Source organism: Lonchura striata, chromosome 2, assembly GCF_046129695.1.
Source record: "Lonchura striata isolate bLonStr1 chromosome 2, bLonStr1.mat, whole genome shotgun sequence".
NCBI lineage: Eukaryota > Metazoa > Chordata > Aves > Passeriformes > Estrildidae > Lonchura > Lonchura striata.
Window position 1 is genome coordinate 105,096,814 of NC_134604.1, and position 1,149,847 is coordinate 106,246,660.

General features: G+C 36.3%; 3 protein-coding genes and 3 long non-coding RNA genes across 8 annotated transcripts; 4 read left to right on the top strand and 2 right to left on the bottom strand.

Annotated features, from left to right (window-relative positions):
- The first annotated feature begins 227,204 nt into the window (after positions 1-227,204).
- IL1RAPL1 (interleukin 1 receptor accessory protein like 1) lies at positions 227,205-896,307 on the top strand. Of its 3 annotated transcripts, XM_021552988.3 has the most exons (12): positions 227,205-227,460; positions 313,164-313,269; positions 583,176-583,455; positions 629,728-629,914; positions 630,974-631,127; positions 735,002-735,076; positions 813,674-813,754; positions 867,286-867,418; positions 869,398-869,543; positions 880,934-881,077; positions 890,786-890,956; positions 892,231-896,307. In XM_021552988.3, exons 2-12 carry the CDS (start codon positions 313,188-313,190, stop codon positions 892,947-892,949), a joined length of 2,172 nt encoding a protein of 723 aa, XP_021408663.1. In that variant the 5' UTR covers positions 227,205-227,460; positions 313,164-313,187; the 3' UTR covers positions 892,950-896,307. The 3 variants fall into 3 exon arrangements, with proteins under 3 accessions (XP_021408663.1, XP_077637781.1, XP_021408666.1); XM_077781655.1 differs by lacking the exon at positions 313,164-313,269; XM_021552991.3 differs by lacking the exon at positions 813,674-813,754 and having other exon boundaries at positions 227,206-227,460.
- LOC144245956 (uncharacterized) lies at positions 413,069-422,562 on the top strand. Its single transcript, XR_013339531.1, has 2 exons — positions 413,069-416,867; positions 419,103-422,562. It is a non-coding gene; the product is annotated as an uncharacterized LOC144245956 (long non-coding RNA).
- Positions 487,950-497,240, top strand: LOC110483263 (uncharacterized). The gene is made up of 2 exons (XR_002467541.3): positions 487,950-495,718; positions 496,052-497,240. It is a non-coding gene; the product is annotated as an uncharacterized LOC110483263 (long non-coding RNA).
- Positions 780,556-793,068, top strand: LOC110483264 (uncharacterized). The gene is made up of 2 exons (XR_002467542.2): positions 780,556-785,157; positions 787,001-793,068. It is a non-coding gene; the product is annotated as an uncharacterized LOC110483264 (long non-coding RNA).
- A 130,345-nt stretch (positions 896,308-1,026,652) lies between the features above and the next one.
- Positions 1,026,653-1,030,198, bottom strand: NR0B1 (nuclear receptor subfamily 0 group B member 1). Its single transcript, XM_031504993.2, has 2 exons — positions 1,029,460-1,030,198; positions 1,026,653-1,027,844 (listed from the first exon to the last, which is right to left on the bottom strand). The coding sequence occupies exons 1-2, from the start codon at positions 1,030,196-1,030,198 to the stop codon at positions 1,027,600-1,027,602; spliced, it is 984 nt and encodes a 327-aa protein (XP_031360853.2). The 3' UTR covers positions 1,026,653-1,027,599.
- A 92,478-nt stretch (positions 1,030,199-1,122,676) lies between these two features.
- Positions 1,122,677-1,130,655, bottom strand: TASL (TLR adaptor interacting with endolysosomal SLC15A4). Its single transcript, XM_021552977.3, has 2 exons — positions 1,130,415-1,130,655; positions 1,122,677-1,123,655 (listed from the first exon to the last, which is right to left on the bottom strand). The coding sequence occupies exon 2, from the start codon at positions 1,123,652-1,123,654 to the stop codon at positions 1,122,782-1,122,784; it is 873 nt and encodes a 290-aa protein (XP_021408652.2). The 5' UTR covers position 1,123,655; positions 1,130,415-1,130,655; the 3' UTR covers positions 1,122,677-1,122,781.
- Between the last annotated feature and the right edge of the window lie 19,192 nt (positions 1,130,656-1,149,847).

Genomic DNA, 1,149,847 nt, shown 5'->3' on the forward strand with positions numbered 1-1,149,847 from the left:
TGACCCTTCTTCTACAAGGTTGTGACTGTAAAACTTTTCACCAGTTACTTTTACAATTAAGATTCCTCTGAAACATGGGGCATGATGAGATTACATTTGGATAAAACCCACTTCAGTGCTTGTCCCAGTAAAGTCAGAATACTTTAACAATCTTTATTTAACTGTTGCAAAAATATTTCCACATATGTGCAGTCAAAACAATTGAGAAAGGCATTATGAGATTGCTGTCATCTTGTTGCACTGTTCCAAGGATGTGACCAGTGTGAAGTGTGTCCTTAGCCAACTGAAAAAGGACCTCAATAAGACAACTCCATTGCCTTGATACCAGTAACTAGCATTACATTATGTAACTTGTCAGTCAAAAGACATTGCCTATGTTTACGAAATGAACTTACTCCTTCATGAGGTGGACTGGGTTCCACTCCACCTGTTGAGCTATACAGGAAGTGTCATGTGAGATCCTCCCATGTGGCAATGAGATCTGTGAAAGCTCAGTGACCTACTTTGAAGTCTCATTACTTTCTCCTGTCCAAATATGCTTTAGATATTACTGCAGAGATTTTTAATTTACTGACATTATCTGTTTAATTCTCCTTTGTGTCAGTTCTGTATGTCAGTGAACTCTCTGATCTTCATACTGATATGATTTTCAGGTTTGGTGGAACAGCTCACTGAAAAGAGGCCTTTTTTGGTTTCCAGTCATTAACAATGTGAAAGTACTGCCACAGTTCCCTTAAACTGTAACTGATGTTATGGGGCTTTATCTTTGGAATAATTTTTTCCCCTTTATTTTCACTGTAACCATGCTAAAACACTTAACATCAGAAAAAGAAAGCATGGAATATAGGACAAGAACAACACTTGTAATCAAGAAACAGTTGCTACCAGCTTTCACAACTTAGAACACAAAATCATTAAGGTTGGAAAATACCTCTAAGATCACCGAGTTCAACCATTAACCTAACAGGACAGGCCCATCACTAAATTATGTCTCTAAGCAGTGTATTTATAGGTTTTTTAACACTTCCAAGGATGATAATTCCACCAGTTCCCCAGGCAGCCTGTCCCAATCTCCCTTTCAGAGAGAATAATTTTTTTTCTTAGATTCAATCTAAACCTCTCCTGGCACAACTTGAGCTATTTTGTCTTGCCCTATTCCTTGTAACTATCACCCTGTCAAGAAGGATATCAAATTGGTCAAGCAGGACTTACCTTTCATAAACCCATGCTGGCTGGGCACATCTCCATGTCTGGCACAAGCAGTTGGGAAGGTTCCTTGAATGTGTCAACAACTTTCTTTCAAGTGATTGATGAGCCAGGAAGAGATGCAATACTGGACCTCATGCTCACCAACAGGGAATATCTGGAGGGAATTTTCTGCTCCAAGGCAGCATTGGCTGCAGTGATTGTGAGATGGTGGAGCTGGAGTTCCTCGGGACAGCGAGGAGTGCCCACAATAAGTTCATTGCCCTGGAATTCAGGAGAGCAGACTCTGGGCTCTCCAAGGACTTGCTTGAAGAGTCCCATGGGATAGAGTCCTGACTGAAGACAGAGGGCTGGTTGAATTGCAGGGATCATCTACTCTGTGCTCAGGAGCAATGTATACCAACAAGGAGGCAATAGGCAAAAATGCCAGAAAGCCTCCATGGATGGATAAGGAGCTGCTGTGCAAACTCAGAGTGAAAAGAGAAGCTTACAGGAAGTGGGTGTAGAATCCTATCAGGGTTTTATCAGGGTTTTCAGAAAAGTCAAAGCCACACATGTATTGCCAAGTGCACTTACCTATGCTAATTGCATGAAAGAGGACTTTACAAATTCATGTTTCCTAAAGCTCCTTCCACAAACCCACTTTCAGATAAATTTTCCTACTGACTTCCTATCCCTTAAAGAGCCCTTACATGTAAGTGCATCTGGGAGTAAGGCCTGTTGGGATTTTCATCTCTTAGCTCACTGTGGCAACATACTTCTTTTTGAATTACACATCCTTCAGGCTAATAAATTTTGATTACTCTGCATTGTTAGCCATCTGCTCCCATCCCTTGGGTTCCCAGTTCAAGATGGAAGTTAAAAGACAACAAACTGAAACCCCCAGCAGACATAGGGCAACAGAGTTTGTACAGAAAATTAGCAAGCAAGGGAGCTGCTGAAAAGTGCTTGATTGAGACATGCATAGATGTGCACCAGCTTTTCACAAGGTCTGTTGATTTATTAGAAGTAATATAGTAGCTATAATTAAAGTTTTCTAGTTCTTATTGTAATACACTGTTTTCAGACTTTTATGTATTTACCAATATATTTTGTATTTGTATTATGTATTTTAAACAATGAAAAAAAAGGCAAAGAATGAACCTTAAAACTCAGGAGAGAGAAACATATGGTAAGCTGAACAGTAAAAGAAAACTCTCATATATAATGCCAGCAGTCTTGAAGATCTATATTCCACTGCTTCCAGCAAATAAATTGATCTAGGCAACAAAATAAAGACATAAATAAACATCGCCTGTGACCAGCCAACTGGATTTAACTTCATTCCCCACCACTCTCTATGCCCAGCCATGCAGTTTTTACCCAGCAAACAGTGCACCTGTTCAAGCTGTGAAGAGTCAGTTTCTCCAGGGGAATGCTGCAGGAAATGATGTCAAAGGCTTTACTGAAGTCCACGTAAACACCACCCACAGCCTTTCCTCATCCATTAAGAGGGTCACTTTGGCACAGAAGGAGGTCAGGTTGGTCAAGCAGAACCTGCCTTTTGCAAACCCATCTTGACTGTGCCTGGTCCCCTTGTTGTCCTGTGTGTACCATGTGGTAATTAAAAATTGTTTTTTCACAAAATGAGATGTAGCCCATTTGGAAAACATAGGATATTTCATGGTGTACTTGTTATGTAGTTTCTCATAAATTAGAGACCTGTAAGAATGTAGCTTGTCACACATTTTTCATGACGCTCAAAGAATCCCCAAGGGACACTATCTTTTATAAAGAATAGTTATCACAATTTTAGCATACTCTCTAGTTTAAAGGAAGTTTAAAGGGGGTTTATTGCTTAATTATCTAATGTATTCCTTAGCCATTTTTTTCTCATATTATCCTGCCTAAAATGAAAGTTATGAATAAGGGACCATGTTTTCATTTGAAATGGCATGGTGTGTGTGTGTGTGTGTGTAACTGCTGATTACAAGCCTACAACCAGATAGTATGCTGCTTGCTAAATAAATGAATAAATGCAAAAAATAAGAGCAGTAATGAACTATCACCTTTTTAGCATCATGCTCAAGAACAAGTCTCTGAAACTGTGTTTTTGTGGTGTTTTTTCTCTTATTGCCAAGAAAACCTATACCACGTAGCAGTGTAGAGGAGGTAGTAGTTAAATGATATCTGAAATTTCAGAAGACTGCTTTTATGATACTTATTTGATGACTTAGATCAGAGAGAAATGTATATGGAATAAGTAAAAATAAATCGTTAATAAAAGAGACAAATTTTATTTTGCATGTTTCACAATAATAGAAAAATCAGTAATTTAAAACTTGTTTCATTTTTGGGAGACAACAGTAGAAATTTTAAGAGAATTTGAGGGATAAGTTTTAATAAAACATGGAAGTGTATCTGAGAACTGAGTAATAACAAGCCAAAACAAAAATACCTTGATAAATTGATTAAATAGGAAGACCCAATTTGCTTTACAATTGGTCACTTTGCTGGGCTATCACATGTAACAGCAATGTTCAAGGACACCTCACAAATGCTACTTTTCTTCCATGTTTTGTCCTACCTCCCAAAACAGAACAAAACAAAGAGAGACCAAATAACCCAAAAAGTAAAACAGCCCAAAACATAAAACTCCAAACCCCCAAAAAACTAAAACCAACAAAAAAAACCCAAACCCATCCAAAAACACACCTACACATTAAAAAAAACAAACAAACAAACAAACAAAAAAAACCAGAAAAAATAATTACTGTAAGCTTTTTCTCAGGAGATATTCTTCCTTTGTCCAAAATACTTATCCACTAGACAGTAAAAAGGTAATACAAGGTCAACATTAATGTAATTTACTATATTTTCTGAGGGTTTTTTTCATGTTTGTACTCAAAATTTCTGATATCTGCCACCAAACATTTAAATTATGAATTAGTGAAAAGCAAAATCTTTAGAAAATAGATAAAAAATTTCAAATTAACAAGTAGGTTGTTACAAATTTATTTTGGTTTAGAGTGAAACACAGATTCTTGGTTTATTTTTTGTTTATTCAATCATTTCTGCTGGAAAATTGAAAATAAAAGAAAGCAAGAAAATTTGACTGAAAGGCTAATTAAGTAGTTACCAGAGACATTATTTGGCTGCTTACATTTGATCTACACTGTGTAATCCAAAATACGGGTTATGTCCCTATTCAAGACTATACACATTTAATTGCATTATAACACAGCATATTTTACTCCACTTCTATGTTACATAACCAAAAAAAGGGAAAGAAGATTCTCTTTCCCTAAGAATCACACTAAACTTTGATTTATGACCCTACCTGAAAGTGCTAATTAACACTCTTGAAGTGGCTTTTCTGTGTCTTAGATCCAGAGGACCTTTAGTACACCTTAATTCTATCACAATAGATAGACCACATTTCCCCTCTGATCAATATATGTTATAATCATGAGAAAAGGCAGGATCAAAAATGGTAAATGATAAAAAATAAAAGGCAAGAAAAAGAAAGAGGATTAAATTGAACCCATCACCTATTTTTACATGTGGATTTTCAGGTCCTATTGTACTGTTCATCCCTTCCCCTCCCTCCCAAAAAAAAAACCAAAAAAAAAACCCTGAAAAACCAAACATTTAAGTCATTTAAATATCCTTATAGAGGATCCTTACAACACTAGGCATTGCAGTAGGCTGCTATCCAAGCCACAATTATTTTGAATGAAGTGTTATGTTATGTACATAAACATGCAAATGCACTGCAAAAAAGTAATGTGAATTTTTGTACATCTGCAGAAATATCATTCTGCAGAGAGTGTAAAAAAAGGGTGTGTGAGAAAGCTTCAGGTTTAGCAGCAAAATTGAGCTATATTTCAAACTGTGGACTTCTGCTGAGTTAAAAAATAAGAAGAAAAAAACCAAAAGAATACTAAATCTTATTCAACACTAGGACAACATGGGGAATGTTGTCCCAAACCCGGATGGATCTTTATATTCTACTGCTGAAGAGGAGGGGCTGGTCCCTTCCCTAAGAACAGATGGTTACATTGACATCATCTTGTGGAGGGATCAGTGCCCTCATGTCCATTTAAAAGCAGTTCAGGCAATCAGACCTCTGCTGGAGTCAGACCTCAAATGACTATTTCCATTTGGTGTTTCAGACAAAATATGAGATGGGGTCATGAGCATATTCCCTTCTTGCCATGACCTGTGGAACTGAAACAACAGTCAATGGCCATTCAGAAAGCAGAAATTGCATCTTTTTTTTCCTCACCCTTCTCAGATGTGTCATAAAAGGAAACAGCGCCAGTGACTTCATAAAATTTCAGAGGAAAGTTTGTTGTTGCCATTTACTTTCTCATGAAAATCTTCACATATATTGTTTGTAGATGACAGCAGAAAAGCTCAGGACAGAATGACTGATACATAGCTGCTATAAAAGCTCTGTCTGCATCAGCAAGAATTCTTCATGACACTTGGAGAAGTGGAATTTTTGCACATTTTTGTGGAAACTACCATAAAATAGTCTGATTTTAAAGAATTTGGGAATTTTTCATTATATATTTTACTCCTATTATTCAAGAGACAGTAGAGAGAGTGGCTGTACTGTAATGAAAAGAACATGGTATAATTGATATTGTTTTTCTACACTGATATTTTTATCACATATACTATTGATTCTTTATCTTTCTAAAATGGCTCCTTTGTTTGAGAAACATGTAGTGCTTGTCTTTACTATTCAAGTCTTGTGTCCCATTACATGATTTTCTGACTATTCTGTTTTGCTTACATATGACTTTGAAACCCAGACTGCCCTTTGCTCCTCTGATGTCTGGTTAGCATATATTATAAATATTTGAAAGATCTATGCCATTTGCATTTTAGTTTGATATTTTATATTCACATTTACTTAACTAAAGATCCTATTAATATTTAAAATCTCAAAGATTAATACAAGTGGAACAGTTTCATAATACCCACAGAATTATCTTGAATCTTTTCAGTGAAGGACTCAGACTTTTTTTATATTATTTGCCCATACTCAGAGATATTTTGTCAAAATTTACTGATCTACTGATTTAAGCCAATCTTTTCAGACAACATGCTTTTAAATAACAGTAAATGCAGGTTCAGGATTTGTTTGTATATTGGCCTAATAGGATAATTAAATTGCATAATAGCTGTATAATTATCACCATATATTTCAAAAACAAGAAATGCAAAGCGTCCAGGTTTAGATGAAGATTATTTGCTAAAGGATTTTAGAGAATGTTTATAGGAACTTGCAGAGCAATCACTATCTGGTTCTAAATGTTTTAGTTCCGTCACAACTTGCCCAAAATCAGCAGACACAAACCCAGACAGAAAATCTGAAGAGCTTGGAAAAAACCTCTTGATGAGCATGATTTCATGGAATCATATAATGGTTTGTGTTGGGAGGGACCTTAAAAGTCTCTTTGATCAAATTCCTCCTGTCACTGTCAAGGACAGCTTTCCCTAGATCAGGTTTCTCAAGGCTTTGTCCAGCCTGACTTTGAGCACTACCAGGATTCAAGGGGCCAGCTCATATTTCAGCCTCTCATCCACCAACTCTCCCAAGTCATTCTTCCAGGACTGTTCTCCATCTGTTCATCTCCCAGTGCATCCTCATCCATAAGAAACTGGTTTTCTGTTTAATTACTCTTCAGCATATCATATAGATTTCTGTCCATGCTGAAAAAAGTAAAAATGTGTGTACAAAAAAGATACTTCATACCTGGAAATAACATAGGAGAAGTTGAGTCATTTTTGATTAAAACTGAAGTTATATTACCTACATCCATAAGTTTTGGAAGACCACTTCCTTTTGGAAAAATTATTTAGCTTGTTCCAAAAAATAAGTAAATCCGCCAGGAGTTGCTAATTCATTTAAATATAGAGTGTTTCATGTTTTCTCAAGGCACATTTGGAGACCTCCAGTGATAGGCTCAGAGTCATAACTCAGTATTTTATACTGGAGTTAAAGTTTACTCCAGTAAACTTTAAAAAAGTTAAAGTGAGAATGAACTCACTTCTATATCTCTTGCCTAAAGTTATTTTTCAGTTATAAAAGAAGAAATCCTCCGACTGCATGTGGTTTGATTTTGCTTTCTTTCTATTTATGTTTTTAAATATCTCTAGTGCCAAAACAATTATAAGCAGAATGTTGAAGTTTGACCTTCGTTGAGAAGTACCTTTGCTCCTGTGAAAATTGATTTTGCTTTGTAAAAGGGTCTCTACGAACAGCAGCTGTGAAGAGTGTCCAGGTCTTTGTGTACAACTCTAATATTTTTTGTCTGACATTTGTAGTTAAACAAATGAATGACAATTATGACAAGAATCTTTCTGAGCTAAAAGAAGGATGTTTTCATGTAGCCTTCTCTATTTCAGCCTGTGGTTTCATTGACAGTTTTCTTCTTACAGTTCTAGAATCAGATAGTTCTTTCTGCTTCTTTATGGCACAAATATAAAATGAGGATGCCAGTTGCTCTCACCTTTAATCTACAGATTTCTAGCCATGCAAGAAAGGTAGAATTTTAGATCTGAAATGTACCACACAAATTTCCATACAGGTTTTGAGTTTCAAAGAGATTTTCAAAGACTGTTGTAAGGCTATTCATATATAAGTATCACTTACACAAGAGTTCAGTACAAATGTACAAAATAAAATTATTTTAGTCTCTAAATTACATAATTTTCTAAAAATTATTTTATTTATCTCCTAATTAATTCAATTCTCTATCTACTTCATGAGTAGCAACACAAATACCTCTGTGAACGAGTTAAAAATGCCTTCTGGCCTGTTCTTTCATATGTATGTAATTGTCATAATAACTAGCAAGTTAATGAGTGGCAAAGAGAATATAGAGCTATCTGGGTCTGAACTGATAGTACTATTTTCACTTGTAAATTTGATATTGAACACTGATATAGAGAATATGTTTATAGAAACAAATGCCATATATAAATATTAATGAAGAATAGTTCAGCATGAACAGCAGAAAAACAAAATTCACCCTGCCTGCTTTTCTCCCTGACTGACACTAAAAAATGAGAGCTGTAATATTGATATAGGCTGTTGGAAAGCCTAAGGTGTTGTTTATGTTACTTAAAACAGTGAAAAAAAAAAAAAAAAGAAAAAGAGGCAAATACCTGAACGTTATATTTCAATGAGCTTCACTAAATAATTTTAGTGAATGAAGACTTTACCTGTTTGTTGAGGCTCTACTTATTCAAAGAGTTTTAGAATCATTGAGGTTGGAAAAAACTTTTAAGATAATGTAGTATGACTGTTAATCCAGCACTACCCTCTTCACTACTAAACCAAATCCACAAGTTTTGCATCCACACATTTTTTGAATACTTCCAGGAATGGTGAATCTACCACTTCTCTGGACAGCCTACTTCATGGACCATCCTTGCAGTGAAGGAGTGTTTCCTTAGATCCAATCTAAACCTTCCCTCTCACTGTTACCTGGGAGAAGGGACTGACCCCCACCTGGCCACACCCTCCTTTCAGGTAATTGTAGAGAGTGATAAGGTCTCTTCTCATCCTCCTTTTCTCTTGGTTAAACATTCCCAGCTCCATCAGCTGCTCCTCTTAGGGCTTCTGCTCTAGACACTTCTCCAGCTCCATTGTCCTCCTCTAGACTCACTCCTGCCCCTCAGTGCCTTTCTTGTAGTGAGGGACACAAAACTGAACAGGGGATTTGAGGTGTGGCCTCACCAGTGCCAACTACAAGAGATCGAGATTTGATTTTCAATTACAAAGATCAGTTTTGATTTTCTGAATATCTATTCAAATTTTCTAGAAACAAGTCAGCTCAAGATCCTAAGCCCTAAACCTGGTAGGTTTGATCATCAGTGGTTTGGATTAGATTGAAACAGATAACCATGCAAGACAAACATATAGCAAAAGCTTGCTAATTACAGTGTGTGTAAGCAGTACTTCAGGTTTTCATATTCTGATGCTCTTAACTTGCCTACATGTATTTTCCAAAAGCAGCTTCCTCAGATATGGATGTTTATTTAAACAGCTGATAATCTATTTTGCTCAACAAAAGAACAGACACAGCAGCCTCCAAAAGGAGTTGATTCATTTTTAATAACATGTCAAGAAAAAGCAAAATTCAGTAATAATGCCTGCATATGACTAATACTTGTCTAAGAGATTTTATTGCAGGATGTTATTCTAAAACACTCTGAATAGCACCACTGACACTCCTGCTCAGCATTGAGAGCTCAATCAGGTGGTGATGGAATAGCAATTCCTTTGATCTGATTAGCACTTAGAGATATATCTTCCCACTTATGTTTACAAGTAACTCCCTTCTTTTTCATTGATGGGGAAAAGCCATTAAAAAGTCAAACAGCTAGCTGAACAACATAGTGGAAAATATGCTGCTGGAATAGGCAATAGGATCACAAACTGGCTGACTTTGGATGTTCAGGCTGTAGCAGTTGTGTCTTATTGGACACATTTTTTAATAAAAAGCCTTGAATACCTGTGTCCAAATATGCACAGTTTAATATTATATAAACTACCCTGAGCTATTTACCCCATGTGTAGAGAAAGGTTCTTCATATGTTAATCAATGAACCCACCGAGAAAATATAAAAAATTATTAATTGACTTGCTATGTTAGATAACAAAGTTTTGAAGGTACATAGAACACAGATATTTCTTTTTAAAAAGTTTAGAGACTGGGATGAATTTAGGACAATCAGTTCTAAACAGAAGTGGAGATATTCCCAAAAGCAAAAATGTTCTCCCATATTCAAGGCATCATGTCCTATTATCTTCAAACTTGGAAATAATGTTCCCTGAGGAGAGAAACCATGTGCAATCATTAGAAAATAAAAATCACAATGCGAGTGAAAAAGAAAAAAATATTATTTGCTGAGTTTCTGCCACAACCTTTCATGGAATTAGGGTTTTTGGGGCTGCAAGTTTTTACAGGAACTTCTTTTAGACAAGGAAAGCCATTATTGAAAGTTAAAATTAGAGAATAAAATATCTAAAAGAGAAAAAATAAAATAATTGTAAACACTAAAACTGCTTCAATAGAATTTATTGTGGCTTATTTTTCTGATTTGTTGGAATCCAGAAAACTTTCAATTGGAATGCTCCCTTTGAGGCATCTCTCTGTGCAATACTAGAGCTGCTTGCTCAAGCAGCCCTGGCAGATTTGTCTTAGAACAAGGCAAATTCCTATTGCAAATTCCTTCTTTAATTGGTGCAAAGGGAAAGGACACTGGTGATGTCCTATGATTTCCTTGCCGTCCTTTTGGAAGGCTGGGTTGTATCACACAAGATTTACTTACCTCAAACAATAACTGCACAGTATCAGGAATACATAAGTCCATTGAATGGTGCAGACTTCATAAACAATACATAATCCTGTGGAGGGATTTCACAGCAAATGATTGTGATACGGCTAGGAAACCTAACTTTCTGTGATTTGCAATAAATTATTGCTGTTCACTAAATCTTGGAGTGTCTCCAAGAAAAATGGATTTTCACCATTCTGACATTTAAACATCACAATCCTGAAAGCTCTCTGAATTATTTTAGACATGCAGATTTACCTGACAATAGCAGATGCACCCTGAGCAGCTTTTTAACAGCAGCACAGACTTTGTGACTGTTTCAAAATGAATTTCAGAAAATCCATATGAATATCACTGTACTGATAATTTGTGTCCCATCATTGCTTTTTCAACCTTGTCATTATTTGAGATCTGTGTATCCCAGTAAAATATAGTGAAATATCTAGTCACACTATGTACTTTCCTTTTTGAGATTAATATACTTTCTACAGGATGAATGACTAAAATAATGACTAATCTGTCCTTTTACTCTATTATAATGCAATATTTTTCTCTCTTAATATGAATTTCTTTGTGATTATTCCATATTTTCATCAATGTAATGGATAGTTACAGTTTGTCCAAGACACATACTTTTTTTTTTTCACCAAATCCTTTTTAATATTTCTAGTCTTTAAAGCTATGCCAGCATTTTTTCTCCCTATTTCTCTCTTCCTCTCTCTCTCTATTTTATTAAAGCATCCGCATTTTTAATAAGTTTTCTACAGACTTAACTACCTCTTCCCCCAGGAAATAATTCCTGTTCTTATGCCCCAATGATTTATTTTAGTGTTTCCATGGAATAATCTTGTAGACATTTATTCATGGCCAGTGAAGTCAGTAATGTGTTTTTAACTGCTCCATCCACCCCCATATCAGTGCAGAATATTATTAACACCTGTATTTCTAGTTATGTACATATTTCTTCCACATCAGTTCCACTGCATTGCTCCCTTAGGATCAGACTAATAAAGGTAGTGTAGTGTTTACAAATTCTAAGAAGCTTTTCTCATATGAGCTTCCTAGTGATAAGCTAAATAATAAATGAGCATGACCTTTATGAATTTGACTTGGCTGCAATTCCTGAAGAACTCCTATGCTCTTTATTGTGTCCTGATTCTTCATGTCACTCCAATCTGAGCTCCAGCAGATAAAGCAAAGCCATAGGAACTACAAGAGCGGCACCAGATATTGCCTTTCTTACAAATGCCAGACCAGTGAAGGTGAATGAGGTTAATGCCTCCAATTACAGATTTGAATGAGGCCTTTTAAATAAGTTTGAGCCTGTGATTAACAACTTGCTGGAATTTTTTCCTTTGGAAGAAATTTTGATACAAATCAGAAGGGAGACTTGAAATTTATGTATTGAAATTTTTCACTCTAGAGAATTCATAAGAATCAGACTGCAAACCATTGGCTCAGTTGTGATCTTTGCTACAAGACCAGCTCACAGTCCCTTATTACCCACAAAGTTCACATATGTGGTGAATTAATACATGTAATCTAACCATACATAAAATTCTATGTATATCCTGGTAAAAACTATAAACTGTTTTTAACCAACATCTATGCATAAAGACAGTTTCTACTTATATAATTTCTGTCTACCATATATTTCATCTTGGCAGTCTTGTTAAATAACATTTAATAGTGCGTAGTTACATATTTACTGACAAGAATTGTTACATATACCTCCTTTTGACTATTTGTTTTCCAAACACATAAATATATACATATATAGTAGAAAACCAAAAAATATAATAATAATAATAATAATTTACCTATATGATATTTCTGACAGATAAGAACTTGGGTAGCTGTCATCCAGATACCATACATATAATACTATAATATTAGTAGAAGTCAGCATTTTGTGAAGACTGGTGCACCTCTCAGGGAAGTGACTGACAGACTGTAAGCTGGCTTTTTTTATGATTTAACATACTGTAACTTAGTAGACACATCATGTAACAAAATGTGAATACCTTTAACTTCCATCAATACTGGGTCATAGACCAAAAATGCCTTTGCCCCATCTATATTTTATTAAGCTAAAATCCATCTATCTACAACCGCCTGACAATTAAAAAAACCTCATAGAATTAGTCAATAGTCCTTAAAATAAAATGAGTCCTACATAAATTTTTCCTAGTTGTTTTTTTTTTTTTTTTTTGCAGCTCATGCAGTGCTGTGTTTTGAACTTAATACAAGAATAATATCAATACCTCATTGATACTTGCAGCTGAGCAATGCTTATTCTTAATCAAGGACTTCTCAGTTTCCCATGATCTGCCGATGCAGGTGCAAAAGAAGGCAGGGCACAGTACAGCCAGGATAGGCTATTAAAATATGTTCTTCTTATTAAAAGTGAATTCTTATTGCAAGAAGTTCTGAAATGGGCACAGGGTCGAAAAGAAATGCTGTTACCTACCAGTGACTGGTTTGAGGCTTGTAATAGCATAGACACCTTTTAGTGTACTCAAATCAGGCCTTTGTTCAGTATAAATCAAGGTAAAAACACTTATGACAGTGGTTATATATGGATTTATAGATACTGAAAATCCATGCTTTTTGTAATCAGAAAAGGCAATACATGAAAAAAGATCTTCTGAACAGTACAAGCAATAGAACATCATGAAATAATTGTGGTAATTGCCTCAATAGCTTATTTGTGCTCCCTTTTTTAAGATGTCATCTCATTCAGTCCCATTCTATTTTATTCCATCCTTTCTGTCCCATTCTGTTCTCTTCTGGGTTTTTCAGACTGAAAATACATAAAATACCACATACCTGGAATACTGTTAAGTCCTGATCTGGATCAGTATTTTTTTTCTGGGGACTACTTATTTCACAGTGTAAACTTCACTGATGGGTTTTCAGTCCCTTTCTTGCTGTGAAGGAACACAAATCATAGAAACTAAAACCATCCTTGAGACTCCAGAAGTCTCAGTTTAAAGCTAGTATTTTTACTGAAAATCAAATCTTGGAAAAAACTTATCATGAAAACAAATATACTTACTTGTTCTTCTTTTATGGCAAAAGCATCTGTAATGCAGCTAAAACAGCAAAAGAAGGCTTTTGTCAAAACTCAGCATCACTTTTTTAAAGCAGTTAATATGCATACATCATATTAAATCCTTTTATCAAAATGCACATCATACTACATTCTACTACCCCAAATGCAGCAAAAAGTCTCTCTTGCAACAAGTTTAACAAGTGCTTGAATAAAGCAGAAAACTCTTTTCATTCTAATGCATGTTGGCAGAGAGGCAATGGTCTGACAATAAAGAATTCTTTTGTATGCCAGAAATGTTCAGAAAGAAAATATGACATTTAGCTACAGAATAATAACCATGAAAATAAAAACTACATTCACTATTGCATTGCTACTAGAAACTGATTTTCAAAATTATTATAATATAAAAATAAAACTAAAACAATAGCCAGCAATTTTATGCAGTATGTCAGCATTCATCAAATATTTCAAAACAGTGAAATATTTAAAGTTTAATATTTAAAGTTCCCATAGACTTTTTTTGGAAAATAATAGCAAATTATCCAATAACAGAAAATTGTTAAATAGTGAAAGAGATTGCAAATCCTAAGAAAAGTTGAAGAATAATTATAGATCCAACAAATATTAATTGTCGGGGGTTTTCCTTTAATCAATTTACAATTCTAGGGCACTGAGTAAATATTTTTGGCCTTTAAAGTACCAACAGATTTTGACAGAATTACATAATTTTAAGATGCTTTCTATGGAAAATACGTGCCTAAATAACTGCTAACTTTGGGTGTCTCCATTTTTCCTCATTTCTTTTTCTAAATCCATCTTAAACCAGCTAAAATTAGAAATATGAGTTCTGTCATCATCATGTCCCAACTCCTTCCTTCTGCTATGTTACAGAGAAATCCACATAAGGCAGGGATAACTAAGGTTTCAGCAGCACATGTGAAAACTTGGAGTGTTTTCTCAGACAGAATGTTCACACCTAATTTCTGTTTTTCCTTCCACCCAGTTTACAAGCTAATTCCAATTACAGCACTGGAGAAGAGATTGCAACACCTGACTGGTCAATTCAAAAGGTACTGACAGGCCAACAGAGACATGTAAGTGATGTTTCTTTTTACAAAAGTGTCCTGCAGCATGTACATAATAAAATGACAGTAAGATTGTAAATGATCCATAGAATAGCAGAAACATTTTTCAGAATGGCATTTTATCTTTAGCATGTTTCTCTCCATGACAGCTCAGTAATCTCTTGTTATTTGTGTTGATGAATCTTGGGCAAATGCCCCCATTGTATTTAACAGATTGGTTCCCCAATAAGCAACCTGAGGTCACAGGTCTGTTTTCATATCCTACAAATCTGCTCTTGAATTTGTGCTTAATTATCATTTTCATGGCCAAAATCACAGGACAAATAACAGAGATTTGATTGAAGCAAATAGATTAATAAAAACAGCATTATCTCAACAGCATTTTTACAAACTGTCTGCCTATGAATAATTAACATTTTGAAATCAAGTCTAACCAAAACCAAAACAAATCAGTACAAGCTAGATTACAGTTCAAGACCATTTGGAGTGTAATCTTTGGGGATTCAGGTCTGTTCCAGAGCACTTTAAACTCTGTTACCTTCGTTCTTTCCTGCTGAGGATGAATCCGATCTCTGACACCAACAGCTGCTCAAAACATTCCAAGCTCATTATTTGCCAGTTTAATCTGTAACATCAATGCACCACTGGACCCTCTACAGCCCCACATGCCATGATCCTTTCTTTGTCCCAACCCAAGTCTCTCTAAATGATGCCTTCATCTTCTTCATGTAATTTTACCACAGGGCTCAGTGGGTACAGAGGTCCTCACACTGGCCTTCACAGCACAGACAAACGCTGCCTCAAGGATTAAGGCATTTTTCACAGCAGACTGTTAAGCATTGTCATTCTTTAACCTTCAATCTCTTTTCATGCTTACTCTTCAGTTTTTAGAGCAGTAGGTCATAAAAAAGCTTGAAGCTGAAATACTGCCTTAAGCTGTTTAATTGTGATTTTAATGGGTCATTGTGTTTTTAAATTCGCCATGTACATAAACTAAAAAAAGAAGAAAAAAATCTATTAAAAAAAAGTTTACTTTTTCATAAGGTTGGAAGATCTAGTTAGAGAATGGTATGAAGGATGTGGCTGATGAAGTGACAGACAAAAATGCATCAATTGGCATAAAGGGTGCCTTTATTCTGGAGAGCAGAAGTGGTATATGTGGGGAATGCTTTATAGGGGAAGAAGAGTGGTTGCTGTCCTAAGAAGAGAATTTTTACATAGTCCTATCAAGAAGCCAGGTTGCTTATAGACTACTAAATTGTTGTTATTAATCTTGAAAAAAATATTCTCTAAAGCAAGGAAGGGTATCCCTTGATGCTATTACAAAACTGTTTCTTTCCTTCTATTTCAAAGAAAGCCGTATGAGTCACTTGCATGAAACCACATTTTTCCAGCTTATTAAGGCTTCACATAAAGAAACTACTGCAGAACAACTAACCAATAATAGTTAGTCTGAACTGAGTTACAAGATGAAAAATATATTTATTTGCCTTTAAGTAATGAGTTCTTCTTCAAGGATTTACATATTCATCCCAACAAACTATTTTTTTCATTTGCACATTTCTCGAAAAGAATCTATCAAACCAAAATATTTAAATTTCTTCTTCAGCTTTTAATGATTTAATACATTTAAATACATTTATTTAAATGTATTTCTGTGTATATAAATAGTTTTAATATTGTCCTCCATTCCTATTAATACTTCTGCAATGACAGTACAGCAAGGAAATTATAGGAAAGGAAAAGGGAGGGGTTTGGGTTTTTTCCAGATCAACTTAACACCTAATCCAAGGAGCAGGAGTTTAGCATGCAGCCTCGATTTCTGTAGAGCCTCACTGATTTCCACATTTTTCTGTGAATACAGAAAATATTTCATTATTCTAGTTTAAACAATCTTTTTCCCAGGAAGAAGAAAGTTTCCTGTTGAAAATAAACAAAATAATTAACTTTTTAAAATTATAATAAGGTGACTGTTACCAAAAATAAATAATATTCACCATAGTTAATTTTTTCTCTTACTGTAATATAATTTGACATGGATTGCAGCAAAAAATGTTATGTTATACTATAGGGTGTTATTCCAGGTTACGGATGGGGACAACTCCAAAGGAGAGTCAAAATTATATACTAGAATAAAAATTTGCCTTTTTGGCATTCACAGCTGGATGGATCTTGAGAAGCTTTCACAGCTGACTGAATTCAAGGGCATCCTAACATATGCAGACGCACAATTTTTTTTTTTTAAAGGGAGAGGCTTAGTAACTAATCAATCTCCCTCTGCTGGACACACTATGTAACCCTGTTTGGACACTGCATAATGACCATGGTGTTCTTTTGCCTTTATTGAATGAAATAAACTGCAATTTTCAAGAGCTGTCACCTCTCTCTCTCCCTCCCTCTTTCCCTCCCTCTCTTTCCAGCTTTTCCTTTTGTTCTCATTGAAACAAGCATAATAACAATGTTGGTCCCTCCAAACACTCTCCATGTTCTGTTGAACTTCTCTTGTAAATGCTAAACCCTTTTGTCTTTCCCTGTGGGGATTACCTTGCCTCCAAATTTCTTTATGCAGTGGTCAATTTATATTGCAGAAAAATCTTACCAATGTGCTCTCCCAGTTTACATATCAAATGTAAAAAAACAATTTCCTTTCTTCTATTTAAATTGTTTGAAGAATCTATTTTGAGGTATAAATCCAAGTAAGTGAGACATTTTCTCCAAAACAAAGAAGGAAGAAAATGTCAACAATTTCTTTATGTCAATTCTTCCAGTCCTAGATTCTGTGCATATATTGGTGTCCCAAAATTTTAGAATAAACACAAATTTTTCCATGCAAAATACATCAAGTCTGTCCCAGAAGGACAACACAAAATATATTGACATGCTTTCCTTTTTATACACCATCTACTCAGGAGAGACAGGGAAAAAAAATCCACTTCTTGTGAAGAGGATTTACAAAGTAATGCATAGAGATCCCTGGAAATTTTCAAGGCCAGATTGGATGGGATTTTGAGCAAACTGACCTAGTGGAAGATGTTTCTGCCCATGGCAGAGGGGTTTGAACTAGAAGATCTTTAAGATCTCATTTAACCCAAATCATCCTATGGTTCTATGATCAGTGGTTAAGGAACTTAAAGGAACTGACTTGTACAAAACTGTATATAAGAGGTGTCCTCATAAATTTTAAATTCTGAAAGACACACAAGTGTTTCACAAATAAGAAAGAGCAATATAAATACTTCAGTGTATTTCAAAACAGCAGTTGATTCTGTAAGAACTTGTACTTCAATAATTCTAACCTAAAACAAAAGTTAAATTTTGTATCATAAGCAGTATATTAGGAAGTTACGGTACAGAAGACAACATCAAACAGTGAAATCTGAGGGATGTGTATGGAATTATCATAGTACTGTCAGTATGTCAGAATCTGTCTTCTAGTGTCTCTTCCACTTGTGTCAGGTTTAATAAAGATTAAATAGGTCTCAATTTTATGACCTCCTGACCACAATTTTTTAATGAATTCTTTTATAATGTTTTTGGGGTTTTGTTTGGTTGATTGGTTTGTTGGATTCTTTTGCCAATCCTACAAGATTGTTTCTGTCTTTCAGTTTCTTCTTCCAAACTTCCTACTTTCCACAACAAAGTCTCAGCTTGTCAGCTCTGATCAGACTTGTTTTCAATACACTTCCTTTTGTTCTCCAGCACTCAGGCTTGTCCTTCTAAATGTTCACCAGTTTGATCTTGTGTCTTTTTCTTGTCTAATTCTTGGCCTAGAATGTTCAATTCCATTTAAACTGTTACCTTTCTGGCCAGTCCAATTGTTCATTATAGGTCAAAACTATAAACTGGTGGATGGAAAATTGTACTGGTGCTTTAATACTAGCAGCCATAAGTCCATTTAGAAGACCTTGATGATTAAAAATTAGGCTAAGTGAGAAAATGCAAGTCTCTGAAGTGGATATGATGATTTTAGGATTTGACTCAGAAAACTGAACAGAAAACATAATAGAAATATTTCCTCAATTTTGTATTTAAAAAAAAATCATTATCTCTATATAATGGGAAATCCAGCCTCCAAACTGGACTAATAGTTCATTCATCAATGTTTCTGTGACACCTGCAAGAAATTAGCCAAGCAATAATGGCTTGGTGCAGAAACTGCAAGAAAATGTCTGATAGCTATATATCAACAAAACATAAAAGGTAAACTTATTTTTGAATTAATATTTTTCTTGCTAAATGCACTTTTGTTGATATGTAGAATCCAGTTCCAAGATTTCAGTGCAGTTTTATTTTAGTAAATTTTATTAATAATGTTAGCAGTGTTTTTGCCTAAATGATTGCATTCTAAAAGCCATTGGGAAAATGTTTGTTCATACTCATTCAAAATTATGACATTGTTTAATTTTCTGCAACAAAGAACAGAAAAAAAGTCTTATTTTTGCTCCAGTAATAATCAGAAAATAAATTCAATGGGGAACTTGTCTACCGATGCTGCAAGCATACTACAAACTCCTCATCCATGAGAAAGAAAGGCAATAAAAATGCCTTTCATGAGGGGTCAACACCTTTAACACAAAACAGATAAACATATTCAGTTTCTGTCTATCACAGAGCATTTTCTGATGGAACTTTAAAACACTTGCATGTAACACCCTCATGTCCTTAAAACTGGTAAATGTTTGGCAACATGCTATTAGCCCTGTGCATACCAAAAATAAACCTTTTTCTTCTCTTCCTGCTTTTATGCTCACATATTTCAGACAACCAAAGCATATGTAAAAATGTTGCAAAGGGTTAGAGTAGCACAGGATACTATTGTTAGCATTCTACCTTGTATATATTCTTTTCCTCATTTTGTATCCTAAATACAGCAAGAAATGGGTATGCATTCTGAAAGAACAAAAAATTTACAAAGTTAAAACCAAGTAATTGCTCTTTGGTGACATATTCATGTATAAGGACCCAAAACTTCACACTGAAATTGTGCATATACATCTATTTTTTTGTTTTTCCTCTCCATATTTTAGTCTGTATCAGCACTGCTCAGCAATAACTAAAACTGTGTTCCCAATGCTGTTTTTGTCACAAACCCAAACCATAGCCCTATTCAAACTACTACAAAGAAAATTAACTCTATTATAGTCCACATCAAACAACAGGTTTTCGTTAAGTTGTAATGATGTTCAGTAATGTTGCTTTGCTGTGCCTTAGACCACAGGGAGTCACTGCAGTACAAAAACTCATTGAAGCACCTCTACAGACCAGTGGATCATGGGACACTTTAATGCAGAGCACAGTGTACATGTGTGGTGTCTTTCTGTGCTTTCTGAGATCAACTCTCTAAAAATCTCCGTTCAGATAGGACAATCTGCTGCCAGGCTGTTTATATTCCCACTTTGGAAAGTAGGCCTGAGATTGATTTATATTTGTCAGACATTGACAGGAAATGCTCAAGCAACCAATTGACAATATTTTCTACCCCTTGAAACATCTTAAGATATTGTTTGATTATGCACAAATAATTATTTGTCAAAGTTACAGCTAGTAAATTTGCCTTCTTAGTATGAGTGTTAGCAGTAAAGCACTACTTCAATGTTTACATTTAATTTTAATTTTTATTTCTATTCCTCTAATTATTGTGAGCTGGTAACACAAGAGAAAAAAATATTAGTTGTAAAATCAATGCTGTAGAAAATGGATTTTAAAGGACAATCTAAATGCAGTTTTAGATGCAGTTAACATTTGAATGCTGAATTTTCATTGCTAAGTGTGATAAAAGTGTGTTAGCTCATACTATCCTATATATAATTAGACTAGCAGTGTATTGAGAAATTGTACAAACAGAGTCTTCTCATCCATCTTTTTAAGCTATTGCACTTTAAGTGTAATCTGTCACTTGGTAAGTTTTTCAGTTCTGTAGAATATCCTGATAATCTTGCTATTCTATTCCATATACCTTTGTCATAAATGGCTATGTGTACCTGTGCATATGACAGACCAGAACATCTTCATTTTTATATAATCCCAGATTCTTTATGGTGTGGAACTGCTTTACAGATCTCCTCATAGTTTGTAGTTTCCATATTCTCTGTATGTAGTCAGTTGGTTCCTTATTCATCTGCTACATATTTCACATAAAAGGCTGCTAAGAAATTGCTAGAGGGAACACAGCCTTCTCAATTTGCTTTCAGATATGTTTGCAACAAAATCATTGTGAACAATGATCAAGTCTAATATTGACTCCTATCAATATCAAGCAAGGAACCACTATTAGAGGGAATTGTGTGTGTGTTTATTAGGGAGCAAGTATTCTAAGATTTTAACAAATCTATATTAAAAAAAAAAAGTAGGAATTTTCTAATTGTAAGCTAAGATCACATGTACATTAATTACGGAAAATCATATATTTCATGTTTTGAAAAAGGACATTCCCAGGTAGCACTACCACCTCTTGACTGAGTTCCCCACTGGTTTGCTGAAGCTTGAAATTTTCTTATTAGCCAATGAGGTGATTTCTGTGCAACATCTTAAACTTTCCAGATGTGACAAGAGTGAGCTGGGAATAGGGATATATGGTAGTACTGGACTTGGACACATTTTTGTTGGGTCTTTTCTTTGTTGGTTTTGTTGTTTGTTTTGCTGTTTTGAGATTTTTTTTATTTGCTTACTAATAAAAAGAGGAAAGTACACCATTAATATCACACATAAATGTTGATAATTGATCTGAGACAGGTTAAACTAATACATTAGCAATAAAAATACCCACATTTAGGACATTTTTCTAAAGTCAGATAGATGACCAAAATAGAAATTGGATACTGTGCAGAAAATGTTAATCAATAGGAAGTTAGCCAGAGCAGAACTATGATCATACAAAGTCAAAATCAGTAATATAAAAAATAAGAATAATATACTTATAAAAATAATATCTTCTTGTGATAAAACATATCTTTTAAAATTGAATCCTACATTTTTTAAACATGGTAGGTGGGAAATTGTCAAAAACAATAGAGGAGTTTGATGGTGTGGTGGGCTGATGTTGGCTGGATATCAGGTGTCCACCAAACTATTCTATTATTCAGCAAAAAAATGTAGAGGGGATAAAATAAGAAAAAAACCCTCATAGGTGAAGGTACAGACAGTTTTAAAAGCAAAAGAAAAGGTCATGCATGAAAGGAAAGAAAAATCCTGTACCTCTCATAAGCAGGCAATGCCCAGCCAGATCCTGGGAAGCAGGACGTCAGCTGTGTAGTGGTTACTAGAGAAGGCAAATATCATTACAGCAAATTTGCACCCCTCTCCTCCTCTTTTCTCAGCATTTATGTCTGAGCAGACATCACATGGTATGGAATAACTCTTTCGTCAGATTGGACCAGTTTCCCTGGCTGTGTCCTCTCCCAGGATCTTTCCCACTCTCAGGTTACTGATGAGAGGGAATGTTGGGGAATCATTCTTGGTGCTCTGTGAGCCCTTCTCAGCAGTAGCCTAAGCTCTGGTGTGTTATCAATGCCTTTCTAGCCACCAATGCAAGGCACAGCACTCTGAGGGCTGCTGTGGGGAAAATTAAGTCCATCTCAGACAGACTCAGTACAGATGCATCTTCGTTTTAACAGTTATTTTTGTATACATAATGAAGACATTTTCTGTTAAGAGAAGTAAAGCAAAATTCTGAGATGTGATCCCCTCCCAGTTTACAGCTCTGAAACATCTTAGCATAAAAATGCCTCATAACAATGTTTCAGAATTAAGTAGAGAATTTTTAGAGGAGTAGTTGAAAGAAATTTGCTGTGAATGCTTCTTCCTTGGGAGGTGTTCCTTCTCCACCCTGTAGAGACGGAAAGAAAATAAAAAAAAATCTTTAAGTGAAATCCAAACATGATAATGATTACTTATTAGCTGCTGTTTACTCACTCTGCAGATAGATGCTTCTATATCCAAAGTCATTCAGCCCTCATGAGATAATAACAATTAACATTCTTGCAGCAGATTAAACATTTAATTTTATTTTAAAGCTGAAATGGTCAAATGGAAAACGTGAGATGAACACAAGTACTAAGGACTACTTTCTATAATTCTAACTTGAACCTACCCTTTACCAGTTTTTGTTACTGTGAGATTTGTGGAGAAAAAAGCATGACTGTTTACTTTCTGACTTAATTGTAATTTAATAATTCCCTAGATTAAATGCCTTTTTCTATCAATATTTTATTTCAAACTGAAGATCAAAATATGTATAATTTTTATGTTAGAAAAACAGTGAAAGCACTTAAATAAGGTTTTCATCTCTGTAAGTTAAGATACTTTCAAAAATACTAATCTTATTTTATCTTTATCAAATAAACAAATATGTGATATTTAATGTATATTTTACTCTTTCTTTTTATGATACACAAATGAACCAGAAATAGAGTACAGTTTATTAGGTCTGTTATTTGCTTTTTCTTCTTTTTCTCATCATTATTTCCTTTATAATGCTGAGAATAATTTGTGATAATGACATGAATTTCTTGTTTGAGTTGTTCTCCTTTTATCTAACCATTTATGCATTTCTGTTTTATAAGTGGATAATGAGAAAAAACAAGTAAAGATTTGCAAAGATGTGCAAATACATGAAATGCTGTACTGTCAGCCTGCTGAGATACAAAAGGAATGTTTTCAAAATTGTAGCTGAAAACATTCAATTTATCATTTTCTATCTGCACAAAAAAATTGCATATTTTCTTAAGAAAAGATTTTTTTTTAAAAAAATTTTGGGGATGAGCACAAAGCTGGTATAGAGTGGAATCCTTTAGGTACTCTGCATACTCAGTTGTTAAAAAAATTTGGGTGACTGAAAGAGGTTCAGGATTTGAGTGATCAGGCGTGAAGTATGTGTGTTTATTTTTTGTTCTAGTTTTCCTTCCTCCACTGTGTTAAGCAAGACTTATTTACAATTTGTCCATGAGGCATATTAAATAATTTTCAAATAATGAAAGAAATAAATAAAAATACCATATTTCTTTTCCAAAGTGTCCCATCATTGCCATCTTTGAGATTCGCAGGTGCTCCTCAGGTCATAGAATTATATATAAAGCTCTGTGGGAAAAATCAGAATAATACAAAAAATATTTTGTACTTGTCTTTAGTAATGATAAAGTTAATTTTTTTATGGTAGCTGCTCTCGTGCTGTGTTTTGTGAAATCTGGGTGAACATCATTAAGACTCTTACATTAGACTTTCAGAGAGCAGACTTTGGCCTATTTAGGAGACTTAGAGATTTCCTTGGGAAGCAGACCTGAAAAACAAAAGAGTCCAGGAAAGGTGGGCGTGCTTCAAAACAGAGATCTTGAGGGCATGGGAACAGACTGTCCCTGTGTGCCAAAAGATGAGCTGATGAGGCAAACGTCCAGCCTGGATGGACAATGAGGTTTAGAAGGAACTTGGGAATAAAAAGGGAATCTATCATCTTTGTAAGGAGGGTCAGGTCTCTCAGGAAGTATTTAAGGGGGTTGCTAGGGCATGTAGGAAAAAAATTAGAAGCCAAAACTCAGTTCAAACTTAATTTGGCAACTTTCATACAGGATAGTAAAAAATATTTTTACTAATATATTAATGGCAAAAGGAAGGGTAAGACCAACCTTTGTTCTCTACTGGATGTGGGAGAGAACCATGTATCTGCAGATGAGGAGAAGGCTGAAGTGCTTAACACCTTCTTTGCCTCAGTCTTTAGTGGGAAGACAGCTTGTCCTCAGGACAACTGTCCTGGCTTGGCAGATGGTGTCAGGCAGCAGAATGGTTCCACTGTTATCCAGGAGGAAGCAGTCAGAGAACTGCTGAGCTGCTTGGATGTTTATAAGTCTGTGGGACCAGATGGGATATCATAGCAAGGTTCCCCAATCAGGTAATAAGCTACATAGACTTCATGTATTTACAGAAGGCTGATTGTTTATTTTCAATAGGAACCCATATCCTAGTTCACTACAGGTAGACCTAATTAGTCCTCTAATTAAAACAACATCACCATTGGCTTTGCTAAACAAATCTCCATAATGCATTCCACATGTTCACAATACCAGGTAAAGTAAGCTAATTTAAGCTAATTGTTTCTCATCTTTTTCTCTGATCTTCTCACAGACTTTTCCTGGAACAATGCCTGGGAAAATTGTCTGTTTCTCTCTGTGGCCAGAGAGCTGCTGCCACAATGGGATCCATCCCAGGATGATGAGGGGGCTGGCAGATGAGCTTGGGAAGCCACTCTCCATCATTTACCAGCAGTCCTGGCTCACTGGTGAGGTTCCAGATGACTGGAAGCTGGCCAATGTGACACCAGTTCACAAAAAAGGTAGCAAGGAGGATCCTGGTAATGAGAGGACACAGTCTCAAGCTGCATCAAGGGAAATATAGGTTGGATATTGGGAAAAAGTTTTTTACAGAACAAGTGCTAAAGTACTGGAATGGTCTGCCTAGGGAGGTGGATATGGATATGTTTAAAAAAAGACTGGATGTGGCACTCTCTTCCATGGTCTAGTTGATGTGTTAGGGCTAGGTTGGACTTGATGATCTTGAAGGTCTCTTCCAACCTAGTCATTCTGTGATTCTGTGTTTATAATTTCATAACATGAATGTTTTAGGTTCTGCTCATATAGAGTCAAAGCCTTTTTCACTTTTCACACCACCAACAAGTGATATGGCAGCACCCAAGAAGTTGTGAGGGCACAGAGCCATAACAGCTGACCGCAGCTGCCCAGCAGAACATCCGAGACCATACGGCATCATGCTCAACAATAAAAACTGGGTGAAGGAGAAGAAAGAGGGAGACACATCTGGAATGATGGTGTTTGTCTTGCCAAGTCACTGGATGGAGCCCAGCTTTCCTGGAGATTGTTGAACTGCCTGCCTTTGGGAAGTGGTGAATGAATTGCTGATTTTATTTTGCTTGTGTGGACAGCTTTTGCTTTACTTATTAATCTGTCTTTAATGCCACTGATTAATTTTCTCACTTTAAATTTTCTTTCCTCATCCCACTGAAAAGCAAGCATTGAGCAATTCCTCTGTGGGGCTGAGCTGCCCACTTGGGGTTAAACTACAAAATAAGATAGGTAAAAATGGCCATTTCACAGGGTACTCCAGAAGAAAATTAAATATATTTTTAAAATTTTAGGCAAAACTTGGATATTCCTTTTGGGCATATATATATATATATATATATATATATTTAATTTAGCTCTGGTGGAAAGTTCAGTTATCATAAAATGTATTATCTTTTTTTTTAATTCTCTGTTCTTTTTCCTAAAGGAGGAGATAAATCTATCAAATTGTTCCTTTATGCCTGATCTCCTTTGACTTTTTCCAGATATTTCCTGACATTGATCCTCATGATTAATATCCTTGTCAGGAACATTGCTGCTGTTTTTCCTTGTGTTGCCATCCCTTTCAGCTTTGGCTGTTTATTCTCAAAACACTTCCACTGATGTGGGGCTCTGAGGAGGCTCTCCTATCTAATGTCCAGAAGTTGCTGAGGTGCAAGTGACCTTATCAGTGAGTCAGACTTCACTTGGGAAGTGTTAGGCACCACGCTGATTTTTAAAACAGATGTTCAATCACACAGGCACATTAACTGAGATGGAAGATGAAATTGATAATAGGTGGCTGTCTACCCCTGTGGCATTTCCACTGTGAGAAGGTGTTCTGCTTATAACAATATATTGTCTGTATCAGAACACAATGGAATCAAGAGCACTGAGACACACTCATGGTAAAGATTTACAGTTGTTTAAACCAGAGCTTGTCTTTGTAGCACACTATTGAATGTGTATGTACATAAACACGCAGATGACAGAGGCAGAAGGAAATAGAAGGAGACAAATAGATTAATGGAAGAAAATATAACAGGCTACAAAGAAAGTAAAAGCTGAGGTGTTTTGCTACATGTATCTCACTTGGTTTTGCTTTCATATGTGACGGGAGGAAGGTTAAGAGTCAAAGAACTTCAGAGCAGAGGATGGTTGGGGATGGACAGCTCTAGAGTTTTGTGTGATTACTGTCTGTAGGAGCAACAGATATCTCTCTTGTTTCACTTTTGGCACTGAGGGCAGATGGGAATATTGGTGACTCAGGACTGTACACCTTTATGTAGGTTCTTGCCCTCCTCAACTGCAGACAGACTCAGCTGGCTGTGCCTGGTCTACTGTCCATGAGATGCTGAAGGAGACAGTGACCATGGACATGGCTAACAGTTTTTTCTCCTAATTTATTAGTATATTAGAATATTAGTATATTAGTATATTAGAATCTGTAGGAAGATTCCAAGGGCAAAGGCACTATGGAGAATTAATTAATCAGTTATGTCTATGGTATATGTGCTTATCTGTAAACTATGAGGATCACATAAAATCCACAGAGATAATGGCATTCATGTATTTATCTCACACACACTTTGCTCTTACTCACTTTCAGAACTGTACTAGTCACTTCAATTTATTTCTCAGAAATTTTAATTTCTTTATGTCCAATTTACAATATCCCCTCAGAGATCATTCACAGTAACGTTTATACTTGTGTGAAATTCCATGAAGGAGATTAATTGGAGGGGACTCATTCCAATATATTCTTCTGGGAAGAGTCAGACAGATATTTTATTGTAACATCAGTGCCAATTCAGAGTATTCTGCTTTTCCCAAAATATGTTTCAGCTGAATATGTAGCTATTTATTAGTTCCTCCATGCAATGTATCAGTTATTTGTACCATTGGTACTTTCCAAGTGTAACATCTAAGTTCAACTGCAGAAAACTCACAGGTTTTCAGAAAAGCCCAGCATGGGGAACAACCACTTCCAGAAACCTGGTGGTTTTCCTGTCCTGGTTTGAGAGTGATGGAAAAGTGTGCTCTGAGTACTCATGTAGGAAGCTTAGGTTAGATGTCACCACTGGTGCTACCTCAAGGAGACTTTCAAATGATTGCTAACCAGATCTAGCTGACTTGTGACTTCACTTCTAAAATTTAGGGCAAATGAAAGACAGGATCAAGCATTTAGAGATATAGTGAAGAAGAGCTAATTGCACAAAAGAGGTAATTAAAGAAAAATGTTACAAGATCATTTGGATCTTGATGTCACACAAATTTAAGCAAAATTCTTATGCCAAACATGTTAATTTATTTATGGAAAAAAAGATGACATAAGATAATAGTGATAAATGAGAAGCAAAACCAAGTTAAGAGGCAAGCAAAGATTTTAAGTAAGATAGTGTAATGCCATCTTCAGTTAATCAGTAATATTTCAAATCTGGAACTTTTTTTTTTAAGGGAGAAAGACAAAATGGAATTATATTAAATTTGCATATTTTAATTACCTGTAAATATAACCTTGACTATACCAGTGCAAGAATAGCATCATTACACCAGCACCTAAATCACCTTTTTTTTTTTGTTCAGAATATTTTACATATTTCAGTACACCAAATTCTGATTTCAGATATAACACTGTGACTTCAGCAGCTTACCCAAAAGAAAAAAATATATTTTTAAAAAGCAAATTATATTTTTTCTTATTATTCTTTAGCTATGATATTAGTCATTGCATGTTAATAATTTATATTAATTTAGTCAGATATGCTTTATCAGTAATTTTATACTTTTTACCCAGGGCTCTATATGTTCTCAGCAGTTAAGGTCAATCTCTGTTCCCTCATTGTTTCTATTAAATATTTGTTTCAAATTTCTGAGACCACACAGCTGTGGTAGCTAGAATTTATCCAAATTAATTAATATAAAGATTCTTAGTCACCAGGATAACAGAATCATGTAGATTATAAATGGTATATGATTCAATTGTGTTGTCATGGGTGGATGCCAACCAGTAGCTGAGTTTCTACAGAGCTTGGTCCCTCACTCTTATTGGGATAGGGAAGAAAACAGAAGAGAAAAAGTGAGAAAACTCATTATTTCAGATAAGATAGATTAATATGTGAAAGGAAAGGGGGAGAGGGAAGGGTACAGACACCAAAAATATGAAACAAAAGAAATCAGACCAACATCTAGCCAGTCTCCAAGCAACAGCCTCCTTGAAAGTCAAAGCATTCTTGCTCCAACTCTTTGTTTGTGAGGATGACATCATATGATATTAAATGTTCCCTTGGCCAGTTTGGGTTTTTTCTCCCAGCTATGTTTCCTGCCAACCTCTTATCCACTCATGCTTGATAGGCAGCAAGAAGAGTAAGAAAAAAGAAAGCCTTGACACTGTGTAAGTATTGTTTGCAACCATCAAAACATTGATGTGTTGCCAACACGGTTTTAGCCACAAATCCAAAGCATCACACAGGCTGCTATGAAAGACAACTCGTCCAGTCAGACACAGACCAAGTGTTTCAGATCCAACAGATTTAATTAAAAACAAATTCATTTTCCATTAATTTATTCAGCTTTAGTGTTCATTTGGCTTTGAGTTTTATATATTGACTCATATCTTTCCACTGATATATCAAGCCTCTTTCTAAATAGGGCCTATGCAAAGTCATCAAAGTGTTTGCTTTGAAGACTGCTTTCAGTTAAAACTAGTCTCATGTTAAAAAAATATGTGTTGCAAGATTTTTGGGTTTATCACCAGTTTTTAGAAAGTTCCAAGTACAGCAAGTTGATATGAAACTTTTCTCTTGGTTATCTAATGGCTGTACTAGCAGAATGTTTAATAAGTACAATTACATCACATAATTGCATAAGAATAGCTGTGTGGGATTAGACAAAATCTTATATCAGAAACAACACTGAAATGAATAGAATGGAAATAGTATTCTTTTCTTGCCATATATCCATGAGGGACAAAGAAGAGTTATTAAAAGTGTGGCAATAATTATACGGCATTATTATCTTTCTACTTGTGTGAGCATAATCTTACCAATGTACCCTGCTAAACCAGCATAAGGCAAAAGAATAATGAAGTTTTGTAGATTCATGTGTAGCATAATCATGGCAATCAACATGAGATTCCATTTGCAAGGCATTGCTACTATCACCATAGTTTCTACTTTTCTGCTTCAGAAGGCAAGATACTAATATTTTTCCATTGTGACTGACACAACAATATGTATATCACACAATTGACGCAGAATCTTTCAAAAAATATTTTTTAAAATTACCTTTTCTGTAATCAAATGCACCTGAGCACGACACAGAATGTGATTTTTCTTTTCATGTGTCTCATAAATGCAAACCCCAAAGAAACATAGCTTCAAATTGCAACTGTGAATTTCATATCTGTGGAATAGTGCTCAGCTAGATACTCCTCACTTAAGTAAATTTTGCTTCCTCTCGTTTAGTGGGAAGCACTGCAGGTACATTTTTTGCAATAATGTGGATTTATGCTGATACTTTTCCTTCTAAATGCAAGTATTTGATTTAGGAGTTCCACTCAAAATAGCCTTTCGCCTTTCTCCAGATTTCCAAATCCAGATTTTAATCTCCTCTAATTTGATGTTTAAAGGCAAACATATCTTCTACAGTCTCCAAACAAACAGATGAACAAACAACTATTGTCATATAAAAATTGCTAATTTTCTTTTTTTTCTAGAGGAGACAACGTCTGCTTCAAAGATCCTGCAAAAATACCTGCATAGGGTGCTTCCTTTTGTTTATAAAACAAATCTCTGTCATTCATTGAATTAACAGAAAGAAACAGTAGTGCTCTTTAGTGTTATTTCGATAGTATTGAATAGTATTCTTGGCTTTTTAAATTTGGAAAGCAGCACAATGTTGCAATGAGTAAACCATTAGCAAAAGGTGCCTAAAGGTAGACAGGCAAAGATGATTTGGCAATGTTGACAACTCTGATTTATATATTGCTGTAGTAGCTAGAAGAGGCTAGATATCTCTTTTGAAATCAGAAATATCTACAAAGGTAGATGATATTTCAAGATGTTATCTAAAGAGATATCGTATTTCCTCTTAATTTCCTATAGCGATTATCTTTCCAAATCAGATTTTGCTGTACAGTCTTCCTCTTATCACATCCTTAAAGTAGTAACATAAGATGCTTCAAATGGAGGGAGAGTATAACTGAGAGAACTTACTTACATATGAAGCTTGATCTAAACTGGTCATAATTTATTGACTTTTAATTACCTTTTCCACCTAAATATTTATCAGCCATGTTCATGTCTTGTCTGAACTTCTTGTAAGCTACTGACTTGAATACCACATTGAGTTAAAAATAATGAAAAAGTTGTATTTATTTTCACAAATTTTATTTTTCTTTTTCCTTGAGTTTCATAACTGCAGAATGAAAAAAGAGACATTTTATAATCCATTTAAAAATATGTACCTGTATTTTGAACTGTGTAAATTGCTTTTAAAGTACTCTGATCCTTTCTATATTTCTAACATTTATCACCAAGCTTTTGATCTCATCCATTGCAGTATAAAGGCATTCTTATAATTGCATCCATCATTAGAAAGATGTGGTTGTTAATTTCATTTTTTTTTCTTATAGAGCCTAACATGGATTCTTTTCTAACCACTAATGGTCACTGGTTTACACAGATAATAGTATGGACTTGATCATTTCCCCTATTTAATTCAGCTAATTTAACCCAATCAATGTGTACAAATTTTTTTTATGTCATCTCTTGTTACGTATGCTGCTGTGTTTTTGCCCCTAGAGAATTTTGACTACCATCCTATTTATATCTGATTACCATTCGGTCCCCTAGGAGTCTTCATAGCTTTCTATGACTAATGTATATTTTTGTGGTATGCCATTTTGTCAACTCTTGTTCTGGATTGTTAGCTGTATATTCAACACAATTCTAGCAATCCTATGTAAGTCTTCTTCTAAGGTAAGATTTACTGATTGATGTCTGGGGCTTAGGCACTGCTCTGCTTAATAAAGCCAGAAGAATTCTCATTGTCAGTCATACCAAGTTCCAGGCTAAGTGAAAACCTCTGGAGGCCCTTCCAAAAGCCTCTAACTCACTTGTTTGCTACTTGTCTGCAGCTCTGTGTGAAGTATTACACTTTCAGGTCTGGGACTTATTCCTTGGCAGCATTCCAGTGACAATTCCATTCCCTACCTTTCCTTTCACAGGACCAGAAGCAGCAAGCGAGTCTTTCACACGCTCTATAAACACACATACACCCAGTGTATGGAGTGCATGACAACACAAATTATAGTATTGGCCATGGCACCAGAACTTAGAAACCAATATCATTGCTTCCTTTGACCAAAGCACTGAACAAGAACTTGTTCTTGAGAAAAATAATGTACTAGCAAGGGATTTTAATTTTTCTTTAATTAAAAGTCCAAACTTTTTTACTCAAAAAATATTCAGTCTTAGCAAACAATAATCAAATTATAATTGAAGACAGAAATTAAATTAAATGTGGGGGTGCAAGGTGATGCTAAAATGGGTCTGTTTCTTGCATGTGATGAACAATATAGGAAGAACTACTGTAAAAAACGCAAATCACTAAATGCAAATGACTGTACTTGACTGAATGTACTGTAATTTAACTATAGTCTGATTTCAGTGTTAGCTAAAAAGAATCATGAATATTTTGGTGCGTACATTTTCAACACCTTCATCAATATAAATATGAATGAAGAAAAGCTATGTAATGTCTGTGAATATCTTTTTTGTATTTTACATTCTCCAAAATTCATATTTTCCTCCTATTGCTTATTTGCACATTTCTTGCTTCTGATATAATCCACTGATTTCTTTATTATTTGAGTGTCTCTAGACAGTTATTTCTATTCTGATTCTTCCTCCACTATTTCAAGAGACATTCACTCTTTTTTTTGCTGTTTTGTAAGGTTTTCCTCCTTTTTTTTCCCCCTAACATCAGTATATTTGGGGACCTCTTAGTTTCATTTAGAAAGCATTTCTTCTTACTTAAAAGATATCAGATTGGATCAGAACCTTCTAATTATTTTTATTTGCTTTGGTTCCTTGGTTCCTTCCTATTTTATTTTTTTGTTTAAGGATATGCAATTCTGTTCCAACTTAATTTTTTTTATGTACATCTTCAAATAGCTGGTGTTCCAAGTCCAAGAAATTAAATTACCTTATGTTTCATTAAGAAATTTTAATTTGCATTGTTACTTGCCATCCATTATCTTCTGTTGTTTTAAATTCCCCTTTGGAATTGTTATCTCCCAAAGTTAAATTCTGCCATGTCTTGTCTCCATACAACACTGAACTCAATATTCAAACCTAGTATTTGATTAAACACTCCAAAAACCTACATGACTTATATTTAAGGACACTCTCTTTTGTGTTCTAAATTATAATAATTCCAAAGGCCTAAGAAACCTGGTCCATGAGCCCCACTATTCTGTGTAGTCTTAAAAATGCAAAGAATAGTAGGCAAAGTAAATTGGTTTTGTACATAAGTGGAATGAAAAGGATACAGCTAAAAATATGTTATAGAAATCTTGGAAAGGAATATGAATACTCAGATATTGTCTTCTGCACAACTGAGAAAAACCTTTTCTATCCTCAAGTATACTTATTGTAATTGTTCTTCTATATGAAATATATCAGTCACACACCCTTCTATGGAAAAAAAGGGTTATTTCCTGTTTTCAATTTTTTAGTAAAACAAAAATAATTATTAAGCACAAGCACTTTTTTCAAGGTTTCAATAAAAAGAATATAGCTTATACATTTTCATCCTATCTAATTTAACATAAAAACATCTCAGATTTTTTATAAACACTTTTACATTAACAATACCTTGAGAGTAACTAAGCTGATTATTAACTAATTCAATCTTTCACTTTATTCCAATCAAGCAGAATTTGATTACACTGTGTTTCTTTTTATAGTTTTCAATTTTTATCACCTGACTTCTGTATGTTTTTCTGCTTTTAAAAATACTTTCTACTTACTTTTAAGCAAGTGCACTCTAGTAATAATTTAACTGTAGCATTATCACAACATTAGTGTTGCTGGTATTCACATCAATGCATGGAAATTAAGATTAAATATTATGTTCCTAAATAATCAGAGACTTCCTGAGATTTCTGACAGAGCCTAATGTGAAATACAAAAAGCTGGGGTTGAAAAAGCTGTTACACAGTTTCACATTTCCACCATAAAAAATCCTCATTTCGAAAATATAAAAATGCACCCATTGTTTTCCTGTGCTTTAACCTGGACTAAGTGGCCACCATCTTCAAAAACTAAGTTGCAATGTATGGCCAGATAAATATTTATTATTATATTGGTTATGTGCATTACATATAATCAATATATTGATTATATTGCTTATATGCATTCTGAAATCCTATCACCACTGCTGATTCCCATCAGAACTTCTGCTTTTGCTTCAGTATATCTTGAGACAGAAATATGATCATTTCAGGTGACATGAAATGAAATTTGACCTGGTTATGAAGATATCTTCTATAAGTGTTATGCACCTACATTTCTCCTTTCAACTCCTGTGCAAAATCAACAAAACCTGAGGAAAATCACTATGAAATAAATGCATCATATACTTACTTACCTTCTCAGCTTTTCTTGGACCTTTTATAAATATCTCAGCATTACCTGAGCAAATGATTCTCTGAATTTTTGTTTCTTTGAAATTTTTGTCTTTTTTTTTTTTTAACACATCTGAGGAAAAATCCAAACTAAAAAATTGCAAATCCTAGTTGTCCTATTTCTCTCCACCAAGGTTATCAATAATAGATACCATCAGAAGGTAAAACTGAGAGCATTAACACTGATACCCACATCACTCTGGAAAATGTCAAAATCACAGAAAGAATCAAAAAACAAATTTGAATACCTGTGCAAGTGAACTCTCTCTTCAGTAAATGTAGACCCCAAAGTGTGTTTCAGTATTCAGAATATAAACACCAAAGGATTTCACATTTCATGAGTAATTTTCCTGCCTTCATTAGTATAAATGCATGCAAGGTTGAATTCTCTAACATAAATATTACATTTTTTCATGGATTTCATCAGTCATTGCTCGTGTATGTAGTCTTAGCAACATCAGTTGAAAAGTTTCCTGTGTAAACACCTATATGCACAGCTCTAAACAATTTTCAATGCTCAAAAGAAATGCTTTTCCATGAAATGATTCAATATTTGATTTTAAAAAATTCAAAAGACTTTTTGCAAAAAAGAACTGCTATTAAACAGATTAATTTTGCTGCTGTTATTTATTTAATACCAAGTTTATTAGCTGTCAAATCTGAATAAATTACCCCATAATACCTCTTTAATTGATATTCTAGAATCTGAACAGGGTTTAATAAATGGACCAGAATATATCCAGTAAAAGAAATTAACTTTATTTTATTAAATTATAGAAATATTAGCACTTATTATACCCTTTGTAAAATCTTATGCATTTTATTCAGTCAAATGGAAAAGAAAATCAATAGGGTGGTAAATACCTCTAAGTTATTTATTAATGTATTTGTTTCTATTTCACATAACATAATATTCTCCTTGTAGATATGCTAATCCATTACAAAATACTTCTAATATAAGGAAGGTTAAACACCACTTAAATCAGCAGAATGTCAAGTCTCTATGTGGAGTCTCTATCACTGCCAGTTTTTAAGAGTATCTTTGACAAACCTGTTAGGAACAGTTTGGACAGAATTTATCTTGCCTTAGAGCAGAAGGTAGGATGAGATGATCCCTTGATTTTCCTTCCAGTCCTATTTTTGGTGATTCCTAGCCAATTCAGCAACATTATTTCTTGCAACAGTAAGTATAATCCAGGAAGTGGAATGACCTATATCAACGATTTCCAAGATCCTTTCCAAAGCCTTTACTGTTTACTAAGATTTCATTTGCTTGGGACTGCAGCAAATTAATTTGAAGAACAGATTTTTTATCTATGCATATATGCTTGTGTAGTTGTTGGCAGTTGTTGACATTGAATTTATTGTTCTCTATATATTTAGTCTTCCCCTTTGTCTTTCAGGTATGGGGAGGAAGCATTAGAAAAGAAAGTCCACTTACCCTCGTGTGCCATTTCTGAGCTCTGGTGCTCAGACTGAAGGTCTGCTCACACCAGGGGTAAGTTTTGGTGAGACAGACCCAGCCTCAAAGGGAGGAGGCAACTGGCACATGGCTCAATGGCCACTGTTCTTCCCAGGATTTAAGCCTCAGCCATCAGCCTCTCCCCTTGGCCCTGATCCCCATGCAGGGCCTCTCATTGCCTGGGGCTGCAGCATCTTCTCCTCAGCACCCAAAATGCCATGTCATCATTCTTTTTTTTCATGCAATGCAGAGAAGTGGGAGGGGAGAAGCAGCTCTAACTCCATTATCTTACTGTTCACATAAAAGTCATCGCACAGTTTGCTGCTCAGTGACAGATTTCTAATCAACCAGAAACTTCAGCTGCACCAATTCTTTTCTATTTTATTCTGTACTAGTGTGTTCTTCTCCTCATCTGCCTTACAAAAATATTTTAATGACACTTTTTCAGTCCAAACATTTCAGACTCACAGAAGTCTACTTCTTTCAAGTCAAATATTGTCTCCCCCTCCCTTTTTTTTTTTTTTTTTTAATTCATTCCTCTATCAATTAAATGATACTTTGAAACTCATGAGCGGTACTTAGTCACTAAGCTCCACTGACTTTTAATTAAAGGTGGGTGTCTAATTGCCACGAGTGCAACTGAAAATTGCCCAGAAGCCTTTCTTATATATATTCATTCCTTTACCAACCTCAAATGCCTTCTTGTACAGTAAGTTAAGAACATAATTTTCTCTGAAAAATCCTTAATATCAAAACTAAACAAAAGGCACAAGAGCACAGAAGTCAATGAGACCTTCACACCTCTCCAAATTTCTGTATCAGTGTAGTATAACATTCATAGAGGTAGTGTACTCTCCTCATGTAGATATCATTGAAAATACTCATTTGATTTGAATAACATATATTCAGTCCCATAAAAGGTATAAATCCGCTCAGAAATTATAATAATAATTACTTCAATAGGTTTTTTTCCCCTACTATCTCAGATCTTCCATTAACCTTATTAGAAGTACTGTATTTTTAAATAAAAGAGAAGTATACCTAAATTCATCATGGACTTTTGAGAAATTATGTTCAGTTCTGCCTTACAGATGACCTTGGGAATATACACTTATTAGTATGGACATAAAATGAAACAAACAAGTTTGGATGAAGCGAACATGGTCTACATTCCAACAAAAAAGAGAAGGAATTAATTTTCTATGCAAAGCTGGAAGGTTTATAAGAGATCATAAAACCCTATAATCATTTAGGTTGGAAAATACCTTTTAGATCCAAAAAGATTAACAAAAGACTACCTAGTCCACTAGCACCACATCTTCAGGATTTTTAAATACCTCCAGGGTGGTGACTCTATCTCTTCCCTGGGGAGCCTCTCTGTTTACTAATCCTTTTGGTGAGCAACTTTTTTCCTAATATCTAGTCTAAACCTCCCCTGGTGCAACGTGGGGACATTTTTACTCATCCTATCTTTGCTACTTGGGAGAAGAGGCCTTCATCCACCTCACAATAACCTCGTTTCAAGTAGTTGTAGAGAACAATTGCAGCCCCCCCTGAACCTTCTTTCCTCAGCTCTCTCAGTGACCTCTCACAGGACTTCTGCTCTAGCTCCTTACCAGCTGCATTTCTCTTCTTTGGGTACGATGATAGACCACAGAAAATGAAATTGCTTTTTTCAGCAAGGATCCACTAAATATTTGGAAAAATCACTGGCAGCTTCTGCAAAGACTTCCTGCAGTCTTTGAAGAAACCTGTCATTTGCTAATTGAGGCCAGAATAAAGCTGGATCAGCAATGAAATTCTCAGTGCTCTCTGGGTTCTTTGAGTGACACCAACCAATTCTTCTGTCAGTTATCAAAGTTTGCTTCATACAACTATGATGAAGCACAGTTCCTGCAGGAAAGAATTACAAAATAAATGCCATGAAGGAAAGGAAGGAAAACTTAAAGAGAAAAATCAAAAAGTGTTCCATGAGTTCAAGATTTAAAAAGATGTCTTGAAAAGAAAGAAACACCACTACAACTACTCAAAGTGTATATATATATATATTTTCTTTTTAAAACAACAACAAACCAAACCACCAAACCAAAAAAAAAAAAAAAATTTCCCAAAAAACTCTCAAAAAAAAACCAACCTCAAAACACCACAGATGCAGTGTCTGAAGGTTATTTATTAGGCAATTATTTTTTTGCCTGAAATGTCAATAGCATAGTGAGCAGTATTAATATTTATTTAATAGCTGTTGTTAGGAAGCTTCTTTTAACTATCACTTATTGGTTTTTCCACTGCAAGATGTTGTTTTTACAATGAGAAAAAAAAAAGGTTTTAATTAAATTGAGACAGTGGTAGAAAAAATTGAATCTCAAAGAGAAGCAGTAATTGGGAAGACTAAATTATCAAACTAACCCAAATTTATTAGTGCTTAAATTTTTCTGACTATAGTTTTTCAATGGAATATTTGCTACATTTTAAATTGTCCCATATAAGCTTGATAAGTTTGTATTGCAGATGTTGTGGGGGTTTTGTAAGGGAAAATGGATTTTTGAAAATTTCAAATTCGGTATTTATTATTGTTAAAATAGTGGAAGACAATTGCAAAATCTGATTAGTATTAGAAGAACCCAAGATACCTCCTTATTTGTATATGACAGATTTTACTAAGCATTTATTAATTCTAGTCTTCCTTTAATTTCCATCTCATCTTGCATAAAAATTATGACTCCTTTATTAACTATTAACTTTTATTTTTTATTTAAAAAAAAATATAGCTTGACAGGTGAAAAAATTACAATGACCAACTTGAGAATTTCTCTAACCACATCACTACCCTTGCTGATTTCTTCAGGGCCTACAGAATTCCTGCTTTAAAACTGCTCCCTGAAGCATAAAATCCTTACTTTGTTTAACTGTACCAGTGATGGGTTTTTTTGGTTTATTGTACCAAACATAATGTCTTTGCAATTAAAAGGATGAAAAAAATCAACTGACAGAACTGCTTTCTTTTGGTGAACAATTTTGTTTGAAATACCTATTTTCCTGTAATGTAACTGTGAAAACTTACTTCAGTCTAGATAAATATATATAAAGTAATCAATCCCTACACTCTATAGAAAGTAGAATTAATGGAAAATCTTATGTAAGAATCTTAGGTTTCTTAGAACTTTTACACCAATATTAAACTTAGATTAATTAAAGTTTAAATTTTTACAATTTTACAATTCTTCATCTAATTCCTCCCAGCTGCCTGGGATTTGATCTTAGTAGGCAGCTCAACCGCACAGCACTCACTCCTTTATGTTGAGACTGGGGAGAGTATTAGAAACACAAATTTGAGAAAACTTTTGGTTTGAGCTGAAGACAGTTTAATGAGCAAAGCAAACACTGCATGCACAAGCAAAGCAAAACAGGGATTCTTCCATGCTCCCCATGGGCAGGCAGGTGTGCTGCCATCTCCAGGGAAGCCTGGATCCCTCACATATAACCTGGCAAGAAAAAACACTGTAACTGAGGCTCCCCCTTTTATATTTCCCCCAGCTTTTCTTGTGGAGCACAAAGCCATAGGGTATGAGATGTTTCTCCAGTCTGCAGGGATCAGCTGTCTCAGCTGCATCCCCTCCCAGCTCCTTGTGCACCCCCAGCCTCCTCCCTGGTGCTTGGGGTGAGGATCAGAAAAGGCTTTGACTGTACAAGTACTGGTCATCAAAAGCTGAAACATCCCTTTGTGGTTAACACATCACAAACCTAAAACATAGCACCTCATCAGCTATTATTTAAGGAAAACAGCTCCTTCCTATCCATAACGTGTACTGCAGCAAATGCAAATATGATTTTTAGCACTTTATCTATTAAGACCTTCTGAAGTTATTTATTTCTTACTGACATTAATGTGCTTCCCTATAGAGCTCATAATTTAAAAGAACCACTGTGTGCTTTTCACTATCCTGTTTTTAGTATGGTATTGAGCAATGCAAAATGATCTCCCTCTATTCTGAGTATATAATTAAACCCCAGACCAGGTTGTTATGCAGGGTGTTTATGTACCATGAACTTTTCTGCTTATCACTATATTGGGCCAAAATTATATTGTGGGGAGGTGTACATTTTATTTTGCTTTGAAATCTTGTGATTTTTAATTTCTACTAACATCCATAATGTGATCATCTAGCATGTGATGTTGGTTTATACCCTTATGAACATAAATTGTTATATATCTTTAACTTTGCCTTTATCTTAAATAATTAAATCACTAAATACAGTTTAAATTACTTTTAAGAGTTCCCCTTTACCATCCCACTGCATTGGCTCTGTTTTCTACTGCACTTGCCACTTCCTGTATCTTTTTATTGATTTGGAAGTGGAGAAAAGGCCCACGAAAGGTGGAAATCAGTAGAGCTGTGTCAACTTTCAAAACATTCTATTTCTGATTACAACACATCTAATTAAGAAACAGTGAATCTGCAAAGAAACAATTATTGCAGATGTTATCATCTATAATGCCTCACATGGTTCTGGTTTTAAATCATTGGTCTTGACATCCCTGCTTCCACTCCTAATTAGTGTTCCAGATATAACTGACACATTTCATTTCCCTATCAGTATAATATGGAGTGATTATTATAAGTAAAAATATTGTTCAATTCATTATTGTGTATAATGTACATTTTCTTTTTTATTAGGGCTTGCTGGCAGATTATTTTTTATTCTGTTCCTCAGTTCTAATGTGTGGGGTGGGATTAACAAAATTATTCTAATTTAACACACTGGAATAGATCAGAACAAAATACAAAAATACTCTACTGCATTTGGTTCTACTTTTCTCTCTGGACCCATATCCCGATTCATTGTTTCAGAACATAGGAAAAATATAATATGAGCTGTGATTTTTAACATGTGTACTTTTAAGAAAGCCAAAGTTGCTGCTGACAACTTCATCATGCTTTGTATATTGATGAAACCTGCTTGTAGTAGGAGTGTGAAATTATTTTTCAATTCATATAGCAAAGTGCCAAAGCAACACAGATGTTCTGTTCAGGAGTCTGGGCTTAATTTTTCTTTTCAGAGTAGAGTATTAATTCCATTTTATACAATGAAGAGGAAACATCTGTCATATAACACATTTGTTTTAAAGTATATGCTGCATTTTTTCTTACTGTTTTTCTGATAGAACTTAACATCCAAGGTTTAAGAGAATATACACAAATAAATGTAGTGGGTAAGGGTAATATAATAATTTTCTAAAGATGAATCCCTAAATAAAACTTCTTCCAAGAATTTAGATTGTTATGAGGAGTGCAAGTTTCCTTAGTGGTATCTTAATACATTCTTCTGCACTTTTTTTTTGTTTTAAATATCACTGCTTTAACACATTGCTACTGTTTTTCTACTACCATATTTGAAATTTCATCCCCCATTTTCAATTCTATTAATAGTTTCTGATCTAATTATTAGCATATTTCTAAGTACTGAATTTCCTGCACCTATTGCAGGTATTAGAATTACTTACGAATGCTGTTTTCAAGGGAGACACCTTATTGGTCAATATTACCTAAATGCTCTGCTATCTCTGGATCTTAATCTCTTTCTTTTGGTAATGGGCACTGTGTAAGTAAGAGGACCATTAATGTAAAGGCACCATTAGGTGGAGGTGCTGCTCATAATGTGCTGAGGAAGTCTGTTAGTTGGAGTGCATCTTAGGAAGGAAACAAATCACTTGACCTGAATATTCTGACCAATTTCTTGCCTGACAGTCTTGACATCTGGGAAAGGTTTCTGTTTCTGAATAAGACTGCTAACAAAACACTACAAAACACAATCTGTCTGCTGGAAATATTCCAATCTGCTTGAATTTTGTCTGTCTATGTTCACCCTGTAACTCTTCACTCATTTTGATTTTCCTCAAAATAAATGTCGAACATAAGTTAGAATGCAATTTGATCTACTGAGAAACTTTGATGTCAACGACTCTCAGGCACTGCTGATAGTCTTTAGTGCTTTGATATGAGTAACAGCTGTTTTACCAAGACTTTGTCTTTTCTTGGTCTATTGGAGAGGCTAGGAAATAATCAGAACAGATTCTTTTACACAAGGCAGAGCAGCTTCTTTAAAAAAAAAATTATCAGCCTTTTTGTACAATGTTTTTAGGCAGAAAAGCTCGAAGGAATAGTGTTAAACATGAGTTTATTCTGCAGTGCTACTGTTTCATCTGTTGTTTCCTCTGACTTCAATGGCTGGGGACGACATAGCTATCAAAAAATAGCTATGAAAGAAAAGCTATTACCAGGTAGCTCAATAGGAAAAGTAATGGTCATCATTTTAACTAAATGGCAATTGTTTACCATTAGTTACCAAAGTCTATAGTGAAAGGATAATATTGATTTAAAATGTAATAAATTACAGGAGTTCAAAATGTTTCTTTTCATGTCAGCACTTTGTTCTCCTTGATGTTCTTTGCTCTCTAGTATTTTTTTCTTTTCCCCTTAAGAAAATGTGAGTTGCCTTTTCACAGAAAGAATGGTAGGGATGAACATAGCAGACCCATTTATTGAGGTAGGTGCTATAGTACATGACATAGTGAGTGTATGAACACTGGAATGCTGTGAAATTAATTTGTTTTTTCTTATTTTCCAATCAGGAATCTAACTGAGAAATTTTTATGTCTCAAAGTTTATTCTTTTCCAGTCTGGTATAATTATAGATCCAATTCTTGGAGGTGTAAGGGAAAAAATCTTTCCAGAAGAGTCACCTCTGCAATTGCTTTCATATTTTTAGTGTGGTTTTTCTGATATTTGGGTTCCTGTCTCTTTGAGGAGTACTCAAGTGTAGACACGTGAATTTTCCTGTATCAAAGTATTTATCAGGTAGACAACTGTGGCACACTTTGACTTTGATTCCTTTTTCTGGGATATTACAATTTCAAAAAGCTCATAATGCAGCAGTCCACTTTTTGAAGTGTGCTGGTTCTTTTGGATCTCGTGATGCTGCCTGAAAGAGATGGACTCTCCTTTCACCGCAATTCCCATTCAGACAGGTCCCATCAAGAAGTCTGGCACCCTTTTACTTCCAGTCTGTTCTCTCTTGTGCTAACAAAAGAAGATGCTAGTAGACAAATTAGTGTCATTTTGAGGAAAACCTATTTATCAGGAGGACTTTTGTTCCTCAGCCTTTTCTTGGGTCAAAAGTTTTGTTATACACACACCGATCTCTCTACTGCCCAAAATCTGAGAAACAGCAGGACAATAAACTGAAAAAATATGGTTCATCAATTTACAAAAAAAAAAAGCAAAGGGTTTTTTTCTATCAATCAAACACATTACAAAGAATTTAATTAGTTAATCTGGCATCTTTCAGCTTTCACATATTTTTCTATATTTATTATGACTTTTAAATGCTTATTTTCTGCCAAATGATTCATAACAGGTTTAGAGAACAAGTTCTGTCATTTTTAATATAAAATGTTTAGAGAGAAAGTGCTGAAGAAGTACTAAGGGAATATAAAGGAACCTGCTTGTTTGGAGATTTATTTAACTAATGAAAGAATCATGTTATAAATTGGTACTAGAAAGAGGCACAAAGCATACTGCAGATCTTCACAGTTCCCAGAAATTTATATTTGCAAGGTAAAACCTTTACATTTGCTTACCTTCTTGCCCTACATTTGAAACCCACACAGACATATTAGCAGTGACCTCAAGAGACTCCAGTCATGCTGCAAGCCAGAAGATCCTTGCTAATGCCACATCATGAGGGTTTGGCACTGCTTGACAACTCAGCCAGGCAATATCTGCCTCCCAGTTGGGCAGCCGCTATAAAGGGTGACATCCCTACCTGGTTTACTGAAATCTGGGAGTTCACTTCTAATTAGAACTGACAAAAGCTTGACACAATCAGCAGCACTGGGAACCAAAATGCAGTTTCTTGAGCATAACAAAGCCTCCAGTTCTTTCCTTTTAATATCATTAAGATCCCTGAGGATAAAAACAGAATGTGAGGGAAGGATAATATGATCAAAAAGATGGAATCCTCTGCCATCTTTTCCTCTGGTATGAGCTAGGTTTTAACAAAAATAATTTCAGTCACTGATACAATAAGAGTAGAAATGAGTACACTTTCATAAAACTGAGATAATTAACTAAATAGAATGTTCCAAATGCAAACTTCTATTTTAAAAGGATAAATTAAAAAAAAAATTTAGAAGCATAATGGAGAAAAATCAATGCACAGTTGAAGTTTGGATGAAGCAAATACACAATTCCTTTAGAATTATTATAAAAACATGCAAATATATAGACAGTCATATATTTATAGTAAGTGTAAATTTTCAGTCAATTTTCCAAGATTTTGGCTTAGTGTTGCAAAATGAAATACTTTTTAATCAGTATTTTAGAAATGAAAACTACTGTGCCAGAATGTCAGTAGGCACTGGCTAACCCTGCTTGAGCAGAAGATTGGGGTAGATGATCTCAAAAGATACCTTCTAGCCTCAGCAATTCTGTGAATAAATTAATAAATGCAGTGAAAGGAGATCAGGGAGTTAAAGAACTAAATTCAGCATTATGCCTCTGGATTTGATCTAAAATGAAGATCCATTTGATATCCATATACTTGTACTGCTGCCTATGAAGTAAAACCAATAGACACAGCTGGATGCATAATGAGCATATGATATTTTGCTTCTCCTGACAGGAGCAGAGGCAGTCAATGGTTGAAACTTTCTGGAGTGCTCTATTTGGATTGATAAGAAAGCTCAAGGAAAGGTCAGGACATGTCATGGTCTTGCTGTCACAAGTATGCAAATGGACGTGTTTGTTACTAGTGGTGTTTTAGTACTGGTGCCCAAAGATTTCAAGATGTCAGTAGTAATCTGGAAAAGCATTTGAGTCAAATTTATTGCCATTAAGGATATGTTGGAGTATGGAAGAGATGGCTGGAAGCAAGCTAGTACTCTTTAGTACTTGTGTCAAGATACAGGTGATTGAACTTGGTTCTATGTCTAAATGCATAGATAGAAGATTCAGATAAATCTGTTTGATAAGTGCTACAGATACTCTTGCTGGACTCTAACCTATCAAAATCAATGTGCATTGGTTTTGGAAAATTACGCTATTTCAAAAGAAAATGTCATTAGTAATCCTAAAAATAAGCAGTTTTTTTTATATGTGTGTGACATGATCAAAAGTCAGATATGAGGCACACGCTTCCAATCACATCATATATGCAGTTCAATACAGGATTAGAGAAGAAAGTACAGGCCAGAAGAAACTCTTGAACATTAAAGTTAAGTCTTTGTAATAGCAAGCAGCTATAAAATCTACATCAATTCAGAATGGTCCATGGTACTATATTACTTGTGAGGTTTTTTTTTCAGACATGTCTTCTGTATTATTCACAGACCAGAACAATTAGTTCAGTGTTTGGATTGATGCAGTGAGAAGTAATGTTTTTGACATCCTCAGTGAAAGACTTTTACCTCTGGAGTCCTTTGCTGAAGCAAAACAGAAGCTATTCTCTAAGTACAACTCCAAACATTCTTTTTTTTTTTTTTTTTTAGCAGGCAAAATACAACTATTTAACAGATGGATATAGTAACCATAATAGGATTTACTCCATGGAGAAAGTAGAATACCCTAGTCTGTAAGCCAATTAGTCTATCTTCACTTATTCTGTCTCAGAGGAAGACTTGATTCAGGAATCCAGTTCCCACTTGAGTTTATTTAACTTCAGGCCATTTTCTAAGGTTTGACCATTCCATCCTTTAAGACTTACTGATATTATAGGATTATATATCATTGTGGGAAATTTATTATTTCTATCTGTGCACAACTGTTCTATTTCAATTATAGAGTAAAAAAAGAAAAAAAAACCTACAAAAACCTAAACCCAAAGCATTTTGTAATGCATGGAATGTGAATATGTTGTTTCTCTAACCAACTGGAGGGAAAAAAAACTCCTAACATTGTTATGGTTTTGATTTTGTGAAAACAGAGGAACTAGCTTAGGAGAGAGGGTGGGAAGATGAGGGAGTTTACAATAATTGAATAAAGGCACCTGACCAAAATTCTCACCCCATGACCTATAGGTCTGTGTCAGGTGGATCTGTGTCAGTGTCTTCCCAGTGGAGAGTGAGAGTGAGAATCCAGTCTGAATCAATATTTAAAAGTACACAATAGTAAAATGAAGCAAAGCCAGTGCTCACATGTACTTAAGGATAAACACACACAAAGCTGTTAAAAAGTATTCCCCAATAATTTGCTTGTTTTAATTCCCAGCCCACCCCTCCACCCCTTTCCACCCCCGAACCATGGTGCTTCACTTTCCAGCTTGGCAGCTTAGCACTGGCACTTGCTTTTCTTTTCCTTCTCCATTTTAATCCTTTGTCTGGTAGCTCTAGGCTTGCCTAGGATTTAACCTTGTTAATATCTTTGATACATGCATTTAGGGTTGACAAATCTTTGCAGAACCTTCATATTGACAAATTAGATTTTCAGGTTGTAGTCTTTTTTTCAGAAGTAAATGAAAGATTTTTTTTTTCCCTATAAAAATAAATTTTCAAGGTCAAAATACAAATGAAGAGCCATATATATATGTGCTAAAAATACCCCCAAAATAAACAAATCACAAATGAATAATACATGGTAATTCTAAGGGTAGTGGTTTTTATTAATATGAAAAGGCATGATGCCATTCAAATGAGGGCATAATATTTTTTGAATATACTTTAACTGGAAAATGTTTGGGACTTCTTCAATATATTAAATATTTTGTCATTCCATAAAATTGAATTCTTCATCATAATAAGTTCTTAATTTTTTTCCAACACACAAGCTGCTAAGAAATGTAGGCACTTAGAAGATAAAAGGAGAGATTAACTATTAATACAATGTGTCATCAATATTTGACACTTCACTTAGTATGACTATTATCTACTACAATCTACAGAAAATATTCTCCATGCTCCCACTGCATTGCTCGAGTGCCATATGGCTATGCTTGTTTTTCTTCAAATAATTTTTACATAAACAGCTGGTAAGCTGTTTTCTTTGTAACATGGTACATATTTTTCAAGACAGTTAGGAAGGACTGATGTAACACCAGTGTCTGCAGTGCTTTTTGTGTCAGGGTTGTAAGGAGTCTCTTATTTATTATTCAAAAATTCTGAGTTCATTCTATGTTTTGGTTGCTTTGGGAGAGCCTTTTTTTTTTTTTTTTAAAGTGAATGCTGAGCAATAAGACTACATTTTCTCACTTTCTGCAGATATAATCTTTGAAATAAGACTAAGTATAAATGAATGCTTATAGATAGTCAAATTATAAAGTTTTGTGGAATCTCTTTAATATCCATTTAATTAAAAGTGTTGTTCAGCTAGCCTAGAATTTGACCTCTGTCACCTTAGATAAAGGTAAATCTGAGCTGACTGGCAGCACTGGGATTACTTCATTTACATGGTACTCAATTTATTCCATCTACTGTTTTATCCTATGCAATTCTGATGGAACAGTACCATATAAACAATAACAAAACTGAGCAAAAATGTATTTTAAATGTTTTCCTTAGATATCAATGATGCTTTTTCAAGACTATGCAGCAAAGTATGTTTCACTCAGCAATATTAGTTTGCAGCAAGCTTTAAGTGAACTTTAGTTTTCCCAACATATTCTCTTGAAAAGCTTTTCAGTAATCCTTCCTTTCACTTGTAAAGACAAAGTGTAAGAGTTTTTATTTCATAAAAACATATATCTATATATCTATATCTATATCTATATCTATATCTATATATATATATATATAGATATATATAAGGAAAATCAAAACTTTTAGAGACAGGACTGAAGAATTTTTTTATATTTTCTTCTAAAGACTTTCCGTAATTTTCACAAATATAAGGAGGGATAAATATTTTATATGTTTTGCTAGTGGCCAAAGCAACCATTTGTGAATAAAACAACCCGTGGTAGTTGACAACTGTTGAAAACATTTTACGGAGATTTGTGCAGAATATAAAACTTTAGGTGAGTCAACTGCTGTCAGAAATGAAGGGTTAGTTTCCCCGCTACATGTCATAATGTCACAGAGGTTCACATGGCACCAGAAAGATTTCTGGAGGATTACAGAGGGGTAGGACTGCACTGAAATGGATACTCGACAGCAGGTAAGCAAATTAGTTTCTGACAGCAAGAACCTATAATAAGTTCTTCAGTTCATGGATCTGGTACTTAATTTGGCACTTGATGCAGGTTTTCCTGCATGTTTCAAAATACATTATCTGCAGATTAAAGCAGTAAACTGATGGATACATTTGCATACTCTCAAATTTAATAAAATAAAATACCAATAGCAAACAGTTAAAAAAAAAAAGAGAGACTTTTTGTGGAATGCTTAGAAATTCCTGTTTGGCTTATCCTTGGTGGGTTTTTTTTGTTTGTTTGTTTTTTGTTTGTTTGTTTGTTTTGTTTTGTTTTTGTGTTTGTTTTTGTTTGTTTTTGTTTTGGTTTTTTGTTTGTTTTTTGTTTTGTTTCTTTTTTTTCTTGGTTGGTGGATTTTTTGGTACTTTTTAGGGGTGGGGATAGATTTGTTGGTTCAGTTTGGTTTGGTTTTGGTTTGGGATTTTTCTTTTTCTTATGGACTAGCTGCAGGTCTTACTTGAAGCAATTTTCCATTATAAATTTATTTCAATAATGAAAAGTTAATAAGTTAATTTTACCCAAATTTAATTAGTTTTAGGTATCATCAGCAACAGATTAAGAATGTGTCAAACCTGTTTAGACACATATTCAGCAGCTAGAAGTTATTATTCGTAAGAAGTTATTCAACAGCTAGCAAAAATTAATGAAAGAATGAAAACTTATCAATTCCAGAGAAGAAAAATAAATGTCCCCACTGCTATTCTTATTCATCCTGCTCCAAATCCAACATTCCCTGGTAAGCCCTGCTGCACAGAGATCTGTATCACTTTTTGCTTATCAAAGAAACTGATTTTCTCTAGACGGGGCCTGAAGCAGTCTACTATCTCTGCCACCAGATGCTGAACAACTGGTAGACATAAAGAAGAAAATCTCCTGGATTTCTGTCAAAAAAAAAAACTACCAAATAACAGGAAAAACTTAGGCTATAAATGGCCCATCTCTCCAACTGCACATATTCCCAAGCAAGTAGGGGAATACCAAAGAGAGGCATGAACACCAGGAAAGACAGAGAACGTCACCATCAGGATGTGACACAGACCCAAATGGACCTTCTGCTCAATGGGAAGTGTTTGCAAGTTCAGAGCATAAGGGGGTCAAAGATGCCAACTGCATACTCAACACACATGTTCCAAATTTCTGTATTGGTGCAGAACATTGTCATAACCACTCAATATAATTATTTTGTCCCATAAAACTGAATAAATTTGATAATCAGTTGGCCTATTTACTTTTTAATTTTTTTCTCAAATTGTTTATTACATATTTGCTATATTTTCTTATTGAAATTGTGCAGTAATAATGCCTTAGAGTAGTAATAATGTTTATATGGGAGACCACTTTGCATTGTTGAAATTGCTTTTTATGAGACTATAACTGTTTTAATCTGGTATTCATATTCTGCTGTTTAGATTGTGTTGTAAAATATAGCAGTTTATACCATACCAGTTATAAAAGACTTTGCACTCAAGGGATCAAAAGTCTGTCAAACTCTTTATTATAGCAGTAGTAGTAGTACTAGTAGTAATAATAATAATAACAATAATAATAATAATAATAATAAACAATTTACAATATTTCTTAAGTAATGGAAAATTATGGCAAGAAATGTTTTTTGAGGGAATTAGTAAATATGGCAACACTGAAGAAGTCTCTAAATACTGATTTTTAGACAGGATGTGATTTGCTTCCCCATAAAGAAACTTATTTTGGAAAATGAAGGATATTTAAACTTTGAATATCTGCTGCATCTATACAAGGTGTTATATTTTTACAGTTAGGAAGTATTTTGTTTCCTTGAGTCTTTTAGTAAAAACCTAGTTGATCCTGTAAAAAGTAGAAAAAGTGGTTTAGCTTCAGTTTTAATCAGGGAATATATATTTTAAATGAACCTTTAAATGTACTACTCCTACAAGATTGTAAACATTCACCTTTTAAACAACATGTATTCACTTGAATAAATATTTTGACACATCTGTCAGACATTTATTAAATTAGTTCTCTAAATCATCATCTAAATACTTCATTGCAACAGGGTAAAGTGATTACATCTTCCACACAGTAAATTCTCATTTATTCCAATACTGAAGGGAAAAAAAAAAAGTCTTTGAGCTGCAGAATTTGAAGTTAAGGTAAAGATTAAAGGACTGATCACTAAACTAATCTTCCCTAACCTCTCACTGGCAGGCATTGGAATTGCTGCTATTTAATATCAATTGAAAAAAAGCTCTGACTTTGACAAGGAGCAGCCCATGGTTGTGAGAAAAAAAAAAAAATATTCTTCAGAAACAAATATAAAGGTTCCCTCAATATATCATTGAGACATTTAGTTACATTTTTGTTGCGTGTCAAAACTTCAGGACAAGTAGAAGTGCATGTGAACACAAACATAGACACAGATATATAAGTTCCTGTTTCATTATATGATCAATTTAAATCATAATATTAAATCCCATTACACAAGATATCTCACTATTTTGCCTCTAAGAACCTTTCATGAAGGTAATTCATAACTTCCTTGATATTCATAGAATTGTTTTTTGTCACAAGCCTTTACACTTGGTCAAATAAATCTCTAAATAAGTCTCTGAAGGAACATGTCCCATGTCCCTAAGACATTTGGGAACATCTAAGACACATGCTTCCATTTAGGATGGCTTTCTAGATCTGATCTTGATAAGAGAATTCTTCTGTCCAGTAGCTTTAAAAATTAATTAAGAAATATATAAAATAATTGAATTTCTATTGTAAAGAAAATTGAACTTGAAAAAAAGGTGTAATGATCTAAATAAAAAAGCTAAAATATTTTTATATTATATTTATATTATATTTATATTATATTTTTTTATATTATATCAGATTTAATAACTTAAATCCAAATTTAAATGTTGCTGATGCTCAAAAAAATGAGTTAACCAATTTTGCCTGAGAAATGTTTCAATCTGTGCATGTTTTACTTACACCATATGTTTTTGTAGCTGAGATTCAAAATTTAATCAATGTTATATCAGAAAATGAAATTCTACCAGTTTATTAATCAGTAGGAAGTTTGGTTTCTAAAATCTACTCAAAGAAAAGTTTCACATTAAAAAGGTCATATCATGCTATTTGGCTACATTAAATACAAAATCAGTTGTGTGATATAGGGAAAATCATTGGGTATTCTAAACTATGCAGAAGTGTGGATCTGACAAATAATTTGAAGTAATAGCACAGGAAGATTCTCTCTGATCTATTGTACAGGACGTGATGCTCCTTTTCTCATACCCCTTGACCAAAATACTTTTTACCCACAATTTCTCCTGCAGCAGAGGGTGTTTGGCTGTCTTTAGTGCAGACCACACCAAACGGGCCCCAGGTGACACCTTCAGCATGAGTTCCTGCAAGTGCCACTCTGAAGCTCCGTGCTCACTGCATGAACTGCCTGCTGAGCTCTGGAGCAGCTCTGAGGCCAAGGGCTCTGTGCACTCTGCAGCCCGGACCAGGAGTGAACATCCCCAGGCTTCCTGAAGAAAAAAAGAATGCCAAAACCCACATGGAAATTCTACAACGTTCTTTTCTACAAACTTTTGGCCCTTGCAAGAGGACTTAATGAGCATATAGATTTTTGACGTTGGTGGCAGAAGTAGGCAGCTCTCTTTGTTTTGAGATTAAGAGAGGATCATTGAAAAACAGATTAAATAGGCAAGGGACACCTTGTGACAGGCTTGTGAAAACCAAGACAAGTGCAGCACTTTTTCTTCTTAGTGAGTAGCATTCCTTCTCAGTCACTTTGTGAGTAGATGTGTGGAAAGAAAGGCTTGAAGGATCAGCTGAGGGTGCCATTATGTGGAGAGGAGGCAGGACTGGCCCATCTATGGTTTTCACAGATGTCTGGAAAAGCTTATTTTTAGTTTACTGTGTTAGCATATGTGTATAAAAGAGTTTAGGGAATCAGTCTTTGAATTTAGGGATTTTATGTTTGCAAGGTCATCGCATCAGAGCATTCAAGAGTCAAAACAGCTGGATAAGCTTTTCTTTATGAGTATTGATCCAACTGAATTAAATAGTCAAAGAAGATGGAAACGACTGCAGAAGAAACCAACAGAATTTATATGATTAGTGCTATTTTGGACACAAATTATTCCCTTTTCACAGACCTGTAATACTTCCAGATAGTGTTTTGGGACAATTCCATAGGGCTTACTGTAGAAAAAGCAACATCAAACTATATTTAATTTATTTACACAGTTTTAATTCTAGAGTAATATATCAGTTAAGTCTGTTTGAAAATCTAGACTAATTCTCTGGTTTTCTATTGGACAAAGAAGCTATTTAGTTTAAAAAATCACCTCAGAATTAGCATATCAAAACAAGAACAAGCTAAAAAGACCAGGAATGAATAAAAATTAAGAATTAAAATACAAGAAAATATAAATTGTATAAGAATAGAAATCGCAGAATCAACTAGGTTGGAAAAGAACTTTGAGATAATTGAGTCCAACCTATGAAGATATTTAGCTGTTCTAGAAGGAGAAATAAAGTTTTGAACTAAAATGTTAAATTTATTTTTATTGTTAAGATCAGTTTATATTTTGTGAGTGGTGGAATTTTTTATTTCTGCCTCCAAATATTTTGAGTTAATTCCTAGACAATGAAGAAAAATAACAAAAGTTAGGCACCAGACTTTTACAAAAAATCAAGATGTCATAGAGAAATATGTTTTTAGGGGAATCCTTCATCTCAGAATAAAACAGACATCAGTTTATTGCCATCTATTCTTTTTGAAGTAATCAGGAGCTTGATTTCTTTTCCTCTGGCCAAAGCCTTGCCAACAGCTGCATTTGTGCAGAAAGATGATTAGAGGGATGGAGCACCTTTTTTAGGGAGCACTGTCTGCTCCAGGACGGTTTAGGTGACTGGAGACGAGAGATCTCTGAAGTTTGCTCTTGGGGTATCAGGTTTATTAGGGATGGAGAAAGGTCCTGCTTGGAGCTGCCAGACGCAGCACGTGGCGAGGCTTGAGAGGATGGGGGAGGGGAGAGACAAAAGGATGCTCTAGGAGAGGGGAAGTTCCAAGAGGAGGGGAAGTTCCAAGAGAGGGTCTGGCCCCTCGGAGACCCCTTATCAGGGGGCTTCAAGGTGGGCTGGAACAAGGCTCGGGCCAATGGAGCTACAGCACTTGATATTTTAGGGGAGGATTACAGGTGTGGGGTGAACCATACATTTTGGGGGGTGAGATGGAACAGTCCACTTGACCCCCGGACCCATCCATAGTCAAGGGCATTGTCCGGCTTGCAGAGAGGACTGTTCTCATCCTGACTGTATTATTTATGAATAATTATATTTATCCATCCTTCCCAACACCTTTCTTATGAGGAAAGGCCAAGAGAGTTGAGGGAGGTTGTTCATCCTGGAGAAGAAAAGTCTTCAGGGAGACTTTGTAGCTTCTTCCTGACCTAAAGGATACAGGAAGAGTGAGCTGGAGAGGGACTTCTTACAAGGCCATTGGTGACAGGACAAAGGATAATGGCTTTTAACTGAAAGAGGGCAGGCTTAGATTAGATGTAAAGAAGAAATTTTTACAATGAGGGTTGCAAACACTGGAACAGGTTGTCCAGAGAGTTGGTGGACGTCCTGTACCATGAAACATGCAAGGTCAGGCTGGACGGGCTGTGAGCAATCTGACCTAGCTGAAGATGCAGCGATGCTCATCGCAGGGGTGGTGTATGAGTGACCTTTAAAGATTCCTCCCAACCCAAACTATTCCATGATTCTATGGTTGATAGAAGCATTCTCAAGGGTAGTGAGTTAAATATATAAAAACTGTTCTTGTTGTGGCTGAAAGGGAAGCTCTATCTTCTTCTTTTCTCTCTTTTTGAAACATGACAGATGGAAAGTAATTAATCTAGTTGTGAATGTCTGCAGAGAGATGCTCAGTTTTGAACCAGACACCTCAGCTCTGTTATTCATCCTTTTAAAGTCAGTGGAGAGACACGGTGCTTTTACAGAACAAAACAAGTAATTTAAATACATGTTTTATATTAAAATAGTCATACATTATGTCTTTCCACTGCTTACAAAGGGAACCTGAGGAGATTCTTGAAGGCCTTAGCCCCACTTATTCAAATTCGATAAATTTAATTATGTGCTAAGTGTGTGCACATGGAATAACATCTTCATGAAGAAACTTTATGGGTAAAAAGAAAACACCAAGTTTTTATTTCCTTTGGAAAGATTTAAAACACTCAGTGGTGTGTGTTAGTTATGACATCAAGAAAGGACTTTTATTAACCTGAATTGTCTTCATTTATTGATGAATATAAATGTTCTTAGACATTGAAGTTGAAATATCACATGTAATTGCTGGGTCAATAGGAAGAGATGGTGTAACATGAAATGGGATGTCCTATTGAGGTAGTAGGAAGAGAATGTGATCCCTGCTGATATCACAGACAAGGATGGGTGTGTACACAACAAATACAAGAGGGAAAAGTGCTAGTGCTAGTGCCAGGCTAATGCTTCTTGTTCCTCTTTTAAGAGAGTAATTTATTTTTTCCTTTTTCCCTATATCCTTTCCCTTTTTTTTTTTTTTTTCATAAGTACATAAATAAATTTACTTATGGGTTAAAATTAGAGGCCACAAAGCTGTTGGAGGGCTCTATAAACAAATCAAGGGAATTGCAGGGATATGGCAAGAGTTCCTGCTGAAATAGGGGGATCATCATTTTGGGGTACATGCTGGAACCCTCACAGAAACAAGACAAGCACAAAAATATCTTCATTCTGACTCTAGCTCGTGGGTCAGGGGTGCAAACTACATATCAACTGTTCTAGGGAAAAAAAATAGTCTAACTGAAGCAGAATGTCATACAATACATATGCAAATACTTAAATGCTTCCAAAAACCATCATCATCTGTGCCAGTTTCTGTCACTATTTTATATTACATGCATTTATATTGCCAACACTGCCCCAGGCATCAATGACAAAATCTTTGTTTTCTATGGATATATTAGAGCAAGCTTACCTATATATAGCTAACTTATAATTGCAGAGAATGCATACAGCAGTAAATGTATATTTTTATGTTCTAAGATTTAGATAATGTTTAGTTTCTATTGAAAATCGGAGTAATTTTATTCAGAATAAATAGTGTATATCTTTAACATAAACATATATGCACAGACTGGCAGATCCTCTTTAATTTAAAAATTGGCACAAGTTTTATTTTTGGCCAAAGAGAAATTTAAAGTTCTGTGTGGTTTTTGTCCCACCATCCACTCAGGGAAGCAAAAAACATGTAGACTTCTAGAAAACCTGTAAAATATTAGGACCTACATAGAACAAATATTTTGCCATAAAGCAGGGAAGTGGGACTTATTTCTAGTTTTTTTTATAAAATACAAACACTTTATTATAATTGGAAGAGTAGAAAGCAAGATAAAACCTTTTCAGCACATTTTTCATGTTGGATGGGAACTGAATGAGTATAATTTGACCACAAAGGCAGCAATGGGAAAAAAAATAAGAAAAGAAAGAAATATCAGAGTTATAATTAAAGCTGTGAATTGTTTTCTTCTCAAGACAATAAACAACTTCTCCTACAGGTATGGGAAAGGGGAATATTTTATACTGAAGTTTAGCAATGACAGACTATCCACAAAGCTCAAGGAAATCTTGACTGGGAGAAACGTGTCTGAAATAAAAGTTTTGATCCTTCAGGAAGACAAAATTGCTCTTTAGGGAAAAGAAATTTCAGGCAGGATTTCATGTGCAATTGCTTCTTTGCCAAAGGTGGCATATTGGTTTTATTGACCAAATTGCACCTTGTGACTTTTGTTGGTGTTACTTACAACATCCTTTAAAAATCCATGTTCTCCTTTCAAATGTTGAATCTGGAAAAATCTGCAAAGCCACAAGACATGTTTGATACTCCAGGATCTGGCTGAAGATACCATGGAAATGTCAGTGGTGATCTTTACAGGTCTACTGCAGCTGGCACACAGGAGCCCTTTACTATTAAGGGAATTAAGACACAAAACAATGCCTAGAAATGGTGCCAGTGAAGTTACAAAAGAATAAAAGCTTACATCCAGAAATCCTTGCAGAGAGGTGGAGAGTTTTGTACCAAAAAAAAAATCTGGTAATGCTCCAGGAGAAAAGGCTAAGCCGCCACTTAAAACTGGTATTTGTGGTTAGTTTCTATAGTCTGAAGGGAAGGGGGATGGCCAGCACTTTGCATAATTAAATGTATTTCAAATAGCCCATCTGCAGTCTTTTAAAACTGTGAGAAATATTTGTGCACACAGTGAGCTTCTGACGAATTTGAAATTGAAATATTTTTTCTTGGGAAAACCACTGTGCTCCTATCTTGGCAATTTATCTGATACAGGCTCTTTGCAATTCATCCATGTAATCACAGTATAACAGGTGAGAATTAGTGGATCAAAGTGAATGTTCAGGAGCACACAACCTATCTTTTGACAGAAATAAAAACAAATTGCCTCTCAGCTTACCACTAGCAGAGATAGCTGCTCTTAATTTACTACCCAGTGAACCACATGCAGTATTTAGCAAAGAAAATAAATTTTTAAAAAATCTTGAATTAATTGACTATTGTTTGATTTTTATTTCCTGAAATAAATGGCAATTACAACTTGAAAAATTCTTACCAGTATCTGCTGATGTCATGGTAGTGCTAGCTTAAAAAAAAAAAAAAAAAAGAAAGCTTTCCTGGAGTGAATTTGCGTCGAATTTGCTACATAGATATGCACTTCTAGAAAATTAATGTCTCATAGGTTTTCTATTGAGAGAAAGACTTAAGACTTTCTCTGTGCAAAAAAAACCCAAACCCCCAAAACCCAAAAAAGAGCAGAACAAATCTACACACAAAAACCCAAACCAAACCAAAATAAACAACCCTCATTTTAATTAAAGACAGGAAAGGAAAGCAATCCTAAGGCATATGTCTGTTGATGATATGGAAAAGGTAAATAATTCAAAATATAATTTAGAATTTCCAGTATACATTCAGTATATATTCAGTATCTTATTTCTGGTTTAAATGTTTAATGTGATATAGTAAGAGGCAAGAGAAAGATGTGACAACTTGCGCATATTTTCAGAATCTCTGCAGGTATATAAATAGCATGCACATTTATGTAAAAATATTTTAAATTTTCTATTAATTACTTTGATAGCTAAGTATGGCATATATTCCAGGAAACAGAAGTTTAAAATCTCTGTCCTTTTAGCTTCAAACCAGCTCTTTATGCTAACAAACAGTCGTGGTTTTTAAAAGTGTAAGCTATAACACTGGATAGAAAATAAGTATTTGAAATTTCTCTGGTAGAAAATACCCTGCTTGCAAACTGAAATATTTCAGAGAAAAGAAAAATAAAATAACAATTTAGAATGAGAAGCATTTTGAAAATTATAATACTTCCTGTAATAATTACATTTTTGGCCTATTAAATTATATAATAAAAATATGTAACTGCACAAATGAAGCATAGAAATAATCCTTATCCTGGTCACAGTCTTCCCCAGAAGCAGACCTCCTTTTCCTATTATTTGAAATACAAATCAGAAAAAATAGATTTTTAAGTCCATCAACAAGGTCTTCTCCAAACCATACTAACCATCACACTATAACCATCACAGATATGATTTTTAATATTACTTATATCCTTCTCTGCTTTTCTTTAATTCTTTTGTGCTGAAATTAGAAGGAATAAATCATAATGCTATCTTAAAATAAAAGCTCAAAGAACAATACATTTTTAAAAAGTTACAAAATTACCCCTGAAACCCTTTATTTTCTATGGAGTCACAAAGTGTGTCAACTCATGTTTAGAGTCCCTCTTCCTTCTGCTTATCATCATCCCCCTTCCCCACTGTGCAGCTTCACAGATGCAACTTCATCAACTGCTGTTTACACCCAAGCTTCTTTAAGAATGCTTCTTTCTATACATCGAAATCAGAAAGATGAAGAAAAATACATGCAGAGGGCTTCATGGCATAAAAGTGTAATGCTGGAGCCATGCTCAATACCCAGGAAAAGAAGGACTCAGAAATTCTCTTTCTTCATAGTTGTCACTGGAGGTGAGATTATCTCCTATAAAGATATTTTCTCTCTGATTTAAACACTTGAGAAAGGGTCTATTCAACTAGCCAGCATTCCACTCTCAGATTTAAGGTTACACTCAAGTTTTCTCTCTCATCTCATACTATACTCAATATACAGAATCCTGTTATTTTTCTGCTTGTATAGAATCATCTGCCATAAGTGCAAAATATTAGAGAGGAGAGTATCATTTTAAGAGAAGATTAATCTTTAGAGCCTTTGGGGTTTTTTTCTTCTATCAAAATATCAGAAATTGCTTTGCCCTAGAAAGAAATAGTCTCATAATGGTATCATGACTAGAAGACCATAACCTCCAAATTGTATATACATAAAATGTATTCAGGCTTCACTAACCCCATCCTGCATCTCACCAGTATTTATTTTCTAAATTTCTTTTGAAATTACCTGGTTTTGTATCTCCACAGTACTAAAGGGTGGAGGAAGGAATATTCGCTATTTCAATGGACTGAAGCAATTATCATTAATAACCCAAGGTATGCAATAAAATTTGATTTTGGTAGAGCCCATGGATGTCGTGCTATAATGGAAGGGTGCCAAATGTGTACTTTCAATCTAATGACTTCTAATCTTGGTAAAGAACTAAACACCTGTAAAGAGATATTAGAATTTTATATGAAAAGGAAAAGAAGAAGTAAAAAGGTTTGTGTAACTTTGCATTAGGATTCAATAGATTCCTAATTCAATATATTATAAAAACTCAGAAAAAGGTAAGATTATTTAGTTACTTCCAAAATTTAAGAAATCTTTAGATATTGGGAAAAAAATTGCAGTATCTACAGCTGGGACTTAAGAAACTACAATTTAAAATCAATAAACTGTTTAAATTTTCTGTACATTCATGTGGAAATCATTGCAGTGCTATTTTTGTAATGCAAGACAGTGGAAATTAAGGAAAATAATTTGAATCCAGAAAGAAAATTCAACCAATGCAATTAAAAAAACATAAATGAGTGTTCAAAAGAACATCCCACATTAACATAAAATCAAAGTATGTTTGCTAATTATTAGGAATATAAAGAAGGTGGGGTTCGTTTATATCTTGGTTTATATCTAGGTTTTATTTGTGCTTCTTACTTACTGAGCTAGCAATTAGTACCAGAAGTCATACAAGTGCTTGAAAACCTACTCATATTAATTAAAAATAGAAACTGCAACTTTGCATCTTTAGTGATATTTAGAAGTTTCTGGTAATAATGCTAGCAGCTGGGATGGAAAATGAAAATTCTTAGGGGAAAAAAGTAACTTGAGAAGAAAATAGGAAGGACACAATTAATCTTCAAAGAATGCTGTAACGATGGTGACGTGACAATGAGAGTTTGTTTGTTTTCCCTTATTGCTTTCTCCATGCAAAAAAACCAAGACTTATCCCTTCTGAACAGCTGATAAAAATCATCAGTCTCTGATGTTAATTCCAATTAATTCTGAAGTCAAAACTTTGTCATTGCCTGTTATTAAAAATCTTGGCAGATTTTTGCAGAATTAGGGTTTTTCTAGTCCTCGCTACGCCTACAAGAAGCAAAGTGCACGAAATCCGCAATTCATCCCTTGCTCATTCTGAAATAACATTACTTTATACTCAGAATAGAGAGATAGATAGATGATAGATAGATAGATAGATAGATAGATAGATAGATAGATAGATAGATAGATAGATAAAGAGATGCATATCTTAGGTATAAAAATAGCACGGGTTTCAGTTGTTTTCTGCCTTCTGAGATAGCCTAACATCAGGAATTTTGGTACCTCTATTTGATAAAATTGTTCAATGGCTATTTTAGACTTTAAACTAGATTTGATATTTCATTAATATTGGGTAAATGAGTTTCTGTCTTCCTCATTCCTAAAATCTGACCAAATCTCCATTCTTCTCTTCCAAGGTGGCGCTCATCCTCTTCTAAGGAAGCTGAACATGTCTGGAAGAAAAAGGAAATTTCAAACAGAATATAAAGAAGTCTGACTATTCCAGCTCTCAGAAAAATTACTTATGCTGAGTTCTGTATCTATGCTAATAGCTAGGTAGTTACATGTGTTTTAAATGACTGTTTTTTTAAAGAAAAAAATCTCTTTTTCTGGGTTTGAATTTAAATGTGAGCAGAATTAGGTAAGTCAGGTAAGTGGGGAGAAATATTTCCATGACAGAATGGGTTTGATGAATGTAGTTTCCAATTTATGCAAGTGTAGGGTGCAAGAGTTTCCACTCTATAGATTTTAGTGATTTTTACAAATCACTATTTGAGTCTTACTATCTTTTTTTAAATTTTATTGCCTAAAAATTAATAACTACTTTTCTAAAAAATGTTAATTATTTACAAATGTAAGGAATTAAAGATCTTATGTTTTGCTGTTTCAGGTTATGCATATTTAATGTTGAAAAAAGGTGACTTAAAATGCAATTTAAAATATTTTTTCTGTGATTTGTGTAAATTTATTTCTGAAAGGAAGCTGTATATTAATTAACATTGTGTAAAAATAATCTAATATTTGATTGCTTATTTTTTTTTAAAAAAATTAAAATACTGTATATAAACAAAATGCAAAATACATGTTTTCATAAAAACTGGAGTACTTAAAATATTAATGAACTAATTTATTTTTGAGGTAATTGGGTTATTTCCAGTTTTATCAACACATAATTCTACAAACATCATGTCTCAGCATTTCTAACCTACTTTTTATTCATGGATCAGGAAAGGAAAGCAAGCTTTCATATTTTGTTTCTTAACAAGATGGTTTGAAGCTAAAAGGAAGCAAAGATCATGTCTTTTTCTGAAGCTGTCTACAGCTTTCAAAGACTGGGTTGTGTAGTCAATGATATTCCCAATTGATGCAGTTTATTTGTTCAAAACTACAGTGGATTAAAGACATTTATTGAATAATATTTTTGTTAAATTTAAAATTTTACCAAGGATGTCAGAATAATTTTATACCAAAATACATTTGGCTTGTAATTTCCTTTTTATCTTGACAATTTTGGGTTTTTTTTAAAACAAGAAAGTGTGTGTTTAATTTAATTAAAAAAAAAAAATCAGAGAGTTTTCATTGTATTTTTCTCCACAATGTATATTTCAAACTTTTAATTAGGAATGTTCGCATCAATGAACATGCTACTTTTTATATTCTGTTATCTCCACTTTTCCATTCTAAAAACATTCTGTGAATAATTTGCTATTGAATGGAAATTATTGAATAGAAATCTAGAGAATAAAGCATGAACTTACCTCCTTGTGAAATAAACACCCTGAATTTGCAGAAATACATTTGCTGTTTTGTCACAGCAGTGAATAACCCTACTTTCTCCAGAAATATGGTGTCTGGATCAAAATAAATGAATGTAGGTTAAAAAAAAAGTATAAAATTATAGACACCATGTAAATCCATATTGCATCTGAGTGCCAGTCTGGCTATAAATGTGGAGATGGGTAACACTGGAGAACTTCAGGTTTGAGCCCTGCTGTTCACTACCAAGTCCTGCCATCTGCGCTGCAAATGCTGGAATGAAGCTCCTCCTGGATGTGCAGAGATGCAGCTGACTGTGGGAGCAGCACAGGGAGATGTGGCCCAACTCTGTGACATGATGTGTGCCAAAGCAATCCCCACACCACAGAAGAGCAAGCCATAGATTTGAGGGCTGGAACAGATTCAGAGCTGCATGCACGTTTTGTCAATTAGGTTCTGCATGTTGGAGTTTTCTAAGATTTTAAAATGCTTTTGGCCACTTACACATCTTCAGTTTTTAGACAGAGCATTGCCTTATCACCAGTAGCTCCAGAAAATAATTTATTTCTATGTGTTGTGAAAAAGAAGAATCAGAAATGTACATCTTTGCTTCCCTTTACATACCTTCATGATAGTATAGATGAATTATCAGCTAAGGCTGAGTCCTATGCCTAACTGATATTAAAATGTCAGGGATTCATGGAAATGCCAGTGTTCTTTGCTCTATTCTTCAGTGACACGGTGGTTCAAGCATCCTTCTTGCTTTCACGCAAAGGCTCATGTATCTTGATGACAAGAAGATGCAGAAAGGTGGTAAGGTCCTGAAATAGACATTCCAGAATCTATCCAGGTCAGGGTGCAGGAATGATAAAATCTTGGTGTTTTGTGCTCTGTCATATCCACATGTGGCCCCCACAACTGTACTCATGAAAATACCAGCCATGTTCAGAGAGAAAGGCAGGACAGTGCAGACCCTCATGTAATTAATCTTCAAAAGTACTTACAGAAAGTTACAAACTGACTGCAAGTTTTGCATCCTCGTGAAGGCTTTACTCTTTTTAATTTGCAGAATTGTCATTTGAATGAAGGTTGATTTGTTTCTGGCAATTTAATAGCAGCAATGTCTTTGGCCAGAAAAAAAATTAGGCAAATAATTACTGGTTTGTCTTTGTTTTTTACCTCCTGCAACTCCTGTAATGTCTTTTATGGGTAAAAATATAAAACACAGCTATGTAGTGAATAGTTCAAATAAATCTCATCAGTAAGTAACAGGGATTTAATGTCTTTATAGTGGATTTTTTTTCTGCTATTATAATAAATCAATTGGAATTGTAATGATAGTTTCATTAGCATGACTACAGTTTATATCTGTCAATTTTTCCATTTAATAAAAAAGTATATCTTCATACACATACCCCTACTTTTACCAGGGTCTACAATTAAGCCAATGAAAATAACTTCAGATAGAAATTTCAGCTGAGTTTTTTCCTATCTCTTTTATTGTTGTTCTTGAAATTTCATAATTTTGAGCTTACTTACAGACATTCTGGCCATTTCTATTATAAATAAAATGGTCTTTAAATCAGAACCTCCACATTTTCATTCTGTTCAAGTGACTGTGTCATTCCAGAATAGGTTTTTTGAGCGAATTAATAGCAAGTAATTTTTTCAAAAAAGTATTTTCTCATTCTAATAAAAACTTCAGTTTACTTCAAGCAATCAACACATTACTTCATTATGAAAACTTTGTCATGATTATTAGTGAATCCGATTAATGTTTTTGAGTAACATTGACCTTGACAGAACAGAGGTGTCATTACAGGACCACAAAGAATAGAGAAAAATCCCTTATTTGGAAAAACTTCTAAAGAGACTGTGGTTATTGCATCGTTGTTGTTCACTAGCAGTGTCAGTCATCACTGACTCTACTAGTGAATGTACAAGTTTTCTTACATGATATTACCAGGCAAAATAATTTGCTGAATTTGAGGTAAATATAATGGAGTCTGCAATCCAGAAAGGGAATTCCTTCTTAAATTTAAGGTAAAAGTAAATCTGATAATAAAAATGTCTTTTTATTTTCTTAATAATTTATAAGCTGGGAAGAGTCTTGAGAAAATGTTATATACAGAACTTCTCTGATATATATTATGAAATGTGACAACCTCAAAAACTGTATGTGGAGTGTAATTAGGGTTTATTATTCCCATTTTACAGATGGCAATCTGAGACATATAGCAATCAAAAGCTACATACTGCAGAGATTATAACAGAGAACCTTTGTTTTATTTCATGGTATAAAAGAACTTCCAGCACTTTTATTAAGCATTATTTGTATCTTACTGGAAAAAAAAAAAAAAAAAAAAAAAAGAGAAAACAACAAAAACAAACAAACAAGCAAAAAGAATTCTTAATTTTCCCAGCCTTCAGTCCTACACTAAATCCTCCAGCAGTTTATACTGTCTTCAGTTAAGTCGCCTTGTTGCAACCAAACCAGTGTTAAAGACACTTTACAGGGGTTTTATGTGTTACACCATAAATGTGGTGATCAACGGGGGTTCCCTCTGGGGTCTGGGTATCCCACAGAGCTGAATTCCTAAGGAGTGAGTAATTGCAAGCTTTTTTATATCTGGAGAATCTAGGTGTGAGAAAAGGCAGTTGAAGTGCTTCGTGATTCAGTCAGTACCGGCAGATGTGTTCTGCAACCTCAATGAGCCGATTAAGGAGGTCTGCAAAGGACGAGGGGCTATGTCTAGCTGCATTTTTAAGGAAAGAGCACACTAGGGAACACATTGTACTCAAAGCTGTCCTAGACAGCTATATAGGAGGATTTTGGTCTGAACAAGGGCCTACTTGTTTAAAAAAATCCCAACAAATTAAACACATTTTAAATTCTGGAGGATAATTATTAACACCTAAATCTGTCATTCTGAATGGAGAAGGAAAAATTCTAAAAACATTGAGATTATCTTTCTTAGAGTTTCACTGCTTAAGACTTGTATGCATCCACCTGTAGTTTTCTTGGTTGTCCAAAATCCATGTTTTTTAGGGTCTTTACAGGAATAAGGAGTAAAAAAAGGACATACAAATGCTAAATCTGGTATATGGATATTACCTACTTCTATGAAGATGCAGAAGACACTTAAGTGTTGCAGATACTGCTCATATGTTTATTTCTATATTGTTCTGACATTCAATATCTCTAGGTTTTGGAAATGTTTCCCAGTTTATACAATATTTTGTGGGCAGTTACTCTTCTTTGCTCTGTTTCATGCAGAAATATAAATTTTTGCCTGAGCTGTCATCAGAAAGTGCTGCACCCATTAAAAAACCCGCTTTAAACTCTGTAGTAAATATGTTTTTGCATAGTTATTTAGAGTTACAGTACCCATAAATGGTATTTCCTATGTAAATGAAGTATAATAACAGGATCTCTTAAAACACTGCTGAAATGCAGCCACACTTAGAAGAGAGATGTGGTTCAGCAGCGCACAGCAGAACAGTTCCTATCAGCTGGAATTCAAGGTAGGCTGTGTGTAATTACTTGCATTGAAATTTGGTAAACACTGCATACCTCCTACACCTTTTGTTTTGTAGGACTTACATTGTGAAGAGCACCTGAAGATAATATTAGCACTTTTTTCTTCTGTAGCAGGTCCTCTGTTCTGCTGAACTGCAACAAAAATTCTTGTATTAACAAATGATAACACTTATGGGAAGAAATACTTTCTTGCCATTGGATTATTCTTGAGAAAGTTTTGAGAAGATGAGCAGCATTTAATGGCAGTTGCCATTTGAGTGCAGTCACATTCAAATCAGTCGTGATCAACTAAAAAAAATTTAAAGAAGTTTTAAAATCATATCAAAAATTTTCCTTTCCTACTTTAACCTTCACTGTGTATTTAATTTAAATGACATTAATTCAGTCTTTTTACAGTTTGACTGGTAAGCCTACATGTCTGAAGAGGATTGTTCAATTCCTGACACAAAAATTTAGGAGTGCTCTTACATTTTGGGGGTGTTCAGATGGAAGGTCTAATCCTCTATTCCAGGTTTTTTCTCTTTTACTCCCAAAATTGTTTTGCCCTTTTTTTTTCCTGATTCATCCGTATATATTCCTATTGCCAAGTTGGCCCTTGTCTAACTTATCCAGCAGAACGTTTGGGGCTGACACGGCCCTTACAGTTTTCCTTCAGGCTCAACATCCCACTCAATGATGTCAACTTGAATGTCAAATCTGAACAGGTTTTGGCTATTTTAGATCCTCCATGAAAATTTTAGATGATGGCAGGCATCTGTCCACAGTCATCCGCAGTGATTGCTCCTTAAACTGGCATTTGTTGTTTGAAAGACTATTGCATTGTATGCTGAAGGAAAAAATACTTCTCTCTTTTCCCCTGTCCAACTTATGCCTGCATAAAATTTATTCTTCCATCCCCAAGAAAGGAAAAAAACAAGCTTTGGTTATTTCAGTGTTTTTCTTGATTTCTTATAGTCATTTGTATGTACATTATATCACACAGTATTAGTTGAAATTAAGTTTTAGTATTGGTAGTAAATTCCCATGAAGAAAAATGTGTAGATACACATTTCTGCTTAGGTGTCTTTATAAATAAAGTTAATTATCTTTTTCTGTGTATGAGCATTATTGTAATGTCATCAATGGCAGCATAACTCAGAAGCAGTGCTTCCAAAATCTACCCTAGTGCTACCCTACACAGATGATGAGACTTCTGTAAGAATTAAACATTTTAAGGAAAATGCAGGTAAGTAAAGAAATTTTAAGATAAGCTTCCAGCAGCTTTTGTGATTCATAATGGAAGTTTATATAATTTTAATTCTAAGTTTCAATTCAAAATTTTATCTTTTTGAGTTTTTTGATTGGTTTGATTTTTTGTTGGTTTTCTTTTATTGCTATTTTTAATGGATTATTTTGAAATATATTTCAGTATGTGGATATAGAACTTAATTAACATTCGATAAACACTCATGAACAAATTAAGCCAAGGGAAAAAATTGTTTCTAAAAAATCACTTTTAATTGGTAGTAAAAAATCTCATTTTAGTCTTTTTTAAAATCAGGTAGGCCATCCTTAAAGTTTGTTATATTATTGGTCTAGCCTTCCAAGTGGAGTTATTGTTCCTATGGTGTCATCTTTTTATATCCATTTTCTACTAGTGGTAATAAACTGATTTTCATTCTTTTATATATCTGTTCAGTTTCTATTTTAAATTTGGTCTTCACAGTTTCCAGATGGCTTAATTCAGGACCTTAAATAGACCACAAATTAAACTATGCAACTTCAAAAGCTACCATTGTTTGCTCCGTGAATATCTCTGCGACTAATCAAACACTTATTAAGATTGATTCAAACTAACTCTGTTCTGCAGTCCCTGGACAGGGAATGCTATGTCTGTCTTGTATGTTCCTTGCTTTCATAAGTGTCTTTTTTTCCATTTGAAACCCTACTGGTTTTATGTATTTAAGGTTCCTGCCACAGTTATTCTTCAAAAACAAATAGAAAGAAAATAAGTAATGTTATATTATATATGTAATTAGCATATGTTAATAATCTTAATAAATTCTTGTTCTTGTTAGCAAATTTTAACAAATGCTGAGTTTCCAATATGAATTGTGGTTACATGTATGATTTTGGGAAGTAGAACAGATAATATGCCATTTCTAGATTATGTGAATAGTGTCCAGAGGAATATGTTCTACCAAAATTTATTTCATTGGATTTCTAGCTCAGTAGAATTAAAAATATTGGCCAATGAAATAAAATAATTCCTTTAAAGCTTTTTTTTTTTTCTGATACATGTATAAACTAAGACTATTAGGATATATAAACAATGAAATATAAGAAAGGTGCCCAAATATATCAGTCTGATGCTGATAGAAGGTAGCTTTTGTTTTGTTTTCAGTGGAGTCAGCAAGATAATTTGGAAGTTCTTCCAATATTCTTATGACAAGAAACTGATAAAGTGATTGACGCACACTACAACATCAATGATCATCATGTCAACAGTTATTTTTGGTGAAGTGTCTAAGTCTATAAATTTTATGTTGGATACTTGAACTGGGACAAAAGATGGAGATAGAAACCTGCACAGTATTTTCCCTCCTTTGTAATACATTTTAGATCAAGAACACACAGCTGATTGGCATCAGAATTTGGAGAGGAGGGAATTCCTTGAGGAGTGTCTGCAGTATTCATCACAGAGTCCTTGAGACACTCCTCCAAGTATTTTGTTGCAATGCTTTGCCTTGAACAGCTTATCTACTCTTTTTTTGGTGATGCCTCTTCCACATTGAATTCTTTTTTCTCTGGAAGTAATTTATAACATTCTGTCAATTTACTGTCAGACATGAAGAAAATGTATTTATTGAGTGTGAACCAAGCTCTACAGGCACCACTCTTCAGCAGTCATGTTCATACTACTCTGAAGCCTTTGACTGGAAAACAAATTGCAGCTATGAAATCCAAATAGATATATGTGGAAAAGTGTATTATAGCAACACAGATATTTAGATTATTTTTTGTAGCATTTTAAAAATAAAAATCAGTTTGCTGATACAATATTGAGTAAAGATTTTTTAAACTTCAAGTTAATGGAGAATTATAAAGAGGTGCTTGCAATTTAATTTGAGATGAGGCAAAATTTTAAATTACATTATCATATTTCTGATATGCATGTAAAACTAATATAGGGTAATTGGGCACAGAAGTAAACAGATTTAGAATAAAACTCTGATGAGTTTGAGAGGTTGTTGTATTGTCTTAATTACCAGAGTATTTTTTTCAGATTCAAGATCAATAAATCACAATCCATGTATTAAAACAAACAAAGAAACAAAGAGACCAACAATCCAATTGAAAACATAACAATTTCTTGATTCCTTTATGCAGGATGCCTAAAAATGAATGAAGCTATATTCCGTGACTTCAGGCATCTTACTTTTCTTCCTTTGACATTCTTCAGTTTACCTGTAGCCCAGCGTTAACAAGACTGCAATAGAAAAAAAAGATGCTTTATCCTCATTAACATTCATGGATATAGAAAATTAAAATATCTGAATGGTAATGATTATGTATTGCTTAAGTATGAAAGAGCTATGGTAAAAAACTCGCTGTATTGATATACAAGAATTAAGGAGTATTTATTTACACTAATGGCAGATAAGCTCCGTGTCATCAAGGACATAAAGGAATTTTTAGCCCTTGCAAAATTAAGAAGACTGAGTATGGAAATACTTTCATGAGATTTTCAGGAATCCTGTGTAAGAATTTCCAAATAATGATTTTTTTATATTAATAGGAAAATTAATAGTGAGTATTGAGAGAAACTTTGTCCTTTCATTGGAGCAGTTAATTGGGCAATTAGAACTGTTAAAAAATCACATAAGATTAACTTCAGAGGAACAGCATCCCAAATCTCAGGTAGAAGGAAAAGAAAACATGAGATATGCTTAAGAAAAAGTTTTAGTTACCTCTTTGAATATCAGATTAGGTCTTCTGTCACCATAGTTCCTGCATTAAATGCTACTTAGTGAGCACATCAATGATTGAACCAGTCACAGTTTAAAATTCTGAAATACCATTTATATATGTTGTCAATATGATTTCATAATATTTATATTTTGCAGAGAAATGCTTAATTTTCTTTTCTTATATTTCCAAAACACCATGGATACATTAATTTTCTCTTTCTTTCTTTTTCATTTTGTTGATTTTTTTTGTACTGTAGAGAATTTTTCTTTATTAGAACTAAATGTCTTTATAATCATACTTGAAGTAGAGACTTTAGACAAGAATGATGGACTATGTAGGATGTTTTAGTACATTTGTACAATTTTTGGCTCTGAGACTGGGACTACTGGCCCTGATGTTTAAGATGACATTTAGCACCTTGTCTGGAACTGAAAATTGCTGGGATTTTTTAATCCAAGGCCAGTTAAACATCTATTTACCCTGACTCAACACACATGGTGTTTTTATATTGGGGTATTTAATTTTCTGGCCAGATGAGCGCTCTGGGTTTTTTTTTCAGTGAAATATTGGTTAAATGCATCCTGTCAGGAAGCAGTGGAGTTTGGCTGCCCACGTGGCAAAGGGGAGATGGGTGCCAGGCAAGACATGAAGCATCAGCCTCACAGGCTCAAGGTACCCCCACGAGGTGAGAGAACATGTTCATGATGACAAACTCAGGCGAGTTTGAGTCAGAACGTTCAGGCAACTCCAGCGTGATGACGCCAGGCCAAGGACCTGGTGTCATCTGAGAAGTCAGCCCATGGTCAGGGTCCTGCCACACTGTGTTTCAGGTACTCTATTTCTAGCTCTGTGTGAGCCATCACAGTTGATTTTCCTTTTGGAAGAGTTATACAGAGGGCATTTACCAAGTAAACTGGAAGGAAAATATTTACTTAGCAACGAGTTGTGGAAAGAGGATAGATACCCCCAGAAATAAATACTTTCTGTAAAAACACTCAATATGTTGATTTCGTGTTTAATTTCTACTCTTCATTATTAGAAAAAAATTATTTTCTTTCAGGAGTCTTCCATCCCATTCCAATTATTTTAGAAACTCTAAATGCAAGACTGATGACTTCCTTCTCCCTGTGGGTGGAGAAGATGCTCTCAAAGAGGATTATTTCCGATTATTGTTGTTCCTACTAGTTTTTAAAGAATTGTATCCCATATTCTGATGACTCTGACCTGTCAGGGACTCTCAAAGCATCTGAAAAAATGTGATTAGCTACCTTTATTATTATCTTAAAATCAAGTTCATACATGTGCTAACACCCAATGAAATGGAACGTTTATAAGATATCATATCTAGAGCTACCTATTATATATTCTTATCTATTTTAAGACAGATTCACTTTAAAGTAAGAACCAAGTGCTCACCTAACACCCACTTAGCAGAAGTGGGTTCTTGCAGCGAACATACTGTGTATTGTATAAAATTTTAGTACACCAGATCCTAATTTGTGGTGGTGTTGTAGAAATTCAGTCATTTTCTCAGTGTGAGTGTAGTGGATATGTAATGCATGTATCAAGAGTATAATGCTAACAAATGAAGCTAATAATCACTTTGGCTAGTCCTTAAAACGGAATGTAATCCTTATTATGTACATTTATTTTTCCTCCTAAATGTAGGCTATTACTGTAAACAGTAATGACCGTCTTTTTAGCATTCTGTTATCAATGTAAGCTACTTAATAAGTACAGATCTAAAAATTATGATACATTAAATGTGACTTTATAGCTTCTAAGAATACACAAATAATTCCATTGAAAATCAAAATATACACCTGATTTATAAACTCCTGGAAATTTTAGGTTTTTAATAAAATCCTCAATAAAGACAGCACATGGAAGGCAGAGAAAAGTGTTGGACAGGTGCCACTAAACATCCAGGGCTACTACCCTATCTAATGAAAGAACAAGCATTTACAACCAGAAATTTAAACAAGGTTTAGTCTGCATACATTTGAGAAGTTGTACCCAGATGCTGCTTGGAGTGCAGAGCACACTATTAAGAGAGTGTGTTCCAGCTACAGAACTTAGAAGCATGCTTATCAGTTTGAAACAGACACTTCTGAAGAAAAGTGAATGCACAAATGTTTCTGGTACCTAGGTTATTAGAATGATAATAAATCTACTATGTCAGTATTTAATAAGAAAGTGTTTATTTAAAATTTCCATCTTCATATGCTACAAGTACAAACCAGAGAATCTTCATGAATCTTATGATACAGCTAGTTAAGCATGACTACTATCTTTTATGCCTCAAGTAATGCTGCTGGTGAAATTTGGTGGCTTGACATGGGCCACCCCAAAAGAATCAGTACTGGAGCTGATGAGATTAAAAATGGTCCCTTGGCTTTGTTCATGCTTCAGAACAATTTTGTGCTTCCCTTGTCATTGTTTTTTAACATTTTTTTACCCATGTCTAGCTGAAAGTATGACTTTCTGTATAGCTGCTACTTGACTTGCAGTGTTCAATATCCAAATACCATCCTGGGTGAAGAGAGAATAGCAAAATCTCTGCATGAGAGCACTATCACAGAAACACTATATTTTCCTTTTGTTGTGGTCTAGGACTAAGCTCTATAAACATGGCTTTTCCCTCTGTCATGAGGAACTATAAGGCTCTGAAAGATTTTTTATACTTTAGTGGCTGAGGGGTGTTGCATGTATCATGGCCAAAGGGAAAGATCTTGCCCAACCTTTATTAAACTGGGAATGCCAAATTTTCAAAAGTACACAGAAGCACAATATAGTTTTCTTGGGTAAATATTTATTTGGTTTGGAAGAGAGATCTTTCAGCATACAATAAAAAAGCACATTCTGGAAAATACAGTCCTTTGCCTGTATTGATTTATTTCATGAAGCCTGAGAATAGACTTAAAAATTACTTGATGCTGTTGACTGGAATAAGTAAGTTGCAACTGGTATTACAAATACTGGTGCAACTCAGAAAAATGAAATAACACTGAGGAATCATAAATATGTCATTCAGCCAAAGATGGATATTTCTGGAATTGCGTTGAGTGGGGACTGCTTCATCATAAAGCAAAATGGTTCTTTTTGGAACACTGCCCAGACTTACCTAACTGCATTAACTCCAAGCAGTTATTGCTGCATAAATGTCAAGGCAAAATGAGCAATGGTAGACTAGACAAGTGTCTGAGACAACTGTTTTAAATAAGAAGTGTTTCCATACCACCACCAAATCTGACTTAAGGAAGAAAATTAGATACTAGGATATCACAAGAAAAATAATTCATAAATAAAAGTTTGATCAGAAGCATTATCTTGTGTGATTTATAAAAAGGAGCAAGCTTGTTTTCCCAAAAATGGACATTTCAATGGGTTTTCCAAAACCTACAAATGCAATTTAAAATATTAGAAATGTTTTGGAATTTGAATGTCTTATTTTAAAGTAACTTATGATATATTTGTTAAAGAGAGAAGTAAATATAGTTTTAATTTGCGTTTTTTCTGTGTTAAATCTGATAGAATGTATCATTCAATTGCAAGGTACTGAGGATAGACCTCGCTGCAAAAATCATTATTCTAATACATACTTTCTAATAATGGAAATATTTCAATTATTATTTTAATATTATTACATAATTCCTTCCACAGGGTTTTCCTCAGGTGATGTTTAATGGAGTTCTAGTTATCAGAAGGAAAGCAGTGTTCTAGCTGGACTTCCTCTATGTTCCAGTCGATATTCAGGACTGCTACAAATACACAATATAAGTTACTTGTGCTTCAGATAATTTCATTGATGCAAAACTACAATTTTTGATTCAGGTACAGGAATACAAATTTATGCTTTTCAACACATTTTGGTTTAGTAAGGATTTTAACATAAGTTCTCTTATTTCTCATTTGTTGTCATGGTTTAACCCCATCCAGCCAGAAAATACCATGCAGCCACTTGTTCATTCCCCCACCAGCAGGATCAGGGAAAGAACTGAAAGAGTGGAAGCTGGAAAACTTGTGGGTTGAGATAAAGACAGCTCAGTAGGCAAAGAAATAGCTACACACACAAGCAAAGCAATACAAGAAATTCAGTCACTTCTTCCCATGGGCAGGCAGGTGTTCAGGAAATCCAGGATCCAACTGTGTAACAGTGACTTGGGAAGACAAAACACCACCCACTCCACAAGTCCTCCCCTTTCCTCCTTTCCCCCACTTTACACACAGAGCATGATGGTCTGGAATATCCCTTTGGTCACCGGGGGTCACCTGTCCCAGATGTGTCTCCTCCCAGTTTCCCACCAGGACAAAGAGCAGGAAGGGCCTCGGCTCGGTGTAAGTCCTGCTCAGCAGCAACAAAACCATCTCGAATTATCAACCCTGTCTATTGTGTGTATTAACACAAATCCAAAACATACCCCCACACCATCCTCTGAAAGGAAAATTAACTCTACCCCAGCCAAAACCAGTACCCTCGTCATGTAGAAAATAGTAAAAGTAAATAAACAAAAATTTTGTTCAATTAATCATCTTAGCTATGCTTTTTTTTAACTTTTTTCCCTAATTTAAAATGATGGTTTGATCACACACAAAAACCAACCAACCAAAAAAAAAAAAAAAAAAAAACCAAAAAACAAACCCAAATATTTATATTTGTGTGCATGTATAGCTAATTTTTATCTTTTCTCAGTGTGATACATACTCTATTATACAAAAGACAGAAACCTACTTCAATCTTTATAAACTTTAGTAAAGTAGCAGATCTATATTCTTATATCACACTCCACATCTATTGGAAATATGGAAAATAAATCACTTTAATTGATTTATTAAATATAATATTTTGAAGTTTAGAAAGTAGTGAGATGGCTATTTTTAGGATTGATTTATTAAACATGTAATATGTTTCCATGATACATAGACAGAATCTTTAGCACCTTAATCTAAAATAAAAGGACAAATCAAAAGGAGAGAACACACTGTATAACTATTCATGTGTGTGAAGAAAAATTATTTGTGAAAGTATTTCTTCGTGAGACAGGAGACTGTTCTAAGAATAGAAACAAAATTGTTTATCAGAAAAGAAGCAAAGGTCTGAATGTGAAAGTTGAAAACTACATTAAAACTTCTGAGGATTAGAAAAAGTAACAGATGTGGGAAAACATTGCATGCAGGAGAAATAAATGCAAAAAGAATGGAGTGACAGTTTGATTTATGTCCTTAATGATCAAAAACCTTGCAAGGCAAGAAACCAATTATGAATGATGTAGGACTGACAAAGAGCAAATCCACATATAACAGTAACTAATGATAAAATCCTTCTGAAAGAGGAAAAGTTGGTATTCAAGTGGAAACTGAAGGCTACGTTGTGCTCCTTTCAACTGAATCTTGAACTGAAAACATTCTCCAGCAGCAATCCCTAACTTCTGCTTCAGCTTAGCTATAAACTACTTAGCTATAAGCATTTCTGACCAATTTGTTTGGTAATCAATAAGTACAAACCACAAATAAGTAAATCCACTGAAATGCCAGACGTTGGTAGTAACCACTACTTGCATACTGTGTTTTGCCATATGCCCACAGGTCATTGACTCAAATAGGAGCTTTCATCAAAACTTGGATATTCCAGTTACGTTGAAGAATTTCCAAGTATTTTATCATTTCTGAAAGAGTTCCCAAAACCCCAATTTAAATAGTCTTGTCTAAAACTACTTACTCATTCTCCAAGATATAGAAAGGAGTTTTGTTGATCTCTGGGAATAGAACTCTTCTGCAAGCATAGAAAACAAGGCTTTTTTTTTCTGACTAGTAGCTCTGTCTGGTTTCACCAAGAGCTTTGTATGACTAATTGTCCCCTCACTAGTCACACCAGTGGCAAGGAGTACAAACCAATGAAAAGAACTCTGTCATATTATTTTCTTTGTTAAATAGTGCATGGCATGGTACAATAATAAGATATAGTGAGAAATTTCACTGCTCAGGTAACAATTAAATCATTTCTGTGCAACTGAGGGAAAAATTAAAATAAATTAAAGTAAAATAAATAAGTAACAAAACTAAGAAAAGTAAGTGGTTTGTAACTACAGAATAGGTCTACTGACCTCAAAGCAGAGGAGGAGCTAGATGTGGGTTCCAGTGAGACATCTGGATTGAGTGACCCTAACTCATGATACTCCACCAGCAGTAAAAGGTAAGGGATAACAGTGGGTGAGTCCCTGCTGCAAGGCACAGAGGAACCTGTCTGCCAGCCTGACCTGTTGTCTGAAGAAGTTTGCTGCTTATGGGTGCCTGGATCCAAGATGTTGCAAAGAGACTGCTGAAGTGTGTCCAACCCTCTGAATGTTATCTGCAGAAATTTTCTCTTGTGGGCAACAATGGAAAAATCTGAGACTATCCATAGTGACTGAAGAGGTGGTGTTTTCAATCCTGAGGCTGAAGGGGCAAAACTGATACTGTATGCCAACAAGTGTTTGCAGAGCTCATGCCAGAAGCAGGATTTAATTTTTATGACTCCAGAAATTATCTAAGAATGAGCATCTGTGTAGGATAAAAATCATTTGTGGCACGTGAAGCACAAGAAGGTCATCACAAGTAGTCATCTTAACATCACTGGGGATAGTCATGAATGACCAACCAGAGAAACTTCAACAATGAAATGCATTGGTAAATACCAGAAGAGCAGTGGATTTGTTTATTTTGATTTCAGTAAGAAATTTGGCACTATCTCCAAGAAGATCCTCATAGACAGTCTGTTGATGTATGGACTGGCCAAGAAGACAGTGAGACAGATCAGAAATTAATGCTAGGGCATAGAGGGTGATGTTCAGTGGCACTAATTCTAGTAGAAGACAAAAATTAGCAATATAGACCAGAGTTCAATCTGGTTCAACATCTTCCTAAATTATCTGGGTGAGGGCCAGAGTGCACCTGCAGTATATTTGCTGCAGACACTAAACTGGGAGGAGTAGCTAATATGTCAGAGGGTTGTGCTGCCATCCAGAGGGACCTTGACAGACTGGAGAAAGGAACTGGGCTGTTGGAAACCTCAGCCATTACACATGGGTAAGTGCAGAGTCCCAAACCTGGGAAGAAAAGAACCTATACAGCAATATATGCTGGAGGCCAACCAGCTTGTTCGTGCAAAAGCAATTTTGCACTCCTTTTAACTCTCCTGACTGGTTTTTGGTATATCAGAAAAAGAGCATCTAGTAAATTTTAGATGTGCCAAGTCTGATTCACATATTGAGTTCTAAATATCATGTGTGTGGGTCTCTCAATGACAGTTATAGTGTCACAGAAAATCTGTGATTATTTGAAATACAAAATAATTATTATTGTTCAGTATTAGAAAAAGAAGCTTGTAGCTTAAGAAGTACCTTGCAGAATTTCTACAGAACTATACACACTACTTTCTTCTATTTTTCCCTGTCAGTACTCAGTTGTCTTGCTTGGATAACCCAAATCTAAATGAGAAGGTTCTCCAATGATCTTGAAAGTGTGTTCTGCCAGGGTCTCTTCTGCCTATTCTTTATTAGTAACAGAGATAGATGAGCATGAAGACAGTACACAGACAGGAAACACTATTATATCTCTTGTTTCTTTGACCTAAGAGATCCGATACCCTTTGGACCCTGTTCCTACGTCTGTGTAAGTAAATCTTTATCACTGTGGGCTGTGCCCTCAGTACAGCACTTGCACATGTAGTATCTGACTGCTGAATTTCTCTGCAGAAATCTCATTCAGATCCTTCCTTATGATTCATTTCTGCATACTCACAGTTATAGAACTGCTGTAATTATTCAGGGTGGGCTCTAGGATTTCTGGGGACAGGTGTCACTGTTCAACTACCCTCATCCACTCTCGTGGTTCCATTGTGAAGAACCGTGGGAAAATGTGCCAGTTATTGCAGAGCTCGGCACAGACCCACAGAGAAATCTTCACTGAAATGCTCTCACTGCCTCTGTGTGCAACCTCCCCCAAGTTTCCAGTTTTCAAAAGCTGAGTTTTTGATAACTGCTACTTCCAAGAAATTTTATCACAATCTTCCTCTTCAGTTAAGGTTTGCACTTAACAACTCTCATATAACTGCAATCTGAAAATTGTAACACATCTACTCTAATTCAGTTTATGAATATGTTTTTCAATGCTTGGTGTAACTTATGTCTTCCTAGACATAAATCTAAATCCTTTAAATCTAAACTAGGATTTTTACCCAAGAACTAAGATATTTTACTGTAAGAGAGAAAAAGCACTGTCTTTTTTCCCCCTTTCCCCTCAGTCTAGCTATGGTGTCATTTGTGTCTGCCTAGAGTGACAACAAATTCACTTCATGATACAGCATGCCTTTCTCTATGTTATGCTATTATTTTCTGTTAGAGACGTGGAATTAGATTCAGTTTCCTAACTAAAATCACCTGGTGCCATTGACCTTCATTTACTGGTCTAGAAATACGCAATTATTTTGTAGGTGTTCTGTGTCACAAACAGCAGCTACATGCACATGCCCCAGGCATTTTGTAGCTTTCAAAATCTCAATTGGTATGTGTATTTAGGAAATAAGTTACTGTCCAATGAGTAATACTCCTGACAGGGCAGGGGATCTCACTCATGGAATTTGCCTTTATGGGACCCCTTGAAATTCCTGATTTCTTTTCAGGTATGGTTACACAACACTTCATCTTCAGTAAGACAAAATTAAAAATTACTAGCCTTTACTGGTATTAGCGTGTAATTCTAAGAAATGTATACCTAACTCCATAGAGTTTTAATTTATTTTTTAAAATATTTTTCATACTGTTGCTACCTAAGTCACTGCGTTGAATATGACAGTGACAAGCTGGTACATGTCTTAATCTGTACTTGTTTGAAAAATGCTTGAACCTAAAATATGAAACTTTTCTGTTATTTTCAGATATTATTTGCTTCAGTATAGCGCTTCTAGGAAAAAAAAACAAAACACCCACAAACAAGCAATAATAGAAAACCCCAAATAAACACATATTTTGTATGTACAGTATTATGTTTAGTTCTAGTATCCTTAAATAAAGATCTATTTGGAAGGTGCAAATTAAATTGGGAAGTAGGCATGTTGCAGTTAATAAAACCAAAGTTACCCTATTCTGCTACAGGCTGACATCTTTGGCTTATTGCTCACTGATTGCATGTATACAATATCATTTCAGTACCACTCAAAATATCTTGTTCACTTATCCTTTTAATTGCTAAAATGACCTTCATTTGGTTTTATATACATTATCCACTTTAGCAGGTCTCCTCCTTTGAGTTGGTTTTGAGGGAAGGGAACATGTTCTCTCTCTCATGCATCTGGCACCCTCAGTGCTTAAGCAGGAGAAGTTTATTCTTGAAAACAGTATAAATATATACCACTTTTAAAAGACTTTTCTTCACTGCATATTTTTTCACTGTTTTGTGAGGTTGTTCAAAGTCACTCTGTCTCCCCTTAATTTTTATGCCATTTGTCATATGAAAAAAATTTCTTGATATTCAGTTGACTAATGAAATTAAATTTTTTATTAACTTTTCTTTGATTCTCTGCCTGCTCTCTTTCTGTCCACAGCCACAACACCCAGCACAAGGCAACGAGCCAAAGCTAATCCAGGCTTCAAGTTTGTGAGTGACAAACATTGAGAATGAGCTGATCTTGCACCTGTTGGTTGTCATCTTGTTTCATGTCTGAGGAGTTTTGCATTAATTGTTACCCACATATGCCTATCAGTCTAAAATATATATTAGCATATTTTTAATGAGATTAACAGAAATTCTAGACTGAGTGAGACATTTTTGCTCATGACTTTCACTTGCAGATCTTGCTTTGAGTGCTAAGAAATACCAATAATGTCAGCTTTCTTCAAACAGCAGCAGATATTGATGCAAAAGCATTCGCAGTATTTCTGAACCACCTCCTCCAGCTTCATGTCATCCAAATATTTCAAGGTTCTTTTGTGACATAGGTGGCAAAAAAAGTCAGTTCCCTTATTTCCATTATAAATCACAGTTATTTAAACAACAATTACATCTAGCTTTAAAAACTGCAAAAGTTAACTTCTGGCATTTTTAAACAATGCTTTGTCAATCAAGAACTGGCTTAGGTGAGAACTCTTCCACTATACATAATAATAAAAATAAAAAAAATGAAAGAAATATTAATAATTTCATAAATCAGCCAGCAGTTTAAGTCTTTCCTGGATATCAGTCTTTTAACCATAATTATTCTTATCAGAGCTATCTGCTATAAGTGTCTAGTGCCTCAAGAACAAAGCATCCATACATCCATACATCTTCGTTGATATGGAACCTCTCCCACAGCAATCACCAGAGGTAATACCCATCAAAGCTCTCACATATAGGCTGAATGAGGGACCTTCTGTATGTTACCTGTGATGTCTGAGTCCATCAGCATATATCTATATCTATCTATATCTATATATCTATATAATCTATATCTATATCTATATCTATATCTATATCTATATCTATATCTATAGATATATCTCTCTATATATCTATATATATCTATCTGTATCATCTATATATCTATCTATCTATCTATCTATATAATCTATATCTATATCTATCTATATCTATCTATCTGTTCTTCCTCACCTGTATGGCCTGGGATGTTGAAGCCCCACTATGTCCTGTAAACTTACACGAGGATATTCCTGTAATTTCCAGTCCAGATTGTCTCAATGGGAATTTGGTCAGTAGTTGGAAGTTCTGACTGAAAGGGATGACATACAGTGTCTGAAAATCTTTATATTTGCATTGAACAATTGCAAATAACAGTGGATCACAAAGAGCACTCACTGGTTTTGGAGCTCCATGGGATACCTGAGGGCAATGCACGTGGGGTCTTTTTTCCCCCCACTGCAGAATTACCTTATACCTTTTCTATACTCACTCATGGAGGATGACAATTATGAAGTCATATTACTGAGATGCTGGCCTGGAGCCACTGAGACTTATAACTAAAATCCAGAAAATAATAGGAGCAGGAAGTACAAAGGGGAAATGTTTTGTAGAATATAAGCAGATAATAATTTTATTGCCAGTTGAGCACTAGGCTTGGCTCTCCCACTTCTTACCTAGGCCAAAAACTGAACCTGAAGTAGGTGGAAAAGGAATAGGCATTTTGAGTGTAAAGATGAAAAGATGATTGGAGAAATTTGCAGAGACAAGTATATTTTTTTATAAAGATCTCTGTAAAAAGCTCTACCCAGGATACAAGGAAGTTTTAATCAGAACTTAATGACTTTGACACCATGGTGGGGAGGTTTCCATCAATATGATGGAGAGAAATCCCTCTATCTGCAAGAAGGCAGAGAGAAATGAGAAAATGTGTTTTGAAGGGGAAAGGGGGCTTGTGGGCAGAGGTTCGTGGAGAGCTGTGCCGTGGAATGAAATGAAAACAAAGGTGTGAAAAAAACCAAGTGAGGTGGACTTCTTAGTGTGTATGTGGATGGTGTAAGAGAGGGCTGTCACTTCATAGAAGTCACAGTAACACTCCCAGCAACTTTATTTTTGGACGCTTCAGGGGTCCTTTCTTGTACAGCTTCATGTGGTGATTCTGCTCATTATGTACATTAATGTTGATAAGAAAACATTCGGTTATGTGATAAAAGTCTAATCCCTGTACACACTGAGGCATAAAGGGTACTCCCAGTCACATGTGAGATTATGGATCCTCAGCAACCTCACCTCAGATAGGCTACCAGATCTGGCAGTTCCCAACACTGAGGACCTGCAGGTCACTCTTATATGTTCAATTATTTATTTAATTTCAGCAACTGATAATGCATGAGATCTACTTTTGGCAATAGCAAGGATGATAGGATAAAGCATGATCAGCAATACTGCAAGTAGTTAGACCCCCTCCTAATCTAAGATTTTGATAAAATTTTGTAGAATATTGACCTCAAACGTTAACACTGTATCTTCAATACCATTGCCAATCCAAAAGACATTTTAGCCAGCACTGGAAAGAACAAATAGCCACTATTGAGTGAAAAATACTGAAGCCCAGTAGAGTGCAGCCTATAAAGCCACTTAAAACAAAAAAAATTGCCAGCCTGCTCCTGTATATAATGAATTGACAGTTTTAAAGTGGATCTACTGAGGCTAAACCATTGTCTCACAAACCTGTAAATGTCTAATGAATCTGGCTTTCAGGAGGCACTGACTGTACTTTCCAAGGCTACAATAAGGTAACAGAAAGAAGTGTACTGCGCTGCTTGAGCCAGTTCTACCTCTGACACTTGGCTTTTTCTGTCTTTCAACACCCTGAAATTAGTTGCAGGCTGTTCACCTCACCTTGGTCAAAAAGTAAAACAAACTTTGATGCATGACCTGAACTGTGAAGGTGTGTCAGTCTAAGCTGAGTGTCAGAAGCATCCCGCAACTTGGCAGAGAACCTACTAAAAAGCAGAAGAATAGAGAAGTTCTGCTTTTTATTACAGCAATAGTAATTGCAATTGGTAGAAGAAGAGATGATGAGCAAGGCAAAAAATTAATTAGAAGGTACTATTTGCCAGATTTACTTTCTTTTTCAAGAGTTCCCTATTCCCATCTTCCTATTTTCTCAACCTTGTGAGATTTTTCAAGGACGCTGACTTATGGAGCCCATTTTGAAGAACTGCATGTCAAAGCTAAAGGTATAAATGAAGAAAGAATTCTGTCAAGTAAATCTTCCAGCTCAGCTAAGGCAGTAGGAAAGCCTCTTGTGGACATCACTGAATGCTCCAGCATGAGGAAGCAGTTTTGTGGAGCACACAGATAAGATCATGAGTTTTCTAATGCTATAGTCTGAGGTATTAGGCAGTTAAATTTGCTAAAAGCTGACAGTTTTAGCAAAGCTATGAATAAGAAATTCCACTTGCCCACACTGCCACAATATCTGAACAGCCTGTTCTATATATTTTTTGAGTACAAAGGACCAGATGCCATACATATATTATTTTTTGAAAAAAAATGCATTCTTTTTATAGAGGTGTTTCCCATATTCTGAGTTAATTGCAACACAGAATTCATCATTTATTTAGAACTTGATTTAATGTGCTTGCATGCTTTTTATGTATATTGGTTGCTGATTTTTTTAAGGTGTGATAAAGTCTGGGAATATTTTCTTTCTTCATCATGTTAGTGTTAGTACTTTTATTTCTGTATGTATGAAATTAACATGAGATTTAACATATTTTTTTATGCGATGGTTGTAACAGACAATGCATGTATCAGCAGAACTAAAATAAGTTTCTGTGAAAAGATGTCATAAAACAGCATGATATGGTAAAAAATATTCAAATGTATTGGAAATAGGTTGTACTTACCAACCTTTTATTTAAATGCTCCACAAAGCAGGATCCTGTATCTTAAGAGATGATGTGTTTTTTAATATCTTCCCTTGACTCATTTAACCAGTTTTTTTTCTCTTATAAGAAGGTTTAATTTTACTCTTCCTGTCTTGATGTAGATATACATTTTCCACCATGCTGCCTAAATTGAGTCAATAGAAATTTTATTAATCTGGTTTAAGTATCACACTTTTGCCTTTCAGCAGCTTTTCCTAGAAAAGTATTTATTTTCCCATATAGCACAATTTCATAATTTGATATATGTAAATTGTAGCTTCTCCAATTAATTTCTTGGCAGGAATGTGATTTAAGCAAGCAGCACCCATTTTCACTTTATATCTGTGCCATTAGTGTAGAATTACCTCAAGAGAAAGCCATAGACAATGCACAAGTATATGTATAAAACAGTTACAATTTTCTAACATTCATTCTCATAGAGCTATTTCAATGTAATTTTCCTAGAATATTCAAAAGAGTATTAATAAATTAAATAACATCATAAATTTCAGTTTTATAAGGAAAGAAGTTTAATATAAAATATTAGTATACTATTGATTCATTTGCAGTTAATGATTTGATAAGTAATGGAAAAAGAGACTTTTTTTCTTATTTATGTGATTATATATTTTTCATTTAAGAAACTAAAATGATAGTATTTATATAATACTGTAACTTATTTTTAAAGTTATGGCCTTGAAAGCTTTTAATTTGACTCTGTTTAATGTCTTTTGGTTATTTTTTCCCATGACTGACATACAGTCTGAATTCCTAATAAGGCAATATTATCCAACTAGTAGAACAGAAATACTAAATGCAAATATTACCGAGATCTGGTGACTGAACCAACCACTATTTTTAAGAGAATGGACCTAGGTTCAGTGTTGTTCAGTGATAGAATGAGAGGAAATAGACTGAAATTAAAATAAATAAACAGAATATAAGTAAAATAAATAAACTGTAATAAACTGAAACACAGGAGGATCCCCCCTGAACATCAGAAAATGTTTTGACTGTGAGAGTGATCAAGCCATGGCACAGATTGCACAAGAAGACTGTGAAAGTTGTAGATACCCAAAGATTTTGGGGTATCAAAAGGCATCTGGACATGACTGTGACTTGCTGTTAGGTAGCCTTGCTTGGGCTGCGTGGCTGCACAACACGAGCTCCAGGGATGCTGTTCAAACTCAGCTGTTCTGTGAATGTGTGAGGATCTTCATAGGCTAGTTTATTCAAGTGAGATGCAGCATTAGCTTGATTTTGGAGATCAGTGCCCTCAGACCCTGCTTTTCTTTCTCTAAAACTGCCACAAATGTTTTTCTAAAGAAGACAAACTGAATAGAAGCAATTTGTAATGGACAAGTCTAATTTAAGAAGCCATTGTGTCTGTCATCAATTTTGAGGACAGAAAAGGGAAATGTAGAAGCCAGGTGGCTTCTTCTACTGCAGAGTGCTACAACTTTGTTAAAACCTGAATATCGAAAAGACTAAACTAGTACTGACAACAAACCACTTAATACCAATATTAAGGTGCAAATTTTTGAGTGTCTAGCTTTACTATCTTTTTTTTTCTTCTTCTTCTTTTTTTTGGTATGGTAAAGCTCGAGGTTTTAGTATTTTTTTACACAGCCAAGGGAATTAAAGTTTTTTGAAGGAATAGGATGCTTCATAAATTCTTAGCCTAAAAATCTGTTCCATGTTTCTGTGAGCTACTCTGTAAGGAGAGGGCTAGGATGAATTAGTCAAAACCATTTACGTGAGTTTCTGTCCTTCAGTACTTTGCAAACTGAGATAGGTCTTAAAACCATCCATCAGCTGACATATCCCAAGTGTCTCCATGCTTCCAGGTATTTATCCACTTGCCTTTGCTTTACTATTCATCATCCCAGCTTTACTGCTTCCTCTTGCTCTCTTTCCTTGTCAGAAATTTCCTGCTAACAATGCAAACAATTTGCTGTAGTATCTTGCTTTCCTCCAGAACATTTAACAATTATTTCTATATTTGAAAGTTTTAAAGAATCATTTATAAAACCTTCTGTTTGGCTGAAATTAATTTCATTTTATCTACATTTTATGTCAAGTTCATAGCATTTACGTTTTCTGGAAAAAAAGTCATACTTTTTTTTTTTTTTTTTTTTTTTTTACATATTCGAAAACCTTTGAAAGGAATAAAGTTTTCCTCAATCAAAAGTTTTCAGGAAAAAGAATATGATGTGGGGTCCATGATGCCAGCCAGACAATGGATCTGGAGTCAGTCTGTGGAGGTTCAATTCTACACATTTGTGCATATCTTTTATTCAGCTTTTTATTATACTAAGGGCTGGGTGACACAGTAAGCTGTTAGGGTGGCCTTTTAATCCTCATATGAGATGTGAACAAAATTCTCTCTAAATAACTGCAAGAAAAGTTGAGAAACTAAATAGAAGTTTCAGTGCATGACAGAGGACAGGAAGCTTTTTTGAAACAATGTGGGGAGACAATGTTATTCACAGAATTCTTTTTAAATAAAAGGCATTGACAAAGACTGAGTCTCCATCAGTGGGAACAATGGGAAATCTCCACAAGGGGGAAACTAATCAGAATTCCCTACTAATCATAGACTCCATGGAAAAAAAAAAGTAGCACAGACAACTATTTCAGATGATGTGCTAATATGAAATAATATTAAACCCATAAGTTTAAGGAAAAAAGAGGTGTTGAATTAGCACGTAGTAGGTCCTCTAGAGCTGAGTGTAATGACAGTGAGTGAAACCTCCAAATTCAGTTTTATCCAACTTGAAACTTAGACTACCCATACAACATTCATTTACTCCCTTGGAGCCTTTATGCCTTATAAGTCAGGCACATAATTTGACATAAGAGCCATAGCAGTATTGGCTCCCTTTTTCTCTGGTTATAATGACAAGAATATGTGTTAATTTGAGTTAGAGTTTTATTTAAGCTTCATATATTTTAAAATGTCAGTAGAGCCAGCAGTGTTCAAACAAACCCATTATTTTAGAATAATTACCTTCTGTGGTCTCCTATTTGAGATAAAACAGAAGAGAGCACAGCAGGTTATTTTGGGTTTGCAGTGCTTATGTTAAACAATTAGCTGTTATTGTTGATTGCCCCCTCAGAAATAATCAGATACTGTTATCTTATGGCACATTTCTACAGTTGTTTTCATGTAGAATATACCCCCATGGTTTTACACCTTTGACAGAGAAAACCTGGTTTGTTTTGCCTGCTCCAATATCATTCCTATTTCAACTGTAATAGAACTGCAATGTGTGCCAGTACTCAGTGTTGTGATGAGCTTTGGAGCACAGTCTGTGCATGCCTTCAGGGGCTGGAAGATGGAGACTTGTAGAGTCAAGAGCCAAAAAGTCTCTCTGTGAAAACTCTTGTGTGGCTGAGGCTTCTGGTGCCATAAGGCACCATGTACATGAAATTATGGAAATGTTTTCCAAACCTCTCTTTCGTTACTACTAAAAAGCAGTAAATCTTCAATAAATCATCACAAAATCCTATGGCTCTGTGTAGAAGTTCTTAAATGGCAAAAAAAAGGAAAAGCCATATATTCACTGAAATTGTGGTTTTATATTAAAGTAACAAGACATATCAGAATGCCTTGCACATAAAATCAGGTAATTTTGTTTATTTGAGGTGGAAAAGGGAAATCTGAAGATTCCTTTGCAAACTTCTATATGCTAAAGATTTTTCCTCATTCTGTGATAAACTTGGGCCTCCTGTGAGGACACCTGTCCCCCACAAAATGATAGACTATATTGTCCTCATATATATATGGAGACACTATTAGTGTTATAGCTACAGAATTACCAAATAATTAATAGACTCTTAGCTTCATCAGTTCCTGCCTCTAATGTGGTCAACATAACTGTTTTTAATGCAGAAAGCTTTATGCTTATGTATATAAATATTTTTTCCTTATTGTTTCATATCTCTACAGGAATCTCTGTAGCACTAACTACCATAGTATCTGACTATCACATTTAATAACAGATATATCAATTGCTACTTTCAATGAAAATCTTGAAAATCAAGAAAATTTCCCATTAAAAAAATTATTTTTTAAAAATGCATTTTGAACAAAATAATTGTTTATTAAAAACAATTGGTAACTATGTTTTTCTTGAAAATAAATGCTGAAAAAGAAAACACTTTCAGACATCAGGTTCTTTACACATATCCTAAAAAACAAATTAAAAAGTGTTAAAATTAATTAATTTTTTAAAAAATCTCAACCAGGTCTAGGCTGGCTCTCCTTTCACTTTGCTGAGTCACACAAGAAGTTCTGGTAACAGTTAAATTGATTTCCAGGTAAATCTGAATGGAGACTTTATTTTGCTACTGTTTTTAATTGTGAATGCTGACCTCAGTAACAACAACAGTTATTCTTAGTAGCAGTTTCAAAGTGGTATTATCCAGAAGTGAAAGCCTTTCACTCTTAACCAATGACATATGACTTTCAACCTTACTGAAAGATGTTTTTTGTTTGTTTGCTTGCTTTCAGCATTTTAACACTCCACATCTCTGGGAGTTTATGTTGACTTTAGTCCTTCCATATATTTTCAGAGAAAGACAAACTGTTAAAAGATAGATTTCTTCCTCAAATAAGAAGAAAAAAAGGAGAAAGTAAGAGAAGAAAGATGAAATGCAGAATTTGCATTTGAATGTTTAATATTTGACAAATCAAAATCACCTTTTTCTTAACTTCTGTCATTTCCTTTCAGATAAGGTTGAAAAATTTCCTTTTATTGCCTGCCTCAGGACACTGGTCTACATTTTCTTTTAAATGATTGGTACAATCATTTAATGCTACTTAATTTATTTGCTTTGGAAAAAAGAAAAACAGAACAAAAAACCAAAAAGTAATAAAACACATTATTTTACTAAAAAAAGAAAAAAATAAAAACCATTCCAAACTTATGCCACTTTATTATGCTTTATTACTTTCCTAGCATTTTTATCTCTGTTATGCATTAAGAAATCTAGTACATCTCTACATTTTCTTCTGAGTGATTGAGTCAATTACAATCTGTCTGCTGACCTCAACTGTGAAAGCTGTAACATTCTTTCCTAGTGATCACTTTTGTGGAATAAAGAACTTCAATTAAAAATCAAGAGCAGAGGGAGAAAATAGCAAACACAAACTTTGATTACTAAAGAATTCAAGCTGAAAGGTTTAGAATTTCACGGTCATTTAGATCAGGTTTGGTTCTGTCATAAAACAATTGCTCAGTAAATTTGAAACTATTTTTCTCTTAATATGGATCACATAATAGGTTACTTGTGGTTTATTTCCTCTTTCTATTTCAAAATGACATTAAAAAAAAATTGCATATTTTGAAAACAAATGTCATGCTCCCTCTCTGTCACTTTCTCTCTTTTTCTGTCATAATAAATATTTATTATCACACAAGATATTATTGTATTTCCTGGTGTGTTACTGTCACTGCTGGAGTTATTCTCATTTGTCCTTATAAACTCTGCTTGCAAAGTCAAAACAACTGAGAAAAACTCTTATTAATACTGCATCATCTTTACTAATTTTAGCATGAAACTAGTTTTAAATTTTGATTAAGAATCAATTTAATTACTCATGGCAGGACTGTTCACTTAAAGCGGTTGTTTTTGAGCCAATGTGTGAAAGTTCCATTTTATAGCCTAGGGCTACCGTATATAACTGGCTGAAGCCAGAAAGCAGGACACTTACTTATGCCTTTAGTCATTCCAGGATTGATAATTCATCCATTTATGTAAAAAACTGGAAAGAAGAAAAATCTATTTTCATTTTGGGTTGATCCTACCAAGTCACTTCTGAGAAATCAAAATGCCACCAAGCAATATAATGGAGTTACAGCTGACTAGTATGAATAATAGCATTTTTAAAATGTTATTTCCATAACGTTAATATTTCACAAGTAATTTCCACAGGAGTTCATGTTGTCACATAGTGAATTTTAAAATCCATTATACAAGTGGAAACATACCAGTAATTTCCAGGAGTAGCAGTCAGCCACCACCCTTCATGATAATTCCTTGACCAAGTAATGACTTGTGTACACATTCTTCTTGAGCATAAAAACTAACAGTTTAAATTTCTAAACAACAACAAGACTTTTTTCTAGCTTTCTTCCATGTCTGCATGTCAAGAAAATTTCTCCTTTGTTACATATTTGAATTTAATTTGGAATACTATGGAGCATTAAAATCCTCTCTGTACTGTGAAAACATTATCCTTTTTTCTTTTTTAACAGACATAAAAAGAAAATAAAATGCTAGCATTATTGTTAATGTAGCCAATGTGCACCTCATCTGTTTCCCTAAAATTTCTCTAGTTGTCGTTACAATTCCTTGATTTTTGCACTTTTTAGTGGTATCTGAGGACATCTCTGGTTTCTAGGTTACCCAGCTGTACCTCAGAGAGGCCAGCTGTACTTTTCAAGTTTCCAGCTCTCAGGCCTAGTCCTGGGCTCACAGCTTCCAGGCTGGGAGATGACTTCTCTGTCACTGTTTTTCATTTTACTGCTCCTTCTGTCCAGTACATTTGTCCTTCTAACAGGCCAAATTTAAGGCTGTTTACATCAATCTTATTTTGCATATTTAGTGATTCCTTTCTGCAAGTACATCATTGACCATCAGTTCAACACCTTAATTAGCATTTTCATTTCCATGACCTAACGCACATCATTAGAAAGTCTTAGCAAATAGTGCAAAAACCTATTTGAAAATGTAGACCCAGATTTGTTTTCTAAGCACTATAATTTATGGGTTTTTTCATATTGAAATCTAATGTTTAAAATAAAGCATTTCAAAACATATTTTGAGAGTTTTTAATACCTTGTTGTGCAAAAGAGTAGTGTGTATTCCTTCCTGGTATTTGAAGGGTAGGGGGCTGATTACTTGTTTAATGGATCTTCAATCATTCTGCATAGAATACTTGAAGACATGCTCAGTTTGTTGCTATATTAATGTCTTTCAAACATATCTACTGCTTGCTCTGCACACACCTCCTCTCATTTCCTTTCAACAAAATTCTGGGTAAACAGGAATTGTTGAGTATATAAAGCCCATAGCATATTAAGAGTAAAATGTCTTGCACTGGATGTAAGTGAAAAGATTCTGCAGAGTACCTGAATAATAAGTTTGCTATCTTCTCTTATATGTGTGCATGACAGCTTATAACTTCAAATTTTGGTGGAACAATGACTCATGCCAATGATTGTTCTATAGTCTCTTCTAATGTGTTAATGATAAGAAATGTGATAAGTAACAACACAAAATGCTACTCTTCTATTTCTAGTTTGATGACAGGAAAACTAGGTTGGGATTATAGTCACAGCCAAAAAAAAAATTTGCATTTGGGACAGGGAGAAAAAGCTGTCTGGATTAGCAGCAGGGTTAGGATGAGGTAAAGCCTCTACTTTTAAATGTCTATACCTTTCAGCAGTTGAGGTTTTATGAAAATTGTTTGTACCAGTAAGTGCTAGCTTGTCTCCAAACAGCATGAATGGTTGAAATGTTTTTGTTATGAACAAAGCTCAGAGAAGCAGGCTGCCAGAGTATCCATGCTCAAGGGTTTTGAATTATCAAGTCAAGAAAGATGCTGGAATATCTGATGATACACCTGCACCAGGTTCACCTCAAAGACCATGAAGCTGGGACAGTGTAAAGTCAGACATGGAGAATAGAAAGAAAACACCACAATTAGTGAAGATGAATCAACCCTGTGAATGAACTAGAAAGAACAAGAACTTGGATTTAGCTCTCATAAGGGAGTGATCTTACCATTGTAAGCTATTTCTCTCTGGAATTCCTCTCCAGGTTTGACCAGAAATCATATTCCTGTAAAGAAAACATATTAGAAGTGTCAAGCAGACATGCTTGTTGTCAGTGGCTTCTCTTTTGAAAGGACAGCACAATCTTAATGAGAGACATTTCTGTTTTCAAATACCAAAAAGCTCCCTGCACCTTTCCCTCAAACAAAAAGCAGAATGCAAAATTACAGGGAATGAATGCTCAAGATGGCAGTGTGGTTTTCTTTTCTGAAGAATTTTCCCACTAGTAATCAGAGAGAATGATGTGGAACATATTTCTCACAAGGTCTACCTGATAATTATACTGCATCCATAACAGTACACACAAATGGTATTGCATTATTCATGTGAAAAGCACATTTCTTGTCTTGCAGGGTACTAGCATTTATTTTAAAATACTATTCTTTCAATTATTTATCTCTTGTTGTTATGCTTCATCCTTATTAGTCCACAGAAATAAATCCAAGGACTGTCAGTGACAGTAGCAACACAGCAGTTGAAGAACCATGAGGTTCATTTTTGATTCAAAGGTATCATGTCAAACTACTGAATCAATGGGGAAAAAAGGCCATGTTTTCATTAATGTCCCTGTTGAACAGAAGGTACCTTGGAACTGAAATTATCTGGCTAGAATTTGACATAAACCTGTGAGTAGACATTTCATTCAGGATTTAAGATCACTAACTAATCTTTTTCCTGCTGAGTCTGGCCCTAATCTTGTATTCTAGGAGTGACGAGGAAGACTGTTACTCTGCATGTCCTCTCTGGGCAAGTTTTCTTACACTCTGTAGTTGCCTAAGAAGTTAATAACATGTTGTGCTCTGCCCCAGAGCGGATGCAGAAATTTAACTCTTTGTCACTTGCATCAGAATATCTATCTATGAGTTACTATCTGCAGTAATTCAGCACATTTTAATTGCACTGAAGCAACATTTTATGAGCCATTGATCCAGCATGGTATAACTAGGTGTCAAGAAAAAGTGTTCACACAGAATTAGTCTATTTATGCTACACATTGGTGGTCTGAGCTAAACAGTTTTATTTATTTTTCTTTTCTATAGTACATTTTGCTCTCTGACCTTTTCACATGTGGACTTCACACTGAGAAACTTCAGCTAGCACACTGATGGAGAATTTTGTGTGCTTTGATTTCTGCCTGCTATGAACTAAATAAGAGACTGATTCTTATCAGCCTCTTTCTTTTCTTAAGAGATAAAAATCCCACGCATTTCCTATCTCATTCATAAGCATATATCTTGGAAATTCCCATAAAAATGATCAAAAATATTATTGCATTTGCAAGAGGAGAAAGATAAAGACAACAAAACCTAGCTATGGAAGTAGCATGAAAGACCGATGAACACTTTCTCTAATCTTTTTGCTTTTAGAGTTACCTGAGTAAAGGCTAAGCGAAACTTTAAAATTTTATTTCTGTAGTTGATCCTTATTTAATTAGAGCATGAATTCCAAAATGGCTGAAGATGACAGTGAGACCATAAGATGTGTTACTTCATTATATAGTTAGGGATAATTACAAATTTTGTTCCCCTAAAGTTGATTCTACCCTGGCATATTTGTTGTATCTGCCATGTAACTATGGCTACAACAAATTGCTTGTTTTATGAATGATGTTTCTAAAAGCTGTTTCTACCAATTTAGACAACATTTCTGAAAACTGGACGTTTTTAATAAGAGCTGGGAATGTTCTAAATGAGAAAGGTTCATCTACATTAGTATTTTGTCCTGTATCAAATGTACTATTTGAAGAAAATCACTTGGTTTTTACACTCATCTTATTTTAGTACACATCACAGAGTAGCCTGAGAATGCTCTATTTGGATTTCCTTGGGATGCAAGTAAATCAGATGTTTTCCAGTGGCACACATAGAGCAATACCACTGCTCATATCTATCAAAGGAAGACTAGAAACAGCAGTAGTTAAACTGCTGTTATCATGTAATTCTGATAACATGAATGTCATGTCATTAGCACTAACATTTTATTCTCCAGACAGTTTTATTGGTTGGCACTGATTTTCCTCATTGCCAGGTCAGAATAAAGCAGGCATGCAACTTCTTAATGAACCAGTCTAACTTCAAGGGAAGAGTAATTGTGTATTTTATATGAATACATATAAGTTTTAGCTGTGGCCATTTCCCAGTAACACAATGGGAAATGCTGATCACTCTTTTATTCTCTTTTTCAGAAATATATATATTTGAATAATGGACTTTGAAATAACTCCCAAGGTTCAGTCTAGTGGACTAGACTAGTCAGTTTTCATATAATGAAAGAACACTATTCCCCCAAAAAAAACCCAAAAAACAAAACAGAAACAAACCAACAAGAATAGGGGTGTTGTTATTGCTGGAGAAGTTATTATGTATTCATTATTCAAACATGTTTGTGTACTGGACAAATTCCTGACATGTTCTATGTTGATTATGTGTATAAGCATTACTTTTTCTTTTTTTTTTTTTTTTTTTTTTTTTTTAGAGAAGGGGAAGGGTTTTGTTGGCCTGGGTTTTTTGTTTTTTGTTTGCCTCTCTCTTTTTGGTAATTTTTATTTTCCTGATTTTTATTCTGATTGCTCCATGAATAGTCTGTCCTCTCTGTTGTTATGAAAATCTACCTAAAGTCACTAGTCACTGTCAAAACCTGGCACATCTTTATTTTTAAAAAATACTATTTTCAAGTCCTTTATACTACTGAGCACAAATGCATCCATCCTTTTGTGCAAACCTTTTATCACTCACACAGCCAGACAAAGCCTGGCTAATCCTATAATGTATCTTCTAGTGCTAAACCTAACCTTCTCGAGTTGTAAAAATAAGAGTGTTTGCTTCTTTTGTAGAATGCCAATTGAAACAATTTGTTACCCTTAAGAAATTAGGTTTTCCAAAATACCTTAAGAAATTAGGTTTTCCAATATTTTGTTATTACAAGAACTAGAGGTATGTTTTTCAGTAATCAAATGCTATTCACAGAGAATTAACTGAGTTTGAAGTATTTGACAGAAAGATAGTTGTAAGGGTTTGGCCCACTTGACACCTTGCAGTAATCTGGGCTTTATTTATTGGGGTTTTTTTGAGGCTGTACTTAATCCAGTCACAATCCTCTTTGTGATTTTCAAAATCAAGAAAGAAACATGGAGAAGTCTTACTCAGGTTTTTTCATCGCTCAGAGAATGAGCTTTCCTTCTCAGTAGAAGAGAGCAAATAGCAGATTACTAGCACAAATGGAACAATGTCTGAAGAAATGCCTTTTTATCACAATATGCTGAGGATAAGTTATTGAGCTTTGCAAACTCATGATACTCAACAAGGTTTAAGACAGAAAGTGTCTGAGGCTCAAATCAAAATCCCTGTGTCACTTCTCATGAAAGAACTGACTGAAACACCTGGGTTTTGGTGATTTGTTTTTATTTATCTAGAGGTGCACACTTCAAATATATTCCATTATATGAAATACAGCAAAGTTAGTTTATGTTGGTTTGGTTTATTTTTTGGGGGACAGGGATGAAAACAAAACAAAACCACACTTTCTTGAAGCAGTGAAAGGAAACTATTAATTCTCTGGCCAGTTCTAATATATGTTATTTATTTAATGATGTTTTTGATCCATGAATGAAATTTCCATATAAGAACTAGACCTTTGGATCAGTTTAGATTCTGTTGTTTGTTATGCCTTAAAATAAGACATCCTTAACATAAAAAAAAAAAGTTTTAGGAGAAAGCCAGAGCCTACAGCTGTCCAAAAAAATGTACAGAGAGCAAACCTGAATAACAGACTCTAAACAAAAAGGATGGTTAAATTTCCTCTTTCTTTCAGACCTTCAGAAATAAATAAATATAGTATTAGAGACAATTGCACTGTGATGATTTTATCTGTGTAGCAGACATTTAAGGTTGATATTGCAACAGTAACTCAAAAGATTTAACTCTAATATGATATTGATGATATGTTATTGCTTTTTTTAAGAAAGGAAAAAATGGTATTGCTTGCTAATAAATGTACTTAGCAATCACTGCAATATAAATGGCCACAGTAAATAAAAATCTGATTTTCTTTTAACAGATGTAACAACAGACAAACACATAAAACACAGTTCATTGGAGAAAATTACATTTTCTTCATTGCCAAATCACCTGCAAAACCACAACACATATTATAAAACAGTTTGTTGGGGTTTTTTTTCCTGGTAAAATTATTATAGCTACTTCTACACCAGCTGTTTGATACCTTCCCTTCTTGCAAATTGATTTAACTACTCATATGGCTAGAGCCTTCCATTTCCTAAATTTACATACGTAAATGATGAACTTCCCACCCCCAAGTGGCATCTCTATTTACTTATTATTGTCTTTATAGCATCCAGAAATTGACACAAAAGTGAAGACTCTTCTGGATTTTGTTTTGTAGCAATAAAAAAATAAAATACTTTTTCTGCTTTAAAGGGCACAGCAGCACATGTTGGATGAGCAGAAAGTAATAAAATAACAGCAGCTATGAACAGGGAATTGCATTGGCTGTGTAATCGTGCATTTTTGTTGGCTATTTAAACACACATACATACACATATATACATGTATATATATGTATGTATATATATATACATATATATGTATATGAACATATTTCACTCTGTTTTTTATTGGTACCTATAATTAGATGTCATTCATAAGGGTCAAACATGAGCAGAATAATGAGTGGAGATCTCTCTGCAAACAGGGTTTCATGCAAAATGTACTTTGGACTGAGCAGGTAAGATCAAGTGATTCAGGCTGACAGCATTTATCAGAACGTCAGTGGTAATAAAAATATTTAGTAGACCACATAAACTAGCATAAGAAATAGAGTTATGATAGATAATACTCGACAACAAAATAATGGAAGCCAAGTTTCTGTAAACCTGATTCTAAGGTTAGCAGAAAAACGGAAGATATAAGTTAAGATTCCTGTGTCCAGTTCTGGGCACCTCACTACAAGAAAGTCATTGAGGAGCTGGAACATGTCCAGGGAAGGCCGACAGAGCTGAGGAAAGGTCTGGAGCTCAGGTGTGATGAGGAGCAGCTGAGGGAGCTGGGGGAGTTTAGCCTGGAGAAAAGGAGACTCAGGGGAGACCTTATTTCTCTCAACTGCTTGAAAAGAGGCTGTGGAGAGATTGACCTCTCCTTCCACATAAACAGAGACAGAATAAGGGGAAATGGCCTCATGGTAAGCCAGTAGAAGTTTAGGTTGGACATATGGAAAAAAATTCTACCCTGAAAGAGTGTTTAAGTTTTGGAACAGGCTGCCCATGGTGGTGGTGGAGCCACCATTGTTTGAAGTGTTAAAAAAATGAGTAGATGCGACATTTCATGATATGGTTTAGTGAGGATGGTGGTAATTAATCAAAAGGCTGACTTGATGATCTTGGAGGTCTTTTCCAGCCTCAGTGATTCCATGTGGGCAGTTGTGAATTGCTCACATTGCAGTTATTATTTATTCCAAATAAAAGTCTTCAATCTGCAGTATTACTGTCTTCATAGCATTGTGTGAACCAATGGAACAGGAGCCTAAAAGATATATTATCAGGGAAAATTATGGTGCCAATAAAGACAAAAGGTACCTTACAAAAATGCAAACTGAGAACTTTTTTTAATAAATACCATCAGTGATTTTTTTTTCACAATGTTAAATTTAACTTCCTGAAGGAGTCTCCAGGAGTAGATATGAAAAATGAGTGGGTGGTTGGGAGGCTTGAGGTTAGGAAGTGAGAAGATTAGAAGGATTCAAAAAGCTGTAGAAACAATATTGAAAAAAATTATCAGAACAATATCATCATTCTCCTACCATCAGAGAGAAAGACTGGAGGGACTGATGACTTACATCAGACATGCAAATTAGATACATATATTAATTAATGAGGACTTTTTTTTATGAAAATATAATTATGACATACAGTTGCACTAAGGCAGAAACTACTTCTGATGCAGACTATATGAGATTCTCTGTCGTGAAACCAATGGTTAAGGCTGCCTTGTGCATGTATCCAAGAATACACACAGGCATGTATGCTACTTTAGCAATCTCATGTGTACTTTTTGTTTAAAATTTAAGATTTTGAATGCATGTATTAGAATTTATAGCTTACTGGTTGAAATTTACTGAGAAAGCTCTATTTTTATTTTTTTAATAACATGTCAGACATGGCCCAGGTGTAAAAAAAATATTTCAATTACTTTTACATCTGCACATCCTAGTCCAAAAACTGAACAAATGAAACAATTGTAATTGGTAGTTTCCCATGCTACTTGGCATAAAAATCTTCTGACAGTTGTATCAGTCTAAAATGCTTAATGGGAGATGTCATTTATTGTCAGTTAAATATTCTAGGCCTTGTAAAATATTTAGAAGAGCACCAGTAGATGCACTGCAGCATTCACCCACCAGGTCCCTTTTGTTCAGGCATGCAGAGAGAAACTTCCCAAACAGAATATATCTGAGGTAAGAGCACACAAAAATACATAGGGTTAGTGAGACAGTAAGCTAAGGATTAATATTGTGTCCCACTGCCAGTGAAATTGCCATGGAGCCTTTGACAGCCAGGAAGTCAGCTGGGACAGAATTCCCCTTGAGTGCAGAGACTTGGTGGTGCTAAACTGTCAACTTTAAATTCTACCTATTTTTTCCACAATATATTTCATGTCTGTATTTTCCCTCTCAAATCTGTAAGGACCTAAATATCCTCTCAAAAACTGTATGTATTTATGTTTCTGTGCTTTTCTATTATGCCTGGCTTCAGCCTGCACATCTCAAACTGCAACTATAATTTATTCACCAAAACTCAGCCACAGCCAAAGAGCTATTTGGTATCAAACTAAGCTTTTGACCACTGGGACCTGAATTATGGGGATAAAGATGGCATCAAGGTTTTTTAGACATCCAGAAAATGGATTTTTGCTGAAAACACTATTTTCTTAAAAAATAAATTTCCTTTTCTGATACTCTTTATAGTTGTTCACTCTAATACCAAGAAAAATTCACTAATTTCCTACTCTTCTCTCTAAGCAGTAGCTTCTCCATCTCACAAAAACCTAACACATAAATTTTGAGCACCATAGCAAGAAACAAGTAAAAAAAATTCAGTGTCTTTCTATAGCTGCAAGTTCATTCTGCCTGATATAAAACTTTTCCAATTTCCAATATTTTCCTCCATTTTAAAATTTTTTCTGCTAATGTATTTTCCTTAAATCCATCACATTCTGTGTTATGAATAGATTTATGATCTCTTCTACTTTTAATTCTGATTGGTTCAATTCCAAGCAGCACATGATGAAAAACATTTAGACAAACCTGTCCACAATCACAGTTTCTGCAACAGGTTAAATGAACTTACGGGGTACTTCCTGTTATTTCACCACTTATCTAGACACTTCTAGTCTCTTCTAGAAAAGTTGTTCTACTTCATTACAATTTACTTTGCTTTATTTCAAATGCTCTTCCCTGGAGTTTTGTGTTCTACTCTTCAACGAAAAACCTCACCTCCCCAAAATAACCCAAACAAACCAAAACCAAGAACACAAAGAAAGGCAAGAAAAACAAAATCACCTGTTCCATGTTCCCTAAATGAAAATATAAGCTATGTGCACTACTGGGTAGATAAAGAAACAAGAAAACCACTTTGATAAAGTAACTTGGGGATATATAGGTGGAATAATGCCAAAGTAGAAATTGTGCTTCACTAATAAATGAGAAAAAAAGTATAAAAGAGTAATATAAAGTATAAAAAGTAATATAAAAAGGTATATATACTATTTCTTTATCAGTAGCAAGTGGTGAGATAAAGGAAACAGGGAAATAGTTACCATGTGGGCCTGTCCATTGTGTCTTCCAGGTGATGTGACTAAATGATCTGAAGGAGCAATTTGTTCTCTCTTTCTGCTTCCCTCCGACATAGGACTGTATTCCAGCAACAAGTGGACAGTCACAAAGACAACTCAATGAAATATCCCAGGGGAATTTTAATAAGACTATGACTTCCACAATGATTGGAATGAGAAGCAGTAAAGAAGGAAATGTGACTCCTGCAAATTACAATAGAGCAACCAGATTTGATTTGTCAAAGTAAAGAAGAAAAATGAGCTGCTCTCCATCACTTTTTTAGAAACTTTCTTTCAGATACATAGAGCTTCATAGTCATAACATTTGTTCTTTGCTTTAGTAATTTATTTCAATACTAGTTGTTTGGGTTTTTTTTTTTACCAGTCATGAGACACCATCCTATATCCCAAAAGGTGATTGAAAACAAACAAAATTACATAATGCAGAAGAGCTTTAGTACCTATGCCAGCTGGAAATACACCACTTTCTCATAAGAAGCCATTCTTCCATTAATTTCTGTTTCAAAACTAATCTACAGGATGCCTTGAGCTATGCTATTAAAATACTATAAATTATGCCTTGTATGAATACATACATTTTAGGAATTTAAATGAAAATATACAAATGGGGCACATCAGAATATTCAAGATATTTCCAGACTGAGACTTTGAGGGGCAATTAGGAATGCCTTCAACTGCTTTGTGACCACAAACTGGGGTGGAGTGAATTGTGACAGTTAAATCTTACAGCGCCAAATGCCCCAGAAACTTCTGGCTGTCTTACAGACAGGCACGAGCATGCATGAAAAGTGTTTTACATGTACCTTGCATGTCTGCTGCCTTATTTAAATTTAATTCAGTTCCATTAAATTGAATTAAAGAGAAATTGCTTGCTTTATAACTGCTAATTCATAAGTGGGCTTAACAATGGGATGAGATGGAAGAAGGTCAGTAGGAGAATAAAAACAGGAGGAAAATCAGAACATGCTACAGGATTTTTGCTGTTCAAAAATTGGCTGTTGGAGACATAATTGTGTTCCTTTTTTGGATCCAACCTGCAAGAAGAAAAGAAAAAATGTTTTATTCAAAGTAATTTCCACAATTCTTTCTAAAAAAAAAATTATCACAAGTATATTTTAAAGGCTGGTGTGAGTTAGAATGTATTTCATTCAGCAAAAATAAATCTCAAGAGAATACCCTTGCCTACTTTATTCTTGTTTTAAAATTGCATTTTTTTGAGTTTTTATTTGTTGGTGGTGGGTTTGAGGGTTTTTTTTTTTATTTATTTGTTTCTTTTCATATTATTTTGGCATATTTTGTATTGTAAAGACACCTTTAAAATTAATCTTATATTCTCTCAATTCTTTTCCTTGCTCAAAATGCATCATTAACACTGTGTAAACTCAGTGTTTCCAGCTCTGTCAGTTATGTGAAGAATGCAGGTTCATGTACACAACTCTAAGCTCACTGGAGAGTTAGTGTCTCTTCAACTGTGTGTTGGTCTGAAGGCTGAATTATGAATGTGCTGTGTTTTATTGCTGTTCCAAAAATTAATTTTGTTAGGGAACTACAAAGGAATTTCAGATAAATCACATATCTTTGTTACAAGACTTACTAAGTCCATTGATTGCTTCAATTTGATTGTGTGTATGCTGCTTCAAAATTCAAATATATTATTGAGCAGAACAGCAATTCAGAGACATTACATATCATATGTGTTCAGTTTGAAAATGCTTTAGTGCTTGAAGGTTTTGTAAGAGGTAGCCAATGCACTTGAACTCTGCTTGGCAGGGGAGAAGACAAATAACCTTAATTCAATTATGTTATATTTAAACATTAACTCAAGAAGAGTATCTCCCAAAAGATTCTTTTAATGTCTGTGTCCAGGTAGCCCTAGCAGAGAAAATTGCATTGTGAGAGATGTAGTCATTTGAACACGGTCTTAAAGGTTATTCCTGCTGTTTACAGAGTCTCATGGTACCTCTGAGTCTTCAAAAATGTTCTATTCTCTTATAAATGCAATTAAACAGCAAAGGGTACATTTTAGGCACTAAGTTTGGAGAAAAGGTAAAATTCTTTGCCTATATTGAAATGTGAGTAGGAGGAGCTGTCATGGTACCAGGCATTTGCAGCTGTCCAACATCTGCTCACACCATCCAGCATGCAATCCTCGTGGCACACTCACATGCTCTCTTCTAAATACAAATCTGCAGGTGATTTAAAGAAGTAATGTTCATTATGACAGATTTCTTGTCCTGGTTTGTCACTGGATCTCACAAAACCAGGTATTTCCACATCAGAATTAATTTTCAGTACAGGTAGAGAGTTTGAGTATTGAAATTTTCAAATGCTTGTGAAAGATATTTGGGGGGATAAAAAATGTTTGATTTTCAGCAATATTTAGCTTTAGAAAAGCAAAATTTTATTGCTTATTTCAAGGCAAGTCTCCAAGACCCAACAAAAGAAGTTTCCTGTCTTTTTCCCATTTCATATAATTTATATCAACAAATATTTCATAGTATAAACTGCTTAATTGATATAGAAATATTGATATATCACTTTTGATGCAGGAAAAAAATTGAGGAAAGTTCTTATCACATGGAGCAAAATAAATCAGAATTAACCTATTGTCATGTGACCTGTTAACGATGGCAGAGAGATTTTGCTACAATTTATTACTTAGAAAGATTGAGTTGTGTATAACAAATAATTTTCTAATGTAAATATGCATATTTACATTTCTAAAAGCAGTTCTACCTGAGTATTTTCAAATATTCACTACTTTAAATGTACCTTTTCTATGAGGTGGCAAGTTTTTTTGTAAAAGATAGCATAGATCATGAACACTGTCTTTGTAAACCTAGTTGAAAAGTTGAACAACATTCATTACTTGTTTCCAATATTTCACATTTATAGAAACAAAGCAATTTGCCAAACTTACTTCTTCCACCTACCCTCCAAATTGCCCCTGTAGTCGAATCAGTCACATTTTGTCTTCTATGGGGAAGCATTATGGAAGAAAAAAAAAAAAATCATCAGGATTACAGGAATAAGAGCAGTATAAGATAAAAGACACCTTTCCAAATGCTGTGAGGCTTCCAGTATCATACTTCATTAGATTAAATTATTTTTGAGAAGACAATAATTACTTCTGAAAACCTGATTACCTATTATGAATAATGAGCTTTAACATTTTTCTGCCCCGTGTCCAGTCACTAAAACTTGGGGACATTTGCTGTGACTTGCTGCTCCTGGCAGTATAAAAGACCATAGAAAGCTACAAAGGACCACATAAATCAAAATGTGTTTTTACATCAGACCAGTAAATAATAAATTCCCTTTTTTCTTTGTGTATTCTTAAGTAGCTTGTGAAAGAAATAATCAGCTGTTAGAGAGCATTACTTTGTTGAAGCTAGCTCTGAATTATTTGCCTTATTTTTTTTTTTTTTAATTTGAGCATGGTTAAAATAACAGCATTTAAAAATTAGGATTCAGTATACACAGATTTATAGCTGTCTTCTAATAAATGCACAATTTGCATACAAGATTGTGTATTCTCTAAGCAACTGAAATTCATATTCACTCAGACAAGAACTAAAACACCAGCCTCTTTAAATATGCTGCATTAAAAGAAAATGCTGTTGACAGCAATTTCTCCTGTAACTCAGTATGTGAAATTGTGAAGAGTGACAAAGAAATGATCTCTATGGAGGAAAAAATTAAATAAAAATGAAATTACATTAAAAAAAGAAATCCAGTGGAAAAATTTAATAAAAATCTTATGAAAACACCAGATCTCTATTCCTTCAATTACATAAAATGTTTATCTATTCATTTCTGAGCAATTCTGCAATCACTGAAAACAAATGGTTTGGCTAATAAAACAATCACCCTTTCCAGATGAGATTTATTCAGTAGTTGTCACTTAATCTGCAAATAAAGCTCCTAGATAGTTATGACATGTTGTATCCAGTGATATCAAATTTCTTCAATAATGATTTTTATCTCCAGAGCCTTACAGATATTAAAGCTCTTCTCTTTAAACCTTCTCTCCTTTATTAGAGGAATGACACTGTGACTGTGATAGTGCACTTTTCAGACTGGGAGTTAGTCATTCAACTATTATTTTGTTGATATTGTTCAACATTCTGGTTTAGATAACAATAGATTAGTTTAAAGTGGTTCTTTTCCAAAGTGTACTTTGGTGATGAGAATCCAACAAACTCATGGTCACACTATGACTTAGAACAAGGTAGTGAAGGACAGTTAATTTATCTTCAGATTATCTACTCTGATTCTGGGACCAGGTGCATTTATTGACATAAATAGTCATGACGCATTTGGTGGGTTTGGGGTTTTGTTTTGTTTTGTTTTGTTTGTTTGGGGAGTTTTGTTTGTGTTTGCTTGTTTGTTAGAGTTTTTTCAGGAAGGAGGTTAATAAACCTTGATCAGTCAGGGTTGAGGGGACTACAATAATTTTCTTCTCAATCCATTTTACTAAGATCTGCACCTTGAATTTAGGTTTCTGGATGGAAATATCCTGCATATCTATCTTCTCCTTACTCCCAGTAGAGCTCTAATCATGGTTGTCAATATATTCTAGTGGAAAATATTCATCTCTATAAAGGTGGATACCTGAATAGCCACTTAACCAAATACCTTTTGTATAAACTGAACACCTCTTTCACTGACAGCATCAGGGGCATAAAGACTGTATCCCCTTGTACCCATGCCCACAGTGATGACACCTAAATCCAGCTTTCCATGTGTGAAGGTGAAAGTCAAAGATGAAAGAACTCTGTAATCAGATAAACCCTTCCTCATCAGAATACCTGAATCTCCACAAAATTTCCTCAGCACTATTCTAGTGATGGTGCCAGTTAGGATGATACTTCAGTTTTCAGTAGCATTTACACCACTAAACCCTGCAAAAGCAATTTTAAACAAAATTTTGTTTACTAAATCATGCGTCTCCTTCCCAATCAATGGATTATTAACATTAATCTTCTCTATAAACTACTTCTTAACTATTTCTATTTCTGCTTGAGTTAACTGTTTTCATAAACCTGTATGAATATTTTCTTAAATATAAATCCCAAAGATATGGGTATACAGTCAATATTTTAAATCTTAAATACCACTCGTATCTTGTTTAAACTACATGTTTTTCTCCTTTTTTAGCAAACTGTTGCAGACTACCAAGCACTTTGAAAATAACCTATTGCCCTTTGTACTGATCACAGATATGAAAGAAAAAAATAAAACCTAAACTCCCTGAGTTAGTTATGTAAATTCAGATCCCTAGACATGTCAAGTTGATTTAGATAATTATGAAAGTTGATCCCACTTGAGTTACTCAAATATGGTGTAACATTTCAAATTATAAAGCATATGTGAAATATAGTTTATTAAAACAAGAATTATACTGTATCTTTCCTTCTAATTATGTTTTCCCTGAGATAAAAATATGACTGCAAGTTTAAATCAAGTATTTGCTCTTGGTTTTACAAAGCCATAAGCTTCTGTTTCAAACTTATATCACTTGTCTGTACTTCCATCCAATTATACTTCTAAAATAAATGCATAAGGCAGTAGGTTACTTTTTCACACAGCTCTAGCTGATATAGCTCTGAGAATAGGAATAGACTCGATGCTAGGAAGAATTTCTTACTGCGAGGTTGGTGAGGCACTGGAACAGTTTTCCCAGAGAAGCTGTGAACGCCCCATTCCTGGAAGTGTTTGAGGTCAGGTTGGATGGGGCTCGGAGCAAGTTGGACTAATGGAGAATTTCTCTGTCCATGTCAGGACAGTTGAAATTAGATTAACTTGAAGGTCATTTCCATCCCAAATCATTTTGTGATTCTAACCCAGTGGAATTTTTTAATAGTCTTTGTTCACTCATTTGAACAGAAAGTGATGCAAGGCGCGAGGGAGCTGAGGCTGCCTCAGCTGGGTGCATCCAGCTCTTGCCACATCCAGCAGGTCTGAGTTGATTTGTCTCTGTTTTAAGCATCTTACACTGATAAGAAGCACTTTCATCTGTGAAACTCCCTTTCATCAGGATGTTCCTAGTCCCTTTTCTCCCAATGACCTCCCTCTGGGAATGAGTTGGTATAATCATAGAAGCGTTAAGGTTTGAGAACCCCTCTAGGAACATCAAGTCCAGCCATCAACGTAATATCACTGACATCTTCACTACTAAATCATGTTCCCAAGTGCCATATTCAAACATTTTTTGAACACTTTCAGGAATGGTGACCCAACCACTTCTCTGGGCAGCCTGGTCCCATGCTTAACTACTCTTTTAGTGAAGAAATTGTTCCTAATATCTAACCTGAATCTCCTATAGAGCTCCTTGACAACCATTTGGCTTAAGATATTTGCACATGGTATGGTTATTGAATCTAAGTCTTATTAGGTTTACTTTAATGACAAAACCATCCTCCTATCCACAATAATAACCACATTTGCTTAGCTCTAATTCCTTTTCTATCAGCTTATGCAGGAAGCAGAAGGTGGTGGCTTATCACACAATATCCAGCTGGCAAAAGTCAATTATGTCATGGTCAAAACAGATGTTAATGTTGCAATTGAGACCTAGAAGCACAGAATGGCAGTAAAATTATTGAGCCCTGTTCTAAAAGGCTACCAACAGGAAAATCCTGTTAAACCTCACTGGAGCAGATAGACTTCACTCTTCTGACTATGGCAACTACAGGTCTCAGAAATCAACTTTCCACTGGGAGCTCAGAGATGACTGGTGGCCACAGTGCCTGTCTTTGTAAGGACACTGGCAGGCTGTGCCTGGGCAGCTTGAGCCTGAGGTCTCTGGATTAAATGTTGCTTCAAGACACTCAGTGGAGAAAAATCAGGCATATTTACTAGTGAAAATATTACTGTGACAGTTACTGTTGGAGATGTGAAATAATAAAGAAGGGCAAGGTACATAATGCGAATATTGCCAAAACCAGCATTCCAGCATCTCTCTCCAGTCAAGCTTTACATATAACTCCTCAGAATATGCTTCCTTTTTTTGCTTACTCAAAATAATATTTATTGCTCTCCTTCCTAACTTTCAGTCATATACGTATATCAAGAAACTGATAGCTAGTAATTTTCAAAATGGCTTTATTTGGTAAATAATAGTCCTATATTGGAAAATAAATAAAATTATTAATTTTATGTAAAAAAGTTGATGTCAATGGAGATGAGTAGTAAACAATATGTGGCTTGTTTGGCTATTACACAAGGTTTGGCTAAACCTTATGAAAGGTTTCACATTTTATTTTATAAAACCTACTCCCATATATAAATGTATGAATTTATATGTGTATTGTATTGCTGTAACATTAGCTTAATTCATAGCTTTTTTCTGTTTCCTACATCTCCCCTCTCTCTTAGCACTAAAAAAATTCTATTAATAGATTTTTTTTAATTATTTGTTGTATATACTAAAGTAAGCAAGGTACTATTATTAGCACTTCTACTATAATTACTAAAATATATAAACTTGTAAGATACTTTTTTAACTATGGTGTTAATTTTTATCTACTAATAGATTATTCAGTTAAGTTATATCATTTATTCTTATTTTTGATATATCTTCTTTGAATTGCTGTATGATTTATAAATAGATTTTGAGTGATTAGATTATTTAGTGTTTAGTTGGCTGACTTCTTTCAGAAACCTAAACAAAAATGGGTCTAGAGGAAAGACTGTGTTTCAGTGAAGTGGGAAGTCAACTGAAAGAGGAAAGGCAGATTGGTGAACCCAAGATAACCTTGATAGCATTTGTATGTCTACATTATCAAGTACACCAGCTAAATGAAACACAATTTTTCAAAGTAATGCCAGCTGTAAGAAAGACCTCTCTAGGCAGTGTAAGCTTCCATACACACATCTCTCAAAACAGTGTTGTTGCTAAGCTCTTCATATATATTACAGATTTTTTGTTCTCGATAAATATGCTTAAGGACACAGTGAAGTGTTTTCAATCCTTGATTATATATAATACAGCAAAATTGTTAAGAGAGAAAAAAAAAGAGAGGAGAGGAGAGGAGAGGAGAGGAGAGGAGAGGAGAGGAGAGGAGAGGAGAGGAGAGGAGAGGAGAGGAGAGGAGAGGAGAGGAGAGGAGAGGAGAGGAGAGGAGAGGAGAGGAGAGGAGAGGAGAGGAGAGGAGAGGAGAGGAGAGGAGAGGAGAGGAGAGGAGAGGAGAGGAGAGGAGAGGAGAGGAGAGGAGAGGAGAGGAGAGGAGAGGAGAGGAGAGGAGAGGAGAGGAGAGGAGAGGAGAGGAGAGGAGAGGAGAGGAGAGGAGAGGAGAGGAGAGGAGAGGAGAGGAGAGGAGAGGAGAGGAGAGGAGAGGAGAGGAGAGGAGAGGAGAGGAGAGGAGAGGAGAGGAGAGGAGAGGAGAGGAGAGGAGAGGAGAGGAGAGGAGAGGAGAGGAGAGGAGAGGAGAGGAGAGGAGAGGAGAGGAGAGGAGAGGAGATACTTAAATTTAGATATTGCAAGAAGTGGACAAAGTCCAAACTGAATGTCTTGAAAATGCCTTGTGTCCTATCTCCCAGTTCAGGAGATCCTGAAAGCCACATTTTTTCACCTTAATACTCTCAAAAAAAGAAAAAAAAAAAATTTGATTTTGCTTTTCTGTTAGGATAAAAGAACTTCTGATTTGATAAATTATAGCACACAGATCCTCAAGGATGTTTCGGGGTGTGTGATTAGAAATTCATGGATTTCAATCTTTTTATACTTTCAGCTAAATTCAAGTAACCCTGACAGCCACATTCATCATCCTGCAGTGTTAGTCTGCAAATTAAATACATGGGAATGCTTTGTACTCAGGTTCCAGTGGTAGATAGGCACACATTTTTGTAGGCCAGAAATCATATGCTTACATTAGTGTGTACTGCCAAATAATCATGCTCTGCTTTTTCCTGCTGCAAAATTTTCAAACCAAATACAGTTTGAATCCAGGCAGAGCAATTTCAGATATTTGCACCACTTCTATATGGAAGCAACTAAGATAATACTCATATATAAATGTCCCTAGTAGAACACATTCCTAACATAAAAGAGCCATTACATTCCATATTAAAGAAATGCAAAACTCTGAGCAGCAAACTGTGGTATCCCTGAATATTAAACTTGAAGCTGAAAGATGTGTATGTGAAACATTTCAGCTATTTCCCAGATTTACTGTTAATCAACACCGAGATGGGCTAATATTTTAGCCATTACACTGTTCTCAAAGGCTATCTCAGATTTCTTTTTATTCCAGAAATATCTTAAATAGAGTGAAATCTCAGGTTGCTGGTAAGAAACTGTGCAGGTGCTTTTCAAAGGATGCACCCTGAGTGACACAAGCAAGAGTTGGCTGAGGAAGAATCAGACTTAGGTCTAAGTTTGCCCATCCTGTCTGCTGTCAGTTATTCTGCTGCCTTTCATTGATGCTCTTTTGGACTGATTTAGCATTTGGTAACTGAGTTTATGTTCCAGTTCTCTTATTCTGTCACCTGATTTTTATCTCTGTCCTCTGTTTCTTGATTTTTTTCCCTGTGTAATCATCTTTGCAAACTCCTGAGCAATCCTTTCCTGTACAACTCCAATATTTTGACAATATTTGTTTCCTCTGAGGATTTCTTGATGGTTTCAATATAGCAAGGGAAAAAAGCAGCCTATGTTACTACACCAATAGTCTTGCAATCTGCACCATAAAGCTCCTGCAACAATTGTACAGTTAGAAAACTCAAATGTGGAGCCCTAAGTTTTTCTTCAAAATAATCAAAGGCTATAGACACTACGTGAAAGAAGATGACCACAGAATTTATTTTTGGGTGTAGCATTCTGATCAGAATTCTTAAGTAGAAAGAAAGGAGGAAAATAAAAGATATAGGAATCCTTTATTGATTTGAACTTCCACTCTCTATAAATATTATCTGCAATAGTTGATCCTTGTGAGGTTATCTCCAAGGTCATTAAAACACTGGCATGTTATAATGACCATGTGTGAGTGTATAATTTACATGTGTGACTGCAGTGGAGTAGCTCATTGCTCCCACCATTATTAGATGTAAGCCCTTTATCTCATATTAAACCCAAGAAACAGAAAAAGATTTTCCAACTTACTAATTTTTTTTTTTTTCATGCAAAGGAATTTATATTTGTGATTTTATGGGCAAATACATCAACTGACCCCTACATGGTTCTTGTGGAAAGAGGGTATTACCATCTATATGACTACTACTGTTAATGTCTGAGACTGTTGCAGCCTTAAAAATGCACAGTTCATTCTGCAGATGGTGATAGCTCTACTAACACTTCTATTGTTAGTTTTAAAGTCAAGTGATGATATGTGTAGGCGTATGTGTGGGAGCAGTGCAAAGAATTACAAGGATTTTCTCCCACACTAACGATCCACATGGAAAAGAGGGCCTTATGAAACAATGTTCTGTTCCCCTGGTATTTTTAATCAGTCTGATATTTTGTTAGAATAGCATTTTATTACACAGCTTGTCATTTTTCTATCTATGGACTATCTTTTTTAATAAAAAAAAAACCCTTTGTGGCTTCTCTTCACACTTTCATATGTCACGATTTAAAAAAATAAGCTGTGTCAAAGGAGAAAAAATAGCTGGAAAATTAATGATTTATTCTGACACACATGTAATTTACTCTTCTAGTTTTTTTCATAATTATGCATTTGTTGTACCTGCTAGTAATTGGAATTTCCTTAAAAGACACTGACTGTCAGTTTTGCCATCTCTGCAAATTCCATGGTGGCTGCAAAAGAGGAAATACATCAGTATTTGATTGTAAACACATCCTTCATGGTGCAGTCAGATGAGGATAAGGTAGTTGACCTGGATAACCCAGATACATACTTTAGCCCCCACAGTTTGGTTCCTACAGAGCAATTCCTTTTGATTCCTACAGTTCATCCAGGATATTTTAGTATCCTGCTTGGATTTTTATTGTTTCTAGTTACCCAACTAAATACCAGTTCACTCTTGAGAAAAAATATTCTCTTCCAAGTAGGGTTCTGCTTCAGCACCATTCTCTTTTTTACTTTTTGGTTTGGGTTTGGTTTTTTGTTTCTTTTGGGTTTTGTTTGTTTGTTTGTGGGTTTTTTTGTTGGTTTTATACATATGTAGATAAACATGTATGAGTATGCAGAAATGTATTTATAAATGCAAACACAAATATTTTGTACACAGAGAAGCATCTCTAAGCACATTCATATGTATGTCTAACTTTTGTATAGTTTTTGGCTCTTCTTCAGATATTATATAAACTCAGGTAACAGAAAAAACTCTCCATCCAAATATTTCCTTGTCCTCCTCCACTACTTCATTCTTCTACTTTCATTCCTGGGTCAGACCATTTATTTTTTAATGCTCAGAAAAAACACCTTATCTATGTATTTTGAATAATGAGGGCTCAGAAAATCAGCCTTGGCTTATGTGTAGTACTCTAACTATTTTGTTCTTTTGATGGCAACTGTGATTATACTTGCTGATAAATGTGTATCAAAAATTTAGGCTCTATTAGAATTAAATAATCCAACTACATATTCCCATGTAACTATATCTATTTTATATTTGTTGAGTCTTTGGTTGAATAGTTTAGTCCAAGTCAATTCAAAATAGTCTTGTCCATGCCCCTTAGTCTGACATTAAATATGTGTTTTACTGTTTTATATGGGAATGTTTTTGGTTTTATTTTTTTCCTGAAATTAACATTCTGTTATTAAAAAAAAAAAAAAGATATTTTTCTTTTCCAGTATTTCTGCTGGAAAATTTCCCTTGGGAAATGTATTGGTCATTTAACCACAAACGCAAAAATGCAGAAAACTTGCAAATTGTCTTTTACTTGAATGGCCAGAATATAAACAGGGTAGGGATCCTCTCCTGGTGCACACATTGTTAAGTGGCACAAAGAAACACAGTATTTAAAAATGACGATACACATCTGAATAATTCACTGTCTATTACATATCCACCCATTTTGTAGACTTGACTGAATCAGGTTTCTGCTGGTACATAGGGATTCTTGGGAATTTTGAGTGTGATCTTACATAAGGAATTATTTCTCATAAGGGAATTATTTCACTTATTCTGTATACCTTTTCATTCTCCTACTTGTCTCATTCAGTAGAACTTAATGTCTTTGCATTTTCATAATTAATTAACTACACAACAAAATATATCTACACATTTCTATATCTTTTCTGGCTGAAAGAATGAAACATAATTTTCATTTGATCCTACTAACTATAACTTCTAACTTTGCATTTAAATTTACAGCTTGAGTATTAGTTTGCATCATTATTTTTTGTATTAATATTGACTTGGTACATGGATTTAGAAAGGGCTTGGGAGAAAAGAAAAGCTAATAAGAAAAAATTTTGGGTAGCAGATTGATAATATATGTATATATAAATGACGTATAGGGGATATGTGGAGACAAGTTAAAATGTGGTCCCACTTGACTATGAGATTAGAATTATATCTAGGCATAGGGTTTGTGGTTTCAAGGATTTTTTTGTGTATGGTTTCTTGGATTTTTTAAAAATTATTATCAGAAGAGGAGATATTTTTTAATGTTTGTTTAGGGTTTTTTGTGGGTTTTTTTAGTATTCAACAATATTCTTGTCAGTAATGTGAAACCAACTTAACCTGCATGCTTTGTCTTTTACTGCACAGTTATGTATTTTTACAGAGGGTGACCAGGCAATTATAACTATTGTGTTTTCTAATCACTTATGAAGTTTTGATTGACTTTTTTTGTTTCTCCCTTTTGTTGATCTAAAAGTAAAGGCCTGCAGGGAAAGAGGATCAAAGGAGAATGGTGCATGTCCTGACACAGAGACAAAATGAGAATAATTTCATGATTGTCTTCAATCTCCCAATAGTCCACAACTCAAGTGATGTAAATACAACAGTTTAATAAGCATTGAGTTATATTTCAGTGTTAAGTTTTAAGGAGAAATAAAAACAAGCAAATGAAAATCAAACAAAAATAGTTTTAGGAAATGGAAAAGAGAAGTCATCTGCCAAAGATCAATATTCAGGAATATTATTTTTTAATAGATCAGCATCCCCTGACAATTAGGATCTTGATTTCTTATTCATTATACATGTACTTTAAAGATTCTATTGAGATCCTTTCTCCTGGCACTGTGTAAATGTACAGTAATATTAAATTGATTTCTCAGCCTGAAAGTGAGAGTTTAGTCCTCCACAGGCACCTGGTTAGAGAGGTGAGAGATGGAAAACATCATCCCCTTCTGCCACTTGCCAGCTGCATCCCAGAATGAAGTGAGAGAGAAACCTCTCACAGACAGTAAAAAAAGAAAGGGAAGACCAGGAAATAACCCAGTGAAGGCTCAGAGACTCTGAAGGCCTAACCTACATCAGGTAATGCTCTCAGGCAGATAAATCACAATAGCAAAGAGGAATGTGACTAATTTTAGTAAAACTGTTGTTTATCCCTCTGCCTGGCCTGGTGCAAAAGCTAAAATACAAACACTGAAACATGATCCAGACAAAATTGGGGAAATACAATTGTCTTCTCCTATTATCCCCACAGTGAAGCAAGGCTTTCTGAGTGTGGGGAATAGATTAAAAAAAGCCTGTGACACCTCTGAAAATGTTCAACTACAAGACATTCAGTTATTTTTATTCCTGAACCTTGAAGTATTTTACATCTCCTATGGCTTCAGATGTTTGTCACCTTGTCAAAAATCAAAGAACCTTGTAGATAAGCAAAAAGTGTATAACGTTCATCAGATACTTCTTATCCTATCTTAGTTTGTCTGAATTATTTCCAGCTAATATCATATCATTTCTGCCAAAATTTTTATTGATATGCATTTTTGCAACTTAGAAATAGTAGGAAATGAGCTCACAAAGAAATTATACGGTTTAGAAAAGTGGCTTAGAAATTCTTGCCAGAAGCATCTGGGCTTTATTTTGTTTTGCCTTGGTTTGAGATTCATAAGTTCTGCAGGTAAAGCAAAACTTAGTTTCACCTCTATTCTTGTGTTTTCTGTTTCTTTGTATTGGTTACAGTTGTTATTTGTTGTTCCTTAGTGAAATAAAAGGGAGTTCAAATACAACAACTTACAGTTGGTAAAGCTGTAAAAGCTTAGAACATCGGGTATGGAATACTGCTATTGATCACAGTTCGTTGAAGTTGTCTGATTTTTGATTTTTAGGAAAAAATATAGAAAAAATTTCAGTACTTAATTCTCACTGAATTTTATGATCTGAATAAAATTGAGTTCTGTTGGTGATCCTGTTGCCTTCATTTTTGCTTTGCAAATTAGAGTCTCATCACATCCTTCTACATTATTCAGTATGATAAGAAAGACAATTTCAATGCTTACACTACCCCATGACTCTGCGTGTAACTTTTCAGCTCCTGCCCATGGTTACGATGCAGAGAAGTGAGCCAGGGCCATTGTTTGCACGATTTAATAATTCTGCTGCTGGCAAATGAGCTAGACAGAGACTTGGTTATTCTGTGAGAGTCCTTTTGTTTCTACAGTTTTAAGAGGAGTGATAATATTAAAAAACTTCTATTTTTCTGTCAGTTGTGAAAAAGTTGGATCTTTTGATAATAGAATAATGTGGTTTTCCATGATTTAGTAAGAACTGCCTTTTGAGATTTAATGCATAATGCATGCTGGAGATAAAGATGCAGATTTTCCTATGCTTTAATTTGGTGTTTGTGTCAGGTTTAGGGATTACTTCGGTGAGAAAGGACCTTAGGTAACAAAAAAATTATAAGAAAACATTAAAATGTGAACAAGTCTAGAAGTGCAGTGAACTGAGTGAGGGTGTGGATAATGAAGCTTGGATTCTTCCAGTATTTGATCTCCAGATGATTTCTGGTTTCTTTTCATAACAGATACAGTCAACTTTCATTTCTTTATAATATTTTAATAATTTTTGTACTGTATGTCCACATTATAATACTTTCAGGACTTAATAGGCAGATAATGTGGTACAGTTTGATTTTATTTAAATAACTTTGACCTGCTCAAGATAACCATCAATCAAAGCAAAGTTTCATTGAATGGTTACATTTGGGTATACTGTGAATAGATTGAAAATATTAGGGTTGCAAATCATAATAATGTATGTGTATTTGAAAACTTTGTGCCAATAGTTACATATAGAAGTAATTATAGCAAGTGGTAAAAGGTAACAACGATACCAAAGATCATTCTTTGGTCTTTCTTTTTTCTAAGTTGAAATCTAAACAAAAACTCCTCTTGTGACGATCCAAGACTATAAAAAATAAAATTCAGGACATTCTAGGAAATAGGCACAGAACCAACCTGTAATATCCCTGTGGCATATTAAATTACAAATCTATTAAACTTCAAACTGCTTCAAAAATTCATAGCAAATTAACTTTCAATTATATGTCCAGTTGCCAACATAAAGGGCATATTTTGCAAGTGAGATGAGAATTTCAAAATATGGTTTAATTTTTTTGTGATGTTGCTTATCTTATAGACAAGATTAGCGTAATTTAGCAAAAACATTGCATAGTCAGTTCAGGAGAGAAAACAGGATACTGAGATGCTAAGTAGAAACATGTCAACAAATTGTGATAGGAATTAAACAAAGAAAACTAGTACTTTTTGCTACCACATATTTTGTAATTTCTTGTGATTTTTTCCCATTCGCTTGAAGTATCCCTCAAAAATTTAACTGGATAAGAAAAAGCAAACAAACAAACCAAACCAAACAAATAATAATTTAAAAAATCCCTGACCCTGAGTTTATTTTGAAATGAGAAAATAAAGTATAGTTTTAAATTAGCTCTAATGCTTAAGAGACCACTAAAAATTTTGACAAGATCAAAGGCTTAATTTCTGTCTTTCTTAGGCAGTCAAGGGTAATTCCACAAGTGTTAACCAGTATGTACATAGTGTGAGAGAAAAGCAAATCTTTAATCTCCTAAAGGTTCCTGTGAGATTGTGACTATAATTTTCTTTAGCCATTACATTTTGTCCCACCCACTAACTGAGTTCTCTGTGGAACTCAGTATGAAGTCCATTTACTCCCCAGTGTATAATTTTAGATGATTAGTTACCCAGGAAAAATAATCAGAACATATCTCAATTGATTTTAGGCAATTGGAGAGGAAAAAATGCTATAAAGACCAGACAGAATATGAGATATTAGCAGATAATATAATCAGGTCATTTTCCCCAAGCTTTGTTTTTTGAAGCTAATTTTGATTGTAGACACTTTTTTTCCCACAACTCTGTTCTTACTGAAGTGCAGCAGGTCCTTTCCTTAATAGCTGACATAAACATGGGTTTCTGTCTGATTGGTACAGAGTCTGCCTTTTGCTGCATTCAACACATGCAAGTTCTTCCTAAGAGTACATGCTGTACACAACATTTTCATACTGCCTTGTTTCACATGTCTCATAAATACTATTAATTTTGTACATTACTACTAATTTAATGTAACAATGCATTTTAAAAATCTTGGTTGTTTATTTAAATTGTATGACTGCACTTCTGGTGTTGATTAAAACACACCTGTTCTCAAAAAAGGCAGAGAATGGTAATTACATTTTCACTGGCAACGCCTCAGTTAGAAGGGAGATTATGCTGTAATTTACCTCCTTTTAAAAAAATGTATAGAAATATTTTGGCATTAGAAAAATGGGATTTTAATCATTCAAGTAGTGGAATAGTCTTTTAATTAACATGGAAGGATCAAGGCATTAAATACATTTTAAGATGTAACTTAGCAAATTCAGGAAGAACTGTGCATATAGTTTAAAAGAGATTGTCTGAAGGTGGGATAGTTGGACTGTGTTGTTACCTTGGACTAGTCCTAAAGTGATCTCCATTGCACTCACAAGCTATTCAGCCTGTTCCTTGGAGTTCTTATTGGTTGCCTTCTGACAAAGAAGAAATCCTTCTATTCTTGATACATGGTGAGGTTTCTTTTTTTCTTGATTTTTTTTTAATTCTTCTTAGGCCTTCATTATTGACTAAATTTATATATGCTGTGAACAGTTGCTTCTAAAGTGGGTAATTCTCACTAGACTGCTTCCATCCTGCTCACAAATTTGAATTGGAAGCTAATACCAAATTTGTAGAGTTGAGGTGACTTTTTTCCTCTTCTCATAGATCAGGTTTTTTCCATCCTTTTGGCATTAAAAATTACCCTTTGCCTAGAAATATATGTGTGGAAATGGGGTTTTCACCTTTTCAATGACACTTTTGCCTTTTATAGGTGTAGGGTTTTTTGTTTTGTTTTATATTGGCTATTTTAACAAACTGCTGGTTCTAGAATTTAGTTGTGCATGCTTTAGATATTTTTACTGCTAAGAATGCTGTATCAAAAACATACTATGAGCTATACAGTAGAAATAAATAAAACACTCAATTTTGAACCTATCATCTTCTTCCTTTTTTCCTTCTAATCACATATTTAGGAACAAAAGCCTTTTCTTTTCCAAGAAAGTTAGTAATATGGATGAGAATGTAAACCTTCACAGAGTGCTGAGAACCTACCATGTTAATGTCAATAGTTATTGTATAAAAGCTTTCAATTTAATTTGAAATGGGACTGCAAAGTGGCTCATATGCTGACATATCCAAATGAATAATTTATTACTCAGTAGGAAAAGTATTTCAATGGTAGGATGCCAACATGCTGAAATTCACCCAGGAGATCTTTACCTTAAACAGTAGATATGTTTAGGTAGGTAAAAAAATTATTAATGCAGTTGTAGGAAATAGAATCCAAAAATTCTTCTTACATTATGCATTTACTTCCAATGGAAGAACTAGAAAGCTTTTTTCAGACCTAAAATAAAGACAGTGAACAAAGAGCATCAGATATTCTATTGTATTCCTCTAGCAAAATCAACATTTCCTTCATAAAATCTTCTATGCTTTCTCCCATTTGCAGTGCCTTGAATGACACAGCCAAACAGTATGGTTTCAAAACCTGTCCAAAATTGAGAAAGCTTTTTTCCATTGGTATTAGTTAGAAATTTTATAGACACACCTGGATTAAGAATGGAGTGGAATGGAATGGAATGGAATGGAATGGAATGGAATGGAATGGAATGGAATGGAATGGAATAGAAAATTTAGAATAGAATAGAATAGAATAGAATAGAATAGCTCAGCTGGAAGAAGCCTAGCAGGAACCTATTTTATTCTAATGTCCAACCACTTCAGGGCTGATCAAAAGTTAACACATGTTGATGAGGGCATTGCCCAAATGTCTCTTAATCACTGAGAACCATGGGGCATCAAACACCTTCACCAGGAAGCCTGTCACTATTTGACCACTCTCTTCTTGGTAAAGAAATGCTTCCTAATATCCAGTCTAAACATTCTCTGATGATGCAGCTTTGAACTGTTCCCACATATTCCATCTCTGAGGAAATGGGGGAAAAATATGAGCATCTCACTCTCCACTTCCCCTCCTCAAAAAGCTGTAGAGGGCAATGAGGTTACCTCTGCCTCCTTTTCCCCAACCTAGGCAACCCCAAAGTCCTTAGCCGTGTCTCCTAAGACAAGTCTTCTAAGACTTCACCAGCTTCATTCCTTCCCTCCCTGGCACGGGAGGACCTCTACACCCTTCTTAAGTGGTGGGGCCCAGAACTGCACACAACACTCAAGGTGAGGCCACACCAATGCTGAATACAGCAGAATGATCCCCTCTTTTAAGCCAGCTGTCAACAACCACCCACACATCCCTTTTGCAAACTGGAAAAAAAAATTAGCTCTTCTTATCTTAATAGGTTTGTATCTTCTTAACCTGCATGTGTTAAAACTAAGCAAATAAGCTAATTCCGGTTATCTAACATCACTTTTGGTTAATAATTCATTCTGTTTGTTGTCAGGATAGAAAGTTCAGATGGGGTTTGCATTTAAAGTTCTGTTAGCTTTTTTTTCCCTTCATGTTGCTTAATAAGCTCCAAGTTCAAAAAGAAACCTTATCTGGAATTAGTGGCCTTTGTGGTTTAAAAATAATCCCACTGCACTGAGGGTAGTATATTGATTGCCTTAAGGGAAGATGGAGTGTATGTGCACAGTATAGTCAGATCATTGTACCAAAAGACATGGTTCTTCAGGTCAGGCATACTAGACTGGGAAAGCTTAGAAATATATGGAATTAACACCAGGAAATCTTTCAGAAACTATAAAGCAGTCTGAAATCAAACAGTACCTTCATCTTGTCAGATCTTCATATCTCAACACAAAAACTGCCATACTAAACTGGTCAGAAAGTTCATTTAAAACTACAACAAGCTGAAGCAACTCTTTAGAAAAAGAAGATAGAAATGTTACTGTCTTTCTTGTGTACTACAGCATAATAAAGCCTGACTACATATTCCCTGGATTTCTTGATTCTATATGCAGCTCTATCCTGTGATAGTCCTTTATTTGGTAAACTGGAGAGCTCTTATCTTTTTTGTCTCTTCAGTCACAACCCATTTCACACTTGATTCTCTTTCCCGTACTGTGTCTAGCTGTACTATATCCTTCCTGATATAGAAGAATAATAAATGCCTGAAGAAGAACTGCACAAGAAATGTGATGAATGGATTTATACAGTTAGACATATCATGGAGGCTTTTATTTATTCCTTTCCTATTAATTTTTGAATATCTATCTGCTATTTTTCAAATCTAAGCACAATAGTTCAAATCTTTCCCAATGCCAATAGCTAGTATAGAACCTCTGATTTCATATTGCTTTGTTTTAATTACTTCAGGCATTTCATCCCTCACTCAATCACTATTACAATATCCTTCATAAACTTTCATACTGAATTATTGTTCCTGCTTCCTTGAAAAACACTATGTCAATTAATTGGATAACCATCATAATTTTTCCCAGATCGCTCAGGGATATGTTGAATAGCATCAACTTCCAAGGATCTCTCCATAATGGTAAAACAACCATCTTTTCCAACAGCTTATTTTTCTTCTTTAACCACATATTAATGACTACAGGAAGACTTTATCCATTCTACCACAGCATCCTCTTTTACAGAGGTGCTTTTTCAAAATTATTTTTGAAAACCAAGTAGATATATCAATGGTTATCTCTATCAACCTTATCATCTTCTTTATCTAAATTTGCTCCATGTTTGTGCAGCATAACTACAGAATCTGTGTTGACTTTCTACTATATCATTTTTAGTAATTTATTCTCTATTATAAGTTCAACAGTTTGCTGAGTGCAGATATAGACTTTCCATTTTATAGTTCTCCAAAGCCCTTTTAAAAAATTTGTATCACATTTGCCATTTTCTATTCCTCCAGTACAAAGGACATCTTAAGTGATAAATTACACACTATCGTTAACAACTCAGCACTTCCATATTTCATTTTCCTTAGAACTCTATGTGAATACCATCTGGTTCTAGAAGTTTGCTGGTATTCATTTTATTAATTTATTTGAAAACTCTTTTTATTAACATTTCATATGAGACTATTCCTGAGCAGTGACTTCTGCTACAATAAACTTGAATATGTGATGTTCCTAAACTTTTGCACAGTGAAGTGGTTAGTTCATTTTAGTATTGTCCTATGGCTTCTTTTTACTCAAACACCCTTTATAACAATATTTGGCCATGAGAATCTTGGAAGACTTCTTGGTTTTGGTACTGGAAATTGTTTAATACATTATTATAGGGGTAAAATATTTTCCCAGGACAGAATGTTTCTCAATTCTCATTTTGACCTTTTTAGTAAAACACAATTTAGAATTAAGTTACAGTTACAGTATTTGGATCTAGTTTCTTTTGCTTAAATAAGACTTTCTATTTTCAAATGGTCTTCCTCAGATTTGTTTATGCATGACAACTTTTTGGTGTCATTTATAAAACAATTTTTTAAAGAAGAACTACACTTTTAGAATAAAATTCTTATACAGGAGTAGTATTTTCAATACAAGAATTTTATTTCACTAGAATTTCATCCTTCTGGTTGCTTGTTCTGTTTTCTTCAGCTTTACAAGCCTATTATTTGTAATATGTTCTTGTTTTCCCCTGCTTTTTGCTTCTTTATTCATACACATATACTGAATACATTATGGTAATTTTTCAGGTTAGCTTGTTGCTAATTATTAATTTCCAAGGCATATAAAAAAGTAAAAAAAGCAAAAACTGAGTATTGATTCAATGAAAACAAAACAAATAAAAGAGAAAAAAGCTTACAGAAAGCAAAGTACAGACATGTTAGAAAAGACAAACACAAGGATGAAAAGAAAGCAAAACTAGAAAGAGATAAACTGCTCCCACACCATAGTGCTTGCCCACACAGGATGCTGTGTCTCATAAATTCCTTTTACTTAGTGCTTGCCATGCCACATCTAGAATGCTGTGTTCAGTTTTGGTCCCCATTATACAAAAGAGATGCGGACAGGCTGCAGAGGGTTCAGAGAAGGGCCACAAAGATCCTTGTAATTATATAATATATATTTTCTAATACCCATTTCTATACTGCCATTGTGATAGATTCATTTACCTGTCAATTATGGGGTTTTTTAATTAAAAAATTACATTTTTTCATGTAAATATGACAACGAATCATTTATCTGGGGAGCATTCTAGTCTTATTTGTAATTCAATAAATCCAGTACAGTAACTGCAACACAGACCAAGAACAGACAGCAATCAATAAAGATTCTCACAAAAGTAATAAGTTAAAAGCAGTAGGTTACTTCTTCTCCTAGACTTTTTCTGTGACTTTATTTGTCACATTTCCTGAGAAGATCATAGGCAATAATATGCATTATGCACAAAAAATTTGGAGACAGTGTGAAATAATATTTTAATTTCAAAAAAATTAACATAACATAAAAAATAACATAACTGTAACATCAAGGACACATTAAGCTCACATATTCAGATCTGAAAGACTGCTGAACTGAGACTGAGCTTTGTGCCCTAGTTTTTATGTATGTAGATATTAAAAAATATATAGGAAGTGTAATGAATTGCAGACCTCTGTGAATATGACATTTACAGTGTCTTATCTTACCAAGTAATTTGGCATTTTTAAAAGTAGAAATATGAAACATGAGTTTTACAGGATTTTAGCATTGTTTGTATTGGTACTTTGTTTATTTAAAAATCTTCAGCAATTTTATTAGACTGTGTTTTCAAGAATTAGAAAAAACATTAAATTGAAAGTCTTTATTTCTGTTTTCCTTATATTTTTCATTATATTATTTTAATTTTATTTATTTATTTAAATTACATTATTTTTGCTGGGGTCCATGGTGCAGGGCAAAATGTTTGACCATTTTGTTTCATGTACTTGCATACAAAAGGATTTGGATTACTGGTAAAAAAAGGGTGCTGAAGTCCAAATCACCAGCAGTTTGTTCAGCAGCTGATGTTGGCCTGTCTTTATCTCCTCAGACTTTGTGACACTTGGTTAGCTTCTTCTAACTCTTTCATACCAAGATATATTTAAATATCACAATTTAAATACTGCACTATTACACCTCCTATCTCAGGCATTCAGTCTTCTGAGATTTCTTGCCACTCATGTTTCAAAGGCTGCATCTGTGTGAAAGTTTTCATCATGTAAGAGAATAACAGGGATCTCTTTTGCAATGTCATGGAGTTCAAGTGCCTTCAGAGACTGGTAATGAAGATCTACAGTTTATAGTACCTTACAAAAAGATACTTTTCCCCTTTCTTTCTTAACACCTACAAAAAATCTATATGTTCCAAGATATACATTGCAAAATATATAATTGTAAAAGAGAACTGCTTTATACATTTGTTTCTGTGAGGTAGAGGAATACATTTTGCTTGCAAAATGTCATCGTTTTAAAGTATTTCAACTGTACTTGGAGGCAAAACAAATGTAACACTGTCCCTACAAGATTGTTGAATTTGAAAGAGGAAAAATATGCTATTTTTAGGGCAAAGAAATTACATTGCACCATGAAATGTACTATTCTGCTTGCTACCTAGTAGGGTGCCTTTGTAAATGCTGATAAAATGTATTTATTCCAAACATTGCTGTTAACAGCTCATTGCCTAACTGAAAATAGTTTCCTCAATAGGTGTCTTTCTACCCAAATTAAATTCAAGCAATTCATCTGATAAATTCAAAGATAGCACTCCAACCACCTAATGCTAAATTGTATATCAAAGCTATAAGTAGTCTGAATCCATAATGTGAAAACTGTGAATATTTAATAAAATTATTAGAAGTGAGGAAAGCAACTGCCTTTAACTCATCATGTGATAACTTGTTTGCTATTTTAGAAAATGTATTTACATAATTACAAGCTAATTAGGCTATTCTTCTTAAATCTGAATGGCCATTGACACATCACAATAATATTTTGGTGGCAGCAGTAGGAATCCAAAATTGTGTATGTTGTTGTACTGATTATATTATTGTGTGAAGGACTCTGTTCTGCAATCTAATCCTTTCCAGCTAAATTTATCTACTTATGAATGAAATAGGCAAAATCAACCTCATGATTTTTTTATCAGTACAACTGGGTTTTAATTTTTTATTGCTTTTTTCATTTTATTTTTTTAAAGAAAAAAAATATTGTTTTATAAAGCCACACTGGTTTCTTCTACTAAAAACTTAAAGTTCTATGACATGTAATGCAGTAGATAAGTACATATTCCTTACCAGGCTATGTGATTGAAATGTACTTTGTTTTCTTTTCCATGGAATTTATTTGCCAAAAAAATGCTGAATGAAATGTCACATGCTTCAAAGGATGAAGGGTGATAGATATTCCTGGAAATGTGTATGGTATATGGAAGATACATACAAGTCTTAAAAGATAAAAGTGAGTTACAGTTTTGACACTGTCATGTCTATGAGACTAAATTCTTTGTTAGACTTCTGACAAGCAGAGATGTTCTTTCAAGAAGCAGTTGCCACATCAAGTCCCATGGTGCTAGTTGTTGTGAGCAGCAAATGTCTGGGAATGTGTTCTTTGATCATTAGTATTTCCTTTTTTTTTTTTTTAATTGTCATTATTACTTATTAACCTTGTAATGATTTCAACAAGTATACGAAGTTGGTAAAAACTATGAGACCTCATGTTAGAGTCATATGTGCCTCCACAGTTCTGAGCTCTTGATGAAGTTGTGAAGAGCTCCTCAGTGAATTTATAGTCTGTAGCATATTTCAGTTCACACTAAAGGAGATGTCTGGGTCTGGTCTACAGTAAAATAATCTGTTTACTGCATCAGCAGCATCTCCATCAAACTCTATAGGACCTAGACCACATGAAGACTCTACGACTTCAAATTAGCTGCCTAGAGGAATTTAATGTTTTCTGAAAGACCTTTGGGAATGCAAGAGCTTGATGCAACCCTGACTGGTATGGCTCAGAAAGTGATGAACTGTATTCTGCTTTGGGGGTAGCTGAACTAGGGAAGGTGTGAAAAAGGGCACCAGGCACATGAAGTCCACACATACATGGAAGCACGTGCAGACATCTTGATTTGAGATCTGCTAAACCTAAGCTGTGCCCTCCAGTACCACTGTAGATGCCTTAGATTCTCCCACCTTATTTCCACATGCCACTCCAAAACCAGGTGAAACACCTAGTGATCTGCTAGGGACTCTGTTATCTCCATGAAAATGTCTTGGGCAGTGATGGATGAGAGTCTAGCTCCAAGCAGGATCAGATCATAGGTGTCCATGCATGTACAGTGTGGGCTGATTCCCTCTCTACATTGTAGCACCAAGTTCTCCTTATTTTCTCCTTTCCAATAACATGGTTGAAGAGCTTCTGAAAGAATAACTCATTGGAGAATCTCCTTCATATTAAATATGTATAAAAAAAAATTCTTTGCTTTTTAATTCTTCCTGTTATCTAGGTTTGTTTTTTTCAAAAAATGACCAATGTGACATTTAGAAATTTGTTCTCAGTTTTTCAGAAGTCAATAGCTGCAGTGTGAAAACACTCTTCAAGTATACATCATGCTAGCAGAAGTCCCTTCAAGTACATACCCCTACACTTCAAGTTTTTTCTAAACAAAATAGACTGGCTCGTTCCCAGGTTGCTGATTTCTCTGTTCTGCACTGGCTGATGCAGGTTCCTGGCTGCATAATTGCAGCTGACAGCAGCTGACCTCTCTTCAGAGTCTGAGCTCTAGAGATAGAAACCTAAACGGTTTTCTGAACCTAGTCTTGGTTTCTATGCTGAACTGAAATGTTCATCGTCCATACATTTTCAGCCAAAATTGGTGTATTAGCTAATAATAAACAATTTGAATGGCTAAGGCTCTCAGACATATTTGAGAGACCTTGATGAAAGTGAAAGAGTAAAAGATTAAATTTCATATTTTTAATAATATATTTATAGAACAATATTTAAGGTGTCCTATTAGAAATCATGTGAAAACATTCGTGTGATCCTTTCCTACAAGAATCAGAGGTGAAATGTTTTTCAGGTAATCTGTGAGTGGGACAGTCCAGTATGCAGAAAATTTTGCTATGAAGTAGAAGGTCTCTGTACTACTCACTAAATGGCAGACAGAATTCCACTGGATTTGAGTTATATTTTTCCATTTAGCTACTTAAGAGAGTAACAAATAAGCAAAAATCCAAAAGGCAACCAAAATAAAATACTGACTTCATTTCAGTTCTCTAGCTAGATAAAAAAAAAAAAAATAAAAAGGCTTATCCAAGTCCATGAAGCTGCACTGAAGATATTTGGACACATCCTGCATGATGTGCAGAAGTGGCTCTGCAACAGTGAAAATTCCTGGACTTTTTCCTAGTTATTCTGCCAACACTCCTCCAGGACTAATGAGGTAGGATGCAGCAGAGCATGGAATGCTAAGCAGTCCAAGGTATCCATTAATAAGAAAAATACTAAGAGAAATATTTGGGCTTTGCAGGCTACATAAACACTAGCTCTTCTTCTAGATAATGTGTAAATTCCATAAATAATTGAGACTGATCTGAAGAACTCTATGCAATGCAGGACAGGAGCTACACATATATATTATTGTTTAAATAATAAGTCTTCCTGCCTCATGTATTCCATAGTCTTGGTAAAGATAATAGAGATGGGCAAAGGAAGCATGAGTGTGATACATACCTGGCAGGACCTGAAGCACGGAGAATTAAAAAGACCTGGCCAAAATCCATGACATAGACCAAATGCACTACAAAGTAGCAAAATCCCATCCTAAAATATTATTTTCCCTCAATAATAAAAAATATTCTTCTTCATCCTTTTTCTCATCAGGACTTTTGATGTCTTTGTCTTTTGGAAGGTTTAAGATTTGGTGGTTTTGATAGTTTTGGTTTGTTTGTTTTGGGTTTTTTTTTGGTTTTTTTGTTTGTTTGTTTTAACTTCTCTTGAAGCCTGTCCTGTATGTGAGTATCTGGCTTGCAGTATGAGCTTTGATTTGGGTGGCCAGAGCAACAGGAAACACTGTACAGCTAAATAAATAGCTTTTAGGTTATGATACCTTCATTCATGTCTGTAAGTGCTGTGCATCCATTGTTAATGTAGATGATCATGTTAAATGCAACAAGGGGCTTTTTCAGAGTATGAACTGATCTTCTGCACAAAAAAAAAAAAAAGAATACAATTCTTTTGATGACCATTGCCACCAAAAATTTCCTTTTACATAATCATCTAGAAAGAATAAAAACTCCTGTCATGTTATTTTACAGAATAAGTTTGGCAACAGTTTTGCTATGCAGTAACTTGTAATGACCTTGGCTCTAATCAAGCTTACAAATTTATAACAGAGTTGTGAAAAACACTGAAACATTTTCTAAATGCCCCATGCATGAGTTTGAGTGAATAGAATTATTCAAGACTCCTGCTTAGAAGCTTTCAATCTCAAATTACTCCCTAAGTTGCACTATCACAGGAACACAATATTTTACTATTCATTCCACTGAATAATCATTAATTAACTGCTCTAAACCACTAATAATTCAGCTAATCCACAAAACATCTTATACTGTGTGTGTTCTTTTACCAGAGATGAACTGGGAATGTCAAGTTAAGTTTAGAAAAACCTACAAAGCTGAATAACCTGCAACAACTCTTTATTTTTCATATTTAATATCATGTAGGTAACATTCTTTTGCACTATGCTCTCTACTCAAAGATTGACTACAGCCTAAGTACAGCACTATAAGAAGCCTGCAGAGGATTTTCCATCTGTGTTAAAACTCTGACACCATAAAGTAGAATGGCTAGAATTTACATTCTAAGTATATAGTTAAGTACTATCATACTCCTTTATTTTTAGTATCATTTTATAATAATACCTTTAGCAATATGTAAAAGAAAAAGGGAATTAATTGTACCTTATGAATGGTTCTGGAAATTGAATGGCACACAAATATTCAGATCCAAGAGAACACATTTCTCTGGATGTTTTGCTGCTTTCATCTTCCTATCCCTTGAAAGTACATGTTGATCTGTTGATCTTATCAGGTGAGGATCTTACCTTCATTAACTTCCTGAGAAGGTGATGGTTTTTCATCTCAAGAATACAGGAACTGACCATCTCTTGAAGGACACATTTAAAGACTCATTATATTCTTACTAGGGCAAGTTATTTTGTCTCAGTCTGCAACTCTCTTTTGAAACATTTTATTGCTGTAAGAGCTGTTGGTTAGCATAAGTCAATGGAATGGAAAGGTTTCTTCCTGAAAACACAAATTAAGTTATTAATTAACTTCACACCGAATCATGGAATTCTTGGAAAATACTTCTGAGAACATCGAATCCAGGCTAGGACCAACCTGTCCACTAGACCAGGGCTCTGAGAGCTGCATCCAAACTTTCCTTGAACACCTCCAGGGATGGTGACTCCACCACCTCCCTGGCAGCCCAATCCACTGTCCAAATCACCCTTTCTGTGAAGGAAATTTTTCTAATGTCCAACCTAAACCTCCCCTGGTCCAGTTGGAGTTGGAGTTGGCTAGAACCTCCTCTTAGGGAGCTGTAGAGACTGATAAGGTCTCCCTTGAGCCGTCCTTTTTCCAGGCTTAACAAACCCAACCTCTACAGCCATTCCTCACAGGACTTGTGCTCAAGAATTTTTCCCACCTTCATCATCTGGACTTGTTCCAGTCCTTCAATATCCTTCCAGAATTCAGGAGCCCAGAACTGGACAAAGGACTCTAGGTGTGGCCTCACCAGTACTGAGTGCAGGTGAGTGACTCACCTTCATGATCCTGCTGGCAACACAATTAATGATACAGCCCAGGATACCAAACCTGGATAACTATAAAATAATTAGATGACTATAAGCATGATCTGACTATTTTTTAACATTACTTAATTTTCTTCTTTAGTAAAACAACAATCATTGTTACAGACAATGATGAAAATTTCCAGCCCAAATTACTCAAAAATTAAGAATTGAATTGTATTCTAAATGTGCATACAGGCTAAGAATAAAATTTAGAATTGAAAACAATTCAGTTTTGTTCTATTTATTTTGTGATTCTCAGATGACCTATCAGCTTGCTTTTTCTCCTCCAGCTGAGTTTCTCCTAACATAAATTCCCAGCTAACAAAAGATGATTGGAATGGGAACTATGCCACAGAATCCTCTGCAAGATATGTGCTGTAAATCAAGATGGGTGTCACTGGCTCCCTGCTGCACCTATTTTCAGTTGCAAAGCTGGTCCTCTAAACTAGAACTATGCTAAAACTTGATTGACGACACCTTGTCTCAAGCTGCACACCACAGACATGGTCTACAGTTATGCATCTGGACAATTGTCTCAACACTTACAGCCCCGGGGAAATGTAAATTTAAAATACAGTCCTGAAATGGTGAAAATGTTAAATGTCCTGTGGGAAATTATTACCATTTCTACAGATATTGCAATGTATTTTGCAAGGGAGGATATGCCAGGTTAAATAAATGGGAAGGCAATACAGTAGAATATAATCAGAGAAATACGATGAAAGTATAATTGTCAAGATCCATGGGATTTGTTTTGTTTTGGCTTTTTTCAATTTATCTGAACGAGATGGTTGGAAGTCATTTGCTTGCTTGTTTGTTTCCTGCCATCCTCCAACATTTGAGATGTTACTATCTGCAAAGTATAAATTCAAAATTGTGTCTTTATGTACAACTGTATATTTTGGATACCTTTCACTAAAGCTACTATTCTTAGTTTATTGTATTCAAGTGTCATTTTTTATTAGATTTCACTGATTTTAGAATTGTTTTTACAGCAAAACTTTATTCCAAGTATGCCACAGATGATACAATCTTTTAAATGTTTGGCCAAATGCTCTGCTGCCATAAGTATTTTGATGTTTTTGCTCAAGCATATTTGACACAAAAACTTCTCTTTACATAGTAGAGGAAAATAGTTTAAGGCACCTTCTGAGGTAAGAGATAAATTAAACTATTCAAATTCTCAAGAATTAAAATAGGTATGGAAATTTAGTAACCCAGGGTCAACTGATCCATTGTTTTATCAGACAGAAATAGGGTAAATCATTTGTTAGGAAGAAAAATTAAATGTACATACAGTTGACAAAAATGAGAGTGAGATAGATTGTTATTAAAGTGATCCCTTTTAGCCCAATGACATCTTCTAAGGTATTAAATAGTTTAGAACTCCTTCTGAGATCAGGCTGATATAAAATATTCAACATCCGTCCACTTCATGCCAAAAATATTTCACTATAATTAGAGTCAGACATATTTAAAATAATTGGTAATATCAGCTTTGCACAGGAAGGGAAGAGGGCTGGGAGATTTAATAATACCTTCATTGATCTTTGCATATGAGAGTAATCCTCTTTGGAAATGAGGTTGCTAATGCAGGAATGAGCCTTCCTTTTTTTTCTGGCTGTACACAGATTAACGATCAAATGCTTCTTCACAAAGTACTTCTGGTAAAAAAGAAACTTATGCACTTATGAGCGAGGTAAAAAGAAGCTATCTAGCTAAAAAATACCCCAGGTATATCTGAATACTCATGGGAAAATGCCTATTCCATATGTCTTTTTTTTAAATTTATTTAATGGCACAAGAAAGTTAGTTTTGACAATATTCAAAATCAAGAAACAGCTAAGAAATGTAATTTATGAATGAACAAAATATTCTGAAAAAAACAATTGAAATTTAATCAAAACTTTGTTTAAGATAAAATGCCACTGAAAATTTAATATGCTATTTATTCATTCATTTGATAAAGATCTGGGCACTTCCTACATGAATTCTTGAAACTGTCATAGATTGACATTGGCTTTTTTAGACAATTAAAACTCATGAGATTCTAAGTAGTGTTTGAAAGACATCAGACATTCAGTATTTCTTCAAGCAGTATTTCTAAACCCTGCCAACATGGTGTCTGACTATTTAAAATGTTATCTTTGTAAAAGTGTAATTTATGAACAAACAACACATCTTGATCTCAGAAATGACAGCACTTCATACACTCACACAAAGACTTGCAGAAAAGCAATTTCAGAATCCAAATGGTGCTGTTGAATAATGACAGACTCATAGAATGGTTTGTGCTGAATGGAGCCTTAAAAGTAATTTATTCCAACCTCCCTGCTATGGACAGGGACACCTTTCACTAGACCAGGTTGCTCAAACCCCTGTAACCTGGCTTTGAATATTTGCAGGCATGGGGCATCGACCTCTTCTCTGGGCAACATGTGCCAGTTATCACCACCCTTATAAACTAAGATTTCCTTTCTAACATCTAACATTAACCTGCCCCCTCTCAGTTCAGAGTCATCCCCCTTGTCCTATCACTACATGCTCTTGCAAACAATCTCTCTCCAGTCTTTTTGGAAGGTCCCTTGTTACTGGAAGACTGGTAAGAAGTCTCCCTGGAGCTTTCTCTTTTCCAGGCAGAACAAGCCCAGGCATCCCAGACTCACAGGAGAGGTGCTCCAGCCCCCAGATTGTCTTCATGGCCCTTCTCTGCACTTGCTGCAGTAAGTCCACATCCTTCTTATGTTGGCAATTCCAGTCATATTAGCCAAATACAGCAAGGGTTCAATAGGACAGAGTTTGCAGGAGTCCAACCAGACATGTGAATTGAGAATTCCAATGCATTTACTGCTTTTTTTTTTTTTTTTTCACCTACTGGCAAACACAATACAACATATCAACATATGTATTTTGGAATGGGGTCTAAACTATATTTTAATCTTAACTCCTTGACAGCTGTAGTTTCCTATCTGTACTTAAACCAATAGTATTTCAGTAGGCTGAATAAAGGAAGACATGGTAATTTTGCTGTGAAACTTTTGGCTAGCAAAGTGAGAGATTGAAATTAAAAGGAAACCAACCAACCAACAGAGAGAAAAACAAACAAAAAAACTCCAAAACTAACTAAATAAAAAATCTTATGTATGGAGGTGAAGAGATAAAAATGGTCCTCATTTCAGAAGACACAGCCTTCAGAAGAGATGTGAAGATGACCTGAAATCTGATAAAAGAAATAAGACTTTGGACTGGGAAAAGTATGAAAGAAGAGAAAAGGGAATTTTCCACAGAGGTGAAGTTCCTTTACTGGCTATGGTTTAGTCATACTGACTTGGATCTGAAGTTCATTACACTCATTGAATATAGCTTTTCTGAACTTTAAACAGTTTTAATAGAGTTTAAAGTAACTCTTGGCATAAATAAATAAAATTTGAAGAAAGAAGCAAGTGCTGAAATATTCCAGCATTGTTCAGCAAATGCAAAAAATCAATAAAAATAAGGTAAAAATTCCCAAAGCAGAGGAAGGGGGAAAAACAAAAATGAAAGAAAACCAATGCGTAATGGAGTTAAGGAAAATCAAAATGCATTTTCAGATGGAATAAAACCAAATGGAGATTTGGTCCTGTTAGAGAACTAGCAAATTATAGATCATAAATTGAAAGAAGTAAAGCAAAAATCTTTGCATTTGAATGAAAATGTAAGTATACATCCATTGTGGTTGATGTTATGCATTAAATAAGAAGCTTAAAGTACATATGATGGAAATCCCCTTAGGGAAATGTTAAACATCTATCCTCCATTAGGATTAAGAAATAGGCTCTGTCCCAAATGAGGCAGTATTGTTCCAAAATTTATTACAATCATTTTTTACAGACTTAATATTATAATTATTTAAAATATTTAGAATTAATATTAATTACTTCCAATATAAGCATACCTAAATTATGTTTAAATTGGAAGCATGTAAAGCATTGTATTATCTAAACCACTACAAATATGTTGCACAGTCTGGGGTTGTTTGCCTTTTGTAATTGCAGATCTATACAACTGTATGTCAATTGCTTTTAATGCACACAAAAATTTAATAAAACAATCAGAAAAGTTTGAAAATAATAGTTGAAAGGCTAAGAATATAAAGCTTGGGATGTCAGATTTAAGGAAATCTACTTATTCTGGCTATTTGGAAGAATATTTGAAGGTGACTTCTTTGTGAAAATTACATCTACTTATGAGAAAAATATTCAACCTTGCTGACAAATGCATAGAAATATCTGGACACTGAAATTAGATTAATTGGTCTTGAAAATAAGGCTTATTATCTTCTTAGCATGGGAAATTTTCTTTACAACCATGTTATTGGACTATCTGTTAATTATGACAATTTAAGTTGGTAAGATCTTTTTTAACTATACCTTTCCAGTACATATGCATATGATGCAGCCCAGCAGTGTGATAGTTATCTTCAGTTTTCTATCAGCAATATCCTGATCTTTAGCGCATGTACTCATTTTCTTAATTCTATATTTGTTATACGTAATAAATTACTACAAATAAAGCTGCTCTGTCACTCCCCTCCTCAGCTGGACATGGATAATAAAATATATTGAAAGAATCATATGTTGAGATAAGGACAGGGAGAGATCACTCCCCAGTTGCTGTCACAGGCAGAATAGCCCTGACTTAGAGATACAAAATGAGTTTATTACCAACCAAAATTGGAGCAAGATAATGAGAAGGAAAGAAAATCTTTTAAAAATTTTCCCCCCCCTCTCCCTCTTTCCCAGCTCATCCGTTATTGCAGAGGCGTTACCACCATGTCTGATTGGTCCAGCGTTGGCAGCAGCAGGTTGGTCCATCCTGGATTCATCTGGCATTGGCTTTGTCCAATATACAGGAAGCTTTTGTCAGCTGCTTACAGAAGCCAGCCGTGTAGTCCCCCTCTTGCTACCAAAAACCTGCCACACAAACCCAATGCACAATGTAAGAATAAAACTGATGTTTGGATTAGAAGAAGATAATAGTTTTGCTGCTGGCTAGTTTGGAAGGCTTTCTCTCCATGAGCAGCACAAGCATGATCTGTGCAGATCACCAACTGGAATAATCCGTACACACCTTATTTCATTTTTTTTCTTTCTCTGTTCTGATGGCTTTTAAGATTGCAACACTTTATTCTCCTCTGTATTTCAGAAGATAACATTTTTATCTTCTCAAAGGTTTTGATTTACCCTAAATTATCATGGATTGCACTCTTATGTGATGAAGAATTCATTGCCACACAAACAAAGCAGGGCAGGGGTTTGAGGGTAACCTGTCTCAGTTACAGCAAGTGATCAGCCCCATGGCCAGGGTGGACAACCATTATCTTGGGGCCAGAGGACTTGCAGACACCCTTGGGATTTAGAGTGGCTGGAGAAGGAACAAGGGAAATAGAAGGGTAAGGGGATGAAAGAGGTTAGCCATGTAAGCAGCAGGTGGTTACAGTGCTTGAATGGTCATGCCCTGTGCCTGAGCTGTGATTTCTTCCATTAAACATTAAAAAAGGTCTACTCCTGACATTTCAGTCTGTCATTTCTTCTCATTAAACTTAATTTCTGACTATTATTCTGGCTGAGCACAGGCTGTCTACCTGTGTGCATAAGGCCATGGAAATTTCTGGGTGAAAGCAGCCACAGTAGTGCCAGAGCTCACAAGGGCTATGTGTGGTGGGCCACCACTGCTGTGTATGAGGGTGCAAGATTTCATTCCAGTCTCATTCCTAGAGAGGAACATTTCCCAAAAGAAATTGAGATAATTTGTCATCAGTCATTCAGTTTGATGAAAAATGGTTTATTGTTATGTATAGGTTTTGTATTTTGCTGAATTAGGACTGCAAGAGAAATGGCTCATGTTTAAAAAAAATGCCCTTGATGGAAAGAAGAGGCAAGTATTTGTATTGCCTGCATAAGTTATCAGGCACGGTACAGATGGTGAGGGACTTTGCACTGCAGATGGGAATGATTCAGAAGATGATAAAAGTGCTAAATCCAAAGCCTTACTCCATCACGGTCTAGGGATAGACATTGTTACAGGAAAGTTTACATATAAAGTTTACTTTCAGCAAATATGCATACTTGTGGGAGTAAAAGTTAGAGGACAAGAAAATGAAAGCTTTTCCAATGGTAATGGGAATCTTTCTGGTACTAAAATAATAAGAAAGTTATACATAGTATACAGTTCTTGAGATGCTGTGAAGATGATAATATCAGCAAATGAAACTGCTTTGGGGAACTGTAACCTCAGCAGTGAGTAGTTTAAGGACATCACGATGAAACTCCACTCAGATCACTAACATGCAAAATCTTCACAACCTATGCTGAGCTGGACAAGTCTTCAAGCTAAACACAAAGTTATAATACAGGCATTTCTGTGACAACAGTTATAGCATGTAAAATAATCCTCAAAACAACTAGCAAACTAACACCATCACTTACCTGCAATTTATCAACTGTTGGATTTCTATGGCAGTTTATATGAAAGAAAATAAACATGCATAAGTTCATGCCAGGAATGTATTCTAAGAAGGCATGTTATTGAAAAAAGCAGTACAGCTATCCCATGTATCTTTTCTGTTCCAAAATCATGATAGGATCCTTATATAGAGAAGGAAAATATTGTTCATTTTTAGGTATTTTTTTAGCCAAGACATACAGCTGCTCTAAGAGAACTAGAAACTCGTAGTTACAAAAATTCTTTCCTAAATTAATTTTCTTTTCTAAACTTTTTTCCCAGATGTATTGTAATATTACTAAATTTTGGAAAGTTGTGATGACCACTTTGAATAGTGAAGGTGAAAAATAGGCCAAATATCTTGCTCTGGTAAATATAGTCTTCTCCAGGATGCTCTAAAAAATCAAGAAGTAAATATGGAAGGTTTTTAATAGCACTATACTCTGCATGGGGCTAATAAGAGTACATTTTCATAATTTTTTTTTGAATTTGGAAGCGTGATGTGTGCTAGAATTTCCATTACATGCACAATTTAAAATTTCCTTGGGTTCTAGTTGATATTTTATTTTATTATATCTAGTTGATATTTTGTCTTGTGCGTGAGTCTATAATCAGAAAAGGAAGTGCATTTAATTTTCTGGAAATAAGCTTGCATCTTTTTCTAAATGGTATTTATGTCTAGATCAGGATTTTGCCAAGTTTCTCATGAGGTTAAAGATTCATCATTGTGCCGGTTTTGGCTGGTAGAGTTAATTTACTTCCCAGTGGCTAATATGGGGCTGTGTATTGGATCTGTGTTGAGCCCAGGGTTGATCATACAGAGATGTTTTTGTTATTGCTGAGCAGGGCTTACACAGAGCCAAGGCCTTTTCTGCTTTTCCTGCTGCCACACTGGTGAGGAGCCTGGTGTGCCGGGGAGGCTGGGGGGAGACACAGCTGGGACAGGAGACCCCAGCTGAGCACAGGGATATTCCAGACCGGGTGGCATCATGGACCAGGGCATAAAGTGGGGGAAGAAGGAGCAAGGGGGAAATGTTTGGAGTGATGGTGTTTGTCATCCCAGGTAACTGTCAGATGTGATGGGACCCTGCTCTCCCAGGATGGCTGAATCCCTGCCTGCCCTTGGGAAGCTGTGAATGAATTCCTTGTTTTGCTTTGCTAGTGAGCACAGGGGTTTCTTTCCCTATTAAACTGTCTTTATCTAAACCCACAAGTTTTCCACCTTTTACCCTTTTGATTCTCTCCCTGATCCTGCTGGAGGGGAGTGAGTGAGCAGCTGCCTGGACTTGGCTGCTGGCTGGGGTTAAACTACAACAAACACTATGAAGTGCTTCCTATAAAACCTCCCTGCTAATATGGATAAAAATCTTCTGCAGTCAAAACTATCAGTTCTTATAGTAGTAGAATATCTCCTAGTTTTTTGGGGTTTTTTTGCAAGTAGTATTTTCTTATTTTCTCTGTCAAGTTGTTTAGAACTTCCAGCACAGAAATATCTACTTTCTAGGAACAAGGAGCTATCTCTAAAGTTTATTAACTCCAGCTCACATAATTAATCTCATTTTGAATTACTGAGAAGTGAGAACTAGATATGCAAGCAGACAATTGAGATAACTAGTAACATTCAACTACAGCATTCTAAGGACTAACATAATATGTTTTTTTCTTAGAAGCAAATTATTTTATATTTATGGAGATACTTAGAAATCTCTTAAGACAGGAGTTTACATAATCAAAGTGGCTACTTACACAGGCTTAAGTGTATTTACCACTTATTCATATTCAAAGTGCTTTGAAACATCAAGTGAAAAGCATAGAAAAGAGTCCCACAAAATAAAGACACCATTTAGAGTACAGAACTGTAAAAAAGTGGTGCATAAGGTCAGTTGATGGGCAGAAATTTAACAAAGTCTTTGAAACCTTTTGTTTGGGCATCTTATCCATGCAGACTCTGTACAAACTTTACATAGTCAAGCTACAGAGAGAAATTCAAGAATCACATTTTTTTAGAAAGAGTTCAATTACCTTTTAGTTTCATGCTTTTGAAACTTACAAGTTTCTTACAAGGTTATAGGTGAGAGCCAAAGATTGTGTTAGATTCTTACTCTGCTCTTGTAACCCCATGGAAACACATGACTGCATAATGCAAAACTGAGAATGGCTGTTTTGTGTTCCTACCCATAAACACCTTATGAGAAGGCAGTGCAGAATAAATGAGCTTGCACAGATTTGTGCCAGGCAGGTCTATGGGGTTGCCTCCCTGGGACATTTAAGACATTGATAATTCATTGGTGGTTTAGCAGTTCTCAGAGCCCACTCTACATCGAGCACTTTTTCACACCTCATGCCCAGCCAGTGAGAAGTTGCATGAGCAGCTGGGGAGAAGGAGCAGGGACAGGGCAGCCGACCCAAACTGGCCAAAGGAATATTCCACACCATGGAACATGATGCCAACTCAATCAGCAGGTGGAAGTTTGCTGGGAGGAGCTGATTGCTGCTGCAGAATCACCTGAGCATCAGTCAGTGGGTGGTGAGAAATTGCATTGTTCACCACGTTTTTCATGGGTCTTATATGGGTTTTATTCCTTTCTCTTTCTCTTTTCCATTGCAATTACAATTTAATGTAAAATAATAATTATAAATATTATATTTTAGTTCATTTCAACTATTAAACTGCTCTTAATTCAAGCCATGAGTATTTAATTTTATTTCCACTCAGGACTGGGAATGACTGAGTGGTATCTAGTTGCTGGCTGGGGTTAAACCAACAATGAAGCTGACCCTCTTTGGTGTGGGTTCACACTGCCAGGTCATGATCAGCTTTCATGCCTACCTGGTCTTTTTTTGGCAAAACTAATTCTTAGTCAGTCTGCCTAGGCATGTACTTGTGAATGGGGCTATTTGTCCTATTCAGCTTTGCATTCTCCTTTGCTTGTATTTTTTTACTCCTTTTTATTTTTTTATTTTATTGAGGTCACTTCAGGTAGCAATGAACCACTTCCCCCATTTTGATATGATCTGTGAGCTGGCTGAAGGTGAACACCATTCTATCACCTAGGTTGTTAACAAACAGTTTTTGTTGCAATACATGTCCATGAATGGCTGCCATTTGGACATTAAACCAGTGATAAAAATAAGCTTTCATCCTGGAGTTTAGCCAGTTTTGCACCCATTTATCAGCCTATATTTCAGTTCATTGGCCATGTGAATGCTAGTGAAGACCATGTTGAAAGCCTGGCTAAAGGCCTTTTGGTACAGAGTTGTCAGGCAAGGCCTTTGGAAAAAAAGCTTATTGAGTTAATAGTGACCTTAACAGTCCTTTACTGGAATTGATCTTTATAAAATTATGTATATGTATTGTGGGTGGACCATCTTCACTGTGGAAAATAAATAGAAAATGCATATAAGGATACTTACAATGATAAAAATAAATATTTACAGTTTCACAAACTGCACACGAACCTCCTGTTCATAGCTATGCCAAATTACTATCTAAGAAACAATATACTTGACTATACAAAGTAAAAATAGAAGCCTTATTATGCTACTTTTCTTCCAGTAGTGATTCAAAGCTAGAATATATGTTGATAATCTGCTGTTAGAAATGTCATCAGTCAAAAATATTCTCAAAGGGTTAAAGACAACAATTTGTAGCTATTCTGCAATGCTACAGTAATGAAGAGGAGAGAAAGCAGAACAGAGTATATATTTCCATAAAAAATGTTTAAGACATTAAGTGTTAAGTACGTAGCCCACATCTTTTCTCTGTAATCACACTGTATTTTATGTCTGCTACAAGAAAAACATAGTGGCAAATGTACTAAATATCTTTATGTTCCAAGTAGGTAAATGGTCTGCTTTGTAAGTGAAAATGAGTGCTCATGCTTCACTTACTACAAATACCATGCCAGTAGAAAATGAAAGAGGAAATGAAAGAGAAAAGAAATAAATAATACAGAGAAAAGTCTTACAGCTTATGTTGATGAAATATTTCTGCTAGTCCAAGTTAACACTATCTGACTGGCAACTTAATATAAGCAATCAACTTGTTAGATAGCATTTCATTGTGTATAACTCATTATCAATGAAACTTTCAATTTTCATTAAAAAAAAAATGAGTTCCCTCTTTGGATTACTGCAGACACTACATTTTCATTTAAGTAGCCTGGGTACATGGAAATAGGTCAGTTTATCTCAGTGAGAAATTTCTCTTGTATACCTTTAGATTGTATTGTTCTCCCCCCCAAAAAAAGACAAAACAGTTGAACCTGAACCCAGAATAAATAAGAGACAAAATCTGTTTGGTTTTTTCCCAAAATTGAATTTTCCATTTCCATTTTCCATGAATTTTACTTTCTATTAAATTAATAATAGAGAGTAGATATAAATAACAGTTACAGGTCATCTTTGCATTATTTCTTATTGAAAAATAAATTAATACTTTGCAATAAAACACCAAGTAAGAGTTTTGACATAGATGACCTGACTCAAGACAATAAATAGCCTGACTCAAGACAGGAAAGATTACACTGGCATGAAGAGGTTGGGTAAAGCCTGACATTTTCCCCAGAATGGGGTTTGTGACAGCCAAAGAAAGATAAACCATTTGAGTAAGCAAAAAGACCTCCACAACATAACATGAGCACAAATTAAGTCAGGACATATAAATAGAAGAACTTGTCTGATAAATCTGAAAAATAAGAAAAACAACAAGCCAACAAGCTACAATACAGGTTATAGTTAGACTAAAATTTGATTATGGCATATATCAAGTAAGACTGCCCATCATAATCTGTATAGAGAACCCAAATTAAAAGCTTGAATGAAATCAAATTTAGAAAAAAATATAGTATCTGTGACTCTGAAAATCAAAGTCTTTTCTAATATAGAGAGCAACCAATGAGCTAGGAAACTAAGTAGTTGAAAATGTAAAACGCATTTGTTTATGTTCCAGACTGTCACTGAGAAAACAGAATCTACAAAGCTTATCCTAGATCTATGTGTGTAACTCAAGTAATATCAGAAATGCTTCAGAAGACCTTTTCAGATCTTAAAAGGGGATATCCAGAATGGAGACAGATTAGAAACCTTGTAAAAGACAGCTGGCACAAAAAGCTTTTGACAAAAACTAATGGGAAACACTTTTTCTGCCTTCCAAGTGAACATTAAATAAGGCGAGTTCTGAAATGCCACTTTTGCAATGGACTGGAACCCATTTGTGTTGATTGTACAATAGACTGGGAGCATCTAAAAGATTTTAGTGTTTTAATGATTGTCAGAAGGTTTTATAGAAAAATGTTTTATCACATGTTTGATAAATGGCTAGGCCCCTCAAATTTACAATTGCAAGTAGCCATAATTGATGAATTCAAGATAGAGTTTATAAAAAAATTGAGTTCAACAGAACTAAGGAAAATCAGAGCATTTTTGTATTTGAGTCACTAGTCCAGAAGTGGAAAGAATTCCTGACCTGCTTGGTTTCCTTCTGTGACCTTACCTAATTCACTCAAACCAAATCCATGCAAGGCTATGGGTAGAACTTAAGCATCAAAAATTTCAATTCTCAAAAATTCTGCTTATTTGATGGCCAAAGACACAAGAAATTATGTAAAAACCACACTTGAATATCAAAATTATTCCCTTTTACCTCTGAATACACTCCAAAGTGTCTTGGCATGGAGAACATTTGAGCTATTTTAGTTAATTTATTTCCTGCTGGAATGAAACAATTCTAAGGATGACAATACAAACAAAAACGAGGCTTATTAATTGTTAGGAATGAGAAAGAATGCAATATGGGAGATATACAGACATGTTAAACAAGGATTAAACACCATGAAATTCAAGTTTGTGCAATGTAACCTTTTACTTATGTTACCCATTCAGCAGATAAACATGAGAAGTCAGTATGTACAGTAGCATTAAATAGTTAATATTTGTCTAGAAAAATAAATGAGGTATACATGCTATACCTCACCTATCACCTCTGAAGACAATTAGGAAATTCACATACAGCTCAGAAAAATGGTCTGGTGTTAGCAGTCTTTATGCCAACACATTACCAGAAATAACAACAAAAGTTAAAGGCATTTCCAAAGAGAAATTATAGAGAAGTAGGAAGAAAGACTAAGTTATCCAGTCTGCTTCAGTTTCAGGACCTTGAATTCTCAAACTTAATTTTACCTTCAAAAGGCATCTGCTGCTTGTATGACACATTTATAATAGCAAGAACTTAGCCTATATATTAATCAGTGTCAGTTTTTACTGAGAAAACTTATCAATGTGTACCATGAATCATCATGATCAGAAACTTTTCTAACAACCCTCAGCTATTAAGCAAAATTTAAAGTTATATATATATGTGTGTGTGTGTATATAAATATATATCTCACATATATATATATATATATATATCTTGCATATATATGCACATATATAGAGATAGGCATGGAATGTCAAGCAGATCAATGATAATTAATTTGTACAGTCTAGGAAATTATATCTATCTACCTCAGGCAATCAAAGATTTCTTTAATAATTGCACTGGAACCTGTTTTTCAAGCAATTAGAATTTAGTTGCCAGCAAACATCTTAGATTAAAAGAAATGGCATTTTAAAATTACATGAATAAAAATTAAATGGAAATTAAGACTACCGTTGTCTAATAGGCAATCAGAAACACAGGAAGATACAAATTCCCAGCACTACTAGAATAAGTTTAGTTCTGTATTTCCCAAGTTTTTCAGTAATTTGAAGTGATATCAAGGGAGTGATCTTGTATGTACTGATTACCAGGAGTTCTGGTGCCTTCAGGAGGGATTCTGCATGTCCTGCACCTAGGGAGGTGAGTCTTTGGGACAAAAAGTTTGCTGTCAATTCCTAAAAGTGAACAAACCAGAGAATGGACACAAAACCTTTTTTATTCTGATGTTATTTGCTGCTGGGGTTTTGCAATCCTAGTAGTCAATGCTGGAAATCTATAATGTGCTGCAATATGTTATCAACGGGTAATTGAGCTTGAATATTATTTATTGATATTAAACTTGACAGTCAAAAGGATAAGCCTCAGATATTATATATAATACATTATCCCATAGGATGCTTTGAATATTTTTTCAAAATTTAATGTGCTGTTAGTATCAATGCAGCAGACATCAAATTAATAAAAAATCCTAATGAGAATTGGGTGGGTTTAGATAATTCTCCAGTGGATTTATTATTTTAGAAAAGTAGTGTTCTAAGGCATTTTGATGACTCAAGGGATCATCAACAAAACAGAGTTTCTCTCATATCTTGGTTTCAAAAACCATTTCATGTTAGTGCCTGAAGTTAGCATACAATAAGGCCCATAAGGCCCATAAGAATTGAGCAGTATCCTTGATCCCATTTTAAAAAAATATATCCCCTGAAAAAATGTGAGATATTAGAAATTTAAGAGTTAGTCTGAGCTCTAAATGAACTATAGTGTTCTGAGGACAAATCTGTCTGACACAAAACAGTCAAGTGATAAGGCATTGATTTTCCCTGGCTTTATCTTCCTCTAGATGGCAAGTTCTTGTTCTGCTGCAAGATTTTATTATTAATTAAATTAATTCTGATAATGGATGGACTGATGCTCATTAAGCTTTTATATTTCTATAATCCCCAGTTAGGGATTAGAATCTGTAAAAAAGGCAAAATACTGTACAAGTTGTAGAAACACAAAAATTTATTTCCTGCTTTTAGAAGAACTGAAGCTTTGCCATTATGCATGTGGCTAACTGCAAACACAAAAGAATTAATCACACACTTAAAAGTTAAGCTGTGAGAAAATGTTTCCATTGATGTAGAGAGGAAAACAAGGTATTCACAAAGATTTACAGGAGAAAAAAAATTCAAAGTCCTTTATAGATAACATTGAGGGTTTTTTATAGATATAGATGTTATAGACTTTTTATGATAAAGATCAAGTAAGAACCCATCAGTCCCAGCTACTGGTACTGCCCTGAGAGATGGTTACAAAGGACTTAACATAGAGTAATTGTTACACATTGATTATAGCTGTGTATGATGATTCAAAGTAAAGTCTTCAGACTACTATAGATGTATTTCATTTATAAACTCAAACTGTCTAACTGCATTTTTGGGGAACAAGACAGGAAGTGAAAGAAGGAAATGCAGGAACATGCATTTGCATGGATAGGAATAGTAATAGAAGATAAATAATCATTTTGCAACTAAAGCCATATACAAAATGAAACTGTAGATCAGGTTAAGCCATTAGACCTTAAGTCAGCAATATGAGAGAAATCACAGGGTTTCTTACAATGAGATTAAATGGAGTTTGTTTTATGAACATTTCTAGGATATACTACTTCACAATAAGGTATTATAGCTCAAGAAAAGCAAGAAATTATTTCAAAAGATGATAAATTACACTAATAAATATGTCCTTATACCCATAGTTTCTCTGGTCAGTCATAAATTGTCAGAAAGCAAATTTTGTTTCTTCTACTGTATTAGCAGAATGATTAATGTTGGACAGTCACATCCTATCTCAGCTGATTCAGAATATCTTTTCCTATGAGTTTAACAAATAACACTCTGAGTCTCTTAAAATTTTAATTGTGATTTATACAAACCATCACCAAATTAATGATTTTTCTATTAAATAAATTTCTGACTATATCCTTCTTTCTGATAATATGTAAAAAATGCAGCTATAGTCTGTAGATGATCTGTGTCTTGCACCTTAGAAAAAGAATCTTTTCTTTCTAATGGTTTAGAGGATAAATATTGACTTAGAAAGAGTTAATTACACAACACCTTTCCTGTTGAGAAAAAGGAGCCTCTTTCAAAATGCCAGTAAGACTTTCCCCAAACATGTGCATCAACGTAACTCCTCTGAAAGTGACTGACAACCTGATTTCAGGAAAAGACTTTGAGGCAGTTTTTGAGAACATAAAAACAACTCGCAAGCAAACCAACCAACCAACCAAAAACAACCCAGAAACTATAACTCACATGTTTATGAATCATCTGAAGCATTCTGTTAACCTGTTTTATTTATTTATTTAATTTGTTAACTCTCACTAAACAAGTATGCCTCAATAGGTGCTAAAATGATCTAGCAGGCTGTCATTGACACTGCTTGAGCACTGATGGAAGAGATTTGTGCCATGATAAACTTAAATACCAAATAAAATTTAAAAATCTACCTTGGCATGGAAGGAAACAGACCAAGTGGCTGTTGTGATTTACATGGTTTGAGAGCAGTAGTTAACTTGGAATCTGCTCACGGATCGAAAGCAAAATCTACCTGCTTATGAATTTGGAGTGTGACTTGGAGAGATAGGAGACTGTCAGAACTAGTCTCAAGCAGCAAAGTTATAAAAGCTGGTGGAATGCATTTTTTTTCAAAGGGTTCATTTTTGAGGACTTTTGTCACATAGTTTAATATTGGGAAAATTGAAGGTTTTAATATTCTGCTTAGCTTGATGGAGAATGGGGGTACTAACAAGGAACAGGAGAGACTATTCCAAGATGAGCACTGCACAAATATCATGCTATCAAATTTCATGGTGCTTTTCATTTGTTTCACATGTGATAAGCAGAAGAATTGACAAGAAAAAATGAAGACACCCACAAAACTGCTGCTTAGAGATACATTTTGGAATTGTTAATATAACACCAAAACCAGACAGAAATCAAAGAGAAATCAAAAAGAAACATTTTCTCAGGAATATGGGCAATAACATATTAAATGTAACAAAATTTAAATAAAATATTAAATGTACTTATTATGTCACCATAATACTTTCTCTAGGACTCCATCTCTGAGTTGTTCCCTCAGAACAACTAAGTTTTGTCAAAAATTACAACACAAATAATTAGCTAAATCAAGTCTTTTAAAACCCTCTTTAATTAGGTGAAGCACAGCAGCAAATGCTGAATACGTGTATTGATAATGTTCATGCTTTGCTTCTTCACAGCTACTTTACGTGTGTGAAAGATATTCATAACCATAAAAACTAAAACATTTATTGTAAGGAGTGATGCCAAAGTGATTGCACTGCATCCAGAAAACACTCCAGGGGAGAGTTCCAGGGAAAACCCGGAGGGGGAACAGCATCGCTTTCCTTGGTGTCACTTCCCTTGACTGACTGATGCCTCAACCATTTCTGGAAGTGCAAGGAGAGAAGGCTCCAGAAGTCTGAGACCTTCACCATGAAGTGCTGATGTCTTCATAACCTCTACTGCAACTCCACTCAGTGTCAGGATGCCTCTCTTCATATTCTGCTGACTGATTTATATGCCTGGTAACTCTTGAAAGGTTTTTTGGTTTTCTTTGGTTTTCCAGTACAAATACATAAAAGCAGCTGTCTCAGTAGCAAGATATTTTCAAATTACAAGCTAAACAAGAATATCTTTTTTAGACTGTTGGTAACATTCTGTGATTTACTCCTCATCCAGCCTCCCTGTGCTCTCTTAGCTTCATTAGAGAGTGACAAGTGATTACACCATTACCTTTCTGAAAACAATATCCCACTTTGTTTCTCTCTGAACAGCATAATGCCTTACCTGATGAGAAGGGAAAATTTAAATAAAAATACTGGTCCTAATTTGAGGGTTTAGAGATTCTGGATTTGTAACTAGCAATATACCCCCACACAGAGAGGGCACACTGCCAACATCTCTTTTGACAGTCATCAGGCTTTGCTCAGTCCAGGGAATACATTTATTTCCATCTTCTTATCTTCAAATACTGTCACAACCATACATGTTCCTGGATATAGACAGGCAATCTTATTAATGAGATTGACATAATTCAGATCTGCACCTTTCTTATTAGTCATGAGACAATTGGCCCAACTGTTTCCAGGTACTATGTTCAGTTCTTAGAGGCAGTATGAAAAATTCAATATAAATTATTCAAGCTCTTTTTTTAAAAAAATATAAAATACTGATTGATTACTGACAGATCACAAATTCCTTTCACACCTGTATACTGACAATGTCTCCAAACCAAGCTGAGGTAAGCTTTGCATTTCTAAGTAGCCATTTCTTTTTATGAATTATTGACATTCTGTCTTATATTTAATCATGCTTCAGGGTATCATTTTCACCTCTTACTACTTTCTCTATTGTTTTATTTTTTTATGTCATTCTCTCTCTTGTTCTTCCATTTTCCTTCCATTTAGTTTTTTTGCTACACTGTTTTTTATTAGCCTGAAGAACTTCAACAAAATTTGCTTCTCTCCCCTTCACATATAGTCTCATTTCCTTGTATTGTATATTGTTTGCAATAGTATAGATGATGACAGACAAACAAATGTGATTAGCATTACATTCATGATTAGCAAATGTGATTAGCATTACATTTATATTATCACATTACATTGTGATAATATAAAATTTGTGTAGTCCAGTGTCTAGATTATTTCATTAGAAAGACAGCATTTAAAGAAGGTATTTATTAGAAGATTTGGCTTTACTCTTCCTATTGTCAATAGTATGATACAGGAATTCAGGGCAAATCATCTTACTGATGCCATGAACTGCCATGTATTTTTCATTAGCCAGAAATGGCCTGAATTCAAATCATAGTCCTTAAACATGAAATGATCCCACTTAGAAGTCCAGATGGACTGTGCCTGCTGCCTTCATGGAAACACTGCTGCTGGCTGATGCAAATGTTCACCAAGATTCCTGGACTGGCTATCGAAAATCTGATATTGCACATTAGATCTTACCCAAAATGTTCCTATTGCAAACATAGAAAACATAGCCCTACAGGTTATTTGTAAAAATATCTCACATCTTGTTAAAGATACTGGTATGAACCATGCAGAGCTCTTCAAAATTATCCTAATTTTCTCACTTCTGTTTGAATTTATTTTCTTGTTTCTTGTCCTTTCGTGTTTCTCCAGCACACCTTCTTTTTAATTCTTCATTGTCATATTGTTTCTTTCTCTCATTGTCGCCACATCTGAACTTAAATTTTGTTTTTTTAACAATCATCACACAGATTTTTAGAAGAATGAGATTTTACTGAGACATACAACTGTAAACACAACATTAGTTTCTCTCATATCATTATATGGCTATGTCCTTTTTTCCTAAATCAGCCAGAAAACTCAGCCTGGTGAAAAGAGGGGGTAAGAAATAAACAAGATCTTTAATCAAAAAGCACATTAATGATTAGAAAGAATTTGCCTAGCTCCTGGGATAAATACCAATGTCATTCTAAATACTTGTATTGTTCTCATGGGAAATAATTCTAAAATTACCAAATTAAACTTATTGTAATTATTTTTTGCATTACAAAAATTATCCCTCCCTCCCTTTCCCCTTTTCTTCTTCCCCCTTTCTTCTTTCCTTTTCCCCCTTTCCCCTAATGTGTCCCTATTTCTGTCTCTCTTCCCCATCTTCTGTTCTTTTCCTCATTGTTCCACATCCAGTTAATTCAATTTTTATAGTTTTACCCTTATGCAAAGTTTACAGTGTTGTTCTGTGAGCAGCAGAGATAATATATTCACTTTTTGTCTGGTATTTCCTTTAGCTCTGTGCTAACCTTCCAGTGGGCTAGTTGTGCATCTGATCTAGTAAGTGCTCCATACTATTGATGTCTTCCCTTTGTTGTCCTCATGCCCTGTTTGATATCATGGCTTCATGGGGAGAGCAGCTTTGCTTGAATCTTTGCATTTTTCTGCTGGTGATATTTTGTTAAATGTTGTTCAGTGATTTTTAGAATTGCTTTGACTTTGATGATATTCTGAGTATATCCCTCTCCTTGACATAGCTGAAAGTTCAGTTTCTTTTTCACTTGCTTTTCCACATAAACTTATCAGAAGGTTCTGTTTCACTGTTCATCTTTCTTCTTAATTTTTCCTTTTTCTACTTAGTACTGTTGTCAAATATTTTGTCTAAATTGTTGAGGTTTCTGCCAGTTGATATGTGGCCCTCATATGCTCAGTGTTATCTTGGACTCTGTGGCCTGCAGCATTTGTCAGTGGATATACTTTTGGTTATTTATTCTCTCCCTTTAATGTGTGACTGTGTGTTCATTTGGCAACTGAGGAGCTTTTTGGACAAAGTCTGAGGAGAGGTTTTAGTCCCAGAGAATGAATCTCAGAAGCAGAAGAATGAATGAGCACATTCAGAATTACTCTAAACAGATTAAGTGCAGGGAAATGATGATGATGATGATGATGATGATGGTTGTGGTTGTGGTAGGTAAAGAGATAGTAGGAAGGCAAGCAACACCCTAGTCTGAGAAACTAATTGTGATAAAGATATATGTCTAAGGAACAAGAAAAATATTTGATGAGGTTCAGAGGGTGGAGATATGGGGTGGAATAAACATGGAATTAAAGTGTAATTCCTTCTACTATTGGTATCATCTCTGCTGCAATGCCTGAATTCATATTTTGTGGTTTACTGGGCAACAACTTGGCCTCTTCAGTACTAAGACACCCCAAAGCACCAATGTTGCAATGTATTTTTTTATCAGACCAGATTCTTTGGGCAAAAGATTTTGGATAGATCCATTCTATTTTCTGTCCAGGAACAGATTCCACCATGAGTAGTGTAAATTTCTGACCTCACCAGAAACTTGTATAAAACTGACAGGACTCTGTCAATTTATTCAATCAACCATATATTCAAAATATTTTCCCTTTTTGCCCCCTTTAAAAATGGGGAAATGCCCTGCAGCCACCAGTTGCTCTGGAAATAGATTTTTCCATAGAATTTATAAACACCAAAAAATATTGTCTTGATGGTTTATCAGGAGCTGCTGGGTGACTATATGGGAGGTTTTAAGTTTCAACTACTGTTACCCTTCACAGAACCACTGCACTTTTTCTTATGGGTTATATCTATTAGCCATTACATATTATTCAGTCTTTCAGTGTTTATCTCTCCAGATATTAGAAAAATCAATTTTTCGAGGTGCCAAACCCCACAACCCATACCTTTTAAAACAGATCAATCACAGTACTAGTATTTTGTAGCTTCCTTTTACTGCCTGTGTCATTAAATAAGCTTTCAGTATCTCCTTCTGTTTCACAATTCTGGTGAAGGTCTTATTCTCCTATCTTACTTTTTCATGACCTTTAGAGGAAAAAAATTATGCTAATAACTCTATTTAGAGTTAGCCAGAGTGGAACCTAAACCATTACAAACCTCTCTGACCGTCTATATCAGAGAACAAAATAGGAATCACAATTTCATAAAGAGATGCTAAAAATGTCATCAATAGTCCATGAAAGTACATATTTTCCAAAGTTACTGTGCTTTGATTTGAAAGAGGTGTTTAAAGCATTCAGCTACATACATTATATAACTGCAGTATAGGAACAAATACATAATACTGGTTTTTTAAAACCTGTTTAGCAGAACAGAAAGAAAACTATCAAATAGAAATGAAATAGTTATTGATGCACCTCATTTTGATGGCATTGGCAATTAGTGCACTTACAAGTAATCCTAGTGCTCACCATGTTTTACAGCTAAACACAATGAAATCACATCCATTGGCTGCAAATCAGGTGAGATGACAAAGAGTTTGTTAGGGGAAGAAATACTCTAGGAGCAGTATGGAAGTGAAAAATCTTCAGCACCAAAGTGCTCAGCAGCTCTCTCAAGAGTACACCCCTTTTGTATTCATCCCTCTACAAGAAAAGGTGAACACTGCCTGTGCTCTGCAATCTTCACAGCTAATTAAGACTAGGTGCTACAAGAAGGATACAAATTGTTCTCAAGTAGGCCAAGAATTAAACTAAATGTTGGTGGTTTATCATGTATGTGAGTCTAAACCATCTGTACAGTGCAAGTAAATGAAACATATGCCACATCCCTTAGTCTGAGTCTAAACTGATATGCAGTTGATGGGTCAAAAATGCAAGAACCAGACAATATTTCTTGAAAAGCTTGAAAATGGGGAAATTTGCATCAATGATGCAAATGTAACTCCAGACATCAGAATATAATGGCACTATTAATAAGAAGATTTAGGTGGAAAGAATATCTTTAAAAATCTGATTGGAGGGTGATTTCTTTGATTTCACCTTTTTAAGTAATTCTATTTATTCATTGGTTTAGTTTTTTGTGCATTTATTTATTGGTTCTGTAGAGAATTTTTTGGGACTCTTTTTCATTGGTTTTGTATTATCTTGTGCTGCTGCTTGCAGATCTTTCAACATAAAGACTGGATGGATTTTGCTTTATAGGCTGGGAGGAAATTGATGTTGGTTAGCTAAATCATGCTATAGTAGTTGATAATGTGCAACATCACTCCACAGCCATTCAATTTTAGATTTCTAGATATAAGGTTACTGTATAAATATTTGGTAAAGAGTTGTTATCACAAAGACAGCATTATAATGAAAGTCAGATACTATCATTCCTCTCATCTGTCACTGACAGTGTAGTGTAAATACTACACTTTTTACTTTTGGAAGATGCAAGAAAACATTTAATCTTCCTCAATATGTAAAACTGACATGAGTTCAAATGTTACATCACTGCAACTGAGAAAAACTGCAGCAATGATAACAGGGTAATCTGTCTTTGCTTATATTTTTACTTTAAATTGTTTCCTTTTAGGTTTGGTTTTCATCTTTTTTAACACTGATATTAACAGGTCTTCCAAAAATGAGTTCACTGAACTTACTTTATATGCTTACTTTATTACTTACTTTAAGTATAGACACAAGTTTGCAAAATGTTTCAGCTTCTTAATATCTATTTATTTAAAGCACTACAGAGAAGGTTCTCAATTTTAAAAAGAAATCATAATTTTGCATATCACATTGGAAAGATGAAATTGATTTTATTATGATTGAACAACCTATTAGGCATGCAGTATGCTAGCTAGCTAGTAATCCAAAAAGAAACTTAATATTTGTACATGCTTCATTAAGCAATTATCACTGCAATTTATTTTAATTTTTTAAGGGAGAAAGGAATTTTAGGGAGCAATGTTTACTTAGAATGTATATAGTTATGTCATGTAAAATAGATGGTTCTAGCACTGTGTAATGTTATTATGTTTTAAATCAATAACATTTATTAACTGACTAATCATATTTGCTCAGCCTTTTAGTCTGCAGTTAATTATTTAAGGCCATGGAAAGTTTCAAGCCTCATAAGCTGTTTCTCAAGTGATAGGTGTAACAAGTATAATAATCAACCTTCTATTTTTTTTTTCTTTTAACTTTTCCTTTTTATTTTCATTTCTTGTAGTTAAATGACATTCTGTATTATAGGTGCTAATAAAGATGTAAGACAAAAGATATTTTGAAACAAGAAAAAATATTACACCTCTCATATTTAATGCTTAATCATTTCTCAATTGCAATATGATGGACAGTAGTTTGAGTCTCCAAAATTATTGCTGTCTTATTGATAGCAGAGGATCAGTTTGGAGTCTTTCTTTCACTGAATTTTAAAAATTTGATCTTTTTAATCAAAACTCTTTTTTTACAGTTGTTGAGAGAAGAGAGTTAATCAATGTCATTTCATTTTCTTTCTTTTTTTTTTTTAATTGCAAACAGTGTTTCTATATTCTTTTTAGAATTACCAGAAGAGTTTCCTGAAAAGTGGTACCACATAGTCATTCCTTTTTTTCCTGCCTGATTTTTAACCACATTTCCACTGGTTAATAATAGATCTATGTAGTAAATGCAGAGACCATTTCACTAATTCTGCAAATATTAAATTTTTATTAGGAAATGTCCCTAAATTTAATAGAAAATACCAAAAATTACTATCTTCCTTTCCTGGAGAAAAGTAATTTTTAGAGCCAAATATAAATCTGAGTTTCTTTCATAATGATTTTTGTATTTGCTTCTTGACAGCTTGTTTCTAATTTTGCTGGCAACATTATCATTGCTGGTTTTGATTGATGCTTTGGGAAGACATTTACAATTTATGTAATGTCCTGTAAGAGAGCACCTTACTGCCAGCACAAAATTGCTGTAATTTAAGACATGTCACTTTCAACAACTACATAAGGGTTAAGTACATATAATAAATACATAGATACCTCCTCAGTCACACTATTATAAATGCTTTAAACTGTGTTAATCTGACACTTATATTAAACATGAAAAAGCATGAATCCAGATTGGTACATGACTACAGATTATACCTAAAAGAAAGATTATTCTTTACACTTTAAAAAAGTAGTTGTGACTTCTGAATGTCACTAATAGCATCCGAAAATACTTGACAGAGCTCTTAAGAGGTCAGGTTAGTCCAGGTTCTGTGAAAAGGTGGGAATTCAACTCAGGCCATCCACAGAGTATAAAAAAGGAAAAAAAAAAAAAAAAACAGTGGGGTAAAATGTAGTCTTTTATGGAAGTAAAATAAGGTTTTGAACCAGCAGTATTTGATAAATCACTCGACTGTGTTCAGAAAAGATGACAATTCTTTTTTTTTTTTTTTTTGACCTTGATGTAGAGAAAAATAATATATGAAGGAAAATAAAATGCAATAGAGTATAATGACAGGTATAAGATGAAATTGTAGCAGATAAAAAATAACGAAAAAGAACCATTCTACCTGTGAAACATGAAACATACCTCTTGATTTCATAGCAGTAAAGCTGTTTGTCATTTGTGAGCAATGTGCAAAAGTAAGTGACCAGTGACACAGTCAATGAAACAGAAGGAAAAGTCAGACTGGATGGATAACCACTGTGGTTTAACACCCGCTGCCAACCACCACACCCACAGGATGAGGGAGAGAGCCAGAGCAGTGAAAGTGGGGAAACCTGTGGGCTGTGCTAAGGCAGTTCAATAGGGAAAGCAGAAGCTGAGCACACAAGCAAAGCAAAACAAGTTCATTCACCTCTTCCCAAGTGCAGGCAGGTTCAGCCACTGCCAGGAGAGCAGCCCCCCCGATAACGGTGACTTTGGAAGAAGAACACCACACTCTGAATGATTTCCCTCCCTCCTTCTTCCCTCTACATCCTGAGCATGGTGTCATGTGGCTTATCCCCTTTGTCACTTGGGGTCACTGGTCCTGTGTCCTCTCCCAGCTTTTTGTGCACCTCCAGCCTCCTCACCGGTGGTGTGGCACAAGGAATAGAAGAGGCTTTGCTTCTGTGCAAGTAGTGCCCAGCAAGAGCAAAAATATACCAGTTATCAACACTGTTTTTTTTAGAAAAAATCCAATCCACCGCTCCATACTGGACACTGTGAAAAAAACACTACTCCAATTCATAATCAGTACAGTATCTGAGTGGCCCACACAAATTACATTAATATCATCATGGCATGTAAAAGTAGCTTAGACATGCCAGATGATTCATATTGGAAAGAATACTTTACAGTAAACTGTCAGTTAACATAAACTGGAGAAATACAAGAGTCTTCAGCATTCTAGAGGTTGGTTTAAAATTAATCTGCATATCTAGAAGAAAATATGACAGTGCTGTCATAATATAAAAGACAGATGTGGAACAAAATATAAACCAACAGTAATAATAGTACAAGGTTTTCCATTATGAGAGATCTGCATCTGAAATAGATTGCTTGGTTCTCATTCTATTTATGGAAAAGTAGTAGACAAAATTAAAATGTTTTAGGATTGTGTGCTATGAATAAAGGCACAGAGGATCTCCAGAAAATGGGAAGACTGATATTTTTACCACAAAGACAGAGAGGTGCTCATGCAAGTTATGTTTGTATTACTAGTCACAAAAATCTTTTCCTCCTGTTTCAACAGGAGCAGACCAATAGGTAAAATAGACAGTTCTGTTGTTCCTTATATTTCTCTTGTACATGGTTCATGGAGTTTACATTAGATAAAGCTGGATACTTGGGCCAAATGTGTCTATATACATATGGTTTGAAGTTCTCTGATGAAAACTTATTTAGTAAACCTTTGTTTCTTTGACTATACACATTTCCACATATCTGCTTAGGAATCACAGTTTAATTTGATTTGTTTTATTTGGATAATTAGGACATTATTGCATTTGTGTGTTCCTACCACCTTTACCTTTGTAATCCATATAAGAATAAAACATCATTTATATTCATGATGTTGCTGTTGCTAAACTATATTTCAAAATTGCATTGTGTGGTGGCTGCTGCCCAAGCAACTGTCCTTTTTGTTTTCTCAATGTCCACAGAAAGTGTGAGTGTTCATCCTCTGACTGCAGCAACTAATGCAGAACACTGGATGACCACTTCTGTTACACTTCCAATGTGAAAAGTAAACCAGTATTTGTTAGTTCTTCCTTTCTAGTGATTTTGTTGAAGAACTGCCCAAGTTTATGCAGAAATTTTGGTGGCAAGGGAACAGCTCACGTGCCCTGCCATGAACTAGTCTTTGGCATCCACCCTTCCAGTTTTCAGAGCCTTTTCATCTTCAAATTGAGAGTGGAGGAGAGCTGCTCTTCAGGAGAATTTTGCAGCCCATGACTTATCATTAAGTGGCAAAGCAGTTCCAAGGGGGCAAATCTATCTTAGTACAAGATAGAAGAGCAATTCCAGGCTTATGAGTGGAAAACTAGAGGATGCTGAGTGCAGTGCTTGCCCCTTTTATGACACACAAGGACCACTACAGGTGCTCAGAGTAGTTTGAGAGCCTTGTTAGTGGCACGTGAACCCTCTGTCATGGTACCCAGTGGCTGTGTGACCATGACATAATTCACAACTTGATGCTCCCTTTCAACAGGAGAGAATATTTGGGTCTTCTGGTGAATTTCCTGTTTAGCTTCCTCACAAGGGAATGTGTGCAAAAGAGAAAAGCTGCTCTGCAAATGGGCATAAGGGCTGGATTCTCTTTAAAACCATAGTATTGCCTCATTTTAAATTGTCAATGCAGACGTGTCTATAAAGCTATTGAGACTCAGAAACTACAGGTAAATCTTAATCTATTTCTTTTAACCTTTTTCATTATACAATGAAGAAAAGAAATTTAGCGTAAATGAAAATTGATACATTAAAAACTCATTATCTTGAGATATAATTGAGGCCAAGAGTTTAGCAAGATTCAGTGAAGGATTAGACACGTGTATAAAAAGACCATTCACTGTTATTTCACATATATTATTTTTTTTAGACAGGATTTACACTTTAAAAATTCTATTAATTGATAGGGATTATGAAATTTAAAATCTAGAAAGATTATTTCATTCCTGGGCATGCAGAGTTTATTTTTTCTCATTCCTTTTATGATTGACAGGCAGAATTTGGGGTTTGACTGGTTACACATGCAGTGCAGTAAGAGTTGATATTCTAATATTCACTTTACTGTGCTGACAGTTTATCAGGTTTATCAATACTGAAAATTTTGATTGCAAACTGAAAATAAGTTTTGAGACAGACAGAATAAAATGTGAACCTTGCTCTCAATATTCTGAAACAATTTTTGTATTATTCTTCTTTCTTCCTCACCAACTCACTAACATGTAAATTACCCATGTGGACAAACCAAAAAAAGGATGAAAATGCTACAGCTTCTAAACCTGCAGAGATTGCACTAGCAGGGCAATAAATAAATAAATAAATTTCTACCAAAGTTTTGCAGCAGTTTTAAAAATACTTTTTTTTTTTTTTGATGTCTCTTGATTTTGGTGTCTCTTTGATATTAGATTTTTCAGATGTCTCTTTGATTTCTCTACCTGAGAATTCTAGATACTTTTGAGTCAGCTCCCTGAAAGCTATACTGCTGGTATATTTATATATATATTTTTATATCCACAGATTGGTTTAATCTGTGTACAAAATTTGGAAATTTAAAGTTGCAATGAAATGGTCTCCAAGAACAGCAAATTAATGTAGTTAAATGGGTTTAAGTTGGTCATAATATGGGATTTTTTTCTTTAGAATGATTGGTCAGGCATATTTTAATTAATTCAGTGGTATTCTACAAGTGTGCAGTCTCTTGTGTATACCTTTTTTAGCTTTTTATTCCTGAATGAAAGTGCATAACAGTATTAGAATGATGTTTCATCATGAATATCAAAGGAGTGAGCTATAAACAAAGGTTAGAAGGGAAGAATTGATACTCACTAAAAATTAAAGAGCACAGGGAGAGAAAATCAGTCTCTTTTTTCCTTTTTTTGTGAGTAGTATAAAACAATAATCTAAGTTTTTCTTTTCTTGTTTGTTTGTATTTTTTCCCTGGGTGGAAAAAAATGAAAACATCAAGTGGTGTATTAAAGGTGGTAATCTGAAATTATTTTTTTTCTCTCAGTTTTCATCATGAATGTTCTAGTTTTACCAATGTTTGCTTCAGGATACTATCTGTAGAGTGGGAACATATTTTATGAAAGTTAAGTTTTGGAGGTTGGAGCATGGGGACAATTCCAAGGATTTATACACTAACATAACTCTATATATTCCTCTTGGTGAATTTTGATTTTTGAGAACTGGAAAATAAAAACAAAAAGAGATGTTTGGTCAGTTTCTTGTTATACTTCTATTTGATGAGTCACTCTGTCTTCCTTATGCTACATCATCACTGTAAAGCATTTTTATTCACTGACATTGTATACTTTAATCTAGTGCAAATGAGCATACATTATTGGAAAGGACAATGCACAGATGACAGTTCTGTTTAATTTTTCCATTAACCCAGGAATGTGAAAAGTTGGTTGCACAAAATATCAGAAAAAAAAATGTGATGATAAACTGGAACACACAGTGAACCTACTCATATTAAATAGTTATCTACAAATATATCAGCAACTCATACTGGGTTTTGTGTGTGAATTTGCTTAGGAAGTACCTTAATTTAAAATAAATGTGTGATATAAAATGTAGTCTGAAAGATTAAAATTCATAATTTTGGCTTAAGAAACAGGGAGAGCAGACAAGTTTTGGGGTTAGGGGTTTAGCTGTTTGTGGTTTTAAAATTAAATATTCAGGTTTTATTACATAAACCTAAGCAGCCATTCACAGTTGCGTCAAAAGTCACATCTGTCTGTAAACCTTTAAATCAGACAAGATGTTTTTGCCTATAACATTAAAATTGTAATATTAAGGATCTCTAAATAAAATCCTTTAATTTTCATGTTAGATTAATAAATTGTGAACATTGAGTCTGGAACTCAACTGTTGATTAATCCTGAATGCAAACTCATTTAATCCAGCTTTTTAAAGGTTGTCCATCTGGTCTGTTTTTTAATCAGTGCAAAGAATTGTTCCCTCAAAGGCTGATTATTACCTTGCTAAAGCAGTTTAAATGAAATACAAACTGGGTTACCTAGGTAGTCTCTTAATCCTAAAAAACTTGCCTAGTATCACCCAATAAGCTAATGACAAAGTAAGGATTTAAACAGATTCCCTAAATTTTAGGCTGTTCCTTTACATTTAATGGGAAAATTTCTTTCTTTCTTTTTTTTTTTTTAATGCTGCTAGCTATATAATTACATTCTTAGATACACATGTATCTTTCTGAAATTGGTCTTAGAAAGGATTTGTCACCTTTTTTTCCCTCATCCAGTGTTATTGTGATTTTTTACATATTTGGGTTGAGTAATTGGAATTCGGTGATATTTATAGGTGTTTTTATAGGAATTGTAGGAGTTATTTTGTGTTTGTAAAGTGAATCTATGATTATTTTTATAGGTTTTGAAGTATTGTCCAACAATCCAGTGCATTTGTGTTCTGGTTTGAAAGTAAAACCAGTGAGAGGCTCTAAGTCAGAAATATAATTTATGAGGAAAAGTGTAAAAAAACCAAAATACATTCAATAATACAAAAGAAAAAACACTGACAGAGTCAGAATACAACCTGACACTTTTTTTGGTCAGAATGTTGGTAGCAGTCCAAATTAGAATGGCTGCCGTCCTCCTAGAGCGGCAAATGTGGTTCTGTTGGAGCAGTGATCCTGTAGAAGGATGTAGTCTTCCTCTGAAGATCCAGTGGGAATCCAGTGGAAAGGTTGACTCTGTTGTCCCAAAAACTCAGATTATATGCAGTTAAGAATGCTCCTCCCTCTGGGAGCATCCCAATGGGATGCTGTAACTTTTATCAGCCATGCAGTGACATTCAATAGCCCATTAACAGCAGATGTCTCCCCAGAGGGAGGGTTGGTTGTGGAAGAGATAAAGAAAACTGCTCAATTAACAGAAGACAACTGCCCCACCTCTAACAGATGGCAAATAGAATAGATCATGCCTTGCAATCTAAGACAATTTGTTTTGCCATACATAGAAAGTAATTTGGAGTTGTTAGGTTTTGCTTGGGGTTTATATTTAGGGCTTTTATGTTTTTTTTTTTTTTGGAGTTTTTTGCTTGTTTTAATGTTTCCTGTTTTCTTGTTTGCTATTTTCAATTTTACAAAAAGAAAATTTTCAAATTGGTCTGGTGCAGGACTAGCTACTATGTCATCTGTATCTATGTACAATATGTCCTTCAAGAATTCATCATTAAGAAAAAAGTTCCTAATTAAAATCTATGTTTCTGGTATTTGTCCAGCTTGAAGTTATGGGCCACAGCTCATCCATCTTTCATCAACAAAAAAAAAAATCAAGATTTTTGTAATAAAATTTCATTTAGTTAGCAAAATCATGTCTGACTTAGAAAATATGCATAGTCATAGATGCTTCTTTCATGATTTCTCAAAAATGAATGAAGCATATGCAATGAGATTTCCTTAAATTGTTCAATATTTTGTTACCAGGTGTTTAGACTTGTACCTTAATTGCCCTTTTGCTATAGTACTTTTAAGATGATTCTTTTCCTTGACACAGGGAAACATTGAATATTTTAGACTGCTCCTATTGTTTATTTGCATGCAAAACCATCAGTATATCTTATCTTTAGAAAATATATATAAAATCTAAATCACTTCTCCTAAAGGTGTATAATCTATGGCAGATTTTCATGCTGTCTGTACTGTAAAGCTACCATTGATTTTTATGAGGATCATTAGGTCTTTTGAGACTATCATCCAATAGCTGCAGTTTCAAGATACTGGATATTTAGTTGACTAAAAGCAAAGTTTTGTACCTCTTGTGCTTGTATCATTAATTTTATACTATTTTATTTTCAATTATCTACTCCTCTTTCTGAAGGAACTTTCATAAAGATTAAATGTCCCGAGTAAAACATGTCAGATCTTATTATAGGAGAATAATTTATGGTGAGGGAAATAAAATTATAGTGTGTAAGAAAATAACATAAATTATGCCAATGGACCTAAATAATCAGAAATCTTATTGAATATTTGAGGTTGCCTCTTAATCAAGATACTAATCTGTAACCAGTTTCCACCATCATCACTATCAAAAGGTACTAAAGTTTATTATTATTATTTTTATTTCTGTGTTATAATCACTGTAAAAAAAGGAACAGATGCAATTGCTCCTCTGATGTAATTTTGGCCTACATTTGGGTAAAAAAGCACAGAAACTGCTAAACAGCATATCAGTAAATGAATCCATTAACTAAAATAACAACCTTGCTAACTAGAGTTTTGTTTGGCCAAAAAAAACCAAAAAATGAGGTGGAAAAAAAGTTTGCTGTACCCATCTGTGTCTCTTTAATTTCTTGTTCCTATTTGATAAAAACTTCTCAGGATCTAACTGCAAAACTGGAGACAGACTGCTTAAATGTTTTGGGAAACTGCTTTCTATCATCCAGGAACTTTACAGTTCTTTTTGTAGTATAATCCATATTTAATTGCAGCACTAAATGTGATGTAGGTATGTTGGAAGGAGTGCACAGCACAAAGAAAGAGAGAAAACATTAGTGAGGCAAAATGAATTTGTGTAAAGAGGGAAAAGCTCAGAGATATCAGAATGTGGTCATCATATGGCCTCTAGCTGAGAACTTATTTAAGACAGGCCAATATAAAAATGTAATCAACATGATGATGATTATGAAAATAATAATAATAATAATAATAATAATAATAATAATAATAGTAATAATAATAATAATAAGAAGAAGAAGAAGAAGAAGAAGGATTATCCCGGAATGCATAACTGCATTTTTTATTTATATTCCATATAAAAGAAATAAAGAAAATAAATAGAATTAAAGAAAATAGAAAACATGACAACATGAAAAATACTTTTGGAAGCATATTGCTAAAAAATATCCTTTAGTTATAAATAAACTGATATTTCCTGAAGATTTGCATAATCATTAGCACCTCTTTTATGCTCAAACATGAAAACTGGATAGTAATTTTTTATTTCTGCAGTTGCATTTGGAAAAAAGAAGATACTGGTAAACTTTTCAAAATGCATTTTAAAACATGTCTTTGGTACATTCATGCAGGTCTGCATGCATTGAATATACAGAACTTCTTGTTTTGCTCTTTGGTGTGATGTTGTGACTTACAGTTGCTAGGGAATAAAAGCTCAAAATCAAAACAAGATTGGCACAGGCTGTTTTGCAAACATATTATTCAGATCTTACTTTCTGATTTATCTCTCTTTAATGATTGACAAAGACTTCTTTCAAATGTGGAATGTACTAGCTGTCATGTGTACAAACCATTCATTATAGGAAGCATAAAGTCAATAATGTATCCATGTATTGTAATTGTTTACTCAATGCTATTTGACATGTTGGTTTGTCTTCCCCTGATTCAGTGGTCAAAGAAGAGGAACATATCAAATTGTGGCAAAGAGCATCACACAAATAGTTGTCTTGTGTCATCTGGATGAGACTCCATCATAGTGATATCAAGTCAAGATACGGATTAGAGTAAAATCAAAAACCTAGCATGTTACAGAATATCCAGTAAGCAAAAAACCACAATGTTCTATAGAAAATGAATTACAGCTGAAATATACATATCTGAATTCCAATATGGCTGTGCCTTTCTACATTACTCATGTTTAGGATATCCTGCTGGAAAAGGGTCATATAAACAGAAAATAGTTGCAAAGTTGGGAATCCTAATCATTCAGTGTGTTCTAATTAGTGCAGGATCTAGCAAAAAAAAAAAAAAAATCTGTAAAGAAAGGAACTATAGTAGTTTAGTCTAGATAAGATGAATTACAACATGGATATGATAAAAAACAGGTGTAAGGACAATAGAAAGAAATCATTGCCTATGAGCCCTTCTGAATAGGACAAGCAGTAGCAACCAAATTTAAACCAAGAAAAAATTTGAATATAATATAACAAACTATTTTTAAGAGTAAGAAGTTAAGCACTTTAGTATACTGGCCAAGGCAGTCTGCAGAATTTCTTTTAAAAGCTCCAAACAGAAAATTAGTCAAGTGCTAGATCTGCCCATATGTCTCAATAATTCTTTGATACAGTTCTTAAAGACAAATTTTGATTTCTATATAATTTTATTATGTATTATAAGCTTGAGTTATTTCACCATTGATGAGTGTTGATATCAAATAAGTAGTTTCTAACCATCTGCAATGTTGGTGACTGTTGTTTGTGATCAGTTTAGGCAAAAGCAGAAATGATTTGCTGTCATAAATGTAGTACAATGACACATTTTATTCTACTCTAAATTTGTCTTAGAATTCCGTTTATCTGACATCCTTCTGTTTACTTAGGCTCAGTAGATCCTAGATTTTTGGAATAAAATTATACATTATTTCTATGACTACTAAAGCGTGTGAATAAACTGCAGTACAAGTTTCACTGAAATTCTCTTCAAATTCAGCAGATTGTTGGAACTGACCTTTTTTCTGCCTTGCAAAAGTAAATTGTTCAACTAGATTAGAATTAGACTGGCAAATTCTCAAGGTCAAAGTATATATCTGGTATGTGTCTGACAGATAAAATATCTCAGGCAAGAGAATAATGGACTCATAGAATATGCTGAGTGGGAAGAGACCCAAGGGATCATTGAGTCCAGCTCCTGGCCCTTCACAGGACATCCCAAGAGTCACACCATGTGCCCAAGAGCACTGTCCAAACACTTCTAGAACTCAGACTTGATGCTGTGACCACTGCACTGGGAGCTTGTTCCAGTGCCTGATCCTCATTTGGGTGAAAAACTTTTCCTAATATCCAACCTAAACCTGCTCTGACACAACTTTAGGCCATTGCCTCAAGTCCTGTCACTAGCCATGAGAGTGACAAGATCAGTACCTGCCCTTCTGCTTCTCCTCATGAGGATGTTGGAGACCACAATGAGGTCTCCCCTCAGTCTTCTCCAGGCTGAACAAGCCAAGTGACCTCAGACACTCCTCATAAGGAGGACACAGTTGGCTCTCCTGGCTGCCAGGGAATTGCTGACTCACATTTAACTTGCTATCAATTGTTCATCTCTCTAATTTGTCAAGGTGTTTCTACAAGGCCTCTCTGCCCTCAAGGGCAGCTCCTCCAAATTTAGTGTTTCTGGCAAACTTAATATTCTTTCAAGCCATGTATCTGGGTCATTAGCTATTGAAAAGAAATGGGCCGAGGATGGAGCTCTGCAGAGCCCCACGGACAGCTGGACACCAGACTGATGTCATTCACTGTCACTCTCTGTGCCTGATCCATGAGTCAGTTGCTCATCCATCACACAACACAGATATCCAGCTGTGTGCTGGACATTTTGCCCAGAAGGATCCTGTGAGAGACAGTACCAAAAGCTTTGCTGAAGTCCAAAAAGATCATATCTGATGGCTTTCCTAGATCAGCTAGGTGGATTACCTTGCTGGAGAAAGAAATCAGGTTCAACAAGCAGGTCTCCCCTCACATGAAGTTGTGCTAGTTGTGCTGGTTGCAACAAGTGACTGCTTTTTTTTTTTTTTTTTTTTTTTTTTTTTTTTTTTTTTTTTTGGTAACTTTTACCAGGGATAAACCAGCATGAAATGAATAAAAGATAATTAATGAAATGATTATTTGCTTATTTCTTGGAGGAGGGGAAGTACTTTTATGTTCTTTGTATTTAGTGAAAAACTCTCCCAATGTAACACTCCAATTCTAAATAACTCTGCTATTATAAATATATTTCTGTCTTCTTAGATTAATTTTTAAGCCTTTTTCTCAGACAGTGTCCAGCCTTGAAAGACAAACTAATGGTAGGTAAATTTGGGATGCCAGCACTCATGCAAATAATCTGTCAATATTCTGAGTGAATTTTACTCAGCTGCCAGAACAGCATTGTCTCCTGTGGCATCCCCTCCTGTGGTGGGGACCTGGCAGGCAGAAGACATTTCTGCCAGTGCAGGCTGGTTGCCTTCTTGGGCAGCTCCCACAGGAGTGCTCTGTAGGTGGTGTCACTGACTGAGTCTAAGGGCTGGTCTGCATGGGGAAAAACACTCAGAAAAATCATTCTGAGTTAGTATTTAAGTCATATGAATAATTTCTGTTGAACCCCTGATTGGACTGTCTCACAGAAAACTGTAATGACCTTAATTTGATTTGGCTTGATTTACTTTGGAAGCAATTTGAACTCATTGAATTAAACCCTAGTTAATTTTCATTAGAGCTTTCACACTGGGATTTTATGCAGTTTAACTAAACCACCTGTTATTTGCTCAGTACGTTAACTGGAATTAACTATCTTGAAATACCTTGTGTAGGAGATATGTAAGTGAAACCAGAAAAAAATATTATAATTACTTTATTCATTATTTCAGACACTGATTTTACACATGACCTTCCAGAACAAACCAGTTCCTGTAATCCTACTATCCAGTGTTGTCTCTAGATGGACAATAGGACAGGAGCTTCTTGGCTCAAGCAACTCCAGATATTGAAGGATCCCAAGGAGTCAGGGTGATGCATGACCAGGTTTCTAAGGTTTTGACCCTTGTCTTTCCTGAAACCTGCAGCTCTGAATCAGTGAAAACTGCAGAAAATGAGCTCTAATACAAAAGGCAATGTGCTGGCTTTCTAAAACTATCTCTCAGAGGAAGATCTAGAATCTGGTTTTAGGTCTCAGATTACATTTTTAAATGTGTGTGCATACTTATGCATTACTAAATCTATAATATATTGGCAGGGCAGAGTTATTACACTTTCCACTGAAATCTTAAACATCTATATCATGGATAAATATTTCTCAGAAATTCTGCCTTGTGCCCATGTCACTACTTGCATCATCAGATCATGCTTACAAAGAAATTGTTTTAATTCCATTTACTTATTATAATCTGGATTACTTTGTGAGCTTTGGAGACTTTTCTCCACTTAAATAAGGCTTTTGTTAAATGGCATAATTATTGGTTCTGAAATCATGCATGGCAGTGTCTCAAAAGACTTCATGAAATGGAGGTGTTCTGAGGTGTTGTTAACCACAGCAAAGCACTATTATTGTACTATTTATGACTATCACTTTTACATGAAGTTCTGAATTTAATGCAGAAGACATTCAAAGCTACTATGCAAAGAATGACTTAAACACTGCTTTGTGGAAAAATGCCAGGAAGTTTGCACAAGGTATCAATTCTCTCTGCTGGCTGTATTTTTACTCAAAGTGCATACTTGCTACTTACTATCTTTCACATCACTCATGGACTGTTTATAGCAAAGATTTAACACTGAAGAACCCAGTGGAATCATAGCCAGTTATAGTTATCCTTGCTAGTTAAAACTGCACAAGACACACACACTTGGGCAGCTAATTTCTTTTTGGATTGAAAAATATTTTTGCCAGGACCTCAGGTTTAGTCTAACAGACAAGACTTCCTGATGCTTGCAGACCTACGCCCTCACTAGTGAAGGGATGATAAAGATTTTCTGTCACTTGCACTTCCATTCATGAAGAGGGAGAGGAACTTTCACACTTGGTCATTGCAGGAAGCTTTCAACTCCCACAGTGGAAGAGGTGGAAGAGTCTATTTATGCAGCAAGAAACATAATGTTAATGGATATCTCTGCCAGATGATCTGTTCCAGGGGTTAGAAATAGACAAAGCAATTCAGTTCCTACAGAAAATATAAGCATGTATCTGTAAATAGGAAGTTTCCATGGGATCAGGAAGAAGATCCTAAGTAGAAAATAGATTATAATGGAATATTAGAGTTAGAGAATATGTTGTTGCAACAGTTTTGCTCTTCTTTTTTTTTTTTTTTTTTTTCTGTTAGGCAATTGAAATTAACTGACACAGGAAAACTTAAGCTATGTTCACCACTAAAGCGTTAATTTGTTGAAACACATCTTCCTCTTGATTCCGTGATTTTATTCAGCAGAATAAAGATGAACCAGACCTATCACACAGCAAAACAGTAGGACTTAGTTGAGGTTTATGACCGTTTTTTTGGGTCAGGAATATAGCTTTGTTTTCTTGACCATTTTTGCCATGTTGGCCCTGGCCAGATGCAGCCAGGTGCCCACCAAAGGCACTCTGTCACTCTCTGTCTCAGCTGGATGGGGAAGAGAGAACAATAGGTTTGGGGGTCAATATGACAGGGAGAGATCGCTCACCACATTCCATCATAAGTAAACCAGACCCAGCTGGGGGAAATAAATTTAATTTATGACAAATTTAATCAGAGTAGGATAATGAGAAATAAACCCAAATCTTAAAAACACGTTCCTTCCATCCCTCCCTCTCTCTTTCCCAGGCTTAACTTTATTCCCTATTTAACTTTATTCCCTATTATTTCTTTGGTCAGTTCATCACACATTGTCCCTGTCATATTCTTCCTCCTCAGAGGGAGAGCTCCTCATACTCTTCCCTTACTCCCACCCACCAAACTTCAAAACTTTGCCACATCAACCTAATAACACATAGTTGTGTAGCACATAGTTGTTTGGAAATGGAAGATACTTTGCTTCTGCATGAGTCTATGAGCACATTATTGCTAGAAAAAGGAGAGTCCTTCTAGCCTGGGGACCTCACAGCTGCTCATCACACACTCAGATATTTGGGTTATCAGGCTGGGAAATGGATTTGTAAAAAGAAGTAGCTGCTTTTTGGGAATAAATCTTACCAGTGTTTCAACTTGAACTCTTTTAATAACCCTCTTCACCTAGAAATATGTTTTTATGTTTGGTTTTTTGAATACCTCATATTGCCTATTTAAAACAAAATATGATAGTTTACTATATTATACTCTATTATATTATGTAGCAAAGAGAGCAATATAGCAGTTGAACTCATGGGAAAACTCAATATTACAATGAATTGTGATCTTGAACTGTATTATGATTTTACTTTTAAGAGCTGATGAATATCAAAGCACCTAATTTATCTGAAAGGAAGTATATGCTAATGTACCAAAACATTCATGAACATCTGTAACAGCATATCTCTGCTAGGTATATTGTTCTTGATGACTAGCAAATGAAGATTGTAAAGAGTTGAGATCAAAAACAATAGTTATTTCTATTATATAACTTCCCCTTTCATTAAACCATTCCAAGTGTAATGCTTCTAATTATATTTGCATATTATGACTAAAGAGCAAGATTCATAAATATAATGAGTCAGAGAAAGTTCCTGAAGTGAAGAAGTTATTTTGATTTACACCAGCTTAAGTTGGGTCAGAGGTGCAATTTACAAAAATCATTGATTACTTTCATCCTACCATCTTAACTGTTGCATATTTTATTGTAATAATACTTCTTATTGTAACTAGAGTATTAAATCAGAATTTCACCATTAAGATCCATGAAATTTTGTGTATATAAATCAGGAAACTAAACTGAAAGTTTAACAGAAAGATTTATATACTCACATACTAAATCAGAACTCTAAAATTTAAGATTTTAAAGTAAGTTTTATATGCAGCATACATAAATCAGCACAATATACCTGATTCTGAAAGTAAATGTGCATAAATCAAAATTCTGACAATATATATTAATAAATGTATATAATAATGAATCATGGTAAATAAGTTTTACTTAGAAAAGCAATTTACAACTTTATTTCAGAGCAGATATGCCAGATAGGCTTGCTTGAAGCAGTCCTTTCTGTTGTTCATTTTTGATGCAACAAAAATACCAACTGTGCTCATCATTCAAGAAAAGAAAATAGCAGACAAAAAATTAAAACACCAGACATGGATCTCTATTAAATGTTTAATACACCTAGATTGTCAACTAACATTAAATCAAGGATGTGTAGCAACCGGAGGTCAAGTACCTAGTCCAATTAATACAGTTTAAACTATATAAACACTTTTGGTAGTGTTTCCTTTTAGCTAGGTAATTTTCAAGGTTTGGAAATACCCAGTTAGAAAATGAGATGACTGAGTCTTAGTCAATATTTAGTTCTGTGTTTAGTGTTTTGTTTATTTTGCCACTCCCAAGCCTTTCCCACAGCATGAGTCAAGGAGGAAAACTGTGATAATTTTTCTGTCCACTGAGAATCGACATCAATCTGTGCTGGTGAAATAATGAATCTGCACCTAAGTTAGAAGACAGCTTAGTATTTATTTCAGAGGTAACATCCTTTAGGACAACATATTATTGCTTTTATTATAGATGTACATTAACATACCAGACAGAATAGAACCTGGCAACGATCAGCTATGCAGACTTGTCACTGCGTTGGCTGCTGCTTCATCATCACCAACTCCAAGGACACTTCCCTTCCATGCATTGTTTTAACTTTGCTCTGATGCATCCTTTGACCCTCAATTTGCCCATCTCAATCCAGTCAAACTTTGCAAGTTAGATAACTCTACAGTCCTTCTGCTTCCTTCTACCCTTTTAAAAATCATTATTCACATTTATGTATCAGCCAAAATTATTGAACCCAGTTTAGGCTTTGAAACAGGAATTGTATGTCATTCAAAAAACTTATGAGGGAAATATCCTGTTCATTGTGATTTTTGGGATAATTTTCTCCTCATCCATGATGTAGTGAGCATCACAAAAAAGTTTTGCATTTACTCTAGCCTGTGAGCACAAGGTCATAGAAAGTGTAACAGAGCTTCTTGTCTAGAAAATTCAGTCCCTATGGAAACTTTGCTCACCTTAACACTACTCAAGACAAATATAGAACCTGAGCCTTGTTTTGAAAATCATGGATTTACTTCAGAACTACTTACACTCTGTGACCATCAACACATGGTAGCTGTCATGAGTGTCACTTCTTATCAGATATGTTCGTTTGCCCTTTCTGCATCCCTTGCTCTGTTTTCTTCTTTGATATGAAGAAATACAAATCCTGCAATATTTATACAGCTGTTTCAGTATAAATCTAAGTAATAATCAAGTATAAACTGAAGAGATCTGGGGAAGTAATTTGTAACCCCAAAAATTGTTGATTACAGTGGGAATTACATACACACATAATCTTGTAAATCTCGTCCTTTGGCCCATGGTGGAAAGGAGATACCACACGGTACTTTTTACAGATAGATCATATAAACTGTGCATCTGTGAATAACTGTCACAGAGGTATTTCAGTTTCCTTTTGCCAGCTGACAAATAGAAATCAAGCGCAGATGTTTCAGCGGGAAGAGGGAAAGAGAGGGAGAGAAGTCAATTCTCAAGGAATGCATGGAGCCAGCCTAACCCTCTGGTGCATGAGTTAGAAAAGCAGGCATATGTGTAACTAGGGAATTTTTCCAGACTCATTTAAAAAGATGTGATGAGCTCAATATTGTCAGCAGGAAGTTGAATCCTTCTGTGTATAACATTGGAGCTTGCAGCATTGGAGGTGAATTCACAGAGTACAGTGAATTTGAATAGCTTACATAAGAGATTTTTATCATGTATAATTTCATATTTTCTCTAAACCTTCAAGGTAGTAGAATATTGCTAAAGACTAGAGGAAATGTGCAGCATTACACTATTTGTTTTCATTTTGTTACTCTTCAGTCTTTCCACTGCATGAAATCAAATTGGAAAACAGTAAAAGAAAACCATTAAAGAGGAGTTTGAGTTCATAAAAGGGAGATTCACCTATGTTAATGAATAGAGACAAACATGTCATTTTTGCATGAATATTCATATATATGTAAAATATAGGAAAAAAACACAGTAAAACATGTTAAATAAATATATCAACAGGGAGAGTCCATGACAGGGAGAATTCTGGTGTCTTTTTAAAGAAGAAACAGTGGAAGATGTCTTCATATATTTTTGCCTCCAGGCAGAAAAATAGGAAGCATATTCTAGGTCATATAATCCTTTATCTTACATATGGGGGAATAATTCTTTTTACATTGCTGTTTCATATTCAATGCAGCAATGCAATTCCTTTTGAGAGTGAGCACAAAGAAAATGAGAAAGATGGGGAGACAGGGAGGAAGGCCATAATTTCTGTACTGGGAGCACATGAGACTGCTGAACTGACTGACATTTCCTAGGACACCTTAAGTGCCTTCCTACATCACAAAAATTACTTCTCTCTTACTAAGGGGAAAAGTAGGTACACACTCATGAAGGAGCGGTGAAAATGTTAAAGCTGTATTATTTAATTTTTATGGTATCTTTGTGTGTGGATCTACTAAATTCCCTATCCTGTAGAACTGCCTTTCAGATCTCAGTGACTCAGAACAAGGTATGCCACGACTCTATTCTGACACCACCTTTTCTTTCTTACCAAATCTGTGTGACCACCATGCCAGTTTTTGGGAATCTGTGTGCACCTGTAAATTCTTTTTCCATACTTAGTCCTCTAACAGTAACTGTGGAACACTGAAGGGTGTTTGGGAAACCATCTCTACAAATCCATTCTGAGAAAAATTTGTCCTTGGTTAAGCTGAAGGCATCTACTGCTGAAATCAAAGCACATCTGGGTTAATAAGATAAATTTCTAGCAAGTTCTGGACAAAAGAACAGATCAAGACATGTTCCCTGTAAGCCAAGTCATCATGATAGAAGTTACAATCTTGCAATGGTACATGAGACACATGCAATGCACAGAAGGAAAAAAAAAAGGAAAAGAAAAGTTAGGTTTGCACCTAAGGTTAGGGTTTTGAAAACCACAAAGTCCAGAATTGCAGGAATACTGAAGGTACAAAAGGAATGCCAAGGGGAACACAGAACTGCCACAACGTGGCTCCCTCCCCACATTTCTGCTGGGCACCAGCCTCACCCCCATGCACTGTCGACTCTGCCGCCTAGGGCTAGGGTTATGCCTAGGGTTGGGGTTTTGAAAACCACAAAGCACAGAGCTCCAAGAACAATGCAGCTGAAAAAAGCATGTCAAGGGGGACACAGAACTGCCAAAACATGGCTCCTTCCTCACCTTTCTTCTTGGCACCAGCATCATCACCATGCACCTTTGACTCTAACACCTAGGGTTAGGGTTACGCCTAGGTTTAGGGTTCTGAAAATATTAAAGTCCAGAGGTCCAGGCATACTGCAGCTGCAAAAGGCATGCCAAAGGGAACATAGAACTGCCAAAACATGGCTCCCACCCCACATTTCCTCTTGGCATCAGAGTCTCCCCCAAGCACATTTGATTCTAACACCTAGGGTTAAGGTTATACCTATGGTTGGGGTTATTTAAACCACAAAGCTCAGAGCTCCAAGACCACTGCAGCTGAAAAAGGCATGCCAAGGGGAACACAATTCTCCTTTGAACCAGCCTTAGTCCAAGGCTCTTTTACTGCTCTGCCTAGGGTTAGGGTTACTCCTAGGTTTAGTGTTTTGCAAACCACAAAGTCCAGAGATCCAGGCATATTGCAGGTACAAAAGGAGTGCCAAGGGGAACACAAAACTGCCAAAACATGGCTTTCTGCATAACTTTCTCCTTTGAACCAGCCTTAACCCAAGGCCACTTTTACTGCTCTCCCTAGGCTTAAGTTTGCATCTAGGATTAGGGTTTTGAAAACCACAAAGCCCAGAGCTCCAGGCACACTGTAGCTGCAGAAGGCCCAAGGGGAGCACAGGACTGCCCAAACTTGGCTGTCCCACCACCTTTCTTCTTGGCACCAGCGTTACCCCCATGCACCTCTTAATCCCTCATCTGGGGTTAGGGCTACCCCTAGGGTTAGGGCTACACCTAGGGGTTATTTAAACCACAAAGCCCTGAGCTCCAAGCACACTGTAGTTGCAAAATGCATGCCAAGGGAAACACAGCTGCCAAATCATGGCTCCCTCCCCACCTTTCTTCTTTGAAACAGCCTTATCCCATGTCTGCAGCCTTGTGCTAATCATATCTTGTCTGGGGACACAGCCTGTGCAGGTTCCAGCCATGTTCAGGGAAAAGCTAGGAGCACCCTGATTCCTGCAGTGAATAAAGCCTGTGCTGCAGATGAAACAGCACAGATTCAACAGTATGTATGGCAATTAGCTGGTGCAGCAAACATCAGCTGGTATTTAACCAGTTCCCTGTGGCTTCAGATTTGGAAGCAAATCTTATTTGTACATTAGTGTTTTTCTCTTTGGGGCACTAAGTTTGATTTTATATTCTTGTGATGTTTTTACTGTGGAATCATTTGTCGTTTACTCTTGTGAAGAATGGTGGCTCTGATATTTTGTCAAATTTTATTAATACTTTTATAAATATCAAACTTTTATGAGATTTAGGCCTCAGGAAATTAAAGATGTTTTGAATCTGGCTACTGCAATGAAAATGAATGAAAAATATTATTCCAGAGAATAGTTATTTACTAAAAGAAAAGCAAAGTAGCTGCCTATCTTTCACTTTAATCAGCACATGTTATCTAATTAACATATTCCTTTGTTCTTTAGTCTCTGTAATTGTGAAAGCAGATTTAGATGTACAATCAAGCTCTAAAATGCACACCACTGTTTATGCCCTACTTTCATGATGTGTTTCCCCCACTTCAACCCCAGTCTCCATACTCCATTACAATGGCCATTAATATACAGAGTAAGACTCAAACAACCTACTTAATGTATCTCAGTCAGCTCCCTCCTCTTCTGGAAAATATAAGAAAGTGTCAAAACATGTGAAAGACTGTAACCTTCAAATCAAACCTTGACAAGCTTGAGGTGCGGGCCCATGAAAGCCAAACTCAAGGTCAGGGCAGTCCCTGATATCAATACAGGCTGGGAAAAAAATAAGTTTAGAGCAGCCCTGCAGAGGAGGACTTGGGGAATTCTGGTGGATGAAAAACTGGATATGAATGAGCAGTATGTGCTGACAGCCCATCTCAGACTGCATAAAAAGAAGTGTGGCCAGTAGTCAAGAGAAATTATTTACCCCCTCTGCTCTCAAAACCCACATGTAGAGTACTGAGTCCAGTCCAGGGGCTCCCAGTAAAAGAATATAATTAATCTGTAAGGGGGAGACCAAAGGAAGGCCACAATATTGATTTTGGAAACTGATTCTGTGCTGGAATCTCTCCTTTGGAGACAGGCAGAGAGCTGTGGTTGTTCAGCATGGAGGAGGCTTTGGGGAGACCTTATTGTGTCTTTTCAATATATAAAGAAGGCTCATAAGAAAGGTGGAGAGAAGCTTCTTACCAAGGCCTGTAGTAACAGCACAAGGATTAATAGGATTAGACTAAAAAAAGGGTAGCTAAAAAGAGGGTGGATATAAGGAAGACACTTTTTACTGTGTGGGAGGTGAGGCCCTGGCACAGGTTAGCCAGAGAAGTTGTGCCCCATCCCTGGAAATATTTAAGGCCAGGTTGAGCAACCTGGTCTAGTGGAATGTGTCCATGCCCATGGCAGGGTGGCTGCAACTAAATTATTTTTAAAGTCCTTTCCAATCCAAAACACTCTATGATTCAGTGACACAAGGCTCTAGCTCTTGATTTAGAGATGGATAGTTACCCATTACAATGAACAGGGGATTTCCTACAATGAAATAGAGATGACCTTCAGAAAAATGGTCTCCCTGTCTGAGCAGATATAAAACACCATGAGACATCTCAAACTGGAATAAGACAAGCAGGAATAAGGTTCACAACTGGTCCTGATTCTAGTTGAATTACAAAAGACTATGGGTAAATGTGCTAGTACTCAAGTTATACCTCCAGCACCACTAAAAATCCAAAGAGAAAAGAGAACTATATTTAGGAATAAATTAGATGGAGCAAATAGAACTAGTATTTAAAGGTAAAATACAGTGTCAAATTTAAGCTAAACATGAAGAAAATAATCTTCTTAACAATAAGAACTTTAAGACAGTGGCATGTTCTCTTGAGGAAAGTGATGAAAAGCCTCTCACTTCAGCAATGCACACGGAAAGGGGTTTTAAATGTTGTTTGATCTGTGATAGAAAGAAATTGGTGAGTCATTACAATGTACTTTGAAGTCCTACAGAAGAAGATTTAAAAAAAATCTATGCCTTCCAGTCAAGCATTGTAGCTGCCTCACTGCTCAGTTCTTGATATGGAGATAACCACAAGAATTTTAAGAACTGATTTTTATGTGATGCCAGTTACCACTAGGATCAGAAACAAAATGCTATGGACAGATGAACAGATTCATGTGGTTTTCTTACCAGCTACCTAAAGGGCCCACCAGGCAGTATAAATTACTCCATCCCACGACTGCATTTGACCTCCTTTTTGCAATGAAATTGCCCTGGATATGTCTATTCTGAGTGCAGGAAAAGAGCAGCAAGTTAGGTATATATCAACTACCCACATTGGTTATTTAAATAACCTGGCCCAGAACTGCTAGGGATGAGCACAAACCAATACAGGTTCTAATAACAGCTGAGGCATTCAGACTCCACAGGGTCTCTGCAGCCCCTTCAGGAGTCTTGGCTGCCCCTGCCCCATCCCTGTGGAACACATACTGAGCAGACTGAAAAAGGTATTGCTGGTCTTCCTGTAAGCTCTTATTCTGGCTTCATGGTAAAATTGACCTGAGAGCCAGCCATGAATTTTTTTTCCCCTGCATTTTCTTGAAATTAAAAAAAAAAAAAAAAAAAAAAAGTATTCTTGATTCTTTTGCTGAAATTTAGGGTAACTTGGTGAAAAGAAGAGAAACAGGCAGGGGTAAAAAATATTATTTTTCTTCTCAGGAAAATAAAAAAGGTGAAAAAATTCTGGTTTCAAAATAAATATTTTAACTAATTCACAATTTTATCTACTTTACTTATGGCCACCAATGTCCATGCTGGTCACCTCAGTACAGTGTGAGAAGTCACACCCTGTTCCTTTGGTGACCTATGCAGGGGTGCCTGCACAACCCACTTTTGGCAAATTATCTGTTCTGGTGAGAACGTGAGAGTGTGAGTACTGGGGATGTATGGTTTTGTGTACGTGGTGAATACAGAAACCTGCTTTTTAGAATTTTCACCCAAAACTGATCACGCTCAAGAAGAAAATGATTGTCAGCTGGATTAAATAGTAATGGGGGAATTATAAAGAGGATTTGATACAAAGAAGCAGTCACTGGGAATAGTATAAAAGAAGCATGAAAATTCATAACCAGAGGGAAAGACTGCAGTGGAAAGGACAGAGATGAAACCTGATTTAGCAGTGACAGAAGTTGCCCTGGGGCATCACAGCCCCTGTCCAGCCCAGAGGGATGTCCCTGTCCCTGTCCCTGTCCCTGTCCCTGTCCCTGTCCCTGTCCCTGTCCCTGTCCCTGCTGGATGCTGGGAGGCTCCTGGCTGGGCGAGTGGCTGCTCCTGCAGGTGGGACCCATTTCAGGTGAGTGCAAACAACCTCTCTGAGCCTTTCCCATCATAGTCAGGTTCCTGGGGCTTCCACCTCTCCACAGGAGAAGGATGCAGGCAGGGCAGCCCCCGTGCCTTGGTGGCTGGGGGTTACTGGTTATACCCCTGTCTTGGCAGGGGGTGTGAACATAATTGCATGTGTGCATATGTGGTATGAAGATTTTGGGACTAGTTACAGAAGAATGTTTAGGATTTTTTTTTTTTTGTTATTATCAATATTGGCATTATTGTCAGTATATTTTTTTGTTATTTCTTTTGAAAGTGTGTAATATTGCAGATTATCTACTGTACTAGAGATATGACTCCTGGATGTATTGTTTGTCGATTGACAATTATTTACATGCTGTTCAGAAATCAATAAATGGCTTTGATTCTTTGATTTAATTTAGACTTTGTGAAATGAACACTTTTCCCATTTGTCTATCAGAAAGCATCCAAAGAATTTCTACTGGCCAACGGAAAACCTAAAAAAAAAAGCCTTGCAAAACCTGCCAGAAGGAGGATCTGAGGAACATACATGCCAGTCAGCCTGGCCTCAGTGTCCAGCAAGGTTATGGATCAGATCATTTTGAGTGGGATCATATGGTACATACAGGACCACCAAGACATCAGGCCCAGTCAGCGTGGATTTAGGAAAGGCAAGTCCTGCCTGAACAGCCTGATCTCCTTTTATGACCAGATGACCTGCCTGGCAGATGAAAAGATGAGGGTTTTGTCTACCTGGGCCTCAGCAGAGTCTTTGGTGCTGTATCCCATGGCATTCTCCTGAAAAAGCTGGCAGCCCACAGCTTGGACAGGAGAACTCTTCACTGGGATGAAAGCTGTCTGGATGGCCAGATCCAGAGAGTGGTGGGAATTTGTGTTGCATCCAGTCAGTGGCCAGTCCCTAGGGGTGGTTCCCAGGGCTCAGTATTGTGTCCAGTGCTGCTCAGTATTTTTATTGATCATCTGGATAAGGGGATTGGATCGTGTATACCTCAGTAAATTCACAGATGACAGGCAGCTAGGTGGGAGTGTTGATTTGCTGGAGGGTAGGAAGGCTCTTCAGAGGAACCTGGACAGGTTGGATAGAGGAAACCAGACCAATGGAACAGGTTCAAGAAGACCAGGTGCTGAGTGGCCTCAACAAACTTCTACAGTGCTACAGGCCGAGGAAGAGTGGCTGGAAAACTGCAAAGAGGAAAAGGAGCTGGGGGTGCTGGTCAGCAGCAGCTGGACATGAGCCAGGTGTGCCCAGGGAGGCCAAAGGCACCTGGCCTGGGTCAGCAATGGTGTGGGTGCAGGACCAGGGCAGGGATTGTCCCCCTGTGCTCAGCACTGGTGAGGCCACACCTCAAATCCTGTGTCCAGTTTTGGGCCTCTCACTACAGGAAAGGCATTGAGGGGCTGGAGTGAGTCCAGAGAAGGGGAACGGAGCTGGGGAAGGGTCTGGAGCTCAGGTGTGATGAGGAGCAGCTGAGGGAGCTGGGGGTGTTTGGCCTGGGGAAAAAGAGGCTCAGGAGGGACCTTATTGCTCTCTACATCAGCCTCAAGCTGTGCTAGGGGTGGTTCAGGCTGGACATCAGGAGGAATTGCTTTATAGAAAGGGTTGTTAAACATTGGAATGGACTTCCCAAGGAGGTGGTGCAATCACCACCTCTGGAGGTGTTCAAGAAACTACTGGATGTGGTACTTGGTCCAATGGTCTGGTTGACAAGTCCAAATGTTGGACTCAATGATCTCAAAGGTATTTTCCAGTCTAAATGTGATTCTATGAAAAATTGAAGATTTAAAAAATACTTTCTTAATGGCACAAATATTCATTTATATCTCATTTCTTCTATCAGTCTCAAAACATGGCGTTGGATACATAAAATAATTTTACATTACTTTCTCTTTAAGGGTTTTGAGAATATTTCATAGGAGATACGGACTTTTGTGAAGATAAAAACAATCCATCAGATTTTGGCAAAGATACATGCTTACCCACAGACACACCATGAGGCATGTGGTGTTAAAAAACTTCAATATACTATTTTATGCATTAAATCCCCTAAATAAAATGCCAGAGTTGGAAAATTAATTTTAATTCTGTCCTCATAAAAAAATTAGATATTTTCTTTAAAAAAATTTTCATTATAGATTTTTTCAGAGTGAAAGTGTAAATCATAATACTTACAAGAGGATACATGAATTTACAAGAAGCCTCTGGACAGTTTCAGTAAGTCTAAATTGGCCCTTATTAATTGAAATCTAGTGTCAGTTCACATCATCCTGTGAAATTTTATGGCAAGACTGTATGATAAATTGCAACAATATGAAATCATACATCTAAATAATTCCACTGGGAAATTCACTTTTCCATTTTCTCTAGCTTTTGACTCTATGTAGTAATTTTAGAAGATTCTTGTTTACAAATGATATAGAATAGGAGATATGTTTGGAAGACATTTTCATAGGAAAAAGAAGAAGGAGCTCAAATGTCTATAGAAGTCTGTGTGAAATCTCTGCACAAACTGGAAGCACTATCACATCTTCAGGCAATTGTCTTAGGAGCTCCACACTTCTGTTGTGGAAATTAGATATTTACTTGCAAATGAATCAGTAAGGGAGGTGTCCATAAAAATCATACTGAAAAAAAAACCCCACCAAACTAATCCTACCAAAAAACCTCAACCAACTTCAAATTTCTAAAAAACTTATGAGAAATAATCATCAGGATATCATTTCAATGCCATCTGTCTAAATTTCCAATACCTGATGCATGCCAAGTATGAATGAGTTCAGTGGAATGAGCTCAGTGGAATGAGCTCAAGGTTTATCACCCAAAAATTTTCAGCATTTTCTACACCCTTTGATCAATTTGATATTTTTTTTTGTTTTCCAGCTGTGAAAAATTCCATTAATATTATCAAATATTTTTAAATATTATCATTTTCAACTGGGCAGCTGAATGCTATTGTTCAAACTAACAAGCAAACAAACAAGATTGAAAGAAAACCCACTAATCTTCATTCAAAGATTCAATATGCTTATTCTGGAAAGCTAAGGCTTGTTCTACTTCACTAAGAATATTTGGTTCACTGAGATTTATGAATTCAACTACTTTAAAAAAATTTCAAAATTTCATTTTGTGTAAATGCATATGCTGCAATACAAATTCTCAATTAAGCCTCTTATATTTTTAGGAAAATAAGAACCTGGTAAACAGCCAGAATATGCAGAGGCACCAAATTGTAAAGGTCTGATCCTGTCTCAGATTATTCATGATCAGCTCAGTGTGTACTAATCTAACTGCAAAACAATAATCCAGTCAGACGTTCAGTGGTTTTAGTAAGCATTCAGAAACTAGAACCAGACAAAACAATTTTTTTCTCCAGGAATTGTTTTCATTAAAAAAAAAAAAAAAAGGCAAAATTTTGTTCCATTTTTTATCAGAATATGAAGTTTTCTTGAAGTTTTTTAAAGATTAAAGTGAACATAAATTTCTATTTCCTTTTTGGTTGGGGACATGTGCACATAAGTATGTTTTAAATTCACTTATCTTCCATTTTTTCATTTTTAGTTTAACTTTTTATTGCATATCTTAAAACTATGGAATAAATCAGATGGGAAGAGAATTCAAAAGCTTTCTAGTCCAGACCTGTGTTCACAGCATTGCTAGCTATGAGATCAGATCCAGCTCCCTGGACATTTTCTTGAAATACCTACAAGGATGGTGACTGCCTGGACCATGTTTCACTTCTTAACTACTTGGGCCAACCTGGATTTCCAGTGTTTCCTGCCCACTGATCCTGATGAGGAATGCTAATGTCCTTGGCCTGGATAGAGGCAGGTGGTTGTTGGGACCTTGCAACAAGCACCCTGGCACCTCCTCACACAGCCACTGCTCCCATCCTGACCATCCTGAGGGTCCTCCTAGACTTGCCTGGGTTGATCTAAGTCTGGATTTTTTACTGGCATAGCCAACTGGATGCAGGACTCCAGTGGAGTCTGAGGGTGGAAGTGTTAATGCAGCCCAGGGAGCTGCCAGGTCATGCCCTGGCTCGTGTCCCACTGGTGCCAGTGGAACCCCAGAGCCTCTCCCACAGAGCAGCTCCCCAGCCTGCAGGTCTTTCACCCCTGGGGCAGGACTTGGCATTCCTTGTTGAATTGCATAAGGCTTTTGTGTACTCATCCCTGGAACTTGGAGTTTTCTCTGAACAGAAATCCTGCCCTTGAATATATCCACTCTTCCTACTGCTCCCTCCTCTTTGATGTCATTTGCGAATCTGAAGTGTGTCCTTTATGCCACCATCAAGATTGTTGATAGAATTATTAAGCCAGACAGATCCATTCACGTTCCCTGATTTGTTGTTGCACTTTTTTAAAGTTTTTCTTTAAATATTAAAGTGAAGAAAAAGAAATTAGTTTCCACTCTTATAACGCTTATGCGTTTTTAGCCTTTTTTTGTTAATTTCTTTTTCTTTCCTTTTTTTTCATTTGTAGTAAAATGTGAAAAGTAGAATACATGATAAAAGGGAAAAAAGCTCTAAAGATAAAATCTTGACTTGGAAAACCAAGACTCTTTTCCAAAATATTTACAATGTGAAATACAAATTGATAGTAGAAGAACCTCACAAAATAGAAGACATTTTGCTTTTTAAAAATAATTTTTTAATTACTATTCTTATTTCTTCCAAAATACCATTCCCCTCTGAAAGCTATATTTAAATTACTCAATTTAAATAATGCTAGGTTTATACTTATACAGAGTTGATTAAATTGAGCGAGGAACCAGCCACATCCAGAAGAACTGGATACAATTACTCTGAATCAATTATTGTGATAAAGACAGAAAATCATAATCTGACTAATGAAATACCCTTGATATATTTGTTGGATGAAAATTGCTTTACATACTGTACAGACTGGGGATATGGTCCTGTTGTCATTGCCAAAGAATTAGCACAGAATCAAACAATTACCAGGCAAGAATGTTACTAAACCTTTTGCAACCAGGGAATGTGCAAGCAATTATTTTATCTCAGTGTGACAAGGGAAAATTACATTTAAACTGTGCTGCCAATAAACACAGCAACCTTCGCTTTTCCAGGATTGGTGCCTCAAGCAAGACTCGAGTGATTCAGACTAGAAAAGTTTCTGAGCATTTAAAAAATTCATTAATCCTGATTATCTGACATCTTCCCTGATAGATGAAAGCCCTAAAAGGATTCTTTAAACCTCTTCTCTGCCAGAGCTTTACTGTGAACTCTGGAATCACAGAACAGGACAGTGGGGATAGCTGAAAAAAATACCTGGTCTGGTGTTTGGTGAAAGCAGGATCCTAGATCAGATTATCTGTGACCCTTCCAAGACAAGAACAAGTATTTCTGGTGAAGGAGACCACACCAGTTCTCTGTGTAATTTACTGAAATATTTAATTGTTCTTACCATGAAGATTTATTTAATATACCTGGACAGATTTTGCCCCTGTGTCCACTGCCTTTTATCCCATGCATCCTTGTGCAGGAAGTAGCTTCTCCTTCTCTGTTGCTACTTTTGAGGTATTGAAAGGCTGTGATTAGAACCCCCTTTTGAGTTTTCTCTTCCCTAAGCTGGAAGGTCCCAACTTTTTCAAACGTTTCTCATATGTATGCTTCACTCATCTTGGTGACCCTGTTTTTGTCTTTTGAATGGAGGGTGGACAAAAACTGAGCACTCTGTTTCATGTCTGGCGTAAATAATCACACCTTATCACCTGCTGCATATATTCTTACTGATCTATGCAGGAAACACAGAGTTTGCTGCAAGGGTTCACAGCTGACCCATGTTCAGCTTGCTCCTCAGAACCTTCTAGGTCTTTTCCAAAATACCTATATCCCAGGCATCCATCCCCCAGCTGTTACTGCTGCTTGGGATTATTTCAACCCAGGTTGGCATTTCTTTGTTAAACATCGTGCATTGTACAGTTTGCAGATCTTTCAGCTTGTTGATATATCACTGTATGATAGCTCTTCTTTCTGAAATGTCTGCTTCTAACCCCATTTTGATATCTACTTACCCAGTCACTGAACAGAAATCAAGACAAGTCATCATTTCCACCTACCCAACATGGTTCAGATTAGAAAATCTAAAGAAAAAATACTCATGATAAAAGTTCGCAATCAGGGAAAAAAAAAAGAGTAAAGAGAAGAAATAATAGGTACAATGTTTGGAGAAACAACATGAAAGTGTATGAAGATTATTTGGAAGGATCAGATAGAATTTTAGAGCTATGCAATCCAGTCTTCTATGTAAACAATTATAGTAGATTAATAATACAGAAAATAGAATAAAGACACTGTTGACACATAAAACTCATATTTATATTCAGATATAACACTGTTATAGAAATTAGCCTACCTCAGAAAAATGTATTTACAGAAAACAGGTAACAAAATAAATAGGTCACTAAATTGGAGGGAAGGACAAATGGAGATGACATGCTTCCTCCAGGTGATGAAGAAATGGCTGTTAAAATGCCTCTGGCCTTGGGTATGACTGAAATGTTAAGGAGAGTTATTGCCTTAACTATGCAAGGCTACCACCCATAACTTTGCTGATGGAAGATGAGGGAATTCACACTGAAGAAAAGCTCCGAGTTCCTGCCTCTGAGCTGGAGAAGTTCATGGTGCCTGGATCAAATGGATGCTGAAGCAGCTGATTCTCAATTGTTGATGTAACTTGTTCTGTTTGGAGTCAGGAGATTCAGCACTGCACTTGGTATGCCCCACAGCCAAAACAGATTTTTTTTGTAATTATTTGCACCTTTATCTTTCAATAAATTGTATTTTATGACCTTTATAAGCCAAGAGTATAGTCTCAATGAAATATGTCAGCTAAGAATATACTCCAGCATACCGGAATTAGAAGTCTAAAATTTAGATTATCTCTTTCTACTCCAAAAAGCCTTAATCTTTGAAAGTTTCTATCTTCTTCCTCAAATGGCTTTATGAGCTTTCTTTTTTTTTCTCTAAAAATAGATAACAAATTCAGAAATAAATTTATATAGATATAAAAGCTCCAAATTTAAACAAAAAAAATTAATTGATTCTCATGAGACATAAAAACCTTTCAATTTCTTAGACATTTGCATCTCTTCACTAAATTTCTGCAGGCGTGTCTGGATTTTTTTATTTATTTGAACATTTTCTCTACACCTCTAGTACTGTTACAACTATGTTGAGAAATGTATTTCAAATAACAAGTATAACACCAGCCAAATTGTTTATAAATTTTATTTCTGAATTGTCTTCATCATACATTTTCTTTCACTTACTTGGCATTTAATTTCCAGTCAGAGAAAACATTAATACAATTCATTAATTTAATTTCTCAGTCTGTTGCTGCCTCACTTTGCCCAGCCTCTCAGACACATAAAAATATTAACAAGAATTTGCTGATTACACAATGTAAGTATTGGTCAATTAATTTACCAGTAGTAACCATACCACACAGATTTTACTTCTCAAAATTGCAATTTTTCATTTGGACAGAGTAACTACTTCCAGGTTATCTGTATGCAGGTAACTGAATACCTAGAAATTTTCTGTGTTAATGTAAATAAATAGCTTCACTTCTAAATGTTGTCTTTTTCAGGCAAGTGTATTATCAACTGGGAACTGTTTTGGCTGGACATACAGCTGGTCAAACACAATTTCTAGTTTATTAACTGAACATCAAAATTTATTATGGCAGTGAAGGACAATCCAGGAAAAAGAGATTGCTTAGAATTACTCACCCTAATATCTTTTTTCTCTTCCCTGCCAGATATTAAGGAAAAGGGAACTGCAGAACCAAGAATACAATTTGGTAAATATCCTATACTAATTAATTTCAAGATTTCATGTTACTTCTGCTCTTCTTTTTAACCAGTAAAAGAAAAAAACATTTTAGGGATAATTATCTCTGGGGAATTTTTTTTTTTTATATGATCCAATAAAGAAAGAAAACTACACCACTACAGAAAATATTGCTTGCTTGTCATCAATAAACATTCTAAAAAACCTTTGCTGTATCTTTAGATTTTCTCATATAGCATGACTATAATTTTTATCTTCAAAGAGATACATCAGAGGGTTATGTTAGCATGAATGACAGCCATCCTGGGACTTAGGAAACAAAGATTGTGCTCAACCAAGCCAAAAATATTATTCACATGAAAAAATTCCCAAAGCAATGAAGACAAATCCTTGTCTGGAGACAGTGTGTAGTACAACATCAGCACACTTTGTGATGAGAAAAGACAAAGTGTTGATCTCTAAAAATTCCTGCTCAGCTGTTGTAGAGACAGAAACTATACTTAAACTGTCTTTGGTGAAATGAAATGATAGAGAAACTTAAAAGTTCAAAATGTTCCACAATTTAGTAAATAAGCCCTTCTGAAGGTATCCACTGGCTGTTAAGCACTGATGACAATTCATCCAGAAAGAATGGTGTGATGCCAAGAAAAGGCTGCTCCCAAGGATGTGTCCCTGCACCCCTGAGAGGAGCCACATGCCAGTGGTGTGTGAGTTGCTGGTGTCAGAGATGGGGAGGAACATTGAATCATGCTCACATTAAGTAAACAAAGAAATTATTTCAACAAATGTGAAAGAAATTGAAACACAGGTACAGGGATGGATTTCAAAGTGCAAAGTTTTAGCATTTTATCTTTTCATTTTATTAGACAAAATCAGAGTGGCCCATCCTGCCAAGATTTATGTAGAACCTTGTGGCATTTGTAGTTAGACTAAGCACTCAGCACAACCTGTGGAAAAATAATTTTAATAATTTTTGAAACTTTAATGCTTTTGATAACACACTTTTAGCAACTTACAGAGACTTACTGATGTAATAGATAATTCTGCAATTCAGAAGATCTCTGAGGATTTTCAGATTTTGTGTGTCACAGGTGTGAATAGCAATAAATGAATAATGCAACATTTTTCAGTAGAAAGACTCCGAAGTAATGAGTCAGCTTAATCTAGCAGATGCTGTTCCCTGGTTTCTCTACAGGGAAAGGAAATGACACTAGAAAACGCGAAAGGGCAAAAAAAGGAAACAAATGTGCATGACAGGTCAGAGACCCAAGGGCCTGGCAGAGTAAGACAGGAAGCTTTGGGCAGTGAAGGAGTCTGCACAAGTTTACAGTGATTAACTGCGACACTGCTTTCACTTCTGGGCTTGGATGTGTCTTTCTGCTGTTGGTTCTAGGGACATACCCTGTCTGTGTCGTCTCCCAGAGCAGGGACAAAGTCTAGCACCTTGACTCCTCTCTTCACACTCTGTTCTGCATAAGGGACCTCTGCTCTTCCTCCAGGCATGCAGCGGCCACAAGGTGCTATCAGGGCAAGCCCAGGATCCCAGGCTGAGCAGTGACTCACATGTCCAGATGCCTGAGGAGCTACCTGCCACCAGAAGGTGGTACAGCACTGAGACAGGTTACAGGCTCAGTGGTTACACTGGAAACAAAACCAAGCTGAATGCTGTGGGCTGAACATCCCTGCAGACTAATTTCTAACACATCCACAAGGCACAATTGTGGCTGAAGCAAACTAGATTTCTGCTGGACAGTTCCTGGCCATGATCCAGACAAAAGCATGCACCATCAGGGGCCAAGGAACTCCACAGGCATAGGGGAAAAATGTGCACCAGCTTTGTTTCTCTTTGCTGTATGAGGTCCTCTAACAGTACCTGATATCTTAGCACACAACTGCATCCCCTCCTTTTGTTTCAACACTCTGCTAAGCTGTGACATTATGCTCACATTATTGCAGGTATTTTGGACTGAACAAACTACTCACAGAAATTATTTATATATTATAGCCATGGAGCAGCATGTGGGGCATTGACTTACAGTTGAACACTATATACTCTGGACATAAATTACTGTGTCTTACCATTCTTGTCAGGAAAGAGCAGAGTCCCTTTATTTAAGAGTACAACTCCAACCAATGATTCAGATGTAAAGTCTGTTATAGCTCTCAATAATGCTGGGAAAATTATTATGATTGAGGATACTTTTTGGGTTGTGAGCCTGTTCCTAAACCATAAATCAGAACATCCTCATGGATGGAATCTATGTAAGCAACATTAACTACAGTGAGCTGAGGAAAGCAAAGTGGCATGCTCCACAAAAGCCTTAGGAGTCAGCCTTGGAGTCTTGTTGTCATAAAGGGACCAGAAAGCAAAGCTCACATCTAGGAATGGAGCCAGAGGAACTGCTTACTGATCTAGGCAAACACTGAGATTCAGTGTTTAAGGACCTGATTCAACAGCTTGTTAAAAACACAACAGCTTTTACCAGATTGCAAACTTTCAGTTCATTTCTTCCGGCTGAATAACTTGGCATAGGCTTTGAGGAGAGTGGGAAATACAGATAAATAATTAAATAAAACCACTGGAAATCTTATACACGCTTTCATAGAATTCCTACCTGAGTCTGGAATCTCAACATTGGCCAGTACTGTCACATAGCAAAAATGTATTTTCCAAAAGAAGGGCAGTAAGGCAGCTCCTCAGCTTAAAAGAGCTTCCTACTCAGAAAGGCAGATGTCTAAGGGTTGTACAGCTTCCCCCCAGCAGAACTAGTGGCAACAGGGAAAGGTGAAAAAACTTTTTCCTCTCATTATCTGATATTCACATATGATCTTCTTTAGTGTCTTCTATGGAATGGAGGCTGATGTATAAGGAAAATTGTGAGAGGCCACTTCCTTTAACACACACAAAATTCTCAAGTTCCTTTTCCTTACTGGCATATCTCTCCTGAAAATATAGCAGTTGTGTTAATTTCCATTATTTGACTTTATACACACACACACACACACACATATATATATCACACATATATATATATATATATATGTGTGTGTGTGTATATATATATATATATATATATATATATATATATATATATACACATACATACATACCCAGTATCCCAGTATACTGGATATACTTTCAAAATACAAAAGTCATTGCACAAACTTAACATTATACCTATGTCAGCACACTCCATCTTTCAAATCCCAATACAGAAAAAAAAATCAGTTATTCATGCACTACATTCAGCATTCAGAAGCTAAGAAGTTTTTCTTGAAGTCAGTCATTATATGGCTTTTCTTTATTCAGTTCTCAAGAGGAAAAGAAAGGCCTGTGAGGACAGCAACAATATGTGTTATACTATGTTGAAATTTGGAATTCCTTTGTCGTGCTGTATTAAGTGCAACCATGAGGAAAGATGAGGTCAAGAGGAAAAAATATCATGCAAGATTCCACAAGGCCACAGCTTCCACTGCAGTGCTGAAGCTCAGATTGTCACTGTGAAAAAGCTGCTAGACAAATACACAAAGGGCATTTTAAAATCATTTTAATAATAAAATATATGTCAGAACCATACTGAAAACTAGACTTCAGTTCAGTGAACTGTGTTTTCATGCATTATACAATGCCAATTGCCATGCAAATAGCTAAGAAATAGAGTTAAATATAATTTAGGAGCTCTGTGTTTCACCAAGTAAGTGTCAGAAAGCATTTGGTGCATTACATTAAAAAAAATTGTATGACAATTAAGGTGAACAGGTACTGAAAGGCTGGAGAGCAGAAGAGACCACTGAAAGTTCATTTTGAATTATGGGGCAGAGATTGCCTTCAACTTAAAGATTATCTTCCATTTCAAAAAATTCTCTGGGATTAAAGAAACACCTGAATCTTTAAGAACTCCTTAAGAATCTAAGGAGAGAAACACACTAAAGATTTGGAGACTTTTTCCCCATAACAACAAAATATCGAGCTCATTTTTATAGGTACAAATTATTTTCTTATCTGGTTAAATGCAATAAAGATTGCATATTTCAGGATAAAAAATATAGTATGACTTCTCCTCAAAGCAGCTGTATCATGATTGTCCAATCATGCACACTATCTGTGTGACATTGTGCTTGGCCTCTGCTTTAACTTACACCAGCAGCTTCTGGTAGAGAAAGCTGCACATGGTGGAGGGATAAATTCATGACCCCTTTGGGCAGCATGAACCTGACTGAAGCAGGCCTGGCACCAGCTTTGCTGTGCCCAAGTTTTTCTAAAGATGTTTCAGCAGAACTTTGCCCTTAGATATGTCTCCAAATCAGTATTTCTGCTCTACACCTCTGTCTCACTAAAAAGAAAAAAAGAGCAGAGGACCTATGTCCACCAAGTGTGAAGATGCTGGAAAGGACTCTCCTGTCAGACAGTTCCAGTGATATGAACCCACCTACTGCCTTCTGCTGGAAAGGAAACCAGTTTATCCAGGTGCCAAGACTTCTTTTTCAGTTGATTCAATGAAGCAGAAATTTGTTCCAAGTATTTTATAAAATAGTAAAACAATGCTACCAGTGCAGTGATCACAGAATCACAGAATATGCCAAACTGAAAGGGAATCATCAGGACCATTGCATCCAACTCTTGGCCTTGCACAGGGCACCCTAAGAATCACACCATGTGCCCAAGAGCATTCTCCAAATGCTTCCTTGAACTTAGTCAGGCTTGGTGCTGTGACCACATCTCTAGCGAGTCTGTTCCAGTGCCCAGTCACTCTCTGAGTGAAGAATCTTTTCCTCATATTCAACCTAAAACTCCCCTGACATAACTTCAGGCCATTACCTTGGATCCTGTCACTGTCACCCCAGAGCAGAGATCAGAGCCTGCCTCTCCTCTCCCTTCACAAGGAAGCTGTGACTGCAGTGAGGTCTCCCCTCAGTCTCCTCCAGGCTGAACAGACCAAGGGACCTCAGCCCCTCCTCACACAGCTTCCCCTCCAGACCCTTCACCATCCTCGTTGCCCTCCTTTGGATGTTCTCTGACAGCTGAATGTCTTTTTTATGTTGTGGTAACCAAAACTGCACACAGGACCCAAGGTGAGTCACACCAGTGCAGAGTAGAGTGGGGCATGATGTGTTAATAAAATAATAACTGGGTGCATACACATCTTGCAGTTCTTTTCCTCTTTCCTCCAAAGAGCACTAACTATCTCTAAGGACAAGTGCACAGTTTTTGCTACTTGGTTTGGGGATTATTTTTTTTTATTGTTATTATAATATCCACAGAGTTTATCTAAAAGAAGAGAGGCAGAATTAAAGGTCACAACTGAATAGGAAAAAACAAAAGCAACAATACAACTCCTCTCCTTCCTTAATCTCATGAGTCCTAGCAGTCATTAATGGAAAAACACATTCTTGTCTTTTCAGATGCCTTTAGAGGCAAATCATTAGAGTCAGCATTGTAGCAAGGTAAGGTGAATGACAGAGTGTCTCTCCTGGCACTTGACAAAGGCTGATGTGGCACATACCAGCCCTGAAGAGAATTGCAGCTCTGGGCTGCTTTTTGGGGTATAATGGGCACACAGTGTGTTAGGAAAAAGTTTGCAAGAAGTTCCTGCTTGCCTGTAATTCAGGCAAAATTCAGTCTCAACTGAATACTGAGTCAAGCCAGAAACATCTGCTAAAGCTGCCATGGGAACTCTAGTTTGAGAGTAATGTGTGCTGAGACAGGAGAGAAATGGATGTTCAACAGGTGCCTCATGGAGGCTTTTCCAACAAAGAAACTTCCTAAAGACAAGTTAAGGACAGGAGATCGTGTGATCCCAGAAACACTTACTTAAAATAGTTCTAATAGAGCAAAAGGTATTACATAAAGAAGGAATTTCATATGTTGGAGGTCTTAGGGGAAATGGATCAAAAGTACTTAAAGACCACACAGACATATTTCAGAGGCAAAGTTCAGGTAAAAACAAAGTCAATTACAAGCTTGAATGACACAAAGGATGGTGTTAGAAACACCCAATATTTTCAGAATTCAGATGATAAAGATGATATTAGAAATACTTTGACATATAGAAAGTCTAAGAACAATCAATATGATGGTAAAAGTTATATAATAAGGTCAGTCCAAATATCTTGATCAGATAACAAGTAATGGAAGAGTCATTGGAGCCCCTTGTACACAAGAAATGAAGAAATTAAATTCAACAGAACAAGATCTGCAATGATATCAGAGGACAGATGTATACTGCTGAGTATAGCTTTATTTGTAAGAATAGAATATTGCTAAAATTCAGCTTTTTAAGTTTATAAGAGCACAACTTAAATAGATAACCTAGAAATGTAATTAGATTGTTAAATGTGGAAATGGTCACAAGCAAAATGAGGAACTGGAACAAAAAATCCTCAAAGTGTTGAGTAGTGTTCATGTGTATTTGCAGAAACTAGATGTCCAATTTTAATTGAAAATTTTACAGTAAAGAAGTATCTATCTTGACCTAAATATAACCTGGAAATATACCTGGTTTTGACTTCCAACATCCTTTAAGATCTAATTTTAACTAAGGCATTAACTGGTGTGACAGTTTCTGTCAGACAAAGTTGTTTGTTAGGTCTTCATTGGTACATAGCATCAGTACTATATAACAAATATTAATGTCACAGAAGAATAATGATGAAATTATTTAAAGATAACAATCTTTAAATTCCAGATATTACTACTGTAAGCAAAGGGCAAGAGATATCTCACAGAAAAGTGGGTTGGTAAGTAATAAACCCTCTGGTTCCACCCTCTGATAACAAGATAGCTGCACAGTCTGTATTTAAGGAAAGCAAATTCCTTCTCCCCTTCTTTTTCTGTGAAGAAAATTAAGCACAAAAACAAAGGTTGTGCTACTTATTTCTCTATTCACAGTCAAGTTGAAAATAAGCAGGCTTTTAAGAACACCAGGGCAGTGCATGTTTTATTTCTGTTCAACAGATAAGCCATTCTGTGTGAAAGTTTCACTCTGGAAATTGTTATTGCATTCCGCGTATGTTTCTCTACACTTTCAGAGGAAAAGGTAAATGTATTACCTTAGCTTTTGTTTACTTTTTTTTCTACATTAGGATGCCTATATGTCTCCATCCTGCATTTTCTCTGTAAACAGTTTCATTGCATTGAATCAGAATTTTCTCTGCCCTTGAAATCACACTGCTTTTAACCTAAAGGAATTTGGGTGTTTCCACTCTGCCCTGAGCAGCTTTAGAAGTGAGAGTGGAAGGTGACAACCTAAAATGTTACAGTAATTCTCTTAGGAGCTGCCTTGCTGCAGATGGATTTGATAATAATGTGTTTGTCAGACTCCAGGACATCAGCTAAGGACAGTCCTGGGTGAATGTCCTGAGTGCTGATCACAGCAATTGCACCAGTGAACTCTTTCTCATCTGACCAAATGGCCATGAATAGGTTTCATTGCTTAATGAAGAGATTATGTTATTAAATATTCTGGCAAGTTTTGTTTGTTGTTTTTGTTTTGTTTTGTTTTGTTTTGCTTTGGTTTTTTGGTTTGTTTTTTTTTTTTTCCTTTTCTGAAACACTGTATTAATGTGAATGGCAAATATTCACTGTGTCTGAAAAAAATGAGGTAATTGCAAAAGGCCAAGGCCATATCATAATCGCAAATTGAACAATTCTGCTACTACAGATTAGATGCCTGGAAATTATTTGATGTTGAGTAAGAAGCAATATCTTTTTCCTCCTGCCCCCTAGTACAAAATATTATATAAAAACCATTTAATTAAGGCTATTCTCCAGGCTACTGAATTGTTTCCATTAAATGTCCACCTCTCCTGACTTCTGCTCATTTTGGGAAATTAATTGAAAGCAATTACATCTTAGAACTGTTTTGTCTTTTTGCTTTAATCAGTTGACTCCTATGCAGGCCTCCTACCTCTTAATGATGATATTTTATCATGTAATCAGTGTATGAGATGTTCTTTATATTGATATGTACTTCAAGCTGTGTCTATTTTTTAGCTTTTTGCAAAGTTAAGAGCATCCTCTTACAATCTGGACAGACTCTACATAAAAGTATAGAAATGTAATGTATTTTGCAGAAGAACTAGCAGAGGTATTATTTGTGTTTATTTAAACATAGCCCAATTTTAGGGTTTTTTTTTGTATATATTTTTTTTGTATATATATATATATGTGTGTGTGTGTGTGTGTGTGTGTATAGAAAACAATATGTGTGCAAGTAGAGAGGAGCTGAGTGAGAACATCATGGTTCTGTCATCCAGGAAAGGACACAACAGACTGGTAGTATGTTATGTTTTGGAAAGGGGTAATACCTATGCTTTAGATCTGTTCATTGAAAAATGACAGAGATCTTACTTCTCATTTCAGATACCAATTTTTCCCCCCAAACTGAATAACAACCACATCAGCATTGGATTTTATTATCTTTATATATTAACACATCATATCTCAAAATCAAGACTCCTTTCACAGAAAGGTCCTTGGAGAAAAGGAATATTTCCCTTGGAAAAGTATTAAGTGTCACATCTTTAAGCTCACATAGTCTTAATGGCTGCACTGGAATCTCTGAGTTGTACATTCAGATTCAAAATTCAAAAATTATCTGAAAGTAAGTAATCTTATCAGGCTAGTATTTGAAAGCCCCAGGTGCTCTACTAATCCTTAACTTTACTTATAGTATTTAGTTGTAAGAACTGCAAAAAAGCCCTTTTAAAATAAAAAATCAAAATGGATGTTAAAAAATATCAGCAAGATTCTAAAGTGCAGCAAGACAGGACAATAGATCTGGCAGTTGAGAACTGTCTCAGATGTTTTAACTGCAGTGCCTAAAAATCACTCAGGTGCAATACACTGTTTTTTATAATGAAAAGAGATCACTACGCTGTGAAAAATATTCCAGATTTAGCACCCTAAAGGATTTAAGGATAGATAACACAACAAATGCAAGTTTACTGGCAACTTGGAGGCAAGCTAAATGTCTATCCCAACTACAAATATATGCATAAACCATTATAAGATTCATATTTCCTTTGTGATTCGATGCACATTCCAGTTTAACCTTTGCTTAATTTTTTGCAGTGTATTTAAGTACATTGCTGAATCAGTGCCTTAAGTAGAATAATTACATTGATGGCATTGTATCAGCTGGAAGCCTGGAGGTTCAGTTTCCCCCAATACTACCCTTTAAACAATTGTGAAGGCTTGTTTCTGCTATATGTACCCAGACCCAGGGGATTTCAGGACATAGGTACTTCCCATCTCCATCTGATTGTTCATATAAGATTCCCAAATGATTAGCTGAGAGAAAAAGCCCTTTCTAGCAGTTTTGATGGACATGTAGCCTCTAAGAGTAAATTTGGCTGCTGGATCTGATTTCAAATGAGTGCCTTTAACCGTTACTCTGAGAGAAACTGAAGTCTTTGAAGCCTTCTGCTTCACTTTAAATCAAGTGCTCACACACACAGGATTCTGTGGTCTCTCACCTGCACTGCAGCCAGTTGCTGTCCCTGGAGCTGCACATCTCCAGCAGCTGGCCTGGGCCCCACAGTCCCTTCATCCTCATGGCTCTCTTGCAGACTGGCACTTGGCATAACCTCAGAACACTCAGCCAAGCTGGATTGCTGTTCATCTGTGGTCTTGCACACAAATCACTAACACAGAGTGCACATGCAGTTAAAACAATTAGAAATGGGATTCAGTGAGAGGATAGGATAAACTGTGCTGCCAGTAAACTGGGCATCATTAGCTCCTTTTAATCTCCTTTTTCTTTTCTTTTCTTTCTCATATTTGTGCCTCTTGTACCTAATTAGCTCCTTCCCCCAAACAATCCTTAAAAACATCCATAGAAGGTTTGACATGATCCCTAAATGCTCTTCCATCCTGCATCCTATAGGCAGGAGTCTACTTTAGTTTACATGATGGTGCAAAGGCAGTTTCTTTCTCTGATTCATATTTGTAGGTTATAAATCATGTTCAGCAGTCCTGTCCTTATTCTTTGATAGTTTTAAGGACAGCTGATTCAATGTTCTGTAATTTTCACTGATTCGATTTTCACTGATGAGGCTACCACAGGTCCTCCACCTGTCACTGTTCCCCTGATCCTTGTGGGGTCTGTCTGATATGCACAGTTTTTCCTTACAAAACCTAGGAGTCATGTTCTTTTTCTTCAGTTTCCTTTCCTCCAGTTTTGGGCTTGGTGGTGGAAGGACTCTTGTACCACAGGCAAACCTTTGCACTTCCTATTTTCACCCATGAGTTACAGTCAGGACTCTAATTTCTAAAAGGTGTTATGGGGTGAGTGGAGGTAGGTGACCTCAGAAGATACCTCCATGCTGCATAAAGGGGAAGACACTACTTAGCTGATCTTTATGTTCTGCCTTTTGTAGCTGGGGACATGCTTTGCTCTGTCTGCTGTATATATGAAGTGTTTTAGGAACTCAGGCAACAGAGTTAGTAGTGCACATGTACTTACTCCCACTTTACATCAGTAAATTATCACCATAGAAGAGTTCAGTGAAAGATACAAGAACATGAGAAAAGCAAAAAATTGTACAATAATAGCACTTTTTGGCCATTGGCCTTGCCTGATATCAGGTATTTTGCCTTCTGTCTGACATCAGTTACATTTCCTAAATACCCTCAACCTGGGCACACATATTGTGAGCACCACTTGTGAACTTCAGGAAGGATTTAGGTCAGAGATTAATGTACTTTTGGAAGAAAAGTCATGTTAATCCTTGTGGTATTGTCTATTGATAATATGTTAATCCTCGCAGCATTGTCTGTGGATAATTTAAAGCAGCCAAGAAAAATGAATAAATTTTACTTTAGGGAGAAAAGCATATAACGACAGCTACTTTTGTCAGCCACCAGCCTACTGGGCTGATGCTGCAATTGTAGAAAACAAAAATTATTCTCACTGACCTAGAATGTGAAGACAAGTTTACTAGTTAAGACAAAGAACCATAGAGGAAAAAGCCAAAAGGTCCAGTAAGATATGGTTTAATGATATGCTATTGGATGTGCATGCATGTGTTTAATGCTCTCCAGCTGAGGAGAGAAAGTAGAAATTCCAATTCACTTTTGAGATGGTAGCAGGATCACAATGCTACCAGTAAAAACAAATGCTCTAAGAGTATTTAAGGGGAATATTTGAAGAGATCTGTTGTGTGCTAGATATACAAAGGATTTTTTCACTGGATAAGATACAACAAAGCATTTTTAAAGTTTCCACTACTTCTAATTCTATAGAAAATTAAATTATATTCTTTCAGGTTTTATTTTTTTTAAGCAATAGAGAATGTGTTGCATAGATATAAGGGAAAAGCACTGGGTCTGCACAGTTTTCTTTTCCACATTTGCATGGGTAAGACCTGAGAAACTGGGACCTGTTGGGCTGCAGGAGAAACCATGTCTACAAAGGAAAACTGTGGCTTTTAAGCACTTTTAAATACAACCTGAAAGTCACAGACTTGCTATTGCTAATGATACTCCAATGCAATTCTAATGATAACTAATGCTGTGGTGGCTCTTATTGAGTACTCTTTTCCCTTGCAGTTACTAAAATAATAGAAAGATATTTGAGAAACTAAAGCAACAGAATCACTGCAAGCTGCTGTAACTCAGAGAGCAGCTGAAAGCCACCAAAAAACCATCAGCAATAACACCATCAGATTCTAGAGATGAGAAAGGGTTGACAGTGCAGCATTAAGCTATGTGATAACTATTCTGTCATGTAATAGTCCTTTGAAGCTGCCAGCATTAGAGCACCAAGTTTAGCTTTACAAACTTTAAGTGTTCATCCATACAAGGGCTAGGTTTTCACCTTCAACCTGAACAGCTTCATAGACAGACTCGGAGAACCTGACTTGGGCTTACTGAGAACTACTTTAAATTGTGACAATCTGTCCTAGAAGGATTTTTTTTGCACCAGTTTGTGGAGCTGCAGGCCCCAGCTGGGGAATAATTAGCATTGGCTCCATGATTGCAGAAGGCTTATCAATTGCTTTATTATCTCATCCTATACTGTATTATACCATACTTATTAAGAAACTCAGTAACCCTTACAGCCATTCTGACACAGCTTTGACTTAGTTGGTCAATCCATCCAAACACCATTGAGTGTGTCCAATGAAGAAATCATCCTTTGGTAAACAAATCTCCATGACACATTCCACATGTGCACAACAGCAGGGGCAACAAGTGGAGATAAGAATTGTTTCTCATTGTTTCCTCTGATCTTCTCACAGCATTCCCTGGGAAAGTACCTGGGAAATTTTGTGCCTGCTCTCTGTGGCCAGAGAGCTGCTGCCACAAGTTTGTTAGTAGAAAAAGATTTGTTTTGAACATTTACCTGAACTGATAATTTATCTTTTTTTCAGTAATGTGTGTGTGTGTGTGCACATGTACAAGTTTACCCCAAACTGAGGGGCATTTTTATTATTAAAAAATGGTATTAGCACAGTTTTTCCTTGTTTGTATACCTACATTGCATTGTTTTTAAAACTATATCTAACATTAAATTCCAATAATACTAGTTTAAAAAAATTTGAGCTTTAAAATGGAATGATTTCTTCATCTCATAAATCTCTACTTTGTAACCCAACAAGAAATAGGGCCTAGATGTTTGCTTTAAGAATGAATAGAAGATATCTACAAATCAATTTTTTATGGTTGTAATCAATTCTGATTCAATGTTAAGTAGAAATCTTCAAAGACTTCAGTTGCTTTCAGTAGAATAATTAAATGCAATTATTTTCCATTAGATGCAAGCTGCCAAGTTCACTTTTAAGAGGCTATGTATGTCCCGGATAAACGCTGCTAGAAGGACCCTTTCCTCTGTGCTGCTGCACTGTTCTGAGATTCCTAAATGAACTAATACATGACAAAAGGTTCAGTCAGAGTTAGCACATATAGCCCTGTGCACCCAAAAGGCAGTAGATTAATTCTTAGAATTCCAGTCAGAAGTCACAAACAGCTGAAGGCTATTTAGGCTTTGAAGCTCATTATGTATGATCTTTCTAGCAGCTGTCCATAGTGAGGAGGTTTCCTAGTCTCAGCCACTACCACAGCTGATGGAAACAAAAGGAAAAATATCTGACTTGAACTGCATTCTTTTACACAGAGCCTGCAGTGGAGTTGCTGCTGTGCCACCTCTTGTAAACGTCACTGAGAGCACCATCAAAAGTGATCAATAGCATGAATACAGAGTAATAAAAAGACAGAAAGAAGGAGTACAAAACCTCATCCATTTCACAAAAATCCAACATATCTGACTGCCAGGGATGGATTCTTTGTTGTCACATTAACACAGGACAACATGTATCAGCTAACTCCTTTCCAGTTGAAACCAGAAATGCTTCCTTGGAATCTATTAGTAAATCTGGCTTCAGTTAGCTAAAAAGGCAGAGTTTAAAAATTTTACTGGAATTAGGTTCTTGAAACTGTGGGGCATAAGGTATTCTCTTCCTCTTGAATTCCCAGTTTAATTACATTATACTAGGCATGCTGACAACAGAAAAAGCATATTTTCAATAAAAACTTTAAATCCATTAAAAAAAAAAAAAAAGAATATCTGTGGAGAGCTCTTTGGGGCCATAGCCTTTTATATAGTCTTTTAAGGCTACTCCTGTTCATTAGGAAAAACCACACATGAATAATTAAGGAAAAATGGAAAGAGAATCTAGCCTTCCTGTATCCTAGCTGAACATACCAATGCTTTTTGTTGGCATGTAGTAACCACTGCCTACTGCAATGGATATTTTAGAAATCTGAGTATGTACTTCTGTCATTTGTTGAGTCAGACAGCCAGAATAGATTTTTGAGTTTAGTTTTGACAAAAACTAAAGTAACTTCATCAGTTTGTCAGGCAACTATACTTATTCAGTCTTATTTAGGCTGATTTTCATCAGGAGAGCTCTCTGTGCTTTGCTAAAATGAGAAAGCAAATCATCAAGTGCAAAAATGAATATGGAAAATGGGATTTTTTTTTCCTCTTTAAGCAGGGGCATTAGACATTAAGGCTGGAGTAGGGAAAGTATAGATTACAACATCTCCTCTGTACTACTCAGTCAGAGGAACTCTTGAGTGCAGAGAACAAGGACCCTTCCTCTCTTCAAGTAGCAAATTGACTTATTCGAAGCTTCATGGAGGCAGACCAGAGCAACTCAACTTATTAAATTTATCACTCAGAGGTGGACTATATTGCCCCAAACAGTTTCTTTTTCTATATTATGCTATCAGAAATTTGTGGTGTAGAAGCTGTTGCAGAAGAGTGGAAGTTGCTAATGCAAGTTAGGCTGAGTTTACAGATCCTTTACATCTGGAGAACAGAAACGTGAATCTGTGGCACCAACAGGCATCAGCGTGACGTGCAACACTTTGGTATCACAAGGGAGGAAGTGGCTTTTGGCAGTCATCCTGATGCATTCAAGTTTCTACAAAATTTCTAGATATATCAGTTTCTGCTTCTGCACGAGCCTGGAAATATGATTCAGCCTTTACAGATGATGACATGTCCCAGTCTAGTTCATTCTCAATTCATTTTGGGTTTGCTAAATTAAGTTTTCCCTCTACAGCCCCTTCAGAGCTCAGTTCAGGAAAATTCTTCCACTTGTTCCTCTTACAAAAGCAGAAAAAGCATAAAGTATGTCTCTTTACCTGGCTGTTAAGCTTCATTTGATGACCTCTCTGTTACAGAAAAGAAAATATTGACATTCTGTATTAATGACAGAACAGCTAGTGACGTGAGAAATATAGGAATTTTGTTTTGTTATTTTCTATTTTTCTTTTTTTCATTTTGAATAAGTATTTTAGTCCTCAATCAAAACCTTTCTGTGCTGACAGATGGACCTGATTTTTCCCCAGTTCACAGCAGGGTAAATGAGGTGATAAAATTATTATACACTGAGTGAGAAGTATTCCGATTAGATTGAAAGGAGACTTAATCACATAATTTTTGAAGAGGTAGTTCCCTTGATGTAGCACTTGTGGAGGGGGTCTCCTTCATTTTTTTTTTTTTTTTTTTTTTCTCTTTTTAGGCTTCTTCAGATTTTTTCCTATCGGTTTAACATTAATGTTTTAAAATCAAGTAATTTGAGATTATTTTCCTCTTTGGCTGAGCTCATATTTAATTAATACCTGCTCAAAAACTAAGGCTTTGCATGACTTACCCTTACTGAATGCTAGCTCAGACTTTCTTAAAGCAGCAGGCATTGCTGAAAGGTGTCGATTTAATTTTGCCCTTTTTTGTCTGAAAGGAGTATAAAATACTTCCTTGACTTAGAGAGATGGATTAAAAAAATAGGTGCATCTTACTGTGATTCTGAAATAAAAGTCTGCTTTGCTGAAGGATGCTAAAATACATACGAAGAGAGCACTTTCTTGTAATAAAAGCTGGCAGCTGAGCTTTCATTACCTAGTCACAAAAAATGACATCTGGTCTGAGACAAAGTCAGATGCATAGATGAAGAGAAGTTAAAAATCAGTCAGTCAGAGATAAAAATTGAGGTAAAACTATGACCAAGAGGTGACAAATGCCAATGACAAGGAGAGTAAATTTCCCTGCCAAGGGATATAACTCTGAAAAACAAAGAATTCAGAATTCTAAGGCCTACAGATAATCTCTTTTCTGTATGAGACTAATCATAAATTTATCTGTGTCAAAATGGATAAAAATATGTTCATCCAAGTCTCAGAGCTCCTACAATTACACAATGGAGTTCTGCAGTGCCCAGGGGAAACTTTCAGGCCAATATTGCTTGAGGCTAAAATGAAATTAGCAGCATGGGCCTGATATATCTCCTCCTAAAATAAAGTGGAAGCTTTCCATTCACATTTATGAGAACTAGATTAGGTCTGGTATTTATTTCTGAGACCCAGTACACTGACCATCCTCAATATGGCCCTTTTGGTACAAATCCAATTCATACCTGAGCTTTTAATTTACAGATGATATGACTCCCAAAGTTACCATAAAAAAAGGGTTTCTGCCCTTTTCTATCCAGCCTCATGGGTCCTAGGTACAAATTGCTTAAAGTAATTCAGACATAATTATTCTGTGTCTTCTTTGTCTTTTTCTCTGTCAAATATTGTAGAAATTTATTTTGCAAAGAGGTGCATAAGAATGAATTTAAACATTCTACCTTTTAAACTGAACCACACAGTGATTAATGTGGTTTGAGATAAAATACAAAGGAGGTTGGGGATTAGAGGGAATGATTTTGGATTTATAAGTGCACATTTTAGCATGTAACTATAAGACCACCCAATAGTTGTATTTATTGCTGGATTTTTTTATCTAATAATGAAAACACATTAATATTAACAATCTATGGACAGAAGAGGTTCCTGTTCTTGCCAAATGTTGCACAAATTGTTAATGTTTGTGAGGGGTGATATTGTACAGAGGCCCTGTGTGTATCACCTTTATTCACATGAATTACCATTTTACCTACAATAGTATCCTCTTAACATCTATCCCAGTGAATGCTGGAAACAGAGCAGATTGCAACTCTTGAGTTTAATGTTTTATTTTAAGGTCTAGTAAAACATTTCTAATGTATTTTTAAAACTCATTGGTATTCTCCTCCTCACAATCAGTGAAACAGTCTGTTGCTAATGGGGAATGAAGTACTGTTTTACCTGCAAAAAAGATGTCATTGCTTTAAAAAGTCTTGGCCAAATCAGCTTCTTAAATCTTAACTGTGCAAGGCAAAAGGCTGAAAGATAGTTTATCACTGTCTGCAACAGGTTTGCTACCAGCCAATTTCATTTGTGTTGAGCTGGTATTCAAGAATTATCTGCAATAACGGAAAGAGAGTCTTACTTAATTTGTAGTCCAACTAATTGTTTCATGGTTTATGAGCTCAGCATTTCAACAAACAGGAACAAAGCCAAGTTCTGTTCAGAAACTACCTAACTGCAAATAGATATTGTAAGGGCTTCAATGTTCAGTTTTCTGTTTAATTAAAACCAGGGCCATTATTTCTAAATATCCCAATTAAACCTTTTTCTGTCTTAAAATCTTGGGTTAGAAAAAGAATTGCAAAAATAATGTTTTGAAAACATTAGCAGATAATTGCAAATCTTAGTGTGAAAATGTCTGCTTTCTACAAAGAACTAGAGACAAGATGATGCCTTTCAGGGGATCAGAAAGGAAATGTACTTAAAATAAAATCGGGACAGTTTCATTGACTTATTCACCCAAAGCCTTCAGTGATTATTTCTAATATCATGTTGCAGTGTCTTTCATCTGCCAGTGAATGCTCTGCTGCGTTCAATCACCATAATTCAGGTTGACTAAAATGCAGTTGCCAGGTTGAGAACCTGGAACATCCTGTTGAAAGGCAGGAGTTTATTTTTTTTCCATTTTTAAATGCCATCCAGAAAATGATCAGGGTAGCTGTTTCTCTTAAATTCTTGCCCAGAAATGTAAGGACAAACACAGTAATGAAGGGATCAGGAGGTACATCAGTATGATCAGTACACAATGATCTCCTTTTATTTGCTATAGAAAGAATGAACCTGAAAGAGGCTTACATATTTACAAGTAAGGAAAGGTGTGTGCAGTTATGACTGCCAATTGTGAAAGTCTTTAAGCAAAGCTGATGGTACAAGAAAAGAGAGAACCTACAAGTGTACCTGCACTTTGTGATTCAGGGTTCATCTCTTGTGGAAAGAGAACATTCCTGATTCAGACCTTCTCCAAAACACAAGTAAATAGGACTACAAAATATATAAGTAAGGATTACAACATAGGCTTGTGTCTCATACTTCCACCAAGTGAAAGTCCTTCAAAAGACAATAAATACAAGTTTATTAAGAAAAATCCTCTGGGGGAAAAAAGTTATTGTGACTGTTTGAAAGCTAAACACAAAAACCAAATTTCAATATTGCAAAGGTGATTAGGTTAATGACATTTAGTAGGAATATAGCCAACATTATTTCTTAGCTTAGGAAATTGAGACACTGATGATTTGCTTATTTGCATATAAATTACATTAAAAATTGTTTAACCAAGACTTTTGGCCCCATACTGCATGAAATTGAATTAAAGGGGGGTTTTATGGATTTGGGGGGTTTTTAAACATAGAGGAAGAAATCTCTGGGGGTTTTCTTGTTGTATTTGTTTCTAGATGACAACTTGGACTTCATTAGAAGTCTGAGATTCAATATCAGTAAGACACAAAATGATGTGGATTATTAATTCGGGTTTTCTGTCTCAAGTTATTAGCTTTGGATGTCTGTATCCTTCCACAAGTTTCCTTTGCTGCTTAAGCCACACAAAGGTGGGTGAAACTGAATTAAAGGCAGACTTCCCTATGAGATGATAAGAACCCCTGAATGTGGAGGTGGTCCTTATTAAATAAGCTCAAATTAGGCTCTAAAGGACTGAACACTCAAAATTGAATAAATGGGGCTCTCAATTTGCTTTTTATCTGGGAGTTAGCCAATGGCAATGGTAAATGCCTGCACACATCTGCCTAGGGAGGGTGCAACACCTTTGCTTATTGCTGCTGCATGCCTGTGTCAGGCAGTCTTGGACTCGATGAACATATCTTGACATTGTTTGAGAGGATATAACATTTCAATTAGACCATAGTTTAATACTTTTAATTATTTGCTTCAATCAAACTATTCACAATTTTGGTATGTGGCTTTTGGAGCACTGATACACAGTGGCAAGAATGCATTCAAACAGGCATTGATATTAGGAATAGCATCCTGTTACAGCTATTATGGCATGGATTTAAAAAAGCATTTAGCATCTTTGCCAACTACTATGAAAATTCAGCAATACAATTTCAAGCATAAGACTGCTTTTCCAAAATTGTGCTGTTAGTGCTTTGTAACCTCTCATGTGAATATTTCTCTACACAGCTTTCTTCCTCTTGGTTTCAAGTCACTTTCTAATCTATTCCCAGTGAATGTGCTTTCTTAGTCAAGTAATAGTCTGCATTATTGTATACCAGTGTGTACTAGAGATGCAGAATAAAGCCACAGAGAACAACATAAAATTTCTGCCCGATGCAGTTCTACATCCTTTACCGCAGTAGAATTCCACATTGTCATAACAAAGACCTCCTGGGCAGTAGAGCAGTGTTGTCCAAATCTGAACTCTTTTAAGAACCAAAAATAAATTTCTGGTAACTTTAATTATTACAAACCTGGGAGAAAAAGTAATTTCACTAAAGGATTAAAAAACTTGCATTTTTTATTTTAACTTCTTACTTTTTTGTATTAATCTCTGTAGTGGAACTGCAGAGAATTTGTAATGGTTCTTCAAGATGCACTTGAAACTATTTTTTATGCCGGCTCCTTGCTTGCATTTTAGGTTTTAATCTAGGAAATATTTAAGTGTTCTCATCCTGATTAACTTTACCAAGTGTCAAGGGAACTCATTAAACTAAACACTGAAATGTTAGTAATGTTTTTTATAAGTTTAGCTGAGACAATTGTAAAAGAAACCCCAAAACCATCCTCTTGGACAGAAAGCTCTTTTTTTCAGGTCTATTAAACATGTGTGCAAGGCTTTTTTAGCATTATAATTATTTGTCATTTAGTCAATTCTCACTCTCTTAAAGTTAGAGAAGCTTTTTCTATCTACAGTAATTAAGTCCCTCTCTGACTTAGCACTTCAGACTTTTTTGCTTATACCATCAAAACAGGTATTTCAGATTGTAATATTGAGCATTAACAAGAGAAATGTCTTGATTTTCTCTTCATTTGTGCTCCCAAGGCTTTTTCTGTCTTTTTATTTTTGATTGTTTTAATAGTGTTTCCCTGTCCTTGACACTTTTACAGTTTTCCAATATGCTACTTCCAAGGGGAATGCAATAGGTGTGGTCTTAATATGTTTGACTTTTTTCACTATTTTTTTTCACATATTAACACTGTACCATTTCAACTATGCTAAATAGCCTACACAATAGATCCCTCCAAAACTATATCAAGCAGTTGAGGTATTAATTCCATTAAACATACTCAAGTAGAACAAGTATTACTTTTCTCCTCATCTGTAATAAGAAATAATTGTTTTATGTAGACCTACATAGGAACATGACAAGTGGGTTTACGGAGACATTTAAGTAAAAAAACAACATCATTATTATTTCCAATTGGTTAAAGAAATTGACAACACTTCAGTCTCTTCCTCCCTTTAGAAAAATTTCAATTTTGTATTGTCCTTTTCTCTCAAGGACTTGTTTTCCCCAAAGATAAAAGATTCTATATAAAAGTAAAGTTGTTTGGACTCACTGGAAATATATTTTTCATTCCTAATGAAGTCTTGAGAGTAAGAAATGGCTAATAAAGACATAATATTAAAAAAAAATCTTTCACTTTTGAGATACCCTGAAAACTTTTTGCAAGAACAATGTCTACTAAAAATCAAGCAAAGCAAAATTATGCAAACTACCCATTCACTCACATACTGAGGATGCTATTAGAACTAAAGAGAAATAATTTTTCCCATTCTCACATTTACAGAGTTTCCTGAAAATGTGCACATGATACAGGCAAAATGTTAACCTTAAGAAGGTGTTGAGACAACAGGAGAGTGAAAAAAGCTAACTTTGCAGCAATTCTAGTACGATACTGGTGCATCTTTCTTTATACCATATAAAAGACAAAGAAGTTGGGAAGATGAAATGAAAACTGAATTTAACAAGAAGCCTCCCTTCTTCTTTTTTTATCAAAACTCATTGTATTCACTGGTCAGCAAGAAACAAGCTAAAAGGAGAGAATAAAACAGGCACATTCCAGCATCAAAGGGAAGCATCTTCCTCATTCTGAGCATTGCTGAGACTTCAGTTGTGCTGCTTAAGATGAGGCTGCAGTGCATTTCCATAGGACCTCTTTTTCTTGTCTACAATATTAATTACAGAAATCTTGATGTGATTTAATAGAGTAGATTTCAATGTTTCAAGAAACAAATTTCTTTATATTTTGCAATCATAGAGAAGGTATATGAAGAACATTTGGATGATTGATTCTGAAAAGAAATGTTAAGATTTTAATTATAAAATATTTATTTTCTTTCCATTTTATAGTCTCAAAAAATGCTTTATGTATAAAGCTCTATAAGCCTTCAAGAAGTTCCAAACTGAGGTCCAATAAGAATACTTAAGGACTACAGGTTTTCAGCTTCCTGCAGATAGTCCAAAAGATTTTTTAGTGACATGTTCAAACTTGATATTTGCAAATAAGTTTATTTCAATATGTTACAATTTGAATTACAGCCTGTTAAATTCCTGGACACATATACAAAGATATTGCACTATTTTTTTTTTTTTCATTTTTAAAATTAATTAATTTAATTAATTAATATTATATTAATTATTAGATATATATATTAATAATTATATTAATTATTAATTAATGTTATATTATTATATTATTATATTATTAATTATTCTATTCATTAGATCAAATATGGTTATTTTTGCACAGTGCTATCTATGACATAAGCACCCAATGAATCCCAGTCATGACTGATCTTGAGTAAAGTTTAATTTCTTTAAGTATGTATTGAATTGGCTGCTCTATTATTATTGTTTTTGTTGTTATTATTCCATTATGTGTCTTTATTAATTGATTACATTCTCCATGTGTTTTTAATAGGTTACATTCAAATCTTCAATTCTAGACATGGAGCAATCTCCTGTCACCCTGTGAGGGTGACTGGGCCCTGGAACAAGCTGCTCAAGAGAGGTTGTGGAGTCTCTATCATTGGAGATATTCAAAATTCTCTCTGTGCTGTCCTGGGCAACCAGCTCTAAGTGGCCTTGCTTGAGCAGGTGAAGGACAAGGTAACCTCTAAGAGCCCTTTCTATACTTAGATTTGCTCAGGATTTAACAATTAAAGTTTTTAAACCATTTGTTAAAGAATTTGAAGTTTATATATTTGGCCTGAGGCAAGAAGTTCAAGTTAGTTAATGGATTTCTGTGGCAGTGCACTTGCTCCCTTACATGCAGAAACTCTCTTGTGGTGAAAAATGGGGAAAGATGAGCAGAGTAGACACAGCACATGTTATAAAAGGGAGAAGAAAAATCATGAAGGCAAAGTTATTTACAGAAAGAGTCTTCACTATCACAAAGCAGCGGAGATACTGTATACCCACAACAATGCTTTTGTAATAAATCTGGAGTTCCTCAGACTAGGCTGACAAATTTTACAGCTATTTTGCAATGGTAGAGTCATAGAATGGTTTGAGTTGGAAGGAACTTTAAACATCATCTACCTCCAACCTCCCTGCCATGAGCAGGAAGAACTGTCACTGATTCCCCTCCAACCTGGCCTTGAACACTTTAATAGTACTACTTTATGGTATTACTCATTCTTGGGTTTCGTGTTGGTCTGGCAACAATTTCCAATGAAACAAAGAAATGAAACACAACACAAAAAAAAAAGGTAGAAATGAGCCTTGGTTAAAGGTTCTTGGGAACATGGGGGCAACATTGAGTTTTTTAAAGGAAAATCACTTAGGAGGTGTTGTTTCCTTTATCAGAGGGAGCAGAATAGCCAATACCAAATACCAAAGTCTAAACTAATGACTTTAGATTGCCTTTAAAGATACAAGGAAAATGCATGTCCAGTAAATGGGCCAATAAAAAAGCATCTTTGCATTTCTGTGAATTTCTGTATTCAAAACTAAAATTTAAGAGCCCAGTATATGATGGCCTAAAATTGAACAAATCACAGAATGTGCTGAGTTGGAATTGACCCTACAAGGATCAAAGTCCAACTCCTGGCCCTGCACAGGACACCCCAAGAGTAACATCCTGTGTCCAAACACTTCCTGAGCTCGGACTTGGGGCTGTGGCCACTGCCCTGGGGAGCCTCTTCCAGTGCCCAACCACCCCCTGGGGGAAGAACCTTTCCCTGATACCCAACCTAAACCTCCCTTGACACAACTTCATACTGTAAAAATCTACCAGTTAGACTAAAACCATGGTCTTAAAGCAAACCTTCTTTGTCCAAGGTGGGCTTCAAGTTATTTTGGCTATTCAGTAAAATACTTGAGAATGAAAGGACCAGAAAAGTGCATTAATAAGCACACATCAAAAATATGTTCACGTACTAAACAGAAATAATATTTTAAGTATATGATCTGTTAAACAAATTTTAATCATAACATTTTTTCCCTTTTTTCCACAACTCCCCACATAAATCACACTGTTCCAATAAAAGCACACAGAAAAGGAGCAGAGCAGAATCCTTGCTAGCATGTCACAATCCACTAACTGCAAGATTTTCTGCATCTTATCTGACAACAATATGCATTCTCTTTCTTTTATTTTCAGCTCTACTAAATCAAGAGCCTTTTTAGAATAAAGAACACGGAATGAGAATTATAAACAAAAGCTGATGTTAGATTCTGACTATAGTTGGATATTTATATAATGTGACTTGCACACTAATACACAACTAATATTTCACAGTGAGGTGGAATGCATAAGCTGTTTCATTTTCCTGTTTAATCTCCTATTATGTTTCTGGCTTTTTGGTTTTTTTGTTTGTTTTCCAGCAGAAATAGTTTCTAGAAGCACATTGTTGTTGCATTAGACCAGAAATTTTTTTCCAATGGAATATACCATCATCAGATAAATATTCATATGACTCAATTAAAGCTAATTTATGTTTGCTCTATGTACAGCCCAAAATGAGCTTTCTTAGAAAAAAAAATTAATTAAAAAAACTAACAGTAGACATCATAAAGTAAAGGATTTACATGTAGTTTTAATATTCTCTTCCATCTGTCACAATGGCATGAAAAAAAAAAATCAAATATCCCTCTTTTTGCCTTTCTCATTTTTTCATTCAAGGATAGCTGAATAAGAAAATATGAAAAGTTGACTTCAAATTTACAATTCTTTGGGCTACCATGTAAAGACTTATAGAATTTTCCATCTGTCCGAACAGCTGTAGACTTAGTCAGATTCCTGGCAGGAACTGTAATCTTTCCTTTCTAATTTTTTTTTTCCTTTGGTGGAAGATTGAAGAGGTCCATAATTTACCATGATTGCTTTAAGAAACGATTCTGTGTAATGAAACATTCTGGCATATTATTCTTTAAATATGGAAGGAATGGGAAGTGTGGAGGGCTAACTTGGCTTAATGAGAAATAGTATATAATGACAGATCTGAAAATTGCTCCAAGAAATCTTTCAGAAAAACAGAATTATCATATTTTTATGCTAAACATATATGCATATAAGGAAATAACAATATTTCTCTTTTCTCTTGTTCATTTATGCCTGGATACAAACAAAAAGCACAGGAATTTCATTAACTTCAAGCTGGAAGCTGAATGTTTTTTATGGGGCCAGGGGGTGGAAGATCAGGCCACAGCCAATATTACATTTCTGAAAGATGAAAATATATCATAATTGCATTTGATTTTTTACATTGCAAATGTATAATTAAGTAATCAAAACTTTCTTTCTATATTTCTATGGAATTATTTTATGTTTTCTCTCTTTCAGGTTAAATAAGAAAGATGAAAAAGGACACTTGTGAACACTGTGATATTTTGTAATAAGTTGCATACTCCTCTTCTGCACTTTGAATTTCTACAACCTCTATTCCCTGAAATAATGTTTGCTATTATATAATTTCACACAATTTATAAAAAATGTTTTATAGAGTAAATATTCAGTTACATGAAGGCAGCCAAATGTTGCCTTTTGCATTTTCCTTTCAGCACATATATTTGAGTGGCTATTTTGAACATTAGCAATATAAATATTTTAAGGAAATTTAGAGAGAATAGGGGTTCCAACCATTCTTAAAGAAACAATTTGATTAATAAAGAACCAGAGATTAAATATTTTCAGAACTAGAGCAGCATAGTTTTCAAGCTGATAAAAGCACTGGAATGCCTAAATGATCTATTGCTTGTCAGGATACTTTGTGCTATATACTTCTACTAAATATAGTTAAACATACCAATTAAAAATACAGGTTAGTTAGGGCAAAGTTTAATTACCTTTCTGCGACAACTATCTGTCTTACATTCACTAAATGCAATATTTTATTTTTCTTCCTAAAAGCTTGAGAATGTTATTTATCATCTTTAAGAATGTACAGCAAATACAGGAAGGATCATACTACTTTATCTGAGAGAAAAGATGACATGACAGGCAAGCAATACTTCTTTTCTTTCCCCCCCCCCTTTTTTTTCTTTTCCTTTCCTTACAGAAGGAAGGGATAAACTTATGTAGATATGCAAACATATACATATATATACATATAACCCTAAAAAGACAATTTTTTTATCTGTAGTGCTTATATAGTAATATTTTTAGTAAATAACATCCCTTTGTGACTATTTCTGAAAACCTTCCATAATTTTTTAAGAAATATTTTTCCTAATGTAATTAAGGAAAAGCCTTTGTATCCATGGATTAAACATCAAGGATTTAGTATCTCCAGTTAGATTGTAGCCTAATTTCATTTAGAATATATTTTCCCATACTTTTAAGAAAAGATGGTGCAGAAATACAAAAATATATTTTTACTATGTTTTTAAGAAACAAAAAAGTGAAATATTTACCACACTTTAACAAACTTAATGGTATTTCCCCAAACACAAACATTTTTCCCTCAATACTGTTTCCTTCTCCTATTAGCAAAAATTAACTCACATTTTTTGTAGAGGAAACCACCAAAACCACTGGTGTACACTGAATATCCAGGATCTCATGGTACTGAATTTAAGAAGACCACAGCCATGATTTGTAATCATGCATGAGTTCCCAACATTGCATTGTACAAGGTGCGTATATATATGTAGTGCCCAAAAACATTTTAATTGAGCTAATTCTAATTAATTTAACCAGTCAGAATGGAATTTTTTTTTTTCTTATTGTTTCATGTTGCTGGCAGGAAGCACAACTGACACTCATAAATTCAATGATATGTCGTTTTATAAAACAGCTCAATGACTTAACAGTTGATAAAAAAAAAAGGCATCTAGTATTTCATTCTACACATTTTTTTGGCTTTCCAGACTTTATATTTGCCTTTTAACATTAAGCCTATATAATTTAATTTCAAGAAGGATTAGAACCAGCTTTGTCCTTGGATATTGGGTGTCAAGGATTTAATATTTGATTAAAAAACCCCAACAAAACAACACATACATATGCAAAAAAAAAAAAAAAATCTCCACAAAATCAAACCAAAACCCAAAGCAAGAAAGCCTTTAAAAGAACAGCTAATTCTGTATAGGCTTGCTTTGAAGTTTCCTTTATCTTAAATACTTTTATAAAACTGGGGGAAGATGTGTTATCATAGAAGAGCCCTGAGATAATGAGTAGACAGTCCAGCATACCAAACTTTCACTGTTACATAAAGGTTTATTTGCAGTACTTTAAAAATTGTTTAAATTTCTTCATTAAAAACAAATTAAAATCATTAGGCATTATAACAGAGTAATGAATTAAAACCCAAGCAAAGGTCTTCTCTGACAATTTCATATAGATTAAAGCAATGTATTCACATTTCTTAAAATTTACTCAATACCTTACCCTGAAGTAAAAATTTAAATTTTTCAGTCAACATAAGTTGTTACTTTCCCTACTTGCAGTCAGATGAATAATAACAAAGGATAAATAATTCAGTAAATAGATATTTTACTGAAGATACAGATCTGAGTAAAGCTATTACTTCGATTTGTGTACACCATGAACTACAGGATGTTGTTCTTCTATACCTTTGGTAGCATAAAAAACTTTTGTGAGTAGTTCAGATAAAATCAAGTAAAACAATCAAATTAGCTATTTGATATAAAAACTTAGCTGGCTGGCTTCATGTAAATGAGGTTACAAACTGCTCCTGTGATCCTTCTCCCATCTCAGCTGAAGATGGTGGGCATATGGATGGTGTTAAGGACTTTAACTGAAGCAGCTGTTTGGAAAATAAGCACCTGCTGATGGCAAAAGGGTAGGTTCTCACCTTCATTATTTTAAAAATCATTTTCAGTGTGCAATGAATGCCAGAAATCTTTAAGTTCTACATTGGCCTCAAACATGCAAACAGTGCCATAGCTTTTTGACTTCATGCACAGACTCATGGCAGAATAAAAAACATTTAAAAGTAAACCAAGTCATTAATTCTACCAGTTTTTATGTTTCTTCGTATAGTTGTATCACGAGTAACAATGTAGCATGAGAGAAGCCAAGTGAAAAATTTTCTGGACTTGGGATGTCTTTCAGCTTTTTATTCACTCAAACTACAGGGCCCAATTAATTTTTGCTGTCCTACCCCATCTTCCTCTGAAGCTAAACTTGCAGCTTTCTGTCCGTGTTGAAAAGAGATGTTCCAGGTACCTTGTTTCAATCAGGTGACAATGCTCATTCCATGAAATCTCCAGTGTAATTTACAGCCCCACAAAGTTAAAAAGGCCAACATGAACACAAAGGAACACTAAAGTATGCTGCTGTGTGCCATGCAGTCTTCTAGATGCAAACAGACTGTGTTGCAGAGCAGGATAAGAAGTGATTATGGAAGAAAAAATATTGAAAAACTTTCTTCACTCAGAAACACAGCACTAGAATTTATGAGAAGATTCAACATCTCCTGCCTTTTGCATTCACAGTAAAGGTCCAAGATTTAGTAAGAAAAAAAAAAAAAAAAACACCCACTTATCAGCTTCCACTGAATTTTCAATTTAAGATAGATGTAAATTTCAGTATTCATAGCAAAAGACAGCAAGTGAGCTCTCCTTCTCAGTCTTGGAAAAAAAAATCACTCAGTAGATAACTAGGGTCTCAAACATAGATTTAAAGTTCAAGTGATATCAAATTCTACTTAAATAACATCTTAGAGAGGGCACTGCAGGTTTTCTTGTCGTAAGGAATAACAGATAAGGAAAGAAGAGACATGAAGACCTGGATCTGCCTGCGTTCCTGGCCTTGCTACAAATTATCTGATTGACCACTGGTAAAATTCTTAAACATTCTACAAAATGAGGATAATCTGTTTTATCTCCCAAGAACTAGGAGAAGATAGGTTCTTGCATTCCTGCAAGAATATTCTCATAAAATATTCCATACTGAAAGAAAATTTTGACTCACAGTAATTGATTTGCTCTGTACATACATGTGTGTATAGAGAAAGAAACTCCTTTTGTTTTGTTTTGTGGATTTTTATTTGGTTTTTTTTTTTTTTTTTGTGGGAGGGTATTCTTGCTTTTTTATAACAAGAGCTATTGAACATGAATGTCACAGTAGGCATATATAACAATTGATATTTAGGCTTTAAGGTACGGCCATGCTTTTTTACACTCCCTGTGTTATGTGTTTGTCTGTTACATGATGACCTGCAGCATCCACAAGAGCTGCAGCCAGAATAATAAGTCTAAACATAGAGAACCTTTCTGATTGAGTTTTGTCAAGTTATTGTGTCCAACAACATTATTTTTTCAAGATTTGTTGTGCCTTTTTGATGACTACAGATCCAAATAATCTCAGATTCTGTATTTTAGCAGGTTTAAAACAATGGCTCCTCCAAAACCAGACTTCATTTTCTGCTCTTCTGGTTTCAGTGCTAAGCCAGAGGGAAGACTGCCACCTAATGATCTGCAGGTGAGTGCAGGTTACAGCTGGTATCTTTTGGTTCCAAGTTTTTGCATCCTCCACTGCTCATAGGTTTAACAGACATTCAGGGGTGGACAGTTGCTTTTATGGTTGGTTGTATTTACAAACGCAACTGTGGAGCTGCTTGAATTAAAAAACTGAATGGGGAACAGTGATCAGCTTTCCATTTGGCTTTCTAACAATAAAGAAGCTTGAAAGCATCTCAGTCTGCCTTTGAAAGGTTTTTGAGTGCAGCAGTGAGGCAAAGTCATCATGGGGAAAAAAATGAAAATCCTGAAGTATCCTAGTTTGCTTTCCCAAATTCATGGAGTTAGACAAGAAATTATGACAGAAATGAAGTGCAAATGAATTAGGAAAATATTACAATCTAATAGTAGGTTTATATAGAAAACTTCTTCTCCCATCACAAACCTGAGAATTATTTGCTGGAATGAAAAGATAAATACTTTAGTGGTACATTTAAAAAATTGCATGTAAATTGCAAAGTTGTATTCAGTAGGAGTCTTATTTCAATGTATTGAGACATTGCAGGGGGTGCCAGTCACATTAATACATGCCTCGGGTGGTTGAACGTTCAAGCATCCCTTGTCTCCCATTGCACCAGAGGAATGTGTTAATGAGTCCACAGAACATAATCCTGTCATATTTTAATGCTATGTTAATTTGAATGGCTGAGGAACAAATCCTGGGGCTAGGAAGATCCATAGCATGGAGCCAAATGAAGCCATGCATTTTGTCTTCATCCTCTGGTCACACAGACCTAGTTCTCATGAGTGAGGAATTTCTAAAGACACCTTGAGGGAGGGGGAGCTTCTCTCTAACTACCTTACTCTCAGCTCCGTTGTCCTCAGGGATCAGAGATAATAAGACTGCTCTGCTGAGGATTATTTGGGGGTGGATTGAGCATGAATTTTTGGCAACCCCGCTGCTTCACAGAAAAGTTGAAGGATTTTTTTATATCTCCTCTTTGTTGTGTGTTCTTAGCTAACAATTCCAAGGGAAAAAATGAGGAAAAAAGTATTAAAAGGCCTTTGCTGCTCAGCAGTTCAAATACAGTCTTTTAGCAAATGTTACAACTCTTCTTTTCAAAATGTAGTTTATTTTAAATATTGCAAGAATGGGAAGACCCATTCTGGCTTCAGCTTTCCCACAGATCTAGGGCAGGCATGACTGCTTAACTGGGCCAAGACTATCCTAAGTTACCCTGTGCTGGCTGAAGAGTGATAAGGACTTGGCTGAATCCTTTTCTTGTAAGCAGAGATTGCCTACTCAGAGCTTACCTGACATGCGGAATACTTGGTTCTACATTGGTGACATCAAATTATTTCATTATTTTTGGTGTACAAAGATACTGGTGTCATCCCCCAGATCTTCTCCTATTCAAAAGCTCCCAAGGGAGTTGTAAGCAAATTCAGTGAACCATAAGAGGTCTATGAACAAATTTCAGCTCCATTTTAAATACAGAGAGCCAAATATGGGAGCTTCTGAACAGCACAAAATAATTATGAAAAAAATACCAGAGCAGGATAGATGCAAATTATATGATATGTCTTTAAGGATATGAAAGGAAAGTTTCAGCTTCTCAGGACTCTCAAAGTCAGCTGGAAATTTAGAGATCATAGCAATATGATGGTTCAGCAGCCTGAGAAGGGAATGGACACAAATATATCTATTCTAAATACAATTAATGGGGAAGATCAAATTGCAAAATTGTTGTCACTTTGTCTGAGCTATCATGTCACTTCTGCATTCAATAAGTCGGAAGATCTTACAAACCATTTTCTGAAATAGACCTTGTATTTTATTCAACATGACTCCTGTTAATTTTCTTTTTGACCACATGTTCTAATAACTAATTGATAGGCATTACAAGTAGGTGACCTGTACCCTCACCATACCTCTCTCATAGTCCTGTTTCACCTGTTATTTTCCATCAGCTTCTCCCACAAAAAAAACCAAAAAAAACAACAAAAAAAAAAAAAGTCCAGATTCTCCTAAAAGTGTCCTTTCTACCACAAATTGGTGAAAAATCAGATTGGATTAATGTGAATGATTAATGTTTGTGTGTCTGTGTGTGTGCTTGTTTGTTCAGAGTCCCAGCTATAAGGAGGAAGTCCTAATTTATAAAAATTTCAAATGTGAACGGGGAATTTCCTTAATTTCTTTTTCCTCTTCCTAGACCTCTTCTCCTGATGATAAGCACACCTCTTTTCCAAAAAGTCATTATTTCTCTGTTGTCTCCTGTATAACTGAAGAGCTTCTCTCTGTCTTAGGCTACTTGCTCCATTTACAGTCAAATTATAATTAACCAATCTTTAAAAAAATCAATTAATGACCAAATAGTTGTAACCACAAGGAATAAAAGAAGTGTATTTGTAAGAGAAAAGGACATTGATTACAATTCAAAGATATCTTAAGCACTTTCAACCACTGCTTGACAAAACAAATGAGCTACAACCTTAGCTTTGATATCTTTTTGCTTTAGTGTCCATTAAATTGGAATTTTATTGGCAGACTATAGCTTAGTTAAGAATTTATTCATGCTATGTCACGCTGTCCTTTTGGCAAGGAGAGAAATTTGGAGAAAGATTTTTAATTAAGTCTGGGATTTTTTTTCTTTTGGTTTTAATGGACAAAGGTGACATTCCCCCTAAAAACTGAGTTATTTTCTCTTATATTTACCTGTAAAAACATCTGAAAATATGGGTGCAGGGAAAAAATACAGGTACAAGTGTCAAAATTGATAACCTCAAGCAATATAACTGCTTCAAAGATTGCTGCTTTCTTCACAATTAAACGATAGCCATAATACCTTTAGATGCCATCTTATGGAAATATAATCTCCAGTACAATTTCTTGTTTATATGTGTAGATTTTTATAAACCAGTCATGCCCTTATTGCCTGATATCATCAAGCAGTATTAGCCTTTGAAGCTAAATAAATGTTATGGGTGCAAACCAAAGTCCAGGCTGGAAAAGAGGGAAAAGAAAAAGTGACTTGCTAAATACTCCTTATTGTTGAAACTTTCCAATTTTGTTCTCTTGAGCAATTGAAAACTGCAGCAGCTTGCCACTTAGAAGAGAGAAAGAAATTTAATCTGGTTATGAATGATTAAAAAAAAATAGCTAAAGTGGCATAACCCTGGGGAAAAGTAGTATTTGTTGGATTCTTTTGGATTATGTCCTGGGAAGGAAGCACAAGAGATGCACAAGTCTTTCTCCAGTTTTGGGTCTATTTTCTATCCTCTCTGACTTAAAATCACTCATAAAAGTTAAAACAAGTTGTAAATTCAGAGGAAATTAGTTGAAGCCCCAAGGAATAATCCCATGCAAAATCAGAAATATGTAATATTTAATACCTACTTTCTGATGTAAACCATCCATTATGTGCTTTATCATCCTTGGCCACAGGTAGAAGAAGAAATAAGTGAAATTAATCAAACAGCTTGTTCTTGAAAAGAGAGGGATTTCAGTTGTTTCTCTCCATTTGGAGATGCAGTATTCCCTCAAAAAGAAAAGTGACATTGTTTACCTGAGTTTTACTGATGATCACTGACAGAGCACAATAGATGCTGGAGCACATTTCAACAGTGAGTTTCCTTAGAAACTTTATTATAATCTTCACTTTATTCTCATTTTTTAAAGAAATAAATAGGTTCTTTCTATAAGGCTTTGATCATCATGTCAGATGCAAGCAGAACGTGTAAGAAGGGATCTATTTGTGGGTTACAAAGAAGTGCCTTTAGGTTTATTTTTAGAGCCAATGGCTATTAGTCACAATTCCATAATTGCTCTTTAGGTGTTTTGAGAGTTCATAATATTAGTACTGTGTTCCTACTTTGAAAGAGTCTTTGAATATCTGTATAAGTATGTTATTATGAAGAATCACCAAAACCCAAACAAAAAATATGGTTTCCTTTTTCTGTGTTCCTAGGTATGGAAAAAGCTATTCCTACAAGTGAGCAGGATTTTCTAGCAACATCTTGGAATCCTTGTATTGAATTCAAGGCTACAAAGATAGGGTAATATTTTTAAATAATCTGTATAAATTTTGCTAAAATTTTATGTGCAAACACAATTGTAACCATTGAAAATCACTCTTTCTTTTGTGCAATATTGTGCTTTCTAAATTTAGAAATTCACTTCTGCTTATTATTTTATATCCTCTTTACATATTAATGACAGGAATAACCTCACACACACTTAGGCATCTGTCATATACTTTCTATTTCCAAGCTTTTAATCCACTTTCCTGTCTAGTTGAGAGAGTGAAATAGATCTTTCAAAGGTGAGATTCGCTTAAGATGTCTACACTAGAATGAGCTGAATCATTCCAATACAGTTTCTGTTTCTCCCCCATGCCTATAAAGGTAGTCTGGAGCTTAGGATGATGATGACACTCTGATGATGATGATGAGGAGAGCCTAAAGTTATGGAAGATTAGTTCTGCTCTAATTACCACAGTTAGCATCACAAATTGCAGTGGCAGAAAATTTGTTTTAATTTGTTACAATACGATGCAAAGTTGTCTTGGTATTGATTCCGACAAATCTTTGAAACCCAATATAATTATTTAATTTGTGATCTTCTAACAGAGATCAATGTTTTCACAGTCATTAATGATAGTCAGGCCTCTATTTAAAACCAAAGACTAGCTTAAGAATGTTTTACATTTTTTCCTAAGGGACTGTCTTATATATATATATATATATATATATATATATATATATGCCCATGTGGAAACACCTGAGACTGTTTCCATCATTGCTGCTATCACTAAATCAGATTTTGATTTGTATGGGAGTTGAAGTTTGGCTTGGTTTGGTGTTTGGTTTTCAGGAGGATTTTGGCTTTTTATTCCAGTCTTTTTCGGGGGATTTTACTACAAGTATTTCCATTTTAAAAATTCATAAATATGCAGTCAGACATAAGCCACAGATCTAGAATAACCTGACAGTTACATATTGATCATTTATTTCAGTGGTATTTTTTAAACTTAAAGTTAAGCCACACAAAATAAATATGTGAGAAATAGGCCATTATGGAGAAGAACTGCAGGGAAATGAAACAGGAGAGAGGAAACAAATTACCTAAAAGAACCCTCTCAATCTATAATCCTTCAATTAACTTTAAATTATTCACTGTTGTATCTGAATGTATCAGCAAGAAGATGCTCCTACTACAAAGTGTGAAAATGTGTGTAATATAGTGTAAAAGTAGTGACCAGAGATAGCAAAATTATGGGAAAGTTACAGTGTTCATTGACCCATGAGTTCCAAATCCCCGTCTCCTGAAAAAATACATTGCTTATTAACAGCTTGTAACACCAAACCCTAAAAATACACGCAGTTATAAAAGAGATGTACATTTTTTCATATGTGATTTATGCACTATTTTTTTAGTGGGGTATTGCTAGTAAGTGTTTTCAGCCTGGTTTCAAATTTTAATTTTCTGTAAAATAAGTTATGTAGAAAACATGACAGCAAATAATTCCAAGACATTCTGCCTTTGAACACTAATATTTAAATTTGTCCTTCTACCTGTCAGGTATTCTGTTCAGAACTGAAAATGCGAGTTTTCAAAGAAACTTGGTCTAATTTATGATTTTGCTTTTTTTTTTTTCTCTGTATTTTCCCTACCTTCACAACATGGTTGGCAACAAAGGTTGGAATTTCCTGATTTTCCTAATAGAGTAGTGTTGAATGAACATTATCAGCTTCTTTTGCAATTTCTGCCTTTTGCACAGGCTGGGTGTGATCAGATTAAGATATCATAGCAGTGACAGTACCGTGACACACCGATCTTTGCATGGAAGCAGATGAAGGTGAGGATGAGCAGTTATCATTCCTTCCAGAGCCAATTTGTGCTTCTCAGTAGAATACTTAATTTTGACTTTTATTCCTCAGAAGATGAGGAGTCCAGATTCTATGCATTTCCACAAATCCATGTTACCACACGGTCACTATAAGCAGCAAACCTGGATTTCTGAGGCTCTAACATGGCAAAGCAGGAAGCAAGGTTACAGCCATTTTATAGTACCCACAAGCCTGATGTTCCTGGCAACTGCCTACCAGCTAAAAATTTTGCTTGAGATGCCCTAGCAATTTTGCATCCTCTGCAGTCATATTTATTTTCTGTAACTGCACATGGGCAAATTTAAACAACCTTTCCTTTTTAGTGGTGAAATAACAGTATACACACAGATATACATCAAGGTAACAAACCTGCTTTGATTCAAGCATCTCAATAAATCATAGTGGATTCAAGACCTACTGAATTTCAGGGAAGTCTTCCAGGAGTGCCTTTAAAAAATCTAATAAAACTGTTCTGCATACTACTTGCTGTTAAATATTCAACAATAATAAAATGTATTTTACCTTTATGAAGAGCTACATAAGTATTAACTAACTAAACCTCATGACTCTTATATATAATTCAGATAAATGTATAATTTAATTTTACTCTTCTTAGGCAAATTAGCTACAAAAGTGAACAAGCCTTTTACTAAGGAGTGAAGGATTTGAGAAAGAACCTTGGCTTCCTTGATTTTCTTCACTGACCCCAGAGAAATCACAATTTCCCTCCAGTTGTACTATAAAGAGGGAAAAACAAAAAAGCTTCTTAGGCACTGGTTTTAAAAAGTCATAATACAGAAGTACAACAAAGCCAGATACAACATAGCCTCAGATACAACATAAAATTTGGACCTTTTTTTTTATCTCAAGGCAAAATTTTGTTGTCTATATATTGTATACTTCACAATATGACAACACATTTAAGTCTACGTTATACACCTACTGATATCTGATACTGATATCTGATACTATAGGCTGTTCTACACTGTGTAAAAGTACTTTCTGGGAGCATACACACTGTTCTGAGCACTCTGCAACAGCTGATTCTTTGAAAGGAACTGCCATTGAGACCAGTGGCTTGATGGCTGGAGAGTGCACATGTTGAAGTAAGAACTTAATCTGACCTCAGTGTATCTATATCTTCGGTTGCAAATGCAAGATGTGGCTCGGGGTGTGTATTTTATTGCCATCTGTTAGAGGCGGGGCAGTTTTCTTCTGTTAATTGAGCCACTTGTTAAAACCAAGTGGGACAATTTATCTCTTCCACAACCAGTCCTCCCTCTGGGAAATATCCTCTGGTAATGTGCCATTGAATGTCACTGTGTAACTGATAAAATTCCATCATCCCATTGGGACATGATCCACCGAGAGGGAGGAGCCAAGCATTCCTACCTGGATATAATCTGAGACTTGGAACATCTTAGCCAGCCTTTTCCATCGGATTCCCAGACAGATCCAGGCCCATCTACACCACCCACAGACCTTCAGAGGAAAACTCCACGCTTCCACAGGATCACTGCTCCAACAGAACCACAGCTGGCACCCCGGGAGGGCTGCAGCCACCATGGAATGGGACTGCTACCAACACCCTGACCCACAGGGTGTCATATTCTGACTCTGTCAGTGTTGTTTTATATTACTGCATTTTCATTTTTATTTTCCCAATCATGAACTGTTATTCCTACTCCCATATCTTTGCCTGAGAGCCCTTTAATTCAAAATTTCAAAATTATAATAACTCAGAGGGAGGGGTTTTACATTTTCCTGCCATCCTCAGCAGACACCTCTCTTTTCAAACCAAGACAATCTACTATTAAAAGTAGTAGGGTTTCTTTTGATTTTTAAAGTTTGGCTAACTTCTATTTTCAAACATAATATTCCTGCTTATTTTTGTTGTTTGTTTTGAGAAACAGGATATCCTGTGAGTACTGACATCCAACACAGAACTATGTACATTATGAATACGATTAAATTACATATAAGTAAAATACCTGAATATTTCACCATACTGTATGCTCTGGAGAGTGGGTGTGAATTGTGAGTACCCCAAGGACCTCCTACATTTGTAATCAGCCTAAATTACTCAGAGAAGCATCCTCAAACCTTGATATAGTCCAGCTACATGGACCAAAGAGTCAAAAAAAGGGGGAGAATGTTGAACCCTTCCCTTAGCAGCTATATTTCACAGGGGCTGTGTCACCACCACTGATTGTGAATCCTGTTTGTTCCAGTTTTGCGATATAAAAAGAGTGCAGGAGCGTGTCAACAGGACAGATTTTACACACTGGAAATGAGAGAGCGCGAGCGCGACAGAGAGAGATCTTTCATCTTGTCAATGCCTCTTCATCAACATTCAGATCACATTGCCTTCATTTCAGACCTCACCACTATCCTCTGCCTTCATTCCTTTTTCTCATTCTGATTCGTCTCTCTTCATGGCTGAAAACAAAACTTTCTCCTCTGCTTTGACAGTTGTCTCTCTTCTTTCACTAAATGCTGCACCATCACTGTTGATCTCATAAGGAACAGCTTGTTGTCCCGTTAGAAGAAAGAATTCTGGCCTTAGGAAAAAAAATGGTATTTTAAGATCAAGCAAGGCAAAGCTACACATTGAAATGGAAGTTACATTATTTCCAGGTCCCTTGAAAAAAGTTATACAACAGTGTTCTTTTAAATCTTAGTAATTGCTGATCCTTCATTTTTCATTGTCTGCAGCTTGTTTTCTGTGCTGCCACAGACCTTCTGTAACAATCATGCTAACGTTGTAGCAATTATTTTTGCTGTTTATTTCAAGAGAATATTTATTGTAAAAAATAAAGCCATAAGATGAAAATGTTGGACATTGGGAATTTGAATTTTACACTATGGATATAAAAGTTAGATAGAATTGTTTACAGATCCACATCAGGAAAAGCTGGCACTCATAACTGAGCTGTGTGAGGCCTCAAATCTGTTTGTGCTGTGAAGTTTTCCTGTAGCTAAACTGTTTCAGGAGGGTACAAACTCTCCTACCAAGGCTCTCTTCTTCCTTTCTTCAAGTCTATACCTGAAGAAAGATTCAGACAGAAACAGAACTCCCACAGAGCCATAATAAAGCCCATTTCCTTTAACCCCTTTGCTGCCAATACAAAGGTCCTGCCACATTGCCATCACCCCAAACAACATTTTTTAGTCACTCCAAATCTGAGAGGATGTTAGGAAGGCTTTTGTCCTATGAACAGATTTTTTAAGCTTCCTCAAATACTAGAAGCTCTATTAGTAAGGTTACAGGTTGTAGGCCATGAATAAATTGATTAAAAAAAAAAAAAAAAACAAACAAAATATGTAAAAGTGAGGGGGTTTGTACCATTTTGAAAGGAGTATCATAATTAATATGGCTCAATATCTTGTTAACAGTGCCTCACAGGCAGAAGTAAGTGAGTCTGAATTTCCTGCTTTTTCAGGATCTCTCATCTTTCTTCCTATTGCATTCATAATGTCTGCTTACTTACACCTGTAGCATGAACATTGAATAAATTCAGGAATTCTTACCTGGTAGCATTTTTTTACACTCTTTTTACGTAGAAGTAAACACCAATGGAAAATGACATTTCTGTAATAATAATTACCTAGGCAAGTGACATTCCCTGTCACTTGTTTACAGATTCTGTGTTGCATTAACTGTGCATAATATGCATTAATACTTTCAATAATGCAAACTTTCAAGTTCCATATACCCTAAAAGAAAAAAAAAAAAAAAACAAAAAAACAAAAACAAACAAACAAACAACAAAACCAAAACACATATCCATAAGATTCAGCACAAAGACCCAGCTAACCCAATGTGTCATCTCTAAGAATGACTACTAAAAGAATCCTAGGCAAAGGGTGAAAGAAACAAGTGAAGCAGACTGTCTTTCTCTGGTGTGCCCTTCTGCCTTGGCTGCACACAGTTTAGACATTTTCTGCCTGGGATGTTGTAGTCAGGTTATTGTTTAATACAAAAGAGAGGCCTCTCCAACAAGAATGTACTTAATCTTTCATAACTGATTTATACTTTGGCCTTCAATATGTCCTGAGGCAATGAATGAATTATACAATTTACTTATTTGTTATGCATCAGTTTTGAAAATGTCATAGCATAATTTCACTGGCTGCCTCCTCATTCTTGTGTACTGAAAACAGTGGTCCTTACACTGTAAATTTACAGATCTTACATATTTCTCTTTGTATCATCTTTTGCAAACCAAATAGGCCTGCTCTTTTCAGTCATCTTCCACTTCTCTGAGCAAACATGTTCTATTTGAATACTCCCTTTCTAATTACTTTTCTTAATCCTAATTACCAATTAGTAAGTTTTTTTGAGACAGGGTGACCCTATCATGTATCATATTCCAGAAAAAAGTTCACTATGAATTTATACTGTGGTATAATGCTTCTTTTCAGTTTTGTTTTCATTTCTTGTCTCAATCATTCTTGATACTTTGATTTATTATTGGAAATTGTTTAATATTAATCTGACATTTTTGAGAAACTTTGATAGTGATATTGATAGTTTCCTTTGTGAGTACTACAAAATTTTTGTGAAATCAAAAATACTTTAAACTATGGTAGCAATAATTGCTTTAACGCCCTTAGATGCAAAAATATCTCATATGTACCAGAACAATATCTATAAATTGACTATTTTTCAACCTGTTACTGCTCTATTGACTGGGGTTTTTTTCTGCTAATTCTCATCCAACTGAATCATCTGCTGTTACCAATGATGGCAAATTCATCTTCTAATGAGTTTGAAAATAGTTTTTCTCTATGTTATATGCTATTAGTGGGTTGATTCTCAACATTTTTTGTCAGGGCTGCATTGCTATAGCTTTACATTTAATTTACCATGTATAATTTCCAATTATTTGGCTGTGATTTTCATGTTGGAAAGAATGGGTTTCTTTTAATCCCTAAAACACCCGTTACTATTTGTCAGGATCAAGCTAACCCTTTTATAAGCATCTGATGGGCTCTTTCACCAAGCCTGTAAGATGATGTCTTTGAACAGCATCCTTTGCACCAACTAATATTTTGCTGTTTGAAGTGTATTTTTTTCAGTTCATTTTAACTAATTACATTCTATTTATGTATGACCTCTCTTTATAGGAAAATAATATTTTAGTAAGAGTAGGGGAGTTTGTTTTGATATCTATTTGGAGGGATCTGGCGAGATTTGCTTCAGGAACTTGCATACTTCACAGTGATTATTGTATAGTGGTACTTAAATAATTGGTTCTGGAACTGGCTCTTCTGCACTGTTAAAAAGAATTGCTTCTCTTCTTGTGAGTTCTCTACTTAGTTGTTCCAAAGAGCAAGTGTTTATTATGTCCTAAACTTGAATCACCATGTTCTACCATAGCACCCAAGCTGAGGTTTTGTATCACTATCGTCTTTAATTTTTTTTTTTTTTTGCTTGCCTTCAAAATCTTTCTAATCTCCTTTACAATCATTGTCCCCACCTTAAATAGGGGCCCATAGTACACCTGTATTGATACATTCCTCTCAGCCAGGATTTGCCATCAAGACCTGTCATACATGTAATAAAGGTGTTGATTTTTCCATCCTCCTTTCCACTGCATGTGTTGTCCCTGCCTGCCCTCAGTAAGTTATTCCCCCATGTGCAGCTCCAGTCTGTATGTACAGGCCTTGATCTCCCCATGGCATCCAAACAGCAAAGTGAAGCTACAAAACATTGACTGCAGATGACTCTAATCACTTATATTAATAACTGGGACAAACCTTTGCAGCTGCTAAATTGATGCATTGGTAAGCACAAAATCAAGATCCTTGCTATGAGTGCATGTGCGTGTATAGTGGGGAGGCAGAAAATCAACAACACAATAATAAACATTTCTTAGGTTAATTAATTTTGACATGTATAGCTTTATATGTAATTGATTCACAGGCTCTGTGAGGTAGATAATTCACACATCTTTGATTTTAGCAATCTCTTATTCTGCTTCATAACTTTTCAAAGGATATTTTTACTCAGGAACATTAAACCAGTTAAATTTTAGTCTGTTCCTGTCAAGGTGGTTTACATCTACACACACAGGCAATTTCTGGGTTTAGTTTTGTTTTGTCAGTCATGCTCTTTGATATATGAAAATTTAGTACTTAATGTACATCAGGATAAGTAGCCATAGTTCTTTGGGAACTTGCTCATATGGAGCTCATCTGAGTGAGCATCTTACTGCTCTTGGCAGTCCCATCCCTCCCCTGGCCTGCATGACTCCACATTTTGGTTGGTTAACCTGAAACCAAGGCTGCAGAAGTAATTTCAGTGGTGAGGGAGGGAATGCTTCAACTACAGTCAAAGGAAAAATATTTGTATTATTCACCCATTAATGACATGATGACCACATGACCCCATTTATGCAAACAGGACTGATACCACATTTCGAAGCAAGAATGGGCAGGTGCTGACAGACATTCAGGAATGCACAGAAATTATACTTATTAAATTGTGTATAATATCCACACGGATGGGTCAGATGGGGCTACTGGGGAAGGTCCCGGACACCTGAAGGCTGCTGGACACCTGGCCCTGCCACCCAGCCATGGCCTGCCCTCAGGCATGCAGGAGGCCATGGAAATATCCCTGTCCTGCTGAGAAAAGCTTTCATCAACAGAAGGGTTCAGTGGCCGGAGTGGGCTGGGAAGGAGGTGCTGGGAAGGAGTGGGCTGGGAAGGAGGTGCTGGGAAGGAGGGCAGTGTGCTAGGCAGGGGGAGCAGCACAGCAGGGAGGGACCAGCAGCCCATGGGAACTGCTCTTTTAATTTTCCACCTTCTGGGAATTTTTAAAAAGAAAAAATAAAAATTATAGACTAAAATTTTTCACAAAGCAGCTGGATGAGTCAACAAAGTTTTGCTTGTGGTCTTGCTTTTTCCTTTAGGGTTTGGGTGTTGGGTTGTTTGGGGTTTTTTTCAGATCAATTTGTCTCTTATGTTTATTAAGAGACAAGTTTCTCTTGTCTCTTAAGTTGTCACTTTTCACATTCGTGACTAGCATTTTCTCATGATGAAAAGTGAAAATCCCTGTACTGGCAGCTGTCAGAATTTAGGAGGGGCATTACATGAGAAGTGCTTTTACTTGTCACCAGCCCTGCCCTTTTCACCTGCAGCCGTCCAGCCCCGGCCACTGCTGGGACACAGCACTGGCTAAAGGATTACTCTGATAACATGGGTCACTTGTTCTTGTGCAACATTTTTCCAAATAATGCTTTTATTTAAAATTCCCATTTATGATCTTTGGCCAGACAACAGTAGTGCAAGACTGCTGTAGCACATACCGAAGCAATATGAGTCTTTGTATAGACTTTATAGGAATTGGATGAGATTTATATTACCGAATACTTAAACAGATCCGCAAAGGAAAATAATTCTTATTGCTACCTTCTGTTAGTTTCTTGGGGGAAAAAAGTAAAGCAACTCTGAACTGAAACATACAGATTTTTTTTAATGCATGAATGCACCCCATCGTTTTAGTTTTCTCATCTTGTGATGGAGTGCTGTTTAATTAAATAGATGAGGTATATGTTCTAAGCAGCTTATGGATGGGTATTATCTTCATTTGAGATACTCTAATGAGAGACTAGAGGAACAACACATAACCATTTATTCTACAAAATTAAAAATGGGAAAGAGATGAACATTTAATTACCTTGACAATATCCTTTGCTATAGTAGGTTAAAGCAATAAATTGAAGGTCAACAAAGCTAATACATATATATTTATTTATATACATATATATGCAAATTCTGTTTTCTTTAATCATTAAAAATCAATTATATGCGTGTCTTAAAGTAGTAACAAGATATTTAGCTTTTATGCAATGTCACTTTTCATCCATAGGTTCTGTAATGCTTTGCTCAGGCCACCTACAGCTGAAGGACTGGGTAGCAGAGAGCCTGGGCTGTCTGACACGCTCTGCACAAAGCTGCCAAATTAGTCACACTTAAATGGTACCAACAATAAAAGCACGGTACAGCTTGTAGCATTTGGGACAACACAGCTCAGAAATGGGGACAGCATGCTGTACTTAGGGTGGTGTATGTGGTTGTGGTGGGTTGACACTGTCTGGATGCCACCCACCCACCAAAGCCTCATTAATGCTCCCCTCCACTGACCTGGCTGTCTGCAGAGCTGTTCCTCACATTTCTCACCCTGCTCTTCTCTGGCTCTAATTACAACTGAACAGTAACTTGTGTTTTTCTTCTTCTCACATATGTTATCACAGAGGTGTTCTGTCGCTACTGGACATGAAATGAGTACACAGAAGCTTGGTAAGTTCAAAAGAGAAAAAGACCCAGTTTTATTCAAACATCTGGTATTTATAGAATTCTAAAGGTGACTGTGGATTGGAGGATGGAATTACTACCTCTCCAACCACACTGGTCCAAAGATCAATTAATTATTTCTCTCTACCCACAGAAAAATATGTAAACTATTCTATTTATACATGAATTTGTGTGGGAACTCTGACTCTTTAATATGCAAAGAAATTTTATGAGAACTTTAAAACTTTCAAAAGAACTACAAAAGAAAACTTAACACTTTTAAAAATCAAAGCAACAGTGTTCCCACCATTCCTGATGGGCTCAGCCTTGGCCAGCAGTGAGTCCATCCTGGAGCTGCCTGGCCTTGGCTCTACTGGACATGAAGGAAGCTTCCAGCAGCTTCTCACAGAAGCCACCCCTGTAGCTCTTTCTCCTGATACCAAAATCTGGCCGTGCAAACCCAGCAGTGGCTTAGGAAAAGAAAAATATAATTGCAATTAAAACTATAAACAAGAATTTTTGTGATTAAATCTCTTCATTATTAGATGAGTATTATTCCCTGACTAGATGTTAGAGTCAGGCTCCTCTGTAAAGGAAATTGCTTTCAAAATTTTCATATGACACAGAATTAGGGATTACTCTTTATAAAATATCTTCTTTCTTGAACACACTTGCTTAGACTTATGGAAAGGATGTAATATGTAAAGTACAATATATAAAGCACTCAACAAATAAAATGCAATTATATATAATGTAAAATATACAGAATTTAAAAATATAAAATATACACAAGAACTCAAGAACTAGGAAGTTAATCACATAGCAGATTTCAAGTTTTCCTTTGTTTTCTCTGAAGCATTCAAGGCTACTTAGTCTGCCAGAAATGGACAAAAAGGGAACCTGTTTCTAATAAGATCGACACAATTGTGTTTTGAGAAGAGGAAAATAAAAAAGCTAGACAAAACTAGACAAAATGCTGATTCCTTTTCTTTACTGAAACTGTTTAGTAATTAGATTGAGAATGCAGTTGACATGATCAAAGGGTTCTGAAGTAGATTTTTACATGAGCAGGGGTTCTCTTTGGTGTTTTTAGTGGGGGAGTGAAGGCATGTTTTGGAAACTCTGATTTCATTACTTTTTAAATCTAAAAATCTATGCTTGTTTTCCATCCTGTCAGATTTATCATGTCATACTTGTATATGCACACTCAGCAAGAGAATGTGCAAGTGCTGGTGTTTTGTGTTACCCTGTTTCTCCCACTGCATTTGCTAAGAAGTGGGAAATAAATACTCAAATGGTAACAATATTTACTACCTAAAATCCACATACAGGTAGGAAGAAATCAAGACCTGTCAATCTTTGGACCCTCTGGACAGATTTGCTGGCAGGATAAGCATGAGGCCATGAAGTTCTGTAGAGCCCTGGCAGCTAAGGGGATTGTGTATATCAGGTCTTGGGCAGTACCCATTCAAGCAGATTGGATTTATTAACCAAGAACATTCTGCATGAAGTTAACATTCTTCAGACCCATATATGCTGTCAGCCCTTTCATTTTATATATGTATTACTTTCAGAAAAGTCAGAAAAGGAAGCTTATTTTGCACTGTTTCACTTAATACACACTAAATGTGATGATCCTTTTAAGGGCACACACTGAGGTACATATGAGGATGTGGTTTGTGCCTCTTCCTTTTTTCAAGGGACACAAAGCATCAAGCTCACACACATGGTTCAGGTACAATATACATTACCAATTCATATTAAACATTTCAGCATTCAGAATGCCATGGAATTACAATGGATAAAATTATGTTCTTCTCTTTGGTGAAATTTCTTGAGAACACAAGTCATGATGAGGACAAAGGAGATCCCCTTCTATTTTAGAAAAAACATACTTATTAAGGGGAGGATAAAGCCAATTAGAGATTAAGTACGTGGCTGAGAAAAAAATTAAATTTGAAATCTTGTATGCTTGTATCCATACAACTGCATTGCTATTCATAGCAATTCAGCAACAGAGAAATGAACAGAATCTAGTTTCTTTAACCCTGGGATAAATTTAACTCAAGAACACAGGTGGTTTGTATTCTGCACATGTGAATGGTCTACAGCTTTTCTGTGTTATTAGTCTGGTTTCAGCCATTTTAGCAATTCCATTGTATTTTGTTCACAGCTTTTGGCTTCCACCCTTTTTCATTTTCCATTTCTTCTGCCAGACACTTAATCAGCCTCTCTGGGAACTTATATAGCTCCAATGACCGCTGTGTAAGAGCACCTAGCAAACATTAATGCCTTTTTATCTTCACTGCACCCTTATGAGTAAGAACAGTGTTAATTCACATTATACGGAGAAGGAACAAAAGGACAGAGACATTAAATGACTTGGCTATCAGTGGAAGAGAACTGTATAGCATCAGGAACTAAAGGCAAATGGTTAGGGTGAGCCCAAGCACCTCCTTCTTACTCTCTGCCCTTTGCAGACTATGAGCAGCCTCAAGCATCTGTCGCTCTGTCAAGGCACAAGGAAGACTCTTGGAATTCCCGTAATGGAGGTGCCTGTGCTGGGAGTCTGTTGTCACACCTCCATGGTGAGAAAGCGGCTGTCCCAAAGGATAATGGTGAGAATCAAAGTTGGGAACCTCTCTGTCTTTCCCTCTCACTCTGTTAAACAGCTAGGATGCCCAGGCTTCTAAATCAAGCACCCAAACCTGCTCTCTAAAGTATATGGTATGAGTCACTTAGCTAACATAAAATGCCCTATACTGATCCACAAAGAGAATCCCATAAAGTTTTTCATGTCTCTTTTACCTGCCCACGCATACGGATCACTCATCATAGTAGTATCTAAATGACTGGTTTAACCAGTCACATTAATTTCTTTAACATTGGATTCTGACTACTGGTTGCTGCACTCATTTCTAGCTTTGTCTATTTTTTATCTGACATGGAGAACACCATTCTGTTATAAGGTGAGGTGTGATGGGGTGTGAGCAAGTTTCACAAATCCTCCAACAGCTCCCAGCCCTCCTGCAACCCACTGACCCTGCATGGCACATTATCTGCCTATCAATAATCCTTTATCATGTTCTGTAGGAAAAACATATTCTCCTATGGGCTGCCTTTTCTTGTCCCCCTTCTCTTGTAAGATATTGGGGGTTTAATAAGTGTAGCAGTTTGGATTCCTCTCTGTGGCCCTACAAGGAGCCAGGACAGATGAAGAGATAAGTGAACAGTTGCCTGGTCTCTTTGTCCCGGTTTCGGAGAGTGCTATTTACAAAGATATAAACAGGTACGTAACTGTACACATTTATCTCACATTGCTCAGATATTTCCTGCTCCTCCACACTCCCACCCCATACAATGGGTTGTAAGAGTTCAAAATGCCTCAGATCCAACCCCATACCTATACACAGACAAGTTTATCTCTTCCCTGTGTGTACACCTGGTGCGTAAATGCAATGGAAGAAGGGGTGCCTACTCCCGTGCACCTTTGTGCAGGAATAGGAACAAATGTTTTGAGGGGAGTGTCAGAATTTGAGTTATGTTTTATAGAACATTTGTTTAGTATAATAAACATCCGCAAATGACTATTTATTTCATGAAGTAATTAACATTCTTAATTAGATGCACCTTGCAGCTGCTGTTAATCTTAATTGGCAATAATGCGGTTACATTTTGATACATATCTTCAGAAGAGTTGCAGAAGAGAAGGGGAAAAAAATAAAGACAAAAATCTGAAGGGAAGGAAATAAAACTGTTCCCACACAGTTCAGAGAGTTCGCACAAAGAAGATCCCATGGCAACAGCGAGGCCCACAGTTTGCCTTATAAAAATCCAAGAATAGATAATGTATCATCTCTCCTAAAACACTTCGCTTGGGAAACCGGAGGGGAAGGGGTGGGGGAGAAAAATAAAATAAAGCACAAGAGGTGAAGCGAAGCAGGCTGACCCCCAGGCGCGTTGCGCGGCCGGCGTTCCCCGCCCGGCCGTGCCCCCGCCGCTGCCCCGGCGGGCGCGGAGCGGCGCCGAGCGGAGCGGAGCGGCCCCGGCGCTGCGGAGCGAGGCGGCGCGGGAAGGCGGGCGGCGCCGGGGCGGAGGGAGAGAGGGAGAGGGAGGGAGGGAGGCCCCGCTCCCAGGAGTTTCTCCAGGATCCCTTCGGAAGGCCCTCCCCGGCTCCCCCCGCAGCGCGGCGCGAGTGCGGCGCTGTCCATCGGGGGGCAGTGCCGGCCCCTTCCTGCCGGCCCGGCGGAGGGCGCGTTCAGCCGAGCGAGCGAGCGAGCCCGTCTCGTAGGAACACAGGGATCGTTCATGCACTGCAGTTTCTTTCCCTCGCCTCTCTCCCTCCCTCTCTTCCTCTGCTCCCGAGGATATTTTGGGTGGATTGTGGTTATCAATCAAGACCTCCTCTTCTTTGCTGATCACTTGTCATTTTCACCGGGGATTAGTATCGTTCGGGGCAAGCGGACAACTGATTTTTTTCTTTCTTCTTTTCCATTTGGAGAATTTCTCCCCAAACCTCCTCCCTTCTTCTTTTTTTTTTTTTTTTTTTTTTTTTTTTCGGCGCTGCGGTGCGGGTGCTAGGACCCGTCAGGCAGCCTCCCCCGCCCCCCCTCCCCGGAGCGTTTTCCCCACGTTCGCCCAGCACCAGGAAAGGAGCCCCCTCCGGACCGTCGCTCGCCGGATACTTGTGCGGGCAGCCGGGATCCGGCGGCGCGCTGGGCGCGGAGCTGCCCGCGGGCGGCGCGGGGGCCCCCCGGCCGGCCGCCCCCTTCCCCCCGCCCCCCCTCGCCGCACCTGGATGGTACCTCCCGCCGGCGACGCGGGCACTTTCTGAACTGGGAAGGAAGGGGCGACTCGGGGGGGTGGGGGGCGCCGAAGTCTGTATGGAATTACCTGCGCCCCCGGCGGAGCTGGCAGCGCTGGATGGATGGGCGCCGCGTCCGCGGCACTCGCGGCCAGCTGAGCCCCAGGAGTAAACACGGGGCTCCTCCGGCCGAGTGCGCAGTGTGGTGACCGGCACTCGCCTCGCTGACTGATCGCACCGGAGGAATATTTCGGGAGACTCCAGTGGGTAAGGTCATTTTATCCAGGCAAAAGCCCGGCATTGCTAAACTTGGTGGCGGGTGACTGAAATGGGCACTTTCGGGATTGCTGCATTACCCTGATGCGAGGGGCTCCAGCTGCTATTGGCAGTTGAGTGGAATAACTGCAGTAGGTCTTCTGGTGAGTGCTTTTTGCGATAAATTAAAAATAAAAAAAAACCCTCCTCCCTCTGTATTTATGCATCCTCTGGATTTGGGAGAGTACTGTAAGAACAAGGAGTCTTTAATTTTCCCTCTTTTAATTTTTTATTTCCCTGATTGTAATATATTTGACTGGAAAGGGTATGTGACAGCAAAGAAGCTCTCTGTGATGGAATCTAATTAATACGAGATCGGATACCATCCTCTGGTTAAATAGATGTTTCCAACTCTGTGCAGCGTTCTTCTGCATTTCATAGCTGCAATGGAGGTAGAGAAAATCTGCTTTTCAAGTTGTTAAACTTTAAGGTGGTGATCCTTATTGATCGTGGTACAGTGCACTGGTGCTAAAGGGGTTAAATGCCATTGGTAATTTGGGATTACAACTGTTCCTGTAAATCCTGCAAGGAAATTATAAACTGAGGGGCGGTAAGGACAATATTCCCTCAGCTTCATAGTAGAGAAATATCGTAAATGTCACTAGCCTGAAAATATCTCATCCAGCTGCTCTTACAAAATATCTTTTTTATCCAATAACTTACCTACTGAAACCTCGGACCACGTGTATGGGAGTTGGAAGATGTGCAAACAGAGATGCTATCTTCGGTATTTCATACATACATGCATCTGGCTGAGGGACTGTGTGGGAATTCATTCCTGTTACTTGTGGTGTGAAGCGAGACGAGAGAAAAAGGAAAGATCATCTTCTTAAGAACAGAAGCAAGTGAGGGAAGCACTTCAGCCTTTAAAGATTTAAAGGGATCCGAGCAATGCACATTGGTAATCTCTCTCTGCAAAATCAGTCCTGATAAGAGGGAATGGGGGAAGGTTGAGGGAATCGATAGTGATGACGTTGTGCAGTGCAATGCACTGCAATGCTAAAGTTACATAGCGTGTGCGAAAATATGTACCCTTATGTACTGCTGGTGAGTTCATGCATAATGGATGGAAGAAGATATGCAGATCTGTCTGTAGGAAGATGGATGTATTTGTGCAAAGACGGTGATTATGTAACTTGATTACATCAGTGGCATCAGTCGCCGATAGTGGAATAATATTCTCCTGTAGCGTATCGATCACTTGGCTTAACTTTGTAGCGCTCTCGGCAGCGAGGGATGGAGACCTGGGCAGAGGAGGGGAGATCCTTGCTCAGCTCCTGACAAGGGGTTTGCCTCTCGTAGGCTGCCTTTTGCATCAGCGTGCTGCTGGCGGAGTTTCCCCGGGACAGGGAGTTCACGGAGGACGAGGAGGAGGAGGAGGGGGAGGCTGCCGAGGCGCTGGCTCGGCCACACCCGGGGAGAGGCTCCGGAAGAGCCCCGGCAGGGCTGCACAATGGTCCCATTGAGCAGCGCCGGCTGCGCGCTCCTTCGCAAGGTCACACCGCAACCTGGGACTTGGGTGCATGGCAACAGCTGAGCGGAGGAGGGACAAGACCGAAATTAAAATTGATCCTCCTCCTCTCCCCTCGCCGTCGCCCAGCTGCGAGCGCGGCGTTGTGCTGACCTCTCCATCCCCCGGTGCAGAAGCAGAGCCGGTGCCGCTCCGCCCGGGCGCAGACAGCGCCGTGTCTCTCTCGGTGTGAGCAGCCGCTGCTCGCAGCTTTGGCAGGGTGCTGCCTCAGTGGGTTACAATACAGCGTGACTGACGCGGGGAGAAAGTATTGTCACATACAACAGCTTCGTGCACCTGTTACATTTAGAGGAACCGAAAAGGTGGTCTTTTAGCGCGTTTCAAGCGGCTTAGAAATGAGCAAAGGTGTAACAGGAGTCCCATTGGTTTAACTCCGACCTTTTTAGCAAATTGTCCTCAAAGATAGCAGTATCAGGATATGCCTTAATGCCCATTTTAGAATCCCGAATCACTTTTCCTATCTGTTCAGGGGGAGGAGGGGGAAGAGCACTCGAAGATGGATAAGCTCACAAAGGCGCTGGTGAGGGCCCATACCTCTAACACATGCATTTTCTGAAAAAATGTAAGCCTGATGAAATCTTAACTCAGCTGAAATGAGTGATCTTATCATCACTGACCTGTGTCCTTCCCCACTTCACTCTGAATCCATTCTAGCAAAATGTCACTAAAATACTTTTCAGTTAAGAAGAGGTGAGGGCAGAGTGGGTTTTACATCTCTAGATAAGCATGATCTTCACATACCTACTAGATTTAATGCACTATCAAACTCACTGTAATTTTACCCTACAGCAGCCTGAAAAATCAGTTTTTCCTGCTTCCCTGAAAACATCAGTATTTTAAAGTTGATTCACCATTAGTTCATGACTATATTCATATTTCTGGAGGCTAGGTCTGGGCAAGCACTAAAATAACCTGCCAATGCAGTTTAGAGTTTGACATTCATAGAGTATACTGAGTAAATTGGGAAAAAAAGGATATGAAGTTAACTCTGTTTCCATCCTTCAGGGGTCAGAATAACACTATGGCAACTCCTATGCATTGCTACAGCTCTTATAATTTTCAGAAATGTCCATTGCATATTCTCCCCCACACAAAATCGCAGGCATGCTCATTCCACTGATTGCTTACAGGACCCTTTGTGACACACAGGCTACATACCTGTACCACCCATCTCAAAGGAAAGCACAATTGTCTCCAGAAGGTGTTATAAAACTGGTGCTGTAGAGGAGTATGCACTGACAGTGTGGGAATGTGTCACATGATACATGTAAAGTGGCATGCAGCACGCAAGGATTTGCAAATTCAGGACAATGGTAAGCAACCAAATTTTAATTACAGATTAATTTTATTGTTGTAGTTAGCAATGACCACTTGGTAAAAATAGAGGGTTGCAGCTCCAATGCAATATCCCTTCAGTTTGCACCAAATGTAGCTTTTTTGAGAGGAAACTTTCCTTGCTGAAGTAAAGCTGTATATCACTCGGACAAATGAAGAGAAAATGTGAAGAGAAATATTTTCATAAAACATTTCCAGGCTCCAAATCTCAGACCACTGAAAGCAGTGAGAGTTTTGCCACCCACTCCTCACTATTGCTGGAGAGCTGGCTTTTAAAGAAAACAGCAGTGCATGAAGAATAATCTCAGTGCCTTTCTCTGGAAAAGCAGGCTTCTGGCTGTCATTGTCATAGAAAACAGTAGACTTGTTTTAGTGCTGATAGGAAAATTTGAAACAGGGGAGATCTTAATGAAACTTTTTTACTATTCAGTGATATTCTTGTAATGTATTCAGAAAACCTTCTGTGGCCATTGTATTGAACAATGAAAAAGACCCAAAAAAATGGATAGTCAGCTGAGGTTTTCCTTCAGTGTATTTGCACTTACAGAGGAGTGTTTGGATATACTTCTGGGTTTCATAACAGCTGTGATATTTAGCAGCTGGGAATCTTTTTATTTTTATAGTTCACACTGCATGATAATATATGGCAATTGAAACACGAAGCTCTGATTAATATGATTAAAAACTAGCAACTTATTTCGTGGTGCTGAAGTTGTAAAGTTTAATTATAGAAGCACCATTTGCACAGCTATAGGTAAGGTTGTGTCAGCGTTTTTATTATAAACCTCTATCCTGCTTCCATCCATTGTGTCGGGGGTCTATGAAATAAGAAGAATTCACAGTAGAGACCATGATGGCTGTTTTAGGTTACTGTCCTGGCCTCTCAGGTCAGTAATCCATGTCTTTCTTTAAGTCTTTCTATGAATATCTACAGCAGCACCAAAGCAGCCATTATGCTCTGTCAATTCAAGTATATACTTTTATTTTAAAATGTAATTAAATATGCAGTGATGGACCACAGTGACTTAGTGACTCAGGAGGGATCATTTAACATATATATTTTTTATGCACTTTCATATAGTTTTCATACTTTTGAAACAAAAACAGATTAAATGCAGCAATTAATTCTTTTTGTGACAGCTTAAAACTAATTTGCATTTAGGTGAAAACTCTTTTGGGGGGGCAGGGAAGAAGGAGAAAGTAATGAAGATGAAAATTTGTAGGTTTTGAATGTTAATACTCAAGCTTTGCATATTCCCCTGAGGTAGTCACATATGGAACTCCATCCTGCAGAAGGGAAAATCCTGTGTCATTTGTCACAGCTCTGTAAGACCAGGGCAAGGAAATCAGGTAGTGCTGGCTCTCTGTTCTAACACTGAGTACTCAGTTTTTCTAGGTCTCACTGTACCTGTGTATTATAGGCACTCCTAGGTCAGTTCATGGTGTTAGATAGCACACTATTTATGCCTCAATAACTGGGTCTGAACAAACGAACCAAGGGCGTCAGTCAGTCTTACTGCTTTATGTGCTTTAAAGTTTCATGTTTGTAGGAACAGCACACAGACATGATGATAATCTTTAAACAGTTGTAGCATCAACTGCAGCATTTACTCACAAAGATTTTTAAATTGGGAATGCAGTAAAAAAGAAGGGGAGAACATTTAGATTTTTGCCAATGCAGTAGATGTTTCCATTTTATATTTTACTTCTGGGAATAATTTAGGAAATGCTCAGTGTAGCTTATGAAAAGAACTACAGAAAGCTAATTCATGTGTTGAGAAGACCAATACCATCTACACTAATCTATACAATCAGCAGGCAGACAAGGGGAAGTGGTGTCAGAAAGTTTTCTGTTCTCTGGTCCTTTACAGCTGACCATTGTGAATAGAGTATTGTGAAAGAGGAAGAAAATGGAGACTGCAGAATGGGTTAAAAGGGGGCCAGAAAAGCTTGTAAATGTACAGGCATTCACAGTGGTGAAGTATCTTCTCTGTCTTTTGAGATGGAATATAATTCTGTATTCCTCTTGTCTGTTCTTTACTAGGGATACCCAGATGCTTAAAGTTATTGCAGTTCCCAACTCCCACTGCTCTTTTTTTTTTTTTTTTTTTTTTTTTGGCAAAATCATCAGTTCAAGAGCCATCAACTTTTTGTTTTCATGCCTTTTTCCAGTCACGCAATGAGATGGTGATCTCTCAGGTAACTTGAGGTCCTTCTCCATAAAATAATAATGTCAGGAACTTGGGAGAAAGAATATTTTCTGTTAGATGAAAAGACTGAAAAGGCCCATAATTTTAGAAAAGGCTGATAATTTACAGAAATCAGACTTTGTTCTGACAAAGTACATACCTTTGAATTTCCAACTAGGATTTCACAGTACTCTTGCAAGACTGACACCAAGGTAGTGCAACTGCTGTGCTTGGAGTGTCAATTTCTTCTCAATCCCAACCAAAAGTTTGGACTGTTTCAGGGAAAATGAAGTCATAGTAATGTACATCCATTGTCATGTGCAGAGAAAGGCTTCTGCTGCTGGTTAGGAGTGGGATTAAACAGCTCTGACCTCTCTGAGTTCCCAGACCATTTGCATCTGACTGAGAATTGCTCTGCCTGAATGGTGTAAGGAACCTCCAAGTACATCTGTGCCCCACCTACATCTATTTGACAGTGCACCTTTAGTGGATTTGTCTCTGAGCTCAGATCATATGCCTCAGGGATAATTCCTACACCAAGATCTGTTGGTATGATGGAAACTTTGGGATAGAGCCACAATGTCTGCACAGGAATGTGTTTGGCCAGGATGCTTTTGTGTGGCACTGATCCCTGGCAGCAATTTTAGCCCTGTGTCTGTCAGGTTGCTGCTCAGTGCACAGAATTTCAGGATGGCAGCAGAGCACAGCTGTTACCATACAGCACCTTGGCATTCTGCATCTTTGACTTTCCTTTAATGCTTTCTGTCTCTTCCCACATTAAAACATTTTTTCCTCCCCCATCCCCCACCCCTCCAAACTCTTTTGCTGATTTTAAAATAACATAACTGGAAATACATGGCATTTCATTTTCAGCAAGTTGTGACTGTGATGGATATATGTATGTTTGTGTACATATTTGTCAATAAGATCTGCATGTTTAGTATACACAGAGTTCTTTTATTCAACATCTCTTACAAAGCAGACAAGGCCTGTGAACTTTCTCCTAGACATTTCTTTGGGGAATCCCATAGCTGAAAGTGGTGAGCTTACACCAGTGTTAAATCAGGATGGCTAATTGGAACTATCTCTCTGCACATACATCTATATTTAGTTATCATAGAATCATACAATATGCTGAGTTGAAAGAGACCTATCAGGATCATTGAGTCCAACTCATTGGCCCTGCACAGGACACCCTAAGAGTCACACCATGTATCTGAGAACATTGTCCAAATGCTTTTTAGTCTCAGACAGGCTTGGTGCTGTGACCACTTCCCTGAGGAACCTGTTCCAGTGCCTGACCATCCTCTGGGTGATGGTTTTCCTGATATCCAAAGTAAACTTCCCTTTACACAATTTTAGGCCGTTTCCTTGAGTTCTGTCACTGTTCATGAGAGGGAAAAGATCATCACTGTCACCTCCACTTCCCCTCAGGAGGAAGCTGTAACTGCAGTGAGGTCTCCCCTCAGGCTCCTCCAGGCTGGACAGACCCAGGGACCTTGGCCCCTCCTCATAAGGTTTCCCCTCCTGACCTTTCACCATCCTCATAGCCCCACTTTGGATGCTCTGTAATACCTTTATGTACACTTTCAGGGATCATTTCTGTATCTGGTCACTAGAGGAGCATTATGTACATGTACACATGCACAAATACCGGTACCTGTGTATGCCTGTGCATACATGTGCCTTTACCTGTGCACTCACTCACATACCCCATGGAAGACTGAGAGCAAGCCATAAAGAGGGAATACTCTAGTTATGCCTTATGCTGAATGGAGGAAAACAAGCATCATTCAAACAAGCCATGAGACAGTAGCTGGTTTTTAAGGTTGATTTAGTAGCTATTTTTTAATGATCTGTAAATGCAGCATATTTGAAGATAACACAAATGTATTTTGGAACATCAAAGCAGAAACATTGAAAGGACTATCAAAGAGCTATATGGGATCAAATGTAACTTTAGGAATCTACATGATAAAACTTTGGAAGATACAATCTAAATGTTTCTTATATATCTCTCCTAACAGAACCTCTAAAAAATCTTTTTGATACTATCAAAAATCTTTCCCATTGTTGTGAAGAAGCTCAACCAAGGTATTTTCTCAGTTCATAGTAGAAGAAATGTGTATTTATGTGTATTATAAAAGAAATTTAAAACTTTGTGTAGCATTTCTTGTATAATACTTCTTCACTCTCATACTCAGTATGAATAATTCATCTGTCTTTGGTAACTTCTTATCCAGAAACCTATTAAGAAAGAAGAAAAGACCAAAGAATGACAGCCAAAAAAAAAAAAAAAAAATAGTCTTCCATATGAAAAGATCCCCATGTGAAGAAAGAGATGAAGGTTTTATTTATTCAGAAAAAGAAGATACAATACGGAAGAACAGATGATGCAGGGAATTTTGATGACTATGGAAAGATACTTTGGCTGATCTTATATATTGTTTTCCTGATGACCAGTAAAATTTAAGAATGGAAAATGTAAAATGAGTAAAGGAAAACACTCCTTTTCATAGTTCATTCAAATCCTTTGTCTCTTATGGACAAGGATACAGTGAAGAGAAAACTCTGGTAGAATAGAATGGCTTGATAAAGACAAAAATTTGAAGTGCTGCATTGTAATAGATACCTAGGTAAGAAGATTATATGGCTGTGTAACAGAAGGCTCTCCCCTTGTGTACCCCAATTGTGGTGTAGTCAGTGGATGGATGTCTGTGATTCTGAAATGTTAAAAGATGCCTCTTCCAAAGGATTTCTTACTGGCTTCCCTTGGAAGTCTCCTCTGACTAGATGAACTCTGTGTTCTTGAGACTATAGTTCTTCACTCTCTGTTCATTTTACAAACCCAGCAATTGTAGTACTGCTTAATAAAAATTCATTAATGTTGACTGAAAAGCCCAATTTTGCTGTTTAATTCCTCGTTACTAAAGTCCTGGTCCAAAATACAGTGATGGAAATGGAACGAGGCCTACAGCACTCCATAGGTATTGGATCAATCTCCAGCTTTATCATCCAATTTCTTAGTTTTTGTTATTTTCTGTGGAAAAAAAACCTCATACTGCTTATGTTTAATAGGTTAACATTGATTGCAAAAAGAAAATCTTGTAAACTTTAATAGAATCCAATAAAACTTACTATATTATTGACAGTATAAATGGTCTTATTAATTTCCATTATTAGAGGATATGCAACCCCCATATTTTTTTCAGTCACTGAAAGGAATGTCTCATTTCTTAAAAGGTTGTGACATCATTCCTGGTCTTTGGTACTTTCAGTTGTTGTGATGGAAAACTTAGAAAGATCTCTAAAATCAATCACTAAAAATATATGCAGTGTTACGGTACATCCTGAGCTAATTCTTTTTAAAAAATTGTCAGGTTAATGAAAATACAGGTAGGTTTCAGTCTTTAGTTAGTTTAACTTATCTTCCTTTGTATTGCTTCTTCAATACTTTATATGTATAATAATGTATAATACATTTCTTATATATAATAATGTATATTATTATATATAATAATGTAACTTTGAAAGGAAAGTCACATGGCTCAATGGACAGACACTCTACTTCTACTTATGGCTGTTCAATTACAAGGGACCTTCCTTAATTACTGTTTTCTCTGGATTTTGTCCATTTGTAATATCACTTAATGCTTAATTAGCTTCCATATTAGCTAATGCAATGTATGTCTTTTATTTCTTTGGTGTCTGAAATCAGGCCCTTTCACTAGTTCCAAATATTGCTTCTCTGTAAAATTTTGCAAAATTTGTCCATACTTCAATTTCTTGTGTCTAAACACTGAAAGACATAAATACATTCTGCCTTCATGTCTTTTTAAGTGCTTTGTCTATTTATAATGTAAACCCTTTACATTAATGCTTATTTTTTTTTATTATTATCTATGAAGTAGGGCTAGAGAAAAAGTTAATGTCAATTTCTTCTTCCTACCTCAGTGGAAATTAAATTTTTTGCCAGCCCTTGGAAATCATAGGAAGTATTTCCATTCTTCTAGCCTCCAGAAAATAAGTAATTTCCATGTTGTTTGGAGGGTGGACTTTTTAATATTTTTTATTTATTTAGCACTTAGATTTTGGGAGGACTGAATCAAAAGATGCCATTTTAGACATAAAATTTTAATGAAAACATTTTTTTCTCAGTAGAAAATTAATCAGGGAAGATGTTTTCAGAGTACTTAATCTAAGTTCTTAGCAGAACAGGACTCTCAGCTAAGGTCTTTACATGCTCAATAATACAAATATGAAAATAGTATTGTGAGTCATACTACTGGGGGTGGCTAGGTCAGCTGCCTGTTTCCTAAATACTAATCAGTCTTTTTAATTTGAGATTACTTCACTATTCATCTTCTCATTTTCCCCTGTTGCCTGAATTAATTACATATAAAATATGGATGGTCACGAATCAAAGGTAAAAAAGTAAAACATAAAAAATGGATGGTCACGAAGCAAAGGTAGCTTGTGGTTGTCCTTTCTGCCAAGGTTCAGGTGTAACCCACCTGGTTAACAGAACAAAAACGTTAATAGTGATGCGGCTTTGTGGTTTTGATGCTGAACTTCAACTCTGTGTTGGCTCTTACTCATCGACTTAATCCAGTGCCCGGGGTGTTGTGGGAAGGGCTGCAGTTGGTCTCAGTGTGGAGTGAATTAGATTTGGGAATTTAAAAACCTTAGCAGCGAGGTTCTCTTCTTTCCTGCAGTGCGTTTGCCTGCGGGCGCAGAGCCATCACCTGCTGCATGCTCGCAGGTACCGCCCGCCTTCCGGAGAGCAGCTTTCCCACCGGGAAAGCCGGAGCGGGGCAGCTCCTGTTTCTCTGGGAGATAATCCCAGAGGTGAAGGGATCCCGGGTTTCGTACATGAAACCTTTGCTGTTTTTTTCAGGTCTTGTTACTGGAATTGACAAGCCGTGCTCAGTGCCATCCTTTGGGCTAATTCCAGCTGACGGCTCTGGACCAGGGCTGGACCGCAGAGCTCCGCGGTGACGCCGGCGGCATTTCCCCATCACAGCCGGGATGCCCCAGCCAGCGGGCTCGGTGCCCGGCACAACCTGTCGCCTGGAGACTTGTGGTTTCCATTGCTTTGTTTAATAGAAGACATTTTTGTCTGCTCTGAAGATACTCGTGCTCGCTGATTTGGAATAATATTAAGTGAAGCAAGGGTAAACCGATTTCACACAGAATCTCCTGTCAGAGCTCTGTTTCGTCAAGAATAATGTTAGAGTAACTCCAGTGAAGCTGTTTCATTTGGCTTGCCAGATTGAGTCCAATGTGAACCTTCAACATAGATATTATTGCATTAATTTTAATGAATAAAGATCACAGACTTATTCAATTAACATAGCAAAACCATTGTCAACAAGCAAAGAAGTTATATTGCACAGCCACTCTAATGCAATCACAAGAGTATACTTTATGGCTATGAGAATATAATTTTCTTATTAAAAACCTTTGATGTTTCTTTAAATATATAAAAATACAGGAAATGTGTAAATAAGGCTTGCCAGCCATCTCAAATGCCTCGTGTTAAAATGAATCTTTCAGCTTTAATTTGTGATCATTTAGATTGGTTTCAAATACTGATGTACATATACAAGCATCTATATAAATATAAGTAGAGGTGTGCATGTATAAACATAACTTTTGTTATAAAATCATAGGTGTTAATATTGAAAACACAACCATTATGTCAATTTTCATATGTTGTTTTTACCATTATTTTTATAATTTTATTTGCACGGTTAAGGACTGTTTAACCACTAGAGTTTTACTTTTCTTGTGCTTTCTTGCCTGGTCCAACTACATAGAAAATGCTCCTTTAATTTGTTCTTAGGGAATTCAAGAGCACTGTATTGGAGGTTTGCCTACTCTACCAAGACCCGCTGCGCAGTCTCACCTGCATGTCTGGTTTAGACCTACACATGTTTTTCTATCCAAGCTCCCTCATGCATTGCCACAGGAGCTGGTTTAGTTTCTGGAAGTCAAGGAGTCAAGGAGCCACCGGTCACCTGAATGGCAGTATCCTGTCATGTGCAAGACAGGCTGCTGTCTCTGTGCTAGTCCTGAATTCATAACTCAGAGGGAGTCTGTGTTTTGCAATAGGGGAAGCTGTGGGCAGTACATCTGTAGTTTGGCAGGAGCTGCTTGCTGTGTAGATGGCTTTAGATTACTGTAGGAGTCAAGATTTCAACATATACTTTGGTATGTTTAATCCCACACTGATACAGAGTATGAAAACCATTGCTTGAAAGCAATATAAATGGCTGTATATATAAGCCAGACTCTAGTTTAGCTAATAATGAAACCTGAATGCAGGAATGCAAATATAATGTAGCCCAAAGTGTATCAGACTGCATCAGTGTCACCTGAAATATGTAAATAAGAGACCTTATTGCTTATTTGGCAGGGACTGTGGTTCTACAGTCCTCCCTCTTACTGTTCTTTTTATTGGCCTCTCAGAATGCTTTCAAATAAGCTTTCAACCTTATTCTTTGTTTTGATGAATGAGCATGACTGAATTTACAGCTAGAGACTCTTTACTATAGAATTGCCTTGTATTTTTCCTACCAAGATTGGCACAATATTCTTAACTTAAAAAGAAGAAGCCTTTTTCTTTATTATTCGTTTACTGGAAATTTATACTATAAAGGTTATTGTAGGATAGAGGAAAAATACAGTAAATATATAATATAGTAAGACCGTGTTCATATAATAGCAATTTTTGCACCCATAAACTTTATAGTTTGTTTTGAGGATTATCTATTAAGGCTCTAATAAAAAAGAAAAAAAAAAAATAAATAACACACACAACTTCCCCCCAGACAAAAAGGGAAGGGACAGACCAGAAAGGAAAATAAATTTTTGTGATTAAATTTAGATACCCATTTATGTAAGTCCATAATTTATTTTAAAGTACAAATTGTCTTTCTGCTTATCTTAGAGGACAGACAGACCCTCTTACTATTAAAAGCTTATTTTAAAAATAGTTTCATTATGAAGGGGCACAATTTTTGCTCAGTCCTTATCAAAGAATAAAATTAAACAAAATATGCTGTCAGTCAACATTCACTTTCCTGAAGATGGCCAGAAGTAAAGCAGAGAACCATCACTGATTTCAGTATCAAAACAGTATATGCTTCTAGGGGTTTCAGTAAAATTTAGTTTGTGGAACTCAAAAGTTTTATAACAAGAGTTATGGGAGTTTTAAATATGGAATAACTGATTTTAGCAGGAGGTTGTGTTTTGTTGATGTCAGGAATTCTAGCTCACTTTTTCTGTTACATGGTGTGTGTGGTGCATAGCTTTCATGGTGAATACACACATGAAACAGGAACTAACTTATCAGGTCCCATGGCTCTGCACACCTCTTTTATTAGTGAAAACTAAATTTTATTTGAACACAAAGCCATAGAGGAGATAATATCCTTAAATGGCCCTTTATTTTATGTGTTGTGATACACAAATAAATCCATGAATTACCTTCAGCAATGTGGAATTTATTTATCAGATGAGACGTTCTGGCTGTCACCAGTCACTGACAGTGATTGTGACACCCTGCTGCACACATTGCTTGCATTGTACAGAAATCCTCTATTTATGTAGCACGTTGTTCCTGAGATTTCATACCACAGGTGAACAATTAGCTGTACACCTGCCAGTTAAGATAACTGAGCTCTGCAATTAGATTGTGCGAGAGGTTTTGATGGAATTCAGCCTCCTTCTAGAGGCAGATTGTGAGCTGGCAGGGAGCGTGTTGGGTGCCCCAGGTGGGTGGGCACAGGGTGTGCAGGCAGTGCACCCAGGAAGGGTCCTTGGAGAGGCACAGGGAGTGGTCAGCAGAGCGCTGCTTTCCCATCTTGTGCAGCCCTGTAGTTACCACATGTCCTGTGCACCAGCTGACAGGCATTGGGAAGGCTGTTTCTAGATGGGTATCAAAGAAAAGCTATGAACAGTGAAGACAGAGAAATGCTTGGTGTTGGTCAGTGTCCTCTGGCGTGACTTTGGTTTGATCACATATTTTCTGTTGCATACATCATCCCTAAGGAGAGATTCTGCCTCCTTGGCCAATGTCACGCCTTGGTTTAACATCAGCTCCCAAGTGAAGGAGAGCTTGGTGGGAAGCAGTCCCCCCACCTTGTACTCTGGGGCCAGCTGAGTAGGTGGCAGGAAGGGGGACCAGTCTGTGCTGGTTTTGGCTGCAGTAAAGTTCATTTTCTCCAAGTGGTGGAGAGCTGTTCATAGCCACACTGCCTGATATTGCCTGGGACTCAAGTATTTGTCATTTGGCTTTTGGTTCCTTCTCAATCACCTGTGATGGACTTCTAGTCATGGTTATTACTCTTACAGTTGGTTTTTTTATATAGGTTTATGGAATTATTTTTAGTTTTGTTGGTGTGAAGTACAGCCTCCCCTGCACTGTAGTTTCCTCAGACACAAAACTGGCAGATGTTGTGTGTCCTAGGCTACAGGCAGGAATAAGTTTAGGGATAGGATGGTGTCAGAGGAATGTTCAGACAGACCAAACCAACTTGTTACCTTGGTGTTAGAGGCCATCTGTGGAGTGAGCTGCCTTGCCTCCCCTGTTGACTCCAGGAAGCAGCAGTGAACTCACACAGAGTAGGTGATCCCTGTGAGGAGTTTACTCAAGGGCTGAGCTGCTTGGCAGTGCAGACGTGTTGCCTGACTTGGATTCCCAGGAGCAGAATGGGGTGATAGCATTTCTCACCTCCCTGGCACACTAAGGGAACAGACACATTAGAGACTGTGAGATGTGAAGATATGGTAAGATGTGGTGTTTTGTGGTGTGATGGGAGTGCAAATGACAGACTCCCGTCTGAGAAGATGGATGAGCTCCCTTCAGTAAAGCATTAATATGTGCTGTATCCTCTGAAATGCGAGCTGGTTGTCAGGCTTTGCAGTTGTTTCTGGGGATTTTGTTATGCAGACGGTACTTTCTGATTATCACATTTTAAGACTCACACATGCATGAAAGGGAATAGTGAAATGGAAAGGGGTAATCTAACTGAATAGAAAAAGGATATATATAAACAGATTTTTTTTTCCCTGAGATAAATTAGCTCTCTCTAGGCCTTACACATTGAAGATTAATCTAGCTATATCTGAGTTTATGAGATACCTATGCAACTTTTTTTTTTAAATTACCCTTTGAAAAGCCCTAGAACATGACTCTCATCACTGACATGCTGTGGAGACAGGTCTATGCAGAGCTGAGTACCATTCCCCTGGCCTGTTTCTCTCCATCAGGTTGGTCAGGTGTGTACTGCTGCTCTCTGAGTCAGGGCTGGAAAGGCAAACGGATCTCCAATGCATTTGGGGCATTGCCCTGATACTCTTCAGAAGTAAGCTACAAACTTGGTCTTGTACACAAATTGTCCTGCCAAAAAAGGGCCGGTGAAACAAAGATTTGGTGAAATAATTCCATTTGACACAGCCAAAATTTGCATTTGTAGGAAAACGGCACTGCATTCAGCACTCAGCACATCATGTTTGTTCAGCAAATTTCAATTAAAGGTGTTAGTGCTTTTAGAGGCCAAGCTCGACCTTGTCCACAGCAAATTTTTTTATTTTCCACTCCATACATAGCTCCATACAATATCTTTGTACAGACAAAATGTGCATCTGCCTATAGCCTCCTCAGAAAGCTTTTGTGATTAAATTGTGGAAGAAATTATTTTATTCCCTGTCTGAATTGGAAATAATGTCTTCTTGTGGGAGGAAGCAGACATTGTGGTTTAGGTTTGGGTGGAAATAGGGACTTTAATGTTGATGAAGGAATACTGTGACTTCTTTCTGTTGAAAGATTGCCCATAATCACCCAGTTTCCATTTCTCTCTGTGTTGTGCATGCTCAGAAGCCATACCATAGGGCTTACAAGGGAGAGAAATTGGATCGGGGCACCTGGGGAGCACGAGGTAATAACAAAACCATATTGGCAACACTCTTGACAGTAGCCATCAGATACTGCTTCCTTCTCAATTTTTTTGTAGGCATCGCAGTGGAGAAGGAATTTGAAGAAACAGAGAATGGAGTTCATTGTCTTTTTAGTCTGCTCAAATGATTGAGGAAGGCTTAAAAAGCCACCTCAGGCCTAATTTCTTAGTAGCCAATTTTTACAAATTGTCTGTCTGTAGGAAGAGCACAAAGCTTCAGCAATGCCAGGCCACCTGTAGATTTCATTTAAGAATACAGCCCAGTTTTCATTGGACTATTAAAACAATTAACTTGCTCAAAAGCACGATGGTTCTGTAAGTTGATTTTAGCTACAGAAGAATAAATTTCTTCAAAAATCTCTACGAGCCTTTCAGAATTCTGTATCATAAATCACATCCCCATCGATGAAAACTCAGTTTAGGAAATAGAAAACTAAGCTATCACTAATGAGGAGTTAAACATAATTTTATGCTACACAGTATTCAGCATATTTAAATTATTTGGGCTCTTAGTTTGAATTTGGGCTTTTGACCTCATATTAACAAGCAAGATTTAATTTGAAAGGTTTTTAATTTTTAATGTAGTTTGTGTGATTTTACTTCCTTAATAATTAGAATGTCACATGGTACCAAATGAAACACCTTATGACAATCTAAATTGAGTATGTCATCATTATTACCTTTATCAGTCAGAAGTAATTAATTGACTAGTGTGTATTGCTCATAGATCATGATGTCTGCTTCTGAAAAATGCATTGACCTATAAATTGTCCTCCAGTAGCCATCCCCAGACTAGACAAGAGTTGCCAGAGGAAATTTGTAGAAAGATGTCTTCTGAATGATGGGTGTTTGCACAGTAAAGCTGAGTAAGAAGGCAGCTATTCAAAGCCTCTTTTTAAAGGTTTCCTGTTAGGTTCTTTTTTTAAAAACACAGTTTTCTATTTCTAGCATGAATTAACATAAATCACATATGAGATATATTTAATCTCTTTATTTCTGTCTAGTTATTTCCATGTAAGACGGGACACTGCTGGAACATAATACTAACCACCACATAAATTTATACTTACATGTTCCTGGAGTCACATTAAGTTTTACCCAAATACAGTAAAATTGTTCAGCAGATAATTCCTGAAACAAGTTAACTTTGTTTTTATTTTTAAAGGTTTATTTTACAGTGGTGCATAAACTTTAATTTCCAATGGTTTATCATTTGTTTCTCAGGATATACTCCACTTTTTAATATATACACCCATTCTTAGGAATAGAGGACAGGGCCTTATTGTTATTCAGTGCCTACTCTCCCTTAAAACAGTTTCCTTTTAGACTTGTCCTTCTAATCTGTTTTCTGTTTTCAAGGCCAAAATAGTTGCTGGACAGCTCAGATTCAGTGCCCTTTAATTGACTTGTCTTTGCCTCATGTCTGCTCTCTAATGGTGTATAGAAAGAAATCATAACTTCTCTGATATTTATCACAATAAGCAAGCTAAAATATGCTATTCCAATTAGATTTCTGTTCCCCTCATATGCTTTAAGAGCAGCCTTTGCAATTGTGGCCTGAGTTCTTTAGGAGAATACTGACCAGAAGCCTCTGCATTATGCTAGAGGAGGTCTTGCCAGTGCCGTTTGCAGTAGCTCTCCCACACACCTGTCTTCAAATGCAGATGCTAAGTTTGCAGCTTTTCAGTAATATGTCATTCTGATTTGTAACTTAAGATACTGCACTTACTGCATGCATATTTTCTGACAGCTGTACTTTGCTCTCAGTCTGTGGCTGCCCCACCTTCTGATGCTTTGCCACTCTAACTAAAGTGTGTATTTAGTGCTGGGAATCTACCTAGAATCTGAGCAGTAGCAAAAAGTGTTGCCCTCTCTGCTCTGGTAAGTGTCCTTAAGGGTGGGCTTTCTTCTGGCAATGTGGGGAATGGAATTAATTGTTCATAAGTTGGCTTAAAAATTCATCCTGGTAGCAGAAGGATAGACTATTTCATTGCTATTTCACAGTGTATGTTATGCAGGATATCATGGTAGCTACTAGGTGTGTAAGATTGAACAGGTCATTCTTGCTCATAGAATGTGAGTACATTCACTGGATCACCAGAAATAGTGGAATGTGTGAAGCTCAGACCTCATTGAATATATCTTATCTTCCCATAACAAGACACTATATTTCTCATTGGTTCCTATAGTTATCAGATACTATTTAAAAATCCCCTCCTCTCAGCTCTAAAACCATGCTAGAAAATCTGGCATTTTAATGCAAGTCACAAATGCAGCTAAGAAAAATGTTATTCTTTTTCTTATTTCAGACCTACAGAAACTTTATATGGTATCTATTTAGAGATACAATACTCAGATACTTCATTATTAAAAAGTCAAGAAAGGGAAGAACAATCCACTTGGCATAGGAGGAGTAGTAGCCTCCAAAAAAAAAAAAAAAAAAAGGGAATCTAGGAATTTCAAGTGATGGTAAAGTGTAATATCAGCATAATTTAAAGTAATAAACCCACAGGATTTGGCTAACTTTATCTGGGAGTAATGTAAATGAGCCTTTGTAGAGCAATTGTGTGTTTAGAGCAATTGTAGAGCCAACCCTTTGTTTAATGTCCTAAATACTTTGTTTGTGGCTCCTCAGCCTTATGGCCTCATCATATACCAAATTTTTGTGAAAAACACTTCAACTTACATGCAATTAAGCTTTACTGAGGATGTAAAATTACAGTATAGCCAGTGTGAAATAGGATCATCAATGATGGTGACATCTGTCAGACACAAAAATAAAACTACATTATGAACCCCCAGCCATGATTGTAGCATCTCATTTGCATAACCAGTGTTAAAAAATCCAGTTATGTTAGGCACTTAGCATTTCAGAATGGCCTTTAAGCACAGGAGTGAGGCTAGGAGGGGGCACCAGATAATTTTAAATTGTGGGAATAAGATGCCAGAAACCATCTGGATAAGCATCCATGCCTGCAGTGGTGAATACAGCAGATCCATGGACCCCTTCAATCCCCCCCACAAAACATGGCTGTGCCAGAAGAGTGCTAGCAGGGGAGCAGTGGGAATGGCTGCAGATCCAGCTTTGGAGCTTTCTTCCTGCCTTTATTTCCTTTTGTACTGGTACAGCCAGGGAGTCTAGCTGACTCCAGAAATGTAATATACAGTTAGTTTAAAAAGGACTTCAGAGCACCGACCCCACACCACTTATACACCAGAAGTTCCAAGCTAATAACTCTCAACATCGTATAATTAATTAGAATTAAAAAAGCCTTAGAAATTATGATGTGTCACAGAAAGAGAGCAGGAGAAATCAAGGGCATTCAGGGTGTCCTAGTATATATATATGGTGCAATGGTGAGAGTACGGACATAAAATCCTTTATGAAAGTAAATTAAGAAGTTTAAAAGAAGAAATTACTAAAGCTATAATATAGGAACAAGTCCCACGTTGCATAAAAATGGTATAATTTTTCTTCATTAATGTGTAAGATGGGAAAGGACAGATAGGAAAAAGCTGTCCAAAACCAGTCTGTTATTAGCTATATCAGACAAAGGAGAGCCAAATGAGACACATCCAGGTGGGAAGCAGCTTCACAGGCTCTTCTGTCTCACCACTGGGCATGTAGTGAAAATTGCTTTTCTTACTAATCACAGGTATATTCAATCAGCTAGGCAAAGGTGTATTCACCCCAGCACAAGATGTAATAATTGCCCAAGGAAGCAGCAGGAGTAGGAAGGATTGCTTTAAGGCAGTTGCAGAATTCTGGAGGAGCTAGCCAGGGGTGAAACAGTATTTCCAGAACAGCAAGGCCACTGATTTTTCAGGCTTGTCTTCTCCCCATCACCTTAGGTAAAACTGCTTGGCACTTGCTAGTAATAATGCATCCACATCAAATAAGTCTCCCCAGACACCACCTGAGGAAAAATTACAGGAAAGAAATAGATGCTTGTTACATTTTAGTTTGATTTGGTTTTACTTTGCACTGCAGAAATTAGTATTGTGCATTTAATGAAGTTAATAAATGTGAGGTTAATGTATTCACAATATTTACACATAATTTTGAATATTTTCAAGGTAAACAGAACACGCATTCCTGTATCACTAGAGAAAACAAACTACACGTAGAACACAGGATATTAGTATGTTTCCCCAAGCAGTCATTTTACAATATTTCTTTTCCAGTTTCTAAAAAAGAGAGGATTTACACTGCTCCACAAAGTAAAGTTTAAATCACTCTTATATACAAAAAAAAAAAAAAAAAAAAAAAAATTGAAATGTTACATTGGATGACGTATGATGTTCTTTGTACATGAGATTCCAAAGAGAACTCATGCACTTTTCTCTCAAATAATTTCTCCAAAATTCATTAAAAAAATAACACAGCACTCTGAAGAACAGCTAAAAAAACCTGACAAAAAAAAAACCCAAACCCATTTAGTTTTGTTCTGCATTGTCTTGATGCCAGAGCTGTTCTGTCACTGCCCTCCTGAGCTGGACAGGGAAGAGAAAATAAAACGAAAGGCACATGGCTTGGGAGATAAGGACAGGGAGAGATCACTCGCATGTCATGGGCAAAACAGACTCCACTTGACTCAAGAGACTCAATAAATCCAAATTAATTGGATTTATTACTAGGTGAATCAGAGTAGGATGCTGAGGAATAAAACCAAATCCTAGAAAACACCTTCACCTCACCTCTCTCTTCTTCCTGGGCTCATCTTCATTCCTGATTTCTCTGCCTCTGTCCTGCCCATGGCACAAGGGGACGGGAAGTGGGAGACGTGGTCTCTGTTGGTCCTCCTCCTCAAACTCTTACCCTGTTCCAGTGTGGGGTCCCTCCCACAAGAAGCAGTCCTCAATAAGCTTCTGCAATGTGAATCCTCCCATGGGCTGCAGTTCTTCACAAACTGCTCCACTGTTGGTCTGTTCCAAGGGCTGCGTTCCTTCGGGAAGAGGCTGCTCCAGCGTGGGCTTCTCTCTCCATGGGTCCACAGGTCCTGCCAGTATCCTGCTCCAGTGTGGGCTTCCCACAGGGTCACAGTCTCCCTGGGGCATCCACCTGCTCCATTGGGGTCCCTCTGTGGGCTGCAGGTGGATCTCAGCTCCATCATGGACCTGCTGCCCCACCACGTTCTTCCCCACAGGCTGCAGGGAAATCACTGCTGCAGCACCTGGAGCACCTCCTTCCCTTTCTTCACTGACCTTGGTGTCCGCAGGGATATTACTCTCACATATTCTCATTCCTCTCTTTAGCTGTTGTTGCACAGCATATTTTTTCCTTTTCTTAAATCTGTTATCCCAGAGGTGCTGCTGCTGTTACTGATTGGCCTGGCCAGCAGCGGGTCTGTCTGTCTTGTAGCTGGCTGGCTTTGGCTCTGGCAGACAAGGGGGAAGCTTCTGGCAGCTTGTCAGGGAAGCCACCGTGGTTTCCCCCCATTACCAAAAGCATGCCACTTAAACCCAATACATCTGGATCAGAGTGAATGTTGCTCTGGGCTGAATGGTAATTAAGCTGAGTGTTGGAGAATGTTCCCAATTGCATGAGTTGCAGTGGGCTCTGTCTGCCTTGGCACTTTGGTTAGAAGCAGAAGCACAATCGGGAAGGAAATCCCTTGGTTGTTCCCACTTCCCACATGTCAGTTCAGTTTCCAGGGCAGCTTTTGTATGATGTGAAACAGGTGGCCCTGTGGAACAGAGCGCTGCTGGCAGCTCCCTTCCCCTCTGCTGCAGCAGAGTTCAGATCCCCATCAGGCATGTGTGGATCGAAGCCCCAGGCTGAACTTCCAACCAGCCTGGAGCTGGTTCCTAGGACAAGATAAACCTATTTTGAAGTGCAGTCTACTATATAGTGCAGAAATCAGGGCTTACATGCCACGTGATCTGATATAATTATTGTTTCACTCTTTTCATCAGGAATTGAATTAGTTTATAATATGGAAGGGGTTTGGTTTGGTTTATTGTTTTTTGGGTTATTTTTAATTGCTGCTTTAAAAGAGGGGGGAAAGCCCAATATGAAACCAGAATATGTTAAGTTTTCTTTATTTATGCGGATACTGATAAATGCATTAAGGGTTTCACATTCAGACCAGTAAAATAAAGTGATTTGAGTTGAATGAAGAAACACCCTTACCTCTATGGAAGAAATTAGCTTCCTAGTAAAAAACGAAAATGAGTAAATGAATTTCAACAAGATACTGCCATGTGAGCTAATATTTTTAAGTGCTCAGCCCAACCTTTTTTTTAGAGCTGCCATTACTCCTGTTAAAACAGGAACATCAGCTGAGGGCATGCACGTTCCAGCCTCCCCATCCAGCCCTTCTACATTAAAGGAGGTTTCTGCTTCTTCAGATGATCTGTAAATATGACAACCAAATTTTCTTAAGCAGAATTTGGTTTAGGAATTTGACCCAGTTTTGAAAACAGTTTTAGAAGAGCTGAAATGATGCTTTGGCTCTAGAAGAAAAGAAAGAAAAGAAGCCCCCTGAAAATAGAAAGAGGAGATTTACACATTTCATAGCAGTATTTTGTCAGGTTTTGTAAGAAATGCATTATATAATTCAGGCCTTTAATCCATAACAAGATTAAAAGTAATTGTTTTCCCATGTTCTGCTTTCCTCTGAGGCTAGCTCGGTACATATTCCATTGTTTGTGTAGTGTTGCATTATTTAGTAAAATCCTCAGATATTGAACAGCTGTTTGTTGGATTTGACCTGCAACATTGGAGTAATGGCACTACAAAGACAACAGATTTTGGCAGCTGTAATATGTTGCTTGCAAAATTGTATCTGCTTGTTTTGTTTTTTTTTTCTGACTGTTTTTCAAGTAGCATCATTTATTAGACCTAAAAAATTTTGGAGATATGTACACCATTATTATAATGAATTTTCATTTATTGCATTATACATTTCATATCCAAATCTAAATCTGGAGTTCTAAATTGGTCTGTAGAATTTAAGAACTAGTTGATAGTCAATGCTATCCAAATAGCAAATGGTGTCTTAATAGTAAAAGTACAATGCAGGTTTTAAATTTTACATTTTCTTCTGTAAATGTATATTAAATGACGGTTTTTTTTGGTTTTTTTAAGTGGCACTTGTCCCTGTTATTTTAGTTGTGGTAATTGCAAAGTAGAGTCCAGATGGAGTTACTATAATTTAATGCTAAGAATTTATTGACATAAATTCTGTTCACTGCTTAACTCTAAACTGTTATTTGTCTTAATAAGGTTAGTTGGTGGTCATTCCTTTACTGAAGGGAGGAGATGTTAGGTTAGGAGCTGGAAGATGGTGACTTGAGGAGACTTCACGATCTGCATAGACAAACAAGGCTTACTTTATTACTGCTTTAGTAGCAGCTATTGAGCCCTGAGTACAGAGCAGCTCCTTGGCACGTCGTTCCCAGTGTGCAGGGCTCCCATGGTCTGCTCAGTTACCCTTCATTTCTCCAGCCTGTTTTCCATTGCTTTCCAGCCAACCTCTAGACTCACTGAACAAGTTCCTAAGCAGCTGCTATGAAACTCTTCAAAAATATCAAAACCATCCAGGAGGTGGATGCTCCTCCATGGCATTTGCTCTCAGTGCAGCAGGAAAGGGGCTCACCCAGCCTGGTGTGGGAGCAGGGGCTGGTGTGAGTAGGCCTGGGTTTAGCACTCCATGGCCTCTCACTGGAAGTGAAATTTGCACCCCCATGGAATAGCTCTAGTGTTGCCCTGATTCTTAAGATTTTCTAAAGACTTCTGAGTTTACATTCTTGTAGAGAACTTTCTCACGCAACTTTCTGTAAACAATTTATTGTTTACCATTCATCCATTCCTCCATAGAAGCAGAGAAATTTAATGTACTAGTAGTTTGTCCAATGTCATTAGAGAGGTAACACATTCACCCTCCAATCCACTGTCACTTTTAGAAAAGTATAAATACTAAGGTCAGAAAATAAACTTCCTCTTTTTCACCTTTAGAATAGCAACAGCTTGCATCGTGCTTTCATGTATTCTATAGTGACACTGCAGGAGCTAAAATGTCTGCATTTTAGATTCTCCATGTATTTCCTTTTGTTTAGGTTCTAAAGATTTTTCATTAGCCAAAAAAAAGTAAATTTACCTGTATCATAAACTATTGACTTTTTATACTGTCTTGATATATTGCTTAGTATTGTCAGAGCCTTGACACCTCTGTCATTATGTATTTCCAAAGAGGAATTTTAACCATGACAACCATTTTAATGACTTAAAGAATGCTAACTCATGGTAACCAAAAATAAATATTTTTTTTAAATGTTATTTTATACAAAAGTAAGGAAAAACATTTAGCACAATGAAAGTCTTGTAGAATAAGAGTGAAAATATATTTGACTATTACACAAAATATTCACAATAGTTCTAATGAATAGGTTTTTTTGGTCTTCTTCACAAATGAAAAATGTATAATCTGTGCTTAACTATTTAATAGCCATTCAGAGAAATCTGTACTTGACCAATATTCTAAACGAAGGTTGATTAATATTCATTGTGCTTCACAATGAGCAATCTAGAAAGAGGAGATGAATCAGTTTGCAGTCCTGGAACAAAAGATAACACTGCAGCAGTCTGAACTTAGCCAGCCTGTCTCGGTTCATAATTCGTAGTTAATTCTTTTTGATTTTTGGCTGTAACTGAGGTTGATTGTAACTGTTGAGTAGAACAGGGGATTTTGTTGTTGTTCTTACATGTAAAAGAATGATTAAACAAGTTGCCAAGTGCTCTGGCATTCATGCAACAAACCACATGCTCAAGTCCTTAAGTGCCTTCACTCAAGCCTTCAGTCCTTATTGCTGGTTTGTTAGGCAGATGAAGAACATTTTTGCTGGAGATACAAATAAATCATCCTAGAATGTTTCTCTGTAAATTAGTATACCGTATTAAGCTTGTTTTATTTACTTTGCTGCCTTAGGGTGAGCCATTTGACGGAATCACTGTAGCTTCTTTGATTTTGATTAATCAAGGATGGGGAACAGGTGGTTCCCTGTTACTATCACAAAACAGAATAAATGACTTGCAATATCTGATCCCGGAGAACATTTTTTTTTTTTTTTTTTATTTAGATTGGAAAGAGCTTGTAAAAGACTTTCTCAAGTAGTTCTTACTGAAGTTGCATTTTATGTTTAAGGTGGTCTGTTTATGCTCTCAAAAATGATTCAAATATATTATTTTAAAAGGTTTCTTTTTTTTTTTTAATTTGTATAACTAATGGAAAATGCAATACATCTCCCTTATTGATAGATATGAAAACTAGTGGACACTTAACTTCTGCAAAACTCAAAGTTTTTTTGACATTTTGTTTCCAGACCTCAAAAAGGTACAATTTTCCTGATTTAATCTGCTATGTTTTTGGTTTTTTTTTCTCTGTGCATTGAAATAGTCCCCATTATCCTGTTATTAAAATCTTTAATGACACCTGCAATTAGTTGTTCTTGCTGGTTTTATCATCTCTATGCTGCAATGGTTTGCCATACATTTAAGTCTGATAGATGTAATATAGGCATCTATGTTTGCTATTGCTTTTTCAATGTAGATCTATCTCTTTCCAGAGATAGCGAGGCAGTGAAACAAGGTAATGGAAAGCAAAACAGGAGGTGAAGAAGTGAGGACCGTGCTGTGTGTGCCTCCTTCATTCCACCTGACAGTGTGAGAGAGGAAGGGCTAAGGGCAAGCAGTGCTGTGATCTGAGCTGGAAGAAGACCAGGCTCACTCCTCCTCCCACCCAGGAATCCCTGGAGCTTGTGGCATGACAGATGATGTTGGAAAAGGCGGTTTTAATTAAAACAAAAGACAGTGTCTGTCAGATGCATCTATTTATAGATTAGGTAAATATGTTCATCTTTTCATTGATGCAGTTGAAAAACAGTGAGGATCATTACTATTAACATATGAATATCAGCTTGGCTTTCATGTGTTGGCTTGGAGCCAGTTGTGTGAGTTTTTAATGATGCTGCCAAGTTTGTAAGGTTCTCTCGTGTAGCTGAGGTTGTTCATGTGGATAAGTGGTTATAGGGCCAAGGCCTGGTATCTTTATAAACACCCAAGGCCTTCAAAAGAGGTTTAATGGCAGAGCTCACAGACAGTGGTTCCAGCCTGACTGCTTTAAACAGTTATTGCTGTAGCTGATGTTGCTGTATTTGATAATTAATAGTACTTAGTAAGTGATAGATTCCCTATTTTTCATGCAGAATGAATATAATATTCAGGTTTTATGAATGAATATAATATTTAGTGAGTTTCTGTTTACCTTTCATTGAGTGAAAGAAAAATATAAAGACAAGAAACAAAAAAGATAGCTGTTCCTCCCAGTAATTTAACTGGGTTGCAAGCATTAGTACAATAGTATGGCAGAGAGTTTGTTTGTTTGTTTGTTTGTTTTTATTGTAGGCTAGGTTCAAAAAACAGCTTAATTGAAATTCAGTGCAGGTTAGGTTTCTTTTCTGGGGGCCTAAGCTGGTAATGCTCAGACTGAAAAGTATCTGAGGATGAGGACAAACTGTTTGTAGAGAGCCTGTCATGACAGTGCACCTTATGCACTAACAATGCAAATAGCAAAATTTGAAGAGGATGTTTTCATATATGTTTTTTACTAATGTTTTATTATTGGTACTTCAGAAAATAGGAAAATATATTTTAAAAAAATAAAACAATTGAGATGCTCTATCACTCAAATATACTCATTTAAAATTTCAAACAAGAAGATGGAAAGAGTCTTCAAAATTTTCTCGATATTATTTTTATTCTACAGCATATGTTTATAGATTTTTAATGAAAATTTGTAGCAAAAAAAAAAAGCAGAACAGGTCAAGATATCTATGCTGCAACAGAGAAATTCTAGTAACATGCACTAAAATATTAATGAATCATGATGCTTCATTGGTTCCAAATTTATTATAAAGCTGCTTAGTAGTTTTTGCTGTCCAGGAATATGCATGTTTATCCTACCTTATCTACAAGTTCATGTAAAATTTGATCAATATTTAGTAACTGATTTAAAATATGTATAGTTTCATAGACAATAAGGGGCTTCAGCTTTAAAAAGCATGCAATCATGTAACTTTTACAAGGTACCATATAGACAATTTTGAAGTAAGCTATCTCATAATATTTTTGTTGCTGTTTATTGATGTTTAGATAAACCTCTTTATTATTCTCATACTTGGATATTAAGGCTTAAGTTTTCAAAGCATCCAATGTGAAATATATGAAAGTTTATGAAAGGCAGGTCCTTCATGAGTATGATATGGTGACACTTGGAGAATAAGGAAAAAGCTATGGCTGTTGCCTAACTAGACTTCAGTAAAGCATTTAAAAGTGTGTCCCATGGCATTCTCCTGGAGAAAGTAGCTGTTTATGGCTTGGTTGTGTTCACTGTTGAGTAAGAAAGCAGTTGGATGGCAGATCCCAGAGACTGGTGGGGAATGGAATTGCATCCAGCTGGGGCCAGTTCCACAGGGCTCAGCACTGGGGCCACTCCTGTTTGACATCTTTATCAATGATCAGGACACAGTCAGTTTGCAGATAACCCCACACTGGGCAAGAGTGTGGATCTGCTGGAGGGCAGGAAGGCTCTAAAGAGGGATCTGCACAGGCTGGATTGATGTGCCAAGGACAGTTGTGTGAGATTCACCACTTTGACCTGCACTTGGATCACAAACCCATTAAATATTCCAGACTTGGGGAAGAATGGCTGAAAAACTGCCCAGTGGAAAATTACCTGGGGAGGCTGGTCAACAGTTCATGAACTGGAGGGCTGCCCAGGAGGCCAGGAAGGCCAGTGGCATCCTGGCCTGAAACAGTCTGGCCAGCAGCACCAGGGCAGGGGCCAGCTCCTTGTACTCAGCACTCCTGAGGCTGCACGTCAAGTCCTGTGTTCAGTTTTGGGCCCTTCTCTACGAGGAAGACATGGAGATGGTGGAGTGGGTCCAGAGAAGGGCAGCAGAGCTGGGGAAGGGTCTGGAGCACAGGTCTGATGAGGGGCAGCTGAAGGGTTGGAGGGGTTTAGCCAGGAGAAAAGGAGGCTGAGGCGGGACCTTATCACTCTCTACAACTATCTGAAAGGAGGATGTAATGAGGTAGGGATTGTCTGTTCTCCCACATAACAAGAGACAGGACAAGAGGAAATGGCCTCAAATTGCACCAGTGAATTTTATATTGGGTTATAGAAAATACTTCTTCTCTAAAAGGGTTGTCAAGCATTGAAAGAGGTGTCCAGGGAAGTGGTTCAGACACCTCGAGAGTGTTCAAGAGGTGTCTGGATGTGACACTCAGGGACATGCTTTAGTAATGGATTTGGCAGTACTGAGTTAACAATCAGGCTTGATAGATCTTAAGTCTTTTCCAACCTAAATGATTCTGTGAAATATTACAGGCTAGAGTTTGTTTTACTGTAAAGAAATCATACATACCAAGCCAAAGTATAATGAAATTGATGGTGCAAAGGTTTGGAAAGAGGGAGATGTGTCTCCTGTTAGTGACCTAGGCCCTAGAGTGGTACTTCAGCTGGAACATATGACATGTAATTTATCAGAATTCAGATATCTTCTGCTGTTCTTTTACCACGATGTACATTTTTGAAAAGGCTCTGGGGTCAAAGAGGGTTTCCCACATCTTCCTGGAAAGTGTCAGAAAATGAAGCTGGCATTCCTAGGTACTGATTGATGTTATATTTATAGAAATAGTATAAATAATAGCAAGGATTTGTTCCCCACAAGTAGCAAGATAAGATTTTCCTCCAGGTTTCAGGAACCTTAGAAAGAAAAGTGGATTCTCAAAGTGCAGTAGTTACACAGATCACATCAAACTTAAAATAACACAAAGCACTGAGATAATTTTGCCCGTGCTGAGAGATGCTTGGGTAAGGTGGGAATTAACCTCTCCCAAATGCAAACATTTGTAGACTGGATTTTTTAGGAGATAATGTAAATTTTATTATTTGCTTACACCTTGTGCTTATAGGGGTTGATTTTTGATGTTTGTTTCCATCTCTCACCACTTTTTTAATCAGCTAGCTGTTTGTTTTGGGCTTTCTAATTATTTCCCTTATGAAAAATATGTACTTTTCCATGCCAGAACATGACAATTGCAAATATTGAACTATCTTCCACCAGATAAAACTTCTATTTTAACATATGTTAACATTTTCCTGCCTGCCATACTCTATGGCTCATTTTGGTTTCAATATATTAAAATGCCCTGCTTGATGTTTTACACAGGGCAAATATGATTTTTAATGTGGGGACATCAGGCTTTCTGTACAATTTCTACTGTTTGCTTTAAGGTCTAAGGCTTTATAGAGGTATCAGACCTGACTGTTTGTGGGTGTGTAAAAGCCAGTGGAGCACACAGTCCTGTAGCTCTCCAAGGACAGGGTCCCCAGCATTTGGTAAACATCTTAGATATCCTCACAGCTGTCATCCTCACAACCATTAGGGCTTGAACTTATAAACATAAAAAAAATTATTACTACTGTAGGTAAAAACTCCACTTTGAGAGCTGGCAAGGAGAACATTTTTTGCCTCTATTGATCAATGGGCTTTTATCAGAAAAGGCTTATTTTCATGTAGTCATCTAAAAGAGTTATGGCTAGGATACAAAAAAGTTTATGCTTGAGGGTAAATGTGGGTATAGATAGATAACTAAAATTATATAAAATCAATATATACACATAGTGTTTGCAGAGACAACATTTGGGAGGCAGATAAAATCCTTACAAACTCCACTTCAGCACAGAATTTTAGAGTAGAGTAGTTTGTGTTGTAAGAGAACTTCTGGGGTTGTCTAGGCCAACATCATAGGCAGGGATGTCTTTAACCTGACTAGGTTGCTCAAAGCCAACCTCACTTCAAGTCATAGAGCATCCACAATTTCTCTGGGAAAACTGTCAATATCTCACTACTCTCATTGTAAAAAAAACCAAAAAATCATCTTTACAATCTAAATGTACTCACTTTTAGTTTAAATTTTTTGCCCTTTGTATATTTTGTTCCAAGAAATACAGAATGGTTGGGGTTAGAAGAGAGTTCTGGAGGTCATCTAGGTCAAGCTCTTGCTAAAGCAGATTCTGCTTCCTTATACATTACAGAAAAGTGAATATTTTGCAACAGGCCTGACCTTTGTGTTTATGTGTGTCACCTCTGATGAGTTTTCTGAGATATTTTGGCTACTTAGCACTTCTGCGGGCACTAAAGGTTCAATACAATTCAGGCAAAGCCACATAGTTCCATTCTAAACCCCTCAAATTAGCTTCAGGATAAGGTACTGTTACTGCAAAAGATAGTAAGTAAGGGAAGGAAAAATACAGATTAAAGAGATGAGGAGGAGAGGAACAGACTGACTTGCATATTCGGGAATGTATCTGCATATCTGCAAATTCAAAAAAGTCTTATTTCTAGTTTAAATCCAAGAGGTTTTGACCTGAAAATAATTGGTAAGAAAATTATATCACAATATTTAAATAACTTCTCAGACTAGAGATATCTTTTAAGTCGTGAATACAAGCAGCTAATACATAGTTACACAAAATTAGAAAAAAAAGATAAACTACATCTCAGCTGATAGGGATGTTCATCTATTCCCATGGGTTAAAGGTGACTCCTCTGACTTATGCCCTTCATTATTTTACTTTTCTGTTCATTAGTTGACTTATATTTAAAACATTCAAAGCTCAACTGTTGAGCTGAACTCAACTGTTGAGCTGAGCTCAACAGTTAAGCTGTTTTCTCTCAATAGGAATAGTAGTGATGATATCAGTTATTCCTCTTTCAAAGTTTTTTTGAACATGAGTTTTACAGAAATTTGCTAGCCAGGGTTCCAGTATTTTCTCATAACATTTACCTTTTATTGAATAAAATACAGATTTTGAGTAGAAAAATTATCATTGCATCCCCAGGTACTTCCCGCAGTGATTTCCATTGACTGGAGTACATGAGCTTGTGAAAACAGAGATGATCGACTGCACTGAGGCAACAACACACTCATTATACTACCAGATGCTTTTATTTTCACATAGCGAGAGAAGCGTTATGGACCACTGTTTTCTTTCTCTCCCAGAAGGATTTTCCAGTATACTTACAATTCCAGAAATGAATGCTCTATTGCATATTTAAAGAAATTCCTGTCAAGACCTTCAGATATACAGGCTGTGCTGCACAGACACATGCTTTATGAAGGTACCAAACTCTCAGCATTTGTTTTAAGAGGTGATTCTGGGGAAGACCACCACCAACGGCAACAACAAACAAACAACAACACCCCCTCCACACCTTCTTCTCTCATGCCAATAATATATTACCTGATTACTGCTTTTTGTAACCCATCATCCCTCATGTCTCTCTGTATGAACACAAATAACACCACCTGAACATCACCCCCGAGAGGTGATTTCTGTGCTTTCTCTGTGATTACAAAGTGTATTGTTTTCCCTCACACATATGTTATTATCTTTCTCTAAGTACTTGTTACAAATCGACTGTAGTTTATCAAGTGCCTGTAATGGATGTTGTGTATTTGGATAGAGTTGGATTTCTAAAAGTCACATTTAGTACATCTTTGGGAAGCCTATTGTAAAAGTTTATCAAAGCCTTTCAGACCCGCTGATGGGTGTGGGAATATCACCAGATTACTGATGCATTCTGCTTCTGCTGGTCTAGTCAGCAAATGAGAAATGTAAGAAACCTCTGGTACTTTGTACTTCAGGTTGAAGCTAAAGCAAGAAGCACAGAATGAACATGTTCTAAAAAAAAGGCTGTGTTCTGCTGAATGCTAAGAAGCAAACACATGGATTGAAAAGTGATTGTTTAAATAAAGATATAATATTTCCTTTTTTTTTTTCTATTCAATCAAAATTTTTTGTGGTGTCACACATAGACTTTTAAACATTTACTCATTTTTCTTACTATCCTGGATTAAATTCAGCTTTAGTACAAGAAATGCCATCACGTTAAACTAAGGAAGACAGGGAGAAATATAGATTTCCACATCTGTTAGAGAATTTATAGAAGTCATTAGAGCTGTAATAACATATAATTATATAGTTCTGACTGCAGTCAGAATCAAGACAAGTAAATGCTGGTATGCTAATAGCATTTCCAAAAAAAAAAAAAAAAAGAAAAAAGAATCCTAGTCTTTTATTCCTTCATGCTCATCAAACAGGTCAGACAGTCACAAACGGATGCAACAGTAGATGCATGTGTGAAAGGTCCCTTTTTGCAGAGTAGCCAAACAACTTGTATGTGTCACTGTTCAGTTGGAAGACAGAGAGTGTGGATGTTTCTAGTATTTGCTAGAAATGGAACCAAATTCAAAATATGAGCATGAAAAGTACTTTTTATAATGTTTAACCAGAAAGAAGGAAGTGTAACTGCCTTCTTTACCTGTAGAAGGGTCTCAGATTCATGTACTACCAAATGAAGGCATTTTGGCCTTAGACACTGCTGTGTTGCTTTGAGCACTTCAGAGTGGGCTCTGAGATTGAGATTGCTTGTGATAGAGGATAAACTATTTACAGTTATGTTTGGATCTGAACTTAATATTTGAGATACACACATGAAGTAGTGTGAGAACTAGCAGCACTAAGAGCAGAGCAGTGACTGCATAATACCACATGGAAGGCAAGTATATTTTAATTTCTTTTTCATGCATCATTTAGTGTTCAAGGCTTTAATTTTGCATATCTCTTAATTAATCAAGGTGTACAGATACAAGGGAATTAAGAAATAAATAAAAGGAAGCAATGAAAGAATGAAAAGCAAGCATGAAGGAATACATCAGTAAGTGAAATACCAATTGGAACATTGTCACTGTCTTGCACTCATGTCATGTATCCTCAAGTTTCAGACATAATTTGAGTATCTTGTAATGAGAGGGGAACAGAAGACAACAGCAGGCAATTACATTCAATCCTTGGGAATTCCAGCTTCTGCCAATTAACTGGTATGTGATAGGATTTCTAAGACTGAAAAACTGACTGAGGATCACAGTCAGGTCTGCAGCAGCCTTCCATGGCCCTGGGACTGCCGTGCCCTTTCATTGCCTAGGCAATGACCAAAGCAATAGCAGTAATCTTGCTAAATAGCTCATCTTAAATCCAAATTGTAATTTTAAGGTACTGTTTAATATAGAAATATCATATTCTAGTATGACATCATTAACACTGACTGTTGTCATCAAACACAAATCTCTTCTGGACTGAGCACATCAGACCAGAGAACAGATAAATGTAATAGGAACATCATCTCTCTGATCACTGCAAGGTGTTTAATAGTCCTTTGTTGTGTGTTATGTCTCAGAAAGGATTTTTGAAGGTAAAATCCATTTTCCATCTCCATCAAAGTACTTTATAAATTTTCTCATCTGTACTTCAGTTGTAGACTGACTTCTAATAAATATTTGTGATTTCTTTGTCATTCATTTTGGAATAAATACACTAAAAACCATGTATATATCTACCATATTAAGCCTCTTATTGGAACATTGCATATTTCTAAGATTTTTCAAAACATTAATCTAGTGGTGAGAAATTGAAAATAACACAATACTTTGGAAGAAACAAATTATCTTGAAGCTTGTGTTCCTGCCACGGAAACATGGTGCTAAAATCCACAAGACAGACACTTCACCTCAGCTGTAGGGAAAGCAAACTTGATGGTAAGAAATCACAGAAGCATAGAATGCTGTTTGGAAGAGACTGGTGGATGTCAACTGCTGGACCTTTGCTCCAGCAGGGTGAGTTGGAGCCATGTCCAGATGGATTTTTTTGTACCTGCAAGGCTGAAGATGCCACAGCCTCCCTGGGCAGCCTGTGCCAGAGCTTAGTCACCTTTGGAGGGAAAGGGTTTGGGAGAACCTCCTGTGTTTCAGTTTGCTCCTGTTGTATGTCCCTTAGGGACAACGTGATTCAACCTGACACCAACATTCAGGAAATTTATATGATGAGTTACTTCATGCAGTGCTTCATGCATTCATCTAGAACTAACATTTCAGTCCCTTCTGCATAGATAAAGGAGCAGGTACTGTGAAGCAAGTGGCTGGACTTGATCACTCATATCCTGAATGGTTCCCTGCATTGCAGGATATTCTGAGTAAGAATTCCTTAGTGGTACCTCTTAAATTTAATCTCCACTGGATAAAACACTAAAGTATTCCTTGTAACAAAACCTGAAATTCTGGGCTTATAGATGTGTACCATGGTTAAAAATATTATCCATCCTGCTCAGTGTGTCATATATGGTATATTTTAAACAATATGAGAATATTGTGGGGAAAAGTGGTCAGGAAACACCACAGTTTGGTGATTAAACCAATCATCTAGCAGGACAAGGATGTAAATTCAGTCTCTTCTCCAGCTTAAGCAGGAATGGGATCAAAGCCTGGTTCTTGATAGTTTTTAACTGCAGCTTGCATAATTCAGCTTTAAAATCTTACCTTAGTTGTGGTCCCTAAATCTAGGAGCAGACTAAGAGTAACATCTTCCTCTTACCTTATCCTGCATGCAAGGCTTAAGATTCAGAAAGTATCTTGCATTCATGAGGAACCTGTTTATTTAAATCAGGTGTGCAGACATTGCTAGGCCAGAGGTTGCCAGGTGGGAAACTCTGTAAAACTTGGTTTGCAGTGGCTGAATATCTTTGTTGGCTGGGCTTTTTTATCCTGTTTGGTTCTGCCTTTTGGTATGGCACCATCTACCTTCTCTCCAAATATACAGTGCTAAAAGCCTTGCCAGCTCTTAACACCTTCCAGGTCTTACCAGCCAGTCTTCAGATACCAGCTCCAACCTCCTGAACAAAGCATTTGCCAGCAATACAGTGTGTACCTTGCTCAGTCCCCCTTAGATGTGGAGTTTGATGAGACCAGAGCAATGCTCATGAGCTGATCACATATATGTGTACAGAGTCTCTTACAGGGTCTTGTTTCTATTTTATGTTACTTTTATGGCTTTTTGTCAGAGTTGACACAGTTATTGGTGATATGTTGGTGTAGTTATGTAGAAGTATGTATTGGATCTAGCAATTAATGGAAACACATTCCTTTATCTATAAAACACCTACAGTATTGCAATGTCAAATTTTAGAGACACCTATTTAAATTTATATTTATGAGATATGTCTTTTGAGGTTAAGCAACTTATATTGTTATGACAAGAAATACTTATTAATAGGCTAACTTTTTAAAAGGTCCAAAAAAGGCTTGTGACCTTCATGGTGACTGACAGGTTGCCAGTCAGAGCCCTTCCCCTTCCCTCCTTACACCACCCCCACCAATATAAAACCTGTTAGAAGCCAGCTAAAAAAAGGCAATGGGTATGGGTTTCAACTCCAGACTTAGATTAGGTACTACATACAAAGCTCTTCTCCAATGAATGTCCCAGTAGAAAAGCTAGACCATTATTGAATCTAGAAATTATGTGGAGCATTGTCCTCTCTGGTCTTCCATACTTATTCACTCTTACAACTTTGGGAACACTGTCTACTCTTTCATTGACACTATTTAACATTTGGAAAAGAAACATTTTCCTAATGACAAAAATGAAAATAGTCTTACCATCTATTCAGGAGATACAACTTCCATAGAAAATGATGGTATCTTTTTTCTATGGTATAGACATTGCCTCATGCAGCCTATACTTAAGTAAAGGAGCTATGCAATCATGAGAAATATAAGTACAAGGTGAAACAAAAAAGTAGAACTAGTCTTCATTATTCCTTAGCTATGAAGCCTACTCTGTGGTCTTCTCATTAATGTCAAGGCTGCAAGAGAAAAGCTGAGTAACAAAAAAGCTGTTTAATTTGTTTTGACTGAAAACAGCTCTTTAAATTATTTAATTTCATCCAAGCTATTTAAGCACTAGTGGAAACAAAACATGCTAAGAAAAGCTTCATAATGTTTCAGTTCAGATTAGACAGTAAGGAAGCATTTTCTTCTTCCTTTAAGTATGGATATATCAGAGATGAAAACACAGGAGGTGGAAACAAAGATCCTGCATTAAACATTTGTTGGGATTAATAATTCCTTTTCTGTGAAAATGTTTCAATATAGTTAAATGTGAACCAGTTTCAAGCAAGTTTTTAGCTATGTGGTTTATGTTAGATAATAAATAAATGATTGTAATTAATGGAGGACTGAACATTTTAGGACATCTACCTGGGGGCTAACAGACTGAAATATAAAAATACTCCCCCAGTTTTTTAGGTCAAGGTGGATTCAATCAACCCAGTAACAGGCCTGGATATTTTTTATAACTGTAAAATCCTGAGAAGTGATCAGTAATCTCTAGGTTGGGAGCATTATCTAACATCTTACAAGCATATAATGCGTTTTGTACTTTCAATTGCCTTTGATAAGCACTATTTATGTAGTGACAAAAATAAATAGTGGCACTATTTATGTAGCGGCTTCTGATGATCTTGCTGTTGTCTTTGCTGCTAAGGAGCCATAATGTAATAATTTTTATTGGAACTATGAGGGTTCTTTTAAGAATTTAAAGTGAAGAATATTCCAAACCACTATTTCAAAAATGTCCCTAGCCTAATTTTGAAAACAAATAGAGATTCTAAATGGAATTTTTGTATGGTAATCTTTGAAGTTACTGTAGAAGTGCTATGGTTTTGAAAGGCTTTCTTTAGCTTCAAATAACTAAGAGTACATATGTTTAGCAAAAATGATCTACATCCTGAAGTGGTGTTTTTCTTTTTAAAGAAGTCATGAAAGAGAAACTGATTGAAAACCAAGATCACATGTCCAATATTTAAATTTGAGTACTACAGAAGTTTCAGATAAAAGATACTACAGAAGTTTAAGATTAATTTTTATTTTCTTTTTCTGTGGTATTATTTTACTGGATTAATAAGTTTAGCAAAGAAAATATTGTACTTTCCAGTGCTTAAAGGATGGGTAAGGTTCTTGGGGCTTATTGGAATAGGGACAGAAAGATTCAGTAGGTGGCACTCTTACCTTTGAATATTTTCAGCACCAAAATCTTTTAAGTTGCTTTTTAAAGCTGGTGCCTTTTAAAACGACCTTACAATAAAGAGGTGCCCTCAAGTGGTTATTCTAGATTGGATGGGAGGCTTTGAAAAACCATGTTTGCCCTAACCAATTATTGTATCAGAAAATTATACTCTCTTGACTTCCATTTTCTCAGTCGTGTCAGTTGGATATAATTCCTTTTCCAAAATCTGGAGAATTGTTGTTCTCCTTGAAACAATGGCATTACGTCTCAACAGCTATTGCAAGGAATTTAAGAAAATGCAGGTCCTTGTAACAATGTAGTTATGATACCATGTATTGGATGTTTTTTAAGATCACTGAAGAATGAGTGGATTACAAAAGCTAAGTTTTTTTTTTTGTTTTTTTGTTTTTTTTTTTTTTTCTGGATAGGACTTGAACAACTTTGATTCACCCTTTCTAAGAAAAAAAAATCACATTTTCTTAGCCATACAGTGTGTTTGCCTCAAAGTAATCAAAATTATCTGAAATTTTAAGAGCTGACAACACTTCTCCAAACTATCAAAATTCAAAAATTCAGGCCTTTTTCATAGACCTGAACACTTGGTAGACAATTATTCTTATTTAACTAGACAAGCTCTAAAAGACAGTATAAGTATAAACAGAAGATGCTTGGGACTGGTCAAATCAAAGACACAAAACTTTAGTGCTGATGCATGTGTGTAAATGAATGCACATTTACACACATGCAGTTTTTAAATACTGCCCATTACATTTTGTTTTCTCTTGTCTATTCATCTCAATTATTTTACTTGTCATGTATTTGCTGGTGCTATAAGAAACCAGAAACACACAGCCTTCCTGCAGTGATGCACACTGGGGTAAGGTGTGACCTAGTGCAGTGCTCTAGCAGGAGCCTGAAGGAGGTCCCAAGGTACATGAAGTGTCAGTAAAAGCCATAATCAAGCATGGCTCTTGTGTATCTCCCAGTCTAGCTCTTCTGGAAGTTGGTAGCCTTCAAAGACTGAATGTGGCTGTTGGGCTTGTTCATCCATGAGAAATCTTTTGCAGATTTGCCATTTCATTCCCTTTTGGTGTTCTTGTGGCTTAACTGAATTACAACTCCAATACTAATAGCGCTGAAGTGAAAATGAGATTTACTATACAGACACTTCTCTTTTACTCCTCTAGGCATTGACATAATTTCTTATTGAGAAGCACTTTTTCTTTAAATTCATATTTGCAAGATGTCTTCTCATTACTATGATTTGCAGTCTTGTTTTTTTTTCAAGGACAAATGCACACTTTTGTTCAAGCTAATTTTCCAGAGACAATGTGCTTCAAAGTGAGATTTATTCCTTCTCTTATACAATTAGTCTTACTTAACTAAGTTTCCATTTTAAGACCTATTTTCTTCCCTTCATATGAATGTTTAAGAGACGTGAAAGATTAATGAATTTAATAAATGTAGGAGCAGGGCTAGTCTGTTTTTACTCCTAGTAGTTGTTTTACTAGCAGAAAATACCCACTATATGGTCTGTGAGGTACTGAAGGAAAATAGTTGCTTTCATGCTGTAAGAATTCAGTTCAATGTACTTGTAGTGCCTTTCTCTCTTCTCTGTACAAAGATTAGATACCATCTTGGCACTGTCTGGGAAATAGAAAAAATCAAGAATACAACTGGCCACTTTCCAAGGTCTGCTTCATACAATGCTGTGGAGCTTTCTCTGATGGATGATTACATTTTGGATAGAGGCTGGGATGATGACCTTGGCCTACAGAGCCTGATATGATTTAGGGCTTGGATTGGTGGTACAATCACAGCTGAAGTTATTTCCCCTTCTTAGGAAAGTGTAAGTTGGTGTCAAGTTATCTTTATTGTTAATCATTATTTTTTGAGAGTAAGGAAGAAAACCTAAATTGGGGAAGTTGATGTGTTGATTATCACTCATCTGTTATGAGTTTTGAAATACAACAAAGATGGGCAAAAATACAGATAGCACATTTATGTTGTTATGGAAAAAAAAAATTACTTCTGTGCTTTGTGTGGTACTATCCAGTCACTGAATATTCACACAGATGATTTACTCATGTAAGAATAAGTGTTGAATTCAAAATGATCCAGTAAGAAAGAAGAATCCATATAAAGTTTTGCACCACAGGACACTTTGCTTTCTGTTCTCATAAATACTCCTTTTGCTGGCATTCTCAACCTTCAAATCCATAAGCAGGAAAACATGAGATATTACATAAGGCTAAGCAGGTTACAGGTAATAGTAGTCTAGAATTCTAGTAGACAGTATCACACTTCCCAAGTTAAAATACATTCCTATAAAATGTTTAGATTTCAATTTTCAATGCATTAAAAATATGATGGTGTTTCCTTTACCCTGCAATTTTGTAATATATGATAAAAATATTTCTTTTACCTGGGAGTTTCATAATAGGACTTAACAAAGATCAAGCATCAGAACACTGTCTGTGTTTGCTCTTAAAGGAGATTTCAATACTTTGCCTTCAAAACATTGGTCTTTGAGTTTGTCATGAGGAATAGCTGGTTTATTATTAAATCCTTCTCTTTGTCACAATGAAAAGAAAACTGTACTTAGTATTTCTGTAGATCTTTCAAACGTTTAAAATTGTAGATTCCTTGGGAATGAAGTAGTGTGTGAAGCATTTCACACTTCTTAAAACTGCCCCCAGTGTTATGCAGAAGCTGGTTATAGTCGAGTCTGCTTTCCTTGCATTCACTGTACATTCTTTCAACACTCAATATTTTATAATCTACTTGCACAGCACTACAAGTGCCAAGAATGTTGAATAGTTATCTTATGTTAGATTTGACAGAAATTTAACATTAACTTTTGCTATTACCCCTGATGCCTAAAATGAGCACCTGCTTGAGTCTGTTTGATCTGAACAGGTATTCAAGGGTGCATATATTTGAACTTAGAGAAAATAGAGAAATTATTATGAAATGAAGACGTGTGGATGTCAAATATCTGACATATCATGCCACCAGCTGGGAAAAAAAAAAAGCCTTGGTCTGTGTCTGAGGTATTTTGCTTCACATCAGTCAAACAGATACCAAAGAAAACAACCTTTCATTTGGAATGAGCAAAGTTTTGTGTCATCACTAAGATTTCCAGGCTCGCTGAGGAGCAGATGAGCAGTGCAGCCAAGTCACTGAGAAGCCCTCTTCAATAGTTGGCACAGACCTAAAGAGACATAGAGTTTTGGGAGTTCTGAGTTATTGGGATTTTTTAACTAAATAAACAAAGCAGCAAAAAGGCCAAATCTGAAAATCAGAATCCAGACTACTGCTTAAACTGTACTAATCCATATTTTATTCGTGCTTCAAGTTATCCAGAGATAACAAATCTACATGAGAGCTAAGATTTCCCTTTCTGCAGCTACCTATTTCAGGAACTAAATATTGTTTAAAACTTAAGAATATAACTTATTTTAAATTCAGAATTTTCAATATTTGTGCATGAAAGAGTGAATTATTCTGGTTCATATGAATTGAGATATTGTGCAAGAAATGCCAAACTATTCCAGATGGGATACTTGATAGGAAAGGGCACTTAATATTATTTTTAATTAATCCTTATAATATATGAATATCCTTAGTCAGTTGGTTTTTAAGTTAAATGCAGAAATTAGCACACAGAGGTTTCATTTCAGAAAACACAATTTCAGCTTTTAATTTAGGTCACTTTATCTCTGTTTCCTTCCTGTGTACTCACTTTCAGAAGAGTGGAACATAATGTGACTCAGCTTGACTCTCCTGGCAGTGTCTCCTCAACAGAGGTTCAGTGTTAAGAGTGTTAAGACATTAGCAGGTCAGAGCTGATGAGCACTGATGGGGCATGGCAAGCATTAGTGTGTCTGTCTGCTTAAAATCAGAGTTATTAGTGCTTTGCTTTTTATTAGGATAAGTTCATTCTTTTTCCTATTTATCTGTTGTTCCAATAATTAACTGATAGTGACACTTCTATTTGCTTAATGGCCCTTTTTTTGACCTAATTCTAAGTATTGCTGCAAACATTGCCCTTTAGCCTGTGTTCCAGATTAGCAAGTAAAAGACTTTCTGCAGCTTTCTGCTTTAACACTTTACAGTCAAATGATTATTTCTGCTTTTAACTAGCTTTTTAGCCTCAAAGTGGGTCAGTGTCATCTGCCAGCCTACACTGGTTATATGCAAACATGCATGCACAAATGCAGGTGGATTCCATGCCTCTGACTTACCTGTGGAGTGAAGCATTTGGATAACAAAATTGATTCAGGTAACTCTGAGAGCATGCTCTTCAGTAGCAGGGATTTAAGCAAATATCCAGCATGTCACTTCTCACAGGCCTTCTCTTCTTCACTTTTCTGACATGTGCTTAAAGGAGTGATCAAGAGACGAGTGTCTCTTTGAGGAGAATAGTAGTAAAATGACATAAGTGAGAAGAGGAAAAAGAGACATCAGATAATACTTCAAATAGAAGCTGAAAAGCTACAGACTCCAGCAGCACGAAGCAACATTAGTACATGGTCGCCCTACATTGAAAAAAAAAAGAAAGCTTCAATAGAACAGTGTCAGCATGAAGTAACAGAGCTTGCCCAGTAAAGATTTTATTATTTCTTTTTGTCTTATCTCAGGGACAGGAGAGACCACTCTTCAGCTTTCCAGAACGAGGCTTTGCATCATAAAGAACTTACTTTTTTTTCCTATTAGTTAATTTTCTCACTCTGGAAGATAATGTCAACTAGATTTGTAATTTTTTATCTTTATTTTCTTTTCCTGTTGTCTTTTTATTACTTTTTTTAAAAAAAATCTGATTGTAAAATTAAAACTCATCTTGCTTAAATGCAGCAAAACTTCATCAATAAAAGCATGTTCATACCAGCACATGTAAAAAAATTAAATTTTTTCTGAGTAAAGCTTTGAACATTACTTTTCTTAATTTTAAAATAATTGAGTTATAATACTTTGATTTTTCCTTGGGATTGATCTACTAGCTGATTTTTTAATATTTTGTGTTTTTACATATTATCAGAAGATCTACCCAGTTACATATTACATATTACATGGCTTATCTGCATGTTCCTGTACATCTGGGCAGCAGGGACACAATGTAAAGAATAAAACATGGCCTAAAACACCATGCTATAACAATCCATCAAAAGTAACTGTGTAGTTCTATCAGCTGAGAGTCAGCACAGTAAACATACTCACTGAAAGATGGTGTCCTGGGCTTTTATAGCACTGCCTCTCTTCATTGACAATTCACTTTTCTACATCTCACAAGGTTCACACAATTACTCATTGTTATCACTATCATGTCACTGTTACTTTAAAAGCTATCCTTCCTATATTTATAAAGCAAATTAAATTTTCTACAGGTCTTATTCTTGATTTGGTTATTCATCTTATAATTCTACATAATTAGGATCTCTGTGTTTCTAGACTGCTATGTAAACTGTTTTCATAAAGCCTCTGTTTTTGAAACCAAAATGGGCTATGGTTATCTTAAAATTTATTTATTAGAGTGTGCTAATTAAAACAGTTGAAATGCAATGTTCTGAAGTCATAGAATAATTGAGTAGTTTGGGTTGGAAGGGACCTGTAAAGATCATCTGGTTCCACCCCTGTGACTTTCAAACACTTTCACTGGACCAGGTTGCTCTAAGCCCTGTCCAACCTGGCCTGGGCTGCAAGGGCACATTGCTGGCTCGTGTTGAACTTCTTGTCGAGATCAGAAGAAACACATTACCAAAGAAGCCCTGTGTAATATTTTAAGTTCATTTACTAAAATCAATAAATTGAAGGTACCTTTTGACAACCTCCCCCCTGCACTATATCCATGTAACCACAGTGCTGCTAAAGGGTACTTCAAAAAGTGCAGTGCAAAAACAGCATCACACAAAGCATTTCTTTTCAAAGAGAAGAAATTTCTAAAACGTACATGCTGTCTTACTTCAACTGCTCAAGGTTTATTGTGGACTTTCTTCTATGTTCTATCAATTTTATTCCAGCAAAGAAACTAAGAGGTGAGAAAAGCACAGGGAGAAGCTTCTTCACAATCACTCCTATAGCAATAGAAGCCTGAAATCAAGCTAGAAAAAAAAAAAAAGATATCCCTAATCCTTGAACTATGAACATAAATTAAAGAGGAGCTAGGGAGGAAAAGGCATTTTTTACATCCTTTCTTTCCTTTATACTTAGGAGACTCATTTTTGGAAATAGGCCTTCAAAGACTTTGTTTGCAAGAACAATAACTGTAGTTTTTAAGGATATTATAACTTTTTAAATAGGCAAGGTATATCTCATTTCTTTTGAGCTCAAAGTACTGCTTGCAGAGGTCTTTGTGAAAACTTTGTCTCAATTTCTTCATGAACAATTTACAGCTGGTAGTTTTTGGAAAGACTTAATTTGGAGAAGGTATTTCCCTATCCCTTTCAGCTTCCAAGTTCTTAAACCTTCTTGGTTTCAGAATGTTTAAAATGCTGACATAGAAACAGCTGAACTTTTAAGTGTTTCACTGAAACTTACTCCACACCCCTTATTGCCTGGAGGATGTTGTTCAAGTTCAATTTAATTATACTTCAATGTTAAAATAGCTCGTACTCCTACTCTATTTTCCCCCAAGCTGATTTAAAGATAATTTGCATATGAAGATTTTATAGACAATATAGTAAGATTTTCATCCTGGCAAGAGGCTGTATTTGTTGATGGTTATGCTCAACATGTTTGATATATTCTCTTTGGGGTTCTTTTATATATGTGATAGGTATATATAGGTGTTTGGTTTTTCAGTGCTTTGTTCTTGTACAGCTGCAATGGATCCCATGATTTTCAACACTGAATTTTAGCTTTTTAAGCAGAAGTAAAGATGAAGGGTCTAATTTCTTCAGCACTGTAATTAAGTCTTTCTGGTAAGCATGGATACCTCTTAATCATAATTCATTGTAAATACATGGATTTTTGTTTGATTATTTGTTTGGTTTTTTTTCCTGGTCAGTTAATATATGTAATAAAGAGGAAAAGTTTAAAAATATTTAGTTTAGCTGATATGAAAGGATGAACAAATAAAAATCTCATTAGAAGATTGAGAAAAATCCACATTTCTGTATGACTAGCTTTAAGTCTTCACAGCCATTGACTCAGACAATCATTGAATGACACAAACTAAGGTGTGACTCTGTTGCAGTCAGCATCTTTATGATCATAGGCATGTAGCCAATCAGTCATGTGTCTTATGGAATGACCATGAATGATTAATAGATCTGAAAGTCTGGGCCATGTGTCTCTTTAGATTTGTTTCCTCTCCTCTACTTTCAGCAAAAAAGTCCACTGCTCAGTTTCTCAACATTTTATTCTATTGTGCCATAAGTCTATCACTGGGTCTCTTACTTGTGAGGGATGACCATTTGCCATATATCTGAAATGCATTGTATTCATAGACAGACATTATGCTTGAACAAGATTAATTTTTTATTTCCTTGCATTTAGTAAGTTCAATTGTTCAATACACAACTTGAAGAGTTGGCTTTGTTCTTTGTTTTTTGTTTCTTTTTTTTTCCTTAACCTGTATCTGATAGATGAAGTTCATTTACTAAATTTACTCAACTGTTGAAATAGTGTGCATTGAAAAATACTGTGGTTGAGTGTTGCTTCGAAAGAGAAGCAACACTCAACCACAGTATTTTTCAATGCACACTATTTTGGTACTTCCAGACATATTTGCAATCTGTTAATTGAGTGTTTTGTACATTCTGGTAATACATCCTTGCCATGAAACAGAGTACCTACCTCTCTCAGCTGGATTGATGACTAGATTAGATACTGTGGTTCCAATATAATCCATCCAGAGAAATCCAGAAACTTTCTTTTCTATTCCACTTAATTCCAAATTCTTCCCTGTGAGGGTGGGGAGGCCCTGGCATAGGTTGCCCAGAGAAGCTGTGGCTGCCCCAGCCCTGGAAGTGTCCAAGGCCAGGATGGACAGGGCTTGGAGTGACCTGGTCAAGTGGAAGTTGTTCCTGCCTGTGTCAGGGGGGTGGATGGTCTTAAGGGCCATTCCAACCCAAACCATCCTAGGATTTCATTTTTCTCTCAAAGGGCAGATCCAGGGATGCCTCAAGGATGCCATCAGAGCCATATGTGTGCTTGAGCTTCCAGCCCTGGGGGACCCAGCCCTTGGGTGGGCTCCATGTGGGAGAGAGCACCCAGCCCTGCTCCCTGCCTCAGCCTGGGACCCCAGTGCTGCTGGAAAATGCAGGCATTTAAATATTAGAAATTGCTATTTTTTCTGTCAAAGAATTTGGAATTCTATTCCAGTAAGCTCTCTGAGGTTTTCCTCAATCCATTGAATATCTGTGTCAATTATAGGCAGCAAATACTGATGCTGGTCCTGTCATTCCATGAAGGAGTGATCTGACCAGCCACATAGCCACATCACTATTTAGGTTAAAGAAAAAAGAGGGTGGGGGATTGATTGATTGACTTGGGTTTTTTTGTGTTGTTTTCAATTCAGTTCTTCATACCAAGTAATCCTCTTATTAAATGGAGAAAAACATCTCTGATTCATTTTGCTTACTGTTGGCCTTTTATGAGAACATAATTGATTTTTAGAAATTTATTCCAGGATGACCTGAAATTCTACATTCCCTAGCCCAGTCTGACTTCTGTTACACAAAATATTATTATTTTATGATAACCCTACTATATTGGCTTATGTTTTCTTGTTATCATCATTCATAGCTCTGGTCACTCTGAGGTGACAATGTATGCCTGTACAAGAGCTGTATTCTGCAGGGACTGCCCTGGTGAGGTGACACTACCAGGCACTAGTGTGGCTGGTAAAGAGTTTCCTAACTGCATTCCACCTTGGAAATCAGGTGTTTAATTTGCATTATAAAGGGGGTGGAGTTTATTCACTGTACAGTGTGAGCCCATTCCTGCATTCTGTGCTGGCTCCTCAAAGTAGTCTTCTTCTTTTCTATTTTACTTTCTCCTACTCCAGAATTACTCTGACTGCAGCAAGCCCAGCCCTTCTCACAATGCTTACTGGAGATCTGACATACAAACAGATTAAAGGATAGAACTGGTTTTGACTTTTGTAGGAGGCAGAACAGAACATCAGTGCTCTGGTCACCAAACCCTAATACCTTATTGTAACTGCAACCAAGTCAATGAAAGATGAGTAACAGTCTAGAGCAGTTTTGGATCATTGCCATAATTTACTGAGGATCTGTAGAAGTAAGAAATAGATGTGGACTCCCCTGCCAGTATAATTCTGGGAAACAGAGCCTTGCAACTTTAAAACATTGGCCAATTTCCCTTCCTCTAGGTAACTCTCCCTATACTCTCTCAGTGTCCTATTTATTTTCAGCCTGTCCATTGACTGCAAATCTCTAACCATGATATGACATCTGGTCTCTTCATGTTACTCTATATAAGAATGCCTCAAAGCCTGCCAAAAGAGAGAAGATTCATGTGTCTGGTTTTTATGGTAAACTTTAAAGAGATTTTTGTCAACACTTCTTGCAACACAGTGTTGTTTTTGTCTTTTCTTCTTCTGGCTGTTTTCCTTTTCAAACCCTAAACAACTGCCATTCACCCTGACTCTCCCACATGGCTAGTCACATTTTTTTCTCCTTGGAGATTGTCATCCTGCCAACCCCCAGGGAGAGCTCTGAACCAGATCCCTACCTGTATTTGCTCAGCACCTTATTCCCCATCTGGTGTTGTGAATTCCTGTTTATTTTCTGGACTGCTAGTTGGGACAGAAAAGTGTACCTTCACACCCTGAGGAGGTGTGATTTGACTGCTTGACAAATAGTCATCCCAGTAAAGGTTTGGAAACATGGGTGAGGCAAATACGGTTGGTTATACACCATGTGCTTTCACTGTTCTAAAGTCTAATTGTTGCTAACAAAAATTTTAATGACAACTTCTAAATTGCCATTGGAAGAACATCCTTCTAGCATCCTGGTCAGCTGAATCTCAGTTACTGTGCTGACCAAGCCACAGAGATTTGAAAGTCTTGTTCCCAGGGTCTTACAGTGTTAAATGAAACTGGTTGTACTGATGGTCATGATCTCCATATTCCTCAAGGCACTCTGTGTCAGCTCCTTTGACAGGGCTGACCCTGACATTAACCCCTGTAAAATACTGCCACATACCAGCAGTTTGCTTATCTTCATACAATTACCACTACAGAGGCTTACATCTGTAGCGTCTCCTAAAGAAATAAAAGTAGCATTAGTAGCCCTGCTGCAAACATATGGTGCCTCAGAGCAGCTGGGAAAACACGGTGCTCCAGCTTTCTTGATGGAAAGCACTTTTCCTCTGCCAACTGCATTTTGTAAAACAGTTCAAAGCCTTTTACCAGCTTTCAGGGAGCTGCTTGCCACAGGGAAATGCTTGTGAAAGGAGTGGGCAGGCAGGCACCCAAACAGCAGAAGTCATAAGCTATCTTGCTACCTCTCCCCATCTTCCAGTTTCTACACAGAGTGCTGGGATTATCTGCTGAGAGGAAAAATTGCTAAAGGTATTTGGATACAAGTAAACCCCCTACATCTAAAGGATGCCAATTCAGATAATCAGATTAACTGAGCATTGGCCTTTTAAACATGCATTCTCTAGGAATGGTATTGCTAAATCAGTGTCTTTCTGCCTTACACTTCTTTTGCTGTGCCTCATTGAAATTCTGTGTGTTTTTGGCCCACCTTTCTTCTCTGTGGCCAAATACCTCCTGATCCAGTATCTCGACCAGTCTGTGTTCCTACTGCTAACTTCAGATCTAACACTTAAGCAAATCAACCCCATGGTAGGTCCTAAAGGTCAAAGATTGACTTCTAAGAGCTTCCTTTCACCTTCTCCAAGGGTTTTTCTGTACTAGGTTCTATGGAATATTGCATCTGATCTTCAGGTAGTGGCACTCTCTGTTAAACTTCTTGTTCAGGTTATTGCACTTCTCCCTCAGACTTAGAACCTCAAAACCATAGATCAGCCCAGGTCAAAAAGTCCTCAAAAGTTCATCCGGTCCCACCTTCTGTGGGAAAGAAAGCCTACAAAGAAAGGAAGACTTAAGAAAGGAAGGATATCAAGTCCACCTGTAGAATACATCCTACAGTAGATAGGGAAAATAGGAATCATTGTGAAAATATTTTCTTAGGTCTACACAATATAAAAACCTCTCTCATGGGACAGACACAAGCATTTTACTTTTCCAGCTCAGAACATTATCATCATATGACGGCTGCTCCTCAAAGAGTAGAAAAACCACAGGAAATATAGGATTACCCATAGGAATTATATGTTCTGTGTGTGTCCTTGGTTACTGTGTTCCCATTCAGGATGGGAGTCCATATTACATATTTTGAATTCTTCCTGAACAGTTTTCCCTCAAATTAAATTAATATATCACATGACAATAAAGCATCATTCTAAAGCATTGCAGTGAGAACAGCATCTTTGATAAATTCTCTTCTCTCTCAAAATGTTAAAGAAAAGAAGATAAAATAAAGGAAAAGGTACAGATACAGGTTTTAAGAAATTCAAGGAAGGAAAGCTTTCCTTATTAAAGCAACAAAGATTTGTGACGTAACCTAATGAATAATTTCCAAATAATTACATGAGCCATTGGGTGTACCTTCTACATCTCTCCTTTCACGATTTTAATAAATGTTTAGTATATATTCTATACATCCTATAGCTGCAGTTTAATTATCACAAAGTGTACTTATGGTATTTGGTATATAGAATCTTTATAATATATGCCTTATAGACATCCTCCTTGGATAGAAACATTTTAAAAAATTCTTTAACGTGGTATTCAACTCAAGAATAAGTAAGAGTAATTGAAAGCAGACCTCTCTAGGTGTTTCAGAGCAGTAAATGTTAACAGATGAAGTACTTAAATGACACTGAGGCTCAAGTTGGTACCTGCGGACCTGGGGAGAAAGGTCATGCTGGAGCAGAGTCACTGACAGGGCTTGTGGCAGGGGATCCACACTGGATCAGCTTCTTCCTGAAGGACTGTGTCCTGTGTTAGAGCAGCTTTTGAAGAGCTGCAGCCTGTGGGATGGACCCACTTTTGGACAGTGCCAGAAGATCTGCCTATAGTGGAACCCCATGCTAGAGCAGGGAAGAGTGTGAGGAGAAGGGAGCAGCAGAGACAAAGTATAATGGACTGACCTCAGTCCCCGTTCCCTTTGCCCCTGCACTGCTACTTGGGGAAGGAAGTAGGGAGTGAAGTTGAGCCCTGGAAAAAAGGAGATGTTTTAGTTTTGGTCTTGATTCTTATTATCCTACTCCCTTATTAGTCAGTAATTCATTCTCTTAATTTCTCCCAGCTGAGTTTGCCCATGATGGTTACTGATAAGTAATACCCCAGCCCCTGTATCAACTCACAAGCTTACTGTTGAATTTTCTCCCTTAGTTTTGTTGGGTGTGGTGTGATATTGTGGCTTGGTGGACCCTTGTCAGTTAGCCAAGGTTTACCTGCCACACCAGCAAAGAGTGACTTCACAGGAAGGAGGCAAATGTAGAGAGCTGGGACCCCTTTTGTTGTAGATTTCAAGTAATTCACCTTTCAGAGTCAGTCACAGTGAAGTGTATATAACTTATTACAGAGTATCAAATTTAACTTTTGCGTGTCCAAAAAAAGATAGACCATTACTTCAATTCCTATGACTGTCACACAAGAGATGGAAGGGAAAAAATTATTTGAAAGTGCAGTTCAAAGTAGTCAGTGTTCAGCATACATTTAAGCAAAAATAACGTGTTAATCTATAATAATTTAGAGCTATTCAAATTCTACAGCTTATTTTACTGCAATAAGTCTTATTTCCCAACAGAAATAATATTTAGGGTTAATACAGCCTAATGAGGAAAAGGTTACTTGATGCAAACTAGTAGACATCTTCAGGCAGTTTTCAAAGTTCCTAGGCACCCTGTTAATTACATTCAGCCTTGCTAAATTGTCTCCTGGTTTCACTGATTTAGTGTTTTTTTCTCTGGATGAAGTTAATTTCTTTCCTATGTTCCTTAAAACATATGTCAACTAAGTACCACTGATTCAGTAAAACTGCATTGTCACAAAAAGCAAGCCTGAAAAATGACCTTCAGAATTCTAGTGAATCTCTGATATAATATATTGTAAATCTACTAGAAAATTTGAATTCAGGTTTTCAGTTTTCAAATTTTCTCAGAAATTTATAAATGATGATATTTTACTGAGTTGTTATACTTGTGAACTAAATGGTACTCATGTGGATCTTAAATCAGGATTTAAAATTAGGCACAGGTAGCAAGTATAGCAGATCTGGATGCAACATAGAAAGGAGGAGGAAAAGCAAGTGCCTTAGGTAGATGATTATAAAAATATTGCTGTATAGGAATAATGTCATAGAGTAAGGGTCATGACTATTCAGTGATCTTATGTTAAAATAGCTTATTTTTGCAATAAAATTTGAGTCTTTGAGGAAAAGGAGAATGGACAGCAGATTAATAATTTTCTCTGGATATTTTGTCCACTGTGAAAAGAATTCTTGCCTATTTGCAGACTTATGGTTTGTCTTATAGATTATTTGCTTTGGGATTCTTCTCATGTAAACATAACAACTACTCATTGGAATAAAAATAGAAAGTTATTTGCTGTGGTATTTGAAAATTTTGGTGATGAATGACATATACTAAAAAGAGGTAATACCTGACTCAAGAAAAGTATGGGGAAATAATTACAGCAATCAGGTTCATGGAAGAAAAATGGTGATCAAGAAATATCTAATGATTGACTAAGATAGATGAGGCACATTCAGAATGCTAAAAAAGTTGCAGCAACTGCTTTGGAAGTTACCCATGTATACAGAATTTCACTGGAATGAAACATTTGCAGGATTACCATTAAGTGCAGAGAGTGGAAGGAGTAATTGTCCATGGACCACAGTGTTCCACTCCTCTCCCAAAGTTAGGATATAATTAAGGTGAAGGGGTGCAAAATTAATGGAGAAACTTGTGTTTAACAAAGCTTTTGTGTGTGTGTATGTGAGGGGTCTGGAACACAAGAGCTGAGGGGGCTGGGGTTGTTTAACCTGGGCAAAAGGAGGTTCATTGCTGGTCCCTTATCATTCCACTAAACTACACAAAGGGAAATTGTAGAGAGCTGGGGGGAGGTCTCATCTCTCAACAAGCAATAGGACAAGAGGAAAAGTCCTCAAGTTGAGCCAGTGGAGGTTTGGAGTGGATGTTAGGGAAAACCTTTTCACAGAAAGTGTTATCAAGCATTGAAAAGAAGCTTCCCAAGGAAGTGGTTGCATCACCATCCCTGGAGGTATTTAAAAGATGTGTAGATGAGGCATTAGGGACATGTGTTAGTGGTAGATTTGGCAGTGCTGTGTTGGCTTCATGATCTTATAGGTCTTTTCTAACCTAAATGATTACACATGCATATGAAAAGGTAACAAAGGCACAGGAGACTATAGGTAGAATGAATGTGGGCTTTACAAAGCACTGATACAATGCTGCCCAAAAGGCTTGTGTGCCAGGTATCATATCAAGGATGTTATATACTTAGGAAACTTAGTGGAGATGTATTTAATTCATAGTTCTGGATAAAAACTTTAATGGATTGCACATGAAAAGAAATACAGAGTGCTTAGTAAAATGTCAGAAGAATGAATATTATGGTTATCATTTACCCTTGATAAGAAAGGCGAGGAAAGCTGCATCTTTCAGCAAGAAAACTTTGTACTTTGGAAAGGGTAAACGAGCATGGTCAGCAACTGAAATACAATTTAGGTTTGGTTATGTTATAAACTAGAATTTATTCAGCCAGATTAAAAATAAAAATCATTTTATTTGCAGTCAAATTCTATCTAGCCAGCCACACGGAAAGGACAGAGCCGAGCCCGGGGTCGGCCCTGGGTGTGCAACAAGGAGTCAGCCTCAGCAGAGGTTTTCTCCTATGCCCACACCTCCATCCTGGCACAGGCGGTTTTTATAGGGAAAATTCCGCCTGAGGCCAAGATTTGAGCAGTTAGTCTTTTCTTCTATTCAGAGTCTATAGGTTAATAAGATTTTCTTTTTTTGGTGATGAGGAGAAATAATTCAATGTCCGGAGTAGTTGAATTCTTGATGAGAGTTTACGGGAAGGTGCATTCACATGGATCTGTCTGAGGATTTCCATGAGATCCATCTTGGACGATCAGCACCGATGATCAACACCTGGAGCCCAGCCATAGCCCATCTCCTGGCCGAGCCACATCCTTTTACTTGTAAATCAGTTTCCAATATACATCCAGTCTCGCCTGCAAGGGCGGGGGGAACTAATACGACGGGCATGATTTAACAAGTATGCAATATTACATATTTCATACAAGGAATGGCACGAATTATATTTATTACACATAACAGTTATATTCACATCTTAACTCATATGGAGCGCTCGTTTCTGGGTTTCAGGCTTGTCCCCAGTGAGATTACAACTAAGAAAAAAAAAGAAAGTTAGTCTTAGTGTTATTCTTTCAAAGGATTAGTATTTTCCAGGATTTGATTGTAATTTAAGCTTCTTAACCATGCATACGTCATTATAAACTATTAATTATAAATTGTAATTATTCTCACACAGCAATGGGTATGAGTGAAGTCATCTCTGGAGCAGTTTTGTCATAGACTATTCAAAAAAGCAATGTATGGAGAAGAAGAAGTGAGAGGGGAAAGAGATAGGTATGTTACAGGGCAAGGAGGTGGTAAAAGAGGTGTATGAATTTTATATAACCAAGAATAATTAATGTAGCAAATAAGTTTACATGGGAAGAGAAAGGGTGAACAGTACACATTTCAATTGCAGCACTTCTAACCATAGGAGTTAGATTGAAATGAGAGCTACAGTGATTAGTTTATTTTTTTTTTTTTTTTTTTTTTGTTTGGTTCACTGGGGTTTTGTTTGTTTTATGTAATCAAAACATTCAAGGAATGTTTGAAAGAATAGATGAAAATTTATAGGAACATATAGCTGTAGAAAAAAAAAAATAACCCTAAATTTCATAGTTCTTCTGTTGGTAGAAAATTTAGACAAGAAATTGTTGCACAGGAATAAAAAGCTACATGTAGCTCAAAAGTTGTTCTATGACACAACCAAATGTGTACTGCTACAACTGACTGGCTGTGAATAATTCCCTCATGGTTTGGTTTCAGCTGATGGTACCCTGGCAATTCCATGTTACATAATCATTATTAAAATATTTTGACATTCATTTGGAATCATAAAACATCACTGATGAATGTGCTGTTTATTGTAGAAACAGAATAATAATGATTTTGGACTGGCACAATGCTATTTGGAGAACACTTCTCAGCAAAAAAATTTTCCAGTCCTTAAACTTTTGGGAGGTTCTGAGAATTCAGTATTAACAGTAGCTTCAGTCAAGAGACAGGTGAGCTCAGTACCTGTCAGGATTAAGTCTGGTTTGCATTTCAAAATTCAAGGTTGGACAAGGTTACTTTTTGCTTTTCTTTTATTTTCCCTATAACAATAGGGAATAACAATGTAACACTTCTGAAAGTGTCTCCAAGAAATATGAATTAATCTGTTCTGCCTCTGTGAAGACTTTTCTCTACATGTGTTGTATACTGATAACGTTATTCAAGTAATTATCATTATCTCTGAGCAAGTGTTTTCAAACATTTGATATCTTTTAATAAGGAAAACACAGTGCATTCTGCATAGAAGAGCTGGCAAGATTCAGGTGATATGGTTACCCAGGAGGAGAACTAGGGGAACGGGAGATGTATTGGGGATTAAAAAAAAAAAAAAAAAAAAAGAAAAAATAAAAAGAAGAATAGCAGAGATTGAATACTTAAAAGAATACTGCTCCTGCACAGCATTATTGGTTAATAAACATCATCGTGTCTCACAGGGGCACTGAAGGGATTTAGCAGTGAGCTGTAGTTACCCATTGGATGTAACTGTAAAAAAGTTTACAGAACTGTAAACCAAAGTTCACAGAGTGGAACACATCACTGAATTAAAAAAATACCCAATTCACTGTATATATGCATAGCACCTTTTTAAAAGTTGTTTACTTCACAAAAGCACTTCAACTGTTTACTTTAATTACTTCATTTTCACTTTTGGCATAATTTAAGTTTAACACTCCAGCTGCAAGAATGATTAATGAACCTGCAATTAATTAACATAATGGTATAAAATAATAATGTGTAAAATAGTGTGAAAGCACCACAGTGGTTTATTACCATATTCCACAGATATCATACTTTCCTGGGAAAAATTTTACATCATTGAGAGTTAAATATAAATTAATTTTTTCTTCCTTTACCTTTTCCTAAGCCAGCTAAAGAGTTAGATGTGCTGTTACAGAACTGTGATTTAGAATGATATAAAGGAGTGCAGCAGTCTCCTGATCTCTCTTTTTCTTTAAAACTATTAGCCGAAATAGCTGCAATTTAATTAGAAGAAGAGAATAGTTTAGCTTTTTTACCTGTTTATAATCAGGACACAGTGAAAATGTTACTGTCATAAACATAAAACAATGATTTTTTTTTTTTTTTTGGCCACTATGAGTCTTCCTGCCACTTCCATAATTAAATAACTGATTTTTTTTTCAGTCGCTGGGAATAAAAATGTAGTATTGTTTCTATTTCTTCAATTCTTTGCATGGTCTGAACTTTAGGGACAGTCAGAAAAGGTTTTCTTCTGGCACTGTTGCTACCTTAATAGCAGTGGGGTGGATGGTACCCCAGCAATGCACACATTCCATTTACTTTAAAATTTTGGTTGAGCAAGGAGTTAATTGAGGGATCGCTTTCTCCTTTTCTTGTGTATAACAAGTTTGAAAACAAGCCTGTCCCACGCCAGCTTTGTCAAGGCAAGGAAAATCCATTCCTTCAGGCTGGGTGTCAGCCTGAAAAGCTGCTGTGAGTTTCTAGTTTCATCAGATGCTGCTGAAATCCATAAGGATCCTTCAGTTCTTTCATTGCCTCTGAAAATTTGCTGTGGACTTGTTCCCAGCTGCAAGCAGTACTCTTTTTCCCTCTAAAGTGTCCCAGTTCCCTGCAGCAGCAGGGAAAGGGAAGCAGCAGAGCACACAGGGTTTTGCTTTAGATCCTGAAGCACTTTTGTACTGTCTAAATCTTCAGTACAGGGCAACTGCTCATTGTACCTTCAAGCAGATTTCTCCAAAGGGAGGAGACACAGTTGCTCTCAGCAAAGCAAACTCTCCTCTCTGGTGCTGGAGCAGACTAGAAGGAACAAACCAACAGCCACTCCATGGCTGTAATGCTATTTACATCTTTTTGTGTAGAATTAAATGTGGAGTAGAGGTACAATGAGCTGTAAGCAAGCAGGTTGTTGCAGCAGTTGCTGTACCAGCTGATCTAGATTAAATGATAAACTCAATAATGCTGGTTGATAAATCACTTCTGAATTTAACCTTCCCACTGCATCTTACAAGTCCTGAAATGCAGTGCAGTCCCACAGTGCAGGTTTGACTTCACTTTCTAAGGGTGGGCAGGTCCAGAAGCTGACAGCACTGCGGCATTTACCAGGCTCCATTGTGAGCTTACCAGGTTTCCCTGAATAATTGCTTGGAGAATGTGTGGAACTTAATTTTTTATATTCCTACTGGGGTATGTGTCTTAAATTATGAGAAGGTACTTCAAAAATTAGTGTTCCAGCGGGAGTTGTGTGCTCTGCACTCGCTCTATTATGTTAAATAATATGTTTATTATGTTTAGGGACTTTCTGGGCTCCTGCTCTTCTTTCTAAACATCAGAAACAAAGAGATTTTCAGACAGGTGGAAGTCACTGGAAGAGAAGGTAAAGATTTAGGAAGTGCAATGACTCAGGCTTTTCAGAGGCAGAGAAAGGAAAGAATGCATTTCCTCACCTTTATGAATATTTGTTGGATGAAAAAAATCTGACAGATGAAAACAAGTCCTCTCCTTGCTTGTCTTTAGTATATCTCTGTGCAAGCTCCTCCTCTCATAACTATTTGGTATTCAATCACAGGAATGAATTCAGTAATGAGCAAAGGCTGCACCGCTCCTGTCACTGTCTGCTGATCCTTGTCATCCCCTGCAGTGTGTGCTGAGCTGCCACAGTTTAAGATAAAACTCTGTTATTCTAAATCACTGAAATGAGAGTGACACTGTAGAACAGGAAAATGCAGAAGAAGAAATTGTTTTAAACAAGCCTTATCTGTAAGAATTGAGGTTGCAAATCTACCTGGTTGTGTGTTAATATCAGTGTAAGTTCATGAAGAGTGCAAAAGGCATGACTTGAAGCCTTATGGTTGGCCTTATACCCTTTTGTTGTCAATGAGGAGTAGGGCAGACTGCAATAACCTTCAGGCTTAGTTTAAAAAAAAAAAAAAAAAAAACAAAAACAACACTCAAATAGCAGTAAAAATAAGGAGACAATATGCTCTCCTTCAGGGAATAAAGCTGTCCAGAAAACCATTGGTGAATTATGTACTGATGACTGAGAAAACTCATGATTCCTGACTGACCTGGACAAAAGGCATTGCTTTTAAATTGCCTGTTTTACTCCTTCTTCCTTCTTCTTCTCTCCCATCCAGCTCTTACACTTCCAACCAAGCATGTGGATCTGGGAAAAAAGGTAAAACAGTCTGAATGTAATTTCAGAGTTCACTGATTTAGCTTCAGCTGCACCTCAGACTCTCAAAATGTTTTGAGGTTCTGAAAGGAGAAAACAGTATGGAGAGAGTAGGCATCATACTCAAAGGGACAGGATTTGTAAAGTCTAAATGGAAGTCAAACGGTGTGTATGAAAATGTGATAATAGCTCTTAAGCTGTAAGGAAAGAAAACTCATTTTCTTTTCAATAAGCTTATCCTTAAAGTGTTACCAATCTATATGTGGATGGCTTCTTATACAGAAAACAGATTTTATATACATAAGAAATGTGTTTTGTGTATATGTGAATTCAATTACTTCTCTTTCCATCAAGCACTGCAGGTCAATGCTTTCAGATTCAATGATTCTATATTTTGAGCTGTGGCATGAAATACGCAAAAGAAAATGCTTAGAGCTCATGCACCTCTACCCCTACAAAAACTGGTTTTGCTTCCAGAAACTGAATAAAATCATAATGCTTTGTATTGCTTTGATCTCTCTGATCCTGCTCATTCTCATATTAAAGGAAAGGAAACTCTCTGTAGATTTGCTATATATTAAAAGACTATGTTTGGAAATAGTGGACAAGGTAAAACATAAAGGAATTGTTAACATTATTTGCATGTCGCTGCTGAATATGATTGCTTAGTTAGTGAAAATTTTATCTCTAATTTGTTTGAGAGAGTCATATCTGAGAGCCTGGATATCAGTAGTTATAAAATTATTTATATTATCTTGACAACAAACATCACCTTTAGTAAGGTTATGCAACAATCAGTTAAAAGAGCTAAGAACTGCCTATGTTTTTAAATTTCGTAGTATCTCCATGCTCTGCAAGATGAATCTGTAGTTCAGTAAGTGTGCTTTCTCTTATATATAGCATATCCTATGTGAAAATGCATATTAGGTTTAATCAGTCTGCATATGCTGCAAAGCTGCTCATGTTTATAGAGCATTCTTATTCTGACCTCACATGGTTTATGACTGCAGGAATTGAACAGGAATTCCTTGCAGTTGTTCCCCCCAGGAGGTGTTGCACTGCTTGAAGATATAGGCAAAGACATTTACAGTCACACAGAAATTCTGTAATATTGTAGTGCCAGAGGGAAGGGAAGAGATTTCAACAGTATGGTGGATGGAGAAAGAAATAAGACCAGCAGCAAGTGGTTTTAGGAAGATGGTCAAAAGTAAAGAAGACTAAGAAGCACTGATGACACAGACTAAGCAGGAACTGGGATGTCAGAAAAGGTTAGAGGAGAAGGAAACTATTCTATAAATAATAAAGCACTGATGCTTACAAGTAATGGAAATATGGAGTTGTGAATAGTTTCATTAAAGAGCTGTCATATATACTGGTAAAACTCATGTTGCCACTCCAGTAAATCTCTATTAGAGAAGTCAGCAGCTCTGTACTGCTGCCTGCTACTGCCTTTTTGACATAAAGTCCACTGACCTGATTATTCAAGGTTAGGATGTTTCTGTGTTAACAAACTCAACATTTCTTCTTCATTTCACTTAAAATGGAGAAAAAGGAATATAAGTTCTATGTCCCTGGGTCTTTTTAAGCAACATTAGGGGTTTTTTTTACCATGAATAACTAAAATCTTACACTGCTCTAGAATATAGCCAAATCTTCAATGTTCACTTGTATCTAGTATCTGTATTAATTTTGAAAAACTAATTCTGTTACATGTTTCCAAATGATTTTTGGATAAGAGCTAGCATTGGTTTTGCAATTTCTATTTACACAGATTTGGAGAGCTGAGGTAGGAAGGCTCTGTGTAGTGTGGAGTCTCTAACCTGCCTTCCTGCTCCAGAGCTTTGCAGGGAATACTCACAGGGAACTCTGGTGGCAGCTGGAAGGGAACTGTAGGGAGGCCAGAGACCTGCAAGGGGTGCTGCTGCTGAAGATGTATCCTTAGGACACAGAAAACATAATTAGGCTTTACTGGATTTCTCAGACAGCTATAGATCATCTCTGGCAAATTTAGAGAGTGTTTGAACTAAAGTCCACCCATCACACACACTCACCTGCAAGATTAAGGGACATCACAGCACTGTGGGTGGTTTTCTTTCTCAGCTGCTCCAAGCTGTTACAGGAGGTGCTGTGGAGGCATGTTTTCCAAGGGGATATGAGAGTGGAGGAGGTCTTGGGAAATGATGGATCATACAGACATAAAGCAAAGAATATGAATTTAAAACTCTTGTAGCTGTCTGGAGATAGATTTTCTCCAGTGTTTGTCAGAATTCACGCAGGAGATATTTTTTTATTTGCTTTCTGTGCCTGTCAGGGAGAATTGGGATAAGTACTTTTGTTCTTTGTGATGTTCCTGGTCACAGGAAGAACTGTCATGAATGGAAAAATATATTTCTTCTTTTGCCTTTGTAGAATTGCTTCATGAAAAATATTTACCTCGGAGGAAAGATGCAAATTGTTCATCATGAATCTTAAAAAAGAAGCAAAGGCAAACTTTATTTCTCAATAAACCAGGAAAAATAAGAATTTTGGGAAAATATTGGAAAATACAAGAGTTCTACCACAATGCATGCTACCTTTTAGTTCTTATTCTTCTTTCTGACTCTATTGATCCTTATTTTTCATCTTTCTGTATACTCACCTTGAATTGCTGTTTCAAGGTGAGGGATTTACTTTCTGTTGAACGCTATATAGCTTTTCCCAGTGAAGGCATTAATTTATTTCACACTAGGGAGACATTGTCTCTTTAGTTTAATTTTCATTGAAATCTTTCGCTGTGTTATCTACACTAATCTGAAAGCTGAGTAAAATCAATGTACACAGAAAATGAAATGATTTATTCAGTGCTTGTTCAATCTTATCAGTCATGTAAAGATTCTAACATACAAAGCAGATCTATATCTATTTCTTTCTCCTGTTTCCTTTCAAAAACTTTTTTCCTGTCTCCTTGATACTATCATTTCATCCATACAGAATGCAGAAAAACATGTTTTGTGCTGGTTCATATACTCTGCATTCTCACTGAAATAGGTGGAATTCTGGAGATATTAAATTTTTGTTGATAACTTTTATAATACTGAAGTGCTAGAGAATATTTATTATATGCTTGAAAATAATTCTCAGTGATACAGTTTTTGATAACATGATAATTTCATATAATATAGGGATAATTTCATTTTGTCTTTAGCGCACCCTCAGTGTTGCAAAATAAAAACCTATAATCTACTTCTGTATGCAAGAGCCGTGTTCCCAGTTGTATTCTAGAAATGTGTACACTTCAAAGAAGGCACATACTGGGACTGACCTACTGATGCTTATCCACTTGTATAATCTTTACTTGCACAAACAGTCCTGTTGAAGTTTAAACTCCCAGATACAGCACAATTACTCACATGCTTTAAGGTTGCATGGATCTTGACAATTGTATTCTGCCCTCCAGCTAAAGGTTTGCCTTAGCTTCATCTGATAAAACCTAGCTGCGTGCTCCCTGCTGTGAATATACATTTTGAAAGCTGACAAGTGTATGGCTTAAGAAGTAGAGAGCCAATTATAAACTGCCACACAATTTTTATGAAAAAACAAATCTATCTAGTTTTTAATATTATAACTCTCTTTTCAATGCTGTTGAGCTTTGCTGTTTACCTCTCTTTACCGCATTTGTTCTCAAGGAAGTGATGTGTGATTATAGATTTTTTGCTAATGGTAGAAGAAAGAAGAAAGAAGATGTGAAGATTTCCAGTACCAGTCTTAACAATGACTTTCATTGTTGGGGCAAGAACTGAAGTCATATTTGGCATTTAGCCCCAGACTGTTCTGCAACAGTGCTCTGTCCCAGAGTAGACCTTACCAAAGAATTCTGCTCATCGAACTGGAGGCACCACTGTGCAAAACAGCAGTGCCAAAGCTGAATTTTCCAGTCTCTCAAGGACAATAGTGGGCCGGCTGCATTCTAGGTTATATTGTGTCATGACTGCTGTGTACCCACTGAACATTTACTAACAGGATGTACACAGAATTTGTCATCCATATGATGCTAATAATGATAAAACTTTCAAAGTGAATGGTGCACAATCTAGTGCATTATCTGACTTGGCTTTGCTATGATAGCTGTCATAAATTGATTTTACATGTCAATAGTGGCTATTAGCTAATTGCATAATCTGGCTTTTGGATGTGCTTCACATGCAGCCTTACATTTAAACAAAGCTGCCAGTTGAAGAAGGAATGTAATTTCCTTTTTTAGTTCCCCTCCTTTGAATTACTTAACTACATAACCATATCCTTATCTTCCACTGAATGTAATTAAATGATTCTTAGAAAATTATTAAGTCAGGAAGTCTTTGGAAAACAGTTACACTTGTGAATGAGTGAGTGCATGTGTGTGTGAAGCAAAAAGGGAGTGATTCTGGGAGTGGGGGTGTCTTTGTTGTTATTTGAACAAACTGAGTTAATGAGTGTTTTCCTGCAAATACCCAACTCTACAAAGCATTTCCCCTCAGAGTATTATTGTAATAAGCACTGTCCTTCGGGAGCTCCAATTCTCCATGCTGAATTTCTCTCCACGGTACAGTGGGATTTTTGGCAGGAGCTACAAGTAGCATATGGGATCTCAGTATTAGACAGAGATCTACTGCTGATAGAGAAAACCATTGTGCCCTTACCTTGCAAAGATATGTTATCATTCATAGGAATTATGTTGGGGTATTGAACATCATTCCTGGTTTAGTCAATTCCAAAAGAACAACACAGAAGTACATCAGTCAAAATGTTGTGGAAGCAGAATAATTAAGTCTACTATCTATTTATATTCTGTAAAGTCGGCCTATAAGACATCTGTGGTATTTTCATGGCCATTTGAATCAAATGTGTATTTCTTCACTGTAAAATGAGCAAGTACCTCTGCTCATACTCTGCCACAGAAATTTCCACAGCTCCATTTAAGTGAGCAAAGGAGGGCAAATTTATACCAGTAACACTATGACCCAAATACTTGCTAAGCTTGTACATGTCACCTCATTAGATGCAAACTTGCTACTGTGGATTTTTAGTATCAGCTGGCTGCAGCATATTTTCAGCTGTTTAGCCCATGTGTCTGTTTAGCAGGCTGCATAATTCCTACTGTATGTGTCAAGACTATCCTAAGGTGGTAAGATCTTGTCCACTACTCCATTTCCCATACAAGGAAAACAAAATAACTTGGTGTTACTTCTTTTACACTGGTGTGCATTTGCAACAACCTTCCTAAGGTGAAACTGCCAGTTTACAAAAAAGGCCAATGGTGAAAAAATTGCACTCCTCTGCTCCATGTCATGTGCAACACTACCAACCTTCTCTTCTCTTTTGCAGTTCTGCTACCCACAAAACTAACTTAGCTTTCCTGGTGTGATAAAGCCCATCTGAATTACTATAGTTGCAATGTGCTTTCCTCTGTAATTTAGACATGTTTTATAGCTCCAGACACTTTTTCTGAAAATAAATTGACAAATAAATGAAAACCTTCTAGCTGCTCATTTACTTCATGAAGAGTTTATTATAATAGTCAGAAAATTGACTATAGCATGGGAAGAAATACTGTATGAGGATACTTCAATTACATTGTTTACACACACCATGTCTCATTCATGTGGATCAATTTATTATTTGTTCAATATGAATCCTTTATATGTATTAAAAATAATTTGGTACAGCTTTTTCTGTCTCATCTGCCTTGGACAGCTTGTAAAACATAATTTGCAGAGCACTGTGGCCAGCAGAATTGCTTAAGCAGTCTTAGCATATTTCATTTAAAATAAAACTTCACCTAAATAGTATTCCTGTCTTTGTAATGGTTGTGATACTGAGCTCTCTTTGCCTTTAAAACTTTAAAAATGCCATAGACCTGCAAGAATAAATTGAGAAATATTATTTGCCTTTACCCCATTATTCTTTTTCTATTTTTATTTTTTAAAAGATAGGTGTGGCTACTAAATAGTCCTTCTCAGTACTTTAAGAAGGAATGGATAGAAAATAAAGTAATGTAACTTTTAAGATAATGTAATTTTCCATGTTTCTACTAAGAAAAACTAGCATCACATTATAAATTTCAGAATACCAACCTATTTGATGAGAAGTAAATTAAAGAAAATGTTGAATTTTGCAGACTGGGATTTTGTATGGACAGGATATTAACTTGTGAAAGTCTAACATGTTGGGCAGAGATGCATGGCACTGAGCAATGGGCTGAAATAGCTTAAATGCTTGATTCTGTTCCTGATGAAGCTTTTCTCAAATAAATACCTGACAATTTAATACAATTTATAAGCTTTCTACCTCTATTACAAGCATATCCCCTCAGAAGGAATTTTACTCTTTTGGTCCATTTCCATTTCATTAGTACTTCATGGAGCATCATGATTATTTTGCACTAACCTATGGGACATATACTACCAAGGATGCCAGTCTGGGAATGCAAATGTTTGGGGAGTACAGGAACAACTGAATTTCATGTAAACAAGTTCTAAGTAAGGTAGCCAGAAATCAAGAAGACAATTGCTAGCCCAGGAGCTGGGAAGGAGCTCTTCATTTACAAAAATCCACTGGAAATATGTGTGGTTTATTCCTCTGGGTTAGGAACCAACAGAGTTACTGAAGAATCTCATATTCTATTGACCTTAAAAAATACTCAACCCCCATCAAAAACTTCAGTTTCTTCAAAGGGGTCAGGGAAGTCTAACTATTTCAATGTTATTTTCATTTTCTTGTCTCCTTGGGACAATACACAGGGAGAGGAGAAAGCAAAATCTTTCTTGTTGAATTCCCATGTAAATGAAGGAGAAAGGAAAACACTGAAGAAATTTGCTCTATGGCATTCTGTAGAGGACTATATTTATATTGGTGCCTTCCCTAGAAGAATGTATTATCCAGAGGTCATCAAAGAGGTGTCACTGGTGGAACATCTCAACTGCTGTGCCACGCCAACCTCAGTATACTGAGGGCATGTTTTTTTACTACTTTTAATCTGCTGCAGGGGTGTAAAGACATAATGATGTTCTTTGGAAAAGAAAAAAAGAAGAATTAACAAAATCAGATTGCCTAGAAACTATTTGTTCTTTGAAATGAACAACTATTGTTAGTGCTGCCATAGAGATTATACTTTGAAAAGACTAGTGTTTCCTCTCTTCATTGCATTTATTTTATTTTATTTTATAATCCTCTGAAAAGAAGCATTTTGAAAAAGTCCATGGAATATCATGATTCCAACTGATCGCCTTTGTTTCTGTTATTAGATTTGATTTCTCCAGTCTCAACCTTCTGCAATAGCCCTTGAACGGGTATGCAGCTTCCAGTATAAAAGTCAGACATCTTCTGTGTTAGGAGATTATTCTCTACTTTTATGACTAGATGTGTATCATTTGAAATCTCCTGCCAAGCACAGTTTGTAGTGTGAAGATAAATAATGCCATTAAGCTAAAAAAAAACCAAAACAACAAAAACAAACCTTTTAATGATTTGTGGCTATTCAGTGGGTTTAGCAATTTAAACTAACACTTCCTTAGGAAAATCACCACAGTTACTCAAAATTCTAAGCCCAATAATCATTTCAAGACAATGTGGCAGCATTCTTTTATAAAGTGGGTAACTGGTGATTCTCTGAAAGCTTAGCCCAGAAATTTTCATATTCTTTTTATTGCTATGTCAGAGAAGAAATACAAAATGTGATTCGGATTGTTAAAACCCAAATCACATAACATTATTGCAATTTAGGAGGGGCTGTCTAGGAATAAGGCATGCTTTGGAGGTCATTCTTAATTCCCTTGAGTCCCAGTTGCTGTGAACTGACAGATTTATACTTTGCCAGTCCATTGTTTTGCCCTGTGTAATGGTGAATGAGGAGATCAAGCAAATTCTGACTACACTGTTTTTCTGTTCACTCCAGTTTTTATTGTTTACTATGTCTTTTACTACTGAGTATCAGCAAATTAAAGAGACTAGCACTTAGCTCATTTGCTTTTTTTTATTTTACATATGCATAGTAAATATTTTCTTTCTAGAAATACACAGAATATATGTAATTTGTAATTTTTAATTGAAGAAATATTCAATAAATCTTAAAGCATGGGAAAACAGGGAAAGACTCAATGTTAAAATGAATAAGTGATGAGTGTATATGAACAGTTTTACCAGTAATTAAAACTAAATATTTCTGTCATCCTAAACATGAGACAATTAAGCATTTATTCATTTTCATTTTACCAAGCAGAAATAGGGAATAAAAGATTAAGATGTTAAGAAGTTAATAAGTTAAGATAATAAAAAGGAAAGAAACTTGCTTTTTTGTTGTTTTTATTCTAAATGCAAAAATCTTTCCTAAATTCAATTCAAAATTTGTTAATCAAACATGAATCTAAAAATCCTTTTCCATTTGTAGCAGAGAAGATGTACTCAAAATTATACCATATATTAAAGATAAGATCAGAGTGCATTCTTGCTGATTCCATAGCACAGCCTGCAAGGAATGATGCACTGTAATGGATATTCCCTGCAAGGCTCAGCATATCCCTCCTCTTGGGCCTTTTGTAATCTGGTATCTCTTCTTTCCACACACACTTACTCCTTTCTAGGATCTTAAAACACCTTAGCGTTTAATTTCAATTTTAGCAAATTTATTCTTTTGTCCACTCTGCTGTATCATTCAGAATTTATTAGGCTCGTATTAAACACCAAAATTATGCTTATTCTAGCACTTCCTAAAAATATAGATGCAATTGTAAACAAAGCATTAACAATTTTGTAACTGATTGATTTGTTTGAAAGGTCAGAGATTGTTCAAACTAGCATTTTAGCACAATTATTCAGGATTTTCCATGTTTACCTTCCTAGAAGTCATATGCCCAAACTCTGAAGCTTGTGAGAGCTTGAAAAGATTTTATTACTATGATCTTTTCTGGTTCAGATTCCTAAGTGACTCATTGTTCTTTGCTTAAAAATAAGTGATGCTGTTTGATAAATGTGTTTTTCTATGAAAATGGAATCTCTAGATGGGTTCTCAAAGAGATCAGTAACTTCTTTTGATTGTTTGCCTCAACTATAGAAATCTAAAGGCATGGTGTCACATCCCTTGTGAAGATTAATTGTTAAATTTCATAACTCCTTTCAGACCCTCACAAGAGCTTTCAGAGCATATTCAAATAAGCTCTGATTCCATTTTTCAACCTTTGAATAGGAACAACACTGGTAAATATTTTTGTTCAGAGTTTTTTTTTAGTGTTTTTTGGTTTTGTTTTTAAATTTTTCATTCTTTTCCAGTTTAATTTACCATTTTTTTTTAGCTGTCAAAGAGTATTTCTATTCTCTTTCCAAGTCTGCCCTTCATGTTCTGGATAGAGTCTGTCCTTATAGAAATTAACAAATTTGTTTTTTTATTAATCAAATAATAAACATTATGTTATATTTATCTAGAGCAGTATTCAGCAACAGAACTATGAGCTAGGGGCTTGAGAGTACATATTTGGATCTATATGAGCTGTAATGAGTGAAGGAACTATTTAGATTTCCAGAAAAACATTAATGTGCACTGTTGATATGTTTAAAGCTTTATGTTTAAAGCTTCTTTATCAGATTCCTGATTTTAGTGAAGGGTAGCAAACCTGGAAAACGAATGCTTTTGAGAACAATTAATTCCAAGAGGTCATCATGACAAGAAAATAAATGATGAAGAAGTCCTTGAGTTTTTATGTCTATGCTCTCATCCAAATTGAGAGTTTATTCTGGTGGAGTTTATACAGATGATTGTCTTCAGAGACTTTGGTCAGCACTTCAGCTTCTAAGAACAAAACAGGAATTCTCACCTTCTTGGCAACAATTTGCCTTTAAAAAAAGGGCAAGGAGATCTATTAATCCTACAACTGGTCTCTTGGGTTCTAATAAATTCTTCTGAGTAAGATCCTCAGATTTGTTTTTGGAGTGGTTGTGAGAGGATAACTCTTTTCAGTAATCTGGCTTCTTTTCTTGCCTGTTTTGGTAATCAAACTGTGCTGAGAATAGGATTACAAACTGAAGCCCTTTTGTTTCAGACAACATCACACAAGCATCATCTGTTGTTAGGGAGATAGTCATCCAGGGAACAGTCATCAAAGATAGCATGATGTCTCTACCAAATTCAAGCCCATAAAGACTGTTCTGTTGAAAACAGAATGGTCCCTTCCCATTTTATTTTAAGCTACACTAGCAGCTGCTGTAATACATAAAACAACTAAATTATTTCAAAACAGCATTAATGAATTTAAATGAGACCTGCAATCTGCTCTTCTTCAGTCCAAACTTTCAACTACTTGGGATAAACATGGACTACAATTTGAATTCCTGTTATCTAAAAAAATTCCCATTGGGAATTATATATGTACACAAATAATGGAGAATTAACCTTGTTGAGAAAACTGTAAACCAAGTAATTCTAAACCAGCAACAGTCAGAGGAAGGACTTTCTTGGCTGTAGTACTGATATTTTCCACAATGGGGAGACAAAACTGTTAGCAGATTGGTGTGGATGATGAACCAGAGAAGACAATACATGGACATCATTGCAAAGCCTCCATTTAATGTGCAGTTTAGAGGAAGAGATGCATGAAATATTCTAGCTAAGGTAAACCAATCAAACAAAATCTTGTATATTTAATTTTGACAATACATTTTTTAATAATTCAGTAGGAAATACATCAGTAAATGATTACTAAATTATTACAGTAAAGTTTTTGTAGCTTATTTTCATTGTAAATATTGACATGTGCCAATACTTCTTATAGCAGCAACAGATTTAGGTATGTGTCACAATCTTTGTTCCATGTCTAAATATGTTTTTATATTGAGAGGCATGCATTTGATGGATGGATCACTTGGTGAATAATGACTTGGCTGGATGGCCACACTCAAAAGGTTGTGGTTGGCATCTTGATGTCTAATTGGTGTTCTTAGGGGTCAGTACTGGGGCCAGAGCTGTCTAACACCTTAGCTGGTGACACGGACAGTGGGATTGAGGGCACCCTCAGCAGGTTTTTCAGCCATTGACACCAAACTGTGTTGTGTGCTCAGAGTGTTGAAGGGCAGGGATGCCATCCAGAGAGACCCTGGCAGGCTCGAGGGGTGGGTCTGTGCAAACCTATTGAAGTCCAACAAAGTCCTGCCTCTGGGTCACAGCACCACAAATACATCCCAAGCACAATTACAGGCTGGGCAGAGAATGGATTGAAAGCTTCCCTGAGGAGAAAGACTTGAGGTTGTTGCTTGTTGAGAAGCTCAGAATGAGCTGTTAGTGTGTTCTTGAAGCCCAGAAAGCCTAGAAACTCTCCTAGGCTGTAATAAGAAAAAGTGTGACCAGCAGGTCAGAGAAGGTGTTTCTATCTCTGTATTTTTACTTTTTAAAAGAAAAAAAAAGCATGACTTTGACAGCATTCTGATTTGGTCAGGTCCATACTACTACAAAATTTTTTTTAGTCCATGTTTATTGAAAAATATTTTCCCTCATCTACTTACAAAATGAAAATACTGTAGACTAATCAAACTAGGATTTACTTTGTTTAGTAAAACATTTAGCATGCATTATTAAAATAAAACATTGTTAAGCATACTGTTAAATTCAAGGTCTTTGTTCTGTTGGTTCAAATGCAGTCTTTTAAATTCAGAAACTGCTTGACAAACACTGGATATTTGAGAAGAGCTCTTTTTGTATGTATGGAGTCAGGACCTCTCAGCAAGCTAAAAATGTAATTCTCTTCTAGGGTGACTGTTTTATCTGAAGAGAACTACTTGTTTGTGAACTATAGAGGCAGTTCATTGCTGCCTGATATACAAGGATATTAATCCAGAATTATCAAATGCATTGCCCAATGCCCTAAGTTGCTTTGCTGACACAAAGCTACACTCAGATATTGCAGTGTCAGGTTAGTCAGCAAGATAAAAGGATGGCATCATGAGCTTCATAAGCAAGTTAACCCAAAGGTTTGAGGAGTCCTAGCCAACCTAAGTGATGAAGTCTGTAGTTCTGCTACCTCCTTTCATCTCTTCTTTCTCTCTCACATCATTTGATGCTTCTCTGAAGATTCCTGGTTTACAACAAAAGTGAATAGCACACCCATACAGTTCAGGGAAATAAATGTCTGCTCAGGGCTGGCTCAAAGTCAGGTAGAGGCAGAAGTGGAAGTAAAACAGCTCAGTAGATGTTTTTCAACTGTAGAATCAAACCAGGAAAAAATTAGAAGCTAAAATCTAGGGAGGATTTATGTTCTTTCAATATGTTGGAAAGACAAATATTTAATAAAGTAAGCATAAAGATGTACCTACACTACAATCTTCATGTTGGATCTGACTTGTTTTACTTTAACAAATCAATCTTTTCATCTACCTGTGACAATTGAAGTTAAATTTCTTTTGGTGGACACCTGTCAAACTGCTGCAGAGATTCATTATTTTTAGTCCCTTGAAGAGTCTGAATGGCATCTTGCATTGGCTTCTACCATACCTTCTGTTTCCTGCACTGCTAATTAGCCACTTCATTTATAATGAAGTATTATAACCCAACTTTCCTGCCTTTTGCCCTCTCTTTAGAGCTCTCTGCAAATCTTAGTTACCATACTACCACATTGATCCCAGTTGTCTTGTCTTGGGAGATGCACCAGCAAAGAAAATACAACATTTAGAATTTCTTAACTAGCACAAAATGCAAAATCCCTGTGCTGTTCGAGTTCTTCCTCTCAGCCTTAACAAGTCCTATATTTTTGGGGTTTATTGTGAGGAGGGGGTGTCTTTGTCTTTTTCTTCAAACAAGTGGTTTTTTTAAACTCTGCTTTGAGAACTGCTGTCCGTGGAGCAGTTGCCTGTACTTCCAGACACAGAGTGGAGAAAATATAGTGGAGTTTTTCTTGAATGTGGTTAATGCTTTAATTCTCCTAGCTCCTGAGTAGTGCATCAGATCTCGAGTATATGAGAATATACTGATATTTCTGTCAGGCTAGTTCTTCAGAAGGCCCTTGGTACAATCTTGTCTCAGCTTATGAAGCATGATGGAGAACAGAGTAAAAATAGCTTTAGAAATAAAGACCCTATTGATTCAGTAGATCAAACCAAAATTTGGAAATAGATTTTCCTCAGTGCATACCTTTTGTATTGGATTTCTATTAGAAGTAATGAAAAGTTAATGTTTTTATGTGGTTTGAAAAGATAAGGCCTGTAGAAGAGTGTAGCGGATTATAAACTTCCATAATATTTTGGTGTTGTTCTAAAGAGCCTTAATTAACTCATGTGCAGCTACTCTCTACACGGGCCTGTGCAGTGGCATGAGTGCAGGTTTGTGCAGGAAGTGAGCCATGGGTTCAGGCTCCTCTACCTGGCCCTGAGAGTGTCCCCACGGGAGGTGCCCAGTGCCTGGGGTGGGACTGCCCTGGTGCCACAGCTGCTCCTGCCTGGGGCGTGGGAGCCCTGCAATAGCCCCAGCCCGTGGGGACATGCAGCCCTCCTGCTGCCCCCAGTGAGTCTGCTCAGAGAGGAAGACACTGCTTCACACAATTTAATGTTTTTAAAGAAAAAAAGAAATGCAGCGCAGTAAGAGATTTAAAGATTATTTTGATGCTCCTTAGCCCTGTATTGTCATATATGATCCTCCAGGCTTTGTGTCATAAAACTGAGAAGGAGGCAATGAGGATTTCTGTCATAACACAAGTTGGGGTGCTCTGTTCATCATTGAAACCATAGCTTCACTCTACATTAGCTATATAATTATCTTACATTAGCTATATACATAACTACATAGCTATATGGCTACGTTAGCTATATAAATGACTTGAATTAGCTATATAATTAACAAGTTCTCCTGAATAAAAAAAAAGGTAAATTGAATCCTGTTTTCAAAAAAAAAAAAAAAAATAGCCAGGTGTTTTTGTGCAGGAGGCAACCTTTTTACTCCTTTTTACTAGTTACCTGACCTGCAATAAGTAAACAATTGAGAACCCTTGATAATTCATATCTAATTAAATTGCTTTCATGAATCTGTATGGGCATAAGAGTTAGTAGCAGTGCTAAGAATAAGCTATCGGCTCTCTCGGCAAGTAGGAGTTGTCACGATCCGCTTATAGCGGGGTGTCGTGATGGTTCGTTAGCCGATCCCAAAGTGCAAAAGACACTCAGCAGTTTAATCACAACAAATGCACCTTTATTAAGGGCCAAAACAATAAATGCGATAGTGGGTTCAGAAAAGAAATAAGAAGGATAGAGAGAGAGAGAGAAGGGGGGATGGGAATAGCTACCAACACAGGCGGAGTCCTCACTGGTCCGGACGATGTGGATCCGTCTTGTTGTGTTGGGGAGAGTCTCCAAAGTTCTACCTATCCCAGGGGTCCAGTTATAGTCCACAGAGGGAAAAGGGGGGGAGCAGGCAGAACAATGAGAGTCTATTGAAATTGCTGTGGGGGAACAAGTGTATTTACAGAACATCATCTAGGCTGAACAAACACAATAAGGGATAAGTCCATTGAAGTTACTGGAGAAGAACAGGTCAGGTCATTCTCTCCCTTCGCCCACTGTTTGTGGTAGGAGTCTCAGTCTCAGTCCTTGCGAAGAGGGTTCTTGATCTCCGTCTGTCATGGTGGTAGTGAGGCAGATGAGGGGTCTTCAGTGAGAGACCACCAGAGTCACCCCAACAGTTCATTTGGCTTAAAGGTGGAGAGTGAAGCAGGAATTGCAGTAGGCCGCTCGGTGCTGGGTCCACGCTGGGTCTTCGCCAAGTCCTTGCCAACTCCTTGCCAAGTTCTTGCCGGGCCTCGTTGGGAACAGCACGTAACGGTGCAGCGGCTGCACCTGCACTGTTGCCTTCTCCAAGCCGGAACTGCAGAGGGGGAAGGGAAATCCTGCTCGTGGCAATCGGCAGGCAAATGAGTGAGGGTCTTCAGACGGCCTCTTACAGGAGTCATAAGTTCCTCATCTATCTCTGCATTCTCTGGACAAAGTAGTTAGCATTGACAAGCCCTCAAATCAGTAGTATTGAAAGGGATATATTCTGCCCTAGTAACACTGAACATGCATAGACTTAACAATTGCTTAAAAATAACCTTTCTGTTAGGGTTTTTGTCAGGGTAGACAGCATTTCCATTTCTCTGGGGATTGTCCTCTGCTTAAACTACTACATGTTTCAGCAAAGTTTTTTGATATTATGTTTTTTAAGTTTGCAAGAAAGACTAAAACTTGTACACATATTTAAATTAAAGGAATTACCTCGCCTGTCCAAATATACATAGCTAAAAAAACCCTATCCTTGTAGCAAATTAATTTTTAAATATTGTAGACTGAAATATATTGAAATACTGCCTATGCTTCATAAAAATTAAAAAGTTTTAGTGTCTATCTGACAGCAGACACAAAACCTAGAGTATATCAGAGAATGCTAAATGCTTATCATGACTTCTACTTTAAAAGCTGTAAATTAATCAATTGGCATGGGACCAAAGCACATTTTAAAAAATATTTATATTACAAATTGAAGTTCATCGAGTCATTGAATGATTTGGGTTGTAAAGGACCTTAAAGATCATCCAGCCCTACCTTGGGCAAGGACACTTCACACTGGACCAGGATGCTCCAAGCCCTGTCCAACCTGGCCTTCAGCAATGCCAGAGATGGGCACTGACAGCATCTCTGGGCAACCTGTTCAGTGCCTCAGCACTCTTACAATGAAGAAATTTAAGTTAGTTGATAGAGACAAGATAATAGTCAAATCTCTGTCAGTATCTAATGGCTTGTATATAATGGAGCGAAACGCTTCTTGGTGAACAGCTAATACTTGTTCCATTAGAGCTGTGCTAAGATCCTCAATTGCTAAAACCTTAGGATTTTCTTACTACACTTGTTTTCATTAACTGTTCATTTGCACATAATTACTGACAATGCATGCACATTAAACAGAAAATAGGCTTCTGTCCTAAATGGACAAATGTCAGTATAGAATGTCCTTTTGCTGGGGCCCCATTGTATGGAATGATTGCAGCTATTAGGCATCACAAAACAGTAAAGTGTGCACAACTGTGAGCAGGATGTGCGAGGCAATGAATAATGGTCAATGGCTGGAGCAAGGATGTTATACCTGCATCTTCTGTTTAAATGGGCTGTAATGCAGATCTGTGAGGCACCTCACTCTGAATTCTTACATTCTCCCTATATTCTCTCCAGTGAAACTAAGGATGGCAGTTGCTAAGGGGGCATTTCAAGCATGATTGTCTCTGCTTGACACAATACCTGCAACTAAAAATCTTTAATTTAACAGATCTTCTATTTCTGATTTTTTTCACTCTCCTAAATCACATTGTGTCATAAACCAGCAACACTGATATAATGAGTGTGTTTTCATCTCCTCTAAACCCTTCCCTTCCCTGAGAGATAACTGCTCACTTTGAGAATTTAAGAGGTTTATTAAAGCTTAACAAAAATACAACAAAAGGACTACATAAAGAAAAATGCACAGCACTGGGAACTGCCCTCGTGGGTACCACATGGCGGGCTCATCTTCAAGATAGATGCTCTGTCTTTTATATACCCCTGGGGGTTGCATCAGCCAGCCCTGGCCCCTTCCAAAGTCTGTCAGTCAGATCTCCTCTGCCATTTATTGGTGGAGATTGCTTTCTTGTAAATTGACTGGAGGTCAGGTGTTGCCATGCCACACCCCTTTAGCAGCAAGCTTTTCCATTCCCAACTGCCTCATGGAAGGGGCACATGTGCATGCCTTGTTTTAGACAACCCAGGCTGTCTGATGGCAACAGTGCAGAGGGGGGAAAAGGGAACTGTGGAGAGAACAGAGGACATCTAAACTACAATAACTTAACTATGTATCACTAAAGCTTTTTTTAATATTCACACAATAGTTATCCCTTAATTGCAAGAGCAAATAATCTCATTATTCCTCTATATCCCTTCCCTTCCCTTCCCTTCCCTTCCCTTCCCTTCCCTTCCCTTCCCTTCCCTTCCCTTCCCTTCCCTTCCCTTCCCTTCCCTTCCCTTCCCTTCCCTTCCCTTCCCTTCCCTTCCCTTCCCTTCCCTTCCCTTCCCTTCCCTTCCCTTCCCTTCCCTTCCCTTCCCTTCCCTTCCCTTCCCTTCCCTTCCCTTCCCTTCCCTTCCCTTCCCTTCCCTTCCCTTCCTCTCTATTTTTTTTTAAGCTCTATGCACTGTCATGAGCCACGATGCCATAGCAAATGAAGCACTTGTGTCTTTTATATCCACCTCAGAATTTCTTATTCCAAAAATGGTGGGCAAATGTCAGTATTTATTCTAGGAATGCTTATTGTCTCCAAATAATGTTGAACAGGTGAAACAAAATCAGTATTTCTACCTGTTATGACTGCACTGGCTGCTGAATGAATTCTCATAGTACTATAATTTGTTTCAAAATGACACATTCTGGGCAGTTGCTGGTGCCATCACTGGTGAACTGACCACTGTCTATGCTTTACACTCTTGATCTCTCTCTTAAACAACTCTTATATTCCTTTTTTTTTTTTTTTTTTTTTTTTGGTTTGTTTTGAAGAAGTGTTTTCCAGAATGTGTGGACTTCATAGACATCCACCTCTTATTTTCAGAGGCAGTTTCATACAATCAAAAGTATGGAATGAAACTATTCTGCTGCCCAGTGTCAAGGTCAGCTGTCCTCAGTCATTGTGTGTAAGTGTTGAATGTACTTTTTAAAATATTTTTAGAGCCTGAAGATAAAGGTTACAATTACCCTGCTCTGTGCACATCTCAGGATATCCACTTTATTTTAGGAAGTGTAGGCTTGCTGGTATTCAGCTTCTAATCTACTATAATTGATAGATCCTTTCCTACAGAACCAATACCTAACCAGCTGTTATTCATCCTCCCTGCATTTTGTTGATTAAATCTTCTTAATTTGCCAATTTACATTTGTTTCTCTGAAGTTTTTTTTTTTTTTTCATATGATTTCTGTAGTCTGTCAGCATAATTTTCAATACTGTCACTGACCTCAAACAATGCAATTCATCCCACCTTGTTTAATCTGGAAATGTAACAATCAAAGCATTTTTCCCATCATGTAAGCAATTAATAAATAATGCTGCACTAACAACAGGAAGAGTAGAAGTCCATTTCGTATCTGGCCTTCCAGAGTATTGGCCTTTCGTCATCCTGAAGAAACAATGGGAGACTTTCATTCCAGAACTGATTTTGGAAGCCATAGTTCACAATTAATCATGAGAATAATCTCCTTTAGCTTAATGTAAAAAGAAAATTAAAAAAAAGAGATGCTGTGGTTTGACATGGGAAAAAGAATCTTCTTGGAAGGAAGAGGTCAATTTGGATATTGACACTTGGAGTGACCAATTGAGGGTGGACACACCTCTGAGAACACAGTAATGCAACCCCATAAAACGTTTTACTTCTGGTTTACTTAATACCTCTTATAGCTCTTATTAATCTCCTGGTGTTATAATCAATGAAGAGATAATAAGATTTGTGTGTGTGGTATGAAATTCACTGCATATGACATAAATTTACCTTACATCTTCATCCACTTCTAATCCATCAATCAATGTGTGAGCACAACAGCCCCAAGCAACTGAAAGGTAGGAACAGACAGGTGACTGACACTTCTTGTGGGTCAGAAGAAATCAAAAAAATACTGTATTCCCAGTTCATTTGCAGAGGCTGGGCTGGCTGCTGTTGGAGAGGGAGTGATCTTCTTAGTGTGCCTGTGGGGAGTATGTACTAGAATCCAAAACCCTCTGTAAATAATATAAGCATCAACTGTTGTTGCATGTATTTTTAGAATGTACCAAAAATCTTTTATTTTAGACATAATTTCTCAAGGAAGTAAAACCTCAGCAGTGTTATTCTCATATAGATTTTGTATTTATGATTTATTGGCATTATAGTAGTCAGTCAATAGCATAGATTCATGGGCAAATACACTTATGCTAAGTTTTGAATTCTGCTGAAACTAGATGCATTTCTGGTGAGCTTTTAAAGCTTCCTGGGGGCTTTCACAATAGGAGCTGATAAAATTTTATGGAATGCTCCATTTTTATGTTTAGAGTATGATGGGAATCATTCTACCCAGTACAACAGGGCAGAAATTAACAGAATAGTTTTGAATGAGCTACCCATAAACATTTGCTGCATTTATTTTACAAGTTAACATTTTGCTCGTCACAAACTGTTCCTTTGAAAGCACACAATGTGTGTACGTGTTATGGAAGTACAGCACATGCCCAGGAAATGGAAGCATTATTTTGTAAGTCTTCTTGATTTGAAGGAGTTGAACCCTCATGTCCCAAATGCCTCATCCAATTATTTTGATGACAGCAATCTCTATAATTTCTGGAGAAAACAAGGTGCTGTGCAGCTGTGCATACTAAATCCAAGGGCCTGGAAAAAGAAGCAAAAGGAGACAAGTTCTGGCTTAATAGTTTCAACACTTCCATAGGAAAGAAAGAGTCCCAGGGTTACAGTATTTTCTCCTGTTTTTTCTGATGTGCATTTCATCCATTTTAAGACAGAAGGTTTTGAATTAGTGACTTGGAATTCCAAGCCTGACCTACCACAAGTAAGACCAGAGTGATTCTCAGTCCATAAGCATTTGAAATTTAAGTTTTGAAAAGTTACATAAATATTTGTTATGGTGGAAGAATATATTACAATTTTCTAGAGAAGTTATTTTTGTAAAGGTTTTTTATATTTGATCATGTTTCTCTAATCAAGATTTTGAATAATATCATTGTAACATCACTCAGCTATGAAAATTGCTAGCAGCATACTAAGTATACTCCAATTAGTTTTGACCTGAAACTTGTGATACTTAACTTGTGACCTGAATATATGTAAACGTTACTTGATTTATATTTTCCACTGTTACAGGCTGAAATTATAATTTTGGAACACCTATTGTTAATTATCAGGATGTTGCAGCGTTAAGGTCAGATATTACGTATTTAATAAGTTCTCATTAGTAGCAGATAATTGGTAAACTGAAAGCTCTGCCTCTTCTAAAACCATCAACTTCCTCTTAGTGTCAAATCATAAAATGCAGCTATTAATAAACAGTACTGTTCAGCAGCTTAAAACTGTAAATGTCTGTGAGAAAGCTAAGTGCAGTAGTTATTTAGGCCAGCCACATTGCTGTGTGACCTTGGATCTCAGTGCAGGCTGAGATCACAGCTGAAGGTAAGCAATAGTCATAGATCTGCTACTTTCCACTGAAGCAATGAAAGTTTCTCCTGTGTTGGGTTTATTAGGTAGCTGGTTGGTGCTAGGGCAGTGAAATAGAAAGCAGAGTTTGGCTAGAAATTAAAGGCATTGAGATATGCTTTTCAAGAACTAGCTAAACAAGATCAAAGCAACAAGATCAACACTAAAAATGAAGCAGGGCTAAGGCATGCCATCCCAGGCAGAATGATGGGTCTGGGCAGTTTCAAAGTTATCTTGTTCAGTGCAGCAAAGTGCTCTATAAATTTAACAGGATAAGTTTTAGTCCCATTTGCAGTCCTTTCTTCTTTTCACGCTCCTACTCTTCTTCATAATAATACAACAGGACTTATGAAATTGTGATGTGATTGACAGTATTGACTTATATTGATGGGGTGCAGAACAGAGCAAAAAGAGCTGCTCTGCTATACCCACCACTGGTATAGTTGCATATCATCAGAGCTTGAATTCTTTACAAATCAATTTAATGATGATAATTTTTGTAGAAATTGCTCTGCTTTAATTATGGTACACAGGGTGACGTATCAAAATGGTAAAGCTGCCTTATCCTTTGTGTGTATATTTCTCTTTAGGTCCTTGTTGATATTCAAATGGACTATTCATCATATGTACTCTTCTCTTTGTCAGGCAGTAACTTGCCTGTGAAATCTCACTCAGATTCTGAGTTGATGCTACTCAAATATTTTTATATGTGATCTTGCTTATAGTCTGCTGACATCGTAAAAGAATTATTTCATAATTGATAAAATAGTGAACTTCCAAAGTGTTTTATTATTATTTCTGTAAACACAAAACTGTTTACTATCTATGCATTTTCAAAGGGAAGTAGCAACTCTTCTCAGGTTATTTATAGTATTAAAATGTGAGAAATTTTATCCCACTTGAAATGAGCAGGTTTGAGACAGACAATTGGTGAATATTGGTTCTGTATTTCAGGCCCTTTTGAGGAGCAAGGTGTCAGGGTGTGGTGAAGATGGACTGTCCAACCCTGGCATAGTCCTGGCCTCACCCCTGGGGTGCAGTTTCACAGTCTTTGAACGTTGTGGGTGGTTATGGGGTCTGTCCACAGCCTCTGGAATGGCAGTGGTGAGCCATGGCCAAGGGCTCTAGCCAGGAGCAGAAGTTGATACGAGAGAGGGCTGGAGGTAGCACGTGTGTGAGCAATCCATGCTGAGATGGGCTGCCTTGAGTATTGGCAGCACCCAGGTGGGGCCAGAGGTGGAGCTGGAGCCCAGAAGTCCTGAAGTGTCACAGAGACATCCCCAGAATGAGCTTGTCCCTGGCCCAGCAGGTGAGGTCTCAGGGTAGGCTGGGCAGGGACACTCAGGCTCACTACTGATCTCAGGGCCTGACAACAGGTTGTCAGAATCTGGTTTGAAGAAGTGTAAAGGGCTTGTCAGTCTGTGAGAGAGAGGGGATAAATGAAACACTTGTTTCTCCCTTTTCACAGCTCTAAAGTGCAGAGGGAGCTCATATAGTATGAAGTGTAATGCAAAATTACAGACAACTTCCCTAACATCTCAAATGGCAGGATAGGGCAAGCATTAAATTAGAAACAGGTCATGTGTAATGCTCTCAGATTACCTTGTGTTAGCAAAATTGTGTTTCAAGTATCAGCTGTGGAAAACCATTGATGTTGGTGTGATGTAAACTGATAACCTGAGTGGTGGTAAAGGGGGGTTATTATTTTGTGTATAAACATTCTGTCAGAATATGAACAGTGGAGCTTCAATCCTCCATATCCTTCTGTCTTTCATCTTGAGGGAAAACATCTTTCTCATTAGTAACTCAGATGGAAGATACTGTTGCCTTAAGTTGTTGCTTTCGTATTTTCTAGATTCTGTGCTGCATTAGTGTGTAACTTTGAGCTTCATATAAAGTGTTAGCAAGTTCTCTTCACAGTTTAGTTAGACCAAACAATCCTTTTCCAGCCTGAGAATACTTGCAGCTTCAGGCCCAAAAAGTATAAACAACAGAGAATTGAGGAGAGCAAACTGAGAGGATGGGATATCATAACATGAAACTGTAATTTGACAATTAACCTCAGTATGTAATGGACCAAAACTTATAAAAGTATAAAAACTCGTGACCCAGAGTCCATCTTGGGTCCATCCTGGGTGGAGCCACAGCCAGGCTCTTGTACTGCCTTTGAAGACTTTTTAATAAATACCTGCTTTAATCTTTTAACACTGTCTAGCCTCTATTCTAGGTAACCTCTTTAGGAATAAATACTATTCCGGGAACTTTTGGAAATAAATCATTCCTGTAATGTTTATTGATAAGCAAAATATTTTAAAACTTCTCCTAGTGTCTGGAAAAGAACTTGCGCATTTTATGAAGTAACTATTCAGAAAATTTTATGAAGACTGAAATTTTAAAAAATACTTTTATCATTACATAAGCTCGAAATTAGAGTTAATTTAAGTTACATCTTGCAAATTTATTTTTTGAAGCATATTATGTTGTTATATAACTGCTACTATTCATAAATTAGAAAATGAAAGTACTCATATAGGAACTAGAGAATCCAGCTGTTCTGCCATGGTTTTGCTGCAAATAGCTAGTCTTTGAAAACTTGCCATAAAGAGGAGCTTGAATTCCACAAATCCGTAAAGTGAATATAATTACTACAGATTGGAAGAGGGGTAATATAGCCTCACTTTTTAGAAAGGGAAATAGAGAAGACCTCAGAAACTATAGGGTGGTCAGTCTCACCTTGGCAAGATCATGTAGCAGATTCACCTGGAATCTGTGCTAAGGCACATGGAAAATAAGGGAGTTGATTGCTGACAGTTAACAGGGGTTCACTAAGGGCAAATCATGTCTAACAGATTTGAGGGTCTTCTGTGGCAAGTTTACAGTGGTGGTGGATGGGGGAAGAGCAGTTGATGTCCTCTACCTGGACCTGTGTGAAGCATTTGACACTGTCCTGCATGACATTCTTGTCTCTAAACTGGAGAGACATTAAATTGATGGGTGGACCAGTCAGTGCATAAAGAATTGTCTGCATGGTCTCACTGAAAGAGTTGTGGTCAATGGCTTGATGTCCAAATGGGGGCCAGGAACAGATGGCATTCCCTGGGGGGTTGGTACTGTGACCAGCACTGTTTAACATCTTCATCAATAACATGGACATCATCAGCAAGTTTAATGTCCCTTCCAACTCAAAGCATTCTGTGATTTTGTGTTTCTGTTTTCTACTGCTATTGCAAATAGTTCAGGAGCTCATTTAGATGCCTGAAGATACAAGCATAATTATCCAAGAAAATTATACTTGCAGTATTAAAACCTTGTCAGTTTAGGCAAAGGTGGAATTTCATCTTGATACAAGAACAAGGCTACTAACTCTCAAAAAGCAAAGATACAGAGTGGTCAAGGAACCAACACACGAGCAGATAAGTAGTGTTAGATGTCTTGCATCCCAAAATCATGCTATAAGTTAAGTGATGGTCACCAATGCACACAGATTTGAAAGAAAGGCCTTTTGCTTTATGTGGAAGGGCAGCATTTCAAAATCACACTGATATCTTTGAACTTTTCCTCTTTATCTGAGTATAAAAAGGGATAACTGTTTTATTTATTATCTTCTATATCTCCCTTTAGATGTTAAGTAACACAGCAACCATCTTCTATCTTTGTTTAAACATTGATGTTGAGCTAAACTTTCTGATTATTGCCTGTTAAGTTTGCTGTAAGGTTCCTATAATGTTTTTTCTTTGCTGTCCGGAAAAAAAAAAAAAAAAGGTTTCAAATTTTTCCTTAATCCATTGTCCTAATTTGTACAATGAGAACACATTTCTTATGTATCCTACTTGATATGTTGGAAACATCAAGTATTTTAGTCCCTTTTGGTTACATTTTTTGTTGAAAAAATCCTTTCTTTAGTTTCAGATTCTTATTTCTTTATGATCATGAGTTGTGAATTATTAAGAGGGGGTATTATCTACTTCTAATAACAATACAAGATTGTTTTAAACTTAGGCTGATGTATTTTTTATCTTAAGTAAAGGCTTCTAGAAATGAACAGAGACTTTTCTCCATCCTTTGTTCCCTTATCCTGATGGTAAATATCTCACTGCCTCACTATCCAAGGATTTTCTTTCCTGCTCTATTTGCATCAGTACTTCTGACTGACTGAGCCACCTTGGTGAATTATCTGGGACTGTCAAGGGTACCCTGCTGACCTGGATCCCACAAGATCCTATGAGACCATTGGCAAGAGAGGATCATCTCCCTTTTGTATGTCTTTGCTGAATCTGTATTTCCTCTTCTTATCCCCTGCAGTTCCCCAAAATACATGTTGGATAGTTTTCAGCTATGTGAGTATTTCAGAAGGACAAGATGTCCAACTGTTTATTCAAAAGAGTTTCCTCTAGCGAATGACGTGTTAAATTTCAACTATCTGCAATCTGCTACAATTTATTTGTCTCATAATAGAAAAAGCACAATCCAGAAATCTTGTTCTTTACATAGTACAGAAAAAAGCCACTTAATGAAATATTTAGAAACTCATTATGCAATCTAAACAGTATGAAAAATATGAATGTTTCTAGTCCATGTTCCATTCAAATACTATTGTTGACATTACTTTTTTACAAAAGACTAAGAAAATAAATATTCAGCCCATATCAGAATTCTTTTTCATTGTAGAATAATTTAAAATTCTTTTATATGTTTCAGTGATTCATGTTTCTTAATGGAAACTTTTGGGAAAAGTAGATTATATTTTCATATACAGAAATACATGGAATAATCTTAAATTTCTCCAGATAGATTGCCTTCTTTACTATACCTTGTATTACAGATGGAGTCAAAAAAAAGTATCTTTAAAGGAAGGCAATAATGAGTACCAGGTTTAATAGGAAAACCTGTTTCTGTTGGAAACCTCTCCAAAGGCTCCACTGAGTTCCTATTCACAATGTGCCCTGCAGGACAGGTGTCATATTGGCTTTTGGATATCTCAGTTTAAAATACTGTCACCATTCCTTCCACCCTTACTAATCTTCTTACCTAATCTTCTTTCCCTTTTTTTTTTTTTTTTTTTTTTGTCATGAACCGCAACATGTTTGAACTTAGGAAAGCTGCTTAGCATGGAGGAGCAGGGATGATTTGGAAAGCAAATGCAGTAGCTTATTGGCTTCCTGTTGCTTTTGCCTGGTTTTTCATGAGTTCTTCATAATTTGATTGCTGAATCCTTTTGTTTACTGAGAGTTTGGAAAGGACTAATTTAATGGAGTTTTGTATTTGAAACTGGTAAATTTTCTTTTACTTACCATTTTAAGAATTGCTAGGATTGTCTTACCGTTCTATATCAGCTCATGACAATGAATTGACACATTTATAAAATCAGATTGTTTCTAATATTAGTTTTTCCTTGCATTTTAGGAATTTAAACCTTTTTTTTTTTTTCCCCAAGATGTTTGAATTGTGTTCTGGACATACCAAATTCTCCTTTACACCTTGTGAGATCTAATGTCATCCTATTCAGGGATTTGTAAAGAACTACGACATAAAAAGAGAATATTACTGAACAGGCATTTTTGTCATTACTGCAGAACAGTCACGAAACATCTTGCAGATTTCAGAGGATGTAGCAATATTCTTTTTCTTTTTTCTTTTTCTTTAAAGGGCATATGAAGAAAGGTAATGCAGCAGTTTTTAACATGTATAAAAAAAACACTCTTCAAAGTTAGAATAGCAGTATGGAAAGAAAAATTATTTTCAAATAATTAGTCAACAGACATCAGCTAGCAGTTATAGGCTAACTGAGAATCATCCCCTAAAGTTATTTTAAGGGACCAAGCCCATGGAAAATTTCTTACTTCAGTTAAGTTTGATTCAAGTATTGGGAAAGGCCCATTATAAGTACAATAAGGAAATCAAAATTTTCTTTTCTACTTTTCTGCTTTATCAGGAACTACCTTACTATAATGTAATGTAATGTAAGTTAATTCAATATCTACTGAGCTGTTTTGGAAAGCATGTGTCTATGTGTATGCATTTTCCTCACAGTGAGTATTTATGACAATCAAAGAGAAAAAGCATTCTTGGCATTTCCCCAGAGTGTTAGTTTTGATATACAACTGTATTTCTATTTCTGTCTCAACTGAAAATTAGATACTTTCTGATGTAAATGCTATGCTATGGCATTTTGGTGTCAAGCAGTGACACCTTCAGAAAATAATTTTTTAAAAAGTTATTCATATGCCCAGTTAAAATTTGTGTGCAATATATTTCTGCAGAAATGTTTAACATTTTTTCAGTGCTTTGGCTCACACAAACAAACAACCCACTACTGAAAATTTCAAGTTGTGAATACTGCTTAAAGATGAAAAAACAATTCATCTTAGGTATTTTCTAAAGAAAGGCAGCCAAAAATCTGGTTCTAAAAGACTTAGTTTACTATTCACCCTTGGAGTATAGTAGTCTTATACCCCAAGGGTATGCAAAACATGTTAAAATAGATTCAGCTTAAAAACCAAAAATTATGTTTATAACTACCATATATTGTCTTGGCTTTTTAGTGGAAGTAACTGAAAATCAGAAAAAAGAACAGCCATAAAAATGACTTTTGTAGATGTATATGTAAACTATCTATCTAATTATTGCTTAAAGGAACAGCAGACTTGTTCTGCTTGTTAAAATCAGAATTTCTTAATGTTATTTTAAAAAAGAAATATATTCTGGCTAAGCGACTAGTAAAATAGTCTCTTCCTTAAAAAATTCATTGCTGAAAGAAGGCTATTTCCAATGCATGAGATATCACACTCCACTTAGTGTTAAGAATTTGACTTCTCAGAATTATGCCTTTTATTTGTTTTCTAGTTTAAAAGCTACCTGAATATGTTACAGTGTCTAGGCCTCGGGCATACTCATTGCAGCAGTGAAGGCATTTTCTGTTGACTTTGTTAACTTGTTGTGAGATTCCCCTTGGGATGTTCCTTTTATATTTTCTTCTGACTTGCTTATTTTGTTTTCACAACCAATTTCACAAGGGTGACATTTTCTAGAATAGTCAATTTCTGAGGCATTCACCCGGAACAAGGGACAAGAGATGTTAAATATCTGTTTTGAATCACTCATATGAATAACCTGAGGCGAATTTCCCAACCGCCCAGACAACTTCCAGAGCTGTGAGGCACCAGCTCCAGTAAAATGATCTTTACTTCTTTGCATTTTCATTGGTTGGGTGTTTGGCTTTTAAAAAGTAGAGAAGATCAGAAATAATTCTCCTCCTTCACAAAAGGGAGTGTAAACAGAAGAGAAGGGTTGGAAGGCTCTGGGGAGAGCCTATGTAAGATCTGATTTGTTGCTTATATTGCTGTAAGGAGCCAGTGGCTGCTGTTGAGAGCCATCCCTCCCTTCTTTTTTCCCTTTAGCAGCAAGTTCTTTCTGGTATTTCCAAAGACAGCAGCAGACTTTACTTTCTAGGGATTTATCACAAGTCATGTAGGCAGCAGCCAGTTTAGCTTATGCCTTTAAGTTAGACCTGAATCTCTGAGAATAAATGCACATGAGAATGTTTTCCATGGTGATATGTTTCAAATGTAATTCCTGCTATATTATTAAAATAATGGTTCCCCTTGTTGACTTGACAACTTAAATTAGTGATATATGCATGGACCAAAAGAAGATTTTAATTTACTGAACAGTTTCTTATAGATATTATTGCATTTACTGAGGCTTGCTTTGAAAAAATCAATCTTTATAGTTACTCCACAGTTTCCCTACACAAATAGCTATAAGTACAAATAAATACATTCATACACATACATATGCAAATATATGTATATATTTACATTTATTCACAGTGATCAGCAATATTATCTTTTGATGTGTGGTCAAAAAGGATGTGTTTGGATATTCTTTCATAGTCTGAACCTATTTACTGGATTTGTAATTGTGTAGTAAGATCCTGTGGTTTTTTGGGCAATGTTTATTAGGCTCACACAGTGCAAGGAGCTGACTCTTGCTAGTTCCCTGGAGGCTGAAGATATCAGCTTCAGGATTTCCTGTGGCATCAGTTAGTGCAGTGACTGAGAAATGAGATTTTGATTTCAGAAAGCTTGACTAAGGTCTGCAGTAAAATGTGGCATAACACATTGTGGTATCTACTCACTGTGCTCCTGGAAAATTAACCTTTATTGCCAGCTTCTAAATTTCTTAAGATCTATATTATTTATAACTGCCAGTGGTCATGCTACTTTGTTAAATTTTAAACTTTACTAAAAATGTTTGCATTACACATAATTTACCTCCTAGCAATCCCATATTTCATATTTAATTTCTAAATTGCCTAAATTTTCTGAAGTAGCGTGTGAATGTAGGCAAGTTACTCTTTCACTGTGATGCTGGAATGCTGAAGTCAAAGTCCATGAATGAACAAATACTTGAGTATTTCTCTGTGAGTACAAATATTGTTATAAAAAATAAGATATCACAAACTGTTGTCAAAATATCTCCCTCATCTTTATTAAATGCATAGTGGTGAATGTAACAGATTTGTGCTTGGTTCTGAAATGTCATGAAATGTAAGGCTTTAATATGGATTATATATAAAGTAATAATTTTAAGAAATTCTTCCTATAAGTCCTTTTTATACCCCTCATGTTTCTTATTTCTAACCTGTTATCTTCTAATATGAGGACATTTTAATATATTGCTTTCAAAAATATCTTGGGTACTCAGTAACCTGATTATCAATGAAAATGCAAAAGATTCATGGTCTCTTTAGAAATCAAAACTTGTACTATGTGGCACCTTCTGAGATTTTTTCAGTTCCTGTCCAGTGCTATGATTAATGGAGGTGAATATCAAAACCACATTGGTTTAGTCTGGGTCTTAGTTATAATATTAAAGAACCATTGATCTCAGCCCTTTCTCATTCCCATTAGGCAGGAGTATTTTTGTGTAAGCTACTCTAATGAATATAGATAGCACAGATAGGCTGCTGTCCAGCTTGAATAGGCAGATTTGTCCTCCTTTCCTCTTCCAACTGAAATATGAGATATGAGCTCTATCAACCTATCCTGAAGAAAGTTGATAATCATCATGTATAGATGACACCCTTATTTCCTTATATAAATGAGGAATTAACAAGATTTACAAGATGTTTAGTCCCTGCTTTCACCAGCAGCTCATACCACTTAATACCCAGAGTAACTAAATAGAAATTCAAAGCTTTTATTCACATGTTGGAGGTGAAGGCTAAAGCACAGTCTGTGCTCTGCTTATCTCCATTCTAAGTAACATTCACTTGTGATTTAGTGCTGTGAATATGTTAGTTTGAAAGTGCATGGGAAGTTGCTCACCTAGAAGGAAGTTACAAGTGTCTCTGCTATTTACTGTGATGTGCTTTTCTCTCTTCCCAAGAAGATGATCAGATTTTATTTAAATCAAATGTTCATTTTATTGTGAATCTTCTGTTCAATTTGTGGTGTTAATAAATTAGAGAAAAACTAATGAAGAAGGGCATTACGTTCTTTTTCATGTTGATGGATGGAAAAGATTGTATGATAAAAAGAAATAAATACATGTTTTAAAGTTATAAGTTTTAGTAGAGACCCCATGAATTTTCAATGTGTAGACAAAGTTGTAGCCTAAGCTCCAGGGTTAAATGTAGTGTGTGCATGTGTTTGTTTTAAAACTATTTTGGTTGGCATACTTTTTAAAAGAAAGATAAAACATCTTTAGTGCTCTAAATTTCTCACAAAAACTGTATTTAGCTTTTCCACAATGTCAGTCTTATGATTTTTTACTTCAAAGTTTTTTCAGCACCAATGTACAACCAGTGTTTCTTTCTATTTTTTGGTACTCCAGGAAGCAGCCACGGAAAGACAGAAGATGAAAGCTCCTATTCCCAACTTGATTCTCTTGTATGCTACTCTGACCCAGAGCTTGAAGGTTGTAACCAAAAGGGGATCAGGTAAGTAAATCTTTAACTCTGTGGTTACATTGTGGCTTGGAAAGGAGTGCGTAAAGTTTACAAGTATACACCAGGATGTTGTTATGGTGGTTTGGAATACAGTTAAGTGCATTTCAAATTCTGCAGCAAGAAGAGTTGGCAGCTTCTACGTGTTTTTAGATTGTTGTCTTCTGTGGACTTAATGAAAAAAAAAATCAGATGTGAAATGAATATAACTTTTCACCTGCTGAAGGAAAGTTATTCCTAGAACTTTTTAACTTAATTAAAAGACTACGTTGCAGTCAGTGTTGTTTGGTTACTGGATTTATCTGTTTCACTATATACTTTGAGAAATTAAGATTATAGTGTTTGGGTTTAAGCAACAACAAATAGAGCAAACACATTAAATTTAATAGCCATGAAAAGTGAACAGAAAAATGTGTTTTTGAAAGGGATATAATACATGGTTGAACAGTTTAATTCAGCAAAGAAAAATAGCTGTTATTCAGACAGTTGGGTAGTTTTGGATTCATTTTTTATGTGTCACCCTGAAATTCTGATTTTACTTTCTTTGGCTTTTCTCTGGGTAATGAAAAAAATAGGATTCTACTTCTGCAACCTATCTTGCTGTACTGCACTAAAGAAGACTAAGTCCTTAACAAAAGCCTTAATTCCTTGTTGGTGGGATAATGAAAGTCTTAATCCCATGTTGACTGAATTAGTTAATTGGGTTTGTTGTTAGTTGTAAGTTTCCTTTTGGCATCGGAGTGTTTTAGGTAGCTTTTGTTGTGATGTTCCAGAAGTCTGTCTCTGATTTATTTTTGTCTTCTGGTTGGTAGTAGTTGTAAATGGGTGCTTGGGGAGAACACAGCTCTTTATACATTTTTGGCAACATCTTAAATTATACCTTGCATTTTCAATGGATTATATTTGTAACAACAGAATGAAACAGATTATGTCGCCAATATTTTAGTAGTTGGAAATGTTGGTGTAGAGAAGGCAAACGCAGAGTACTACTACAAAGTAAGGTATTCCTTAACAAAAACTTGAGAATAAAGTATATTTGGGGTTATTTAAACTCAAGAAATCTGAAATACACACTGTGTGCAGAGCAAAGGATCTGCTGATAAGTTGACGTGTTTATAGGCTGCTGTAGCCTTGATAGATAATGTAGATACCCTTTGAATATGTCTGTCTAAGATTGTCCAACTTGATTAAGATTTAATACTTTTAAGCTTGAAGTCAAGGCCCCTTAATTCAAATATAGTAAAAATATTATTGATCTTAAGGTAAATTTTACAAAGACTTTGATTTTTAAGGAACTAAAAAAAAGTTTAGCTGTCACCTGTTACTTGAAATTGACACTGATAATTTGAGTTGTCTTTCCATTTTATTTCATAACTTTTTGCCTGTGTTCTCTTCATTTGATTAACCAATGCAAGGAAAAAATGGTAAATATACAATGAAATTTATTTTTGGGAAAGTAATATAATTGCTGTCCAACAAAAGAAAAAGCATACAAAATTTTTCAAGACATAGAATTTGTTCTCATCCAGATGCTGTAATAAAAAGGAAAAACTATAATGGAAATCTTTGTATCATACCTTACTGTACCATGGGATCTTGAGGTTTTTGCATGCTTCTCCTGTGTAAATCTTCAATTAAATGTATCACCAAGGGGGCAGTTTGTCATACTGTGTGTGCAAAGGAAACAATCTCTAATTTACTGAAATCTCAGATCCTTCTGCCTTTGGCTTCTTTGTGATTTAAGATTTGAAGAACTTCTTCAGTGCTAGGTGGAATGTAGTAGTGTGTGGCGGTTCTTGGTTTGCTTTTGTTGTTGTTTGGTTTGATTTGGTTTGGCTTGGTTTAGTTTTTTTACCTCCCTTGGGTGGGAGGTATGATTTTTGCAATCCTGAAGTGTTTCTACAAGGAAAACCTTATTTAAGAGAAATTTTAACAAAATAAGATTGACTTACATGTACTGTGAAAACATAAATAGTTTCCAAATATTAGTACAATGCACAATTGGAAGCAGGGGGAAAAAATCAGCCTGGAAAGTAGAACTTGAGTTTTATGTGAACATGTTAGCCAGAGGCAGAGCATGGTGAAGGCATGGTTTAACTCTCTTCAGTGAGTTCCACTTGTGAGTGCATTTTGTCCTTGAAATGTCACCATGAAAGCAAAGAAAAAAAAATTAAAAAGTAATATTTTATACTTGCAAGTTCTTATAAAGTTCTTATAATTTTTGAGATGTACTGCTTTTCTTTACATCCTTCTCTGTTATAAATTACAGGAATATAATAAAGTTAAAGAAGTTTATATCAGTATGCTAAATGGTTGTTCTAACGGCTTTATTCTTTCTAATTCACTTTTGTTGAACCTGTTTTTCATGACCAAACCTAAAACCACAGAACTTGTATTCTTTTTTTATTTATTTATTCAATGTATATACTTCCATATTTATTAGATATTTTAATATATTTATTAAATATATAGTATCATGTACTTCGTGTTTATTTTATATTCATTATTTAATACTAAAAAGAGATCTGTCCTTGAAAATATGTCAATACGGTCAGAGTACTTGACCTCTTTTCTATGTTTATTTATCAGCTCTGCTAAAAAGATAGTGATTAATAAAATGAGTTTGTCAATCTGGTGGAGATACATTTCCAACAACTTCTCTGTTTCTCAAGAACTTCAGAAAGTCATTTTCTAAAACTTCATTGCAATTCTGGCCATCTATTGGCTTTCAGGACTGAAGTTATATCAAGTAATTAGTTATATGTGGAAACAATTAGAATCAATGTAGTATTCTTGGTTTTGTTTGTTTGAAAAGAAGGTTAAAAGACTTTACAATATAAGAAATTTTAGGTTCTGCTACACTGGATTTGATCTCTGATCATGACAGCAGTCCTTATACAAAGCACTTAAATTACTTCAAGGTAGTCTTTGAATCTTTCTACCACTGTGAGCTATGTATCAATTTAATATAATAATATAGGGAATAAAAGGAACAGTGTGAATAAAATATTTATTACATTAGCCAGAAAACATGCTTTAAATTAGTTTGCTCACAGCTTTTCAACTTACCTGTTTAACACTTGAACTTGTATGATTGTCTCTATCTGACAGAAGAGACGTTTTTCCCCAGTTGATATTATAAATAAGTTCTGAACAGTTTAAGTTACTCTTTAATATATGTTGGATTTCTTTTACATTAAGAGCATTTGATAACTCTGCTTGTTACATGAGAATGGATAGATGAGCAGCAGTACTAAAAGTTCCAGTACTAAATACAGACGATGCAAGAAACTTCTTCCTAATCTGAGTACTTCTAAGCACACCTTAACTTTTCTGTCAAGTAGAGTTGACCCTACAACACCTACAGGTTGTAATGCCTTCTCAAGAAAGAAAGAAAGAAAAGACTCTGCTGTAAGCTTCCCTGCACCAACCACTAACTTCACAGTGGGCATCATGGTTATTAACTGGGTATTTCAGGTACTCAGTGAGGTCTCCCTGAACCAAAGAGGTTTCAGAGCCTGCAACAGTAACTGCAAAGAGGAACTTTATTTTGTCAAATTATAGATTTCAGATAAGATTTGCTAAATGGGAAGGTGACTCTTGCACTACTTCTCAGTCCTTTAAATATCTTAAAGCATCTTCCTTCATGAAATAGTTCCTGTCTTACCACTGTGATCTGCATGATGCAAAAGAATAATAAATACTTAAAGTCTACATATTTTGATTTATTCAGCATATAGTTTTACAGGAATTGAATTAAACTTCAAAAATGCAGAAGATAATGCCTGTGTCTTAGCATGAAATCAAACTACATATAAATGCGTGCTGTGCCTAAGAAGTGTGTAGATTTACTTTTTGTGCAATTCAGTTCTGTCCTTGATAATATTTTGAGAACTTTATGGTAATGTATTTCTAAATATTTTCCTTTCAGTGACTTTTCCTGAAATTATCCAGTTTCACAGTTTGAACTAAATTGTTGATTTTTTTTTTTTTTTTTTGTCATGTGTTTTTACATTCATAGAACTTAGATTTCTAAAACTCTCTTCTTTACAGGTTGAATGGTATTTGATCACTTACTTGTGCTGAACAGAGTTTTGGCTTATGAATTATTTAATATTCATCAAAGAGGAAGTAGGTTAGGAAAGAGAGCCTCATGCTGATGCATATAGACTTTTTTTCCCTATAAGATATATGTTAAATGAAATACTTGAACACTGCATTGCCATCTGGTGGTTTTTTCCAAGGATGCTGAATAGACAAAAGAAAGAAAGGTTTGGGATTTTTTTCTTTTTCTTCTTTTTTTTTAAATATGGTAAAATGGAAAATGTGAAAAAAAGTATGAAAAGAGATGTCATTACATAAAACAATCATGAGCTGATCAGTATATTCAGGCAGTATTATTGTATTAGCTTTTTTCACGCTCAGATTGCCTAATAACAATCTGGCTGCCTTGTATCAAAGAGGTGAGAGTTGCTATTACTGCCTCTAGTTTCCTGCTTTTCTACAGATTATTCTGCAATATGAGTTAATTAATATTCTGTTTAGTTCTGCTTTCGTGAATAGAAATTTTCTTTTCTAGATCATATTTATTCTACAATGAATGATTTAACTGGAAGGAAAATCTTTCTAGTGATGGGTTTTTGGAATATGTATGAGATCCTTCACATCATTATGATGAGATTAAAGCCTAGATATGTATTTTGTTGTGTTGCCTTAGCTATTATTACTCAATATGGGTGGTTCGTGTCATACTTGGATGAAAGATCAATATTATGAAAAAAAGGTAGTAAAGGCTTTGACACTGAGATGCTATTTTTGAAATATTAATTTTAATGAGGTAAAAATTATTCCAGATTTTTCTTTCTAAAAATAGTGTAACTCTGAGGAACAGACTGGAAACACATAATAAAGTTTCAACTAGTTATTCTTTAAGGTTATATTTTTCTAAATTATGGCCATCCATGATTTTTTAGGATATATTGCTCATGAAATAATAAGTTTATTTTAGATAATTATAACAGTTGTATAAAAGAATATCTCTGAATAAAAAGACAGTTGCTGTTTTCTGACTTTTTTTTTTTAACTGGAAAACAAATATATCTGTGCAATACTATCCTTAAAAGCAACCATGCCAAGATTTTACACCTAATGAGGAATGTCATAATGAGAACTCAACAATGTAGTTAAAAAAAAGTAAGGAATATAAGTCAGTCAAGACAGTATGAGAACACTTTGCATCTAGGAAGTTTTTTAATTGACTTCACTTATCTGTACTTAATAATTGAACTGTCACTCTTTTATAGAACATATATATATAATCCAGCTTATAAAAAGACTTTGAGAAATTGCACATAATTAAGTTCTGAGCATTAGAAGAGATCTGGTACCCAGTATTTGAGTATTTGTATTCTTAATTTATATTTTGTAACCCTTCCAGGTGAGATTTGGTGTCCTAATTGTGTAGTACTGCATAAATAGTCATATTCTTCTTAGTATCTCCCTTTCAGTAATTCCATTCTGTTTTTAATTCTGCATGTGTTTTGGTTGCCTAAGTATTTTCCTTTTGGCTTCTTTTCAAAAGGTAATTAGTTGATGGATGTCATATTGGATCTGTTATGCACTGAATAGTAATAAGAAGGTTCAAAAATAAATTAATATACCTGTTGTTCTTTTTCTTATACAATTTATGAGCAGAACACTTACAAATGCCCTACTCTAGGTACTGTGAGCTTGGAGCAAAGCATTATGGATATAAATAAAGGATATGCTTCTTGTAATCCATAGGAGTTTAGGTCAATTGATATTAATGGCTCCTAGCTGTTGTTTTCACTCCATTACAGAATGTTAATTTCCCATTATTAATTGATGAGACTTGTGGCTTGTTGTGTGGTTATGCAGAAACTGAAATAATATTTAGAGTCTGTGTCTGTTTGATGTACAGGATTAACTTTCACAAGCAATGACTTTTTAAACTGGAACAATCAAGACTACTGTTATTACTATGAAAATGTTTTTTCTATCTCTCTGTTTGGTGACAAGGAGAAAAAGTACAGTGAATATCAGTCCTAAGCAAATATATGTGTACCTTCTTATGGCACTGGGGAATGGAATTATTTTTGCATCATGACCTGATTAAAAAGTGAACCTTGCTTCTTATGAGGATTGTTTCAAAAAACTCATTTTGAATTGGTACATAAATATGCAACCTAATTTATGGTTGTAGCTGTGGGGCTGAATGGGGAAAACTCTGTGAAATTTTTTTTTTGAGGGAGAAGAGACAAAAAGATGAGAGTGAATCTTTACAGTTCAAAACACTATAGAGATAAACAGAAATCCTTGTTTTATTCTTAGGCAACTTTCTTATATTGTAATCTATTAATTAATTCCATAGTGATTTTATTAACACTAATATTGTGCAGGTTTTTATTCTAAATATAAAGTATGTTTTAGTTTTCTTTTTGCACCTGTTCTGTTTTATTTAAAGATGGTTATTCCTCCCCATTTAAATGTGTAGTAGAAATCACTGTTTAATTTTTAATGTTACAACTTCCTCTTCATAGTTGAAGAATTAATTAACTGAGTGTATCCACTTTCTTGGATTTTTTCTAATTACTCTGCAATAGATAGTTGTATGTCAGTGGAAAAGGGAGTTTCTTGCTTTTGTACTTGCACATTTCTTTTAATGATAAAAACCTTCTAAAGCAATACAGTAATGAGGTCAGCTGAGATGAATGATTTCTTGTGCCTGCTGGGAGGGAAGCCTAGATCATCTAGCGATGCAAAGACTGTTTAAATGCTGCTCTGCCTCCTTCTTCAACACTTTTACTCTTTGTCCTGAACTTCTGCTATCTGTCTAATTCTGAAGGGAATTGTGAGGCCTTCTGTAATTAATATAACCCACAGAAAATTTTTGTATCTTGCTATTACTGCATGGCACCAGGATGTCAGAAGAGTAATTAGTGTCCTTTAGCCACCTTATTTAGACATCAAAAGTATCCATAGCCCCATCCTGCAGTGATTCTGACAAAGCCATTTACACCAATTTTGGTATGATCCTCAACTTCTTTCTAGTTTATGGTGGTAAACCTCCATTTGAATCTTGGTAGATGAAAAGGCATGACTTGCTGTTTGTGAATCAAGAGATACTGAAAGAAAGTAGGAATGAAGAATCAACTTATTTAGTAAATTTCTGTATATTCAGGAAGTTAGAGGGTTCCTTTAGAATATGGTTTTGAAGCTGGGCATGGGGATGGCTTGGTTCCAGTGGTCTGTACTCTGCTTTGATAAGATAAGGATGCTATTCAGTATGTCAGATGAACAGCAAATAAGAGGATTGAATACCAAGGGGTGGCAGAGAGACTATACTGCAAAGAAAGAAAGAAATATAATTCTGTTCCATTGGAGGATTTGGGCAGAAAGGAATGATTGCATCTCAGGCATAAATCCTTTGTGACACATTACTTACTTTGGAGACACTGTAAAAGCAGAAACTGTTACTTGTCCTGTGAGCATTTGTGAATAGGATGGCTGGCATTTTAAAAATAGTTATATGACCTTTTGTTGTTTCCAGGATCCATCCTGATACTTTTCAAAGTCCTGGGAGATTGTGAGTAATACCACAGTATGTGAAAGGACTGTCTGTGTTTTGGCAAAGGGTCAATGTTTTAGAGTGTGCAATATATATTAAGAAATGACTAATGATAGGAAAGGAGACAAAACAAAATTGGAAGCCAAAGGACAGTAATAGATATTCTTACATAGTTTGGTCATTGAGTTTTAGTAGCTGCTCAGGATGACTTTTCTTCCACAGTCCCTGTGTTCCCTGGGGAACCATTAGGGATTGTTTTACTGATTGGCATCTGTTGGTAAACAGCCTAAAAGATTTGAAAGTGCCAGTGACCTTTGATCAGAAATCACTGTTGTAGCAGATTTATTTATTTGAATATTATCCTGTCAATTTTGTGTAGAATAATGACTGTGGTAAATAAGAAGGAAAAAACCCTCAAGGACAAGTAATGGCTATATGATATATTTCTGTTTTTTTATTTAAGTGTACTCAGTAGTGAAAATTATTAAAATATAAAAATAATAGCCATGACAATTAATTCTGCCCATTAGAATATAATTTGTTGTTATACTTAAAGAAAATTAAAATTGATGACATCTGTCCTATTAAAATATTCCTGACTTTCTCTTCCTGAAGGCTGGAGAGAGAAAGTGCTATAAGTGCTATATACACAGATATATGGGAACCAACTTAGCATGAGAAGAAAAGGTTGTCCTTTGCAATTCTGAATTCTTCAGATGTTTGTGCTCAGACTTGTTTCAGATGTTATGGTCTTTACTTCAAAAGCAGGATACACAAGGTCTTGTAAGATTTGTATTTTTAATTTTTTTTCAAAGCTTTTTTTTTTTTAATTATAAGGAGAATTATCAGAGTGCTGTAATGGCAAATTACAAGACAGTTTTGTTAGTTGAGAGGTGTGTCCTTCTGTAATTCCATCATCTTGCTCTGAAGGCATAACTCATTTCAGGAAACTGTTGGTTGTACAGATGCAAAGCAGACAATTGTATTGAAGTGATCTGAAAATTCATTTAGTGGGTTAGCCCACTTCCACAAAGGACTCTTTTTCATCCTTGACAAAAAGGAGCTGTTTTTACTCTCTTGAAAGTAACAGCAACATACGTGCCTTGGTTAGACCAAAAGAGAGCAGTCAGCAGTAAAGCTGTTGTTGATACTACTTTTTTAAAAAGTACAAGGTAGACTTGTCTTAAATTCCAGAATTTTTGCTGAATGCCATTTGTGGTATAACCCAGTGTGAACTGTGAGGCCAAAACAGAGAGACAGGGAAAAATAATTCAAAATCCCTGTACATATATGTAGAGATAGCTGTGCTATGAGGGAAGGCTCAGCTCCTTCCTATGGATCCTGGAGCCTACAGAGATGCTGTTGAGCTCTCTCACACGTGATTACTGGGGAGCTGCACAGCAAAAGAAGAGGGAAAACATGGAACAATAGTGTTAACCTCTGAGCTCTTTCTAATCAAACAATCTGAGCCAGGTATGAGAAGGAGTCAAGCTGCCTTTTCTAGAAGTGACAAATGCGTAGCTCATGGGTTCACAGGGGTCAGGACAGCATGGAGGCCAGTCAGTTCATTATTTTCCTTCTGATGACTGTGCCAAGCACTTCACACACTCTGAAAAAAAATCACTTTTTTTGTATCATATGTTCAGTTTTGCCATTGTCATTGTATTAAATGAAATTTATACTTTTGTTATCTGAGAGAAAAAACAGAATTTTAAACTGTCTTTTTCTAGGAAATTGAATGAGTCAGTAGCAAGGCATCCTAGTTCAGTAATGAACAGTTTTTGAAACAATTATTCAGCAGAAATGCTAGCTGGTATAAATTTACAGATATGCACACTCATTTTTTTTTGTGTACTATTTGCTCTGAATTTTTAGCAAAATGGGGTGATTAATGGATGAAGCAAGAAGCATAAGATTAGAGAAAATATGAAAAACCATGGCAAACCATGTTTATGAGAAAATACATTTTTATTGTGAGAAGTAACTCTCATGTCAAGGAGAGAAGGAACAAATAACTTCTGGAGATTAGGAATGGTAAAATAGGATGGCTTATATTTTTAAAATTATAATATATTTTCTCTATACATTTGAAATATATACCATAAAACCAATTTAAAAGTAATATGTAAGACATGAGATTAAGGAAAACACTTCTTACTGCTTTTTGTCAAATTTTCAAAGTAAACAGATTTATGACAAACATATTAATAAATTAATATATTTTATTGGTTTGCTTGAAATAACCACTGTTACTGTTATCTGATTTTTTTTTCTTATAATTCATAGTTAAATTATTATAAGTCTTTGCAATGAAATAATGAGATGTTGAAATAGAAACCAGTTTGGACAGTGTTAACAACCTAAAAATTTATCACTAAGAGTTGGCTCAACAGTACATGAAAATACAAGGTCATTGCCCAGAAATTGCACCAAAAAAAAAAAACAAACAACCAAAACCAAAAAACCCCTAGTGGACAAATTTCGGGATGTAAGTTACTGAATCCTAGTGTGATCATGCTTTTACAATGCCTAGAGAAGCTGATAACCGTCCTTCACAATAAGACTCCATGGAAAAGCAACTGTCCTTATCATCTGACTAATATCGTGCTCTCTGTAATTCAGGGAAACTGAAAAGAAATGAAATTTTATGCATATTTAAGTAGGTGGACTGCTTTATTCATTCATGACTGTGTTTGAGTTTGTCTCTGCTAAGTAATGCACCTGTATCAAACCTTTGCATTTCAAAGTAGCTGATCCTTATCCAAAGCCAGCATGTTTTGTGTGTGTCTGGTGTTGAAGACAGTTATGTTAAAATGTTAAAATATTAAAACGTTGCTGTTAATTCCAACTCTGCAGTAGATGCTGCATGTAGCATTGCTCAACATTGCTGTTGAGGATTTTGTGCCCAAGTTCTGAATTAACTTTCTTGATAGAGACAGTTGCACATGTTAGTAAACTATAAGAACTCTTGGAATTGAAGTACTTTGACAGGCCTTGCCATGCGGAAGAGGAATCTGGATAAGATTCATGGGCTGAGAGCAGTTGTATGAGGTTCAAAAACTCAAATGCCAGGTTCTGCACTTGGGGAAAAGTGGCTGGAAAGGTGCCTGGGGGAAAAGGAGATGGGGGTGCTGGTCAGCAGCAGCTGGACATGAGCCAGGTGTGCCCAGGGAGGCCAATGGCACCTGGCCTGGGTCAGCAATGGTGTGGGTGCAGGACCAGGGCAGGGATTGTCCCCCTGGGCTCAGCACTGGTGAGGCCACACCTCAAATCCTGTGTCCAGTTTTGGGCCTCTCACTACAGGAAAGGCATTGAGGGGCTGGAGTGAGTCCAGAGAAGGGGAACGGAGCTGGCGGAGGGTCTGGAGCTCAGGTCTGATGAGGAGCAGCTGAGGGAGCTGGGGGTGTTTGGCCTGGGGAAAAAGAGGCTCAGGGGCGACCTTTTTGCTCTCTACAACCACTTGAAAGGAGGTGTTGACATGTGGGGGTCAAGCTGCCCAAGGTTCAGGCTGGACATAAGGAGCAATTTCTGGTGCAGCTTTGGCATGGGCTCCCCAGGGAAGTGGTAGAGTCATTGTCTGTGGAGCATTTCAAGAAACAACTAGACATGGCACTTAGTGCAAAGGTTTAGTTGACGTGATGATGTTCATTCCAAGGTTGAACTCAATGTTCTTAGGGGTCTTTTCCAACTTAAATGATTCTATGATTCTATGTAATTTTAAAGGTATCTGATTCTCTAATTATTTATTTGAATCAAAGATACTTTGTTATGCTCTGAGAACCTCCCAATTCCTTTATTTTTCCACCTGCAGCTATTAAAATAATTTAATTTATGATTTATTAGGTTGATTTAATTAATATGCTCAGTGAAACAGCTCTATTTTCTCTCCCATTTGCCTGATCTTAATTTCTATGCCAAATTTAATATGAAGGCCTTAAATCTTGTTTCTTGCTTAGGGGAAAGGTCAGGCATCAAGTTCCATCACACTCTAGAGAGAAGAATAACGTGTTATGTTATGCTTTGTTCACAGTACTTCACTGCATTAAGCAATTCTGAATGACCAGTCACATATGAGAGTATTTTTTGTTTGCTTCTATTTCTATCAAATAAAATTGCATGTCTTTTCCCTCCTTCTTGAAGACCTCTCTTGCTGAGTTTTATTGTGTTTGTGGATTGGTTTTGGATTTTTTACTGTCGTTACTTTTGGTATAAGTAGTACAATGCTGTGTATTTTTTTTAAATTTTGGGGTGAAATTATATTACCTGCTAATAAGTCTCTATTTGACTTGCAGTAGCATAATGACATAATCTAAATATGAATAATTAAAGCTGCCTGTATATATGAAATATAAACAAATATGGAGGCAAATTCCATTATCTGGAATCTACCATTCCAGTAACTGGTGTGGATTATCTTTGCTACAGTTGTTAGTAGAATAATATTGAAGGGCTTTTTGAACACAACTGTAAATGGCTGAGGCAGGTAATAGTTTTGATTTTTTTTCAGCTTTCTTTTGTAGCATAATTCAAGTTGGAAGAGATCTTTGGATGTGTCAGGTTTAAAGTAAGGTCAGCTCTGACATCAGGCTGGATTGCTCAGAACTTTATCTGTGTGAGTCTCTTAAAACCTCCAGGGATAGAGCTTGCACAGATTCTCTGGGAAATTGTTGAACTCTTGCCTTCTGCTAGGGGTCTCAAAATACACTTTTATAGTTCAGAATGACCTAATGCATGAATTAAAAAACAAGTCTGATAGGCCAAATATGCTAATAAAATCTGAAAAAGGAGAAGAAAAGACAGAAGCATCTAGTTGATAACAGCTTTGGTTATCTGCAGCAAAATAATGAAAAATAATTAATCTAAATTTAAAAAATATTTTTTCCTTAAAAAAATCTTAGAAAAGGATTTATAATGAAATAAAAAGAGATAATTTAATATTCAATTAGTTCAACTTTCTGCATAATTAATTCCCATATGTATGCTTTTCTTGAATCTAAGGTTTTTTTTTTTTCTTTTCCTTAAGGCAATTTACTGCTTCTATTAAAGGCTAGTGGGGATTAAGTTCCTGATGTGAACAGAAACCTGATAGACCCATCCATTTTTTATTTTGTTTACATATAAAGTTATTTAAATTCATTGCAATAACTCCAAAATTTGTTATATGAAATGAAGTGTTTTTAAAATAAATTGCAGCTCTGATTTCTTTAATATATTAGTAGTTAGAGTAAGACCTTTGAAGCAAACTGTGTGATTGGGAAGAAATATATGAAGTGTAGCTAACCCTGTCAATAAAACTTCTATTATCACAAAACTGTTCAATTCATACATATTGAGTTTACTGCAATACACCACTGAAACTATAAATTACGCTAGTTATTGAGCAAATTTGGGATTTTGTTAGCTATCTTGTGACTTTCTGAAAGAAGGCAATAATACCTGTTATACTTTGCTCCTTAGAAAAAACAAACAAAATAATCACAAAAATCAAAACAACTTTTTGTATGGTTTTAATTGATATTACTTATTTTAACTGGGATAGAAACACAAAAAATCTAACTCAAACAAGAACTTCCAGCATAGCTATTGATGTTGTCTGTTTCAGGTTGTATCAATGGATAATGTTTTCATGGTAAACACTAAAACATTTGCAGATAAATCTCCTTGACTACAACTGACTTTTCATAACCATTTTAGTCTGTAGTTTATTTTTTTTTCCCTGAGATGAAAAGATCATTTTTTTAATCTTCTGAACTGGATATTTTCCTCAGGACTCTGCTGGGTATCTCTCATGCTCAAGGATGAACCCTTCAAACAGCGGCCAGATTATGTAGGGCTTTCTTAGTTTGTTGTCTTTTCCTTCTGATGTTGGCATCCAAATGGATTAGTGTGTCATGTCGGAAGCTAATCACAGGTAATTAAATGGATTTGCATGCAGCTGAACTCTGAGTTGTAAAGAAGGGTTGAACTGCTTCTCCTGAAAAAAAGGAGATAGAGCCCTGACCAGAGGTAGGAGGGGAGGCAATTTAATAACAAAAAAAAAAACCCAACCAACCAACCAAACAAACAAACAAACAAAAAACCCACAAAAACCCCCAAACAAACAAAAAAAAAACAAGTTCTGAATTAATTTTGTTTTATGTAACATTCTTTTTTCTTCAGTTCCCAACACAATTATATAGCTGTGTCTGAAAGAATAATTAAAATAAAATACAAATATAATTCTAAATCAGTGTGGTTCATTTTTAACACTGAGACTTCAAACTGGTTTTTACCAGTGTTCAGTTACTGACTTTCTCTTAGTCTTGTCTGCCTTCAGCTAACATGGGATTATAAAGGGATGAAGCACTCTGAGATGAAGAGAGAGCAAATTTGTTTAAAACAAAATCTGGGTGAGGAACTTTAAATTTACCTTTCAATGAATTGCAAGTCCTACACAGTGGCATGAATCTGCTTCATGTATGTGAAAGATCTATGCAATGAACTAGCTGCAACTGGAGAAATGAAAGTGCAGGATCAGTCTGAAGAGATCCCAAAACATGATAATTTGGAATCTTCCAGTCAATTGCATATAACAGTAAAATCCTTCTTATTTAAAGCCATCTGTGTTACTTTTTTTCAAATGTTGGAAGAATTGGGAAACATATTTACCCTGAACAAGTAAAAGATATAAATTAAATATTGAATTTAATATAGTTAAGCAGGGCAAATATATTCCCATGTGAAATATTTTATAAGAAAAATGTTAATTTCTATGAGAACAGTGCATTTATAAAAACAAAAATATAAAATTCTCAGTCTTTAGTCTACCAAGGTAATTTTATAAATTTAAACTAAATGCATTATAATGTTCTTTACCTTTTCAAGTGTATTATTTCCTCATTTCTGGATACCCTCCCTTGTTTCTATGCAACAATCCAATTTTTTGGTGAGTTTCCATCTTCACTTTTGAGATGTTATTGAGCTTCTTGCTTTGACAGTCTCTGTGATCAGAAAGTACTTCTACTAAATGCATTTTGAGATGACTGTTCTTGACAATCAAACTCCTCAAAAATCTTTAGAATATGTTCAGAACAGATGTAAATCTTTTCAGCTTATAGAAACTCAGGGGGTTTCTGGTGAATTGTACATCACTTTGATCTTTAACATCAGCAGAAGAAAGAAGATGGCAAATCACTCAATTATAGTCATTAAGGATCACAAAATCATAGAATGGGTAAGGTTGGAAGGGACCACATCTGGCCACCTGGTCTACGTCCCTGATCAAGCAGAGTGATACCAGAGCACACAGCACAGGATTGCATTCAGTCATCTCTTGAATATCTGCAGTGAGGAAGACTCCACAACCTCTGCACAGTCACTGCACAGTGAAGAAGTTCCTCATATTCAGGTGGAATTTCCTGTGCATCAGTTTCTGCCTGTTGCCTCTTGTGTCTTGCTTGGCACCACTGAGAAGAGCCAGTGAACAAAATTGCCATGCTGCACCTCAATACCAAGTGAGCATTGCATTAAGGCACCCATTAAAGTGACCCTTGGGGTCTGGGATCAGGCTTCACACGACTGTGGGAAAAGCTACAGAGGTTATGAGACCTTGTTGCTCCTCCACATCTTTCTGAAGGGCGAGTGCAAGCTGCCCTTTTTTTCCAGGTTTCTCATCATGTCCCCTGCTAAGGAGAATAAGGAAAAATGCCATTCTGTTTCCTTGTGTCTGCATCCTGCAACATCCATTCAGAACTAAGGACTTTCTGAAAACCATGATGGATGACTGTTGTTATCAGGAGATTTGTGATCAAGTAAGGAAATTGTATTCAGATAGTAAATAAAAGTTTCAGAATTCTTTATTGCTGTCTCAGTCCTTTTCAATAAGTTCCACTTTGGTTTTCAGAGTGCCACCTTCCCAGCTTACTGCTCTTTGTGTCCTTTTTTCTCTTCTACCTTCCTTTGCCTGTTCTGTTCCTTTCCTATTGTCTATCTGTACCCATGGCAGCTCCAGCCAAAGGCCCTCAACACATAATTTTTCTCATTTCACATGCTAAAACAATGCTTGATTAAGTTATGAAGGCTGGTTGTGAAATTTCATTGTAAGATCTTGCTCCCTTTGGGTTTTGGCCCTTTTACAGCTTTGCCTTAAAGGGCAGGAATATTTCCTTGCTGGAAGCTGGAATTCCAGACCATTGCAGTGTGTACCATGGATCACAGAGGGGAATTACCAAGGCTCCCAGGGTGCTGTTTCTGCCTTGCCTCCAAGGGAGCTGTGCAGGTTCAGGTGACAAGGTCCTGAAGCTGTGTGGGCTCCTAGAGCAGACAGCAGATGTTTGTTTCCTGGACATTTTCAAGCACATTCCCAGCTTGAAGCAGAGGGAAGAAGAAAAGGGAAGTGAGGAGCTGACAGAATCATGGCATGCTTGCAGCTGGAAGGGACCCTGTGCATGTGTTACAATCCCATTAGGGAAAGATGCCTCTGCCCGATTGAAGGTGCAAATGACATCACATGAAAACATACGAATTTCATTTAACATGAATTTTATTTAACAGGAAAGGGGAGGTAAAGAGATAGAAATAAACAGGAAAAAAAGGTCTCAGAGAGAGAGAGAGCAGAAGATAATCAGTTGAAACTAGATGACATTTAAGGTCCTTCTATTCATTCTGTGATTCTAGAAGATGTGTGGATGTGTTATTAATTTGATATTATTATTATTTATGACTACTACTATTCCATCTTCATCTTAGTCTTCTTCTTTACTATTACTAATCCTTTTCTTCATCTTAGTCGTTCTTATTTTTCTTACTTTTCTTATTGTTTTTCCTATTCTATTTATTATTTATTTCTACTCTTATCTCTTCTTCTTCTAATTCTTATCCAACTTATTATCCTTACCCTTTTTCTTATTCTTTGTATTATTATTTACCACTATTATTTCTTCCTCTTCATCTTCTTCTTTTCTTCTTTATTTTTTTACTACTACTACTACTACAATTTTTTCTTCATCTTATTCTTCTTACTCTTATTCAACTTACTATTTTTATTGTTATTCTATTTCTTCTTATTATAATGTACTACTACAATTTCCTTATGATCATCTTACTCTTATTCCCATTCTTTTTGTTTATTTGTTTGTTTGTTTGGGGGGGGGGGATTTTTTAATGGTTTTTTTTGTGTGCTTTTGTTCCTTACTGCTACTGTTTCCTAAACCCTACTTTCATAGTAATGGGAGGGTGTTTTTTGTTGCAGTGCTGCTCAGCCTGGAGGGACACATCCAGGTGAAGGCAGTCCGTGTGGCTCGCTCAGAGCCGGGCCGGCTCTGGGCGCTGGCGGGCCCGGCCGGGCGCAGGCAGCGGGCGCTCCTCGTCCGGCTGTGCCTCAGGCAGGGGCAGTGGGACAGTGCCCGCCTGAAGGGGATGGGCGCTTCTTAGGGGGAGCTGGCGGCTCCCCGAGGGCTCCCGGCTGGAGACTGAGGGGCCCGGGGGGCAGCAGGGGCTGTGTGGGGCAGGGCTCTGCTCTGTGCCCCGGCTGCCTTCACCTGCTTGGCCAAGGCCGGACAAGCTGCTGCCTTGGCCGAGTCCTGGGGAGCAGCACTGGGGTGCTGCAGGAGCTGTGGGTACCGGGGTTGACCCCGATGGTGTGGATGGTGATGCATTCCCCGCCATCCTGCAAGTCCTCTTTGTCGCTGTCGTCTCCGTCTTGGGACAATTCTGGTTCTTGACTGATTTCCCCTTTGGAAAGCACCTGATGAATGGAGTGTTCCCCTTGGAGAAGCACTTTGTCACTGTCATCTTCCTCCTGGGACAGCTCTTGGAATCCCATATCTGACTGCTGGGACGGCTCTCAGGATCTCTCCCAAATGGACAGATTTCTCCACTTGGGCAGTTCCTGCTCCTCCTCTCCCTCCTCCCTGGCCCAGTCCCACTCTCCCACTTGACTGTTCACTCCCACTGCTCTGGGAGCAATTCCAGCCGCCACCCAGGGGAGAGGTCTGGGGAGCAGCAGGGCCCTGGCTCTGTAGAGGGAAGGAGGCGACTGCCTTGGCACATCAGGGGCTACTGGGCCCTGGCCCCAGGCAGCTTTGTTCTGCCCTCATCCCAGCTCCCTCTGTCCCCTCTCCCTCCATGGCTGGCTGTCACCTGGGGCCTCATGCACAGCCCTGGCTGCTCCATGGCAGGGGAGGAGTTAGGGTTTGCCTCCTCTGGGAGTATCTCCATTATGCTCTACTGTAGAGGCTCTCAGGGGAGCTGCTTCCTCATGAGACAGCCGCCCTCCTGGGACTGGGCACCCCAGGGCTCTGCACCCCTTAGATACCCCGTGAGCAGGGCGGCATCTTGCCAAAGAACCTCTGGGTACCACAATGTCCTGCATCCCCAAGGGTCCTGACACAACAGGCCTGTATCACCAAGGGCCACACCTGAGATCCCTTCTACAGCCAAAAGCATTGGAACTGGCATGGAGCAGTCCTTGGATTTGGGCATTTATAGCCCCTGATGTGCCCAGAGCACTGTGAGGCTCTGGACACAATCCCACACAACAGACCAAGCCCCACACTGCAGAGCCCTGGCTTTGGAGGGTGGGCTATTTGGGGCACAAGCCATGGGCCAGATGGACACAGCCAGAGGGTTGTGGTCAGTGGCTCTGTTGGAAATTATACAACTTTTAAAATATTTAAGTCACTTTTGTCGTGGATTTGTTCACCTTTGCCAAGGTAGGGGGCAATTGAGGGTTTTCTTCAAAAACCAATAATTTGCTGGCTGAGGCCTGATGGGCTTCAGTCAACACAACAAAGATTCCTAGACTCTGAAAGTTTAGCATTTACAGGTTGGGAATAGCCAGAAGATACAGAGAATATAAATGGACATTAGCAAACATTAGCCCCTGGTGCCGTTGGAGGCACCTGATTGCAAACACAGATTTGTGTCAGCAGCAAACTCGCTGAAGGTACATTCTGCCCTACCATCCACAATGGGCAGAACAGGACAAGAAGAGCACTGCCAAGGATAGGCAAAAAGGGGAACTTCCTTAGGGAGAATGGAGCAGGAAAGGTGTTCGTCCTGCCAAAGCCTGCCAAAGACATCACTGTCAAACTCAGAGGTTTTGTTTGTTTTCATAGAACAAAAGGTTTCCCCTGCCCTCAGTGTTACAGAGTGGTGCTGTTTGCACACTAAGCAGCAGCTGCAAAGTGATATGTGAACAGTCCCACGTCTTTTCACGTGATAAATAACCCTATTACTGTTACCTGCAGCCTCTTGGCTTTGGTTACCAATGGGTCAGTCTTTTTCCCCAAAAATGAAAGATATAGAATCTTTGTGTTCACGAGGCTGAGACCTACTCACCTGACAGAGTCCCCTATATATTTTAAAATAACCTGAGCTTTTTTATATCTTCTTCCAGTAACTAATTCTAGCATTGCATTGCATTTATTAAGCATAGAAAGTGCAGCAGTTAAGCAACCTTTTTTCATGAGATGCCCTAAAGCCATCAAAATTCAGGCACTTTTCTGAATCACAGTGTCATTCTTGCTCTGGGCAAGGAGGTAACTATTTGCTGCTGGCCTAATTTTTTACTAGCTCAAAGTTTCCAGTTTCTCACCTACCTTCTCTTCCTGTCTGTGTAGCTTCACTTCTCTGGCCAGGAAAAGCTCACTGATCCAAGTTTTTGACAGACTGAACAAAGAATGAAGGGAGATGTTGCATTGCATTAGTGTTGAGGAAGTGCCTTGTTCAGGAGCAGCTGAGCCCTTCAATTTTCATCTCTCTCCTGTAGGAGCTCTGTTGTGTTTTGACATTTATGAGTACGTGTTAGAAACCAACAAACAGTAGACCAGTGATGTTAAATTACTTTTGCTGGTAGTTTAGCTTTTCATGTACATTTTTCATGTGTTTACTTTATGTTTCAAGGACAATTTATAATCTTCTGGTGGCAGCCACCTTTCCTTCAGTGTCTTCAAAACAAACAAACAAAAAAAAAAATCAGTGAAACTATAGAGTGCTTTTAAAAAAATAAAATAAAATATTAAATGTCAGAAGTCAGAATTTGACATCCAGAATTCTCTTTTTGACCATCAGAGAGGATTTTTGTAATTGTTTGTTTCTCTATGCATGGCTGTGCACCTTTTAATTTATTTTACTGTGTTGTACTGCACATCCCTGATGTGCTGACTGAGAGGTTTTTATAAAGTAGTATAACATTTGCTGAAATATTTTGGTTCTAGGAGAAATTCTATTATACAATATCACATTTATTTTTGTTCTGTGGAGTGTATGCTTGTGCAATCTAGTCTGAAATAGGTTAGTAGATCAAAAATAACACAATGGGATAACTTGTGTGATTGATGATGGAGGAGACTGGCAGAGCAGCAGTCAGGCAGACTGCATGGTATATTTGGCATTTCTACAAAATCATTCTGTTAAATTAATAGCCACATCATTTTCAATCCCATAAAATTTGGCTCCACTTTTAAATTTATGTTATGGTCACAGGGAGGACTAATTTTCTTTTCTGATGTTTGACTTTTATAAATGTACTATAATTCAAAGCCATGACAGTGTAGTGTTGTATTACTAAGGAATGGAGTTAAGCAAATACCTTTTAGCTGATTTCAGGTTTTACAAAACACTTTGAGACAAAATTTAGATATTAAAAGTCACATGTCACGTAGCATTTTGGAATCAGGTACTTCTTGATTTAAATATCTCAGAACATGTATATGTTCTATGAACATGAACTATTTTTTAACCTTTTTAACCATGGGAGCTCATATGGTAGAGATGCTGTCAATTATCAGCTAAAAAGTTGACTTATAGTAATTTTTAAAAATAGATGTGGCAGCCAGTTTAAATTTTGCATTCAACAGAGGAGAAAAAGAAAGTTTGAAACATGGATTTTAACTGAAATGGTAAAAACTACCCTAAACCAAACAGATGTTGTTATAGTATTGAGCTAATTAATGCATTGAGGAAAAAATCTTTTTCAACTCCATTTTTAACATGATTCAGAATTCTCTTACTTCTCTGTGGGTTATTTCCAGGATTTGGAGATGTAGACTATTTTTATTCTGGAGATAAATTTCATAATTTCTAATTTTAAAAAGTTAAGCAGATAGGGTTGAAGCAGATTTTCCTTTACGAAGTTGTATTAAGCCAGCGTAACATAGTTAAGTAAAGAAGTCTTCCTATTACCTAAACATTTTATATTTTGAGAATAGACTTAAAGATTACTTACATAAAGGCAGTGATCCTGTTTTTAGGTCTGAGTGTGATTAACTATTTTTTAATACATGTAGCAACCATTTATCTGAAAATGTTTGCACATGTTTCAAAATTTTGGCTTTATTTTAACAGAGAAAGTTAAAAATTGCAGAGAAACATGACTGAGGTCTCAGCAATGGTAGTTTTGTGGGAGCTCTTTATTTTTAACATCAAGAGCATAGGCCCAGTTTATACACTGACATTCAATTCCACAAAACAGGAGAGAAGCTGTTGAAAAGGAGACCTCTTTAAAAGGGAACTTGAGAGAGCACCTCTATGGTTCTTTTGCCTTAGAGGCTTTTCAACATCCCCTAGGAAATCTAAGCCTCACTGATGTCAGTACCATACACTTCCATGAATGGTTTGGAGCACTTCCCTCCCTTCCTTTCCTCCAGTATCTAGTCAGTTGATAAAACTGTCTGATAGTCTGTGGAGAAGACACATTTCTTCCATGATGTATGTGCAGAGCAGAAAACAATGGTCTTTATTCAAGCTTGATATTTATCTTTTCAGGAACAGTAACCCTACTAGAATTTTCTAAACCATCTAACATCTTTCTCATTGCACTTAAGAGCCCAGAGTGGTCTAATGAAGGTAACATTCTGCTGAGTAATATGATATAGCATTTAATCTCAGTGTTCTAAGGAAAAGAATAGTTTTGTTCTTCTCCTCTGAGCTCCTGACTGCATTGCACATTGCTTCACATTTCTTTTCCCCAGGCAGAAACTGACCATTAAATATATTTATGGTCCTTTGTCCAGCTACAGTTCTGAGTTTGCTTACTATATTATTTTAAAATATTTTCCTTGATGCTAATTATATAATAATATATAACTCTAATAATGCATCCATTCCTACTTGCTTAAATGAAGTATGAAGATCAAAATCATTGAAAAATCTTATTTTTACCTACCAGTTTTTCAAATGCTCAGAAGTTGAATTTAAATTTACGAAATTCATATAATTACCTGCAAATTCAAACTTCTTCAAAAGGTGGAGAAATTAAGTCAATATTTTAATTTCTTTGATTACTGAATTAACCTATCTTTGAAGCAAGCAGACCTACAAAACTGTCTTTAAAAGCTACATCACAGAATGACTGGGTTGGAAGAGAATTTCAAGATCATTGAGTCCAATTCATGCCCTAACACCTCAGCTAAACCATGGCACCGAGTGCCATATCCAGTCTTTTTTTAAACACATCCAGGGATGGTGACTCCACCATCTCCCCAGGCAAACAATTCCAGTACTTTATTGCTCTTTATATAAAAAAAAAAAAAAAATCCTAATATCCAACCTATATTTTCCTTGGTACAGCTTGAGACTGTGTCCTCTCTTTCTGTCAGTTGCTGCCCAGAGAAAGAGACCAACCCCACCTGACTACAGCCACCTTTCAGGAAGTTGTAGAGAGGGATAAGGTCACCCTGAGTCTCCTTTTCTCCAGGATAAACACCCAGAGCTCCCTCAGTCATTTCTCACAGGGTTTGTGTTCCAAGCCCCTCACCAGCCTCGTTGCCTCCTCTGGACGTACTCAAGTGTCCCAATGTCCTTCCCAAACTGAGGGAATAAGCTGTCTGTCCACCTCTTCTTCCTGACTGGGTCATCAATAACAGACTCCCAGTAGACCATGTCAGCTTTGTTGGCTTTCCCCTTAATTCCTACCCATAGCATTCAGCTTCATTGTCATTAGTTTCAATCCCATGACATCAAATGGCCCCCTAATATAAAGGGCCACCCCTCCACCTCTCCTCCTTTTCCTCTCTCTGTTCTGAAGAGCTTGTAGCCATCCATTGCAGTGCTACAGCTATGTGAGGCATCCTACCACGTTTCTGTGATGGCAATTACATCATGGCTCTGCTGTTGCACCATGGCCTCCAGCTCTTCTCGTTTGTTACCCATTCTGCATGCATTAGTATACATGCATTCAGCTAGGCTACTGATTTCACCCCTAATTCAGGCTTACCACCCTTGGGCCTGCTTCCAGAGAGGCCAGATGCATCCCCTTCCCCCTTCAAACCTAGCTCTAAATGAGTTCTGCCAGCTCATGAGCTAAAACCTTTCTGCCCTTAACAGAGAGATAGAATCCATTCAGTTCCAGCAGGACAGGTGCCAGAAAAGTTGTCCCATGATCAAAGAACCCAGAATTCTGCCCATGACACCAACCCTTGAGACACTTGTTGATAATGTGGCCTCTCCTATTCCTTTCATCATTTTTTCTCTGCCACCAAAGGGCAGAACACTACCTGCACTCCTGCCCTACCAACTGCTTGATTCAGTGCCCTAAAGTCCCTTTTAATTGCCCTGACGCTTCTCTTTCTGCCAGCCTGGAGTATCAGCAGTGGGTAATAATCAGAGGGCTGAATCCGCCCAGGGAGTCTTTGATACATCTGTCTATCAACATTAATTTTTAAATTCCACATATGAAATAGAAAACAAATCACCTGCAAAAAGTATGTTTTCTTTTCCTGAAAAATTGGTACTTATAGTTCTTTTTCTACTTCCAAACACTTTAAGTAGCTTCTTAAGGTGCTACTGTATGTATTCCAATAGATTTACAGTCCATCTATACTTCTGTCCCTTTTGCATCTGTAGTATTATATTGCCCAATCATGTATATTTTGGGTATTCTGGGAGTAACTACCCAGTCTTTTCTCATTTTTTTGTGAAGAATAAGGATGCCTTTAGTTTAGTCCTGTCCTCTAGAAAGGGAAGCATGTGTTTATGTTCCCAACACAAGTCTTAATGGCATTTCAAGGCAATCAAATTCTAGAAAAAAAATGGTTTAGTTTTTTTTGAACCATACTAATCTAGTCATTTATGTTGAAGTTTTTAGAAGAATATATCTGTCTGTGCTTGTATATTTACACATATATATGAATGAAAGCAACAAGATTCTTTTTAACAGGATGATGCATGTTTTACATGCAAGAATGGAGCATACATGTGAACATTCACAGGCATTTTGTATCTTGCCCAAAGAATTTGGTGGAAGTTAGACCAAAGACAAAAGTCAACATCTGAGCACTGATGTAAATAAAATATACAAATAATTGAAGCTCTATAGGGATTCATCAGAGAACCAATTGACACATTATTTTAGTCAGAAGTAAAAAAAACCCAACTATGATTTATTCAATTTTGACACATACTGTCACATCCTCTATAGAAACCTATTCAGTTGTTGAATGCCACCACTCTAGTTTCCATTAATTTCTTGTGAATCTTATTTAACTATTTAAAATTCTCTTTAGCCAATTTAGCTTCATCACAAGAGCAATGTTCATCTAAATCAGTCCTGTGGGGATGATTTTTTACAGTAAATTAGGCATTCATTAGCTATTAGCCCATAGAATGCAGGATGTTTCTTGGTTTAACTGTTAATCAATAGATTAACCCTGTTCTTCCTGTTTAATTTTGTAGACACTGAAAAAATTCATGGAAATATCCTCTCAGTCTTCTTGGAAAAATACCTAAGTTCTAAATAAATTCTGAAGAGGATATGAAATAAGCATTTTTTTCAATGATGTCAAAATAAGTATACAAAAAATCACAGAATTATGATTTCTTTAGATTTTTTTTCCCTTGACTATGCTGACATTATGGAAATTGAGTTTTACTTTATGTGATGTCTGATTCTACAAGCTATGGCATTTGATTCCATATTCTGGAATGAGTCAGTATTAGCATACTCTTTCACATAGGCACATTCCCATAAAATAATGGAACACTTTTTCAGCTACACAGATTACTGATATTTCTAAATATACTCAAGTAAGTTGCAATAATTTCAGCTCTTATTTCTGGCAATTTTGGATTTCCAATGTTTTCTTTTCATTCAACACATGGAGATTTTTCATATTTATTATGCTATTATGGAAACCGAACTTAGCCTTCTGATTTCTGCTCTGCTTGGTACTTCAGAGAACTGAAAAGAAAAATAAATCAAGCTTGTTTTAAATGACCAGTCTAGTGTAGATTGATTCTTCTCATTTGAACAATTTAACATGGTCTTTCTGACTCTCAAAGAGTTATTATCTCCTGATTACTTGTGAGTCAGACCTTCAGACAAAGGTCTGACATAGCAATGCTAATCAGAAATGAAATTGTTATATTATGTATTTTAATAAGTGCTAGAGACAAGTCAATGGAAATTACTGTGATACAGTGATTCAGTGAAAAAAAATAGTCTCACCAGAATCCATAGAGTTTTTTAATGAATTAGAATGGTTTGCAATCCAATGGTGTTCAAGCAGCTGTAATTTCATCATTCCATAGGGCATTTCAGGGTTTTTTCTGAGAGTCACAGGAACAAATGATACAAGACATAGAATAATGAAATGGAATTATTTTTCATTTAATTTGACAATATACACCAAATTCAGTAAGCTACTTCTTTTTCCTTTTAAAGGGCTTTTGGTATGAGGATTGAGGTGTTCATAAACATTTAGAAAAGTTACATTCCAGTGTCATTTTTGTCCACACATTAATGATAAAAGTAATCTGTGTATCTGTTAGAGTAGTTAGGAATAAAAAAGGAAATTATGTAAAGGATACTTTAATATGAATACTTACTTAATCTTCAAGCAAAAAAGTCTTGCAGTGTGATTTTGTTGTTTCCAACAGATTTAAGTAATGTAAGATCTCTGTGTAACTCTAGAAACAAAACAATTCTTATCTCTTTAGCTGTTCATGTTATAGTGAAATGAGATGCTACAGTAAATACAAATACCTTTCTTTTTTTAACATCAGAACTACTCCTTTTTAAAAAGTCTTTCAAAGCTAATAGAAATTGGAAAATTGGAATACTGTAGCACCTCTACATGTTATTCATTACGGCAAGGACTAATTCAAAATTACAGGAAGAATAAATCACATTTTCCTCCATTTTTTTCTTACTTTAGTTTCTTTTTTCTGGGATTGTAATGTGTTAAGATTATTAATTTTATTTCAAAGGTCCTCTTCTAGAAATGCAGTTAGTCACGCTACTGGTACTATGTAAGCTGTCCACTAATTTGTGCATCAGATTTAATTTTTTTCTGTGATAATTAATTTTGATTTTGGTCTTCACAATTGAATCTTCATAACAATTGCAGTAAATTCAAGTTGCTCTATACCTCTTAACATGAAAGGTGCTGAAGTCACCCAAGAGACTCAGAAGGGTTTGCAGAATTTAAAGGACCAGAGGACAAATCAAGACTCTGTCTCTGGAATTTTTTTTAGTGCTTTTAGAGATCAATAAAGTTGAGCTTGTCACTCTTCTATTTGTCTAAATGAAGGATTATTTCACAGGAATGCTTCCCCTCAAGAATTAAATTTAAAAAAAAATTAAGGGGAACAGGATTCCTAGTTTTTTTCAGCATTACTGTTTTCACAGGGAACTCTAGAAACAAATAAAGCAATGCTGTACCTGTAAAAGAGCATATTAATAATTTTGTGTCAAAATAATACTTTAATTTAGAATTAGAATTTCTTATTTTCTTGACTACAAATATAAAACTGCAATAGTAGTAGGTCAATTCAGGACTTGGCTGAATATGTATGAATGGAAACATATCTTTGGTTTTGTCAGCAAAGAATGTTCATATTTCAAAGCCAAATTTGTCTTTTTGTCTCTGTGAAAATGAAAGCATTTGAGAAAAGGAAGGAAACTGAATCTTAGAGTAAATACAATTTTAAATGAGTCTTATACCTGACCTGGAGGTGCCATTTATCCAGTACAAAGCTAGCAGGACTTAAAGTTTCAGGTTTATCTTTTTAATGATAAAGATCATAAGGGAAGGGAAGGGAAGGGAAGGGAAGGGAAGGGAAGGGAAGGGAAGGGAAGGGAAGGGAAGGGAAGGGAAGGGAAGGGAAGGGAAGGGAAGGGAAGGGAAGGGAAGGGAAGGGAAGGGAAGGGAAGGGAAGGGAAGGGAAGGGAAGGGAAGGGAAGGGAAGGGAAGGGAAGGGAAGGAAGGTGTATTAGAGGCTGAAGGATTTCTATTAAGGTAGAGAAGATTTAGTGAGCCAGAAAAAAAATACACACATACTTGAATACTGAGGATAAAAACACCACAACAGGTTGTATGTCTTGTATCAAAGTCATTAAAAGTAATCTAGTTATCTATCTTCTCTTGTCTTTCAGACTGTGAAACAAAACACTAGAATGGGTTTACATGAGTATCTCTGATAACTGTAAAACAAAATTAGATTATTTGGGCTATGAATGCATAATTAATTTTTTGCTTCATTTAACTGATTTATTGTGTTTTTGAGATTAATTTTTGGTAGATGGTGGTGCTCTCAGGTTTAGGGTAAAATTTAAGGGTAAAATTATCAGAAAGAAAAACTGGAATTTGGATTGTTCTGATGTCTGAATTCTATTCTAGCTGTTTGAACTAAAAACATGTCAGTCTGTGCTTATTGCAAAATGTATTGCAGTTTTCCTTTTAAAATTGTGAAATAGATGCAGAATGCATTTTTTATAGTTCACAAAATCCCTCCTCTGCTGTTCCATTGCTTTGATCAAGAGTGTAGTGTGGTCACAATCTTGGTTTTCCTGGTTATATCACACTAGTGTACCTGCACTTTTCAAGAGGCTGGTAAGATAAAACTGTGGAAAATGAACTGGAGGACAATTTTTAAATTTTGTTTTTTCAATGTGCTTTATCAATTTTCATCAGATCACAGTAAAGCACAGTGAGAATGCAATTATAGCAAAGACAGATATTTCACAAAGTATCCTCATACTCCTGAAGAAGTGCTGGAGGTGCTGCATCAAAATATTTATACTCTGTGTTCTTATTAGAGCCTAGTTTTCTGAGATTTATGAGCATCAGTAATCAGGAAATAATCTCCTGTAAAAAAACGAGACTTGGGCTTTTTTCCAGCTTTAGAACAAGCAGAACAATAGTGTGAAGTCTGGTTACCAGGCAGTCTTTATGGATCTCAGCACATCACATGAGAGAGGAAAAAGTACAATACAAAGAGCTTGGGGCACTAATGTTTGTTTTGTATCCTTTTGTGGGCAGGTAAATAGATTCTCTTAATTAGGACACTCCAAAATGATATATAAGATTTTCAGATGGGTGACCTAATTAAATAATTCAAACATTTGTTAAAATCAAAGGATATGAAGATGTCTTCATCTTTTTTCATAATTTCCCTGAAATCTGGAAAAAAAAATCCCATCACTTTACATTTACTGGCAAGGCCTTTGAAAACATTTTATATTATGCCCTCCTTATAGATGCATTTAATTAAATCTACCTGTCAGCAGTATTGAGAAGGCTTACTTATTGATAAGTGCAGCTAGGATAAAGTAGGAAAAGTGATTACAATGCAGACTCTATCATCTCCTACTACGATTATCAAATCAAGTTAATATTTTAGCATATTTTCTCTCTTTTTTTCCTAGTTTAAATAAAAGTAACTTGCTTAATCACTGTTTTTCAGATGCAGTAATTAATGTTTCATTAAGTACTAATAAATCCAGTAATGACCATGGCGTGGTAAAAAAAAATTCATGTGGTGTCACCTTTTCCTGTCTTGTCATTCTAATTAGAGTGCTGTCATCTTTCATGACAATCAAAGTACATTTACTGATTTTTTTTCATCTAATAGAGCAGAGGCAACAGATTCACACCAACTTAGAAGTCCTGAATTGATACTTTTATTTTAATAATAAATTTCTAAGTGGAATAATTTAAGAATATCCTGGGGTTTTTTTTGAAAAACAGAACAACTCAGATTATTATTATTATTATTATTATTACTATTATTATTATTATTATTATTATTATTATTATTACCTGTGTGTCGGGATGTGACAAATCACATCTGGAGCCAAATCACATACATACATGCTTGTACCACCAAAGAAGAAGTTGTTATAGAAAACAAGTAACTTGCAACATTCCACAAAAACTATTCAGCTATCTGCAGCAGTCACCTTTGCATCAGTTCTCATTCTCTTCAGCAAGACTAAATCATTTATCTCTCACTCCAGTTAGGCAACACTGTATTAATATGTTTCATATTTAATTCCAGATTGTGCTTTCCTCCAAGACTTGTGTTTTGAAAGAACTGCTGAGAATAGATGGATTATCCTTTACCTGGTTCTTTCCCCATGTGGTTATACTTCTCGTAGTGCTGGAAACTGTGGAATATTCTCCATGCTTCCCTTCTGAGGCTCTCAAAACTTTTAAAATCTACCATGTGATATTTTGTGCTGAGTTAAATTAGATAATGTAATTGAGCTTGTTTAATTTATGTACTCTTTTTCGTGAAACATGCATTACTTCACTCACAAAGGTTGTAATGAATTATTTTTATTATAGCTTCTTGAAGTAACAAGCTGTGAGTGTAACTGAGGTGCCATAAGAGGACAAAGTAAATAAACAGTTGTTTTTTTAGACTGAATTTTGTTCAGAACTTCTACAAATAATTAATATGGTTAAAAACTGATATTTTTTCTGCCCTTACTATCTGATGCAATTGTGATCTTACATAATAATTATTCTCTTTTTTTGTAAAACAGAACAACTCAGATTATGATGGTATTTCAATCAACCCAGAAAGCATAAAATATGCTGCCTAATTATGCTCTGTTTTTGTGTTCAGTGGGTTTTCTTTTTTTAGTTTGTTTTTTGTTGTTTTTTAACAGAAGATGACAAAATGATAAGCCCTATGTTCAGCAGAAGTGGTCCTGCTCAAAAGTTGTGCAAGGTGAAAGCTTTTCTGTGAGGAAATTATATTAAAAATGGTTTGATCCATTTGACTCCTACTATGCTTGAGATTTAACTGCTCAATAAACTGTACATTTATTGTACTAATAAAGATATTTGTGGGTTGCCTGGGCCAAATGATGATGTTTTTACTCAAAAATTTTTGAGTTTTTGTGAATGTTTTGCAGCATGTTTTGTGAAAATTTTCATCTAAAAGGTTGCTAGTACCATGAGGAGGAATAAATTCTCAATGTTTCAAGAACGCCTGGGAATTTTAAGAGCCCACCTAACTCAGTACCAAATGCATACATACTGACATTATTTGTGAATATATTGCTATAAGTATGTTTTAAAATTATATATTTTTTAAAATTTTTGCTTAAACTCCTCAAAACTAAACTTTACTTCCTACTTTTCCTACCATGAGGATTAGATGGGTTAGGTCAATGAGAAATGGCTCTCTGTGAATACAACTCAGTGACTGGAAGGATTAACAATATTAACAATCATTTTGAGGATATTTTAAATAGTTTATGTAAAATTGTAGAGCTGAATTAACCAGTACCTTCAACAGATTTCCCATAGCCAAAAAGAGTTGTTTATCATATGTTATAAGCGGTTTTTTTTCCCCTAAAGCCTCAAGATTATTTTTCACTAAGGAAGGATGTTTTATGTATTTCTTAAATAGAAATAAAAGATTTATTGTTTCATTTTTTATTTATGATGAGTCTCAGTTAATAGAATTACACATTTATGAAGATAGTATAATCTGATAATCAAATGACCTCGTAAAAATATCTTAGTCTCCTGTAGGTCCTATTAAACTCAGTGCTTAGTTCACTTACCAACTTGCTTGCCTTTCCTTTTCTTGTATTAAATGAAGTGTCTATACCTGAAGTTCTGCTGTTTAATTCAAGCTGAGGTGTAATTTATTTTTTCTTCATGCTGAAGGAGCCTCAATATGAAATTATTTTCCTAAGTAAAATTTTGTTGTGTACCAGTGTAATTCCTGGTCCCACATGAAAATACCTCTGCTTCCATAAAACAGTATTTAGTAAAATACACTTCCCCTAGGAATTGTAACTGTCAAAGGCAAAGCAATGAAACATTTTAGTGTAGAAAGCCATAGCAAGATGGACGCACAACTGTATTTCTTTTAAGCTTCTCCTTGTGCTGAGCTGATGAAAGAATGCTTTGCCAAAAGCCTGTGCTGCCTGATTTCCATGCTTCTTGATTTTCCATGCTGCCCGAGTTTCTTCTTTGCTCCCTCATTCACACAGTTAAATGGCAGAGGCAGAGCAGCAGGGCACTGGGATGGCAGAGTAGCCCAGGCAGGAGCCAGAGGCGTTGGCCCTGGAGGCCCAAAGAGAGCAGGGACCCTGTCATCTCAGAGAGGACACAAACGAGAGCTTCTTTTGAAACACACAAACAAAAACCAAATAGAAGTCATTGACAAATAAAATAAAAGGAAGTAATCAAAACTTTGCAGGCTGAAGCAACTCAATTATTCTGGTGATTACCTGTACATACTACCACCTGATTTTATATATATTTTTTTTTTCCCATTATATTTAACTATTTGATCTTGATTCATGAAGGTGAAACTTGCTGTAGGTTGACATACTTAAAATTCTAACATTAAAGTATCTTGTACAAGAGTTTTCTAGAGAAATAAAAAGAGCCTCTATGCATATTAAATGCCTTGCAGGAATTTCAGGCTTTGGGTTTTTTTTTTGTCTAGGTAGGCAGCATATAATTTTAAATATTATTTTGAGTAATAACAGGGAGCAAGAACAATCATAAGTTTTAACAAATGGCATGAATATGCTCCATATGGCCTATCTATAAAAAAATAAACACATTATGGGCAGGTATTTTATTATAAATATTGGCTTCACCCAGCAACCATTTTTTCAAAAAATATTTTTAACTTAGGGTTTGCACTGCAGTTTTACAGCAAAAAACACTCGGGTTAGTAAAGGGGGTGTTTTAGAAATCTTTTCATCACCTATCAATAGTTATATCAAATATAACTGTTGGATAATTTAATAGAAAAAGTTGTTTATAGATTCTGTCTTATACAGATTTTTCTGATTTTCAGTATATTGTTCCTTAATAGCTTGTTCCTGCAATCATCTTTTGAGCTCTTTTGTGTCATAGAGGAATCCCATGGGAATGGAGCCAGTTCAGGAGAACAAAGACAAATGGTGCACTGACTGTGGAAAGCTCCTGGGTAAAATATGAGTTTCATGTCATCCAGTTTAATAACTCTTTAGTTAAACATGTCAGGTATTCTCTTGACCTTTCACAACCTAATTTTGAACATTTTACGATGATGTAACAAGTTAAAAATTGAGACATACTCTTAGCAGCAGAACTTTCAGATAAAGTCTTTTAAGAAAACCCTGAAACAAATAGCTTTCTTCTAGAAATGCTACTGTGAAGGTAACAAATACAAGCACATACATTATTTCAGGTGGATTAAAGAGAATCCAAGAATCTCTAAACCCTCACATGAGCATGGGAAGGCAATTCAGAATGAGAAAAGTCATTAAGAGAGGCTGCCAGAAAGTATGCCAAAAGGGTGGGATATTTAAAACTTTCTTCTGGTTCCCTTCTTTTGTAGTGGAGATTGTGTATCACTTGTAGATGTTTCCTATTATTCAGTATTTCTATTAATATGTGTGTACATTTGTAACTATTAGTATTAGTTGGCATCTAAGTACATAGGCTGAATAATTCACTGCTGTAAACACTGTGTATACAAATGCATATCTGAATTTATTTGCAGGAAAATTAATAATTTAAAAGATACAATATGGAAAAAAAACCCTGGCAATCTTCTGAAGCTGTATGGGTAACTGGAGAAATACTAAGATAGGGAGAAGGATGAACTGAAATTTACCTAGTGTGGCATAGAAGTGACTCATAGTTCTGCACATACTATTTTTATATCTCCTGATATTAAAAGTGACAAGAATGTTCTGAGGAAATTCTCATTTTAAACAAAACAAACAACTTCATTGTCAGCCCCTTACCAAAAGAGTTGTTAGGGATAGGTTTTAATTTTCTGACATTCTTGCTGTCACCCTTTGGTCATTGCTAGAGGAGGGCCAAGATAATTAGAGATGGAGAACCTCTTATGTGAGGAAAGGCTGAGACAATTGGAATTATTCAGCTTAGAGAAGGCTGCAAGGGGACCTAATTTTGGCCTTCCAATACCTGAAGGGAGACTGCAAGAAACATGGAGAGAGACTTTTTACAAGAGTTTGTAGTGACAGGACAAGGGGCACTGGCTTCAAACTGGAACAGAGTACGTTTAGATTAACTGTTGGGAAGAAATTCTTTACTGTAGGTGTGCTGAGGCACTGGCACAGATTGCCCAGAGAAGCTGTGGGTGTCTTATCACTGGAAATGTTCAAGGTCAGGTTGGATGGGACTCTGAGAAACCTTGTCTAGTGAGAGGTACCCCTGTCCACAGCAGGGAGTTTGGAACTCGATGATCTCATGGACCCTTTCCTACCCAAGCCACTTTTAAGATTCTGTGATTCTGTGAACCAGCCCTGCAGAGTTGAGAGTGACAATTTATTGCAATAATTATTGGAATGGAATGAGGAAATCAGTATCTGAGAACCAGCCTGGGATATAAGGAGACTTGAAGTTGACTGCCTCCTCCTTTTGTTAGGCTGCTTGTGTGAATTGTGGCATATCTGGCAATCTAAATGCCATTCTTCAAAGCTGTTTAGACACCTCAAGCTAGTTGTAATTAGTAGTGGTAAAATATCTTTTAGAATAATGTGTGGTTAATTTCCATTTTTTCCATGGGTGTTGTGATATTAAGGATAATGGTGCTCCATGAAGAAAAGCAAGTTTCAGTGTTTAAACTGGTGAACCAAAAGGTCAGACCTTTCTTATTTATATACAGTTAAGAGCTTATTTTCTTTTAGTCTTAGTGGTGGAATAGTTTTTTAGGGTTGTACTCAGGTGCCTAAATATGAGTGTGTTTAAGATACTATGAGGAATCCAGCTTGGCCTCTAGCTGCCCATGCAGAGCCTTCCTTCACTTCAGCATCACATCTGCCAACCACATGCAAGTGGAAAATTTGGAGTGCCTAAATATGTGGGGTTCTGCCTAACCATCAGGCATGGTGTACCAAAGAAAAAAATTGTTTGAAACAAGAGGATAAGTCTAATATTTTCTGTATTATATTGTATTAAAATTTTAACTAGTCTCAAGTATCAGATACATCTGGTAGGAATGTTCCCATTGTATTTATATAAGGAGCTGGCAAATGTGTGTAAATTTATTTTTATATTTGTGTATGTGTATAAACTTTTTAGAGTTTAGGATTATGTAATGATTTGTTTTAAAGAGAGTAGTTTATGAAAATATTTTTTTCTGAAATATGCCTCTTTTTAATGCAGAAAATATAACTTGTTGATTGATTCATTATTTTGTTGTATAGCAAACAGATTACAATGGCCATCAGTCGTACTACTCTGAAGGAGATTTTACAAATTCCCTAGATAATTCAATGTTTCTTCTGCCTTATTCATTTGTCCCTAATGCCACAGCAAAATCTGAAATGGGTTTGGTGATGTAAAGCTTCTAGTAACAAAGGGGATTCTGCCCCACCTGACAGCTCTGGTATCAGCCCTGGCAATTACATGTCCATGCAGAGAGTCACATAGGGTGACAAATCTGACAGAAGGGAAATGTCCAAAATGAGCTAAAGGTGGGAATAAATGGACAAGGACTGGGAATAAGGATAAGAAAGATTGCAGGTTGGTAATATCAAGCCATTTGTAAAACTTTGTCTCAAAATACAGAGAAACAAAACATATATTCTAGTACTAGTCATACTTTAGTAAAGCAGCATTTTTACATGTAACTTCACGGACTAATATCACTGTACTTTTCTATTGTCTGAAAGCTTGCATCTTCAGTTAAATGATGGGAGACATTAGCCTAGAGCAAGGCACATCTCAAAAATGAGGTTCTACAAATCAGAATGAAGAGTATGTACTTTGTTCTAATTATTTCTATATCTTACAAGTGAAACCAGAAATTATTCTAAGTACATATAGGATGTTTGAAACTCAGGCTGTATTTCCAGTAGGACTTTTTTGGTTTTTTATAGCACAAAAATGAATACTTGGAAGATGTAACAATTCTGATATTTTCCATTTTGTAAAAATTCTTGATGCAACTAATAAAAAAAGGAAAAATTTGGCTTTTCTTCTTTCACGCTACTCATGAGAAAGTCCAGAGGAGGGCTGCCAAGATGACTAGAAAAATGGACCACCTCTTCTATGAGGAAGGGCTGAGAATATTAGGCTTGTTCAGCCTGAAGAAGAGAAGGCTTTGGGGTGATTAGCACCTGAAAGGAGCTTACAAGAAAGATGGAGAGAGGCTTTTTACAAGGGCAAGTTGTCACAAGACAAGGGATAATAGCTTGAAATGAAGGAGGGTAGGTTCAGATTAAATATTAGGGAGGTATTTTTTACTGTGAGGGTTGTGAGGCTCTGGAAGAGGTTGCCAGAGAAGTTGTGGATGCTGTGTCCCTGGAAGTATTCAAGGCTGGGTTGGATGGAACTTTGAGCAACCTGATCTAGTAAAAGGTGCCCTTGTTTATGTCATGGTCATTGTATCTATATGGTCTTTAAGGTCCCTTCCAACTCAAACTGTTCTATAATCCTGTGAATATATGATTCTATGTAAGGAACTGTGGTGGTTGACCTGGCTGAATGGCAGATATCCACCAAAGCTGCTCTGTCCCTCCGCACCTCAGTTGGACTGGGGAGGGAAAAGGTAACAAAGGGTCTGTGAGTCAACATAAAAACACTGAGATCACTGACTAGCTGCCATCACAGGCAGAACAGCCTCAGGGGTTGCAGAAATTCATCCCACCTTGTCTGTGCCACTCCTGCCTCTGCAGGGGGAGGACTCCTCCCACTCTCACCTGCCCAAGTGCAGGGTCTTTCCTGCAGGAGTCCGTTCTCCATTTCTCTGACAGAGTTCTTCCCACAGGCTGCAGTTCTTCACAGACTGCTCCAGTGTGGGTCTCCTGTGGGTCACAAATCCCATCAGGAAACCTGGTCCATTGTGAACTCCTCGTTCCAGAGGGACACAGGTCCTGCCTGGAGCCTGCTTCAGTGTGGACTTCCCATAAGTCACAGTCTCCTTCAGGCACAGCTGCCTGCTCCAGTGGGGTCATCCCAGGACTGCAGTTGCATCTCTGCTTTGCTGTGGGCCTCCATGGACTGCAGGGACACAGCTGCCTCACCCTGCTCTTCACCACGGGCTGCAGGGGACTCTGCTCTGATGCCTGGAGCACCTCCCAGCCCTCCTTCTGCGCTGACATTGGCGTCTGCAGGGCTGCTGCTCCCACCGTCCCACACTCCTCTCTTCAGCTGCTGTTGCAGCTTTTCCCCCCCTTCTTCGACACCTTATCCCAGAGGCACTACCACCACTGATGTGGGCTTTGTCTTGGCCTGTAGCAGGTCCATCTTGGGGACAGTTCCTCTCTTGGACAGCTTCTGGCAGCCTCTCAGAGAAGCCACTACCCCCAACTACCAAACCTTACCACGCAAACCCAATACAGCAGTCTCTGCAGAGCCTGTGACTAAACCATTTTGTGGTTCTTGTGGCTGTACAATACTCTTAAATCAGAACATATTTCCAAATGAATCTCCTTAATGATAATTTAAGTGTATTTCTTGAATAATTTTCACTAAAAGTCTACAGTCCTGTCATTTACTCTAATATTCACTTTTAGCCTTTTCATGCATAGATATACTCACATCATCAAGACATTAAGCAGCTACATTATTCTAAATTTGTGTATATTTTTGATCCCCTTAGTTAATTTTTGTTATATATGGAACACAGGAAGGAAGACAATATTTTCACCTAAGACCTATGGTCTTTGAAAGAAATTATTCAGAAAAGTATTTCTTTATTACTTTTCTGTATGGATTTAAAGTTCAAATTCAATGTCTTGAATTTAAAACAGAAATACACAACACACTGACATTCTTAAAAGTAATGTTGTAGGAAGGATGAAAGATGTAAAAGTCTTTGAAAATATGAAGTGCTACATAAGAGTGCTATTGGGAAGGAGTGTAAGTAGACATTAAAGAATAATCCATTCCCCTCTCCTACTAGTATAATTTAATCCAGTTTATTAATATTTGGATTTAAATCTTCATAAACAGATGAGAAATATGTAAGTAAATATCTGCACAAGTTTAGATCCATGTAACTTACTGGGAAAAGAAATAATATCAGGTGCATGAACTTCTGTATCCTCTGGTCTCTCCTTGCAAATTCCATTACAAAAAGCAATTATTGGTTTTATATACATTAACTATGAATTTAAGATGCAATAGTTACCAAATCTTGGGTATCTCTGTTGAAAAATTGGTGCATAGTTAGCCAAATTACATTAAATTGAACATGAATACGAGAAATAACTTTCTCAGAAGACATAAATTTAAAAATTTTTTAAAACACCCCAAAACATTTAACATTAATACTGTACTGTTCTGTTACAATATAAAAATGATCCCCACTGGGAATTCTTTATATCAGAAAGAGTCATCATAAGAAAAAGTTCAAGTATTAAATTACTGTGAAGCCTGGATCACCATAAATATGATGAATATTCATATATTTTATTATTTCTGATTAAGGTCCTTTGACAGAATCATAGAAGTCAGGAATACTTTATCTCTTTATCTGTTTTTTTTTTCCATTTTTTTTTTTTAGCTGAGTCTCTTATGCTTGATATAAATGGTTTAGGTAGTTGGCAGTAGTCATTCTATAGAAGGATAAATTCAAATCAAAACCTTGTTTTCTCTTACTAACAATTTCTAAAAAAAACCCTGAAGTTTTGATATTTATGTGACAGAATATTGACTCTAGTTTTCTTTTAAATTTGCATATAATTAGTAAAGTTTGTGAGATTTATGTTTCTGCTGAACTGTATATATAGACACATATGGTTTCAAATGTTCCTCTTCTAGAATATGACAGTCAAAGCATAAAAAGATTTCCTTGTTGATGTTTGCCAGTTTATAGGATCTGTGCTTCTATATTCACCATGCACACAGTCCCTGTATTTTACTCTGAATTCAATCATATTCTTTTTTCAAAATGTCAAACTGTGCATCTCCAGAATTCATGGAGGGACAAAATGTAGGATACCTGGGAAGCTTACTGCATGAAACAGAACATAGGAATGGAACAGCGAATACATGGCTGGCTGAAAACCTACAGCAATGTATTAAACCAGAAACATTTAGGAAACAAAATATCTTGGATATTTCTGCCTTAACTAAATACTTTTGCCATTAAAGGAAATAATTATAAAACTAGTTGGGAAGGGATTAGCCGATTTTTTTCATTTGTAATCATATCTGATTAGAAGATCCTATTTAGAGAATTTTTCACTTGCCAGGGTCAAAGAAGTAGCCAGAGGATTCTGGCTAGATAGACCCCTATTATCTAAAATAACTGCACCATATTCTTTCACTATGAAAGAAAACTACTTTGTAACAAATGGATAAAATTTCAGTTTGAGTAGAAATTGACACAAAGGCATTTAAAAATAGAAGGGATGAGTAGAATTTGTTGTTCTTAATTCAAATTAAAAAAAATATTAAATTAATTTTCCTACAGTAAAGAAGCTCTTCATACACGATTTATTCGTAGCCACCACTTATCCAGCAATAATGCTGCCATTATTAAAAGGAATATTGATGAGTTAGATGAAACTCTGCCTACATATGCAAACAAATGTGATAAATTCCCTTTTTTTTATTGCATGTTATTTATGCACTTTTGTGTCAGATGCTTGTGTATTTCAGCCATGTTTTCATGTTGCATATGTTGTCATATTGTTGTACCAAATGATTTTCTCTTTCCATTTTGTTTCTTATGCTGCTTGTGACATGTGAGGAAATGACTAGAAATATTAAGGGAAAGAACAAATTTTCAATAATGTGAAAAATAGTGTTTGGAGACTTGTCTGAAATAGGATGATTTGAATATTTTTGATGCTTCAAGCTTCTGAGTAGAAGGATCTTCTTTTTTTCCCTTTTTTATTTAACCAGCAAATATCCTTTTTTCATCATCTATTGTATCTGTTGTGTGTGATGCTTAATATTCCAGTAAACTACAGACCCAACACATATACAGTTCCTCAAGCCACCCTTGGGCATCTTTTGAAGTTGGGACTGAGAAAGCTTTATAACTACTATGCTGTACTGTAGGATTTAAGCACTAACCATATTTTACCTTGAGAACAAATGCTCACTGCAGTTCCTGATTTCAGAAGCAGATTCTGAACTTGGCTTCTACCAAACTCAGATGAAGATCAGAGCTGCCCAGACCACTGGTTAATGGGGAAAGGAGACTCCAGACTGGGAGTTTAAGAGGAGAATAAACAAGGATGGAGTAAATGAAGTAAAGCAACTGCTTTCCTTCTGCATCAGTTAGAATGGTTATGAGTTGAAGTGAACCATTCATCCATGCTTTGTCATACTTCTGAAGGATGTGTGCAGTTAAAATCAATTTCTAGCTTCGCTCCTGGGTGTGACCCTGCAGTGGTGTAGCATGTGATGCTTCCCTTAGTCCACCACTGTCCTATGGGGATCTCTCTGCTATTTCTTTTGCCAGAAATTGGAGTTTTTATGTTGGTTCTTTACAGTAAGATCTAAAGAAGTACAGGTATTCCATTACATATATATTTACAGAGCAGTCTCTGTAAAACCCATTTAACTTTCTTAGAAGGCAACCTGAAAAGTCACAGTTGGCTTGTAACAATGTTTAATGGGACCTTGAGGAAATAATGAAAAATTTAATGCGAGCATGAATCACTCCAGAGAATACCAATCTGCAATCAGTAATTTTACTGTCAGAACCTAGAGATTTCACCAACAGGTACTGTGCAGGCAATAAAATTAGAAAAAAAATATTATGCCCTTTGAAGAGACACATCAGATCCATAGATTACTCATGGATGTATTATACAAAATTTACTTGCAGCTTTCTTCAGGGTAATAGAAATGCTGACTCCATATGGAAGTAGTGATTTATTCTTACTCAGACATTCCTAATGTTGACTAAGTATTATTTTAGTATTACTAATTCCTTTTTAAATCCGCAAACTAAAATAATATAGAATGATTGAAATTCTGAGTTCAGGTAAATTATTGCACCTGTACATATAGATAAGCTGCAGAGCCAATGAATAATGCAAGTAATGAAATTAGGAAATCTTGAAAGTCTTCATCGGTAATGGTTTGAATCTCTTTTGCATGGTGATTCACTATTCATAATGCTGAATACTATAACTTTTTTTGGATTTGCAACCTTTAAAAAAGAAAAATATATAAAAATTAAGTATGCTTTCAACTTCTGTCATATTTACACTTATTTTTTGCCTTTGATGATTTAATTATACTTAATTTTGAATATAATATACATTGAAAATATTATTAATTCATTCTCATTGGGTATTTTGTATATCAATATTGTAACTTCTGTGTGACTTATCTTAACCCACTGTATGTCTAAAAGTATATCCATATATAAAAGTATATCCAGACTTCTGCACTATTCCCTATGGTGTCTCTGTGTTGGTATAGGTCAGCAGAAATGAATATAAATGAAACAGTGGACAGTCATATGTTGATTACCAAGTGATTCAAATCGTGCTAAGTGACAGTTGATATTTATGTATATTTCTGATTTTAGAATATTTTTAGCAGTTTTAGAAACAAACATAAAAAAGCTTCCTATATTACAGAATTCTTGTAACAAAGTAAGTTCTTTTATTAAAATCAATTTATTAATATTGAAACAAAATCAAGATTAACTGACATTAGTAGGAGACCTGTTTGAAATTCTGGATGAAAGACTGAGTTTCTAAATTTTGTAAGGAGTGTTCTGTGAAAATGTATGCTATTTGAGACAGACAACATGTTCTTACCCTTAGGACTGTGGAAATTAGAATTTATTTTTTTACAAGAAAATATTTAAACTTCCCTCCTTAATCTTGGTAGCTCTTACAGATCTAGATAGTTCCAGCAAATATTATGGACTTTGGTTCTCATGTTTTTCACTGGTTTCATTCACAAAAACCACTAACGACAGTGAAAAGCCACATATATGCAGAATTGTAGCCTCAGTGGTTTGTATTTTCTTTTTGCCTATTACTCATTCTTGAATTAGGGGAAAGCAGGAGTGGAAGGGAGAGGTAAAAAAAATCATTTGTGTTCTGAAGTGTGTTAAAAGAGAGATCTTTGGACTGGTAAATTCCTGTCTAATTTACATAAAAAATTTAAATCATAGGCATGCTATTCAAGTAGAGAAGATTTTCAAAACTGTTGTAAGTAATGGCATGCATGACAGGAATTACTACACCCTGAGTGTTTCCAACTGGTTTTCCTATTACTGTAGAAAGTGATGATTTATTTGTTTCACTTTGATTCCAAGAAGAAATGAATGCTATACAGTTTCCAACAAAGCAGTGAAATAAGGAGCCAATGATTATCAGAGAAATTTTAATCATTTAGCTGTGTAATATGAGTATCCAGTCTTTGGTGGTGTCTATGAATTACAAACCCCATTTTTTTCTGTCTTTGTGAAAGGTCTTGCTAGATTAAAAAAAAACCAAAAAACCAGGAAAAGGAAAGATGCTGAAGATATACACACTCTGAGAATATGTTGTTTTTATTTCTTTTCAGTGGAATAATATCTGTGCACATAAAAATTCCATTATTCTTTCAAGAGTGATGGAAGGTGTAATTTAAAACAATTAGGTTTTTCCTTGAACAACTTTTTCCATTCCTTTAGGTCACAGGACTCTAGAATATTCTCAAAGCCTTCATTATTAGGTTGTCTATTAAAAAAAAAAATTGGTTTAAGTGTACACCTGTTTAACTTCTACTAGACTGTCTTTCCTGAAAGGAAAAAAATGTTAACTGCTAAATATTTTACTGCATGCATTGCTAAGTTCCAACTGGGAATCTGAAATGTGTGCATACATTTTCTTGCTGTTCAGCTCTAGTACTCTACCTAATAGATATGGCTGGCAAGTTCTACCATTAAATGGGAAAGAGCCCTTCAGTAAAAAAGCAAAACCTACTTTCTGAGACTGTATTCTAAATTAACTTGAGCATATGTTTTTCATCTGTGTAAGTGACAAGTAGTGAAATATCATGTTGACAGTTCTATGCTTTGAAAAGATGATGATGATGATGATGATGATGATGATTATAATCATTATTGTTGTTGTTATCATTGCTATCATTTTTATCATTATTATCTAGGAAACTTCAGCAGTCATTGACCCAAGAAGTTAAGATCCTGAAAATCATGTACAAAAATAGTTTCCACTTCAATTAAACTCTCCAAGTAACTACCTGAAGTCATTATAAATATTTTTAATATTCAGTTGAATAGATTAGTAAAACTTTTCTTTTGACTACAATGTAAGCTACATAAGATACAATTTGGATGTGAATTTTTTGTAACATTTCCAGTAGAAGTCTTTTCTTATGACAAAAAAGATAATAAAACCAATTTCTCATGAGAGTAGAGGATGAATTAATGAGCATATGGTGCCTTTTGTTTCCTCAAAGCAGCTGTAGTTTTACTTTCAGTTTTACAATTATCTTCACATCATTCTTGATTACTCATTTTACCTTTGCTGTGATCATGTTGGGAATAAAGAAAGCAAGGCCATGTTCATGATGCTTAAAGAGAGAAGAAAATATAGGTTGTTCTGCATCAAAAAAGATGAGAACATTGTCAAACTTATAACTTGTGTAACAGACTTATAAATAGAAAAAAAAAATCACCAGTCTTAAATAAGCATGCCCTCAGATGTTTATCCTTGCATTTTAGGAAGATTGAATAAAATGATTGAAATTAAAATTGTTACTGTTGCTGCCATACATTTTTGTTTCAGTAAAATGATTAACTTTTTTGGTTCTCCTTTCACCTGCACCAGAAGGGTAGGATCATTCCCAGAGATAGATATTAAGAGTTTTAACTTGGAGAAGTGTTTTAAAAACCCATTTGGAATTTACTAAGACCTAAGCTATTTAAATAGATGTTTTATAATTTACATATCATTAATTGAAAACAAGTCTGTAAATATTTGGGTCAAATGAATAGCATTTGTATATTTAAAAAAAAATCTATGTTGATAATAGGACACTCAATCACTTGGCAAGTGGATTTGTTTTCATGTTAAAGATGGGATTGCCAGAGCATTCTGTAAGTGCACAGGAAATATCCCTGAAGAACTCTGTAATATGTGAAGTTCTCAAAAAAAGGAGATAAGGAGGATAATCTAATTATTTGCAACAGAGCTGGTAAGTGAGTCGGTATTTCCAGGTGTGAAAAAGTTGATGGAATTGAAATCATGGGTTATTCACAAAGGAAGTAAATCTGGATGGGATTGAGGTTATTGATGAACTCATCCAAAAGCAGGGGTTTTCTGCTAAAATCAAAAGTTTAACTACAATACCTGATAATGTGCTTACCAACTTTGATGAATAAAAAGTGTGAAAATTAATTTTGTTAAGTGTGGCAGGTTAGTAAATCTAGGAGAGTGTCTAATTATATTTAAAAAGACAAGAAACAACGATCCTAACACTAACCTCTAACGAAATACCAAACTAAAGATTAAGAAAACATACTGAACTTAATAGTGTTATCTTAGTACATCTGATAAAGGTAAAACATTGCAAGTGTTGATAAGTCTTTCATGTCCTGTTAAACTGTTAAACTGAAACTTATACCAAATTAAACTTTCATTTAATGACTTTCCTTTAAATTCTTCATGAGGCAAGGATCCTCTAAATGTCTTACTAGTTTTGTTGATCTCTTCTGTGTTGTCTGTCCACTGTTGTAGGTTTTGCTCCTAACAATTTTATGTCAAATTTATCTAGAAATAGAACATAATTTCCTAAATATTTTTTCTTATTTTTCCTTCCTCTTGATGAAAACTTAGACTTTATAATATTGTTGGGGGGGGCCTGGGAATGTGTGATTTTCCTGTCATCACAAGAATAAGCAGAGTCCAGCCAGCAAAAAATGAGGTCTTTCAGTTAGATAAAAATGCAGCATTATGGTATTTGGACTATTGAAGCAACTGAAATATCTGAGAGGAAAAATAGTGTGAAATAGTTTCATATTCTGTTGGATAATTTTGCAGTTTTGCATCATAGCAAAATTTTCAAATTTCTAACATATTGAAGTAAAAAGCATTCTGGCAAATTTCCGTTCCTTCATGTTCTTTTGAGTAAAGTGTTTTGAGACTTCTTTAATTCCTCTTCTGGTCCATATATCAAATGGGCAAGCTCTGCTGGAAACCTTACTAAAATAACCATCTGATTTTATACACACTGTGCAGTTCAAAAACTTACTTATTGATGTATCTCACTTATTTCATACTGTTTCTTCAACTTTATTTAAAATACCAATATTTTTTTCCTCCCTTTCTACTTCTTGCTATAATTTTCCTTCTCATTGGCTTGATTTTTGACTTTAATTTATCTTGCCTCTCTTTTCTTTGGTAGACTGTTTAATATGAATCCACTAGAAAACATTCTCCTTCCTTTCATATAATACTACAAAATATTTGTTAGTACCTCTATTATTTGTAACACCATGTAACTGTGACCCTTGATGGAAACATTAATATTAAAAGCTCCTGCATTGTAATTTCACTGTGTATTCTCAGCAGAAATTAAATGAATATGTCACATTATCAAGAAATGGCTGAGAATCAAGGAATAAAATACAGTTCTGATATCAATAATATATTTCCTGTGTGGAAGCAACACATTACACGTGGATTGCACATTTGGTAATTCAGCTATCAGGTAATGGTTTTGTTGAGTAACTAGGGAAGAAATGGGGAATATGGGGCCGGGGCAAACTCCGTGTGATACCGTCCTAAGATCCTGATTGAAGCAGTTAAAAAATCACTTATGGCCACTAGACTGATTCTGCTACATTCTGTTTTTCTAGATAATTGTTTTGTAGGCAGAGTTGAGCTCTTTAAACTTGGTGCACTGAGGATAAATTACTTCAATAAAAATTCTATTAAAACTACAGAAAGTTATCTCTAAGATTCTGACACATTGGAGTGGATGAGTGAATACATGTAATCTAGTCATCCCTGCTTTAATGAACAACAGTAGAATTTTAGGAGCCTTCTTTTTGGTCCAGATGACTTAAATGCAAAGAATTACATTTAAAAGAGCAATAGAATTGTTCACAGCTGTTAATAGTTGCCATCTTACATTAATTTAGATCTCTGTATAAGCCTTTTCTTTAGAGCTAGTGTAAAGTATTTCTTTTGCTTGTTTACCTTTATCCCTAAGCATAAGTAATTGATGTCTTAAGTAGAATCATGTAATGATTAAAATGTTATCTGATTAATGTAGATTAATTAATTGGTATAGATATGATCACTCCCATATGTTATTTCTCTCACTATACCACACAAATTCAGAATAGTTTTCCCCCACAAAACAAGGTTACATTTAGTGCATTCCTGCCTTCTTACCTCCCTTTTCTTCCTTTCTTGAGAAAGGGGACAGCAGTGCATGGTCCTGTAGTCTGCCCATAAATAACACACTGAAGTTTAGAAGCCTCAAGGTCTCCCCTTTGACCTGAAGTTCTGGCACCTAAATCTAAATAAGCCAATATAAGAAGGTAGACATGCCAGAGTGGTAACATTTGGTGACTGGTGACATTTTCTTTCTGAAGAATGTCATATTTAGCCTTACTGACTATTATAGTAGCAATGTATATATAGGAGAAGAAAATAAAAACAAACTCAACAAAAAAATATCAGCAAGTAAATGCAAGAGTTATTTGCTGAAACAAGTACCTGAATACTGGTGGTGCATTTTGCTTTAAAGATGACTGAATACTTAACCCTTTTAGGATGCTACCTGTTGGAAGCAAGTAAAGCAATGCATTTTTAAGGCTAAGTGATAATTATTAGCTGTTGTTACGTAAGATCTATGGTGCAAATTGCATCAAACTAGTCAAATCATGCTTCTTCTCTGTGATGCCATTTTACCAGCTCTGAGTACATTTTACAAAAGTTAAGAGACAAATAAAAGCAAGTATATAATTTATATAAATGTTGGAGGAAAAAAATCTTAATTATACTTAGCCCACAAAAGATTTTGAAAGTCTGAGAAGAATACTGAGAAAAACTAAGATGACTTATTTATATGTTAAGAAGTATCATCCCTAAAATCCCTATCATTCATGGTAATAAGTTGATGATTGCTGTTCATTTTTTGACTACTCTCAGATTGTGATCTTATTTTTGCTTTTCAGAGAGTTATTTAATGTTTATGAATTTATTTTACTTACAACCTTTAGTTTTTTCTTTGTGTTTTTATTTTTACTTGCTTGTAACCTATGTGCACAGATGATTTATAGATTAGTCATGATAGAGTGATCACAAGAAATTGCTCATAAGAGAACATTCAGAGATGCCAGACTGGCACTCCCTAGACTGAATGGGGTCACAGTGAAGATTCCCATGAAGCCAGGAATTTAGGGATTTATTTTACATTGATCATTAAGGAGGCTGATATAAATTCCATTCTGCAATGAAATAACTGCTTAAGAAATTTTTAGGGGGAAAAAAACCTAAATGAATTATATATAAGAACATATAATGTATAGAATGAAATATCTAATATCAGATTCATAGTACTTTTATGTTTTAACACATAATAGAATATTGTTATAAAAGAATATTTTGCAAGAAATAGAATTTAATAATTTAATAGACATATTTCCACTGAAATATTGCAGCTTAATGTATTTCTTGTTCAAGCCTAATCATTAAGATTTTCCAGTTGTCTAATTTAAATTTTTTTTCAAATTGAATACCCTGCATGCTGGTTAAACAACTTCCTGATATTTACATGCCTTGAATTATTTAAGACAAATATTAAAATCTATCTACTGTAAATATTTATTTCAATATTCTCTGAGATCAATAAAGATATGTTCCTGGACTTCATTAAGATACCTATGGAACTGGATTACACAGGCGAACTCTGTTTTTTAAATAACAAAGATCCTGATTTTGGAAAGAATTCTGTCAAGATCCTTTTATATCATTTTGTATCTGTGCCCATGTCATGACATTCCTTCTGGTTTCAAGGACTATTCCTACAATTTGTCTCCTAAATTATGATTGAGCTACCCCTCTAATACATTGTTTACTTCACAGAGTTATGGTGCATTCCAGGACCCTGTACATTTTTCACCTGCTGCCTGCTGCATTGGCCACTGACATCACAGGGCCACTATCCCCTGAAGGCATTTGGGCAACACAATAATGTTAGTGTGAACCTGGGTGTTGAGAAGTGCAGCAGCCTCTAATGTAATTTCAACCATGCACTCATTTTTCTGAGTAAAAGTTGACAATTTTCTAAAGGCGAAATTCAAGGCTGTTGAACATCAGCGTAGTTCCAGTAGGTGTTTGTTCAGAGCCTTCAAAATCAAATGTAGTAAATATAAGCAGTAATTTTTCTGGTGAAAAGATCTCAATGAAAAAAAATCTATCTTTATTTATCTTTGTAGATATTTGTGAAGGAATTAACATTTTTTATTGATTTCAGTCATTGAAAATAACACCATCTAACCCATGAAAGAAGGAGTCATTAAAGATAAGTAAGGAAAACAAGAAAAATACCAGGCATTGATGGGTCTGCCAACAATTAAAATATCCAGGCTTCGTGTCACATTTTTCCTTTGTAAGTTGTTTTCTGCATCCTGCTTTGATGTCGATATGCACTGAAATTGAAACTAATATTGACATAGACTTGTACAAAATCTGTATGTCTAACATGACTACTTAATGGCAATTCAAGGTTCAGGATTTCCAGCTAAATGAAGTCCTGTGGAGTGTGTTCATTAAACAAATAGAGATTTCTTTTCCTACAGATTTGCTTGGGTGTTTTTTATTTCTTTTGATTGCAGGTTTTTGGTATTTTTAAAATCTAAGTACTTAAATTGTTATTTTTTTCTTAGTCTTCTTGGTTTTCACCATCCATATATTGGAAGCTGGCAGTCACTGTTCCAAAAAGCATATAGTTATGGATCCAAAATATATAATAGAGGCCTCTTGGAAGATTTCTAGACTTTAAAGAGTCTCTAAGATTTTGTAATAATTCTGAGGGCTGTATTTAGTGATTTTGTCAAAATGTTTACTCTAGCATCTTTACCAGCTGAAAATACAGTATTTAACAAAAGAATTGGATATTTCCTGGAATTTCACCATCAGGTGGTATCCATTTGCTTAGTTAGAGATATCGCTGATAAGCAGGTTCTTACTTTGTTATATTGATGAGTAAATACAACATTTTTGTCTCCTTTTATTAAAATACAATGCAGCTTTGCAGCCTGAAATTGTCAAGTGTGGTTCCTCATGCCAAAATGTTTTTTAAGAGGAAACGTGTCTTATACTTTAGAACATTTTGCTATCTCAGGAAGATTGTGTAGATGGGCAATGAGGTGTGTGAAAATGTTAGAGGAAGAAAAATTACAATACTTCCATTTACCAAAGGAAACTCTGTTGGCAACAATAGTAAATAAACATCTTGTGTTAGTCTCTTCAGCTTAAATTCCAAAGTGCAATTTAATTATTTTTATCTTTGACAGACCATTCATTTAATATCCATAACAGATTTAATGTGGCTTGTGCAGCTTTTTATCACAAGTAAATGGTGAGAGGAGACATATAAATGATATCTATTGTATTTATTTTTTATATGCTGGACATGATGCAAATGTACAACTTGCTGAGATCAAATATGTTTGTGGCTGAAGAAAGAAAATAAGGCAGACTAATTAATTTTTCAATAATGCACACTGCTTAGGTTACTTATTTATGGGATCTAAGTGTTTAAGAGAATTTTTATTCATTTTGTACTAGGAAGGGTGCAAGGACATTTTACATCTATTGAAAAGGTAATGAGATAATAATGTTATCTTAATTCTCAGCATTTTTTGATTCTTAAATTTTCTTCTTCATTCCTCCATGACTCAATTCTCAAACAATCCTACTGTGGCAGTAATGTACTGTCTTGATTTGAAAAGGTGCATATCTGCTAAGGAAGGCAGGAGCCTCCCTTGAAATGGAAAATGTAAACACCCTCCCTCCAAATTATTATAATTTTGAAATTACAAGGTTTTCAGGCAAAGATATGGGAGTATGAATAATAGTTTTTTATTAGGAAAAATAAAAATAAAAATGCAGTAATACAAAACAACACTGACAGAGTCAGAATATGACCTGACACCCTGTGGGTCAGGGTGTTGGTAGCAGTCCCATTCCATGGTGGCTGCAGCAGTCCTGAAGTGCCAGCTGTGGTTCTGTTGGAGCAGTGATCCTGAGGAAGGGTGGAGTTTTCCTCTGAAGGTCCAGGGGTGGTGTACATGGGCTTGGTCTTCCTCTGGGAGTCCAGTGGAAAAAGGCTGACTGAGGTGTTCTGAGTCTCAGATTATATCCAGGTAGGAATGCTTGGCTTCTCCCATGGGCAGATCATCTCATAACGGGATGATGTAATTTTATCAGTCATGCAGTGACACTCTGAGGCCCATTAACAGGAGATATTTTCCAGAGGGAGGATTGGTTGTGGAAGAGATAAAGCAAACTGGCCCACCTGGTTTTAACAGGTGGCTCAATTAACAGAAGAAAACTGCCCCACCTCTAGCAGATGGCAATAGAATACAAACCCCCAGCCACATCTTGCAACCTGTAGATCTGTACCCATACTTCTTCTCACTGTCTTGGCATGAAGAATATATAGGAGTTAGCCATGAATATTTATTTCCTTAGGTTTGCCTGTATCAGTGAAAAACATGGTATAATGCTCAAAAAAAAATATTTTTCCCTTTCAGGTTTTCAAAAAAAATTAAAACATTGTTGATTAACCGAAATATCGTAATCATATATAACATATTTCACTGTAAAGTTGAACTTCCTACATTGCTGGGTTATTGATTATTCAGAATTGGCAGTTGTTTACTGTAATGTACAGATGAGAGCCCACTTCCCAGCAGAGACTCTAAAAATAGTCTTTAAAAGGTGTCAGGAATCTTCTATCCAGTATACTGATGCACCTATCCCCTTCAGATACAGCTGATATGAATGAACCCTAAGGCTTACCAGTAAGGCAGAGAAGGCTTTTTTTTTTATTCTTTCTTTTTTAGGAAAAGTTTAGTGAGTTGAGAGTTTGCTCAGGAACACATCCCAGAATAGTCTGAAATGAAAATAAAAATGTAAAGAAAATATTCCAGATACAGAGACATCATAGGTAAAGTGTGTATTTGAAATTGTGTACATTAATTTGAAACCATACCTTAATCAGGATGGCTCATGACTGACTTTTCTGTCCATGTAAACAGGCGTTTCTGAGTGATACTCAGGGTCATGGCCATCCCAGGAGGGTTCAAAATGTGATTGTGGGCTTGGAGACATGGTTTAGTGGTGAATGCAAATGGTGCTGAGTTAATGGTTGTACTTGATAATCTTGGAGGTCTTTTCCAACCTTAGTGGTTCTACGGTTCTGTGATTCTGTATTGATCTCTCCTGATTTTGGTTTAATCTAGGTCCTTCCATCTTCCTGTTTGAAGTCTAGGGAGACAGAATTCTATCCAGAGGCAGATACTCTCAGGATGAAGTGAGTCGTTAGTTAGAACCTTTTTCCTTAAGCTGCTTGCAGGTCACATTAGGTACAGATGAATACACAGATAATAGAGACTAGGAATACAGGAGTCCCAATGAAAGTGGAAAGAATCAAATCTGGGTAACACAGCAGTAAATCACTCATTGTAAGGCTTGCATGTGAACTATTATGCCCATATAATAAAACTGCAAGGAATCTTCAGCCTGAGGCTTTTCAGGTTGGATGCAAGGTTGAAGAATACAACCAGTGGTGATGATTCCTGCAAACTGTTTCTCTGCTCATGTTGTTAATTTTATGATCTTCCCGTCCAGAATGCAGTGTTTGCTAATATATTATGTATCAGCTACAACGTCAATATCTAAGAAGGTCTTAGGCTTGCAAAGGTTCAAGGTCTTGCCCATGTTTGGCTTCAGCTGATACATGTTGCAGCACATTGATGCTTCATGGATGTGAACATTTTTATAATGTGAAACACTTGTATGAAAAAACTTGATGCAGAATATTATTTTGTGAGAAATTTTAAATCCATTGGAAGAAATCTGTTCTATAAATTATCTATTACCTTTATTGCAGAAAAGGCCAATGTGGTAGATTTGTGTGGCAGTACAAAGAGGTACCGACTTGCTGTTCCTCCCTGTTGGATGACAGAGTGTCTATCTCATGACTACCGTGGACAAACAAATGTAATGAAATAAAAGAGAACCTTTGACTTGTTCTCTATACAATTTTGATATGGTGGAACTCTTATGGAAAAAATTGCTTTGGATTAGGAAAAAGTCAGAAGGTCTCTTAATGACTCATGTTTCAGGTTGTTTTAATTTAGATATAGAATAATACTTGGTTTAATAAAGTTACAGATATTTAGTTTAAAGGGTTATGTAAGTACTGTGATGAAGCAGATAATAATTCCTTCTGTGAGTTCCCAGCTTTCAAACTGATTACCCTTTGATGTGGCACCCTGTAATTTTGACATATTTTCCTTATTGTCCTCAGCTTGACATCAAAACCCTCTGCAACTCCTTCATTACAAAGTAGTGATCCTCTTGTGTAAAGTGCAAAGGCATAAACTTATATTACTTTTCATGGAAAAAAAAATAACATTTAATTTTCTTTAACTAAGGAAATAATAATTGAGGATAGTACAGGGAAAATTTCTGTTTTCAGAAGTACAGATTCTTCCACTTAATTTCTCACAGCCGTTTTCTGGACAGGCTTCTTTTACCAGCATGAGCACCTGTTAACTGTTACCAAATTTTCCAGTTCATTAAGAAAGTTCTTGTCTTACTAATATTAGTGTGTATGGAATAATGAATCACCAGTGAGGGGGAAGAGCCCCATCCTTTCTCTTAAATATGGAGGCCAAAAATACTGTGAAAGGAGCTAATGGCCAGAGGTACATCTGTGCAGGAATTCAACTGCTGAAGGCAATTTTTCCCATCAACAAATCCTAGATATTCTAGATCTAGTAGATTAATACAAGGTGTATGAAGATAGGTCTTCCCAATCTGCTGTGTCCTATCAGGATAGATCTTCATTCCAATAGTTTTCAGTGCCTCCTTGGTTTGCAAAATTTTTGCATTTTTCTCTGGATCTCTAAGAAAATTTTGCATTCTTGATATACTTTTGAAGCTTCTGGGACTGCTGTCCTTCAGTGTCAGCTGCACAGCTCTATTGATCCATGACTGTGGTCTTATTCTGAGCTGTGCATTTACACTCAGAAATTATTTCTGAGCACACACCATTACTCTCAAGATGACAACTATGCCCTTTTACCCCAGCAGCATCCCCATTTGAGCCACAGTGCAGCAGTCAGGATAAAGCAGATGACCTTTCTGGGTGTCCTGTCTCACACCTAAAAGTAATGCCAAATCAGCACTTATACAGTGTATGTTGAACAAACAAAAGAAGATCCATATTTCAGCTCAATGACTTGGCAGTGAGATAAATTTCCGTTCAAGGGTGTTTCTCTAGTGCAAATTCATCCATAATGTATAAATTCAATCCATAATATGGGCAATTCATCCGTAATGTAGAAATTTTGCATTTTGTATTTTAGAGTTTGATCTGTGTAACTTTGTTGACTTTTGTAAAAATCAAAATCATCAATGCCTGCTGTGGGTTTGACTTTTATATAATTTGATGGACTGAAGAAATATTATTGTGGCTTTTCTATCCACCGTTCCTTCACTACTGATCAGAGAGGCAAGATGACTTCTCTACATATTTTATTCTCACTGTTTTATGCAGAAATGCTGTGAACATTTCTCAGTCACTGCAGTTCTGAAGCTAAGAAGGCATCCTAAGATCATAAATATTACCTAGGGAAGGAAAGGGTGATTCTTGTGCTTTTCCTATCTTACTCAATATGTGCAAATGGCTTATAAAATACATTGAGAGATCGGTGGTGAGAAAAGCATTACTTTCCATTTCATTTGGTTCTGGAAAAGCATGGGGATGTAAGCCAAGTTTTTTTTCTACTGCCAAGAAAATTCAGTCTTATTAATAGTCTTTCTAAGTGTTTAGTGAATTCATCTTGGTGGCACTACTTATTAACTAAGGCCCAGTGCAGCGTGAGCTGAAATAGAATAATTGGTAATTCATTGTAAACATGACTAGTTTTATGTCCATTTTTCATTTCTTCTTGACTGATGTTTGTACTTATACTCCAAAGCAATTGGCTCCCTTCCCGTCTTTCAGCTGTGGGGCTTGAGGAATTTCTTTCCAGGGTGAGGTGTGTGTCCTGTATAACCACAGATATAATAACTGAACACAGAACAGGAACATGCCAAAAACTAATATGATATTGTGCTGGATTAACCTTGACTGGATGCCAGGTGCCCACCAAGCTGCTCTACCACTCACCCTCCTCAACTGGACAGGGTGAGAAAATATGACAAAAAAGCTCATGAATCAGGATAAAGGACTGAAAGAGATCTCTTATCAGTAACTGTCCTGGGTAAAACAGCTCGAAGTGAGAAAATTAATGGAACTTATTGATAATTAGTAAGAGAATAGGATAATAAAAACCAATTGAAAAAGCACCTTCGTCCCTCCTTCCCTTCTTACCAGACTCAACTTCACTCTCGATTCCTCCACCTCCTCTGCCCAGGCAGTGCAGGTGCACAGGGAATGGGGATTGTAGTCAGTTCATCACACATTATCACTCTTTCTCCTCAGACTGCCCACTCCAGTGTAGACAGTCCTTCACAAACTGCCCCAATAGAAATACTCTCCACAGGGTGAATTCCTTCTGGAATCCTGGATCCCCCATGGGGTCACAAGACTTGTCAGCAAACTTGTTCCAGTGTGGGGTCTTCTCTGAAGGGCCACAGGCACTCCCAGGAAAATTGCTCCAGTGTGGGGTCTCCGCAGGGTCACAGCTTCCTGCAGGCACATCTTCCTGCTCTGTCGTGGGGTTCTTCATAGGCTGCATGTGGATCACTCCTCCACTCTGTACTTCTGTGGGCTGCAGGAGGACATCCTTCCTCACCATGGACGGCAGGGGAGTCTTTGCTCTCAGGTGCCTGTAGCACCTCCTGCCCTCCTTCTTCACTGGTCTCTTCAGAACTACTTCTCTCACTTATTTTCACATCTCATTCCCAGCTACATTTGTGTATCATTGTTTTCTCTTCTTAAATATGTTATCCCATGGGCACTATCAGTATAGCCCATAAACTCAGCCATGGCCAGTGATGGATCAGTCCTGGAGCTATACGGAATGGCTCTATTGGACATGGGGGAGCTTCTGGCATCTTCGCAAAGAATCCAGCCTTGTGTCTCTCCCACTACCAAAAATTTGCCAACTGCACCCCATACATGTACAATAAAAGAATATCCTTCAGAGAAAACCTCCAGCCTAGGTTATGCATTCTCCCTTTTCTACCCTCTTGTGTGTCACAAAAGCTTTGTGGAGCAAATTATTTCTAGAGGTCAAAATTTCTGTTTCCTGCCTTTTTTTTTTTTTTTTTTTTTTTTTTTTTCCTGTTTGAAAGCTAAGAAAAGGTCAGAGAAGGAGAAAGATCTTGTAGGGTTTAATGGCTGGGTTAAGTATGAACATGATCAGGGTGTTTAGGTTTTAAGGCTTCTCTATGGTAAGGATCAAAGAAAACATGTTTTATTTAAATAATAATGCATAAAATGTACTGTTGTAATGTCATTACAACCTAGTGTTAAAACCTTCTAAATGCAGCCATATGTTTACCATAATTTAAACAAACTTTTTTTTTTTTTTTTTATTAAACTAAGGTGTTAAAGTATCCACTTTTCATATGAATAATATTTTCTCTTTTCTGAAGAAATTTATCACAGTACAAGCTTTACAGAAATTTACTCAAACAGTACCATTTCCTAAGTGGTAGTAGAGGATGTCTTTGTGAAATGAATGTGTTCAAATTGATTGTTTCTTTTCATTTTGCAGAATAGAAAAAGAACAGGCTTGCAGACAGTATTGGCAATACTAGTTCGTCTACAACATATTTTTCAAGTAAAGAGATTGTAGGAAAAAAAAGTAGTCAATGAAAAATATGTTCTTTGCATCTGTCTATTTTAAAGGAAACTATTTACTAAAAACTTCTATTCCCAGAATGGCACCTGGGTTTTACTGTATTATGGTTCAGCTGATGAAGTGCATCACTAGTTGTAATTGCATTTTCTGTTAATTTTCACTACACTTTTCTCACAGAGAAGCCTAGTATATTTTTAAACCATTAAACAAAGTTTAGGACTAGCTCACCTTCATCCCTTTATGCATTACAAGTCACCCTTTAAAAAAGGTAGAATGCATCTTTACTTGGTATAAATTCACTGTCCTTATTGACTGCAATAAACGTTTGCAATTTATATCACTAAATGTGTGGACAGTGAGCTTTCCTTCAGTTGTAAATATAGGAAATACACCATAATAATAAAAGAGATAGTCTGTAAATACAATCAACACTTCCCTTTACTTGTTTAGAAAGAACTATAATCATGAGTTTAAGAGTACATGGTATAACTTACACTTGAAGAACTTAATGTCCAATGTGTTCTCATAGAAAGCTCAATGATTACAGTTTATTCACTGAAGTAATTGTGATCATGTAATTATTTCTTCCATTACTAATAATTACCTAACCATTTTACTTAGACATAAAAACCAAGACAAAAAAAATTAAATTAAGGCAGCCTGAAAAATAGGAAAAAATTATGTTCTTTAGTTGTGAACTCTAAAATAAAATACACAGAGCCAATGGGCCAAAAAATTGCTTTTTCTAAGCAGTTACATAACCTTCATTTCTTATTTCAACTTTCTGTAGAACTCCAGCCAAATGGAAATCTGCATTTTAGCCTTCTTTTTTTTTTCTGGTATTCACTTTTTTGCCTAGTATCTCATTATGTTTTGCAACAGAATGTGTCCCTGTGTAGTGTAGCATCCCATGAACTCTCTCCCTTCAGACAATTCCCAAGCTCATTGCCCTGGAAAGACAAAATTTCATTCCTCCTGGGGGAAAAGACAAGACTCTTCCATGGACTTCTGTCTCACTGATCCCTATATTTTGCAACCTACCCTGGTTTCTCCTTTCCCTGTTCCCTCATTGATTGGATACCCCTGGTGGTTGAGCCCTCTCCCCTGGAGACCAATCTCCTTTGCCCTGCCCTTATCTCCATCCCCCATCCCTTCCCCTTTATCAAGCTGTCTGCAGCACGTGGTTGTCCTCTTTTTGCTTGGGTTTCCTTCAGCCACCCCATGTGGCACACTGCTGAAATAAAACCTTGCAAAAGGACCCTTCTGCCTCTCTCACTGAGCCAGCTGTGCTGAGTGTTGTGTGTGGATCTGACTGCGTTGCCTGAATATCAACCCAACCTGCTTTTCTACAGGAGAGGTTTGTTGGGAACAGATAATAGGCAGCAGCACCCACCATCCAACTCCCACATTTTTAATTGGAGCCCAATGTGAGGCAGGCGGCATTTTTAGAGTAGAGTGCTGGTCTTTGTATCATTCTCTTGTGAATACTGATACCATTACCTTTGCATAGAATTGCAGCTGTGTAGATGGAACTTCTAAAGTTATCTATCTAAATGAAAGAACAAGTCCTCCTGAAAACCTTAGTCTTTGAACAGAACTATTATCAGCTTGCAATGAATCCCATTGCAGGGAAATATAACAGTGCTATAAAAAACACTGATTGGAGGGTAGGTTCTTTGGGACAGGAACTCTTTCTTGGGCTACAAAGGTGGGAAAGAAGTTAGGATCCACAGTCTGTAGTTTATCTAGATGAGAATATTATTAACTACTCTTACCTAGGACCCATTTTTCCTGCCTGAATAGTGTTTGTTTTCAGACTTGATGCTGTAGATTGAGTGTCTGAGTACTCTCAGAAATAGTAGGTAATTGAATACCCCAAAAGAAAACATAAGGCATACACATTCCACAATCTCTTATCTTTATTTTGAGTTAAAGGGCTGAGGAAGAGAGAAGTCTTTAGTAACTAAAATGTATCTCTCTCTCTCAACTGTCACTTCTTTCTGACGTTGTCTTCCAAATCCTTGTTCTAAGAGAATTGGCCAATTCTCTGCGTATATTTACTGGATCATGCCACAGAACTGATTACTTTAATACAAAACAGTAGTGGAGCAGAGATGCCTTCTAGCCCTCTGACCCCCTCACCTCCTCCCATGGCAATGGAGCATTGAACACTTTAATTTGTTTTTAATACAAGCATTAAAAGGGAAAAAAAATCAGCATCCTCTCTAAAGCTTTCTTCCCAGGAACACCTGAACTGAAAGCAAGGTTAAATGTATTAGTCTGATTTTTGGATAACCTAGTTCCAAGCAATAGCTGCATAGAGTTTATCTATGGAATGACAGTTTACAATGAAGTATTTATCCTGTAAAATTGAACAAATCATATACAAACTTTTTATCCTCTGAAATATACTGAAAAATATAAAGTACAGGGCTGATTCTGTAAATGTGGTAGCAGTATAGCTCTTCAGAGTAAATAAAAAACAACTATGGGAACCTTTTCAAAAGGCAACTTTTCAGCATTGTTGCTAACTTAATGAGTATTTTTTCATTATAACTCATGCTAAACACCATGGGAGGAATAATTTGTGACAAGCGGGAGGACTAGTTATTGAGATGTCATCAGACTGCTCATAATCACATATTTTCCCTGTGGATTTGTGCTTCAGTTCACACTCTTAAAGTCCATTCACATTTTAATGAAACTAAACCTTTGCTGTATCTGTTTGGTAGGTTGTATTTGATTACACCAACTAAGCGTATTTTAAAATAAACCTAGTGTGATAAACTCAAACTATATCCAGATATGTTTCTAGAATCCTTTCTTCTCATTCTTCAAAGTAAATATCCTTAAGACAGCCTAGGTACTATTCCTATGCCCCATATTTCTCTTACTTTTTCTTGCTTACCTATTAAAATCCCACAGCTTCACCATTTGAGTAGTGCCAGCCAACCTGGTGGTTAGGTCATGCCTCCAAAGTTAAGGAGGAAACCCTAAATGGAACTACAGCTTTCTCCCTCCAACATAGTCTTAGCTTGCTTAAGTTTAGTTTTTTAAATTCCTTTTTTTTTTTTAACATAATTTAGGTGTTGAAAAGGTATTTTACAAAAAACCCTCAGAGACAGAACATCTTCAGCAGCAGTAAAAATTATAGAAGGAAAAATAGTAAAAAACCATTTTGATGCATCTCACCTCACTAGAGACAGCATTTCCGTGGATGATTTATCACTAGAAGGTGATAGTTCTCTATCAAATATTAACTTATATTGGAGGAAAAGCACAGAACAAAGAGAAAATGTGGTCAGGTTCCAAGTTTTTAACTTTTCCTTCAATTTTTTTATGGATCACTGCAAGGTCTCAGTTATGAAGCCAAATCATGCACTCTCTCTGACAAATGCATCAAGGTGTCTTCTGATCAGGTTTCATTTGTGTGTGATGAAATTTCTGCACTTACTCAGGCAAACTGAAAACATCCCTGTTGATTAGGAATTTTTAAGCATAAGGCTTTCATACTGAAACTGTGTGTATGTGAATTTAAGTGAGGCTTTTGTCACCTGTGAAAGATACCTTGGCTTATAAAAATTGAATGTGTCATGGAAATTAATTTTTACCAGATGAGAAACAAAATACAAGGATAAAGAAAAAAAAAACTAGATAGATTTTTTTTAATTATCCTCTCTTCAAATTTATCACTTTATTTGTAATGAGATTTCCCTTCATTAGTTAGTCCTTCATTCCTATAGAAAACTAGGCAAACATCTCCATTTGTCTTTAACACTAAAATTCCTTTCAAAAAAAGAGAGGGATATCTAAATTTAAGTGGTTTTGACTTAATTTTCCTTGAGGGAGAATTATGTATGGAATTTGATAGGTTTCTTTACAGAAATTACAAGACACCATGATCCAAATGAAGAGTTTATACAATATATTCTGGCTTCTTTGTTCTTTGTTCTGATACAACAGAAATTATGCTACTTAGAGTTCTACTGAAAATCTGAAATGCCTGTATATGTAAATTAGATTGTCTTCCTATAAAATTATATTGTGACCCAACAGAATTTATCTTCATCAAAGGTAATATATTTTGTATTCTGTATGTACTTTTCATAATGACATACAGAGTCCTAATAAATCTAGAACAGGAGTACCATAAATTTATTTACAATTTTTTATTGTTTAATGTCTTGCCTATTACTACTAATAATGTAGTCTGGTTTCAATATTTTGTGCTAAGCTAGTAGTATTTTAATTTGCTATTATTTTTCATTTTACAGAAACTCTGGCATCTGTCCTGTCCAAGTCCTTTTTCCTTGCACATCTTAGCAGTTTGGCTTTAAATCTTATATACCATGAAGAAAGTTTCTCTATGTCCAGGTGACTTCTGATGGAAAATAAAAGCCACAAGCAAATAAACAAAAAACAAACAAAAACCAACCAAACAAAAAACCCCACAAACCATTTTAATAATATTCACTTCTAAAAATAGTTAATCAACTCAAAGTTGAGCTCAAAGTCCAGAGCTCTTTCTATAAGCATACCATGACTTTTAAAAAGATGTTCCTGAGGGGTGACAGTACTGGTCTGTGATCTCTGGGACATGGAATCTGTCAGTATTCAGAACATCTTATTTTATCATTTGTCATGCCTTGGCAGAGAATAGAGTGTCAGATGTGGGAATACTGGTGCTTTTGCCACTAACAGAAACCCTAAATTATCATTATGTCTAATACAGCAAAAACTGTTTTATCTGGTCACTCAGTTCTAGATTTCATCCTTTCAGCAGCTAATATATTTCTTACAAAACTTCTGACTGGCAATGCACAGCTAAGACACTAGAATAGTGGACACAATGTTAAAATTATAAAACTCAAATTTTAGACATTTAAGTTCACTGGCTATTAAAAACTTCAGGCACACAAGCAGTATTCAGTCTGAATTCTGTAATTACACATGGTGTTCCTAAGTACAAATAGATTGTCCTGAGACACAGTCATGTTGCTTGGTTAGCAAAATCTCTAGTTAACCATGCATATTTCCATGAATTCCAAGGGGAAAAAACATCCTCAAAGTGCAGATGTTCAGTCAATCTAAAATGTTCACAGCAAATAGGAGTAAAAGAAATGTTCTTGGAGGCTGTTGGATAAGGCTCTGCTTCCATCTTAATGTAGTAGATTTCCTGCTCAGTAGAGGCATCCTCATCTTTGGAAACCTTCCAGGAAAGCAGATCCACAACCTCACCATTGTAAAAATTCACTTCTACTCATGTTTTGAATGTGAGAATTTTTTGGTTGTTGCTCTATTCCTTCCCGTGCCCCTAAGAGCTGATCTCAATGAGTTTCAAGTCTCTGAGGTACATTAGGGTTTCTCTGCTGGGCTGGTTGTTGCATGGACATGCAGAACTGATCTGTCCTTTTTTGAAATTAGTGCCACTTCCATCAGTCTTAATCATGCATAATGTTTATATATTTTTGTGTCCTATGATTACTGTGGTAAAGAGACAACTTATCCTTCTAAATGCTGTCACTCAGGTTATGCTGTTAGACTCTTCAGAGAGACTAATTAACCTGAGCAATCTGCCATGAAATTCTGGTTTACTTTGTTTTTAAAAACCTTTAATCAGTGAATCACCAAAACAGCTGTTAGAGGGCAGTTTTACCCTCATTTATTTTGCACACTGATTCCTCCTTCACTTACTGCGTGATGGTGGAAGAGTTAGTTAAAAGAAGTATGACACTGACATTTAAATAATTCTGAAGAACTGTTAATTATGTATTTTAAAAAAAATTAAAAACCCAACAAACAGAACCTTCTATTCTGCTGGCATTTAATCATTCTTAACTTTTTTTATTTAAATGACAAAGTTTAAAATGTATGTTGAAATACTGGGAGAAATTTCAATACTGGAAAATCTCCAAAAATTCATGTCAGAGATCTGTCAGCACATTTCTATGATATTAAAAAAAAAAAAAAAATCCTAAAAAAAAAGAGGTATAGTTATCCATACTCCTTCATTTTCTCTAACTTTTTTTCTTAAACAAATTTTTTTTTAGTTTTCTGACTGATTGTTTTGTTGTGCTTTAAACAACAGAAACAACAAAAAGGTTTTTTTGTGGCAAAAGTGTAGTCTTTCCATTATGGTGGATATTACTGTTGTAAGGAGGAATCCTGTTGCATCCGCAGAGGAAAGGGTGTCCTGCATTTTATTATTTCAAAACTGACCAAGTGATAATTGTATATGTATATTTCACAGAGTTAGAGATTTGTTAGGCAGAAACTGAAAAGTCAGGGATGGATTTTTGAGTGCTGCAGTTTATTTATTTATTACAGGATATTATTCCAGAATTTAATCAGTTAAACCTTCCTGATAGTGAGTTTTGGGATGATCTACATAGCCTCTATGGACTAATTTTTTAATGAATATTCAGGCAGTTATTTGCTAAGCTTGTCTACATGTCTACAATACAAACCTTTAATAAATTGTCTGGTGGCACCAAATTTTAATAGTAAACCAGTGTATATTAGAACAAAGTGGTTTTGGAAATAGATATGGCATCTGCATTACTACAAAACAAATTTATTTCAACTAGTATTATTGCAGTGAATAGCAAATGAAATTATGAAAATTAATGCTCAAAGTCATAATTCTTTCTAATACCCACTGACATTAATGCAAATATCCATGATGTAGGAGGAAAAGTCATGAATACTGGAAGTTCCAATATGTCTGAAAGTGGGAGCTAGAAAACTGGATTAGCTGTCAGGCAAACATTTTTATAGAGTGGTTGTTTAACCTTTGGAAGAATGGTTGTGGTGGGTTGTCTTTTATAACAAAGATTGCTGCATGGGTTTCAGGCAGCCAAGGCCAACCCACCACAAGGAATTTTTTCCTCCTAAACATATTTTCCAGTTTTAAAACTGTCTTCTAACTAGTTTTACTTATGTGTTGTGATATTGATGGACTTTTTTTTGTTTTGGGATTTTTGACCTGTTGATAAACACAGCACAAAAGTACAGTGACAGATTTAGGTTCTTAAAGCTGAAGACAGCACTGCAAAGTATTACAAAACAACATTTATGCAAATCTTCCCATTGAATATTTTTAACACTATGTTACTTTTTAAAGATAAAATGAATATGACATTGTTTTGTCTCCTCTGCTTGAGATGCATAGAAGAGTTTCAGCTGATCTGACAAAACAGTTATTCTATTTCTGAATTTTCAGTATGAATATTTTTGTCAAAGAACATCTCTTATTTCTCAATTCAGTCTTTTAATCTTTTTAAAAAGTATACTTATATTTAAGATAAAGAATAAATGCTATTCTGATAGTCTGAGTACTTTTTCAAAGCTCTTTGATTATCTTATGGACCTTTGGAAATTAAAGTTTTGATTAGAAATATTAGGCTTAAAATAAATCTGACTTTTGCTATTTATTCTATGGGATTTTTTTATCTGGATTCATTTGATCTGTCTCTCCTTTTTTCATCTTAATCCATCCATTCCTCTGTATTTCCAAATGCAAGGGACTAAAAGCATTGTTAGACTGGGGCTAAGAGTTTATACTCATCCCTGTGACTCCCTTCTTTCTCTATCTCAGACGGATTAAAGGTCTGTCTTCTTTTTTTCCTTTTCTTTTCAAAACATTTGACTTCAGGAATTCAGGGTCTGAGATTTAGATAAAACCCTAATGGTTCAAGTTTTTGGTATTTTCCATTTTAGCTTTGCTATAGTGCTGCAAAGGACATTGGCAAAAAGTTTCTGTTCTGAATATAGGACATGCAATCAATTTATGTAAAACAAATAGATCTGGGAGAAAAAACTATGAGTAACTGGCTCAAATCTAGCCCTAAATTTAGGTAACGTCTGCAAGCCTGAAACACAGTCTTTCTCCCCAACTCTTATTTATGGTTATTTGCTGGGTGCTTGTGCCAATGGATATGTAATCAGAAATTGTGTACCTTTTCTCTGAGTAGAGAATTTAAGTGTCTGAGGAATAGGACCTTCTCTATATAATATATAAACAGCTATGTGTCTATTAAGCCAAAAGAATTTTACGAAGTGCCAATCCCAAAGGTGTCTTTCATGCCTGCAGGCAATGGTTTGTGGTTTTTCTTTTATTGTTGTAAATAGAAGTCTACCCACTCAATGCTCCTGATTATTTCTTTGTAGCAAGGACAAAGAAAAATAATTTACTCTTTTAATTCTTTCATAATAGGAAATATGAATTAATTTAAAAATTGAAGTCTGTTCAAATTTTTCTTGGGTTATAATTACATGGGCATACAGTTAAAATATGGCTCTAAGATCTTTGTATGAGTGTAAAAACTTTCTGTTGGATATATTTTGGTTATTGAATCCTGCAGTTGTTTTGAACAGTAAAAGAGCCTCTTTAATATAAGATTATAACAGCATGCCAGCAGTGTATGTTAATTGGTAATCTTTCAATCTCAGTCACCTTTTATCATGTACTTGACAGTATTTTTTTTTTTTTTTTTGTATGGGAACTGTTTACATATACTAAAGATTCACAGTTTTTGTCCTCTAACATTTTGAGTTTATTGATTGGATTAACATTTCTAAAGAGTCACTTCCTCAGATATCTAAGAAAATATATGCCTTTATCACTACATGTTCCCACGTAAAACCTAAATTTTAAATGGAGAAACACAATAGGTGATATCTTTGGGTGCACAGCACTGTATATAACCTCAGTTTATTTTTTATTGTGAAGTGGCAATATGGCTTATGAAGCACAGCTTGAGCATGGGAGAGAAGTGTAACTGTCTTTGTCTGATGTGCCAGCAGCCTGCTGCATCTCTCAGGAAAAACCACCAGACTGGTGGTATCTGTTACTATTTGTAGGATTAACACCCCATGTTAATTCCAGCTGTTGCTCAAGCCATTGTGTTCTTGGTAGCCAAATGAGTGCTTCCTGGCTCCAGCTAGGGCAACTGCCTGTCAGCTTGGCATTTAAAAAGTCCTTCTTGAATTATTCAGAAATATTCTCTCTCTCTGTGCACCAGAAGTCCCTTTCCTATGTAATTATAAGAGGAGAATAGTACAAATAGCTGATACATTATCGCTTGTATGTAGATGGTAGTTGCTTACTGTGATTTAATTCTTCATGTTAAAAGTACTCTTGCTCTTCATTTGCTTGTCCAGGGCATTTTCTGGCTTTTCCTGCTGAGGAGCATAGTATGTGCAGTAAGACATAAGGAGGATTCTAGTGAAAACACTTTTCATTCTTTCCATTGTGCATCAGTCTGGAGGACTGATCTCATCTGGATGGCAAAGAGTCGTGGCATCATCAGCACTGCTGATTTTTGAGTGCCAGAGGCAGTCTGAGTGACTCTGAGCTGAGACAGTAGGGCTTTTGAGAGCTGCCTCTGGGGCAGAGCCACATGGAGCCTCACAATCACTGTGCTATCAAACACAACAATAAAGCTTCACAATGCCTGTGTGTGAAAATACCAAACTCTCAGGGGGCTGCTTTCTCATACTGATAAGAGCTGTGAATGGTGCAAAAGCTCAAACTCGCATAGTTGGATTTATTTTCCTCATGACTGAAATCATAATAACAGATTTCAAATCTCTGATTTAATTCCCAAAGCTGGCTGTTTCAATGGTTTCTTCCAGATCTCCCTGTTTTATCACAGTTGCCTCCAGCAACAGAGGCGCACCTGCCAACATGAGTCAGAAAAAGTTAGCACCCAATGCTAATAAGAAGCACTCTATTAATCACCATCTTGCTGACAAGCTTGTGTGTGATGTGTGTGTGTGGGCTGCTAGCAGATTAGTACCTTGTGTAAGAATATACATAACACACAAGCCTGGGATTTCATTAATATCTCTAAAATTTCTGTTACAGTAAGGAGGCTCTTCAGTGCAGCTTATTATACCAGACACAGATGTCCTAAACAAAAAACAAGCTAATGAACAAAAAATACTCTGTTCATCCTTGTATTCTCTTGGTGTCAAGAGAATCTATGTTTTTTACAAACTCTTTTTTGTTTGCTTTTGAAAGCCTTTTTGCAGAACAATTGTTAGTCCTCTAAACAGATAATTCAAATTTTCATGTGGTGTTTAGGCTTTTTTTGTTAATTGAAATGTTTAATTCTGTGTATTCTACAAAGAATTTGGGGTAAGGAATACCTTTTCCTTTTATTTTCCTTCATAATATGATAATTCACTTAAAAGCAAAAATCTAGAAGCTTCTCTTCCACATTTTTCCTGAGTGATCCAATAATGTCCTTAGGTCCTGCACTCTTATTTCTTTTTATTCAGCCCTTCCTTTCTTCCTTGCCAATAGGCTTTTGGCTTTATCTCTTCTCTAATGACAGACATTTTTTATTTCTCTGGCTATTATCCTTTCCTGAAATTAAACTCTTACTCATTTTGCAGAAGGGAAAATACCAAAAAGAAAATTCCAGAGACAAAGGACAGGGATGAATAGCTGCTGAGATTCCCTGAGTGCAGAACTACCACCCTAGTATATCACCAACAGGCCAAATGAATTGCCTTAATCTGGAAAATGAAATATGAAATTTCCAAAACTGGAATTCCACAGTGCTGCATTCTGCAGTGTAGCAAATGAAGAGGAAGGTCATCATTGTTCATGCAAGCTCCTCTGGGACAAGACTGTATTTTTCTGGTAGTCCTGAATATTAGTTTAATTTTCATGGTTTGGGTTACTTCAGTTTTTTAAATTCTTGTATTTAATGTGTGACTTTTAATTATTTTCCAAAATGAAATCCCAGGGTTCACCTTATGGTGTAGCAAAGGAAAACAATGAGAAGGATTCAGCTGCTTTTTAAATTTTATTTTGACATTTAATGTCAAGAATACAACAAAAAATTCACTTGGTTTCTGTGCATTTTGGACTATGAAGCTACATAATTGAACCATTCTTATACCTGTATCCAAGCAATTACAGTTTCTGATAAGAACCCAAGAAGTATATCAAAGGACAATATTATTAGTATTTTCCTTCAGTAATTAAATGGTATTCTAAATATATTTTCAATTAGAGGAAATAACAAGACACAAAAACATGATATTCAAACAGACATGAAAGGCCTTCATAGGAACAAATAAAATGCTTAAATTTTTAATGGATCTTACAATTTTGCTTTGATTTTACAGTTTTCTGATGAGATATTCTATTGATAATATATTGGGAAAGTAGCATTATTGTAGTGCTCTCAAGTGTATGAACTTCATTGTGCTAAGGTATATATAAAAAAAGAAAAAAAATCTTATTTTCAATTATGCTATTAGAAATTATCTGCAGGAAAAAAATTATATTTCAGGTTTATATTGGGGAAAAAAGGTATTGAGAGGGCTGCATTATGAAGAGAATGGGATGTACAGTAGTTCCATGTACAGTAGTAGAATGATTTCTATATGGGAAAATTATTTCTATAGTCAGCTACACCTGTACAGAGGAACTGATGTTGACTTGTGATACAAGAATCAGAGCTCTGCAGATCCATCACTGCTCTTGCTATTTCACCTGAAGTGATTTCTATTTGGGCAGTTATGGGCTGAGATACACTGGCAAAATAACATCTGATGTGAGCTCTATTTTAAGGAGCAGCCTGTCAAACACCAATAATTTCTCACCCTGTACTAAATCATGGCAAGAGGATCTTTCATTGTGGCCACTGTGCTGTTTTGTGCAGGTTAGATGATGTGTCTGACATGGTGGTATATGAATTCACAATCTCAGGAAGAAACAAATAGCTTAGGAATATGTTTAGAATGAATTTTATATTCCTCCAAGATTTTGATATATGATGTTCTTCTCCTCTTCTAAGTTGTCTGTTATCAGACACAAACAAAATCTCACTTTGCAGTGATCAGTAAACTTAGTTGCCACTTGTCATTTTGCTTCTATTCATATTTTTTTCATTCACAGTCAACAGAAGCCTTTCCAGGAATGTTTGAGAAGATGTTCTGTGGTGGTCTCCTGCAATGGCAGCAACAGTTCAGCAAAATGTTTGGTGGGCTGCCTCTGTAGAGGGTGCTTCAAAGCAGCTTTGTTACTTAGATGAGCATGTTTTATTCCAAATAGTTTAGAACAAAAAAAAAAATACCTCCTTGATATTTGTGAGGATAAAATTAGCTTTCAGATCTTTGCTAACATTTAATTTTTTATATAAGTGAGTCAGTCCAATTAGTGTCTGAGATAAAAAGGACAGATAAATTCAGAACTTTGGTGCACTTGTATATCAAATTCATATCATACTGTAATTCCATAATCATTCAAAGAAAAACAAAAAAAAAACCAAAAAAAAAAAAGAAAAAAAGTGGAAAAAAAACCAAGAAAAAAAAAAAAAAAAGAAGTTTTCCTCACTGGAAATAGAAATAAAATAATATAAATTTTGTTTTTAAATAAGATAAATATCCTTTTAAAATGGAATGTGGTATGCTTTCTCTCATTTGTCCAGATCTTTTCCATTTCAATTGCATTTAGCACAGGCACATATTCTTTCTGAATCTATGAAAATCAGACTACCAATCTTTTTGCTTCCATATTGCTATTCCATATTTTCACTAAATATATAATTTCTGCCATTTCATTTCTCTTATGGTCCCATCCGTCCTCAAATAATCACTTTACTGTGAAAAAATTCTTCTTCATAGAAATACTGGTTACTCTTTGGCCTATGTTTCCAGCATACTCAATGTCCATTGTCCAACACAGAAATTATTACTGAATTTTATGAGTGTTCTGAAGAGAAAAAGATACAAATTTATAAGAAAGTGTTTGGCTATTAGATTTACCTTCTAAAGATTAAGAGTTTATTTGTTACAATAATACATTTTCTGGACTATTAGTTTGCAATTGAATTGTAAATCCTTCTTCAGATAAGTAGGTCTCCAAAACCATAGTAAAACACAAGAATCCATGTAACTATAAAGGTATTGTATTCTGAAGAAGGAATTGTCATTAAATCTGTTAATGTAATTAATGACATTCAAAGAATGGCTAGATACCTATTACACTGTATATAGAATCATAGAATATTTTGCATTTGAAGGGACCTTAAAGATCATCCTGGTTCCATCCCCTGCCATGGGCTGGGCCACCTTCCCTAGGACAGGTCTCTCAAAGCCCCATACAACTTGGCCTTGAACACGTCAGGGATTGGAGCATCCAGAACTTCTCTGGGCAACTTTAAATTTGTAAAATTTTTTCTTTTTTTTTTCAAGTAAAGATTTGCACCTTGTCATAAGCAATTTTGGAATTCAGAAACTATCATTAGACAGTAATTCAATGCTGTGAAAAAAAAAAAATCTATATGTGTTATACATAATATAGGACATACATTTTTTGTGTAAATTCATATGTGTTGTATATGTGTTTGTGGTTTTACATTTATGTAAATATCTCATGTAATGCCCTATGAAAAAGGATCCCATCATGGTAAGTGAAACATCAAAAAATGGAGAAAATAAAAGATCAGGTTTCTTGACCAAATCATTTTTCTCTCACATTAGATTTTTGTGTAAGCTGCACAAGGTTTATCACTTTCTGCACTGTTCTCAATGCTGTCAGCTCAGCTTCTCCACAGACATCAGCTGTCTTAATCCTGACGTGTAGGCTGGTGTGGTTGTCTGCCATCATGAAGGAATTCATTTGCTTGTCTTCATGATTCCCTTGACTGTATTTTCCTTGAAGTGGGATGTAACTCTGTTTAATACTCACAGTGCTGCTCCATAGTCAAGAATTCTTCTTAAAGTAAGTGTTTGAGTACATAAATTATGTCAACAAAAGAGCAAAAGTAATCACGGACTTGAGTAATTGCATTCTGAAAGACACATATTATGAAGTATTTTAATTCTAGACCACATTTATTAGTATACTATTTATTGCTTATAAAATATGGTAAGATTGAACTTTTTTTTTTTTCTCCATCTTTTAGTGCAGAATCTCCTTTTAATGGGCTGTGTTAATCTTCACATATAGATAAAGGGCACAGATGTAGTGATTTGCTCTGACTTCAAAGGCTATCCAAAAAACTTTACCAGATGAAATAAGTTTTATGGTGTAGTGCAGCTGTGCCTGGTATCTCTTATTATTATTTAATGTCAGTAACTGATTTAGAATGTTTTTTTATTGACCAACTTCTGTAGGCAAGTTTTACTTTCCTGATACTTCATATGGGAATGCACACATTTTGAACAAATACTTAGCAATGGTTGGAAGCTGAAGGCTGAAGAAAGAAAAGCACAGTCTAAAAGAAAATAAAGAAATAGTTCATTAAAAAGATAAGTGATTATAAGTTTCACCTGCAATGGCAGGGTTTCAGATGGAGATCCACCTTGATCTTTCTTTCTGCACGCCTGAAACTCAGCCTCTGACATCCTGCTCTGAGTTTCTCTTTTCCCCACAGGCCCAGCAGTGATTATGTTGTTAGTATGTAGTAGGATACACACATACTGAAGTTTGAAAGACCTTAAGTCCAGTGTAATGCCAGTGTTAATCTACATTTGGTACAAATGGAGGCAGCCTGGAGCACACACCTGGCACAGCTGGGACCTGGCTGAGCAGGCAGGCACTCCTGGCTGTGCTCTGAGCAGGACATTCCTTCTGAAGATAAAGCTCCTTCCTTTTTCCTGCATACTTTTTCTATTGAATTTACTTTACCTTTTTGCCTTGTAGGCTTCCTTTCAGAAAAAAATGCATCCCAGAGTTTCTTCCTAGCTCCTGTGGAAGCAATTCAGTGGAGGAAAATGCCTCAAAGAAAGCAGAATTTTTCCAATTACACAAGCCCAAGGCTGTTAAGTAAATCCATTATATAACTAGAAGTACAAAGTCCTCTAATTCTTTTAGGGGTGCCTTTGCAAACTACGTCTGGCATTTACTTTCTGTTATTTAACTGCAACTCTCCTGGACCAGAGGAAATCCTTCAATAAGCTGCATAGCACTAAAGGCCTCTCTCTGTGTGGAGTGCTAACTTGTGTATCAAAGAGATTACTTATCATGCTTGAACTGAAATTTTGTGTCAGAGCGTAGTTATTAAGAAAGAAAAAATAAAATTATTTTGTTTTTGATTTTAAGTATTATATAAATCCAGCTGGTTATTTCAGATGGTCCTTGAAGAAAATGGGCAGACAGAAAAACTTAAGATTCAGGGCTCTACTTTATGTTCAGTCAATTAAAATTATTTAAATTATTACTCGCCCATGCTTTTCCCACTTTCATAACCTCCAATTGTAAGTGATTATAAATCAGGGAAATCTATCTTTCATATACAATTAAACTTGCTCTAAATTTTGATTTTCAAAAAAAAAAATCCTCACTTTGCATGCATAATTATATTTGGTTTCTGTTATTCTATAAGGAAGCAGCATTTCTACTTCCTCCAGCTGTCTTAGAAGAAAATATATATGTATACTTATAAGTATATGGTACTTATACATTTATATATATATGCATATGTATGAATGTATTTGTTTGTTAGTTTCCTCTTAGTCTCATTATAATCTGCATTGTTTCATGTAATAGCATTATCAGAGCTTGAATGTGTAGACAGTTCTTACTGATTGGTTCTTTGAAGATCCAAAGCAAAGTAGTGTTTCTATGCTTTCATACTTTTATCCTCTATTTCCTGATTTTAGCAGATATTTTCCTGACTTAGATATTCTTCATTTTTACCAAGTACCATCCTACCAGTCTTTCACTTTCTGTTTACAGCTTTCATTGTCATCACATTTTCAATCATGCAAAATTTCCATTTCGTTTCTGTTCATAGACCTTGAAAAGAATAAGTAAGTAATTAAGGGAACATATGGAGAGAGATTATTTTTTTCTATACTATGATAGAATTCCAACCATTTTTTTCCAGTTGAATAATCTGGAAGAGATAGTATAGAAGAAATCTTAATTTAGTATAGAAGAAATAGTATAGAAGAAATCTTAACAATCTTCTGCATTAAATGAAGAAGAATGCATCCATAGATCTACATTTCTATACTAACCTCACTGAAATATCACAGTGCTTTAAAAGTTGTTTTCTTTCTACATATGGAAGAAAGAAGAGCTGTATTTTAAAGGACTGAGTCCTTACTGGTGCTAGAGTCATCTATTGACACCCAGTAAATTCCTGCTTAATAAGTATTTATGTGTCTTTTAGAGGATACTTGTGGGAGAAGGAAATGGCATTAATGCTCTGGCTATTTTAGCACACAAAGAGAAAAAGTGACAAAATGCAATTCAGACTTGGGTTCCTGCTAGTGGATCTATTTTTGTGTTAAGCTAATATACAAAGTTCTGTGTGTGTGGTAAGTATATCACGTCTTCATATATATCAAGATCACTTATGGCACTTTAAGCAATCTTTTTGTTGGTGAAATAGACTTTGGAGCTGAATCAGAGTTCAGGATAAAAGACATATTTTGAAAATATCTTATATATGGTAATGAACCATGATATAGCAATTTATTTGACTTATTTGTACATGAAATTGCTGTGACTCGGATTCTCTTAAGCTACAACCTCTGTTCTATTAAGGTGTCAGGATGTCTCAGAACATGTGGTTTCATTGTTTCTCTTGAGAATTTCTGAGTATAAAAGGAAGTACCTGGAATAAACCACTTTTGTCACTATATAATTTAAAACTTCAGGTAACTCAGGGATTTTTCTTTTATAAGCCTATGAGTTTAACCTCCTTTCCTAACTGAAAAACATGAATAAAACTGCAGATCACTGTTATCTATACATTTTAGAAGGTATAGAAGGTATTAAATATCACAGATTTCTTTCTGTTACAAATTGACATGAAATAGAAACTACTGTAAATTCTAGACTGGTACAGCTTTTAGAAGCAAATTTAGCAGCACGTAGTACCTTTTAGATGACTGATTGGTGCTTCTTTTTTAATTTCCCTCTTATGGAAGTTATGTAATAAATTATACTTCATAACTCAGGATGACTGAAAGACTAATTTTATCTCTGAAGTGTTTTTACACCTAAATTGATCAATAAATTAGATGAATTAATTAATTTCTGCTATCAGAGCCAAGGACTATCAGTGTATATAACCTTGCTGGTATATAATTTATTAATTTTTCAAACAATAACTTTTTTTAACTCTCTGAATATCCCTTGCATTTTTATGTCTTTGAAAAGGCTATTGCAAAGAATAAAATTTCATCCTATTAATAAAATGTGGAAGTTCTGTCAGTAACACAGAGCAGCACTAACCTGCAAAAAGATGAAGAAAGTCAGGATAAATGCAATTTATTTCTGACAGCTGTATAAATTAGAAAGAAGTTTCCTGAAAAATTAACATCATTACATTTTTTCCATATAGTCAAAGTTTTACCTGATCAGAATGAAATGCTGTAGGTGAAAATAGTTGAATTATTGATGCATGAACAAATTTACAGGAATTCCCATTCACATGGGAATCTTTTATGTTTGGTGAAGCCTTTTGAAAATATTTAGCTTTAAAGAAGATGTCATTCTCCTGTTCAGAATTTTCATAAGTCGCAATTAATTCTGAATCAAAAAAAAAACCCAAATAAACCAGTACCTAAGGAACACTTGGGCTCTTTCCACACACATCAAATCCTGGAATATGCTAAACCATCAGAACTCTTAGGAATCATGCCAAGGATTGTGCTACAAGTTCCAGCAATTCTATCTCTGAGGAATAATTCCTTTAAAGAATAAACATGTCTTCTAAAATGTCTTCTAATGCCAAATATATACAAGGGAAATTAACCATAGATAACTCAGTAAAACTCTGAAACAAACCTAGAAAAATTCTCTAGAAACCAAGCATAGTTCTTCCAAATTTCTCTCTGTACTTCCTCATCTTCAGTTATGTTTCTTTTAAATTCCTCTACAATTGAAATTAAAGTAAATTAAAAAATGCATGAGAAACCATGTAAAAGTTACTTACCATATATACATTCCAGATTTTAGTTTAAGAAATAAAATGAACACTTTAGCAAGAAAACAGAATAAAATGCATTATACAGATTTTTTAATATGAAAACAAAAACTGTACTCACGTAATAGCATACAAATATTATAAAATATATAAATGCCCAATGTCTGTTTTCTATATAATGTACCATTTCATAGTAGTCTTTTATATAATATTTGTATCATATTTATGCTTCTTTTTGCCCCAATGGTTCCATCATTTACTGCTGAATAATCAAAACACAATATTTCTGAATAAATTACCTTGATTTGGGATTCTTACTGAAAATAGCTTGACTTCGTCTGAATCTTCAGTATTTTTTTCTGTTAAGCAGACCCATTTATCTTGGGTTGATAACTTTTCGTTCTGCTCATCTGTAAAACCTTTTAGGTAAGTTGATTTGTGATTAGTGGTCAGTCTGTTAGATAAAAGCCCTGGTTTGTGTATTTGCATATCTGTGTTTTCACAGCTGATGCAGGGAATATATTTCCACCAGGTCAGTTTGGAGTATTGAAAACTGACCAGTTCTTACATACCCAGTCTTCTCTTCCTCATAAATAGGACATTTAAAAATGTGAGTAATCTTTATTTCTTTCAATTTACACTTCTAAAAGCACCAACTTGAAATTGCTATAAGATTTACGAGGTTTTGATTATGATTTCTGTAAAGTGTAACTGTTGTCAGTAGAGATAGCTGGATTTTTTTTTTTTTTAGCATGTGTCTTGGTCAGCTAATCAAATGGACACATAAAGAAGTAAAAATTGAAAAATGAGCTGGTCATTAGCAAAATATGTTTTTTACCAATTTCCTCTTTTCATTATTCTGACTTCTACCCTACTGTCACTTATTATGCTTTATGATTTTTAGTGAATTTTTGCCCTTCAATCTCTGGTTAAGAAACCATTTGAAGAATATGAGTGTAAAATTAATACACCAAATATTTTCAAAAGACTTCATTTTTAGTATTAATTTTAAGACTGTAGGAAGTAGAAAATACATGCATGGTGACAGATCTTCCTTTGGCCAAATGCTAGTGAGCAGTTGTGAACTTCTAGGAATCAGTGAATATCAGTAGACTCCAGTAAACCCCATTCAAACCAAAACCTTGCCACCTGAGATTTTTTTTCGCCATATTTTGAATTTCATTTATTCTTTAGTTATGACAATAGGGTGCCAAGATCATTAATTTCATTGCAATTATCTATTTCCATCTCAGAGAAACTTATTCTACTTACATATAGCTATGGGCAGTTTCTCTTGCTTTCTATCAGCATTTCTTTTCATTTCTATCAACTACTTCAACTTTCTTCTAAAAAGTTTGTGTTTGGGTTAGACCTTTACACTCAGGTAATATCTAGCTCAAGCTTATGATGCTGCTACAAGAAGACAGTAGATTTTTCTTTAAATGAAAACCAGAAATGAGAGAGAAGTTTCATGTGTCAGAGTCTGCACTTAGCCCTGCATTTCTCTGAGTGCAGTGCAGCTGTTTGGAACGCTGTGGAAAGAAGTGCTATAAGGTCTACGTGTAGGAGTCTGACTTGCACATCCTCAAAAACTCAGCAAGGGATGGGCTGCATTATGAAACACCTAAATGTCTTTAATGGTCTTGGTCTTGTTCCAGAATTTATGGAATGAAAGAAATAGTTGTAGTAAAATGACTCAAGAAAAAAGTATCTTTATTGTGTTCAAAAATTATATCAAGGTGCATATATTTATTGTAGGGGTGCATGATCCCTCTGTTAGTTTAACGATAAAAACATTATGGATGTAAGGTGAAGTTTCCAAAACTTTGGAAACACTCCTAGGCTCTTCTGATAGATGACCTTAATTAGTACATTTCATGAGTACATAATTAACTTTAGAAAATATTACACTCTGACAAATTTAGTTTTCATATTGTAATAAGGTAATGAGGTTCTCTTTTAACTTGCTAAATTAACACCAGTATTGCACAAAAAATTACAATGACATGATAAAAGCATTAATTTAGTCTTAAGTATTTAAAATATATTTTTCAGAAGTAAGAATACTTATAAAAGTAAATATCATGGCAAGATGAACAGAGCATTTTAAAAGCCTATTGCATATTCTTATATTTTGAAGTCTGTATGTATTCTGTAATCATACCCTGCAATACCCCTAAACTCTGGGTTTGCATGCAAAAATCTATTATAGACTTATTTGTTCCAGTGAAAAAAAAAGAGTGAGAACACATCCATTTACTGGTGACATTTTTTCCCTCCTCCATTTTCTGCCAGTAGTCACAAAGTAGAGACAATTCAGTCCAGGAAATAAAAAATCCTTCTGTAGGTATCTTTTATTTGTCTCAAAGGAGTTATCTCCATATTCCATATTTAAAGTACAGCTCATGTAGCTCAGCCCTATCAAGCCCCATGAATTTGGAATGCTTCTTTTCCTATTGCATCCTTGCAGTGCCTGCAATTTAAGCTTTCCCAGCACTGCATAGAGGTGCCTCACTGGATAGAATGTGTAAGACAAGGAATCATTTTTATCTTTGTTTTTCTTGCTAGGTCATAGTAAGAAAGGAGGATCTGTCTGTAGCACAGCCCTGTTGATTTTTGAAGTGAATGAGGATCTGGCCAAGCTGCCTTTGATTCAAATTATATGGGGAAAGAAATAGGTAAAAATTGAAGAAAATAAAGGTGCATTTCTTTTCTTCTTTTTTGCTGCATTATTAATATGCTTCTTTTCTTCCTATGCACTAGCTGCAAAGTGCGCTGTATACCCAACATTCACACTTCTATGTAAGGAGTGGGATTCTTTTTGTGTTTGAAAATGTGTTTGATTTCATAGTAGAGGCCTCTTGACAGAGTTGCAAAATTAACTAAACTGCAACTGCTTTGCCAATTAAGTTTCAAGAAATTGCATGTGGTTCCGCTTTCTAAAATTTTTCAACATAATACTGTTGCAGCAGTATAAAGTTTATTCTCCAATTTCAGGTGTTGCAATCAACAACTTCTAAATCAAGGAACTCTTCACACTTGATTTGTTGATAATTTTACAGTACTACTCTACTCCTCATGACTTCCAGTTGTTCTGTAGAAAATAATGAGATGTTGAAGTTGTATTATGAAAGAAAAACCACGGCCCACAGGTCCTGAACTCTGAAAAGAACTTCCCTTACTGGTTCAGGGAGAAAAGTACCCCCCTCTGCTAGCCCTCAACCTGACCATTCTGGTTTGGGATGAGCAGTTTTACCTAGACTTGGCTGCCGAATTATCTGAAAATCTCCACTGGTAATTTAGAGGCATCAAAAAAAAAAAATGCAAGATCAAATATTTAATTATGACCACTAAAATGTTTGTTATGCAGATTGGGAAAAATCCTTTTCTGAAAAGGGAAACATTACATCTTTATAGCTTAAAGTGTATTTTCCTGTCAAAGTTTAAATTTAAGATTTTGGGTTGTTTTATTTAGGTAAAGTTGATATGCACATTCAGGCTAAGAGAGAGTTTTAAACTGGAAATTAGGAAGATAAGTAGAGGAGTAAGGCATTGTTCCTCAGAAGAGTACAGAATAAAATTCTAAACAAATAAATACAAATTTTTAGGGTACATCAACAAGTTTCCTGGAATAATTAATGACTATGATGATAGAATTCTTAAGTGCTATCTACATTGTTTTCTGTATTTATTACTATGATATATTTGTTCATTTTAGAGGTGAGTATTGCTTGAAATAATCTTTTCCAAGTCACAGCTTATTGAACTGATGTATCTGTTCTGTTCCCTATCATATGGAAATGCTTAAAGTGAAACATTATAGCAGAATGCTTTATCTCCAGTGCTTTCAGTGCTACTTGCTCTGTGATTTCTTGAAGTATTCATTAATTAAGGAAGCATAATGCAAATTACTGAATTTCAGACTAAGACCAAAGTAAATGAATGTACCTTTAAAAGGAGAAAAAATGCTATTATTAGAAGACTTCTAACTTAGTTTATTTAAATTATTTGCATAGCTGTAATTAAGCTATAGTGCACTTCATTTCTGCATTAAGCAGAATAAAATTATCACTTTTTAATAACATCCAATTAAATGTCATTAATGAGAATTTAATCACCATGTTTCATATTAGATATAATTAGCTAATGATCTGTAAATCTGTATGAAACACACCTTAACAATATAACATTTTACATAATAAAATAACCTAAGCCCAAGAAGTAATTAGAAGATGTCATATCTACCATATTTCACTGTCCATGAGACAACTGAAGCTCTGATAAAGTATACAGTATTAAATTTGACTTGCTCAAAGCCCTCTCTACCATTACTTATGCTTTTATTTGGTACTTTCTATTTAAATTATCTTAATCATATTTTATTTCTTTGCATTTGTGTTTTGATAATTTGTGGCAAGTGAGGAAATAGCATCTGTTAGGGGTTACTCCATTAAATGATTGCATAGACTATGCTGGAGGAGTTGGCTTTAATTTTCTTGGTTTGTTCTTTACATTAAGAATTTTCACCAGAGAATTTATTTCATTAAAGTAAAAATTTTCTAAGAGAATTTTGTGATTTCTGGGATGAATTTTCTCAGATTCTCTAGGTACAATTTCTGCTCAAAATCAGTAAGAAAAAAACTTATATTTAGTTCATTGCATAGGATTTCAACTTTGATGACACTGTGAGCTAAAGTACCCTGCAAGTCTGCTGAGCCCTGTCATACTCACTCTTGGTTTTTCCAGTCTTCAAAGAAAACAAAGCCATGCCCACACTTTATTACTATTTCCTTTCAAAATAAAAAATTTTGATTAAAAAAAATACTGTTGAAATATATTTTTTTAACTTGCCCACTCATGTTCTTCTTAGTTTATTGAATTTTGTCACCTCGATAACTCAGATATTTAAAAGCTGTCTGGACATGGTCCTGGGCAATCAGCTTTATGTGGCCCTGCTTGAGGCCCTGCTTGATCTCCTGGGACAGGTTCTGACCTCAGACATTCTGTGATTCTCTAACTGCTTTGGCACCACCTTGTTATGAATATCTTGTGCACTCTCAGAATTTGAACATGAAATAAGCACGTTCTGTCAGCTATCTCTGATTAGGTGCTGTGAAGTACCAAGTTAAAACTGAGACTCTTGTTTGCTTTTAATAAGATGCACCTGTCCTTGGAGCTGTCCCAGCAAAAGACAGAAGAGCCCTTTAGTAAATATATTGCTATTCAGGGCAGACTTTGCATTGGTATTTCATTTTTAACCTCATCTTTACCTTCTTTTATTCAATGATTTATCTGTCTTCGGAGGCTGAAACAGAAATTGAATCTTTCCTTTGCATATGTTTTAGTATGCTATAAAATTATATACTGCATTACTTACCTATAAAGATTTGGAGAAGTAAAATTCATTCATTGATCCAGACATGTTAGACAGTTTTTAAAATGTGCATTGTTATATTATATCACTCATGTCAAACCTTGCTTAGAAAGTCTTAATAATCAAAATCATCAACATTAGTCTTAAAGAAGGAGAGCAATGATTTTCTGGTACTGTAAATGATAGCTAAAAATCCCTTTTATATTTTAAATAATTCAGTTGTTTTTTTTTTCTATTAAAAATTCTTAAGATTGCTTCTAAATACTGACTGGTACAGCATGAAACTACATTTAGGCAGAAAATAATCAAATTACTTTTCAATTTTTCTCTCAGGATAAAGCATGGAGTTTCTCCATTAATGCATTGAAATAAAAATATATTTTAATTCATGTAATAGCTTCCCTAATTATAAATATTTTCTCTGTAACTCCCACATCATAGAAAGTGCAGCTATATAAAACTGAAAATGTACTCTTAAAATTTCAGGACTTCATAAAAATTGAATTGGATGGCTGAACATTCTTTGGGTTTCTGTTCATTTCATACTGCATTCCTAACATAACAAATTTAAATGTTATTCTTTTATAAATGTTACATTTGGATTCTCAATTAAAAAATGTTATATTCTTCAATTTCTCTAAGGTCCTTCATCACCATCCTCAGAAATCTTTTATCACAGAACAAAGGTACAGGTAGCAATTCAATAGAAATCATTGCTAAAGTGGGTGCAAGATGATTAGCACATGAAAGAGTGCTAATAGGATATTATTAAAAATATATTAATAGTAAGAATATATTTATTATTATATTATTAATAGAATAATTAAATTAATATTATTAATAAATAATAATATTATTATTTAAAGTATATTGAAACCAGAGCTTATGACCCCTGTCCTGGGGAGTCCTTGAGCCACCAGAGGCTGCAAGGGCTGACTGAGATGTGCTGGGGGAGGATTGTTCCTGCACTGGGACCTTCCACCAGCTCAGCCTGGCTGTCAAGATCTTACCCATGGGGGGAGAAGCCCAGCTCTCAGCCCCTACAGGTCCTGTGCCTCGCTGTTGGCACTCTTGATTTCTGACAGCTGAGAATCTTCCTTCTGGGAGGTCAGGGAACATCCTGTCCTCAACACGTGGCTGTAATCAGCAATCACTCAGTTGAGAGTGTGATGATAATTGTTCACTTTCATCATGGATTTGCAACATGAGGTCAGACTTTTTCTCCTCGAGGCATTTGAAGGGTGCAATTGTGTGCCTTGATTAGGGTAAAACTAGCTTATGTACTGCAAAATGTTTGAGAAAGTCTATTAAAGGAAGAATTTCTCTGGTCTGGAATATGTATTTTGCCTTCTAAAAGTTAAAATTAAACAGACACCATCATCTATTACAAATTATATACATGAGTAAGACTGATTTTACATAGCTTTTTATTCACAGTTTCAGAAAATAAAATTAGAAATGTTTAGTTCCTGGAAAAATTTAGCCAGAGGAAAAGAAGACAGATATTCATAATTACATGTGTGAGGAAAACAAGCATAAGATGGCAAATTGCAAAACTTTGGTCTTTTCATTTCTCATTTTATTTGTATGGATGTACTTTTGCCCTTTCCTATGCCTTTGTGGGGCCTGAACTTGTAGTTCCTCATGGGAGATGGAGGATAGGATGTGAGGTGAAGCATATGAGATGAAAGGTATGAGAATACACCACAGCAAGTGTGGTAGGACATAAGCCCTGCTGGCTAAGTCAAAAAGTGGAAGGATATTTGGCAATATCATATTTTCGGCATATCAATGTGTGTAAATTTGTTTGGTGTTCAGTGAAAGTTAGGATGTTTCCAGGATATCTGAAATTCTCACTCATGTTCTCTGCAGTTTGATGTTCTACATCCTCCAGATATTCCTGTTAATTGTTGATCTTTAGCTGCACAATTAAACCAGCAACGTGACTGGGCATCAGGTTTCACATATTCACCAAATAATTTTGAGAAAATCCTAAAAATTAAAAGATGACCAATATTTGACCGATGACCGATATTTGGTTGCAGTTATCATTAGATCATTAGATCCCAGCTGCTCATCAAATGAGGCATATCTCTTGACACAGTGGTAAGGAGGATATAATTTCCAACTTCAGTGATTGGTAGCTGTTGGTAAACACCTTCCTTTTGAAATTGGAATGTTTCAGGCTCTAACTTGATTCTTACCATTTCAGCAAAATAATCTTCAATTCTGCCTAAAGTGAGACTTTACAAAAATTATACATCTCTTCCTTATTCTCATTTCCCTGTTCTGGAAGTTTCAACAGAGATTAGTCATAACTATAAATCACAGGGAGGAATTAATAAGAAAATAATTGCATTGTGTATTTAAAACAGTTTGTCAAAGAGGCAGTGTCAGGTGGAAAAGCATATAAATATTTCATCTGGGTTTTCTTCATCATTCTTCTGAGGGTCACCATCCCCCAAGTTCATTAATAGCCAAGTGTCTTCACCAGCCTGGTCATTCAATGTAATACTTACCTGAGTTTATGAGAAATTACTTTTACTGTAGATAAGTTATGAGTTAACGTAGCAGTCCTAAAAAAACCAAAAAAAACCCCAGAAAACAAACCAAAACCAAAAACCTCATGTTGATTTATGTGAAAACCATAAAGTTTAGGTATTTTGTTGTCAATTTCATTAGGTCCTCCATTGCATTTCTTACCTCGCAGGTATTAAATCTTTACTTAATTTGAACTGTAGGCTCAGACTTCAACCTGTTCTCCATGCCTTGTCGATTAAACAAATTTGTTTATTGCACATTACAAATTTGGAATCCTGCAGTGTTCATTAGGAGATAGAAATCTATCTGGGAAAAAAGACTGTCATTTTAGCATTCTTATACGAGTTACTCTCTAGGAAGCAGTTTCTGATGTTGGAAGTTAAATACTGCTATAGCATGCATTTTAAGTAATCAGATCCATTCAAAACTCTATCTGGGGGATGTTTCTGAGTCATAAAATGCTGATGGCTGACTTTCATTGAAGGTTTCAGCTTAAGTACCGTTAGCTTTTTGTGAAATCTCAACTTATATTTAACAGTATTTAAAAAATAGGAAACTTCAATCTGAAGACTAAAAACTCTACTAATCTTTGAGAATCATATGTACAATGGAGTTTTCAGATTGTCTGTTAACTGAGTGGCAGCTTTATTATAAAAGATAGAGACCAAAAGTGAAAAAGGAAATCTCCAGCACTTGCCCTATGTCAGGAGAGGTTGCTGTGAACAGTCTTGGTAACCTCAACTGCTGCATGCCAGGAACATGGATGCCTTTGCTTAATGTGGTTTGAATTCTGCTTACACTAAACAAGTACTTTTCTTCAAAACACTACTTTTTCTGAGGCCAGTATGAAATGTTTCTCACTATTTGATTTCTCCCTATTCAAGTGAATTCCATAGATTTTTAACTTTTATTTTTTCTACAGCATTTTAAGACAATAACATAGTGCCTTTAAGTAAAAATCTATCTTATATTTTGTTGTGTGTCTGTTAAATTGATGAAAGGGTTGCAAGCACAGTGTCTGGGGCATATTTTATTGCTACCCCTACTTATTTTGTTTACTGTTCCATCATAACTGGTATTACAGGCTATAACAGTCAAAGCAAAGAGATTTTATTGTTTCCTTTGTGTTGCAAGTGTCTGAAGCTTATTTCTCAAATTCTGTAGTTCCAAAAAAATCTTTTTCTCTAGCCTGGGAGGAGGCTTGCTGCTCTGCTTTCTAGTAATAGTGCTAAGTGGTTCCTAGTCACTTGAACATAACACCTATTTAGCAATAGAAACAGACAGCATTAGTGTTAGAAGGAAAGCAACATTTTACTTCAGGTAGGTGGACCTTTCCATTTCTGCATAGTAATGAAATTTCCTGGTTTTCCAAGTGATATCTGGAAATATCTCCTCCTGTCTCATAAATTTTGTATCATATTTCAAAAAGAAGCCATCCTTTTAGTGAAACAAAGAATTATGCCATAATGTTATCTCAGTAATCCATACTTGCTATTAGTCCTGCAAACTCCCAGTGTGTTTTTCTTAACTGACACCTCTATAGTGTTTAACCCACTTAGCTTTTACTAGGGTTTTGTTTTCTTTGTTTGTTTTTTTCTTGGTATTAATAGCACTGCATTATTAGCTACACAGAGACTCTGTAAAGTACCTGTGACCTTTTCCATAATGGGATATGTGTGGTTGATTTCCACAAAGCTGATGTCCTTTCCCAAAGCCTTGTCTGTTCTCTGTGTGAAGAGATCTTTAACCCAGAAGCACAGTTGCCACATTCTACCAGCAATTCACAGAATTTGCTGAAGCTTTAAAACTTTTACGAATCAGTTTAATACTGGGGATCCTTAGAATGATTTTTGAGGTGAAAGAATATTTGTTCATGATGCTTGCCACATCACAGGTTGTGTCCATGAGCTATACTCTTGTGGAATCCACCTGAAAACTTTACATATTTTAATTGCAGAAGGCTTTTCCTAAGTTTTGAATTCTATCAAGTTTACAAATATTTCAAAGCTCAAGACACACATCCTACAAACTTAGTTGTAGAAGTGGTGACTTATTTTTATCAGAAAATTTACATATAAAACTTTAAAGGATTATCTACACTTCATACATTACTTTTCTTCTGATATATTTTTTCCAGATTCAACAATGATGCTAATTCTTCTTCAAAAACTTTGCTGAAAACTGAGAAATTCTCTCTAACTTGTATGTGTTGAAGCCTATTCCTTGCCCTGCTTGTTTTTTGTAAATTATGTTTCAGAATCCCTTGCTTAATTTGTATGTGTGTTAAAGTTTAGTTGTTAAATTTTGCAGTATAGTTTCAGTATGAAGTTTTTCAGAGAGCTATTGTCAGAAACACATATATTTCATTAATATGTTTATCCGTCTGCCTTTTCTGGATTGGTCTTTCTAGGATGTCTTTAAAGTGAACTGTTTATACAGGACTGGGCAGATGGGAAGGAATACTTTTAACCATAAATTTTGCTGCTCTGTGTATGCAGATTATTGATTGCACATGAATGTTTTATTATTTCTGAGGCAGAATGATTTTTCAGACTTCATATCCTTGATGTAGTTTACTTTTCAATTAGTTTAGGATAAACTAGTTTAGGATAAACTAGAAACAAAAGCAGAAGAAAACCTTGAAGGAAAGTGAATTAACAAGGTAGGTATGAGGTCAAACAGAAAGTAAATGTACAGCTGGGCACTTCAGAACCATTCTGGAGAAACAAATACAAGCATGCATGGGTGCTTCCATATATTACATAGGCAAAAAACAATAAAAAGAAATCAACCTTGTGCCAACAAGGTTGAAATTAAATGGAAGAGAGAGAAGTAAAAAGAAAAACATATGTTGCATTTTTCTTAGGTTATTAGTGTATTTGTTCATCATCAGGCAAATATAAGTGTGTTTAAAAAAAGGTTTTCATAAAGAAACATCTTTAAGCCTTTGTTCTCATTTCAAACCGTCTGACAAAACCTTATTTTTCTCTTCCTTTGTAAGTATACTCATTGCTCCAAATATATGCAGTGGATGTTAAAATGACTTTATTTAAAAGCAATGACCTCTAGTCATTGCATAGAGTGTTTAAATTTCAAATTATGTTTAATCAATATTGTACAGGTGTAAAGTTTTTAATGAATTGTGAACTTCTGGAAATTCAATTTTAAGAAGGGAGCTGGAGTATGAGTCATTAAAAAAAATCCAAACCCCTTAAAAAAAGCACAAAGCCAACTAACCAACCAAAAAGAAAAAAAAACAAAAAACCAAAGCAAAACAAAATAAAATCCACTGCCCAGCGAACATGAACAAGCTTAAATAAGAAATTAGGAATTAAAGTATAAGAGCACTGTGATATTGCATGCACATTAAACTGAAAAACCAATTGATACTTAGTCACTTGAGAATCTTGGATTCAGTTTAAATCCCCAATATTCAAACCTTCTCACATTTTGAAAAACAAACAAACAAACAAACAAAAAACCACAAAAAAAACCCAACCCAACCCAACAAAAACCAACAAACCAGTCTGGAAAATACTAAGTTAAGGAAATTTAGGAATTGTTCCACAGGAACAATTTTCTGTGGAACTGTCAAGTGGGCATGTTCTTCTTTCCTCTAGGAATTGGCCTATGATTTACCTGTTAGTTTTACACAGATCTTCACTCTCCTGGTGAAACAAAGAAGAATCAGCAACATTTAGAATTTCAGAACTTGGTTCTGGCAACCTCTGCTCATATATTTTAAAGGCATATTTTATGAGTGATTTCTTTATTTTGTGCAGATGTCTAGTTGGTTCTAGTAAGGAACATTCAAATGCATAAATATAATAACAACCGCCCTGTTAACATCAATATTAGAACATATAGTGACTGCAGCTATTTGTAATCCTCAACTGAAAACAGAATATGAAGACCTATGGTGAAGACAGAAAATTAATTTTTAATCATGCTGATGCTTTTTAATTCTCTGATTTTTTTTTGTTGTTTACCAAGGATAAAAGATTTAGAAAGCAAAGCCAAATTCAGAAAAAGTAGCATTAGGCTCTCCCCCTCACACTGATTCTGCCCTGTGTCTGTTTCCTCTTCAAATTTTAATGTGATTACCATGTCGGTGGCTGCAGACCCCTTCAGCCTGGAGGGACCAGACACATGTTCCTGGTCACTTAGGAATGACTGTGGCTCCTTTGTTTCTATATTGGACTAGCTTGAAAAATGAAAATATTAAATACCAATAGCTTTGTAGTAAATTTTATGTGCTGAAAACACAGACTGTAGTAAGTCTCTTTCTGTGTCTTTAATTAAAGAGAACAAACCCCCAGACAATCTATTTTTGAAAGGTCCAGAAAGACTTTCCTGAAAATAGAATTAGAGCTGGGTTTGTGTTAGAGCATTATGTGCACTGTAAAATTATAGAGCTATAGAAAATAGATACAGAAATTGAGCTCTCATGTTTAAAATAGCAGAAAAATTAAAAAAAAAAACAAACACAAAAAACCAGCAAAATCAAAAAACTGATTGCTTGCAATCTAATTTATGTGTGGGGAGTTAAAAAGCAGTCAAGTTTTGCATGTCCAAAGCCCAAGAATGAATTGGGGACACAACTAAGACTGGCTAATAAAGATTCCCTCAAAACTTACTCTTTTAGAATATGTCGTCTCTGGGACATAGAGTAGTGTATTTTTACAACACTATATAGGCTAAAAGACCTTGTAACATATGTCTTGGAATTCAACCAACATAATTCAAAGTCTGGTTTTAAAAAAGTCAGCATGAAAATAGAAAATTACACAATTTTTTCTTCCCAGGGGGTAGTTTTCAATAATGAAATTATGCTCAAACATACTTATTTAAAAAGTTTTTTTCTTTAGCTTTGCATAATTTTGGGTAAAATATTCAAATACTGTGGTTATAATCACAGAAAATAATTTCACTGTGGTAGTAAATTCCCTGTAAATTCAGAAAGCTCAAATACTTGAAATACTGGAATTATGGAAGACAGAGTACACAAATTCCTGTAATTATGGACTTATTCTGAAGACTAAGATCAAGGACTAGATTTGCAAGGAATTCAAACCTTAGCATAAAACCCTAGCAATATTTTGTTACCCAGTGTTTAATTGAAAAATGAATTTCTCTTTCTTGTTGCTGATGGTGGACTACTGGGTGAATTATAAGGAAGGAGAAACATGTGAAAGGAAGTGTTTTTCACAGCTAAATGAGCTGCAGTGTTGGTGTTACAGAATTAGTATATCTATCCTTGATGCAATATGTACACTCTGCTACATAAAAAATGCCTCACAAATTAAAATATTGATATTTAATAAATGGATCAAAATGCCAGCAAAGAATATACAACAACATATTTTATGTTTAAATTTATGGTAAACAAAAGGTCAGTTGGCATAATTTTTGTGCCAGATTTATTACTAACATGCTGTGCTTCTTACAAAGTAAATAGAATGTTCCTATCTTTGAGTCCAATTTTGCTTGCAAATCCTTTAAAAAATAATTTATTTCATTGGGCCTTGCAAATCTCAATATAGGAATTTTAGATACTTACTCAAATTTGGAGCTCCTTTATGATTCCTTCACAAAAAGAAAATTCAAAAGGCAATGATCCATAATATCTGTGTAGTTAACAAACTGCCAAGCTCAGCCTCTCCCTTCTTTCATGTAGATGTTTAGACATTAAGAATTGGAAAGCTGGTACTGAAAGTTTTGGAGGGCTATGGACAATGGGTACATTGATCTGCATTTTGCTCTGTGAAGTAGAAGGACAGAATCACTAATCCGTTGTTCATTTTTTAATCAGAGCTCCTAATCTTCATTTCTCACATCCTATTCTCTTTGTATGTTAGGTGAAAACTCATGCAACCCTCCATGGTTGTATAAAAAAGCATATATACAAATAAGAAGTCATATATAAATCATTTAACTGTAAAATTTTAAAGAGAAAACTCATCAATTTATTTAGCATTTAATTAAACCTCACTAAGTGGTTCTAATCATGTTATTTGAGATAGGAAGCCAAATAGTGAAGTTAAGAATTAAGCAAGGAATTCAGACAGGAATAACAAACTTCCATTTTACCAAACAACTTACTTTACATAAATGTGTTCCTGTAGATGCTAGGATCATTGCTTGGGTCCAAGATGGAATTTTGTAACCTAAGAGTAAAAAAGACTGAGGAGCTGATTGAGTGTAAGCCACAATAATCCATAATCCTTCACTGTGGTGGTTGAAAGATGGGCTTGGGAGATGGTTCACTGCTCCTTTTTTTACCCCTTTATGCTGTAGTTGGGATATTAATGTATTTCAAACCCTCATAGCTTTCATAGAATTGAGTTCTATTCCACTAACCAGTAGTCCGTAAAATGTAAGGGCTTTTCTCAGATGTTGCTCACTTCAGGGACATCCTTATTCTTCAGCAGAAAATATAGCAAGAACACCTACAGTGAGCTGTTTTTATGCCATGTCTTGAAATACCCACCTGAAAGTTGTTTATATTGACAGAGGAATTATTAAGCCTAAACAGTTGACACATGGAGAAGATTTCTTGTTTTGTGTTATTTTCAAAATAAATTGTAAGTATAAAATGATAGAAAGTTATATTAGTTTAATCTCAAGCAAATACATTTTCTCTTTTCCTCAGTATAGTTGATGAATATAGTAATTGCAATTTGAACAAGTAATAATTAGCAATTCATTCAAAAAACTGGGAAGAAAATATCTTTTCTGAATAGCAAGATTTTTGAATCATAAAAGAAAAAGTGCAAGCATGCTTGATCTTTTTCTTTTAATTACGCTCTTTTCTCTCTATAAATATATTTCTATTGATACTGGTTTAAACTGTGTGTCATGACACTTCTCAGATCCAGTCATCCACATTTGCTGTATAATTCATCACCTATGAATCTAATTATAGGATTCACTATTTTAGCCCTTATTCTCTTGTGAGGTGAATAAATGTTAACACACATTGCGGCTTGGTCTTACTAAGACCAAGATTCAGACAAATCAGATGGATCACCTTCACAGGTAAAATCTGATTAAAATTATTTTAAGCACTCAAGAAGTAAACATACATAAATTTAAGGATATTTAAACATATGCAGACTATCTCATGCAGAATTAAAATTATGTTAGAAATGCTCTAGTTCATTATTCAACAGAGTGAACTGCAACTGGGCAGTTACTTTAAATAATAAATATCTCATATTTATGAGTAAAGACTGTGATGCTGATGTGGATGTGGAAGGAGCTGAAGGAAGCAGAGCAGAACTCTCAGAATGCTTATTCACTTTATTCTCCAGTGTCCTGCCTGCACAGCTTCACTGTGTGGTGAGACTGAAACAACATTATTTCTGCATTTTGACAGGTAACTATCAACCAGCTCTAAGTTAATCTGAGAATTTTTCTGAAAATTCATAAAATTTTTCCTTAAAACTGATTTTTTTATGTCTTTTGTGCCTTCAGATGTTGTGAAAGATTGTCCAGGTGAAATGGATAGAATAAGGTTGCATATGTGAGAGGCATGATTTAATTTAAAACTTTATTTCTTGTAGAAAGTAGTATTGCAGTTCTTTTTTGCTTACCATATTATTTAAATGCCTGAAAAGCTCAACATCTTTTCCACAGGTAAAATTGAGTATGAAGTTGAAGACAAAACATAAGCAGATAAATCTGCACTGTCATGGATTTTCAGAATCATGTGGTTTTTTAGAACTGAGCTGCTTTTGATGTATCACTTTGAGGAAGTTTAATTCCAGAAAAGACAGGCATGCAAAATTTGAGTTGTTTGGAGTTTTTATTCCTTCCCTGTAACCCTCAGAATAGAAATACTGGCATCATGATAAGTGAGCATGCAGTCCAGAATAGCAAATTTTGTGTTGAAACATTAGTGTTATGAAGATCTAGTGATGAAATAAGAGAGGGGTTCAGGAGTGTATTTAAGTGTTTATTTTTTAAAGCATCTTTATAAGACTTATTCTTCTAGAATTATTAAACTATGAAATGGAAATCAGTTTTTTTCTGGTCTCCAAAAGGTGCCACATTTTGTTCAATCACATTAAAGTGCTTTCAGATGATTTTCTGAGAAAGGTTATGAACTGTCATTACATTTTGAGATTTCATATCTTCTGTTTGAACTGATTCAAGTTACAGGCAAGTATTTGTGACTCAGCTGTAGACTCCCGTTCCCTAGAGATGCTGTTGTTCCCAGTGGGAGCTGTCGTAGTTTGAAGATTGTGTTGTACCTACAGAGGATTGGTCTGGAACATAATAAAAAATGTGATTTTTCTGTGGTCTTGGCCACTGCAGGACCACCAACATTATCAGTTAAGAAACTACATCCATATTGCTTGCAAATATTTCTGTATGATGCATCTCATCCACTCTCATTTATGATGTTCTTATTTTTTATTTTATCCAAATCCACACTTTTTCTTCTATGGATGATTGTTCTTCATTTCACTGTTTCAGAAAAAGGTCAATTTCATTTGTATTCTTACTTTGAAGATATGATCCATTCCCTGGAGTTTTCAGGTTTTGTAGAGACTACTCTGTTCCTTTATCTCTCAGTCTTCCTCGCACATTTTATTGTCTTTATCCTTTTTTGTTGCTTTCTTTTCATTTTGTCTTAACTCTCCTGCAGTTTTTATAAACTATGCAACCAAGCATCACAAAGCAAAACTTACACTTAATAAAATTCAGCCAAAAAAGCTCCAAACACCAAATACCTACAATCAAGCTTAAGGATACCCAACCTCCCTGGCAATACCAGTCCTCAATACAAATTGAGGTGTATCCATGGCATTTTCAACCCTGACTTTTAAGCAAATTTATCAAAATGCAACGAAAGACCTCTGAAGCAAAGTGCAATGTCTTTTCAAGTGCTTATGCTACTCTGAGAAAACATATTAAATAAAAATTAATGTGAGAAGGATAAAACAGTGCTGGCAACTATGCTATGGGGTGAAACCAGAGAGGTACCTTCCCAAAGAGGAATTTTGTTCATTATCACTGGATTAACATGTAAACTACTGTGATGAAATAAACAGAACACACTCATACAATTCTGAATTCTTACCCTCCGAACTTAAATGTAGATGTGTTAAATCATTTGCCACTAAAACCAGAATAAAAAAAAGAGCACTAGTATTTTCAGGATATGTAAATGCTGGATAAATATTTATCTTGCATCAATATGTTTGGTTAGTTTTTCAGTGAAATATACTTACAGCCACAAAATGATATAGCTTAAAAATTATTTGGGGGGTTTTGTATATTTTTTTTTGTGCTGCTTTAGGATTTAATGGAAATATAAGAACTTTATGGAAATATTTTAAGAACCAGCCAATGTGTCACTGGATATAAGCAAAGTACCAGAAAATTCCACAAAATATTGGCATTTTTCCTGAACTTTAGGCAATATTATGTACAATTTTCCTTCTAACAATTATGAAAATAACTGTAAGATTAATTTATAATTATGACATATTTCCATGGGATTTCCGAGACTTTAAGTAAGAAAATAGTTATTCTCATAGGCAAATCACTGACTGATATAAGTTGGGCCTACTCTGCTGACCTCACTGGAGATTTTAATGTTTGTTAGCATTAAAAAGATTAAAAAGTGACACTTGAGTTTTAAACTTATACTAATTTTTACTTTAGTGACAATTTTTGGTCTTAGTATTTATAGCTATATATATATATAATTATGTACATTTTGCTTATAATTTTTCTGAAGGGAGGTTGTGGACAGGTGAGGGTCAGTCTTGACAGAACAAGAGGACACTGTCTCAAAGTTGCATCAGGGAAAGTACAGGTTGGATATTAGGAAAATTTCTCACCAAAAGAATAACAAAGTACTGGAATTGTCTTCCTAAGGAGGTGGTGGAATCACCATATCTGGATGTGTTTAAAGAAAGACTGGACGTGGCACTTGCTGCTGTAGTCTAGTTAAGGTGTTAGGGCCTGGGTTGGACTTAGAGGTCTCTTCCAAACTCATTATTCTGTGGTTCTGTGAAGTATTGGAGAAAATTATGTGAAGCACTTTTCATAATTGAAAATTTTGCAGCTTTGTTCTCTGATCCTAAATTGTCCCAACTTCCCTGAAATTATGCTCAAATACTAAAAGAAAACTTTTTTGCTTTATTCATCTTAGCAGAACAACAAAAGCCTGAACCAGACAGGCAGCGGAGTAAAAATTATTTAATGCAGAAGAAAAATTCACAGTCTACAAGACTTCATCATCAGTAAGCTCACACACACACACACAGAGTGGAATACTTGGTTTTTGCTCACTGTATGCACTAATAGCTTACAAAGACAGTAATTTTAAAAAGTTCTGTATTCATAGTGAAGATTCGATATTTGATGCACAGAAAACACATACTGAAAAAGCATATTTTTTAAAAGTGTTATTTGATTGTCAGTATATCTGTTTTTATTACATGTTAGTGTGTTTTGAATTTCATTTTAAAGCCACAATTACATTTTCACTAATCTCAATAGATTCCACTGATAGTGGAAATAACATTAAAGACCTGTAAACTGAGAAAATAGACCAACAATGTCAAATTATATGAAAGTCCCAAAGTGCCATTCTTATTCTGACAAAGGAAGAAGATAAGCAAAAACATAGAAAGTCTGAATTAGAAATTTGATCATTTACATTCCAGACAGGGATTTATAAATTATGGCATCACAATGGTATATATATGTAGCCGCCTTTTCATTCCTCCTAAGTCCAAAGCAATGTGAGAATGAGGAGTACAGATTTTCCTTCTACTTCATAATCTGAAATGTACTCCAAGGAGGCTGTAGTGCTATATAGTTGTAATTGTCAGTGGGATTTGCAGAATATTAATTACTGCTTTTTAAATTGTTAACCATTAGTGAGTCATAGGACATGTCTACTTGAAATTATTCAACCTGCAAATATTAAATTCAAAAAAACAGACTATTAAAATAATGATAGGGGTAGAGAGAAACCTAATTCATTTTCTATGGCAACTTAGAATTTACTGACAATAATGGAAATAACTGGAAATTTCTAAGTTTTTCAGAGAATTTAGGCAAATCAAAATGCCTATGGCAGGGTGGTTATGGGATTTAGGTCAGTTTTTGTGATTAATGTTAATGTTGTGAGGATGAACTGTCTGCTAGACTTGAGGAGAATATGCTTTATGTTTCATAATTTTTACTTTGGGCAAGGAAATAAAACCATAGAATTTCTCTTACTCTGCTGAGTACTCCAAATGTATAAATATAGAAGAAAAAAAACATTTTACTTCAGGTCTTTGTACACCCCCTGCCCCCCCCCCCCCCCCCCGATTCTGAAATTGAGTGATTTAGGTAAAAACAAAGAAATGAAACTTAACATTTTGTCTCTGTGTAAAGCTGATGTGAAGCAAACCTCTTGAGACCCTTTAGATCAGCAGTTATTGATCCAGTGTGCAGCAATGACTGTTCAGATGGGTGCACAGGTTTGACAGGTGTGCAGGGTAATGTACAGACTAAATACCTAAGGAAAATTAAATTTGCTCTGTGATTAAGCAGGAGGTTCTCTTCTCACCTTCTTATTTCTCAGCCTCTGGCACAGAGATTAGTGCTTAACTGCTGGTTCACCTCAAGGCAGTTTTCACTCATTTGGGGCCAAACTGATGAGCAGATTTCAAAAGAAATAACCAGGAAAAGATGCAGATTTACGCCTCTTAAAAGTAATCATTCCAGCAGCTGTTTGTTGGAAAGGTCTGGCACGTGATACTTGAGGCTTGGCAGGGATTTTGTACAGGGTGTCTCTCTTGCCTTTCGCAGCTGACGAGGGAGTGATGGAGGTGCTGGTGCAGTGGCAGCCCTGGATGGCTGGAGTGTGACCTTGTGGGGCAGGAAGAGACTTTCCTTGGGGCAGACTAAGTCTAGATTCAAGCACCTGAACCAAAGGAGGAGAGTCTTCTGTGCTGTAAATGAGAGCCTCCTACCCTAAATAATGTAGCCAATGTGTTTATATCCTCACCCTGTGTGTACATAATACCAATGACAATCTGGTGCATTAGATATCAACACTGTTAATAATGAAATATTATTAATTGAAGTCATCTTGCTCTCTTGCTGTACTTTCCCAGGCATGATTTCAGCAACTGTGTATTTTTGCTGCATTGTCTCCCTGTTATCCAAAGTTAAACCTAGCCCATCTCTGTAGGGTTACCATGGAGCTCCTTTCCCACAGGAGGGTAAGGTTATATGAGATAAGAGTTCTGACTTCTTTCCTGTCTCTTGCATGCACTAATACATTCTTCTGAAGTGTGGCTGGTAGGGGAGGTTTTTGTGGGTCCTAGGAGAGAGGCCACAGTGAGGAGTGGAGTGGTGTGAGGAAATGCACAATATTTAAAGGCGTGAATAGCTCGGGAAGTAGCCTTGGTCCTTTTCATGGGAAGGGAACTGGAACAGGTAGATATAGGAGGCATCCTTCAAATCCCACTGGAAGGTTGAGAGAGAAACTTGAGCAAAAGAAAGAAAAAGGGTGGAGATGGCATTCAGGAGGGTGGGTCTGAGGGGGAGACCCAAGCAGACAGTGGGGCCAAAAGCGCTGAGATTGGTGTTGGTGGAATAATGCCTGGAAGGGGAGATGTGGGCAGCCTCACAACTATTGGAGCTGGTTTTGGGAAATCAGATGCAGAAATGGGGCATCTGGACAGTGAACATGGGTCAAGGAATCTGAGACAAAACCAGGGCAATGACTATAAAAGAAAAGGGGAGAAACTATGAAACAGTTAATCTAGAAAGGTGCTGTTTGGATGAAGCATGTAAGGCAGAATGCCTGAGTCTGAGGCAAGGAGTGGACACTTGAGTGAAAAGTCAGAATAGGTAGAAAAAAAACATTTCTATTTGAAAGCAAGTCCACATTTAAGCATTCCTCTGATGTTAGAAAAGAGACATATTTTTCAAGCAATGTCTCACTACATAGTTTGGAGGCAGTGAATTGCTATTCTTGTAAGTATCTCTGTTTCATATATCTGTCAATAATAATTTGTATTTTTAGTTAGGATTATTTTGACATATTTTGTCCAACTATTTGCTATTAAATAATAGAAATTAAATGTATAAAATATACTAAAATAACAGATTAAATGCAGGTTTAGTTAATACTATAGAAATACAAGTTCAGAGCTTTGGTTCTGCTGCATTTCAATACTTACTATAAATATTTAATAAAACCACTAAATCTGTACAGATCTGAGTGGTCAGTATGGTCTAATTTGAGCTCCTGCATGCAGGAGCAAGAAGAAATATATTAGGAGGAGGCACTTATAGTACCTGACTTTAATGATTGTTGGAGTAGGAGCATGTCAATAAACAATTCCTAAAATAAGAAGTCCTTCTTAATCTAGAAAAAAAAAAAAAAAAAAGAAGAAAATAGTTACAGGTTTTTGGGTTTATATTGGTGGATGATACTGCAAAAGTAGTACCAAAAAATATAATAGAGATGGTTAAACCAAATATTGCCCTGCAGAGCTAGATTTTGTCTCTCTGCCAGAGTTTCTATGTGAACAGCTTCTCAGAACCACCATTTTTCTGTGCAATGATGAATAAGTTCTTATTTTTAAATTTTGAACTTGAGATTTGAAGTCTGATTATTAACCAGTGGGAACGTATCACTGAAAATATCAAGTGCTTGTTGTAAATTTAGTCACCTGAAATTAGAAGACACTTCTAATTTTCTTCTGTGGTTCTGTTTCTCTTCTGTAGAATGGGATAGTGATGAATACTTGTCTCATAATGGTGCAGAAATTAATTTATTGATAGGTATGTAGAGTCAAAAAAATCTGATGAGATATGGCAATTTTTTTCCAGAAAATGATTTGAAGTGTCTAATAATGAAGAGGAAAGAGAATATTAAGTGATTTGTCATTAAACAAGTACCACCCATTATGAGATTAAATGCAGCAGGTTTTTAGGGGAAAAAATGATAAATTACCATGTGAATAAAATATGCATATGCAAAGGGGTAAGAATATTCAGGACTCAGTTAGTTTAGCAGTACTCTGTTTTTGTGGGGTTTTTTTGGTTTTTTTTTGGTTTTATTTTTTTAGTATCTAAAAGTGAATCTTTACTCATAGTTTGAGTTCAATGGAGAAAAAAATAATTTCTCCTTTATGCAGACACATCTGAAAGCACAACTAAGCAGATACATGTATAACAGAGGGAACTGCTAATATCTCACTTACACATCCTGAGTCCATGACAACCATAGGAAACTTGAAGCAAGTTAGTAGTAAAAGGATTTTACTCCAAGAGATTTTTATTTATTTTTCTTTACTGATTTTAGACACAGGAATTAAAGATTTTATATTTTAAATAAATGAACAAAATTGTGTCTTGGGTGCTTCTTGGGTAAAAAGTGTTCTCTTTTATGTTTTAAGTTTTTCTATTTTTAATAATTTCTAAATCCAGTAAGAAAAGTAGCTACCTTTATATATATATATATCTAAAATAAAGGTAGATGGTTATTTTTTCCTTGGTTACCTACACTGTAGAAAATACAGGAAGTTAAAAATCAGTGGAATATACTGTGAATATTTGAACTGTATATGCATTAAAAAAAAAGAAAAAAGAAAAAAGAATAATGGATATTTCAAGCCTGATTCTGGAAATTCTATGGGTTTTGTTTGCCTTTTTTTATTTTATTACAGCCATTTCAATTTTAACTGTAGATAGACCTATCTTAGCTACATGCTTCATGCCTTCCTTCTTTCCACAAGCCTCACCTGGCATGACTTTTGGCCAGCTTTGGGAGCTGGTTTACTGCCTCTAAATTCCATGTTTCACCTGACTTTTCCTTTCCTCATTGTTTATGTTTGAATGTGGTCATTTAATGAATTATTTTTGTTTAACAAAAGATAATACAATAGGTGGTTTGCTTATGTAGCAGAGAAATTTGTAAGAGTACAGCATTAAGCCAACATGGAAAGTAACTGTCTCTGAGATATAATGATGGAGATCACATCTCAAATATCAGAAGTGCTTTCATTTTGCTACTGATCTGTGTGCAGGAAAAAAACCAATCAACTAATCAGGCCCACAAGCAAAATACAAGATTGTTGCTCTATTGCTCAGCAGAGCACTTAGACACATGATTCAAATCCTTCAGCAAAGGAGTCAGGTGATAAAGTAACTGGACAAATCCTTTTCTAATTCAGAACCTAGCTGTCTACTGCCCAAAAGATTCCTCATCCCACCCTGACATACTCTTTCAGAGGAGGCTGTTGGTTGTGTTGCCCTTCCTGCTACAGCAAAGTCAACATTTTTCTTTAAAGTTCTGATAATGTCTGGCAAAACTTTGCATTTTATTATTAACTGATCTAACTACTGCCTGATTAAGAAAAATTTCTCTAAATAGTGAAGTTTTATATTTTTCTTTTACTGTTTCAAAGATGTTTGAAAGTGATATTTCATTAATTCTTCTTTATAAAAAACTACTGACAGTGCTATTGTTTTTCCAGCGAAATGGTTTGAATTTGTTATAATAAGACAAAACAGGTACCTGTGTAACTTAGAACATGAAATGTTACTTAAAACATAAATAAATCATATTAATTTATAGGGAGATATTTTTCTATCACTGTTCATAACACATGAAATTGAGAATAGTGTGTCAGAAACAATACTGATTTTGGGAATTATATGTATTCATCACTCCAGTGTTCTGGTTAATTATTTAAGAGAGAAAAAGAGGAAGAAGAAATGAAGCTAAGAGAATGTCAATTTCTTCACTCCTTGAGTGCAAAATAGCAATCAGTAATCTAACAATATAAAATTCTATTTGCAAAATATGCAATTGGTCTGAATCTTCTTTTGTTTGTCCTTACCTCATCCATTCATTCCCTTTTACCTAGAAACCAAAGACCTGAAATAAACTCTTCCTTCCATTTACATAGTCTGACAGCTTTCAGCAATGAGATGACAGGTTTGGTGGATGAGGGTAGAAAAGTGAGTAATATTTGTCTTGACTTTAGCAAGACTTTTGAGGCTGCCTCTTAGCATCATCACAGAGAGGCTGATGTAGTTTGGCTGAAATGAGTGGACAGTGAGGTGGACTGAAATCCAGCTGAACATCTGTGCCCAGAGTTTTGTAAAGTGTGGTATGATATTCAGAAAAAGAAAGTGCCAAGTCCTGTCCGTGGCGTGGAACAACCCCAGCCACCAATGCAGACCAGGGGTGGCTAGAAGGCAGCTCAGCAAATATTTGATGGGAAGGAATCCAGAAGGAACCAGACTCTCCTCAGTGGTGCCCCCTGACATGGAAAATGCCAGTGGGCACAAAACAAAACTCCAAAGGTTCCTTGTGAACACAAGAGGTGATTTGTACTGTGAGGATAATGAGTGGGCCAGGTTTCCCAGAGAGGCTGTGGGAAGCCTCCATCCCTGGAGATATTTAAAGCCCTGGAGACAGCCTGGATGCTGCTCTGGGCATGGGGTTGGGCTCAGCCATCCATGGATTTGCCTCCTTGTCTCTGTGAGTCCATGCCATGGACTTCAGATAAGTCCATGATAAGACTTCATTGTTGCAGCATTTCTGAGAGATAGAGGCATGATTTATGTTTGGAATGAGATTTGAGCTACTCCAGTCTGAGCCTCAGATCTGGGCCTTGCGAGCTCTGACGCAGTTAGAATTAAGAGTTTGTGGCGCAGTTAGGAATTGTATTAAGGTGTGATGGGGAGCACTGGGCTGTCTGGGTGTGAAGTAGTATAGGTTTATAGTGTAAGGTTTAGACCACCTTAAGACAAAGATAAACAATGTTAGCTTGCCAATCAGAGTGCCTTTGCAAACTGTAAACTATATAGAAGTGTATATAAATTGCCATCTTCTCTAGAATAAATGGAGAACGTTGCATTAATTATATTGGTGGGATGTGCGTTCTGTCCTGTCCATCTTTCCCGATTTATTGAGGTCCCTGGCTTTGCTTCAGCCTGTCTTCTGTCTCTGTGAAAGACTGATCAGCACTTTTGTCCCTGTTAAAAATGTCTTTCTCTTCTTACCCATGATGCTTCATTTTCTGTACTTTGGGAAGATTACACCTGTGTGCTCCTTGTTTTCTTGTTTTTCTTGTCATGTTTTGTTGCTTGTCAGAGAAAAAAGTGGGCGCAGATTTTCAAATGACAGGAGGCCTAATTAAATGATTGTGTTTGGAGACCAAATGCTGCTTCACTGCCAGTTAGTTCATCTCTCTATTGGGGCCTACATGGTGAAGACAAAGCATTTAGTTTCTATTTGCCTTTGAATTGGTATGTGCACCACGTATGTAAGATTTTTTAAAAGTAAAGTAAGGTATGCTATGAATTTTCTTTACTTTCATTACCAAATCAGAGACTTCAGACACAGAAAAAAATATTGGAGGGAGAAAAAGCCAATAGCTTTGTGCATTCAAAGTCATGTGTTGAGTGTTCATTTATACAAGCATTGGGACAGAAACTGACTGCAGGCAAGTATGAAACTGTGTATCACTTCTTCATTTTTAAACAGTTTTCCTGAGAGGTTTTCTAAGAATTTTTTGTATTTAAAGAAGGAACAATCAAAAGGTTTTCAGACCAGGTACTAAACAGTTAATGGAATATACTCACTATGCATTATTGTTAGAAAAACAAATTCAAGGAAAATTTTGCCCAATTATCTGTCATGAATAAGTTGAAAAGCAATCATTATTCTAACCTGCAGGTATAAACTAACTACACTCATCTCACTTTGTACTCTTAAAAAGATATGAGAATATTCTAGCTTTAGATTTTTTTGAAAGCATTGTTTGGTGTGGATTTTGATTTTTCCCCCTATTTTCACTTGCCCCTTACTTATCAAGCACAGTAAAGAGGAAAGCTATTAAATTTACTCATAAATCTTAGAAATACCATTTATATTTGGGCGTCAGGAGTAGTAGGGTATCCATTCTGCCCTTAATATCACATGTTTTTGTAGCTGCTATTAAAATGTCAACATTTGCTATCAATTATCCCAGAATCATATTTGCAGTATTTCTCAATAGCTAAAATAAAAAATAGCAGTAGTATTTCAGATAATGTGCTTAAATTTGTTAGAAAAATCCACCATAATTGATACTTTCAGTATTCTTGAAAATCATAAAAGGCTAGGGAGCAGTAATCAGAAAAGATCAGATTAAATGTACATATGGTGAAAATTCAAGTTATTAACATATTGCTAATTTTCTTGTTTAAAAAAATCAGTAATAAATTTCTGTTAGAAAACTGACAGGATATTAGGAGATTTAGTTTTCCTTTCTTCTATGTTGTGTAAGATTTTGAGTTATAAGACACGGCTACTTTTGCAAGATTCTTTTCTAATTTGCTAAGTGTAAGCATTAACATTTACCTGAAAATTATTCTTTATGAATTCATTAAAAAATAGCTTTAGTAATATTTTACTGAAACTTAACATTTATTCCATGGAGATAAAGAGGAGACAAGAGAGATAAAAAATGTCTTTTTGAAGACAATCAGCATTATTCTTATAATTTACTCACTGCCAAGATTTATTTGTGATTTGTTTATGTTTAATTTAAACTATTATGACTAGAAGTGTATGTGGAATAGATATGAGGAAGTCTATAGTGATACACAACTATTCTGAGACACCTCAAATCTCTTTTTCTCTGAGGAATTGATGCTGATCATATTCATGTCAGGTATAATATTCTAATCTGATTTCAGTGGCAACAGAATGGAGCCCTCATTTTGAAAGATCTAAAATACCTCTTTTTCCACTCTGTCTATAATCGGGCAGTAATTACTGGAGGTCAGACAAAAAGAAAGTTTCAATATTGGCACTTTAATAGTGTACCTAGTACCCTAGGTTTTGTTTGCTTGTTTTTCAAGTGAATAGCAAGCATCAGTGTTTACTACAGATTTTCCAGCATGGCAGAATTGTTTCATGACCTCCACTTTTATCTCTGCAAAGATAACATGAGCAAACCTCTGCTGTATATTGTGTGAGCATTACCCATTGACTAACATCAGTTTCTGTCATGCAGAATAGAAATGCTTGCTCTTCTTGACATGTTCTCCAAGAAATGAGTTTGTCTTGTCCATGACACTTTACTAAAGAGCCTGGATGTGCTGTAACTGTTCTGCATGACAAACTGGGGGTGCATGTTTTCTAAATAATTGTCTTTGTAATTTGGGAATGACCTTCTTTTTGCATGTTTGTCAGAGTTCCATACTCTCCAAAACGGTTCTTTTAGATATTCCACATGTGGAGGGATATCTAATTCACCTGTATGAAGACAGTTGATGTTCCATGGGGTTTCAGATCTAGCAGAACAGTACAGAATATACCATATAACACAGTACAAATCTAAGTCACACTTAGAGAAATACAGCAATATCTACATTCCAGTCACAAATCTATAATACTCTCACCATCACCAAGCTGAGCATCTCCCCTCATCAGGAAGGCATAAGGGTAGGTTAAGTCAACTCAAGCCTGTGGAGCTCTTTGAAATTCCTTTGTTATTTTTGGGGGTTTTATACTCTTTGCTGGGCTAATCCACAGCTTTTCTTCCTCAGATATTCAGTCTCACATGTGCTAAATTGGCCAACTCAGGGAGGCATTTTCACTCTTCTGATTAACTCAGGGAGAAACTTTTGCAATGCCTGTTGATCCACTCAGCTCTTGACAGCTGCTTACCTGAAACAAAGGCCACCCCCTGGTCCCCATGGGCCTGAGTCAGCTTATATAGAGCAGCTTTGGTCAGTCAAACCCTGCATTTTTCCCTGAGCTTCATGCCCATCTCCTCTGTACCTCTTTCCATTGTAAGAGTTTATTGGTCAGTCATAATATTTTTAGAAAAAAGGTCCTGGGTATGAAGATGACAAGGAAGTCACATAACATTTTGCAGTGGACTTAAATATAATTTCAGAAACACATTATTTGGTTTACAAAGTCCAAAGCCAGCCATACTCATTAAATAGATTCATCAGCTAATTTCTGTAGTACTCATGTATTTGCCAGATCAACGAGACATTTGAGTTTAAGAGCTAAAGTAAAAGGACTTGATATAACAAAAACTCCTGTATTTCTTGAAAATGAAGCTATAAGTTTTATTGCTTTGTTGTGTAAACTTTCTAAATGTTAGTATACTTCCTTGGTATTTTCAAGAAAACCCTAATAATCCAGAGAAAAGTAGACTAGCTTCTATTTATGTCAGACCCGTGGACATAATTTGTAGATCCAGAGCAGTTCTTACATGGCTGTTGCAATTTAAGTGATGATTTCCCACATGTCTCCTCAGAACAAGCTTCTGCTGCAATGTAACCTTTCTCTTTTTCTTTCTCTGTGCACAAAGACATGCACACCCATGCAAGTACATGTATAAAAATAGATGACCCAAAAATCTCTCTACTCTAATTTTTGCTTCAGCTGGACTTGTGTTTGTTGGATGTACTTCAGCTTGATTCATGCATATTATTTCATAAGTAAAACATTATTTTCATTAGGTAAAAACCAGTTATAAATATTTGTGAATATTTTTTATTCTTTCCAAGTGATTTTATAAGAAGAATGACTTGAAGGAAATGTTAATTTCATAGCTTTAAGGCTTCCCTTTTTGGATAAACAGTAGATAATGTACTGTCCATGAAGATGTGTGTTAATTGTGAAAACAAATGTTCTGTTAGTAGAGTTTCATAACTGTCTGCTTCTGTGTGTGCATGTGTATGTGAGCTTTTTCCTCCTTAAGGTTTCTATCTATTCTGACATAATGAAAATGCTTTTTGCTTATTTGACAGTAAGTTTGGTAATATCAAGATATATCAGAATGTCAGTGACTGTTTCTCTTCTCATTAATATAATTGGAAGTGGGTTACAACAGATACTCTCAAGACACAAACTGGACATGCTAAAAAATGCATATGCTATTTTCAGAACTTGTCTCCAGTGGTGGAATGTAGAATTTATATTTCTGAATTATGAGATGAAATGGCTAGCGTATTTCCACCATTTTTATTTATTACGGTAGTTTTTTCCCCTCCCTTTTTATTCATTTCCCCATCCAATGTGTTTGTCCAAGCTTTGTCCAGAGTCAAGCAGAGAAAAGACAATAATTAAATAATCAACCTTCACTCCTACTGTATGCTTTCTCTTCCTAGTATTTTGCTATGGGTAACTGGAACTTTTAACATATACATTATTTGCTAGATATATAACTTTTAACTTATAACATTAGATAACCAGACAACTCAAGACACAATCTTTGACAAATTATGCCACTTTCAAACAATTTGTCTTTACCAACAAATTATAGATAGGAAGAGTTCTGCAATGTTTCTTTATCAATAGATTCTCTGTAATAAATGCAAAAGAAATGATGACCAGAAAATGTATCATCCATGAAGAAACCTCATTAATTTAATTATCAGAGTAATAAAAACATATTTTCTGTGGTGTCACATCTTAAATCTCTTTTCATGTATCAGTGTCCTTCATATTTTGAATAAAAATTAATTTTGATGCCTTGTTACCCATTGGAAAGTAGAACATCACATCACAATTGTAAATTAATTATGCATTAGATAGCAGAATTTTTTATGTTCATTTCTCTAACTTTGTGATCCATGTGTAGTCCCAGCAATTGCTTGGGGTTTGAAACTACAACATTTATTCCCCTTGTCAAAGGTGGTCTTCAAACCTTTGTGAATGAGGGCTCTAAGTCTGAGTCTCTCAACCTCAGCATTACCGTCTTCTCTCACTGGAGATTATGAGAACGACAGACTTTACAACACATTGATTCTTTTTTTTTTTTTTTTTCCTAGGGTTCAGGGAAAAATTCAGCACCTTCTCTTCGAGAGAGTCTAAAAGTCTTGACTTGAAAGTGAACTTGTGAAAGAAACAAGATTAGAGAACTGTGCATGGAAAACAAAAACATGTAGAGCCTGCAATGTTTCCATGCAGCACTTTCTGTCAACCTAATTGACTGAGAAAAAATTACTATTAAATTGCTGGAGAGCCTGAGGGCTCATAGGTCAAGTGGACCTCAAGGTACCATTTCTGTGAAACAGTAACAGATGGAGGGTATCTCTTTTGGAAAGCTGCCAAAATCATAATGATAGTGATGGGCAGGGACATCCTGAGAACAAATACCTCAATAGCTGCCTGGGTTTCACAAAAATTGCCATTTAGAATGTTTTTTTTAGGATAAGAAAAAAAAAAAATCACTATTTTGATGTTGAAGTAGAACCTACAAAATCTCTTCCAAAAAAAGTTTATTTGTACTTTTAGAAAAACAAATGATAAATTCTTACTGTTGGTAGAGGTAGCTATAATTTTATCAAATTAAAACTGTCTATAACTTTATTATAATTTCTTTGGTTAATGTTTCCATGACCATGATGTTCTTCTAGACACAGACCCAAAACGCTAGTAATTTTCAGATCATTTTCAAAAAAACCCTCAATAAGGCTAAACAATTATTATATATTTGAATGTTATTTCTTCTCTTTTTTACTTATTTTGTGACCGTTATCTGTCTACTTGACAATATAATGTAATATTTATCCTAATTCTATAGATTTTTTAAAATAAAAATACATAATATCTCTGTAGCAATGAGATATAGGATGAAAAATTGAAATAATAAGTTGCCTTAAGCTCAATAACCCTTCTATATCTTGATTTTAAAAAACCTGCTAATAGTGGGATTTGCTTTAACTTTATGGATTGAAAAGGGTGAAGCTAGGCAATTGCTCAGGAAAAACTTGCATAAGAAAGACACAGCAGTCAAAAGGAAATTCCTGTAAACAGCAGCGTAAAGACAGACTTTGGAATATCCTAATTATGTTTTACACTTCATCAGTTCTATGAAAAACAAACAGTTCATCCTAAATAAGACACCACCTGGAGGATAGGAGTGACCCTTGTGAAAGTGGCAATGTGAAAATGCTGTGGATAGCAGCAGTGACCACCTTGATGACAGTGCATGTAAGCGTTCTTTTCCCCTTTTATGTGTCAGTAACACTCCAGAAAAGAAGTTTAAATACTTCTACTCCAAGCAAAAATTTTTGGTAGATAATATTTCTGAAATTTTCTGTATACTGAACATGATTTTTTTGCTTTATAACTTTGCTTTATCATTAGATTAAATAATCAGTAAAAGGGCTTTGTGTTATTTGGTTTATTTTGGGGCTTTTTTTTCATTTCTTTGTTTTTTGATGTTGTTTTTTATCCAATTCTGGTATTCTTATTAAAAGTAAATCCTTTTCTTAGACATACAAATATCCCATTTGATAAGAAAATACTAAGAATAACATAGGGAGTTGTCTTCTTAACTTCTTTAATAACAAAGAAGAGTAATTACAAGAGATTGAGGGAAGGGTGTAATCAACAATGTTTTTAAAAACTGTGTTGAATTAATCTATTTCCTTGTCTTTTGCTTGTAGACGGAGACAAAATCCCCTAAGACAATTTTTATCCCAGGTATTCTGTATTTTTGCTAGCCTCAGCCTAGAATTAGCACACCAAAACCTATGGAAATTGCTGTTTTGCAGTGAAATCAAATATTAGCACCATCTTTCCCACCCTCTGCTTTTGTGTATTAATTCTCCTGAAGGACACAAAATGACAAATTTGTTACCCTTCTTTTAACTGTACATATTCCATTTTCACACAGTGCATCTTCCCCATTTCTGTTTTCCACACTTTTTCAGTTAGAGGGAAAAGCTCTTTGGTCTTTGCAATTCAGTGTTTAGGTGTTGTGGTTTGTGGTAATTTATTTGCTATTCTTGCTTCTGCTGTAAGTCACTCTTGTTTACTCTTGGGATTTTTTGATCACTGTAGTTCAGTCACTGTATCCGGATTTTTTATCTTTGTAGTTAAAATTTTGTTTACTTACTATCTTGGTACTAAACAACTTGAAGTGAATGCAAATTCTGTTAATTTTGTTGAACTTTTCATATGCTTTCATGACAAAAAATTTAAGTTACATTCAAAGAATATAAATGGTTTTGTTCACCTTGTTTGCCTTTTTTTGTTAGTACTACTCCTTTTCTCTAGGGATAAGAGGTTGGTTGACATGGCAGGTATTATACTTTTCTTCATTATACATTACAAGCTTTTTTTTCCCCTGAATTTGTGTTGATAGGTAAGAGAAAAATAGCAAAACCAACACTCCTAAGTATAAGGAATGCACAGGAGTGTCCTAAGGACATTGCTAAGTCAAAATCCACCTGACTATTAAACTTCTAAAAAAACGAAACTGCCACTCTCACAGAGAAGAGAGATAAAGAACATTTGGGTTTGCAATTCATAGTCACGCTTCACAGGAAAGATTGAAGATATAGGATAGATGTATATGTATGTATATATATAGAGAGGATATTCTAATGCCATAAGCTGGAGAGGTCTCAGTATCTTTTCTCTGAAAAAGCAGAAAGTCATCTGTGAGAAGGCATCTACTTGCATACATATTTAATGTTACCCTGCAGAGACCATAGAAACTTCTCTTCACTGGGCTGTGATTTTATGGGGGAATACTTTAGAGGAACAAAATGCCTATCTTGGTGATTCAATCTTCATGAATATGAATACTGAATTACTCTTCACTACTTCATTATTACAATACCAAGAAATCTTTTCTAACCATGTTGAATACATGAAACAACTAGACTGTCAATGAAAAGAGGTGATGACATTCTGCTTTTTTCACATTTAACTATTTTACAAGAATCTATTAATTGGCTCTGTCAGTTGTTAAAATAAGTAAGCAAGATGCCCTATGCACGTCTATCAGGATGACTGGCCTAATCAGGCTCAGCAAATTCAATGAGTATTTTGCTAAGCTTAATTAAAATTCAGCCCTGCATTTGAGTAAGCCGCAGTGGTTTGGCAGACCTTCAAAGGGCTACACTGCAGCACAACAATAAAAGTGATAAAGGCACACAAGAACAATAAATATAATGCAAATGTTCCCATTATTCAGAAATCAGGTATGATATTGCTCCTTTAACTAGTTTCTGTTTTCTGTGGTGATCAAATTTTTGCATTTTTTATTTTCAATCTCTGTGAGTGCTATACTTACCCACATACCATTTTATGATTCTAAGCACCTGAAGTGAAATAATTCTAATAATTTAATAACAATGGGTAAATTATTGCAAATACTGAGAGAATTACATGGTTTTCTTTGGTAAAAAATTCAACAGGACTTTTACTTTTCAGTGGCAAAACTTCAGATCCTTGGGGGTAACACCTCAGCTCGACCAGTTACTCCTTCAGGTATATTCTTCATTTACATTTCTTGACTGTATGACCTCAGGTCTAGATTTCTCCTAGCATTATGCAAAATTGCAGTTCTTCAACATTAGATATGAAATGGAGCCTTCCCTGCAGGTGCTTCAGTTTTGATTTATAAATTAGATTTGTATACCATCACAGATACTTGTTTTCTTTTGTTACAACATTTCTACCATTCTCCATGTATGTTAAATATCTTTGGAATGCTTATTTTTCACCCCTCGTAAAAAAATGTTAGACTATATTATTTCATCACAATTAGAGTTTCTTTTTGAAGAAAAAATTTTTATGCTTCCTTTGAATGGCAAGGCCTCTGCATCATAAATAATTTACAGCTTACTTTCATGTCTTGTGCATCACGAGGGTTCCCTTACCCTTGTCCCATTAGCTTTGTATCCTGGTATGGGCCACTGATATTTTAATATTTTCATTCTTAGCAAATACTACATGTACAGTCAATCTTGGCTGAAGATTTTTTTTTTTCCTTGAAAAAGACCTTACTTGGAAGAGTTGTGTCATTCCCTATCTTCTACAATAAAGTAAACTAACAACAGCGGTAACATATTTTATAATGGAAAACAAACACATTCTTCAATAACTAGACAAGCAAAAGAGGAGCAATCAGCAAAAACTAAACAAAATAACTATTACTATTGAACAATGGTGCTAAAATATGATTTTGGTCATAGGAAATAAATATTAGGATTATTTAGAATGAAAAATGGTAATTCCGAGGTAAACAATGATAGAAACATCACACAGTGAAATGACATTCCTAGCTAATGACATATTACGTACTTTGATGTTTAGTATTTGCTAAAATTCATAATCTCTGTAGTGGCTTTTACAATCAGAATCATAATTGTTTTTCAAGATAAATAAAAAACCACTTAAATACATATAAAACATAAGAAAATATACCTAACAATAAGAAAATATTTGTGTCTGAGATTAAAAATACTCTTCTTTAAAACAATTTTAACATGCTTCTAATTATACTACTTTCACAATGGACCAGAGAATAGCATGAACTCCATAAACCTTGGCAAAGCAGTACAAGTAAGCATAAAGCTTCTTCCCATGTCCATGGGAGCAGATGATCCATCTGCCATTTTTAAATTTTCTTTTCTGCAAATCTAATCTGGACTTTGTTAAATTAAAACCTTTCCTTTCCTTTAACAGATGTGCAGAGAGCAGATCCTTTACTAGGTAGCTGTTCACTGGCCATTTGTCCTGCTTCCATTCAGCCTTTCTGTTGTACAGTGATAGAAATGCTCCCAGAACATTTAGGATATTTGCAGGTAATGGCAAGAGGAATAAAAGGAAATTACAGAGCTTATGCTTAAATAATTTTTTAAAAATTATTTTATTATTTTGTATTGAATATACGAAAGTACCTTGTTAAATGAGGAAGATTACTAAGCATCCCAGGTTCTGAAAGATTGTGAGTACTGCCTACAAACTATGACTAAACATTTAATCCATATTAAAAGCCATTCTTTACGATTCGGTATTTTTTCCACACATTGTGACTAAGGATACAGAGTTACATAAATCTTTAGAAATTAGTATTCTTTCTGTTTTCCCCAAATTTTGTTCTGAAGGCATGTACAATTAATCACTGTCAGTAAAAAGGATCACTTATAGACAAGGATTTTTTTATAAAAGTAAAGACTCAGAAAGAATCAGATTCTTTTATAAATATCTCAGTTCTCTTTGTGCTTTGAGACAGAAAATGTGACTAACACAATGAATGCTAAAAACTGTACATAATAAATTAAAGTATTATTACAGATTCAATGAAATATTTATTTCAGAAAAGTTTGTTTTTTTTTTTTTATTTCAGAGCACAATGTTCTGCTTGGTTGGTAACAAGATGACTTTCAATAAATTAATATTAAATATGCTATGAAAAGTTTTTAAAATAATAGTTGGAAGAAAAGAAGTTGGAAGATTGTTCAAGTACCTTGGTGGACAGTTGGCTTTCCCATATCATAGTATGGAATATAAAATTTCAGAGCAAAAATTCCTTATTTATACAAATATCTGTCTTTCTAAGTGTGAAATTCTCAAGACTACCTCAAAGTAGGATTTTTATTAAGTAATTTTAACATCAAGACCCTGCCTTTTACAAGCCAAAAATGAGACATTATTAGTGGAATTTAGGAACTGAGTTAGATCTAACCTTTAATGCAGATGTTGTAAAAGAGTCAGGTATGTAGCTGTATATAATATTTCAGCTGAGAGACAGTTGCATTTCATCAGACTTTCCTTACACAAGACTGTGGCAGCATCTAAAGAGCAATGCCACTGAAAAACTTTCTGGATGATCTTTTTCTATTGATCCTTTCCTTTCTAGAGGAAAGAAAGGCTTTTCAGGTGGTGGCAACATTCATCAAAACTGTTGTACTAACCACAGGAATTACTCTTGTTTCCCATTTCAGTGCTCACAATTGCTTTCTCCTCTTTCCTTCAGTGATTGCAACAGTTGTCACCTAGCAAAAGTTTAGGGGCTTTTTTTACCAAACAGATGTTCAGGATTTCCACAGTAATTATATAATACAATATATCCCAAAGCACTTTGCCAATTTCTGAAACTTTTTCATTGTCTTTGTCTGCTTTCATAAGAACATTAGTAGTGATCCTCTCTAACTCTATGGGGTGCAATTTTGTCTGGGATTAACATATATAACATTTTGCAAATTCAGAAGGAAAATCAGCATAGAATTTATGGCTGAATTTTGTATTATTCATAGGTGTAATTTTAACTTTAATTAATCTGAAGAGACCTTATTAGAAAAACTAAATTGGAAACTAAATAAGAAATGGAATGGAATTGAAGATTTGTTTGATACCATGTCAAATTTCTAATTTGACTCTGGGGTCGTGTGCAAGTGCCTATGCCAGCATGAGGGAATAAGTGAAATTTTACCTTTGGCTCAGAGCTGTATGGGTAGATGAACTAACAATAGGTCAGCCACCATCAGTAAGTGGTCAGATCTGACTGCAAGCAAAGTGTCACTCACAGCTGAAATTATTGTCAATCAAGCATGAGATTTAGAATTACAGATATTACAATACATGGCATTATTAAAATTCACAAAAGCTAACAGCTAAACATTCCAGCCTCCACAGCAGTGCTGGGAGATGATCAACAGAAACCTGTTCATGTAGTAATTTAATAGTAGTTAATTTTGGTTTAAAGAAAAGGTGACAGCTGAAGCACAGAAGCTGAAATTTGCTCATAGCTGTTCCACTAGAATTTCCTGTTAGATCTGCAGTTTTTACTTTGTATCATGTCTTGTTTCTGAAATTGCAAGATTAGTAACAAACTAAACTCAGAGCTGGACAAAAAAAAAAAAAAAAAAAAAAAAAAAAAGCCCTCACACATGATGTAGGAAAAAAGAAAGAGAGGTGCCTACTGAAAAGTTCTGGCAGTGGGGACTACAGATATCTGTTGTTTGTAAGAACACTACTGCTATTATTATTTTCATTTATGCATTTAAAAAATAAAATATATGGTCATTTTTTGTGGTTGGTATGCAGTTTGTTGGCTTGGGTTTGGATTTTGGAGATTTGGTTTGTTTGGGTTTTGTTTGTGGGGTTTTTTTTGTTTTGTTTTGTTTTGTTTTGTTTTTGGTTTTTTTTTTGGGATGGAGGCAAGTTTTTTGCTTTTTTAAGATATGCATTTACATATGTTTAAAGCAGAAAATATTAATTGCAGCTGAAAGCACAGCAGTAGAAAAAACACCAGGAAAAGATCATGAGTAAAGCAGTAAATACTTCAAACACTTTGAGTATTTCAGTTTCTACAGTTTAATAATGCCTCCGCCAAGGCTTGAGAGTATCTTTATGCACTTCAGTAAAATCTACATCCTCTCCTAGAATTATGGTTTATGTTCAGTACTTCATAAATACAAGAAATTCCAAGGTAAAAATAAACGTGAACCCTGTGTTGGTTTGCATACAGCCCCAATTGTCTCATTCACCTCTGTGAATCAGCTTAGCAGGACTTAGGGGCAGTTTAAAAGTGCACACACTGCCTGAGCTGCACCTGCACATTTGTTTATCTGACACCTCACAAACATCTCATGGTGTGCATGTGAACACCATGTCCATATCTATCTCATGCATGTTTAATAGATATGTGCATCACATTGCATGTCCCTTTAACTGTGCTCATGAGGATTTAATCTACCTTCAGACACATGACAATCTCCTGTCTTATTTCTTCTTAGAAAGTGTTTGTCTGCAAGGTGGAATTTGACTAAAGTGTATTTTAATATTTAAGTGTTCAGCAACTGTATGCTTAAAAATCAGTGCCATTTTAGGAAACATCATCGTATTTTACCCTGATATTTATAGATTGAATCATTTAATAATGCTGAAATTTATATTGATAATTTTCATTCCACTTCAGATTATTTCAGTATTTAAAAGTTAAGGGAATTGAGCAGGGAAAGATTTTTACTTTGCTTTCTTACTCTTCATTTGGTAGTGTGGAAAGAAGCATAACAGCATTGTGATTGAAGTAGTTTTGACTGATAAAAAATATATATATATAAATAGAATAAATATTTATTAAATATTATAAATATTTATTCTTTTTTAAAATTAAAACTTTGGCAGTGACCTATGTATAGCTCATTTCACTTTATGTTATTTTGTTCTGTTATTTTGGGCATTACATTTTTCAGAGCACAAAAGGGATGAGAAATGTTTTTTGCACTTAGTTCAGCATGGCTTTGAACTTTACAACTTTTCTGAAACACATGGGTATATGGAGAAACTGAAGTTATTTTATAATCTTTGAACTGTCTGCATTAATTTATTTGTTCTTGTGCCTTCTATTTTGTGCTATCATCTCATGTATATACACTTAAAAAAAATGGTTGGACTGTTAGGTTCCAAACCTATAAATTTCTCGTGGTTCAATTATTTAGGCAAAAAATGTGTTCCTAGGAGTTTCTGGGTGGCATGAGGTCTGTGGTCCTGTGGGATAAGCAGCTAGAGAGTCGTATGAAAATAGTAAGACTTTGTCTTTTTACTTTGTCGATAATGAAAAATCGATAATAAAAAGACTGTCTTTTTTCTTTGTCGATAATGAAATTTATGATAAATTGTTGTTTTGAAAAATGTGACTGGTTGAAGTGGATTTTGATACATGAGATTAAAATGATGCTAAGAGTGATATCTGAAAGCAGTATTTTAACATTTATTTTCCAATTGTTTCAAAACTGATAAGGTGTTTCTGAAGCTACTATTTTCTTTTACAGAAGTAAATTTAAAAAAAAATTCTTTCTGAGTTATAGGCATGGGGAAAACTGGGCAAGTATTGCTTTTCTGCCCCACTCAGTTAAAAAAAAATGATATGGCTATAAGATTATATGATAAGATCCATCAATAGATTTATTTTCTCAGAACTATTAGAATTATTATAAAGTGCAGATCCTGACTGTCAGGTGTAATAGCATCACAAGTTCTTGGAATCAGTCAAGGATAAATGTACATATAAATGTACAAGGCACTCTGTAAGTGGATCTCACTGTTTTAGATCACTAAGTAACCCTTGTATATAAATGTGATGAACCAATCCTCCCAGTTAGTCTTGATCTCATCCTAAATATGCTTCTTGGTTGGGAAATACAAAACTCCGTCTTATGGGTGTGGGAAAATGAGTGAAAATGACTTAGTGATTTGCACAAGGCTACACGGTAAATGAGACAAGGCTAGAGCTTCTGAATCTCTTATTATGAAATCATAAGAAATTTTATTAAATTATTGATATTTTAAGTATCATTCTGTTTATATATTTATAAAATAGCTTCTTAAATTTTAAATTACATGAGTCCTTTAGTTGCAGCCTCCTGATATAACTGCCTTGTGTGCAATAAAATAAATGCCCAGCATAAACTATGCTTTACTATATCAAATTAACAACTGTCAAGAAGTGATTATCAGAAATTAATTGGATATTATATTTTTGCTGTGGACTTAAAAAGTCCCATAAGCAAACATTGATTTATGTGTTGAACTTCAGATTTTGCTGAGGAAAGTTTTAGGAAAAGGTCTTTCATCCCCTTTCGCCTTCAAATCTTCACTTAGTATTCTGTTGGTACTCAATTTTAATTGCCACGTTATAGTTTGCAAAGATGGTATGCAGCTGTAAAATGCTGCACTTTATTGCAGCAAGAGGAATATTTATCTGAACAGATACATTACTGTTACTGTAAAGAATGGGCCTATTTTACTTTATCAGCAGCTGAGGGGAAGGTTAATGGCTGTGATGTATCTTTTACGTTGTCTGTGAAACATGGAGTGCTCTGCACTGTTAAGATTTACAGTGTGGAAGACAAAGCGTATGCTATTCCAAGCACTCTCTTAACAGCAGACTGTAAACTTGGGAATTAACTTCAAAACCCCTGAATATCTTAAAAAAAAACATTAAGACAGGAAAAGAAAATAATTTATTCACATAAATTCATACTTTTAAGCCTAAGTGCATGGAGAAGACCTTATAAATTTTCCAGATGTCCTAAGCAAGCAAAGAATGCAAATGACCAGGATGTTTTAAATGCTTATTGTATTTCCATCTGTACTGCACCAGGATACAGGAGCAAAATCATACAAAAATTGTTTAATTTTTATTGGAGAAAGAGTCAATACCTTCAGCGAGGACACGATCGTCCTTTAGCCTGCTATTGAGAGGTCCCAATATTCAGCAAGAAGGGCCAGGTGGCAGTTTAGGTCTGTATGAATACAGTGATAAATATCAGGGATAAGTAAGATACTCAGCTCTTGGGGATTCCATCTTTTTTTCCTGTAGCTGAATAACACACAGAATGGTGACACACCATCCCACTGGGATGAGGTGTCCCTGTGGCTTCTGGCTGAACTGCTGTAGGGTCACTGCACTTCTGGCAGGACAGACTCTAATGCCTTTCAGTACAGGAATAATTAGGACTATGTATAGTCCTAATACAGATTATGTATTCTGTACTGTGACAGCTAGTGATAACGCATATAGAGTCTGAGCACTTAACACAATTCAGAACTCTCTTTTAGACAGCTGAGTCATACATCACACAGGAATGGTTGTGCATGTTTTAGTTGAGCATGGTTTAGTTAAAGTGTTAGGGTATGGGTTGGACACGATGATCTTTAATGTCTTCTCTAACCTTGTGATTCTGTGAATTCTGTGAATGTTGGAGTAGCATCATAAAACCACCAAAAATCCAACTGAGAACAGTCCCAAATGAATGTTTTCATAGAACTATCCAGTAAGAAAGAAATGTAACATTTGTTTCATCAATTTTTCTAGTCTAGATAACTCCTTTATATGGCTTGAGATTTCATTTATGTGTCTGAATGTTTGGGAGGGCTTTTATCCCACACCTGTGCAGAAAGGTGTACTCTGCACTTCCTCTGTGCAGCTCTCCTGTACTTCAGGAAAAGGGAAGTTTCATTAGGTGTGGTGTGGAAAAGACAGTAATTTTCCCAGTAGACAATTCAAATGTTTGGAGTTCTCTTTTTTATCCCTTGCTTCCACAGGCATCAATATATTTGTACAAATTTATTAATTTAATTTGAAACTCGTCCAAGAGGCCAGGAATCAAATCCCACATCTCCATCCTTCCAGATAAAGAGATATACCACTGAGAAACAATGTCAAGTTCTTGTTTCTCTGCTGTTTGTAAACTTGATACTGGAGTTCCCTTCACCAAGCTGACCCGCCTTAATTTCAAACAGTGGAGTAATACTGATTTCCTCTATAGGATAATCATAATTAGTGGTTACAAACATTTCCTACAGCTTTAATCTTAAATGCAACTCTATTGGATGCTGCAAATTGCCAGAGTACCAGTCTGTGTTCTCTTAGGATTAAAAATTTAGGTTCCTGGATCATGTTCTATTTTCTTCCTGATCTAGGATCATAATATTTCTGAACAAGTTCAAATGTAGAAGGAGCATTGGAGCAAGAAGCCACTTTGAAGTTCCTCAGATGATAGTAACGATGTTAATTACTAAGTACAAAATTTCAGGGTTAGACAGAAGATAAGTTAAATATCTCAGAATCGTGCCTGTTAAGGTGTGACTTTAAAAATACACTTGAGACTGTTCTTAAAATGTAGCAGTCAGAGGATGACTTTCTTTTTGACATATAATTAGTGACCATAAAATGGACTGCCTTTGTTACCTACAGGGGAGAGTCTGTCCATGGACTTTCAGCTGTGTTAGCAGACAGTTCATGTGCATCTAGAGAGAGTTGGAACCACCATAATATCTCAGTAAATAATTTGATACATTTTCAGGTTTTGAAATGTAAAGGTTTTTTCTGAGAAGTGGAAGGAAGGATATCAACAGGGTCATATTGATATTACATATTAGAGTTTGTACATTGAACTCTCTGTTTCACAGCTAAGAGAGAAATGTTCAACAGATTCACATTATTATGTTTTCTCTATTTTATTTATCCATCCATAATTTACACTGAAAGACTTGAATTAAAAGCTAGGCTTATCTTGAAAAAAAATCTTCCAATGATGATTAATTTTATTTCCTGAAATATACCAGTTTTTTATTTTCTTTTAAGCCATTTTGGTCTGGTTAGGTTTCTGAGGTTCTTTTAATATATTGTTCTTTTCAAAATGCAATCAATTATTATAGCTTCAGAGCTTCAGTTTGAGTATTTTTGTGATGGTGCATAGTTCCATGGAAGAAACAAGTGTTTACCTAGTAAAAAATTTATTATTTTGTTTTTGTTTAATAGTACAGTGCTACATCAACCAGAGAAAATGAATTGTAGTCCTATGATCTTTACACAAAATAATAAAGGGAAAGATAACTTTCTCCATTTTAGTGAAGCATTCTCAGTCCACAGGGAAGATATCATTAATTGACTGTTTCTCTTTCTTCTCATTTGATTATTTCAGATAACCTTCACACACTTTCCAAACTTTTCAAATGAGAACATCCTTCTTTTCTTTATAGTCAAGTGTTAAGAGTATTAACAGCCTTCATCTGCAGTATTTCATAGTCTGTCAGACTTAATAGACCTAAAAATAAAATAAAAAAAAAGATAAATATTTTGGGATAGTTCTCTAATACTTTCTATTTGACATTAAATATCTTTTTGAAAAAGACCTGTAATAGCTCATGTTGCTATAAATGTATATATGTGCTAAAAGTAAGGGTGTAAAATATAAAGCTTTTTCTTTAAACAAGTAACCAGACACTTGCTTGTTTATTAAATATATATTTTTTGTTTCTCGTACACAGTGCTGAAAGGAGGAGGTCAGTGTGGGAAGCATATGGGAAATTTGGTTGTGGGTGCAAGTCTAAGATCCTAACATATCTGCTTTTCAGCTTTAGGAAAACTTCACACTTCTTGTGTCTCATTTGTGATAAGTAAGAGGATTTTAAAAAATATTAACTTGGTGCTATAAACTCTGTTCATAGAAAAACAGAATATTTTGGGTTGGTAGGGGCCTTTAAAAGTCATCTAGTCCAACCTCCCTGCAATGAGCCATCAAATAAATCTGGTTGCTCAGAGGCCCCCCAGCCTGACCTGGAATGTTTCCAGAGATGGGGCACCTGCCCTCTGCCTCTCTGGGTTATCTGAACTATCTCTTCCATTGTTTCACTCGCTTCATAGTAACAAATTTCATCCTTAATATCTAGTCTGTATCTGATCTCTTTTAGTTTTAAACTATTACCCCTTTTTGAACAGGTTGAGCTAAATTCTTCATTTCCAATTTGACTTTGTGGCTCTTCCCGTCTTCTCTTGTTGTTTGTTTTTTTTTATTTTATGGTAACTAGAAAATGCCATTTCTTTTTATCAGAAGGAAATACCTTATTTTAATGTTCTGTTGTCCATCTTTGTTGCTTCTGGTGACCTAAAGACTTTCTGGTCCCCAATATCAGCTCAGCTGGTCAGAACATGGTGCTAAATAATTCTGAGTTTGTGAGTTTAATCCCTGTACAGGCTATTCACTTAATAGCTGGACTTGCTGATCTTTGTGGGTCCCTTCCAACTCAGAATAATCTGACATTTTGTGTTGTATTTACTGCCTCTCTTTCAGTTGTCATGATACTTGCTTGAGAGGAAACTTCCTAGAAATTGCTTGGGGGTTTGTTTGTTTGAATGTTTAGTATTATTTGTTTGTTTTATTGTTAGATTCAGTATCAGTTTATTGAACTACTCTCTGATTATGCTAGATCTAGTATAGCTCAAACTGATGGCAGATTTCCCAAGCCTACTTTGTAGAAACTATCTTCCAACATATTCCAAGGAGTGCAGTGTCTATGCATTTCTCTCATTCTTGCAGCCAAACTCAGAACACGCCTTTCCAAGATGAATGATGATACAAGTAAATCATTTGTGACCCCTGCAGCAATGCCAAAGCTGAAAAAAATCCTGTTGAAGACTATTATTAGCCATAACATCCTGGATTCATAAATCATTTGTTTCAGTTTTTAGCTGTTTTGCTTTTTTTTTACTCCAGCCCTTAAGGAAAGAAGCTGCCACAAAGCAGAACTGTATAAGATTTAGGTGTGAACGCCCTAAATTCATTCAGTGGCTCCCTGTTCCTGCATCTGTTCCACTTGGTAAGGCTATCTGCAAGCCTCCAGGTGAGAAAACAAGATGATGTAAGTGAAAAGACACATTTGTGTTCTGCCAGCATCATTAAAAGACCAGCTTTTTCAACAAACAAACAAACAAACAAACTAAAAAAACAAAACAAAAAAACCAAAAACCAACAATAAAGAAATCAACCAGAGATTTCAGTTTAAATTATAACTTCTAAAAGACAATACAAAACAGAATTTAAATAATGAAAGCTTATACTAGAATAAACTAGAATAGCTATAGATTTAAACAGTACATTTAGTTTCTGAATGCTACATAATTCCCTTCAAATTAAAGTTAACATAAGCAAGTAGATCTGGAGTTAAAATATTAATAATGAGACCACTTTAGGCAACCCAGAATTCCTCACTCTTCAAAAATTTGGTTCTTAGCACTGAATTTTGCAAGAAAATTAAAGGATTGCAAGCTTTGCCTCACACTTCAGTGGTATCAAAATTTAGGAGCAAGAACAAGATTTTCCCTTCTAATACTGAGGGTTTTTCCACACCTTGTTGTCCTTCTAAAGGCCTCATTGTACTTAGGTTCTATTTCCATTTTTCCTTTTACAAAACCTCTCTCAGTGTATTGCTATCAGTGAGAAGAAATATATACCATAAACCTGGGATAAATAATGAGAATTGACATTCCCTGGTCACGTTAATTTTTTGGGTTCGTTTGTTTTTGTTTTGTTTTGTTTTATTTTGTTTTTTTGAGAACACACATTCTGTGGAATTCACATCCACTAAGGTCTAGCTGTTTTATGTAAATTAAATATACTAGTGGTTATTAATGGTTGGAGATATATGTGCCACGGAGGGACAGAGGGTTTTCACAGAGCAAGTATTGTAGATCTGAAAGATTCCCTTGTTCAAAATGTATGGTTACTTATGCTGGAAAATACTTCTAAAATTTCTGACTTTCCAATGTATATTGACTAAAATCATGATTATTTTTTCTCAACTGTTAAACTTTTTAATAATACCATCAGTCTCATTATCCGAACTATACTTGTGATCACTATGGAAACTCAGATTTGTGACTCAGTTTTTCAGATCCAAAGGGCTTATTTCATCTAGTTTAGGTAAATAAGATGAGATTAACATCTCTCCTGAATAAAGAAATGTCTTTGTGCTTTTTGTTTTCTATCACAGAAATATCTAGTTTTTTTGATTCTTCTGTTTCAGTTATTTCAGTAACCTAATACTAAAGACATAGCAAAAAGCTGCCGAAAACAATGCAGATGGCTCTGTTGAACAAGAGAAAAGCAAAGTCACAATATATTGGTATGCAGACCTTTTTAAAAACATTGAATAAAGATCAAAATCTTTTGAGAGACAGATCACTGAGGCAAAAAGATATATTCCATATGTGGAGCTTTGTTTCTTCTGTTCTTCTTGCCTTTACTTCTTGTCTTTCCTCTTCCTAATCCCTATTTGGAAGATAAGAACCAAATAAGATTGTTATACTACTGCTATTTTTATCTCTATGACAATCCATATCACAGACTTCAATTTTTCTTTATTCACAAGTCTGAGGACGTAGAATGTGGTGTGAAAGCATCATACATAGACTTTTTTTTAAAAAAGTGAGTTGTAATAATATTTAGTTCTGTCTTGTTACAATCCCACAATATTATCCATATAGCCTTTTCTAGTGATTTCCTGAAGTTCTTCTTTGAGACATTTTTATTCTAGAAGTTATTCATTATGGAATCCAAAAGCATTACCAAAATTAAACCTTCCTAACTATTTTAAGGGTGAGATAGTCTTTCTGCATCACTTATATCAAAATGTATCTGCTTAATAGCAGAACTTACCTCACCCTAAAAGTTCACATCTATAGTGCTTCTCTTGAAAAAATAAGTTGAGATACCATTTAAAACTCAGTCTCTATACTTAAGTTTGAATTAAGCAAACGAGAATTCAGACATGTAAATTTTGTGTACTGGAGACATGGGGAAGTTGTTTTAAGGAGAAGTTAACAGAAACATGCACAATAAGTTCCCAGCAATAGACAAGCAAATTAGGAAAAGAAATTACAAAGATGACTCAATGTTTGCTTTTCTTCATGTCTGCTTTGCTTGGGGGCTTGGGGGAAATGTGTGCATGTACCTGTAGGGTCTCTCTTTCCTCCTTCAAACTTCAGGTGCTGTCCCTTCTTTCCATATAATTGTGTGGCTGTTGAACCAAATAAAAAATCGTATAACCTCAATAAGACAATATTTTGTTAGGTAAAGCTCAGAGAATTGGCAGATTTTAAGGATTTTCTTTTCTGACATCTCTTGATGTCACCCTGAACCTGTAGTGTATTTTTGCTATAATATCTCCAACTAACCCTTTGAAGTAGAAGTATATGAGGACAAAAAAATCTGAAATTGATATAAAACTTCTCTCAAAGGCATACTCAATTTCAGTTTGCTACAACTGCATGTATTTTCTCCTAAACCTATCATACTTCATTGAAAAGTTAATTTAATTTTTATGCCACTACTTAGAATATGTATAGTAGTCTAACATTTATCTTGCTTTTTTACTAGGCTTAAATAATTGTGATTATGTAAGAACAAAGATAATAGTGATAATACAGCTATTAAATATTGTATTTTTAATCAAACATTGTCTGATTGTTACAGATTTCAAAAATAGAAAACTAAAAGGAGAAAAACTCGATTGAAATGTCCATGCATTGGTTAGTGTGGATAGTCTACAAAATTAGAGAATTATTTTAACATTTTAGTTAATAGAGACAATTACTCAACTAAATTACAGAAACAAGGTCTATTGAAAGAAATGGAAAAATGACACAAATTGCTCCCATTTCCAGTCAAGCATCCCTTCTGTGGCAGCAGCTCTCTGGCCACAGAGAGCAGCAGGCACGACTTTCCCAGGTACTTTCCCAGGGAAGGCTGCGAGAAGATCAAAGAAAAGAATAAGAAACAATTCTTATCTCCACTTGCACCTGCTGTTGTGCACAAGTGGAATGTGTCATGGAGATTTGTTTGCCAAAGGGTGGTTTCTTAATTGGACACTGGATGGTGTTTGGATGGATTGACCAATTAAGTCAAAGCTGTATCAGAATGGCTGTAAGGGTTACTGGGTTTTTTAAGTATGGTATAATACAGTATAGGATGAGATAATAAAGCAATTGATCAGCTTCTGCAATCATGGAGCCAATACTAATTATTCCCCAGCTGGGGACCTCTGGTGACATTCTATCCATAGGTTTACAAAACCTGATCACATTTTTAAGATGCAGTTTCAATACAGAAATGTGGAAAATAACAGGAAAGCGTGACTGAGAAAATTTATTTACAAGGTCAAAATCCTATACTGCAGAAAGATGAATTTTGCTCTTGTTGCTATAGATGATACAAAAAAAAAGTCCCCTAGGTGAATTTCTTGTTGAGGAAGAAGGCTTGCTTAACTTACTCATACACCTAGAACTGCAGTTACCTTCTTTACTCTTAATCTTGCAGTAAAGATTTTTTTCATAGTCTATGTTCTCCAACAGAAAAAAAAAAGGCATTTTTTTCTTCAAGATAAATTTTTGTTTTATTTATTCTTTTTTTTATATTGTTTTTAAAGCTATGACTTCTTCAGAAAAAGAGATTTAGACTTTTTCTCTACTATCATGTACATAATCTAGAATTTAGTTTCTCAACAATTTTAATGTAAAGTACATTAATAATTTCCCTATATTTTCTGATTCCTATAAGAAAATCATCAGAACTGTAAATAGATCATCAATGTTGAAATAAATATACAGAGACTGTTCTCATACTGAGCACCAAATTTTCCTGTGATTGTCATTTTTTTTAGTGATAAGAGCACCCTATAATGTCTGATTTCTCCATCAGATCTTAGAGTTGGGTTTCTTTATGAAGAAAATAGGGGGAACATTTCAAAACTGGGACATAAAGAAAGAAATGTAATTTTACCTAGGTCTTGAGTCCAAGATGTTCACAGGAATTTACTATAGCAGAAGGGGATTTGTAGTAATGTGAGTTCATAATTGTATGATCTGAAATACACGGGCAGGAGTCAGAAAACTTTGAAGTTCAAGACAATTCCATGCTTAACATTTGCTGAACTTTTTATCTTCATGCAACAATGATATTTTGCTAATACCTGCTTTTAATCCAACCAGTGACATTGTTTTCAAGTGTCACTGCTGCCTCATGAGCCTATTTAAACATGTATTCAGGCAAGGTGAACATTCCAGTGTGCAAAAATATAAGCTAAAATACAAAGTTTTTTAGCAGTCATTGAATTAAGAATTTAGAAATGAAGATTAAGATTATCTAGTTAAAGATCATCTGGTTTCAATCCTCCTGCCATGGGCAGGGATAACTTCTTCTAGACTGGGCTGTTCAAAGCTCTGTCCAACCTGTAACAGTGATAGGACCTCTCTGGGCAGCCTGTGTCAGTGTCTCACCACCCTGACAGCAAAGAATTTCTTCCTAATATTTAATCTATACCTATCCTCTTTTAATTTGAAGCCATTTCCCCTTGTCCTGTCACTACATGCCCCTGTAAAAAGCATCTATGGCTGCCTTGTAGCCCCCTTTAGGCACTGGAAGGTGCTATAAGGTCATCCCAAAGTCCTCAATTCTCTCAGCCTTTCCTCATAGCAGAGGTGCTCCATCCCTCTGACCATCTTTGTGCCTCCTCTGGGCTCACTCCAGCAGGGCCCTGTCCCTCCTGTGCTGAAAATCCAAGACCTGAATGCACCACTCTGGGTGGGGATTCAGTGAATTGTGATTAAAACCATTTAGACTGTGAACATCCTTCGTGTTCCAAGGCTGGAAAAAAAGACTTTGTTTTGCAGTTCAGCTTGGCATCTTGAATTGATTCAGTTTAATCAATTAATGTAGATCATTTTCCAGCACTGCAGTGTAGAACTATGAAAGGTATTTCCAAGGATCATAGCTGATGTAAGTTTGCAGTTATTTTATCTGAGATCAAGACAAAATTGACAGTACACTATTTGGGTATTTAATGATTTTCTCAAAATTAATTGCTTCCTTTTTAATATAAAAAGGTAAACATGGTCATTAGTCTGCTATGAAAGAAACAATTCTGTGTTCAGGTGCTCAGATACTGAATTAAAAGTGCATTATACCTTTATTTATTTTGTTTATGATGCTTTTATTATGCAAATATTAGACCAATATATTTCTATAAAATATACTCGCATTTAAAGCAAGGATTATACTTTTCTTCCTTAGCTGTTAAAAAATTTGTTAAGGTTCCTTTTCTGGTAGACTCTCTGTAAAGACAGCATGTTATGCTGAGCCAGCAGAGATTAGACTAAATGAGAACACACTTGCTATAAATTGAACAGGGTTCATTTTCATTTTCTAAAGCAACTGCTTTATGCATCTGCAAATGGAAAGAAATAGAGCAGCAAACTCCTATTTTTTTCCTACACATATAAAAACTGAAATAGTGAATATCTTGATTTAAATCTTCAAAGAAATATTGTTTTTATTAGGTATGGAAGAGAGTATAATGCTCAAAAAAGAGGGAGATGATGGGGGATTTTTGTCTTTTGCACCTGCAGTAAAAAAATAACTATTTGTTTTTTACTTCTCCACGACATTTTTGTAAATACTGGAGTGCAAATCACTGGATTGTACCGTTGTCTAAACTTCTCCATTAGTGATTGCATGAGTCTAAAACATTCCGTAAGTTTCAGTAGTGCATGTAAAATCTGTTTCTACAGCATGTTCATTCCAAATTCGATCCATTTCCACTTCAAGTCACTAATAATAATTCTACTGACTGGAATGCAACAGGATCACTACATTGCATATCAATTGCTGTTAGCCCATAAGGTGATTGAGTTTAAAGGCAGGAATAGCCTTTCTGGCAATTGACTTTAAAAACTATCCAAGATAAGTGTGTGCTTGAAAGATAAGTACAAAAATATTGTCCTTCTGCACATTTCTTGCTTTTAAGTCAGCTTTTGTGGGTATTGAACAGAGTAATGAAAATATTGTGTGTGGTCATGAATGCTTAGTGTAGACTCGATTCTTTGGAATTCTTTTTGTCAGAAAGTATTACATGCCATGAGTTTGGGGCATTTAAATATATTCTACATACTCAGAGAAACTACTCTTTTTATGTAGTAACATATTAAAAAAGAATAAAATCAGGCTACTCAAAAGTTTCATGTCTAGATGAGTCTTGGACAAAATGAAAATAAGGAAACAGCAGGAGAATAAAGAAGATACTAATCCAATATATATGTAAGATAACTGTCTTTTACAAGGAAGTTAAGTACTCATGCAAAAGAGATGTCAGAGAGTAATGACACTTCAAAAAGCAGTAGAATCATATGTGATTGTAAAGATTACACATAATGTGTTTTCAGGCCAGATAAAATTACTTTTAGTTATTTTTGTAGAAATAATAATTAAATACTTGGGTAGCTAACCTTAAGATGGCACTAGACTTTTTTCATTTTTTTCATAGAAAATTTCTGCATGGTATGTTAGATTTTTAATAGAATTTTTCAACATAAAATCAGAAAACATTTTTAAAATTGTATCTGTATGACATCTTTCAAATTTGTGTATTGTTCTTCATGATAAAATTCCATATGTCTTTTCTCCCTCTTTTAAAGTGCAATCTAATTATAGGGGTAGGATATCTTATATAGAATACAGATAATAACCAGCAAAAATAGTGATTCAGCACTGTATGAAAATAAAATTTTGGGTTGATAATTTGTTAAATTTTATTCTGACGTTAATATATGTTAATTTCACCCTAGCTATAATCTGACTATCACATCAAGTAATATTTAGTATTTTTTCACCCATTAACTGTGAGTCACATATAGAAGTCTTCTGCCAGGAAAATTGGCTGAATAAAAGGAAACCAATATTATTAAAAGATGGTGTGTTTATGAATGATGTATCTATCTTCTGGAAGAACTTGGTGTTGCAGATTTGTATTACTAGAAACTGGAATATGTAACTTTCAAGGAAAATATTCTTTGTGTATGTTTTACAGTATGCACTCACTTTACAGTGGCTTTGTATATTTATTGCATCTTATTTAAACATAGTATTAGTATGTTCACCTGGAAAATAGAAGTGAACAAACCAGGTGCTTGATATTTGAGTCTTAATATATTTTACTCCAAAGCTATAGAAAGCAATATGAATGGAAGCTATTTCTTTTACAAAATCTATACTATTTTATAAGAAAAAAGAAATCTGGAATTTTTAAATTAATTGTGCAGAAGTAATTTCATGCTACCTTTTCTTCTTTGGTTGACTATTTGGACTGTCATGGCTCTGAAAGGAAAAAATGGTAATGAAAATACATGATTGTACTTTTTTGCCACGGCCGAAGATGAGAGAGGACAGATAGAGCAGGAAATCAGCTGTAAGGCTAAAGTGCCAAGAGGACCTGCATATCAGGGTTTTCCAGGATCTATGAGCACTAGAAATGCATTCAGTTCTTTCAGAGGTTTGGTTTCAGTGTCAGCTTCTTGGGCTGAGAGGAAGATCTCCCAGCTTGGAGCATGGGGTGTGGAAGTCCACACAGCTGCACTACAGGGTGTGTCAAAATAAAAAGGCAAATTTGTCTTTGTCTAGAATTTTACTTTTAGAGGCTTGTCTGAGCATGACTTCATTGCAGAGGTCTTAAATATACTATGTCAAATCTTTTAAAGTCACTGAGACCTCTGCAGCTTCCAGCTTCTGGGTTTTTTTAATTAGAAAGTCTCCTATCTCTGTGAGTTGCACAATTTTGTGGCATCATTAAAGTGATTATAGTCAATCACTTCTTTTCTCTGGATAAGTTGCCTGAAGTGATATACTAACCTGTAAACAATTGAAATGTTCATGGTCAAACAAAAATAACTGGTCTCAGTTGTCTGTCTTTGTAACTGACATTTAATTACATACCATTCCAAGTTTCCTGGACATGGAGGAGAATCAGGACCCTACTATTTCCTGTGGAAATACTTCTCTCTCTCAGTGCTACCAACATTCTGTCTGTTCAGCAGAATGTTCTTAAATAGGAAGTTCTGGTATTCTCACCTTACCCAAATAAACTCACACAAGCTAAAATTGCTTAAATTATCGTATCCTAATGTCTGTAGAAATAGTAAAATGAAAGTCTAAACATTTTCCTCAGTCTTTGATATGATTTTTGATGCAGATAATGATGACTCATTTCACTAAATGATTGGACTTTCATTTGCTTGTGTCTTACTAAAGCAGACATTTATGTTCAATGATTTTGTTCAGCCTAAGTAGAACTTTCATTTAAAAGAATATCGAGAGTTGGATCCTTATTGGCAATGAAATAAAAGAGGGAACATCAAGTTACTCTTTCCAATGATACGAGTGTGTGCACACCATTTCAGGCCCCACGTCTTACCTGACAGCATGGGTGCACCTTGGGGAGGCTGGCATGCCTTGGGAATGTGCTCTAGGAACTGGCACACGCTTAACTAGGAGAAACTATTCCAGAAAATTTAGTGATCTTTTCAGGGGAAGATGAACATACCAGGTTTTTTTTGTAGCTAGGTTTGAAAATAGGTAAATGGTTCCAGTAATTGCTATAAGAAATTTAAAATTTTTCATAGCCCATGAAAGAAGAAATAGTCTTTTAATATACTGTCTTCCTTTACTCTCATATTTAGCTAATTGATTTCAATTACAAATAAAATTCAACATTTTTTTCAAAACGGTAATAAAGTTTTTCTTTTCAAATTTGCAATTCTTCAGACACCACAGATTTATAGCATGTGGATTATATATTCTTAATGTAGATGATGCTTACTTTGGTATTGTGGCTTTGAGCCTTTGCTCTGATAACATAGGATTCAAAGAGGCGAAAACAGTCAAGAGCTGTTTAACCAGTGTACTTTAATTGAATATAATATTCCTCTTTCATTAAATAGATACTAAAGCTAAATGAAATAACTCAGTCAGGACATCTCATTTTACAGTAGTGCTAATGCAGCAATAAATGTTGCATTATTTAGTCAATGGCATTATTTTCCCCATTTACTGTACTTTGATTTGTGTCATTGGACATTCTTGGAATGAATAGTTTGACTTCTTTTGCATTAAACCAAATACAAATCTCTAGTTGTGATTTTGTGTTCAGTCTGTAAAGCCAGAATAAAACAATCTAAAAACCTGGAAAAGTGTTTATCATATAGATAAGGTACACAGCACAAACTCTTTTGCTGTCCACATCAGTTTTGGTGGCACATATGGATGTACACTAAATACTGCATTTATTTATTTGTTATGGCATTTATAAACCAGGAATCTGTGATGTCAAGAGGGCTTGGCTTACACTGTATTTTTTGTTTTCTTTAATGAATGAAACTAGTAATTTGCTAAAATCTATATACTATTGCTTTTATAATTAAATCTGTTCCTGTCCACACAAGTAAAAGAGTAAATGCAATTATATCATTAGTTAGATATTATTAAGGCAAGTCTCTGATGCATTATTGACACTCTAAAAGATCTTTGGAACTTATGAATTCTTAAATTAGCTTTAGTTATTAGACAAGGTGATGAAGCAAACATTCCATAATATACTGACTGTCTTTGGAGAGCAGATTCAGCATAAAAGCTTGGATTGAAAACACTGAAATTATTATTTCATTAAATAAGTTTTTTTTGGGTATGCTTAACATAAATATTACATCGATTTCTATATATCTGCAGTCAAATCTTCTTATATATATAAGTAAATTTACAGCCCAGAGTCATACTTTCTATTTTAAACTACAGCAGACACTAAATCTCTCCTTCTTATTTTTTATGGCTCTCATCTTCTGTAAACATGCATATGCACAATTGAACAAGACAGCTGGGTGCCCAGAAACTGTAATGGGCTGTAAGATGTATGGAACTTTAATGAGTCTCTTTGTCATCCTCAGAGTTATTTAAGCAGATTTCAGAGTGTTTCATATTCCCACTGCCCAACTCTTGGTAATGGAACTATGAGTCTAATGGAAATTCAGTCTCTCTATAGACAATGGAAGAGAATCACTGACAAAAATGGAAACACTTCCTAATTCAGGTACCTAGTTCAGGATGATAAGCTGGGTCTCCTCCCACCCCCAAGGTGAAACATCCTTCTAGAATCTGACAGGAAGAGTAACAAGTGTACTGAAGATACATAAACAGGAGTAGTTGGAGAGCTGATAAAGCTGTTTTCATTATCGATTTAACTTCTGTTGCAATTCAACAATCATTGCCATTTTAAATTTTTAAAAAGCTCTGTTGTGAAGAAAATAGAGGTACATGTCAAGGTGAATTCTTGCCTCTAATGATTTTCACTCTGAAGAAAGAGACAAGGGTAAGAAAAAGTAGCAGCTGATTTTCTATCCAAAACACAAGTCCCAATGTGCCTAAAGGTTTGATCTCATTTTCATAGCATCAGCAATTTTAACAAAAATAAGGAAAAAAAGACCAATGTTAACACTAGTAGGAGAATCAAGAGCACAAGATTTTTTTATATGACAAAACTTTTAATATAGTGTAACTGAAAACATATTTGTGCAGTTGCAAACATTTCAGAAGATGGCTTTGCTCTGTGCATGCCAATAGATCAGTATTATAAAATAAGAGTTTTGTAGCTGAATATACTGTATAGAATTAGCTTTACCTTCTAGAATTTACTGAAATACCAGAAGGGGGGATTAATGTTCCAACTATGTGCCACAGTTCTCAGTGATTTGATTTTAGTTTGTACTAAACCATATTAGCAGTAGTACTGTGCTACATGAAAAGTTCACCTGAATGAAAATGCAGTGCCTGGAAAGGCACAGACTTCATGTTTTGTACACCCACCAGCACCAGTTCTCCTCCCTTTGATGCTGTGCCTTCTCCTCCTGATTTCTTCCAGGTAAAATGGTGCACATGAATCTGCTTCAGCATACAAACACAGCTGTCTTTTTCTGAAACTGTTTTCCTTCCACTTTACAATAAACAATGTTGTTCTTATGACCTATTGATGTTCAATTCCATCTTAGACTTAGTTAAAGGAGAACAGTAATTGCTTTGTGGCAATGAATACTTAAGTGGCTTAATATAGTTATATAGCCATTTATTCTTATCTCATGAAACCTGAACCAAAACTTTTCTTGTTGAATAGAAGAGCTAGAGACAGAGACAGTGCTGCAAACACCATGCTGGGATGCTGTTTTTCTTATTTAGTCATCTCCTACTGTCCACTCTGGGAAGGAAACTGGGCCTGACTAGATTCCAATCTGACAGAAGCTATTTCTGTGTGCTTTTATACCTTCAGAATACAGTATGTGTCAAATACAGTATGAACATCTCTTTCATTAAATAAAAGTCCAGAAATACTTAATAAGATTCTGCAGCAAAGGTATCAGTAATTTCTTCCCACTTTCTGCTTGCTCATGAAGCTTATGCCTATTCAAAATGCAGAATCTTTAACTATTCTGAAGTGCAACGATGTCTGCAGCATGCTGCCTGTTAGTGGCAGTTTGTACATTGTATCTTCTCCTTGTTGCAAGGGTCCATTTGATTAGTATTACTGAAAAGAGGAAAGAGTTAAACCTCTATAAATTGTATTATAATGTTAATTGTAAACTTAATTAAAACAATAAATAGTTCAGCATCTTGAAATGATACCTGTTACTTCCTCTGGAGAGTCACTGCAAATCTTCACATATTTTCAGTGATATTAAAAGATATAAAATTTTGCTTTCAAACACAAATATGTGTTTTCAATATAGATTTTAATTTCTGTAGGTCCATAGGTTTTTGTCCTGTCTAAATGCTAGAAAATTCAAATCATTAAAGCAGCATACATTTCATAATACTGATCTCCTAAGAGAAAACCCCGAGGTTTCTCTGAGGAAAGTATTTTTCTCGATTTGTTGGGCTTTACAAATCCCACACAGAGTCCAATAGAAGCCTTGCAATGCCAAGTTGGCAGAGGCTGCAGTATTAGCTACAAGAAGGCTTAAGAAAGAGACTGTCAACATTTCCTCCTACAGACCCTAAATAGCTATGGGACATGAACAGAGCTTTGTATAAAAATGTGCTCTTGTCCAGCAAGTAAAGAAAATCAATTCTGAATTCATGCTATGGGATATCATGACAGTGCCTCTGCTCCTCTTCACTAGTTTTTTTCTCTGTAGAATTGCAGCAGAATATAGTCTTGGCCTGGCATTTTTTAATGTTCATAATTTCAGTCGACTTAAGTGATTTCTTGTAGAAAGAAGACAAGGATTAGCTTTTGAAAGAATAATGTCTCTCTTTCTCTCTCCTCTATCATAAATAAAGAGCCAGACTGGAAAAAAATGCAGGTAGTTAGGAAGAGTGAAGTACATTAAGCTTAGAAAGCCTTGGATCATGATTGCACTTCATCATTTGATTTTAGGAATAACTCAAATTCAAAGTCTGTGACATGAGCAAAAATGCTGCTGCTTCTGGCCTGATGGACATAAATCCATGTATCTGTGCTGCTTTCCTTTTTCTCTCTAAGCAGTCTGATCTCTTTGTGATGAATGTCTTTGTTTTCTTCCACCTGTCCAGTAAACTGGTTGTTATATATTGCCGTGGAACATCATCTCATTTTAAATAGAATTCAAGATTTGCATCTTTGAAAGCAAGCCAGTATAATGTCACTATGCAAGATTAGACATTCAGTCTTTCCTATGACAACTCCCAGTGAAACAGATATTCACAAGGCATTATTTTGTTAATTTTTACATTCTAAAAAATCAAACAGCCACCTGAGAGTAAACACTTTTTATTAAATGAAACCACAAATATTACTTTCGTAGTTGCTGAACTGTTAAACAAAACATAGAGAACAATTAAACTATGACTGATATTTTTTTTTTTGGCTGTGTGTAAGAACACATTTTTGAGCAATATAAGTCTTCCTCTGCCATGGTATTTCAATTACCCTGTAAACACAAATATTTAATTTCTAGCAGAATTTGTTTTAATTTTTTATTCACACTACGGAGGAGAAGCTCTTACAAGTTTTAGCTCAATATAGATGTGCCTGTTTTAGGTGCTGATTTTTTCTCATCAAATTATATAAATTTTGTGTCAGAAAGACATTTATCCACCATTTGGATTTTATGCATGGTTTATCTGCTTCTCATTTGAATAAAGCTTTTTAAAAAAAAAAAAGTTGAAGGCTTTTTTTGTGAAATGCTAGTGATAAATTGCATCAAGATTACTTTTCTGAAATCAAGCTTCTTTTTTGAACTTGTGTGATATTTCAAAATTAAGTTTTTCTTTAGACTTAAAATGGTAAATCAAATCTCTGACTTCTTCATGAGGAAAAAAAAGGCCCTGGGGAGTCTACTTTTGACCTTTTGAACTCTAAATGCTCACATATTTTAGCAATTCTGAAGATAAATAGAAGAAAATAACATTTCTTGCCCCTCTAAAGAATACATTTTCCCAGCTCCTTTACAACTCAGCTATTATATTGATAATAATAATTGGTAATTTTCAGCAGGTTTTTTTCCATACTCTGGAAATTCTTGTCTCTTTTACTTTCTGTTCACTTCTCTTAGGTTTTCAAACTCATACTTGATTTTAATAGAGATTACAATCTGTATAATTTTACTTTTCTTTCTGATACCTCTTTGTAAAGACAATTCATTAGCCTTTACTGCACTTAAGATTGACTGGCACTAGTATTTATTTTGGGGATTCTGTGACACTGAATGTTTGAGGCAGGGATACTATTCTGGAATAAGTTATCTGTCTTCAGGTGTCTACATGAATAACCACAGCTCTGCCATGTGTTCAAAATTTCATTATCATAAATGGGCACCTGCTAAATGAAATATTAAAAGAACAATTGCTCTCCTTCTGAAGTGGTCACATTGAGCAGTAAAATGAATTTCTTGCCTCAGGCCAATGTCTGTATTGGCTAGGGCTAGGATTTTGGATTTTCATGTGGCTACCTGCTGGCATTTGGGGTGTGCTGGGGTAGCTGAGACACCCCAAAGCTGCTGTGTGGCACAGCCTGCAGGGATTTGCACCTCTCTGGGTGATGTGAGTGAGGGGTGCCTTTCATCTGGCAATTTGTGCATCTGCTCAGGCTGCTGAACCAGGCTTCTGTGCAGGGTTTGCTGGCTACCAGTGCACTGCTGGACTGGACACACTGCTTAATATTGCTGCTAATACATCTGTTTAAAAACATTTTACTGTTCTGAGGTAGAAGCTTCTCTTGCTAAACAAGTTTATTCTTCTCCAAGTGAAAGATGTCTGTGACTTGAGAGATGTATGAATACTCAAGGGAAGCACATGCTGAAGCATCTGTAGATGTTGGTTTCTTGTGTTTGCATGGGTTTATATTCCCAACTTCATGTTCAAACTGAGAGACTATTTGCCTATTTAGTCTTTTATCACAAACAATGAGATACTTGACTAGATCTAGAATACTTTGTACTTTATTTTGCTCTTTGTTTATTTCTAAAGGGAAGATGATAAATGACTAACAAAGCCACATAAATAAAACAGCAGCAAACTTTTCTAATGGATACAGAAAGAAATATCTGATTTTATTAGAGTTAGAATGAAGTCAGGCTGTGCTGTTTGAGTTAGTGTAAAGATATTAAGAACTTCTGTAAATGTTATTTGAAAAGAAATATATTTATAATGTTATCAGATAAATTCATTTTTTTTTCTAGGATGTTCATTGTCTTGAATTGCTGGATTGTCAATTTGTATATTCTGTTGTAAGAAATTGCAAAAACATAACTTTATCAGCAGAGATTGTTTCAGTTGCATTTGCTTTTAGTTAAGAAGACCATATTATGTGTGGGTTTTTCTGTGTGGGTTTGTCCTCACATCAGATTGTAAATGAATAATGACAAAGGATAAAAGCCATTTAGTTTTATCATTTTTAAACCAAAATAAAGCTGTCTGATGAATGACAATAAAATATCACACAACTGCCAATGTTACTAATTAGTAGGATTTGCAGGGTTTGATATATTCAGCACTATGACTTGTGTTTGTGGCTAAAAATGAATGCTAATGATCTGTGTAGTGTTAAAATACAGATACTGCATTATCAAAAACTGTTATAAATGTAGAGACTCTATTGTGCAAAATCTTGAAGGAGAAATAAATACAGCTGTAGTTCCCAGAAAAAGTTATTCTCTTTTCAGTTATGTGTGCAGAAAACTTGTTCCAAATCAAAGTGCGGCTATTTTCATATGTTTATTTTCACATGAGTTTCTTGATCAGGTTTAGAAAATTATGTACTGATTTTGTTTTCTGGTTCAAGAGGCAATGAGTGTCAAGTGAAATCAAGTAAATAAAATAGACGGAAACAAGTGAACATTTGATTTCAATGTTCTTTGAGAAATCTCTATCTGATTATATCTTGTATTTACTTATCAAACTTAGATTCAGCTCTTTTCTTACTGAAATCAATATAAATTTCTTCATTCATTGTGCTGGTTATGAGTTTCACATTCCACTTTTCTGGTATTAACTCCATTGAAAATTCACCAATATATTTGTTTTCTACAAAAGGAAATTAGCCAAGGAATAATTGCTTTTTTTTTAAAATCATGAACACAAGCATCTCTTTAAATGCACATAATAATCACACATAAAGTATATCCATAAAACTCTGTATGATAATATTACATTCTTTCCTTCGAGAGAAATAATGCATTTCAATACTTGGTATAGTTCTTCAGCTTTCTATTTTCTGGAAGAGAAGTTAGTCATAGGAGACAAGCAAATGTTAATTCAAAGACACAGTTATGTATCTGATATTTAATAACTCAAAATAAAAACTCCACTTAAGAGGAAAATATAAAGATTTAGGAGCAAGTGATTGAATAGGAAGCTGTTCTAATAGAGAGGAAAAGGAGACTCTTACTTCAAGTTTAGGCTTTCCTTGGAATTTACATTTCTCCAGGCAAAGAATAAATAAAAATAAAATGTCAGCTATATTCACTTGTTGCTCAAACAGTCATTATTGGCAATTTAAAATATATCTTCTGGTATTTTAGAACCAAATATTCTCAAGTTTTGAGATATCGATTAATGTCCAAGAATGATATTATTTATTGTATGGCAACACTTAAGAAAGGATAGCAGTATTCTGAACTTCTCTGAGTCCAGGTTTGTCTGTCTTTACCCTTCATGTAACTTTTGAGGGGAATAATCCCAAGACCACTCAAGATGGAAGGAGTTGACAAGATCATATTGCAATGTTGCAATGTTTTAGCACTGTGTCGATTTGGGAGAGTAAATGATATTTGAGAGACAAATATTGATAAAAATTGAAGAAACCAGAAGTCCAACTGAAGCTGGGAACCTTACTAAGGAATATGATGAATAATGTTTAGAGGGAAATGAGGACAAGTCAAGATGGCAAGTCTAAAGAAATTTTGGGAAAAAACCTATATTGCAAAACTGGAAGACCTTGTATGTAAGAAATCAATCCAATGCAAGCTACAGGAGTCTGCATAAGAAACTGAAAGAGGAGGAAGAGAAGGAACTGACTTAGCAAAGGCTTTAGATAGGGTCCCAACTGTAGATAGGGTCACAACTGTAATTTCTACTCATCAATTAATTTGATGGAGCTCCCTAAAAGTTCATTTGTCTATGACAACTTATTACAGACATATTACTCTGAAAACAATAAATACTTTCAAATATAAAGGTAGATGTCTGAGAGTTAGACTATTCTTCCTTGTTCTTGAAAAGTTCTCGTGATTTATTGAGACCCTTCATTAAGTCAGTAATACAGTAGTTTGCTTTTATTTGCTAGAATGAAGCAAAATAAATTTAAAAAATCTGTATCTGGTAGAAGATGAAGGAAGAACTTTCTTCAACATAATTAGACAGCAGCAATTGCACCTTGAGTTAGGGGACTTGTAAGAGTAAAATTATAAGATGTTCAGATAGTGAAAAGACAACAAAACTGAGAAATGGAGTTTAGTAGCAACTGTTGCCTTTATGAGAAAGACAGAAAAGAAAGAAAGATTTTCCTAATATTTCCTTTTCCTTTGGAAAGAAAGATTAAACAAGACTTGGTTACTTTATCAACTGTGACTATTTATCTTTTATGGGAATAATGCCAGTCACCTACTATGCTTGCTGCTAATACCAGTACTCCTTCCAGTACATACTTGGTACTTAGTTATTGCACATGCTGTGCTTAGTTCTCTAACATCTGAATTGCATAGTTTCAAGGCTGTGTTTTTACATGGAATTATGATTAAACAAAACTTTTTTGATCTCTTTTTCTTGGATAAGCAAAGATGAATCTTTCATATCAGAGTTATGTCCACTACTTTCTTAGTTATCTGGTGACAAATTCTCATTTTAGTGGTCATGTCTAAATACAGTAAGAATATCGTGAAGTATTTTGTGACGTACGTAATTGGAAAATGCATGCCCTTTTTTAAAAGGTATATTTCTGTATGGTTATGTTTTCACTGTAAAGTTAATTAATATTCTCCAGAACAATCAAAATATATCAATCTGTGAGTGTCATACTGAATCTAATAAGTACTGGTTGGCTGTCTTTTTTAAGATCAGTTTGAACCTGGGCTTGGAGATTTTGTAAAATATTTTGTAAAACATTGGAAAAGCATCTGTATACTACATATTGGCAGAGGAAATGCACATTTTTGAGTGAAATTAAACCAAGTATATTCATTCATCACAGTCTAGCTCTAGTGACACGTCACTTCTTTTATACTCTCTATTTATTCTAAAGTTAGTTGTTTATAACTGAGTTTGTTGAAGTCTCTAGCGATTTGCTGAGGACATTGTGTTTCTGATCCCAGTTTTTGATCCTGGTAGGTACTGTATTCATTCATAGAATCTATTATTAATTTTTTTTTTCCTAATGTTCTTGTGGTGTTTGCTGCATTCTTTGTCTCCTCAAGAGTTGCAGGAACTGGACAATACAGTACACAGAAAAAGATTTGAATTACAAGTTTCCCTCATGATACTAAATTACAGTATTGCATCCCCTCTGATTGGCCTATTACCTGTCTTAGAAAGTCATTCTCCATGCATCCCAGGAGTCCTCTGGAATGCCTACAGCTCGCTGGGCTACTTGACCAGCAGATGTTGAGGTGGTTAATGTCCCCCAGCAGGACAAGACCCTGTAGCTGGAGCAAGAAAACTTTGCATAAGACTCTTGACTGAGCAACCTGCAGCAGACACCAAACTCTGGTTTCCCTTTGTTGCCTTGGTCTCTGACTCTTACCCATGAGTTTCCAGCCTGCTCATTATTATTCCTCAGAATGTGCTCCTGTTTTGATGTAGAGTGAAACTTCAGTATTTCAAGAGTTCTAATATATCTAAAGTCTAAAGTGTATCTAGAATAAATGTATGGAAGGCAAACTTTTAACACAACATTCATCTGTAAGACACTTCTCACAGTTTCCGAAAGTGAGAAAATACATGTAGGAGAAAATAAATCTTTGGAAAACTGTCCTTGAATGCAATAGGGCTTTTCTTTATATATAATAATATTACTTCAAAAATTAGGTACAATTCCCTAGGTCCCACAGCCATGAGTCAGTTCCAGCCATTATGTGGATACTGACTTTGCTGTCAGTATGTGAAGGGAAGACCTGGATGTAAGGTGGTCTCCCTGCTCTCTGCTCAGGTGAGGACAGTGTGTGACTGCATGAGCAGAGAGGGCACCAGCAAATTCATTTACCTAATTAAATTAAACATTCTCTTTAGAGCAATGGAGTAGAGGAAAATTACAACATAAACCTTTTTGTAGTATAATCCCTAAATACATGGTTGGAAAAATACAGGATTATTTCCACTATCATGTATATTTTTCATCATATTTTAAAGGTTAGGATGATAGGCAAGCTATCGACTTTCCTTTCTAAATGTAATATGTGTTAAATTGTATGTAATTGCTTGGAGTACACAGTAAAGTTATTGCAAGGAAAAATTTGAGCCTTTGGTGATTGTCCAAAAAGCCTTTGCTGCTTTTCATGGCAAAGAAGTCTTAATATCAAACAGATTGCTATGCAATTAAAATATTTCTGAAAGAAAATTAATTTCATCTATTGCAAAGCCTGTTTATACAAGAAAGAACTTGACTGAAATAATTTTATAGTCCTGTAGTTACTGATCCTGGCTGTATTGATCTAGAGAATTGCTGGCTTTCAATTACTTCAGTGGGAGGTAAATGCACTCATGATTTTAAGAGCAGGACATTTGACAAATGTCATAAATATATAAAAGAGATCTACTGTATATGGAAGCACAAGTTTTTATTGCCAGTCACTTTGCCACCTGAACTATTCTAACAGAAAACATGTTCATCTATATAGAAAACTCTCTGCAGACAGCTGAAAGCTCTGACATAGTGACTGGGAAAAATCTCCTGTGAACTGAAATATTTATAACTTAGTTGTCCTTTCTAAGGTATTTCCCTCATTTTAGTTACCCCAAAGTTTTTATGTGTATTTATTTCTTCACCTGTTATTGCTAGCAGAGCAGTGGGTATATTTTCTAGATGTCATTTTCTAGAGTCTGAGGATGCACAGATCATTGTTAGCTTGGAAGCTTGGATCCAGAACCATCCATCAATGTCAAACATGTAGAATGCTTCTGTTGCCCTTGAGATTTTATTTAATCATTTACTTGAACTAATATAATTTCCTTTATTGTTAAATTAAGGTCCACCACTTACAGTTTGAGAGTATTCTAAATAATATTGGAAACTAATAAAACATGTTGCTTGAATATGACTTTCCCAAATATTGTTTTATGTATCATTCTACCCACTCAAATGAGCATCTAATAGGAATGATTTACCATTTTCCTTGCATATGAGAATAATTAAAGATGTCAGGAAATAAAAGTAGCATGAAAGGCAATCAAAAAAACTCTTTTTAAAAACAGGCCTGTGCCATTTTCACCCCCAAAATTACTCTTTTCAGTTTACACGTTTGGAACAAGGGTATACCAACCCTTCATGAAAATTGTGAGTTAGAAATAACTTTTCTCAGCTTTTCTCTTAGACTCAAAAGAATTTCAGAATCTGCAACTACTAGTGCTTATACCACTTTCTTGTAGCTAAGATGGAAACAGCATGACTTCTCATACTTGTATATTGTTGATTCATTAGCAGTAAATTATGTCTGTCTTCAGAATATCCTGTGCTAATTACTGAAAAAGACAGTTCCCTCAATAACAATGGCAAAGTTCCAATGACTTAAAAATACTTACTCTTTGATGTTAATATTCATTGCAAGCAAGTTTAACAGCAGCTAGCCTTTAACAAGTGATTGGATATACCCTATTTTTGTATCCTATTAAAAACACAGTGTAAAAAATCAGATATGTCAGAGTTGATATTGGTTGATACTGATCCATTTTTACTCTTTATGTTCTATATTTTGTATTAAGGGAAATGACTCGTTGCTAATATAAGTCTAAATGATTTTAACATCTATCCTAGAGGTATTACAGGTTTCTCAGCCTGTTTCATTTATTAGAGCATTTTGTATTTATCTCTCAAGTATCTTCCTTCAAAAGGGATATCTGCTGCATTTCTGCATCATACCCAGCATCAATCACTTTGATTAGGGTCTCACTCCACAAACCAAACAGCTTTTCTTACATGGAAGTTCCATATGTTTGCTGCAGCTGTTACAGTTTCCAGGCAGAATGTGACTGTACTCTGTTCAGAGTCTGTGTCCCTGTCAAGGAGGCAGGAAATTATTCCTCTCTGCTTTGATTTGCCTTGAAGTTGAGTGACTTGAAATCTGCCCTACAGCTAGACTAGGGTTGCCTACAAAAACATACACAAAATTGCATCTGCATTACTTTTTTCACAGCTATGAATCCAAAGAGTGCACACTGCCAAGGCTTGTTCCCACAGCACTGATTGAATATCAAGTCAAAGGAGTTTCATGGCTGGAGAGGCTCCTCCATGGAGTTTTTAGCCTAGATCCAATGATAGAAGAATGCTATCATAGCTATGAGTAGGAAATGTACTGAGATTTATTAATGATTTTATGGTTTCTAACTCAGGAAAATATTTCTCCTATTTGGTTATTATTTTTTGTCTTGCACTAGGTCAGTATCTAAAATACATAATACACCATACACTGCACTACAGTATGGAATTAGTACCACCACAGTACACTGTACCACAATACACAGCCCAAAAAATGTACTAATTAGGAGATCCATCTCTATTTGAAGAAATACTAGATATTTCTGTGAAGAGCATCTTAAAGATCTCCAGCTCACTATGATTTATTTACATCTAAGATGAAACAGTACTCAGGTTATTAAAACACATATGTATGAGTGTGACTAAAACTCCTTACCATTAAGGAGAGATGATTTTTTTAAATTCTGATCACTGGCTAACTCTGACAGCAGTCAGCCTTGTAAGAACCTTTTTCATCCTGAAAAAAATATGCACTTGTTCAGCAACTAGGCATTGCTGTGTCACTTTTCTTTGCATTTCATTAGATGGCTGCAAAAATAAATATGTAATGGATCATTACTTTTTGGTAGTGAAAAACACAGCTTGGCATGGCTTAAATATGCTTTTAATGAAATTTGTAATAGTGCACGTGTTCTGATGACAAGTATTTTTAAAAGCCCTGTGAGTCCACAAACTCAGTTTGACAATTAAGGTTCGACACAGATGAACGAAGTAATGTATTCACTTTGATAGAGGTGTGAAAAATGACTTTAATATCAGAATATCTTACTGTTCACTGATCCTCTATCTCTGTGAATGCACATTACTACTCTGGTTTTAGCAACTCAGTAGTTGGAAAGTTGTTCCTGATGGTACCTAGACAGTCTCTGTGTGTGTGTGTGTGTGACACCAAGTGACTGTAAATAGTTGAGCTGTCACAGCACAGAATTTTCCTGTTTCCCACCAAGAATGAAAAGCAGGAAGCACATGCAGAATATCAAACACATGCACCATGGCAGCAATGCAGCAACTCTTACAAATCCATCTCACAAAATAAAACAGTATCTAATTTTTTTAATTGATTGATGCAGGTCTTTATTGGATCATTTTGTTCTTCCCAGGAAATGTAGATTTTCAATGAATATTTTAAAAAGTGTCTTTAAACACTTTTCTTTCTTCTGATGTGCAGAAAACAGGCATCTAAAAGCAGCAGAAGCAAAAGTATATGGGTTTTGGTTTTCAATTTCCTTACAAAATGTTTAGCCTTTTTACTGGAGGAAGAAAATTCTATCCTATTTCAAAGTCAAAATAACTTTTTGTTGTTATGGTAAAAAGGCTTTCTAACTTTTTTTTTCTTAGTTATTGCAAAAAAATGTTCTTGAACTCCTGGATGGGAATAGAAAAGTACATTTATTATCTGTATGAATACCCTTGTCCAACAAAGCCTTTAGCTTTAAAGTGTGAATAAAGCCACAGATTTCAGAGAAATGTAAGTGCTGCTCTGAACAAGGTTGTAGAGTGAAATTTTTAAATTATATTAGCAGAGGGACATATTTAATTGTGTTCTCTGCTCCTCACATGCCCCTTTCCCTAGTCATTAAGTGCTAAAGTGAGGGTTCTCATTGTTTAAAGGAAATGAGAGGAATGAAAGCATGCTGAAAACACCAGGGACGGGGGGAAAAGCCCATCTGGGCAGTTCCAAAGCACTGATGCCCAGTGGTGCCCTTGCATTTCAAGGGGCTCAAGTCCCATGTTGAGCCCTTCAGCAGTAATTGCATTCTGGCAGTGTTATACTGTGTGAACAGCTAATATAATTTCTGGTCCCTCAGGAAGATTCAATGCTTACAGATTTGTGCTGGCTATAAACCAGTTTGTGGTCCAGATCCAAATGCTGGGATTCTAGATAAAACTATCTTCCCTCTGTAACTGTGACACAGATGACATCAGGAAATCAGTTGTGGTTGTTGGCTCAGACCTGAAATGCCAACACTCTGCCAAGCAGGACCCTTCCCTGACTCAGATTGTAAAGCATTTTTAAAGGAGTAGACAGTGTATATTACTTGTTAGCAGAGAATCAAAGCAGCTGTATAGTAAATGTTTTCAGAATGTAATTGATGGTTATTTTGTGTAGGAATCATGAAGCATACTGAAGTGTGTATGAATAATTCAGACATCAAAAAATCTAAATGTTTTCTGGTAATTTTTGCTAATTAAAAATCAAATTTACCTGTATTTTACTCTATATGCTGTTACTCTATGTTTTAATTGTGGTGAGGCAAAATCTAGTCAAAGCACACTAAAGAGGAAAGATTTCCTGCTAGATCTTCTAGAATGTCAATAGTCAATGGATGTATATTGGACTCCTATATTTGTGTTTCATTAACTAAAAAAGCAAAGTTAATTTAAAGGTAAACTTATGCTCATCTTACGTGTGCACAAAGAAAATCAATAAATATATCTCTTCTATATATTCAATATCTATTCAACAAAGTGCTTTATTACTCATTTTAAGAAGTAGATAGCAATTTTGTGGTCAGTAAGGCTCTTTTGAAGCTTTTCAGACCAGAAACAGGGCATGGTACTGCCCCTCACACAATTGCTGACTAAGGTGATGCTTCATTAGATTAAATATAAAATATTTTGATTTCTTGTTTTATTGTATGTGTAAATCTTTGTACAAAGTATTGTACTTTGTGACATAATATTTGAATGAAACCAACAAAACTCTAATTTAATGGGAACAATGGGGCAGACTTCTTCCAGATCAGACGTCATATGTCCTAGATTCAAGGGTAGTGGTTACCATGAAAACTCCATAGGTCTCAAGCACTTGGATCCTGTATCACTTAAAACTTGGCAATATTTTATTTCATCTGTTCAAATGAATTCTCAGTAGCTGTAATGAATCCTTTCCTTTCTGGCAGAGAATTATATGATTCCCTAATATTGACTCAGTTCCCTTGAATATTCAATGCAAAATCATTGGACATTTGTTAATAGAAGAATTAGCATGTACCAAAAAGGAATTGCATCAGGGAGATTATATTTGCTAATAGATTTTTTTTCCTGCTATGCTAAATTATATTCTTGCTTTATAAATCTTTATTAAATGCTGCAAATTCAGCATCTTTAACCTGATTGTTTCATTTGCATGCTTTGCTTTTGTGATTGGATTACAGTTTGTTGTGCTTTGCTCTTCATTATCATCTCTCTGGATGTGTAATTATGCATTATTACTTAATATTCAATTTACTTTGTCCAGTATTTGAGTATAAGGTATTGAGGCAATAATATGCAAAAATATTTTTCTGCTTCTTCAAGCCTTTCTGCAACCCTTCACCTCAGCCTCTGTAACTGTGGAAAAAATTAACTGGCATTAATTTTGGTGCCCAAATTTCAAATACTTTTTTTATATATTCTCAAGGACAGCAAATTAACACAGGGGGAAAAATAGTGATGAAATATATAATAATATACAAATTTGTTTTTATTTAAAATAATTTTTATTATTACTTATTTAAATATGCATTTTTAGCAAATAAAACCCCAACCTCAAACTTAAAAAAAAAAATCTGTGTTTTCTGATTTAAATCAATAATTTACTCAATTGCTACAGTAGAATGACTTAAAGTGTACCTCACAGAAATAACGTGAAGAGCGATAAGAAAGATGAAGAACTGGCTAACCAAGAGAATGCAAAATGTTTATGTTAAGTGTTCCCTAAATAGGGATTACTAATGAAATTTTTCAAGGATAATTTTTCATATTCATTCTCATTAGTATGTTGCTTAATGACATTACAGGGAAAATGACAAATATGCCAAAGGGAGCTTTGGTGATATTGAAGAGAGCTGGGGCAGTTCATAGCTAATGATACAACCCAATAGCACATCAGTTAGAGATGACAATTCAGGAAACATCTCTCATTCAATCAGTCTCTTATGGATGATCAAAGTGCAAATATTATATACTTCCAGAAAAATCTGTCCTGATTTTAGTCACTCAGAGGGCCTCACTTATAGAACTGTTTATATTCTGTCTCTTAAATTAGAAAAGAGCTCAGTCTCTTCACAAGTAGTCACATGAACAAGGTAAGGGCAGCAGGTACAAGTTGCACTGGGACAGATTAGCCCAAGATAAGAAAGAATTTTTTACAGCAGGAACAATCAATCACTGTAGCAACTTTCTAAGAGACATAAAACCATAGAACAGTTTGGGTTGGAAGTAGACATTGGATATCATCTAGTTCTAAACCCTCTGCCATGGGTCACCTTCCACTAGAGCAGGTAGCTCAGACTCCAGTCCAACCTGGCCTTGAACACTTCTGGGGATGAGGCATCCACAGCTTCTCTGTTCCAGTGCATACCTTCACATATCTAATCTAAACCAAACCTTTCTCAGTTTGAAGCCATTCTGCCTTGTCCAGTGACTATGTGCCCTGGTAAATTCTCTTGCCCCATCTTTCCTGTAACCTCCCTTCAGATACTGGAAGGCTGCAATTAGATCACCCCAAAACCTTTTTTCTAGGCATGGTGGAGTCTCTACTGCTACAGAAAAAATTAGATAAACCTCCTCATTTTTCCCAGCCCATCACTAAAAACATGGATTTGTACAATCACCAACTGGAAAAGCCATCTCTGTTATCTATAACTTTGTAGCATTCAATATTGATAGAACTCTTTGTGACAGATGAGTAAGTATCTTCCCTGAGGTTGTTGTGGCTGATAAAAGTCATCAGCCTAGTATTTCAGTTTGGCTTTTACTTTTCTTTCTTTGTAAACCTACTGGGTTTCCTGTCATAGTCTGTAGCATTGCTGTAGATGAACATTCTAAATTACTTTTCAGAAAGCTACTTTAAATCATGTCTGAACTAATTGTTTCTTTCTTTTCCTTTTTTTCCTTCTTCTCCTTAAAAACGGGAATCATACACAGTCAGGGTATATATGTGTGTGTATGTGTATATATATATATATATATATATATATATATATATATATATATATATATGAATGGATGCACCCACAGAAATACATATGAACCCCCTACATATGTTTACTGGGCCAGGCACTTTTCCTTCTAAGTTACTATTGCTAAGCAACCAGATCCTGCTGCTCTAATAAAAAGTGCTCTTAACAGAGCTGCATGAAATTGTATTTCTCCTGAAAAACTCTTGTGGTCAATGTTGGAGGGCTTCACTGATAGGCTTTTTTAGAATCATTAATGGAACATTGTTAGATTTGACAGTTTAACAATACTGTTGAGGTATCCCAGACAACAGTTCAACAAGCTCACTTCAGCTGAGTCTTGGTAATTTTAACAATTTTAAAACCACCTTGAGTAGTTCTTTTATCAGCAGAGTAATCTGTTTTTTTTGATACTTTGAATGGGTTGATTGTCCTTATTGTATATAGATATGTCTGAGTTTGTAATACAAACTCAATGTCCTATTCAAATAGTCACTACAAATATATGATTGTTATAAGAACATATTTCCCTATTTAGCTTGCACTTTAAGGATTTTTCACTTTGTTAACTGTTCCAACTGTTCACGGTCCTTCTCTAAAAAAGACTAATCAGTCACTACACAATGCCTTACGATGCCTCAGAGCATGGAAACTTCAGACTGACAAATCCAGAAGTGTTTAGCAGAACCTCCTTGTAAATCTTTCAGATGCTACAGGAAGAGGTAAATAAGTAGTAGAGTGACAAGAATATGAAAACGTACCCCAGTTATTTTTTTAATAACAATATCATCCACCTCAGGAATTTATACTCAAAATATCAGCTCTTGTCATATGTCTTGGCTTTTTCAGTAAGACCTACATTTAGACCTGAAACAATATTTTGTAAATTCATAATCCTTCAAGTGGTCCAATTACAAATCACCAGTTATCCTTGACCTGTGTTCTTGGATTCCTCTTGATCTCTCCTAAGGGACCTATTTAGTTGTTCTGCACAGGATTTTCAGGTCCTTAGCAGACCTGACCTGCTCAGATGCTATTATTTATAATCTTTCTGAGCTTCTGCTAATAGAGAAGCTTCCACACTACAGGTTTTCAACTGAATAATGTTTACATCATAAGCTTTTCAAATTGGAAGAGTTCTCCTGGTAGCAACTCTTTGTGCCAGGTAGAAGATAACAACTTACACGTGAAAATGAACATTCTTGGTGTGTGACCTAATGAACCCCATTCTACCACCACCACTGGGCCCAGCTGTGATGGAGAATAAGCCATTCAATGACCGTGGGTGAAATGTTTAATGTGTCCATGAAGCAGTTGTTCTGTATTTAACAAGAGAATACAGATTACTTGCACAGTTTTGCACATTGCATTCGGAACTCTGGACCAGAATGTGCTGTACAAGTAGGAGCGTTACATCCGCTCTCAGAATCCATGTGTAATGGATTCATTGCATGTAGAGAGGAAAGACATTCTGAGTAGCAATTTCAAAGGAAGGTAGTGCATTTATTATGCTTTTAGGGTTTCCATTTGCCTGCTACCCAACTGATTTTCTAAATGCCACCATACTGTGATGTCCATGTCATCACCTATTATGGAGAAAAAAAAAAAAACAAAACAAAAGCTGTACTTAACATTATTCATGCTTTTAGCTGCAATTCAAAAACTACCTGACTGCTTCTTGGATGAAAATCAGAAAAGCTACTCTAGTGGCAGTAAGTAAATACTTAGGAGGAAAGAAAAGAGAAAAATCATCAGGCAGGTGATTTTATAGGCAACATGCAAGAGTTTTTTGCAAGTATGAATGCAAAACATGACTTTTATAAAAAATAATTTTAAAGTATACTTTTTACTTGTTTTTGGATTAAAAATATACATATATGAAATTTGTTGTATATTACATTGTCATTCAATTAAAAAACTTATAAATTTACAAACTTTACACTACACTGTAGGACAGTACACTGCAATTGTTACACCATATTTCAAAGGAGAAGGCAGATTTCCTACTGTTTGGAATGAGGTGTTTTATTAAACAAAGCCAAAACTGTGTATGTGTGTATGGGGCAGGGGGAAGGGAAGGGTATCATCCTGAGGCTCTGAGGATGTGTACAGCAATTTACTTTTTAAATCACACTTTTAGTAGATACAGGTAATTTTTAAACAATTTTGTCCAATCATTTAGCCATTATACTTAACTACATAACATCATGTTTCTGTTATAAATGGAAATGATTAGCTGCAAGAATAAAAATATCTTTTGACTTAGAAACAATTTCACCTGCTACTTATTTTTAAGAAATGTAGTAATAGCTAAGGCTTTGTCCTAAGAAAACATAAAAATCTGTTGTTACAGTGACAGAAAAATGCAGAATTAAGAAAAATGCTTATTAAACACTTCAAGTTTTTAAAGTGAGTATTTAACAAATTTAAGCATTGATACTTACAGAATTAAAATGTTAACTAAAATGTTAACTAAATTTCCAGTTAGTTAATATTATTCTAATTGTGACTTTCTTAATGTGACTTCCTTAAGGCTTATCTTCATGCAAGTATTTGGTATACTGTAAAGCACAGTCTCTGTCAAGTCTCCCAATTACTGAAATGCCAATTTGTGGTGCCCTTCAGTTGAGGGAAAATAGCAAATGCAAGGGAAAACATTCCGAGCTAAAACAATTACACATTTTTTCTTTCTGAGCATTCCAAGGTTGTTAACCATTGCAGGCTATACACGTTGATCCACCACTGAAGTGCAAAGCAGCAGCTGCTCAGAGCAAAATTCGCTTTTTTACACTGCTAAGCAGAGAATGCTGCAGCCAGCTAAAACTGCAAGTGGAGCTAGAAGGATAGGAGGTAATTACTCAGGGTGTCTTGGGAATAGCACTTTTAATCCTGTGAAAAGTGTTGTGGGATACCTAGTGACCCACACACTTAAAGTGTTTGTCACCTATCTTTCATCTAGAAGCATTTACCTCCATCCAGTTGTTAGAACAGGTTTGGGTTTTTTGTGGGTTCAAAAGAAAATCTGTGTCTTCTGTGAATTTAGATTGCATCTTGGCCTTTCTAACTGCAGAAACCCATGAAATTCAGCCAGGAAGTCATGAAATTTATCTTGACTTTGGATGTAGAGTTGCAACATATAAATTGGTTAGGGTAATACTACTTTATGTTTGGAATTGCATTAGGACTTGTCTACATTAATGCAATTGTGAAAGTTAACCCAAATTGACTAAAGTCGTGAATTCAGAGCATCATTAATTAAAGTAGATTAGTGGATTCACATCCTGAATAAATTAAATTAAACCAAATGCAAGCCCTCCTTAATTCTGAATGAGAGTGTCCAGGCAGGAGTTTAATATAGTTTAACTAATCAATTTTTAAAAATAATTCTGATTGATCTTAATGAGTGTCCATGAAAATGAGGCACACGAAGGTGGATATCTGTATGTGTGGGTGAACTCATACAGATACTCAAAGAAATATAATCAAATTAACAAAATACAACTTTGTTCATTTACATTTTCCATTTCAGGAAGTATGCTGATTAAAAATTCAAAATTGTAGATGAGGCCAAGATAAAAGAGTTCCATGTTTCCAGCAATATTAGGTTTGTAAAAATAATGAACTTTTAAGGTCAAACTGCATGTAGGAAAACTTTATTCACTTTTGTGGGTGGATCAATCTCATTAAACCTCCTGCTCCCTTTAATAGATATGTTGGTCTACAGAGGCAACATGAATAATTGTCCATACAGAAAACTTTAAACAAGGTAGCATTGCAGACAGTAAAATAAACCAGACAAACCTGGACATCATACACACACTATTCCCTTCACAAAGCATAGCTTGTCCTCAGTGCTGCAGCCACACAAGCTAGGGAAAATAGAAGGAGATAAGGACTTGAGGTTTAAGGACAAAATAGATTGCAAGACTCTTCACAGCCTGTTTATTTTTAATTTCCCATTTAATTTGCAATATATATTCCCCTTTCATCTTCTATTGCTGAAAAATTTTCCTCATTGTGCAAATTGTAAGTCATATTTCCAGTCCAGTTGGAAGGACCTCTTGCATTTCCTTCTACAAATGGTCCTTCATACTAATGTGGTGACATACATAATAAAAATTGTTCTTGCAGTATCTACTCTGAATAATATTAATTATTATTCATGATAATAATTACCTGTTTGTTCAGAAAACATTTTCAGCTGAAAAAGAATTACTTGGGAAGTAAACTTTATATGCTGCAACATTAAACTAGTCATGATGTGTGGGGTTTAGAGTGGAATGAATGTTTTCTATTTTTATATTTTCTGCTAATCTTCAATTCATTATTCTTCTCTGAATAAACACCTTGCAGCAATGAAACAATGCACATGAGAAATGTATTCTAAATGATTGCAAATTTGAGCCAAAAATATGGGCCATTTCATGTAAAAATGGAATATTGTCATATGCAAATTGATAAACTGCTGAAAATAGGGTGTTTGAAAGAAGGAACACTGATTCTTAGGCTGAATGTTAATATGCTGAACATCTAGATCACTTAATCATTAAAAGTAACAGTAATATGTAATGTCACTTAATCATTAAAAAATAACAGTAATATGTAATGTGGAAAGTTTAACACTCGGTAGTATGAACAATGGGAAAGGTCAGATATCTAATTACTGAGTTTATCATTGCCTGGAAGGATTTGTAGGAATTGTAATGGTAAAATCTGTTCTATATTGATTTTATGACTGGTCCCAGTTTTTCTTTCTGTATTTGCCAAGTTCTTCACTGGGTATTAGGTCATGCTTAGACTTCTTAAGAGAACTGTAATCTCACATTTCAGGGCTAAAATGTCAGTTAGATAAAAGTGAGAAATTTGTTAATACTTTCCTTTTTAACAAAATCTGATAGCATACAAATCAATTTCTAGCTTTTAGCTTCTGCAGTACATTTGCTTTAGAATTATATTATATAAACTTTATAAGAGAAGTATTAAGCTAAAATGAAATTCTGAACTTTCAGTTTAGAATTTCTGTCAGTTTCAAATACTGAAATTTTAGCCACAGCAGCCTAATAATGTAATATTTCTATAACATTTCTTGAGAATCCAACTCTCTAAGATTATGTTTCAACTCTGTATATTGGAACAACTGCCATCTTCTATCTCTTGAAATAATGTCTGGATTGTATCCTGTCCCCATGCAGGCAAGACTGGATAACATGCAGTCATCCCTCTTTGCCCTGATTTCTGTGGAAAGGACATGGAGACTTGTAGTCCAAAGTGGTCCACAGCTCATGAAAGAGTTCACAACATTTGGGACAACATATCTGTATTTGGTGTACAAGTCAATAAACCCTTCCAGCCTTCAGAAGATGATTTTTAGTATTTTTTTGGTCAGACTGTTTCCAAAGCACTGGGAAACTGGGCTCTGTATCTATTACCTGGTTAGGCCGACTAGAATCCTTCTTGTACAAGGTCTGGGGAGTGTTATTTTAGGGAGAAGGTCATAATAACTTGCATGCTAAGTTTTCAGTCAATAGGAAATACTGAATACAGAGTATGGAGGTGCATCTTAGTGCTCTTTTGCTTTTGAAGGTCTTTAGTATGAACTTGTGAATGGGGAAATACCCTGTGTTGTTGGGTTGTCTCTGTTTAGGCACCTTAGTAATCTATTTTAAAAATGGAACAGATATTATACCTCCATGCTAAAACTCAGTGGGAATTTAGTACTGCTTTTCTGTAGACCCCTGTACCCCTGCTATCATCTGAAAGCTTCTTGGTGCATTGCAGTGACCCACACTGTGGGACCCCTGTGCTCTGCCCTCTGCACTACAAGAGGTTGATGCCCATGCTTGCCCCTCTTTCTTCTAAGCTGGGGGGTCTAATTCAGCTCTGATGGGTGACTGGGTTTTCAAAAGGCAAGAATGCAAAGTATGGCGTGACAAAGCCGAGACACACAAAGAAATGTGACATCCAAATTTTAGAGTTATCACATTAGAAATCAGTTTTGGAGACTGCAAATGGATTTTATCCAAAAGGTTTAGTACAATTGGGGTTTGAATGTGTGCTCTAAATGTTCTATGCGTTGAACTTTTAGGTAAATTCTTCACTTGAGGAAAAAAAATTAAAAATATCTGCAATATTCTGGAGAGTCATTGAATGTGATGTCATCTCATATAAAATATGAGTTTTTGTACAGTGTTCTATCTCATTAATGAACGTTTAAAATAAGGACAGCAGCTATTTATTTTTTGGTGCTTTAAGCATATTAAGAAAGGTTAAGCACTTAAAATTATATTGTTCAGTATGACACAAAAGAATTAGTTTTCTCTTTTGTCCTATTTCCATTTTCACAAAGACAAATGAAATGAATGTTTTTAAGAGAGATTATGTCAAATAGGCCAAAATTGTATCAAATCTTGATGGTATATGGAGACAGAAATTTTCCTAAACAGGAAAATGAATGATTCCTTAGAGGTCACAGAGTACTAGGCTAAAATGAAGGCATTGCAGCTAATATCCAGTGCTTTGATAGGTGAGGACACTGCAATGGCCCCTGTGAGACAATCATTAGGCAAACCCATTTGAAGTAGTTTTGTGGTTGCTCTGTCTTACAAAACAAATTAGACTGCAGCTGCCGAAGGGATTTAGACAATACAAATATTATCACATTTTTCCCTGTTTTTCTCTTTCAGTTCTGACAAAAAAGTCGGCAGATGTACTCAGAAATCTGTCCAGCAGTAATTAGATTAACATGGTAATTGGACTGTAACTTCATTTATTCATGCAAATAAAGACTAAGCCATATTTTCAGCCATTTTTTGTTGTTTGTTTTAACAAATAGAGTAACTTATTTGGTATCACATTTAGTTGACTTTATTTTTCAGGAGTCAAATTTTTCAATGAGTGAGAAAGTTTCTTGAGGTTTAAAGGTCATGTCATTTTGTATGAACACAAGGTCTTGTCCTTTCAGTGAAGTAGCATATTTAAGAAATATATAGTAAGCAGGACCAAATATGAGGTAATTTCATTGAATATAATTTCGAATGGCCTTGAGGTTCTATTTTCTTTTTCATTTAATATTGTTTATCAGGTGAGAAAAAGCAAAAAACATAGAGAAGATAGTGACCTATTTAAATCTTAAATATCAAGATTAGATGTATATTTTACTCAATTTTCATGTTGTATATTTAGCCTAACCTTACAGGTCATGGGTTTCTGAACTGACTTCCTCCTCGATATTGTTAGTATCTAATTAGCTGTAATCTTCTATGAGGATAAAAGTTTTTTTTTTTTTTTCTCAACTGACATGCATATTGTCAGGAAAATTAATCCACAAACATCAGAGTTTATGTCCAAAAAGGAGACAGAGGAGTCCTTTTACTTTATTTGAATAAAGGGAGAGGCCATGGGGCATTCCCCTGGGATCTCTTAAATTTTTGGAGGACACAGCCTCCTTTTTATTCTAATTTCCCAGCCACATTTCCCTTCTCTCTTTCCCCATTGACTTGAGAGGTACAGACTTCCCAATACACCTGATACCAAAGATTTCCCTATAATGTATAATCCTCCCTTTTAATTTTTATTTCCTATGGAAATTAGTTTTTTTTTTTTCCCAATGTTTCTTTCATCTTTCAATGTCTAATTTCATTTATCAACAAAACTAAAGTTTATTTATAAAAGCAAATATTTTTTTCCGTTCTTTTATCTCTCAGTGCTAGTTTTATTTACCAGCAGACCCACAGGTTGTTTGTAAAGACAAATATGCTATTCCTCTCATTATCTACTCACATGAATACACACACACACACACACACACACACACACACACACACACACACACACACCTATTTCAACTCCAGTTGAATAAAAATAGTTTTCAAATTATGCACTGTCACCCTCAACCCTTGAAGGACAAAAAAGAAAACTTACCTGATTTGTGAACATTTTAGGGGTTGGTTGACTGAAGGGTTGTTTTTCACTAGTTTGTATTTTGATAAACGCATACACTGTAAAATTAAAATGCCTTCAAACTGCCAATACAGAAGTCTTGCACATGCAATGCACATACCTGAACTTGCAAAAATACCAGAACTGCAGGGCAAAATTTATTTGACGAAGTTGAAGAGATTTATGTGTTGTGGAAGAATGTAGTTTGTGCTAAGCATGTTCTGTGGTTGGAGGAACAAAGACTGATTTCATCTCAACACCGTAACACAGATTGGTTGCCAGATGGAAGAACATTGTTGATAAAACTTGTAGGATATTTATGTCTAGCAATTTTGAAATGGAGGTGCACATTTAGTCTGAAATCTGTGATTATCAGTAGTATAAACAAAGATATAGCCTTGCCCTTTTGAAAAGGTCAGGTACGACATTTCCTAAGATGCTGGGCAAACTTGCAGAGCAAGAAAGGGCAGAGAAGGAAGTATTCAGAGGGATTGTGGGATGCACAGCCAGAAATGCTATGTCAGCATGGCCGTGTGACCAGGTTAAAATAGGGGAAAAAGGCATAAATACAGTAATCTGTTTAATTTGATGAAATTAGAGGAAACCAGGTGATTTGTATTAATAATAATGTAATTTCTTTATTTTAAAACTGATCAATCTTGTCTAATAAGGATAGGTACTAGTCTAATTCAGTCAATGATTCAGAAAGGTACAGAGTATGCTGGCATGCTGAGTAAGAGAGGAATGCTCAGGCAGTGTCAGAAGGTGACCAGGTGACAGATTTGTGTCCCAGGTGTTGTTGCTGGAGCTGCACCACTGTGTCTACCTTGTTCTTTGGAGGCTGTGGCACCAGGTGCACTCTGCAAGGCACAGGGCAGCAGTGATCAAGAGCTCATATGAATCAAAGTGATTGAAAGAGAAAGGAAGGTTAAATCTGAGCTTAGAAAATCTGTTTTACTCCATTTCAGTGTCTGCTGAGAACACCAACTGCCTGAAGCCATACTCTGTTAGGTTAGATGAGCCTTTTCAGTGGTGCCCTGCTCCCAAAAAACTGTCAGCAGTGCCTGGCTAAACACTAGCTGTGCCATCATATTAAAATGTACAGTTTTAGTCTTTTTTTTTTACCCCATTGGGAAGAAAAGACAATGAGGATGCTGGGACAACTTCATTCTACCATGACCTCTAGAACCACAAGCTTTCATAATAAAAATGTCTTTCCAAGAGCCTTATATCTAAAAACTTGGTGTTGCTATGCTAGAAAAAATGGTTTTAAGTATATCAGAGACATAAAAGCTTTGTTTTAACTGAATGCATTTTAAAATATGTTGGACAAGTCAAAACATTCCATTGGATCTTGATTAATAATTAAATGGAGTCTAACATTTTTCTGTTACCAGTGGGGTTTATTTTTTTGCTTTTATTCACTATCTTTCAATTCAGTAATTTTTTTTTCCTATTTCATAAATTTCCTGATAAGATTTTAAATACTTTTTATTTCTCAATATTTTTTGAAAAGGATAGATGTCTGGAGTAGTCTTTCCTTATAAGTAGTTCTGAAAAAGTTTCAGACAGACAAAAATTTTAAACTTCAGAGTTAGGTCCAGGCCTACACACAATCCTGGGTCTTAGTTTGTGACCATCCCAAATCTCTTATGACCATTAGTAATCACAAAATCAATCACTACTGCCCATCAGAAGAGAGGGAAAAAAATGTATCCAAAGGTATATTAGAGCAAAGGAAAAGATTAAAGAAAAAAACAAAGCCCTTTTGACTTACAGAGAAGAGCACAAAATGTCAAATGGAAAAGATTATATTATAACCCTCACATGCTGAAGTTCTCTTCAAGGCCCACTGTTCTATTTACTGAATAAAATGATCATTATTTCCATTCTGCACTCAACATGAAACAAAAGTAGCATGACATTAATTTGCTTTTCGGGATGATTTGTATTTTTCTGTTAGGTACCCTCTATTTTGGAATTCACTGTTTTGCTGTGACAGACTCTGATCTAATGACTTTGAGGTACTAGCATAACATTCTTCATTTTTTCCCATGGTGAGTTGAAAGGCTGCATTAAGGAAAATATAAAAGAAAAAAATCCAGTTAGTGTCTGTAGGAAATAGCCTTGTATGAAACATACTGGGGGCACATGCAGTGAAAGGTGGCTGTTAAGTTCATATCCTCTGATTTTTTTATTCTGTATTTCATAAAAGCATCTACATCTTGGAGTGAAGACTAAAAGTAATTAAACATAAATAGAAGTGAGTGCAGGCCTTTCATGTATGTGAAATTCCAGCTACTTTTAATATATATTATTTCCTCCTGAGCTGTATTTTATGCTAAAATGTTCTCAAAGAGTATGCTGTCTAAGGAACAAGCTGAGAGCAAAAAGTCATGCAAACCAGTACCAAGAGAAAAAAAGCTTACAAGAAACTGGGTATTTTGGAGTTCTAAAGTGGTCTCTTGGGTCTTGCTTGAATTTTGAAAAATACCTCAGCTGCAAAAAGGTGATTTTTGAAGACAGTGAAGATATTAGACTCCTAGTAAGAATTCTAAATAAACCACATTTTACCAATGGGAGTTCATGGGCTGAAAATAAGCTAGAAACCTCCTTTTAGAACAGAATTCTCATGAAGAGTAAGACCACAAATATATTTTGGCCCTTTCAAATGAAATCCAATGAATTTTCAGTAGAAACTTCTTTTATAAGTGCCTCTAGTACATTTGAAATACCTCTCAGAAAGAACCTCTTGCTAAGACTAATTGCATTTCTGTCATATGTAAACTGCATCTGCAAAAAAAGAAAAAAGACAGGAGAAAAAATGACAAGAACTGTTGAAATTAGCAACTTATACTTTTCTGTTGTTTTATATTTCTGTTTTCCATTTATACGAGATTAAACATGATATTTAAGTGGAACATAAATACATACTCTGGAAGTAGAATTTTTTTAATATCAAAGATGCGGTAAAGTCTAGGAATTCATGATAGAAAGTTGCATGCTTCCTCTTTGAACCATGCATTCTTCTTTCAACATTCTGAGTACTAAATTCTGCCATTTGTTCTCCTCTGTAATCTGAAAGCCATTACCATTTCATAGAAATTTAATATAGTGGAGAAAACAATGTTACAAATTAACAGGGCAAGGAAGAGATCATTGGATGGCAGATACGTAAAAATTTATCAAGTAAATGTTTAATTGGATAAAAGATGTTAGTCATTCAAACAGACATATTTTATTTATCTTACACAATTCAAATCACAATTTTGAAGTCCTAAAGTTATGAAAAGTAGAACATTTCTTTTTCGGAATGAAAGGTTAAGTTTCTTCCACATCACATTTAACTTGGCAGCATAGTTACTGCATGCTTGAACAAAGAGAAGTAAAAGGGTAATGATTTATGTGAAATATTTTTGAACTCAAGTATACAACTATAAATTGCCAATTTTTTTTTAAATTTATTTTGCATTTTGCAATCTTGCATAGTTGATCTCATACTCTTTTGGAACATAAAGTTTTCCCAGCCTTTTTTTTTGGGGCACTATGAATCTGAGGACAAAAGAAAAGCTAAGAAGAGAAAATAATAGGTCAAATTTTTATGATCAATCTCTGGTCAGAACATTATAAAAGAACTAAGATAATGAAATATTTTTGTGTCTGCATAAATTTCTATGAAAATGGATAGAGTTTACAAAAAAAAAAAGTTTGAAAAATTGCATTTGTCAGAAAAGTTTAGAATTAAATTCTGTATGTTAAGATTTTTCTTATGTTAATATAAGAAAAATGCTGTATTTAAGCAAGTTTGTCACAATTAATCATGCTAAAACAGGGTTCATGTTTTCTGAGAATGTTGTTCCTGGTATATTATGCCCTAGGAAGCTAAAAAACCCCACAAGGTTTTATCTCATCAAGCAGCCTTTGACTTCTCGTGGATTGCTCACAACACATTTGTTAGGGGGAAAAAAATCCTGCCAGGAGAAAGCAGAAGACACATGCAGTCAGCTCACATTTGAGTAGAATACACTCCCTACCCTGTATATTTGCTTTTGTTGTGTTTTATTTTTGCTTTACCTGCCATGTCTGAAATACCTGCTGGCTCCCTTGAAGGACTGCAGTGGTGGTCTCAGAGAAGTGGCTCCACTTAAGTGTTTCTTTGGCAAGGTCATGAAAGGTTACAAAAGTGCTTGCAAGTATTTGAAAAATATATTTATAAGGAAAAAAATAGAATTTTATCTATAACTATATCTATATTATCTATGTCTATAAATGGCATATATATATCACTCCCTGAAGCTATCCTCCATTAGTTGTTTGACAGTGACATTCTACAAATTTGAACCATTAGGAGATTACAAAAAGATGGCAAGTTAAAAAGGAGAATCACATTTTCAGAAAACTTGAGTTGAACTGTTCGAAATCATACCAAAACATGAAAATAATAATGTTCAATAATCTCCTAGAAACAGAAGTGCCTGGTTATTATCCCTGATACATTAGTTCCCTTCCCTGCTCGCTATTAACACCTTTCTATCTGCTCTTCTGCTGCATAGCTGATCCTTCATTCACCTACAAGTGTTTTCCAGTGTCTAAAATCATTCCCATCCACATATATATGATAAGATCACTTCTTACCTCAAAAAAAAAAAAAAAAAAAAAAAAGCAGTGCCTGCTTCTTACCATTATGTTAGCAAGGAAATGTTAGCAACAAACTGGGAGGTATTTTTATCCTTTTCCTGGATGATGAGCATTTTGTTATTTCCCATGTAATCTCATTCCATATATCACAGTGCAAAATTGCATCTTCTCAGGTGGATCTGAGGACCCTGTTTAGTAGTTTGCTTGGTTATAAGGGAGGGTATCACAACCATTAATTTTGATCATGTAATCACGTGCTCTGCAGCACCCTCCAAAGATATTAATCTCCTGCCATATGAAGAGATAGTAATACTACCTTCACAACATTCCCATTTAATCACTTTTGCAGCACATTGTAAATTAAAAACCTTATAAAAGTCTGTCATTTTAATAATTATTATAAAATACTTTATAAAATGCTGTTAACATAATTGAAATTGCTCAATCATGTCCTGCCCCATATAGAGGAAGAAGTTATTAAACGTCTAAAAAACAGAATTTGAAATATTAAGGCAAGCCACAGATTTTTCTGTAAGACTTGATATATGGATTGACACCTTTCCCCACAATTAGTATTGCTCAATTACTTATGCTCTTTCCTGCACACTGTGGAAAAACCTTCATGGCCACACAGCTTCACTGTTCTCTCCCTCCCTGGGCACCATTGGTACCTCAGTTTAGGCAAGAGATGTCTGAGAAATGGGTTAGAGAAAACAGAGTTCCTTCCTCTGTGTCCTCTGGAAGCAATAGTGGGAGCAAGAAGAGGTTCAAAGGTTCACAAGCTTCCAGTTGATGGCAGCTTCTTCGCCTTGTTTGGGAATCCAGGCTGTCAGAAAGTGGTGAGTTTAATGCATAAAAGCAGTAATAATCTAACAGCCTCTGCTAAGGGATAGCATGAACTAGTTGTGTTTTCTGGCTAGAAAAACTTACGAAGAAATATGGAAAATATACAAGGAAATAAAAGGAAAAAGCAGTTTTGTTTAAACTGATAGTAACATGTATTATAAGTGTTATTACCCAGAGGTGCAGCCACACTGATTGTTGGGCTTGCTAGAGACAGAATTCAAGAGCTTTTGGTGCATTTGGAATAGACATATAGTAGAGAACTATATATGAAATATTTTGATTCTGGCTACTATAGATATAAGGGTTTTGCCTTGTAGATTGATATTTTTCATAATTTACTGAGCATTGAAAAAAATACAAATGTGTGTATGTGCGTGTTTAGAAGACAAAAACCCAGAAGAACTTTCATTGCAGTACACCACTGGAAGAGTATTAACATCCAGCTTGAATAAGCCAAATGCTGTCAGGAACAAGCTTGAATTTTAGAACTTTGTCCTAAAATGGTTATGAATTATGTACTGGACTTACTCATCAGTGTGTCAGATGAGTGCTGAGATTTAAAAAAGTAGGGGTGTTCTCCACAGAATACTAATGAAGAAATATTAGGCAAATTAAACAGAAATTTTGTCTTGATTTGCTATAAACTTTTCATTTCAGGAGGAAGTTGTAAAGAAGGAGTCAGTGGATAACCTCAAGTTCATGGCAGTTTTTCGTCTGAGTTGGAGTGCAATAAATATATTTTAATTTTATTGCTTATTATACAAGGCCTTAAAAAAGGGTTAAGTGAAATCTGGTAATTTTTGTTATGCTTCAGTATCTACTATTTTTATACTATCTTTTTTAAAATCTTCACCAAATATAAATGCCTTAGGATTATATACATTTTGGAAAGCAAAATATTTGAAAGGATCAGATCACTGCCAGTGCATGCTGTATTTAAAATAGTTACTCAATATCTTTTTTGAAGAGCAGGCCAAATATAGATACTGACATTTCTTCAGCACAAAATTGTGTTTGGCTGTCATTAACATATATGAACTGCCACAAAATTTCATTGCTTATTTGCCAATTTTGTCAACAGGGCTGCAGAGTAATCTTTATCCAAGACCATCTTAAGGTGGAAAATTTCTCATTTGTCAAAATATGTCTTGTCTCAGTTCCACTCTATCTGTCAGCTTGCAGCTGTAGATTTATACTTCAGTTCTACCCTACAGTTCTGTGCACTTTCCCTCACTTTCTTTCTTTCTTGTGAGTAATGTACAATAACTATTTTGGTGAAGACTACTTTTTGCTTGTCACAACACAAACTAGAGTGAGGTCTTTTAGAAAGATACTGATTGTTATAAACACAGTTCACAAAACTCTCCTTCATCCTTGTGACTAAAATCAGAGGACACTGACACTTCTTCATCCCTACTGTTACTAAATCTGAAAAATCCTCCCAGCTGTTACATAGAACACTACAATTTTATACAAGAAAAAACACACCAGTACTCCTGCTGTAAGTGAACTAAGAGAAGTTGTGGAAGAATAGACCAAGGATCTAAAAATTAAAATATGTGCTTGCAATAGTTGCTTTTACACACACTTTGTATGTGTCTGTGAGCATGTATAAAAATTTCTCCACAAAGTTATCTAGAGACAATAAGAAAATAAACAGTATAAACACCGTGCTTTTAAAGAATAGAATTTAAGTTACTATCCTTAGTCTTAGAATTGATTTTTTTTTCTAATGAACAAACAGCTCTCCATCTTTCAAGTGTCATAGTCTTTGATTCTGTGCTAAAAGATTTCACATTTCTTCTCTAGTGTATTTGCAGGCTTTCTCTTTTCTATTTTTTTGTTATTGTTGTTGTTTATCAGCCCACTGGAACTCTCTTATCCCAGCTGAGAAACAGCAAGATATTTTTCTGTCACAGAAGCATCTCTAAATCAAGTTATGAAGAGGTAGCACAGGAACAGAGAGCACAGAGAGTTGGTTTAGTATCAGTAGAAAAAAAAAGTTAAGATAATATATTTGCAAAGAGAAGCAAAAAGTAAAGCATTTATTGAGAACCTTTATTTCTGTAATAGCTGAATTATAATGTAATCATTAATTATAGGATCATTTACATTTTCTATCTGAAAGTGAAAAATATTACAACTTCATCAAATCTTAATGAGTTTACATGAAAGCAAGAAATAATGTTTCTCAGATGTGTGATCCATACTTTACAGAATGCAAAGGTTTGCCTTCATCTAAGAAATTCCTTCCATAGGGATTTTATTGAATTTGGTTTTTCTCTTCAGAGTATCTAAGCAAATGACTGCTCCAGCAGCTTGTATGAAATACAAGGTTATGAACAGGAATGCATAGAAATTCTGATATCAGGAAGAGAATCCTAGATGTTCATTTTCCCATAAGCTTTACAGAAAGGCTTTGATGGGATAAATCCTCTTAGTTTTCACAGAGTAACAAAATTTACTGCCCATGGTGTAAGAGAAAAAATCAATAAGAGCAGTTCCTGCCAAAGTTTTCAGATACTCTTTGATATCTGCTGTCATTTCCCTTCCTTGTATCTAGCTCTGTCCCACTAGTCTGTATTACTTGCCTCTTTTGTCTCTATCTCCTCTCCCAGGGTCTCCACCTCTGTGGCAGAAAATGTGTGCCTGGCAAGAAGCTCCTTCATTCCAACTTTCACCTCTTGTCTCAAGTCTCAATATTCCGTGGCTGGTGTGTTCTGTGGGGAAATCTGCCTGGTTTGGGTTCACAGCCCCCTGAGCCTCCAGTCCTCCTATATACTCTAGGCAGGCACACACAAAGAACCTAAAAATCCTCTGCTGAGCCCTCATGATCTTCTGTTTGGTTTTGCAGGAAGTGTGTTTTCATTATTCTGTTGTGTTTTCTTTTCTCTCCAAGTTAATTAAAGTTAATTGATTAATTGCTACTCTGCTATAGCAACTACCCAGCTGGAAAAGCACCAATCTGAAGTGATCATATGTGTAGAGCATATCTAATTTGTTATCTTATGTGGAAAGGCCAGAATTCCTCGTCAATTAGCTTTAACAATGTGTATTTTCCAGGAGAAGCAGTAAGAGTACAGAATAAGTACTCACCAGTTCTACCCAGCTTTTGCAGCAGAGGCACTTGAAATCAGGTGCACAGATGGAGCTTTGTTCCCAACCAGGCAACTTCAGGAATCCCTCTTCTGTTAAAATGGATTTTCTGGCTTCTTGCAATTGCCACCAGTACACCTGGCAGACTCTCTGGTGCATAATCAATCTGCACATTTAGGGGGAAAAAAGCTTCCAACTTCTTTAAAGATATACTGGCAAGTGGAGCTGGGTACTTCCATAAGTCAATGGTGGAAATTGAAATTACATGTTTAGAGCTGTACTTTCTGTCCAGTGTGCCTGCTACAATCAAACATTTCCTCTTTGAAGAGGAATTTGGGGAGTGAATTTGTAAAAAATGGGGCATTTGTTTCACTTCATGTCCAGTGCTCCAGTAACTTATTCTGGAACATACACATTATCAGTCATCCTCATATACTATATAAGAAAACTTTAAATTGATCCAAATAAATATTGAAAATTATGAATATACTGAAAGTGTTGGCTTGATTTGAAATGTCTCCTTATAATTTCATTTTGTAATCAGTTCCAAAAAATTTCCATTCTTCTCCTGATTCAAAAATTTGAAAATACAAATTCCAAATTATATTTTGCCTTAGCAAAAAGTGATTTTCTTGCTATTTGGTTTATTTGAGAAATTGAGTAAAGCAAAAAAATTACAAAATATCTTCTGCTCATTGAAGTTTCTGTAGAAAGAAGGATTTGCTATTGTTCAGAATATGGTAGTAAGATGCACATATATTCACCTCTGTAAAGTTCTTCCAGTATGGGTCAGAGGGTTAGGGTATACCTGAATTTGAAGCTTTTCTCTGAAACTGCACACTAATGCATTTGCTTTCTGCAGGATTACCTGGTTTTGTGCCAAGAGTGAGCTAGAAAATTAATTACTGAAAGCATGTTTTCCTTATTTTCCCAGAAAATGGGGTAGAGTATATGGTGTGTCTCTGTAACATATAGGAATGAAAAATTATGAAAATTGAGGGAAAATGTGAATTTGTTAGTTATTTATTTTAATAAACTATAGATTCACTTACAGTCTCTTTCTAAAATCGCAGATTTTTTTCTAAATATTTTTATGTGTATTCAAAGGTGTAGTGTCATACTAAACCTTATCCAATACCTACATAATAATAAAAAACTCAACATACTTAATGTATTAGGTATGTTGAGTTTTGAAAAGATTACTTCTCTATTACACACAGAAATTTCACTTCACCTTATGCTAATGTAATGATTTTGTGTTTAAAACTGTTTATTAACACATTTTTCCTCATTTATTTTAGGATTTTCTCTAAAGCTTAAAAAGAATATTCAGATTCAAAGGTATATGTCACATTTGAGCAAGTAATTATAATACTTTTATCAGATAAGTTGATGACTGGAAACAAAATTGACCTTATCCATTTGAGCAGTGACAATTAACATTAAGGAGTTTATATTCTTCAAGGCAACTTACTTTTTAGAAATACTTAAGAACTTTTCAGGGAAATGCAATTTTTCCAGACGAAAGAAATAAAGGTCAGACCTCAATGTTAGCATAAAAAAAGCTTCTGGCATCTAAGCAAATGATAAAATAGATTTGCATTCAGATTAAATTTAAAATGATTGTTGTTTATTTATTAAAAGGAAAGTGATAGCAATTAGAATACAATACAAAAAGACACCACTGGAAAGAAAAATCAGTGTTGCTCCTATTACAGAATCTAATGTGAAAATCATCATTTAGAAAAAAGAGCATGTAAATTTGGTAGCAAAGAAATCACTCTCACTTATAAACGCCATCACCAAAATCAGATAAATCGCACAACTAAAATAAATTATATTTATTTGAAAAATAATTAAACATTACTAAATCTTGATAGAAATTATTAAACATTTGCTTAAACAATATCTTATTCAATTGTTTGGGTTATATAATCTCATATTTGGATGGACATAGTTACATTACATTTATTAAGCCTGTATAATTTTATTCAGGTGTAGTCTTCATTGGAGATAGAAGAAATATACTTTCCCTTAACAACTTTATTAATTGGTGGTGGTTCCTGGAATAAGAAACACAAAAGGGACTTTGAAAAATGTTTATTATCATTAATTTTGTTTACTAGGTTTTGTAGAGAACTGTAGCATGTGGAATAAGAAATTAAGATGTGATCGATTTGTTATAAATAAGACCATCAAGATTAATTGATTTGAGAAGATAACTCCTAATTTAAAATGCTCAAGTAATAACTTCAGCAGACATTGCTGACTTAACATGATCCATTCTGACATGGATCCATCATGGTCTGTAAACATGAATATCAAAGAAACAAACCTCAATAGTGAGTGTGTGAGGAGTGTGGACCCTGCATGCAACTGGCTGGAATTTTTTTGAACAGTCAATTTTGTCATCAGTTGAATGAATTGAAAGTGAGTAATTAAAATGTATCATAGTCCAGTGGTGTCAACAGTTGAAGGTAGGGAGATAAAGGAACAGAGGACAGCAGAGTCACTGACTGTTCCTCTCCACCTCTTATAAAGCTCAGACCTGGATGGTTTTCTTGCAGGGGAGATGAACCTCACCCAGTGCCTCTGTGTGCTTTATAAGGAGGCATCTTTTCATGTAATATTCTCTTCTGTGGGCTGGACCCACATAATTATGTGACATCAAACTCATATGGGAGGCTGCCAATTCGTTGTTGTTCATATTCTACAAGCCCATAAATTATGGAAGGAATTATTAATGAAAGAGGACTTTGCTGCACCTTCCACCTCATGAAAGGTGGAGCTTCATGTGTTATTCCCTGGAGGCACCCATGGTGGTTGCAATTGGTGGTTAAGCTTTTGTGGACAAAATGTTGACCAGAGAACAAAATCTACTGGTATGACTGACAAAATTAAATATAACAGTTCCTTGCAGCAATTGTGGACTGCAATGTAATTCTGTGTAACTACAGGAATTTAAAAATATATGTCATCCTTAAGGGACCATGTTTAATCAATCCCTTACAAACTCACCAGAGTAACAAAAGATGCCTATATGGGAGAATAATGTATGGAATATCTAGCATCAGCTGAAAAGTCTTTCTAGAGTGCTATTATTTTGTATTTAATACATAAATGATTATATAAATCAATGATAAATATATTATTAAGGTATATTAATGGTTTTGTAGTGAATTCACTTAGGTGGTATAAAAGGTTAGGTCTTTTTTTTTGCTATAATTTAAAAAAAAGAGTTGTGAAGACACAGACAAAGTCTCTCAACTAACACTCCACTATTTAGGGCTACTAGGAAGCGATTCTGCAAAGTAAATATTTAGCATTATATTAGACACTCCACAGTGTTTTTTCTGGTCTCCAATTGCCTTCCCAGAAGATGAAATACTCCTTCTATCATCCATGCCTACCAAACACCTCAGCAAATTGAAACAGCATCAAATATGCCTAATCTGTGTGTAGGCAGCTGAGTCCCCTCCATCAGATTCAGCCTTGTGTCTGTGTTAACAAGACTTTTACCATGGGTGGCTTATAGGAGCATATTTTTCTTATTGTAGGACAATAAAATGAAGGCAAATAATGATCTTTGGTCACTTGTGTTTCAGGCAAGACTAATTTAAAAGGTCATGATAATTACTATTTTCTTTAAAAAGTAAGTAGTATTTTTGATCACTTATATTAAACAGTGAATGCAGGACAGAAGGAAGGCTACATTTTACAGCAGGAAATTAAAAATATATATATTCTGAAAAGGATTTTAGCCTGAGTAATGAAAATATTAAGCCTTCAATTCAAAGACTAGACAATTTAAGGCTAATTTGAAATGCATATGCATTCACTAAAATTAAGGTAAGTGGATAGTTGCATTTTTCAGATTAAGTGATATAGGGTGAGCAAATAATTCTCATTAAAACTTAGTAACTGGGCACTTTGGAAAACAGCCCAGTATCTAACTATGTTATAGTCATCTAAGTCTATGCAAAAATATGACCTTCAGATCTCAGGAATTTTCCCAACTTATTTTAAATCATTACAAAGATCAGCAAACTAAATGAGTACCTAACACATTTCTATTTGCTTTTTCTTTTGAAGTGTGCTTTTTTTTGAAATCTTTAGAAACATGAGTATCAATTTTATGAGTTAGCAAGTCAAGTAATATTCAAATAACTGTCTGGTCCAGAGAGTACACATCCTTAAAATCATACTGACTTTATTGGTGGAGAAAAGCTTTTTTTTGTGCAATCCAAACTCCTGATGCCATGCTGAACTATGAACTGATTTCCAAATCATGATATGAATCATGATCTGAGCAATTTTCTGCACTGACAAGCCTCACTCAGGAGAGAGGAGACCACAGAAGTTCCTAACACAACCTTTGCTCAGCCAGGAGCTCCATACAATACTGAATTCAAGTCAGGTCACTTAGGGTTTTGTTGTGTCAGGTTTTGGAAAACCTCCAAGAAGGAATATTCCACAACTCCTTTGGATGACCTGAATGATCACTTAATTATCTTCAGAGGGAAATTTTTAAACTTAAATGTGGTTGAAATTTCAACCATTTCAATTTATCACATTTTAATGTGATGTAAAATAATAAGAATTCATTTCCTTGGTTTTATTAATATAAATAATATTTGAAAAAGTAGGGGTTTGCTTTTTTTACAGTCTGTGCATTATCTCTTAAGTAACATGCATCTATTCTCCCACCTTTGAATGACAGGAAAATGAGGTTTAGGAGGAATGAATGTCATTTATTGATCATTTTTGTCACTGGATGTTCTCAACATCCACTTCCTACAGAAAAATGCCCAATGCAAAACTGTGATAGAAATTGAGCTTTCCCTGAGATATTTGGGTATGTAAAAAATTGGTGTGATTTTGTGATGTATTATATTGCAACTTTTATATCAGAAGGACACTTAAATCAATGTATTGTTAAATCTACTGACCTTCTATCTACTTGTCAGAAGGATAGGCTGGTATGGTTTATTCTCCAAAGTCTACTAAAGTACTGGATGCACTTTCAGGGTTATTATAACTCAAGTAAAAACGTGCTGAAACCCACATGATAACAATTTTGATAGAGGAATGTCATCTAGATCTGTGTGTATTTGAAAAATCTAGTGCATAAGTAAACTTTCCTTATCTCGATTAGGAAAGTTGTTAGATTGTAGTTCTTACAAGGAAGTGGTTTTATTCCCTCTGAAAAAAAAATTCTATGCAGAAGGACATGATTTTAGAAATCATGCATAATGTATCAGGGGGTGACATCAGAGGACAGAGGGAAGTGTAGCTCATATGAAGGCAAGAATAAAGTTAGAATGAGTATACCCTGAGTGTAGAGTGACTGGAGAATAATGCCTTATTTGCATATCTCTTCCTTTCTGTGCTCAGGAGGAGTCATTGCCTATATTATTAAACTTGATCCTGATGATATATATTGATGTGAAATACAGTCTACATGAAATTCTGTGGTAGAATTGTTAAGCATTGAAATTCCTGGTGCGCAAAGTAAAAATGATTTCACATTTTACTCTGCAGTATTATTGACAGCTACTAACATAGTAATTAAAAGAGCCTAGGCTGCTTACCTTTTGTTAGTATATAATTATGATTTCCTTACTACCTAGAGAAAGATGCAATAATCACAATCCTCAAAATCTTACAAATTCTTATAGCACATTATATTCTAAACTATCAGGTAGACATGGAAATATACAACAAAACAATCACTTGGCCAAGCACAGGAGAGTTTTTTTCAGAGAAATGGAAGTATCAGCAAGATAATCGCTGATTTAGTCTTGGCACATTATCTCAGATTCTTCACTCTTTGAGCTGTTATGTGCTGACTTCAGCATGGAAATGGTTAACCTGGGGCATGATTACACATTTTCTTACAGAAAGTGAGGGAGTAATCCAGAAGTCAGTAAGTGTACAATTCAAGTGGCATAGTGAATACAAGGAGAGAGAGAATGAATGTCTAAATAAATGTTGAAAGGCAGGAAATTTGGTAGATGAAAGAAGCATCTATTTTTGTTTATTTTGCTGGTCAGTCTTTTTTCTTTCTCTTCCTTCACTTCTAAAACTGCTGAGCTCTCACATAAATAACAGTGTGATAGCAGTAACCACTCAAAAATTTGACTTTTAATTTATTGACAGTGTGTTTGTTAAAAGACAACAATTTCTTCTGGGATATTGATGTAAAAATTTTAAAGATGAGATCCTGAAATAAAATATAATCCATTTTTAGGTGATTATGATATTAAACAATGCCAGAATCTTAAGTACCAATGTGACTATTTGTATCCATGTTATGACTTCTGCAGGATTGCATCAGACACAGTTGCTGTGTCTTGGGAGTACCTAGTAAGACTCTAGGGAGTCCTAAAGGAAAAACATGCACCAAGAAGGAAAACATAAATGTGTAATAACTCCAAAACCTGAAAATCAAGACAGCAGAAAGGGAATCCTGTATTCTTTCTTGCTTCCCTGCTTTCTTGCCCCAGCTGCAAGTTGAAGTCCCTCACAGGACCATGACACTTTTGCCTTTACAATTTGACTGTATTAGCAATAAAGTGGTGAAGATGAGGGAAGAAATTTCTGGCACTGTCCTCAACTCCAAAAGCTCTTGTGCAAAATGGGTCATGCATTAGTGGGTGTTTGCCATGGATATTTTCTTTGGTTTGTGTTTCTTGCAGAGCTTAGCTGGTATCTTCAGCATCATGAAAGGCTTCCTATGTAATGAATAGAATTTTTGTTGTGTTCCTAGTTGTTGTGCTCCTTTTCTTCAAATTATATTTGTATATTTTGACAGTAGGCAGAATATATATTGTGGACCATTTGTCCCTGGTCTTAAAGATCCTCACAATTAATGTTAGAAAATGAAATATTTTCTTCTAAACATAGCCCCTGTTTGTCTGGGAGGGGGTTTGGTTCACTGAACATATCTGAAGCATATACTAAGTGTAACAGCAGTATGTATCTCAAAAGTTCTAGAAAGAAGATTTAAGACTGTCTGAGGTCAATTCATTTCCTGTCTCTGCTAGAGTGATAAAAATATGAAGACCTAATGAAGTAAAAGAGTCTTTTTCAGCTTTCAGAACATACAAAGACTTTCTTGCAAAAAGCCACAAAAGGAAACTTAATAGGAAAAAATTATGACTTCACTTTGCAGTAGTAAATTTATGGAAAATAAATGCCTGGCTATTTTATATCAAAATATTGTGATGTTAATTCTATCAGATTTGCCTATAACTGCTTTATTATCCCCAGTAACTAAAGCAGAATGAAGCACTTCTTCATGAAAAGAAATAACATTTCCCAAAACAAAGTTTTTAAACCCAAGAATAAATTAAAGTATTTTAATAAATAGCTTTAAATACAATGTGATCTAGTAATTTGTCTTTAAAATATAAGATACTGAAAAAAGTTATCTGCAGGAATGATAATTTGCCATGCTACAATATTTCTATATGGCTAGAGAATTTTTCTGTATTAAAATAAAGAAAGAAATACATAAATGTTAATGTATTTTAGCATCATTAGAATTTCACCAATTTCTCCTTCAAAGTTTGGATTATTTGTGTTTGCTTTAATATAGTTAACATAAATAGATATGGCAATGCTTAGCTCAGTTAAGATGAAAGTATCTGTATTGGGAAAAAACGTATTTTCAGATATGCCTATTATTTTAGGGATATTTTAACTAATTTTTTAATATTTGTAAAAAAGTTGTTTGTTTTTCTCTTACAATAGTTCATAAGGTTCTGATGATTTATTAATGTATACAAATAAATGCAACATTTCTTATAATAAATCAGGCTCTTAGTGGCCTAGAACTTGCTTCTGCTTCCACAGGACTTTTTAACACTATTCATAATCCTGAAAGGTCTTCCAGAAGGTCAATTAATCCACCTTTCTAATTAGTTATCATCTTATTATCATCAGCTTGTCATTACCTGTCACTATCCTGTATGTGATCTGTCCTGTGACTGCAGAGTGACAAAGTTCCACTTTTGTCTCTGTATCCCAGCAGCAGCAGTGCCTGTTCCCAGCAGGCTGACAGAGACAAGGGTGCATAATCTGAAAGACAAACCATAGATTGTTGGGTTTTTGTTTGGTTTTTTTTTTTTGAGTGTGATGAGAAAATAGGTGTTTATGGTTTTTATTTGCAGATCTCTGTTTGTTAAAGGTGGGTTTTAAATTAAGCAATACTGCATAGACCACAGTGCAAGAAGTAGAATATCCAACATGGATATTCTATCCTGCTCTTTAAGTGTCTGTTTCAAATGGAAAAACTTGCATATTGAATTATGAAAATAAGCATTATAAATCTTTGACATGAGTTGCTCATGCTCATTTCCCAGAAGTCATTTACTATAAGTGCATACTTAAGTGATTGTCTCTTTGTTACATTTTTGAGAGTTTTTGAATAAACTTCCCAGATGTTGCTAAAATACACCATCACCTGCAGTTTTGTGTTTTTCTAAGGTACCAACCTCTGTGCACATATTCTTACCTTCCACTTATAATAATAATAATAATAATAATAAAAATAAAAATAATAATAAAAGAGTAGTTTAGTGACTATTGAAGTTTAAAGGTCTGAATTACAGCATGACAGGCTACCAATTACTTTCATACAAACAGTAGATACAAATGCATTCACCATGACTTTCATTCTGAGCCATAAGTTAAATTTTAGACAGGAATATTGTAATCTAAATGCTGAAATTATGTTAGTAGTGAGAAATCAAGGAAATGGTATCTAATCTTTTCCTTCATGACACGCTAATCAGTGACTTTTATTAGACACTTAAGAGCAAATACTTACAAGCATTAAATATCAGAAATTCTTGTGCTGGAAACTACTGCACTGACAAAACTGAGATGGCTCTAACCTAACCTTCACATTTAATCAGTACATTTCTCTGCTTAATAGTGCTTTTTCTCCTACTGTTAGCTTTGCGATGATGAAAAACACATTTTGGTTTTGTGTCAGTACTGGAAATAGGACTTGCAATCATAAAATCTTTTGCCACTCTGTGCTGTGCAAGTGATTGAACAAGAAATTCAGTCTGTCAAGCAACAGTCAATAGCCATCATGGCACTGATTTTGTGCTGATCAAGGTTTCTGGAGTGAAAGCTTGTGTTGTCCTGGGAATGCTGATGTCCTCAACAGCCCAGCAAAGTTCAAGATAAGTAGAGTTAAATGTAAGGCAAAATTTGTTATACAATAATGTTTGTCATATGGTGACATTATTTATATAACTTTACAGATTTATTTATGTTAATCATGAGGGACATAGAATATAACACTGAATATTAACATACACTAGCTAGGTAGCATATTAATATATGCTACAATTTGTATGGGTAGCGGAAGAGAAAAGGATTACATTTTCTTAACACTTTACCTTCTCAATTTACCATCATTAAATCCCTTACATTGGATTTCTATACATGATTTTTTGACTTTAATGATTCACTATGTTAAGGTATTCTTGGTTGGTTTCTGACAGTTACCTTGTGAGACAGCAATGCTCTGGTTTTGTAAATGCTGTTAGTATTAGTTACTGCAGGATTAAACAGCTGCTTTATTAACTGCTTCAAATATATTCTATTTCATTCTAAGGGATAATACTGGTTTTCAGCTGCAGAAAAACATGCAAAATTATGTTAGGGAGGATAAATTCTGATATTACAAACCTAGCACTGCTGAAATGCTTACATTTTCTTCTGTATTCCATTGAAATGTAAAGACTTCAAAATGGCAAAGCAACAAACAACTGTTTAAAAAGAAATATTTATAGCCAGAAAATAAGCATTGGGGTTTTTTTTGTCTCTACTGTGTTGCTTTAATCACTTCCACCTATCCAGCATAAACCAACTCAAAACCCATGGTGGCTGGCCATAACATGTAGTCTAGGATGTCTTTTGTGAGACTGTGTCCACCAGCCGGTGACTGATATTTCTTAAAGAAAAAGAGCTCAATTGATCAGTTGATTTGGAAGGAGTTTCTACAGACCCATTTATGACATGCAGCTTGAGCAGCCTCAGTGCTCATTTGGAACTGGTAAATAGAACTGGAAATCTACAGGACACCTGGCAAAGAAACAGTGGTCATTTCTTCTGCTGCAGCAGGCACTTAGATGTCTTGTGTTGCCAGGGCTGATGAAAAAAACATCATTCAGTCTTCACTGAGGATAAAATATAATACAAATTTTCTTGAAAAATGATCCTTAGCTGAATCAGAACCAGGAAGAGACAATCAAGGTAACTAAGCAGATAGACTTCTCAATTTTATTTTTGAAAGTAATCGAAACAAAACAGCATTAAAGGAGCCATTCTATAAATATAACCATGTTGAAAAAAACAAACTTCTTTAGGATGTTTCTGGGTGTCTTCTTTCCTTGCTATTTGTTTTGTACTTTTGTTTGTTGTTTACTTTTGGCAATTATATCTATATATAATAGATATATGCTTTAATGTATATATATACAGGGAAAAACACTCCTGCTGTGGACTCTTCATATGTTCTTGCATAATCTCAGTGAGAACAGGGGAAGTAACTTTTTATAATTTTACCCAGTTTTATGTTTTTAGTTTGATTAAGATTGGAAAAAAACAAAACAAAACAAAACATTAAAAAACCCCAAAATATTTCTGCTGTGCCAGAGAAAATGGTTGCAAGGAATCAGTACATTCAAGGGCAAAATCAAGGCAAGGTGTGGCAAGCAGAACGTGTGAGAAATGTCACACAAACCCTTCTTCTGAGTATGCTCACCCACACACAGGTGGCAGAGGTCTGGGGATGCAGAATGTCTTTCTGGGACCCCACTGATCCCCTCCTGCTCTGCCACTGAATTAATGATAAGAATTTAACAGTCTTTTGAGTGGAATTAATTGCTATACTCTGAGGATGCAAGTGGAAGAGATGGAAAGAGGAGAATAAGGAATTAATTCTTACACTGAAGTGTAGACAGTTCTGGGCTGGGTTTTTATGATCCACTTGAGTTTGTTCCTGGAGTTGGGTGTACCTAAAAATGGTGGTGGGATAGAGCTGAACTCAGACTAGTTTCTTATGCATATAATAAACACATTACATAATGGAATTATTGGAGTGGAATTTTGTTTTGTTTAATGTAGACATTCTACAATTAAATTTAACGTAAAACTTTTGAAAAATATGGTTATGTTACTGTCTTGTTACATTCCAGTATAAATAAAATGGAATTCAAGTAATGTTCTTACCCTATATTCATTTCATTTATCCTAATTTTCCATATTTGTGTTTGGATCAAAATTAATCTTAGTTCAAAATGTCCTTTTAATGTAGAATTTGCCACTTATGGATAAGTGTGTGTTTCACACACCTAATCAAAGTTGTGTTTTAGCATGTTTGAGAATGGTGCCTTGAGAATGCCAAGTGGTTTGTTTCCATAAAACTTTAAGTTAATTCTGATTTCCAGGCATCATTATCACTTAACGGTGACTGACACATATATTTCTATTTTTATTTAAATGAAACAAGCAGCACTATCCTGCATATGTGGGGTTCTCTAGAGGTTCTCTAAAGATCATCTTTTCACTGCCTATAATGAAAAGTTTGCACTGATGACTTTTTAAATAGGTATTGTTGCTTCTTCAAAGTGTTAAGACAGTAAGGAACAGTTTGTCTTGGATTACCATAAATAGGATAAGAGCACATTGAAATTGTACCTTCAACACTACATTCAGAGCAATGTGTTTGGAACTTTTATAAGATCCACAGTCATTTAAACCAGAGAAACAAGAAGGAAAATGAGACATTTGTATAATCTGATTATAACTATGTGTATTTTCTATTTAAAAATTGGGTCTTATTCCAAGAGAACAATGGAAAAATCTGAGGTCTCCTACCCAAAAGGGGAAAGTTCACAATAATTTTTTTTATTTGTCTTGAAGTCCAGTCATCAGAATAAGTATATTACCTTTCATTCTACTTATTGATTGTATTAAAACACTTAGAGATAAAAAAGGTGTGTATATTTTTAAATATTGGTCTAGAATATCAATCACAGACATGACTATATAATAAAAAAAGAAAGTCATAAATCAGCTCTGTCGCATGTCTTGTCAGAATTTAGGACAAAATCTGTTGCAGGAAGCTGGAAGACATTCATCGTTGTTATTTTGGAGCAGTAATATTTTGCCAGAAGGGAAAATGCTTTGCCTCAAATCAGTGTCAAATTTTGCAGCTGAATCCAAAACTTTCTTATGACTAAAGTTTCTGTTTTTCTCAGTTAGTCTCCTGTACTTGGAATTTAGTAGGAAATATTAAATGGATACAAATTCCTCATTAAAGTTCAGAAATTAATTCTAGAACCACACCACACTCTGCCATAAAAATACCTAGTAGCTCCTAATTTCCCATGAGCCAAGCAGAAAAGAACTGAGAATAACTGTCTTAAAGATGTACATAAAATTTTGTGTGTATATATCATATCTGTAAAAATATGTGAGATATATATATATATATACATAAACACAACATATATGTTGTTGGATGTGTAGGAACACTTGAGACATGCCTAAAGATGGAATTAAATACAGTCCCTTATTAAGAAGGAAATAAAGAAAGGATGATGGTGTAATAGTAGATGGCAAGATACAGAAAACAACTGTGGAGAGATTGGGAGGACATTGAAATAGTTTGAATTTACTTGTTGGGTTGTGTGAAATTGGCAAAACCAGTTACGTTTATTTCAGAACCCTGGTCTTAATCCCAGTCTATGGCAGGCAGAAAAGTAGCAAGTGGCAACCATTTTATTATATTTTTTGGGTGTACTCCTATGCTCTGTTAGTCAGCTATTACCGTCTTGACTCATTCCTTAAAGCTTTTTTTCTCCTGTGAATTAGGAGAAATGCTTTGAGCCTATGCAAGCTGAAGCAATAACCTACCTGCATGCACAGAGTTCAACTATGAGGAAAGTGATAGCATACCAAGCTCCTGCTTTGAAATTCTAGCCTGATGATTTCAGTCTTGTGATTCCATTTTTGTTTTACCAGAACGAAACACTCATTCCTTATTCACATTCTTCTTGGCATCCATGATTTCACAGACTTCTGTTGCATGCTTGGGGTTTAAAGGTCAGTCACATCTCATTCAGATGTTTTTGTATATCTTTGAAAATTCTTTCTGCCCTTTTCCACTTCTTTTCAAATCTTACTATCCTTTTAGGATATGACGACCATAAGTATTTTATACTCTCTTCCTTTCCTTATCATTTTTATATGTTTTGATTTTATTTTTCACTCATTACCCTTTTTACTCTTTCCCCTATAGATAATACTTTCATAGAACTCTTTATTATAATTGCAAATCTTTGACTAAGTAGTAAGGCTAGAAACTGCTGTTTACTGACTACCAGTGGTAACTCCTTTTCACTCTTTCCATGAAAAAAAATCAGGATTGCTTTCTTTAGTGTGCACAATTTCAATGTGTTCAGTTTTGGCTTATCCATTGTACTACCAAGTATTATCATGTTATTCTTCTTCAGCTCTTGACACTTTTCCCAAGATTCTGTTCATTTTATAAAAAAAAAAATGTTAATTTGAGGTTGGGACATGTAAAAATATTCAGTGTTTTTACTCTGTCATTGACACATTAGTACCACAGAATATGGTACGTTCTATACCTGTTCCTAGAACACAGTTTACAAAATACTAATCCTCACCATTGGCTACTCTTGTAGATATAAAAGTGTATGGTAAAATAGCTAAAGGATAGTAAGAAATTCCCTTATTGTAAAGGAAATAGAAAGCAGATATGACCAATGTGGCAGCCATCTAATCTAGCATTTTCTATCTGGTGCTGTTGCAGATAGTATGTTTCGAAGAGTGCTGTAGCAGACATATTTGCAACAACCTATTTGGAGTGTGTATTTCTTTTTCTGTTTATCTGACTTTACAGCTTGAAACAAGAAGCTTCAATCCTTCATCCTTTAGGTAATTTCTATCTCTCTTCAGGGCACAAGGTAATCTTCAACTGACAAGGGCACAAAGCTGCATTTTAGGGAGGCAGGTTGCTCCGTCATTTTCCACACGAATACATTGCATCTTTCTCTGATGTATGTGGCTCTGGCCCGAGTTAGAGGCAGAGTGCTGAGCTAATCACAGGTCTGCTCCAGCACAGCAGATCCTGTGAGATTACAGATGCTCCAAAACAAATACAGAATTTCCTGTCAATAGTACATAATTCCATCTGTAAACACATGGTAATGCATGTCAAAAAAGCCAGTTGACTATACTTGTAGGTCATTTTATACCTTATCCCTTTGTAAATATATGTGCTGGTATGAAATTCAGTATATAAAATATTGGATTTTAGAACCTTGATAAAAATTGTGCAAATATTCATGTTTTTCTTTTCCTGGAAGGAAAAGTTATAATTTCTTTAATTTTTCAAAAAGCTTTTTTTAATGACATAAGCAATTTAAATTGTTTTTATAAATATTTTTCTTGTCTTGTGGAATGGAGAAGACAACTCCAGCAGACTGCAATTGCAGATTGCAGTTACATTTTCTTTAGTTTAAAAGTGCTGGCGTGATAAGTGAAAATAATAACTGTTCTTTGTGTACAAAATACTTTCAACAACCAAATAAAAATCAGGACAGTTCGATTTCCTGCACCATCATGAGTAAATCTCTGTTCTGTGTTCAGTAAATCATTTGGCACCTTCTTGACAACTGAAAATGGGAACAATGGTATCTTTATAACTCACAGACGTGGTGCAATGGACTAAAACCACTAGTCACATTAAGTGATCATCTGATTAAACATCTGAGTGGTAATCCTAATCTAGCAGTTTTCTCAGTAAAAATCCTCAACTGTCCCTTAGTTAAGCTACTTCACAAAAAGAGACATTGATTCACCAGAAAAATCAAATATATATTGGTAGTTTGTATGTTTTAAAGGCTATATTTGAATAAGATGCAGAGTGTTTGAAGTGTTCTTGAGTCATCTGTTGACTTTTAAAATTGTTTTATAGTTTTCATTCTCATATAGAGTTAAAACCATTAGGTAATTTCATGTAACTGTCTAGAAGCCATATATCAAGATACTCATTCAAGAAATACTTTAAATTTCATCTGACTAGAGGAAGACTTGTGGACTGGCTAGCACATATTTTTCAACAGAACTCTAGTTTGGAATTTAAGCCGTATGAAAAGAATATGCTATTTTCCATGGAATGTGTGTCAATTACCGGAGTTGAGGGAAGATTTTTTAATTTTTTTTCCCCTACAAAATGTATGACAGCATATCAAACAGACAGACTGAATATTTTTCAGGAGGAAAAGGTGGCTCACATGGATACCATAGCATTTCATAAAGTTTCCAGTATGGCCAATGAATAAGAGGGAATACAATGCAGAATACAGTCTCAGCCTTAAATGGCAATATGTGACATTCAAAACACCATGAGAAACTTAGGGTTATATTTTTAAGGATTATTAATTTTTATTTTTTAATGGATTCAGTCTATCAGTTCAGTTTTTCTTATTCTATAAATAAATATAACTCATAATTTCCAAACCTGAATACCTTCCATTTGAATTGAAAAAAATATCAGATAACATGTACCTGAAGAAGTTATTTTGTTCCTATTTCATTCAACTATTCAAATGTTTAGTCTTCCGTATATATATTTCAAAATGTACTATTCCTTAACTCCAAAAAGTATCTTCATGCCTCTTGTAGATCAAATTTGATTTTTTTAATAATTATGAAAGTAGAAAATAATTTAGAAGACTTAGAATAATTTAAAGAATGTTGCTTTAGTTCTGCACTGAACATCTGAGACTATTGACCCCTTTTATAATGCAGTGTGGACTCAGAGAAATGATCAACCTATGTCTACATAGATTTTCCTCTAATTGCCACATGACTGATTTAAAAGTTTGAAAATTATCCTAAATATTAGATAATGGAGTAATTTGAATCAATGCCATTTCCAGATTGTGTTGCCATATAGATTTAGGTTTCCCTGTGAAGAGCAGTACTAGTCTCCAGTAAAGGTATGTCTTTCTTGATCATGCTCTCACCTAACACATCAGTGCTCATATAATTCTGTGATTTTTTTCTGTTATACAGCCCTGTACACTCACTATGTTAATTAGTATCTTAATTGTACATTCTTATATAAGATCCTAGCTTTATTTCTGTTTGCTAGTTTTCAGAGTTTTCTATGATTCTGCTGAAGATATAAATCACAGGACTTTGTTTTCTTATACTAAGTGCACAGAAAAATATATTCAACTCAAATATATTCTCACTTTCTTGCACCAGAACGTATCAAACTTACTCAAGTTTTTTTAATCAGCAGTGTGCACAGAACATAAAATATTATATAAACTCCTTTGCAGGTGAAGACATACAACTAAATTTTGCTTTCACCTGCATGTGTTTAAACACAGAACATGTTTGTGTATATGATATTTCTGTAAAAAAAGGGGGTCCCTGATGTGATGTTTTTCACTGCATAAAGCAAAATAAGCAGCACAGCTTGAGTAAGAAACACATGTCAGATAAAGAAGAAAAACACTTGTGGTTAAGGGCATAAATATTAAATTTTGTCACACTTCAGTCCTTTTGCAGAAGTGCTCACCAGAATGGTGCTGACTCTTAGCAACTATTGCATCAAAGTCTACAGTCAGAAGTGCAGGAATTTTTTTTTATGACAGGATGCTGTTAAAGAAACAAACTGTAATTCATTATTTTCTAAAATTTCTGACCCTCTAGCAAATATAATTCCTCAGTTTCATCCACAGTTAGACATCTTCAGCATTAGCAGGCCAAATCCTTATTTGTTTTGAAGTCAGTAATCCTGTGACATAAATTTATTTCTCATCATCATCTAAATTTCTTTAAAAATTCACTTCATGGACCTGTGTAGATAAATACTGAAAAACTTCCTCTTTCTGATTGCCATTAGTATAAGAAATTACTTGCTTTTAAATAGCTTTATTGACCTTTTATGCCCTGGATTCATTTGTCTCAGTATCTTCCACAGAACAATATTTAGATTTGTTAATTTTGTATTTGCATGATAGTTCTGGGAAGTTATGCAGAATGCACTCATGCTTCTAATTCTTCTTTCTTTTATCAAGGCATACCAAATTTTCAAGCTGATGCTATTTTACTCTTTTTCTATTTGTTACTGGAACTCTTAATGTTCTTGGAGGCTTTGAAAGGCTTCACATAGTAGTTCTCATCTCTTTTGAGGCTTTTTGTATATATTTTAATTTTTTTCAAGGATTTTCTAGGAACTACGAGCTCTTCTTTTATGATTCTTCATGATCAATCATTGTGCTTTCCAGTTTGCCATCTTGGATGAATATATAATGCAATTACATAAGGTTGGGTGTGGATATACAAATATGTGTTTGTATATGCACATGTATATAGGCATATGCATATGAACAAATATGTTTAAACACTCATATGGTTATGAGTGTGTATACATACATAACATATATAGAAAATGCTCATATTCTTAATGGCATGTTTAGGCATATAAGAAGCACACAGGTCCTAGTTGCCAGTGTCTAGCTCTATAAAACTATCACAAAACAAGATTTCCCTCTGGTGCTCTTTCTAAGGACTCCAGCTCTTCATGACACTTTCAGAAGTGTAGTGTACAGCAGTATCTGTGCATCACTGTGACAAAGCACTTTTTGTCTTCTGCAAATTGAAGTTCATTACATTAGTGCTGATGTTCTCTTAGCAGGTGGTCGATGTCAATTATTTTTTGCTTCTGTGTAATGAAAGCTGCTACATATTCATTTCAATTCTGTTACAGACCTCTGAAGTTCTGACAAGCTGTGAGCAGTTCTTCTATCAGGTAAACTTATGAACAGCTTCCTAATAGTTGGAATCATCTTGTCCTGACTAACCTGGATTTCTCACAACTTGTCTCTATGTTTGCCTCATACACAGTTGAGGTTGTCCTTTTCCTTTCTCAATTTTTAGAGCTTGTTGCAGAAGACAGGCATCCAGACCTCCCTTGCTCCCTTACAACAGCTGTTGCCAAGTGTTGGACAAGGTGATTTTATTTTAACAGGTGCATGCACAAGATAATTTACATTGATCTGAGACTTGGACTATGTCCACGTGAGAAACTTACCTTGCCCTTGTCCAAGCCAGCACTAATTTCTAGTCAGATCAAACTGAGTTCTGTTCCTCTGGAAATAACAGCCTCAAGACTATGTGCCAGTACCAGTCACATGGACACAAACCAACCTAATCCTGAATCTTGAATAAAGTGCTCTTGACTATACACTATTCAGATTAAAACAAAACAAAACAAAACGAAACAAAAAATTCACTAAACCAGAATATGGTATCACATTAAAAATCTCTTCCTAGTCTTCAACCTGCTGCAGTACAGAAATTCTCAGTTTAATTTCCAGGATTTTGCCATAGCTTTGATATATTTTATGCACACACACACACACACACACACACACTCATACATGCATATATATAACCCCTAACTCTGAATCTATGGGATTTTTAAAAAAATAATTTTCTAGTTATTAAAAAAAATGTCTGAAACAATGGATCTTTTTCAAAGCCTTTGTTTGTCTTATGACTCATTAGTGGGACAGTAACTCACTGGGTACTCATATTACACTGGCAACTAAATATGTTGAGAAACATCCAAGTTATGCTCATATAAATCTCCCTAACAGCCAGCTAGAGCACTCCCTCTACTATGTGCAGACACACTGCCAGTCATAAAGAAAAGATGGTTGAAAAGTTTTACTTTGTGTCCCTCTAGACAATAAGTCATCAGAATTCATTTTTATGACTGAAGGCATAAAGAGTTTAGTGGCTGTGGAGCTGCCTCTGTTTACCAGAATTGGCTTTCTGGACTTGCACAATGCAGTGTGCATCAGGCAGGTAGGAATTTGCTATCAGCAGTATAAAAACATCTGTCATGCTGTCAAGTTTAATGAGAGGGAGGCATGGAAGAAAATATTGCAATCTAGAGATACAATTAGATCTGTGGAGGAAAAGTTTGAGCCGCATAACTTGTTCATTGAAACACAAAATGACCAACTCACACACACTGGCTGGGGCAGGAAGGCACCTCTGGAAATCACCTGGTCCAAGCCTCTACTCAGAGCAGGGTCAACAACAGCAGGGTAGCCAGGAGTGTGTCCAGCTGGGTTTTTAATATCTCTAAGTGTAGAGGCTCCTCAGCTTCTCTAGACAACTTTTCTGGGTGTGACCTTCTTCCTCTCAATGAAAATTTTACTTATGTTTAAGTCTCATTTTGTGCCCTCTGCCTGAGAAAACTTTGTCCTCTTTACTCCCCCATGAGGAAGCATGACCCCTCTGAGTGTTCTCTTTTCCAGACTGACAAATCACATTTATTTCAGCCTCTTCTTTCGTGCCAGAAGCTTCAGTCCTTGAGCCCCTTGAGACTGGATTCACTCCAGTCTGTTTACATCTCTCTCATACTGGGAAGCCCAGTACTGGACCCAGCACTTCAGATTTGTCTTGCCAGAGTAGAGAAAGGATCACTTCCTTTGACCTGCTATCAACTCTTTTGCATAATGCAGCCCAGGGTACCTTTATCCTTCTTGGCTGCAAAGGCAACCTGCAAACTCGTGTCCAGACTTCATGTCCACCAGGACACCCAGGACATTCCCTGCAAACTACTTGCCAGATGGAGCATACCCTGGTACTTGGGTTATTCCTCCCCGTGATCAAGATGTGGCTTTCACCGTTGTTGATCTCCATTTCTCCAGCTTCTCAAGGTCTTCCTGAATAAAAGGACACCAATCTGGTGCATCAGCCACTCTTTCAAGTATTGTATCATCTGTAAAATCACTGAAGGTGTGCTGTATCTTATCATCTGGATCATTAATTATAATGCTGAACGGTATTGGCACTATTACAATTACCCAGGGGAGAATCTGTATGATGTTGCAGAACTGACATTCAATGCTTATGAAAAAAGTTATATTCAGACATTATATTAGAAACAGCTTTCCTACCATCTTGACTATTAGATCAAAATGTTTCCATTACTTTTTTGAGTTGTCTTTTTAATTTCATCTATTTTTAAGAAAACTTTTCTTCTTTATTGATGAAAAAAGTAATGTTTAAAAAACAAAGCCTAACGATTTTTAAACTATCATGACATTGATCTTAAACTATGATAATACTGAAGAGTACTGATCTAATACTATGAAAATTTTGAAGAGTATTGTTCATGCTCTTTGTGTTGGACTTTGTTACAATAAACATAATTTCAGTTTTCAGTACTGAAGTTTTCAGTAGATGGTCATCTAAAAGGCACATCATTGTCAAATTATAAAGAGATAAGTTATTATAGTTTGTGTTAATCTTCCTTTTCAGATTTCAGTGGTCACTCTACTTTTTATTTCAGAAGACTAAAGACTATTTACTCAGTTCTTCAAGAAGTTCAATGATGTTTCAGTAATTAAACTTCATTATGCTATCTACTAGAGCTCTTGCACTAGACTAAAATTCAGCTGCTGTCTTCTTGAATGACTTTTATTACTCTTGTTCATGTTGTGCCCTTGGAAATTGAACATTAACAAAGATTTCTCCATCAGGGGTGACAAAGTGTTAGACCATGAGGTGATAAAAAGGAAAGAGATGGCAGACATAAAAGGAAGTGTTTTTACATCTGTAAATACTGCTAAAACAACATCAGAAAATATTTTAGTACCAAGCTTCAAGTAAGCCCTGTTCATTTGATGTCCACATGAACCTTTGCCTTTTTTTTTCCCAGAAACTGTTCCTAGGCATGTATTATCCAAGCACACAATGTATTGCTGTTTTCTTGTATTCATGATTTATGGCCAGATAGCATCCAACCACTAAAGGTAGAAAAACATATTGGAAACATAGTGGAAATTGCCACTGTAATGCTTCACATATACTTGATAAGTATAGATCTGCAAACATACTTGAATCAGCATATAGATCATAAAATAATAGAATCAGAATTATTAAGATTGGAAAAGGTCTCAAAGGTCGAGTTCTACCATTAACCAGATAATATTTATGTTTCTGTTGGCATCTAAAAGAAGAGACATAGATAATCATGCTTCTTCAGAACAAGAGGATATTCAGGGTAATCAAGTCTAATTCTTTTGATCTCTGGGATATCACACCTTTAGCAATTGACAAAAATCCACCTGAGTTTTATTATCCACCTGCCCTATAAAATCACACTTCTGTCTTCCTGTCTACTTCCATCCATTTATTTTTGTGTCAGTCCGGTCCTTTAGTTTAAAGAGGAGTTTTCACTTTCTGTTCTTCTTCCCTTTCTCTGTACCCCTGTCCTTCCCACTCCCTGCCAGAAGGAAATATCACAAGGCATCTTTCCTCCTTGGTTTTGTAGCCTTATTAAGCCACGCATTAGTCTACCAGCTATAGTATCATCCTTCTTCTATTTGATAACAGTTTCTGTCATTCACCAGTCTACAAGGCCTCCCCTGGAGTGCTCCAGTGGCTCTGCACATAGGAAATGTACAGACAGAGAAGTACAGACACTGTAGTATCATTGCTAATATTAATTTTTGTATATTTAAGTTCTTAAAAATATTTGTAGGTTGTTATATTTGTGATCTAAGAAGAAAATGAAAAAAGGAAAAGAGGGAGGAAAAAGCTCAAGCTTGTAAATTTCATTAATATCTTTGTTCAGAGTAACTGCAGTTTTTAAAAAATTGTAATTAAATGAAGTATCAGTTAATAACAGCACAGTCTACTGTAGTAATGTAGCTGTATTTTCATGGATATTGTACCTATATGTCTTGCATTTTCCTGTAAATTAAGTGGCAGTCATTCAGCACTTTTTCTGCAAAGTTTAAAAGAAATTTTCAAAAGGCAAAATATTCAAAATTCCACTTTTCCTCTAATCTCTAGTTTAGTTCCTTTCCCTCCCTTGTGCCTAAAAATTGATCTTTGTCATAGTCTATGCAATGAGAAAAGCCTGCAGGGCCTGCACAATAATTGTGTCTCCAAGTAGTTTGATAAGATTATTTTTGGGTGAAACCTCAGGAATACCATTCAGCAATGTCAACTGAAAGATCTGTTACAGTTATAAAGGATGTACATAAATGGTGCAGTGTACTGGCTTCATATAGGAAAAATAATGAGCTACTTCCATGACACTGTGTACAGCAATGTTTATCAGGCTGTGATTTTTGGATCAATGGATGTTCTTAGGTATTCAGAAGGAGTGCAGCAAAATGTCTTTTTTTCTTATATGGAAGAAATACAGGAACATTGAAAATGTAACCTACATTCTGTACAGCAGTAATTGAATTTTGTTTTGGCATTATTTCATATTATGGATGGATTTTTTTTTTTTTTTGTGTTTGTTTGCATGGGTGTGCTTGTGCATGCATATACTATATTTCTGTATTTGTATGTTTCTATATTTTAACAAGGTATCCTGCAAATTTAAAAAGTTTGAAAATCAAAACAGTTGTTCTTAATTATTCCTTCTATCTCTATCACAGTATGCAAGTGCAGTAATGAAGAAAGTCAAGAACTGTGCATGCCACCAGCAATATCAATGCTGAGGAAGTCATGCAGCTTGTCTGAGCCCTCATCATTTCTTTCCAGCAGGTCAAGAACTAGTTCAAAAGTAATGATTCTCTTGAATGGCAGTGTGCTCTTTCTTGAATTTTCCTTTTAGAGAATTAGAACTAAATGTATTCCTGAATTCCCAAATTTTTGTGCTAGACTTGAATCACACTGACAGCCAATATGACCAATATTTTTTTTTCTTCATTCATAGCTAGGTCACAAACAAACTTTAACCCAAAAATCTATTTTTTTCAACTTTAAGAAATGAATCTATGTTTACATGTATGATTGGATTGTGAGTTTGGAAAAAGAAAAATTGCAAAAGTTTGTGAGACAACATTATGTCTATAAGGTATTAATAGATATTCTGGTTGACTCGTTCCCTTTACCCCCAGTCTTAAGTGACTAAAATACATACTTTTGAACTTCTTCACTCTACTTGTGTATATATATGAAGGATTATATTCAATTATATAAAGGAAACTTATTCAAGTTCTTATGGGAAAAATCCACATAATAATGATAGCATTCATTTTAATTCTAAGTTTCTTCTTTTATACTTATGTGTAATATTTATTTTCTTCTGTAGATTGCAGTTTGATAATTGTAATTATTCACAATAACTTTGAGGAAATAAAAGGATAAGCCCTTATAATATACTCCCTACATTCTTTCACTCATATATATTGAAGCAGTCAGATCGACATTTAGCTTTTAACACTGAATTTCTGCTTTAAAGTATGTAAAATGGAATATTTGACAATATTGCTATCAAAAATTAATCCTAACACTCATTCTGGCAAGAAACATCTCTTTCTCAAACAGGGAAGAATGGGAAGAGGAAGCATTCCTGCTTCTGAGGTATCCTTTATTGCCTATATTGCCTCATGCAATGCTATCAAGATCAATAAGACTTGTTATAGAGTGACTTAATGAAGTCACTTTGGATAAATTATTCACCAAGAACTTTGCCATTTTAATGGCATTTTAAGACAATTATTTCACAAATCTCAAAGGCATGTCAATTTAAAGTATTGATCCAAAGATTGGAGTTTGATCTAATTATACCCAAAGATCACAGGTTGATAAAGTTTTCAAAACTAGCCTAAAAAGTTAGGTGGATTAATTCCAGTGATATATAACATTAGGGTCAAACTTAAAACATTGTGGAAATTTCCTTTACAGCAATGGCAGCACTTTTGCCTCCTGCCAAAAGTGGGAAGTGTATAAAGCCGAAGAGAAAAGACATGCATATTAGGAGGATTCAGCAAATTTCCTGGAACTTCAGTCCCCTCTTATGTGTTCAGAAATTTAATTTATTATCATATTGCCCTAAAGATATAATTTAATTTGAAATAATTCTGCTGTAATTTCAACCTTTTTACATATTTTACTCTTTTTACTTTGGGACTGTATCCTTTTGTGAGTGTCAAATTCCAAGCATTTAGAAAAATCTACATAGAGACTGGTTATAGTTAATGAAAGAAACATATAATTTTGCATTTCAAATACAAAAATAAAACCTAGGTTTGGCACAGTTAAGAGAAGGATAACATAGAATAGAACATTTAGAAAATACTTCAAATAAACCAAAAACTACTTTATAACCTTTTTTTTTTACTTAATCTAAGGGAAAATAGCTTCATTCAGCTTTTTTAGTATTTACAAGAGTCCTATATCCTTTGAAAAATTATTTTTAATGGTCAAAGGTAAAATATATTGAATTCTTCTATACAGCTATACTGCAATACCCTTGTTAAAGAAAGCCTTCAAAAATGCTAATTTGAAATTATGCCTGAAACAGGACAAATCTTAAAGCTACTTATTTTTAATTTTTTTGTCCAAAACAAGAAGTGATCAGCTGTGCCACCACTGTCCACTCTTGCCTGAAGCCCTTTCAGGGAAAAGTGTGAAAAATTAACCGGAGGATAAAATAAGTTCAATAGAAAATTAGCTTTTTGGTTAAAGCAAACAGAAGTGAACAGAAGGAGAATAAACACGATTTCTGTTTCTGTTTTGTTCCATATGCACCAATTACAAACAAATTGAGCTGCTGGTGGTCAGAAATCCCAAGGATCTTGTGATATGTATTCCTGTTTGTCTCTAATCCTATATTAAATATTGTACTGAGGCCTGTTAAACATTGATAAGCTTTTTTTACGCTGTAAGTCCTCCAAGATCATTGTGCCTAAATACCTAAATACCATAAAGACCTGGATAAGTTTTATGCATTGTTATGTTGGTTTAGATGCATCTTACCTCTCAGTCTTATCTCTCCAAGGGAGAAAGTCAGCCTAATTGTATATTAATATTGGCATCATTAGTGATTAGCTGTTCAAATCTGAAAAAAAAAAAAAGTTATTCAGTGCAGTTTTCTGATGCTCATTCATTATGATCAAAGGAATTTTGTCAGTCTTTCATGGGAAATTTACAAAAAATAGCAGAATTGCATATTAATCATTTTTGTGTATAAATCTTTGTAAAGAACTCTGCTTTTTGCAACTTGTACAATACATTGGTTTGGAAACATCATTTCTCAATCTACTTTGTTTTTTCTTAGAGCAAGAACCTCCTGTTTTGCTTAAATATTTATTTCTCATTGCCATACCTTTCTGACTTTTTAATGTATGGAACAGAGCTTAGTATAGGTCTGGTTTTAGATATATTTTTTTTCCTAAGAGATGTTTTTAAGGGCAGAAAAAACCCAAGAATATGATCAAACTACACACAGACTTGAATTTTCAGTGCCATTTTTTCAGGTTTTGCATTTTCATTGAGATTGGTCTATACAACCTTTATATATACACAAATAGTCCATGCTTCTATGCCTATTGATACAAATCATCAAAGGATAGACACAGAGACTATTTTCTGGGTGCAAATGGGAGAAGGACAGAATGGCACCACACATTTCTATCTCTGTGGCTTAGGACATTTTAGTTTCCATCTCTAAAATCAGCAGCTGTTGTTTATCCTTCAGTATCTTTTTAATAAAGCTATACTACTAAATGCACAAGAAGTGTGTCCAAGATGTCTTTACTCACTCTTCACTTAGATGTGCCGGTGTGTAGATGTTTCCAGAATTTCTAAAAGCAGCTGAGTCCATGGATTTGTTCTCTGTATCTCAGGATCACAGTTGTTCGAGGCAATTTCCCTAACAAGATAAATATATTTGCTGACACCTCTAAGTGGCTTTCTGTTCTTAACCCTTAATAGCACAATTCCCCCACACCCATAAAACAGCTGCCATGAATACTTAATAATACCTGTTTGCTCTTTTGCCTTATCATATTAGGATCAGATAAATAAATGGTTTTTTTTCCAAAGGACACTCATCTTGATATATATCTGTTCAATTTTCTAAACAAGGGACTAGAATATAATTTTGGAGCTTTAGATTTTGAGTTTTACAAATACATACGGGAATCTTTTGTGTGTGTGCGTGTGTTTCAGATCACAGCAATAACAGCTTATTTTATAACACCTAAATCTTTTCTACTGTGAATTTATTAATGTCAATACCTTAAAGAATTAGAAGTATATAAAAGACCACACTTTAATTTTGAAATTATTTCCTTGAAAACCTACAGGAAGGTATGGTAGGCCAAAAAGCCAAACAGAACTTAAACAACAAGAAACCTGAGTTTTGTTTTTCTTACTTTTAGCTATCTCAGGAGAGTAAGAGGACAAATTAATATTAAAGAAAATTTCAGAAGCAACCCACTGACTTTATTCTGGGTAGAAAATATTAAAAATCCTATTTCTGTTTTCAGTCAAAATAGTAAGTTTTCTCAATCATTATATGTTTTTAAAGTTCTCTACAGAGTTCAGCAAACATTCCCATCAGCCTAATGAAGTAGGTCATGGAAGAAAAAATGCCATTTTTTTAGCACAGTGTAGTAAATCCAGAACAAATTAATTGCTTTCAAAATTCTGTGCCAGTAGAAGGATGTGCAGCTCCCAAATTCTGAGGTTATATACAAATTCATTTGATTTAAATATGGGTGATAGTAAAGCCAGGAACTTAGTTGGAGTCTAATGTCTAATGTCTGCTGGTTTTTTATTCTTTTTTTTTTTCTTTTTTTTTTCATTTCCTGATAATTATTTTTTTCCTGTGGGTATCTGGATATAGCTCACCACAGGTTTTTTTTCATTTCCTCCAAAATAGGATATATCATCCTTAAATCTAGATGGCTGAAACAACAGAAAGAAAAATATAATGACCAAAGGCCCAAACTTAGAATCTCGTACTTAATGGATGTAATGCCTTGAAAAACTTTACACTCTGGCTGATACAAACTTCTCCTGGGGGACCCACTGAAATTGGAACTTATGTTTTTGGGATTGTCTATTGACAAGCTCAAAAATATTGAGGTTGTGCCTGAGTGAAAGCATGTCTGAAAATACAGAGGAAGCAGAGACAAGCTGAAGCACGGCTGGGTGTCAGTGGAGTGACCTGTCCTTGGCTATGCACTGGCTGTGAGCCCCAGTGCTGCAGGTCAAGGCATTCCCATAGAAACAACATTTTCATAACAACATGGCAAACATGTTCTGACTGTTCTTTTTATCCCCCTTTCACTGTGACACTCCTTTAAACTCTTTTCTTTTTTCCTTGTCCTTTTTTCCTTTTCCTTTTCCTTTTTTCCTTTTCTTATGAGACATAAAGCCAACAGTTCTGGAATGAGCTGTGCCAGTCAGCTTGACAACTACTCACAGGGGATTGTTTTATTTCCATCAAATTTCGTGTCAACCAAGGCATGTTGCTGACTAAGAATTTGACTGCACAAACTGAGCTGCTGCAATAACTCACTGCTGCTATTGAAATCCTATTGCTCCTCTGTCTTCACTGGTATCAACCCCGAAGTCCTGCTTAATTTCTACACTACTGTTAAAAGAAACTCAGAAAGACAGGAGGTAAAAATAACTTGAGATTGCAAGAGCCAGGCAAAGAGCAGAAAAGTTCTGCATTCACTTCTGTCAGTCCTGTGAAACTGTAGGGAGAAGGCAGCAGCCTGCCTGTTTTCATGTTACAATGCTGCACTTTTCTACACTGAGAATAGAGAGGCTCTTCTCATTCTCATGACCACCTTAAAAAGAAATTTAAAATATGTATCTATTTTTTTAATTATGAGCACAAAAAATTATTAGACATTTAATATTTATTACACAGGAGAAGAATAAGGACAATGTGTTCACCTGAATCTCACTCTCTACCTTTCCAGATTTACCCTCTCAATGCTATTGAAATATTTACAGGAAATTTGGGGGCCCATGCTTCCATGTCAAAAGTGCATGTAAAAGAAGAGTAGGTATATTTTAGGAGATAATAAAGCACAAAGTGTACTTGGAAACTCTTAAAATATATAGTTCATCTGTGGGCAACTTCATAGTCACTGACTGAAATAAATTGCTGTTTTGCCTAAAGCTTGTATGATCAGGAAAATAGTGATGGTGTTTTCTAAAATCCTCAGGTGGTGATCCATGAGTTTTAAATATTTGCTATATTTTAAAAATGAGTATTTGATTGTTTTTTATTAAACTACTTTTGCTACAATGCATTGCAATAATACCTACAAATACATATTATTGGACTGCTGACGTGGGTTAGATTACAAGAACATAGAGACATAGGCTGCACATTAGACAGTCTATTTCTATCAAACTACATGATTGGATGAACTTTTCAGGTGAAATTTGAAAAGTTTAGACTTTTGGAACATATTAAGGAGAAAGGAAGCAGATCTTGAAAGAAAGGAATATATATATGTGGTATTATTTGGGCTTCAGAAATGCAAGTCACAAAAAGTTCATATAGATTTAATTGAAAGATCTTTCAAGTTATTTGTGCTATTGTTTTTTTTAGTCATCTGAGTTTCTGATAACCAGTTTTTCAATAGAAATCTCCCATATGTGTTGGCAATTTTTCATAATGAGGGCGGCAAAGTGATTTTGTTTCAAGTTTGAAATTCTTTAAATTGATGGGAGTGCAACCTGAATTTAAAATAATAGAACCTGCATTTATAAAAAGCATGTCATTCATAAAAAGGGTTTCATAAAAGACTTCTCTTAAAGTATTCTTCTTTTTCTGTAGAATATTTTATCTTGAATTTTGGGAGATGCTTATAGATTTTAAGATACTTTTATTTTCTTTCTCCTATTTATGTTGAATACTTCTTATATAGGATAAAATTCTACTGAATCAGGAAGCTGATATCAGATAGGCAAATAGGTACTACTCCACAGAAGTGATAGAATCTGTTCCAATTGATTTTTAGCCCTATCAAGCTATACCTTTTCTTATCTATATGAAAAATTTGAGGTTCCAGAGTCCTATTATTTCTTGAAAGCAAATAATAATAATACAATTTCCACTCCTATTCTTAAGCAGATCCTTTACTCAGATACACACCACCATAACTTCAATTGGCATCAGTAGCAGCTGTGCATATGTAACTTGGGCAAAGCTTAGCCCTTAATCAAAATCACTCCCTGATTATTCAGTTTATATTTCAGATGAGCCATTCAGTGATCTCTATTCCTTCAGTAGTGTATCATAAATTGTAAACCTCCAGTAACTTTGTTGTGTATTAATCCATCGCATTGTCAAATTAATTAATATGTATTTATATTATTCTGAAAAGAATCCATACTATGTTCTAGGCAAGTCTTGCTATTCTGAATATTTATGAGACAATCCAAGCATCAAGCTCTGTAACCCAATAAATACATTATTGACCTTGCTAATGACAGATTTCAGGCTTCACAGTACCTCTGCAAATCCTTTGGACTTTTTAGGCTTTGTCAGGACTTCTCTTGGCCTGCTCAGAGCTAAGTTTCTCAATGTTGAGATGTAAAAGCAATATTCTAATGACCTATTTTATAATGGCTATTTCCTAATTTGTTTTACTTTTGCTGAGCATTGTGCAATCAGGTGGTATAATGTTTGTATAGATTCTCTATACATTATTAAGTAATTGTTTGTGTAGAATGAGCTATTTATGATCATACCATAATGATGCAGAGTAATGGAATGAAAGACTGGTTGTGAATCAGAGCCCCTAAATGTGGGGGAAGATCATGCAGTGTAGAGAGTATAAAGGGATGGGATGATGACAGAAGTGGCACCTGGTGCTATGAGGACCCCCAGGGCTATTAAAAACTCATGAGTGGTCAATTACCTATTGTCACCTTCATATCTGTGTAAAAACAGTGTTTTAGAAGTAACAGGAGAACAGAGAGCAAGTATGCAAGATACAAAAGATGTTTGTTTGACATATGGGAAATTAAGATATATTAGGGACAAATAAACCACCATGAAAACCAAACAAAATAAAACCCCAACAAAACAAAACAAAACAACCCAAAAACTACCAAAGAACCCAAAACCAAAACTAAAACAAAACAAAAAAAAATCCCAAAACAAAAGCAAAAAAAGCAAAGGAAAGCAAACCAAAACCCAAAAGCCCCCCCCCAGAAAAATCCAAAAGAACTCCAAATTCCCCCCAAAGAAAACCAAACAAAAAAACCCAAGCAAAATCAAACAAAGGGAGAAACAGTTAGAAATATACATTTACCCTGAAATGAGGAGCAAGAAGCTGTTAACATCATGATGCACCTGAGGGAAGGACATGGATTGCTGGTGACATGCTGCAGTGTTCTACTCCTACTATGATGCTGCAGACTCTAACAGCTATAGAAGCAGTGAAGGGGGAAGAATAATACCACAGAAAAGAGTACAAAATCCAAGAAGTTTCTGCATAACAATTATAGTGGTATTATTTTTTGAGATTTTCCTCTAAAACAGTTTACTTTTCTCCTTTTTTATCTTGTAATTTCTATCACACAACTAAATAAATTCATGATACTCTATAAAAGGTGGGTTTTTTTTCTTTTTGTTGAAATAAATATTTTGAACATAACAAGTACACCTTAACGTTTTTCAGCAGAGCATGCAGCCCCTATGTTGAAGTGGAGATTGTGCCACCTGCTCATGCACTTGGGGAATTTTCTGAATCTCAGAGGTACTCCCCACGTAGAACATTTATTCATTCTATTCATACGTGAACTCTCAACAAGTCAATTTAAACATCATGTATTTTTTCAATGCCTCAAATAGGAACCTTTTTCTAAAGCATATAAGAAGAGCACCCATGCTGTAAGTGCTTGCTCCAAAAGAACAAATACTAGATGACCTGTAACAAGGAAAGGAAGATGGGCTTGTGAAAGATTAGGTTCTGTATTCATTAAATTTAGTTATATGGAAGATCATGGAATATTTTTCCCAATCAAAGTCTCTGATTTGAGTAGACTCTTCCTAGAACTGTTAAAATTTACAGAGGAACAGAACAATGAGATGACTAACTGAAAATATTTTCCTAGACGTTTACTGAAAAAAATAATACCTAAAAGGCTCTCAGTCTTTATCTACCCCCAGCAATGATTTTATCTTCACTGTAATGTCCTTAAATCCCATTACTTCTTTTTATCTATTGTAACTCAGAAGGTGGTCTGTGTTATTCTTCAGTAATGCTGGAACATCGTAAGATAACTTTTAATAGGAGACTTGGAGCATAAAGCAACAAAAAAACACTTATTTGGATCTTAGTTCTCATTCTTAGTGTAAGATGCAGGTTACATTCCTCAGTGCACAATGGGAGGGGGGTAAGAGTGAAATAAAGGCTCTGGAAGTGCATCCAGCACCTTCAGCAAGCAGGACTGTGAGGTCATACATCTACCTTTTCTAGACCAAGCCATAGACAAAATCCTCCCTTTATTTTCTCCTTTGCTTGTCAGAAAAATAGCTACTTGAATTTTAGTTGTTACAAAACAAAAGTTTATAAAACATAATGTGAAAGATATTTGGCACTTCCATGCTTCCATGGAAGTATCTAGCTTATTTCAAATTTCTTTCTTGCTGTCATAGTATCTTTAAAGGAAAGAAATCTCAAGTGTCATGAAAATAATTGCTTTACCTCTCCGTAATATTTCAATCATGTTGAATTAAGAAACTTTATTAACTGTCATTATAATTTCTTATAAATATTTTTTATTTATGACGATTTATTTATCCATGACACTTAGGGCAACACTGTTTCATATATTTTTTTATATATTGATAGATCATTGTTCTGATCTAAAACTTTATTACTATCTGTAGAAAATGTTGGACTGAGTCCAAGACAGTGAAGATAAATAAGTAGAAATGGAAATGAAACTCACAGAAAATATTAAATATTATCATAATCTATTTCCTATTTGCATTTCTGTCCATCCTCCTTCAATATTTCTAATGAAAGAAAACACATTGAATATCAAGAGCTGAACAAGAACTGAAATTCATTTTAAGGATAAGGAAAGTGACATGAAATTCAATAGAACTTTTGCCATCAACATTATTCATAAGGACTATTTGTTGATTAAACTATCTGTTGTACTCTCAGCATGTCATATCACATCAATCACATATGAATTTAAATTAAAGCCATATTCCAAAAAATAATAATTGCCAAGTTGCTACGTGTGCCATCTGAGTGCTAAATTTAAGCTTTTGCAGTACTTCAGCAGCTGCATGAACCTATGAATAATTCATTAACTGTGTGAAATAGTAGATTAGAATTAACTAACTAGTTGCATATTTTAGCTAATATTTGGAATTGAAGAACTGTGACTAGCCAATTCACCAGATACTTCCTAATGAAAAGCAATTATTTTGTGCAACATTTTGGAAGATCTACTTAATCCCTAATATAAGCTTTAGGAAAACAGAGAGGAATTGATCTAAAATTCAAAATAACAAGAAGAAAAGGATGTAATAAATAATATTCAGCGGAAGAAAAGGTTTTCAGCTAGATAATGTACAAGTGGCTTTTACATAGCTCTGGGAATTCTGGTTCTTGCATTCTACAGAAAACAGGTGATTTTTTTAGGCTTCCTTATGTTCATAATTTTATGTATTTTTAGATTGAAGGGATAATGATAAACTCTCTATGCACATTAGAAATGATTTGTCTTTTTTTTCTACCTAAATAGCATTAAAGTCCATATTCATAATTTCCAGAGATATGCTGGTACTGGGTTTGCCTGCTTTATGTGGCTGGTAAGCAACAGCAAATATCTGATGGAAGGAAACTGAAAATTCTCTTTGCAAACATTAGACATTCTTGCTCTCAAAGAAATTGCCAACAAATAAACAGCTCATTTTATACCTATGGGCTGAAAAGTAATGTATTTTCAAAGCCAGGAAAAGGGGCATAATTTCACACTAAGGTATGACTGAAATCACATGATTTAATGGAATCTTAGAACATCTCTAGTTAAAAAGAACCTGTGAAGATCATCAAGTAGTCATTGCAGGACTACTTAAAACTAAACCATATGAAAAAGTGCATTGTCTAGACATTCCTTGAACTGTAACTGGACGTGGCCACTTCCCTGGAGAGTCTGTTCCTGTGAAAAACCTTTTCCTATTGTTCATTTTGAACTTCCCCTGACACACCAAAAATCAAACTGTCAGGGGAAAGGTTTTCCCCTTTGAGGAAACTGCTGGTTTAGGAAGCTGAAACAATATTTTTCTTCTCATCGCAGGGGCAAGTATGACTCTTGAATATTTTATTGCATTTTATGTTGACCCCAGGCCTCTTGGTTGATAAACTGGGAGCTTAAAGAATTCGATTGTGGAGTTCCTGGACATATGTGATTTCCACCTTTTTGTTTGTTTGTTTGGTTTCTTTTTCTTTTTTTTTTTTTAATAGTTTTTATAATGGTATTCCTTTTTTTAATCTATGAGACCAGGTACCATAACACATTATGCAAATTTGTGACCAAGACTGAGTGATGACTCTTAAAGGGGAAATAAGAAAAACACCATGCCCTGTGTGTGGAAGAAGAAGCCCCATCACTGAGCAGCTGTATGAAGCCTCATTCCTAGGTGACCCCTTGCTAACTTTCCTTTCATGTGTAAAGCAGGAAGGGAAGGAGTTTGTGATACTGTCTGTAACTTGTGTAACTTGGGAACTAGTGGGTTTTAACTTGCTTTTTTTGCTAACAGAAGTGCTTATTCATTCTTAGTGAAATGTAATTTTTATCTAATTATAATTTTTAAATTATTTATAACAATCATATCTAGGCCTTCACTTCTGTATTATACTGCTGTCTGCAGCTAGTAGAGGATCTCTTATCCAACCTGCTATGATGGGGTCAGGTCATGCCTGACCAAGTAGAGATTAGGAAATTGTCTAATTTAGGGTATGACATACAAATGTGTTTCCTTGCTTTAAAATTACTGTCCATACTAGTAGTAGTAGTCATAGTAGAAATAATGATGATATTATCATTATTATTATTATTATTAGTAGTAGTAGTAGTAGTAATAAAGGAGGTGGGGAGGGAGAGATAAGAGAGCTGTGGGGAATTCTACCAGTATAGTAGAAGCAAAATGGTAATAGCACAAAATGGTATTACTTTTACTTAGAGTAATATCTGGGTCCTTTGGTACAAAATAATTAAGATGATGCAATACTCTGATAAAGGGAACTATTTAGAAGAGATTAAGGTACTCCAGCATTGTTTTTATTTGTATTACAACTGCTTATACATAATATTCCAGGACTTTGCAATGGCCAGTGCTTTGAAGATATCTAAATGCGAAAACTCCCTGTCCAGGCAAAACACCCAGGAGAAATAAGTGAAAGTGAAGAGGCAAAATGAAGTAACAGTGCAGTGGGTATTTTAATTAAAAGTAGTGGATGAAGGTGGTGGTTGGTCTGATTAAATGGCAGAAGAGTTGACCTGGCAAAATTTAATTCATTGAGGCTAACAGGAACAACTTTCTACACAGATACCCTACTTTGTTGGCCTCTTATTTTACTTCAGCTTTTTCCTATCCTTCCCATCCCTCCCATCCCTTCCCATTGTCAAGAAGATAATTTAATAAAATATTTAGGGTTTCATAATGCACTGTTTTTAACTTCATTTTTCAATGTGATTTTAATACCAGTGTTATCAAGTATGTACATAGGGAGAGATTTGTTCTGTCACCTAAGCATATTTTTATAGTAATTTAAAAAATCTCCCAAAGTGATATATTTCTCAGGATTTCAAATAATTAGGACAATTGATCAAATGGCACATTGCTGATTCTACAGCGGTATATTGCAATTAAGAAAATTCTGCTCTATTAAGGTAGTTTCATAGTGACAAAGAGATATATTAGTATGTATAATTATAATTATGTTTAGCATTTACAATATGCCCTCTACCTTAGGATCTCAAAAAGTTCTTCAGAACAATTTGTTTTGCATTCTGACTGTGGTACGTCTGGTGATACCTCTGTGTTACAGATAAGGAAAATAAATTACAGAAAGTTAAAATATTTGCAAAAGCTTGTGTATTAAGTCACTGAAAGAGGCTGATTGAAAGGACATGAAGCAAAGTTCTGTCTCTACTTAGGTTCACTATTTCTGATGCATTCAAAGTCTAGATTGCAAGTTGAGCAGTGTACCTCAGGCATGTGCCCTCAGAGGTCTCTAGAGTCTACACACAGAGAGTGGCTTTAAAGAAATTTATATGGGTTTCAAACAGATGAATCCATAATTGAACTTCATAATTTAAATCTGGGGAAAAAAATGGAAGAATCATGGCCTACAGACTTATCTAAGAGGGGTAACAGCTCAGAACTTCTCTTGGAGCAGCAGCTTCCTTTATACCTCCTCCTCAGGTTTGTCTGAGTCACAGTTGTATCCACAGCCTCCACAACATATCTTTAATGCACAGAACCTCCAATGTAGGCACTTGGAATTATGAAATCATTGACAATACTGAGGAAAAACATCTGACAGATGAAAATTGTAGAGGAACAAAGACATTACACAATTTTTTATTAGAATGTAAAGATTTTTCTTTTCAGGTTAACAAAATAGCAACAATCAAACAAAAAAATAGACTTCAAATATTTCAGTTAAAACTTTCATTTCTGTCTCCAATACTTATCTTTATATCATCAACTTCTATGTAGCTCCAAATCTCTATGGTGTCTTTCAGATATGATGTTTCAGTTCAAATCTACTCTTTTCTTCCTGTAATATTGTTTCAGTTTCCTCCTAATAAAAAAATATTTAAAATATTTCTGTTACATGTTAATAATAACTTTTGAAAATGTATAATCTGTGAACCAAACACAGAAAATTCCCCTGTCATATAGGTTCTATTTAGGTGATAGGGAAAGCACCTCCAAGAAGCTAAAATAAATTAATTAATATTACAGTAATCCCCAAGATACACTACATGAGTGACATAAAGATCATCTGGGGATGCAGAGGTAATAAACAATAAATCAATAGTTCTCCTAATCCACATTTCATATGTTTTTCAGTTATTAGATCTTTAGATATGTGTAGAAGAATCAGAGAATCGGAATAAAATAATTAGGAGGAAAAGAAGATATTAAATAAAGTTTGGGAAGGTACTATTTTTCATTACAAAGAAGGGAAAATAGAAGGAGAAAGAATAACAAAAAATTTCCACCTCAAGATAAGGAGGAACTTCTTTACACTGAGGGTGGAAGAATACAGGAACAGCTGCCCAGGGAGGTCATGGAGCCTCCCTCTCTGGAGATATTCAAAACTCACCTGAATGTTCCAGTGTCACTTGCTCCAGGTGACCCTGCCTTGGCAGGGGGGTTGGACTGGGTGATCTCCAGAGCTCCCTTCCAGCCATAATGATTCTGTGATTCTGTGATCATAGCAATTGAAAAAAGAAATAATTTCTAAAGTATTTTGATCACAAAATGTGCAGTTCATGGTCACTGTGTCTTATCAGGGATTTAGAAAAATGAGTAATCATTGATATAGAATTCAAATCTTTTTGGTATTAAAACTTACACTATTGATATTGAAATGGGTAAAACAGGCTACAGGGCATAAGTCAGACTTTCTTTGATTTTGCAGATTTAAGATGAAACTTTCCTCACAGCTACTGTATGTATGTCTAAAACAGAAAACCTTCCTTCAAATCCAGCTTGGAGGTGAGATGAGAAACAATATGCTGTATTGAGCCACTGCCAAGTACTGTGTGCTTTCTTCTACACAGCTCTGGGATGGGGTGGAGAATAAAAAACCTTGGCTTTGCTATGGGGCCAAAGTAAGTATTTAGGTCACATTTTTCTTCTCATCCAAGGAATCAGGATATAATTATTTGTAACTATGAATTAACCCTTTGTCCATAAAATAGATTTTTATGTGAGACACTTACAGATAACTGGTGCAGAAAAATACTGCTTAGACTTCTCCTGTTACTGTCATTTCAAACCTGAGTCTCTTAGTTCAAATCTCTTGTTCCTTTCCAGCTGAACTGTAGAAACATGCCAGTGTTGTGATGTGAACAAACAAGGACAAGGAAAACCTGTCCAACATAATTTTACTTGACACCTGAATTATAGTCATGTTGGGTTTAGAAAGTAAAGAATGCAGCAGAAACTTAATGTTTTTTTTTTTTTTTTCTTTAGTGGCTCTGTTGTCATTTTCTGCATATCAAAAAAAGAAAGGTTTTCTTCTGAACTAATCAAAACTAAAATTTTAGGTCACAAATTCTTCTCTCTAGAACTACTTTGATCTTACAACTCCCTTATTAGATTGAAAAAATAGATCTAGTTTATCCTACTAATCCTAATTTTACTATACTAGATTGTCACTAAATATGTTTTCATTTATTTTTCATGTTAGCTGGAAAGCTCACACAATATTTGATTTCTATGCATAGTCTTCAAAACTAAAACAAATTAGTAACTTTTAATTCTATACAGTGAAAACTACCATTAAATCCAATGCAACATTGGATTCAATGTTTTATGCAAATTTTTTCCTTCTTTTAAAAATAAATTTGCACGATATTCCATTATTGCAATGATCACTGACTAATCAAAATGCATGCCATCATTTTAATGCATGTGTAGCCTGGCATAGACCTACATATGATGCAAAAAACACATAAGGAAGCTCTGCATTACTTTCAAACAATTGTAGATATCAAATGAATGCAAATTCTAGATATTATTTTTTTTTTTATTCTGAAGAGCTGAACCATTCCAAATTCTGTTTCAAGATCCTTGTCCGCCTGACCATTGAGGCTAAGGCTGACCACTGGCACACAGTCAGATTAGAGGGAATGTTGCTGCTTACATGAATAAAGAACAAGACATTGCTCCAAGAACCCTAACAGACAGAGAAAATACAATTTATCTGCCTCTTTGTATCTTTGGCTAACATAATCTCTGTGGATTTGTCTAAAAAAAAATCTGAATTACTTACTTTTCCAATTGCTCCAAACATTCTCCATTTCATCAATTTTCCCTGCCTGAAAAGTGCTGATAAAAGGCCCTCATTCTCGCTGACTGGGAAATGAACAAAAAGACACCACTTCTACTTTTCTTTCCAATATTAATATTAAAGTTTGAGGGATTTTGAAGAAAATTAAATTTTGAGATGATTAGCTAAACCTGCAGTTTTAATTAATCACAGCCTTTATCCATTATAAAGCTTATGAATGCATCAAGATTTTAAGCATGTGGATGTGAGTTCAAGCAAGTGGGTTTTTTTAGAAAAGTAAAATATCTGAGTAAAGTTTAAAGTGAGTTTTCTGAATTTTCCTGTATTTATATAAATTTTTGAAAAGTTGGATTTTCCACAAAATATAGAAAAATATTAATTTTATTCTAATTTACAGTTGCTGGAAATATGCAAATATTATAAAAATATTTAAAAAATATGAAAAACCCCAATAAATCTAAATTATTCTGTTTCAAAGATCTAGATATATGAAAGGAAAATGGGATATTCTGCTCTGATTATACTTTATTGCCTTACAATGTACTCACAAAAGAGCCTTGATTTAGTGTCTGATTCTTATTCTTCAGGCTTGTTATGGAATCCTCATCCTGGCTAGGATGATATCACCAGGCTGACCAGAGACATGATGAAATTCCTATTTACAGAAAAAAATTATTGTCTCTTGTCTACTGAGAAAAAAAGAAATGCCTCGAGTGATGCATTTCTGTCAACATTTTCTGTCATTATTTATTCCTTTATTTTTTCTGTGGAAGCCCTTCAGACTCTCAGACCATGAATCATTGGTTATTCTACTGCTTGAAGATACTGGTGCTGCATAACACATTCAAAGTCTTTTTATGCAGGGTCTTTAGAATATTTGCTTAGAAACCAAATAGATCCATGTTTTTGAATATCTGTGTGGAAAGATGTGTGGAAAATGCATTAAGTGCATTGATCCCTATTTCAGGGGATTGTTTGTTTTGGTTGGTTTGATAAGATACAAGCCACGTGAATCTTTGGATGCTGAATTTCTGACAAACTAATTTTTACCTTTTTTTTTTTTTTTTTTTTTTTAGTAATATGCAGACAAGTGGTTGAAAATTTTTATTAAGTTTTGGAAATCTGTAAAATTTTCTGGTCAGTCTAGAGGAGGATGAAGCAGTTTGTAAAAGAAACCGTTAAAGGAAGAAAATGTGGCTCACAAGGGATGGGCTCATTGACACTGCCCCAACAGGGTGGAGGTGATATGTTTAAATCCTTTACAGCCCTTTGAGCCTATGAAAGAATAAAAAAAAAAAAAAAAAAAAAAAAAAAAAAAAAAAAAAAAAGAAGCTTGAGCTTGTGTGGTAAATAAAAGTCATGGAAAAGGGAAAGGTGATAGAGAGGACACAATATTTAGCAGTGAATTATTGATTTTACAAGTCAAAGAGTAACAGTATCTTGTTTCCAGAATGTTTTAGTCCCGATCCTTTGTAAGCAGCCTTTTTGAAGAGGGCTTTGTAGGCAGAGCTGGCAAGGCCCAGAGGCCTCTGTGTCAAGAGTATAAAAGTTTCCATTATCTTAGAGAAATTTGTTACTCTAAGATTAAAAAGCCTTTTTTTTTTTTTTTTTTTTTTGGGTTGCAACAATGAAATTCATAAAAGTTGTCTAGTTTTTGTCTCAAAACATCTTTTAAACATAATAGATTGAATATATATTCACAAGTTGAATAGCTGTCTGTTAGATTATTAAAAAAATATATTCCTACCTCACTTCAAAATCATGTGCAATCTTGGAGGTGCATTCTTGTCCTCAGAGCCTTAAACTGTGATCTGCTCCTGCTCCCTTTGACAGTACCACTGGAGATCACTCTCCTTGCCCTTTTATGGGGGCACTCTAGTAAAGCAGACCAGGACTCTTGACACTTAAGACTTCTGAAATATGTAGGGTGGCATAAAATGTGCTTAAAATCATCTCATTTGGCGTTTTGTTTTGTTTCTTTGCTTGATTTTTTTGTTGTTGTTTTTAATGAACATTCCCTGTATCAGAGTGTCCTGCACTTCTTAAAAAATTTGAGGTTCTAAATACTTTTATAAAAGAAGTGCAACTTCCTTCAGAACCCTGTACAGTACTCTCTGTTCAAGCTTTTGTATTGCAGAGTCAGCAGTGTACCATACACATGGGTTTGGCTCTTTCACAGCATAAAAGGCCTTTTGTGCCACTTACATGCCCAGACCCTCCAAATGTGCTGGATCCTACAGCACGGTCTGTTTATTCCTCTTCTCTGCAGTTTGTCTGTTGCTTAAGTCTCAACAACATTAGAGATCTGGCTTATGTTTTCTTGTCTTCCCCATTTTTTACACCAAATATATCCTCCTTTTCCATAATCACAATAACTTTAGCAACATTGGAAGAATTTTTTTTAAAGATCTATTGAAAGGTTTTTTGTTTGTTTGTTTGTTTGTTTCTCAGTCCACAAGAAGAGTCCTTCAAAAGTGCTAGCACTGAAAGAAGGTGCTTGGGCTTCATGGCCATATCTAGTCTGTGCAATGTTTACTATGTTACTATGGGGAAATTGTTTATATACATAAAGCAGAGCACACCATACTTTCACATATGCTAAAAGCCAAACTCCCACTGCAAGGTTCATAATAGCAATCAAGCTGTTCAAAAAAGGTTTCTTTAACAAGACTCAGACATCATTTGCCTGGTGTGGATTGGCTTAGAGAGAGCACTGGTTACTAGTGCTTTTTGGAGTGAAACAATCTTTTGTGGGAATTTCTCACCTTGTTTTTCTTTATGAATTAGACAAAACTGTTGCTTTCTCTGAAGTGAAGTGCTAATGTCACTTTCTGAAGGTCCATAGGTTGTTGGGGTGCTAGACTGTTTTGGGATGGATCCAGTCAGGGCCATGCAGATCTCTGCTTGCCTTGTTTTGGAAGAACAGAACATCACTCTGAACTGCTCAGAGTACACAAGGAGAATAATTTTTTTCTTGGTGTAGAGCAGTGTGCCCTGTCAGTATATCTGGCACCTCTGCTGGCCAAGGGAGAGATGGGACAGCGGAGAAATATGCTGACTCCTATTTCACCCTTCATGTTCACTGCTTGAAAACAGAGCAGTGCAGAGACTTTGGGATGAAGAAACATAATTGCCTCCATGCACACTGCCACTCTGCTCACACCTGTGTTACCTAGTCCTGAGTTTGGCTCTCTTTGCCTGGAGAAGGTTATGCCCCATGGCTGCAGGGCACTCTATCCGGGGGCAATTTAATTTTAAAAACCCGTAGCTGATAAATAGGCACTGATACAGTGTCATTGCATGGTTCTTGAAAAGACAAAGGCTCAAGTTTTCTGGCTCCTTTTTGTGGTTGCAAAACTCATTGAATATAATAGAGGCTTGCCTTTATTGCTACAGGATTACATTTTTGTACTGAAACACAGGTGTGCTCTGGGGTTTCTTTGCTTTCTGTTGAATGACTAGAGTTGTTCACACTAATGGTTAGCTACTGGCCATGTAACACCCTGAATAGATTTCCTTACAGTAATTATAATACTCAGACAAAACCCAGACTTTTAAATTACTGAAGTGACTTGTAGAAGCACTGAAGGTAAGATATTGTAGCTATCTGAGAAAACTTTAAGTATGTGCTTGCATTTCTATTTGTAGACTGTTATATTTTTAATGATATATTTATGGCTTGAAATGAGTAATGTTTTCTATACAGGAGAAATAGTTAATTTGCTTAGATGACTCATACATTAAACCTAGCGTCATTGAATTTTACTTCTGCCTCCATTTCCTGGGAAATGAAACTCTCTCCTCTTAAAAAAAAAAAAATATATACTGAAATAGCATCTTACTGAAGTCTGCAACACAGGTGACACTTTGTTACTTCCTTCATCCTGTTAGGAGAAGCACATGGGAAATATTAAAATATAGCAATGTAAACAATTTACATTGACCTCTTTAAAGGAACAAAATCGGTTTACTGCAGGAAAAAATAGCGCACAAAAATGTATTTCTATTGAGTCATTTATGAGTCCCCTGCAAGTGTTAGACCAGATTGTAGTTCTATTTGCACAGCTATATAGAAAAAATACAGCACACAGTTTTTCCAGGTAAAGAAGGCCAAATTTGTTGATCCTACTGCATCATATCTTTGGTCTTCCTATTGATTTTCCCATAGAACAGCTTCACATGAGAAACTAAGGAAACTGAAATGGATAAAGCTTGGGGGCAGATTGAGAGTAATTGTGTAAGAATTTTTTTTTCCTATTAGAAGTCCTGAGAGCCACAGTCACTGGGAGCATGGCTGTGTGGGAGTCATGATGTTCACAAGGCTGTTCTAAGGCCTTATTACCAGAGATAACGTCCCATCAAAACAATTGTTTTGGGCAATATCTCAATCATCTGGTTTTGATGGTGTATTATATAAATGTTCTGTCATATTCTGGGGTATTTTGTGAGAAACTGGCATTTTGGAATGGCTGCCAATATTAGAAATTTACCCTCTATGATGATAGTTCAGATAACAGGTGCTTTGTCAAAGTATTAGCAGGACACAAAGCTTTGACCTACTAAAACTAAAGACTTTTGGACTCTGTAGCTCAGGCACATATTGCAAGAGTTCAAAAGTGAAATCTGAATCCTATATTGTTGTCACTTATTACACTCAGTACACATTGGGTGAACAGTTTATAATGTTATACATCAACATTACAGGCAATAAAATCTTTGCTATTTTTCATGTTATACTTGCCCACATTCTTTTATTAATTATTTGATAAATTCCATAATATTAAGTCTAAAGTTTAAAAGTCCCTGTTTTCTAGTGTTAAACTTATGCCCTTGTATACATAGTTTTTGGAGACACTGTCCAAAAGCATCACACAAAGAATGCATTATTTAATAGACCAAAGGCCAAAATGTTCATGATTCAATATGCCACAGGTCACTACATTTCAAAATGACTGCATATTTCCTAAATGATGCCTAGTTCTGAAATATATTTAAGCAACTGACAACACATCCTCTACTTTGGAAAAACACAAAGACTTCAGAAATTCTTTGAATGATGAGCTATGGGGTTTAGGACATATATATTTCTTTTGTCATATCCTTGATGGGAAAGCAGATTTTCAGATTCTCTATCACTGTTTAGCATTATTTTTGCATTTAATATGGTCCATGAGGAGTTCTTCTGCAGCACTTTTAGGCCATATTTTTTATTTTTATTGCAACTCTAAATGACATTTTGATAGGTCCATAATGAGTCAGATTTTTTTGTTATGCCCTACGTATTTTCTTCTTTCAGAGGGATAAATGTGGTTGTCTGGCTGCTCTGACAGGATATATTTTAGAAATAAACATATCCGAGTTACAGTCCCTTCTCTTCCTTCCCTTTGCCAACACAGAGTCTTGTGTTTTTGTTGTTGTGTCTGGTTGGTTCCTTGCTTGCTTTCAGTATTGGCTACTTGTCAGATTAATTTGAGGTTTCAGTACCTAAGAGTAGAAGATATTTAGGTCAGTTTTGGATGAGTGTTTACACAAAGATTATGAATTTGTGTTATCTTTAAGTGACTGACAACCAGTGCTCTTTTTTTCTCCCTTTATTTTTCCTAATACAGTACTTTTTGAAACTCTTCATAGACTATGTCAGGGTCCTGAAGGAAACTGAAAGGAAAAGTTTAATGCAAGATTTTTTTTTTTGTATGCAAAAGAAAATTATGTCTTTTTCAAGATACATCAAAAAATTATTCAATCTTTAAGTCACTGTAAATGCTGACACATATAGCCATTAGTTGTTAGTATTCAACTGCCTTGTGTATCCTAAAGGATTGTTATGAGTTACATTAAAATTACTTAGTTATCAGTCGAAAGATACTTGAAGGAATCTATGCTTACAGGAAAAAATAACCTTTAAACTTTGCTCGTTTATATTTTTAATACTGTCAATACCGGCCTATTATATGTACACCTATGAGGTGTGTACAAAACTGCCTTGTATTCAGCATGTTGTAATAGAATGCTGGGTATAACAACTGGTATTTTCCCACAGAAATTATTTGCACAAATACGAGAATTTTTAATTTTCATAATGTCCAGGAGATTTATTGATTCATGATTACCAAAGCCAGGTGATCCTTAAATGTCCTCTGCCTCTTGGAACCAATAATGAATTTGCAGTTTTCCATGTGACATGAAAAATCACAGTGCTGTGTCTAAAAGTTATATCCATTGTAGCTCCATTCCTGCCAGTCCCACCTGGAAGTCTGATTAGTGGATTGGGTAAGCACTGCTGCTTTTCTCCAGTTCCTGTGCAAGAGATTGGTTTAAACAGCTACTGACCTCCAGCTATGAGCAACCTGGGTTGTTAAACCCACCCAGCACAGCATTCTTATTGCATCTTATTTACCTAGTTGTAAGATGAAAAATATGCAAATACACTAAAAGGTGCAGCACAAATTGTCTTTAAATTGCTTTGACAACACTTGATAATTTTCATTATATCAGTTTTATCAGTCAATGTCATCACACAAGAGCATGAAAGTTCCTGTCCATCATACTCAAGACTGATGTTCTTTCATCTTGTCACACTTAAGTAATGTAGGTTGACAAGCCCCTGTATGATGAAGAATCCACATAAAAACCACTGAAAGGGCTGAACAGTGCACATAGGCTGTGCCTGCAGATCACAATGTCAAAGGCCCAGTCCTCTTCTACGGTGAGGTGAGCACAGCTTGTAGCATCCTACAGAAAGATTGCTGTGGATAAGGCTTCTAGCTGTCAGAGATGGTTAATGAGGCAGATAAGAGAACATCCTCTTTTCGACACTAAGGGGCAGATAGAAGAGAATGAAAGAGTGATGGAAAGCAAAACATTTATGTCTGAAAAATAACGAGGGTCAGCAAAGCTCTGGTCCCAAATTAGAGTTGTGTGTTGGTCCATTTGTCCTTGTAACTTGACCCCTTCTATCTGATAAAGGACATTTAAGGGGACATGGTAACAAAATGTCCCCTATAGAGAAACAAAAAAGATGAATAGCTTTAATGGAAAGAAACAGTAAGACGAAAGCAGAATGCAAGCAAAAACCCAGAACTAGGTGTTTCTCAGAATGTGTTATTTTTTCCTTTGGCTCTGAGATGGCTTTGTGGAGACAGGAAAAGATTAAGGCAAGTATGTTCAGCAAGGCTTAATTGAAAAAAAAAAACACATAAAAGACTAGTAACAGAAACAAGTATTGCTGAAAATAGTTTATAAAATACATAGCAACTTCTAAGAGTACAGGGGAGTTCATGACCCACTCCCTCAGCTTCTCGGAGGGGGTGGATCAAAAGAACACAGTCAATATGAATGTCCAAAGTCATGAAGGAGCTTCCTGTTAATGCAGATGCACCGTTCATGCTGCAAAAGAAAAAGATCATTCCTCATTCACTGAACTTATTTAAATGGATACTTTTGTTATTAGCAGACAATTTGTAGGCAGAAAATTACTATTTTAGATGCAAGAGTTTGTAATAATCAGAACCATTGGGTAATTTGCCATCTGTGAAAATGTATCAGACCTCATGAGAAACTTGAAAAGCAGAGTAAATTAGATTAATTCCCTTGATTTGGGAGTGTGTGGCAATACATTTATTAAATGGCAAAATTAGTCCTTGAGATGCTGGAATATTTGTGCTACAATGAAGAGGACAGTCATATTTTAAGAAAATAAAAATTTTAGAAGGACTTATGTCTCTCAAATATTATAATTTGTATTTATGAAAAAGAGCAACAAATTAATAGAGAAAGAAAAAAATATTTGATAACATAAGAATGAAAACCTTACTGTTGGTAACTTATGAGTTGGTTAAAACTTGCATTTATCTGTATTGAAGTTCATTTGAGACCTTCATTGGAGAATGTGCAGTATTGTCAAAACAACTTAAAATGGAGATTCTTCCAGAACAGTTTCTTTTTAACCTATCAAAAATAGCTACTGATACTGTAATTGAATCACATTTGTTTAGCAAGCTGTTTTTCTGAGTGTTTTTTGAGCATGAGTCCTTTCTGTTCATTAAGCAGCAATGTTATATAAGATTAGTGCAGCTGATAAGTAATTCATATGAAATAACAGCAAAAGCTTAGTACATTTTAAAATAACATGGTGAACTTCAAACCTGAGATGTCATTTACAAGACAGAAAATGTGAATGTACTGTTTTCACAGCTATAATGATACAGCCTATCAGTGCAAACTGGTTTATATAAATATAGTTGTTAGATAGTTTTTATTTTGCTTTGGTTTATCAAATGGATCAGTGCAAAAATACTTTTTGTTGTACACACAGATAACAGAATACACTTTGCAGGAGAAAAGAAATAAAAGATTCTTAGTTCCATCTAGTTGTTCCAATTGATCTCAAGAAAAGGATAGTTAATGATTTCTTCAGACTGGCCTCATCTCAGGATTTGGAGCCCTCCCACCAAATTCTACTTGTCAGGGGGCAAGGGGGAAATCATGGAAGAAATAGATACTTTTATCTGAAACATAAAAGGCATAAAAATAGACATGCTTTATCTTAACCATATTTGGAAACTGTCAGTATGTTGAAATTCAAGTAGATCTATACTTACACAGAATGATTTAGTGGATAAAAAGCAAAATACTTTTCCATGTTTTATCTTACATAAGAAACTCTAATATTTGAGTCAGGTTATGTAAGGCAGCCCAAAGGTCTTCATTTGGCACTACATAGAATTGTTTCAATAAGAAGAAAGAGAACATAGTACAGAATGAGTACTCATTCTGCAGCACTCATTACATTAATTCAGAATTTTGTTTCAGAAATTGGATCATTAATACCTGAATAACAAAATTAATATCAAAAATTCTTCCATGTGTCAGAGACAGAAGCCTCACCTCTTTTTAATTATGTTTTTTTCAAGAGATTGCACTATTCTCTTCCTCTTTATAATAGAATCATTCCCAAACTTTACAGCAATGGAAATATCCTCAGTTTTGCCTTTTATTTTTAGAAACTTCCCATTTTCTTAATCTTACCATTTATCTTGGTTTAGGAAAGACAATTTCTTGAAACTTTTATTCTAGGATTCCAATTTAATGAAATGCAAATTCTCTAGACCTAAAAGATAATTTTCAATAAGATGAAGTAGGAAATGAACTTTTATTTTACAACTGTGAGTGCAAAGCAAGTTATAAATTTTTGAAGCCTGTATGAGAGAAGGCCTCTGAGGGGTCAGTACAAGAGTTCATATCACAAAATAGACTTATCTGTCATTTTAAAATAGCCTGGTGTCATATTTTAGTTTCAGAAAAACTTATCAGTTGAGAAAATATGAGATAAAAGGGTGATAGGCAGATGGTAATAGTCAAAATCTGCATATTAGGATCTTCCTTTCCATAGTGAAGTCAAGGTGTATCACCCTTATTTCCACCAGTCTGAAAGAAATCCAAAGAGGACTCATTGTTATGAGCTTCTGATGGGGAGAGGCAAGGACCAGAAGCATCTGAAGGCAGTCATGCAAGAATGGAGTGACACACAAGAAATGAAAGAGTCTGGCCACTGGAACTGGGCGTGAAATTGTTCTGGCATATTTACAACTTTACAGTGAAGCAGAAGAATCACCAAATACACAACTAGGAGAGAAAATGTTGTAAATATACCTATGTTAATGTGGATTATTTTCTGGACCATTGAAAATTACTTTTTCACTTCTTATTTTCCACAGCACATTTTTATTTAATTGAAAGATAAAAGGGATACAATTTTATTAACTAAAACAAATCCACCTAAGAGGTCAGCAAACCTGGTGAAAATGCCATTAAGAAAGAACACTTCTCATCCAGCTTTTCCTTTTTGTTTTTAAAGAAAATAATGAAGACCTTATTTCACCAGTAGCCATTTATGGAGAAAAGTAATATAGAAAAAATACAAAAGAAAAAGGTATAGAAAGAGTCAACACCTACAAGCTGGTGCCAAATTCAAACAGTAAATAAGGCCTGTAATTTTTTTAATACTGAGTCTATTTATCTACTCAAGAAGCTTCCTAAAAGTTATTAAATTTAGGAAATAAATAAATTACTGAAGTGAGATTTGTCCAGATATACAAAATTCTTTCTTCACTTAATTACCATTAATTTGTGATGCTGCTTTAGAGTGGGGGGAAAGAAAAAGTCTGGCACACACCATAAACTCAACTGGCTGCATTTAAAGTGAAAGCTAAATTAATAATTTTTATTTTGTCAAATCACTACAGAGAAAAAAGAAAGACTAACTGTAGTCTCACACATTATTAATTCTGGAGAAATTCCACTTACTTGCTTCAAGTTTCTCTTTATCCATATCAAAGAATATACTTTGAACTCGGTTTACAAGATACCAACTTCCTTTTCCAGTATTTCCAGGCACTTATGATTTTTTAGTTTAACATCTTTAAGTGGATCTGCATGTACATGCTGAGATTTCTATCCAAGGCACACATTTGCATTTCCTTTCAATCAAAATCAGAGTTCAGCTGAGAGGTTGATGAACTTGTGCATGTATGGGCTTTGTTTGAAATGTAAACAGAATGTGGCTGCAAACTTCTAAATTCTGTAGCTCAGATGCTATCTCTATAACCTCTTACAGTCTTTGTAAAATAGCAAAATATTCTTGTGCTTTCATTGCATGGATAATAGATCAAAAGTTTGGGACACTAAAACATCACAAAAATATTGCCATGATCATTATCAGTACTTGTTTTACTTATTTTTATGGGCATGTTAGAATTTAAAAATTTGTTTTATTCTTATTCTACTGGAATAACCCATATTAGAATTTTCTGTACTGAGTATGAAGATACCATAAATTAAGAATACCTACCAAGACTACATACCAAGACTATCTAACCTGTTTTGGTTCATGTTAATGGTTTGTTACTGGAGTGATGAATTTTACAGGATAAGGAGAAAAAGGATGTGATCTGATTGTCCTCATTCCTGCTTTTGTTGTATTCACTTAGAGGAGAGGTCTTGACATGTTCTGACCATTTATAGCCTCAATATGCATGCATCTTATATTTTCCTGTTTATTGCTTGTGTTATAGTGATTGTTGCTTATTTATACTGACTCAGCTTTCTGGATCTTCTCAGGAATTCTGGAGAGATTCTCACTCAAATTAGACACACAACTTCATTTAAATCTGTAGGTTTCCAGTTGAGAACTGGAATTTTGGTTAGGATAATTGTGGTGGGAAGATGGGAAGTTATGCATTCAAATATATTCAAGGTAATTTTTTAAAAAATGTGTAAAAAGAAATTGCAGCAACAGAGGATGACAAGATATAAAAACTTTAAAATTTAACTGAGTGCCTTCTTTCTCACATTTCAGAAAACATGCCCATGCTCTTCCTTACACTGTCTTTCCTTACCGATGTGTTTAATAAAAGAATTTCAAAGCTTTGAAATAAAGACATGGTCTAGTGTATTCTGTGATGCTGTGAGGTATTCAATTTTTCACTTAAATAAAAACCCAGATATTCTCAGGCTTCTGGATGCATATAACTGAATCAACACTTAAAAGCCAACAGGTTCTTGGATGCTTTCAATTAAATTTAGTGCATAAAAATAGCTTTTTTACTGGCCAATGCTCACATATACTCTTAATGCTGCGTCAGTAATCTTCTTGTATGTGTGTGTATAAATCAGGAGTGATTCTAATAGTCTTAAGGGCTATGTACTGGAGAAACACCAGAATGAGACTGGAGTCACGATTCAAAATTCTTTAATGACTGTGACATAATCAATAATGAATTTGCATTAGTTTTGGAAACATTAAAGTCAGGAAATGGTATCAGACTAATTTATTTTAGCAGATGCATGTGAGTTAGTCACAGAGTCCAGAAATCAAAGTAATGTACACCTGGGAGCTCTGCTACCAAATGAGCTCATGTAAGTGTGGGATGCAAATAGAGCAAACCTGGTGAACAACTTGTCAGCATGCAGTCTACAGCCCCGGAATTTGTTCTTCACATGGGCCTAAATTTCCTCAACCCAAATTTTTATGAAAGCATATTCAATATGCAATAAGCAGAGTTAGCCTTGGTATTGATTCAAACCTAGTTTATAAAAGCCAGGAGCCATTCCATTTTAGCCCCTTGAAAATGACTCAAGATTTTGTCCACAGGAATTGGATTTAATGATCTTTATAGCTACTGACACATCAGTCTTTTCAGAATCCTTTCTGTCTGTGTAATTAAATTGAAAGCTGGCACCAGGGCATCTCAGGCTCTGTCAGGTAGTGTATGTTTTTCCTGGCCTAGAATGTATAGGAAAGACTGTACTGGCAATGAGGTATTATTCTGCTTCAGTGCATTGGAGGAAAAGAAAGAGAGATTGGGAGTAATCTCTTTGTCCATGGGCTGTTCCAGTCACTAGGCTATTATTTTGAGGGCTCCTGTCTGAGGACTGTTTTCTCTGACTTACTTTATTTGCATGTGATTGTTTTAAACAACATGCTATTTTTTTATGTAAATTGAAATCAAAGAAGAAAGTCTGCCTTTTTGTTCTGCAATGAAATTCCCTCCATTTTCCTCTCTTTGTAGCTGTTGGCAGGTCTAATTTGTCAGCTGTGTGACCATACACCATTTACACTCCAGCTGCCATGTAGATTTATAACAAGGTTGGCACATTAGAAGACACACAGACTTTTGCATCCCAGTTTGTCTATTTTCTGTAATCCTTGTTTCTCCATTCCATGCATACAAATATATAGGTATATGATTAGTAACATATGATCAAGAAATTGTCATTTAGAAATGTGATAACTCCATGGATAGATGTTAATAAAATAATGCTTGCCTCCAAATATCTTCAAAATAGAGACAAAGAAAACTGTGTGATGACAATGCATTCGCTTTTTAAATAATTTTAATGTAAATTTCCACTGAAAGGGGAAAATGTTTTTTTCTCTGATAGAAGAGAATAAATTTGTTTTCTGATTTATACAAAGTCTGAGTGAAAGTACTTTCCAAAAAAAATAGACTAATAGAGCCAATGGATAATAATAGAACCACATTTTTAAGCATTCTTTGCTGTCAAGAAATTGAAAAAAAGGAAGAGAAGAAAACTCATCATATTTTGGAAAAACAAACTTCATATCTTCCCTCCAGACTTACAGTTAGGTCATTTCAGGATGTATATAGAAGCATGGAAATCAAGTCACTAAATGTTTATAAGATTTTAACAAGAAAATAATTACAAATAAACGTCATGTAGATATTTGTGATGACAAATCTTACATCCCTAGAATTTGATTTGTTGGCTGTTTTTTGAGAATTTACCATGCAAAAATTTTTCTCTTGTACATAAAAAAAGCATGCAGGAAATTCTAAGTCATCTGGGAAAGCAGTAAACTTTTGAGCAGAACACTAAAATTATGTATATTATGATGCAGACATGTGCCATCTGCAGTGCCTGTTAACTTATTAATTCAACTTCTTTTTAATCCTACAGTGCATTTTTGTGTATTTTGAGTGCATTAAGGACCTTGTCCATTGGCAACAAAATGGGGCCTGTAATGCCAAAGTCAGAGCATTCATTCTGTTCCCTTACAGAGGAGTTAGTGTGACATGATAAAAGAAAGTTATGAACAGCAACAGAAGTTCAAACTCCTCTTGGGAAAATTGCTCCCTCTACTCATGCATTTGAGAGTTTTAGGATAACTGAAGACTGACTGGAATTTATTGCCTTTCTCTGCCATAGCTGTGCTTAATCTGCAATTAGAAATGTCTGATGGGACCTTCCAAACCATGGTAGATCTTGAAGGTGACACCACACAGAGTGGTGATCTAGAAATGTGCATTCTCTTCAGCATTTCTGAGTTGGTATTGCTAGAGGAAAATGCTAGAAATTAAGTATCTAGTATTTTATGGGCAAGGAAGGAAAGGTAAAAATTCTTCTCTATTAGAATGACTAAAGTGAGGCTCATTGGAAATTGTACCTCATAAAACCGGTAAAACATTGTGATTGTTCTTACTGTTATTTCTTTTATATATTATTTCTAGCTTTAAATAGTAATTCAAATAAAAACTCTTATGTCAGACAAGTAATTGTTTCTGCTTCCCTGGGGCTGGTCTGAACTACTGCATCTAGTCAGTTGTTCAACAACCACTGCTGTTTTGGGCTTCACACTGAGAATTGGCTCTGGTGTGATAAAGCAAAAAACCCACACATTCTCTTTTCAATACTCTCCTAATTTTTCCCTTTAGAGCAGCCTGAATCTCTTCTAGGCTTCCATTAAGCAGGTCCTTCTTAAACTAAGTAAATAACAGTATTTCTTGCTTTGTGGTTACTAGATCGTCCCTTTGTGACCATCAAGAACTTAAATGCATGGAAAAGCCTGCAAATATTCTCAAATTTTATAGAAGCAAAATTATTGAATTTTTTATAAGGATATAAAATTTTATTGATCTTAAACACAATTTGAAGACTGTGTTTTATAGTAAAAACAATTACTAAAGTAGCCTTGTTGTACCAAGACATACTGAAAAATAGAAAAAATTTCAAGACAAGTGGTTCACAGTATTTGCTGAAAACACAGTTAAAATATTGATGATTTCAAGAGATATGCCAAACTCTGCTTTAAATTACTGTCATATATGTAATTTTGTTTGAAAGGAGTTTGTGATTTGAGATTTGAGTTTGTGATTTACATTAATTATAATGTAATTGTTTTAATAACAGAAGTCCAAAATATGCTGAACATTTGCCAAGGTCTATTATTTCCTTTGCCCTTTTGAAGGAATTTTCGGTAAAATGAGCTTCACTTTTAAACTCATTTTGTTGCACTTAACATTTACACTCATATTTCAGCACACAGAAGTTCTGTTTATCATCTATAAATATTTAGATATTCCATTGTCAGGCTATTCCATTATGAATATCTTCAATCTCATAATTCTTCCCATGACAAAGGGAAGAATAAATACTGGAAAACATCGAATTCACATGTAAAAGTCACTTGGGACGGTGAGTAAGGGGGGAAATTAGTTTGTGCAGTTACAAATAATGAACAAGAGAGCTGTCCAGAAGAGGAAGAGAGATGCCCTGCTCCTGTCAGTTTTGGTCTAAAAAGACCCTTGAAGGCCTGGAGATACTGGACAAAAATAAAGGCCTTTTTTCAAGGTCTAGTGGATGCTTACCTTTTTACTTATCAACAGTCGAGCAATATGTTAAAGAGAGTGCTGACTTGTTATTTGAAATCTTTGTTCATGTCCCTTGGAGGGTCTTACTCTCGTCAGATCATTTCCCTCCTCCCCAGCACAAGAACTTTTAATAGGGGATTGACTGACCATCTGTAAAGCAGTTCAAATGTTTTATTCCAGCTGGGAGGAATTTCATATTTTTGTGGTTTCATGAACTGAGAATCAATGCCTTGAGATTTTGTAGATGTATCTAACAAATTGATGTGAGCAAACAGAAGATAAAGAGACAAAATCAGGTAATTAATAAAACAGAATATATGCTGCCTACTTGCTCTAACTTTTTCTAACCAAAGGTAGAAATGTAAACCCTGATTTTATAAATCTAAATATCTATATTTAGCCCTTAGTAGAATTATTAATCTTTTTTCCCCCATATTTAGCCTACAATCTTATTCTGTGTGTGTATATGCGTGTATATGTATACATAAAAGTGTGCATGTACGTGTGTGCATAAATTAAACTTTATCTATCTTTATCAGCCTTTTGCAACCCTTTAAAGCAGTCTAATAATCCAAGTGTTCTTCAAAGTGTTGCCAAGGGATCCAAAAACATCAAAAATCTCAATTTCTTCATCTTTATGGCCACTAATGTGAAGGCTATATTGTATCTTGGATCTTATCTGTAAAAAGGACTCTTAAACCCTCTTTAACCTCCCTGAAGATATTTTAACTATCCCAGAATATGGGATAAGACTTAAAAATGATACTGTTTTCAGAGCTGTACTTCTTGGAGTTATTAAAAATAAAATCTAAAGCTCAGGAGAGGAAGCATGTTATGATATTTAGTGTGATATTAGGTCTTTCTCCTCAGAAGGTTAGTTATTTTACTATTAGGCTTAGTGTGCCAGGTTACATACTGAGTCCAACTATATAAAACACAAACATCTTTTTATTTGAGACTTTTGTCATGTAAAGTTGATGGTTAAAATGCCAGGTAAAAGTCACAAGTCTGTACAATCCATAAGAGTTCCACTAATTTCTTATAGGTTTTAAAAATAGCATAATACTCATTCCCCACTCTAATTTTTCAAGGAACACAATATAAATATAATAAAGATATATTTGTCTGGAATTTCTTACTGCATTAAGAAGACATGGAAGTTTATGTATAAGGAATTTGTCAACATTGTGATGTTACTAATTACTAAAGCAAACTAATGAAGCATTCTGAATGCTGGTAAAGTCCTGAAGATTCCTGCTTCTGGAAAAATATCCTTCTAAAATCATTAATTTCCCTCCAAGTACATGGTATAAAGCTATACAGCATATTCAGTAAGAATTTTTTCACAATTGAAGAAGTCTTTTAAATTTGGAACTTGCTGTAGGTGGGTAGATTTTGTAAGACATTAGGTACAGTCAGTGTTGTGTTCTAACTCAAAATGACATGAAAAATTTATTTAAAGCTCAAGAACCTGTCTAAGTTCTGTGACTTAAAACTGTCACCACTGTAAGTCTTAATTAAAACATGCTTTACTTGTTCATATTGCAAATCCTCAGCCCATAGAACCATAGAATATTCTGGGTTGAAAGGGATCCTCAAGGATCACTGAATCCACCTCCTGGCCCTGCACAGGATGGCCCCAGATATAACACCATGTGCTGAAAGTATTTTCTGAGAATTTCTTGCAGTCTGCTAAGCTTGGTCATGATCATTTCCCTGGGGAGCCTGTTCCACTGCCCAGCCACCCTCTGTCTGATATTTTTAGCCTTAGAACAGAAAATGAGCGTAACTTTCTAGTTTGAACCCAAATTTTGACAATGAATAGCCTTGCTATTGTTTCCTACAGAGCTGTGCTGAGTGTGATGTTTGCAGGAAAGCCTGATAGCTTCATGAGCCTGTTAAATGTGGCAGGCTGGATGAGACTGGTCCTTGGTGCTGCAGTTCCAGAGAAACAGTCCTGTTAGAGACTTTGCTGTTTCTTCAGCTGTGAATGCTGTGGTAGAAACAGAAGTTTCTTAATGGGACTGGAAGAATTGTGTGCGTCCCTTCACTTCGCTTCCCGATCCTCTCTCTCCACAGTTGGGTCGAAGGTTCTCAGTAGGCTAAGAAGATAGCAGGAGAGGAAGACAGAGAGAGACAGCAGAAATTATTATTTAATAAGTGTAAGCTTCATAGTCTTCTCCAAGTATTAACAGGTGAGTAACACACAAGATACACCTGGGGTCTATAAGTGATAAAATTTGAAAGAAAAACATAAACCAGAAAATCTGACTTATCACGGGGAAAAAAAAAAAAAAAAAAAGAGAGAAGACTGAAGATTTTTTTTCAATCATTTTGTGCAGGAGTATTTTGAATTATATCTTTCAGTCCTGTGGTCTCAAATTTTATTAGGTCCTCAGAAGAAGGTAACAATTTTCCATACAAGCTGTACTATTTTTTAGCTCCTAAGACAGCATTTCCTGCTCACAAGTGACTCTTATCCAAAAGTGTTTCCTAATTCAGTATTTTTAGGTTTGCATATTTGCTGCATATCATTGACTTTCAGCTCAAAGCTGTTTGAATTAGCACTTGATATTATGAAGTTTTTAAACTGTTTTCCCTGCAGAGAAACCAAGACAAAGTCCTGCTGTGTTCTGACTTGTTTTGCAATGCAGTTTGTTGTACTAACCTAGAACAACTGGTAACGTGTTTAATGACTATAGAAGGACACACAGATTTTTAGTTCAAAGTAGCTTGTGCTCCCTTCCAAGAGTTTCACTTTTCTTCTGGGTTTTTACTTGAAGAGGGGAAGCTGATTCACAATAAATTGTGGTTTTCCTTCTTTTGCATGGAAAACTGCAAAACCTTATGACAGAAATAGATAAAAAGCCAAATTAACCATTCTGTTTCAAATTCAGAACATTTTTCTTTAAATTATGTTCCCACTCTTCTTGTTGCTGTCAGTTATCCTGCACAGTTTAAACTGAGGTCAGAGTTTTGCTTTACCATTCATAAAACATGAGAGGTTCCAGCTGTCTTTCACATCAGCAAATTGGCTATGCAGGGCCATTAGAAATCAACAGGAAAAAAAAAAAAGTAAAACTAGCTTAGTCATTAAACTGAGTGGCTAAATTATAATTCTATATTTGTCACCCTCATTCAGAGGAACAATGTCAAATGTCAATAGACACATTTTAGAAGTTGAATCACTACAACTCGTTTAACTTTTAAAGCAAATTGTATACTGGATATTTTAAGGACATCAACTAGTTCAAGTGCTTGTCTGAGTTAAAGCAGCTTAATTGAGTTTCACCGTGTTAAACTAAGCAGATACACAGTGCTGGACCTAATTAAAAATGTCCTACATAAGCAGGATCAGATTTTCTCCTTTTATGGCGTCTATCACATCTTGTTTCTTTGGGAAAGAAATAAAATATTATTAGTTGTCAAACAACTCAATAGATCTAGCTCAGCTCAGAGATACTCAGAAGAATTTTCTTTTAGATAATGAATCACCCAGTTCCCATTAGTATTGTTAAACAGTCTTTATTTGCATGTTGTCCCCATATAGTGTTGCTGAAATGTTCCACAGGTGTAGAGGGCACTGTTCAACATTAACAGGCTGTGTCTTTGTTGGTAAAGATCAGGTTAATAGTAGCAAGAGGCAAGGTAAATTTATTTTCCATCTATTTGATGCTGATAGAACTTGAGGTGTGAGTAACCTGACCTATATATCAAAACTTTTCTGTTATTTATAGTAACTGTTATTTAAAGAGATTCAAGTTTGGAATTCCCAGAAGCTGAAAAATAACAGATAAACTACTTAAAATACTCAGGAACCCATTTAATTTAAATCAAAACTGATTCCTTAAAACTTTAAACTGAAACAATGTTAGCTAAAGGGCTTTCATAAAAGGATTAATTCTGTGAGAATTAACTAGCTTGAGCCTAGGTGTTAAGCTCCTAAAACTTCCTGAACGGTTAGGTTGGGTTTAAATACCTGAATTCATCAGTAATACCTTAGTTAATTACTAGCTCCATGATGAAGTGACTTAAAGACACTTCAAAAAGAGAAGTATTTTCTCTTTAATTTTTGTCACAATTAGGTCAGCTTAATTAGAAGAACATTAAATTCTCTGAGAAATTATAAATTTGAGTGATTTTCATAGGCTGTTTTTTTTTTTTAATTTTAGGTTCAAAGGTTTGAAAGCATAAAATGTAGAAATATGATAAGTAAGAACCTGAAAAAAGACACTGCTAGATAAGACTGAGAAGATGTGTGAGATGAGAAAATCAAATACTCAAGGCTATATTTGCAAGATATCTTTCAAGGGTTTCAAGGGCTATGGATACAGGAAAGAGTCTTTTACTTAAATCTTTTAAGCAAAAGTTTGATACTGCAAACATCTAATAAGATGAAAAATCCTGCAAAGTTATTACAGATAAGGAAAACAGAAGAAGAAACAGTGTTAGAAGTAGAACAAGTGTTCTTAAAAAAAAGAGCCCCAAATTCTACTTTATTACATTGTAGAGAAAATAAGCAGTCAAAACAAACAAACAAATTAACTAACTAACTAAAATTTGTCTGAAACTGAATAGATTGAAGTTTTTGTTTTTATTAGGAAGAGGTTTTTCACACAGGGTGGCTGGGCACTGAAATGGGCTCCCCAGGGATGTGGTCACAGCACCAAGCTGACAGAGCTCAAGGAGTGTTTGGAAGCTCCCAAGCACATGGGGTGACTCCTGGGGCTGCCTTGTGCAAAACCAGGAGCTGGAGTGGATGGTCTTTGTGGCTCCCCTCCAACTCAGGACATTCTGTGATGCTGTGTCATGCAGTGAGTGACTTTAGGAGTTGCCATTATATTCATTGCAATGCCAAGAGCTGTGAATTCCAAATTTCTTGTATGAATTCTGAAGCATTTTTGAAAAGTAAATCTTCATCAGCCTGTAATTAATTATTTAAATTAATGAGAACTTGTTGTAATATTCTTACTTAAACTGTTGCATAAATTCACCAAAATACTCAGACCAGATAGTTCGGTACTGTCAATCCATTTCTTTCAAAGCTTTGTGTTCACTAAGATGTCCAACAAATTATTATCAAGCTCATCTATGTCATCAAGCCTGAAGAAGAAAGGTTCCATAAATCATTAGCAGAAGGGTGAAACTTGCTTGCATGCACATGCAGCATTCTTTTTGCATTTTCTTGCATTCTCTTTTGAAGTTGTGTTTTGTCAGCTTGAATGTGTTTATATGTGTATATATTTATTGAAGGTGTTACATGTCTGCTAGTGGAATTATGCAACACTGCTTCTCTGTTGTAGGATAAAAGCTGTGATGTTACAAACTGGAGTAAAATTGATGAGCCAATCAGAGATCCATTTGGAAAGAGAGAGAGGGGACAATGTGCAGGGCTTTTCTCGTTCTCTGTGTCAGTGATTATTGCAAGAAAAGATATCAATTTACCAACTCCCAGTCATGATTATCAGACTTGGCTGCACCTTCAGTTATGCAAACAAGTGAAATCATAGGATCACCATTTATTTTTGACTCTCTCAAAAGAACTGAAATTGGGGAAACTTGTCAAAATCAATACATGGAGACAAGGTAGTTTATTTATATCAATCCACTCTACTATACCATCTGTGTTTTCTCACACTTATGAAAACTATTGCTGTAGTCAAGCTTGGTGAAAAAAAATAGTTTTCCCAGAAAAATGACTATAAAGAAAAATGTGACTGTATTATCTCTGACTTCATTGAAATAATTTCATAGGAACTTTAGCTTTACTATAGGTCCACCTTCTCATATTTAATATGAATTCTGTTCTTATAAGTATGGAATAATCTGAGGTGAAAGAAGTTCAGTGAAACTAAGAACTTTGGTGTTAGGGGCTTTCAAGAACCATAATTAAACCATGAAAAGAAAAGCAATAAAAAGGTATTGTAACTTAAGTGTAGATGAAAATTAGTCAGTTCCAGTTTATGGAAAATTTATCTTTAGGTTCCTATAATGACCATTTAAATCAGGTGTCACTTATAAATATGACTAGAGAAAACAAGCAAAATATTCTCTCATCTCAAGCTGTGAGACAAAATATTTCAGTGTTATTTTTTGACAAATTAGACATATTTGATTTATAAAAATTAACTCGATTAGAATTTTACCATTCATGAGTACCATCATAATTTGATGTGAAATCATTACATGAAAAGTAAATTGGGTTTTGTATATTTATCCCGTTAACTTCAATTTATGATGCAGACATGAATCACTAGAAGCAGCAATAGCAAATAAGAGGTTTAAATTTAGCAACTTTAATGTGGTACAATACATTTTTTCTGTCTCTATTTGAAATGCCAATGTAACTCCAGTTCCTTTATTTGTATTTGTTAGCAAATGAAATTTTCGCCTTGAAAAATATAAAATATAATTTTTATTCTACCTTGTATGGTGAATACATTCTAATGTCTTTTGCTGTATTATTTCTAACAGATGGACAGTAAACTAATATTTTTAGCACTATTCCTTAAATCTGATCTCTAAATTGAATCTTTCCCAATTAAATAATATTCTTATTTGTTACAATAAAGTGTTCCCCAATAATTTTGACAGGCAAATAAGTTCTGAGTAACTTCAGGCTGGATCTTATAATTAAAACTTTTTTAGCAGTATAGTATCTATTAAGGGGTCAAATTAAATCCAGTGGATGAGTTTTTATGCAGAAAAGTTCACATTCCTAGTTTCAAGCTGGGAGAAATAATATAATCTTACACAATTATAAATATGCACTTGATTTTGCAAATAGTCATTTAGAGATAGTTTTATCAAGTCTCTCAGAAGCTAAATGCTTCTATTTTGGCATATAAATTAGCAGTCTCATTTTCTGGAATGCTGGCAGCTGCCAATTTTCAATAAAAACCATTGCATAATTTAAAATAAAATTGGATATTTCCTTTATTGTTTATATCCCCAAACTGAAAGTATGAACAGTCATGAAATACCTGGTTCTAAAGCCCACTCAAAGAGAAATCAATTAGGAAATTTACAGTGAATTCAGCTGGATGGGAACCTGTTTTTAACAATTTCCAGGTTACTTTATATAGGATGTACAGTCATCTTGCATTTACATCTCTGCTCTACAGCTTTAGTATGATTTTTGGATCTGGCTTTCGCAGTCCAACTGGTCTTAGTAGTAAAAATGTATCATATGTTCTACTCCTGTATTAATGGGGGGTTGAATAGCACCCCATTGAGAATTTAGAACATCAGTAAGAGGGTAGTTAATAAGTTTTTATATGGCATCAAACTATTTTTTATCCATATCAATGAATAAGAGTAAATTAACAAACATGCCCAGAATTCTGTTCACCTCTTTATAAATAAAAGACTTCATAATGTAAAAACAGTTAATCTACTCCCTGCATCTACAGAAATGTGCCGTGACCATCTCTTTTCATATCCCTTCATTATGACTGGCAGCTCTCTCAGCACACTTTTAGTCTTTGGGGGTCAATCCAATTGGGCAGCTAAAGGTGGGGGTGCCAGGAATCCTGCCATCTGGGTTAATATATTTAAATTAGATAATAAAAGCCACAGGGAAAAAAAATAATAGAGCCTTGGTCAATACCCTGAGGAAGGAAAATCTGTTAGAAGGGTTTGAGGGACATCTGAACAGCCAGAATTCAAATTCAAAGTGCAAAACCTTTTTTTTTGTGCCAAATGTGCACGTGCAGTAATCACATGCATGTGAAGAAGATGTAGAGTAGGAAGCTCCTTTTTTTGTTTAGCTTACCTCCCATTTGCACTTTCTTGTCAAAAATACCATTAAGCCTCTCCATGCAAGTAAGAGTAAATATTTCATTTCATCCCATATTCTGTTTATTCCTTTTGCTCATTCTGAAGAGAACTGTGTTATGACAAAGGTTTATTTTTCATGGTTTTATCAAGGGTATGATTGAATAATCTTTGAGAGTAGCGTTGATCTCAGGTTTTGTGTACCTGGCTAGAGCTAACAAGGTAAGGATTTTGTCACAGACAACTGAAGGGATAAAGGAGAGCTTTGTTCCTAAAACTGTATAAAGAGAACGTCTCAGATCTTTAAACTGAATTCCATAGGAAGTGCGCCAGTTTTATGTGATACCTAATAATGGATATTGGTCACTTTATGGCTCATTTATATAAGTTCTCTTCATGTTTGTCCTTAAAACCCTGCTTCTCACAAAAATGGGACTTGGAAATTTGCATTTCAAAGCTAGTTATCAAATTAAAGAAATGGTTCTTGTTTCGCTTTTAGAGTTATGAAATAATGGCACTGTTTATGACACTTACTTAAAAAACTGTATTTTTGTAAATATCTGAAATTATTAAGACTATGAAAAGAGGTGAAACTGTGAGTTATATTAAGCTTCATGGCAAGCCTCCTGTCAAGATAGAACTTTACTCCAGATTTTTCAGCAGAATAGGTATGAAGATTTATCAACTATTTGTTTATGTGGATCATTTGTGTTAGTACAGCGTTTGTAATAAAAGTTCTGAGTGTGTAGCACCATTGAGATGCTAAGAAGATACAGTACTTTCATTCTACATGTGAGGAGTGTTTTCTTTTGTAAAGCTTCAATTAAGAAAGAAAAAGGAAAAAAGAGAAAAACAGCAATCAAACAAATAAAATAATTAAAACAAAAAATCCGTAATACAAGAAGGTTGTAAATTTCAGTAATAGTTGCCTTTTGTTACAACTGGTGGAGGATAAATTTTAATTGTTCAGTTCAGTTCATTGACATCTACATAATAAATATTTTATGATGGTGGTAAATAAACTAATTCCAAATGAAACAGAAAATTACATTTCTTTTCATTTACAACACATAAAAAAAGATGTTTACTGTTGTTTTAGTCAAGTAAAAAATATGAGGCTCTATGGAAAACTATAGACAGTGCATGATGATTATTTGTAACATATAAACATTGCTAAACTTTTTTTTAAAGGGTTTGTTTATAACCTGACCAAAATGTTTTTAATTAATTGAACAGTAGCAATTGAAGTAATTATGTTTTAACACTTGTGGCATGAAATGTGTGAACTATATCAGCATTTGGATTTCAGGTCTTGAAAAAGCTGAAGTAAATACAATGGTCTTAGCATGATTTATCTTGGTGCATTTATTCTCATTAGATATTTATCAAAAACCTCAGGTATCCACAGATCAATCTGTGTTGAAGACATAATTTCAAACAATTAGTTTTAAGCTAGGAAGTATCAAGCAAAATATTTTAATTCACAGACCCTAATATTACACTACAAGCTGTGTACTTGTGTTTTTGTTTGTTTGTTTGTTTTTTTGTTTTCCTTATAATTATTATTAACCACTTATTGTCATGGAAGGAAAAACTCTGCTTATATATGATATGTCCTGGCTATTTGCAGGGAAACTAAAATGTTTCCCTGAATGTTTTAAAACCCTAGAAGTCACAAATCCTACAAAGTAGAGATCCATTAAGTGATAACTGTGAGTGACACACTAACCTGCTTGAGATTCTGATGCAGAGTAAATATTTGGCAGGGCTGTTTAATAATAATAATGCATATTTTAAAATTATTAACCTAGGAATTGTAATAGTGATTCTAATGGTGACTGACGACTCCTTTACATCAGAAATTTGTTCAGAGGTCTCAGAAAGGCAGAGTTTTTGACTGGGGTTTGTCAGTAGTTACTCATTGAAGCCCCAGCTTTTGCAAGACTCAGTGGTGGAACACATCAAGAGAAGCATTATTGATTATATAGATTTATTGAACATCTTGTTCCAGTATTTGGTGAATGACATACAGAAGAAAGTGTCTGTACTGGTTTAATGAGGCACCTCTAACAGGGCAAATTTAACCTAGTAATTTTGAAAGTAGTCTACAGGACTTCTGAATATAATTTAATAAAAACTACTGTATGAGAGAAGACAAATTCAGTTTTTTTGAAATTTTGCTTTTAGCGTCTACTATAGCTGTGTTTAGAAGCAAGTTTCTGAATACTGGCTTCTGGATTAATAAGAATATAAATCTAAGAATATAATTTCTGTTATATTCTAGTCTTTATAGATTTAGATGACGTTTTGTTTTAAAGTCTTATTCTGGAAAACTGATAGAATCTGTGACATCCTAGGGAATTAGTGCTAGCTACAACTTAATACCTAGAGATTATTATATAATTGAAAAAAAGAAATAGCCTCCTAAGATGGAAAAGTTTTGGTGAACTTAGACCTAATTTTATGATAAACTGACTCATTAGCAATAAACATATTTCACAATATTTCACAAACAGACCTAACTGAAAATATAATTTAAAAAACACTGAAAATTTTAAATTATGTTTGTAATTAAAGACCATATAAATCTTGAATTGTTTCATCAATTTGTGCTAGTATTTTTAAATATACATTTTAATATATAATTCTTTTTATGAACTTCAGGTTTACTTCATAAACATTGTGCTCAACTTACCTTTATATCTGCCTTCTTAATAGATGTGATATCTGTATATTTTGGCAGTGACAAAGAGCAAATGCAAAGATTTAAAATTTAACATTAAATTTATATTCCTAGGTCTTAGCATTTCCTCAGTTAAGATGGGAGGGATGGAAGAAATATTTTGTTCCCTGTTTTGAAAGACCGTATTACTGGACATTCCTTTAAATTATATTGAATAAAGAAGGCAAAGCCTCTGTTTCATAGAATCATAGTGAATATAGAATAAAGTGGATCAGAATGGACCCATCAGGGTCATCAAGTCCAACTCCTGGCTCTGTGCAGGACACCCCAAGAGTCCACACCGTGTCCTGACCACATTTCTTGAACTCTGTCAGGTTTGGTGCTGTGACCACTTCCCTGGGGAGCCTGTGCCAGTGCACAACCACCCTCAGGGTGAAAAACCTTTTCAAAGACAACAGGCAAAACTAGACTGGTGAAGTTATTGGTATTCAAAATCAGAAAATCTCTTGAGAATTCAATAGAATTAAATTTTTTGTCAACATCTTCAACCTATTCAAAAGCAGCATGGTAGTGTGTCTGTCCTAACGTTAGGAATACATTCGGGACTGGTTTCATCATCCTGGAAAAGTTTGTTTCAGGTATCAAATGCACTGATTTAGTTGATATCTAATTAATTGATATTTGCCTTACAGAGGCTTCATTTCAGAGAATGATTAATTGTGTGAATTCTCTTATATGTGTTTGGTATATAAAATATTGCCTTATGAAACAACTCACTAACAAGCACCCAGTTCTATCAAGCAGAGCATAGAATTGAGCTTATAGAGCAATTCTTACAAAGATACTTTTGATTCTAGGTTTGGGGTTTTGGTGAAAATTCTTTTTTTGTTTTTTGTTTGTTTGGTTGGTTGGTTTTTTGTTTGGTTTTGTTTTGTTTTTTTGAGTTTTCTTGTTTTAGCAATAAAGACATGGTAGAGAAGGAAACATAAATGGGGGAAAAAAGAAAAGTGAGAAATATGAAAAGTTGAGAAAATTGTGAAAGACATTGCTTGGATAGTCAAGCTGTTATAAAATATTCATAAAAAAAGGAACTTGTCTGTTTCATTTGCCATGCCTTATGTTTCATAGTGATTTCCATTCCTGTGCGATCAAATTGTTTTCTTTAGATGACACAGAGCATCTGATTGAAGAAAAGAAAATTTAAAAAGTATATTTTAGGCTGTAATAGGAGAGAGCCAGGATTATCTGCTTCACTCAGATAACTGCCAGCTGACACTGCTTGTAATTGCATAGGGGTCTGAATCTTGGAGCATTGGCTAGAATATTACAAGAAGCAAGATCTGGTCCAGAAAGGGAAAGAATATAGCATAGACAATTTAATAACTTTGTCTTGTTTCTCTCCTAAAGAGCTATATGTAATTTTTTTCCTTCTCTATAAGAATAATTAAAAAAATATATTACAGCCTTGCGCTATAGCTAATCTTTTTCTTTTTGGTATTTAGTGATCCTTGTTTAATGATAATATTACTTTAATAAAATAATATATAACATTACTTTTAAGGATGCATTTCATAATTACATTTCTAATATTAGACTGGTTTAATTACCAATTTTCATATACCCTTTACTGGCATATTTCAATTAGGAGAATTTTATGTCTCCACATAAAAACATATAGATATGCACACACATTTAATTAAAAAGCCCTCTACTTTTAGACAATTAAATGTGCTTGGAAAGTGAATAATATATATGCAGATTATTTGCAACTATTGCTAAGGTTGCAGTTTTAATTGTAATTCTTTATCAGACAGATTTATTGTAAGTTCAATTTGCATTTAAAATATTTTAATCTGCTGACATGGACTCTAGTTAGATTCTATTATAGATTATACTTCCATAAAGTTTCTGTTATTAAACGTAATAGTTATTAAACGTAATAGTTTAGGGTTTGGATTGTGGTTTTTTATTTTTTTTTTTTTGTTCAGCTTTGGAACACAACTCCTGCTGTATTTTTATGTTCTAAGTGTCTAAAACCTGGATTGAGTCCTCATGTTTCAAACATTATTTGAAAACATTTCTGTCAATTCCCAAATTTTTTTTAGCATGTAGAAAAATGTGTGTCAAAAATAATACTTTTTATATTATAAGCATACTAGTTTCAGTAGGTAAGAGGATTTGTTATTAAATTGAAGACTTGGCAGTAACTAAGATATGGGATGAACTTACATGTGTGTGCAGGTAGGAGTTGTGCCTGTAGGGTTCTTCTGTTCAGTTTTCTTAAGCAATCAATGAGGCGATAAAATTCTCCAGCCCTCTTTACATTCTTCCTCTTTCTTCTTTTTTCTTTTATTTATCAATGCATATGCCTTTTAAATGAAAATTGCAAGAAAATTGAAAATCAAGGCAGTTTAATTTTCTGTTATACTGGTAATGATAAAATGAACAACTTGTCTGAATCTTCTGTTTCTCAGTCAAGTGATTTTTTTTTTTTTTGGACATGTCAGTAGCATGGTCCGAATATCATCTTTCTGCTATCCTGGGGAGGAAGGTCCTGAACCCCTGAAAAATAATAAAGTTGTGACTAATGGGTTGCTGGTAAGCAAACAGGTTTCATGTAGGCAGCAATGTCTAGAAGTGAAAAATTATGCTATAGTTTTCCAAATTTTTTTTTTCATGTCATAGACTTCTAATACTATTTTGCAAATTATGATAAAAATAATCTCTAACTTTTTTTCTAAAACAAGAAATTTAGTTTTTATTATCAGTAGTACTGATAATTTTTAAATATTTTTCAGATTCTGTTTTATTTTTTATATTTTTAAGATTGTGTTCTGCTTTAGTGTGTAAGTCTAGGCTCCATATTAGGGGATGGTGAGCTCTCTTCACAGAGTAGGAAGACAAAACGATTCCTTCTCCAGCTGGGGACCAAGGACAACAGATCCATATCTCAGGCCCCAGAGCATAAACAATGGTGGACTAAAGAGAGAAAACAAGAAGGATGGGACTTCATGGGCTAAAGTTGTAATTGGACAATTAACTCCAATATGCTAATGAACCAGAACTTATAAAAATGAGAGACTTCATGTGACCATTTTGGTTCATCTTGGGTGTAGCCCAAGAGACACAACAGAATGCAATATAAATTTTCATCCCAGAAATAGACAAAAGTGTTATTAAAACTATCCAAAGAACTCATGCTGACATTAGTGATCCTCGGAAAGACTAGACAATCATGCCAGGTTTGAAACTGAGCTCTTCAGAGAAGGTTGTTCAAAGTGTTTTTATTTTTCAACACCAGAATTGCAGGGTGTTTTAGGTATAAAAATATTGTGAAAAAATATAATGACACAGTAATTTTAGAATGTATATTTGATTTCTTTCTTCTCATACTTTACTATCAACAGATTGAAATTTCAAGGAACATTTTGTTAATTCTGTGTTTTGGTACCAGAAAGTAAAAGCATTTAACTTCATTTCATTCAAGAGTTTTGGACTAGGATGCTATCAACACAGTATGATGTAACCAAAACTTTTAAACCATTGCTCTTTGAACTGCTAACTGCCATATATTTGTTTTTTTGTGAAAATATGTTTCAAGAAAATTTGTGTGATTTCTACCAATACTTTAAATAAGACAAGTTTTTTTGTTTGTTTGTTTGTTTGGTTTTTTTTTGTTTGTTTTTTGTTTTTCCTTGAAATTCTTGAAGAATTGTACTGGCAAAAGCTCTGGACTTGTAGTTAGCTGAGGATGTATATGATGTAGTATTCTTTCTGAAAACTTCTGACAGGCAAGGAAGCTCTAAGCAAGTGGGGGATAGACTTACACCTAAACATTTGCTAAATTAAACTGGCACATATGAGAGAAGCTTCTCCTTTTAAAACCTACCCAAAAAATTAGCAGAACACAAAGAAACTGAATTTTTTGTATAATCCTGCAAGTGTCCTGGGCATCATGGTATTATGCAGAATGGGGGGGGATGGGGGTTGAATGTGTTTATTTTTAGCTCCATGTTAGCATGCTTTAATGCTTTGAAATAAAGAAATTTGGACTCCAGTAAGTTATGATTAGGAAAAGATTTTCACAATAAGAAAACATGGAGGAAATCACTATGGCTACAGAGGCTTAGACTGGAATAAACTATAAAAGAATAGTGATGTAAGAGCACAAAATAAATTAGACGGAAAAGAATGTTTTTTTTTTCTGTCATTGCAGTTCCCATAAAAATAAATATATGGTAGGTAAAAAAACATGTAAGCAAGTAAACTTAATGTTTGTCACACTGTAGTAGAAAATGAGATAAAGATTGGAAAGTGATGTCTTTGTTGAGCAAACTGAGTACTTCTGATGCACATCCTGAATTCAGAGAATTTTTCTTCTGAGTTAGAATGGAAAACATTCCATTAGGTAATTTCTGGCTGTCTGCATCAGTAGAAACTTGCTATTCACATTTCTTGCCCATTTTTAAAATCCCCCTGAAAGCCATGTACCTGTTTTGTGTTCTCCAACAAATATGTTAAGTTCAGTGCAGTCCTACATAAGTCTCTGCAAATCTCTAATGTCATAGCATAGACATCTTTCCCTGACTTCAACATAGAAATTTCAGTTTCTATACAGGGTATTTACTCATTACTCTATATATCTGCTGACTTGCAGTCTCCCCAGTAGGGATATTTTTGTAGAATATGTTAGAAACAAAACTAAAAGAAAAAAAAAATCTCAGAACTTCAATCAATGCATTTGGCAACTAATTGAAGCATGCATGTAAAAATAGTGCATGCTGCAAACTTTGTAATTCTTGGACAGCTGATTTTTTTAATTTTCATCACAAAATGTTAAGATTTTGATTTCCTTTGAGTGCAGATCTCTTATGCAGACATTTTGAAGCACTGGTTAACTGACAGCAGAAAGAGTTTGGTTTATCCTTTTGTCATAGAAATACTTTCTATGATGGTGAGGGAAAGAAACATTTTGTATTAGAGTCTTTAGTGCTAAAGGTGGCAACCAAGAAAACTAATACAGAAATATCTTAGTATTTACTGTCCAAGGAGAATTAACATTTCAAGACTCTGAAAAATTTGGGGCTTTTATTACAACGATCAGTGTTCCAATGATCATGGGCCCATCTTTCTAGCCCTTCAAGGTTCCTTTGGTTGGCATCTCTTCCCTCTAGAGTATTAGCAATACTACTCATCTTGGTGTCATTTGCAGCCTTCCTGAGTGTGCCTGTGTTGCTCAATCCCATTGTTCATTTTCTCACAATAATACTGATTCCAGTATGAATCACTGAGGCACATCACTCTTTGCTATTCTTTTGCTACTCTCTAGACATCAAGCCACTGACTGAAATCTTTGAGTATGACCATCCAGACAATTTATCTACTCCCACCCACCAAATCCATGTCTCTTCAGTTTGGGGACAAGGATGTTGTGTGGCACAGTAGGAAAGGCTTTGCACAAGTCCAGGTAGATGACACCAGTTGGTGTCCCCTATCCACCAATACTGTAAGCCCACCAGAGAAAAACAGATTTGAGAGGCAGAATTTATCTTCAGTGGAGCCATGAGAGCTGTCACAGATTCCCTCTCTGTTTTCCATGTGTCTTACCACAGTTTCCAGGAGGACCTTTTGCAGGGCTCCAAAGCGAGACAGACTGGTCTGTAGTTCTCTTTTTTGTATTTTTAATTTTTATAAGACTAAAACAAGTCTCACCAAGGCAGTGTTGGGGTAAAAGTGAGGGTAAAAATCTTTTCCACGCTAGATAATTCCTCATTCAAGAGGAAGAAAAGCAAAACCAATAAATCTTTAGTTAAATTTATCGTTGTGAAATTACATCCAAACTATTTCAAATTATGTCCAAGAAATTTCAAATCTGAATTAAAAAATCAAAGCAATGAAAGAAGTAAATATTTGTCTGAGGTACCTTAAAATGTGTGATGATAATATACAATAGTGGAATTTTTTAAGCTAAAAAAGACCTTTAAGATCATTGAATCCAACTGTTAACGTAACACTGCCAAGTTCACCACTAAACTATGTCTTACGTGCCACTTCTACACATCTTTCAGATAACTCTGAAAGGGGGTGCTGAATTCACCACTTCCCAAGGCATCATATTTGAATGCTCAATCACCCTTTCAAAGAAGAATTTAATTAATAATTAACTTTAACCTCCAGCGGTGCACCTTGAGGCCATTCCCTCATCCTGTCACTTGTTACCTGGCAGAGGAGACCAGTGCCTTCCTTGCTACCACCTCCATTCAGACACTTGTAGAGTGCTAAGGTCTCCCTTGAGCTTACTTTTCTCCAGATTAAACAACCTCAGCTCCCTCAGCTGCACCCCATAAGACTTGTGCTCCAGAACTTTCATCTGAATGTAACAGAAAAAGAGGAACAGATGAGCTGGTAGCTGATGCAGAGTAATACTATTTAAAACTAAGCCCCTGTGACCACAGCAATTTAAAAATTGGGAAACTAGTATTGGTAGTTGAGGAATATTAAAAAGAAGTGGTCAAAAATAATGAAATAAAAATTAAAAGCAGTGTAGGAAACCACATTGGTTTTGGCAGTCTAACTGCAGTGTAGAGTTGTCACTTAATATCTAATCCAATAAAACTGATGCCAGTGGGAATTTGCTATGAATATAAAATAAAGTTCTAGCTAAATCAATTTAAAATTATAACCTCATTTTCTCTTTTCTTTCTTTAATATTCTTTAAATATTTCGTGTTTTGAAATCTGAACTGTGGTTCCTTAGCAGAAGCACCATATTCTTGTATTTCAAGAGGTCACCTTTGCAATTCATTAGTATTCAAAAAAGTTGTGTGAAACATTGTACTTAATTTATATGGATGGATGCCCAGTATATTCCAAAAACAAAAGGCTTTCTACAGAGAACCATGAATTCAGCAGGTTTCCATAGTTTAAGAAAACCCATTCAAAGAGACAAAAGATACAAAGAATACAAATCAAATGCTGCATAAACTAGCTTTAAAATATGCATTAATTTAGACCCAAGATCATGTATTATTTAATAATATTAAGCTTTACCAGAACATACTCCACTCTAACTTATGTGATTAACTGACAGCTTATTCCCATCTCATATTAGCAAAACACAGGGTGGTTAAGATTTAAGTGCTTATTGATGCTTTGCAGTTGCAGCTGTAGCATGCAGTAAAAATTATATATGATGCTCTCTTTTAAAACATTCTGCCTGGGCAAAAAGGAGCAATCCCCTCCATATTTATATTTTATCCATGATACAAAGACAGTATACTTTCTGAGCATGAGAAAGCATATAATTGAGCATGCTTAGGAATCCAAACTAGTGGTGTTTAGGAATTAGTTCTTAAGGTTCAGTTCATTATGAAGCCATAAAGAGCAAAGACCAACTGTTACTCCAAATATGTGGTAATTCAAAACAGATGTTATAGTACCAGGGAGGACTGTACTTCAAATTTGTTTTAATTACTCTTGAGTGCACCTTCTAATGACAAATCTTGTTTTCTACTCCTCATTCTGAGTAGAAGCCATACCACCTAGCCACTTTTAAATGCATCATTAGGCTGAAATCTTGCTGGATCTAAAATCCGTTAGCCTGAGGCCAAATCAAAGGCCCATGAGCCTTCAAAAAATAAATGTGTGATGAAACAGCTTTTTCATCAGAGAAACAACCATAAGATTTTCCCACATAAAGTATAATTTGTTCATCCATCCCAAGTTATATAACTGAGAGAAGAAAGAAATTAAAACCAAAAAATGTAGAATATTTGCATCTCGTGTCTAAAGTGAGATACTTCCTTGTGTGCTTTTGACAATTTCTTCTAGACCAATTTATCCCATCTTCCTTGATTGGGCTGACTTTGCCTTTCAATAAGCTGCTTGCAATTCAGCCTTGAGTAGGTGCCAAGTTGAGGTTTATTTCATGCCCCACATGAAACAGCACAGCAATGTCATCCTTGACATTTTTTCTTGTAAGGAATAGGCTTTGCCTTTTTCTTGCCTTCTTCATTTGGTTCAGTTTTTTATATTGGTCCAGGGTGGTAATATATAAGTAAATACATGTATGTGGCATTTGTATCATCATCATGTGCTCAAAGCTGTCCATCTCTACAGAAACATTTTAGTCTTTTCCTAGATATTTGAGCTATTTAGATTAAAAATAAAAGGAAACTAGGTCAAGAACATCTAAATTTAAATAACTGAAATTACATATGCAGCTAATAATGAAAAATGACTGTTGACATCAGTGGAACTGCTATTACTGCTATTGGTAGGGATATTTCTTCCCCTGTCAAGATTAAGATTACTGTTTCATGGGAGAAAAAATTTAAAATAGTAAATTTTCCTCAAAGCTGTAAATATATTGATTGGAGCTAAATGAATTTAAATGAATTTAAACTCTATGACAAATGGAGTTCATTTTTCACAAACCAGAAATTATTTGATGTGATATGCTGGGTATTTCACACTGAAGTCACTGACATCTCATAAGCATCATAATTAAATTATCAAATTGTTATGACCCCCTGGCACTGGAATTGGGATCAGTAGTGTTTAATATCTTCAGCGATGACATAGACAGTGGGATCGAGTCTGCAGCTGACACTGAGCTGAGTGCTGTGGGTGACAGCTCTGAGGGACACGATGCCATCCAAAGGGACCTGGACAAGCTTGAGAAATGGCCCATGGGAACTTCACGAGGTTCAACAAAACCTGAGCCTGGGTCTGGGCAAGCCATGGTATGCATCCCGGCTGGGGATGGGCAGAGGGAGGGCAGCCCTGCTGGGAAGGATCTGGGGCTGTTGGTGGGTGAGGCTGGACATGGGCCAGCACTGTGCCCGTGCAGCCCAGAAAAACAAACGTGTCCTGAGCTGTGCCCAAAGCAGCTTGGGCAGCAGGTGAGGGAGGGGATTCTGCAATCTGCTCTGCCCTGCTCTGGTGAGACCCCACCTGCAGAGCTGCATCCAGCTCTGGGGTCCCTGCATAGGAGGGACAGGAGCTGTTGGAGTGAATCCAGAGGAGGCCACAAAGATGATCACAGAGCTGGAACATCTCTGCTGTGGAGACAGCCTGATACAGCTGGGATTGTGCAGCCTGGAGAAGAAACCACATTGCAGCTTTTAGTATTTAAAGGAGGCTTAAAAGGAGCAAATTTCATCAGGGGTAGTGCTAAAGGAGAAGGGATAACAGTTTTAAACCAAAAGAGGTTAGATTTAAAGCAGAAGGAAGGAGGGATTTTTTTGCGATGAGGCTGGTCAAACTCTGGAACAAGTTGTCAAAAAAAGTAGTAAATGCTCCAAGGTCAGGTTGGACAGGGCTCTGAGCAACCAGATCTGTTTGGGAATGTCCTTGCTCGTGGCAGAGGGGTTGGACTAGAGATGGCCTCTAAAGTTCCTTTCTAACATGAAATATTATATGTTATTATATATGTATAAGTATTCTATGATATTTAGAAATGTATGGATGAATAAAAAGTCTTAACAAATTAGTCTAAAGTATTCTAAAGTACAGCTGATACTTTATTAATTTACAGCAATATTTTACAAAGAAGATTCAGAGATAAATTTTTTTATAGGAAAACATGAACATAAAACTAAACCAAAATTATCAATACAAATCCTTAGAGTTTCACAATATCAAGTGCAAATTCTGCTGATTGTGGAAAAATAATGTTTATATGTGCATAAGCAAATATAATGCAATATATTTATGCTGATCTTCATGCCATCTTAACACTTAATAAAGCTATTTCAGTTTTATTCTGAGAGTAGAATCCTGTGTATCTCCCATAACTCATTATAAATCAAGGGATGTTTGTTCACCTGGGAAACAGCTATTCACAGCTCTGTGGCTGTTTTCTGAACTGCAGCTCCCACGAACCATAGCAATAAAATCACATACCCAGTGCTTCTTGTTTTCCCTTCATTCACAGAAAATAATACAATTTCTCTGGAGCAGGTAAGAAAGAAGTGGTATTATCCTTTGACAAGCACTAATAACTGACTTATCTCATCATATTGTAAAGAAATGAGATGGGGATTCCAGTCATGAAGGTTGCATTGTGTTTAGTTCCTCTGGCTTTCTCAGATACGGATTGATTTCTAGAGAAGCTATGCTGAATGCATTTGTAGCAGAAGACCGACACGTGAGACAGCAGATATTACTTCAAGGAATACACAATTGAAACATATATTCCAACAGCTAATATATCAATAGTATATTGCAAGATCACAGTTGTCTCGGGTGGGAGGACAGCAGTCAGTTTTGCTATTTCTAGGTCACAATTGTTCCCATTTAAGTAAGTTTAGAACAGCATCCTAGGAGACACCTTGACAGACTGACTTGACAAACTGCTCCATGGCGTGTCCTGTCAAAATCAGCACAGACCCCGTGGGGCATGAAGAGACAAAGCTGAGGATTTCCACATGCCATCACTCAGCTGCTTCATGTCCTGTGTTAGAATTAAGTTCCCTTGAGTAATCCCAGCATCTGCAAAGTAAAGCACTTGAGTCCCACTAGCTCTCACCAGTATTTCTACATTCCCACACTTGGGAACTTTCCTAAGGATGACTTAAGAATCTGTTTTGTCCCTACAGGGATACCAGGGGACCCAAAATATAAGAGGAAAAATGTGGAATGCAAAGATACCCTTGATGTCCCTCTCTCCTTCAACTTCTTGAAGGGAAGGTCAGAAATGTATGGGAATTTATCTTTTTTCAACTTAAATGTGCCATTTTCCATTTAGCAAGAGAATTATTTCAGTGATAATTGTTAGCAAATGAGGAAGTCTATGCATAAATAATAAACATTCAAGAATATGAATAAAAATTATTTGGAAATATACTAATTCACTTAAATACCAAATCATGGATTTTCTGTTACTAAATATGAAATTTGGTGCTTGTGTTTTACATTAAAGTAACACTGCTTTAAGCCTTTCTATTTTTAATGCATGATAATTTTATATATACCCTCCAGCAAGGAGGGCTGCATGAGGTTTCAACCTAAGGCAGTACATTAGTTCTTAGTTTCAGGTCCAGTAAGGAGGAGAAAGAGGGAAAGGATGAGGATGAGGAAGAGTAAGAGGAGGAGGATGATGATGTCCCTAGAGAATACCTGGCATGACTGGAGAAAGGCTGTATTTGCAGGAAAGAGCCACACTCTGAAATCCATGTGGCAGCATTTCCTGAGCCCAGGCACAGGCGGTGACTGTGCAGCTGATGGATACCAGCAGGCCCAGGCTGCTTTCACCAGTCCTGCCAGAGCCTATGTCAGTAAAGAGAAATTATACTAGAAAGAAGGCTTAAAATGAAAGGAGATACATAATTAAAAAGTTGAGACTCCTTATCATCATGTCATTTTAACCTTGTTCCATTAGCAAAAATAAAATAAGTCACTCAAGACCAACTGTATTTGAAAGCATCTATTTTAAGCTTGTTCCAAATTGCCTCTGAGCTTATAATAAGCTGTACTGGGTTTTACTGACAGTAATTTCTTTTTACTGTGCTTTCTGTGACATATTGTGATAAACCCTTGTATATTGAGGAGAGGACTACACTTAGAATGAGCTCCAACTGATGATCATGAAATATATTAAACAAGTTAATAAATATTCTATTTTCCCATTTTGGCTCTTATTCTTATATTCCAAATCATCACAGGCATTTGAAGAGATTGCTGCCCTGCAGACACACCAGAGGCAGCTAAAAGAATTGAATAGTTTCTTGGAGCAGTGTGAATGTTTTTGCTGCTTTCACACATGGCTCTCAGTAGGGAAAGACATACAGCTTATTAGCAAAGAGACAGAGTTACTGCTCTTTGTGGTTTGGGCCTGGGAGCTCATTTCAGGTCTACGAAACAGTAAATGTCAAATCCTGGTTTAGTTGTGGCTGTTAGAAATCTTTATAAATATTTTCAGGGTGGAGATTATAGCGGATCTTGGTTGTAGGCTATGTTTAAAGGCCCTCAAAATTATGCCATAACTGAGAAGTATAATGGTGCTTTATATCATGACCAGAGCATTCTCCAACAGCTCCCATGATGAAGACAACTGCATGTTACTTTTCAGAAACAAGCTGAGTACACAGAACTTTTCCCTTAATTTGGACATCATCCTCAGTGCAGATAAAAATTATAATGCACTTTGTTCTGTAAGGTGCTTGTACAGTACCTGTATAATTCAACAATAAAAGGGCTATAAGGTTTGAGATTTAAAGTCAACAGAAGAGTTATGCCCTCAGCCTTGGGAGAGGGGGCAGGGCAGTTTGATGTTGGAGTTCACACAAGTAGGTAATCTTGAAGGACTGTATGACAATAATTTTACTCCATTTTCTTCTTGAAAACACCTGTTTTCAGGGGCTGATCTTTACAACAGGGAATTTCACATAGCCCATTGCAAATATCATATAAACCCCCCAAAAAACAAAACAGTCAAAAAAAAAAAAAAAAAGAAATTGAAAAGAGAAGACCAACTGTTCATTCTACATCCTAAAATGACAGCATCAGAAGACCCATTGCTCTGTCACTGGATTAAAACAGACTGTTGTATTTCTTTCAAATCAATTTCTAATTTCATTAAAGTAAGGTGTTATATTGCTGATGCAGTCAGCATTGTTAGAGTAGTATCATATAAATTCTTCAAGCCATTGATGGCATTTTTCTGGTTCCATCTTAAAATTGGTTTACTTAATCACCTTTAACTTCTGTAAGTGTGGAAGGTGAGCTTTATTTGTGAAAATGAGAAAAGTGAAGGTGACTAAGAAAATTCAATGAAAGTTATCTTCTTCCATAACTTTGATGAAAGTTCCCTGAAGATGTCTGCTATAAATGCATTAATCTTCCATGTGTCATTTTTAAAATCATTCCTCTAGTTTTTACAAAATTGAAATTCTCAGATTTTGCATGGAAAAAAAATCTTTTTTGGATAAGGTCTGATTCATGGGACTTCTAAAAATAGTTTCAGGAAGGCAAAATTTGCTATCAGAAGCAACTTAACAAGCAAACATTATCGAGTCTAACTGTCAGAAAGAAGGATATGTAGCTCTTTCTTATGGCTTGTAAAAGGTACAAAGTTATTAATTGTCTCACAGGTGGCTTTGGTGCTTTGGATGAAACTAAATTTTTAACAACTTTTCTTTCATAAAAAAGATAAAAGCATATTCTGGCATAATTAAAATCACATGTAAGCTATCCCTCCTGGTACATTTGATCAAAAATCTTGGATCTAGTAACAGCTTCTAAAAAAAAATCTTCATATTAACAACAGAATTATTTATTTTTGAAGAGGAAATATTTTTACTTGTCAAATATTTTGCTCAAAGAACAAAAAAACTGAACAAGATCATGGCTTCTTGGCTGGAGAGAGATATTAGAAACTATTTAATATTATTGTTAATAGGAACTAACCATTAGATGATAAAATGTTGTGGGGTACAGGTTTAGTGTAGTAATGATGTCAACATCTCATTCCACTGGCACAGGTTTTCCACCTTGTTTCAGAGTCAAGAAAAACAGTTTCTGATATTTATGGTGCCATCATGTGGAGACTTCTGAGCATTGAAGAGCTTGAATAAGAAGAGCTCTATTACAAGAAAAATGAAGATGGACCCCCAAAACAGTGCTGGTATGCTTGAGCTGTGAACAGGTGCTTAAAATTTAGAAATCCTAACTCATTTCTGAGTTAAACTTCTGATCTGCCTGCCCTCCTTAGGTATCTGCTCGTGACAGTCACATAGCCTACCAGAATTTATGTATTTTACTGTAAAGAAAAAAATGCTTGTATTTTTTTCCCCTACAAATAAGAATATAATTTTGTCTCAGGCTAATGTAAATGAGGAAAAACAATGACATAATTAAATAGACATAAATACAAATTACATATTTTCTTCAAAGCATTCATGCTTTTTCCTGGACAGGACAGGGTAGTTGTAGGTTAAAGTTACGCAGAAACAAGTAGGCTGAAAGATTTTCTGTGAGTATATTAAAAAGACTAGGTCAAAGTTGCAAGTATCCAGGCTTACATAGATGGAGGAAAACAAGTATGCTTCTTTGCACATAATCTTAAAAAATCAGGAAAATATTTATCTAGTAGCAATTTTAATGTCTTTATTTTTTTCAATTTTTTAAGGACAAAACTATTTAATCTACCTAGGAAGAGACTGACCTAGGCCACTTCCTTTTTTTCCCCTAGATTAAAGATGGAATATTATAATAGCTCCTTTTAATTCCATGTAGATTGGCCTGAACAAATACTGTGATTCATCGTGTGAGCTTATTTATGCTCTTTTATTTTGCTGTGTAGGACAAGTTGTTCTTTATCAGCTCTTTTATGAGCATCCCATTGAATACCTCTACACATGCAGAATGGTACATTGTTTCCTAGATTTTTTTTTTTTTTTTTTTTTTTGCAAGAGAAAAGAAAAAAAATTAGTGACCTAAATCTGCAGTATATGTTTTCCCACTTTTCTGCTCAAAGCATTTCATTTTCCTAGTCTTTCTTTAGAAAAAATAACATTCAGTCCTCTGCTGTTTGAAATGAAGAAACCTCTTGGCTGCTACAACTGATGTCTCAACAGCTGGTTAGCATCTTTTTAGATCTCTGAATTAATTCTTTTTTTTTTAAGATAAAGAGTTGTCCTCCCATTTGAAGTCTAGGTTTGAGAATAAGGACTCTTTTTTTTCAAGTGTGGCTGCAAGAAATTTTTACAAGGAATCTAAACGTGGTGGAGGTGCTTTCCTCCTTTACTAATGATAAAAAGTAACTTCTTTCACAGACTAATCTGCATATGAGGTTATCTGGATAATTTCTAGGCATGTATCTTATGATTTCATATGATTGTGGGAAAGAAAGCCATGTTTTTATCATCAAGTATTTAATTTACTCATTTTGATTTTTAAAGAGTGATCAGGTATTTAGTTTCTGGATATAGTTCGGAAAAGTTCAATTATTGAGGTGTAGACCATGTGAAAAATCTCGGTAACTAAAATATGTTATCAGGGGATGAAGATTTATGTAAGAGAATGACAGACAATACTTTTATATTTCTGAATTTTTTATGAAGTTTTGATGGAGTGATAGATGTACCTTAAGTGGACTCTACAGGTATTTCTGTATGTCTTACTGAAAATATGTTTTGCATCAATCTCCAGTCTCTTTTTCTCCAGGGTGTTAATTTTGAAACTTTTAGCCAAAATGCTGAGATAAGAGGTAGTGGAGCATGTGGCATTAGAAAATTATTGTTGCCTTGTGAAAGCAGCTTAGGAAAGGAAGGAATTGTACACAGGCAAAAATAAGTGTAGCAGATAAATTGTGAGGTAAACTGGGTAAGAAAGTATAGGTGATCAGGAAGAAAAAGGAAGGTATGAGAAATGAATAAACCCAACAAGACTGTTGGTTTGGGAAGGATCCTTTGAAAGTAGGTAACAAGTTTTACTTTGGCCACATCTCAAAATCCTTAACTTGCCAATTTTTTTCCTCAGTACATATTAATCTTACATAGAAAGAGAAAGGAGCATTGAGTCTAATGGGTCTCTGAGACCTCTGGGAAATTATTGTAAAATTACTGCTTAGCCTCTGGTAGCAAGGAGAATTTGGAATCTGGGTAACCATAGCATTTCATGAACTGTAGTACAGTCAGTTGCTGGCCTCTGTGACTTTATGTTTTTCAGGGTTATCATCCTGGCAAAAATATGGGATTTGTAATGGTTTGTAGTCAGCTGGAGAAGGGCATTATAAACATTATGTTTTCTGGCATTCTGAGGCTTGAGGAGGGATGGAATTTTCCTTTTGACCTTAATTTATTTGCTGATAAAATTAACTTTGGACAGACAAATGTTTTGCCTTTCAAATTAGATTTGCATACTCAGATTTGCATGAGCAACCCAGTTAAAAATGCAATGATGAGAAACTTCCAAACTTGCCTTAAAATACCCTGTCAAATTTCAGCCCAAGCCAGTGTATCAAGCTATGGAAGGATTTAGTTTTTTACACTATCTGGAAACCAAGACAGTTCTTGAAAAAATATAGGGAGAAGCAGGGAAAATTCCCTTTTTCAGGAAATTAAAATTAATTTCCTAAAAGGTTGCTAATATGAAACTACATTTATTTTATCAGTGCTTTTAATTGTACTTGTGAACAACTGCTAGTGATAAAGCTCATAACCTAAATTATTTATAAACCATCAGCTTTACTGAACTTAGACAAATAGAAAAAAAAATTGGGAGGCAAAGGTGTTAAAAGTTGTTTAAATATTGCTGTTACAATTTGATACTTATATTGTGTTAGTGCATGCACAGTTACAGGTGACAGTGGTGTGAACGTGTACAGAGAGATGGTCATACTCACCAAGTTGAAAGTCCAAAATATGAAAGCAGGACATTAATGAAAAAAAAACAAACCAAAAACCAAAAACAACCAAGATATAAAGAGAGCCAATAAAAAGTTAACAAGCCTGGTTAATATGACATATGACAGTGAAGATAAACTCATAGTGTTATACATGTCAATAAGGTTGACAGACTTTACAGCTAACATATTCCGAACTTTCTCTCTTTTGGAGGGGAGGGTAAAAGAAAACAAACCAACAAACCAACCAAACCCCGACAACTTGTTGAGTACATAAGTTAAACAAATAGTTTTTTAAATAAAGATTTTTTGTTCAAGTTAAAATTGTGACTGAGCAGTCTGTCAGAGGCTCCAGAAAGGTTCATCCCAGTCATACCTAGTGCAAGTAAATTCAGAATTACTGCTGAAGGTTATGGGACTATTCTGGGCTCAGAGTACAAAGAGGTCAGAGATTACAGAAATATATACTGTGATAAGCAGAATTTTTTACAGCACTCATGCTCTTGATAATGGGAAAGTAACAGCAAAATCATAATAAAATCACAGTATAACCAATAACTAATGTGTTTTCTTTCACTTCCTTTAAGGCAAATCTAGGGAGAAATTGAAATGCTAATAAGTGGGAGTGTCTCCAGGATTGTTATAATAATTAATCTTGGTTATATATATGGCACAGTGTCTGTTTTCTGACACAGCACAAATTATGTACAGTTTGACTTGCAGAAGTAGATCATCTTTGTAGTTAATAAGAGAGCACTGAGGCCCTTAACCAACATTATTTTTCAGTTGCAAACCAGTCCTTGATAAAATTAGGCAATTCCATTGAGAGCTGTAGACTGATTTCTAATATTACTGGAATTAAGGAGTGTGAAAATAAGATTGATTTTTAAAAATTTTTGCATGTTACACAACATTTCTCAGTACTATTTTTTAACTTAGGCTTTCTTTTCACAGAAGTATGATTTAATAGGCATTTCATCCCTGGTTTAGTAATAGTTCTCATCTATAGTCTCTAAATAATTATTAAAAAAATTCTCAGGTTTGCCAGAGATATAAAAGGAGTGTTCTATTCTTCATAATTCACCACCTGTGTTCTTATCATAAAACAGCATTTAATTCTGCCTTTTGAGGTTTTAGCTCTTTTTAAATCTCAAGAGACTGTTACCAAGGTGAAAGTGTCTTTTCATATTTGTCATATCAAAAAAATATGTATCAATAGCAATACCAATTTGAAGTTATTTTGTAAGACTGCTCATGGATGAAAGAAGAGTGATAAGTCATAATCATAGAATCACAATGGTGTCTGCTAAAGGCCAGAATCTGGCAGTGGTCAGCACTGTGTATACATGGTCATAAAGGCACTATGCCAGTCCTAAATACCTTGAAAATTCCATGGAACAAATTGAAAGAAAGCTATGAGAGAACAATTTTCAGTATGAAGAACTGATGAAGGGCAGAATTTGCTAAGGGCTGCAATGTAAGTTTGTAGTAATAGGACTATACTGAGTGATACCAGTGACATCCTTCTGAAGGTAATAAGATCAAAAGTACCTCTCCTATTCATTGTACTTGCCATCTAACTTAAAATGTGATTTTTTTTTATTCTCTTCCCAAACCTTGAGCTTCCTGACTTAATTTATTATTGTCTCACAGCAAGGAACTAATGGTGAGTTTTCCTTATGTGAATGTAGATAATTAGTTCTAAAAATATATCTTCCAATAATCTTAATTTTTTTTTTCACCTTTGAGTTTCTTTCTGTATGTGCCAATAACATTATATAATCAAAATTAGCAAACTAGTATACATAGCATGAAATAACTCATCTGCTTTTTGTATACCTCCTGTAGTGAATTCTATTATGAAGCTGTCATTTACTGCCTTCCTGTGGCATAAAGAAACCCTTTCTGACTCAGCAGTATCCAAAGATTCTGTTTTTTTCAGGCTTAGGACTGAGTAGTGCCTGTCCTAGATCTCACAATAATGTAAACTGGTGGGGGGGAAAAAATCAGCATTTGGAGGAGAAAAAGCCAAAATTTGGTAATAGCATGCTTCTGAACACATGCAGAAGTTGGTGTTAAAACAGTTGAGAGGGGGGAAGATATATTAGTGATTATAATGAAGATGAGAAGTTCAAAAGTGCAGAATAAATGTTGCTTGTGCAAACATTTGCAGCCTATCCATGGGATTCATGGATCATAATTCTAACAACCCAGCTAGACCTTCACTGCCTGATAGTCAGTCTTGAAGTTTAAGGATGTCATTTGTGAAGTGGATAACAACACCTGGAAATATATTAAAAAACTACTCTTATCTGTAAACACACATAAAAAGGACTGTCCTATATAGAGCAATTTGTGGTTTTCCCATATTTGTGCAGACAATGGAATGTAGATTAAATCTTTATGAGATTTTGTTTTCCTGTCTAGTTTTTATGGCTGTGAAGATGCATGATAATGTTTGTCTAAAAATAAATGTTTCCTCTCATAGACAGGATTTTTTGTATTAAAAAAAAATATCAATGAACTGGTATCAAGTTCTGTTACACAAGCTGGTCTTTAATTTGCATTGTATTTTCAAGGAGTCACTTAAAGCAAAACATTGCCAGCTGGAAGTACATTTTAATGTAACTTACTATTCATTCTTGCAGTCATTCTTTTTATTCCAGATTGTACCTCATAATGTTATACCAACATTATAATTGAAAAATCTAATGGTAACAATTAGCATCAGAAATGCTTCATGTGTAATATGTGCTTGTATTGGTACACATTATAGCATAACTTCTTAAAGGAGAACAGAAATATTTTTATCTCTGCCCAAATGTGGGCTTTCAACAAAGAGGTATGGCAATACTTTGGAAAAAAAAGTAATTTTGAGTAATTAAAATTACTCTTATCCTCATTTCCATCTCTTTCTTTACTAAAATCATAAATCTTATACGTCTTTTCATTCTTCAAGAATCTATTTTCATCTGGAGGCTGACAAGTTAAGCAAGTAAGCAAAGGCTAAGGTAGATCAAAAGGTAGACCTAAATGACTTTAAAGCTTGACTATGTGCCCCCAGCCTAAGCTAGCATTCCTGGTTTAACTATGCATAACAGTATCAGAGTCACCTTATGATTTCATCACTGTGAAGTTTAATCCTAGTCACAAGAGTTATTGAATGATAGAATTAATCATAAAATGTCTTGGCACCAAAGGAGCCTTCAAACACCACCTAGTTCCAACCCCCTGCTGTGGGCAGTGGCATCTTCCGCTCCACCAAATTGCTCAGGGCTCCACCCAGCCTGCCTTGAACACTTTCAGGGATGATGCATTGACTTCTCTGGGCAGCCTGTTCCAGTTCCTCACCACCTCCTGAGTAAAGAGTTTCCTCCTAACATCTAACTTAAATATTTTCTCTTTAAGTTTAAAGTCATTCCTGCTCATCCTATCACCACATACCCATGCAAAAATTCTCTCTCCAGTTCTTTTTTAGGCCTGCAAGGTTTGTTTAAGACCTGCCTGGAACATTTTCTTCTCCAGGCTGAACAACCCCAGCTCCCTCAGCCTGTCTTCCTAGGAGAGGTGCTCCAGTCCTCTGATCACCTTTGTGGTCCACCTCTGAGTTACTCCAAAAGGACCATGGCCTTCCTAAGATGAGGACCCCGGAGCTGGACACAGTGCTCCAGGTAGGGTCTCATCAGAGCAGAGTAGAGCACTTGATTTGCTGCCCAAGCCAAGTGTTTTTGGATGCAGCCCAGGAGACAATTATCTTTCTTGTCTGTGGTCATTCACTGTTGGCTCATGTGCAGCTTCTTGTCCACCTGAATCCCCAAGTCCATCTGCACAGGGTGCTCTCGGTGAATTTTCTCCCAGTCTGTACTTGTGTCTGGGATTGCCCCAACTCAGGTGCAGCACTTGGCCTTGTTGAACCTCATGAAAATGACCTGTGCCCATTTACTGAGCTTGTTCAGGTGCCTCTGGATGGCATCCTGTCCTTCTGTTGTGCCAGTTGCTCTGCTTGGCTTTGTGCCATCTACAAACCTGCTGAGGGTGCACTCAATCTCATTCTCTGTGTCATTGACAAAGATATTAAAGAGCATCCATTCCAAGACAGAGCCCTTAGGGAATGTCCTGGTCTCTGGCCTCTACCTGGACAAAAAAAGATTGATGATCACAACTCTCTGGCTGCACCCATCCAGCCAATTCCTTATGCACCAAATAGTCCATCCTTCAAATCCATTTCTCTCCAATTTAGAGATGTGGATGTCATATGGGACCATGTCAAGGTTTTTACTAGGTCTAGGTAGAAGACATCAGTCGGTTGTTCCTCATCAACTGTCATCCCAGTCATTCCATCATAAAATGACTGAAACACCATATACCATTATCCATGGATAAATCATCCCTATAAAGATTCCATCACCTGTCTTAGCCTGAATTATTTCTTCCGTGGTTTTCAACTTTACCAAAAGACCTGACCAATAATCAATTGTTCTGCCTTAAGTGGAACACATTAGTACTGAAAGCAATAATGAGGAACAATGGACTTGCTCTGGACTTAATCTGGTTGTGACCTCTGTGCTTCTGCTTAGAATAACTGCAAAGCACTTCAAGTCAGCATGCTATAGCAGTTATCCTGTCCATAATAGTCAAAACAATATTCAAGTGATCAGTGCTGAGCACAGGTCCAGAAAACAAGAAACTGGCAAGAAAAATCCTCCAAAACTCCTTGTTAGCAGCCTTTTACAGTGCGCTTCATTTTCCAGCAAGAGCATTTTGCTGAAGATTGAATGGTGTATTGATATTAGTATAAAATAGGTTAGAGAGAAGCTTTATCCATAATTTAAGGTACTCTCTTAGAGAAAATGCAAGTAAACTGATGGAGTCAGAGAAAAATATCTCTACAGGGTGGCAAAGAAATATCTACTGCAGCTACTTACCTGAAGTATCTTTTCCCAGTGGTCCAATTAACTTTATAGTGTGGTACTAAGACTCAATATTTTCACCATCAGAAAAGGTTTTTGTGCTCTGAATTATACAGTGACCTTGTTTATATCATAAACTCCAAAATAAGGTGGCAATTCTATCATGTATTTCATGTAAAACATTTCAAAGAAGAAACTTGAAGCTGTAAAATAAAGTAGATGCTTTATATAAAATGAATTGTGTATTTCGTGTTTTTAAAAAGTGACTAATACTATGTTACTTTTCTTGAATTCATATATTTTGAGGGAAAGTGAAGAGCCTATAAAATGCAAATGTAAAATTAATTTGTTTTGCAGTTATCTATTTTTAGAAAGCAGAGCAGCCTCCACAATTACTTCTCTCTAAATGAAATGAAAAAAAAAAAAAAAAAAGCCTGCCATCTCTATGGAGCATTATGATTTCCAGCTGTGTCATTTGATTTTTGGCAGCAGGATTTCCTGAAAACAGCAAAATAAACCAAAACCTTTTTTTTTTTTTTTTTTTTAATGGTGGCTAAGTGCTTTAGTAATCGTGTGTGTCTAATTCCCAATCATATTTCAGACGGGAGATTTTTGCTATACTCAAAATCAGTGGCACTTGAATGGGTTGGGAGGAAGGCTGGGACAACTGGAAGGTTTAATGAATGACTCATCAGAGAACTGCCTGGCTTCCCTGTTGTGGAACAGTTAGAGGAAATACACTGAGGAAATACACCTTTGAGTACTGTTTGAGTCAAGTACATCCTTATTTGTCTTGATGTTAGGTTGTTTAACATTAGACTTTGTAGGTGCCTGGGATTAATGCAAAGCTTCAGCAGACCTAAAACAAAGTGCAAAATTCAATAACTCTTGGAATGAATGGCATGGCAAGATTTCCAATTAAGTTACACTCAGAGAACTTTATCTCAGAGAAAGAGATGATCCAAGTACCTCTGCCGGTTGCAAATCAAATGCAAATTAAATAAAGTGAATAAAAATAACTCTCTCAGCTTATGTTATTTTGCTTCAGAAATTTTTTCTAGGGGAAGCCATGAATGAGACCACTGTGAAAAGTCCAAAGCTGAATTTGTGACTTCACATGCAAACAAAAAGCTGGATCTGAAAACAATCAGGTATTTACCAATTAGCGTTTTGGTCCTGTTGGTGGGCTTGCCCAGAAGAGCCATCAGACAAGTAATGAGTTTTAAATAACTGGCAATCTTAAAGATTCAGAACCCAAGATTCAGAACCTGCAGTGGCTTTTTTCAGCCATCTTTCTCACCATTTTTCTCTTTAACCTGCTGCATACTCAGGTCTTGCAAATATTTAGGTTGTGCTCTTTTGCATTCTACTTGTAATTTTCACAAGATTGTCTAGTTTTTATTTTATGACAAAAGAACAATCATAAAAGAAAAGCACCAGAGTTTTTTTATTTGTTTTAATGCTGTGTGCAAGGCACTGCATACTGGAAAGAAATACTGCATTCTATGAAAAAATATCATGTTAGAAAGTAAGGTGCCATTGTGAAGATTTTGTTATGCAATATGGCACAACACTCAGAGAAAAACTAGTTGAGGTTTCAACAAATAATATAGGCATGGCAAGTTGTTAAAAGAAACGCAGGTGTTTAAAATAACAGTTTGCACAGCATAACTGAATTTAGGATTTATATTCAAGGAGCTGTTGGTAACTCAATTAGATAACATTCTGCAAGAATATATTACTTTGATATTATTTTTAAAATATTTTTGGCAAACACCATAGGGCTTCAATATAAAGGACAGTACAAATCCAATACCACATTTGTGTCATTTGAATGATCTAGGTATCCATAAATTAAAACTATAATCGCATTCAAATGTGCTTCACAGTAAGTTGATAAAATTAATACGGTCCTTCTGAGTCAAAAAGCACTTCTGCCATAGGACACAAAAATATTTTAGAAAATACCTTGTGTTATTTGTAGCTATTTTACCAGCACTTTTCAGATTTGCAGAAGTTATTCACAATGATCTATTCAATGTCTCTAATTTGTGTGAATGTTGTCAATATAAGAACTTGGCTTTTATCCAGTATTTCTTCTTTGCTTGAGCACAATGCCATCACCTTAAAAATTCTGTAACAAGGTAAAAGATTTAAAAATTATTACGAAATTCTGCATTCATTTGTTTTTTAAATGTGTCAGAACTGATTTTCAAGATATTGTGATAGCTGTTTCCTGGGAAACATATGACCTGGTGGCTGAGGTGAACTGCAATTGCTCTGGTTTCTTTTGGCTGCCTGCAGCTCCCCTTGGGCTATCACAGCCCTTCTGTGCTCACATGTAACCATCTCAGAACATCCCTCACCTGAGAGAGGAAGAGGTCCTTGAGGAAGGCAATATAAAATGAATTACTATTATTATTATTATTAATTGAAAGCAATTTATTAGGAATTAATTTTTTTTTTTTTGAGTGAAAGAATTGCATGATTTTTCTATGTTTTCCAGTAAAAAAATAAATTGTTTGGAATGCCTAAGAAGTTCTCAGAGTTCACAAGAATTTTTTATTTTTATACTCAATCTGAAGAAATATTATAGTAAAATTAACAGTCAGACCTATAGAGCTGAGCAGGCACAAGTGCAAAGAAAACACAGAAGTGCTGACATGGCCCAGGCACTGCTGAAAGGTTCAGCACATGATCTTATTTGGCTTACAAGAAAAAAGAGAAATGAGGATAGCAACAATGTTTAAATGCTTATCTAAAAAGCATTTTGAATTTCAAAGTATCTAGGGCTAGGGTAAATTTCTGAAGCATTTCTAGACTTCTGATATTAAGGTGATGCCAGCACACTAAGTCTCTTAGGGAAAATGTTTAATAAGGCATTATTTTCAAATGTTCATCTGTAATTTGCCTGGTATGTACTTATCTTTTGAAGTGTTGCTACATCATTTGGAGTCTAATTTTAATCACTGAAGGATGAAATGGGAGAATTTTAATCCTGTTTTAAGTGCTCATTTCAATACAGCATTAAATGTAGTGTTGCTACTGATACCTCTGTAATATATCTGACAAAAGCAGCTTGGACAAGTTGGATCAATCAATTACTTCAAAATCAATGATTTTTTTTTTTCCCAGCCATCCTTTCCTTTACTTCATGAGAATCCTGTGGATTTTTCATGGCTTAGGTTAAAATGAATAGTAGAAAATAGGTCATGGTGTAAATATAATAAGTGGATGAAAAAGAAAGTAAAAGGTTATGTATGACTTGGTGCTTTCCATTAATGATCTTGGGTTGTTTTTCATGGCTTTTTGTTGTTTTTGTTGTTTGCTTTTTTTTTTTTTTTTGGAGAGGGGTGTTGGGTGGTTGTTTGGTTGTTTGGTTATTTTCATAAGGGTTTTTGTTTGTTTGTTTTACATTAATTTTTGATATTTTTTTTTGTTTGTATGATTTTGTTTTGTGGTTTTTGTTTTTTCTTGAGTCTCAGACCGGGGTTTGATTTTTTTAAACAATTTCTGTTTTGGCTTCATTTTTTTGTCTATGCATGGATATGTTTGTTTTTCTGGTATGTGTTTTTCTTGTTCCTTTTTGAACAAGGGGGAAAGGAGGCCTTCTTTGAAATGAGGAAGTAAATAGAAGAAAATAGAAAAATTTGCTAGCTTTAATGTTTTTTGTTACCAGATTAGAAGCATCCATAACAGTCCTACATAGACTTACACTTATGCTTATATAGATACAATGAATTATATGCCAGAGAAAAATGATACAAAATTCTAACTTTCACCTGCAAATTTAATGTGTTTAAAAGCATAAAATGAATTGGTTTTCTTACACAATTCATTTTTTGCTCTAATGAGGTCTGTAAGACATGTGATAGGTAAATCTGAAGTCTGCTGCACTGAATTTTTCTGAATATGTAATTACATGAAGCTTAGAGGGGAAAAAAAAGAGCTCTATTATGAAAGTATGGACGACTCATGCTGATATAAGGGGTTTTATTGCCGCAACAACAAATGGTTCTCAGGTAGGGATTAATTCCTCTGTATGCTTCCTGACTAAGTAATTACTGATGTCTAAGGCATTGAAAGATTTTGAGAGCCTCTATGCTGCAAGATGCAGGCTCATTTCTACCTAGTCTGACAAAAGCTTCAGAAAATGGGACTTCTCACTGGCACTTGGGAAGGCACACTAATCCCACTGTGGGTTGCTGTAAGCCAAGGATACAACAGAGGAAGATTAGCTTCTGCCTAGCACATTAAAACTGCAAATACAATTCAAAAACTTGTCCCTGCCTTCATGTGCTTTGCCATATAAAATCTGCCTCACAGCTTCTTACCTGCTTGAAATGGTTGAAAGGAAGGTGAAAAAGCAGAAAAGAAATAGAAGTCGAAAAGAGACTGTTTTGTCTTAATTTTACTGATATTTGACATCTGAAAAACTCTCAGCATGTGGAAGGTCTTATTAATTTTAGTCATCAAATTCTTTAATATAAACTTGTGTGTATGTATTTTAGAATCAAGATTGTAATGTCCAGAGAAGACCTGCCATGACTACAAAAGTCAGCATAAAGTGGTGCTTGCTGATATGTGTGCATTCTTCTCTTCCTCTTCTTGATCCAGCGTGTGCCCAGGTGGCCAAGAAGGCCAATGGCACCTGGCCTGGGTCAGCAATGGTGTGGCAGCAGGACCAGGACAGGGATTGTCCCCCTGTGCTCAGTACTAGTGAGGCCACACCTCAAATCCTGTGTCCAGTTTTGGGCCTCTCACTACAGGAAAGGCATTGAGGGGCTGGAGTAAGTCCAGAGAAGGGGAACTGTGGTAATCACATATCCTCTGAACAGAGAGAGAGATAAGTTTCCCAGGATTTTCCTGAGAAGCTATGAGAAAGCTCAGAGAAAAGAATGAGAAACAATTATTATCTTCACTTGCTGCACCTGTTGTTGTGCACGTGCGGAATGTGTTATGGAGATTTGTTTACCAAAGGGTGATTTCTTAACTGGCCACTGGTGATGGTGTTTGGATTTCAATTAAGCAGTCTGTACTCTATCAAACTGTCTGCAGGAGTGAGGAGTGTTTCTTAATAATATAGTATAGTACAGTACAGTACAATAAAGTGATTGATTAACCTTCTACAACCATGAAAATGCTAATTATTACTGCACTGAGGATGCCCAGCTAAATAGGGAACGGAGCTGGGGAAGGGTCTGGAGAGTCAGTCCTATGAGGAGCAGCTGAGGGAGCTGGGGCTATTTAATCTGGAGAAAAGCCTCATTGCCCTCTGTCTGGAAGGAGGTTATAGCAAAGACAGGACTCAGCCTTTTCTCCCAGGGAACTAGAGACGGGATAAGACAAATAGCCTCAAGCTGTGCCAAGGGAGGTTGAAGCTGGACATGAGGTCAGGTGGTGAGAGAATGGCTCTCAGAGTGGCACCTGCATAGTCAGACAGGCAAGTAGTGGGAGCTTTTTTTCATTGCATTAATATATTCATGGCACATTGTCTCATCCAATATCTAAAATGTCTTTTTAGTATGTAGGGGAAAAAAGCATGATCCAAATTATTTCAAGAAAAAAGACATTTCACTGATTTGTTTTACTGGATTTATAAATGAATGCTTGGAGGTTTTAAATACTAATTGACATTATATCTATAGATACTCTTTTTCTGCCCTTTGAGAATCCTTATATATACCTATACATATATATCTGCATATATATCTGATATATATATGTACATATATATCTGCAGTACCTCATCTGATGTGTGAGAGAATTAATTTTAATGAATTCCTATAATACATATACATCATGCATATGTTTTCTGGTTTTGTTGTTTTTTTTTTTCCAAGACCACTAAATATTCTGGTAAGAGATTTTGAATAATTTAGCAGGAGAGAGGTAGTGCTTTTTCAAGACACATCAGGAATGGGAAAAGCATATTTTTGACAGCTAGTCATCTGAAATTATGAAAATTGAGCTAATCATTCCTGTTTATAAATGGAATGGAATACAGATAAAAGTTTGTTTACCTGCGCTGTTAATTTTTTTTTGTTTAATAGCCAAGTGAATACCCCAAGCTATAAGTGGTCACTTATCTTTAAGCAAAAAAGTGTTGAAACTGAAGAGTGAAGAATTCTCACTTAAGGGACTTCTGAACACTCAGAAGACAAAAGTAATTGTATGCTAAGTGTAGGTAATAAGGAAAAGTTATGAAGTTTTGAGTTTTTTCATCTGCTCACTTACAACACCATATCTCTAAAATTCAAGCTTTCTGTCAAGGGAGAGAAAATATGGTTTGGTATTATTACTCTTTTGTGATGCTTAATCTGCCATACATTTAATATAATGCCAGTTTTAATATTTAATTATTAATATTGTTAATTAATATTGAAATAATCACATATGTTGGAGTGCTGTTGCTTTGTAAATGTTACTACAAATTTTCTTAGTCAACAGTAAATCTGATTTCCTCTGAATTGCATGCCTGCAGGAGACCAACAGGAAAAATAAATTTTATACCAAAATATGTATGGACATGACTATGTCTTCTGTGCAAAACAGTCAACATCAATGCTCATAAAGATTTTATTTATTTCTAGTTATGCCTTTGATTGCAAACTAATTAAGTATAAACTAATGATGCTGCAGTGACTTCTCTTTAAAAACTTTACTCTTTGGGAAGAGAGCACACATTTGAAATACTCCTTTTCATCAATACAAGCACTGCACCACATTTATAAAAAGGATAAAAGTGCTGAACAGGTCTAGTTATCAAAGTGGATATCCAGCTGGAAATTGTAATGGCCTCTAAAAGACTTGAGCATAGTGGTGAAATTCCATTTCTGTTTTTCACAATGGGTAACAGGAAACAGTCTATAACATTTCACTCACTTTAATCAGAATTTAGATTCTGAATCTGTTTGACTAAATAACCCTTGGAAAATGGTTAGTGAGAGACAGTGAAGTAGGTTATATGTCTATCAAACTGTGAATTTTTTGCTTTTGCCATCCTATAGTTTGCCTTCTAAAAATCATTATTATTACTACTACTACTCCTACCGTTAGCCTTTACTACTACCATTACTGTTAATCATAATTAGAAGCTAACATCATCAGTCTCTATTTATATTACATTGATCTACAGGTGGGTGAAAGACAAACTCCTCCTGCAAGGGAAAGGAGTAATGTATTATAATTATCTTGCAGAAACTAACAAAATTAATAGAAAACACACATATATTGTGTTGCAGTTTTTATGCTATTTAGAGTATGTTTTGTGGTTTGTGTGTTTTTTTGAAGTTCAGCTATTTTCTTAGTTTTTTCCAAAACCAAAAGACAAAAGACATTATCTTTGTAAGCTTCAGATTCTATCATCTGAAAGGTCTGGTGAACTGAAGAACCACACAATTATTTAAAGTAGCATCTCATTCCTTTGTTTGAGATGCATCTGTTCAGGTATTTCTTGTTCAGCAGTGATAATGTGGCTGTTGCCCAGCAGTTTAATTAGCACTTGCCTACCTAATCTCTTATAGCAGATATTACTGAATTCAGGGACACTGAAATTCCCATATCTGAGAAAGCAGGCTTAATAATGGAAATCACTATGTTTTTACATTTTATTTGTCTTGGCAAGAACACCCACTAGAACACATACATTTTTCACTAGCTAGAAAACATGCAGTTCAGAGTTGCAATCCCCGAGTTGTTCACTCTTCAGAAAAACAGAATTGAGCAGGAATTAAAATTGAATGAAAACTGGAGGGGGAGTTGCAGAGAAAGACAAAGTGTACAACAGAGCATCATTTTCTAGACAGATGTTAATTTGTTTCTCACTGGGTGAAACCAATCTGCTGTAGCATATCTGTGTGTGTATATTGAAATGTTTTTGAGCAGAATATTTGTGAAGCACCGGGGTTAATTTCAGCCCATGGGTTTGTTCAGTTTTCTGAGTTCTTCACATAGGCTAGCTTGCATGGCTCTTGCTTTATAGCTGCTGAGAGCTCATTTTTTGGTAACTTACACTCTGTGGAGGTGGGAAAGGGAGAACAATTTTGTGGTTTGCTGAAAGGAGGAGAAATATGCTTAGCCAGTGGTGTTCAGAAGCAATGCCACCTTGGTTTTATCTCTTCCTCTCTAGGCCTGCTCTTGTCAGGGGTGTGGGGAAAGGGAGAATGAAGTATATTGTTAGTGACTATGTATGGACTGCAAAGCCAAGGTATGGAGATATGATTTTCTTTCACTGGCACACTGGGGATTACTCTCTCCTTACAGCAAAAAGTTCTTTAGCAAAGATGGGTTTGTGCTCTGCTGTACAAGTGGTGAACTTCTGCCTTAGAAATTGTAGGAGTTCTTATCCGTGGCTAGGTAGCAAAACATTCCTTTGTGTTTTCCTACCCATGTTACAGGACCCACCACAGTTCATGGTGTCCTATCGTTGGATGAACTGGAAACAATCTTGGTTTCAGTTCATCCCTTGTGCTGTAACTTGTCTTTGTTCATTGGCCTCTACTCAAGGAGATTACCTGTCCCATCAGCAGAGATGCAGAGGAAGGGTGGGTGTTGCTGTTGCAGCCCCATGGCAAGGTTTCTTCTCCCAGGATTCAGTGCTCAAGGTCTCCATCTGTAAACATGAGCAATAGAGTCATCACCTAATTTTAACTGCTTATTTTTCACATTCCAGGTTGATACCTTGCTAGCCTTTCTCTATTGAGTAGTCAGGAAAACAAATTTTTCTTGGACACTCAAATTAGATACCTAAAGTAGACATCCTGAGCAGTGAGCACACAAAATCTCAATTTTCCATATTTTTTTTATAATATATGAATGAAATAATTCTTAATAATCACCTTGTGGTTAAATGAAGGAAATACAATGCTTTTATTTTTGTTTCTTTCTTACAACAGCATCTCTCCAATCTTTGATATTATTGTATTGAGATTCACTACTTCTTTGTGTGTACTTTAGCAATAGATGTAAAATGTCAACAATAAATTATAATGAGGAAATGGGTAATGAAAATTGAATGTGATGGTTCTGTTGAAGTGAACTCAAATTCTGCCAGGCAGCATATACTTGTTTTAATCAAACTGGAGAAAACCTAAAGGAAATAACTGACTGTAGTCTGATGTGATTGTATTGCATATTGATAAGATATTGATAAAGTTTTCTTTAAGCTTTTATTAAAATTAATACACTTGCATTTTTATTTTGACAGCACTAGACCCATCTCATGGTAACTTGTAGCATCAGTAGCTGAAGCAATTATTTTCAGTGCTGCTGTTTTTTAATTCTGCCTTTGAAGTGCACTGATTCCAATATTTTTACTGTATCATCAAAAAATAAACCATTTTTTGTTAGCATAATTTGATGTTACAAAGAGACTTCCTAGAACTACTAGTAATATTCCACATGTTCAGAGGGGAGTGCTCCTTGTACTGCAGTGATCAAGATACACATCAATGAATCAAATTTTTTTTTTTTCTCCTCTTCCTTTCAGATGAGCATGAAGGATGATGATAAGGTGGCTGTAGGGCTTTCCCAAATTGCTAGTCACAAATAAGAGATAATAAATTAAGTACACTTGCACAAAGAAGAGTAAATATAAAATGACCACAGATAAATGTAAGGTATAAATTAAATATGGGCTGTGAAATACAAGATAGTTTCTAAATACTCAAAGATGGAGTCTATGCAGCAACTCTCAGTAGGAGTTTCAGGAAAAAAGAAAAAAAGTGGTCTTAACATAAGAATTGTTATAAGAATTTCTATTTCCTCCTTTGATAGATCTTACAGGCAAAAAAAAACTGACTCTGAAGACCTGGCCCTGCTTTGCCATTAAAAATATTGGTTTACTTTATAATGGAAGAGAAAAAGGGGGCATTTTTAAATTCTTTCAGTCTGCACCTAGTAGGTGCACTGTCCAATACTATTTAGGAGTAGTTTTTTTGTGATAAACCTTGAAGAATTTCATTTTTGTTTGTGCATGATTAATTTTCTTTAATATTCATGTAAATATCACATATTTTCCTATAAAGTTTATTTTCATTAACCTCCAGTATCTCTACATGTTCATTTTAGTGAAATGGTTCATATGATTTTTCTAATAAAAGATAGAATAATGCATTTATATGCAGATAGATCGAAGTACTAACTTATGAAATCTTCAGTTTGTTATTTACCTTTGGATGATTTTTCATTACCTTATATTTACTATGCAACATTTTTGATTCTAACATTTTAGAATTTAATTTCACTATCTTTTATTCACAGTGGTTAATTCTTTTACTCTTACATTATGTACCCACTTTTTCAATAGGTCTTGATTCACAAAGAAGTTAATAATTCTGCATCATTGAATGCCTTGATGTGACCTGATATTCTAATGGTCTTTAAGACATGCTTTCCACAATAGATCTCCAGGATAGTTCACACTGGAAACAAAATGTCTGTCACATAACACTATGAGTTAGTTCTGAAAACTTTTTTTTTTCTATTTCCTTATTGAGAGGTTTATTTGTATCATAATAGGAACAATTTTATATTAAACTGAAAGTTTTCCATAGCAGGCTATTTCTTAATGCCAGCTTCTTGAGGATGAAGTCTGTTCGTCTGTGAGAATTTTGGGATTAATATTTACATACCTTATCCCATTTGTTTCCTTTATTATGTGTGAAATAATGCAACACATGCCATACAGTGAGGTTTAATCACATCAATTTCACACATACTATACAGTGGCTGTGTTTTAGTTCTGATTTTATTTCCTTACCTACCTCTGGGTTAGTGGCACATTAAAGAACAGATTTGCAATTGCCATTTAAGGAGGCATATAATCTTACCTTAGATTTTCTTTTTTTCTGTCTTGCTGCTAGTAGGTCTGAGTATCATGATATGATTTTTTCTAAATAAAAATAATCCTCTAGAAATGTGTTGGCCTCAATTTCAAAGGTTAGCTGAAAAAAAAAAAAGAGATTTATTTCAAAATCCTATATATCAGGGTCATTTGTACTAATCAGCCTTTCCTGTGAAGCTATAATCTTTTTATTTATGTTGGTTGTTTGCTATGGTTAAGCTACAAAAAAAAATAAACTTTTTCCTTGGGTACATTTTTTGTCATTAAAGATCAAACCTTAGAGAACAGTGGCACTTAAGCTGCTGATGACCACTGTAAGAACTAAGTTTACTTGTACTCTGCAACATAGAGGTGCAAAAAACATTTCTCAACTGGAGACAATTTTACTCTCAAAGACAATTTTCCCTTGATATTAAGAAGACTGTGTTAAGGAGAAGCTTGATAAATACTATTTCTTACTCTGTTGGCAAACCCAAGTGTGAAATGAGACTCAAGTGTCAAATGAGAGACATGTGTGGCTTCTCCTACTGTTTGGCTAATGTGCAGAGAAATACCATGTGAGCAGCCAGCCTGAGCTGCTGGAGTGGCACTAATTTATTGCTGTAAAATGGGACAATGAATGGCAGTACTCACGAAACCCCGGGGAAGGTGAGTGAAGCTATGAATGAGGGGTTGCTGTAACTACTCTGACTGCTTTGGGAGGCTGAGCTCATCTGGAAAGGAGAAGTTAGAAGTTAATGTGTTACTTGGAGAAGACTACACTGACAGTTGTGAGCTTTGCAGCTTTCCAGGCTGGAAGCTGTGTGGTCTCATTAGCACAGAACTGCTCCCAACCTGAAGTACAAAACTGAACAGCTTTTGCACTACTGTGCTAATACTGGGCTGTTTCATGCCCAGTCAGTGCAAGCCAGGTAAAATGAGCCAACCTTATCCTTCCTTATAAATATATGTAAGCTGTCTTTCTCTTACTCAAGACAGGGGAAAAAACAAAAAAAAACACAAAAAAAAAAAAAAACAACCCCCCACAAACCAAAACAAAACCCAAAAAACCAATGCAAACCAAAACAAAAACAAAATCTAAATTAAACAAAAACCCCGAAAAAAAGAAAAAAAAAAAAAAAAGTGTATATGTGTATATTTGTGTATGTTGTTTTGGTTTTTTTTTTCCTGGCTTCTTAGAGAGTCCTGGTAGGCTGTTGTTCTCCTGCTGTAGCCCTATTTCAGGTAGTTAACCTGGTGTCTAAACAAGGGTTGAAGACACTAGAATAACCCAAGAAGTTTTATCCAGAGGCATAAAGGCTGTAGGAAATCCAAGCAAAATAAATAACTTGATTATCATAAGGGAACTTTTATTCAGGCTACATTTCCTTTCCACTGTTTCAATTGCTTAGAAATTCAGAAGTCAGTGTTGCAATTTTAGGCTTTTCTATATCTTCCTCTATCTGTCTACCAGAATTTCAGTTCTCTCCAGAAAGAAACAGGTCGTAAGTTTAACACACCCTAAAACAGTCAAGAATGTTCATGTGTGAACTTTGTGATGGAAAATTTTCTAAATTGATATGTATTATTTACCCCAGAAGGAAAGTATGGGGGGATAATATGAACTGTTACAGGAATTCACTTGTTTGCTATTGTATTCACATGGAAAAAACTTGAATGCTGTGGAAGAACATAACAAAGCAAAACTAAACAAGGAGCAATATAAGCACTTCTGTTAATGAAAAGCATATGAAGCTTTATCAAATATGTTGTTTTTCATATGTTTCTCAGCCTTTCAGGATTATCCAGTCTTGGTTCTTTCTCATATTTTTGATATACTCTTTTTTCTACTTCATTACCCTTAATTTTCTTTCTTTTAGTTCAGGAAAGATGGAACTAGTTTCTTTTTATTTTTCCTAATAGAAAAAGTTCCTGGTCTTTTTTCTCTGCTCCATCTGGACATAAACTCAGAAATTCATGTTTGGTTGTACAGATGATGGTATCTAAATCTGTTTGTCTACTTCAGTCATGCCTCATTTCTTCTGAAATAAATCTCATCCTACATTTGTACATTCCACGTGTTGCCTTCCTACAGTATTAGCAGAGGGCTGTGACATCAGTGACCCTCAAACTGCACAGCTCCAGATTGCACTCAGATTTTATTCTCATTGGCATTTCTTATACTGTGCAAGTAAATTAATCATTAATAATGTAATTGTATATTTAAGTGTGCCTATATATGTAAAGGATGACAGTGAAGATACATAGACGGTGAATCAGTTCTAAAATTGAAAACTCCCTGAAGTTTTAAATAATCAGAGATCAAAATCTATTTCAGCTCTGTGACCTTATCTTGAAAAATATACTAGCATTTTCTTTACCTCCATGCATTAGAGGTAGCAAAAAGACTGTACAGAGATCAAACAGAGTGAAGCATCACTCAATAAAAGTGAGTCTCAGGGCTATAAGGTGCTCTTACAGCCATTTCTAAATTCATTGAATTCCTTTATACAAACGTTCATTTCTACAGTGGCTGGAAAGGTGCAGTGGGAGGTTGCAGGCCACGGCCTTTAAGAAAGGTGTGTGTGCAGAGTGGGATTGTGAGCAGGAGTGGGGTGTGCAAGCAGACCACCCCTACAAGTGTGCAAAGACGCACGGCCCCACTGAGTGTGAGTGTGCACAGCTCACTGCTGTGAGCACCAGTGCCCTGCTGCAGTGTGGTGTGAAGGGCACAGTGGCAGCAGAGGAGTGTGCAAGGCCCCATTGTGATTGTCTGCTGCAGTGCTGCAAGAGGTGAGTGCAGGGCACTGCTGCAGTGTGTGAGTGTGCAAGGCAAGCTGCAGTGTGTGAACATGCAGGGCACTGCTGCAGTGTGTGAACACGCAGGGCACTGCTGCAGGGTGTGAGTGTGCAAGGCAAGCTGCAGTGTGTGAACATGCAGGGCACTGCTGCAGTGTGTGAACATGCAGGGCACTGCTGCGTGTGTGAACATGCAGGGCACTGCTGCAGGGTGTGAGCATGCAAGGCACTGTTGTGAGCATCGGATGTGATGCAGGACATGCAATGTCCAGGCCTCTGTGTAAGGGCTGAGGGAAAAACAAACTGAGGGATGTGACTGTCATCATGGGGACCTGCTCTTGGCCACCCAGCCAAGATAGTGGCACCAAAAATTTCTCGTTTAAGGACCCAAGGGATGCCTCTAAATCAACTGCCTTTGTCCTTATGGGGGAATTAAGCTCATGGGTGTTAATTGGGAGCACCACACAGGTAGTAGAAACATAATCAGGATATTACTAAAACAGCTGGATGACAGCTTTTTGGTACAGGGCTCAGGGAGCTGACTCAGAGAGGTGACCTCTGTGATTTGTCACTTGTTCCCAGAGAGGCTCTTGTGGGCCACACTAACTATGCAGCAATTAAATTTGAAGTCTCAGTTGCCTTGTCTGCACCTGTCTTGCTCCCAAGATGGACTAGGCACAGGCTAACATGGTTGGAAAAACACTATGTTTTATCAATGTGTCCATGGCAAAGCTGTTATCCCAAAATTTGTTCTTTCCCACGGTGTGCAGGAAGCCAATTCCCCAGAGAGTGGAAGTATAATCCCCCACAGAGTGGAACTATTTGATTTATTTTCAGTATTGCACAGAAAGGAGTGCTGGATGGCAAATCCACAAAGCCAATGTCAGGACTATCAATGATTTTCATTATTTACATATACTAACAAGTCAATTATGTGGTTCTTTGAGCATTTAGCATTCTATTTTCTATTGTTTAAAATATTCCCTCATATTTTATGCAAATTAGTCTGCTTGCTCAGTCTTCCTCTTCCCTAGAGTCGGTGGGGTTTCTTGGATTGGTGAGCCAGGAGCCAGTGGCCATGAAGTTCCTGTTATCCAGTCAGGGAGATGAGTTTATAAATTTCTTTCTGCTATTGTCTTCACTTTGGAACAACACTTGTGTCTCATTTTCCCACTGGGACAGCTCCTGGTATCTCATCTTCCTATTGGTACAGCTTTTGGGTACTCAATTTCCCATTGGGACAGCTCTAGCTTGGGAAAATTTGAGCCATCTAACCTGGTCATGAGTCCCAGTGTAAACTGTAGGAAAAAGCAGTTCCAAAATCAAATAAATATTCTTGTATCTGTTCATTTAAGCAGAATGAAGAATTTGGTTTATAATATATCAAAAATTGTCTTTCAATTGAAAATGGCATATTTTTCTCATTTAAAATGTTTTCAGAATTTCAATCAGAAAATATTCCTATGGTATTCATAGAATCAGGATGCAAAAATGTATTTCAGTAAAATAATGTATTTTGTTTGCTTTATCTAATGAGTTTTAATTTTGAATGTATTCTAGAATATAGCATAAGTAGAAAAAAGGAAATGCTCTGATGTTTTGATTTTCTCTTTGAAATTCAGTACAGCTAAGCACATCAGTGTGCTTACCTGATCCACAAAGGTACCTGAGGAAGCTTTTTATCTGAGTCTTGTGGGATTTGGATTCCTAACTCAATTAAATGCTTTCTATTTCTTTAGATTTGCTTCAACAAAAACATTCATACTAAGCCTTAAAGTAAACTTTGGTGAAAGGTGTAAAGTTTTCTTCTCAAACTCAAATATTAGTGATTTAAATTTCCTTTGCCTAATGAGATTAAGGTAGTGAACTACTGCATTACTCTGGTGACCTCTTGTTCTTTGGTAAGTTGTCTCAAGTGTGGCAAACATGTGGCATGTGGATCTGGGAACAGAGGAAATGTCAAAGACAGGAGCAAAGATTTTCAAAATTTAATAAATTTCATAAGCATTAGCTTCTTGACTTAATATGGACCCAAAAAAAAAAAAGGAAGGAAAATGCCAGATGCTATGATAATATGGACTCTTCTAAAACAGAGAAAAAGTGTACAAACACTTATAATGACTTTTTGTAATCCTGGATTGCAAATTTACTATAGTTAATATTTTCTCTTTAAAGTTCAGTTAATATTGTTTATTGCTAAGTCTTTAATGAATTTGCTTTTCACTTAAACTACCATGCTTGTACTTAATAAAATCTGAGGAAAAGAGAATACATCATAAAACATCTTAAATTAAAAATTAGTTTCTGTTTAATAAGAAAATATGTCATTTTTAGGCGTCTTATTATAAATTATCCCAGTGTTATGCATTAATAGAAGGTTTTCTTGTGGTTTTGGGAAATGAGAATTTTTTTTTTTCCCAAAGTATATTAGTTGTTCCAGAGTCTTTGGTAGCCGTTAAATAATGGGGGGCTTTGTATAAGAGAGGATCTGCAAACTGGCAATGACTACATTTCTTATATTTGGTTAATACATATTTCCTAATCATTATGATAGTCGGGTCTGTGTTGTGTGCTGGTAGTGAGGTTCAGGGTAATGTCAAGAATTCATTCACACAGAAAATGTTAAATTATTCTTGGGACTGAAAAGAAATGCAAAAGAGAAGGAAAATGTGTCCTTCCTAAAAGCTGGATGCTTGTCCACATGAACACAAAGCAGAGTACCTGTATCTATTACCCATGTATATTTTTTTGAAACTCGTTAGGATATGTAATGACATAACAGAATAGACTGTTACAAGGGCAGTCATTTTTTAAAGTAAAACCTGCTGAAGATACAGCCTCATGGAGGGGGAAGTTTATGGGGAATTTTCCCCATCTTTAGTCATTATTTTCCCCTGTCTGGTGGCAGCACAGTGCAGGTCCTGATCTGACCTGTGCTGTGGAAATTCCCTGTGGTCTCTCAGAGCTGTGCTGGTCACTCCCAGGCCACCAGGGCGCCCTGGCCACAGAGCCCCTGCCCTTCCAGACCCCTCTGCCCTGACCTCCCTCCCTCCCCCCAGACTCAGCCTTTCTGCCCAGCTCTGCCCCACTGACCTGCCCCAAAACATCTGTGGGAAGAAGACATTTCTTTCTTCAAGTGTTTAAATGTTTTTCGACTGTCTCAAAACTGGTGATGATTACTAAAGCCTTGCTTAGCAGATTCCTAATGGCACCACACATTTGTATTATCATATCGATATAAATATTGACATCATATCCCTGTTCAAGAATATTGAAATTGCTAGGTCAATTATTTTTGCATGCAAATACACACAGAGTAAATCAAATTGAAGCAGTGATATACACTAAAGATTATTTAAAAATTCTTCCCAGCTTTGAGAAAAATAAATTACTTTGTCATATTGAGTAAAGAAAAACTCTCTAGAACTGCTTTGTGCTCTCTAATGCTATACTATGTTCTAGCTTCCATTTAATTGCAGTTCTAAACACAAATAGCTGTCTGACACATATATGGCTTTAAATAAATCCATATCTGCAGTTTCAGCCTAGCAGCAACAGCTTAGGCAAGCAACAACTATCAAAACCACTGGGGATTGTATGCAGTTAATATATTCTTTGACAAAGAATATCGATATTTTAAATCCTAGATCCCAGTTTCCATATATTAAATTTATCCCAGTGTTTTAGGAGTTAAAGTAATGTAGAACAGAATAATAAATTGAAATACGTAATTTTTAAAACTTTGTATAGTCCTGGTAACATCATGGCCTATTTATACTTAATAATTATATGGTTAGGATTTTAATCTTTGACATTTTGAAGTAACAATGATATTTTGATTCAAAGTCTGTTTGAAATAAAGTGTTTCTTTGGGTTTCAGCTCTTTCTGAAGCTCTCAGTCTGATTTTTTGCATTTTTTGTACTCTCCTATTCATATGTTGTCATTTGATTAATTTTAATCCTCTTGTGTTATGAACTAATCTGCTGATTTTTCTTATATTTACTGCAAGTGGACAGTTCTCACATATTTATTGCAGTTCAGGTGATATTCAGCAACTTTGTGATATTAAGTGGTTGAGTTCTTTGTAGAAATAGTTTAGAGCTGTACAGTGCAGCTGTTACTTAAGTGCTACTGAAATTCCAACATGAAAAAATCCTTGATCTTCCTCATAATCTCCAAAATGAATCTACTGGTGAACAGAATGCATTTTCAGAAGCAGTTTCAATAATTGAGAGATTATAGAAGAGATTAAATAATTTGCCATCTGCTATGCAATGGGATACCCCAGGATGGCCCAAAGATTCTCTTCTCTGGGAAATCTCCTTTCTAAAGGGAAAAAAACCTACCCTTACATGTGCTTCTTCAATTTTTAGAAATTAGTTCAACCTCTCCCCAGTTCTCTTCAGGCTGATTTACTATTTTGTTTCAGTCACTTTGTTTAGTCATTCCAGAGGGAGTTTTAAGACCAGCATGTACCAGACTTGACTTCTTCACATACTCATGGTGAGATTCTATATCTAAACATATATATAAGATTACATAAAAAGTTACACATTATATAGAAATTGTGTGATAGTGAGACTGGGTGGAAGTTGTCTTTCAAAATAAATCACAGTATGTTTGCGGAGCAGGGAGGAAAGAAATTTGGCTCTAAACGTTCAAAAAGGACTATTTTTTAGTGATAAATCAGATAATCTTGTATAGCCACATAGGGAATACAAAGGATTTGGTGCTAACAAAACCAAAATTGTGGATTTGATCTCAAAATGGGCCATTTACTTGAGAACTGAACTCGATGACCCTTATGAGTCCTTTCCATCTTAGAATATTCTGTGATTCTGTGAAAGAAACAGAGAATGTAGAACCACCCTCAAATGAAGTTTTATAGTAAATATAGCAAAGAAGAACCAGTTCATTTCAGATGGGCACAGAAATTAATGCTGTTTAATATCAGGCTTTGGAAATCAATCTAGTAAATAAACTCTTGTGTTTTGTGGCTGTTGATTAAATTATGCCTCCATCCCTATGCTGCAACTGTAGATGTACAGGCAGTCCCTGAGCTGGAAATGAATAATGGAAAGAAGGTAACAGGCAGAAGCACACAGAAGATTAGGGATCTGTGTGCCAGGTCTGGGCAAGACGGAGTTTTGTTTATTCACAGCAGCCTTTATGATGCTGTGTGTTGGATTTGTGACTAAAATAGTGTTGGTAATACACCAGTGTTTTGATTATTGCTGAGCAGAACTTGTAACACAAGACTTCTCTTTTTCCCATTCTACTCCCCAGAGGTGGGGGACAAGGGATTGAGAGGGGACACTTCTTGGACAACTCATCCAAATTGGCCAAAGGAATATTCCACGCCAAATAACATCATAATCAAAGATAAATTCAGGAGGTGTTGGCTATTGAGGTAGCCATTGTTCAGACACCAGCTGGATATTTCTCTGCTTGTGGGAGATAATGAGGGAGTGCTTATGCATCACTTGCAGGTTTTTCTCTTCAATTTCTAAACTACTTTTATCTTGATCAATTAATTTTCTTTTTTTTTTCTTTTTTTTTGTCCTATTCTTTCCCCTGTTCTGTTGCATGTGTGGTTTAGTGATTGAGAAACTGTGTGGGTGCTTGTTGCTGGCCTGGGGTCAATCCAGTGGAACCTGATCAATTTGTCCAGCCAGGATACCTTTAAAGTGTGTGTTTAAAGAGCTTCCTAATTTATATGACATGGTAAGACAGAATAGGAAGGTTTGAAAGATGCAAAAGGGACTGGGTAAGCAACTGGGAAAAACTCTTAATTTAGAGTAGGATCTTAGGAAGTGCAACATTTGCTTCTGCATTGGTCTGTTGTAAATAGTATTTTTTAAAAATAATTGTTACAGTTTAATATTTTCTACAAAATACTTGTGGTGAAAGAATAGTAATAATTCAGACAAAAAAATCTGTTTAATTTGGCTTGGCTTAGGTAAAAGAGAGAATGACATAAAAGACTTCCCACCAGATTGACATAAAGCTATTTTCATGCTTATTATGCCTCTAAGTGACCAATATCTAGGCATATATACACTGTTTCTTGTTAGTGCAGTATTCTGAAGCCGAGAAACAGTATTTTAAATTAGTTTGTGGCAAGACATAGATTTCTTTTTTGTTACTCCTCTTCCTACAGGCTAATGTCTTTGCCAAAATTCCTCCAATACCACATCTACCCCTTTTACAACTTAGCTGGGGTTGGGAAAAGTGCAATTTTTAGGAACTGAGTTCTTTAATAGATTATGATATCCAAAATAATTTTTCTGTTTCCCTGAAATGTCATTCAACATCTTTTCCATTACTGGCACCCTCTCCTGACAGCCACTACACAGTTTTAGGTTGAGAACAAAATATGTGGTTTTAGCCTAAACCATAATTTTACATGTGTTTTCAAGAGAATGAAAATGCTTTTCCAAAATGTAAATGTTGTATCTAACAGAAGTGCAATATGCAAAGCTGCAATAGCACTCAGTGCAAAAAGAAATTTAATTGCATATGAAATACCTGATGTGATCATTTGATAACATTAGTACTAATATTAATTCTTTTTTGTTCCATTTTTCCAATTTCATTTGGTAGTACTTTGAAAAAACAAAATCTAAGCAGTCTAAGAATAGAATTGACCATGTTCTCTCTCATCTCCATAATGTGTTGTTTCAAACTCTGCTTCTTCATTCCTGTTGGAGCTTATTTTTGTATCAAATAAAAGCATACGCAAACCAAAAATAGACAATCTTTGCATGTCTTCATAATGAGAACCCACACTAGAATACCATGTGTTATGTTGGATATATTTAATTGGCTCAGGCACTGTAATGAGTATGCTATAAACTATAACATCTTAATATTTTTGTTGTTTTTTAATGCTAATTAGTCTAAGCAAAAAGCAGAAAGTAACAAGGATGGTAGAAAGTAAAGTAATCCAGAACAGAGAGTGATTTTGATGGTAAAATATTGTTGTGGAAATTATTTTAAAGTAATGACTCTCGTGCATCACTCAGTGACCTTTTGAGAGGCTGTTTTATGAGCAGCCAATCAAGGAAAGTCTGTTTTCTTGACTGTGCCATTTGCCACCCTACCCAAAAATCTTATAGCACGTAGACAACATCCTTTGTTTGATTTCTCTACCCATCATATTTACTCTCCCTACATATTGCCATCTTATTTCTGCATCCCTTAGAGCTCTCCTTGCCAATTTCCCAGCTATAGGAACAAGACCTGGTGCTTTCTTCTTTACACACCCACTTTTCAGAATTTTTTGTGATATATGATATCAATTCTTTGTCAGGTTTGCAAATGCCTTATTAAACCCCGAAGTAGCTGACAAATAAAGAAAAGACACAGTGACATTGCATAATCCTCTGTATATAAAATTCAGAACAGGATTACAAACACAGATGAGCAGGAAAAAGTAAATCTGTTGCTAATTTTTATTTTATTAAATATCATTACATTAAAAAAAATAGGGTAATTTGCTATTTGTTTTACTAGTGGTTTAAGAGAACTGTTTTTAACTGTCAGACCTATATTTTAGATGTCTGGAAATCAAATTTTAACCAATGTATTGAAAAAGTGAAAACCTTTTCTAACCCTGAAACCTATATATTGAATTGAAGGTTATGAATGAGATCAGGCTGTAGCACCAGACCCAGGAGTTATTAACTTTATATTTTTGTCCTTTTCAGCACTGAATGTTACCTTGAAAATGATACATATGATACCAAAAATTAAGGGGAAGGTCTTCTTAGTAATGTAAAATATTCTGTATGTTGGGTGCTATCCAGCAGATACAGCCTGCAAGACACTTGTGTGTTGAGCAGAACGATCTCATTATTAGAAGAGTGATGCAAAGTGGTTTATTTCATACCCTGAAATCACTCAAGGAAATAACTGGAGTAGATTATATTTATCCTGGACTCTGTATTGTGCTATTATGTTTAGCAATAACAGGCAGCATATTAAAATAGAGATTAGGGACTACAACCATTCTTTTGAAGGCAGTTCTGAAATTTCAAAGCTCTTGAATTATTCAAGTATTTTTCAATTTATAAAAGATGATTGACTGCTTGATGATGTGACGGTATAAATACAAACATTGAAAAGTATGCAGTGTATATTTTCCCCATAGTTGTTTTGAACCACTGTAATTGAAGGTGTTGATTTTGTGTCAGTAGCAGCCATAATTAAGAGAGGAAACAGATAATTTATTTGGTCAATGCCCTACTTTTAAACAAAGGAAAAAAAAAAAATCCAATCAAGGTAGAAATGGACACAGTTACAATATGAAACTGAATAGAAATATTCAGTCCATTTAATATTAGAAAATCTGAATGAATATTAAACCTTTGTTGTTTTCTCTCCCTATTTACAAAGCCAGTAAAACATGTTTAACATGTAACATTTTTAAGTAGCAATTGCAATATAAAAACCAAAACAATTTTCTGAATATATGTTTGTGTCTTTTAAAATGTATCTTTATGTTATTCAAGGAATCTAGAAATTGGGCTTTTAATTAGTTTTTGATAAATCCAAGTTTTTTCTAGACTGAAAAATGCTCGTGCTCTACACACCACATGCAGAGAAAGTGCTGGTTATGATGCATGCATGCTATCATCATCTGAGTGTTCACAGTATTCTTTTTAAGGACATGACTGTCTTTTTCTTTTCATTATGTGGCTTTAAGCTTCTGTATATGTTCCTCACTTACTATGGAATAGAGAGCATTTTATGGAGAGATTGGCAATTATCTCCTGAAGTATCAGCTATCAAAAAATATCACAGTGTGCCTTATGATAGGAATGCTGATTTTCTATTCTGACAAAATTGAATTAGCACCTTCACATAGATTAGCACATTGGCTGAGCAGTAGTGTGAGGATTTTTCTGGAAGATATTTAGGGTATTAAGCCTTCCAGCTGTAATAAGGTTAATACAGTTCTAAATGACTTGAATGTCAGTTTTGGTATAATATTTCTGAAAGCAGGAAGAGAAACACTCTCATATTCACTTCATTCAAAGACCACTTTGGGAAGAGGACATGTTTCCTTAAGGTTATCACTGAGTGTAACTCTAATAAAGCACAGAATTACAGAATGATTGAGGTTGGAAGATACCTCTGTATGTCATACAGTCCACCTAGAAATGGTTTTTCAGCCCTATGTCTCTGGCTTCTACATATCTCCAAGAAGGAGAGTTCACAACCTGCTGTGTGAATTTTCAGTAACTTACAGAAAGAAAGTGTTTCCTGGTGTTCAGAAAGAGCCTGCTGTGTTTCAATATCTGCCAATTGCCTCTTGTCCTATTACTGGGCACCAGTGGAAAGAGCCTGGCTCTGCACCTTCCCTTCAGGTTTTTGTATTCATTACTAAGATCCCCCCTAAGCCTTCTACAGACTGAACAGTCTCAGCTCTCAGCCTGTGCCCATAGCAGAGATGCTCCAGTCCCTTAATCAGCTTTGTGGGCCTTTGTTGGACACTGCAGTCTGCACATATCACTTGTATTCAGGAACCCAGAGCTGGACACAGTGCTCCAGGTGCTCATTAGTTCTGAATCCAAAATACAGCACTGAAAATACAGCTGGCTGAAAAGACATGAACTCTCTCCCATCTGAATCCAGGAGAATTAGATATTGTCTTAAGATATCTGGTAGGACATTTTGAAGTGGTTTGTGCCAAAAAATGAATAAACACTTCAGTGAATACATAGATAAATCAGATGATCCATAGCAGGCTTTTCTCAAATATTAGGATATGCTGAGTTAGAAGGCACGCATCAGATCATGGGAGTCCAATTCCTGGCCCTGCACAGACACCCCGAGTCACACCGTGTGCTTGAGAGCATTGTCCAAGCACTTCTTGAACTCTGTCAGGCTCGGTGCTGTGATCACTTCCCTGGGGAGCCTGTTCCAGTGCCTAGCCACTAGCTGAAAAGCAGTTTCCCAGTTTTTAGTTTTTTTAATTTAAACCTCCACTGACACAGCTTCATGTCATTTCCTCAAGTCCAGTCACAAGTCATGAGTGAAGAAATTGGGACCTGCCCTTCTATTTCCCCTCATGAGGATGCTGAAGACCCCAATGAGGTCTCCCCTTGGTCTTCTCCAGACTAAGATAAGTGACCTCATACAGCTTCCCCTCAAGGCCCTTCTCCATCCTCACTGTCCTCCTTTGGATGTTCTCTAACAGCTCAATGTTTTTTTTGTATCATGGCACCCAGAACTGCCCCAGCACTGAGGTGAGGCCGCCCCAGGGCAGAGCAGAGCAGGACAATCCCCTCCTTGCCCAGCTGGCCATGCTGTCCCTGATGTCCCCAGGACAGGGATGTCCCTCCTGGCTGCCAGGGCCCCGCTGGCTCACACCCATCTTTCCATCAACCAGGACCTCCACGTGCCTTACGAGATATATAATGCTGAAATAAAGTCAGTGGCATCTACCCTGCATACTTAATCCTTCATTCAAAAACAAAGGGCTTGAGTTGGTGCTATTCAGCAATATATTCTCATGGATTCTGCAAGTTAAAGGAATTGGGAGCCATTAGAACTTGAGAGAGAAGATATAACTTACAAACTAATAATGTAAACCATTGTGTACTAGTTAAATTAAGCGGTGAAAGGCAAGATTAAAATCTGATGATAAAGTATGATGAAGAAGTTATTACCTGGTAACTTATATAATGAAATTAACACTGCTTAGAGCTGGCTGTTAATTCATTTTTGGCATTGGGATTTAGAAGCAGAGAGAAATAAAATCAGGTGAGAGAGAATGCTCTTTCAGAGAGGTAAAAATTAAATGATAAAAGACGTAATTGAATCCTGGAATACATGAAAGTTAGTTTCTTTGGTCCTAAGGGGAAGCTAATAGTGTAGCTTTGTTTCCATTCACTTCAATTTATGCATGAGTACAACTAAGTCTTATTAGGGCCTCGTAAGAACACTTACTAATTTTTAGGAACTATTGTATAGGAAAATTGGAACAGGGACATATTATTTTCCCTTCGTGCTCATAAAAGTAAATGCAGGAGGAGACAGTCCAAAGATATATGAAATATCTCTGTGTGTGAATTCTGTTCACAATGCAAATTGACTCTAAATTTTCACTCACTCTAATTCATTCACTTTGTTCCATCTTTCTATGTTGGATTAACTTGGGTTAATTGCTTACACAGGGTTGTGTGAAAATGTCAAAGTCTTTCTTATTTTGCAATATATGATGAGTACTGTGGCATTACTCAAATAAAGGACTCAAAAAATCACTATCTAGTACATTTTTCTCCCAAGTAACAAATCAAAATATTGTCTAAGCTTAAAGTGCAAATACTGCTTTACCTTGCACAGTAGCTGGAATTCCCTGTTAAAGTTAGTACAATTCTAGGATGAAAATAGAGCTTTTCAAAAGTTGATTTTCTAAGATAGCTATCTATCTATCTGAGCTCTTTTAAAGTTAATAAAGAGTCAAAGACAAAATATTTCTATGAGACAGAGATACTAATTTTAAGCAGAAATAAATTGTCCTTAGGATGTACTGATTGCTTTCTACTGGCTGGATTGGGGCCTAGGTAACTAGCTGAGACTGGACAATGTGTTTTTTAGTGTATGAATCTAATGGTAAATTTTCATGGTTGAAATTGCTTAAAAATATATAAGCTTTTGTTTAGGAAGAAATTTTAGAAAATAGCTCTTTTACTTTTGTAGTTTTGATATTCTTAAATATACAGGGGATGAGGGTGTGAGTTTGGTGGTTTTTTGGCCTTGGTGTTTAGTTATGTTACTGGGGTTTGGCATGTCAAATAAATTTAGTTTTGCTTTCTGATGAGCAGTTATTGTGGGACAGTATTGGTAAGGTTGTTCAGCAGGAAAAAAAAAAAAAGATAAAACATTAATAACCATAATTTGTAATGCAGTTCTAGAAAGTCAGGAACTCCAACTAAGATCTGTTTAACATGTTCTTGAATAATCCATTTATATTATTGATAGTAATTTTCCTGGAAATAACTTTTTGTGCATCTGTTCTTATTGTAAAGACAGTTTCTTCTCCTCCTTCAAATCTATCCCAAACTTTTGCATTTTGGTTCAGATCACAGCTCCTTGTCCTAATATCTTCTGAGACTTTCACTTACATGGTAACACTGAAGATATTTGAAGCAATTTAGATGGTGACATCCTGTGAACCACATGCCCTCTGCATTGCTCTAATTTCACTTCAGCATTTTTTAACTGGTCTTGCTGGAGTTCCACGAAAGATAAAAGAGCAATAGCAATATATGTCCTAATAGCTCTGTTCACTTATAGACAAGTAAAAGACATAAACATAATGAAAATACATTTAATTTTTCAGGGATAAAAAGCATACTGCTAGTCCCTCAATGGCCTTTTTTTTCAAATACAATATTTTCCCACAATAAAAACTGCTGTATGAATAGTGCTTTCCAAAGCCTTTGACAGTCTCTTGTCATTTTCTCTTCTCTTGTAGCTGATGGATGCACTGACTGGTCTGTGGATTACAAGAAATATCAAGTTCTAGTGGGAGAACCTGTTCGTATAAAGTGTGCACTCTTTTATGGATATATTAGAGCTAATTACTCCCTAGCCCAAAGTGCTGGACTTAGTTTGATGTGGTACAAAAGCTCTGGACCTGGAGATTTTGAGGAACCTATAGCTTTTGATGGAACCAGAATGAGCAAAGAAGAAGACTCCATTTGGTTCAGACCAACAGTGGTACAAGACAGCGGGCTCTATGCATGTGTTATAAGGTACTATATTTTTAATATACTGCATTTTAATTGACCAAAAATGAAACAAGGCTCTTAATAGCGAGACTTTTGTGTCAAAAAAAAATTTCCTGACGGTGTTCTTTTTTCTTCTGCTCCTGGCATTCCCTTCCCTGAAAGTTTCTAAACTCTGACTAGAAATTGCTATGAAATGTCTTGAACATATTAAATTTACTTTTGTACAAATTTAGTAATTTATAACAAAATCTAAAATTTGTAAGGTGGCTGGCATTGGATGAATAAGTCATATGTTTCTTTCTCTGATTCTGGTTTCACTCTTGGAATCACTATCCTAGAGTAAAAATATTTTTTTATATATATTTAGATTTAATTTCATGTGGATTTCATTAAGTGACTTAACTGAATTAACTTTTCGTCTGTAAAAAAATTCTATTTGATGTAAAGTAGTTGCATCAAGGAAAGCAGAAGGTGAAATTTCAACACTTTTACATACATCCTTTAGAATTACATCTGGCTTAACCTGATAATAGAGCCTGTGTACCAGACGTCATCCAAAAAACTTTAACCTTCTGATTCATCAAGTTTTAGCACCAGAAACTGGACTGGATTCTGCTCCTGCTTTGCACAACAGGTTTCAGCTGCTTTTTGCATCTTTAATATGGTTTACACAGAGATATTTTTCCAGCCCCTTACAGTATTGTTCTCTATCTGGATAAACCTGGTCATGCTACAAATACACAGTAGAAAGAGTCAAAAGCAAAGTGTAGAGCAACTGAGTGGCTAGGAAAGGAATGCATGATGCAACTAGCACAGTGATGCAAGGAAAATGTGGAAATTGTTTTATCAGCAACTAGAAAGGTTTACTGTCTGTCACGTTTTTTAATTGAGTTTTTTTTTTTTGCTTGGTTGGTTTTTGTTTTTTGTCTTGGGTAGAGGGAGGGAGAACACAGTTTGCTGTCTGGCTTGTGTGTGCTGACGGAGATTTTTACTAAATAATGTGTTTATAAAAACATTATTCTATGAGCTCTTTATATAATCTGTGAGACATTTAATATAAAATTGTTTGTCCAATGGCATACTCAATATGGTTTTTTAGATGATGACAGTTCTCTTAAAAAGAAAAACACAAAACCCTACAAATTAAGCTCCTTCAAGAGAATTTTTAGTTATATTTGGATTAATATTTTCTGATAAGTGTGTAACAGTAGCTATGAAAATGAAAACAGTTTTGTCAATTATTCCATAATGCAATTTAAAATACCATAATTAATCTCCTCTGTTTATATAAATAAAATCTTAATTATCTGATGTTGCAATTTCCAGCTAGTATAGATAAAGGCTTAATTTAACTACTCAGACTTACTTTATGTTTATAATTTCAACCTGTATCCATGGCTTTTTATACATGGATTTTTATTTAATCCAGAGGTAGGTAGGACCATGTTCTAATCTGCTTTAAACTACTATGATAGTTTGTTACCAGTCCAAAATAAGAGCTACAAATAAACCACTCTTCTTCTCACCACCCCCTTTGGCAAGAGAGGGGCAAAGGCAGAGGCTATGGGTTGAGATAATTGTTTACTGAAAGCAAACAACAGTGGAGTATGAAATGCACAGTACTAGTAGCAATATTAATAACAGATAACAAGGTACTTGGCTTGGTTTGAAAAGACAGGTGTCTGTTAAGGAAGGCAGGAGCCTTCCTTGGAATTAAAAATGTAAACCCCCTCCCTCCAAATTATTATAATTTTGAAGTTAAGGGGCTCTCAGGCAAAGATATGGGAGAAGAAATAACAGTTCTTAATTAGAAAAAAAAATAAAAATAAAAACTTCCCCTAATGCAGCTTGAGGCTTTTACTCTTGTCCTGTGGCTGGTTGTCTGGGAGAAAAGGCCAGCCTCCACCTGGCTACAACCTCCTTTAGGATAGTTTTAGAAAGCGATAAAGTGATAAGATCTCTCCTGAAACTCCTCTTCTTTTGACTAAACAATCCCAAATCATTCAGCAATTCCTCATATGATTGATTTGCTAGACCTTTCACCAGCTCCACAACCCTTCCCTAGACATGCTCCAGCTGCTTGATGCCTTTCTTGCAGTGAGGGGCTCAAAACTGATCATAAGATTTCAGGTATGGCCTCATCTTTGCTGAGTACAGGGGAACAATCACTGCCCTGTTCCTGCTGGCCACACTATTGCTGATACAGGCCAGAATGCCATTGGCCTTCTTGGTCACTTGGGCTGTTGACCAGAACTTCAAGATTCTTTCCTGCTGGGCCACTTTTGAGCCACTCTTTCCTCATCCTGTACCACTGCATGGGGCTGTTGGGACAAAAGTGCATGACCCATCACTTCACCTTTTTTAACCTCATGCAGTTGGCCTCAGCCCATCGATCCAGCCTGTCCCAAACTCTCTGCAGAGCCTTTGCACTATTCAGCAGACCAGCATTTCTGCCCAGCTCACTGTCATCTGCAGAATTACTGAGGGTGCACTCATTGCCTTCTTCTAAACCATTGATAAAAATATAAACAGAACTGGCCCCAGTAGTGGATTGTGGGGAACCCCACTACTGATGGCCAACAACTGAATGTAGCACTGTTCACCATAACCCTTGGGATGCACCCATCCAGACATGATGATTTATGAACATGTTTAATGTTTATGAACATGAATTGCTTTGTTAAGCTGTAATATTTAGTGGAGAAAAATGCATATGAACAAGTCTTGTTCCAAAACATAAGAGTGGCTATAAAGAATGCTTAGGATACAGACAAATAGAGATAACAATAGAAGTTTAAATAAAGCATTACAAAATATATAATAGATGAAAAACCTTCTCTAGCTTTAACATGCTTAAATTCATTAGATACCTATTAGCCATAAAAATACTGCCTATAATTAATTTAGTGATATTCAGGTTTGAAGATTCAAAATCAGCTGACAGCAAGGTTCAAACAGGGAATAACAGCATCTATGGAGATTGTTCAAATCTATTTTCATCTCCAGTTGGTAAAAAAACCTGAGCACCTGCTTCAGTATGCTTAACTGTTTCTATTAGTAACCCACAGTACAAGAATTTAGACAAAGAGGTAAAGTCTGAAGTAGTGTGAAGTGTACAGAATTTTCAGATGGATGGATGGATGGATGGATGGATGGGAGGGAGGAAGGGAGGAAGGAAGACTAAGGGAGTTTTCACTAAAAATTAATTACATATGTTATTTTAAAATTCACATTTATTATTTCAGGTTTATTTAAATAAATATGTCCTTCCTTCCTTCCTTCCTTCCTTCCTTCCTTCCTTCCTTCCTTCCTTCCTTCCTTCCTTCCTTCCTTTCCATCTTTCCTCCTTTCCTCTCCTCCTTTCCTTTTCTCCTTTCCTCCCTCCCTCCCCGTGAAGGCTAACCATCCACAGCAGGAGTGTGTTAAATTACCAATTCAATTTAAGAGGAATATATATTTTTATATATTTAATGTATTCACAATTGTTTAATTGTCAGAAATCTTGAATGCATGATGTATAAGAAAATCTTTGCTTTACTGAAGGAAATGGTGAGCAAAGAAAAGAAATAGAATCAATTTTTCATAAACCTGGTGGAAGCATCATTTCTTCCTCATCTTGAATAATGTAAAATGTGTTTACAAGTGGGAATTGCTATTTCTGGGTACCAACCATTTTGAAATCTGTGTTACCCAACGAGGGCCTTTTATCCTGGCTATATATGCTTATAAATATTTTTATTTCTTTATAGAGTTTTAAAAAAATATTATCTTAGTAAAGGAGTAAGAATGCATATAACAATACATAACAAATCTCAATTAAAAAAAAAAAAAACAACAAAATACTCCCCCCCCCAAAAAAAAAAAAAAAGGGAGAAAGTATCTGAAAATCAAATCTTAAAACATTTGTCTTTAAAGTTTGTAAACATGGTTCCCTAGATCTGCATGAGATGTTTGGATAGGTTTATGTGTATTACTGACAAAGGAATCTGACAATGGAGAAGAGAAATATGCTTTCTCAAAGGAATACCAAGTGACCTAGCAATAGTCAGGAAGAAGGAAGTCTCAGAAGAGCCTGTTATTCTATTAATTCCTTTAAGACAGTATCACCACTCATTGTCCTGAGTGATAGGACATGGCTGCACAGTGGTGATTGTGGAAGTGCTACATTAACAGTTGGACTGAGCATCTTAGAGGTCTTTTCCACCCTTAGCAATCCTATGCTTCTAAGAAAACAGCTCTGACAGCCTCTTGAAATGGTGTACAAGTTCAGGAGAGCCTTGTTCAATACATGAGATGGACTTTCCTTAGTTCCTGCTTTTGTGGTCATATGGTTTATAGAGAGCATGGGGTCAATTAACTGTCATTGTTATTTTTACACTCTATTTGTACACTTGTCTGAGCTTTTTCCAAGGTCTTTTCTTCTTGTGAAGATGGTAACCATCACAAGGAATCTGGCTCTTATTTTCTTATGTTTGCTCCATCTCCTTTTCAAATGCAAGCTTGGTAGGCTAGTCACATATCCATATAATTTTCGACTATGACTTAGAGAGGCTTGGTGAGTTGAAAAAGCCTTCCAGCTAACACTAGGAATTTGTACAAGCTGGGTAGCCAGAGCTTACATTAAGTGCTCTGTACAGATGGCAAAAGCAGTTGCTCCTAGAAATAAATGTGGGATTTTCTTGAAGTTAACGCTTGTTGAAAGTCAGGAGATTGAAATTTATTCATCCCCCACTGCCCTGACACTGCACGAGGTCAGCTGTCTGACATTAGCATCTTCATTGTACATGATAAACACCTTCCAGATGTGTTAGGACAAAACAAACACCTAATACTGAGGAGACGAGCAGGTGAGTGCAGGGTACATCTTCTCTTTGTGGAGTTGGTATAACTCATGCATAAAGTTAAATTCCAGCTTGTGTTTGCTATTTGCTTGGCTGAGTGAGGGCTCAACAATGAAAAATAAGCAAACAAGCATGATGATGAGTAGGAAAAGGAGCAATATGACCCTTATGGTCAGTGAGTGGAGTCATGAATACACGAGGAGTTTTGATGGGCTAGAACTAAACAGGTTAGTCCAGAAAATTCTTTTATGTAGGACTTGAAGGTTTCTATAAAGACTTATATTAATTTTTATGAGGGCAAAATAACAAATGCCTATACTGACACAGAATAGGGGAAGAATGTTGATATTGGAAAATAAGAAGAAATTAGTGTATTTGAGCAAAAGGTGTTAATATTGCATTTTAACAGCTCTGAACTTGTAGGAGAGGCATAAATAATGGTTGAAGAAAGACTTAAAGAAAAGCCTTTTATGTTATGTCCAGTTTCTTTTACTGCTAATTCTTTTGTTGTTGAGATATTTGCTTAAATACAGCAATGAAAATAACATTTTGACTATTGCTTCCACTGTTTTATTAGAGGTTTGTTATTTTCCCATTAAGAACACTTTCAACAAACCAGATTTGTCCTTAGATTGTCAAGGATTTTCCGCTCATAACTAAATTAATAATTATGGCTTTAAAAGTAACACTTCAGATCTCATTTCAACAAAATAGTAAAATATGACTGTGATGTTTGATTTTACATATGTTATTTAAGAAAGTCCTAATAGATATTCAGGTTGCATTACTATGTAATGTTTATAGTAAAAAACCATAATTTTGTTAAAGAGTAGGCAGTATTTTGTCTGTTTTGCACTCTGCATCTAACATCCATATTAGAAAAAGTCCAAAAAGCTTGCAACAGAATGGAAGTGATTTTACCTCTTTAAAGAAGTACATTTGCCTCTTTAGCAAATGCAGGAGAAAGAGAAAACACAAATAAAGTTAATTCCATATAACAGATATTTAAGTCAAGGATCAATTGTTTTCACAATGCTACAAAAAAATGGAAGACAGAGGCAAAAACTAGAATGACTCACTCATTTTCATAACAGTGGTTTTTAATTTTTTCAAATTTTTATAGATTTTTTTTGTTTCCTTTCACAGAACTCAAACCAACCAAGTTGTATTGCTAGTAGTAATACGGGCCACTACTTGGTCATTTAAGTTTGCTCTTAATATCTCATATTGTATTTTGAATCTGCCCTGCAAATGCTTACCTCTGTGTATAAGCTATCTGTGGACATAAAATTCACTTAAAGCATCTAGGTTCTAAAAAGCTGCATGTCAGTTGTTTCTTTTTTTAATTCTGCATGTTCTCAGGAGAGAAGGCAATTCAACTGATGTTCAAATATAGCTAAGGTTTGATTCCATTATAGGGGATAGGTGTCGAATGCCATTTTAGAGGCTCTAGGAGCATTTCCAGGACACTTCCAAGGGAACGACATATTGACACTAGATCTGGAGGAGGCTGAATGTGGGATAGATTTGGGTAAGCCACATGCCACTACTCACCCACTCTAAGGTAAATAAAATGAGATTTTTGTGGCTTTTGAGCAAAACCATTTTCTAGGCTCCATCAGGCAGACTGACAGCTGCAGTAGGAGTTTAGATGTAGCATAAAGGTGTATGAATGTAAATGGATGACAGAACTGAAATGTCTTAAACTGCATTCTAAACAAAATTACCTTTGTGTGTTTCCATCACATACATTGTAATACAGTAGCTGATATAAAAGTTAAGGGAGATATGTCTGTACTTAGTGCTATGACATGAAGCTGGCATTTTAAAATATTAAACTTACTGAATGAGTTCATAATACAAGAAAATAATGGAATTTAATTAATTTATGATAATATTTTTTTCTGAAATCAAATCTATAATAGTGATTGATGTTCACGAAATTTATCAGACTGACTTAAAAACCATCAGTACAACAAATAAGTCTTTTAGTAATTAGTTTAGTATTTCAAGGTTTCTGACAAAAAATATTACAAACCATCCTTTAGAAAAGGGAAAGAAAATAAGCAGTTGTGAATCTTCAGTCAGGCTCCCAGAAGTACCTAGCATTAGACAATCTCTGGTGAAGACAGATGATGTTTTCATGACTTTTCCAAGAAGGGTTCAATCTGAAAAAGGGGTGTAGCCCTGACCCAGGAAGGTTACTGATACAGCAGAGACACTGTAGGGAATTTGCCTACTGACTACTTTCTGCTACCACTATGGTAAGAATCAATAAAGTTGGGAATAAGGTGTTGTGTTTTCAGGATGTTTTTGGAACAATTCCATTAACAGCTACTTCCCACATCAATTAGACCATTTCCCCCAGGCCAATACTGAGCTAAAGCAGTCCTAGCAGCCCTGAGAAGTTCTTCCATGGTTCTTGTTCTGACCCTTGCTTCTCTCTCCTCTGCCTTCACAAAGCAGAGATAGGCACCCAATATTCCCAGTAATGAAGAAGAGGTTGTGTAGTTCCCAGTACAAAGAAGAGTGGAAAGGTGAAGGCCTCTGTCCCTCTTTCCCTTCATGTCAATCTTCTCCTCTATTAAAAAAAAAAAAAAAGCTGGGATATCATCTTTATCTGATACAGAAAGAAAGTAGAAACATCTTTATCACAAATCTTCAATCTGAGTCTTGTGTATGCTATGGAAAATTGCAAAAATGTCATGGTGAGAGAAATTAAAAAAAAATGGTTGGAGGGCCTGTGAGGAAAAGTGATCAGATGCAAATCAGGTGGACATTTGGAAACTTGTTGTAATCATAACAAAATCAATGAAGGAGAAATCAGTGGTAAGATTAGTAGTGAAAAATAAGTAGGCTGCAATTAAAGAGAATTTAATTAGTTAATGAATTAATTTCATTGAAGTTTTTCAATACATCTAAGAGATTCTTTTTGGCCATCCAGTAAATAATTTTATAGGAATCCAGACTCCTAGTCAAAAGCACAAGTAAGAGAGAATATGGAGGGAACTGGAGGAAAAAATACTGATACTGATGTTAATGAAATATTGCCTTGGAAATGTAGGGCATGAAAAAAAGCAAATTACTTGCTGAGTCTGGCAATGTCAAAATAGCAGGTTTTTCAAAGGACTGCTGATGCACATGATTCAATAGTTCATTGTGAAAAGAGTAGAGTACTTGGAGAAGTCATGTGAGATCTCAAAGTGACTCCAGATTTGATGTGCAAGAAGTAATAAAATGACATCATGTAACATGTCAATAGTTTGGATTAAAATATTTCACTTCCTTGTTCTATTATCATAAAATCAGAGTTCACATGTAAGCAAGAGGTAAATAATGACCCATGCTTGCAAAGATTCCTTTTAATAATTAATTTTTTCTTCAGTTCCAATAGTGTCTATATAATAACTAAAAAGTAACTCTTTTTTAGTAAATATATCCTGAATTGATGGTAGTATGAAAAAAATTAATTTGCTTTAGTTTTTTAATGTCTTCTTTTAAAGCTTAAAGACAGACTTAACAGATAGAACTTATTTATAACACTGAAAATAATAATCAGATATTCCCACTATAGAGAGGAACTAATGAAATTTGCATATTTGGTGCATGTTTAGTGTTATCATCTGTCAAAGTAATATAGCCTGTTGGTGCTAATTTCAAAGGTGATGACAGTGACCAAACAAATCTTGAGCTATTTAATTGCAAAGGCTGAGATGATTATCAAAGGTCAAGGATGTCTTCTTGATCTTCATTCAGCCTTTTAATGTAGTAAGCATTATGATACAGCATTTGAGTGCTAAATTTGGTCGTCACTTAGAAAATTAATCAAGATTAGACAGTGAGAAGTGCTCCTTTTTCACTTATTGCAAGAGCTAGTTTGTGTATGTAAATACACACTCTAATACACACATACACACACACATCCGTAGTTGCTCAGCATACATACAGATTTGAATATGCATATATGTTGCCCTGATTTTTTAAAGTGTTAAGTTTTCTTTTATAGTTCTTTTGAAAGTTTTAAAGTTCTCATAAAACTTCTTTAGCCTTCTGATAATGTTTATATATTTGAGAATCAGAGGTCCCACACAATTTCATGTATAAATAGACTAGTTTACATATTCCTCTGTGGGTGGAGAGAAATGATTGATCTTTGGACAGTGTGTTTGGAGAGGTGGTCATTCCATCCTCCAACCCATGATCACCTTTAGAATTCTATAAATACCAGATGTTTGAATAAAACTGGGTCTTTTTCTCTTTTGAACGTACCAAGCTTCTGTGTACTTATTTCATGTCCAATAGTGACATATATATGTGCAATAATTGAAGATATATCTCTTTGTATATAATAATAGAATCTCAGGGGTTGGAATGAACCTTAAATATTATCTATTTCCAACCCTTTGTCATGGACAGGGACACCTTCCATGAGAGCATGTTGCTCAGAGCCCCATCCAAGCTGGTCTTGAACAGTTCCAGAGATGGGGCATCCACAGCTTCTATGGGCAATGTGTGCCAGTGCCTCACTACCCCCTGGATAAAGAATTTCTTTCTAACACCTAAAATAGACCTACCCCCTTTTAGCTTAAAACCATTCCTCCTTGTCATATCACTATCTGCCTGTGGCAAAAGTCACTCTCCATCTTTTTCTGAAGCTTCCTTCAAGGAGACTAGAAAGTTTCCTCTGAGTCTTCTCATTTCTAGGCTGAACTAACAAAGCTCTCTCAGCCTGTCCATAGCATAGGTGCCACAGATCACCTTCATGGCCTTTCTCTGGACCCTCTCCTACCCTCTCTAACCTCTCACATCTCCCTTGTGCTGTAGGCCTCAGCCACACATGCATCTGTAGATGCAGGAAATAATAGGATTAATAACTTTCAGGTTCACAGCTATTCTCAGTCTAGACACTATGAATATATTTCTTATGTGTTTCAAATAGCAGTCAGTAACCCCCAGATGTGGTATGTTATTAAATGAAGAGCACATAGTCAAATACACCCTTGTGGTGGTTGATAATGAGTAATGACACTCACAGGCAGTTCTCAATGTGTGACATTATATCTACTAAACCAGCTATTGTTCATGTTATCTTCAGTGCTGTTTAAAGTATGGCTACTAATATGGTACTTTACAGGCAAAAGTTTAATCAAAATGCATTCAAATTTGTGTGCTCATTATCAGTGTTACGTACTAAAATTAGCTTTGCTAGTAACACGCTTGCTTTTGGCTATAGTTTTCTTGTACTCTTTCTCTGTTTGTGAATCCTTGGAAAAAGGCAAGGCTTAATAAAAATTAAATTTATTTCAGCATAATATTTTATATTAAGGCAAATGAAAAATAAAAGCCCCGATTTCATATTTTAATGAAAGTATGCTTCCAGAATCCCTTTCTTCTCAATGCTGAGGAAAGAAGGATAAGGTGCATAGATCTTCAGGCCTTGTATCTCTTCAGCAGCAGAACAGAGAAGATTCTCAGCCTCAGAGACCCCAGATCTTTCTACCAGAATTCAGGCAAGGCATATGTGTGATACACTGTCCTCCAGTATGATTCTGCATAATGCTAATAACAAGGTATAAAAACCAAAAGATGAGGCTTCTAAACCAGCATCTTTGTTTAATTTGCTTCAAGACCACTGGATAGGCAGTATTCCAGGACTGACAGGCATTGGATTTGCCACTATTCTCAGCTGAGCTGAAAAAGACTATCTGGAGAATAAGCACTTCAATTAATACTGCAAAACAAAACAAAACAAAACAAAAGGCTTTAACTGAGACACTGTTCTGGCTTCAAGGCATCTGAGTCTCATTTGCTTTAGGAGTAATTCTTTCCCCAGCAAGCAAGGGCTTACACTGTTACCAAAGTGCAGAAAATACAAGTACTTTTCAATAGAAAACTCTTCCCTCTCCAAGTGTCTGGGTTTTTTACTGAGATGCTGACTTCTAAGTCACTGGGAAATAGCTGATAACTCCACTGGGACCTGGATTTGCAGTTATCCGTTTGTATTAAAAGCTTCACAGCTGTTAAAACTACAAACACATTCTTTCCTTCTATCACACTAATGTGTTTTCATCTGAGGTAAAATTCAGGAGCTGCTGGAAACTCTAACCACTTAGAGTCTAAACATGGATGTGAGAGTCCTCACAGCACTCACTGAGTACTCAGTTAAGCAGCTGGAACTCAGGAACTGAGTCTACATGACTTACCCATGGAGTAAGCTTTTTTAGCTGCTCCTGCAGTCATTGCAAGTATGTGTCATTTAATAGTCACTTTAATTCAGCTAAAGCTTATTTGAGAGGAGTTAATCTAAGGATCAAAAATTTCAGTTAACTTTGCAGTGAAAAAAAAAAATCTCTTTAAGAATTGTTTGGCCTAGGTTTTCAGGTTGGGCATAAAAAGAAAAAATATTTTCCCTGTGAGATTGCAGCCAAATATTCTAATTTGAAAGGTGAAAGTTTAATGAAAAACCTGGATGGTGAAAGGATAAAAACTATATAGAAGTTTATAAGGAAATGAAATCCTTTGTATTCAGTTCTGGATATGCAGTAAGTCAAACCAGGACCTGCATACTGAGCAGTCAGATAGGAAGAAAGATTAAATCAGAGAACATTTACTGGGGTTTGCATATCCAGGGTACCAAATCTGAAAAGAAGATGGCTGAGTGAAGGAAAGACTAGGGAAAAAGAAGTTCTCATTTTATTTAAAGATAACATTGTAATATAGGCACACAGGGTGGCAGGATTAAGGAACCTTTAATTACTGCATTCCTTTACATCTAGGTTTTTTTTACTTCACATTTTTTGTTCTGGTATTTAAAATATACAGATTATATGGCAGCAGAGTTATACAATTTTTAATTTAAATGGGGTGTGCATACCTTGCTAAAATTAATATATTATCTCCCACTCTTCTGTCCTATGAATTTTACCCTAGGCTTTGTAGCACTATAGATAGAAAAGTTATTAATAAATTGCATGGCATTACTGATATATGAAATTATATTGAATCCTTGTCCTTGTTAAAAACATCTCTAAGGTGGTAGTGAGATTCAGTAGGGACACACAGAACTTTCACTTTCTTAGGATGTTCCATTCTTCATCTCCCAGGTACGGAATGAGAGGGCCAAGTGCCCCCAGGCAGGCAGAGCTGATGCTGGAGGGGACACTGAGTCTGTGTCCAATCTCCCTGCTGCAGAACACTTGCTGCTACATGCCAAAATATCCTCTCCCCAAAAGATTTCCTTCACAGTAGCTTTGCTTTTATGCTTGGCAAGTGACAGCTCATTTTCCTGCAGCAGCAGTGTTGTGTTGGTCCATTCATCACTTGAAGTGAGAAGAATAATGGCCTCAAACAATCTGAGATCTACTGGACTGTTATGATACACTGACATATGTTATGACAGTAAAGGCCCCATTTATGCTTATTGAAGTTGCTAATTTTTCCATTTGGCTCTCAAGTGCTGAAGCCAAAACAGCATGCAGACTCTTTATGGGCCTCAGGAACCCACTCTCAAACTCAAATCTGTTCATTATTGAAGAGGTATTATATCAAAACAATTGTCTGGCCTGAAATATTTTCTATTGTTTTTGAAAAGATCTTCAGTTTTCCCAATACCAATAGTTATCCTTATCTTAGCAGATTTTTTTTGGTGGGAACTTTATGTAGGGAATTTTGCTGAAATCATATAGGTCCCAGCATTAAACCTGTTGCTTGCAGAAAGTATTCAATAGGGAATGAATGAAAACAAGGATTCTGTTAACCTCTCATATTGCCCATCAGAGAGAAAATACCCAGTTGTTAATTAGGGCAATAATCTGACAGTGTATGCAATAATGTACAATTTGTTAGAGTGGTACTTTTAAGCTGTGGTTTCCTATTCTTCATGAGAAAAATGCAGCCACACATTCAAATCTTGTGGGTGTTTAGCACATGAGGAAAATCAGAAAAGGCCAAATGTAATTAAATCAGCTAAAATAGAGGAGTTTGAGTAAATGTGTTTATAGTCAAAATAGTCTGAGCAACAAGATTTATCAGTAAATGCCATTTCTGTGGACATGATATGATATGGTCTGAAGACATCAATTTTGCCACATTTAATGACACTTACATTGTTTCAGTGAAAGAGATAAGATGCAGTTGCATATGAGGAAGATATGTTATGACCCAGATTTTTTGGAATGTGTTCTTCAAGCACTGAATATCAGAGTCCCTCAGTTCCATCAGGCAGAACTGGCATGGCTGGCTGACAGATGAGATGAGTTGGGCTGGACAGTGGGTTCCTGCTGTATCTCATAGAAAAGACTTGACATAAAGTCATTTACAGAGGGTGTGGTGTTATATGGGATGAGGAGGGTATCCAGCAATATGTCTTCCCACTACAGTGACGGGAGGGGGAATAAATATGTGGCTGGGGCTCTGTAGCAGACTGCAGTGTAATATTTGTGTATGACACAGAACAGCAGATACTGCATTAAAACCTTAGCTCTGGGAAACTACAGCAAATCCTCCTGTCAGTCTCTCTTCCCAAAGTTTCATTTAAATGGTGGCTTGAAATGAGCAAACTGCTCCTGTTTCAGTCCTCTGCTGCCACTGAGAATCTCATTGACATGCAAGTACTTACTTTAACCATCGTGTTTTCTCTTTGGTGTTTAGAAAATGCACCAAAGAAATTTGAGAGACAGAATGACTATTATAGACTCTCAACAGTGAGGAGTGCTAAAGGGGAAGTAATGTTTTTGAGTGAACAGCTACATGATTAATAGAGTTTTGAGCATTTTACATGTTCTAGCTCTTTCTGATTCTTCAGTAGTTCTATTTGGAAGACATGTGATTGTCAAAGTTATGTTTCCTGAAGCACTGCATAACAAATGTGCAGATTTTGCAAGTTGCAATGAAGAAATGATATAGTTTTGTATAAAACTGAATCATATATTGGATGATATTTCTTTAAAGTGTACAAATAGTCACTGAGAATTGTATAAGGAGTTTGATTTTCTGTCACAAAAAAGGGGATAAAATATTTAGTGCAAGGCATTCAATAATTATTAGATAATAACTGGCAAGGAAGTAATTTTTATGTTTAGAGTAAATTATGTCACTATATAGATAACAATCACAAGCAAATTTGGGTGATTTTCTTATTGTGTACGACAATCCGAATTGCTGCAGTTTTTTTTCTATATTCTTTTTAAGTGCATAAAGGGTATATTTATTTCAGTCATTTCAGCTTCATTAATTGGCAAATTACCACTTCAGCTAAAAGTTAGAGCTTGACATCCAGAGCATGTCAAAAATCTTTATGATCCTAACGAGGTCATGAACTTTATATGAATTACTGCATTTAGAAAAGAAACAGAACTGAAAATTAGGCAAAAAAAAAAAAAAAGATCCATCTTGTTTAAAATGAGTCAAACCTCCAAAGATCACAAATTAACAAGGATGTCATGATTCACATTATTTATATTTACTTAAAATTTCTGTGTTTACCACATATCCCTACACAATTTAGTTTTGGATAGCCCTGTGAGGAACACAGAGTTGGACTCAGTCATTCTGCATCCATTCCAGTTTGAGATAATCCATGATCACCATGGAATTTTGGTCTTATACTGTAGTCTTGAAGATACATATTTCTCTATAGAGACAATGAAAATGAAAATGATGCCTCCCTTATTTACACTTTTACAGCTTAGAGAGCAGGTGGTATGGACAGGCATGGTTATCTTCTGTCAATCTGACAGGTGAGCTGCATGATAGGGATAAATGTCTTTTCCTGGAGAACTGCTCAACATTTTCAAAAAGTGGCATATGTTTTCATTTCTCTGTGGTATGTATAAGGAGGAAGACTGGGATATACGTGTTTAGGATTTTCTCTAGAAAATATATGTTCTTAACACACAGTGAAAGAGAGGCAATTGAAGGTATTCTAGTTCATAGCCCATTAGTTCTTCTAATATGTAGCACCTTCAGTGAAGAAAGCTTAAGTGAATTGATACAGTTAGAGATCACTCCTTTATCTAATTGTAAGAATTTTGAGCTTTAGGAAACCTAAAAACATGTTTTAACTAACTTAATCATGCTTTCAAAACATTTTTCATTTCATTAAAGAAAAAAACAAAAATATCTGGCTAAATGTAGTAAAATATTGTGAAAAACACTCTGATCATTTATACAATGCTGTTTTGAATCCAAGTAACATCAAGAATGCAATATATTAAGTGTAAAGAAGTATAGTATAAAACCAGCTATTTAACCAAACCATACTGTGATCCATATTTTTCTGCTTTCCTTTATCGTGCCAACAGTATTGTAGCTGCCACTGTTATAAATGCAAAATACTAGCAGACAAGCATCTTGCCATTCCCTGAAAATTTTGTTTTAGCTTGAAAAGTTTAAGTGTGTAGTCAAGTCTATAAATATGTAGCTACTTATATGTGCATTTTTTTAAAATGAGGACATATCAGGAACTCAGCTGAAATATGTGTCCACTGCATGTGCCATGTCCAGCAGGAGTAACTAACTAAATCACCACTTCTGTCATTAAACCTGCAAAATCACCACTGATGAACTAAATCACATCCAGGATGATTTGAGATAAGGCTGAGAACCTTGATAAACAACCGCCAGAGACAGCCCTCCCGTGTTTGCACTGTAGATTTGTTTAAACATTTCAATCCCTTCTCTGGCCATTACAAATCTCCTTCTTCTGGAGAAAATATACAACTACTCATGGCAGATTTGTGCAAGTAAGACATTTGGCAGATGATAAATTAGATAGTTGTAAACACTGATTTTAATTTTCATAATGTAAGCCAACATGTGACCATCTAATCCCATCATATCTGCATTAAAATTTCTAGATCAGAGTGTGCTTGACATGCACAGCATGAGGAACTCTGCTCAGAAATGAAGTGACTGAGAAAAGGTCTATGTAGTCATTTTAAATAATGCTCAGACTTGATCTTGTGTTTTATTTCTGCATCAAGTAGGATGGCTCAGTGAAAGACAGGATGAGGTTTTGTGGCAAGCAAGTTAAGCAACATGCACTCAGGCTAGAAAAAAATGATTGACTTATGGCTAATATAGTCAGAGACTTTTTACTTATTCGTTTGGTGAATTGTTCATTTGCTGGAACATTTAAACTGAGTAAAATTATCTTTGTGAAATACATGCTACATGTCAAACAGAAGTTACATTCCAGTACTAAAATCATGCATTTTATAGTGTACTTCATATAGGTGGTTAGACTACAGGGTTATAGTATGACTTCTTTAGATGTAGGGAAAAAAAAGAATTGGCAATGGAACCACTGCTTTTATTCCTCAGGATGCACTCAATATTATTATTTGGAAATAGATCCTTCCCTGAGGAGGGGCCTAAAATAATTATCCAGGAATGTTAACAAGAGGCCTTGATAGACCTGACAAAAAGCATGAGCTTAATGCTGTGAAACAGTTGGGGCTCTTGTGCTAAATAAGTGTTTGTACCTGGCCCATAGCCTTGTCTTCATTCATGCTGATTCATTCTTCCCTGTTCTTTCATTCCATTTTTAATACTGTAGTGAAAGAGGACATGATGTGATATATGATATATATTATATATATATATATATATATATGGACGTTTACATATGATAACATGTAAATGTCCAGTCATACAAGATGAAAAAAGAAAAAGAATTTATGAACAGCAAAATTAAAGATTCCAAGGAATTCCAGGACATAGAATATACTTTACATGCTTTGAACAACTACAGGAATTCTAAGGCAGATTACTGTAAATGTTTATCAGATTTTGAATTTATAATCATTTGTCTGGTCCTGTATGTTAGTTTGATGGTTCCATCAATCACACTATATATGACAATACAAGACTGCATGGGTGATTTTGACAAGATGCTTCACTGAAGCTAATAGGCAGCCAAGGTGGCCTGTGAATTTTTGAAATTAAACAAATAATGTAAATAAGAATGAATGAAAATGAACTTTATTTCTTTCTTCTGCATGAGTATGTGTGAGGAACAAAAATAATGTGAAACCAATTAATAAATCTTAGGTGTGTATGTAGGTAAGATTGGATTGTGAAGAACATTGCAGTTACGAACTGTGTAACTGTTACCACACATTTTAGTCTTGAAAAATAAGAAAAAGACAGTATGAACAGGGGTATCTTATAAGATCATGCTGTCCATAAGTATTTTATTTTTGTTGGAGTATCACTAGTATTCATGACAGTGAAATGTTCAGACAACATTCAAGGCTTTTATGCATTGATTGCATATGATTGAGTTTATTTGCTTCGGTCTAGTATTTAGTGAACTGTCAGAAAAAATTATTGCTTAGCATACGCAAGCAACATGAATATTATCTATTCATCTTGCTAATATAGACAAAGCTAATGTTAATGTTCTTGGAGGTAGCAAACTAAAAAAACTGAGGTGTTTTGGTATATACATACAGTGCTAGTATATTCATGTATGTGCACATGAAAGTCAAGATAAGACTGGGTTATCATGATGCATTAATAAAGACAACTGCTGTCCTTGAGGAATTGTGTCCTACTGTTAACATAGTTCTCATTACAAAAGCTCAAAAATTGTAGTTTAAAATTTAAATTCAAATATAAATAATACAATTTTAAAAATCACAGTATGCACTATGTAACACAGTACTCATAGATCCCTTTAAACATTATTTTAATGACTCCCTTGCAAGGTCAGAATGATAAGCTTTCCACACCATTTCCTATTACATTTGTAAAAATTGTGATCAATTGCATCTCCTTGTTGAAACTGGATTCTTCTGACACAGGAATTAATGACTTAATTTTGATGACAAAAGAAGGGGCACCCATCCAAGCCTTGAGACATCAACCCTGTGTGTTAGAAGGACAAAATTTAAATAAAATAGCATCTTATCCTTTCTCATCCAGAAGAGCTGAACTTCTTCCTTGATATTGGAGTACCTCTAAAAAGATATAAAAAACATGTATCATGGAAATTAGTGCATATGCTATTCTAAGAACAAGCAGTTAATGTTAGGCTACATTTTTCTTGCAGTTACATCTATAAACTGCTGACATGAAGCTGTCTGCAAGAAAAAGATCCTAATCCACTATAACTAATCCCTGTGGCAGCTGCTGTGTTACACCAAAGACTTGTCTCATTATGGCAGTCTTGATCTCAAGACCATAGGACGTAAAAAGGAAATAGATAAAAAGGAAAGGTACTTCCTGACATTTGGGCAGAAGTTTCTTTGTTTCTTTTCCTATGCCAAGGCATCACTGAAGAAAGCCTGGCTCCGTCTTGTTCACACCCTCCCTTCAGGTATTTATATACACCTGTGAGATCTTCTTGAGGCTTTTCTTTTGGCTAGTCCCAGCTCTCTTTGCCTTTCCTTACATGAGGAGGTGCTGCAGTCCCTGATCAATTCAGTGGCCCTTCCAGAGTGTCTCTGTCCCTCTTGACCTGGGGAAGGCAGAGCTGGACGCTGCTCCAGGTGTGGCACCACCTGCATCTGCTGGCAGTGCTCCATCTCATGCACTCAAGGGTATCATTGGCCTGTTTTTCTGCAAGGGCACATCGCTGGTTCATGTTCAAATTGATGCTCCCCAGGAGCCTCGTCCTTTGCCCCAGAGCTGCTGGGGGTCTCCCAGCACAATTTTGTACTCAGCGTTGTTCCCTCCCAGATGCAGGAATTATCCTTATTGAGCTAGATAATAGACCTGATATGAATGATATGATTATGATATGAACCGGATAATAGACCTGATATGAATAATAAGGTATTCCTGCAGACTGCCCATTTGTTAAACAAAATAACTAAAAGCTTATAATTGGTCTTCTATCAACTCACTGTTATTTTAGTCTGCAGTTTCCTAATATTTTCTTTAGAGAATGCTTCACTGAGAGGGGCTCATTTCTTTCTATTATTTTCTTTCTCTCTGTCATGAGATCTGAACTTTGTGCCAAAGAATGTAATAAATAGCACCTTGTCAATCAATAAGGCCTTCCTGTGCAAATACTTTAATTTTTTTTCCTGTGTTTATTTAACAACAAAGTTTCAAGCTCTCCTCTGTCAGTAACTAAAGTCACTACAGAATCACAGAAAGTTTTGGAAAAATGAAATAATGTTTGAAAGCTTGATTATCTGTCTTACAATCATAAAGTCCTGGTGAGATAATGATTGCACTAATAAATCTACTTGGGTATCATCAGTCTCTGATCTGTACTCTGTAACGTCTCTGATATGGCTTCTCTAATTTTTGGTCTGTGTTTCCCAATAGGAACATTCAGTACCTTGCCATAAAGATTTTTGAATGGTGTTTTAAAAATAGAAAACATGAAAAAGAGAAATTTTGTGTTCAAAGGAACACTAAGAAATTTAGGATTAGTTTAGACAAATTCTATTTCAGTGGTTCAAGAAAAATAATCTCTAAATTATTAAAATGAATAGTAACCAAAGCAAATACAAATGGAGAAAACAAAAAGTTTTTGGAAGTTTTTCCTCCACATGATATACAGTTTTGATATTCTTGGTCTATGTGATATTTCAAACTTGTATAGCATCTCTTATAGCATCTCTTCCGGTGATAGAAGTATTTTTGAATTTACTCATTCAGAAGTTTATAATTGGTAAAATTCTAGAAAATGTTGAAAAGGTGAATTAGTTAAAAGAATATTTCAAAAACAACTTTCAACACACATAGTGTTTTTTTGACAATTAGGAAGTAGTTGAACTTGGTTTTGTCAGTTGCCAGTTCCAATTCCACCCTAAGAAATAATTGTAATAACTCTTAAAGTATCTTATAAAATAAGGTAGAAAAGACAGGAATATATGATGATTTCTTAATTGTTTCTCTTGATTATTCATACTTGCCAGTAGATGCTAAATAATCTAGTTATGAATATTTCAACGGATAAAACATTCTACACCAAGAGAAACATTTTTTTTATTAATGAAATTTTGTGTCAGATTAGTCTTATTTTTAGTCTTATATTCCTCCTTTGACTTTAATGTTACCAGAATTAATTGCTTTGTTTTCTAGCTGTCGTTTATCTGTCCTCTTGCTATCATTTTTCTTTGCAAAAAGCTAAATGGTGAACAATGTGTTGTATTAAATGGAGATTTTCAACACATCTACAAGATGGTATTTATCAAATTTCCATATAGCAATTAAATATGAGGATGAAATGGTAACTTTAAAGCTGTATTTGGAAATCAGAGGATTGTGTCTCTGGTTCAAAATACCTCCAGAGAAGAAAGTTGCTGTACCAGCTGAAATACCACCTGTAGAGAGAGACCATCTTTAAAATGGAGAGAGAGAGAACAACTACTAAAATATGTTCCACTCACAACATGACCCAAACCTAAACTAGTGGTATTTTTTTTTTTCTTTAAGTCATATACAAAACCTCCATTGTTTTTTACCTAGTCCTGTATGGTGTATATTTTATTTTCCTATATCACCTTTGAGACAGTGTTTACAAAGGATTCTAAAGGCAGAGTTATGCTCTAGTAATTCCTACTGTAATTTGCAGCTTAGTCATGTATATATAACTAGGATTCCAAACTAGGATTACATAATAGTTTGAAATATGGTTTTGGGAGAGGAATGTGATATTCAAAGTAAAAATACTCTAATTTCTATTATTTATGTGTGCCCCTGGACACATAAATTATTTATTTATTATTTATTTATTGCTGCAACTGAGATTGCAGATGCACTAGGACCATTTTCCATGACACCTTTCCCTAGAATAGTTTCAGCTGAGCTGAACCCATTAATGGTTTGAGAACTCAATCTATTCTTTGAGCAATTGTTTTTTTTCACATTGCCTACAATTCTGGATATGGCTTTCAGACAGAGAAGCAGTCAGTTGATGTAATGAGTTTAGTAAGAAATTATTTTTTCCTCTAGCAAAAGCAAGAGGTTTTATTTAAACTTTACTGCTTGGGTTATTATTCAATTTTAACTTGATGGTATTTTTAAAATAAATCAGTTTGTTAAGATGAGATAAATTCTAAAATATTTTGCTCTTCTGTTATTTGCATTTTCATGTTAATGTATTTTCTCCCATTTTACTTAATAGTTATTCTTCAATAACACAAGTAACTCAAGTTATCTGCTGCTGTGGCTGCTGACATAATTTCTTACTGAGAGTGTTTCATTGATTAGTTTATTTCTGTTTGTATTTTTGCCCTACTGGGGGAAACAGAGGTTTATAGATGTGATAGTCCTGAGCTGTAATTCTCAGTGAGCCTACATCTGGGTAATTGCAGACAAGCCACTTGACCTCAATATGACTCAATTAACCCAGCAGCAAAATTGGGTAAACATCAAAATGTCATTGAAAAGCAGCTGCTGCAGCATCTAAATTAAATTGTCTAAAATTGTATTGTGACAGCATTGCCACTGGGTCTCTAAAGATCTGAATTTTAATTGTTTTTCAGTCATAGCACTACATGAAAATGGCTCTAAAGAGCATGCAAATAACGATGTCTCCATAGTTTTGCAATGACATTGCCTGTATGGTCAATTGAGGCATTTAGATCAATTGTATAAAGTGTTTTTTTGTAGTTATCAGATTTTTTCACAACCATTTACATGTATATCTACTTGCAAAGGGTGTGTATTTTTATGATTTTGGATCAGATAGCAGAAATTTCATCTTTAATTCATCATACAACAACCTTAAGAAATTATTGATCTTGAGGGAAACCTAGAAAAAAATGAAGATTAAAAGAAGTTTTATGAGGTTTTGGAAAATGAATGACTCAATTTTGGGAAATAATCTGTGACAGTCTTTTTTTTCTAGTAATGGTGTAGTGCACACTTAGGAAGCCATGCATGGCCTAGCCACTGTCTGTCCTGGCACAAGCAGTAGTAATGTTTTGACAGGATTTGACTTAACATCTTAAGGAAAATTTTTTTATCATAATGAATTTAAATTATGATTTTTATCTATCTATCTATCTATCTATCTATCTATCTATCTATCTATCTATCTAATCTATCTATCTATCATCTTCAGGCTTATCTTTCTCATACAGTCCTTTTACAGGATTTTAGTTTGAGATTTTGATTGCTGTTTTACTCATCACAGTGAAGAACTGTGCTATGCTGGGGTGTTTCATGATCAGACACTTGAAAAATGTTGACTATTAATAATCATCACTCCTCATCACAGTATTCTTCTCTGTCACTAAAAAAATAAAAGACCATTAGCTTAATTGGTAAACCCTAAATCGAGGTTTAAATCTGAGCTTGTCCTGCAGGACACCTCATTCAAATGCAATGGTTAATAGCAAGCATACACACTATTTTTTTATCATGCTGAAATTTTCAGTTTTCAGTGAAGTCAAACTACTGAACAGTTGAGAGCCTGGAATCCTGTTCTCAATTATTTGTATACTATTCCTTGGGTGTTGCATCAAGATTCTTATCTCCTAATTGTCTCTGATTGTGAATTTCTCATCTAATTATTTTTTTATCCACATACAATGCACACCTCAAGTGCCAATCGATACAGTAGTGGCTGTATAAACAATGCACTTTAATACCCTACTTGGCTATTTTTTAATCTACATGTTGTCTGTCTTTTATGACCAGGAACCTCAGGGAAGGGATAATTTTGTGAGTCAGTTGATAACCTGCACAAAATTTTGTTTCATATAATCAAAAAGAATTTCTGAGTTTATCAGTCAATTATTCTCATTCACTACATTTCCTAAAAGCAATCACGTGTGGGAAATCTGATGTTTATTTCAGTATGGAAGCAGCTTTACAGAGTAGAATTGCCTCTGTGTGTGAAAAACAATTTTATCATTGTTAACTATCAATGATCTGCTTACCTACATAGCAGCAGAGAGATCAAATTCCTCTTAGTGTTTTAATAATTAAAATTTCTCATTTTGAAAATCAAAGAAACAGTGTACATGTGTTAGTGTATATGTTCAATTATTCAATGTTATATTCTGTTCTACTATATTTATTATCACTAGAGTAACCATAGCCAGATGATATTAACAAAATTAAACATATACTCCTGATAGGGATTACTAAAGAGTCTTTATATTAACTTGAAAAAAGTTAAATATTTGGTATTTGGTCTCATGCAAATAAACCCCACTGTGATTAAAAAACATATCTTCAATATAATGGGTAAGTAGAAATCTCAGTGGGAATCTTGAAGAGGATTTTAGTAATACAAAAATACCACAAAATGTACTAAATATAGACTCAAATAACACATACAAATTGGACAAGAGTGCAAAACAATGTCAAGAATGTATGCCCTGTGTCTGGCAATGCAGATAATGCTTTGGATAGTCTGATTAAATAAGAATATTTGCTTTTGAAATTATCAAAAAGAAATAGGTTTATTTTGGCCTGAGTTGGTTTCTTATATAATGCATCTTATGTAGAGCCAAAACACAGAGCAGTTCCCAAGGGACGCCAATATAAAGAACTAGCTCAGCTGGGAATCCAGGCTTTCTATGGACACTTCTTATAGCTTTTCACTTTTGATTATTTTTTGCTCCTGTGACTGAAATTACTAAGGAGCTAAAAAATTATCCAGAATATGAATCACCTGCACTCAGAAGTGTGGGCAAGGGTGGTTGTGGATAGATGTTTCAGTGGATGGTTATATTAAAGATGGAGTAGGAAATAGTTCATTTCCCACCTGTAATAGCAGAGCACTTCTTTATATAGCCTGGTTCCTGTCCCTTTCTGGGAAAATCAACAGGAGTTGCAGCCACAAGTGTATGCTCAGACAAGAAAAATAACAGAAGAAACAGTTTTCATGGAGCACAATATACAAGCACACGACTTGATGTATATAGTAAATTTGATATATATATATATATATATTGAAGACTTCTGCAATATGATATATATATATATATATATAAGACAGCAGCCCAGTCAGCAAAGGCTTTTCAAAGGCAGAAGACATTCTATTACTTTGCAGGATATCTTCCATGGGTTTATTTGATCCTAACTGTTACTTTCTTTTGTTCCAATGGGAAGAACCAGCATGAAGTCCTCAGGATCTTGTAATACTTGTTATTTATGAAAAAGAAACAAAGGAAAATAAAAAGAAGTATGTAGAGGACCAAAATTATTCAGGTTTTGTTGCTTATTTTCTAGGCAGTTGGATACAATATACTTCCAAATATCCATGTCCTCTCCACGTGAGACATCTTTAAGAATTACACTGTGCATATATCCCTATGGATTAGGTAGTTGAATCCCTGGTCTGAAGAGGGCAGAGATATTCAAACAAAATGTAAAATTCAGACTGTGCTAATGAAGTTCATGTACCAATTTTCCCCCGGAAGGAATTCACAATCCAATGAGGAACACTAGTAGTTAGGCAAAGAATGTGTTTCAATTATCTTTGAGATTTCCTAATGTACCATTCCTTCTGAAATGTTTCCATCTAATAATAGCAAAACTCAAAAAGCTGCTAAAGAGGGTATCAAATCCCCAATATAGGCTTTAAAAGACTGAGGATTTTGCTTTATAGGCAATCTTTTGATTTGGTTGCTTTTTGTGAGTGGAATATGGATTTCATGGTTCCAAATTGTATTCATAGCTCAGCTGCTGTAGTTGTAACACTGAAGATGCACAATCACAGAAATACTCAGGAATGGACAAATAAACCTTACTTTTAACTCATCCTGGTTAAACTTATTCAATTCTCTCACCTCTCAGATGCTTATTTATTGTTTTACTGAATGTATATATTCAGTATAAATTATCTATGGACATTAATGTCATTTTTATGCTTATAAAATGCCAGTTTTCTTCTTTATGTAAAATATCAAATTAAATTTTGAAAGGTTTCAGAGTGAGTTTTTAATATTGTGCTTCTGACAATGTCAGTCTTATCTCTTTAATGATTTTTAATAGTCCCCTAGCTATGGAATTTATCCTTACTATTCTCTGACTAGTTAATAATTACATATTGTCATATGAAAACGTGCTGATTTTAAAGCCAGAATGAGAAGATAGCAATGCATCTACAGGTATAAATTGCTGTTTATTAAGTTAAAGAGCAGGAAATTGAATATAGAAATGTACAGATCTAGTATCTGGTCATATGAAAACTAATAATGAAGCATAAATAACTAAATTACTGTAAAGGAATTCTGAATATTTGATGAAAATTTTATTTGAAAAGATATTACCAACACTGAAACTTTGTGGAGTAGTAGAAAAAGGCTAAGTTTTCAAAATCCAAGGAATGGATACAGGGAAATAATGTACATTAAATTCCCACATCCAGATCATCAGAAAAGGTGTTAAACAGGACCAGACCCAAAGCTCAGCCCTGGGAGCAGCCCTGGTGACCAGCCAGCTGAGGCCATTGTGCTTTCTTAACCTTATCTACCTGGACACAACTTTTAATTTTTGTTTCATAATCTTCATTCATGTCTGATTAGTTACATAGCTGAGATTCATGTTCCTGATGTTCCTGTAATCCCAGTTTACTGAAATTATTCACCTTCCCTAAAGAGGATACCTTCTGTGGCAAATCATAGGAAAGGTCTTTACACAGGTAAATACTTGAGTGGATTACTGGCTAATTAGTTTGGGGTGTTTTTTGTTTGCTTGGTTTTTTTTTTTTTCTAGTGTCAATATTTCATTTTCTTCAAAATAATTACAGATTTTTTTTTACATGGAGAAGATATTTCTTTTAAATCCTTGATTTTCTTTGAAAGAATGTCTGCTTGCAGTTACTAGAGATTGTTCATTATAGTACATCCTCTGTGATTTTGTTTCTATGTACACAACTGTTACTTTTTTGGGTGGGTTTTATATTGGCATATGGGTTTTTACTCTATTAGCTTTGGCTCTTTTAAGTAACTTCTAGTTCTGCTCAGTTTTCATATCTGTATTCTGATGAACAGAATTCAAGAAATAAATATCTGACTATCAAAATTACACAGTGTACTGTACTATATCTGAAGAAGCACATTTTTTTCTTGGCACCATATATAAGAAATATGAGTAAACAGCTGCTGACAAAGGCAATAATTCTTAAAGTGAGGGTTTTTTCTCTTTGCTTTCAAGGCTATTTTGTTTCATTTTTCTGAAAACAAGAAATTGTACCATCATAGCATTTTCTCCAATGTGATAAGAAAGGTATTTAAAAATGCATTCCACAGATGTGGGCTGGTTTAGGATGTCTTGGCCACATCTCCTTTTATTGTCTTTCCCATTTTATAAATATACTACCTGGAAGTGCAAATCTCTCTTTAACCTATATCTCATCAGATGCTGACTTAACTGTAACTTAAAGACCCAGACAAATACATATTTTACTGATTGTTTCTGAAGCACAGTGTTCACTTCTTGCAGCTTATCCCATTCCTATCTATTTAAAAGATATAAGTGGGTCTTTATGCTCAGCAGCAGCTCTTCAAGGATTTATTTGTGCACTAATATTATTTTAAGGGGTTTCTTTTTTTGTCCTCAGCTCTTCGGACAAAAAATGAAGTTGGAAATTAAAATGCACCAACTTCTGACTACTTACAATAGGTTCCTCAAGAATGCAATTCCCTAATCCTGTATCAATTATAAGATTTTCTTTTTCACTCTGGGGTACTGGAGGCCTCAGAAATGCAGTCTGAGAAGTGGCCTCGAGAGCAGCACAAGGTGTTTCCATGAGGCAGTGCTGGATAACCCTGCTGGTGGAGCAGCTCCTACTCACCAAAGCCATGGCATTCCCAGTGTTGCACAGAGATGACTCAGGAGGTTTTATACTCCTTTTTCCAATATCAGCTCTTGTGGGGTGAGCAGAGGAGATCTGGAGTCTAATTAAGTAAGCCCTTGTGAAGCCACGTTATGAAGCTGATTGATTTCTTAAAGAATTTACTCCACCTTTTCTTCCTCCTCAGACAGAAGAAAAACAAAAAAAAAAAAGAAAACAAAACAAAACCCTAGCTTTCTACTAACTTAGGCAGTTAAGTGTAAATAGTCCTGTTCACTGTAGATCAGGAACTTTTCTGTGACACTTCATAGACCACTCATCTCAGAGCTCGTCTTCCTCTAGGTCTCTCCTTCAGTCTGGCTTTCTGCCCTCTCTGCCTGCATTCTGCTTTGCCTAAAGATACAGATGCTTTCAAAAACTTCCTTAAAAGTCCAGGTTTTTATTTTTATTTATGATTTACTCGTCACCAGTTACAGTCTAAGCACAGCCATCTTACTTTTTCAAATTTACAAAAAAAAAAGGTAAATTTTCTGTAACAACAAGTAAAACAAACCTTGTAACTTTTTGTTCTAAACAGTCTTCCTTCTCTTTATGAAAAGTCTATTCTTCTTTTATGTAAGACCTTCAATCATGTTTTCTTCTTGAGTGTTTATACACAACACCTAAAACAGGGAGGCATTCATTTTGACTGGTAAATTTGACACTACTAGAATACAAAAAATACATTACAATTCCAAGACTTGAACTGTGAGAAAAACACGTGGGATTTCTCTTAATTTTCAGTATAAAGGAATTTGTAAGAGTGGGCTTAAAGCTGATGTGTAGAGAGACAGATTTTGTAAAATCTGTGCTCTGTTACATTTATGTCTTTACTGTTGTGTATCTCTGACCCATTAAAGTGATCGTAGAGGCCAGCCTGCTTAATAAATAGCAGCTGCATCCAAGTTGTTTCAGCTGGCTAGGAAATGAAAGCATCCGAACTCCTGATTAAACCTTTTAGAAATGCAGAATGTTATGTCCCATTCAGTCTTCTTCCATAGGGAGCAGGCCAGATTCTTTGCATGCAGTGTAACACCATGACCTCTTGGGACCTAGGGCAGTAACTGTGCTGGTTCTGCTGTGCACTGATGCTGCTTGGCCTCCTTTTCTGTTGCTCCTGTGTGCTAATTAAATGAATATAAGATTAAATTAAATAGAAGTTTCACAGAGGGATGCAATGTGTTTGAATAACAACATCAAAGTATGGCTAAGGAGGATTGCTCCATGTCTTTTGGAGTGATTTATTTTGAATGATCCATCAATTGAAATTATTTTTGTTCCTTTTACTTGTTTATTGTTGTTGCTATCATTATTAATACTATACTGACGGCAGCGATAGTTGAAAGTAATTGAAAGTAATTTTGAAAAGCACCAAGTATTCTATTAAAAAAATGCATTTTCTAGCTATATACTGTTGCATGCTGGAGAGATAGCTCTGTACTGTACCTGCAGCTATTCCTCTATCTCAAGATACATCATCTTTGAGCCAATACTACCAGTGTTTTGGAAAGCATTTGAGAATTACTATTGAAAACGTGTGTGGTTCTGCATTTATTTGTTTGTCCCTCACTTTATATGACAGATTAAGATAACATTCAATATGTTTTTGCTATTGCTGCAGTATAGATTTAAAAAACCAGGAAAACAAAGTTAAAATGTCAATAGTACATAAAGAGAAAACAGGAAACACATCTTTAAAAATTAATAGATAGATAAATTACTTCAAATTTAGAAAAGATCTCTGGCTTCACCCAGCTGGAGATACAGTCTTTTTATAATCCTTCCTATATGATCCCCAGGTTTGTTCAGACCATTTATTTTGCAATGCAGTTTTATTCTGGTCTTTCTAAAGAGAGCTTTTCAGTCATGCTACATTTTATGGTCTTTTTCTGCTTTTATTTTTCAAAAAATCTTGATATTGTACATCAAAGTAATGTTCTTGTCTAGTCTCCAAAATTGATGTTTAAACAAGTAATGCTCTTGCCTACCATGTCATCTTTGTGTTCATTCTGTAACTCTGCAGAAAATCATGCAACTCATGTCTAATTTTTCAAGCTTACAATATATAATAGCCTATCTAAAACAAAGTCATTTTTTAATATATGAGGGTATTGCTGAGGAGGATGGTATAACTAATAAAATATCATGAGAGAATTAAATGGCAATAAAAATTAAACTCAAATATTTTATCATAGCTTTGGGATTCAAAATTACTTTCAGTGCCATTAGGAAGTTAATGATTTGCCCTTGTGGTGTGTTAAACTTGGCTGGCTGCCATATGCCCACCCAACTGCTCTCACATTCCCCTCTCTCAACAGGATGAGGAGAAAAATAAAATGAAAAAGCTTGTGGGTCAAGATAAAAATAGGGAAATAATTTACCAGTTACCTTCATGGGAAAATCAGATTTGACTGGGGGAAAATTAAGTGTATGGTTGTGAGAAAAAAAAAAGATAAAACTAAGTATGGCATCCCCCAGTTTCCTCTTTTTCCCCAGACTCAGCTTTATTCCTCTTTCTCAAGTTCTCTGTCAATCCAGTGTGGCACAGAGGAATGGGAAATGAAGGTTGCTCTCAGTTGATTGCAGTTCATCTTTGCCACTACTTCCTCACACTTTCACCCTGCTCCAGTGTGGTGCCCCTTCCATGGGATACAGTCTTTCATGAGGATACCCAGTGTGGGTTTTTCTCTGGGATATGGTTCTTCAAGATTTACTCCACATGGGCCTTTTCCACAGCATACAGACCTTCAGCAACAGATTGCTTTAGCATGGGCCCTCATGAAATGCAGCTCCTGTCAGAAAACTTCCTTCTGCTCAGGATCTCCCCAGGCTGCAGCTTCCTTCATGGATTGTCACCTGCTCCAGCATGGAGCCCTCCATGGGCTGCAGGTGGATATGTGCTCCAACATGGTCCTCCGTGGGATGCAGGGAGACAGCCAGTGACACCATGGTCATCTGCAGGGGATTCTCTGCTCCAGCACCTGGATAACACTTTCCCCTTCATTTTTCACCATGCTTAGAGGCTGCAAGGCTGTTCCTTCCAGTTTTCTCTAAGTCCTGTCCCACAGCAACTGTGCTGTGGTTTTCCTGAAATGCATTCTTAAATAAGCTTTTCTAGGAACATGCCCCACTTGGCTGCTGAGCTCAGCTGTGTCCTGAGGCAGATCTATTGGAGGTGGCTGGAGCAGGATCTGTCTGATGTGGCTCAGCCCTGGGGTCTTCTCACACAGGTCACCTCTGCAGCCCTCTGCTGCTAACACCTCACCATACAAACCAACAGAGCCCTTCATTTTGTCTGGTTCTTCTAATCTACCTGCTCTTCTCCTAAGCTGTCTGCTCTTTGACAGTCTTAGTCCCTACCATTTAGTTTATCTGCATCATGATTTCACTCCTGCTATTTCCCTGATGGTACCATCCTGTTTTTACACATGGCTGTGAATAGTCCGTATAAAGATTGAACAAGCAGAGGAAAAAATGGTACAGTCACAAGGATGCTGCAAATAAAGTTTTCTTCTTTATGTAAAATATCAATTTAAATATATTTTCTTTCATATATTCTTTCTGGCTTCTTGATCCTTTGATGTGTTAATTTAGAAGTAGGGTTGATTTTGGAGGGTAAATGTTTAGAACTTGATTTAAATTATTTTTGTGATATTTTGTCATATTATTATTTGTGAGGAGTGGGGAAGTAGTCTTTCTGTTTCAGTTCCTCCTCTGCAAAATAACACTTTTACACTTCACAGATGATGAGGTAAATGTACTGCAGAGTGTGAAACACTTGGCTGCCTTTGGCTGAGGTCACAGGCAAATACCTGAGCAGAAGACGGATGGCATTCTGTGTCAGAAAACCTCTAAGTGTAAGAAAACTCTAGAAAACTAAGTGTAGTTTTCCTCATTTAGTTGGGGGAAGATTTTTTCTACTAGTGGTAGTGATCAGATGTTGTCATTATGACAGCATGTTGTTCATTGTTCATGATGGATGCTTACTGAATTATTTTTGTGATATACTCTCTGTGTCTCCATTGGATTGCTGGATTTGTTTCAGAGAAAAACAGAGAAAAATAAATCTGAATTTCCTTGCCTTTTTTCCTTTGGTGAGATTTCCCTCTAAAGAGGGAAGATAGCTCTATGAAAACACATCTGGATTAAAGTGGTTATCAGATATTTGTGTGAACACAATATCACTTTACTGTATGTTTCTATTTAGTGAATAAAAAAGTTAATATTTTTATAATGGTCAAAAGAGCAGCTGTTTTGAAATCCACACTGAATATTCATAAACTCTCTCCCTGCCTGATTTAACTGATTTGAGCTTTCAAAGTCTAATGTTTCCTCAGAAGTTGTGCTAAAATTATAACCAATAATCTTTCCATGTTCATAAAACATGCAAACACACATATGGTACATATAGGGAGGTGCATTATCTTCATATTAGCTAAATTTTGTTGACAAAAAGAAGATAGATAATTCAACATATATAATTTTCTGTCTTCATTACAGTTTTATAAGAGACACTGTTATAAAAATGGGTATGACATTTGCATTTCTGTTTAATTGCTCTGGAGTGAACATAAAAAGATAAGAGAGCCAAGAGAGCTTATTAAAACTGAAATGAGGGCAAGTGATAAAAGAATGATATTTTAGTGGTGCTGCAGTCAGATCTGACACTTTCCCCACAAAAACAATCTTATTCAGGGATTTTTGGTGAGAAGAGAGGATATAGAGATTATATAACTCTTCTCTTCTGAGCTACACTTGATCTACAGGATCTCTCCATGCCTGTATTTTAACTTGAGGACCCCAGTAGACTTGGGGACATTGAGGAAAATAATGTGACTTTTCCTCTGCCTTTTTCCTCTTTTTCTTTTATTTTAATTTTTTTTAATTTTTTCCCCTTTTTCTTTCCTGTGTCATATTACACCATGCTGCATGCAGGGGCTCTCCATGGCATGCCTGATAGCAACATCTCTGAACTTCAACCCATCCAACGAGATTTCATAATTAAGAGTAGTGTTTGAAAGTATTGAAGCCATGTTTCATAGTCTGAAATATCAAGTGTTGGGAAACACTGGTCTATACTGGACATGTAAATGAGTTAAGTTCACACTGAAAAGTAAAGTATAATCCTATAGCTAATAACTGACTTATAATGTTAGTACAAAGAAAGGTAGAGCTAAAGGCATATAGTAATAATTTAAGTAAGGAACTTGCTACTTTTTTTTTAATGGCATAATCAAGACAACTAAGTAATCACTTTCTTTATAAAGAAATTTGTTAAAATTCTCCTAGTTTTAAAACATTAAATATCTATGCATAAATATGCATATGCTGCTGTAGGGACCTCCCTCTGCTTTTGAATATCAAAAACCATCTTGCTGACTGAAACTACCACTGATATTTTTACTTGAGACTTGAGTCTAGCTGTGGAGGGAACTACACCAGGGAAGTGTCTTGGAGGAAGCTGTGTGCTGGAACAGGCAGCCTATCCCTCCTCTGGCTGGGCATGTCAGCAGATTGTGGCAAAATTATGCTTTGTCAGCAGAATAAGCCCAGTTCTGCCAAGTGTTCAGAACAGCCTTCAGTCACAAAGTAATGATGAGCTGTCACTGAGCTGATACAGGAACAGAACTCCATTGCACAGCTTTTCCCCACCAAAAAAAAAAAAAAATAAAAAAAAAAAATCAATTATGTTCTCTGCAGGGAGATTCATAACTCCAGACATGAAGCTGTATTAGCTTACACAAAAATTGAGAGAATCTGCTCAAACAAGTAAAATCTTCCCAAACCAGACTTGCTTTAATGTGTCCAGTCTTGCTTCTCTGGAAATGATAGCTTACAAGAAATCTAAAAAGGAGGGACATTCCCCCAAAATTCAAGAGCTTTCTGAAACTATCTTATAGATAGATAGATAGACATAGCCTCAATTATTTCTAAACCAGTATAACCACTGGATGTGGCTTTGCCTTCAACTACACATCTTGTTTGGATAATGCTCTGAAGGAAGAATACACACAAACCCCACAGTCTGTGGAATTACATCATCCTACTTAGTTTGGTTTAGCTCCATGGTCTGACCAGAAATAAGGAACAACCAAATATTTTATTTTTTATATCTACTGAACGTTATTCTTGCTGTCACAGATAAAAATTCATGTGCTAGTAATACTTTTCAGTGCAAGTTTGGTTTTGGTTTGTTATGGCTTTTTGCAGTTCCTGTGTTTACTGTGAAAGAGTAATATCATTAGTATGTATTGTGAAATAGCTGAAAAACCAATAAAAAAGACCACATATGAATCCAGGAAAGCTATTCTCATATTGTTTTCCTATGAGTGTCTTTTACTGTGTGAAATCAACTGGTTTTATAACTATTTTATTTAAAAAAAAACTAATAGACTGGGTTGTTTTTAAGCTAAAGAGATCCTGGAGTAACTCTGATGCTTATCAGAGCTATCATACATCAAAAGTAATGCTTACCTTTATGCTGCAATATATTTGAACATATTTTTGATTTCTGCCCTTCTACATAAAACGTCCATGTTTCAGATATTTTGACTTTAGGAGAAATGAGCTAATTAATTTTTTGATTTAAACATACATGAAATATATAAAACGTTTGTTTATTGTTTGTGGAAACCCAGGGCACTGGTAATATTTCTCCGTCTGCTCTGGGGTGTCCTGACCCCCAGGGGAGCACTGATTTTGACCCTCATCAATGGAGATAACTTCCAAAGTCCCAAGGTAAACTAGAAACCACAAAAGTGTGAAATAGATTGTAGAGATTGTAGAGAGTAGTGGAGTATGTCACATGGGTGAGAAATTAAGGTTTTAGGATTTTCAGCATGTTATAGATGGGTTCAAGATGGAGGATATAGGGTCTTGTCTTGAGTTCCCTTCTTCCTTCTTCTTTTTCCTCTTTCTTCTTGAGTTTAGGTGGCATCTTGTGATTGGGTAGAAAAATCCACAATGAGGGTCTTTAGGGTTCAGTTATTGATTTAGAAAGGAAAATAATTTAGGTGTCACGTCTTAATTGGGTAGCTTAGCTTTTGATTAGACTTAAAAGGCCTTGTAACATGAGATTGTTGGCCATGTTTGTGCTGTTTTTCATGCACACAGAGTCCGGTGCAGACAGTGTGCTGAAGTTTTGATAAGATAACAATAAACAGAAGCTGAAGACTGAAAAAGTCCAATGTTTCTCTCATTCCTGACACAGAACTGCTCCAGGAGAGACTCCCCTGCCAGGGGAGCCCCCAGGGAATTCCCCAACTTGGGGCCACAAACTCACAACTGTTCTACTTTTGATAGCATAGCTTTCGTTTCTGAAGAAATTTACATTTCAATATACATATATGCATGCATTTGATTAAAAACTGTACTAGAGTCATTGGTATGTTGTGACATGTTCAAAAATTATTTAGAAACTTATTTAATAAAATAACATAAAACTTTTTAACTTAATTTGAAAAGGTGCAAATAAATTCTTAAGGACCAAATATTCAAACACATTTTATAGGAACAATAACGATATTGTCACTAACACCAATGAGCAGGAAATTCTAACATGGAAAAATCTGCATCTGCAGATTGAAGATTTTAGGGCTTCTGCTATTGTTCTTAATAGTTCCAAGATTATCTTATATATTTCAACCTGCAGATGAAGGAAGCAGAATATAATATGAGGGCTTCCAAGTCATGTTCTGCAAAACATTTCTGTCACTTGAGTGTCTTGCGCATTAAAAAAAAAAAACACTTTCCTTGGGTATTTTGTTTGGGGTACTACAGTTTATGCTTTTAAAAACCTCAGCATTTCACTGTTGCTCTTCATCTTTCAGAAAGTGGAAATTGAAATATTTATGAACTATTTTTCTCCTCAGAATAAAAGAGGAAAGGAAAAAAATTATATAGAAAGCATCAGTATTGTAGTAGCAGTTGCTGATGCATAATTACAATGGAAGATTTCCCATAACAAGCTCTGTTAAAAAACAAACAACTCCTAAGTGGCTCAGAAAGAAAAAGACTTTTCTGATTTTTGTGTGCTTTCAGTCCCTTCTCCCAAGACAGTCTTTTCTATGACACTTATAATTAGTATATCCTGAAATTTTATCTGTAATTTTTGATGGATTTTTATATTTATTTTGTTTGTAGTAGCTCCAAAATAGTTTAGCTTAGGAGATAAATATTTACGGTTTTTTTTTCTCTTGAACACACTCAGAAAAAGTTTTGAGAATATCTAGGATTTAAGGAATTCATATTGGTACATTATCTATATGTTTATTTATATACTGATGTAAACATAATGCTTACATAGTGTAGACAAAATCATGGTTTAAATATATTAGAATGGGGGTAAAAATGGAAGGTAAAAGGAAATGAAAACTTCAGAGAAAACCAGGTAGAATAAATACTGCTGTAAACATGAAGTTTAAGAAAATAAAAGTTGTATTTCAAATTTCTTTAGAAGGTGCAGAAATGGATTAGACATTTTGTGTGCATTTGCTTTGGATTATAGAAAGTTTTGGAAAATCATTAGAAAACCGTATTACCAGAATATGAAGCATTCAAAAGTGGTTATGATTACACTCACAAACTGACTACTTTTGCCACAACGTGCGGTGATTTTGAAGTCTTTAGATTAAATAGCAAAGAAAGGACAGTGGACATTTTATAAAAAAATAAACTTAGAGAGAAACCTGATGGGATCTTTGCCAGGAGAGTGACTAAATGAGCAGAGGAGAGCATTTATAAAGAGAGGCAAGGAAAGACCCAGCTAGGAAAACAAGGGATACTGGGAAGAAATCAGTAACTTGTCAAGAATGTTATCCTGTTACCTTTGAGAATTGGCTGATGGTCTTTGCTGTAAAATTAATATACTGACACCTTGTCTGCTATAACATGTAGTGCCAAGTTAGTCATACTCTAGTGCCTAAAGATGATTGTGGAAAACACAAAGGCTTAGTGAGGGGTTAGAGAAGCAGAGATGGGTAATAAATCCCCATGACCTGTAATTATTTGGAGCTGTTCCCTCCTGGAAAGGCCTTCGGACTGAAGAGTGTGTGGGGCTTCCTCTGGGATGCAGGGAGGAAAAGCACTTTTTGTTTATGTAAAAAATATTGCTGAATGATTTGGAGGATGCATGAATATTATTTAGGAGAAGGACAAGAGGCACAGAGAGACTAATGTATGGGAAAGAAATGGAGTAGCATATAAAAGGCAAGAGGATAGTAGGAAAAGGAGATAAAATGCTGTTCAGTGTAAATATGGTGATGGTAGGGACTCTAGTTTGAGCTATATAACTTGTCCCATTTTCTCATTAAATGGCAGTCCAGTTCAGTTCTCCATGTGGATGTGTTGCCTCCACCAAGCAGGGGTTGGTGCATGCTAGTGAGCCTTGAGCTGGCCTGGCTGGGAGAAGGGTAACTTGTCTGAGGAACACCTGGTGGGAAACCTCATGTGCCAGTGCCAGCAGCTGGGGCAAGCAGTGGTCCTGGGCCAGCTCCTGGGATGAGAGGCTAAAGGCAGCTGCTGGAAGCACCCACAGGGAGTGTTTGTGGATGTGTGTATTCCACTCCCTGACTTCAACTTGATCAGCTGGAGGGGAGGCACTGGGCTGGGTCAGCTCTGCAGTTCATCATTTCATCAAGCACAGGGCATCTGTGTAGGGGTGTGTGTGTGTGAGCAGCCCTGTGAGCTCCTGTGTGCATGTGTTGTGTGTGTGTGTGCCCAGCTGTGAGTGCCTGAGCTTAGCCTGGCTGCTGGATGAACCTGCAGCCTGTCCTCATCCCTCTGGTTGCTGTGTTCACCTGACTCTAACAAAAACACCAAGAGCATAAGCAGAAGTCATGTTTCTGAACAAATGTCAAGAAAATAGCTATTTAATTCAAATTGCTCTGAATATTAAAGTACTTGCAAATTTATTCATCCATGAAAAATGTGACAAAGTGTTTAATCAATACAGGAATTCACAGGTTCTCTTTGTTCTTTCCCAATATGAAGAAAAAAATGGGACTGAAATAGAATGCGGAAACAAAAATAGAAACCAGAAAATGTGGCACGTAAGTGACAGTGTAGGTTTTTGCTACTCATAAATAGTTTATATATTCATTAATTCTCTACCTATTGTAAAACTGGTGGCAGGGTTTTGAGCCAAAGTATTTTAAATGGAATTGAACTTTTTATATAGCTATTCTATATTTAGATAGTGGGGAATTTGTGTATGTAGCTAGGTGATAAAGAACAGCAGATGATTAAGCTGCCAGCAGCAGCCCAGCTGGAAGCTGTGTCCTACTATAGGAGGAAGCAGCCAGACAAGCCAAAGTGGAGATTCTGCATTTCTGACAAATGAAATGGACGTTTCTGTGAATCCACTACCAAGAAAATATATGTCTGAGAGAGGTGTCTGCTACTGTCCCTCCTGCATCTGTGCTGTTTAAAGATTGGCACATAAATGTTGCCTCATAGTTCAACTGAAAAAGAAGTCACTTTCAATTATCTGAAATGTATTTAAACTTGTTCAGCTTAGCTTTTATGTTTGAGGTATGAATTAAAGTGTGTAAAGCAAACCTCATTTTTGTGGAATGAATATAGCTTGCACAAGCACACTTGATTTAGGTGAAATTATTCAAAGCTTCTGTGTAGAAAGCTCACACACATTCATTTTGCTGCTGTTTATATGACTTTGGATTTTCTTGTCTGGATGTTCTGGGTGATTCATGCTACTGAGGGTGACATGTAGCAGCAAGCTTGAAAGCTAAATCAAGAATTGAAAATATATAGCAATAGTGTCTGGCACCTGCCTGGGTCTTATCCTCACACTATTTGTTTGGGCAGCCAATGCCTCTGAAACCTTTTCATTTGTCACATCAGAGTTGTTTACCTTGGTGGTAGATAATAATTTGGAACAAATAATAGTATCATTTCATATACTTGCTGAATATATACTGACTTATCTTTGCTAAATTCTCAAATGTGTTGTGTTGTACTTAGGTCAGTCACTGGAGATGGAAATGTGGCATTAAGAGTGAAGGTCCACAGGTATTGTTTTTATGCTGAGGAAAACAAGAATTAATTTATTTGGGGTTTCTGTAGAAGAAAGGAATAAATAATTCTTTAGCATGGAGTCTCAACTCGTGCTTTGAAAGCCTTACAACAAAGAGTATATCCTTCTGGCTGCCCTAGCCTCTTTAATAAAATATTTCCAAAGATCCTCAACTAATGTTGAGGCTCACTGAGTTCTTTCATCTTCTCTGTAAATATTATTGTTTTTATACAATTTCCCTTCACTGTATGGACACAAAGATGGTGTTTAGTACAATTAAGGGCAGAAATGCAAACTGGACAGAAGCTCTGGAGGCTGAACTGAGAACACTTTCAATGCTGGGCAGAGTTGGTAGCTCAGGTGGGTGAAGTCCTTGCTTGCCCATGTTTGCCTTCAGGGATGCTGTTGATATGAACATAGTGCAAATACTAGTTTATATTGCCTGAGCTTCCATAACTCTCATCTTCAGCTACTGCCTGAAGGGTATCAGAAGCACATTTTAGATCTTAAACTTAGAGTGAAATAAAAATATTTATTATGTCTTTACCGATAACACTGGGACAACTTTAGAAATTGTTTTGAGGTAAAGCTGTTTGAATGAACACAGTCAAAAATAGTTAAATGTGTCCTTTGTGGTTCTCAAATGAAGGACAATTGTGAATATCCATGTGTTGCTTGATTTATTCCCTCAAATTCTGCTGCCTTTGGAAATTCAGGGCTTGCTCTGAGGTTTTCAGTTTTATAAATTTCATAAAAATTCTTGCACATTTCTAAATTTCTACTTTAGTAGCAGCAGTAGCAACTTTTCCAAAGACTGACTTTTCTGCAGAAAGTTGCTGCTTTCTTTTGAACTCTGGCTCAATCTGCACCCAGCAATGTTCTTATTGAGATCTCATACTCCTGTCTTCCTTTTAATCCTGTGACTGGTAAGGAAGATTGACTGATATCTGAGTTGTTTTTCAAGTAGGTGTAAAACAAGTATAACTAAAACTGTAGGGGTTGGTATTTTTTTGGGAGGGAGTTGTTTCAGTTTTTGGGGGTGGGGTTTGGTTTGTTTTTTTTGTTTCTTTGTTTTGTTTTGTTTATTTTAACAAACGCAGGAGTGATAATTCCAGGAATTATTTAGTTTTTTTAAAATTCAGAATTGTCATTAAATCCCATTAGAGAATTTTTGGGAGTCTGGAAAAGTGTCATCAGTATGATAGGAAACAGCCTTGAACCTAATAAATGTAATGGGTTTTTATGTATTCCCATTTTTACTGGGTAGATATGGGAAAGAGTTACGGAGAGATTTTCAAGGGAATCTTATTCATGTGCAAATGTCATTCTTCCAATATCTATAATAAATGTTGTAATTGTTGGATATCTCGGTCCATATCTAGCATTAATGAGCAACTTTTCTATTCAGAAAATGACAGACTCATGCAGAGTTAACAACAGATAAATATCTAATCATTTGGAAACAAGACAGATACCTTCATGGATAGTCTTTATGCATCTATTGGACAGCTGAACAGAAAACTGACTTAGCATTTGAGACTGAATGACAGGATCTGTCTTTATGTGAAAGCTGTGTGAGTTCATCAAGCAAAGAGAGGGAACAAGGGAGAAACCATTTAGCAGCACTGCACTTTCAATGTTTTCAGTTTTAGTACTATAAAAGAAGGCATTTGCAAAAAGGATGATTTGGTGATAAAGATATTTCAGTATTTGTTGACCTTGTGAGTCATCAGGATGTAGTAACATTCAATTGTTCCTGAACACAGAAGCACAGCTGCTGGAACAGGCTCCAAAAAGTCTGCATTTTTTCTATTCATTCTCATACCAGCCTTATGGGGTTTTTTGTCCTTTTTATATAATACTTGGAAAAAGAATTTTTTGTTTGTTTGTTTAATGGTTCCACTCCATCCCCAGTGAGTGAAAAAACACCTGAGAAAACAGATGTTCCATGAACAAAAATATACACAACTTTGAAGAAAAGGACTTGGGGGTTCTGGTGAAAACCAAGTTGAACATGAAGCAGCAATGTTCCCCTACAACAAAGAAGGTGAATGATGCCTGTGCTGTTTTAGTATTGCCAGCACACCAAGGGAGCTGGCCCTTCCTCTTTACTCAGCACTGGTGAGGCCACTGGAGTAGTGTCCAATTCCAGACTTGCTGGTGCAAGAGAAACATGGAGAGAGTCTAATGAAGAAGCATGAAGATGATAAAGGAGCTGGAGCATCTTTGCTGTGAGCACAGGCTGACAGAGCTGGGACTCTACCCTGGAGAAGGCACAGAGACTCTCGCTGACCTTTCTGAAGAGAAGGTGCCAACAGGATGGAGCCAGGCTCTTTTCAGTGTTGCCTGGTTACTAGACCAGAGACAATGGGCACAAACTGGAGCACAGAATATTCAATTTGAACATCAGGAAACACTTTTCACCAAGAGGGCAACTGAACCCTGGAACAGGTTGTAGAGTCTCCATTCTTGTCAATATCCAAAAGCATTCGGAACACGCTCCTGGGCAAGCAGATCTAAGTGGCTCTTCTTGATTGGGGTGTTGGACAAGATGACACAAAGAGTTCACTTCTGATCTCAAACATTTTGTGATTCTATAAATGAAAAAAATGTGAGGAATAATATAACTCTATTCACTTGTAATTTTCAAAAGAAGCATTTCTGCTATTCTGGCATATGGTGCAAAGGAAGGGTATAAAAATTACTCTTCGGGATCAAGTCCCGAAAAAGCAAGTGCCATCCCCTCCTGTATTGAGGACATAGTATACCTAGAGGCATTTCATGCTATGGTATTATCTCCCTACTGCAGTTTGTTGAAAGCTAAAGGGATTTTCATCTGTGAGGGTACACTTTTGCACAGCTCTTCATACTTCTGTCTCCTCTGGGAATATACATTGATCTGCTGCAGTGAAAACATTTAGTATCATTCTGACACATCTCCATTCTAGGATTTATGACTCACTGGCCCAAAATTTCTTCACTAATGATCCTGGGAAGACTTACTGAAACGAGGAGCTAATTTAGAACTAAATTTGTAACTAGCACTAAAATATCAAATGTGCAATTAAATTCAGACTAGTGGCAATCCATATTTTACTCACCCTATATGCCCTGTGCAGTACAATGCTTCTTTTTAACTACCTCTAACATTTTTACCTGCAATCCATAAGTGCCTGATACCAAATATTTTAATGGAAAGTTATTATTAAAATCAAAATTTTCTCATACTAAATAACATATAAGTATACAATTAATATGTTTTTAAAATATTTATAGTAACTTCCTTGAATTACATATCTGTAGTATTATTTTTACAATCATTGGAATTCCCAGCATACACATATGACTGGTTTATCAACATTTCCTCTGTAAGAAATCTTTAACTTCAAATAATTTTTATTTAGATTTATATTCATATACTGTAGGAGTGCAGACAGTTACATTATAGGAATATTTTTGTATGCCTGCACAGTAAGATTATGGATTTTTTTTTCTTTTAATGTATCTGAAAGGAAGCTTAAATGTGAAAGTAAATGTTTGATGGGGAAATTAGGGAAATTAATTAATTTTATGTAATTTTGCCTTCCATGTAATTGCCAGTACAAGTTCATAATTAAGGTTATTGTCTTAATTTTTTTTAGTATTTTGAACTAAGGAAGTGAAGTTTTATTAAAATGTGGAAAACAGTATCAGATTGATTCCAGTCCTTATAAAGAAATGTTTCACTTTTTGACTTTAAAAAAGACAGAGATCATACAGAAAAATCAGTAACATAAACCTTTACACCTTTTTTTCTAGTTTACACAAAAAAAAGAAGCTTTAGGGCATTGGAAGGATGAGAAAATTAAATTCCCTTTGTAAAGGCTAATTTAATTTAATTTTAATTTTTCAGAACATCAATAAAAGGCCTTTCACATCAGTCACTAGCTCCCTATTACACAAGGAAAGCATTATTCTAAGGCATTTAAGACTTTGCATTTTGACTTTCTCTTTTGACAGGTTTGGAGTGAAGGGGAAACTCAGGATGGCAGTGCATACCACTTGTGTCAGAAAAAGATAAAATGTGAATGTTTGGCTTCCAAGGATGGAAGTGGGCATTAAAACTAAACCATATTTCCTGGTGTGTCTAATTCAAACCTATTGGAACAAGTATCTTGCAGAGTATTGATATTCAAATAGTCCTGGAGGCTCGTGTGCACTGGGTTATTTCATAGTATCATGCACATAATTAGGTGACCCCTGAGGGAAGAAATCAGTGCTTATGTAATTCAATTGAGGTTAAAAGTAGTTTCCAAACTGGGTTGGACCCCCAGGGTATGGAAGCAGGAGATAATTTCTAAGGCACAGAGGAAAATTCCAGCTGGCTTCTGTCCAGCTCCCTTCACTTTTCTTCTCTTTTCCCCATGCCTGAAGCACTGCCCCAGCACTTGCAGCTCTGTTGGCTCTGGAAGCTTTGTGGAAAAGGCAATCTGTGATTCCAGATATCAGAACCAGCGAGTGTGAAAGTCAGCCATTCCAGAGATTGGGGGGAAAAAAAAACAAACCCAAACAGCAAACAAACCCCAAACCCATTAAAAGGAAATGCTGCATATAAAGTTTATGAACTGCTGTCCTGGAAGCCACTGGGAGGGCAGCGACCTGCTGGGGCCATCAGATCCTGCCACCAAGGGGACCTCAGTGCACGAGAGTGATCCTGGCTGCCCCACGGTGCCCTGGCCTTCCTCCTTCCCCACGTGCCCAAGGCCTCAGGCGTGTCCTCAAAAAACCCTGCTGCTATGTGGAGGCTTTAAAAATTTTTTTGTGAAAGTTGAAAAGCTCAAGTTTAAAGGCTAAAAGAGCCTTTGGAACCACAGGCCAAGAGCACAAGTAGATTAACAATAACGTGTTTTTGTTTCTGTCTTGAATGAATTCTTTTCTCTCCAGCTTTCAGGCATCCAAATAACAGTAACAGAAGTTAATTGGACTGAAAAAGAACAAAATTGTTTTTGCAAAATCATGAAAAAAAAACTAATTAATGAAGTCAACAAAAGTTTTCCCTAAAAATGTGGTGAGCCATTTATAAAAAGTGGATATGGACATCACTGGCTAAGTTCTCTTATTAAAATTTGAAATAAAACTGCAAATAAAAGATTTTTCTCTGACTTTCTTTTTAATGTCCAGTTCTGAATGAGTTGGAAATAAAGTTACTTTCCAACTTTGTATGGTGAAGAGAAGCATAAGAGAGGTTTTCTGGCTTCCTGTTTTCTCTCCAGTTTGTTTACTCTGTAAACAGTATAATGGCAAAGCACCCAAGTGGACAAGTAACAGGAAGAGTCCCACTTTCCCTTTTGTCATGAATAGGGATGATGAGGGATGTTGCCTGGACAGTGCTGAGCTGTATAAATCTATCACTGAGCTCTCTCTGGTGAGGCTGGAGACTGACAAATACCAGAGGTTTTTCTGAGGGATAAAAAGGAGTTTTGTAAGCATAAATACATCTGGCCCATTTTGGAGATGGATTCATAAAAAAACCATATTTAAGTGCTTAATTCTCAAAGCAACTCCTTTAAATGTAGATGGGAATATTGTAAAAGCTAAAGCTTAGAGAAGCTATTCTTAGTCTTGTGTGTGTTCTCTTGTCAGTTTTCCCCCTTGTGTCTCCTCTTCTCCTTTTTTCTCTAACAAGTTACCTGTTCATTTAACTTTGTTTTAAGATAAATTTGATTTAAATGTGTTTGGTCTTAAATAAAAAACACCAAACAGCTTTTTCTTCCTTTTATTGTTTTTTGTACTTTAAGATCTTATTATTCTAGCACTTGAAAATCTATTGATTAGCAGATGAAAATGAAAACCTTCACTTATATATACAAAAAGGTTCTTGCTAACTTTATACATATGAACATATGGGACTGGTGAGATTAGAGAAAAATTAATTTGATAATTTGTCACTCTTCTTATCACCATGTTCAGGAAAAAATAAAGACAAACAAACAAAAGAAACACCCAATATAGATCATGTGATAAGTGAGTTAAAGCACAGTTTGGGAAAACAGTTTTTGGGAAAAAAAGTCCACAAAAAACAAACAAAACCCAAATCCAGTAAAATGGAATCCTGCATTTGGAGTTTCTGAACTGCTGTCCTGAAGCCGCTGGTGGGGCGGTGACCTGCTGGGGCTAACTGGCTAGCACCAATTTTTAAAATTCCTTAGACTTGTATCATAGGATTTTTCTTTGGTTTTATTTGTTATTTATCTGGACCCTCAAGTAAGAGACATAGGGAAAACTTTTTTACTTCTAACACCTGAGAATTTTTTACCCTCTGTCATATGTGCATGTTCCAAAGGGCTCTGCTGCCTGATATTTTTCCTGCTGCCTGAGAAGTTTGACATCTAATGTATCCTTCATGTTCTAGCTGTAACCAGCAAAACTCACCCTTCATCTTCATCTTCTTCTTCTTCTTCTTCTTCTTCTTCTTCTTCTTCTTCTTCTTCTTCTTCTTCTTCTTCTTCTTCTTCTTCATTCCTACCTGGGGACTTTTTAATTTTCTTTCTCTCTTTCTTTACTTTCTGTACTATGAGCCCATTATCTTGGTTTTCTTACCTCATACTGTTTGTGCTGCTCTGCCTTCTCTACCTACCTCTTTGAGTTTTGTTTCATCCCAACAGCCTTGGTTTGTGACAGAGAGCATGAGATGAGTCAGACTGACAATGCAGTTAGTATTTAGAATTGAAATAAGGAAGTCTGTGTCATCAGTGGGAATCTGGACTTGTAGGTGTTTTTGATAATACTTTGAGCTTTTGAAGAAAATTCTCTTAGGCAGCTCAACTGACAAAAATCCACCAAAAATTTTTCAGTACCTTGAATCTGACAGTTTAGAAATATCCACTTCAAACAATGAATTTAAACATTCTGAAATATTTCCAAAATGCTTTTCTTATGGAGCAGGAAGCCTTAGCTGCATCTCCTGAAGGATCTGCTGTTGCGATGGAAACTTGGATGTGCCTCAGATGAAATTCTGTCTCTGGCAATTGACATTGTCACTGTTGCAGAACAGAGTTCTTTAGTAGATCAAAACATTTCATCATATTTTTTGCAAAATTCACTCCAAATACTGAAGGATGCCTATGCAAAAATTTTCTAACCTTGCTTCTTCAGAGACTGCGAAGACAATGAATTGTCCTCCCTTTTTTTACCACTACCATGTCCTTCTAGAAATATTTAAATAATGAGATTCAGCAACATGAACTAAACATGATGCTTAAATATACAGGAAGGAATTAAAGAGAATATTTAAATGTGAAAGTTGCATAGCCAAACTGCTCCCTGTCATCCGATAACAGGACACTCCCACTATTATGTTTACTCTTAAACCTCAGAGTTTGATGAATTGTTCAGAACATGTTTCCAAGATATGAGTCTTCCAAAAATAAAGATATTTTACCAATTTGGAAAAACAGAATTAAGTGACTTTTTATGATATTTTCAAGACAGATGATAAAAAAACAAATAAATAAAATATTCCAAGTAACACCTTAATGGAGATATAGCATAATTTGCACTAATGAAAAAATATTCTTTTAAAAGTGAGTGATTTTCAATTTTATGTACAGGCAAGAATGGGAATTGGCTCTTTACCAGTTTAAATACAGCAAGAGTGATCCATATTCAGTGGATCCTATCTTTGACTTGCATAAATCTTAAGCAACCTTATTTGCTTTATACAGCCAGATTCTCAATGTGTTAACAAATTATATTAACCTCTTCATTATGAGGAAATAATTTTGTGTTTATTTTCCTTACAATTCCATAAATTAGATCGACAGCTAAGGATCATATAAAACAAAATTTATGTTTCTAAAACTATTCTCTAACTTGATAGTTACTTACAGGGTTACATTTTCTGTAGAAGATTGGACTGCAGAGTTTTTTGAAATAAGTTTTCATATTCTTTATCCCTAAGTATTTCTATCTCCTCTTATTGAACAGAAAAGGGAAACAGATCTCAAGAAATTGATCTCTGAGATTCTGCCATGTCTGATATACACTATAGTCCATTATAAATAACCAATCATCTCATAGAGGATGAGAATGGTGATAAGGAGGTGAATATTTCCTCAATGCTCTCTGCAGGATCCTCTGTCAGCAGGCCAGGGGTAAAATGAACTTACAGAACAGTATGAGAGAAATCTTACACCATCACACTGTGCTCCTGGGGAATACTCAACTTTATTCACTTATTTGCTCCCCACCTGGAAAGTCAAATAAAGAGGAAAAAAAATAAAAGTCATTTCAAGCAATTTTGTCTTTTTGCCTGATTGAGCCACATAGTGGAATGTGGGAAGGCAAACAAAGTTCTCTAGTCTCTGCCTGCCTTGCTTATCAACATCCAGAAGCAGATGTAACAAGTTTCAGGAGAGAGAACACAAGCTCATTAAGTCTGTAGGTAATACAAAATATTTTGTCCTGGGAGTATGGGCACTGAAGGCTATGGTAAACAAACTGGCAGTGCCTTGGATTGAAACATCCTTCATTCTATAATTAATCACAAGATTATTTTTAATTAACATCTGTAAAATGTTGCCACTTCTGTTGAAGGCATACTCAGGGCTGATGAGTATGTGGCTCTTGGTGTGTTGGCTCAAGTTCCAATTTATTAGACTTTTCTTTCTGTTTTTATTGCATTACAGAAACTCAACTTACTGTATGAAAGTGTCCATTTCGCTGACGGTGGGTGAAAATGACACTGGACTCTGCTACAATTCAAAGATGAAATATTTTGAAAAAGCTGAACTTAGCAAAAGCAAGGAAATCTCATGTCCTGAAATTGAGGATTTTTTATTTCCATTTAGGGAGCCTGAAATTCTGTGGTATAAGGTAAGGAATGCAAGACATTTATACTTTCAAATATATATTATGCAGTGTTATGATTATCTTGATCGAAATGTGTTATGACGATTTTCTAAAATTTTGTCAAGAAAAGACAACAGAACCAATGGTAGAAAAGAATTGACTAATTGAGAAAATGAAATGCTTTGAACTGTATGAGAAATCTATGTATGCTTTACCTGAGTAAACAGCTTAATTTTGCAGCATAAAATTCAGCAAATACTACCAATATTTCAGTTTATACATTATACTTAAAGTTATATTTGCAAATATACTTTCATTTTTTTTATCAATAACTCTTTCAATATTGTGTTATGCTTTCTAGATCATTACTTAAGGGCCAAGTTCTTGAAAGTAGTGTTGCCTGTGGGCAGTGCAGTAGAATTATGGTATACAAGACTGTATTACCTAAAAAGTAAAATTTTGTGGCCTGGAAAGATAATGTCCAAATTAACTGATAGCATATCTAAGATAGGAAAAGTGTAGCCAACTATTTGCTTATTTTAATCTTGGATTTTGTCTCTTTAAAAAAATACTTTTTTAGATTAATAATGCATTTTTTCTAGGTACAGAAAGTTTTGATTCTAAGATTGTTTTAGAAAGAGTTATGTAACATCCTAATTTCTCCTCATTCTCATCTTCTGTTTCTCTGCATTTTTAAATTATAATTATATTTTAAAAATTGAATTAAAAAAATTATTCTCTGCGGCCCGAGCTGCTGGTAATATAAAAATCATAGATTGCAGAAAAAAGTGTAATGCTAAATAAGTAAATTAAATGAGAGAAACTCAGCAAACTAATGTCAAAAAGAACCCACCAAAGGAATCAACTACCTTTTCTAGCCAGAGGAATAAATATGAAATCAGGTGATAAAATTAGTTTTAACCAACATCTAAATAGACTGGATTTTTACATATTTAGTTTACATACTTTTAGAACTAGCCTGGGCTCTTGCGTAGCCACCTTTACTTTGGGAAGCATTGGCCACAGAGGTCCATTTTAAGTGTAAAAACATGATCCCTGAAGTTTTATATTCTCTTTAAACAGGAATGCAAGTCAAAAACGTGGAGATCAAGTATTGTGTTTAAGAAGGACACTCTTGTCATTCGGGAAGTTAGAGAGGATGACATTGGAAATTACACCTGTGAGCTAAAATATGGATTCTTTGTTGTCAGAAGAACTACGGAGTTGACAGTTACAGGTAATTACAGGCTCTTTCTATCTCCTATATTTAGAAAAAAAACCTCACTGAGTATTGTGGTTCAAGTTGTGTGGTTTTGAGTTATACCATTTGCAGACATCTTTGCTATCTGCCTAGGTATGAATGGTTGATACATTAAAGCAGTCTTGAATACTCCACAGGGGTGTCTATAATACCTTGGCAAGTCTGAGTTTTGTTCTGTTTGAAAAGCTTGTGGGCAGCACTTTTTTTTTTTTTTTTTTTTTTTTTTTTTTTTTTGTGAGTGGAAAATATGGTCAAGGAACATGTAAATTTCAGAAAGTATGACCTCTTACAGAGAAAAAATATCATTATGTCTATCATACTGTGTCATGTGATTAAATTACCTGGGACATCAAAATAGCTGTAGCAATAACTCCGTGGTACAAACTCTAATTGTCTTTGGACATGAAAACAGCTGTAGCCACAACCCAAGAGCAGTAGCTCTTTCCCAGTGGGGCCATTTAAAGTGTTGAGCAGTGAATGATGAAGGACAGGAGCATTTTTCCTCTGTTATTCTCTCCGCACTTTCTCTAGTTTATAGTTCAAGAACTTCCTGATCTCACTCATCCTGTGCTGTGGTTACCAATTAATCTATTTTACATTAGTCTGATTATTTTTTTAATCCATTTAGTCTTGGCTTCAGAAATATTTTGAAATATTAAGTTCCACATAGTAATTATGTAACATGAATAAACTCTATAATTCAGCAATTGCATAAGATGCATTTAATATAACCTGCTTTTAAAACTACCATATCAATATTTAAAATCCATTATGAATGGAAACAAAATATATACTGTAATAGTAATGTCCACAGCAACAGAACAATGTGAAGAATGGTCCACTGAATTTTCAATTCCTCATCAGACTTCTAACCTCCATTTTACAATTATGTAAAACATATAGGTGAACATAGATGCAAGGTAAAAATGGGCTTTTACAATTATAGGATTAAAATGGTAAGAAGGGGTGCATCATGATCTATGTAATGCTGGTGGTTTCACAATGTATTTCCTAAAAGAAGGCAGATGAGGATTTTCTTGGTAAATTAGAGGTGAACTAGATCCATATGCTTGACAAAGAGGCTCATATGTCTAATATCTGGGAAAACAAAAAAAGTCTTCCAGAATAATTATGTGGGTTGTTCTTGATCCTTTTTTTGTATCTAATATATAACTCTGAAGCACAGCAGCAACTAGGAACACACTTATGTTAAGCATTAGGTTGAATTGCAACCTTAGCTTTCTTCAGTGGTGAAAAGTGTGCTGTCTCATTCACTGTATCCCATTTTCTCTCCACATAAATAGAAATTATGGTCAATTAGGGAATCCAATTTCCCACTGTTGGATGTGTCTGGAAATCATATTGTTTATGTTGCTTTGGTAGATTCAAGTAATCAATCATATTTATTTAAACTCAATAACCAGAATCTCTTTGTTGTTGTACAACATTGATTTATTTGGTCAGTACAGATAGGAAATACTGTCGAGTGATTAACCTCACAATAAACATCCATATAGTCTTGATGGACTCTGATACAAAGAAAGCAGAGAAAGATTATTCAAGTGTATGATTTATACCAGAATGATGTCAATTATCTTTTGCAATATTTGATACCTGGATTTCAAAAGTACATATTTACTGCATCTTTAAGTGATCCCTTCTGTCCTTTTGGTTGGTGCTCTACTGCACAGCAGTATTTCAACAGGCTCAGACTGACAGAAAAGAAAAAGAAAAAAAGCATTTGAACCAGATTCATGTTACTATTTGTAGGAATAGTTGAAAAAAAAAATGTAATTTATCACTTGTAGTGTAGGTAGGAGTTCAGTATTTAATGTTTAACTAGACAAAGGCAGCAAGAGACTTGGCTGATTTTGATGTGCTAAAAATGAATGAATTCACAGGGAGGGAACTATTAAATTTCCACCTCTGCAAAACCCAGCAGATTTAAGGACAACCTCCAAATTAGTAAACTCCTTTAGAAGTACAGTGGATCTTCTATCTACAGTGGATATAATATTATCTTTATAATATTATGTGAATAAACAGAACAAGCAGATAGATTTACTCATTGTACAAATTTTTGTTACGCCTGTTCCTCACCACCTCTTCTCTCCAGGCAACTGTGGAGTGTCACCTCTTAAGGATTCCCTTCTTTTCCCACACAGTGAGTTTTTTCAGAATTGCTGTCTCCTTTAGGGAAACCTGCTGCTCTTACAGACCATTGACTATGGATGCAATTGTAAACATGCTCTTTTCAATATTGGCGTTGTATATCCTTTTTATAACCTCTGTGCTTTACACCTTAAATATCTGTGTGCCTCATAGTGGAACATGCAATGCCTCGTATTCTGATTTAGCATTGAAGCTGAAAAATAAAAAGGGAATCCACACATTTAGAAAAAGATCAAACTCATTTAATAGGTAATATCCATCTCATCTAAGTATAGCATTTGAAAACTCCTAAGCCATGGAAAAAGATAATTTCCTTTCTGTTTAAAAGATTATTTTAAAAATTGCCTCTTCTTAGGTTAAATTATAAGCACTCACTGTCACTTTGGGTAAGCCTTTACAGTACACCTTTAGAGTAGCAACTAATTAATGGCTCACTTTTTTGTTTGTTGTTTTTGGGTTATATTTTGTTTTTTTGTTTTTTTTTTCTTTGATCTTAATGGAAACTTTTTCAAATTTTCTGAAGATGTGTATCTCACACTGAAAAAATATAAGTGATTTGAATCAATTTCTTTATTTTTCTGAGATGGAACCTAGAAATTCCCTGTTTTGCAAAACAAAAACTATATACTCGTTATTTTAGCTTGTAACTAATCAAAATATTCACATAAATGTTAGGGTTTTTTTTGGTTTTGGTTATACAATTACACGTTCTACAATGTCCTGCAATGCACAAAGTCATTTGTAGTCTTTTATAGTTCAGATGAGTAGGTTTTCTTTTATATGTGGAATTTTAATTAAGGCATTCCTGCTGTCTCTGACATAATTAATTAAGAATGTTTTTAGCATTGGGAAAGAATTCTATTAGAAAAGGATAGTGTTAATTTAGTCATACTGCACAACATAGGTCAAAAATACTTCACTTCAGTGATTTAGTTTATTTAAATATTAGGTTTACTTATTTTTTAAAAAAATTTTGTTTGTTTGTTTGTTTTTACGTATAGTACTAAGACATTTGCAAACTCTTTCTGTTTTTGTTGAAGTCCAGCCTGTGTCAGAGAGAATATACCTGTCCTCACTGCAATAGGATATGCAGTGAACATCATGAACACCATAAAACAGACAGACCCCATCAGTCTTGCAGTTGGAACATTACTTATTCTATTTTAGTTTAAATATTAGAATACTTTCTTCCATTCTGTCAGAAGTAAGAAAACCTTATACACTGCAGATGGAACCAGAGCTAATCAGTAGGTTCTTAATCCTGAATCCTTTCCTCATAGATACCCTTCGTTTTCTTTATTCAATGATTAGACCCCAGGAAGTTCCCTTAGAAAGAACTCCTGCTGGAATGAATACAGTTTTAGTCCAGCATGTTTACAATCAAGCTATAAGAATAATAAATTGTCAGAATAATTTTTTTTTTATTTAAATTCAGCCTGCTTGGTTCAACAAATTTCTGCAATAATCTTGAAAGTGCCCATTTACTCTTTTCTCTCTTCAACCCATTACTTTTTTCATCTTTAGGTTTTTTTAGGCAACAAAAAAAGGAATGCAATTTTTCTCATTCAGTTATGCTGTAGTCAACTCTTAGTACTGTTTAAAGTTTGGGTTATATTGAATAAGCTTGTCTCTTTTGCTTTCTGATAGATTTAGTTCTCATTAACATAATGGAAAATATTAAATGACTACATGTATGTATGTATTTTTAGAGCTGAAAATATCACTGTAAAAATAAACACTATGAAGAAATAATTATGATTAAATTATATACCTAGCCTCACAGCTCAAAACATGTGGATCTTTTATATACATCTAGCAATCATATATTGTGAATAAAAACAAAACAAAAAAAATCTTGAAACAGGACACACATGCACACATACTTCGAAGGTTATAGCCTGCTTTAAGTGGTCTGTATTTTAACTGTACAAGACAAAATGTTCACCATTTTTTCCCCAAAAAAGTTGGCTTCAATTTCTTCCAGGTGTACTGCTCTTTCACATTCAATACATCAGAATGCAGAGAGGTGATGCCATAAGTATGTTCCTCTTTATTTTTGGCAGGTGCTAGGTGAGAAAAGTATTAAAGAACAAAGAGAGTTGTTTTCCAAGCATTTAGAGATTTAGCACAGCCTCTGCTTTGTTTCTGACATTAATGACTAGTATGAACCATATTGAATATACCCAGTGACTACTTGATTCAGCTGATCCTAATAATTATCAGAGCTGACGTTCATTCCTTTTGTTCATCATTAATTTAATTCAATTCCAGAACATACTCTGATAGAAGTTCTATTTACCATTTATCTATGCAAAGACAAGTAAAATACCAAGCAAACAATAGACTCATTATGAGAACAGCATGTTCAAAATACTAACCTAGCATTTCAAAATGCATAAAATTCTGTAGGTTTAACACAGCTATGGCTGAAGAGTGGGATGATTTTTTTTGTAAATTAGAAATAAGTGTTTTTCTTTTATAGTGCAATCATTTTAATGCTCCTGAAAACAAGGGTCTAAATGAATTTCCTGTGTGTATTTGAGTAATAATAATCAAAACATTATGTCGATGTTTGATAAATGTTCTCTGTAAACATTCACTTAACATATTTATTGTAAATGGGTTTAAAGGGTTAGTCAAAACTAGCCTTATATGAAGACAGCAAAGAGCAAAGCTTTATGTATTTTACCTCAAAGGAAGAGAAGATGATGTCATGTAGTCTCTGTTATAAATTGAAATGATGAATTAGAAAACCAGCTTCATCACTTTGTCAAATAAATGCAAAAGTTAAAGGGAGAAAAAATTCCAGATTTTCAACCTTGTTACTGGTGACATTTCTTCCTTTGTCATATGCTGCTCACAAAGACCAGTTTTTATTATTAGAGATTATTCTTATCATAGTTAGGGTAGAGAGAAGATCCTCTAAAAGGTAATTCAAAAAGTAGGCAAAGTAAGGTGGTCAGATGAATAAAGACCTGATGAATAATTTGTTCCCTTTGGACGATGTGTTTATATGCTCATCATTCTGGACAATGTCCAGAAAGCACAGGATACTGCTCCCTTTCTGTTATTTACCAAAAGTTCTCCAGGACTTGGCCACTAGCAGCTGATGATGCAGTCATGACTTCTGCTGGAGTCCTGTACTCCCTGTGGGCAATGCAGTGACAGTAAAAGTTAGGGGGATGTTTCAATAACTGGTAAGAAATAGAAGAAATCTTAGTCCATAATCACAATGATAAATTCCACTTAAATTAACAAATTAGATATTATGCTAGAAGTACAGTGCATTACCATGTTGTTAAATTTACAGCAATTTTGCTTATTTCTAAGTGTTATTATAAACCTGATGTCTTTTTAAACTTATACTATTTTTTTCCTGAAGATTTTTTTTCAATCGTGTGTAAGGTTAAAGACTAATGTAATATAATAAATCCAAACAAATTTGGTTTTCTACATCAGGTGAGGAGAAAAAAATAGGGAAATGACATTTCCAAAATGGAAGTTTGTGTGAGTTAATTTCTCTTTCTTCATGAGTCATATGAGAAATAAAATTGAAATAAAATTGAAAATTGAAATAAAAACAATGTGAGTGAATGTTGTTACCAGGATGATTGTTTCAGTTTAGTGTAGTGAGGTTCTTAAGATGAACTAAATTCTGCAGAGAGAAAGAATTTGCAGAAAAAACTTTATCACAAAAATGTGTTAGTGACTGCTAAAGACATAAAAGACATATAAACTTGTAGTTCAATAATATCTCATGAAATTAAATAAATCTGTTGTTAAGGCACCCAAGATGCTTGTTAAACAACCTTTTAAAAATCAGATAAATTATAGTGAATGTTAATGTTTCATGTTATTGCTATGGAATCAGAAGACTTCATTTTACTTTTACATTCCCCTAGAGTATGTTAAATACACCAATAGTGTCCTAACTTAGCATTTGTCATTTCCAAAGCTTATACTTTTACTGCTTTAGATAATTTATATGTACAGTGGAGCCTTCCAGGATGGTGCTTTAATAAACCAGAGTATAAAATTTACCAGTACAATAGCATAAGGACCTTCTGTTGCTCCCATCCTAAAAACAATCTGTACACATTCTTAAAAACAGTCTATACACAATTAGATTGACTGAATATTTAGCTTTAAATTTTCCCTATGCTTTCAGTGTCTTTCAAATGGCTTAGGCAACTTCTAAACTCAGAGCTACTAAACAAAATTATATGGGTAATACATATGTTCAGAGAGAAATTCCACATAATATGTGTACCTGAAATCATTAGAGTTGTTTTTAGAAGCAGATTTTTTTTTACAGAAAAAAAGGAAAGACACCTTATTTTAACTGCAATAATATCACATGGGGATGTGTCTTAACAGAATAGTAGCCTTAAAATAATTTAGAAGGTATCTAATATATATTCTACTATATTAAAAAATGTATCTTCTCTCAAAGAGTATTGACATGCACAGAAATGTTGTGATTTCCCATTCACCAACCTCCTAAGGGAAAAAAACCCTTTTTATTCATGCTGTTTTCTCATAGTATTAATTAATTACCAAAAATATCCTAGTATATATAAACAATAGAAAAACAGTGCATATCAAATTTAAGAAACAAGTTTTACTTGGAATTCTATTACAAGTGTGAATCAAGACTGAAATCTTAGTTTCTCTCAGATTCATGTCCATTTGCCCATTGACTTAAATTTCATTTTGACTTTCTGGTTATGAAAGATCAGAACTGATGTTAATTTTAAAAATTGAAACCAGTTTTTAAAAATCCAGCTCTGCAAATCACCTTGATGTTTTATTGGTTATTCTGTCATGCAATTTATTTCAACTAATTAATGAAATAATTTTATAAAGGTAATTTAAATATTCTTTCTTCATGCTTTAGTAACAGGCAAAATGCATGGCAGCTGCATAGTGACCCTCCAAAACAGGATGAACAAGAGATGAAATATATATTTTTTTTACCATAATAAAAAGGAAAAACCTGCCCAACTATTTCTATATAACTATAAAGTACAGATTTTAATTCTGAATGTCTGAAACTATAGTTCCTCCAGTGTACTCACTTTGTAAAACAGCTTTTTTCAGCCCTTACTGGAATAAATTTGAGTAAAACACCTACTGACTTACTGGAAAAAATAGAACTAAAATTCAGCAGTCAAGAGAAATAACTCTAGGGTACTTTATCTGAAAAGTTTAAAAATTAAAGCTATGTTAAAGGGAATAGGAATTACTAAATCAAAATGGTGTAATAATTTACTTATGCTTTACTGATGCTTTACTTATCTATGTGAGAGCTTAATCTCGGAAAACAATTTCACCAGCTTGTTTTGTTTTTCTGTGTGAACATGATAACACACAAGAATTGTTTGAATATGAAAAAGAAATTGGAACCAGCAATGACATTTTTCCATTTCTATAATGCAGTTTTCCTTTTGCTTTGGAGTATTATATTCACACCCAGAACAGGATTAATTTAAAAATATTAGATATAACTTCATAGAAATATGACTGAGGAGTGATATAAATAATTTCTTCCACATTCTTTAAACAAAGTTTAGATGGAAAAACTAAAGTAGAAAGATGCCTGTGAGTTTTCTCCTTTTCTAAATAATTCCGTTTCACCTCGCTTCATTCTTCACATGTTCAAGAGGATTATATTTCTCCAGACACCCAGTATGACAATGAACATTCCCAGCCCTTAACAAGCCCTTTGTGGAGCTACTTGTCCCACAGCTTAATTTTACTCAAGTTGTGGAAGGTTTTTTATGGTGCATACATGGCCTGTTGTGTACTTTTTTTCCCTGAGAAGTAAGACTCCTCTCACCTAAGTTTAATATTTATTAAATATGAGCATATGAGCTGGCTGCTCCTCCTGGCAGCTCCATGGTGTGACTGATATCCTCTTTGTGCCAATGCATGGAACATCAGGTCAGCTGAGTTTTACAGAATTCCACTTCCATCTCTTGACTATCCAAGGGCTTTGGTTGACAAACTCAAATGTAGATTTATAATATAGGCATCTAAATCACATGAATCCTACTTTAAGGTTTTGGTTGTTATGGCTATAACCTTTGGAAATAACAAGCTGGCTCTACATAATATTTTCTTGTTATAAAATAAACTCAAAATTTCATGTCAGCTTTTCAAAGCAGACAAGTACAAATCTGTAGTAGAAATATTATTTGTTTTTTAAACAAGATGTACAGCTGGTGGAAAAAAAAAGTGCAAGCTTTTGGATGTACAAGGCTGTCTTTAAATCTCAGGGGCTTAATATATCAGTTGGTCTAGTAAAATATATTGCTTTTACATTGATGTTCCTAAAGCAACATTACTGTTATTATTTTTCATGGTATTTAAGTGTCCTTAGGTTAGAATCACAGCATGCATTTCTTTAAGCTAGCTGCAGTGTGCAAAATAAGTATATTTAAATATTTCTGTTTTGATTAATTTTGGCAGTTAGAATAAACTGTGCTTCATGTGTAACACCAAGTTTCCCTTTTTCATTCCGTAATTTATTTGAAAATTATGATTGTGACGAAAAGGAAGCTTTCCTTTTATACTGCACTATTCTCAATTCAACAAAAACTAAATTTAAAGAAAAATTAGTCCTCTTTGAAAACAAATGTTTTGGTTTGAGAGCTGCAGTAAACAGAATAAATGTTTTATTATAAAGTAGGTGGGTCACAATGCTTCAGTGTAGAGATGGTAAATTTATTTTAAGCTCCTATTTCTGCTCAGTACTTACACATATCTTCTAACAGGGCATTTTTAATGTTGCTATCAATAGTGTCTAATACCTAGCTGGGTAAAAAACTGAGGAGAGAGGTGATTTTTTTTTCCTTGTCGTATAGCTCTGCCAGAAAACCTTGTCTCTTCCATGCACATCCAAGTGAGAAGTGACACTTGCCATGAACATCTGGTTTCTTCACAGCTTTGAGTGTGAAGACCTCGCTTCACTGCTTAGACCCTCTGACTCTGCATTTTCATTGGAAGGTTCCTATCTTTGTATGTTGCAGTTGATAATTGCCTCTCAGTTTGTGATTTTGGTGGCCCAAGCCACTCTCTCTCAAAGCCTTTTTGCCCAGCCTGCTCCATGAACACATTTTGGGTCTTGGTGCCACCTCTAAGGTGTGCAGCAGCAGGAGGGACCTTTGAGGGGCCACGCTGTCTCCCCACAAACACTGCTCTGGCCGTTCCTGCCCTCCAGCCAGCCACACATCTGCCCACCCTGCCCTGGGCAGAACTCGGGAAGACAGTCTTGGCAAAAAAGGCAGCACAGAAATAATCCCCTGAGCTGGAGGGAGCAGGGAACACTGCTCCTGCAGGGCCAAAGTGTGCACCTTCCCACCTGGCCATGGCCTCCAGTCCAGCAGCCACCCCTCCATGCAGTGGCAGAGCCTTGCTGACATCCTGGTTTGAATTTTCAGGTGTTTTGTTCCTTCAAAACAATTCCATTGGTTTTTCAGAATTTTTGAACTAGCGTTCAGAATTCAAAAAGTCACTCATGAATAACGAGGCAAAGGGCAAAAAATGCATTGTGATAAGCTCATTTAAATGGAAATAGGCAGATTCCTTTGTGTGGGTTGCATATGCTTTTTTATTATTTTAATTTAATATCTATATTTTTATGAGTAAATTCAGTTTTCTGAGGAGCTATTCCGACACCACCAGGAAAAATGAAAATTAGGGCTAGGTGAACTCTGTCATTTTCATACAGCTAGCACTGTCTAGACTTTTTGCTTACATTTGAGGAGTGACAGTTTGTTAGGATGAATGGGAGGGCAGGAACAGAGATTTAGGAAGAAAAGACACTTGCAAAATGTGGATAACGTGACGTTTAGTAGAGATTATGTGATCGCAAAAGGAAAAGCATTTATTGTCTTTCCTATTCTCATCCACAAATAAAAAGCTGTACACTTAATAGGAAATAGTCCTATGCAGCTATTTCTCTTACTAAGAGAAGCTCCTAAGACTGAAGAAAAATGCTTGAAAGATTTAGTCTGGCTTTTGAAAAGTCAAGGACATTTCAAAATGCTTTTGCATGTATTCTGTAATGTCTTATTCTAATATATTATAAATGGTAGTTGGCAGATTACAGCTCGTATTTTCAAAAGCTAATGTCTGTGCTGTTCTGCTCTAGATTTCTGCTTGTCTATGTAGTTCAAAAACATCTTTGTGATCTGTCAGAGTAGTTTTGATATTCACATAAAGCTGAGAGAACAAAGATTTATAAACTCCACTCAAAAGACATACAGGTAGAAGTGCCTGCTAGGCATTGGGCAGAAAGCATAAAGCACTGAAGGTGTTTTACTTTAGATTATAGTATAAATAGATTGGAATAAAATATTATAAATACAAGTTCAGGGTCCTGTTTTTACTTAATAGTTCCATAAGTCACAAGATAATTGCCACTCTTGGTTTTTTTATGTTCTGTCCTTTGAAAACAGCAGTTCTTTAAAATGTTATGTTATTAAAATAGAAAACTAATCCAAACAAGATAAATTATGGGAGAGATGCACCTTACAGTCCAAATTAAAAGACTTTCATGACTTGAAAGTTTTTCTTTCCATTTTTGAATTTATGGCAAAGTCACTCTTCTAGGAAAACATGAGCTGAACTGGTTCCCTTATTAAACTGAGTGCTTCAGAGTATCAAAGGGCAGAAAACTTGCATTAACTTGATTAAAAATACTATACAGAGCCAACAGAAAAATTACAAACTTACTTTTGGTATTTTAAAAGGATTTTGTGGGTAGAAAGGAGAGTTTTTTTTAATAACTGAATTGTTGCAGAATGAATAACTACATGTGTGGAAGGTCCTTGTAGCTCCTGCTCATGTATATTATGGAAGATTAAATAAAATTAATAGAGTAAAAAATGCAATTCTGATTCAAAAACTGAATTGGAGGTGGTCTTAATTCTTGTTTGTTTATGGCAATTGATAACATCTAGTTAAATTAACTGAACTACTGTTAAATTTTCAGGATGTGGATTGTATCTTCAACATGCATAAAAAAGGATATTTATTCTTTCAGAGGCCTTTCAACATTGTCAGCAAATTAGCATGGAAAAAGATTTGTTTTCTGCAATTTCAGCCATTAAAAGAGAAACTAACCCAGTGCTAAATATGTAGTTTGTAAAAGATTTTGAGAAAAGAAAAAAATCATTTGTACTGGATTGGTGGGCTGGTACGTTAAAAATTCTACAGCTAAGAGACATTTGGTGATTTTTTACCTATTCTAATAAAAACAATAGTTACAATGCTATTAAAATCAGTTTTATCTCTTGCACTTTTAATTATAAATATTCAGGTGTTTCAATTAAACACATCCATTCATTAAATTTGATTGGAGTTTGCTGATTACCAGTCAACAGAAAGAAATCTCTTATCATTCAGGAGAGGGAGAGGGAGAGGGAGAGGGAGAGGGAGAGGGAGAGGGAGAGGGAGAGGGAGAGGAGAGGAGAGGAGAGGAGAGGAGAGGAGAGGAGAGGAGAGGAGAGGAGAGGAGAGGAGAGGAGAGGAGAGGAGAGGAGAGGACAGGACAGGACAGGACAGGACAGGACAGGACAGGACAGGACAGCATACAGGTTGCTTTTGTGTGTTGTTTTTTTCTTGTTTGTTTGTTTGTTTTGTTTTTGTTTTGTGAGGAGGAGAAAAAAAAAAAAAACAGTTTTGAAAGTGTTTAGCTGCATTTGACCTTCACCAAATATCGAGTAATACATTGTTGAAGAAATATATGGAACTTTCTGCCCTGAAAGGAAAATATATCTTTAACAAGAGAAAGACAATTTAAAAATCCTACTATGTTTTTAGGAAGTTCTTCTGTAAGAGGAAGACTTTTAATGCCTATAGTAATACACTAACTCTTTTTTCCTAAATAAAATGACAGTTTTGCTGGGTGCAGAAGAGTAGCTGTGAATTCAAACCAAGGCAGTAGAATGGCTGTGGATAGAGAATTTGTTGAAGACAAACACATATTTCTTTCTACTGTGCAATGGGAACCTGAGAAGACTGCAACACTCCCTAAAAGATTTGTGGCATACAGGAGAAAATGAATATGCAAATATAGAAGGAGTAAGAGGCTTCCACCAGTAGAGATGGGAAAAATACTTGTAGAAAAGACAGAGATTTATTTTTTCTACAGGAAGCCCAATGTAAATGTAACTATGATTTTCCCTACTGTGGGAATCTCTACTGTTTTTCACAAGATAGTATTGACACTAAAGACTGGTGAGGTAGTCAGAAGTTCTGAATAAATTTAAATGAATACAGTTGTATCTGTCATCATGAACGGCTGCTATAATCACAGCTTTTAAAACCCACTGTTGGCTTCAACAGTCCATGGTACAATGGAGCTCTTCAGAACTACAATAGTTGTTGACATTCCATTAAAGAAAACAATAGAAGTGGAATGAATATGCTTAGATTTCTTTTTACTCTGTTCAACTGATTTATAAAAAGAAATAGCAGAGGGACAGAAAAATAAGACAAACCACTGTGAAAAGTAATTAAAAATAAGAATAATTGGGAAGGGTAAAATACTGCTACAGCTATAGTAGAGAATATTTGTCACTCTTTAAACAATTAAATGGATTTTTAAAATTGAATATTGCTATATCATTAGGATTTTCATAGCTATTGCACCTAAGTTTGTTTCTAATTTCTGTTAAAAAATGAGGTTATTTAATATTTTTACTTTATGATTTATGTACCAGCAGGCTGTATAACAACTATTATACAAGATTTGTTCTGTTTAAGCTGTAAGTATTTAGATTCTAACTACTGAGAAGTTCGAAGGTGATGGATTTTTAGTTAAATTTTTGCCTTATATATTTCTCTTTAAATTAGCTGATGATGAATGTACTGTACCTGAATCTCACTGAAATGATGCTTTCATGAACGTTTGCTGCCTAAGTTTGTATAGAATGATACAGTGAAAACTTCAGCCAAAAGCAAATCTAGACATCATTTACTTGTTCGAAAAAAATCATTATTTCTCTCTCCCCCTCTAAAGGGTAGCTCTCAAAATCATTTTAGAATTTATATTAAATACGTTGAAGAGCTGTGCCTTTACCTGTCAGCTTTGCCTTTACCTGTCACCATGAAATACTTCAACTGCAGCATGCAGCCCTTTCCTGTTTGAAAACCTTTATAACTGCTGTGCTCATTCTAAGGAATAGAGAAAGTGAGCGGCTCCAAATTGCCTTTGAAGCTATTACTACATAATCCACTGCATGATGTTCCTTTACTTGCTTAGTTGCTTTTATTCTAGAAATGGCATTATAGCAAAATAAACAACACTGTCAAATATATAAACCTATTTTTCTCCCTCCCTAAGGTTATGTTTGCTACCTAAACAGACATTTGAGAGATACTTTTGCATCTTATGCACAAACAATATTGAAATATAAATTCATGAAGAATATTAGAATAGGTTTTTAAAAAGACTAAACTAATGTTTAATATGGCTTTATTATCCAAATAATGTCGCAGCCAGTAAACTCTCCTGCTGCTGCATTGAGTAAAAGCAGAACACCTTAGCTAGGAAAAATCAGAAGTACCTTCAATTTTGTCTGCTAAATTTAAGGTGGGACTTTTTCATCCACATTCCAAATTGTTTTTAAATAACCTTAATTATCCTTTAAGACTTGGTCCACATGCTTGGAACTTCACCAAGCATTGTTGAACAGGTTAGAGTTTGAGCTGTAAATATTGAAATTTTGAGTCTAGGGCAGCTGGACAACTAGACAAGCATTTAGAATTCTTCTAATCTTTTTTTCATATGTCATCTGTAAAAAAGTGAATGGTTATATTAGAAATCAAGCCTATAAAAATTGCTTGCTATTCCCTTGTTTTCTTTCTGGAAGATTTATCTCTGCCTAATATAGCAGGAAAAATTAACTAAATTTATTTAGAATATCTGGTTTTTTTCAGAGTCATAAGCCAAATCTTAATGGTCAATGAAATATGAATGCAGAAGTAAATAAAAAAAAAAAAGTATAATTGAGAACTTAGACTATGGTGGAAGTGAAGAAATGTGAGAGGAGGGAATGTTAGAAAAGGCATATATTGCAGCAAATGCGGCTCAAAAACTCTTAGTAGTGCTAGTGGGAATTAACTATTGGAATGTGCTGCCTGAAACATCACAGTGTTCACAAAGTCTTTTTTCTGAATGACATAATTTTGTTACTTGCATAGCAGTTACATCAAATTATGATTTTTGTGACACTGCTGGAGTTGGTAAAATGTCACCCCTGTCTGGCAATCATTCTTGAAAAACAGGCTTACCAACAAAATAAATAAAACCACATTCTAAGCAGCTGCTGCAATACTGCATTACAAGAGCAGTCATAGGCAGGAGCTTTCTGGGTGTGTTCAGACAGTTCCTGGTCTGGAGATATTTAGAAAAAACAAAACTCCTGGTTTGGAGCTATTTAGAAAAGACAAAACTGGTTGTGAGATATTTAGAAAAAACAAAACTATGCTTTCACTCCTGGTGAATTCAAAGTCTCATAATTCAAAATCTCTCTTAATCTCTGTCATCTGTACTAGATTTATGAGAAGAGAGACAAAAGACACTACATTCCTGTTTATAGATTAACAGGCATATCTCATTGTGATTCCTGTCTGATAATCTTTACATCACATAAAATGCCATTGCAGTCAGCAATAATTGGCACGCTCTGGTATTCTCAGGGAAGATGAGACCTGAATGGTTTTGGAGGTTGCACTACCAGCCTCACTATTAGGCAAAGTCCCAAAAGTACATTAAAGAACAGGGAGGATGAAGAAACCTTTCTACTCTGCTTTGTAGATAAAGAATTTGGTTCATGACATCATGATTCTTTGCTACTCAGGATAAATAACTTCATTTGAAATTAAATGCTCTGTGATTTCTAGGCATCTTTCAATAGTTTGCCTGTGTCTGATATAGAAATGGAAAAAAATAACTCTTGAATGACAAATCAAGATGTTTACTGAAGTGTTGCCTAGATTCAAATTGGGTTGGTTTGTTTGTTTGTTTTTCGCACAGAAAAGAAGAAAATTGGATTACCTGAATTAGAATGTAATTTAAATGTATTGATCCCTACTTAAGGAGATACCCCAATTACTCCCAGATGGTAGTCTGCCTGGGGATAAGGCAGAGTTAGGCTAAACTGCAAACTTTTATGTTGAAGGAATGTGATGTATTCTGCTCAGCTTGTGCACTGTGTCAGATTTAATATTGGTTTAACAGCATTTTTAGCACTTGGACTTGATGAACTTAAGGATCTTTTCCAGCCCAAACAATTCTGTAATACTATGATTCTATGAAAATAGCTGTGGTATTCTCTTATGTCATTACAAGATCCCTTCAGCCCAGCCATATTTTGCAGCCACATAGTTCAGCAGCTGACAGTAGGTATCAGAATTAGTGTGTGCACTAACTCTTGACAATGTCCTGAATAGAAGGTGATTCTTTGCTTTTTATAATTGAAATTCATCATTGCTCTATCAGGATCCCAGACTTCACTTAGTAGTCTTTGAATATTTTTCTAACTTCAAATAATATTTTGGAGGTTTCAAATTAAATTGGAGACAGTTATCTTGAAACCAAGTACTTTTTGCTTAATCATAACTAATAGTTTAGCAATTCATAGGGTAAAAGTCAGTATTTGCACTCAGAAAGTCAGTATTACTTCAAAACAAACAAACAGAACTCCACCAGCTATCAGCAGAAGTTAGTGATAGCCTGTTCTGCCTATCACAAAATGTGAAAGGAAAGCAGAGCACTTGCACTCTGCTGTCAGTATCCTGCCCAAATTTCAAGCCATTGCCTTTAATTTCATGGCAGCATTGCACTTCTAAAGCTCCTATCTCATCAAAAATGCTGCAAAGTGAAACACTGAACTTTGCTCTGAGAGCCAAGACAGACATTGGAATTTTCCATAATGGTCAGCTGAAATTTTCCTGTGCTGCTACCAGTCTCTCTCCCTGCTGGATCTCAGGCTGCCCACAGCCCCGCTCCTTGAAGGGGAGCTGTGCAAAATGTTTTTCAGCAGCACCCACTTGGTAATTGTTTTTCTGTCTAAAGTTTCCAGTGCTTCTAAACTAGGCAACATATCAAACTGGCAGTAAAAACTGCACAATCCATGGTTGCCCGTGACTGTCAAACCTCCTGGAGTGGTGCTGGCAGGTAAGAGCTGCTCATTTCTAGCTAATCTAGATTTTTCTAGTAACTTGAAGACAGATTGGATGTTGCAGTGCTGGGACCAATCTTTAGTTTTGTACTCAGTCAAATGCAGAAAATGTTCTCAAACACATTTTCCAATTTCTTTATTACAAATAGAGGCATGAAACACTTCATGTGCTTGCTGTCCCAGTCACCAACTCTTCTGATCACATTCAGAGGGACAGAAAAGTCTTCAGATATTCACTTCAGATTCTGTAATTCTAGCTTGGTTCATAAATTTATTAAGTGCTGAACAGCATTTGGACATCAGAGGAATGCATCAGTCACCCTGAATGATTTATAGAAAGAATTAAAATAAAATGTTTTTAATTAATACTGCTCTGAGTTTCATAATTGCAGACATAGAAAAACATACCTATGAAACATGAAAAGCTGCCCAATAGGTAGATGTAATTTATTTACCCAATAGGTAGATGTCTGGATAATAATGCAGGATGAAGTTCCTTCCTGGATTATCATCTTTCTTGGAAAACTTTTATTAGCCCCTCACTGACCCTCAGACCATTTTAAGAATTGCATTCCCTTCCCCTCACATGGCAGTGAAAAGGTGGGTCAAATGGGAATGTTGTTCTGCTTCTCCAGGAGGCCAAGACTTAGTGTTAGAAGGTGCCTCTATCTGCCCTTAGTGCTGCTTCATAACAAAAAATAAAATACCCGTGGAGCAGGACTGAGCTGTCTTGAAACTCTGACTTTTCTCCATGTAAACTTTTTCTCTCTGACTCTTGCTTTCAAGGAGCTAGATACTTTATGAAGTGAAAAATAGGCATGAATTTCACAGAACCATGTGTGTATACATAGGTATACACATGATAGGAGGAATTAAGAATAATAATACATGTTCAAACCTCAAACATAATTCCTATGAACCCAATTTTTCCCTAATTTTGATCAAAACTGAAGACTATGTCATTCTGGTGCTAGTCATGGTACATCAGGCTCTTGGTTACCATTTTTAATTGTCAGCAATTCTCACCTTCAGCAAATAAAGTATAAATATCCAGTTCATTCCAGTGATTCCCCTCACTACAGCACTGCTGCCTTTTTTAGAGTGACCTCCCAGAAAGATAAGAATTATGAAAATAAAGTTGTTTTGCTCTGTTCTCTTATGATTTCACTGAAATAAATTGAAATGAATCAGATTACAATTATGTTCACCTGAAGGACCAGAATTTTCATCAAACTGGAATAGAACTCCATTGTCTTTAAAAAGAGAATGATCTTTTTAAATTTGCTTCTCAATAGCTACTTAAATAAATAAGCTTTTTAAAACATGGTATAACCTGATTAATTAACAAAAAAAAAATCTTTAGAAAGAGACTGTGCAGCAAAATGACCTTAGAATGAGATTCCTTCCAAAACACCTTCTTTTTAGCCATTTGCAAGCTTCCCATTCTTTGCAAAAAAAAAAAAAAAAAAAAAAAATTAAAAAAGAAAAAAATAGGATGGCAGAGCAAAAAAAAAAAAAAAAAAAGATACAAAATTGGTGTACATACATTTTCTTCAACACTTCGGTTCCTTAAAGGAAAAATATTTCCATTAGTGGATTTCTGGTCCCTATGCGAACATTGTAATACATGTCATTAACTGTGTAAATACGAAACAGAAGCAACTGCTTGGAGGTAGGAGGGATATTCCCTCTGCTTTTGGCATTTAAACAGGTCTCAGATTGGCAAAAGCTTTTTTAGTCTGATAGGCTGCAGCTGATATAGAGATATTATCTATTGCTGAAATTGTTTCTAAAGGAATCATTATTGCAGAAACTCCAAGAAAGTTTCTTGGGTTTTTTGTTTGGGGATTTTTTTGTTTGTTTTTTTTTTTAAATCTGTTTGAATTTGAGCTAATATTTTTTTACTGTAAAACTATGCAGCATGTTTTCCAAGCAGTCTCATTTCTAATTTCTTTCTTTGAGATATACATGGTTAAGTAATAATGACAGAGACCAAAAAAGGGAGGACAAGGAGCATGAATTGGTCTATAATCTTAGCTGTATTCTCAAATAAGAGAAATGTACACTGACAAGTACAGGATGGCATTAAAGGCCCCCTTGACAAAAGCTTCATCCTATTGCTGTTTCACAGGACCTGAGAAATGATGGTTCTTTCTTCATAGTGAGAGATGGAGGTCAGCAGAGTGTTTCTTCTCTGAATAGAATTGAAAGATACAGATGTATGTACATTAGTGTTAGTATCACAGTTTATGGAAGAAAAGCCAATTTTAGGCAGTAGGGCTTTGGTTTGGCAGGTTAAACCCCACTGACACAATTACTGATGACATTAGTACCCAGTATGTGTCAGAATTATGGTCCAAAGCATAATGAGCCCTAGGCCTAATTGTGATTTTAGATCAGGTTTAGCTGTAAGAAGGGAGAAAAAATTCTCATAAATTGCTTTTTCATTTTGATATTCATGCTACAATTTCCAGCTTCCTTCATGAGGTATTTCTGTCCATCAGAAACTCCACTCTCCAATAAACTTCCCTAAGAAAATGATATTATTCATGCAAAAGAGTTTTTAAAGGTTTGTATCGATGTGAGACTATTTTAGTTGGCACTGGAACTGCCTTATATTTGCAACTATCAGGACTTACAGCATATCTGGGTCGTCCCTAGGGAAATACATCCATGATCCAGCTGACTGGAAGTCCCTGTTATCACAGTCTGCTGCCAATAGCTGACATTACTTTGGGCTGTTACTGAATTTTAGTTCTTGAGTAACTTTTAATGGGGCATGATATTTCTATTTATTATGTACTTTCTATATTCAGCTTTTTTTACATTCCTCATTTTTCCTGTTGTCACCCAGTCTCATCTCTTAGTTAAATCAGGAACAAAGGGTACATTTATATTTATTTTATTGAAAACATGGATGTGTGTTCTTCTTTTGAAACGGTAGGAGTGCATTAAGTAGTGAAAGAAGAAATCCAACAAAACTAGTGCAGCTCTTGCTTTTAAATAATTAATTTACAGGATAAAAATAGATATATCTTAATACTGAATATCTTTATTAAATTAGTAGTTTCTAGAAGAGTAGGTGTGACATGACTTACAGACCCAATATATTATTTTACAAACCCAAATATATAATTATTTCCGAGAGACTAATTTAGTAATGCCAAAAACTTCTTGAAGATTTTGTTTTGTCTTTGTAAAATTTTCCTGGCATATTCTTAACTCTAACTTAAGAGTGTTTCAACAAATATCATTTGCTTTTTAACCTTTTATGAGCACATTTATCACTTTCTTAATAGACAGATATCATGTTTGCTATGTTTTTAGCATACATAAGAATATTTGAGGTATTCTGAATACTTTGAATTAAAATACAAAAAGAAAAAAGAAAAAGAAGTCTTGTACTGCAGTAGTAACTAAATAAGGAGTGATTTCATCTTATAACTGATATTATTGCTCTTGGAGCCATAAACAAATAGCATATACAAGTAGTTTTGGATTAAATGTATGTAAAACAAGATGAATAATCAGCTTTCCTTCATGTTCTCTCTCTCAGTCCCTGAATACCCAAATAATTTCAAAAAGCAGAATTGCAACACTGATTTCCCAATAGATAGCAAACGTAGTGAACAAAACATAGATTTGTAGCCTAAGACATGAATTTTTCATTGAAGTAATGAGTAGTTACTGTGTGTATTTATGTTTTCTCCTAGACAAATGAAGTAGCTACTGAATTCTGCACCGAAGGCAAATACTGAGAAATTTAAATAGGGGACATATTCATACAGAATATGTTTATTATTGGTTGCATATATCATTTAATATTTAAAAGCCCTTTTATCATGTACTGTAGCTCATGGAAATAAGCTTTCCTCTTATTTTGAGTCTTGGGAAATGGTTTTCAGTTAGAGGATTCTGAGATTTAATTACAGAACTTTTCATAAGCTCTTGTTAAAGGTACTAATTCTACCCTGAAAGAGTCCATCTATTCACATTTGGTCTATAGTAGTTACATAAGGAGAAAGGAAATAACTGAATGTCATGACCATGACATTTCCCAAGAATACCTTTCAGTCTTCTCTTACTTGGAGTTCAGGGAATTTTTCCATTGCTGTCTGCATTAATAGTCTTTTTCCAAACTCCATTTCACACTTTTTTACAGTTCTATATACCTTTAAAACCTCCACAAGATCTTGCAGGAAGGAATCCAACTCTTGTAAAATCATGCATTGTGTGAAAAATGGTGGGTTTTGCTTGGTTTGAAACTTTTTTTCTGTTAGGAGTTAGTGACTGATTCTATTCTGTTACACTGCTGAAAACCAAGAAAAAAACTGCTTTAACAGTTTTAACAGAGAGGTTCAAAGAGATGCAGTTGTTATGCTGTTGAACATTCTGGTTCTCAAATCTACAGTCTATTATTTTAAATCCTCCAGCTAAATGGTAATGCAAAGGTAATGCACTGGTAACTCAAACGAATGAAAATATCTCATAATTCTCAGTTACAAACTAGGTCTCAAAAATTCTGCACTCTGAGATTTTAAGTTGCTCAAGAAGGATGTAAAGTCAGACTTTAGCTGCTTTGGAGTTCTTCAATCTGTCAGTATTTATTCCCAGCTTTACTTAGAGTGGAGTTTTTTTTGGTTTTGGTTTTTTTTTTTGGGTTTTGTTTTGTTTTGTTTTTTTTTTATTATTATTATTATTAATTTAGAGCCCCAGAATTTTAAGCATACAGAGAAAATAGTGATAAATTTAAAATACCAGTTTTGTAAGGCAGCCACCTAGATATACTCCCAACGTGTGAAGTTATCTTGAAGACCCTCAGAAGAAATAAATTTCACAACAGCACAGATAAGCACACATAATGTGTGTGGTGGTCAGTACACAGCTTTGTCTCACCTGTTTGTAGCCATTGGGCCAGAAAATCATCAGTGATGGATCTGAGCTGCTCATCTGGGCTCTTGCCACTGTCAGTGATGGGCTGATTCACACAGATGTGCCTGTTCCTGCTTGCTCCCCTAGGGCAGACTGTGCTGCTGAGATTGTGTCCACTCAGGACCAGCAGAGACCAGCAGCCTCTTGGAGCTGATGGCAGCTGAGCACTTCCAGAGGAGACAAAGAGCAGACTCCTGGCTGATGTGCTCAGGTGCTCTCAGCTTTCTGCTACTGTTTTTCATTCTGACATTTACCTTATGTGCACCTTCATTTTCCTTTGAAAAGAGGACACAAGTATACTTTCCTTTTCTTGTTTCTCAAACAATATATCTCTTTAGATTGTTCTTTTCTTTTTTACTGTGTCTTGAAGTCTCTTGCAAGTGACAATATCCCCTATCAGATATGCCAGATTTAAGACATATAATATTTTTTAAAAATCATCACTTTTTCATCTAACCCTTTTTCCTTGTTGCTCCCAATACATAAATTTGTAGGAGAGCAAACTAAATACTTAGTTATTCATAGCAAATTATTCAGGCACCTAAATATCCAAATCCACAAAATAAGCTTTCAATTGCTCACATGTAAAGATTTCACATTATTCATCATCAAATGAAGAAAAATAAAGCACATTTTTAAAATTAATTTAATAAAAATTACCAGTGCATAGTTAAGCAAGGCAAAAGGGGTCCAGCATCTGGTAAAACTAGAACAAGTTTTTCTATTTTATCAGATTATTCCACTCTACCCTTACTGTCATACTTGAATCTATACCAGTGTAAAATAATTATAGTGGCACCCTGGAGAGATATAGGCCATGCACTTCTCATGTAAAGGTGCCACAGCACACAAGAATTAAAACCTGATCACATAATTACAAAGATCTTGTAATGTAAAATGACTGCTCAGAAAGAATATGTTAGGCCAAGATTTGAAACTGATCAACAATTTCCATTGCTGTTGTACAGCATAATTAGGATGAGGAGAATGCTAATAAGAAATACTCCCATCTGGTAATATGTATTTTAACCTCATTAAACACTCAGTGAATAGAGTTAGGTTTACATCTGAAAATTAAACACTGATGCCTGTACAATATGCTACTTGATGCAATTAATATTGGAGCATTTCTGTAATGGAAACATTAAATCTGTTCTAAATAAATTCTGAGGCGATAGTAAAATTTCCAAGTATTAAAAATCTGGGATATTTTACTTTTTGACACTACTTATAAATTTCTTATTTACTTTTGCTTCTGAATTAGTATGGCTGAGATGAAAGAATTGATATTTTCTCACCAGTTTAAATTGATCATATTTTTGGACTGTAACATCATATCTCTCCGTGTTTTCTGGCTACAAAATTTTAAAGAGTAACAAAACATGTGGAGTCTTCAGAAGGCCAGAAGGTTTAAAAATCAAAAGTGTTGTTAAGAATTGTGCTCAAATTCATCTAGCTCTTCACTGTTTTCCTTTGCTTCTTTGGATGAGATGGAATATTTGAGCCATAAAAAAGTGATGTAGGAGTGGTTTTGAAGACTTGATGGGAGCAGAAAATCAAGTATATATAAAGGTTTCAAAGTATCATCCTTGTGAACTTTTCATTTACCCTTATCAGTCTTAAAGATGTTAAAAAAGCACTGTGTGCTTTTATTTAAATGTAGACCATCGTCTTTTATAAAAACTGGTTGATAAGTCAAAATTTTATTTTTTCAGTAGAATGAAATAAAAGAATTTAGTAGACTAAAGATAGTTGACAAAGAGGGTGAATTTTGGTCATTACTCCTTAATAGTCATCTGCGGACAATGGTATGAGCACAGAAAACATAAGTTTATCAATTTATCTTTGGTTTCTGTGGTTAACCACTGAACTCCTACTTCATATTTCTATCTGCTTTTTGCTGTAAATCTACCCCCTGAAACACTAAACAGTAGAAGTCTTTTAGTGGGTTCAAGAAAATTGCAAAGACTGAGTTTGGATGAGTGTTTAAGTGTCATCCTTACAAGGAAAAGACTGTCTTACTGGTTTCTAGCAACAGTTAATCCTTTGCTGAATTCTATTGAACTCTTATGTGCTGGGAACAGTTAACCAATATACATATTTTCCTTTCACCCAATAAAGTATAAAACACTGCCAGGAAAAAAAAAAAAAGATTTTGAGGTGTCTTCTTTTGTATCTCCATGTAATTCTATTTCAAAGCAAAGTGGATATCATCAGCTGGTCTCCCTGATGCAAAATATTTAGCTTAAGTGTAGTAAAAAATTTTGTAAAGCAGTAACACACCACCAGCAGAATCCTGTGTAACTCCTCACTGGTTCCCCACATGAGATTCCTTCTGTGTTTCTGTGCAGCACCTTTTGAAACTCACTGTGCCCATTAACATGCAGCCGCCTTCAGCTCCTTGCAATCCAACATAAGTAACACAGATTCCCAAATTTTCCTCTCTGCTTGTATAGGTCCTGATGTGAGATTAATAAGATTTCTTAAGGATCTAGCTCCACATTAGAAAGAATAGAAAAGATATCTTCCCAGTGATTTTACTGTTTAATTGGTAGGAAAAGCATCTTCTGTCTGACCTGAGCAAAAAATAAGTTTTCAGAATGTAAGAGCCTTTTTGGGGTTTGAATGATGTCACAATGGCCCTCTTTCTCACAAAATTTTACAGAAGTGAAGAAGTAGTTTGGGATTGAAAGTCATTTCCAGGTATGAAATATAATAAAATGTGATGTAAGGGATACTATAGTTCTGTTCAGTGTACAGAATTAAGCTCCTATGCTACAATTCTCATTAATTATTCAAATGAAATTTCAATAATATTTTAAGTAGACGTCAAAAGAATTACAAAGTATTTCTATTATAATAGTGATATCTTAAATTTAAATTTTTTTCCTAACATATTATTTTTCATATTATTTTCCTAACATAAATATTTTTACTAACAGTTGATTCATCATTTCATTATGATTATGGTTTATTTTATGTCCTTTTTAAGCTTTATAAGAAAGCTGCAATTTTCAGGTGACTGAAAATAGGATCAAATTAGAAGTGCCTAATGGAACTGTATGTGAATTTTGGAGATATTGAGTGAATCCAGTAGCAACAAATTTATATGGATCTATTGTAATCCATGCTTAAGAACATGAACTCTATTGTTATTTGGAGATGGGAGTTGTGACTCTTTTTTGATGACACCATCTACAGAAAATTAGTTATTTTTTTATAGAGGCCGATATATCTATTCCTGTTCTCCCTGAGCATGCAGTCTCCAGGAAGGGTCTGTAATTTGTGTGATGGCTTGGGAAATAACAACAATAGGTCCCAGAGAGTCATAAAACACTCAGCTCTCCTGCTTATTTCTAAATTGTTTCTATGCCCTCCTGAAACATTACATTAAGTCTTCAGTAGTCGTGCTTGAGTTTGCCAAGTGAAATAATTTTTACTGCAATGAAGAAATTTTCCATAAACGTATAAATGTTTAGCAACAAATTTTCTACTGACAGTTTTCAAATGGTTCATAACTTTTTCCATTGTGTGTTCATTTTCCTTACTCTTAATTTCTTCTTCCTCTTTCTTACTTAACTCCCACACAGAGAGAGTCCAGTCTGCAGCACCTGAGGCTGATGATTGTTCCAAATCCTTCAGTGGATCTTTCTTTCTTTATGTTTTTTCATACTGACGATAACACTCAGAAGGGCATGAAATGGACACTAGACATTGTTGCTCTACTTCTGCAACTTTGCATCTTCACATAAATACATTTTCATTGTGGGTCACAGGGGTTCAGATAGGGCAGCACTCTTTCACCTATTGTGTCTTCCAAAATAGCCTCTGCTGATCCATCCTGAACCAGAAAGAAAACTTCACATAATTGATTCAATTAACCACCTTATTTCCTAAATGCATTTACAGTAGTTCTTAATGGTTTTAGGGTAATTAAACCTGACAATATTTTTGGATAAACATGATGAAAGAGGCATGACTGTAATATTGTTCTCAGATACTTTAGAATACATCAGTACTATTACTTTATAAGAAGCATTTTCAGCCCTTTATCATTCATCTTCAAATCAATTTATTTTTCTGGAAATGCTGAAACATTTGGGATTAAATGTAAACAAACTTTGGATTTAGATGAGAAAATGATCTAAGTATTTTCTTTATTTTATGTATTAACTAGTAAATACAAGCATTAAATACAGTAATAAACCCTAAGGTATGATATTATCCATATTTTTTTACAGGGACTAACCCATTCATCATTCATTACAAATATTCTTTTACCTCAGCAACAAGTTGGAGAAAAACACATAAACAGTTTAATATATCTTGAGACCCTTTAAGATTTTTATTTTGTAATTTTTTTTTCAAAAAATGAATCAGGTTTGAAGAACTTATTATGTATATAATAGCACATACAAATCAGCAGTATCAAAAGAGCCTCTTCCATCGAGAAACAAACTGCAAGTAAGCTACAAAATTATGGGAGATTCACAGTACAATGAGTAATTATGGATAGCAAAAATAGAAACTGAATTAAATAACTTAGTTACATACAAAATATGTTTATACATTTATTTAGAAAACTCCTTAGCAAATGTTGTGGTGTTTTTACTGACAATGATAATAAATTTCAGCACCAGTATTTTAGGTGTGTTGCTGCTGGTTTTGGATCATAAAATTAAATTGTAGCTACTTCTCAAGTGGATATGACAGCACAGCTGTACTTCTTTTCTTAGAAAATAAATCTCAGAAAATTAGGTAAAAAAAATGGGCTTACCAATCAAAGTGAGACATGACTTAGTAGAGCAAGCCCAGGGAAGCGATTTAAATTAAGGATCCAAATTAAGGATCCTCACTATTAAATTTGGATCCTGAAATTAAGGATCCAAATTAAGGATCTTTAGCATCTGACAAATGAGGAGGCTGAGGGAGCTGGGACTGCTTAGCCTGGAGAAGAGAAGGCTCAGGGGGATCTCATACATGCCCATAAACATGTGGTTGAGCAGTAAAGATAACAGATTCTTCTCAGTGGTGCCCAGAGACGGATGAGAGGAAATAGATACAGATGGAAACACAGGAAATTCCATTTCAATGTAAAAAAACAAAACAAAACAAAACAAAACAGTACTCACTACGAGGATGGTCACACACAAGAACAGGTTGCCCAGAGATGTTGTGGAGTCTCCATCCTTAGAGATGTTCAAAACAACTTGAGCAATCTGCTGTCATGGATCCTGTTCTAAGCAGAGGCTTGGACCAAGCAACCTCCAGAGATGCCTGCCAAGCTCATACAGTCTCTGTGTCTTTGAGAATATATCAGTGAACAAAACATGGTAACATTAATAGATGTAAATAAGAATGAATGCCTCTGTTGAACATTGTTTTGTCCCATGCTTCTTGTCTCATCCATTTCATTTATTTAGTGGGAGGCTGCTGAGGTCATTGCAAAAACATACAGAAGGAGGTAGAAAAAGCACAAGAGATCTGAGTTTAGGTTATACCTTAAAGTTTTATATTCTTTACCAGCATTAATAGCCATATACAGGACAAATAGGATGTCAATGTCATAAAAAAACAGGTATTTGACAGGCTCATTCAGAAAATGTCAAGTTAACTTGACTGTCAATAAAATAGCTTCCTCAATTTTGGTGATGCCAGTTGGAAAAAGATAAAGTTATGTCAGTGGTGGCTTTTTGAAGCTTCATTGAAATTACCAATCAGCTGAAATGTATATTGATTGAAGCACCTTTAATTGTGACAATTATTTAGTCAGCTGATACGCAGAAAGGAAGTACATGTCTGAAAAAAAGTACAGAGATGAGGTTTAATTATTGCCTGGTAGATGCTGACAATCTCTTTTTGCTGCACCATTCTTGTGACAGCTTCGTTGGCCAGCTCATGAGTAAGCAGCTGCTTGTGTGAAAGCCAATGTTCAGCACACTCACCCTGGGCACTTGCTCTTGGAACCAGCTTCCAGACTAACTGAGCTGCTGCTCTGGACCTGTGTTCTGGACAGAATCCAGCAAGGGTTTGCAGTCTGCCAAACGTAATTATCCTCTGCACTTTTAATTGGCTGTGATAATCACTTCCGGTTTTATGCAGTTCTGTGAGCTGTTGTTAATCGCTCCATTTTATACCAGAGAATGCTGTATTTCAGTAGAAAATGAAATTATTCTTTCCCCTCTTCCTCCCTTTCCCTCCTCCTCTCTGATTATACGTGTGCGTATTTATTAACACAATTGGCTCCTCTTATTACAAGCTCCTGCTAAATAAAAATTGCAACATAGCTTATCATTTATTTATGAAATGTAGTTTAATAATTTTCAGATTCACTGCTTTCCTAAGTATTTCAAAGAGAATGAGAGCAGCAAGTAGAATAGCTGACGTGTCAGCTCTCCAGTACAGAAAGGCATGGAATTTTCCCCTTATGCTTAATGGTAGAGTACACCATAACTGTGCCACAGTTACAGCATTTTTGTGAAAAATGCAAATTGTGTGTTTTGTCACCACTCTATCTTACCAACCACTTCAAAGTCTTTTAAGCCTCTGCTGATGAAATTGATATTTAAAGGACATTACCTTAGCCATACTGTAGTAATCTAGGAAACCTATGTACATCTATAGAAAATTTTCAGACAGATTATATTTTTAATACAAGATAAAATTAAATCAAAATAGCAGAGAGAACATACATATTGACCACTGATTTACAGGGGTAAATGTAGGGGAGGCTGGTGGGGAAAAGTAATTTGTCATTTTAAATGAGATTGAAGCCTCCAACACAGATGAATATAAAGAAAATTTACTGTATAGATTGAGCCTACAGGTCTGTTCTGAAATTTATCTCTGTTCTTCCTCCCAAAGATGTAATTCACTCACTGAAACCATGTCTTGGCTTGAACTTCTGTATAAGCTCACACAATAGAGTCTCTAAAGTAAGAATACTGATTTTACTGGAAAAAAATAACAGAATATGTCAAAATTCACAGTCTTGGATTGGTATTTTTTTTATTCCTCTGAAATAACATTGACATCTGGAACCTCATTTAGTTTGCTTTTTCATTGTTTACCATGACTCAAATCCCAAATGATATTGAGATGCCTGACTTTCAATTCAATCTACATTTACTCAGACAGTTGCTTAGACTGAGTTTAATATTAGATACCGATTACATTTGAGTATGTGAACATAAATGGTTGTGAAAAAAACCTTATAAATCATTATTTTATTTTAAAAGAAATGGCATATTTTCCAGTAATCTAATATGCATTTGACAATAAACAAAAGTAGGGGCAAATTATTTTTCTGCCTCCTTGGTAATGTAATCTCATTTATGATTTTGGTCATAGGTATACAGCTAAGGACATCAGAACACTAATTCTTCATGAACTCAGACATATGCAGATCTCCTGTATTTTGTAAGCATTTTTAATCTGAGTGAAAATATAGAAATAGATGTATCATTTTCCACATTTATGAAGGTTAAATTTAGATTTTTAGCATCACCCTATTTCAGCAATAGTTATAAATGTTCCTCACTTTCATATGCAGTATAAGTATGCAAGAGAGCTGAACGCTATCTCATTTATGGTGCTAAAAAGAAAATGCCTGGAGCACATTTTGCAATATCAACTACGCTGAAGGGATTACTTGATTTGAAGAGAGATGTTAAAGTTTGCAGTGTCCTAGTCATGTCAATGAGAAATAACTTTTAGAGCTGAGCTTCAAAGATAATAAAATATATACAAGTTTCCATGCAGTATTAGATATCACTAAATACAGTCCAAGATAACCATGAAGAAGCTGCTAAAATTTTTTAACTTTAAATTCATATTATAAATTGTGCCCTGAATTTTGACATCTGAACATAAGACAATTGTTGTCATTCTTTTTTCTACTATTAGATACTTGCCTGTAAGTCTTCTCAAATGATATTTTATTGTTCTGTATCATTGCCCTTCTTGTGGCATGTGAAGAAAATTACTCCATCTGATGTTGCACAAGTGCTGAGTGTAGCATTAATAAGGTAATGACCTTTATGTATCTTGCTGATGACATTTGGTGTCATATTGTTTCCACTTATCTTTGTTAATGGGTAATTCAGATACAGCATGGACGAAAATGTCATGCTTTGAATATAGTTTGAAGGCTCACCTGTCTGAATGGGTCTATTCTCTCTGTCACTGGAATTTATCAAATTTCCAGATACATGACTTCTCATGACAACTACTTAAAAAGCTCTTTACCACTTAATATAGTTGATACATAGGAGAAAATCCTCATCTACAGTTCAGCACCTGTTTATGAATTACCATATAGAGATATGAGTAATTGTTTTAATGAAAATTTTACCACAGAACCACTTTCCTCTGAGTTCATTGTGAATATAATTAGGTCTGCCATAGTCTTCTCCCTCTGAGACTGAAGATAAGGCAGTGAAAAAAGTATTTCTTTGCTATAATTATTCTGCTTAAAAATGATAGGGAGGCACTAATGAATTTAGTGCCATTCATGTTCTCTGAACTAGAACTCTTTAAATAATAAAATATCATATAATGTCTTTTTTAAGAAGAATTTGGTTTTTTGAACAAAGAAGGAATAAATCTTTTAAACAAAGGCATTATAATGCACCCACTCTAAGAAATGAAGAAATGCATCTCATATTCTTCAGTCCCATGCAAACAAGGACTTGGTCATGCATTTCATTTAAGCTTTCTGTAGTAATGAATAAAGGAACAACTTCCCTCTCTGTATGCCAGCTTATGTTGGTGGTTTGTAAAGCATGTTAATGTAACAGTAATGATTATGAGAATCATTGTCTTCAAGTGAGAAATTGCTGAAAGATTTTAATTTTGGATTTATTCTATATATAGGAGAAATATAGTCATGGATATATTCCATATATAAGAGGCTTTGTTTCTCAAAAATTCTCCCAAGATTTGGGAAGCAGTAACAAATTTTTAGCACAGTTTAGTTAATTAATACTAGCAATGTTCAGCTTTGACTGAGCTCTATATAATGGTCAACAATTTATCTTGTAAAGATGCCTTATACAATAATGAGATTTTCTCAGTATTTGCATTCTATCTCCATATCTTAATGACGTAGAAAACATTAATTGAAATGTAAATTCCATTATTAAAATACTGGAGACATTATCCAAGATGCAAGAAATTCTTGAAGAAAAATATTGTGTTAGTGTTACTATAGATGTCCTTTTTTTAATGGAGGGAATGTTGAACTGCTGTGAACCTTTTCTAATTCTGGAAGAAATAATGAAACACAGACTAGAAAAAGAAAATGCAATCTATGAGGAGAGTTTATACTTTTTTGGTTCTTTTTTTTCTTTTGCAATTGTTTGATATGAACTAAATGAGTGCTTGGCTGTTGTAAAGCACAGGCAGAGCAAAGGATACCTAGAGGTACCACAGCTGACTTTCAGAGCTTTGGGGAAACTACATGTATTGAGAATTAATGGGCTTTGAGAGCTGGATGAAAATCACACTTTTTTTAATTTGAGGAGTTTATATGGAATAATAATTTCATGGGAGAGAGTTTACTGATTTTTCAAATTAAATGTTTGCTGAAAGCAAAGGCCTACCCAAGTATCCATTTCTCATTGAAGTTCTGTCAGACACCGCTAATGAAACCTTTGGCATACCCTAGGGTGGCATTTTATACAATCACCACCAAAAAAAACCACTTTAAATTTTATGGTTTTGTAAATGTGACAATTCATTACAAAGTCTGCTTATGATAGCAAATGAAAAAATTGGTTTATAGGAAAATGCTGGTGGGCATCAAGTTTTGTCCTATTATGTGCAAAGTCTGCATAGGAAAAGGAAGGGGCCCAACCATCTTGGATAAAGCTGGATCAGGCCTTTTAACACCCAACAAAATGCTGTCATAGTCTGTTGGGTAAAGCAAAATAAGAAGCAAAACAATGAGAAATTAAATTATATGAAAGTAAAGGCCTGATGTTTTTTACCTGAAGTTTCTCTTAAAGATTTATAACAGGACAACCTATGTATTTGAAGGATAGAACACTATTTGTTATGTGTGCTTTTTAAGTTGCTGCTTGAATTGTGTAGAAAATAATGTTTACTTGTTTATCAATGCAGCACAGTGATAAAGAAACAAATAACTGAGAAGAAATTAGTCAATATTTCTAAATGCAAATAGATATAACTTCTTTGCCTTACATGTTTACAGTGCATATGTTTTCATTTCAGATTTATCTAGAATTGTTATTTGTTGTTTGTGCAAATATTCCAGAAAAATGCTTCTTTGCTTGTTTGTTTAGATGTGAGCGACCTGATCAGATGACTGATCAGCTTGCAACATCACTTTTTCACTCAGAATCCAGACCAAGTCATTTGGAAGTTGAATCTTCTCTGGAGGCTGAAAAAGCCAATTTCTGCCCATTTTAGTAAATTGAATAAGTTTGATGTAGGAACATAATAACTGGCATTACAGTATGGTTCATTCTGAAGTAAAATAATTCAATATAATCAGACAAATGATTGGTGAAAAAAAGAAGGGCTCAGCAGAACTGCTATTTTGACTTCTGGAGTCTGTTTAAAAGACTGTTTGACAAAGTCCCTTTGGATGTAGTACTGAAGGCTAGAGGAGTCCAGGAAGGCTGGACATGCCTCAAGATGGAAAATTTCAAGGGGCAGGAGTGTCTATGTGCTGAAAGGTGAGCCAACAGGGAACAAGACTGGTTTGGCTGAACAGAAAGACTTGGATGGAAACCAGCTGGAGCTCAGGGTGCAAAAGGAAGAGTTTCCACCTTTGGAAGATGAGGGAGGCCACTCAGGAGTATTACAAGGATGTCAAGAGGTTACAGATGCATAAAATGAAAAGGACTGAGGCAAACTAGAAGTTAATTTGGCTATTGTCATAAAAGGCAGTAAAAATATTTCTATAAATACATTAACAACCAAAGGAGGGCTAAGGAGAATCTTCATCCTTTATGTGTGGAGAGAAACATAATGAAAAAGTAGTAGAAAGAGGCTAAGGTGTTTAATGCAAGTCCCACTTGACTCACCTGATCTCTTTCTATGACATGATCCACTTAGTAGGTAAAGAAGAGGATGTGGATACTCATTTCCTGGCTTTAGAAAACGTTTTGAAATAATTTCCAACAGCATTCTTCTGGGGAAGTTGGCTGCTCATAGCTTGCACAGGTGCCTAGTTTCCTAGATAAACACTGACTGGATGATTGAGCCCAGAAATTGATGGGACACTGGGACATGTTCCCAAGAAACGGATGGAATTACCATTCCTGGAGACATTTAAAAGATTTGTAAGTGTGGCACAGGTTTAATGGTGAAGGCAGTGTTGCTGGGCTAACAGCTGGACTTAGTAGCCTTTTCCAAATTTAACAATTCTGTGAGTTTACAAAAAGATAAAAACAGAGATAAAAAAAGAGAGGAGCCAACAATCTTCCATGAATCTATTTTAAAACTACCAGAAGTCTACCTTATTAGTCTGGAATGATGGTCCATCAAAATGTATCTCCTTCAAGCTGTCTGCATTGTATTAATTTTTTTAAAAAATTATTTTCTTTAAGTTTCTAAGGTATTTCTGCATACTTCAGTGATAGAATTGGAACTGGAATTTAGGTGTTATATTTATGAATACTTGTCAATTTGGATCCTCTTCATAGCTTACAAAGCCAGATGTCTAATAGCTCCATGACACTATGGCCATTTATCAATTTCTTAATCTTTTTATCAAGAGTTGCTGAAAATAAATGTATTTTCATAAAGGTTTTAGTATATATTGATCCGTGTTCATGCCATGCAATGATCACTATGTTTTTATCTATTTCAAAAAAGTAATTCCAAATGGAAAATTGCTGTCTTCAAGAAGTCATAGGGGTACATATGATCTGTCATGTTCAGGTCATGAATTTAAATTCACACAGGTCAATTGCATCTGAAGATCATTATTATATGATATCTTTCTGAGATAAGAAACTTGTACTACAGCACAGTTTTGATAAATAAATAAAGTTTCCATTACTGTTATTCCACACTTTTCATCTTCTTGGAAGTTATTGCATCCATGTCAGAACCTAAAACTCCTTTAGTTTTGCAGTTCTTTATGCAATCTGTCTTTCTGACCCTTGAGTTCCAGACATCTCTGAATAATGTATGGTTTTCCTCTCTAGACCTCAAACTGAGTTAAATGCCCGTACAGTGCTTTTGATCGATTAGGGGCTGGCATGATCAATGTCACAAGGTAAAGCACAGCCCCTTCATGATTAATGAGTTTCAGGTCTTATACTTCCTTTAGAAGAGCAAAGCACAAAGCTGTAGATTTATGCTTATTCAATAGCTACACTTAAAAAAAACCCAACAAACCAAAACAAATGAACAAGCAAGAAACCTCCTACCCAAAATAAAGCAAAACATCAACAACCTAAACAACACTGAAAAAAAATTATGAAAGAAAATATATTTAAAATATATTTTTCCCTCTACATTATATAATTTTTTAAGTTGTTCAGATGTTGAAGATAAAAGAATGGGCAATTGTTCTTGAAGTTCCAGTTTGTGACTCAAACAAAATGCAAATTAAAACTGGATAATTAAAATTAAAGCAATTTGTTTTGAGCTCATTAAAGGGAAAAAATAGCATTAAAATAAATAAGGGTAATATTTGACTCTTCTGGATCTCTCTTCTGAAAGAAGCTGTCAAGTTACATACTTAACATATTTCATATAGAGCAAAGTAACACAATGCATTTTTATTATTGCTCTAGTTTGACAACTGATGATGGAAAAGAAGAACTAACAAATTGAAACAAGACAGAACTCATGTTCAAGTATCTTATCAAAACTGATTGCTGTAAGAGCTCATTAATATAAGAATACAGTAGCTTGTATCTATATATATACACTATATAAGTAAAAGTGAGATTTTATAAGGTTCACATATTGTTAGTTCTTATGATTCTCTGCTTGCCACTAATAAATAATATATTTTTAATAATTATTTCTGTTTTTACTTTGAAATAGTAAATTTTCAAGTCCTTTGTCTTACAAAACCACAACAGGTTTTTATGGAATTGTAATTATTAGGAATTAATGATTCTTTGTTTTATGAACTTTGGGTATGACTTTTGTTGAGCACATTTTATGAAGTCTCATTATTCTACCCAGGTTAATTCATCTTGAGAGACATCGGTATGCTTTATATAAATTAAATACTTAAAAATAACACTTTTTTGTTTATATGTGTTCTTAGAGTATTACCCTTGACAAATGTTCCTAGAACTGAGGTAGAAAAAAATGTGAAAATACTTTTATATGCAAATCCAGAACTTATGGAAGGAGGTATGACTGTTTCTTACTGGTCTCCTAGTATTTAAAAATTGCACAGAAGGCTTGTAATGAACAATTAAAGTGCACTTCTTTATGTTTTCCTGCTCAAAAGTTGGTTTCTGACAGGCATTACAAAGGGATTGAATATTAAATAAAAACCTGAAGTGAAGATTCTGTTCAGGAGCCAAACTGAGGACTAAAACTTAAAAGACCAGCTGTGAAAACAAGCTGTCATGGAAATAACAGTTAATTTATATGTAAAGCAAAAAACATTTTAAAGAAAGTAATAATTTTCTTAATTTTAATCTTAGAATGATAATAAGTGTAAGTTTTAAGGAATGCTGTGATTGTTTTAATACGCTAAGATGTTTCAGCCTGTAAATTGCAAGGAAACATCTGTAATCAGTCATTGGTTTTAGGTTCAGTTTTCCTGAAAACTCAGAGACTTGTAGGTTATGTTCCACATACCTCCTGCCTCCATGCTCTATCCCCAGAGACAGTTACACACACTATGCAAACTACTCAAAAAATTAGAGGGACAAAATATCAATTGATTCACTAATTATATGCCCCACATAACCTTGGTTTAGAAATTGATCTGACTTGCACAGTGGATTCTTCCTTAGCTTTTAGCAGCTGACTAGAATTTAGAAAATAGAAAGATCCATGAAGACGTCCTTCAAGAATGATACCTGGGGTTCTTAGTTAAAATTTCTTTTCCTTCTCTGTTGCTGTGAAAGACAGATATGCCTCCTGTATATGTGCCTCATGCACCAGCTGTGTGGTATCAGCCCTGTGTGTAGGGTTCCTCTGCTATGTTTATGTCTAGGCTGATAATCTTGTGGATATTTTCTCATAGGCCGCATTAGGTGCCTATGTGCAGTTGTGAATTTAAATCTAGTTACAAGAAATACAGGTCCTCTCTGAACATGGATAGTTGACCTGTGTTTGACAGCTCTTTGATGCCAATCCCCAACGGGGTGAATTTGGTCAGAGATGACCCAAGTGTGCATCACTTGCACTTTTTGTGGTTTTGCATGGAAATCTCATGTACTGCATCATACCATGGTAGAGTGGTAGATTAATTCCTGATACAAATACTTCAGATAATCTTCCTGTGAAACACTCAAGTTTTCCATTATTTCAGCCTATTTATATCACACCTTTATCATACCCTCTAATGACATTAAAAAAACATAGATGATAACAACTTTCATCACTCTGAAGTTGTTTTGTTGCTTCTGGACTGTTTCCTTTGATTTCATTAAATGCATCAAGTAATTATGTGTTTTTTCCTCATTTTACCATTTACATTAATGTTCAAAACTATGTTACAACTATTAGCAAAAAAGACAAAATAGAACTTACATTTCACTTTATTGTCATAATATTGGAATTACTGCATTCCATGTGAATGAGAAGAACCCTAGAAAGTGAAAAGGCTGCATTCATGTTAGAAAATAATTGTACTTTTCATTACTATTTTAATATCTAATATTTATATCAAAGTAATTGTCATAATATGACAGTACATCTCACAGAATATCTATGGACTGTACTTTGTTAGTGCTACTTCAATTAAAGTAATTTTTTGATAGCAATTGAGAATTTAATAATAAGGATTCAGAGATATTAATTTATTGAACTAATTCATTTAATTGTGGGTCACAGAACATCCATTGAGGAAGAGAACTAATCTCTCCCCATGTCTTGTCATGACATTTTGGTATGAAACTCTCCTGTTATACAAAGCATACACCCAAAAATTATGCATTAAAAATATATATAATTTTCATTTTATAGTTATATTTGCATGATAGAAGAAGGTCTTGTCCAGACCCCACTTGACAGGTGTTTGTATAATGAAGCAAAGCTCTTCTTTCCCTAAATAGCTTGCAATGTAAGTGTGAAAAAGAACCCATAATAGCATTATGATAGCTACATAAACAACTGCAAGGAAACAATACTTCATTGTTTATTATAAATAGGTAACTGCCCTTGAGGACATGGAGGAGGAATTACTTTGTGAGCATTTTGTGAGTGGCAAGTGCAAGGTGAATCATTGATATTGAAGGATAAATGAAAAAGCTATTGACATACTGTAAAGCTGGTTTTTTTTCTCTACTTTGATTTATGAATTATAAAGAGGGGGAATCCAACAGAGAAATAAAAAGAGGAAATTTGTATCATCAAAGTAATAAGAGTGAATAATGAATTTGAGACGTGCATCTTGAATAGCTTTTCATTTGAGATGGAACAAAAAAGGACTAAGCTAATAAAGTTAAAAAGATAGAAATTAATTGTCTCAGTTGTAAAAATAAAACTTGTCAAGATGTAGATAACCTAGATATGATGACTTGGGTAAGAAATATGAATTTGAAGTAGACAGCCAAGAAAAATATCTGGATGGATGGAGATGGATAGAGATTATTGGTGACAAGAACAAGGCAGCAAGAAGGAACAGTATGAGAAAACATGGTTTAGGCAACTGAAATTAAATTTACAATTGGGCATCCAGTAAAATATAAATCAAAACTCAAATGGAGATCTTAGTTTTGGTATCCTGAATGGGGATACGTGACTAACAGGTAACCACCCAAATTCTTCCATAGCTGAAATAAGACACAACTAGGAAGCCATTTGTTCTGACATAGTCATCTGAAACAGATCTGTGCAAACTCTGGGTTTGTTTGGGCTTTTTTTCTTCAATAAATATTAGGAGAGATGTTGTTTTCTACTACAGGTATAAGGTCCTGAATTTACATGTGGTAAATTTTTAGGCAAAAATACAGTTCTGGGATGTGTTGCCATGTAACAGTGGAAAGTAAACTTGTTTTCTGTGGTGCGCTTTCATGAAATAAATAATTTGAAAGGAAAATGCATAAGGCCAAGGGGACTCTGGTAACCATGGAGAAAATTACGACAGGGTTTGAGATAATATTTTTATGTTAGAATGGACTGAAATAGTGATTCAGGTGAGAAAAAAAATATATTTGAGAAAGGATCAAATAACAGAAGAAAGACAAAGATGGAGGGAAAATTTGGCTTAAGGAAGCTATTAAATGAAAGAATAAATAAATAAAATGGAGTACTTCATGTAGTCTGCAGAGTGTACTAAGGACTTTGAGTGGTTTCTGGAATATATATGAAAACTCAGCTGTGGAAAAATTTTGTAATATTCTGTGCCCATGGTAATCGAAGAGAAAGGACAAAAAAAAATGTTGCTGGAGAGGAATGTTGAATGTCTTTTTTTTAGAGAATAGAGGTGACTTGATCATGTTTGTACAAAATGAAAGGGGACAAAGGATGATCAACTCTGTGGGAGAATGGTTTGCAGAAAGTGGCAAGTCCCTTAATAACATTTCCCATTGATGTTTCTTAGCTAGATGAAACCAGATTTCTGAGCTAGAAGGAATATTTTCCAACACAGTTGGATATTTATTATGCTCTTAGAGTAAAATGCAATTGAGGAGAGTGAAAACTAAAAAAGAAATGCAGAGAGTAATTTAGATTAGGTGTGATAAGCTGCACTAGAAAAATGAAATCTCTTTTCATGTCAGGAAAGGCTTCTGACCATATCTGGAGGAATGGCAGGTGCTGAGGGGAGAAGGGTCTGGAAACAAAAGGTCAACCCAGCACAAACTTAGAATTGCTTGTGGCAAGAGAGAATCCAGCCATTGTTTGTTAAATTACTGAATGAACATAGTTATCAATTAATTGGGTTACACATTTATAGCACGACATCATCATGGCTAAAACAGCCTCAGAACTCATTATCTGTGGATCACTCCTGGAGCTGCAACCCCCAGATGAAGAACTTCAGCCAAGGACGGGCAGATCCGTTTGCTTTGGATCACAGTAAGATCACTGTCTCACTGAGATCAGTGAACCATCTGTCAGGAGAAACTGGGGAAGGACATGAAGCTGGAGGTCCCAGAGAGAGGGAGGGAAGCTGGCAAGGCCACTCAAACACTGAGCAGGGGAGAATGAGCTTTGCAGAGCCAGTCTGTGAGCATCAGCTGGTATCAGGGAGGTGAGCACCTTCTCCTGGCAGCCTCTGCACACCAGCAGGACACCGTGGCCTCCAGGGCTGACCAAGAGGTCTTGCAATCCTTTGCAGATTGAGGTGAACTCAGGAAACTGGGACTGCTCACCCTAAAGGATCTGGTCATGCTTGCAGTAACCACAACACTACAATACTAACACTCATCAGGATTGTATCCCACTGAGTTTATTTGAGTTATCCTCTGTCAAGTCAGTGTTATTCTAATCACAGACGGTGAAATTTAAGGAAAGTAGTTGATATAACTTTTATCAGTTATAACTCTGCTTTCATGGAGCATGTAAGATGTTGGAATTAACTGAATATATGCTTCATATATAAATATTTTTTTTCTTCCTTAAGCAGCTATAAACTTTTCTCCCCCAATATCAGCATTAAGAAGTGTTAAAATACAAAGAGTGATTGAGGCAAGAATGACATAAACAGATAATTCTGTGTCTTCATAAGAAGAGAGTGGAACAAAGCAAAAAAAAGAGTAATGTTATGTATTATTTTATTTTTAACTACAAAACAGTGGTCTTTTTTTATAGGAAAAAATAATGGTAATACTACAAAAAATGATAGCACCTTATGAACAGAATCAGATGTGGCAGGTGTTAAAAGGTATAAGAGAAAGGATTTAAACTTGAAAAAAATTAATGCATTGCTAGGAAAGTGTGTGAATTGAATGTAAAGGAATCAAAGAGAAAATGTGAGAGTAGGAAAAAGGACAGACAAAGCTGAGACTTGCGAAAATCTACCTTTGCCATGAAGCAGTGGTGAAAATAAGGAAGTTTTTTTTTTCCTAGAGTGAGATCTTAAAAGCTACAGAAAAATTAATGGTAAAATCTACTTTCATTAATGTTCTGGTGCCAGATAGGGGAATAACTAAAACGCATATTGAGGACAAAGAAATAGGCAGTAAATATGAATCAGAAGTAACAATGAAAAGTGGGAAAGGGAAAGTTGAGAGATTCTAGCAGAATCTTAGGAAAGGAGAGATTCTGATGGACATGACTGGCAAACATAATGGCAGCTGATGCACACATTATGCAGTGTGTAGCTGTATGCACACAGTGGTCTTGAAATTATTTGACTGCTCCTTGACCTGAGTGCACTGCCTTGGCCTGCCTTGTTCTCATGGATTAGTCAGGGACATGGTAAGCACCAAGCTATTAGCTTGTCTCCACTGCCTTCTGACATATTTTTGAAAAGTTTGAATGGAAAGAACATATTTGAATAATTTATAGGAGGCAGATTTAAATGTAGAAAATATGCAACTATCTTCACTGTACAGATATGTTGAGATTAAAGTGTGCACTTATTTTCCAGTCAAGTTTCTAGAAAGGACATGAGATTCTGACAAGCAAACACATTTAGTCAAGCTTGCTTTATTCCCTGTTCCCCCACTCCAGTCCACCGATTTTCCAACAGAATCTTAATTCAACAGAGCACATTTATTCTGGAAACCACCTCAGAGAACATATGATTAATGAAATGTTTGTTTTCTTGATATTAAATTTAGACAAAAAGACCATTGAATCGGCGTGGTAGCTGTTAACAAGAGATGATGGCAAAATGTATTTTGTATAACAATTTTTTCCTCATAAACAGTATGTAATATCAGCATTTTACCAATCCTGCCATAATGTTGTATCATAGGCTTTACAACTCCAATAGATAAAAATGTTATATACAAATTTGTTTAAGCCAAGTTATTTTAGTCATTTTCATGGCCATTTTTTATTGATTTAGCTCTTAGCAATTATTTAAAAAAAAAAAAAAGTAAAGCTGGTACATTTTCTTTTGTAAGAGTGGAAGAAATTTGTGTTAGGGAAAGGAATTGAGTGCTTAATCTCCACATAGAGAGAGGAAAGGTTAATGAGAACCAGAAAAACTTTCCTAGGAGCACAAGAATATGGACAGATAATGAAAGTATTACTGTTTCCTTTGAGTTCTTTTAAAAGTATATGGAGAAGAAAAGAAGACAGACAAATTCTAGGAGTCTATGTTTCAAGATAAACTGGAAACTTGGAACATATCCAACATATATGGAGAGGATTAGAAAATTACACTTAGGGTAGGCTGAAAATGTTCAGTCCCTGGAAAGTAACTGTGCTAGTGCACCCCAAGGGCAGGACAAGATTTACTGAAAGAAAATTACTAAAAGATGTGTTAGAAATTCAAATCAGGGACTTCAACTTTCTACATAAACACAAGGGATTTGCTGTTCCAGAATAGGTATGTCTCATTCCTTCTTAAATTTGGCAAAATAAGGCAATCAGCTGATATTTTGTCTTCTTTAATGAGGCATCTTAGTTAACAAAACAGAACTCTCTCTTCATTGCCCAGTAAACGTATTGATAAAAACATTTCTTAAAAACTAAGATAAAACCCATAATCCCCAAAATCTCATAGAATCACAGAAATTCTAAACTGGAAGGGAGTCACAAGGATCACATCCAACTCCTTGTCCTGCACAAGACAACCCCAACAATGACACCATACCCAAGAGAATGCTGAAATGTTTCTTGAACCTTGTGAGGCTGGTGCTGTGACCACTTCCCTAGAGAGCCTGTTCCAGTGCCCAGCCACCCTCTGGGTGAAGAACCTTTTTCAAATACCCAACCTAAACCTCCCGTGACTCAGCTTCAGACCATTCCCTTGGGTCTGTCACCGGTCACAGAGAGAAGATGTCAGTATCTTTTTTGTATCATGGCACCCAAAGCTGCCCCCAGCACTGAGGTGAGGCCGCCCCAGGGCGGAGCAGAGCAGGACAATCCCCTCCTTGCCCAGCTGGCCATGCTGTCCCTGATGCCCCCAGAACACACTGGGCCCTCCTGGCTGCCACAGCCCCGCTGGCTCACGCTCAACTTGCCATCAACCAGGACCTCCAGGTCCCTTTCCACATCACCACTCTCCAGCATCTTATTTGTATGTACATTCAGAGTTGCCCTGTTCCAGATGCAGGATGTGGCACCTGGGAGAGAGCAAACATGGGTGTTCCTTAAAAATCCAGCAATGAACTGTGTGGGGAACAGCAAGGATTTTTGCTCTGGCAGACCCAGGTAGAGTTATATAATGTGGGATTTAAAGTTCTCCATGCTTCACCTGTGGTTTTTTGTTGGAGGCTTTCTTCCCCCCACCACAGGAAAACCAAACTCAAATCAACTTCTTTGTCTTTCCAGTTTTTTGGGGTTTTTTTTGTAACTCTGTCTCTTTCTGGTTTTCACCAGAAGCCCCAAAATGGAAAAGTGAATTCTTCCTGGAAAGCCTCATAATAATTTGGCACATTATGCTTTTGGTGTGAGCCTTTGCTGGGACCTCCCAAATTCTCTCCCAAACACACACACCCACACCGCACAGGGCAGCTCTAAAGCACTCGTCCAGCTCAGGCTTCATCCAGGCTATATATATTGTGGTTTTTTTAGAGCATCCTGCTATTGAATAATTCATTATTCAGTGGTGGCACACAGTGAATGTTGTTGTCTTTCAAGATCCTTTTAGTTATTTCCAAGTTATACCCAAATCTCCTTTAAAAATAAATCTCCTAAACAGGGCATGAACCCATATAAATTTCATTTGAGCTTCAGTCTTCAGCAGTAAAGCACTGAGTATTCTTTCACTCTCTCTCGCACTGGTATTTGGAGTATAAGCATCCTGTCAAAGAGAAAACATCTGCTGGTGGATGAACTATTGTAACCCTGAATGGAGGCTTTAAAGTTACTCTTTTAATGTTCTTAAGGCATGCTTAAGGCAAGGATGCAAGTTGTTTTTCTAGAACAATTTCTGTACAATATTTTGGTAAGCTACTGTATCAAGAATAAAATTTACAATATATGCAGTTTTTTGTGACTTTTTAATGAGGATGGCTGGATCTCTGGATACTTATTTCTAAATGTACACAAAAAAAGCAAATTTTTATGAAATCACAATGGAACTGATGTTACTTAAAAATTTCTCTATCTTATAAAATATTTAGTTTCTTCCATCCTTGGGTTTTGAATGTATTGTACAGCCTAATGTCTGAATTACTTATTAAATCATTTGTTAAATAATGAGCCTTGAAAATTCTGAAAGAGTCATGAGTACTGCAATCAATGAAAGACTTTATTCTTCAGACTATGAACAAGAAAACAAACTAAATAATGTTACTTCTCCGTTCCCCTGCCCCCTCTTCCATTGCAGAATTACACATCTGCTCTTGGCTGAGTGCTTTATTTAACTCAGTCAGGAAACTGTGAAAAAAACTTATCCATGTTCATAAAGTTTGAAGGATAGTTTTGATAGTCTTAAAGATGAGTCTGAAAAGGTACATTTGAATTTTCATTCCATTTGTGTAAAGCTAAGTTTATAGTTTTTCATACCTTATGAGTACCATTACAGTTAAATAGCTGAAGTTAACATTAAGCATAAACATTTATTAATTATAAAAAATATTTAAAAGACAGTTATCATTGCTTTTGTGATTTTCCTATGAATTGTTTCACAGCATTTGTCAAGAATCCAGGTTAAAGTTGTAGCTGGCTGCAACAATCTTCAGAAGTTGCAGCAAGAAAAGCTTTTGTTGCATGCCTCTAACATATTGTGATTCTTGAGATGTCATAGATGAAAATTTGCTGAATGGATTCAACTTGAAACTAGTTGTAAGCAGTCACTTCTGTAATGATATAGCTTGTAATGAGATAAGACATATTTGCATTTTGGCATAAATTATTTATTATATACAGTCAATACAACAAAAAAATTGAGTCCACACTATTCCCTAAATGACAAACTAAGATTATTTAATTTAAGTAATCTTTCTGAAAAAAAATAATATTTGGGTGATATTTAGTGCTAATAATAGCCAGAGCTAGTGAAAACAAGAATATAAAGTGATTTAGCCACTGCAAATAATTACATTTTAAAATTTGAAGTCTAAAAACATATTGGAAGAGAGAACATTGTGTCAAATACCATCTTTCCATAGCTTTTGGAAACATTTCACTGTTTTGAGATAATGCTTTCAAATAGCTTTTTCTTGTTTAGTATGTTTATTCCTGCTCATATTTTCAACGGAACACTGGAGTGCATGGGACCCATCCACGCATTGTTCAGCAAAAGTATTACAATTAATTTAAAGCAGAATAATTTAAAATGCTGAAATCACTGACAATCTGCTACAGGTCTGATGGGATCTGTGAACTTTGAATCACTGCTACTTTGAATAGGAGTATGGTGAAATCAAAGACAGGGCTGCTGGCAAAGTGAGCTGGAGATGAGGGGAGAAATCCTGCTTGTCAGCAGAATATTGTACACTGGGCTTATTTCAGATGTTTTCTCTTTAAAGTTAGAGTTTTTGCCCTTTTTTCTCATATATGTCTTGCCTTTAACTTGCCTGCATCAGTCCAATAATTTAATTTATGTATTCAGAAACCTCTTTGTTTTTGGGAGCTGATGTTATGTGAGAGTTATAACAGTCATACCTTCAGTGCAGTGCCTATTGGACAGGCAATCAGTGCCATCTCAAAATGCAACACTTGATAATCTCTCTGTTTTCTTCCTGTTCAACACAATGGACTATTCAAGACCTGTAAACCCTGAGCAGAATACACTACCAGCTTTGAAACAATTACTAGATTAACCTCAGAGGTTTAGATGAGATGGAGGGAAGATTTAGACACTACAGTAAAGTTCTCTCTGGAAATAAGGGAAAGTGGTTCAAAGTATTATATACTGGCTTTTAGATCAGTATTACTTGCTCTTTTGCTATATGCTTATATAACCCAGTATGCACAAAAAGTTTAAATAAATACAGGTGTAATGAAAAAATTTCAAAATAACATTAAAGTTTTTCCCATTTTTTTTTCTTAATTTACAAAAATGTTATGTTTGCAATGAACTGTGGACATTAATTAACATGTTATGCAGTTCAAGTATATTACATATATATACTGGGTTCAGGGGAAATTTTCTCTATAACTGTTTCACGTGCTAATGAGGGATATTTCTTCTACATGTTTCAGCTATCAATTATCTCACATATAAATAGCTGTAAATTATAAACAACTGGTTCAGTTTATTCTCTTCTTTGATTGTGTAACAATTTGTGTATATTATTCTCAGCTCTTTTTTCTCATATTAACTTTTAAATTTCATATTTAAAAAAAAACATATCACTGCAATATTATTACATCATAAATACAATTAATTAAAGTTATTTAATGCTATTTATTTTAGGATTTATATTTATAAAATTTACTTATTTAAGTTCATTTTGATTCGATGTAAAGCTATGCAAAATTATATCATAATAAAGTTATTTGCTTGTTTTCTAAATATAAATAGAAAATCCTACATTGGTAATTCACTAAGCATGCACTGAACTAAATGTGTCATGCAAACACAAATTTCACAGTAGATTTCTGCATTTAGACTACAGTACCATAAAGGTTTTCATAATTCGTTATGGTTTGTAAAGGTGTGAAGAAGAGACCCTGATCTGCTCCCCTGCAAAATGAATTGCTATTAGTGGTTCTATGCCAAGGTCATTGAGCTGTCTGATCAAGCAGTACCCTAGAAGTCTGAGACACCATACAGAATTATGCTAAAAAACTTCCAAAGCATTTTAGTCCAAAGAAAAGCAACAAAATGACTTACTTCTAAATGCCACTTACCTAGTTTAAATGCTGCACTGATGAGAAAAGGCTTAAAATAGACCTTGAGGGGCTGTGATCTTAAGTAGTCTTCCAACCTATAAACATCAGTTCTCACATTACATTGCACATGCTAATGCACACCAGCTGTACAAGCTGTAGATGGTCACTGATAGATCTATGGAATCAGAATAAGACTAATTGTAATTACTGCTCCTGTTATTTTTGTTCAGCTGCATTCATGTATAAACAACACTTTGATTATTTTAATAAGGTAAATGCAAAGGAAAAATGCATGTAAATACATGTAGGAGGAGAGCCACCAAGATAATTAGAAGTATGGAGCGCCTCTCCCATGAGGAAAAACTGGTAGAATTTGGATTCTTCAGCCTGGAAAAGAGAAGGATTAGGGATGACCTACTTGTGGCCTTCCAGTACCTGAAAGGAGTCTACAGGAAAGATGGAGAAAGACTTTTGCAAGGGCCTGGGTGACAGGACAAGGGGAATGGCTTCAAAGTGAAACAGAGCGGGTTTAGATGAGATATCAGGAATAATTTCTTTACTGTGAAGAAGGCACTGGCACTGTTTGCCCAGAGAAGCTGTGGATGCTCCATCCCTAGAAGTGCCCACAATCAAGTTGGATGGGGCTCTGAGTAACATGGTCTAGTGAAAGGTGGCCCTGCCACAGCACCAGGGCTGGAAGGAGATGATCTTTAAAGTTTCTTCCAATGCCAGCCATTCTATGATTAGGTGAAAGTATCTATAGTGTCTAAAATTTTGTTTGATGTTATTAATCTATCAAAATTTAGACAATCTGATGCAGACTGAAAATGGTTATGGAGTATTTAGTTATATCTCAGATATGTACCATCAAATTGAGAATTCCCATCCAGATCAATGCAGACTTTTCTATTTAAAAAAAAGTTTAAACTAGGCAATGATTTACCATTTATATTAATCTATTATAAATGAACCCACTCCAAAACCAATTGTCTGCCAAATGTAATTATTATATGTAACACTTCATTTTGCTTTTTTTTTTTTTTTTATTTTTTCTTTGGTGAATGTACTTTCATGAGAAACACTTGAAAAGGCACTTAAGTAATCTCTCATAGTATAATTTATTCACTTTTCTGAATTCCAGGCACAGCATCAGCCTGGAATGACTTTCTCTCAAGTCATCCCCTGCATACAAAACATTTTTCCTAAACTAATTTGGATGAGTGTGCTTCTATTTAACACACATTCCTTCAAGGCTGCATTAAGTGCAAGCACTTCCTTACATATAAAAATGGCTTTCGTCTTTGCTGAATCTCTCTCTGGTCTTATCTCTTACACTGCAAATTTTCCCCCAAGCCTATATTTAACTTAAGCCTCTGCCTAAATTCCTACTAGGACTCACCTCTCATATTTTTACATCATGGTATGCTTGCCAAATTCTTGTTTTATATACAAAAGAATGACTTATAGGAATTACATGAAGAATTAATTACAAAATCATAAGAGTTTTTAACATATCCTGCAGAAAATTTTGCAAGGATCCCAAATACTTCTATATAGTACTAATCAGAGAGTTGGCTATCTAGAAATAACACACTTTTAGAAGTGTACCCTTCTGATCGTATTATAGCCAATTTAACATTTTTTCCTTTTCATATTTAAATGTATATTTTATTAAGGAACCAAAATACTGGCATCTGATCTTCATATATCAGTATCAATATTTTCAATGACACATGTTGCCAGAATTTTTAAAAAAAGAAATAACCACCACCATACAACAGTTTTATCTCTGTATTGTGCTTGTGCTTGCCTCTTTTCTCCCAAAAGTTTGTATGTAAATTAAAGTTATTAGGTGTTTTACTTATCACAAATGAAACAAGTGACTGTTGACTGCAAAAAATAATTACTAAACCAACACCCTTGGTATTACATTAATCTAAACAGTTTGCATTTGCAGTCTTTATTACATCCCATTTGTAGTACTTAAATTGAATCATACTGTGTGACTTAACTGCCTAAGAAATTAAATAAGAATATTCTAAGATTTGAAATGTATTTCTGAATTTCTGTAAAAATTGCATCCTTATTATTTATTATTTGAGTACATTTTAGTATACCATGGACTGTAAATGGGACAACAATCAGAACAGCATCCTCTGTTGATATGGGTGTGTGGCTCTGAAATACACAGGAAAAATATAAAACTCAGCATAGAGATAAAATCAATTTTTAATGAGAAGTCAACATTTATAGTGAGTTTTTTTGTTGTTGTTGCTATTATTAATAAAACTAAATGTCTTTTAAATTATTTTTTTTACTTGACAGTCTATTGTATATGAACCATTGGATGATTTAATGACTCATGAAACTCTTAAAAATGGAAGCAGGGAACAACAAAAAACATCTTCAGTAAATCAGTAAAACATGGCTCATTTGTGTTTATGGTTAATGTGTTTGTACAACAAGAACACAGCTCAATATAAATAAAGATACTAAGGTTATAAGGCTTCTTTTCTTGAATAAATATTTCCATAGCTTTAAATCCTCACAATGAAAATCCAGAAAGTTTTATCTACAGAAAAATAGAGAAGATGAAGGATTTTGTTAATTCTCAGTGCCATAATATTTTTTAAAAATCAGGCAAAAAGACCAATGTGAAATATTAGCTTATACTTGTCATTTATCAGGTAAGTCACAGTGTATGGGTGTGTATTTTCACCTTAATATAAAAAATCTAGAGAGCTGCTGGTGGCTTTGCTGAGGTCCTTGCTGGTTGGGCAGAGGAAGGAGCCAAACTCAGCCCCCAGCACAGCCTGGGGCCATGAGAAGCAGAAAATCTCACTGGAGAATCCTTGGTCTGAAGCAGGGAAATTTGGAGATTTCTGCCATGCAGAAAGGCACAGAAGGATGAAAACAGCCACTGCCATTGCAGCTCTGTCTTCTATAATGACTTTAAGTTGTTAATTGAAAAAATCTAAAGCTTCTAGTGTTAATCTAATAAGGCAAAGCACTTTTGAGGCTAAAAATGGGGGAGCTGGAGAGGAATGGGTGGATGTGTTTTTTGAGAGCTTAATGTATTTGGGTCTAGACATTTACTACAACATTTTGTTTATAATTTAAATGTTTTAGTTAAGACAGACATAATTCTCACCATTATGCTTTTTAATTAAAATGTTTTTGAATTTGCTGGTTGTACCTATTATAAATGGCTGCATCATTACATTTGTACTGGTACATATAATTAAAAATTATGTTCTCTGTCCGATAAAGTAAACTTCTGTTACCACTAGTTTAGTATTGTTTCCACATAATTTCTGAACCGCCAGTTCAGAATGGATGTCGATTAGAAGTCTAGCATATACAAAATTGATTTTACAAAGTAATCCTTTTTTAATACTTCTTTTAATTGGCAGAGAATATTTTATGTAAGAGTAGTGTCATGGGGAATAAAGTGTATCTAAGCTCTATCAAAGCATTGAATTCCTGGAAATATAAGAACTTTTGACCCAAAATAGTTGAAAATAAACTGTTTGTTTGGGTTTTTTTAATACTATTTAAATGAGATTTTACTTTTTTTAATATGTAGAGAAGATAATTTTATTTCAAGTGTAAAGAAACACAGAGAAATCTTCTGCCCTGTATTGTGCAAGAGGTTAAATTATATTATGCAAAGTTCTGCTTTCTGGATTTACATTAGGAATATATTTAGCTGATAAAATTAGCTTTATTAGTTCATTATTAAATCATTTATATCAGGGAAGATGAGCATGGGTTTTATTCTAGATGAAGTTCTTGAAAGGACTGTTGCATTTTGGAAATACCAACTTTTCATTTCTGGAAGTTGTGCTAATCAGTGTCCTCCCATGTTAGGAACAGAAATGTCTTTCTCCACTCTCTCTGAAATGCAGAGGTTTCCCCCTGCACTCCTGGGGCTCAGCAGTTGGATTCTAGGGGAGGATGCAACAGAAAATTACCAGGGGAGATATATTACCTGCCAGGGGAAGGCAACTGCTGCAGAGAGATTGAGCTCATCTCTCAATTCATCTGGGCCAAAGCATGCACAAGAGGAGTAATGTATGCACAAGAGGAGTAATGTGTTCCTTGGCTGCTCAGCAGGTGGCCTTTTGTATTTTGTGCTGATTATGGCTGTTCTTCTAGATGGGTGCTTTTCTACCTGAGCTGGGGTAATCCATCCTCGTGGTACAAAATACCTGGTCTGCTCAAGCCTTTCATATGAGAAGGAGTGAAGTCTTGACCGGGCCTGGGCTGTTGGTACCTGAGTAGCCTTTACTAGTGAAGAATCAACAAGGAAATCCCTCAACTAATCCTTGATTCCATCTGCCTGACTTAAGATGTCAGTGGGCAGATGGAGCCATAACCATCCTATGACCACAGTCATAGAAAAGTGTTTCCTAATCTTTCCAAAAATGTCAATGAAACCAGAGCTTGATTGACTTATAACAAGTTTTTCAGGGCATTGATTTCCTACAGCCTCCTTAGAAGCTGAGAGGAAGCCAAAAGTATAATTTTTTGTAAGATAGTAAGTCAATAAAACTCTATGGGATCTCATACACAACATGTCAGCTTGTTTTTCTGACCGCCTTTCTGAACTCTGAGTTGAACTAGACTTTTTTTTTTTTTTTTTAATTCAGGACATACTTATTTAAAGAAATGCAAGATTCAAACTACCTATGAAAAGGGTTACTTTGGTGGGGGCATTAAATATTGTGCCTTCTACAGTTAAATATTGGAGGCACTGAAATTCCTTTTTCATGCCGGGGGTTTCTTTTTCCACAGCAGTTTTTTTCTCATCAGCTTCAATATTCCCAGGGGAAGGGCAAGCTACAAGAGAAAATTGTTAGGCATGTAAAATCTGTACATACGTGAACCAACCAACTTCCCTCATCATAGGAATAGCTTTTAAGTTAATCCACAGAACGATATCCTCTGGAGAAATACATCAGTCAATTCTGTTAGTTATTTTATGGGGAGGAGTTTGGATTTTTTAAAAATTGATTTCAGATGGGTAATGAATAATTTATGCTTTCAGCAATTTGTTTGGACTCAATCAAATAAGTGGCATATTTCTTTCAAATACACATTTTAGATTAAATTAAAATTATAGCAGCCATTTTATATCCTAAAACCAGACAGAAAAGAAAATAGAAAACCAATGTACTTAGTGTTTGTACTCTTATGCACATCTAAATCTTTTATAAGCAACTTTGCGCCGATTTACACATCTTTCTATTTGTAAATAAGTCAAAGCTGGAGAAGCGAATCTTCTGTTTTAATATTGTAACTTTAATGTCTCCTAGTTTACTTGGAAGGTCATAGTTCCTCTCATTGCCTCAACACATAAGATAGAGGGAGGATGTCAGTGTAGCTGGGCATGTCAGCTTTACTGTCACAACTACTGGTTCTGTTTCAGCACAAGGTTTTCCAGCATTTCCTGCCACATCAGCAAAACTTTAGTCTGCTCTTGCCATGGAGTTTCTTCTATGAGGAAGTGAAAACTCTGATAAAATCTTTATATCTTTATAGTTCTAAAGTCTCTATGAAAACTTGCTTTATTCTTTATCCAATTCCCTTCCTCTTTATCCAGCCCCCCTCCCATTTCATCAATGAGTATGTGTGGTTTGACCAAGATGATTTGGACCTTGGGCTTCATCACATCAAACAGTTGTACTAGTGCTAGGATGATAAGATGTTAAGATGATAGGAGCTCCAGAAGAAAATCAGCTGGTTACACTGGTTATTTGCTTAGCTTTTACATCTCTGATGCTGAATGGCACAAATACTGCATTAACTTTAGAGCTTGTTGCTATAGCTTTAGAGTTCTGTTTCAACGTCATGCTTCATGAAGTTAAAAACACTTTTATTTCACCTGGAGAATGTTTTTCTTTCTTATTTAGGTGTATTGAGAACAGCATTACCTATTCATATATATGTTTAATAAACTAAAACAGGATAATATATTTCCAGCACTAAGGGCAATCAAATTTCTCTTTATTTGAGTAATGTGTATATGGAATATCTATGGAAAAAAAGGGGGCTTAATTTCTTTATCCAGACTTGCTGGCATACATATGAAATCATAAATAAATAGAAAATATTAAAAACTGCTACCCTGTTAACACAGTTTTATGTACTGTAACTTTGGTAGTGAGAGGCATTAGGGGAAGGATAACACTAAAAAACCTGAACTATTTTGGTTTTGTCTGGGTTTTCTCGTTTGAAGTTCTTATAGTGATTTTTAATGTCTGTGATTACTTTTCACCTAAAACTCTTCTCTACAGACCAGCCATTTTCAGAATCATTCTGGATCTGCCATTGTAATACTGTAAGCTTTTACAGGAGAAAATGCTCTCTCATGCAGTTCTACAGGCCCATGGAGCATTGTTAAAACAGGCAAATGTTAAGCGTTAATCTTTATTGGTCTGTGAACTTACTCATGCATAACCAGGAAGAGTTCATTTTTTTAATTAAATCACCACCCATTCATTACTTATGTTATCCTCAAAGGAATATCAGTGAAAGGGTCAAAGTCTGCTGGACCTCTTGCTGTTCATTTAAATTAACACATCTTCTGATCACAGGTGTTCATGCTGTGCTAACTTTGAAGACTTCTACATATTAGAAAAATGGGAATTTTTTCTGAATGACAGAATGAGATCAGGATTTCTGGAAAAACTGTTTTTCTGCAGCCTATGTTTGTGAGTAATGTGCCCATTATTTTATAGTAGCTGACATCTATGAAAATTCTGGAGCAATAAAATGTCTGTTGCAAATTGGTTTTAAAAAATTATTCAGGCTACTTTAATAGTGTCTGAAGACAAATGTATCTTCTTTTATTAGATTGTCTATGGCAGAACTAAATAACTGTTTGAAAACAATCTTGTAGAGGGAAATAAAAGGGAGATCTTTACCTCTGTTCATATACTTCTTATATTTATGAAAATATTCCCTGAGAAACTAAAATTTTTTCTTCATTCACATAGCATTTACTTATCCTAGAGGCTTGCCAAACTACATATCAGAACACAGATTATTCACATGCATATGTCTTCTCAGAAAGTATTGTTGAATTTTGTGTTGATTGCTTCCTTTTTGAAAGGCATTTTTTCAGTGGCTTATAACTTCCTAATATGTACCAACCAGAGTTTTTAAGTTCAGGTGATTTATTACAGCTTCTTTGTTGAGGCTGAGAAAAGAATTCCACAAAAACCTCACCAGTTTGGGGGTTTGGTACGATAAAACAGATTACCATAAGGAAAATTCCATCAGTTTATAGTTTGATTCCAGAGAACAGAGTCAAGGATACACAAGGGTTTTTTTTCCTGAATATCTAAAAAATAATTTATTATAATTTTGTATTATTTCACACTACATTGACACTGTCAACTAACTCAATGGTTTCAGGATGTTAAGGATTTTTCTAAAATCATTGCAACTCTTAAGTCCCCCCACTAAAAATTATCAATTCATATACCAGCTTCTTTTACATCTTTAAGGATTCTCTAGAAAAAAAGACTGTGTCATATCTCTGCTGTCTTAAGTCCTATTGTACCTATTTTGAATGCATGTAAGTAAAACGAGGAGCCATATACATTATTTTAAGTTTCCATGCAGCAATGGTTTTGTACTGAAAATCTACTGTGTTTGATACTTTGTTAGCATTGCAAAATATCTTTCCTATTGCTGTTTCTCATTGATTAAAATGTGTCTGTATGGAGTCACAGGGCTGAGACCCCCAGGTGAAATGGGCAGCTGTAGTGCAGCAGCATCCCAAGCATCCCAAGGGTGGATCCCACAGGCCTTTCCTCCTGGAGGGCCCTGGGTGATTGAAGGACACCTGGCAGCCCATGTAAGCTTGAATTGATATGTAAGCTTGGTCTGTGCACGGCTTGGTGCACCTTGGGATCTATATCAAAACAAGTTGCCTTTGTGGCCATGTTTGCACTTCTGTATTGGCAAAATAGTGTGTATTGAGTGCTGCAGAATAGTTAAGGCTGAGCAAGCTAATTTTGCTTCTTTTAATGATTCAAAAATTACAATATTTTGCGCCATGAATAATTTATAATTTCCTTCTCTGGGAATGTGGTGTGTCTTTACTGACACATCCCCAGACATGTCCTTACTTCTAGCCTTATTCTACCTAGAATGGAGTGTGTTTTCACTGTGCACCACATGGCCAGGGAGAGACATCTGTACTTGTCCCATATGCATTTTAACCAATTAATATATGCCCAGGGTTGACATCTGCTCTGTTCCATTGAACTAATTGAGATTATATAACATTTTCATGCAAAGGAATAAGCAAAATAGAATTTTCTGCTTGCTACATATTCATAAATCCTCATCAAAATTGTATAAAGGGTTATCATCTTCCTTAAAATTGATGAAAGAAAACAGTGTCCAGCCAAAATTCACATTAAAATTTTTGGCCATGCTAGTGCATTTGCTGATGGAAAACCAGACAAAATTATTCAAAACTTCCTTTCAGTCAGTTCTGGTGTTTGGCAGTCTCAATTATGCCTGTAGCTTGAGACAGTCAAGAGATAAAAACCAACAACTTTAGAGAAGGTTCCAGTTAATAAATTGCAGGTTATCATAGAGGATAAGTTACTAACTAATCCTTTCTAACTGGAATGAAAATAAAAATATAATTGAAAGAATTTGTTGCTGGTCTCATTTAAAAAGCCCTCCTGTCAGGTACATATTATGGAAACATCTGTTACTTGCCCCAGTAGTTAATTTACACTCCTTTGCTTAAAAGTTGTAATCTTGCCAAATATTTACTTTTGCATTTTACTTGCTAATTAACTGTCATTGCTGTGAATAGTATTTAGTATAAAGAGAATTACATATTCTGTTCCTTATTAGTGTGCTTTAAAGCCACACCAAAAATACACTGATACTTGGCTGCTGCTTTGTACTCTTTCAGAAGTAAGTTTGCAGCTTGATTGATTAGTTTCCACCAGCAAAGAGAAGCAGCTGCAGCTCTGAATAAAATTGTGCTAATGAAGATTTCAAAGAGATGATCAAAAGCAGACTTTGCTCTTTCAATTGTACACTTTCCTGAAGATAAATAATTGTGCTGTTTCAGCAAAATGTGCATATCAAAGCAGCTGAATCATACATTTCAGTGGGAGCTTTAAAGCATGTTTAACACATTATGATGGCTAATCTTTGTCACATTTGGTCTGTCAGTTGCAGAAGAGTAGAAAGTGATAAACTATTTTTAGCACTGATTCATGCAGTCAATCAAGAGTCTGAATATGAAGAATTTTCTATATTTGCTCATAGACAACTATATTTATATGAATGTGACGATCCACATGTCTAGATGACTGAGTGTTACCTTCTTCAAGAGTTTTGGTAAAATGTACAAATCCCATAACTTCAAGAAGAATTTTGGTCTGCTGGACAGAGGCAACAAAGCTGTGTCAGGGGTTTGGGCACAATGCCATGGTCTGCCATAAGCTTTCTGGCAGATGTTTGGAAATAGTCTGACAGAATTTAATTTTTAACACATTTAGGCACCTTAAGACAAAGCCATGAATCTTCAGGAATTTCCGTTTGTATGTTCGAGCAAAGGTGAACTGTTCTCAGCTCAGTTAAACCTCTTTGTATTTCTGCACTTCATTCAGAAGGTAAAATTTAATGGCCGTGCTCAGTTCTGCAAAGCTATTTTTAGACTGCTCAACCACTGAAGCCTCCGACCTCACACTAATTCCTCCACATTCTGAAACACATTTCTGTCCCTCCTCACTGTGGGAAGACAAAAAATACCTGGGGCATACTTTGTTATCCTAAAACTATCAGCAATATAAATACTTTCTAAAAAAATCAAATAAAACAAATAAACATAATAAAATCAACTAATTAAAGTATTTTTAAAAATCCTACATGGAGTGAACAGTTGAACTGCATTACTTGCAATGATATTTTATATAATTTTTGAGCTTATTTTGTAAATTTAAATGAGGCTAATGCACTTTTCAGTACATACAGCAAAGAACTTCTGGCAGAGCTGATCAGCTCTCTTGACAAAAGATTTTTTCTATTCAGTGGTTGTTAATAACTTTTAGTTAAGGGGTTTGTCCATTTAATCCAAAATATCTGGATTTAAGGCTTGAAGTGAAGTTTATCTTGCTATTAAAATTTTAATAATAATTTCATATCCATAGTACAGTATCCCTTTCTTGGTCTCTTCTGCACTCAACTTTAAAAGTATGAGTCTCAGTCAAGATTCCCTGGGATCCCTTAGACAAATACAGTATTCTAAATTATTTAAAATGGTTACAAATGTTGACGAAATAACATGCTAAATAAAATTTTCATGTTTTGTATCAGTAGCAGGTAATTTTGATGGCATATAGAAAAATCCTGACCTTTCTAAATGCTTATCAGGCTAATAATAGGAATTATTATTGCAGCAAATCCTTACTTTTTGTATTTATGTTCTACATGGCCTTCACAAAAAAGATTAATTTGTTCTTTCATTCTGTCTTCTTTCTGTTTCTCTATGTTATATATCTTTTTTAACTGAGTTATGATTCAGAAAAATTACATTATTAAATCCTTGTTGCACAAAAGTAATCTTCCTGAACTTCAGTGAATTATTTTACTCACAAAGATAATACCATGAAGACAGACAAGAGAAAGGTCAAACTAAGACAAAACTTCAAATTCTTTTACTATCTGTTAAATTTGATTAATCTATAATATATTCAAAATTGTTATCTCTATTTCTATTCCTTATCAAGCAAGAAATTGACAGGGAATCTTTCCTTCCATTAACACTGTTACAAATGCTTAGCCAACTCTGCTTTCCATTCTCTATTATTCAGTATCAAACAATACTTTCCAATAATTCATACTATTTTGTGAATTTTCAACAGCAATATAAAAATATTTTTTAGATTAAGTATTTCCAGAATATGCTGGTGGTGTTTTTTTGGCCCATAAATTTAGGAGATCAGCCTAAATGTTACCAAAGTGTCCAGACTTGCAAAATAAATTATTAGCATCTGAATACTCCAGAATTTGAAAAAGGAAGATAGGGCAAGGAATAAACAATAATAAGTCCTAATTAAAAATAAAGTGGTAAAGAAAATTCAATTTCATTTACACCTTCTACAATTTTCACCTAAAGCATGTCCAGTTAAAGCAACTCTGTAATTCTCTTATTTTCTATACTCAAATCCCATTATTTCTTTCACTTTTCAAAAATCTTAATATTGAGACCTGTTTAGCTCTTTTAAGGATGCAAGCATAGAAGTATAAGCTAAAGCAGTGACATCTTAAATGTAATGCTTTTGATTAATTTATTTGAGGTAAATTCTTACTATGTCAGATTCCAATAGTATAAGTTGATTTATAGTGAGAGTAAAATCAGAATAATAAAATATCAGGGTGAGTCTGTGTGTCAGAACTGAGGTCATCATTTGCTATTTATTTATATATAGATATAGTTACGTATCAGTTACACATAAATATATACATAAATAATTGCTTCTAATTCACATTTTATATAGCAGCTGTCAAATGAAATTATGCATTGCTCTAAAACATAACTCATCATTTAAGGACATAGTCATTCATTAGAGCTATTTTAGATGGTTTTTTTGTCTTGTAATTCTTACAAGGTTTTCCTGGATTATCTCATTATTTCACTTGCTCTTTGCACTCTCTTCACTGTTGATATGATCTTTTACAATGAAGGCTGTTAAAAATGGACCAATTACATGCTCTATTTTGAGAGCTATTTCAACACAACCTCTGTTGAAATCCAGGTTGCTGACAAGTACACTTGCAATCAAAATGCCCACACACCAATTAGTTTGAGGAACCTTTGCAGAGGTGAATTAGCAACGCAGGTAACAAGGTCAGTGGTTTCCCCAGGGTTCCCACAGAGCGTGTGGTTTACTGCTGCCATTTATGGTTTCCTCCTCATATTCTCTTCAGTTACACTGGAGATTTTTAATAAGCACATGCATTTTCTTATACTTAGAGATGATCAGTCAATAGAAAGTCTGAGACCCCTCATGGTAATGTTGGAATCCCTTCTGCCATTGCCCAAACTCAAAGCTGAGCAAAAGGTATGAGTACAAGGGGTGTTTCCTCAAATAATCTTCAGGAGTTAGCTATTTAGCCTAATTTTACTCATTGAAAAGTTGCTTCCAATTACTGCTGATAAGGGTTTCATATGAAGGTTTTCATAGCGTGGTAAAAGTGAGCTGGGTCTTGTGAAATAGTTGTGAATTGAGGCAATATTCAGATTTAAAAATTATCTTAGATGACCAAGTATGATGTTCATTTGACTTTAAAAACATTTTCTAGATATGAGAAAGTAAAAAAGTACAAAGTGTATTCAGTGATATGCCTGCTTTCCATCCGTATACTTTCTCCATCCAACTAAAGCTTTTCCACAGAAAAATCTTTTAAAAAAACCCCACCCACCTTAGTGTTGAATTAAGGGAACATTTTTATTCTCCCTCTTTGTTAAGTTAAAAATAGAAAACCTATTTATGTCACTGGTTTAGAATCCATATATTTTCTTTTACTGTTGACTAAAAAGAAGAGTCTATCCTGTTTTCACTTACATGCACTTTAAAGTTTCTTTTTTTTTTCTTTCAAAATATACTGTTAACCTCCAGTTTATTTGCTAAGATAGAATTTTTAAAAATGGGTTGCATAAGTATCTTGGTGAGAAAATGTTATCATTTCTGCTGCTCATAGGAAAAAACTTATTTTCCTAAAATTTAATTCTGTTCATAGGAAAAATTTATTAATACACAGATAAAGTCACTCTGTGTGTCCAGTGAGAATTAAATTTTCTATATCTTGAATGCCATCATATGTTTGCCTTATTTCTTATGGTAAGGACCAAAAATGCCATTACAAAGTCTTCAATAGCAAATAATTTACATCAGAAATGAAAAAAAAAATTGTTTTAAAATAGATAACAGATCTGGAAAAAAACACCTGCTGCTGTAATTCCTATAAAAGAAGTAAAAAAATTACACTGCACATCAGAAAGATTTTTCTTTTTAAGGTCTCCAACCCAAGGCCCTATTAGCATCCCTCCATTCTGTGTCCCTGAGACACAGGTGTTGCTTCCTTGATTTCACCCTAATCTTGAAACAATTCCTTGAGTCATCCCAACTCAGGGAATAAAGGAGAGAGCTCAGTAGAACCCTTTTCTCTCATTTATGGCATGTTCAGTACGACCTTGAGGGGCCACCTTTTCTGTCTGTCTTTCCATGAAGCTTAGTGCTAAAGACCTGCACAAAATCTACATGGGAAAATAAATCATTGTGGGGCAGAAAAGATGAACTGTATAGCACTCACTGCTATATATAGGCCCTTGTGCATCAAAGTGTTTTTGCTTGTTGCATGATCAGATTAGAGTAGGAGCTGGAGAGTTACTCACCATCAGCCAGGCACTTGACATGGTGCTGGGAACTGTGGTTTTTTCTTCTCAGAAAATGCGTCATTAGTTAATTCCAGGGTACAAGAGAACCTTCATTATTATTTATAGTTTCAGATTTCAGACTCTGTAGAGATTTCTTTAATTTCCATACCTGATGATTGCAGTTAGGGAAAAGCACCCCATTATCCTCATTATTCCTGGGCAGACAAAGCTGTAGAAATGCTAATGATCAAGAGCAGAAATCTCACCACATGTCACATAGTACTAATTAAATTCTCATTGTCTACATTTCTTTATGTCTTTTATCCTCAGTCATTTTACATTACTAAGATGGTTTTTTTATTTTTTTTTTTTTTTTTTTTTTATAAAGGGTTTTGTGACTCTTGTCTCTGCTTCATTAAACACTTGCTGAAACAGGGAAGCACACAGGTCATAGGAAATAAGCTTGCTAAAAAACTTAATGCCACTAAAATGACTGGAGTTACTTCTTGAAGGAATGTCCATAACTACTGAAGTAAACATGAAAGTAGTTGAGCAGAAGACAGATGGAGGAACCAGGCTTTCCAGTGAAATTTTGGCTTAATAATTCTTTTCTTATCTCACTTGCTCTTTCCTGCCTTAGGCTGAGATCCACTCTGCAAACCACTTCTTGAAAGCTGGGTTCAGCCACCCAGCTATTCCTCACTGCAAGAGTCTCAGGTGGAGGGATGCTCTGCCTGCAAAAGCTGTCTTGGTATGGACACTCCCCTGGGAAAAGCAAAAGATGACTTTTTGCCTCCCCCTTTACAAGCTCTAATGAGGTGCAATATTTGAGAGAATCCAATAGTAAAATATTTCTGAGTTTAAACAAAAAAGAAAACAAAAAAAGATATCTTTTTTTTTTAAGAGTTCTTCAGGCTTTTCTTACAAGTGGCTAAAAAGTATATTCTAATATTACTACTATTGCTAGTTATTATTTTCCAAACCAGTTCTCTTGCCCTAATACAGAGCAGGGATTAATGACTAAACTGACTCTGTCTTTACACTTCTGTACCCAGGGTCCATGCCAAAAGGGTATAACATCTCTTGTGCAGTTACCATATGCCACAGTTTAATCCTGATTCAATGTGACAGCAAGATCCTTTTCCTTCTGTCATGGTATTCTGCCTGCTGATGTCACTCTGTATCCCCATTCCACCTTTCCTTTGCAGCAGCTCCATGAGCAGTGCAGGTACAGAGCACCACTCCAGCCCTGCAGCTGGAGGAAGGTTCAGGTCTTTTCTGCCCACATCTGTGACAGAAGGACATGGTAATGAATTCTGGACACCACCAGAGTTTTTCAGTTAGTTTTTAATGCTGTCATTTTTTATTTTTTATTTGTGCTGCTTTTTTTTTTTTTTTTTTCCCAAATCATCTGCTGACAAAATCTACTGGGCATCCAAACAGCATGTCTGATATCTTTGGCTGGTGCCAAATTTGTGCTTGTTTCTGGCTGCAGAGCTCATTACCAGACATTTGAAATGAAAAGTGTTTTCCAACAAGGGCTTCATTATAAAATATGTTGTCAGAAAATTCCTAGCTACTGTTTTTTTTTTTTTTTCTGGCATAAAAACAGTAAGGTCAGCATAAGTGCAAGCATAAGAATACTTTTTTTTCTTTTTCTTGGCTCAAAATTTTCTTGAAGAAATTTCCATTTAAGATTTGCATTTAAGCATACTTTGCATCGTGCTATGACTTAAATAAAGTACAGTGTATATCTTACATCATGGAGGGAAAACTTCAAGAATATAATGAGCACTTAACTGAATTTGTGGTATAATTGTTCTGAAGATTTATTAGGACATGAGACTAGCATGTGACATATCTTGCTTTCCAGTATTACCAAAGGCATACTGCATCACCTTGGGTGCATGAATTAAACTTTCTGCACTTTACCTACAAAGCAATAATTTCATAACTCATGTGTGAGATAAGGGAATATTGATTTGTGGAGTTCCCTGGTCACAGGGTAACAATATTTTTAAATATGAGCTATTAATCCCCTTTCTGATTCTGGTGGACTCAAAGTGTTGTAGTGATAGCTTCAGCACTAAGATCCAACATGGAGAAAATACTGGTGAAAATACAGAATGTTATATTTATTATGAAAATACCCAGTGCTGTCACACTGTTCAATCATCTGTAGCTGGGCATTGTGCAAACTGGCAGCACTAAACATGTCTACAGACCAGAACTGTCATTTTAAAACTTATCTCTGCCTCCTCCTTTTCCAGTTTTTAGGTTACCTGTTCTCTCCCTTCATCCCAATCCCTTTCACAGCATCTCACAGTGGGGTTGACCCCCCTGTGGGTACCCCACGCTCCACCTCTGCCTTCCCAGTCCCACTGCTCCCAGTTCTGGGTGCTCTGGGGATGCCCCACAAGTGGTGCTTTATTTCCCTGCTCCCAGCCTCGCAGCCAGACATGTTGGTGTGCTGCTGCCCTCCCTCCAACACCATATCCTTTCACAGATGTCTCGTGCCCTTCTTTTATTCCCCTTTAATATCAGGGAACATAAACAAATGCAGCCTTCTTGCTGCTCCGTGCTTGGAGAGGGGACCCTGGGAGCCTTTCCTGTGCATGCAGAACCATAAAGAGCTGCTTTCACTTTTTATGACTTGGGGCTGATAGGAAATTTTGTTTTCCTCTCAGTTCACCTCTTGTTATTCTCACATTGTTAATTATCTAGGAAAGATTATTCCATTCAATTCAATCTAAGTATACAAATTTCTGGTAAACAAAGGGAAACTTCACTGATCTTTGGATGGTTGGACAAGGCCTGAATTTTTTCAGTCAACTGTAAGTGTGTGAATATGCATAGAATTTCGAGATTTATTTTTTTAGTTAGAGTTGTAGAAGTTTTTATACTTAGGAGAGGATTGGTCCCTTTGTAGATCCTTCTTTTCATGGAATAATTCTGTGTTGTTTGGTTGTTGCTTTTAATTACCGGGGGAAAAAATGTGAAAAGGGCTTTGTATATCCCTTTGAGCAGAATTAATCTCCTGGTTAGGAACCTGCTCAAAATGGAAATATTCTTAAAAATCACAAAAAAAAAAAAAAAAAAATGGGCCTTTGTGTTTTGTAGGTTTTTCTTTTTTTTTTCCTTTAAGAAATGAAAGAGCAGCAAGTAATTTTCACAAAGTATTATCAGAGATGTTTGTGTTGTATGAAAATAGTGATTGCTGTTTATCCTTAATAGTCTTTGATAACCTTTCTCCATTTAAATGAATTATGTGTGAGAGAAGAAACCTTCAGGAAGGAAATAATGAGCCAGTGCTACCACAGCTCTTCCCCCATTGCCCTTCCCTCTCTCTTTCAACAGCCTGCAAGCAAATCTATATGAAATGTATATATTTTCCTCATTCCTTTCCCAATTTCCTCCAAATATGCACAGGGATGAGAATATGTTCCAGTGTCTTCTTTTGTCTATGTCAGTGGGAAGTCATGATAGCCTGTCTGGTCAGTGTATCAGATCCTGTCGATCAGCAGTGTTCTGTAGCAAAAAGTGTAGTAAAAATTTCTTACATGTAGTAAAAAGTGGTGATACTTTCCTTCTTTGCCTCTGTTTCTTGTATCTTTAATACCTGTATAGTTATGTTCACAGTGTGGAAATTATTTTTGTACATCTTGTGTGGTCTGAGGTTAGTATGGTGGGATTTGTCTTGGTTTTTTTTTTTTTTGCTTTATTTTTTTAAATTTATTTTTGTTGTTGTTGTGTTTACTAGAAGAGGAACTTGCCCAAGGAAAGCAAAAAAATATAATGAAATTTAGATTGTAAAAATAATAGACCTGGGAAAATAATTTCTGAACTTAGGAACCTATTGTAGCAATTATGTAAATTTTGTACAGTATGGTCATGTTTTATGTAAGTACAGTAATAAGGAAATTACTTGAGAAAACCAACATTTATTCTATTAGTGTCTTTCTACCACATAAAATGCTGTTTGTGCCCTTGTAAATTAGTCTTTAACTGCTACTGTGTCACAACCATTCACGTTTAATGCTAATGAATCGATAAGAAATGTGAAGGATAGACGAGCCATTCATTCCACTGTGTTTGCTAAAAGGAAACTGAGAGACTGAGGAGCAGAAACACTGGCAGTCTTTTAAAGTTTATTTCTGAAAGCTCTGAACTGTAAATATAACATCGTGTATTTTCTTCTGTTTTGTGTTTTAGCTTTACTTCCTATAAAAACAACATTAGAGAGTTTGCAATTATTTTTTAACACCCTATACAATTACTTTTTTGGGTATTTTTACCTTTTGAATGCACATCCATATGTTGTTCTCACTTCAATATATACATTTTCCTAATGAGCTTATTCCTAAAAAACATAAAACTACTGGTTTAAGGGTAAAATTTTCTCTTCTGAAGACAGTTTTCTAACTTTGAACCTGTTAGCTAGATAAACATATTTGTTGTTGCCATGGTTATCTACAGGGATATAACTAACTTTTCAACAAAATCTATAAAATCAAAGTGTCTGAAAGTATTGCGGGATTCCACTGCGGACATATCAATATCTCTGCTTTATAGGAGAATTTCATGGTTGTTATTTACCAAGAGCAATGTATGATTATCATGGGATAAATTAAACTAGAACTTGAAAAATGTCAGTTCTCATAAAAAAATTCTGATATTTATGAATTGAAAAAATTTCACTGTAACATAGTGCAAAAATTCTTCAGTAACATTTTTGTTATCTTTAATTAGCCAGAAATCTTTGTTTGGAGGGTTTTATATGTATCCCATTAAATCCTAATTCCTTTTAATATGGTTCCAAATAAATTATTATTTAAGAGACAGTCATCTTGCAGTTAAATTGAAAAGATTAATTGTATTATTTGTGCACAGCAGATATTTGGTAAATATAACATTTGAAGTGAAGAAATTAAATCCATATAAGATATATGCTGCTCTTTCTGTCTTTCCTGTATTAAATCCTGTTTTCATTTATGACTTCCCTTTACATTTATGTTGAACAAATACTTTGGGGTTTTTTTGCATGATTTTTGCATTATGTACAAACAATTTTATTTTCAGAGACATGAAATTGGCAAAAATAATCTGTTTCTATTTATTTTGTTCTGGTTAGTTAACGCTGAGCACCTTTAAATTTTGTGTCCTGTGATCACAGACCTGAGGAAGAGAAGCAGACATGTTCCAGATGTTATTGAGTGACAATCCTATTTTCATGCAACTTTGGACTTGTCTCTACTGAGACAAGATACTTTAAGAATACAGAGTACTAAAACATGCTTAAATGTAATGCCTTAGGGTTCTGCCCAAGAAAAATGTTGCTGAGGGAATTCTCAGAAGAATTCTTGTGTCCAGGGCATGTCCAAACTGCACTGCTCCAGCTGTAATAAATGAGATAGGTTTAAAAGGTTATACATTAAAATGACTCCAACAGAAGAGTCCAAAATCCAGCTATTAAACTGGAGAAATCAATCTAATTATAAAAACAGTCTGAGACTGTTTATCAATAGTTATCAAATTAAAGGAAGGAAAAAGCCCAAACCAACAAAAATAACTAACCAAAACTTTTATTAAAAGGAGAGTTATTTAGACAATATGAATTCATGAGTGCTCTAGTAATTCCATTTAAAATGTATCACTTGGGTCTTGTTTTTAATTTCTATTTTTAATTTGTATTTTATTACCAGTTTTCTTTGGTAATATAGCTTCCCAAGCTGCACAGCTGCGAAATAAAGAAGATTAAAATTTTGGTAAAGATGCAAAATTGGCTCATCCACATGAATTAGCAGAGTCCTGTAGCACACATTGGTCTTACTACTCTGCTAAGGCAGAAATTTGGTGTTGCTGGACGGACACACTCTGTGGGGGTGCCAGCACCACATATTGTTCATGTGAGGTATTTTTGGTCTCATAATTGTGTTAATGAGAACATCGGAGAATATGATGCATAAACTCTATAAATTGCATGTATGTGATGGTATCTACATCCTTCTAATTCCAATGCCAGTCTAATTAAATCATAAATCACATTTCTAATATATCATCAATATATGTGTGAAAAAACTATTTCCATGTGAGAAACCTAAAATATTGCATTATTATTCCTATAGATCCAGGGTGAGTTCTTCATTAAGAAAATGGAATAAACCTGCTGCATTCAAATACAATGTACAGAATGTTTTTATTCTGGCAAAAATTGAATTACTTAAATCTCAGAATATTCATATTGCTTCTTTCTCTATAAAACATGATATATTCCCTGTCAAAAATGTATTTGGTATCAAATTTCATATAAGTGGTATTTTATACTATTAAATTACTGCCTAGTCTAATCTGGCTCTAGGTGGGAAGAAAATATTCTTGATTTTGTTCTTACTCTTGATTTTCCAGTTACTTTTAAGAAAATTTTCTTATGAAATCTGAGCTCTGTTTGGATTGAGCCTGGCTATTGTTCTTGTAATTATCTTTCAACCTCAGAGGGTAAAAGAAGAATTGTTTTCATTCTTTTAATTTTGTTATAGTTTCACATGACTGTGTCTCTCCATTATTCCTTACCTCTTTAGGATGGCTTTGTGGTTTTTTTTCATACAGGATCATGTATGCCATCCCTTTTTAATTTTTCTTGCAGTCTGATAGTAGTGTTTGTAAGCTGAAATACATCAACATGTTTTCTGTGCAAAATATATCTTCCCAGGTTATGCAATTGTGGTAGAATATTCACATATTGTATAAAGGACAGGACAAACCCCAGTAATGTCTGGTGAATATTCAAATCTGGTAAACACTGAGAAAAACATTCTGAAAAGTATAGGTTTGTCCAAATGTCAATGCTTTCTTGTTGCTAGTTATTTCCATGCTGTTTTGGTGTACTGCAGTGTAGGACAATACCACAGAAGAATATTTGGTTGTAAAAAACAAATCAGAAATATATGCAGATGAGCTCTCTAACCTCTTAATCATTGTAAAATTGTGACAGTGTAATGGGGACAGTTGAGTGTGTGTGTGAATTTATAACAATATAATCTTTTTTCAAGTGCAGAGCAATCTATCCTCTAAGACTAATTTAACAAAATTTTGTGCAAATGCACGTAACAACTTCCAAGCTCTTCCATCCTGACTAAAATGAAACAAACACTTGTACTGTGAGCCCAATGAATTAGTCAAGCTTTTGTCACTAAACCTATATTAGGATTAAAATATTGTTTTAGTAAAGACAAAAATCCTTTATTCTGTACCTAGATTTTATTTTTTCTTTTAACTTTATTTTGTGTAGCTTTCTCTTTTTGTATGTTCCCCTAAATTTGCTTTGGTCAGGTCCACAAAAGGGCTCCATGATTAAAGCAGAAAACTGTGATTTGGCTTAATAGATTGGATCAGAATTTTCGTAAAGAATTAAGTATTTTCTGTTCTTTGTAATTTAGCTTTTTCTAACTAGGCTGCATCAAGACATTTGTTCGTACACAAATTAAAAAGTTGAAAGGACCTTCTAACTGATGATATGTAACATGTCAGCTTCATTCTTCAGCTTTCTTGTCACAATGGCTTGCCAGTCTTTGTGTTCAACTTTTCTAAATGCTATTAAGTGAACTACACCATTTTTGTGAAAGGATGTTGGGTTCTAAACTAGTTGTACCAAATTATGAATAATTTTTGCTCAATTTTTTAGCCAAAATAATCGTCAAAACATTGGGGTTTTGGGGTTTTTTGTCTTTTTTATTTTGGTTTCTTGTGGGGGTTTTTTGCTTGCTTAATCTTTTATTTGATATCTTATTTCCTTGTGTCAGAAAATCTGACTGGCAAGTGTTTTTCCCAATTCCTATTGGGCTTGATTTACTGTGAATATTGCAGGAAAAGAGGAGTTTGTAATTTTTATTTGTTAAAATTTAGAGATTAAAACACACATTAAGAGTTTTTCATCAATTAGTCTAAGAAAACTTTCCCATTTAATTATATAACTACAAAGATTTTATAATTTATCTCTGGCTCTGAATGTGCAGTCATTTTTGTTGGCTTTTCTCCAGGCCTTCTCAAAACACATAAAGCTGTATTGTCAAAGAGAAGATGGCAATGTCAGTGCCTTGATGGGAATTCACATTAGTTCATCCAAACAAATGTAAATCAATGTTATTATTTGCTGCACCTGAGTGTGTTCCATACCTGCAGCTCTTACTGCGGGAGAAATATTATTTTTCTCCTGCTGTATCCTTCAATCAATTGCTCTCATCTACTATGATTTCCATATAATTCTTTATATTGATTAAATTTCCTGGAAGGATTTGCTCTTCTCTAAAACATTTACATGAAGCTTTTGTTTCAATTTTCATGCTTCTGTTCATCCTGAGATGCATGCCCTGATGTGTCTGTTTTGATGAATATTTTAAGTAGGAAACAGGTTAGCATGGTTACAATGGAAACTGGTTATAAACAGACTAAAACAACTGATGCCTCATCACTTTCATATTGCATAACTACAGAAATACAGTATTCTTCCACATGGCAATTTTCTTCACATTCAGCAGAAAATTCATGCTTATTGAATAATAAAGTATAACTCTGCATTTAGATAGAAGATATAAATCCATAAGTTCTGACAGCTAGAAATAGGTCTCTAAAATATAGAAGTTAGGAAATTTAGAACATACATTCCAGTAATTTTAAAATAATTCACTAATGTCCATATGGTTCATAAAAACCCATTCAATGCATGATGGCTTCTGAGGGGAGAGATAACACTGGTTTCCACTTCACATGGATTGCAAATATACTCAGCAGTTTTACATTATATTTAAACAAAAATATACATGTTAAGACAGAATTTGGTTTAAAATCACATATCAGTAGTTTCAGGCCTATTTAAGCCAAGCATTTAAAAGAAATCTATGCAAGAAAAATTCTGCCTGGTAGAATCTGTTTAGCTTCTTATTTATGTATAAATATTAATTGTTGAAAAAAAATCAATAAAATAGCAAAAATAGAAAAGACCAATGGTCTCCCATTTTCTTTTAAGCTCTTAAATGTTATTTAATAGCTTAAATGTTATATTTTATAGTTATCAAACATTATCTACAATACACATTAAACAATTTGCCAACAGCAATTTCCCTACCATGAACAAAACTTCCTTCACTTTAAACTAAAATTAGTCTCATTGTCTCTCAGATGCAGAATCACTGCTACAACTGATGTCCAGTAATTGACATGACAGGGTTTGGGATCCTGTTATGCTCCAGCCCACATCAGATGTTCCAGTCACAGTGCCTGGAATCCTTCACATACTCCCACTTTCTTAATGACTAATATGAATACCGAGCTGCACAGCATCCCCATCTCCTTAATTCCATGGATGGAGCTACTCAGGAAGTAAAAGGGAAAGCCATAAAGCAGTTATTAGTAGAATTCTACTTGAAAATTGAGAAAAGACATGGCTTAGATTTAGTGGAGAAAAGATCTAAGGTATGGGAAGGAATGGAGACATTCAGCCCCGCAGCGATACCATCAGAAAGGAAAACTAAGAAATTTCCTGATAGAAATGAATTTAGTGATTCTGGGGCATTTGTTTATGCACTCATCATAATTGTGTATTTAGTCCATGTTGCCATTACAAAGAGGAGGTGATGCAGCTGTCACCCTCATGGGCTGTATCTTAGGATACTGTCTGTGATTGTATTACATGTTTGTTTATTTATGGCATCAGAGCTTCAAACATGCATAGAATGAATTGTGATCTATGTGGAAATAGAGTCATTCCTGTTGTCCATAATGTATTAGACAATGCTGAGATACTTTTCAAATTACAAAAAGTAATTTTGTTGAGGGCAGAGGTGTTTTTTTTTTTTTTGTTCTTTTGTTTTGTTTTGTTTTGTTTGTTTTTTTACTGAAGAACTTGCAAAATGCATCAAGGCGTGTTCTTCAAAAAAACACCTAACAAATCATATAGAACTGTATTTTATGTTCTGTGATTCCTGAGAGGAAGATAGTGCTTTTTGTTTACCTTTTCTTTTCACCAGAGTTTATATAAATCTTGATCCTGTGTGCTTGATTATTTCAATTTTATCAAACAGTTTGTACCAGTATAATGTATTTCTCATCTAAAAATTAATTAATAGCTCATTTTCATTACAAAGAGAAGGTACAGCTCTCTATTAGGATGATTTTTTCTTCATGGATGATTAACACAGAAGCTAGAATGTGGACAGTCCTTGATACTGTTGTGGGGGTTATATACTCATTATCTCAACATATTTCTATCAATACCTTAATGAAGAACCCTGCAGGAAGAATGAATAAAGAACCCACACTTCTGTTTTTAGCACACACTCACTGGTTTTTCTATTTGAAACTGCAACACACAATATGATCCAAGTGCCATTTCATCTCTAGGTACTAGTGAATAATATGGGTTAACATACCTTTAAATTTTGCCAACTTTTAGGAGCTAATACTACCCATCTGGTGCTGTCAGTCCAATAGTGTATGCCTAGATTCTGATAATAAACCTAGTTTAAACTGGATTATTTTGTAAATATGCAGTTGGAGATTTCCTTGAACTTCCAGCATCTGCTGGAACATGATATCAGTCAGTCCATTGAAGAAGAAAATTTCCACTAAAGTTTATTTTTTCCCAGTTAAACAAACTGTGCAGAGGTGCAGATCCAGCAGATGAGTGCCATAATCTGACACCAGCAGGTGAATTTTACACTGTGTAAAATGTCGTTTGAAAACAAACCTTTCTTTTACATTTTCATATGCCCCCTGTGTTCCCAGGACTTCACAAATATTATTTCTCTATAGTATTGGCTAAATAAATATTATATTGATTAGAAATTAAGTATGTCTTTTTTATTGTGTAGGAGAACATCTCTGTCTCTTCCCACCTGACACTTTTATCTCCTCTGCTGTGCTCCAATAGGATTTAGCAGGTGCTGCAGACTGAGGAGACATCTCAGTCTGATTTTTTCTCTCCACACTTCTTTTCAGCCTCTTCTGCTCCTCCCTGTACTGCAGTAGGTTCTTTAAATTTGAAGTAAAATTATTTTGAAACACCCCAGGAAATGATACCCACCAAAATATACCTGTTAGGTGTGCAATATGGCCCTTCTTGGTAACACCTTGGTTAGCTGTAGCCAAGAAACACTATTAAACTATGAGGGTTTTTGCCACATATTTCCATTCTGGTCACACTTAGACCTTGCAGTTCCTTTCACCTGACTGGAGATCTGTTATGAACTGTGAGCTGCACTTCAGTACCCTGATGGTGTGGATGACATCAGGGATGAGGCAAAGAAAGCAGGCAATGCTGGCTTTGTTTAATAGCAGCACATCACAGTAAAGTTGGTTATGGTTCATCATGGCTGTGGCATTTTATAAATGAAGCAGTAATACAGTTTGAAATGGATGGGGAGTTTATGCATTCCCCGGTGTCTTGGTTAGACAAGACAGGAGTCTGTGAAAGAGGGCAAAGCCTCCTGTGCAATGGAGAACGGCAAACCCCCCTCCCTCTGAATTACGAGGATCTTTAAATTAAAAGGCTCTCAGGCAAAGATATGGGAGTGGGAGTAACAATTCTTTACTAGGAGAAAACTAGACAACAATTTAAAAAGGAAAATGCAATCGGTACAAACAAAACTAGTGAAAGAAAAAGTCTAGAACCTGAGGAATGCCAGTATCAGGTTTTGCTGGGACAATTGCTTTCCCTTGCAATAGTTGATGAGTTGCAGCTGAAGTGGTGATCTTTAGAAGGGTATAATTTTCCTCTGAAGATCTGGTGGCAGCGGGGGCCGGTCTTCCTCTGCGCCGGGGTTGCCTCTGAGCTCCGCTGCCGTCGCCTCTGCGCGCGCCGGCTGCTTCGCTGCGGGTGCCGCCGAAGAGAGAGCGAGAGAGAGAGCTGCTTTCCCCGGGAATCCCGCGAAGAGAGAGAGGGAGCTGCTTCTCTCGGAGTCCCGCAAAGAAGAGGGAGAGCTGCTTCTCTCGGAATCCCGCGAAGAGAGAGCGAGAGAGCTGCTTCTCTCGGAATCCCGCGAAGAGAGAGCGAGAGAGCTGCTTCTCTCGGAGTCCCGCGAAGAAGAGCGAGAGCGCTGCTTCTCTCGGAGTCCCGCGAAGAAGAGCGAGAGCTGCTTCCCCCCTCTGGGTGGGACCCCTCACGGCGTTACATTTTTTCAGCCTTTCATTGAATCAGTCAAAGGTGTATACACAAACCATTGTCTCTGAGAGAGATAACAAAAAACCTGTCCAACCGGTTCGCCTTCGACAGATGGCAAATGGAATACAAGCTTATCTTACAACCCAGGACATTATCCACCCCTTATTCTATTTCCATCTGCACACCATGAAATCTTACACCCAGTTCTCTCTTAAGACTAAGTTTCCCTGTGGTACACAGCGGGTCTCCCCATCTTCCTGCATTACCCACCAAGTGTAACCAGGTCCTTGAGCAAAGACAATCCCACGAATGGGTTGGTCTTTGCCTGAGGTGGGATTAATCCAAACAGTTTTCCCTAAAATACCTTTCATATGTACTACAGGGACCTTATCTCCATCTACTGCGTGTAAGGGTTCTGACTGAGCAGGGCCAGCTCGATTGACAGACCCTCTGTAACTTCGGCTCCAGAATCCCAGTGGTCGGCCTCGAGTCTCCCCAGGCACTTTCTGCCAAAGGCTCCAAGACAACCCATGGTTCCCGGCTGCAGAGTAGAGCACATTCTTGACCTCTGGTCCCGTTCTGACTGGGCCAAGGGCTACAGCATGAGCGATCTCCTGCTTGATCTGGGTGAAGGCTTGTTGCTGCTCAGGGCCCCAGTGGAAATCATTCTTCTTTCGGGTAACCAGATAAAGAGGGCTCACAATCTGGCTATACTCAGGAATGTGCATTCTCCAGAAACCTATGGCACCCAGGAAAGCTTGTGTTTCCTTTTTGCTGGTTGGTGGGGACATAGCTGTGATCTTGTTGATGACCTCAGTGGGAATCTGGCGCCGTCCATCTTGCCATTTCACTCCCAGGAACTGGATCTCTCGGGCAGGTCCCTTGACTTTGCTCTTCTTGACGGCAAAGCCAGCTTCTAGTAGTATCTGGATGATCCTCTCACCTTTCTCAAACACTTCTGCCGCTGTGCTCCCCCACACAATGATGTCATCAATGTATTGCAGGTGTTCTGGAGCCTCACCCTTTTCTAGTGCAGCCTGGATCAGTCCATGGCAGATGGTGGGGCTGTGTTTCCACCCCTGGGGCAGTCGGTTCCAGGTGTACTGCACGCCCCTCCAGGTGAAAGCAAACTGAGGCCTGCATTCTGCTGCCAGAGGAATGGAGAAAAACGCATTAGCAATATCAATGGTGGCATACCACTTTGCTGCCTTGGACTCCAGCTCGTACTGGAGTTCCAGCATGTCCGGCACAGCAGCGCTCAGCGGTGGAGTCACTTCATTTAAGCCACGATAGTCCACAGTCAATCTCCATTCTTTGTCAGATTTGCGCACAGGCCAGATGGGGCTGTTGAAGGGTGAGTGGGTTTTGCTGACCACCCCTTGGCTCTCCAGCTCCCGAATCATTTTGTGGATGGGGATCACGGCATCTCGATCCGTCCGATACTGCCGGCGGTGCACTGTCGAGGTCGCAATTGGCACGCGTTGTTCTTCCACCCTTAGGAGTCCTACTGCAGAGGGGTTTTCTGACAGTCCAGGCAAGGTGTTCAATTGCTTAATGTCTTCTGCCTCTACAGCGGCTATTCCAAAAGCCCACCTGAGTCCCTTTGGGTCTTTGTAATATCCGTTCCGGAGGAAGTCTATACCTAGGATACACGGAGCATCTGGGCCAGTCACTATAGGGTGTTTCTTCCACTCCTTCCCAGTCAGGCTCACCTCAGCTTCCACCAGAGTCAATTGTTGTGATCCCCCTGTCACACCAGCAATGGAAACAGGCTCTGCCCCCACATGTCCCGATGGTATCAGAGTACACTGTGCACCAGTATCAACTAAAGCATCATATTTTTGTGGCTCTGATGTGCCAGGCCATCGGATCCACACTGTCCAGAAGATCCGGTTTTCCCGTGCCTCTCCCTGGCTAGAGACAGGGCCCCTCTAACACTGGTTATCATTCCTTCCCTGGGCATACATACTAGAGGTCCCTTCAAGGGGGTCTGACAGATCGTACCCACAAGCTTGGTCACGGGAGGTTGAGGCTACCTTCACTTTGGTGGAACTCCCCCGGTTAGAGTTTCCCTCCTTGAGTTGACGGACCCGTGCTGCCAGGACAGAGGTGGGTTTCCCATCCCACCTCCCCATGTCTTCCCCATGGTCACGCAGGAAGAACCACAGATTAGCCCTTGGGGTGTACCCTCTCTCTCTAGCTGGGGATTGTTGGGTGCTGATTCTGGGGCCTGTGACTCTCACGGGTGCTGTATTAACCTTCTTTATCTCCTCCCTCATCTCCTCTTTAAACTCCTTAATCACAGCTGAGATATGAGCCTGCATTGGGCCATTAATCATACTCTCATAATTCCTAAGTTTGTTGGCAACAGAACCTATTGTCTCCCGGTGGGTGTCAGCATTGATCGTTGCAATGAAGGTGGCGTATTGAGATGGCCCAAGATTTGCCAGACTCCACAGCATTTGTCCCGTACACCTGACCTTGTCAGGGTCATTATTGTGTCGTCCATCCCTCCCAAAGAGTACCTCCAATACTGCCACTTCTCTCAGCTGTTGGATCCCTTCCTCGAGGGTCTTCCAGCGCATTCTATGATGGTGCTCTTGCATTCTCTCTCTGTGGATAAACCTCTCCCTGACACTCATTAAGAGCCGCTCCCAGAGAGAAAGGGACCCTGGTTCCCTTACAAAAACCTGATTTATACCCGAGTCCTGGGTCAAGGGTCCCAAGTTCCTTGCCTCACCACCGTCCAGCTGCACGCCTGTACCCATAAGATCCCAAACCCGGAGTAGCCAGGTAGCATAAGCCTCACGCCCTCGTCGCACAATGTCTTTATGCAGATTGCGAAGACTTTCGTACGTCAGGGACTCGGTGATGATAGCAATCTCTGGCTCCCCTGTGGGTTGTGAGGTTCCTCCATTCCTGTCCCTATCTGCAGGGTGCTCTGCTTTCACCTTAGACTTCCTTGTTTCTACCGGGGCCACTGCTGCTGACCGTGACTGCCCTTGTGGTTCAGCTGGAACCTGGACAGTTGTAACATTAGTGGGTTCCACAGCTGTACTATTAGACTGTCCCTCCTCAAGGCAAAGGGCCGGTTTCTCACCAGCTGGGGAAATGCACTCCTTCAGCATCTCTCGTATCTCCTTAACCAGAACCCTCACCCAATCTGGGCGGTTCATTTCTGAGGTGGGCTGTGGGGCAGGGTCAGGCTCTGGAGCAGCAGCATCTCGAGTCTGTGGTGTAGGTGTGAGGGTAGTTATCCAGGTTAATCTTCCCTTATCTCTGAATGCTAAATATAACAGGACTATCAGCAACACCACCCATTGTATGGTATCATTAGCACTTATAAAGGATCTTAACCCTTTGAGAACTGGTGGAACAGACCCAAAAAGATGGTTAAAAGGTTGAGAGAAAGTTTGCCCAGGTGCTATTTCCTCGCAGTAGGTACCGTTATTAAAGTAACCCCAAAAACATACAGTTAACGTGTGATAGCTATGAATCCATGTACCTGCCTTCCAGAGGAAATTAAAGATCCATGAATTCCTCACCCAATTAACCCAGAAGCCAAACTTGATAACAGACACCGTAGCCTTAGTCATAGGACCCATTTTTAGATAAGGGTCTGCAAATGGGAAAAGTATAGCTACGATCACATGCCACCCAAACCAAGGTAAACTAGACCACATGGTGATGCTGAAGATGTTTTTACACACAACAAAACCAAATTACTTAAGAACTGTTAATCCTTTTTCCCTCTCAATGCCCTCGGGCCTCACGTTGATGCGCCAAATTCTGTCTTGGTTAGACAAGACAGGAGTCTGTGAAAGAGGGCAAAGCCTCCTGTGCAATGGAGAACGGCAAACCCCCCTCCCTCTGAATTACGAGGATCTTTAAATTAAAAGGCTCTCAGGCAAAGATATGGGAGTGGGAGTAACAATTCTTTACTAGGAGAAAACTAGACAACAATTTAAAAAGGAAAATGCAATCGGTACAAACAAAACTAGTGAAAGAAAAAGTCTAGAACCTGAGGAATGCCAGTATCAGGTTTTGCTGGGACAATTGCTTTCCCTTGCAATAGTTGATGAGTTGCAGCTGAAGTGGTGATCTTTAGAAGGGTATAATTTTCCTCTGAAGATCTGGTGGCAGCGGGGGCCGGTCTTCCTCTGCGCCGGGGTTGCCTCTGAGCTCCGCTGCCGTCGCCTCTGCGCGCGCCGGCTGCTTCGCTGCGGGTGCCGCCGAAGAGAGAGCGAGAGAGAGAGCTGCTTTCCCCGGGAATCCCGCGAAGAGAGAGAGGGAGCTGCTTCTCTCGGAGTCCCGCAAAGAAGAGGGAGAGCTGCTTCTCTCGGAATCCCGCGAAGAGAGAGCGAGAGAGCTGCTTCTCTCGGAATCCCGCGAAGAGAGAGCGAGAGAGCTGCTTCTCTCGGAGTCCCGCGAAGAAGAGCGAGAGCGCTGCTTCTCTCGGAGTCCCGCGAAGAAGAGCGAGAGCTGCTTCCCCCCTCTGGGTGGGACCCCTCACGGCGTTACATTTTTTCAGCCTTTCATTGAATCAGTCAAAGGTGTATACACAAACCATTGTCTCTGAGAGAGATAACAAAAAACCTGTCCAACCGGTTCGCCTTCGACAGATGGCAAATGGAATACAAGCTTATCTTACAACCCAGGACACCGGAAAATATTATCCAGAGATTATATCCTGCAACCCTTGCTAAAGGTTGTTTTATGGTAAACGAGCTGGGGAGCTTTACAACATAGTTTTAATATAGATAAACTACAATTAAAAAATTTACTATGAAAAGCTCATTATGTGGTAAACTTTTGCCATAGTACCACTATCAATTACTAGCATAAAATTTTATTGTTTAGTTGCAGAAAGAGAGCTGTATGAGCATGATGTCCTTAGTTTATCACTTCCACTTTTGAAATTAGTCACTCTTTTCCCCTGAATTCCTCATCAAGACTTCAGCAGGAGAGGATTGTAGGAACAAGATACAGATGCAAAAAAGGCTGGAGAGAATATAATTTATAAAATTCCCTTACATAGTTTCTGTAATAATATTTTTATATTGCAGTGGTTTCAGAAATTAAAATTGGAGTTAGGTTTCGGTTTGCAAAATGAAATTAAATGAAATTCTATGGGGCAATATAACATGCATAAATATATTGATATGAACACTTAGTTATTACTTCTTGCTGAATTTCCAATGTACCATCATATTTGAGAGATTTTTCTGTAGCTATCATAAAAGTGGTTGTAGGCAGGCTCATTCTTTTACTCATTGGCATAGAGATGAGGAAAAAAAGAAAAAAAAATTAAGGTGGCACAAAATTCAGTGCGATCATCATAGGAAAAATTCTAAAAAATGTGTCATAGTAGCCGAATAAAGTCATGACTTGTATCTTCCCTGGTTCCTCTCCTGTGCTGTAGATATGCTGTAGGTCTGCATACAGATTGTAACAAAGTCCAAGTATGATATGGTCATGCATAAAGTAAAATTGGATGCCTAAACTCAGGCCACATTTGTAAGGTTTATTTGAATTTTTAAAATTATGACATGAATGACTATGCTTTACACAAGTCTCGGAGAGAGCATTCAGTTGTAGGAGTCCTTCAAAAACAAAGACATTTTCTGCAATCTCACTGCGTTTTCTGCTTGCTTATTGTTCATCTTTGATCTTTCCACCACTCACTTTAGAGTCATGCAGGGTATTCAGTCTTAGGTTTTGTGGTGATGGGAAAAGTCTCCTATGTTTCTGCCTTACCATTTCCCTTGTCTTCATTGATTCATGGTAAGTAAAATGGTAAAATTACCAACATAATCTTGGCCATAACAATATTAGTGAGACTTTTATTAATAAAATTATCCATTGTAAAGTCAATGTAATTTATTATTATTATTATTGTTATTATTTGTTTTCAATTACTCAAATATTGGAATTAACTGTATTTTCTAAAAAGGCATAAGCAAAACAAAACCCAGCGTTCAACAAGTTCCTGAATTTAAAAAGATATATACTATACACAAATGGCAGATAAAAGTAATATTGCCATTATATCTGTCTCTCAGGCAGATATCATTCCTTCTATCAGTGAAACTGCTGCATAGATTTTCTTCTGTTACTTTTCTAATGATCTTGCAGAGTTACATTCACGCAAGAAAAGCGTCGCCCATGAGCAGCCAAATACCTGCCTTGTGATGAATATCACAAGTAGCTATCCTGTGTCTCCAGACTCTGTAATTTCACATTTGGAATCAATAGCTCCAATCCAAGTGAAGCAGCAAAAGCACCAGACAGCTAGAAATACAATTTAGAAATTACTGGGTTGTTTCTTATAAAATTTCCACAAGACAGATACTGCAATTTAAAAATACTTAATCTGATTTATTAAAAATTTGGTATGCCTCTATGAGACACAAACTGACAATTTATAGGCTTTTAACCAACACAATACATAGTTCATGACACAAACTCCTGTCACTGTAAGCAGTAAGAAATTAAATATTAATTTGTCATAGCAGTAAATGTGGGTTGATAACCTTCATAATAGTCTAAAAATAGGATTGAGGCTTCTAATATGAATGTTGTTCAGTTGAACTCTGAGGACAATGCTCATGAGTAGAACTAGTTTCAAAATATGGCTAAAATTTAAAAAAAATATAGTAAAAGTAAGTTTTGGTTTGGTGGGGGAATCTGGGATATTTATATAGCTTGATCTCTAAGTCTACAGTGATAGGAACTTTATTGATTACAAATGTTTGCTGCATGGCAGTCAAAAAACATCCTGTTTTGTTCAGGTTGGACAAAAGCTTGCATACAGACACATCTTTGTACACTCTGTCCAGTCACACACAGTCCTCTGCCTTCACCTGCGTTTGACAACTCTGACAGTAGCATCCCAATAAATGCAAAACATTGATTTTTGAAATACTTCAGTACGTGTGCCTTACCTCAGTCAGATACCACAAATCACGTGGTCAAAGATGGTGTCACACTTTCAGGATTGTAACAGCAGTGATATTTTTTCTAAAAGATGCCAATGAACTGACATTGACTGCATTAGGAGTTATAGCCAAAAATAATTAATAACTCTTGTTTTATGATGATTGGAGCATGTGTGAAATCTGCTTCTAGCAGGACTGAATTTAGAATCAGGTGTCCTCTTTTATCTCGTCTATAATCACTTGTTAGACATGATATTACTTACTGAATGTATTTCTCTGCAAATAGGTCTGACTATGAATCTTTTCTCTTATTGTAAGCATTATTATTAAATAAAATTTCAAATTCAGTAGTAATTTCAGCCCCATAGAGCACATAGTAGAGAAGGATATCACTACCTTTCAAATATATCTGTTGCAACAAACTAATTAAACAAATATCCTGGGAAAAGCATCATTAGGTTTGTGAACAGAGCTGGGTTCACAGGTGTTCAGAGGGACATCAACTTTCTATTCCTATTGCAAATCAGAAAATTAACCCACTAAATAATTTTAAAGAGCAGAAAACATGTATACATGTGTATTTTAAGTGTCCTATAACATAATAATACAACTATGGTAGTAATTGGCTCTTTTATAGCACTTAAAAATATTTCTGAATCATTAGGTAATTAATATAGTACTGACAAAGAGCAATAGTACATAAACACATTGAGAGTGTGTTGAGCCATTCAGGGGTATTTTGCTTTTCAGCACAAGTATATATCTACTCTGATAACTCCTCCTATTTTTAAAATGAATGTTTAGTACTTTACTTGGGTCCAGCCATTTCTGAAAAGAAGTTATCTTCTGTTTGTGTATTTGTAACACTTCCCCAAATTAAAGGGAAGTGTTTTTGTTAACCTTCATATTTCATGTGTATCTTTGTTAGCCTGCCTGTATGGATTGTGTTCCCTTAATTTGAATGACCTGAGAAAGGAGGACTCTTAGGGACCACGTTTCATTTCAGTTAGCACAGGTGTTGAGAAGAAGGCACCTTCCTAACTCTGGGCTTTGCACTGACAGTTCTGTCCAGACTATAGCTGATTTGAGCAGCTGGTTCAGGTTCCTACACCTAAAAATAGTCCCTAAGCACTGACACCATGATTGAGTGTCCATGTTAAGCACTGACCCTTCTTGCACAGATGCATACAAGACAAATGGATGGGGCAAGTTTAGAAGAAAAAAAATGTTCTCTAAGTCTTGTTCAAAGTGAAAACAGCCCCTGGAAAAATGTATTCTAAGGTGGACCAGGGTTTCTTTGGCAATCATGATTTGGTAACAGGAGGACTTTTACTAAGGGGCCATGAGGCCACAAACTGATTAATCCTCAATGACTACAATGGAGAGAAATCTCTCTTGATTTCTAACAAAAATGATAGATGGTCATGTTTTTAAAAGCTTCTCATTTCTACTTCCATATATGATAGTTGATGAATACATAAGGAGCCTATTTATTAAACTCCTGATGCTATGCAGCAATAGTTTTTACAAGCAAAATGCAGGAAATCTCTAGATATAATTGCCACATATGATGTGACTTCAGCCTATTACTCTTTAAATGACTCATAATTTCTTAATACTTCAGCATTTCATTGTACTTATCACCATATCATTCTAGAGCATGAGTGTTCAACTGCTTATCTGAAAAGTCATCAAACCCACATCAATGAAGCAGCTCTTATTTTTAACCTGTATGAAGAACTTGAAGTACAGGAACAGAGTTGTTAAATGATTTTTCCCTTTATCAACACTTTTAACACTGTTGACTTTGGAAAAAAAAGTGTCTGTACTCATCTGTATTCTATAAGTCATTGTGTGTAGAGAAGTCACCACTATGGTGCTTCTCACAGAGTTCAGATATCATTCCAATTCAATAAAAATCTAAAATATTTTTTGGATGTTGAATATTTATTGGCTGTTAGTCTAAACCATCACTTTTACTTCATAGCTGTGGAAATACTTGATGAATTTTCCCCTAACTTTTCACTGTACTGGAACAAGCAGTGCAATGGGGAAAACCCAAAAATATGAAGAATTATTTTTTAATTTTATTCAAGTATTTGGAACATTGTGTTGCCATTCAAGGGAGCTTCCGCAAGTTTTTCAATTCAGCTTTCTTACCTATGCATAATACTTAGCATTTAATGGGTAGTTGACAAGATAATCTATAACCACTGCATGACACTGAAATTTTATTGAATGTATTCATTTGGGCTTTACCATAAATTATTATGCTTTGATGCTTATAATATTGGAACTTAATATATCCCATTTAAGACTATATACTTGTAAGTATAGATAATATTACATGGGATATAAATATAATGCATAAAATACATTCTAGATACTTTTTGGGAAGTATATTATTACACCTATAAGTATGATAGATAACAAATACAAGGTTAGTTTTAGCAAAAAATACCCGGATTTATGAATAATATGTGTTTCTTTGCTAGTTTTATAAAAAAGATTATAAAATTTTTGAACTGCAGAATATATATTAGAACAGCATATGGAGGAGAAAAGAATTTTTGAAAAGACATTTATGGCTTTGTCTGAAGTTAAATAGAGGCTGGAACCAGTCTATTCCTTTATTTATTATAACTGACAGTCTGAAGTTGCTTCAAGAGGAAATGTTAAATAATGAATTTCATGATTTATAGAGCTAACCAACTTTACATCAAATTATTGAAACTTTCTTCTTCGCAACTGGTGTCACATTAAGTAGCAAAGTGATGGGAATCCAAATGTTTGCAGTAAAGACATACATCTTCATCCAATCTGGTTTGGTACTGAGTGCCTAAATGATTTGTGATTAAAAAACAAAGACAAAAACCCAAACAAACAAACAAACAAAAAAATAACCCACAAAAACAACTGCTGATATAATTGCTGACAAACAGTACAACCATTTAAGTCATGTTTAATGTATGTGTTATTAACTACTTGAGTGGTGGGAGATGGCTTTTTGTTAATTATAAATACCTTCCTATTGGACTGAAAGAATAAATTTTCTAATTTTATTGCAAAATATAAATTTCTTGCAGAGAAGAATTTACCTAGCTACCTACTTTTTAGTATTATATATATATGGATATAATTAATTTTGCAAAACACTTTCATGTTCTTTCTATATTTATAAATATATGTGGGTATATAAAATAATTGTTTACTTAGAGCTGATTGACTTTTTGGAATAAAAACGAAAGTAGAGTTGTTATTTTTAAATTCTCACATGAAAACTCTTATAAGATCTCTGAATCTCTTTGGTTACCATGGCAATGGTTATCAGTTTGTCTTTAATATAGGTCATAGTAGTGTTACAAGTGCATAAATTCAGTCTCCAAGGTAAACTTAATAAAAACACAATGCTCTTCTTTTAGATATTCTGAATCTGTCCAAAAAGCTGTATTCAAGATTTCATTAACAAATGTATTTTTAATCTTTAGCAAAGATCAGAGGTTGCTTGCAACTAATTAGCTGATTAAATGAATGCGATCTCCATGTAGTATGTGGCAGCAAATTTGAAAGTAGCAAAGTTAAAATCAAGATATTTACTATTGTTTTTATCCAACCTGTTGATGAGTGAATGACAGTATATTTTTTTCTGGCTTTTTGATGAGGGCGTAATGATCTGAAGAACATCTCATCAAGTTAAAAATACTCATCTCTGTAACCTTCTAAAGTTTGATATTGCGTGAATGCGATAAGAAATTAGTCTTTTATCTAAGACAGGAACTAACAATGCAGCCTTGTCAACAGGACACTTCAGGATGTGTGGCTGGCACCTTCAGGCAGACCTGCTGAAAGCTGGGAAGGAGCTGATGCTTTCACACACCCATGTGCAGCCCCTGGCCAGAAAGGGCAGTGGGACTCAGGCTGGACACCAGGGTACAGCACCTGCCCCCAGACATCCACTGTCAGTTATGAATATGGTAATCCTATAAAACTTGGAACAAGCTGCCTTAGCCCAGAGCATGTTTAATTGCTGTTTATACAGGATGACTGGGGGCAGTTTGTGGGGAGTAAACTCTGTAAGGGATTGCTGCTTTAGAGGCTTTACTCTCCTGGCCTTGGGTGAGCAAGGTGCACCTCAGCCTAAGAGTTACCATTTCTCAATTGCAAATAACTCCCCACCTTTAAATGTCAAAAGTATTCCAGTCAGGTTTTTAACCACTGACATTCTCATAACAGTTAGTTGTAGCTCAGGCAGTAGAGAAGAAAACTCTGCCATTGCTTTACCTTAAGCTACAACTGCACACATCAGGGGCACTTGGCAGCTGAGATGCCATTTTATGATTATGGCATAGAGATACAATGTGCTTTTAGCTGAGTGAAATAGTGGGTTGTTTAATATTTGAATGACCTTTATCAGATTCCTGAGGAAGTTCACTGTGATGAATCAGGACACATAATACTTTCAGCATTTATGATTTCAGGCTGGTAGAGGCGTGACTCCATTTGTTGCTTTGCTTATTTCTGATTCATTTAATATATTATTTGAGAATTACAAGAGAAAAAGTTTTTTGTTTTCTTCTAAAATAACTCTTTTGGAGCATATTTATTTCATGGGCTGGTGACTCAGAGAGGAAAACTTGTAAAGAAACATGATGAAGCAGCCTTGTATTCCAGCCTTAATTCTGTAATCTTCTTTGGGGGAAAAAATTGCATTTTAAAAATTTGCTTTGTGTCTTTCACAAGCTTAGGAGGTTAGCATAGCCCTTGTTTGGGACTTAATCCAGAGTGGTTGCAATACTCCAAAATCTCTCTGGTCCTCAATTCTTCAGAAAATGGGTTTGTTAAGTTGCAGGAAACTGCCTTTCCAAATGTGTTTTTGAATACACACGTCTACATATGCATATGATCATATATACTGTGCAGTGGAAAAATCTTTATAGATTCCTGTTAAGCCTTCTGACAGAGAGTTCCTGTCTATAGTGACTGCATTTCAAGACCTGTGGCTTATAGTAGAAAACCATGTATTAGAATTCATATTTGACTATCTTTCAGAACCAGCCAGTGAACTATTTGTGATAACCCTTCCTCAAAATGAATTAAAGGAAGATTGATTAAAAAACTGTTGCATGTGTTCCTACATCTCTTTACTATGATTTCCCAACCACTCCAGTGAAAGTGTGCTATCAGAATGGGTACTAAAATTATTGGTTTGGTTTGGTTTGGTTTGGTTTGGTTTGGTTTGGTTTGGTTTGGTTTGGTTTGGTTTGGTTTGGTTTGGTTTGGTTTGGTTGGGTTGGGTTGGTTTGGGTTGGATTGGATTGGGTTGGGTTGGGTTTGGTTTGTTCTGAAGTATCATTCATGTTCTAACCTCAGATAGGGTCTTTTTAAAGAAAAAGGGGCTTACATTCAAGTAACAGATCTCCTGAAGTCTACCTAATATATTTTGGGTTTTAAATATATTTTTCTGGTTTTTAATAATCTATAAAATTAAAAACCTGAAAACACCTTCCCAAGTGTGTTCCCAACACACTTGCTGCACACCAAGTAGGGATAGTTGCTGATGTTAACAATTCACAAGTCCTTTTCCTTATACAACCACTTGGTTATTACTAAGCAGATGAAAGTATCTACAGCTAAGTGCCACAAAATTTTTTTGTGGATGTGCTGGTGGCATTTTCCATCACTGCCATTGCTGTGAATATCAATGTTAATATGAAATTGGGTTTTATGTGGAACAGGAAGTGCTTCAGGATTTTGATCTCCTTTGTTTGTTGTCTTGTTCTTTTTTTGATCTTACTTACTTTTACATTTGCATTTGACATTTCTATCCATAATACCTCTGAAATTAAGTTCACAGTTTTAATACTGACAAGAAGCACCAATAAGCTTTTGCATTTCAGTGAAAGAGCCAGCATTATTAGTCAGGAGGTTTTTGCCTTTTTTTTTCCCTCCTTCAAGAAGAAGAGACAAAAGTCATAAGGAGAAGTTTTGTCTCTCTTCTCTGAGCAACAGAAGAAAGGAAACCTCATGTTCAATTTTGTAACCTGTCTACTTAGAAGGAGAGGTTAATCTGATAATATTCATTGTACCAAAAATTTCTTTGGAGAGGATTTCTTCGTGCTTAGATTAATTGCCTCATGAAATTAGAGAAATCACATCTTCAACTGCTGCTTAACTTGAAAGAGTAAGCCAACATGCAAGTTTAAGATATTTTCTTGTGAATGTTAGATCAATAAAGAATATATGACTAAGGAAAGGTTGCAAATATAAACAGACTGCAACTAGTTTTAATTCAAATAAATAAAGTTTTCCCTAGTTCCCCTTGCAGCAATTCCAGATGAAACTAGATCTTCAAGTATCACATGAAGAAATTGAATAAATAACTTACCTGACGTAGTTTTATTCTGATGTTTCTGTATTGCTAATGAACTTGCTCTTGCTTACACATTCCTATAATATTTGCTACACATATTTATGAATGAGAAATGCATTTACACCAATCACTATTTTTCCCAGGTGTCTAAACAAAATAAATAATTTCAAAACACAGATAAGGTTTTTTAAATCATTCATGAACTGGGTCTATTTTTTTAGATAAAACAGAGATTAACAATTCTTATACAGAAGAATATATGTTGTGGGAAAAGGTTGTTTTTTGGGTATTTTTGTGGAAGTAATAATGCATTCAGATGTCTTTGCCAATTTTTTCTAAGACTGAATAATTTTCCTGATTATAATTTTATCTGGAGAAAAGTATAGAGGGAGGTAGAAGACTATTATTAGTCGCAATGTGTCTGCCTGTGAATCAATAAATAGTTCAATCATAAAGAAAACTAGATACTTATATTAGTTTAATGGCAGCTTGGTCCTGTTTCAGAAAACATAAGTGTAAACAAAACTCCAGTTTAATTTTGCTGCTGAAAAAGCTTATAACTTTATGTGAAAATTCCTAGGGAACATATTTGGTCAATAGCTGGGAAACTTTAAATTGTGGGGTTTAATATATTTTCCTGTTTGGCTGGTTCACAAGATAAATAATTTTATGTGTTAAATGCTAAATGTATATAGGATTCAAGCTAGAGAGGTGTTTCAGATAGTAATTAATTGTTTTCCCAAAGGAAAATGAAGCTTGTGTGTTTTCATAAAAACAAAGGATACAGTATTTCATAGGATAGCAGGCAGTGCTCAATATATTCATTATATATCTGGAAAGAAAGATGAAGTAAGAGGTGAAACAGATGAAACAATGACACAGGTCACTGTCTGAGACAGATTATTCAAGATAATATAATTATAATTCAGTAAATTGTGGAGTTGCTAATTTGATTTGTAAATTCTCTAATTGTATTATCTTTTTTCTCTTCTGCTTATTTGTTAGGATACTTTGTCATTGGAATACCCATACTGTGCTTTGGTGCAAAATACCTAGTTTAAAGACAGCACTTTTTATATTTCACCTCTACGTGTAGCCACCAAGAGAGAAACATACTTTTACCATACACACCTACAACACAACATTTTTTTGCTAGCAGTTTATAATCTTTACATTATATGTATAATTTGGCTTTTTATTAATAAATCAAAAGGAAAGAAAAACAAGAAATGTAACTGTCTCCTAAGAAACTTGATGGTTACTACAGAGTTAGAAAAATCTCTCACAAATAGCCATTCTTTAGCATGGATACATTATTAATTCCATAATACATTCTTCTTTTTTTCTTCTTTTTTTTCCCTCACAAGTAGATTTTGCATGTTTTGCAAGGTTTTTGTAGTTAATTCAGTATATGAACCAGGGACATTTTGCATTTTCATTTTCCACATGCTTTTTAAACAACAGCTGGCTTAATCTTCATTGTCACTCCATTTCCTTCTTGAGACATAGGATGTTCAAAAAGTATTCATTTTCCTAAAAATCTATTCTAAGATTTATCTTAATTTCTATACTATTTCCCTCGCTTTCCCCAAACACTGTTTGATGAATTGCCAGCAGCAAAAGTTACGGTGCCTATTTCGTTGTATTCTCTGCAGCCCTAGTGTGTTGTAGTGCAGGTAACAAAAAGGGTAAGAAAAAGGGTTTCTGGAAAAGGGTTTCTGGAAAAGAGCTATGGCTTCAAGAACCAGGTCACTGACACAAAGTAGCCAGACAGGAAGACTCATCCTTGATTGATGTGATGTGAACTTTACCAAAAGCATCCTCCCCAGCCATCCAGCTGAAGGCAAAGGCTTTATGCATGCTGCCTCCAGCAAAATTCAAGTGAATTAATCAGAAGACTGTGGGAAGAAACTTGAGGATTAATGTAATTTGGAAAGGGTCATTAAAAAAGTTCTTAGTGATTCACACAGCATTAAGGAATTATCATGGTCAGAGCGTTGGTGTTTCATAAAACTGGCATACTTTATTCAGCAGTATGCCTATAGGTAAATGTATAAAATGCTTGTACAAAAAAATAAAAAGCAGTTTAATAATTTAATCCATCATTTCTGTCAAGAATATATATTTTAAATTTTTGTTATTAAAATATTCAGAAGAACATGGAATCAGTTCTAAAGTTAAATATGTCTTCACTGTTAGAATTTGTGGAGTGACAAGGCTATTTCAGGAAAATGCAAGACATCAGATTGTGACCTTTTACTAAACTAGCACTTCTTGTAATTGTAATTGCCTTGGGCTAGTGAGTGCTACTATTACATTCATTTTCACAATAAGTGTACACGTATTTGAAAAGATGTGTCATATATCTTGAATGTTCAACTTACAATAGTTTGGTATGATTACAGCTAATTAAATCAGATGGGAAAACTGTACTTAGTCATGATGATTACTTGAATGAAAAGATACAAAAATTTGTGGATAAAACTTAAAAAGTGTTTCCTATATTCTCACTTTCCACACTGAGCTTTTATTCCTTTAAGTTTTATATCCTATATTGTTCACAATTTGGGGAAACAGGGATCTCTTGATGTTTTTTCTTCATTCTAGTATAGAATTAAGTATTTTTTTTTTATTTATTATGCAAGGATTTTTTTTTTTCAAAATATCTAAGCCGTTGTTGCCTACCAAATAAAATTTTAAAAAAACTACTTCTATTCCTAGTGAAATAACCAACTTCAGAGGAGCTCCATGATGATGAATTAGTTTGCTTAGTGGACCTGTTGACTACAGACAAAACAGAAGAACAGACTAGTGGTTTTGCACCAGCTGGCACATTGTGAGACTGGTCTCACATTGGACCACCTGGCCCAGAGGCAGAGTTTGCTCTCTCTAAACCTGTGGGGAAGTTGTGAGCACCCATGATCTTAGTGCAAGCCATCTACATCTCTGAAGAGCTGTGGGTCCTGAATACAAAGACAAGTTAAAAATCTCTGGAAATTATTTCTGCTGCTGAGATGTTCAATGACTGAATGCAAAATATGGCTAAAAGTGCTGAGCAGCAGGAAAATTTTTAAGAAAAAATCATAATTTGAGACATTCCTTTATTGGCATAATTAGTTTAATACTTTATTTATACCAAAATAATTGTCAACAGAGGAAGGACAGTGAGGGTTTTGCCGATTATAATTTTCTCAAAACCAGCACTTTTTTCTGCTTACAGGCAGAAGATAATAGACAGTTTATTATAGTTCCATGAATGTTCTATTTTCTTTAGAGCACAGTGTTTATACCTCTACTTATTGTTCCAACTTTTAGCCATCCCAGAGTTACAGAAATGTGACATTGTCATTGTTAACCCCATCTGACCATCAAAAAATTCTTACTTATTTTGAAACAAGTATATAGCTATCCATCTATCTTTTCCGTATTGAATTCCTGTATTTTTCCATTTCCAAAACACAACAAGAAATGCACATTAAACCTACTTAAATATCTGAGAAGGATGGGAAATGCAGAAGCAAAAACATATCTGCAGACTATACAGACAAGAGTTTATACAGAAGAGTACAAGAGTACAATGCTTATTGAGGAGGTAAAAATTATTTTATTAAGTGCATCTTAAGGTGCATTTACAATAATAAAAATAGTAGCATGCATAGAAATCATTTCAGAATATCTGATTGTTCTTAACATCAAAGTAACATTTTCTAAGTCTGATTAATAAAATAAAATCTATAGTATGAAATAATTATTGAGATTAAAAACATATTTTAAATGTTCCTACGTCTGCTGCCAATGCTCAGCTATTAATAACTTGGCTATCAATTGCAGGCAGCTTTTAGTAAGTCTGTTTTTTTCAAAAAATGACAACACTTGGCAGAGAAATTGGCCCTTATTTTCTTTGCAAAAAGTTTAGCAGTGAAGAACCTGTTTCAGAAGAGTTTGGAAGATTCTCACAATATTGTGAGTTCCTATGTCAGAACTCCAGCATGAGGCTGTTCTCTGATGGGCAAAGCAGAAGTGGAGAGGAACTAAGCAGCCTCCTTTTTTCATCCAAAACTTCTTTGTCAAAGAAAATAAGCAAGATGGAAAGGAATATTAAAATGTATTAATAGCACAAAAATTTTTGTTGAAGGTTTCTAGAACAGGAGCTGTCAATTTTGCCTTGTTTTGAGCAGGTATTTTGGACTAGATGACCTCCAGGTTGCAGTTCTTTGCAGCCTCACCTAGCTGTGATTCTCATATTTCACACACTTAGAAAGTCTCTTTGAAATATCCACATGTTGATGAGGCATTCTGATTAATATTTGAATAAGGCTCCTGGTATTGAAAAATTTACAATTTCTTAGTGACTCTTTTCAAAAATATTTATTTCATGCAGTCTGCTTTTAGTATCTTTACAATATTTGTTTATGAAATATGTTTTTTGAAATCTGTCCAACATTACACTTGACAATTTTCTATCATGATTTTATATATGCTCTTTAAGTTTTTTTTGCTTTTTTGTTCTCTGGTGAATATGGTTTAGTTTGATTTGAAATATGTACCAAGGGTAAATCTTCTCCTTTCCTGCCTTTTCCTTTAAAAAATAAGAAAGTAGGAGCAAAAAAGATGTGAATATATCAAGAAACATGCATTCACTGAGACTACTTTTGCATTCCAAATTTGCTTCCTAGTATGAGGTCTTCCCCGGGAATTTGACTATGTCATGGCTCCAGAGTTCTTCCACACCAAAACTTCTTTAAATTTCTTGCTTGTTGATTTCTGATAGCTTGAATCTACCGGTACTTTAAAGTCAATTCAATCCCAGAAAAATGTATCTGGCTCAGCATATTTTTTGTTATTTTAATTATTTATATTTCTGTTGCTGTCATAAGTAAAATATATTAAGTTAAAATTTATCACAAGTCTGGATGAAGAATATTTAACCTGTAGCATATTGATAAAGATTTTTGAAATACACATGAAGGATGAAGACATACATATGGAATTGGTTTGGGACACCACCAACACTTGATAAATTCACTTCTATTAGAGTAAGTAGTGAATCAATAATAGGGGAAAAGCTCCAAGTGCTGCAAGTTGCACTTATACATCAAGCAGATAACTTCATTAGAAATGTGTGATTTGTCATGTTTTCCTTCACTCTTCCTTATGCTAAGTGAATCTGGGAGTGATTTTCTTTCCTTTCTCTTAATTTTTAGCTCTGAACACACATGATGCATAGTTCTAATATGGGTACCTTCTATAGAAGGTACCCTCGAGTTTCCTTTTTTTGCAGTGCTTTTTCATTCTTTTAAACCCCCATTATGGTGGGCTCTACATTAGCAATCTGTGATTATTTCAATCAATGACTAATTTAAGTTGATGTCCTAGAGCCTACTAAGCTTGCCACCATCCTAGCTGATGTACCATTCTCTGTTACATCATCTTTTACTGCATGTTCACCAGTAATCAGCCCCAGTAATTAAATTAGTTGTAATTAATTTAATTAGAACTAATTTAATAGCTGTAATTAAACAACTACAGTGAGATTTACCTGAATTTATTAGACAAAAAGGAAAACTGAACAGAAAGGAAGAAAGCAGAGAAGAACACCATAAACATGGTATTTCTCAAACTGCTAAAAAAAGGAATAATTGTTACTTTTTCTGATTTTTTTTTTTTTATAGTGTAGTTATTTATTTTCCTCCACTGATCTGCTACTTTCAGTGTTTCTTCCCAGGATTACATATTATGAATCAGGCATGAAAACGGCCTGTGGTAGCTTTTGAAGTCCTGGTGAAAATCATTTGCAATAGTAAAACCTATGACATCTTACCTGTATTGTGTATGATACAATACCAGAGACATATTCCATGTGTGCCACTAAGAAATGTTACAGGCAAATTAAACCTTTGACAGAGGCAATAATTTCTGGATCCTCTCTCTCTGGAAGTGATTACATGGAAGATAATAATAAATATTGTAACTATATACAGCAGAGGTGTAACTCAGTCAGAAAGGAAATGTTAGAACTTTTGTTATGATTTTGACAAGTCTTTTGACTCTTTACACATAGCACAAGTCTGTCTAGTTTTCCTAAATGCCAGATATCTGTGGGGTGCAATGGTAATGTGATATCCAGAGACTCTGAAGATCCATCTAATCATGAAAATCCATCTGCATATTTTAGTAATTAAAATATAGACCTTGTTATGTTTTCTGGGGTGGTAAGACACTAGAGCAGGCTGCCCAGAGAAGTTGTGGATGTCCTGTTCCTAGGAGTGTTCAAAGTCAAGTTGGATGCAGCTCTGAGCAACTTGGTCTAGTGGAAGGTGTCTGTGCCTGTGTCAAAGGGGTGTTAGAAATTGATCTGAGAGATTCCTTCCAACCCAGCATGGCTCTGTGAATGTCATGGAGGAGCAGAAGGTATCATCTGTTGTTCATTTGATTTAGATCTTTTTTTCTTCTTCTGATACAGTAGCTTCCTGTCCTGTCTGTGGAGGCTTTGTGTACTAATCTTCACTGCCTAAATATTAATAGGACTGTTTTGTTACTAAGAATTTAAAAGTATTAAATGGAGATGTCAGACTTTTGGACAGACTATTCCCAGTCAGTGCACTACATAGAAAAGATATGGCTATTACTGCTGGGTAATAACTTTTACTTGCCTTTTTCTCTCCTTAAAAGACCCAGAGCCATGTAATGTAATAGCTACTACACACAACTGTTTGTGGAAAGAAAATGTGTTCTTTGCTATCAAAATGGAACACAAGGATTAAATATTTCTGAGGAACAATCCCTCAATCCATATGAGTATTTTCTCATGGAAACAAAGTTTTCTTATTCTCTCTGTAATTTTTATTTGCCATCTGCAAAAATTGATTCAATTCTGATTTGATATTTTTCTTCTCTAGTTCCTTGTAAAAACAACTTCATTTCTTATAGAAGTGCTACACATGTACATTTTAAGGTTCCATACAAGTTTAGGGTATTTTGTTGTCTTGTATTTGAGGTGACAGCTAATTTTCTCTTTTCACTAGCATGGCATGTAACGTACTTTGGACATTCAGAGAAAAGTCAGACATATAAAGAGAAGCCAAGAGTATTTTTATGCAAAATGGGTTGTGTTGCTACTTTCTACACAGACTCTGTGTAGATTTCTTATCCATTTGGAAAGAGTTTAACTTGCTAGAAAATTGCATTTTCAAAAAAAAACTTTACAGTCAAGTCACTTTTTTTATGGGGATTTGAATTCCTGCTCCTAGACTTGCACAAGGATTATGGCACCAAGTACGATTTACAAAAGCATAGGAATTAAACAAAGGGGATTTATAACAAGTTTTTCAGGACTGGCATAACAGTTGGGCTCCTAAGTATCTACATAATTTTTGGAAACTGGATGAAGGCTCCTGAATCCCTGGTGATATGCTGTAGCAAGTACTGTGTAGTGGCATGGAGCTCAAACACTAGAAGCAGCATGGATTTGTTAGCAGTGCACCCTTCCCTTGCTCACCAGCAGACATTACTGAACTTCTGAAATATAGTATTTTAGCACAGACTGTGTCCTTATAAGTCCTTTCTAATGGGAATCCTCTGTGTGACACTGAATAGTGCCTTGTGGACAAAGCCTGAAATATTTTTAAAAATTCTATCATATTTAACTAGGCCATTTGCTGAAAAAGTTTGGAGCTTGCTTTACACACAGTAAGTATATACACAACTAGGGTGGATATTTTTATGCACCAAGCATTAAATATGGTTGTGCAATCACTAGCTCTGGTAACATTTCTGCAGACCAAATGTTTATGATGTCTAATCTCTGTTTGTTGCCAAGTAACCGTATGATATGTGCTAATATAACATCTGCCATACTGGGTTTGTAGACAGAGCTTTATTTAAAGCTTGGCACATTAAATGGACAATATGTGTCAGATATTATTGTTCTCAGGCATGTTCTCCTTCTCTCCTCTCCCTCTCCTTACATGCACTATGTAACTTTTTTTGGTTTTCATGTTCTATGGTAGATCTTGATTTCCTACCATCTTGAGAACCAGAAAAGATATGGAAATAAAAACCGCACAGATGAGGCTTCAGACAAGACTTGTATACAGATAATGCAAACCTGAAGTTCTCTATGCCAGGGTGTCTGCTGATATAATGGAAAGGTCTGTACAAACAATATAGAAGCACAACATCTGTATGATCAACTTTGGAGCTCTACAGTGCAATTTGCATGGCACATCCCCCATTCCACCTGCTGGACAGACACTGAGTACTCAGGATACCCAGGGAACTCTCCAGGCTTTATAAACCTGATTGCACAGAACAAATATTTGCTAAAAATTGTATGACAAGTGGAGACCTGCTAGAGATATTTTGTTCCAACCATCTGCTCAGTATAGGGACAGAGAGGGCAGGCTGCTGAGGACTATGTCCAGTTGGGTTTTAAATCTCCAACAATGGAGACAAAAAAGTACCTCTGGGCAACCTGTTCCTGTGGGTCACCACCTATGAAGTGAACAATATTTTTCTTCTGTTTAAGTGGAATTTCCCGTGTTGTTTTTTGTTTTTTTTTTTTTTTTCCTGTGCCATTGCCTCTTATCCTGTCTCTTACCCTGAGAAAAGTATGATTCTGTTATCTTGACTTTAGTCATCCTGGTTTTTCAGACATGGACAAGATCCCTTTGAGGGATCTCTTCTTCAGGCTAAGCAGTCTCAGCTCTCTTGGTCTCTCCTTGTCTGAAATGTTCCCATCCCTTAGTCATCACTGTGGCCCTTCATTACCCTGATCCCAGTATGTCAATATCTCTTGTTGGGAGAGTCCAGAGCCAGGCCAACACTCCAGACATGTCTCATCACAGCTGAGAAAAAGGGAAGGATCACCTTCAACTCATTGGCCATGCTCTGCTTGATGCAGCCCAGGGTGTTCCTGGTCTTCACTGCTGCAAGAATTCAGTGCTGGCTCACGGCTAACTTGGGTTCTATGAATCCAAGGTCCTTCCATAACAATCTGATCTTCAGCTGCTTGGCTCTAGGCCTATATTGAAGTTTGGAGTTATTGCTCCCTTGGGACAGGACTTGGCAATTCACCTTGTTGATCTTCATGAGGTTCCTGTCAGAGTCAGACTATTTCTCCATCCTGTCAAGGTCCCCCTGAGTGACAGCAGCCCTGTTGGTCATTGACCACTCTTCCCAGTTTTGTGTTCCATTATCCAGATCACTCAAGAAGTGCTGCACCAGCACTGACCCTAGTGGTACAGGCTGCCCCAAAAACTTTGTGCTGCTCATTGCAGCCCACTTAGTCCAGCAGTTCACTCAGCTGTCAACCCATCTCCCTATCCACATACAAAATCCATTGAGTTTGTCAGTGAGGCCTTTCAAGCCTTTCTTAGGTCAAGATAAACAGCATCAGCTGCTGTCTGCAGGTCTACTGAGCCCATCATCTCATCACTGAAGGCTATCAGGTGGGTTATGCACAATTTTACTTTTGTAAATCCATGCTAACTATTCTCAATCATCATCTTGTTCTTAATAATCTTGGTAATGGTTTCCAGGACTGTTTGTTCCATCATCTTCTTAGGGATCAAGGAAAGGCTGGCCAGCCTACACTGCCAAGATGCTACTTTGAGACTTTCTTGAAGATTAGCAGTGATATTTGCTTTCTTACAGTCCAAAATCTCCCAAGTTAGAAACAAAACCCTTGTCTCAATGGAGTAGATCAAAAAAAGCTGCCTGAGAAGACAGCAAAACACATGTGCACTCAATGAGAAGTACAAAAAGAAAATAAAAAGTCTTCTTATTGTTCATGAAAGTGGATTTTTTTCAGTTTTTAGGTCACAAGAAATTACAGTATGTCCAAATTCCTATCAGAGCAAAAATAGATTCAGAAGACTAAATTGCTGAAATTACTTGGAGAACAAAGTAATTGTTCTAATCTTAACAGGTCTAAGACAGAAACAACAGAGAGAATGAGAGCAGGTCATCTTTTAAATCAGATGATTTTTAAATAGAACAACAGAATTAAAAGGTTGAATACAAGTCCTGAAAAAGAAAACTCTATGAAATATGTAAAATCTTTAACTGCAAGGCCTTTAAATGTCAGCTCACTGGAAGACTTGAAATGGTCAGGGTGCATAGGGTCCTCTTCTCTTTACAAGGCCTCCTCAGAGGCTGAGAAATCTTACTTTGAAATGTCAGCATTATCAGCAGATTTATATCAGATTTAATTATTTAAAAAATAGAGTATCTAGAATTTGTCTTCAAAGGTCATGAATTAGCGTATATCCAAGAACTATCTACCCTAACTTCAAAAAAGGAAGAAATAATAAATGCAAGGCAGGAACAAGTTTCCCAGTGTTACCATTCATTTCCTAATATCACTCTTCTACTGATGCTACCTTCAATGGGGTACTCTAAATTGTGGCTGAAAAGTCTTCCTGGTGGGAAAAGACCTGGAGGTGCTGGTCGACAGCAGCTGGACATGAGCCAGATGTGCCCAGGTGTGCCCAGGGAGGCCAATGGCACCTGGCCTGGGTCAGCAATGGTGTGGGTGCAGGACCAGGGCAGGGATTGTCCCCCTGTGCTCAGCACTGGTGAGGCCACACCTCAAATCCTGTGTCCAGTTTTGGGCCCTCACTACCAAAAGACTTTGAGGTGCTGGAGGAGGTCCACAGAACAGGCATTGGAACAGGAGGTACTTAAAAGACCTGGGACATGGTTTATTGGATTACACAGTGCTGGATTAGCAGTTGGACTTGATGACCTTAAAGGTCTTTTCCAGGTTTCTTTATGATTCAAGTGATTCTAAACCACTCTCCATTTCCTTGGGTTTGAACTCTAAATCTGAAATAGGGTACACAAATTATAGGCCAAAGAAAAAAGTAAAGGAAACTATTGCTGAATTTCAGGGGGAAATTTTAATGATTGTGAAAATATTGAGGACAAGAAATAATGGTAAATACTTACTTAAATTCAATGACAAGTGTGAAGGTGGGTCTGAACAAGAAAATATCGGTATCACTGAATATTCAGACTGTATAAATGAGCAATTCTTGGGGTCATCTGGTAAGAATCATGGAATAATGGTTAAAAATATGTATTTATTCTAGTCACAGGAGCTATAACCTTATGATACTTCCATCTCTATATTTTATGTGTTTTATCCTAGAGATAAAAGGAAGGAGAACAGGTATAGGTAACTATATGAGCCGGATGAATCTTTCATTCATCCTGGAATGAATCATCCTAGAATCTGGGATGATATGCAGAAAAATTTTAATAGTGTGTTGCAGAATGCTTGCTTGATGATAATTTATTATTCTGGCTTTTCTAATAAGTTTGCCTAAATCATTATTATTTATACAAATCTGTTTTACTTCATGAATATGACATCTTTTCAGGTAGCCTCATTGTTAAAAATACTCTGTGTGTTTCTATTTGTTTCACAAGTCTTATACAAGAGTAATAAACATACCACTTCCTTAAAGATTCTTCTAAACAAAGGCATGAGCAAACACGTAGAAACAGGAGCAGATATAGATACAGGGAGAAATTCTCTTACAGGATCTGACTGCATTTCTACTGAATGACATGCTGGTGAGCTGCTTTATTAAGCTGAAACATCAGAGGATTTGGTGGTGGAAATGCTCCTTGATACACAATTTAATAATTTTGCTAACAAGAGATTTTATTTTCAAATAATGCACTGATAATATATAACTTGACTTTGTAGTAACAACATTCCTGCTTTTTCCCAATGATCTGATACCTCTAAGACACAAGTGCAGGGAAAAATTTAACAGAGCATGCAGGTAGACTAGTCTTTAGCATGACATCCTTTTCATTAACCTGCATAGGAAAACTCATTTCCATTATCTCGCTTTAGGAATCAATTTTTTTACAAAAACAGTGGTGTAGTATAGAGAAAATACAGGCAAAATAGAATAAAAATTTGGATATTTTTGATACTTTAATATTTATATTTGGCTTTCTGTATTATGGGTCTCTGTTTTTTTTGGGGCTTTTTGTGGGAGATGGGGAATCCTTCAAATCTTTTTGAGTTGAAGCTTTGCTTTATTCCTTCCCTTTTTTTTACAAGATCAATATATCAATCCCAAACCTGCCACACAAAAAGATACTAAGAGCCTCTCAAGATGTTAGGCTGATATTTCACTCAGTAGTTTTACTACATATACTCTTTCATTCTTTTGTATTTCAAGACTGCATTAACATCTGCCATGGCAACCTTTTGATTATTTGTACTTTTTCCATGGAGATGATGTCTGGGAAATGTCATTGTGTGTTCAAGAAAAATAACATCTCCTCTGAAGTCATAGGGATAGCACAAGTGTCACATCAGATTCAATTAGAGATGAGCAGATAATGAAAATCCCAACATCTGGCTACACTTGCTCCTCTCCAGTATTTAGTGCATTGTTAATCTCAGGGGACTCATAGACTTAAAACATTTTAAAAGCCTTCTTGGAAATATTCTTCCCATCTTTTAGATTTCATTTTAGCAATGTCTCTTCTCAGTATGCATCATGAAAACTTTTGCAACCTCTTTATTGAATACAAGTTTAGCTGTTTCTGTACTTTCTCTTAAGAAGGGCTGATATTCTATTAAAGAACTGTAAAGGGTTCTTTTTATTTTAAATTGTTATTGATAAAATTAAAGATTATGGCCAGTTTGGGAAAAATATCAGAAGAAATTATTAGGTGTAAGAAATAAAAAGTATTTTATGGTTAAAGCCATTATAATATATAATGGTTATATATATATATATATATATATATATATATATATATATATATATAATTCATTTATATGCCCATAGCAGTAGGGGTGGGAAATTGTTTTTTTGGTTTGGGGGTTTTTAATATGTGGTAAGGAGAAGACAGTGAGAAAGACATAAACTGAGAGACATTTTTGTCTTGCAATGCAAGATTTATGAGAACATTTGAGAAGATAAAAGCTCATCTTCAGTCAGTCATAGTGGAAATGAAGTCACATTAGACAGCTCATTTATAGTCATATGCCTATGGCTTTGCACACAGAACTTCAGTGTCCTTATATGTGTCTGCCCTCAGTTTGAACTGCTTGATTCAGCATGCACACAGTGAGGCAGAATATTCTTACAGGACTGCTGTGCAATTCATGGCATATGTAACTTTAAATGATGCCCTTGTGAATGAAAACTAATCTGAATGAAACTGAGAACAAAGACTAAAGGTTGTTAAGTCTCAAGCAGGTATAAAGAATTCCCTTCTTATGAAAGACCTTACCATATATTTCATTTTTAAAAGATATTGATGTTTTTGTTGATAGATCTGAATACATAGGACTATAACTTTGTATAGAGAAAGAAAGAATAAAAACAGCATCCTTGCATTTCACTACATTTTTTTTTGCTCAGCTCACATTTACTCTGAGGAATCTCAGAGTTCTCAGTATCAATATTTATCTGGACAGTGACTGTGTAGATAAATGTTTCAAGACTGCAGCTTCAGGCTGGACATAATTAATTTTATTGAAATCTACTGTAGACTACTGCTACTGCATTACTGCATTTTCTTTTTCAGACATTTCTATTAAAACAAAGAAACCAAACATAAAAGTTTACCAAACATAAAAGTATTGGAGTTTTTCAAGGCACTGCAATTATCAACTGGAATGCTATAATTTTCCTTCTATTATTATAATTGCTTATGATTCCTGAATATAGCCATCGATGTCAACTTTTCATAACTGAGGGCTTTCCAATGACAGTGCTTTATTTTCAGAGACATCTCATGACACTTTAACAAACAAATCTAAACCCAAATACATTGTTTTTCTCTAGATTCAAACCTTCTCCACTGACATTGGCATAAGACAATCATCCTTGGCAATGCTTGAATAAATGTTCAGTGAGGTAGTTGGAAGGGTGAGTGCACCAAATGCACTTCACAGCCAGGCCCAGGAGAGCTCTGAGAGCCTGTGGAGCAGGCAGCAGTGCTGTTATTGCCACAGAATTGTAGAATGGTTTGGGTTGGAAGGGACTTCAGACATCATCTGGTTTCTGTCCTTCTGCCATGGACAGGGTCACTCCACTAGACCAGGTTGCTGGGTCTGTTGCTCACCTTCCACCAGATCAGGGCCCCATCCAGCCTGTTCTTGAACACTTCCAGGGGTGGGGCAGGCACAAATTCCGTGGGCAACTTGTTCAGCATTATAGCCAGTCAGACCTCCTCTACATCCTCCTCAGATATCCCTTCCCTGACAGAAGTACCTTGTCTTCACAATCATCTGTCCATGACAAAATTGGCACAAAAAATGCAGGAGAAAAAGAAACATAAGCTCAGAATATTAGCAAGAAAGTACATGGAAATAAGGAAGTCTCTTAAGTTTTGAAACACAAACCAAGAGATGGAGTCTTTTTGAACTGTGGGTTGAATTCAAAGAAACAGCACAGACTTCATGAAAAGAAGTCCATGTCTCTGATGTCCTTTGATTTCAAAGTGTACGGAATATTTTCCCTTTGCATAGCAATGAATTCTATTTAATCCCGTGCTATAGTAACAATATCTTCCAGGGACATGTCAGTCATTTTTTCTAAAAATAGTCTAAGTTCATAAACATAAGAGGTTTAATCTCATTGTGTTATCACAAATCTTAGAGAGATCAGAAGTATTTTCATCCTCAAAATTTAATTTTTACTTCAATAAAACATTTGAACCAGAAATGTTCTAAAATATATATAACTCAGACTGGACAAGTAAGGCAACTATTCCTGTGAACTTTTGCCTGGAATGAAATGTCCAGACAATAAACTGGCTTTCTGATTTTCAGACAGTTCCAAAAAACCCTGTCTTCCTCTAAGAAATGAAAACCTTTTATAGTTATTTTCAAGACAGAATCTGAGACCACTTCATAAAACAGACATAAATCTATATCTTTGGAATTATAATTTTCTTATTATTAAGTTTGTGCATTTCGAGGCAACTCCATTTGATGCCCGGATTAGTGTTATTTTGATATACAGGTTGAATTAAGGTTTCTTCATTGCATGTATTAAAATTTAATAGTTAGTTGGTCTCTCCAAATGATAATACATACACAGAGCAAGTGTATGTACCTCTCATGTGACCACATTCATCTAAAGCTAAAGCAGCAGTGTAGGAAGAGAAGCATGGAAGTCAGTGGTTGATGTGAAAATATTATCTTCTGGATGGTTTCCAGCAGGGTGACTGATTGTGGTGGCTCTCACTTTCATTACCACAAGAAAAATTGTTCAATGTATTTTAAATGTACATCCAATCTGATAGACACGGAATGTGAATTCAGTCACTTTTTCTCTGAGCAGGATCAATATGTCTGCAGCTGACTGGTATTTCTGAAGTTGTATATTAATTTTAAATAAATCTTCAGAATTGGTTACTTCACCTTTTTATTTTCTTTAACTTTAGTTTACTTCAATTTTGACACATATTTGTTTTCAAACCATTCATCAATGATAGTTCAGAAGTCAAACATAAGATGAGCTCTAAACTTGATTTATGATCAAACCGATTTCCTTTAAAAGGCACTGACCCATCAATCCCCATTGTTTTTAAAGAGGAATATACCAATTTTGATTAAATGATTTCTTGACTCTAAAGCAGTGGGGGTGGACAGTGGGGGGTGGGGAGGGATGGTGAGAGGGTGGTGAAAAACAAAAGCAAAAAAAAAACTGAGAAGGAAAGAGAAAGAAAAAAACAAAAGGGAGGAAGGGAGAAGTGAATCCATGTATGAGTAGATAATAATATCCAGGAACTAAGGCTCTTGCCAAGACACTTGAGAATTCCCTTATGCAAGAACAGGAACCCAAGCACTCTGTTCCTCCTGTGTGACAGCCATGTAGATAAGTACTACCTGGTGGGAAGAGGATCTTCTCTTTATATTTTTAAACATATTCAAAGGATTTTTGTTCTTTACATACAATATAGAACAGGAAGTGCTTTCAAATCATAGATATTTTTGTAGGACATGAAAATTATTGCCTTTGTGTGTCTATTTATAAAAAAAAGAATAAAAGGTATTTAACTTATTTAAGAGACCAGACACAGTTGTGAGTTTATAAATTTTGTTGGGGTCTTGCTATATAGCAAAATTTTATAATCAAATGATTAAATTATGCTTTTTCTTTTCAGTTTAGTAGATAACTGTGGCTCAATATATCTGTCTGAAACTAATATTGATTTTGAACAGATTCTTACACAGCCTAGTTAAGAAATCATTCCCCATGATTTTAAGGATATGAAAAAGTTATCAGGAGATACAGAGGTCTACACCAGAGTTTCTAAACTAAACTAGGATTGCAGGAAATCTGCAGCACCTAAAGAAAGTCCCACCTCTTCCTCAGTCCACTGGAATTAATATGCCAGAATGTACTTACATATATTTTCAGGCTAAGAAATTAATCAAATAACAGACACTAAAGGCCCTGTTTGACTGAGGAAAAGTTTCAGATCACCTTGTAAAACTTGATATTCAAGCACATATAGTTATTAAAATTCTTTTCCTTGCCTATATAACTCATATTCACAGTAGTTCCCTACAGTCTAAAGCTCTGGAATGCAGAGTATCCAAGGATAGTTTTACTTTTCTGGACAGGTGAAGGAGTTGGCCCTGGAAAATTTGATTGCTTATAGGACAGACATACAACAGTGTGAGGCTGGTGTACATCTAAAGGAATGCAATGCTGGGATACTTTCCCCAGTTTAGAACTTTTAGAGCTGTGTTGTCTTACTAAATATAAATTGTTCCTATCTACAAACATTGGTAACTCTCCCATTAAAATAACCATATGTCACAAGTAACTTCTATTGTATCTTTGTTTTACTATTGATTAGGGGGTTTTGTACTCCAGGGGGATGGGGCAGAGTGCACTCTAAGCAAAATGGGAGGAATGGATGATGAAGTAGAGAACAGAGATGCTCCTTCAGGAAACCTTGAAAAGTTGGAGAAAATCATGGAGTCTAACAAAGGCAAAGGCAACATCTTGGTCTAGAAGTGGAATAATCTCATGCATCAGAGCAGAACCTGGGACTGACTGAGAAGGAAAAAGCTTTGCATGAATGGTCCTATCAGCTCAAGTGGACAATAAGTTGGGCATGAGCTGGTGAAGCCCAACTGCACAGCTCTTGGCAAGACTTTAGCCAGCATGTCCAGGAGGGTGATCCTTCCAGTCCTGTAGTGTCTGTGAGGCCACACCTGGCACACTGAGAAATTTTCAGCTTTCTGCCGTTCAAAAAGACAATTGTACTGAACCGAGTCCAGTGCAGGGCCACTGGGTGGTTGGCAGCTGGAACACACGAAAGTGGTGAAATCTGCACCCACTGAGATGTTCAAAATGTGACTGGATGAGGTCCTGACAACCTGCTCAATTGGACCTGCTTCCAGCTGGAGGCTGGGTCACTCAGCTTCCAAAGGATCCTTCCACCTTCATGCTCCTGTGATTCTGATACACCAGTTATGTGTCTAATTTATTGTTTTCAGTAGCATTTTATTTGTTAAATGATGTATTAAATCTCATAAACTAAACTGGGAAAAAAATTTACAACTTCACACTCCTGTCGAAGTATAATTTATCTCCACACAACCAGACCTTGTTCATTTAAAATAAGAAATCTGCTTAAAGACCTGAGATACAGGATCATAAAAGTAACGTTGATCTTTGCTTTAACTGTTAAAAATGCTGGGTTCTAATCTATTTATTCATTGCATTCAGATTAACTCCACAAGTTACTATATCTTTACTTACAATGAGGGAACTTTGCTCACAGTTTCAAAACAGACTTAGAAAAACAGTGACTCAGAAGACATTATCTGATGAATAATAATTGAGTTGAGAATGACAGAAATGCAAAATTAAATTTAAATTCATAGTAGATGTTTAAAAAATGGCAATGTGCTGATGAATTATGAGCCTTTACAAAGAAGTTAAGAAATGGGAATGACTAACTTTACAGTTTAAGAAGAAAATATATTTTGAATACTTTTCCCTTCCACCCACTTAGCCTTTAAGGAAAAAAAAAAAAAAAAGAGAGAAAGAAAAACAGATAAAAAGAATTAGCATTAGTGCAAAAAAAAGTAGCAAGCCAGAGATGATGCCAAAAACCTTTCAGCTCTCTCCAAAGCCTGTAGTGCAGAATGATTTCCCATAGAGACTAGGAGCTGTGAGAAGAATGAACTGAGAGAAGGTTTTTGGCCCAAGTACACGTGTTTTACCACTCCACTGAATTTTGATTCTTTGCTGAATCTGATGGGCTAACACCTTAGATACAACTGAGTGGGTTTATGCTTTTATCATATAAAGGATAATCTCTGTAAAGCAGAAACACGAGTTGGTTCCATTGGTTCCATTCCATAATTGTTGCAAAGTTGAAATTAATGCTGTACCTTTTAAAGAACATTGATAATTTACTAAAAGACCAGAGGAAACACAATGAAGAGAATGCAAATAAACTTCTCCTGCTATTCCACTGACAGGAGACAAGTGTGTTTAGTAGATTAAGCCTGTACACATATGGGTATGTGTGTGTGTCAGTAAGAAAAGGAGCATTGATTTTGACAAGTTGAAGGGAACAAATATTCTAGAGCTATATCAAAATGTCAAATGTATTTTAAATCTGCGACAGCCCATAATCTGTGTTAAGAACTGAAGTATGAATTGATGTTGAAAAGCAGAATATCAAAATGTTGCAGGTGACTAGAAAAGTTGGAAATTTCCCATGAATATTTACTACCAGTATTAAACAGAAAAAAAAAAAACCATTATTTTTGTTTCAAATGGCATGTACTCATCTCTCAGACATAGTTAAAAGTACACTTGCTAACAACAACAAAAGTAGTAATAATCAATGTCATGTCTATGAATTAAGTAGACAGATGTTATATGTAGTAGAATAGCATGATTAATATACATGGATGGTTTGAACACATTTCAACAGCCTTCAGAAGGTTTTTAACCACTATAAACAATTTCTAATTTCTATTCCATTATTGCATAAGTCTAATAATATTATTTCAGGCTAGACTAAAAGGAAAAAGGGAAGCCATCATATTAGGAATCTTGACATTATTTCATTGTATCAATTCCTTGGATTTTAAAAACAGCCTTTTATTAGTACTACACTTTACAAAGTTTCAGTGTTGGGTATATCTTTTGAAATAAAATTTTAATGTTCAAAATTTTTCTAGAGTAACTTATGTTATCTATCTTTTAATGACTATACATTATAGAAAAATAATTAAATATCACAGCAAAGTGTGAAATTCTGAATAATATTTACAAAAAAAGAAAATTGCCATGTCAGTGCATTTTTGGTTTGGGTTTTTTTCATGGTTGGTTGGTGTGGGGGCTTTTGTTGTTTTTGTTTTATTGCTTGGTTGCATTTTTTGGTGGATTTTTTTTTTTTTTTTGTGAGGGGTTAAAGAGAATATTTTTTTTTTAATACAAGGGCCTTTAATTTTGGAGTTATATTTACTGTCTAAGGAAAAACATTTACAGTTACTGAAGGCATAAACATTATTAAAATAATAGAAACCCAAAACCTTCTTGAAATAATAGGTATAAAACCAAGTCTTAGTCTACCCAATAATAATCAGAACACTACATATGTGAATTTCTTTCTTTTCTAGCGCCACTAACAGATAAACCACCAAAGCTTTTACACCCCTTGGAGAGTAAGCTAACAATTCAGGAGACCCAGTTAGGTAAGTAGCAAACAGAACCTCTGTTCAAATTGTATGAAGGAATTTGATGTGTAAATGTATGATGGCAATGTGATGGCATGCTGACATTAATAACTTAATTGAAAAGACATTAAACATATGTTGATTCCATGCAGAAATGTATGATATATCATTGACAAGATTGTTGTTGGCAAAAAAAATCTTAATAATTAATACTGAATGCTAAGCTTTTGGTTACTGATAGTAGGTTTTATCTTGCTGAAAGTCAACGGTGACCAGAGTATCCAAACTTTTCTTTCTATACTTTCCCTTCTTTGTATATTTATACATATTTACTCTGGGATTCATTGGGATTTTGTGGTTTAAGTTCTGCTTAGAAGACTTCTGTGCTCTGTTGGCAGCAAAGATATTTTCATAATTACAAAGGTTGTGCTGGGCAAATCATCCAGCAAACATTAGTGTTATCATAATAGCATCTGATAATTCTGAATGTATGGATATTTATGCATAGATGAATTAAGAGAAATTGATGCATGAAGAAAGTATTTTGTTTCATGTATGATTGATCACTTTTGTGTCCTACTGCTGCAGAGGTAATGAGGGCTCCAAAACTGAGTGCATGAGTTACTAGATTTTGCAGGATATAGCAATTTATCTCTTTTGTGGATTGGCAATGGGGGCAACTTGTAAGAAACAAACAGTAGGCCACACTGGAATTATGCTTTGGTGTCAGAACAGTAACCTATTGATAGATTTTCTAGCATGTTGGATACAGGAGAAAATGGAAACCAATCTGGTGGAAACAAATCTCGTAGGAAAAAGTATATATAAATCTCATAGAAAAAAATACAGCAAGTAAAGCTCAGTACATTCTGCAACACAACATCAGAAAAAGCAGAAGGCTTGCAAATTAATTCTGACAGTCATTGGCAGAGAATTTTATGGTGATTACCATCTTATGGCTAATAGTGGCCAGAGAATAACTCATATTTTCTTTGGTATAAGTAAACTATTACTTTGAATGATTCAGACTATCCAGGTAAATTTCTGATATGCTGATATACAAGGTTTTTTTTTAGAAACTATTTTATAGAAAAGGAGGTGTGTAGCATGTTTCCTTCTAGAGCTACTTTCTATTGTTCTGAAGGTATTGTTTCTGAACACTGATTCAGAAAATCTTTCCTGTATGCCAGTCCTCAATGATTTTCAGTTGTTTGTACACAAGACTAGGAAACAGAGAACAAAGTGACTGCACTTTTTTTTTAACTAATGTTGCTTATTGAGATATTTTGTTGAAATAAAAGGAAAAAAAAAAAAAAACAAAATCAAAAGGTAGAACTTTTCTGGGCTTTGATGTTGTCCTGCTAAATATACTGCATGGTAAGGCTATTTCAAGAAGAGTGTAATTTTTAATGGCTAGCTAGAGGCTTTTTGTACATTAATCTCAGTTATGATTTCTCATAGTTCTAAGAAACATATCAAATAATTTGAAAAGAGCTGGGTTTGAAAAATACCTTCTTCAGAAAACTAAATAGTTGTGGGTTAATATAAAAGAGTTAACTTGAAAACATTGCTTTCTGACACAGATGGGAAAGTCTGACCATAAATTTATGTGAAGTTACAGTACTTAGCCTTATATCAAGAAGCTACAATAAAGTATTAATTTGTTGTTTAAAAACCTGTGAAAAACCTTTGAGAACTGGAACAAGTGAAAAAAAATTATAGTTCCCTAACACAAAAACTGTGTTTTTCTGCTTTTAGATTTAATGCTTTAGTTGTGCTGGATAACCTTTGAAAGGTCTATTTTTCCCTGAGGACAGCCAGTGTTCATTTCAGGGGGTCAGTTCATACCTTACAAAGATGCAGAATATTTTAATGTTGGAATAATGCCAAGGTTCACTTAGATAGCTGTTGAAGCTAGGACAATTCTACTCAGCTGAGGCTTGGGGTGGCCACATTTTGTGGCCAGTCTAGACACTGCCAGAAAATGTTAGTCCTCCAGAATGTATTTGGGGATGGTGTGTTTGTCATTTACTTGGAAAATAGAAGTGTTGGTGGATGCCGGAGAAGTGGAATGCATGATATTCCCATTCCCAAAGAGAACATAGAGCAAGGAGCTAGGAGCTTGGGGCAGCCCAGGATTTCTTTAGCAGGTAACCAATTGCTGGGGAGCTGGGGCAAGCCCTGCTCTGCTGCCACATTTCTGTCCTTCTTACCTTGCAGAGTTGGAGATGAAAGAGGTTAAGTGTGTGTGTCAGGGAATGCTCTGGGAGGTTGTACCTACCTTACAGGGGTGTGTAGCTCCAGGTGCACACGATGAACTAGAAAGTCAATAGTGATTGTTCACCTCCAAATCTTCCCCTGCTGTTCCCCTGCTCCACAGACCCCTGTGGAGCAGTGCTGGGTACACTCCTGAGAAAGACCTCAGTAAAACCAGTGTATTTCTGTTGAAAGAATTACTGGAATTCAGTTCTTCAACAGAACACCTCCATGAAGTATCTAAATAGGGGTGTATTTAACTCCCAAGACATATCTAAGACGCATCTTATTCACTGATGGGTGACAGACATATGAGGCACAGTGGGTTCTTTATACACAGCAATTAAAACTAATGCCATGGGACCACAAACCTGTTGTGTTATTATCCTGCTTGGCTTCCATAAAACAGCATCAGATCAGGATGTGACTGCAGGGAGGAGTTTCTCTAAGGGGTGACTGATACTACTTAAGTCAGACTTGCTGAGGCAAAAGGTGAGAAAACAGAGCTGGAGAATCTGCAGATCTCAATCCTAGGAACTCACGGGTTCCCATTGTGCTCCAGGTATCCAGAGCTGTTTGAGGAAAATGTGTCATGCTATTCAGCTGGTATTTGGGAGTGTGTTAAGCATGGCTGTGCTGCAACCAGCAACTTTGGAGGGTCACAAGTGTCTTGATATATCATCAGAAATATCTGTTTATTTCACTGAATAGTAACCAGAAACACACGAGATGGAAGCACAGGATAAAAATTGAAGGAGAATTTAATTTCTCAAAAGCTTTTATATAAAATAGCATGGAAAAGCTAGGGAATGAAGTAAAAAACCCAGATGAGGAAAGAAAGATTAGTTTCTGGACTTCATGTTTTCTGTTTGTTACTTCGTTTCCAATTTTGCAATCAATTACTTAATCCTGTTGCAAGGATAAAAAATGCTAATTACATTTAAGCTTTTCTCCAGATAAAAAGTCTTCTAGGTAGATATGTGACCCCACTACAAACTACTTCTCTGGAAACAGCAACTCCAGATTAAATATTATGTAAAACACACTCTTCAAAAGATTGTGTCCTGCAAAGCTTGGAGGCGTAAGAAGACAAAGAGTGTTTTCAGCTCCGAGCCATTCTGTGGTTTGGCAGCATCATGGGCCAGGGAGAAAAAGCAACAAGCAGGAAGCCAGGGGAGGCAAGGCATGAGAATGAGGAACATAATGACCAAGGAACTGAATTCCACAGTATTCTTCTTACCTTCAACATGCTAGCCAAATCAAATGTAAAAATCCCTAATAACATAGGACCCCTTTGTAATAATAGTGAAAATACAAACCTGAAAAGACTAACACAGACCTGTTCAGGAAGGAGTTAATTAGCATTGTTCCTTATATATCAGAAATACTAAAACTGTGTGCAACTATATTTTTAATTTTAGAGTCATGCAGATGTTATGTATTTATGATAGAAATATATCATATCCATTATATGAACATTTACTTTAAACTTATATTCTGGGATTTTTTTACTGGCAAGTTCTGAGTCTTTTCAATTTCACCTTTCAGGTTACAGTGTTTTTCACACCAACACTGTCCTATCTGCCCCCATCAAGGAAACAAAGATTACTATTAACCTGACTCAAAAAAGTCAGATTTTATTAACCAGTTGGTTCGTGTCATGTTACTAAAGAAGACAAATGTGATTCCATAACAGACAATAATGGATCTGGATTAAAAATTACAAAACATGAAATAATTATTTTAAACACCTCACAAGCTAGTTAGCCTCTGTCCTCCCCGTTTTTCCATATGCTGGTTCTGCATGGGGATGTAATTTGACATATCAAAATTCACTCAGAAAAATAAAGCTATTGTTGAATTATTTTTAGCTAAATAGGCTTGATTTTGGAAAAGAGAAACAAACAAACAACCCCTCAAAAACAAACAAAAAAAAACCCCAAAAATCACAAACAAAAAAAGGAATAAAGTATTTTCAGCACTCTAGTAATGGACCTAAAATTGGACCTAAAACATAATTTTGTACAAGAACTAAGAGACTTTCCCTGTCATCTGAATAAAGTGAATTTTCCTAACTTTTATCCAATGTAAAACATTACTTGTGACCAAGTACAGAGTGAATACCTGTCCTGTTTTTATCCAGGGCATTATTTTGATAAAATTAAATTAACTGTTACATAATGAATTGGGGATTTCTTATTTCTCACCCTTCCCTGCACAGATTCAAGATAAAAATTCTTTGAAAAACATTTAGTATATTATTTCTAAGGTAGTAATAGGAAGAAGCTCCCCATCAGGGAAAGAAGAATGCTGGTTCCTTTACAGCACTGTGTTGTCATAAAAATTTTCCACAGAAATTGACCTTGTTAATGACAAAAGCCATCCCTAACTAGATTAATCAGTAGATGTATAAATAAATTAACTAAAGTGATATGCAATAATTAGCAATCAGTGACTCCTTTCAGGACGGAAATTGAATTGAAAGAATATTGAGAATTTTTATTTCTACAAATTACATATAAATGCTTTATTCATTCTGCAGCACAAAGATTGTTTTTCCATTGTATGAAGAATTTCAAGTTTATATGCTTACATCAACTGTCTTTTAAAAAAATTGTACCTTTTTTGGATCATGTGTTTCAATTGGACACTAGCTCTTTGATATATTCTGATTAGATTAACATAATATGGGCAACAGTTTCACATGAGAATAATTAAAACAGTAAATTCAAAATTTACTTCCCCAATGTCATGCAATTTCTTTAATATTTATATAAGAGCATGGATTATTCTTTAAAAAAACAACTTGGGGTGTTTGAAAAAGAAATTTTTCTTTTTGAACTATTTATTGCAAAAAGTTAGATTTAAACAAACTAATGTTTTAAGAGATTTTTTTTTTTAATGAGAACTTTATAACCTCAATGTTCTGAAACATTTTGGTCTAATATTGTATCATTTCCTGGGTAATACTCATCTAGTAAAACATTAAAAAAAAGCTTTGCTGAAAAATTCACATAGTTAATGACTTTACTGCAGACTAGTTCATAAAAAGTGAAATATTTGAAATCTAGTGTAAATGGATAAAGAATATATATGCTATTAGTATATGGAAAAAATCAGGGAAGACCACAACAAAACCTCAAGCAAACAAATGAAAACAAGCAAAGAAACAAAACTACAAGTGTTTTTTGACAATTTTTCCTATGAAGATATAAATGAAAATATAAACCAACCATTCAGGAAAATCTCACAGGGAAATATTTATCTGATTGGGGCAGAAGTTTGCATTTTGCTGTTAATTTTGCTGTCTTTTTGTCAATGATAATAGCTAGATGTGTTAAGCAGCTCAAGCCCTGTTGTTGCAAGCTCTGAGGACCATTATTGGAAGAGATACATTGAAAAATGGAGAGCCTGTGAAGTGTCAGAAGCAGCAATAATAACAGCAGTGAGGGGTTTTAAGTCAGTTTAAGCAAATTTAATAAATGTATTATTGACTGCTTTTTTATAAAACAGGATCATTTCGTTAGAAGGGAAGAAATTATTAAAAAAAGGTTCCCTTTATTTCTCTGAAGCAGTGCTAATGGGAAGTTCAGAATATCAAAATACCTGTTTTAGCATGTATGTATCTTTTTTCAGTCAAACCAGATGCAACCTGACCACAATTGCACACAGACACTTTTACATGTTCTACTTTAAACAGGGAAAATAATTTTAAATTTTCTTCTTGATATTTTCAGCTCATCTTTCAAATTCCAAAGTCAGAAGCATAACGTTAAAGTGGGCTCCCCACAAGGGCCTTCACTTAGGAAAAATAAAAAAAAAATCTAATGAAGAGGGTGATAAGGGAAGTTTTAATCTCTAAAATCTGACTATCCAAAAAAGAAAAAAAAAAAAAGTGTTTGCAAGGTACCCTACACTCCCTCTTTAAAACTTTTAACCTTCAGATTGCATTAATCCAACTATTCTGTAGCTGAGGCTCCCCATGAAGGGCCTAATACAGTTTACTGAAGAGACAATAAGTGAGTCAAAATCACTTAACTGCACTAAGGAAAAGTTTGTGGTTACAGTTCAGTGACATGTCAACTGATTTCCTTCTACTTTTTTCCCAATTTAATCAAATCCTAAGAGGTCATGGTTAAGATATTAAAATTAGCTTATATATTTTATAGCCTTCTTTTTCTTTCTTAATTCACTTGTGTCTGAGAATAAATACATATATACATGTACACATAATCTCTTCCTGTATATATATTTATTTATTTACCTATGGACAAAATTTGACAATTCATTCATTCAAATTTTATCCCACTTTATCAATTCTTTCTCTGGGGCACATTTATGTGATTTAATGGTGGAAGAGTAAAACTTTTTTATTCATGCTAGGTTATACTCCATGGAGAAACATCTGCTCTAGAGTGCTATATAACATACTTATCTGTGTTAAACATCTGAACAGGATTTGATGAAATCAAAATGTCTGTTCAGTATCTCTGCAACTGTGTCAATTTGATTCTTTATGTACTGATTAGATATATGAGAATATTCTATTTCAGATTGCTTCTGTAATACAACCCAGTCTATTTTGATAATATGAGGAGACTATGAAACCTGAGATAACTTTGCATATCAGTTGGATCATCCTGCATAATTTATGACTTAAACAGTCAAAAATTGTATGTTCCTTACTCTTGGAGTGAAATAAACTCAGATAAAGCAAAACCTTTGTAGGAATACTCTGTGGCAAAGAGCAGGACATAAATTATTGTAAGCAAGGTCATATTAAGTACACACAGAAATAAATGCAATTTAGCCAAATCTAGTATATTATTTAATGTGAAATTATAGTCCTAGAAAGACATTAATGTTATGCATTTAAAAAATCAGGAACCATATTGTTCTGTGATCATTTTTTGCTAGATTTTTTGCTTCAAGGTATAATTAGTGTTTCTGAATTATATTTAGGGGCTTCATCATACATGATGCTGAAAAACAAATGAGTGTTTGTGTTAAAAAAAAAACAAACAGATCATCATACAATGGTGCTATGAACAAGCATTAAAATGTTAAACAGAAAATGTCAAACTCAAAATTTAATATTGTGTACCATCATTAATAACCGTATTTAAATTAACTAACTCCTCCAGAATATCTTGCTGTAGGGATATAGTTCTCTTGTGAGCAGCAAAGTTAGTCATACATAAAGCCCATCTCAAGAATAATGTATTGGTGAAATGAGAAAAAGTAGTACAGCTTTTACTCAGGAATTTACAGTTTTTACAGGAAGTAGTCTGTTTTCCAGTTCTAGAATAAATTATTTCCAGCCTTATTGGTAAAGTCAGCATGTGCTCATGCAGTTCAAAGGAGTAGTTTTACAGGAAGCTGCACTGAACACAGATTTTGTCTTAGACATACTGTGAGCTTGAATTAAGATTTAGCACTGCACACAGGTTTAATTCTGAAAAATACATCTAAATCTGCATGCATTCTTAATAGCAAACATTATTGGGGATTTGAGGGCTTGTCAGGTCACTAGAAAATACAAGGACTAAGGAACACTAAGGGTTTGGAGGGCTTAAATGCTTTTGATAAACTCTTCCAGTTTAGAACAGAGTAGTGTGGATATTTTTAAGCAATCAGCTGAACAGGATCTTTTTTTATATTTGTTAACAGATGAGTAACACTGAGACTCCAGACTGTGCATTCTGAAGTGCTATTCTTGTCTGTTTTCATAGGATATTATGGATGAATACACAGGATATATAATCTCAAGATCTAATCAATTTATATCTTATATATCAACTTATATTAACAATATTTATTTATAATAAATATTCAGTTTGTTACCTATGTAATTTTGTATATTTAATATATGGGAAAATTGAAAATAAAAATAATACACATACAGAAATTCAACTTGGTGCCACATAGCATAATTGATATTAAAAAATGAAAATAATTCCAACAACAGTTTACAGATAGCATGTATTATAAAGCTTTATATAGTATTTTTTTAGTAATGAATGCACGATGAGCTATAGGTCAGTGCATAATTTTGTTTTGGGATAGGCTTGAGAATATTAGGATGCACAGGGTTATTAGTCGAAACTTCTTATTGACAAATAAGACTGGCAGTGTGTTCAAAAGTCACATGCCAACCATAACTGGTGCTCTGTACCTGTCTGAGAATGTTTTAAAGAGTTAGAAACAAAAGGTAGTACAGCAGTATTTTCCACAATCTGTCCTCTTTTAATTTTTTATTCTGTTGCCTGAGGTAAAATTCTGACAATGGACTACTTAGGTACTTTTGCTCTTTTCCACACAAGAAAGTAAAATATCACCTGAAAGCAGAGGTTTCTTGAGTACTTAGTTTTCATGCCAATCTGAAAGTATATACAAATAAAAGACCAAATGCAAAAAAACCCAGGTGTTAAAACACTTGTTTCACTGCTCAGAGGCAACTCATGAGAGCCATGGAGCTAGGAAGTTAAAGGAGAGGGAAGGCATTCAGTCCAGTAAACCCCAAATTTAAATTTACAGCATGTAGGGGTTTGTGAGGCCTGAGAACTTACCTGGAGCTCTTCAGCAAATGTCACCTTCTAATGAATCAGTCATTTAATCTGCTTAAAGTGTTCTTCACATAGTTATGTGTTGTATTACCAGTATGCTGGTGTCATTCCAAAAGCTAGTTTACAGCAACTGAAAATATTGGAAAAGAAATATTAGACAAATTTTATATTCACCATGAAACAAAATGTATCAAGTAACTATTAATGTTCACTACAGGAATAAATGAAGCACATACTTCAGTGAACCACATTAGGCTTATTTAGAAAAAAATTATAACAACCATTGCAAAATTACTTCTCTGTACACTAATGTAATGAATAGATTGGGGATGTGAGGCTGTAGGGTTATAAGTTTAGTTTCTTTCACAGCTTTCAAAGCAATTAATTTGAAGTAATAAATGCTTGTAATTTTTAATCATTCATTCACGGTCAGATTTTCATGAGATATCTAAAAGCATGCATGGTACATTTCTCCTCATTAAAAATCAAAGGAGGACTGACTAGCTTCTTGGTGGTGGTTTTATATGTTTAGAGATTGATGCAAAGCTGTCTATAGGTTTCTAGAAGAGAATTTTTGCAGGTTTCTTGTGTGTGGTTTTAATATCCCATAAATTTATATTAAACAGAGAATTCATCCCACTTAAGTCAAAATTAGAGGATTTCTGTTTGGAAGACCTTTTTAACTCTTAATATTTTCAATCCTCATATAAAACAAGACAATTTAAAAATACAACAACCAATATTTTTTTTTCTTTGTCAAGTGGCAGTTAACACAGCTGATATCATAGCAACATTATCCAAAGTGCCATTTACAGTATCCCAGTGCTTCGGAAAGGTCAGGCACTTAAAAAAGCTTATTAATGCAAATATTTTACATTATGTCATACTCAAATCAGTGAGATTATTCATCTTAGGAAAAACAAACAAACAGAAGTTACATTTAGAAAGGCAAAATCCAAGAAAAAATATTTTGGAACTGCCATTCCAAAATAAGAATGTTCAGAATAATTTACTTACTACAGTGGACACACATGCAAATGTGTTACCAACAATAATAGTTCAACATAGTTTAAATCAAAACCTAAAATGAGGACTAAAATGTTATTGTAGTAGTTACTGGAAGGACACATGCAAGGCATAACTCAGTGTATTTGAAAGACTTTTCCGAGTGTTCATACCATTACAATTCACTGCCTGCGTTTTAGTTTTATGAATACTCACACCTTTTTTCAGAACTGGTTTATTTAGGGAGTTCCTTTTATCAGTCTGTCCCTGAGGAAAGGAAAATGGATGCAGAAAATGGAGTGTGGTTTCCAGGGCAGACTGAGCCGGCAGTTCAAGAGGTTCCTACTTTTACAGCAGCAAGAGGCCTGGAGAGGAGAAAAAGTTTTGCTACTGTTTCCAGCAATTTCTGGATAGGCAAACCCATAGGTCTTCTTGTTTTCTGTTTAAAATTGTTCTGATACAGCCACATTTAAAGAGAAAATTACTAAAAGCCTCAACATAAACCCCCTTTTAGAGTAAGATGCACAAAAGCATTAAGATGCCTAACTTCTGCTGCTGTCAGTACCTTTGTGTTCCTGCTATTTTTACATTCAGTTTAGACTCAAATAGGCTCCTGAATTAGTCAGTACAGCCTCTTGAGAGAGGTTTCACCTGCCAGCTATGCCAGCCATTAATGGTGTGATGTTTCATGATTGCTTTAAAGAGGTGTAAATCTGTGCTGCTCTGACAACTGCCTCCCCTCACCCTCTTATTTCATCCAGCTTCAGCATTCTTCCTTACAGGGATGCAAAGCAATTTAAAGGAAAGGAAACCAATTTAAACTGGATGACGTTCTATACTGATGGTGACACGAGTGCAGCAAACCCTCATGCCAATACATGGTGAGACTGGGAATTGCAGCCAGGGAGAAAAGGTGGAAGAAGGTGTTTTGGCTCAAACTGATTATGAAACATCACTCTAAGTCTACACTTGGTCACAATAAGTTCCCAAAAATGTCAATACAGATCAAGAGTCACCTGCATGACATAAATCATATCACACCACAGTGGAACTGCTTTGCAGCTACCTGCATCTTCCCTTCAAGGTGGCTTTGCCTGGACTTTGGCAAACTGACAACTTGTTCCATTCCCTGTATAGGATTTTTTCAGACATCTTTTCAGAGTATTTTTTTCAGACATCTGGGATGACATACCTGAACTTGGGGCGTGTGACTGTCTTCTTCCATGATACATGTATGTAACAGGTGAATCAATGCCAAATTCCAAAAATATATTAAAATATAGCTTTGAGAAACATTTTACATTGACCCATATAACAAGAGGAATTTTACAACAGGAAATGGAAAAGGTGTGGTATATCACAGAAATTTATAGCCCAGTTTTTCTAATATGTTTACATTTTTGACTGCTAAATTTGTTGAGATGTAGCTCCATTAATTAAGATGTGTCAACGATTTGCCATGACCATGACAAGGACATAATTGCTTTGATATTATTTAAAGCTATATTGAATCACACTGCTACTTAATTGACTATCTGATATACAGTTAAAGAAGCTTGAGAGCAAAGCAGACATTTAACTGTGATAAAAGGAAAAATGGTATTACTCATACCAACTTTTTAATTAGATATTAAGTTAACTTTGTTTATCCATTGTTCTTTCTCCATCTCATCTTTACTCATCAATATGAGTAACAGGCACACTGTATGATGGTTCTTGTTTTTCTGCAGAACTGCACATGATAGATTACAGATACTGAGAACAACATAGCAAATAATTTTTGATGGTCATACTTACACAACTCAGCAAAATTGAAAGATAATTTTAATTTAGAAGGATGATATTTTATTTGGTGCATTTTCAGTCTCTTAATGCTGTCATGTCAGAAGATTTTGAGGCATTTTTTAGTTGTTCCTCTTAGTGGCATGAAAAAAATGAATTTGTTTCTGCATTTGAAACATTGCTTTGTTATGAAAAATGTACTGATTTTAATATAACCTGCAACAGTAATGTGGTTGACTCAACATTATCTGTACAATACATTGAAAAAGTCCAATACATACAATACCTTGTATGGTTAATGTAAGGATTGAGTGATATTTTATTTTTACTTTTGTCTAACTTTGTGTTGCAGGCAATTATCCATGAAAATGGTTCCAAATTAGTAATTTTAAGAGTAAATCACTTTTGTTTTGAAATTCTTTCATTTTTCCCTTTCAGTTGAAACTAGATTTTTCTTTAGGAAAATTGAGCTGCTGTGTCATCACTGCTAATGCCAAACTACCAAAGCCCCACTCTGACTATGTTCAGTGAGTCTTCACATACATTTTTTGAACTCCATGTAATTAGAAAACAGAGTTCCAGCCTGAAGTAGACCAAAAAAGACTGTACTAAGCATCTCTCCAAGTTTGAGGATTCCTTCTGCTCAACTTTGCTTGTCATTTACAAGTTCTATCCTTATTGTGGCAAGATGGTGTCACTGCCTGGTCCATCGCCCACCCCTCTGCAGTACCCCTGCCCCTCTCTCTGGTTTTGCTTTGCGGCAATCTGTTAACAAGTGTGGGTGTGGACCAACTCCCCTGAGCTGTCATAATATCCCAAGGCATGAGATGTAATTCATGAGGGTTTGTGTCCTAAATTCAGTATGATTCATTCTGAATTAACCTAATGGATAAGGAGATACAAAGCGTTGAACTGTCAGTAGCAATTTACAAGCCACCCACAGATGAAAATAAGGACTTCAGTAGTTTGAGATGTCTAAAGGGGGAAGCTGGTGCAGGTATTGCTGGTTACTTTGAAGCCACTTAATTTGGGTCTCAAGTGGGACTGACTTGTAGATGAGCTGAGCCTCAGTACTTGACCCCAGCAGCATTTCCTGAGTTATGGAAGATAAATCATTGCTGAAGTATAAGGCTGTGGGGTTTTCTTTGCTTTCTAAAAGACTCACAATATTTGTTATCACTTGCTGTGGCACAAATGTTTTGCAATTCCGTGAACTGTGGTACCACATTTATGATTTAAAGAACAATACAGAATCCTTCCTAAATCATCAATTATCATGTTTGTCTATTCAATATGTAACAGCTTCTTCACAGTTAGTAATGATTAGTTTATTTATTTATGATCAATAACTTACCTACCCCCAAATACTTTATCTATCATATTGGCAAAATGTAGATAAATTTGCCTTGCTTGTGAAAACACAACATGATATTATATTTGAATTAAAACTCTGGGGTTATTTGAAAATTAATTAGGAAACCCAACACAGATAATAATCTAAAAATTAGTACCATCTGTTCCTGCTGTTCATCTTTTGCAGCTCAGAAATACATGCAAATAGGTTAAAAGACAAAAGTATTGAAATCTGAGCAAAATTAAAACTATTTTTAATAAATTTTTACAGTTTCAATTAGAAAAAATATGAGACTAGAGAGTCTATAGAATGAAAATCCAATTATCTGTATCATCAGTTTTAGTGCCTAGTAAATTCCATACATAACATTTTTTAATGAAGTATAAATCATTTTTTTAATGAAGGATAAATTATTTTAAAGCCAGCAGTCTACCTTTAAAAGTAGCTTTTTAAAAGGGAAAATGTTTTTTAAAGGGAAAAGTTTTTTTAAAAGGGAAAATGATTGTCATCCACATATATCCTATGTATATTATAGGCATAAATGGGACCAGATTACTGCAGCTATAGATTTTACAAGCTTTATGGAAAAACAATAAATTAAAAATCCAAACATTTTCTCATACAGAGATGAAAACCCATATACCCTGCATCATTTTCCTTATGGTAGTAAGCCATAAGTGTGTTTTAAAAGACAAGGAGAAGCTGGGTTATACCAGTGTTTTCTAACAGATAAGAAAAAAAATTTTGAACAATTGTTAAATTTTGTGTTTAAATTTAAACAAAGGAAAGATAATAAAAAAGACAGGGTTTTTTTAAATAGTTTTCATTCTTCCTCATGCATTTGTGCTACTCAGTTCTGTCTACTTAAAAAATTGATCTAAAGAAGAATCAGTCACTGATTAATAAAGGTCAAGACTTGTAAAGATCTGTGCTGCCTCCTTAAAAACATAAGATGATAACAGAAATTGGTGGCTTGAGAGAGCATCTCTAATGTATACTTACAAGAAATCACTTGTGTTGTATTAATGTTAGGATTCTTTTCCTTTAATGACTAATCCTGGGAAAAGTAACTGTCAGAATCTATACATTATTTTTGATTTAAGTAGAAAATACTGTTAAGAATGTTTAAATTATACATTTTTTAAAATTTCACTTTTAAAAACAAGCTGTTTGGAGTCATAAATTAAAAATATCATGAGGTAAATGTCTGGCATATGTAAGTAATGATAAACTTATTTCAGAAGCATGGTATTGAAAGGCATTGTAAGAGTTTATACTGTCTCAAACTTTTTCTGATTCTCTTAAGTCAATCATCTTCAGTTGCCTTTGCAATTCAAACCCTTTCCAGTATGTAATATGAGATTCAAGATTTTGTATCTGTCGAAGGAGCGTGACCCACCCAGCATGGGGAATAACACTCTCTGACTGCATGTTGCAGAAGGCTGAATAAATAGCTTTTATTAAGCTAAATTATATTACATTAATACTATACTATACTAGGCAAAATCATACTAAAAAGATACTAAAGAAAAACCCTTGACTGTCTCCAGACAGCTTTGACTCAATTGGCCAATCAATCCAAACAACCATCACTGGTGTCCAATTAACAAATCACTCTTTGGTAAACAATCTCCATAACACATCCCACATGTGGGAACAGCGAATAGAGATAAGAATTGTTTTCTTCTTTCTTTGAGCTTTCTCACTGCATCTCACAACTTCCCAGGAAAAATCCTGGGAGAGAGACTCGTGTCTCTCTCTGTTCAGAGAACGTGAATACCACATGTATCTCTGTATGAAGATAAATGTTTCAGAAGCCTGAGGACAATTGAAACAATTCTGTATTAGAAAAACAATAGCATTCATTCTTTAAAGACTTCAAAAACACTCTCAATATTTTATGCTAACTGCATGTAAAATGTACCTTCTCTCCTTCCTACTCTCTAAAAGGCTGTACACTTTTCACTTTAGTAATCTTCCTTGCCTGCTGGAGATAGACTTACGCACAATACTACTACCATCTATTTCCTTCCCATAAAGGGCATAGCCCTTTTCTGTGGTTTTGTAGATACCAATACTGTTTCTTACTTTTCAAACTTTCTCTATTTAGACAGCCTCTACTACTCTTATGATAAATATTTGTTTCTTGTACTGAATAATTTTGACTTTCTAGTCTGGGTTCTGCCTTCTTTTACTGTTACTATTCTCTAGAGTTATTCTAATGTAACTAATGGAAAGGATTACCTGGAATTCAAATACTATGCCTTTTGCAGAGCTATAATACCTGCCAGCAATGGACCATTTTCCACTTTTCTATCTGACAGGCATTTTAAAGAATTCCGTTTCCAATTAGTCTTTGGTTATACTGCTAACAGAGGTGGGACAGACATTTCTTGTATCAGTAAAGCAAGAAAGATTTCTGTGAAAGGGCATAATCTGGAACAGTAGAGTCTTCACAAGTGGTAGTTGTAATGAAAGGGACTTCCTCTCCTGCTTTCACCCAAATATCCTGAGAGTTTAAGAGACTTTCTCCTTCCCTAGTATCCCCCATAAAATTGGCGGTCATTGAACAAAAGAAAGTCATTATCTCAGAAACATCTTCATCCTCCCACATCCTTACCTTAACTAATCAGAAATCCAAGAACTCTGAACTTCAAGAATCCTCTAATACTCACTTCAGCATTTCATACATGGCAGATACAGCTAAGACAAGTATCATCCTCTTTCAGACCACTTATTAATTACATACATTTATTGACAATGGCCAGACAGGATGAAATGTAACTGAAATTATGGAAACTTGCTTGATTCACAGTTTCCACATGAATTTCTATATGTTTTATCACCACAAACACTGCAAATTTATTGAGGAAATACTTCTATTCCACTCTGTACAGACTCTCTAGAGCCACACCCAACTAGTCATATCTGGTCATGGCAGCTGCTACCACAACAGCAATAACTGTTTTGCTCTTTCCTTTGAAAGAGCTTTAGATTCCAGTTATTGCTCCTCCTTCTTCAGTGCACACCATGAACCCTACATAAGTCTAAACCCTGTAAAGGACATTGACTTCTTCTTCATTCCCTTACCATTCTCTTCCCAGACAAGAAGAGAAAGAAAGGCAAAGAAGAGTAAATTTATTCTGTACAGTAAAAATATCACTAAAAATTAAACTGGATTAATAAAAAGTTCTATACAATATATTCAATGCCCTTCTTATTAGAAGACATTTTACAACTGCCAGACATCCCACAGAACTCTACAAAGATGGAAGCTACCAGTCAGCCTTTGTATTTTTCATTTGATTGGCATCTCTGGATATTGAAAACTCTCTCAGGTTAAGGTGTAATCTCAGAATGAGTCCTTGCACTAAGATCCAAATATATGCTGCTTAGCATAGCTTTCATTTGGTACTTCTGCATCTTTTCAAATAATCAAACCATGGGTTTGTGTGCATCCACCATCTACCACACTGCCAATTTTAATCAGAAAAAAAATAGAGAAAATCTTTCACATGCAAATGTGCAGTAGAATCTGCAACCTCTGTGTAGAGATTACAGATTTCAAAGCAGTATTTATTAGTACTCTGCTCTACACTGATCCCAAATTATCCCATTATTTGCAGGCTGAAGCCTCCTTAAGTTTTAGCAACACAGAGGACACTATCTGACTTCTGGAAGGGATTAGATGATAAGCAATCAGTCTGATATGACTGATACTAAAATGCATGCTATGGAGTTTAGCCCATCTGATTTTTAATGAGAATATGGATATTTAGAAATTGTCTAATATGTCAGGTCTGGTGTTCTGGTCAAATTCCAGTGAACAACATAAACTTTAGAAATAACTTCAGAGGAATTTGAAGTGTCTTTGAAAGACCTTTAGTCAGAAAACTGGCTCTGAGAAAGCTGAAAAATACATGTGGCAATTAGTGCAATAAATAAAAAGTATATTAGGTGTAGGCGTAACAGGCAGAAAATGAGGGCCTCCAACAAAATGAAAAATACAGCCTGTTCAAAAACAGAAGTTAAGGCAACAGGCAGTTGGAATGCAGGATGCTCACAAAATCTCTACAGGGGCTGAGTTAAAACAAGTAAATACTGGGAAACAGCAGAAGAGGAGGAGGGAATCACAACCACTTCAGTCCTTTACAGAGAATATCATTAGGACCACACATGGTACCCGTGTTGTGGCAGAGAAAAGGGAAATCCACAGGTTCTCTCTTTGGGGTACTGGACCATGCTACAAGCAGCAGTTAAATGCAGAAAGGAAGGAGGATGTATACTGTGTGCTTGGGTTATGACTCTAATAAAAGGGCAGCAAGAATCTGTCTTGTTTATGAAGCCAGGATTACAATAGACATTTAGTGAGAGATTCCTTAATAACATTCTAATTAGATTAATGTCAGCCTGCAAAGCTAATACCTATTTCTCCTGTTTCTTAGATAAAACCTGAAAGAAATATATTAATGTGTGAATTATATTAGACCATGATGGTTTTATAGTTATCTAGTTGTGTTTCTGTTGAATACTTATACATAAAAGCAGATTTCAATTAGTATCAGAAAATAGGATGCAAGTATAAGAAAATAGGAGAAAAAACAAAGAAAGATTACATAAAATGAAGAAAAAAGGTGGTCAGCAAGTGCTCTGTCTTTTGAGAATCATTGATAGGGCACTCTTCACTTGGCCTTTGAAGCTTTAGCATTTCTATATCCATTTATCTTAACTATTGTTTTTCAGTTTTAAGCCTATTACTGTCACAAAAGATTTGCGAGAATGACTGCTCATGACCAAAATCAGCTACGGAGGATTATGTAGATCCTGCCTGGGAGAGCTCTGCACTAGCTTTGACTAGTGTGTGCTTGCCTTCTTGTTTCTCTGGACCTTTCTGGACCATGTTGACCTTGGGAAGTTGCATTTGTTTATGTACTGGTCTGTGATAGTCTGTGCCAAATTCTCTCTGTTACTCACTTTTTTTTCTGGACTTGCTGGTAAAATCTGTGTAATCATCAAATCCAACTAGAACAGGAATGACTTCAGAGGCCAGAAGTAGTTTTGAAATTATCATCAGGTGGAGAGTCTGTTCCTGATGTTTCAGTGTCCACCCCTGCCCTTTACATATATTTATTCACCAGTTGATACACACAAACAGCTCTTAGATAAAGAGAGATCTAAGTGTCTTTAGATAAAGAGAGATTTTGTCAGGCAATTTTTCATGTTGACAAAACTTTGATAACCTTAGTCCTGGAACTTCCAGGAGCTAATTCCATATTAAGGTTTTGGTTCAGTTGATTGGAACAGCTGAGAAATGTATTTTTTTTTTTTTCCCAGGAGTCATTTGTGTGAATCCAACTCATCAACTCACCAGGGAAGGTTTTTGCATGGGTTTTAATTGTAGGTTAGCATTCATTTGTAGTTCTCATGGAGAGGCAAAGGCTTGGGTTAGTTGGAGAAAAGGAATTACTTTCCCCAAGATGGGCCAGGAGCTGTGGGCACTTCCACAGTGATCCTGATGGTTTATTGTAGTCAAATGACTTTCCCTTCCCTGCCACACTTCCACTTTCACTGTACACATTCAGAGCTATCCCTTGTCAGAAAAAAGCAGAAAGAGCCATTGCAGAGTTACCAATAACTAATCAGTTCCTTGCATGGAGCTGTCTCTTTCAGGTTAGTGGTGTCATTAGTTGGGAGGAGTTTCTTCAGTGTCCCTATAACAAATTTTGAAAAATGCTGATGAAAAAGTGCCCCACACCTTGAGGTTTGGTTGAAGCAGTGCACCCATGAGGCACAATGTCAAAGATGTCAGAATGAGAAACATGGATGCTGCTTATGTCTAAGTGTCTTAATAGACTATGACAACCATGATAAAGTAATACTTTTAAAATCAAAATACATATCTTTAAAGGGGATGAAACAAGATAATCCTGGTTAAGTAGTCATTTCCTCTTATGCCTGTAAGGTTTGAAAAATGAGAAATATTTTTCCATTAAAAGCTGTGGGAGTTAGTGTTGAGAATATTATATTTACTAGTAACACTCTTCCTGCTTCAGACATAATGGAGTACATAATAATGGGTTCTTAGCTTTCCTGATATTTTCACGGTGTATAAAACCACAGGAGTCTTTTTTCCATTTTTAATTTCTGAAAGGGTTTAGGAAATAATTTAATAATTGCAACATTTCAAAGAGTTTTTGCATATGCGTGATTCTTCCAGATCTCTGTCAGGAGAATACAAGATATGAAAGCTGAATATTTAACTACTCACCTCTTTTCCATTAATCACTGAGTTGTCAGGAAAGCACCTTTAGAGGGATAAAGGGCTAACATCAGAGCAGAGTATGGTGCAAAAGCACAGTGGGAATCCTCAGTTATTTCAGTGTGGCTACTTATTGTGGAATGTTCTCCCACAGTAAAAAGTTATTTTAAAAACGCAGTTAGAAAATAAGCTTGAATTAAGTATTCATAAATTATTTTAATTTTTAACACATACCTTTTATGGTTTCTTGTGCAAGTCTATAGGTAAAATAGCTATTATATACTTTGTCCATAATTTATATTTTCCATGATATTTCATTATTTGCATAGCATGAGCAATGGATACTTAAAATATGATCCAAGGACAAAAAAAAAAAAAAATGTAGGGAGGACAACTATTTTCTATTGACTCACAGTATGTGAAAGATGTGTTCTTTTTTAGGCAGAATAAAAATCTGGGTCAAAGGAAGATAGAAAACTCACTTATCATGCCAGTGCTGAGGAATCTTGGGGACATGAAGTTCTCTTGGTCATGCAGAAAGAAAAGACATTAGAGATGCTATAGGCATCCTGCTTCCCCATGGAAAAATAACTTACTATTCACTTTTGTCCCCAGCACTTGAAATAGGGCTTCTCCAGATGCATTGAGAAAATTCGTTCCCTTATTTAAGAAAAGCTTAGGGTTTTCTAATTCCCATGTCCCGAATTGTGGGGATATAAATTCCTTCTTTGTACCTATTTGAGCAGCAAAGGTAACTCTTTTATATGAGTTTCCAGGTTTTAATGTTAAGTAAAACCTTAATTTTTTACTTGGAAGCATGTTTTGGAAAAACTTTCTCTTCATAACCCAAATAAAAGAGTTTGATTTGAAGCGCCAATTCCAACTGATATGTGCACAAGGATTTTCTTTAAACCCATAAATACTTTCAAGCTGTGTAATGGAAATATTTTCATGAGAACTATACAGAATTCATGATGAAAGAGTGAAAGAATCTAGGTGGAAAACACAGGGAAAGGAATTCCTTGTAGACTTACCTTAATCTGCTTGTTTCTCTTGCATATCTCAGGTTGCCATCCCATGAGCAAACAGGGCTGACCCTTTTTAGTGTCCCCTCATTTCAGTCTCCACACTCAGGAGTAACACCTCCATCCATCTGTGCCCGTGAGGGAAATGGAGGCATTTTGTTAAAACATTCCAACTCCACCCAGGAGAGCCTACCTGCTGGTCCTCTCACTGAACCTCATGCCAAAGTTTCTCTTTTAATAGCAAATACATCCACCTGCTTTGTAAAGGCCAGATGATCTGTCTGTAGTGTTATCTCTTAGAATGTCCTGGGGAACAGAGGTCCATTGTGACCATTCATGGATAAAAGCTACAGGAATTCCCTGTCGCTCTAAAAGCATCAGCCTACAATTTCATATTGTAAATTATCAGAATCAACATTTGCACTGTGGTCCATTTTTCCTTCAAAAGTATTTGAAGGGAAACTTTGAAGGAAAAAACCTCCTTTTCATCTCTTAATATTTTTTTCAGATTAATATTTGTGTCAGATGGGTAACTATTGCCTTCCAAAAAGAGTTTGTTGTGTTCATGAGCTGCTCAGTAGCAATGGGGGGTAGATTCTTTCATGATATTGTTCAGTGTGTTTTTCCATCATCCTAAAGAGATTTCTTTTCTTATCCTATTTCCACTCCTATTACTTTCTCTGCCTACATGGCTGTTTCTGAAGCTGTTCTTTTATTATTTGTTTTATAGTTTGTCTCAGAAAGCTGTTAAGCTAGTGACAAGCAATCTATCAACAGGGTAGTAGCACAGTAATTTTAAATTTGCATCAGCTGAAAGATACAGACTTGCTCATTGCTGAAGCAATTTTGTGACCCAACTATCTTGCATATCATACTCTACCTGCAGGTTGGCCTTTTCCTGTGCTTCTTCATTTCTGCTATATCTAGAGTTATAATCCTGTCTTTCCCACCCTACCAGGAGCTGGGATCATGAAAGCTAGATTTGTTCTTTCCCTATTGCTGCAATAATGTTGCTCATCAGCACACAAAGGGTGAGATTCTGGGTCCTTAGATGGTTTGGGTAGAGTGCAATAACCTGAACAGAGAGAAGGGAAGGAGAAAATCCTGGTGTTGTCATAGGTTATGACAGAATATTACCTCTGGAGAATCTTCTGCTCTTAAGAATATTAAGGATGAGAGAGCCATGGGCTTGGTCACACAATCATTTTCTAACCTACCTTAGTCCTTTGTGCAGCAAGTTTGATAATAAATAATGGTGAAGCATTGGTGTTGGTGGGTGGGTGTTTGGGTGGTCACACAGGTAATGAAACATCTCATTGGTAATATTCTACCACTACCCTGAGCACACCTAAAATACAGACATGTCCTTGTACCTTAGTGAGAGTATGTGTGTACCTCAGACTGACCATAAAAACTAAAAAAGGACTTAAAAATGATCCAGTGGCTGCTGAGGCTTTTGGGCTTTTTGCACAGGCGGGGCTCTATCCTTTACTGTCCAGTCTGCCCTAAAGCCCAGGTTTGGAGGCTCTTGCACTTGGCACTGGAAAGATCTGTCAGACAGCTAGAACTTTGTGATTTACAGCCAACTCACCAAAATTCCAAAAAGCAGGTCTCACACTTCTAGATTACACTTTGACTTTTTTTATTTTCCCCTAGGGTCCTGAATTCCATCTCAAGAAAAGCTGCTTTAAAGGTGCCTCTTGTGTAATCTGTCTAAAAGCCATGCATTTTTCAGGGCCAGAAGGCAAAATCAAATCCCCTCAGTTTGCCCAGCACAGAGGCAGAGTGCTGCTCATCAGCCTTATCTTGTGAAAGATTCACAAAGGTGCTTCCAGAGACTGTATTCCCAGTAATCCATAGTCACTGAAATCCATTTGCTCACTGAAAAGACATTGCAATTACTGGCCTGTGTATTCATGGGATGAGCAGGGAACAGGAATGCCAGGTGATACCACTGTGGTGTTGGTAAATGTCAAATGGGATGAGATCAGAGCCAGCACCAAGCATGGGAAGGAACACCTTCATCCACCTGTTGGCAGTGACTGTTATGAACTTCCTCTGTTTGGGATAACTCAAGGAAAATCAAAAGATAAATCAAAAGTATTAGCAGGTTGACAAAACAGAGAGCTGTGTATTTTTGGACTTACTAATTCCTGACTTAAAAATATATATATAAATACACACTTGGACATATATTTCTGTAAAGGAACTGTCAGGGTTCAAGATTCCCACTGACCGCTGAATATTTGGGCTCTTTTTCCTATGTTCTGTTATGAAGAGGTAAAGTACACCCTCCAACATCACTACCCTCAAATAGAAAAGAAGATCATTGTAATTGTTAATTTCCTTTTTCATTACTAACTTCCAGTGGCTTCAAATTAAACTCAGATGGGAGTCTTTTCAGTAGTTCTGTCCCATCCTTGAAACCAGTACTAATCTGTATTGTAAAATGAGTCCCATTTGTGAGTGTGGTTAACTGTCCTCTTGTTATTTGCCTTTTTTTAATCTGTATACTGAGTTACACCAAGACAAATAATTTCAGCATTTTTTAGGTTACAAAATGCATGTGGTTTTTTTCAGTTTTTTTTGTTTTACCTAACACATTTCTTAAAAAGAGGTAAATATTTAAATTATATCTTTCTATTGCTGCTTACTGACATGGATTATGTTTAGAAGATATGTTTTTGCAGTTGTTATTCATAACAGTTGAAAAAAACTGCCTTTTTAAAAACAGGTGCTCAGTGTTTTTGTGTTCCCATTTGTATAACTCTCTTGCATACCTTTTTCCTATGCTGTAAAAGCTTGTCCTTGAACAGCAGTACAAGTGTGGTTCTTGTGTGTATGTGTTAGCTTACTGTTCACTCACAATTCACTTAAAATTCACTTATGGTTGCAGTACTGGCTTATATTTGACAGGTGCCACCAAGTTGTTATTGTGAACATTCACAGAGGTAAAATTATTATATTTATAAGTAAGAAACAAAATTATGGATAGAACAAAATTTTGTAGACCTTCTAAAGGAGTTATTCAATTATTGACTTTAAATTATGAACAACTATGCTCCAGATTTTCCCATTGAAGTTACATTTTGAAAATTCACTATAGACCCAGGCCAAGGTTTGAAGATCAATGACATAGATATCCAATGCATTGTCACTACCCACCATTACTTATTATGAGAGTGATTTCATGTTTCATTACAAAGTATGAATTTTAAAATATAAACAATAAACAATAAAATATCACCCATCATTTAACAAATATGAAGTACTTTGTACTTATCAAAATCCATTTGATTTTAAACCTGGTTAAAAAAAAATATATATATTATTATAACAACAAGTTTTACTTCAAATATAAGATGTCATGAAATACATTAAGTGAATAACAAGAAAATACAGTTTCTTCTAGATAACTGCTTGTTTCCTATTTCTGTGTGTTGAAAACAGAGAAGGCTCCTATTTGCACACAATCCTTACGTATTGGCTAGCAATACCAGTGCAACTAAAAGGCAAAGGGGAGAAAAGAATATGTCAAAGTTATTAATGGATAAGTGAGCTAATTTTTCAACTGAAATAATAGAATAGATTAAGAAAAAAACAACAAACCCATTAAAAACAGAATCTACCTAAATCTGACAGACACTCCCATTTGGTCAAACAGGTTAAATTTTCTACATTCCCTGTATAATTGCAATTAAAGATTAATTAGAATTTAACTGCTGCTTAAGCAGATGTAATAACACATATCACAAGCATGAATTCAAAGTGTAGCTCTCAGATACATTTGCTAAGTTTGTAAGGTTTATTTTCCTGAGGGGGTCTTCTTTTCTTGTAAGATCATCCCATGCTCTTGATCTATAGAGATAACTGAAAAATTAATATAAAATCTATGAAGTAAGGATGCATTATTAATAAATCTTTCACTGCTTGATTCAGTAGATTTGAAAGCTAAGGTAACAATATCTAAGTCTATTTTGCAGAATAATTGAAAGTGGTTTCTTCACACTTTTTGAAAGATCATATTTCTTTGATTTATAGTTATTTACTTCAATATGAGATAGGCACGGTTATATTACCTGAATAGCATTAATAGAGAGGATAAGTTTCAGTTTTCCGAGGTATAGACACAGCAAAAAGTTTCTGTGTAACCACCTTTGGTGGCCAATTGCCACCAGTCTTATTATCCCCTGATTTTGAGACTGAAGTACTGTTACAACAGAAGGCTTCCAGACAGGTAATAATTAGCATTGACTCCATGATTCACAGAAGGCTGATCAATCTCTTTATTCTATATATCGCTATTAAGAAACCCATTGCTTTTATAGACAGTTATGATACAGGTAGACCTTATTGGTCCTCCAGTCCAAACACCATCACCATTGGTAATTAAGAAACCACCCTTTGGTAAACAAATCTCCATAACACATTCCACATGTTCACAACAACCACTGCAGCAAGTTAAGATACAAATTGTTTCTCATTCTTTTCTCTGATCTTCTCACAGACTTCTCCCAGAAAGGCCCGGGAAAGTTGTCTATTGCTCTCTGTGGCCAGAGAGTTGCTGTCACAAGGTGCTGTCTCTTTGCCAATAGGAACAGGATTTTCAAAGTTCAGGCATACTCTTTTTGAGTGAATGGTTATACTGTTATTTCAGTATTAATATATTAATTTTATAAGTTAAACTAGCAGAAAATATGCTAATTACAAATTAAGCTCAAGTGCAAGCAGTGAAAACCTGAGCATATTATGTGATCTATTAATTCCATTTAAGTCTTTCAGCACAATCAGTAATAGAGAAGGTAGTCTTCCAAACACATATGCACATGTATTCACACTGTAGCTGTAGCCTATTTGTGACTTTATCTTCACTGATAAAAGCAAATTTTTACCTTGTACTCAAACTAATATCCCAGGACAACTGAAGTGTTCCCCCTCAGTAGCAGAGCTGTAGACCAGAGGAGTCAGCAGATTACAGTCTCATTAAGCAGCAAAGCTTAAAACAATTTATAGGTACAAATCCACTGTTCTGCACACAGTGCTGTGGATTTCAATGTGTAGATTCTGGCTTCATATGGATACCCTACTGCTGAATTTGAGGGGTGGAAGATATAGATGGAAGTGTCTGTTAAAATCATCCCTGTGTTTATTCTGGTCCAGGGTTATTTGAGCTGGGTAGCAATGAAATGTGATCAATATCTGCTTGAATCTTGGTACTGTGCTGCCTCTGCATTTCAGAAAACATCCAATCAATTAATAGGTCTGCCCGAACACCTGGGAATGCTTATGACTTTTTTTCTCTTAAAAGAACAAAAAGAGTTTGGATCACCCTTACTCTGTTTCATGCAAGGGGATTAGAAAGAGTGGATAAACTCTAATAATAAAGTCTGGCAAGAGGACCAGCAAAACTGAAGTAGATTTTAGAGAGTATATTTGTTATACTATCAAGAAATTATATGTTAAGTCTCAAAGAGAAAGAATAGGTATGGCTTGTACTCTGGGAACAAATTGTGAAGATTGAAGAGACATAAAGAGAACTAGTTTGAAACAAAACACAGTTCCTTTTTTTATTGTTCTTTTCTCAGCCCTAGGCCAGATCCTTAGAATCATGGAATCATTTAGGATGGAAAAAACCCTTCAAGATCACTGACTCCAACCCATAACTCCAGCACTGCCAAACCCACCATTAAAACACATCCCCAGGTGACACACCTACACATCACCTGGTCCTGCATGTACCATGTGATGGCACTCAAGATGAGCTGCTCCATGATCTTCCTGGCACTGATGTGTGTCTAAATGGTGTTGCCCTGCAACAACACACAGGACAAGAAAAGAAAAATCTCTGCTTGTTACTCCAGTAATGCAGATTAGCTTTCATATTTCATTATATAAATTAGGGTCTGAAATTTTCTTTTCATTGGATTTTGATTTATAAATTTCATTAATCAATGGAAGTATTTATTCTTCACTTACACTGACCAGATAATAACATAGTTACTCTTGGTCAGTAACTCATTGCATTATTGTAAGAAAAACTCAAAGCTCTTTCGCCCAGTACTTTGCAAATGACCTTTTCACCCTTCCCTCTTACCAGTGGATGTGGTGTGGGCTGTCTTTTCAAAGCTCAGAAGGATTTTGGACATCTCTTCATTCCCCCTTTGTGCAGCTGTTAAGGTGCCTCCTCTCCTTTGTGAGTCAAAAACTTTCCAGAGGCAGCACAAAGCATTTTGAATAATTTCTTACTCTCTACCTGTCTCTGAAAATATCTGTTTCTCTCTACTCTTTATTTAGGTAATTTTCCCTTAAATTGCAGATCTATTTATCTATCTTATGTTAATAATCTGAAGAGCTCCTTTCCAGGATACCTATGCACTCTGGAAAAGCCCCATGGTGATGTGGAATTAAGTATAACCCGAGTTTATCACTCCTGCACAGAACTCACAATACAGAAATTTGCCTCCTCCTTCAGCTGGCATCCAGAAGGAACAATTAAGCAAGGTGCCAATGGGAATGGAAACCTAGGAAAACTTGCACTAGGAAATTGTGGACTGAAATTTGGCCCTGGATGCCAGAGTTTGGAAGTCTGTGTTAAAAAAAAACCAAAACAGTATGGGAGTGTATGTAAAGAGACCACTGTGACAGTGGACTGTAGCTGCCCAAAGAAAGCCTCAGAGCAAGATTTACCATCCCTTTACAGCAAAAGAGGCTAACTCAAGGTAAATTCACTTCTCTTAAAAGGGCTCACACCAGCTTCATACTGTAAGAGGAAGATAAGGAGCACAAGGTGGAAAATGAGGCATGTGTAAGAATCCAGCAAAGCATCTTTTGTCAGCTTTGAAATGCTAGAAAAGGAAATGAAAGAAGTGCAGTGTATAGGAATAGAGATTAAAGGTTAAATTTATCCAACCTTCTTATAAGGAGTCCATTGGAGTGGTTCACAAACTCTCATTTTAGTATCAAAACCAAGCTGATCACATAAATTGCACTTCTGAACTCACTTGATTTCTGCACCTTTGCCTTCAAACTTAGATTTATACCTTTCATACATTTTTCCTATTACTATTGATGCAAGATGTTATATTCTATTTGCTTAACCACTGCAAACATAAGAAGAATCTGTTCCCACCATGAAACATGCACAACCCAAGCTCATGTTTACAGAACTTTCATTTGCAGAGCAAGATAGTAATAAACTCCATCAGACTCTTAAATAATTATATTTGCCACTTTAAAGAAAAATTCAGGATCCCCTGGTATAGTGTCCAAATAACAATAAAGTAATGAAGCATGGGCTTTTCCTTTCAGAAGTGAAATTTTCATAACTAAAACTAAAATTTTAAATTCTATAAAAGCTTTCTTACTAAAAGTTTCAATAAAGAAAAAAACATTAAAGCATTTTTAGCATCCATGACCCTCTGGAGTACAATAACAATTCCACAGTTTTAAGATACAAGTGGAACTAGATGCAAAAAGCATGGACAATTTTTATGTTTTCTGAATTACTCAGAGTACTATAGTGTGAGTTAATGGATTATGGTTTTGTGTTCAATAATTTTTAATAGCGTTTCCATTAAAAGCAATCAAAATTTGAAGTTAAACATTTTGGTTGGTGAGGCCTTTTAAATATTAGTAATATCATGAATGCTTAGTATTACATTATATATATATCCTTTGATTTCTACTAGAAATAATTCAAGTGAAATGATAAGTACCAGTGTAAAAAAGGATTTCAGTGGCAGTGATGATCATAAATTGTACATTTCTTTAAACTTTGCTTCATGTTTTCTGCTGTAAATGAATCCTATTGATATTTCAACCAAATATGTACTTGATAATTAAATTAAATTACATTCCCAATATTTGAAAAACTACACACATAAACTCTGTGCTGCTGACCAGGAACCTTTATTCTCACACACATGGATATATCAAGTAGTAAACCAACAAATATTGTGAAAACTCTGTATCTTTATGACCTCTGCACTCTCACTTGCGGTCTTTGTGTGTGTCAGTGTGCATATATGTTTAAATCCGAAATTTGTGTTGCTTCATAGAGTTTGTGCCAGAGCTCACCTCTAGGTCAGGGGTGGCTCTGTGTGGTGGAAAAGTCTCTCCTCCTACCTGTGCTTTCAAATAAAAACTCAAGAGTCTTCAGTCATCTGGTCCAAAGGTAGTTTATCGCAAGTTATCTAAAAGATTTTCTTCTCGGGCTGCTGCAGTTTGCTCACAGCCCAGGCAGAGGCACACACACACCCTGACATCCTCTCTGATTCCCGACTGCTTCTTCTCTCCCCCAGCCCAGGGCTGCTGCTATCTTTTATATGGTACATTATTTGTTACATGTTTATAGTTTTCCCCCAATGCCTGTTACCTATATCAAATGGTGCTTTTCTACTCTAAACCAATCTGTGAGTGCCAACATCACCAAGAACATGGAGGTAAGGAAGAAGAAAGAGGGAGGACAGGGCAGGCCTAAATCCCTCCATCTTAGAACTTCTGACCCCCATGTACAAAACTAAAACCCCCCTGTACAGCACTCAAAAATTCTTCCCTTTACTTTGTGACTATTTCTACTATAATATCTAAGCTTTTGTGACGTCTTGTTCTTCCTGCAAGGTTGGTAAATCATTCCATGGTTCAAATCCAAAATCACAGCTGTTTCCAGCTGCCTGCCAGGGTCTCAAATGCTTCTGACCGGGTTCTGGAACTACCAAAAATGTCTGAGGGACATTTTGAGTTCTGACAAGTCTGCTTGGTTTTGGTTATTTTTAAGAACAGAACTGAGTAAACATTCTAAACAGTGGGTCATCTTTGTGAGTTAATGTGCTTGCTTTCTTTACAGCTCTGCTGTGGTATTCACATGCCCTCTGAACAGATAGAGACTTAGCTTTCTGAGTATTTCTCCTGACAGAAGCTGTGAGAGAAGCAGAGAAAAGAGAATCAAAATTATTCTTATCTTGCTGCTCCTGTGTTTGTGCCCATGTGAAATGTGGTATGGAGATTGCTTACCCAAGGTGATGGTTTGATTGGATTCTGGTGGTGATTGTTTGGATTCATGGACCAGTTGGATCCAGGTGTGTGTCAGGACTCTTGGAGAGAGTCACAGGTTTTCTAGATAGTTAGTTAGGGATAGATCTTGTTAGTGCAATGTAGTTATAGTTTAATATAGTATAATAAAGTAATTAATTAGCTTTCTGAAATCATTGGAGTCCTGCACATAATTCTTCCCAGACATTGGGGGCTACTTTTATGATACTCTGCACTTATTCTTCTCATCCTCTCTCCATAAGCCTCTACATCTTCATCTAGCCTGGTATTCCCTTGTGGGTGGCTTCATGGCAGCACCTGCTCTTGCAGCACAATACTTAGGACTCAAGGAACTTCTGCTCTGCATCCAACACAAGGGTGGTCTTTCTCTTGGCAAGATTCTCAGGCTGCCCAAATCTTATTCCATTCCCCTTAGGGGGACCTCAGAGAACACCAAATGACATTTTCTAGTTTGTCAAACTAAGTAGTTTGAGGAAAACAGTGAAAAAGAATGAGTGAGAGAAACAGTTACAATGTGTATTTATTAGTGTTGTGAGAAGAAAAGCTAAATTCTTTTTCAGCTGTCAAGTAGGACATACACCTATGGAAACCCCTAATTACCTTTTGACAGATAGTTCCTTCTATATTTGTACCAAACTAATAAGTCCATTGGGAGTCAAGGAAGCTCCTTGCTACTTGCTAAGAAGTAGAAATGATTCAACTGCAGTGATCCATCTTTCTATCTCTAAGTCAAATCAAACCCTTCCCCTCTGACAAGTGGTGAGAATAGCATTTTTATTACCTGCCATTTGAGGGGGGGAAATAATACACATGCTTTTGATGGTGTGGTGATAGTACTAGCCAACTATTTTACAAACAAAGGCAAATACCAAGTACAATATAAACTGGACATTAGATAGTCAAGACTTTTATGGCACAATTTGAAAGTCTTTTCAGAAGGAGCATAATACCACTTCCTCCCCCTCTAAATGGATTCCAGCATTGGTTACTTGGATGTCAGCTTATGCCAGCCAGAAGTGCAGCCACACATGGCAGTGAGAGATTCTCAAATATCTTGCCTTTCAATCCAGAGCAGATTTTCATCTGGCTGGTGAAGACTAAAAGCAAAGTCTCCATCTGCCTGGAAATTTAAGACATTTTAAACTGGGAAATGGTAAGACTGATCTGAAATGGAATCATAATTTTTAGACTCTGGAGTAGGATAGGATCCACTAGGCACGAGATTCTCTGTTTTCTCATTTGGAATCTGATCCTTTTGTGCTGCCCTTTAAATCCATATCATTACTTGTTTCCTTTGATTTCTTTTGCAGGTCTTATACCCCATGGTCATCTATGGATAGCTGGCTCCAGCCAGACTTATTCTGTCATATGAATGCTTCACTTACACGGTGCAAGTTACCACAAAAGAATTTTCAGCTTTCTTTTGTGGTGTACTTGCTGCTAGAAGGTACTTCTACAAAGCTATGCTAACATTCGCCTTCAAAATCCACCCTAAAATACTCTCCTTTGCTGTGATACTGTGGTGAAATTTGGAAAATACACAACTGCTATGAGAATACTGCCATTTTAATGCCATCATCTCGTTTTTCCTTGCATTTTTGACTCTGCCTGTAACAACCTATTGCCTCTCATCTTAATTGTATATTATAGATTTAGGAACATCAAGATAAAGGTCAACTGTGAGTGTTCTAGTCTGCAAGGATAATGGTCTGTTACATGCCTGAAATTCTTAGACATTGTAATAATGTAAATTATCATCATTTGTCAGAGCCCAGAGGTTGTGATTTCTTTCCCCTGCACTTACAGCTAAAAGCTATAAAATAGAAAATTATAATTCTATTTATAGAATATTTTTCATCAGTTAAAGAGGAAAACTGTTTATAACGTTGTTGTAAAGTCAGCAGCAAGGAAAGCTCATGTAAACTCACAATTGTTTCATTCTGAAAAGTCTTGTGATGGAGGAGTCCTACTGCTGCTTTTAAAAATATCCAACAATATTTTGGATCCAACTGTCTATTTTTATTCATAGACAGTAAAATGTCTTTAAAAGATACATGAGTAACGAGATTGAATAAAACAGAATCATGAAGCTCTAACCATGCTATTTCTGCATGCAAACCTAGAGTAGTGGCCAAAATGACACCCTCCCAGGTGAAGGGAAAAAAAAAAAAATTAAAAAAAAATATGAGGAAGAAATCTTTCATCAAAAAATAATGCAATAGTTCTGTCCTCTAATACATGGTATCTTTAGTAAAGTGTTTACTCTGTGACAAAATTAGGAAATAATTTACTTCCTCTGTTGCAGTCTTGTGAGGCAGCAATAATGTCCCAAAAACACTTTCAGAGCCTCAGGTAGAATATACCAAAATCACCTGCACTCAACATACCCTTAGCAATAAATTATTCTGATAATTGGAAAATAATTGCTTTTTATTATTTTATTATAATTTTCATGGTAATGTGAATTTATTATAAGTACATATAGTGAATGAATGAATGAATGAATGAATGAGTGAATGAATGAATGAATGAATACTGCAAGTCAGCAGTAAGGAAATATTTCAGTGTGCTTTGAAAAGTTCACAATTTAAAGTGATCTACAGAAGACCCTGCAGCTACCTACTTTTACATGGTGCACAGAAATCTAAGTGATGTATACAAAATCTTGGGAGGAGTGAATTTCATAGTGGAATTGGGTTTGTTTCTGTTTACATTTATTTAAGATTTTCTAGAGCTTTTCAGCAGAGTTTAATGTATATTTTGTAAAAAAATTAAAAAGGCATGAACTTATGTTAAAACCCATTAAGTGCTTTAAGAGGTATTTTTTCTTGTTATCTTCAATCTTGACTTTATAGAGTATGCTGGTTTTCTTTCAAGTAATTGTTGCATAATAGACTCTCTAACGGCTGTGAACAGATAACTGAGTGTTTAGAAAATATTTATAAAATCTATTAAATAGCCTATATTTTGCTATCATTTCATGTTTATAGAAGTTTGCAATCAAATCGGTAATTCTGGCTTTTCACTATTAATTCTTAACCAGCTAGATGTTACAAGCTGCTCAAAGACAATATCTACAATATCTACAATATCTACAATATCTACTTTAGGAAATCCTGACAGTGTTGGTGATGTTTCCCTGTGCCTGGGAGCTGCTTGCCCTGCAAGGTGCAAAGGCTGGGACCTATAAATGTTCTGAAGGGCACCGGGGAATGAGCCCTCCCCTGCTTCAGGATACCTCTTACACTCATACTCCACTCAGGGTGCTTGACACATTTCCCACAGTGAAGAAGCCTCCACTTCCAGATAAATAAAATGACTACTTTTATCTGTTGCTTTAATCCTTAGGTTTTTTTGGCGGTAATAATTGAATATTGATGGTTGAATAACAGTTGCATAGCAACTAGAAGCTCTGATCAGGAGGAGTATAAACATACTGATTCAGATAATCAGCAAGATCTAAAGCAAGTGAAATAAGCAGTAAGAGAATCACACGTTTCAGAAAACTCATAAAATGAAGTACAGGTTAATAAAAATGTGTGGGTTAGAATAATGGCCATATCTGCAAAAATTATTAGTGTACAACTGAAAAAAAATGGGAAATGTTTATGAAAAAAAGTATCCATAGTTGCTGTAGTTAATCGACATTTGGAATTTTAGAGAAGTTGGATTTTAGAAAATGTCTTCCTCTTTAGTCATCAAGCCACTTATTCAAAGAAAAGATACAAAATAGATACATGGCAGATGATCTCTGATATAACTAACATTTTGGTATTGTCTTTCTGTGAAGCATTTGGAGCAGGTTAATATTTACTTGTCAGTAAGGAAATTTTTATATTTGTGTTTCAGAAAAACAACTATATATTTGTGAAACATGTCAAAAAGATTAAACAAAACACGTCCAAACTTTTATTCTTTGTGAAAGATAGGTCAGTCTCATAATAACAACAGTAGCTGTGTTTGCATTCCTCTTGGAAGCATCATCCAGGATCCAAGGACTCCTTGCATTGCTGCTCCATAAAAAAAAAAAAGTGTTAAGGGTGTATGACAACGCTATAACATCCTCTGGAGAAAAAGAGTTAGTTTTAGGATCAGGCAAGAAAACAAGTTATATCTCTTCTAAGTCATACAGTCCTCTAATTTCCCTACTTTTGCTTCCCAGAGGAATAACCCTTTTCACCTTTGTCATGGAGTATTCTCTGAGATACTCCTGATTCTGTAGGATTCCGAATGTATTTTTTAGTTTTGGTGATTAATCTTAAATCTGAAATCATAGCCTTAAGGAAGTTAAGTCTGAAGCATATAAAACCTCCACCTTAGCATCCCCAGACCAAGTGCTCAGTTGTATAATGTGAATTTTAGGCTTCTTCCTGGGGTAAAATAAGGAATATTTGTATGTAGTTTGGACCTCAGGCACCTAATTGCTCCAGAAGTGACTAATATTGTATGTGAAGGAATATTTCATTTATTGATTTCTGTCCAGTAGTCTTCTCAAATGAAAATAACAGTAGAGAACTACATGTTGCAACACTTTCTCCCTCACTTTGTAAACTCTGTGCTTCTTCAGAGAACAAAAATACTCCTTTAAAACTAAAAGCAATTACTTAAAGTTTGTCAGACTGGAAGAAAATCGCTTATCAATTATGCAAGACAAAGAGATATGCCCAAGCCAAAAGCACCTCTCTATTTACTTTCTTTGAAGTCCTGACAATCCTCTTTGCATTTCCCCTTTGTCACGGGGGTGATACTGCAGACTGCAGCCCCACAGCCTGTAACAGCGTGTTCTGATAGTAACATCGAGCATTTTCTGTTCAGCATATGACTGCTATCAGACACTGATAACATATTTTCCATCTTGCTCACTACTGACAGGTAGAACTGGTCCTCAATCCCCCAGAGACAGAGTCCAGGATGGCTCTTTACCCAGGTGTCCTGTTTTCAAGGCATCAAGTGGAACTCCTTTAGCAGCAGTTTTCCACAAAGAAGATCAGACTTGTTAGGAGGAAAAGAAACCACTGGAAAATTGAGGAAGCCTCAGGACAGATATTCAATTTAGCAACGTTTTATGTGTAGCAACATGTGGAATAACTGGAGTAGCAACCAAGCTTTCTTTGCATCCCCAAAGATCAGAGAATTTTCTCTATTCCCTTAAAGATGTGCACTAGGATGTGCTCTTCCCATCTATGGAAACAGAGCTGATGTCTGGTTTGAGCCAAACAAGTCCTGTCACACCGTGAACAGGTCACAGGACTGACTAACCTATTTACTGCCAGTGTTACATGCCAGTTCTCTTAATAGAATGGTCTTAATGAATGGCCTTAACAGAGTTTATGAAGTGGTGGAAATAAGAGATCCCCTTTGGAATTGAATGTGAGGAAATTATGTTTGCAGATGTATCCCTTTCTCTTTCTATTGGATTTTTTTTCACCGTGGTATAGCTTCCATCTTCTTGGACATGAAATTCAATTTATGAGGAAAGAGTACAGAGTATCTAATATATTCTTATTCTTCAAGGAACATTTTAAATAAGGATTTATATAATATTTCCATTCAGTTGTTTTTTATTATGGAGTTATTTGGTTTTGTAATATTTCAATTAATAGTAAGAAAATATTTTTTTAATTAAATTCTCTGATAAACATTATATGCAAATGATAGAGACAGAAGATTTACTCAAATCAGTGTTTATTATTATACATTTATTTTCAGTTAATAGCATCTTTTTATTTCTGAAAAAATTACTTTCATAAATCACATTAAAGTACGATGTAAAATTGCTCAATTATATCAAATTGAAAGTCTCTCTGAAAGCAAATTTTATCCATAACATGTATTTTTTTCCAAGAGAGTTTACATTATATGTTAGTTTTATGATTATTTTGAAATTTACTATATTTTTTATGGCATTAGTAATTTAGAAAGAGAAAATTGAAGAAAATGAAGTATCTTATTGTAAGAAATAACTTTCTTCTGTAAAAGTCAGCAGGTTACTTTATCTTCCAGTGTTAACGCTTTTTTAAGAAATTCCATATACTTACACTTAAATACCATGAACACACAAAATAAAAAAAAAGGATAGTATTTTTCCTCTGAGAGTCCCAGAAAGCTGTGATTTGTCACATAACAGATGCGTGTAATATCAACTCTCTCACCATGCACTGGGTATAATTTAGGCTGCCACAGGAATGATGTGTCTGCTTTTACACACTTTCTGAGATTAAGCATTTTGAGTGCTCCTCTCTCTGTATGGTTATAATATAACATGGTTATATTATAGTTGTTTTTCTAAAGATATATTTATATATCCATATACACATATATACACTTTATGTAAAAACACACACATATATATATATATGTTTGAATGCATGTTTATACATAAACATGTTTATATATACATGTTTATATATAAGTTTTTGTATATATACAAATATTTAAAAATATGCCTTAATGGTGGTACAAATCAAGAATAATAGTAATAATGATCCTACTGCTACTAGTACTAGTACCACTACTACTAGAACTACTAATGCCATATGATGTATTACTAAATATAAATATTAAAAAAATGTCCTATTGGGAAGAATTCACATAATGTTTCGCCCATTCAAAAGTCTTTAAAAAGTGCTATATAAAAGAAAAAATCATTTTAGGAGCAGTTTAAGAAAATTTTTAAAGACCCATATCCAAGCCTAAAAGAGACATACTGGAAACTCTAATATTGCCAGCCTAAAAATCTGCTAGAACTTCCCATCTGGTATAAATCTGTGCACCACAGGGATTTCAGTTTACTTCATCTGCAGCCTGGTTTCTGGTGGGAAGCAAAATTGTTTGGCTCCAGTGTAAAAAACTAATTATTGATATCCTAGTTAGATTTTACTGTGTCCCTATTGGCAGTAGGTTTGAGAGAGAAAAATCCAAATCTCCTCTCTAAAATTATGTCTCTTTCTGCTCTGTTCATTCCAAAGCTTATATATGAGAGATTAATAGAGGCAAATTATTCCAATGTGTTCCATTTTCACAAGGAATAATATACTATGTCTTTGTTTAATGTAGATAAAGCAAAACTACTCAGAAAAGCTGTTTCAGCTGTTGAAATGTCCATAATTCTTATTTATTTCTAAATAAAATCTTATGCAGAATGACTTCTGGGATCACATTGATAGATTGAGAGAGTAAGAACTACAAAAAATATCCTCTCAGGATATTTCTTGTAGTTCTTGCTCTCTCAAACTATCAGATAAGATTAACTGCAATGTAACCTGTGTACTAAAAATTGAAGAGAAGGAAAGCTACTCTCATTACAAAGCAAAAAATACATTATGGAAACCCTTAAACAGCATTATTGACTGTCAGTCTTGTTTTTCTCTAAGCTTGGGGTGAATACCCCATCTATTGGCTACAGCAGGAGAAGGCTGATTAGGTAATTGTCTTGAACTACTGTGATGTCTTAGCTGAAATCAGGATGCAGCTCCTGGAACTGGAGTGCACACTTTGTGCTTTTGCCAATTAGAACACAAAGCCATCAAATCCTTCAGCTCTTCTTTGTGAGCTCTTAGGTAAGATATACAGTGCATTCCAACCATAAGCTTACTTTTTGGCAGTTATATATATTTTAAGTTTGGAAGATTTTATACTTAGTGGCCCAAAGATCACTGCTGAACATAACATGTTACCATAAAATCAGTGCAAAAGCAGCCAATAACTCAGCTTTTGAAATCAGTGTTAGAATATTTATTCTTAGACACATTCTGCAGCAAACTAAAACTCTTCTTTTCTTTTGCTGTGAACAGGCTTCACTGGGAAAAGAGCTAATCAGGAAACTTAGGAAACAGATATATTTTGACATTTTGAGGTTAAACTGAAAAGACACTTCCTGGCAGGGAGCACATTTCATGTTCGACAAAGTGTTGCATAAGTACTGACAATTGTCGCTTTTCCCTTCCTACAAAGTCAGAATGAGTAAAGCTGCTATCATACACACTGAAGGAACTGTACTCTATTCTGTAATTCAGCAGGCTCAGACTTGTTTACTTTTTTACACCTATTTAGGAACCCATGAATGATATAAAATACTTCAATAAAATACATGAATGATACAAACACTTAAGGCATGAAAATGTCTAGCGTGCTCACCATCTTTCATTCAAAACCGTATGGGCGTCCCACAATTTCTTATATTCTGCTACCTAATTTCCTAATCTTTTGTTGAAGCATGACTAGCAAAATTTACTGCCAAATTCACTGGGGCAGCAATGGAATTGCATTCACAGATGCAGCCCATACACTTTTCTAAATGCAACTTTGACAATCATTGTAAAGTAATAGCGCTGTACTTTGTATCCCATTATGGATAATTATATTTTATCACATTCACAAGTTGCTGACATAAAAAAAAAAATACTGTGTAAAAGCATGGAGGAACACCCAGGGTTTGGCAAATGTGGTTCCCAAAATGGTGATATCTATTTAGCGTGAAGCCAACTGGCTTCTGTATAGTATGGTTTTCCTCTAACCACAGCCTATGAAGTCAGCTCCGTGGCAGAGCTTGGCTTCAGGACATATGCTGAAATCATTTTATAAGGCAGTGGGGGCAGAGTAAAACTTTTGTTTGTGCAATGTTAACCAAGTGCAGTGTGTTTGTTCCCAGTGATCTCTCATAGAGCACCTTTACATAAGCAAAATCAGTGAAAAACTTGAGTTATTTTGGCCATGCTATGGTGAGAAATTTTGAACTGCACTTAAAGCAAAATAGGCTGTAACATGGTGAGAAATAAGAGCACTGAATACAAATCATCTTACTGCTAACTTCAACAAGAAAAAAAAATAGAAGAAGCAGCACAGAACATTCTGTACTTGTCATGATCCCTGATTTGTAAATGTCTCATAGCAGAGTTCTGGCAGATGCTTTGTGTAAGAGTGATTGACTCCAGTGAAGTAGTTAGCCCAGCCCAGCCCTCCCTAGTGATCTGAAACTGCTTCTCCTTTGCTGCAGGCTTGGTTCAAGCTCTTGTAATAAATCATGCTGATGCCTATCCCTGAGATATACAGGTTGGACAATAGGGTGTCTCTTCACCTCCTGTTGCAGTTCACTGAAGCTGTTAAAATACTCTAAAGAGTAGCTCATCTGTCACATTGGCCTGGTTAGGAAAAATGCTTTACACAGCTGTCTTAATACTTAACCAAGAAACTCAATGTTTTCTCAGCACTGAAGGCTTCTAGGACCCTGTGATTTAAAAAAGGGCTCCTGTACATATTCCAAAAGTAAGCAATTTGTAGAGAAAATATGTTGACATCATTCTGATCAACTTGTAAAGTGGAGTCTCATTTTCAATAACTGGATTGATCTTTCCCAGAAATTCCTCAACTAATTGAAACATTCCACATTTCTATGGCTCCAAGTGGTTATAATACATTTTTGTATGCTAATCTATGACCACTGCTTGAGATGTCCGAGATGAGATGTAGAATCATAGAATCACCGAATTTGGGTTGGAAGAGATCTTAAAAATCATCTAGTTCCAACTTTCCTGCAGTGGTCAGGGACATGTTCAACTGCACCAGGTAGTGTTCCTCAAAGACCTGTCCAACCTGGCCTTCAACACTTCCAGAGATGGGGATAATATTGTTTTATCACTAACTGTGTGAATATCCTTAATTGCTGGTAAATGCTAAGATTTTATATCCATTACTGTGTTAAATAAAAGAAGGAATAATCACTGAGACATACATAAAATCCAGAAAATCATGCAATAAACCCTATGTTATAAATTCATATGAAAATAAATATATAAAGAAAAAATTAAAGGAAAAAATATATAAAAGCATATAAATAATAGTGATAAATGCCAAAGTTTTCAGAAATTCCATACAGAATACACTACTATTCTTAGGTGAATTGGTAGGGGTTTGTTAATTGGTAATCTTAATGGTTGCATCCTGATTGACTTGGAATAAATATAATTGTTCTTGTGCCATCCACTTAATATTTTATGTAGACTGGCTCTGGTTGAGCTACATCTTTCATTGGAAGATAATTAATAGTCACTGAAATACTAATTGCTTTCTTTTTTAGGGGTTTAGATGCAATCATGTCCATTAAATCTCAGGAGTTAAGGAGTGAGCCCAACAGTTTAAAGATGGTCTTCATTTGCATATTAATTTTGTTTTTTCGTCTACAAATGAGCCAAAGATAAAGAACAGCTATAATATCTTTCAGAAGTCCATTGTTGAAAATAGAGTTGATCGACAAAACTTGTCTATTTTGTCAAATATAATTGTCACACGGCCGTTTAAATTCTAAATTTTATTCAGGTTTTCCAGGTAGTGAAAATGAAGAGCATAAGAAAGATTGGACCTCACACAGGATAGATGACTCTTTTAGGAATTCCAGTATAGCTGATTCTCAGGCAAGAGCTGACATTGGGAATGTGTTGACTGACCCTTGAGGATGGTATCTTCAAAGACAGCAGAAGCAGTGAGCCATAAATTTCAGGATGGAGAGGATTGATTTTTATTTTAATGGTATCTGAACAGCTTCTCTGGGAGTCTGAAGAGCTTTGAATATTTTCTCACACACATAACTTTTAAGTGTTTAAGTGTTTTTTGTTATATTTCACACTCATTATAAAACATCATTTGTGTATTTGCATAGGAGAGGAATGTTAATTTTAGATATAATACTAACCACTTTATGGAAAATTGGAAAGGGGCTGCATCATGAAATAGGCATTCAGTTTTTACACAAGTTACCCAAAGGAAAAAAAAGAAAAAGAGAGAAAGGTTAAAATGTCACCTTTAAAAAAAATACAAACCCAAACACACCAAAGAACCCTCTGCAATGGAATTCTTGCCTTGTATAGCTTATAGTTCAGCCTGGGCACTTGAGAATTGATAGGCTGTGAAACAAAAGATTTGAGATTTACAAGACCATTTATATTTTGTCTGTAACTTTTGCAGGCTCTCAAAGACCATGTAACACTTCTGGAACAAGTGTGTAAAACATTACAGAAACAGTAAAGATTGTATGTTTTTTCTACTTTCCCCATTGTATTATTAGAGATTGTGGGATATTTTCCAGAGCTGGTATTGATAACAGTACATATAAATTAAACCATAATTTGTTAATTTTTTATGTGTATCTATTACTGAATATTCCCTCCCCCCAACAGGGAGCAAAAAATTAAAATAAAAGTGTTGAGGCTATAATTAAAAGCATGATAATGTGGATTATATCTCACTTAAGAAAAAAATCTCTTAGTTCTATACTATAAGGTATTTTTATATTTGCAAGGAGTAAAGCATCCCTGTGGTGTCACTATCGTCTACCAGCTCTAATCTGTAAAAAATGTTGTTATCTCATTTTTAATGCAGTTTTATTAGCTATAATTGCAGAGGTGAATTATTCATTTTCTTCAGCCCCAAAAAATTACTAGAAAAGTGATCCAGGTTAATTATCGAGGAGTATTTTAATACTGTTCTCATGAAAACCAGAAGAAAGCTTGCCCATACTTCTTTTTCCTGTTGGCACACCTGATCCAGGTTAGCAGGACACAGACTCCGAGTTAGAGCAGGGAAGGCTGGACAGGAGCCTGCAGGGCTCCTGCCTCGCAGCTTTCAGACTGGTGCTCTCCTCTAAGGAGGGTGGCAAAGGATGGTGCCTTTGCTATTCTGGGGGCCAGAATCCTCTCAGTGTTTATTCCTGTAAGCATTTCCATATTATCCTAACTTAAGAAAAGAGTTTGGAGTCATCTTACAGTTGTCCACAGTAAAGGAGTGGTCACTGAAGCAATATTTATATACTTTTAATAGTTGCTCCTTACTGTTGTTAAGTACCACCGCATGCTAGATCTTCTAGAATAATTTAAATTATTTTTACAATCACTTTATACCTCTATGATCTTGAATATGGTTTCAGACAGAACAAGGGTTTAATGTAGTGAAAATGAAATGTCTCCTAAGTCTTAGGAAAGAACAATATATCCTAGGTATGGTCTTGAACCATGCTCCTCACCAGGCATGGGTGAGTATGTGTTACTTACATGGATGAAACTTTCATAATTTTCTGCCTTCTTGACTTTAATTACTAATGACTATAGCATATAAGACTGTCAGAGTGGGTGAATTTACTTACCAGTCTTGCTTGTATTCTGTGTAAATTAATTCTTATTCTGACAATACTGCAGCATACTGATTAATGGCAATAAATGCACTGGAGAGTTTGGCATGAAGGTATCTGATAAGAACCATCAAAGTGCTTATTTGTCATCTATTTATTTATTCAACCTAAGTAAAATTAATGAATTATTTTTTAGAAATGTTAACTGAATATTTAGGAATATTAGATCTTGTGTAATAAACCTAAAATAAATACCCCCTTCCCCTGGGATTTTTATAACAATTTGTTTTTTGCACTTTCTCAATTCAGCTTCTTTGAAGTAAATTCAAACTGGTCTCCATTTTGCTAATGCTGGAGAACCACTTTCAAGTGGCAGAAAATTGTGCCCAAAATTTATTTTACAGTTGAAAATATCCAACAGTCGCCTGATTTTGTATATACCTTTGTTGATCATGGTTTTAGTTCCACTTTATCGGTGGTGTTTTGGCTTTATTTCATCTTTGGAGAAGAAACATTCCAGTCAGTAGCATCAAATAAACCCTAATCAGTGATGAACCCATGTACTCCATTTCTTTATACCTACCTGAAATGAGGTCGTATTGGGGTGGGGGCAGATCTGTACCATGCCTTCACTGAGGGGACCAGAGGAAATGGCCTTAATCTGAGACAGGGGAGATTCAGATTAGATATTTGGGGAAAAAAAAATTTAAAAAATTAGGGTGTTCAGGCCTTGGAATGAATGAGCTGCCTAGGAGGGTGTGGAGTCACCAGCCCTGGAGGTGCTCAAGAGGTGTTTGGATCTGGTGGTGGGTGACGTGGTTTAAGGAGAGAGTAGGAAGTGTTGGCTTGATGGTGGTACTGGATGATCTTAAAGGTCCCTTTCAGCCTTGATGGTTTAATAATTCTATGAGTCTATGAACTGTGATTACATTGGTCAGATTTGCTAAATTTAATACTTTTGAGCTTTGTTTCAAGTTAGTTCTTCAATTAGTGATATTCAGGTTTTCTTTCTGACACTGAATTTTGGCACTTTGACAAGTATATCAATACCTGAAGAGCAGTAGGTACCTAAAGTGGATGATTTATCCCTTCCTGACACTGCTGTAAAGTAATTGGCTTAATTCCTTAAGGAAATATATTATACCATTCAGTGACTACTGAGGTGTCCTTGATTGGCCAGCTTTGGCACTTAAAAGTCAGGTGCTGTTAGCACTGCATTTCCCATCGAAACAGACTAGTGCAATTCCTTCAATTTACAGGAAGCCCAGAATACAGCTTCTGTAGCAAGTCAGACATTTATGTAGCAGGATGCAAGTGAGATCTACTCAACCAATGCTGTAATCATCCAAACACCTCCCATGTGGAGAATTTCCTTCAAATGTCCTCCTCCTTAGGGATCAGTAGGACCTTCAGGGCTTGTCCAAGAAATTCCTGGGACCTACCCAGGGACTAGACAGGGCTTGGTTTGGACCTCTTACAAATCCTGTTGAATTAAAGGGCATAAGTAACATAAGTAAGGACATAGGTTGCTTTGCCTAATAGCTAATCTTGTTCTTAATTTTGCAAATAAGTGGTTAAGTATCTTCTGTAGCAATTTGTACTTGCTCTGGCTGGGATGGAGTTAACTTTCCTTATAGCAACCCATATGTTGTTATGTTTTGGATTTGTATCTAAAACAGTGCGGGTTGGTAATATTTTGACTTTCACTGAACTGTGCTTGCACAACACTGGGGCTTTTGCTTTTTCCCCAGTCTGTCTCCTCCCGAAGCAAGCAGGCAGGCTGGGAGTGGGGAAGAAGGTGGGAAGGGACACACCTAAGCAGCTGATCCAGAATGGTCAGTGGGATATTCAATGCTGTATTAATATCATACTCAGCAACAAAAACTGAAGTTTTTGTTGTTTTCTGAAAAGAAAGGGATTGTCATTTTGGTTTCTAAGGTGGCCTTTGTTCAGAACTGGTTGGGCATTAGTTTGCTTATGAGAAGTGACGACTACGGATCTTCTTTGCATTGTTTGGGTTTTTTTGGGTTTTTTTCTATTTCTTTCACTTGAAAAGTTATCTTCACTTGACCCGATTTTTTTCTTAGTGTTTTTTCTTCCTATTCTTGCTTCTGTCCCTCTGGAGCAGGGACTGAGTGAGCGCTGGTCTAGATGTTTGGCTTCTGGTACTATTCACCCAACACAGCTCTATCTGACTCTAGGGATTCCAGATAATGACAGATCTGATCAAAGTGTTCTAGACTGGATTTAAAGCTCTTATATGAGTTTTGCTCTGACTTTGACGGCTTCAACTTTCTGTTGCTGGTCACAGTGTTTGACTCATTTGCTCCTTCACCTGACCTGTTCCTGTTATGATGCAATTTACTGAAAGATGCTTCTGCCTGAATAAAAGGTGCAAATGAGATCATAGTTTAAGTACAGGGGTTTTTAACAGTAAATGTGAGGTAGAAAGATAGAAATAAATGGGAAGTGGGAAAGGGGAAGGGGCAGAAAGAGAGAGGAGAGAGGTAGAGATCAAGTAGAAGTTAATCACCACCTTGTGGATCCTGAAGCATTGCTTCGTTTCCTGCAATCTGCCACAGTGGGAATTTTTGTCTGGATGCATTAACTTGAGTGTGTTCACCTCTGACAGGCCTGGAATTAGGGCCTTCCTGTTACAAGTTCCTTTCTTCTCTGCACATCTCAAGTTGCTGCTGTGGTAGCTTATGGCAAGTTCCTTCTGTAGCCTTGGCAGTGTTTAATGCAGTTGTGATCTCCAAGTCTCCTGCAGTTGCTCACTCCCTTTCTTACTGTACACTCAGTTCCAGGGATTGTTTGTGATTGCTTTCTGCTTTTGCAGTTTACTCTGCTTTTTAGTAAGTGGTAAAACTTTCTGAACTCACAAGTTTTTTCTCTTTTTGCCTTCCTATAGTCTCCCTTATCCCACCATAGGGAAGGAGTGAGTGAACAGTTATACAAATGATGATGGCTGCTGGCTGCCATCAACCCACTGCACAAGCCAAGCCTTTAAACTCAACTGTTATCAGACAAATAGAATTACAAATTGGCATTGCATTCCTTATTTTACAGCACATTGATATCAACAAAACCAGTAGGACTTCACAGTTTTATATCAGAATGTTCTTTGAGTTTCTCCAATATAAGTATGAATGAGCAAGACAAACATTTGTGGCAATGAGATCATGAGCTGGACGTGCACCACACAGGGCTGGTAGTGTGGCACTGCATAAGGGCAGCCTGCAAGGTTCAGAATAAATTCTCAGGAGAGCTCAGAAGACAAATTTTTTCTACTATTCTTGCTGGCTTATACTTTCTCTGTTTTCACTGCACACCACACTACAGCATCATAAGCACTTTAAGTCTGATTGTATAAATGGGCTTTACTACATTTGTGAAAACCTAAAAATACACATTTACGGCTGCTTTTGCAGATGTTTTTAAATACAAGCAAATACATTTTTCTGTATATTTATATTTAGCCTAGAGATGTTTTAATTTATTCTGCAATTTTCTGAAAAAAAATCATTCGTTTTCCCTAAGTATTTACAGTAATTGAATTATCTTAAGTTCTTCTTCCAAATAACTGAGATGGAAACTGATTAATTCATTGAAAAGAATTGTTAAGAATGGATTTTATTTGGTTGTTGGTTTTGTTGCGTTTTTTTCTCCTAGTTGATTAAAATTAGACTGTAGTTTAAATTGCTTTGGAATCATGCTAAAGCCATTTGCTATATATACTCTATTAGAAAAAGTAAAAGTGTAATGCATGGTCAGCATGTGCTGTCAGAAACATTTGATGTTTGTGCCAAAAGTCAGTGGAGGATAACTGGCTTTTCTATTAAAAAAATCTTTGAAGTAAGAGCAAGTGTCATAGTTTAACCAGAGAAAAGGTGCATGAACATGAAATGTGCACAGACTGAGCTTTCTCTTCTTTATGTTAGATAATTAAGCACACTGAACTGCAACACTCTTGTCAGTCCTGACCTGGAGAGACTCCTGATTTGACATATATTTTCCAAATTAAAAAGATATTCAGGAATTTGTAAAAGAAAGTTGGGGGGGAAATATTCGTGTATTAAGTTTTCATGTGGTTGTGTTTAGTTTCTTTTCTAGTAGAAGTATCTTTTTTTTCAACACGTATTTTGAAATCATATTTTTTCATAACACAATTTCAAATACTATTTTTATTTTATAAATTAAGCCTTAGAAAATGCCACTAGGGAATAAAACTGCTATAATCGTGTATTCTATGGCATGTGGCTGCTTGTATAGATATAGCTGTGATTTTAATTACAAATGGGAGTAACTATTGGAACAGATTGGGATCTAAAGGATCTGGCAGGGCAGCTAATAATAGATTTCTTGGTTATAGACAGATCAAGAATGCTATTGGGATCTGTGGGTTTGGGATTAGCAGGTAGAATGAAGGGCCAGAGTAAACAGGAATCTCTGTTTCTTAAGCTTCCCTCCTGTCATATTCCCTTCAATGCATTTCCACCATCCCACACCTGCTTCATTTCTGCTGACCCACATTTCCAGATTATTGAAGTCAATATTCTATAGGGGCTTTTCCAGCACAGGCAGACTGAGGAATTCTTTTGCACAGCTGTGATATTGTGTTTCCCTTATTTCAGGTATAGGAAAATGAGTGAAAGAATGCACAGCCTTGTTCTCATAACACACCAGGGAAAGAGCAATATCAGAAGCAGGGAATGAATGCTGCTCTAGATGCTTGATGCCTTCATAAAACCTCCTGTCTAAACAAGGAAACACATACAAATGTGGATGAATTATCTTCCCTGGAAATAAACACCTTCTCTGATCTAAACAGAGATGAAATATTATTTCTAGAAATAATTAGGACATTTGTGAGAGACGGTCCAAAGTTTCCTTCATTTGCCTCATGACCGTTGCAAGGACCCTGAAGACCTCTGACAGGAGCAGATCATGGCAGACATTATAATCAGGTAAAAAATGTAATTAACCAACACCTCAGAAAAGTCAGTAAAATATCCACAGTATTTGCTCAGACCACAACTTTCTGTGTGATTCTTGTCCTAAATATTTTTTTAAGAAATTGTTACACTGGACAGTCCAGAGAAATGCTCAAGTCCTTGAAGTCAGAGCTAAGGAGAAGAGCAGCACTTTGCCATGTGTAGGAAACTGCAAGTGAATTTCTGTCATGACAAACACCATGACCAAAATTGTAAGACCGTCAGTACATTAGTTCGTCTTCCTTTGCCTCATTTTCCTATTAAGAAAACAGCAATAATGACTGACCTGTTTTTGAAAGTTTAAAGATTCATGTTTAAATATTGAAAAGATAATAAAAACAACATTAAAATATAGGTATTATTCTGAAAAGCATGATAAACACCATAATAAATTGAGATCATCAAAGGAACTGAAACAACTCTGGCAGTATTTTTCGGTTCTTTGTCATTTCAGGGATCTGTGTACATGCACACGTGCGTACACAAAATAGGCAATTTGCTGTATAGTTTTAATTCAAAGTAATATTTTATAACAGCAAGAAAACAAAAGCAGAAAATGCAACAAAAATAACAACAGCAAAATGATATAAAGGTTATTTTCTGCAACTGTGCATACACACCATGAAAATAGTGGATTTTCCATGGCTGTTTGTATTGTATTGGAACATATATATTTATATGATGCAAATATAGCATGGATTTGGTATGAGCTTGTGCTTTGGTAAAGTCAGATATTTGTAGAGGACATGATTTCCTGACAGCACCAGCTTGTCACCACATTTTCAGTGAGCAATGCGGTGAAGAAGTTGGCAGTAGTAAGATCAGCAAGTGTTCTTACACGATAGGAAGTGGCAGCTGCTCACACTGATCCTTTGAAAAAGAAATGCACGGAAAGGATACTGTCAGAATTGGTAGGCTTGACGTGTGACCTGCCTCAATAACATTTCCCTATGGCAAATCTTACTGTAAAGGTTGTTAATGTTTAAGGTAATGGGATTTGAGAGAAGTAATACAGGGTTGCAATCCAGGAAATTTTGATTTCTGGTCACTGTGCCCCTGACAGAACATGCCCTGACACAGGGAAAGTCACTTGGGGTAAGTTATACCTCTAAGACATCTCTTTACTTTGGTGGACATCCACTTTACTCAGGGCAAGCATCTGCCAGATTTCCATAGCATGAACTCCTGGCTCAGAAGGGCAGGTACCCCTACAGGAATTGGTGACTTTTTCAGCTCCAGTTCTTAGCCAGACTCCAAAAGAAGTTAGGCTTTCCTCCACTTTTCTCAGGAGCCTGGGCTCTATAAGTGTACTGTCTAAATCATCTCTCTTACTCTGCAAAATGTGTGCAGTAAAACAGGCCATGCACTACTGTCAGAACTGGTGTAGATGTGTAAACAGTACAACATATATTTACACTTTTGAATTCCCAATTTCTCTGAAAAAGTTGATGTCTTGTAGTCTTCATGTGACTTTTCTTTTTAATAGAATAATTTTATCTTTTATTCATCCTTAAACCTGATATTTCTGAGTTTTAATAACTCAAAGTCAAGAATGTCCTACTTTCCTCAAATCTTCATAAATTACAAGTAATTTTTGAATAGATAAATGATATTATCTCTACTTAGATCAAAACTTCTGTCTAAACTTTTGAGAACCTTTGAATAAAATACGATAACTATGGGAGCAACAGAGTTTTAATAACTTTAGCTGCTTAGGTAGACATATCTTTTTACCCAGCTCGGAACATCTTTCCTATAATATTATGTGTCTGTAAATTTACAACAAACATAAATCAGAGCCATAACACAAGAATTTCTCACCAATTATCATCTTCAAAAATGAATAGATAAAAAAGAAAGTGCAATATTTTTGAGTGGTGTCTTAAATTATATGTCCACAGATACCTGTTTTTACAGTGAAGGTAATTGCACTAATTCTTTTCTCCAGCACACTTCCAAATTCATAGTACACATAATTACTGGGGTAGGGTAGCCTCAAGTTTTAAAACAAAATTTACCAATTAAAATGTATTTTGAAAAAAATCTTTACATAAAAGTGTCAGAGCAGTTATTAAGGAGCTGCAGATTTCAGCTTCCCTTGTTGAAATCTTTCTGCTTTAACATTTCTGAATCATTTCAATGATTTAATATGTCTATAAGATTATAGACTTCTTATGGGAGGGGTGAATCCCAGAGAAGTGATAATCTTCCCCCAGAAACAGTTAATCATGGATAATTTGCACATACTCTTATTATTTATATTTATTGCTGTGATGCTGCATGGAAACAAACAAGAATAGCGCCTGATTGTACCAGACAGAAACAAAAAAAAAAAAAAAAAAAAAAAAAAAAAAAAAAACCAAATGCCAAGAAGGATATATGCTTTGCATCCAGCAAATTTCAGTCTGGATGAAATACATGCATGGGAAATGAATATTTCACAGAATGTTGTGTAAGCAGAGCTAGAAGAAAATTGACATTAATTCCATGGCTGTAAGCGGGGGCAGGAGGAAAAGGGAGAAGGCAAGAACAGGATGGGAAAGAAAGGAGTCAGAGAGGTGGGAGTGGAGCTGGGGCTGTGGGGAGCACCCTGGTACCTGACTGGCACAGTCAAGCAGATTCTCTCCCCCAGGCTCCCTGCCACCATGTGAGAACAATAAAGGTTTCTTGGATGGCAGGCATCACCCCAGAAAATCTGCCTCCAAAGATTGTGGTGCTGCCAGCACTGTACTCATCTTCCTTTCTTGCAGGAGATGAAAACAGGGCAGAAGAGGATGCAAAAATAAAATATTGTGTGTGGCTTTCTCAGCAATCACCTGAACAAATGTGATTGCTCAAACTGATCCTCAGCTCAGTCATTGCATATGTTCTGTTCTCTCGCCTCACTTAAGGGATTCACGTCAAATAAATCCATTTCTTCAGTTGTATTTACTGTTTCCTGGCAACCACCCACCTTGGAAAAATAAACCCTGTGCAATGAGAAAGAATGCAAGACTATCTCCTTACCCCCTCTACCCACCTCTGGCAAGGCTTTCTAATCTTAATTCCACACACAGTCAGACAGTCTGCATCTAAGTTACTTTCCTGAGACAATGGTTATGCAAGTTAGGGGCATGTCAAGTCAGTTTGTTATTTAAACTCTACAAAGCTTAATCATATGAATAATTCTGATTGATAAAATTAAATATGTGAAGTTTTCCTTTTACTTTCTCAGCGTGTTCATGCAGATGGTCTTTTTCAGAAAGGAAAATGAAATTAATTTTCAAAAGATGACTTCATACAAATAGCTTTCTCATATAACATGAGAAAATATGGCAGAAAATTAATTGAAGCATAAAATTAGTGATGACATAATATTAAACAATAAACAGATTTTGTGAGTTACTTAAATTCACATAATGGGGATTTTTTATATATACCAACAATGTGCATTGGGAAGGCATTTGCAGACATTCACCCCGGAAGCCATCCCCCAGAGTTCATGGGGAGTTCACTTGCAAGGGGAAACCAAGTTTTTCACTGCAGTTTGTGTATGATTGTGCTCAGGTGTGTAAAAGGGCAGGTTTCTCAATCTGCTCTTTCTTTTCCTTTTGTTGTATTCAAATGTTGTGTATTTCTCCTCCTTTATTATACAGTTAACTTGTTCTTGGGGGTAGCTAACAAGGACATTTGAAGAACACTTCAAGAAGGTAAGACAAGGATGCCAGCAGTGAACTGCACCAACAAAGATCTTTAGTTCTTTTCTCTTATTTAAAGACAAACTGTAACCAAAGCATGGAGGACAGCAAGTATATATTAGTTCCCCAGTATATTCTAAACTTCATTAACTTGCACATTAGGGACGTGAATCCTCAAGTTTAACTTTTTCAGGGAATGAAAAGAGACTAATGCAGCTACACACAACTAGTATAAATTACAGTAAATTGTGAAGAGTAAGGATCAGATAACTTCCTGAAATTAGGTGAGGTTCACCAAAAGCTTAATGACCCACCTAGAAGAAGAAAAAAATTGCATTGAATCACAGAATCACTTAGGTTGGAAAAGACCTCTAAGATCATCAGGTCCAACAATTAACCCAGCGTTGCCAAGTTCACCACTAAACCATGTTCCCAGGTGCCACATCTACATGATTTTTTGGAACATTTCCTGGGATGCTGACTCTACCACTGCTCTGGCCAGCTTTTTGTGATGCCTGACTACCACTCCAGTGAAGAAATTTTCCCCAATATCCTGTCTAAACCTCCACTGGTGTGGCTTGAGAACATTTCCCTTCAGCCTATCAGTTCACCCTTGGTGAAGAGACCAATGCCCCAAGCTGTCTACAATTCCTTTCAGGTAATTTTAAAGAGCAACAGGGTCTCCCCTCAGTCTCCTTTTCCCCAGGCTAAACACTCCCAGCTCCCTCAGCTGCTTCCTTAACTGGCACCAACCTCAGTGGTATGACTTTTGTGCAGAGATAGATGGCCTTTTCCAACCTAAATGATTCTGAGATCAAGTACAACCATAAACATTTTGCTACAGCCTGGAAACAGCACCTGTCTGTGTGTGTTTGGATACATGAGTGTCCTGCAGATCCTCAGTGGCCAACAGTCCTGTGTGACACAGCATAGCAAGACCTGAGATGCAGCTGAGTGTTCAAAGAGCCACTGTCTTTAAGAAGGACAGAAGGAAAGCTTAGGGAAAAGGAAGGGAGAAATCCTTCTTCCCAGTTTTTCTAAATATCTTAAATTTTCTTTCCTTTCAAAAGAGGTATGTTACTAACAAGAAGACAGTTTAAACTAGCATGCTATTGGTACAATTAAGTTTACAATCTATGGCAAAAGATGCTAGATGATATTCATCTTGCAAGGAGAGGAACAGGCGAGGAGCAAGTTTTGATAATAGCTGGTCTCAGTGATTTGCAATGGGATTTTGATGTACAAGTCTATTTTAGCTAATATCACAAATATAGTGAATTAAAAAAATTCAGTAAAGTACAGCAAAACTGTATCTTGAGACAGAAACAGCAGATTTTATTTTAAGAGACTATGTAGACTAATTGTAGTTGCTGTGGGAAGAAAAGCAAAACTTTGCATCCTGTGATATATAAGATCATGAATCATATAGAATAAAATCTATAGCCCTTTTCAATGCCAGATGGAGAGGAGGTCATTTAAAATGAAAATGCAAGAGATTCAAAACAAGAGGTCCTACTTTACATAGTATGTAAATAGTCTGTGGAACTCTGTACCATATACAATAGTGTTCAAGCAAATAAAATTCTAGGATTTAAAGTTAAATTTATGTAAGTCTACTAATAGTCTGTGAGATTGAAATTAAATAGATTATTAAGCAAATTATTTCAGTATACTGAGAGAGCAAGAAATTTTCTCCATAACTTTTTTTCTTTCCATTTCTAAAACAGAGACTCCAGATTTACATTTAAAATTTAGTTATAATCTTTTTATATTCTAGTTAGCTACTGGGGTTTTTCTGTGTGCCTGTGTCAAAAAAAGCCCCACCAGAAGTAACACTGAATTTTCATTTTCTTAGTAGAATAGAAGAAAGATAAAGGGAGGAATACTACAGACGAAGATGAGATTTCCTATTGATTAGAGAAATACATGATTGGAGTAAGAGGCAGCCGCCAGATGAAGAATGCACAAAATGTCTGGCACTGCTTGAAGTTGTTTTTGTTGGGTTTTTTTTTCCTTGCAAAAGGGAGTGACAAATACACCTATTCAGTTTGACTCTGATCACTGAAATGAATTACTTAATTCTGATTCATGAGGCCCCATGGTTCTCAAGGAAAAGAGAAGAAAGAATATCACAACAGAGACAAGAAGCCTGAAGAAAGAAAATTTAGAACTCCAACTGGTATGTTAGACTATTAGAGGAAATAGTAAATTTTGAAAAAAAGGGAAGATTGGGAGAGTTCTGAATTCCTTGATGACACTATATTGAGAACATATTAATATTTTGCAATGCAGAATGTTGGATCAGAACTTTAAGAAGGAACCATCATGGCTGAATCAAAAACTGTTCAACTACATGAAGCTCAAGCTTAAAGTAGAAAATAATTTAGTTCATTAGAGATGAGTAGAGCAGGATGCTCACATTTGTGGAGAGAAAATCAGAAAAACACAAAGCTTTCCATAGCTACTGAGACATAAATGATATTATGGAAATACTTTTTTTAATTCTAGAAGGACCAAAACTCTGTTTCTATCACAAATGTGTTTTATTGTTGCAATAGACAACTTTTTGATCCCTGTGAAGCAATGCATCTTTTTTCCTTTAAGATTTGGATGATCTTGGATTTCCACCTTTGAGCCAGGCTAGGACTAAAACTGATGCATTTTTCTGCTGAAAGAAAATTCAAATTATGCTTCTAGTAGTTGTCTTTTTTTCAGCCTGAATAGCAAAATGTTCCCCTTTTATTTTTACTCCAGAAAATGCATGGTGGGAATAATCTGAAAAGCTTGAAATCTCTACCTTATGCTGTGTAGAAAAATGTATTCCTCTAGAAAAAAGATATCAAGGCCTGGATTAAGGAGATCAAATTTTAATGGAGTCAAAATTAATTCTTTTTCCAGCACACAGCAGTAGTATAATTGACAGATGATTATATATCAGCCTTTGCCAAGAATATTGCTAAGCACTTTAAGTCTGGCAAACTCTGTGTTACTTTGTGATTGGTAGAAAAATCTATAATTTTCTCTTGGGGAAAGGCCAATCTTATATCAACTCAAATGTTACACCATGCTCTTTCCTTCACAAAATTCCAGCTGCACACACTGGATGTGCTCCTAAAATTATAGATTTAATTTATTTTTAATAGAATTGCAAATTTATTTATGGAAACAAGCTGACCAAAATTGACTTTCCAACTCTTAACATTTTTGAAGATGTCAAGATGCTTCTCCTCTGGATTTCAACTCACAATTGACTTATTAAATTAATGGTAGCAATTCATGATCAAGGATTATGGCAAGTCATTGAGCCACTGGAGCCTTTTCCTCTCACTGAATCTGAGTCTGAGTAAGTTTCTGCTTGTGCAGCCCAAATACTTAATACTCTGAAAAGCTTTTGGTCATACACTCTTGTGATTATTTTGTTTGGTCTAATGGGATATTTGGGATTATGAAATCTTTCTAAAAGGTGTGAAAAACTGTAGATAGCAATTGCTTGAACAGTATTGCACATTGCCATGTCATGTTTGTGAGATTATACATATACTATATATATATATGCACAAAGGAAACTGCTGAAATCAACTTTATGAGAACTTAGTACATTTAAATAGTCAGTTTTATGGTGTCATTCAAATGATAAGTTTTCACCCTCCTTTTCAGAAGAAGGCATTGACCATCTCAGGCCATAAGGCACATACAGTTTATCAATGCCTTTCTTCATCAACAAAATAATTTTGGAGCAATTTGCATATAAGAAAGAATCAATATCAAATCTCACAAATGTGTTATTTGATGCAAATTTAAATAAGTACTCAAACTTTACTGAATACTCATGCCTTTTCTTTTGTCATTAATCTTTTCACATTTCCCTCTTTGGTGGTTTCAGTTTGATGAACTGGGCAGAAACACCAATGAAGTGTAGGGGTCTCATTAGCTTGGGCATGGCTTGAGGGGTTTCTAAGAGATAAACATTGTTCACCCTCCTGTGTACAGGCAGGTTGATGGAGCTCTGATATTTTTTATTCAAACCATAGAAAGATATCATTTAAGCCAAATTATAATTGTGAGTCTTGACCAATTTGACACTGCATGCCTAGAGGGAGTTGCATCAAATCTGCTATTGAACAGCTGGGTGCCATCTTATCCTCTCATATCTGAGCTGAAAATGCACTGCTGGACCAATGGGCCAATTGCTTCTACTTGAATGAGAAATTATATAACTGATGCTAACTGCAAGGGTGTTTTGGGGTTGTAGAAACAAGAAGAGAGAACCATAGGAGTGCACAGTTAATTACAAAGACAAATTAACTCACTGATTATAGCTTACATTTCTTGCTAACCTGCCTGCATTAGTTATTTTTCACTGATCAAAATAATTACATTGCAGATATGCATATATTCAAGCACAAGTCATTTGCTCTCAATAAAAAGGGAAAGTAGCTAAGATATGTTAATCCTTTTCTTTAAAGTAAATGAAACAGTATACTGTCAGTTGCCATCTTTAGGACAAATAATCCGTGTACTTCATGCAGAAAAAATAATCAAAAATGCCTGCATAATTCTTCCTTTAAAAAGTACTTCTGGAATACTAGTGCAAAAACTCTTCTGAGATAAAATTGGTAAAGCAGTTCATTTTTAACCAAAGGATAGCTTTTCCCAAAGTACACCCATATTCTGATTATGATCAAAAGGTGTATTTGACTGCAGAGTCCAGATCCATATGTCATTAGAAGAACAAGCATAAGTAACCTTTTCTTTTCTAGAAGTACTGCAAATGCTTAATTAGGATTGAAGTTGTCTCTGGGGTGACTGTACCTTTACTTATATCCTAAATGACATATATCCTAAATGACATTTATTACCAGAACCTCATGCATTCAAATGCAAGAAAAACTGGGGAGCAGCCTTAGCAGTGAGCACTGCAAAGGAAGCTCAGCAATGAATCCTGGCAGTGAAGCTCTAATCATTGCTTTCATGGCAATTATGCAGTGTACTGAGCAGGACTTCAACTCATAGAGAAAGATGGACAATGAATACTGAATTTTAACCTGCCTTTTAAGACATTCTAAACTAATTTAATTGGGATCACATAATTACTCAAAAGGCAATCTCAAGTGCATTATCATCCTCCTGTGTCAGCCTTCCATGCCTTGTTATCCTGTTAGAGTGTGTCAAAAAATTGTCACAGGAGACTGAATCTTACAGAGGATAATAACCCTACTGCTGCTTCTTCAAGCCTTAAACCTGAGATTTGAAATAATGAGAGGGCTATGCTTCTGGGAAGAAACCTTTTTAATTCTGGGGGGATTTTTTTTCTTTTTAAGCTAGACCACCCATCATAAGGCTTTAAAAACAATATTTTGAACAGTGGAATCTTCATGGCTTTTGTTCACTGATTTATTATGTATTATTTTCAGAAATATCCAACAGTCCCTTGCTTGCTGGGCTATATATATTCCTAATGATCCCTTTCCATCTCTGTAGAAAAGAAAGAACATGGAAATTATAGTTCTTAGGATGGCATCTCATCTGTTTTTTACAGAAAGTTTACAAGTAGAATATATTCTGATTTTCTTTTCCCTTTCATTTGAATCCACATTGAAGTTTGAGAGCATCCTGCAGCAATGTATGTGTTGGTGTTACTGTTTGTACCATTTGTTACCAAAGAGAGAAAAAGGCAAATGAGCATTACCAACTAAATTTCTTGCTTACTTGTTATTCATGCCCACTCCCAAAAGCTTTGAATTCTACCAAAATTAAGGAATCTGATGGAACAGCTAAAATAAATAATTTTCAGACAAAGTCTTCCATCAAACTTGGCTTTTATGTGTCAGAAAGCAAGATAATAAAATTCTTCTGCCCCTGCCATCAGTATCTGGATTGGGAGCTTAATGATGCACAGGGACACTGTCATTGCTACTCTGTCCTCAAAAGTGAATATTAAACTGTCTTTCCTGCATTTATTTTTACTTGGTAATCATTCATTTTACCAGCAGCAACTGTAGCCCTTCCTGAATTGCTCCCTCCCCCATTTTCAGGGCCCATAGGTAACCATGTTTAATCTTCACAAGCATTTTAAATTTTAATAGTACTTCCCAGCTGGAAGTCATTGTGGATTCTTAAACTTTACCTGTGAATTCATTGCTTTGCATCCTTTTGCCAGACCGTACAAAGCTCTGTACATGCATGGTGTGAGATTCAGAAAGGAGAAGCATCCCTTTTCATTTTGCTAATTTTCTGGGTGATGCTTTTAAAATCAGCTGAAAGAGAGACAAGCTATTGCTGACAGCAGGCTTGGCTTGAACAAAAGAGATCAATCTATAGCCAGATCCGTCTGCTGCAAGTGCTCCCAGCAGCATTCATATCTTTTTACTTGAAGTACTTCCATTTGGAACTGCTATGCACAGATTTTCTTCCTCACCACTTTCATCAAGCAATGGTGATTTGATGTCAGGTTTTAAGGACAAGAAAATCAACATAGAGCAATTTGAAAATGACTGAATTACTCTGTTTCTAAATTTTTTTCAGACAGAACACCCTAGGTAATCAGGAACAGTTATAGACCAGGTTTAATGTGGGCATAGCTTTATGACCCATAAGTGAGAGTGGATGCACACTAACAAAGCTAGTTCAGCACGAGAGGCCCAGAGATGAGAAGGGCATTACTGGCTCACAGTGCTCCCAGCTGAATCTATCCTTGCTGCACAGCCAGAGAAATACCTCGGTATTTTGTGACCTGATGTGATGGTGAAAATTGGCAGAATTTAGGGGCAGAAGTGTTGCAGTATAAATAACCTGTAAGACATGATGGTATTTCTGGTGTGGTGAGAAGCAATTAGGACCTTCCTAATGCAGAAGGGCTTAGAGCACTTTGGAAAGGACAATGGCTTCATGTTATTTTGACTTCTTTAGGGAGGGAAAGGAGAGGAAAATCAGTAGAAAATATGTGTCTTCCATGGACACACTACAGAAATGACCAGAGGAGGCCACTGTAGACAGAGCCTGATACCACTGTATTTCTATTTATTTTACACTCCTGAGCAAATAGGGTTAATTAATCCCATTATCAAAAAAAAAATTAACATGTCAGTGATGTGACCAATGAAAATTAACATATTTAAAATTGAAAAAAAGGAAAAAACAAACAACCAAACTAAAACTGGTTGGCACCATTATTGGTATTTATTTTCTGAGCAGTACAAGAAGGAAATAATTATTTAATACTTTATAACTTTGGCGATATAGTACCAACATATGTGACGACATTTTAATAAATATCAATTGTATGACAGTGACACAGGCAATCCCATGTAAAGACAGTGACTATGTAAGCAGCAGTAAAAGTTTGGAGCTCTTAATACATAAATAAGTATGTATAACATCCTTCAGTTTACTGACAACTCCTTCAATTTGCTGAAAACTGAAAACTACTACTTTTGGATCAAATTAACCATAAAACAAGATAGCTGTATAACAATTATAATATTTTAATAAATTCTGTTTACACTTATTAAAATAAGATTTGAAGAAACTGCAAACCAATCCAAATTATACTACTTCAAAATATTTAAAAATATTTTTACTTTTTAAGCACGTGCATTTTTTAATCTAAGCAACTTTACATTGAAAAATTAATTAGGAAATTATTTCATATTTACAGAATTTTGGTTCATATTTACTCACAAACTCCAACAATTACCAAATGAAATACATCAACAAAAAAGCAAAATTTAAATAAAAAGCTGTTGCCTCTCATCTCATTCAACAAACACAGACTAATTAAAATCTGTATCACCATAAGATAGAGTTCATTGCATGTAATCAACAGAAAAATGAATATATTTTTCTTTGTTTCTTAGTGCTTTGTTTTCTATACTGATTTGTGTTATGCATTCATTAAACATATAATAAACTGGATTGATATAAGCATGTGAAAAAATATTTTGGTGTTTCTCTTCAAAGGAGCTTTATTTTAACAGGTACAACTCAGTCCTCAATTGTTTTTTAGGTATAATGCTAATAGCAGTAATTATATATTCCTTTATCATCATATTCTTATTTGTCACTCACAGTTATTTACATGTGAATTCAGAAATGGCATTTTACTTACTGCTAGGCAGCTGAGCAGTGTCACTTAATTTATAACAGGACTAATTAAAATTAATGAGTTTTTTATAATGTTCTTTTCTATGTTTACTGCATGAAGTTTATTAAAATATCCAATGCAATAACAATAAAATCCTTATTCAAAGTAATAATAGGCATATATATTTAATTCAATGTTAACTTGCTTTCTGTTAAACTGAATAGAGGTTGAAAACTTTAATGGCACCATGGTGGTTTTGTTTATCTTTTTAATGTTTTCAAATACTTCTCTGTAGGAGTCTCCTCATAAAATCATAGAATGATTTGGGTTAGAATGAGGCCTTGAAGATCATCCAGTTCAAACCCCCCTGGCAGGGATGATTTCAACTGCACCACGTAGCCCAGAGCCCCATCCAACCTGGCCTTGAATTCACCAGCTCTGCTTTGCTCTCCTGGTTATTCATGCCTGGAACCAAAGCTTTGAAAGGCCTTTTTGTATAATCCAACTTACTGTGTTTCTTCATTTTTTCTTAGTTGCTAGGGAAAACAAGGATGTTATTGATAAGAATTTCAACAGTCTGTAGTTTTCATTGTTTTTAATATTTTTTTTTTTTCTAAATGTCGTTTTCACAAAGTGCTAATGGTTATTTTCTCCTAACTACATAATAGGCTCCTGTCACCTCTTTGCATCCCTCTCTAAGGACAATGCATTTCCCTCCTTTATCATAGTCATGAAAAAGCAGTAACAGCATTCAGCATTCAACAAGGTCACCAACTCTTCCACCATAACCAAATGTAGAAGACTATACTTTAATAAATTTCTTGTTACAAATACTCTAAAGATACATTCTTGCTGTGGGACCATTCTATTAGCACAAAGCATCAAACTAATTAGGAGCAGCACACATGCAAATGAAGTTGTTCATCTTAAAAGACTTTGAATAATGCCTCTATGATTAGCAAAGCAATTAAAATAGCAATTCCATGTAATTATTAATCTTTTTAATAAATTCTGTACACTAGATTTAGTTCATTTTTAAGTCCTAAATCAAAATATTTCTTTACATTATATTCAAGTATTGTTTATTAGTTATATTATTTGTTTGTGTATTTTTAATTAATAACTCTAGCCACTTAATTTAAAAAGTTTTCCATTGCTTCTCATACTTAGAAACAAACATTTATAAGAATGTCCTAATGTCCTAATATGAAAAAGTGGCTATAGAATGGCTCTATCTTTATGACTCATTCATTCTACCGAGAGAGCATTTACATTATGAATTTTTATCCAGTGTCTTTTTAAGACACAGAAATGGTTCTGAGCTTAAACAGGAAGGAATGAAAATACTTTTTTATTTTTTTCTCCTTGTCTCGTCTACTCACAGTTTCATGCACACGTAGCAGTGCAGTGAATTCAAACCCTTGTTTACTGCTCACTGACCCCAGGGATAAAAAGTTTGGGTCTATGGACCTGGAGACAAATACACCTCTGTGCTGTAGGATCTGTTTTTTAGGATGAAACATTTTCACAGTCATGTAGAAAGATGTAAGGTGAGAAGTACCAGCAGCCAGCCTTTCATCTGTTTGCTAAATCCCCTCTCTGCTCTGTGTATTAATGAGGCAATATGTCTAAAACACTGATATCTTTAATTTATTGGTGTTTAAAAAATAAAATCAGTCTATCTTCAGAAAGGGGCCGGTGTTCCTTCCTGCTTTGTCTCATATCTTCTCTTCACATGACCTATGGGTCCTTCTCAAGATGAGAAGGAAAAGCTGAAGGTGTTGCACTGAAAGATGCTCTCCATGGGTAAAGGTGAATCCTTTTGAATTGGATGGCATAAAGCAACACAAGGTGAGGGAGAACTGCTGGGAAAAGCTCTGCAGAAAAGGTTCAGAGAGCCCAGTTTAACATGAGCCAGCAGTGGGTCCTGTGGCAAAGACAGCCCCAGCACTCTGGGCTGTGTTGGCAGTGGTGGAGTAGGCATGTCTGTGGAAATGATCCCTTCCCTTCACTGGACATCAGTGAGTGCATCTGGAGCAGTATCCAACTGCTAAAGAAAAGAGGGAGAGGGGGAGCTCCAGGCTGGACCTCCCAAAGTGGCCTATGTTCTGTATGCCATGGCAAGAGAGAGGGTGTGTCCCTTTGCATTTTATTTTTCCATCACAGTGGCAGCCAGTTCACACTGGTAAAATTCATCTGCTATGAAAAGAGAATTTCCTCATGATCCGCCTGTAGCTGTCCAAGTTCACACACTGCTGACTGTCACTCGGGATGCCCTGTAGGGGACTTCCACAACCAGTGCTGCTTCATTCTCTTAATTTCTGTCAAGAAAGGAGGCAATTCAGCTTTACACAAAATAGCCCAAACCCAAATGCTTAAAGAATATCTCTATTTTAGCTAAACATTAGTATCTACCTTGAATTCCCTGTGAAAAGCATTATTTAAAGAAATGCACAGGGTAGCCTGCATTCTGCTCTGGGCATTAAGAGCCATGTACAAATTCTTCAGCCTTTTCTCTGATCACTAAGTTGCTTTCTTTGCCTTCCAAATCAATATGACTGACTACTTTTCCTGAAAGCATCTTCAAAATGCTTTTTATTTCAGAGATTAGTGCACTGTATTGTTCTCCTTTATCCCATGTTCTTAAAGCCAAATGGTTTTCATGGCACAATCATCTGAAAGCAGTGGAAAAAATGAGCATTGGAAATTTTGACTCCAAGATACTTCCTCCTTTGCTGACCAAATTGAAAATTCGTATCATAACATATTTCCTAGCACAGCACATCTTTACATTGAATCAATATGTATGTGTTGGATACTGAATTGTGCTTTGATCTTATTTTCTTTCACCCAAAGAAAACTTATACATAGAGTATGACATATATGTAGCTGTTTTTCAGCTTGTTCTTTAGCTCAGATGACATGATATACTTTGATAAGCAATTCTGCCCAAGAAATATGGGAAGGAAAAAACGGGAAGGGAAGGGAAGGGAAGGGAAGGGAAGGGAAGGGAAGGGAAGGGAAGGGAAGGGAAGGGAAGGGAAGGGAAGGGAAGGGAAGGGAAGGGAAGGGAAGGGAAGGGAAGGGAAGGGAAGGGAAGGGAAGGGAAGGGAAGGGAAGGGAAGGGAAGGGAAGGGAAGGGAAGGGAAGGGAAGGGAAGGGAAGGGAAGGGAAGGGAAGGGAAGGGAAGGGAAGGGAAGGGAAGGGAAGGGAAGGGAAAAGGCTAATATGAAGGTGTTGGGTCTTTTAGTTTTTTGGGTTTTTTCATTTGAAATTTGTTTTTGGAAGGCAAACAAAACCCTGAAACGTTTTTGAATATCAGTATTATGCTCACTGAGCATTTTGGATTAGAATGTGGGTATCTTTATGCCTATACCCTAAATTCTTTCTCTCTCTCTCTCTCTCTTCACACACTTCTTATTTTAAAAAGTTCATCTTTGTCTAAACTGACATATCTCTGGGCTGTTTTTCATCTTTGCAAAAACCATTTTGATATTTACCTAACTCTGCTTTAAAGCAACTTCTTGTCCTCTTGCAAATGATCTGGTCTGTACAAGGCTCCCAAGGATCCATTTGAATAACCCATGACAAATTAAATCTTATAGAATTGTAGAAGGTATTTTGGATGTGGTGCAGAGCTCAGGGAAGGTAAGGGGTGTGAGGACATGAAGGCAGTGGCTGTCCTGGTGTGTCTCTGCTGCTCATGTGTGAGGGTGACAGGTGAGCTTTGCTTGCTGAGGACAGCACTGCTTGACCCCAAGCAGGAGATGAAAGGAGCTGTGTGCAGAACGAGCCTCTTCCTTTCACAGGAAGGTTGGTCATGGTAACATTTGCTTGCAAAGAGAAAGTTTTTGATTTTTACTTCTACTGGCTGCTCCGAATGTTTTCACCAGGGAATCCGTGCCTAAGGTGTTTCTGAGTTCAGACCAAATGTTTCTGTTTCATCTAGAAACCTTCCAGTGTTTCCATTCATATTTAACTTTCCATTACATCTTCCAATTCCCAAATTGCTTAGGGAAGAAAAAAAGAAGTTTTTATAATGTCAATTATTTCCTAAGTCAAAGGTCTTGGCAGAAAAGTAAGAAGTTTGCAACAGTTTCTCACATTTTTCAATTAGGAGGAATGAGGCATACTGCTGTTTATAGAAATTTATTGCCAGCATATTTTTTGTTTGCTCACCAGATAAGCTACATAACTAAAGGTAAACCCTTCAGATTACCTATTCTTTTTCACCGTCTCAGACTTTATGAGCAGAAAACTGTTGAAAAACATTTACCCTTCTCAGAGATGTCATTACTGCTTTCCAGATTGGTTCCTATTGCAAAATCAACAATAACACAAGAAGTGCTACAATTCAAGCTTTTTAGAGGGTGGCAAAATATCACCAGAGAAATGAAACTGTAGAAGATGTCAGCCATCTGTTGTTTAACCCAACCAAAATGTATTTATTGCAATTCTTTCATAAGGACTGTGTCTTTAGAAGCCAATACAAGTGCATTTGTTGTCAGCAGAAGGCATCCTTTAATTATAATAGGAAGAGGAAACATTCCTCTTTGCCTGATGATACAGAATTTGGAGAAATAGTATCAACAAACCCAGAAACATCCTAAATGAAGAATCCAGCTAACAAACACATTGTACTCTGTTGTGTGGCTGACAAGATGTTCTAATATGAATCAATCAGATGTTAGGTTATAAACAGAAGTATGCAACACATTCTTTCTTACTGACTCACTGCCTTTCATCCAACATGATGTTGTCAGAAATAGTGAAAGATGGCAGCAAAAAGAAAATCAAATGTGAAAAAGACCTGAAAGAGATTCTAAAAATATATCTATTATTATTAAATTTCGAGATTTCAAATACTTTTATGTGTCTGTTTTAGTTCAGAAAAAAAAAAATCAGGTATTAAGTGATTTATTTATTAAGGTATTAAAAACACATCCAAAGCAAGTTAATCACCAAAATGATAGACATAATTTTCAAGAATGAATTTGACTGATGAAAATGGTTACCAGCATAATAACATATTTGTTTCAAGTCCAAATAAAAAATTACAGATTCAAGAAACTGTTATTTGGAAACCTATCTAAGTACATCACAAGGATTTTTTGATACCTCTAAAGTGAGAAAATTCAGCAGTTCTCATTGTACTGAAAAAGAAGCCAATATTTTCAAATATAGAAAAGCAGGACACATAGAAATATGTTATAGATGAAAACATTCTTTTAAAATAGTCTTAAAGAACAGCATTCTTCTGAAATAGCATTACAAAAAAAAAAATCAGGTGGATTAGTGTATAGCATTTGTGGTACACAATTATACTGAATTTATTCTTTAAATTATTTTTTCCTTTTTTGTTTGTATCACCATAGGAAATTATTATTTTTTTTTTTTTACTTTCATTGTCCTTTTTTTTCTTCTGAATAAAGAGGACACTTTACTTATATGAAAGTGTGGAAAATTGTTCATTATTATGTTATTAAAAGCATTGGGAAACAAGACAAATTCTGCCTCTAGAAGCTGCATTTCCTACAGTAATAGCTTTAAAAGTAATTTGAGATTGTGTTATGAAATTCTGTCTCCACAGAAATATTGCTATTGATGTAAATTGAACCAGGATGATGTAAATTGAACCAGGATGTCGTCCATAAAGTAATTTCCTTCTTAACAGAAAAGCTGATTTAAATATGGAACTTACAACAAGCCCAGTAGAAGAACTAGAGTCAAGAGCTGGGTGAAGAAAAAGCAATCTGAGTTTTGATTTTTTTATCAGCATGAAGGAAGCAAGGGAAACAGGATGCTTTCCAAAGTGGTACCAGTAAAAGCTTTTTATCCCATACCACAGGAATGTGTGCACTGTATATGCTGTCAAAATACTTTTAAAACTTTGATGGCAGTCTTAGTACCTGCATATCCCTTGTCGTTAGAAAGGTTAGGTGCTGTCATCATTGTAATTCTCTTTCCATGTCTGAAATGGATCTTTGAACTCGTGATTAATTGAAACACAGCACAGGTTTTAGTCAGAGTCTTTCTGGTTGTGAAAGCAAGTTGGACTCTAGTAACCAAGAGATTTTGTTTCTTCTTGCCATAAAGCTACCATTACAATTACAACTTGTATTGACCCCTTTGTATGTGGGGGCATCAGGTTTCATCCATAGCTTGGTCTTTCCATTGGAATGCTTTATTCCTGTGAGCTTTTGTGGAAGGAGCATTGAAGCAGCGGGGTGGCCGCAGCCTTGTGGCCATGTCAGTAGTGTGAAGTCCATCTCACTGCAAGAAATGAAGAAAAGATAAAATCAGAAGATACTGAAGATCACAGAATGAGTCTCTTTAGAGGAGGCTGATAGATAGCTTGTGTGTCAGGCAGCAAAATTCCTGGATGCAACAGTCAGAGCAGCAAACCCACGGGCTACATCTGAATGTGCTGAATGTCAGGGACATGTGTCCTGTGCCTGCTTGGACATGAAATGCAGTAAGCTGATCATCATGTATTTTTTGCATTTGAATACACTTAAATTGAGATTGTTTACAAATTAGGTAACATATTTTTTATTAGTTGCATCTAAAAACACCACAAATGTTTTCTTGCATAATAAATTATTTGGTACATTTTTTTAATGTTTCATAAAGGTCATTAAATACCTCTTCCCTTTGATCTGGTTGTTGCTTCATTTTTAGCTATTTGATAGGACTGGATATGTAATCTTATACATCAACCCATATTTTCACCTGCACCATAACAAAAAGTTAAAGCATGACATTTGGTGGTTTTTTGCAGCAAGGAATATCTCACAATAAGTGGCAACATTTTCTGTTCTACAGCCTACTTTGAAAATTGTTCTTTTAGACAAGCAAAACTTCCTACATTGTACACTGTTTATGTTTATAGGTTAGTAAAATTTAAGCCTTCTGATGTCTTCCCTTATTGTAATCAAATAGGGTACACCTGAATGTGAAATCCATAACACCAAGGTTTATTATTATTTGAAATAAAATGCTATTAAAAGCAAGAGTATGGTTCAATAGCCTATCAAATGAACAATATTATAATCACACGAGCTCTGATGATTATTTGATTTTGCTTTGTTTCCATAGTAACTATAAATAGCTAAAAGTTTTTGCCTTTTCTTTCCTAAGAATGGATGCTGGGTGTTTTATGGAGACAAGAGTCTGTGCAGGAAATATTAACAAATTGCTTTATGTTATTCAGAAGTCCAAGCTGATTTATTTATGCAATTAACCTTTATTATAGCTTAATTTATCCTAAGTTAATAATGATAATAAATAGCATTTTGTTGACTAGAAGTATCTAGTGGTTTTCCACAGGACATGACTTTATTATCCATCTTGATTAATATCTTAATTTTTGCTGTGGAAGCTGGAATTATTCTCACATGAATGGTTTTTACAGATGATACATAAAACAGGAGAGCGAATTAATATGGGGTAATATTGCTACAAAGAAATAATAAAATTTATATTGAGATATAGTATTTATGGGAAGATTAGAAATTTAATCTAAAAATATCAGCTTGGAAAAAAAAATGTGAACAAATACACTTCCAGTGAAATAACACATTTTCAGTTCAAGACATGAAGCAAGGTCTAACAACATTCAACAGTGTATTCCAGGGACCATAATGATGGACAGCAGGTGAAGTCAATGTTCCATGTAATACAGGTGCTCAGAAGGCTTACAAAACTTTATTCCAAGCCTGACAGGAATTATTTATAACTCACATTCAGTCTAGGGTTCCTCTCTGGGACAATGAAACATCCTGTGATGTTTGGATAAGAAATCCTTATACATATACCAGCAAATATTTGTACTTGGAATTCATTGTGTGATTTTGTATGTTTCCTAGCAGGAATACTTTGTTTTCTATGACTAGACCCAAGATCAAGATACCTAACTACAGCAATGCTTGTAAGTGTGATTTACATTATTTACTGCAATCAATATTTCCAAAATAGATCCCACATGGAGCACCTTAAAACTCTACAGGGCTGCAAATTCACCTTTGTCTATGAAAATGGTTATGTGCTAGCACCATGCAAAACTTTAAACTCAGTGTAAGAGAACAGGGGAACTGGAGGGCTGCACAGCCCCTGGGAGTTCATCCAGATTTGATTCTGCTCTAAAAAGCATGAGCCCTGTACTAAGATGCTATTTGCAATACTGTAAGGATTTCATGGCTTTGCATAGTTTCATATGTAAAGTAAACCAAATTTTGCCAATCTGTCATAATCTGGATTTCACAGAAATTCCTCAGCATGCACAAACAGAACACCAATGAGAAGAAATCAGAGTAACAAGAACTAAAAGCACATTTTCCAGCAAGTGAGGATTTCAGTTTCACACTGCTTTACTAATAAGAAAGCAGCTAATAATTTTTTTATAAATAATTGCCAAAAGTCATGAGGAAAGTAAGGAAAATACTGCCAGTTTTGTGTCACTGAAGCAATTCCTAGTAATTTCTTTAGAAGCAGAATATAAAACATAAATTTCACCTACCAAATCTCACTAGCCCATAGATATGCAGCAGCTTCCCTTACCTGTGTGAAAATTAGAGGTTATTTCAGAATGTCAAACAGGCAGCAGTTATTTTGAAGAAATACCATCTGCTGAACAGCCACTTCCTTCTAAGGAGCAGTCTGGACACGTGGAGGATGGATCAGGACAAACCTGTGCATTCTCCTTGGATGTCTAATATAAGGGGGAAAGCAGAAATAGGAAAGTGATAATGTTCATTCCTGGTGGTTCTTTTTTGTAGCTGTGTATTAATAAGGAATCTGAAGAAAGGGAGATGGTTCTCTGTCCAAGGTCTTGACAAGTTTAAAGTCCCACAGAAACAGAATATGTAGACTACAAACCTGTGGCAGGAACTAACTACTGTCCTTTGTCCATTCTACAAAGTGAGAAGGAGGTAGGGAGAAGTATGGTACAAAGGAAAACATGCACCCCACACTCCTCATTCACAAGAAGGAAATCTTTATTGTGCTGAGAAGATCAGTCTAGCCCTCAGGAAAATGGACAATCATTACAGCAGATGCCAAGAACAAAGTTTCTGTATCACTAGTCTCTGAATTGTAAAACCATGTTTAAAAATTGATTTGGAACAAAATCTGTTCAGACACTGATTTAAACTCTAATTCACATTTAAGCAGTTGTCATGTAGCATAATTCATCAAAATTCCATGAAGACAGAAATTATGCTCTAAAAAAGCCCTTACAGGAGTGACCACCATAACTACTATCTCTGCTCTTTGGGTACCAAAACATGGTTGGTGAAAATATTATAAGAAAAAAGTCTGAAAATATCTTTTTTGCTTTTGGCTTGCCTACTTACTTGGAGGAGAAGTAATGCTTTCCTTTCAGTTTGACTGTAAACAAAAAGGTTTTAGGTACAGAGAATATATTTAATATTTTGAACTGATTTCTTGGACTGGTATTCTTAGTTTAAAAACTCAATTTGTCAAAGCTATTCAGCATATCCTTCAATGTCCAGCTTAGTAAGCATAGAGTTGTTTATGCATTTAATGCCTGATAGTTAAAGCCCCTGATTTACCCAAGGGGAAATTGGTTTTTAAGCAATTAAGCAATTATTTATAATCACTTTATATTTTTATGATTAATTATTTTTATAATCAATAAAAATATTAATTATATCTATGTCTGTCCAGCTAATGAATTGTTCTATTCCCAGAATAATACATCCTTAATAGCAGTTGGGTTTTTTGGCTTTTTCCATATATACAAGAATTTCTTAACATGGTTATGTTTGAACATTATTTAAAAGTATATCTTGAGGGAATCTCTAGCTAAAGTAAAAGATTTCAAAAAAACACTTACCAGTTCCCATAGAGCAGGTGGAGGTCACAGGGCACACCCTTCTGAACCTGAGGTTGCAAAGTGATTTTGTGGCTCTGAAGCCAGGCATGGACTTTGCTTTAATAAAGGTGAGACTAACAAGGAAGTGTTCAGTGTCATCCATGATAGCAAGTACTTACTGAAATTCTTTGTTCAGTTTTCATGTAAAGAGTATAAAAAGAATGTCAGCAGTTTGGAAATGGTTTATAAAAGAACTCAAAGAATAATGTAAGGTTGAAAAACCTGTCTCAACTGTAAAAGACTAAAAAAAAGTTAATCTATTTAACTAAACAAAAAAGAAGGTTAAGAGGTGAATTGTTTGTAGTCTGCAGCTGCCCACATGAGGAAAGCATTCTGCTGGTAGAAGGCTCTTTAATCTTGCAGATGAATGGAGAATGAGACCCAGTGGCTAGTATCAGAAGCTTAATAAATTCAAAGTCAAAATGAGGCAGACTTTTCAGCAATAAAATTTAATTAAACTGTGCAAAACATGCTGGAGTTTGTAGTGCGTCTTCCAGCATTTAAACTCTGTAAATTAAAATTAGTTGTCATTTTAAAAAACATGCTCAAGCACCAGCATGGTGGGCAAAGTGAACAAATCAGTAGTTGAAGTTTTTGGAGTTGTTTTGCAGGAAATCAGATTTGAATGATCATAATGGTTCCTCCTGGATAAAATCCTATGAAACTTCTGAGGCGTATATTCTGTAGTCCTTTCTCGTAGTGAACATTATTTTCTTTTGCAATTAACCTCTTTTGAAGCCATTGGCACTTCATATCCAATATGTGTGACAGAATCTGGCTCTCAGGAATACTGCTCTGCAACTTCATTCTGTTTTAGCACCAGTAAGAAAAATAGCATTTGAATTTGTAAGACATGTAGTCCTCACGTTATGCCTGTGACAGAAATCATTTTGCAGTGTTAGTCCATTATTTGCCCACCTCCATTCCACCCTGGCACGTCTTTGTGCAGGGTCATAAGTGACCTCTGCTCACTGAGAAGAAAGCCCTTGGAGAATTTTTCAGCCTGATTACCCAGGATTACTCAATCCATGGAAGCATCCTGAGTTCTACTCAGCGAAGCCAGTGGAACCTCCTTTTTACAGGGTAATATTTTCTACACTCTAGACTTCAGTGCCACAAGAACTGAACAAATGCTGGTGGCACTTTTTCTGGCTCACTTACAGTAGACCTGAACATGACTTTCAGAGCAGTGATTCATCTGCTCCAGAGAGGAATGCCACATTTCTGTCTTGATCATATATATATAAATAGAATTGCACATATATAATCAGCTTGTTTTGTTAGGACACAAAAGACCTACTTCTTACATATAAACCATGGATAAAATAAAGAGGGCTCCATAGTAAAGAGGGCTCTGACATACCTAGTGTGATTTGTAGCATGCTCAAAGAAAGTGATTTTAGCATGCTCATGAATTTTTTTCCTTGGGAAATATATTAAATTACCTGCAACTTAAAAATTATTCACAATAATTGATAAGTACCATAGAGCAAAGAGATCTTAGAGACTTCGTAGAGAAGTAAATACTCAAATATTCCCTAACTGAAGTAATGGACAGATGGAACCCTGCTTCACTGCCCCACCTAGGAAAAATAACCCAAAAAAAGTGGAAGATGAGTTGGGTCAGAGGACAATATTTATCCTTTATGAGAGCCATTTTTTTTATGCTTTGTTATGTCCTCTTTTAACTGGCTAAAATAAATCCAGTTGATATTACAGTGTACAAAAATTTTCTTGCAGTACATAACTTTATATGTGCAATAATGGTAATTCTACAGGCAGGTCATTTTCATCAACTAAACTGCAGCATATTCTGTAGTTAAGTATTTAAAACAGACTCCTAAAAAAGGTTACATTGAATCCATGAATTTCACTTAACTGATTAAAATTTTCCATTGAGCAAATGTGGTGTTCCCTATTTGTGATAAACAAGATGGTATTCCAAATGCTTACCTTCCACTAAAATAAGAAAATTACATTGTAATTTAGCAGGCAGCTTGCACTCATTTTATGGGACTATTTCCTGAAGGCATAACTAGCAAACTGACAACATGCTTTTGAAATAGCTCATATACTTCCTTGTAAAAAAATGTACTGCACAGATGTTATTAACTTGCCTCTCTGTCTTATACTTGCATTATAATGCTGCTCTATATAAAGCATGTTATGCAAAAACCAGCATACATAGAATATATTCAGGTATTCAGATTATATATTTTATTCTTAATTTAAGTACTTATTTTAAATTTTATGTTTACTTAGTTTTCCTTATTTTATTTTCTAAATGCAAAAAGCATAATAATTGCATAAAGATCCAATCCAATTAAAAATTTATTGTGCAATTCAACAATAATGCCCTCAGATTTGGATATTATTACATAATTATTTGAAATTATATGAACTCATGTTAAAATGTTTCACACACAAGTGTCTGCAGAAATCTACCCATCAGAATCTTGCATACCTTCACAGTATAAATTGCTGTCCATAAGGGATGTTTGGATACAAAACTTCTGCCTCTATATAGGTGGTCCTGCGATGGTCAATAGTGTTGTGGTTAAGCCTCTTTGGGCAGACAAGCACCCCACAGCACCTCACTCACTCCTGCAGTGGGGTGAAGGACAGAAGTGAGAGATCTCATGGACTGAGATAAAGGCAATTTAACAGGTAAAGCAGAAGCCACAAACAAAGCAAAACAAGGAATTCATTTGCCACTCCCCATGGGCGGGCAGGGTTCAGCCATCTGCAGGAAACCTGGGCTCCATCAACACAGTGGTGGCTCGGAGAGACAAATACCATCACTCTGAATGCTCCCCTTCCTTCTTGACTCCCCAGGTTTCATTGCTGGGCACAAGCTCCAAATGGTGTAGGATGTCCCTGTGGTCATCTGGGTTGTGTCTCAGATGTCTCTCCTCACAATTTCTTCTGCAGTACAGGCCTGCTCACAGAAGAATGGTGCAAGAGACAGAGGAGTTCCTGACACTGTGAGCTCAGCTCAGCAACTAAACAACTAAAACAATCCTGTGTTATCAACTCTGATTTCAACACCATTCAAAACCACAGCAACTAATGGGTTGCTAAAAAGAAAGTCAACTTTATTCCAACCGAAACAATGAGAAAATATAGTTTACCCCAAGTTTACAATAATGGAATAATTAAGCTTAGTAATGCAAATTCTGTGAAAACAGTGTCAAATCTGACTTTTATAGACACTGGCCCTTTGGTGGCAAAAAAATTGACTTTTTTTAAAAAAAAGTTATTATGCGTTCAAGCAATGAAAGCTATATCCTTTGAGTTCATTAATAATGGATAGCACGTCTGGCATTTGCCATTTTCACTCATTTTCCATTTTTACTTGGAGAACAGTCTAGATCTAAAAGCTGATGTTTACTAATAATACCAGAAAGAACCTAGAATTGTTTTGAACCAGATACTCAGGTTTCAAATGGCTGTCAGGCACTAGGAGGAGCTCATGGAAAGTCCTGTGCTACAAATAGTCCTACAAATACCATCTGTATTTGTCCATAGTGCCCCATGGTGAAATAAGCAGAAGAGGAAGCTCACCACAGCTTCAGTACTGGAGTGTCAGGTGCTTGCATCTGAATGAAATTCCTCCCAGTTAAGCAGAGCTTTTGTGGGAGCTGGCCATATTTGTTATTGCAGCTAGCTCAGATTAGATCCTGCTGCTGTGTTCATCCCTGTGATCTTTTCCCTGACTGTAGCTGCAGTGCTGTGCTCTTTGTAGTCCCACCTCAGTGTGCACTCCACATCCTCCAGCGTTTGTCAGTGAGCCATTATACATTTGTGGTCACTACTGCTGTCCCAAGTGTAGCAAGAGACTCTTTGTCCTTACTCAGATGCCAGTGCAGATAGCAGTGTGTTATAAGGATCTGCAGCAAAAATATATTGTAACTATTGGAAAGTATTTCAATTTGAATTTGGGAAAAAAATTTAGAAATTTCAAAATTTCTGTTTTTTAGAAAATTATATGTTATATTGGAATTGAAATTATTAAAGGGATCACTTTTTCAGCTTAGAGGCTTTCTCATTATCTTAGATTTTAAGTATGATTGTGGGATTTCCAGCAGAGAGAAGCAGTTATGAAAAACATTTTGCTACAGTTAGTTAATTCTTCACTATATGTGCTATGTTCAATGAGTCCATTTGAAAACCAAATGAGTCAACTCTGTCTTCTTTAGAATCCACAGCAAACTCTAGATGTGCCAATTTTAGAGAATGCTTATTTCTTTGGGAATATGATTTCCTAATCTTTATGACATATTAAATTAAAATAATAAAAAATATAATTTTTCATAATAGCAAGAAATACACAGGTGGCTGAAGGATTTTTATAGTACTTCTTCAGCTCAGCTCTTAAAACTAAAAAATATAATTTTTAGAAGTGTGTTAAGTAATAAAACCCATGCTTATAGAATTTTATCAGAAGACAATTTGGGATGGTCAACTCATTAACCTCTGAGTATTTTGCCTGCAATATATTGACACATTGCCAAACATAATTCTCTCCAGCAGTGGCCATTCATGGTGCCAGATTGAAAATAAGGTTTCATAAACCAAACCGAAACAAAACCTAACCAAAAATAATGTGTTTAAGAGCCCTCTTAAAAATTTAGTTCTGCCTCCTAAAATAGGGTCTGTTACAAGAAATTAGGCACTGAAATGTATAGAGGATCTTCAGGCCTTCTATAGGATGAATTGTACTATTTGAAGTAGCACTTCACTGCTATGTCTAGCAGGAAGCCTCAGCTTTATTTGAAAGTAGTTATTTGCTTTCATTACCAGACACATCTGTGACTGCACATCAGCGACCAGAATTCTCTGCCATACAGTGAAGTCAAGTCCTTCAGAATCCAAAGAAAGGAGTGAAAGTCATTTTAACAAATTAAGTAATCTACAAGTAGGTATTTTCTTCTGATCTATTGACATGGATGTCCTTTGGAATAAACACAATTAGTGTACAAAACATGTCAAATGCATTGTACCTTACAAGTGCTAATTTAATTCCACTGACCAAGGATCAGTTAGCTTCGAGGTAGACTGTACAAATGCAGAATTTGAAAAAGTTAAAGTAAGATCCAGTCCTAGTTATTCATTTTCTATGAAACTAATTTAAATTCCCTGACTCTTGTCATGGTTCTCATTAAGGAATTGCAAGCGTGATTAATGCTGGGCCCCATCAATGATCTCTCCTCTCTTGGCATGAAGGAGTGTTTTAGGCCACTAAAAGAATCATTGTCAAAGGTACTGGTCAAAGGAGATTTTGCCATAAATCTGTGACTTTAACAGAGTCAATGGCAAGGTTCACTCTATTAATTACTACATAGTAAAACATGCAAAGGAAAATCAAGTTAGAAGTAATTTAGAATTACTTACATGTAACTTACAGGGTTTCTAAAGGGTAAGGATGCAAAAGGGTTTAACAGCACTCAATCATTGACTAATTTAACATTTACAAAGTGATTTGATAGAGTTTACTACAATTGCAACAGTGATTTAATTATAGATCTGAGCAGCGACGTTCATGCTGTATTACTAGAGGATATTTAAATCAATATATCCACACATACAGACACAAAGATGTATACAGTTAAATGCATAAAGGCATTCCTGTTAAAAACTCCCCAGTCCATCTTGCTCCACAGAGTGGCAGTGTGGTTGCCTCTTGCCTCTGAGCCTCTTTAAACAGATTCATGCCCTATTAATTGTAATTTGAGGGAATTTTCTTTTGTTAGATTACCTAACTATCAAGGTTTTGTTAAACGTGAGTGTAAGCATGAGTGAGTAGTATTATATATGCAAGGTGGTCTTTGGAACACCTAGCTTTTCTCCACACTCTAACATAAAAAACAGTACAATAACAAGTATAATACAATGGAAATTAGCAAAGTGATTATGGGGTGCAACATCTGATTTAAAGTTTCTGTTACTGTTGGTAACCATATGAATAAAGTGCCCCGCCAGCACTGATTTCATTCTTCACTATTTCCAGAACATAGTATCTATTCCACGATGAACATGGATTAGAGCTTTCTGTCCATTGTTTCCAGCATGTTCTAGCAGTTGACACATGCCATCATGTTGCAGTAGCTTCTTTACCAATGTAAAATTCATTCCAGTGTGGGGTGGGCAGTAAATATCTATATGATGTGCAGTTAGATTACAGCAGTCAGTAGGTTGTGACATGAGCTGAATAACTAAAGTCACTTCCCACAATTCTGGTAAAATTACAGACATTTGAGCGATTGCTCATCTCTACAGTGGTGCTGTCTGGAAGGATAGTGCCACAATTAGTTCTCATACAGACACATCTATTTCCAACATATACAAGTACAGTTTCAGGAGTTTTTTCAGGATGTATTTCAAAATGGCATTTTTTCAGTGTCAAAGACAAATGTCTCAGGTATTACTTTCACAAATAAATCCTTGCTTTTCCCATACAACACATGCATCAACATTGACAATTTAACATTTGTTCCAGTTTTGTTGGGCTTGTACTCCCTGTTCTATTGGTTAGAGTACAGTTCCATTGTGATTTAGTCCCTGTGCAATGATCTCTATACAGCATTCTCTCCTCCAGGCTGAACAGCCCCAAATTTCTTCACCTCCCTCATAAAGAAGGTGATTCCATCCTCTTATCAATGTCATAGCCTCCTCTGGGTTTACTCCAACAGTTCCATGTCTTTCTTACACTGGGGACACCAAAACTGCACACACTACTCCAGTGGGGTCTCACAAGAGCAGAATAGAGGGGCAGAATCCCTTCCTTTGACATGATGCTTATGCTGCTTGCAGCCCTGGGTTTGATTGGCTTCCTGAGGAGGGAGTGCTCAGACAGAATTACTGTTGGATGTGGTTTATTCTGATGTATCAGATCACCTCAGGACACCAGCCTGGAAGGCCTCCTGTCACTAGCATTTTTGCTGGACATTTGCTACTGTCATTGTTCCAAATTCATCTGCTTTAGAATCTGATGCTGCTGGGAAACCTGTGGCAAATAATAGTGCTTATTTCTCTTGTTTGAGCTGTTGATCCTTACATACAGTGTAAGTTTTGGCTCTAGGACTTGTACCATTTTTTCTCCCTAACCTCATATTTTCTCATTCTTTTATGGTCACTTCTCCCAGTAGAAGTTTTGCTGAGACTGAAAGCAACAGGATATAATGGGAAGCTGCTACTAATTTACTATTATTAACTTTTCTAAAAATATTTTATTAAAGGAAATTTTGACTGTGCTCATCCTTGTCAATTGGGATTAGAAGTGACCTATTATTTTCCATTGTCCCTTCCAGTGAAAGACTGGCAGTTCATGAGAAAAAAGAAAGAAAAGGACATGTGATTTCATAGAATTAGATTGGTAAATTTAGAGCCATCATCACTATTCTCTCCATGCTTCAGTGTTCATATAAATTATGATCTGGATACTCAAAATCATCTACTTATGTGTTCTTTGGCTACACTGAGGGGTTACAAAGGTACCTTAAGGGAATTGTAGGGCTGCTTATAGAAAGTCCTGACAAGGTGCACTTTAGGAAAAGTGATAGCAAATTGAATGTGCAAATGTGTAGGCACACAAACTATTTAATGCTTTTAAATATCAGTGTTTCTGATAATAGATCTGCCTCATCCCATATGCATTCAGTACTTCCAATTGTATCAAAGAGCAAAAGCCTAAAAATATCTAGGGAGACAATGCACAGGTTTTCCTAACTAAAAGTGATTTAATCCTTAGTCATTTTTCTGAAAGAAATTGTTATAAACCCACGCACATTCCATGCACTAGACCATCACAGATAGATCTGCAATACAGTCTAATTTATAGCTTCTGAATGCCAAAACTCTTCTTTGCCCATATTTAGCTCATATGAAATATAAAAAAGTGAGATAACTTTTGTCTCGAATAATTTTCCCCAGAACTATATTTTGCTATGTCATCTTTAACACCATGATTAAAAAAAAAAAGCACCACAAAATCTTTGCAGAAGAAAACACTCATATTAGTATTGTAGGTTCATTACTTTACATAGCTGAAAAGTAGCTGTTACATCCTCTCTAACAATACATAATTTCACAATCTTGACAATTTTGTCCTCTGACTTAGCTGGAGAAAAACCAAGACATTTGAAATATATAGTCTTTATTATATTAATTCATCTAAGTTTCTTTTTTGTGTACTTATATCCTAAACTGCATGTGACCTATCAAGATTTAAGTGTACTCATTAAGTGTAACTTCCTTCAGAAAAGAGAAATTTCTCAGCTGAGAACAGTTGCCATTTCATGTCTAACCCATTTAGACATAATGGTAGTGTCTCTCAAACTCATCTATGCAGAAGTATGGTGTGGATTATCTGCTGAAATTTGGTGTGCTGTAAGGATATTTTGGAAGTATATCCTGAAATGTATGTGATCCATATATCTTTAAATAATTCTAAATGCCATTAGAATGCCATGCCATTATTTTACAATACCAAAAAATTATCATCTAAAGTTATAAAGACAGAAGTGTCAGAAAATAAAATATTTGGATTATTTCAAAATCAAATCCTTGTAAAGCTCAATGAAGATCTCTAGAAATTGTAGCAAATTGGCACATACCCTGAATTTCAGGAACTTGTATCTCCTGCCAGTTATGCATCTTCAGATTATGTTCCTAAGAAAGATGTTTTGGAGAGAATGATAACTTGCATGTATATGCCATTTTTATTTAATTTCAAAAATCTTTTCTTGTCATTGAAAATAATGACAGACAGCTTACCTTGAGTAAGTTTCCTTCCTGGATCACCAGTGGCTCTTACTTCTCTTTAAATGTAGTTTGGATAGGATCTTCTCTCTCTTCCTCAAACCAGCAAGTCATTAACCTCTGAGGAAAATGTCCTTTCTTACCTAGTGCAGCAATATAGATATTTTAATTTGCATTTATTTCTATTTATCAAACATTATACTTTATCAAATTATATAAAGCAACAGTTATTATTGCTGCAAACTTCATTTATACACATAAAGGAGGTTAATACTTTTTTCCATTATGAGCTCATAACTGAGAGAAGATGTGGTTGTAGATTAGAGTTTCTGATGATGGCCACATTTATGACAACTGACTCCAACTTTTGCCTTTGAAGAACTTTATAGTGTATATTCCAAATACAGTATGAGACCTGGCCTAAAGCATAAAGCAAAAGGAAAGATAAAGAAAAAAATGAGTTATTCTGAGAAAAAAAAACTGGAAAATATTTCTAAGATTTAACATGTTCAAGATATAGATAATCTAGTTTATCATTGGTTGCATTACACAATTAATATAAATTTAAAATTTTTAACAGGAGGATGAGTTGCTTCTCCAAAGCACAAAAAAAAAAAGGAGCAGATAGCTTGGCTTTGATACCATTTCAGTCAACTTGAATGATGCCAAGAAAACTGCTGGTCATTTTTTCAGGTTTACTAACATTCTCTTTTTCTCTGTTACTGGTGGAATTTGAGTCTCAGAACTGTAACAGACTGTTTTTCTCTCCTATTTTTGATTCAAAAGCTATTGTATAGCTGCCACTACTTAGCGACCTTTTCCTCCTGGCGTGCAAAGCCTCTCTTGCAATGTCTCTTGCTTTATTGCCCTGTGAAGTAATATCAGCCAAAACAGTGGGAATGCAAACCTCTCCATGCTACCAGAGAGTACCCACAGGATACTGACAATCTATTTTAAAATGTTTATAATTGTTCACAATTGCAGTTCCTCCAGCATCTGCATGGATTCATTTCAGAAGAATACCATGTGCCCTTTCCTGAACTAAATTAGTTTAAGTTTAAGAAGTCTTAATTAATTTTATAAAAGAGAATATGCTATATCCATTACTGGACTACACCATGCCACTAGGCAACCTGGCAACTAATGTATCCATAACTATCCGTACCTTTCATTCTTCTCGTAAGAATTAGAAAATTTTAAAAAGGAAAGAATAATTGCCTCCTGTAATCCACCATTCTTGCCAATGTTTTTGGATGTTTCTAAAGATCTGAATCTATTATACTTTTAAATGGCTACATTTCCATCCTTTCCTCAGAAGAATATTGCCCATCTCAGAAGAAATGCTAATTTCTTTTTTCTTTCAAAACTCATATGTGTTCTCATGTAGCCTTTTAAACTGATGGCTTTCTTGCTTTTATGAAGTGCCCTTGTGTCTCCTATGTATCAATATCACCTTTAACTGGTTTCCATAAGAGATGCTATATCTATAGTTAATGTTCTGTTCAAGTACAAATTTACCAGCCTCCATACAATTATACTGTGTTTTATGCTCAAATCAAAGCCAAATAATGGAGAGTGAATTCAATAATCAGAAAGAGCATTGGGAAGGACTGCAACTTATAAACATATTTTGGTTTCCTATTGCATACAACTTGCTGTCAAGAGTCACACTTATCTACTTTGGCTTTTGATCTAAAATGAAAAGCTGTATTTGTGCCCCTGAATGGTTTAATCATACTGACAATTGAAAGATAGATACAACATACACAATCCTAATGTTTTCCTTCCAGTGTGGGGAATTCTGAGATTTAAGAAGCCGAAAATCACTTTCATACTGGAGTTTATAAACAGAAATCAGAAGCTTGGAGGCAGTGAGTATGTCTACCTTAACAAATAATTTGGTGTAATATCAGCAGTCTAATAGACTGAGCTGGTTTATGTCAAGGCCTGAATTTTGCATCTTTTTACATTTTAGAGTTTTGCTTCAGAGTAGATTCAGGCCCATCCCTGTGACTGCATGCCACCTCCATGTGTGTGGCTCAGAGCTGCCCACAGGGACCAGATCTGGTGCACACATGGGGTTCTCTTTGAAAGGAAGTAATTCAAGCCTCCTCTGTAAACTTTGTCTGAACGTGGCAAATAGAGAAAATATCCTGTAGAACTGTGCTGCAGCTCTGAACAGTTTGATGAAATGCACAGGAAGAACTTCTTAATGGGCTGTAGATTCATTGTTTCTTAGTACAGTTCCAATTGTATTTATTCACTCTACAGAAAATAACTGAGTACAAGAAGATTTAAATGCTAGGGGGAGAGGAGACTTTCACAAGCTTTAAGACCATGGTCAAGAAAGAATCTATATGCCCTAACATACACTGCAATATTTTCTTAATTGCAGGACAAGCATGGTTTCTGCTTTAGTTTTGACCTCTGTAGCCCTGTATTTGTCCTCCATGAAACCTAGTACTGGGCTAGAGAGAACTTTGAACTGACCTAGTGTGATCAGTCTCAACCCCAGTCAATAATGGTAACCTTTAAAACAGAAGTTTTAAAAATGTGTGTGAAGAGTGCCAGTTGCCAGTGAAAGACTCACTGTTATTGCAGTTTTTTGTCAGTCTGGAACTTATCAGAAGTGCCAAAATTTGAAAGCATATATATACATAAATATATTTGTATTTATTTATATGTATATATTTGGCATCCTGAACTCTGTACTGACTGAGTAGCCCTTTACTGTGAAGGCAGTCAAACTGTTTTCTTAGTGCTTGTGTTTTAACTAAGGTTCCAGAACTGATTTATTTTCCAGCATATTTTAGTTCGTGTCTCAAAAAAAAAAAACAAAAAAAAAAAAAAAAAAAAAAAAAAACAAAAAAAAAAACACGACCCAAAAAAGCTTTCTAGCTAAGTGTGCAGAACCTGCTCCATGGAGAGATAACTGATGGTGAGTTTTGAAGTCTCACTAAAACTGAATGTAAGCAGCAGTCATATTTTTATAAGGGGGCAAGTATTACTGCAATATAAACAGAAGAATCAGCTTCAAATTCCAACTCCTGACTAAGAGGAAATTGTGGCTTTTGCATTGAACTGGTAAGGTAGATAGGGAAGGATTTACTAGCCTTTATGACCATTCTTTCTACAATTGCAAGGCCACAGGTCTCCCTAACCCATCCCACAAAGCTCCCTGTGGAACTGGAATGGCACTTGATGCATATGCAGTGCTGTCTGCACTGAGCCACAGGCACCATCTCCTGCCACCGTGGAGTGGCCAAATGCTGAAAAAAGCAAAGTACAAACGGTTGTGCACTGATACTTTCATCAGCATGTAATACCCAGGTCCTTCTATATTTGATTTAACACTCCTCTGAAGTCAGACATCAAATGAACTAAGGTCAAGTACTGATCATACAGCAGAAATGTAAGACATGAATGTGAAAAAGAGCAAAGTGTCATTTAAGTCATGGAAGTGGTTTAGCTAGTGATTCAAGAAAGATAATTTCATTTAAGGAGGCACATGCTTAAGAGTTTCAACTGTTTCTAAGCATGAACCATCAAACACAGTAACAGAAAAACTGTTGCAATAATCCCTTATATTAAGATATATTTTAGCTGAAATGCTTTTATCCTAAAAATTTTGTATGTAATAGTTAAAGTCTTTGCTGATATAGTCATAGAGAAATGAAAAGGACAAATGTTTTTTTAAAATCTCAAATGGAAAGCAAAAGCTACTTCAGCCTAGATCTACAACGCTTCAATTCCTTTTAATTTATCCCAATTAGCAGGATTTGCATTTTGTGATTTATTTGTATAGAAACTTTTGTAACTGATCCTGGATTGAAACAACAGAACCATGGGTCTGAAATCTGAAATGCAACCAATAAAATGGAACATCCTAAGACTTAGTAAGATCAGGAATAAGGAAATCTCAAATAAATAGAAAGACTGTACTAAATCCAGGAAAAATATTCTCATTGGTAATGCAGGGGAACAATAGTAAAGTCGCCCTTTGAGCTGTAGGAGATAAATAGAAGAAAAATCTTGAATGGTCCAAAATGTTTCCTCTATCTATAATGTAACAATACAATTTTAATAAAAGAAGACAAAAAAGCAGGGCACTGTGAAGAACTGTAATTATTATGATTTCATTTGTAATACAAAAAGTTAAAATAACAAGTTTTTGAGAAAACCTGGTAGTTGCATTGGATGTCATCATCAACCTCTCTGCATTTTATCTGGATAGAGAAGAATTCAGGGGAGGACAGAGCAAAAAAAATTGAACACTTTGCTTTTTCCATGCTACCTTGCTTTTGGAAACACATCTTGCAACAACCTCTCTTTAAAATCAGGGAGTTTCTAGGTACCTTCATAAGGAAAATGTCCAAATATTTCCTCTGAAAAAGATATTTGCTTAAATATGCACTGGATGAATGTAATTATTAGACAAAACATAAGTCAGCTTTCTGTCAATGCTTAAGTTGTGATAAACAAGCAGTGCTTCTCAATAGGCTTCTCAAAATGCTGAACACTGTGATTTCTTCCATAAGTTTCTTCAGACTACCCTGGTCATGAACCCAGTTTGTCTTCCAGGGAAAATCAAACAATATATTCCACATGGAGTTTGTTTAGATAAAAGCAGGTTAAAAAAGGAGAATGTACAAGTATGCATTTCCCTGATTTTTGTGACAAGATACATGGTATATAAAGGTTCAGAAATGAATATTCAATATTATCTTATACTTAAGTTCTGATGCTGTACCCACTACCTATATTTCTCAACACTTACACAGCTTAATAGTTTTACTCAGTATCTTCTCATAAAATAGAAAATCTCTCCTTCTATTTATTTCCTCAGATATTACAATTCTGTTACTGATATTGAATCTACAGATTAAGATATCTACCTCTGGATGTCTAGACGTGAGCCAGGCTTTTTGCTATTGTTGTCAATGCAGATGCAGAAAACATAGTAGACTCCAATACATTTTTCATCTCATTGTTAATTAGACACCAGGACAAATTAGTCATACCTACTGCCTTTTTCATGACTTATTAAAAAAATTTAGATTACCAGTGTTCCTTTTTCTCTGAAAGGTGAAATGTGCCATGGGAGAATATTTATTCTGCACGGCCATTTTGGGGGCACACTAGAAGCTTACCCACAATGGCACATTTCATGCTTAGCATTTTTAGCCATTTTCCCATCAATATATTCTTCTGGGATATTCAGTGAGGCCTTTGGTAATTATGCTCAGATGTAAAGAAAACTAAAAAATCCTGTTTCATGGCTGAATGGCTTGAGAAAATCTTAAAAAATTTACTTAAAGATGAATTCACTCCTAGTAGTTATGCTAACAAATCTGAAACTCTTATAAGAGTGTCAATGTACATAAGGTTCAGTGCTTGCTTTCAGATACCGAAAATGTACTTAAAGGCTTGTTGGACAGACCATCTGAGTCATGGTGACCTGTATGGTTTCTTCACACTCCAAAACATGTCTTTTACCCACCTAAAAGCATCTTTGGAAAAATCTCTTGCAGACAGAAGTACATTCCCTGTTAGCAGCAAAATTGTACCCAGGGAGGGGATGCTGTGCACCATCTCCCCTCTCTCAAGGGCAGATGAAGATACAACTTTCCTGCTCTTCTGTGTATTGATCCTTATGAAAGAAGGCATAGATATAAGGGATACATTCCAATTATTTGAGCATGTTCATGTGTTTTTAGCTGTTCTTCATCTAAGACTTAATTATTTGAGAGAGAGAGACATTACAAAGGAAAAGATGCATCTGACAAAACAGTCTATTACTGAAAAAAACTCTATTTCACTAGTGCTTATCATGACATCAATAATGTTCTGAGGCAATGACAGGCAAAAATCAACCAGTTAACAGAAATCTAATCCACAGAAATGTAACTTAACAGCACTGACAAAGTATGCCTAATATGAAACATAAAAGACAACTTTTCCTTTTCTTCTTCATTGGTGGAACTGTGACAGCAACTCATGCAGAGAATTTATAATTTTGTTTTTTTGAGAGAACTAGTTTGAAGAACATCTAATAAGGTTAAAAAGGACAACATATTCAAAATAATTATTGTTAACCCCTGGATTTTATTTTCTCTTTTATTATATAATTTCTCATGGATTTAAATACAGGGAGGTTGGGTCCCTTTTTGTCACTAGTATTTCACATGTAGTATGTGTTCAATTGTGATATTTTTGTTTTTATCTGATAATGACAAGCATTTTGGTTACAATATTGAACTTTGTTCTCTTGTGCTTATGTAGAGATCTGAAAATAGATATCTGAATAAATGTATTAACTTAAAATTCAGCTTCATAAAGCAGTAAGCTATTGATTCAGTATCTGCAGCTAGGTCTCCTTTACAGATAGCACAAACACCTCATTTTTCTTTAATATACAGTTCTTTGTTATGGAAATAAGTCACAGGCTCCCAAATTCTACACTTTATAATATACTTTGCTCATTTGACCCTCCATTTTTTGCAGAATATCACTGATGAAAAAATGTTAATGAATCTTATATTGACCTATTTCTTATTTCCTCTAAACAAGTACACACATTTTATACTCTCATATAAAGGAGATTTTGAGTTTTCCATGTGCTTTTCTATATGTTTTTCTGCTTAAATTGATTAAAAACTTATTTTTGATTGGGTACATCAGTGACAAGCATTGTATTTAAATCCACTGTGCGTGGAAGCTGTGTACTTTTATTTTTGTCCCTCTGTAAATCCATCCATACCAAAACAATGCAATGCAAAAGTGTAGCCATCTTTTTTGACCAATTCAGTTCATGGAATCATAGAGTTAGAGAATACTTTGGATTTGAAGGGACCTTTAAAGGTCATCTTGTCAAACCCCCCTGCAATGAGCAAAGACATCCCCGGCTCGATCAGGCTGCTCAGAGCTCTGCACAAACTGGCTTTCAGTGTTTCCAGAGCTGGACCATCTTTCACCTCTCTGGGCAATCTGCCCCAGTGTTTCACCACCCTCATTGTAAAAAATTTCCTCTTTGTATCCTGGGAGCTTGTTCTCTGCTGTTCTAATATCTGGTTTGATCGAAATATTGATTTTCTCTCTGTGAGCGAACACTAACTTGCTACAGGATCACCACAGTTATTCCTTTACACTGTATTCAGCTACTGACAGAGAAGCATAGGCAGAACAACATATTGTATTTCCCTGCCCTTTTTTGAGCAGATATTTTTTGGTCTGTTCTATTTAGCAAACTGGGAAGGAGGATACAGAGCAACAGCCCTGAACTTTGACCAAGAGCATTATAACAGCTCTTCAGCTGTGATTTTTTTATAATGAAATGTACAGAAATATGCACATAATGGGCAAATAACTAACCCAAATGGACCCCTTTTTTCCATTCCAATAAACTTATGTAAATTAAAATGGATTTAACAGAAGTAAACAGCATATTCTCCTATGAAACCCTTGTAAATGGGAGCAGAAATAGCCCAAATTTTCTACTGTTTAATGTCAGCAGTTCCCCATAATTTGTTGCAACACTTAGGTGATTTTCAAGACACACAAGTTCAAACTTAAATATCCCCAGATACATGTCCTAAGACATATTTCGACTAAATTTTTACAAGGAGAACTTCTTTCCTCACTGAATCTGTACTTTAGTAAAATAGAAATAATAGCAAAATATTTATTTAAGGAATGGTGAACACCATAAAGTGTCAAGTAAGTTCAACAAAATTTTTCATTTCATTCTCTCTTTTTTTTTTTAATCAATGTTTTCCATACTTAAAACTTACTAAAAGAAAATGCCTTTTCATTATAAGAATTCACAAAATTATTTGTAGTCCTAACACTAAATAGAGATGCTTATTTTATTTTTTTTATTTTAGGGCACTAAGAAAATTAAGAACTAAAATGAAGCTTCATAATGAAAAATGTCTAAGTGAACACTTAAATGATATTTGAACACTCATTTTAAAAAGAAGTTACATGTTCTGGGGTCTGAAATAGTTTAGTTATCACCCAGTACTTTGGATGTTCTTCCTCATTATTGTTCACTACAGAGGTGCTCTCATTGGTTTCATTACTTGGGCAATTACTGGCACTGACTGTAAATTACTCAACAAACACTGATAAAATGGAAAAAAATTTGATTCAGTGTGCACTCTAGCTAATATGCAGAGCTAAAAATTAGTAACAGGACTTTAAATTCCCTTCTTCATATTTCATTCTGTCACCTTCATTATCTTGAGGTGATAAAGAATGAGCTTTTGAGAATAATGTAAATCATTTTATATGCAGGCTGAAGTGAAATTTTCAGTTCTCTTAGGACATTTTCATTGCATAATACACTGATATGAGAAGAGAAAAAAAAATGCCAACAAATTGATTGAATTAAATTTTTCACCAACATCTTTCTTTTATCTTTCAACAAAAAAGAAAAAAAGTGTCACAAAGATCCATCTCATGTTGCATTACAAGGACATCAGAAATACTGTTTTGGCTGCTCAGCACTGAGGTCAAACTCTAACTTTCAACTTGCTCATCATTAACATTTTGACATTCACTTAGCCCGTCTGTTCAGAGAAAGATGAATTCATTAGAGATAGGTAAATAATAAAGAAAAAGTTATTTTCTCTCTAAATTAATATAATGGCACACTTTCATGATGAATTTTCTAAATAATTTTCAGCTTATACTTTCCTCTCTGTGAGTTCAATTATCTCTGTCATAAAAAAGAGCTTTTTCACAGACAACCTTTAGCCATTTTTCATGGCCTAATTTAACTATAGATCTGTTAACATATTTCAAAGATGGTGATAGATTGCCTTTTAACCTATTAGAAATTTTCAGATTAGATATTATAATATTCATAGATATAACCTTAAAAATTAGGAAGAAAAACTGTGAAAACATAAATATGGCTTTAACCTTGAAACCTGACTGGGTTTCAGATATGAAGCTGTCATCTCCTACCAGTTCTTTGTCCTTTTAAGTTCTGTGATGTCTCGAATTGACTTAGGCATGTGAAGGCCAGATTCTTCTGAGACTTTGGTTTGATTTTTTGTTGTAGCTGATTTTATGGCCAGTTCCCTCAGGTCTTTCAGATAGTTTTTTTCCCCCCACTATTTGCTTTTCCACTAAAATTATGCTTTTCATTTGATTTGAAAACAAGATGGAATTTGGTTACTTTATTACCTTGTTGATTTTACTTTGTCAATTCTGCTCTCAAAAGTTAGTGTGTATTAACAAAATAAATAATAGCATATTTACATGATTCACTGAATTTCCTTTTGAGTACTTGAATAATAACATCATCATAGGGGAACTGAGATTATTCTGTGATGGAAAAGATTCTCTGAATTCAAAAAATATAGCTAAGTTGTGTGCTAGAATTTCACAGAGAAGTCTTCTATAGACACCTAAAGAGAAAGATCTGTACATCAGGTCTAATAGCCAAGTCTTTTTCCAGGTGACTCATGCTCGTGAGTCAATGACAATCCTCTTTTCACCTGTGGGCCGTTTTCTCAGAGCACAGGAAAAAAGTTTTATAAAGTGATAAAAAAGAAAAGAAGCCTATGAAGGCTTCTATTGAGCTAAGACTTTTGTTAGTTAAAAATGTATTTTACGATTTATCAAGGAAAGCAAGTTAATTTTACCTGCTTGATGTGGACACTGTGTCAAAGTCCATCCTACTTGTCTCATGAGATTGGCTTTCACTGTGGCACTTGCTTCAGTGTTTGGGGACAGAATTCTTTGCTGAATTAACCTCTCTGGTGTCTTTTTCCTTTCTTGGAAAGTCTTACTGTGGTATCAATACAAGGCTGCAGGTATCTGGGGTGTAAAGACCAGTAGCAGTTACCTGAACTCACTCAGCTGGCAAATAGGAACACAAAGCAGCAGCAGCAGCACCTCCTGCAGATAAGAGCTGCAAAACTTGCAGACATTCCCTAATTCAGTCATAATACAGACAGAAAAATGAGGTACCAAGCTGCCAAAAAGAGTGTAGCTTCCTTGTGACCATCCTTGCTGAATATCAGGATTTGTGGAGGGTGGCCCTGTCCCCCTGACCTCACGGCCAAGAAACTCAGCACCAGCCAAAGCAGCCCGTTGTGGCCAGTGGTTCTGTGAGCAGGCTGCCAATTACCTGACTTCCTTCTGTGATTGAAGAATATCATTGCACCAATGGACAATATTATATGTGATTAAGGGTCTAAGTTAAATCCATTAAGGTAATGGGCTAGAGTTCAAGATGACAACCTGAAGTATGTCCTTCATTCAGGATTCGTGAAAAAAATTTCATTTTACTCTGTGAATGTCTTCCAGTGAGGTACAGACACAGTTGTGGTATGTTTCTGCTGTGTTTTTAAAAAAATATATACTCAGGATGTGCAATTTTTTCCCATTTAATGTTTCTGGGAGTCACTGGTTTCAGAGTACTACATTGGTGAAATCCAAGTATGTTTACGAGTCAAGCATATCTTGATTTGATTTCCCAAAGTTATGCATCCCCACTGCCTACTACTGTGTTCCATTTTAATTTGAAGGTCCTTACCAAAAAACTTCCTCTCCTATCTCTTGCTCTGATCACATCACTTGTTCTCAATCCCATTATTGACTGTTTTTCTAATTTCTGTAATGGCAAAACTATTAATTATTGATGACAAAGCCCTGTACAATTGCACTGATATCTCTATTTCTAGTTTCTTTTCATCTGCACATATTTCTTTTCCCTTTATTTTTTCTTCTCTTGACTTGACTTATCTTCCTGTCACATTTTCATCCCCCAGCTAAATCAGTCCTTCTTTGTCTGCTGTTCTTTTCCAGTATTCACAGACCACTCCCAAGCTTCTTTCAGCCAATAATTTCTTGTTGTCCTGAATAACCATTCCATCCAGTACTGCCTAATGTCTGGAGTTGGCTGTCACTGGCAGCTCTGTAATAAAATGCCTTGGAATATATTTGTACAACATTGTCTAACTAACCAAGCACAGTACAGAGCTATTTCAACTTAGAATAAGTGCATATAAACATCTTGATCTGATGTGAATATCAAGTCAAGGCTCAAGATCATAGGATAAACAAGAGAAACTAATTACAGTCATTCTGAATTATGCTTCTATTACATGTTTTCATCTTGATTACATTCCCAGAATTCACATCTGAAAATTTTTGACAGAGCTTTTTATCAGACCACAGCATCTGACACCTTGAAATCTGGGTAAAGCCAGTGTTTAGCCTGTAGATCTATCCCTGTAGAGCAGTTTTAGTAAAATCTATTTAAGCACTTATATACATAGCCTGAATACCCAAAGCACCCACATATAAGAACACCTAATGGTGTTCCTTATCCTGAACTGCAGAGTGCTCAGCACTTTAGAAAATCAATGCCCTAAGTGGCTCACAGCTAAAATTTAGGAATCTTCTTTAAGGTCCCATTTTTGTGTTCTTATCTACCAGGCTTAAAGCAGACCTTTAATGGAAAGTTGCACCTATTATCTCAGCTCAACAGTCTGAAAGCTGACAAGGTGAGACATGCTTGTATCTCTGAATAAATTGCAACATATTTACTTTTAGGAAGGTTTAGTTGTCAATATCATTCTCTCCTGAAGTGATGTGTCATTTATAAGGAGTTTGATATGAGGGGAAGGGTGGTTTGTGGCTTGCTTAAATACAGATTTAAGAAACATTAAAAAAATCTAAATCTTTAACTATTGTCTTTTATGCCTGCTTCTGCAATGGCTGAAATAGAACCAAAGTGTGTTTGCAGATTCCTGCATTGAACTCTCACACCACCACTGTCACAAATCACATTGCTTTTCAACAATGGGTCACTTCTAGCACTCAAGAATGGAAAGTTGCTTGAAATGAAATATTGCTGGGAATTCACAACAATTTATCTGCTGCCTTTAATATGCTCTTGGGTGACAACTCTCTTTTTTGGCATTTTACAATGTCTTGCTTATTTTTCTTTGCAGTATGACAGTAAAAGGGAAGAATAGCTTTTTTCAAAAGATTTATTTTAACAGTATAGAGTGTTTGCACTAAAAATTCAGCTGACGTGCAAGATTTTGGAGTACCTATACATCCTACATTTGGCATCTGCATAACTTATTTATTTATTTATTTATTTGATACAAAACGTGTGATGAGATTGTTACTGTTTCTAATGGAGACTTACAAAGATAGAGAAAGGGAAGGGGAAGCTCAAGAGCTCATCTCTTGATGTAGAACATTTCTTTTCCCCCAGCTTCAGTCAACCCAGGATAGTGCCTATATGATTTGACTGTGATATGCTTAAATATACATAATGTATTGTTAAAAGGAATAAGAACTTATTAAAAAAAAAAAACAGACTATTTTCTTCTTTTTTGGTCATAGTAACTATAAATTCAAAACTTTGCTTTTCAAATTAAATAAAATAGTTTTAGTTGGCTACAAATTCTTTTTATCTATTCTCTCTTAAAATATAGGTCCAGCTGAGGGCTTTACATATCACTGAAGCAAAAATCCCTGTCCTGACTAAACTTTAAAAACATGCAATGCTTTCTTCTTCTTCCTGCTGAGAGATTTTAATCTGAGTGTTATTTTCTTCTTAAATTACAATATTGATTTATACCCCATGGGATATGAAACAAACACCTTGAGCATGATGGAGGAAATACCATAAACTTTCACTGTATCATTATGGGAGTTCTTAAATGAGTTCAGACAAAGAAATTCTCATGCACAGAATTCACATATAAAGATGTGGGTTTGTTGCCTTGCTGGGAATTGAAAGGAATCTAAGAATAAAGGTTACAAAGTATAAAGAGTTCTGACTGATCAAGGACTGATGACTAAAATGAACCAGCTTTTCTCAGTGTTACTGGCTTACTAAAAATGAAATAATTAGGACTGAAAACTAATAACTATTAGGAAGTTTGTCAGCTCCTTTTCCAAAAGCAAAGTTGAAATACCCACTTGGAGAATGTGGCCAAACCCCCAATCCTAATTTTCTCAGAATTTAGGCCTTTTCAGCTCCCGGATATTTGTTCAGAGTTATTTCTATTATGATTTTGCTACAAAAGATGTGTCATGGACTTAATATACTGTACCTTGTACAACCAGATGTTGAGCAAATTCTAATTTAAGATGTATGCTCACAGAAATAATGCATCTGTTTCTACTTAAACAATGTGCTGCTGTAAAATGTTAAAAGGCTGGACACCACTGGCTGATTGGAAGTAAAGAACAAATCTGGTTTTCTTTGCTTCCACATATATCTTTGCTTTTCGTTTTTTTAGCTGCCCTGACACACAAGCTTTTACCATCTTATTTTCTTCCCCTACTGTCTGGTTGATGGGGAAAATAAGGGCTTGGTGAGCACCTGATGTTCAGCCAAGGTCAACCCACCACAGTCCCTTTTGGTGCCCAACATGGGGCATGAGGAATTTGAGATAAGGATAGTAACTGAGAGAGGTAACAGGCAAAACATGCACTGAGCAATGCTAGAGAGCAGAATGAGGAGTGAGGAATTCTTCCCTCAGGGGGAAGAGTGGCAGAAACATGCAATGAACTGACCATAGTCCCCTTTTGCAGTTCTTCTGTGCTGTTGCAAGGAGGAGGCAGAGAAATCAGGAGTGAAATTGAGCCTGGCAAGAAGGAGGGAATGTATTATATAGTTTGGCTTTCCTTCTACTTAGTCTACTCTGATTTTATTGTTGATGAGTTAATTTCTCCAAACCAAGCCTGATTTGCCCATGATGGTACCTGGTGAGTGATCTCCCCACCCTTATCTCAACCCATGAACCTTTTGTTATATTTTCTCTTTCCTGTCCAGCTGAGGTGGGGAGTGACAGAGTGACTTTGGTGGAGACCTGGAGTCCAGCCAGGCTCAGCCTACCACAATCAGTCAAAAGTTCAGACACGTTGCTGGTGGTGTCACCATTTCTCACTCAGGGAATAGCCTTGGCTGGAGGAAGGGCATTTCCCAGAGGAAAAGTGCAGCTGTTAGAGCACGTGTTACAAGGTCTGCATGAGCTGACCTGGGCTAGCCCAAGAACTGGTGTCAGCATTAGTAACTGCATTCAGGGTTCAAGACCTCAAATGCAGACTGCCAACATGCCCATGACACATTTAGGACAAGAGCTGCCATTCCTACACAGCTGAGTCACACTAATGCCTCCTCCTCTTCGGAATTGACACTATATTCCTGGATTTTATGGTGCAGGCATACCTGTTGCTTTGGGAACAGGGGAAGGCATCTCTTAGTAAGCTTGCTCTCCTCAGTTAATGTAACAGAATGGTGTAAAATGCATTATTTTGGCTTCTATTAAGGATCTTTTATTAGGTCTCACCAGTAAATATGTTGAAAAATGAAAACATATTCAGTTTCTATAACAGAATAAAAACAATAATGAAGTGATAGATAAATATTTTGCAGGAGAAAATATATTAAATATATATTCCAAGTAACAGAAGTCTGTGATAGACAGAGAAAGAAGAAAGAATTTCATATCAGGGTGGCCTCAACACAACCATATTTTTATCAGTGAACAAGTTGAAAGAAACCAAGCATCTCAAAAGGGAAAAGCAGTTTTGTTTGAAGCATAAACAGGATTTCTGACCCTCTATAAGTTAATTAAAGTTCAAGGAAAATGAGCCATAAATGGAATAAATTACTTTATTTATTCTTAAATGAGAGGCATATCTGCTCACAGAAATGGTGTGATGAGACTGGTACAATTTTGTCAGGGCTTTTGATCTTCAAAAGGAGGTCGTGCCCTTGCCTGTGTGCAGCTTGCAGTGCCAGTTCTGCAGTAGAGAGAAGATGATGGTCATTTCATGAAAGTAAATTTCAATTTCTCCAATACGTAAAATTTTAACAGAATCTGGGAGCAAGCATTTCATAAATAAGAACACATGAATTAATTCACTTACTCACTTATCTGTCTGCTGCCCTTCTAAAATATTTATTGCTTGAATGAGGTGTCTGGGTGAGCTGCATATCAAAGTTATGGGGCATTACAGGTCTCATAACATCTTCCTGCCTTTGATGGCTCAATAGCTGCCTCTGCAGGGCAGGATGTGAGCTGAGAAAAGGACAGAAAAGCCGCTGACTCACTGTCATGGTTTAACCTCGGCCAGCAGCTAAACCCGAGGCAGCTGCTGCTCACTCCCCACCAGAGAGACCAGGGAAAGAATCAGAAGCATAAAAGCTGGAAAACTCATGGGTTGAGATAAAGACAGTTTAATATGGAAAGCACAAGCTGCATGTTCAAGCAAAGCAAAACAAGGAATTAATTCAGTGTTTCCTGTGGATGAGCAGGTGTTCAGCCATCCCAGGAGAGCAGGGCCCCATCACAGGTAATGGTGACCTGGGAGGACAAGTCCCATCCCTCCAGACTTCCTCCCCTTGCTCCTTCTTCCCCCACTGTATGCCCTGGTCCATGATGCCACCCGGTCTGGAATATCCCTGTGCTCAGCTGGGGTCTCCTGTCCCAGCTGTGTCTCCCCCCAGCCTCCCTGGCACACCAGGCTCCTCACCAGTGTGGCAGCAGGAAAAGCAGAAAAGGCCTTGGCTCTGTGTAAGCCCTGCTCAGCAATAACAAAAACATCTCTGTATGATCAGCCCTGGGCTCAACACAGATCCAATACACAGCCCCTTACCAGCCGCTGGAAAGAAAATTAACGCCACCCAATGCAAAACAGGCACACTCACTGCACTTCATTTATAATTAAATGACAATGGCATATTATCACACCACCAGCACATTCAGATGAAGTAGGTTGTGATAAAGAAAATGGATCTCTCTGTCAGCTGTGCAGGAAATGAGCAGGTGAGAGCTTTCCTTCCTAAAAACAGGAGGCAAAGGAAAGCTTTTTTAGGTCTAACCTTTGCCAAATAATCTCTCACCGCAGATTTGAAATTGTGGTGATATGGGAAGCTGCTGGATCTGATTCCTACTTAGTGACTTGTGACTTTGGATGTTGAAGGGTAGGGAATAGGCTGTCCCAGTGCTTATGCACTGCCAACAGAAATGTGGCCGTCTTCCTGCCTAGCCAACACAGTAAAAGTAATAATGATGAAATGGTGCTACCCAGTTTTCCCTTGCTATGTTGGGAAAACAAGAAAAAACATATTTTATATTTTTTTTAATATATAAATGGCTGAATTCCTATATAGCCTATTTTATGACTAAGAAAAATTATACAGGCTTTTAAGCAAACACTGGAAAATGCCTGAGGCAGATCAAAATCCTCACAATTTGTTTAATGTGAGCTACCTAATTCTAGCTTGCCAAACAGTTGACATTGTTGCATCTTAATACAAAAATGGATGACAAATTTCCCAACTTTCTGTGTCCACAATGCCCAGAACTGGGAAATATTTTTAACTTTTTAACCCATTCTTAAGATTAGTAATAATTCACTGTAGGCATAATGGAAGTGGAAAAAGGGGAGAAGATGCTTTGGAAATTTTTCTTTCTAAATGTTGTATAGAAATCTTGCCTTCTGAAGGAGGAATATGCCATTTTGCAAGGATCAGTAACAATCTATTGAGACAAACCAGTTTTTTAGTATGACTGGAAACACATAGAAAACACGTCTCTAGTTCTTTCATTTCCATCTCTTAGTTAAAAGCTACTGCGAATTCTTGAGTCTCTTGTTTAGTGAAACTTTTAATCTTAACCTGAAGGTACAGGTGTTGCAAATGCTAAGGAAAGGGTGCTGCATTATGACTGTTGTCTCTATGTGCTGACAACATGAGAGAATTAAATCTGACCACCTAAACCATTTCTTTTGGTCTCTTCATGAATTACTCCTGATTAAAATCTTTAGAGTTTTCTCTCCAGTGCTTTTGCTCCTAAATTCTTTACTGTTGCATCTGAAATCTATAAAGATCTTGAAGGATAGACACATAATCCAGTCTTTGTGCAAAATATTTTATAAAATGAATTATATGTTGTGACTTTATGTTTCAGAGAATTCTGTTTAATTTAACACATTCATATGTAATGTGCTTCTTCTTTTCCTCTTAATTTGAATCCCCATATTTTTAAGATTTTATTATCCTTCTTGATGACTAGGATAATTTTATCTCTTCCATCTTCTTTATTTAAAAATAAAATTATATAAATCCCAATGAAAAAATTACTTTTCCCCTCAAAAATATTAGCAGTCAAAATATATAAAACTTCAGAAGTTTGAAAGCATAAAGTAATAAAGACCAAAAGGAAGACCAAGGAAGCATGAAGGGATGAGAACAAAACTACTCAGAACATCCCTGATTCATCATGATAAATTTCCTATTCTGAACATTTGTTCACTTGAAACACCTGTGCCCAGTCTCACATCTCGAAAATCAAATAAATTAGTACAAGAAACCAAATTTTATATGTGGAAAACTTAAAAAAATGTCTTTGTGTGTATTAGACACACACAAAAAAAAAATTAAAAACCCACCCAAAGCCAAAACAAACAAAACTGAAAGAAACCCCTTGTAATCTCCATCAAAATAAAAGGAATAAGCATCCCAGAAACACAGAGACGGAAAATGTGTGTGTGGTTTTTTACATGGTCTTTGGCTCATCTCTACAGCTGATTTCAGCAAAATTTTTTTGTCCTTTTTTTGGCTTGTCATTTTGTGGAGTTTTTTTCCTACTGGTCCAAAACCAACAAAAGTAAAACCTAAGAGATAACTGAGACAATTATTGTTTATGTGTGTTTTTGTGGACACATATATAAACCAGAAGTAGAAAATAAGAAAGGTGAAAAAATTTATGTACAGTATGTGGAGAGACATTTTTTCCTTTGGTGGATTTTAGTGATTTTCTTAGTGGATGAAACAGAGAATTCTAAATTAATCAAAGCACAGAAAATTTTCTTGCTGGAGATGAGTAAAGTGATGTGTGGTCAGTGACACATAGGTAAACAACTGAGCATCAGATTTTTCTTATTACAATAGTTTGAAATGAGTGTTGTTTATAGTTAGATTAACAGCAGCAGTACTGAGGATCTTTGGTTCTAAATTATGTATGCATTTGTTAGAACTCAGTAAGCTGTGCATAATAAATGGTTTGTCAACATCCTAAGAATTGACCTGATACTTGTCTGGTCTTATATCTTCTCTCTGTCACTCTTACTAGACAACCCATAACACAAATGCAAATACAACACGGTTTCAAATAATAGTATTTGTCTCATTGATTCTCATCTGAAAAAGATGTCCATTCTGAAAAAGAAAATACTGATCATTTTAAAGATATGCAGTTATTAGCTTTGTGGAACCTCAATCCCATTAAGAGCTTGCTTAGCTCCGGTAATTGTAATTCATAACAGCAAAAAATAAAATTGCTGGTAAAGACTCCTGACATATGTTTAGATACATATGAGAATTAATGATGATTTATAAGGTATAGATCATAAAAATAAACATTTTCCTACATAGAATAGACAAATATTGCACTTTGAGCTGGACTTATGATGTAGTCAATTCCTAAATTTGATTTTCATCTTTTAATCTACACTGACTTAATCTCTCACATCTTGTAAAAGAAATAATAATGCTTCAAAGATCAAGCCAGAGAATATGAGAGTAGAAACCTAGAAGACTGAGGTCAAATATGAAGAATTATTAGTTCAGCTAATTAATCAGGTTCAACTCAATTTAATTATGCAGAATAAGCAATGTAAAGAATACAATATCTGTAAATAACTGGAGTAGGAAGTGAGGAAGAAGAAAGCTATTCTTTTTCAGGAACAGAATCTGTTTTTATAAAGCCAGTGGTGATTAAAATATTACCTCTTGATGTTTTTAGTTCTTTTGAGGCTGACAGTGTTGATATGTGTTTTGTTATAAGTGGCCCTACCTTGAAGATGCTCACATTGGAGCAGAGCTCGGGTCCTTGAGGGCATGGTCTCTCCACTGGGAATCCAGCTTCAAGTTCTACTTTCAGCAGTCATGGTGGTCTATCACTGACATTAATAATACACTTTATATCTGTAGTCTCACTTGCATTATATTTTATAAACTTATGCTTGAAAAGATCTAAAAGTTTTAATGTCAGTATGTTATTTTTAGGCAATTTCCTTTTTCTATTTCTGTACTGGTCATGGGAAAATAAGTAAGCATCTGTGAGATATTAAACTCTGCTCTTTGGTGCACTCTAATGCTACACTTAAGTCATCTTACAATCATCTTATATTCTTTTTGGCTTGAATGTGGTAGTAAGATGTTAACAATGAGAAAGGCAGCAGATATAGCTACCTATTATACCATAAGAAGAGACAATTAGAAAATGGGTATGAGATGAAGTACCTACTTAGAAAGCTGTAATTTTGACTGGTAATTAAACTCAAGTGTTTCATTTTTCCAGTCGGCTCATCAGTGACTCTAGAAAATAAATAACCTGAAATGGAAATCTGTTAGCTGAAACAATAGTAATTAATTACATTTTTCAAGCGACAATATATTCTCAAAGCCTGTTTCTGGGTAACCTCTTAAGCAATATATACTACAATGTACAGGTGGCAAACTAAGGATAATAAGGAAAAAGATAGCTTAATCTCAATATTCATGAAGCTTCAAGCCTGGCTTACAGTCTAAGATATTTTTCTTAGGAAACAGAGAATTCAGAAACTTTTCCTGTAGTGTGACTTGGCTAATAGTTACCACCTTTGCACATGTGAATATAATGCAATATTCTAAGGGTTTGCTGCAGCGTTGTTGCTGTTAATTACATATACAGAGAAATTGGTGATAAAAAGGACCCAGTAGGTCAGAAAGTAATATTTCTTTGCAATGAGAGAATTCTCCCAAGAGAACACCCTCTTATGTTTTTTCTCTATATTGGATTTAAGGCTTGAAGTGTTGGGAATTCCCCTTTTGTTCTGGGAAATTAATCAATCCTACTTTTCCTGTTTTTTTCAGACTAGTTTTTCCTCTGATTAATTTCCTTCAGTTGCCTCAAGTTATTGTGTTTACTCCCTGCATGACTATCAATCCCTTCTCAGTTTTTGTTTAGCTACTCTACACATATTAAAATTTTAATCTATTCTTGTATGTCAATCCCTTCAGACCTCTTGTATGTTTCAGTATTTTTCTCCATAATCCTCCTGTTCTGCATACTCATTCCATTTATCAATCATCCACAGTGAATGTTGAATTTAAAGCCTCTATTATCAACCCATAGATTTTATAGAGTGAAGTAAAGACATCTTCCAAAAAAGAACTAAGTTTTGAAATTTTTGAGGTAAAATACCAATCTGTTCTTTCCTCCCTGCAGAAAAGGTGCAAAGCTGCACTTTTAACTACTACCTCAAGTTGTTTGTGTGTTGTGATAATGGCCTTAAAAGATGAACTCAAATGGAGCTTTCCATGATGAGCTGAAAAGCAGACAAGAGATATGTCACAGCCAGCGTGGAAGATAAACAAGCATGCTGCCAGCAGCACCTCCCAGGACAGGGCACAGAGACAGCTGCGATAAAAATTACAGATTTTTACCTTCAATAAAGCTCCACAATAATTTGGATTAATTTGTTCTGGGATATGGATGAGTTTCTTGTCTGCAGCAGCGTTAGGTTTACTTAGCTATATCAAGTTGGTTACCACAGCTCCCCAGCTGTCCAGGAAAACCAGGCAAAAGTTTTCTGCTTAGGTAAGAGTTCAATATCATCCCTCTATACTAGACCACCACTCAGGCTCCAAAGTAGATTTTTTGATGTTTTCAGTAAGCCAGTATGCAGAATACAGGACCCAATGTGAGAGTGTTCACAGTGCCCTGAGCAAACACTAGATAAGGTTGGGAGTGAGAAACAATACCTCTTATTAAACTACCAGAATTATCAATAAAACAAACAAACAAACACAAAACCATGATAAAACATAGAGTATCTTAGGCATTATTCATGGAACACCAGCATTTTATACCATATGAACATAATTTTTTCTGCCTTTGCCATTGGAGATTCCTGTCTTGTCCTAACTTCCCCAAATGGTCCCTCCCATAAAGATCAGATAGGTTGCATCACTTGAGAATCCATCAACAGCTTTATGCATGAGAATTATATACATTTATCAAAGAAATGTCTGTATTACTATCCTATACCTCTTTAAAAATTTATTGGCTTGTTATAGACAAAAGCTCACCCATGATTCCCATATCAAGAATAGTATGGCTTCAAATTTTCAATTCCCTGAAATTAAAAATTTTAGCAGCATAACAGAATAATAGAATCATTTAGGTAGGAAATTACAGAAACCAAGATGATATCAAGCTGTTCCTAAGCATCAGAGAATATCCTTTTACCTTAAATTGCCTCCTAAAATTTCAATTATTAAAAGAAAAAAATCATATGTCTGTTAATTAGGCTGCTTTTATAGCTAAAAACCAGTACTAGAACATCATTCATACTTAAAGTAGACAAAGTTATGAAATTGGTTGTATGGAAAAGTCCCTAGTGTTTCATGCAGATAAGTGTCGTAAAAAGATGAACGATGGGAAAGCAGAGTTTGTCTGACACCTGTTTTAAATCAGTGGCCTCTGGATAGAATCCAGCTGACATGAGACAGATTTTCAACACAGGATTCCTAAAGATTTGGTGAGTCCAATGCACCAAGATGACACAATTTTTGTGGCACTCAGTGACTGGCAATAATCATACTGACACATGCAGAAGCAGTGTTCCCATCCTTGCAAGCTGTCTGAAGAGCAAAAATAGGATGGCATAAGCAACAAGACTCAAATCCAAGAATAATAAATCATATTTATAAATAATTCAGTGGACAAGAATATTTCTCTGAATTTCTAAACCAAAACTTTAGTAGTAGATTATTAGTCCAAATTTCCTACAAGATTTCAAAAAATGAGGCATGTTAAAACATCTTAACAGATTTGCAGTGTTGGATTTCCTGTTTATTTGTTTATGTATTTCTTTGTATTTTGTTAGTGCCCTGGAATAATTGCACTGGGCAATGGGCAAGTACATTATAGAGATATTGCCATTTGCCAGGAAAGCTTGGATTGTAGTATAAAACAAGAAGCACACACAGGGAGCTTTGTCACTGAGCTGTCTCTTTCCAAGCATAGCTCTCAGGATATGTCACAGATCTGTGAGTAAAAACAGAAAATAAAAAGGCACAGAAGGTACAAGGTTGTGTGATTGTAAGAGTATATGAGGAGCTCTGATGAAGAAAACACTTAAACATATTATTAGCCACCGGTTTATGACATTAACATTTTTTGATGAGAATTGTAGCAAAAACTATGAAAGTATAAGATTCTAAAGTAAAAAATTAATAAAATTCCCTAAAGCAGTTATTAACCTAATGAGGTAATTGAACTTTTAGTTTAGCCAACTATTGCTTAATCAGTACCTATATTTACATGAAAATGTAAATATACTTAAAATATTCTAATTATCTGAAATGTCACTGTACAAAATCAGTGTTTCATTCCTCCTTCATTCTTGTTTGAAAGTTTGAAACTCTAAAGACAAAATATTTGCCAGTATTCTTTAGCTATCCCTTTACATATGTTAATACCATGCTACTATGGCCATAGGAATTTCAGATGTCATTTAGCAGAGCATCTCAATTAAGAATTCACATAACACACAGTGTTCTTTCACACCTCACAAAGTACAAAATGTTGTATCCCTCATAAGGCACTACTTGCTCAAAGGAACTTCCCCTGACAAATAAGAAAAAATTAATTACATTATGCATATAATTATTTTGAAAAATTATAGAATAATATCACTCAAATGACAGAAAAGGAACAAACTATGAACATGTCTATGTAAGTACACAGCCACAACTACATCTTGAAATTTCCTCTTAATAAAATATTAATAGTTTGCACATAATAACTGACAGCTTCACTTAAAATCTTCATTCAAAATTATTTATAACTTTGCTATGGGAAGTTAATTGGTAAAGTAATGTAAATTCCTGTTTTTAAATTGCCATATGATCAAAATCCAAACCCATAGAAAACTGCCATAAGAATATATTAGTATTGAGTCCCACTGATTTACTATGGTCATTTGAACGTTTTTTTAACTGTATGCTATTTACAGACTTTGTTAGACTTCAGTAACATATAGAAGAAAAATAAGGCTTTGATGTTTTAGGTGAATAATTTATTTTCTGCTTTTAGTGTCTTCAAACTATTACCTAGGAAAATCGGATTAAAAAAATCAAATTGGATTAGAAGGCAGTCTTTGGCAAACATTGAAGTTGAGGAAGTTCATGTTGTGATGAGAGGAAAGGAGATAATTTTTCTTTTTCTGTCAGATGAAAAGAAGATATTTAGTTTCTCCTATGATTTCTTTTGGGCATCTAGGCAGTACATTAGAACAAATTCACTTGGAAACTGGAACAGGATTAAAGCTTTTTTAAAACTGAGAACTGATATAAAGTGGTTTTTGTTTGGATTTTCTGAGCCTGATAATTATCACTGAAAATAAAATAAAATAACTGGAAACTTAACTTTCACCTTTATTTTCATAGTTCTGGGAGTTTTTAAAAAGTATTGTCCTTGTGTTTGTTGAAGAGGAAAAGTCCATAGGTTAGCAATCTAGCTGCACAGAAGGGTGGGGAGGAAGGAATTTTCTTGAACCTTAGTTTCTTGCAGGCAGGCTGCTTACTGAAGAACAGAGTCCTGCCAAAATGACACAGATTCATTATGCTAATTTTGTACAAACATTAACGGTCTCAGATAACAAAAAATCAAGACTAAAGTAAGATCGCACGTATGTAACCAATTTTGTTTGCTAAAATAAGTATTTGTTCATGTATGTAACAGACATTGTGAGAGAAGAGGAAAAAAATCCCATTTCTGATGTATGGAAAAGGAATCAGATAGAAATCTATATGACCACATAAAATCATGCAAAATTTGCTACACTTCATTTTGAGCTGCCTGGCCATTTCCAAAGTCAATAGTAGCAAAAAAACCTCAGTGGTTTTGGATGCTGGTTTAGCCTAAATTAACATGAAAAATTTGCAAGTCTTTTTTCTGTTTTTCCACAATTATAAAACTGGATGAAAAGAATTAAAATCAGTTATAATGAAAAATTGCACACCACAAAAGCAAATGACAGATTTACTACCTCAAATCAGAGGAAGTGTTTTAAAGGGAAATTTATATTCCTTCATTAAAATTTTCTTGAGAAAGTTTTGGTGCTCACATAAAATAAAACATAAAATCTTGTACAGATCATCACAAAATCACTATGACTTTAATAAAGAATTTTTGCACTATTAATTTTGTCATTATTTTTCCTATTTGAATATTTTTAATTCTATAATGGTTAAATAGTTGGCTTTGTTTCTAAGAAAGTTTTCATATTTTTTAGTTTTTATTCTAAAATTAGCCTTTTGAAACCTTCTACGTTGAGCAAGTATTCTCAGCATACTACAGATTTTTATTTTAAAGGATTTGCTTTTTCTAAATGTTACACCTTATGATCTATTCTCTCTTCAGCAATTCAGGGGCCTATGTTGTAGCAGTGCAATCACATCCTTCAGATCTTGCAGTTTCTTTTTGAATGTTCTTAAATTTTTTGTCTTCTCAGCTCAAGAACTGCTTTGGACTCTGACCACTATTTGTCATTTTTTGTGAAAATCCATCTCTGGGTGCCATAGAATAGAAAAGAAGGCTTAGGTCTTGCCTAATTTAAAGACAAAGTAGATGGGCAATGACTGAACAGACAGGTTAGACACAAAAATTATAATAAATTTTCTTTCCTGATGCTCTTAAAAAGGTTCATATCCAGACAATATGCTACTCTAGTATTTTTAAAATTCCTGTCAGTTCATTTATAATTCTATCAACCCATCTGGTTGGAGTTGGTGGATGCTCTCTAAGGAGGAGTATTGAGGAGGAATTTGAAAGGAAAGGGAAGGGATGGAACACATGTTGCATTAGCATCTGTGTGAAAAAAAATTAACTGAGAGTTGTCCAGACAAAGTTAAAGATTAAATTTGAGGTGCAATTGGAAAAATGCCAAACATAAATCATCAGTGGAATATTAGAGTGGTGCAAGGAGTTGTGGTTTTCTCCTTTTCCTACAGTATGTTTTCGAAAAACTTTTAGGATGGTACGTAGAAGAGGCTAGAGAAAGTCAGCCACTCTTGGGATGCAGATATTCCTCTGGTAGAAAGAACAAGGAGCCTTGATTTAGCACCTAAATAAAGCAGCTAGTGGCAGCAAAATGTAAAGAAAATAATGATCTGACCTTTGCAGTTGCCATGACTTTTCAGCCCAGGAAGAACAGAGAAGGGATTGTCACAATTGCTGCTCCTCCTAAGCTGTTGACTCAGTCAAAAGGCTCAAACTAGCTATTAAGATTAAATTGGCAGGAAAATGCAAGAATACAATGGTGATATATTGCTGGAGTTTGTATGTTTTTTTTCTTAGTTTTGAACTTTACACATACTGAAAATTCTTATAAACCTTTGAAAGTGGTGTTTGCAAATGGCATACTATCACAAACTTCTTTTAAATTATTTTCTCCCTTGCTTTACAATAAAGATTGAAAAAGCTATTCCTGTAATTTTCTCTTTTTATTTTTTTCACTACTGCCACACAGTAAATAAGATACTTGGTTCTGACTCTTTATTATTTGTTGATTTATAGCATATGCTTCACACACTCAAATACTCTTTTTTAATATATCAGAACACAAAACCTAATATGACATAAAACATAATTGATAAATTACAAAAATGAAGAGGCAGCACTGTGGATTGAACCTTTGAGGGACTGAGACATCTGAAAAATGTTAAATTCTGCACTCTAAAGATTATTCCCAGACTTCTTTCCAAGCTTATATTGTTTAACACAGAAATTCTGTGAAATAGTCCAGCTTACATACTGAAGGCATGCTGTGAAATCAATAGATTTTAGCCTAAGCAGCAGCTGTAAGATTTGGCCTCTGGACAGTGTAGAAGAACAAGAAAAAAATTATTCAGGAAGAGCATATATTTTATGAGTAGAAACAGCAATGCTAATTGAATTCTACAAAGAGAGTATCATTGAAATGTGAAGAGCCTTTGAGCAAATTTATGGCCACATTATGCCTTCTTTTTGCATCCCATTGTGCTCATCTGGCTCATAACTTGGCTTCAAGAGCCAGATCCTCAGCTGCTATAAATTGGTGTCATTCCACTGAAGACAGAGAAGCTGCACTGATTTATACCAGCTGTGGACCAGGCATGTTTATTCCTTCTATTTTTTCCCACTCTTTGAATGAAGGTGTAGCCAGAAAAGCTACTATGGTCGAAGCAGCAGATGAATAAACATAGCTGGAAGCATATCCAGCATGGTTATAACATTTCCATTGTTTGAATAAAAAGAGAAGACCCAAACTACAACTGGAAGTCAGTCAATTGGACATTCAGAGACCTCCCTCATTCAGAAACCTCCCTCCCTTATTAATTACCCATCATACATACAGGCACATGTATTTAAAACTTCATTTTATTTGTAGAAAACCAAATAAAAATGTGATTTTTTTCTGAGCACATTTAGTTTTTGTATTTGGTTTTACATTTTTGGTTTGTTTTTTGGTTTTTTTTTGTTTGTTTGTTTGTTTTGTTGGGGTTTTTTCCTAAATCAATGAGTCATCATATAGTTTTCTGATTTTTTTGTGATGATTTTTGAAACTCAAGGTCATAATTATATAATTAGTCATATTAAAATGTGAACAACATTCATTTATGTGCACAGTCTAACCTTGGGTAATACATATTGGCTTGTGAAGTCAGAGTTCCCAGTTTTATTACATCCACTCTCCTTTTGTTTGTATCCTGTTTATATGAATTTAGTGAAAAAGAGTATCTTAAATGAATAACTGGAAATGAATATCATTATTGTTTTTCCTTAAGAAAAACTTTGTATTATTTTCCTCCGTAAAGCCTTTATGATGAAGACTCCTGGACTTATGAATGTACTTTACAGCCTGAATGTTCAACATGACTCACACAAATTTAAGATTAGTGTATTATGCCCAGAGAAAATAAGATAGCATTTTATGATATACTCTCTGCACTCTGACATATACCTTCAAAGCTACAGATATACTTAAAACAGCAACTCAATTCTTGGCTTCTCCACAAATTAATCTGTGAGATCTGTTATGAATCAGACTGCCTTTGCCTGGATAGACACTCAGCACGGTGAAAAGGGGCTCCTAATTTCTTTGGTGATGACACATCCCATTCTTTCATACTCAAAATTAAGAAAGCTAAAGGTGTACGTCAGAACATTGAAAAAAGAATGATTGTGAAAGGCTTTGATTGAAGGTGTCCTGAAATTTCCTGAAGTGACACTCAGTTCTTTGGAATAGCCAAAAGCTGTATTCAAATACTGAAGTACCAATTCAGTGACTGGCCTTTTTTTTTTTTAACCTTTAATTTTTACTTATTTTAAATGCATAGTTTTCCATTGGAACAAGTTAATTAGCCAAGGCAAATTAAGGATAAGGGGCTAATTTGTGGCAGGATGGTACTGGCTCAAATGAAAGGCTCCAAGGACATATCACTGGGAGCAGGGGATCACTCTGGATGAGAAAGAAAATAAATATGAAACAAATTTTGAAAAATATTAAAAGCATCCCTTTGTGAGGTTTATTGTCTTTAGGTAATTAATAATAATAGGTTATAAATTATTAGTTTATTAAAACTGATCAGTTAATGAATAATTAATATTTAGGTGGATGTGATTAGTTACTAAGTAATTATTAACTGACTAATGATTAATGGTGATTATTATTATTGATTGTAATTATAAATTTCACTTCCTGTGTTTCTGCAGTAAAATTATTCATCCCTTTCCCTAAGCATCCATCCCCACAGCATCTAAAGTGCAGATAAATCACATTTCAGGGAAATGAACTCCTTGTTCTCTTTAAGTCACTTCTCTAAGTGACTTTGTAAATGTAGGGTAAATGGATGGAGCCTTTGGTTTGTCTGTAATATCCATTTGGATACAGTTTCTATAGTTCCTGTTGGATATTTTTTTACCAACTCTATGCCAACAGGACATGATTCTGCTATTGAGGTAATGTGCTTGTAATAATCTAAAATGCTACTTTATAACAGACATGTGGAAATGTCCTTTATGTTATGCATTTAGTTTGCCATTCAAGGAAAAAAAAAGCAATTCAACACAGTATGAAAAGACAGCTATTAATCGGGTAATATGAGACAGTAAAATTAAGCTTGTAGAATTTTTTCAGGAAAATTCTACAGATCAAGTTGTTCATCATAAAACTCAGAATTGGAGTAATAAGATGTAAGCTCAGAGTTTTGAACTCAGCTGCTGTTATGTAAGGACAATGTAAAATTTGAGAAGTCAAAAGAATCCATTTAGGAATTTGAATTAGACCCTTTTGAAATAAGCCCATAAACTAGATGGTTTAGAGTCAATGTGGCTGGATCCCAAGAAAATATGTATATGGCAAGAGGGCCTTCAACAGCAAGTGGTGAAGCTAAATTACATAGTGACATCAAATTTGGACCTGGTTCAACACTGTCTTCACTGAAACTTTTGAATTGTTGCTATTTACCAGTCCATCAACCTCCAGAAACCCAGACCACTGAACCTCTCGTCTCCTCTGTGACCTTGATCTGTTCAGTACCCCCAGAGGAACAAAGAGGTTCCAGCCTGGATCACAGATCTGAATTTTACCCCATTTTAAAATTTGGTCATTTCGGAATTACCTCCTTAGGGACTTAGATGCCAAAACCAGACATTTTGCTGTCTCCAGCTACACACAGTTTACATCTAGGAAGAGCCTTTGGCTCATATTTGAGTTCTGCCTAGGAAATCAGAAGTTTAAACTTGGCAAAATCTTGGTCTGTCATGCAAACCAGGTCTAGGTGTGTTTGCTCAGTGTTCCATGGCCATCAGTGTGTCTGGCACCTCTGGGTGAAGTTTTACCTTATTTCTTGTGTGGAGTCAATGAAGAACAGAAAAGTTCATGTCACTGTAAGCAACCTGATGGCAGCAAGCACTAGAGCTCTGAACTCCAAGCTGTGGGCAAGGCTCTGCTCTGAATCTCTGTCCCCTCAAATGAGGTCAAAGGCTGATGGATGAAACTCACGGGTGTTTCTCCCTGTGCTGCTAAAAACACTGCATCAAGCTGCACACGCAGAACTATTCAGTGTGTATAGAGTGTGCTCACCCATTGCCATTCTGAAGATGTGCCAGTTCTTTGGTGTATGAAATGGAAACTGACAGTAGGTTATAAAATTGTGATGGATGATTTAGGTGGCTGTATTCAGCTGTAAGCAATAAATGCTGAGCTAGGCAGAAACTACTAAAGGCAAAACTGCAAGTGATTTACTAGCAATTTAAAGCACACGAGATTTGTAATGCATGAGGCCCTCAGGCCCATCACTTCTCTTCAGTAATGGGAAACAATATTTTGGTGAAAAATGGCATGTTTAGTTTCAACTTTGTGCTGCAAAATATATGGGTAGTTTTCTCCATTTCTAAGGGTGGTAGCTATTTGCATCTTATTCAAACTGCAAGTTTATGTTCAAAAGAAGGTAGCAGTATTAATATTTCTTGAATGAGTTTTGATACGAAGGAAAATCAATAGTTCAGGATAACTAAAACAGTGCAGTTTTAAAACTTCTGGTCTGTGATTCACATTTCAACTTATGTTTGATAAACTTGTGTGAGATTAACTCCACAGGGAGCCAATTTATAAATTTGTGTGAGATTAACTCCATAGTGATCCAATACAACTATCTTTGAAGGAAAAAAAAGAAAATGTCATCTATTTCTGCACATGTATCAATACAGTTAAGTTGTTCAAATACTAATTCTTATTTAAGAGGGCAGTGGTGGCTGAAGGGTTGCTGGCATGGAGCTGGAATCTAAGATATCACATATTTGGTGTGACAGAGATAAACACCATCCAGCTGGGGGCTTATGCTGAAGTTTTACTAACATGCCAGTTTTTAAGTTGATGAGGCAACCTTCAAAATACTGTTCCATTTTGAACAGTGAGCACGTGAAAATGGTGCAGTGTATTTCACCGTGGGTTTGGAGGACCAGGAGCCCAGGTAAAATCCATGTCTTTGTTTTCCAAGTTTGTGTGACCTAAACAGTGGTTCCACTGCACAATAAGCCTGCCACCTTACAACAGCTCAGTCTGAGACAAAAGGCACTTCCACTCATCAGAGCTAATCAGGTTATGCCACTTTTCCTTGGATTGTTTTCAACATGGTCCTGTTATCTCGACTCATGAGTTACAACCTCTTCTCTGTCAAAGGTTTAGATGTTGGTGAGTTCTGCAAACAACCACTTAATGGTGACCTAATGACTACAAATGCTCCCCTAGATAGTAAGGATCTCGTCTCTGGTTTCTCCTATGGTACCAATAGCTGGGCAACAGTCTACTGGTAATCTAAGATGGAGATGAATGATTTGTCTTGGCTGGCTCTGAGTGCTGCCCTAAATATCCCACCTTCTGTACCTATGTCAGCTCTGCCTACCACACATCTCCTTGTGTGCACCTTTGCAGAAAGGATTATGTTAGTTAGAGAATAGCTGTTGCAAACATCCCAAATTCCAAATGTAGTTCTACTTCTGCATAGGTAAATGAATAGGTGAAAATTGTATCCATTCATAATTTTGCTGATGAAGATTAAAACCCACTAGTAGGCAATTAAATTATCCTTCTATTTTTTTTTTTTTCAGATCCCTAGTTAAGAATTTCCTTTACTGAAACCTTGAATTTTTTTAAACTTACTTTATCACAATCAGCTAAACTGTAAAAAATTTTCTATCCAGAAATACAAGTTAGTTGACACTACAAATCCTTAGATTTGGCAGCATGAGGCAGGAGGGAGGAAGTTTTACAGCTATGAACTAGATGTTTATGCTTTTATTCTGAATCTAGTGAAATCATGGCAATACACCAATCATTTCTGCTCTGCCAGTGAAACCCCTCCTAACTTGGTCAATAGAAAGGATTAAGATGAAAAGAAAGTAGTAAAAGCACTTTCTGTCTAGTGGCAGTCTACATACCCACTTAGAATCAAATATCTATACAAGGAGCTATAACTACTGAGAGGCAGTTTTCATGTCCTACAATGGCTTTTTCCACATATTATTCAATTGGAATTAAAAAATATCAAAATCACAAAAGCTTTCAAGAACTAAAACCTGAAGGTAAATCAGATAAATCAAAACTTTTCACATAGTTTCTAAGTGGATCTTTTTAAAGTTTTGTTTCCTTTTTTTAATACAAAACTTCCATTTATTTTTCCAGCAAACTGTTGTGTTGGAATTTTTTTATTTTGAGTAATTTAGGAGTGGAAAAGTGTTTAGATAACTAAACAAACACAAAAATGATTGACTAATGAGAGAATAAAATTATTTTGGATAGCTTTGCAGGTAGGGACATGAAGGATTTTTGATAGCTAAAACTGTTTTAAAAGAAGCAGATTTTAGTAATCAGGTTTATGGCAATGGGTGACAAAATTTTACAGGACTGCTACAGCAAAGGCTGATGTAGAAATCTCATGAGATGTGGATCTTCAGAGGTTAGGAATGTCCAGAAAGACCTGATATCACAAATGCTGTTGAAGAAAATAAAATTATTTAGGCGCATTCATGACATGAGGCAGAATAAGGTCTGGATATGTTCATAGTTGCTTCCTTTTTTCACGCACAAACAATTGTCATCAGTCAAAGTGTTTTTTCCCATGTGTGGGTGCAGAAAACAAGTGGTATTTTCACCCATTTATTCTATTTCTGATTTCCTCATTTTTAGAAGTCTCTAAACAGCCAAATATTTGAAGACATTAAAGCAATGTTCTTTTGATTTCTGTAATGTAATTGCCCCTTTTACTCTCCCCCTCATCTAAATTATCTAAATTCTGTGGAGCTTTTCTTTTCTTTTTTTTTCTTCATTTTTTATGAGCAGTGTGTTTACAACATTTTAAATCAAAGGGATTGGATCCTGGTATACTAGAGGTCACCATTCTTCTAAATTCCTACTTCAAAAGAAGTTCAGAAATAGGAAAGGATTTGCAATTTATGTTCAATAATTGGAGCAGAGAACCAGCTAAGGCAGAATATTAGATTGTTTCATATAGTGACAAACGATGAGACACTGATGTCTTCTAATGTAAATTGATTTCAGATTACTGTGGAGTCTCTCTTTAGTTGACAGTGATTGTGCAGACAGCTATGAAACAGTTAGCGTGCTCTAAATCCATGGCTTTTTACTCTGTGTTTAGAGGTTTCAGTAGCATGGTTTTAATGAAGACTGTTGAAGCTGTGACCATATAGAATTTACTTTGAATAAAAAATCTTTTCCATACCAGGAGATTTCATTTTTATTTCTCCCCATGAGCGATATTGCCACAGTAGTTAGTTACTGTCATTTCACTCTCCAGAGCTTGCTGAGAGATAGCAGTCACATTTTTCTTTCCTCTTTCTCTGGACTTCTGCCTGAAGTCTTTCTTCCATGGAACACTCTATTACAAGTTGCTCAGAAACAGCAGGGAAGGAGCCAAAAGATGCAGTACCCAAAGAGGAGGGACCCGTGTGTGCCTGCTTAAAATGTACCTGGTGTTCAGATGAAATTGTGGCATGTACAGGAACATTTCTGCAAGCGTTTAGACCTGAAGAAATTGTGGTAGCTATTTATCATATAATGTCAATCTATTTCAACCTTCCTGTTATAATAATATAAAACCAAAAGAAGATCCAGATTGAGATTATAAAGAATTCTTTATTTAAAAGGAAAACAACAAAGGTAATAACATTCAAGGAACAGAATTTTTTTAGATCTATTTCCCTCAAGTCCCCTTTTTGTAGGATAGATGCCACATTCTGCTTTGAATTTTGTTAATGACAGTAGGTCTCAAGACTAATAGTGCCTGTTTTCAGAAATGTGGTCATATGTGAATAGTATTTGAATAGACCCTTATCTTTCAGGGTGGGATGGAAAGATAAAGGAGGATTAAACAGGTATTTTATAACATTTTTGTCACTCATTTGAAATGTCTCACACTTTAATAAAGGGCACATTAAATGAAGACATACTTATAATCTGAAAATTTATCCTGTAGTCACTGAAAGCAAGAACTGTACAAATTAATATTTCAGAGTAAACTGCATGTAAGCAGTTTGTGTCTTTCTATTTTCATGTACAGTTTCCATTTGTGTGCACATCTAAGGCTAATATTTTTAAAGGAGACTTACTGTATCATGTAATTTATTCTTTGGCTGAAATTATTCTGCAATCAGGAAAAAAGATTAACTTATAGGTTTGGAGGGACTTGGTGATTGGCAAGGACTGTCCCCTTTTATTATGAAAATCTGTATTTAGTAAGCCTGTGCTTAAAATATGAAACTTAATTTCTCGCTATTTTCTTGACTTGTACCACTTAAATATGGTTAATGAAAGAACATCGTGGTCTACTTTTGATTACATATTTAATTCTATATATTTTTATTTCCTGAAATTCTTTTAATTAATCTTATCATCATAAAAATGAACTTTTATCAAATATTTATCATTCATCCTTTTTCTAAAAATTGTGCTACTTTTCAATACTCAGATATATGGTATGTTTAACATGGTAAATGATACTTTAAAATTGTTTCTCAGTATTATGTTCTCACTATATGAATTCAAACTATAATGAAAAAATATGAAAATGCTCATGAATAAAAAATTTTGAGTTGGATTTAAAAATAGATTCTTTTTTTTTTTTCCTCACAGTGCTGGAAATAGCCTGTAATTTTTTTTGTCAAGTATACTATCCCTATTGGATTAACTTTTTTGGTTTTGTGTATAAAGTTAATTTATTTTTAATTAGGCAATGGTAATGATCATGAATGAGACTGAGACTGCTCTTGGAAAAATTTTAGAAACAAATGAAATTATTTTTCCAGAAGTTAAAAATAATTAAATTTGAAAAGACTGATTAAGTCTTAATTACAGAGAATCTCTACTGGGAAAATTCAAAACTGTGAGATACTTGTACAACAACAACAACAAAAAAAAAAATCCAAACCAAACCAAAACTTTGTTCAACCTATAGAATTTGAATAAGGCAGTAAGAGCAGCTTAAATTTAAGCAAGCACATGCACCAGTGTGCATCTTTAATCTATTTCTATAATTTATGTCTAACCTTTTGATGAATGAGTCTAATGCCTGTAATAAGGACCATTACAAGAAAGGATAAAAGTGTGATATGGGTTTTCAGTAATTCTATGGTATTGTTACACTGTTTATTACACCATCACTGAGATGTGGATGGAAATTATTTTTCCCCCTAGACAGTTTGACACTAGTTCAATTTAGCTCTTAATTATTCAATTTCTATTGTAATCTGTGATTTTTTACCTAATTTATTTTGTGTGAGTGCAGCAGAGAGAGGAGTGCAATGTTTAAAGGTAATCCATGTTCTTCACCACAGCGCTGAATCAAAACCACGATCGGATATAAAACAAGAGTTCATCTCCAGAGTATTTAAACTTGGCCAATGTAAAAGAGTGTTACCCTACGTTGTGGTTAATTTTGGTTGTTTGACAGTTTCACCAGACCCCTGGGTTATCCTCACAGCACCTTGGAATGGGGAAATATCAGCTGCACATTTGTTTCAGTAAATTACCTCTGTTTATATGAGAATATGTGAAAGTTCTGATACGTCCTTGATTACTTCTATGGTTACACTGACAGCTTCTTTATAAATTCGGTCTCTGGTTAAGACTTTTCTGATAAATCACAGCATGACAATTCCCAGCATGGCCCTCCAAGTGCCTGGGATATTTCTTCAACCCAGCTTCTGTAATATGAATCCAAAATGCTCTGTACATTAAAAACAAACAAACCAACCAACAAACAAACCACAAAAGAAGAAACCCAAAAACACACAAAAAACCAACCAAAGAAACAAAAAAATCAACAAAAAAGCCACAAACAAGCAAAAAAACCAGACTAAAACAAAACATCAAAGAAACCAAAACCAACTAAGCAGACCTTTCCAAAAACGATAATTCAATCTAGCTCATACAGTGTGGGTGCAGCAGGCATTAGTCACTCATGAGAGTTAGTATCTTGTTTTAGACTATACATCTGAATGACAGAGGTGCATGGAATATGGCAGAAAATAATATTTTATTTGGAATTCAAGTCAAACTCTAAACAAACCATTGTCTTAATGGTTCAGGAGATTCTAACACCTTTTGTCTATTCTTGCAACACTTGCAAACAATTCTCCTGGCTTTGTATAGAATAGAAGTACCAAAACCATGGTCAAAATTACCTTAACTTAAAATTCAGAAAGCTCAGTATCCTGAATAGAAAATGTTCTGGTATGGCATATTTTGTTCCAGGTCTAAGGATTCATATTCCATTTTAGTTTTGATATACCACCAAAATAATTTTTAGGGAGTATTTTGTGTTCTAGATGGTAACAGATAAACTTCTGTTTATCTGTTAAAATGTTTACAGTAAACTCCTCTTTACTGTAAAAATTGTTTAATCTGGGGAGATATTTTCTGCAGAATAAAACCAGGAAGGATCTACAGAAAATTTCTTGACATATGGTCTTTCCAAGTTCTTGGGTTCACACTGTTGATTTTAGAATACTGAGAAGTCAAGTAAAATTGATGCAGGCTCCTCCATGATTTTTAGCTCTGTGTAATTCGATGTCCACACTGCTTTTCATGGACACAGGATGAAAGTGACAATACAAACATGTAAACTGTCATTATCACTCAGATGACCTAGTTCAAAGGGAATTTGAACTCACAGGAGGCAGCTTAACCTGAGTCTAAGGGGCTTGAAGGAATATAAAGTGTTAAGTAGTGTTTACACATCTCACCTCTTGGCAGAACTCATAACTCACCTCATCTGGAGATGCAATGGCTCTCCCTTCCTCCCTGCTTTGAAAAAATGTCATTTGCATGAGGGTAGGAAAGGACAATTTAGACATGGGAACTTAAAACATTGAAGAAGTCTGTTCTCACAATAATTAGCACAGTTCAACCCTTGTGATTTAAATCTGCCAAGGATCAATACTTGGCTAAGAAATGAGTGCACTTCTTAGGGTTGAAATTAGATAACCTTTTCAGGAATATTTGATGTAATAATGATATCATGCAGTGTCTCATTTTGGAGAAGCCAACAATGTCTTTCATCACAAAATAATAAGTGGCATTTCCTTTCCAGATTTTCAGTCCTCTTTGAAAAGTCCTTCCTTTGTCAGGGCAGGTAATTTCTCAAAATATAATACATTAGAGTAAGAAATATTGAAAAACTTGTTTTGAAAATGTAAGAAACACCTCTCGATATTTTCTATCCTTCTTTAGCCAGAATTCATCTGAATTCACAAATAATTTTGCAACTTTCTTCCTTTCTGTAACTAGACATTCACTAAAAAAATATCTCTCTCGAGGCAAAGTGAATTGTGTAAAAGCTTTGTGCACATCTGAGGAAGAAGGTATAGCATGATCTATACAGTATTTTACTGGGAATTCTGTTCCTTGCCATCTCCTGAGAAACTGGGACTGTCACAATTCTAAATGAGAGCAAATGAATGCTGCTTAGACTGTGTCTGTTTGCAAATGAGTCTGTAGTGAATATTTCTGCATTTTACCCAGTCTAGTTTCTTCTGTTTGTAAAGAAGTTCCCCTCTTTACCAACAGGATTACAAATTTCACTATATTTTTATCATCATCCTTGAATAGCTCCAAGCAATTTATATGCATGAATCTTTTAATTGACTTAACATGCCTTTCTTAGGAGGATAAGAATTAGTTATGAAGCATTACTAAATAGGGCAATTCCCACGATGTTATATTCTCTGGATAGTCCTCCATTTTATGCATAAAAAAGCAAAGGATTTTCTTACCATATCTTTAGTGTGTAGAAGCCTTATGTTTTCTGTGAAATCAGAAGAGGAAGACAGGATTATTATTTAAACTGAGCTATTTCCCACACCCCACAAGAAGATCTAGATGGTACCCAAGCCAGCCACAGAGATTACTGGCAAAGCTGGCAAAGGAGCCATTGCTCCAACTGTTTTATCAGACAGCTGGGAAGAGAATGGGAATACATACTTTCTTCATGAGGGCAAATATTCCTATTAAAACCCTCCCAAAGGGAGTATATTTCAATCTACCAGTAAAGGGGATAAATTCTAGAGGATTTTATAGTGAATTAAAACTAATTATATAGTATTTAATGGAAAGGCATTTGTCTTGGCTCCTTTCCAAATTATGCAACTTTTTTGCTGGTCTTTTAGCTAGGTTCCAGTAAAATACACTGAGTATGACAGAAGTATGAAAACTATCCCCTGCATGAAGGATCTGGACTCGGTGATCTGAAAGGTCTTTGCTGCAGCCACCGTGTTTCCATGACTTCCTTTCAAATTAGCAGGAAATGTTCATCCTCTAACACCAGAAATAAAATCCTCTCTTGCAAGGTATGACTTGATTTTGTTTCTCTCTCTTCACAATTAGACACTTCCTCTAGCTAAGGCTTAATCATCCATCTTGGCTCCCAAAGGAACTATTGCCATATTTCTTTTCCCAGTTCACCATGCTCTTTTTATGTCTGTGGTCATCAGAATGGTATTTGGTGGGTTAGACAGGCAGCACTGGACAGAACTTCTTAGTAACATGAGCCAGAAATACAAGAAGCACATCAGTAAGTGTTGTGAGCAGTGAAAATTATTCAGAGACCCATGGAGGAGTCATTGACTAAACCCCCTTGTTTTTAGTCCACATAAACACCCAGATTCCATTTCTCTACTCTTCACCCATTGTAAAAGACTCCAAAGTGATGCACCTTTGCATAGAACGAGTTATGTGGATTGAACTCCTTATTTATCTCACAGCAATAGGAGCCTTAAATGGTTTTATATTTCATTACACTTTACAGCTGTTGAGCTGGGCAGTGGTTATGATGAGGATTATTTTGCCAGCCATAAACAGATGGATCATTACTGTGCAAAATGCCGTGGTGCTGTGAGGACAGTGGGTGAAATCCCAGACTAGGATGGGAGTTCTGCTGGCATCCCAGATAGTTCTGCAGTTGGTTTCTCAAAATATTTGTCACCATAGAAGTATACTAATTATGTTCAACTGAACAGAAAATACAGACCCAGCCATTGGTATCAGAAAAGTTGTTGCACTATTTAAGAAAACTGCAGAATACTTTAGGTGGTCTATATGAAGGCACTCTAGAAATGCAAAATGCTATTCATAGAAGATGTGAAACTAATCATTTTGTAAACATGAAAAGATAATTTTTTATGTAATTTTGGGGCCCAGATTTTTCCAGTGAATTGCAGAAATAGGAAAAAACAGGAAAAAAAAAAACTGAATTCCCCCTTCATCATTGTAGGGAGGTTGGACTTGATGGTTTTGGGAGGGCCCTTCCAACACAATATGCCCTATGATTCTATGAATTAATAAAATATGGGAGACACACTAGTTTTATAGCATGGAAGTCAGAATGATTTTAACTGGAGGTGAACAGGACAAATGTTTGTCCTAACTTTGAGATTAATGTTTCCAGTTCTTCACCTCATCATCTTCTAGCAAATATTGACTCTAACCAATAAAACCCCATCAGATTATATTGTTAGGGTCCAAATTTATCACTATTGCAATACCAGTCACAAGAGTAATGATGCTTACAGGTTGCATTTTAAAAGATGTATTCAAATAATACCTGAGCCATTAAGTAGCACATAAATGTCCATGTAAGAACATACACCTATTTCTCTATCATATGTTTAATCTTAGTTATAGGTTAATGATATGCAATATCAATATAAGACAGAGCAGAGACCAGAACCCATTTTTGTTCCACATATATTTTCTCCTCTAATGCAATTAATTACCTTGCAAAATGGTTTCCCTGATTTGGATTTTTACTACTTTGCTTTCTTTTCATTTTACCTCTCCCTTTCTTGTACAAAAGCATCCCAAAAGCATTATGCTTACTGCAAGTCAGTAGCAAAAAGAAAAAAAGTAAAAAGATATCTGTGGTGTTTTAACTTAAACTGCAAAGGTATTCCTGCTAGAAGCAGGAATTAAATTTTGGTTTGTAATGAGCATGGGAGAGATTATTCTCTTCCCCCATGGAGGTTATGATGCAATGCCCCCAGCCTATAAACAGTTATGTAAATGCTTCATTTGAAGCATATGAGTCATCTCAGAGCTTACAGAGTGTTAAGCAGTTTCCTCATTGCAGAAGTGTAGCCTAGACAAGAGTGATAACAAGGGTGCTTTGCTAAGGTTTCACTGCCAATTTGTTTAGTGCCCTTTCCAGTGTCTAGTCATTCTGATTTTATTTATTCTTTTCCTAATAAGTTGAAAGTAATATTGCTCTACAGATTATACTGAATTTAGCTTGACACCATTTATGTAAATGCATTAATAAATATTCTCCTTTCTTCACACTTCTTCAAGTAGCCTGCCAAAAACAAATGACCTCTTTGAGAAACAGATGAAGAAATAGTGAACAAAAAAATGAGCAATCACAAATGTAACTAGCAGTGCTTGTTATCACAGTGACATTTACTGGCCTCCACCAGAAGGAGGTTCCTCTGCAATTTAAATCCAATTTGCACAGAAGAAACAGTGTTCATAGACCTACAGTAAGCAATGCATGCTACACTTACAACACCACTGGGGTCCAGAAGAAATGATCTCTGGTACAGAAGCAGCGCAGATGATCCAATACAGCTTTTTACAGCTGTATTGCTTTCAGGATTTTAGCTATTATTTTCTGAATATTGATTTACTGTAGGATATACTCAGGCCTACTCTCAGGGTCTTGGTGTTGAGGTGACCCCAACAGTGTAAAAGTCCTCATTTCCCAGCCTGCACAGCCAAAGAAGAAGTCTGAAATGCATAGGGTTGGCTTCTCAAGGTTATTGTTCCTTGTCTATAACATTCTTTCTCTGACCTGCTGAGCTTTGTCGAGCAAGTTGGCCATGGCATTCTGTCTTCTCTCTAGGGTGGTATTTACATTTTATACTAAAAACTACCTGTACTATGTTTACAATAGTGTGCCAATATCTATCATTTGTGTTAGACAATGTGTCTCTACCTTAAACCAATAGAAAAGTGTCACCATCACAGCAAGACATGGAGGACAGGGAGAAGGAAAAGAAGGTCAGGACACACCCAAATCCCTCCATCTTGTCCCCTTGAACCCCATTCTAAAAGGCCCCAAAATTCTACTTTTTCACCCTGTGTTAATTCAACTACCACACTACTCAAACCCTTGTGGCTTGTAATTCCCCATACAAAGTTGGCAGTTTTTTCCATGGGCCAAAATCAAAACCACAGCTGTTTTTGACTCCATGCCAAGGTCACCGAGCTCCTGCCAGGGTCTCGAGATTGCCAGGGCAGCCAGAAAAATGTCCTGGACTCTCACATCCTACCATTCATTCAGCTGATCCTGGAAGGTCTCTATTGTGGAATCTCATGGACTTGCTGTCCTTGTAGTTGAATTAAACTAAACACAGGATTAGAGGATAAATTTCTCTGAGCCATGGTGGCAGGTAAATTGGAACAGCAAGTGACAATAAGTATCTCAAGTCCTACACATGTAGTAGAGCTGAAACTACACCGAAATGTCAAGGTCAGTAATTTTTGGGAAAAGGTAATCTCAGCCAGAACAAATTGGCTTCACATCATTTTGGTAAATCAAACATCTTAGATTTATTGCAAGTCAGTAAAGATCACCAAGATTGCAAAGCCCTGGTCTTGAATATTGATAGTCATGAGGAATGTTTCCTGCCTGATCAATAGAGCTGGAAGTCAGAATTTCCCTTGGCTAGAACTGTCACTTTGGAAGATGCTTCCTGTCCAACATAACCACTCTGCCAGTGGTCTTGGTGCATCCTTGAGGTGGGCCTTGAGGTGGTCAATAGGAAGAAAAGATACAAGTTTGAGAAGCTCAAGCTGGACTTTAAGGACTGTATTTCCAGGCAGAAAGACAAATAAGACTTTCCAAGATCATTGATATGAAGCTAGCAGGGAAAGCTTGGGATTCCCCATTCCCAAGTAATTTGCTCTCCTTAAAAGAATTTTAAAACTCTGGGAAAATAGGTGGTCAAGGTCCAACTGGGCTGCCAAACTTCTTCCTGCATCAATTGAATTCAGATTCTGCAAGTCTTGGGATAGATCCCAGAATCTTTTTTAGCAGGCCAGCCATGCTATTGTGACTATCCTGGTCTAACAGCTCCAAGATCCTGATCTATTCAAATTAAATAAACTAGCAGACAGGAAAAAAAATCAATGAAATAAAACTCCAAACCTTTTTTATCAGAAATCATGTCTCCTGGAAATCTCTGCTTTTCATACCATTGTCTAAGCCATAGAAAATTAATTCTGTTGAACCCAGTGTGTCCACTCTATGAATTATTCATTTCTGAGCAGTTGATAAATAAAACTTTAAAAAATCCTATCAAAGATTATTTTATTCCTATCTAACCTATTTAACAGTTTGTCTTTGTAATTTTAAATAATCTATTGGAGCTTTTCATGTTCTCACTTAGTGGAAGGGTGAGCTAGTAGCTCTGCATTTTTTGTCTTTCTTAATGAAAATCTTTAAGTTTTCAGTTCTTTAAATAAACAAAAACTCATCTGCAATATCTCTCTATTGCACCAAGATAAGTTTTTATTCATAAAAGTGACATTTGAGTAACTAATAGCTTTTTAATAGAAATACTTCTACAATGAATATAGAAAGCAGAGGTTTTTTTCCCCTGTAAGTCTTCATTTATGAAGAAAATGTCATGTCAACCTTTTTCTTCTTTTAGACAAATGCTCTTTTCAAACCTAAATTTCATATTCATTCTAATATGTAACATGTGCTAATCATATTAAGAATGATTCATTTTATTCAGAATGGCAAACTGATGCTCTTAGCCAGTTCTTATTAGCAGTGCCATTCCTGAAGTTACAGCAGAAGAATCTTTCTCAAGGATGAAGGAAAGTGGTGGTTCTCAGCCAGTTCTCCCACACATATGCAGTGTTTTATTTTGTTGACTTTGTTATTTTTTATGATCACATCTCAACATAATTTTGTAATATTTAATGATTTCTTGTGTTAGAGATTTGGCAGGTTCCAGCCTTCATAACTTTATGTGTTAGAGGTGTAAGGTTAATTTACACGTTAGCAGAGTTCAGGCTGCCTCTTGCCTTTCATGGGTGCTGGAGATCAAAGCCTGGAGTTGTCTCCAGGCAGGAAGGTACTGGAGATTGCAGGACACCTTTAGGATGGGGAGGAGGGATGGGATGGGACAGGTTGGCTGTGGAAACAGGACAACAGGAGTGTTGAGGGCTTTTGTTTTGAGGAGAAACAGTAAAATCCTCCTCTTTCAGCACAACCTTTTTTGGAACCTGGTTTTAGGCTGTTGCATTGTCACTGGGTAGGTGCCAGTAGCACATCTCTGAGGTGCCTCATTCCCACCCTCCTGCTTTCCATGTACATGCCCCTGAAGAGGTCAGGTCCTAACCTCTAAAACAATCTTTTTCTGCTTCTCAGCTACTCCTTCCACACTACTGACCTAAACATTCAAGATGGAAATAGCTTTTAGAATAATTATTTATAGCAGTATAAGGGGGAAAAAATGAGCAGGACACTGAAAAGTTATTGCTATTCCTATTGAATTAGTTTTTTTCTCACACTCATCAGGACAGGTATTCAGTTTAGAGACTGGCTGAAATGAAATAGAAAAGATACAGGACCAAACACCCTTTGTCATCCTGCCTTTGACACCAAGGAACTGCTGCCTGCTATTTCAGTCTTGAAAAAAATTCTCTCTTCATCTTTAAATTAGCACCTAGAACAGGAGTAACTTTGCCTCTTTTCCTTTTATTATTTTATTATTACTTTTTATTATTTTCCTCTGTTTTTTTCATGCTTCTTACATGAGCTCATTATTTATCAGTTGAACTTTAGCATCTCACACTACAAAATGTTTTAGGACAGCAATTTCCATAAAGTATAGTTTAGCATACTTGCTGTAAAATCTAATGCATTTTAAAAAAAATCCTTAACAGTTCTCTCTAAACTTGAGTTTTAGCTATCTTTGATTATACTGAGAGGTGGAGAAAATAAATGGCAACAAGCTGGATGCAAAGCACTCAATTGGATAAGATCACTTAGCTTCTTCTTATACCAATAAATTTACATCTTTTAAATTCTCATATAAATGCATGCTTTCTTTAAAAAGCACATTGCTGAACTTCCATCAGAAAGCCTATTTTTTTTCCTTTTCTTTTTGTATCCCAGTCCTAATGGACCTTATTTCTGGTCCCATTATTTATGCACATCCTGTTAGAACAGACAAACTGCTTATAAAGGACAAATCTATGACCTTGCTCTTTATTATTTGCATTGCTGTAGTTAAAGTCTGTAAAAATTTTCATGATAAAACTTAGGTTGTTTTCAGGGACTGTCACATTCATATATATATATATTTGCCTCTCATGCTATTGAATGGTACAGGTAGAGTATGCTGGGGTAGATCTTTGCTCTGATTCAGTATGGATGACTGTTTTCTTTCCAACTTCTTGTGTTTGTAGAGCAGTGATCCCAAATTAACATTACAGTGTTTTAAAGTGGTTTTTTTTTGGCCTCACTATTGATGATGCTCAGAAGATCTATATGACTTTCTTTAAGTATGGATTTAAACTCCACTGAGAGTGAACACTGTACATATGCAGGAAACTTGCTGGATATGTGTTCATGCAATACTTAATGCTTAAGGCCATCCATTTTGAACTGTTTTATAAATAATACTCATTTTCATGTTTCCATTTATGACACATTTTTAAAGGGATGGGTGCCATTGAGATGGCAAAGGACTAAAATTAAACACTGTACTAAGCACTTCTAAAAACCCTTCAATGTTTTACTGTCCAGTCATTTGTAACAGCATTTGCAAATGATTGCATCAATAAAAATCAAAGCCTATAGCTGCAATGGTATTCTTTAGAGCTGCTGATGGGCTATGTAATGCAAGGGTTAACACATCTTCTTCTCCCCCAGACTTGGACTAAATTTCTAGCTCTGAGCCACAAGTGCAAATGGGTTTTGCAAAGTTACTCTGGTCCCCTGTGGACAGGTGTCCCCATTAAAAAGCCACCATGCAGCCTGGGGTGACTGGCAGCCTCAGCTCTGGGGGACAGGGACAGGACACACACCTCTGCAGAGACCTGTGCTGGCACAGACACCAACCTGCCACCTCTCTCCTTGGATGTTTTGTATCATAAATATTGCATAATTATATTTGTCCCTGTTCCTGTTACCAGCAGCTGTCATACCTTATATTTCTATTGTCACTCAAGCCCTGCTGTTAGTCCTTGCTTTGAGACCTCCAGAAACTGTTAAAAGCACAAACAGCATTGTAGACAGTGTTCTGTATTCCCAGAGCTGGAATCGAACAAGGTGAATTTTTCCTTTATTTTCCTCTACTTTTTAGAAATGACATAACTCCAAAGCCTCTCAGAACACTTAGAAAATATAAAAATAAAAACAAAACAAAACCAAACAAAACAACAAACAAAAAAAATCATCTGAACATCAACAACAAAACAAAACACAAAAAAAACCCCAAAAACACATAAAAAATCCAAACAAAGAAACAAACAAACAAACAAACAAAAAGATTAAAAACAAAAAACCAACAAAAACAAACAAAAAAAAAAAAAAAAAAAGAAGAAATTACAGCATTGGTGGGCATGCAGCATGAGGAGGATGGATTATGTAGATTGTTCCGGAAATTCACACTTATGTAAGTAAAAGGATTAATATCCTGCTTGCTGACCTCAAGGTTCAGACACAGGAGCCCTAAACCTCTCAGAAATTTTGCTGGTAGGACTCTGTGCTGTTCAAACATGGAAATTACAACTAAAGGAGAATGAGGATGGACTAGAGAAAGGAGGCCCACATGGCTGCTGCAAGAAAATAAATAATTTCAGCCTTGCTGCTGTTTGGACTTTCCAGTATTAAAAAGCATCAACTCTTGACAAAAATATTCAACAAACCAAGACAATTTAATGACTAATTGTTCTTGAGAAGGAAGTTGTTTTGGAAGAATCATATTTTATGATGCCCAGGCCTGCCCCTGTTTCAAACACAGATGGGGACATGAGGCTCTGCTTCTTCCTACAGTGCCTCCAGTCTGGCCAGGTCATTTTCCTGTTGAAGAGGAACAGCCAACATGAAGCCAGCCCTTGATCAGGTGTTATTTAGGAGTACAAGAAACTCTCCCCCTCTGGCCTGAGAGATGCAGGAATAGCTACTCTTTGCAGAGGGAAATGAAGTTCACTGGTCTTCACCCCATCAAAACCAGAGACAAGGGGTTGGGAGCAGTGGGCAGGCTCTGCCACAGAAGAGGAGCTTTCATACAGTGAGGACCTGGAGGGTGGAGCTGTATGGCCCAGGAACGCGTGGCAGGAATCCTCCTTTTGGCCAGACACATATTCTTCCCTGTGGGAATTCTTCTTGTCTCAGGTCCTGTCCTGTGCAATTCTTGTGTCAGGCCAGAAAGCAGGTACAGCATCAAGAATTCATGCTTGCTCCCATTTATAAACTTTTCTTCCTTTAAAGACAGGTAGCACATACAAAGTGCTAGCTGAGTTTTTTTATTCCATTTGTGGAATTTTGTGGAATTTGTGCAGCTGCCTTCACCAAGCATTGTCTATCAATCTGCAGTTTCTTGAGGTATAATCCAAAAAATGTCCTCGTGCTCCTCATGTGGCAAGTAAGTAGATCAATAGCAGTGGATTATTCCAGCACGTGTATGGTCCAAGAGTACAGCACGTTTGTCACTGAGAAGCAAACGAGCTTCTCCATTTGAATCTTTGTGAACCAGGGTTTTGTTCTAATGGATTTTGTTTCAGTATTTTCTTAGGAAAGCACTTATTAACTAAAGTTCAATTTCTTAACATATGTAAGAGAAATATAAAGACTACATAATGTAATGACTACTGTATAAAAGCAGAAAGCCCAGTGCTCTTAGGAACAGCATGCATTTCCATTTTTATGCAATAGAAACATTTGATGTGCTAGGATTTCAAAATTATATGAACAGATACTAGTCCATATGATATTTATTTAAATGGCAAATGGTTTCTGAAGTTATGCTAAGAATTAGTATTTTCTCTGTCCATTTCATTACACCTTCTTGTCTTAAAGTAGAAGCACATTTAAATTATATATATATATATATATATATATATATATCACTCTTTTTCATTCTTTTCTTCAAGTAGAAAAACCCAGTATGAATAAACATAAAATCACTTTCTACCATCAGAGGCTTTACTGCAGTAAACTGAAAGTTGGTGCTGATTTTATTTATCTATTTTATTAGTAATCAGTAGGTTTGTTTCATCAGGACTCCAATTTTCAGTGGTTCTTAATGGCTTTCCTGGTGAAAATTTGAACAGAGTAATGGTGTCACATATTTTAGAACAAATTGATGTCTTTTGATTTACATAATAGCTGTGGTTTATTTCAATTGTATTTATCCTGCTGTGCCACATTGATTCATGGGAGCAGTAGTTTTCCCCATTCAAATGTTGGCCAAACTAGTCTGGATCTTTTCCAAATGACATTTTCCATCATATGATCTGATCTGACAGAATAGATTAATTAATGAAAATCTTAGAACTGGTGATGTTCACAGTGCATGCTGAAGAGAAAGATCACCAGAAGAAGATAGAGTGTTTAATTATTTGTTGTTTGTAAGTTGGAGTCCCAGTTTCCTTAATAAGAACCCAGGTGTAGGTGACACTGTGCATGCTACTTTCAAAGGCTGTAATTTCTTTGTATCTTCAATATGTAGCCCATTTTTACAGTTCTTTTTCAGAATACCTCCTCACCCAAATAATTGTACTCACCCTGCAGTCTCCTCAGTCCATGGTAGATTTGCTTATGAAGAAAGAACAAAGAGAAGAAAAGAATAGTGAGGCTGACCAATGGAAAATAAACCTACAATTTATTATTTTGTATATATGCATGACTCCAAAGTTGAGAATTTGATGTATGTGCTCAAATCACCTAATGATGATACAAACACTGCAGTCCCTCTCTCCAAAGCAGTTAAAGAGCAGCTATTATAAGACATTCCAGTAAAACACATTTTCTAATGCTCTTTGTTAAATTCCATGTCCAAAGATACTAACTGGATGGATAGATAGGATCTGAAAGAGCCACAAGAATTTGAATTTCTATTTAACATGAATTGATAAGGCTGTTCATTAAGATTGCTGATATTTACATTTAAGTATGATCTGACATTAAGTTGCTTGCAAAGTTTGGGAAAATAAGTATGTCATTTATCACTATCTAGAGTCCAGAACATCATCTGCTATTCTTTGTACAGAACATATTGTGCAGTGTACCTGAGAGGGAGGCTGGGAGAAGGTACTGGTTGTGAAGATTTATGAGCAGAGTTTTTTGACATGGACTAGCACCCACCAGAGGCCAAAGCAAACCCACTATAGTCTGTTCAGAAAGAAGAGGAAGAGAGGTTTTATAAAAAATACCTCTGCAGTAAGACATTTGAATCTTTTATCTGCTGGAACAACTCTTCAGGTTAAAAAAAAAAAAAAAAAAAAAAAAAAAGGAATTGTATCTACAGTTTTCACAAGAAAAATAAAGCAGAAAGGGAGCTAGGCTGTTGTGTGCTTTTCAAGTAGTTCCTCAGCAAAATGAGTCTGGCAACAGCTGTGCTCTGACCAAGAGAGCCACTGACGTCCCTCTTTGAGCCTGCTGCTGCTTTGCCTCTGGATTCTGTTTGGGATGGAGAAATATGTAGTGAGAACTGTAATGGCTTGAAACTGTCTTTCCTAACTAGCAGAGAACTTATTCTAGCTTTGTAGTTTCTTGGGGCCCAGAGTCACCAACAGAACTGCAGGAGCTTATAGGTCCTACTGCATTTCTTACCAGTAAATATTCTTTACCAGAAGGACACATACCTTAAAAATTTTGTTTATTTTTTTCTCTCTCTCCAAAACATGAAGGCCTTAACCAAGAAACCTATCTGTTTTTATAGGAGTTTTCCAAAATATGACTCAGTGCAGGACTTCACAAAGCTAAAGACATGAGGCCTTTCTGGAGGTCAGTGACTGCTGAGGGGCAGTGGCAGCCCCAGGTGTGGGACTTGGGTCCCTTCTGGGAGCCTTTTTGGACTCCTCTGTGCAATGGGAACTTTGGGCTGTCAGCTCAAAGGCTGGCTTTTTTATCATGTAACATCATTAAAATACCACTACATCATAATCAAAGGCAGTGTGACCTAAAGAGAATACAGAAACAAAACACAGAACAATATTAAACTATGCATTATATGAACAGATTTAAAGCTCCCAAGACACAGAACTCTATAAAAGGTAAAAAATATGTGAAGTTTACATTTAGAGCCGCCTCTTTATCTTTTTTTTTTAAATTACAGATATTTTGTTACCTAGGATATTTTCTTGTGACTTATCTAAAAACAGATAAGCTTTTAAAAAACAAATTATCTTTAGACCTCACAGAGAGGGCACAGCAAAAAATGTGTTTATAAATGCATTTTCTAAATAGAAATAGAAAATAGGAGCTGTGAGAATAAAAGTTAAGTCAATCTTGTAAAACAACTGCAGGGGCTTTCCTTTTCTTTAGAAATACTTGCTTTTTTTTTGTGATAGTTGTCTTCCATTCCAGCCTCTACTTCTGAATAGGAAGGAGTGAAAAATACTTGCTGAACAGCTAATTTATCAGCCTGACATTACCATCTATCAAGAGGAGAGGCCCGCTGTTAGGAAAATCAAGATTATTGGTTCAGGGGTTTTGTTACCTCTTGTGAAATGAGGGCAAGTTTGACAATCTATGCACCTGAGAGGTGTTCTGGACATTTTGAGCCCCAATTTCCATACATCACTTCATTTTCTGCAGTCTGCTCTGGTGGTTGCTGTCTTCATTGACTCTCTGACAGCCCTGCTGCTAAAGAGCCCATCAAAGCAGAAAGGATTTGGGCTTCTTTTCCTTCACAATCTATGAAGAAACCCACTACAAAATTTTTACACACAGAAGTTAATCTTATAAACACCATATATGTTTGAGTTCAGCACCTAATAAGGTGTTGCAGACTCCAGTATTTTAGGGCTGATCAGCAGGAACATACACAGACCCCCTTCAGGGGTCCTGCTGCTGAATTGTAATTCAGCAGATGGAAGCCCTGGAAGGCAAAGGGCTTTTCATGTGGTAATGGTAACTGAAAACAAGTGAATGACTTAAGCTCTGGTGAGGGAGGGCTATCTGCTTAGTAAAAAAATAAATAAATAAATAAAACAAAGAAAAATCTAATGAATAAGAATTAGTTTTTTGATTTTTTCTATCCAATTAAAAAAAAAAAAAAAAACAAAAAAAAACCCCCCAAAAAAACTAAAAGAACCCACACCAAAACAGAACTTGAAAGAAGGGATTTTTTTAACCTCTCCCCTAAATAGTGATATTTAGAAATTCTGTAAAAGTTCAAAAACTACTATCTCTCTCTAGACTTGTTGAGAACCTTTTGCTGATGTTTTTTTTCTTGTGGAGGAATGTAGTGTGCACTCTAAGTTTACATCATTGTGGCCTGAAGGACATATTCAAAATGTGCTTTAGATTCCAGTGGAATCAAAATTCCATTCTGCAGCACAGCAAAATATGGACAGGCCTTTTAATGAAAAAATACAGCTGTGTAATCACATTCAGCACTTTGTATGATGCTTGCATGATAACACTTAGTGAATTATTATGTCCAACCCTCTCAAACTTGCATCTACTGAATTTAAAATAGACAGCAATTGCCCATTGTATCTTCACAATTGTATGGATGCACGACCTGATGACTTGCCAAAAACATGAAAAAACTACTACTCAGTGATGAGATTAGAATATTGCAATTTCTAGGTTGCAGTCACATTTCAGAAAATAACATTTATTTTGATTATTTGTTTGTTTGTTTCGGTTTTTTGTTTGTTTAATTTTTCCGAACTCACTATGTGAAGCATGCAGCAGGACATTTACATTATGTTAAGGCAGTACAAGATATCAAGATGCAAAAATGTGTATGGAAACCGGAGAGCAGATGTAGGTGGTGCTTTGGGCATGCAAGGAAGGAATCCAGAGGAATCTCTGCAGTTCACCCTCTTCTAAGAGGATCCTTACAGATCAGGTTGTAGATGACCATAGGATCAAGTCACATAGCTGAAAACTATATGGTACTTCACTTTTATTTGGGTTTTATTTTCTTTTCTTAATCACATTTGCATGAAGGCTTCCAAACACTGTTGAATTGTTTTAAGACATAAGACTTCTCTGAAAATGAGAACAGCTTCTACTTACCTGCCCGCTGGCCTTGTCAGATGACACTGGCAAAACAAGTGGGTCATTGACTTATTCCTGTCAGTGCTGATCTGTCACACCTAGGAAGTTACCAGCTTTCACAGCCCTCCACTTGGAAGACTGATATTTTGACAGTATTTTTTCCTTAAATGTGAATGGAAAGAACAGTATTTAATTCCTGTGTGTGAGATTTTGATTGCATCTGTCTTGACCTTTTATAATTTCATTTTGAGATGTTAACATTACAAATAAATGGCATACTTGTAAGTGTGTAGGTATTACCTAGGTATTTTCTGTACATAAATTGTATAAATAGCTTACATTGCACAGTAAAAAAAAAAAGTCACACATTTCAGTGCATTTAACATTTTCAGTCTTTTGGCACTCAATATTACTCAATGTTGAGCATAGCTCTCAAACACTTCTATAATATGTCTTTGAGAAATCTTCTAAAAAGAGGTTGCAGAGCATTTTTGATTATTACAGTTACTGCCAACAAAAAATGGTTCCCTTCCCTGAAGAATCTGCCAAATCAAAGGTGAGGAAGGTGCTCTGGTGCTGTGCAAAACTTGTACGAGTAACGGTGCGAGCGGAATCTCAGCTGACCACACAAGAGGGCATTTAAGCAATCGCAAAACATTTGCTATTTTCTAATTACAACTAGCACGTTCTTAGCAGGATGATGCATTTAATAAGAAGTCATTCACTAGGAATTTGGGTTTTTTTTTTAATGTTTGGAAGTCAGACGGTGCCCTCTGCTGGGCATAGGCTCCCCAGCACTAGTTTGCAAAGTGCCCCAAATGTTGACAAGTCGTGAAAATGAACACAAAATCTGTATTGTTCTGCTCAAGATATTCGCTGGTTTCAAGGAAGAACACCTTGTTGTCCCTTCTTGCATTCTGCTCTACTTGGACGCGTACTATGCAACAAAAATGGGTCCGAGTTTGGATGGCAAAGAGCTTTTTACTAATTAAATTTGAACCCAATTGGCTTGAACTGAGTGTGACTTTATCACATTGAGCAGCAGAAGCATGTAGTGCTATTCCAATTTTTACAAAAATAAACTCAATACTGTAAGAGCATATTCATCAGAAAAGAGGGTGATGGAGAAAAATGCAGTTGAATTTACTTCTTATGTGTTCTCTTGTGTGTATTTATTGCATTATGTCACAGTTTAAAAATGTATAATTATACTGAGGTGTCAAAAGTGTTATTTTTTTCTTTATGCTTTCTTTAAGTTTCTTTGGTTTTTCTGTTTGTTGTTTCGAGGCGATGTCAATAAAAATAGCAACACTATAAGTTTCACTTAATAATTCTATTCTGATCTTTGGATTTTTCCAGGGTCCATTAAAAAAAATATGAAGAAAAAAAAAAACAAAAAAACCTCAACAAACAAACCCAAAAAAAAAAAAATTACCCAGGATGCAACTTGAATTTGCATCTTAGAGCAAACAGGACAGATACAGATGAATTTCCCTAGTAATTTAATTGAAAACACTTAGTAAATTTAAAATGCAAAATTAAAATCCTTCAAAAACAGACTGTAAAACTGTAGTAATCCAGCATTAACAGGAAAGTTTAAACTAATGGCATAGAAAACATTATATATACTTTCATGAAACTTGTATGACTTTCAGCTCTCTCTAGTTTTTCTCAGTGCGGAAAACATATGGAGAGAAACAGTCGCCTAAGGTTAACTGTGAGGGATTTGTATTAATTGATTGACAAGTTGTTTATACCTTAGCTTAAAGATGAAGCAAAGCAGCTCTTGTATTTATTATATGTTTCATGTTTTCTACAAATCTGCAGACTTTTAAAAGCAAATTGTCCATGCAGAGCAGCTGCTTGGTGCCACAATAGAGATTGTCTGTCTGCTCACTTCAAAGCTGAACTCCTAGGGAAAAATGCAGCCCCTCCTACAGCATTACTCACTCTCTCTCTCATGAGGACAGCTCTGGAGTAGAGATCAAGATGTGCTCCCAAAATGCTCTGTCCATTCCTAGCATGGCCCTGCAGCCAGGTTTTATTTACCAGTGCCTGCAGCTGGAAGCCTCTTTGCTTCACCAAGGGAGCTCTGTGCCCTCTGCACAAAGCTGTGAGTCCTGGAGTAACAGACCCCCTAATTAATGGTCACAGTTGGTCATTAGCTGGTCACTGAATCTTCCTTGATGGCCAGCTAATGACCATCCCACTGGGTTATTGTGAAGGTTGGTCGAGATGGACAGTGCAGGTAATTTATAGCTGAAGCCTCAGCATGTTAATGGTCTTTCCTGAGTAACTGCAATCAACACGGTACTACTAAGTGGCATTACATTCTTCCTAATTTATTTCTCACTTGCAACCATTTCATGTTGAATGGAGACTTCAGATTCTACATTTAAAGATATGTTTGCATGTTTTATTTAGGGGGAAAACTTCTTTAAGAATTAAATAAAGAAAACAACCTTAATCTTAAAACCTCTCTTTTAGATAAGTTTTGCCCTTATCAGAAGATGCTTATATTTAAAAAACAAATCCGTGCTCATAATATTCATCTATAAAAGGCTCAGAAGCCCAACCAGATAAAAAATCATCTCTCAGGGGTACCTGTTAGCTGCAGTAGCCTGGAGAGCTTTGATGGCTCAGCACCTGTGGTGTCTAATCTCTGTGAATCATGGATAAATTGGCCAGAAGTTACAGCCTCTCTAGCTGTTATCTTGCCAACTCTTAAAAGCTGTAAAGTTTCAACCAAGCCTTGGCTTGCTAGGAAAGCTCTGGAAAAAGCCCAAGAAGCGGCAGTGATGCATTAGGTAGCACTCTAAGTCTGGTGGATAATGCCACAGGGGTTGTCCAATTATCACAGAAACCTGCTTTGGCTTTACATGTGCAGGTACCTCCTCCCATTTCAAGAGTGCACAGATTACAAGACATTCATAATCCTTTAAGGTTTTATATTTTCATTTTCACAAGTTCAAGCATCATAATTATGATGCAAAATAAAAACAAAAGCAAACCCCAAAACCAAAACCAAAACCAAACAACCCCACCCACCCCCACTCTCCACTTGGTATATATGTGCAGCGCAACTGCTGTAGGAAACTGGGTTAGCATGGCAAGGAACCAAGAAATTTATCATGTTCCACTACAGCTTTTTATGCATTTGACACACATTAAGTGGTGTCCCCATGCTCATCTCGTTCCCTTCAAATGGCTTCAAGATTTAAAAAAATCTTTCCCCCAGTGATTCCAAATTGCACTTCTTGAGCCATGAAGAGAGTGAGAAATTTGGTTTCCAGGGTGGTGTCCTGACCATCATTCCCCGGGGTGTGAAAACAGGAGCTATGATTGTCTTTAGAAAGAGAGGTTTTGCCCTCTCACTGAAGATACTTATATTTGGCAACTTTGCTCTAGAATAAGTGAGATTATTAAAATTTCTCATTATTCAGAGATTCCATTTCATAGTTTTTGATTATGAAGGTGACCCTTCTCTCCATTCTAGTTTCAAGTACTGGAATACTCCTGTCTCCTTAGCAGGCATTGATTGCAAAAGGTATGGTAGCAACCAAACCTTCCTGAAATGGCTAAAAGAAAATGAGATCCTAAAGTTCCAAAACAGATTGTGAAAGTAGCAGAAATTATATTTGCCTTGATGTTGCACATTTGGAACAAAAATTTTTGATTCTGTACTTTTCATGGCATGGATATGAGAGTTCAAGCCAGTCATTTATAAGACATTTATAAGACACTTATTGTCATAGAAATGTGTATTTATTAGTAATTTATAAGACATTAATTTAATAATGTTATGACTTTTTGTTACACAGAATCCTGCATTTATCTTCTTGCTAAAAGTTAAATATGAAATTCAAGTGTTAATGTTGTATGTTTAAGAAGGACCAGGTCCTGACCCAAAATAGTGTATTTTGAGGAAATTAATTAAACACAGATGTGCTTATGGCATCTTGATACAGATGAAGTAGTGCTAAAAATGCTTTCCTCTTATTTTTTGTCCAGGAGCTATGGTCTGTCAGCTTTAAAGTCCAAAATTTTAAAACTGAAGGTGTCATTGAGATATGAACTTGGTCTCAGCAGTAATATAAACTCCAAGGAAATTTTCTCTTCAGGGGGAAAAAGACCACTTCCTAATTCCCAACACCTCCTTAAGTTACTGTGTAATTATCCCCTAAAGAAATGAATATGGAAGTTCAGAAGAGTTGGTGCATGTTGAGACAAATCTCTTTGCGGCAGTGAATGGGAGATCTTTGGTTGTGTCTGTCCTCTTGCTTTATCCAATCTTACCACACACAAAAAGTGTGCAAGTTGCCATTTCAATCTCTGCATGTGCTCAAGATAAAGCCCAAAGCCAGGTAGTACAAACACAATGTAAGGTTCCCTAAAAAAATAGACAAAGTGAAGGCATATTAGTTTTTTAAATCCTTATTATAATGATTAAATAAGTATCGCTGTACATATATATGAAATTTCTATTCCCTGCATGCACTGCATGCTCTGCTAATGGTTCTTCCCATTCTAATGGCTTATAATGCTCAGAAGTAGTTCACATGAGCTTTTTTCAAGTGTCAGTGCTTTAAACTTTCCTGCTAAACTATAACAATGAGCACATGTCTTTCTGCCAGATATCTCTTGGGAATGGAACTCTACAGGAATATACCAGCCTCTGCAGAAACCATTGCAAGGCTGAACCAACATAGATATAGTTGCACATCTATATTACCTAACTTTTTTCTTTTTCTGAGAAAAAATAGAAATATTTTGTTAAGTTAGCTCCTTCTGAAAAGACATAGTCTCTGATATCCTTATCAAACAGAAAATGTATTGAAAAGTAACTAATCCTGTTTTTACATATAATTTAATTTAATTTTTATTGTATTTATTTTCAGAAAATGTATTGTGTCAAGACAAGCAGATACTCATGGACACTTTCAACAGCAACTGGGAATTGAGGAGCTCTCTGGATATTTTGGTTTTTAAAAAGCAACTGACCTAAGATTTTTAAATAAATGTATTTTCTTACATTCTTTTCAACAGGTGGTTCTGCTAATCTAACTTGTAGAGCTTTCTTTGGATACAGTGGAGATGTCAGTCCTTTAATCTACTGGATGAAAGGGGAGAAGTTTATTGAAGATTTGGATGATAATCGAGTCTGGGAAAGTGACATTAGGTAACAGAAAAAGGATTTTCTTTTTTCTCTATATTTTTTGATAGTTAATGTCATACATTTTATCACAGATTAGCCAAGGAGCACATTGGGTCTGATTTTTTTTTTTTGTTTTGCAACATCATATATTTGCTTTTTGACTACACCACTAGAGGACAGAAAAATGCCCTCCTCATCCAAATCTGATGTTAGAGATTTGCAAAAGCAGAATAGTTACCCAAAAAGAGCTGTAGTGTTGACCAGCTGGAATTTACCTAGTGACTTTTTCAAAATGTGGCAATCTACAAAAACAGCTATGAGGATACTTAGTAAGATTAAATAATTAAAAATAAATATCTTCAGAAAATCAGCTCAAAAAATTATTTTCAAACATGAAACCTTAAATAAATGTTGTAGTTTGACTTCCCTTTTGGAATGTTTTGATTTCTTAATGAAAAAAACTGTTTCCTGGGATGTTATCTGACTTGTTAGAACCAAGCATCCTGTTATGTGGGCTGCTTATATCTGCTGAAATACTTGTTTTAGGGAGGATCTGGCAATTTATGACATGTACTTCTACTGCTCCTAAAAGTGCTGCCTCATTTAGAAATTAAGGACAAATGTGTATTCGTATTGAGAATTACATGCTTGACATAGCATACTAAATCCTATCTAATATGAAATATCTGCTTGGATCTGAAGAGATTCCTTTTTCATTTATAACTCTGTATGTGTGACTATCACTGTTTCTATGTATCACAGAAATTAAAACTCAGAAATTCAGGCATATCTTGGTGTGCATGTCATGGTTTAACCTCAGCCAGTAAGTCTCACACAGCCACTCACTCACTCCCCTATTATCCCCCTCAGGTGGGGAGAAGTACCACAATAGAACTTGTAGGTCGAGATAAAAACAGTTTAATAATTGAGACAAAATAAGAGATTATAATAATATCAATAATGCTAATTATAGTAGTAAATATATATTATTAATAAGAATTGTAAGGAAAATGAGAGATAGAGGAATAAAACCCAAAAAAAAGAAATTATACACAATACAATCACAATTAGCAAAATCAAGTAGACCACAGTGACTTTCAAGGTCATCATCCCCAGACACACGCAAAAAGGAAGTGTATTTCACCCAGTGGACTTCAAGTTTATTCTACAAAATTCAAGACCAATACACTAAATGGCATGTGACAATAAGATCAGATATATTTTGTGTTTAAATCTTTCCCAAGCCCTTCAGCCAGTGACTTGGCTATCTGATGACTGACAAAAAAAGTGTCAACAAAACTGTTACAACTTTCTTGTTTTGTGGAGGGAGGAGAAGAAAAGCTCATTTCCACTTAATTTTTCAGGCCTGGAATCATTTTTCATTTGCTTTCCTGAGTTCCTAAAATTACTGATGGTCTTGTTAAGAGTGAAAGAAAGTAATGGGAAGACGGGTGGAGTCTTACATAAGGAAGCTTTTTATTTTTAATCTCTATGAGCTGGTGGCACCTGGTGTACCAGTTCTTCCTACTGTTTGATAAAACATTATCAAATTTTATAATGCATTCTAGAAAATTATCTCTCATGGCATAAACACATTGTTCCTGAGTGGCATGTTGAAGTGCCTCAGAAAAAGGATAAATATTGTTTTTGGCCCAGACTGTGACTCTAAAACCCCAGAATAACTGTTTTCATTTTTGTCTCTTCTACCATTCCAAGACTCCATGGATCAGAGTTTCCATCAAAGTGTGCAATGATATATTATCCATGTACATGTCATTCTGCTTTAAAAAAGACAATGAACTGCAGCTCTCATTAACATTTACAAAGCCAAACCTCCTCATTAGAAGTGAGGGAGAAAAGGGCATGATATAATTAAATAAAGTTTGCATCGAACCATAACCAAATTTGAAGCCAGAGAGTTGTAAGTAGCATCATTATGTCATGAATATCTAAAGCTTCACTGTGGTACAAGCAGGACAGGCGTGATGGTTGTTTTTTTTCAGGGTTCTCAAGGAACATCTCGGGGAACAGGAGGTTTCCATCTCACTGATTCTTGACTCAGTCGAAGAGGCAGACCTAGGAAATTATTCCTGCTACGTCGAGAATGGGAATGGACGTCGGCATGCCAGTATTCTTCTACACAAAAGGGGTAAATATGCAGCTTTTCTCCATGAAGGGGTAAAGTGTAGGGGTGGTCAGCTTGTAGGGATTCCTTCTGATGCAAGCATGAATTTTAACTTCCGAAGAATTAATAGTCAATCGTTATTTTTCCCCAGGAATTTGTACGACTTGCAAAGTAAAAGAGAAAGGATATTGTTAATTATGGCTGTCACTGGAAAAAATGCAGTAATGCCTTTTGACTAGATCTCTATAAAAGATGCATTTAATAATTCATTAACTTTAAAATTAATGAAGGCTCAATAGGGAAAAAATAGTAGGAAACCACAGGTGATTAAACGCTAATAATTTTCTGCAACAAAAAGAAATCAAATTTTAGGAAAACCAAAACCAAAAACCTTCCACTTTTATCAGAAATGCCACCTAAACCCCATGCCAGGGGGTTCCTGCACAGCCTGACATGGAAATTTTCCTTCCAACACTTGTTTGACATCAACATTTCTGAAGTGAAACATCATGACAGAAGCTTCTAAGAACCCTCCTGTTTCTCCTCACTGCTCACATCCCATGATCCCAGCCTGCCTAATGGCCACAGCCATCTCCCACCGAGATAATTACAGGGAGATGGAGAATCTCCTGCAAATCAAAGCTCCCAGACCCACCTTGTCCACTTTACCTCCCAGACGGGCCTCCACATCCCTGGGATTGGCACTTCCCATCCTCATGCAGCTTCCTGTTGACTTCAGAAAGCAACAAATAAGCAGGAGCCGTGTCTGCATTTTGGTGACATTCCTGAGATTTTTCTAGACTGTAGAATTGAGCAAACCAGGATCTTACTGTGGTGCTGAAGTACTTGTGGCATCTCAATTTACATCAAAGATGTGATATCTTCCCTAAATTTAGTTTTGTAGCATGCAAAGTCTGTCTAAGTATAGAAGGAAACCATAATTCAAGATAGTGTGACCAATTTATTTAAACATATTATTGGGTCCCTCCAATTTCTTGTATAGAACTTCATTTGTAGTCATTTTTCTAAACTCTTGTCATTGGTTCTTAAAAGATGCAGATGTGAATTACCAGATGCTTTACTTAGCCTGACATTTGTCATATTTTCTTGAATTTTCTGAGATGAGAAATTAACTTAATAAGTAGTTGAACCTCAACAGTATACCAGCTAATAGTCATATACTCTGGTTCAGAGACATTTGAACCCAGAGGAAGAGCTTAACCCAAAAAAACACTGAAATCCAGCAACTTGCTCCAAATAATCAAATTACTTGATGGAATATTGAAAATAAAAAATTTTAAGGGTCAAATTACTTTAAAACCAATATTTATTTAACTGATACCTATTAAGTTACATGATGATGGCTAGTCCTTAGTTTATCTTCCATATAAGCAGTAGCTCCAAGACTGAAAACATGTCTTCTCTGTTCTGTGACCACCAGATCTCTAATTTAACTTTGTGCATGCATGAATTTTGCAAGAATCTACTTTCCTTGCTCCCTTTCTTAGAGAGCTCAGTAAGTCAAACATACCACAGTATGTGGCCTCCTGATAACATACTTAAGAGGGAGTAATTTCAATATTTAATTGCCCTTATAAATAGTAAAAGGAAAAAAATAGCAGAAAAACTCCCCAATTTTTTTTTTCCTCTTTAAGTAAGGCTGAATATGGAATAGATTTGGAAGCAAAATCTGTTGTGCCCTTGAAAGACAAAAGGTACCAGATACAATCCTTCTACACATTTTGCATGTTGACAACTGTTTCAGTGAAATGATAAATTAAGCATGGCAGATAAAAATTTGAGCTAGTCTCTCAGGTCTCCTAGGAAGAGGAGTTTTGCACTGCTTGCTTAGTCTCCTGTATATCACCATGACAACCTCTCAGTTTAGGTTTCCTTGTTTAGATCCATATTTAGCTTCTGCTAGGAGTGAGTTAGCTGTTTATTAATTTCTGATTATTTGGCTGACTTAGACCAATTGGGACTTAAGAATTAGGTAAATTTGCTTCCTGAACACCAAGACATTTGCAGATGTAGTAGCTTTGGCTGGTTTTCTAGTTAGCGATCTTCTTTTCCAGCAGTATGAGTACAAAAAAGATGAATCTGGAATGTTCACTGCATACCTGAAAAAGAAATTATAATCCCTCTTCAACTTCCTGTGTAGAACATTACCACCAGGATCAGAAGGGACAGCAAAGCAGAAAACTCTGCTGCTGAACAAAGAGAGCTCCTGGGAAAAGTATTTAGGGCTAAATGCTGCAGTGGGTGTTTAGGTACGAAGTTTAAGCTTTCAAACACCCTTGCAACTGCTGCTTCACCCAGGTCATTAGAGTTTCTGTACACTGAAAAGTCCAGGGGGAGATCTGAGACATACCTATGCTTACCCAGGCCCTGAAAGCATAAGACGACAACAAATCTAAATCACCACAAAAAGCCTGGATACATCTTCCTCAATATTCCCCCTGGTCAGCCTGGCAGGGACACACTCTCACGACCAGGGTGAGCAGGGGCCATCAGAGGGTGGTGCTGGCCCAAACCAGAGGCTGGTTCATCCAGCCAGGGGAAGGAACTCTGCTCTTCCCTGGTGTGACACTGCGATGGGCAGCCAGAGCCTCTCCTTTCCTGGCATGAGCTAATGTCAGGAGGGGCGCAGAACACTGCCCCTGGACTCCACCACCACTTGTGCAGGAAACTGAAGACAATTTCAGGGTCCAGCATTGGGAAAAGCTGGGGGCCCTGGTACATCCCTCTAGTGCAAACATCAGTGCTCTGTATCGTAGGAAGCCCAGCTCTTATTTTCTCCTGAAACTTCTTTTACTTTTTGACTCCAGTGGAGAAAGCCTATGATCTATGTTGTTCTCCTGCCCGCTAACCATTTTTCAAGTCCTAAATTTCCTCAAATGTTCCTGTGCATAAGGAACATTTAACTCAAAGCTAAAGGCAGTAGAGCATTTTAACCATGACAATGACAATTCTGTTTCCTTTTTCTAATTAATTCCAACAAAATTTGTAAAAAAAAATAGGAAAAAGAGAGCAATCAGAACCCAAAATATTTAACTTTCATCCCATTCCTTCACCTTCAGACCAAATCCCTGTCACCCTTAAAATAATCAAGTTATTTTCTCTTTTGGGTGGGAAAAAAATCTACTTGTTATAATCTAAGGTTGATTTTGTTACTTACTGGTGGTAGGTGTCATTGATCATCCAGAGGAGTTACAGGTTAATCTTCAGCTAGGTAGAGGAACCTTCTAGAAATTAATTTTGAGGGTGGTACTGACAGCAGCTAAGCAGAAATTTATTAATGACAGACCACAGTTTGCAGATAATATAACAGGTGGATCACAGACTACAATTCCATTTTTTTCATAAGTTTTTTAATTAAAGAAGACAAACTTATAATCTATTAATGTAGTAGATAAAAATTCAATGCATTAGGAAGAAGAATGCTTTTCTGCAAAGTTATGTATTGACAAGTATGACTTTCATGCAGGATCAAAGTCTTCATAATCTTATTTATCATAGACTGTGTTGTAAATACAGGTTATTATCTAATTATGTGATTATTTTTTTGAAAGTCCTCTCTGTAAGTCAGCAAGTAGAACTCTACAGCAAAAATAATCTCAAATTCTATCTTGGTTTTATGCTTTAAGTGGTATGGATATTATTTTAAAAGCTTAATAATAATATTGGTATTTTTCCTGGGACAGATGCCAGAACTAAGGTAACATGCTTTCATGCATTTTTAAAAGTATCTACTTCCCTTCCTTCCCATTTTCATCTACACAGTATTATCATCAAATTTCCTACCCTTAGCCTCTTTAATGGTTTCAGTTTGTTTTTCTCTGTCATAGGTGTTCTCAGTAGGCATGTATGAATCCTGTTGACTGTAAATTAATGAGGGTAGTTAAAACAAATTTGGGGTTTTTGTTCCTGTCAAGAAAAAAAAATATTTTCACTGAAATAAATTGTTTAGAGAAAGAGTGTGTTTAAAATTGCCCATGAAAAGATATATTTGAAAAATATGCAAGGTAATATTTCCTAGATTGAATACATCTTGAGGAAAGCTACCTTATTTAAAACTCATCATTTTTTTAATGCATAAGCATTATATTATTATTTCCTGTGCAATGTAATAGCAAATTATGAATAGAAAGTAATTCCAAATTATCTTCATATGGCTATTAATGAGAATAGAATGGCTGACAAGCACCTTAAATTGCAGTGCCATTCACATAATAGTGTAAATCTGGTTTATTACTTACAGACTAGAATGTGTTATATGCGTTTTCAGTCAGTTGCACAGAATTTCACACAGTGGTAGTGATGAGTGACAATTAAGACTTAAAAGAGAAACGAAATTAGTTCTTTTCTAACCTCTGCAAAGAAACCCCAGGTATTATATCTCCTTTTACCAAAAAGCTTCACAATGCTTCTGAAATTTCTGAAAGGAAACTCATCATATGAAATATGAGAACAATGAGTTATATTTCAGCTTCTGCTAGTTGGACCTGAGCACTTGTTCACTCCAGTGAATCTCTGAGTCCTAGTGGAAGCTCAGCTGAAGAACTCCAATCCACATGGTCAGTTCTGATCTTACATGAGTCTATCTTCCACTTTATAAGGCATTCTTTTTTTATTCTGCACTGCTGAAAAGGCTTTCCTGAGACCCTCATCAGGTTTTAGAATTGGAATTGAAATTGAATTGGGTTTGATGTAAATTGATTTTTCACTCACCAATGGCCATTGAAGAAGCCTTCAAGTTGTCACTGTGCTTAGCAGTGCAAATGTTCATTCTCCCAAGATGTTCCTGACACAAGGCCAAAGGTCAAGTATCAGCTCTCTTCTTGCCCAAACCTAACTAAACATTACTGTCCTTTCACATTCAACCTCATCTAAAATTAGTCAAGGAATGAAATACTAAAGACCTCTGCCTGAAAGAAACTCTTCACGAGACCACTCTTAATCAGTCTGGGTTTTTTCATACTTTATAAAATTAGACTAAGATAACTCCAGTAAAAAAAAAGTTTGTAAGATTATTCAGCCTAAATCCAACTTTCCTCTGACAAATTTTAGTGCTAACAATATGTCAAACAAGTTGGTTTGTTTAACAGATTACTTTTTAAAACAACTTTTGTACCACTTTTATCATAGTACTTCCTTTTATGTAATGTCTAAGTGCAAGTCTAACCTTGGTTGGCAAGGATGAAAATATTTTAAAATGAAACGTCACTTTTTTTTTCTATAATCCATGCATAGCTAAATTATTCTTTAATGCTATCCTCAGAAAAAAAACCTGAAAACAGTATGCTTTATGATCTTACATCCTTGGAACTCAGTACTCTTTTTTTTTTGCCACATTTTTTAGCATCCCTCAGTACCTCTTACATTCATTTCTTTCAGAAATTCTGAATGAAGTAATATTATGGGCTTGTAGTACAATTAACAAATAGAAATGTCTTTGTTTAGTGTAAATTTTGGGAGAAAATTTTCAAAGGGCTCTTTTAGAATGCAAATTTAAGTGGCCCCTCCCCCAGCTGGTCCAGAAAAGATTTATTTGGAGAAAAGTGAAAAAAATTTGTTTATTTAACAGGAAAAATATTTACTAGCACAGAAAATGAACAATATTAAACAATAAAGCTTCTTGTCACTTGGAAGAGATGACAGACTCAGAAAGTTCCTTTCCTGGGCTGTAGCTTGGCTCTCTGTCTCTTGTCAGTCCCTCCAGCGCTGGAAATGCCGCGGCCCAGGCCAAGCCCAGGTGTGAGCTCCTGGTGCTCTTCTGGGTTTTTAGTCCACAGCAGGTTTGAACAATTCTAAGAACAAGAAAATCCACAGTCTAGGGAAGTTCTCTGCCTTAGCTAGCTAAAAACTAACTAAAAGCAAAAGAGAGCTCTGTCCTGCTGCCTGTCTGTCTGCAGACAACACAGTCCAGCAGAAGGATGCGGGGCAGCAAGTGCAGCTTCTGATAACAAACTCTGCACTTCTCTCTCTTTTGATCTTGGAACTAGTCTTAAAGGTGCAAAAGTTATTTTTGTGCTAAACAGATGAATGGGGATATGAGCATCATAAATGACAGGAAGCTCTCCTAATGAGGAAGATGTCAGGTCATACACAATTCTTAAATTTGGGGAAGATAACCAAAGATTATTGCAGTTCCACACCATGACATTTCTTCCCTTCAATCTATATCATAAACTGCCTTTAAAATGCATTGTTATATTTAAATGTAGTAAGCTTCAGTAACATTGCAGCATCTATATTTTCCCAACCTTATCCTCCTTTGAGCTAACATACTGTTGGAGATAGTGTGTGTAATTACTCTCCTACTGGGAACAGGTATCCTGCACTTCTCAGCAGAAATAAAAATGCCATCAGTAAGAACATACTTCTATTATAATAATGTACTATCTCCTAAAAACACTGGAAATCCAACAGCACCAAGGCTCAGATATGTTTTCTGCCATACTAATGAATAAATTAACAGATCCCTGTGTTGCATTTGCACACATATATGCTTATGTATATATAATCCCAAACCTGACTAGTTCTTTTTCATAAGGGAATCAGGAACATGTATTATTTATTGTTATAAAAAATAAAAAAAGTAGTTCTAATAAATAAAATGAAATTACTGCACTGAAAACTATAACTAAATTCAGGCAGTTTCAGTCAGTTCTGCAGAAATCCACAGGCATGAGTGGCCCATGCTGGTAGAAAACATATACTTTGTGCAAATAAATTATTTCATAATCAAGCTAATGAGTAGCCTAAATCTGCTTCTACTGTTATCAGAAGTACTATTGTCTTACAGAATCAATCAGTAATTATTCATAACAGTATTCATATAATATATCCATAGGATATTCACACATATCCATCTAGGTACCTTTAGCACAACCAGATTTTGGTTTGCAATCTGAAACAAGCAAACAAAAGTCCTAAAATGTAGAGAATAGATTTTATACATACATGTATTGGATATGTGTATGCTGTATAAAGCTGGGGTTCCACATACTTTGGGAAGATAATTTGTTATATGGCTATGCCATAAGAAATACTGTAATAATCATGCTTCTCCATTTTAGAACCGTGAGAATGGGTTTCTTTGTTGCTAGCTTAAACTCTGCCTACTGCTTAGGGCTGATCTCTGAAATGAGACTCAGGCAAGTGTTCCTGTGTTAGCCAGTTTTATTCTTCCTTTAGAAGAAACACACCCATTCATAACCAAACTTGCATGTTATAACACAGCAGCCCCTGCTCCCCTTCCAAATTATATTTATTATCCTTATGGTTCCTTTAATAATTGCAGTCTGTGATAATATACCTAAACAAACTGAGAACTGCCTCTAACAAAACCCTGTCTCTTTGTGAGTTAAATTATCCAAGACAAGCAGACAATGAAAATCAGTTTAGGCCACAGAGTTGCAAAGATTTATTTGTGTGCTAACCTGAAGCTCTGTGAATAGTCCTGTTGACTTCAGAGGGATTACTTATAGTCAATGAAGTTGGCCAATCTGCGTAAGTGATTGCAAAATTGAAACCTTAGATAGACTGTAATTGGATTTTGAAAAAGGTTCAGAAACTGAATACGCAGCTATAAATCACATGTGCTCAGAGTGTTATAAATCACAAAAATAAAAAAGGGATGTTTGAAATATAATTCTTTTTATAAGCAGTTCAGATGTATGAAAGCTAATTAGTGAATAAAATTAATTTTAAATTTTTACATATCATTAAAAGTAAAGTTCCTGAAGCATGTGATATGTCAAAAGATATGAATCTTTGACAGAACACTTTTATTTATTTTCTTCTTACAACTTCAGTTATGATAAGTGAATTACCTGTATGACACAGTGAAAGGAAGTTTATCAAATATTAGATCCAGGTGAAGATCAAATATACAACCTACAAATGTGTCCAATAATTAGGAAAGAAAAGGTATAAAATGAGTGCATTTATTACAAGCCATACATGGCTGATATATGGAGAGGACACGTGCTTTGTTTTAATTAGCTGTCTCTTTCACTGAGTTGCTTGTCCAAAGCCTCCTGATAAGGAAAAAAATTGTAGCCATTGGTCAAAATGCTTGTAACAAATCTTGTTTTAAATTGAAGCTATTTATTCAGAAACCAATCTACTACTGCTGCAGCAATCAATGTGTTTTCCTTGGAGTAGAACTACTCCTGAGCTACTGGAAGACTATTGTTAATTGCCTGTAACTAAATGATTGCTGTGCTGTGGATGTAACTCTCTGGCACTTGCTCGTTTGCTGTGTTTAAGAGAATGCCTGTCGCCCTAAGGGTTGGCCAAGTAATTTTCCTCTACTATTTTCTGCATTCAGTCTCAGCTCCTTAAGGAGGGTCTGTAATTTGAGCAACACAACACTGGGGCCAAATAGATTTTAAAAGGTTTGCACTTCTCATATCTTTCTTCTCATGTGGAATTGTGATGAAACGGAATCTTTTTAGAGTGTAGTCACTACAGGAAACTTGAGTTTCAGCAGGAAAAATAGATCGCACTTCAAAGTGAGTGTAATGCCTGCTGCAGCGACTGTGCTCAAATCACACTGTAAAAGGCAGAATAAAGCAGCAGAAAAAAGTGTTATTGTGAAGGTAGCCATGAGCTGCAGCCTTGCTGCTACTCTTTAACTTGTCTTTAACAGTCACTGTTGAAACCTGACAGACACATCAGCAGTACCCTTGGTGCTCACACTTTTTCAGAAGTAAGCTCTGATAGGGAGGAGCCAGAGCACCTTCCCCAGTTCACATTGGGAAAACCGAGGCACAGAAATGTGAAATGGCTTCAGTCACCTGAGGGACCAACAGCAGAGGCAGGGCTGACTGAGCCTTCTGCTTCTTGCCCCTTCAGTTCAGCTCAATACAGAGAAACACAGTTCCTAAAGCCCCTAAGGAATCTCAGAGCCGGGCAGTGGCCTTTCAGGGCGCAGTTCAGCGTCCTGCAGAAAAACAAACTCAAGGCCTGAAAACAATCAGCCTGCTGCCCGTGTGCCCAGGCCAGTCCCCTGCCTTCCATGGTGCTGCACGGGTGTGGCTGCTCCATTTCCAGCTCTTCCCACTTCCAGCACTTTGGGGCGAGCTCAGGCACTCGTGGGCCGGGTGTAGGGATGCAGCAGGGCTAATCACTGCCCCTCAGTGCCTCTGACCCCTGACAAGCTGCACCCAAAACACAGAGTGAACGTGTGCTGGTAGAGGCTGTCCAGCACAGAGGAAAGTACAAGCTGGCTCTGTTCGATCAATAGACCGTGAAACTTCCTTTGCAAACAAATCTGTTTAAGAAAGAGCCACTTTATCTGTGTACCACCACGATGGCTCAGCAGCAACACATGAAAAGGTAATTGCTTATATGTTTCAGGCTGGCTAGAGAATTTTGTTGTTTGCTTTGATGGTCTAATTAAGGACACTTTCATGTGCTTTCAGATAGATTTTACTGAAGCAAACATAAAGGCATAATCTTACTTTATGGGGAAACATATAACTAAGAGAGACTCTGATGGCAAAAGTGATGTAGTGTATTAGTCTGATTTCCTGCACAATGACAGAAAACAAATGAATACATGCAGTTATTTCTTTTCATTTCATATAAAAATCATTAGTTGAGAAAAAAACTTCACTTTTCCAGTTGTAAAGTTTTTCTTTGACTTTAGTGAGTCATAACAGCAGGCACATAAATAGAGTACTTTGTGCCTAGCAACCCAAAATATTAAAGCCTTTCTTCTAGTTACCATTGAACAGCTGCATCACCTGTATTACAAAATGATAAACAGGGTATAGTAAGCCAGTGCAATTTCCATTGCCATTTATATTTTAAAATACTGCATTTTTTGCCTATGCAAACCATATTTTATCGAATGTTTTTAATAACATTTCCCTCTCTTTACCAGAAAAGTATTGGGAGTTTGAAATAACCATGTCAGTCTTAAAAATATCTAATACAAAAAAGTTTCCATCACAGTGTTGGAAAGAATGACATGGAATATAAATGCCTTTTTATTTTATTTTATTACACACTTTTAGTGTCTTCTAGAGAGCAATGAAATCTTCTTACAGTTGCCTCATAATAATAAAAATAAGGTGTGTGATTCTCAGTAGACGCTGTCAAATAAATGCAATTTTCAATTTTTCCTCTAACCTTTTATTTCTCTAATTGAATTGTATTGTGCTGGATTATTAAATCTGCACAACCACACACAAAAAAAGGTTACTCCAGGTCCACACTACTTCGCTCAGACATAAGCTGCACAGCTGAAGAGGACACTGTGAAAATACTTGTTCCAGCACAGATCTTTCATGAAGCAAACCCTGTATCTTAGATTTCCAAGATCTGGTGTTTTTTTATCATTCCTCAAAACTGAGTGATTTGGAAAAGCATGGAAGACTTGCCATCTAGTGATTTCAAATTACAGATTTGTTAGCAACTCTCCTCCTACCCTCCTTTTTTGATTCTATCAGTTTTCAGTCAATGAGCAAATGAAAAGTAGCAAAGCTCTGTGAGCTTCCTTCAGACTGGGGGAGGCAAAAGTCCGTGGTGGCACATTGTCTTTGGCCTGAGAAGTGGCTCTGCTGCTGGACACTTGTGGTGGCCACAACTGACCAGTCCCTGTCCTCAGGAACAGAGCTCCATGGTGATGATCCCAAACCATCCAGCAGCAGAGACACCAGGAGATCTGAATGGGAATGTCATAACAGACAAACCAGGACTGTTTGCTGTGTCTATGCATTAGCTAAGCCCATTGGGGGAAAAATGAGAATAAAATGCAGACCTCTGGGAAACTGTTAAAAATATTAACACAACTGAGATGTGAGGTTGTAGGTCTCCTTGGATGATGTGTCTTCACATCCCTCAAATGTTTTGTGTGGTTTTAAAATTATTTTTATTTTTAATTTTATTTTGGAAAAAAAAATCCTTAATCTTGTCCAGTTTGCCCACATCCTGTTTGTATATGGAATAAGGGAAGAGCTGATTTCGCATTATAGTCCTCAAAAAGGAAACATTCACTTTTGATTTCGCTCTAAATCAAATGGCAACATTGATCTAGGTAAAGCAAATTGTGATCTATCTGCAGAAACAAAAAAGTAAGAGAATTACAAAATATATGCACATACTCATAGACAAACACACACACACACATACACACACACACACACACACACATCCCCAGCAAAATTTATTTTTTAAATGAGCAATTCATATGGTGTATTAGAGGGGAAAAAACAGCTTATTGAAGAATAAAACCCTCATCAACTAGGTATTCATTCAAGGGCTTTATAATGAAATAAATACATAAATAACTCATCACTCATTATTTTATTTTAATGTTTGACAGAAATTCAAGGTCTGCTGCTAATCTTTCTGTGGTTTGGAATGTGGTTGTTACTGCGTTTTGTAATTCTTTGCAGAGCTGATGTACACAGTTGAGCTTGCTGGTGGGCTTGGTGCTATTCTGCTGCTGCTTGTTTGTTTAGTGACTATCTACAAGTGTTACAAGATAGAGATTATGCTCTTCTACAGAAATCATTTTGGAGCTGAAGAACTAGATGGAGGTAAGGCAGATTCTTAGCACATTTCCTGCTTTCTAAGAATATCTCTTTTATTTCTCTCAACCAAGGCCCAAATTTTATTTCAGTTCAAGATGTGGTAACTACTGCAATTTTATGTGCTGACTTGAATATGCATTCTTCATACAGCACATAAGCACAGTCACTGCTGAGCTGATGTATGTGCTGTTCTCTGGAGCTCTAGAAGACATCCATGTCTTTTAGATTTTTACTCCCAGCACTGAATGTAAATTGCCAACATCTGTACATTAAAGATTTTCACTTTCTGTCAGTACTGAGCAAGGGGGTGTTTTCCCTAATTGTATTCAACAGATAGGTAGAGGTTGAAGTGTATCTCAATTTACTGCTTGTTTAAACTGATCAGTTTCAATAAACTGCACTGAGTGTTTGGGAATGTACCCAGTATTCCTTTGCTTGAGTTAATTTACTTAATCACTGAGCAGGCTGTAAATGGTCATTAAAGTTATTCTGTGATTCAAGGACATCCAGCCTAAACAAAAGTAATCCACAATATATGCACTAGCTCTGTGAAACATATACATGCATTTTCATTTTACCTTTTTAAGGACTGAAGGAAAAGGTCATCTTTGCCTCTAGCCTTACTAATCAAAATTGTTGTTGAACAGCAAACTGGGTTAAGCTGCAGGCTCTGATTAATTAGATTTGCTTTCTTGGGTCAGAGTTTCTGATGTTTTGAGCTACTACTATGTCTTTGGTGACAGGACCTTTTTTCCTACAGAAATACTAATAAAAGGTTTTTTTACAGGTCAAGATAACAGCCTGTAGGCAGAAGACACTGTGATATATTAAAATAAATATGTACTGATAAACAAGTGATGGCTAAATCTGTCACTGATAAGGAAAAGAGCAGTTGCAGAATTACAGGTCCTTACATAAGACTTTCATAATAAAATCACTAGGGAATGACCCATTTCTGCCTCCCATCTAAAAATGCACAAAGATTGAAAATAGAAAATGCTCTTTCAGAGCAACAAGCCAAACACCAGAACATTTTGTAACCTTCTACGGGATTTACAAAAAGATGCATTAATGTAGGAGCTCAGTGAGGAAAAAAGTTGGGATGTTTTATTTATTTTACCAAGGAGGAAACTGAGGCCCAGAGGGACTGTGAGTCATGGAGGATTTTGGCAGACACCTTTTTTTACAGAAGATAAGATCCTCTCCTATCCACAAAGCAGCTGCTATTTTAAATGGGCATGCTTACTTCCATAAATTATGTGGATTTAATAATAGTCACATTAGAATATGCAGAAATAAACAATAACTGTTTAAATAGGTGTAATTTATTATTTCCTCCCTTAGTATCAGTAATTCTTGCTTTTATAGTTGTTATTTATCATTATCTCAAGTATTTCCAATTCATTTGAGGACTCACTCTGCCAGGTGTTGTACCCTTGCCTTTCTCTCTTGTCCCATCCCAAACATTGGTTGGTTAGGAACAGCAATACTTGAATCATGGATTTTAAGCATAAAAAAAAGTTACCTCCAAAGGATGCTGTTCTGTGATTCAAAAGGAGGAAAGCCAATATCCATTCAGTTTATCCTTCTGAGCAAAGGTCATTGTTAAAGAAGGTCAAGCATGGATTTTCCTTAGAAGACCAGGGTAAACACTGATAGCTTGAATGCTTAACCACAGCAATATAAAAAGAAAAATACTACTTACAAATTCCTAATGAAAACATGTAGCTGCTACTGTGTTCAGTATGCTGACAACATGGAGAAAACCCATTGTGTTAATGAAGAGACTGCAGCTGCACATTTCACTCTGTCTCTTTCACTTACACTCGTGCAAAAGAAGGAAGATGGAGAAAAAATGTTCCACAGAAGCCTAAGACATGCCTTGTGCAGAAATAAATTGCAGATATACACCGAGATCCCTTCCTTTGGCTTAGTTTGTTATTGACAGGCACAAAATGCTGAACTCCAAAATCCTATTCTAACCACATCTCCTGCAGTGCAGCAGCAGAGCGCCCACGTTCTATTCATAATTTACACCATGTTCTGTCATACTTCAGGACAGCATGGAGATAAGCAAACATCAAAATATCACAGTCTTTTTTTATGTGCACTGCATTGTACCCAGAGAGGATTTCAAACACTTTAAAGGTGAGGTCCAATTAAAATTTTCAGTTGCAAATCTCTTTTAAAATTCAATGCTTCATTTCTTCCATGATCAGAGAACAAGCCCTTCAGGATGTCAAATCTCATAACAATTCCTTTTTCCTTTCCAAGCCTTAGACACATTGGTTTTTCTGAGGCTAACTAACATACGCATTTTTGTGGGAGGCATAGGTAAATTGTGAGATTTGAAAACAAAGTATTTAACCCTTACAGCTAATGCAACTCAGTTTATTACTTTCTGTAGGGATACTGCAGATTAAAGAAGTGGTCACAGCTGTAGATTCCTCACTTCTCTAACTTACACTGTTGAATATCCCAGTGTTTTTTTCTCAGCCTAAGGACAAGATTCTCTCCTTCTGTTTTTCTCTCTCCTGCAGGCACTGCAGCTTAGTCCTGGGAATGGGAATTGAAGCCCCCTTTTATGTTTTTGTGGTTGATTCCCTGCCTTTCCTACTAATTTGGGATACAATAATATTGCTGTTTCTCCTCTCTCTCCATGCCCGTGCTTTCCAACTGCATGGGAGCTGGCTCCACACCAGGGGATGGTGTGATGGACACCACAACCTGTCCTTCAGTGCAGAGGAGCACAGGGTGCCCCTGTCCAGTCAGGGACATCACTGTGAATGTCTGACTGCTCCCCTAGTCACTGGAGCACAGGGACAAGAGAAATACTCTGACCCTTGGCAAAGGAGAAACTTTTGTTACCTGCAGGTGTTTGGCATGACCTTGCATCTCTGAGCCATAACTCACCGCTACCGGTTTGGTGGCCAGAAACTCCCAAATCTGTTTAAGAGGAAAAATCCAGCTCAAGATCTCTCTGCGTACACAGTAAAGATGATAGCTTGAAGTGCAATGTAAATAAAGAAATGTCCCGACTGTTCTGGAAAAACAACATTTTCAGAAATAGATACTTCACTGGGGACTTCTGAGGGCTAATCTTTGTCAAATGTCAAGTAACCTTTTTATCATTGCAGCTTTAAACTTAAAAGCTTATTTTTAAAAACCTTGTCCATAAAGCACACTTTAGGGACTAAAATGATATTATTGAAAGCCACTTTTAGAAGTGATGATTTCTTCTGTTTTGTTGTACATTGAGCTCCAACAAAAGACATTTTATACCATGTTCATTTTCTGTAGCTTTTTAGCAGTGGCTTTTTGTGTATTTTTTACTTTCCAAGGAACTTCTCTTGCTGTTCCCAGTTCTTAAATTACTTTATGAAAATAAGTATTGTACTTTAACTGACAGAGTGAAAATGTAAATAACCATTTACAAGTACCTGCGATCAACACATGCCCTGTCTTCTTTCTAGCTTGCACTCTGTGACCTTAAAAGCCAATTGCATCAAAAGAGATGTTATTACTGTATAGAAACCTGCTCTTTATCTAGGTATAAGCTGACTTTCAGGCACCCTAAAATAAGTGGAAATTTTCCCACTGTTTTACCTGGGACAACTTTCTTCTTTTACTTTTCCTGCTCATCAAGATGTGCAAGGATCAGTCCCCAGGCATGAATGAGAGCCAAATCAGCCACGGTGAGGGTGGAGAGGAGTCACTTCTCTCAGTAGTGCAGTTATCAACCTGCTTCAGAGTGGATAGGAAGTTCAAAGTCACCAAAATAGCTGGCTTTGACTTTTTTTTTTTTTTTTTTTTTTTTTTGCCATTTCAAGATCTGAGAGGTTCCAGTGCATATGTGAATAACTGTATGCTATTTTTAATTTACATTATGGATAAACCTAGAAGTCTATGGGTGGCAGGTTAAAAACCATTGGGCATGGTCAGATAGGCAAACATACTCAAAAACTTGTACATATGTTTTTGTTTTAGATTCTAGTTTCAGAGGCAAGACCATATGGTACAGCTAATAGTAGAAACAGTTTGCAGGTATCTGCTGCTTCCAGTACCTGGGTAGATTTTTAACCTTTTAAATTTGTGGCAATTTTTTATCAAGGAATTAATAAGCAAAGGTGAACACAATCTTGAAAAAAAATGAAAGAGAAAAGACATTTTTCACTAGGAGGCTGACAAAAAACAAGTAGTAATTGAAGACAAAACCTGACTAAAATTGTTGTAAAGACAAGAAGTCAAGCTTTAGGCTCAAGAAAAAAAGGCTGTAGGCATCTGATAGCTATAAAGTGGGAGTTTTATTTAAGAGCTGAAATTATAACCTTCATAATGACCCTTGGTGCCTTTAGGTTCCATCAGCTGTTTCTAAAATAATGGGCAGGGGCTCATTGTGGTGTCCTCAATCTTCTCAGCTTTCTTTGCCAAGGAAACCTTGTTGAATTTAAGGAAGCCACGGCCTCTGTGCAGCTCTGCACAGGGAAGGCCACTGGGCCCAGGCCTGGGGGGTTTCAGTTCTGGAAGAGGGAAAGTGGCTGCTTGTTTGTTTGTGTGTTTGTTTGCTTTCCACCACATTGTTGAAATAAGAAAATAAAGAAATAAATCTCATAAGATTAAAGCGTACCGCTGCTGAGCTCTCTCAGTTCTGGAAATCTTGTTTGGATTTGGTACATGACATCTGTAATGTTTCTTGCCTAGGCTGTTTGCTCTTTCATGAGAGATGAATTTCTGCTTCTTGCTGAGGGAAAGCAAATCAATGCTCAAATTAGGAGACTGATGAAACTGGTTCTTCCTTGTAGTTCCTGTTGCACCTGGGAGTCCTTATGTAATCATGATTTTGTTCTTGCTATTATTTAGCTGCAAAAGACTAGCAGGGTTCATGGAGGAACCTAGGGGAATGCCCAGATAATATCTTATTAACTGTCCAGGACAAGAGCAGGTAAGAAATACTTAGTGATTTCCTGGGTTTCATCCCAGGGAAACTCTTAAGCAGTGAGAAATACCAGGGCTTTAAGATTCTTCAGGTTTCTGTGTGACTAAGTTATTAACTTTTAAATATAAATTTTACCATTGGTTTAAGAACCACCTAAGCACTTGTGTTAATGATTATGCTATGCAGGTATAGCTAGACTGAAATTACTGCTGAAGTTAGTGACTTTGCAATTACTGAACCTTCCCTGGGGACGCACAAAATAAGTTTGCAGTAGCAGTCTCACCACTCGTTTATATATTCTTATTGGCTATTGGCAAATTGTGACGATAAGAAATCCTTCTCTATGAATATCAATTTAAAATTCTATTAAAATCACCTTAGAAAAATGCAGCTCTCTTCTTTCTAAACATTACTGGTTACAAAAAGGGATTTTTCTCTTATTTAATTAAAATTTTATTGCTGGAAAACTGTTTCTTTTAACTCTTCTTGTTTATGCTGTTTATTTACATATGAAATGCAATTCAAACAATAAAAACTCAATTTATGTCTCCACTAAATATGGGATTTTCTAGATTCTGTACACGAAATGTCCTAATTCAAAGAAAAATTCCTTCTTATTTCTCTCTTCCTATTTCACAGCATCTAAAGTGCATGTGTAATTTATGTTATATATGTATCTTTAAAAATAAAATATTACCAAGATCATCTTTGGATTTCAAACTAAGAGATTGTTATAGGTTAAAAAGTTCAGATGTAAACTAGAAAGAGACTCCCATGCAATTCAACATCACTCACTTGCACAAGAATATGAACTATCATGAGGAATGCTACATTTAAAATACACCATGCCATGGAAAAAATTGTGTGGGAAGCTCTTAATTTTTATTAACATTAAAAGGGTTTGACATTTAAAAATAATAGAAAATGTTGCATCAGCAACAGTAAATAGTGTGAGGAAAAGTATAAGTATTTTGAAAGACCTAGGATTTGAGTGGTTTATTCAACTCAGCATTAAATGACATTTTTTTCATTATATTAAGGATAACCACTATCCCAATGTATATATTAAATGTAGCACCCAAGATTGTGAAGCAAATACAGATTAAGAAATGCCATAATTTTAAAGCAGCTACAGTCTCAGAGAAATTTTGAAAGGTTCTTTGTAACCTTTCCTGAACATAACATGTTTTTTTTAAGACAAAAGTTTCCTGTATCAGTTTGATTCCAGCTCCCTGCAGCATTTGGAAGGACCCAATCTCTAATTTCCAAAGCTCCCCTTGAAATCCTGAAATACTCAGTTAAATCAGTGCATTTCTCCTAACTCCTGTATGAATATCTGAGTATTTAAGAGGAGAGCACGTGCTCTGCTGAAGGAGAGGAGTCAGCTGTGCAGTTCCCTGCTGATCTGGAAATGGAAGATTTGCCCAGCCTTGCTGGCTACACCGAGCTGTGGAGCAACCTGTGCATGGTCAGCTGCCTCCACTGCACTGAATGTTTCTGAAAGCACTGCAAATTGCTCTGAGAATTTCAGGATGCACAGACACATGAGCTGACTTCATCATCTAGTTCTTAGAGCTTCATTGAAATAAGGTTCATTATGAAATACAACATTGTGGGATTTCTCCTTGTGAAGGTAACCATGAGCTAATCTCTTAATCTGTTCTGTGCTAAAATGTATAATACCAGCTAAAAGTCAGAATTTATCACTGGCTTGAATATGGCTGATAAGAAAATAAAAATTACTCTAGGAAGTTTTTTGGCTGTTTTTTAATTTTTCCTGATGATTTTTCTGTCCCCCATTAGCAGAAATATTTTCAGTGTTTCATAAACCCTCAAAGGCCCAAACTGCTGACTTCTTGCAGTGTAACATGTAAATCATTAGAAAACACATACATCTATAATGCAAATTTGATGTTAAATATATTTCATGGTCCCTGTGGAAGAGGAAGCTTTATCTTTCTTTCTGTAGGCACCACCTTATCATTTCTTCATGTGTAGCTGTTAAGAGAGCATGCATACAGATGAGTTCTTATATGTCTGATAGCAATTTACTTACCCAAAGATCCCATTTGCATGTGAAAGAGTAGATGCATATAGAGTCTGGGTTTCATTTTATGCTTACACTGAGCCTTTAAGTGACTGCTGCTGAGCACATCCTTGGAATAATAAGAAGCATTTACAGCTTCATCCCCTAAAAATTTATATCACTTCTGTTGGATTAACATTGTAGAAAGTTACAGGGAGTATGACAGCGCACTCTGCATTTGAATGAGTACCACTAGGAATGGGCAGGATTAAAAATTGCATGTTCCAATGATGCAACAGGTGCTTTGCCTAGAAACCTGGGCCACTAAGTGAAGTAATCCTTCTGTGTGTTATTAACGAAGATGAGATTTGACCCTCAGAGTTTACCCCTAAGGTCTATCTATACCTGTGGCTGAGTGTAGCTCCATGACCATTGCTCACTTACAAACTTCTCCTTTCCAGCTCCATAGAACGGTTGAAATGGTAGGACAGTTTGTAACTCAGAGACTGTTTTGCCTGGAGTCTTGAAGTACTAGTGCTTTGGGGCTGGCTGAGACATTTGTGGGCTGAATGCATCACACCTTGAGCACAAGCTGCATTTGACCTCATTGTGATTAACTAATCCAGAGCTTCCCCGTGCCTGATGCCCGAACACATCTCTGCAGATGTATCCTAGACCCCAACTATTCTTTGCCCTACAAATACTCATAAAACTAGGAGGGAAAGATATCTTTCCTGCAATACAGGATGATGCAGCTGTAGTTAGTGGAGATGCTGGAGTCTCCATGATATGACAAATATGTACTTTGAATAAATGCTAAGTGCAATATTTGCATATGCAATAAAACAATGTCATAGCACAAATAATCCCCTCCAAGTAAGGATGCATTTGGATCTTAACAGGCAGCACTCAGCCTTTAAAACTGTTTGAATTCTGCATTATTTCTTATTATTAATCTCTTTGAGAAATTTTGCATTCTCATCTTTACTCAAAGCCTTTGAACAGAGCAGCACTTGTCTCAAGCATGTACCATGGCTATGACCATTAATGAGGTGACAATAGAATATGTCATTGCAGCACCAGCATTTTGTCAGTTGTAATAATTTCCCCATATACTTGTTGACTGCGCTGTGTGCTAACACTTCTGCTGTGTAAACACTGTCTTACTGCAGAAACACCTGCAGTGGATGCCCCTCTATATTATGCTTGATCAAATCAGTCTTAAGGTATTATCAAAGGCAGGAGGTGCTTGTCTGTTATTAAAGGACATGTTTTCATAAATACTCCCAAAAAAATCCTGGAAAGTGGGACCTATAAAAGTTAGTGCTTCTCTTTTACTTACTTTCCTTTTTTTTTTTTTTTTTTTTTTTTTGCTGTTGTTTTGGATTGTTTTTTTGGTTTTGTTTTGTTTTTTAAATTTGTTTTGTTTGTTTTTTTCTGTGGATATAACTATCCAATAGATAATATCCCACAGAAGATGTGCAGGGCACAGAATGTGCACATGGCCACTTCATGGGTTTAGAAAGTTTAAAAGCAGTAACAATACAACCACATTTGTTCTGTCATCTGCAAATGTTAATTAGCATTAGTGCACACGGTTCCTCAGAAGGGAGAAAGGACTGCTCAAGATTAGCACCGCTCCATTAATTTCATTTACACTCTTTCCATCCAACCTACAGCTGGCAGGTTTTTCAAAATAATGCTGCCAGACTACAAAAAGGTGTAAAATGAAGAAAAGAGTTTCTCAATACAAAAATGAAGTCAGCACTGACTGAATATAACATTACTTATGACACACAGTACTTAGAATATTCAGTTAGATCTCTTTTATAAGCAATTGATATTCTGGGTAGTCTGTTCATAATGTTGTCAAGAGAGTTAGAAGGATGTTAGCATTTCATTACTCTTGTCATTGATTTTTCTCTACTTTCTTCACAACAAAAGTCAAAACGTGACCTCTTATTCCACTGAATTAGTTCCAGAGCACTTGGCATTATTGACCTCCTAATGAAAATTAATGGTGGCGCTTTTGATTCAGTCTTTCAAGTAGGCACACCAAGCACATTTAAAACACAGGCATGGTTATTTCTCATATTGAAGTAACACACTGTTAAGTAATGAAATGCACATTAATGCAACATTAAATTTGCAAGTTTAAGCACACAGAATTCAAGAAACTTAAACTGCATTATCAGGAGCTGAAGCTGGAAAGATTTAAGCTTGGCAATAATTTCAGACCTGGAGAGTTAAAGAGTTTACAAGGAATGCTATATGTACATGTAGAGAATTTCAGCCTCAAGTCCTAAATTTATAGTAAAATTCTGGCAAGACTGAAATGGTTTTACTATGCAGCAGAGACATTTACATAGTAGCCTAATTATTTCCATGCTCTTCATTCTCCTTTTATGCTAGAGAAGAATGCAAATTCTTCTCAGTGGCTTTTGAATTTTGTGCTCGTGAGCTGTCACTCTGAAGTTTAATGGATTTCCTTCATCCAGATTCTTACATAAACTGACTTCTGTCTATGGATGTGGAGCTCTCCTTCCTTGTATCTGTGTAACTAAGGATTATCCCTACCAGGTGAAACAGGAAAGCTGAATGGATGCATATCTGGAGACTGGGTGAAAGCTTGCCATTTTATCTAAACCATTTATTCTTCCTGGAAAATTCTCCCAGAAATAATACCTGGGGAAATATCTGGGAAAACTGCTAGAATAAGGAATAAACTAACTTGATTTCCCTCTTTCCTTAGACAACAAAGATTATGATGCATATCTGTCTTATACCAAAGTGGATCCTGATCAGTGGAATCAAGAAACTGGAGAAGAAGAAAGATTTGCTCTTGAGATTCTACCAGATATGCTGGAAAAGCATTATGGATACAAGTTGTTCATACCAGACAGAGATTTGATTCCCACAGGAAGTAAGTCATGTCTTTATTGTCATGTAATAGTGAAGGAGAAAATGAGTTATTGCAGTGATTGTTTTAGTCTTCTTTCTACACCTACTCCTTCAGAATGTCATCTTTTCTCCCATTTTTTAGAGAATGGTGAGGATAAGCCACCAAACTTTAATGTGCATTTCCCAGATAAGAGGATTATTATTTAGTAATTGTATTGTTTTAATTGAAGGTAAAACAGTGCAAGAAGGGGATGCATAAGTAAATGAAAGAGACTAACATTTTTCAGATTTTTTGAGAACTTGCATATCTAGGAATGAATACGAAGGTCTTTGTTTTCAGTTCCTTAGATTTTATTTGGAAAGATATCCATGATTCTTATTACAGAAATTCACAAAGGAAGGACAAAGCTGTATTTAGACTAAGGCAATGGTTGAGTAATAACTTCTATACCAGAAAAAAAGTGGTGAATCCTGTCAGTGTCCAGTGTGTGGATGAACTTGATCATTCTCAGAGACTGTATACTAGAATTGATTCCAGATAGTACAAGTAGATCCTCTCACATATTCCAACATAAGTGCAGTCATATTTTGTCAGTTGTTGTAGTGGCTTCATGACTTCAGTGTAGCCATATAGACAATGACAAAGTTCAATACCTTTAATGAAAGATAAAAGGAAGGATACTTGGTATAGACAAAGAACAACATAGAACATCAAACAATCTAATGGATATTTTTTAAATCTACACCAAACTAAACACTAATTTACAGGAAATAATAATTTTTATGAATGTGTGTGGCAGGGGCATGAAGGAAAAACAGAATCTAAGACTACCAAAAAATTTAGAGTATTATTTGGGTTTGAGACTGAGGTCCTAAAGCACATGGATGATGCTCTGTTGTCTAACTGGGTGACTTTGCCTTTTTAAAGGTAAAAATCACGATGGACATATTTGTTCCAATAGAGAAAGAGATGATACAAACCCACAGCTCTTGAAGAAACACTCACGATCCGTAGCATGTGTGGGAATAGATGTTTTGCAGGATCACAGAATGGTTGAGGTTGAAAGGGGCCTGTGGAGATCATCTTTCCGACCTCCCTGCTCAAGCAGGTCCACATAGAGCTGGTTACTTAAGATCATGTTCTGCCAGGCCAGCCTGGCACATTTATAGCTGATGTTTCTGCATATTTCAGTGAGATCTTTGGGGAGCAAGGATTTGCTTCTGTTGTTTCTCACCAGTTTATAAGAGCAGACTGTTTTCTTAGATTGATTTTTGAGCAATTGTTTTGTTTTGTAGCCTACATTGAAGATGTGGCAAGATGTGTAGACCAAAGCAAGCGACTGATCATCGTCATGACTCCAAGTTACGTGGTAAGAAGAGGTTGGAGCATCTTTGAACTGGAAACAAGGCTTCGAAATATGTTAGTCACGGGAGAAATCAAAGTGATACTGATTGAGTGCAGTGAACTACGAGGAGTTATGAACTACCAGGAGGTTGAGGCCCTAAAACATACCATCAAGCTCCTCACTGTCATTAAATGGCACGGACCAAAATGCAACAAGTTGAATTCCAAGTTCTGGAAACGTTTACAGTATGAAATGCCTTTTAAGAGGATTGAACCCATGACAAACGAGCAGGTTTTAGATGTCAGTGAGCAGGGGCCCTTTGGGGAACTGCAGACAGTCTCCGCAATTTCCATGGCTGCTGCCACCTCCACTGCTCTTGCCACTGCCCATCCAGACCTGCGCTCCACCTTTCATAACACATATCATTCACAGATGCGCCAGAAACACTATTACCGGAGCTATGAATACGATGTACCTCCTGCCGGCACCCTGCCACTTACCTCAATAGGTAACCAGCACACCTACTGCAACATCCCCATGACACTTATAAACGGGCAGCGGCCGCAGACAAAAACTAACAGGGAGCAGAACCCCGAAGAGGCTCACACAAACAGTGCCATACTGCCCCTCTTGCCACGGGAGACCAGTATATCAAGTGTCATTTGGTGACCGACATGCAAGGGGCTGTCAACCCCCTTGAGTAGGAGCAGAGTCTGCAGTCTGGTGCCTGGAACTACATCCTCGACTGCTGCTGTTAAACATGCATTACAATCGATAACAAACGAGGAAAAACAGGGTCTTGTACATATGTTTTTGCAATTTCTTTGTAGCATCAGTCTTCCTGTTTTACCCATGTCTCTTCCCATTCACATTTTTGACTTTGTTTTATATGTCATTGGAATTTGTATATTTACATTTTTTTTAAATGAAGAGACTGCTGTATAGATAGGAAACTTTTTTGCTTCATTAGTATAGTTTTAGACTTTTTGTTTGTTTGTTTATAACCTCTCTTGGGAATGCTTGGACAAAGCTATGTTGATATCAGAAGCACCATCCATTTTGTTGGCCTGCCTAGCCATGCCTGCTGCAGCTCACCTCTTTTGGAGAGTTCTTGTTCTTAGAAGGACCCCACTGCTCACTGAGAGCTCCAGTTTCATTTCTACTCTCGTAATGTGCACTGCTCCTTCCCTGCCCTTACAAAGACCCCCATTTGGGGTAACACTACAGTCTGACCATCTAACATGTAACTTGGTAGATACCTGTCAAACAAGAGAAAATACCCAATCTGTATTGGTTGCTTCACAGTAGTCACTAGAGTGTGTAGAAACTATAGCCGGTTTGGTTTTTGCTTTCTTGGGTTTGTTTTTTTCTTAATTCTAATTTTAAGAATGAGTTGGTTGTATCCCTTTTATAAATATAAAAGCAACCTTATTTTTAACACGTCCTGGAAAAGTATTAATGTGGTTGTGGATTTTATTTTTTAATCACTCATTTTTTTTCTTTCTCAACTTTCAAAATCTTGCAAATAACATTTGCAAATGTCAGGCAAGTAAGACAAGTGAGGCAATAGACACTGAAATGCAGAGTCCTGCTGGTATGTACAGTGATGACTTCCAAACCAAAGGGGAATAAAAAAGACAGTATTGTAGATGGTTTGTCACTTTGTATTATAGAAAGTGTTATTTTCAAAAAAAAAAAAAAGCAAGAGCAAAACATTATTTTCCTGTGGATTTCAGAGTCCCTTGTATTTTAATGTTCCAAAAACTGTATTTGCTTTAAAATTATATATTCAAGATTAAGAAATCTTCTTTCATTTGATTTTAGCTTGTAACAATAAATAAAACTTTATTAATTTCAACATGATTTCAGTAAGAACTCAGGCAGAAAAAAAATGACATGATTACCAGAAATATAACTGTTTTCAGAATAAACTTTATTTATACAAAATTAATATTTAAATCAGACCTGGAAGTATTAAAAACAATTTATTCACTTTAATGAATAAATAAATTAGTTTTATTTTTATGTATGATTCCATCTTTGAGGAGTTGCAAATAATGCATGTACCACGGCTGACAGGGAAGAATAAAAGCCCACCACTGTGTTTACACCCAGACATCTTTGAGACAAATTAAATAAGCACCTTGCTCATACTTATGTTTTAAATAACAGAAAGTCCTTTCTGGTTTTAGAAGGAGAGAGAAGTGGTGCAGTTCTGCAACATATTCAGGCCAAGCTCTCTGCTAGTCCCTGCTGGCAGAAGCAGAGGAGTTCTGGTTGTAGCACACTGTCATAGAGCCATGGGTTTGATTTACCCTGGCAGAATTGTAACTGGTGTCCTGGCAAACAGGCTTGAGAGTCTATTTATGTAATTAATTAGCTTTAGGTGTTTTTCTGGCAGCTGAATGATATTGGCCAGTATAATGAATGTTTTGGGGGTTTGTTCATCATAATTGTCACAGCAAGAAAAGTAGAGCTTATAATATTTTGGTCTTCTTAATGAGAAGTGAGTGGAGAAGCTGCAGTTTGGGGGATATATGTGGGAGCAATCCAGAACTGACAGTGTGGGAGGAAATGACTATGCTTCTGTTGTGAAAGTCAAGAAATCTCAGTATCTGCATAAGAAGCTAATAGACCTTTGAGGCGTGCACTTTTGTTTGCTTAAAATGTTTATTTCTCTGAGGTTTAGCTCAAGTGCTTTTCTACAACCCGTTCTTTATTATAGTGTCTCTGGATATGTGCCAAACATCCACAAAATGGAAATTAGGCTGCCAGGTCACATAACATTTTAAGAGAATTTTGCACATTTGCTTTAAGAAAGCTATTATTTATTTGCTCTTACAGACACCTGTCAGGCACTGATGGCATTTTCCTTCATTCATTTGGATGCCTGTCCTGGCTTTCACTGGGCTGAGAAGGGGGAGAAGGGGAAGGGTTGATTGAGTGGCAGTGTGGTGTTTAATTTCCATCTGGGCTTAAACCACAACAGTCCTAAATACCCCAGGATCCTCTGAAATAAATTCATTATTTTTTTCCCTTTACATGCCCTGGTGTAAAGACTGGGATATGAAATAAATGTAGGATGCAATTATTTGACCACAATCACAATTAGCCAATGGATAGATCTTTCCTTAGCCACATGGGAAGTACTTTTCTGTTCTTCTATTTTTAGATTTAAGCACTTTGAATAGCATGATTCAGGGATTGACGAATACTATTTGATATTCTCACTACTTAAAGGAAGGTTTTCTTATACTGTTTTGTCATAATATTGAGCATAAGAAAAAACAAAGAGAAACACATGACAAAACCTGAAATAAGTTTGAGGAAATTTTCTGTGGCTTTAGAAACATTCCTCCTTAGCACTCCTCTTCTGTGAACAGCTCATTGTGGGAAACAGTAAAGGAAAGTGTTGTGTGTTCACATGCTCTATGTTTGACAAAAATTCCATTGGAATGCAAAATAAAATGGAAACAAACAAAGCAAACAAACCAAAACCAACAAAAATTGTCATTGCCCTAGTGCTTAGGCTCCATCGTTTTTGGTGAAGGTGTTTTGGTTTTTGACAATGCAGCCTGAAATGTGCATGCAATAGCCACATATAAGGTTTAGCCATAAGCAAATAGCACTTTATTTTAAAAAAGGCACAGTGTGATGATCAGAAAAACTTTCTCTGCCTGGTCAATAACTTTGGGTCTGTATGTGGATTCTATGCACGTGAATTATCCAAGTGTGGTGCTCTGTCTCTATATGGCTCTCTCTAATCATGCTAGTCCGTGTTATAAAAGGACTCTTGTTACACAGCTTGTGTAAATTCAGTATATAGATTCTCCAGAGAGCATATATAGCTGGAAAGAAATGGGAGACTGTATAGAATGCAGCTAATTATTTTGAAGGCAAAATGCATTGCTGGGTCTGATTCTGTTCTCAGTTACAACAGTATGATTTGAAAGTAAATATAATAAATCTGAATGAGTGCAAGATTGATTTGTGTGGGAGAAAAAAAGCTGGAAAAACAAAGAGAAAAGGAATTAATATTTGCAGTCTGTGACAAACTGAAATCTTGGCTGCAAGGAAAGAACAGCAAAATGCCTTCTGGATTTTAGTAGGGACCCAGTTCTCACCTGGCAGCCAACATCACTTTCAATATGATCTGTTTCAGAGTTCAATACTGTTAGGCTTAGATGCAAACTAAGATTTTTCTATTTCTGCACAGCTGTGAAAACCATGTGTATTTTACATAATGGGTGATAATCAGTTCCATAACTGTCAGAAACCTTGTTATACCTGCCTGATCAAAATTCACAAAGATTTATTTGGATATTGTGCATTAATTACTCATTTAAATTATAGATAGAGCAGTGAGATTTGGGAAAAGTGGCCTAGTAAAAAGGATTCCTTCATTTTTACACTAAAAAAAAAAAAAAAAAAAGAAAAAATAATAAGAAGAAAATTTCAAGCTAGTAAGCCTAAGGAGAATTTAGTTAAAATCCAAAGAAGGAAGAAAAACCACAGCAGTAAAGTAATCTCAAAAATAGAACGGCCAATGGAGAATAAAGGGCAAAATACCCACTTGCTTTTTGACTGTGTTGTGGTTTCTTTTGTCATGCAAAGCTCTGTACTCTGGCTGACCTACATCAAGCAACTGGCTTTTTTGGAGGCCATCCAGACAGATCAGCAACACAAATATGTCCCTGTATGTCTAATACACTTCTGAATGATTTTGTACTTGTTGATAGTCTAGCACAGAGAGATTTTTGTTTGTCTTCTATTGTTGTTATAAAGAGGATACCAAAAATCTGTCAGTGCTAAAAAAAAAAAAATCTCTGTAGCAGACTTAATTTATTAACTAGAGTAAGTATACTTCACTCCCACCCCCTACCTGGTTTGCTGTTATTAGGATACATTTTCTAACCCAGCTGAGAAATAGGTTAAAGTGTCTGGCAGCAGAAAAAATGTAAGCAACCTCATAACGAGTTTCCTTGTATTATGAGGGTTGCAAGTTCCCTTGCTTTTTATTCTTTTGGTTTTGTTTTTTGGGGTTTTTTGGATTGTTTTTGGTGGTTTTTTTTTTTTGTTGTTGTTTTTTTTTTGTATAAGCACATCTCTTCACCTTCTAAATAGCACACTGATTGGAGGGTGAAGCACACCATTATGTCTTTAATTTCAGATTCACTGAATTTAGCATGGATACTGAGCTGTTGTTTGTGATGTAATTCTGCAGGGCCATTTTCCATTGAGTCTGTCCCTATCCTCCAAGAAGATGTTGGCAGCATCATACTTCACCAAACAGCCTTGACTTGATATTCCAAAACTCAGTGTTGTTGCTCCAAGGAGTGAAAATGATAAAAGTGCTTCAGCTATTAAGAATTTTCTTTTTTTTCTTTTCCCTTTTTTTTTTCTTCTTTTTATTTCTGCTTATAACAAAGTTTGACTTTTGCTCTGGACTAATAAGCTCTGGGTATAGGTTTAGGGTCCACAGGGTCATAAAGAAGTTAGAGAAGAAATTACAAAGGCAGGTCTGATACCTTATTTGGAAAACATGTCAATTCTGAAGCTGTTCAGATTATTAAAAAATCAGTATATTTTTATTTAGTGTTTTTAAAGGGAAGTATTCAACTTGCAATTACAACCAGAGTCATCCCAAAAGCTTAGTATCATTCTTAACATTAAATAGCTAATATCTTAATTAACATAATTTCAGAAACATTCAATAGTCAATTCAAATACTGTTATTTGGGGGGACTAAGAGTTACATGATTCTCTAGGATCTAAATGTTAAATAAAATAAATTATCTAGTACTGAGGTTAGAGAGAGTACAAACATTTTTCTTGATGACTGGTATTAGGAAAATAATTTGAAACAAAATGCGAGAGCTAAGAATTTGAGGGAGGTATTATTTGATATCTTTTCTAGAGATGTTCTCTTAACCATCAGAACATGTCAAAAGGAACAGAAAAATTTTGAAAAAATAAAATAGATCTGGTTTTTAACCTTCTCTTTCTCTTTTAATCAAATGCTAGTTCTCCCTCTGCCCTCCTCAAAAATACAAATTCATCCATCATCCAGGAGCAATTAATACTTACTGTGCCCATACTCTCAAACTCATTTTGTGACAGATAAAGAAGTGTATGCCAAAGCAGGCAGCTGCACCACATGTCTACAACTGAGAAGCTCCACAGAGGAGAAAGTGTTCCTGTGCATGGAGGAGGAGAGCACGGGCCCCTCTGGCTTCTTGTTTAGCTGCTCCTTTGCCAGGTGGGTGCAGAAGGAACCTCAAGGTATCACCAGTGTCCCACCTGCTGCAGGCAGCACACAGGGAAGGTGGGCAGTAAGCTGCTACTGATGCTAGTGAGAATAAACATGAGAGCTATCAGATGTCGAGGGAGCAATGCCCTTTGGCAAAGCAGCTGGAAGAACAGGAGCAGCTGACAATATTTCCCATTTGCTCCATGCTCAAAGTAAACACCAGCACCAAGCATAGAAAGAGGTCAGTTTGCTTGGTTAGTGTGCAATCCACTAAATGACAGCCACAGGAAATTTCCATCTCAGTCAAGTAACACCACACCTGAGAACCCTAGCAGAAATTTCCATCCCATCCCATCCCATCCCATCCCATCCCATCCCATCCCATCCCATCCCATCCCATCCCATCCCATCCCATCCCATCCCATCCCATCCCATCCTCTCATATCTGTTTCCCTTACAGACTGAATTAGAAGTACAAGCACTCAAAGCTTGTTGTAAGTCCTCAGGTTGGGGTCCACACAAAGCCTCTTTGCCTAGGTGCTTCTTTTCTGAGACTCACAGGAGTAAAGGTTCGAGCTGAAAAAAGGCCGCATTTTTTTGTTCTCAGTAAACCATTTTTCACTTCCACATAGATTGCTCATATGAAGCAACATCCTGATGCTATTCTGATCTTCTCTGAGGTAAAAAGAAAGTCTTAAAAATGTCAGTTATTGGCTCAAGATATTCCATTAAGCTGTAGTCTTCCCACACACACTTGAAAAACAAACATAAAGAAAGAAAAACAAATTAGCAATGCAATTACTTAATCTTTTTAAACTTGGGTTCAGACAATTCTTTTTCAAGAGAAGGTTGTTTTCTCCTGATGTTTTCTAGGAAGTTAAGTAAGTCTTTTCCAAATTTTCTCTCCATTCTTTGCATGACAGGTAAACCATAGAGATATTTGTTTAGGAAATCCCATTATTCATTGTAAATTTAAAACACAAGTGGCAGTGAATTTACAGACATACAAGAAGTTGTTTGCCAGAGTTAATATTCTCTGACGAACAGCTCACTGCAGCCCTAACTGAGTTCTTAGGAACATTTCAGTAGAGAATTTAAACAATTAGTATTATATGTTTACCTTCAGCATCACATTAGAATGCTGTACATTTGTCATCTTAACAGCCAGACAACTTCAAGTGGAGCAATTATGTAAATACAAAGTAGTGAGGAGAACAGTGACACAGCTGTCTCTCCATCTATCTATCTTGGTAAAATAGTGCAGTGACACCAGGCTCCTTCTTTGAGAGCACTAACCTATGCCTACCTCAGCAAAACACATGAACCTGCAAACTGTGCAGCTATCTGGGACAAAATTGTTGCAATAATCACTCTCAGATCTTACTTACATCACAAAAAGCACTTTATGCAATTTTATTCCTGTACATAGGTATTTTAACTTGTAATCATTTAATCATAGAACTATACAACAAAATAAAATTAGTAGCACCCAAAAAAAGGGAAGGAAGTCCCAGAAATCTGTTTTTTTTTTATAGCAAGGCATTTCCCATGTGCTGCCAGGAGATGACAAACTTGTAAGCAAGCCAGTGCTAGGGGTACTGTGACAGAAATACATTGCTGGGGTGACACAGGGTGGGAGAGGTATAGGGAAGATTTTTACTGGTTGTGTGGTGACCAGATAGGTTAACATAACTAGCATTCATCTAGTCCTGCTGCCACAGAAAATTACAGATATCTTTCGCCTGGAACCCCAAATTTAGCAGATACTTCCTTCATCAAATGTTTGCTATCTGAAGCCATTTATATAACCTCGTTAGAGGTAGGAAATGGTTTTTTTCCTAGTTAATAAGACCTACCTGAATATCTGCCAAATTTCCTATTGTAAATAATATCAGTATAGTTCATCTCTTATTTTCTCTGATTACCTCTTCACTCTTCTAAACAAAAGAGTGTGTGAGTAGCTTCCAGAACCACATAGCAAATACCATTCCTTGATTTTTTTAAATGTTGTTAGTTGTTTGAAGAGTGAGAAGCAGCAGCAAAGATGTTATCTGCTTGAAATGGCACTTGCCAAGATGTTCTTTAGGGAATGTTGAGGAAAAATTCCCTTTTAGTCACCTTGGGCACCTTACCAGATATACAACTTTCAAGATCTCCTCAGACAGCAACCTAGAGCATAAGGAGTTTGACACAGACTGAGATGTACATGCATATAATTTTCAAGAATGGTTCCCTTCCTTGAATTGTCTTTTTGTTTGCTTGGACTTGCTTTGCTTTGTTCTGATTTGTTTTCATAAGGAGACATCAAGATTGAGATACCATTGCACTACATGAGTTTTTAGAAAGAATGGAGTGAGAAGTCCAGAGAACTGGAGTAAAATAGTCATAAATGAGTCTGAAAGTCAAGAGACTTTTAGCACAAGTGTGCTCATGCTCAAAGGTCTGTCAGATTTCCTTAGGCCCCACTTCAGACAGTTATCCACTTCATAGCCAATCCAAAAAATAGGTATTTTAAGGGAAAATTGTACTTTCAGGTGCTATTATACCTGGAGTCTCAGGCACAGTGAGTCTGATTCCCCCTGCTCACTGAGAAATGAGCTTCCTTTGAAAAGCTGAGGTTTTTCCAGCCTTCTCATTGTTATCTGTTGGCTTTCTAAGGCTCTCCAAAGTCTTAAAAAAATAAAATAAAATATTTCGAAGTCAAGGTGAATCTATGGGAACTTACAAAATTATCATTGGTTATTTCAAATACCTTACTAGAACACAGATATCTGCCCCTTCTTCCTGTAACTCTTACAGTTCTTCTGCTCTAGGTAGTCTAATTTGCTATAATTTATATTACATGTCCTGTAAAAATATGACCTAAGATATTTTTATATTATTCAGAAAATGCACAAATAATTTGTAACATCTTCATTATAAAGGTTTGAAGATTTGTAGATGATACATGTTCAGCATGCTAATAAAGTTAAAGAAGGCAGCTGCCCAGTGCTGGGCAGTGGTGAAGCAGCAACAAGTAGTGAGTGGAGTATGTTAAAAGACAGAATTCTGATCTTAGCTTTTACAGTTAAAGGGATTATTTCCCAACAATGCATCTCAATATCCACTGCTCTCACTCTTGGCAGTTTGGAGCCACCTATGAATTTCGCAAGAAAAGCACACTATTAAATTTTGTGCAGTTACTAGTTTCATGAGACTTTTGATAATATATAAAATTAAGCATTTCATAAGTAAATCTTTTTATTAGCATATTGCATGTTCTGCACTTTCTTCAGATGACAATAAAACAAAATGACCGAAAAGATTTTTAACAGAAAGAACATATATCTAGTTTAAATACTAGAAGAAAAATTTCATCACCTGCTGTTCCATAAAAAAGCTGCAAAACTAATACAAATAAAGCAATTTGTCTAGGGGATTTAGTTTCTTTAATTTTATTTAGTTCCTTTACTCATCTCAGAGGGAGCTGACTGTCCACAAGCAGAGTGCACAATGCAACTCAAGCAGCAATAGCCCCTTCTTGGGAGCCCACTGTTCAAAGTTAACACCTGGATAAGCATCTTGAAAAAGCACTTTGTTAATAAAGCTCTCAGCTGGTCCTCCATAATCTGAGCAACCAGCAGAGTGGAACTGCTTTGCAGCTCCTATGGAATACATGCACATCCATGAAGATGCAAATATCTACGTGCCATCTTCGATTTTGCATTGATGGAATGAAACAAGGAAGTGTCATGCTAGGCATTGGCACCTTTTATCTTAATTTTCTTAATAGTTGATTGAAGTAAAAAAATATTTCTACTGGAGTCAGCAGAATTAGCTGTAGCTCTGTATAATTGGTGCAAAAATAAAGAGCAGAATCAGGCCCAGAATTTTTGAACATGAATTTCTCCCTATTCTATAATTTAATTGAAGTTTTAGTATCATTACCTTTTCCAAATGTCCATAACTATTGACATACAAACCATAAATTAACATATGCATTCTTGTCAAGGTTTTCTTTAAGGCTACAGGTATGATTATAAACTGGAAAATATGTCTCTTCCTTTATACACTTTGTTCAAAATCATTAAAGTTAAAATAGAAGCACTAAAGTTAAGTAGAAATACATCAACCTATATTTATGCCTACTGTATAGTAAAGATTTTACCTAAAGAGATTTATTTATATTTATTTTTTAAAAAATTAAATGGGTCACAGCTAAAAGGAACTGCATTTTTGTAGTAATACTATACTTACTGCTGAGAAGCAAGAGAGTCATGATCAAAATGTTACCTAGTCTCAGTGTATGTTACTTTAAAAAGGACATGGTTTATGTTATCCTAACAAGCCTGGTATTAAAAAAATGAAGATCTTATTTTAATAACTATAATATCTTAAACATTTTGTATTTTCATCCGTTTTATTCTTACAGGAGAAAAGACATCACTCACTAAATATGAATGCTGCACATGTTAGCAATAGAAACATTGATTTTTGTAACTTTGATTGCACTTGCCTTAACTTTTCCACACATATATACAAACACAAACACATGAGGGGGGGAAAAGAGAATTAAGAGACATAAAACCCACAAAAGTAGGCAAGTTTTACATTATTTAATGAATAGCAACACATGAGCTTTTTCAATACAATCCTTGTAAAGAGCACATGATGCCATAAGTTTGTTAAAGCACAATGTGTACTTTGTCTAGAGTAAAAAACCAACAAAACAACACAAAACCAAACAAAAAAGCCCTTTTGGTGTGACTTTGATTTAGGTTTAAAAAAGCTGGATGTTTAAAAAAATCTTTATTACTTGCATATGAATATTTTTGTATGATAATATACAAAGAAGGTTTTAAAACAAAACAAAAAAACCCACTTGCTTTATAGTGTGCAAATTTTAGAGGAAAGTAAACAGGGTATGTGTCCAATTTGTAAAACATTGTTCTCCTTTCAAGCTTACTCTTTCACTGACTAAATGCAAGGTTATGACAACTTGAAATACCTTTTTTTGTGAACTGACAAAGAAAAAATAAAGCAATGTGAATAATTTGCGTATGCAAAATTTTTTTTTGAAAGACATTTTTGCTGGTAGCATTACAAATTTAACAGCATGATAGGGAAAGCTTTGAAGGTACCAGTTCAATGATTTGACTAGAAGGGCATACTGGGCCAGAGCATATGTATTGGATAAGCTGGCACAGCTCCCCTGGAGATAATGGAGCTGCTCCATCTTACACCAGCTGAGAATCTGACCTCTAATATTTTCTTTCTTGTTGTTTCCTCTTGTTCTGCTATTTTATTTCTTAAGGATATTTTCTTTAGGATATATATTTTTTTTCCGTGTACTTTTTTTTCTTAAAAACTCTAAGGATTATGGTTATAATCATTGCAAAGCAAGAAATACAGTCTCACAACTCTCTGGGGCAAAGACTTTGTGTGTGGGTGGTGCAAACTTGTTTGATTTGTTACAGCATTGCTCAAGTTTTGTGACAGTTTAGCTCCACTGGAAGCACAGGGCGACAGGGGAATAGAATAACATGGTGGGAAATAAAGTAACATGGTAGGGAATAATTTTTAGCACTCAATGTGTGTGTGTGGTATGTTTGTGTGAGCATGATGGAAGACCCTGACTGATTCAAAAACTGTAGTGGAAGAGAAGGAGCTCAAATCACAGCAATGTTGTCATTGTTCCAATGAAAACTAACAAAAAATGTCAAAAAGGGCATTACTGAAAACTTGGATGAATGTTTTTCTTTTTTGAAGTTTGTTGAATATGACATCATGCCTGTGTCAGGACAAATTCCATCCTTGGGTTTCTGAACAGCTGTAAGCTTTGTGGTTCCCTTCTAAAGTGCAGTGGCATAAATCATTATCCAAGGCAATGGGTTTATACCCATGTTACACTACACAAATTAATTGCAATCAGCTTTTTTTGTCTTCCTATCAAGACCCTCACCATCTGAAGTCCTGAAAGATGCAAGAAATACTGAACTTGTTTCCACTCTTATTTTTAAAAGCCGTGATTCTCCTCAGATGCTGGGGAATTGCTCCAAATTTGAAAGTCAGTAACACAAGGATTTGGGGGCTTGCAATAAGAGACAGGCACTAGTGCACAGCAACTCTTACAAAGCTCTATTGTGTGTCATAGCTAGAGCTCAAGTTGTCAAAAGGGCTGGTGATCTTCTGGCTCCAGAAGCCCAGGCCATAAACTTGTGCCAGGCCTGCGTGTCTGTAGCTCATCACAAGACTTTTAAGATGTGACAACTGAATTGGTTTACCTGCAACAACTCATATTTAAATACATTTTTAAAATTACTGTATTTTGCACCTGCAGTATGAAGTCAAGGTGAACTATATTAAAAAATATTGTTTCTACAGGCAGTCACCCTTTTGAACTTTGTCTGCTTCATCTACTTCCCATGAGATTTTTATCTTTGCTATACAAAATATTAGTAAGATCATTTGAATAAATGATCATGGTTTCACCTGTATTAACACGATTCATTGGCCTGGTATGGTGGCAGGAAATGCATTTAGCATTCGATTAGACATCATAAGAGTTATGATTACTCAAATACCAGCATGTGACATGCACAGAAATATGGTATCCACTGTAAATTCAAAAAATATTTATGTATATTTAGTTACATTTTTTAAATATTGCTATTTAACAGACATTAATAAAAAAATTGAAGAACATAATTCTCTATTCTTTACTGCATTACTCTGCATTCCTTGCAATTCTTAGACACATGGCTGAGACAAGTACAAATGCAAAAATTTTATTAATTATTAATTGCTGGTATTGTCTCCCAAAATCATGTATGTGTGAACAGTCTGGGAAGCCACATAGGGCTGCATGCTTGAAGAGAGGCAATCACAGGAAAAAAGTAAGTAAACAAGACTATTGGTTGAAGAGTGATGGAGTCTTGGTTTCAAAAAATAAATAAAGAGACAGAAAGAATAAAAGCACCAACAAGCACTAATATTGATTGAAATGTTTAGAGTACCTCTGGACATCTTTCTTAGAGTCTCCTGACATGTATCACTTATTCCTATAATCAATTTCATTGATTGATTAAATTCAACTTTCCCTCTCTTTATGAGTACTTATTTCCACTTTTTATTTTTCCCAATGTCCTGGGGTGACTTCTAAATTTGTCCCAAACCAGGACATCCAACCTGTGTTTTTCTATTTGGGAGCAGGTTTTCTTCATGTTTATTATATTTTGCATAGATAATTGCATTTTGTTTTTAATGAAAAAAAATAAATAAAATAAATAAAAAATTTAAGTACTAAGTTTGTGTTGTTAGGATTTAGTGTTGTATCTGCAATTGAAACATAAATTTATGAACAGACCTGTGAAATGCAGCTATTCACATGCTGGGACCCTACATGTCAGCTACTGGATCAGGGTGGTTGGAATGTCATTTGAAGCAATACATACATAACTGCACATTAAATTTACAGTATCCACTGAAGTGCAAATAAAACTCTTGTTTGCAAGTAAAAAGCTGTTTTATTTCAACTGAAGAATTTTAAAAGAAGGTCTTCCATTAAACAAGAAACATAAAAGACACCCCAGTAGTCATATACTATAAAAGGTGATGCTGAGAAAAAGAGACATTATGATGCAAGATAGATCAGTAATTGTAGTTTAAGTTTTCAAAATTGTTCCAAGAAGTCTGGGAAATATACCCTCACTTCAAATAGACTCATGGATTGTAGACAGGTTAGTTTCAAAGTTCGGTAAAAACAAATGTCAAAAGTAAAATGAACAGTAAGCATACTTTTCAGCAGAACAGGACTGCAGTATCGAAAATAATGTGAACAGAGGAGATAAAACAGTAATGTAGAAGTGATGTCCAAATGCATTGTCTAGAGATTGAAAAATAGCTCCAGAAAATTAGTCAGAGATCTTTACAGTGTTTTACTTTCCAGTTGCATGCAGAATGGGTTAATTCTTTTAAATCAATATGCAAACCACAAAATCAAATAGCTATTCTTCTCTGAATGCTGATGAACCTTACCCAGGTCAGCATGTTCTCTCTACTTATTCTGCAGGGAAATAAGCACTGAGCAAGGTAAAGCTAGGACAAAGCCTGGGCCCCTTATGATTACTTCATATAGCACTCTCATTTCTGTCTTGAGAAATTAGGCATTGACTGTCTTCAGATTTAGTACTGACTGTGGTGGAGACAGCTGTCAGAAGCAACATAGCCCAAATATTTGATGTGGGAATATACTGTGGCTTTTCTGTCAGCAGCACTGGATACATTGCCAACAACAAGCACAAGATTTTTGTTCTCCAGTGAGCATCATCTTGCACCCGATAGTAGCACCACATCTACTGGAGAGAATGGAAAGGATACAAAAAAAACATTCAAGGAAGAATATACTATGAAAGAAGATGCAAGAAAACTACTATTGCTCCTGTGCTGGTTGAATTCTCATCCTACATGATAGATAAATTCCTTGTTGCCTCCTCCAGGCCTTTCTCAGTCCTGGTTTCTGGACCCAAATGAATGAAATCCATAGGCACAAATGCCTATGGCCAAGTACCAGCTCAGCCACTTTTGCACTCCCCACTGCAAGAGGTGACTTCCTCCAAGTTAACTTCCAAAGCTGCCCTAACTGTAACTAATTATTATATGTTCTTCTTGGTCACAGATATTTTGTGCTATCAATACACTACATTTGTGTCTTTGGTTTTTGATACATCTAAGAGGACATTTTTGTTATGATGAATTGGTTGTAAAGTTAAGAGTATAAATTTGTTTGAATGTACAAAAGAGAGGATCTTGTTATGTTGTGGTTTGACCTTGACAGCAGATGCCCACCTCAGCCACTGTCACTCCCCTCCTCATTTGGACAGGAAATATAACAAAAGGCTCATGTGTTGAGATAAGGACAAGGAGAGATCACTCATCATTCCTCCTCCTCCCATACAGGGGAACAGGGAATGGGGGCTGCAGTCATTTTGTCACACGTTGTCTCTGCTGCTCCTTCCTTCACAGGGGAAGGACTCTTCACACTCATCCTGTTCCAGTGTGGGTTGCCTCCTACAGGATATAGTCCTCCTTAACTTCTTCAGCATGAGTCCTTCCATAGGCTACAGCCCTTCACAAACATCAGCATGGATCCCTTCTGGGGCGTGCAGCCCTACAGGAATATACTGCTCCAGCATGGGGCCCCCATGGGTCCACAGATTCTGCCAGGAACTTGCTCTAGCACAGCCTTCCTGTGGTGTTACAGCCTCCTTTGAACAGCCACCTGCTCTGGAACAGGGTGCTCCATGGGCTTCAGGTGGATACCTGCTCCATCCTGGAGCTCCATGGGCAGCAGGGGCACAGCTACCACACTGTGGTCTTCATCATGGTCTGGGGGAATCTCTGCTCTGTGTGCACCTCTTTCCACTTCTGCTTCACTGACCCTGGGTGCCTGCAGGTCTGTTGCTCAAATATTCTCACTCCTCTCTTCTCTGGTTGCTGTTGCTTGTTGCACATTTTGGATTTTTTCCTTCTTTGCTTTGCTGTCGCAATGACGCTGCCACCATCACTGGTGGGCTCAGCCCTGCCAGTGGCAGGTCTCTCTTGTGCCCAGCTGGCTTTGGCTCTGTCAGACATGGGAGAAGCTTCTGGCAGCTTCTCAGAGAAGTCAGCCCTGCAGTTCCCAAAAGTTACCCCTTAGCTCCCCTGCTACCAAAACCTTGTCATGCAAACCCAATACAAGTGGTGTGAGAGCGAGTTTGAAATTGTAGTGACATGAAAAGCTGTTGTGGTTTTAAGGCTGAAACCAGGACAGTAGTGCAGCATTTATTCTAATGATTGAAATCATTAGAAAAAGAAAATACTCTTCCAAGCAAATAGTTAATTAGGAATTAAAGTAATCAATAGATGCCTGGGGGAAAAAATTTCCTTAGGTTATACAAAAGATAGCAACCTAAACAATCATTTGCCAAAAAAGATTTGAGCATCTTCTAAAGAAGCTGTTTCAAGCTATTAAGTTATTTTAAAAGCCTCAAAAACTATGTTTTCATCCATAATAACTTTGTAGAAGTTGACTCAGTCTCTCTGGTAAATAATTATAATTTTTAAACTGATTAAATAAATATTTATATTAGAGATTAGAAGGGGTTTCAAGGACTTATTACTGACTCTCTTTGTTGTAAATAGGATGAAATGGGTCTGATCTAATCTCCTGGGTAAATAACAGATTTCCTAACTTTTAATTAAAATGGGAGAAGTGAGATAATTTTAAACAAATGCTAAATATCATCAAGGATTTGATTCAAAAGTGACAAAAGATACCAGATGTAAAAAACCACAAGAATATTCTACCCTAGATTTCTGTTTTCTCAATAAAATAAAATGCCAGCTGCTGACAGTTCCTTTCAGAGCTTGCAATGTGGGACTGAAAAATGAGGTCTGATCTTCAAACTTGTACGGACCATTTTACAGAAACTATTGTGGTTTGAAGCTGGCTTAACTTTAAGAAGATAATTTTTACGAATTGATGTCTAATATGTTTTGTACATCAACAGAATCTGGAGAACAAGGGATAGGGTTACGAAGATTTTATTTCAGTGTGGAAAGAGACAGCTTTGCTCCTGAAGAGATTACTCTCACAGGTCAGGAATTTTTTGTTACTGTTCATCCTTATACTAGTCTTGATAAAAAAAAAAAAATCCACTCAGACACAACAGGAAATAAGTTGATTTTCTTCCTAACAACTACTTGTAGATCACGTAATCATAAGAGGGAGAGACTTTCACCCTCTTTCCAGAACTACGAATGAATTTACAGTAGTTTTAAGTTACTTCCCCACCCATTCTTCACTTGTGAAATTATTTCTGGGAAAACTTTTCTCCCTTGAGAATCTTGTTTTAAAATAATTTGTAGGATGTGGACACTTTGGAAAATAAATTGTGAAGATGTGAAGTAGAACTGTAAATCTCCTCTAAAACATTTATAAAAAGTTATTAAAAAGACATGACGCAAAAGAAGTCCAAAAAAAGTCTTAGTACCTACTTCAGATAGCTCTTGAAGGTGCCACAGAGGAGAAATAAAGGACAGTCCTACAAATATTGCGTTAGGAGAAATGCTACTGGCTGTCAAGTCCAGTCCTTACTATAAGTACCCTAAGTCCCCAATGTGTACATTTCTTAAACTTAAATATAAGTAGTTTTTTATTATTACTCTCTTATATTTATTGTTCTAGGCCATCAATTTCTACCATTCACAAGCCACTATAAATTTACCCTGAATGTATTTTTTTCTGTGCCAATTTTCTTTCTATGCACAGTTCTCTCATTCTTTGCATTTACTCAGAATATATTAGGTATTATATATCATCCATGCATCTTGGCCTTTTTAAATTATGATAAACAAGACAAGATAGTGTGGTCTTCCCATAATTCTCTTCCCCCTCAGCATCTGAAAGGTTCCTCTGTGATGGTTCTGGTCTGGTATACTGTTGAGGATCTACAGGAAATCTTTCACCAAAGCTTTGCCAAATGTCACTGATATGTCTATATCTATTTCACATGTAGTTTTCCTAATTAAAATAATCTTTTATTTTAAATGGATGTCTAGAGCAATGACTCAGAATTGCCTAATGATGAAGTACATGCTCTACACATAATGATCTATACATAAGGCTTTGGGCTTAGTCATTATTTTTAGCGGTTGTTTTTTGAATGCAATTGTTACAATCTCTCATCAGCTTCCAAGCTTTAGTTAAGTCTTAAAGTCCTCTGTTTTATGTGTGTGATATTCTTAGACTTACTCATTGACAGTGCATCCCAAAACTGAGAATCAGAACTTTTCCACATTTAAGCAAGGGTAAGATGCAAAGACTGTCTTCAGTACTCATCTAAGATCTTCATTACCAGCCTCTCCTGACTAAAAGATTTGCTTTCAATATAGTCCAACATAATCCTGTTTTTCTGTTATTTTATCAGTTTATCTGTACTGTCTAATAATGTGCCATGTGTGTTTTACTGAAATCTAGATTGATAAGTGTCACGACCCAATGGTGGTGTTTGGTAAATTCTCATTAGGCTGAAGAAAGACACCAAACCTCATTGTCAGGGAACTCTTGGGCTTTATTGTACAGTCACCATAACTTTGGCAACCAGCCCACTGTTTAGACTGGAAGGACACTGGTTAACCAGCCCTTAAATTTGTACAATATATTTCCCCAAGAGTGGAGGCAAACAGGCCCTTAACTTTGTACAGGACACTTCAGGATTCACCTGCTCTGGCTCCCAAGGCACAGCACACCTCCATAGTCCCCCAGCTCCCACAGCCATGTTCAGTATGGAGCAAGTGGTAAAATATGATATAAAATATGTTTTCCTCAGAAGACAAAGAATGTCAGCAGCCCTTAGGTCCCACGCTGGTCCTGCCATGTGGATGGTTCAGAGTAGGAGTTGAGAGACAAAGAAAGTGAAAGAGAGGAAAGAGGAAAAAGAGAAGAGAGGAAAAAAAGCAGGAGAGGGCTCAATCCACTCCCTTATTTAGTCTACCAGGTGCACACCTCTTATGCAAATTAGCTTTTTCAAATTTTGTTCATGTGTGCCCAGCCAGCCTTTTTGCAGGAGGTGATTTGGATGTGGCAGGAGCTGAGCATGAGACCCAAGGTGAAGCAGAAAGTCAACTGAGACCAGCACTGCCTCACCTCCACAGGACCTTCTGCTCCAATCACATTTTTCCTGTCAGAACAGTCAGAATTTGAGAAAAAACATGTTTATGTTTGGTTTCTAATTCTCTATAATTAGTTATATTTTATTTTAATTTTCTAAGAGGTCTTACCTGGGTGGTGTTGCACCATGCAGAGACTGATAGACCCACACTACTCACCATCATTTTTATTTGCTTCTATACTTTTCAGCAGTTTTTTTTTAAAATAAAGCCCTGCCTACTGTTTAAGTCAGATAAGGAACTGAACTGAGCAGCTGCTCTTTTTCCATTTATTAAATGTAGATGCTACAGCTCCAATTGTTTAGTCAAGAGTATAGTTATCAGCCTTATAAATGTATTAACAATTCTTAGTATTTGACTTAGATTAAATGTGCAAATTTTTTAGAGCTCTGGAATGGATATCTCCAAATTTGGATAACTCCAAACTGAGTTTTACTTCAGTCTTATATTTAGTAATTCTACTTGCCTACTGTGTCTTCCATTATTTTGGGGGATAGTTGGCTGACCTTTTTCATCAATCATATGAGAAAAAGACAAAGCTTTAATTTACGTTTGGGTACATACCAACACTGCCTTTAATTTGTGCTCTATCCTTACCATATAGCAGGAGTCAATGTAGAGATGGGACACCTTTATTTGTCTTGATTATTAATATGACAATTTTTATGGTATAAGTTAACTTTTCAAGTTGTAAATCAGCTTGACTTTTGGGGTTGTTGATATTAGCTGACCATAGTCTTCTAAGTTTGTTTTACAAATACCTATCTCATTTACTTATTTGTTAGCTTTTTTGTTTATTCTTTATGTGGAGGGGATACTCCCAGTGACCCTACTGCTTTTCCCAATACATTTTCCAAATGTATTTTCACAAGGGTTCCTCACTTTGGTCACCTTGAAAGTAGGAAAGGAAATGGTGACTGGCCCATTCTTTGGCCCTGGGGCCAGCTTGTGCATCAATACAATTAAAACTCTTTTGGCATCCAGAATAGGTGTCTTATCCAAATTGTCTATTAGGAGAAATCATGCAGACTTGCTTAGGCACTGACTAGGAGAGCCCTTGGTGGCCCAGAGTAAAATCGTGCCAGAGACCCTTTTAACAGCATGAGAGTGAGATAATAGAGCACCACAGGCAATGTTTAATTAACTCATGTAGATTAGTCACTGTGCGCCCCAGCTCTTCCTGCACATTTCCTGCAAATGAGGACAGAAAATTGTTATTTCTCATGATCTTATCATGAGCTTCACATATTTTTTGGCATATATCTTAAAGCCTAAATACTCTAAAAGAAATATTTTGGGATAGTTTTACTATGTTTTCTAGAAAAAAAAGAAAGCCCAATTTTCTTTATTTTTGGTTGGTTGGTTGGTTTGGATTTTTGCTTGGTTTTTTTGGTGGTTTTGTTTTGTTGTTTCAGTTTGTTTGTTTGGTTGGTTGGTTGGTTTAATTCACCAGTGGAGAAGGAAAAAATATCATTTACTACTTGAACACAAGACTTTCAATAAAAGGTATTCTGAACCCTGATTTTTATTTTCTTCTTATTTCTATACCAGGAATAAGAAAGGTGTTTTCAGCAATTTCTTCTGCATTTTCAATCCAACCACTGACCTAATTTAACTGTAATCTTGAGTGTTTTTTCTGGAGAAAACAAAGCTGGAACATGAATCAGCACATATGCTTCTCAAAGCCTGTAGCAACTTCTGAAGTATCAAACCATGACAGGTTATGGATCAACTGAAAGCACAAAATAACAACACAAGTAATGCTTGAAACATGCCTTTCATGGGTTTGAGAACAACCAGCTAGAAAAAGAAAAAGAAAAAAAAAAAAAAAAAACTACACCAAAAAAAAACAAACAAAAAACCCCCAACAATTAGAAAGCAAAGCATGATATTTATTGTGTGCCATCTGAAAATGAGTCAGCTAATTCACACATTGAAACAAAAATACATTATTAGTAGTGCAATATGAGGAAAAAAAAAGAGAGGGAAAAAGCTGGTATGTGCCAGTAAATCTTTCACTTTGCATTTGAAACAACAGTCACTAGCTTTTTTGGGGGTTTTGTTGTTTTGTTGGTGGTTTTTGTCCTATTGAACAAGCTTTTCCAAGACATGATTTAGGCCTTTAAAATACTATGTTTTTATGGTAACTCTATTTGAATCTGTTGAAAAGAATTTTGAGTGTCCAAAGTGCCTGATCTGGATCAACACACAAAAAAATAAGTTAAAAAAAATGTGAAGCTATTACTTTGTTTTCTTTTCCCATGAGGCATTTCTCTGTAGTGGAACTATTGAGATGCTATCTTGTGCAGCTATTACTAATACTGGCAGCTTTCAAGATAAGATTTAAAGACAGACCACTAAAGATATTTTATTTTGACTTTAACTGAATTTTCTGGATTACTGAATAATTCTCTTATTTTACGTATCTCAATCCATGCTGCTATGGTGATTTCATTTTGTTTGTTTGCTTTTTTTTTTTGTTCATTGCGAAATAATTCCTGTAGAATTTTGGATTTTCTCTCTATTCTCATTTGGTGAACTGACCTTGGTTGATTTCTGGATACCTCTGGAAAGGTTTCCTGCTTCTCTTCTAAGTTGTCATTGTGTGTATTTGCCAGAAAATTATGCCAGTTTACAGAGGTTCAGTGCTTATATAAGTCAGCATTATGTTGAAAGACAGTTGCTGCTCTCTGGAAAGCCCTGGTTATCTAAGTTTAATATCAACCAAATAATCACCAATTAAGTACCAATTAAGGTACTTTTAACTGAATTTTGAGCCTTCAATATTTCCCTTGTAAAATCTGTGCACAGATGATTCAATATTATTTTTGGTTAGCTTCACCCTGAGGAAGTATCTTCCATTTATTTTTGGTCCTACATTGCTTAACCCCATACCATTGTTTAAAATTCATTTTTTGGTTCTTTGTGCCTATGTGTACTGTCTTTCCAAACAGAAGTATCTTTCTAGTTATGGAATGTACCAATGAAAGCCAAATTACCCTAGTGGTCTAAGAGAATCCAAAATCTAAGGGGAAGGCACCTCACATGTCCTTGCCACCTGCCCCTGTATTGAACTAAATTGAAAGAGGGCAAGAAGATGGCACAATAGTAAGGATTATGGATGATGTGTCAGGTATTATTTTAAATCTTTTTATCTTCTGTCAGTTTAAATCAGATTCTTGAAAAGGTGCTGGAGGAGAGAACAGGACTGCAATGGTACCTAAATTAATTTTTTTCATTTTTACCTATTCAACAGGATCATTTCTGTTACTTATTGAGAGTATTATCTGTTAAATGTGGTTAAAAATGTAAGATTTTATTTCCCCTGATGTTATAGGCAGCTACAGCTGTGTTCAAATAAAGGTTTCTCCCCAGAAATAAACAAAATATCACCGAGTGCAATCTGAGGCAATGATCCAATTTACTGATGCCCTCGGGTTGCCTAGGTGCCACAACTGACTCTAAATGAAGGTAATGTGACTATACAGCTGTCACCAAGGGAATGGGGAAATAAGTGGGGTTCCAAAAATATACACAGGGGTAGGATTTGACCCAGAGAACAAAGAATGAAGAAGGAGGTTGGAAAAGACTGATTTTGGTACCTCAAGTTGGATGGAGAGGGAAAAACCAAAGTATCATTTTGTTAGCATGCTTTGCCCATCGCTGGGTATTTTGGTGTCAGTGTCACTGCCACCTGTCAAAACACAGGTGTGTGCTGTGTCCTTATGGAGGCATTTGACACAGCTCAGGAGAAGTTAATCTCAAAATGCAGACTGACAGTTCAATGCCCAAGTTTATGGTGCATAGTTACCTGGCAACATTCACAGCCCTTCCTAAGGGTTTATGTTCTTAGCGCTGTACAGGAATAAAACCTCATGTTTAAGAAGGCAAATCACAGAAAATAGCACACAGAGTAATGAGCATTTTTGCCAGAGGATACAAAACTGTGAGAACAAACATATATAATAAGTGTGCTCAGAGTTAGAAATTTCCCTCAGGATAATATAGATTGTCTGTCCCCAGCAGAAATTTAGCCCCTGAGCTCAGTATCTATGAAAACTCCTTCTCAAATTCAGACTGGTGCAAGTGTTGTGATGGTTTTGCTGTTTTCCTCCTTTGCTCCTGCCAAGGGCAATGGGACTGATTTAAGCATTATTAGGTAAGGATTTTTGAGGCTTGGTAGATTTCTTCCACTGAAGCCATTTTACTTCATATACAGTAATTAAATGTTCAACAGTCCAAAGGAAAAATGACTGTAGCCTGTGGATAAGCAGCTTGTTTATGAAGATGTCCAAATTCATATACCTCCTCTCTTCATTCCTTTCAGGTGTTGCCTAAAGTTTGCAGCTTCAACCTCTCCAATAAATTAATTATTAGATTTTGCCAAAAAGATGAGACAGCCAAGGCACTGGGTTTCAAAATGTACTGGGTTTTTTTCAGTGGATGTAGCCTTCCTTTTGCTTTGTAGATGGATATTTCTTTTTTGGCAATACTCTTCGTTTCAGACACATATTGCTTCACACACTTTTCCAAAGCAATTAAGTAAAGTAATAACAGCAAATTTTATTTTTCTAAGACAAGATAAAAATACTACTGGGGATTTTTTCCACAGTTTGTTTCTACTTGGAAATTAAGAAAAAAACCTAGACATAATTTCTTTAAGGATTTGACACCAGCTTATTGCAGTGTTTTCAGAAGTCCCTTATGGCTTCATTGAAAATGCATACAACATATGTGTGGATGGGATAGAGTATGAGTTTAATACCTGAGATGTTTAACCATGCAAAGATTTTGGTGGGAGGTGAGTATCCAGAAAATCCCTTAGGCAGGATTTTTTGCTATCAAGAAGCATATCTGAGAACATGTCTCAAACAAAAGGGATTTCTTACAAACTTAATTAAAGGTTAGAAAACTCCTAGAGTTCTTCTCTTTTTCTTATACTACTTTATTGTGTTTTCTTCCATTTAATTTATTTGTCGTTGTAAAATTTGAAGGTTTTTATAAAAACCTGGAAAACACACATATTCATTAATTTACTGGCCCTTAAGTTGAGAAAAAATCTGTAGTTGCTTAGGCATGAAAAGAAAACTGAATTGAGATTACCTACCTTTAAGGAAGAATCACATCTATTAATAAAATTTTTTTCCTGTTCTCTCTTTGTCTGCCTTTAATGTCTCAGAATCTCTTGTTAGGCCTTTTCTTTGGATGGAATTAAATGGGTTATTTTTAATGTTGTTGGTTCTTTCCTTTTCTGAATTTCCTGAAAGATTAAAGGAAAAAAAGTGTGCCCAACAGAAACAAGTAATTTATAAATATATGACAGGAGTAGCTAGGCAAACAAAACAAAATATCTGATATATTAAAGTAGAAGTGACTTCATAAAATTTGCAATCTATTTTGAGTCAGATACATATTTTAATGGTTTTTCATTGTTATTGGGTTCAGATACATGGAGAAAACATATTGATATCCACCATGATACAGATGGCAGGTGTACTACAGAAGACAGTAGTACAGACTATGAAAACAGGGCAAAAATTCTTGCTTCTGACTTAACATCTTCAGAAAAACTTTTATTTTTACTATTCTTATCTTCTTGTTTTCTTGGTAGTACTGTACTGATGCTGATGTCAACTACTGCACTGATTCCACTGAGACCTGAAAATTAAGTAAAGTCTGTATTTAGGCTCAACTTCATGTTAGGTTTTGTATATCTTTTGTACATAATCTTGTAAACACACTCTGACAAGGATCTGTGCTATCTAGCAAGCTCAGTTCTGAGCTAGCAAGCCAGCTAGCTGTTTCTAGCAAGCTAAATAGCTATCTTGAAAAAGGCATGGTTTTCAGCAAAGATTTCTGCACCGAGCATAGCATTTTCAGCTGGAGCTCCCTGGCATCTATTGGGTGCAGAATACACGACATACCTCTCAGACATACAGTTTATTGTAGCACTGTCATGGTTTACCCCAGCAGGCAACGAAACCCCCTGCAGTCACTGGTCAAAAGGGGGAGAGAAACTAACGTGAGAAAAACTCATGGGTTGAGATAAAGACAATTTAATAAGTAAACAAAAGCTGTGCACACAAGCAAAGCTGAGAAAAGCAAAGAATTAGTTCCGTGCTTCCCATGGGCAGGCTTCCCTGGTGTTCAGCCATCCCAGGAAAGCTGGGCTCCATCATGCAGTGACAAACACCATCGATCTGAACACCCTCCCTTTGCCTCTCCTGTGCTGAGCCATTCACACCAGATGGTCTGGGACGTCCCTGTGGGGTCAGCTCTCCCTGCTCTGACCCCACAACAGCTTGTGCACCCCAACCTCCTCACTGGGGGGGTGGCTGAGAAACAGAGGAGGCCTTGACACTGTGCAAACACTGCTCAGCAATGACCAAAACACCCCTGTGTGACCACCACTGTTTCCAGTAGGAAACAAGAACACAGTCCCACACCAGCTACTATGGAGAAAATTAGCTCTACCAAAGCCAAAATTACCTCTGCCCCAGCCAAAACCATCACAAGCAGGCATATGAAAATTCACAGAAAAAAAAAATAACCCTCAAGGGAATAAAAAATAAACCTTGACTTGAGCAAATGCAACACTAACTTAAAGCATTTTAGGCATGAAACAGTCATTTTGTAACAGTCTGAATGCTATAAAGATCTCTAAAGCACTCTAAGTAACATTATGTATGGGTACATAATTTCTTGTTAGATAAAGTCATCAGTAAAACTAAATTTAAAAATCTATGCATACATATATTTAACTTTTTTTTCCCTAAAATTCATAGTCTACATTTAGGCTGAGTATCCGGATTTCCTCTTATGTCTGATGGTTCTTGCTCCAGCAATAAGGAATATTGATGCACCTTCTGGTGGCAGGCTTGACATCAGAGTCTGCCATCTAGGATAGAGAGAAATTTCACAACAGACAAAATACTTTGAAGGTAATTCATAGGAGATTATTGTCAAGAATTGTGTTCATTCATTTTTCAGAGGGATGATTTTTCATATAACAGTGATCTTTCCCTTGTTTCCCCCTCCCTATTCTGTATCTTCCAATATCATCATCTTTATGGTAAGAAAAAATCCATTTTGGTAACACAGGGAGAGTGATTCTCCAGCAACCATAAAGCAAAACCTAAATTATCACCTTCATAAGCAATACAAACAAAGTCATAAGTTCCTTCTGCCTTCATTCGTGTGATCACATGAAGGAGCAGTATATGGTGTTTCTGTAGCATCTCCATTAGAGTATCTCAAATGAATTTTTCAGCAATTACCAAATTATAACACATATGCAAACTAAGATTTTCAATAGTCCCACTTGCTTCAACAGCAAACCTCATGTTCTTATAGTTAAGAAGATTAATTTAAAAATATACTTTAAATACTTTTATCAAATTAAGAAAAGTTAATTGCTTTTAGAATTTGAAACTTTAATATTAAAAGAATTTTAAATGTATAATTGCAGACAGTTTTAACAGAGTGGCTCTTTGTCAAGAATTAGATGCACCTGTTGTTCCATATACACAACAATAAAAATTATGATAAGTATAAAACACAGTGGTGGGTCTCATTCTTAACCACATTACTGCTTATGCAGCCTTTCAGGTTCCAACACAACAGACAGGTAATAAGGTTCAGGTGAAATGTGTACATAACATCATGGACTAAATATTTATGGTGTCTGCTTATGTTTTTCAGGAGGCATAGCTATTGGATTAGTTGAAATGGAGTATCATGGTCTCTAAAACAGAACACTCTCTAGTGTGTGTAGGGGGGAGTTGATTGTTATTACTTTCATGGTCGTATTTTGGAAAAGCTGTGAATTTTCTTGCAGACAGGATACCTACCTGGTTTACTTAATTTCTATATTCTTCAAATATGCTTTAGGGCCAAATTCTGGAATAATCCATACTAGTGGCTTCTTAAGAAAACTGCCAGCATATTGTGTCACTAGAGGCATTTTCCAGCACATGCTTATTAAATGGATTTTCCTGGCACTCTGTCAAAATTCCAGATGCCCTTGCAGAGATGGCACCTGATGCAGAAGGCTGTCACAGCCTTTCCTAGAAACCCCCTGATGCTGGCTGCAGCAACACAGGCCTGTCAGCAGCTGGAGCTCCACTGAACTTGGGCTCTGTGCCATGAACGAATGATGGAATGTGACAGGGCTTTTTGGGAACACACTCAACAGTGGGCACACATCAGAACTTTCTTTAATATCTCTGCATATCAGGCTGTATATATAGCTGGTTACTCTACATGACATACATTATATCATCTATATAATTGGATTAAATATAAATAATTTTTAATAAAGCATAATTCAGCTTTAATGACAGTAGCCTTCCATTTATATGGTATGGAAGAGAGAGAATTATCCTCAAGAACACCTAATGATAATTATGAAGCTGAGAAAAAATTAACATTTCCGGGTTTACCAAGAATAACAGGAACATTTACATTAGCAACAGAAAAAGTGGCTAAAAATAAGCTGAGACACAAATACATATTGCAAAGAATGGAAAGCCCATCTCTACACCAATCTTTTTCTTTTTTTTTGTCCCCTTCAGTTTGCCTCTTCTGGATTTTTGTCTCCAGGACTATCTTCTCTTTAATATATGGGGAAATAACCTTTCCAAATTTTTGGAGGAACTTAGACTCAATTAAAGGATAAATCCTTTTCATTTCAAATCCTTGGCTAAAGATTTGCTTTCACTCTAGAGAACTTACAGTAAGGCTGTGTCTAGCCCATTGCCTTCATCCATATGAATTAGAGTGGAAGAACCCAAGTTTAAAAGCTCAGAAGCCTGCATAGATTGCCTTGTGGCCCTTGAATAAGGCCTCTCCCTGCATGCCAAGGCAGTGCACATCTCCCTAAGGGTTTTGGAGAGGCAGAGACCTGTTTCTGCCAGTCCCTGATGTGGGCAGGTGCTGGGAAGAGTGGCAGCAACAGTGTAGTTTTCCCTTCCCCTCCTCTCCTCTTTTCAACTTAGATTTGTATTCACTGCAGGTACAGATATTCTCTAAAAACATTAATAACCTGATCACCATGAAAATGTGCAATCATGTGAATGCTTTTCACAACCTTATTCTTCCTCCTGAAAATAAAACTGATTGGAATAATTATACAACTTTTGCATGTAAGCACATAGAGTTTACACCTAACACATTGAAAAAATTAAATACGTTCTCATTTCTAGATTTTGCATTCCTGGCTCTTTGGGGCATATATGAAGTTGGAAAGCTTTAGTTTCTAGGAACACAGTGATTTCAGAAGCCCTTTTTTTCTAGCCCTTGGGCATTGTGTAAAAGCTGAGGACCCTGAAGAAAGCTTTATGTGCATCTCAGCAAGATTGGCAGTCATGGCCTGGGCTGTCCCACCTGTCCTGCTCTAGAGCCTGTCCCACCTGGGAGGCAACTTCCAGTAGAATTTGTTATTTAGGACCATTCACATTTCAAAGGACACCCACAGCATCCAATGAAACACGTAACACTGAGAACATGCCCTGGTACCATGACACTGATCAGCTTTTTCTTAGCAGGAACCTGACTTGAAACATTCCAATGGAGCACTTGTAAAGAAAGATTCATGTCTCTGTTGAGGAGAAAGTAAACCAGGATCCTCTTGATTTCAATGTTTGATTAAGTTCCCTGAGATTTTATTCTTCAAAAGTTTAAGTCTAAAATAACACAAAGGTTCACATCTACTAGTTTCTGAAAAGCACGGGTCTAGTGCCTATTAGAAGATCCCTAAAGGTACCTTACATTTTTTTCTTCTGTGTTAGAGACAAAAACCTGTTTTTCTGAACACTCTGTAGCATATAAAGTTTGATGTTATTGACTTACATTTTTTAAACTAAAAAGAGCACTTCTAACCTATATTTACAATGGCAATCCAGTACCAATCCACTATCACATTTGATTTATTTTGATAGCTAACCAAGCTCATAGTAAATCAAAAGTGAATGCAATAGGTTGTGGAAGAGTAAATGGAAGTTTAAATGGAAGAAGTAGCAAGTATGATTCAGTAGTTGAAAAACAGTAATACTATTTGCTATTTTATTTGAGGTTATGGTCTGTTAAGCATGTCTTACCACAAAAAAAAAAACCAAACACAAAACCCATTGTGTCCATTATAAACCTCATGATTCTGGCTCCAATGTTAACTGGTAAATATGCTAATACTTCACATTTCATGATGGCCTGTGTCTGGCTACATGACTTGTAAGTCATGTGAAATCCTTAAAAATTAATGCCCTTGAGAGCTGTAAATTTTATGAACCAAAACTGGGTATTCTGAACAACCTTCCAGCAGTTTTTAGGAGACTTTTCTATACCTCATTAAAAACTTGGTTTGTACTTTAAGTAACACAAATTTTCTTTTTTTTTTCCTTATTGCAGTACTTTAAAAATGCCCTCCAAGCTGAAATTATGTACTTGTAGTAATTGCAGTGGTATTTTCCTTCATTCTTTTAACAGTTTGCAATTCTGTGAAACTGAAACTTGCCCTTCACACAAATTAGAATATGGCTTTTACTCTTCATTTTATCCAAGTCATTAATTCTTAGAATTAAACAACATTAACTATCACAAACAGTAAACAATTGCTTCTGTGTATTGATTAAACCATAATATGTTACTGTGACCTAAATTAGAGCATTTAAACTCATATCCCCAGTGCAATTTTGGGCTAAACTGCTGAATACCAGCATTTCAAAATCTATTTGATAGTTAAGGTCCAAGTGATATATCACAGATATCTTACCTATTAAGAAAGTGCAACAACACTTTATGAAAAACAAATCTCTTGCTAAATACACTTGAAGTTTTCATGCTCAGAAAATATTTATTTTTTTCTTTTCATATATAGCTGTCTCTTGTGACAAAATGAAAACACACTTGTTGTCAATCAGTTCTAGGACATCCAGGAAATTGTGAATACCCAACAGAGCTTCCTCAGAATTGACTGAAGTGGAACATTTTGAAATTCAATTAAATTTTAAATCAGAAAAAGGCCTTTTCACATTGACATTTTCCATAGTCTGTATTTATTCCAGTAATTTTAAATTCATTTTCTCATATTTTTAATTTTTTTCAGGCCATATATTATATATCAAACTCAAAGGACAATCTGCTTCTATGTCACACATTTCATTAGTCACTACGAATTGTTGATTTCAACAAAGATTAGTTACAACAGCTAGAATAGGTAGCATTAGCTTTTTAACAGTTCACAAAGGAAAAACTTTTGCTTGGGTGCCTGATAATTTTGTCCCAGAGTGCCTTTCTGCCCTTAACACTTCTGCTGCTAATGAAAGAAGAGGAAAACCTGACTCTCTGAATCAGCAATTTGTTCAATAAGAAAGGGATTACTTCCACAGCTGTTTACTTAATAAGGGCTTTATTTCTACACCTGGATATGTTTTGGTATCATGTCTGCAATTAGAAGCGTTAGCATAAGTCTCAAAATTTCCTGCTACAGTCCAAGCAAGCAGAATTTAAGATAATTCAATTTTTATAAGCAAAGAGGAAAGGAATGTCTTTGCTTTCTCTCCATTGCCAACTGGTGATGGTGAGAGGTAAAATGAATCTTGTGTCTTCAAAGCTCAAAGCAGGTGAAAACAGCATTTGTTTTATTTTAATTAGTATTTTCCTAAGGCCTATTCTCATTGAGCATTGCATTACTTCTTTACTTGGATCAGGAATACTATTCTGAAATGTATCTCCAGTGCCCCCTCCTTTCAGTGCTTTGGTGCACACTACAGATTTGGCTCAGCATGCTTGATCTGAACTTCCTTTGGATGGAATTGAACTTCAGTGAGCTCCCCAGTTATTCACTGAGTGGGATCTCAGGCCATGGTGCCAGACAAGACTTGGTCTGAAACCTCCTTTTCCTCCCCATGCTTTAAATGCGTGTACCATGGACACAGAGTGCTCAGCACTGTCTGCTTTGCTCTCCAGGGCTGTTCACATTGCTAAACCTGACTGAGGAACAGAAACATAATTCCTCTTTTTCCTTCTCTGTGCTTATAAAATAAAGTTGTTATGAAATGCAAATGGGTGAGAACATGAACCCTGGAAAAACTTGATGTCAATCACTCTATGCTAATATATGTGTTATGAAATGCAAATGTCTGTTTACAAAATTCATTTCACAAGGAATTACTTAATGTCTGTTGGCCTGATATTTTTCAAAGATCAAGATTAAAGCAGATATATGCATGTTACTTTTTACTTAAGTGGACAAGATTACACAAAGTTAGCTGTAGAACAACAATCCTTACCACAGGCTATATTACAGCAGTTAAGATTATTTTACAATTGACATTTTTTAGAAAATCATTTCATATTCAGAAAATGAGTAGGTTTACCTGACAGGAACAGGAACATACTGACCTCATCTAAATGGGTAAAGGCTCATGGGAGCACTTTTGAAGAAGGTTTTATAAAAATGTCAGACAGAATGATTTTACAGACAGCAGACCCCATGAACCCTTATATGGTATTTTCAAAAGTACTTGCATGCACTTGTAAGATGATGAATGCACTAATAATGTGAGAGAGGAATAAAGTAGGCTGCAGAAGATCTAGCTGGGTCTCTAAGTTAAAGATCAAAAAAATATTTCCTGTTGCTCAGATTTTATTTTTTTTAATTTTCAAACTATCCAAATGTCAGATACAAGATTATGACCTCTTTGAACTTGCTACCATTCTAATATTGGAGTCCTTGCAACTGAAGCATTATGGTTTAATTTCCACAGACAAACAGGTAATTCCAGATAAAAACACATACTTTCCTCCCTACTCTGTTATTACTTTAAACAAACTTGGGAGGCTAGAGTGTCTCCAGAGGGTAATCCATCCAAAAATTATTCAAGAGCTAAAACAGGAGGAATTATTCCCATTCTGAAGATGCTTATCTCTCTAGTTGAAAAGGGATCATAACATTCAGTGTATGCTGACTATTTTGATAACCATAGTTCAGTATGAAAATTCCCATTCTCAGTGTCCATTTAAAATTTTTGTAGTGGATGAGAAAATTCCCTTAAAAATCTTTATACCAGTGCTAGCTTATGTTCTCAAGTCCTAATTCTTTCCTCTTTTTAATTTATTAGGTCTCACGTATGATTGACCACTCCATTGACACAAATGGGTGTTTGAGCAGATTTCTGAGCTCAGGTCAATGCTGTTCACCATTAACCATCAGCTTTTCTTCCTTTCAAGCACTGTCCTTGTCTTCAATGACCCCAGACTCCATTAATTAAACATAATTATCAGGCTGTTTTATAATTTAACTGCTCAGAACTGCTCAGATAGCTGCACTTGGATGCTCAGATGGGGCCAGAGACAAAGAAGGGTTTTGTGAGCCATTGGGTAGCAGTGGCTTGAGCAGTACTGTAACCTCAGGGCATTTCCTGACCTTCATTGCTCTAACAACCTCCTTGCAACACTGTGGGTGTCAGTGAGAAAGTGAAAAGGTAAATTCAGTGTAATCACTGCTGGCTGGGGCACTGCACTAAATCCTACTGCCCCACCTGCAATGTTTAGCCTGTGGATACCCTGTGTTTCCATGGGTAGGAATGGAGGTTTCTGTGCTGCTTTAGTACAAGCATTACTACATTTACATTAGTACATTTACATTCTCACTCCTCACAGAACCAAAGGCAAAGAAATCCTCATGGTCAGCCAGTCAAATTTTCCTGGTTTTGAAATAGAGCTTCACTTAATCAGTGTATGCAAAAGGTGGTACATCCTTCCCAAAATTACATCACATGACTTCTGAATAGAGAGTAATTCCTTTTGTTTCATGGAGAAAATGAGTAAATTTAGTAAATTCATTTTAATTCAGTCTACCCCTCTTCAAAGCAAGTGTTCAAAAAATTTTGAAAAGCTTTTTTATGAGTTCACACATTAATTTAGATCCTTTCAACTGCTATACGACTACATATTGAATATTTACAATAAATTTACAATAAAAACTAAAATTTCTGGGACTTTAGAAAAACTTGTTTTATTTTCTTCAAGTTAAAGTTCCATTTCAAACAAAAGTAAATAGCTAGATTTTATTAATATTTCAGTAGTGGAATTATAAGTATAATTTATTCTAGTTGTTGTTTACTTTCAAAAAAAATTAGGAAAGGAAAATATATATATGTAGAAAACTCTGAACCCCACACATTTCATTTAAAATAGTCACACCATGGTTTCAAGGGAGCATATTAACTTTATTTCCAGATCACAGAATATTCTAAGTTGGAAGGGAAACACAAAGATCATCAATTCCAAATTTTCTTGCAATTACATTCTCAACTTTTGTATCATCATGTTTTGTGTGTTTTGCTTGGGCTTCTTTAATTTTTTTGAGGGGGATAATTGATTTGTGTTGTTTTGGGATTTTTTTGTTGTTTTTTTTTGTGGTTTGTTTTTGTTTTTTTTTTTCTTTCCTGAGATCTGCTTTAAAACAGTGAAGAGTTTCAGGAAAATCTCATCTATATCTGAAATAATAAGTCCTGATGTGCCTCAGGTGCAGAATGAGTCTGTGCCCAGCCAGAGCTGTCCAGTGCTCTAAATTTCAGAATACTTATTAGCTAAAATCCACTGCTGTACCTGAGCAGGATAAATCTATTCTTGTTACATTTATTTGAGCTATGCAATATTTCCAGCTTCAAAGTGAAAGGGACTCATGGTAGGCTGAGCTTTAGAAATTTTAAGAAAAGTAAGGTTATGTAATGAGTTTTAATGCATGGGTATTATGAGAATTCTTCATCACTTGGACTATCCTACCTCCCTTGTTCTTTCTTTTAATCTACATAGTTATCCTATCAGGTATGTCAGAGCCCAGAGATAATTATATCCAAAACAAACAACAAGACCACTTTCTCAGTTTGACTCCTCTCCAGCCTGCTGGCCTCAGCCTTTTAGTTCTTGACACAGCAAATTCTAATCACAAACTTAACTCAGAAGAGCAGCAATTCTTGTTAGTCCCTGCACTTGGTATGACCTATTTAAAATATCACCCCAGCCCTGCTAATCTTGGAAATTCAATCGATAAACCTGGCTCTGCTCTTTCAGGTGCCTGCCCTAACACCACCATTAAATGCAAGTGCAGTGACCTTCCCCAGTCCTGATATCAATCAAATGCCAAATGCCACTGTTGGCATTGACCTTCATCTTATCTCTGCAGGCCTTGTAGGATCTCTCAGTGAAACACAGTGGTTGGACTTGATTCTAATTCTAAACCAGATTCTGTCATTGGTATAAAAACAAGATACTGTAATGTCCTTGATTAACTCAAGCAATAATCACAAATGTATAGCTGACTTGATTTGTTATTTTCCAGCCATACCTTCTTCTGAATCTAAAAAAAAGCATGTTTTTTACCTCATGCTAGTTTGTTCTCAACCAAGTAAGGAAACCTCAGATAAATTCAGCCAGTTTTCCCAATGACTGGCACTAAGTCTGACTCAAATGTAACACTACCTTTAACAAAGTCAATCAGCAACCTTCTGTTGGCATTCACTCCCACTTAGTACAATAACATACAATAATTCTTCCTAAAGCCTAATGCCAAACCTATATTTAACATAGGAGTTTATTAGCTCCATCTAAGCAGGACCAGAATAAAATGTATCTAAAAGCCCCATTCTGTGTGCCAGGCAAAATTCATACTTGACATTAATTCTCATACCTCAGCTGTCCCAAACCCCACTACAGGCCTAAAAATAGCCAAAATACAACAAAACATTGACCCTTTATTCTCAGAATAAATTATAGTCTGAATTTTGCAGAATTAATCCAAGAGTTAGTCCTTCAACATTTGCTATCCTGAGATCTAACTCTGGGCTAAAATAATCCCTCCCCTGCATTTTGCAGGATCAAACCAGCCTTTCTTCCTCTCCCAGGGATGATCTGGAAGTCTTCAAACACCCCATGATTCACCTTTCCTGTTGCAGGATGCTCATCACTGTTAGACATGCAGCATTTTCAGGCAGAAGCATGGGATTGTTCCACACCCAACCACAGCCATAACGAAAACTGTTCTAATTCATTCTCCTCCTGAATTCTGTGTAAGATATTTGCCCATGTCAGCAACAACCTTTATTGATCTTAGCAATGCCAAGATATACAGCTGTCTCCACTGTTCTAAATTTTACTGCTGCTCTAGCAGTGGCAGCAGGGATTTCCTGACAGCTCCTGGTCTGACAAAGTGTCCCAGCTGGGCATTTTCAGAGAAGTCAGTCACAGCACTAACATGCAGCTTAATGTTAATTCTTGAGCCACTGACAGATTCGGCTCTATGCTGTCACGAAGAGATTAAGACTAGAGTTAGAGGACTGGAGAGCCAGAAGGCACTGGGAGATTTATTACTCACTCCTGTGAGGCTGGGGTAAGAGTTTTCACAAGTGAATGTTTTAAGATTGTTAGGAATTGATGAGTGGTGGCACTGTAATTTCATTAGGGTTAAGACCAGAAGTAACAAGATTTAAAGAGAAATGTATCTATATCATTACAGATCCTCAGAGTTAGGATGTAACTTTTATGTGCTTATAGTCTCTTCCCCTTGCTCTGACAGGCTTCAGGGGGAAAACCAGCTTCCACCCTCATAGGAGCAGCAGTCATAAGCACCAGACTTAATAAAAAATTCTAATATAAATTCTGCTGGGTAAAATCCTATGTTATTATCATCAGTATCTCCAGTTCTCTAATAGTCCTCAGACTTCATGTTGGTCACAGGCTGCAGCTGGCCTGGAGGCAATCATGCTGGCATTACAGAATCAAGCAGGTCATTAGATCAAAAACTTGTGCTTTCAGATTTTCAGTTTCAGAAGAGACCCAGGTAGCATTCATAAAGACAGGAAGTATATTTAATAGAAATAGTAGTCAGCTTTATTTAATGAATCAACAGTAATGTTTGAATTGTCAAATTACAGTCTCACAAATAATCAATGAACCATTCCTTCCACCAAACACCTAGCTCCTCCTTGGTTCCTGCAGAGATCAAAGAAATGTTCAACTCTGTTATTTTATATATAAAAGAATTATTCTTAGTCTTTAGAAAGCCACAGGTATTTCTAGTTAGATAAACTTTTCCCCATTGGTTTTCCACTTTTATCACTTTGTCTGGAAATTTATAAAAATAGCTATAAGAACAGCAATCTAACCATAATATGTCCACACACACAAAAAAAAAAATACCTCTAATTCCCTAATTTTTCTTTTTCACACATAATCAAGACCAAGTATCTACACAGTTTTTCAATTCACACGTTATATATTTATACCTGCTCATCTTCTGAGCCATCATTCATTAAGGTAGCCTCTAATGTGGGGTAACTTGAAGGTTAGGTCCTTGATATATTAAAGGTCATTCATCTCAACACCTGCTGTCTTAAATGGCAAAGCAAAATCTAGTTCTAACTCAAGTCTTGCCAGTCCTTACTATAACACCTTGTTTGTCTTTATGCCATGCTCATCTGCTTGCCAAAGCAGAAGGGAAGAGCATTCATGGATGAGAAAGACAATTATTGATCTTACATGTGCAATTGATTCACAGTGAGTACTAGCCAAGGTTATATTTTAGGAAGATTTAGGTCATAAGACTGCTTAAAATATTGCAGCAAAGTTTGTGTCTTGAATAGGATTCAGACAAAATAATTATACTGAATAAACTGAGTCACACAAGGCTGGTGAGAATGCTCTGGAGAGCAATAAGTATCATAGGTGGAGAGAAATAAGTATTATACTTTAGTTTGGACCAGGATGGGTTTACTTGTCAGCAATATATTAAAGTTTAAAGCAGTAATGTCTAAATAAATAGTTTTACTGTTATAATAATAATAATCTTATATCCTTGTAGCTAAGATTATGAAAATGTACAGAAAATATTATTTTTTTTAGTAAATTCTGGATGAAGAATATGTGGCTCAGCTTCAGTTCAGGGGTCAGGAAAGGAAAGACTGAATAGCTACAATTATTACTATGGCGAGAAAAAGTTTTACATTTAGTAACAAGGAATATGATCATCTGTGGGCTAAGGGCAGACTTTTTGCTTTTTGAGGGAAGCAAGATACAAGGCTTGTAGGGTTGGGCTGAGCTGCAGTGGTGTGGTTTTAACTTCAGGGGTAGTCCTGAACAGGAAAAGGAAGGCTGTAAGAGTTCAGAAAAGCAGAGAAAATTACTTGGTGTTCAGAGATAGATTACAGTTTGAGAGTTAGATTTGTGTCTTCCAAAAGTATAGAGTCAAGATCCTGGGTGTCAGCAGGAATTGAGATTATGATTTATGGTCCTAATGAGTCTGGGTGTAACTAGGCCATGATTTTGGTATAGCACAGATCAGTTCTCAAGCTGAAAGCAGCAGTTGATCAGGTACATTAACTTCTGTATCCTCTTAAGCAGTTAATACTGTGATCAGAGGCATCAGCAGAAACAAATAATTCAAAATCTGATTTTCAGGGATATGCAAGTTACTCATGGAGTTTTGTAGACTAGTTATGTTTAAATTTGCATTATAGGTTTGGCTGAGGTTAAAGACAAGAGACCTCAATCATCTGTTGGGAAGCTCAAGGAAGGAGGACCCACACAAGGCCTGTTTGAAAGTGTAAAATGTTGTGGCACCGTTCTGGCAGCAGGTAGGACTTACTGCACCCCTGGGAGTTTCAAGGAGGTGTTGGTGTTAGATTTGGAGTTAGGACTCAGCAGAACCTGAAATGCCAGGTTTGTTTTTCAAATACCACAGGACAAAAGTACGGGTTTGTAATGATTCATTGCCATCAGCCAAGGGGATAATGAGGTTCTCTGCTGTAGCAGTACTTTGCTCCAGTGTAGACTGCAGTTACAAGTGCCTACACAGGAAATATCCTAAATTTGAATACTACATATGTATGGAATATATTTGTATAAAATATATTTATCTATACATGTATGTAGGTATTCACAGAGTTAAATTTTGACTTAGGACTGAACCTAAGTTAGTTTTCAGTAACAGTTCCAAACTGAATGACATGAATAATTGACTATGGTGTCTTAATTCCTTACATTCTTGAATGAAGAAATACTTTTGAGGCAGTTTATGTTAATAAGCATGGAAATACAATTCAAGCCACCAGACTTCACAGAACACTGACTTGTAGCTGAATTCAGAAAGCCCTACCATGTCCCTAAAACACAAAAAATTCTACACACTTCAGAAGTCAAACAGGGCTTACCTGGTTGTGATACTAACATGTATGTGCAGCTGTGAAGGCAGTAAAATTCAGTACTGCCTTTAGCCATGGCTAAAGGGATCAGCAAGAGTGTTGCCTTTATACCCTAGCTAAAGCTGTGTTAGTAAAGGCATTGAATTTTATTTCCTTTCAGCCTACGATAGATCATCCAAGCGGGAAAGATTAGAAGGATTTTAATTTCTACAGTAGTCTGTTAATTGACCTGTTTGTTGTTTCCTCTCTTCAACACCCACTGCATGAATACATGCAGAAGAGAGAAGCATTTAGCTTAATTATTCCACTGAATACATCATTCTGGGGCTCCAGAATATAAAAAGTAAGTAAAAGGAGAATTTTAAAATTATTAGTTCAGGATTAAACTTTGTTTCTTACAAAAATAGGGATCAGATAGAAGCAAGTAATTACTTCATTGGCTACATCGTTCTCTCTTGTTAACACATAAAACCAATTATGAAAAAATGTAGATATTTTAATATAATTACTACATTGATTCATTTTTTCTTGTTCTTTTTATTTCAAAAGAGCATGACAGATAAGTTACTACTATAATCAGTTTGAAGTGAATTCAGTGCTGGTAAATGAGGTCAGACTAATGGTCTTCATAAATGAAGTTTTCAGAAGCAGTGCTAGTTAAAAAAAATATTACTTCCTCTACATAAAAAATTTGCTTTTTTTTAAATATAAATTGAAATGCTTCATTTAGTTGCATTTATTTAGAAAAATGATAATGATTCCCTATAAGATTGAGAATATAAATGTGATTTTACTACCTTCTTCTATCAGTTGAGTCCAGCATCCAACTGTGGCTATATATTTAAATGTATACTCTCCCTATTTTCTCATTATTTTCTTTAACAGTAGTTAAAGAAAACGTTGCATCATTTAAACCACTTAAAACAAATGTTTCATAATTTGGTGGAATATGTGATATTTAATAAGGCAGAGTTTGTACAAATAGGGCACCTAACACGTGCAATTTCTTAGTCCCTGATTGAAATGGAAACCAAAATATTCATAGGATGACAGAAGATGGATGGAAAAAAGCTTTCAAAGTGAATTTCTATTATTGCATTTGACACTTCCTATGGTAAGCTACGTTCCAATCTAATAAATGTATTTGTGGAAAAAGTTCCCTAGTTCTGACTGAAATCCCATTTCCATGAAAATCAGCACATAACCTCTGGTAGGCTATGGAGGATCTGAGACTTCAGTTATTCTTATACATAGTTTTATACCAAGTCAGGCACAGGCACACAGGCAGAGGGTCCCTGCCTGAGTAAAGTGGACCATGGTGGTGTGGGTTTCAAAAATCCTCATTCCTGTGCCCATCCCTACTTATCTCATTCCCTGGAAAGCAAAACATGTTTCTGAGTAAGACAGGATCAACATGAGCTCATCATCTCAAATCAAGCTGAAGAGAAAGAACCACAGGCAGAATGAGGCACCAACTCCTCTCTTTTTAGCTGTCTTGGCCAGCTCTTCTCAGCCCTGTGCCCTTTGTGGCAAGAGACCCTCAGGATGAGACACTTTACCCATGGCTTTAGCTCATAAAAGATTGGAAACCTCATTTCTCATGCCTCTTATCAACTGAACTTAAGAAATTAATTTTTTAGTATTTTAGACAAAGTATTTAATTCTTTTAGGACAAAAAGAAAGATTTAAAGCACTGTAAATCTTATTTTCTGTCATAATTTTGGAGCTGTTAAATTAAATTCATTACTTTGGGTTCGTTTTGTGGGAAGTGTTAATCAGAAAAGCAGTGCAACTATAGAAGCCTTTTCATCACATATAAGCACTTTCATCATTTAATGTGGACTCCAATCCTATTTGAGTAAAAGACATTTTGGCAGCAGTACCCATGTGTTGTTTAAAAAGTGTCCATCCTCCCCTATAGTTCTTTATGGCATAAGGAAGTATTTCACAGAAAAATTGATCAGCTGAAACTTGCTGCTCTACAGTGGAAAAGTTCGGGTTATAACAAAACATTGCCAGTCTCAGAGCTAGTTCCTGTTTTACATTTCTCAGTAGAAGCAGAGTTTTTGTCTAATAATTACAAATTCTTGTAATTCAAACAAATTATTTGTAATCTACAAATTCTTTTTGGATACATGATGTCACCTGAGTACATGGATACAGTTGAATAGGTGCTGTCAAGAAATGGACAGAAGTTGGATAAAGACTGACACGGTCCCGTTCCAAACCCTTACAAGCATTTGCCATGTAGCAAATGCAAAGCTTTAGTAGCTTCTAGACAAAAGGGATATCAATTACACTTGTCTGAATGGTAAATGTTTTCTGAAGTTATCTATTTTCCTGCACTGAGGAATAGTGACAGAAAAATCTGTCCTAAACATCAAAAAAGAGAAAAAAAAATCTGAGTTAACAGACTCTAACACCTTAACAAATTACAGTATGGGAAAATAAAAGCCCTGGGCTTCTCCTGCAAACTTTTGTACAGCATGGAGTCTTCACAAAGCTTTTGAAGTGTTGCTCTCACAAAACTGACTCTGCTCTTGTAAGTGTCAGTGGGAATTTTACGGTGAATACTGAAGAACTATACAATTGCTTTTGAAACTATAATATGGTAGATATTTACATTTAAAAATTTCAGGGAAAAAATGCATCACCACTATGAGGTAGTTCTTGATTCCATATAATGCATACGAATATATATGTATACACAAATTTCAGTTAAAGCTATGTAAGATCATGGCAATGTGCAAGTGGGGAAAATGAAAAATTAGTTATTAATAATGAATATGCCTGTCCCATTTGGAAAGATTTGAAAAGAATGATAATTCAAAATCACAATATGGGAACCACTTTGTTCATTGCACACTTCTGGGTATTTGAATGAATGAAAGCAAATTGAAATGCCTTCATTAAAGAGAGAAGGGAAAAAAGAAGAAAAAGTATCACCTGTGTATATATTATTCACAGAGGCAAGCTCTATTTTCTGTGTCTCAGGTCTTGATTCTAAGGTTGTGCAAACATGAAGGAGAAAATATGAATAATAAAGATGAGTTTAGAAGGAGATGCTTAGATTATATCAGTTATTGTTGCTTTCTTAGCGCCAGTAATATTTTCAGTTCTGTCATTCTGTCTTAAGAAAGTAATTAAGAGAAAAGAAATTTTTAAAAAATTTATAACTTAATTATTTGTGATGGACTTCAATAGGCAAGCCTTTTTAATGTGCTTACAAGACAAAGGCTATATGATAGAAATACATACAAAGCAAATATAGTGAAAGGGATATATTAAATAACAGATGTCATTACAAATATTCCTGTTTCATAAAACAAAATGTGAAGAGTTTCATTCTTTCTTTCTGGAGGAAAATGAAATCTGTAGGATCTCCAAGGCATGCAAGAAACTTTTTTCTTTATGTGGATAATAACAACATCCATCCTGTGTCAGGAAGAGGGATTGAGCATTAAATTTCCATCCTTAATGTCTTAAACTAAAGAGGAAAATGATCTATGGCAATTTCTATTGCTAAGGTAGAACGTATCCAAGTGGATCCCAGAACAGAGAACAGTTGAGGTTTTGCACTGGCAAATACTGCCCCATGAGAGAAAGCTCTATAGGGTCAGCTGGCCCGTGCTGAGCACACCCATCTGGGGAGCAGGAGTTGGGGACAATCCCATCGGCTTTTTCCTGAAGTATAGGACAATCCCTGAGAGTAGAAATATTTTTTACTGTCATTTTCCTTGCTTACTTGTTCTGAACTTATGCCTGACCAGATTGCAGCACACGCCCAGGTGCAGAATGTGCATGGTGAGGTTCAGAGTGGACTCACCATCAGGGCCATGACTGCCAGTAAGTGCCAGCTGCTTTACTTCATTAGGCAAGAGCAAAGAAAGCAATGCATTCTTCTATTTATAGCCCTCAAAAGCATTATTATTGACCAGACTGAAACATATATGATCTGTCTTGAAAGGAAGCATTCGAATTTCCCACTATGAGTAAAGCACCTGCTCTGATGCTTTTAGAGGAATTAGTGAAACCCCTGAATCTCAGAGCAGTTTCCTGATAGACTTAATAAATAACTGTCAGCACAGCTGGCACTAATTGGCATGCTTCTGGGTACCCTGAAGGAGAAGGAGCCAAGTGGATAATAATCTCATATTTTAATTTGATTGATATTTGTATTTTTGTTTGTGTGCTGATCCTTGTTCTGTGCACATGCAGGGGTGGCAATGTCTCCAAAATGTCAGTCTTGTGTTTTTCCAGAAACACAAATTCTTCCTGTGGAAGAATTTTAACAAAAATGATTGTGTGGGCAGGAAAGAAAAGGAAAAACCTTCAAGCTGTAAAAGGAAAAAAAAAAAAAAATCTAATTTGTGTGTGATGCTTACAAACTCAATTTTATCAATCATCAAGCTATTGTGCTAATTTAAGTAAATCTAGATGTCATTGATTCTGCCCAGACTAACTCTCATGAAGTCTCTGGCTATCAAAGCTTTGCCACAGTCAGATGTTTCTCACAAGTGAGTGAGATTTAAGTTCAGGTTGCGTGCTTGACAGGTTATACCTGTCTCAAAGAGAGCAAAGGATCTTTGCACAGGAGTTATTAGAGGTCAGTGAAAAAAATTTAAATGGATTTGAAGGGGAAAAGGGATAAAACCAAACTCACTCAAGATAAGCCTGAGGATGCCACACCAATATTTAAGGGATGGTTGCTGGTGATGTCCTTTGGTCTGCTGTGTCAGTGGGGCTGGAGATGTATGAAACAGTAAAGACAAAAGAGTTATTGATGTGTTAGGAATTGCAGAAGTGCCTGAGACAGATCACACAGGAATTAGGGCAATTAGGTATCCAAAAAGGTGTTGGGATCAACAGCCCAGCTGAAAACCCCCCACAACTAATGCACAGGGGCAACAAACAGGAGAAACTGGAAACTATAGTGCAACTGGAAAATGTTCATATAGCTGTCATCACAAGACGTGGTGGGATGACTCACACAACTGTTACAGACCCCCCACCCAGGAGGAAGAGGAAGATTAAATGTTCTGTAACCAGCTGTGAGAAGTCTCACTAGTCCTTGTTCTCATGGAAGACTTCAGCTTACTAGATAGATATGTGGTAAGACATCTGGAAATACACTTCAGAAATTTTCATAGCAGAAAGGAAATCGTGAAGTTTCCTGGAGTGTGTGGAAGATAACTTCCTGATACAGCTGGTGAGGGACCCACCTAAGGAAAGTGCTCAGCTGGACTTGCTGTTTGTGATAAGAGAGGGATTGATGGGTGATGTGATGTCTGGTGGCCATCTTGTGATCAGAAATTCTCAGTTCTCAAAGAAGTAAGGATGGTCAGCGCAACTGCCACCTTGGACTTCTGTAAGGCAGACTTTGGCTTGTTTTAGAGAATGTTAGAGAGTCCTCCAAGGGACAGACAGTCTTTTAGACCTCCTTTGGCATCAGAGGATACTGAAGAAGCTGGAAGAAGAGCTCACTGAGCCACTTTCTGTCATTTACCAGAACTCATGGATAACCAAGAAGGTTCCAGTTGGCCAGAGCTCAGCAAATGTGATGCCAATCTAGGAGAAGGTCTAGAAGGAGAATGCCTGCCAGTCTGACCTCTGTGACAGGGAAGGAAGTGCCATCATGGGTAGGACAAACTAGGGATCAGCCCAAGCCAGTATGGATTTATGGAGAGTAGGTCCTACTTGACCTACTGGATCTCCTTCTATCTCCTCTCTATGACAAGATTGCCTGTACACTGGAGGAGAGAAATGTTATGGACGTTGTCTACCTGGACTTCAATAAAGCTTTTGACACTATTTCCTACACCATTCTCCTGTAGGAAACTGTCTGTTAGATTGGATGGGTGCTCTGCTTCCTGGGTAAAACCTGGCTGTGGGGCCAGGCCCAGACAGTGATGGAAATGGAGTTACATCCAGCTGGGGCCAGTCATCAGTGGTGTTCTCCAGGCACAGGAATGGCCCCACTCCTGTTTCACCTCTTTACTGATAATCTGGAGGAGGGGAGAAAAAGTACCCTGAGAATCTTTGCAGACACCATCAAGATGATTAGGAGTGCTGATCTGCTGGAGGGTAGGAGGGCTCTACAGAGGGATCTGACCAGGCTGTGTGGATGGGCCAAAGCCAATTGTATGAGGTTCAAGAAGGCAAAGTGCCAGGTCCTGCCCTTGGAATACAAACAGCCCCAGGCAATACTCCAGGCTTGAGAAAGAATGTCTGGAAATGTGCCTGGAGGAAAAGGATCTGGATGCTGGTCAACAGCAGCTGGACATGAGCCAGGTGTGCCCAGGAGCCCAAGGCCAATGGCACCTGGTCTGGATCAGCAATGGTGTGGCAGCAGGACCAGGGCAGGAATTGTCCCCCTGCACTCAGAACTGTTGAGGCCACACCACAAATCCTGTGTTCAGTTTTGGGCCTTTCAGTACAAGAAGGACTCTGAGAAGCTGGAGCCTCTCCAGAGAAGGGTAACAGAACTGGTGGACAGTCTGGAGCAGAGGTGTGATGAGGAACAGCTGAGGGAGCTCTGAGTGCTTAGCCTGAAGAAAAGGACACTTGGTGGGGATCTCATCGCTCTCTGCAACTGCTAAAAGGAGGTTGCAGCAAGGTGGGGCTCAGTCTCTTCTTCCATGTGACAAGTGACAAAAGCAGAGGAAACTACCTCAAGTTGCACCAGGGGAAAAGGAGATTGGGAATGTCAAGAAAATTTTATTCAGGGAAAGGGTTGTATGTCATTGGAGCAGACTGGCCAGGGAATTAGTTGAACCACCATCAAGAGGTATTTAAAAGATATGTAGTTGTGGCACTTGGGAACATGTTTTATGGTACAATTAGCAGTGCTGGGGTTGCATTCAATGATCTTAGAGTTATTTTCCAACCTAAATTATTCTGTGATTGCATGAGAGGTTATTTATGGTTAGGATTTTCCCCAAATATCATGTTTGCATATGCCTTTTGAAGCACCATTCTTGCCTTAGAGTGGTGGCCATGGTTAGAAGACATCAGCTGAAGATGAGACATCATTGTCAGTAACTTCTTCACTTTTCTCACATTAGAATGCTAATGGTTATGTTCTTATATTTAACAGAAATTGACCCAAATGATTATTTAGATATGCTCTTTTCACAGACGTACAGTGTATGTTGCCATATCCTCAGACAGGTTCTCTCAGAAAGCTCAGTATTATTTGCCATGTAGCAGAAAGTGATTAATTTTTAAAATCTATTCAGCACTTCATTCCACTTGTGGATTTTTGGCTGAAGTCTAGAATTAGAGAAAAATTTTGGTAGTAGTATTGGTAACAGCAGCTTCTTCTATATAGAGATATGTGTTTTCTCTTGATTGTCTAATTTTTGGGACCAATAATAACCTTTAAAAACATTCAAAATTGTAAAGAAATCAAAGTTTGCAACAATAATATAAGAACTTAAAAATGGAGATTTGAAATGTAAGGGTAATATACTAATATAATTGAATCAAAAGAAAAGGAAATGCAATTTTCTTCTTGGAGCAAGAGCTTTTTAATTATAAGAGTGGCTGTATTAATCAGATGTCATATTAATATCTGTAATAAAACACCTTATGGAGCTTTCTCAGCCTACAGAAAATGCACAGAAAAGAAGAGTGATGAAACCAAATGTTAAAAGAATAAAATTGTCTTGAAGACTGGGTGGATTAAAAAGGATAAATAGTCATGTGAATTCAGGGGGATGATTTTTTTTTTTTTAATTCCTAGAAGTTAGGCAATGAAAAGAGAAAAAAAAAGTATATTTTAAAGCAATGTTTAAATCAAAGGATGTCCTTAGACTTCTAAAAGGAATTGTAAGAATTGGTCAGTCATATCCAGTGCTGTTAACTACACAAATATCCTATCAATTGCATTTTATCAGTGAAGGAGGCACCAACCAACTACCTGCAACTGGAAATTCTGTCCAGCTGACTAGATGCAGTAACATTTTAAGGCTGTCTGGATAATGAGAGTGAAAGCCCCTTAGTTTTGTTCCCTTGTGGATGTAAAAATGTAAAAATTCCAGGCATGGCTCTCCATTTATTGCCACAGAGCCACTGGCTGTGTGTGAATGCCCTGGATGGTGTCTCTTCAGTGCTCTCTCCAGAGGATGGGCACTGATGCCCTCCTTCTCCTCTTCCTCCTCTTCCTCCTCTTCCTTGGCAGACAGGAAGCACAGGCTGCTCCTGGGTACCTCCAGCCCAGCCCATACCTCTCCCACCAGCAATACACACTTTTTCAAATAACTCAGGATTTAAGTTGGTGAAATTCAGGTATGTCCTGTAGCCTAATTTTCACTGGGTCTTGTTTCATTTTTGCTCCTGCATAATTCATGAAATGGCACATAAGAAAGCAGGATATAATGAAAGCAGCAGCTGTAAATAAACATGAAAACTTGCCCACATGTTTTCTTAAAAGAAATCAGATAATGGAATCAGGCACTCTTACGGAAGATGGATTCTTGTCTTTTCAAGCAGTAGTCTTATGAATATTTTCATAATACTTTGTATGTTTCAGTACCTACAGCTACCATGTTTGGAGTACTGAAGAGATATTCTTCAGCCAAGAGATATTTGCAGAAGAAATCCAATGCCCTTAATGCTTCCTCTAACTGCAGCATTACCTACTGAAAAACAAATGAAGAGCTTAAAGATTTCAATTCTCTTTCATTTTCAATTCTATTTAATTCTGTTCCACTGGATCAAGCCCTATCATTTTATAAGAGCATTTCTTGCTTTCTGCTTGAACAAAGCAATGAACTCAAAAGTGCTTTTAATCATAATGAACACTGAATTAGGTTAGGTTCCCTATTCAATTTTTGCATATTAGCAACAGATAATTATATCTCAATTTAAAATGTTTCTGAAAATATTCTTGATTGATCCACTAAATTTAATACATATATATAACAAAAAAAAAAAAAAGTTCCATGGTTTTAGAAAAGTTTGATCTGACAATGTTTGCTTAATTACAGCAGCTGTAAAATTCTAAGATGTTCGGGCTTATTTTTGTTGAGCAGATCCTGTGCTATTGTGAATAATCGTTCATTAAAGAAGAGACTCCTAGGAGAGAAGTTGTCTAAAGCATAATGATACAGATTAGCTTTTCAAAGGAATTTGGAATAGTCAGAGCCATCTTTGATCTTGTTTAGCAAACCAAAATGAGGATTTTGTATATCAAGTCTGCAAGCTAAATCCATGGCAACGGAAATTTAATAAAATGGATTATTTTCTGTGTGAGGTCATTTGATAGATTTAGTTCTAAATGCTCTCTCTCTGGAATTGCATGAGATCCTGAAAGCTGGAGAACACACAAGCAGGAAGATGTGAATAAGGCTGCCTGGTTAAATCCATCAGCAGCTGACAGACTCTGAGACAAAACTGAGTGGATTTTCCAAGTGGAATAATAAGGCAAGTAAGGAAGTTGCTAATATTTCTTAAAGGGTATATTTTGATCCATCTTCAATTAAAAAGCATAATACAGCACCCATGCTAACCCAACCCACTGCAGTGCTCTTCCTGGGTTTTTGGAGACTGAAAAGGGATCTGTGCTTCTACCAAACCTTTCTTCTGTTGTCAAAGCCCAGATAAATCCATGAAGTTTTTAACCAGGTAGGATAAAGATATATGATCCCAGGTTGCTCTTCTCTTCAATCTCCTTGTTTTCTTTCTCAGGTCACATTCTCACCCACACTGGAAGCATTTTTACATTTCCCTTATAGGGCATATATTTCTTCTGCCAAGTAGTTTTGTATTTATATTTCATTTGTCTTATTTCTTTGGCAAAATCACAGAATGATTTTTCATTCTTTCATTATGCCTCAAATTTGGCATTTGATCATAAAGTCTGGTGATTGGACATGAAATTTGATGATTGAACATGTCTGAAAATTTGCAAATTAGCTGGGGATTTACAATGCTGCAGAATTATTTTAGAAGTCCATGTACATAAATTTTTTAACATGCACTAACTTCTTGGAAGAAAAGGGAAATTATTTAATAGAAATATTCTTTTAACAACATGTTTGCTTAAAGATATTTAGTCTGGATATGCTATATTGAAAATGTTATTACATTCAAGAATACACGATTGATCTTAAACTTTATACCATCACTATAATTTCTTGAAATCCTGAATATATAAATTGAGATTCAATATATTTGACAACCTACAAAAAGGCAATATAATTTTGGCAATTTCTGAAAAGTTAAAAGAGGCCTTTAGTAAGAGAATGTAAACCACTTTCATGGAAAACTAAGGAGTTTTTTTTTTTAAGCCCATAAAAATTTGGGGTAAATATACAACCATCTCTAGCAACAAAAAATAGATTTATAATTTTTATTCAAAATTTAACATAGCTTTCTCACAAACAAAAGTCATATATATCTAACCACCACAAAACAGAGTGTTTCCTGACCCTCAGGACAGCCCATATCTTGTTCCTTCTTTTTGATTCAATAGTCTTCTTTGGATTACCATAGTTCTGTGTTTATTCACCATATTACCAACTTTACAGATGTGTTTGCTAGTTATTTCAAGAGACCTCCACATTCCAATATCCTTTTTCTCATCACCATGGGAACCACTGTCTTTTTTTATCCTTCAAGAATATTATGTTTTAGAAAAGCTCTCATCCTTGTAATGGAAGTTTGCAGGTGAGAACGGTTTCATTCTGTATTCTTAACTTCCAGACACTTTTGCTGCTTGCAGTGATTTATCATCTCTGTTGGTTCTGCCTCCACTGTAGCCAAAGGTACCATGCACCTCCTGCAAATGCACAGTGTCCAATTGAATACTCACTGCAGTTTTAGCACTGGACAAGGCTGAGCCTGCAGTAGCAGCAAAGAGCCCTGCAGCTGTTATAAAAGCTGCTCCATAAGTTTTAGCTGCATCCAAACGTGCAAATTTTAGAGCTACTTTGGGTATTCCTATGTAATCTGCAGCTATTACAGGCTCTCCACTGCAGATGTTATTTTGGAGCCATCTCTGTATTTTTCTTATTTAGTAGTTTGCATTGATAAATACTAAGGAAGCCAGGGGGAAAATCTAGGAGAAGAATTGGAGTATTAAAAGATCTCATTACAGAATTAACATCGAAAAGAAAAGAAACAGTGGAAGGGAGATTAATATAATTTTCAAGGCTTAAAAGAAATTTTAAATTGTCCTGAAGGATAAATAGAAGACAAGTGTATTCCCAGAACAAATTTTTCTGTGCTGGGTTTCTCTCTCCTTCACTCTGGTTGTAGGACCTTGGGGGCAGCAATGTCTCAGAGGCCATGACAGCAAGGAAACTATGGTAGATTTAGGAAAGGTAGCTTAGTATTTGCTTCCTTTAGGGTCACCTGGACTTTCACATCCATGAACTACAACTGGCAGATGACACGGTGTTATCATGGCAAACTACATGTCTTGTGGATTTGCTAAATGTTTGGGGTTTTAGCCACAGTTTTTCTGATGTGAGCAAAGGGAACAAAGAAAGAAGGTGACTGTTTCCTACTCAGATCAATTTGCCAGCCAGGTTTCTGGTGATACTCAGCTCACACCTGAACCCAGCAAAGAAAATAGTTCCCACTTCTGTGCCAGGGAGGAAGGCAATGATGGGTTTGGTTCCAAATCTAAGGTGACTGAAACATTCCTCAAGACACATCTTTTCTATGTGCAGGCACACAGTGAAATACACCTTGGCTTCTAACTGGACCCCCCAAGCACTGCCATAATGCAAATATCAACAGTTTATCTCATGGCAGTCAGGTACAGCCTCCCCACAGCAGTAATCATATTTCCCATTCTGTTTCTACAAATCTCCTGTCAAAGACATGAGTATCTGTGGTCATAAGCCTTAGACAGTAGGAGGACTGTGCTTTGTCTACATTCTTTAATGTCCATGCTGTTTTCATCCCCTTCCCATCACCATCCATCAGGCATCAGGTCTGCAACTTTAAAAATAGAGAACCAATGGAGACATTTAGGTGGGATATTTTTCTTTCTTTTTTTTTTTTTTTTCAAAGAGATAAGCAATTTGGTGCATTAATGCCCATCAAAATAAAATCCTCAGACTCCATGTCATGTGTTAGAGTCCTTGTCATTCCTGTAGTAGGAAAAGTATTTCTTTAAGTAAACAATCTAGTCAGTTTATGATTTACTGGCATAACTCAAAGTTACTTTTACCTACTAATTCCCTTTTTGTTTCCTGGACTTGTACATCCACAGAGCAGTTTGAATCTGATATTCACCAGATTTTCAAAAATTTCTGAAAAAGTACATTATAAGGTGCTATACAGAACATAAGTTGTCATGATATGAAAGATAAAGTGCTGTTAGGGAGTAAGAAAAGGTAAAGACAGAAAACTAAGTAGGAAAAGAAAAGTCAGTTTTCAGCAGGGAGAAAGGGTAATGATGGGATGTGATCACAGACTTGTAGCACTACTCTGGTTATCCAAACAATATAATGTTACATAAGTTGTGACTGTTCCATGAAAAGTAGTAAAATCATTATAAAAGGAAAAAAAATGTTGCAAAGAGATTAATTAGAAGATTAACATGCTTTTGTGTAAATGTACTGAGGAAGATAAAAATTATGCAGTTGGTAAATAAAGCAAATAATTTTAAAACTCCTTTATGTTGTCACTTACATAGTGTCAGATTCTAAACTGATGAAATGCTTATTTCAGAAAATTTACAGCTAATCTGTAAAATTCATATGGTGATTCAAACTAAGCAGTATAGACTTCAGTAAAATAAGAACTGTTTGTAGTTTTTCCATCAATCACCACTTTGCTGAAAAGCAACACTTCAAAGATATTAAAAAATTTACTTTTTCTAGTGACTTTCCCTTTAAGTAGAAATATTTTATGTGTGTTTTCTAAGAGAAATCAAGTAAACTAAAAATAATGATTCCACACTGTTTAATTCAAATGTTTCCATCTCATTATCTACTTTTTATTTTCTTATTTTTTTATTTATTTCTGCATAAATTTATATTATTTGTTTTCTTTTCATTTCAAAAGTTGAATAATTGAAAGAACTGGTGTATGAAGATTTATGACAGAGAAAAAAGTAGACATTTTTGGCTAAGTGTTTTGATCCAAAATGTATCACCATGCAAGTTTCATAGAACATAAAATCATAAAACATGCCAATTTGGAAGAGACCCATCAGGATCATCAGGTCCAGTTCCTGGCCTTGTACAGGACAGGCCAAGAATCACCTCATGTGCTTGAGAGTTCAAACTATTCTTTTAAGACCTTTTTACTATTATTTTGAAAAGTATTACTAGAAAATGTTTAACTCCCTTTCAGTAATTCAGGACAATGTCAAAGTTAAAGGATCCCATTACGTGAGGATACAAGCTGTATCCTTAAAGTAGAATTTATATGATAACTCTTTTACATGATGAAGAAAGATGTCCTGTGAATGGGTCACATGGGTTTTTCAAGCTTTGTGCAAAGCAGCTGTGCCAGTTCATCAGGAAGCAGGCACACACTTGCTGGAGGTGCTCACAGTGCTGTAATTTTTGTTCCCTCTCCAGGGGACTGTCACACTGCACTGTGATTGACTGTGTCTATTGCTCCACACTACCCCTCCTCTCCCTCCTGTCCCTCCTGTCCCTCCTGTCCCTCCTCTCCCTCCTCTCCATCTCGTTGCAAAGGCTGAAATTGCACACTAATATCCTTCATGGCCAAAAGTTTCAAAAACATAGCAGAATATCTTAAGTCATGACACTGGCCAGACTAAAACTGATGTATCTGCAGCATCTCAGTGTCAGTGAGAGCAGAGCACACATCCTGTGTACTCCCCAGGCTCTACCTGTGTGTCTGTGAATGTGTGTAGTTGTAAAACATCCAAAACCACCCATCCCCACGTTTTGTGTAGCACAGAGGTCTGATGCAGGCCAGCAGGGCTCCCCAGGTGGTGACACTGTGGCAGAATATGAAAAGGATTTTGGGAGGAGGGTGGGATGGGGCGTGAGGGGGAAGCTGGCACTGTGATGGTATGGCCAAAATCAGGCCATTCAAGAAGCTTCTGGTGGGAAACAGGTCTGGAGAGTTTGGAGGGGATTGAGGATTAAGGGTTTATGAGGAGTAGCACAAAGTAGGCTAGAGGCAGGAACAGAGTTCAAGTGGGGCAAGAATTCAATGGGAAGACGAAGATGGACAATTGATATACATATAAGAGCATACACAAATATAAAAGCATAAAGCAAAAATAAATGTGCACACACAAATACATCCACAAGTAAGTAGGAAGGTCATGCTGGAATGCATTTTGAACCTTCTGCTTGGACTCCTGAGATCTGGAGCACCCACACAGAGGCACAGGCTCCTGACAGTAAGAAAATGCCTTTCCCTCAGCCCGATCACATCTGTGGCACTCTACAGCAGAGTCATCATTAAAGGACTTTCAGCCCCACAGGCGTGTCAGGGACTGATCTTTTGTCCACATTTGCTACAGAGAATAGAGGCAAACATTTCTCCTGTGCCCTCTGAGCACATTTTAGGAGCATGAAAATGTCACATATCTTGTTGATCGAGGCGCCAGGGGAATTCCATACAGTGAGACCCATTTGAGGTTCGTTTTATTGGGGATGGTGGGAGGAAAGGAGAGACAAAAGGCCAAACTTTTACAAGAGGCAGAAATGTAAACTGTGATTCTTTGATTTCAGCACTTCTACAGAGACTCTTTTCTATAACAAAAAAAAAAACCAGTGTAAATTGTTAAGAGAGTGATAAATTCTCTTTTCTAATTTCTTGAGTTTTACAATGGCCAGTAAAATCTTGAATGATATTTGGAGTATATTTAATCTTCAAAATATTGAATTAATTCTTATTATTTTTCTCTAGGAATACATTCTTATCATTCCTTCATCATCAAGAAAGTTTTCCACTTCTCTGCTTTTCATTAAGAGTTTTATCTTAAAGTCATAGAAATTAAATGATCTGATATGCAAACATAAGTATAAAATATTAAAACTTTAACACAGTCTTCAGATTGACTAAAATTAATGAGATAAAAAATCTTCTTTTAGATTTCAATAGTCATTAGATGCAACACAAATTCATTCCTCAAATCAAAGATAAAAACTGACATTCTTTTTCTCATGGAATTCTTCACAATGATACTTCTTGTCTAATGGAAGACTTCCATTTCTTACATTGAATTGTCATCCATAGACCAAAAAATTATATACTACCATAGTAATCCATTGTAAAATTTTCCTGCACTAATTTTTGTTGTTGTTGTTGTGTTTTGGCTCTAAATCCATCATGTAATCTCCAGGAGGTTTTTGACAGTGTCTCATCAGAGTTGCCAAAGACTATTCAGTTTATCAATCTATTCCTGTCCCATGCAGAGTTGTTCCCTATCCTGCAACCTTTTCCAGTCTTTTGCTGATAACATCTGGCATGGGAAAAGCCCTGGGGATTCCACAAATCCTCCCGGGAGAAAAGGCTTTCACATGTAATGAGGTTGTTCCTTAAGTCTACTGAATTTGCAGAACAGGAGGATTTATTTTGGATTTATCATTCAAATTCCTGTTCTACTAAAAATATTTGCTGGCACATACCAGGTTCTTATATTTGCAGATTCTATTAACAAATCTGGCAGCTTTATGGAGCATGAGTTGAGCTGCAGTGTCTTTCATGAAACAAGACACAAATCACACCTCAGATCAAGTAGTATAATTTTCATAAATGTTTAATCTACAAGCACAACTGAAAGGATAAAAAGTTTTTATTTCATAATATATGGTGATGCACATATACACAGTTGGCACTTATTCTAGTTACAGTTTCCCTTAGGCAAGTAAAGGTCAGAAAACCTCAAACATTACCAAAGAACTTTCCCAGACCAAGACATTTAACTTTCTAGATTCAATTTTAAAAACTGATTTTCTGCCCAGTAGAAGCGCTTTCCCTCTGTAAAGTCTCTTTCACAGTTATGGGAGGTGTCATTTGAACAGGAATTACAGTTCCCTGTAGAACATCCTGTTGACTGGCATACTCTCCTTCATTCTATTTTGTAAATGCTTTTAAATCCCATCTCTGTAAAGTTTCTTCTCCCTTCTATATCATTATTTAAATGAACTCTGACATTTCCAAGTACAAATTGATGGGAGACTTAGCTGCATTATGGAAGAGAGGGTGGAACAAAATGCCTACATAATATACTAAGTGCAGTAAGATGTCCTCAGATTGGCAAATTTACCTTTTTTCCTTGATCCACTTTATCAGGTTATGCCTCCGTTCATGTTATCTATGGTTAAATTGTCTCACTGGTCATAAAGTTGGTTTACTTGTACCACCACAACTGACAGGGAGGATGTGAGGATGCACACGTGTGAATGTGTGAGCAAATACATATCTATGTACATAAAAGCATACATAGAGATGTATGCAAATTTATACATATATATATATATATATTAAAATTTATAAATATATATATAAATATATAATTTTTTGCAGTAGTCAGGATTGTGACAATTTAGGACATTTGCATACCAACAAAGATTATGCTGGAAATTCCCTGCAGGGGCAGCCTTTTTGGAACTCAAGCAGAGACAGTAGTTGGTATCAGAGGAGGAGCATAACCATGCAATAAAAATCCCTGTCCCAGTGAGCAGGGCTTCCTCACCCCACTGCAGCACTTTTTTGACACAACTGTGGCATTTCCACTCCCACAGCTAATTTTCTTTCGGAGTACATTTGGTGGAAAGGACTCTGCACCAGTGATGGGAGTAGACTCAGGCAGCCCCACAGCCCTGTGTGTTTTCTTTACCATCCTAGGGATTTCTGTGTCATTCAGGTACTAAGTATGGTCAAGAGTGAAAGCAAATGGAGGAAAGGAGAAGAGACAAAAAAGACAGATCATTTGTCTTCAGGTTTATGTGAAATAATTGGCAAGAGAGAGAGAAAATGAAGGCAGTGAGAAGGCTGTTCTATCCACTTTTTCCTCCCAGCAGGAAGGAGCAATGGGGAATGTCTTGGAATGAGAAATCTTTTCTGATGCAGAGCAAAGGCACATCTCCATGAATTCAAACAAGCCTTTAGATTGATTTTGTGCTGAGAGTAACAAATTATGTTGCAAAGAGAGAAAGAACAATGTTTATTTCAATGTCCAAAGTAATTTATATCTCCTCAAACACTTTGAGGAGTATCTGATGCAGTCAGAACTATTTTTCAGTATTATTTCTCTTGAACTGAACCTTTATGTGATTTCAGACAGCACTTTCAACACAGCACATGCTGCACACATCTTCATGGTTTGCCCAGGTCCTTCTTAATCACTTATTTAAATAATTTGTGATTGTTTTGGGAAGATAAAAATTACTACACCTGAGCACAATACTACTGAATGCAATTATAATTGTTATTACCAGTCATCCTTTGTCACGGATTACATCAGAATCGGAGTGTTCCCAGATGGACTTCCCTGGGAACAGTGCATCAAGTCAAATGATCTTGCCACCCTCCTTCCCTGCTCCTAAGATGGCTTCTATGGGTTTGGCTGAGAGGGAGCAGATGTCCTGTTTACTAAATTTTCCTCCAGAAGATTTAGGAATAGCAGGTCCAAGTGTCATAGAGAGGGAGGGAGAGAATGAACTTGCATCTGATTATGCCAGCAATGCAGAGCAGGGACTGATGAGAGTTTCCTCACCATCAATCCATCTCACAAAATATGTGCAGTGCTCTGGAAGAACATAAAAATGTTATAATCATTTAGGAGAAAAAGCCAATGGGAGGTGAAAGGCTCTCACAGTTGCACTTTCACAGCACTGATAAAACCTGTATGCTGAGAGAAATGCTTTGCAGTCCCTGGATGAAAACTGCTATGGACAGGCAAAAGACATGTAGGAAAGTAAATAGGGATATGCTCACCTGGAGATGTTGAAACTGAAAAAAAATAAAATTGTCTTGGATGTAGAAGTGGAACAAATTCTCACAGCTGGTATGCAAAATGGGGACCTGACAAGAGGCTGCAGCAGAAACAGTGCTGAGGACAGGCTGCTGACTGGGAGACAGGACAAGATGTAGTGTCCTGTTGGTTTCCTGACTTCTCTGAATCACACCTACACCTCTGGGACAAAATTTGTTGAGGTGAGGTAATATCTCAGTCACAAATATATTTTAACATTGCTTTGCTCTTTACTCTATTACCTAAAAAGCCATATCTGCTTTTCATTTGCACCTGCATCTATTAATAATTTGGTCTTTTAGTGAAAGCAAAGTCTTTCATTACAGCCCCTGTGCTCTGCAAGGAGCTGCACATACAGACACAACCACATCCCCCTGCATGTACCAGCTCTGCCTCGGTGGTCAGCAGGACTTCTGCTGAAATAAGCAGCTGAAATAAATTATGATTCAGTGTATGTAAGACTTGGATGAACCAGCTCATCAAAGGCACCATAAGTGTTCTTGTTTGAGGTATTCACCATGGCTATTTTTCACCTGTTGCCAGCAGGGCTAAATGGATAGGATTGCTGATCTGTGGCACTTGGAGCTTTCAGCCATAGCAGTTGCATTGAAAAAGACTCTGCTAAGATGCAGCTCATTATGTCACCTTTGTGCCTCTCCTGTTTTGGCAGCAAGTGGTTGAGGTTCTTCAGTCTTCATTTGATGTTTGTTTGTTTGTTTTTTTTTCCAGCAAAAAATCACAAGTGAAATCTGAAATCAGAACAGGATGCTGGATACTCCAGAATCATTGTAACAATTACTACTAATTGTTTAATTTTGTAATGTGTGTCTACCCCTGTCTTTAGTGATTTTGCAGTTGCCCTAAAATCTGTTTTTTGACAGAGAATCTTTTTATTTGTTCTTGATTACCACAGAACTTGTTATTAGGAAGACCATCTTTTCAAATATCTTCCAAACTTAACGTGTTTGGTGTCTCAAACGTGATGATAGGAAATGTCCTATTTGTCTTAGTTTTGAACTGTAATTGCACACATTTAAATTTTAGGATAGTAATTAACACTGATGGTCTTTGCAACAATCTCCTAATATGATTGCACCCTAAGTCCCAACTATCTAGAAATTAGAAAATATTATATAAATCTTTAAATAAAAAATGCTGATATGTAAAAAACAACCTGGCTGGTTTCAAAATGTTGAAAAATATTTCTAATTTGGTGTTTGATCTCCTGTAATTCCTCTCCACCAAACCACCTACCAGTAGACACGTCCATAGCAGTTAGTAACTTAGTGGTAAGAGAGGAAACCTACAGTTTGATATTCTGAATTAATTCTGTCATTCAAACCAGGTATCCTCCCTTTCATGCCTGTTTAATCCAGCTAAACCCAGAAGCAGCCTTCAGTTCTTGAATTTGTATGATGAAGTGTCTTGTGTCCCCAGTGTTGTTGGGGGCAAGGCACACAACACAATTACAGGATGGTTCATGTTAAAAGGAACTTTTGGATGCCATCTGGTCCAACCTCTCTGCTCAGGGCCATGTCTAAATGGATTTTTGACTGGATTACAAAAACAGAAAGACTTGCATAACTAACATATTCATTTGTAGTCTGTCAAAAAATGCCCATTTTTAATCCACTTGACCCTGTCATAAAATTTACTGTGTATTGCAAAATCATATTTTTAATAATTTTTTTGCATATCAGAAGATCAATTCAAAGATAAATGCTTCAAACTAATCTGTGATTTGGAGGTTAAATTTTGACTTTTAAAACTAAAATAAACAGATTTGGGACAAAAAAGTTTCGATTGTATAGCGAGCTTACCACTCAAAGCTACAAATACTGGATGCTTATGTGTGAGAAAATATCAAATCTGAGTAGAAAAATAGTCCATGATACTTGGCATCCAGCTTTAGGGATGGCAGAATGAGAACTTTGCATTGGCTCAGGAAAAATGGAGCTGCAGTGGAGCACAGGATTGAAGGTGATGGGCTTAAATGTGGACTTGTCAATGTCATTTGTGATGTGATCATTGTAAACATTGCAGATATTCTTAACAGATACAGCCCATGTGGGGTATTGTCACATGCCAGTTAGGTTCTGTTAGGATAGATCAGGATTTAGGATGTGAATACAATTGAAATTTATATATATATATATATATATATATATATATATATATATATATATATATATATATATACGTGTGTGTATGCATGTGTGTATGTACATAAACAAACATGCATACACACACACACATATATAAATCTGCTTGTTGTTTTTTTTTGTTGTTTTTTTTGTTTTATTGTGGGGGGGGTTGTTTGTTTGTTTTTTTCCCTTTGGTAAATTTATTTTTAACCTTGCAGATATACAGAAGAGCAAGATTCACCTCTGCAGATTTGCTTGTTTTGGCTGGGGTAGAATTAATTTTCTTCACAGTGACTAATACAGGGTTAGGCTGTAGATTTGTGCTGAACACAGTGATGATAATTTAGGGATATTTTTGTTATTGCTGAGCAGGGCTTACACAGAGCCAAGGCCTTTTCTGCTTTTCCTGCTGCCACACTGGTGAGGAGCCTGGTGTGCCAGGGAGGCTGGGGGGAGACACAGCTGGGACAGGAGACCCCAGCTGAGCACAGGGATATTCCAGACCGGGTGGTATCATGGACCAGGGCATACAGTGGGGGAAGAAGGAGCAAGGGGGAAATGTTTGGAGTAATAGAGTTTGTCTTCCCAAGTCACCATTATGCATGACGAATCCTGGTTTTCCTGGAGATGGATGAACATCTGCCTGCCCACGGGAAGCAGTGAATTAATTCTTTGTTTTTCTTTGCTTATGTGCATGGCTTTTGCTTTTCCAATTAAACTGTGTTTATCTTAACCCATGAGTCTTCCAGCTTTTACCGTTCCAGTTCTCTCACTGATCCTGCTGGTGGGGGAGTGTGTGTCAAAAGAAGTGCAGAGCATAACGATTTTGAGCTCTAAAAAAGGGAAAAGGAAGAAATGGAATATGGCATTGAAACAGAAGATGAAAGTGACTGGAGCTAGAAAGTTATTTCAATTGTTCTTGTCCCTCCACTGGACCATACCTCTGCAGTTGACCTGGAGATGACCGGTGGGAAGGCAAACAATATTCTTCTTTGCTGGAATTACTGACATTTAGCACACACAGTTTACACAAAGCTGAAATAAAGCTTTTAATTAAACTAGAGAGACCAGCTTCAGGGCAGGCTGTTTCCCTTACTTGTTTTAGTTAGAAAAGATGTCAAAATGCAAGGTGAGAGAGAGCACAGACTTGAAAAAGTGACAAAGTGCACTGGTTCCTTCTAAAGCTTTGAACTATTCATGGTGTATTTCTCATTCAATCCACCTGTGGGAAGAGTAAGAGAATGTCTCCTGGACTGATTGCCTGACTGCCATTGACTTTTTTGCTCAGTTTGCCTGGCTTCTTGTAGTAAAGCATCTCAGACTCCTCACAGGAGCAGCCCCTTCTCATCTGGTTTGTGGGAAGCTGGAGATCAGCTCCACCTGGGGCAGGAAAAGGAGAACTCTCTGGAGTTATTCAGCATGGCTGTAAATGCTCACACCTCTACAGCAGGAGCAGCACCCCAAGGCACTTCTCTTTACCCTTGACATATCTTTATATAATAAATATTTGTAGCCAGTATTGGCAGCAACTTCTCTTCTTGTTATATAGTAGGTGCTATGAAAATGTAAAAGTACTGCTTTTTCTACATTTTGCAGCTCTTTGCATTTTTTGTGGTGCCTAAAAACATTATCATTCTCCATTTGAGAGCATTGTGCTAGACTGACAAAACACTAGGGCTGAAATCAAGACTATGTCTACAACTAAATTGATGGCACTTGTAGTATGTAAAGTGAAACTGTTTGTTTCCTTTTCAAATAATCTGAAAATAAAAGCCAGTTCCCCTCCAAATAATAAGGAAAATTATTTATTTTGCATTTTTTTGCTTTTCAGTGAGAAAAAAATGGCTGGCTTATTAGCTGTTTGTTAATTTACTCTCATAAAGTGCATCAATTTTTAGGAAATTAGTCTGTATTTAATCAACAAAAAAAAATGGTGCATGCAAAATACAAGCAGCCAATTCTATCAAGGTGACAGGGTGCAAATTAATCAATTTTTATTTTGGTGATCATGGGGCCCCTCAAGAGCCAAATGGTGGTGGTTTTGCTTGAGGAGGTGATCTGTTCTGCATGGTACTCTACCATTTTAAGCAGAGTTTTCTATTGTGCATTAGCATATATATTAGATCCAATCTATGCACAATTTTTACAGTAGCTTGCATTGATTGCAACATGAAAGGGGCTGGTACCATAATGCTACATCCCAGGCAGTTGCACCAGTGCTTCCTGCTGGTACAACTTTCCCTCTCTAGCACACAAACTTTCCCAGTATAATCGACTTGTGTTGCTGAGATGGAGATGTGGAGATTCATTTGTAGTCAGGCTTTGGTACATGAATTGTGGTGAACAGCCCACCACAAAGCTAGAGAGTGAATTTACAGAGCCAGGTCATTTGCACAATTATTCATTGGAAAATGCAAATTCATGTTAAGTTGCTTGCCTTTGAGCAAAAACAACATTTGCTACCCCACAGTGCATTGTGTGAGAGGAGTCTGCCCAGGGCAGTTAGTAGAGATTAATTGCTTGTCTGTAACTTCATAGACTGTAGAATGTTTGTCACATACCCATATCTCTGCATTACAATTTCTTATATTAATGTAAATAAATTTAAAATTAAAATAAATAATACAATAAAATATTTTTGGAAATAAAATGGAGAAGGGAATCATTACCTGGCTGATATAGGTGGATTTACCAGTATTTAAATTGCCTTTTATCATATCGAGCCCATATTGTCATTCATGGTACACTGGAAAAATTATTAATGAGGTCTGTCACCTAAAGTCTGTCCCAAAATAAAACATGTTAGAAACAGGATTAGTGGATATTCAATTTCTCCAGAAAAGTAGGCAAATGGATTTGGCATACCACACATGGGAGAGTCTGCTCTTGCTAATTTTGCTCTTTAAAAAGCTGAATGAAACACAATTTATTTGCTAAGGAAGTCAGTACTTTATATTATCAAACTTTCACCAGTTTTCCTCATATGACTTCTCATATGAAAGAATTTGTTACCCCAAAACAGTCATAACTAGGGAGTAATTAACATATTTTTTTTTCTATTCCTGTGTTGGGCTGGATGGATCTGGGATAATAGATATAATGAGTGTAATCACAGGGCTGTATTTCAGTCTTGAAAGATCTGCTGACAGCAGAAACTGCCAGGATGGCGACACTGCCAAGCTGCCATGAACTGCCACCAAGCCCAGGGCATAAACAAGGTCTGGGCAAGTCCTCCCCTGGGGACAATGCTGCTCCCAGAGATTTCCTTCAAGCCAGACGCTTTTCCGAGCTGCAGGGGTGAGCTCTGGTGTGAGAAAATGTAACTGCATCTTCTCTTTTTGCTGCACTTTTGTTTCCCCAAGGAACAGCAAAGAATATTTTCTGGAAACCAAGACAACCAATAATATAAATGTCATAGCTTGAAAATCAGATCATTTACTTAGAATTTGATATACAATAGTAGCACCAAAACAAAATAAAGCTATGTAGAAAATAAACTAACTAACAAACAAGCAAACAAGAGTTGCTTGTTAAAACCATCACTTCCTTTACATTTCCCTACTTTCCCTCCTGCCCGTGAGCCAGAGAAGACAGTTTTGAAAATATTTGTTTTAGGTCACAATGACTGTCATAACAGAGCATAATAAAATGATACCTACAGTTGCACATGTAGACCAAAATCAGAATTTTTATTTTTGTGTTAGATATATCCTCTAATTATTTTCTTTCTACAACTGTACTAGTGTATAGGAAAAAAACCCAAACTCCAGTTATAGAGTTTCTAAGGTTTCAGCAGAAAATTGATGCCTTGAATGACCACCTTCAGGCATTTCCATTTTCTGGGGGGGGTTTATTGGCATTATATAAAGTGTGACTATTTGCAGAACAGGGCTTTACCATTTTTCTCTGAAATAACAGGGCTCAGACTTCAACTGGGAGTATTGAAAACATTTCAGAACATCTCCGAAGTATATTTGAAATATGGATAATATGTCTTTATATTCTTGTTCTACACAATTAGGGTGATAATGATTTCAATGAGGGAGATACTGGTTATTTTTAGAAAAGTGACAACTCATTTTGAACTACCACAGTCTTTATTTCTAAAAAAAAATCAGATTAAGATAATACATATATTTTAGTTCTGAACTAGCAATTTCAAAGCAATTTTGGACTGCAAATGCCTTCTCTGTGTTTAATTTAATTATGTTAGTCAATTAGACTATCTGAAAGGAAAATGTGGATATCACCAGTCAGGAAAAAGGAGATGTTAGAAAAAGAGGAGATGATAAAGTCATCAGCTCCTGGGAGACAAAAAGAGAAATTGGTAATTATCAACTATGGAACACTGAGTTATCAGGAAGCAGCTTGGGAAAAACTGCAGTATGCCATAACACTAATATCCCAATTGACTCAATGGCTTTTAGTATCTTTGGAGGTCATTCAACTTTGAAAGGTATATTTTGTGAATTCCTGCTGCTACAGTGACATCAACAGTTCCACACAAAAAGTTGTAGTCTAGATGAGTTGATCTTATATCTAGCATCTATTGAAATAAATGGGAAAATTCTCAGTCACCAAAACCATTGTTAATCAACATTACAATTACATTATTTATTGCTACTATTATTGTTGTCACTACTACTATTACTTTTCTTATTCTGTAGATTGTATGCCATCATTTAGAGAAAAAGAGTCTTTCACTTAGATGGAGTCAAATATTTAGTCTGTAAACTTCACTAAGGTACTTGAAACTAGTCAAGGTGCTACAGATGTTCTCAGTGTGAATTTATTAAAAGAAAAAGCTGCCTTAAAATGATTAATTCAAGACCATGGTTACGATTGTTCAAAAGTGCTTTCATTTTAGCTAAATAATACTGTTTAAAAATTATAGAGGAGAATGACTTGCAAACCTTAAGTAGGTTACCTCCCACAATATCTCTAAAATGTAGGTAAATTAGCATTCCTTTTTTTTGAATGGAAAACTGAAGCAGAAGAAGTCATTAAAACTTCCAGTTTTACAGAGCTGATGACTGTTTCCACACTTTCTGCTCTAGAGGACTCTCCCCCAGGAAGGATTGCAATATTTCACACTGCTTTCATACCTCTCCAGAACTGCAAACTATGGAAACAACCAGAGCCCAAAGCACCAACCACATCCAATATCTTTTCATTACATGAGATTTAGTTACTCAAACCTAGCACAAATTCCCTCTGATGCATGCATCTTGAATAGAAGCAAATGCTATATTGAGGCATTCCACATAACTGCTTTCCTCTCCTATGACAAATGGTTCTTACAGCAATAATGGCAGCTGGAAGCCAGCAAGGAGAACTTGAAACACAGACAAACTGAGTCTCTAAGGAGGATTGACTGTTAGCCAACTTCTACATTAGATTAAAATGTACTAAAAACTGTGAGGGTTATTTTAAAGTGATTGCTTTCAGTACCAGACTAAGCTTTGTCATGTTCAAGATTATGTGATGTTTTTTTCCTTTCATCAATTTACTCAGCTCCCAGGAACTCACCCAGATAAAACCAAAGCAACTCAAGTTACAGGTTTTTTGGTTACTCAGGGAATAATGCAAAACTAAGAGCGTCCAAAATATTTTGAAACTGAGAACTTCAAGTAAGTTACCACAACATTTAGAAGATACCCTGCAAGATAATAATCCAATACAGATCTCCTTTCCCAGATTTTGCTGATATTTCAAATACTTCTGGAGGCTAACTTACACATTTTTCACATAAATCCTCTGCTTTGTTTGTCACCACTGGGAACTCTCTCATCTCCTGTAGTCATCAGTGTCACAAAGTTGGTGCTTTTTTTTTAACTTCTCCCTTCCTTTCTTTTCCCCTTGTGTTGTCATTAAATCCTGCTGCTATTTCTAATATATCTGAGAAATCCAATTATTCCTCTCTGTCTCTACAAGCAAAACATGTGTTCCCGCTATATTTTGCTTCTTTGCTGCAGCAGAAACATTTCACTGAACAGTGTTGTCATTAAACCCAGCTCATATTCATTCCTCTTGGCAAAGGAGTAGAATCCAAACTCATCCTTGTTTTCTCTGCCTCGTTCTGCATCTCAGGCTCTGCTGGTTTCTGTGCATCTGACTTTTCAGATGATGTCCATTGCTTTTCCCCCTCCAAGGAAATCCTGCAGGACTTCTTAAATTGTTGATGTCATAGTCTCCCTGGTGTGGTTAGTTCTCTATGTCCTCCATTATTTTGGTGGTCTTTATGAGAGAAATAAACTAGTTGCAAGAGGAAAAAAAGAGGAAACTGTGATTATGGAGAGGCAAAGTCAATGGGAAGACAACAAAAGTTTGATACATGTATAAGACCATACAAGTAATAAATATATAAAATATATAAATGAATAAATAGACACAAATACATCCACAAGTAAGTAGGAAGGTCATGCTGGGGTGCATTTTGAACCTTCTGCTTGGACTCCTGAGATCTGGAGCACCCACACAGAGGCACAGGCTCCTGACAGTAAGAAAATGCCTTTCCCTCAGCCCAGTCACATCTGTGGCACTCTACAGCAGAGTCATCATTAAAGGACTTTCAGCCCCACAGGCGTGTCAGGGACTGATCTTTTGTCCACATTTGCTACAGAGAATAGAGGCAAACATTTCTCCTGTGCCCTCTGAGCACATTTTAGGAGCATGAAAATGTCACACATCCTGTTGATCGAGGCACCAGGGGAATTCCATACAGTGAGACCCATTTGAGGTTCATTTTATTGGGGATGGAGGGAGGAAAGGAGAGACAAAAGGCCAAACTTTTACAAGAGGCAGAAATGTAAACTGTGATTCTTTGATTTCAGCACTTCTACAGAGACCCTTTTCTATAACAAAAATAAAAAACAGTTGTTAAGAGAGTGATAAATTCTCTTTTCTAATTTCTTGCATTTTACAGTTCCCAATAATAATTTGCATGATGTTTGGAGTATATTTAATCTTCAAAATGTTGAATTAATTCTTATTATTTTTCTCGAGGAATATTTTCTTGTCATTCCTTCATCATCAAGAAAGCTTTCAATTTCTCTACTTTTCATAAAAAGTCTTATCTAATTCCCATCCAAGTAAATGGAAAAATAGTGCTTATATAAATAAAGTACAAATAAAGGAAGATGTACTTGGATTTTTCCTTCTCCTCTGGGATATTTTTTTTTTGTACTTGGATTTTTCCTTCTCCTCTGGGATATTTTTTTACTTAATTCTTTCCTTTTCTTTTGGTTTTTTGTCCTCTGTGATCCCTTAGAAGATTTTTAAATTCTTTGTTTACCTTGTGTCAGTACATAATTTGTTCTGCTCTGTATACTGTTCATCTCATTCTCCTTTATTTACTTTAGGTATTTTATTAGTGTTACTTGTCTTAATATGTCCTGTTTCCCTTCTCCTTCTGATCATTCTTTTCCCTCTCTCTTTTTATATTTCTTTCACTATAGCAAATATTATGGGATGTTGTTCATGTAGGAAAAGCATGATGGTTTTGAGTTCTTTGGGTCAATAAGTTTGGAAAAAAAATGCAGGCATATGAATAAATCTGTTATGCCTTCAAACTATTTTCATGAGTAATTTTAAAACTGTTTTTCTGAAAACATGTATCTCTGTGAAACTCGGTGGTGTCACAAGTAAACACCAAGATAAAAAATTCTAACCAGCAGCTCTGAAAAAGCTTGGGGAGAAAATCAGTACAGTGCCAGTGGTTTTTAGGGGTAATGTCTTGTGTGGGCACTGTTCATTTGGGTGGTTGGGGTTTCTTCTTTACAAATGTGGTATCATTGCTTTGTGTTGGCAATGTAAATTAAAACCCAACACTGGATTTCTTACATAACAGAATAAGGTGAAGTCACTTGCTGCAATTCCTGAATAAAAAACCATCACCTTTTGTGCTACTAAGCACAGACAAAGGAGATTTTCCTGTTTTGCCTCCCACATTTTGAGGCTTTATGCAATCAGAAGCTGATTTTAAATAGCTGGAAGTAATGCTCTACTAGTGTACCAAAGGGCACAATCAAGCCCTAGATATTTGTCATATCTATCATAAAGCTCACCTTTATCATATTGCTATTCTGAGTTCACGTCATTAAATAGGATTACTCTGTGCCATGGTTTCAAAAGACACTACAAATTCCTTTCATTTCACCAATTTTAGAGAGAGGACTTTTAGAAGTTGATGTACTAAATTGCATTCTTTTTCTTCTGAACGTCTAAAAGCATCTGGGATTTTTCCTTTTTCTAGAATTGCAGTTGTGCTTCTTCTCTCTCAGTAGATTTGAGTTTTGGGTTTTGGTTTTGGATTTTTTTTAAGTAAATGAGCTATTGCCTTAGAGCCTGAGCCAGGTGAGAGATGAGCAAGGCACCTTTCTACAGGTTCCTTCTACGCTGTGATCTGTGAGAATGTCAGACAGAAGAAAGAATAAGCCAAGAATATGGGGTAAGAGCCACTGAGATGTAAAAATCTTCTTCCCTAAAGAAATGTCTAGACAGTTTCAAGCAGGCTCTGCATAGGCACCAAATGAAGAGGATGCAGTGAACACAATTCAGACATGCAGCTGTGGGGCTGTGCCCCCACTCACTGTGGGCTGTGAAAATGGGGCTGGCCCACTGGGCTGCAGCAAACCTGGGTCCTTGCTGTTGGCACTGAACTCTATAAATAAACTCCATATGTTCATTAGGTTCTATAGCTGCGGGAATTTGGGGAATTATTTATAATATTCTATATCAGAGAGGTTAGTGATTTTGAGTGTGTGTGGGAAATTGGCGGGTGATAGCCCTGTCTGGTCCTTTGATGTGAAAATAACAGAGACTCTCAACCATGACTTGGCATCTCTTAAACACTATGGAAAGCAAAAGCCATGTGCACAAGCAAAGCAAAATAAGGAATTAATTCAGTTCTTCCCATGGCTGGGCTGGTGTTCAGCCATCCCAGGAGAGCAGGGCCCCATCACAGGTAATGGTGACATGCAAAGACAAACTCCATCTCTCCAAACATCCACCTCTTGCTCCTTCTTCCACCCACTTTGTATAATGATCATGATGTCAAATGGTCTGGAAGATCCCTTTGGTCAGTTGGGGTCACTGTCACAGCTGATGATATATTCATAAGAAACCACCTAGCTCACATGCAGCTTACTTTCAAGAAATTGTCCCTCTCCAAGATGAGAAGTATCAGAGGGACAGGGTCAAACATGCTGAAACATAAGAGATGGCCCTCACAAGTCAGTTTCTGAATTATTAATATTTTCAGCATTCATTAATTTATTTTAAAATGCACACCCAAAATATGGCAAGTTCTATGTTTCCTTTCAGAAAGATGTCAGCTTTGTAATTTAGCTAGTAAAGGGTACAACTTCAATCCATCCTGAAGTGCTGCACCAGGGCTGTATTGCAAGGTCAGGAGAATTGTAATTTTCCCCCTGCTTTTCCTCACCTTTGGCTGAGAGTTTACATCTTTTCTTCCTTTTAGATAATTTTTACAGTATTAGTCATTATTTCAGCCACTCTGATTGCTAATGAAGACAGCAGAGAGTACTGTAAATACCATTTAAGGATCCTAGTCATACCAGCTCTCATCAAGGGCCACAGAGAAAGTTCCTATAGCACACTTCCACTCCATTAGCACTGAGGGGAGACTAAGTTCAAGGACAGCTCTTTGTGTTCCTTACCCTATTCTGCGAATGTTTTTGCAAAAGCTGCTGAGCTTGTTTGGTCTCTAAAGCCTATTTGCCTTCTTACTCTGTTTTGGCAGCTTGAGGGAATATAAAGAAGCTCAAAGCATACATGTGCCAAAATATCTAACAGTAATTTCTGTGAGAAAAGAGCTGAAAGTAAAATTTACACTGATGGTGAGTTGCAGCACCACCACTTACAGTACCTGAAGCACTCATCTCATTTCTTTTGCTGCAGAATTGCAGATCAGAGTAGCTGAGGTAGATACAATGTGAAATTAATGCCATTTATCTTTAAATGCCAGGATAATGTTATACTTGATGTCTACATTTTTATATATTGTGCTATACCACCTACATTTTTAACATTTCTTTAACCTGGGGTATTAGATTGTTTGGAGAGCTGAAAGTGAACATGGATATGGAAAGAGCAGCTCTCTTCAGGAATACAGACACACACAAAATTATGGAGGCAGTAGTATAATCTCCTCACTGACTTCTGTGGACATTTCTGTTACAGCAGATTATGTCCAAATTTTCTTATTCTGTTTCTTCCTTCTTCCTTCTTTTTCGCTTTTGCTTAGAACAGCACCCTAACAGCAAACCTGTACCATGAGCAACTTCTTCCTTCCCTGCTTTCTTTTTTTAATACCATTTGATTTGATAATTCCATATTGGCTTCCTTTAGTGCTTTACACTCTTCTATAATGAGCTAATTAAAGATATACGAGGTCTCTTTATTGAAGCATATGCAGGCTGTTCTTTTTGCGTTACTTTTTTTTGTTTCTGCTGTGAGTCAGACCTTTCTTTCCTCCCACAGTCTCCTCTTACTGGGTGGGAAGGTGTTTTGTTTTGGTTTTTTTTTTTGAGATGGAGGTCAGAGAAGGTTATTCTGAAGCTTGTTCCCCCACCTGTCTTCTGGCACAGCATTAAAAGATTCCCCATGTTCTCTGGGATTTTTTTGCCTTGTCAAATAAAGTACATCAACAGCACTTCATTGCTTCATTCAGCTGCCTTGCTTACCAAAAAAGAGAAACCCTCATCTGAGCATGAGTCTGCTGTATTTGCTTTCTGGAGGAGCAGAAATGGGATTTTAACCTCCTTTCCCACAATTAATATCAGTACCAGTTATTTGTTTCTCCTGTAAAGATGTACCATGAGTGTTGTAGGTTTCTAGAGGTGTTATCTCCCATTCATATAAAAAAATCTCACTGGTCAGCTCTGTAGGTATGGATTGGCAGATGCTTGTGGTCAGACTTTTAACTCGAAAGCAGAGGTTTTGTGTTGTACTGCTATGTGAACTCATTTTTCTCCCTGTGTTAACTAGTATATTCTCTTAAGGTGAACTGAAAACCTTGGCAATCCAGGATTTTTGAAGCTTCCTGGTGAGATGCAAGGAAAGCTCAGATCTTTTCTGAGATATGAACAGTATGCTGGTGGGTGTCCTTCTCAAGTTTCAGGCTGAAGAGAAGATCCAAAATTTCTGAAGTGCAGCATTTCAATCCACAGCCAGCAGGAGACCAAGCCATGATCTCCATTTTGGCCTTTAATTTTTCTGTGTCTTTTCTGGGTCTGGAGACATTAGAGTAGACGATGCAGCTCAGTAGTGCTAGGGTAGTTTGCAAATTATGCTGAACTCTGCCTAAGCAAAGGAAATTGGTGAGTGTGCTCTTGGGATCCAGCTGTAAGCTGCAGTTCCTGGTGCCCAGTAACTATTATGGTAAGTAGGAGGACAGATAAGCTGGCCAGCACATAAAAATGGAGATGCAGTCTTCCAGAGCTGTCTCCTTGTGGGACATACAACACCTTTTTTGCATACATACTGCCACTAAGACAGGACAAGTCAGGAAATTTGTAGCTATCTATTCCCTTCTTGAACTCATCTGTGAGCAATAAAGGAACATTTAATTTGTCTGTTTCTCTTCCCTCCACCTTCACTTAAAGCAAGAAGTCCCTCAATCAAACTTGCAAGTTCTTTCTTTGATCAAAGCCACTTGGCAGAGTTATTTAGAAAAGAAGAGCTGTATTTGAACAAATATTCTGGTCACCTCTTTATCTCATGCACCACAGAATATTGTCTTTATCATCAACAGGAAAGTATTGTCACCCATGCACTGGAGTGTGATGAGCAAAATAATCACCTTACACCTATTCTCTTCCAGTAAAACAAAATAAAACCATTCTCTGTTCCCTACTTTCAGTATTTTATTTGTGGCTGGAACTGTCAATGACTGCAGCTATCCTAAAAACATCTTCCTTATTCATTCCTGAGGCAGCCACAGATATGTGTGTTCTGAATCCCTAGTACACTTTGTATCTTCTCTGCACACCTGCAGAAGGACCTTTTTGCCCCAGTAGCTTGAGTACCATAATGTCTTTATATATATTGGTAGAATAGCAAGAGTTTTATTATGTACCATATCAGCAGTTCTGAGATAAGAGAAGAAATGGGAAAATATGAAAAATAGTAGACTTTTACATCTGTTAATACTGGTTTCCTAGGTTACCTTAATCCCCTATTACATATGGACAGCCAGCATGGTAGTCAGAGAATTGCCTAAAACAAATAATTTCACTGGGGAAAGAAATTTTTGGGGTTTATCTGTCACAAATCAAAACCAGGGAATTTTTAAACCCCGGTGTCAGTAAAAATGGCATTGCAAGATGCTGCACTTATTATCCTACCATAATTTCTACATTTCATTTTATTATCTCATAAGCCAAAACAATTAAATATGGTGTTTACTTGTACAAGGCAGTACAGGAAATTCTATGAAAATTTCATAAGCATGTTTGCTACATTTGAGTGGTAAATGTATTCAATAGGACATATAAAAATGATAGAAGTTTTTAACTAGTGTAACATAATTAAATCTGACATTTTGTGCATGAGATTATACTGAGAGGTAATATAGTAATTTGTGATCAAGTGACTTGTACATTCCTAGTGTTGATTTTTATGCTGTTACTTAATTTAATCCCCATTTAGTTTGCAGACTGCAACAAAATACAGTACTCTTCTAGTTATGTTTATCCACATTATTATGCCTCTGGCATTACACATTATTTTGTCTCTGACGTTATGTATAAATCATGTACAGGATTACCTACCTGTTAAAATTTTCCTGCCAAAAAGAAATGGGGCTGAATTAGTAATAAAGATGAGAAACCTCCAGTTCAGTTTTGCAGCAACTTCAAGGATTCTGTTGTAGTGCTGTGGCAACTGGGACAGGGTAGCCATTAGGTTTTGTTTTCCTAGGGTTAATGCATTAAACCAAGCATATAAAAGGATGTAAAAGGATGGAACTGCCTATGCCTTCCCTCACCTAGAGACAGCTGAGCTAGCAATAAACACAAGAGAATGAGCTATAAAAATAGGGTATCTTCAGCAACACACACCTTAAGGAAATCCCAAATTGTGGCAATGAGGTTATTTCTGGTACTTAAGCTAAGCTAATATAAAGCTGATGATACTGAAGAATAGACATAGGCTTTTAGGGCTTCTTGCTGTAATCATGTTTGCAGAGCTTCACAGGTGGCTTCTGAATGTTATTCTGTTTTGCTGGAGATTATTTAATGGCCTTTTTTTTTTCCCCCCTAAAAATGAAATTTTGGTTTGTATAAAATATCTAACTCAAAAAAGTGATTCTATTCTCAGTTATCATATTTTTTCATGTTGCTATATGAATATATATTCATATATATATGATATATATATGAATATATTTGTATATATATAAATGTTGATATATTTTACTGCTGATAGTTATTAGCATACCTATTTATATATTCATATATATATATATATATATATATATATATATATATATATATATATAAATAATCTATTAAAGGAATCAACCAGTTACACATCACCATCTGTTCAGGTCAGATCTTCTGTAGATAATGTATCCTTTCCCTGACTCTTATTGGTAGAATAGTGCCGCGCTCCCGCCCCGGTTCCCTTTGTCTCAGCCCCGGCTAGCTCTCATCCTGGGGCGAGGGCGGGCGATGGAGGCACCCTCCGCCGCTCCCAGCTGGGGTTTGGAGAGTGCCTTTGTGGGTCCCGAGCAGCGCTAGCAAGCCTCGCGGTGGTAAATGAAGAGCGGATCCTGCTGGGGGCTAAGTCCGAGTTTATTGTAGCCCAACGGGGCCAAATGTCCTAGAACGATGCCAGCCAACAGGAACAAGCACAAGGTGCTTGCACTGGCTTATAAACTGTAAGGGAGGGGTATCCAACGACCAATGGGGATAGGGATAGGGGGTGGCTCCGGGATGGGGGGATATGGTGGGGTCCAATGGGGGAAGGATATGGGGGGAGCCCCAGGTCCTCGCCCAATCACCCGGTGCCCTGAGTAGAAGCTTCTGGATGGATGGGAAGGGGCACCGAGTGATAGACAAGGCACCCGGGGGGGGTAAAATGCCTCTTTCAGGGTGATGGATAGATACTGGGAAGGCGGGAAGGGCGGACAAGGCGGGAAAACTGGGGATAAACCAAGTTGCACACGGGGGTACAAAGGAATAAACCAATACATAATACAGGGATAATAAAACATATACATAACGCAACTCCACATCTCCTCCTTTTTTTGTTTAAAAAGAAAGAAAGGTGAAGAGGATAAAGTAAGTCTTTAAACGGGGGCTTCACAGTCACTGGGCTCATTTTGAAACTAGATGTTTCCTTTTTCTGGAAATTCTTCTTCTTGAAACCCTTCTTTGTTCAAGGGTTTCAGTTCATCACTATGTTAAAGCTTGTAATAAACACAATGAGTCCCAGCAGCAGCAAAAGTCCTGTTTCTTTAGAAAGCAACTGAAATTAATAGTCGAGGTAGGGGAGGTCTAACTCAAAGGGGAACAGAGAATCCCAGGAGCCAGAGAGGGAAGAGGGGGGATCAGGTGAGGGGGACCTTCTCCGCCGTCTGAGGGCGGCGTGCCGAACCTGAGGACTGTCCGGTTTTCTCTTCTGGGTCTTAGGGACATATGGTCTGACGAATTTGGAAGGGACCCATCTCAGGCCTGAGGGCGTGGATACGCAAGCGTACCCCCGTCCCCAGGTGACCAAGTCATAGGGTCCTTCCTGCCGCCAGGTCTCAGGGTTTTTAATGAGAACTGGCGGCTTTTTTTTGACCTTGCTCTGCTCGTAGGAATTAAAGTGCCTCGCGATGGGGGGGTTGAGGCACTCGAAGGAACAGTTTAAGAAATTGATGGTAAAAAGGGCCCGCGCTAACTGAACCTGGGGGGACTCATTTTTAGCTGACGACTGTTGTTGTTTAAGCATCCTTTTGATGCTTTGATGAGTCCTCTCTACTACGGCTTGACCTGTCGGGGAATAGGCGATGCCAGTTTTATGTTTTATTCCCCATTGCTGCAGGAAGCCTGCGAATTCCTTGGATGTGTACGCGGGGGCATTGTCTGTTTTTATCTGTTTTGGGACGCCTAGCATGGAGAAGGCTTGTATCAGGTGTTTCTCTACTTCCTTGGCCTTCTCCCCTGTGTGGGCAGAGGCGAAAACTGCTCCAGAGAAGGTGTCCACGGAGACATGGACGTACTTCATCCTCCCGAAGGAGGGGATATGAGTAACGTCCATCTGCCACACCTCACAGGACTTCAGACCCCTAGGGTTAGCCCCTGCACTCACCGATGGTAGGGGGAGCGACTTACAGGACGGGCATGTGGCCACAATGGCCTTGGCCTGGTCCCGGGTTAGATGGAACTGCCGGACCAGACTAGGCGCATTTTGATGGTAAAGCTGGTGGCTTATTTTGGCTTGCTGGAACTTGTCCGGGAGCGGCGCCAGCTGTGCGGGGGCGGCAGCGAGGGAATCGGCACGGCGATTGCCCTCGGCCAAGAACCCCGGCAGGTCGGTGTGTGACCTGATATGCATCACATAAAACGGTTGCTCTCGGTGGGAGACTAGCCTTATCAGCTTAGAGAGCAACCTGTTAAGGGCATCGTTGGAGACACCTTGCAGGATTGCATCCTGTGCTCTAGACACTACACCTGCTACATAGGCCGAATCAGTTACCAAATTAAAAGGTTCAGAGAACCGCTCAAAAGCTCTAACGACTGCGGCCAACTCAGCTACTTGAGGGGATCCTTCTACTTCAACAACATCTGCCTCCCACTGCTGAGTTTGAGGATCTTTCCAAGTCACTACTGACTTGTGGGACCCTCCGGACGCGTCCGTAAAAACTGTTAGAGCCTTTAAGGGTTTTTTGCTCTGAATTTGTTTTGTTGACAGAGTGAATTGGATTTCGGAATTGAAAATTTTGTGGGTCGGTCTCAAAACAGAAATTTTTCCGGTGTAGCTGTCCAGTGCAAACTGCAATGATTCATTCTCTTGCAGCAGGTGTTCTAACATTGCCTTTGTGAATTGGCCCGATTCTAATTTCAAAGGAATGTGGATGTGATCAAAGTCACACCCCGCCAGCTCCCGAATCCGCGTTCTCGCTTTGCGGATTAGCTCTGCCACCAGCTCTTGTGGCCGTGTCAACCTTTTGGATCGTGAATGACTCAGGAATACCCACTCTATGATGGAGAGTGGGTCCCTTTTGTCCTGATCCTTGCCCTTTCCTAGGGTGTCTGCCCATTGGAAGATGACACCGTGGAGGTGTGGCAGTCTGCCCAATATGATGAATCTGAAGGGCAGGCCCGGATCGTACCTGTGGGCCTGCCTGGCAGACATTGCCTCCTGAACCTTCTGCAAAGCAGCTTTGGCCTCTGGAGTGAGTTCCCTGGGAGAACTAGGCTCTTCCCCCCCTTTCAATAAATTGAAAAGAGGGGCTAGGTCTTCGTTGTTAATACCTAACCAGGGTCTCACCCAGTTTAAAGACCCACACAGCTGCTGCACGTCGGCTAGAGTCCGAATTGAATTTTTTATGGCCAATTTCTGCGGAACAATGGTCCGCTTGTTTATTTCTAAACCCAGGTACTTCTAAGGTGGCATTCTTTGAATCTTATCTTCTCGCAGTTCGAACCCTACAGCAACCAACGCACTGGTTGTCAGTTCAAGCGCGTGTGTAAGTAGATCGCTGTTGGGGGCACAAATAAGAATATCATCCATATAGTGCTGGATGATCACGCCCTCGGTGGCTGCACGCACAGGGGACAGCAATGAAGAGACGTACCACTGGCAAATGCTTGGGCTGACTTTCATGCCTTGGGGAAGAACTTTCCAGTGGTATCTCTCCATTGGGGCTTCTCGGTTGATGGAAGGAACCGAGAAGGCGAACCGTGGTGCGTCATCAGGGTGTAGGGGAATTTGGAAAAAACAATTTTTGATGTCAATGACAGCTAATTTCCAATTTTCTGGTAACATCGTGGGGGACGGCATCCCTGGCTGGAGAGGACCCATGTCTTCTATTACATTGTTGATGGCGCGAAGGTCATGAAGGAGGCGCCACTCATCTTTGCCAGGTTTTTTCAGGACAAAGACAGGGGAATTCCAGGGGGATGTTGTTTCCTGGATATTCCCTTTGGCAAGTTGCTCCTTCACGAGCTCCCGAAGCGCTTTTAATTTCTGTTTATTGAGCGGCCACTGCTCTACCCACACTGGTGTATCTGTGAGCCAATTAAGTTTCCGGGTAGGACGCTCCTCAGTGACTGTTGCCCGAAAAACTTGAGGGGTCGGGATGTTAATTGTGACCCCCCACTGGGCCATCAGGTCTCTCCCCCATAAGGGTTCTGTGTAATCTAATACGAACGGGCGTAAATAGGCCGATTGTCCGTTCGGCCCCTCAAATTTTACGATGTTTTTTGATTGCTTTGCCAATTGAGAACCCCCTACACCTTGAATTTTCCCCGCCACGTTTTGCAATTCCCAGCGTGACGGCCAATCCCGTGCGGGAATGACTGTCACGTCTGCTCCTGTATCTAGGAGACCGCTTAGGTGTTTGTACTCCCCATCCTTCCGCATATAGCAGGAGAGCTTTGGTCTTTCCTTCCCTATGACCTGGGCCTGGCACACCTGGTAGCTCTTCTTCGCTGACTTCTTCCATAGATCCTCAGGGTGTGCCGGAGGCCCAGATGCTGGAATGGCTTGGGCGATGATTTGGCCCTTGGGAAGGAAGACTGGAGGATGGGGGCAGTGCAGCCACACCACTAATCGCTCGGTGTTCCTGGATGTCAGGGATGGTGCAATAGTGACTTCGAGAGGCGTGAATTTTGTGTCCCCAAGAACGATGTACTTACTGTGGAGGTTCCTCCAGGTTTCTGGGTCCTCTGTGTCGACAGCGATGGAGTGCCAGTCGCTGTCCCTTAGGTGCAGAGCCTCAGTCAGGGCCAACCTATATGGGGAGAAACCAGATACGATGTTAAGTATCGGCTTGGGCTGGTTCGGGCCTCGACCCAGCCAAGCAGTGGGAATGAAATCCACATCTTCTCTCATATAGGCTGGTTTGTCAGCCATAATCTGGTGTGTCAAGTCCAGTGAAATGTCCTCAGGTGGGCATTGCAGGTAGTCGTCCCTCCCCTCCTCTGATGTTATAGAACCCACCATATTTATGTCCTCGCGCAGGGAGGGACTGCGCTGATGACTCAGTTTTTTTGTTTTCCCCCCGAGTTGGGGGCACTCTTTTCTTGTCGCTGCTGTTTAAACCTAAAAAACTCGTCCCTCAGCGGGCATTGGGAAGCCCAATGTCCCTTCTGCCTACATAGATTGCAGACCTGATGGTGCTGTTGTCCCCTCGGGGGTGCTCCTGTAGGGCGGCGATCTGGAGAAGGGGTGGCTGGCGGTGTCACGGCTTCAACGAAGGCTATTCTCTTTGTTGGTGGTTTAGGAGTCTCTGGAATGTCTTTAGCAGGAACTGTCACCTTCCTCGCACAGACTTGTAGCATGCTTTGAAGGGTAGGCTCAGGGTCCAGGGGCAGACTGAGGATTGCTTGCCGGCACGCGTCGTTAGCGTTCTGCCTCGCAACTGTGGCAAGCATCCCCTCTCGCAGCCTCTCATCCGGGACCTGAGCCTCCATCGCGTGATGCAAGCGATCCACGAACGCGACAAAAGGTTCTAGGGATTCCTGCTTTAGGGACAAGAAGTTAATAACCGTACCGCTGGGTCTTAACTTAAAAAACGCCTTTTCTGCTGCCCTAGTGCTGACTTGCAGCGCCTCTCTGGGGATTTTTTCCGCCTGCTTGGTCCCCATTTTCCAATCCCCCTCCCCGCACAAGTGGTCTAGCGATATTACAGCCCCATCCTCATCCCTAGAGCTATCTGCATTGGCCCAGAGGTCAGGTAACACCTCTCTGATCTCCCGCTTCCACTCGGACTCCCAGATGAGGAATTTTCCGTGGGTAATTAAACAGGAGAAGAGAGTTCGCATGTCTGCTGGGACATATTCTTTGGAGGAGAGGGCTGCTTTTAATAAGCCTCGGAAGTATTCGCTTTCCATCCCGAACCCCTTCTTGGCCTTGCAGAGCTCTTTGATGGTCTGCTGGGGGATGGCGGACCACTGTGCAAGGGGCCTACCCCCCCGCCGCGGGGTACAGGTGACAGGTGCGGCCGAGAAGGCAGGTAGGGACTGGGGTGGATCGGGGTTCCCACGCTCCCCCCCCCGGAACCGAAAGCGTGGGAACTGGAAGTGGGGTCGTGGGAACCAGGGGACGAGGCGTGGTCTGGAGCAGGAGGAGTGGTATGGTGGGGACTCCCCTCCCCGGGGGTGGAGCTGAGGGGTGGGGTGTTGAATAATTCAAGGGAGGGGGAGTTGACGGGGGGTGGAGGAGGGAGGTGGGCGGAGAAATCCGGGGAGCAGAAGGGGTTGGTCTGCCGGAAGGGATTATGGGAGGGGGGAGGACAGGGATCATGGGAAGAAGGAGCACGAGTGGCGGGAAAACCCATGCGGTCACCTCCATCTTGTGTCCTGGGGAAGGGGGAAGAAGGGGAGCCATTTCGTGGGGTTTGGGGATGGAGGATGGGGGATGAGGGATCTTCGGGGGTCTGGGATAACTGAAAACGAACGGAGTCTTTACGGGACGGGGCTGTACAGCGCGGGGAAGAAGGGGAACGGGTAGAAGCAGAGACAGTGCCTGCACCGCCCTGCGGGGTGTCTAGGGTATTCTCAGAGGGGCCAGAATCTGCCTGCGGGCAATGCCGGGATGCCTGTCTGATAATACCCGACTTCGGGAGAGAGGGAGAGTTTTGCCGCAGTTTTCCCGCAGCGCCCGCCGCAGCCGCAGCCTCGGGAGCAGCGACAGCAGCTGCCCTGCACCCCGCTGCAGCGGCGAGCGCTGCATCGTACTGCAGCGACCGGGCTGAGGGACAGGGAAGCGGAGTAGGGTTATGTGAACTACTCGCCGAACTGGGGATCGGTTTGTTTGCGGCTGGCTGTGGCAGACTTTTGTAGCGATATTTAATTATATCGCGAATTTGGAGAGCCAAATGGGTGAATATGGAGAGAGAGAGATCTGACTGTCGCAGGATCTTCCCCGCTACCTGTTCCCAAAAAGGGGCTTGGTATAATTTAGCTGGCGAAATGTCAGGGAAAGTTTGCGACAACCACTGAACGAACCGTTTTACTTCAGATTTTTTAACCTTAATTCCCCCCACTAAAAGGATACCCACAACTTGGGAATAAATGCTCTTCTGCGGCACGGACAGCCTTGCACCCATGGCTGTTAGATGTTAAATCGTGCTGCAGCGCCTACGATTGGGAAAACACGAACGAAAAACAAAAGACCACACTTCCGGCTTTGTCGCGGTCCTTAAGCTTCCCGCCCGGAAAGGGAAGCACCAAAAACAGGAATTTTTTCCCCGAACCCCGGGGAAAAAGAAACCCACCAAAAAGGGATCCTTCCCCTAAAACCTAGGGGAAAGGAACCAACCAAAAAAAGGACCGGGAAAGCCCCAGGGGCCCCTATACTCACGAACCAAAGGGGTCCAAGAGGGAAGGGTGGAAAAGAAAAACCAATCGCAGGGCTTCTCCGCGAGAGAATCGACTCCGGAGGTGCTTTCCAGAGCTGCCGATCCTGTCCCCAAGAGTGCCACCCACTAAAACGTGGGTCTGCTCTCGCCGGGGTAGCTGACGGCCAGGAGGACGATTCTTCAGGTCTGCGCGACCCTAAAATCCTCAAACGAGGGTCCAACGCCGCGAAAACGGGGCCGCACGTTGGGCGCCAGCTGCCGCGCTCCCGCCCCGGTTCCCTTTGTCTCAGCCCCGGCTAGCTCTCATCCTGGGGCGAGGGCGGGCGATGGAGGCACCCTCCGCCGCTCCCAGCTGGGGTTTGGAGAGTGCCTTTGTGGGTCCCGAGCAGCGCTAGCAAGCCTCGCGGTGGTAAATGAAGAGCGGATCCTGCTGGGGGCTAAGTCCGAGTTTATTGTAGCCCAACGGGGCCAAATGTCCTAGAACGATGCCAGCCAACAGGAACAAGCACAAGGTGCTTGCACTGGCTTATAAACTGTAAGGGAGGGGTATCCAACGACCCATGGGGATAGGGATAGGGGGTGGCTCCGGGATGGGGGGATATGGTGGGGTCCAATGGGGGAAGGATATGGGGGGAGCCCCAGGTCCTCGCCCAATCACCCGGTGCCCTGAGTAGAAGCTTCTGGATGGATGGGAAGGGGCACCGAGTGATAGACAAGGCACCCGGGGGGGGTAAAATGCCTCTTTCAGGGTGATGGATAGATACTGGGAAGGCGGGAAGGGCGGACAAGGCGGGAAAACTGGGGATAAACCAAGTTGCACACGGGGGTACAAAGGAATAAACCAATACATAATACAGGGATAATAAAACATATACATAACGCAACTCCACAGAATAGAGAATGCCCAATGCACTTACTGAAATGTTTGCTTCTGACATATAGTGATAGCACAGCTGTTCTGAGAAATGGGGGTTTACAGGTCTGAAATGCATGAAATAATAATAGATCCAGATAACTATTTCCTTGCTGACTGTAAGAAGCTGTTTCAAGGAGTGACAGCTCTTTAAATTCTCTGCCCCATCTCTGAAGTTCTCTAGAGAACTGGCTGTTATTAAGAATATCACATAATATCTCCAGTAAGCAAAAAAATCTGATCTTTGCTGACTAGCAGGCTGAGTAACAGAGTATATGTGACCAATATGCACACAACCAAAAAGTAACTCTCAGTTAATCCCCAGATTTACCTTTACCTAAAGAAATAAAATAAAGATGGTTAAAAATATTTTTCTGTGGCAAACACATTGGTACAACCCATCAACTAAAAACCCTAAATTTAGCCTTAAAGGTCTTTGTGGAACTCAGCTTTTTGCCCTGAAGCTATAAAGAAAGACATCAAGTTGGATTCATCTTTATATTAAGTTATGCTAGTATAATTGCATCCCTTCCAGTGGATTTGCATAAATGCAAATCAGGCTCTCTCTATCTTACATGAAAGTAAAGAGTTTTTCAAGTTCTTTAAGGCATTATCTCTTCCCCTTTAATGAGTTAATTCTCTCTTACCATTTTAGCCATAAGTTGTAGGAATAAAGAAGGGTGAAATGTGATGTTACCATTTAGAGTCTCATATTTCATTTTTCCACCTATATTTATAACTCCTGAGAGTCATCTTAAGGATTAGAGGATACAAAAAAAAAAGCTCAGGCAAGTTTTACAGTCTCTCATATGAGAATGACAAAGACTAGCATTTTTTTCAATGCTTTCTATATAAATACCATTTTTTCTCTTCTTGACTAAGACCCATTTTCATTCAAAAGCTTTTTGTGAACCTCAACAAAACTACAGAAGTTATTTTATTTGCAATGAAAAGTAAGAAACAAGCATATTTCACATCATTTATAGTACTACTGGGGACATTTTTTCACTTCTACTGCAGCCAAGCAAGTAATTTTCAACAGAAAGATTTGACTGTAGCATTCATGAGATGGTGATGGCACCAGAATCCTTTCAGAGATGGGTTTTCCTGGACCTTTCATCTTGTTTTATTTTGCCTTTTATGGTAATGTGATGGCTGAACCCACTCTTTAGCAAAACCCAGTAATGTGATTTCTATAGGCACAAACATTATCCTAGGAAGACTTGAGATAAGTCTAAGGAATTTTGTCTTACTTATTATCTACAAGTTGAGAAACCCTGATATGTGGAGCTGATATTTCTCTTTTTCCCAGGAAGTTGGGTCCCTAAGACTGGGGCTTGCTTTGGCTGCTGCCATGTGCTGGCAGCAATATCACCTTCTTTCATATTGTGTCCTGAAAGGAAAACTCAAAATCTCTTATTCAGTTTCTCTTGCAATCATGTAAGCCATACTATGTATTTAATAACAAGTGTGTGTATTTAAAGTGGATATAATTTAGGATTTTTTGGTAGACTTTTCACAATCCACTGCTAGGGAAGCTCAAGCCTTCATGTGCTGCAGCTGAGTTTAAGGAGTGGATAATCTTATGAGCAATGTTTGCAGTTACACATAGTAAGCTGGATAATCAAAATTCATGTGACAGAGGATAAAGTAAATCACATTGGGTTCAAACAAGAATTTATTAGCCATGGAACATATTGCAAAACATGACCAGGTGCATTATATAATTTTAAATATTGCCTTTTGCTTAAATATCAGCCAGTGATCATTGGCAAAGCATGAAACAGCATTCATCTGACCAAGCTCAACATTCTGCTCTGAGAACTGAGCTCTCAGTCAGCTTTAATTACACCCTACTTTGGGTAAAATCCAGTGGCAGGGTGTAACAACAACAATAAAAGGTATTTAGGAAAAGACACATAAGAGCAAATTATTGCAAGGCACATGATTCCTGTAATTCATAGACATTGTTAGTGTGGGCAACATCATTAAATAGCTTATCACAGTCAAAAACATTCTCTGAAGGCAGATGGTCTAAAATTGCATGATTTTATTTACATTTTGATTTACATACTGATCTGAAATGACTTATTTTATTTCATCTTGCATGAAAATGAAAAAGTTAGTTGCATTCATGTACAGATAATTTCATATGCTTAATTATCTCAGTAGGACATGTTTTATTAATGCACATGTTTTCCTTTGAACATATTTTAATTTGCATTTGTGGCAAGAAGTTTCAGTCTTTCTTCTGAACTATTTTCTGTCCCACCAACATCATTTTTTGGTTGGAGATGAAAGGATATTTTGTTTCTTGTTGACTCTAATGAGTATTTCTGAACCAAGTTTACTGTCATGATCCTGAGTGCACTAATGTTTCTTGATGGCCCTGACCAGCATTACCAGAGTCCTTCTCTCACAATCCTTCATCCTCCTTGCCCAGGAGCTGCCCCAGTTCAGATCTCCTGAGCAGTGTCCTTGTCAGACCCTGACTCACCCGTCCTGGTCACCATTCCCAGCACTTCTGGTGAGATGGGCCACTGCAGGAGGTCCCTGTCCCATTCCCCTGTCTGTCCCACCAATTCTGCATCCTGATAGTCTCTAAGACATGGACATTTTTAACAGCAAAATTGTTCTATGAGGAATTTAAAGGTGTGATGATCATTTCCCAGAATATTCTTCAGGCAACTCCAGCACTCAACGACAACTGCCTGACAATGAGCTCATTTGTGTTGAAGACTAGGGTTGGGATTTACTCCCTGTTTTTGTCTGTAATGTCAATTTGAACCCATCTACATTGAGAGGTTGTTTTTCTATCAGGATGCAAAGTAACTAAATGACATCTCCTATCAAACTCAAGGAATAAGTGTTAGGCAGAAAGAGGCCAAAAGATTTTAAGACCCTACAGCCTTCCTGTGAAGGTGGATCCTTCATCTGTCTTTCAGTGACAAGGAATCTGGACGAGCACAAAATCCCAGACATCCTCGTCCAACCCTAGAAACAGAACCAGGGCAGCATCTTAGTAAGACATTGTCTGATAGTGCCAAGGAGTGTCGCTCTGGCCAGGAGAATTTAGAGATTTCATCTCAGCTTGGGATGGTGACTTCCAAGCCAGAGGAGATGCCTTCTTTTTGAGAATCTACACTTGGTCTTGTAGAATCACATACCCTCTGCCTCCACATAGCCACAAGCTCACCATGTCCTGAAGAAGTGCTTAAAGGCTATATCAAGAAATACTTCTCCTCTAAAACTGGAACAAAACCATCCCATTTCCAAAGAAAAAGAAGAGAAGACATTCCTGGCCTCTACAGGCTAATGCTGAGGATGGGAAGCACATCTGCAATTCAAATTTTAGAGGAAGACGGCCAGCTGTCCTGTTTGATGAGATGATCTCTTTTTTGTAGTCAGGTGTCCTGTTGTTTTGATGAGTTTTATACAGGCTGCCATTTGTCTTGCATTGTGGCTTTAGGACAAATATTTTAAATTGTCCATTTTATAATGCAGATGTGAGGTGTTTCTGATTACCCTTAAGAAGCTAGCTGAGCAATTTTACTTTAATGGTGGAAAAAATGAGCTGGAAATTATCTTGGCATCATACCAAAGTCTATAGAATTAAAAAGCAGGTTGATTGGGTTTTATGCGTGTATTCAGACTGGGAGTGTTTAAATGAAGGTTTTGTTTTGTTTCAGCTGCTCTTTCTTCTGCAGTTCTTTGCAAGTGGTTCTGAAGAAATGAGCTTTAGTTGGTCTCCTGGTCATGTGTTTGTCAGTTTATTATCACTTTTCAGTACAACACAGATAAAGTCTAATGTGATAATTTAATGAAATGTTAATTGCTTCATTTTTGTTTTGGTAGCTTCAGACTTAAATAGAATATAAATATTTTTGGGAAGTCACTTGGATGTCATGAAACACAAATAAACTCAGCAATCAAAATATAATTAATTTTATTTTAAAAAGTGTGTTTGGGGTGAACAGAGTTGGGATTGTTTCCTCTTGCTTCCCTTAAAGGAAAAAAAATTGGCAGCTGGTATACCCTGGAGGGTAAGTGAACTTGCTCAGGAAACAAATGGTTCTAGATGCTGCCAAGTGTGGCAGGAGAATAAAATTCTCAGCAAGGAGTAAATCAAGCAGGTCTCAAGGTCAAGTTTATCTGGTATAAGGCCAAGCTTGTGTACAGAGAGCGTTTTGACAATCAACAAGACAGAACTGGCATAGAGGTAGAACCACGTTTAGGATACTTCTCACTGCTTTTCCAGTTACCTTACCAGTTAGTATTAGTTTTCTCTGTTCAGAAACATCATCATTCTGGTTTAAGTATAAAATAAAATCTCTTGCTTGAACTTAAAATAGGTCTCTGTATGGGAAAGATTTGCATGGACTGATCTCAAAATTCTAGGTCCTAGCACAAAACAAAGATTTCCCTGTATCAGAAGGGCAATTAAAGACCTCAGTCTAAAACTGAAAGTGCAGACCTAAGCATACTAATTCTGTATGCTACGCAAGAACTTTGGAGTGATATGGTTTATGAAATCCACTTCTCTCCTAGATTTTGCTTCAAATGACATTTAGCTATTTTTGCATCAGCTATACTCCTGGGAGAGAAGTATGTTCAGTGATTTTAACTTTTCAGATTTAAACTGTGAGAATGCAGAAGAGATGCCACAGAAATCTGAGGGAAAAAAAAAAAACTAAACCAAACCAAACCAAAACAAACCACACCCAAAAACCAAACAAACTAACATACATTTTTGCTGTTTTTTAAGACAACAATCTCAACCCACATTTCCATAGGTCAGGAAGAACAACAAGCATATGGACAAGCTAAATAAAATTTTGAAAATAGCATCCTGGTATGGATAATTTTTCAGAACTGCTAGGAGACTCAGGATCAGGATAACTTCTGCGTTCAGTCCAACAGCTTTGGACTTGGACTTTTCAGCTCTGGACTTGGTCAGTTCATTGGTGAAGATGTTGCTCCTCCCTGACTGGGGGATGCTATAGGCAGGTTTTTCTGCCAGTCACCTGCAGCCCGAATTGCTATTCATCCAGCAATGTTTGAATCAGCAACATGGATTTATGTGGATGTCTCACAAAAAACTACCTCAGTCCAGAGGTAGTTATAAGATTAACTTTTTAAAGGAAAAATTGCTGTAAGAGGAGCCCTGGTTTGCCTGCGCTGCCTGCTATAAGATCATAAATCAGTGTACTGAGTTGTAATTCTGAGTTGTAATTCTGTCATTCACATCCTTTGGGAAATCCGGCCACCAGCATCATGCAAAATCTGAGATCATCATGAATGTGTCAACCAAGAGATGATGCAACTAGTCTTGCTGTCAACTGGAAATAACTTCTGACTCAATTGTAACGTAGCAATTTTATTTCAGTCCACTGCCTGGCATTGTGCCACACCTGTTCCCACATACAAAAAACCCACAGGCAGGGGGATAATCATTTTGAAACTCATGATTTATAACAAACTACAGGAGGAAGTACCCCTTAGCATCTCAGCACGCAAGCTGTTTTCCCTGCAGTCGCACCCTGCAGGTCTGCCCTGAAGCACGCTTTGAGCAGGGTGCTGGGAGTAGATGATCTGCTGAGGTCCCTTCCAATTTGGATGCACTCTGGGATTTTGTGAGGCATGGACTGGTGTCATGGACACTCAGTCAGGGCTGAGCTGTGCTGCACTGCCCTGGCATCAGTCATCCATGCTGGATCCCTGCCTCTCGCCAGCTGAATCCTCAGTCACCACCATGTTCTGCTCCACCCTCATTTCTCTTTGAAAAGTATTTTTGAGAGCCCGCTGACATTTTGAGGGACTTCACAGATTGTTTAATTTATTTTTGCTTTGACACTGGGACAAAGAAACGTTCCCTGACAAGATCAGTAAAGCTGTGTGGCAGTGGCTGCTGGTATCAAAGCTTGTTCAATCTTTTCATGAAGAGTTCCTCTTGTGCAGCTCTCGCCGTCTTTCCTGAGCAGCATCAGCCTGCAGGGCTGGGAAATACAAACCAGAGGAATTTCTGTTGTGCTCTGTGCTTTAGGTCTATTTCATTTTTTCCCTCATTTACAAAAAAATTGGATAATTTATTAGGCCTTCATTGTTTTTCTTCTGCAAGCATCCCACAGTGTCATGCACAGGGCACAGAGAGGTTCAAGCTGGTCCCCTGGGACACTCCCATCAGCTGCAAGGAAGGGCAATAAAGGCACCTCTTCCCCAAACTCCACAGCTCCAATTATCAGTACAAACCAGGTCACCCTACAGCTTGACAAATGTTAGAAGGGTTGGTTACCTCTGCAATTTCATTCTAATCTAAATCAATAAACATGTTGACATAAATGATATTTTCTTCCTCCCAGGGGGAAATTTGAGTTGTTCAACAATCCTGCTGTGACTATAGTTCATGTTTTTGAGGTGGCTAGAAAATGCTTTTCACAATAACCACAAAAGAGAAGATAATAATTTCTTGGCTTGTGAAATGGGAGAAGAGTTGGATTTTTCTAATAATGAGATTTAAAAACAAGGATAAAGAAAAATTTTAGACAACAGTGATCAACTTTTTGCAAACAAAGCTTGAATTTTCTGCAACATCACTCAAAGAAAAGCAATTCCTCTTCCATGAATGCTTCTGAATTAATTAAAAAATTAAATTCTTGGCAAAAAGCTAGAGATTTCATGACTTGCATTAATTAAGTTAACAACAATACATATAGAAGCAGCTAACTTTTTTTATCAGTACCCCCATCTTTAAAATGAAAAAATGAAGTGCCAAGTGAAGGTTTAAAATAAATATTAAAATAATATTGATGCAGATAAAGGATGAATAGATGTATTCAAATATTTGGATACACTGCACATACCTGGTAAAACTATGAAAGCACAAACTGAATTTTCATTGGCAGGAGTAAGAACTACTGCATAATTAAAAATGTTGCTTTCACCTATGAATTCTTTATGAAGAGATGAAAAGTTCTGGTTTAGCATTGGAATTATTAATATTGTTATCATAAACCAATATTTTTCCATATTTTTCCTACTAAATATTTTATTCTGCCTTTTTCAAAATCTTAGATTTTAAGAAGAGATACACTGTTCAAAGTAACACCAGAACTGAGAAGGTTCGGTCCTACAGCTGCAGAATATTTATATAATTGTAACATTCAATAAGCAGTTCAGTAGTAGTGGCCTCATTACTCCTATTTTTTCCAGTAGTTACCACTTTAGATACTTAGATAGATATAGATATAGATGATATAGACATAGATAGATTTATGGATATAGATGTAGTTATGGATATAGATATACTGGATATAGATATAGATATTAGGAAAAGGTTTTTCATGGAAAGAGCAATAAACTACTGGAATGTTCTGCCCAGGGAGGTGGTGGAGTCACCATTCCTGGATGTGTTTAAAAGAAGCCTGGATGTGGCACTCAGTGCCAGGGTTTAGTTGAGGTGGTGGGGCTGGGGTGGACTCGATGATCTTGAAGGTCTCTTCCAACCCAGTCATTCTGTGATTCTGTGATAGAATTGTATCTTGACTCTAATGAAGCAAAAATAATTAGTTCATTTAGCCTAAAATATTTAGTATATTAAACCTATGTACTCCCTATATGTCATCAAGTATGAACATGTGGAAGGCTGAGCATTTAGGAAGTCATGGTATGAACCAGCTGCAAGCAGTAGTTATGTTTTGCAGAGGGCAATGTGATCTAATGCTGAATATTTAGAATTATTAGACATGTATTTCTTTTTGGCTCATAAAGGATTTGGAATAATCAAAAAGCATGATGAATTCATTTTTTAATTGGCATGGTTCCTTGTGTCTTTTGTCTAATCCAAGAATAATTTTCACTCCAAGGCTTTCTATTTTATTCCTTTTTTCCTCAAAGAGACACAGTCCCATGTCTTCATCAGCTCTAGCTATGAGAACCCTTTTTTTTTAAGTTGTTTTGCTGTATGTGTTAAAATTATTTGTCTCAATAATTTATCTTTTAAAAAATTGAAAGTAAAACATCTATAAAATATCTGCATGTTAAACTTACCTGTTGTAAGCTAAAAACCATGCTCATAATACAAACACAGAGACACATCAACAAGGCACAGCTTTTATTGTATTAACATTGAATTTAACTTTATTAACGCCAAATAAAATCTTTATTAACAAGCAAAGATCAATGAAATCCAAGTAACCATCACTGCACAATAAAAGTGAAACACCACAAATTGATGGCAACCTACCACTTATTGTCAGAGAAGAAAAGTCTGTGGGAAATAGTCAAGTAATTAGAAACAACTTAAAGAAAATAATCATTTTACGGTGCAGTTTCTTTTTGGCCAGGGAATTCAATATTAAGTATTTACTGAACCTCTCACAAGCTGAGGAAACTGGGCTGCATGTTTGGGGCCTGGCACTGTGGGGACCTAAAGAGGAGGGAGATTTTGGGGCTGCTGGAGGCAAGTGCTGCTCAATTTTCATCTGCAAGAGCTACTGACCATTTCCTATGGAGAGCCCTGTACTCAGGGGTACCATAACACTTCCAGAGCTTCCATGCAAAGTCTATTCATCACAGTATTGATTCCTGACTATGTCTGAAGTGTACCAGAGCACAGAGGAACCAAAAATGTGCTGCAGCCAGCAGAGAAATCCACATGAGCTGCTGCAAGACCCACCCTGTCTGGGAACTGAAGGGAAGACCCAGAATAATTGTTTTGGCAATGACAGAGGCAGCTACTTCCTTGATTTTATCTTTCCCAAGGTCATTTATTCCTTTCTCACTTATGACTTCCTGTCTGGGCATGTTGTACAGTCAAGAACAATCACAGGGCTCCCAGGAAAAATTAAAAACAGAATGAGATGTCACTGCCAGCAGAGCAGTTTGTCAAGCCTGCAGATGGGTTTTGAGGAGCTCTTGGGGAAGATACTCAAGCAGGGAAAGAAAGTTATTAGCTGAATGAACTAAGCTTCAAAATGCACTCTAAATGCCATTCTTTTGCCATAAATATCCACCAGAATCCATGCCCTCCTATTTCTGTGTGGTATTTATGATCTCCAGCCTGCATAGATCATCCTTTCGCCATGAGAAGCAATTCTGAAAGGAAGGGTGAAACAAAGCAAATCCATGTGACTGTCTCATAGAGTATTCTTCACTGTGAGCAGAGCTTCATGTCTGTGAGGACCACAGAGCTGCCTGCGTCCATTCTGGATGTCTGCCTGCAATCCATGAGTCTCCTGTCAGGGGCAGCATGGCCAGGGCAGGTAGCAAAGGGTCCCATGGGACAGACTGGGACAAGGACCTTCCCCAGCAGCCTTGTCCCTCTGTGAGGAGCAGAGCTGAGCCAGGGGTGGTGATGGGGAACACCAAGAACCTCCCACATGTCAGTGCACACAAGAGTTCAACCCAGGATTTCTCAAAACCATTTTGGGAGCCAACACAAATGACTATATGCTACCCAAAGAGTAGAAATGAGTCTGGAGAGGAAAAAAGTAATCAGGAAGACACTCTCAGTATCTCTGGGTGTCCTGCTCACTGCCCTGCCCCTGAGGTAATGTCCCAGCAGCAGCAAGAGGACAGTGGGTCAGAAGCTAGTGGGGAGGAGGCTCTCCCACTGAACTGGGCCCTGCAGCAGCTGAGCCAGGTGAGCCCTGGCAGAGCAGGACTGCCCAAAAGCACTGCTGGGTGCAGGGCACAGAGCCAGCTGACACAGCTTAGACAGGGTGATTTACAAATGCAAGAGAGGAAGCCCATGACAAAGAGCCTGCTGCAAAGGGAGGAACACGTGGAGATCCTGCTGTCAGTACTGTGGTAAAGGAGTGATTCACCTGGCAGGTTTTCAGATATACTGCCTCTACTTTCACTTTCCAAGGAAGTTTTCTATATTTCCTATTAGAACTGAGAGCTTATGAATGGAAATGTGTTGTCTATGAATGTAAAGCACACAGCAAACATAGTTTAATGAATTCAGAAACTCCATGTAGAAAGATCAAGCAAGTTATACAGTTATATTTATATTCTTAACAAGTATCTCAGCTATTTAAGGCCACCTCATATTGCTGCCATATCTCACAGTGGGCTCCTGGTAACTTGCAGAAAAAAACTGGTTTGCTGAAGTCTTCCACAATAGGAGGAGCAGTGATGCCAGGGCCCAGTGAGCTGTACATCCACTATGTGTGGAAGGTAGAGGGCTATAGCTGGCTGGACTTTGTCAGCACAGGGGTCAGAGAGTGCAGTCAGACCACACACACACCACTAGCACATGGCTGAACAGTAGAAGAAAGTTCTGTAAATGCCACTGGCCAAGTTGTGTCTCTGGGTCTCATCCCTCCTGCCTAAAATACTGAATGGATGCAGAAGTTACAGCCACTGAATTAAGGGCAGAGATTTAATTTTGGCACAGAATAGGCTCATTAAGTATATTTCACCCATGTTTCTAAGATTGTTAATCTTTTTTAGAGTGTTGTGAAATTTGAAGGCACACATAAAAAAATCTGCTGAAAACATATCCATTAACACAGACCACAATGACATCTCTAAAGCTTTTGCATCATTTCAGCAGTACTGTTTATCAGATGAATATACTAGGCAATTTTTCAACCATAGATAGTTAAGCGATAATAAACGCTGAGTCATTTTTATAAGGTAACAATCCAGTTGCAGATCCCAAGTGCAGCACCCACAAGGACATGGCTTGATTTCTATCAATATCATATAAGATAACTGTGAAATTGCATTAATTTCACCTTTCCTTGCTTCTCTCATTGTTCATGGCACTTCCTCATGCTGAATTCATGCAGAGCTGAGAAACTCAGAAAATACCCAAGGGTCAAGGAGTACTGTGTCAGCTTGAGAACAGAAGGGGTAATATTGCTAATGCTTAATGTTTTCTAAATTGTCAACACTGAACAATGAAAAGGGGAATAAAGAAATTTATTGCATTTTGGCAGAATAGCAATAAACTTAAAGATTAAGAAAACTTAGGAAATTATTTTGAGGATCTGAACACACCTGGTGATCAGAGTGAGATGAATCAAAGAAAGGCTGTGAAGAAAGCCACAATGCCAGCCTTTGTACAGGACTGGGAATACTTTCTCTGTTTCTTTTCCCATTGCTGTGAAGTAGTACATTTGATAGGCTAGATTAAGTAATAGCAGCCCAAGAGTTGTAATTACATCTGCTGATGGTGCTCCCTGGAGACAGTAACCATTTAAGTGTTTAACCAAGGAGTAGAGGCTTGCAAGGTGCCTCAGAATACCTGTTGGAAACAAGAGAAATGCTGCATCAGCAGCCTCTGTGATTGTCTGATCTTCCTCTTTGCTCTGCTTCCCACATGTCCTGCTGATGTTCCCAGGGGTGTTTTCCTACCCAGACCTGAGCCTTTCAAGTAGACAAGCATGCTTCATAATAATGGGGATCTCAGGATGACCTGGATCACAGAAATTTCTAGCAGGATGGATTCAGAAAAAATACCATTTTATTAATTCCTTTTGATACATTTATTACTGCCATTTAATAATGGGACTATTTATGATGGCAAATGTTGCAGATAACCATAACCTTTAGAATGAAAACCCAGTTTCAGAGACATTTATTCCATGGCAATTGCAGAAAATTTACATGCTTGTCTGCTGTACTCAGCTTTACCTCTGTAGGTTGCAAAAGTAACCTTAAAATACAGAAGATACCACTGTTAGGAGAGTAGGAGGGCAGAATGTTTTGTTACTGTTATAAATTAAGTCATCAATCCTTTAGTTGAACTGAAAACGAAGGGATGATTTAGAAAATTCCCTCCAGAGTGATCACTGTGTGTCATCAGTTAGAGCAACACATTGTTCAGAACCAAAGGCAGAGGATGAAAAGCTCATCAGCTTCAGGAGATGAGAAGAGGCCATGGACTGATGATGCAACAATTCAGCATTCAGCCAAGACAGCCCAACAAGGGGACTACAGACACCTTGAGTTTCAATACCATCAGTGCAGATTCTGAAATCTCAGAGGCAGAATCCCAGATGTGCTAATCTCACATAACTCCCTTTTGTCTCAAAATCTCACATTGTCACTTCACTATCTTTATATTTATGTTATTTGATCTTTGCACAGCTTTCATCATTGATTTTCTTTTGATAGTGAAATTACTATAGCTTTCCATGTGATTTTCTCTTTGCTGTCTACAGTGGGTTTTTGGTTTAAAAAATAATGCATCTGTTGCCCCAGTAAAAGTTATGAAATTCTTCATTTATCCATGCAGTTTTGCTCACTCTTTTGTGTTTTCCTGCTCATCAGTATGCACACCATCTGTGCCTCTACTACAATGTTCTGACATGGCCTCCAGACTTAATGGTTTTAAAGTTTTATTACTTTGCCCTTCAGTCTCATGTGGATAATTTTGCCCACTGTTATAAAAATCTTCCCTTTCAAACCTTGCCTTTAGCATGTCACCCATTGAGAAATTTATCCCCCTCACCCCTACATGATATCAAACCTCATTCTATGGTATGGCTGGCAACCAGTGGAAATACTGTAATAACAAGAACTAAGCATAGTAGTTATATTCTAGAGGACACCAATTTATTAATTACAGAAGAAAAGGATAGCATGCAAAGAACACAGGGGAAGAGCTATTACCAATGAGCATAAATGAAAAAAAATGCTTTTGGAATAAACTTGGTCACTTTTTTTAATGTATGATTGAGAGATCTCAGACAGCACCTACAGCTAATGTATGTGATGTGAGCTGGAAATGCATTGTCACAGTTGTGCTAAATCCCCTCAGTCTCTAATAATGTGCATTGTGAATCCTGCTAATTGACCCTCAAACTTAAATTCTGCCCAGTTTAGCTAGGGAGATTTTGGAGACTGGGAACTCTTGCAAGCAGATTTCATGGAACTCCTGGACTCAGAAGGGCTGGACAATATTATTTCCTCAGACCCAGGAATGTTTTGCAGCAAAGCTGGTAATTTTCAGTCTGTAAGAGGAATAAAGGTTTTCTGATTAAGGTACTGAGCAGCAAGATGAAAGTGTAAATCCCAGCTCTGCCAGAGGTTGCATGTATATCCCTGGGCAAGTCACATCACCTTTCTCTGATTTGTGTCTGCAGCTACAAAAAGCGAATCATTATTTTTCCATCCTCAAGCATTTCTGAGTGAGAGCTCCTTTGGAGTTGGACTTTTTCCAGCAGTATATTTGTAAGGATCTAAGACAAAAGTATTTTATCTGAGACTCCTAAACATTATGTGGGATAGACCATTAAGGCTTCTACTTAATGCATAGTATGAAAAAGAAAAACTGCAAATGATCTTTCAATTTTTCTTTTGTAATGTAATCTAGGAATAACATACACTGGGATATTTGGATTTATATATGTTGTTATAAAGGCACAAATGAGAGCACAATCATTACTTAATCATTCTGAAAGATTTTACTATCTAAATCTGATTTTGTTTATTGGTGTTTTCAAGTTTGTGGAACATGAAAAAGAAAACAAGAGATGCTTCATTTTGAAACTGATGAACACATTAACATTTATTGTGGAAATACTAAAAAACTTTGCAAGAATACAGACTGCTTCTTTTGTACCCTATCAGCATTCTTGAGGGAGAACACAGTGGAGGAATTCCTTTCAAAGTTATTCTCAATAACAATTTGGTTATTTTGCAATGTTATATTTTCTATTTTCTATTTTCTATTTTATATTTTATATTTTGTTATTTTTTCTTTTTTTTATTTTTTATTTATTTATTTTTTTTTTTTCATATTTTATATTTTATTTTATATAACCATATTAAATATGGTTGTATTTTATTGTCTTCTAAAAAATCCTCTTCACTGTTTTCCTTTAAACAACTAAACCCTTTCCATGTCAAAAAAAGATATCATTGTAAAAATGTATGTCATTTTTATCCAATTCCTTCTGTTCAATTTTCATTATCCCAGTTTCAGTGTATTAGTATTTACTTTCTATCAGAAATAATGAAAACCTAAATAGAAACAGTTGTTATTTGTAAGAAAAGCATTTGCCAATGTAAGGCCTTCAGCAAAGATTATTTTAAATTCAAATTTAGTTACTTATCAGAACTACACCAGTTGATGACAAGGTAAATATATATGTGCATAAAAATTTGGAAGAAACCAATTCCAGTGCAGGTTTATAGCACTGAAAAGATAGCACAATCCTAAATTTTCAAATATCTAAATTAAATCGAGTTGTATTTCCCAACAGGATGAATGTTGGAAAAATCATGACACAAGCAACAGTAAAGTAATTTTAAAATCATTACTAATTACAACAGTTTGGAAATATATATTCTGTGTTTTAAATGCACATGGGCTAATGCCCAGATATGAAACAATGAAATTCTGTTAAAAATGTATCCAGATCACAATGACAGAAGAAATTAACAGTAACAATTAAAGAAGTTTTAGAACATTATTCAGCAAAATCTTTTTCCCTTCTTTCTCTTAATCCATAAATTACTGCCTGTTCTCTTCATGTAAAATTGTTTACCTAAATTATGAATCTATAGAAGGCTTTATAAAAATTTCCTTGTTAAACTAGTTTATAAAGCAGTTTTCCAAATGAGTTATTTTTAACCTAGGGGAGGCCAAGTATTTTCATCATTTATTGGTGAAACAAACAAAATGCTCTGCTCCTTTCCAGAATGGATTTTTCCTTCAGGCTCTTCCATGAGGTTTGCCACCTTAGACTTACATATAGAGGCACATGTAGAGATTTTTATTCAAAACAGTATGATGATATATTGATTTGTTCTAGTCATATCTCCCATTTCAGCAGCCCCACTGAAATTTAGCTTTCATTAAAATTTCACTTTTGCTGTTTGCTGAACATTGGAATTCTTGCTCATCTCTTTAAGCTTTTTTCTTTCAAACTAATTGAGACTATTCACTAACTGTCAGCAAAATGGCATGCTCTTAGGGCATTTTTGGAACCTGCATATCTGAGACAATCAGATGGTTTTCCAAAGGGCATGGTGAAAACCATTATTTTGTTAACAGTGCATGTGCAAGCAAGTGCCAACCTGATGGAATTATCTGTTCTTGAAAGTGAATCTGGATCTGGTCAGGTGAGAAACACATCAGCTATTATGGAATAACAGCCTGTATAACTCAGCCCTGCATTGCAATCAGCTCTCCCCAGATCCTAAATAACAACAAACCACTTGCTGAGCTCTGCCTGAATTACAGCTGCTTTCAAATGGACAGTAATATTTGTTGATTTTTCATTTCTCTCAACTGTGTTTTCCAAAATGACTGCAAGCTGCCAGTATGGTACTCTGCCACTAAATTAAATGAAATGCTTTCCCTGCTTTTTTAAGGACCTGGATCTTGGAAAATATCAGTCTGGTCTCCCACCCACATGCTCTCACCCTGTTTCCCTCATCCACAGAGCATATGCTCCAGGTCAGGCTGGCTCTAGTGAGCAGCCAAACAGGAATGTGTCTCTGGAATGAGTGGAATGAATGTCTTCATGGCAGTGGAATGGTCAGGATGTCACAAGGCTTTGCACTGCAGTCAAAAATACTGTAGTGTGGATTTCAGTGAAGAAATCACATATTGTCACATCCAGCTGGGCCTTTCTGAGGTCTGGGCAGTGTAACCAAAAGACTATTAAATGGTCCTGAGATTAAAGTTACAATTCATTCCCTAATGAGGATATACAATTCTTCTTTGACCTGTAGGGCTGACCATACAATTGCACCTTTTTGTAAGGGGCTTAAGCGATGTTATTTAGAGCATGACTCCAGTGAAAGATAGACAATGTGGAAATCTTCATGACCATTAGTTCTCAACAATAATTTAAAACAAACAAACAAACAAACTCAAACGTGAAAGTAACTAAAACATGTAAGAAGGCAAAGATTTTTACAGAAACAATTTCTTTTTATGAAAATGCAAATTCATAAAGTTTAGCTGACTTCAGTATGTCTTGCTGGTTTTGTTTCTTTAAAATATAAAACACAGTCACTCTTCTGATCACAGACATGCAATGAAGTTTCCTGGAGCCTGTCACTAGAGCCAACAGTTTTGGGGGTAAAGCTGGGATTCATCTTCCTTGCTCTTGGATTACAAGAAAAAGCAATCCCTGAAGTCTCTTTCACAAAGCCCATGTCCTCTGTGGCACAGTGACACTTCTGGACTCTCCCAGGTCAGATCTCCCACTCTGCCTGGGCTCTGTTACACTCCAGCACCAGGATGCTGTAAGTATCCCACGGTTCCCCTCTGGAAGTACAAACCAAGATTACAAGTGGAAGAGATGTGCACTTGCCTGTCTTTCTTATCCTTTCAGCTGTAACCAGCAGTTTGTCCAAATGTCCTTTTATGTTTAGGTCACAAACTTTTTGCTGAAGGGCATGTCCTGATGTTCGTGTCCAACAATAACACCAGGCTTCTAATTACTGCAACTTTCCTCATCAAGTCTTCCCGAGTTCTTGTGGATTATAGGAAACTGCTCAAGAAGTACAATCCCCTGGTCTTCAGAATATTTTTGCTGTGGGCCCTGTAAGTGCTGATGGTCAGACACCTTTGTTGGTCCTTGGTGTGGTTCTACAACACAACTGCCAGTTTTGAAATATATTGCAGTTTTCTGAAAGTGCCTGCCCAAGGACAAAACAAGGTCATACAAAATCAGATTAGCAAAGCTTTACTTTTATATAGTGTTTATTTTTCAATAAGAACCTCTCTGACACATTACTCTTTCTCAGATTGAAGCATTTTGAAAGATACTTTCAGCATAAATGAGAGCTGCTTCCTCCCTGCCAGAGGTGCACTTCTCTCTGCTGGTACCAACTGGCTTTTGTTACCTATGAATTTGCTGTCTTCCCCTTCAATGTCATCTGCAGCCTCCTTAGTACAGAAATTTTGTTTCTGCAGTCTCCTTAGAAATTTTGTTTATTTCCAAGACTATTTGTGTAACTCAGAATAATAACAAATTCAGCAGTATTAATGAGATTAAATTAGTTTTTCTATTATTCTGTCAGGATACCAAACAAAATTTTTCTATTAAATTATATATTTACTTTTAAGAGGTTAGATTGTTCAGACTACTTATTAGACTCATTAACATAATTATGCTGACACGGAACACAGTATTCCTGTACTTGTAAAAGTGACTAATTAGATATGGAAAACCTTGATAAACCTTTGAAACACTCTTAAAATGGCTATTAAAAAATGGGGTTCCTTGTTCAATTTTCCTTTATTTCACAGGATAGTATGGTGGGCTTCCTGACTAAATAAAATCCAGGAATAAATTAGAGAAAATAGTAAAAAATAATAAATAGTTTAGCAAGCATAATTTAAAAGGTGACATGAATGGAGTGCAACCTGTACAGCTATGAGAAAAATGGCAAAGAGCAGATATGATAAGTGTGTCTAACTACTCCAGGAGAGGTAATATAAAATATATGGAGAAAGTATTTCAAGTTATAAGATCAATATAATAAGAAGCAGTAGCTGAAACCTGACGAAAGAAAATTAATTTAGGTTACGTACAAGTAATAAAAATGCTAGAAACAAGGACAATTAGACAATGGAAAGTTCTACTTAAGAGGGGTAATTGCAGGACTGCCATTAGGAATAGTCCAGAGTAGACTAGATAAAAACATGCACAGATTTTACACTGAGAGTAAATCCTGCCCTACTGCAGAGTGATGGAAACCTTTCCTAAGCTATTATCTAAATGATTGTCACAAAAAAAAAAAAAAATTGAGGTACAGATGAAGGCGTTTTAGTTGAGCTCTGATTTAGCAAGTTGCAGAGAGTGATTTCCCAAGCTGAATTCCTCCCAGAGAGCCTGAAGAGGGAAAATGAAGACTGACAAAGCTAAGCATGGAAACCTGACAGAGGATGTCAGACAGAAATGAGAAGAAAAACTCAGAAGCAGCAAATATATCTTGCAGAGCCATATGCTGCAGTCGTAGTGGCTGCCTCGCTCCTCCTGCAGGCACAGCCCCGCGTGCAGATTCGGATCCTCGGGACAGACGGACTCACGGATGTGTGCCCCAGTGCACGGGCCTCCAGAACTGCAGCCCAGCAGCCCCACAGCTGCAACATAGCCCTCAGCAACACTTCCAAGTGTTCATCAATGACTGGATGTGTACTTAGCTAAAGCAAGCTGTAATTCCCTTTAATTTCTATTTTTTTAGCCAAAATCACCCTGGCAGTAAGCAGAGGGTGTTAAGTGCTTTTCTCGGGTGTGGGATATACAGTAGCTCTATTATGAGCCCATGATAATTCACGAGCAGTTTTACTCCTTATCTTAATCTGTGATCTAATTTGGGATCTAATTTTCTTGCATCCTTATCCCATCTCCCCCCGCCCCTACATTATCCTCCAAATAATATACGCTCTCAGAATACCAGAATAGAAATAGAAGTCTATAAATCTTTCAGAAGCATTTATAGAGCTGCTCTGCACTGTGGCATGCATTCAACTGACAGCTGCTGCATGCCTTTGTGTTCTCATTCATTAGACATTGCTGTCTGGATTACATCGGCATAGTGGAATTCTTTATATCCTAATTATTCTTCTGCTCCTTCACTTGCTTCACAAGGTAGATGCTTTGTAGGTGTATTAGGAAGAATGTCTGAAGTATTGCTCTGGTTAACCAGTCAAACATGAAATGTTCTGCCAAACCTTCTCACAGTTAAAACAATCTGAGCAGTAGGTTGGGATGGGTCAGTTTGTTTAAGGAAGGAATTAATAATAGACATTCAGAGGCACAATTAAAGTAAGTGAAATAATGGCCTTCATTGACCTCAATATTTAAAGAACTTCAGGTATTTTCTAAAAAAGAAAAAAAAAAAAAGAGCAAGGTCAACCGTGTAGCATATAAGGGCTGCCATCCTAAACTCAGACAGAAAATAGCTTTGTTAGTTTAACAATGCTTATCTGTCAGCTGTGCCAAAATTTCAAAAGTATTGATGAAAATGTAGCTTTAAGAAGAACACCTCCATATAAACTTAAGTACTTTGCCTTTATCTAAATACCAAGGAGATCACTACGTCATATCTGGTAGCAAATGAGAGATATAAGTCATCCAAAAAAAGGATCATAGACGTATTGGACAGGAATAGCTGATGCACTGCATTTTTAATTTCTCCACTTTACTAATTAAAAACCCTCCTTAGACAAAATGCCAGTTAATGATATTAAAATAACACATCATTTCTCAAGTGATGGTTTATTAAAAAATCCACATACCATGTGATTTTTATAGTTCCAGCTCTACTCAGGATCTTATTAAAAATATATATGTTGTGTTTATTAGCAAATAATACAATAATTATTTTTCCAGCCTTAAAGAGCTGTGATTTCTGCAGCAAAGTGAAAGAGCTGTTTCTCTTTGCTGCATGCTAACAGGCACCATTTCCTGCATTGCATATCTTCAGGGCCTGCTGGCCTCAAGGCTGACTGTGACTATGTCCCAGGGGATGATCAAACAAATACGACACAGGGTGTGCAACTCTGGCAGTGGGTTCTCAAATGGAAAAATGACAGCAATCTACTCCTTTACTACACTGAGCAAAGACTAAAGCTGATGCCTGTTACAGTTTTTAAATAAAAATGACACCTCTTCTCTCGAAGTCTGCCTTTTGCCTCATTAAGTCTTCATTTAGGTGCTTGGATTAGCTTGCATTTTCACAAGAAAGTGGTTTCTACATTGTGGCAGGGAAGGATGAGGCTGAGCTGCACTTTGTAAGTCAGCCATTCCTAGAAAATGAGTTTAAGTCTGTTGAAATTTGTGCATATCCTTATATACACATTTATGTTCATGCTTTCCTGGAGCGTCTTTATGCAGGAGGAGGTGTTGCAGTAGTGAGAGTGGCCACATCTTTCTCACAGTCCAAATCAAAGTTAGATGCACTTTTCTCTCACTTGTCACAAGTGATACCATTTCCCCATCTTTAAATGTTTACAGATTAGGATGTCTCTCCATTACACCATGCAGGCTAAAAGGCAGAGGCCAGTAGCAATAGAAACCAAGACTTTTATTCAATACAGTGGGTGAGCAATGCAGATTCCCAGCAGCTCAGGGCACTTCATACTCACAGCTGTGATTTAACAGAGAATTGGCACAAAGGAGATGAAACATTGGGTGGAAAAGGATTTAGTAATGCATGTGGTTAACTGCTGTGTGACAAAGTAGAGAAGGTATTCACCACAGCAAACAGCTGAGTCTGTACCAACCCTGTATGGATACCTTCAGGGGATTTTTCAGCCACTGGAACAGTAGGGTTCAAAGGGGGATGTACAGACCAGAGAATGACCAAAGCCAGACCAACACAACATGTGCATGACCAATCACATGATAATAGTTGGACTGCATGCTCAGCAAATTACTCTTTAAAAAATTTAATTGAGAAATACATGACGAGTACAAAAAAAGCTAGGCGATTTTTTTTTTACTGTAGAAACAGAGAACACATTATTAAAAGCTAAGGCACCAGTCCCTCTATCTTTTATTTCAGACTACTGAATCAATCCACCAGGCTTTGTAACAACAGAAATGGTTTGTGCAGTGAAAATAGACCATCTTCAGAATGTTAGTTCATTAGTTGTAGATTATTTTAGCATTCCACTCCATGCAGTTGCCAAGCCCTCTAGCCAAAATCACTGAGACATCAAAGGTCATTTGGGCCAATGATTACTTTTGTCAGCTGGGTAGTTTCTTTCACTTGGTTAATTAATCATGCTCTGCATATTTCTCAGCCTCAGCCTGTCTCAGGGAAACAGCATGTGTCATTATTGGTACTGGGTTTATTAAAGGCACAGCAAAGTAACTAATTTGTAGATAATACAAAATTGCAACTACAAAAGATACTATCACAACATTGAACATTGTATAATTGACTGAATGGATGATGGAAATATTTTGCTGTTCTTGCAAGTCAGATATTACCTAGTAGGGCATACAGAAGGACACGTAAATAAACCTGGGAGTCAAATAGTTGAAGGCCTCCAACCTTGTCAGATTGTAATTTGATTTATAAAAATTTTGCAAAATTGTCTTCTTACTATGGTCTACAGTTGACTTTATGCCATAACTTAAGATAGGAAAGAAAGATATTTTGAAACATGAAAGAGTAAAAATCCTGAGATATTGAGAATTACAGGCAGAATTATAGAAATTATGATAATATATTCCAGATAAATATATTCTTGTGAGAAAATACACATTTTGGGGCAGATTTCATGTAGCATACTTCAAAATTTACAATTGCAGTTACAAGTTGTCTATTGTTTATTTCTCATTAGGAGTCAGTCTAAGCTTAGCATTTCTCTACTTCTATGAATGCAAAACGATGTGTACAATAAACCAAATAAATAAACACAAATAAATACAGAAAGTAACTCCTCTTAAAAGCTTGCAAGTTACATATACAAATTGAAAAATCACATAAAGGAACGAGGTACCTAACATCTAACTGTGGATAGTAATCTCAGTTTTTAATGACTTGTCTTTCCTTCCTTTAACAAGGGAGGTCTTTATTTTGGACAACTGACATAAACTGATATAGAATAATGTTTGCATTTTGGCAAAGATTGGAAAGATTAAAGGACATTCTTAAGTTTATATTTGGGGGAGCTCTAAAAACTTAATTTCCTATTTTTCATTCTAGTTCTTTACCTACAAAGCTACGTCCTTCTTTCCATGGGACAGCACCAGTAGCTTTAGAGTTGTATTTAGAAATGTGTCTTACAAAACCAAAGAAAATATAAAAATATATGTAGGCAAAATCAATCAATATATTAGAATTTAATTAATAGACATAGGGGAGGTGGAAACTTCTACTGTTAAACTTGTTCAGTGTTTCCCGTAAAGAGGCAATTTTCAGGTGCTTGCAGTATTTTTTCTTAATTTTATATATTCCACCTAAGGCAAACATTATTTAGCAAATGTTAAAAATTATGCAGATATCTTATTTAAAATGCTGTGACTGTGCTGTGGTTTCATACTTAGCAATATCAGGAATGGTCTTCTCATGAAAATACTCTGGCATCTGGACTAAAATCAGCTTTTGAAAATAAGAATTACTTACATTGTTCAGCTGGAAATAACTTCTTCCCCTCTCAACCCATACAATTGAGAAGACAGTGGGTGCACAATCTCTGCAGGAAGAGAAGTAGCTTGCAACAAAGGGCTATGAGGATTTGGGAATATCTTTTGTGCAGGGAAATCCTTCAGTGCCCCCAGCATCCTCCAAGTTCCCAGGGATGCTGGAGGTACAGCGGATAATGCAATTGAATGTGGAAAGTTCATCCTCTTGCCTTTCTCAGTCTTTGTGAAAGTGATTCTAAAACCTGCCCTTTCTTGCCCTAGAAACATTCTCTTTCCTGATGAGTCCTGTGGCAAAGTCAAAAGCAGAGTGGCCTCATGCAGGAAGGAGGGAGAAGTCCAACATGGGAGCAAGGAAGGATCCTGCGTGGTGTGAGACTCTGGGGAGCCCTGCTTGGAGAAGGAGGCTGAGGCATCTCAGGAGACAGGACTGGGGGAGGGAAAGTTTGAAGGCAGAGGAGAGGTGATGATACCAGAGAGAAACAAGCAGAAGAAGACATACCCAGCAGAACATATGCCCAGAGCCTGGAACAGAAAACATGACTCCAGTTTTAGGTTTCTCTGCTATCAGCTGATAACTGTGAAACTCGCTGTAGAGCATCTTGCCCCTAGCTGAGTGTTGCTCTGCCAAGGAAGGGAAAACTATTCTATCCAAAATTCTGTCAGCTCAGAGGGCCTTGGTCTCTGGAAAAGAGGCACAGACTGCAGTAGCTGGATGATTGTTTTTCTGTTTTGCTTCTTTCTATAAATAGACAGTTTCAACCCAAGAAGCTTAAAAATGCAAAAGATAATTTTTAATGACTGGGTGAGAATCAGGTATCATTTTTGTTTTATATTTCTATTGCTAGCCGTGGATGTTGCAGATATGGTTATCTTTATTTACATGTTGCACATAAGTTTACATTTCATTATTTTTCCAAAGGAACCCAACTGCACTAACACCAATAGATAATTCTTTAACTGAATCAACTATTTTATAGATATATTTATGTATTTATTTATGTGTGTTCTGTGTACATTTATATATATTTATATTTTCTGTTTAATAGTGAGCTTGTGTCTTTTTTTACTGCTCATTATTAATTCCCAGCTATGAAAATAAAGTATTATTAACTTCCTCAGAGTATTTTGTTTCAGTGCTTGACAGTTATTTTGGTCACATCATCACAGTGATGGCTGAAATGAGAAGGAACCAAATCCCATTCCATAGAAAGCTCTGAAATTATTTATGTCCAAAATTGTCAATAATTTTCATTATGTCTTTGACTTTGACTCAAACATTTTGATAATCTATTTCTACACAGTGTATAATGCACTCACAGTGCTTGCAAAGATATATATCCATAGTCAAGCTGAACTGGTGGTTCACTTCTGTGAAGCAACACAGCCAAGATGGGTTTACTTTGCCACAGGGACAGAAGAGCCAAAGGCTGAGGCAAAACTGTGGGGGTGGCATCCAAGAAGGGCTGAGAGAAAAACATTTTCCTCCCTGAAACTGTCAGAATCAAGTGGATTCTGGAGAACCAGGTTTGCTGCTCCTGCTGCAACCAGAGGTAGGCCAAGAGATACAGAAATAACTGATACTTCTAAGAGGAGTTTTACTTCTTCCCAGCCACATTTACTGCCCTACATCCATAAAGTTTCTCATAGTCACAGCAAATGTCAGCTTGTCTTCTCAGGACCTTGAGCCAGGGGGGCACAGCCACTTTGCAATTTTCCTTTTCCCTACTTTTACTCTGCTGATGTGCTCTACTGCCTTTTCTTTGCATGCTTGAAGCCAACCCTAGATACAGCACTTACCAACAATGTTCTGAGTGTGTCATCGTTTGTCAAGTTCTCTGACAACTTTATTTTGCTCAGTATTAAAACCTATTCATTTTAAAAAGGAATTAGCACACACCTTTGTTAGTGAATCAACAATTCAAGCTTTTCTCTGGTAATATCATCTCATACAACAGGTGTTCCAAATACCTCAATCCAATTGTTTCATTTAAAAGACAGCACTAATTGTCAATCAACTTTAATTACCTGAAATTCTTACTTTTAAGCCCTGATAAATATTTTCCTTCTATTTCTTGCTTAAAAAGCTCAGTTCAGAACATCATATAAATTGGGTTGGATTTTTTTTTTCTGTTTTTAAATAATCCCATTAAAAGCCTTTTTGCACAGAGATAAATGCTCTTCAAACCCACAGGGGTGGCTATAGCAAAAAAAGCTGTCAGAGGTACAAAGAAAACTGCTCATCTTCCTTAAATAAAGACATGAAATGGAAAAGTCAAGAAAGAGTAGTAAGGAAAGGTCAAGGAAACTTGAGAAGAGTCAGATTAGAATAAGTCAGAGGGAAACAAGGTGGAGCGGGTGAGACTAGGACAGCTTTTCAAAGGAGAATGCATATAGAGTGTCTTCATATGTCTAACAGACATCTTTTTATTCAGATAAGTATCTCTTCTTTATGTGTATAGGCCACTGGCTTTTTCCAAGAATGCTTCAGCACAGGATATTAATTTTTTTTTTCTTCTCAAAGTAACACGTTCAGAACAGTGAATTCTGTAGAGACAATAGAACGAAGAATCCTCATCTAAAACTCATTTTAGCATATTTGAGTTTAAATCAGCAAGAATCACAGCTGGGGTAGATAGCAAAATAACACTTCTATCATTCTGGTGAATTTACAGAGATAATTCAAATAGGAGCATTAAATAAAATGGTGAGCTTGTTTGTTCATGGAGAGGAGAAATGGCAGCCATCATTAAGCAAACACAAAGGAAAAAGAGAATCAAGCTGCGAGCAGAAAAAGCATAGCAGGAGTGTGAGAAAAGGCACAGGATGGAATTATTCAGCAGCTCCTCAGAAATATGTCAGATTCAATCTGCTCTGAGCTTTATCTGCTCATTGACTTCAGTGATAGGTGTATCTAGCTAAACTCTGGGCAAATTAACCATTAGAGTTTCTGTCTTTAACAGGAGACATGCCTCCCAATTAGCTAACCAATTATAATTTACTAGACTTGAAAAAAAATGTGACAAGTCAAGAATTTGGCCTTCCCCTTCTTCTGTGTACCTGAAGGAGCAGAAACAATGATGGATTTTCCCAGACATGGCAAGCTCCCTGTGATACGCAACAAGGAAAAGTGGTTACAACCTCAGTACTGGCACGTGGGGGCAAAAAGAGTTATCATCTTTCCAGTTATTTCCTCCCTACCAAATAGGTTGTCTGTCACTGCCTTGTTAGGAGCCCTTAAATGCTGCTATTCATGTTAACCCCTTGAGATCTGCTGTGGTTTAGAAATCCCTTGCTGGCATCTTGTCTCATGTTCATTCAGGGCAGACTTTGCAGTTCAGTTTGTGCAGCATTAGGACCTGTACCTGCAGGAGCAAGATTCACTAGATTTTTTAAGCTTTGCTCAAGACAGATACCTGCAGAGCCTTCTGTAGGGTTGAGTGCATGCCTAGCACAAATTGAAAACTGCAAGATTTTTACAGCCAGTCTCTAAAGAGTTCTGCTAAGCATGTAAGAACATGGTTTTTGAAAGGCTTTATAGGCTGGTCAAATCAGTGTGTAACTGATTGTAAACAATCAAGCAGAAGCAATGGCCACCTTCATGTCCTCGAGATTATTCCCCTGTGAAAACTGAAATCCATTGCCTAAAAAAACTAAGACAATAGTGCTTTTCAAAGAAACAACTGGCAGTGCTGTAACTTAGGCAAACCACTTTTTTTTTCTAACTTTAGTCTGGAAAACACTATGAAACATTAACTGCAAGCATTTACTGCTCTCTCTGCAGATAGATAAAAGGAGAGCATGCAGTCACCAAATTACTACAGCATGCTGCTTCCCTTGCCACAGTCTGGTGTTAAATTCTAGCCAGCATTGTTTACTGAGGTGCCACACCACAGAGAACAGAGAGGAAAACTCTTCCTTGTCCAATTTACTTGCTAGCTTTGCATCTCCAGTGAAAGCCTGATCAAACATAAGCTGCTGCCTGAAGTAGGACACATTTGTTTATTTTCTCTTTGTGTGCATGTGTGTGTGTGTGTTTGCGTGTGTGTTTAAATGTATTACTTTAATCAATTCACCTGTTTGCTTATCAATTGACAGATATTTTTGTTTTTCTTAAAGAAACATCTAGGTTTTCATGCTACTTCAAGGTCTGTAAGTTTTTAGTGTTTTTCTTTTTTTTTCTAGAAACAAAGGAATTCCATACTAAATTGGACAGAAGGCAAGGGCTTTAGTCCACTGAACCAGGAAGAGCAATTTTATTTAACTGTATGAGCAGTCTGGTGCAAAAGGTAAGTGAAACATTGCCCATCACGATCTTTAAAGGTTTAACAGGATTTTCATTGCTAATATTGCATTGAAGAAGAGCTCATTTTTCTGTTTGTGGCTCAAGATGCACAAAGTAAACATGTCCCTAGGAGAAAAAATAATATCTTCGGTGCAAACTGTGAGTCACGGCTCGCTTGAGAAGAGAACTAGTGAGGGAGCAGTGCCATCTGCGGGCTACATCCCTGCATCCCCCAGCAGGGCTGCTCATCCTGGTCCTCTCCTTCAAGCACTGACATGAATAAATAAAGCAGGGTCTCTCAGTAATCTGCCATGTGTATTTGACTACCCGTTGGGAATGCACAGAATAAAGGTTGTTCTCCATTTTTTCCTCTGCTTGCGATCTCTTTCTAGCATGCCCAAAAATCTGGCAGCCTTTCTGAACAAGGGAGAGTACTTTATTTTGGAATTGAAATCTGCAGGACTTCAATGTGCTCTGAGAGCCAGAGGTTTGAATGCTGAAAGGAAAATACTTCTTTCCATAACACAAATTTATACAGAAAAACCTTCAGGGCTGAGGATATTTCAGATGAGCAATATGTATCCACGATGTCCTACCAGAAGATTAAATGTCCCTGGTAGGTATCAAAGTAATGACTATGAAGAATATTAAATAAACAAAAAAGCACACTGGTTTGTTGAATTTACTGCCAGATGTTACCATGGAACCAGGATTTATATATGTTCAGAAAGGAGTTAGACCCCTGCACAGATGGGAACAGCTGGTCCTTATGTGCTAGGAAAAGGAGTAGTCTGGGGGTCATTTTTTCAAGGAAGTCTCTAAATTTCTGAGCTCCTTTGAGTGAATTTTTGTGCACTGTTTCTTCTGTTTGTTCTCTGTACAGCTGAATTTACTACCAATAGGGAGAAGATAACCAAGTACAGTGGAATTTCGCCTCACTCAGTGCATCCATTACAGTTCTATTTATAGAAATACCTGAGTGTGCTTGCAGGAACTAATCCTAATAAAGCACTAAAATCTCTAATATAAAGGAATTTTTAAAAAGGCTAATAAAAGTCTAAACCATAATTCATGTTAAGCAACATAATGGGCTATGCATTGAACTTTCTTCACTGTAACATATCAGAAAAAATCATGTTTTCTTGCTAGATTGTTTCCAAAAATAGCCCAAAATTTAGGGAAGCAAGCTGGGAGAGAAGCCTGCTGCAGCAGAAGATATGAGAGAATGAGTAAATGAACCTGGTCACTCTGGACTTATATTACATAATGATAAAAGGAATTTATAAAACTGATTACATAAATAGGCTTATTGTCACTTTTTGGGAGAACCCAAACAAGCATTTTCCTACATTTACCACAACTCTTTAAGCTCATGAGGAGTCTGTAATTGGCAGAAACACAGACCTCATCAAAAGTTGTTGGCTAAGAAATATGTGTTTTCATAAATTTACTTTTATGCCTAAAAAAAATTTCTCATTGTTACTCATGATATGCATCAGTAAAACTAATCTTAAAAGTGACTTTCTATTTTTGTCTTATTCAGTTCATGATCTTTCCCTATTATGAGCAGACACAGGTGTGCCCCACATCACCAGTGTTTTGCACTTTCTTTTGCTTCTTGCTATCACATTTTCCTTTAGCCTTTGGAATGGCAGCAGTCCTGAAGTGGTAAGTGAATATCAGATAAGCTGCATGATATTCACATGGTACCAGTTTGAAGCTATTCTTTCTTCTGCCTTCAAAGGACTGAGAGACCTGATACCCTCTATTTAAATTGTGTTCATTTAAAGGCTATCACATTCCCCCTGGAGTTCTTATATGACTTCCCATCTTCTCAGATATAATCAGAGGAGACTTGCAATGTTAATCTCAGTTCTCTAATCAAAAGAATGCAAATTTTCCTGCCCTATCTCAGTTTGACATCAGTAGGACTACTGATTACTACTAAGGGACAAGGGTAAGTTTAAGCTAAGCTTGCTCTTCCAGGATAGAAATATTTTATGGCTTTATGCTGTGGATAAGATGCCACCCTATTTCCCTTCCTCATCATCATCATTACTGGTAATCATAGAATAGAATTATAGAATCCTTTTGATTGGAAAAGGTATTTAAGTCCATTGAGTCTAACCATTGTCCCAGCATTTCCAAGTCCATCAATAGAAGAGGTCCCCACCTCTTGCATCTACACATCTCTCTAATATCTCCTGCAATGGTGATTCAACCACTTTCCTGGGGGGCCTGTTTCAGTGTTTGACAGCCCTTTCCTTAAAGAAAATTTTCCTAATATCTAAAAAAACTTGCCTGTTTTTTTTACAACTTCAGGCCATTTCCTCTGCTCCTGTCATTTTTACTTGGAGAAGAGACCAACCCCCACCTCACCACAACTTCCTCTCAGGGAGTTGTAGAGAGTGATAAAGTCTCCCCCAAGCTTCCTTTTCTCCAGGCTAAAGATCCCCAGCTCCATCAGCTTCTCCTTATCACACTCCAGACCCTTCCCCAGCTCCGTTCCCCTTCTCTGGACTCACTCCAGCCCCTCAATGCCTTTCTTGTAGTGAAAGGCCCAAAACTGGACACAGGATTTGAGGTGTGGCCTCACCAGTGCTGAGCCCAGGGGGACAATCCCTGCCCTGGTCCTGCACCCACACCATTGCTGACCCAGGCCAGGTGCCATTGGCCTCCCTGGGCACACCTGGGCACACCTGGGCACATCTGGCTCATGACCAGCTGCTGGTGACCAGCAACCCCAGCTCCTTTTCCCCCCAGGCACCTTTCCAGCCACTCTTCCCCAGACCTGCAGTGCTGCCTGGGGTTGTGGCTCAAGTGCAGAATGTAGCACTTGGTCTTGTTGAGCCTCACACATTTGGCTTTGACCCATCAATCCAGATCCCTCTTTAGAGCTTTCCTGCCCTCCAGCAGATCAACACTCCTGCCCAATGTCATTTTCTGCAAACAGTGCAGCTGTCCAAGCCATGTTCAGACAGTTTCTCCAGGAGAAATCTGTGGGAAATGGTATTAAAGACTTTACTGAAGTCCAGGTAGACAACAGTCACAGCCTCTCTCTCATCCACTAAGTGGGTCACCTTGTCATAGAAGCAGATCAGGTTTGTCAAGTAGAACTTGCCATTCCTAAACCCATGCTGGCTGGGCCTGATCCCCTGCTGTCCCATTTGTGCCACAGGATGGCACTCAGGATGATCTGTTCCATATCCTTCCCTGGCACTGAGGTCAGGCTGACAGGCCTGTAGTTGCCTGGATCCTTACAGTCCTTCTTGTAGATGGACATTCGGTCCCTTCCAGTCAGCTGGGATCTCCCTGGTGAGCCAGGAGTGCTGCTAATTCATGGAAAGTGACTTGGTGAGCACTTCCACCGGGTCCCTCTGTACCCTTGGGCGGTTCCCATATGGCCTCATATACTTTTGTGTATCTAAGGGGTGTAGCAGACCACTGAACATTTACTCTTGGATTACAGGGGCTTCATTCTGCTCCCCTTCCCCCTCTTCCAGTGCAGGGAGTTCAGCACCCAGAGAACAACTGGTCTTACTACTACAGACTGAGGCAAACAAGGCATGAAGCACTTCAGTCTTTTCCTCAACCTTTGTCACTGTGTTACCACCCCTCCGTGGATCCAATATAAGATGAGGACTCTCCTTAGCCCTCCTTTGGTTTTTAATGTATTAATAGAACAGGTTTTATTGTCTTTTACGGAACTATTCAGACAATTTCTGGTCAAGGTTTGGCTTTTCTCATTTTCTCCCACCATAACCTCAAAACATTCTCATATTCCTTTTGCGTAGCCTGCTCCTTCTTCAAAAAGTTATTAACTCTCCTTTTAGTCCTGAGTTTCAGCCAAGTATTTCTGTTTAGCCAGGCCAATTTTGTTCCCCTGTTCATGTTTGACTCAACATTATCATTAGATCACACAGCAGGGGTACAGAATGGCCATTTTTATTGCAAAGACTATATATGCCCTTTTCCCTAACTGTTTTATCCCTGCTAGGGATTTAGAACAAACTGAAATTTAATGCAGGGTATGTTTTCTATTGTGAACTACATGTATCTGCTCTGGAAGTGCAATAAAGATGATGTGCCACATTGCTTGCTGCATATGGACTTGTTAAATTTTTGATGCACATTTCTGGTTGCTTAAAAAAGTAATTCTGCTTTTTCTGCCTATAGGCTGCTTAGGATCATTTCTGCATTTCCTGCTGCTGTTTTCACTACTGTTCACATATTCCCTGGATGCTATGAATGGAAACATAGCAACCATTCTGGATGGGATTGCCAACTGAAAACAGCTAAAACATGGAGATATCATAGGGATTCAACTATTCAGAAATCAAACCAGTGCAGAAATAGATGAATAGTAGTCTTATTGCATTTGATTTAAGTAGAGCTCAGTGATTTACTCTGGCCCTTTTGGGGTCATAGTATCCTTGTACCAATTTAAGTATTCAGTATTATGCAAAGGTAGATCTCTAATATAGAACTGACAGAAAATAAGTCGAGTGTTACCTTGACTTTTCATTGATGAATTGTGGATGTGCTTCAGTGTAGTGCAGGAATAAAAATCTGACATATAAGCAGGAGCTGGAAATGGATCTTCCATTATCTTCAAGTTGATAAATATGCAGCCAATTTCAGATATGATAAAACCTGATCTTTGGAAGAGGTTTTTATTTATCTACTCATCTTCTCCATACTGGGACACACTGACTTTTACCTAAAGTTTCCTTTGGCTATACACAATCCACAAACTCAAGTTTTAAAGTAAAGTTATTAGAAGTGAAGTGCCCTCCCACTTAGTCCACTTCAAAATATGCATGTATTGAAAAGTCTGATTTCAGAACAGTGGATGAGCAAAAAATGGAGCAATGGAGCTTACCAAATAGTAGTCTTTTTTCCAATTTATTTTTGGCTTAAGCCAGAACAAAAAGCAAATCCTATTTCAAAGTTCTGGGAGGTTTGTACTGGAACTGAAACTGAACCAGTTGGGGCCACAGCTGAACTCAAAATGGTCTAGGGAAAATGTATTTGTTATGTGGGACCCAGACGTCAAATGCTGAAGAACAAGAATGTGGTCCCAATGTGCATTTATAAACTCAGTGGTGTTCTGGTGATTTTGCTCTGGTCATTCTCATCTGTTTAATACCTTTCCTTTGGCCCACTTTTCTGCCAATTTCATGTAATATCCTTTTGTTTATGCAAAATTTTCATGTGTGAACTGTAATAAATATTTTAAAATAGTAGAAAATTTACAGGAGTTACTTTCCTTCTGGTGCACTTTCCAGGGAAGCTAATACTAGCCAAAATTACCCTATCCATAAGGATTTTATTTTATATTCTCTATCAGACTAGAGATAACATTATAGAATCTGACTCAGAAAACAAGAACATTTAGAAGTTGATTCTGCCCATTTTGAGACTTTTCAGCACAAGGTATCATTCAGGGAAGCTTGGATTGAAAAAAAAACAAATGTACAGAACCCAGCCTTCAGTCAGATGAAAAAGCCCTGCACAGACTTCCCTTGAACTTCCCTGGGAAGGAGTGGAAAAGTTGAGGAAGAGTGAGAAGAATCACACAGAGTGTTCTAGGACAATTTAAGCTGGTTTGAGGCCTGATTTCTATCCTGGAATACTTGCTTCATGCTGTAATTTAGACAGATACTTTGTCAGAATAAGAAGCAGAACCTGAAATCCAAAAATTCTATATAATCTTTTATGCTGGCAGATCCAGTGTTGCATTTTCACAATAAAATATTTAGCAAAAGGTAATTTTGAATTGTCAAAAAGCTTTATTTTTAGTCTTTCTGTCACTTCTCTTAATATGGGCTTGTTTATCAGCATAATTCCTCTTGGACTGCCTCTGTAGGGATATAATGTATTCTGATTGCATAGTGCCTATTCATCTATAATGCTATTGAGTCAGTTGCAGACATATTTGAACATTTGATAGTTTAACCTTGAAATAAATGGTAGAAGGATGTCTTTTCACCACACCCAAATGTGTTCCTGACTAATATTTTTTTTTTTTTTTACTTCTATTCCCTTGTAATCTTTACAATTCCATTTTTACAGCAGAAAATCAACTTCTTTAAAATATTTTACATTATCCATAAATAAATGACCCCACCATCATCCTTAATATGCACTCATTTTGTGGGGGTGTTCGCAGGGTTTGTGGGTGTGGGTGTGAATGCATGTTCTTTCTGAAATTTCATCTCAAAGCTCAGCTGAAAATCCATGCTTTGGTTCCAGGCAGGAATGCAGCTGCCTATTTCCTCAGAGAAACAGGGAGCCTAACAGCTGGCCCTGCTGGAGGAAAAGCAAAACAGATATTTGGCTTCAACGGGATCAGAATTTTGCCCTCTTTATGCCGAAGACTTAAAAGTTATGAAGGATTTCACAAGGCACCCTGGGTTACACAAGTCTGTGTTGCTCATCAGTAATTACCTACACCTGCCAGGAACTAGGTGCCATCTTTAGGAACAACACCCAGGATGAGCTACTAGGAACTACAACTAGCACAAACATTTTTAAAATCATTCAGGAAGACATAATAATTATTTTTAACATTCCTTCTTCTCACATGGATGCAGTGGTACCTCAGGTAACACAACCTTGTAATGACAGAACTCAGGAAAGAAGGCTCTTCAAAAAGTAATTTTTAGGTGCCACCTGAGAAATTGGTAATTTTTCCCTGGCACATGCCTGTGTAACCCTTGCAAGATGAAATCTGTGGAGGTTAAAGAATGCAACTTCATAAAGCCATTGTGGCTGGAAGCTGAAAGTGTGAACCCTTGTCAGCCATGAAGAGGTTTCAAATGCCCTAAGGAGAAGTGCATAAGAAAATGACTGAACATGGCATTAAAAAGGTACAGGGTCAGCAAGGCAGCTCTTCTCCTTGTTATAACATATTCTTATTGTTAGATATCTTTATTGTCAATTTACATATTCCTACACAGAAATCATTCTGAATTCAGCTTAGTAGGCTATAATTTATAACTTTTTCTATCTATAATAAACATACATTGCTGATATTTTCCCCTATCTTCCCTATTTTTTTGTAACTTACTGTATGAAAAGAGTTACCAAGGAATCTGAAAGAACTTGCATATCAGGTCAACTGGCAAAGAGAAGTCTTGTTATGATGATGATATATATCACACAGACTGTTTACATTTTTCTCTGGAAGATTAGGTATTTGGCAGTAATTCAATGAAGTATAGTAGACCCATAAAACTGAAAAGTTAGAGGGTCTACTGTTGCTAAAAATGGAAACTCATTAAATGCATGTAATATCATAATAAAAGTTTTTTATGTATTACAGTCTATAAAAATAAGAGAGTCATAATTAACCAATAATGAAATATTCAGGGAAAAAGAGTTCAATCAAGTGATAGAAGAAATGTTAATTTTCTTTATAATTCTGCTATTATTAAAAACAATTAAGCTTGTTCTGACAAGATTGGTTTAATTGACATTCCTTGTTTATCATAATATTTCTTCAAATGTGCTCCAAAATTTTTAGACTTATTATTGTTGATCTCCAGGATCATGACAAAAATTGATTAAATTAGGTTTTTAAGTCACCTAATTATAGTAAATTATATAGATATATATTATGTATAAAAGATTAATTAATTAGAAAGGCATAAATTATTTTGCAAAGTGACAAAATCATGTCATATATTCCAATTTCTCAAATTTAGATTGTCTCTGTCCCAGTATCATCTCTTTTATTGGTGTTCCCTGCAGGTGTCACTGTGTTTCAGTACAGCTTTGTATTCTGACACTGATATTCCCAGAGTGCTTTTCTCATTGGTGCCTGGTAAATTTAACACCCAGCAAGGTGATTGCCTTGTAGGTTGGGCTGATTGCTTTCCCTCTAAATGATAAACTGTTTCTAGGTTTCTGATAGTTTTTGACACTTCACACTGTTCTGAAATGATTGCTTACTGAGTTCTCAAAATCTTCCAAATAAAAATGTTAGACTTAAAAAGTAGATATGGAACAGCACTGTCTCTGGGAAGGAGAGTTTACTAGTCTAAGCAGGATGGCTTTGAGGTAAAGTAATGAAATTATGCAGTATTTTAAATAATTTATAAAGAAGACAATAATATAAGACAATAAAATAACATAATAATTTGCAATAACTCTTCCTTACAAAGTCTGTAAAAAAATATTAATCTCTAGAAAATAATTCGAAAGTCTGTAAAAAATTATGGGGAAAAATCTGAGTAATTAGGCAGTAATGAAAATTTGGACAGTTGCCTGTGAGGAGTCAAATATTTTAATGATGCTTGACAAAAAATAGGACCTGAATATTATGTTTAATAATAAAAAAAAAAAAATCTTAAGTTTTGGAAGAAAAGAGATGTTTTTATCCTTCTGAGCATACAGAAATCTTATTTATTCCTGTAGTAAGCCATTTAGAAACATCAAGGAAGATAAGCAGGAAGTCAGATGAAATGATGAGGGTAAACAATTTTTCTAACAATACCATGTACTACTTCTGGTTTTGTTCCCAGGTGTCTCTGAAATTTTCATTAGCATATTAATTTTTTAATTAACTAATGAGTGTTTCTTGTCAGTCCTCAGTAAATGTCATGGTTTAGAATACGTTTCTTTATTTGCTCATTTGCCTCAAAATTACTCTTACAGGGCTTCCAAACACAGTCAAAAGCTCATACCGCAAATCCTCCTGCTTCTTGCCCCCTGTTTCAATATTTTAGCTCAGTTCCAGTGACTCTTTCAGCTGCTCAGTTTTCAAAACTCTGCCTAGGGTACAAAACCTGTTTCTCACCAGTTTCACATTTCACATCTGCCAATGAAGACTGTTTAACTGTGCTTCCCAAAAGCAGTGATCCATTCTCTCCTCTGCCACCTTCTTAATGCATTTTTATTTTCTTTATCACAAGTGCAGCTGTACTTTGTCAGTAGACTAGAGATAACTTATAAGAAAATCAGTGTTTTAAAGGTGGTGCTTTAAGTGTCTGAAAACTGGCAAGAGGTCAAGACAGTGGAATAGATATCTGGGACATGAGAGTACAATATGTCATATGCAGAGAAGCTTTGATATGGGTAAAAAATGGATGCTGAACAAGAATCATCAGAGGAGTCCTCAGACAATTCAGGCAGAGATTCCAAAGGCATCCCTCAACCTCCTCCTCTAATGCCTGAGCACAAACTAAACCATCTGCAGACAGGTGTCGTGTGACAGAACCTTACCAGAACTATGTAGTAAAATTGTGTTATAAAGCCACCTCATTCTACCCTTCAGATAGAATTAAACATCAAACACGTGTACAGTCAGCTCATTTTTACATTTTTGAGGGACTCAGCTGGCTGTGTTCCTTTATTCAGAGCAAGACATGAAATTTCAGAGGTAGGTGTATAAAGTGCATGGCTTCAGGTTCCCAAAGCACGAGGTAAGTTCTCTAGTTTTGCTTAAGAGTTTACTGATCATCCTGCATCCCTGTTACACAGAGGTAAAATATATACAGTGCTCCAAAAGAAAAACAAAGCCAAATTTACTCTGCCATTAAAACAGAGCTCCCAGATATTATGAGAGTGAAAAAGACAAGACCTGGCATATCCTCAGCAATGAAAAGAGGAGCAGGGGATGTGCTGCAGCTTTGCTCCTGTGAGGGGCCAGACCCCCTCATGGCAGTACAGCAGCATGTGTTCTGGGCTGCAAGGGCCAAAATAGGAAGCTCAGCTATTAAATTATTCCTGCCACTTACTATTTATATATTTATATATTTTATATATTTCTATATAAAATATATTTTATATATTTATTTATATATTTTATATAATATTTATATATTATAATATCATACATTTATATTATATATTTATATTATATATATTTGTATGTATTTTTATATTTTATATATTTATATATTTTACTATTTATATATTGTATAAGTGCATATTTATATAAATTTAATTCCATCCAAATTAAATCCAGAATAAAAATTTACTACAAGAGCATCTTATTAATGTAAATCTACACAAAAGTATAACTATATAAATTCAATATAGTTATATTTACATTTCAGTATAGTTATACATATACATAAATGCATTAAATGATTGTATTTTTAAAAAGTAAATGTAGCTCTACAAATATATATGCTGATCTTGAAATGACTGAAATTTCAGAACTTTGTTTTCTACATAATTAAAATCAATACTCCATAGGACACTCACTTAATGAACGGTATTTGAGGTATTTCTCTGTATTAGAAGAAGGTATGACAGAACTATTTCATGTCAGGAGGTTTGTTCATTTGAGGATACAGAATTAAAACTAAAATATTCCCAGTTCAGGTATGGAGTTTGATTTGCTATGTCTTTCATACCTTTTGTGTTTACCATTGGTATTAATATTATTGGAGTAAAAAGAAATATTTCAAGAAGATTCTTTTTTCACAACAGAAAATTCAGACACTATTTTTTTACAATTTAAACATAAAACTTTATTTCAAAATTGAGAATTACTATATTTAAATACTAAAAAGTAAAAAAAATAGCTCTTTGGTTTATTTATTTTTCTTAAGGACTACACAGCCTGTTTCCTAATATTTCAAGTGGAAGGGAAATGCAGACTTCCAGGAAATTTAGAGCTCCACTGAAGTGCAGGAAACAGGAGTCACAAAAAATAGCCTGGTAAAAAAATTAAATTCCCTTGTGACATACTGCACTGCTTGAGGAGAAACCCTTATTGGTTTAAAACCTGACAGAAAAATACCACAAATTTCCTTCAAGGAGAGTGATTGTATTTAACAATTTGCCCTTCACATCTTTTGTATCTCTGATGACTTCTTTCACTCACTGGAATATGCCCAGTATTATAGAACAAGTATATGCAATATAGGGAGCTGCTGGCTTTATGCATAACAGTCAAAATAAAACAGTTTTCAAAAGGCCTTTCATTTGATTGTTGGTTTTTTGTGGGTTTTTTTTCTTTTACTTCTCCTAGGATCTTTAGCATCACTGTGTCACAGAAAAGTCACTTTTCTGTTTTTCTGGGAGCCTGTGTGACCTTCAGTGGACTTCCTAGGGAGGGAACCACTGTGACCTGGCCACTCTGGCCAACGTGGGTGACCTGTAGGTGCCCACTGATCACATCTGCACCTGCCCTGTAACCCCCACAACTGGTGGTGCTCAGCTACAGAAAGTTGCATTCCCTTCCCTCCTCTCCCCAGGTTATCTCAGACACCCAGATTACATACCTTATTTATGTCTTTTCTGTAGCTAATAGTCCTCTCTTCTAATTATATATGGAAATCATGCAATGTAGAGGGTTTTAATTGCCTTTCCCTGTGGACATGTAAGTCTTTCAGTGTGGAGCATCAGCTCCCATCCATCATGCTAAGGAGACAGCCAATCATACCCATAATAAAGGAGAAGACTGACAAGTGCTTTGGCCCAGCCTGAGCACTAAGCCAGATGGACCATAATGTTATGGGGATTATAGAGGATATCAACTGCAAGGAGTGTTCTGTGCAAGCACTCTGGGAAGGCAATAGGAAAACAGAGGGGCTATAGCAGGTTGACCCTGGCTGGATTTCAGTCACCCAACAAAGCCTCTTGATCACTCCCTTTTACAGCTGGACAGGGGAGAGAAAATATAAAGTGTTCATGGGTTGAGGTAAAGCCCAGGAGAAATCGCTCATCAAATGCCATCATGGGTAAAAACAGGCCAGAACTAGACATGTTAATTGAATTTGTTACTAACAAAAGCAGAGCAGGATAAGGAGAACTAAAATAAGACCTTAAAAACACCTTCCCCCCACCCCTCCCTTTTTCCTAGCTCTAACTCTTCCCCCAGCAGTGCAAGGAGACAGGGAATGGGCGTTATGGTCAGTTCGTCACAGGTTGTTCCTCATGCTGCTCAAGGAGAGGAATCCTTTCCCTGATCAGCCTGGGGTCCCTTCCACAGCAGACAGTTCTCCATGAACTTCTCCACCATGAGTCCATCTCACAGGAACAGTTCTCCACAGACTGCTGCAATGTGGGTCACTCCCACTGGGTTCAGTCCTCCAAGGACAGGTTGCTCCTACGTGGGTCCCCCACAGGGTCACAAATCCTACCAGGAAACCTGCCAGGAGCCTGTTCCAGCATGGGACTCCCACAAGTTCACAGCCTCCCCTCAGGCTGCCCCAGCTTGGATCTCCTCCATGGGCTGTGGGAGGTCTCTGCATCCCCCTGCCTCCATCTCTGCAGGGCACAGCTGCCTCACCATGGGCTGAACCTTGGCCTGCAGAGGAATTCCAGCATTGGCACATTAAACACCTCCTGCTGACCTTGGTGTCTGCACAGCTGTTCCTCTCACACATTCTCACTCTTTTCTTCTCTGGCTGCAATTATATCTGCAAAATAACTTTTTTTTCTTTTTCTTAAATATGTTGTCACAGAAGTGCTCCCACCATTCCTGATGGGCTCAGCCCTGGCCAGCAGTGAGTCCATCCTGGAGCTGGCTGGCCTTGGCTCTGCTGGACATGAAGGAAGCTTCCAGCAGCTTCTCAAAGAAGCCACCCCTGTAGCCTCTCCATTACCAAATCTGGCCATGCAAATACAATACAGGGGCACACCCTTCCCTTTCTCATGAAACAAGCATACCAAATATCAAAGGAACTTTAATTTTCCTTTTCTTTGCTATAGCCTCAAAATCAGAGCCAAGAGAGGGAAATAGTCTCTGTGATCAATGAGTATGTGACACGTTGGTTTGTCCAAAACAGATTTAGTAAAGCGTTAATCTAAATCTAACCAAATTTACAGCAGGTTTGGCTCTGTTTGGTTTTCCCCACCAGCATCAGGAGAGATTCCAGGCTCCAGAGCTAGTTCATGCCTAGCCACATGAATGTCCAAAAGCAGCTGAGCTCACCCCCAGCTTGGTTTTACCCAAAGGGAATCCACTCCTGCTCTTCAAGACCTTTCCATGGTGTGAGCCAAGGCATGGTAAATGGGGTTGACTGGAAAATCCCCTTTCAAAGGTAAGCTGCAAGTCCAAGTGATGCTGCTAAGGATGGTCACTCTTATGACGTGTGAAGGCACAGGAGCATGCAGATAAAGCCTGTTTTTGAAAATAGGACTGCATGTGCAGTACCATATGGAGAGATATAAGAGATTTTCGGCGCAAAGCAAAATTACTTGTTGCTTGAAATATCACTTCAAAAACTGCAGATATTTTACACTAGTCTGAGGATGGATTGGGGGTGGACTTTGTTTGGGTAGAGAATTTATATATATATATATATATATATATATATATATATATATATATGAATTCCACATATCTAATTTAATTCTCCTTCAGGCCTAAAAAATACAGGAGCTCTGAGTGAAATAATTATGTCTATGTGTTCCCTGATTCACGTCAATTCTGTTCGTTCCAATTTTACCATTACCACACATTTTTAAAAAATAATATTCAGAACAAAACCCGAATTTTTTCCATTTTTGATTTCTAAATTAAAAAACTTGTAACAAAAGAAAACAATATACCTACATAATGACAAAAGTTACCACACTATAGTCATTATCTTCTTGTATTTAATTTTGAAGGAAATTAGTTTTACACAAGTTACAATGCTGAAGGGAAAAGAATATGAGCTTGTAAGAACTTTTATTTTTGTCATGAATTAATATACCTTAAGCATCAGTAAACATTAAATGAAATAGGAACTGAAGCAGTAGTGCATAAAGTTAATATGCATCAAATGACAAACAGGAGATGATCTGTTGATAGGCTGATCCATAAAGTTTGTATGCATAATTCAAATCATGTTTAGCAATTAATATATCTCAGTTATAGCCTCTTTTTATTGCCAAGTCACAGATTGTATTTGTTCAAGTATTAATATCACCTTTTTTCATGGCAATGTTTAAACAATTCTGATGTCAAGTCTTCAATCAGCCCATGAGTGCTTTAGAAATGGAGGACAGGGCTGGAAGTAAACAAATGTAGCAAAGATTTCACTGAATGCAAAGACAACAGAGCAACTTGTCACTGGTTTGGTTTTTTGGGTTTGTTTTGGTTTGTTTTGTTTTTTTATGGGGTTGTTTTGTTTTTTGGGGTTTTTTTTTCCTTTTTTTTGGCAATATTACATCAGCATAACTTCAGCTCCTGGAGAGAGGCTTGTACTAAAACTGAATATTATTTCAGTTTTCAAGTTGATTACTTGAACATTACTGAGACATAAATGCCTGCAATTTAAGCTGTGAATAACGAGACTACTGCCTATAGAAAAAGACTTGAAAAGGGCTGAGATATGGAATGTTTGTATGTGGGACAGAAATAATTTATACTTAGTAATTGAGAAGGAATGTGACATATTCTGCTGACATATTTGCATTTGATATCCAGATAGGGGTAAATTGTTTTTCTTAATGCAAAAAATCTTGAACTTTAGTCCTTTCAGCCCATGATTTATAACGTGGGCACAAAGTGACTCTGGTATTTGAGTCTTCAAGAATACTCAGCAGCAAAAATGGCACAACAGCATAACAGTGACAGATATCACAGAATAATATGTTCCCATTATATATTGAGAACATGGATGCATTCATGAACAAGGGGGATGAAAGTAGAAAAGGAAGAGGCAGAAGAGGTGTACCTCTGATTATTACACAATCATGTAGTTTTCTGCTACTTGGTGTAAGAAGTGCACTAAAGTTAGATATCTATAGAATTTAGATTTCACTAATAAATTTTTGTTTTAGAAATCAACTGGGCAGTTAAATAGGAAAGATTTGAAGAGTCAGTATAAAGGTGGTTATTATTGTTCAAGTGTTAATGTGCCCTCTTTATCACAACAGATTTTAAGCTAAACAATTTCTCTTACTCTGAGACTTTGAGGAGTCTCTTCCACGTTGACAATGCCTGGGAGAGGCAAAATTAAGGTAATATATTGGCTAACTGAAAAGTTATTAACCAGAAGAGAATATCCAATGGAAAATACTTTCCAAGTGTGTCCAAATATTTTGCCTGCCATTAGTGAAAGAAAAGTCCAATGGTAATGTTTTGTAAAATATGGAAATTCTGTTTCACAGAGAATTTCAAATTTTTCGTTTTGATTGTAAATCAAATACTATTTTTTTATACAATCTGCAGAGAAGCTCAGTTAGGGGTGGAGGGGAAGAATGCTGTCTTTCAACCAAATCTACATCTTGATGCACATCAAAGACAAATGTAAAATTAAAAACAAAGTGAGACAAGAAATTTGAAAAAAATGCATCTCATTTCAGTACCTTAAGAAGGATATTTGACTCAAAAAAAAAAAAAAAAAAATTCCTTTCAAATAAAATGTCTATCAAATGCACACAATTCTTGAAGCTTTAATATTGAGAGAATCACACATTCTCAGAGTGTTTAACTCTTCTGACTGAGAAGCTGCACCTAAAAAAAGGTAGCCACTAGGGTCCCCATATTAGGAAAAAACCAAAAATCTCAGTTGAGCCACATGCTTGTCCTGCCTATAGAAATAGAAGATTCATGCAGCTGGATTGCTGAATGTGCTCCATGGAGACATTGGACTGTGTAGCCCTGAAAAATACAGTTGATATACAACATATTTTTGAATATATTCTCCCTCTCTAGAGGCGTGGTATGATTTACATAGTGCTCCAAATTAGTCGTTTTAAAAAAGGAAAAAAGTATTAAGCTTATTTGGAATTCTTTTTAGACAATTTTAGTCACTTGGAATGAAATCCTAGTTATGCTGATTTTGCAGGGAGGCTCAATGATTATTTTTAAGTACTCATGATTTCTTTCACCTCTTAGTGCCTATTTCAGCATTGCAAACTTACATTTAGCCTTCTTAGTCATTCAAATTCTCCCCTACCAACAAGAAGAGAATGATTTAATATTGTAAGAATAAGAGTAGAGATCCCAGAGCATTTTATTTTTTTTCCTTTGATTATGTGCTCTCATTTTCTTGTGATTTTATCCCTTTGTCCTTTTCTATTTGATTTTCTTGCTGAGCATCCATTGTAATAAAGTGCCATGTTCAATGAAGTTGCAGTGAGCAATTTAAATAATAGCAGGTGTAGATGTGGAGGAATTTTGATTGTAATGCACTGCTGTGAAGAGCTCATGCATTTATAGTGCAGTATATTTCTGAAACCATTATGGCAATAAGCCAATCAACTCGAATGTGCCAGGGGCAGTGCTGCAAATGTATAGAGCTGATGGAATTCATTTCAGTCACTTATTCTTGAGGTAGAATTAGAGGAAATTTTGATCAGTTCATGCATCTCCAATTTGGCCTGCAGCTTTGAGCTCTGGCTGCAGCAGAGCTCTCAAGCTGAGCACAGATGGGGCTGGATAGTGTCTGGGTGAGAAGCTTTCAAAAAAATCAAAATGCTGCAGTGTGTAGGTGTTGGTAACTCACTAGGCAGCACACTTCCCTCGGGTCTGCTCCTTAAATTCCTGCCTTTCACCATGTTGGAAAATGCCAGCTTGTTAGAGGTATTTCCTTTGAAGATAAGAGTTAAGATCAAGTTCCTTATCGGTTGAAAATCCAATTGTATGTTCTCCACTACTAGCCTTGGTATTATGTCTAGCTTCCATCCCTAGCAATTCCATTTCATTCTGTCTGCTTTTTCCCATTTGATTTTCAAAAGGAGCAAGGTTAGGACTGCTGTCAATATAAAACAGCTGTGACTACATTTTGCAGAGAATTAGTTGAGGCTATTTGTGTTAGAATAACGGGAGGGGCTGTTCTGGGCACTAGTCAAAACCTACTGCAAAAGCTCACTTTCATGCATACCTGTTGAGAAAATTTTGAACAGTTACATTAATAATAAAATCTCTTCAAATTGTCCCTTATCTTGTAGCTCAAGTCAGGCCTTAGTTTTCAAACTACACCTTCAGTTGTGTTAGAGGAATTTGGTTAAAAGTTCAAGCACTGCAGCTGGGAACATTTGCAGCATGTTATGCAGGTAAACAAAACATGACTTACAGCTTATGTATTCCATGAAGCACTTGCTCACCCACTGGACACAATGTTGAACAAGAATTTATATGGAATGGTCTGGGACAAAGTAGAAAAGGCCACTTTCTTTCAGATGCTTAGCAGCATTTCTTACCAGTTGGTTTTTACACTACTTTGCAGTCCAGGGTAGGTGTCTCTCAGATCCACTTCTAACACACTTGCTACTTAGGAAACTCTGTTAAGCTCTTCAAACATGAAGGAGGTTTTTACTGAGCTCTCTCACACCACAACTGTGCGAGGGGAGTGATTTTGGTGCTCACAAGCTCAGCTGAAATACCCCTGGGGATAGGGGTGGGCGATGTGGCACCATGGCTGTGTGAAATGTCAGTCATGCCATGGGCCAAGTTCTGCTCAAGCTGCTTCTTCAGCCTATAGAAAAGTCAGTGAAGTTGTATGAATGTATGTATAGCAATTGAGAGCCTCATCTTAGCCTGAATTTGCTAAGATAACGACATTGCTTTTAATTACACAGTGGATTGTTGATTTTTTTTCTGCTTCACATTGATAACAGGTTAAATGTGTTGGTCAAGGTATAGTGGAGGAAGTATAGGTGACACTGTGAAGTTACATGCAGGAGCATTACTTTTATAAAGTGCTTAGGAATCAAAATGCACCCATTGACACGCCATCATCACATCTCAGTAACCCGCCCCCAAAACTAACAAAAATGTAGACAAGATGATAACTGATGTAATTTTGGTGAAAATATCTGTGATATACCAAAATTTAATCAAGAGATGTTATCATATTGAACTTCTTCAAAGAAATACAAAAAAAATATTTTCTGTAGTGGTGGAAGTGCATTTTGAAAGATGGGAGATGAAGCAGCCTAACATGCAAATAATATCTGTAGTAGAATGGCTCTAGTTATCATATATTACTAAAAAAATAGCACATGGGATATCTCAGAAGGCAGAAGCTTAAGATCTTTTTTATTCTCTTGCACCTGAGAGATTTTCTCAGTCTTAGTGAATTTTTGGTCCCTGTAATTACAAGACAAAATGAACATGTTAGGTTATCTGAGAAAAGCTCACCTGTATACCCATGGCCCAGAGAGACAATGGGGCAGAGACACCCCAAATAAAACTCTGCCCAGCCCGTTCCGAGCCCACCCCTGCAGCCATAAAGAAGAGCAGAGGAGCACAGGACAGCATCAGGCAGGGGGGATATCCCAATTCAAGACTCCAAGGGAAGGGAATCCTGTCTGGGCTTTATCCAGGGCTGCCCCAGCAGAACCTCAGTCCCAGTGTCCAGGTGTGAAACCTGTCACCATGAATCACTGGGCGTAACCGCCTGAGCCATCTTTTGGACTAAGGATGGCTCCTGTCTAGGGGTGGGACACATCACAGGATGCAGGGGAAGAACATTTTAGGATTGCACAGGATTTCTATGGAATTCTTAAGGGAGGACTCAAAGATGAGAAAAATTAAAGAATGTGGGGAGTTTGAGGGGGAAGAAGGGAGTATTAGCTCCCTTAACACGTCACGATCCGCTCGTGCGGGGTGTCATGATGGTTTGTTAACCGATCCCAAAAATGCAAAAAGGCAAACAGCAGGGGACCATCAGTTTAATTTCAACAAATGCACCTTTATTTAGGTACCAACAGCAAATGTGATAGAGGGAACAGAAAAAGGGAAGATAAAGAATAGAGAGAAAAGAGGGGAAGGGGAATACAGCTACCACCATCCGAGATGAGATCCTCGATGGTCCAGCCACCGTCATCCGAGGGGGTGCACCAAAGTCTTCCCAAAAGGTTACAGTTTGTACAGTCTTTAGCCAAAGCGAGTGGCATCTGGCCAGAAGGTGGGGAAGATTGATGGGCCATTGTGAAGAGCCCAGTGGCCTGTGAAGCAGGTGCTGGCATGCAGGGACAAGCCACCACTTGTCACACCCTGTTCGAATGCAGCATTCTGTAGAAGCACAGCAAGCACACCTGCAAACACTCACTTGGCCAGTGTCAGCATCCACCTCGGCCAGGCCAGAGCTCCTGTCAGGGCCTGCAGGGGCCTTGCAAATGCAGGAAACTTCAGAGCATCTCAACACATAAGCAAGGTCTGGCCAGTGCAGTCTGTCCCTGTCCTGCACTTGATCATCACAGTCTGCCTCTCTACTTATTAAAGTCCATCTCCAAGTGCTTTCCATCAGGGGACTTTTCATCCCCTGTGTGTCCCTGCCTGCCTGCCTGTGGATCTGTGGTGCCAGCAGCTGCAGTGGGGCTGCATCCTTGGGAGCCCACATGTGCAGGTCCCTCAGTGGGGAGGCTGAGCAGCCCTGCTGCTGGCTGGATCCACCCCATGCTGTGCTCTGGACTCCCAAGGATGGTCTGCTGTCCTGCCCAGCCAGACAGGGAGCAGGACAGGCCTGGGGGTGCTGCCTGTGCTTTGGGAATGCCCTGGGTGTCACTGACCTGCACTGCCAGACACCTCTACATGTGCCCTGTGCCTGCTGGCAATAATTTTTCAGCTTGTTATCAGCTGGACCTGGGGACACAGAGTAGCAGCAGTCCTGTCTTCCTCAAGCTGTAAGGTCCAGCATGATACATTTTATATTTATATATCTGGAATTTCTAATTCCAAATACCTCCAAGAGAATGACCAGCAGTTTTAACAAGTCTGAGCAGGTCTGCTGCTTAGCTTCCTGAATGCAGTTCTTTCCTTTGATGGGACAGATTTATTTCACTTGTCAGAAGAAATGTCTACCCTGAGAATCCACTGGTCACCATGAGATTCTCACTTGGTGCTGGCAGCCACAGTGCACAGATTTAAAAATCCCTTTTAAACTATTCAAATACATGAATACATCTTAATGTACCCTGCCACTTAAGTGTTAAATCATTAAATGTCAGGCAGCTGAGTAACAAATGGAAAAAGGTTCTTCAAGTTACAAAGCATAATTTTCAAAACTCCATGTCTAGAAGTGATTTTTCTTTGAAGTTAATAGCTAGGCACATTAATGAGGACCTGCTTAGGTACACAGAATTTATGTGAATGCATGTGCCTGTGATAGTACTGGAAAGGTGTCAGCAGAAATCATACTAATATTCTTATGCAAAGTATTTTTAGGGAGAAAACTATTAAAACTAAGAAAAAAATAATCAATAGAGATTTTAAAAAATCAGATTTTAGAGAAAACCAGAGGATGTCACAGAATAAAATAGATAAAAATACTGACTTTCATGAAGCAGCACTGTGAGTTACAGATGATTTATATTCATTCTGCAGATTACTGAAAAAAACCCCAAACCTATAGATGTTTAAAAACCTTAATTGTCTATTCGAGTCTCAAGAGAGAGAGAAAATAAGCCTGTTATTGAAAAGTACATGAGCAAGAAAGAAAGCTTTAGATAATGTCAGCATGGATCCCAATCATTCTTCCTCAGGCTTAAGGTGAATATTGATTAGTGTAATTTCCTTGCCTTTTGGACTGTGCTTTTTTTCACATTTCTCTAAGGAAGTTTCAAAACAGTCTTCAGCTTGGGTTTTTTCTTCTCATTTCTCAGTATGCATATGAACAGCATCTGCTTTCTTCCCCAGCAATAGCAATGATACGTTTCTACTGCCTCAGTTCTAACCAGTTTAATGTGCTGAAAAGCACAGTGTTGCACGATAACAGCAATTCTGCAGAGCAAAATGTTGATGGAAACGGAAGGCTGCTGTTAGAGGCAATGATGGGGTTATGGGAAGCCCAGATTTTCTGTAAAAAGAGTCGGTGAGGGTCTCTGGGAAAATATGGAGCAGCAACATCTGTGTTTCACTAAGCTTTCATGAGGGAAAATGTTCTGGATGTATTTTATTACAGGTTTTTGATGAAACTGAGATGGCACCATTGAATACATCCAAGATTAGAAATGTTAACATTCCCTTCCCCACACTTGGGAGCTGCTTTTGACAGAGTATGGCATAGCAGACACAGGGAGACCTGCTGTGTAGCAGATTTTGCCAGGCTCTATAGCAGACATCATATGCTTCTTTAATCTTTCTGCCTTCTTTTTATTTTATTTCATTTCATTTTTCCTCTTCTCCGGCAAAATTCCTGATGTAGAAAAGCCTGTGCTGTTTGTGAAGTAAAGGGTCTGCAGAAATGATAGTGTTTCACTTTTGATGTACAGCATTCTTCTTGTTGCAAACAAAATTTGCTGTTTTCCTTTCATATTCTCTGCATACTAATTCCAGAGGATCTGCTATGTTACACATGCACTTGGTTCCTTTTCCTTTCTTTAAGACAATTTAAATAAGTAAATTAAAACCCACCATAAACTGCAACCTATTTGTCTCAAGAAAACAAAATAATGGTCATTAAGATAATAGCATATGCTGATGATGCAATGAACTGCATTTCACAGATTCAAGGCAATTAGGCACTGAAAACTACCCATCCACCAAGCTCATCCACCCACACTGACAGTTTAAGAACAGTCCCACTAGGGAATTTCTAAGCGTTTTGAACAGTCTTATTTTTAAATTTCACAAGTGTCAAGACCACCTTGAAAAAAGAAAGTCCAAGTGATATTTCAAATATAACTGCATATAACATCAAATACCACAACCATGAGGTTATAAAAGTATAAATGCAATCTATATAAAATGTTTAGAGCTGAAGCTGGAAAATATGTTTTAACTGTGATTATTGACTATCAGAAAGTGCTAGAGTAATATAAAAGAAGTATTTTTAAAAATTTCTAGAAAGAATTCACTGTGATGTTTGAAAATTGATGAGAAGATTGTGTAAATGGATCATAAAGAACTATAATTTTTCATTTGTTTATTTTTTTTTTCTATTCCAGTAGAAAATCTGTGAGTTGCAGTTCAGGAATGTGGTTGCTGACCAAATGGATATATAGAGGAAGTTCTAGGGAATATGAGTAATTGAAAGAATCCTGGTAAGAAGCTTTCCACAAAATGTAAGATTATCAGCCTTCAAATATGCAAGAGTCATCTGCCACAAAGTTTGTCCACGTAGCTGGTGAATAAGTTAAGAAAAAGGGAGATTATACTACAATATAGAAAGGCCAGCTCAGATACCTGGAAAACTTTAGAATTTTAAGGGTAGCGACACAAAAATAGACTGAATGGAGGTGTCATAGAGTCCCCATCACTAAAATGTTTAAAGACAGATTAGACAAGCTCTTGCCATGTTTGACATGGTGTACAATTCATCCTGTCAGGACAGGAGGATGGATTAGATGATGCCATGAAATCGCTTCCAGCCATATGACTATGTAGAAGAACAGAATATACACCCACTGTAATTTATAGCCTGTTTCAGCTTTACTGCTTCTCATCATATTTTTTTCCTGTCACCTTTACTGTTCTGTGATAAAATAACTGATGGAAAAAGGGTTCTTTGCTGAATTGTTTCTATGGTTTGCATTAAGGAAATATTGAGACCATAGCAACCCCAAGAATACTGGACTCTTCAGGAGCCAGGCAAAACTAAATAAGTCGTGTTTCCTTCATGATATCAGTAATTGCTTTACACTTACAAGAGCTCTGTTTGTCTCATAAACAAAGTAAAAAATACCTTCAAATATTTGCCCCAACATGCAAGATAGTGACAAAGGAGGGAAAGACATGGATAACAGAAACACTAATTGCTCCGTACTGAGAAAAGGATTGGTCTACAGCTTCCCCAATGCATCTGGAGAATGCAGGGCTGCTGTGTGTAGGGTTGTCCAGAACAACAACCTAACTGGAAGGAGCCACTGCTTCCTTTCAGCCCACTTATCTGATGTACTTCCTATATAAACCAAAGCACTGCGAGGGAGGGAGGGAAGAGAACTGAGAGAGGAAACTGCAGGCATCACACTGTGGTTTCACCCCAGAGCAGAGCTGGGCTGTAGCTTGGGTGTGCCTCTGGTTAGAGGAGAGTGTGCTTCTCATTCAGCTGGAATCTTTCTGAGCACAATTCATTCTAGAATAACTAGTTCCAGCTAATGGCCATTGTCTTAGAGTTCAGCTGTATGATTCACCTACCTTATTTCAAAATGTTAACTAGGCTGGGATAATTTGACCACAGCAAATGTAGCGAAAGTTTTCTTCTCACAACTCAAAATCTCAGAAATTATAGGAAGGACCTCTCAAAAATCAGTTTAAAGGAGGTAACTTCTTGAGTTTTGGGACTTCTTTATCAGAACCCATTTGAGCATCATTCTTACCTCCCTCAATTTCTGCACAGATTTGTGTGTCTGGAAATCAGCTAGAAATAACTTATAAATTACAAGTCATAAATGCGAACTCAGCCATTTGATCTTGTTTGGGAACAACTGAAGTTCCCAGATCAGATGACCTCAGATCCTAGTGCAATAAGATTTTGTTCTCTTTACCTTGTTTGAGAGTCATTTGAAGAAGGATTTCTACCTAATTCTTCTAGAATTAGAAATGCAGCACTGCTCCTCAGCTTTCTGGAAGATCTTAAAGACCTCCTCCAGCTCTGGTTCTTCAGGACACCAAAATATACTCAACAAGAAGCAGTATGCTGAGTAACTGATGTTGGCTATGTTGCAACATTTTGAAGACAGACTCATATCTATTCCTATATCTCCCTGATCTAGTAAAGTTAGCATGGGAAAAAGAAAAAAAATTAAAAAAAAAACCCCTCTATAATAATAACTCCTCATTCCAGTACTGAATTTATTTGGTCATTTGATCAGTCAACCCTATCTGCTCATTCCAGTTTCAAAGAGACAAAATAAGCTGGATTGTCTCTTTCTTTGAAAAACAGATTCATTTTCTTCAGCTAGTTCTTACTTAGAGATGGCAGATATTAGTTGTGTACTTAAATCTTGGAACTGCAGGCTGCTCCTAGGGTAAATGCAGTTACATGTACAATAGGTTTTTTTCTAAATACTTTTTCTCTATGTTTGGAGGCTTTATTGACTTTTTTGTTATTTCTATTAACTCAGCTTCACTAGAAGAAAAGGATATGAATTGTCCTGCTACATTTTGGTACTTGTGTGTGTATGGGTATGTGCATATGTAAGAAACTTCATTATGGTCTCAACTGAGAGAAGATGGCTGATGGTTTCCCAGAAGTGAGGATGGCCCTAAAGTTTCACTCTACTAAATTGACAGTTATACACTGACAGTTCAGTGTATAACTTGAATCAAGCCTTATTCTTCAAAGTACAAATCCATGATGCCACCCTACAGTAGGGATGCTGGGATCAAAAGGAACCTGGAGATCTTTGTCTCTCCATCCTATCCAGACACAGCCCAGATGCCCCAACATGACTGGATGTCAAATTTTCAGACAGCTCAGTTTCAGCAAGGTGAAATTCATCCCATGTGACCAAACAGTGAGTGCTATAGAACTAAAGAACAGGTTCTTTTTTTCTGAACCTGAAATGAGTATGATTTCCCTTATACAAAATAAGTAAATAACATAACTACATGCAGAAGAAAAAGGAGAAAATCTGTGTATTGCATATGCTAGCATAACACTTGTGTGGTTATTTACCTACATCTAGGCATGTTGAGGATATGTAAATGAATCTGGACCAATTTCATACTGACACAAGCAATGAAATCACTACCCATTCCTACCAACAATGTGATTTATATCAACAACATGAATGAATCATGGATTTGCATAGAGTTAATAAGTTATAGCCCTGTGACCTCACAGAGCTTGTAGACTTAGGAATATTTTTGTCAAAGTTCCTCTGACAATCTTGGTTTGTCTCAGCTATTGAATTTTACTCATGTACTTTCAGATTTAAAATAATACACTTCCATAATTTAAAATAAATACTGGGAGTCCTAAGATAATATGTGTGCTAAAATCTCAAGCTACATCTCAAAATTTCAAATATTTTTGATATCATGTTTGCTTGCACTGTTCGGGACCTTTTTCGGTGAATTAAAAAGTGATAAATTGCAATGCCCAGAAGGTCCACTAGAGAAATAAGTTCTGTCTGAAAAGAGATGAAAGTGACTAGATACCATAATTTCAAGCCAGTATATGAGGCCAATTCAAAACAAGAAAACTGAAGTTGCAGAATCCCACCAGGAAAGTTACTACTCATTAGGCATTAACAATGTTCACAGTCTACCCACAACAGCAAAATGGTGCAAAGTTTAAAGCAAACTATTAGAAAGGTTACCAAAACAAAGGTTAAACTAGGAAAAGTAAGATTATAAATAAATGCTATGCTTTTCCTTATCTAAAAGAAGCACTCATACAACTGAAAATGCAACTTGGTTTTTAAATTATCTTTTCTCAGATCTCTTCAGAGAAAAGGACATGGCAAGGCTGCTCTGGCACATGGAGCTTTGTGATTAGAAGCTGGAGTCTGGACTGCTGGAGCAGCAGGCCTGGCCAGGAGCAATGGGAATCTCTGCTGAGGTGGGTGGGAATGGCTCTTTGTACAGCACTGCCTCTGCCTGAGGCACTCACTGTGGGGACTGCAGGATTCAATTGCTTGGGATGCTGCTCTTAGTTAAAATGTCTTTAACACCCTGGAGGGCTGAAAAAAATGGTGCTCCTTAGGAGACTCATGCCTGAAATGACAGGGATAGAGAGCAAACAGAAAATGCAAAAATATCCTCTGAAGCCATGTCAATATCTGATCTGAAAAGCAGTCATTAACTGGTACATTTAGGAACATGACAAGAAATTCTGTGCTGCATGTGCAGAGCTCCCAGAACAGGGCAGGGCTCCCAGCACAGTGATCACAGCACAGTTCAGATCTCCCAGCACAGGGCAGAGCTCCCAGCACAGGGCAGAGCTCCCAGCACAGGGCAGAGCTCAGCACAGGGCAGAGCTCCCAGCACAGTTCAGATCTCCCAGCACAGGGCAGAGCTCCCAGCACAGCTCAGAGCTCCCAGCACAGCTCAGAGCTCCCAGCACAGGGCAGAGCTCCCAGCACAGCTCAGAGCTCCCAGCACAGTTCAGAGCTCCCAGCACAGTTCAGAGCTCCCAGCACAGCTCAGAGCTCCCAGCACAGGGCAGAGCTCCCAGCACAGTTCAGATCTCACAGCACAGCTCAGATCTCACAGCACAGCTCAGATCTCACAGCACAGGGCAGAGTTCCCAGCACAGAGCAGAGCTCCCAGCACAGGGGAGAGCTCCCAGCACAGCACTGCTCAGCAGCAGGCAGGGCTGGAGGCTTTTGTCTCCACGGGAGTCCCAGGCAGCTGACAAACAGAGCTCTCACTCACTACCTAAGGCTGTGGGAGGGCTGTGACTTGCCCCCCTTCTTCTAGTAAAGGCTACATTACCAAGAAGCATCCTTGAATGGCCGCTTTCCTTTCTACCCTGCCTCCCTGAGGCCTCCAGTGCTTTGTCCCCCATTCCTGCTGCCCAGGATAACCAGAAAGATGATCCTTGTGTCACCATAGTGGCCATGGCCATCTGAGACTATCTGAGCCAGAGTTCAGCCACCCTGTCCAGGACAGAAAAGGACCTAGTTCAGTACTTCTCCTACCCAGCAGAAAAACCAGTTGTAGAGCACCCAGGGCCAGAGATCCTGAAGTTGTGCTTAATTCTGCGAGCACTGTACGCTGTTGAAGGCTGAGGAGCTCAGCTGCCATCAGGGGCCCTCCTGCAGCAGCACCAGTGGAGAGAGGAGGTCACTTGTCCCAGCAGGTCACTGGGGATGCCTGTGTCCTCTACAGCTTCTGGGGTGGGCTCTTCCCTGCTCTGCACATCTTCTGGACTTGACAGATGAATCCTCCCACAGTGACCTTTTTGCTCAGCTTCTGGTTTGTTCTGTGAGCTACAATCTCTCTCCAGCTCCTTCTTACTCAGCTGTCTCCTACATTGTCCCCACACTCAAATCAGACCCTTCCCCATGGCATTCCAGAAGCACACCCCACACTTCTCTCCCATACAGTTCTCCTTTTCTTCTTTTATTGCCAGTTCTCTGCAAAAATCTTGCTATTTTTTTTTTCCCATTCAGATTTCCTACTTACCATTCCCAGGTACTTCCATTGGAATAGACAACAGCTGAATAACTAACTGTATTGCTGGTCCAAGAGAAATATGATAGAGTACAGTTCAAAGTGGATTTGCAGTGTACATTTTTCATTACAACTTCAGAAAATTGGGCAGACTATGGAATTTGCTGAGACATCAAACCTGGGGATATAAGTAGGTGCCCCTGAGTCATGAAAACTACAGTATGTAGTGGCACAATAGACCCAAGATGTCTCAAGGTGACTGTTCAGCTGAAAATATTGGCCTGTGACCAAAGCTCAGCTATTACAATTGTTAGGAGTACTGCAAAAAAGTCTCTTCTGCCACTTAGCAGAGAAGTCTGAACACTAGTGTAAGTATTAATGAATTCCATGTGGCAGTAAAATTGTTTCAGTCTGAGGCTGTTGGAGTTCTCTTTAGTCCTTACCCAAGATACACCATCTGCCACTAACCACTACTTAAATGTTTCAGCATCATGCTTTCTGCTTTTGTGGAAAGAGGTTTTGTTGTCAGACATCCTTGAAAGCTAACTATTGTGATCTCATATGCTGCCAACAAAGAGGGAAATATATATACAAATTTATGTTACAGAGATTTCAGGTAAGTTCTAAAGCTATTGTAAATTCACAGAACTTTTACATATGCACCATAAATATTATTCACATGTAGATGTTTGTTATAGGTGTACATATATTTGTGTATACATATAAAAGGATCAACTTAATATAAAAACTAAGCCTGCTCTATTATGGTCTGAATTGATCTGAAGTCTGGACTGGTAGTAAAGATCACTTTACTTACGTATTTTTTCTTCTTTTGAATTTTTGGGAAGTTCCTCATGGTACACAAGCCTACACAGAGTTATGTGAGCACCAGAACACTGCTCATTTATGGACCACCATTGTTTTTTGGGATGGGGGTTATGTTTCTTGCTTGGTTATTTTTCCTTAGTGACAGTGTCAAAGCCCATGAGGAGATCCTAAGTGCCATGGCAATACAAATCTCAGTGATATTTATGAATGAACTTGCACACCTAGGAATGTTTGGCTACTTCTCAAACAATTTCTGCTTCCCATAAGTTTTATGTGGGTAGGTACAAGCCAACAAAAGTGCCCCTGCTCCTTACCTTAGTAGGAGCTGTGATTGTCCTCTGCGCAAGGTGGCAGCAAAAGAAAGCTCTTCCAACTCCTCCCTCTCTCCCCTGCACACCTCCTGTTAAGGAGAGTAATTCCTCCAACTTTATTTATTGTGTTTTAAAAAACAACTGTTGCTGGTGGCCAATATATGTCTGAACAACACATGGAGTTGCTTTTACTTTGGGAACACTGTCAAACTTCACTCTCCATGTCTTTACCAATATTCCCCTGGGAAAAGCTAGAAAATTGAGTGCAAAGAACAGAAAATCATGAGACAAATCCCCCTTAAATCAGTGATTTTCCCTTTCTGAGTTTATTTTTAAAACAGGGTATTTTTCCAATGAAGACACAATGACTTTGGGAGAAAGGATCAAGTCCAAGAAAAGTAAAATAAAATAAAATAAAATAAAATAAAATAAAATAAAATGTCAAGCTCTACGCTGAATTTAGACATCATCAATGTCAAATTGTGACAAATTGTGATGGAATTACCAGTGCTACACCATGTTTCAGCATAAAAATTTGGTTTCTCAATAGGAATAAGTAGTCTGAAGAATCTGACTTCTGAAGTCCCAGTTAGCAGTTATCTAGATGAAATAAAAGTGTGGAGTCCACCCTGCTAGTTCTCCTGACCCTAATCAGCATTTGCTGTTTGCATATTTTTTGAGGGGATTTTTATTTGCTTCTTGTTTTGGGGAAAATATTTATTTCATTGAATGGAATGTTTTACTGCAAATATTAGAGTTGATGAAGATACTTTAAGGTTCATTGAGCCTCAAAATACTCCTAACACATATTCTCCATATGGAAGAAAACCTTGGGTGAATATTTAATAACCTTCACAAATTTGACTTTGTTAAAGTCAATAGAAGTAGTAAGAATACCAGTAAGATTGTGCATATTTCGAAAAACCAGGGATTACTCACCTTGAAAGTACAATGTAGTAAATATGTTCTTTATTCTAGAGGCACGGTAAAAGAATAGCCAGTCAGCTTTGGACATCAACATTCTCTACAACCTTAAAGCTTCTTTTGATGACCATAACCTTATTCCAAAACCATTGTGTTTAATAAAAATTGCTTTCAGAACTTGAAGAATATTTTATTATGGAATACAAAAATACTATCTATGTAAAAACAATAAGTTAGTTTATTTACAACACTTTACACTATCCTGCTCTGGAGCTTCCTTTGCACTGAACTTCTTTTCATTATTTTACACACCTTTATAATTTTAATTATAATTTTGCACAAAGCATTTCCAAAAGCATGTCATCCATGTTCACTGCTCCAATGATGGGCCTGAAGAATAATTCAGCAACCACATTAGCATTAATAGATCTTAACAAGGAGAGAACAACATTCAGCTTGGCAAATCTGGCTTCATCACCTCTGTGAATGAGTCTGACATGTTCATTTAGAGCTTGCTGTGCTTCCCTCTGCAACCCTTCAATGTACTGAGTACACTGCAGTCCAGGTAGATCTGAAAATGAAAAGAAATTATTTTGTTTATATATTCTTGTTTACAAAACAATATTATTCTTACAGAACAATTCCTAACAGCTCACAGACTGTAATTATCACTCAAGGAAAGAAGGAAATTAAATTGCTACAGGACTTCTTGAATGCAAAGTCAATATGCCAAATTTATTGTGCAGGTCAAATTCTTATCATATTGGTGTTTTGGATATTTAACACTCTTCTTCACAAACCTAAAATTTGTTGTTTGACAGCATTCACTTAGGTGTTAAACAAATTAGTTGATAAAACCTTTGAAGAATGTTCTCCAAAACACTTTTACAGTGGGGAAGACAACAAGAATAGCTTTTTTCAGTTTTTCACTTCTACAATAATGCACTTTTTACATTTAAGGCTTCTTTTGTCTACTGTTTCTACTCCAGTTTATGAGTGGCAAGAAGTAATGACTCCAACATGCAACAGGAAGTTTGCAAATGAACCGCAGTAAGGATACTGAAAGATGGAGGTGCAGAATTAAGGTTATATGTGATCATAGAACCATTTTGGATGGAAAATCCTCCAAGATCAGTGAGTTCAACAGTTAACCTAACACTGCCAGGTCCACCACTAAATCTTGTTCCTGAGGAACATATCTAGAGATTTTTGAACACTTTCAGGGATAGTGATTCAACCACTTCCCTGGACAGCTTGTTCCAGTGCTTGATGAACCTTTCAGAGAAGAAAATTTTCCTTCCAGAACAATGCCTCTATTTTTTGCATTAGACCAGCTTCCAAATTTGACTTGTGTTACATGAGCTCCACCTTAAGTATTGTAACTTTTTCTCTCTTATCTGTATAGAGAGCAAAGCTACACAAGCAGGATGATAAATGCAAAGTACCACTACAGGAACCTAAACCATCAGTAACTGACACTTTGGCAGTGGGAGCGCCAGCAGAGCCCTGTCCCACTTTCACACGGTACTGCACACTTGGGAAGTACCAGATCCAGCCTGCCAGCTACTTTTTCAGGTCAGTCACCGACGTGATAATAAGTCACTCGGTAGAGTTGCATCTATGGGAGTCTCCACAAAGAAAGATGGAAAAAAAAAAAACAAAACAAAACAAAACAAAACAAAACAAAACAAAAACACCAAAGAAACCCCGATCATAAATGCTACACCAAAAGCCACAACAGCACTTTGTTGCAGGAAGCCTCGAGCCTCCCCTTGCTCTCCGGGGCGCGCAGACCCCCGGGCACGGCCCGGGCAGAGCCGCTGCCCTCGGGCCGGGGAGTGGAGCTGCCGCCGCTCCCGCTGAGGGAAACAAGCAAGGAGCCGCTGCTGTCTCCCAGCCTTCTCCACCCGACTGCCAGGCGCCGGGAATTCGCGGAAAGCATCTGTGGAAAGCGCCAGCCCCCAGGACCCCAGACCGAGCTGCAGCCGGACCCTCGCTGCCTGCGGCCGGGATCTTGAGGAAGGGGGAGAAGGTGAAACCTTGCTCCCCGTCCCTCTCCTCCAACACCTTTTTCACCCCGAGGAAAGCCCCGGGTCTGCCCCGTTTCCCTGGGGACACAGGCGGGCTCTCCCCGCCCTCCTCGCTGCCCTGTGGCAGAGACGCCGCTGCCCCGCCCGGCCACTCACCCGGGTTGAAGAGCACCGTCCCCTTGAGGTAGGCGTACTCTTTGGTGCTGATGTCCAGGCTCCAGCACTTGGCCAGGAAGCCCTTGATAGCCTGGATGTCGGCGGGCGAGGGCAGGGGCGGGCCGTGCTGCGGCCGGCCCGGTGCCGGTGCCGGCGGCCGCGGCTCGCCCTGCTGCCGGGCGGTGAGGATGCGCTGCAGCATGCTGGGCTCCGCGCTCTCCACCGTCTCCAGGTGCACCCGCTCCTGCGCCAGCCCCAGCAGCAGCAAGGGCGCCCAGCAGCTGCGGACCAGCAGCAGCTGCTCCTCCAGCGGCAGCTCCTGGAAGCAGGGCACGTTCTGCACGAAGCGCAGCGTCTTCACCAGCACGGCCGAGGCCGCCTTGCAAGCCACCTGCGGGCTCCGCAGGGCCACCCGCCGCCGCGACCCGCACGGGCAGCCCCGGGGCGCCGGCCCGGCGGGCGGCAGCGCCCGCTCCTCGCTGCGGAGGATGCTGTAGAGGATGCTGCCGTGCCGCCGGCCCTCCGCGCAGCAGCGGCACGCCATGGCACCCGCGGCTCCGGCGCCCGGGGCCGGGCTGAGCCGCCGGGGAGGCTCGGCGGGGCGGTCCCTGCCTCCTGGGCGCCGCTCGCCCTCTGCCCGGCTCCCTAACTTATTTATAGCCGGCGGGGGCGTGTGCGTGTCTGTGTGTGTGTGCAGCCGCAGGCGCTCTACCGGCCGTTCAGAGGGGCAGACACTCATTTTCCACTGGCTGGAAAAGAGGCGGGGGGGAGGAGGAGTGATGAAAAAAAACAACGAAACCCTCCTCCTCCTCCTTCCCTGAGGCGGAGATACCCGGGGGGAGCCGGCGAGCCGGGCGCCTCTGCCCGCAGGCTGCGGCGCGGCGAGCGGCAAATTGCAGCTCCCGCGGGATGTCCCTTCCCGGCCCCTCTTTCCGAGTCCATCCCGGCTGGTGTTACGCCGGGATGCTCCGAACAGGGCAGGGCAAGGCAGGACACGGCAGCTCCCGCCGCTCTCTCGTTTTGCCGCCGTAGGGAGCAGCTCCTGCCCCCGCGGGACCCCACCGAGAAATGACCGCCGGCCCCGCTGCCTTCACAAGCACCCGAGAGGTCTTCGGGAGGAGAGAGAAAGGGTGTGCTGGGGAAGAAAGGAGCGCTGAATTGGTCTAAATAATTAAATTCCCGCTGGAAGAGAAAAAGGTGGCGCCACTAATGACATCGAGGACTTTCGTGTATGCCTGCCCTAAGGAGTGATGCCTGCCTGTTGTGCCAAATGAACTCCACAGTGCTGCCATGCGGGGACAGAGAATCGGACATGTCCCTGCCCAAATGGGTGCTCTGTGAGGGTTGCAAACCAGGCTCTGTCAGGGTGCCCTGAGGCTGGTGCAGCTGCATAGCCCACTGGGATCCCTCATGGAACCATTCCCATTAATAATTCCCTTGCTCTGCCTTTCAACACATGGCCCATCTTTCTGATGCCGTTTTCATTATCCCTTCAGGCTCTGCTTCTCCATGAACTTCTCCTCTTAGATACTTACTTTTTTTGTGACCCATGTCCTCCAAGTGTCATATGAACTCCAAAGGAAGCCTCCCATCCCTCCAGGCCTTGGTGTTTACACAGGAGGGACAGGGGAATCATGATTGTCCAAATGTGGACTCTGGAATGAAAAATAACCACCTTCTCAACTGGACTAAATAAAAGTGGATGCAGCAGAGTGGAGTAAATAAACATTACAGAAAATAAAGTTACTTTTATCTGCTGCTTATCACCTAAACCAGACATGTTTTCTGGTTCATGTGATCTGGAAGAACCTTGACAGAGAGTTAGAGAAAGTAGCCAGTTTTAAGCAAAATTCTGTACCTTCTGCTACCAGTATCTCTACCAAGAGAAGACTAAATCACCCTTGGAAAGCTGCATTTTCTTTCCATAAAGGCGTTTTTCTTTGCTGTTGTGTTTTGGGTTTTGGGGTTTTTTGTTTGTTTTCATTTTGGAGGTTTTTTTGTTTGCTTGTTTGGGTTTTTTTTTAAGCAAATACTATTGAGTGTTTTGGATTTTGTAGAAACACAACAATTTTGAGCTAGTTCTTGGCAATTTCCTTTCCCTGTGAAGTCAGTCCTACCCTATCAGCTTACACCGATATAGAGTCATATAGTCTTTTTCCTCTAAGTCTTTCTTCACAATTGGACTCAGAGGGGATGTTCTTTACAAATGGCTTTTACAAATGACTTGTGCTTTTTATAAGGCACATTTTTATAAAGTTGTATAAAACACTGATGGGCTATCTGTCTCAAGTAAACCTTGTTTTCCAAATGCAGGCTGTCCAAAACCTAGATTATCATGCTTTTGGTTTTACCTATGAAATGTGTTTTCTTTTCCACAGACTCAAACATTATAAAGCCCTTTATTGGCTTTGCAATAGAAGAGAACTGCTACAGTGCACCAATTAAGTGATGTCTAAAGTTTGCTGACAGGTCAGTGGTTTCACCAAACATCCTTTAAGAAAGAAAATATGCTAGATTTACAAAAGAAATGTACTAACACTAAATATTACCAAAGTTTTCATTTGGTAATCATCCCTGGTAATGACAAAACAGTCATTTATTTGTCTAGAATATTTCTTTGCCATTCTAGGTTGTTTCTTGTTATAGTCATCCATGTTTCCACAGCATTAGGATTTTAGATGGTTTCTTTCAGCCTTTTTAGTCTTTTTCCTTTTAGGGTATTTTTTTCTTTGGGAGGGGTTGTTCACAAACTTCAGAGGTAAGTCTTGCCAATTTTTAGGAAAAGAGCATCTCTAAGTTTTCAGTTGTGTTCAGTAGCATTTCTCCTATGAGGTACAGATTAGTAGTCTGACTGTGGAATCTAGCTGGGTTTTTTATGAGTTTGTAACTTGAAAAATATCTATGGGAAAGCACAGTGCAGCTGAGACTGGAATCACTGCCTTTGCAGCTTTGACCTTGGACTGCAACTGTGGGAATGTTCTGCTTATTATGGGAGGATGCTGCTTACACAGGGCTATAGACAAAGGAAATACTTGTAAATATAACTTTTATACCAAGTCTACAAGAGATTTGTTTTCCCTATGCAGAAATATTGGTTGCAGGTGTTTAATTATTCAAGGTATTTCTTTTTCAAACAAGTCTCAAATGTAGATGCAATTCATCTGTTATATAATGATTTTGCTGACTCTTTGTCTTCTAAACAAACTTATACAAAAAGACTTTGTCTTTGATAATTATAACAAAATGTGTACCCCACACTGGAACCGAAACTTGGTTTACTATTCAGTGCCAGAAATTACATTGCTGTGGTTACAAGTGTACTTCCTTCTCTGACAAGTGCATTTAAACACTCATTTCCCTCATCCTAATTCTTAATGTATTCTGATATACATGGAAGTCTATTTTATTCAGGGTAGATGATCTATTTCTGAGCTCAAACATTAAGAATGTTTTAATTTATTTATCCTATAAATATTTATTTGTGTTTTTCATGTTGATATTTAGCATTTTGTACAGTCTTTATTTAAAAATCTGGGTTCTGCCTTTCCATAGCATTCAAGCTAAATTAACAACAAATCATTCTATTCACAGCCAAAACCAAAATCCCTAACAGAAACTAAACTGTTTGATGGAAAATGCATGAAAATCCTTTTAGAATAAAGGGGAAGTGCCTGGTTTCTGCTGGAAGATCTGATGTTACATGGGTATTACCAAGCTCCTTGTGGTACAATCATGAATAAGTTTACAAGCTTCCAGACCAAGGATTACTTGTTTGTATTGTTTGTGGCTTTTTTGGATTGATTTTGTTTTGGGTTGGTTTTGTGTATATGTGTGTGTGGCTACAGGGTTTTTTTAACTCAGACAAAGCCTTGGATATGGAGGTGATACAGTGCAGTCTTGGCAGCCTGGCTCTCTGATGTTGCTGCTCAGTGTCTCTGTATCACTCATCTGGTAGCACATTTGGTTCTTGGCCAGAGGGCAAGCCTTCAGTTTCAGAACAAGACCAAACAAGCATTTGTTTTTATGCCATCAGTGCTTCAGTGCACCATAAGCTTGAGAAAAACTTTTTTCCAGTGTAGAATTTGATCCTGATGTCCTATGAATGAACACTATTCCTTTTAGTGTAAGTGGTGAAAAATAAAATTTTATTTTAAGATCAGATGTAAAGTAGATTCAATTTGGTGATTAGCATAAGAGAAGTTAACTTTTTGCTACAGAAAAACAAAGTTTAATGTGGAATATTGTTATAAGGATATGATAAACAATATGTCTTGTGTAAAATAAATGCTTTATTAAAACAAGGTTTTGGAACTCAATTATGCTGCTGCTTGTCATTCTTTTCTCATTGTGACTATCCATTAGTTAGACTAATCACCATTCACATGTCCCCTGTTTTTTTCTGGGGTGTTTTTTTGAAATGTGGGGATTAAGGGAAAAGTAGTTCTACCTATGTGCTGTACCACACACACTACTGTCCCCTTCCTGGAGGGACAATGGGTTCCTTAGGAGGAGGATACTGGGAGCCTGAGCCAAAGATGGTTGAGGTGGACCCATGTGAGAGATGATGACCAGAATTTCCAGAGCTTTTTCAGTTTCCCTAAGGCTGTGATTTGACAGTGTTTCTGTATCCCACCACCAGCTCACCTCACGATATGTGCTTGATCTGGAGCAGGGTGAGAATATGGTGACATTTTTATAGAATTAGCCAGAGTATGTAAAAAGGAGTTTAGCTCAGGTTTAGACCTTCCTGCCGGCTGCTTGAAAGTAGATGATGTCTGATCTGGTAAAAACTGTAATGGTACAAAATCAGCCTTTTAACATACCTTAAAGAAACCAGAACATGAAAAAGGGACTATGTTGTTGTTGTTGTTATTTTCAGATCAGTTCTTTGTAAAATGTGGCCATGACAATTTGAATTCAGAAATAACAATTCTGAACTTCAGTTTACTCTTATTGGACCATGCACTCCACTGTCATATTTCCACTGTCAGATAGCAAATTTAAGGAGGCCTCATATACTCTAGGCCTGGCCTTTTTTCCTTGTACCCACATGCTAACTTACCTTAGCTAATGCTAGGTTATTCTGTTAGTGTTAACTAGGTTTTGGGGTAGGCAAAATAAGGGAAAGAAGCAAACTTGTAAACTTTTTACAGTGAAAGACACTCAGTTGTTTCCCATAAAAAAAAAAGATTAATTGATCTTTGGGGTCTGTAAAAAGCTGTGGACCCCAGCAATCCAAAACTGTACATTTAGATATGCAATTGGGGTTTCAGTGTTTAGATATATGTCATAACTTATATTTTGGCCCAAAGTGGGTTCATGGGGCTCCCAAAATCTGTCAGTGTGCAATGCTTCAGGCTGCAGTCCCCTAATCCCTCCTGAGCCAATCTGGCAGCTCACTGGAGCTGAGAGGTGACTCCCACACAAGTGTTGCTGCTACTTTCTTTGCCCCAGCTCTGGCACACATCTGATCCTTCGCTGAACCAATCTTTCTAACCTGGAAGCATTTTTGTGACAGCAGTTGCAAGTAGCAGAGAAATGAGGTACCTTGAAATGTACTTTCCATGCTTTGTTTTACCCAGTGCTACTTGTGAAGTTTCTGCCCCACCTGAGAAGTCGGAACGTTCATGATACAGCAGACTTGTGCCTGGTGAGTCAAGGAAAAAGCCATGTAGTATTCTGATAATTGAACTGAACTGAATGCAGCTAGAGATAAAGCTAAAAATGGTGCCACAGCAGGTAGAAAGGTGTGGTCTAACCACCCTTCCAGGAGAATGGGGAAAGAGCAGGAAATACTGCTGCAAACCAGTATTCTACTCAGCCACCGAGTGGAACTGCTCCCTCAGGTAGGTAAATCCTTAAATCTTGAGAGCAGAAGAAAATAGGTGTTATGAGAGAGGGCTTGTAGCAAGCTTTGGTTTTAAATTATAATTTTAAATATCATGTGAAATTGATCTGTACTCTTGCTAATGGCACTTGAATAAGGGACTTGTGTTATAAAATACTAGTGTAGAAAATAGCTTTCAGTTACTTACCTTGAAGAACACATTGCTGATACAGGACAACAGATGGGTATCAGGCAAAAAGCTCAATTAAGTTAGATACTGTTCAAGGTTTTAGCTTAAAGAATAAAACACATTCTAGCTCTACAGTGGCAGGAGGATACTATGTATCCATTGCACCAATTTTTAAGTTTAAAGTTCTCTATGTTACTGCAGCTAATTATCTGAGCCTGGTGAGTTCACAGATACACTTTCATTTGTGACTGATACCATAGGACAGTCTGCTAATAAAATCTACATTCAAATAGGCCTGTAAGTTGGCATGTATTTTATCTGAATATCAGTGTGCAGATTTTTAAAATCCATACATCTTTCTATAGGTTTTAACTGAGACACATTTCATCCAAGTTGTGTATTTAAAAATACTGTCCTCTGGTGAATCAGTGATAAAATTTCTTATTAGATCAAGTTTGTTTTACAATATTAAAGCTGTATTTCCTATTTTTTCACTATTCTTCAAAACATGAGTATATTTAATTTAAAGTTTCACCTATAATCTATATCACAAATACTTATGATCTTCAAATATCTTCAGCAGGTCCTTGCATTCTTTGCTTCAATCACCATTCACCAGGTTTCTAAATTTTCTACCATTCTGTAGCTAACAGGGAAATCATTTGGCATTCTGTTTTGCTGTCAGACAAGGCAGACTGGATCTTCAGTTTTGTCAAAATAATCACGTTATATTACCCTCATTAAAGAAAGGATTTTTCTCACCTAGATCTTCTCAGCGCAAGCGGATTAGGGAGTGACCCAGCAGTTCTGCTGGTTCATTCAGTGTGCTTGCAGTCACTGATAGCCCAAAGTGCAGTGGGAAGTGCCAGCATCTTTATCTAGCTGAGCTGCAGCCCAGCCAGGCTGCAGCTCAGGCTGAGGCTGACAGGGACCATCAAGTCCCCTTTCTGCTCCCTGAGGGCACTGCGGGACTCGGAGCTGTTGCTGATGAAGTGCCTCGGCAGGACACCATTGCAAACTCAGCCCAAGACATTAAAGCCCCCAAGCCATGGGTTGTTTATCCAGGTTTTTGCAATTCTTATTGCATAAAATTACTATTGTGTTACTACTTTCCAGGTTCAGCTTATAACTGCTAGGCTCCTGATACACATCTCCCTATTAATTTAAAATCACAGGACTAATTCCTGTCAATTCTCACCCCTTTTTAATGAGTAAAACATATTTTATCTTATAAACAACTTTCAAGCTAAAACTTTGAAGGTCTTTTTTCTCTTTAGACATGTTTCTTAGATATCCTTTGTGCCCATTGCAACACTTTTGCCACTTTCTAAAAGCCTTTGAAGTGTGGACATCAGAACTTTACAGAAGGTACCACTTGTGCTGTTCTCACCAGTGCCAGAGAGAGAGACTTTGTAACTCCACAACTCACATTCATTATTCTATGCTCCTACATTAAAGAATTATTAGTCTTTTAGGGTCATAATTGCATATTGCACTGAGAACTCTTGTCAGACTGCTCCTCTTCTGTGACATCCTACATAGTTTTCTGACCTTCTTTCAACAACAGAGCTGTTTATTAGCAGAGGTACGATATCTTTCTTGTTTGAATTCTTTGGCTACATTACAATGTGTTCCTTGAAAACAGGTCCAGCAATCCAAGGGAAGAGCTTTTCTGGCCTTCAATTACCTCTCCTCATCACCATTGATCCCCATTTTCATCCCTACATATCTCTTGAGTTGGAGATGGAAATATTTTCCTCAGTAGATGTGTTTTGTTCATTGTAATTTTGTAAATTTCTCAAGTCACTTTTTGCTGTTACATAGTGCCGATGTTTTAAATGGTATGTCGTGTCACTCAGAGAAATGCCTTACCAGAATTCTAAAGAATGTTGAATCTGAGTAGTTACTTTTGTCTTGACCTAAACAGAGTTGAATATTATAGTGCACAACTATAAAAATTTATTTAGGCTCCTCATAACTGAAAATTGTCGTGCAACGTGTTATGCACATAATATTTTATTATTAAAAAAAAAAAAAAAGAAGAGAAAATATTGTGAGTTTGACTCTTCCAGTGCTTCTGATGTCTAAAGACTTGAGTGGTAAGAGTTGCATTTTTTTAGGTCCACTTCTTGAAACATTCTGAAACCTCTAAATACTGGGGTAGTAACACTGAATTCAATAGCATAAATGTCACTTAAAAACTCAGATAAATCAAGGATCATATGCTATTTTAGAGTTAATTGTTCAATAAGAATGTAACAGACAATCGATTTAATAATATTTAGGTAGTTCTGCCTTGAATACTAATCAAGTAGTAAAGGAAGTACATCGGATGGTGATAGAGTAGCCATAACATGTAACATAGAAAATAAGCATGGAGAGGAAAACTTTAGCTTAAAAAACTGGAAGAAGAAATTTTGAAGTTATGAGAAATAAAGGAAAATAAAAAAGAACTGAAAATACAGAAGGGCATGTGGATAGAGACCTTTTAAAAATAGATAGAATTAAGATAGCTGGTCCCATAGAAAAATAAATTATTGATAAATACTTTTCCTTTATTCTCATGCAAATCATACATCAAATAGATCTCTCTTTTTGGTGAAATTTCACCAGAATGTGATTATTTTGCTATTTCTTTACTTTATCATATCAAAGCATGGCTTTCTAGATTTTGTCTCTGAAAATTTGGGTTCCTTAGAAGAGGCAGATTGCAAATTCCTTCTTTCATTGCTTTGTCATTTATTTTGCTTACTTGTATGCACCATGCATACAACGGTCCACCTCAGAAAAAAACCCACAATGTCATCATTGACATTTCTTTATCTTTCTCTTAAATCAAGGAACATACTCAATTTAAATCTTCCACTTTTTTTGCAGTCAAGCTTTCTCTGTACACCTGTAACACAGTAAATCACATCATTACCTTGTCCTTTTAATGTCAGAACTGCAGTAGCTCTGAGAATTGAAGCTGTTGCTGATTGTAGATGTTAATATTTAAAACTTTCACCAATTACATGAATGTTAGTTTGAGTAAAACTGTCGTGTTTGCTTTCGATTTGAAATATGACTTTTTAGTTTTTATTAACTATGTCCTGTCCTTAGAATAAAAGTTTCCATATAAGGCATAGAAAACTTACTCTGATATTTTGTAGCTTCTTTTTTCTTCTCCTGAAGCAGAACTGTGTGTTTTCCTTTACCAAACTTGGCAAGGGTTAGTGCTTTACACACAAAAATCCCAGAAGTTCCCTGGAGATGTTTTCCTCCCATCAACCTCCTTCCCCTCCACCTCCAAAACCTTTGTCAGTTCAGGTCTTTTAAAAGCTTCAGTCATGGCCAGCCTGAATCTTTGACACACTTTCCTCATAAGGAAAGAGTGCTTAACTTGGCAGCAGGTCAAACCACAATTAAAAATGTATAAAGGAGAGAGAGAAAAATTATCTTACTGTAAGAGAAATTGTCTGAGTGAGTTTTTTTCCAAGGTCCTGCTTACCAAAGGATATAAAGAGTCTGAGCCATTGCCACAGTAGATGCTGAACTCCACCCTGACTCCTGGCATTCTTCTCTGATCACTGGAATTACACCAGTGTTAGGGCCTATGTAGAATTGTGGAGTCTTGTACTGCTCAAAGAAAGTCCTCTAAGGTTTTTTCCATCCCACAAAATTAAACAAGAGTCATTTTATTAAGTCAAGGAGGAGTAGCAATGACATGGTGGAAATGACAGTCACTGTCTAAGTCCTCTAGGCTGTCAGCTGTATCACCTTCATTCTAATGGCTAAATTAAAACTGCAGTGGCTTCACATCTTCATTTTGATGAGTGGAGATACTCTTAATAACTTTGATTTGTTCCCAGTGATAACTATAACTCCTGAAGTTATGAAGTAACAGTAAAAGGAAATCTCCTATGTTGCCAGTATATGGAGACTGTGCTGTTCTCTGAGGCTGTAATTTGGGAAAGATGATACACTACTAAAAGAAAATTAACAGTGTTTTCCCAAAACATTTAAAAGGTGAGGTGATGTTGCTGAAGCACCATCATTTCTTATCTCTGTTGCTGACACAGCTTGTGTAGAAACAATTTTAATAAAGTCATTACAGGGTCAATGGAAAATCTCTGTACATATCAGAAGTATTTTGAGTGATTTATGTAAGTCCATGGATATTCATTATGATGATATTCTTTTATGTTTCCATTGACAGGCAGAGAGCAATGTCACCGGTAATGTCCAAAATAAATTATATCATCATAAAGCTGGACCTTAAATGCAACAGAATTAAATTTAAGGTAACTGTTAAAGTCTGACAATTAAGGAAAGTTAAAGGACATATTTCAAACAGTAGATTGCCCTGCTCTGGGTAACAAGTGTTGTCATTCAGTAAGCTTTGTGACACAGAAACAGACACATCACCTGTAATCCATGCTACAAGTGCAAGGCAGGGAATGTAGTGAGAGAGCTTATTCTAAATTCTCTCACCTTGCCTGGTTCACAGGTACTCTGTATATCAGTACACTGTTTTCAGTGCCCTGTGTCTCTGAGCACTTCAATTTAGTGTTTGCTGTTGTCTGTAACCATCAAAAGATTCTTCAGTGAGGGTTCATGTGTAAGTACTCATGATTATCGCCAGCAATTTTGCAGCTGGCCTCAGTGAAAATAAGGAGTGCTCATGGATTTCCTGATACAGTCTGCTTTTATATTGCCAGTTATGTGGAATGATGATAACTAAAGGCTGAGATGTGTGTCACTGTACTTAGGATCTAGTAATACTAGTAATACTAGTAATAAGAGACTGTCAACAGTTTGGCACAGGGATTATCACAATTGGCTGAAGAGGATCAAAACCTCAAGGACAAGCAAAAAAGAGAGGAAATTATTTGCCTGAGATTATTTGTAATCAAAAACAGAATTGTGAAGCAAATCAGCCGGTTTGTTTAAGACAGCAATAAATTTTTCCCTGGGTTCAATGAGGCCAAGGTTTATCCCACATATTATGGATTTCCCAGTTTATCCTCCCTTCAACACCAGGCCTAGCATACACCTGAATTTTAAAATACTGCAGGCCACATTCAATACAGTGTGTTCATTTTGCTGAAGATATGAAACCAAACTGGAAACTTGGTTCTCTAATCAGCTGAAAGAGAGGTTGGCCAATTTCCTCACCACGAAGCCCTGAGAAATGTGAGCAGTACTCACAAAGGTCTGAATCATGCTGGCTATTAAATGTTCTGGGTCAAACTGCTGCTTTCAGAGAAATAGTGGAAACTAACTTAAAAGGGAGTAGTCAGCATTTCTGGCTGCTGCACCAGCACTGGGAACATTTTCCTTTATATTCGTCACTGGTGATGTGCCAGAGCTCTTTCCACCCAGTAAATACTCCAGAGCAGAATCAATTCTGTAAAATTTCCCATTTCACTTTCATTATTCCTGTTTCCTAATGTGCTGGTTTTGTGCAGGCGTTCATTCTCTAAAGCCCAAGTTTCTCTCTGAAAATGCTTTTATAGGCATTACAGGGCCTCTAATTTCAGGATCCAGTCATATTATCTGTAGTAGTTTTTCCAAAACACAGAAGATGCTAATACACATCTGTGCCACATTTCTTGAAAGCATTCACTGCTCCTGGAGGATGGGGCCTGGGGAGAAGAAAAAATGCTTAGAAAACCTGGATAGGAGGGCCTGTTCTTTCATAATCATCTAAAGCCATCAGAGTGGTGTTTTAGTTCTTTGGGATAAATGTGAACAAGCAGGAAGAGGATCAAGTGAAAGAGAAGATAATTTTCCTATGTCAAAACCTATAATTATGATGAAATTAAGAATATGATTAATATCTTCAAGGACACAATCTGGAAAAGAAAGCAAACATTTTGAGACTCCAACTTAATACACACAATTTGCATACTGTTATCCTAGATTTGACTAGTAAAAAAGACTGAAAGCTTCAGTGTTTGAATCCAGTAATAAATAGGGGGTTAATGAAAAGGGAGAGGCTTTATTTTCCCCATTTAAAGTTGTATCTGCATGAAAGTCTTGCTGTATATCCCATAAATACTATCAGGGCATGTAACTGCTCAATCCAGGGATTTTGATCAGTGAAACACTACATCTTAAGGGTCCTATGGTAAACTGATGAAAAAAAAGGTATAAAAATAATGAATTTTGGAGTAATGTGTAAAGAAAACATTGCTCTTTGCTTTAGAAGCTTTGCAGTTGTTCAGCTGCTTCATTGCAGACCAAGAGCCACACAGAAAGGAATGGAAACAAGATGGGTAGAAAAAGACAGAGTAAAATTTGTAGAGCCAAACATGTCTGCAGTTTCCCACTAGGTAAAGCTGTTTGCTAATATCAAAAGCTTTATTTGATACTTAATCGTATGCAAGAGTAATGTGATTTTTTTTAATTAAAAAGTAAATAATAAGAAAGAAGTCTGTGATTTTCTATTTCCATTAAATTCACCCTTGAATGAGTAATTCACACTGAATAGTTTTGTTGACTTTTTACAGAAAAATGGTTCATTTGTGCTCTAATTTAAAGAGTTTTATGGTCATATGATCTTACACTCCTAGCCCTTTATTCAGTGTTTAACTCAGGGTAATGAAGAAAATCCAGTTAAAGGAACAAACCAGCTTTTCTACTTTTCTTTGTTTGTGTCAAGATGAAATAAGATGAAATATTTCCATAAATTTATATACTAATAAATGTATAGCAATTTCTACATCAGGGATGTTATAAAATTTGCTTCAGAAATATTTATTCATACATATTCCTGTATGGATGTGCTTTATTCATTCTGAAACAATGCAGCTGCTTCTGAAGAAGACCATGACTGGATTACTGAACTGAAAGTTTCAAGATTTTATGACTGCTAAAAAATAGATTGCTTCCTTAAAACATTCTAATCAACTGGAGAGACCATCACAGAGCAACACAGATCCATTTGATTCACAATCAGATACACATATTTTAATGTAACCTTCTCTGCCAGCCTCAGTTTTAACTTTCATTTGTATCATACAAGTATGTAATAGGAATAAAATAAATTTTCCAGTATGTGTGAAAATGAACAAACAAAATACTTGAACCTTGTAGTTCAATGTTCAATTTGCCAGTCTGAAGATGCTTGAAATCTTTTAGTTAAAAATTTGAGATCACTTAAGTAAACTCACTGTTTTGAAAATTCATTACATAAGGGAAAAAAAACCTAACAACTAAAAACCAAAAATCAAATGTCCAAGAAAATGCATTCTTTTGAGAGATGGGAAAAAGCATCAGGATACCATGAGTGACTGAAAAACAATTAATGACCCATGGTGTGATTCAGACAAATAGTTTATCAGAAAGTTGTTCCAGGGGTTGTGAACCCCTTGATTTACCCTCTAGCTCATTTTATTTTGACTCTGAGAGCCATTCATCATCCATCCATCCATCCACCCATCCATCCATCCATCCATCCATCCATCCATCCATCCATCCATCCATCATTTTCCCTCTATTGCTACCAATTTCTTCTATGACTAATATATTTTATGGTTTTGAGTTACTTTCTACTAAATCCTCTAGTTATGGTGATTTTTTAATTCTCTTACTCAGATTCTGTACAGTGTGAAGAGGTCATAGGTGAGCCAAGTCTCTGTAGTACTCAGCCAGTAACAAGGGGGAGCAGAAGCTTGACCAGTGTTCATATAAATTGTATTCTACCTTTCCAGGGTCGAGTCAGTCCCTAGTTTTCCATTTCACATCCTGTGTTTTGCCATGGTTTTTAACAGCCTCACTAGAAGAGCTAAACCTATGGAGAGTTCTCTCAGTGCTTAACTTTCAATTTAGTGCTTTAACTTTAAAAATCTGATTATTTACATGAATTCAAGAAATCTGCCCTGAGCATAATATTTGAAATCTTGAAATGTCGGAGAATGTGCCTTTTTGACTCCTAATAAATTAAATTAAACCTCTCCCTGCCAGTTCACCTCTTTATCATAACCTTACAATTTAGTCCTGTAATACCTAAATTCAAACCAAATTACTCAAAGAGATTTGGATACTTGGTTTGGTTTATTCCTAATTTCTTGGCCGCACTTATGCTGTCAGTCCTTTTCAGTGAAATAAAATGAAATAAAGAAAATCTACCTTATTTCTGTCCTAGCTTCATGTAGTGAGACATGGATGGGAATGGCATAAAGAGGCTCAGAGCAAAAGCAGCCCTAGCAGAAGAATGCAGCAGAAGCATTCTGCAATAATTTACATAATCATTTCAATACTGGACCACTCTGTGGCTTAAAATTCAGACCATAGAAACACTACAGCATGTTCTGTATGAAAAAATCCAAGAGCACTGATAAACTAGAGACCTAATCAATCTTGGTTTCTTTCCCCCTCCCTGTACTTGTATGATACTCAACTGTGTCCAGCCAGGCCTAACACAAACTATCTCAAAGCAATTTGTCTTATCACAATATAGAGAAATTTGGGGGTTTTCTATTCCTTAAAATTTCATCAGCAAACAAAAAAGTCTGGGCCATTTTTCAGGTAGGAGGCAGTAATATGTTCCTGTCACTGCTGGATAAACAGAAATACAGACTATATCATGCATCACTGGTGAAGCAGGACTACAGTGTTTGTTTCACCTACTGTCTCAAACACCTCAAGTGTTGTCATGGGTAGAGAAACTGTGAATAACCACAGGTTATTTCAGCAAAGCTTCTACTGCCCATTTTCCATTGACTATTTTATTTTTATTATTATCCCCATACTAAATAACAAGCAGGAGAAGCCTTTTGTCCAGAAAATGTGTGATAAGGCAGTGCAGATGTGGTTCAACTGTGTCATTTTAAAATAAACAGGAGGCAATTTTTCCTGATATACAACAGCTGTCTGATATCAGTTCTATTTGTTATCATTGCTATTAGAAGAATGATCTATTAGGACTTCTCTTTCCCCTAGAGAAGCTTAAGTTAAAACTCCAAGGACATTCCCAAATAGACTGTAATAGTTCAGACATTCTTATCAGCAGCACATGATGAAACTGTGCTGGCTTTCTCTTGCTTTTCCTACAAGCCTAGGAGACTTTTCTCAAAACATCAGCAAAGGAAGGGCAAATTCTATGCACATAAGAGCAAAAATAACACCACCAACCTGCATGGTGCTAGCATATAGACAGCTGTAGGTGACTTTGCACCTTTTCTGAGTACCCAGTCTTCCACACCTACTGTCTGTAAGTTATCTGTTGAAATTCCATTTCTAAAGAACTTGTCCATACCCCAAAGAAAGCTGCAGTGGATTCACAGGAGGATGATATGCTTTGTGAAATGCAATGAGCAGCTTGTGGCCTTAGTGATGAGGCTAGCACTATTTAGAAAAAATATTCAGCATGGCCCTCCACACACTCACAAATACTATTTCAGACTAGATCATTAAAGTCCTAAACATGCCAAATCCTGCATTGCTTGGTCTGTGGCCTCTTTTTACTTTGGAAAATAGTATTTGATATTTAAAAGTGTATCTGCATTATAATGACATTAAAACCAAATTTGTCCACCAGATTAGGATCAGAATTTAAGCAACAGAGTAGGCAAGTAAATTCTTTTTACATGTTAGAGCTACTTCTATTTTTTTGTCCATTGACACTGCATGAACTGTGCATAAAATTGCTTTTTTTTTTTTTTCTGATTACCTTTCACAACATCCTTGTTGACTCATGTCCACTACACCACATTCATTGTTTTTATGACACAGGTTTGAGAGAATTTTTCAATTCTGCTTTCTTGAAATTCACCTTTCTCTATACCCTCTTTTGTGATTATCATGGGGCAATGGAAGTGCAGTGCTTGAGAATTGCTTCACAGAGCATAGACACAGGTAAGGTGAAGGGAAATGTGTTATAGCTCTAAATTACCTCAACAAGACAGCATTTCAGCACATTATCAATGCTGTTTTCAGACTGCTGTTTATGGCATGTAGCTGTCAGTCAATGTAATGATTTCAAGAACAGCACACAGGCACATGCACTCACACCGTGTTATGCTGGGAAGAGAAAAGAACAAAGGGCCAGGGATTTAAAGCACACAATAGTCTGATACATTTTCCTTACTGAAAAGCAATCACTCAGAGCAGAGGCATTTTGTATTTGACATATGATAGTGGTAATTTCTAATATGTTATAAATTTATATGGCAATTCACAGAATTGTAGAAATGCAGGCTGCTGATCAGAGGAATTTATTGCATCTGTTAAAGGTGTCCTGGGTTACCCTGAGCTCCATTAGCAGGAAGGGAGCTTTGCTGGGATACTGTGCACAGCAGTGCCTTGGTTCCTGGGGCTGTCTTTAGCTACATCACCAAAGCATGTAGTGACAGCAGAGCCTGGAACTTGGTTTGTAATATTGTGATTTGCCTTTTCCCCCATAATTCAGTAATGAAAAAAATAGCCTGTATTTGCTTATTTATTGCTAAATTTCCTTGCTTTCCTTGACTTGAGGATTGTATAGAAATTTCTTTATTCTTCTGAGCTTTAAAGGGGTTATGGGCGGTGCAAAAATGCAAGCAGAACAGCCCTGCTCTTATTCCAGTGTTTGTGCTGTGACTGTCAGGTAAACAAAAATGAAAATGAAAAAATGTTTATGAATTGGTATACCTAAATAAGGGGAAAAAGAAAAGCTTTTTTATTAAAAGTTCCATCTATGACCTTTAAAAACTTGATTACATTATTCAGAAAGTAAAGAACAGCGACAGGCCAAGTGTTCTTTTCACTAGAAACACTCTTCTGAAATTATTTCATAATTACAAAATTTGATGAGATACCAAGGACAATAAAAATATACTGTTCCTCAGAGACAAAAAAAAAAGGCATTGTTTAACAAAAATGCTGGCAGTGCAGTGAAGCAGTTCAAGAAACTCACACTAATATGTTAATTTAATTTGTCTCTTGTGCTCTCTTAACAGAACCCTTTATGTATTTCTGTTTACCACCTGCTTCATCCTTCTGCTTACCATTAGATGCTAAATTATTTCTTCCACATGTTAATGGTTCTCTAGCTAATCACTGTGCTAAAGCATAGCATAAGAGATTTTGGCTATTTTTTTGTATGACTTTTTTTTAGACAAAGAAAATAAAAATTATGGATACACAAACTGAAAATGTTGTAACTGTTACCTTGATTTTAGAGGTCTACATAGTTAGCTTAATAATATAAATATGACACTGTTAATTTCAAGTTTTAGATCAAAAGGACCCTGTGATATTATGGGCTTTAACAGCAATGGAAGTGTGACCTTAGAGAGCTCATGTTAGAATTGTGAAGAATTGAAACTAAATTCTATTTCCATATTAGCACTATATTTAAAAATATAGCCTGGAACATAACAAAATAGAATTATTCTCCTGGTGAATTAAATATTAACTTTTATTAACTTTGTGTTGCTGTACCATTTAATCCTTGGTATTGACCCACTTTTCCCATTAATCATTTGAAAAAGTTATTGCATTGAGACTTATGTCCTTGTTGTTTGGAGAAAAAATAATGTCATGCTGTTGTAGGCTGTAATTAAAATAAATCGTATTTACTGAAAGTTTTAGCCTCACTGTGTTAACTCCTTACAAGCTTGCAAGGAGGCTTGCAGGCAGCAGCTTATTTTAAGGTGGTAGCAAGTTTAAATTAAGGTCATATTCAATGCAAACATAATGATGGAATTAGATGGAATGCTGGCAGAGCACTGGTGCAGGGCGGCGCAGGTCTCTGCTCATTTCCAGCTCAGACAGCAGATACTGTGCCTGACCTTGGATAAAACAGTCTGTCTCAGACTTCAATTTCCCGCCTGTGAAAGGGGACTAAATATCTTCCTGCTGCAGAGGAAGGGTGTTTTGAAAGGGGTGTTTATTCATGCCAGAGAAACAATTACTCAGGGAGGCGTATACAGATCCTTGATAGTTCCACCAGCCCCAATGCAGGGTCATGAATAGAGTGCCTGGGAAGGGGGGTTCTACCTGCCAGAATTGGCTACTCCTGTACAGCATCTCAGAGCATAGATGAGACCCAGCTTTATCATCTTGTTGTTCATGCTATTCTTTCATTTTATTTCTTTTCTGTTTCATATTATTCAGTTTTATTTGAGTGTACTCTCCCTCATGATTTTCTAAGTCTGTAAATTAAGATTAAATGAGTCTGACCAATAAAGCTCCAAAGGGAAGAAGGTGCAGAGAGATGGACAAGGAAATGTCCCCATAAGCTTGGGAAAAATGCAGGGTTTGACTGACCAAAGCTGTTATATAGAAGCTGACAGCCCCAAGGGGACCAGAGGGTGGCCTTTGTTTCAGGTAAGCAGCTGTCAACAGCTGAGTGGATCAACAGGCATTGCAAAAATCTCTCCCTTAGTTCATTGGAAGAGTGAGAATGTCTCCCTGAGTTAGCCAGACCAGGAGAATACCTGACTTACCCCAGCAGAGAGTACAAAAACTGAAAAAACAGCAGAATTCCAAAGAGAACAAAAGGCTTGTGGTGGTTCTACAATTTCCTGGTGACTGGGGACCCTGTTGTCATGGTGGTGAGCATTTTCTAAAGGCCAGTAATGGGAACCACATTGGTATTGGGGTTGAATTCCATATTGCAGTTGCTGTACATGCATTTGGCTAAGTGCAGCTTACATTTGTATTGGGTTGTGCACTATATTTTGTATCACCCTGACAGATTAGAAATCCCATGTAGCATAACCTTTAAATAAGTACATTTGATATTAAACATTACATCTCCCATGGAATATCTAAAAAACACTCATCAGAAGTATTGGGCTTTGATGCTACTTCACAACCAGCTTCTGAAATATGTAAAAGACAGTGATGGCCAATGAAAGTGCCTAAAAATAAACTTAGAAGTAAGAATTCTTCTGCCTTTTAATAGGTGTTAGTCAACAATTTAATGTCTGAACACAATTGCTTTTTTTAGCACATATGTTTTCCCTTTTGTTTTCAGAGCAGTTCCCTAAGTATACCAAAGTTTTTAGCTGCTGTGCAAAGTCCATCTCCTGGCAGCTCTGTTTGGTTTTCCTCATGTTTTGCAAGGACAGCATCTTTTAAAAAAAAACAGCTGCAGGCAGATCAGAGATGCTGTTATTGGCAATAAGAAAGTTGTGTATAAAATGTAAGGGGTTGTAATAATATAACAATTATAATAATTATAATTATAATATATAATAATTGTAAATATAATATATAATAATTATAATTATAATAATAATATTAAAAGGGCTCTGCTGCTACCACACCATGTTTAACAAGTGTTCCAATTATAAAAATATATTTAAACCTAAATAGTGTCACACTGCAGAAATAGCATTTCAAAATTTATTTCAGGCTCTGCTACTATCTCCTGGTCATCAAAATAATCCCAAATAGGATAAGGATTTGCATTGTATTTAAAAATACCATAGAAGGGCAAGTATTTACAGCTTCTTGTGATAATAGTTCCTGTATGGACTTCAAAATATAGAAGTATGTCTTTGTAAAGAACACTCTAAATAGGAGCTACAGGGTTTGTACTTTGTTCTTTATTAAGAATTCTCAAACAGTGTTGAAGAATCATCTCTTACTACAAACACAAAATACATGATGGTCAGTCAGTATGGGTCAGAAATTACCCCCAGCAGAAAGAAGGCAGGAGGGAAAGAAGGAAATGCAACTTTTGCAAGAGGTTTCCACTTCATTGACATTAGATATGAACATCTTTTTTCTCAAATGTTTTAGACTAATATAGTTTGTTTGCAGCTGGGACTTTGTCTGAAGGCTGAAATTCATGAGCTTCATAGTGGGTTTCTAAATGAAACTCTGATCCCAAACTATGCACTAATGGCTAAGGAAGAAGACACTTTAATTACAGATAATTCAGTTACTGATCTTTACAAACTTTTGGTTTTCATTACCCTTTCTTTTTAAGCATCAAAAGCAAATCTAGGTGGAGTTTATATTTTGAAATAGATACACATAAAAGATAATGTGCCCAGATGCTTCAGATAGCCCTAAAGGTAGTTGGCAATGGAGAGCCTCACCAGATCCGTTTCTTCATTGCATTTTTTAGTATTGTAAATCTTTCTCCTATCTGTAAGCCAGTTCTCTTACACCAGGAGTTAGACAAAAGATACCATGGGTCACTGTGATATCCATGGTTTTCTGCCAGTGGGACATAGGAAGAGGTAGGACTGAAATATTTTAAATGGCTATGTTGAGAATTTCTACTTTTTAATATGGGCATGCCATGACTGGATGGAACTTTGGGGTATTTTCCCCTTAGACTGTGTGCTTATAGTGTAAACATTGTTCAGTAGGGTTTCTGGAGGGAGCATTGTTCAAATTCCAAGTCTAAGGAAAGACCACATTAAAAACAAACCCAGCTCAGTGCTGGGTGCATTTGGACTGAGCACCAAACAATGTCACACTGCCTTTAGCTCATAATAATGATTTCAGATTTTTATATCAGTACATAACCCTTCATTCTCCTTTGCTCTAGAATTTCTGAGGACTATGACCATTTTTTTCCTCAGATAGTGACATATGGTTTAGGTCTGCACTAATGAAAATGTGTACAAACTGCTGAGGGAAATTATTATTATTATTATTATTACTATTTTATAACTTTTTAGTTGATTAAATTAGTAAATACACCATCTTTTGTAGATTAGGAGAATGTTTTCTAATTTTTTTTTATGTGGTTAGTTTAATTTTCTCCATTTTGAAGTAATTAGAAATTAGGAATAAGAAATCTCAATTTCTTTCAGGGTTTGCAGTGCAAATTCTATACCTAAAAAGAACTTTGTATTATTGGGGCTAAATGGAGTTGTAAAATTTTTTTGGCTTTAGCGCTGAAATTGTATGCAGAATAAAAAATAATTCTGGGCAGGCGTAGGTCTTGAAATTACACAGGCAATTTCCTAGCATTCAGTATTTTTTTCTTCAGGGGTTAGTCTATTTTTGCCATGTTTTCTTCACACAGATACTATAACAGCATGCCTGACCAACCTTAAGTTGGCTGCAGATGAGTGAAAACTCCAATTGCTTCTTTCTGTCAAGGTCAGGAAAATCTTAATTTGGATCCACTGAGGGAGAAAGTTTTTCAACCAACAAGTTCAACCTATTAGAGTGTCCTCAGCATTGTGAGAGCTTCCAACAGCACACAAGGGCAAGCTGACCTCATCTTTCCTGTGAAAACTTATTGCCAATTTATACTTTTTATCACTTGAGAAGTGCATGTGCACTGCTGCATTGTGAATCTGATCTTGTCTTTTCCCAAAACCTGTATTTTGAATCCCTTTCCTTCTTCAGCACAGCTTGTGTGTGCTGATCTCAGCCTGTTCATGCACACAAGAAAGGTGCAGCAGGAAACACATGTAAGGTTTTAATGAGGTTTTTAATAGTTTGAAACATTAATTGTCTCCTACATATTCAAACCATGATACTGTGTAATTTTTATATTCTAAATTTTTGCTTGGAAACCATGAATTTTAAATAGGAAAGGTAAGGGGGAGCAGAAAAATCATAAGGGAAATACCAAATCTCCTGAACTGTTAAGAGATACTGGCTTCATACAGGTTTAGCCTGCACGCATTCAATAATGGGTCTCTGCTGGCACCTTCTATGTGATCCAAAGGAGGCCTGGCACTGAATGTCCATCTTTTTGGAGGGAGTAAGAGGCAAATTTGATATCCAGAACAAAACACTTTACTGCATAAATAACACGATGTGTTATTTTTCCTTACTGCTTCAACTCAGATATTTTTTTCTACAAAGCTGTTTACAAATAAATTGCATTATCAGCAAGAAAAAATTGTGACATTGTAATAAAGACACGTGGTATTTATGAGGGAATAAAATAATCACTTTCATTTTTAATTGATTGGTGTGTTCACAATTTCTTGCAGTGATATGAGATGAAAATGGCCACCTAATTTCTAGTGTTTTCTGGGCTTTTCTTTTGACATTCTCCCTGCTGGGTTCATCAGTGTTTGATTGCAGATGAAGTGAAAAGTAAAATCAGTAGTTTCAGTGAGAAGAGCAAACCCATTCAGGGGACAGCTTCAAGGCCCCTCTCTGCAGCTACAGATCAGTCTTGTTTTAAAGGGAATATGTTTTCCTACATGTCTTCAGACTGCTACTTTAAAAGTCACACTTGTCCATATATTAATTGATGTACTTATTTTCTGGAACTTCTAAGTGACAATTTTCAACTTGCATTCTGACTTTTCTACTTTCTTCATACTATGTTTATCAGCTAAAATGCAATTTTTGCTTAATTTGCCTTGTCCAGATTGCTATGAATAAAAATTTACTATATTTGGCTAGCTTATCTTCTTTAAAAATCTTGCTTCATTTAATAGTTGATACTATTTCTTCCCTTCCCAATTTGTTTTGGTGACAGTTATAAATTCACTAGTCTTCTTTCTTTTTAACTTGGACAGCTCTGCTAGTTCAATTTATTGATCACATTTCTTAAGAAACAGCTTGTTCTCTAATATCAATGAATGAGCCGTCTTTAATAGCTCAGAAACACCCAAAATAGTATATAGGCATAATAAATGTCAAATTTAAAGATGGCATTTGAAATATATTTTGCTTTCCTGCATGCATTCTTTCACAATGATTTAGCTGTTTTCTTCTAGTCTTGTGATGTGTGTCTTTGCATGACACTTTTTTGAAAAATATTCAAGACAATACTTGACTGTCTGCTTCTGCAAATATTAAGCAGAAAATCAAGAGAAGAAAAGTGTAGTAGAGCTGAAAATATTACCTCAGCTGTGGCTTCCACTATCACAGGTGCTATTGCTAGTGGGAATACTCTATTTATCTCAGAGAGCTTCCTTCACACCCAATTCAGGTGAATGAAGAAATGTGGGGAAGAAGAAAACTTAATACAGCAACCTAGTCAGTATTTTAATTCAGCTCAACACCCCTGCAGACTGTTTGCACTGCAGAGTGGTTTTGGATTGTGCAAACCAAACTCTTCTGGGCCAAGCTAGATTAAGATGTTATCCCCAGAAATGCGCCTGATGCTCTCCAGCTGCCAAAGGGATTGGTTCAGATGACCAGAGAGGAGTCAACCCAAAGGAAAGCCCCTGGAATACAAAGAGCATCACTGCTGAATCCTCAGCACTTTGTTCACAGCCTGCCTCCCACTGTGCTGCACTGCAGTGCTCAGCAAGCAGTGATTCTGTTCCCACTCTGTACAGCTCTGTCCATCTACCCCTGACAAAATTGTTGTAGCAAATGCCAGTCAGGGGTAGATGAGAGACAAAATTCTTCCAAGGGAAAGAAGGGTAAGGCTGCATTTCAACAACCAGAATTGCTCTTTGTGGAAGATGCTCTTGAAGCTCTATTACATAGAGAATCCTTAGCGAAAGGGAGAATAAACTGGATTCCTGCAAGAGATGAATCAGCAGCAGGAGACAACTTGCTAGAAAAGGAGCATTTTATGTGATCAGGCCAGGGTTCAGAGACAGAATGAACAGAAAAAGCAAAGATGCAGATAGAAACCGGGAACCTCTTTTCTTTCTCTGATATTTTGGTTTTGGAAAAAATTAAGATTTTAGAGGAAAGAGACAGTCATAGAAGGGCATTGCTGCTTCCCCTGCATGTAGTTTCTCTTCACCAGCATCAATCATTATGCATAGTTTCTTACAAATTTCCTCAATGTGTGTTAAAAATAACTTGCTGCTGAGTAGAATTTTTGAATCAAAGGCTGGGAGAGAAGTATCACTTTTGCAGACACAAAGTCAGTCTGCATGGTGACCTCCCAAGTCACATACATCACATATTCCTGTACAAACATCAGTCCCAGAGTACCTGTACTATGCTTTAAACCCTCATGACAAAACTAAACCTGGAAAAGTTCTACAGGAAAGCCAAGCTGCATTTTACAGAGGGAAAAAGGCATCAATGTTTAATGAGAGAAAATCCTGCAAATGTGTAAAATCCTTCCTCTTTCCTGAAAGGACATAATGTGGAGTGTCTTTAGTATCCCTTTCATGAGAAGGTCTTTCTAAAACAAATTTACACCTAGAGAATTTTCTTTATTTATATCTAATAACTGATTTCATCTAGTATTCAGCTTATGTCTCACAGCCTTTGTCCTGTAATATTGAGGATGTCTGTTATATAAAAATTACTTTTAAATGTTCTGTTCTGCTGGCAGATTCAACTTAGGTAGATAAAAGTAAAACTTGACATTAGTGAAAAAAATAATGACATTCCAGTTTGGATTATCACAAACAAAACCCATCTTCTAGAAATAAAAGTTTTTTCCCTATCATGAGAATTAACCTTTTTCAAGTGTAATTTATTTATATAATATCTTGTAGCCCATCTTAAAACTTGCTTTTTTTTCCTAAATTTCATCTTCATCCTTCTTTTCTCTTATATTTGGGTAACATGCAGGTTTAGGTTCAGCTCTGCAGAGGAAATCAGCTGCAGCTGTGTTCAAAATTCAAAATAGCCTTAAAAGTCTGATGCACATGTTTGAATGTCAGTATTTCCTCTAAATGGATTATTGTCCTAAATTAAGTTATTCCTCCAACAACTGATCAACAGACACTAACAGCTTCTTTATAAAAGCTTCTTACGTGAAATAAATCACAAAAGAGTAAATTGGTATTACAACACTTTGAAGTAATTCAGTTCAACTTGAGTCATTAAACACTTTTTGATGATTCACTTTATCAGGGTTTAATTTTAAAAGTTAGTAGGAAAGTCAACTCTCAAAGTCACCCTTACACTACCCACACTGTTATTTCTTTGAAGCTTCTGGTCTTCAACACTGTACAAGTTCTCATGCATTCCCAGCTGTCCTATTCATCTTTTTCTATTTCTTATTGATGATGTAGAAATATCTGTGGATGAAACACCAACTTCTGAATGCTATTGAAATACAATTTTTTCTCTTAGCTGTTATTCTTTATTGCATGATGAACAGATATATGATGTTCCAAAAGCTCTTCATGGTGTGGAAAATACAGAAGTACTTTCTTGAATTATCCAGGAACTTGTCATTGAAGAGGTAGTGTGAGGAAATGAAGGAATACAAGTAGTGGATTTACAATAAATTATGTAATTTAATACCACTATAATCTACTGTTTCTAAGAATTTTGCCTTTGTGACGGCACTTAATGGTTGAGTTTTTAATTTTCATAACATTTATCCAAAAACTGGGCTTCTACTGACTCTTTTTACTTTCTATGTAACCAAACCTAATGTTGCTCCCTTTGAAAAATCTTTAAAAAGAGAATAGTGAAATCTTATCATGAATCTTCATCTTTTTACTGAAGGCAATAAATATTTTAATTGTGGTCAAGAACCCAACAATTCTATAGTGAAGACAGTTTTGAAATCTATGCACAACATTTGTATGGGTGCTGTACAGTGCAAATGTTTTCCAGGGATCTGTGATGATGCTCACAAAGTGCTACTCCAATAACCTTATACTTCTGGGGATGAAGTTAGTGTCATCTCTTAGCTTTTCTAATACTGTGGATATAATCCTCAAATTTCTGTTACTGGGAATTGCTAAATTACTGCATTAAGAAATGTGTTCAGTATCATACTTAGTCTGTCTTGCAAAATGAAATTCTGGATGACTTCTTCCAAGGCTGCCTGAAAAGTTTCTTGGACAACATCCAGATACTGCAAAAGCATTTCCAGGATTATCAGAGAGTGAGGAATTTCTCAAATGTGCAGAAAGGCAAAAGCCCCAGGAATGTTTAAATGCTCCCTGTTTGTGGCACACACACACTTCCCACACAGTGTTCTCAGTGCCACCTAAAAATAAAACAAGGTCTGCCTTTGGGTCTCAGAAGTAGATACCAGTACAGATTTTTTAGATGTCTAAAAAGACAGAAACATGTAAATTAGCCTTTTTTTGAAGTAGAACCATTAATAGAGTTCCTTCCCACTGCACCAAGTTACTTCACATATTACAGAAATATAGTGCTTTCATGACTTAAAAGTTACTGAGATGGAGAGCAGCTATGCAGATTGGTAAGCAAATTTAGGGTGATTGCCTAATTATTATTCTTTCCCTTAGAGATACAAGTTAAAATGCAGGTGGAGTAACAGTTCACAAATGACTAGCAAATAGTTCATACATCTCTGCCCCCATCACATCTCTGTATGGATTATAGTAAAAATTTATCTACTTTAAAGTATTTTTCTGCATAAGTTCACAGAGCTGTTTTGTAGTGTCCAAGACCGACGTAATTTATGAAATTTGTGTGCTGTAAGCGGGTTGGATCATCCACTCCAGAAACTCTAATGTGGAAATGCTGATTATTTCAGCATGCATGCAGTTAAAATTGCCTCATCTGCTGCTTTCTGTACTACATACTAGTGATATTCCTAGATATTCCTTTCAGGAGGAACCAGTGCTCAGAGTCCTTTGGTTACAGCTTGGAGTGTTCTTGAAGGACAGCAGAGATGAATCAGCATTCTTTTCATTCTCATGAAATAATTGAAATAAATACTTGTTAACCTGGTGTGTGTTTGTCATAAGAGTGTAACAGTGTAAATGTTAAAATCCAAATGAATAGTTTGTACTTTTCAATGTCTGACTGCTTATTTATTTTAGTGTCATAAGTGTTTATGTTGTTGGTGGGCCATGCAGGTTTTGTCAATAGGATTATGATGCAGAAATTGATTTTCTTTCAATCAGTAAATAAAAAAAATAATCTTGCTTTGCCTAGGCCTTAATCAAATATAGGTCTTATATTTTCCTGTGGGAGGCTGCATGCTCTTATCTTTCAATAGGTTATGTGTGCACTGATGAAATATTTCTGCAAGTAGCACAGTCCTTCAAAAGTCACATGTTCCTATTCATGTTTCTTCCATACACAATATCAACAATCACTATTTTTCCAGGGAGGTACTATCTTCATGGTGCCAGCCTGACTATCTTGTGGTACATCAGGTACTGCTCATTCTTAAAGATCTTAAAAATAGGTCTTTCTCTGCTGTGGTAAGTTAAAAAAGTAGCTTACTTTTCATTTTAAGGATAGACAATGATATTTATTTGAAAGAAATAGCACCTTATTCTTTCTTTCCAATGTGCATGCTTAATAAAAATTCTTAACAGGAAGCTAACATAATTTCATTATTTCAGTGGAAGTGCATCAGTTCACAAACAAATTAGAATTTTTTTTTTATACTGCTATTTTACCACACTAAAGTGATTATATTCTCAAAAGGGTATATATTTTGTTGTCAGGGTCAGACCTAGTGATGGTGGGGAGAAGTAAGATATAAGTAACAGTGTAGTGATTTCTGAAAGGGTTTTTCATTCGGTTGGAGTTTCTTTGGTGTTTGTTTTTTTCTTTTTAGAGATACTAGAAACAAGATGAAAAATGGTAAAAAGATTGAGAATATCCTGTTTGGTCTTTGAAAATGAATGCTCAACACTGTTTTGGTAATCAGTGTGAAACAAAAAATAGTGTCTGAGTTTTAGCTAAAAAAAGATTTTCTTTAATTTTTTTGTGTAACTTCCTCTGAGAAGGCAACTGAGCCTCTGCTGGACCAAAATTCTGCAGAGGGCGGAAAAAAAGAGGTGATAATGTATGTCATCCTATTTAAAATAAAGGGATTGAGTGGGTGTCCTTCAATATGCTGAGGAGGATGACTGGCAAAGATATGGAGATATCAAAAGGTTCTGTGATTCTACAGCTAAAGTTGCAGAATACTCTTTCAGTGAAACACAAATCCAGTTCTTGATAAGCCTTTACTGTAAATTTTCAGAAAGAATTATGGCATAGGATAAAATTAACAGAACAGTATTTTACATATATCACAGAGACCTTGTGTGCAATTCTTGTTGTATCTCCAGATCACTACTGCTCTTTTTTCCAAGCTGCTCACAAAATCTTTATCCATCCTTATCGGTAGGTTTGAAGGCTTTTACCAAGCATTAAAATTTTCTAAAAGAATATATATGAAAAACTGTATGTTAAAGCTTTCAAAATTACTCACAGAACCTACCTGCAAAGAGCAGCAGTGCCATAGCAGCATGTTTTTTTCACACACACTGAAACAGTCTCAGTAAGACCACTAAAATGTTGTGATTTCCTCTCCCATTCAGTCTTCTCTCAGATCAACACACTTCTGTGCCAGGTTCCTCATCAGCTGATAAGAATATAATGATGGGATCAGAATATAACAATGAGAAGGCTGAGTAAGGAGAAATAAAACTCCATGCATTGACTGTTTTCTAACATGTTGTGGTAAGAATGGATATGTTTTAACCAGGTGGTTTAACTTCATTGCTTTGCTTTTGCAAGACTGATTAAATTGTATCAACTATGAATTTCATTATAATCTGCAAGTTAATAAAATTCTTTCATATATAAACCTCTTTTATGATTTTTAATACTAATCTTGTCATAAGGAAAGATCACTGACCTAGTGCTTTTACCAAAGTGAAAGTAGAAGCAGAGCTTCAGCAAATCTGCATTTTGCAATTCCCTCAAAGCAGTGAAGATCAAAATCAGCTTTGGCTTCTCCTGTAGCTGAGATCCTGGGAGCAACATGGAAGTTGTTATTAGACATTTTAAAGGTGAGTGAAATCACAGTTTGACCAAGCAGCAGGGTAGCTGCAGGAAAAGCTGGCATCCTATGGAGGGATATTATTGAGCAGCCCTCTGCTTAGAAAGGTAGCAGGAGAAAATTGAGGCTAGACCAAAGAATAAAAGGATTTTTAGAGGAATGAAGACATTAGAGAAGTCACAGCACACAAGACAAATAATCAGCTGCAAAAAAAGTTTATATTTGCTACCTACACCTTTTGTCCATTATTTGTTATCCTATGAATTAAAGATTATATTCTAAGTGTAGCTGACAGCTCTTGTGAAATGTTATTACCTGAAGTACATAAACTGACAAAATGAAACATTCATTTACCCTTAATAATCACACAGTAAATGCATGGAAAGTTCATTAAATTAATCTGCTTCCTGTCAAAACTACAGTGGAAAATCTCTGTAGGAGTAAAGTGAACTAAATAAATATGTTTGCATAAGTCAAACCAAAGTTTTCTGTGATTTTCCTGTGATGTTTATTCAGCAAACAAGCCCAGTATCTTTTCTGCATTATCAGTGGCTGGGATGCATCCAGTCTGTGAAGTACACTTTTAAATCTTTCATCAGTGTGCAGTGTTCCCCGTTTCTTTGACAAATGAAAGGTGACTTTGGACATATTTCTATGTCTGCTTTTTATTCCTTTGTTGTGTGACAGCTTATTTTGATATTGATGGCTGCTGCTGATTTGCTTTTTTGGATTTTCAGCCTGTTTTTCTTTATTTAGTTTATGAGGTCATTGGATTCCAAGTTTGTGTGAGAAACGAAAATCCTCAGACAGACACAGTGATAAAGGATTTGAATTAAAGGAATTTAATTATAGGTTGCCTAATTGGCTGGGAGTAAAAAAGAATGTGAACAGAATTACAATAGTCAGGAAACGGGAATAACTGCTGATCTGGAGGCCTCCTCACTCTCCTTATGTGTTTCCCTCTTTAGGTGAAGGATATCCAGTACAGCTGTGAAAGCCTAGAGCACAGTCAGTCCCTAAGTGGGAGAGAAAAAAACAATATTTTATTTCTTAATGTCTTATTTGAATTTCTTTTTTTTTTCCATTGAAAACATTCATATTCTGAACTTTGTGATTAAAACCAGAGAACATAAGTGACAAAGAATTGTCTCCTTCCTTTTATCAAAAAATTCTAGGGAATGAAGATATGTATATTTGAATGAATCCATGCTAACAATAGCACTATTTATTGTATAGATAGTATCCTCTCCTTTCTATCTGTAATAAAAATCGAACAACTGAGCCCCAAACAACAGTGGGCTCTGGTCCATGTCAACTGTTCATTTTCTTAATATAATTTTAATGCACTATCAGTCTAAGAAATATGAAAATCAAAATGAGAAACTTCATTTTTACAAACAATCATGTCTATTTCCTTTTAATGAAATATCAAATGGTTTTGTGCAGGGTATAAAAAAACTTCGAAGGCATCCTATTTACATTAGCATATATATTATCCCATTTCAGAAGTTTGTGTTACATTTTCACTCAGAAAACAGGCGTGAAAAACTTCTACTACTTGTAAAATTAATGTAAAAACAATATCAATTCCTTTTATTTGCTAATGACACAGTTAATTATGATTTTGGAAAAAGTCCCAGAGTTTTGACCAGAGAAGATTTTTTGTGGTAGAATGAATTAGGACAGAAAACTCCTGAACTCTTGAAGTGATCTGCTGCATAGCTCACAAGTAAATGGCATTATTCACAAGCATTACAAATAAATTGTGTCCACTTTCTGGCACCTCCTTCTGCACTTCCACATAGGATTTCTTGTAACTTCAGAGAAAATAAGAGGAGAGCAGTCTGCCAAAGGAACACTAGAAATAAGTTCATGTTCAAGCCTGACAGATCTCAAGAAGGGTCTGGACAACCCTCTCAGGGACATGGTGTGACTCCTGGTGTGCCCCGTGCAGGCCCAGGAGTTGAACTTGATGATTCTTGTGGGTCTCTTCCAGCACAGGATATTCGATGATTCTATCTCTCTATGTATGGGAGATACAAAGAGAAGAAAATACAAAGGGTAGAGTCAAAAGGAATGAACAAAAAAATAGTTGAAGCCTGTTTCTGTTTTCAGTTAACTTGTCAAAAACCCTAAGCAAAACTGTCAAGAGATGCTGGAGATATTTGATTAAAAACCATAAAGGTACTGAAATGGAAAATGATACTATTCCTTTTTTATGTCAATAACTTATTGTTCTTTCCCAGTCAAGGAAAAGAATGGGAAAAAGACAAGAAAATCATGGGGAAAGAATTCCCTGTGATGAAAGCAAACCTTCTAGTGAGATTTTAGTCTCCTCTGAAATTCTCTGAGTGATTTAACTGTGGGATGCAAGCTGGATCAAACTCTTTTCATAGTTTTGGATTTTATGGAGCTTTCCAAAAATATTTAATACCTGTGCCAAGAAAAGGATAAAAGATGTTGTTAAAAGCATCTTCTGGGTTTGTATCACAAATATAGTTTTGAAGGCCTTCATTAGCTATTTTGCTAGTATAGTGTTTGAATGAATTATGGCTGAAAGTGCTATCTATAAAGAATTTCTGCTCCCAAAGCAGAGATGACATAGCAGAAAAAGATCCAATTTATTCTCAAAGGCTTGTAAGAGCTCAGAACTCCATTTTGTAAAGATCTGACAATCAGATTGCAGCTTCCTATTATATTACTGCTCATCACCTGTGTCAGTGTTGCTCTGTGATGCCCTTCCTTTATTCAGGAATTGTATCAGCCTTTGATACTTAGGCTGAGCAGTACAGCGAGGATGAGCTCACACCTTATGAGGTGAAATTAATCTCAAACCAAAGGCAGACCTAATCAAAGTAATTTAGGCTCCCTTCAGAGGGTCAGTGCAGGGACAGAGGTGCCCTTTGCTATCATTCATCTCATCCTAGGCTGCTGTCCTGGGGTAACAATGATGAACTCAGTCTGGAAAGTTTCCTGATGGGCTACTGTAAGTCATTCATGGGCCTGAGCCCTGAAGCAGTTCAAACAGGTCTGCAGCCTGCAGGAGGGTAAATTCCCCCAGGAGAACTCTCAAACAACTGTGCTGTTCACCACCTGTCCCTTCAGTATTATAGTGGACAGAGGTGGCTTAATGCATTATTTCTGGCACATGAAGTTATTTCCTTATGTCTTCTACCCTTGTTCTGTGTCCAAAATGCCTTAATTTCTGTCATGTGGCAGATGCAGACAAACATTTGAGAGGGAGATCTCCCCAAAAACCATGTACTGTTTAATCATGTATTGAAATTCTGTCTCGGGACTCATCTGTTCTCCTTTGTCTTTGTCCAGTTACAAAAAGTAAAACAATGTTTTGCCTCTCCACCTTATGGCCAAAGTATTTAATCTTTGCCTGTGGTCATTATTTTTTTCCTAATATAATAGCAGGACCATTCTGTAAATGTCACAGGACAAGTTTTGATATTTATTGACTTCTCTTTTAAAGATGAGGTTCACACAAGAAGAAGAACTAACATAGTAGAAAAGCTAACTAGAGAGAAAACTCTTCACTCTATAACACATCAGTACAGTGAGAGATATAAAACTTGATGAAGATGCTGCAATCAGTAGAAAATATTTTACATTGTGCAGCAGGTCAAACCATGATCATGTTCCCCTCAAAATCCATGTCTTTAGTCTGCTTATTCTTCCCTATTGGAATTGTATTTCTCTAGAAGTGATTAAGATGTCAGATTAATTGAAGTTTAGGATAATGAAGGAGTTTTAGTTGTTATGGAAATAGGAGTAGTCCATATTAGATAAAAGTGATTGTAGCAGCTTGAAGGACTCTACTCTCAGAAGGAAAGAGAGGTAAAAACAGTGAGCCATCAGGAGTATGAGAGAGCAGATACTTAAAAGTGCTACAGACCTTTCTGTGTCCCTCACACAGTCATGGCTGCACAAACCTAGAGAAAATTAATGTTGTGACTCTTGGATTATTATTTTGGTTTTGTAATCACTATTTATAATTTCTAAAATTATTATAGTCCTGATCTTTATGGAAGGAAGGTAGACTTTTTAAAACATGGAAATACTAGAGAGTTTTAGCTTCATATATTTTGTTTAAGTTTCTGAACATCCAGAAGGCAACTGGTAAGAAAAGCAATTAATCTAATCTCTGACTTGAGCTCAAATTCCCTGGGAAGAAGGTCAGAAATATCTGATAATCTTTGCTAAGACTTTAGTGTGTGTTTAATTTCTTTCTGCCAAGAGATAACTTAGCCTCAAGAAGCATATTTGTGTGTCTTTAAGTCAGTAATTGCCTAATAATTGTCTAAACACTGATACTGAGGTGCACAAGGGTGCCAAAAACTGGTCTCATATTGTCCATTTTCAAAGGGAAGCCATCCCTACACTTCTGCCAAGACAGGGCAATCATCTGCTCATGGGCTAGCACACTGTCTGGTGAGGTTCTAAGCAATTTCCAGCTTCAGGTTCAGAATGAAGGCACCTAGAAACTATCCTTTCTCAAGCCTTTTATGGCCTTGCCCATGTGTCTCTGAAGTATGTTCTCCCTACTAGTCTTTCCTCCCTTTATTTCATCCCAATAGACGTGTAGAAAATAAGTTTCTACTGTGCACTGAATCAATACAAATAAGACTTATCCAGCCTCTTGTCATTTTTTCATAGCTGGGATCTCAGAGCAGCACAGAATTTACAAAGATGTCTGAAAGATGGACTTCAGCTTCCACCATCCTTCCTAACCAAAGAACTGAAATACTGAGGAAGATTATAAAACATTTAAGGTTAAAATATTTACTGTAAAACAGTCACCAACAGATGACCCCAAACTGGATTTTTAGTTGAATTAATTTTGGTTTCATGTGATGTCAGTGGCCCATAGAGTGAGTTACAGCCTTGCATTCAGTCTGGGACTATCTATTATCTAACATGTCTTGCTTGATTTTCAGTTTCAGGCAGGCAAATTGACCATGTATACTTGCTTGTGTCAGTAGCTAATTTTAGGTAGCTAGTCTAATTGAAGATGTTATGCTCCTTTAGCTTGTCAAATAGAAATTCACATTTTCTGATTAATGTGATTCACTTATATCAGATTTGACTTGACAAGATTGACAATGTGTAATATAGAACACAAGGATGACAGGATTCTCCATCTCCTCCTCTGTCACATTTCATTATGAATTTTCTAGTCAAGGCTGTGGCTTCAGTTTCTTACCTGAGATATGACAAGATTTGAGAAGTGCTGCAGCCACATATGGCCGACACAATCTGTTCCCACAGCTGGGGATGTGCTTTCAGAAGGGTGACAAGCTGAATTGTTTTCTTACATTGGTAACAATTATACATAACTTTGTGGCATTTGGGTATGACTGAAAATTTATTGAGAAAAACAGGAAGAAAACAACAAAATCCTTGAAATAAAGCTTAAAGAAAATTAAATTATACAAAATAGCAAAACTATTTTGGAGGGGGGGAAGTATCCAAGGAAAGTTATTGCTAACTGACATATCAGATGGTGGAAGGGAGAATGTGTTACATGGAACACTATCTAGAACTTGAAAAACGTGACAAGAAATAAAAGCATGGCCACAAATAAAAGAATACCAGTAGTTCAGGCACAGAGAAAAAAGAGGCAAAAGCAGTAGATAATAGAAAAGTAGTCCACAGCTGTGTCCATGGAGAAGGAATACACATAAACCCACCTGCAGCAAGGGGCTGTGAGTCAGAGATGCAGAGGGTGGTCTGTCAGACCAGAGCCTCTCACACTCAGGGATATAGGAAGCAAAGGACAGGATCTCACCAAGACTACAGATGATGCAAAATATGTGGGATTAAGTGGAAAACTGTGTATCCTGTTGCCTCTCCAGGTTAAATGCCTTGCATACATAGAGTCCATCTTGAATATCCAGTTTCTTGTGCCACAACAGTGTCCTTTCTAACAGCGTAGGTGACCTCACTGCCTTCCTGATAATTATGGCAAGGGCAGGACTTCATCTGCTGGAATAGATCAATCAGCAGAGCCAGTCCTGCCTCTCCTGGCCCATTGGTGCTACCAGAGCTGCACACATACAGCTGTCACTGACTCACAGCACCACTCCGTTTGGATGAGCCCTTGAAACACATCTGGTTCAATCTCCTGCTCAAATTAGGTTCAACACTGAGTTTGGGGTTTTTGGGGCTTTGCACAGCTGGGTCTTTGAAGGAAGAGCTGTCTCCAAGGACAGAAATCCACAACCTCTGAAATGTCCAGGTAAAATCCCTCATCTCCCTTCTGTAGTAGGGATTCACTTCAAGCCCTTCCCTAGTCCCATATCCCACATCCCAAAACTGGATGTGCTTCCCCATGCTTCCCCATGCTTCCTCAAACCTCCTCATAGTACAGCACCATAAGAGAATGAGGACAGAGAAATTGGGAATTAAATGGAGCTCAGCCAAGGTGAAGGCTATATTCAAAAGTAGTAGCATTGCTACAGCTTTGATGGATAAAAACGAGGCATAGTGCTAAAGATACTTTATCCGATCAAAAATCAGATACTTGTTTGATATTCTTTGTTCTTTATGTATTTATACATAAAGAAATTTATATATTCTTGTACTTCCATCTTTGCAGTTTTGCAGTTGCAATGTTGTTGTAGCTTAATGATGTAAGAAAATTTTCTGCAGGTATATTACATTAAATAACTCTATTTTTGAAACACAGGAGAGAATCGTGGTGTTTTTTGGCCAGGGAAAATACAAATAATAACTGGAAAAAAAAATTTTGAAGTGTTTAAGAACACTTAAGACAGATAAATCCTTGAAAGTGAGGGAAACCTAAACCATGTGCTCCATGTAATGTGAAGATTGCAGAAGATGGAAGAAGAAGCTGGTGGGGATCTATTGCTTGAAAATAAAGATTTTTTGTCTTATCTTTTTTTCCAAATAGTAAAACTTACCACCCATTCTCCCCATCCTGGATTATTAAAGAGAAACTAAAGAAAAGATGAAAAATATGTAGACATGTTTAAAAATAATTATTTGATATTGTATGAATGTCATTTTTCAATGAAAAAATGTTCATATTCCACACATTTCAGTTAGCATATTAGTGCTAATATTTGTGAATGGCAATAAAGATCTACAGGTGACTTAAATTGGCAGCAAACTTGAGCTGTGCTTCTATTTCTTCATAAATACAGCAAAATATTGCTTCTGGTTTTTATGTGTGTATTTATACATGTGACAGTACACATAGAAGTATAAATATGAATATAAGAATAATGCAAGTTGTGTGGAAAAACTCAGAGCTGTGTTTTGATGGGTCAAGTATAAGTGGAATCCACTGTTCAGGAATCCATGGAGTTCAACCAGGGTAGGTGTGACATTGTGTTCCACTGTTGCCAAACAAAAGGTGGTCCCCTTGTATAAATCCTTGTTAAAGGGGCTTTTTCCAAAGAGCTATGATTCAGCCTGATTTTAAGAGCACTTCTCCTCTTACCTGCTCTCAGCTCATCTAATCAGGGTCCTTGTAGCCTGAGTGACAAGGCCAGTCCAATTTTATTCCTCCATAAAAATATAGCACAGGTAGAATTATCCCAATGTCATAATTGATGTTACCCTTTCATCAGTTTCTGGCTCTTGGGTTGGTTTTTTTTAATCATTAAATAAAGCCTGGTGTCTCAGTATATATAGTAACTTTTGCAGAGATTGTATTTCTTTCAGAATTCCTGAGAGAACCATGTGTGCAATGATCATATTCCTTCCACGGGTATGGTAGTTGATATAGGTTTGGAGGTGAAGATAATGGAACCAGAAAGTTTATGGTAATAATAGATCTCTTTCTCTTCGTTACATGAAGCATTCTAATTCATGTAATGTTCCTTCTCCAGTGGAGGACTGCAGCAGATTCCCATTTTTGAGCTCAGTATTAATTATGCTTACTAGTGATTCTGTAGTTGAAGGTCCCGTGATAAACTCCTATTTTATTTTTAGGGGTTCATAATTCATCTTTAAAAGCTCACTTTGGACTGAAATATGACACCACGCTCTAACACCAACTTATCTGACCCAGCAGTAATATATGATAGATATGGAAGGAAGAAGCTGCACTTTGAATAATTCAAGGTGATTATCTCATGTGCAAAATCATTCTTTTCATGTGCATGTCATCAGAATGGCCATATAACTTTGCACCTAGCATTGACAGGCTGTATCTCGTCACAGCACTCTGTCAATAAACACAGGCTGGGTCCTCTAACCTACTTTTTCTTCCCAATACAATTTGCATAACAAGAAGTGAATTAGGTACTTTTTAAAAGTCAACAGAAAATGTGGGAAAAGCTACATTTATCAGCCTTTAGACATTCCCAGTGCTAGGATACATGGTAGCAAGATTTTTAACAGGAACCTTAAATTGTATGTCACTAAAGGAAAAATCATCTCCTTCGATTCTCATAGAGTGGTTTTTTTTTTGTGAATTATGCAGTTATTTGATCTCAGAGCAGAGTTACAGCTTTAGAGGACAGGTGTGTGCATCACAAGGCCTGACACTAATGAATCTTGATCTCAACAAAACCATCAGACTTAGTACTCTTTTTCCAATCTATAGACTCAGCTCAAAATTGAGTATCAACTTCTTTCTGCCAAAGAATACAAGTACATTATAAATCAATGGAGCCTGTAGCTGTCAGAGTTATCAGAATAATGATTAAGCTGCCCTTTATAAAAAGGAAATTAAGCTGCTACTTAATCAATCTCCATCCCAAGGGATTATGAAATAATGACTTCTGCATTTTTCCCCCAGTCCCACTAGGGATGGGGAGCAGACCAAGAGCTCACTGAGAGCTAGGAGCCATTAACTCAAAATAAGTCTACCAGACTATAAAATATAACAGACCCTCCTAATTTTGTTTGTATACTCCTCTATGCTTATCTGCTAGCCTTCCCAAAAATTTATATTGCACACCAGGAAAAGCCTCCAAAAATGCAAGGATGGAAATATGGATGTAGTTCTAACAGTGGAAATAACCACTCTATAGAGCAGTAGAGATCTTTTCTCTTCTAGAAACTATTGCAACATAGTTTTGGTTCTTCATTTACTAGCTTTGACTTCACTAAAAATGAGGTAATTTTTTAGAATCATTTAAATTCAGAACAAAAGTAGTTACAACACTGCTGCTGTACTCGTCTCTCACTCATCTTTTCCTATTATAACCTTCACTTCCATCATTTTTTATATATTAGTAGACAGAAATGCATCAGTGAAAAATAGAAATTTATATATTTGCTGACCATTTGACATTGATCCCCCATTTTAAAATGAACTTTGTACTTTACTCATTCCAGAGCATAGCTGTTTGCACCTCCCCTTAATGTATACATACTGCATACCCTTCCTGGGTAATTTGTTTTTCAGACATTCTTTGCTCTGATGAACTTTGCTCTGATGAACCATCAATAATTCTGGATTTTTCATTTGTGTATAGACTTGCCAAATAGCTCCATAACTGAGACATTGCACAGGGCAATTCAGTTCCAAAGCTCTCTGTACCACAACTACTGGACTAGAGCACCAACATTTTAAATGTATTCCTGTAGCATCAGCCCTCAAATAGATGCATTATGAGGACAACCTCCCAAAGAAAAGATAGTGGTAGAAATTTTGCTAACTATTAAGAAACATCAGGGAAGGCAGTAAATATCTCAGCTGAGCACAGTATTTTTAAAATATGTGGACAAAAACTATCTTAAAAGAAGATTTTTCAGGATTCTTCAGTCTATTGCAGTCATATGCAATGCTTATTATTTCATGGCTTCTACTTGAGCCAGTAGGATCCTCATAACATTTTGTTTAGAATTTAACTTGAAATGGTTCAAGAGTATTGAGGAACATTTAAAGAAAAGAATTTTAGCATGTGTAGAACTGAGGATGAAATATTCTTTATGGTGAGATAATTATGTATTGTCAGTGAAATGTGTTTGATTTTTCATAAATGTTTTGATTTAATAAATAATTCCTAACTGGTATTCAGAATTTAAGTTTTAAACCATATATATTAGTACACTCTAATAGCATCTTTCTGAAATTATTCCATTGTCTCTTTTTAAAAGTCCAGATTTAAATACCTTGCTTATTCCCTACTGTTATTGGATGATGTATAGAATACAGTTTCAAAAGCTGACAACAAGATGTACTGAAGTTTGAAATGGTACATTTTTCTCATCAATAAAAACAGTAGATATTCCTCATTAATAAAAATAGGGGTTTTTTTATCATATTCAAAATGATCAGTGTAAATTATAGTCAAAACATATTTTTAAATATTTTAATTTATTCCAGGATCCTAAGTAAACTTTAGAATCACAAATTAATTAGCATTTTAGCCTCCCCTTCACCCCCTACATCTGAAAACTGTGCACCATTCACTCATTCTCAAAGGGGTGAATTTAAATTTCAGGAAAAAAATGATCCAAAACACTGAACAGGATTGAAAAAATCTGTTCAAGAGAGTTCACCATCTGTCTCAGAGACAGTACTGCAAACTCAGGTGTATTTTGAAATCGATTTGTGCTTTTCAAAGATGGACTAAATACATGAAAAGTCACTGCTAAAATACAGCTAGATGTAAAGTGAACAGGTGTGTTGTGACTTTTGTAAGAAACAGCTGATAGTGTCACTATTGCTATAACACATCTATTCTGTTAGATGAATACTATGTGAAAAAACAGCACTAGCAAGGAAACCCACCTCTGCTGCCATAAGACAGCTCTTGTTTCCTCAGAAATTCTGTACCCAGAATGAAGAATCAATGCTTGGGCGCAGTGGATATTCTGGTTTAATGAAGCTGATAAGGGGAAGGCAAGAAGTTTCCTTTAGCAGTGTCCATGTTCTGGCTGTCTGTGTCTCTAACATGTTCTGCTTTTAGGGAAATTGTCCTCGTCTAATGTTGTTCAATGTCATTTTATCAAAGCTCCGATTTGAGGAACTTGTTGAGTAAATTTGAAGTGATGAAGTAGCCCAAGGAGGTAATGCCAGACTGCACAGGAGATTCTGATGTGAATCTAGCTTCCTAATTGTTATTATGTTTACAAGGACGCCCTTAAAAGAAAAATGAATGCCTTGTTGCACACCTGCTGTGAAAGGTGCTGCAGCTCTGGAGCTTGCTTAAATCATTATTCCTGCAGCAAACTACACACAATGAAACTCAGGCCATTTAATTTCCAAATACCAGTAATTAAAATGAGTCACATCATCAGAGTTTGGCAGGGCTACAGCTTTCTTTTATCTTTTCATTTTCACATAAATTCCAGCGAAGGTCAGATTTGTTGGGGGAGGAAAAGAACCTGCCTGCTTTTGTGCTCAGAGGAGGTTAAAATATGACTTGTTCACTGTGTCCCTCATAAGTTCAGGACTTAATGGTCCTTGACGGGGATAACCTAGAAGTTAATTTTACTTTGTGTCCCAAAAGCAGTCATTGTCACTGTAATCCTTCTTGCAGGATGAAGGGTATCTTCACCACCTGATCAGACTTTCAATAGCAATTGATGAGCAATATCATCAGCCAAGAAGCACTTTCCTGGTGTTTTCTGGCAAAAGACAAAAAGAAAAAGAAAGAATTTTGCTAGTATGCTTTTTCATAAATGTAATACTTTTTAATGCTCCTAACTTTACATGTGAGATGTTACTATTTGTAAAAATCAAAGTCAAGTACTGCAAAATGAGAAACTGCTTCCTCTTTGTTTTCTTCATGTTGTTTGAGGCCTACCAGGGAGAAGGATGAGTGTATAATGGAGGTATACACCCTCTTTCCAGATTTTCTATCCAGAGAAAAGGAATACTTTTCCTTTGGTCTTGGAAGTCAAAGGCCAGCACTCTCAGGAAGACCTCTTCTCAAACCTCCTGACAGCAAAGTCTCCCACTGTACAAAGGAACCTCAAAATAAATTGATTTCCTGACTGATAATCTCTAACTAAGCCAATTTGGATAAAACATCTTTGAAACACCTGCACATGTGATTTCTTCTTTGCTTAAATTTTTCCAGATTCAGGAATGCTATACATGGTAGGCAGAGCTTTGGCAGAAGAGCTGCCCTCCAGCCCTGTTTAAAGTCACTCTTCTAAGACCCAAGAAATAAATCTTCCCAAGTCAACACTTGTAAGAGTATTTTAACATAGGTATAACAAAATGGTTTTTTTCTTCCCAGACTTCTGTATTAAAACTGAAAAATCTAATGTTTAATTCAGAATTCTACAGTATAAAGGATTTCCTCAACTGGATTCAACTACAAAAGCACTGGCTTTAGGACAGCTCTGACATTGCAGCAGCAGGACATTTGTCTCTACAAAACTTCACTAAATTATGTTGAGTTATGGAAACAGAAAACTTTGCTGTGTGATGGATTTTGTATGTTCTGTCAAAATCTGTGGAGATTAGATAGAATCACTTAAATTGTTTGAGTTATAGAAAAGAACCCCCACATTCAAATTTCTCTAGTTGTGAAAGTATTGCTTCAATAGCAACTATGATCCTAATCTTATTTTTCAAATAAAGTACCTTTGATTTTTTTTACCCCAGTGAAAATGTTAACATGATTATTATATGTATTCCTATAAATGCTACTTTCTGTTGGGAAGATTTACAGAGTACTTTGATGGGTTTAGTCAATGGTTCTTCAAGGGCATGTGGCTCCAGAAGCATCTCTGTAAGCAAGGTAAGATATTTATTGGAATTGCCAAAATAAAAAATCACTATGAAAATTGTTTCAATTCTGTTGCTAGAGAAGTCAATCTGACTTCTTTTTCCTGGAAGAGCCAGTCTTGCCTAGTTAAACAGGCTGGTAAGACTGACTTCAGATTTCAGCAGAGCCCCTGAAAACAGCAGATCATCTGCACAAATTGATGCTGTGGCTGACAGCTCTACTCTACTCGTGTTTAGGGTACCAGAACAATCCTAAATGTCCTTTGGCATTTGAGGAGGGGCCCACCTAGAAAATTTTGCACTATAGGAATTGAATGAACATGAGAATGATGTGTGTTTAAAATATGTTTAATGTTAAATAAAAATAAATTATAAATACATCTACAAATGGGTGGAATAATTTTAAATACACTGCATGCTAGAAGTTTTTATCACAGCTGATGTCATTAGAATTAAAGCTGTATTGTTTTGTACAACTAATAGTAAACATTCCAAACACAGTTCAGATTGTTTTCTGTTACAGCAGAACGTTTAGGTTCATGTAACGTTGTCTCCTAACTATGATAAAACCTTCTGGCCTTGAAAGATAAGAAAATAGGTTTCTTGATCCCTGTTACCCTTAGTAACTGATAACATCACTTTATGAGTATTAGTGACTGGAAAGGTAAAAGCAGTTTATGTGTTCAAGGGGAAATAGGCAACTTTTTTTCCAATTGTATGGAAATGGAATCTTCTTTACTCTGATCTGAGGTGGGGACCAGCCTCTCTCAGTAAGCCTCAAGTTACTTATCAACCAGGATATGCAGTTAGAACTGGTTTTAAGTATGAAGAAGAGTCAGCAAACAAAATAATTTCTTTTTATACAAAGCAAATAATACTTGAATAGTCGTCTGTGAGGAAAATTCGCTTCCCTGATACCGATCACATGAGTGAGGATTATTAAATTTCACAGGCCCTGGCCTTGAATTATTTTTCACTTGAGTCTTCTCTTGTAGGAGATTAACACAAAGAAGCATTTAGCAGTACTAGGAATGATCAAGCATATTCCCTAAGCTGAAATTTCATAGTAGTGATAATAGCAGACTAAAGGTGAAAAGAAAAAAAAAAGGCAAAATATTCCCTAAGGATGCATATAAGCAATGCAGAGACCATTATCATCCTCTTTGACCTCCCCTACTATTTCCAGTTTGGCTGCAGTTGAACAATATAAATTTCCATTTCAAACGCTATTTGCCCCTCTGAACACACAAAATAGAATTAATATCATTATTACAGGATTAACAGAGTAGAATGTATTGAGTATGAAAATTAAATGTGACCTGGTTTGATCTAAAACAAATATATGCTTATGAGGTAGTGCTCACTCCTGGGGTCTCACACCTCCCAGCACACAGCAAACACACCCTGCTGTCCCAGCTCAGTCTGCTGCTCCTGACGCAGCCCCTGCGGCTGGGGGTGCTTGGTGCCTGGAGCAGGCTGGTGTTGGCAGCACTGGCAGAGGGTGCTGGAAGCAGGGACCAGCCAGGGTGGCTGCAGGGCTGGGGTGCTCCCAGCTCCATCCCCCTGTGCCACGCAGAGCCCCCAGCGCCGCTCTGGGCCCACGCGCTGCTCCCCACGGCGGCTCCTGTACCATGGAAGGAGCCCGCGAGGAACAGGACCATAGGTGGGTTTAGCCCCTTGCCACACAGAATTTCAAAAGCTATTTAAAGTGAAGAAGAGGGAAAATGCAAGTATTTTTCCAGTACATTCTGGAAGCTCCTCGATTTCTCCTCTTTTCTCCTTTAGTCCCCTGATTAAAACAGGTGCTTCCATGGTGTTCTGTCTGCCAGTGGGATCGGAGCTCCTCCGAAGGAGACTTTGCCCAGGAGCACCCTCAGGCCCTGTCAGGTGTGAATTCTCTGCTGTCTGCTAAAGTGAGGTCACATTGCTGTCTTAGCACTTTTCAGAAGTTATTTATAGGAAACTAATTGTCTTTGAGAAGTCTGTCCCCTGACAAATTTAAATAAAATTGTTCAATGAACTGAGCATCATTATAAATTGACATATGAGGGTATAGAGGCATCTACAAAGAAGGTGAGTTCACATGCAAGCCTTAGGAAACCAAGCTAAAAAAAATAAATTAAAAAGTGAGACTGGTGAGACTATGGAATGATGAACAGAAATGAAGGGGACATTGTTTTCCTCTTAAAAAAAGACTTATAAAATTGATATAAAAATTTTAAAAAAAAGGTAGGGGCCAATTATACAGAATGAGGAAAACAGAGGGGGCCAACTACACCTTCTTGTTTTGAAGGACAAGAAGGCCTTTTATGAAAACATTAGGTAATAAACCCAAAATAGAATGTACTTCAAGTCAATTAGTTAGATTTTTAAAAGGCTCCAACATACAAGGGACAGCATTTGCCATTGCCATAGCTGAGATGACAATTACAGTAATTATTCATCTTAATAATTTGGATAATATTTTATTATTAATAATAAAATAAGTATCATGATTCCAAAAGTCAGTCTTTTCACCAGGGTATATTACAAGCTCATATTGGTTGTGCTACAGAAGAAAGCTTCACCTGAAGCTCGCTGTGGGCTGAGGCAGCACCCTGGTGAGGATGGGCAGAGCTGTGCCCTGCCTTGCTTTGCAGCTGCCACCCTAAGAGACAGCAATATTCAACAGTAAATTTTAGGGAACAACATCTCCTTTCTTATTTCTTTTCTTTGTAAGAGCAGGCACATCCTGCTAGTCTATCATCAGCTGCATTGCTTGGTAAAGAATTCAAAGGGTTTGAAATAAACAGTACTTCTCCTTTGCAAGGGAGAACAGCTAGGTTTGACTGCTGAAACCATAAATATTGATTATTCTTGGAACTATAATTTCTTCATTTTATTGTGGATCGTTTTGTGGATTTATTATGGATAACACATACTCCTGAAGACAGCAGAGAAATACCATTCAAACCTCCTCTAGGAGAGGTGCATTTTGGAAAAGTCATCATAGTATTTTGACTGGTCTCTACAGTGTTCTCATATTTACACTAGGATTGGTCTTATCTTATTTCATGCTTCATTTTGACCTTGTTCACCTAGATACCATGAAAACAAGCTTATTATTTTTCCCCCTGACAAATATGCTGAGGCCATTACTGAATCAGTCACAAGTACTAACAGGACCCCTTCAAATGAAATCATCCCTAAAACAAATTGTGATTCTTCAGTATATTGTGGCATTTGTTTTATGCTTCTGCACTGACCTCTCAGTTTTATGCAATCTGCTGTTTGTTAGTCTCCTGTGATCTTCCCAACTTTGCTGTTTAGTGCTTGAAGGAACAAATAAACTGACCTTTGTATTCCAATTTTCAAATTCATCCAACCTAGGGTGTACCTAGACACAAGTCTAAATGTATTTTAAATTACTTGTGGTGTTACAGAAAAACTTGCTTGAGAAATCTGAAATTAAATAAAGCATCTCAACAATCTCAATAATTATTTTTACATTGCAATAAAGCCCTTTTTCATATTTTGTATGAAAAGGTGGAGAGGGGGTGGGGGGAAGAGGTTAATTTTCCACAGGTTTGAAAACTTATAATTGTGTTTTTATGTAATTTTTGCTCCCAATTTCTTTACAAGAATTTAAAACTGTGAGACTGAGGGTTCCTGAAATAATGCCCTCAATGCTTTTAGAATAGTTAAATTACTCCTTAGAAAACAATATAAATTCACCTGTTGGTTTACCATTATTACCCATCTAATCCCTATCCATTTGAAATATCTCAAAATATTTATGTATTAAATCTCACAACATTCTGTGAGCTACAGAGTGCTATTATTTCCATTTTACAAGAGCCTCAGGTCATAGAAATGTGTTTCAAAGCAAGCAACTGAAAGAGCCTCCAAACCACAGGCTAACTCAGTGCCTTAATTATTTGTATCTCTATTAATTTTTGTCCTCTCTTCAGATTAACAAAAATTGTGAAGCAGAGCAAGCAAAAAAAAATCAGTGGATTAACACTGTTATCTCTTCAGCTTTGGTATTTCTATTAATTCTTTTCTGGTTAATCTTGTAAGAAGCAGGAGACAGTGAAAACTGAAAATCTTAGCATAAATGGTGGAATGGGCTAATAGTGAATTAACCTTTTGTAATTTGCTCACAGTTTAAATAAATGCAAATATTATTCTGAAGGAACTTCAGTGTAAATAAATAAATAAAGGAAAGGAAACACAATCTAATTTCAATGTAATTTCTCTTCCAGTACTAAGACTCAAAAACTGCCATTAATAAGATGTGCAACTACTGACATGAAGAGCACCAACAGCGTGTGTGTGCTTCTGTTCAGCTTCTTTCAGGATGGAATTGTAAGACTAGGATTTCTGCAGCTCACAAAATCAGCATTAGAGTTCAGTTTAATAACAGGCAAGAAACTAAAGATAGTGGTGTAGATAGTCAAGTAATATTTTACTTTTTAAAACTTCTACTCATGGAAAATGGAAGATAAATGCAAGCAACCAAATTTAATCTGGATTTCAAGTCATAATCGGATGGATTTCAGCATTGGGATCAAGGTCCTCAGATACCATAAGGCAGCTTTTCTCACCCCAGCTCCAACATTTCCAACATCAGTAGTGTGCATAGTTCCATCACTAAGAAATATTTTTCCATAGAACTCCCAAAAGAAAAAGGGCTAATGTCAGAAGGTGCACATGGGTACTATGTCTAACTCATCATACCTGCCAAAGATTTCTCAATACCTTACACAAAGTTAAAGAACATATATAATACACTTCAGAGAATAAAATAACATGGATTTTCATTATATAACTTCTGTATGTAATGTTGTGGAAGCTCACCTGCATGTTGCATTTCCAAGCTCTGGTCCCAAAAAACTGAGATGACATGAAATCATATTGCCCTGTTCCTTTATATCCCTGATGGGAAAAAGAAGTCATTCCTAAAGCCCAGCAGTTAAGCTTGCTGCCAAATCCCCTCAAGAAATCTTTCCCAGGCAAATGACTAACAAGAAAACCAGAAAAAAAGTAATAATGAAATGTCAAAAATGCTTCAAATCAGCACTGGTAAGGAATATGTTTCTGGGACAAGATGACCCAACGACCACCATTATTTATTGCTGCATAAATTAGGCTAAATTATGATTATTTGTACTGCCTATTGCTAGGCTCTGAAAACACTGGACTCCAAGAAAGTTCTCATCCCAAAGAGTTTGCTGGCTAAGAGCAATTTATTTCTAAAAAACGACAAAAAACAACCAAACAAAAAAAACACAAGAAAATAGGGTCAAGCCTATGACATTGTTATAATTAAATTCATAATTCTCACAAAAAAAAAATCTAATTATCTCTTTTATAGGTAATTACTTATGGACTTTAAAAATATTCATTAAAACCCTTTGATTTCTAAGGGATAATACTCATTAAATTATTTTCTTCTTCATTTTCTTATTTTCTATATTTTTAATATTTTGTAAAAGAATGAAGCAAAACAATTTGGACTATCTAGATTTATTTTGTTTTCCTATGGACTTGAGTTGTAATAAGACTGAGGAGCAATGGGTGGAATACAAACTTTTTTTTTCCCTGAAGTTTAAATTAAGAATTCTGTTTTGTTCATTTTACAGAAGTCTGTTTATGTTCAGTACAGAAAACACATTACTCAAGAGAGCTGGGTACACACAAGAGAGAGCTGTGAGTCTAACACCCTAACAGAACATTAATCCTATACATATAAGGGATTTGTGGTTTTTCCCACATAATAGTCCAAAAAAGATATTATTACTGGAGTTTTTCATTATTTTCATGCTCAAAGGACCAAACTGGCAAGGGTTTTACAAAAATGTATTTTGAGAAAGTTCCTTTCTTGTAAAAATTACAATTAAAGTAGAAAAGAGAGAAATCAGAAGGGGACGTCTGACAATAGAGACACTACCCAGAGTTTTGCAGAATTTTTTATATTGTTTAGTTATTATATTTATTGGTATCTAATCCCAACAGCAGCTCTGTTCTAAAGCCAGGAACAGTAATGACTAAATCTTGCATTTGAGATTTCACTGAACACTGAGAAACAACTAAAATTTTTGTTTGTGTGTGTGTGTGTGCATGAAATATATTAAAGCAGGCTGAGTCTTACAGAATAGTGTGTGGGACTTGCTGGGGGTGTTTCTCAAATGTCATCTCTCACAGAATTGCTGCTCTTGCATTTCTTGGCCCAGGGAGCACATCCTGCATGAGCACAATCAGAAATAATAGCTTGGAATTATAACATACGTGGGCCATAGACATAAACACAACGTCTCTGAGGCCATGACATGTCTATCACTGTTATTGGAATTTTAAAAATGTTTAAGGAGGAATAACAGATGGCAAACTCACAAAAGATACGCTTGGCTAGGAATCTATGCTGAAAAATTTTAAAAATTTTCCAAACTCTACTGTCTTGAAGGATGGTTATTTTTCCCTTTGGTTTGAGTTTTGAATTAAGATATGTCAGGAGCTGAGATCTCACCTGGATCTGTTAGATTACTCCTAATCATTTTATAAGTCTGCATGTGTTGAGTCCTGAAGGTTTGGATATCCCAGCTGAGATGCTGGGCTCTGTAGTGTGTATATGAAGGTTTTACCTTCTCTGATCAGGTTGTAGCATGATAGCTGGGTCCAGACACAAAGGACTTAACTGTAATCCTTCCAAAAGTTTTTTTTTTAAATATTATTTTAAAATCCTTTTTACATTCAGAGCCATATGCCTTCTGGATGATAGGCATGAACTTCAAATAAAGCACCAGCTCATTTAACACTACGGCATCGTATGGAATTGTCCATTGAATTTTTAGCAGTAGACTTGAAAGGCCTGAAATTCTATAGATAATTTCAATAGGCTAGTGGTACTGTAGAGCTTGGATTGGCAAGTGATTCACTCTCAGATACCTGTACTATACTACACACTGCTGATAAATCAGGCACAAAAGAATTTGTGATTCAAATTAAAACTTCTTTCAAGTACAAGATACATCTTATCATTGCTGAATCCTGAGAAAAGGTAGTTTAGCTGTGACAAGTCTTCCAGACATTTTTTGTGAAACATATGTAATAGTATTAAATAAATTACAGACTCATACATTCCTGTTTCCATAATGGAAGGGAAGCAGGGAGAGGTTCACATTCAGCAGGCTTATACTGCCTCCTGTAAAACAGGATGCACACCAACATGCTCCCAGGATAGAAAAGGCTAGGAAATTCAAGCAGACCTGATCAAGCATCAGAGGAAAACATCTACTATCAAAGAGATATTTTCTCATACCTCCCAGGCAAACAGCAAGGGAGCAGATAGGAGGGTGAGCTGCCAGTGAGATTGATGTAACACCAGGATTTACTGTAGATTCCCTGCTCACTTACGCTACACAACCACAGTCTTGACCCTGGAAAACATCTCAATCCCCAATAGCCTGGACACTTAGTTTTCATTTAAATTCAGTTTTCATTCAAACAGCTTCCTGAAGGGAGGTTGTAGACAGGTGAGGGTCGATCTCTTCCACCGGGCAGCAACTGGCAGAACAAGAGGACAGTCTCAAGCTACGTCAGGGAAAGTTTAGGTTGGACATTAGGAAAAAATTTTTCACTGAAAGAATAATAAAGTACTGGAATTGTCTTCCTAGGGAGGTGGTAGAATCACCATCTTTGGATATGTTTAAAAAAAGACTGGACTTGGCACTTGATGATATAGTCTAGTTGTGGTGTTAGGGCATAGGTTGGATTTGATGATCTTAGAGGTCTCTTCCAACCTCATTATTCTCTGATTCTGTGATTACATAGCTATAACTGTCCTTTACTCATTCTGATCTACAAAAGAAGTCTCTGTGCTCAGCACACTGTCTGAGGAAACTCCAGTCCAGGGTTTTGCATAGGACCCTGCGGGTTGGAAGGAACCACAAGAGGCCATCTGGCCCCAGCCTGCTGCTTGAAGGAGGTCTGGTTACAGCTTAAAGGTGGTTCTGGGCTCTGTCCTGTTGCACTTTTAAATCTTTCCAAGGATGGAGATTATGAACTCAAGGCTCACAGCTACTACCCTGCTACTGTTAGTCCAATAGTCCAGACAATTTGCAACTTACTAGCCAACATATGACTTACCAGTTTAAGGATATTATAGGAGATCCTGACAAAGTCTTGCTAAAGGCAAGGTAAACATCTGCTATTCATCCACACTCTCAGCTCCTCAGAGAAATCAGGTTAGTCAGGCATAATCTACCCTTAGCAAATCCACCCTCATATTTCATGAGGGTGAAAGTGACTTCCAAATCTACTGGTACCCCAGAGACTGAGGACAGGCTGGGCAGCCTGTGGTTCCCTGGATCTTCCTTCTTTCCCATCATCTTTCCAAGAAGGTCTTCCCTCTAAAGGATGCAGGGAAACCAAAATTCTGCTAAGTAACATCATCCAAAGTTCATACCACCAAAATTCCTGCTTGCTTCCAACTCACGTCTGGGAGCACCTGAACCTAGGAGCTTTCACAGATACTTATTCACAGGAACATAGAAGCTACTTGAGGACATGCTCAGAAAAACCCCCGTGCTGGACAGTGTCTAGCTGAAAACTCACTCCAGTAAAGTCCCAGCCACTTCCTTTTCCAGATTCAGCTGAACATGTGAAGCAGACTTCACAAATCATGACTTGATCCCTTTCACCTGGAAGTTTGTTGAGTAAAACTCATGCAAAATGGAAATTACACACATTTCCTCTTCTGCCTGAGGAAACCAAAGATGTATATATAATTTCTATCAGAGCTATCTTGATCTTAAAATGCTACATGGATAGAATTACCTCGACTTGCCAAAACAATTTGCTTTATTGGTACACAGTTCTCCATACTTTCATCTTTTTTTATGAAAATTTAAGACAGTGACTTGTTGTTTCCAAAATGCAGAATACTACACACACTTCCTACCAGGAATGTAAGAATCACTTTGACCATCCTGTTACCCTTCTGTGCACACTCTCTATACTTTGAGCACAGTGTCCAGAGTTGGATACAGCCAAGCCTCCACTATGCTGAACAAAGGTGGAAAGTCTTTGGCAAACATTAAAATACATCCTAATTTGTAGTACACCTTTTTCACACCATGGCATTCCTGACTCTCACTGAATTTGTCCCCAACTGTTGTCCCCAGAACATTTTTGATGGTCTGGTGCCAGCCAGGAGTTCCCCATGTGAAACATTAATTCTCCCTCTCTTTCTGTTTTGTAGAGTTTGGGTTTGGGGGTTTTTTTGTCCTTTGGGGTTTTGAGTTAGCTTTTTGGTTGGTTTTATTCAGAGGGTGGGGACATGTCTCAGGGGTTGTAGGGGATGCCACAGTGTTTGATTTTAAAGGTTTTAAGTGCAGCTATTCAAGAGGGATTCCAGCCTGTGGAACCCAGAAGACTTTGATGTCTCTGTACAGCACAGAATTAGTCACCTGTGTCTCTGTTACTGAAATGTTTCTCTCACAACAGTTTTTGAAAATAAAATCCTCAAAGGATCTGGAGACTCAAAGGCTCTGCTGAGGCATCTGGTGCCCTTTGTGTAGATCACTGATTCCTGAACCACAAAGACTGGGCTCAGTTACCTGCTCCTATAGGGACGAGACATTTTAGTGAAGTCCCCATGTGAGTTGTTTTCAGCTCTATTCACTGAAACTTTACTGGCACAAAGAAAACTGCCAAGAGTCAAGTTCTGGTGAAAACCAGCATTTAGAGAAAAATACAAACTTTCTGGATCCTCTGACATTTCCCTTTGAAAGAGCCACATTTGACTCTCTATGAATTCTAGTAACATATGCTTTGTTGTAATGAACAATGCATGCCCTGTTTGTATTTAACCTGAAAGTTGGACTGATTTTGAAGTACTAGGAAGCAAGCAACATCAAATATCCTCAGTTAAATATCTCACTGCAGTGGCCTGAAATTAATATGACCCCTCAAGGTTTTGTCTGGAGCAAAGGAAATTACAAAGCTGTTTTTTGAAATTATAAATCTGTTTTTGTCCATGGTACACACACATACTAATTTTTGCTACCCAAGAAAGCAGTCTGGAAGTGCCCTCATTAGCATTTTACAGTAGGCTTTTTTAAAATACAATTGCACAAGCTTTGATCCTAACAAGGGGTACACCTGGAGAGCACATGAACTGTTTCAGAGCAGCTGCCTCTTTCTCAGGTGGGGAGAGATGGGGATAGGCAGGAATCCACCGTCCTTTCTCTTGGCTTCTCGCCACCTTTGGCCTCCAACACTGGTTCCACACAACAGAGGAGTATTGAGTACCCCAATCTGCCCCTGGATTTGAAGGCAATTGAGTGTTTTATTTTGGTAAATCACTGGTAGTTGTGAGTTTGGATGCTGTGACAGCAGCTCTGATGTGCATTGGCACTTGCAGAGAGCTGCAGGAAGCAATGCTGCATGCTCCTTGTCCCTCCCAGATTACAGCCTTCTGAAGGTACCCACTGAAATAAAACATCAGGGTGTTTTTTGTTGCATTGGCTTGGAATTTTCTCCTAAGTGAAGTCAGGAGCTACAGTGACATGAGATACAATGTGATCTGATTAAGTTAAATGGGTAAGGAACACAGTGCATGCAAAGAATTCAGCAGCTGTAAATTGAAACTGAGGCATCATCCCTTGGAAAAAGCATTTACAAAAAGTATAGAGATCATTTAGAAAATGAGGACAGTGAAACATGCTGGTAACTTGTGGGCAATCAGCACTTGCATATGAAAGTGCAAGAGGAGCACACAGGGCTGGGCAGCCACAGGAGGAGAAGAAATAGGGAAAAGGTGGAGGGGAGACATGGCTGGAGGCACACACCTTCATGGGAGAAGATTCTGGGGCCTGGCATTATGCTCACACCTGCTAAAACACTGCTGGAAGTGATGGCTTCACACAGTTTGAGTTATGCTGCTCTTAGCCCTGGACAGCACAATGTTTTCACACAGGCACCAGTAATTTGGGTATGGTATAGCTGAGATCATGTTTGAATACAATTTTTGAACCATCCTGTCCAGGAGCAGGATGCTGGCCTCAACTTAATTTTCAGTAGAGAACTGAGGAGAATGAGTTTTCTTATCATTCAGTTATTAAAAGTTCAAAGAAACACCTCAGATTTTATTCTTTACTGGTGTTGAATAAAACCTCTAAAATTTTCAAGGCATCCACTGATGTCTTCAGCTAATCACTAGCCATTGGCAGGAGTACAAACAGTAACACTGAAAGTTGCTGGGAGCAGGAAGGAGAAGGGAAAAGAGTATCAACGTTTTTCATAATGTCTTATGTACTTTCCATATACCATTCCAGCAAAAAACTGGATACTGAACTGTGCTGTAAATCCTGCAGCAGCCACATGAGGTACTCCTGTTACTTCCATTTGTCCAACTGATTCTGTAGAAGGCGCTAATATTTTTTCTGCTTCTCAAAGTATCATGACAGTACAAAAGTGATTAGAAGTGCCAGCCAATTGGCATGATGCTAATGTGAGCTCTCCAACTGTGCAGCTGCTGCCCTGGCACCCTCTGTTCTTTAGATAGCAACAGTTGCATATATTAATTATGCCAGCAGGGAGACAGCAAATTTATGACAGTGCTTAGGGGAAAGCTGAATGCACCTGGCATTTACACAGAAGAGCAGAAAAGGGAGCAGGCAATGATCTTGCCTTTTTACTGGTAATTTAAACAGTTATTCTTATAACTTAGGCACTCTGCCATAGGTTGAGAGGAGTGGAAATGTATGTTTAAGCTAAATGCATAGATTTAATCCCTTAAAATGCTTTTAATTACCTCTCTGCTGCAGAGGCAGCCCTGAGCCCTCCCTGCCCCCTCCATCCTGCTGCTTGAACAAAGCATCACTCCTGCATTGTTTGCTGCAGCACCTCAGCCAAGGAAGCCATAACAAGACAACAGACATGTAACTGATAACCTTGTTAACTTGGTCGAATCCAAGCTCCTAGCAAGTAGAAGAGTTTAGTAAAGTGGAATAAAAATATTACAAATATTTGTTGTCAATGGCTTTTCAGCTGTGCCTTTTAAAACATAGCATTTCTTGTGTTTTTATTTAATATTAAAGCTAAGCTCAAAGACACTAAACAACAGTAACAAAGACAGAAATTACTTTTAAAAACCCCTACTACAAATGCTAACTACAGCAGACAGGCAGATTTCTTCATTGTGTTCAAATATCGGCAAGTAAAATGACAGAAAAATAGATGGATGTTCCATTCCAAAAATCCCTGTGAAGCAACAATGTACAATGAGCTGTTTCATATTTTATTAGGACTAGGCTGTGACAGTGCCAGAAATCCTAAATGAAGGGCAGTGTGCATTAACACTGTCCCATTAGCAAGTGAAGAGCAAACTGGTGATCCCAGCCACATCCATCACCCATAGCTCCTCTCAGAAAACAATCTGAGCTTCCCTTCCCACAGCAGCCACCCTGACCTGGCTGGTGCCCCAGGGCAGCAGAGAAGGCAGAAGGCAGCACCCCCCACACCACTGCTCCTCCTGGGCTGGGCTTCCTGAGACAGGCTGTGCACACGTGTGTTCCACTCAATTAACAGCCAGCAACCCATAAATCCCACTTTTCTTCTCCTGTGATTGTTAGTTTTTTCTCCATTACCTAACCACAGTAAGCATATCTTTCATTTCAAAGCATTCTGCCTTAAAGATCATTGAAGACATTTAAAAATACTTGAAAAAAAATTTCTATGCAGTGCTAAATAATGTCTACAAAAACTAGAAATAATGTGTTATCTGTGGTCTCCACTTTCTTCCCTTGGAGGAATGATATAATACATAGGATAGGAATATCATTTTGTTTGCACCATTTCCCAGGGCTAGTGAAGAGTCATAATGTGAGATGCTGTGTAAGCAAGGGATTCTTTTTTTTTTTTTTTTTTTTAATTCAGGGAATTAAAATTAATTAAATTGGTAGCATTTTTTCTATTTCAGTCAAGATGAGCAGGGAAAAAAAAAAACCCTACAATATATAAATAGTTGGAGGAAACCCTTCAACACAGATTTGTCTTTCTAAAAGTGGCATTAGTTACTGAAAAGTAAAATATTTTCTGGGAATCTGCCTAGTGCTGAGCACTCATGAAAATCAGATTACTTGTCTACATGCCAGAATACAGATTGAGAGATCTAACTTCAGGCAGCCAGACTTGAAAGGGAAGAATCAATCCTGAGGAATCTTACTGCTCCATCTGTACAGTTACATCAGTGTAATTTTTGGTGTAGGCATTATTTTTGCAGAATAAATTGTCTTGTTTACCTTAGAGAAGTTATTTTGGGTTCTTCTTTCCCTGGCAGAAGGCAGTTGCAGTTATATTGGTAGTCTGTGGCTTAGAAAAGCAGCAAGTAAAGCCACAAATTTTGAGGAAAAGCAGCTATGTTTTTAAAATGTTTTTTTTTGTAGTAGAAGTGTGACTCCTTGGGACGTCCTGCTGACACAACTGCCTTGAAAATTGCAATTTTTGCCTCTTCAAACTGTGCTACCTGAGCTTGCAAGAATGAGTTTGTGTGTGATGGCAGGACAGGGTCTGACTGGATTGGATGGGAAGAGGAGGGAGAGCTCCAAATCTCTGTTAAGCTCCAAATCTCTCTAAGACAGTCACATAGTAAGCATTTTCCTTCACAAGTTTCTCCTCAGCCTCATAAACTGGGCCTGAATGCTCTTTGCATCTTTCAAAATATCATTGTTTCACAGGAATCTTTAAATTCTTTTATCAATTTCCACTGGAATACTCAGAATTTTCTGTGCTGAGTACATTATTGAAGCCCTGCTTCAAATCACAGAACTTGGGGCTACTGAGAAAAAGGCTTTTTGGGGAAGCTTCTTGATTTTATTTTTCAAAAGATCACAAAATAATTTAGCAGCATTTTTTTTTTTTTAAATAAACACAGCTCCTACAAAGTCAATACTGTTTCACTGAATCCCCATATGCCTCTAAAAAATAATCTTTTGCTGAAAATCAACAACCCCAGTGACAGCCTTGATCCAGCAAACAATGTAAGTATGGATTTAAAGTGAGTGTTATCCACTTCACCAGAAAGGATAAAATTTCTGTTGCAGCAAGCAAACTTATGAATAATAGAGATGGGATCTATCTGAAACCATACAACCAGCTGCTTCATTTCTGCTACTGTGCTCCAAAACCTTGTAGAACATGAGAAATTTTAGTTCTGCTAACGATGCATCATATGAAAGATTAATGTTGGGATAGCTTTAAATCCCCTGAAACCTCTATTAAAAAAGAATAACTCTTCACTGAACTGTATTAAATAGTATCAAAATTCTTCCACTTTTAAGAAAAAATCCCATAGAATTAAAAGAAAAGTTTATATTTCCAAATAATTCTCTATTAAAGCTACAGTGTCCGATGGCATTTAGTGGATATTTTTAAGTTTACAGAGAGTTCAATATTATTTGTCATCTGTTTTCGTTTAACACTATAAGAGAAAAGTCTCTTAATTTCTACTTCCTTTTTTTTAATTAGGGGTACATGTGGGGAAACAGTATATCTGCACAATTTTTACAAGTTTCTCTTATTATATTTTCCAATATTTTCAGGTCCTGTGTGATTTGAGGAGATTGTTGTTTTTCTCCAAGGTGAAAGTTTGAATAAAATAACATTTACTCATTTAATGTTTATTCTTTGTTTTACTATTTTTCATCTTAATGAATTTCAGGTTTAAAAAACGAAGTTCTTTTCAGCCTTGAATATTAAGCCTGCAAAAGCAGATTTTGGAAAGAATTTTAGAGTTACTTTACATATTAGTAAAGTAGACAGAAGTCTGCTGCACACTGATATATACCCTCTGGATTTCAGAAGGTGCTGAGCACCCATCTTGTGGGTCTAAAGAGGAACTGGACATAATTTGTGCAATCTTTTCCTTGATGGCTCAAGACATGCAGGCTGACTTTGTTACCACCTTCTCAGGATGCATGAAAATAAAATTCTTGCACAGAGTAGCCATTTACCTCATTAAACATACTCAGAGGAAGCTGATATTTTGTATTTTCTGCTGTAAATTACATTATTTTGATTGAAGAGAAAATAAACATTATAAAAGGCAGCACAGAGTTAGCTCAGATTTCACTAAGGAGTCTTCCAAGGTGAGTAAGAAAATAGAAGCTACTCTTGGCACTACCAGTGAACTTTTTGATGGTGGCTAGATTGGTGCACCAGTCTTTGGACACAGCTGGAAAAGAGCACAGGTCCTTCTGTCCCACTGGTAGCAGTGCTGCTGCTTCCAAATGTGGAAAGAAAAGCAGATTTGCTTTCCCCATGCAGGAATCTTGACTTATCCCTTTGGTTTGGAATTTTCTTAGTCTTCCTAAAGTCTGCCTTTGCTAGAAGCAGCTCCAGCCTGAGGATATATGATATATACATGATATATATGATATATACACAAACAGAACTGAGCAGCTCTCTCTTGCAGCAGCAAGAACTGCTTGCTCTGTCTGAGCTTTGAGGGATTCTCAGTTGTTGTGCCTGTTTCCAGCCACACAGCAGGTCAGGCAGGGCAACAGAAACCAATCCCAGAGTGAAGCCATTCCAGCTGGAGACTTGGCACTCACCCTCTGAGTGCAGAACCTCAAGAGTTTACTCCAGATCCAAATTATGCTTATTTAAATACATCTAGTAGACTGGATGAAATGTGATATATTTTTACTCTTTCCCAGAAATAAGAGTTGCTAAATTAAAATTTAAAGTCCATCACTGGAGGACATGAGGTTTCTGCACTGGGAACCTGACACTTTCCCACCTCTGAAAGTATTTGTCTTGCCACTTGCTTATCCTGTCTGGCAATTTATCAAAGTGGCAGTAAAAGGATGAAAGCAAGCAGATTAAAGCATAGAAAGCTATTTGCAAATTTTCAAGTTAATTGAAGGGCTACCAAGGAGGTTATAAGGAACTCGGTTTGGGCACATGTAGAGGAGCTGTAACCCATGTTAAGAGGGAAGGAGCAGTGTCTGTCAGCCACTGCAGCTTCACTCTAATGGCTGAGGACTGTGCTTTAAGCTACCATGTAACTGGAGTGAGAGCAGGAAATAAATTCTTCATGTCCACCACTCTTTTCCTCTGAATCCCCTCATTTGGCGCTGCAGGAAAGAGCAGTGCAAAGAAATGCCTCTGCCTGGTGACCCAAGGGGAATCAATGTGGTCTGTGCCCCCACACCACAGCCCACTGCTCCAGAGCTTTGGCCAAGCTCCCATTCCTGCTTACTGGGCTGGGAAAATAAGGCCACAGCAAGTAGTAACTATTAATGAAGCAAAAGCTAGGGAATTTAATGATGCTTTTCATTAGCCACAGTTGCAGAGATCCCACAGTTGCTAGTATCCCACTCAGTCTCTCACTGTCCCTCACTAGGATATGAGTAAAGCATATCACCTCTTCACTTCCATAAACTTCCATAAAGGAGGTTTGTCAATTAATGTCCCTAAATCCTTACAAGCAGGTTCTGAAATCTGAGTGGAATCATGGCTGAGGTGAGCACTGAACAAAAGGTGAAAACAACTGAAAGACAAATTGAAAAAAATAATTGCCTCTAATGACTATATCAGATAAAATCCCATTATCTTTTTTGTTAATGTGATGTTTGACTGGTAAGGATTATGAACTCCATATCACATTGCTCAATAGCTTCTCTTTTTCGAAAAAGCCCAGGACCTTTTGTTTGCCACAGAATGTAGGTTTGTAAATCCATATGGTTTGTAAAGCCATAGAATAAATTATTGCCACATCCGAAATACCAACTGCATTTCAGAGCTCCTTTACCTCTCCCCATATACTGTTATTTCATTAAATTCCAAATAAAATACGCAAAGGTAGGGAATGAGTCTTCTAATACAAAGAGATTCAAGTCATCCCTGAAATATCCCCGAATCAATTCTGTTTTATAGCTCAACTGACCAAAAAACAAAAAAGTATTAAGTCTAATGAGATGAAACCCAGTGAACCAACATGGCTCTATAATATGGGAAAAATATGCTGTTTTACCCTTTTGTATACAGACATTATTGTTGCTATTATTATTGAGCAAGTATGTCAAGGGCATGAATGCAACATTCATATCAAAGGGGAACATTCATATTAAGCATTCAAATTTAAAGGCATTCTTATTAAAAAGCCGAGTGAAATGGTTTTTCATGCAGAAGTCACTGAGGTTTATCTGGTGCTGTGATGTTGCATGTATTAAGCAATAAAATGTGACAGAGAGTGCAACACTGAAGGTTAAAATATGACTAAAGGTGCATTATGAGTCACAAGGCTGAGAGAATAGAGATTTCAGTCTGGAGAGCAAGGCAGTCACCTTCTAAAAATGGACTGCCCAAAGTGACTTATGATTATTGTATAAATGTAGAATACCTGTAGTGCTATGGTTAACTATGGATTCCCAGACCCAGGTCATTCTATTGCCTGGTTGGAGGTGAGCACTGACAAGGGAGGCAGCTGCCTGCACTGTCAGTAAGGTATGGCCAAACCCAGATATACATATTGACCAGGAAGTGTAAATTTCAGCTGTTAATTCCTTAAAACTTTCTAAATGCTTCAAGTCTAACTTGCTGAAATGCTTAATTCAACTGATAAGAAGGAACCTCAAGCTTTGCTCTTTTTTTTCAGATAATACATAAATCACATTATTTTGGAAGGAAAGATAGTTTTAATGTTCAAACAGTAGCTTGAATATATTAATTTCAAGAAAAATCACCAAAAATCCAATTTCTGACCTGAAATCTTGAACAAAGCCAAAGTTAAAAACTTATTTATTTCAGTGTAAGGTAGGACTTATATAATTTCATTTAAAATAGAAAAAAAAAAAAAGCCTGTTGCCAAATTACAATCTAGAAGATGGCATTAAAATTAAACTGTCAGCTGTTACTTAGAAAATCAAGGTATTGGGTTTTTTTCCTTTTGAATCAAGCCTTTTGATGTTCTTCTAAGTTCTAAATTGATACAGAAATCTAATTAAAACAGTGTCTTCTATGTATTTCAATATTCTGAAGTCCATTTCTTATTTCTCAGTGATCAGTATGTATTTCAGAGTATATTAATAATTGTTCTCTCTTTATTTATAGAGTTGTCTTTATTCATAGAACTGTCAGTGCTTTGTATTTGCCTATAAGATCTTTAGGTTAATTTAAGCCTGAACCAGACTGCTTGAGATACACCACTTCAAAAGATAAGAAAATGACACCTGCCCCATTCATGAGTAGTTCTTCAAAAAGAACAGAAGCTTCCAATGGGAAATTTCTACTTGTGAGCAAGCAGCTTAAAGAATCATTCTAAAACTAAAATATAAAGCAAAGGTTTTGCCAAGTGCATAAGCCTGTGAAGGTCAGTCCATGTAAAAAACCCCAAAACATAATCTCTAACTGGTTTCATTATTTTGAAGAGTGAAATGCATCCCTTGCTACCTAATTAATGGTGGTTTAGTACAGTCAGAAGTAACAACACATCCTACCTAAGGGTGGAAAACTGGTCAGAGGATCAGCAATGCATTCCTCAAGAGATATTTGTTCTTGCATTACAAAGCCTTTTGCTTTAACCTTTCCATAAAACTGTGAATCCCACACAATAATTTAGAAGTCTAATTGACAAAAGACTGTTGATATTTGTCCTTCTCTTCCTGTGATCAATTGACTTTCCCTTTAATTGCACTATCTCAGCTGAGGTCTGCAATGCACCATTTCTTAGGCTGCTTTGATAAAAATACCTCAGGCTCCTCTTACTCATCTTTCAGGTTAGGAGCTTATTTTGCCTTCCAAAACATGTTATAGGGCATTTATGATGTTATAGATTAAATGTTATTAACATTAATTTAAAATGTTTAACAATAGAAAGAAATAAGGAGAGAAGAAAATAAGCATGAAAATTCAGTGAAGTATTTTGTTTCTGCCAGCATTCACTCTTGTAATTATATGTAATTGATAAAATTACATAAATAAAGGCTATGGTTCAGATTCAATAATATGGTCCCAGGCCTATGTGCAGGTTTCCAGGATTTTTTTCTGCCTTTCTTTCAGTGTCTTTATTCTTCTATGCATCTTGTTTCTCTTCTCATTGCTCTTGTAATTATCAGACATTTTGTGCTTAGAGCTCTCATTATTATCAGCACATTTTCCCCCAGAAAAGTTCAGTTTTATGAAGAAGAAGATTGAAAAAAAAAAAATGCTGCATGTAGTTATGCAGCAGAGTCTCCTATTCAACTATACATAATTGTATTCCCAGAATAAATAAAGCACTTTCTTTCCTATATTTTACTTAGCTTTACAATCAAACATTTTGGAGCTTCTGATGTATCCAGATATGGGTATGAATGTGTTGAGTATGTGTGTACAGAGAAATGGAAGCAAAGATATAAAAGAACTTACTAAATCAGCATGACAAAGAATCTCTAGCTATACCTGAGGGCACTGATCCCTAAAGAAATGAAGAATAAATCTCCTATTAAAAGTGAAAAAGTGAAGTTTCTTCTGTGCTGAACTGAGAGGCCAGCCATGACATGGTGATGCCTGAAAACAGCAGAAGGAAGTTTGAAACATCAGGCAATTCCTGCTTTGCAGGGCCTATTTACAGGACTTATGAGCATCATCAGACTAGAACTAAATTGGATAAATAGAAACATTGGAAAAGGATTTTGGAAGAGACCACACTGGCAATTTGAGGTCCATAAAGATGCCCATTACAGAAAAGAGGACTTTGTGATACTTAATGTGTGAGGAAGAAACCTTTGGATGCCTGCTTGCTGCTTTTATGTAATTTACAGAATTGAACCATTTCAGAATTTCTCTAACAATCTTTACCCTTCTATGTGAAACTATTAAAAGTCTGTGCATGTGCACTGGAAAACAGTTCTATTTTCACAAACTGAGCAAGTCTGAATCATGTGTTACTAGATTTTAGAATGCTCGTGAAAAAAAAAGGAATCGTCCTTTCTGTTGCAGAAATGTCTTGTGGCATGACATAAAAATTCAATTATCAAAACAATCCATTCCTCCCACTTTTTCAAAATGTTTTTTGAAGTTGGATCAAGAGTTGTTGTTATATTGGGTCTTCAAGAATTTGTGGAATGTAATTAATTTTCACGTGCTTCCAAAATTCAAACATTCACACTGCGAGTCTTTAAATTACAAACATCACTAGAAAGGTCTTCAAGACTTTCCTGTCTTTACAAACCATAACCACATACTCTGATGAAAAACAGACTCTGGATAGGTGCACTGTCTGCCAGTGTTCCCACAACAATTATAAGTATCTTTTTCTATGCTTTTAGAATGCCCTCCTTTTTCCACTCAAATACAATGCCAGTCCTTTTTAGCATTATTCTAAGTCAATTCTTTTAAGTATTGCTGCGTTCCTTATGAACATTGCCCTATATTCTTTTTCACTATGCTTTAGCAGTATTGAGACATTCCTTCTTTGGTCACCAACAGCTTGAGTAATTCAGAATAGATGATCTGCCTCTTTTCATTATTTAAGCACCACTTCATTTTTTTTTTTTCCAAAAGCAGCAGCAAAGGTTTATCTTTTCTTCCTAATAAAGTACCAAATTAACAACCAATGTCAGCAAAAGTTTATATTTTCTTGTCTATAAAAGCACCAAATAATGCAGTGGCAAACAATAATTTCCCATGGACAAGTGCAGCTGGCGAACCAGGCATGGGTTTGTCCATTTCATGGACCTACACCAGTGACATGTGACATGATCTCAAACACTGTTCCCCGCTTTGTAAAGATAATTGTTTTCATTCCCTTTCAGAAAACAAGAAGCCTATTAAGCCCTACCTAAGATTAGGTGGCTTGAGACAGAACATAAAATTGAAAAGTAATGTAAGACAAAAGCAGCATCCTTAAGGTCACAACGCTGTGTGTCATCTATCTATATTGCAGTCCTGTAACCTTCCTGTCCAAATGTTATGAAATAAAATGCCTCTTATTGTACTTCTATGAAGTCAGGAATCTTCCATTAAGAAGGGTCATCTTAAGGCCACAGCCCTTTGTTATGTTACTTCCACATTGTTCTCCTGCTACCATGCCCAAAAGGAGGAATAATGTAGAAATTGCTAGTGACAGTAGTTACAAAGTTATCCAGTCAAAACTGGATTGGAGTATTAAATGTATGATACTTGTGTGAAGGACAGTCTGTACCTTAGGATTTTTTTAAAGAACTGATAATAGGCTGTTAAAAAAAAGAAAAAAAAAAAAGGAAAAGAAGGATTAAAATTAAATGTGTATTTTTCTCCATTGTGCTGCATCTGTTTTCTGTCAGAATGAATCCTGCTGATCTTGGTTTCAAGGTTTCCATTCTGTGTGCTTTTAAACCAAGGTCAAGCAGTAGGCAGCAGAGGAACCTTGAAGGTGTCATTGGCTAGAAATACATAAGCTTTATAGCTACACCACTAATTATTTATCATTCATAAAAAGAAATATAGATGGGCAAAATGATATAGATACTGATACTTCTATAGCTGTACACAAATCAGAATAGCAAAAGACAGAAGATTATTTGTCTGTACATGTGAGTATATATGTACCTTTATTAGTGAGTGCAAATGTCTATATGGTGAGATGTGTTCCAACCTCTGTGTCCAGAATGAAATTGTTTCCTTTATGTGCTACACTGCTCACACATATGGTCTAAGATGCCTGAGAAATCTATGAAGGGAAAAATCATTTAACAAAGCTGTCTGCCTAGTATGGTTATATACTATTGTGCATTTTTTCAAGGTGGTTTCTTCTCATTAAAAATAAAGCTCTTGGAATGAGGGCATACACCTGAGAAAGCAGACTTTTTTTTAGTTAAAAAAAAAAAAAAAGAAAATATTACTTTAATAAACAGGGGCCTTCTTTGTATTTCTTGCTCTGTTTTTCCTTAATTTTGTGTTTGCCTTGAAGAAGCTACAACATCCTTGTACACATTAGCAGTAACATGGCTTCTCATGCATTATCTGTTTAACCTGAATTTAAAGTAGAGTTTATAGGAATGGTTAATGTATATTCAGGGGAGACATCTTATTTTTCTAAGGCAGATGTGACTTCTGAAAAGCAGCAGAAGCAAGGCTTTCTATTTGTCAGACAGACACCATGCAGACTGACACACTGGGCTCTCAGGAGACATAAAAAACAAACCCCAAATAACTCATCCTCTGAGTGTCCAAGCGTAGGGGCAGTTTTTCCTCTCCAGCTGTGCCTACACTCCTGGACAAGCAATCTCTCTCAGGATAATAGACCCAACCCTCCTGACCCTGTCCAGGCCAGGAGCTCTGGAGGTGCACCCCAGCTCAGCCCCTGGCTGTGGGTCCAGATGTCAAACAGGACAGGCTGGGCATGCAGAGCCAGGACTGGGAAATGCACTTTAGCCCCTTGTGGGCTGGCTGCTGCCTGGAGCTCCGAGTGCTGGCACTTTTGAGCTCTTTAAACTTTTAAGCTGTTTTAAAATTTGAGCTGTTTTAAACTTTTGAGCTGTTTCAACCTTTCGAGCTGTTTCCATTACCAAGACTGCTGGTGCAGATCTGCTGATTGCAGCAGTCAAAGCTGAGCACAGGTCAAACACACCGTAGGAATCTGGGGGGACTATGCCAGAGCAGCTTTGCTCTGGCTTTATGCATTAATTGCTCATTAGCAGCTGAAGAGACTTACCCAGCCACCAGGGCAGTGTCTGCAAGTTCACTTTCATCAAGGAATCTGTTTGCATCCTCCACGACAAATCTCTGATGTGAGACACAGTAAGCAGGGACAAAAATGCAATCCTGGTTCAAACTAAAATACCATACACGGTCATTTCATGGGTGTGGCATATTGATTTACTGCACCTGTATGACTTCCTGTATTTTCTGTAAGCAAAGTATGCAAAAATATTCAGGCTTCACCAATATAGATATTTTCCACAAGAAAAACCCCCCAGTGTTTGAAAAAGGACATGAGTTTGATTTACACAGTATATGGCTTTTTTATTCAAACTGCCAAAAACTGCTGAATTTATGTTGACTTAATAAAAAAGCTGGAAGAAAAATTCCTTTAATAAACTTCCTTTTCTTCAATGTATGACTGAAAATGTTTCAGTCTATCTATCAAAATTATCACTGATGTTAACAAACTCATAGTTCACAGATTTTCCAGGAACCATGACATTACCTTATTAGGAAATAAAAATTCAAAAATACCCTGTCTTAATTTAAGGAAAAAAATATATGCTCTATTTAGGCCACAGCACATGACACTGCTTTTCCTTTTTGATTGCCTCGTCCTCTCTAAACAGTTATATGAGATAAAGATCAGCTCCCAGAATTTCTCCTTTTATAGAAGAAGCACCAACACCTACATTTGCTGACCATTAGTACTGTGTCATGCTTTAACATCTTTCTCAGTTTCTTCAAGTTCTTCCTCTCAAATGAGGATGATATTTTCTCCCTCCCTTCCACCCCCTCAATCCCCTCTATTTTCATGATTGCTTCCAATTTTGTCTGCCTTGTCTGCTGCTTGCTTTCTTCCCTCTCATCCAGAGTGGTGAGGCACTGGAGTAACATTTCTCTCACTGGTAAGAACAAAGAAACCCTAGTTATTTTTAGGACTGATAATTATTACTGCCTGCATGAAGGTGACAAAGGTTCACAAGGAGCTCAACATGACCCAGCAATGTGCACTCACAGCCCAGAAAGGCAAATGTGTCCTGGACTGTGCCGCATCAGCAGTGGGCAGCAGGTCAAGGGAGGTGATTCAGCCCCTCTGCTCTGGTGAGACCCAGCTGGAGTCATCCCTGCAGCTCTGGGATCCCAGCACAGGGAGAACATGGATCTCTTGAAGTGGGTCCTGAGAAAGGCCATGAAGAGAGGAACAGAGAACCTGTCCTATGAAGATGGGCTGAGAGAGCTGAGGTCGTTCATCTTGAAGAAGAGAAGGGTCCAGGAAGACCTTAGAGCTCCTTCCAGCACCTAAAGGGAGCCTACAAGATGACAGAATCTGAGGTATTGATGATTCTGAGATTGTAGAAAGTCTCTGTCTTTCTGCCCCACTGCCAAAGCAGAAGCCATAATTGGTCTGTGCTGGTTCCAAGGTTGTTTATTCTGTTTATCTCTAACATGTTCTGCTGCCCTGCCCAGCTCTGTCCTGCAGGGCAGCGTGTGGGGCTCTGCCCTCAGTGGGATGTTACAAACATTAAATACCAGAAACTACCTGTGCTATATTTACAATAACGTGCCAATATCTGTCACCTACGTTGGACAGTGTGTCCCCAGCCTGAACCAACAGAAAAATGCCAACACTATAGTGAAACATGGAAGGCATGAAGAAGGAGAAAAAGGACAAGACACACCCAATTTCCTCCATCTTTCCCCCTTTGAACCCCCTAATCTAGAATCCTAACATTTTACTTTTGCACCCGTGCCACACTATTACTTATATCAAACACTCAGAGCTGGTAATTCATCCTGTAAGATTGAAAACTCTTTTCCATGGACAGAGATCACAGACAGTGTCTCTGGGGGCTCTGTCCAGGGGGGTTCCTGACCCCTGCCAGGGTCCCAGACCTGCCAGGGCAGCCAGAGGGAAGCCCTGGATTCCCACAACAAGAGAGACAGAGAGACAGAGATTTTTTACAAGGATATGGGGGAATGGCCTTAAGCTGAAAAAGAGTAGATTTAGGTTCGATATTAGGAAGAAATCCTTTACTGAGAGGGTTGTGGGGCACTGGCAGAGGTTGCCCAGAGAAGTTGTGGATGCCCCATCCCTAGAGGTGTTCCAGGCCAGGTTTGATGGAGCCTCGAGTCTGGTCTAGTGGAAGGTTGCCCTGCCCATGGCAGGAGAGTTGGAAGCAGGTGATCCTCAAGGTTTCCTCCAACCCAAAACATTCTGTGATTCTATGATCACTTGACATAGAAGTCAGGAAGTTTTGTTTAGATTCTACTGCCATAAGAACAGGAACCAATGAACTGTGGCTTCCACAGGATTAATTGCTCTTAAGTTTTGTTGAGTTTCTGATGACTAAGGTGTTGAGGCATTAACTGTCCCTGAAATGTTTCCTCTGGGACAGGCATCCACTTTTCTCTGTGTGTGAAGCTTCAGATACTTCACATGAACTGGATATTTCCTTCAGCCTTTTTTCAAAGTGGGCCTGGAAAGCATTTTCCATACCTACTCAGCTCCCTCATATGTGAATATATAACAGCTGGGATTTCCACAGGTTGGTCCAGCTGAAATCTGCAAACAGATACGGGTTTATGGTGGAAGAACTAGGAGAACTAGGCCTAAAAATATTTTCATTTTTACTTAGGCAGAAGGGAAAGAGTGGGAAGGCTGAACTGTTTAGGAAACTCAGCATATATTGACAAATTATTTTGATTTCTCTGTAGATACATTTCAAGAGAGTAATGTAGTAATTTGAAAATTTCCACGTAGCTGCATTTGTGATTTCCAGTGTCCTGACTGGACCCCATACTTTTACCCAGCACTGCTACAGCTTCAATTCATACACCAAGTGCTGGGCAGCCCAGACTTTGCACACTACAGCCCAGCTGCAGCAGGTTTGCATGAGATTCTTTACAACTGAAAAATAGCTCAAATAGCATGTTTTATCAGAAATGGGTTTTGATAAAAAATGCACTCCACAGGGAGTACATCTAAAACGGAGCTTTCTCCACAGGCACTCTCCTTTTATGCACATTCAGCATCTGTAATGGAAATGAGCCTCCCAAACTGCTGCTTTAAGGTGGAGAAAATGGGAGGGCAAAATGAACCACAAGGCAGTTTCATTTTTCAGAAGGCAAATGGATGTATACAGGATTTATAAAACTTTTAAACATTTATTACTGAGCTTGCTAATTCTTGTACTGCTAACTGGGAGTAGACATATGACATCTGTGTTGCTTTAAATGTGTTGGGAGTTTCTGAGTATCAGTTCTTCCATTGTTAATGCTGCCAGCAAATTGTTGCTCCTGTGGGGTCATCATAATCCTGGATATAAACATCAAGCCTTCAGATTAATTTGATTTGTTGGGAATAGCATCACTTGGACAACTCTTAAAGTGAGCCTGCACTGCACTGTAACAAGATTTAGTTCACAACAATATCTTTGCTTCTTCATTATTTTTTTTCCTCCTGCTAATTAGAGTGAACATATTCCTTTCTTTTATTGTCTTTCACATCATCCCACAGAGTAGCAGCGTGTCAAGGTTGCTGCATCCTGCAGAGAGAGTGAGAAGTTGATCTATTTCTTCTCAGAAGAAGTGTGGTAGATGGGAAGGATCCCAGCAGGCACCAGCACTGGCATGCTCTTCCAGCCAGACTTCCCTCCCTCCTTTTCCATTCTGGCGACTCTTCTCATGGGATCCCTCCCCACCTGGTAAGCACCTCCTTCTTTGCTCTCTTCCTCTACCACCAAATTAAATTATATTTGTTGATCAAGTGTAAAATTAAATACAATCTGTACTAAATATTTCCTGTGTCATAAACCCATTTGTGTGGGGTTTTTTCACAGACATATTAAAATAAGCAGCAGTCTGGTCACTGAAACTGGTGAGGTCCCCTAATATCTAATTTGTGTTTACATTTCTATTGCAGCAATTGTAATTCCTGAAAAATTTCCCTTTATAAAACTAATTTCTGGATTTTTCCCATACAAGAACACCAAAGAATGATTGAACTATTAAGCACAAACTCATCCAGGCTGATATCTGACTGCTGCAGATGTGTGCTTGAAAATTATTGCATCTGAGTTGAACCAGGGAAAGATTCATATGTTTTAATCCATGTTGATTAAATGAATATTTTTCCAGTGACATTTTACATTGCACAGGCAATCTGGCCTCTTCGAAGTTCCAAGGAACATTAATCGTAAAGGGGTTCTAAGAGTCTTTATTAACAAATTAATTTCCCTAGGGTATTTAATTCAGAGCCCTTCAATAGTATGTTTGACCTTTCCTTTCCTACAAACTTATTTAATACTGCTCCTAAACGTGATTTTTGGGATACTGTATTTTTTACTTTTTTTTTTACTGTGAAATGGAGCTTATTCTCATTATTTGTATCCGAAAGCCACCTTGGAGTCCACAGACAAGGGCTTAGATTCTTCAGAAGTAATTCTCTTCAGTTTCCTAATGCACATTCTTAAGCTTCAGTGTCCCTAGAGAAATACAGTCTTAATGAGCCAAAACACACTAATGAAATTACCTACCATTTGGCATTACCTGTGCCTGTGTTTAAATGAGGTCACATGAAATTTTACCTGTAATAAAATGCCCATTTATATATAAAATCGACAAAAAATTACACTTCATTTAATTTGTTTCAAATTAATGTTTTTTCGACATATCGCAAAAATTGTAGCTAAGCAAAGAAACCATATTATACCACCCTGTGATGGTCTTAGCAAAAAAGAATTTTTTTTAGCAAATGAGCCTCTCTCTTGTATTCTAACATAGTGTGGGGATTTAAAAAATAGATAGTGAAATGCTAAAAAGATATTTCTGTTTTCCTGTATTAATTTATGCTGTGACTATTTTATCCCAGCTGGATTTTAGCACAAGTTCTGCCCCCTGGTTCACTCTCCAGACAGTTACAAGCTGGACAGGACCTCAAGCTCAGGACCAGATCCCAAACCAAGAGCCAGGCGAGGACTTAAATCCAACACATCCGAGTGTTGAGGCATCTCCTCCTTCCTCCTGCTCCTTCCTATCCGTCCCCACCTCCACTTAAAGCGAGATCCCCTTGTTTTAACTTGAAGGGAAACCCAGATAGCCCCAGTCTGTTTCCTAGGGCAATTCCCAGCTCCCAGTTTGCATTTGCTCTCAGCTGCTCTGCTGTACCACACTCTGCAGGGCCTGGCTCCTTAGGATACAATTATTACTTCTTAACACTTCAAGCAGAAAATTTCTGGAATTATCATTTATTCCAAATTCAAACAAGCATCTTTACTTATCTCCTTCCTTTCACACAGTGAAACATATCCCTTTTATCACAAATAAATGCAAATATTTATTAGCAATATGTGCAGCCATTATTATTGTTGTCCTGGTTAATGCTGTCTCTGAGGCAATGGCACATGAAATACTGCTTATGGCATCCCCAAGTGGAAGCAAAACTGCTCTTAAAATGTTCTTTGCAGAGTTTAATACAAAGAGTGAAAATAAATAATGTCAGGTCCTTGCCATGATCTGCCCATTTTAAACTTTTCAATGGCACAAATCATCATTAATGAAGCACTTAACATTACACTCCCGACAGCACAGCATAAAAATTACTGCAGTCATCCAAAGGATAAGAAGAAACATGGCAGATAACTTCTGGAGGGGGAAGATTTACACTCTTTTGATGAAACTTTATGGGTTCAAGTTTACATTAGAATAAAGCAGGGGAAAAATGCTTATCTCTTGAAAGCTTTTGGGGAAGATATGTGGAAGGAAATTCTGGGCTTTTTCCCCAAATGAATGAAGAAATGTCAGAGAGCAAGGTCTCAGCAGTAGTGAAATCTGGTTTGCATCATCAGCTATTTTGGTATAAAATACTGTAGTTGGAGTAATAGGACATAGAGATTTGCATTATAATGAAGAATAAAGTAAATTTTATTATGCAAGTCCCCTTTGTTACATAGATTTAGTCACAATTTGCTCCAAATTAGCTGGCAGTAAGCTCAACAACTGGTATATAATGCTTAATTTCCTTCCTGTTTATTTGTAAAAGCAGAATATCATGCTCTATGTATAAAATTATGCATAGAGAACAATCTCAAATTCATATGCCTGAAAGGCACGGATCAGCTCAAAGACTCCTGTTTGTGCTAAAGGATCTGACAGCCCAGGTGAGAGCCTGTGAGGAGCCAGAGGTTTCACTCACCTGCACTCAGAGGCATGGCAGAGTTTCTGTGCAGCTGGGCTGAAGGCTGAGCAGGTCCCAGTGATGGAGGGGGACATGTCCTGTGGCACCAGCTGATCCCTGCCATAAGGGACAACTCAGTCCAGACTGCTTCGTGGTGGGAAATAGGTTTTAAGCCAAGTCCTGGTGAAAGGGGAGGAGGAATAACTCTGTAGAGAGTAATTAGCATTTGTGGTCAGAGGACAGAAAAGTATAAGGATGGAGATATCATTTAGCAAAACCAAAATGAACAAATTAAAAATGTCAATGCCACATATCATTGCGCAGTGGTTTTGAACAGAGCCAGCAGAAGAAAGAGGTAACCTTTAGCTTGGTTCCACAATGCATGTAACTAGAAATAGAAGAGTTTTGTGCTATGCCTTCCAGGTGGAAAAAAGAAAAAAGGCTAAAAACCCCAACCAACCAATCAACCAACCAACACCCCTACTATTCTTCAACATTTCAGACTATTCAGTCCAGTGAACACAGAATTCTGTTGTCCCATATAAAGTGTTTTGAGGAAAACTAAGCAATATATTATATTCAGAGAAATGGTTTGCTCTCCTGAGCTTATAAAGATGGCATCTAGGTTCTGAAATTCAATTTGTCTGCTTATCAAGAGGAACATTTACTTTCCTCATTGCAATCAATTCCTACTCAAAATAAGGTGATGATGTTAAACGCATATATTTTCTCAAACTTGATCCACTTGATTGAAAATTTGGGATTTTCTCTCTATTTATTAACCAAAGTGTTTCTAAATTCAGTCCTACTTTATTTTCTGTGCAAGTACGTGATCTATTTAAACCCTGTTTTTATTGCTTCACACTTTCTCAGAGATTCACCTCGTTTGCTAACATATTTCGTTTATCCTTTGTGAAGAACAGATTGTCTTTGTGGAAGGATCATAACCATCTTAAAGTCTTCTCTGCTCTCTGTGTTCTATACAGGAATTCTCTATAATATCACAGACTCTCCCAAATGCTTCTGGGATGAAATAACAAATAGAAGCACAAAAAGTAATACCAAATTGTGATATATTCACATGTTACTAACCAAAGAAACTGTAAAAGAAAGGTAGCCAAAATTAAATTCCTGTTGATCCAAGATCAATATTTTGTTGCTATCCATACTATAGATAGTTGTAGCTGTCAAATTTATAATCATTATAACAATATCTCAAATGGGAAACTCAGAATTAATTCTATCCATAAGTTTCTAGAAAATGTTATCACCAAAATGCCACACAAAGGTGAAAGTGTTGCTTTTCTTTGACCCATTAATTTTGTTCTCTATCAAAATGGGTCAAACATTCCTACAGTAAAATAGTTTGGATTTTTTTTTTTTTTTTGTTAGAATAATTTAGAGGAATGCACATCATTTTAACAATAGTGCAACCAGCTTTCAGAACTAACACTATAACTCTGCCTCTGATTTTGTCATGAAATAATTTGACCTATTTTCTTCCAGTATTCTTGATGGTTGCTGTGGGAAACCAAGACAATCCTGAGCTTCTGCTAAGCTGAAATGTGTCCCTGCGGTTATTAATTTTTTTGAAATATAGGGCTAATGTTTTGCAGCATAGAAGCTGGAGAAATGGGGATTACTGGGTATGTGATAAATGCTGAATATGACAGACTGCTGGAAATGTGTTCAGTACCATGAGGGGAGAATTTCAAAGGCAAAAATAGGAATGAAGTGGCTTTGAACATTAATTGGCAGATGAGCACCCATATCCTCGATTAACATAATGAGAGTGAGAAAGAATAGAAAATAATTTGGTCACTAGAAACCTGTTTCTTACACAGTCTTCAGTACCTCTTGATACTGAGACAAGATGTTCTAAGGAATCACATCATTTTTCTCTTAATTTTCCCACAGAGGAAAATCATGCACTTGACTCACCTGTCCAGTTAATCACTACAGTCTGGCTGGGAGCTGAAAATGCAGGTTAAACCTGGTGAGTGTAAAACTTGGCTATAAGGAAGGTCCCCTCTAATCTCACTGATTTCTCTTCCCCATATTGAAGATAATTTTGATCTTACCTGCATCCACACAGCTCTATTCTAATGTTTGGCATGATGTGACAAAGGGAGTGCCAGAATTGGGCAGTCTGACTGACACTTCTGTCATCATGTCACCATGCCTCCTTCACTGTGGTCAATGGTTATTCTACATGAATACATATTTTGGGAGCAATATCTGACCAAGCATCAAGTGTTTTTACTAAGGGGGTAGCCTGTTTAGCCTGGAAGGGCTCTGAAAAGACAAATACTTTGATTTTTGTCTTTTTCTTTGATTCATGACAGTTTGAGTGTTCTCAGTGAATCTACACATACCCCACTGTGCATCAGCAGGACACACAAACAGGGTACATGTAACCCCCTGCCTGGAAGGTGTTCACGGACCAAGCTGTGCCTTCATAGGCAGCTCTGATCAGCTGCTGAAAATCTGGCAAATGCAAAAAGCTTTTATGAAATGAGTCTTGTCAAGCCCTGAAAAGATTCAGGGTATTTCTTTGCCTTGCTGCTCTGGAAGCCAGAGAAATGTTTTCAGTGAGGCTGAAGCAGCACTGGGGCCCTTGAGCTGTTTGTCCCAGGGTAGCAGAGGAAGAAGGGCTGTGCAGAGACCTTTGGCCAGCAGTGGACTGAGGTCCAGCTCCAGAAATCCCCAAATGCCATCACAGCCACAGCTGCAAGTGGTGACCAAAGCCTCCAATGCTGCATCTGCACCCGCACACAAGGAGGGAAAAGAGAAGGCTGAAGCCTCGCCTCTTCCTAGGACCAACAAATAAAGTGCACAGTAAAAGCTCCTGATTTGATGGGAATTTTTTATTATAGATTAAACATTATCTTTGTAACTGTGATGTGACATTTTGAGCCCTTCTGTGGAAAGCCTTTTCCATTAGAAATGTTATCACTATTTATTATTTTCCATTTGGTTTGAGGTACAGTTTATACACAAGTTATCTCTCTCAAGAGAAACAGACATCCATGGCTTACAGTTTGAGCTGCAAGGAGATCATTAACATGGTGACATTTGTGGAATCATTAGCAAAGGTGACAGGTACCCTTGGCGGCCTGGGGAAAGATTTTATACAGTGCATAAAGGGGTTCCTCATAAAGATCATAAAGACCTTCTGTCCCAGTGACACAAGCCATGCTCTGACTGACAGTACAAGATTTAACACTGGTTCTGTGAAGACTGATTTTCAGTTTAGATGCTTAAAAGCATGCAGATGTTGGCTAGGGAAGCCTAATGAAGGCAGAAATTAAAGCAGGGTGAAATAGCTAAGCAGCACACAATGCAGCAGATGCCACGCTGCTCACCTCTGCTGCCAACACCTCCAGGAACTTCTGGCAAGAGATATTGCACAAATAGTGGGTTTTGTGTATTAAATCAAAGACAAAAATATATGTTTGGTACATTCATTGGTAAGAAAATAAAAGCAGAAGGCCCAGAGAGAATAATCTGTGTGGTTTTTTACTTTTTTAGTATCAATACTGAATGACAGCTATCTGGCTCAAAAAATATATCTCTAACTTACCAGTGATGAAATTCAGAAGAAAAGTTGATGCAACAGAGACATAATTTCCTCTCCCTACAGCAAACTGACTGAGGCAATTACACAGCCTAATGTCTTTCTGACATCCAACAAACTCCTGTGGATAAATCCCCTCTTTTCCATGCTTCAACACTCTTCAGAGTGTCACTTTGTGCAAAGAAAAGGTAATGATTTAGACAGCAATATCCAGAAAACTTTTCACACGCCATTCTGTCAGTAATCTTCATTCCAGGATGAAGAAACATTTCCAATGGTTTTGAAGTTTTGGAAGGTCCACTGAGATTTTCAAGATCAACTACAAAATTAAATACCTGCTCACTACTTTAAACTTCCATTTTCAGCTCAGAGTGATGTGATTCAATGCCTAGGATATCGGGGTATATTTTTTTTTTAGTTTAATTTTTATTTAATTTTATTTAAGCAATATGTTGATAGACTTATAACTTATGGATACACATAAGATGGCTGTATCTGGACTTCTTAACTCACAGTCTTTGTCTCAACATTGAATGCCTGTGTAATACACCAATAGGTTCCTATTGACACATCAACATTTCCTATTAAATCATCCCATGGTGGGAACCTCAAATGTCCTCCCCAAGGTCATAAGTACCTGGGCAAAAAATTCCATGTACTAGCTCCTCATTCAATGCACAACATTCCTTTACAACTCTTGCTGCATCCTATTTCCCAGCACTTCTTCCAGTCTTGCAACTGGATGTTGGATCTCTCCTGCTGTATCTGTGAGCCAGCTCATCTTACTTCCTCCTTTTCCCTCTCTCTCACCACCAATCTTTTTTCAAGGTTTTTGCATCATGACCTCTGGAGATAGTGTTTCTGGCTGCCCTGAGCACAGAGCTCAGGGCATGAGAAGCTCCCTGGGTGGTTCCCATTCAGAACAGAGAGATGTCTCCCTCTCAGGATTTTTCATAGAGGTGCACAGAGAGAAATGAAAGAGAAAACAATTTCTATTTCTGCTCCTTGTTTTTCCTATGTGGAATATGTTTGGAGAATTGTTTACCTGGAGTGAGTGCTTGATTGGATTCTGGTGAGGATTGTTTGAGCCTGATGGCCAATCCAACCCACCTGGGGCTGGACTCTCGAGAGAGAGGGTCACAAGTTGTGTTGGAGTTAGAGATAAGAGTTAGAGAAAATATTCTCCTTTTATATAGTATATTAGTTTATTTTAGCACAGTTATAATAAAGAAATAATTCAGCCTTCTGTATTAAGTCACGCATCGTCATTTCTTCCCTTTGGGTTTTCCTGCATTTACAATAGGGAGATTCTGGCTGAGCAGCCAACTCCCAGCAGTACCCCAGGCAAGCCTTGTAAAAGTGATGGATACCTGCTTTCCCCCAGGCTTTCCCTGAGAAATTTAGCCATGTTTTGGCAACTAGGCATCTATCTGGAAAATCTCCTGAATGTATAAATATTCCTGGGGTTTAGTAGTGCTAATGCTCAAGTCCACTTTCTTCCTGTACATGCTTAACAGTGGAATTTCTTCCTGGCAGTCCTGCCTGCTGTCTGTGTCACAGGCTCAGTGTCACACAGAGCCCTGCTTTGGTGATACCAGCACAGCTGCACAGGCTGAGAGCTGGGGCTGTGCAGCCTGGAGAGGACAAGGCTCCTGAGAGACCTTAGAGCCCCTTTCAGTTACCTTAGAGGGGCTACAAGACAGACAAAGAAGGGGGTTTTACAAGATTTGCAGTGACAGGATGTCCTGGTTTGAAAAGCAAAACTAGTGAGAGGCTCTAAGTCAGAAGTACAATTTATTAGGAAAAAGGGAACAAAGAACCAAATACATACAATAGCACAAAAGAAGAACCACCAACAGAGTCAGAGGTACAACCTGACGCTGGCTAGGGTGGTGGTAGCAGGTATGGTTCTGTCCAAGCAGTGGTCCTGTAGACTGATGTCATTTCCCTCTGGAGGTCCAGTGTAAAGAAGGTCTCAGCTGTTCCTCTTGGAAGAGGGGATCTACTTGCTGTCTGCACAACCCCGCTGATATCCTTGATGGCATCATTTGGCTCCTCCCTCTGGGTGGAGCATCTCACAACAGAATGCTGTGATCTTATCAGTCCTGTGGCTACAAGAACAGGTCCTCCTGGAGGGACTTAACTCTGAGTCATGAGATAAGGAAAGAAAGGGATTGCAGCTTGAGGTGGTAATGGAATACACCCCAATATTATAACCTAGGACACAGGACAAGGGAGGATGGCTTTAAATGGAAAGAGGTTTTGATTAGGTGTTAGGAAGGAATTTTTTACAATGCGGGTAATGAGGCACTGGACCAGGTTGCCCTGAAAAGCAACAGAAGCTCCATCCCTGGAAACATCCAAGGCCCTTTGGGTGGGGCTGTGAGCAGCCTGACCTCGTGGAAGGAATCCCATCCCATGGCAGAGGGGTTGGATTAAGGTCCCTTATAGGTCCCTTCCAACCCAAATCATTCCACGATCAAGCAAGCAGTGGGGCAGCCTTCCCAGGGCAAGCAGCAGAAGGAACCTGCCCTTTTCCTAGGGCACAGACACCTGGGTTTGCCAAAGGGCACCACATCCTCCCAGCCTTCCACACAGAACTGGGGCTCCTCACCTCCTGCCCAGGCAAGGGGATCAAATGGCCACACAAAATCCTTCTCTATCAGGAAGGGGAAAACCAACAAGCCTGAAGACCTTGAAGGCCTGCTGGTACATTAGTAGGTGTCAAAGAGAACTTTCTGATTTAATCTTTGACAGGTTGCTATTTTCTACATTTCTCAAGCAACTAAAACCTAGATAATTATCTGTGTCTCATTCCAAGTTTTTAAAATGCCAGACGAAGGAAATTTTTTGCAGATTTTCCTATGGTGTGGCTTTTAAAAGCTGATCATGGTAAAACAATGACACCTTGTGGCACAGAAGAGCAATCAAATCCACACAGCCACGGGTTTAGATAAAGCATTGCCAAGAAATAGATTACATTTCCCAGAACTACTTTGAATTATTGATGAGCTAAGATTTCAGCTACAAGTTTTTGCTTGGATCTTTAATCTAAAATTGTTCTTGATGTTTACAATGTTTGAAAGCATCCTTCTAATGATGGGAATAATTTAGAAACTTGTTATTCAGGAATATAGCAAATTTCCAAGAAGATTCTGTAACTATTCTTGCAGTGAATATTTTTTTTCACTTCTCTAATATATTCATGTTGTTAAAAAACACTCGGAGTAATTGTTCATCTTTTAAATGTCCCTGGCCTTACTTCAGGCAACCAGGTGATTTAAATTGCACTGGCTGACAGGAGAATTGTTGTGCAGAATTGCTAACAAGAAAGATGTGATGCCTGCTAGTTTCATGTAGGTTAAAGGGAAGACTCCAGCTGTCCAGAGTTTTCTCAGCAATGAGGATTTTCTGTTGTAATTATTTTAAATGGGCGTAACTGAATGGAACAGATGTGGTGCAATGTCATTTTAGAGTTCTTATCAGATTTTAGAAGGTTTGATAATGGTGATTTTATATCAACCCTATTAACTCAAAAGACTGGAAAGTTAATGATTTGAAGGCAGCTCTTCCTTTAATTTGTGGACCTGTTCAAATCAGAAAGCATTAATGACTGTAAATGGGTGAGAATTCCTACAAACTGAAAAAGAGCCCAAGATTGTTGCAGCCTCACAAGTAAAATATTTCAAACTTTATACAGTTCACAATTATTTTCCTATCTGCCAAGTACCAGCAGAGATTATTGACCTTACCAGTATCTTCTCTGACCTCCATTTAGACAAGGTATACTGCAAATTATCGAGATTTTGAGTGAATTATGACTCGATTAAGATGACTGGTGAGCTATTCCTGGTATTACATTATGCAACTAAAACATTATGCCTGCATTCATATATTTTATAACGGTCTAAAAATTAAAATCTTTTTGTCAGCATAATAACATTGCTGGGACAGCATTACTCAGTTCCAAGGATATTCTGGGGACAGGAAAGAAACCCACATTGTTACATAAAAAGCACATCATCATCAAAGAAGTGATATACAGGAACAAGGTATATTTGGTGCCTCTGTCATTTGTCACTGGGGAGTTTCAAATCTTGGCACCCTTTTTGCATCAAGAGGTAGTTCTTTTTTCCAACCCGATTGCAACAAACTATATGTTTTACATTGGCATAGTGGAAATTACACAATAAATCTTAAATAGCATTCACCTCAAACATTAGACAACAAATAAGTCAACTATATCAGCAATGGCAGATGACTAATAGTGCACTTATATGAAATGTGGGAATCACTTCTCTCTTGTAAAGGAGCCTGTACTCACCAATTATTGCAAGATCTAAAGGTGCATTGAGCGATTGCTGCTGTAGGCAGTGCACACCCAAAAAATCCCAGAGCCTCTCCATCACACATTAAACCAAAAATTAAACCAAAATTCCCACCCTGGTGCTGCCTCAGGACTGCAGTGCAGGCCTTGGCATGTGCTCAGCTGCATTCCCACCTTTCAAAGGCCACAGCCTGGCACGGGACATCCTGCCCCTCCTCACCCACGTGGGGCTGGCAGGTGAAGTGCTGCCAGGAGAGCTCTTGTCTGATGGCTACTGGTGGTCAGCAGGGCAAAGGTGACAATTCACACCTCCTGTCGGAACTCAAAATGTCCCTCAGACACTTTTGGATGTTCCGGGTCCAGGTCAGAAGCATTTGAGACTCTGGCAGGCAGCTGGAAACAGCTGTGATTTTGGATTGAACCATGGAATGATTTACAAACCCTGCAGGAAGAACAAGAAGTCACAAAAGTTTAGATATTAGAGTAGAAATAGTCACAAAGTAAAGGGAAGAATTTTTGAGTGCTGTAAAGGGGGGTTTTAAGTCTTGTCCAGGGGGGTTTTGGTTTTGTACATGGGGGTCAGAGGTTTTAAGATGGAGGGATTTAGGCCTGCCCTGTCCTCCCTCTTTCTTCTTCCTTACCTCTGTGTTCTTGGTGATGTTGGCACTCACAGATTGGTTTGGAGTAGAAAAGCACCATTTAATATAGGTAATAGGCATTGGGGAAAAGCTATAAACATTTAACACATAATATACCATATAAAAGATAGCAGCAGCCCTGGGCTGGGGGAGAGAAGAAGAAAACACCATACAGAGAGGATGTCAGGGTGTGTGTGCCTCTGCCTGAGCTGCTGAGCAAACTGCAGCAGCTGGAGAAGAAAATCTTTTAGATAACTTGCAATACACTACCTTGAGACCAAACAACAGAAGATTTCTGAGCCTTTCTTTGAAAGCACAGGTTGGAGGAAAGACTTTTCCACCACACGGAGCCACCTCCGACCTCGCATGAGCTGCGGCAACCTCCCATTTTCAGTCCCTGTAAACTTGCTCTGCAGGCAGAGACTTGTGGGAACCCCAGCCTTGCTCTGGGGTCCCATGTGGTGGTGAAATTCCTCCTCCAACCCGTGCTTCCAAAGAAAAACTGTGCAGGCTCTTGCTGTTTGGTCTCAAGGCAGTTTATTGTTAATTATCTAAAAGATTTTCTTCTCGGGCTGTGGCTGTTTGGTCAGCAGCCTGGGCAGAGGCACACACACACACTGACATCCTCTCTGTCTGCTGTCTTCTTCTTCTCCCCCCAACCCAGGGCTGCTGCTATCTTTTATATGATATATTATATATTACATGTTTGCAGCTTTTCCCCAATACCTACTACCTATATTACAAAGTGCTTTTCTACTCTAAACCAATCTGTGAGTGCCAACATCACCAAGAACCTGGAGGCAAGGAAGAAGAAGGAGGAAGAACAGGATCAGCCCACTTTCCTCCATCTTAGAACTTCTGACCCCCATGTACAAAGTAAAAACCCCCCTGTACAATACTAAAAGAATTTCCCCTCTGTTTTGTAACTACTTTTACTATACTATCTAACCTTTTGTGACTGTTTGTTCCACCTCCAAAGTTGGTAACTCATTCCATGGCTCAAACTCAAAATCACAACTCTTTCCAGCTGCCTGCCAGGGTCTAAAATGCTTCTGACCAAGGCCTGGAACCTCTAAAAATGAGAGACATTTTGAGTTCCAACAGAGTCTAAACCAGCCCTTGTTACACCCGGGCTTTGCCAGCTCTGCTGTAGCTGCAGAAGAGCCAAGTTCATGACAGCCAAATCACTTCTCACTCATTTCTTTATGCCTCTCACCCCACCTAAATCCCAGCTCACCCACATGCTGGAATATTTCTTGCACCAGCAGTGCTACAAAGCTCACAGGTGGGAGAGCTTTTCTGAGACCATTGTATACATGTTTTATTGCCCATCCTCTTACATGTCCTGTATTCACTCAGTTTTCATCAGTCACTGACTCCAGGGACTATTTCTGGGTTTGCACTTTCAGTAGAGATGAGGAGCTCAACTGCCTGTTTTTAAGAACATAAAAATGGTGGAAAATGACAGAAAATAATAGTTATTATGCTTATGCACAGTAAAATATCCATACAACTCCAAAAAGGGGATGGGATTTTTACTCCTTGTAACATTGTGATGGAGGTAGAATATATATGTTCTGATGTGCAGAGCAAATTAGTTGCTTTTATTTGCTTACTGCCTCATTGACTCATTAAAGTGAGCTGATGAACATTAATTTTACATCAGAAAAAAAAACAACAAATGAGTCTTCCTTTCTTCCTTTGTGTTCACCTTCTGTTTGTAAAGTTCATGGAATTAATAAAGACTGTCACTTTCACAGCTCACAAATAAGAATTAACCATCCTATTGCAAGTTTGAAGACTGATTTAACCTCCCTTGGCCCTGTTGTGAAATACACCTGTGGCATTTTTAATGTTTTACAGCCTTAAACAGAAAAGTAGATAATGAAATCCTAAATCTTCTAAAATCCCTTAAATATATTTTTATTTCCTGTTTCTGAAAAGTGCCCAAATGCTTCTGTTTCTTCTGACCTTTTGCTTTCTTGGGTTATCAATCTGATTTGCAGCCACTTTAATCCTCAGGGTAGCATTGCTCCACCAAGATAAACTAGGGGTTCAGAGAGGTCTGATTTTGGGAATACCTGGAGGCTGAAAGTTTCAGGCATCACTAAGACTGTGTGTCATCCCCTCAAAAAGCATCCAAAATCAGTCTGCCTGGCAAAACTCCTTTGAGAAGCAATGGCACTTTAACATAAGCCACATGTGAACTGCATGTCAGGATGATGATGCACCTTTCAGCAGCCTCATACAGTTCACTGGCTACAGCCCCTGCCACATTTGGAACCCTGACAAAAAAAATAGTGAGATCTTTCATTGCTTTGGGCTGCCTGGCACTAATATTTGAACTAGAATTAAGAGCTGCTAGAGCTCAGATTTCTTCCCCTCAAAATACAGCCACAGCAAAAGCTTCAGAAAATTATCCAGGGTTGAGCTAGTATCTGGCAGATAATCAGATGGCACAGGCTCAGTTTTCCCATCTTGAAGTGGAGCAGAGATATTGTCCAAAACGTAATGAGCACCTTTTATTTGCCTCCATTTCCCCAGCCTTGCATTCAGCCAGTCATTCCTGTTCACACCTTGCCCTGAGCTTGTGCTGCTCCAGCATCCAACTCCCCTCTGCTGCTGCTGAAGCAGGAACTTCATGGCTCCCTCAGCCCTTGCTGGGGGAAATGAAAGTGGGTACCAGGATGAAGACATTTAAATGTGGACTGGGGCAGCTGAGGGAGGTGCCATCTGAGCCCCCAGAGAGCACCTGCAGCTCTGAAGGAGGGCTGCATTCCCCGCGTTTGGAACAGCAGCAGAGGAATTTTGCTGAACGTTTTCTCCCTCTCCTTTTCTGTTCTTCACATCAAAAACTTTTGAAAATGGCTTATGCTTTGCTTCTTTGCTTGGAGCAGTTATTTCAGACTCTCAGCAGACTCAGAGAGATAAGAAAATTCTGAGTATGATCTCATTCAGTTTCTCCTTCACTGTTTTTTCCTACCAAAAAAAAAAAAATTACTTTTTTCAATTAGCTGGCTGCAATTCTTGAATGACCATGCCAGAGGCTAAGACATGTTCCCATGGCTTCAACCCTATGGTCATTTTAATCATTCGCTGCTCATTTTCAAACTTTTGTTTAGCCTTAGTCAAACTTGCACTTTAGTTGATAAATAAATCATAGAAGCATGCCCACTACTCTACTTGATGATCTTCTGCATAAGAAAAAGGGATGTTAAATTCACACAGCTTTTGGGGAGGACAAGAGACTTGTTTTAAAGCTGTAGTCTGAGATTAAAGTTCCAGAAGGCAATTGCTGAGTTGGATTTTACAATCAAGATATGTCTAAGCAAAAAAAAAAATATTCCTTCTTTAAAACCCTGTTGTGCAATGTGTTTCAATTGTAGGAGCTCTGGAATAACATTTCCACTGCACATGTCAATTTAGCTAACATGTTCCTAAATGTATTATGGCCTAAACCTTATAAAAAGATTTTAAAACAAAAATGCTTGAATCATGCTCTCATACATTATTAGCTATGCATCGAGATATAATTTCACTACCCTAAATATAACCACAATATTAAATCAGACTGTTTATGTGAGGAAGATTATTTACATATTTCCTCAGAATTAGTCATTTGGTTCTTAAACTCATTTGTGGCTGTTTCATGTATTAATGCTAAAATCCTTTAAATCTTTTTTTTTCCACTTCTGAGAAGTAGACAAGAACATCTGCTTCTTCTTAATATTAATACCCTTTGTCCAATGTGCTCCCCAGGCCCAAAAGTGAAAAGATTAAGTATAGAAATCCCCCAAAACCAAATAAAATCAAACTGTTATAAATACACTGATGAAAACACTTCTCATTTTTCTTTGCTCAACCTTAAATCTTCCACAGACTAAATGCTCTCTATTTCTTCAATCATTCATAAAAAGGAAAAGATAAATAACTATTTCTGATTTGCCTTTGCATGTTTTTTAGTGATTGTTACTTACATTTAGCTCAGTCAGAACTCAGTCACTTTGTCTTTGTGTGCAATAATACATCTACCATTGCAGCAGTGTGCATACTGAATTAATACTTGACTCAAAGCTAGCTTTTTCATGCAAATTTAGGAATGTTTTTACTCACAGGTGGAGTAGGTGTACAGCAGGTGAAGATTTGCTCTGCAATGATACCAAGTGAAATAAAAAGGAAGCAGAAGAGGTTGAACAAATGAAATCCTGAAACTGGTCACCAGAAAGATCAGTGCTTAGGACAGTTTTGTGACCCCCAGACACAAGATAATTTAATCACTTTCATTTATCCCAGCCTTGCATGCCTGTATCACTGAAAGTGATGAGTGGGCTCCCTTAGTTTAAGGTGCTGTTGAGCTGGAGAGCCCCAAGGGGAACCACCTGCTCCTAGAACAGCCCAGACACTTCTAGGGGAATTCCTTTACTTTGCATGGAAGGATCAGGGGGAAATTTAAACCTAAATCCAAATTTTGACTCTAATGTGTCTATTTCTAGGAAATGCTGCACAAAAGGCTTGTGTAGCCAGGAGAGGTTTCAGATATTCTAAATTTGCCTAATCTAATCCAGCATCTTTCTGAGTGATCTGATGTCCTTCTAACTTATGGAAGCCTTCAATTAGGATGAGAAATCAATGCTCCCTGACTCCATTGATATGGTAAATCAGCAGGCACAGCTTGAATTTCAGCTGACAACTCACACTGAGCTGGTCAGAGTCCATTCTTCTAAGTGCAGCTAACAAAAAATTTGAAAGTTCCCATGTGAAGCTGTTTTGAGAAAGGGAAGTTGTTTAACACAAGAATCTATTTGGAGGGTGGAAAACAAATGCACCCATGTAAACAATAATATTTGCCCCATGAGAACACAAAAAGGATAAATGCAAACATATCTAGACAGAAAATTTGATAGATATATACAACAGCCCTTTCTGACGAATGAACTGAGTTTCATTGTATTGCTGACCAGTTAGGTTTAACACAATGCCTTCTGATATTTCCTACAAATATGAGCTTTGAGAATAAGGAATTGGCTTTCTGCATGAAGAAAATGGAGTCTTGGTTGATTTATTCCAGCATACGGTGACTCTGAAGACGTGCTCAATGTGAGACAAACAGCCTGTCACGAAAGAAGAAGGTGAAATAAGCCAAGCTGACCACAGGACTGGGCGGCAAAATGGGACTTAGAGATTAAATATACAAAGTTGTGAGAGGAAGATTGCAGGTGGCCACAAGTACGGCCGAGGCAGTAATGAACAGCAGCTGCAGCGAGACCAGACACAGCACACGAACGCAGCCACCGGCAGCATTGCTGGCTGCAGCATCAGCACTGTTAAAAACAGGACCACGCTCCTGGTACTAAAAGTGATTTCAGCATTTATTGTAATAAAAAGAAAGGCCTAAAGCAAGGGGGCTCGGGGGCTGAGCAGGAGAGTTCCTGTCAAGGATGCTGCAGTGCTGGCACTGTGTCCGCTGAGCAGCGATGTGCCCGATGTTCCAGGTGGAGTGGCAAGAATTCAGTGGGTCAGATGCCCCTTTTAATCCTGTTTTTCATCCCTTTAGATTGGTTTCTTTTTGGATCCTTCATTTTCTTGAAGGTTTAAGGCACCTGACTGGCCCATTACAGTTCTGTCCAGGCTGGCTCAGGGATGGTGCACTTTACTTAGGTGTATACAGTACCGTATTTCTTATAACTACCCTTTAAACCCCTTTTACCATAACCAAACTAACGGTGCATGCTTAACAATTATCAACTATTTCACAACCATTTCTAACCTATTTTTAACAAGCAGGAAAAGAAATTCAAGCAGCGAATATAGAAAGTAGCAAAAGGCCACGGCTACAGTCGGCCACGGGACCAGAGCGGGACAAGCAAAGACAAGAGGCAGAGGGTGAAGAGGCACCTGGGTGGTGAGTGCACGGGGCCACAGGTGGTGTGGAACACACGGAAACAAACACAACTGCTGGGAGAAGTGTGCACCCGGTGAGAAGAAACCTGCGACTAGCAGAACGCAAACGCCACCCCCAAGCCATGGAGGATACGCGGCCGAAAGAGAGTCACGGAAGATGAGGCAGCCTAAGAGCTGCTCAGGAGAGAAGGGCCCAGTGGGTGGCTGTGAAAAATGGAGTTTACGCCTTAGAATTTTTAAAAGAAAATAATAATAATTAATTTATAATCATAATAGGATAAAAGAAGAACAATATTTCCAGCGCTGAGGTGGTCCTGGTCAGCAGCTAAAGAACACACTGCTATACAGACCATGTTATCTTTATACTGTTACATTGCTGAGATACATGCATATCCGTGTGTTTCATGCATTATTCAAACATTCTTGCACACTTTCTGATGTTTTGGGAACTCTTATTTGACTTCTTCCCACTCCGGTTTACCTGCATGACATCCTGTGTGTCAGGTCAATATATTTTATTTCTTCTTGCGTCTCCATCCTGCTGTTTCACATCCTCTGATAAGGATGTAGTAGGTCTATTGTAAATGCAGACGAACCCAATGTGAAGAAATTACGTCTGACTCAATTTTGCCCTCCTTTTTTAACTTAATGAACTCTGTTTGTCTCCATGTCGTCATGTGCCCAGTATAATTTCTTTTGCATTTCTCCTGAATTCTTTTTATCTTTACCTTCACCGTACAAAAATGTTTTATTCTAGTCTGTCTAAACAACAATTTAAAAACCCTCTTTAATTCTATTTTGTTTCACAATAACTACATCTTCAGTTGTCCTTTTTACCTTAGGTTTATTCCACATGCCAAATACAATTCTGTTGCTGTGTCCACCAACAGACACAGATGGCTCTTGTCCAGGTTCTCAGCTTCTGCATTCTCAAGCACAACATCCTTGACTAATTCTGTCCTGCCTTCCCCACCCTTCTACAAAAATTGTTTTACTATTTCCTTGTTTTGAGCACATCATTGTTCTCATTTAATTCCTCCACTGCTATCCTGCCTTCACATCATCAAACATTAATAAAAATGAAGTGTTATATCTCCTTACAGCTTTACCTTGTTCAACCTATCAAAAGCAAGATAAATAAATAAATAATAATAGCAATAACAAATCGTGCACGGAAAAACAAACTACCTCCAAGATTATGAGATAGGAATGTCTCATTGTGAAAACATCAATCTAACTTGGTACATCTAACAAAAAGCTTCTGTCCCAGTCACATCACTGAAGTTACTGTTTATATAATTTGGAAAAAATTTCCTTCTTTGTATTAATGGTTTCCATCTGGTATCTTACTGAGTACTACTTTGTTTCATTACTTAGTCCACTGAGGTCATGACTTGCAAAGAAAAGTGCTATTTAATTGGAGTCAAGATGATGCAACTTGCCTATAACAAAACTTGGTTTTTATATATTATATTTAAATTAGTATTTGAAAGATCATACATTTTTCCCCTCTTCTTTTGCTTTACTGCTTTTTAAAATATGTCAATCACATCTAAGGATCAGAGGCTGTGTGATTTCATTAGATAAAAATACAATTCATGGAATTTTCCCATATGTTGTTGTTCATGTGAGCAGAATGAGGAAACAGGTCACTGGTGAACTTCATTTCACAGTACAACTGGCATGACTACTGGCATACAAACAAAATGCAATCTCAAACTGGTTCATCTTCTTATTACTGCCTTTGATCTTCAATTTCATATTTCTATACATCTATGGTTCAATAACCTTTATAGTGTATGCAATGACAGCTGACATCAGATTAATTGATCTTTACACAAGTACCTTAGAAATATGATGAAATAATTAGTAAATAATCATGTTCCTAACTGAAAGGCAATATATTATTTTACAAAGGAATGAATCTATCATTTTAATAATTTCAAATTGATTTAATGAATGTGATTTTATCAGGCACCATTCTGCTTTGCTCCAGTCTTCAAAAGTACACTTCTCAATAGATCTTCTGTTTTCCACAGGAATGCTCTGGACTCTGTGTTCAGTCAGAATTTTTTTTTTTTTTTTTTTTTTTTTTTTTGCAATAGGTCATAGGCTAACAGAAATAATAAACTTTACTTTACTTGTTTTAAGAAGCTTATGTTGTTGTAATAGATTCATTTTAATATTTTTTTCCAATGTCTAAACCTCTAGCTTTTTATCTAAGTTTATCTGGTCAAGGTCTGAACTAACAGTAGGATGAAGGGGGAAAAAAGCTACCTTAGATCTACTCTGTACATCACCATTGATTCAGTTGTGTAATGTACTTGTGACATCCTTATGCCAAAGGAGAGCACATTGCAAGTCGCCTGGACCAAAGGGATGAGTCAAAAAGGACAAAGTAACAGAAAAAGAAATAGCAAGACCAGAGGAAAGGAAATTAAATTAAGTGCTCACCCATCAGAGTTGCAAAAATAAGATGATAAAGCAAATTGAATACAAAGATCTGGTAGTCTCATTGGATTTAAAACTGTAAATTTGATGCTATGGGTTCAAAGAATATAATTTGAAGCAAAAATTAGTTCTGTGAATTAAAAATAATTAACTAGTTCTTTTCTCTACTAATAAATTTCTTTCTACCATTGCACCCAATCCAAGTGTTACATCTGTCTATAATGAACTGTGAAGCTTTATATAAAATTAAATGTCTTAATGGCAATTTGAGTTCCATACTTTTATGGCTTTGAATTTACTTTAGTCAAGCACTGGGCTTCTGAAGTGACACTTTGGCCAGCTTTTGCTAAATAGGTCACACAAACCTTGAGATTAATTGGTTTAAAAGTGCTGTAACTGAAAACCTCTAGCCTCTTTTTCTTAAAACTGGTGAGCCTACCTTTATTAATATCTTTTTTTTTCTTTTGATATGGTTTTTCTATGTAGAAGTACAAAGGAATATGTCACCTGTGTTAAAATGATACTGATCAAATTATTACTGCTTGATTTCTATCCTGTTCCATCCCTCCCCTCCCAATAGGATCCATTTTCAGGCAAGGGAGCTTGTGTGTAAAGATGAACATTAGACAACTGCATCAATGAGAATACCAAAGTCAGCTCTGCCAACTATGATTTTATTCTTATAGTCTAGCTCTGGTTACAGAAAAATTAATTTGTAACAAAAGCCACTGCATGGCCTGGCTCTGTAATTCCTGTCTTTCCCATTCCCATTGCTTGCTCTTAAGAAAGGTTTCCTATCCCACTTTGTGTTTAGCAAGCAGAGTTCAGTGAAGGAGGAAAACAGGTCAGAAGTGAGACAGCCAGCGTGGGGTCTGGGGGAAGTTGTGGAGTGGCCACTGCTCCAGCAGCAGCATCAGCAGCTGCTGCAGCCCCCTGTCCCCACTGTCACCCCCTGGAGCAGGAGTGGAGGCTGGAACACGTCTGTCCAGCAGAGCTGATGGGCCCTGCTGTGGCCAGAGGCCCTGGTGTGTCCTGCCCAGGTGTGGCTGCAGAGGGAAGGAACAAAGCCCCATGTGGGATCCCACAACTCTTTCTGTTTGAAAAATGCCATGGGTGGAGCTGGGGAGATTGCTGTCTTTTAAGTACAGAGACACACCTTCCACCCAGGGAGTGGCTGGAAATGCTGTCATCCCTCAGGCTTGTCTTCACTGGGAAAATTGTGAAACCTCTTTCCTCAGCTGCCCACCATCTCCCAGTGTGTTTCACAAACTCAGCTCTGCAAGGGCTTCCTCCACCTTCACAGGAATCCCTCGCTTCTCCCACAGGAACTCAGGCCATCACTGCCCCATCTCCATTTGCCAGTGGCTCCCTCCAGATGTTCAGTATCTGACTCTGCCATCAGACTGGTTGTTCTGGTTGTTAGGGGAGCCAGGATCATCTTCTGTGAGTGGAGATTATAGGGGCAAGGGAAGGTTAGAGAGCACAGGAGCACAGCTTGCAAAACCACCAAACGTAGGGTTGCATGGCAGGAGGATGGAGGGAAATGCTGGGGCAGTCCTGGAGGTTTTGACATGGCAGAAATGCAGGAGTCCTCAGTGAACAGCTTTGTGGAAAGCTAAAGTCACACTGTGAAGGACAGCAGCACATAGTTCAGTAATAACCAGATGTTAACAAAATGAGGCACTGTTAATACTCCTAGAGGGGATTTCCATTTCAAGCAAGGTAGTTCATTCACCATTTGCCCTGAAAGAGATGGAAGAAGGTTTGAGAATGACCCTCAGGAACATTGTTCTCTTCAGCACTTAGAAAACCTGCCTAATGTTCTGAACAACCATCCTAATCCTGTCATCAGAAATGCCTGAGAGACAGCAAGCCAGCTCTTCCCAGTGCAGCAGAAACAACGCTGCAGTGCACAGAATAATTCTGGTTTGACCTAAACTTCTGTTCCTTTACATGTTAGTCATATTCTGCTACATATTTCTAAACTGCAAATGCTCTTCAAAGACAGTGATGGTTTTACCCAGCACAACACAGATTGGTGAGTAGGTCTCAGTCCATGTTAGCTGGCATGGCTCCACTAGCTAGAGACCAGCCCTGTCAATTTGGATGCCAATACATTGATTTAAGCTGCTGTTGTGCTCACACTCTCTGTAATTAATACAGATGGAGAAATTAATGTCCCTTCTGAGCACTGTCCATAGCCATTGTATGAGTCTGTCAGAGAGGGGGTTGCTGTGAACAGAGAGGTGCCAAGCAGACACACACCAGCTGTCCTAGACATGCAGGTTGCATTTAATGAGGTGTGTGGCAAGTTAGTAACTTCACCAGTTACCAAAAGTGTAGCAGTCCCTTCATATGTCAGTATTGGTTTAAAGAATGCAGTGAGATGTCACTGCAACATGGTGGGTGATCTCTCTAAATTGATTATTATCCCTCCTGAATCTGGAAGAACAAGGGATGTCTCCCAGTCCATATTGTCCATAACAGCAACCTCTATTACACCAATTCTGATAATCAAGGTAACAAAACCTGCAGTCCCTTTCACCCCCTCCTGCCCAGGCCATTTATAGTGGCAGCTGGTTACATCCCGGCAGGTCCTATCTCAGAGAGAAACCTGTGGTAGAAAGAAGCTCAGGAAAGGGATAGTCCTAAATAAATCCCTACTGTTTCAATCCTTGAAAGGACAGTAGAAGGGGAATGAGTTGAACCTTGGGGGGGCTGGGAAGTCCCAGCTTCCCCAAGGTGAAATACCAGCAATATGCCTGGCTGGAGTCAGCACTGTAGAACTTAATTTATTTCAGTTTTAGATGCTTGGCTTTTTGCCTTCATCTGAACCTAACAACCAGAGCATGAAATGCTCGCTTTCACATTCAGCACAAAGCCCAGTCTTCACTTTATATCCATTTTTCTTCCCTCCAGTGTTTCTTGGTACAGACGAGAAATCAGAGCCAGCTAAGGGGTTGAAACCAAAGGCAGGTCCTACAGGTTCCAACAAATTTGACAAATTCCTTTTCCCTCTCTTTTCTCCCTCTGCCAAGGGTTTTTCTTGTCACACTACACATTCAGCCTTCCTGGAGTCCACGAGTAATGTTCATCTGCCACAGTGATGGGCTCAGAATCTTGGAGGCACAGTCACAACATCTATAAACAATAAAATCCCTATAGCTGCTATAATCATGTTGTCAGCAATGAGTAATATGTTCTACAAAAAATGCCTAAGGAAGCTGCTAGAGTATGTTGAAGGTGGCTATAAACTCTCCTTCTGAGAACAGTTTCTTGACAGTTGGTCAAAATTTCAACCAAGGAGTTACCAAAATATTCATCACAATTTTCTTTGCCTTCTTAAATTATGTTAGTCATATTAAAATAGCCATACTGTTAGGATGTATTGTGAGGGCAGAATTCAAACTCTCCTCTCCAACACACACTCCCCAGACACCAGGGCTCCTATCAGCATTTTGATAAGCTCATGTCACGAAATTATGTGTCCCTGACTAAAAATTAGTTATTTAAGAGAGCTACTAAAAAATTGGGATCTGTCTCTTTAAATGCTTGACCCTGAGGCAGAAGAGGAGGTGGAGGAGAGAGAAAGGAGAGAGAAAACGATAATCGCTTTAGATAACAACCTGAGTCATGGTAATAGCAGCCTAATTGCTATCCGAGTGCTTTCAGCAGGAAACAGGCACACCTAGAGCAAGACTGGGTTTAAATGGAAGAAGGACAGAGATATAAATGCACTTTTATCTGAATATAGTGGAAAGGAAGAAGTAGTTGTTTATGTAGAAACTGCCTGAAATCCACGAGTTGCTTCAAATAATGGGATGTGGCTGATACGTAATTCATGTGAGAAACAGCCACACTACAGGGCTCAGAGTGAAATGAGCATTTATATTTAGGAAGAGAAAAGAAAAAAATTGTATGTGGGGAAGAAGTGGCTGATGCTATCTTTCCAGAATAAATCAGCTTCTGCAATGATTATGATTTTTTACAAAATAATATAAAATTAGTAATGTCAGTCTAAGAATACAAAATAAGATCTTTCCTTGAAAGTCAGTATGATTGCAGTAAGTGATTTGCTTGGAAGAAAGCTGTCAGAGAATAGGATGTTTTTTGAGAATGGGATGGTAGTTGATTGATAAATATCAAACATTCCCTTCACATGCACGAGCCTGCTTTTGTACATGTAAGATTTCTTCACCGCTGTTCTCTGAGCACTGCCCCTGACACAGCAGCTGCAGGAGGTCCCCAGCCGGGTTTGGGCAGAGCTCTTGGTCCCTGCTCGCCAGCTGCCCTCCCTCCTTGCTGCTCCGGTTCTGAGAAACGGGACATGGTGACCAGGTGCTGCCAACGTGTCTGGGGGGGGAAATGAAGGCTGGGCTTTCTGAGTAAGAGACGATAAAATGCTGTTTTGTTTGCGCAGGACGAGGTCCGTGGAGTGGAGAGAGCTGAGCGCAAGAATCGATTGTGCTCTCGGATGAAGGAGTCAGATCTTTCAGCAAGGGTATTGATTTACACATTCAACTCTGCAAGTTGCTTTCCACTACATCTTTTGCAACTGAAACTCAGTGATGTGAATGTCAACAGGCATGAAGAAGAGCCCCGTGTTTTGAAGAGCCTGAATCTGTATCTGTAGGTTATAGAAGCTATTACATTTCTGTGCCTTTGCTCTCCTCTGGAAGTCATTTTTCCAGGTTGTTGGTAATGGATGATGCATGCAGAATGCATGTGTGTGCCTATGCATTACCATGATTGTTATTTTCTCCCAAAAATAGCATGTTTTAAATTATTCGTAAATAGCATTTGATCACAGTCTAGAAATATTGCATGCCAGAAATTATCCGTCTTGAATTACTGAATAATAGTATTTGCGTAGGCTGTTATGGCAACAGAGGTATACCTTCTGGATTTAAGCATCACAGGTTCTCATGGAAACTTTGTTTTTTAATACTGCACATTCAGGAAAATATGCTGGGCTATCCCAGTAATATCTGGAAAAACAGCAGCAACAGAATAAACTGACATGTTTATCAACTTACATTTGTTTTTGAAATATACATAAAAACTTGCCTTGAATAAAATACATAAATAAATAAATGGGGGGGGGGGGAAAGCACACAAAGGCCAAAACAACACTGTGGAAGCAATAATATGAAATAATTTTATGAATATTTAGTATAATTTAGTATTTTTGCTAATCTGATAGTCAGAACATCAACCACAACCAATGATGGATTGGCATTGTCAATATATTATACATTATGAACACTCAGAGTAGATACAAACCCTTGTCATGAGGCATCTCTGGTTATTGCTTTTTTCTTCTTTTTTAAGACTTGGTGAAATTTTACAAAATAGGACCTTCTATTAGAAATACATCAAGTTCAAATGACCTTGACCTATGATACAACAATCCTAACAAAAGAAGTGTTCAGTCACGGTGTCAAATGCTCCATTTCAGCTTTTCTTCTGCATTCCAGTGCACTGTTCACATTAATCCAATGGGTTTTGGAGTAGCCCTTTTTCATCAATGTGCAATTCTCGTAACAAAGGTAGATTTTCCTTCCTCTTCTCCCTTTATTACTACTGCTGTCCCCACATGACCCCTCCACAGTGTCAGGTGTGTGAGCACCTGCCAAAGGTGGTGTCTGTCTGTGATCACAGGTCACTGTGCTCATTCTGAGGGTTGAGGTCAGTGCAAAGCACACAGGTTTCACACACACTTAGGAGGATGCTGTGCATTTGGAAACAGAGCTTGTGCTTCACAAAAAGGGATGGTAACTCTTGAAGACACCAATTAAATAATTAGGGTTAGCATGGAAAGAGCTGTTAACTGTCTATCCCTTAATATCTTTAAGAACAAATTATAAAACATTCTGTGAGGGATGTCCTCAAATAAATTCCTTAAGGGTAGGGAGGTGGACTGGATGACATCCTAAATTCTATATTTCTGTGGCTGTGCCATCACTGTGCTTGCTTGATCTCACATGAGTGTAAGTCTGCACAAGCACAGACCCAGAGGTAGGATGGCAGATGCCAGAGAGAGGAAATTTGAAATGATACATCAAGTATGTGAGGGAGAAAGTGAACACCTGAGCACCTGGAAGAGTTTTATATGCTCTTAGTAATTTTTTTTCTGTGAAAATCTTTTAATGTCTGAGGTTCATTAAAAAAACTTAAAAGATAAAAATAACTTACTGGTCCACAATAGGAGCTGCACAGAACAGGAGTACAGGTATTTTAACTTATTTAATATGTACTGAAAGGTTTTATTTAAGTGGTGAATGGTAAATCCATTTTTATTAAGCAGAAGGTATATGAAACTAAAAACCAACTTTGAAGAGCATAACTTTCTAACATTCAAACACTAAGCATTAATGTGACTATACTGGGAAATATGCAGAGTAGGCGTGCTCATTTCTGAGGAAACTTTCCCACTGGCTATTTGTAAGAAGCGGCTAATGACAATGTCTTTGGCCTTGACAGTCTCCATGTTCCTCTCCCGTGATATCTGCATGCTGATTTGATCCACGTTAGTCATGATTAGCTCCGAGGCCAGGATCTGGGTGGGGGATGCCCTGTTTGCCGTGCTGTCCATGATGTACTGCTTGTACAGCTCCACCAGCTTCTGCTCCAGGTAGTCGTTCAGGGCGGAGTCGGAGAGGGGCTGCTGGTGGGGCCCGAGGCTGGCCAGCCGCCAGCACGACGAGTGGCCCTGGCCCGGCCTGCGGATGGTGTCACTTGCTGGGGGAGCCTTCACAGACTCCATGGCAGGAGGAATCTCTGAGGACTCCAAGAAGGGGCCAATGCCGCTGTCACAAGCAAAATCCGTCGTGACCGAGCTGATTGGCACCACGTAGTCCCCAGCTATATGCAAGTCGTTGTAGTTCTTGCAAATGCTCTTGCAGGAAGGTGGAACCAGGTAGGTGACTTGTTTTGTCGGCTCCTCACAGACATTTGTAGCTGGAGGTGGCTGTCCTGTGGGTGTTGGGTGCTGGACAGGTTGTGGGAGATTGTCCTTCTGCCTTCTGCTGTGCTTGCTACCTCTAGAGCAGACTGAGGAAATGCACTTGCCAGCAGATCTGCATCTTTGAAGGAGGCTTTTTCCTTGGGCTTCAACTGAAGAATAATTAATGGGCCTCATTTCATACATCCCTTCATCAGGCAGACTCTCATAGAGCGCAGGCTGCAGGTCTTCCCAAAGGTAGGTGATTCTATGAAGGTAACCTTCTGACAGCATCCTTCTCCAAGGGACGGGAACCACCAACAGACACAAAAATGATAAGAAGTAAATTACAAAAAGTTAATTTTAAACTCCCTGAGCTGTGATGGCATTCGTCAGTCTGTTACTAGCTGCAAAGAGATGTCTCCAATTTAGACATGAACAAGAGTGTCTCTGCCTTACCTGGGGACTGGAGCCAATGAGTGAAGTGATCAGCCAGTGTCCCTGCTGTGCTGAATCTCACCACAACATATCCTGTATAACACAACCTATGTCACGTCCAGTGCATCCAATGGCAAGTGAATTGTGGAGAGAGGGACAAGAAGTCTTTTGTTGTGGAATTGCTGCTGTAATAGCTTACAGTAAAATACATTTGCCCTGGAGTTCATTAAGAAGCCAGGGGTTTCCCCCTTTTTCTCATATGTTTTTAAGAAGCTAGGGGTTTCCCCCTTTCTTTCATATGATTTGAAGCAACTTTTGTTGTATGTGGTTTGTCAGCTGCATTATGATGATTTGAGATTCATATTGAGAGTATCACCCCTTCTGTTCCAGACTAATCAACAACTGTAGGTGTGGTTCCTTTTTCATTAAAAAATATCAGACCATTAAATTTGCACTTTGCACTTCTGCATTGTAATTAGGATAGAATTAATTGTTTCTACCTTTTATATGTGAAAATGTCAGTGGAAAAAGCAAAATGTTTTGGAGGCATGATTCATCTGGCCTGATTTAGACACCTAAATCAAAATTAAATTAATTGTGTCCTAGATTTGCTTATCACTCTCTAGTTGCTATAACAGGATCTTAAACTAGATCCTAGATATAGATATCTGCAGGGTACTTTTGAAAAGACTGATTTCAGTACAATGCATAGGAAAGTGCACATTTTAGAAGTATTCCAGCTCACTCTTTCACTGTGGGATTAGCTGTACCACAGCTCTGGAATCAGTTTTCATTGCATTTCTGCAAAGGCACAGTCGGGTTCCAGCAGTCACTAACTCTCTCCACTCCCTGAGCAGGCAGCTCAGACCCAAAAGCTGCACAGAAATGTTGGTAATTAAAGAGAGGATTTGCCAGCAAGGACACACATGCTGCACACCAGTAAATGTTCTGCCCAAGATTTGGCAGCTCTACTACCAAAAAATTGTTTTAAATCCACCTCTGTCTTTTTTTTTTTTTCCAAGAGCTGTGAAGGGTACAATCAATGGGAAAGATGTTCTAAAGAAATTGTTTGGTCCAGCAAAGAGAAAGTAGATTTAAAGAAAAAATAGATTAAAATTTAAATTATTAAAATAATTTCTTTCTTTATATACTACAAGTGGTCTTTTCTAAGAATGAAGGGACTCTCATTTATTAGTAAAGTTTTCATGTGTCACAGTTGGTGCAAAATGCTGCACTAATAATTGTTGGCTAAATCCTAGAGCATGGAGATAGATTTTGTGTAATAGACATAGATTCCTTATAAATGTTATGGAGGAGACAGTGTGAGAAAATACTTTCCTTGTGGGGAGGAAATCAATTCCACACCATTAAGAAGATAGAAGAGAAAGATTAAGAGAAAATAACCTTCCTTCAGGCAGAAATATTAATGGGAATTAGATGTGTCCAAACACTTGCTTTGGTCACCCTGGATTCTCTCTGTTGCTGACAGTTGTGTGAGATTTCCCACAGGCAGTAACATTTAATTAAAAGTGACCTATTTACATAGAAAGGGGGAAAATCATGTTTGGTGTTTTGCAGTTCTTGTCATATGCTGCTGTTGTCTTGCTTTGGCTTTTAGCTGTAATTAAGGTGCCCCCCCATAGAAATCTTAGCCAAATGTTAGAGCTGCTCAGGTTATCAACTCTCTCTTCTGCTTCTGTTCCCCCCTTTTGCAAAGGCTGTTCCCTTCCCTCCACCATCCATGGCCCAGATGTCTTTATTGCAAAGTCGCCACTAACTGTGACTAGCTTGAATCTGGAACTGTTGTACATTTATTTGTATGTTATTTTTAAGACAGATTTGCAGAAATGGGTGGAAACGTAACATGTAGCCTGTCCACTGCTCAACCAACATAGGCAAATGCAGTTGTGTTCAGCAGCATGTGACACTTTGGTCTTTCCTACTCCCCAGATGTGAGTTGTTTCTGCCATAAGGTGCTACATAAGGGAAATGAAACCATTGGTTTCATTTCTTTGCACTGCATTCTGCTTTGCTTATTTTAAGAGTGTTGGAACATACTGAGACAGGAGTGGAAACAAAAGAATTGGTAAATTCAAAAATATTAGGGACTCATTGTGCTCAGAGTTGTGTGTGTTGAATGAGTTACAAGATTACCCTCTGAATCTGGCAAAGATTGCCACACTAATCTGGCTCTTCCAGGAAGAAATCTCTGCAAGGAAATCTGATAGAAGTTTTGATAAGCAGTGCTGAGAGCATGAATGAAAAAGGGAGGTGCATGTATCTCTGGTGTTTCTTGTCCTAGTACTTAATATTTACCTCTGACAAGTTATTTTCCCATCACTCCAACTGTCATGCAACTGTGCCACCTTTATTTTTTGCATTTTAAATCTGATAATGATTGCAGTTTTCATTAATTCTGCCTTCTCACGTGTCTTCTCTTAATCCCCTCTCCATGCCACAGACACACATCCACCAGGATTCCAAGGGCACGGAGATTATATCTGATGTCTTTCAGTATTTGGGTTTCATGCTCCTTAAATCCTGATTTCACTTACATCTGCCTGAAAATAATTGCATAATTTTTTGTTGTACAAGGAAAACCAGTCCCTTTTACAATTCTGATCTGACACATTTTGCATGTAAGGTAAACAGAAAGAATTTTCCTTGTGTTGCTGCTGCCCTAGCAATGGGCACTGATTACATTCTGTCTAAGCCTAGTGGAGATAGAGGAAGAAGACTGCCTGGTTTACAGTGTCTTTTCTATCTGACATAATCTTTATTACAGTCAGATTACCTTAAAAACTCTTAGGTCTTGCTCAAGGTTTTTGTTCAGTTCTTCAGCAGAAGAAAAGCTTGAAAGCAGGATGTTTAAGGTCACATGGAGAATCCATGGGAATTACCAGTGTGTGGCAGCAAATTTGCTAGGTTGTAATGCTTGTAGACAGTGCCAATGTTTGCATAAAGACCTCAGATTACAGTCTGAGAGCAGGAAAACAGAATGGGAGTTCTTGGCTCAGGATAAGAAAAACACTTATGGAAAGCCTGAGAAGTGTGCACAAAGAGATATGATGTCCTGTTCAAAAACCTAAGCAAGATGAAAAGTTGCTAGAGAGAATAGAAAGAACATGGTGCCAGCTGGGATCACAGCTCAGTGGGGAAAGGGACATTCTTCTGCATTGCAAAAGGAGGGGATAGAAAATCATAGAGGAGACAAGCTTGGATATGTCTGTCAGATCCCTGACCAGGTCTCTGAATAGCATTAAAGTTGTGCTGCTGGGGACTGAAGCTCGTCTCTTATCACAGGGTATACCCTGAGTTCTAGCTGATTTACTAGATGGGATCCCAGATGACAGTCTCCCTGTCTTGAGCGAACTCAAATCCTATGGATCTGTCTGTAGTATTTTTTTCCCTATTTTAAGAGACATTTTTCCAGTTTGTGGAGATACAGACAGATCCCCTCAGTGAGGTGTGGGATCCACCTCAGACTGCCAGACACACGTGCAAGAGTCCTGGCAAGCAGAATAGTCTGTAGAACAAGCTTACAAATATTGCAGGATCCATATCTCACCTTCCCTTGGGGCTGGTGTGCAACAGCTCCCAGGAAACCTCAGTGCAGCCAGCATGTGGAAACTAGGATAGTGAAGAAGGCAGTATAATGAGCTGTACACGTGGGTAAATAGAGTCTCTTCTTAATGCCCGAAACCTACAGATCTTTGGTATCTGAACCTCATTTGGCTTGGATAAATGCTAATGACAGCAAATTGTGCAGTGAGAAGGACACATTTCACAGAGGGACCTGCACAGGCTGGAAGGTGGGCCAGCAACAACAGCATCAGGTTTAACAAAGGCAAGTGGCAGCTCCTGGATGACACAACCAAAGAGCCCAGCACAGGCCCTGTGGCCTGGGGAGCCTTGCTGAGAGGGACCTGGGGGCCCTGGAGGACAACAAGGGGACCCTAAGCCAGCAGAGCAGGGCTGCAGCAATGAGGAAAATCAGATCCTGGGCTGCACCCATGGGGCACAGCTGGCTGAGACAGAGATGGGAGCATCCCACTCAGCACTTGTCAGGCTACCCTTGGAGCATCCTGTTCTGGTCCCAGAAAATTCAAACAAAATGTGGACAGGCTGGAAAGGGTCCAGTGGAGGGCCAAGAAGTTGATCAGAGGGCTGGAAAAGCTGCCTTGTGAGGAAAGTTTGAAGGAGTTAGGACTCTTCTCCCTGGAGATAAGAAGACAGGGGGAAGGGGACAGCTGATCATAGTATTCCAGTGCCTGCAGGTGCAAAGAAGATAGAGGCTCTCTCTTCACAAGCAGCCACATGGGAGAAGAGCAAAGGGCACAAGTTGCATTGGCATGGAAGCACAGAATCACGTAGGTTGGAAAAGGCCTCTAAGATCATTAAGTCCAGTCATTAACCCAGCTACCATGTTCACTGCTAAACCATGTCCCCAATGCTCCCAGAGATAAGAGGGAAGAGAAGGAACTTTTTTACAGTGAGAAAAATCAATGACTGGAACAACCTCCCTAGAGAAATTCTGGAGTCCCCTTCGCTGGATGTTTTCAAGGTGGAATTGGACAAGGTTCTACATAATCTCATCTAGGCTTCCTCTCCCATGAAACATTGGACCAGATGATATTTCAAGGTCCTTTCCAACTTAGGCTTCTCTCCAGCTACAATACTACAATAGCAGTGGCTACTGTTTGATGTAGGAGTGGTTCACTTTTCCCACAGCAGAGGAGAAGATGAATAGCTACAGGGTGGTTTTGCACAAGTATCTGAATGCTGCCCGCTACATTTGTCACTTCCTCTCCCTGCTGCTGCTCTGGAAGACTGGGGCCCAGGAGATGCACCTGGAGGCTTTTTAAGCAGTCACTGTGAGCCAAACCACTCTTGTCCCCTCCCCACATCTCTCTTGACTCTCATCTTTTGTTCTTCCCACAGGAGAAAACATAAGCCCTGTTCATCTTCTTTATGCACGTCAACAGTTGAAGAGATGCAGAAAAGCTGGAGTACCTCACCCATGGGGGAGTGTGGGCTGGTTCAAGGAGAACAAGTAGATTTGAGAGAATAAGAATCCTATGTATTGAGAGTATGAGGGAATCTGCTGGAAGGATAGGCTAAAGGAAGAAGAGAGGAGATATCTTCCACAAGAAGTCTACTATATTGTTGAATGCTCTTGTTATACAAACGCCTACCAATTTTTGATCATGCGAAATGGATGGCAATGGGTTTCAGGAGCATTCTGCTTCTTTAATTTAGAAACAAATATATTCTCAGTGTATTTTTATATTTCAATTCGGTTGGGGGGACATATTTCCATAAAAATATAATGAAAACTGTATGTTAGTAAACATAGCTTCTTGAGCTCTCAAAGTTTTCCACCCAAGTTTGTTTTTCACCCAGTTCAAGTTCCTTGAAACATCATACAGACCAAGCCTGGTTCATTATTTTTCATACTTTTCTTCATCATCTATGCCTATACAATGTTGGTTTAGGACCCCATCAATCTGGTTGGATAGCATTTTACGTCTCATATCCACAGCTGTAAACAACAGCGTGAAATCCGAGGCAGCAAAGAATCAGGCTCCACATCATAAGGAAGACTTGACTACTTGATATGTCTAGCCTGTGCTTTTATCATTTTCTTCCTGGGGTCGAAATAATTTCATGTCTCTGGATGTCTGTGTTAATTTTAATGAGTTGTTAGCTGTTATGAGTAAACTACATGTACTGCAACATTTTGAATCTAAGCATTTGAAGTAAAGAGGCAATAAATCCACGTGAACTCTTTCAGAAGAGAATGCACTTTCTAGAAATGAAAAGCAAACATAAACAGTAAAGCATGAAAGACAGAAAAGGCTGAAGGTGTTTCCCAGAAGGAGTGAAGGAAATGGTCCACAAAAAGGCATTGAAATGTTAGTCATGTGTGTTGCAGAGAATAAAAAAGTGGGGAGAGGAGGCATGTTGTGCATGTATGTCCTTGTTGAGCTGTGAATTTGCAGCAAACGAGGAAATTCACTAAGAATTGGAAAAAATGCAATAATAAATTTTCTTTGTTTATAATTTTTAACAGCATCGTGTTCTCAGAGAAGTCTCATCTTTCTTCTTATGACCTTTTTTTTAAATATGATGCCCATATTAATCTATGTTGCTGCCTATTTTTATAGGCAAATAAAGTACTCCAGTCACTTAGACAGTACAGTAACATGCATAGAAATTTCAATAACAATATCTTAACTATGATAAAAGCAACACAGCTAGTAAGGCTCACTTTAAAAATATTCTGAAAAACCTGTTTAGTCTGATTTTATAAAAGTCTTTAGGAGTATCAGAGGAAAATTTTTGTTTTCATTTTGAAGCCTCATTGCAACCACAGTTGGTCATGTTTGTGAAGATGGCATCTTAGAAATGTTCTCATCACTTCTTAAGGCAGCAGAAAGTGTCTGTGGGCAGAAGCTGAGACTCTGCAAACACATGTGCATTCAAAACACAAAAAGTGCATTCTCACTCTACCAGTTATAAGCTGTGGTGCCACACAAACAAAACCAGCCATTTTGATAAGCAAGGGCAACATTTTCATACATTTATATAATGTGCAGTATATTTTAATTCTTACCTCCAAAGATACAGCAGCTGACCAGGTACAGAAAAATTGATGTCTTCTGACTAGTTTGAAGCTTCCTGTGAGTCTGTTCTACCCCAAAATGCAATGTTCTGTTTTTATTTCCTTTTTAATTACACTTCTAAGATAACATGTGTTTTACTTCTAATCCTCTAAAGCAAAGAAGTATAGAAAGAAAGTCCCATAGGAGATGAGGGGGTTTTATAACTGACTGAACTGCAACACGCTAAACTTGCTTCCTCTTTTATGTCCAAATGAAACTTCATTGTGAAACTGTGTACTGTTAAAATAGCTGATTGCAACACACTCAGTCCAGGCAGCTGGACTGTTGTAAGAAAAAAAGCACTGGTGAGTCGAACACTCAGAATAATCTTAGAGAATCTATTCATCTGTTGGCAGCTTACAGTGCACCCCTTTTCAGGCATCACTCTCCTTTTAGCTGACATGGCGAGACATCTTTACAGGTCAAGGTTGTCAGACCAAATAGGTTGGAAGAGTGAGGTACCAAAGCAGAAATGCATTGCACAGCAGGCCTACTTTGTTGTCTGCAGACCCTCGTACATATAATCTTCCACCAAGCAGCACAGTACATCTGCTTTCTCGTGTTTTGCTTTGGCAAACTTCACAACACTTGTCAGGACAAAAGTTCGACCTGAAAGTTAGGCCTTGTCTGTTTTAGCACTCAGTGCCAAACTCAGGAAGTTTGTCTTAGGAGGTCAGTGGATGAAAATACCTGGGGCAAGCAGGAATTCATCCACCAAGTGTGAGGTGTGAGAACAGTGAATATGGCTTTGAGATTGGTATTAGAGTATTCCTTAAGGTCAGAAGACAAATACTGTTTGAAACACATGCCTGGACTTTTTAAATTGAACCCAATAGGATATACAGATTTTGCTTTAAAAGGCACCATTATACATCCATACATTGCAATAATAAGAGAAATATATTAAAAATATATTTTAATTCTCAGTGAATTTTAACTTCCTCATTCAGTACCATGTGTTCTTCTTAGAAGCCTCCAACTCTGCCAGCCAGAAACAATACTTCTGTTAATGTCATTTTCCTAAATATTCACTATGATGCAACATATGATTTGGACTAATATCAAAGACTTCTTCCGAAGTCTTCTTAGACATAGTAATGAAAAAAGTACAAGTGTCATTCTGTCCCTACCTACACATTTGTGGCTAATTCGTACAGCAGTTTAACAAGTGGTATTGCACCCAGTCATATGCCATGCTAGGATCAACAGCATCTAAACAGCACAAAAACTGGACAACACTGGCAGTTTAATGCAAGTGTCATCAGATATCTTTGCTGTAAAAGTTCTCCCTGAGAAAACAAAGCTACTGTTGTAATAGACCAACTCTTTTATGCTCAACATTAACATTGACATGATTGTTATTTTTTCTCTGATCTCTCATTTGTACTATGGACCAATCTCAGGCCTTTTCACGTTTATACTGGCCCAACACTTTTTTCCATGTTTCCTTACCTGGATAAAATGCATTGAGGAAAGCAAGAAATTAATCTCTGTGAGGTTTTACCTCTTCTGTAGGTCTAGAGAGTTCTATATCACCAAAGCTCAATATTTCTAGTTAGACTGTTGGGAAAAAAAAAACTTTGGTAGTATAAAAAAGCATTTCTATAAAGGTCCTCAGAGGGTTTTCAAAACATTATTTTAATAATCTAAATCCATGCAAAACCAGGAAGATACAAATGGACAGGTATTTTAAAGTGCTTCTACTGCCAGAATAGCACAGCTATCCAGAAGCACTGTAAAATCAATCTACTATCATAGATTTATCTAAGTATGGATTTAAGACTTATCTTCAGGCACCTAGATTTGCATAAAATAAGTGACCTTTTTTTTGTCATGCATGTCGAATGTTTTCAGTTCTCTAGGAGAACTCATTGTCTGCATTTCTGCATAGTAGCTTTGTGTACCTATGGAAGGGAGACATAAAACTGTAATTTCTTGTCACTGAAGTTGCACATTAACATCCTGACAGTCTAGGCTCTTACAACACCCACTTATTCTAGTAACCTTTTCCACATTCACTCCTGACCTTGGAAGAGTTATCCTCAGCTAACAAGCACTGTCCTATATGAATTTTTGCCATGTGGTTTATAAACTGCTCTGAATGCAGCAGTCTGAGGGCCAGATCCAAATCTGAATGAGCTGGGTACGACATACCAGCACGTGACCCCTTTTGCAAAGATCCCCATGTGGGCTGAGCCTCCCATGCCCAGTGAAACAGATATGAGAGAGAAGAAAGCTTCATCACTTCAGGGAATTTTTCAGTCAATCTCTTAATCTGTAAATGTGGTTTAGATTGTGAGGCCATGCCAAATTATTTTTGTCAGTGCAATTCACTACAGCAAACCAAATATATCAAGACTGTGTATCCCTATCCACACCCTGCTCCCCCCCACAAAAAAAAAAAAAAAAAAAAAAAAGAAAAAAGAAAAAAGAAAAACATTTCAAGTAAATTACCATGTTTCCTTCTCTACCACATTATTTTACTCACAAGGAATTTCCTTGAGGAAATTGCTTTAATTTTGATCCTAGGTTGTTCTGACCCTTAGTTTTCTATTTCAGTTCAAGAGTTTATCTTCAAGACAAATGTGCCAGTTTTTTGCCCTCACTCTGCTTTGGTTGGCCTCTGCTTAGCCTGGGCCTGTTATGTCAGAGAGTGCAAAGGCAGCTGCCTGTCAATTGCAGGTGAAGTGTTTATATTCTAGGAATGATAAATTTGGATCTTTTGATAAAACAATATTCTGTAGCTTTCTGTTAAATTTAATAGTAGGAATAAGTGCATAAAATTAATCAATTTTCCTGTACATATACTCAAGCAGGTATGTACACAGTAAGCTCTCTCTGGTTATCAAATTATTTTAGCTCTATTCTTATTTGGTATGTATGTACCTTTAACCACACCACCTTTAATTTTGAAATTTAAAAGGTTAAAGATATCACCTTAAGCTTATGACCTAGTTTATAAGTAGGTCCTATTTGTGCAATAGGACAAAAGGGATATTTTCAAACCTTTGGATCTTTGGAAGGAAAGATTTTATGGGAAAGAGATAAGCATGTTATCCAGTACTCCATCATAAAAACAATAATGAATTATTTATATTCCTTACAGCAGCAAAATCAGATACATTTCAAGCTTTCCAGTATATGTAGAAGTTTAATTTGACTTGAACTGAAAACCCAGTTTTCAATGCATTCATTACACCAGTATAATCAATCATTTGAGTAAATGAACAGTCTTTAAACAGGGAAGAGCCTTCATCATATACAGTTATTTTTCCTCTTCCTTCATTGCTGGTAGTAGACTGATCTACTACCAGCAATGAAGGAAAAGGAAAAATGAAGGTAGTAGGTAGTAGAATGATCTACGTAGATCAGTAGAATTCTCAGCGTAAAATGTGATTCCCATCTTTCAAATGAGTGCCAGGCAAGTCTGGTTTTGCGATATCTCAGTCCAGAGGGAGTCTCCTGGATTAATTACTCCAGCCCTCTACTTGCTGTGTGGAAAAAAAAATGGTTGTGACATCATTCTCTTGGCCATGCATTTCCAAGGAGGAGAAAAAGACCATGGATACACAGACAGCCCTTGCATTCTAGAAAAGGTGAAGGAGTTTTGGTGCCCACACATATTTGCTGTTGCCAGCTGTCCATGGCCAGTGATTGCCCACACAGCAATGAGAAGTCTGGCTGTCCCTGGGGCCCGTGGCCCTAACTCCAGGAACTCATGCAGCACAGCACCTTCCATGTAGTTATATCCATCAAGGTCTGCACCCAGAGTATGATGCTTCAAAGTGAAGCAATTGTTTCATCACACAAAACTGACCACTAAATCTTTTAGTTAACTACAGAGGCATTTGTAATTAAAATACAAATAAGGTAATAATAGGCAACATTTGCTGCTTTTTGTGCTACTTCTAGTCCATTAAATATACAATTTATTCCTGTGTTAAATTCCTTTTCTCCTTCGTGCATCACATAAATATTTAGTTATATGTAGACATTGCTAAGGTTCAATCTATGTACAAATCAAGGAAACAAAAGCAAGGCCTTTGATATGAGAAAATTATAAGCAAGAACATTGCACCTTCTGATAAAATCTCCAAGGCCAAGGGGAATTTGCTTTGGGAAGTGATAACAGTATTGGATATAGCATATTGAAACTGATCTACATTATATTCCCAGCACTGGTCTTTTGTAGTTACAAGTAGCCAATTAGTGAAGTCTTTTTAGTTCACGTTCTTTTCTTCTCTCACTAATTTGCACTAACTAGGAGATTGATCTTGACACAGTTCAGAAATCTTTCCCTTCGGTCTCAACCTCTCTTCATTCATAGCACCTTATTTACTTTTAGTAGTCAAACTGTTCTGCCCATATCCTTTTGTTTTAATGATCACAAATGGTCACTGATGTATTCTGAGCAAAGTACCTTATTGTACAAGTGATCCCTCTGATGGCAGACACTATCCTGAGGTTTCCATGCATAACCGCACATAAACCTTTAAGCCTTTAAGCAGAGCAGGAATCATCCTGTAAAGCATCAGAAGGCAGCAGGCTGGGTGAACTGCTCTCTTTCCACTGTCTGTGTCTGGACAGAAGCAAAAAACTTCTCATCATCTTTTTTTTTTTTTTTTTTTTTTTTTTTTTTTTTTGTCTCCTTACTAGTACCATGATAACTTAGAAACGGATGGTTTAAAACCAACAAGAATACCTATATCTAAATACTACCTACTTTTTAGCACCCTCAACTAGCAACATGAATAAAAGGTGGTCTAGAGTGTGCAGATATAGAAATATATTTACTGAAATCCTGATGCACACCACAGATACTGTGCACAGTTTGATACCCCAGGGTCTGATGCACTTCAGTCAGCAGCAGAGAAGAGCCTGACTCTCAGCACACTGTAGAAAGTGTAAACCACAACTGCTCCTCAAGCAATGAAGCAAATTATTCCCCAGCTCAGCAAATGGCATTATCAGTACCTACCTCTCATGTTTGCACCTTCCACATCTTGTTAGACAGTCTTCTGGGGTCATTTTTTAAGCTTCCCAGGATGCACACATTAGTTGTGATCCTTTCACAGAATTTTTGTTATGGTAGGCCTCATCATTCCTTCAAAAGTCAAATTTTAGAGAGGAAGTTTAACAATTACTTTTTTTTGGGGGGAGGATGATTTTTACTCAAGGTGTATCATTCCTCTCTAAGTATTTAAATTTTCAAAATATGTCCATATACACTGAAGGTTTGGCTGTTTATCTCAGTTTTAGATTTATTTAATAGTTTTCATACATTTAAAACTTCTTTAAATGCTTGAAATTTACATAAATCATTTCAGCAATGTAAAATAAAATTTTTATAAACCTGAGTGTGCGTAACAAGTAGAAATGATGAAAATTAGTATTTCAGGTATCACACAAATAAAACAGTTACCTCAAATCCCTGCATCCAAGGCATCTCCTGCAGAATAAAAAAGGGCTTAAGTTCCTAACTATGTCAGATCACTTCCTACCATAGGAAACTCCCAGGGATGTTACACTGAATTGTTTGCTTCACAAGTCTGAAATGATTACTCACTCATGCTCACTGAAATAAGTAGAAGATAATTGCATCCTGCCTATCAAATAGAAAGGTGTTAAACCTTTGGAAACTATTGGACTACTGATAAAACTAATCAGTAGGTTGGGAAGGAAATATTTTTGTTGTCTTCACCTTTTATTGAAAGAGTATCTTTACAGATGCAGTGTCTAAAACAGAGATTCCACCAGCCCACACCATCTCAGGGAGAGGGCAGCAGAGCTGAAGTGTTTTTACCAATTTTGACAGAGCTTGACTTTCTTTTCACAAGATTCTTTTTCTGCTTTCTTGCCTCTGGGTGAGCTCATGATTCCCTTCTCAGAAGATCTATAGCTCTAATAAACTCTAAGCCTCAGCAAATCCCAGCTGATTAGAGGAGGAGCTTGTTCCTTCACCTGGCTGCACCTTGAGGACAAGGAAGACTATTCATCTGCAGGACAAGGACTACAGTACCTGCAATGTTCTTCCTGGCTTTCTGCCAGATTCCCACTGAGGCTACACACACCCTCTAGGCTAAAACAGGATATTCCTAAGGAAGAACTGGTTAATTATATTATAAAAGTTTCAAATGTCGTTTCGAAGAACAATAAAGATTGTCTGAAAGACTGCCTACCTGTACAGAATCCTGTCATATGATACATATCCTGGTTCCAATGCTTGCATTTAGTCTCTGTTAAAAATAAATCGTTCATCCAGCTGCTAATGTACCTCTTGGTTCAGTGACAACTACTCACTTGTGGTCAGGCTTTACGAGCAAAGAGCTGTTATCTGTAAAACAGAACTGCAATAGATAAGGGCTTTCTTTTTTAGTTTTGTTTACTACACATCTGTGTAACAATAAAATTTAAGGTAGTCAGGCTACTAAGAAGGGATTTTTTTTTTTTGTTAGTGTATCAAAATACTACAAAAAATTGCAGAAATCCAAGAAGTGTTAGAGCAGTCTGGTTTCTTTAGGTGCATTAGTACATATCTGTAATTTCTAGGTGGAGCCATCCCATGATAATTGGGTAATTTTCATGGGGTTTTTTCCTCAAGTACTGGTTCTTAATTTGATTCTGATTTCTACATTCCTCACTTTCTTACTCTTCCATCTTTCCAGCAGTCAACTTTTACAGCTATTCTAAATTCTGTGTCAGTAACATTCATTTGAAAATTTTGTCAGAAAGTATCAACAGAATAAGCAATTGATCTGCTGAGTATTTTTAACAAAATATTGATAGAAAACCCTCCTGCACTTTGGTCCATGCAAACCAGAAGCCACCACTGCACACAAGGCTGTTTTTTCTTTTCAGTTAGGTAATCATGGCTAACCCTGCCATGAGTGAAGAAAAACTTGAAAAGCAGAAAATGTGAGGGTCTGGATCAAGTGTGGACAAATCACTAATTCCATCTGCTAAGAAATTATGTTCAGCACAGTTTGCTGCTGTTGAGCATTATCCAGGGGCATAAGACCTGCCAAAGGAAGTGAGAGGGAGGAATGTTTTAATGGAAAACTTTCTGAAAAGCAGACTGAAAGCAAAAGGTCACTGAGTTGATTTTTTTGAAAGAGATAGTTACTGGAAAGGGGCAGAAAACATGAAATTGAGCAATTAGACAGGCATGGAGAACCAGGCAAGTTTTTTCAGATGGAGAGTGCAACTGAGATTTTGCAAGGAAGACTGGTAGGGAAAGGTTATTTAGCTACATGAATAAGAGGAAAACAATTTCAGAAAAAAATGGATCCAGTATGGTTTCTGAAGAAAGCAAACATATTTACTTTAAGATGGAACTCAGGGAGTTAATGAAAAGTGTATATTTGGTGTGGTATTTAGGGGATTTATGGAAGATATATATACATATTCAGGAAGACTGGGACAGAAACAATATAAGGATTTAGAAATAAGAGCATTTAAAAATCTAAATTACGAACCAGCAATGTGTCATTGTAGAAAGAAGACAAATATTATCTTGTGCTGCATTAGGCTGAGCATTTTCTATAGTTTGAGAGAGCTGATCCTTCCACTCTGCTCCAACCTTGAAGATACTCAAAACCAAATGGACACCGTCCTGAGCAACCTGCTCTCACTGACTCAGCTTTCAGCAGAAATTTGGACCAGAGGATCTTCACAGGATCTTCCTGCTTCAGCTGGTCTGTGATCCTACACAGGAAGGAGGCAGAAAATACAGCATTTGGTACAACAATCAACAAATATTTCTCTGCAAATGTTTGCTGCTGCTGCAGCATAAAAGAGCATTGATGTGTGAATACAATACAATCAAATACACAAATATGTGTGACAGTAAGCACAATAACACAATAGACAAAAGCTGCATATAAAACTAGACAAAGAAGTAGCAGAATAACCACAAAGGAAGAAAATGGAAACTAAAGGTAAAGAAAGATTTTTTTTTTCCTCAAAGTAACATTTCATATTTGAGAATTGGGGCTGCATTGGTAACAATGCCAAAATCCTCTGTTTCTGAATGCGATCTATAAATATTACATGACTAATTTTCTCAACTGCTAAAACAACTTAATAGCAAGCATGGGTTTACATAACACTTCCAGGGAAACAAGACAATCTCCTGGATTTTATTACACAAAAGTTGAAAAAATTCAAGTGATTTCGGTAACCACTAAGCAAAACACCAAAGACTGTGGCCACGGGCCAAATAATTACATTTTCATAGTGTGAAGTATGAATGCTGGCATCAAGAATCCCAAAAGAGCAGAGAAATTTCTGAAAACCAGTAAAGGGCAGGAAACTCATAGATCAGGACAATGTGAATTACTTCTAAATCAGTATTAAGGAATGTTTGTATCTTTCTGGGCATTACAGAAATGTTGGAAAGAGGTAAGGCTGTAATGTCAAGCAAAATTGGTTATTTCCTTTCTTTTTTTCATAAAATTGTTTCTTTTTTATTTCATCTTAGGTAGCTGGCATTTTAATGACTTGGTAAAACTACTCATAAAGGGAAGAACAAGATAAATCATCAGAAATTAGAGATATTTAGTATTTGTGTGATTTTTTTTTAACCTCACTTTACATCATGCTGCACAAACATCATTATTTACAACACAGAAATTGTAACCTAAGAATTATAGTGACCTATCAGGTATCTGTATCATCATCAAACTCATTCATGCTAAATCAGATAGGGAGGGCAAAGTAAAATAATAGAAGAGGTCAATAAAATAATTATACATACCCGATACTATGATAAGGAGCACTTACAGAGCATAATTCACATTTTGCTATGGATTTACTATTACCAGTAAATGGGAAATATTTCACAATATCCTTGACTCACCCATGTGTGATACATGATGCAATCAATTTCCATGGAAATTTGTATCTAGCCTTTTACTAGAATAGTACTTTGAACCCCATATTATTTTGCCTTGGCAAAACTCAGGATTAAGGCTGCTTGCTGTCAAAGCAGACTGTTTAGCACCCATGGACTGGAGAGAAAAAAGGGCATACTACTGACACTGTTCTCTGGTGGCCCTGAGGAACTCTAAAATACAATTGCTAAGGTCCTGGTCTCTGATGACTACCCTGAAGGGTTGGGAATTTTTTTTTACTGAAGTGTTTGAATCACTAAAGTCATTCTAAAGAGAAGACTGGACTCTGGATACCATATCTCCACATCTGCCCAGTTACATCCCACAGCTTCTCTGCAGACCCAGCTGTACCTTCAGTGTGAAGCACAAGCTCTCCCAAAGAGCAGAGGCTGCTTGGTCACTGCCTTGCTGCCTTTCAGTTGTGGTAAAGGAGAGGACAGAGAGCAGACAATTTTAGCCATTCAGTTGTTGGCTTTGCTGCCAAGCAATGTGACCTCTGGGATGAACTGAGCAGGTCTGACCAGCTCTGCACAGCGAGGGATGGGCACTTTCTATTAACTCTGTGCGTTCTCAGCCCAGGGAGAAGGACAAACTACCTTGACTCACAGCCCTGGCAGCTATGGAGGGCAGGGGAGGGGAGGACAAACAAAGTTACCCCTTTTGTTGTTTTAAGTGTTTAATTCAATTACTTATGATTAGGACATACCTCTTACATAGTGGAATGCTTCTCAATGCAATAAACATCAACCTGACGTGAGGAACAGTGGGTATCTTTGCAGAGAAGGAGGGAAGGAGCTTTGTCCTGTCCTCTAAAAAATATGTTCTTATGAAACCACTTGAGAATTGAGAACTTGTTTTACCTGAAGACTGGAAAGAATCATCCTTTTACTTTTTTTATATTCTTTTTATTCCTTAATTCTCCAGCCCTCAGGCCCAAAACCACAGAATATTATTGGACTGACCTGCTCCAGGTGACATTCTGCATGTTTAAAGGCACAAATCTCAGAAGGAACAATTGAGCCTGATGAGATTTGAATTAATGAGATAAAACTTAATTTATAAGATTTATTAAGAGATGGACACTGCCTTTGAACTGCTTCTACTGCAGAACACAGCCCAGTTCCTCATTCTTTGCCTTCTGAGGTACATGATCTGAGCATTGCTCATGAAAGTGCAGAGTAAACTTTCCACAACTGGGGAAATTCCTTATAATCAAGACAGCCTGGGAACTTGAACCAACAAATGAGGGGCAGAGCAACTGTGGAAAAAGTACAGTATCCACTCACCTGCTGCTCTGTGTACAGAAGGCCACACATACCACATTCAAGGAAAGTATCTTTTCACCTTTCTTCCACAACAGCCTCATCCTTAGTCAGTGATTACCTACCAGATTTCCTTGGGAGGCTGATTTTTTAAAGTTTACCTGATGAGGGATTTTCACATAGCAAAAAGACAGTGTGTCATTCTTAAATCCTCCCTCTCCTGCCCACAAAGGTCCCACAAGAAATGTGCTTTGTTAGCTGGGACCACTTGTTTTACATACACTGTCTCAATTGCCAAAATTGCAAAAAAGTTAAACCTTCTGCTGATGTGTATAAGGAAAACAGCATTTCAGCCACAGAAGAGATCTGTGTTTTATATCAGGCTTCTAATTATTACAAAATTTTAAAGAGGAAGAGGCAAAAAGAAAACAGGAATCAGTCATTTTGGAGAAGATATGGAAAAAAAATTTTATTGGGATTTTGAGTCATCTGATAACTTAAGGCATAGCATAACTGAATGTCTAGGCAAAAAACAGATGAGGAAGAGGGTGATGGGGGACTTTCTAAGTTCATTCCCAACCTAAATTATTTTATTAAACTAATGGTGTTGTACTATTAGAAAGCCACTTACTTCTTTATGCTATTTGGCTTATATTGTGATGTTATTTTAATGTAACATCTGGAATTATTATATTATACAAAACTTTATCTCTGTTTTCATTACATATATATGAAGACATTTACTCAATCATATGCATTATATCTATACCTATGTATATATATCTATATCTCTATGTACTAACTGTAATTATTTAGTGTACATACCATTTATTTTCAAAGTTCATATAATGCATTTATTGTGAATAAATAGAACTGTATTTCCCTATGTTTCATATGCCTCCCAGATTTCTAATAGCCTCAGTTCCCTTTTGTCTTAGCAGACTTATGTGCTCCATCATCATAAAAGTCTGTAGAAAATACACCATGGATGTAGGTATTGTCTGTCCACTCGCTGTTTTCATGTTGCTTACAAAATTACAGCAAACAAAACAGTAAGCAAAGATAACACAAATAAACTCATTTTTATGTTAAAGTTTTAATCTTGTTTATTTCTTAAATAAGCACTGCTAAAGAAAAGCAAATACACACATCAAGCCCATTTTAGGGCATCCACAGACGACAGGCACATCTTGCCTTCTTACTCACTGCAAAAGCTTGCTTTGACTGCAGGGGGAGCAAGAATTTTCCTAAAATATTTTTGAAGCATTTAGCTGTGTTGCACTCACTGTGCAGCATCTTGCTTGTTAGCTAGATAATTATTTCTCCATAGAACAGAAAGAATGAACTACATACATAGCATATGAAGCACTGAGCAGTGTGTTGCCTCAGGTGGAGTCTCTGTAGAAACAAATGTATAAAAGAGGCTAAAGTTAGTAATTTAATTTCTTTGTATTATTATACCAAAAATATAATTTCATACAGAATGAACAGCCAGATATAAATTTATCTTGGAATAACAGGAAACTCATATTGTTAGAAAGGTAATTTTTCTACTTCTGCAATAAATAGATGAGTTTTACCAGTGCTACACTGACGTTCTTCACCTGAATATGTAGCCTTATGATTTTATATATGCTCCTATTATATTTTGTCCTAATATCCTCAATAAGGATTATATATGGACAAAACATTCTTTTGTATTCATTAGAATCTTCTAGAAGTTAATGTACTCACAGGGATGAGTCAGAAATAAGGCAGCTGGAACAGTTTCCACCCCAGCTCTAAGTCTGCCCCTAAGAAGCTTCTGTTCCTGCAGAAGAGCGCTATAACCTGGAAAGAACCAAATGCTGTGAGTAAGCTCTTCTGCTAATGGACCAAGAGCATTACTGCAATTAGAAGTTGATAACAAGTAGCTGCAATACAAAGATTGACACACATTCTGTTATCAAACCACTGATAGGCAGATTGAAATGTCAAGGGCCCTGTGGTGCAGTTATCAGGAGCTCAACTCAGGAAACCTGGGCAGAAAACTATGTTTTGAGGTACATTAAAGAAAAGCAGGAACCATTCAGACAGTATGTAAATTCAACATAATTTGACCATGTATAGAACTCCACAATAAACTATTGAAATAGCCATAAATGACAGAAGAGTTGGAGCCATCTGCAAATATAAGCCTGTAAGAAATACCTCCTGCTGCATAAGTGTCTGTGCTTTAGAATCAAGAATGCAAACATGACCACTCAGCTTGCCTGCAATACTCCCTCCTCAGCGTTACCTTATGGTCATCCCAGGGAGACAGTCCTTATCTTCACCTCAGCTCCAGCATCCTGCCCAGCAGGTTTGGCTGTAAACCAGCTGGGTGTGACAGAGGCGGGTGTTAACCCCAGTGTTGCCCTGGGTTTCCAGGACTGACACAGGCCTTGTGTCTGTGCTGGATCAGGGCATACGGTCAGCAGTTCATCCTCACCTTGCAGGACTGGAGCAAGAAGAGCTGAACTGATCACTGTTTCAGAAAAGCGTCTTCTTTTTGTGTGTTGTGCTCCTCCACCAGTGCACCAGGAAAGTGCATTCTTTAGATCTGCTTTACTAAGTATTGCTTAAAACATGTGGTCTCAGCAGAAGCTCAGAAAGCAAACAGTAAATAATCAAAATGTCAGATTCAGTCTCTGAAGATCAGTCCACATATCCACTTTCTCTTTGGGTGACAGGGCTTTTTGACTTAACAATATCTACTAGATATGTCACAGCTTTCTCATACTTTCCCCAGGATACTTTTGAGTTTATCTCACAAACTCAGTTATCCTCCACTACTAAGGAGCCTTTTTCTCTTGGGCAGTTCCATTGATAGCTTAGTTCTCTTCCTCTCTGTGTTTTGCTGGGAGTTTATTTTAGTGGATTACATCTGAGAGTTTCTTCATTCTAGAGCAGGATTGTTTCTGTCTTTCTCCATGAACACAGCTTTGAGGTTCTGCTTTGGCAGTCATGGAAAGCAATATATGCAAAATCTCCCAGATTCATTTCAAATGCAATTCAATTCTCAATGAAACACAGCAAGGTATCTTTTATGAAGCTCGGCAAGACTGGTGTTCATTTCAGTGTCCTTGGTGAGGTGTATTTTCCAGCTGTCATGGGTTAGGAATACTATTCCTCAATTTAGTATTCCCGTTGTAAAGAAAACCACATGACACTTCCCTCTCCCACTCCAGCAAGAGAGACAAAAGGCAGAGATTACAGCTTTAGATTTACCAGGAACAGCAATGAGATAAGAAAATGAACGGGTAAAACAGCATTAATAACAAAAGCATACAAAAAGTGGGTGATTTACATACAACAAGATTCTCACTGATATTCCAAGAGATCCATCTCCTCTAGACTCTCCCACAAGGTAAAGTTATAGGCAGCAGTAAGATGTCCCCTAGGTTTTCTTTTCCCAGGGCCAAGCAAACACGTCTCTCTCAGCGGTTGTCTGTACATAATCTGTGAGTCCCTGAAAACTCCACCTGCAGGTACCTAACACCATTTTGCCTTCTGGTATAAGTGGAGTATAAAGAATCTCCAGAAGACTACAATGTAGCTGAGCTCTCCCATCAGTTGTAAGATATACACTTGTTTTGTGATGTAAAATTGAAAACATTGATGTATTGAAGTTGTTCTCAAAAGCAGACAGTACAGTCTAGTCTTCATGATAATAATGCAGCCATTAACATCTCCAGAATTTCCAAATAGATGGCTAACATTTGATTTGATGATATGGAGGCTGAAGGTCTGTCAGCAGCCGAGGCAATCTAAGAGGTTGCAGCTGCTGAATATTTCATGCTTTCCTCAGTCTCCTCCACATCATCTCCTACTTCTTCTTAACCTTTCCCATGCTCCTTGCTGTGGTAAGCTCTGTTTTTCTACCAGCTCTGGCACTCATTACAGCAAGTGAGTCAATTCAGCTTTTTGGCAGAGAACAATCCACTTTTATTTTGTCTGCGTATGTTTTCTGCCATATTAATGAGCTCAGAGGAATCAAGAAATGATCCAATAAAAACCAGACTCCTTGCACAGCAAGCAGAAACTACATGGCCAGGATCAGGATGGTAGTGGTAAAAATATCATCCTTTAGAATCTGTGTGAGGCTTGATCTACTTACCTGTGGAATCCTGCCTCTGCCAGTTATTACCAGTTTATTCAGTCCTGTCCTCTCTGAGGGTAACAGGAATGCAGTTACTGATTCCTGAGAAAGGCAATGGCCAAGGAAAGCAATGCCTTTGGACCTCAGAGAAAGCTGTGCTTTACCTCTGCTCTGCTAAGCACTTCCTACATGACCATTGGCCTGTAATTTAGCTGCTCTAGGCCCACCTCCATATCTGTAAAAAAAATGCCATAGGCATTACATTTTCACAAGAGCTTTCATAGAGGTAATATATAAAAACCCTTTGATGTTCATAGACAAATGTACAGTTCCTGAGGGCATCTATTAGCTAGAGTAAATTACTAGATCGCTTTATAATAATTGGTACTGAGTTCTCAATTCTTTCTGAGGGTGTTGCACAGTCATTCAGCACGCCATCACCAAACTGAAACAGAAAACCAAAAAAATGGGATATATTTTCTCTACTAAGTATATATTTTCCTTAATAGAATGTATATTTGACAGTATATTTTAATAAAAACTGTCTTTCTGTACTCCCTATAGACATATGACATTTCCCACTTGAAACTTTATATTCTGTTCCTTTGTTTTATCTCTTCTGCATGGTGTAAGGAGCTCAGGTTTGTGCAGGATTAACAGAATTTAAGCCCATTGTAGCAACAGTCTCAACATCTTCATGTAGCTCCACTGTTGCTTCTTGGTTTTAATATCTTTACCACATATGAAAACCAGAGCCTGGAGTGTACATCACTAAATTTTCAACTTCCAACTGGAATGTAGAGGCAAAATTATCAAATATCAATATTTATAGAAATGTACCTTTTTTCTAATCCTATTATCATATGCAGCAATTTCACAAAGGCCTATTTTTGGAAATATCCACTGTGCAGTGCACAAAAAAAAAAAAGTGAAAAGATGTCCTTTATGACCAGCAATTGCCTTGCCTCTGCTAACTTAAGGCTAAAGTACAGAATGAGCCTATGAGAATTGGCCCTATCATCATCTTATGGAGCACTAATTAGATTAGATCATTTGATGTAAAAAAAAAAAATACAGCTGTTATGAAAACAATAGAAAGCTACTCAATTTTAATGTGTCCCTTCAATGCAGTGTATAGTTTCAGAAGTAAATTTTGCAGTAATTTGCCATAATTTTTTATGGAAACTAGAAGACCAAGTATCTCAGGTAAGGATTTTGAAGCATGGAGTAGCTACTATACCACTCATGAATACTTATATTCTCTGAATTATTCATTCTAATTCCCAAGAACATTTACTTTTATCTATACAAACTATTCATCTAAACTACTACTTCTTATAGGGTGTTTTTTCTGATTTCCCCATTTTGATTTGAATAATAGGGCTTTGAGCAACCTGGTCTAGTGAAAGGTGTCCCTGGTCATTGGCAGGGGAATTATCACTGGATGATCTTTGACATCCCTTCCAACCTAAGCCATTGTGTGATTCTATAACTCTTGTAAAGACTTACTGGCTTAATAACTGCTTTTCAAAGGACATAGTATTAGCTGTCTTCAAAATGTGAATTTTTATTATTTATTTATTTTATTGTCCACTAGAAAGACAGCAATTGCAACAATGATTACTCGGGGTTTGAACACTGTGAGAGTGATTCTAAATATAAAATGTAATTCGGGGAAAACTATTGTCTAATATCAGGTCAGAAGTAAAACACATCCTGTGAAACATTCATTGCATCACTGCAGTCATGGCTTCACAATAAAATGGTTCTTGCCAAATGGTGACAGGGTACTGTCATGGGACACGGTACTGTTTGGCATGTGCTAAAACAAAGGTAGGAGACAGAACACAGAATGGGTCACTGCAATCCTGCCCTCCTCGAGATCCATAGAAAGGTTTCCTGCACACAAAGGGTGCTGCAGATGATCTATAGAAATGTGAGGGCACTGGCGGCCAAGGTCACAATCTGTGCTGGCTGCCTGCGCCAGAGCAACGGAGTTCATCCACTTGTGCAGGCACAGGCACTCTCGCACATACCACTCATCTTCCCAGTAGGCAAAAGGTGCAAGTGGCAGCGTGACTGTTACCCTGGTGCCCTGGACACTTTACAACTACACCTGTTCCAGCCCAGCTCCAAATGCATGCCTTCTGTCCCTCCTGGGGGAGCCCAAGGATCCCACATCTCTAAGGAAGTGCAGGATTTGACGGCTGAGCCCTCTCTGTCACTAAGAGGGAAGGGAAAGACATGGACCTCTGGCATCCACTCTTTAATTCACACTGTATCACATGCTTGGAGTAGCCTGACACAGTCACATTTTGTCCTTAGCTTGAGGTCAGTAAAGAAGAATCAGCCAAGAAGAGCAGAATGTAATTGCCAACTTCCCTCCACTCTGCTGAGATTAAAGACAAAAATCAAACTGAAACTAAAAAAATCCAAACCAAAAGCAAACAATTGGGTTTATGTGCTATTGAAACTAGTTCTTTAAGGACTAAATTATGTTGGCTCTGAAAAATGCACCGTAAATATTTATGTGCTTAATTTATGTATTCCAATGTGTCCACTAACTTAAAAAATATATTAAAAAAAAAACAGTGGGGCTGTATTCAAAGATGGAAAAACCTTCCATTTGAGTTCAGTTTACAGAACAAAAGGTCAAAAAGCTGCATGTGGAACAAGAGCAGTATTTACAGGAATCTGCATTGTGTGGGCAGTTGGCAATAATCAGCAACTTTATAAATGTTACATTTTGAGGAACTGAATTCAACTTTCTTATAATTAAGTCCTCCAAAATCAATGAGATCCTCCATTATTTCTACCAGGCTGGAAATTCTTATAGCAAGTATATCTAAACTCCAAAATCTCTCCTTCTGTCAAGAATAACATATGCAAGGGTCTCAACTAGCACTAGAGCTTTATTTTCTTTTTTTTTTTTCTATTGTGTAAGTTTTTCAGCAGGAGAACAGAACAGCAAACAACTTGATTTGCATTGTGTAGACTTGCCTCAGTGAGATCTGAGCCAGAAGCAGAAGAAATGAGGCCACATGGATATCCATGCTCCTTCCTTTAAAGGAAGCCAGTTCCTTTACAAGTGTCTCAGGCGAGTGTGGCCTCACACCATCTTACTGTAAAAGCGAGGCCAGAGCTCCACCCTTCCTTTCCCTGCAGGCTTCCCTGGGACAGCACCCTCTATCCCTGCTCTGCAAATAGTATTGCATAATAAATACAAGAAAAAAATTTCCTATTCAAACAGTGAATAGGAACATGAAGGAAGCAAGAGCACACTGTTGAATGAGCTAGGAAGAATAAATTATTCTCCCTGATTCAATATTTTCTAGTTTTGGACTAAATTATTTCTGCCTGTCTTACATGTCTGTTGAGGGTTAAGGAAATATCACAGGTTATTGCTGTCATCCCTCCTGTTCCTGGTCTATAAACATTCACAGGCATTGCTAAAGAACACCTAAGGAAATGGCACCTCCTAGAGAATTTCAGTAACTCATTAATTCTTAACAGTACAGTGTTATTTCATGTTTTACATAAATGTCTGTCACAATATTGCTTCCTCCCTTCTTGGATCTATAGACACCTCAACTTTTGCTGAAAATTGTCACATCCTGAATTAAAATGCACTCAGAACACAATACTGCAGCTTTTAAAAGAGAAAAAAAGAAATAACACAAACCCCACACTTTTCCCAGGAATTATACTAATTCATTCAGATTTAACTAAAATCCCATGGGATTAATTCTTTGAATTCTTAATCTACATGGAGAAGCTAGCCTTGGATAAGTTTTCCTAATGAACTGCAGTTTGTGGCCGTGGTTTTAGAGTAGAAGTTCCCTGTGACAAGTGAGGGAGGTAGCGGGGGGAATTCTGGCAAAGCTAGGAGGGATTATTATGACCTTCTAGGACAAACTGTGGATCTTTCTCTAAGGGTTGCAGCATGTCTTGAGGAAGATATCTAGGTTCCAAGAAAAAAAAAAGAAAATACCAGTCTTGGTGATAAGATTTGAGAATAATAGAAAATCTTTGATAATATTTGGCAAGCAGTCCACGTGCTACTTTACTGTCAATCTTGAAAATGTGGATGTGGATCTTACCACAAGATTGCACTCGTCTTGTTTCAGATGTTGTAGTTAAGGGCTGCAATGCAAGGCTTCTCGATGCCAGCTGAAGCACTAACAAACAAAAAAACGAAAGAGCTGGGTAAGATGCCTCGCAAAGCTTTCCCAAGTGGCAGCAATGAGATTTTGCTTATCAAGGAGCAGTTGCAGCAAAACACCCCAAGTTTGGACAGCTACTACAGTGGAGTAATGGCAAAGGCAAATCTTTTTAATGGTGTCTGTGGGGGCTGATTTACTGGCACCGTGTGTCAGTGGTAACTTTTCAGGCCGTTCAGTCAGCATTGTTGCCTTTTGCAATTCCATCCCGCCTCTTACAACACCAGCGGTTTTTCTGGAAGCACAAGTTACCAACCAGCAGTAAGGAAGGAAGACAGAGATTCCATTTTTTTAAAGCCAATGAATATCTCTGCATGACGCAGGGTAAAGCTTTAAAAGACAAAAGAAGCTGCTTTGGGGATGTATCATAAATACGTAGAACATATCTCGGTCATCCCTGATGGCTGCCTTGCACTGTTGCTCGGCAGCATTCGCTTTGATTCCAGGGATACCCAGGCTTGGCACCTCCCCAGCGGGGTCCCGCCTGAGAGCGTAGGGATTCTTTTTCCTCCGCGATAACGAGCGAGACACGTTTCCTGAAGAAAAGCCGCCTCCAGGCACAAGCGACCCGAAAAGGGTCCCGCTGCCCTCCCGGAGCGCCGGGGCTCCCCTCAGACCGCCCGGGGCTCCCCTCGGGGCTCCGCTCGGGGCTCCCCTCAGACCGCCCGAGCTCCCCTCGGGGCTCTCCTCGGGGCTCCCCTCAGACCGCCCGAGCTCCCCTCGGGGCTCCCCTCAGACCGCCCGAGCTCCCCTCGGGGCTCCCCTCGGGGCTCCCCTCGGGGCTCCCCTCAGACCGCCCGAGCTCCCCTCGGGGCTCCGCTCGGGGCTCCCCTCGGGGCTCCCCTCAGACCGCCCGAGCTCCCCTCGGGGCTCCCCTCGGGGCTCCCCTCG

Bases quoted from the DNA above. Each gene is read 5' to 3' on its own strand.
- TASL (XM_021552977.3), bottom strand. From the start codon at position 1,123,654: ATGCTGTCAGAAGGTTACCTTCATAGAATCACCTACCTTTGGGAAGAC.
- IL1RAPL1 (XM_021552988.3), top strand. From the start codon at position 313,188: ATGAAAGCTCCTATTCCCAACTTGATTCTCTTGTATGCTACTCTGACC. The intron at 313,270-583,175 runs GTAAGTAAATCT...CTTCTCTTGTAG, and splicing joins TGTAACCAAAAGGGGATCAG to CTGATGGATGCACTGACTGG. The intron at 881,078-890,785 runs GTAAGGCAGATT...CTCTTTCCTTAG, and splicing joins AGCTGAAGAACTAGATGGAG to ACAACAAAGATTATGATGCA.
- NR0B1 (XM_031504993.2), bottom strand. From the start codon at position 1,030,198: ATGAGTGTCTGCCCCTCTGAACGGCCGGTAGAGCGCCTGCGGCTGCAC. The intron at 1,027,845-1,029,459 runs GTGAGTGGCCGG...TTTCATTTTCAG, and splicing joins GACGGTGCTCTTCAACCCGG to ATCTACCTGGACTGCAGTGT.